The sequence below is a fragment of the Schistocerca gregaria genome, chromosome 1 (genome assembly GCF_023897955.1).
Source record: "Schistocerca gregaria isolate iqSchGreg1 chromosome 1, iqSchGreg1.2, whole genome shotgun sequence".
NCBI lineage: Eukaryota > Metazoa > Arthropoda > Insecta > Orthoptera > Acrididae > Schistocerca > Schistocerca gregaria.
In genome coordinates this window covers 598,272,890-599,426,322 of record NC_064920.1, presented here as the reverse complement: position 1 = coordinate 599,426,322, position 1,153,433 = coordinate 598,272,890, and the positions used below count along the sequence as shown (strand labels likewise).

The 1,153,433-nt window shown below is 42.1% G+C and overlaps 3 protein-coding genes and 1 non-coding gene across 4 annotated transcripts in view; all 4 read right to left on the bottom strand.

Annotated features, from left to right (window-relative positions):
• Positions 1-53,838, bottom strand: part of LOC126358260 (ATP-sensitive inward rectifier potassium channel 12-like) — a 139,370-nt gene extending 85,532 nt beyond the window's left edge. Inside the window, exon 1 of the mRNA XM_050007532.1 lies at positions 53,657-53,838. Coding sequence (XP_049863489.1) covers positions 53,657-53,685 — 29 coding nt within the window. The 5' untranslated portion in view covers positions 53,686-53,838. The remainder of the gene's footprint in view (positions 1-53,656) is intronic.
• Positions 53,839-64,477: 10,639 nt separating this feature from the next.
• Positions 64,478-352,688, bottom strand: LOC126358244 (otoferlin). The gene is made up of 32 exons (XM_050007531.1): positions 352,549-352,688; positions 345,717-345,779; positions 341,350-341,434; positions 321,085-321,241; positions 294,540-294,726; positions 294,273-294,459; positions 277,090-277,304; positions 271,585-271,771; positions 271,303-271,493; positions 260,317-260,514; positions 249,627-249,743; positions 245,643-245,795; positions 237,790-237,990; positions 234,804-235,055; positions 234,547-234,708; positions 231,152-231,288; positions 208,933-209,101; positions 199,982-200,168; positions 185,521-185,636; positions 179,173-179,316; positions 170,905-171,153; positions 170,274-170,408; positions 169,451-169,722; positions 157,058-157,228; positions 154,534-154,703; positions 144,229-144,359; positions 112,678-112,865; positions 112,363-112,601; positions 100,508-100,686; positions 82,901-83,001; positions 71,749-71,845; positions 64,478-64,607 (listed from the first exon to the last, which is right to left on the bottom strand). The coding sequence occupies exons 1-32, from the start codon at positions 352,633-352,635 to the stop codon at positions 64,575-64,577; spliced, it is 5,160 nt and encodes a 1,719-aa protein (XP_049863488.1). The 5' UTR covers positions 352,636-352,688; the 3' UTR covers positions 64,478-64,574.
• Positions 352,689-386,969: 34,281 nt separating this feature from the next.
• LOC126363426 (otoferlin-like) lies at positions 386,970-996,024 on the bottom strand. The gene is made up of 5 exons (XM_050007966.1): positions 995,946-996,024; positions 543,928-543,986; positions 413,663-413,854; positions 387,619-387,820; positions 386,970-387,103 (listed from the first exon to the last, which is right to left on the bottom strand). The coding sequence occupies exons 1-5, from the start codon at positions 996,022-996,024 to the stop codon at positions 386,970-386,972; spliced, it is 666 nt and encodes a 221-aa protein (XP_049863923.1).
• Positions 996,025-1,054,414: 58,390 nt separating this feature from the next.
• Positions 1,054,415-1,054,489, bottom strand: Trnal-caa (transfer RNA leucine (anticodon CAA)). Its single transcript has one exon. It is a non-coding gene; the product is annotated as a tRNA-Leu (tRNA).
• Between the last annotated feature and the right edge of the window lie 98,944 nt (positions 1,054,490-1,153,433).

Sequence of the window (1,153,433 nt, the reverse complement as noted above, 5' to 3'; positions counted from 1 at the left end):
TCCGTAAGGGAACAAATGGCAGGAATGGGGGAAAGAAATACAGTAGAAGAAGAATGGGTAGCTTTGAGGGATGAAGTAGTGAAGGCAGCAGAGGATCAAGTAGGTAAAAAGATGAGGGCTAGTAGAAATCCTTGGGTAACAGAAGATATACTGAATTTAATTGATGAAAGGAGAAAATATAAAAACGCAGTAAATGAAGGAGGCAAAAAGAAATTCAAACGTCTCAACAAAAATGAGATCGACAGGAAGTGCAAAATGGCTAAGCAGGGATGGTTAGAGGATAAATGTAAAGATGTAGAGGCTTATCTCACTAGGGGTAAGATAGATACTGCCTACAGGAAAATTAGAGAGATCTTTGGAGAAAGGAGAACCACTTGTATGAATATTAAGAGCTCAGATGGAAACCCAGTTCTAAGCAAAGAAGGGAAAGCAGAAAGATGGAAGGAGTATACAGAGGGTCTATACAAGGGTGATGTACTTGAGGACAATATTATGGAAATGGAAGAGGATGTAGATGAAGATGAAATGGGAGATATGATACTGCGTGAAGAGTTTGACAGAGCACTGGAGAACCTGAGTCGAAACAAGGCCCCTGGAGTAGACAACATTCCATTAGAACTACTGACGGCCTTGGGAGAGCCAGTCCTGACAAAACTCTATCATCTGGTGAGTAATATGTATGAGACAGGCGAAATACCCTCAGACTTCAAGAAGAATATAATAATTCCAATCCCAAAGAAAGCAGGTGTTGGCAGATCTTAAAATTACCGAACTATCAGTTTAATAAGTCACGGCTGCAAAATACTAACGCGAATTCTTTACAGACGAATGGAAAAACTAGTAGAAGCCGACCTCGGGGAAGATCAGTTTGGATTCCGTAGAAATATTGGAACACGTGAGGCAATACTGACCCTACGACTTATCTTAGAAGCTAGATTAAGGAAAGGCAAAGCTACGTGTCTAGCATTTGTAGACTTAGAGAAAGCTTTTGACAATGTTGACTGGAATACTCTCTTTCAAACTCTGAACCGGTCAGGGGTAAAATATAGGGAGCGAAAGGCTATTTACAATTTGTATAGAAACCAAATGGCAGTTATAAGAGTTCAGGGGCATGAAAGGGAAGCAGTGGTTGGGAAGGGAGTGAGACAGGGTTGTAGCCTCTCCCCGATGTTATTCAATCTGTATATTGAGCAAGCAGTGAAGGAAACAAAAGAAAAATTCGGAGTAGGTATTAAAATCCATGGAGAAGAAATAAAAACATTGACGTTTGCGGATGACATTGTAATTCTGTCAGAGACATCAAAGGACTTGGAAGAGCAGTTGAACGGAATGGATAGTGTCTAGAAAGGAGGATATAAGATGAACATCAACAAAAGCAAAACGAGGATAATGGAATGTAGTCGAATTAAGTCGGGTGATGCTGAGGATATTAGATTAGGAAATGAGACACTTAAAGTCGTAAAGGAGTTTTGATATTTGGGGAGCAAAATAACTGATTATGGTCGAAGTAGAGAGGATATAAAATGTAGACTGGCAATGGCAAGGAAAGCGTTTCTGAAGAAGAGAAATTTGTTAACATCGAGTATAGATTTAAGTGTCAGGAAGTCGTTTCTGAAAGTACTTGTATGGAGTGTAGCCATGTATGGAAGTGAAACATGGACGATAAATAGTTTAGACAAGAATAGAATAGAAGCTTTCGAAATGTGGTGCTACAGAAGAATGCTGAAGATTAGATGGGTAGATCACATAACTAATGAGGAGGTGTTGGAGAGGATTGGGGAGTGAGGAGTTTGTTGGCGCAACTTGACAAGAAGAAGGGATCGGCTGGTAGGACATGTTCTGAGACATCAAGGGATCACCAATTTAGTATTGGAGGGCAGCGTGGAGGGTAAAAACCGTAGAGGGAGACCAAGAGATGAATACACCAAGCACATTCAGAGGGATGTAGGTTGCAGTAGGTACTGGGAGATGAAGAAGCTTGCACAGGATAGTGTAGCATGGAGAGCTGCATCAAACCAGTCTCAGGACTGAAGACCACAACAACAACAACAACAACCATCCAAAAAAAGAAATAGGTAAATCTGTTCCTTGGTCTTCGCCTCTATACAATGGCTGTCTGAATCTACAAGCGAAACTTGAGGCAAAGGAGAACTGAGTAAGCTCGATTGTGAAGACAGTTCGACTGAAAACGGCACTGAAACCGTTAACAAGCTCGCCGACGGCGGAAGCCTGTTAATCGAAGAATTTTCTACGGCTAAAATCATTGGAGGATCTAACGCCAAGCCCTTCTGAAAATATCAAGGTACCATATCACATGTGGCATCGGAGTGTTTCGGTCGACTCACGCGACGATGCACTCCTGCCGCTCCGAAATCAGCCGAGTACAATAATTCGAGATGGCCGCCAGCTCTGCTACGTCAGCGGTGTGGAGGGATCTGTCCGACAGACGTCCGCGCCCCGACGCATAATGTTTATATCTTCATGTATTGATGAAAGAAAGAAAGGTTTATGATGGGTAGAAATTACAACCATGTTTTTGACGACATACAGACATCAATATTCGAGGGGCGTTCAATAAGGAATGCAACATTTTTTTTCTGAAAGCAGGCTTTATTCTGGATTCCAACACACCATATTATTCCCGACTCTTTTGGCTACAAAACCCTATTTTTCAAAATAATCTCCGTCCAATGTGACGGCCTTACGCCGCCTCTCTGGGAGGTCCTGTATGCCTGCATGGTACAACTCTGTTCGTAGATGTCGGAGCCGTCATGCTGCATTAATAACTCCCCCAGCATACATGTACTGCTTCCCGCGAAGTGCATCCTTCATTGAGCCGAACAGAGAGAAGTCTAAAGTTGCGAGATCTGGGCTGGAGGGTAAATGAGGAAGAACAGTCCACTGAACTGTTCTGATCTCCTCTCGGGAAGCAGACTGGCGTGAGGATTTGCGTTGTCGTCCAGAAAGAGAAGTTCGTTTGCATTTCTGTGGCGACGAACAAGCCGAAATTGTTTCTTCAATTTCCTGGGGGTAAAACAATACGCTTCACACTTGATAGTTCCTGCATGAAGAAGGATATCAAACTGATCAGCCTCTGCGGAGCCCTAGAAGACCGTCGCCACTTTACCGGCTAGAAGCGCAGCTTTGAACCTTTTCTTTGGAGAAGAGGTGCGAGCCGCCACTCCATGGATTGCCGTTTCGTTTTCAGTCCGAAGTGATGAACTCATCGTCTGTGACGGTGTTTCATAAAAAATTGTCACGGTCAGGCTTCTAAAGCGCAAGGAATTCTGCGCTGATGGCCCTTCGTTGCTCTTTCTGGTCTTCTATTAGGTGGCGGGGAACCCGGCAGGCACACACCCCTTTGAGTACCTCAACTGGTGGACTATTGTGTCAGCACTACCAGCTTAGACGTTCCGTTGAACAGCGAGGTGTTTGACTATGATCCGTTGATCATCTCGAATGAGAGTGTCCGCACGTTCTAGCACTGAAGGTTCAAATGGCTCTGAGCACTATGCGACTTAACTTCTGAGGTCATCAGTCGCCTAGAACTTAGAACTAATTAAACCTAACTAACCTAAGGACATCACACACGTCCATGCCCGAGGCAGAATTCTAACTTGCGACCGTAGCGGTCGCTCGGCTCCAGACTGTAGCACCTAGAACCGCACGGCCATTACGGCCGGAAGCACTGAAGGCGTCAAGCTGTATGCGGCCGATCGGCACGCAGGATATCTGACAGGTTTGCTCGACCATGTTGCGGTGAATACAGACTCCTCACCCAATGACTCACCGTACTTTTTCTCATTGCCATGTCTCCATAAACATTCTCCGAACACCTACGAATGTCTGCGGCACTCTGGTTTTTCGCCGCGAACGAAATATTAGAAAACGTGATTGGTGAGCGATGAGCATAGAGATGGAGGTGCGTTTGAGGGTCACTTTTGTAAGCTCTTCCTGAAACCTCGAAAACCGTGGCCACCAATACAAAATTTAGCTGCATTCAATTTCCTACAAAACGGGACTCTCCTATTTTTCTGTAGAGCTAATAGTTTGAGCGCAGCTGGCGAGAGAATAAGAAACCTCGCATGTTGTTTTTGAGGGACAGATATCTACATCTACGTCCACACAGACACTCCGCAAGCCACCATATGGGGCGTGGCGGAGGGGATCTTCTGCCACTACTAGTCATTTCGTTTCCTGTTTCATTCGCAAATACTGCGAGAGAAAAACGACTCTCTATGTGCCTCGGTATTAGCTCTAATTTCTAGTATCTAGTCTTTGTTGTCCTTACGCTAACTGTATGTTGGCGGCAACAGAATCGTTCGGCAGCCAGCTTCAAATGCCGGTTCTCTAAATTTTCTCAACAGTGTTCCTCGAAAAGAGCGCCGCCTTCCCTCCAGGCATTCCCATTTGAGTTCCCGAAGCATCTCCGTAACACTTACATGTCGTCCGAACCTACCAGTAACGAATCCAGCTACCCGCCCCTGAATTATTTCGATGTCTTCTTTGAATCAGATCTGGTAGGAAGCCGGAAAACTTGAACAGTACTCAAAAATCGGTCTCACCAGCGTCCCATACGAGGTCTCCTTGACAGATGAACAAGGCTTCCTTAACATTCTCCCAATAAACCACAGTAGTCCATTCGCCTTCTCTATCACAGTCCTCACACGCGCTTTCCAATTCATAGAACTCTGCAAAGTTACGCTCAGGTATTTAAACGGCGTGACTGTGATAAGCAAGTAAATACTAATTCTGTATCCGAACACTAGAAGTTTTATCTTCCAAATCATCCGCATTAACTTACGTTTTCCCGCATGGAGAGCAAGCTTCCATAAAACATATCAACTACAAATTTTGTTCAAAAATGGTTCAACTGACTCTGAGCACTATGGGACTTAACATCTGAGGTCATCAGTCCCCTAGAACTTAGAACTACTTAAACCTAACTAACCTAAGGACATCACACACATCCATGCCCGAGGCAGGATTCGAACCTGTGACCATAGCAGTCGCGTGGTTCCGGACTGAAACACCTAGAACCACTCGGCCACAGTACAAATTTTGTCTAAGTCATGTTGTATCCTCCTACAGTCATTCGAATTCGACACCTTACCGTATACCACAGCATCATCAACAAATAACCGCAGATTGCAGCCCACCCTCTCCACCAAATCATTTGTGTATTTAGAGTAAAACAGCCATCATATCACACATCCTGGGGGCTCTCCTGACGATTTATAAAGGACGAATTTTTAATAGACTTTCGTAAAAGTGTAAGTATGTAGTTCAGATGGGAAAATGTAACAAACTAATGGGCCAACTAACTAACTAACGAACCAACTAACCAAAGAAAACAAACAAAACAAACGAACGAACTGGACATCTCGGAGACAAATGATGTTTAACGAAGGTCAACAGAGAATAAATGAAGGTCAACGCCGGAACCGTGCGACTGCTACGGTCGCAGGTTCGAATCCTGCCTCGGGCATGGATGTGTGAGATGTCCTTAGGTTAGTTAGGTTTACGTAGTTCTAAGTTCTAGGGGACTGATGACCACAGCAGTTGAGTCCCATAGTGCTCAGAGCCATTTGAACCATTTTTTGAATGTCAACGAAGGTCAAACAAAGGTCAAACGAAGGTCAACAAAGGTCAAACAAGGGTAAAACGGTCAAAAAGGTCAAAGGAAGGTCAACAAAGGTCAAAGGAAGGTCAACAAAGGTCAAACGAAATGAAGAACATGTGGACTTGTAGTTCAGAACACACTAAATGAGCCAAGATTACTGAGTGACTAATTGGTACAATGGCCGCACTGTGGGTTCACTGCAGTCACAAGAAAACACAGGTTTGTGGATACTTGTAGACATAGTTATGGGAGCTTTGATCACAGGCCGAGTTCACAGGAGACGGAAGTCTCTTCACCTCCCGACGGCTGACGTGGGCTGTGCCGCGTCGGGTAAGCAGCACAACCGACTTTACACCGACAAGAGCTTCTTGGAGGTGGGAAGATCCGACCTTGAGTAGAAACTGCCCTCCTGGCCTCTGGCGACGCTATTACAGGGCAGAGGGGTGGCGGTGGCATCTTGGAACTACGGTTGGCATGGTTTCCTCCTAGCATCCCATTGTCGCCTCTTGATACTGCTATTACGGCGCTCTCGATACGCGACGACACCGCACGAGGTTACCGAAATTCCCGTGTAAAAGTGTGTCAGTTACGTGGATCGACAATACAGAGACTGAGAAGGGCCTAGTTTTCCTTGCGCGTCTGGTTCAGGGTACAAAGATTCGATGGGGAAAGGTAGAATACCTTTTATCTCGCATGTAGACTACAACATTTCTATAGGGTCTTCATTTGGTTTTGTAATCCAAGGAAATTGGACTCATCATGAATACATGAGTCGTGAAATGTTTAAAAATATTTTAGTGACGCTGTCCCGACGCTGGAATCCTGCACTTTTATAAGCATAGACAATGTACCATGTCATAATGTCAAGGCTGAATCCAGGCCACGGAATTTCTGGAGAAAGAAAAACATTACAGAACAGCTGGTTGGAAAGAGATATCGATGACGATGCTAAACCCGAATTATTAATCAAGTTAAAGCTTGCGTTGTAGGCCGGCATATTGTTGATACAATGACACAAGTTAGGCTGTAATCACTGCGACTTGAAACCTATGGAGACTATTTTTAAACAGCATGAATGATATCTTGCTAGAAAGGATAAATCATTTAGTCTACCAGATGTTCTGATATTAATGCATCAAATTCTATCGGACGTCACTACGAATGCTGGCGGCATGCAGAATGGCTTGTCGTAGAAGAAGAAGAGAACATATGGCACTTGAATTACTTCATAGCTACGGAATCACTGCAGCAGTGGAAGGACTGGAGTCATGACTAGACAACTAACAGTAAATACTGTCTTCATTGGCTTCAGTATTTGGTTTTAGGTACAATTTTTACATTACACATTCCTCAGACAGATGAAATATTCTATGTTTGCGTGATATTTGTTTGCTTCTCGTTTTCTCGTCTAACTTACGCTTTCCTGAAGCGAGTAACTTGGTTCAAATGACTCTGAGCACTATGGGACTCAACATCTGAGGTCATCAGTCCCCTAGACTTAGAACTACTTAAACCTAAGGACATCACCCACATCCATGCCCGAGGCAGGATTCGAACCTGCGACCGTAGCAGCAACGCAGTTCCGGACGGGAGCGCCTAGAACCGCTTAACCACCGCGGCCGCCTGAACAGAGTAACTGTGCCCTTTTCACATACAGGGTGTTTCAAAAATGACAGGTATATTTGAAACGGCAGTAAAAACTAAACGAGCAGCGATAGAAATACACCGTTTGTTGCAATATGCTTGGGACAACAGTATATTTTCAGGTGGACAAACTTTCAGAATTACAGTAGTTACAATTTTCAACAACAGATGGCGCTGCAAGTGATGTGGAAGATATAGAAGACAGCGCAGTCTGTGGGTGCGCCATTCTGTACGTCGTCTTTCTGCTGTAAGCGTGTGCTGTTCACAACGTGCAAGTGTGCTGTGGACAACATGGTTTATTCCTTATAACAGAGGATTTTTCTGGTGTTGGAACTCCACCGCCTAGAACACAGTGTTGTTGCAACAAGACGAAGTTTTCAACGGAGGTTTAATGTAACCAAAGGACCGAAAAGCGATACAATAAAGGATCTGTTTGAAAAATTTCAACGGACTGGGAACGTGACGGATGAACGTGCTGGAAAGGTAGGGCGACCGCATACGGCAACCACAGAGGGCAACGCGCAGCTAGTGCACCAGGTGATCCAACAGCGGCCTCGGCTTTCCGTTCGCCGTGTTGCAGCTGCGGTCCAAATGACGCCAACGTCCACGTATCGTCTCATGCGCCAGAGTTTACACCTCTATCCATACAAAATTCAAACGCGGAAACCCCTCAGCGCCGCTACCATTGCTGCACTAGAGACATTCGCTAACGATATAGAGCACAGGATTGATGACGGCGATATGCATGTGGGCAGCATTTGGTTTACTGACGAAGCTTATTTTTACCTGGACGGCTTCGTCAATAAACAGAACTGGCGCATATGGGGAACCGAAAAGCCCCATGTTGCAGTCCCATCGTCCCTGCATCCTCAAAAAGTACTGGTCTGGGCCGCCATTTCTTCCAAAGGAATCATTGGCCCATTTTTCAGATCCGAAACGATTATTGCATCACGCTATCTGGACATTCTTCGTGAATTTGTGGCGGTACAAACTGCCTTAGACGACACTGCGAACACCTCGTGGTTTATGCAAGATGGTGCCCAGCCACATCGCACGGCCGACGTCTTTAATTTCCTGAATGAATATTTCGATGATCGTGTGATTGCTTTGGGCTATCCGAAACATACAGGAGGCGGCGTGGATTGGCCTCCCTATTCGCCAGACATGAACCCCTGTGACTTCTTTCTGTGGGGACACTTGAAAGACCAGGTGTACCGCCGAATCAAGAAACAATTGAACAGCTGAAGCAGTACATCTCATCTGCATGTGAAGCCATTCCGCCAGACACGTTGTCCAAGGTTTCGGGTAATTTCATTCAGAGACTACGCATGGTGGATATGTCGAAAACATCGTACTATAGAGTTTCCCAGACCGCAGCGCCATCTGTTGTTGACAATTGTAACTACTGTAATTTCGAAAGTTTGTCTGCCTGAAAATGTACTGTTGTCCCAAGCATATTGCAACAAACGGTGTATTTCTATCGCTGCTCGTTTAGTTTGTATTGCCGTTTCAAATATACCGGTCATTTTTGAAACACCCTGTATATTAGTAACTGACATTTTAAGTATTTTTCTTTTCCAGCTCGTCGTTGTTTTCATGATCAGATACGCATTAAATCTGACATTTTGGTGTTCGACTACAAGTGTGCCGATGTGGGAACCGCACGTCTTCAGAATGAACGTACTCCTATTATCAGGCGTGGTTTACGTTCTGTCTGTATGAGAATCTGATTATGTAAGAGGAAACACGGGTACATAGAATAATTTTGACCTCTGTCCTACATATTCACCGCTGCAAGAGCTATGACGCGGTAGCTGACTAGGGTAGCGAAGTGGTGCAGTGTTCAGCACACTGTACTTGCATTCGGGAGGACGGTGCTTCAAATCCCAGTGCAGCTCTTCAGATTTAGGTTTTTCGTGTATTCCCTAAATAGCTCCAGGCCAAGATGGTTTCTTTGAAAGAGCGCAGCCAATTTCCTTCCCTATCGTTTCTTAATCCGAGATTGTGCGCCGTCTCTAAAGATCGCTCTGTCAACGAGACTAAAAAAAAAAAAAAATGGTTCAAATGGCTCTGAGGACTATGGGACTTAACATCTGAGGTCATCAGTCCCCTAGAACTTAGAACTACTTAAACCTAAGTAACCTAAGGACATCACTCACATCTATGCCCGAGGCAGGATTCGAACCTGCCACCGTAGCGGTCGCGCGGTTCCAGACTGAAGCGCCTAGAACCGCGCGGCCACACTGGCCGGCTCAACGAGACTAAGCTTCCTTCCTTCCTTCCTTCGAACAGCGACAGTCGGTGCTGGTAGCTTTTTCGGTGCAGCTGACTTAGCAACAGTCCGTTGAGCGATCTACATACTCGTTACTGGTTTAAATTTGTTGATATGTTCAATAAAGACATACTTTGAACACAGTATAGAAAGTGGAAATTGACAACGACTGGAAACAACTGAATATAAGTTCTAAATGTAATGAACTGATGGTTTTGTGTCGTGGAGTTGTTCGAGCGTCTGATGCAAGTCTTTCTATTTGACGCCTCTTAGGCGGCTCGCACGTCGATAAAGACGTAACGAAATGATTAGGACAACACGAACGCCCAGTCCTCGAGCGAAGAAAATCTCCGATCCGTCGAGAGTCGAAACTGGGTCTCCACGACCTAGAGGCAGCGACGCATACCACTAGGGCACAAACTTTTTTAATAGCTAGCGAATGTTAAGACAAGGTGGTGGTCATATTATTGCAGTAGTCACTGCAATATTTGAAAAAAACACACACATAATACTTACAATGGGATGGTAAACTAGGATATGGGCGTTGCTTTTTCCAAAGACGAGAGGATCTTAATTATTGCAGTTGCTCTGCTGGGGATACCATTTAAGATGGTTATGCCAGAAGAGGGTGAGCTTCTGGTTCTAATTTGCCCTCGGGGACTGGGTATTTGCGTTGTCCTCATCATTTCATCATCATCATCATTCGTGACAGTGGCTAAATTGGACTGAGTAAAGAAATTGGACTATGAGAAAAATTGGGACTTCTTATGGGCACTGATGACAACGCAGTTGAGCACCCAACAAAACCAAACATCATCATCATCATCATTTTCTTACACAACCAGCTTGCGGTTTCTCATAAACATTACAATCTCCCTGCCTTGTGTACTCTTAGGTGTAAAGTTGCTGAGAAAGCGACAGTAGCAGTCAGAGCAAAGGTCATAAGGAAGCGTATCTCATACTGCAAACATCCGACACAGTGGTAAGACGGCCTCTGTCTCATAAGATAATTGCTTATCAGTTACGTGTGAAACACCGGATTTCGCGTTGGCCTAAGCTGGAAATTACCAGACACCACCGGCTGATAATAGTATGTCAGAGATTTTACGTATTGTGTATTCATGCAGAAGACCCAGGAGTCACTGAGAATTTGTGTGTTGGACGACTGCAATTTAAGTGAATTGCCTTTGAATTCATGGAACGATATACGATGCGTTACAATTTCCTCTCTTTGATCAAAAGAAAATGCACTTCCAAAGCAGCATGCTTCCCTGTCGACCTTATCCACGTACCTGATCCACAAAAACGTATAAACTCTGCAAGCCCCTCTAAAGTCGACAGCAGACAGCACTCGGTACCAGTATTAGTGACATTCTATAGTTTCCCTTTCTTGCGTGTATGTCACGTGTTCATCCTATTTCATACCACTTAGTAGTATCATTCGTAATTATTTAAAATATTTGATAAGCACCAGAAAATTAAAACATACTTGTAATCCGATATCATCAACTCGTTTCTTTTTGTCTGCGAGTTATAATCATACACAAGCCAAATTCAGTAATGGTAAGGCCAAAACCGAGCATATGCCACGCGTTTTATCGGAATAAATATTTTAAAGGTAAGATTATAAGCAATAGTTCAATGCAGATAATATTCTAACATCCATTATATTTGCAGAAGACATGATGTACTAATTTAGAACTGTGGCTGATTTCGGTTGTCAGCCACAGGACATACACACACAATGCAAAATAAAAGATAAAGTACAAAAGGCACTTTAATAACAACAAATTCCGATGTAACACTTTCCTAATCTAACATAACTTGCACGTATTTATTTTAGAAAAATAAAAGAAAAAAATATATTGAGGAAGCCACAAACATGTTTGGGTAATCCGAAAAAGGCAGACCCACCCCTAACTCATTACAAACATGTGCCACGAGATAATAGAAAACCTGAACACACAAACAGAATACGTAATGAAACAAGAAGAAAAGTTGAGAAACTCAAATTTCAATGCCAGTTCCAACATGAGAAACTGAAAAATCTGCCATATAGTATACCAGTTGGTAATAGCCTATTATATAATTCGTCATCCCCTTTTTTTTTTTTTTTTACAGTCGTTTACCGACGTTACTTCTCTACACACACGTCATAGGTGAACTATATATCTAGTGAATCTCCCATGCATATCGAGGCATTAGCGGTTCCAAAACACACACCATGTACTACTTTCTCTTCTGTTGAACATTGTCGATCCAAAGTATCTTTGTGGGTTCTATCAAACATGATAAGAGTTAATCACATATTTATGAAAACATAGGTACATTAGTATGGCGATTTGAATTATTGCAACATTTAACAAGAAACAAATTTGCGACATTACTTGACTACAAGAAGGGACCGGTAGATAGGACATTTTCTGAAACATCAAGGAATCATTATTTTACTGTTGGAGCGAAGTGTGGTAAGTCATAGGTAGACCAGTAGACGAATACAGGAAGCAAGTTCAAATGGATGTAGGTTGCAGTAATTATTCGGAGATGGAGAGTCTTGCACAGCATAAAGTATCGTCCAGAGCTGCATCAAACCAGTCTTCGGACTGAAGATACATCGGCAAGTTTCCTCAAAACACGACAGACTGATCCGTGGACGCTTGTCTGTTGCTGACACGTCAGGGAGATTGGTCAACGCAGAGTCCAAGGGGCACACGACACTCAAATATAGACGCTAAGAAGCGCGACCATTATGAAAGGAGCACAAAGTTTTTGAGGACCGCTTAGTCCAGTATTTCGATAAGGTAATTGTAAATCAATAACAGGCATCCTCTGCGAACCCTATAGCAAGCAGCGACAAAACACTGTTACGCGAACAAGCTACGAACGTATCGACGAAAACCATTGCAGATCAGGGGCTATTTGAAGTGACAGTTTAGAATGGTTAGACAGATGTTTCTGGGTTCCCACATAGTGCTGTGACGAGGTTATATCACAGTAGTAGCAGATATTATGGAGATTCATAGATCGGGATATGTTCAAAGACAGCAGAAGAGCCGTGGTCATTAACACAGCGACCTCCAACAAAGATCAAGGGTTAGCAGCAGCAGTGCATCAGGACACTGATTATTCTCCTGTTACGGACGATTGTGAACATTCCAAGTGCCCCGACTGATCTCATGTGGTCATTGTCCAATATCATGATATTACCGTCAGAATTCGTTTTGCCCTGCTGAGAAGAAGGATCCTCCCATGATACACTTTCCAACTCATACTACTCCGTAACTGATGTGTACCGCGGCTCACCTACCTACAAATTCGCGTTTTCGTGATTCGAGCATTCAGTGGCAGTAATCCTGAAGCAGTGCCTTGCAACGTGCGATTATCACGGGTACTCATACAGCAAGTAACCTCAGGACTCCACAGGGAGAAGGTGCTTCTTAATCGTAAGGCTGCTCACTCTGGTTGTCCAATGCTGAACTGGCGAGTAATGTACTACATTATAGCCTTTTTTTGCACCATTAAAAACCGGACTAGGCAGCCCACATGCTCCAGGTCATGGCATTCCACAACTAAACTTGTTTTTCAATGCAACTGCTCAAAAACGTTCTCTGATTTTTTAAACAGTATTTGGACACTTTTTTAAGTGAACCTTGATATTTTCATTTTCACGATTACACTTATTTGTGAAACTGTCGTTACTACTTATTCTTACCGATAAAATTTAATTGGTGCAGAACTACTGCACCTCTATTACGACATCAGAATTAGAAATACTGTGTACACCAGTGTGATACACGTGCCACGAGCGGCGTAGGTCATGGGCTTGGACACTTCTGACCGCTGCAATCGGCACGGTGGATGGAGCGCCGGCGCCGGACAAAGCCGCTGCCGTTGACGTCACCTTGCACCCATTGGTGTCCTCGGAGCAGAACACAAAGCGACGGAAGTTCGTCATCTCATGCTGTACTGGAGGCCGCCTATGCAAATAACAGCTCTCGGAAACCGCGTTTGTTGCACTCGCAGTGACAGATTAAATTGATTTTCTGTTTTGACATAACGGAACTCCCCTACTAAATACATTACCTGCTCTAAAAGAAGCGCATATATTTGTTAACTTTAAGCTATATTTCATTTTGTGCAATAACTCTGTTTATAATCTACTAGCGCGTATTAGTAGACACTTGAGTACACGGTTTTTATGACGTGCTACTACGTCATGCACTCCAGTAATTCTGTGGTTTTCATGTAATCCTCCATTGCAACGATTAACTGAAGTAGCTTGTCGTAGTTAAACACTCATTTGCAACGATTAACTGAAATAGCTTGTGGTAGTTAAACAATGTTGTGTCCCACTCTACTGGATAGTAACTTTTGAGCTATGGAAGCCACGAACAGCTGCATCAGAAATTTATTTTACGACGCCGTATTCTATTGTAAATAAATCTGCCGTGGGTGCTTCGAATGTGAATATGCTTGATCACCTCTTTAATGTAATCTTATATGACACAGACTTTAGGCATATTTAGGGCCCCACAGACGAGCGACGAATCGCTGGCAGTATCGCTGGCAGTTGATCACTCGTATCAACCCCGCCACACACGAACGATTTACAAAGCAATTTTAAGCTGTATTTCGAATGCCACTGTGTCGCAAAAGTTATGCTTTGGTAAATGAAATATTATGTTTGGCAGTGGTGGCATCAACCTGTGTATGTCGATTAAGACTCATAAAATAAATATGAAACAAACGACAGTTTGAATAAATCATGAAATTTGTCAATCAGCGATTTGTCAATCAATGATTGACGTCGCTCCTCTGCAGCGTAATTTTCAGATACACTTGCTAATGGCCTAATATAAACACCGAAACCAGTCTTGTGGACCTAATAAAGTCTAATTAAGCAACTAGAGCAGCTTTTCATTAAATGATATGAAGATGTTGCGGTACGTGTATGGAGTCACCAGAATTTACCAAATTCCGAGAAACCGTAAAAGTTTTTAAAGTGTTCAAGACAATGCAAGAGAGAAGACTCCATTGATATGGACATCATGAGAAGAGACCAAAGTCGCGCTGCAAGGAGAGTAACGGAGTTGGTAGTGGAGGCTCAGGAAAAAATGAAGGCCAAGAAAGAGGTGGGCAGGCTGCATTTGAGAGGAACAACTGACAGAGAACATTAAGCAGGACCACTAAGAGTGAAATAAACTTGAGAGACATCAGTAACATCATATGCAATCGGATTTGAGATACATCCAAACACGATTAAAATTTATTCCGGACTGGGGCTTGAACCCGGATTTCCTGCTTAACGCGTGCGATCACCTTGACCGCCTCGGCTGTTCTGACATGCTTCCCAGCCGCCCCAAATTCTCATCTTGCCATACTCAAGTAGCGTTCCTGTCCATTTTCCTGCTGGCAGCTCAGAATTAATTCCCACAGGAGTTCGGACATAATATGCATCCGCATTGAAAAATTTGTAAGAACCGTCGCGTTCATAGACAAGGAAGACATACATACAGACACGTATGTAGAAGCGGCGCTTTTCTGTCGAACATGTCCGATAGAACAGACGAAACACATATACACAGGCTGTTCACTGATACAGCGCTCAAACTAACAAGAATGAAACAGGAGACAAAAACAAATATACAGGGTGATTCACGAAGATATGCAAACATTTTAATATGTTATTGTACAAGTAAAACTAAAGAAGGAAGTTCATATAAATATAGATCCGCAAATATTTAGTTACGGAATTACGGCTAATAAAAGAGGTTGCCTGAAATTTAGCAACTTCGCCAATATGAAGCCATCGCAAAACTGTACGAGATTGAAGTAAAGCACGATTTCCATTTATTTTGTTGTTGTTGATATGGTGAATCTACACATCAAAAAAAGTTTTGCATCACCTTGGTTTCGAGAGTTCCGGAACCTGCACAGAAAATTGGAACAGAGATCAACATAAACATCATTTCCGCTCTTTTTATTGCTCATGAAAACCACACATTGCGTGTTGTACCACCATACAGCGAGACCTTCAGAGGGGATGGTCCAGATTGCTGTACACGCCGGTACCTGTAATACCCAGTAGCACGTCCTCTTGCATTGATGCATGACTGTATTCGTCGTGCCATACTATCCACAAGTTCATCAAGGCACTGTTGGTACAGATTGTCCCTTACAGTGGTTGGTGGGTCACATCGTCCACAAACAGCCCTTTTCAATCAATCCCAAGCATGTTCGATAGGGTTCATGTCTGGAGAAAGTGCTGGCCACTCTAATCGAGCAATGTTGTTATCCTGGAGGAAGTCATTCATAAGATGCGCACGATGGGGGCGCGAATTGTCGTTCATGAAGACAAGTGCCTCGCCAATATGCTGCAGATATGGTTGCATTATCGGTCGGTGGATAGCATTCACATGTCCTACAGCCGTTACGTCGCCTCCCATGACCACCAGCGGTGTACGTCGACCCCATAAAATGCCACCCCAAAACATCAAGGAACCTCCACCTTGCTACACTCGCTGGACAGTGTGTCTAAGACGTTCAGCCTGACCGGGTTACCTCCAAACACGACTCTGACGATTGTCTGGTTGAAGGCATATGCGATACTCGTCGGTGAAGAGAACATTATGCCAATCCTGAGTGGTCCATTCGGCATGTTGCTGGGCCCATCTGTACCCCGCTTCGTGGTGTCGGGTTGCAAATATGAACCTTTATGTCCGAACAACATCGCTTTGGCTCACTCTGAGACGCCTGGACACTTCCCTTGTTGAGCGCCGTTCCTGACAAAAAGTAACAATGCGGACGCGATCAATCCGCGGAATTGACCGTCTAGGCATGGCTGAACTACAGACAGCACGAGCCGTGTACCTACTTCCTCGTCAAATGACTGGAACTGATCGGCTGTCGGACCCCTACCGTCTAACAGGGCTTGCTCATGCATGGTTGTTTACATCTTTGGGCGGGTTTAGAGACATCTCTGAACAGTCAAAGGGACCGTGTCTGTGATACAATATCCACAGGCAACGTCTGTCTTCAGGAGTTCTAGGAACCGGAGTGATGCAAAACTTTTTCTCATGTGTGTAAGTAAACATGTTCCAGACGTGTATCTGCAGTAGTTTTCCAGAACACCCAGAGAAACAAAGAAGTAATTTCGTAAAATTTTTAATTTATTAACTACTTGGCCCAATTTGGTTTTTAAATTCCAGACAATTGCTCAAAGTTTTCAATAGAAGTTGTAAAGAATTTAATTTTGGAAAAATGATGGCAATAACGTTAACTGAAACTGTATGAATGTGTCAGATAATCTGCATTTATTAATACCATAACACACTTGAATTCATGTTAAATCGAAAAAAAGCAGTGTTCAGGAAGTTGTACAGTTTACATAAAATTTCACAATGCATTCATAATAAATGTTCAGAAATGTCTCCACCGCGTTCAGTGCATTTAGCTGCACTTGCATTAAGAGAATTTGTTGCTCCTTTCAGTTTCAGAGGGCTATTCTTAATTTCGTCTATTATTGATTAATAATGTGAGCAAGTAATGTCTCACGTGTATTGACTTTGTCCTCATAAACTATGTCTTTCATTTATCCTCATACACAAAAATCCGTTGATGTTAATCGGGTGATCTGGGTGGCCACAGACGTGTAGCACCATCACCAATCCATTTCTGGGGAAAATGTTTATTTAAATTTGTAGTAACGGCATTGGTGAAATGTGGAGGCGCATTGTCATGTTGAAACTACATTTGCAATCGCGTAGCAAGTGAGACATCTTCGAGCAAGCGGGGTATTTCTTCTTGAAGCAATTGTAAGTACGTCTCGACAGTCAGACGTCGTGGGAAAATGATTGGTCCAATAAAGTGTGTGTTGATTGTACCACACCACACATTTATGTTACATCGCTGCTGGAAATTACGTCGCACTGTTGCATGTTGGTTTGCTTCAGAGCATACGTGCTCGTTATGTAAATTGTTTATACTATCTCGAGTAAACTGGGCCTCATCAGTAAATAAAAAGGACGCGTGTAACTGCCGATTAGTATTTAACCAGTTGAACACTCCAAGGGAAGAGCAAGCTCTCCCGGATGTAAATGATGCACTTTCTGTTTATGATAAGGATATAGATTATTGTACTTCAGTGTACGACATGTCTTAGATTGTGAAATGCCTAATCATTAAGAGATACGTCGTGTACTGGTACCCGGACTACATTGAACAGCATCCATAATATCCTCACCATCGTCGTACTGATTATGAACGCTAGGTACAGAACCTGTCTCCCGTAACTTTCGAAATACCCCATTAATGGTTCGTGCATTCGGAATCCTCCGAGTTGGATAACGTACGCGACATTCGTTAACTGCAGCCGTAGCATTACCATCACATTTGCCATAAGTAAACATCGTATTGGCGTATTCGTCTGTCGTAAATTTGAAAGGCATCCCTATTTCATAAATAATCTACAAACTACAACAGTTACTATGTGATTGCACTTAAATACACTGTTGTTATTACGTTCTTTCACTGAACAATACAGAAAACTAACTCGTTTCAAGGTTAGGAAGCGACTGAAACAGCTCACTAACGGTTGCCAACAGTTTCTGCATTCTTAATGGAAAGTATACGAATTTACTTATTATCTTTGCTTCTCTGGATGTTCTGGAAAACTACTGGGACATGTTTTATTAGATTCACCACACCAATAACAACAAAATATATGGAAATCGTGCTTTACCTTAACCTCGTACAGTTTTGCGGTGGGTTCATATTAGCGAAGTTGCTAAATTTCAGGCAAAATCTTTTATTAGACGTAACTCCGTAACTAAAGATTTGCGGACCTATGTTTATATGAACTTTTTTCTTTGGTTTTACTTGTAGAATAACATATTAAAATATTTGCATATCTTCGTGAATCACCCTGCATTTCGTACTGCAATTAGATGTCGGAACCCATGTTGCGTGAGCACTAGGCATACGCAGGTAATACAAGAGTGGAGCAGATAAGGGTCGTTACGTATAACGTTGTTACACCAAGTGTTGATTTGAGATACGCAGGCCGGCCGCGGTGGTCTCGCGGTTCTAGGCGCGCGCCGGCACGGTAGCTCAGCGTGTTCGGTCAGAGGGTTACGTGCCCTCTGTAATAAAAAAAACTGAGTCAATCGATCAACAACGAACATAAATGGATGTCTTACGACGTCCGCCCCGAGCAGATGCAACGAACACATGCGAACAAAATGAGATTAAAAAAAAAAAAAAAAAAAAAAAAAAAAGGCGCGCAGTCTGGAACCGTGCGACTGCTACGGTCGCAGGTTCGAATCCTGCCTCGGGCATGGATGTGTGTGATGTCCTTAGGTTAGTTAGGTTTAAGTAGTTCTAAGTTCTAGGGGACTGATGACCACAGCAGTTGAGTCCCATAGTGCTCAGAGCCATTTGAACCATTTTTTTTTTTTTTAGATACGCAGTATACTGTGATGTCACACTCTTCGACACCGGTACGCAGTTCGTGGTCTCGCTGTCGCGTTCTCGCTTCCCGAGCACGGGGTCCCTGGTTCGATTCCCGGCGGGCTCAGGGATTTTCACATGCCTCGAGATGACTGGGTGTTTGTGTTGTCCACATCATTTCATGAAAGTGGCGAGATATTCACTAACTTCTCACCGAGCGAGGTGTCGCAGTGGTTAGCACACTGGACTCGCATTCGGAAGGACGACGGTTCAATCCCGCGTACGGCATTCCTGATTAAGGTTTTCCGTGATTTCCCTAAACCGCTCCATGCAAATGCCGGGATGGTCCCAAAGAAAGGGCACGGTCAACTTCCTTCCCCATTCTTCCCTAATCCTATGAGGCCGATAACCTCGCTGTTTCGTCTCTTCTCCCAAACAACCAACCAACTACCCCCTCATTAGTTACGTATCTACCCATCTAATCTTCAGTATTCTTATGTAGCACCACATTTCGAAAGCTTCCATTCTCTTCTTATCTAAACTATTCATCGTCTATCTTTCACTTCCATACATGGCTACACTCCACACAAATACTTTCAGAAAAGACTTCCTGACACTTAAATCTATACTAGATGTTAATAAATTTCTCTTCTTCAGAAACGCTTTCCTTGCCATTACCAGTCCACATTTTATATCCTCTCTGCTTCTACCAACATCAGTTAGTTTGCTTCCCAAATAGCTAAACTCCTTTACTACTTGAAGTGTCTCATCTCCTAATCTAATTCCCTCAGCATCACCTGACTGTATTCGACTACATTCAATTATCCACGTTTTGCTTTTGTTGATGTTCATCCTATATCCTCCTTTCGAGACGCTATCAATACCGTTCAGCTGCTCTTCCAGCGTTTTTGCTGTGTAACAGAATTACGATGTCATCAGCAAACCTCAAAGTTTTTGTTTCTTCACAATGGATTTTATTCCCTACTCCAAATTTTTCTTTTGTTTCCTTTATACTGCTTTCTCAATGTACAGATTGCATAACATCGGGGATAAGCCCTGCCTCACTCCCTTCCCAACCACTGCCCCCCTTTCGTGCCCCTCGACTCTTATAACTGCCATCTGGATTCTGTACAAATTGTAAACAGCCTTTCGCGCCCTGTATTTTACCCCTGCCATCTTCAGAATCGGAAAGAGAGTATTCCAGTCAACATTGTCAAAAGCTTTCTCTAAGTTTATAAATCCTAGAAATGTAGGTTGCCTTTCTTTAGTCTATCTTCTAAGATAAGGCGTAGCGTCAGGATTGTCTTGCGTGTTCTAACATTTCTATGGAATCCAAACTGGTCTTCCATGAGGTCGGTTTCTACCAGTTTTTCGATTCGTCTGTAAAGTAGTCGCGTTAGTATTTTGCAGCCGGGACTTATTAAGCTGATCGTTCGGCAATTTTCACACCTGTCAACACCTGCAACACCTGCTTTCTCTGGGATTGGAATTGTTATATTCTCCTTGACGTCTGAGGGTATTTCGCCTGTCTCATATGTCTTCTCACCAGATTGTAGAGTTTTGTCATGGCTGGCTCTCCCAAGACTATCAGTAGTTCTAATGGAAGGTTGTCTAATACAGGGGCTTTGTTTCGATTTGGGTCTTTCTGCGCTTTGTCAAATTCTTCACGCAGTATCACATCCCCCATTTCATCTTCATCTACGTCCCATAATAATGGCCGCGAGTACATTGCCCGTGTATAGACCCTCTATATACTCTTTCCTCCTGCTTCATTTACTGCATTTTCTCCTTTCATCAGTTAAATTCAATATCTCTTCTATTACCCAGGGATTTCTACAAGCCCAAGTCCTTTTACCTTCTTGGTCCTCTGCTGCCTGCACTACCTTATCTCTCAAAGCTACCCATTCTTCTTCTACTGTATTTCTTTCCCCTGTTCTTGTCAGTCATTCCCTAATGCTCTCTCTGAAACTGCCTACAACCTCTGGTTCTTTCGGTTTATCCAGGTCCCATCTCCTTAAAGTCCCAACTTTTTGCAGTTTCTTCAGTTTTAATCTACAGTTCATAACCAATAAATTTTGGCCATAGTCCACATCTGCCCCTGGAAATGCCTTACAGTATAAAACCTGGTTCCTAAATCTCTGTTCAAAAATTAGTGTGAATTACTAAGGCACCAAACTGGTGAGGTCATCGGTCCCTAGACTTCCATACTACTTAAACTAAGTTATGCTATGAACAACACACACACCCATGCCCGAGGGAGGACTCGAACCTCCGCCAGGATGGGTCGCACAATCCGTGAATGGCACCTAAAACCGCACACCCACTCCGCGCGTCTAAATCTCTGTCTTACCATTGTATAATCTATCTGAAACTTCCGAGTGTCTCCAGGCCTCTTCCACATATGCAACCTAATTTCATGATTCTTAAGCCAAGTACACTCCTGGAAATGGAAAAAAGAACACATTGACACCGGTGTGTCAGACCCACCATACTTGCTCCGGACACTGCGAGAGAGCTGTACAAGCAATGATCACACGCACGGCACAGCGGACACACCAGGAACCGCGGTGTTGGCCGTCGAATGGCGCTAGATGCGCAGCATTTGTGCACCGCCGCCGTCAGTGTCAGCCAGTTTGCCGTGGCATACGGAGCTCCATCGCAGTCTTTAACACTGGTAGCATGCCGCGACAGCGTGGACGTGAACCGTATGTGCAGTTGACGGACTTTGAGCGAGGGCGTATAGTGGGCATGCGGGAGGCCGGGTAGACGTACCGTCGAATTGCTCAACACGTGGAGCGTGAGGTCTCCATAGTACATCGATGTTGTCGCGAGTGGTCGGCGGAAGGTGCACGTGCCCGTCGACCTGGGACCGGACCGCAGCGACGCACGGATGCACGCCAAGACCGTAGGATCCTATGCAGTGCCATAGGGGACCGCACCGCCACTTCCCAGCAAATTAGGGACACTGTTGCTCCTGGGGTATCGGCGAGGACCATTCGCAACCGTCTCCATGAAGCTGGGTTACGGTCCCGCACACCGTTACGCCGTCTTCCGCTCACGCCCCAACATCGTGCAGCCCGCCTCCAGTGGTGTCGCGACAGGCGTGAATGGAGGGACGAATGGAGACGTGTCGTCTTCAGCAATGAAAGTCGCTTCTGCCTTGGTGCCAATGATGGTCGTATGCGTGTTTGGCGCCTTGCAGGTGAGCGCCACAATCAGGACTGCATACGACCGAGGCACACAGGGCCAACACCCGGTATCATGGTGTGGGGAGCGGTCTCCTACACTGGCCGTACACCTCTGGTGATCGTCGAGGGGACACTGAATAGTGCACGGTACATCCAAACCGTCATCGAACCCATCGTTCTACCATTCCTAGACCGGCAAGGGAACTTGCTGTTCCAACAGGACAATGCACGTCCGCATGTATCCCGTTCCACCTAACGTGCTCTAGAAGGTGTAAGTCAACTACCCTGGCCAGCAAGATCTCCGGATCTGTCCCCCATTGAGCATGTTTGGGACTGGATGAAGCGTCGTCTCACGCGGTCTGCACGTCCAGCACGAACGCTGGTCCAACTGAGGCGCCAGGTGGAAATGGCATGGCAAGCCATTCCACAGGACTACATCCAGCATCTCTACGATTGTCTCCACGGGAGAATAGCAGCCTGCATTGCTGCGAAAGGTGGATATACACTGTACTAGTGCCGACATTGTGCATGCTCTGTTGCCTGTGTCTATGTGCCTGTGGTTCTGTCAGTGTGATCATGTGATGTATCTGACCCCAGGAATGTGTCAATAAAGTTTCGCCTTCCTGGGACAATGGATTCACGGTGTTCTTATTTCAATTTCCAGGAGTGTATTACCTATGATTAAGTTATGCTGTGTGCAACATTCTACCAGGTGACTTCCTTTCATTTCTTACCCCCATTCCATATTCACCTACTACTTTCCTTCCCTTCATTTTCCTGCTATCGAATTCCTGTCCCCCATAACTATGAAATTTTCGTCTCCCTTCACTATCGTATAATTTCTTTTATCGCCTCGTACATTTATTCTATCTCTTCATCATCTGCGGAGCTAGTTGGCATACAAATTTATACTACTGTGGTAGGCGTGGGCTTCGTGTCTATCTTGGTCACAATAATGCGTTCACTATGCTATTTGTAGTGGCTTACCCGCACTCCTATTTGTTTATTCAATACTAAACCTACTCCTGTATTACTCCTATTTGATTTTCTATTTATAACTCTGTAGTCATCTGACCAGAAGTCTTGTTCCTCCTGCCACCGAACTTCACTAATTCCCACTATATCTAACGTTCATCATCATTAATCATACAGTAAAGCTGCATGGCCTCGGGAAAAATTACGGCTGTAGTTTCCCCTCGCTTTCAATCGTTCGCAGTACCAGCACAGCAAGGCTGTTTTGGTTAGTGTTACAAAGCCAGATAAGTCAATCATCCAGACTGTTGCCCCTGCAACTACTGAAAGGCTGCTGCCCCTCTTCAGGTACCACACGTATGTCTCGCCTCTCATCAGATACCCCTCCATTGTGGTTGCACCTACGGCACGGCTATCTGTATCGCTGATACATGCAAGGCTCCCCACCAACGGCAAGGTCTATGGTTCATGGGATGTGTTTCCTTTTACCATATGTTTCCTTTTACCATATCTAATTGAATAAAATGGTGCAAGATTGTGTTTGGGCAAGTAATATTTCAGTGGAACATCGATGCACAACTGATGCAACACCACATATCGGAAAGGATATTTGCGGGTTGTTAGTAAGACTTGTCACACACATATAGTCGATTCTCATACCTGATATTATACGACGACTTTTACCTTACGGGGTGGGCGAAGAAAAGTAGTATGCGGTTCAACCAAAAACCTTGAACCAACTGCAATCAACGGCCGGCCGAAGTGGCGATGCGGTTCTAGGCACTGCAGTCTGGAACCGCGAGACCGCTACGGTCGCAGGTTCGAATCCTGCCTCGGGCATGTACGTGTGTGATGTCCTTAGGTTAGTTAGGTTTACCTAGTTCTAAGTTCTAGGGGACTAATGACCTCAACAGTTGAGTCCCATAGTGCTCAGAGCCATTTGAACCATTTTTTGTAATCAACGATCTCCTCTACGCACAGTGCTTCTGTTGACAATTGTTTACTTAGCAGATCCTGTAAAGAAATATATTGCCAGCGATGGCACTTGTATGAAAGTAAAATTCGTAGGAAACAAAATCAAATCCTCGTAAGTGTGTAATCATAAATGAAATCAGTCAAAATCATTAGCAATTACAGCTAGTCAAAATTAAGTAGTTAGTTACAATACAACCAGCGTAGTAACTTAAAGTGTTTTACTTTACAGTTAACGATAAATTTTATCAAGCTATACCGTTGCTTTAATAACTAGCTGTCTATCTACGTCTCGCTTTTGTGTCTGGGAAGTTCCATACGCCGTAGAATGCACGTAGTTTCTGACTTTGGTACAAAGTAGACTGTCGCTCCTTAAAATATCAGCATATTTGAACATAAAATGGTGGCTTTGCTGTAGTGGTTGGTAATGCGCACTATCTAGTACAATTATTTCGCTCGTGTTCTGATGATACGTTTACTTACGTAAGACTGTTCGAATAGCAGTTTTCTTAATGTAGCCTTTATCTGCATTCATATTGATATGTAAATCTTTTCACTCTTTACAGTGAGGGTATATAATAAGAACGGCTATGTATTTTATATACGAAGGGTTCGGATTAGTTATCTCCAGACTCTGAGTGATCTATTTTATATACATCGTTGTTTTTCTTCCTTAACAGTGATGCATGTCTTATACCTCTTAAGTTCGTGTATACGGCGTTTGTAAACGGAGGCACGTCAAAAGTATCAGTCAACCAGTCAACCATTGAGAATATTGATGTAAGTGACTTCGACAAATTATGTCATTGCCCTTGTTTCTTCTTCTTGCTGTAACCGTGATTGATAGGATCATTGGTACGTTTATACGACTACCCATTAGTAAATCCAACTCAACGTACCTTGGGTAAATCTTTCATGTGTTTGGAATGAAACCAAAAAATGCAAATGATTTAAAGATGAAACTAATCGCCCAATAAATAATTTGGACGTTCAAGCAACCGATGAAAAGGATATTCCAGGGAATAGCTGCACGGTCATCAACAGTAACTTCTTTCGAGAACAAGTTACTGTCATCGTATATATAGAAAAGGATATTGTTGCTTTCAGCAAGTCATGCATTGGGCAAATATACTACTTACATATTGTCTCGCATGGAAGTAGATGGTTTGCTACGCCAGTTTTCAGGCAGAAATTGTACATTTCTTCTTACTTTTCGTCATTATTTCATACTGAGAGGCTACTATAATGAAAACAACGAGACTAGAAGAACAGAATTCTGTAGATACTATTTGCCTGCTACAGTTCTATTTGAGGAGCTCGAAACTGAAATGTATTTGTTGATATGAAATATATCGTGATGATTTTAGATTAACACAAGAATTCGAAAGAATAGAAATACGGGTAAATTGGCTTAAGATTCAGTGGATCTGCTTTAACTACTACTTGTGTATTAGCATTCATCTATCCGTGCTTTACAAAAGAATAACATTGCATCAGTAAATATGCAGATCTTTTAGATCTACCAAAGGCTGGGCTTTAAATACCTCAGTTGCTCTTTTGAGTTACTTAAGTCACTGTTGCTATGGCATCACCCCCACCCCCGCCCATTTGTTACGGCGTCGTTGGGCTAAAATGACGAATTATAAATACAGAGAACTTATATTGTCACGTTATCCTTGAACTTAAGTAGTATATTTTGTTGCTGAGCGTAATATAGGTCAGATACTTTAGGTGAATATATCCGAAACAAGAATGAATGAGTATACTAAATTGTAAATAAACTCCTCCATTGCTCATCCCACGGTTGTCGGTGTTGGGTGGCGGTAAATAGCCATGTTACCCAAAGGGAAGCAAAAGCTTTGAGCGGATGAGTTAAGGAAATATCACTGGAAAACACCCGGTGGCGTCTATTCTCCACTCTAGGGCCGGCTTTTTATGACTCGCGGAAAGTAACGGGAAGATATAACAATCTCAAACTTCCCACAAAATTGTATAAATAGCATGATGGTTCCAAGATGAGAATTCCGGACGTACAATATCTGCGTGTTCAGTTGACCATGAGAGAGGTGGTGGGAGAGGTCACATTGTAAGAAGAAGGGAAAAGGAGTTTAAGCGTAGGAATATGGAACGTGAAGACCCTATTACACGCTGGGAAGTTGGAGAAACTAAAGTAGAAAATTATTAAAAAAAACGTATTGGATATAGTGCGAATCTCTGGAATGAGGTGGGAAGAGAACGAAGAATTTATAAGTGACAAAATCAGGGCATTTTGTTCTAGAGGAGCTTAAAAAGGAATTCGTGCTGCTGACATAATATTACGACCAAAAGCTAAGGATAACGTGCTACCAAGGAGGTACACATGCGACAGATTCATACTGAAAACTTAAGAAAAGAAAAAATCTAGTGATACTACAAACATACATGTCACACAGCGGACTACCCGAAGGAGAAGTAAACGAAAACAATGACAACGTTGAGGACGTATTAAAGAAAGGAAAGGGTTAATAGTAATGGGTTACTGAAATGCGGTAGTAGGTGAAGATCAAGATGGAAAAGCTGTGAAAAATACAGATTATGAAAAAGGAATGAGAGGGAAGAGCTCTTGGCGGACTTCTTTAAAACTAACTCCTTAGTCATTGGAAATACATGGTGCCGTATAAACAAGGCAAGCAGAAAAATCACTTGAACTAATCCAGTTGACTCATAGATCCCGGACTGGCAATATTTTGCTACAGGGAAGAATTGGAAACTGTCTGAAAAATGTTTATACGTTACCAGGATTGGACAACAATGTTAATAATGCCCTCTTAATAGGAGACATAATTGTTTGACCAAATAATACGGAACAAGAAAAATGAAGACAAAATTTAATGTTGAGCTACTTGAAAGGGAAGAAGAAAAATGGGGCAACACATCGTCGTCATCATCATCATCATCAACAACAACAACTCGTAAATAAATATTCGTTATCTTTTGTAGATTCATGTAAAATGGCAAATACATGAGGCAGACAGCCACTTGCTGTCTAAATATAGTTGTCACTGATAAGGTTTAGGAACCAACTCGCAGTACATAAGAGGACGAGCGACATTTCTATTACGTGGGATTAGCTCTGCCAACAGGCATTAAGGCATCGTTGCCAGTCGCCAAATAAAGAGGTCAGAGGTGACAAGGAGTTGATGATGCAATGTGTGCTAAGAAATAAGGCAAACACATTTTCTGAACAATGGAAGTAAAAGACCACGCATATTCTGCGGCGATTGGCTAACTCTGGTGACTGTGAGCTACGCGATTGTATTGCATCATTGAAATAATTATTTATTAAATATTCCATCGGCCACTTTCGGTAATTTATGCATTGGGTTACTGTAACTAAATGTCAGATGTACAACATACAGAATTTATACATTAATCTTAAACCTCAATTTTATGCTTACTGGTAGAAATAGGAATTCGCTTTTTCACAGCGTTTGCAGGTAGGGGTACTGCGTGTGCTGATGTTAGTTTTCGGTACTCATGGTTTCATACTGTTGGTTTCAGTTACAGTTTCTCAACTTAGCTTTCTATTAATCATGGTTTCTTAATGTTTGTCGTCTCTTTAAGGCCAATTTCAGTTTATCTATGTCGGAATGCATTCTCGCCATTCTTTTTTGATGTTGGAGATATATTGGCGTTAAGGAACTGTGTATGGAGATGCTGATGTTGAATGATCGTCCTACAAAAAGACTTCATGTAGTGACTCGGTTGTTATTGAACAACATGCCACAGCACATATATGTCTTACGAGGACTAGATATCTTGCTTTAACAATTTTTCTACTATATTTTTCAGCCACAGCTCATGCAAATGATACCCTAACCGATTTCGATTTCTTAGTAAGGCATCATCAGATGATCTGTTTAAAAACAAAAAAGGGGGGTCGTTAAGTACTGTAAATCTAAGTTACAAAATGAAACTAAGTTTTATACGCAACTGCACGCATCTCAAAGCGTATTCGGCCTCGGTATCATAACCGGTTTCGATTTACTAGCGACGCAGCCTGCTTTAAGAGAACAAAAAATTATACCACTTGAGTGACTTGCAGTTGAAAAATATAATAGGAAAATCGTTTACATAGATGTTTATTTTCGTCACGTTCGGAAGGAAGGTATATTCTGTGTTTCTGTGGTTCATTTAATAAATTTTACGAGGATTGTGCTCCCTGCCGCCGTTGGATAAGCAGCTGCAGCAGCAAGTCGTATAACCCTAGCTTACTTATTTGTTAGATAGTTTAATTAATTTCTTTGCGTGTTTTTGGGTACTTGCATTGTTTAATTCATATATTTCGGGCGTATTATAGTATTTGAGGGTTGTAACATCGCGCCTTAGTACTTGAATAGTGTAAATTCGCGTAGTCGTCTGTCTTCTGTTTTTGTTTTGAACAGCCAGTGTCGGTTGCTCGCAGCCATTCTGCTCCCTGCCGCCGTTGGATAAGCAGCTGCAGCAGCAAGTCGTATAACCCTAGCTTACTTATTTGTTAGATATTTTAATTAATTTCTTTGCGTGTTTTTGGGTACTTGCATTGTTTAATTCGTATTTCGGGCGTATTATAGTATTTGACAGTTGTAGCATCGCGCTTTAGTGTTTTCTTATTTAAATTGCATGTGAGTTTCGTATAGGAGGTGCAATTTCGAGTTTTAGTTACTGTAATCGTAAATTCAGCAGATTGTAGCGCAATCGTTAGGCATTTGTACAGGTTAGTTGATACATTCTTTGCGTGCTTCGCTTGCATTATCTAGGCACGGACTCGTGTTTCAGTAACTGTTGTTCAATGTCGATTAGAATGGACAGGGACTGCGATTGCTGCGTTCGGATGAGGGCTGAGTTGGCATCCCTTCACTCACATCTGCAGGCGGCGCTGACTTCGGCCGCGCAGCTTGAGGTTGTTGCCAATGGGCACCACTGTGGGGAGCCGGACTTGGGTATCACAGGGATATCAACCTCGTCCCGTCTGTCCCCAGATCGGTCTGCCGCTGTGGTTGCCCCAGTTGCTGCCCGCAGTGGGGCTGAGCCCTCGCCTGTGGTTGATTGGGAGGTCGTTCCAAGGCGTGGCAGGCAGCGAAAGGCGTCCCCGGAGGCTGATCAGAAAGCCTCCCTGGTGCGTCTGACAAACCAGTTTCAGGCACTGTCTCTGGCTGAGACAGATACAGCTGCCTGCCCTGTTTCAGAGGATCATTCTCAGCCTTCAAGGTCCGGGCAATCGCAGAGGGTGGGCTTACTGGTAGTTGGGAGCTCCAATGTTAGGCGCGTAATGGGGCCCCTTAGGGATACGGCGGCTAAGGAGGGGAAGAAATCCAGTGTGCACTCCGTGTGCATTCCGGGAGGAGTCATTCCTGATGTGGAAAGGGTCCTTCCGGATGCCATGAAGAGCCAGCTGCAGGTGGTGGCACATGTCGGCACTAATGACGTGTGTCGCTTTGGATCTGAGGAAATTCTCTCTGGATTCCAGCGGCTATCTGATTTGGTGAAGGCTGCCGGTCTTGCTTACGAGATGAAGGCAGAGCTCACCATCTGCAGCATCGTTGACAGAACCGACTGCGGACCTTTGGTGCAGAGCCGGGTGGAGGGTCTGAATCAGAGGCTCAGATGGTTTTGCGACCGTGTTGGCTGCAGATTCCTTGACTTGCGCCATAGGGTGGTGGGGTTTCGGGTTCCGCTGAATAGGTCAGGAGTTCACTACACTCAGCTGGCGGCTACACGGGTAGCGGAGGCTGTGTGGCGTGGACTGGGCGGTTTTTTAGGTTAGAAGGCCTCGGGAAAGTACGGGGTGGGCTGCAATGTCAAATGGTGCATGGCAATTACAGGACGTGCTTGGATCAAGGAACAGTCGGAATTATAGTTGTAAATTCTTGTAGTTGCGCTGGAAAAGTCCTTGAGCTTCAAGCGCTAATAGAAAGCACAGAAGCTGATATCGTTATAGGTACAGAAAGCTGGCTAAAGCCTGAAATAAGTTCTGCAGAAATTTTTACGAAGTCTCAGACGGTGTTCAGGAAAGATAGATTAGGCAGAATTGGTGGTGGAGTGTTTGTGTCTGTCAGTAGTGGTTTATCTTGTAGTGAAGTCGAAGTAGATACTCCGAGCGAATTGGTATGGGTGGAGGTTATACTTAACAGCCGTATTAAGTTAATAATTGGCTCTTTCTACCGACTACCAGACTCCGATGATACAGTTGAGGAACAATTCAGAGAAAGTCTGGGACTCGTAACAAATAAATACCCCACTCATACGGTTATAGTTGGTGGGGACTTCAACCTACCCTTGGTATGTTGGCAAAAAACCGGTGGTAGGCAGAAAACATCGTCCGAGATTGTCCTAAATGCTTTCTCCGAAAATTATTTCGAGCAATTAGTCCACGAACCCATGCGGATTGTAAATGGTTGCGAAAACACACTTGACCTCTTAGCCACAAACAATCCAGAGCTGATAGAGAGCATCATGACTGATACAGGGATTAGTGATCACAAGGTCGTTGTAGCTAGGTTCAATACAGTTTCTTCCAAATCCATCAGAAACAAACGCAAAATAATTTTATTTAAAAAAGCGGATAAAGTGTCACTAGAAGCCTTCCTAAAAGACAATTTCCATTCCTTCCGAACTGACTATGCGAATGTAGACGAGATGTGGCTCAAATTCAAAGATATAGTAGCAACAGCAATTGAGATATTCATACCTCATAAACTGGTAAGAGATGGAACGGATCCCCCGTGGTACACAAAAAAGGTCCGAACGCTGTTGCAGAGGCAACGGAAAAAGCATGCGAAGTTCAGAAGAACGCGAAATCCCGAAGATGGACTAAAATTTACAGACGCGTGAAATTTGGCACGTACTTCGATGCGAGATGCCTTTAATAGGTTCCACAACGAAACATTGTCTCGAAATTTGGTAGAAAATCCGAAGAAATTCTGGTCGTATGTAAAGTAAACAAGCGGCAAGACGCAGTGAATACCTTCGCTGCGCAGTGCCGATGGTACTGTTACCGACCACTGTGCCGCTAAAGCGGAGTTATTGAACGCAGTTTTCCGAAATTCCTTCACCAGGGAAGACGAATGGAATATTCCAGAATTTGAAACACGAACATCTGCTAGCATGAGTTTCTTAGAAGTAGATACCTTAGGGGTTGCGAAGCAATTCAAATCGCTTGATACGGGCAAGTCTTCAGGTCCAGATTGTATACCGATTAGGTTCCTTTCAGATTACGCTGATACTATAGCTCCCTACTTAGCACTCATATACAACCGCTCGCTCACCGATAGATCTGTACCTACAGATTGGGAAATTGCGCAGGTCGCACCAGTATTCAAGAAGGGTAGTAGGAGTAATCCATTTAATTACAGACCTATATCATTGACGTCGGTTTGCAGTAGGGTTTTGGAGCATATACTGTATTCAAACATTATGAATCACCTCGAAGGGAACGATCTATTGACACGTAATCAGCATGGCTTCAGAAAACATCGCTCTTGTGCAACGCAGCTAGCTCTTTATTCGCACGAAGTAATGGCCGCTATCGACAGGAGATCTCAAGTTGATTCCGTATTTCTAGATTTCCGGAAAGCTTTTGACACCGTTCCTCACAAGCGACTTCTAATCAAGCTGCGGACCTATGGGGTATCGTCTCATTTGTGCGACTGGATTCGTGATTTCCTGTCAGGAAGGTCGCAGTTCGTAGTAATAGACGGCAAATCATCGAGTAAAACTGAAGTGATATCAGGTGTTCGCCAGGGAAGCGTCCTGGGACCTCTGCTGTTCCTGATCTATATAAATGACCTGGGTGACAAACTGAGCAGTTCTCTTAGATTGTTCGCAGATAATGCTGTAATTTACCGTCTAGTAAGGTCATCCGAAGACCAGTATCAGTTGCAAAGCGATTTTGAAAAGATTGCTGTATGGTGTAGCAGGTGGCAGTTGACGCTAAATAACGAAAAGTGTGAGATGATCCACATGAGTTCCAAAAGAAATCCGTTGGAATTCGATTACTCGATAAATAGTTCAATTCTCAAGGCTGTCAATTCAACTAAGTACCTGGGTGTTAAAATTACGAACAACTTCAGTTGGAAGGACCACATAGATAATATTGTCGGGAAGGCGAGCCAAAGGTTGCGTTTCATTGGCAGGACACTTAGAAGATGCAACAAGTCCACTAAAGAGACAGCTTACACTACACTCGTTCGTCCTCTGTTAGAATATTGCTGCGCGGTGTGGGATCCTTACCAGGTTGGATTGACGGAGGACATCGAAAGGGTTCAAAAAAGGGCAGCTCGTTTTGTATTATCACGTTATAGGGGAGAGAGTGTGGCAGATATGATACACGAGTTGGGATGGAAGTCATTACTGCAAAGACGTTTTTCGTCGCGGCGAGACCTTTTTACGAAATTTCAGTCACCAACTTTCTCTTCCGAATGCGAAAATATTTTGTTGAGCCCAGCCTACATAGGTAGGAATGATCATCAAAATAAAATAAGAGAAATCAGAGCTCGAAAAGAAAGGTTTAGGTGTTCGTTTTTCCCGCTCGCTGTTCGGGAATGGAATAGTAGAGAGATAGTATGATTGTGGTTCGATGAACCCTCTGCCAAGCACTTAAATGTGAATTTCAGAGTAGTCATGTAGATGTAGACATGTAGATGTAGACTATCAGTGTAATGTAGAGACCATCGATTCGTCCACAAGTCGTATTTCCACTTCCGAATACTGCCACATTCGGCTATTAAATAAACACATCTTCCATATGTGTATCGAGAGTTGACGAGAGAAATGAGTCAAATGGCATTTTAAAAAACTCCAGACACAATATAAGAGCGAATTTAATTAACAATTGGCATCTGCTTTGTGTACTTCAAAAATGACAGTGGAGAAAAAAGTTGTAAGTCAATACACAGTGAGGTTCGTTATGGACAGTTTCTTCACACTATTGTCTCACTGTGAAGATATTGCTAACTCTTAGTGGCAATTTATTTTATGTTCTTCTTTCCACATTGTACATATATTTGTTAGTTCATATATATTGTCTATCATGTAAAATGTAACTGTGAATTACTTTCATTATATTATGATACAAATTTCCTATTTACATGTTTATCTTCATCTTGGGGGGGGGGGGGGGGAGGGAGGAGGAAAAGGGGGGGAGGGTTCGGGAGTAAGCAGTAACTTTAATTTTATGATAATCTTTGAAATAACTCTGATGAACTCTATGACTTGTGGAAAGGGAAACTGCTCTGAGAGCAGTGAAAATCAGAGAGAGACAGAGATAGAGAGAGGAAGAGAGCCTTATCGCTGGTGAGAGAGTCGAACAGTGAGAGACAGGGCGGCTGCCAGTTCGTGTGTATGCAAATGGCAGGTCGAGTTCATGTTGGAGTAAAACGTACGCCAAATACCCCCCAACACCTACTTTTCGAATACGGTATGGAATTAATACTGACGTGGACATCGCGAGAAGGAAGTGTTAAACAGTTTTGAGTGACATGAGCCCCGTGAATTGTTGTTATTTCTCGATAGCATCCATAGAATAAAGAGAAAATAATCCTTCCATCCCCTCCTAATATTCATCTTAACTCAGATAACATAGACCACCACAGGAGGTATCTGGCCTCCCAAGTTATTTGCAACGTGTTTACGAAGAGGTGTAGGTGCATGCATTTCGGCGCGTCGTCACAGTAGTAAACTTGGCTTAGCTGAGTGCTACTGTTTGTACCGAACAGATTATCATGGGTATAGCACACAAGCCCCGTAATGCTTATAAATTATAGTATTATATGATATTTCCAACTATTGCCTCCGTACTATTTTACCTCTACTTACACAGTGTTTAGTTGTTATTTTATTTTACTGCATGCCAGGCCAACCATGGCCTGACAAAGAAATTATTTGAGTGTAACCCGAAACATACGTCATTGACGGATTAAACATCGTAAGTGTTCTTTTTGTTCTGGTTTAATTCTGATGATTAGGGACAAGGGTTGCTTTGTACGTTGTGTTTTAATTCTGTTTTTGCTGATATGTGTACAACCGCCTGAAAATGGATAAACAGCCGAGACATCTTAGTGTACATAATCAAACTAAATTAGAATTGAAAACAGCATGCGGGAAACTTATTTCTTTCAAGAAGTCTATGGCTGTCGCACCTGTTGTAACTAAATTATTGCCATGATGATCCGTTTCAAGTTGACGTTTCTGTTTTCATCGATGTCTTGGTGCACACAGTGTTGTAAATCATTCAAAATTATCGTTTCTTCGTTTCTCTAAAGCAATGGTCGCCACATGTACGGTGTATGCAAAGAAACAGAGATAATATTTTTTCAAATGCTGCGCGGCGTAAATGCCTTTATTGACTACCTGTCGTGGAACACCCAAACAAGAGACGTTTATGGCTCATGGGAATATATCGAAGTTTCGCTTCCTGTTACGACGGTGTACGTGGTTTTCGTCAGTTGGATTTTATCAACAACTGATTTCACCAACTGACAGGAGACTCTTTTTGATCTTGGGTCGAACAGTGCGGAATACATCAAGAAAAGATCTTCTTCAAAAAAATGGCTCTGAGCACTATGGGACTTAACATCTGAGGTCATCAGTCCCCTAGAACTTAGAACTACTTAAACCTAACATAAGGACATCACACACATCCATGCCCGAGGCAGGATTCGAACCTGCGACCGTAGCGGTCGCGCGGTTCCAGACTAAAGCGCCTAGAACCGCTCGGCCAACACTGGCTGGCATCTTCTTCACAATTGATATAAAATCTAATGTACTGCGGTCTTAGATGTGTCTAATACGGCTCTGTCACGTACCGATCATCCATGTTTTTTCGAATAACCGTAGAGCAGGAATATCTAAAGAGAAAGCGTAGCGTACTGCGCATTCCGCCAATATTCAACCGAAATTATCACGTGTCTTACGTATATCAGCGTTTGTTTACATTTTGATTTGAGACTTAAACTTTAATATTATATTTATTTGTGCTGTTTTTACATAGTTATTGATAAGTAACAGCAGTGGCGAGTAACTGTTGCTGCTACTTACGTCAAAGGATAAAAAAGTGCTTTTCACAAATAAGTACTATACTCGTAAAGCTGTAATTCTAGATAACTTTCTAGAAAGTGCTGCATTATGCGTTGAAAATATTGAGATACCTTGTACTAAATTAATATCCAAGGGCTGATACGCGTGACTTTATAGCCATATATTTGTAAGAGCTAGGAAAACTGGGTAGGATAACTTGAAGCAGTGGAGCTGTGCCTGGATAGCTCAGTCTCTGGGGTCATTGCCCGTGAGAAGCAAGGTTCAGACTTCTAGGTCCGATGCTGCACACAGTTTTAATCTATCAAATAAAACTGTATTTATGGTTCCAGCTGAATAAAGATTAATTCTGCGAAGTCTTGACTTTCTTTGTTGCTTTCTCTTGGTCGTTGCTGGGTCCAGGATTGCACGAGTTGACATGACCAACAAACTTCTGTGATAATGCGACCAGCGCAACTTGCAGTTGACGGAAGGTGCTGCACAGCACATCACATAGAAGGACATCCAGATTAAAGCACATTTAAAGCACAACATGTATTTGTACAATCGGGCATAACTGAAGGTTCATCGTTTCTAAAAGCAATTGCAGAGACAGTTGTGACTCTGAAATTTCTGTAAAGAAGCAAACAAAGAATAATTTAAGGTGTAAGCGGTCTGATAAATTAGGGTTACCCGAAGGTCAGATAAAGAAAATCGATGTGCAAGAGATGTACAAGAGATAAATTGTAACACGACATCGTCGTCAGTCCATTGTAGCCCTAAGTTTATTGCGAGTACACTCGCCTTGTTGGACGCTTTTCACGTTTTTTCAACATATAACATAGTGATCCCAGTCCCAGAAGTTAAAATCTCAACGAAGCGAAGTAAGTTGTTTGTGGGAGGCTCTATTTGTTATGGAACGAAAATTCTTGAAACTGTTCGTGTCCTCCGAACAAATAAAAACTGACACATCATGTATAATACTTTATCACCCGAATTATGTAGACATTATTTTTGGAATATCCTAAGATTATCGTACTTTGATGACAGTGACTTTATTCTTCAAAGATATGCATAGCACTAGTTTTGGAATGGCTTGTGATATACACGGTCACGCGGCACTACATAACAAAAATTTACATATGTAACAGTAAATTTTTAAGATGCTTATAACAAAACAAGCCAACGGCCTTTAGTAACACCTGTTCCCGTCAGATCATCGAAGTTGAGCGCTGTCTGACTGGGCTAGCACTTGAATGGGTGACCATCCGGTCTGCTGAGCGCTCTTGGCAGGCGGGGTGTACTCAGCCCTTGTGAAGAAAACTGAAGAGCTACCTGATACAGCTCCGATCTCGTAAACTGACATACGACCGCGACACGGTGTGATAAGTCCATCGTTAACCGAATCCAGTGACGCCTGTGGGCTGAGGACGACACGGCGGCCGGTCGGTACCGATGGGCCTATTCAGCCGAAATTCAGTTTTTTGTGTAACAAAAGATCTAAAGTAAAATGAAAAAATATGAGTATTAATTGCAATAATTCGAATTATATGTTTCACTCATATATAGACTAAATGTATTTAACTACGTACGAATGTAAAGAACGTAATACAGCAGATGCAACATCGCACGTTTAGATTATCCCTCTTGTTATATTTCGGTTTTGGCGTAATTTTATTTCTTGATAACAAATCAATACGCACAGCTACAGTAGATACTTCATAGCAAAATTACAGCTTTTCAGTATGCATTATTATTTGATTAGTTAGACGTGAGATATTAGAATCATCAAAGATCACAGACTTTCGTGAAAGATGTCAGTGAAATTAAACAGAATCGTTGTTGAAAAATCTGAGCTACAGATTCGGATTATTGCGTTTAGATCATTACGAGCACGGAATTTTTTTTTCTCGTGTTTGAGAAGGTAAATTAGGGGCAGCGTAGGAGTACAGAGGAATGTATTATTGACTGAAGCAGCCCCCAGACATAAGGTAGGAAAATAAAACATTCAGAAATTCATAAAAGATTTAAGAACATATCTTATAGTCACTCCTGTAGTCGACTGTTCAAATACACTCCTGGAAATTGAAATAAGAACACCGTGAATTCATTGTCCCAGGAAGGGGAAACTTTATTGACACATTCCTGCGGTCAGATACATCACATGAATCACACTGACAGAACCACAGGCACATAAACACAGGCAACAGAGCATGCACAATGTCGGCACTAGTACAGTGTATATCCACCTTTCGCAGCAATGCAGGTTGCTATTCTCCCATGAAGACGATCGTAGAGATGCTGGATGTAGTCCTGTGGAACGGCTTGCCATGCCATTTCCACCTGGCGCCTCAGTTGGACCAGCGTTCGTGCTGGACGTGCAGACCGCGTGAGACGACGCTTCATCCAGTCCCAAACATGCTCAATGGGGGACAGATCCGGAGATCTTGCTGGCCAGGGTAGTTGACTTACACCTTCTAGAGCACGTTGGATGGCACGGGATACATGCGGACGTGCATTGTCCTGTTGGAACAGCAAGTTCCCTTGCCGGTCTAGGAATGGTAGAACGATGGGTTCGATGACGGTTTGGATGTACCATGCACTATTCAGTGTCCTCTCGACGATCACCAGAGGTGTACGGCCAGTGTAGGCGATCGCTCCCCACACCATGATGCCAGGTGTTGGCCCTGTGTGCCTCAGTCGTATGCAGTCCTGATTGTGGCGCTTACCTGCACGGCGCCAAACACGCATACGACCATCATTGGCACCAAGGCAGAAGCGACTCTCATCGCTGAAGACGACACATCTCCATTCGCCCCTCCATTCACGCCTGTCGCGACACCACTGGAGGCGAGCTGCACGATGTTGGGGCGTGAGCGGAAGACGGCCTAACGGTGTGCGGGACCGTAGCCCAGCTTCATGGAGACGGTTGCGAATGGTCCTCGCCGATACCCCAGGAGCAACAGTGTCCCTAATTTGCTGGGAAGTGGCGGTGCGGTCCCCTACGGCACTGCGTAGGATCCTACGGTCTTGGCGTGCATCCGTGCATCGCTGCGGTCCGGTCTCTGGTCGACGGGTACGTGCACCTTCCGCCGACCACTGGCGACAACATCGATGTACTGTGGAGACCTCACGCCCCACGTGTTGAGTATTTCGGCGGTACGTCCACCCGGCGTCCCGCATGCCCACTATACGCCCTCGCTCAAAGTCCGTCAACTGCACATACGGTTCACGTCCACGCTGTCGCGGCATGCTACCAGTGTTAAAGACTGCGATGGAGCTCCGTATGCCACGGAAAACTGGCTGACACTAACGGCGGCGGTGCACAAATGCTGCGCAGCTAGCGCCATTCGACGGCCAACACCGCGGTTCCTGGTGTGTCCGCTGTGCCGTGCGTGTGTACAGCCCTCTCGCAGTGTCCGGAGCAAGTATGGTGGGTCTGACACACCGGTGTCAATGTGTTCTTTTTTCCATTTCCAGGAGTGTATTTCGATTCTAGATATGCAAATTTCCGGTAGCGTTGTGTGAAGTAAGTTCGTTGTAAGTAATCCTACCTGTATATACTACGTTAAATACTGTTTTTGCGCAATTTCTGATTGTTTTGTAGTTGTTGCATCTACAGTAATAACTGAATAACTGTGGAATAATGTATGTGCAAACGAGGGGCAGCTGATATATAAGTATCGGCGTTGCTAGTAAGAGGATATTTTACAACATTTTGGAGGACAAAATTCTGTTAGTTATTTCTCGCTGATAATGTGTGTCTGAGTCATTAAGATGCTTGATAACTCTCCCTCCAGGTGTCATTTAGAGAATACACAAGAATGAGAAAGGAAGACACTCTGTACACAACTTTTGGATTATTTCGAAACGTACCGGTTCTGTCGTTCTTCTAGCTGACAGAACGTTCTTCTGCTCAGACTGTAACAACAATGGTGAAAGGAAAAGCTTTTGTAGTGGTGTGTCTGTTGAAATATAGCGTGCTTCAAAAAGGACTTAACAACTTTGAAGATCTATATAAATTAATTCATATTAACTACAAAGGTGAGTGTAGTGTCAATTTGCAGGGAAATACATCAGGTTTTGTCTCGCGTAGTTCGCTAGTGGCGAATCGCACCGCAATATGCTTAGTTTAGACGACGACATTAGGTTTCAGGTAACTGCGCTACCGGCCACTGCGCATGTACGCCGCGCGTTTGCGCAACTCGCCGGTGAAACTAAGCACTTTCGGCGTGTTCCAACTTTGGCGACACTAGTTGTATGAATTTGAGATTACGTGTGTTCATAGAATGTAGACAAACTGAAACATGCAGTAAGGCACGGAGAAAAATGTTCGCTTTTGGGATATCTATGCTTTGCATAGGTGTTTGTGGGATTTTATTGATGCTGATTACAAAAATGAGCAATATATTGCTGCTTCTGAGACCTTTACATGCGATTGGAACACAGGTAGTTTGACAATATCTGAGCTGCAGGGCACATTTTTTGAATTAGGAGCACATATACAACTGAATTAATAAAAATACAAGCAAATGTAATTCTAGCTGTGAAAATGCTCTCGTCTACAAGACTAAAATCCCATAGTTCGAGTTGGCCGACATAATTTTAAGGAATTTTGTTGACGGGAGGGAAGCCTACACAAATCAAGAAGCTGCAGACTTTATTCAATACTCAGCTTTTTTAAAACGTCGCAGCAGTACTCCCCATTCACATGTTTGAATTTTGAAATATTGCCACTGTACAGATTCATCTTCAAGAGAGTAGTTTGCAAACCATTCTCGTTTAATACGGCCTGCTTCGAATAATTACTGCTGTTAATGTTAATAATTATTACTGTTAATGTAAATAATTATAGGTGTTAATGAAAAAGCGTCATCACCAACTAAAACCGCATCATATAGCATGCCGAGTGTTCTCGATTGTAATGCTTGCAATGTGATATGCTATTTTAATTCTGGCGACAGTAATTCATGGATTACAGTATCTTTATTCCTTATCACATAATGAACACTGTTTAGAAGAAACGTGAACAGATCTGGTGACATTCTAAGATAATTAAATGAACTTCTTGGATCTTTCATTACAAATTATTTCAGCAAGGATGCTGAGCAACCAAGCTGACACCTTTTCTTCATCCAGTCACGAATCGAAATACCTTTCTTTTTTTTTCTTGTGCAGCGATTCCAAGCAACAAGCTTTAACTCCATCACAACTCGTGCGACCAGCAGCTGCCAAAACTTTAATTTCAGACACGACTCAGGAACCCACAAAACAACGAAACTGAAGTGTATACTGGTTTCGCCGTGTCTAGTGTCAAATATGAGACCATTTGCGTGCAACTAACTCATTCCACGCAACGAGTGGCGCAACCCAATGTCGTTGTGTAAACTAGGCTTAAGGAGCGCTAGCCGCAGTTGGCGTTGAAGAAGACTGCCTTCAGTGGACCTGTGCGTGCTAGCTGTGTGTTTTGGTTTGAAGAATCGAAGTCGGCGGCAACAGTTCAGCGTAATTTTCGTACCAAGTACGCTAAAGATCATCCTAGTAGGCCTACCATTTATGAGTAGAAACAGGGTGCTTGGTAAGACAAGGGAAATCATCAAGTGGTCTAAGCACATCTAACGACGTCGTTGAGCGACTGAGACGTTTTGTCAACAGCCCTACGAAATCGGTCAACAGCCCTACGAAATCGACCCGGCGTGCATCTTGGAAATCTGCGGAAAGGTCTTACGGGACCAAACTGCTGAGGTTATCGGTCCCTAAGCTTACACACTGCTTAATCTAACTTTAACTTACGCTATGGGCGACACACACACCAATGACCGAGGGAGGACCCGAACCTCCGACGGAGGGAGCGGGCGGCGTGAATCTCACGGACTGCAAATCCCACATACGACTGACTCTTTGTGGAGTGTGTTGAGAAACCATTTGCGTTTGAAACCGTACAGATTGACGATCGTACAAGCAATGACAGATACTGATAAAATTGCTCGCAAGAAGTTCTGTGCACATATATATGAGGATGAACATTTTTAGGACAAAACATCTTTTCTGACAAGTTAACACACCCAACTGTAGGATTTGGTGCAGTTAAAAGCCACATCAAACTTTGCAACATGTTCGTGATAACCCTAAAGTTAACCTTTTTTGTACATTGAGCAAGAACAAAGTGTACAGCCCATTTCTATGCTGTGAGAGAACCATCAGTGCGATAGTGCATCTGGATATGTTAAACAATTTTTGATACCACAGATCGATGAGAATGACCAAGAACGAAATGTTTACTTGATGCAAGATGGTGCACCACCCCAGTACCTGGCTGACGTTGGGATTTTCTCAGTGACGGCTTTCCAGGTCAATGGATTGGCCATGATGCGCCAATTGCATGGCCCCCACGTTGTCCAGACCTGAGACCACTCGATTTTTTTTATGGGGATTCATAAAGGATATCGTATTTGTATCTCCTGTGCCAGCTTCTCTATCTGAACTTAGAGCAAGAATTTACTCCGACACTGAGCAAGTTACATTTGCAATGGTACAGCGAGTTTGGGTAGAAATTGACTTCCGATGGGATGTGTGCAGGTTAACCAACGGAATCCACATACTACATCTTTAGTTTAAGGTAAAAAAAGATGTTTTTCTCCACAAAATAACACTAAACCCAGCTCTATATCTTCTTTCAATACATTTATATGAATTTTTAAAGTTGTAAAGTCCTTTTTGAAACACGCTGTAGTGCTATAGTGAAGGGCATTTTGACAGCAGATATGAAAAAATGCAGACACAGGAACGGGAACAATGTCGTTTCCCATCAGCAAACGCACTTCTGGTCTTGTTAACTGTAGCCAAGGCTGTTTCCAATGCGTATTTAAGAGGAATTTCTGCGTCTAAATCTACACTCAGCGAACCATCGTGTAGTGCGTGCTAGAGGAAAGTTTCATTGTACTAGTAATTAGGGCTTTTTCCCTTTCCATTCACACATGGAGCGTGGGAAGAATGACTCTTTAAATGTATCTGTGTGCGCTGTAGTTAAACTAACATTTTCCTCACGATTCCTTCAGGAGTGATGTGTACTGGGTTGTATATTCCTTGAGTCATCATTTAAAGCCAGTTCTTGAAACTTTTAAGATAAACGTAAACAATCCCGAGAAAGCGTCCTTTGAGTCTGCCAGCTCAGTTTCTTCAGTATCTCTTCTACACTCTTCAACGGGTCAAACAAACCTGTGGCCATTCGTGCTGCCATTCTCTTTATACGTTCAGTATCCCCTGTCCTATTTGGTATGTGTCCCACACTTTTGAGAGTTACTCTCGGATGTGTCACACGAGTGATTTGTAAGCATTCTCCTTTGTAGTCTGATTGCATTTCTGCCAATTGCTTCACCTACGACTGAGCCCATGCTATCGTTTCATTCCATACCCCTGCAAAGTATTAAACCCAGGTATTTGTATCAGTTGACCGCTTCCAACTGTCACTCAACTGATGTTATAGTCAAAGGATAGATCCCAAAGTTTTTTCGTTGTGTGAAGTACTCAATTTTATGTTTCTGAACATATAATGTAAGTTGCCACTCTTCGCATCACTTAGAAATTTCATTAAGACCTGACTGAATATTTCTGCTAGTTTTTGCATATAGAACTTCCTTATAGACAACTGTATCACCTGCAAAAAGTCTTATGTTACTATTAATATTACTGACAAAGTCATTAACAACCATGTTACAGTAAGAGTCCCAACATACTTCCATGGAGCACATCTAAAGCTACGAAGGCTATTCGGAAAGTAAGATCCGCTCGGTCGTGAAATGGAAATCACCACGAAATCCAAAAATGTTTTATTTGCAACACCTTCCATCTGCTTGTCTACATAGTCATTGATCCAAGTTAGACATTTGTCATAGCATTTAACCAACGTTCCAGTGCTCTCATCGTAGAAGGCAACAGCTAGTACTTTCGCCAATTCTCTACGCTGGTCTACATCTCGTTGTCTGTGCCAAAATGTTGTCTTCATAGCCAGCAATTCATGTAAGCAAAGATGAAACTCAGAGGGAGCCAATTACGGACTGTCTCGTGGGTGATCAAATACTTCCTATCGAAATCGCTGCAGGAGTATCTTCATTGCCCCTGCAAATTGCGGCCGAGAGCTGTCATGAAGAAGGAAATGTGTGACACTTATGTTATGTGAGCTGCATGACATCACGCGAAATCTCTCACCAACCCCTCATACATGGCGGGAGACGCTATTTGCTACAGTTCTTTACCTGCTGACTGCCCTTCAGTCCGGAATCGCGCGACTGCTACGGTGGCAGGTTCGAATCCTGCCTCGGGCATGGATGTGTGTGATGTCCTTAGGTTAGTTAGGTTTAAGTAGTTCTAAGTTCTAGGGGACTGATGACCTCAGATGCTAAGTCCCCAGAGCCATTTTACCTACTGACTGTGCGCTCAGAACTCAAAAGAGTGACGTGACGCGATCGATGGGCATTCTAGGGACACTGTTCAACGAATCTGCGCTAAGCTTCGTAGGATTTTCACTGTGGTTTCTATTTCGCGCCCGATCGGACCTTATTTTATGACCAGCCCCCGTACTTCTACATTTGTCGATGACTCTCATATTGCATCTGCCTAACTGCCTTGATCCAATGCTTGTTTGGAAAGTTCTGCGGTATATTTGTACAAGGTCAAGTGGTGTGTGGATACTCTATTTTACAATCAGCTGGTTCCAGTCTTAGCATCCACCGCGTCATGTCGTTTCTTATCTGATCTGCTTTTGACAAACCTCTTGTTCCATTAGAAACAAATTAAGTTGTTTCTGTAACCACTCTAACCTGAAACGTTTTATGGTTGGTTGAAACATATTTGAGTTAATCCTCTTTATTAGTAAGTAGATAAAGAAGTACCATCAAATTTTAATCTAATTTCGCCCTTGTCAGTATTCTCGAAAATTTATAAAAATTAATACAAAGCCTCTTCTTACTCAGATAACTATATGTAATATTTTGTCAACATAGAACTTCTGAAACGCTTCAACGCATCCTTATGAGAGGTAATCATGAAGTTTGGCCTCGATAAATGAAGCCATGACCTTGTAACTTGCTGAGATTGTGTGTTCCTATACATATTTACCTATACTTTCTTCCAGCGATGCATGACTTGACGGAGATCATGGTTGTAGAAGTCTGCTTTGTGGCTCTTCAGGAAGCGTTCCACGCTGGTCACAGTGATACACCATGTTCTCGTCTATGATGATCAGGCAGTTAAAGAATATGTGCTCTTCGACATTCTTGTAAAACAAAAAGTATGTGCCTCTTCGTTGTCTGCATTTGTTCATTCATAATGAGCCACAGTGTTAAACTTTGATCACATTGAGGTGAAAATGGAATACCTTCTAATATTGTGGCGGACCTACTTATTCCTGGCGTAGTGCAGCAACTCGACATGGCATGGACTCAACAATTCATTGGAAGTCCCCTGCAGGAATATTGAACCATGCTGCATCTACAGCCGTCTATCATTACGAAAGTGCTTCTGGTGCAGGATTTTGGGCACAAAGTGACCTCTTGATTATTTCTCACAAATGTTCCATCGGTTTCAAGTCTGCTGATCTGGGTGGTCAAATCATTCGCTCGAATCGTCCAGAATGTTTTTCAAACCAATTGCGAATGACTGTGATGCACTGACATGGTGCAATTCATCCATAAGAATTCCATAATTGTTTGGGAACACTAAGTCAATGAATCGCTTTCCAGTTAATGATCGGTTCTGTTGGACAAGAGCACCCACTCCATTCCACACCATTATATAGCCACTACCAACTTGCACAGTACCTTGTTAACAACTTGGGTCCATGGCTTCGTAGAGTCTGCACCACACACAAACCCTTCCATCAGCTCGTACCAACTGAAATCGAAACTCACCTGACCAGGCCATGGTTTTCCAGTCCTCTAGGATCCAACCTATATGATCACGAGACCAGGAGAGGCGCTGCAGGCGATGTCGTGCTGTTAGCAAAAGCACTCGCGTCAGTCGTCTGCTACTGTAGTCATTAACGCCAGATTTCGCCGTGCTGTCGTAACTGATACGTCGTACGTCCCACATTGATTTTTGCAGTTACTTCACGCATTGTTGCTTGTCTGGTAGCACTGACTACTATACGCAAACGCCGCTGCTCTCGGTTGTTGCCTGAAATTTGGTATTCTCTGCACACTCTTGACGCTGTGGATCTCAAAGTACTGAATTCTCAAACTCTTTTAATTCTCTTCGTGCGGCCATGATCACGTGGGAAACCTTTTCACATGAGTCACCTGAGTACAAATGACAGCTCTGCATTTTACCTTTTTACCTTTATACCTTGTGTGCGCAATACTACTGCCATCTGTGTATGTCAGTATTGCTATCCTATGACTTATGTCACCTCAGTGTAAGCCACATAGTTGGGCATAGCATACAAACATCAAGTTGTAATTCGGCGTGAACCACCCTTGTGTAACTCTTGTATTTATTAATATTTCACTAATATTTGTTTCACCTGCAAATATTGTGATTCTTGAATAGGCTTTTGAAGTTTTTTTTAAACTTGCTAAAACAGATATCCACTGCTTTTCATTACTGTCCAAATTGTCAGTTTACTTAAATAACGCTTTCACAAAGTCTTTAAAAGCTATCTTTGTTTGCAAGTTGAATTGCCGTCTTTTTAATTCCATTCACTTGCATTTTCTCCTGAGCTTAGTATTGGAAAAAAAATGCAGGAGTTAATGCGAAATGTTGGTTCAAACCCTAATTTTGTCACCAAGGTTTGTAATTATACATCAGTAATGAAATTCACACAATGCGAATTACAGGCTGATCCCTTCAGTAAGATTGTGCCCCTGTATGGAACAAGGACGCGGAAGGAAACCGACCTTAACATTTTTTTGATTACGATGTGATTTGGAGGTTAAATTTTACAAAAATAGAAGCATTATACTGTCGCTGAGCTCAAACAGACAAAGTGATATTCAGTTCAAGGTTGAAGTTATACAGGCTCTCTACAATACGAAGAGAACGGCTCAAAGCGAACAAGTCAGGACTGTCACATTTTATAACAGTACGTCAAGTTGTTTACTTTGGAATGTAATTGACTTCTAACAAGAATGCCACCTGATCTTATGGCATTCTGTTATCGTGTGTGATCTGGAGAAATGCTAGCCTTTAAAATTTTACAGTATTTAAAGAAAATAAATCTTTTGAATAAATCAAAATAAACATCACAAATATAGCAAAAATATTTCATTGCAAGAAACTCAATAATTATTACTGCTGTGTATAAGCTGACTGGCACATTCACCCTGTGAATAGCGCAATCACAAGGCTGCAGATATAAATAATTGACGATCTCCAGGTCCCCGGAGACAGCGTGCTAAGAGCACTGAAACATTTTGCTTCATGCAGTGTGTCCTATAGACTAGCGTACGTTCTATGGTTTCGGCCACATTCTCGTATTTAGGGATGAAACCATATTCGAGTTTTCAGCCTCTTCGTTTCCTCCTTGTTTTACAGATGCATGTTGAAAGTAAGCCAGTCTGGAGCAATTCTGGACGTGTAGGCTGCCGCATTGTCCTGCTGAAATTACACAAGTCCGTCGGAATGCACAGTGTACATGAATGGATGCAGGTGATCAGACAGGATCAGAGGTCCCATATCACTCCATCTGCACATGCCCCGCACCATTAAAGAGCCTCCACCAGCTTAACAATCCCCTTCTGACATGCAGTGTCCATGGATTCATGAGGTTGTCTCCATACCAGTACACGTCCATTCGCTGGATAAAATTTGAAACGAGACTCGTCCGAGCTGGCAACACGTTTCCAGTCATCAATAGCCCAATATCAGTGTTGATGGGCCCAGACGAGGCGTAAAGCTTTGTGTCATGCAGTCATCAAAGGTACTCGAGTGGACCTTCGGCTACGAAATCCCATATCGATGATGTTTCTTTCGCACGCTGACACTTGTTGATGGCGGAGCATGGAAATCTGCAGCAATTTGTGGAAGGGTTGCACTTCTGTCACGCTGAACAATTCTCTTTAGCTATCGTTAGTCCCGTTATTGCAGGATCTTTCTCTGGGCGCAGTAAAGTCAGAGATTTGATGTTTTACTTGATTTCTGATGTTCACAGTACACTCATGAAATGGTCTACGGGAAACTCCCCACTTCATCTCTACATCGGAGATGCTTTGTCCTATCGCTCGTGCGCCGACTACCACCGCATTCTAACTCATTTAATCCCGATAACGTGCCATTGCAGCAGCAGAAATCGATCTAATAACTGCGCCAGATGCTTGTTTTACACAGACGTTGCCAACCGCAGCGCCGTATTCTGCCTGTTTGCATATCTCTGTTTTTGAATAAGCATGCCTATATCAATTTATTTGGCGATTCAGTGTATAAGAAGTGCAGTCTCTTGATATTTTGCTACATTTATGTAAAGGTTGCTTCCAATTTCGGATAATGTCATCAAGGTAGATATTGGACACCCTTGTGTAACTCTTGTATTTATTAATATTTCACTAATATTTGTTTCACCTGCAAATATTGTGATTCTTTAACAGGCTTTTGAAGTTTTTTTTAAACTTGCTAAAACAGATATCTACTGCTTTTCATTACTGTCCAAATTGTCAGTTTACTTAAATAACGCTTTCATAAAGTCTTTAAAAGCTATCTTTGATTGCAAGTTGAATTGCCGTCTTTTTAATTCCATTCACTTGCATTTTCTCCTGAGCTTAGTATTGGAAAAAATGCAGGAGTTAATGCAAATGTTGGTTCAAACCCTAATTTTGTCACCAGGTTTGTAATTATACATCAGTAATCAAAATCACACAATGCGAATTACAGTAAGATTGTGCCCCTGGATGGAACAAGGACGCGGAAGGAAACCGACCTTAACATATTTTTGATTACGATGTGATTTGGAGGTTAAATTTCACAAAAATAGAAGCATTATTCTGTCGCTGAGCTCAAACAGACAAAGTGATATTCAGTTCAAGGTTGAAGTTATACAGGCTCTCTACAATACGAAGAGAACGGCTCAAAGCGAACAAGTCAGGACTGTCACATTTTATAACAGTACGTCAAGTTGTTTACTTTGGAATGTAATTGACTTCTAACAAGAATGCCACCTGATCTTATGGCATTCTGTTATCGTGTGTGATCTGGAGAAATGCTAGCCTTTAAAATTTTACAGTATTTAAAGAAAATAAATCTTTTGAACACAAATATAGCAAAAATATTTCATTGCAAGAAACTCAATAATTATTACTTGCTTTTTAAAAGATAGAAATGTAAATCACCAAAAACTACGTGAAGTACAGGCGTCCTTTTTGTCGTTGGGGTACACAATTACTCGTTGAATTGTCCCAGCTGGAATACTACCAATTTCGTAATGAATTTGGTATTTTAATTTGTGCTGCAATCTTGACTTAGTTGTGGAGAAAGACAACATTAGCACTCAGTGGACTGCACAGGTGGATGCCTGCAAAAGCTCTTATGGTTACAGTAGACAAATCAGTTCCCTTAATCTACTTCACACATTATTGAACAGGAATGTGCCAAGACGTTAACGTAGGGATGTACAAACTGGCATTAAAAATACTGGCGAATATTAATAGACAATGAGCGTAAGTGGATCAGGCGCATAAAAGAAATCGGAGAAAAGACTGGAGCAGGAATCAATGTTCTTCGTGAAGTGTCCTTCGTGAAGTGAAATAGAATTTGGCTGTGTACCACACTAATTAAAACGTACAGGGCGCTGCTAGACCATATTTTGGTTTTGGGTATCTATGCTACGAGTGGACGTTACAAACACTATTCGTCCGAATTAATAGAATGCGAAATAAAGCGCTACGAATACCCCCTGGAGCCATGAATTTGACGCTTTCCAGAACTGTCGTTATATTTGCGCTGCTTCAGCCTATCAACTACATTTAAAATATGACCAAGTGACTAACCATTCCTTCATTTAAGCAATCGGCAATATACGACTCATATCGACCCACCATTCCGTAAAGAAGTGATTTCCATCGATAACAAATATATTTATTTAAACTAGTAGTCGATAGCTCAATCACCTGTAGTATTATCAGGCCAAAGTTGTGGACAAAATGTGCGAACTTGAAAGATAAGACGACTTTTGTATAACGGAGCAACTGCTGACAACCAAAACAATTGTATACAACATGAGCTCTTGAGCAGCCTCAGAACAATGGGATTATTATACACTGCGGGTCAATATTTGACGAAGCGAACTCTAATGTTCGCACAAAAGGATTGGATTATACAAACAGTCATCGGCAGTGACAATAACATCATAGGCAGCAGTGTTGGAGAACTTAAGATACGCAGAAAGGAGCGCCAGACGATACTACTGTGGCTTAGTCGGTTTCTTGATCGGCATTATCCCTGCAAAAAAGTACATTTCTAGCGCAGTCATAACCCTTGTAGATGGGGTATGTTGAGAGTCGCTTGGGGACTGAAAGCTATAGGAAAGAATGTGGTACTTCTGTGAGTGAAAGCACAAGGTAACATTTACTATAATGAAAAGGCAGACCAAGGAAAGTCGAGCGTTAGCAATCACGCATTTATGTGTTAGCAGCTTTAAGAGTTAGTCAATAGACTAACAGTCGGAAACAATCTGACTGATTGTATGAACTTAGTTTCTAATACCTAATAGATACAAAAACAGGCAACCACACAAGAAAAATTAATATGTAGACAAATCTGGTGAGCCTGGAGAAATATCACCGAAATGTGGGGCGACACTGTTACTGAAAAATATTGTCGCACAGTTGTAGTTGATAGTTTTGTAGTTGCGACTTCGCATCATCTCGTTGAAAGCAGACGTGGCGAAGTTCGCTGGAAATTGTGGCATGCAGATGCAACAGGAGGCTGTAGCATCTCATCATTTCGATACAAAGTAATAGTGTAATATCCTCCCAATTCTCAAAAGGAAAGTCCTATGACACCGCTCAATGGAAAAGATACCGCCTTGTCAAATTACAGTTGTATAAAGGTCGTTGATGAATGGATTAGGATCCCTGTCTGCACACTACCGGTAACCGATCATTTTTACGTAACTTATAAGATGAATATAAGATTAGAATCACGAAAGAATATTGCACTCGTGGAAGAGAGACGTCAGAATCAAATGTGGATTCTGACCACAATTATTTGGTTATGAACAACAGATTAAAACTGAAAAACTTGCGGAAAATCCGAGAGATAGGGCCTGGATAATTTCATAGAAAGGTAGGATTATGAGAGTTTCAAAGGGAGTTCTAGGTAACGAGTGACTGAAACGGATAGATGGAGGGGGGGGGGGGGGAAGAATACTATAAAAGATGAATGAGTAGTTTGGTGAGATGAAATAGTGAAGGCAGCAGGCGATCAAATGGGCAGAAAAGCAAGACCTTTTGAATAACACGTACCAGTACACATTTCAAAAGATCTTGTTTGTGTATAGCTCTGTATATTTCCAATACATTTCTTATATGAGATGAATGGGAAGTGTAAAAATCCTAGAGAGTAGACTTTCTGCAAAGGAAGCTGAAAATACCTCAGGAAGAAACAACGGACTATTGTTAGAAAGTGCGACTGTTGCTACATGGAATTAAAAGCAACACAAAAACGAAATTTCGTGCCATCCGATTTCGTCACTGATACAGAACCGGTATTTTATGAAGCAATCAGATTACAAACATGACGTAGTAGATTCAGTACTAACGTGTTTTGAGGAGTTAGGTGCATCCGCATCGATTGAAATCTAGGTCTCATTGAAAATGAGTGTCGGGGGACATCGTAGAACATTTCTGAGTGACGCACTCATAATTAGTTACACGTCTGAACAACGTTTGTCGATGAGAGTGTGAGATAAAATACAGTATAACGACATTAACATGTTAAAGGAATAAAATGAATTTGTCAACTACGCACCACCTGAATGGCACTCTATGTCGGAAGTATTTGCAATACGCGACAACTCAAAATGGTTCAAATGGCTCTGAGCACTATGGGACTTAACGTCTATGGTCATCAGTCCCTTAGAACTTAGAACTACTTAAACCTAACTAACCTAAGGACATCACACAGCACCCAGCCATCACGAGGCAGATAAAATCCCTGACGCCGCCGGGAATCGATCCCGAGAACCCGGGCGTGGGAAGCGAGAACGCTATCGCACGACCACGAGATGTGGGCTGGGACTTAACATCTGAGGCCATCAGTCCCCTAGAAATTAGAACTACTTAAACCTAAGTAACATAAGGACATCACACACATCCATGCCCGAGGCAGAATTCGAACCTGCGACCGTACCGGTCGCATGGCTCCAGACTGTAGCGCCCAGAACCGCTCGGCCACTCTGGCCGGCAATACGCGACAGTCAACCCCACTATTTGTCCACTGTAATGGTCTGACATGCTTCTCGGATATGACCCTGAACGGCCACGGATAAGTTTAAACAACCGCTTGAGTACAGCTATTGATCACAAGTTGCCAATGTGATACTTCATCTGAAAAGATTCGATAATTTTGGTTTACATTTACTAACACATGACGATGAATGAATGACAATATATCTGCATTTTTTGACGTCTTAGTAAACGAATGGTAGTCAAAGTGGAGCTGTGGACTTAGGGATATCGTAGGCGAGTCAAATTAATATACGTAGCGGATTTTCGCATCAGCAGATGCAATGTCTGAGCAGCTGGAGTGGACGAAGCTATTCCATTTATTTCCGTCTATCCCTCCCCATGTGAAACCTCCACATAATACTCCCTACAGACCACTCGGACATTGCTGAATAAACGTCTTCCTATAGCCCATTATCCCATCCATTTACTACCCAAATATTTACCCTCTTGTGCAACTCCCTAACAACATAACCACAATATTTTTCTTCTTCAGTAAACAATGTAAGTTTCTTTATTACGTTTAATGTAAATGATCGTCTCATTTAAATTAAATCGTGAAATGGCAATCATCTTTATGCTCTGTTTTCAAAATCACTTAGCTGAAGAGCTGGAAAATTATTGGCCCGTTCCGCGCTCCTGTGTAGCGAGCCCATAAAATAACAGATAAAAACGAAATTAAAAAACGTATGCAATTAGTACAGCTCCACAAAAGTGCCCTGTCACCTGTTGCATGGTATACCCAGCCCTTTTCATCACTTCTTCCATCTTTCTGCCCATCAAGAGCGTTCTTGGTTGTTTCTTGACTGAAAACGCATGTGATGGGTTTACTCACAAGCTGGATCATCAAGAGATATAAAAAAATGGTTCAAATGGCTCTGAGCACTATGGGACTTAACATCTATGGTCATCAGTCCCCTAGAACTTAGAACTACTTAAACCTAACTAACCTAAGGACATCACACAACACCCAGCCATCACGAGGCAGAGAAAATCCCTGACCCCGCCGGGAATCGAACCCGGGAATCCGGGCGTGGAAACCGAGAACGCTACCGCACGACCACGAGCTGCGGACAAGAAATATCATCAACGAAACACGAAACCTCAGAGATACTTCAAACGACAATTTGATTTTGCTTTTTCACGTGAAGAATACGGTTACAGCTTGGATCGCAAAGACGATTCTCCTTTGTTTTTTGGCGGATTGCGGAGGCGGAGAGTTGGATCAGCGACGTGACTGTAACGACATGAAACTGAAATCGTTGGCTTGTGCCTATATTAACCAGGAATGACATAACATTTTTTTGTTTTTTTTGTTTTTGCTGATTCTTGGATGATGCGGCATTTTTGTTGTCCACCAGTGTGTTTCGGGAAGTATTGAGGGTGATCTCATACAGAACGGATTTCGCGTCAATATTGACCTAGCTATCATTAGTCAACAGGGTTATACCTAAATAGCTCGTCTCTGATATTAGTGGATAAGCAGTCAAACCACCGGTGCAGAGTTGGCGGCAAAACATTTTGTTCGACATCAAGTAGGTATTTGTGAAAGATGTTAATAAGGTATAGCAATCTCATCCACCGAAACTGAGTACGAGAATTAGACGTCTCTGAAAATTCAATTCACACCGACCTGTAAGATCGCTTAGAGATGGAAAAGCTTTGTTCTTACTGAGTCTCACACTCCTTGTCAAACAGCATGTTAACTATGAAAACTTCCTGGCAGATTAAAACTGTGTGCCGGACCGTGACTCGAACTCGGAACCTTTGCCCGCGAAAGGCAAAGGTCTCGAGTTCTAGTCTCGGTCCGGTACACAGTTTCAATCTGCCAAGAAGTTTTATATCAGCGCACACTCCGCTGCAGAGTGAAAATCTCATTCTGCCAGCATGGTAACTAAGTTGCAAAACGAGTGCTACGTTTCCCAAACGGATCTCTCGCATTTATAAAGCACAGAACTGGTGACAAATGCCGCATACGATTTTTAGCTTGTGCATTGCAACTCGCAGAACATTTCTTGCATCGAAGCACCTTTTTTTGAAAACGTGTTTGGTAGACTTGAATATCTGGGTCACCCACCTCATGACTATAGCACTGTCCTCCTCCATGCCACTCCTGAGCTGCTGACTACCCGCCAGCGACTGCGAATTCAGTAGCGCCGGCTGGAGCCGTGGGCGTCTACAGGCTGCCTAGGCGCATCCTCGCGGCGATCTGAGCAAACACTTCTGCGGAGGGGCTGACAGCCAGTCCTGCTACGAGACAAGGCTTTTATAGCTGTCCCACCAGTTATTAGTAACTCACATCGTGCGATCGCTATAAATTTTGTCCACACTCTCACGTGCATGCGGCACGCGCCAGCTACGAATCGTCACGAAATTGGATGTAATTTAAAACGGTCGTAATTTCAGCACTGTTCAAGATATCGCAGTGAGTGTGGTGCTTGTGTACTGATAACGGATGAATAAGCAACGCAGTCGCCAGTAAAGGGGGAGAAAGATTGTTACATAATTGATACTATGCTTTTCGTAAGTCTAGTATATTCATGCTGTGAGAATATGTGTTCTGTCTTGCAGCAAAACAGTTGGGGTGTCAGGAGATCCAGTTTGATAAGGTTGAGCTGCGGATATTTTTGCTCGCATGATCTCTGTAGCCCGTAATCAGCGAAGGATGTTAAACGTCAGAAATAAGTAACGTAATCGTCACTCTCAACCACAATGTCTGGCAGTATCACTGAGACCATCAGTCGACTTCCATTTGTGCCTACTATGTTGGAACTACTGACGGACTTGGGAGAGCCAGTCCTGACAAAACTCTACCATCTGGTGAGCAAGGTGTATGAAACAGGCGAAATACCCTCAGATTTCAAGAAGAATATAATAATTCCAATCCCAAAGAAAGCAGGTGTTGACAGATGTGAAAATTACCGAACAATCAGTTTAATAAGCCACAGCTGCAAAATACTAACACGAATTCTTTACAGACGAATGGAAAAACTAGTAGAAGCCGACCTCGGTGAAGATCAGTTTGGATTCCGTAGAAATACTGGAACACGTGAGGCAATACTGACCTTACGACTTATCTTAGAAGAAAGATTAAGGAAAGGCAAACCTATGTTTCTGGCATTTGCAGACTTAAAGAAAGCTTTTGACAATGTTGACTGGAATACTCTCTTTCAAATTCTGAAGGTGGCAGGGGTAAAATACAGGGAGCGAAAGGCTATTTGCAATTTGTACAGACACCAGATGGCAGTCATAAGAGTCGAGGGACATGAAAGGGAAGCAGTGGTTGGGAAGGGAGTAAGACAGGGTTGTAGCCTGTCCCCGATGTTATTCAATCTGTATATTGAGCAGGCAGTAAAGGAAACAAAAGAAAAATTCGGAGTAGGTATTAAAATCCATGGAGAAGAAATAAAAACTTTGAGGTTCGCCGATGACATTGTAATTCTGTCAAAGACAGCAAAGGACTTGGAAGAGCAGTTGAATGGAATGGACAGTGTCTTGAGAGGAGTTTATAAGATGAACATCAACAAAAGCAAAACGAGGATAATGGAATGTAGACGAATTAAGTCGGGTGATGCTGAGGGAATTAGATTAGGAAATGGCACACTTAAAGTAGTAAAGGAGTTTTGCTATTTGGGGAGCAAAATAACTGATGATGGTCGAAGTAGAGAGGATATAAAATGTAGACTGGCAATGGCAAGGAAAGCATTTCTGAAGAAAAGAAATTTGTTAACATCGAGTATAGATTTAAGTGTCAGGAAGTCATTTCTGAAAGTATTTGTATGGAGTGTAGCCATGTATGGAAGTGAAACATGGACGATAAATAGTTTGGACAATAAGAGAATAGAAGCTTTCGAAATGTGGTGCTACAGAAGAATGCTGAAGATTAGATGGGTAGATGACATAACTAATGAGGAGGCATTGAATAGGATTGGGGAGAAGAGAAGTTTGTGGCACAACTTGACCAGAAGAAGGGATCGGTTGGTAGGACATGTTCTGAGGCATCAAGGAACCACCAATTTAGTATTGGAGGGCAGCGTGGAGGGTAAAAATCGTAGAGGGAGACCAAGAGATGAATACACTAAGCAGATTCAGAAGGATGTGGGTTGCATTAGATACTGGGAGATGAAGAAGCTTGCACAGGATAGAGTAGCATGGAGAGCTGCATCAAACCAGTCTCAGGGCTGAAGACAACAACAACGACAACATGTTAATTAAGAGTCAATGATCTTCGCTCATAACGTTTTAGAATTGATAGAGATAATTAAAAGATAATCTTTTGTGTGTCAAAAATCTGTTAAAGGCACAAGTTTTCAGAAAGAGTTTCTGGAAATATGTGACTTGCCCTATGCTCTAGCCATTTTTCATTGACCTAACGTCTATGAATTTCTTTCAGTGTTTGAGTGAAAGAAACCCTTAACTCTCCCATTAACACTATGATTAATTACGTAGTTTGTGTAGAGAGAGCAACATATCAAGCGTATTAAATACAAAGATGAGTATTCAGGGAAGAAAAACAAAATTTTAATATGGTGTTAATTGCACAACAGAAATAGGAAATGTTAATATGCTTTTAGTTTACTGTGTTCTTGATAAATTTGAATTAGTTCTGCACATTAACTTTAATAATGCCCAGGTCGTGCATAGAATACAAAGCTGCCTGAAATATGTGGACAGCATCTAAATATTAAGCTCCTAATATAGAATATGTAAGGTAACAGCTGTAGAGAATTCGATTACGCCTGTCGTGGCTGTTACAGAATCCCACCGTAAATTGTGTGAAGGTAGGCCTCAAAGGCAGTTCGAACTTTGTAATCGGATGCTTGTAGACATCTTAGCTATAAGTGTACAAACTTTATGCGACAGAAAAAGCAGTCCACCGAAACTGAGCAAAGTAATTTGCTACAGAAGCAGAACCAGTTCTATTCTTTTGTGATAATGGCTCGTTTTTATCTCTAGGTATGTAGAGATGAGCGGACAAGAAAACTATGCAACATATTCATGAACACAACCACCGAACACAAAACTGTGGGGAGGAGTAGGATGGGGATGGGGAGGAGTAAGTGCAGCTTCGATGTGTGTTAGTAATGACCCAGATCTGCAATATAGTACCTCTACTGTTGATGATTACTGCACTGTTGATGCTCATATTAAAACTTCTAGTGGTATGCAGCTGTGTACCGTCCACTAGACAGTGATATCAAAGTTTTTTCACAGGTCTTAGAAAAAATCTAACTAAATACAGGATATTGGTATTAGTTTCTGGAGACATAAATGTTGACGTGGAGTAACGATAAAGACACCTTAACAACGTAACCTGCCTAGTTCCTAATATTATGTTATCACTTCTCTAAAGTACTGAAGGGACCTAGGAAATGCCATTTAGATCCTAGAGATGATGAAGGGAAACTCCGGATCTAAACTTCCCAAGAGTAGAGAGGGGGCGACAGCTTTATGTGACGGCCATGGGCGTCAGCAGTAATTTATCCAGGAGTGGGGCGGGGAAGGACAAGACTGAAATTGTTTCGGGGCGTGTCAAGACACAAACAACGTAAATCTACAATTGTGAAAAGGAAAGTTACTTCTCAACGTATAGCGGAGATGCTGAGTCGCAGACAGGCACAATAAAAAGACTGTCGCAAATATAACTTTCAGCCAGTAAGGCCTTTGTCAAAACTGGACGACAAACAGACAAATACACTCTCACGCAAACGCAACTCACACGCACATGACTGCAGTCTCAGACAACTGAGGCCGCACAATTGGCTAAACGAGAAATTTAGCGAAATCACGGAAACTCACTTCGAGAAACTTCCTGGCAGATTAAAACTGTGCGCCCGACTGGGACATTACAAATATCGGGCTGTCATTTATTTATTTACTTTCGTGATCCTTGATGCGAGGATATCGCTGGGATGTAGAACATGTCAGATTTTTACAGTAATAACCATGTCTAAATGGTCATGAGGCTTACAAACTGAGTCATATATAAACAAATACATGAAGTTCAAGTGTTCAACCAACAACACAAATTATGGTAGTAACAATGATTACACAAACAAATTACAACAACACATATTATAGTAGTAACAATGATTACACAAACAAATTATTAGTCTCACATTCTAATACATATAAAAAGCAGTCCGTCACCAATTGATACGCCAGTGATACATAATCAGTTCTTATAGGAATGATTAAAATTAAATGCATTGTACTAATTGTGACACTTTGTCAAAAAGTCCTGTAAATAGCAGAAAGAACTATTCAAAAAATAAACTTTCAGCTGTTTTTTTTTTAATTTAGACATATCCCCAATGATTGATTTATCATGAAATGGAAGTTTATTCTATACTTTCATGCTTGAATAATGTACTCCTTTCTGTATCGTGCTGAGATTTTTTTTATGTCTTTGTGGGGATCATGTTTACTTCTTTGTTTACTTCTTGATTCATGATCATGATGTTCAAGTGAGAAAAGGTACTAATATGGCATCATAAGGATCCTGAGCTGTTTGAATAAGTTTAGTCTACAGCATCTGGGGTGCGCTCTAGCCATAGTTCTGATGACTCTTTTCTGTGCAAAAGACTTTGTTTGCTCGTGACTGGTTACCCCAAAATATGATGTCATATGTCATAAGTGTATGGAGCTTTAATTGTTTCCAAGTCACAAACAGATGAAATTGAGCGAATGACAGATGCTGCTGAATTCAGTCTTTGACATAGGTCGTTGATGTGAACTGACCAGTTTAGATTATTGTCAATGTGTAATACCAGGAATTTGGAAGACTGAACTCTCAGTACTTCTATGCCACCACATTTAATTTCAATTGCTGTTTGAAACTGAATGACTGAGTCTTGTTTACAGTAAGTGACAGACCATCTGAAGTGAATCAATCTGGAGCTTCTTTGAATATAGTGGCTGCAGTGTTTTCTAGACTGCATTGGGTGTTTCGTCAATCATACTGGTTGTACCATCAGCAAATAGTGTGAAGTGTGCTCTTTGTGTCATACAGCAGGGAAGATCATTGATAAAGATGAGGGAGAGTAATGGGGTGAGCACTGAGCCTTCTGGCACTCCACATTTTACTGTGCCCCAGTCAGAGCACTTAGGTGCCATTGCAGATTTGTTCAGTACTACCTTCTACCATCTAGATACAACTCTAGCCACATCCTTACTTTAACATTTAATGCCTACTGCTCAGCCTTCGTAAGTAGAATTTTGTAATCTACACAGTGGAATGCTTTAGACAGATAACAGAAGATTCCAACTGGTGACGTTTTATTGTTAATGGATTCAAGGAGTTGAGAAAATGAGAAAATGGCTTGTTCAATTGAATTACCCTTTTGGAATCCAGACTGATTTTTGATAACGATTTTTTTAAAAAGATGATCCATGATTCTCTTGAATATTAGTTTCTCTCGGATTTTAGAGACTTGTTAACAGTGAAATAGGCTGGTATTGGAAACATCATTTTTTTTCACCTTTTTTGAACAGTGGTTCTACAATTGCGTATTTGAGTCTACTGGGGATAGTACCATGATTTATGGACTCATTAAATATGTGGCAGAGAACTTCAAAAATAAATCTGCAGCAGTGCTTCAGTAGTTCGGTAGATATATTAACCATGCCAGTGGAATTTTTATTTTTCATTTGCCTTGTTACCTTCTCAGTCTCTTCGGTTGTAATATAGGGTACATGCATCTGATTAATTTTGTTCCGCACTTATTTTTGTAGAAGACTCGTGGCTTCAACTCTAGTCCCTTTACAATCAACTTGATCTCCTATTGTCAAAAAATGGTCGTTAATACTGGCCACTATATCGCCTTCATCTACCATGCTTCCATTATTACACACTTCGGTACTGTCTGCATCTTCTGTAATTTTTCCTGTATCCCTTTTGCGCACCTTCTAGATAGTTCTTACTTTATTATTTGAATTATCAATTTCAGATTTAATAAACATGCACTTGGATTTTTAATGACGCTCTTTAGGATGCTACAGTGTAATTTGTAGTGCTTCCTATCCTGATGTTTGTTTGAATTTCTGAATGAGACATAGAGCATTCTCTTTGTTCTACAGGACGTTTTGATTCCCTTAGTGAGCCATTGTCTCCTGTAATCACTCAGAATGGACCTTTTTGAAATTCTCTTGGGAAATACAGCATCAAAAATGGTAACGAATTCATTCAGGAATATGTTAATTTATCGTTGACATCTGTAGCCTGATATACTGTGTTCCATTCCAACTGCTGTAAATTCTGAAGGTGTCCAGATTCTCTGATTAGTCTAAAAGCTCTACTGGCAAAACTACTAGCCAGGTTTACATCATGCATTTTTAACAAATGCCCATCATGATCACAAAGGCCATTTTAGATTTGTGTTACATATATGTTATCAATTCTGTTATTGTCTACAAAAATATTGTCAATCAGAGTTGTGTAGTTGTTAGTCATCCTTGTGGGAAAGTCAACAACTGCCCTCAGATTAAAAGAGCTCATTACATTCTCAAAATCTGTTCTATCATTATTACTGGTAATGAAATTTACATTAAAACCGCGAAGAATGATTATTTCTTTGTGTTTTGAGAACAGGCGAGTTGAAAGTGATCCTATTTGTTTGAGGAATATACTAAGCTTTTCTTAGGGTGCTCTGTAAACAGTAATAACATAAACAAGCATAGTATTAACGTGGAGTTCCATGCAAGAAACCTCAAAATGTTGATCAACACAATAACTTTTTACATCTACAGACTTCTACATTATATTATTTTTAACATACATTATTACTCCACCTTTATCGCTTGTATTTCTAATATAATAAGCTGCTAGGTTATACTTATATAGTTGCACCATTTCAATCTTTTCTGTAAGATGATATTCAGTGAAACATAATATATGGGAATTGTTAATTGCATCAGTGTCATTAATGCAAACAAACAACTAGTCCAGTTTGTTTCTTAGACCCATTATATTCGGATGAATAAAAAATAGTTTGTCATTTCCTAAACTCTTTGTTCTGATGTCATTGATTTGTTGTAAATTGAAGTTGGAGATTATAGACAGAGTGCCTGCAGATTTTTTACTTAAATTCGTCCTCGAAGTGAGGCTGGGTACCAAAAATCCTGTAGGGTTGTGCATTTCCCTGTCCTTGTGCTTCTTCTGCTTGTCTGTGTTATTGCTGATGATGGTGCAGACACACCAGGTGGAGCAGGGTCTTGTAATGCTGTAGACTGTGGAGGCACTGAGGCTGATGAAGCGTCTACTGACGGAAGGTCAATAGATGAAATTTCCATCACTGAAGCTGGTGAATGCAGGGGGACAACAGTTGCAGGCTTGATGGCTGCGTTTTGAGATTCCACAGTTGCTGCAGCTGAAGTTTGTAGTAGCATTCCTATTGGGTAATTTGTTGTTTGCACAGGTATGATTGGATTTTCAATATTTCTCACAGCTGGCATGGGAACAGGGATAATGTTACTTTACTTGTTGGTAGAATAACTTTCATTTTTTCAGCACATATGGCATCTGTACCCATGCTGTTTCGGTGCAGACGGTGCTTTGTAAAGCGCACCCTCACGGCGCTGTGAACTGGTATGAAAGCTGCATTGGGAAATGATTTACAAAATTTTAGTACTTTCCTGTTAGTGTTCCTGATTTAAATATTAACACACGATTTTTGTTTTGAATCTTGCCTCCATGGAATAGCAACAACAAAAAGGTAACTTGAGGGATATTTCGAAGTCCGTCTTTTAAAACCCCCATCGCCCACCTACTATCATTACAATAAATGTTGTTTACGCCTCGTATTACAATGCACTTGTTTCCAGACTGTAAGGATCTTTCACAGTTTTTTTAGAATTTCCGATAAAGGCACACCTGGCTGGACAATGCCAGTTAAATCAAGTGTTCAGAGAGCATTACGCAAAATTTCGGCGATTCGTTTACCGTGGCTGTCTGCAAGGATTTTTCTTCAGTGCATGGGTGTATGCATGATTTACGTGATGTTCGTTTTTGTTAACCATGTCTGTCACATTTATTTCATTATTACATGCACTGCACAGCTTCTCACCGCCACTTTTTTTTCCTAATGCTGACTTTTGACGATGTTTTACCATTCTATCGAGACTGTGGTTTTGGAAATTTGTGGTAAGCTTCTATGGGACCAAACTGCTGAGGTTATCGGTCCCTAGGCTTACATACTACTTAATCTAACTTAAACTAACTTACACTAAGTACAACACATATACCCATGCCCGAGGGAGGACTCGAACCTCCGACGGGGGGAGCCGCGTGGACCGTGACAAGGCGCCCTGAGCGCGCGGCACGGTGGTCTTCAATGTTCATTTTCGTAACCGAAATTGGTTCACTCTCTTCACTCACGGAAAGAGCTTGAAATTTATTTTTAAGTACCAGTTGTTCAATGGTTTCACTTTCTGGCGATTTTTATGTGCTCAAACTTTTGTTTTTACGTAGTACTCGAGTCCACTCGTTTGAATTTTTAAGCGGAAAAGAATTGGATCTTTCTTTGCCTAACGGTTCACTCATTTCTTTTCGAAGTTCAAAGATATAACTACTCAGTGCACTAATAATTAACTGAAGGCTAGAAATACGCTCCCTTAACGTCACGATTTCGGTCCTATAGTTCGCACACACTTTACTTTTAACGTCATTTTTTTCGTTTTTCGCCGGAACATTATTTATCTGCACACCCAAATCCGCCACCCTTGTCATGTGTATAGCTCTGCCGTCGCACATAAAGTAGAGTTAAGTTCGTTGTCTATAGCTTACGTAAACTATATTTTCATATACTTTATAAAATTAAACAGCAAAAAATAATTGACTTCTAGAAGTGAATAAAACCTCCATCTCCAAATCTTGCTTGTGGATGTCTATGTTGACGGCAGACATAGACAGGTTCAAATGGCTCTGAGCACTATGGGACTTATCTGCTGAGGTCATCAGTCCCCTAGAACTTAGAACTACTTAAACCTAACGAAACTAAGGACATCACACACATCCATGACCGAGGCAGGATTCGAACCTGCGACTGTAGCGGACGCACGGTTCCAGACTGTAGCGCCTAGAACCGCTCGGCCACTCCGCCCGCGTAGACAGGGATCAAAGGATCGTCAGGATGAGTTATCTCCCAGTTGTTTGTTGGGCGGAGCCCTTTAAGAGATGGAAATGAAATAATTTCCGCCGTTGAAGTTCAACAATTTGGACCAACAGTGCCTTGATGAACTTATATATAGTATACCACAATGAACACAATCATACAAAAGGACGTGCGACTGGGTATTAGAGGTACCGGCGTGACAGCAGTCTGGACCACCACCTCTGAAGGTCTTGCTGTATGGTGGTACAACATGCAATGTGTGGTTTTCATGAGCAATAAAAACAGTGGAAATGATGTTTATGTTGATCTCTATTCCAATTTTCTGTACAGGTTGCAGAACTCTTGGAACTGAGGGGATGCAAAACAATTTTTTTATTGTGTGTATTTTTCTGTATTTAGAGTGAGCTGCCACTCATCAAACCAACTAAAAATTTTGTCTACATCACTTTGTATCCTCCCACAGGCACATAATAATGACACCTTCCCATAACCATGGCATCATCAGCAAATAGCTGCAGATTGCTTCTCACTCTATTGATCAGATCATTTTATATATGAGTAAGAACAGAATTATCTCACTTCCTTGGGGACACTTGGCGATACCCTTGTCTCTACTGAACACTCACCATGGAGGACAATGTACTGGCTTTATTACTTAAGAAGTCTTCGAGCCACTCACATATCTGGGAACCCATTCCATATGCTAGTACCTCTATTAACAGTCTTTAGTGGAGTGCTGTGTCTAGCACTTTCTGGGAATCGAGGAGTATGGAATTTGCCTGTTGCCCTTCATCTATTGTTTGCTGGATATTATGTGAATAGAATGGCAAGCTGAGTTTTTCATGAACAATGCTTTCTAAATTAATGCTGATTTGTGGACAGGAGCTTTTTCATCTCAAGGAAATTTATTATAGTCAGACTGCAAACATGATACATATAGCATGAAAATAACTAATTAACATAAAAAGTCTTCTCTTACCACACATGACAGATGAATCAAGGGTGGCATAAGATTGAGAAGGTACATTTGGAGCACAGTCTGGTACAGTCGTGAAGCCAGTAAACAATAACTATGATCACTTATAAAATGTCCAATTGGGCTCTTCTTGGCTGCATCTATAGACATGGTCATTATAATATCACAAGATACTATTGATGCTCTGTGTACTGTTCAATGACATCATGTGGTTCTCAGTCTGAATATAATAAATTTCCTTGAGATGAAAAAGCTCCTGTCAAAGTGAATCATGAACTGTGAGGAAAATGGAAAAGAAGAGAAATGAATAATTTGAAATGTGGTGTTACAGAAGGATGCTGAAAAAATTATATGAAATAAGAAATGGGGATGTTCTCCACAGAATTGGCAAGGAAAGGAGTAAGCAAAAAAACATAAATTAGGAGAATAAACAGGATGATAGGACATGAATAAAGATGTCAAGGGATAGTTTCCATGGTTCTAGAGGCATCCACAGAGAGTAAAAATTATACAGGACAGCGTAAATTGGAATATTATGTAGAACAAATAATTCAGGACATTATGTGTAAGTACTACTAAAAACTAAACCACCTATCTCATTACACTCTCCCCCTTCCAACAGTAAATCTGTTTCCTTTACTATTTGACCTCACCAGGAAAAGTAACAAGATTAAGTAAGTCTAATACATACAACAAAGTATTTTTCCAAGTTCATCACCTTACAGAAATAAATATGTAGTCACTGAGAATTCTGCACTGTTCATGAACCACTTTTTAACACAGGCAATACATGAAATGATGAAACAGTTAATGTATTTCACCTGTTTTATTCAAAATATGATATAATTCTTTACAATGAGACATCTCAAAGTTCAGGATATATACATATTACAAAAGTATTGGTGTTCTCAGATATCTTGTTTGGTGCATAAATACTGCTTCTGTAAGAGGCATTACATCTGTAATTTGCATTTGCATTTACAACCTGATATATTTATATATATATATATATAAACAATTTACATTTCTTAACAAGATTTTAGTGTTATAATGATAGTATACATTTTAAAAAATAAATATTTATGTTTATAATATACACATATTTACAAGTTTACTGCTATTTTAATGTTCAGTTAAAATGTGTAAGTACAACAAAGTTTACAATTTCATTTTTTGCGTACTGAAACACCCATTCTTCCAGAGAAAAACAAAATACACACACACACACATTTATGATGTTTGGCTATACACATTCATTTGTACACATTACAATCACAGCATAAAATTCTCCAAGAGCCTATTTTCAGGACACAGTAGGAAATACAGTAAATTGCAAGATGGCTTATGTTATACGATGTATCTTGCCAGCAAAATACTTAATGGACCAGCCATATAGCACTGTTCTATGTCTTCAAGTAACAATTTAACGCATCAGCAAATTCTAGACGCGTTATACTGATGGTTAACGCTATACAGACTTCAAAAAGCAATCTTATTTTCATTTGTGTTACCACTGTTGTATTATGAAAATAAATGCACTAGGATGTATTATACACTACATTATAAATTTTATCTTGCTTGAACACACGTATTAATGTAATCTAATTCTGATTTTCTTGTTTATTATTAGATTATAATGAAACTGCATCCTATATTTTGTGTTACTTTTATCATGACCATATGAAAATCTGAAAGAAGAGTCAGATAGCATTTTCCCATCTAGATGGTGTTCCAAGTTTGGCACAAGAAAAAGCTCCACTTACTTTTGACCCACAATAAGGTGTGATATCAGTTCATGACTTCATCAGATTTTCATGCATATAATAATTCAGAAAATTGGATAGTTCAAATTTGATATTGTCCAGTTAACTAGAAAACTAATCACACAAGAACCATAAGATTTTTCATTTTTACATGCATATAATAATTCAGAAAATTAGATAGTTCAAATTTGATATTGTCCAGTTAACTAGAAAACTAATCTCACAAGAACCATAAGATTTTTCATTTTTACACTATTTTCAATTAATGGCAGTTTGTTTTTGTTTCAGAAGCTTCTGTCTTTGACATGAAAATTTAAGGGGAAGTAAATCAGCTTTTTTCAGTTGGTAGACAGTGACAATGTGCTACCATACATATCTGATATTCATTTCATCCTGTCTGCTGCCTTTCTCCCTCCCACCCCTCTTAGGTTCTGGGTTACTTTCAAGTAAAGCATGGTACCCATGTGACATAGAAGGAGATAATGATTGTAAAGGTAAAATACTTCTAGCCCTCCTATTTGTGGAGTGGGAGTAGGAAAGCAGTTATATGTAATCATAATTCTAGAAATTTGGAGAAACTTCAACTGAAATTGTTTTACATATGTTTGCTATCTGGAAAAGTATATTCTTGGTGTAAGATGCCCTATTACCCTAAAGGTGTTTTTACACCTGTACAACTTTCCGTGCACACTAGCCACATGCAGCCATTGACTGAAGAGGTAAGGAGCTGCATGCATAGATGCAAAGTAACTCATGCCTCTCAATTGTGTGCACAGGGGCACAACAGTCACCCCATACTAGATGGGGTGGCACACGCTTCTACTCGCTTGTGAGGCAAGCACAGCCACACGGTGTGTTTGTGCATGTGTGTGTATTGATTGGTTGAGTCAGTGTGAAAAGAGGACTATATGTACAAATAATGTAAGAAATAAATGTATTAGTGTAAATTTTTGGGTTAGCTGATAACAGTCTTGATGACATTTAACTTCCAGAGATGGGGTTGCCAGTAGGAAAGGATGAATTTAAAGCATAAGTCTGGAATACTTTGAGTGATTACACAAAATAACTGGTAAATGCAGGGTAAACAGTTAGAATTACTACAAAAGCTGATCAGAAAACTGATAACATTGCTGTTACTTTCAATCAGCGCAGTATGTAGTAAACAAATGTATTGGTATTAATGCATAATACTTATGGGAATAGGCATTTATGGTATATACAGTTATTTCCTTCTGTATGCTCTGCCCACCCATAATATTATTTCTAAACAATATAAAGAAATGTAAGCTAAGCAAACTGCTATATTGTAATGGTGTTCAAAATTGAAATTCTAGTTAATCACAAAATAAATGTTTAGTAATTGATAGTGACAGTGATTCACTGGCATACTCATAATAAGCATATATTGATGTGTAGCACTAATTTATACATGCCAAGTCATGTAAGTCATTCTACAAAGATTCTGGATGATGTTTAAGATTTCTGCATGAACTGTCATTTTAAAGCACAATCAGTTAATATTTTGATCATCTGCATGAAATGTCCAAGTACAGTGTAACCAAGATTAAATAGCAGTCTTTGCAAAACACATTTTTTCTTGGGTATGTTGCAGTTATTCTTATTTCTGAGTTTGCCAATATATATATTTGTCATTTTGTAAACTAAATGTACTATCTTAAGGCAATGCATACGCCAACATAAAACTGATAGTGAACATGCACAGAACTATTAGTGGACATATACTGGCATGCAGAATTGTGGTTACATATTGTATACTCCAGCCAGTTAAAATAATTTTAGTACTTTTATCTCTCTCATAACACTGTGTTTCAATTATTTCTTTCATAACAATATTATTGTACAAATTGCATCAGCACATCTTTTTCCACCAATATTTGTGAATTGTGTTCTGGTTAGCATTAAAATGCTAAAGCTATGTATCTTAGTTTCTGGCCAGATTATATTTTGTAAATAATGTATTTAAATACTATTTATAATCATTTATAGGTTTTTAAAGCAGATAAATAAAATAGAGAGAACTTTAGATAATTGGTCTTCAGTTATACTGAACTAACTCATCAAGAATTAAATATTAAACAATGGAAAGTCCAAGATGGAATAAAAACAGTATTATGGAAAAGATAGATTTCTACTCGCCACATTGTGTATCCTTTACACAATGTGGTTAGAATTACAAATTACATAATATATAAAATTTCAAGTGCATTATTAAACATCAATGATACATACTCATTAATGATACATACATATGTCATTAAACTGTTAGACAAATTCATAATTAACATTTACTAAATATCATTATATTACATTATCATTTTACAAATGTGCACTAATTGTGTTTTTGTTTAATGAATATCATTTCAGCACTGAGAGCAAAAAAGAAACCTCAGTAACTTTGTTGTTGGATCATAAAAGCAGACTATATAAGTTATTTAATATTTTTAAATGTATGTGTCCTCACACATACTGGGTAAAATGAGAAACTGTGAGATGTGCTACTTCAATGCAACAACAAATTTTCTATTCAGATTTCAGGACTTCTGGACAGGTAAATATAGGTTATACGTACATAATCAAATAGGGGTAATGTTGGGGTAGGATTAATAATGAATAAGAAAATAGGAATGCAGATAAGCTACTATGAACAGCACAGTGAGTGCATTATTATAGCCAAGATAGACACAAAGCCCACACCCAACACAATAGTACAAGTTTATATGCCAACTAGCTCCGCAGACGAGGAGGAAATTGAGGAAATGTATATCAGATAAAAGAAATTATTCATATAGTTAAGGGATCCAAAAATTTAATACTTCATGGGGGAGTGGAATTCAATGGTAGGACAAGGAAGACTAGGAAAAGTAGTAGGTGAATATGGACTGAGAGAAAAGAATGAAAGAGGAAGCCACCTTGTAGAATTTTGCACAGAGCATAACTTAATCATAGCTAACACTTGGTTTAAGAATCATGAGAGAAGGTTGTATATGTGGAAGAGGCATGGAGACACTGGAATGTTTATGATGTATTATATAACAACAGATATTTAGGAACCAGGTTTTAAACTGTAAGACCTTTCCAGGGGCAAATGTGGGCTATGACTACAATTTATTGGTTATGAACTGTTGATTAAAACTGAAGAAACTGCAAAAAGTCAGGAATTTAAGGGAATCGGACCTGGGAAAACTGTAGAGGCTGTAGAGAATTTCAGAGAGCATTAAGGAATGATTGACAAGAACAGGGTAAAGAGATACAGTCGAAGAAGAATGGGTAGCTATGAGAGATGAAATAGTGAAGGAAGCAGAAGATAATTAGGTAAAAAAAAACAAGGGCTAGTAGAAAGCCATGGGTAACAGAAGAGATACTAAATTTAATTGATGAAAGGGGAAAATATAAAAATGCAGTAAATGAAGCAGGCAAAAAGGAATGCAATGTCTCAAAAATGAGATTGGCGGAAGTGCAAAATGGCTAAGCAGGGATGGCTAGAGGACAAATGCAAGGATGTAGAAGCACAGATCACTAGGGGTAAGACAGATACTACCTACAGGAAAATTATAGAGACCTTTAGAGAAAAGAGAACCACCTGTATGAATACCAAGAGCTCAGATGGAAAACCAGTCCTTAGCAAAGAAGGGAAAGCAGAAAGGTGACAGGAGTACGTAGAGGGTCTATACACATGTGTTGTACTTGAGGGCAATATTATAGAAATGGAAGAGGACATAGATGAAGATGAAATGGGAGATATAATACTGTATGAAGAATTTAACAAAGCACAGAAATACCTAAGTCAAAACAAGGCCCCAGGAGCAGACAACATTCCTTAAGAACTACTGATAGCCTTCGGAGACCAAGAGATGAATACAGTTAAGCAGATTAAGAGGGATGCAGGTTGCAGTAGTTACTCGGAAATGATGAGGCTCGCATAGGATAGAGTAGCATGGATAGCTGCATCAGACCAGTCTTTGGACTGAAGACCACAACAATAGCCACAGTCTCCAATCGTGTCTTTATGTGACAAAATTACACATCTGAAGGAAATCTTTAGAAACATCTTTTTGTTTCTGCATATCTGAATTGTTTACTCCTTCTCCGGTATGATCTTGAGAACTATGTACTTTTGTTGTTATGATTAATGTTTCTAGTTCTTTAATATTATTCATTGTTTTTAAGTTGACAAAGGAAAGACAGGCATGAATAAAGACAGACAAAAATACTAGGATATGGACTCAGAGATTCCTTCATGTGGTGACATAGGGGAAAGGATTAGCAGAAGTGAAAAATTATTTGTTTCCTTCAACTATGACTTTACAATATATTTTTGTTTCTGCATATCTGGATTGTTTACTCTTTCCCCAGTATGATATTGAGAACTATGTACTTTACTTGTTATGATTAATGTTTCTGGCTCTTTAATATTACTTATTGTATTTATGTTGGCAAAGGAGACACAGGTATGAATAAAGACAGACAAAAATACTAGAATTTGGACTCAAAGATTCCTTTATGTGGTGAAATAGAGGGAAAGGCTTAGCAGAAGTGAAAATTGTCTATTTCCTCCAACCATGATTTATTTTTTGCTGGCAGAAAGGGCCACACAAATTAAAATGCTGACCTTTTGTTCATATTCATGAATGCGCTGCTTTGGAAAGTGGAAAATACATTTGTACTGTCATTCTGGAGAGATTTTTCATTGTGTGCATTTGTTACATTTATTTATTTATTCATATCTGTCTGGAGCTGGGTTTCTTGACAGAATACCCTCTCCTTGTCCTTTCTGTTTAGCTGCAAATTCTTTCCTGGTGAAATTTTGCATCTCAACTATCGTGATACAATACAGAAAAATTTTTGTGTCTCTGTTCATTGGCTCCATATTGGTATTTACACTTAGCAAACATTTTACTTACATACATAAAGTCTGAACTTTTTGTAAAAAGTTGGTGTTTCTAGTTGTGGGACTTATTCACTAGACCTGTTCATCGTTACTCAGAATATAATGTAAGGACATAATTATCTTTTCAAATGTATATCAATAACTCTTGGCTTGTTGATTGTTATGATGTAGCTGTCACGACAGAAAGGTTTAAATATGGAATGTGAACTATCAGAATTAAAGTCATGCTGACTAATTTAGAAATTCATTTGTGCAAAACATGTACAAAAAATGTGTTAAATAATTATATTTGGATTTTAATTATTAGCTATTTATTATGACAGAAATATTATGTTCAATTCATTTTACCCAGCTGTGTCTGATCATGCTTTCACAATGTCAAATAAAGAGCTAGTGTGCTACCTATAGTGATGGCACTAACACTATTATTGTGGATACTCTATATAATTAGCAATAACACAGAAATATAAAAAAAATTAACACTAATTTTAATTAGTAATTTTCTGTGTAGATTTCAACATTAAGACTCTGGTATTGTTAACAGTTTGACCATTTAAGAATAAACCATTCAAAATGTTACAAACAAAAGCAGGTGTTTGTCACATAAAAGTATTATTAAGTATGCATAAAATCAACCCACTCAGTCAGTTATTTTACGCTGCAATTAACTTACAATATTCTGAAAATTAATTTAATAATGCATTTCATGAATAGGCCTCCAGATAAGGAAATATAAAATGCAAAATATGTGACCTGTGAGAATTGTTGTTGACGAAAAGGGGCACTGTTGTGTAATATAATTTGCACAGTAAATTTGTCCCTTTCATGTTCTGAAAAGTTACACCAAGCTGTTTAAATAAAAGGTACATTTATAAAGCATTTGGAAATAGTAATCAGCATAGAATGAGAGCAAAAATATGCTTTTTCTTTAAACATACAGAGAGAAAAATGAACATTTCAAATCATACTCACAAAATATATAACTAAATTACTTTTCATTGTATTCCAGTAAAATGACAGTGTAAAAATTTAATTGAGGGTATAATTAATTGTATATATTATTTTTGAAAGCTTTAGCACAGTGATGACTTTGTTCAGAGACTCCTCCGTGTCTGTATTCTTTCTCATTATGTCAGACTTATTCTTGTAATGAAGATTTTTCGTATGGTTAAGCTTTGTTTTAAAATTTTGGCAAAATATTTTCACATACCTTCATAAACATTTCATTTACAGATTTATCTGAGACCATTATTTGTAAAAAGGAAAAGAAGTCAGATTAAGTCGTAGTTTAGATGATACTGCTACTGCACTGCATGTGGTTTTCTTTTATGCCCCTAACATCTTTTTGACTGTGTAGCCAGGGACAGAATAAAAGAACAGTAGTAATACTACTGCTAAAGCAAGTATTACCAGTATCTTCAGTATTGCCCACTTGTAATTGTGCCATACGATGTAACGTATGGATTTTAATGGATTGAGGAACCACATAAAAGAAGCATCTGGTCGGCTGAAAAAGATTAAATAATTGTGCACATCAGATAACATTTCTTAATAAGAGGCATGAAAGATCTTTGTTACTGTTCTCATCTAAATGTAAACTATTAATAATTATGTTGTGCTCCATGCCAATTTGCAAATTGCCTACGTTTTGTTTTCCCTATGTGGAAATCAGTTGGCAAATAATAGCAAAACTATTCAACAGAGAAATAAATAAATTTGTGTTCAATCTTTATGCAGGATGGGATAAGGTTGTTCACTTCCCATCATTCATTAATAAATAACAAATGTAAATTTTCATTTAAACATGATTTACTGCTTATTAATTACATCATTAAGTACAGTAACTAAAAAGCATTATAGTGGGAATTGCACATATCTGTGCTGGGAAACGGCTTACTCTTAAAAGAAACAGCTGTGAAGGAAATAAACATAATACCTGGAGTGTCTATACACATATAGGGCAATGGGGAATTAGTTTCAGAACAAATCATCCACTTGGCAGGGACAACTATTACAAGCACGAACTCCAAGTCTTGATACAAAATAGACAAGGTCATTTACTGACTCTACATAAAGTTATAGCCTCATTAAGTAAAAATTATAAATGTAGCAGTTAGATTGGTGCTTCCCCCAAATGTACCTCATTCATGCAATGAATACATTTTCAAAAATATTTCAATTTTTAACATCAAGTGAAAATCATAAGATTTTTCCAGTTTCACTAGGAAGCAGGACTTCCACTCTGAAACTATGTAGTTGATGTAGCTGTCTTTATTTTTATTATTCAGTCAGCTCTGAGGCAGAACATCATTGGAAAGCTTAGCTACAATGTTCATGTGGTTTCAGTGCTCCTTCAATTATTTGTATTCCACCAAGGATTTACCAGTGCTTTACCAGTATTAGCTGAAAACTTTTTGTTGCGTTCCCACTTTCGGCATGCAAATAAGAACCTCGTTGGTGGACCTTAATTATCCCCTCATGCTCTTAGAATCAAACAATGGAAATTTCATGTTGGACTATCAATAATTTAAGGAAAAGATAGATTGCTACTAACTCTAAAGACGAAATGTTGACTTGCAGACAGGCACAACAAAAAGACATTTACACATTTGCTTTTGGTCAAAATCTTATTGAAAAACAGAAAGTCACACATGTTCATTCAAACAAGCAAGCACACCTTAGGCACACATGAACTCCATTTCTGGCAGCTTGGAACAGAATGCTCCAGTTCGAGTTACTGGAGATAGCAGTCGTGTGCATGAGGTGTGCTTACCTGTTTTCTGAACAAGGCTTTGGCCAAAAGCTAATGTGTTAAGAGTCATTTTATTGTGCCTGTCTGCCCCTCATACTGTTACTATGATTTAAGCTTTGATAAGACTATGAGATAAATAATTTTATTAAACTCTTTGATACATTAATGCTCAAGTTAAGAAATATGTGTAATGGTTGATATTTCAAAGAACAGCATACAATTAATTTCTTTCATATGGATGTCCTTCCTTTAAGTAATTTCAACCACCAAAAATATTTTAGACAATTCTTTTCCAAGCAGCAGAACAGAAAAGACTTCTGTTCAGCAGAATTAGCAGCTAAGGAAGAGGCAGGGGAGGGAAACTGCATTTTGTAACAATACTCAGATTGCCGTGAACATTCTGTGATCTTTCTTTAGATGTTGGGACAGAAGGAAGTCAGCAATTGCCTACCTTGTGAATGACATCGACTTTCCAACACTTTTTACTTCAAACCCACCCATTTTTTGATTACCAAAGCACCGGTGTGGGTAGGTGCCTTGTCCTGATGATAGCTACTTTTTCTGTTGTAATTTGCACTTCTCATGTATTTTTCCATCTATCTCATTTTTCAGATTATTGAAGCATCTGTGTGGGTGAGTGCATTACCCTGACAACAGATTTGTTTTCCCTTTTGTAATCCTGAGCTCCTCTTGGCTATTTTTCATGCAGATAATCCTGTACACTAGTGTATTATTTGCCAGTTTTTGCTTGATCTATAATAGGATAGTTGCAATCCGTAAAACACTGGCCATAATCTTTCCAGCAGACTGATGAAAATATTTATTGCAACTGCTGTTTAAGCATTATGTCATTTTCAAGCATAGTGGGATGTTAAACCTCCTCTATAGCATTAACTGTATTCCAGCAGTCTGAATACAAATACATTTTATGTATAACTATGCTTCCATATTGATACGAGAATAAGCCGTGTAGTAAGCACAAAAGCCAGATTCCACTAACATGAAATTAGAAACATTATCCACAATTAACAGTGTTGGTTATGTTGGTGATTCATTTCTATGTATGTTTCACTTATCAGTACAATTATGATTTTGTGCTCACAACTTGGCTCGTGCTCTCATGATGTGTGGAAGCATGTATACTTATACTATCATATTTACAAGTATTTGCATTGGATTTCTGGAAAATATGTGCCAACATATGATTTATAATTCTAGAGTGGACTTCAACATCTCACTATGTTTGAAAATGACAAAATGTCGAAATGTGACCTGAAAGCCAATGATAATGTGCTTTTGGACATTAGAAAAATTTCTCTGTTTCCACATTACAACACTGATTGCAATGGTTTCCACTTATGTCCTCCCCCCATCCCTCTTTCCCACCTCCTCTCTGAAATGCTTTATATATCCTCCAGTGCTAGTGTTGCCATTTGCTGTCTGTGAGTGGTTATTGCATGTTGACATTACACATGGGTGGTGGTCAAATTAATGTTACTGGACCACGTATCTTCTTATTCCCTTTAATAGTGTCTTGACATTTCACCACTGCTATGCAACAGGCTACATGCTTCTCTGTTGTAGACTGACATATGAATCTCCACAGAATCATAGGCCTACATCTGATTGGCATGGTTATACTGACATTTCATGTGTGACATGACAAATGGTGTTAACTGTGAAATTCCAAGTTCCAGTCAATAATAAATAATAGATGTCACACGCATATTCTTTTCTTTTTCTGAGTAATTTGTAAAAAGCATTATTTTCACCATCAAATCTGTTATGTGTCCCAAACAACAAGCAGTTGGTCAACCTACACCTTACACATGAAAGAAAAAGGCATCACAAGCTTCAGAAATGGATGAGCACTTGGAAGCAAGATTGTAATTTGTTTGAGAATGCAATACTTGAGCTTGTTCATCTGAAACAGATGAGCAACAAGAAACAAGACTGAATAACATTCCAATATGCACTGACCAATTCAGACAAATGCTGGATGCTGGTTTACATCTTGGTGCATTCTGTTACAATGCTGATTATGATTACAGCCTTTACCCAGTATTCACTTCAAAATGGATAATTATGTGTGTATTGTTGTAACCTCAAACTGAAGAATGAAACACCAGAAATGTGCTGCATGTATTTCAAAGTGAATTTGTTACAATCAAATTTATCACTTGTACCATTATCAACACTGGTTTCCAGTGACATAAGTCAATCAAATTATTTCTTGGTAAACATACACAAATACAGTTCATGTTTCCAAATGAAATCATTTTGGGACAACAAAACATGCAGGATCATTCCAAACACAGATCATAAATGTGTTTAAATTTATTTTATGAGGAACCCTGTTGAACAAACTGATGACCACTGTTGATTCAATATGGACACTAAAAATTCATCACAGCATTACAAACTTTATTCGATCAGAGCAATAAATTAATCTGACTATTCAGAACTGCTATTGGGCAGATGCCAGCTGAAGGCTACAAAGTTTAATTAGCATAGACAAACCACATGTTTGCCAACACAAAGGAGACAATGCAACAAAATGTGATGCAGTGGCAATCATTTTAGCTTGCAAAGAATGTAACTCACATGACATAATTCTTTCTCACAGAAATGGTCATGTTCCATGACTCTCAGAAACTCATCATTCACATGATGGATTGCAATATCTTTATTTGTATTAGCAAGGAGAAGATGGGTGCATCACTTCAATATTAAAGTAAGAAATGGACCAACAAATGGTGCAACAAGTAAGAAAATCAATAACATAAATTACTATTCATCAAACAATGGAAAGTCCACATCAGAATGTCAACAATACTATGAACAGGCTAGATTGCTACTCGCCATAAAGATGACATGCTGAGCTGCAGACAGGCGCAATGAAAAGACTGTTACACCCTTAGATTTTTGCCAAAGCCTTCTTCAAAAAAGAAAGGAAAACACACACACATTCACACAACCACGCACACCTCACTCACATGACTGCTATCTCCAGCTGCTCTGGCCAGACTTCGACTGTTGCATTGAATGTAAGGAGTAATTTGGAGTGGGACAGGGAAGGGGGAGGGATAGGAGAGTATGGGTAGGGGCAGAGAAGATGGCTGTCTGGCAGAGCATGCAGGGACTAGAAGATGGCAGACAAGGGTGCCAGGCACAGTGTCAGGAGCATATGGAAGGCCAGGGGGAAGGAAAGGGGAACAGAAAAGGAGATGAGCAGAGAAGGGGAAAAGACTGGTAGGTTTGTTGGCAGACAGTGACACACGATAAGGGTGACAGGACATGAATTGGAAGGAGGTGATAGGGCAGAGGGGGCAAAAAACTGTTGGGTGGAATGTGGAGGGACAGTACGTTATTGTAGGTTGAGGTTGGAATAATTTTGGGAGCGAAGAATGTATTGTACGGATATAAGGATAATTTCCATCTGTGCAGTTCAAAAAAGTTTGTGCTGGAGGGAAGGATCTAGGTTGCCTGGGTTTTGAAGCAGCCACTAAAATTAAGCATGTTATATTCAGCTGCACGTTGTGCCACACAGTGGTCCACTTTGCTCTTGACCACAGTTTGGCAGTGGCCAACCATCCTGGTGCCCAGCTGGCTAGTAGTCATACTAATGTAAAGAGCTGTGCATTGATTGCAGCAGAAATGGTAAATGAATCACTGCTTTCACAGCTGTCCTGGCTTCTTAGGGGGGTAGGATAATCCTGTGACAGGACTGGATAAGGAATTGCTGGGTGATTGTATTGGGCATATCTTGCACTAGGATATGATCCCTGGGGCAAGGTGTTGCGATTGGCAGTGGTTAGGAATGGATTAGGATGTTGCAGAGGTCAGAGGGGTGAAAACACCACTTTAGGAGGGTTGGGAAGGATCTTGGCCAAGATATCCCTCATTTCAGGACACAATGATAGATAACCAAAGCCCTGATGAAGGATGTGGTTCAGTTTGGTGCATGGGAATAGGGCATAGGAAATTTGTGAAATAGGTCTGAGTGACAGCACCTGTCTGTGTAGGTCTTTGTGAGATCTCCAGCATGTTGGGCAAAGAGGTTCTTGTCACTGCAGATACATCATTCCTGGGTGGCCAGGTTATATGGGAGGGATTTTTTGATACGGATGGGATGGCAGTTGTCAAAATGCAGGTGATTGGTGGGTTTAATGTGGACAGAGATGTGATGGAGCCATTTCTCGTATCAACTGATGTTTTGTGAAAAGGTTGAAAATCATATGTTAAAATGTTTGCAACTGTTCTTTCAATACAATGTTGGTATATAAGAGTTCATTTATGTGATGCATTTGTTAATGATGGCAGTGTAAATCCTATTGTATTGGAGAAAGTAGTCATGTTCTAACCACATTTACAGGGAGCCCACAACACATGTGTGAATATGCACAAGATGCAATGACATAATACATTTGTGGATATGCCCACCTAGATTTCTTATTACATACACATGATCTTACATGGAATGATGCAAAAGAACTTCCGTGAACCAGTCAATCACTTACATCTACATAGATACTCTGCAAGCCATTGTACGATGTGTGGCGGAGGGTACCCTGTACCACTACTTATACTTTCCTTTTCTGTTCCACTCGCAAATAGAGCACAAATTCCGATTTGGTTGATCAAAAAAAAAAAGTCACACCACATCAAATAAGATTGACACATGCTCATATTTCAATTTGGTTGATTGAAAAAGTCACACCACATCAAATCGACCAAATCATCTCAGCATAAATATCAGTGCTTACATTGACCCATCCTTATTTGAAGTTGTCTCCAAACATGTGATTTATGGTCTATGTGGCTTTTAATTCACCATGCATGTCTGATATAAAAAAACTGCAGCCAAGAGACTTACTTGCCAAGGTTACCATGGGTAATGATGAATATCCACTCTATTGTCAACAATCAACTGATGATGGAGGCAAATCCACCACTTTAAAATTACTAAAAAAAGATGATGAATTTGATAAATGTTTGGTTGTATCACAGTCATCATTACTCTTGAAAACATACAAAGCATATGCCAATGTTGAGTATTGCAATAAGGAAAACACTTGAGAAAATTTGCAAATATGTTAACAGAAGAAGTGATACAGCTGTTTTTGGAGCAAAAATGAAGCAGTACCTATCAATGAAGTCTGCCAATATCAACAGGGACAGTACATTAGGAGTAATGAAGCATTATTGCATGTTTTATTGTTACCAATCCATGAATAACATCCAGCAGTTGTTGATCTGACATTGCACCTTGAAAATGGACACAAGAGAAGATGCAAATGCAAGAGCACTTTCACAACCACCCACAATCTTAACTGCATTTTTCTCATCGTGTGTGGGTGATACATTTGCTAAGATGCTACTCTACTCTGAAGTGCCATGACACCAACATAGAGAGCATCAATGAAGAAGTTTCAATATCACAAACAAGGTATAGCAGATGTAGGAAATCCCAACTTGTATCTGACTGATTCATTATGCCATCTGCACATTATTCAACCAAACAACACAAAATGCTTTCACTTGTGATTCCTCTTATAAAATGTATCAGGATCAGCATATTTCCAAGAACTGAGAACTGTCCCTACTCATCAAATAACCATCAACAACAGCAAATATGGATGTTATTTGCAATCATACTCGCAACATGTTTCCCATCCAATCATAAAAATCTTTGAGCAAAATACGAAGACTAAATGAATGAAGACATACTCCAGCCAGATATAATGAGGCATTACTTCAATTGAGGACTAACAAATCACATGTACAATTGGGAATAACTGCACTGGATCAATCTGCAAACACCCTTTTGATCATGATTTGCAATGAGAAACATACTTTGATGTGAAAGAACTGGATACATTTGTTCAAACAAATGTTCTGAAACTTGTTCCAGAACAATGCATGACATATAACAGCATTATGAATGCAGTTTTGAGCCAAAGTAGCAGATTGTATTTCCTAGATACACACAAAGACACGGGGCAAACTTTTCTCATTTCACTTATTTTGAAACCCACAGTATAATGAAAAAATACTGTACTGGCAATCGCAATATCTGTAATTGTGACAATTCTTTTGGATGGGGGCCAAAAAGAACTTTCAGCACTAAAATTGATACTGAATATGAAAATCAGTTGATATACCAATATGGAATACAACAAAAATTATGAAACAGGGAAGCACTCCAATCACATTGCCTCATTATATAGGATGATGTATTATGATGCACAAAAAGTCTGGAAGCCTTCATTGTACACTCAGAGATTTGAGAAGAAATGAACAGCTGTGAAACACTCATATTACTGTCTGGTGATGAGTAACATAGAAGCAGTTACTCTCGGTGTAGCAAAGCAGTTTAAGTCACTTGATAAAAGCAGTCCACATAGTACACCAATTAGGTTCCTTTCAGAGTATGCTCAAACAATAGCCTCATAATGAGCTAACATATACAACCATTTGCTTGATGAAAGATCCATGCCAAAAGAATGGGAAGTTGCACAGATCATTCCAGTACTCAAGAAAGGAAATAAGAGTAATCTGAGGAATTACAGACCCATACCACTGATGGCCACTTTGCAGTAGAATTCTGGAACATATACTGTGTTCAAGCATTATGAATTACCTCACAGAAAATGGTCTATTGACATGTAATCAACACAGAAGAAGGAAATATCATTCTTGTCAAAAACAAAGGTTCTTTACTAACATAATTTAATGAGTGCTATCAATGGGGGATCTCCAACTGAGTCCATATAATAAAATTGAGTGACTGAATTCATGATTTCCTAATAGAATGTATGATGAGAGCATTTATGCAGTTCATATTTTTTGTGCAGTGATGATATGTGACTGGTTCAAATGGCACTTCTGACATTTTTACCCCTAATAGGTCATATTAGTTTTCTTATTTTCTGATGAGTTTATCTTTAGTATCTGTCCTGGATTCTCCATCATCTGCCTGTATTGTTTTCTTACTGCTCTTCTCAGTGTTTTTTATAGTAGCCCTCGCAAACCATGGATCTTGCCAAGGTGTGGAAACTTGTTTACTTCTGATACGATAAATGCCCAGCTGAAAAGGAGATCATCTCTGTAGTGGCACTGCATGTAATCCCAATTGGTGAATGTGTCTGCTGAGAGATGGCATGGTGGTGTTCCTAGCTGCACAAAAGAAGTTCATGGCTTCACAGCAATTTCCTCATTTCTGGAGAGTTGTTTCTGCAGTTCATTGCATGGTTGATTCCTCCCAATCAGCACAAAGAGTGGTTATTCAATTTTCGGACAAAAGGGGAACACACTTCACAAATTTATTGCAAGTTGAAAGAGGGGAATGTTGAGGACATCAAGGAGATGCCATTCCATGGGCAGGCACAAATTGTCAACACTAGTGCCATGTCATGATTTTGGCTGTGTGGGGGCTCACATAGATGAATTGTTGGATCACTAGATGTGTCATTCCTGCTGAACTGTCAGTGAACGAAGGAACTGTGCATCACATAATCCATGAGAAGATTCATTGTGACAAAGTTTGTGCACAGTGGGTGCCATAACATCTTCCAGGGACTCAGAAGACATTGATAATGGATGTTTGCCTCAGCCATTTGTTGAAATATGTGGAGCACGGAATGGATTTCATTGCTCAGATTGTGGCATGAGATGAAATGTGCTGCTACCACTTCACCCCTGCTTCCAAGGGGATGAGCATGGAGCAGCAGCATTCCAGCTCTCCTTTCCAAAAAAATGCCACTCTTCCCTGAAGACCCAAAAAGTAATGCATTTACTTTTTTGGCAAAAGAAGGAACTCGGCTCATCAACACACCACAGGATGCAACAGTTAATGCTGAATAGTACAAAAACATGTTGTTGAGGCAAAAACAAGTACAGGTGAGTCCTGTCAGCTGGGATAGTGCTTCTCCGGAACAACATTATGCCTCACATGGTCAAGAAGACCCACAAGCTCCTTCAGTAACTTTGATGAGGTCCCAGAACATTCTCCTTACAGCCGTGATATCTCCCTATATATCTTTGGCCAATCTCCGAAAGGTCAGAGGTTCACCTGTGAAAAGGAAGTGAAGGACACCATGGAAAACTGGATCTATCAGCAACCAAGGAGATTTTACATTGAAGCTATCCACTTACTCCCTATGCATTGGGATTGGATTATTAATGTCAACAGCAATTATGCACAGTTGTACTGTTCCAATGAACTGTAATTATGATATTGCTATTAAACTTTCTTCTCATTTGGGCACACCTTTACATATAGCCAAGCTGTAGGTGCTATCATGCCAGAGGAGCATCTGTGCAGAGGTCAGGATAACATATGGTTGCAGAATTGGGGCAGGGCAGATGGACTTTCAGAAGTTAAAGAAGCAACAGTGTGGATTATTTGCTGATGAAAGCTGGCTGAAAGAAAGAGGAAACTACAGCTGTTAAATCCCAGGGTGACTTGAACACAAGACAGGGAAATATGAGTATATAGTAAATTACTAATAAGTTCTTTTGCAGGCATTTTCAGCTCAAACGATACACTGATAACAGTCTAAGTTAATAACATGAGCAGACTACCATAAATGTCACAAAAAGCTGTTACAGAAGTAGGCTAAAAAGTAATGCACACATGTTTGTAGATGAACAAAAACACATCATCTGATGTGTAAAGATTACTCTTGAGTGGAGGAAAAAAACAAAAATCACAAGGTTCAGGATCAAGGAAGTGAGAAGGATGTGGCATTGGTTTAAACTTCAGGTTTCACAGAGCTTCTTTAGTTGGGTGAGAGGTGTGTGGACAAATGTTGTCATATCACAAGAATATTAGCACCAGGCTGTCTCTAACACAATTCCCCCTCCCCATATGGTTTGGTTTTTAACTATTTCACCTGAGGAGAGGACAGATGTCAATAATCAGCTCTCTGTCTTTTCTCTTCTGGGTTTTAATAATGGCCCCACAACCTATGCCCTGTCACAATATTCACAAGGTAGTAATCTTCTCCAACACAGTAGTGCTGCAAAAGTTGCTTACAGATTGTGATCAATACTACTTGTTCTCACCTGTAGATTGACATGGTACTAACTGTGCATAGATTTTATAGTACCCTAATTGTTCAATAATGAAGCTGACATATTCTTTGGATATTCCAATATGGTTTGCCTTATGCTTTTTAGTGATTCAGTGGTAATTTTGAATCAAATAATTGATGAGTTCATGATGTTTTTCACCTGTGGCAATGATCAGATGTCTGCTGTGCACATCATCAACTATTGCGTCTTTTCCAGGCTCACAACCAAGGATTTTTTTTACCCATCAATTTCTAATAGATTTGTCAACAGCACCACCACCATAAACAGCATGAATCTCACTAGTCATTTTTTCAGCATTAAAAGCTCAGTAACAGCACACTGTTTTACTTGCACTCACATAGCAATAGAACATGTCTCCATTCTTCTGCTACTCAAAATGTGTCGGATGAACACAATGCATTCAAGCTGAATATACATGCGGAGAGGCACACTACCTACCGCATGTCATCTGGTACATTTCTCAATATCATTTAGGTCGCATTCTACAAGCATGTGTGCATTACTTTTCAACCTACCCTTCTACAAAAGGTGCTAGAAGCATTTCTTTAATTGTTCTACACCCTGAAGGTTCTTCATCATAATGGACCATGTAGAACATAATGTGTTAATAAATGAGTGAATGAATTCTGATGATGTATAAAATAGTAAGTTTTACAACATTAATGGAATTAGTGATGGGTATAACACACAACTGAAGATTCCAGAACTCACTTGGGTTTGTCCAAAGGATCTGGTTCATTTCTTCCCAGACCAGCTGGATTTTTCTCTGCTTCTTCTTTTGTGAGTAAATGGATTTCAGCCTCCACCTTTCCCTGTGCATTTAAAATATCAAGATATTTTAATTGATTATACAAAGTTTAATTACAAGTAAAGATAGACGATGGAAAATTTGTACAGAATTTAAAAAGAGACACAGAAATATGTGAAATGCAGTGTTGATTCCAGTGTGGTGATTTCTTTGTGAAGAGGCAGCAAGGCTAGTCACAGCCTGCTCCATATTCTCCTGTCTCACAGCAGCTCATGTACCACACAGTGATCGAGTGCTTACCTACTCAGCATATCCCACAGTAAGTGCCCATTTACATTTTCATTAACTTACTATGTTGCGTAGATCCTTGGTATGAAATGGGCCTACAGATGAGCAAGATATTGTCTTTCACTCACATCAGATTCAGGAAGTTATTTTACAATGTGAACTTACTAAATGCAAAAGAGTATAGGAACATAAAATCTCAAATCAAAACTTAAGGATAGGTGTGTGTGTGTGTGTGCGTGTGTGTGTTTGTGTGTGTGTGTGTAATGATTACCAGAACTATAGGAAAAAAGGACTATCAGAAGGACCCTACGAAAATTATAATAAGTACACTGCATGTATCTATCAGTGATCCATTGGTATTAAGAAACAAAAATAATACAGAATCAAGGCTACAGAAGTGAGCTTTCTGTGGTCTGTTATACATAACATAAAGAAAAATAAATAAGATGTATGGATATATTACAGAATCAATATATATGGAGGTTTAAAGAAACGGTTTTCCATTACCAGACAAGTAGGAACGCCCTAAAGAAACAATCACAAAGAAAATAATATGCTTAGTTATAGACTAAATATGAGTGCCCTCATTTTAACTTCAGACCCAGGACAGTTAATCATTGTTTATTATAATACACTATGAAAGCGGAAATTGTAATACTTCTCTTTCAGGAAGTAAACCTGATGCACAAAACATATATATCTCTTTGACAAGTGAAGAAGAGGCACAGCTGTACTAATTTAATTCAAATAATATACCAAACTAAATTCAGTACCATGATGTTTATTTCTGCATATAAAAAATCACAAACATGCAGTCATTTAAACCATAATACCAAGGGTTTATGTCATCATTCATCCCCATTACAGTTGGAAGAAGGCCATGGTAAACCACCTCCATTAGGACCTTGCCTAGTACAGCGGTGCTGGTCTCCCCGCATCATCCCCTACGCTCCTTGGTGTATGGGACCTCATCATTATCATCATCATCATCATTATGTCATCACTTACAAAGAAATATGGGACCCACATGGCACCATACTATGCCAACTTATTCATGGCCCATCTGGAGGAATCCTTCCTAACCACCCAGAATCCCAAACGTCTCACCTGGTTCACATTAACTGACGACATCTTCATGATCTGGATTGAGGGTGAGGACAACCTATCCACTTTCCTCCAGAACCGCAACACCTTCTACCCCATTTGCATCACCTGGTCCTCCTCAGCCTGACAAGCCACCTTCCTCAATGCTGACCTCCTCCTCAAAGGTGGCAACATCAATACATCGGTACCTCCATCCATATCAAACCTAGCAACCACCAGCAATATCCCCATTCGATAACTGCCACCAATTGCATATCAAGAAGTCCCTTCCATACAGCCTGGCCACCCATGGTAATTACATCTGCAGTGGTGAGCAGTCCCTCTCAAAATATACCAAGGGTCTCACTCAGGCCTTAACAAACTGTAATTACCTTACCAAACTTGTACAGAAACATGTCTCCCATTTCTTATCTCTCCACCACCTCCCAAAGTCCCACCATCTAGCTACTGAGGATCATTTCCCTCATGACTCAGTACCACCCAGGACCAGAGCAACTGAAGCATATTCTCTATCAGAGTTATGACTACCTCTTGTCATGCCCTGAAAAGAGGAATGTCCTACCCATTATCCTTTCCCCAACTCCCACAGCGGTATTCCACTGCCCACCAAACCTACACAACATCCTCATCCAGCCCTACTCAATCTCAGTAATAGACCTGTCCCATGCATCCTCCCACCCCCACCCACTCCAGTTCAGTCACAAGCATCACCTATCCTATCAAAGGCAGGGCTAATTGTGAAACCAGTCATGATATTTACAAGCTAAGCTGGAATGACTGTGCTGCATTCTACGTGGACATGGCAACTAACAAGCTGTCTGTCCGAATGAATGGCCACCAACAAATTGCGACCAAGAAACAGCTGGATGACTCACTTGCTGAGCACATTGCCCAACAGAACATTCTTCATTTCAATGACTGCTTCACAGCCAGTGCCATCTGGATCCTTCCTACCAACACCAGGTTCTCTGAATTGTGCTGGTAGGAACTCTGCCTACTATATATACTGTATTCTTGCAACTGGCTCAGAGCACTATGGGACTTAACTTCTGAGGTCATCAGTCCTCCTGCAACTCTCCTGGATTCAACTTTGTTAGTCCCCATCCTTCAGCCACCTATTCCCTTCCTTGTTCCCTCTCTAGCATTACACAGACTTCTATTCCACCAATTTTTCTTCTGGCCCCTCCCACCCCTCTACCTAACCTGCCAACTACTCCTAGCTGCCCTACCCTCTCACCATCTTGTCCCTTTATGATTCTACAAGTAGCACTTTCCTGTCTCCACCCCTACCCTGCTATCTCGTACCTTCTCTGCCCCACTCCTCAGCCCTTCCTTACCCCCACCATCCGCATTCATCCGCATTGCTTTTCCCATCATGCACTATTGCACGTGGTCTGGCGTCTGTGGCTGGAGACAGAGCTCATGCATGTGTGAGTTGTTTTTGCAGGGCAATGTGTGTATATTATATAATTCAGAAGGAGGCCTTTGGCCTAAATCTAACTTGTTTAGCAGTCTTTTTGTTGTGCCCATCCGCAACTCAGTATCTCCACTATATGATGATTAGCAATGTCCTTTTCACCACATAACGAAGATGCTGAGTCACACATAGGCATGACAAAAACCGTTGGAAAGAGAGATTTGGCCAACAAGACCTTTGTCAAAAATAGAAAACACACATGCACAAATGCAACTAACACACGTCACCACAGTGTCTGGCAGCTGAAGCCAGACTGTGAGCAGCAGTGCATTATGGGAGAGGCAGCCAGGTGATGGTAAGGATGGGTGGAGTGGGGAGAGGAAGGGATAGCAGGGTAGAGTGGGGCATGCTAAAGTGCTGCAACTGGGAGCATACAGGGATAAGGTGGAGAAAGAATAGAGTAGATGGTGCAGTTGGGAAGTTAGATGGAGGGTGGGGGAGAGAGGGGGGGGGAGGGTTAGCAGAAGAGGAGAGAAGTAAAGTGACTTGATGCATTGGTGGAATAGAGGGTTGTGTAGTGCTGGAATGGGGACAGGGAAGTGGCTAGATGGGTAAAGACAATGACTAACAAAGGTTGAGGCCAGGAGGGTTATGGAAATGTAGGATATATTGTAGGGAGAGTTCCCAACTGCGTAATTCAGAAAAGCTGTTGTTGGTGGGAAGGATCCAGATGGCACAGGCTGTGAAGCAGTCACTGAAATGAAGACTGTCATGTTGGGCGGCATGCTCAGCAATGGGGTGGTCCAGTTATTTCTTGGCCACAATTTGTTGGTGGCCATTCAGGCAGACAGACAGCTTGTTGATTGTTGTGACCATGTAGAATGTAGTGCAATGGTTGCAGCTTAGCTTAGCTTGTAGATTACATGACTGGTTTCACAGGTAGCCCTGCCTTTGATGGGACAGTTGCTGTTTGTGACATGATTGGAGTAGGTGGTGGTGGGAGGTGCATCTAGGTGTATTACAGGGATATGAGCCATGGAGCAAGAGGTTGGGAGGGATAAGAATATTGCATAGGTTCAGTGAGAGAAGGATAGTGTGTCAGGCCTTTCTAAGTTCAGAGCACAATGAGAGGTAGTCAAAACCCTATCAGAGATTATAATTCAGTTGCTCCCATCCTGGGTGGTACAGAGTCACGATGGGAATGCTCCTTTGTGGCTGGACAGTGGGACTTTTGGAGTTGGTGTGAGGCTGGAAAGATAAGGTGAGAGAGATCTATTTTGGTACAAGGTTTGAAGGATAATTACAGTCTGTGAAGGCTTTAGTGAGACTCTCAGTATGTTTTGTGAGGGACCGCTTGTCACTACAGATTCAATGGTGACTTGTGGCTAGGCTGTATAGAAGGGGCTTCTTGGTAAAGAATGAGTGGCAGTTATTGAAATGGAGGCATCGCTGGTGATTAGTAAGTTTGATGTGATGGTGATAAGTAAGTTTGATATGGACAGAGGTACGGAAGTAAGCATCTTTGATTTAATAGGAGCAGGTGAAGCAAATACGGGAGAAAGTGTCCATTCTTGGTGGTTGGGTTTATGGACTTTAGGAAGCATGTAGAAGGAAGATGTAAGGAGAGTGGTAGGGGTAAGGGGAGAGATGGACCCTGGGGAGAGGTTCTGGGATGGGTCTAAGGATTTGAGGGGAGACTGGAGACCCAGCTGGATTTCTCAAATGGGTTCACAGTGGCAGGATTTGTAGGTGAATGAATCAGCAACTAGTGGAGCCTTCTGCCACGTAGTCCTTGCAGTTCAAACAACAGTAGTGGAGCCTTTGGCAGATGGAGATAAGGTAATGCATGGAAGTTTGGGCTTAAATGATATGGTTTTGCAAAACTATGTTGGTAAGGACTAAGGACTGGAGGAATCTGAACAGATGGAGGTCACTGTGGAAGCAAGGGAGGCATCCGGAGATGGATGATTTGATGGTAGGGCGATATGGGGGGCTCCATGACCCAAGCAACAATGCAGGAACAGTATGTGGGACTGAGTTCTGGCTAGGGATAAGCAGACTTTTCTATAGTGAAGCAGATGAACAGAGCAAGAATCCATAGTGGTGGAAAAAATGGGTAAACATATGTAAATAACATAGAATTCACCCAAAAAATAAGCAAAAATACACACAAACACATGGGGAAAAAAATCATGAAAAGAATGAAATGGATGAATTATAGAGAAACAAGATAAAATCTGTAAGGCTAATAGTGAAAGGTGAAAACCAAATGCAATTGGCATGAGCTCACAGTGAGATCAAAGAAAAAGTGTATAAAAAATTGTAATGTGTGTGGATAAATGTGAAGAAGGGGAATGGAAGATGTTACCAGATTAGGTGAAATTAGTACATTTGACCTGGAATATGGAGGAGAAAGAGTGGGGGTGGGGAGGGGGTGGCAGGATGAGATACAGTTTGTGTGGTCCAGGAAAGGTATGAGAAATAACACATAAAAATACGCGAGAGTGATGCAGGGAGAATGATCATTTTGAAGGTAAAGGATTATTGATATTGGTGGGAGTAATATGGGACATGAGATGCTGCATCAATAGTCAGTGCGGTCTTGTAGACTTCTCTTGTGCATGGCCGAGAGGAGTGATACAGTGTGGCTGATAAGCAGAGTATGCAATGCAGCTTCTAAGGCAACAAGAGAAACACAGGAGAGAAGAGAAAGAAGGATGGGCTTTAAGTACAGTAATACATTAGAAAATAGTAAAAAAAGGGAAAAACACTGGATTAAGAAGGGAAGAAAAACTGTCATGTAAATTCAAACAATGGAAAATACAAGATGAAATGTAACAATATTGCGAAAAGGATAGTTGCTATTCAGCATACAATGGAGGTGCCGAGTCGCATATAGTTGCAACAAAAAGACTGTGGGAAAATGAGCTACCAGCCAATGATGCCTTTGTCAAAAGGAGTCAACCTGGACACAAACACTCATGCAAAAACAACTAACACACACACATCACCACAGTCTCTGGCAACTGAAGCCAGACTATGAGCAGCACCACATCATGGGACAGGAAACTATGTGGCGATAAGAAGGAGGATGGGGCAGAGAGGGGAAAGGATAGCAGGGTAGGGGTGGAGGATGGTAAAATGTAACTAATGGGATTGTGCAGGGATGAGGTGGAGAGAAAGTAGGGTATCAGGTGCGTTTGGGAGATTAGATGGAGGGCAGGGAAGAGAGGGGGTAGTGGAAGAGGAGAAAAGCAAAAAGACTGGGTGTGTTGGTGGGTTAGAGGGCTGTGTAGTGCTGGAATGGGAACAGGGAAAGGGCTAGATGGATAAGGATGATGACTAACAAGGGTTGAGGCTAGGAGGGTTACAGAAATGTAGGATATATTGTAGGGAGAGTCTCCAACTGCATAATTCAGAAAAGCTGTTGTTGGTGGGTAGGGTCCAGATGGCACAGGCTGTGAAGCAGTCACTGAAATGATGAATGTCATGTTGGGTGGCATGCTCAGCTACAGTGTGGTCCAGTTGTTTATTGGCCATAGTTTGTCAGTGGCGATTCATGTGGACATAACAGCTTGTTGGTTGTCATGCCCTCGTATAATGCAGCACAGGGGCTGCAGCCTAGGTTGTACATCACATGACTGGGTTCACAAGTAGCCCTGCCTTTGATGGAATAGGTGATATGTCTGACCAAATTGGAGTAAGTGGTGGTGGGAGAATGTCTATTACATGGATATGAGTCATGAGGCAAGGGGTTGGGAAAAGTGGATGTGTAACTGTGGATGAGGATATTGTGTAGGTTTGCTGCACAACAGAATTCCAGTGTGGGAGGTGTGAGAGGATAATGGGTAGGACATTTCTCATTTCAGGGCACAATGAGTGGTAGTCATGGTGGAGACTGTAATTTACTTGCTCCAGTTCTGGGAGCAAGATATTGAGTCAAGGGGAAATGCTCCTCTCTGGTCAGACAGTGGTACTTTGGGACATGGTGAATGTCTGGAAAGATATGGCACAGGAGATCCATTTTTGTACAAGGTTGGGACAATAATCATAATCTGTAAAGACTTTGTGATCCTCAGTATATTTTGTGATGGACCCTGCGAACTTCCTGTTCCTGCCTTGGACTTCCAATGTCCACCACATTTTCAGCAAGCAACCTCCGAACCTCCCCCATGTCTCCTCAGAGCTTACAAACCCTGTCTCACAGGGTTTCTACATTGAACCCCCCCCCCCCCCCCCCCCCAAAAAAAAAACCTACCTCCCATAAGCACACAGAATCCAGAACCTCAATAGACCTGAAACACTGTCATTAACCTTTCCTCCAAAATTCTCAGCCTAGCAGAAGTATCAATTGTTTCCAGATGCCTCATCTTTTGCCTCACTCCCAAATTCAGTCACGCTGGGCTTGTTAAAGACCTCCTCTCCTTCTTCTGGTCCCTAAAGTGGAAACACTTTTTCACCTCCAACCCTACCAATCAGACTTAACCCAAGACCATGACTGAACCCTGACTGCCTTGTTTCATTCCTACATCCGTCCCCCACTGAACATCAGATCTTCCCCTGTTAACTTTCCAGAATTTCTTATCCTTTTACCTTGCCTCACCATCATTCCCCAAATCCCTCAACATTCCCAAATCCCTCAACATGCAAATTAACCTTACATCTGCAGAACGAACCTCAATCCACCACCTACAAACTGATCCCTACCTTATAATCATACCTACTGACAAAGGCTCCACCACTGTTGTTTTGAATTGCAAGGATTACCTGACAGAAGAACTCCACCAGCTGTCAGATTCGTCCACCTACAAACAATGCATCCGTGAACCCATTCCAGAAATCCAGCATGATATCAAGTCTCTCCTTAAATCCTTAGGCCCACCCTAGAACCTCTTCTCAGAGTTCATCTCTCTCCTAATCCCTACCACCCCCCATACTTCCACCATCTACATGCTTCCTAAAATCCATAAGCCCATCCATCCAGGATGCTCTATTGTGGCTGGTTACTGTGCCCCCACTGAGAGAATCTACACTCTCATAGACCAATATGTTCAAACTATTACCTGCAACCTAACCTCCCACCCATTTCTTCCACCAACTCTCCACAGTTCCTGTTCCTTTTGCACATGGTGCCTTGCTCATCACTTCTGATGCCACATCCCTTTACACTAACTTATCTAATACCCATGGCCTTACTGCTATTGAACACTACCTTCCCCAAAGCTCGATGGATACCAAACCAACAGCCTCCTTCTTAGTTGCCATGACCAGCTGTATTCTCATGCACAATTACTTCTCCTTTGAAGGCATTACCTACAAACAAATGGGGGGGGGGGGGGGGGAGTACAGCTATGGGCAATTGTATGGCACAATCCTATGACATCCTGTTCATGGGCCACATAGAGGAATCCTTCCAAAAAACCGAGAATAACAACCTCTCACCTGGTTCAAGTTCACTGATGACATCGTGAACTGGACTGAGAGCAAGGACTCCCTATCCACATTCCTCCAGAACCTCAACACTCTTATCCACATTCCTCCAGAAGCTCAACACCTTCTCGCCATTCGCTTTGCCTGGTCTTAACCCAACAAGCCACTTTCCTCATTGTTGACCTCCATGTCAAAGACGGCTACATCAGTATCCTTGTCCATATCAAACCTATCCTCTGCCCATATCAATCCTACAAACCACCAGCAATACCTCCACATTGACAGCTGCTACCCATTTCATACCAAGAAGATCCTTCCATACAGTACAACCACCCATTGATGTTGCATCTGTAATGATGAGCAGGCCCTCTCGAAATGAACCAAGGGTTTCACTGAGTCCTTTACTGACCGTAATTACTGACCCAAACTTGTACAAAAATAGATATCCTGTGCTTTATCTTTCTCGTCATGTATCACCTCCCAAATTCCCACTGTCTGGCCACAGAAGAGCATTCCCCTCATGGCCCAGTACCACTCAGGACTGGAGCAATTGAATTACATTCTCTGTCAGAATTTTGAGTACCTCTCCTCATGCCCTGAAATAAGAAATGTCCTACCCACTATCCTTCCCACCCTCTCCACAGTGGTATATCATTGCCCACCGAACCTACACTATATCCTCGTGCATCCCTACACAACGCCTGCTCCCAACCGCCTGCCTCATGACTCATACACCTATAATAGACCTAGATGAAAAGCCTGTCCCATACGTCCTCCCACCCCTGTCCCATCAAAAAAAGGCTAACTGTGAAACCAGTCATGTGATCTACAAGCTAAGCTGCAAACACTGTGCTGCATTCTATGTGGCATGACAATCAACAAGCTGTCTATCCGCATGAATGGCTACTGAAAAACTGTGGCCAATAAACAACTGAACCTGTTGCTGAGCACGCCACCCAACATGACATTCTTGATTTCAGTGACTACTTCACAGCCTGTTCCATCCGGATGCTTTGTACCAATACCAGTTATTCTGAATGGCACAGGTGGCAACTCTCCCTGCAATATAATCTACATTCTGGTAACTCTACTGGCCTCAACCTTCATCAGTCATTGTACTTACCCATCTAACCCCTTCCCTGTTCCCATTCCAGTGTTGCACAGCCCTCTAATCAACCAACACACCCCGTCTTTCTGCTTTTTTTCTGCTCTACTCCCCCTCCCCCTCCCTCTCTTCCCCATCCTCCATCTAACCTCCCAGCTACACCTGTTGCCCTACTTTCTCTCCACTTCATCCTTGCCCCATTAGTGGCACTTCACTGTTTCCCACTCCTACCATGCTATCCCTCTCACTCCCTGCCTCAGGCTCCTGTTTATGCCTCTCCCATCATGCGCTGCTGTTCGCAGTCTGGCTTCAGTTGCCAGTGACAGTGGTGTTGTGTGTGTTAGTTGCATTTGCGTGACAAAGGCCTCATTGGCTGAAAGCTCACTTTCTCAGTGTTTTGTTGCACCTATCTGCAACTCTGCATCTCCTCTATATTCTGAGTAGCAACTATCCTTTTTATAATACTGTTACATTCCATCCTGTATTTTCCATTGTTTTATTTTTCCCGGCGGCTTTTCTTCCATCCTTAACCCAATGCTATTTCCTTTTGTTACTATTTTCTGATGCATTACTATACTGAATGTCAATCCTTATTTCTCTCGTCTCTTGTGTTTCTGTTGTCACTTTACAAACCACACTGCACCCTATAATTACAAGCCACACTGCATCACCCCTCTCAGCCATGCACAAGAGGCAGCTACAAGACTGTTGAAGCAGCATCTCATTTCCCACATTACTCCCACTGATTTTGACATGTTATTTCCCATACCTTTCCTGGGTCACACAGACTGTATCGGAACATACCAACCCCTTCCCACCCCCAGTCTTTCTACTCCATATTCCAGTTCACCTAATCTAGTAATGTCTTCCATTCCCCTTCTTCACACTAAGCCAACCCACAGATCTGGAACCCCCATTACAAGATTTGTACATATATTTTTATTTGATCTCACTGTGAGTTCATGCCAATTGCAGTTGGTTTTCACCTTTCACTATTAGTGAAGGGTTTTTACCTTGTTTCCCCATATTTCATACATTTTTTTTTCTTTCTGTGATTTTTCACGACATGTTTGCATGTATTTTTGGGAATTTTTTTTGATTAATTCTACATTATTTACATATTTTTACGGGTTTTCTCCAACGCCATGGAAACTTGCTCCTTCCATCTGCATTAATATAGAAAAGATTCCTTATCCCTAGCCAGAACCGAATCCCACATAATATTCCTGTATTGTTGCTTGGCTCATGGAACCCCTCAAATGGCCTTACCATCCAATCACCCATGTCCGGCTGCCACCTGTACTTCCACAATGAGCTCCATCTGTTCAGATTCCACCAATTCTTATCCCCCATAACATGGTCATGGAAAACCATATCAATCAAGCCCAAACCTCCTTATAAAACGTTCTCTCCAACTGTGAAATTCTCCTGTTATGCAATCCTAAATTCCTGGAACCCATACCACACACTGAAATTCTTTCCCTCCATGAACAAGAGGAACATGTACAACGGCATCTCAGAAAACTCTCCATCCTGTTCACTTCCACTGTCCATCATGCAAGGGGGGACCCAAATGAAACCGGACTGCTGTCATAAAAAATTTATTGATGAACCTTTTTACAAAATTACTTCAGTCACCTTCAAAATATCTCTATTACATGCAATGTACTTGTCAAGTCTCTTTTTCCCACTGTTGGAAGCATGTTTGGAACTCTTCAAGTTTGATATTGTCCAGTGCCCCTTGCAAAGCTGTTTTTATCGCCTACACACTGTCATAATGCTCCCCTTTTAGCATTTTTTTCATTCGTGCAAATAGGAAAAAGTCGTACGGGGCTAGGTCCGACGAATATGGAGTGTGGGGAATGACAGACCACCTCTGAGATGCCAAATAGTGAGTCACTCGTAAGGCTGTGTGTGCTGGAGCGTTGTCATGATGCAGAAACCAGTAACCTGATCGCCAAAGTTCCGGGCATTCCCTCCTCACATCCTCTTGCAGACGCCTTAAAACAGCCAAGTAAAAGTGCTGGTTAACAGTCTGGCCAGGGGGTACGAATTCCCAATGCACAATTCCACGAACATAAAAAAAACAATAATCATCGTCTTCACACTTGACCTCACTTGCCTTGCTTTTTTTGGTCTGCGAGAGTTGGGAGTCCTCCACTGGCTTGGCGCTTGCTTGGTTTCTGGGTCATACCTGTAACACTAACTCTCATCCCCTGTAATGACTTTGTTCAAGAAGTTTGGATCAAGTGCAATCTCTGCTTTCAAGTCCTGACACACATTCATGCAGATGGTTTTTTGCTCCTGTGTGAGAAGACGCGGAACAAATTTAACAGCAACACGTCTCATGTGCCAATCCTCACTCAAAATCCGCTGGCACGAGCTCCAACTGATTCCTGTCTCTGCTGAAATTTGGTCGATCATATTGGCGATGATCCTAGTTGATCTTTTGGTGAACCTTTTCAATGTTTTCCTCATTTCGCGATGTTGAAGGGCGTCCAGAACGAGCTTGGTCTTCAACACACATCTCACCACGTTTAAAGTGTCCAAATCACTCAAAAACCTGTGTGTGGCTCATAGCATCCTCCTGGAAAGCTTCCTGAAGCATTTGGTGTGTCTCCATTGCAGTTTTTTTAAGGAGGAACCAAAATTTCACACACACTCTTTGTTCTTTTAAAGTTGTCACGACTACTTCACAGAGGTAATCCGCCAACAGTCAGAGAAACACAATACCACACTTGCATGTTCAGCTCTACACTGACGCCATCTGCACAGCTGTTTCATGAAGGTCTCTACTAACACCATCTAGCGTGAGAACTCTGCACTACGTCTATGAGTGGCAACGCCCTCAGAGTCCGGTTTCTTTTGGGTCCCCCCTTGTATCTACAACAACCTCCAAAACTTCCTCCACATCCCCTCATAGCTGAAAAACCCTGCCCCTACTGCATTTACCCCATCTTCTACAATTCCCTCCCACCACCACACAGAAACCAGTAACTAAACAGACCTGAAACACCATCATGAACCTTTCTTCCAAAACCCTTAGGCCTGAAGAAGTATCAGTCCTTTCCAAAGGCCTCACCTTTTGCCCAACTCCCAAATCCAGTAATGCAGGATTTGTCAAGGACATCCTCTCTTTCTCCCAGCCCCTAGAGTGGAAACAATTTTCCACCACCAACTCTACCAGACTCAACCACAGACTAATACTGAACCCTGACTCTGTTCACTCCTCCATCCCACTGCCCCCAAATCACCTCCTGTAACTTTTGAAAATTTCTTAACTTCAAACCTTGCCTCACCACCATCCCCCAAATCCCTCGATGTGCAAACCAACCTAACGTCTGCAGAAGAACCACAATCCAGCACCTAAAAACTGATCCTTATCTTATAATCCTAACTGCTCACAAAGGCTCCAGCACTGCTCTTTTGAACCACAAGGATTACCTGGCATAAAGACTCAATCAGCTGTCAGATTTATCCAACACCATAAACCCATTCCAGAAATCCAGTAGGGTTTTTAGTCTCTCCTCAAATTCTTAGGCCTATCCCAGAACTGTACACCAAAGTCCATCTCTCTCCTCACCCCTGCTACTCCCCACACTTCTGCCGTCTACATGCTTCCTAAACTCTACAAACCTCACCATCCAGGATGCCCCATTGCACGTGGTTACTGTGCCTCCACTGAGAGAATCTATGTTGATGCCACCTCCCTTTGCCCTAACATCCCTAATGCCCATGGTCTTCCCACTATTGAACACTACATTTCCCAACACATGATGGATTCCAAACCAACAAACTCCTTCCTAGTCAGCATGACTAACTGTATCCTCACCCACAATTACTTCTTCTTTGAAGGCATTATTTACAAACAAATGAGGGTTAATGCTATGGCACTTGCATAACACCATACTAAGCCAATCTATTCATGGACCATCTGATGGAATTCTTCCTAACATCCAGAATTCCAAACCCCTCACCTACTTCACATTTACTGATAACATCTTCTTGATCTGGATCAAAGGCGAGGTCACCCTATCCACATTCCTCCAGAACCTCAACACTTTCTCTGCCATTCACTTCACTTGGTCCTACTCAACCCATCAAGCCACCTTCCTCAATGTTCAACTCCATCTCAAAGATGGCTACATCAGAACCTCTGTCCATATCAAACCTACCAACCACCAGCAATACCTACACTGTGACAGCTGCCCCCCATATCAAGGAAGAGTTTCTGTACAGCCTAGCCACTCATTGCCATTGTGTCTATAGTGATGAGCTGTTCCTCTTGAAATATACTGAGGGTCTCACTGAGGCCTACAGACTGTAATTACACTCCCAACCTTATACAAAAACAGATCTCCTGTACTTTATCTTTCCAGTCACTCACCACCTCCCAAAATCCCACCATCCAGCCACAGAGGAGCATTTCCCTCATGCCTCAGTACCACCCAGGACTGTAGCAACTGAAGTATATCCTCCACCAGGGTTTCAACTACCGCTTATTGTGCTGTGAAATGTGGAATGTCCTAACCACTATTCTTCCCACACCTTCCACAGTCAAATCCCACCACCGACTGAACCTACACAATATCCCCATCCATCCCTACACACACCCCCTCCTAGCCCTGGTCATATGGCTCATATCCCTGTAATGGACCAAGATCTAAGATTTCTGTCATACATCCTCCCATAACCAACTACTCTAGTCTGGTCACAAACATCACCTTTCCCATCAAAGACAGGGCTACTTGTGAAACCAGTCACCTGATCTACAAGCTAAGCTGCATCCACTGTGCTGCATTCTACATGGGCATAAAAACCAACAAGCTGTCTGTCAGCTGGAATGGTCACTGACAAACTGTGGCCAAGAAATAACTGGACCATGCTGTTGTTAAGCATACTACTCAACATAATGTTCTTCACTTCAGTGGCTGTTTCACAGCCTGTGCCATCTGGACCCTTCCTGCCAACACCAGCTTTTCTGAATTGCACAGGGAGAACTCTCCATGCAATATGCCCTATTTTCACCTAGCCGTCTTAACCTCAACATTCATTAGCCATTGTCCTTACCCATCTAGCCCCTTCCCCATTCCCATTCCAGCACTACACAGCCCTTCCTTTTGCACTACTCCTCCTCCCTCCCCTCTGACTGCTCCAGCTACCCTACCCTCTCTCTATCTTGACTCTGCATGCTCCCACTAGCAGCACTTTACTGTCCCCCACTATCCCCTGCTATCCCTCCCCCTCCCCACCCCAGCCTCCTCCTTACCCCCAGACAGTTGTCTCTCCCATTTTATGCTGCTGCTCACAGTCTGGCTTCAGTTGCCAGAATCTGCAGTTATATATATGCTAGTTGCATTTGTGTGTGTGTGTGTGTGTGTGTGTGTGTGTGTGTCTATATGGTGAGTAACAACTATCCTTTTCGTAATATTGTTACATTCCATTGTTTAATCTATCCTTTTCATAAAATTGTCCTAAATAGTAATGTGATACATGCATAATGGTAATCTTTAGTGGTTTTCATCTTATTATATCACTTTTTGGATGAGTCAATATACCAGAGATGAAAAACTGACAGGAGCAAACATGGATTTTAAAAACCACATCAATTATTTTGCAGCCAAGTGTTTTCACAATTTGAAGTTTGTAACCATTTACACTTTCATAACAAATTTGCCCTTTTGAATCTTATCAAATTTATCCATATCTGACACTCTTAAAAGCTGCACTCAGTAGAAGTAGGCGAACGCGACAGAAGAAGGACACAGTAATAAATCCCTAAAATGAGTGCCATGTTTTTGACTACAATAGGTTATAACAACTTACATCATATTCAAATCAAGGGGTTTCGTTTGTGCTTACAAAGGAAGAGCTAAAACCTACAAAATAAATATATGCCAAGATTGTAATTTTGAATGAGTAACACAGAGAGCAAACTTAGTTCTTACTCACAGACATTGATGCAGTTAATATGAGAATGTCATCATGATATTGTAATTCAATATGTTTCTGTTTGATTCTTCATGAAAAGAACTCTTATTTTTGCACTTATATTATGACACTTTGCAATAAAAAATAACTGAGGATGTCGGTATACTGACTAATGATAATAGTTTTAATTTCTACAAAACACTTTGGAAATAATGCAGGGACCATCTTACATTAAAATTTTATTCATAACTACATAACTACATTTCATATCATAGATGGACAACTGGTGGCACATGGGCTGGATCTGGCCTGTGATTGATTTCAACCCAGCACATCAAAGAAAACTGTGAGTGAGAGAGCAAGGCACTCACATTGTATTCGGGCCAGGATGCACTTTCAGATATTTCTGCCAATGCCCAGCTTATCTCATGTTTGCAGCTCATGCCACAGACCAGCGAAAATTCTGCTTACTCCACACATGCACAATGCCCTTTCCCAAGCACTGGATTTGGACAACAAAGAGAAACACATTTTCACTATCAGCGTGAAGTTTTGGTTTTTGTTCATGTGGAGAGTAGTGGAAGCAGCTCATCACCCTGAGGACTTGCAGGAAGAAATATTTCTGCCTCTGGATCAGAGCTAATAGCACACATGTTACTTGCTTCTTACTGCCAAGTCTGTGCTACACACTGATATATTGCAAATGTTGGTAGTAGGTAGCAATGGCACAAAAATTAACAACCACTTGCTAAATGTGCCAGTTCAAGTAACAGGAGCAGCGGATAATACTTGGTGAACAAACTAGTTACATGTTGTCACTTCACATGTCAAGTTCTGTGATAGTTGTTCATCAGTTTGGTGAAATTTGGCCCATGTGTCTTTACTGAGTGTATTCATGAAAGTTATGGCTTTAAGAAGAGAAAATTAGATGCTAACTGCTTCCAATTCCAGGAGAAATGGATGGAGGATTATTTTTGTACTATGTTAAAAAGTAAATCTATTTACTGTTGTGAAACAGTATAATATGAAAATGGAGTTTTCTATGCACACAAAACTTGTTGGTCAGCAACAGCTTGCAGGGGAATTACAGATAGATGAAATTAAAACATTAATTTTTAATTTACCAAACCAAGGACAATTTGGTTAAAGCTAGTTTTATAGCGAGTAGAAAAATTGACAGATTGTGAAAGCCTTTTGCTGAAGGCAAATAAAGGTATGCCTCTTGGACATTACAGATGTACTATGTTCTGATGATAACACTGTTAATAACAATAATAAAAGGAAGAGCTCAAACAAATAAGTTTAACAAGATGAACAGTTAGTTGTCAAATTGATATGATCAGTAATGACATTTTAAAAAATTGTGTGATCATGCTGCCATATTCAAAGCAAAACAATCATTTTGGATGAGTAAGAACTTAATTCTAAATCAGTTTGGTGATATTTGACAAGGAATAAACCAGTTTAAAGACATTCATCTGAGTTTTTCTGAAGTGTCACATTCTTGCTTTCCTAATGGCCCATGGAAAAATTTGTGTGTTCATTGTATTTGATGTAGACAAAGCCTCTATGTTTCACACATGAGTTTTTATGTGAAAAAATATTCATGTTTTCCTGAAGAGATGTATTCTGAAGTATATGTTATTGTGATGATTTGTCAGGCAGCCAGGCACTGAGTTAAAATATATTATCCAACCATAAACAGCCTAGGAAGTGATACTAGGTTGTGAGCTGTTTGGTTTTAAATTAAAAATTACAAATACTGTAAAACAGCAATATTCACTTCTAATCAGTAGGGGTGCTGCTAGGAAGTACTCTTACTGGTCATTCACCTAGTTCATAGCATCCATCATGTTAGTTTTTCACAAAATTACTGTATTTCATAGTTTTTCACTTTTTTATCAGTGGTATCAATTTTTCATGGTTTCCAGATGAACACAAAATGTGTATTTTGGGGGATAATTTGTTGGTGTTGCATGCCAGCAAAGGAGTTCCTTTCATACTGGTGCATTACCCCATAAACATTAACCTCATGGATTCTAGGAGCTAGGAGCACTGTTGTTAAGTCACATGAAGAGATGGCCCACAGGCTTAAGTAAGTAATGTGAATGAGACCCGTAGGCCACCAAAGCTTATTCCTGCCTTTTGTAAGTTATAATAACAAAAAGTACAACATTTGAGTGATTTATATTGAGAAGTTTGTACAGCTGAAAATACAAAGTTCTCACATTAAATAAACCAAAAATAGTCAAAATGAATGAAATTTTATTTTTCAGAAAGAATCATTGCCCTTACTGTTAATTCCATTTCTTCATTTTCTTTCTTAACATAAAAAGGCCACCAGCCTTTTACTCTCTTCTGCTTGAAAATGTTGACCATAGGAACAGAACCATCTGTTTTCAACATGTCCAATGTACATAGCTTTGAAGATTTGGCTCCTCGTGGGAATCGATTTAAATCAAGTGTGATTGCACCTGTTAAGAGATTTGAAAATATTCAGTAAAAACTACAATTTCAATAAGAAAGCAGTGAAACATTTTATTGCTATTCAAATTGCTCAGGATTTTAAACACTTTCTGATGGCAGTATGCAATATTCTTGCCGTAGCAATCTTCCTGTATTATTAGATTCTGTTAGTGGTCTGAAAATATTGCCACAGCTGGAGATAGTAAAGATGTATAGATGAATTGTGTTTCCATGTAGATATTATTGTACAACAGTGCTATAAAACAATGACAATGTCGTTACACCACCATTTTTAAGCTTTCTACTGTCCTCTTAAGGTTATCACCATATTAATAACTAAATACCTCCAGCATCTGTCAGTCTCAGCCAGAAGCTATGTATTATTGGATGATAGAACAATTATCATAATTTAGTGTTAGTTTGACTATTGTTGGTTCATTACCATTTGTGAACATCCTGTGATGTCAATGGAATTCTCGTTGTTAGTTTTCACACTTGCCATATTTAATGTTGCTTCTAAGCTCACATAAAATAAGGTATGGCATGTATTTAAAATATAACTGAGAGTAATCATGACTAATGTGGACTTTATTAACATTTACTTCCTTCTACACTTAATTTTGGTTTAAGTACCAATTACCACATTTGTTTATCCAGACACTAGACAAAAAACTACAGACTTGAGACAGCTTTAGTAGGAATGAAGGCAGCAAACAATAAATTTTAGATGGATGCTGCCATTACATTAAAATTATGTGACATCAGTTACATATAAACACAGAAACAGTTAACAATTCACAGCAAGAGGATCAGTCTGCTAATGGAAGCTAATGACAATGTATGCTGATAATGTTAGCTCATAGTTCCTAAAATGTTATAAATTAATTTGGTCATATTGTACTAAAAACTTGAAACATTATCAGTTGTTATTAGTTCACTAATATTATCTGTTAAATCAAGAACTGTACTACTTTTGAATGTCTAACTTCTCATTTTATTATCGCATGCATTAACCAGAATATTTAAACTTGTGTCTAGGTTTCTGATGAAGGAATAGTTTGGATTATGTAGAAGTGAAATTGAATACAAATAGAATGTAGTACTTGCATGTAATAAAATTTAGCCAAGAGCAGAGGAGAAGAAGGGGCTGTTATTGAGAAAATATAGTTCCGATTCACTTGATGTATAATGAATAGTGGTGTTGTACCCACAACTGGAAGGGTTGCGGGGTGGCCGTGAACAAAAGCACAGTGGGACCAAACGGGAGCGGCCCACAAACAAACAAGACAGACGAACAAGAAAGAATGGACACACACAATTACTGATGACTGAGCAAGGCACCAAGAACAGCAACACACAAGAAGCAACGGGGTCACAAATGAAAACCTCAAGAAACGAACGACGTCCACTCAGACACGGAAACAAGCAAAGCAAGCACAATGTCTGTAAGCGAGATATTGAGAGACTCACATGAATATCAGACTGCCTCACTGAGAGAGAGGCAGGCACTTAAATACATGATAGGGTACGTCGCTATTGGCTGCTGCACGTGCTCAACAGTGACACCTTCACATTATATGCGGGGCCAGGAGCACACACAGCCACAGCTTATGGCGTGACAGCTGCAGAGACCTCTGGTGGTAATCGAGGTCCATGCTGTCTGGTGAGGATTCGAAATCTGCAGCGCTTGGTGTGTGTGAGGCACGCCCTCAATGGCTAGAACCCGGGCCAGGGCCATGAGTGTGGCTGCCATGGTGGTGGACGCCATGCAAATTACATATGGGTATTTGGAACAGGCAACAACGAAAAGTAATCACAAGGACCCCAAAAATGGGCCCGCAAAATTGAAATGGATGCAATCCCAGGGCTGGCGAGGCACTGGCCATGGTGCGAATGACTGAGGAGGGTTTGTGTGGTGACATGCACACACAGTGCTCCCACGGACCAAACGGTCAATATTGCCATCGATGCCAGGCCAATACACGTGCCGGCGAGCCAAAACTTTCATGCAGGACATACCCCAGTGCCTGCGGTGCAAAAAACTGAGCACTTGATGCCGCAAATCTGGAGGGATGAACACCCGATGGGCGACTGACTCCGTGGGCAACAGAAGGATGTTATTGATCACAGAGAGTCTGTGGGTGGTGCCACGGGCTGAAGTTGGTCCACATCTAGATTAGATTAGATTAGATTAATACTTGTTCCATAGATCATGAATACGACACTTCGTAATGATGTGGAACGTGTCAGGTTAATGAAAGATGTCTGTACAAGATATTACATTACACAAAATATTGCATGACACTAATGCTTAAGTTAGATTTTTTCCCTCCCTTAATTTATATCTAAAAATTCAGCCAATGAGTAGAAGGAGTTGTCATCTAGAAATTCTTTTAATTTATTTTTAAATGTTGGTTGACTATCTGTCAGGCTTTTGATGCTGTTTGGTAGGTGACCAAAGACTTTTGTGGCAGCATAATTTACCCGCTTCTGTGCCAAAGTCAGATTTAACCCTGCATAGTGAAGATCATCCTTTCTCCTGGTGTTATAGCTATGCACACTGCTATTACTTTTGAACTGGGCTGGATTATTAACAACAAATTTCATAAGTGAATATATATACTGTGAGGTTACTGTAAGGATCCCTAGATCCTTAAATAGATGTCTGCAAGATGACCATGGGTGGGCTCCAGCAATTATTCTGATTACACATTTTTGAGCAATGAATACTTTTCTACTCAATGATGAATTACCCCAGAATATGATACCATACGAAAGCAGTGAATGAAAGTAGGCATAGTAAGCTAATTTACTGAGATTCTTATCACCAAAATTTGCAATAACCCTAATAGCATTCGTTGCCGAACTCAGACGTTTCAGCAGACCATCAATGTATTGCTTCCAGTTTAACCTCTCATCAATGGACACACCTAAAATTTTTGAAAATTCTACCTTAGCTACAGACTTCTGTTCAAAGTCTATATTTATTACTGGAGTTGTGCCATTTACTGTACGGAACTGTATATACTGTGTTTTATCAAAATTTAAAGAGAGTCCGTTTGCTGAGAACCACTTAATAATTTTGTGAAAAACATCATTTACAATTACATCACTTAGTTCTTGGTTTTTGGATGTTATTACTATACTTGTATCATCAGCAAAAAGAACTAACTTTGCATCTTCATCAATATGGAATGGTAAGTCATTAATGTATATCAAGAACAGTAAAGGACCTAAGACCGAACCCTGTGGGACCCTGTGCTTGATAGCCCCCCAGTTTGAGGAATCAGCTGTTGTATTAACATTACATGAACCACTTATTTCAACTTTCTGCATTCTTCCAGTTAAGTATGAATTAAACCATTTGTGCACTGCCCCCCTCAAACCATAATGATTTAGCTTATCTAAAAGAATTCCATGATTTACACAATCAAAGGCCTTTGAGAGATCACAAAAAATAACAATGGGTGATGTCCGGTTATTCAGAGCATTTAATATTTGATCAGTGAAAGCGTAAATAGCGTTTTCTGTCGAAAAGCCTTTCTGAAAACCAAACTGACATTTTGTTAGTACTTTATTTTTACATATATGGGAGGCTACTCTTGAATACATTACTTTCTCAAAAATTTTTGATAGAGCTGTCAGAAGAGAGATTGGGCGATAGTTGTTGACATCTGACGTATCCCCCTTTTTATGCAATGGTTTTACAATGGCATATTTCAGTCTATTGGGGAAAACACCCTGCTCCAAAGAGATATTACATACGTGGCTGAGAATCCTACTTATCTGTGGGGAACAAGCTTTAAGTATCTTGCTGGAAATGCCATCAATTCCGTAAGAGCTTTTACTTTTCAGTGAGTTTATAATTTTACTGATTTCAGAGGGAGAGGTTCGTGGAAATACAGTTGTTTCAAACTGCACAGGTATGGCCTCTTCTATTAGAAGCCTTGCCTCTTCTAGTGAAGATCTAGATCCTACTTTCTCCACAACATTTAAAAAATGATCATTGAAAATATTTCCAATTTCAGATTGTTTGTTAGTACACTTGTCATTCGGTTTTATGACACTAAAGTCTTCCTGTGCTCTTGGTCGCCCTGTTTCCCTTTCAATAATATTCCAAATTGCTTTAATTTTATTATCAGAGTTACTGATCTCAGACATGATATACATGCTTCTGGACTTTTTAATAACTTTTCTTAGTACCGCACAATAGTTTTTATAATATTGAACAATTTCGGGGTCAGTACTCCCTCTTGCTGTTAGATACAGTTCTCTTTTATGGTTGCAAAATATTCTTATTCCTTTAGTTAGCCAAGGTTTTTTATATGTTTTCTTGGAATTATGTTTCACTCTTTTCTTGGGAAAACAATTTTCAAATACCCTTAAAAATGTATCGTGAAATAAGTTATATTTCAAGTTTGCATCAGGTTCCATATACACTTCATCCCAGTCTAGCACCTTTAGTCTTTCCCTAAGGTTTGCAGTATTTATATTGTTAATTGAATGCACTGCTTTGAAATTCTGATTTGATATACTGCATGGAGCTGTGCCATGTACTGTAACTAACTGTGCACCATGATCTGAAAGACCATTTTCAACAGCATAAGCATTTATGTCCTTAAACTTATCTTGGTCTATAAAAAACTTATCTATCAATGTCCTGCTGTTCTTTGTTATCCGAGTAGGAAAATCAATGACGGAGCTCAAATTGAAAGAACTGTGTAATACTACTAGGTCATTCTTCCTATCACACTCTTTCAGGGAATCAACATTGAAATCCCCACAAATGATAATTTGCTTCCCCCTGTCTGACAGATAGCACAACAAAGCATCCAAGTTTTCTAGAAATAGCTGGAAATTCCTTGAGGGGGACCTATACACTGTTACAATTATGAAAGTGCCATCATTTAGTTTTAGTTCAGTGGCACATGCTTGCTTCTATATGTTGCTCTACACAAAATTTTTTAGTTTCTAAATGTTTTGTGCTGTGGAAGATTTTGACATATATGGCAACTCCTCCTCTCATCATATTATCTCTACTTACATGTGCAACTAATTTGTACCCATTGATGCTAACATTTTGCATATCAGTGATAATGTGATGCTCAGACAGGCATAGTACATCTATTACATTCTCAGTTTCTATATCTTCTAAACAAAGCAGAAGCTCATCAATTTTATTCTTCAATCCCCCAATATTTTGATGAAATATACTAACATTTTTCATTTTACTTTTGTGAGTTTCTTGAACTTTTTTAACATCTTTAGTACTTGCCTGGCTGAGTTTCCCACTGGACACTGATCTTACACTAAAAAAGAGTTACCACCATGAGATGTAGTTCCTCCCCCCTTTAAATTTCCTGCTATCAGCCCAGCCAGTTTACCCTTCCACTTCTTGTTGAGGTGTAGGCCATGTCTAGTATAGTCCCGCCTACAGAGTGAATCAACAGGAACTACACCAATGTGTGACCCCGCATCAGATCTAAGTAGCCGTCCCAACTCCAAATTAACTCTCCTGACAGAAGAGCTCAAATGAGGCCGGTCGTGGCGCACCAGAACCGACACAAACCCAACACTGGTATGACTCGATGGTGATGCAATATTTGCCAGGTCACACTCCATGCTGTACCCCGGATCTCTGTCAATACTGTTGCCTGGCCCACCCACAATAACCACAGTATCTTCCTTAGTAAAGCCTCTACATAGTGAACCTAAATCCTCTGTAACCTGCCCCAGTCCAGCACTAGGTTTGAAAAAACTTGTGACCTGGTACCTAGCAACAAGACTTTCTTTCTCTTTGCACACTTCCCTACCTTCTTATTCAATTTGCTGCTGAAAGCTTGTTGAGCCCTGTCTACATCTACTTCTGTGAGAGGCTCATCAGTTTCCGACTGGGGCAACAGGTCAAACCTATTTTGTACATTAATAACAAAGCTGTCAGAAGAATTTCTTGGCCTGTTGCCACTTCCCACCCCTGTTTACCCTTCTCCCCCCTTAACCTGCACAGTTCTCGTCTAGCCTCATCTAACTCAGCCTGAAGGGCAGCAGTTTTCCCCTCCTGTTCCACAATCTTTCTATCTCTACTGCATAGCCTACAGAACCACTGATGAGTCTCGCTCATTTTCCCAATTCCCATGCCACTACAATCTCCCCAATGAAAAAAGTTACTACATCCATCACACCAGACCCCGGAGCTAACGATTCTATGGCACGTCAGGCACTTTACACTCATGGTACAAATCGATTTTAGTGACAGAAAGATAATTAAGTTACCAGAAAACAATGAAAATACATGTACAAAAAATTAGGCCTACTCGCGACAATGTAAACAATGGTTCAGAAGTTTCTTACTGGAAATTACTTAAGAGATGACGATACCCTACAGATATAAAGGGGCAGCAAACGTATTTGGTACACTAAACTATCAGTAAATGTACTTAAAATTGCGGTATGAAGTTTAATCTGAAAGCTCAAAGGTTCGGCCTGGCCCCGATATGTAAACAAAACGAACTTTGCTTGATTACTGTGAAAATACGCGAGTAAGACAAAAACTTTTAATGGTACGCTTGAAGAGCACTATAATTAACGTAATAAATTAGTTTAAAGCGTTAGAAACAGTTTATTACTACTAAAATTACTTATCTTGTATGGGAGCTGTGACTCAAACGTCCGTATAGCAGGCGCAAGCCATATGATTAGTAATATAGGAGGGCCACCCGTGGACCACATATCACAGAACTTGCCGCAAGATAGGGTCTCAGCATGTAGCCGTGGCAATGTGAGCAGCCATAAGAGACAGACCATACAGTGCATCCCGGCAGGCAGAATCAATGTGAAAGCAGAGGACCTCCTGTTGGTCAAACGCAGGATTGTAGCCTGCAGGGAGACTTGACAAAGAGTCCACATTGGCATGGTGGGCAGTGGGCCTATACTGTACGGTGTAAGGTAATTCTGTAAAAATAATGCCCAGTGCTGGAGACGTTGAGCCATCTACCATGGAAGATGAGAGTGGGGTCTGAAAAATGCGCTAAGGGTTTGTGGTCCATAAGGAGGGTGAACTTTGCCCAAAAGAGATAGGTGTGAAATTTTTGGACAGCGAACGCTATTGCCAGGGCTCCTTTTCAATCTGGGAGTAGATCTGTTGTGCTGGGGTCAGCGTCTTAGATACATAAGCAGTGGGCTGTTCTGAGCCACCAGCATTACGATGCATGAGAATGGCCCCAATGCCGTATGCTGATGCATGAGCCACTGCAACCAAGGGGTGGTCCGGAGAGAAGAGAGTAAGGCAAGGGGCGGACTTCAGCATCACCTTTAAATGGAAAAAAGCCTGGTCACAGGCAGGAGCCAATCAAAAGGTACTCCTTTGCAACACATGTCATTGAGGGGTTGAGCAACGCAGGCAGCCTGGGGTAAGAACTTGAAGTAATAAGTAACCTTGCCAAAAGCACCTGGACTTCACATAAGTCCTTGGGACAAGGAAGGGTCTCAATGGCCATGACATTAAGACCCAAAGGGCGAATGCCATCTTTGCTAAGCCAGTGGCCTAAGTATTCCATTTCTGGTTGAAAAAAACAACACTTGTCCAGCCGACAGCATAAACCTGCAGATTGCAAAGCGTGTAATAAGGCGCTGAGGTTCTGCAAATGTTCCTGGTGTGAACGCCTGCTGCCCAAGATATCATCCAGATAATTCATGCAGGCAGGAATAGGTTGCCTAAGCTGCTCCAGGAACTACTGGAAAATGGCCGTCGCCAAAGAGACACCAAACAGAAGGCACTTGTACCTGTATAATCTGAAAGGTGTGTTGATAACCAAGATGTTCTGGGAATCAACATCCATGGGTAATTGGTGGTATGCCTCAGCCAGGTCAATCTTTTGAATGTACTCTCCACTGGCAAGCTTGCCAAGACGGTCTTCCTGTTGGGGAATGGGGTAAGTATCTACAAGGGACTCAGTAGTGCTGAAGTCCCCACACAGCCGAAGTGACCAATTGGGTTTCCATATGACCACCAATGGTGTCACCCAGGCACTGTATGTCACAGGCTCCGGAAAGCCAGCAGCCTGGAGCTGATCAAGTTCCTGCTTGACTGGTGGCCATAAGGCCACCCTAAGGAGTTGGGCCTGGATAAAGCAAGGCTGCGCATCTGGTTTAAGTGGGACGTGCACCTGAAAATCAAAAGCACATCTGAGATCCAGTGCAAGTAATGATATAAAAGCTGAGCACAGATCATCCAAGTCCTGAAAATGAACAGACAAGGAAACGACCTTAACTTCATTGGAAGTTGAAAAGACAGACAGTTGAAATGCATCCACGCCAAAAATATTTGAAGCCGATGGATGGTCAACGAAAAATAGGGTAAGGTGCCAGGGAACATATTTTTACGTCACCTGGATGATGAACTGCCCAAGAAGGGTAATGGAACCAAATGCCGAGAGGGACTGCCCGGTCGGGATATGTCACCATATTATTCAGGGAGATGGTGGCCCCATTATTGACCTGAAAACTGACACTCTCAGTGATAAGGCAAAGCATGGGGAAATCCTTCTGTGCTGATGGGTCATCGAGTGGGACGACAGATTGCAGAGCATGTACGGTATCTTGAGGCCCAGGAGGGGCAGGACTGGAGCGAGCCAAGTGACTATGACAAACCGATTGGATGTGGCCCTCCTTGTCACACAGCGTGCACGTTTTCTTATTGGGGACAATCAGCTTCATAATGTGCGGTAAAGCACTGTGGGTAAGATGTAAGTGGGCCGGTGATGAGGGGCGACCGGAGGAGCCAATGCCATAGAGACGTTAGACAAAGAGGAGTCCCGACAGTGCTGGCCTCTGGTGGCTGGGCGACATCGATGTCACAAGGGCAGAACCCACAGAGACATGTTGATCGAAGCCACTTGCGGCCGTGCCATGAGACACTCATTAGCCACCTGAGCAATATCAAATGAGTGGGCAATGCAGAGTATCTCTTCCAAGGAGGGGTTATCGAGCTTTAGTGCTGCAGGATCAGAAGCCAGCTGAACCACCATATTCTGGATGAGGGAGTCCACATATGAAGCCTTGCACTGCCGATTGGTGCACGTAAAATAGCATCGACAGCTGAGACCCTGCAGATCCGTGACCCATGAATGATACAATTGATCAGGCTGTTTATGGTACTGGTGGAACTCCATCTGAGAGGGGAACACATGGTAGCATTGTGAATAATAGTTCGTCAGCAAAAGGCATATTTCTTGAAAAGAGAGAGCCACAAGATCAGACAATGGCGCCAACTTGTGGATAAGAAAGAACGTGTCTGGGGAAGCCCAAGACAAAAACAACGACTGCTGCAAGGAGTCATTTGTGACTGGAAAAGTCGCAAAATGTTGTTTCAGCCGATGTAAATATGTTTCCCAGTCTTCTTTAGCGTCATTAAGTGGGGGGAATGACAGCAAACATGGGAAAGCATCGGACACCTGAGGACTCGGAAGTTGTTGTGGCAGTGCGTCCCTTGCATCAACTTTGTCTATTAGCAATTGCAGTGACTACTGTAAGATGTAAACTGGGGCTGCTGCTGCTGCTGCTGCTGCATGAGCTGCTGCTGTTGCTCCAGAAGTCAGACCAACTTTGACCCCATACTAACAACTACCACCATTTACTTTGTCATCAAAATATTGTAACTGCGGAGTGGCCATGAATGAAAATGCATTAGGATCGAACGGGAGAGGCCCGCAAACAAACAAAAAAGAAGAAAAGGGAAGGACGGACACACACAATGGACAACCAAGCAAGACACCAAGAAGAGCAACACACAAGAAGCAATGGAGTCACAAGAGAAAACCTCATGAAATCAAAAACATCCACTCTGACACAGAAACAAGCAAAGCAAAAACGATGTCTGTAAGTGAGATATCAAGAGAGTCCCGTGAATATCAGACTGCCTCGCTGAGTGAGAGGCAGGTGCTTAAATACATGATAGGGTACATCACTATTGGCTGCTGGGACCACGTGCTCCACAGTGGCGCCCTCACATTATACGCAGGTCAGGAGCATGTGCAGCCACGACTTATGGTGTGATGGCTGCAGAAACCTCTAGTGGTAATGGAAGTCCATGCTGTCTGGCATGGATTCAGAACCCACGTGCTCGGTATCACAAGTGGAGACATATTAATGTGCATAAACAGAGTAATTTGAAAGAGTAATAATGAAGATTTGAGTATAACATGTGATGACAAGATATTAAATAATAATATTCAAAGAAAAATAATAAGGCATAATGACTGGCCAGCAATTTAATAGGTATACTTTTAAATACTGCTGACAGGTACAGGCATAAAAGTAGACAAGAACTGTCACATCTTTTAAAACACCTAGTTTCTTCCTCAAGAAGTAAAGAGGGATAGCCTGGGAAGGTTGGAAAGGAGGAGCAGGTCACTCAGACCCTTGGTTGAGAGGTATCCGCAAATTGTAAGAAAGTGGGTGGTATTGTTGAAATTACAGGCATCAGTGGGGATGCAGGTCACACATAGTACATTTATAAACATTGTGCTTCAGTCTAGAGCAGTTAAAAGGACAAAATGAGAGGCAAAAATGGAGTAATACTAAGAGAAACAATACATAAATAATAAAGTTAAAAACAAGAAGGGAAGTAGAAAAGTAGATGGGGAAAACCAGAGAAAGAGAGAAAGAGGAAGGGGGCGGGGGGTATAATACAGTTAAAAACAAGAAGGGAAGCAGAAAAGCAGATGGGGAAAACCAGAGAGAGAGAGAGAGAGAGAGAGAGAGAGAGAGAGAGAGAGAGAGAGAGAGAGAGAGGAAAGGGGAAGGGGGTGGGGGGTATGCAGATAAAGATAATATGTAACAAGTAGTTAGGTAAATATATATAGGAATAATACAAAAAAGGCCCCAACTTCAAAAGTCTCATAAGCAGTCTCCCTTGTCTCCCAGAACCACAGATGCCTCAAATATGTCAATACATTGCTTCAACAAGGCTATGAGTTTCTTAAGAAAATCCCAGGAATCAGATCATTTTTCAGTTTGCAGTATCCAGTGAACTATTTTTTCTTATTTCTCATAAACCAGGCTCAGTGCTACTATGTCCATACATAATTGCAGGAAGATAAGTTACTATTACTTGCAGTAAACTCTGTTTGATGAATGAAGAGAAAAAAATTACTCTTTATCCAATGCCCTGGGGACAAATAAGAAAATGTGGATGCTAAGTAACAAAATCATACTAAAGAAAACAACTAAATAAAATTTGACATTTCCTGTACTGATGGCACACAATTTCACAAAATTGCAGTTTTTTACATCACAATCCATGAAATATTAAGGAATCTACTTTCACGTGTGTATCTTGTCAAGGCCACAATAATGATTAAACCTTGCCATTAAGCTTTTGTTAAGTGCTCTACTTTGTTTAATGCCAAATTGCTTTTGATAGTGAAGCACTTTTCCTTGTGTCTGCTGCTAACTGAAACTACCTTTAGTTCTGCAGTGTGAATTCATCATGTATGAAATTACACTGTTGAACATTTGGCAATCTATTCAAGGCAATTTCTGCTATATACTGTTATCTATCCTTCCCAATTTCTCCTTCCTTCAAGTTCTACAAGGAAATATTTAGATAAAGATGATCAGAGTATATATTAATACAATCTACAATAAAAGTTTAATTTGTAGCTGTCCCACTGTTCCTACTTTACCTAAGAAATCATCAGCTGAGAAATGGTCAGCATCCCAAACTTGGAGTTCTAATCTTGCTGGTATTTTGCATTCTGTTTCATCCCAGGAGAACAATGATTCCTTCCTAGAAATAACAATTTTTTCTTCAGCTACCAGATAGTCAAATGGATATATAAATCTCCAGTTGAAATTTCCTTCACCAGTGAGAGATCGATAATGAATGTCTGTGCACTGACAGTCTTCTTGTCCTTTCAGCCACCTGAAAAAATTAAATAAACTCCATTTCACAGCAACAAGAATGTAACTTCACAATTCTGAGTGCAGCATATTATTACCCTTTAACATAGATGTCAGACATCTTCTCTCCAGTGAAGAATGCATCATCTTCAAGCACAACATCATCAGTGTTCCAGATGATAATGCGAAGTTCATATGATTTAGGTTTCCGAGGTGAGATGTCAAGTGATGGACCTGGGAGAGGCATATCCATTGGGAACATATCCACCCACATCTCCAATTTCCCCTAAAAGATTTTACAAAAGTTCTTGTAACATACTCTTAATGTATAACACATCAACTATTATGTGAAAGGAGTGCCACAGTAATTCAAGAATACACAATAGTGGAAAAATAGTAATCATTTTGTTCTTTGTAAAATTTTTGAGACTAAAGTACCTGTAGATTATTAATAATAATGGACAGTAATACTGTGCATTACATCCATGGTTGGTTCCAGAATTGATATTATGCAATATTAGTGACAAATCTCGGATGTGCAAATATGGCGGATAGGGATGCCAGCTGTTATTTGGCTCTTGGGCTGGCTTTGCACTCATGTAAGGAAAAGGGGAAGTGTAGATGGATGAAGGAGTGGTATAAGAAGAGAGGGAAATTGATGTGTGAAAATTTTCTAATTGACTTAAGGACAAGAATGCCAAATGATTATCAGAACTCTCTGAGGATGGATACTTACTCATTTAATGTACTTTTGCAAACGATAACACTCATAATGGTGAACACTGGTACCTTGGTGGATAGAGACAGGGGTCATGTGTGTGTAAGTTGTGTTTGTGTGAAAGTGTGTGTGTAGCTTAAAATTTGTAATAGTGGCTGTCTGCAACTCAACATCTCAAACATGTGCTGAGCAGGTCACAAAATGTATTCACATTTATGTATTCATCAGTACTTACAGGACCATTGACACATTAAAAACTGAAATACACTGTATACATGTTCTACAGTAATATTTATTTGAAGTGGGCCACTTCTGTGCAGGGTAGCAACAGTGGGTAGTGACAAGGATGCAGTCCTTGGGCAGCTCAGAGAAACAACATTGGAAAGTAAAATATTTTATTTAAACTCATGTGAGCACAATTGTAGTGTCATGGTTCAGTGGCCACACCCCTCACAGCACGTGATGAGGGCAGTGTGTGGTGTGCATCTAGTTGCAGGTCTGCAGGTCATTATGTCTGTGCCCCAGAATGCTGATACCAGCTACGTGCTCAGCAGTGCATCCCAGTTAGATGCTGCATGGTTGCTCATGAGAGGCACCAGCATTGAGGAGGACCACCATAATGATTTCAGGGGATGACAGCCACTGTTGATGGATTTCCATTGTGTAAGTGACTGTGCTAGGCACCAGGACACCCGTACCGGTGCGGAAGGGTATGTGACTACACAGCCCAAGTCTCAATCTGGTGCCATGCAAGATAGTTGTCTGGCTGCTGCTGGAATGAGCCTGGGAGTGGCCCATCAGTGAAGAGACACCAAGCCCAGGAAGGAGGACATTATGCTAGAAGATGGTGTGGCAGTGCAGGCCCAAACTTGTGACTGCTTGCTATCCCATACCACTCCGGCACTTGGAGTAGCCCTCTCATTGTAGTAGGCACTGCTTAACTGCAGATAGCTCTGGTAAAATTAACATTTATTTGAGTTAGGAGCACACTTGTTGTGCCCACATACTGCTTCCATCCATGCTCGGAATAACAAATACATGGCCTGGTGATGTAGAAACTCCCTGGTCTGTTCTGCAAGAGTGCTGTGTTAACTGCTTCATTAGCAGGATTACAGTGCTTGGTCTGGCATGCCTCCCAATGTATAAACAGCCCTGTTGCTGCAAACAGCATGTTGACATGTCAGTGTCCACTGGCTGCTTATGGCTCCTTTAACTGCTTTGGCTGAGCTGCTAGTTTCTGCAGTAATGCACAACTAGTTCCCACAAAAAAAAAAAAAAAAAAAAAAAAAAAAAAAAAAAAAAAAAAAAAAAAAAAAAAAAACAAAACAACAACATTACAGTTTTATGGTTAATTGTGAACTGACTTTTGGCGTTTTTAGACCAGCCTCAGGCAAGTTATCTGTGGACAGCGTACAACGCTGAAAGCTGGTTCGCAATAAAATATAAAATAAACATTATTGTGAAGCATCAATACTGTGTATTTCAGTTTTTAAAGAATACTTATCATTATTCCTCATTTTTGAGACATTGTAATACATGTTCACCATCAGCCACTAAACACCTCTGAAGCTTCTGAACTGCTGAAGGAAGTGTTTGCTGTGATGGCTGCACACAATTCTTATCGTGTCTTCAGAGTAGCTGGCCTATCTCGAAAGCCTTCATCTTCAAGGCATCTCAAGTGTAAAGGGTAATAGGTTTTTGACTTGGAAACCATGGTAGGGTACTCATTACCATCTCTATGACATATCCATTTCCAGTGTTGACTATCATCCAAGTATGTTCTCATATTTAAAACATAGTGTGATGACGGAAGGAAGATTAAGCTTTAACACCCTGGTGACACTGAGGTCATTAGAGATGTAGCACACATCGTTCAAAATGTTTCAAGGATGGGGAAGGAAATCGGCCACGCACTTTCAAACAAATCATTCTAGTATTTGCCTAAAGTGATTTAGAGAAATCTTGGGCAATCTAAATCAGCAGCTTGAAGCCTCAGTGTTCATCTCACCATTTGGGCTGATGGATCCTTCAGGCTAGTCAGCTAGCATAAAGTATAGTTATTCATAACAACAACAAATGGTTTGCCAAATAAATATGGCCAGAACTTGCTGATGGCCCAAACTTCAAGGCATTCTTTCTTGGTTGAAGAATAGTTCTTCTTGGACATGGAGTGTTGCCATGAAACAGTCTTGCTGGGGTAAATGTCAACAGAAAAAAAACTATGAAGTGAACATCTTTACAAACATTAATTCTTTCAATGGTAGCTGAAATAAACATTCTTCAAATTTGGTGGATGTAACTCAATTTGTTCAAAATAATAAATGTTGTCCACAACTTATCTTCATTTTGCTAATTCGCTTGCAGTTGAAGTTTTGTGTAAGTGAAAACTGGCCAGAGAACACTATGGTTCTCAAAAGACATGAAAAGTCAATCACTGTTTCAGCTGTACAATTTATTATGTCACAGAGTGCTGCTCAATACCTCACATCATCCTGGGCCTCCAACAAGATTTCTTACTGCTCTTATATACTCTCACTAACAACTGGTGTTCCTTTGCCTATAGTAAATTCATTAATTACAGTTACGTAAGTTGTCGATAGTTACAAAAAATGTTATCATCTGTTGCTTAGAATTAAAATGCATGGAATGTGATAACAAAGATGATTACATATCTCTTGTTTTTAAGAACAATAAGTAAAATAACACAAATGAACAATGACAATTACATTTTTATTAATTACACTGAAACTACAGTATTCCAAGCATTCCTACCATGTTTCCTGTTTCAAATATGAACACATTATTTTTTGTTCACATTGTTAACATGGTTTCACTTTATGGATTACAGGTAGCTAGATGTTGTTGTATTAACCATTTCAAACATTATACTTGTAATTACAGTATATTATTGGTATCTCTTTTGTTAATCGATTGTTCATAAATGTAAACTAAATGAGTTGACAGTACATGTTCCTACCTATGGATGGACGTAATGTGAATGAGTACTTTGACATGAAGTTGTTGAAAATAATGTTATAGATTTCAAAAGGCAAGATTATTTATATGGGTCTTACCTGCTGACATAGTAGCTAATCATGCAACCTGAATTTGCCTCAAAATCATATGGAAAACAATCTGTTACATTTCAGAGTACTCTGGAAGGGTGACCTATCAACTTTTCAGCATCTTCTTGAAGTTGTAACAGAACTGCCACTATACCAAAACCACTAATATCAGTGTGAAGTTCTGTCTTGGTATTCTCAGGACTGGATAAGATGTTAGGGCCTCCATAAGGACTAGGTAGGGTCCTTCTGCTGCCTTGTTTCAGGAAAATCTGGCTTCACCCTGCAATAGTTCTTGCTAGGGCATGCAGCATATTCTGAGAAAGCTTCTCACATCTTGAATATGCTGAGGAATTGGAAAATAAGTGACTGCTCTTGCTTTATCAGGAACAGGATGGACTCCACCATTATTCACTAAGTGCCCAAAGATTTTTTATTTCTTGGGCAATGAACAGGCATTTTTTCAGATTCATGTGGAGATCTACCATCCAAACACATGTGAACATGGTTGTCAGTCAGCTTCAGAGTTCTTCAAATGTCACCCAGATATCAATTTAAGGTATCAAAGCAGATTGTCTATTATACGAGGGTGGTTTTAAAAGTTTTAGAAAACACCACAAGAGGTCAGCACTAGCACAATGAGTTGTTCACGTGATATTCATTGGACTGTTGCCTGCAAACCCGTGCCACATCAGTGCTCTTGGAAGACAGCTGTGACAGTGATGTGGCTCTGTTGTTGTTCTCACATAATGATTTACAAACATGGAAAAAATCAAGATTTGAGCAGTTATTAAGTAATTCGTAAAGAAAGGTATGAAAGCAAAGGACATTCATGCTGATTTCCAGATTGCACTGGGGGACTCTGCTCCTTCATATTCAACTGTTGCCGAATTTTAATTTGGTCGTGAGAGCTTAGATGATGATCCACGCAATGGTTGGCCAAGATGTATCACTACTCTAGAAATCATTGCAAAAGGGCACAAAACAGCCATAGAGGATTGCTGATTTATAGTGTGTGAAATTGCTCACACTACCCAGATGTCTTGATGCTGCATCAAAAATGCATGAGAATGGACATTCAGGATAATCTTTGGCTCATTTTAGGAGAAACAAACAGGATTTTTTCACCAGTTTGTGAACTCAGATGAAACCTGGGTGCACTACTATACCCCAGAGATAAAACAACAGTCAAAGCAGAGAAACATGCTGACTCTCCACCACCAAAGAAAGCAAAGACAATCCTTTCGGCAGGGAAGGTTGTGGCATCATTCTTCTGGGATGCGAAAGGAGTCCTGTTTGTAGATTATCTCCCCACTGGGCAAACAATTACAGGAGAATACTATGCTAACCTCCTGGACAAATTGCAACAAAACGTGCACTCCGTGTGCATACTGGGGGGGAGTCATCCAAGGTGTGGAAAGGGTCCTTCCGGATGCCATGAAGGGTACGGGGTGCAGCCAACTGCAGGTGGTGGATCATGTTGGCACTAATGACGTGTGTCACTATGGATTGGAAGAGATTCTCTCTGGTTTCCGGCAGCTGTCTGAGTTGGTGAAAACTGCCAGTCTTGATAGTGAGATGAAGGCAGAGCTCACCACCTGCAGCATCATTGACAGGACTGATTGCGGACCTTTGTTACAGAGCCAAGTGGATGGACTGAATCAGAGGCTCAGATGGTTCTGCGTCTGTGTAGGCTGCAGATTCCTCGATTTGTGCCATAGGGTGGTGGGGTTCCAGGTTATACTAAATAGGTTAGGTGTCCACTACACATAGGAGGTGGCTACATGGGTAGCAGGGGCTATGTGGCATGGACTGTGTTATTTTTTTAGATTAGACAGTATTGGAAAAGATCAGAAAGGGCTCCAGTCTCAAAGGGTACAGGGCAAAGAAACAACAAGAATCGACCAAGCAACAGTTCGTATTGTAGCTGTAAACTGTCGTAGCTGTGTTGGAAAAGTACCAGCACTGAAGCTGAAATCATTATAGGAACAGAAAGCTGGCTAAAGCTGGAGATAAATTCTACCAAAATTTTTACAGAGGCAAAAACTGTGTTCAGGGAGGATAGATTAAATAAAGCAGGTGGTGGTGTGTTTGTGTCTGTTGGTAGTAGTTTAAAAATAAATGCAAAATATATCTAATTAAAACAGCAGACAAAAATTCACTTGATGCCTTCCTAAGAGAGAATCTCCATTCCTTCGAAGCTAATTATGTAAGTGTAGAACAGATATGGCTCAAATTCAAAGATACAGTGTCAACAGCAATAGGTAGACTCAAACTGCAGAAGTTAATAAGAGACAAGACTGATCCACCATGGTACACAAAACACTACAGAACACTGTTGCAGAAGCAATGAAAAAAGCATGCCAAATTCAGAAAAATGCAAAATCTGCAAGACTGGCTAAGTTTCACAGCAGCTCAAAATTTACTGCAGATATTAATGGGAGATGCTTTGAATAGTTTCCACAATGAAACATTGTCTCAAAATATGGTAGAGAACCCAAAGAGATAATGGTCATATGTAAAGTACACCAGTGGCAAAAAACAGTCAATACCATGACTGCGCAATAGTGTTACCGATGATGGTGCACTAAAGCAGAGTTACTAAATACAGTTTTCCATAATTCCTTCAAAAAAGAAGATGAAATAAATATTCCAGAATTTGAAACCAGAACAGCTGTTAGCATGGGTGACATAATAGTAGATATCTTAGGTGTAGCGAAACAACTCAAACCACTTAAGAAAGACTAGTCTTCCATTGCAGGTGGTATACCTATCAGGTTCCTTTCAGAGTATGCAGACACAATAGCTTCCTTCGTAGCAATCATATACAACCGTTCACTTGACAAAAGATCTGTTCCTAAAGACTGGAAAGTAGCACAGGTCACACCAATATTCAAAAAAGGAAATAGGAGTAACCTACTGAATTACAGACCCATATTACTGACCTCAATTTGCAGTAGGATTTTGGAGCATATACTGTACTCGAACATTATGAATCACCTTGAACAAAATGACTTATTGATACATAACCAACATGGATTCAGAAAACGTCATTCTCATACAACACAGCTAGCTCTTTATTCCCATAAAGTAATGAGTGCTGTCGACAAGAGATCTCAGATCGATTCTGTATTCCTAGATTTTCAGAAGGCTTTTGATACAGTTCCTCACAAGTGACTATTAATCAGATTGCCTGCATATGGAATATTGTCTCAGTTGTGTGACTAGATTCATGATTTACTCTCAGAGAGGCCATAGTTTGTAGTGATAGATGGTAATCATCGAGTATAACAGAAGTGGTATCAGACATTCCGCAAGGTAGTGTCATAAGCCCTCTGCTGTTCCAAATTTACATAAATGATCTAGGTGGTAATCTGAGAAGCTCCCTTAGATTGTTTGTAGATGATGCTGTAATTTACTGTCTAGTAAAATCATCAGACAATCGATTCCAATTACAAAATGATCTAGAGAGAATTTCTGTATGGTACAAAAAGTGGCAATTGGCACTAAACAAAGAAAAGTGTCCACATGGGTACTAAAAGAGATCGAAATAAATTTTGGGTATACGATAAATCACACAAATCTAAGTGCTGTCAATGCGACTAAATGCCTAGCAATACATTTATGAGCAACTTAAATTGGAAAGACCACATAAATAATATTGTGGAGAAGGTGAAACAAAGACTGGGCTTTGTGGGCAGAACACTTAAAAGATGTGACAAACCCACTAAAGAGTCAGCCTACATTATGCTTGTCCGTGCTCTGCTGAAATATTGCTGCATGGTGTTGGATCCTTACCAGGTAGGATTGACAGAGGACATTGAAAAAGTGCAAAGAGCAGCAGCCCGTTTTGTGTTATCGTGCAATTGGAATGAGAGAGTCACTGACATGATACACGAATTGGGGTGGCAGTGTGACTGAAACAAAGGCAGTTTTCTTTGCTGCAAGATCTACACTCCTGGAAATGGAAAAAAGAACACATTGACACCGGTGTGTTAGACCCACCATACTTGCTCTGGACACTGCGAGAGGGCTGTACAAGCAATGATCACACGCACGGCACAGCGGACACACCAGGAACCGCGGTGTTGGCCGTCGAACGGCGCTAGCTGCGCAGCATTTGTGCACCGCCAATTTGCCGTGGCATACGGAGCTCCATCGCAGTCTTTAACACTGGTAGCATGCCGCGACAGCGTGGACGTGAACCGTATGTGCAGTTGACGGACTTTGAGCGAGGGCGTATAGTGGGCATGCGGGAGGCCGGGTGGACGTACCGCCGAATTGCTCAACACGTGGGGCATGAGGTCTCCACAGTACATCGATGTTGTCGCCAGTGGTCGGCGGAAGGTGCACGTGCCCGTCAACCTGGCACCGGACCGCAGCGATGCACGGATGCACGCCAAGACCGTAGGATCCTACGCAGTGCCGTAGGGGACCGCACCGCCATTTCCCAGCAAATTAGGGACACTGTTGCTCCTGGGGTATCGGCGAGGACCATTCGCAACTGTCTCCATGAAGCTGGGCTACGGTCCCGCACACCGTTGGGCCGTCTTCCGCTCACGCCCCAGCATCGTGCAGCCCGCCTCCAGTGGTGTCGAAATAGGCGTGAATGGAGGGACGAATGGAGACGTGTCAGCTTCAGCGATGAGAGTCGCTTCTGCCTTAGTGCCAATGATGGTCGTATGCGTGTTTGGCACCTTGCAGGTGAGGGCCACAATCAGGACTGCATACGACCGAGGCACACAGGGCCAACACCCGGCATCATGGTGTGGGGAGCGATCTCCTACACTGGCCGTACACCTCTGGTGATCGTCGAGGGGACACTGAATAGTGCATGGTACATCCAAACCGTCATCGAACCCATCGTTCTACCATTCCTAGACCGGCAAGGGAACTTGCTGTTCCAACAGGACAATGCACGTCCGCATGTATCCCATGCCACCCAACGTGCTCTAGAAGGTGTAAGTCAACTACCCTGGCCAGTAAGATCTCCGGATCTGTCCCCCATTGAGCATGTTTGGGACTGGATGAAGCGTCGTCTCACGCGGTCTGCACGTCCAGCACGAACGCTGGTCCATCTGAGGCGCCAGGTGGAAATGGCATGGCAAGCCGTTCCACAGGACTACATCCAGAATCTCTACGATCGTCTCCATGGGAGAATAGCAGCCTGCATTGCTGCAAAAGGTGCATATACACTGTACTAGTGCCGACATTGTGCATGCTCTGTTGCCTGTGTCTATGTGCCTGTGGTTCTGTCAGTGTGATCATGTGATGTATCTGACCCCAGGAATGTGTCAATAAAGTTTCCCCTTGCTGGGACAACGAATTCACGGTGTTCTTATTTCAATTTCCAGGAGTGTATTTACGAAATTTCAATCAGCAACTTTCTCTTCTGAATGCAAAAATATTTTGTTGACACCCACCTACGTAGGGAGAAATGAACATTATAATAAAATAAGAGAAATCAGAGCTCGAATGGAAAGATTCAGGTGTTCCTTTTTCCCATGCAAGTAGTATGAAAATGGTTCGATGAACACTCTGCCAGGCACTTAAGTGTGAATTGCAGAGTAACCATGTAGATGAACAAAAGATACATGAAAAAAAGGCTAGGTTCAAAAGGAAGAACATCTTCCATCAAGACAATGTGCTCCCACACACATGTGCTGTTGCCATGGCGAACTAAGGTGTGATTTGTTGCTACAAATGTCTTATTTACCCGATATGGCTCCATCAGACTTCCATCTCTTCCCAAAACTGGAAATTTTTCTTGGTGGATGAGGATTCACTTAAAACGAAGAATTGATAGCCATAGTTGAAAACTATTTTGCAGGCCTGGAGGAAACTGATTTTCAAGATGGGATCAAGGCATTGGAACATCATTGGACCAAGTGCATTAATCTATAAGGAGTGATGTAACATAAATTTGAACTAATGTAGACCATATGAAGTTCTGAAGGTAGTGTTTCCCCATGAGCCACTTTAACCTCAATTTGTCAAAAGCCTATCTGCATTTTCATAGTTGAGATATACCTCATTCCTTTTAAACAGTCGAGGTGTCATCAATGCATGGTGATTGATATACATCTTTTTCTGTGGTTTTGTTTAGTTGCTGGTGGCTGATGCAAAAAATGTTGTGTGTCATCCTTCTGCTTCATAAGTGCTACTGGAGAGGACCAAGGACTCTCTGAAAGTTCAATTATGCAATATTGCAGCACCTCCTCCACTTCCTCCTGGATTATCCATCATTCAGCTGTGGGATTGTACATGAGCATGGGTTAGTTGGTGGATGAGCCCAGCTGATATGGTTTTTCATCATGGGCTGCTTGGTCTCTCTTTTCTCCAAGCCTGATTTGAAAGCATCCAAAAACTGATACAGAATCCTGTTACTCGCTGATGTTGTTTCTATCAGGCTAGAACCTCTCCAGCATTGGATACAATGGTAGTGGAGTATAATTATTCATCAATGACACTATGCTGCCCCTCCTGGACTGGTTCAGCTGTACTTATGCTCATACCTTTAGGGATGAGTAATCACTGCTTGTGACATTGGTCAGGAATTCTCCTTGACCACATGCAATGCTTATGTTCAACGCTGACATGAAGATTTCTTTTTTGAGCTTGAGTAACTTTTTGCAATTGATAAAAGCTTCATAGTTTAACTGTATGTCTCGAATGATGACTGGGACTTGTTGATGATGGCAGGAAACCTATATCTTCAACAGCAGATAAACACTCCGAGCAATATTTGCTAAGCACATTTGTTGGAACAGCTTTGTCAGTCTGGAATTCTTATTTTGTGATGCCTGCAAGGAGCCTCATTGCTCCCTTACATCATGACTAAATTCTGCTAAAATGACATTCAAAGGCTTGCATCATTGATAGTTACCCTTGTAACACGTGCTCTTGTTGGCTGAATGTATAAGGGGCACTGAAAAAGTTTCTGTTTGAAGGTCATAGAATCCAGAATCGGTATTCCAATCAGGCAAAATCACTGTGTGTATTGAGGCAATAATCCCACTGAAGATACCCATTTGGGAAAATACCATGTTCTGTTGCGTGAAGAAACCATAACTGACAGCTGCACATTGCTGTCCAATAAGATTCGTTGACTCTTCAAGGCCCTTTTTAAGGGACTGAAGGAGAGTTACTTGCATGGGGAGAGATCAGACCAATAGGGTGAAGAGACATGGACATGACTGCTTTCCAAGTTCCAAACTCCACTGTCACTACCAGCACTCTACGTGATAACTGTGTACCTTTCATATAGACCATGCCTTGGCCATTTCTCCCATGAGAGCCAATTAATTCCATGTTTTGCATTGGAAAAATTGGTATTGTGTCAGTATGACATTGGTAGTATGGGGACATGTATCATCAAGAGACGGCTGCACCCCCTGTCACGTTAATCAAAGAACAGGGTGAACATCACCTTTCCAGCAGATGGCTGGCTCTTGAACTTCTGTGGACAAGCGGATGCCAGATGACACCGCTGCATCAATGGTTCTGACTTTGCTTCTCAGTGGCAGAACCAGCTTTTGCTGCCTGCAGTAACACACACATCAGATAGCTATGAGTGCCCCACTGATCCCTTGTCAACATGTCGGTTCTTATACATTGACATCCCAGTTCTGCTATGTTGCATATACATTGGAGAAACACCCTCAAATGGATATTTTTTGATCACCCCTTGTATTTCTGACTGGTGACCTTCAGCACAAATGCTTTCATGTCAAGGAAAGTAATCTTCTTTAGCTGGTGAGAATAAGCATTTGGCATTACAGGAAAGAAGCCCCTGTGTCGTCTAGTGTGTAGACTGATTGTCTGTCAATGAGATAGCCTTTCATCTTAGTAACTGTCATCCATGGAAGATTTTCATTTGTGGCAGCCTCCCTGGATCGGTGGCTATGCATATGGCTAGTACCCCTGTGTATCAATGGGTAACAGCTATGACATGCTGGGGAGCAACCTTATCCAGGATATGGTCATGAGGTTTGGCCCACAGGTTCACTACAAATGTCTGCAGTTGACTGCATGTCATGTGACATAATAAGTGTCGAACATTCATCTTCTTTGTCTACAGTAGGGCACAGATGGGTTGTCGTTTGATTTTGGCGGTGCAAGCCTATGTTAACCAGGCCAATTCTTCATGGTACTTTTGACTTTTGATGGAGATTGGTCCCAAAGATTGAGACACCTTCTCTTCAGCGTCCTCTATTACCTCCTTAGTATGGGGTTGACGTTCATGGCCACTTTCTCTTGTGTACTTGATCTGCTGTGGCCTTTTGCCGCATATTGGTCTGAGCAGTTCCTAATGTTCCTAGTGTACTACGACCATCTGCTAAGGCAGTGAGTTTTATGTTTCATGTGTTTACTTCTGCCCCAAGCTGTCAATTCTGCCATATGATCAGATACCCACCTTCTACATTTGCTGGCTACTAGTACAGAACAGTAGCTTGGTTTGTAGCAAGGCTTCCCCTGACCCAATCTCACAACCTGCCTTGGTCTTCTACTTGCAGTGTCAACATCAACTTTGGCCCAGTGCCTGTCCCATGACAGACATGCCACATGGCAATGTGTTTCATATTAAGATATTCACTGTAATTTTTAACACTCACATGTGCATGGCAATGTGCTTCATACCAAGATATTCACTGTAATGTTTAAGACTCACATGCACCACCCTATTCCCACACCTGCTGTACAGCCCAGTGAGTAAATCAGTGTTTCGTGCCAAGATATTCTGATCTATGAGCATTGGCTGCTATCCAAGTTCCAAGCTCCACTACCACTACCAGTACTCCATGTGAAACTGTGTGCCTTTCATACAGACCATGCCCTGACCATTTCTCCCATGAGAGCCAAATAATTCCACTTATTGCATTGGAGAAATTGGTATTGTGTCTGTAGATACTCTGGGAAAAGGTAGTGACTTTGTCTGGTGTTGACTATTGTTACCACACCACTCTTTCACCTAATACCATCACATCTGTAAGTGTCTTACTCCTATAATTGTTAATTTTGAGACTGTTTCGCATTTTGTCTGTACAAGTGTAGTCATTTTAATCAATGTTTTGTACATAGTAGTTTCATCATTTTAGTAAATGAGATGTCTTCTTAATCACTTGTGGTCATTGATGTTTGTGCAGTACCTTTCATGTCTTATTTGCAACATCCTACAGATCTGATTGTTATGGCTACCATGAAATGCTGTATGTCTTCTCTTACAACCTGCTTTAGGAGAGAAGAGGAGTCATTGCTGCCCTCTGCAACTGCCTTAGGGACCACATCTGGGAATCTGTCATACCTCTTTCATATGCTTCTTTCTCTGTTACATTTCCTTGATGTGCTGCATCACCTGATGAACTCCTCAGTTGTTGCAACATCCTTTACTAGAAGAGCTTGGAATGTGTCTTCTACTCCTTTCATCACATGTGAGATTTTGTTGGTTTCTGTTATATTCGTGTACACAAAGTTGCAAATGCCCAAAACATTCTGTATGTAAGACTGCGTCATTTTGCTATGAGACTGGGCCATCTCCTGCTAAGTGTACTTCCTACTGATTATCATCAAACATCTTCTTCAACTCAGCCTGGATTTTGTCCCAGGTGTTGAGCTTCTCTCCATTGTTCTCAAACCACAGCTGAGCTGTGCTGTCTAGTTATAATTATACATTTGCTACACACATCATGTCATCCCACCTGTTGTATTTGACAACTCAGTCAAATGCTTTCAGCCATTTTGTTGGATCTTGACCATCACCTCTGGAAGACAGTAACGAATGGCTGATGTGCAGCTGACTTACTGCTATCCTGGGATCCATCTCCTGAATATACACACATCAAAAAAAGCTTTGCATCAGTACGGTTCCCAGAACTCCTGAAGATAGACGTTGATTGTGGATCTTGTATCACAGACAAAGTCCCTTTCACTGTGCCAGCCACTGGTGGCTGAGCGGTTCTAGGCACTTCAGTCTGGAATCGTACGACCGCCATAGTCGCAGGTTCGAATCATGCCTCAGGCATGGATGTGTGTGATGTCCTTAGGTTAGTTAGGTTTAAGTAGTTCTAACTTCTAGGGGGCTGATGACCTGAGATGTTAAGTCCCATAGTGCTCAGAGCCATTTGAACCATTTTTGAACCTTTCACTATTATAGACGTTACTAAACCTGCCCAAAGATGTAAACAATCATGCATGAGCAGCACCTATTAGATGCAGAGGATCTGACAGCTGATCAGTTCCAGTCATTTCACCAGGAAGGAGGTACACGGCTCGTGTTGTCTGTAGTTCAACCATGCCTAAATGGTCAATAATGTAGTTCGGTTGTGTACGCATTGTTACTTTGTGCCAGGAAGGGCTCTCAACAAGAGAAGTGTCCAGGCATCTCGAGTAAACCAAAGCGATGTTGTTCAGACATGCAGGAAATACAGAGAGACAGGAACTGTTGATGACATGCCTCACTCAGGCTCCCAAGGGCTACTACTGCAGAGGATGACCACTATCTACACATTATAGCTTGGAGGAACCCTGACAGCAAAGCCACCATGTTGAATAATGCTTTTTATGCAGTCACAAAACATTGTGTTATGACTCAAACTGTGTGCAATAGGCTGCATGATGTGCATCTTCACTCCCGACATCCATGTCAAGGCCCATCTTTGCAACCATGACACCATGCAGCTGCCTTTAACCAGACAATCGTCAGAGACATGTTTGGAGGCAATCCAGTCACGCTAAATGCCTTAGACACTCTGTTCAGTGAGAGGAGCAAGTTGGAGGTTTCCTGCTGTTTTAGGGTGGCATTATGTGGGGTCGATGTATGCCGCCAGTGGTCATGGAAGGCGCTGTCCCATCAGGCACTTCTTGTGAATGGCTTCCTTCAGGATAATGGTATCGCTTGACTAGAGTGACCAGCATGTTTTACAGACAAGAACCCTATCGAACATGCCTGGGATAGATTGAAAAGGGCTGCTTATGGACGATGTGACACACCAGCCACTCTGAGGGATCTACACCGAATTGCCACTGAGGAGTGGGACAATCTGGACCAACAGTGCCTTGATGAACTTGTATGCCACAATGGACATAGGCATGCATCAATGAAAGAGGACATGCTACTGGATATTAGAGTTACCGGTGTGTACAGCAATCTGGACCACCACCATTGAAGGTCTCGCTGTAGGGTGGTACAACATGCAATGTGTTGTTTTCATGAGCAATAAAAAGGGCAGAAATGATGTTTATGTTGATCTCTATTCCAGTTTTCTGTACAGGTTCCAGAACTCTGGGAAACGAGGCAATGCAAAATTTTTTTTTGATGTGGGTGTGATCTTAGCGACCATGTACTACTTCTATTCCATATAGGTGATGGCTTTTACCTTGTCTAATTGAAACCATGTCAATATACAAACCAAATGATGCAGAAAGCCTATGGTGATGAGTGCTTATGCCATACTTGGTGTTACAAATGGTTCACATGGTTTAAACATGGTCAGACTGAAGTTACACATGACCCTCATTCAGGATGCCCTTCGACGTCTACTGACAACGCTCATGTCAGGAATGTCAATAAAATTGTGCATGCCAGTCAAAGACTGACTGTTGAGAGATTGCAGAAGAATGAAACATTTCAGTTGGATCATGTCATGAAATCCAATACACAGCTTCTTGGAATGCATTGTGTTACTGCCAAGTTTGTCTCATGGCTCATGAGTCAAGACAGAAAAGACTTTTGTCTCACAATCTGTGAAGTTTTTTGGATCACACAAATGAGAACAAGATGTTTCTTAAGAGAATCATAACTGGTGATGAGATGTGGGTCTACAGTTACAATGTTGAGATCAAGGTACAATCTTCACAATTGATCGGGAAGGGTTCTCCAAGACCAAAAATAGTTCATCAGGTCAGGTCAAATGTCAAAGCCATGCTGATAGTTTTCTTTAACTCTGAATGATTAGTTCATCATGAATTCATGCCACAGAGACAAACTGTTAATTGACAGCACTACTGGGCTGTGTTAAGATGCCTGTGAGAAAATGTGAGAAGAAAATGGCCTGAAATGTGGTGAGACAATTCATAGATCTGGAATCACAGTAACACACCCACACATTCATCCCTGCTGTTGTGTCACTATTGCACAAGAAACAAAATCACTGTGTTGTCACATCCTGTGCATTCTCCAGACTTGGTTCTTACAGACGTTTTTTATTTCCAATGTTGAAAACACTGTTGAAAGGATGACGATTTGCAACAATAGATGAGATAAAAGAAAATTTGCAGACAGCACTTCACACAATCCAGAAAGAGGCATACCAAGACTGCTTCCAGAAGTTGAAATGGCATTAGGAGTGGCGTATCAATTGTGGAGGAGAGTATTTCAAAGGAGACCATGCACAGTAAGTAAAAGGTATGCGCAGAAGAAAATTTGTGGATGAAGTTAGGAATTTTCTGAATAGACCTCATAGACCTCTTGAAATTCCCAGAGTCTCCACCAAACAGTGTCATGTTGAAACCACAATCAAGTCCAAATTCGAATTCAGGGTCATCAGTGAAGTACAACACTTAAAACTGAAAGCATGTTTCTTAATGACATCAGTGTACAGCCAGAGCAGAACTGGCCTTCTGGACAGAGTGTGCAGGTACTTACAATACAAACATTGAATATTTCAGAATGCTAGAATTTATACAAATATCAAATAATCAATAATAAAAAAATATTATGAAAAGGAAAGTTGCACTCACCACATACGGGGATGCAGAGTCGCTGTGGCTACAGTTGTCTGAGACTGCAGTCACATGTGTGTGAGTTGTGTTTGCATGAGTGTGGAGGTGTGTGCCTGTTGTCTATTTTTGACGAAGGCCTTACTGGCCAAAAGCTTTACTTGTGACAGTCTTTTTGTTGTGTCTGTATGCGACTCAGCATCTCCGCTATGTGGTGAGTTGCAACTTTCCTTTTCATAAAATTGTTAAATTCCAACCTGGATTTTCCATTTCTCGATATACAAATATAACAAATACAAGATATTTCAAGAATCTTGCAGAAATTATAAATACTAAATAACAAATATCTGCCCATATACAGCAACTTGTGGTCAAATTTGAAATGGCAACCTGCAGCACGCTAGCGAGTGATGCTAACCACCACGCTACACAGCATTGCTCATGGCACTATTCAAAAGTCCATGAAACACACTGACAATTGATGTCTGAAGAATTTCAAGATACATCTGACCTATTATAGCAAAGAAGAACATAGCAATGAAATCACACAATGACAGATTACACCACATGCTTACTCCTACTAAATTTACTTCCAAGTTTACCTCAACATGTCGATTTACAGGGGTTCAGAACACTCAAGTGTGGCTGTTTCCAGCTTTATTCAATTTATCCATGTGTATGGCCACACACTTTCAGTTTAAGCTGGCAAACTTTTCATGCTTGTTATCTATTCCTTCAACGCAACTTTCCTTCTTGTATTATTGTTGCATTCCATCCTGAATTTTCCATTGTTTGAAATTTACAGATCATAACTTTCACTATTTGCCTTACACTTCATCACCTTGCCTGACTTTATAGTAAAGCCATTGAGTCTCTTGCCATCCTCACTGTGTTGACTGATGGACTTGGTCTTGTACAATGTACTCATATTGTAGTTTGTGTGCACAGGGGCAATACCATCAGATTTAAAATAACTACAGGCACCTATAATTGTTCAATTTGTTGATGCTTCAGTTTCAGTTTAATTTTGAGATCATCATTGTATTTCTATGATAGTTTTACTACCTTCTGCTTGAAGCATGCAATTAATTTACATTAGTCATATTCCATGTATCCTGTAAAGAGGGGTGTTTGGGGTGGGAAAAGAACTCAAGGGTGTACTTTTTATTTAAGTGCAACACAATGAAATTACTTAACATTATGAAATGCTAACACTAATTTCATGCAACAATCACCACTAGCTGAGAGAACATTGTACTTGATACCATGTAAGGTCTGCATTTATATAGGTATAAGGAATGTAACTATGAAGTACCTGTGTGTAATGAAAGCAATGAAAGATGGAAATAAAAAAATTTCAGGAAAAGAAAGACATACAGAAATATAAGTTGCCTAAGAAAAAAATCAATAGGAAATGAAAGGAAGCTAAAATGAAATTGCTGCAGAAGAATTTTAAGAAATTGTAAAGGGAATTGTTGTCTGAAAGACAGATCCAGCAGACTGAAAAATAAAAACAGCTTTCAGGAATTACTAAGTGAAGATATCAACACTTAGAATTCACAAGAACTTTCAAATTTCCCAGACAAAGATAGAGGAGAGACAGAGTACATTGAAGACCTCCCCTAAGGGGAGAAACTATTTGATAATCTGATAAAAGATAAAATGGGTGTCAATTTGGAAAATACAGAGGATCCAGTGTTAGAGACAGAGCTTAAAGGGACTTTGGAAGGCATGTGATCAAACAAACCAGTAAGCAAAGATAATATTTCTCCATAATTTCTAAAATAATGAAACTATTATCAATGTTAGTGTGTAGGCTCCATGACTCTGGAGAGATGTCATTACAGGTTTGGAAGAATAACATCCACACAATAACAAAGACAGTAAAAAATGGGAGAAACACCGCAAAATCAGGTTAACTGCTCTTGCCTCCAAGTTTCCAACAAGAATAACATACAGAAAAATGAAGAAAAGAGGATCTGTTAGATGATAATCAATTTTGCTTTAGTAAAAGAAAGGCACCAGAGATGCAGTTCTGATATTACACTAGGTTATGGAAATGACACATGCATAGGATCTGTTGACCTAAAAATTGAAAAAACTTTTTTACAATGTTTTTAAAGTGGTAGTATATTTCAAAATCCTCTAAAAAATTAGTATAAACTATGGAGAAAGCTGTGTAGTTTAAAATACACATAAGAACTAGAAGGAAACAATAAGAATGGAAAACCAAGAGAGAAGTGCTCATAATGTGACACAGTGTTGTCTGTCTCTTCTACTATTTGTCCTGTATACTGAAGAAACAAAGAAGGAAATAGGATTAGAAATCAGAGTGAAGCAATAACAGTGTTGAGATTCACAAATGCTTTTGCTACACTTTGTGAAAAGGGGGAAAAATTACAGGAATTGTTGAATGGAATGAAGAGTCTACTGAGCACAGAATGTGGATTAGAGGAAACCAAAGAAATATGCAGATATTATTGATCAGATTAACAACAAACTTAACACCAAATTTGACATAGAAATTGAGGACTATGTAGTAGATGAAGTGAAGGAATTCTGCAACCTTGGAAACAAAATAATGCAGTTAGGGGGACGAAAGGAGGGTACGGAAACACACTGGCACAGGCAAAGAGAAAATAGGGCATTTTTCACTAACAAGGGCCTTCAAGTATCAAACATGGCCTTAACTTAAGAAAGAAATGTCTGAGAATGTATATCTGTTGTACATGAGTCTTAAGTCATTTCATTGTCTTGTTATTACAATAAATTAAACATAGGCCTATATCTTTAAAAGTCTTTGCATATCCAACAGACATCGTCCAAATGATCCACAGAGTACGACTAAAGTAACATAATTGGCGAGGAAAGAAATATATGAAAACAATAACTAGAAGATTGGATGATGACAGTAAATTTGTTAAGGCATGTATGAATAACCTCCATGGTACAAAAGGAAGTTGTCAAGGGCAAAAACAGTAGGGGATTTGGAATGTATCCAATATGTAATGGAGTATGTTGGGTACTATTCTGAGACAAAGAAACTGGCACAAGAGAGTAAATCATGATGGACCACATCTACATTTACATCTATACTCTGTAAGTCACCATTATTTATATGGCAAAAGATACTTATAACACTATTATCATTTCCCTCCTCCTGTGACCCATTCACAAAATATTACCTGACTGGAAAGTCCATTCTTAGACCTTTAACAGTAAAGTTCTCTGTGATGCACAATGCACATCTCTTGCAGCTTTCAACACTGGAGTTTAATGGAAGACCTAAACCAGTGGTTTTAAGGATTCTGTGGCAAGCAAAGTCCTGACATCTTACATCTAGACCATAAGGTTGAGAACTGTAGGGTTCCCATACAAGGGACAAGAGTGCACTAGACCTGAAACTGCCAGTATTGAGATTTTTGGGGTAAATCTACATGTACATAAGAAGGATAGGCTAATGATAAATGAAGATAATGTATTCATCCCAGTTGGAAAAGAAATTCAAATCCACTGGAATGAAAGCTAAAGCAGCTTGCGAGGTTGTTTATGCAAGAGTCAGTATCATGGGGATGCATAATAATAAATAAATGGGTCCTTCTATTAACCCCCAAACTCTCTTACAGTCACAACATTTTTCAAAAAGTCTAAGCTTGCCAGCACATTTTCCAGTCACATTGTCATTACTGAAGGAGACTTTACTCATCCAACAATTAATTGAGAAAATTTCAGTGTTGGAAGTGATGGTCATGGCAGTATGTCCTGCCAAACAATATTAAATGCTTTCCTGAGGAAAAAACACTTACTACCATCTGCCCACCAGCCTGTGAACCAATACAAGATGGTGCCAAGTCTAATTGTGGTTGTGTTAATTACCAGAATAAACTCAACATTAACATTAAAAAGTGTTTAACATGTAAAAACTTTGATGTATATCATGATGATATGTGTATCGTGTGTTTTGTTATTAAAAAAGTTTTGAAAGGAAGACATGGGGTGGCCCAAAATTGCGAAACTGAAATCACACATGGAGATAGTACCTCATCTTACAAATCGAGAGAGCCAATACAAAGAGTTTGCTTCTGCAAATCGCGCGCCATAAAGGGCATAACATGCATAAACTGTAAAACTGTATACCATTTCGTGTGTGTAAAGGCAGATCCCAAACAAAAACTATGGTGTTGCAGAAGGTGTAATGAATATGGCCTAGACAAAGCACTACAGAAGAGCGACTGCAAAGTCAAAATTATTGCCATGCTGTTAGAAGAGGAACATACCTTGAAATACAAATATACCAGTAACTGTCAATGTTAGTATAAAACACACAGTGATCTTGTAATTGATGATGATACTAGAACCGGTGGTAACAAATATCTAACCAACTCAAAAAATTTCCAGAAAAGCCGCTAAATGTGGTACATCATGTGTAAATTGTGAAACAAAATATCACTTTCAATGTGCAAAGGTGGACTGCTCATTGAAAGGAAATGAGAAATTTACAAAAATGTGGAAGTGTAATACGTGTAGGCCTACCGATATACTAAGAAGGGCTGCAAATATCCCACTAACAAACAGATTTGAAGTGCTCGATGTAGATAGTAACGATGACGCTCTTGAAGCTCATACAGAACATTCTCAATCATTGAATTCTACAGTAACTCCCAAGAAGAGGTTAGCATCCTGTACACAGAACCAAGCAATCAATGTAGGCCAGTAGACTGCCGACAAAGACAATAGCAGGCTCTTCCTGTCACAAAACACAGCAGAGACTGTGTAAACTTCCCACCCTTGGAAAACAGATTTAGTGTCGTTGAGCATGTTGACGCTACAGGAAAAAAACATTAAAGTAGACTCACAAGTCAAGGTGCTTAACACAAGAAAGGTTAATGAAAGTGAAGTGAGTAATTTGTGTAGCAACAATATTACATCATCTGTCAATAGAAGTGAAGTGAATAATGGGTGCAGTGAAACTATCAAGTGAACTGTCAATAGAAGTAATAAACCGAAAACCCCAAGAAAGCAAGCTGCAGTTGCAGACCTAGGCCTGTGAAAATACATTTATATGCAGACAGTCAAATTAAGGGATATAGTTGAGAAGAATTCAAGCCACCTTATCTCAGCCACAATAAAACCTAGTGCAAAATTTAAAGATGTAGCAGGTTCTTCATCAGCAGAAGCTGTGGAACTGGCAGTTTTTCTGGATGGATCAAATGATGTAGCGAGAAATGAAGGAAAAGACTTCTTGTTATTACCAAAGAAGAAACTGCAGGAACTACAAAATACAAAAATCCTCATCTTTTCAATACCATGTTGGCATGATCTTCCATCCTGGTATTGTGTGAATGTTGAAGTGAGAAGAGTAAATGAAGAAATGAAGAAAAATTGTAAATACTTTAAAAATGTCTGTTTTGTAAACATAACTAACTTAGGTACAAGATTCCACACTGCTCATGATCTCCATCTGAATCAACTCGGAGAGAAGTATGTGAGTAATGAAATCATAAAAGTAGCCAATGAGTTAGACATAGCAAAAACCGATAGCTCTGAGTCAATACCACTTAGATTTAGGGAAAACTGTTTTTTAGAGGTAAAAGAAGGGCTGAGACTAACAGGTTTGCCCAGATTCTCACTGGATGAACAGATTAAAGATAAGGATAATATAATAAATGTTGCTAACACTAGAGAGAAATATATCAGTAATGACAATTGCGCCCACAAAAAAAAATTACTCATCAACTTTGTCTCTTAAGATAGGTTATCTCAATATTGAAAGTATAATTGGAAGACATGTAATTTTAAACGAATTTGCAAATGAGAACTTATTTGATGCATTATGCTTAAGTGAGCATTGGTGTAAAGAAAATGAAATATCTTTTCATGTACTAGATGATTTCCACTTAGCAAACAGCTTTAACAGAGAGCAGCATATTCATGGGGTTGTATCAATTTACATCAAGAAAGAATTAATAAATTGTAGTAATGAACTAGCTCTAGGATTTCTGTGCAATGAGATACATTTTGAAGCCACAGGTGTATATCTCGTTCATTTAAAAATTGCTATTGTATCTCTTTACAGATCACCAGACGGAAGTCCACTATTATTTTCAAAAAAACTTGAGACTTTACTAAATTTCTTTCTTAGTCCTCAGCGGAAGAAATATAGTATAGTGATTGGTGGTGACATCATTCCAGATATGGAAAGGGTACAGGGTGCACCCATCTGCAGGTGGTCACTCATGTCGGCACCAATTACGTGTGTTGCTTTGGATTGGAGGAAGTCCTCTCTGGCTTCTGGCGGCTATCTGATTTGGTGAAGACTGCCAGTCTCACTAGTGAGATGAAAGCAGAGCTCACCATCTGCAGCATCATCGACAGGACTGACTTGTGGACCTTAGGTACAGAGCTGAGTGGGGGGTCTGAATCAGAGGCTGAGACGGTTCTGCGACCGTGTGGGCTGCAGATTCCTCGACTTGCACCATAGGGTGGTGGGTTTTCGGGTTCCACTGGATAGGTCACGAGTCCACTACACACAGCAGGCGGCTACATGGGTAGCAGGGGTTGTGTGGCGTGGACTGGGCAGTTTTTTAGGTTAGATGGCCTCGGGCAAGTACAGAAATGGCAACAGCCTCAAAGGGTGCGGGGCCAAGTCAGGAAATGCGGGGACCAAGCAGCAATCGGTATTGTAATTGTAAACTGTCGAAGCTGCATTGGTAAAGTAACGGAACTTCAAGCACTGATAGAAGCACCGACGCTGAAATTGTTATAGGTATAGAAAGCTGGCTGAAGCTACAGATAAATTGTGTAGAAATTTTTACAAAGGCACAGACAGTGTTTAGAAAGGATAGATTGCATGCAACAGGTGGTGGCATGTCTGTCACTGTTAGTAGTAGTTTATCATGTACTGAAGTAGAAGTGGATAGTTCCTGTGAATTATTATGGATGGAGGTTACACTCAACAACCGAGTTAGGTTAATAATTGGCTCCTTTTACCGACCTCCCGACTCAGTAGATTTAGTAGCAGAACAACTGAGAGAAAATCTGGAATACATTTCACATAAATTTTCTCAGCATGTTATAGTCTTAGGTGGATATTTCAATTTACCAGATATAGACTGGGCCACTCAGGTGCTTAGGACGGGTGGTAGGGACAGAGTATCGAGTAACTTTATACTGAGTGAACTAACCGAAAATTACCTCGAGCAATTAAACAGAGAACTGACACATGGAGATAACATCTTGGAGCTACTGATAACAAACAGACCCAAACTTTTCAACTCTGTAAGTGCAGAACAGGGAATCAGTGATCATAAGGCCGTTGCAGCATCTTTGAATATGGAAGTAAATAGGAATACAAAAAAAAGGGAGGAAGGTTTACCTGTTTAGCAAGAGTAATAGAAGGCATATTTCAAACTACCTAACAGATCAAAATGAAAATTTCTGTTCTGACACTGAGAATGTTGAGTGTTTATGGAAAAAGTTCAAGGAAACTGTAAAATGCGTTTTAGACAGCTATGTGCCGAGTAAAACTGTGAGGGATGGGAAAAACCCACCGTGGTTCAACAACAAAGTTAGGAAACTACTGCAAAAGCAAAGAGATCTTCACTGCAAGTTTAAATGCAGCCAAAACCTCTCAGACAAACAGAAGCTAAATGATGTCAAAGTTAGTGTAACGAGGGCTATGCGTGAAGAGTTCAGTCAATTCGAAAGTAAAACTCTATGTGCCGACTTGACAGAAAATCCTAGGAAGTTCTGGTCTTCGATGTTAAATCAGTAAGTGACTCAAAACAGCATATCCAGGCACTCTGGGATGATGATGGCATTGAAACAGAGGATGAAACAGGTAAAGCTGAAATACTAAACACCTTTTTCCAAAGCTGTTTCACAGAGGAAGACTGCACTGCAGTCCCTTCTCTAAATCCTTGCACAGATTAAAAAAAAATGGCTGACATCGAAATAAGTGTCCAAGGAATAGAAAAACAACTGAATTCACTCCATAGAGGAAAGTCCACTGGACCTGACGGGATACCAATTCGATTCTACACAGAGTACGGGAAAGAACTTGCCCCCCTTCTAACAGCCGTGTACCGCAAGTCTCTAGAGGAAGAGAAAGTTTCAAATGATTGGAAAAGAGCACAGGTAGACCCAGTCTTCAAGAAGGGTCATCAAGCAGATGCGCAAAACTATAGACCTATATCTCTGACATCGATCTGTTGTAGAATTTTAGAACATGTTTTTTACTTGAGTATCATGTAATTTCTGGAAACCCAGAATCTACTCTGTAGGAATCAACATGGATTCTGGAAACAGTGATTGTGTGAGACCCAAATCACTTTATTTGTTCATGAAACCCAGAAAATATTAGATACAGGCTCCCAGGGAGATGCCATTTTCCTTGACTTCTGGAGGGCATTCTATACAGTTCTGCACTGTTGCCTGATAAACAAAGTAAGAGCCTACAGAATATCAGACCAGCTGTGTTATGGGACCATTGCTTTTCACAATATGTATAAATGACCTAGTAGATAGTGTCGGAAGTTCCATGCGGCTTTTTGCGGATGATGCTGTAGTATACAGACAAGTTGCAGCATTAGAAAATTGCAGCGAAATGCAGTAAGATCTGCAGCGGATAGGCACTTGGTGCAGGGAGTGGCAACTGACCCTTAACATAGACAAATGTAATGTATTGAGAATACATAGACAGAAGGATCCTTTATTGTATGATTATATGATAGCGGAACAAACACTGGTAGCAGTTAATTCTGTAAAGTATGTGGGAGTATGCGTGCGGAACGATTTGCAGTGGAATGATCATATAAAATTAATTGTTGGGAAGGTGGGTACCAGGTTGAGATTCATTGGGAGATTCATAGAAAATTTAGTCCATCAACAAAGGAGGTGGCTTACAAAACACTCGTTCGACCTAAACTTGAGTATTGCTCATCAGTGTGGGATGCGTACCAGGTCGAGTTGACACAGGAGATAGAGAATATCCAAAGAAGAGCGGTGCGTTTTGTCACAGGGTTATTTGGTAAGCGTGATAGCGTTACGGAGATGTTTAGCAAACTCAAGTGGCAGACTCTGCAAGAGAGGCGCTCTGCATCACAGTGTAGCTTGCTGTCCAGGTTTCGAGAGGGTGCGTTTCTGGATGAGGTATCAAATATATTGCTTCCCCCTACTTATACCTCCCAAGGACATCACGAATGTAAAATTAGAGAGCTTTGAGTGGACATGGAGGTTTTCTGGCAGTCGTTCTTCCCGCAAACTGGAACAGGAAAGGGAGGTAATGACAGTGGCACATAAAGTGCCCTCTGCCAAACACCATTGGGTGGCTTGCGGAGTATGAATGTAGATGTAGATGTAGATGTAGAGTATCAAATTTGATGTAAACAAAGATATGCACACCATAAATGAATTTAAAAACCTGTTATGACAATTGAACTTCATTTTTCCGAACTGCAAACCCACAATACAGTCCGCTTGTCCTGACAACATACTTACAAATGTCAATAGGGAGTTACTGTCTTCAGATGTAGCTGCCTTTGATTTCTCAGACCATGACTCAGTTTGGGTAAAAATAGGTACAGATAGGACTAATATGGACTACAAGGAGTTTAAAGAGCCTAAAATAGTCCTCACAAGACCAATAACACAAGAAAAATTGTCTAATTTCAGGGTCTCACTCAGTAATTATGACTGGTCGCATATGTTTAACAATAATGCCCAGGGCTCTGCCAATACATTGTTCGCTAGATTTTTTTTCATTCTTTCTTAAATATATTCGAGACCAACTGCCCTCAATACAAATGTAAAGTTAACCATAAAAGTAACAGTAATAGACTTAGGGATAAGAATCCATAGTATACTGCTCAACTAGCCAATATGAAAAGGTGGTTGTTGTACAGAGATTCTTACAGACTTCAGAAAACTGATATAGCTAAACAAAGGTACTCAAGAGCACAAAAGGAATATAAGTATGCTTTAAATGAGGCCAAAAAACAACATAACCTAGTCAGCATTGAGTCATCAAAAAATAAATGCAAAAATGCATGAACTATAATAAATTCAGTGGCCAAAAGCAAGCAGAAAGCTGAGGTAGAAATTTCAGCAGATGAATTTAATAACTACTGTACAAAATCTGTTAATCAAATTAGGGAAAGCATTGGGAGGATGAAAGAAACTGTAGCTGATCTCATTAAATATCATAATGTAGACTACACCTAAAAGATAAATTCCTTTTAACAGAGGTCACATCACATGTTGTTTTAACTATTGTAAATAATTTTAGGCCTTATGATATATATATATATAAAACATAGAAAGAAACTTCCACATGGGAAAAATATATTAAAAACAAAGATTCCAAGACTTACCAAGTGGGAAAGCGCCGGTAGATAGGCACAATGAATAAAACACACAAACACACATACAGAATTTCGAGCTTTCGCAACTGGCGGCTGCTTCGTCAGGAAAGAGGGAAGGAAAAGGAAAGATGAAAGGATGTGGGTTTTAAATATGTCTGCTTGTGTCTGTGTATGTATGGATGGATATGCGTGTGTGTGTGTGTGTGTGTGTGTGTGTGTGTGTGTGTGTGTGTGCGCGCGCGCGAGAATATACCTATCCTTTTTCCCCCCCCTAAGGTAAGTCTTTCCGCTCCCGGGATTGGAATGACTCCTTACCCTCTCCCTTAAAACACACATCCTTTCATCTTTCCTTTTCCTTCCCTCTTTCCTGACGAAGTAGCCGCTGGTTGCGAAAGCTCGAAATTCTGTGTGTGTGTTTGTGTGTTTTATTCATTGTGCCTATCTACCAGCGCTTTCCCGCTTGGTAAGTCTTGGAATCTTTGTTTTTAATATATATATATATTGAAAACAAAGATTCCAAGACTTACCAAGCAGGAAAGCGCCAGTAGACAGGCACAATAAAATAACATACAAAAACCCACATCCTTTCATCTTTCCTTCTCCTATCCTCTTTCCTGACGAAGCAACCGCCGGTTGCGAAAGCTCGAAATTTTGTGTGTGTGAAACTTCCACATGGGAAAAATATATTAAAAACAAAGATGCCAAGACTTACCAAGCGGGAAAGTGCCGGCAGACAGACTGTCTGTGTATGTGCACATGGATATGTGTGTGTGTGTGTGCGCGAGTGTACACCTGTCCTTTTTTCCCCCTAAGGGAAGTCTTTCTGCTCCCGGGATTGGAATGACTCCTTACCCTCTCCCTTAAAACCCACATCCTTTCGTCTTTCCCTCTCCTTCCCTCTTTCCTGAAGAAGCAACCATTGGTTGCGAAAGCTTGAATTTTGTGTGTATGTTTGTGTGTCTATCGACCTGCCAGCACTTTTGTTTGGCAAGTCACATCATCTGTATTTCTTGCAATATGTTAAAAAAGATAAATGGGCACATGGTATATCCTCTTACTAAATGTATAAACAGATGTCTAATTGAAGGAGTATTCCCAGATGTATTAAAAGTATCCAGGGTAGTGCCCATTTACAAGAAAGGAGACAAAAACTGCCCATCTAGCTATTGTCCAATATCTCTGACACCTTTTCTATCTAAAGTTTTGGAATCCATCATCAACTCCCAGTTGTGTGATTATCTGACATGTAATGACATTATTACTGCAGTACAATTTGGCTTTAGGAAGGGCAAATCCACAGTCCATGCCATTGAGCCCCTGATTAAAAAAGTACTTAATACTTATGAAGGAAAAATTTTTGCTCAGGCTACCTTTTGTGATCTTAGCAAAGCCAAATTTATTTAGATCAAGCCAACCATGAGGACCTAAAATGTGAAATTTTCAGCTTCAAGAATCAGACCCCTAGACAAGAAGAACTGGAGTCAACTCTACATGGAAAGCTAAGTGACTAGAAACTTTATCGTAATCTTCACTCCTCTCAAATTTTTCGTAGAAGACGTTGCTTATTGTGGACAATAGCTGCAAGCAGGAAAGAGGGGGATAGATTACACTATTCATGACAGAAATATATTAAATCTAATGGTAACAAACAAATTTGACCTCTATGAGAATGTCCACATTGAAACTGAAATCAGTGTATATAAGGAAACTATAGCAGCAGTTATTACTAAAGTATACTGGGCAACTTATACATGCAGGAAGATTCATATGATAGTTAAAACAGATCAACAGGCAGCAGCATCATATCTCAAGGAGGAAATCAAAACTTTTTGAGACACATGCTGCTTATAGAGTCAGTATGGCTTTAGGAAAGGTATAAACATGACTGAAACAGTTAGGCAGTTGTTACATGTAAAACATTGACTACTTGAAGATAAAGACAATGGATATATTTATGCATCTGACAAAAATAGTCACCTCGGTAAACCAAAAATGAATCCTAAAATTGATAAAGGTATATGATATCAGGAGAACTGTGGTTTATTCATCTCATTATGTACATTTGCAATACATTTTGTTTGCTTACAGGAGATGAGAAAAATTTTAAGTACAGTTACAATGAGTTTTACGCTTTCTTGGGGGTATATAACGTTTCGTAACCAGATCAAATTTCCAGTTCCTCTAGCATGAATTTGTCCACTGAGTGCCTGTCAGTGCCAGTGCACTATGCTTTGCCAAGTTACCCCAAAAAACAGTACCATGTTTAATAATGGATTCAAATTAGTTTGTACACTATGTGATCAAAAATACCCAGACACCTCCAAAAACATACGTTTCTCATATTAGGTGCATTGTTCTGCCACCTACTGCCAGATAGTCCATATCAGCATCCTCAGTAGTCATTAGACAGCGTAAGAGAGCAGAATGGGGTGCTCCGCAGAACTCACGGACTACAAACATGGTCAGCTGATTGGGTATCACTTATGTCATACATCTGTACATGAGATTTCCATAATTCTAAACATCCCTAGGTTCACTGTTTCCAATGTGATAGTGAAGTGGAAACACGAAGGGACATGTACAGCACAAAAGTGTACAGGCCGCCCTCATCTGTTGACTGACAGAGACTGCCACCCGTTGAAGAGGGTTGTAATGTATAATAGGCAGACATCTATCCAGACCACCACACAGAATTGCCAACTGCTGCAAGTACTATGAAAATTAGGTGAGAGGTGAGAAAACTTGAATTTCATGGTCAACCAGCTGCTCATAAGCCACACATCACACCAGTAAATGCAAAATAATGCCTCACTTGGTGTTAGAAGCGTAAACATCGGACGATTGAACAGCGAAAAAATGTGTGAAGTGATGAATCATGGTACACAATGTGGCGATCTAAAGGCAGGGAGTGGGTATAGTGAATGCTTGGTGAACATAATCTGCGAGCATGTGCAGTGCTAACAGTAAAACAGTGGTGTTATTGTGTGGTCATGTTTTTCATGGAGAGGGCTTGCACCCCTTGTTATTTTGCATGGCACTATCGCAACACATGCCTACACTGATGTTTTAAGTACCTTCTTGCTTCCTACTGTTGAAGAGCAATTCAGAGATGGCGATTGTGTCTTTCAACACAATCAAGCACCTGTTCATAAGGCACGGCCTGTGATGGAGTGGTTACATGTCAATAACATCCCTGTAATGGACTGGCCTGCACATAGTCCTGACCTGAATCCTATAGAACACCTTTCATTTGTTTTGGAATGCCGACGTCATGCCAGGCCTCACCGACTGACACTTGATACCTCTCCTCAGTGCAGCACTCAATGAAGAATGGGCTGCCATTCCCCAAGAAACTTTCCAGCACCTGATTGAACATATGCTTGTGAGAGTGGAAGCTGTCATCAAGGGTAAGGGTGGGCCAACACCATGTTGAATTCCAGCATCACTGATTGGAGGGCACCTCAAGCTGTAAGCCATTTTCAGTCAGGTGTCCGGACACTTTTGATCACATAGTGTTTATGTTACTTTTTTGTGTCCTGTCAGCTTCAGTTGATAATATTTGCACTGCACAAGCAAAACCACTCAATTTGTTTGCTAGATACCCAATGTGTGCCTGCCAGCTCACATTTTTATCCTGATCAAGTCTTAAGAATCTGACTGAGTTGGCTGCTTACATAACCTGATTGACGTGAATAATCTTAATCTACTCACATTTTGAATGTTTGCTTTTTAACTCCATCATGAGGGTCTGAGATATGTTTAGATTGAACCCATTTAGCTGAAACCAAGTTTATAAGGTACTGAGGGTACTGAGCAATGACTCAGGAATTTTTTCTGAATTCTGACTTTCAGCTAACACAGAAATATCATCTGTGAACAGAACTGACAGGGAGCTGATATTTAATGGTATGTTGTTAAAATACAAGTGATTCATCAATGCAGTTTTTTGTCATGTACCTGAGAAACCATAGACAGTATACAAAACTAAGTTCTGGAATGGCTAATCAAACAATGGAAAATTTGGGATGGAATAACGGTAACTATACAAATTAGGATAGGCACTGAGTGGCAGACAGGCACATTTAACAGTTGGCTGTTACATAGTATTAAGCTATCCTTCATCTCATTTAGAAACACACACACACACACACACACACACACACACACACACACACACACAATGTCTAGTGTCTTCTTCAGACAAGAAAACCCCAAAAACTTAAAATATTTGTACTGTGAAATCTTTTTCCATCAACAAAAATCATCAGATCTCGTATCAACTAAAGTCAACATTTTAAAGCTATTGTATGATTTACAAAACAAGTGACAAAAATGCTTCCAGAAGGTATAATGAAATACTGAACTAAACAAAAAACCTCCTGCCGAACAGGCCATGAAGGCCCAATGGTTCAGACTGGCCATCATGTCATCCTCAGCTCACAGGCATCACTGGATGTGGATATGGAGGGGGATGTGGTCAGCACACCACTCTGCTGGCCATATGTCAGTTTCCAAGACCAGAGCCATTACTTTTCAGTCAAATAGCTCCTCAGTTTGCCTCACAAGGGCTGGGTGCACCCCACTAGCCAACAGCACTCGGCAGACTGGGTGGTTACCTACCTAAGTGCTAGCTCAGCCAGACAGTGCTTAACTTCTGTGATATGATGAGAACCGGTGTTACCACAGCAGCAATGCCATTGGCCATAATGAACTACTAAGGCAACTAATAAAGAATCAAATTATTACTAGAAAAATGAGATCTATCTTTGTTCAAAGCTGCTGCATTATTACCTGTTCTATTCCAGGCTTGTCCACATGATACAAAGGCCTGGTTTCAATGTGTTCTGGTACCAGTTGACAACCAATACGAGGAAATTCATGCCATCTATGTAACACTGCCAATGCCATATGTTCTTCCATTCCTTGAAGAAATGCAGACAACACACAGTTTTGACTTTTTATATTGGCATCAACATACATTAATTCAGTTCATTCATTCACATGTTGTGTTCATAAATCCCGTTATGGATTATGATGTTTAAAGATGAGCAGCAAACCAATTTATACATCAACAAACAGAAACACCCATTGATGGCTACTTCTGCAGAGTATAGTAAACTGCACTACAACTAATATCGTACTTATATATTCAAAGCAGAAAATGGCAGGTGATTACCATTATTTCTCAGTGTTCATGATTTGCATACTAAAATCACTTCAGGTGAAGATATTCATGGGTGTTGGTAAAATTATTGGTACAGTTTTGCTACAGAAACTTTCCATTAGTGAACCTTAGTCTGTTTCAATACCTGCTGATGAGCCTGTGCTTAAATCCACTCTGTTTATGATGTATGTGAATGGTGTGACAACAGAATAGTGGTGACTTACAGAAAAATTTATCAGCATGATTTGTGGCTATCTTTTTACAGCAGTTAGAGCTGCTGTTTATGTACTACCACTAGCTTAACACCAATATGTCCACACTAATATTTAACTCAGAGCATCAATTATCAGCACTTGGTGTTATGAGTTAGATATCACTGAGGGTGTGTTGGAGTTAAGTTTGTGGCAGCAGATAAACAGCAGGTGTTAGCTGTTTAATTTTAGTGGGTAAATTCTAGCTATTCTTCAAAGTAGCAGCTTTTCTGTCAATTTTACAACATTAACTTGAGCCTAAGCAAACTATGATAGATAACTGCAGTTTAACAAACAGTTTCTGACAGATGCTCCACTTTTGACACCTACACCAGTTCCACATCTGCAAACTGTTCTTCATAGTCAGATGTTTATAACATGGTGGGAGGATAGGTATACTGGTTAAGATGTACAATTGCTTAAGATGACACATATAGTCTGTGGTACAGAAACTATATCAGGAAGCTGTAGAGAAGAAGTATCTACTTTGTAGTACTGATATTTCTGAAACTGGCCTGTTGTTGATTTAATACCCCTGCTGGATGTGAAAATCAATGTTACTGACATATCAATAGGTGTAAGGCCATACATGTCCATTGAGAGTGCCTATGGCAGGAACATGGCCATTATTGCAGACTGATTACTTGAGCATCCATTTTGTGCTGAAGAAAAAGCTGCTCTGTGGCTGTCTCTACGTCAGTTTGCTGTTATCGGACTGACCTCTGCTGTGGATTCCATTCCCTATGATCTGTTTACTATGTGTTTAGTGTGGTGGATCAAGATGAACTTGTGGTTTCCACGTCTTATCAGCACTTGGTGTTATGAGTTAGATATCACTGACGGTGTGTTGGAGTTAAGTTTATAATGAAATTCATGTTATTGAGCGAAGTTATGCTTGGACTTTATTCTTCTACTTTGAAACAATCTCTGAATGACTTTTATTGTAGTTTCCCCATGAACTATCCTGGTTGGTTCATGGACTAATTGAGTACAATAAAACCCCACTTTTACATCCACACAATTTCCATTTTCCTGCTTTTTATGTTCATTTTGGTCAGTCCCAAGACAAATCCTATTCTCTCAATTCAACACTTTCCCATCATTAATGTTACATGTTAAAATTTCTGGCATTTCTATTTTTCTTTGATGTTTTACTGGCATTTAACATTGATTTTCAATTGATTTCTGTAAAAAGTGCATCATATTCCCACTCAAAGTCAACCTTGGAACAAAGCAGAAAGCACAGATTACATGCAGAGTGATCGTGTAATATTGTGTTGGAAAGGTAAGAAAATTTCCATTGTTAGCATATTGGGTCACAACCACCTGTATAGTTTGACAGTGTTTGGAAGAGTGAGAAACTATGCTGAATCACTGCCTTAATGATAATCACAATCGGACAACAGCGACTCTAGTGGCAACCTTCCTTCTGTTCATTGTGTTGTATTACAACAGCTTTAATTTAATTTATAATTATCATCAAGAATAAGTCTCACATTAGAACATGAATATCTTTTTAATCTGGTTTCATGAAAAACTTTTGCTTCCTGTATTTTACACAGTGCTGCATTTTACACTTTTTTGGGTCAGTCAACTGAAAAGAGTAAAAAGAGGGTTTTGAAGCATTCACATTTTCTTTAGGAAATATATATATTTATGTTAAATAAATGTTGTGAGTGAAAGAGAAGGTTATAACATTGGCAATGAGGAGGTGCAATTTTGGTTCATCACACACTGTCATGGATGCCAGATTTATTCAGCTTTGGTAGCACAGCTAAACCAGCAACAACAGCTAATTATGTGCTTAATTTCTTCAAAGGAACTACAATGAAAACAGCATGTGTTAGCCCTCAAATCCTTCACTAGTTCAAGACTATAAAGGCTACAATTGCAGCAGAAGCAGCAGAATCAACAGACACTGTCAGCCATCTCAGCCTTTCAGTCTATAACAAGGCACCAGAACCTGGGAAATATATCAAGAACACTTCATGCTGTATTTTCAGGACAAGCTGTCTTACCATTCTCTAATATATTCTCTTTTGTGAGACAAACCCTTCAACAGTATTCTGCTATGATAGTTGTTTGAAGGGTTCAAGCATTGCCTTCTTGACAGCAAATATGTTTAATTCAGGATGACCCTATCTCTATTCCTGTGTTATGCTTTACACCCATTGCACAGTATTCTGCGTTTCTTTAGAAGTTTGTTTATAGTGACTGTATAACATAAAGGGCCCATCCCATCATGAACTGTTCAACTAGGTATGTGTCTGTCAACTGCACTATTCTTGTGAATCTCATGCAAAGTTCTGTACATTCTGCTATCAAGAGATAAAAGTACTGAGTTCCCTATTGAGATACAATGTAGTTAGTTAAAAATATAAATCTTCCTACTTCTTTTTGTTGTCTTCAGTCCTGAGACTGGTTTGATGCAGCTCTCCATGCTACTCTATCCTGTGCAAGCTTCTTCATCTCCCAGTACCTACTGCAGCCTGCATCCTTCTGAATCTGCTTAGTGTATTCATCTCTTGGTCTTCCTCTACAATTTTTACTCTCCAAGCTGCCCTCCAATACTAAATTGGTGATCCGTTGATGCCTCAGAATATGTCCTACCAATCTATTCCTTCTTCTAGTCAAGTTGTGCCACAAACTTCTCTTCTCCACAATCCTATTCAATACCTCCTCATTAGTTATGTGATCTACCCATCTAATCTTCAGCATCTACAAATGTTAGAAATGTAGGTTTGCCTTTCCTTAATCTAGCTTCTACAATAAGCTGTAGGGTCAGTATTGCCTCATTGACTCATGTGTTCCAATATTTCTACGGAATTCAAACTGCTCTTCCCCGAGGTCAGTTTCTACCAGTTTTTCTTTTTGTTATCCTTTGTATTTTGGTAATCATTGTTGCTACAACTGCCTCATGGTCACAGATACCACTTTCTATATTGACATTCTCAAATAGGTCAGATCTATTTGTTGCTATTAGATCCAATCTACACTGTCCATTCACTTTAATGACTGCCTGCCAAAAGTCTGAATAATCACCTTTCAGACTGCTGCAAGACACAGGAAGAGAGTCAACAAGGCTCTGGAAGGTACCAACAGAGATGTGGAGCCATGCTGAATCCAGTGCTGTGGCCAGCTGTGTTAGGACTCTTGGTTGATGATGCTTGGTGCTCGTGCATAAGTCCTGGATCAGGTGCTCCCACACTTTCTTGATTGGGTTTATAACTGTGAAGTTTGGTTTCCAGAGGAGTACAGTAAACTCTCTGTGCTTTTTGAACCATGCATCTACACTGTGAGCTGTGTGACACATTGCATTGTCCTCCTAACAGATGCCGTGATGCAGAGGACAGGCCAACTGTTGCCTCTCAGTGGTCATCCAGCTGCAGTATTAGCATGCAAATTCCAGCCTTTGTCACTGGTGATTAGCAGTCAGCATGGGTGCATCAACCAGGTACCTGCTGCAGAAGTCCATACACAGCAACACAGTCAGCTGCTCAACAGTTGCATGTCTACTTGCCCATATACATCTCCACAGCTATCATTTACTCATTTCATCTATGGCCAATGGTGTACCACTGTTGTCTCAGTGCCAGTTTTGGGTGGTGCCATTTTGCCATGGATGGAATACTTTAACTGTGGTGGCACATGAACAGTTTACAGACTTAGCCATTTTGAAAATGCTTCATTTCTTGGCCAAAAAGCCTATGATCATGCCCTTTTGGATGGCACATAAATTTATCCATTTCCACATTACAACAGTACTGCACTGTTTTCCACATTCCCCCAACATGCTTTATACACCCTCCACTGCTAGTGCTGCCATGTGCTGTGTTTTAGTGGTTACTGTACTTTGAAATCAAACATATACGGTGGTCACATTGAAATCAAACATATACGGTGGTCACATTAATGTGATTCGACTGTATATTTCCATCATGAGTGGACTTATGAACAATCTATTCTAGGTAGTCCCCAGAGGTTGCATTCACTAATATTATGCAGAACATCTTGTCATGCATACCATTTACAAAACTGTGATTTTCCCAACAGACTGTTGGATGATTATAGTCTCCTCTAATGATGACAGTACAACTGAGGAAATTATGTACGAGTGAACTTAGGTTTTCTCTTAAGGTGAGTCTGGTGTGTTCAATAGAAGGATCCAATTGTAAGTTTGTCAGCCTTTGACACTGACTCTTGCTGTGATAGTTTCACATGTAGCATCAATTTCTTTCTCGGTGGATTTGAGTTTCTCATCTACTGTGACAAATACTCCATCTCCATTTACCATTAGCCCATTCTTTTGATATATGCTTAAGTTTTTCCCAAATATCTCACAGCTATCAATTTTGGATGTTAACCACCTTTTTGTACCTAGTACAAGGATTGACTGAAAAGTTATGCCTCCACCTTCGTAACTCTTCAACAGTTGGCAGCATTGGTATGCGGTAGGTAATGGCTTGTTCTGTAGCCTCTTCTCTACAGCTCCAGTTGGCAGGAGGCCTTAGTATTGAATGGCTGTGTCGTTACAGTGTAAAAGATGGAAACCTGCACAGACAATCAGTCAAAGCGTTTTAAGCAATGTGCAGTCATTGAATTCTTGACAGCAGAAGGTGTCACCCCAAAGGAGATTCATCAGAGAATGAAAGCAGTTTAGGGTGATTGTGTTGATGTGAGTACTGTGCATCAAGGATGAGTAAGTTTAAAGATGCTGAGGCGGGAACATTTGACCTGTGTGACAAACAAAGAGTTGGACGGCCTGTGACAGTAACCACTGAGTTTCACAAGCAACATGTTGACAGATTGATCCAGGATGATCATTGTTTCACTCAGAGAGAAACTGCAAGCACAAGCATTTCACAAGAACATGTGGGTCACATTAGTGGTTTGCTTGGCTATCGAAAGATCTGTGCACGATGGGTACCCCGGATGCTGACTCCTGAAATGAAAGTGCACAGACTTGAAATTTGCCAGGAAGTCCTCTTGCATTATGAGAATGAAGGTGTCGCCTTTCTCCGTTCAGTTGTGACAGAAAACGAAATGTGGGTACACCATTATGACCTGGAGACAAAATGTCAGTCTGTGGAATATCAACACAAAGACTCACCCCAGAAAAAGAAATGTAAGATGCAGCCCTCAACTGGAAAAATCAAGGCTACAGTGTTCTGGGAGACAGATGGTGTTATCCATATTGATTTCCTTGATCACGGAACAACAATAAATTCAGAGCATTACATCACAACACTGAGAACTCTGAAATGATGGCTAACAAGGGTCCAGAAGGACAAGGGAAACGTTTTCCTGCAGCATGACAATGCCAAACCACACACTTCATGTGCCACCACAGCAGAACTTCAGAGACTGAATCTCACAACCATACAGCATCCTCCATACAGTCAAAATTTAGCACCATCTGACTTCCATCTGTTCCCAATAATGAAAGACAATCTACGGGCACATCATTATGCCTCTGATGAAGATGTTGAGTGAACTGTGAGACTGCGGTTGCGGAAACTGAGTGTAACTTCTCCCGTGACAACTTCAGAATACTTGTTCATCGTTGGCAGAAATGTAACCAATTGGCTGGTGATTATGTGGAGAGATGAATATTGGTAATTAAAGATCACATTCTAAGGATTATTCCCACATTTGATTTACTAAAATATTCCCATTAAAACCCAATTAATGGAGGTGGAGTCATTACTTTTCATTCAACCCTCATATAATGAGAGCTCCACAGCTTTTCTAAAGCAAATGCTTTGGCAGTTTATTACCTTTAGGGGACATTTCTTTGGATATGATACAGTTGCTTCAAGATCACCTACAACTTAAAAAAAAAAAAAATCTTGTATGTGCCTCACACACAGTCAGCTATCTGATTAGTAGCCTCTGATGTGTAATGCACACCTGACTCACTTACGAGGACTCTACAGTTCTTAAACTTATGGCACTAGTATAGAACCTGTGAGCTCTGTGGTTTAGTCCTGCCACTCACCTTCAACCAGGAGGCAATGATCATTTGTGGGGACAATGTTGCAAATTGCAACCTTTGTTGAAAGGCTAGCCTCTCAGTATTGCCTGCACAAAAGCAAGCCATGCCGCGAGCGGTGACAGGTCGTAAACAGTCATTATCAGAATGCTAAAAACAATACATGAAACAGTACAATAATGCATTTTCAGCTTAGAGTGGCGTAAACACTAATTACAAAGAGAACGGCGCTTACCAGATCAAAGCAAAATAAGCAATCGATTCAAACCAGACGAAGCACGCGAAAAAGGAAGGGTACTAGTATAAATACGGATGGAGCGCCTGGCACATAGCAATGGCTACTTGGTGAAGCTTAACTGTTAAGCTTATGACTTTAACCAAACTACTGTAGCAGTATCTTCATCCATTTGACCTCAACTGTGTTTCATTTTACAATAGACCATCTTTGTTTTGATCTGGAGAGGCAGTCTAAAACTTTTCTTTCATCTTGAATTTCGAGGCTAAAATTTCAGGAGCGGCTTAGATTTGGGAATTTCTTTTTCCTTAATTTCGAGTCTCATTTTTCAGGTGCGGCTTAAATTTGAGTAAATACGGTATTTATACATTTACTGAGCACATGATAAAATCTGAATAATGAAACATCACCAGTTGGGATCTTCTGTGACTTATCAATGGCATTTGATTGCATCAATGATAACATTCTGGAATAAGTAGTTCAGCAGATGCCTGGTTTAGCTCTTATTTTAGAAACAGAATGTGGGGAGGTACCTCAGGCTATTAGAGTAATGTAAAGAAGGACACTACATCATCTGCATGGGGTGGTATTACAGTGAGAGTCCCCTAGGGTTCAATCATTGGCACACGACTGTTCTTGCTTTTTATTAATGTAATGATCTGCTATTTTATTTGAATCAAGAGGCAGAATTAGCCCTGCCTGCATTTGATACAAGCATTGTTGTCAAACCTAACAAAGAAGCAGCAACAAAGAAAACAGTAAATGACATTTTTGTGGAAGTTACTTGATGGTTTTGCTCAAATGAGCTAGCTTTAGACTTTGAAAAAAACATATTTCAATCAATTTTGTGCTGCCAAAAATGTCACACATCCTGTTGATATAGTGTCCCAACAAAGCATAATTAAGTTCTTACGCATACATATTGATGAACATTTAAACTGGAAAAACCACATAGTAGATTTGCTAAAACATTTAATTTTGGCCACTTTTGCCATAAGGATTGGTAGCTTTTGGGATATAGAAATCAGTAAGTTGACATATTTTGCATATTTTCAATTCACTGGTGTCTTATGAGATAATATTCTGGGATTATTCCTCACTTGTACAAAAATTATTCATTGTACAAAAGAAAGTAATCAGAATTATGTGTGAAGTTCACACACATACATCTTGCAGGTAACTCTGTAAGCATCTGGGTATGTTAACCACAGTTTCACAGTACATTCATTCAGTTTTGAAATTTATTGTCAGCAATCCATCTAAGTTTGAGAGTAGCAAAGCACTAGAAGGAAACACAGTCTGCATTACTCTCTAATGAATCTAACTTTGGCACAGAAGGGGGTGAAATATTCTGTTACAAAACTCTTTGACAATCTACTGACAGACAGCAGAAACGTTTTAAAAGTAATTTAAAGAGGATATTTCCCCTTAACAACTCCTTTTATAACATAGAAGAATTCTTGAGAAGAGATAATTAGTCATTTAAGAAAGGAAAATAAATAAGTAAACATTATTTTTATTTAGTTGTATACAAGTGTTCTGTTTTTGTTCTGGTGACACATTCCACATCATAATTGTGAATTTGATCTATGGAACAAGTAACTAACAACTAAGTAACAAAGTATGTGTGGATGCCCCAATTTGTGCATGCACATTTGGGTGGTATCCACAATACACCCGGGAGTCTGTACCAGAACAACAGGGGCACCAGGTGGTGTTAGCATCCACACTATATCGGATGCTGCACTGATACCACAACTAGTACTTCCAGTTGTGGCACTCTGGACAGTTGCCTCTTTTGTCAAAGAGACCAGCATTTCCTTTGCCTCAGCCACCTAACAGCTTTCTCCACTTCTTTGTCTTGGAGGACAGCCACATGTCCCTTACTTCCATGAGTTGTGGTACATGTGAATAGACATCAATCTGGCTTCACTGAAGGCTGAATCACCAGACCCACTGCATTTAACAGTGGTGTCTCCACTTTTAAACATCTATGGGCCTTTGCAAGAAGCTCTGGATCTAGCACATGAACTATCAGTGGTCCTCAATGACTTTGAGGAACCTTCCATCATGACACTGCCCAACTCCTACCCATTTCAGCCACACCAACCCCTACACCAGCCATCCAGGTGCTACCACTATATGGCAGTTCATATGCAAATGAATAGTACAATTGTACTGGTATGTGTAGTGTTGCACACATCTGCTGAAAGTGCCTATCGTAGGAACCCTGCCCGTATTGCAGACCGGTCACTTGGGCATCTGTATGGGCCAAACGAATTCCACATGGTGACTGCATCTGCCTCAGTTTGCTGTTATCTGACTCATCTCTGCCTGTGTACTCCACAATGCTATGATTGTTTACTACGTGTTTAATGAGATAGGTAATGAATTTGTGTTTTCCAGCACTTCTTGCCTGTATGGAACTGTGATTGCAAAATATATGTTATGTAGTTAAGTCATGCTTGGATGTTGCTTTTCTATCTGGAATAATTTCCAAGTAATTTCTCTTGCTGTTCTGATTAATATTCTGCTATGAACTGTTCTGCTTGGCTCATGGACTAATTGGTTATTTACATTGTCATTACAATAGTTGAATGCAGATTATTATTTAAAATACATATAAAAATCATATAAACTATGTTTTCAGAATAGTTTGTGCATGGTGGATAGTTTCCTCCATAATTATTTTAATTTCCTTATTTCATGTTCAATCAACTTTTGACTACAGAGTATTGTTAATGTATTTTCACTTCTCAAATTTTTTGACAGTGTTATGATATTTTTTCTTGGTTGGTACTGACTTTCTAAACATATTATTATTAAAGTTTAATATTTCCATTGTATGCAGTAACAGCAAAACCTTGATAACATTATCACGTACATAGCTAAAGGAAGAAATCTCTTAAATACAGTAAAAAAGATATTGTAGTAACATTATAAAATTTCTTGGAGCAATGTAATGAAGTGTGCTCCCCTTAATATAATTTCAAATAATAACGGAGGTGCATTGTTCTACTAAAAATGAAGAGTAAACAATCCATCACATTCATTACAAAAAATTACATTACAAACAAATAGACATAAACATAGAATGCAAAATAGTTAAAGAAAGTGAAGCAAAATAATGCAGTGCAGGGAATACTGCAGAATGCCAAACACTGCAATGTGCAAATGTGAAATGAAGCCTTTCGACATCAGCTGCTGCTAGCAAGGAGGAAAGGAGCAGAACATGTAAGGAAACACCATAAGTAACTTGTAGACCAACTTTATAAAGAAAATGCTGTTTTCAGCCTAAAACAAACAAGTACAAAAGGGTGTACCCAATTTACAGAATAATCACGGAAGATACTTTCTAAATAAAAGCAAATCATGTCTGATGTAATTCCTTTTAATTAGATTGCATTCAGCTCAAGATGGATAACCTATAGTAACAAAAAAATATTTTGTTTACCTCTTGTGCTCATATTAACATCTGGATCTTCAGACTGAAGGCAGAAAACTTGCCGTCCCACCTTAACTTTTCCTGGACTATATGAAGGACTATCAATTTTGCCATCTTTACACAGTTTGGCTAATATTTGTGTTGGTTTCATTGGATCCCTCCACTGATTGTAACCATACCTATTATGAGAAAAACCATATTCATTAGCTAGTAACAAAAACAACATATGTAAATACAGGAATACACTAATCTAGTTCACAAATACTACGTTTGTATTTCCTATTTCCTTAAAAAAAAGATTAAAAATGAAATAATGACATCATCATATAGGCAATTATGGTAACATAAAGGTAAAGTTCTACGTCTTGGCCAATCATGCCCAACTGACCACCATATCATCCTCTGAAAGTGGTCATCAGATGCAGTATGGAGGGGCACATGGTTAGCATACTGCTCTCCTGATCACTGTTGGGTTTCTTGACCTTAGAGCCACTACTAATTAGTCCTCAGTTGGCCTCATGAGTGGTGCACTCAGAAAATCATCCTCCCTGGCAGTGCCGGGAATCGAAGCCGGGTGCTAGTTGTGCAAGGTTCACAGAAGAGCTTCTGTGAAGTGTGGAAGGTAGGAGATGAGGTACTTGCAGAATTGAAGCTGTGAGGATGGGTTGTGAGTCATGCTTGGGTGGCTCAGTCGGTAGAGCACTTGCCTGCGAAGGGCAAAGGTCCTGAGTTCAAATCTCAGTCTGACACAAAGTTCTAATTTGCCAGGAAATACCAACAGAACAGGGACTTCAACAGGAATACAACACACACACACACACACACACACACACACACACACACACACACACACACACACATGCACACACTCACACACACATGAAACTCACACACAAATGACTGCAGTCACTGGCTATTGAGGCCTCAGCAGATAAGAGACTGCGGTCATGTGTGTGTACATTTTAGCTCCAATGAATGCTTTGTTGGCTGAAAGCTCATTTTCTGACAGCCTTTTTCTTATACCTACCTGTAACTCAGCATGCCCGCTATATGGTGAGTACAAACTATTTTTCTCACCCTACTGAACAAAAATGAAGAAACATATACTTCAAAAAAATATACAAGAATAACTAAAACCCAAAAGTGATAGATTTTATTTGAATAGCATTAATACTTAAAATAATTGTTGGTATTCATAAAGATTTCCAGCTTCTCCAAGAAAAATGCTACAATTAATAAGATTTCTGCATGCTTAAGGAACCCAGACAAATTGGCGACTATCTGAGGTTAGTAGAACTTATGTATAGATTAACGAGATCCACGTACTAATACCAATGTTGTGTACAGAGAAAATCACCAGTAATCTTTTGTTAAGTTATTTATAAATGGTTAATATAGAGAACACAGTAAAGAAACAGGTAATTGGTAAAAGAAAATAAGTTAATTTTAATCCACGGTATGTTTCAGAGGTCTCAGGCACTCTTCACGTAGCCCTGATCCTCCCCTGTGAGGGTTTACTGCATCTGAAAATACATTCAAACCCTTCTAAAACTGCTTAAATAAACTCTTGGTGGACTAATTGTAAAGTGGAAACAAGACAGAACAATCACAGCTAAGCCAAGACAAGGCAGACCTTGTCCTTACAGACAGGGACCATCTAACATTGCAGGGAGCAGTTGTAAAAAAAATTGCATGAAATTTGCAGAAGGAACACTCTTCAGTTCCAAAGTTCTACCAGCAGTTCAGTTAGTACAATGACTGTGTGTTAAAAACAATTATATGCAATGGTCGAGCAGTTCCTTGTAAGACACACAGTTCTTTCATCAGTGCTAAGTTATGCTTGAGGTGGTGCAAAGAACAGTGCCACTGGACAGTGGATTACTGGAATCCAGTGGTTTGGAGTCATGAATCACACTATACGCTGTGGCAACTCAACTGAAAGATACCTTGAGAACATTACCTGCCATCATGTGTAATGCCAACAGAGAACTATGTAGAGGGTGTTGTTACAGTATTGGGATATTTTCCATGGTTAGGTGTGGTCCTCTTATCATATTTGAGGACATTCTAAATGTGGAAGGATCTGAAGATATTTTACAGCATTGTGTACCAAGAGCAGTAGAGGAGCAATTAGGAGACAATAAACTGTCTGTGACAGCTTGACACTGCACCCTGTCATAAATCATCATCTGTGAAGTAATGATTTGTACACAATAAAATTCCCAAAATGGACTAGCCTTCCCAGTGTTCAGGTTGGAAAGCAATGGAACACTTCTGAGATGAGCTGGAATGTCAACTTCAATCCATATCCCAGTGTTCAACACCACTACCTTCTTTGGTTTCTGAGGTCAAATGGGCTGCCATTCCTCCACATATGTTCAAACACTTCATTGTACATGTTCCCAGCCGAGTTCACGCCATTGTGAAGGTGAAGTGTGGATACACACCATATTAATATCTACTAACAGGTGTCCAGACACTTTTGATCAATAGACTATATATCAGAATCTAAGTGAATATGAAAATTACTTACTCTTCATATTTTTGAGCAATGCCACATGTTGCTCTATGTCTGCTATAAAATCTGTTTTCTAGGTCAATCCTTGTCTCTCCAATTAAATCATCTGAGCCAACCAGGTCCCAATCAAAAATCTGAATTGTCAGCATTGAGTCTTGGGGAAAAGTTGCTTCAAATTCAAAACATCTGAAAACACAAAACATTAATGTATTACTAATGAAAATTAAGTCATCATTTAATAATGTGTAAAATGTTAAAGCTGTAATTTACTTCACACAGCTTTAAAATTCTGCTGTAAGTACACTAATATGAGTTGATTATAAATACAAGAGTACTGTAATTTAATGAGTCAGTAATCCTGATGATGCTGATAACATGATATTGACATTTTTCTCAGTACCTACATACTCTTGAAGGATTGTAATACAATTACAGGTGTGTGAACTGTGTATTTTGTATCTGACTACCACAGAAAGTAACTGAGTTTTGTCACTGTGTACAAGGTGCAGCAGAGTATGTTTATGTGCTAAACAATCACTGCTTAAAAAGAACACACACACACACACCATGATATCTAGCATGAAATTTTCACTCTACAGCAGACTGTGCACTGATATGAAACTTCCTGGCAGATTAAAACTGTGTGCCAGACCAAGACTCGAATTCAGGACCTTGTCTTTTTGGGCAAGTGCTCTACCATCTGAGCTACCCAAGCACAACTTATGCCCTACCTTCACAGCTTTACTTCTGTCAGCACCTCATCTCCTTCTCACAGGCTGTGGCTAAGCCATGTCTCGGCAATACCTTTTCTTCCAGGACTGCTAGTTCTGCATGGTTCACAGCAGAGCTTCTGTGAAGTCTGGAAGGTAAGAGATAAGGTACTGGCAGAAGTAAAGGTTTGAGGGAGATGCATGAGTAGTGCTCGGGTAGCTCAGATAGCAGAGCACTTGCCCGCAAAAGGCAGAGGTCCCGAGTTTGACTCTCAGTCTGGCACACAGTTTTGATCTGCCAGGATGTTTCATATCAGTGCACACTCTGCTGCAGAGTGAAGATCTCATTCTGGAATCACCCTCAGGCTGTGGCTAAGCCATGTATCCACAATATCCTTTCTTCCAGGAGTGCTAGTTCTGCAAGGTTTGCAGGAGAACTTCTGTGAAGTTTGGAAGGTAGGAGACGAGGTACTGGCAGAAGTGAAACTGTGAGGATGGGGCATGAGTCATGCTTGGGTAGCTCAGATGGTAGAGCACTTGCCCGTGAAAGACAAAGGTCCTGAGTTCGAGTCTTGGTCCGGCACACAGTTTAAATCTACCAGGAAGTTTCAACCCCTGATATACCCAGCAAGGTCAAGCACTGTGTATACTCAGCAAGGTCAAGTATTGTGCAGTAGATCAAGCCCTCAGCAGTGTGACATCACAGAATACAGAGGCTAATGCCATTTCCAAAACTGCCACATATTGCAAAGAGTGTTTTGAGTATACTGCAAAAGTGTTGCTGGGAAGTGATATACAGTCCTGATGATGTCTCCTTAACAGATTTCTTTTTTAAATTTTTTATTTATTTAGTATTACTTTTTTTTCGAACTCTGAAGGAAGAAATTTTTGACTGTCAATTTGCTTCAGACAAAGAGCTGCATGCTGGGATACAATTGTTGTTCTGTAGGCAACTACAAACATTTTTCTAAGGAACCATTGCCTGTCTTGTATCACAGTGGGATTACGTTTGAAGTAATAAACAGCTTACTTACTTTTTTCCATCTGTCTTGTTTTCCTTTGATTGGCCCTTACACAGTCCAGCACAATCATAGCTTTAGGTCTATGACCATACATCAAGATTCTTCAAGTAACATCTTGCATGTGTCCATACAAAAACCAAGGCCATAATTATGAATGTGTTAGCTCCTCAAGCTTTTATCCACATTCAAATGAGACTCAGGAAAGATGACTTTTATTTCACTTCTAACTGATGCATCTAACCACAAAGAGATTAAGAGTTTTCCTCTCCTGGTTAGATTCTTTATTACAGAACTTGTGTAAAGGTAAGAATATTGTAATTAAAATAATTGCCTGGAATAACATTGACCAATGTGAATGACTATTTAACAGATTGCCTCAGAGAAAATGGTCTACAAGAAAAAGTTGTTGGGCTGTGCTAATAATACTAATTGCAATTTTGTTGGTGTTGAAAGAAAAGGTCAGAACTATGTTTTTACTAAACTGCAAGTGCAACTCAGCCATGGAATGACAGGGGTTGAGTATGCTGCCCATATACTCCATACAATTGTTTGAGCAGCTACTGATATTTTGGCTGTAAATGTAGAAATTGTAGTTTAGAAAATATTTCTGTACTTGAAATCATACTCTGCAATGGTTGACAACCTGAATTAGTTTTATAGACGCTGATGTTGCAATGATTTTGGGTTGTTCTCAAACAAGGTTGTTGGTACTATTGGATAACCACTAAAACAGAATGTCTAATCTGAAAAGGAATGTCCATTGTTCCTTCAAAATTTGTTTCAGAGCCCCTTTTCTGAAGTATGGTTATACTTTGTCCACAGCCAGACTTTCTCATTTCGTGAAGCAGTGAAAAAAAGTTGAAGAGCAGATGGCCACTCTATTTGAAGTGGTTGATTGTGTTACTAAGTGGAAAAATATCTTGGAGTACAAAACCATAGATCAATTTCTTCCATCAAGTGTTAAAACAATTCTTGCAAAGCCTGAAACAGAAGGTATGTTTCCAGCAGAGGTAAAATGCTTTCCCAGTTCTGTACTATTTCTCTATGAAACTACTGTATCCTGGTTAAAAAAGTGGACAGAAGAAAGTTTCCAGAATTTCAAATCCTGTAGTTATGTTGCCTTAACTCAAATACCTCTATGGGATGACAAAGAAAGAACTTCTTCTCTTGTTGTCAAAACTGTGCCATGTGTTCTGTTTGCAGAAAAGGGACTGTATGATCAGCATATGAGTGAAACAGTTTGTAACCAGTGAGAAAATCAGTAAATGGACTGCTAACAACAGTTTGTCAACTCAATGAAAGGTTGTAATGTTTTCTCATTTCAACCAGCTTCATGTGCTGTTCTCAAATTTACTCAGGTTACCAGAGTTTCTCTACTGTCTTCCTGGTGCTAATGCTATGCTGAAATGGTTTTTCACTCATAAATAATATATGAACCAGAGACAAAACTCACCTTGCTGAAGAAACTATGAAAGAATGTTAATGTCTAATGTGAATACTGAAGAAAATTTACACCATTGATTAATAGAGTTGGTCTGCTCACACTGCCTCATCTTAGAAGGCACTAATAAAGTACTAAAAATGTATTTTGTAACAAATTAAAGTGATATTTAGTATTTATTACACTTAATTAAGTTCTTTTCTTTGTAAAATTAGTAATGTGTCCCAAATTTGGGTCTAGAAAATGTGGTCACCTTAATAGGTGCTTCTTTTCCAACTGCTGGTTTATTTACCACTTTCTACACCATGAAACATCATCTTATCTATGTATGTTACAATACACTAATAAAATCCACATGTACTATTAACTAAATGAAACACTTTTTTGCCTTGTTTGGTGAAATAAGGAAAAAGTATTTCATTTATTTAATATCATGTATAATAATTCACCAAGAACCCACACCTGAATCAATTAAAAATCCATATGTTTTCAAAGCTGAAAAGTAATTCTCCATACTGTGTGAATTATCTTCCTCACTGAATATGGCAGATGGATACTGTGGGTTTGCAAGGTGTGGAGGGTGAAATGGATGAGTGAAGCATGGGGACAAACTAATAAAAGTTGTCTAATACTAAACAATTCCTTCATTGTAATGTTAACAGGCACATTTAATTTCAAAATGGATTTACAAAGGGATGTTGCCACAAAAGTGCTTATGAACAGAAGTTCTCAACTGAGTTGGTCTTGTAATCCCCACCACTCATGAAGACATTATGGATACACACAAAGGGTGCCCATCATCTGTGTGAGGTTATCAGTTTACTCATTTTTTTTCTTCAGTCAGTATAAGAAACGTCACCAATATTCTTGAAGTACATGGTAAATGAGATTAATGCAACACAATGATCATGAAATGTGCAAATAAAAATAAATGAACTTTGAGGTACCACAATCTAACACAATGATCAAAGCAAAATATAATTACAAATAAACAAACTTGAGTTACGGTAGGTGACTAAACTAATCTAACAGAATAATCAAAGCAAAATACACTATAAAATAAACAAATTTGAGGTTTGTTAAATGAAGCTTAACTAACACAGTGACTAATCCAAATACAAAGCACAAATAAACAAACTTGATGTTCTGTAGATGAAGCTAATCTCACACAGTTGGAGATTTCAGTCTTTAATGGTTGCATGTGTGTTGTTGCCACAGTGTTTATAATAGTTCACAAAAAGATGTCAGATTCTGCTGCACTTGTTATAATTCAACAGGCTGCATGAAGAGGATAGGCCACTCTCGAAACATGAGACTTTGAGGCATGTGCTGAACAGTGTTTCCCTGAAGCATGGTATCAATCTCACCTACTAGTTCTTAATAGGTGTTGCAGAAGCCAGGAATGCTGTTTGCTTTATAGATACACAAAACTGATTCACTATTGATGTCTACCTGTGTCTTGCACCTATCTGGTAGCACTACAGGATGGCCGGCAGCGGTGGTCTTGCGGTTCTAGGAGCTACAGTCCAGAACTGTGGGACTGCTACGGTTGCAGGTTCGAATCCTGCCGCGGGCATGGATGTGTGTAATGTCCTTAGGTTAGTTAGGTTTAAGTAGCTCTACGTTCTAGGGGACTGATGACCTAAGATGTTAAGTCCCATAGTGCTCAGAGCCGTATGAACCACTACAGGATGTGGTTAAGTTCTGATGATGAAATAACTCAAACATAAGCTCAACACCAAAATATCATTAAATCACTGCACTTGTCAAGTGAACAGCTCAACACCAACCTGGAAGGTGCCAGGAGTTAAGGATGCTTCCTGTAGCAAGCTTTAGGGAAAAAACCTCACATGCTGTGACAGAGAGATGTGTGACAGAGAAAACTCTTGTCCTCAGATGCATACAGCTTATAATGCAGCTTCTTGCCAGGTAATGCTTCACTTGTAAGAGCTGATTGGTAGTGGGCATGAACGCATATTAGTGTCACCACACAGTCACTCCCTCCTCCCCCTACAAGAAGGATTGGCTGGAGGCAAAGTTACAGGATGCAGTGAACGCTAACAGACTCAATCAGCAGACTTCTGTGGGCAGTGGCATGTTGTCAGCAGGGCCAGGGCCTTGGCCAGGGTTTCTGCCAATAGTGAAGGCAAGCAGTGTGGCGTGCACAGCCTCTGGGACATCACATTGCAAGCCAAGCTCAGTGTGGAGGTAACACCCTTCTGCACTACCAGCCAGGGTGGTGAGAGGGTGGATGGGGGGGGGGGGGGGGGGAGGGAGGGGGGAGCGGAAATGGGAAATGCACCATGGTAACGAGGCATGGTCGGGCCTGCTGCGGTGTAGGAGCAGGGCCTGGTGGAGGATGCAGTGGCATCCTGGTGTTTGGATGGTCACACATAGTGGTCAGCCCGCAGTGCACCCTGCACAAGTGGCATAATGCACAATTTCCTGTACCAGGCCCATAGGTGCCGGCTGCTACCACCTCTTGCTTGTACGGTGGGTCACACATTGTGACGGAGGCATGTGCCAACATCGCAGTGGTGGTGATAGGTGTCTCAGTGTCAGACCCAAGGGGATGACACCTTGCAACTCAGATGGGGGACAGAGGATGGGTCTGGCAGACATGGTGAAGTGGCAGGTGCCATGAGCAGCTTTGCTGAGACAGGCAATGGTGTGAGCGGCAGAGTGGCCCCCTCTCTTAGTTTCAGTTAATGTCTGCCAAGTCAGTGGTTTTGGCCAGGGTATGGTCTTCATTAGTCGAAGGAGGAGGGGAGGAGGATATTGGTGTTTAACGTCCCGTTGTCAATGAGGTCATTAGAGACGGAGCACAAGCTCAGATCAGGGAAGGATGGGAAAGGAAGTCGGCCGTGCCCTTTCAAAGGAACCATCCCATCATTTTCCTGGTGTGATCTTGGGAAATCACAGAAAACCTAAATCAGGATGGCCAGACCACCTCCATTTAGACATGGTGGTGTGCAATGGCTAGAGAGTTTGAGTGCATACACCAACTTCAGTCAAAAGGCTATTGTGGTAGAGGCACCCCTGAGATGGGGAGATGTACAGAAAATATCTTTTCCCTTTTCTTGAACAAAAGGTGTGGTCCTGAGTACTGCTGGTGGAGTGGTGGCTGGCTGACATACACCCAGAGCATGACATGTGTGCATGTGCAATGGTCACACTACATTAAGGACTTGCACTCACCGTGGTGTTGTGGGGCTGCCAGTCATAGGTATGCCATGCAGCTGCTATAGGAAGGCTGGGGTGCACATGGTGGTTGACAGGAGCTGCAGCTAGCCTGTGATGTCAAGCAGCTGCCTACACAAGGCTTTGGCAGTGAACACACCGAAGTCTGTTTTGGCGGCCACATGCAAGCATAGGAAAACTAGTTGCAGGATAGCAGGCTAAGTTACAGACTGATAGGTAAGGGCAGCTTTTAGGAATCCATGGAACCTCTTCATCATGCTGTTAACAGCAGGATAGTAACTAGTCATAAAATGAACGAGCTTACAACAAGTTTCAGTGAGAGTTTTAAGCATCTCTCTGATTTTATCCTCATTGTCTCTCTGCGAGATATATGTAGGTGGGAGCAAATATACTGCTTGACTCATCAGTGAAGGTATGTTCTCGAAACTTCAACAAAAGCCCATACCGAGCTACTGAGCGTCTCTCCTGCAGAGACTTCCACTGGAGTTTATCTGTCATTTCTGTAAAGCTTTCGTGATTACTAAATGATCCTGCAACAAAGCGCGCTGCTCTCCGTTGGATCTTCTCTATCTCTCCTATCAACCCTACCTGGTAAGGATCCCACACTGCTGAGCAATATTCAAGCAGTGGTGGTACTGTAACCTACTTCCTTTGTTTTCAGATTGCATTTCCTTAGGATTCTTCCAATGAATCTCAGTCTGGCACCTGCTTTACCGATGATCAACTTTATATGATCATTCCATTTTAAACCACTCCTAATGCGTACTCCCAGATAATTTATGGAATTAACTGCTTCCAGTTGCTGACCTGCTATATTGTAGCTAAATGATAAAGGATCTTTCATTCTATATATGTGCAGGACATTACACTTGTCTACATTGAGATTCAGTTGCCATTCCCTGCACCACGCATCAATTCGTTGCAGATCCTCCTGCATTTTGGTACAATTTTCCATTGTTACAACCTCTTGATATACCACAGCATCATCCGCAAAAAGCCTCAGTGAACTTCCGATGTTATCCCCAAGGTCATTTATGCATATTGTAAATAGCAATGGTCCTATGTCACTCCCCTGCAGTGCACCTGAAATCACTCTTACTTCGGAGATTTCTGTCCATTGAGAATGACTTGCTGCGTTCTGTTATCTAGGAACTCTTCAATCCAATCACACAATTGGTCTGATAGTCCATTTGCTCTTACTTTGTTCATTAAATGATTGTGGGGAACTGTATCGGCCTTGCGGAAGTCAAGAAACACGTCATCCACCTGGGAACCCATGTCTGTAGCCCTCTGAGTCTCATGAACGAATAGTGTGAGCTGGGTTTCACACGATCATCTATTTTGAAACCCATGCTGATTCCTACAGAGTAGATTTCTAGTCTCCAGAAAATGTGGTGGTGGTGGTTAGTGTTTAACGTCCCGTCGACAAGGAGGTCATTAGAGATGGTCCAGAAAAGTCATTATACTCGAACATAATAGGTGTTCCAAAATTCTACAACTGATCAATGTTAGAGATATAGGTCTATAATTCTGCACATCTGTTCGACATCCCTTCTTGAAAATGGGGATGACTTGGGCCCTTTTCCATTCACTTGGAACGCTATGCTCTTCTAGAGACCTATGGTACACCGCTGCAAGAAGGGGGGCAAGTTCCTTCGCGTACTCTATGTAAAATCGAACTGGTATCCCATCAGGTTCAGCTGCCTTTCCTCTTTTGAGCGATTTTAATTGTTTATCTATCCCTCTTTTGTCTATTTCAATATCTACAATTTTGTCATCTGAATGACAATCTAGAGAAGGAACTACAGTGTAGTCTTCCTCTGTGAAACAGCATTGGAAAAAGACATTTAGTATTTCAGCTTTTAGTCTGTCATCCTCTGTTTCAGTACCATTTTGGTCACAGAGTGTCTGGACATTTTGTTTTGATCCACCTACTGCTTTGTCCTTATCATCATCATTTCATCCCCATTGACAAGCAAGTCTCTGCAGTGGTGTCAATTTGAAAGACTTGCACCGGGTGAATGGTCTACCCAACGGGAGGCCCTAGCCACATGGGATTTCCATTTTACCATGAGATTGGCTGCCTGGGTGGCAGTCAACACAGTGTTGTTGAGGGGGGGAATGAGGAAGCAGGAGCAGCTGTGGCAGTCAGCAATGATGTTCCTGATGTCTGTCATGTACCATATGTCAGTTGTGAAATGTGTTAAGTATCACTGCTGACAGACTTGCCTAGGGGAAATCTTTATGCCTCAAATTCTACAAAACCCTGTTTTAAGGGGATGGTCAGTGGAGATTGAGAAGGAATGTCCTTCAGCTGAGAGGGGTGGAAGTACTTCACCACCTCCTACTGGGCAAGGAGCTCATAGTTGTACATGACCCAACTCCACTGTGGTAATTAAAGCTTCATGGAAAAGAACACCTTCAGCATTGGTGAAGGATGGTGGCTAGTGCAGACTGGTGGCATAAGTAACAACTGTGAACTTAGTGGTCGAATAGGAGTGGGCCAGGAGAGCAGAATGCAAGGGGTCACTTTTCCTTTATTCATAACTCTTTGTCACTTGCATTATCCAGGGAATGAGAAGACTACCTTCAGTGCGATTGTCCTGGAGTGTGGACTGAGTGGTGCTTGCACACTTGTAGTGTTCTTCAGATGGCATGGGAAAAAATTGCAATCCCTAGGAACATGCAGTGTTCTTTAAAGTTCTGGAGCTTGGGAATTTGCCAACAGCCCAGATCTTCACAACACTGAGACATACTTCTCCTGGTTGATGAGAACATCAGCAACTTGGAGGCAGGAGAATATGTCCTGAAGGTACCAGCAGTGCTTTGTGAGACTGTGCAGGCAGATGTAACAACCCGAGGTGCCAAGTAGGTCACTGTCAGGTCCAAGCAGTGTTGTGGAACCCAAAGGACATAAATATGCTTCTGAAAGGACTGAAGGGGGTGATTATTCCCATCTTCTCCATGTCCTCTGGGACAATAAGAATCTAAGTAAATGTTTCTGTGCAGACCATCTTGCTGAAGATGGTTGCATCAGGCATATTATCACTGTCGCTGTGCAAGAGGGGCACTGGCTAGTGGTTGGAGATCATCTTGGATTTGAAGGACTGAAAGTCATTGCTTGGGTACCAACTGCCTTCTTTTCTTGGGACATGTTGTACGGCAGAGGCTTGTGGGCTTTTTGAGGGGTGGTGCTCACTGGTAGTGATTGCTTCCTTGATTTCAACATGTATGGCTCTTCACATACACGGTGGTAGGCAGTGGAGGCATAAAAAAACTGGAGGGATTGGCATAATTATGATGATGTAGTGCAACATATCATGGTGTAGCTCCAGCAGCTCCTGGAAGGGAGAGTGAGGAGAGAAAATTCAATGAGGAGGTCAGCAGAGTTCATGGGATAGGGAGGGCATGGGTGCTGATATGGACTGTACATGTGGGATACTGTGTGTGGGTTGAGGTTCTTGAAGACGCTCTCCACCGTAACAAAGACGCTGTCCACTGTAACAGAGGTCACACCAATGTATGTTTGTATAGTTGTGCATGGCTAACACTGGGCAGACTGTGGCAGGCAGATCCATGAACCAGTTCATAAGTAGCAGCATACCAGGAATGACTGTAAATTCAGTAAGTGTGCAGAGGTGCTGAAGGAGTTGCAAGGAACACACATCACCATATTCCACTGATGAAAATAGTGCACATGTGGGCTGAATTTGCAATGTGACCAGCTGCAGTGTCAGCTGCTCTTTCAGGGTACCAAATCTGCCTGACTGTGGCAGGCTCAAGATGATGTCACATGGTTCTGCAGCAACCAAAGACTCAAACTAAATAGCTGTTAAGGCGTATTGTGTAGAGTTGCTGCTAATCAAGAAGCCTGGGAATATTGCCTCCATAGAAGTGAACTTCAGCCGGTAGTCACGGGAGTTGAAAGGGAGCTAGTGGACGGCAGTGGCACAGGCCAGCTGGGGAATGAGAGAGGGGGTGTGCACCAGGGAGGTGACAGTCCTTGCAAGTGGCGTGTAAGTGACTGAGACAAGTGTGGAACCTGACCATATGCAATTTTAGATCACAAGGGCTCATAGACGAGGGTTACTGGCCTGGGCAAAACTCAAACATAGTGGTAAGCCGGGACAAACTCAACTGTGAAATGGCACTTCACTCACTACATTAGCCCTGGAATGGTAGAGTAGTGCACACGACTATGTATGCAGCATAGTGTGGTGAGCACTACCCCAGTGGTGGGGGGAATGTTACATTGGCAGTCACTTGGTGTGCACACATGCAGCCTGTTATGAGTACCTCCTGGTACCTCCAGGACGTATTCTCCTGCCTCCAAGTGGGTGAGGAATGCGACAGCAGCAGCCACTCGGGGTGGCCAGTTGCATTGCGGTGTGGAGCTAGGCCTGGAGGGGAGGGGGTATGTTTGGCTGGCATCACCAATGTGGGAATGGTGCTCCTCACTGAAGAAAACAAGTGGATATCATGGGTTTGCTACATATGGAGGGTAAAATGGAGGTATAATGCAACAAAAGATGTCCAAATACTGCACAGTTTATTGAAATGTTAACATGCATAATTAATTTCTGAATGCATTTACAGAGGCAAGTTGCCACAATAATGCCTATGACCAAAAACTCTCAACCAAGTCGGTCCAGTAATCCCCATCACTTATGGAGGTATTACAAGTATGCACAAGGGGTGCCCACTTACATGTTTAGGGAATCAATTTGTCCATTTTCTTCTTAGGGCAATGTCAGAAAAATTGTTAATGTTCTTGAAGTCTGGTGAATGGGACTAATCTAACACTGCGATCAAGGAAATATGCAAATAAAAGTAAATGGACTTAGGGGTACTGTAAGTGTATCTAATCTAACATAGTGATTAAAACAAAATACAATTGCAGTACAAATACAATACACAATAAATGAACTTGAGGTACCTTAAATGGAGCTAATCTAGCATGGTGACTAATGCAAATACAAAATGCAACTAAATGACCTTGAGGTTCATGGATGAAGCTAATCTAACACAGTTGGGGATTTCAGTCTTTGTAGGCCACACCTGTGGTGCCACAGTGGTTTGTACATAGTTCACAAGAAGATGTTGGATCTTGTCACACTTGCTATAATTTAACTGGTTGCGTGAAGTGGATACTCTACACTCAGGACATGAGACCACGAGGCGGGAGCTGAACAATGTTTTCTTGAAGTATGGTATCAATCTCACCTACTAATTCTCCGTAGGTGTCATGGAATCCTGCAATGCTATTCACTTTATAGAAGCACAAAAACAACTCACCACTGAAGCCTTCCTGGGTCCTCTGCCTATCTGATAGCACTATGGCAAGCTGTTCAGTTCTGATAATGAAATAACTTGCACATAAATTCAACACAAAAGAAACACTATGTTACTGTGTTTGTCATTTTGACAGCTCGGTGTTGTTGCAGGAAGTGTTGGGAGTTGGGGATGCTTCCTGTAGCACATGTTAGCAAAAACCACACATGCACTGCAGCGAAGAGGCATGTGGCAGGGAAACTCTTGTCCTCAAATGCATACAGTTCATGTTGCATTTGTTGCTGGGCAATGCATTGTCTGCTGCAGCACGAGATTGTCTGCTAGAGCAGATAGGTAATGTGAATGAATGCATAGTAGTGCATCACTATAATACTACTTCAGGAACAAACAAACAGCGCTCAAACTGAGCTCAATAAAATGGTATATTCCTGAGTTATCAGTAATTAAAAGTTGTACTGCAACAGAATCATCAAAATACTAGCTGTACTGTTGTACATTGATAATTACCAAGCTAAGATAGTAATGATTTTAGAAGATTTAAAAATAATTAGTATGAAACTACAAAGGTAATTGTTATTACTGGGAGAAACATTATTTTATTCTATTTTATTGTTTTTACATTTTAGCATTTAACTATTTCCTGCTTCATTCATCAATAATGTATTAATTATAGAAACACACTTGTTGGGTAACTGAGCACAAATAATCATCAAAAAAAGTTTTACTGTGACTTGATACTTACTTCCCAAAAACAGGGTTCAGCTGTTTGGATATGTAGTTTTCCTTATCACTGATTCTCTTATTCCCAAGCTGAAGAACAATGTATGGATCTGCTTTCCCATTTAGGTCCATTGGATGAAGATCTGTAGCTTTCACAATGTAAACACGGACAAGTACATGTATTGGGTCATTTGATGGAAGACCTTGGAAAAATCCATACTGTGGATCAAACCCCATTATTGTATGATCTTCAATGTCTTTTGGCAATGGCCACTTGTAAACTTTGATAGCTCCCTGTAAAATAATAGACTTATTCTTAGTTTCATTCCTCTCAATTAATATTAACCATTTTTCATTAAAACTTCCCAGCTAAGACATCTTCCAAGATGAAACAACAATAATTGGGGCTACCAGTGTTTCATCTTTGAAGATGTCCTCTGCAAATAGAGATGAAAAGTTAGCAAATAACTTTGTGTACTGGCCATGCTCTTTTGACCAGAATTTTTAACAGAAGTATCAGCTGTGAAAGCCTTCACTGAGTTATATTATCAATAACTATTAGAAAACCAGTCATGAATCCTGAGACACTGATTAGACACTGGAGAGAGTTAAGAGTTAGAGCTACACAGGATGTCCAGGGAGAAACAGGTCAGACTACAATTATGGTACACATTTTTTTCCAATTTTTTAAAGTTAAGATCTTAAATGTACTTTTACATGTTGTTTTTTAAATTCACAGTGACTAAAGTCTTATTTTATTATCTATCTGCTGCTGATTTTAACTATTTACAATGTTTTCTTTTTCTGTTATGTAATTCTTAAATTTTAGTATTGATGGTTCTTACTTTGAATGTTCCAACAACGCGACTTTCATCTTCTGTGTCATCACCAGTTTTTTTTCCTCTGTATAGGTCAAATGTGAGAAGCCATTCTTTAAAACCATTGTACTCTGGCTGCATTTCAAGTTCATTGGGATAGATCTGCCAAGAAAAATCAATAAAAGCTGTTGTTACAACATATGCAGCGCCATCAGAGGTTTGTGTGCATACATACATTTGTGTGTGTGTGTGTGTGTGTGTGTGTGTGTGTCTACTGCTGACAAAGGCCTTAATTGCCAAATGCTTTAATTGTGTGAATCTTTTTATTGTGCCTATCGCGACTCAGCATCTCCGCTATATGGTGAGTAGCAACTTTCCTTCTCTGGTATTGTTTGATAGTAATGTTTTGAATTACACTTGTGTTATTTATCTTACATTGTTACTGTTAATCATAATTATCATTAAAGAATAAATACACTGAAAAGTAAATAACAGAATGAAGACTTTGCAATGGCCTTGCAATATTTATGGTTATCTGTATTGCAAAATATTGTTACAGCTTGAGTTTGCAAAATAAATATTTGATTTTATGGGCTATTTTTAATCAGACATGGAAATACAGTTACATGGGCTGGTGATAAAAAAATATATTTCTTGCCTTCATTATTGCAGTTTGAAGCTCACTTCTCCTTCTCATACTTTTAGGGCTGAGACGAGCCACAAATTTTGCAGCTGTTGATGTTCCTTTCAATGTGTGTTTCTTTTTTTCAGTGCTTCTATCACTGCCAGTCCATGAAATATCTCTATTAGATGGCTGAAACCCACTATTTTCCTCAAAGTATATTGGCAAAGATCCATTTTGCTGACTGTGCATCTGTGCAACCTCTTTACGATGTTCTTTACTTTCCTGGACAGATTATTTACAACAACATAATTGTTGATATAAAAAATAACTGAAAATCAACATATAAACTACAGATTTAAAGTTAAAAATAATATAAAGTAGCATATGATTTAATGGGTATACACTATCTTAAAAAATAAAACAAATACTGATGGTTAAGAAAATTAATTATCAACCTAAATAGTTTATTGTAACAAATTAATATTTTTAAATGCATTGAAAGTAATTAGATCATAAAATTTAAGTCAAAGAAACTGTACATATCTGTCCATTCATTTCAATAGCGTGAACAAATGCAAGAACAGTCACGAAAATAAATAGATAAACCCAAACATCACATTTCAAGGTTTTACACAGAACTACTAGAAGGCAGTACTGAGATGTGACTTTACTACTGTTTTCAACTTGGACATTTGTTATTGTTTAAACAATAGCAGCCCAGAAATTGGCCAGGTTATTTGTTTACGGAGAGTGTTTAAAAAAAAGGTATACGAAAAAACGGAAATTCCACAAAAAGATTTTAATTGGATAATTTTTCATAATTTTTGTAAAGGTCAAACTCAACAATAATGCCTCCTGCCACTTTGGTAAACTTTTGGTAATCAATCATCTCCAGAATGGACTATTTACAATTGCTTTACAGAATTTAATTGTGGCCATGCTTCCATCAGTAATAAATTTTTGAAGCTTAGCCAAAATTGAATAGTCCATGGGTGTACAGTCAGTACATAGTGTCCAGTGAATACAATATTCTGGTCATCAGACATGTCACCATCATCCAGTGTGCTGATGAACTGACCTTCTAGGGACGCACAGCTGACAAATTTCTTTCTTCTGCAGGATGCCCCACACGTGGCTTTCGCCATAGTGCAAGTGTCGATAGTCAAAGATGCAATTGTGTTGGTGAATGTATCTGCTCGATGTGTCAGCATGGATGTAGGCACTCTGTCTGCCCTGTCCACGAGTTTGTTGTGTTTACTGATGTCTTTTTAATCAGACACAGTGTTGGTTCCCAAGTCTTTCTGAGACAGCAGCAGTTCTAGTTGATAAGAAAATTGCTGCTGTGTATTTTGATGACTTTTCAAACAATGCTGTTCTAGCATTTTAACATTTGTGCTAAAATCCCAGTGCATTAATATTCCATTGCAAGAGTCTTGGATAAACAGTGCTCTGTGACTGCTAACTTGTTAGAATATATTATTCAACTGTGCCATTGGTGTTATCAGCAGCAATGTTTGTCTAATATAAATCTTCCACTAATTGCATGAATCTGGTATATTCAGGCCTTCAATAATCGTAGGTCAGCTTCGATATTCTCCAATAATGCCCATGTTTTACTGGGCATACAGAAAAAAGTTTGTACCCAGTGCTTTTTCAGAATGTGCCAAATTTTTCTCCAACGCACACCACTGTATTGTAAAAAGGCTGTGGCTGTATCTTTCTCCATGACTTCTTTTACCTCCTCAGGTTGCACTGCAGTGACAGGGCACAGACACTGCCTGATCTGCCATTCCGATTAATCGTTTTTTTCATAATACAGTTCTGAGATGTTCCAGTTACTGGGTGAGAATCTCTGAATCTGCAAAGATGTGTGCCCTGTCTATTAGCATTTTGAGCACCTCACTTCGCTGTGCCGGATGGAGGTGGATACTGGTCAGTGTGCATTGCTTCCTGGTATACACAATGGCTCAGGGAGCCATCTGTTCTTTTCTTGAACATGACATTCAGAAATGGTCTTCCCTCTGTCTCAGTCTCCATAGAGACTTCTATGGAGCCAGACGATGAATGTATCTTCCACATAATAGAAAAAAAACAGGTTTCCATTTATATGACTTTAGGGTTGCTTCTTCAATGTGCTCCATTTAGAGACAGGCAACCATAGGTTAGAGTGGGCTACCCATTGGAACACTCTCCTTCTGTTCACAGTATTCTCTGTTAAAAAGAAAATATGTGGAAGTCAAACCATGTGCCTCCAGGAGGTCAACTTGTCAGCGCACCTGATAATGGCGACATATCTGACTGCCGAAATATTGTGTCGCGTACATACCAGTACACCTACAGACTGTTCATTTAATTAATATGCCATGAGAAACTGAAAAATCATGTTAATCAAAGTTGGTTGGCATTCCAATAAACACTGATGTTGTGAGCTATATAATGAACACATTAGCATGTAACTTACCATGAAATAAAGGCATTCTTAAGCATATCACAGAATGTAGACACTTGACTTCAAATGAATGCCCATGATGTCAAAATTTGATTGTTTTGCAGAATATTTGCTACAATACAGCAACTACTTTGTTATGCTATAATTGCATCATTGTCTAATAATATCAAATGTGATCTTTTAGGATTCTTCATTTCCTTCAGTTGCTTATTCATGCTTCAATAATGGTGCTTTGTCTTTCTCTTTACTATTTTACTTTTGAGTATCCTTCTTTCTTTGATACCAAAGTTTTACCAGCTTGTGTTTCACCACTAACATTACATTTTCATTATTTTATTGATCTTCTTTCTTACTTTTTCCCAAGTAAAAATTATCTTCTAGAGATACCACAGATAAGACAAAGCAGAAATGAACTTGCCAGACAATGACCTGTATGTTGATATGGGCAGAGGCAGAATTTATACTGCCCACACTCTGCAAAACACTGTGGAGTGCATGCACAGGGCACACCCCTTATAACAGTTATTATGGTTTTATCCCATTATATTTATGTATGAAGCACAGCAAGAATAACTGTTTAAATGCATCTGTGCATGCTGTAATTAGTCTGATCTCATCCTCATGATCCCTATGGGAGTGATATGTAGGGGTTTGTAGTACATTCCTAGAATCATCATACAAACGTGGTTCCTGAAACTTTGGAAGTAGGCTTTCTCATGACAGTTTATGTCTATCTTCAAGATTATACTAGTTCAGTTCTTTTGAAGTCTCTATGACACTTTGCAACAGGCTAAACAAACTTATGACTATCCATGCTACCCTTCTCTATATATTTTCCATATCCCCCATCAGACCTGTCTCTAACAGGTCTCACACCCTTGAGTAATATTCTAGGATGGACCACACTACCGATTTGTAAACAGTCTCTTGACTGCATTTCCTTAGTAATCTACTAGTAAACTGAAGATCGCTGCCTTCTTCACCCATGACTAAGCCTCTGTCATTCTTCCATTTCAAATAATTACAAAGTGCTACACCCAGGTATTTGTATGAGTTTATCAATTTCATTTATGACTCACTGATATTATAGCCATAGGATAGTATGTTTTATTGTTCTGTGAAGGGCATAATTTTACATTTCTTAAGATTTGAAACCAGTTTTCAATCTTTGCACCACTTCGATATCTCATAAAGATCTGACTGAATATTTGTGCAGTTCCTTTCACATTGAACATCATTACAGATAACTGCATCATCTACAAAAAGTTTGAGGTTACTATTATATTGTTTGCAAGATCATTAGTATACAACATCTACAGGAAGGGACCCAAAACACTTCCCTGGGGTACACCCGTGGCTACCTCTACATTTGACAATGATTTGCCATCCAAGATAAAACTACTGCATTCTCACTACTAAGAAGCCCTGCTAAGGTAATCATTGGAGGCTTCATGCATCACTCTCTTGACAGCCAAGAATGTTTTATTTAGCCATATGCTTTGTTTTACATTCATTTTTCAGTAGTCTCAGTTTCTCTGGAAGTTACTTTACAATTGTATGACTGATGCTTGTTTGATGTGTGTGTGTGTGTGTGTGTGTGTGTTTGTGTTTTTTCCCCCCAGCATGGGTAGCTGGCATTGTCAAACCTTCACCTTCCATTGCCAGTGGTGGACTGGATCAGAGCTCTCAGCTACAGACTATATGTACCTGGTGTGCCAATGTCCAAGGGCCTTTCTGTGGCCATTACTGCTGTGGTTCTTCCCTTTATACCTGCAACAGCTGTTTGCTCCAGCATGGGAAACAAGGTTTCATTCAACTTGAGGCTTTCTGCTTTCTTGTTGAAGCAATTGTCATATTTTTGTATTTCTACTGCTTCTCTGAAGAAATGGGTGTAATAGCACTTTTCTACAGTGAGAACTTCTGTGTTGGTGAATTTTACTAGGTGGATGGTCTCACAAAGCATATTCTTTGCCATAGCCAATTTCTCCACCTGTCCCATCCTACAACACCACTGATACTGGGTGATCCCAGTGTTGGTTGATTGTGCAGTCATCCCAACATACTCTTTTCCACATGTGCATGGTATACTGTATATTCCCAATACTGCAAGTAGGTCCATTTTCTCCTTTCCTGATTTGAGACAGTTTTTGACCTTCTTTGTCGGTTGATAAATAGTCTTTCTGCTGTAACTGCACAATGTATGGCCAATTCTGTCAGTCACACTGGGGGTGTATTGCAAAAAGGCTGTAACCAACATTTCTTATTCCAGTGTGTCGCTCCTCTGGATTCTGTGAACCAAAAACTAAGCACAGATCCAGTGAAGCAGATCTCTTAGCATAGATACAGAGGACACTGAGCAACATTGAAGGCTGAACGCCTTGTTTGTAGGGATTACCAAAAATCCGTAAAAATAATGTTACATTAAGACTGACTGTTAGTTCTCCAGGCTCATCGATGTATGAAATGGCAAAACAATTGGCCTCTCTGCTCCAGCCGCACATGGGAAAGACTGACACACACATAAAGGACTCAGGATATTTTATTCAGAAGTTGACAAAAGTAAAACTTGGACTAAATGACATTCTGGTCAATTTCGATGTTGTTTCTTTGTTTAGCAAAGTGCCACTCAGTGATTCTCTGAAGTATATCAGTTCCATATTCCTGCAATACATCATCAGGCTTTTACATATATCTCACCATGAGATATTTCATGTGCAATGCCAACTTCTGTGAACAGCAGGAAGGCATTGTCATGGGTAGTTCACTCAGTCCAGTAGTGACCAACTTCTTCATGGAACATTTCAAAGCACAGGTGCTGGACTTGGTATCTTTTAAACCTAAGGTGTGGTGCAGATGTGTCAATGGTACTTTCATTGTGTGCAACCATAGTGAGGAACAGCTTTATGACTTCTTAAGAAATCTGAATAGTCTCCATGCCAACATAAAATTTACCCTGGAGGTATAAAAGGATCAACAGTTACCTATTCTAGATGTGCTGGTCATGAGGAGTGGTGAGAACCTGGAACATACTGTGGGTTTAAAACTGACAGACATGGACCATTACCTGTACAAAGTGTGAAGTCACCACCTGAACCAGAAAAGAGACAAGATTAATACCCTTATAATGTGAACAAGATGAATATGTGAGCCACAGTACCTCAGGCACGAGATACAATGCATAGAAACAGTTCCAAGGAGCAATGGGTACTTCTCCAGTTACATAACAAGTGTCACAGAATGTAACACTCTGTAGAATGACACATCAGAAAAAGAAATTTGGGTGCAGCCTTTCTACCACACATTTCCAGACTGATGTACATAGTTGGCTGTATACTTAGTGTAAAGACCATTTATGAACTGACAGAAATGCTCAAAGAGTGTCTCGGATTGGCAAAGGAGGAATGGGACCTGGCTGCAAAGTCAGGAATATACTGTATATCATGTACATGTGGAAAAAAAATTGTTGAAATGACTGGACAATCAATCAACACCAGGATCACTGAACATAAGTGGCATTGCTTGTTGGGACAGGTGGAGCAATCAGCTGTTGTGGAGCACTTCCTATGCAAGAGTAAACACTTAGTAAAATATGATGATGCAGAAGTTCTTACTGTAGAGAGGAGTTATCACATCCACTTGTTCAGAAAAGCTATAGAAATGCACAAACATGACAACAGCTTCAAAAGGAAGCCTCAAGCAGAATGGATCCCTGGTTGCTGTGCTGCAGTGAACAACTGTTGCAGGTAGCAAGGAGAGAAATGCGGTGGTAATGGCCATACGCTTGGCCTGGAGTGCCAGGTACATCTGCAGCTCTGAGCTCAGCTGCAGTTAACCATGAGCAATGGAGGGTGAAGCTTTTACAATGCTAACCACTCTCTCATGCAGATGAAACATGAGAAAAATCATAAAACAAATGCCGATTGAAGAACCCAAGACAGAAGCCAACAGACAATTTGTTAGTCTTTGGAATTTGAGCCATAGTTCCTCTACATGTTTCTGTGTTGAGCAAAAAGTTTCAAGTTCCTCATTCAGTTATGACACTACTGCTTTTCTGTCTAATTTACTGAACTAGTCTTTCCTTCTCAGGCCGTGTACTGAGTCTTCCATCAACTGCTTTCTGGGCAACTTTTTTGAACTCCCTTCTTTTCCTAAACCTCACCAGTCCTGTCCATTTTCATTTACCTTCTGCTAGGAAATGGAGCCACCAGCTCCAAAAGCTTGCCATTTACTTAAGCTTTATATACATTTTCTTCTGCCACCACTTGGTGAGCAGATTCATTATTTATCCATTACATTGCTGAATGTACAGATCTTTCTTCTTGTTTTAGTTAACCTTTGTATTTTGGTATTCTGTATAGCTACTGCTGCCTCATGGTCAAGTATTGTGTTTTGTCATATCTACCACCAACAAAATGTCCCCCTAATGGTTGTTGATGGGAAAGTCTCCTCTGATGATTACAGTATGATATTATGCTTTAGAGACTTTTGAATGAGCCAACTGATATTTTTCTAAAGCTCACAAGGGGAAGTTAGGGCAAGTTAATATATCAGCTCAGTTTCAGATATAATATTAACTGGCTTTGCAAAGCAGAGGTGACAGTGGTGGTCAATAGAAGATCCAGTTATAATTTATGCGGACCCTCAATACTGACTCTTGCTCAAACAGTCTCATACGCAGCTTCAATTTCTATTTTGATGGATTTGATTTAGTTGCCTACTGCAACAAATACACCACCTCCATTTCCCATTAAAGTATCCTTTTGGTGTATGCTTAAATTTTTCCCAAAAATCTCAGTATCATCAACTTTCAGTTTTAAGCAGCTTTGTGTACATATATTATTTGAACTTCACTGCCTCTTAGGAAAGCTTAAAACTCTGGTGCTTTGTCATGAATGCTTTGGCAGTTAACCATTAGGATTTCAAAACCGTTAGCTGTGGAGTGTGTTTCTTTGGATCTTACACCAATACCTCTGTGTTTCCTGCAGCTATTATTATCTAGATGGTATGAAGAATTGCCAAATCTAAAAAAATCTGTGTGTGCATCTCATGCACAATCAGCTACCATGGTAAAAGCCTCTTATGTGTAGTGCACACCTGACCCATATATGGGTAAAATCTAATTTATGTAACATGTAATTCATGTAACATCTAAACATCAAATTCAGTTGTGGAGTACAGAACAACTCTTTGTCTGTTAATTAGATGTAATAATGGACATGCTATCATTGTTTTTTGAGGCCACAATCCAACTATGATTATAAATTGTTGGTAAATTTATTCTTAATACAATTTTACTTTCTTCTGTTGCACAGTTTGCCTCTTTAGTTCAGTAAGTTTATCTGTCGTGATTGGTAGGTAAATCCTGACTACTAATTGCAGAACTAGGAAGGCCTGATTTGTGGACACTAGGTGTGCTTGACTAAAGTTAAACACAGAGTTTTGACTTTTGCAGGCAAAATAGCTGTAAGTGATTGTGCAGCATCATCTTTTTAATGCTTGCAGTAGTAATATTGCATAGTCAAGAAACATGGTCAAAATTGGAATTTTGCAGAAGTCTCACAAGGGGAAGTTAGGGAAAGTTCATATCACCTGAGTTTTAGAGGTAACATTAACTGGCTTTGCAAACCAGAAATACATGCTGGGAAACAACAATAAGTTAGAAGTTTCAATGACTCCCGAATGTAATATGAAGTTAATTTCACACACACACACACACACACACACACACACACACACACACACACACACACACACACACACACACGGAAACAAACACAAACACACACCACCACTGCCACTGTCTTTCATTGATTTATTTATCTCTTAAAATAAGAATAGTGTAGAGTTTATACCTCTATCATGGCTTCCACAGAGGCAAAATACTTGGTCCACCAGTCACGATTACTTTCATCATTATCTGCTTCATCAATACTTTGTTTTCTTTTTCTGTTTGCCTCTGTTTTCAGGTCCTTTTTTGATGGTATATGGCCTGTACCCTGTAAATAAAATAATTTGGATTTTGTAATACAATAACAATTAATCAAGTAACCTTGGAGATACACCATAATTTAACTGTAATGATGAACAACTTTCAATTCATAAACATATCTTAGTTATCACATCTAATGTTACACTATAATGAATGTATGAAAGAAGAGGAGTCAAAATGTCAAGAGAGCATGAGGTGCTGGATGTAGAGTGGGCCACTATCTTGTCAGAATATTGATGACAACAATCTCGAGACCCAGCAGGAAATGCAAAAGAATGCAAAACCTCACTCGATATACTCAGGAAAGCCTGAACAAAGATAATACAAGAGGTACTTTCAAGATCAAACTGACCCAAAAAAAAAAAAAAAAAAAAAAAAAAAAAAAAAAAAAAAAAAAAAAAAATAATAATAATTCCAAATAAAATTAGGGAAAACAAGGGTGATTTGATGAGGGATGTGAAGAACCTTTCTGAGAGAGACAGCAGACCAATTTACTACAAGTAACAAGTAGTATGCAGGAAGAAGGAAAATCAAAGTCCAAAGAAATACAACAGCAGTAATAGGCCACACTGAGGAAAGCAAAGAAAAGATTTGTAAGAAACATAACAGAGGAAACCCAGCAAGACTTGATGGAAATAGATGTAAAGAAATATGTAGGAAAGCAAAGAGGTTTAAGGGAGGATCAAAGCACCAATACAAATTCAGGAAAGATGCCAATGGAAGGATGCTAACAGAGGATCAAAGCACTGGAAGAAGATAGTTGAACATCTCAGGGATCTATTACATTGCAAAGGACCAACTGAATCATTCAAGTTTACTGACCCAATGACAGTGCATCCAGAAAATACGTCACTGATCATTGTGGACATAAGGGAACAGGTTAAAAACCTTAAGAATGGCAAGAGTCCAGAAGAGGCTGGATTTGCTGCTGAACTTCTCAAGGCTGCAGACAGAGCCCTCTTCTCCAAAATCCACAAGCTAATTGCGTCAGTCTGGACAGATCAGTCAATACCAGAGAAAAGGAAGTTAGCTGTGATATATCCCACTCATAAAAATGAAGATAAATTGGTATGTGACAACATAAGGACACTGCACTATTCAGCATGTGCTACAAGATTACCTCCAACTGCCTACTAGAACGAATCAAGCCATTGACAAAGAAATAACTGGAACTATGGACCAATTCTTTGTCTTGAAACAGGTTTGTGAGAAAATGTATGAATATGGCAGAGAATTATATCTTCACTTCATAGATTTCAAGAAAGCTTACAATAGTGCCCATAGACTGTGTCTGTTTACAGTTATAACATAATAAGGCAAACCAAAGAAATTGGTGAGAACAGTAGAGATACATTTCAGTGATGCAAAAGCTAAGGTCAAGATAGGCAATAAAATGACAGAAAGCTTCCAGTGTGTACAGGATTAAAAGAAGATGAATTCTGGCTGGAGCAGCAGAGAAAGCAGTTGTGTGCATCAAGTGTGCTTGCTTTCGTGAATGTACACTCCTGGAAAAGGAAAAAAGAACACATTGACACCGGTGTGTCAGACCCACCATACTTGGTCCGGACACTGCGTGAGGGCTGTACAAGCAATGATCACACGCACGGCACAGCGGACACACCAGGAACCGCGGTGTTGGCCGTCGAATGGCGCTAGCTGCGCAGCATTTGTGCACCGCCGCCGTCAGTGTCAGCCAGTTTGCCGTGGCATACAGAGCTCCATCACAGTCTTTAACACTAGTAGCATGCTGCAACAGCGTGGACGTGAACCGTATGTGCAGTTGACGGACTTTGAGCAGGGGCGTATAGTGGGCATGCGGGAGGCCGGGTGGACGTACCGCCGAATTGCTCAACACGTGGGGCGTGAGGTCTCCACAGTACATCGATGTTGTCGCCAGTGGTCGGCGGAAGGTGCACGTGCCCGTCGACCTGGGACCGGACCGCAGCGACGCACGGATGCACGCCGAGACCGTAGGATCCTACGCAGTGCCGTAGGGGACTGCACCGCCACTTCCCAGCAAATTAGGGACACTGTTGCTCCTGGGGTATCGGTGAGGACCATTCGCAACCGTCTCCATGAAGCTGGGCTACGGTCCCGCACACCGTTAGGCCGTCTTCCGCTCACGCCCCAACATCATGCAGCCCGCCTCCAGTGGTGTCGCGACAGGCATGAATGGAGGGACGAATGGAGACGTGTCATCTTCAGCAATCAGAGTCGCTTCTGCCTTGGTGCCAATGATGGTCGTATGCGTGTTTGGCGCCGTGCAGGTGAGCGCACAATCAGGACTGCATACGACCGAGGCACACAGGGCCAACACCCGGCATCATGGTGTGGGGAGCGATCTCCTACACTGGCCGTACACCTCTGGTGATTGTCGAGGGGACACTGAATAGTGCACGGTACATCCAAACCGTCATGGAACCCATCGTTCTACCATTCCTAGACCGGCAAGGGAACTTGCTGTTCCAACAGAACAATGCACGTCCGCATGTATCCCGTGCCACCCAACGTGCTCTAGAAGGTGTAAGTCAACTACCCTGGCCAGCAAGATCTCCGGATCTGTCCCCCATTGAGCATGTTTGGGACTGGATGAAGCGTTGTCTCACGCGGTCTGCACGTCCAGCACGAACGCTGGTCCAACTGAGGCGCCAGGTGGAAATGGCATGGCAAGCCGTTCCACAGGACTACATCCAGCATCTCTACGATCGTCTCCATGGGAGAATAGCAGCCTGCATTGCTGCGAAAGGTGGATATACACTGTACTAGTGCCGACATTGTGCATGCTCTGTTGCCTGTGTCTATGTGCCTGTGGTTCTGACAGTGTGATCATGTGATGTATCTGACCCCAGGAATGTGTCAATAAAGTTTCCCCTTCCTGGGACAATGAATTCACGGTGTTCTTATTTCAATTTCCAGGAGTGTATGTGCGTTTCTTTCCTGAGTAAAGATTCAGCTGATATCTCAAAGTGTAACACTTTTTTTTGTTGTGGCTGTCTGCAACTTAATGTGTCATCTTTATGGTAAGTAGCAATCTATTCTTTTCATAATATTGTTGATATTCCAACTCGGACTTTTCATTGTTTCAACTGGATGATCAAATGTTTATATTGAATGATACTATTCAGACATAAAGTTTAGATAAGATTTCCTTTATTACATGCAAAACAAAGATACTCATCTAGTTGGTAGTGTGGGCTGGCAATCAATATTCTTTATAGTCTGGCTTTAAAATTTGCTCTGGGGAGTAATGTGACTGATCTTGGTAATGCAATGGCTAGCCTCAATCCTGCATACAGTGGGCTTCTTTGACAAAGTACACTTGTAGTGGGATGAAACCGATCTTCGTTTCTGGTGTTGCATTTGTGCAGCTCATAGTTTACATTTTGTATTAAGTGTTCAGGCCAACAAGATTGATTTAAAAATATACATATTTATAACAGTCAATACCCCAAGTCTAGCAATCCAGGGCAAGGAGGTAGGTTGTAGTACAAGGGCATCACTGCAGTATTTTATAAGCATATTTATTGTAAATGTATCAATTTTAGTCAGTTCGCTTGCCAGAGAGTGAACATACATATCCCATTGAAATGTATCTTGTATTGTTAACCCCAGGTATCTTATACAGTTTTCTTTGATGGCAGTGTTAGTTTCAGTACACAACGGAATTTCAAAATCTATCTCTCTTGTGGGGTTACTGCTGTTTTCTTGGTGCTGACACTAAGATGGTTCACTGAAGTACTGAATTATTTCATTTTTGATACAGCTGCACAATATTTCTAATTTGTCATAATATTTATGCTTGCTTACAACAGATGTATCTCAAGCATATAGAATTATGTACCCCATGATTTATATCAGATCTGTTTGTACCATTCACCACTTTTAATAGCACAAACTGCTTTCTCTTAGTTAGATAAGTTTTTATTAGATAATGATTAATGCATCTGATGCCTGTTCCCTAACTGTTCTAGGAGTATTGTTACACTGACACAGTCGTATGGTTTTTCAAGATCAAGGATCATTTCTATAACATATTCCTGCTTTTCCATAGCAGATGTTACCTCATCAATAAACTGTGCCCCATCTACCACAGTTGATTTGTTTCTGATGAAAACATTCTGAGTCTCAAAGATTAGTTTATGCTTTTTTTTTAAATGTGACAATTTTACTGTATATGACCTTTTCTATGATCTTTGAGAAGACGGGAAAAACAGAAACTGGTTTGTAGTTTTCTATTTTCACTCTGACTCATTTCTTGCAAACTTGTGTCAGCAGTGCTATTTTCAACAGGTTAGGAAAATTTCCTGATGTTAAGATACTATTAATTGGAATGGAGAGGGGTCCAGACATGATGCCAATGCAGAATTTTAGGCTGTTCATATTTAGCCCAGCATACCACACAGCCTTAGAATTTCATGATGCCTTTGCTATGCTTTTTATTTCAATCGTGTTGTTGCAGTGAGGTACACACTGTATGTAGAAGCACTACTCCTAAAGTTATTTTTAAGATTATTGAACACATCACTGATAGATTTAACAGCAGAAGAAAAATATTCATTAAAGTTATTTCAGTATTCTGTTGGCATTCTATTGTAGTACCAATGTGGTTTACTTTGAGGTCATTAATGAAATTACCCTTGCTAACTCTTTGCTTTGCAGTATCCTGCTAATGAAACAAAGCCTGCTACCTGTTTTACGTACATGTGATCATTCCATTTAATATCTATGCAAATTATTACTCTGAGCAATTACAGTTGTGACTCAATGATATTTTGGTCATAGAGCACTTTTTTTATCTGGCAAAGTGCACAGTTTTACATGCAAGTTTAATAAACATTGGTGTGGTACCAAGTCAAATGCTTTTATAAGTCAAGAGGTACTGCATGCACCAGATTTTATTGGTCAATGGTTTCCAGGATATCACATGAGGAAAGAGTGGGTTGGGCTTTGCATGACAGTATTTTTAAATCCATGCTGGTTGGTATGGAGGAAGTCATTCTGTTTGAAATACTTCATTTGACCTTAGGTATCCTATAAGTGATTCATGTTGAACTATCCATGACAATTTGGGTCCAGAATATGACATTTTTCAGGTATACTACTACAATTATCCCAAAACAGCATTTCTCTTTTGTAATAGCTTCAAAGAAACATGCCTTTCGCTTGCTGCAAGTTAATTTATTTATTTAACTTTTATAAGATAAATAAAAAAAAACAAAAGGCATTTTTCTTTTATACTGCAATTTGTATACAGCTGCTACAAAAACTTGTTTCTATACTGTGTTTTGTGACATCCAGCGATATAAATTTTCAAGTAGTAGAGGAACTCTTATAGTTCTGCAGTATTGTTACTTGATATGTGTAGGAATTCTGCATGAATTGAATGCAGCATTTTCTAACAATCTGTTTTATGGATGTCATTGATATTGTACATTAGCAAAGGTTAATGGTAACTCATGACTCATCTTTATGGATGTTCCTAGAATCTTTGAGAATCTGTGACCCTAAAAATGGACTCATAACACTTTCATCGCATGTCCACATACATGCACAGGTATTTGGTGAATGTAATAGCTTTACATTTTTCTGATTTATAACCTTATTTTCAATGTAGGTTCCACTATTACAAAACTACAGTCAAGATTTCACCACACCACACCATATAACAGTGACCAGTGTATACCCACCATTAACCTTATAGCTATTCAGGAAATCTATAGTGATTTGCATATTAGATGGGCAGAGAGATACTACTGATAATAAATCTCAATTTTAATTATTTCATAATGTTTTAGTCATACTGCATTGACCACATCTTTGTGTAACCGTTCCACTTGCACCAGTTATGAATTAAGTCCTGGATTAGTCATTCAACATAATGCTTTTTTCTTGGCTGACCACAATATTGAGATACATGACATCTAAACAGGTACCTGACTATTAGCAATGTCTGCAACTTCAATCTCAATTTTTAAATCACATTTTAGCATAATTTGTTAATGATAACAGCTATGCAAAGTAAAATGTTAAAACAACAGACCAAAGGTGTATAACAAATGTCATCCAATGTAAGTTACTTGTTTCTTACTATGCCACTACACTTGTGTCAGACACAGACTTTTTGTTTGCTGTCACAACTCAATCAGTAAAGCTACACACAAATAAACTTCATTACAACTTATTGGAAACTACAAGCTTGCAACATACTTACATAATCTAAAATGATAGGCATATCTTTTGGCAGAAGTGGACTGTTTTCCTTATTGTCATTGTCAATAATGACAAGGTTGTTTCCTCCTTGTTGACCTGAGCTGTTTGGATCCATGTCTGAAATGAAAATATTATACTTAAATTACGATGTTAGGGGTGAAAACATTTGTAAAAACTAGTAGTCCCCAGGACATTGGACAAAAAAAAAGGATGTTGCTTTATATTAGAATGTAAGTGATTCAATAAGAGAATTATTTTACATAAACAGCGGTCCTACTTTTTCTCTTTCTGGGATTTTAAGGACGTTTCATGAGCAAGGACAGAGACAGACAATGTCCAGCTGGCTTAATCCATGTGATCAAAATTCTATTTCTTGGCCTAAGATATAAAACCAACTGTTTATCTAAACTTCTTTCAGACAGGTATAATGGTTGCAACATAAAATGATCAACACATTTTTAAGCTGTCCTTTCTTTTACCAGCCTACCTTACCATAATTTCATTGTTCCCATGCCACAAGAGCCAACAGTAAGCTTCACAAGACATCTTTTAATTTTAATGTATTCAGTACTGAACACTGTGTGTTGTGCTCTATATACCATGCAGAGGAGCTCTTTATCCATAAATATTACAAAATTAAGAAATGTAACAATATTAGGAGAAGGAAAGTTGCTATACACATGCGCGTGCGCGCGCACACACACACACACACACACTCATGCAAATGCAGCTCACATACGACTGCAGTCTCAGGCAACTGAAACCACACTATGAGCAGCAGCACCAATGCATGATGGGAATGACGACTGCGTGGGGTCAGACAGAGGTGGGGAGGGGGGGGCAGGAAATAGCAGAAAAGAAGAGAAATAAACAGACTGGGTGTGGTGGTGGAATGCTGGCTGTGTAGTGCTGGAATGGGAACAGGGAAGGGGCTGGATGTGTGAGGACAGTGACTAACGAAGGTTGAGGCCGAAAGGATTTCAAGAATGAAGGATGTATTGCAGATAAGGTTCCCACCTGCACAATTCAGAAAAGCTGTTGTTGCTGGGAAGGATTCATATGGCACAGGCTGTGAAGCAGTCATTGAAATGAAGGATATCATGTTTGGCAGTGTGTTAAGCAACAGGATGGTTCACTTGTTTCTCGGACACAGTTTGTTGGTGGTAACTCATGCAGACAGATAGCTTGATGGTTGTCATACCTACATAGAATGCAGAAGAGTGGTTGCAGATTACCTTGTAGACCATGTGACTGTTTTCACAGGTAGCCCTGCCTTTGAAGGGATAGGTGATGTTAGTGACTGGACTGGAGGAGGTGGTGGTGGGAGGATGTATGGGACAGGTCCTGCATCTACATCTATTACATGAGTATGAGCCATGAGGTAAGGGATTGGTAGCAGTGGTTGTGTAAGGATGGACGAGTATATTGTGCACGTTCGGTGGACGGCGGAAGACCACTGTGGGAGGGGCAGGTTATACAACCCAGCTCCCAATCCCTTACCTCATGGCTCACATCCCTGTGCTAGACCTAGATGCAAGACCTGTCTCATACAGTCTCCTACCACCATCTACTCCAGTCCGACCACTAGCATTACCTGTTGTTGTTGTTGTGGTCTTCCGTCCTGAGACTGGTTTGATGCAGCTCTCCATGCTACTCTATCCTGTGCAAGCTTCTTCATCTCCCAGTACCTACTGCAACCTACATCCTTCTGAATCTGCTTAGTGTATTCATCTCTTGGTCTCCCTCTACGATTTTTACCCTCCACACTGCCCTCCAATACTAAATTGTTGATCCCTTGATGCCTCAGAACATGTCCTACCAACCGATCCCTTCTTCTGGTCAAGTTGTGCCACAAACTTCTCTTCTCCCCAATCCTATTCAATACTTCCTCATTAGTTACGTGATCTACCCATCTAAAATGAAGCATTCTTCTGTAGCACCACATTTCAAAAGCTTCTATTCTCTTCTTGTCCAAACTATTTATCATCCATGTTTCACTTCCATACATGGCTACACTCCATACAAATACTTTCAGAAATGACTTCCTGACACTTAAATCCATACTCGATGTTAACAAATTTCTCTTCTTCAGAAACGCTTTCCTTGCCATTGCCAGTCTACATTTTATATCCTCTCTACTTCAACCATCATCAGTTATTTTGCTCACCAAATAGCAAAACTCCTTTACTACTTTAAGTGTCTCATTTCCTAATTTAATTCCCTCAGCATCACCCGACTTAATTCGACTACATTCCATTATCCTCGTTTTGCTTTTGTTGATGTTCATCTTATATCCTCCTTTCAAGACACTATCCATTCCGCTCGACTGCTCTTCCAAGTCCTTTGCTATCTCTGACAGAATTATGATGTAATCGGCGAACCTCAAAGTTTTTATTTCTTCTCCATGGATTTTAATACCTACTCCGAATTTTTCTTTTGTTTCCTTCACTGCTTGCTCAATGTACAGATTGAATAACATCGGGGAGAGACTACAACCCTGTCTCACTCCCTTCCCAACCACTGCTTCCCTTTCATGTCCCTTGACACTTATTACTGCCATCTGGTTTCTGTACAAATTGTAAATAGCCTTTCGCTCCCTGTATTTTACCCCTGCCACCTTCAGAATTTGAAAGAGAGTGTTCCAGTCAACATTGTCCAAAGCTTTTGCTAAGTCTACAAATGCTATAAACGTAAGTTTGCCCTTTCTTAATCTAGCTTCTAAGATACGTCGTGGGGTCAGTATTGCCTCACGTGTTCCAACATTTCTATGGAACCCAAACAGATCTTCCCCGAGGTTGGCTTCTACTAGTTTTTCCATTCGTCTGTAAAGAATTTGCATTAGTATTTTGCATCTGTGACTTATTATACTGATAGTTCGATAATTTTCACATCTGTCGACACCTGCTTTCTTTGGGATTGGAATTATTATATTCTTCTTGAAGTCTGAGGGTATTTCACCTGTCTCATACATCTTGCTCACCAGATGGAGGAGTTTTGTCAGGACTGACTCTCCCAAGGCTGTCAGTAGTTCTAATGGAATGTTGTCTACTCCCGGGGCCTTGTTTCGACTCAGGGCTTTCAGTGCTCTGTCAAACTCTTCACGCAGTATCGTATCTCCCTTTTCATCTTCATCTACATCCTCTTCCATTTCCATAATATTGTCATCAAGTACATCGCCCTTGTATAGACCCTCTATATACTCCTTCCACCTTTCTGCCTTCCCTTCTTTGCTTAGAACTGGGTTTCCATCTGAGCTCTTGATGTTCATACAAGTGGTTCTCTTATCTCCAAAGATCTCTTTAATTTGCCTGTAGGAAGTATCTATTTTACCCCTAGTGAAATAAGCCTCTACCTCCTTACATTTGTCCTCTACCCATCCATGCTTAGCCATTTTGCACTTCCTGTCGATCTCATTTTTGAGACGTCTGTATTCCTTTTTGCCTGCTTCATTTACTGCATTTTTATATTTTCTCCTTTCATCAATTAAATTCAATATTTCTTCTGTTACCCAAGGATTTCTACTAGCCCTTGTCTTTTTACCTACTTGATCATCTGCTGCATTCACTATTTCATCCCTCAAAGCTACCCATTCTTCTTCCACTGTATTTCTTTCCCCCATTCCTGTCAATTGTTCCCTTATGCTCTCCCTGAAACTCTGTACAACCTCTGGTTCTTTTAGTTTATCCAGGTCCCATCTCCTTAAATTCCCACATTTTGCAGTTTCTTCAGTTTTAATCTACAGGTCATAACCAATAGATTGTGGTCAGAGTCCACATCTGCCCCTGGAAATGTCTTACAATTTAAAACCTGGTTCCTAAATCTCTGTCTTACCATTATATAACCTATCTGAAACCTGTCAGTATCTCCAGCCTTCTTCCATGTGTACAACCTTCTTTTATGTTTCTTGAGCCAAGTGTTAGCTATGATTAAGTTGTGCTCTATGCAAAATTCTACCAGGCGGCTTCCTCTTTCACTTCTTAGCCCCACTCCATATTCACCTACTATGTTTCCTTCTCTCCCTTTTCCTACTACTGAATTCCAGTCACCCATGACTATTAAATTTTCATCACCCTTCACTATCTGAATAATTTCTTTTATTTCATCATACATTTCTTCAATTTCTTCGTCATCTGCAGAACTAGTTGGCATATAAACTTGTACTACTGTAGTAGGTGTGGGCCTCGTATCTATCTTGGCCACAATAATGCGTTCACTATGCAGTTTGTAGTAGCTTACCCTCATTCCTATTTTCCTATTCATTATTAAACCTACTCCTGCATTACCTTTATTTGATTTTGTGTTTATAACACTGTAGTCACCTGACCAGAAGTCTTGTTCCTCCTGCCACCGAACTTCACTAATTCCCACTATATCTAACTTTAACCTATCCATTTCCCTTTTTAAATTTTCTAACCTACCTGCCAGATTCAGGGATCTGACATTTCACGCTCCGATCTGCCAAAGGCAGAGTTACCTGTGAAACCAGTCATGTGGTCTATAAGCTAAGCTGCAACCACTGTGTTGCATTCTATGTAGGCATGACAGCCAACAAGCTGTCTGTCCACATGAATTACCACCAACAAACTGTGGCCAAGAAACAAGTGGACCACCCTATAGCTGAACACACTACCAAACATGATGCCCTTCATTTCAATGTGCCATATGAATCCTTCCCACCAACACCAGCTTTTCTTAAATGTGCAGGTAGGAACCTTCCCTGTAATACTTCCTGCGTTTCTGTAACCCTCCTGGCCTCAACCTTCATTATTCACTGTCCTCACCCATTCAGCTCCTTCCCTGTTCCCAATCCAGCACTACACAGCTGTCATTGCACCACCACAGTCTTTTATTTCTGTCCTGTTCTGCTAATTCTCCTCCCAACCCCCTCTCGCCAGCCCCCCGCCCCCCCCTCTGTCAGACCTGAAGCATTTCACTGTCCACCACCCCCACCATACTATCCCTCCTCTCCCCATCCCAGTCTCCTCCTTACCCCCATCCAGTCGCCACTCCCATCATGCACTGGTGCTGCTGCTTGCATTCTTGCAGTGTGGTTTTAGTTGCCTGAGACTGCAGTCATGAGTGTTAGTTGTGTTTGCACGAGAATGTGTGTGTGTGTGTGTGTGTGTGTGTGTGTGTGTGTGTGTGTGTGCATCTGGTGTTGACGAAGGCCTTAGTGGCCGAAAGCTTTAATTGTGAGAGCCTTTTTGTTGTGCCTATCTGAGAGTCAGCATCTCCACTGTTCTGTAGCAGCTTTCCTTCTCATAATATTGTTACAATCCATCCCGGATTTTCTACTGTTTAAATTTAACAAATGTGTAATTATTTCTTTCTACCTTCTTTGTTCTTTATTAGTTCACATAAATAATTTTATTTTGTTCTTCTTTCCCATTCATTAGAATGGCTCTGAGCACTATGGGACTTAACATCTGTGATCATCAGTCCCCTAGAACTTAGAACTACTTAAACCTAACTAACCTAAGGACATCACACACATACATGTCCGAGGCAGGATTCGAACCCGCAACCGTAGCGGTCACGTGGTTTCAAACTGAAGTGCCTAGAACCGCACGGCCACACCGGGCGGCATTCATTAGACCTGATCCCCTAACTTGATAATGTTTTAATGAAAGTCAACATTATGGGATGAATAATTGATAACTGTCATGTATAGAACAAGCAGTTTCATGAGATAACTACTGTCTGAATGTGTAACATGAAGACTATTTGGAAATAATGTCTACTTTCATTCAACATGGAAAGTAGTGGAGGCAACAGAATAGTTACTACAGTGATTCATGCACTAAGTGAATGTGCTTACAGCTGCAATAGCAAGACATACATGTTTCATTTCATTTGCTACAGTCACCATAATCATTTTGGACAGTTTCCAGCCTCTGGCTGGGAATGTATGGAACATATGCCTATCCATCGTCTTCTGTTTTGCCACCATCTCTCCATCTTCACCTTGGTCCAGTCTCCTCCTTTCTTCTGGGTGCATTCCTCTACTCCTTTCAGCCATCTATCTCTCGGTCTTCCTCTTGGTCTCTTTCCTTCCAGTTTCATCTTGTGTATCCTCCTGGGTATCCTCTTCTCCCCCATTCTCTTAACATGTCTATACCATCTCAGCCTTGATTTGTCTATCTCCTCCTGTAATGGTTCCACCTTCATTAACTCTCGGACCATATCATTTCTTAACCTGTCTATCTTTGTCACTCCAATACTGTTTCTCAAGAATTTCATCTCACTAGCTTGTACTTTGCTTTTCTCTCTTCGTTTCATAACCCACATTTCTGATTCATATGTCAGGATCGGGACACAGTATGACTAATATATAACCTTTTTACTGATCTGAGGTACATCCTTGCTCCATATCAGGCTTCTGACACTCTTCTGAAATGCTTCTGCTTTTCTCACCCCCTCATTTATTTCTCTGTCATTTTTTCCATCTTCCTGTATCAGGCTTTCTAGGTACTTGAAACTCTCTGCTCTCATCACCCCACCAACGGTTATTCCCATTGTTCCTCTCTCCTTCTTTCTTGTTGTGCTAATCATCTCACTCTTACTTATACTAAATTTCATCCCATAATCTTGTACTTGTCATTCCCATATGTCCAACTGCTGTTGTACTTCCTCCTCCTTATTCCCCCAAATCATCAGATCATCTGCAAACACCACAGCTTTCATATTCCTTTCACCAGTTGCTTGTGTTACTGTACTCATTATATCATTCATCACTACAATGGAGAGTAATGGTGAAAGTGCACTTCCCTGCCTCAAGCCATTCTTCTGTTCAATCACTCATCAATGTTATCCCCCGATAGTTCTTGCACTCTTTTCTATTTCCCTTCTTAGAGATCAGGACAATTATTCACTTCTTCCAGTCTTCTGGGATCATCTTCTGTCTCCATACAATTTTCATTACTCGATATAGCCATTGTATCCCCACTTATCCAACTGCTCTCACCATCTCTATACTTAGCCTCATCCAGACCTGATGACTTCCCTCCCTTCATCTTGTCCAATGTCTCTTCCACTTCTCCTCATGTAAGGTCTTTTTCTATTTGCTGTTCCAACTCTTTTTTTCTCCTCAGCTTGTTCCTCCTCATCCAGGTCTCCATTCGGGTTCAGTAGTTCTTCAAAATACTCCTTCCTCTTTATTCTCTACATCCTGTCCGCTTTTGTTCATCATTCGAGCATAATCTGTCATAGCGCTCTTCCTCTTACTTTTAATTATCCCATATAACACCTTTTTGGAACCTTCACTATCCTCCTCCATCATTCTGGTCCACTGTTCCATCCACTTTTTTCTTTCATCCACCACCACTCTTTATGCTTCTTTCTTGCTTGCCAGATCGTCTTCTCTTGTCTTTACCATTCTCTTCTGGAAACATTTGCCTATAGTAGCCATTCAATTTAAGTGTTGCAACTTAAAACCCATCATATGTGAAATCTGATCTCTCAAAAACCTCATCACTGTGGACTTTTACTCTGAGATTTTTGCTGTGTAATATGGAATGTATGTGGTTAGCAGAGGTGGTAGGCATAAGTGGTGTCATTTGTGTAAAACTGGGTTGATGACACAGTCAACAATAAACTAGTACAGAAAAGTGTTACAAAATTCCTGAATATTGGTCACATGATATTTTATGTGTTTTTAACCATTTTACTAAAAGTTTTTAGAATATTTTTCATGAGCTTGTCACTAACAATTAGGATACAACAAGATTCGTGCTAATTGGGTTGCAAAACCTATTTATGAAAATTGTAAAGGTCAACGTAAGGCAGCCTCTTTGGACTTTCTTTTTCTCTATGACGTACAGGAGAAGACTCTCTGAATAGAATCACAACCTGTGATGTGGTATGAGCTTTCTGTGCTATTGCAGGGCCAAAATAGTGGTCAACAGTTTAGAGCTGTACCAACTCTCTGAATAAATGTTGTTAAAAAAAGGTAACTCTGTTAGCCAGAGAGCTTATGATTAGCAAATTCAGGGATGATAAAGATCTTGTCTGAGGATTTTATGGAATGCTAAAAAACAATTAGTTCTAATGCTGTATGTGAAATATTAATGAAACTGAGAAGAGCCATACAAAACAAGCAACATCATCTCTTGAATACCAGTAATGTGTTTTTGCTTGACAACATATGACCACACTCTGCCTGCAAAACACAAGATTTGTTATATAAATTGAAATGGTAATGGGATACCATACAGAAAACTGTAGGTACTGTTTGAATAGCTTAAGACAGTTGTGGCTCTCATTAGCAATCTACCACAGTTTGAAAATAACAGTGACACTGAAAAAATATATTGGTACCACACTAGCCTTTAATGATAACCAATGGCTATGACACAAGTTACATTCACAACTGTAAACTTATATGGAGATCCACACTTGGGAACAATGTGTAACTGTTGTGGAATTTATGTACTACACCTTATAAAGTTAATATTATGAAGAGGATGGAGTACTGCTCACCATATAGAGCAGATGTTGATTTACAGAAAGACACAACAAAAAGACTCCTGAACATGTGAGCTTTTCGCCAAAAGGTCTTCTTCTTAAGTAGACAACACCTGTATATTCACACAAGCACAACTCACACACACATTACCATTGCCTGTGGCTGCTGAGATGCCAGTGGCCAGAGACAGTGGTAATGCGTGTGAGAGATGTATTTGCATGAATATGTTTGTCTGTGTTGTCTATTTTGGAAGAAGGCCTTTTGGACAAAAGCCTACATGTTTAGTAATTTTTTTTGTTGTTCCTGTCTGTGATTCAACATCCCGTCTACATAGGGTGTTACAAAAAGATATGGCCAAACTTTCAGGAAACGTTCCTCACACACAAATAAATAAAAGATGTTATGTGGAGATGTGTCTGGAAATGCTTAATTTCCATGTTAGAGCACATTTTAGTTTCGTCAGTACGTACTGTACTTCCTCGAGATGCACCGTCAGTTGGCCCAATTGAAGGAAGGTGATGTTGACTTCAGTGCTTGTGTTGACATGCGACTCATTGCTCTACAGTACTAGCATCGAGCACATCAGTAAGTAGCATCAACAGCTTAGTGTTCATCACGAATGTGGTTTTGCAGTCAGTGCAATGTTTACAAATGCAGAGTTGGCAGATGTCCATTTGATGTATGGATTAGCACAGGGCAATAGCCGTGGCGTGGTACATTTGTATCGAGACAGATTTTCAGAATGAAGGTGTCCCGACAGGAAGACGTTCGAAGCAACTGATCGGCATCTTAGGGAGCACGGAACATTCCAGCCTATGACTTGCCACTGGGGAAGACCTAGAACAACGAGGACACCCGTAATGGACTAGGCAATTCTTCATGCAGTTGATGATAACCCTAATGTCAGCATCAGAGAAGTTGCTGCTGTACAAGGTAACGTTGACCACGCCACTATATGGAGAGTGCTATGGGGGAACCAGTTGTTTCTGTACCATGTACAGCGTCTGCAGGCACTATCAGCAGCTGATTGGCCTCCACGGGTACACTTCTGCAAATGGTTCATCCAACAATGTGTCAATCCTCATTTCAGTGCAAATGTTCTCTTTACGGATGAGGCTTCATTCCAACATGATTAAATAGTAAATTTTCACAATCAACATGTGTGGGCTGACAAGAATCCGCACGCAATTGTGCAATCACGTCATCAACACAGATTTTCTGTGAACATTTGGCAGGCATTGTTGGTGATGTCTTGATTGGGCTCCATGTTCTTCCATCTACACTCAATGGAGCATGTTATCATGATTTCATATAGGATACTCTACTTGTGCTGCTAGAACATGTGCCTCTACAAGTACAACACAACATGTGGTTCATGCACGATGGAGCTCCTGCACATTTCAGTCGAAGTGTTTGTACGCTTCTCAATAACAGATTCGGTGACCGATGGATTGGTACAGGCGGACCAATTCCATGGCCTCCACGCTCTCCTGGCCTCAACCCTCTTGACTTTCATTTATGGGGGCATTTGAAAGCTCTTGTCTACGCACCCCGGTACCAATGTAGAGATTCTTCGTGCTCGTATTGTGGATGGCTGTGATACAATACGCCATTCTCCAGAGCTGCATCAGCACATCATGCGACGGAGGGTGGATGCATGTATCCTCACTAACAGAGGACATTTTGAACATTTCCTGTAACAAAGCGTTTGAAGTCATGTTGGTATCTTCTGTTGCTGTGTGTTTCCATTCCATGATTAATGTGATTTGAAGAGAAGTAATAAAATGAGCTATAACATGGAAAGTAAGTGTTTCCAGACACATGTCCACATAACATATTTTCTTTCTTTGTGTGTGAGGAATGTTTCCTGATAGTCTGGCAGTACCTCTTTGTAACACCCTTTATAGTGAGTAGCAATCTATCAATATCATAACACTGTCATTATTTCATCCTCGATTTTATATCATAAAGTTAGCAGGACAACAGCCTGCTCTACATGTGGCTAACTATTACCAAAAATTATTTGCAAGCTCTGTAGTAGCAATTTATGAATAACAAACAGATACTTAAAAACTGGCAGTTCTTTTGATGCATCAAATTTTAGAATAATGAGTCATGGTTTATTCATTAATATTCATAAGACATTATATCCTGTTCCTAGGTAAGTCTAAGTCTGCAAATCTATTGTAATAATGTTTGTTTACAGTGAAAATGTATTAAATATACAAGCTGGTTGAGTCAAAATAAAAAATGCTTTTACTTGCTGTAAGTGATAGCACCTGCAGAAAATGCTGGCATGCCAAATGAACTCTATATCAAGTAAACTATCATTTGAGAACTTTGCATAATTTTATCAATAATTTACTGCATATTTGCATTTTTTCTATCATGCTTCAGATGTTTTTTTTCTAAGTAAAGCTTACTAAATAATGATATGAGTGATTAATTATGTTTAGGATACATTAAACAATTATGGGCATAAACAAGGAGCTGAATGCTATAAATCAACTTCTGAATTGATACTTTTACAATCAGCAGAATGGCAAATTAGGTTGACATCAGCAACCGGCAACAGTTCGTGAATAATAGTGACACTGAAAAATATATTAGTACAGTACCAGTATTTAATGACTCTCACTGATTGGGAAAGAACTGACATACACAGCTGTAAACCTATTTCATAATGTATCATTGGAAACAGTGCATAACTGTTACACAAACAAAGTACTGTGTGATTATAATTAAAGCTAAACTTGCAAAACTCTGTAGAAATAGCACCACTGTTCAGAACGACATCAAATTGCAATGGAATATTATCAAAGAATGGGGAAAACGTATGGCAGAAGAAAAAAAATAGTGTGAAAATTTATCAATAGATGGTGCTGTATGTGTCAGAATATGTAAATGAAAACATCTGTCATGTGCACGACCCACTGAAGTTGGTATAAACAAGCCAGGTACATGGCTTTTCCCCTTTTCACATCTGCAACATTATGTCTTAAAGCAGGATTGCGCTCTGCTTGTAAAGTTGCATAACAAGAATGATAACTGTGCACACATCACTCTGCAGAAGTTCCAAACACCGAAGGGTTTGAAAAAAGGTGTTGGTCCAGTTAGTGCCATAGGTCTGGAGAAAATGATTCAAAAATTCAAAAAGACATGTTCTTTTGGTGTGTAACCTGGTAGAAGGAGGAAACAAATTGATTCAACTTCAGTGGAAGCAGTGGCCATAGCGGTGCAGGAGGAGACAAGTGGTGGTGTGCAAACATGTAGTGCATGGAGAATCGCCCGAACACTGGACATACCTGTGAGCACCGTGCATAAAATCCTATGAAACATCCTTCTTTGCTATCCATTCAAAATTACCCATGCGCATGAGTTGCTTCCAGCGGACTTCCAGCAAGAGAGACCTTCACTTTAGAATTTCTTGCTCACATGGAAGTGGACAACGACTGGCCAAGAGAGATTTTGTGGACAGACGAAGCCCACTCCCATCTGACAGGATATGTCAACACACAGAATTGTTGAATATGGGCAATGGAAAATCCACATGCAAATCAATCAGTATCACTTCATCCTGAAAAGATCACTAAGTGGTGCAGTTTTATGGCATCATTTATCATAGGGTCATTTTTTTTTTTTTTTTTTTTTTTTTTTTTTTTTTTTTTTTTTTTTTAAAAAAGATACAGATGCTTCATTCCATGTTGCCTGTACTCCCACTACTAAGTGCTGATAGTGTCTTTTGTGCAACCACATCATTCCAGCTCTCCAGCAGCACGGATGGGATCATTTTTATGCAAGATGGTGCATCTCCGCACATTGCATATCCAATTAAACAGTTGCTGAAGTGCCATTTCAGAAATTCTAGAATTATCAGCCACCATTTCCCCACAGCCTGGACATACCGATCACCTGATCTTTATGCATGTGACTTCTGGCTGTGGGACTGTCTGAAAGATGTTGTGTTCAGTGTTCAGATTTCAAACTTAGCTGCATTTCAGGCACATATTGTGCAACATATTCTGAACATGACCCCGGAAACACATTGATCTGTTGTGGAACATGCTGTTTCTTGATTTTGACTTATTACTGCAATTTTTGGCCTCAGGACAGTTAAAAACCAATGTGATTGATGCCTTTATGTGTTTTTGACGTCAGTACAATTAACCAATGTGATTGATGGTTTTTATACTGTTTTAGGTCTCAGGACAATTAAAAACTGATTTTTACTATCTGATGTGATATGACCTTGCTGTCATGGATGGGCTTATGTAACTAACAGTATCACATCTGTACACCCATGCACACTGAGTAGTATGGTTTGTTTAATGTCAAACACACACCTTAGGCATTGTTGTATGATTGAATTGTCATTTGTAGTTGACCACTATTAAATTATGATGCTTACAGTGCCATCTACTACTACATTTTGTAACTAGTTTTTTTTCTTCCCCATACATTTTCCCTTCTCTGATAATATCCATATATCCATTGCAATTTGATGTCATTCTGACCAGTGGTGTTATTTCTACAACAGTTCGAAAATTTAACTTTAATCATAATGACCCTGTATTACAAATCACAAAGTTTATCAGGAAAACAGCCTGTGCTACATGCAGCAAAATATTACCCATGTTATTTGCTGCTCTGTAGTAACCCAGAAGTAGGCAGTTTCTTTCGGGCACCTTTTCTGTTGTATTCTTCTTCAGAGCACTGTGCTGACAGACACAATCAAAATGTTTCCTGTTTCCTGCCTGCAGTGGGATGGAAAGGATAGGATAAATATGGAAAAGATGAGGGGTAGAGGAGTGCAAGAGCTACAAATATGGAGGGAAAGGGAGAGAAGATGATAAGAAGAGTGAATTGGCTTCAAGTCATGTAGGTTCAGGCTGGGGCTGTTGCATTCTGGATATTAGGGCACAAGGAGAGAGGGAGGACTATATGTGGGAAGGGATGGGCACAAAAGAAGGAGACCTTGCCTCTGGTAAGTTATACCACAACAGAAGTGGAGTAGGACCCTCCTGCATGTGTACATGGGACAAATTTACATATAGAACTTTAAATGAATATAACTGAGGAGATAGGGGGAGAAGCAGTAGAAAAAAAGTTTATTGTTTTTACAGGCTGAATGCATGGAATTGTATCACTCTGTGAGCTGAAGAATGGATTCTGAAGAAACATTCCTCATTTCAAGGAATGATGAAATATATTCAAATGTGTGGCACAGAATGTGGTGCAGCTGTTCTGTCTGCAGTGGTGTTAGGTAATGGAAAGCGAGATGATGCCACTTCGGGGTTGATTAATAGGTACGAATTAGGAATATTTTGATAGATTTGTCTGCCAGGTTTAGAGTGCTAGTGTCTATGGCTTTCAGCATATTTGTGGATGAACTACTAATCACTAAAGATATAACATCTAATGGCTGCATGACTGTACACAGCAGACACTAAAGGTATTGCTGGTAAAATATGAGTTACATTGTTCAGCTTCAGGCTTATAGACTCATACCATTTACGTGGTCAATACTTTCTTGCCATAGTGAGTGGTTGTATTTGTTTACACTATGGTTTACATTCTACTGTTGACACTCCGTATCATTTAAAACACATAATTTTCTTTTTGCTCTTATATGTAATTGGAATTGAATTTATGAAAAAATGTTAAAACTCTACATTCACGTTACAACCATGAGCCTCCTTTATAAACATATGAGAAGAACTTCTTAAAATACTCAAAAAGCATAGAGTGATACATTCTGGCACTAACCTGTCGTCTACTGGTGCCATGCATGAAATACAGTTTTCTAATTGTGGATTAATTTAGCACTAACTGTGTGCATCACTAAATCCAATGCACTTGCTCTAAATAGCAAAATGCTTCCTCCATAAGCAGTGGAAGGGAGAAATCTCAAGCTATTGTGTACCACTGCTATGTCCTACTCTGATCTACGAAACTTAAACTGGAAAGTAAACCTAACCTGTTAATGAGGTAACCTTACTCTGCAGTTGTTGCAGTGATTTTTTACGCTCCTCTGCTTCTCTCTCACGCTTTGTCATTGGCACATACATGTATTTATGTATGGAGTTAATCATGTGAGTGCCAACCAGAGTGTACCGTCCAAAACTTCTGCAGTCTACTGCACGGATTGTTAAGGGTGGACGGTAGAGTTCTTGCTCTGGTAGTTCCTAAAAAGCAGGAAAAGAATTTACTGAAGGTCTCAGATAAAGTTTAACATATATTTAACATTTTTTACTGTACAATATCACAGTTAATCTACATTTTGATATATAACTTCAGTAACTGAAAATTATGACAATAAATTTATAATAATAATAATAATAATATTTAACTGTTTGAATATAACACAACAGTAATGACAAAACAGCAAAAAAAGAAAAAAAAATCAAGTTAATCCTTCACTTGCAGACAATATTGTTGTGTGGGTTAGAGGAAGATGCAACAGATAATAATAATAATAATTGTTATTATTATCATAATAACAATGAAAGGCCAAGCCATGTTAATACTGGCTGCATACAAGCAGTTATTCTGTTTAGATCAATATTGGAAAATATCAACAACAGCAGAAAATGGTAAAACTGGAGGGTGGAGGTACGGCAGTGTGTGAGTAGTTGTTAACAGTCCAGTATTAGGGTTGTTCTCATCAGAACTGGCAGCAAACCAACACCAACAACAATAGTAAAGGTATACGTGTTGATGTCACAAGCAGATCATGAAGAAACACCGAAAGTACAAGGGTCATTCAGAAAGTAAAGAACATATTTTTCTATGGAGATTTTTATTTGATATAATTAAATAAAATGTATTTTATCTACAGTTTGATACCCAAGCTACTTTACTATGTTGTCACCATTCAAATTTAGATACCTGTACCATTTCACTAGTTTTTCTATGCTTTCTGCATACTCAGTTGCCACTAAGTTGTTGAATCACTGACAAACTGGCATTGTCCACTCAAAAGGTCTTTCAATTTGAGGAATAAGTGATAATCACATGGACATCCACTATCATGGGATAACTCCACTGGTTATCATTCCAGCCACTTGTTTTTAATGGTGTGGTGAAGTCGTTAAAGTGTCTGACAGTAAATTGTTGCTTTATGGCCTCACCTCTAGGCACATAGTCCATAAAGGAGAGCCTTATGATCTCTTTTGGTTTTATTGAGGATTGCAAATGATGTCAGTCCATTGAAGGGCCCTTTATTTCTGGTGTGAAGTGCACTATCCAAGTCTCATTATCAGTGACAATGTGATTCAAAAATTCATCACTATCCTTTTCATAATGACAACACTGCCTTGAAATGTCTGGAAAGAAAGAGTGTAGTCCACTAATTGGATTTTTGTTTCAGTCCTTACTGAGTCCATCGATTACCACTGAGGGCTGGCCCAAGCAATCTTCATCATGAACAATCTTCTGTCCATTATTAAATATGATACACCACTTCTGAACTGATGCTTTGTTCATCACACTACCATACAATCATAGTACACTAATATACATGTAAATAAAACAGAAAGAAACTTCCACATGGGAAAAATATATTAAAAACAAAGATTCCAAGACTTACCAAGCGGGAAAGCGCCGGCAGACAGGCACATGAACAAAACACACAAACACACACACAGAATTACGAGCTTTCGCAACTGGCAGTTGCTTCGTCAGGAAAGAGGGAAGGAGAGGGAAAAATGAAAGGATGTGGGTTTTAAGGGAGAGGGTAAGGAGTCATTCCAATCCCGGGAGCGGAAAGACTTCCCTTAGGGGAAAAAAAAAAAAAAAAAAAAAAGGACAGGTGTACACTCGCACACACACACACACATATCCATCCGCACATACACAGACACTAGCAGACATATTTAAAGGCCATATACATGTAACATATACAAATGTGTTATGGTTTAGTTTTACAAGGTGCCTTACTAGTTACATGATGCACTGTAAGTGTGACAAATACTGGCAGTAGCCCATGTACAAAAAGTGCCCCTGCAGTGATCAAAGCAGTACAATGGCTGACCCAGCCACAGTAAAATACACCACATAGGATGGACATTAGAGAACTCATGTGTAGAGACACCAGTGTTTACCAGGTAAAACTCTAGAGACAGCTAACAGCAGTGTACTTTGAAGAAAAAATGTTTAATGACAAACAACACATTCTTTTTCTTTTTATTAGCTTAATGTAGACTGCAAAACTCTAAAATGCCAAAAATTCTTTTGCTAAGACCACTCATTGGTCTCCAGTGGGTTGAATTACACCAAATTGTTATGTGTTAAATCATGACATTACATCACCTGCAGAACATGCTGCAGTTCTATGAGCTGTCCCCAGTAGTTATACTGTTATGCATCACACATAATTCAAGTCCAGACTCTAAAAAGTTACGACAACCCAAAATTAAAAAGCGCAGCATCCATCACATCTACATCTACATCTACGTGATTTCTCCAGTATTCACAATAATGTGCCTGGCAGAGGGTTCAATGAACCACCTTCAAGCTGTCTCTCTACCGTTCTGCTCTTGAACAGCAAATGGGAAAAACAAGCACTTAATTTTTTTGTGTGAGCCCTGATTTCTCTTATTTTATCATGATGATCATTTCTCCCTATGTAGGTGTGTGGCAACAGAATGTTTTTGCAATTGGAGGAGAAAACTGGTGATTGAAATTTCATGAGAAGTTCCCGTCACAACAAAAAACTTTTTAATGATTGCCACTCCAATTCACATATCATGTCTGTGACACTACCTCTCCCATTTTGTGATAATACAAAACAAGCTGCCCTTCATTGTACTTTTTTGATGTCATCCGTCAGTCCCACCTGATGCAGATTCCACACCGCACAGCAATACTCCAGAATAGGGCAGACAAGCATAGTGTAAGCAGTCTCTTTAGTAGACCTGTTGCACCTTGTAAGTGTGCTGCCCATGAATAACAGTCTTTGGTTTGCACTACCCACAATATTATCTATGTGATCGCTCCAATTTAGGTTATTTGTAATTGTAATTCCTAAGTATTTAGCCTGCAGTTGGGAAAGAAAGTTTGCATAATATTTCAAATGATAATGGCACAAGGGTGATTAATTTTGCTGTTTCAAAAGACATGATTGTTGAGAGCACATATTTCAAAAGGAAGGACATTCATAAAGCAACTTGGGTCTCTCCGGTTGGACACACCCAAAATCAAATTGATCATGTTCTTGTTGATCGGAGATGGCACACTAGTATAGAAAATGTTAGGACTTTCAGGGGAGCAGACTGCGGTTCTGATCATTTTCTTGTAGTTGCCGAAGTTCACCAACAGCTATCTACAGCAACATCAAGGTGTCACAATGCAGAACTTGTTAGGTTCGACACTGACAAGCTTAATGATGAAAACTTTAGAAGAAGGTACATAATAGAAATTGCAAATAGGTTTGATGCTCTCAGGACACATGAAGATCAAGACGAGGATGTGAAAAACAGCGGATCACTGTGAGAAATAAGATCAAAGAGGCTGCAAAGGTCACAATAGGTACAATTAAGAAGAACAGGAGGAGACAGTGGTTTGATGAGGAATGCAAGAAATTGGTAGAGGAAAGGAGAAAAGCACGATTAGATTGGGATAGAATGGGAGATAGAAAACGAGACGAGTTCTTGAACTTGAGAAGGGAAGTTGGTCGTAGGCTATGGGCAAAGAAGAGGGGATTATTTGAGCAATCAAATTACAAAAATGGTAACAAACAGTAAAACAAAAAACATTTGGGAACTTTACCTAGACATAAATGGGTATAGGAAGGGCTTCAAATCTAGGACAAATGCACTTCGAGGGGATGCTGGGGGAATACTGACAGACCCCAGTGCTATATTAAGTAAATGGAGGGCGTATTTTGAGCATCCATTAAATGTACACCAGGAAGCAGGAAATGAGCATGTGTACGAAATACATACAGCAGAACCCCAGATACCTGAGTCAACTTTAAAGGAAGTAAGAGATGCAATCAACAAATTGAAAAACCATAAAGCACCAGGAGCAGATTGCATAACTGCAGAATTAGTTAAAAATGGGGGACAGAAATTTCTGGAAGTAGTTAGCAAAGTTGAACTAAAGTATGGAACTCTGAGATGATACCTGAAGAGTGGCAAGAGTCGATTCTGATCCCAATTTTTAAGAAAGGTGACCAAATGCGTCAAATTTTGGAAAAGAAATGGAAATACAATAAACCAGTTCATAATCTTTTCTTAGATTTTACAAAAGCATATGATTCAGTATTGCAGTCGAAATTGTACAAAATTCTTTTGGAACTTGGAATATCAAAGAAGTATGTTCGACTTATAGAAGAGAGTTTGAAAAACACAAAAGGTAGAGTAAGGGTGAGGAAATTGGAGTCAGAAGAATTTGTAATAAAGAATGGACTTAAGCAGGGAGATGCCCTGTCTCCGCAACTTTTTAATTTAGTCCTAGAATATATTGTGCAAATGGCAGCACATAATTCAGAGGGTGTGGAGTTAAATGAAAATATTAAGATATTAGGGTATGGAGATGATCTAAACATCATTAGCGATAGGAAAGAATCTGTAATAGCAAATGCGAATGCGTTAATCACGGCTAGTGAAGATGTAGGTCTAAGGATAAGTGAAGACAAAACGAAATATCACTAGAATGCCAACAACAGTAGATCAGGAAATGTTAATAGTTGGAGACATGCAGTTTGAAAAAGTGAACACATTTGAGTGTCCAGGCGTGGACATCACTTCGAGCACTTCGAGAAATGAGATTGAACCCGAACTGAAGAAGAGATTACGGGCGGGAAATTCATGCTATTTCTCACTGAATAGATTACTTTCATCATGGATATTGTCTAGGAATTTAAAGATTAGAATATACAAAAGCATTAGTCTACCAGTTATGCTGTATGGGTGTGAGACTTGGTGTCTCACTGTACAAAATGAAGAGCCGTTTTGATTATTTGAAAACAAAATTTTGAGAAAAATTTTTGGAGCAAAAAGGGATGACAATAGCAGAGAGTGGCGAAAACTGCATAACAATGAGGTTCACGAACTCTATTCAGTCCCTGACATAAGCAGTATTATTAAATCACATTCGCTGCAATGGGCGGGTCACGTAGCTCGAATGGATGAGGGCAGGGCAGTGTGCAGAGTACTGCTAGGGCACCTAGAAGGAAAACATCCCGTGGGGAGACCGAGGCGTAGATGGGACGACAATGTGAAGGCTGATTTGAGGAGCCTAGGTACTGGCCTAGGTATTGAAGGTGAATGGAAGGGAATAGACCAAGACAGGGACAGATGGCGAAAATACATTGCTGCAGTAATGGACTCTCGAGTCTGGTATGACCAGTGAGTAATTAAGTAAGTAAGTATTTAACTGAATTTACAGCCTTCAGATTTGTGTGACTTATTGCATAGTCAAAATTTAGCTGATTTCTTTTAGTACTCATGTGAATAACTTCACACTTTACTTTATTCAGGGTTACTTGCCACTTTTTGCACCATACAGATATCTTAGCTAAATCATTTTGCAAGTTGTTTTGATCATCTGATGACTTTACAAGATAGTAAATAACAGCATCATCTGCAAACAGTCTAAGACAGCTAGTCAGATTGTCTCCTATGTCATTAATATAGACCAGGAACAATAGAGGGCCTATAACACTTCCTTGGGGAATGCCGGATATTACTTCTGTTTTACTCGATGACTTTCCATCTATTACTATGAACTGTGACCTTTCTCACAGGAATCACTAATCCAATTGCACAACTAAGGTGACACTCCGTAGGTACGCAGTTTGGTTAGAAGACGCTTGTAAGGAACAGTGTCAAAAGCCTTCTGGAAATCTAAAAATATGGAATCAATTTGACATCCCCTGTCAATAACACTCATTACTTCATGAGTATAATGAGCTGGTTGTGTTTCACAATAACAATATTTTCTGAATCCACGCTGAATATGCATCAATAAATCATTTCTTTTGAGGTACTTCATAATGTTAAAATACAGTATATGCTCAATATCCCTACTACAAATCAATATTAGTGATATAGGCTTGCAAATCGGCAGATTATTCCTACTTCCCTTTTTGGGTATTGGTGTGACTTGAGCGATTTCCCCATCTTTAGGTACGGATCTTTCTGTGAGCGAGTTGTTGTATATAATTGCTAAATATGGAGCTATTTTATCAGCATACTCTGAGAGGAATCTGACTGGTATACAATCTGGACCGGAGACCTTGCCTTTATTAAGTGATTTAAGCTGCTTTGTTACACCGAGGTTATCTACTTCTATGTTTCTCATCTTGGCAGTTGTTCTTGATTGGAGTTCAGGAATATTTACTTCGTCTTCTTTGGTGAAGGTGTTTCAGAAAATTGTGTTTAATAACTCTGCTTTAGTGGCACTGTCATCAGTGACTTCACCTTTGTTATCGCGCAGTGAAGGTATTGATTGTGTTAGAAGCAATAGTAATCCACCCATTACCTACAACTTGAACAGTACTCTTCAAAGAAATCCTTGCAACAAATCCCATCCACCTACGAGCCCCCAACAAAATCTGGACGTCACCAGTATTATTGGGAATGATATTAATACTCTTACAAGCCTTATACACACTCGGACGCAAACGCTGACAATGATAACGTCGACAAAACATTAGTGCGGCTGCTCGTGTGGCTGCAGAATGAAACATTCTCCCAGAATTCAACTTTAAATAGCACACCAAGCAGTGACATCAGAGTTCTTGACAGAGTTTTAGCGTGGCATGGGCAATGTAAAACTAGTAGCCCACACCAGCCTTGGTGACTCTCCAACAGTGCGCAACCTACAGGGCTGCCAATATATCCCAGGTAAAACTCTAGAAGCTGCTGACAGTGGCTTGCATCAAAGACAAAATGTTTAGCAACAAAAGTCACACAGAGCCCCATGTCAGGGGAGACTACCAGACTGAATGAGAGTCTTTCCTTCTCTTCTTGTCTGGTGGGTCTCCCCTGACCTGGGCTTCTGAGTGACTTTTCCAACCTCTACCCATTTTTCTTAGACCTCTCCAGTTCCTTCTCCTTCACCCCTCTTCCTTCCCCTTTGGCCCATCTGGTGGAGGAAAAAGCTGTTGATTCTGGGGTATGCATGGGTAAGGGCTTTCTTTGCATATGTATTCTTCTGCAGCCACTTGGTGAGAGGATTTTTTTCATGTATATTAGTGTACTGTAACTGTGTTGCAAATCTGTGCCTCATTCATATAAAATTGTCATGTTAACTGTAATTTTCTTTATAGATGGTTTGAAAATGGACACAGGTGTCCAAAAGTAGTCACCATAAGAAATAAAAAAAAAGCTTATGATGGTCTGTCACCATACAAAAAGCATGCAACAATGTAAAATGGTACAATATGTTCAAAATTCTCAGAAAAATGGTGTAAGCTATAGGGAAATATGGGAAATATGAAATATGTACAAGAACAAAGGGGGAAAAATAGGAATGGAAGACCAAGAATGAATTGCTCATATTAGAAAGGGTGTAAGACTGTTCAATCTACACATCAAAAAGTAATGAAGGAAATACAAGAAAGATTTAGGCAAAGGATTAAAATTAAGGGTAAAAAGATATTAATGATAAGATTTGTTGATGACATTGATATTGTCAGGGAAATGGGGGAGGATTGCAGAACCTGCCGAGTGGGATGAACTGTCTAATAAATACACATTATGGATTAAGAGTAACCCAAAGTGGTAAGCAGTAATCAGAATGAGATGAGTGATAAACTTGGGACTATCATGTAGGCAAAGTGAAGGAATTCTGTTACCTTGAAAGCAAAATAATGCAAGACACATGAGGCAAGGAGAGTATAAAACGTACACTAGCACAGGTAAAGAGGGTGTTCCTGGCAAAACAAAGTCTACTAATATCAAATATCAGCTCTAATATGAGGAAGAAATTTCTAAAAATATTTTTGGAGCACAGCATTGTATGGTAATGAATCATGGACTGTGGGAAAACCAGAGATGAATAGGACTGAAGTGATTGAAATGTGGCACTATAGAAGGATCTTGAAAAGTGGGCGAAGTGATAAGAAAGGAATGAGGAGAGTCACTGCAGAGTCAGCACAGAAAGGAAAGATATCATTGAATAACCTCCAGCATTCTAAAGGAAGTAAAAGCTGTAGGACAAGACAAAGATTTTAATATGTTCAAGAAATAATTGAAAATGCTGGTGAAAGATGTACGAAGAGAGGTGAGGATACAAAACAAAACTATACGCTGGCAAAGGAGAATGAAATACATGGCACTCACTGTCCATATTTAACTATAGGCTTATTGATAGTATCAACCATAACATAAAGAATGAGATAAAATGGGGGAGGAAAAGCAAGTAGCAACCACATCTTCCCTTGTTGTTTTCCACATCGTTACTCCCTTGTATTAACAAAGTAATTTGCTTCTCATCTCCTATTTCTCTTTCTCTCTCTCTCTCTCTCTGTTTGTGATTATATTTCACCACAGACAACAATGGCCTCCTACCATCCCTGTCCCTCCTGCTGCCCATTACTTCCTTATTCCTACTTGCTCCATATATCTAGCCCCCCCCCCCCCCCCCCTCGCTCCCCTCCCTCCTCCTCCAGAGGTCACAAAGTTTGCATGCGAAAAAGAGAAAGCGTATATTTGTAACAGAAATGCAGTATAAGTTCAAAACATAATACATCATTTTGAACTATTATATGTGTCTGTGCATCACCATTCAGTCACCTGCAGGTGAAAAATTGACTTTCACCACATTTTGCTTTTTGTTCAAGTAATAAATATTGCTCAAAGTTCGCACCAGATTTAAAAATTGGCTACTGCACCTATTTCTGAATGCCTTACATGTTTTCTGACAACTACTGCTTAAACAACACATTGTTTGTACCTTGCAGAAATATTAAATAAAATTCCAAACTTTTATTGTACATACCAGTTCAAGAAATTTGACAGGAGTACTGAAATTTGGATTCTTTCTTGCATTTTGTATTACAGAAGAGTAGAGAATGTGTCCAGCACATTCAATATCCACCCTTGGTTTATCCACAGTCATGAGATGAACTCGTTTCAAATCTCTTAGTCCCCAAAAGAGCACTTCAATCCTATAAACAACTAACATTAATATCATGTTACACTAAACAATCCAAGCTGTCGACAATCACTATCAAAGACTCAAACATCAATTTAATTTTTTATATCCAAACACAGGTTTATTATAGAATCACTATGTTAAGGCTAAAAAATTAGGAGTTGTCTGTAATGCATATAAACAATTAACATTATTTGTATCATTTTTTGATATCTTAGTACTAGTAAACACAAAAAAGGATCACATACAGTACCTGCTGAAATCAAAGGCACTTAGAATTTGGAGGAAGAGTGATATTACTCTTATCAGTGTTGATAGTCAGTTCTTTAGATTGAGTATAAGCAATTATGCTGCTTGAACACACACACACACACACACACACACACACACACACACACACACACACACACTTTTGATTTGCCAGGAATGTGTAGTTCATCTTTTGCTAGCATTTCAAATACCTTCTTTGCATATGCCTTGACCAGGGTCCTAATCAAATTTCAAGTTTAATCTCTGGAAACTTTAATTTCCTCAAACCTTTCAATCTACTTTTGAACAAATGAAGGGAACCATAAGTCACTGAATACTCTTAATGCATATCAATACCTGTCAATCTGTAACTAATTAAAAATATGCCAGAATCTTGTATGGCAACTTGAATTGGTATCACTGATCATCAGGCAGTTGTGGCAACAGAGATAAACAAAGTACAAATGGCAACCGAAACAAGCATAATGATATACGTAATGAACAAGCTAGACACAAAAGCAATAGTTCCACATCTCAATGAGGAATCTGAAACTTTTAGCACAGAACAGAGGCATGTAGAGGAACTAGGCATCAAGTTGAAAAAAATACCATAGTCGACCATGCACTGGATACATATATTACGTGATTAAAAGTATCTGGACACGTCGCTGAAAATGACTTACAAGATTGTGGCACCCTCCATTGGTAAAGCTGAAATTCACCCTTAGCCTTGATGACAGCTTCAACTCTTGCAAGCTTATGTTCAATCACGTTCTGGTAGGTTTCTTGGGGATTGGAGGCCCATTCTTCACAGAATGCTGCACTGAAGAGAGGTATCGATATCAGCCGGTGAGGCTTGGCATGAAGTCAGCATTCCAAAACATCCCAAAGGTGTTCTATAGGATTCAGGTCAGGACTCTGTGCAGGCCAGTCCATTACAGGGATGTTATTGTTGTCACTCGATCACGCTGAAAGATGCAACTGCCATTCCTGAATTGCTCTTCAACAGTGGGAAGCAAGAAGGTGCTTAAACCATCAATGTAGGCCTGTGCTGTGATAGTGCCACACAGAACAGTAAGGAGTGCAAGCTCCCTCCACAAAAAATATGACCACACCATAACACACAGCCTCCAAATTTTGCTGTTGACAATACACATGCTGGCAGATAATGTCCACCCAGCATTCGTCATACCCACATCTTGCCATCGGATTGCCACATTGTATACTGTGTTTCGTCACTCCACACAATGTTTTTCCACTGTTCAATCATCCAATGTTTACACTCATTACACCAAGTGAGGCATCATTTGGCCTTTATCAGATGTGTGGCTTATGAACAGCCGCTCAACCATGAAATCCAAGTTTTCTCACCTACCGCCTAACTGTCATAGTACTTGCAGTGGGTCCTGATGCAGTTTGGAATTCCTGTGTGATGATCTGGATAGATGTCTGCTTATCACACATTACGACCCTCTTCAACTGTCGGCGGTCTCTGTCAGTCAACAGACGAGGTTGGCCTGTACACTTTTATGCTTTAAGTGTCCCTTCATGTTTCCACTTCACTATCAGATCAGAAACAGTGGACCTAGGTATGTTTAGGAGTGTGGAAATCTCACATACAGATGTATGACACGAATGACACCCAACCACCTAATCACATTCAAAGTCCATGAGTTTCGCAGAGTGCCCCATTCCGCTCTCTCATGATGTCTAATGACTACTGAGGTCACTGATTTGTAGTACCTGGCAGTAGGTGGCAGCACAATGCACATAATATGAAAAATGTATGTTTTTGGGGGTGTCCGGATACTTTTGATCACATAGTGTATTTACAGAGCAGAACAGTTTGTGTGTGGGGGACCCTCCATGGTATACAGTCACTGTAAATAAATTTCTAAAAAAACAGAGACTACTTCATAATAGGCATAAAACAAGCCATAGGGCTAAAGGAAATATGCTTGGCTGTCAAGACAGAAATGCATGAAACCTTCAGTGACTACCATAGCAGAATACTGTCAAATGATCTTCCACAAAAACCAAAGAAATTTGTCATTTGTAAAAGCTGTTGTGGCTCCAACATTTGTGTCCAGATAGTCACAGATGAGACAAGAACTGAAAATGAGGGCAGGAAAGCAAAAGCGCAAATGCTTAACTCTGTTTTCAAACATTCCTTTACAAAGGAAAATCCGGAGGGGGCCCCAATTTAATCCTCATGCCACTGAAAAGGCCTGGATCTGAGGCTGTTTTGGATATTAGTAGTAATTAAGAAAATTCACCTGGCAACCTTACAAGAGCTATGCAAGTATAGTTGGATAGCGGGACTGACACTTTGTGGCCTTCCAATCTGCCTAATTTTCTTTTAAGGATTTACTGCCATAATATCACAAATAATCCAAAAACAGGGAGAGTATAACAGGTAAATGTATTTATCATTCATTGACTTTATTAAGGCATTTGATAATGTTGATAGAAAGAAACTGTGGAGAATTATGAGGAAAAGAAGGTGATCAAAACACCTAATAATCTTTAAAAAGCCTGTAAAATACAGGATTGTAATTTTGGACAAAAATGGCACTTTAACATGGCCTATAGGCACAAACAAAGCAGTAAGTCAAGGATGCAGCATTTCAGCCACACTTCTTAACACTTATTCAGATAACGCAATTCAGAAATGGAAGGAAATTTTTAATGGGGGATTTAAAATTAACAGTAATTCCCACTTGAACTGTCTTTCATACGCTGAAGATGCCACACTGCTGGTGGATAATGAAGACAGCCTATGAAGGGGAATATATTTATTAGCTAAGGTTTGTGGAAACTACCATCTGACAATTTACAAAATAGAAAACAAAATCAGTGGCTTTGAAAGGGAAATATCCTGTATGGACAAAAATTGTTATCAACAATTGAACAGTAGAACAGGTCAAATATTTAGACTATTTAGGTTGTGACATCACATACGAGTATGATGAAGATGTAGAGAAAAGATTAGAAAAGTTGGGGAATATATGTGGAACAATAAACAGACGTTTAAAAAATAAAATAAACAAAGAAACAAGATTGAAATTTTATAAAACAATGACAGTTCCAATGCTTGTTTATGGAGGTGAATTGTGGGTTACAAGTAAACATCAAGAAAGCTGAATACAAGCAGCAGAGATGAGGTTTCTAAGAGCAGTAAAGAGATGCACAAGAGCTAATAGATTTTGAAATTTTGAAACTAGGATAGAACTTAATATATTTAACATTGTGAATAAAATACAAAATAATTGGAGAAACAAGAATGAGTGGAGAAAGATTACCCCTGAAGATAAGAAGATTTTTCTCAAATGGGAGAAGACCGAGGAAACATCAAGTACTGTAAGAAGAAAAACAAAAAAGGTCTAAAGACTGAAGTGAAGATGATGATGATGAAGAATGAAAAGAGGAGTGAAAAAATCGTTGTTGTCAGTAGCAGTGAGAAAGAGCTGAAATCATTAAAACTGAACAAAACTCCAGGGCCCAATGGAATTCCCATCAGATTCTACAGTGAATTTGTAGCTGCGTTTTATAAGGAGGACAGCAGAAATGATCCACAAAACTACCATCCAATTACCTTGGTATAAATTTGTTGTAGAATGGTAGAACATATTCTGAGCTGAAACATAAGAAGGTATGCTGGACAGAATGACCTCTTCCATGCCACCCAGCATGGATTCTGAAAACACAGAGCATGTGAAACCCAACTTACACTTTTCTCACATGATATACTGAAAACTTTGGAGCATGGCATTCAAGTATTTCTTGATTTCTGAAAAGCATTTGATTCTGTACCACATCTACACTTATTATTAAAAGTATGACTGGATTGAAGTTTTATTTATTAGGTAGGATGCAGCAAACTATCTTGGAGACTTATCAACAGATGTATAAGTAACTTCAGGTGTGCCTCAGGAAAGCGTGTTGGGACTCTTGTTGCTCTTGTTGTATACTAATTAGCTTTTGTACAATGTTAATAGCAACCTCAGTGCAGCTTGAAACAAACTGCTCAAATGTTCAGTCAGATCTGGATAAGATTTCAAAGTGGTGCAAAGACTGGCAACTTGATTTAAATGTTCAGAAATGTGCAAACGTGCTCTCCACAAAACTAAAATATTACATATTTTCATCTCCTATGACTGTAATAACAATGTTTCACAACTTGAGTTGGTGACTCATACAAATTCCTGAGTGTAACACTTTGTAGAGATATGAAGTGGTGGACTTCAGTTTACTGACAGAATGCTAACAAAATGCAATCAGTCTACAAAGGAGATTGCTTATGAACTATTCATGTGACCCATTGTAGAATATTGCTCAAGTGTCTGTGACCTGTACCAAATAGGGCTAATGTTGTTGAATTGCATATGGAGAAGGGCAGCATGAATGCTCACAGGTCGGTTTGATTCCTGGGAGAGCATCACAAATATGCAGAAGAAACTGGACTGGCATATTCTTGAAGATAGACATAAACTATCCTGAGAAAGCCTACTTACAAAGTTTCAAGAACTGTCTTTAGATTATAACTCTAGGAACATACTACAAGTACCTATATATCACTCCCATAGGGATCATGAGGACAAGATTAGATTAATTACTGCACACATGGAAGCATTTAAACAAGCATTCTTCCCACATTCCAAATTTGAATGGGACAGGAATACTCTAATAACTGGTACAATGAGACATACATCTGCCATGCACTTAACAGTTGTCTGCAGAATGTAGGTGTAGATGTAAAACAGTTTAGGAAATGAAAAGCACCTTTTACCAGAAATGCTAAATAATTATTGATTTCACAATTGGTACAAAAAAGTCTTAAATTTTTGTGAAACATTGTCCATGATTTGTGTGCCAAACATATGACATATGACCTACCTGCTCACACGAGAGGCCAGTCTTATACCAATGTATCATATATGGGATCTAGGGATATGGAGGAGTATAGACTATTGAGTACACTATCTGTAAAAAGAGTAATACCACCTTATTGAACACAATGTACATGTGACAATGTTCAGTTTGAGGCTAAAGACAATGTACATGAGACATCTTCACTTGAACATGGAACAGTGCTTGCTAAACAGTCAGAGAGAGTCCACAAAGTTGCCCTTGCTGGTCTGTGATGTGGACGACAGCTGTCTCATAGCCCCCCCCCCCCCCCCCCCCCTCTTGGCAATGTGGAGCAGGGGGGAAGAAATGAATGTGCAGCTCCAAGATCCACAAGATGAAGTGGTGGTTGGTCAGCACTGGGCATCATGTGTGGCAAGTCTGCCTGACAAGCCACGTCATTGCTGGCTCAGAAAGGAGGTGGGGCTAGACAGTTTCTTGCAGGTGTGAATATTTTCTGACAAACCTTGTCTTGGCTGGAGTAGGAACCAGGCACAGCTTGACCATTTCTTGTAGGAGGCACAGAATCACATGACCAGCCTTGTAGTAGATGGCACTTCTGCGAGACAGAACTAGGCCACTTCTTGAAATCATGCTAGGAGTCATACGAATGCAAACAGGTGGTGTATCTGCGGTTGACAGGGGAAACATATGATGGGGCCACACGGGATGGCAGTGGTGTGACTGAAGAGTGGAGATGTAGAGTGTCAGTGGTGAGGGTGTTGGCATGTGGAGGCCACACATACCAAAGAGACTATGATCTGATCAAAGTGGCGGTGTATGTTGAGAGGGCAGTGCAACTGACGCAAGTCACTGATTTATTAGCCAGTGTGAATTTTGATGGGTGCGGCTTGTGTGCAGATGGTCTGTGACAGGATAGAGGTTGAGAGGAGGCAGGAATGCTGGGTACTCATTCATTTTGGGTTGTAGTGTGGTAGGTGTGCAGTAATGGAATGTGGAACCAGACGAACGAAGCGAGTGAAGTCACTGAAGTTGCATGAAAATCAGGGATGGAAAGAGATCGAGTTGCATTCTGGTAAGCCATGTGGAAGATATATGGTGGCAGTGTGCTGTCCATGTGGAGGGGCATGCCAAAACAAAGTGTACTGTCATGTTTGTTTCATTGTATGTCCAGGATTTGTGACAGTGCAGATGCTGGGTGGAATGAGGAATGGACATGGTAGGATGTCAGGTAGGCATGATCAGTCAGCAGAACTGGGGTCACTTGTGTGCTGCCACACTCATTGTCATGATGTTTCTGTGTCGAGACCATGAGCTGCTCACATGCTGTGGTGAGGGCAGCGGATGTGTTGTTATTATGTCACGGGATCAACATGATCTCCATACAGAGTGCATCCGATGACACACAGAAGTCAACATAATGTTGGTGAATCATCAAGAACTCATCAGCTTAGGAGGCACACTGCATCTTCCTGCTGTTTATTTGAGTGGTTGATATACCAGGTAGGGGCAGAGGTGCCAGGGCAAAAGATTCTGGGATGCAGCAGTCCATAATGAAGTACAGAAGTGCAGCATGATGTACAAACAAGGGGAGGTGGAATTAGCATAAAAAGTTAATCGCTAGGTTGGTTTTATGATGTCCTTATGAGAGAATATCCATGGGAGGCAGTGAGACAAAGACACAAACAGAGTCTGGGTCATGGATCTGTGAAATGTAATTGATGAGCTGGGAGCTTCTTCTGGTTGCAATGCTATAGGTTCTTCCATTGTTATGAACCATCAAGTAGTAGCGAATTGATGTCAGAGGTGAAATTCACCAGAGAGTGGTTCATTGGGAAAGGGATGGTTGGAGTTGGAAGCCCCACAGAACACTCGTCAGAGTTCGAGTCGGTGAAAAGATCACATTCATATGTGCAATTGGAGATGTGAAATCTGGTAACCTTCATTGTTAGTGTGGTCGATGTATGTTCTTGATCTTATTAGAAATAAATTGTCCACAATCAGAGGTGGGGTTTTAGGGTGGTCTGTACCAAATGTTAATTTTCATACCCAGTTTGAAATCCAGGCAACCAGTGGCAGCAAAGGCAGATTGAATGAATTTGTGTTTGGTGCAGAAGATGTACTGTCCGTGATGAATGAACATGCATTCGTGCAACTGAAATGTTGCAATCCAATCTTTGTGTAGTATTTCTACAAGCAGAGTATGATGATGAGGTTCTACAGTAGATCATTTGTTGCTCTTCAGTTGTTCGGGACTAGATGTCTACAAGGTGTGTAGTGCCAAGATTGGAGAGTGCATTAGGGAAATGGGATTCACTACAATGGAAAACACGTTTGTTTTAATGAATGGCACCCCAACTCATGTTATCATATCCATGACACTCTCTCTCCTATTTTATGACAGTACAAAATGAGCTGCCCTTCTTTTAAGTTTTTTGAAGTCCTCCACTGATCCTACCTGTTAAGGATCCCACACCACACAACAGTACTCTAGCAGAAGATGAACAAATGTAGGGTAATCTTTTTAGTGGATTTGTTGCATCTTCTAAGTGTTCTGCTGATAAAACACAGTCTTTGGTTCATCTTCCCTCTAATATTATGTATGTGATCATTCCATTTCAGTTGTTTGTAACTGTAATACCTAGGTATTCGGTTGAATTGATAGCCTGTAGATTTGTGTAATTTACTATGTAAAAGTTTTTAATGGGTTCCTTTTAGTATTCTTGTAGATAACCTCACACTTTTTGTTATTTAGGGCCAATTTCCACTTTTTGCATCATGTAGATATCTTGTCTAAATCATTTTGTAATTGGTTTTAATCTTCTGATATGACTTTACTAGACAGTAAATGATAGCACCATCTGCAAACAGTCTTACAGGGCTGCTTGGATTGTCTCCTAAATCATTTAGATAGATTCTTTGTGGAATGCCAGACATCACTTATGTTTTACTTTTTACTCATTGACTTTCTGTCAGTTAATATGAATCATAGCCTTTCTGATAGGAATTCATGAATCCAGTCACACATATGAGATGATACTCCATAGGCACATAACCCAATTAGGAGTCTCTTGTGAGGAATGGTATAGCCTTCTTGAAATCTATGAGATTCACTGTCAACAGCATTCATGACCTCATGAGAATACAGATCTCATTGTGTTGCAGAAGAGCAATATTTTCTGAACCTTTGTGATCTATGTATCAATAGATCATTTCCTTCAAGGTAATTCATAATTTTGAAACATAGCACATCTTCCAAAATCCTAATGCAAATAGATGTCAGTGATATGGATCTGTAACTCAGCAGATTAGTGCTACTTCTTTTCTTGAACAATGGTGTGAGCTGTGCAACTTTCCAGTCGTCAGGTACAGATTTTTCATTGAGTAAGCAGCTGGACATGATTGTGGAGTATGGAGCTATTATAGCAAAGTATTTTGAAAGGAACATAACTGATGTATAACCTGGACAGGATGACTTATCTTTATTAAGTGATTTGAGTTGGTTCACCACATCAACAATATCTGCTTCTAAGTTGCTCATGCTAGTACTGCTCATCATTCAAATTCTGTGATATTACTTCATCTTCTTTGATGAAGAAATATTCAAAATCATATTCAGCAACTCCATTTTCACTATTGTGAATTGAAGGTATTGCATCTTGCCATTGGTGTACTTCTTGTCTGACCAGAATCTCTTTGGATTTTCTGCCAGATTTTGAGACAGAGTTTGACTGGAAATTATTAAAAGCATCTAACATTGAAGTCTGAACTAAATTTTGAGCTTCTGTGAAATTTTGCATATCTTGGAGACTTTGCATTCTTTTAAATTTGGCATGTTTTTTTCATTGTTTCTAAAACATTGTTCTGTGCTGTTTTGCATATCACAGGGGTTATCTCTTATTAATTTATTTGGTATAAATCTCTCAATTGCTGTCAATACTATTTTTCTGAATTCTAGCCATGTCTCGTCTATGTCTACACAGCTAGTTCTAGAAAATGATCTATCACTAATCTAGAATGGAGACTATCAGTTGGAAGGTGTCAGGGGAATTTTTATCTGCTTTTTTAAATAGTTACATTTTACATTTATTCTTGGTAGGTTTTGAATTTTTATCTGCTTTTTTAAATAATTATATTTTACATTTATTCTTGGTAGGTTTTGGTGTTACATATTCACTCTTGCTATAATGAGCTTGTGACACTACTCTCTATATCCATCATGAAGTTCCTTATTTGCTAAGGATTATTTGTTGATGAGAAGTCAAGTATGTTTCTGCAATCATTTACACTTCCAATGGGCTCCTGAACTAATTGCTCAAAATAATTTTTGGCGAAAGCATGTTGAGCCTTGGCAGTTCTAACCTTGGCATTATGACATTCCACTGATTCCACTAAGACTTAGGTTGCCAATATTGATTCTATTGCATGTCACCAGCTATGGTCTTTCTGTTGATGTGTGTGTGTGGCGGGTTTGGTGGGGTATGGAGAGTAAGCTGGCTGAGGGGCACATGACTCGCAAGTTGTGACTGTTGGGGGACTCCGACTGTCTGGCGCAGCTCTCGAGAAGTGGCATAAGGTTAAATTGCTCAGGGGCAAGCCTGGCTGGCTCTCTTAAGAATCAGTAGTGGCAGGCAGACATTGCGTGCAACCTAGTCATCAGGTTCGCAGCTTACTGTGCAAACTTAAGGTTTACAGCACCTTGATTATCACCTGTGTGGTTTGGAGGCAATAAGACCCTGGATGGAATGCTCAAGTAGTGGCTCCTTCACACCTGAGTGGAGTTAAGTGTTGTTTTCTTATTCTGGGTACTTGATACTGTAAGGTCATGCCTGTGTTACACAGAAATGGACCTGCTATATTTACACATCTATTAGTGTTTGAGTGCATGACCATCATTCAGTGTTAGTGATAGGTTTCATGAAGGGAATAAATTGTGGCTAGATCTGTGTGGAAGGCAAGGTGGTATATGTGTATGTCTGTGATATTGTACCAGAAGATGCTGATACGATCGCTTGTGAATACCAGTAATTTTTAAGGAATGTTAAATTTAACCCTCTTTTGCCTTAATTTTTTCTGGCCATTCTTGTGTGAAGCTTTATTTGAGCAGATTACTGTTCCTTTTCATGTGTGTTTGCAGGGCAGCTTTGGCACCAAATGACACATTCTTGTTTTCAGGGCTCCAAGCAAAGGCATGTTTGTTTGTTGACGCGGTGGCACCCCCATCGTCGCACGGTGTCCTGGTTGACTGGCAGTCTGTTACCCCTTCCAGTTGTGTCATAGTGGCTCAGCTTAAGTGAACTTGATCATTTCATGTGTGCACAGCAGTGTCACCATTTATGTGGGAATCAGTAGTTGGATCTTTTTGGTGAATTTAAGAAGCTCAGGAGGTTAAAACATGTTTGCCAGGCCTGATGTTCTTCCTCATTATACCTCTGTAACTGTTCTTTTAAAGCTGACACTCTTATTGCTACTTCTCAGCCCATTAAGTTTAAGACTGTTACTTATCAGCATAAATCAAACCTTACCTTGATCAACAGTCTTTAGCTACTAAACTTGCTGTGAAATTTGGCTGTTTGTTCCTTGTTGGGTGTGATACCCATCTGCTGTACTCTCAATTTACTTTGAATTTTGGGCAATTGTATAGTTATTAAAGTTTTTGCTGGTATGCACCATTTAAAGTACATTTCAATTGCACATATTTTGACTTATCTTGGATTTTGGGCAATTGTACAATTATTAAAGGATGTGTCAAAGTTTCTGCTGGTGTGTACCAGTTGAAGTGCATTTCAATTGCATGTACTTTGACTTATCTTGAATTTTGGGTAATTGTGCCGTTATTAAAGGTTGTGTCAAAGTTTCTGCTGGTGTGTAACAGTTGAAGTACATTTGCATGTACATCAGCTTATCATGAATGTTGGGCAATTGTACATTTATTAAGGGTTGTTGTTAATGTTCAGTTGCAAAATACAGTTGGCCATTTGTGTTTAAAATTTGTACCTTTGTAGTTGGTCTGATTGAGGGACTGTGTATTTTATTGTTTAAGAGATTTTCATTTTAAGGGTTATGCATGGTCAAGCAGCCTTCCAACAACTACAATCAGTGGAGTGTCTTGTGATCATTCCCATATTTGGATGAATGTTGTCTGATTGCAGAACATTTACCCAAATTCGCAGTTTGTTAGTACATTTAACAGCTGTTATTGCAATTGATTTGATTGGTAAGATTGTTTGTTGAACCTGTTTGCAGCCACACCCAGAAGATGTGACTTTTCTTGTTTTGGGAACTCTGTACTTCTGGTTTTCATACCCTTCTCTTAATGGTGCAATTGTTAAGTTTTTTTTTTTTTTTAATAAATGTGTATTAATTTTTAGATTTGAGCCTGTTCAAGTTTTGGTAACAATTTTGATTCTTGTAATAAGTTTTAAACTGTAATGTTAACATTGTTTTAAGGTAATACAATGTATTATGTGAAACAAGAAATGACAAATATGTGGGTCCACCTTCCATGTTTTACCCTTAAGGCTATCCCAAACCTAGTTTGAGGTATCTGTTGGTATAGGCAGGGTGTGGTTACGTTCTGGTTGGTGGGAGGTGGTGGAGGGCCGCTCTTCTTTGGATCTTCTCTATCTCCTCCGTCAACCCGATCTGGTACGGATCCCACACTGATGAGCAATACTCAAGTATAGGTCGATCGAGTGTTTTGTAAGCCACCTCCTTTGTTGATGGACTACATTTTCTAATGACTCTCCCAATGAATCTCAACCTGGTACCCACCTTACCAACAATTAATTTTATATGATCATTCCATTTCAAATTGTTCTGCACGCATACTCCCAGATATTTAACAGAAGTAACTGCTACCAGTGTTTGTTCCGCTATCATATAATCATACAATAAAGGATCCTTCTTTCTATGTATTCACAATACATTTCATTTGTCTATGTTAAGGGTCAGTTGCCACTCCCTACACCAAGTGCCTATCCGCTGCAGATCTTCCTGCATTTCACTACAATTTTCTAATGCTGCACCTTCTCTGTATACTACAGGATCATCTGCGAAAAGCCGTATCGAACTTCCGACACTATCTACTAGGTCATTTATATATATTGTGAAAAGCAATGGTCCCATAACACTCCCCTGTGGCACGCCAGAGGTTACTTTAACGTCTGTAGACGTCTCTCCATTGATAACAACATGCTGTGTTCTGTTTGCTAAAAACTCTTTAATCCAGCCACACAGCTGGTCTGATATTCCGTAGGCTCTTACTTTGTTTATCAGGCAACAGTGCGGAACTGTATCGAATGCCTTCCAGAAGTCTAGGAAAATAGCATCTACCTGGGAGGCTGTATCTAATAATTTCTGGGTCTCATGAACAAATAAAGCGAGTTGGGTCTCACACGATCGCTGTTTCCGGAATCGATGTTGATTCCTACAGAGTAGATTCTGGGTTTCCAAAAACGACATGATACTCGAGCAAAATACATGTTCTAAAATTCTACAACAGATCGACATCAGAGATATGTCTATAGTTTTGCGCATCTGCTCGACGACCCGTTTTGAAGACTGGGACTACCTGTGCTCTTTTCCAATCATTTGGAACCTTCCATTCCTCTAGAGACTTGCGGTACACGGCTGTTAGAAGGGGGGCAAGTTCTTTCGCGTACTCTGTGTAGAATCGAACTGGTATTCCATCAAGTCCAGTGGACTTTCCTCTGTTGAGTGATTTCAGTTGCTTTTCTATTCCTTGGACACTTATTTCGATGTCAGCCACTTTTTCGTTTGTGTGAGGATTTAGAGAAGGAACTGCTGTGCAGTCTTCCTCTGTGAAACAGCTTTGGATTGCTATGTTACGCAATCTGATTATGTGCTTTCTGTCCACTATTTCTGAATTGTCTGTTAATAGTTTAAATCAAGTGGAGTAAATCTTATGGCTGCTTGTGCAGTTTGGGTTTCATGCTGATGCTTTAAGCATACCACACCACATGATTCTATCCTTGCTTTATCCCTTAGCAAAAGGGACATTGGGTACTTTGGTCTTGGCAATCTTGAGACATCATAACTCTATAGGGCAGCTCAGGGCTCTTTTTATAGGCAGAATATTGTAAGCGGGTAAGCACAAACATCTACATCTACATCTACATCCATACTCAGCAAGCCACCTGACAGTGTGTGGCGGAGGGTACCCTGAGTACCTCTATCGGTTCTCCCTTCTATTCTATACATCTTGGTCGAAAGTATTATTGGCAGGTATAGCGGTGCTTGGAGACTTTGAGCCTATATGTAGAGTGAGTGCCGATGGCCATACTAGCTCTCAATATGTCCGTCACTGAGTCTGATAGCTTTTGTAACATATTAGAGGGCATGCGCCCTGAGGATCAGTCACTTTTGGTACTTGCTTGCCGTCCCATCAGATTTGATGAATTGCATGAATTTGTAGATTCTATTGAGGCCCTCACTTTTGCTGATGAGCAGTGTAGAGTAGGTATGGGTTCAGCACTGGTGCTTTCAGTTTCCAGGGGTGACAAAGCCACTCTCAATTTGATTCATGTGCATGCAGGCATTTTGGCATGTACAACCATCTTGTGTGCGAGAGTCCAATTGTGAAGGCTCCTAGGTATGATGGCTGGCGCCATGGGGCAGAGAGGGTTTGTACTTGTTAGAGAAGGTCAACCAGTTGGTTTGCAAGTATTCATGCTGTGACAAGATCATCCCTCCCTTGTGTTTGTGCCCATGTCAGACAAACCTCTGTGCACATTATTTGACTCCGGTAGTTCTGTCTTGTTCCTCGACAATAAGTTGTATTTGGAGTTCAGTCATTTGTGAAAATTATTCCCACATGCCCCTGCCCTCAGAGATGTCATGTGGCCAATGGGAAAGAGTTGCCTCTAATTAGGGCGGTGCGTGGTAGCTTGTCCATTTGCAGTTTCTCCTGGCCGGCTACTCACCTGGTTGCAAAGGACCCAGTAGTTAATCTGTTAGTTGGATGCAATTTTATTCAAAGAACTGGACTGGTCCTTGATATTCCTAGTCATGCCATCTTCTTTAAATTCTCACCAGGTGACAAGGTAGCCCTCTGTTCTTGTCGCCGTCCAAGTGTGACTAATTTTATAAGTTGCAAGACGGGAGGGGGGGGGGGGGGGGGGATTTGACGTGGCTCATCTTCAATCATACTAGGCTGCATTTGGTTTTTGGGAGTTTCTTGATATTTGATGTAATAAGCTAGGAGTAACTACTGCAATCGAGCATGACAGAAGTCTCATTGATGATGTTCTGGTTCAGCAGTCACCCTATTGACTTTCGCCCCCTAAAATGAAAATCTTGAAGCATAAGTTAATTAATATGTTGTAGGATGGGGTGATCAGGCCTTCTGCTTCTACTTATGCTTTGCCCATTTTTCTTGCTCCAAGGCTCAAGGTCAGGACTGTAGGATGGTTGTGGATTATAGGGTGCTGAATAAAAAGGTTGTTTTAGAGTCAGTCCCCTTGCCTGACCTTCACAACTGTTTTATGTGGTTCTCTGGGGCTAAGTGGTTCACTGTGCTTGATTTAAATCAGGCCTATTATCAAATCCCTCTTACCAAAAAATCTAAGCACATCACGGCCTTTTACACCAACTGGAACATGTAGAGTTCAACAGGATGTCCTTTGGGTTGACCACTGGAGCTGCTGTCCTCTCTGGTTTGTTCGATCGCATCTTGGGGGATTTGAAGTTCGTCTGTGTATTTAACTACCTCAATATGTGTCATTTAGAGCAGTTGATTTGTGGAGCACCTTTTCCATCTTGGACAAGTGTTGTCAAAGCTTCATAACACTGGATTAATCATCAAGTACTCTAAAATTACTCTTGTCAGGTGTCAGGTTTCTTTTTTGGGTTATCTGGTACCAAAGACAGAGCTCAAGTAGTTGGTCAGGACATTTAAACTGAAACTAAAGAAATCAGTTTTGACGATATCCTGTCCACTTTTTTGGTGATTTACTGAGAAACTCCAATAAATACGCAGGGTCTGGTTGAGGTACTACATGGCTGTCAGCCAAATGGTCTATTCAACCAATAGCATCAGCACCATGCACCCCTGACTGAATAGCCATGCCATGGCATTGGCAAGGTCCTGCCATTTAGGCACAAATATTCAGACAGACACCTGAGTGGCTGAAGGCAGCATGCTGGGATGTAAGGGCTGACAATGATATATATTTGCAGTTCAGCAACATCTGACCCCACCACACTAAACACATACCCTCTGTAAACCGAACAATGAACACCGCAAGTTAGACAAACAGGAGACAGTAAAGGTGGGAGGAACCAAACAACCATCACTCCAAGCAGCAAATGACACCTGAAGACATTCTCATCATCCATGCACCATTTACCATAAAGTTTACACCCTTGCCCGGAGTAACCGTCCACTGAGCTGTTTGCTGGAATGGAGAGGGGGAGAGAATCTGATGAAGGTGAAGTACCCCCATCCATCTTAGGCACAGCCATCAGAAGTTGCTCTTCCACACCCACTCCCCATCTCAGTCCAAGTCCTCAACAGTGCTTGACCACTGATCTTCAGCCTATAACCATCCCAAGTATCACCCATGATGTGCAGGTGGAACTGCTGGCAGAGATCCCTGTTGCCTCTCGACTCTTCACTTGGTGACTCCAGCACAAGCCTGGGTATTTTCAGGCTTACATGCCCCTTAAAGAGGATTAAGGGCAGAGAGATTTGTTATCTCCACCAAACTTGTGTATATTAGACAAGGAATCTTTTGTGGTTGAGAATCATAGTGATCTGCATGTCATCGATCAGTGGCATGGTATTTCATGCGTTGGGCAGTGCCGTGTGGACTCCAAAGTCAGTTACATGCTAGCATGAGCCTGGAATTTGTTTGTTCAGCCTACACTTACCTTGCATAAGTGTTATGGATTCTTCAAGCTGTGATAATCATACAGTTTCCATGTTAGGTTGACATCCAGTTTTTCCATAGGCATCACATGTTGTTGAAAAGACATACACATCTCGGGCATTTCTTCAGGAAAGCTATCATCTTGTTACACGAGATGTAATATTAAGTTTATCTCTAAGCTCATTCTGGCTACCCCACAGTACTTTTGTCTTTCTTCAGTTTTCTTTCAGTCAACAGCATGCTCATTTCTTCCCCACTTTCACGGGGGATAGTAATGATATCAGCAAACCTTATCACTGATATTTTTTCACCCTGAATTTTAATCTCATTCTTAAACCTTTATTTCTATCATTGCTTCTGTGGTATAGTATAGATTGAACTGTGAGATGAAAGACTACATTCCTGTCTTACATCCTTTCTAACCCACACACTGCATTCTTGGTCTCCCATTCCTACTTTTCCCTCTTAGCTCTGGTACATATTTTATATTACCCATATTTTCCTTAGCTTAGATCTGTTTTCTTGAGAATTTTGAACATCTTGCGCCATCTTACATTGCGGAATACTTTCTAGTGTGACAATTCCTATAAATGTGTCTTGATTTTTCTTGTGTCTTGCTTCAATTATCAAGCACAATGTCACAACTGCCTTTCTGGTACCGTTTCCTTTTCGAAGGTCAAACTGATCATCACTGAAGACATCCTAAATTTTCCTTTCCATTTTTATGTGTGCTATTCTCATCAGCAACTTGGCTGCTTGAGGTGCCCTTTCTATATTCAGGATGGTGTGTATGATATTTTTCTGAAAGTCTGATAGTATGACTTCACACTCATAGATTCCACACACCAATTGGAAAGTGGTTTGTTTGCCACTTTCCCAAATGATATAAGCATTTCTGAAGGAACGTCTATGTGTTCCATTTTATTTGATTGCAGGGCAGCAAAATCTCTGTTAAATTATGACTCTAATACAGGCTTTTTTATGTTTTCCATATTGATTGTCATTAAATCTTCTATCACATCATAAGACAGTGTCTCCTCCACATAGACTCCTTCAAAATACTCTTCCCATGTGTCCATTCTCCCCTCTGCACTTAAAGAGTGGAATTTCCATTACAATCAAAATGTTGACACTCTTGCTTTAAAATTCACTGAATGCTTTTGTACCATACCATAACCTACCTACATGCTGAACCAGTCCTTCTGAAGACTCCATCTTTTCCAATTTTTTCACAATTTTCCCCACAGCTGTATCATCTTGGCTCCCCTCTACTTTGTGTTTATTTCATTCCAAAGTGGTGTATAATGCTGTACTTCTGTGTTACTAATTGTTTTAGTTACCCTTTGTGCTTTGATGATCATTGTTGCTTAAGTGCTTCATTGTTACCCGATATCAGTTTACATGGGTGCATCCGAAAAGTGCTCATGTCTCTTTGTTATCTAATATATTTTCACTATGACTGAACCTTCTGAAGTAGGTTTTTTAAGTAGTTTCATGAAAATTCATTTAGTGTTGTTTTGTAAAAAGTGAAGCCACCCTCACAAGTTAAAAATGTGCATTATCACAATCAATTGTTGCATCACCTCCAGTGATGACAGTATGATTGAGGAACATATGTAGCAGAGAGATGAAGTTGTCTGTCAAGTTTGCTGGGGATGGAGCTAATGGTCAATAGAATGATCCGACTGTAAGATTTTGCTCATCCTTGAAACTCACTCTTGCTCTTATGATCTCCCAGGCAGTTTCCAGTTTCTGACTCAGGGAACTTGTGGCAAATACATAACCTCAATTTCCCATTAGTCTATACTTTTGATACACATTGCAATTCATCCAAAAGATATCACTATTGTCAATTTCAGATTTTGACTACCCTTCTGTGCATAGTTTTATGTGTTTAGGAGTGCTCCAGAACCCTGCACTTTGTTGTGAATTAATCAATTTGCTGGAGTTGCCTAGCAGAGAAAATGATACAAATGACACAGTATTCACCCTCTCCTAAAACAAAAGTAAGGCTGTGTCAAAATCCACAAGTAATGAGAAAGCTGACATATTCACCAAGAAAGCTGGATATTGTGCAGTTTCCCTCCAATCTGTTGGCTTGCTGTGAGCCAAAAATTCACGCACCAGTGAGAGACAGAGCAGCACGAAGTGACAGACTTATAAACTGTGACTTGAAGTTAACTGTCTGGCAGTGTCATTTCTCCTTCCAGTAATAAAGAGGCTAGAAAGCTTATCCAGTAAGGCATTTCTTTGACAAATGATGTTTTACATGCCCGGTAACAACACTCACCTTTTTCTTATGCTTGTGACATATTTTTTAAGGTATGTCATATATTAATGAATTTTTCACTGTGCATTGGTACACAAGTGTGAAATTCTATTCTCTGTTTCAGCAAACAAGGTAAGTGTTGTATGTTGTACAGAGTTTAAAATTTTGTGTATTGTCTGAACTCCTGCCTAAACTTTCAGGTGGGAAATTTGTGTTTTTTTGCAGAATGACTAGCTCATTCATTAATAGTTTATTGATCAGGCAGACATGTGTATTCACTTTTTTGTTCTAGTGTTCCTTGTACTGATGATTGTTCTTATTTTGTTCCATTTTTTAAAAATGACCCAAAACCTATTATTAGTACCACACTTATCATCATGTATCAGTTTAGGTGTCATCACATTTACTGTGGCTGCCATTCATAAATGTCAATGAAAGTCAGGATTTCAGTGCATACGATACTTATAACCATTTCCATGACCAGTGAGTCTGTGTAGCAGGTGCTCATACCCATGCATATTCACAAATGTAATATTCATTCTACTTCTGCAGCTGCTGTGAACTAGCAAAAAAATCTCAGAATGGGATATTCTGCCAACAGTATCACTTTTTGTGCTTATCTGACTTTGACATATGTTGTTTGAAATGGTGACTAATTAGCTGATGCCTGGATCTTCCAATGTGAAAACTAGAAGGACGAATGAAAAATTTACTGACAAGAAGTTAAGGACTGTATTAGAAGATAATCAGAATGAACTCAGAGATAACAAATCAGAAATGGTTGATTGGACTCTCGAGAATGCATAAACTTGGGGTAGTGTGGTAACATAACTCTCATGTATGTCTCATGACACTGCAGAGCAATGGGCAATGGTCGGGATGAAATCAGTCATGACCAAGAACTTGCTCTGACAAAACTAAATAGATCAAGCAAGAACTTGGCATAATAAACCACATGACACACAATAGCAACTACATATTTTGTCTTAAAAAAATTACACACAGAGCACACTAGCAGTACACCAATGGATTTCTTTGGGCTACTGTTTATAAATAACACTATTCATTTTGTAGTTAAATATATTTCAGAGTGAAAATACAAAGAAAGAGTCGTGGATTTCAGCTGCAAAACTGTAGTATAAAAGAAATGTGTATTTTCTTTGGAATTTCACTGCTTATTGGCAGCACTGAAATTCATCCAATTAAAAAAGATCCACTCACTAAAAAGAGAGGAATAGTAACAAGTATGAGTGGAAGCAAACATACGATAATCTTATGCTCAGTAAAGTTTCTTAAAAATCCACAGCCAGGACACCTGAAACCAGTTGATCAATTTTATAAGTAACAAACTATACTAAATTATTTTCACTACAGAATGTGTCAAGTTTATTACTCAGGATGAAACCTATCTTTAAAAGAGGCAATGATTAAAAATTGTTCCATCTTAGTTTTATGGTACAGCAGCCTTCTATTGGTACTATTTAAAAAACAGTCATAGGTTGCACAATGTTCTTTATTAATTCACAAACAATGTCTTTCACCTGGATAGGGCATCATCAGGTTACCTGAAAATATAGGGGAAGATGATATTACAATAAATTCAAAGTAGTCCTATTCAGAACTACTGTAAAGCAAAATAAGCTTCAAAAACTGACCGAATAAAATTATAGAGGGGCATGTAATGATACTCATCTTAAAAGATCAGAAATTTTATGCCATGAAGCATCTGTCAAGAATACATAATACCAAATAAAATATACTAAAAGGCAACTTATACAGAAAAAATATCAAAAATTAATGAAATAAAATCACCGGGATCAGGCATGAGTAGAGAATAATATATGTATTACCTCACAATGGCAACAGCAGCACAGAACAGGACCTCAGATGCAAACCATGAACACAGGCATACACAACAACAACCCAAGAGTCCCATCTGTACTCACATAGTTCATATATATGAATGACATGAGCTCATGCAAAACATTGGGCTAATAGTAATGACAAATGACATGTGGCATTGACATTGGGTGTACAGAGTGATAACAGCAGCCATAAAATTCAAATGGTAATGGATAAATTAAGAAACAAATAAGAAAATAATAGAGCAAATGTGAATATATACAATGCAGTACATTCTAAATCAAAAGCTATGCACAGAGACATAGAAAACCCTTGTGCTCAAAAGTAGTGCAAATGAATAATGAAGTAAAATACATATAGCAATAAAATAAAGATTAGATTTCAAATACATGGCTAAAAGGTAAGACTGCCATGAAGATAAAATACAACTGCATATGCGTGACAAGTGACCAAGGCCCAGATAATAAAAAGCTAAATGCTAATACATTGTTTAAAAAAAGGAAACATGCAATCATAGAAAATTAATGTTTGCCTGACAACTGATTACTGAGTAACATATCCTTCTTGGCATGTGAATGTTCAACACTTTCAATCTCTTCAAGCAGACTGAGCCTCTTTTCTTTGCGAACACGGTGCAGAGCCCTTAAGTTCCGAAGTACATATGTGGTCTCTGGGTTTAAAATGCTCAGTGGAGGTGGAATTATGCTTAATGTGTCCCTTATTAGTGAACATTTACTTTAGTACATTTTATTCAGTATCATCCCTTCTTGATGCTTGCTTTTTGGCAGAAAATTTCTAATTTTTTAATGTGAGTGTCACTGCATTCCTCTATATAATTTTATTTGGTCAGTTTTTGAAGCTTGTTTTGCTTTTATAGTAGTCCAGGGTAGGACCAAACCGAATTTATTCACTGTCCTCTCACATTTTCAGATACTGTGATGATGCCCTATCCAGGCCAAATGCATTATTTGTGACCTAATAAAGAACGCTGTGCAACCTATGACTGTTTCTTTAGATAATCATTGACTCCCTGAAAGGGGAGATGGTGACTGGGACAATATACTAATGAGCTAGCAGCATTATGGACATGTGATCTGATAAGGAAAGAATATAAGCAGAGCAGATACGAATGTGGAAACATTCCACCAATGATATGGACAGCAAAAGAGGAAATCTAGTGACATAGCTGACAAATGGCAGCTAATTATGGCCTAGTGCCTGGGAATGAGCATCTTGCAATGGATGATGCTGATCAGTTCAAGGATGATGAAACCACGAGTATGAGTCAAGATCTTGGATGTCCATGCCTCACCACAAAATGTGGTGGTCAGATGCTTGTCCACTCTGTGAAGCAGGATACATGGTAACTTGTGGCAAATCTGATGACAGGTGGCGCATGCACAAACGTTATGGAAAACACTATTCAGTGAATATTGTTAACCATTGTCCATCACAACAGAGAGCCTTATATGTTCCTATAGTGACTAAATAACACTGTGAATTATGTTTGCATATGAGCCAGGATAACCAAGACTGGACCATAAGTCAATGAAAACATATCATCAAGTTGCATGAATCACATTTCTTCTTACATAAGATCAATGGTTGTTCCCAGATACATTAACATCCAGGTGTACAGCTTCTGAAAATATGCAACTTAAATGGTAAGCCACTGAAAGAAACTCATATTGTCAACGTCAAAATAAATGAGATAATAACAAAACACTAAAAATGTCTGAAGACAACAGTGCAATAATAATTTGTGACTACTGTATCTTGTTACTTAGGACCTCCATACATAACTCAAAAATCAATCAATGTACCATCCTGTAGTTATATACACTTGAGTGTCAACATTTAGAAACTAGTCAAAACAAACTGATAGTGATGTAGTCCAAGAAATATTTGTCAGTGATACTACCTGTACTTTGCGAGTGTAGGACGTATTCCTCTGGGCACAGGTAACATGGGACCTGCGTCTGAGTCTCCTAGAATCTCTGTTGCTTCTTTGGGTTCAGGGAGTTGTGGCAGTACAGATGGGTCGGTTATATTTCCCAGCTATTTATGAAACATAATTCGAAAATGAACATTAGTTTGTATAGAAAAAATTTAGGTAACCTTTACTGACACATGTAAAATTTGGAAGGGTGGTAACAAGGTAGCTCTCAGTACTGATAAATTAGGATTCTGGAGGTGGTTTCTTAGGCAGACTATTGCAAGATATTCAGCTCTGTTGCACTGTAACTCTGAAAAAAAGCATATGGTAATTAATGAAACATATGAGTGTGATGATGATGTTGATGATGATGTGTGGTTTGCGGGGCACTCAACTGCGTGATAATTAGCACCCAACATATGAGTGTGTATGTGTGAAAATCAGAAGCAGATACATATTTTTCCACATTTTGATCTAAGTTGCAATTAATTTCAAGACGATAAAAATGAGTCCCACTTGGAGCACTAGAACACAGTACCCTCAAGTTATGTATCCAGTAACTTTGCTACAATTAACTGAGATATGAATTCATTAGATAGTGCCTGAATATTTTGTATTATCAACATAGTTTAAATCAAATTTATACTTCTGTGGGTAAAGTAAATTCACAGGAGCAGAGTAAATTTTAAGAACATAAAATTATGTTAAAACTGGTAATAAGAGGGTGGAATGCTTGAAGGAAACAGGTACTGAATCAAATGATGGATACTGCTTTGTATATAAGGTGTGAAAAAGATGTGTCAAATGTTTAGAGAGGTGGACATACGAACCAAAACAAGGAAAAAAGTCCAATAAACAAGGGTTCTAATATGTCTACCTTAACAGCTATGAGTACTTGTTCATATTCAATACTGTGAAACGTATCTCTTCTATTGCAAGCTCTTCCAATAAATATAGGCTCTAAAACGCATACCTTAAGAGCTATAAGTATTTTTTCATCTTTGCTGCTGTGTAACATACTTCTTCTATGGAACGAGAGTTCGTAGCTCTTAAGTTATGCATTTTAGGGCCTATGTCAACCGAACGTTTCAATCTTGTTTTTGTCCATGCTAACTCCTCCCAAAACATGGAAAGCAAAGAGACTGCAACAGCAGAGATGTGTTTCACAGTATCAAATATGAATAAGGGCTTATAGCTCTTAAAGTAAGCATTTTAGAGCCCATGTTTATTGGGATTTTGTTCGTTGTGTTGGTGGGTGCAACCACATCTCAAAATATCAGCAAGGTTCCTGAAATTTAGACTTCTTAAAACATTATCTTAATACTTTACTCCACATTTTGTAAGTGTAGATACAACATTTTCCTTGTAAAAAATAAAGTTCTACTGTAACACTTCTTAAACTCTGCAGTTCTGATTTTTTTGGTCAGAGGTACCGGTACAGATTACCAATGCATAGTGTCAGATATCAAGCACTGTCTCTTCTGTTTTGTGAGTTGTAACCTTAATATTAAATTATTTAAATTCTACCAGAAATTTTCATTACCATAAAAAATTTAAATACTTAGGTGTGCTGATCACTGAAAAGTGTAACAAAAAGAAGGCTACAGAATCCAGTCTTCAGAAGGTGGAAACTGCTTTACAGTTTGGAAAGAATATTGGTAACAGTAATTGCCTTTTCTGGAATTATGAAATCAAACACTACACAACAGTGATCACATTAGAAGCACTCTATGCATCAGAGCTATGGTCTGTCCAACATGAATAACATAAAATTTTGTAAAAAATAAGTTGATCATATATCATCCAAAACTCAATGCTGAAGTCTACAGGAAGATCCTTAAGATTACCACTGCAATGCATATGTGAAGATTCTAGCTCATATGACACATTGAAAAAATGGACCTTAACAGATTAACACATTCTTGAAAACAGGATTAATAATCTAAGCAGTAAAAACAAACAGAAAAAGGCCTTAATGAATTAGGATCACCAAATTCATACGACTGAAATTCTGTAAGAATATTCACACATAGACAAGACTTTGAGGAAGAAGAGAGAAGGATCAAACAATAGAAATGGATAGGGCAACAGAAACACATTCACCCATATGTCACACAGTCCTAAGAGAAGCATATACAGCACTGAATGTGATGGGCAATATACTGGGCAAATATGGTGCTGTAATTCAAAGTGCTGCAAGGAACATATTAGGTGTGTATGTCTGCATTACATACAGATAAATCAATGAGGGCTGGGTACAGTCTAAGTGAAGGACACAGATTTCAATATTTTGAAAAGGATAGTTGCTACTCACCATTAGCAGATATGCTCATTCACAGATAAGCACAACAAAAAGACTGCCAGACAAAGCTTTCACACAAACAGGCCTTCATCAGAATTAGACAATGCGCGCGCACACACACACACACACACACACACACACACACACACACAAACACATACACACACACACGTACATGCAACTCTCTCTCTCTCTCTCTCTCTCTCTCTCTCTCTCTCTCTCTCTCACACACACACACACACACACACACACACACACACACTCGTTTGTGTGTGAGTTAGTTTTGTGTGTGTGTGTGTGTGTGTGTGTGTGTGTGTGTGTGTGGGTGGGTGGGTGGGTGGGTGGGTGGGTGGGTGGGTGGGTGGGTGGGTGGGTAGGTGAGTGGGTGGGTGGGTGGATGTGTGTGGGTGTGTGTTGTCCAATTCTGATGAAGGCCTGTCTGGACGAAAGCTTTGTTTGACAATCCTTTTCTTGTGCCTATCTGCAATTCAACATCTCCACTATATGGTGAGTAGCAACTATCCTTTTCATAATGTTGTCATTATTTTATCCTAAATTTTCCACTGTTGGACATAGATTTCATTTTGAGAACACCAAGTCTTTGTGCCAAGACAAAGGCTACTGGGAGAGCATCACAAAAGAATCAAAAGAAGTAAGAAAACATGAGAATTTCATCAACAGGGATGATGGGTATCAGCTTAGCTTAATAAAAATTGTGAGCTAGTGACTGTAATAAGAGTGTACTCATCAGTGGGCAGTATGCAAAGCAGCTGAAGGATGCCCCAAGGAGATTCAATGCAGCACTTGTACAAGGCCCATCCACATTACTCCATCCACTCCATGCCCCATCAGCCACTGGCTGCACATGACCTGGATCATTCACAGCCAGGGGAGAGGGCTTATAAACAATGGTAAATCCAAAGTATTTGACAGTTTACCAGAAGATGATGAGTATGAAACTCATTGAAACATCATGTATTTTTACACTGACATCCTGCTGGAAAACTGATTTAATTTAATCAGCACTATACACAGGGAACTCTACATTAACAAAGACCATAATTTAGTTTAACAGTACCTCTAGTAACTCAAATGTTGCCAATAGCTCGCCAGCATGATCAGGGCCTCTCATTAGTTCATACCATTCCAATGAGGGTGGGAAATTAGGCTTAGAGTAAGGTTCATCCACAAGTTTCACGTGTGGTCTAGCAACAGTTCTTCCAATAAATTCAGATTTTCCCTGCAAATTTAGAGAATATTTAGCATCGTGTGTGCAGTTATAATTAGTTTTGAGAATTATTTTTCTGATTTTCTGATTAAGTCACATTTACATACCACTTTATCCTGGTCAAATATCTCAATAATGATAGAAGGTGGATCATTTTTTATCTCTTCTTTTGTACCAAATACTAATATTTCATTAAAGACAAGAAGCTCATCCCATGTTGGGCTGAGAGTTTCATCAATAACTTGAGTCACTTTACAGTATTCTCCAATCACTACTCTTGCAAATGGGTCTGACAGTCCAGATGCATCTGATCCAATTAAAGAGCGAGCTTGATACATATGTGCCCGAAGTTGGAAGGACTGTGGGATAAAAATTCAAATGTCAGTTTTATGCTGATGAGTTTTTTGTAGCTGATAGTAGCTAAAATAATATTACAAATTATATTCACACCATTAATCAATATCAATAAAAAGTATTATTTCATAAAAGATAATTTATGCATTGAATTAAAATAATCTGACAGTTGTTATATTGGAAAGTTCAATCCTCTGTTATCAGGTTCATTCCTGAACTCACTCTGTACAACAAATGTGCACAAGATGCTAAAAAATCCTAGAGACCAGTACTGTTGATCAACAACAGAACACGGGAGCCAGTTGCATGGGCTCTCAATCTCTGAAGTCATGTCGAGTCTCCAATAAATACAGTGATTTTGGTAGAACAGCAGTGACAAGGATCTCTTACAATAGTCAAAGCTATATGGGTAGGAAGCACTGTCACTGGCTGGTCCAGTTTGTAACAGTGCAGCAAAATATCTGCCAGTTTAATCACGAATAACCAGATCATTTGAGAATGCTGAGAAATGACATCACTTGGGCATGGGCACAGAATTGCTTCTATAGACTGCTCAAACTGTGGAAACTTTGGCCGATGTACCATGAAAGATTTTGCACACACTGATCCTAAAGTATGGTGTGCCAGAAAGCACATGGAATGCCTCTTGTTGCCATAGTACAGCTCTAGTTTGTGTACTTCAGTCCATATGGACAGCTGTTTTTTACCAGTTGGACTTGCCCCAGTTGCCAAATGTAAGATACAGAGATCCATTACTAGACAATGTTCACCTATTTCTTAACTGAGAACACACACTTAAAGACACATTTATTTACTGAGAGAATGTGCCAGCTAGTTTCTGTTGAACGAAAGCAAGATTATTTGATGAATTCTTTTTGTGCAGGGGGCTACCTACTTAGTCCCTGACGTCAACTGAATATTGAGCATACAAACAGTGCTACTGAAAGGTTTTGCAAGTAGGTAGGATCCTGCTTTGGTCAATACATGTGAGTAGCCTTTGTGCTTTCGATGATCAGCATGGCTGAACAGTACTTTTGGTTTTTGTTGAGTCCAATGCATTGAGGAGCTGCAGCACTCATCACAGAAAGAGCGTACCCCACATGTTGTCTGTTACATGCCTTCAATTTTCTTACTTGTTAGTGTATTATTTCCATGTGCTTAAAAGTTAATGTTGCACAGGTAAAATATTTCTAAACTTCCACCTTTTAATTCATAGAGTACAAGTGCATTGCTCATTCTGTACAGGATCTTATGCAACCTTTTCTGTTTCACTCCTGTAAATGCCCTCCTACTTTTCAAGTTCCATTATATCTGCTACAGTTACATGGGTGTAAAATCAGCACTTTTTACACAATACTATGGATTCTGAAAACACTGTGTACTACAAAAATTTTAAAACACATGATACCTATTGCAACAATGATCACTGATACAGAAATCTGTATAGATTTATCATCATGAAATAATCAAACAGGGTCACACAGTACAAAGAACAGTATTTCTTCCTTCTGTTACTTCTAGATACTTACTGGATGTGTGCAGGTGACAAATGAACTGCACATACATGAAGAAAACACATATAATTTAAAAGATATTTGATTTCCTCCTTTTTAAACATTCTAACTATGGATAAGATGAGAAGTAGAATAAACTGATTACTTTCGTTTTTGTGACCATGTTTCATTTTAATACGAATCAGTGTTTGTAAATTGTCAATTACAATAGCACCACAGTTGAAATGTCAGTTCTTATTGAAGCCTGATACAGTAACAAACCCAAAAGAAGTTCTCTATATCTGACTGCTGCTGAAAAGGCCTACACACTTACTACTTGTAACTTCTTTAAAATGTGATGGGCTCTGTGGCACTAAACAACAGTGACCAACAGAGAAAAAGTGAAAGAAGTCTTCTCCAGGAAAAGATTTCTCGATGCCAATTGTATAACTTTGTCATGCACAGGATATTGCTGTCAAGTTTTGTCGCTCAAGTCTGGTGACATCTGATATATAAATGGCGTAACAAATAATAAAAAAAATTTAATAATAAAATCTGCTGTAGCTACCAGTCATGTAAATGTACACTTCATATTTCACACGTGAATTTTGTGCTTGGTTTGGCCACTAGATGCCACCATGCCTGCTAATACAACAGCACTTGCACGTGCAGCCTGTCAGATATGCCTCCCATTGGAACTAATGTCTGTAAAGGTCAGAGGTCAAGGCTCCACCAGCCACTCGTGTGTTGCTAATTGTATTGTACCCTGTCTTCCATGTGAGTGCACTGTTTGAGCAATAAGTTTCAGTATTCTTCAGTTAGAACAAATTCAAATCATACCTTTCTAATTCATTACTCCATACCACAACTTAATAACTAGTGATACCATACAGAACTGTGTGTGATTTATACTGAAATGTTGAATGAGGAATTTATTTAATTTTTTATACTTGTGGGACAAATAGGTCTAAGATCAACAACATGTTTTACCTGCCACTGAAATACTTGAAAGATGTATCCAGAACACTGACTTTGTAATATACTGTCTCATTCCACATAATAATCCATTACCGTGTGTCATGATTCTTGGAACAACTGACAACTAAAACAATTACTGTAAGCTGAAATATCAGAGAAATTACCCCACTTTAAGAGTTAGTCTGAAGATGTGAGGTGGCATTTCTAAGTACTACATCCACTTTGGACAACATTAGGACTTAAAAATAGAAAGTAATAATCCACTTACATATTTCTCTAAATAATGTATGACAGATGGTGGGAGTGCTCTTGGTCTTTCAGCATTTCGAATTTCATGTGATATTTCATAGCCTTTTGGAAGCCCATTGAAACAATTTTTCTTGTGCTTAAGAATTCCCAACCACATATACATCTGCAATTTTGATTGTATAGCCCATCCACTAGGACCAACACCCTTCTTTCCAGGGAGCTGGAAAAACAAACAAGGTTTTGGAATAAATGTATTAACTTCACTAATGGAGATGTCATTAAGAATATAATATTAAAAATATTAGCACATAGCAGATACACACATTCCTGATTCACATGTCCCTCTACATTACTTCTTTACTGTGTGTAATTTCTTTACAGTATGATGGGTCTCACATCATTACAGGAAATGAGGAATGCATAATTAAATGCAATATATTTCTTGTTGTTTTCTATCACAATTTCAAGTAGAGTCTAAACTTTGTCTTGTACTCTGTGACAACTATGGGTACAAGCAGTGAAAAAAGGGATCTGTGTCTAGCATTTATACTGAGTACATGGTGTGATTCATCAGGTAGATTACAAGATATTAAAAGTTAATATTAACAAAATTCAAATCCCAAGCAAAAGTTCCAGTCCCAGAAAAAAATAAAAATAAAAAATAAAAAAATTCATCTGAATATTAATCCTGACACATACTAAAATCCACAAGTGTGGAGTATGGTAGGCAAGCAAATGGAACGTCAACATACATGGTCAAAACAGATTGGCGGGATAAAGTGATCCTTGCTTCTTTATTGGTGGATCATAACCTGCACTTTTGCCTATGATTCTTAGTGCTGGAGGCACTTGCGATGAAATTGATGTGTAAGATCCTTTATCAAATGCTCACGCTAGTACCTGAGAGTGTTATTAAACTATGCAAGTGTCCTTACTGTGGGTAATAAATTTTCTGTTCTGAGAAACAGTCACAGTCAGGACACATTCATTCTAGCACAAAAGGATTGCATGCAGCACAGTGAACTGCAACACAGTGAACTGCAATACAGCAGTTAACAATGACTACTATGCTGCTGCTACTGTGCAAAATTTTCATTTGAAATCTCAGGTTGCCAGTGGCTGGACAGAAAACAATAGTTGTCCAAAGTATTAGCACACTTCAGTTTTCTTCTGCTTATGTTCAATGCTTCTGTAATAATTATCAGACCTTTTTTAAGAGAGGGAGAGAGAGAGAGAAAGGGAGAGAGAGACAGAGAGAGGGAGGGAGGAGAGAGAGAGAGAGAGAGAGAGAGAGAGAGAGAGAGAGAGAGAAAGAGAGAGAGAGAGAGTGAGTGAGAGAGAGAGAGAAAGAGGGAGACAGAGAAGATGCAACATTTGTCTGCAAAATGACATAGGCTATCAAACCAAATTAGAGCTATTATTTCAAAAGTATTGGCAATTGTGAAAATGTAGAGCAGATTGACCACTTAATTTAGTCTCTATAGTTGATTACTCATTTTCAAGGAACAATAATACAAATTGTTATACAAACCATTTCACTTGTACGCCAGTTTAGGTTTTGAAATATCCTTACTATTTTTTACTGTATGGTTGCCTAGTAAGTGATTCACTTACTTTGTTTTAACTATAGTACTGAGCAGGAATTTTTGGATAACTATGTTACTAACAATGAAATATTATAATGTTGCGATACTGGTAAGCCCTTGCTTGGGCACTGATAGAAACTGATCACTACACTGAGTGGGTGAAGCAAGCTCCCTCCAGCACAAAGAGTGCCCAAGAAATAGGAGTAATGCAGAGAAAGCAATGAATGTTAATATGTTTCATGTAATCATAAGTGATAGTAGGCACGGAAGTTATTTGCTGCAGAAAAATCATGTAAGACTTTGAATTCAGGATTCTTGCTAATAACTTCTACAATGCTACAGTCCTTGATCTTACAAAGCTTTTATTTGCAACAATTTAGAAGTAAGGAGCTGAAAGCAGGCGTAGATCCAGGGAGATGGGGGGGGGGGGGGGGAGGGGGAAGGGGGGGCGGTCTCGGTGGGGGCGGAGGTTATGTCCCATGTCCCTAAAAAGACACTTCAGTAGAAGTGTTTACATTTTTACATTTATCAATCTCTAAAATTTTATAAGTAATTTTCATAGAATTTTCCATACGGAAACCAAGAGCCTCAAAAATGCTAAAGAATACAAAAATTACAAGATAAATTTAATACAGGATATTTACAGGGTAGTACTGTGTACAAGTTATTATCATGTTAGGGAAGTGCTGATGTATACAAACTGGGCTCTATTATCATTATTTTAAAACTTATTAACGGAGATATCTGATGTTTTTGAGGTCCAAAGAGATGTTAGACAGGGGGATGATTAGTAGCCTATTTTGTTCCATTGTGTCTTTGGAAAGGTGATGCAAGAATGGCAAGAAGAACTCAAAAAATGTGGAATAAATGATCAGCTGCAGATGGGCTATAAGAAGAATTTTTAGAATTTAGTATTAAACTAGTGATGGATGATCTCAAGGCATGCATGGTCAAATATCTGTTGTCAAAGGTAAGATCTTCTTTAGGATAAATCCAGACATCCCATGACTAAAGTCTGCAGCACTCCAAAAAATTGTGAAATAATTACTCACAAGACGCACACACTAACTGTCATAACAAAAGAAACTATTGGAAAAATTAACCTTGAACTTTTCATAGATTTAACAATCTTACATCAAAACATATCAAGCAATAAAAAATAAAGCTCCAGGCTTTGAACTGCACTGTAGTTTGCATTACTGAGCACTGGTTTAGAGACCCAGAAATCCAACATGTAGCATTATTGTTGTATGAAATGATAGACTCTTACTCTAGGACCACTTCAGAAAGTGGGGGATCATGCCCTTATGTCAGAAGGAACACAATTTAAATCATGATGTGACCTTAGCACAGTCAGTGAATACAAACACAATGAAATATTAGCTATTGAACTAGCAGGACTATATATCATCAAGAAATGAAATTTTGTGCATATCAATCACCCAGTGGAAATCAACACTTTTTCCAATAAATTAACAGAAGTTCTAGGTCAAGTCTCAAGTGTAAAAGTCAACATAATTTTGTGTGGAGACAAACATTAACACAAGTATCATAAATGAAACTAGTAGCACCATCACCCTCATAAAAACAACCTACAAAATTTTGGTATGTCACTGTTGGTCAATAGTGCAATGGGGCTGCATTAGTAAATGACCATGTAGCCACAAATACAGACAGGGAAAAGTTTGGTGTAACTGTAAAAGATCTTGGTCTTTCAGACCATTTCTGTCGAACAATAACAGTAAAATCAGGTATGAAAAAAGGAACCTAAACTTCAGGCATACAAAAAACATTTGTCAAAAATCAAAATTCAAGATTTCTCAAGAAAACTATCAAGCTGTATTTGTGATGAAGTGTACAATGTCATTTCAAAATTTTCTAACAAGGAGTGGGTGCCTAACCATAGTCGCTGAATTTGTCCAATTCGTAGAGCATGAAAGTGCCCCGAGTGGGAACTTCAGATGGCCAAGCATTTAGGAAATGAAAGGAATTTTGATACGGATCCGTCACCCTGTGCAACTTATCAATTGTCCCTGTGACAATTTGTTCAGGAAATGGTGTCTGGCTCAGCAGTAAGAGATCAAATTGGTATTGAAAGGGGTGCGTGCGGATTCGACTCCCCCCAGCGGCAAATATTTTTGTGCTCCTTGGAAATGCGTACAATACTGACATCACAACTAACCCACATTTTATCCTATGCCTATACTTTTTGTGCTTATATAAATTAATAAAATAATCTATATAATGTTGCACTTAATGGTGATGTCAGCAGTGTATGCACTCCCAAGGAGTACAAAAATATTTGCCATCGCGCAGAGTCAAACCTGCAACCCTTTCAAAATGAATCTGATCTCTTACCGCTGATTCAAACACCCCTTCCTAATCACAATCTCAAAGAGACAATTGATAAGTAGTACCATAAATTTGGACAAATTTGGCAATGATAAGTAGGCGTGCTCTCCTTGTAAGTTCTTGACATTATTTAAACAGAATTTTGAAAAAAACTTCCAAAATTACCATCAGTATCAATCTCTCACAAAAACAGCTGGCTAACAGCTGGTATTAAGAAATCCTCCCAAGTCCCTACATACGCCAGTTCCTTGAAAAAGAGTCATAATGACCCAATATTCCTAAATTTCTATTGCAGAAACAAAGAGTATTATGATGAATTGCTGACAGATGCAACAAAAGTTGTTTCATGAGAAAATAACACACAATTCAGAAAACAAATGCAAAACAGTGTGTACAGTCTTTAAAAAGGAAACAGGGAGAGACAAAAAAAGGCATAATAACAAAATGATAAGGGTGTGGCATAAAATAATAGGCCTAAATGTTCCACACCACTTATCAAACTATGTGAATAATTACTTTTCAAGCAGCCTACAGAGAAATTACAACAAAAACTCCCAAAAAGATTTATCTACTTTAAATAATTGTGCACTAAGAACAATGATGTCACTACTAAGTCAGTAAAACTGTACAAAACATAAAAAACAATATGTCAGTTAGATGAAATACCAAGGTATGTGCTGAAACAATGCAAGCTTCTTTAAAAACCATAATAAATGAATAACACACATTGGAGAAATTTCCAGACAAGAGTTGTACCTCTACTAAAGAAATGTGATGCAGAAGACATAGAAAACTGTTGGCTCATTTTCCCTGTTGTCACCATTCTCAAAAATAAGAGACACAATTATGAGAGGCAAATTAATGTATAAATATAAACTCTTAAGTGAATCACTGTTTGGTTGCTGAAGTGGTAGAACATAGTTCACAAAAGCTGTACTTGATGCTCTTGAAAAATATTAATGTGTCACAGGAATCTTTTATATCTTTCTGAGGCTTTTGGTACTGTTAGCTGTGACATTCTACTAAATAAGCCAGAAGCATTAGGAGTAAGAGATGTAGATAATGACTGGTTCCAAATATACCTTACAGATAGGATACAAAGAATACAGATAACATATACCAGTACTCAAATAAGCCCAAAATTTTAATAAAATGCTTAGATTAAAAATACATATATATCAAGGAGTTCCTCAGGGCAGCGTCTTTGGGCCACTACTGTTCCTGGTATACATCTGTGATTTTCTCAGTAGCATTAATCATGGGGCAACATTTCTCCTTGGCAATGACAGCAATATTGTAATCACTGGGAAAACAACAGCACTCTTTGCAGAGAAAGCAAATGATACCAACAAAGAAGTTTACAATTGGTCAATATGCAATAAAGTGACAATTAATATGAAGAAAACAAATTATATGTATTTCAGGTCAAAGAGGGAAAATGGCATAATTAAGTAAATATAATAAACACAAAATATAATAAATACAGAATTTCTATGAATGAATATTTAGTATCAGTTGCAATGATGTGAACACAAAATGATACTTGCAGACAGAATGTCATTAGTATGTTCTGCCATCAGTGTGTAACAACCAGTGTCTTTTAGTTACATACTGTTCATATGCACACTCAGTTCTTAGCTGTGGAGTTCTTTTCTGGGAAATAAATGTAAACAATATGAATACAGTTTTCAAATTATAGAAAAGTGTCAGAAGAATAATAGCGACAAACAATAGTCAAGAACATTGTAAAGACCTGTGCAAAATACCGGGGATTTTAACTATATCACATGAGTTCATTACTCAATCAGTTGTACACTTGAAAATATAATTGATAATTACTGCACACACAGCTCTGTCCTTGACCATAGAGCACTAGCCAGACTGAACTTATATGTTCTGGTAAGAAGAGAAATAAAACTCAAAACAGCATTTTCTGCCAATGAATAAAACTGTACTACAAACTGTCCAAGGAGACTGGACGGATAACTAAAACACACTCATTTAAAAAAGGTAGCCAAAAAGTATCTGTTAAGCAATCCATTTTAAACATTGAAGAAGATAAATAATACAGAGTATGGGTTGGTAAAAAATGTAGTATATACCAATAATAAAAATGATAATAAAACATTATTATTTCAAATAACACTGTTGCACTATGTTATTTCCTTCTTTTTTTCTTTTTCAGGGGAAGCTTACTTTCAAAGATATGCAATGTATAATGCCAACACCTTATTCTCTTGGTGAGTTGAACATCTCACACACTTTAGGGGGATACTGACTCAGTTTTCCAGTTTGTCAAGTAGAAAGTTGCAGAACACAAAATGAAAACCAGACTTCATCATTATGGCCCTGATAATATGTTTAGAGTTAATTATGAAACAATGGGTGTATTGTATGTGTAGTGTTTGCAGTGTCTGTGAGTGAGAAATTTATGAAAAGTGTAGCACTATCCTTTTACATAATTAAATAACTTGCTTGAAAAACAGAAATGTGCACTAGGGAAAAAGCAAATGAAGTAACTTTGTTTTAAACAGATGGGCATTTTATGCAAAAGGATGGAGGTTCCATCTTTATCAGGCCATCCTGATTTAAGTTTCCATGGTTTCCGTAAATTACTTCAGGCAAATGCTGTGATGGTTCCTACTCTAAGGCTATGTCCAACTACCTGTCCTATCCTTGTCAGACGGATGTGTGAATATGTCAGTGCCTGTATATATGCATTATGTTATTTTTATTGTTTGTAAATGGTAATATCAAGCCACGTCCTTATAAAAGTGATATACAGATGGACAAAACTACATTACTTGTTTGTGCTGACAGTCTTGCAATACTGCCACGAGACTTTGCAATTGCAACAAGAAAAGTCCGCACTTGGAAGAAAACTACAGAAAAAAACAGCAAATATAAATATACTCCAAATTTCAATAACAGATTATCTCAAACAAAGTCACAGCACTATGTCACAAGGATGAAGCCAGATTGTTAATATGAAGCAGACCACCTGGGTTAAGAAATGCGAAATAGAAGACCTGGAAAAGAAAAAGGAAAATACAATGAAAAATGCTGGAGCCAATGGAACACAATGGTAACTACACGAACAGAAATAAGGAAGATCTACATGAGACAGCCGGCCGCTGTGTAGTGGTTCTAGGCACTTCAGTCTGGAACCGTGCTACTGCTACAGTCGCAGGTTCTAATCCTGCCTCGGGCATGGATGTGTGTGATGTCCTTAGTTTAATTAGGTTTAAGTAGTTCTAACCTCAGATGTTGATTCCCATAGTGCTTGGAACCGTTTTTTTACATGAGACAACTGAACAACTAAATGTAAAAATCAGAAAACGTACAGCAGAATGATGTTTTTTGGTCATCTGTTTTCGCTAAATGAAAAGAACGTATGCCCAGTGAATTTTTGAACATATCAACAGGGGAAATCTCTCTGGAGCAGATCTAACACGTCAGTAATGATATGGAATCAAAATTGAATAAAATGAAATTCTGAAATATGTTCCAAAAAACGCTATTTGATTACCATCTCCATACAAAACCAAAAAAGACAGCTGGAACAAAGTGGTCATAAATTTGGAAGCAACATCTCTCTGATCGAATGAAAAATTGTTAGAAAAACCGGAAGTTAAATCACCAGTGATTATCTAGGTAGGCGATCTATACCATAGAATGCACAAAGTCAGTAAAAAATTATATATAATTAAAACTTTGGACATCTTCAGTATATTAAAAGAGTGTGTGACTGCTATGGACCGGGGGGGGGGGGGGGGGGGAGCAGGCAGTAACAAACTATGACCTCCCACTCCCTGCAGAGGAGGATCCGCGCCTGAAAGTTTCCAGGTACTGTATTACATATGACTAAGACTTCTTTAACAGTTATTTCATGCTGATATTTGACGAAATGACATGCAGACAGTAAAAGAATCACCCTGAGAAAGAGTGTTTGAACTTTTCCGCAGTCGCGTCCACATTCTTCATCGACGATGGAATGGATCAAGTTTCGTGCCTGAATCCTTTGGTACGCAACCCTCTTGCCTCCACTAATAATCCATACGAAAATATCAGGCATTGAATGCTGCGGCTGTAAAAATAAAATGTGATGAAATTGGTTACAACAGAGTAAATACACAATAACTAGAATAACTGAAGCACCGGTAACATCAACTAGGACAACTTTGCCAATTTTTTCCGCTCTTCCAATTGCTATGTTAACTGATAGGTCTATGTACGAAAAAGAAACCATCATTAACTCCTCTTTCGTCGTTTGCAGAAATATGGCAAGTTAAGAAATTATTTATACATCAGAAAAGTGCAAACAACAATGGCAAGTTACTTCAGAAATGGGGCATCTTTACCAACAGTGTTGGACAAGGAAAAATGCAAAAAAATTAAGAGTGAAAAGATTATGTAAATTATGAAAACTTTTTGTAGGAAATACATATTACGGTACATGTAAGTAATCAAAACATTAAAACCAGTGTCACACATTTCAAAGAAGATTCTTAAATTTTTATCAGGAAATGTAAAATTTCCCATATTCCATTGTAAGAGGAGTTAATTTAATGAATTACACAAAAGCATAGTGTATTTGGGAAATAAAAATGTTTCCTCTGTCAGTTGTTCTAAGATATGTAATTACGAAACGGAAACTCGACGTATCCGTCTCCACATAACCCACAAAAACTCGTGCTCTCTTCTTCCTCATCACTAATCAACGCAGTCCGGAGTCATTATGTTTTGAATGGAAGCATTTTACATCTCGTTTCCCACTGCTTATTTCCTTACCACTGTGGAGGTAACAAGCAGCAGATTAATACCATCATAGCTTTCGTAGAACTACTTACGGCCAATTACCTTATTCCTAAAGCGTCTTGGCATTTTGAAAAACAAAACGAAAAACGCAAGATCTGAACAATAGCGGGAAAGTGTAAGAAAATTACGAAGTCTACGTTGGCAAAGTTGTACGGTAACGTTTTCATCAAGCTTCGTGGTACAATAAATTATACGTCTCAAAGTCACCGCATGCACACTGTTAACAGTGCAGTATCTTAGCGCCAGCTGAATGTTTTGTTTCTTTTGCGATTTCGTGTGTTCACGTGTGGTTTCCGGTTGCTGTGGAACGGTGTATTGACTTGTGTCTGGTAGTGAGCGAGGGCCTACATGTAGCGGTACTCAGATCGCTGTGCATGAAGGGTGAAAAGACATCCGGAAACAGTCTATAATAGTTGTACTGAAGTTACTGAAGATTTTTTACAGATCTGAAAAGAAACCAGAAATAATACAAATTTCGTACAAGTTCATAAAATGACAAGAAGATCTTGTAGTATTTCCGAGTCTCTAGATGTTAACATGTGTATTTACTCTCCAAGAAAGGGATGTAAATAAAAACGGAAATTAGATGATTTTGGCAAAATGTTAGTGCGTCTAACTTTGCTTTGATACTATGACGGAGGAGAGTATCCGACGGCTAGGAAAATGCAGAGTTAACTCTGTGAAAAAACTAATTATTCTGGCTCAGAGACTTCCGTTCTTTGTCTTCTCCGTTCACTTGGTCTTCGTGCCAGGATGTATAGTGATAGATAAAAAATTTTAATGGAATGCCGAGACATTGCAGCAACATGGAAGAAGCTTTGTGTAATATTCACTTGCTGCATGCTGATGACAATCAAGACCACCTGCAGATGTATTGTAGGTGGTCTTGGTGACCATATACTTGTAGTACACATCGATAAAATTTGGGCTTCACAAAATTACACGCAAAAATTATTTTCCTCGACTTCAACGGAAATGTTGCCACGAAAGTACCTACAAAGACTTTTGTGTAGCTATATGGGCGATTTGAGTGATGGGTGCAATGACAAAGGATTAGTAAGAGCTGCAACCAGAAATTTTTCAGGAGGTAGGAAACAGGTTGTTCTCAGTCATATTGAGGCGAGCCGTCGGAATTAAAATCATGGCGGCGGCATAATCGCTCGCTGTTGAGCACGGATCCTCGTAAATTAAATTCGTTCATACGTGACACAATACAATAATGATGTCTCAGATGTTATCAAATTTAATGTCGTGGATTTCGTAACAATTTTTATCGCTGGCTGTTTCTACAAGGTCCAACAACGGCGACATATTTCGTTACACGGGCTGAACAGTTTCAAAACTCTTAAGATATTTTATTTTTTATCTCGGAATACTTCAATATTTTCACATAAAATATGTAGCACATGCATCGATAAACTTGAAGAATGTTCATATATTACTTTCAGTCCAAATATGTTTGTGATTCTATTTTTCCACAGTCTGAAGTAATAAAATGCTTTTCATCAAAATTTATTGTAGTGTTTATTTCTATGTTTTATCGTAGCAGCTAAGAAGAATTTTCTTTTGGAAAATACTCCATTATAACAATAGAGATGTCTAACTTTTTTCGAAATTTCTACTAATATTTAAAAGAAACATTAATTGGCAATACTTTAAGACTATGAGATGACCTTGTGGTGTCTATTTTCGTGACGAACGCTATCCTGATATCATTTAACCTAAAAACAAGCTAAAAGTTACATCCAAAAATGATTCTGAAGGATAAATATATGCATTATTAAGCCAAAAAAGTAGTTTTTACACGATATGAAAGGGCAGGGAGTGATACTAAGTTTTAGTCTAAAGGTATAAAAAAATAATTTCGCTCAAGCTGAAAGCAAAAACATCGATTCGATCTATAAACACAAAAAAAAGAAAACAAAAAAAACACGCAAAACGATATTTATCAAAGGTCTTGTGCATGCGATTCAGGAAATTTGCAGAACACCATAATTATATAGTTGCTTTCCAAAGTTGGCAAAGTTGTCCCACATTGCACATCAGACCCAATAGATAATATCACTACGAAACAATGAAAGCCAGATTGTAGACATTCTGAGCAATGAAACTGGCAGTCATGATCTATTTGTTCAGTCTGATGAGACGAGGGCCATAAGGGCCTCTCTTACATCGGACCAGGAACAACACATTTCAATTTTTACAAAACATTCTCAATTACGTACCTCTGTGAAATTATTACAGCAACAATTGTAATTAGCAATGCAAATAATAACAGTGAATAATTCTAAGAATAAGAATAATACTGATTACCTTAGCACATTTGAATCTGCGTTTAGTATCATCAGAAACGGAAGGATAATGTAAGTGGAGAAGACTGAATTGTCAATGACAACGTCGGAGGTTCGATTCCTCTCCCGGGCATGGGCGTGTGTGTTGTCCTTAGAATAAGTTTTAAATAAGTTTTAAGTTAGATTAAGTAGTGTGTAAGCTTAGGGACCGATGACTTAAGCAGTTTGGTCCCATAAGATCTTTCTACAAATTTACATTTTTTTTTTTTTTTGGTCAATGAGGAGAAGACGTTTAATAGAGCACTCTGCACTACGGAGGAGGGAAAAGTGGTGGAGAAGGGTTTACAAGAGTGAGCTGCAGACAAGTGTATGTAGGAAAAATCTACTGTAATAAATGGTTGACCATTAGCCATCTTTTGAAGTCTGGAAGGAATTTAATTTCTTTTATAATCTGCCGAAGAACGTTCAGCGACCGGTTCCTGTGCAGAAAATAACTTTTGAGAAGATTGTTATGTTATGTAGTGGTTTTATTTTGTTGAGAATGAGTATTTCTGCTGTGCTTTTCAGGTATAGTGTAAGAGTTGGAGATAAATAAGAGGGAGTGCAACGGTCGAGAAGAACAAACACAGGATATGTAGACAGCACTGGACTTCTCGGCACATGGTCACGACAGTTTTCTGTAGTTCGTAGTAGTTCGTCAGTGTTTCTACATGTCGCTACATCGCAACTGCAATTTCCATTAGTCGCAAATTGTCGTGATTCTACGAAAATTTACACTAGGTTTAACTTGTTGTTTCGCTGGTACTTACATCTTCCACAAGGAACTTGAGCTTCTGTAAATAAGTGTGAGCAGTTTTGTATCTTTCCTTAAGGGAGTTTTTTGTGACCAAGGCCTTGAGATTCCTTGACATGACACCTATATGTTCCTGGAAAAGAGTGGTCGTAATGTAAGAAAACAATGACAACAATCAGAAATGAACTGTGTAATTAGAAAACTAAAAGATGAATAAAATTTATGAATGTCGGTTAAGTAGGGGAAAGTGACCCAAAACGACATACAATAAAGTTAATTGTCTTTTACGGCTCATATTTGCCAATTAAAATTATATAAATGCAATTTTAAATTTCACTGGGATTTCTACAGTAGCATATGAATAAGGAATTCAATATAAAATAATTAGTTTTGCTATGAATTCACAATTTTAAAAACTGTGTCAACACATCATTTTGGGCTGCCCGGTGGGGCAAAATGACACACATTGTCTCTTAGCAGGATAATTCCTCAATTTTTACTAATAAATTGCTAGCATATGCATGAATTATAGCATAAAGATATATTATAGTTTAATTAAGTCTTAGAAATGTAATCCTACCAAATTAAGGATGTGCATTGATATATACCAAAATGTATTGCAAATCATTACCGGGAACTTAGAATCTTACAAAACACATTTAAAATTTAAACAGTATTCAACCGATGGATGATACTTTCAATTTAGTTAGTTAGAAAAAAATATGTTATTGCCACAACTCATACACAAACTTTTTTGTACGCTTGGAAAGTCCAGAACAATCAGCACAGATCCGTTCTGAGCAGCTCATACAGTTTCTTTTGATCGCCTGTATAAATCACAACAGTAAATACAAGCTACGTCCTCTTGTTCATCAGTACTGACGTTTATGGTTGCTACTTCTTCATCTGTGGGGAGTGGGTGGGGAGAGGGAAACCCTGGCCAGATGTCGCTTTATCGCAGTAGTCCGGTTTGATTTTCTCAGCTCCTTTTCCCTTTTCTTGAGCTCCTTTTCCTTCAGAACTTGCAGATATTGTGTTGCAGTGAGCCCCTGGCAGCCTTCACCAACTCTGCGTTCCTTAGCCATACCGCAACTGAAAGAAGTTGCAGAAATCTCCTGGAGGATTGTCTCTGCTCTCTCTGTGACTGACTCATTGATGCCATGAATGCGGTCTAGTGAAGCAGGGAATACAACCCGTCGGCTTTGACCAATGACGTCAGAATTGGCCAAATAGCATTTATTACACGGATGAAAGAGCTGACAAGAATGTTCAGAAACAAAGGAATACGAAAGCGAAAAATATAGTTGACATATATCAAGGCAAGTAGTATTTTCACGTTAAGGATATCGCGTGTAATATTTCTGTGGAAAATGAAGGGAAAAAATGGATGGAAATATTGGTCGCACACAATACCTCACGTCAAATGTATGTGGGATGTATCTCGAACCTAATTCGAACTTTATTGGTTAACTGCAGTATGGAATACAAGTTTAGCGTACGTCGATTTCTTCGTTTTCGTTAGCATTAATATCCTGCTGTTCAGTTGGACTATATATGTCAACTCAAGCACGGGATACAAATTTTACATGCGTTGTTTCTTTCGCTTCCGCAACCACTGTCTGTTCTTACGTAGATTGTAGTACTACCGATGGCAGAAGGGGCTACGTACATAATATTTTTATCCCATAGTTCAGTTGACCTATATATATGTACACTGCTAACGAAAACGTGGAAATGGACACACGTTACATTTGAACTAAGCGAAGAGGCAATAAGACGACACATATACAATTTGTATCCCGCACTTCACTATGGGGTATGGTTTTTTTTTCGCCTTCGATGCTAATAATATGGACTGAGAGTTATGGTTTTCATCACAGCAGTGACAATAGTATCCTATTCTTTGGTTGAGCTATATAGCTATACACAACATTTGTATCCCGAGCTCGAGTTGACATATGTAGGTAAATCTCACTAATGTTACATCTGTCATTCTTTTCGAATAGGAAGTGTCAGCATAAAGGTCAACTGAAGGACGGGCTGCAAATTTTGTATCGGGCGTTTCGCCTGTAATATTGCTAGTACACATTCGTACTGATACTAGTGCTGGGAAAGGGAAGAAGAACGACAGCTGAGAAATTTCTATTACGTACTGGAGTACACGAAATCATGTTATAGTGTAATTAAGCAATGAAATACGTCAAAATAGTCGAATGCAGTAATAGAAAAAAATGGAAAACTGAACTTACAACGCGGGGACTTCTAGAAAAAACCGATGCTCGCCTAGAATGACATCAACAAAAATCACATACCCACATACACAACAAACAAAACATTACGAAAACACTCACACTCACACACACACACAAACACACACACACACACACACACACACACACACATACATACACATTCATCCCCCCCCCCCCCCCCTCCCATCCTAACGTGAAATTAGCTAACATATTTCGGACGGTACATTTGCCCAACACGTTTAACAAAACATTTAAACGGGCAATATGTTTGGGGAATATTACCCCTCCATGAATAATCATCCAAGTGACTTTGAAGTGTTTGAAGTGTCGAAATCCGGCGTTTCCCCTTCCCTACTAGAGATTTCACAGCTGACCAATAACCATCTACTGTTTTTGTGCTAGCTCCTGTGGATAATGATCTGAACTCAATATTGTGATTAACTACGAGATGCTGATAACACCTCTCCCTCAAATCCCTATATGAAGAAAAAGCATTTGAAATTATAACGTGATCTTCAACTAAGCTTTCATAATGTCTCTCAGGGTGAGCTTAGATTTTTCGAACCACGTCCCTCGTCTAATGGACCGCCACAACCGATCTTTGCTGCAGCGCCATACGAATAAGTCGTGAGTACGGAGACGAGATAAACTTGTGGGGCCCATATGTTCGCCGCACTCACGACATCGAACATACTCGGCAACGAGACCACACATTTGTAAAAAAACAACATGTCTACGCCCATAGCCTCTCTCAGATCATCCAGGTTTGTCGGAGCAGATAAATCCATAACTACAAACGAAAATGAGACACTAAACATTGTCCTAAAATAAGAAAATAATAGTCCAAATTACCTCAATGTCACTAAGATTGAAATTAAGTACGGAATGAATTGTAAACAACCAATTATTTAAATAAATGCACACGAAGAATATTGTGAGCAATATGTAGCGATCTCTTTTAAAATCACACTCAATTATTTTAATGTACAACGATAGCGCTTATCCGGAACACAGAACTGTTGTATTATGTGTGGCTGAAAGTGGAGATATTATTATCTATGAGTAATGTATGACGACATTGGTACAAAGCCGACGGGTCGCATCCCCTGCTTTACTACACTCCTGGAAATTGAAATAAGAACACCATGAATTCATTGTCCCAGGAAGGGGAAACTTTATTGACACATTCCTGGGGTCAGATACATCACATGATCACACTGACAGAACCACAGGCACATAGACACAGGCAACAGAGCATGCACAATGTCGGCACTAGTACAGTGTATATCCACCTTTCGCAGCAATGCAGGCTGCTATTCTCCCATGGAGACGATCGTAGAGATGCTGGATGTAGTCCTGTGGAACGGCTTGCCATGCCATTTCCACCTGGCGCCTCAGTTGGACCAGCATTCGTGCTGGACGTGCAGACCGCGTGAAACGACGCTTCATCCAGTCCCAAACATGCTCAATGGGGGACAGATCCGGAGATCTTGCTGGCCAGGGTAGTTGACTTACACCTTCTAGAGCACGTTGGGTGGCACGGGATACATGCGGACGTGCATTGTCCTGTTGGAACAGCAAGTTCCCTTGCCGGTCTAGGAATGGTAGAACGATGGGTTCGATGAAGATTTGGATGTACCGTGCACTATTCAGTGTACCCTCGACGATCACCAGAGGTGTACGGCCAGTGTAGGAGATCGCTCCCCACACCATGATGCCGGGTGTTGGCCCTGTGTGCCTCGGTCGTATGCAGTCCTTATTGTGGCGCTCACCTGCACGGCGCCAAACACGCATACGACCATCATTGGCACCAAGGCAGAAGCGACTCTCATCGCTGAAGACGACACGTCTCCATTCGTCCCTCCATTCACGCCTGTCGCGACACCACTGGAGGCGGGCTGCACGATGTTGGGGTGTGAGCGGAAGACGGCATAATGCTGTGTGGGACCGTAGCCCAGCTTCATGGAGACGGTTGCGAATGGTCCTCGCCAATACCCCAGGAGCAACAGTGTCCCTAATTTGCTGGGAAGTGGCGGTGCGGTCCCCTACGGCACTGCGTAGGATCCTACGGTCTTGGCGTGCATCCGTGCATCGCTGCGGTCCGGTCCCAGGTCGATGGGCACGTGCACCTTCCGCCGACCACTGGCGACAACATCGATGTACTGTGGAGACCTCACGCCCCACGTGTTGAGCAATTCGGCGGTACGTCCACCCGGCCTCCCGCATGCCCACTATACGCCCTCGCTCCAAGTCAGTCAACTGCACATACGGTTCACGTCCACGCTGTCGCGGCATGCTACCAGTGTTAAAGACTGCGATGGAGCTCCGTATGCCACGGCAAACTGGCTGACACTGACGGCGGCGGTGCACAAATGCTGCGCAGCTAGCGCCTTTCGACGGCCAACACCGCGGTTCCTGGTGTGTCCGCTGTGCCGTGCGTGTGATCATTGCTTGTACAGCCCTCTCGCAGTGTCTGGAGCTAGTATGGTGGGTCTGACACACCGGTGTCAATGTGTTCTTTTTTCCATTTCCAGGAGTGTAGATCCCATGAATGAAAGAAAGCTCAGTTGTTGATAAGGTGAATTGATCTACTGTAGGAGGTGGCTGATCTGTTGTTCTACTGGGTGCATACAAATGCTCCGGAAATAAATCTTGATTAAATAGAAATACTCCAGAAACATAATTTGGAGTTGCTGCTAGCAAATAGGCTTCGTGGAGAAGCTTGGCAATTCGGTAAACTGAAACTACTCTTCCTGGGTTCACTTCTTCACTTCCTGGTTGCAGTATGTGTCAAGTGGTTTCAAAGAATGTCGACTCAAGGGGCTGAAGCATATGAGTGCAATGTGGCGAAAGACACTACAAAACAACCCCATTTTCTTTGGCCAGTTCAAGGGCATGTGTGATCTTATGGCTACTATGACCATCTATTATTAGCAGTATTTTTTCTTCTTTTGTTGGCTTCACTGTGGAAATGAAGTGTTGCAGCCATTCCACGAATAATTCTGCAGTCATGTAACCAGTTTCATCGTACAGACGCAGGGTGCTCAATGGAGTTTCATCGTAAAGCTTTGGATTCAGCTACTTTTGAGAAAATATTAATGCAGGTGGAAATTACTGTCCACTGGAACTGCAACACGCTACGACAGTCATATGGATTCGACGCTCAGAACTCGTTATAGCACCAATCTTTATTTTCCTTTTGCAGCAAAAATTCTTGGAGGTTTCTGAACTGTTGTGAGTGTTGATTCATCCATATTATAAATTCGTGTTGGCACAATATTGTGGACCTTGACTACTCTTTCAAGCAGAGAGAAAAACTGTAAGACTTGGGGCTTATCAAAATCCTGTGCAGCAGAGGCTTGTTCTGGCTGCCGTAGACTTATCTCAGGGTCACGCTCTTCGAAAACCTATCAACCAGTCTTCACCTGCCATTTGACTGTCAGCATTAAAAGGAGAATCAATGCCCACTCTCTGAGACAGGCCATATGCTACGCGTCGAATATGACTACAGTTTAACCCAAAAAGTTGCGATTCCAGTTATAAAATATTCTGAACTAGCAGCTTTTTGATCTTGTGTCGTCTTAGAGTAGCCTGGGGTACATTGTGCACTAAAGAAGCTTTAAACCATCCCATGTTACCGTCCCTAATGGCAGCAATGGCAGATTTCAGGTCACTTTCATTCCACGACAATCTGTTTGAGGTCCGTTTGTATTTATTCACCATTTTCTGCAAAACACTTAAAAAAAAAAAAAACAAACAAAGCAGATGTGACACCCAGAGTAAGTGACATAAGAAACAAAATGGAGTACAGCGAAGACAAAGCAGAATGGTGACAACAGTGTCAGTATACACTACATTGGAAGCTGGGCTGTAGTTGGTAGCGACCAGAAACACCTGGTCAGTCCAAAGTCGTACACCTATCTTGAGACTTTTGTCGAATATCTTATTCCCTTCAGCCACTGAAATGAGTGTCTTCCAGGAGTGTGCAAACAGGGCGACCCAAAATAAGTGATCAGTCGAAAGACGTACACCTATCTTGAGACTTTTGTCAAATATCGTATTCCCTTCAGCCGCTGAAATGAGTGTCTTCCTGGAATGCGCAAACAGTGCACGAAGTATACTGGGACAACCAGCGAAAAAATGGCTGCTTCACCGAAAATACGCACCACACTCTAGGGCGCCTATGCTATAGTTAGGGATGGTGGATAGACTAGAGTGTTTGGAGTATTTTTAATATTATGGTAGTTGAATAGTGGCTTGTAAGTAGCCATAACCAAGTTCAAGTTCCGAACCCGCAAAAACCCTGCATAATAGCGGATTTTAAAGTTTTTTCTTTGCGGGGAAACACCTGACTACATTATATTTTTTACCTCCCGGGGAGGTAGGGGGTGGGGGTGGGGGGAGGGACGGCCCTCCTTGCCCGCAGGTTTGGGCGCCCTTGACCACAGTGGACCTAGAGTCCCATTGTGAGCGTCTTGAGTTACTTTAGCATACACCCGGTACAAATTCTTTGAGAGTAAAAGCGCTACCTAGTGGTTCGTGGGTGTACGTGCAGGGAGTGTACTAGTAGTGAAAGCAGTTTTTAAATTGTTTCCTACACTGATGAGCTGTAACGTTACGGCCAACTACTTAATAGCGTGTTGGTCCACTTTGGAAGGGAAAATAGTATTTTCTGCGCGCCATGGATTAGAAAAGCCCGTGATAGTTTCCAGAGATATGTGGCACCAGGCGTGGATGAACAGGTCACGCAGTTTTTGCAAATTATGGGCGGTGGTCTGAGGACGCGGAGCTGGCGTCACGGTAGCGTCCTAGATGTGCTCCATGGGGGTCAGATCAAGAGAATTTGATACCCAAGACAATAAAGTGAGTTCATAATTATGCTCCTCAAACCACTGTTGGGTTTTTCTAGCCTTGTGACAAATACAGCTGCCCTGCTGGTAGACGCCATCGCCGGCGGAGAAGACATCAAGAATGAAGGGATGCACGTTGTCTGCAATGACAACGACGACTTCGGCCCCATCATTCACGTTTCCGTGAACCTGAACCAGGATGTTTATTTCAACATTTTCGGGGACCAGCTGTCACCAACTGTCGCGCTTTCTCCTACATCTTCAGGATGAGGGTGCTGTGGACACTCCCATCATCCAAGGTGACAACAGACGCGTTCACAGAACCGCCTGCGTACCGTTCTGGTTGGACTAACATTCGGTACCACATAATTCCTCGACTGGCCCGTTAAAAATCACTCTATGTTTATCTTATACATAATGTATTGAAATTCTTGGAATAGTGGGTATAACGTTGCAGTCAACATCCATGCATTTGGATGTTCTGTCGGACTTAATCTACAACGAGTCGTTTCAGCTGTATATGACATACTTGAAAAATCCATTGAACTCTCTTCATCGCCGAACTGAAGCTGTTAGCTCGTCTAGAAACCAGTAGCCTTGCGGATTTATTGGTTACTTTTCTTTTATTGTCGTTAAACGTAACGTAAATGCGATAACCTGAAATATACAACACTTAATCCCACCGTGCTATGCTACACTGGTGCTCCTTTAGGTTCCGTGAAACTTGGCCTCAGGGTCGTGAGGAAATCCTCAGTTGCACATGTTTTAAGAAGCTTTTGCGTATGCGTAGCTGGCATGACATAATTGCCTTATGGGTAAAATACTTACAGATTTGATAAACAATGGGAACTGTTCGTGACATGCATATCAAGGCCCTACCATTCAACCACAAGTTTATATCAAAGCCACAACGTGGTAAAACACTGCGGCTGACTTGTCACCCTTCGCTTGGTAGTTAGCATAAATCCTGTTAGATGGCAGCACACGCCTTAGATATGCCAATTCGTTCACTGTATAGGGTGTCCCATTTATCTTGACCACCCTAAATAACTGTTTCTCCATATGCAAATTACAGAATGTTTCAAGTAAATGTTCTTCAGCCGTCAGGCAGACATTATTCAGCATGATTGCCTTCGTTGTAGTTTTGCTTTTTTACAAAGATACGAGCAGCGGTATGACTTTTTTAAATGGCACCCTCTATTTTTTATTCGGAAATTGATTTCCTCTCCTAATGACCTGTTCAAAAATGTATCACAGTGTACCATTCACTGAAACAAAACGTTATTAATTACATAACGCAACACTGACGTTGACACTCCCGGCACTTAATGCAGGTACTCGTGGTAATGGAACACACCCACGTGCTGACGTTGACAGAGGAAAAATGTAAACGTAGTAGAATGCACTCCCGTCATTCCGTCAACCATCGTCAGTTGAAGAGTTGTGTGGGTAGAATGTACAACAACGAAGAGAAGGTAGAAATGCTACTCATCTATGGGGAATATAAGTTCGCAAATAGGTAACTGTAATACGGTTTTCTTATGTACTGGTACATTTAGTACAGTGGTTTAGTCCTTTTAAGTACTGTTGTGTTGAGCAGGCATACAGTAAAGACTGTCCTTCCTACAAACTGCATCGACATAACGTTTCTTTCATTGTTGTTGAGGTAGGCGAAATGCTACGCAGGCAGCGGAACTGTACGGAGAGCTATATCCTGACAAGAACCATCTTCCCGACGAATGTTTTCTCGTCATGTTGCTAGGCTTCAGGAAGCGGGAAGTTTCAACCCACGACAACGCAATCGTCGTAGTACTCGCACAAACAAAGCTGCCGAAGTTACTGTTCTCGCTTCCGTTGCTATGAATGCACATGGGAGCACACGACAGCTTGAACACGATATTGGCATTCCTATAACCAATGTACATCGTATTCTTACACGTCACCGGTACCATCCTTACCATGTTCACCTACGTCAAGAATTGCATGGGGATGATTTTCAGAATCGTGCACAGTTCTGTTAGTGGGCACAGCAGCAAATCCTCGCCAACCTGAACTTGTTCTCCAATGTTCTATTTGCCGATGTATGTTCATTCTCAAACAAAGGACAGGTAAATACAAGGAACATGCATTATTGGCCCAGCGACAACCCATGATGGCTTAGACAGGTGGAACATCAGCGTCAATGGAGAGTTAACGTCTGGTGAAGGATGCTTGGTACTGCAATTATTGGCCCTTATTTCATCAATGGTAGTCTAAACGAGACAGCGTATGCCAGCTTCCTCAGACGAATTCTTCCTCCTCTTCTGGTTGAAGTGCCGCTAAGAACCAAAATGCTTATGTGGTATCAACACGATGGATGTCCAACGCATAATGCCTTGCGTGCACGTTGTGTTCTGAACTGAAGGTATCCAGCCAGATGGATTGGTCGAGGATGAACAGTTACTTAGCCTGCTAGGTCTCCTGATTTAAATCCTCTGGACTTTTTGTTTGGGGATGCATTAAAGACGTTGTCTATCGCGATATTCCAACAACTCCAGATGACATGCAGGAACGTATCGTGCTTGGTTGTAACTCTCTTCAGCAAGCAACACTGAAACAGTAAATAATTCTTTCATTCAACGAGTACATCAGCGTATTGATGACCAGGGTCACCACTTTGAACACCTTTGAATGTTCTGCTCCTGGGCAATAGTGTAGGAGAGTCAAAGTCAATTTTGTGTTATGTTTTTACTAGGTTTTCATTTGTTTTCTGTCATCTGGAGCAAGTGGACGAGTTGTGATCCCTGCCTCAAAGTCAATGTTGTGTTATGTAATGAATAACGTTGAGTTTCAGTGAATGGTACACTGTGATACATTTTTGAATAGGTCTTCAGGAGAGGAAATGAATTACCGAATAAAAAATACAGGATCCCACTTAAAAAAAGGTCATACTACTGTTCACATCTTTGTAAAAAACAAAGCCATAACGAAGGCAATCATGCTGATTGATGTCGCCCTGACAGCTAAAGAATATTTGCTTGAAACATTTTGTAATTTGCATCTGGACAAAATCTTATTTAGGGTGGTCAAGATAAATGGGTCACCCTATACAGTAAAATTAGATCAGAAGTCATTATTATCATATTATTACTATTATTATTATTACTATCACTGATTGGTAGTGGCTGCAGTTGTACAAATTTGTGCATAATCGTAACTGTTTACAACAGGTGCTTTTGCATACTTTCAAATTTATCTGATTTAAAGAATTTGTGAACATCCAAAATGTATACCCATGATTCGTCAGTTCCAGAGACAGTCAAACGCTACCGAGATCATGTCTCCTAGGGGTGACTAGCTTTTTGCCCCTTGTGTATGTTATCGTGAAAAGAACTAGACATGTTTTACATGTCTTAAGAATTTGGGTCCCAGAAATTGTTGCTCTACAAAAATTCAATAAAGAAAGTAACGCATTCGTCACACATATTTGATGAGTTAGCTGGTGCACACAGTTACCCTACAGTGGAGAGAATGAAGGGATTCGTAATTGTTGTGCTGTTACAATACGGCCTCCACTGCCATCACCAGTGTACTATGGCATATGGCTAGAGAGGATACTACGTACGACGTCTCGCTGGCAGAGCTTGATGCGCTCCTTGTCGAGCTTGGTCTTGCCCATGCCGGCGGTGGCGCTGTTGCTGCGCGCGATGGACACGTATCTGGCGCAGGCGGCCGACAGCTCCTCCAGCACGGCGCGCAGACGCCGCTCCGCCGCGCCGTCCTCCTGCTCCGTCAGCAGCTGCACCTCGGACAGGCCTTCTTCCTGGGAACACAGGCGGCGCTAGTGCGGCACGCCCCACGCTGTATCGCCCCCCGTACTAACAATACAGCTTGCACAAGAATAAACCAACCTATATTGCCTTTATAGATCTGGAAAACGGATTTGAAAATACACTCCTGGAAATTGAAATAAGAACACCGTGAATTCATTGTCCCAGGAAGGGGAAACTTTGTTGACACATTCCTGGGGTCAGATACATCACATGATCGCACTGACAGAACCACAGGCACATAGACACAGGCAACAGAGCATGCACAATGTCGGCACTAGTACAGTGTATATCTACCTTTCGCAGCAATGCAGGCTGCTACTCTCCCATGGAGACGATCGTAGAGATGCTGGATGTAGTCCTGTGGAACGGCTTGCCATGCCATTTCCACCTGGCGCCTCAGTTGGACCAGCGTTCGTGCTGGACGTGCAGACCGCGTGAAACGACGCTTCATCCAGTCCCAAACATGCTCAATGGGGGACAGATCCGGAGATCTTGCTGGCCACGGTAGTTGACTTACACCTTATAGAGCACGTTGGGTGGCACGGGATACATGCGGACGTGCATTGTCCTGTTGGAACAGCAAGTTCCCTTGCCGGTCTAGGAATGGTAGACGGTGGGTTTGATGACGGTTTGGATGTACTGTGCACTATTCAGTGTCCCCTCGACGATCACCAGAGGCGTACGGCCAGTGTAGGAGATCGCTTCCCACACCATGATGCCAGGTGTTGGCCCTGTGTGCCTCGGTCGTATGCGGTCCTGATTGTGGCGTTCACCTGCACGGCGCCAAACACGCATACGACCATCATTGGCACCAAGGCAGAAGCGACTCTCATCGCTGAAGACGACACGACATCCATTCGTCCCTCCATTCACGCCTGTCGCGACACCATTGGAGGCGGGCTGCACGATGTTGGGGTGTGAGCGGAAGACGGCATAATGCTGTGTGGGACCGTAGCCCAGCTTCATGGAGACGGTTGCGAATGGTCCTCGCCGATACCCCAGGAGCCACAGTGTCCCTAATTTGCTGGGAAGTGGCGGTGCGGTCCCCTACGGCACTGCGTAGGATCCTACGGTCTTGGCGTGCATCCGTGCGTCGCTGCGGTCCGGTCCCAGGTCGACGGGCACGTGCACCTTCCGCCGACCACTGGCGAAACCTCGATGTACTGTGGAGACCTCATGCCCCACGTGTTGAGCAATTCGGCGGTACGTCCACCCGGCCTCCCGCATGCCCACTATATGCCCTCTCTCAAAGTCCGTCAACTGCACATACGGTTCACGTCCTCGCTGTCGCGGCATGCTACCAGTGTTAAAGACTGCGATGGAGCTCCGTATGCCACGGCAAACTGGCTGACACTGACGGCGGCGGTGCACAAATGCTGCGCAGCTAGCGCCTTTCGACGGCCAACACAGCGGTTCCTGGTGTGTCCGCTGTGCCGTGCGTGTGATCATTGCTTGTACAGCCCTCTCGCAGTGTCTGGAGCAAGTATGGTGGGTCTGACACACCGGTGTCAATGTGTTCTTTTTTCCATTTCCAGGAGTGTATTAGCTGGCAATAGACGTTCAGAGCGCAGAAGGAAGGAGCTCTAAAGTGGAAAGATACGCGAGTGATACTGTATCTCCTCCTATACAGGTTGGTCCATTGATCGTGACCGGGCCAAATATCTCACGAAACAAGCATCAAACGAAAAACCTACAAAGAACGAAACTCGTCTAGCTTTAAGGGGGAAATCAGATGGTGCTATGGTTGACCCGCTAGATGGTGCTGCCATAGGTCAAACGGATATCAACGGCGTTTTCTTGAATAGGAACTCCAATTTTTTATTATATATTCCTGTAGTGCGTAAAGATATATGAATGTTTTAACTGGACCACTGTTTTTCGCTTTGTGATAGATCTCGCTGTAATAGTCATAAACGTATAAGTACGTGGTATCACGTAACAATCCGCCAGTGCCGACGGTATTTGATTCGTGATACATTATCCGTGTTGAAATGGACCGTTTACCAATTGCGGAAAAGGTCGATATCGTGTTGATGTATGGCTATTGTGATCAAAATGCCCAACGGGCGTGTGCTATGTATGCTGCTCGGTATCCTGGATGACATCATCCAAGTGTCCGAACCGTTCGCCGTATAGTTACGTTATTTAAGGAAACAGGAAGTGTTCAGCCACATGTGAAACGTCAACCACGCCCTGCAACAAATGATGATGCCCAAGTAGGTGTTTTAGCTGCTGTCGCGGCTGATCCGTAGCAGACAAATTACGCGAGAATCGGGTGTCTCAAAAACGTCGGTGTTGAGAATGCTACATCAACATCGATTGCACCCGTACCATATTTCTATGCACCAGGAGTTGCATGGCGATGGCTTTGAACGCTCTGTACAGTTCTGCCATGGGGCACGAGAGAAAATACTGTACAATGACAAATTTTTTGCACGCGTTTTATTTAGCGACGAAGTGTCATTCACTAACAGCGGTAACGTAAACCGGCGTAATATGCACTATTGTGCAACTGAAAATCCACGATGGTTGCGACAAGTGGAAAATCAGCGACCTAGGCGGGTTCATGTATGGTGCGGCATTAAGGGGGGAATTATAATTGGTCCCCATTTTATCGATGGCAATCTAAATGGTGCAATGTATGCTGATTTCCTAATTAATATTCTACCGATGTTACTACAAGATCTTTCATCGCTTCACAGAATGGAAATGTTCTTCCAACATGATGGATGTCCGGCACATAGCTCGCGTGCGGTTGAAGCGGTATTGAATAGCATATTTCATGACAGGTGGATTGGTCGTCGAAGCATCATACCATGGCCCGCACGTTCACCGGATCTGAAGTCCCCGGATTTCTTTCTGTGGGGAAAGTTGAAAGATATTTGCTATCGTGGTCCACCGACAACGCCTGACAACATGCGTCAGCACATTGTCAATGCATGTGCGAACATTACGGAAGGAGAACTACTCGCTATTGAGAGGAATGTCGTTACACGTATTGCCAAATGCATTGAGATCGACGGACATTATTTTGAGCATTTATTCCATTAACGTGGTATTTACAGGTGATCACGCTGTAACAGCGTGCGTTCTCGGAAATGATAAGTTCACAAAGGTACAAGTATCACATTGGAATAACCGAAATAAAATGTTCATATGTACCTACGTTCTGTATTTTAATGTAAAAAACCTACCTGTTACAAAATGTTCGTCTAAAATTGTGAGCCATCTATCACAAACCAAAAAAGTGGCCCAACTAAAACATTCATATTTCCTTACGCACTACGCGAATATGTAATAAAATGGGGGTTCCTATTTAAAAAACGCATTTGATATCCGTTTGACCTATGGCAGCGCCATCTAGCGGGCCAACCATAGCGCCAGCTCGTTTCCCTCTTCAAGCTATCCATGTTTCGTTCTTTCTAGTTTTGTCGTTTGATGCTTATTTCGTGAGATATTTGGCCCGGTCACGATCAATGGTCCACCCTGTATACACTGCTTACACCACGGAAGCTGTAGGCCAAATTCAACAACTGAAGTGGGGATCAAAATTAATGGACAGAAGACAGACATACCGCATTACCCAGACGACATTGCTGTGCTCACAGAGGCGAAAGAAGATCTAGAGAAGATCCGCAGTACAACGGAAAAGGGTTTTCTGTAATCGGAACGTTGTGAGAATAAGGAAGAGGAAGATATAAGTGATGGTATGCAGTAATGAAGAGGGTTGTGAACCTCTATGAACGAAAACTTGAAGAGAAGAGTTAGAAGAGATAGAGGAGATATATTGGGGAAGAAATATCACAAGATATGGTAAAGACGGAAAGAAATTGTGCGCAGAATACGGAACACCACAAATGAATTTCATTTGGGAAAGAACTTATTCAAAAGCAAGAACATCAACCTGGAAATATGGAGGCTCATCATGAAAGCATTTTTTAGGAGTACAGCGAAACGTGGACAGTAGGAAAACAAGAAAGAAGACGGCTAGAAGCCCTGGAGTTTTGGTGCTACAGAAGAATGATGATCAGCCGGGGGAACAGAGTTGCCAATTAAGAGGTGCTGATAAGATCACAGGAGACCTGGTCTCTCTGGAGGCACATCCGAACAAAAAGACAAACTGGTAGAACCCATTTTGAGATATAATAAGATCATTGGAACAGTTAGTGCTGTTGACGGAAAAAAATCCCTGGAAACGACCCAGGATGTCATACATGCAGCAGATTACGAAGTGCAGTGTGCTATGTATGTGACTTTGCGAAATTAAGAGGAAAGCAGAAAGAAGAATGGAACAGCGCGCTGCTCAAACCAAACTCGGGGTTGAATACTAAAGAAGAAGAAAAAGAAGAAGAAGACATACTAAAATGCTAGTGGAAACATTGGAACGTCTGACACTTACTAAAATGTGAATGCGAATACAGGAAGGTAGCCAACGCAGCGCGGCGGGTATTAAAGAATATAAGTAACCTCTTGTGTAGCATACAGCCTAGCATAGATGGACGGTGGAGGAAAAAAATGAAAGTATGATTGCTGTCTATGAAACGTTCCAAGGAAAAGAAGGTGAAAATGTGTGTTTCAAAGGGAAAAAATTGTGTTCGGGATGGTCTTTGGCTGAAGCATTTAATGTTTTTCACTTCTTCATAAAACGAAACATTACTGTGAGAACTATGGTAGAGGTGAACTACTTTACACAAACAAAGCAAAGATGAATGTCTGTGTTGTGAGGAAGATAGACTCGCAGCAAACAATTGTAAACAATACAGGAAAATCAATAAACATGTCAATACATTCAAGATAATACGACTACAGTCCGAAAAATTGTGCCGGTCAACTATTGAACAAAAACTGCAAGACAACTGCTCTAATAAAAGATTTAACAATTGAAGGCTTGAAGTAAATGGGGACCTAAGTGCCATTCTCAACATTTTACAGGAAATGCCTTTTGTCTTATGGTTAGTTCTCACTTTTAATTTTCTAATTCGAAATAGGTTTTTGTATTTAACTGAAGACATATTACACTGTGCTCAATCATTAAAAAAAACAGAAATTAATCAAGGACAGTAAAAAATGCAAAAGCCAGAGCAAGCAGTCAGTCCTATGTCCACAATATTTGACTTAAAATAGGACTAAGTGCCTGAGGCAGGTACATCCCTTTATACAAATGTTTCATTGGCTAACACCTAATCATACAATAGGTATTGGTTCCGTATTCTTGGTTCTGTTGATAACACAAAGAAACTGGTACCATAATACAAAAACTTACATCTTTTCAAGTAATCTTCAAGTTCATTAATAGAACAATATTGAAATCCATTATTACAATAATACTGGAATAACAAAAACATTATGAACATGGCTTGAATTTTAAGATATGATGCTTCCATAAAATAGTTTGTCTTCAGGTTTTACCAATTTAATCATTGTATTTCAATCATAATTTTTAAATCAGTCTTCTAATCTTCTGTAATATGTGATTTACTCAGCAACGATGGAAACGCTGGTCCTGCTACTTTCTTATTGGTCACACCTTTCTTGAAAACATCAATTTCAGTTCCTTGTTCGAGTTCATTGAAGGTCCTTTTAACCAGGATTTTGCAAGGATTACTAGAACAAATTTTTATCCATGAAAGTTTTGTAATGTTGATGTGCACTGTGCTAATAAAAGTCCCTGCTGCTTTTTTGAAAACGAAAAAAACCAGCTTCGCTTTATTTTAAATGGATCTGTCACTTTAACATTTTCTGTCATAGACTTTAAGTCTTCTGGAAGTAAGTCCTTTTCGCTCATCAATAGCGGAAAAGTCACAGTCGCAGTTGAGGTAGGAGTGGCCTCCGTCTAAGAACTTATTGTTTATTTCTGTGTACATTTCAGTGCAAGAAATACACCCACAAAAAATCATCATCTTGTTTTAATTCTGCCCACATCTGTTATCATTCCACGCTGTGAGTTAGTCTGTGGATTCAATTTCTTTGAGGGCTCGAAAGACACAGTGCGCATCTGCATTCCCTTCCCTACCTGATATTCCTTCATGCAACATACTCATGTTACTGTGGAAATTGGTACAAAGGTTGAAATTTCAAAGTTGCGTTAGGTAGTACATGCTAGTATGAGTCAAAGTCAAAGTCGGTAATGATAATACTTTTTCTAAATCAAATGCAAATGTCACACTACAACAACTAGGACTCTGAAATTCGTTGAAATCATGTATCATTTTTGTTCTTGTTCTGCACATGTCAAATGATGAAGTTTTAGTTTATTTCTGAAATCTTTTTTAACTGCACCAGAGGATGTTGCGATTTGAGAAGCTAACAAATCACATGTTGTACATGTATATGTTCCAGATTACTGGAACGATAGTTTATTTTCGAAACACTTATTAAATACCAGATAATAAAAACGGTAAGGCACAGTGCTGTCAGGATATTGTTCCTTAAAATCCTGGTAAAACCCGGATTTGTTCAAAACCTGTGAAAGATATTCCTTACCTGAATCCTGCCTCCCATAGTGGCTTACTTGACTTGGGAATGATTGTATGTGCTCACAAAGACAAGAGCCTTGTCATCATGAGTATACTTTCGATCAATTTTCTCATTACCCCATTTTTCTATATACACTGAGTCAGCAGTCTGCTTCATTTTTATTAAAAGCTTCCACCTATTACCGGAGATAGCAAAAATATTGCAGAAAATATTCTTAAAAACTTGCTCAATTATCCCTTTGCGATTTGACACAGTGTACATAACTTTTGTTTGACATCTACTTGGTGCAGAATCTCCACATGCACCATGCCTGCGTTTTGCAAAACGCTTTTATTTAATTAATTAATTAATTTATTTATTTAACCTGGCAAGATTAGGGTCATCAGGCCCTCTCTTACATCTAACCAGGCATTCTACTTATTTTACATTCATATGTTTTTAGTAGGCATGTTAAACTACATCTAGTACAAAAAGTGAAATAAACAATTAGAAAGCTACACTTGGAAAAATACATTACTGAAGAGAAAGATTATAGATAGGAGTGCTCGCAGCAGGGAGTATGAGGGAGACTCATGATGAAGGGAGGAGAAGAATAGTGAGACAAGATGAAACATAATTAAGGAAATATAAAGGAAAAGAAGATTGCGTGGCTAATAGAGATAGATGAAGAGGAAGGCATCTCAGGAGCAAGATAGGAGACGCTAGCTTTGCTATTTGACAGATGAGAGTATTGGCCTTGTATATTAATTTTGTGGTGAACTTTATGAGGATGGCAGTAGGAAATGCTTAACTTCTTCTTAAAAGCAGCAGGAGATTGAATTTTCCTCAAGGTAAGGGGCAGTTTGTTCCAGAGGCGGACAGCGGCAACTGAGAAGAAGTTTGCAAAAGTTTTTGTTTTGTGAGTGGGCACAGTTAGGATACCAAATAAGAGTGACCTCGTGTTTCGATTATGATGGCATGACAGGTTTTTAATATCTGAAGCAAGGTACTGGGGTGCTTGCACGACGAGGAGTCGGTGAAGTAGACATAGAGTGTGGTAGTCACGCAATTTGTCCGGCTGCAGCCACCCTAGCTCGGAGTATGATGCACTAACATGATCAAATCGGTGAATGTTGCAGGTGTAACGTACACAGGCATTCATGGTTAGCTCTAGCCGTCTTTTGTTTTCACTACTCATGCCTTGTTGAATCACATCACAATAGTGGAGGTTCGGTAGAACGAGTGCTTGCACGAGCTGGCGTTTCAAGTCCTGTGGAAATATGTTCCGAAACTTTTTGAGAGCATAGAGACAAGCAGAGGTCTTTCGGCACACTGCGACTGTATTCTCCGCCCAGTTGAGATGCTCATCCAAAGTTACACCCAAGTTCTTCACTGTTTTCTGATATGGTATTGGAGTACCGTCGAGCAAAATAGGAGGTAACCGTTCGCGGAAATCTGAACTTATTAATTTCTGATGGGCTATTAAGATTACTTGCGTCTTTTTTTCATTTAGTTTAAGCCCCAGGTTTTTCGCCCATGTCACTACTGAAGACAGATCATCATTCATCAGAGCGATTGCAATGTTTACATCTTCAGGTCTGATGCGTAGGTAGAGCTGGAGGTCGTCGGCATAGAAATGATATTTACAGGAGGACAGAACCGACGAAATATCGTTGACATATAAAGAAAACAAAAGTGGTCCTAAGACTGATCCTTGTGGCACTCCCGAAGAAACCTGTTTCCAGGAAGATTTTTCATTTACGCAGACAACACATTGCTGTCTGTCTTTTAAGTAGCTTTCAAACCATCTCATTGCACTGTCAGAGAAATTAAGCTGTTGCATTTTTCTGAGCAATATGTCAAAGTTAACAGTGTCAAAAGCTTTGCTGAAGTCCAGTAGCGTCAATATTGTTCCCTTCGATTGTCGATGGCATATTTCAGGTCATCAGTTACTTTAATTAGAGCAGTGTTTGTGCTGTGATGTTTACGGAAACCGGATTGAAATTTGTCATATAGACTGAGTCCATGCAAGTGTTCAGTGATTTGGTCATGAACAATATATTCAAGTGCTTTGGAAACAGCAGGCAGTATGCTAATTGGTCGGTAATCACTAGGCAGTTGCGGGTTTTCGATCTTAGGGATGGGTCGAATTATGCTTCTTTTCCATGCAGTGGGGTATATTCCGTTCACGAGGGAAAAATTAAATATGTCAGTTGAGACAGGTACTACGATATTGGCAACATTCTTAATCATGGTTATACCGATACTGTCGTTGCCTATTGCATCAGAAGAGATTCTCATTATTGCTTTTCTTGCCGTATTTGTTGTTACTTGTTTTAGATAGAAGGTATCGTTGTTAGTAATCCTGTTTGGGGATTCTTGTGGACAGTAATTATCAGCCGTGCTGGTATTCAGAGGTGCAGAGAAGAATTCATTTAATTCGTTAGCTGACACATGAAAAGTAGTTTCCGATTTTGCCTTTCCGACCCCCAAGCTATGGAGATTCTTCCATAGAGTCGTGGGTGTCAGATCGCTGCATACAAGGAAGCGAGCGTGCCTGATTTTGGCATTGCAAATGCATTGCTTCACTCTGTTCCGTAGCTTTCTATATTCTTCGAAACGCTCGGGTTCCGGATCTGCCTTGAAACGCCTTTGCGCTGCATCCCTATTAGTCATCATTTGACGTAATTCAGCTGTCAGCCATGGGGCAGGAGATTTTCTTACACGGACTGTGCGCACAGGTGCATTTTTGTCATAGAGGGCAGTGAGTTTATCACCAAGTTCATTAATTTTGCCGTCGATTGTAGGTTCTCTGATTATTTGATGCCATGAGATTTCTGAGCAATCGGCTGTTAGAGCGTCAAGGTCAATACGTTTCATGCTCCTACAAGTTATGTAACGCGATTTGATCCTTGGGGGCTGCACAGAGTAGGCCAGCAATATTACATCATGTGCTGAGAGGCCAGGGGCCGATGATTGACCAACATCTCTTACTTTGTCAGTCTGTTTCGTTGCGACTACGTCTATAAGAGTATGACTGTGCGCCGTATGGTGTGTAGGTTGTAATGGAAGAATGTTCATGCTATTGCAACTAAACAATCTTCTTAGGTTTATTGCGGAGGGAGTGTTTCTTAGCAGGTCTATGTTCAAGTCACCCATTACGATGACATGTTCGTATTGACACTGAAGTGAATGTAATTCCGACTGGAAGGAACTCATTGAGCTTATTTTAGGCGTCTTGTACACGAGCCAGTCAAGAATTTCCGACTTTGTATATTTATTTCAATGAACATGGATTCAGCCTCTTTTTCTTCAGCAGGATTTGCCGTACATAAGACTTTCGCTTTGAGATCTGTTCGTATATACGCGCCGACTCCGCCACCTCGAGTTTTTTATCTGTCTGCCCTAATAAATGTGTACGTTGGAGATGAATAGATGCGGAGGTTATGTGTGGTTTCAACCACGTTTGGGATAAGAGGATTACGTGGTAGTTTAGTTGGTTGAAGAGGAGGCTAAGTTCGTAATGCGCAGGTAAAGACTGAATGTTGCAGTGAGCTGCTAAAAGCTCGGACGCATTCCGCTGAGCAGCCTGGAGTAGGGTGGCAGACTGGTTTGTCCCTTTGTTAGGCACTACCTGCCGCGAGGGGCACTGGCCGGTGTTTCCGCCAAGTGACATGACACAGGGGTGTCCGAGATTTTGCGCGCCCTATTTGTGACTCCGCGAGTGCCGAAAGAAGGGCGACTGCAAGAGATTTCTTGAGGTTGCGGGAGTATAGAAAATGGATCAGTGGTATTCGGTGCAAGGAGAATATGACCAAAATAGTGACGCTTGTCTTGCATTAGGTCTAGAAGATTTTTTTTGTTTGCAATGGTCTAATTTATAAAACTCATCAAAGAGTAAAAGTTTTTGGTACTAGGGTTCACATTTGCACTTGTATTTGTATTCACTACAGTGTTAGCAGTTGTAACATAGGCCTGGCCAGCCTTTATCAGCTTCTTATTTTCTTCCGACAGTCGCTTTATACGTTCGACCGTGTGGAGCATACACCCAGTTCATTCTGTTAACGATTACTGTAACTAATAGGGCACTTAAATCGCCATTTACATTGTTAGCGTTGGTACATAGATCCCATTTCTGCTCAAACTAAACTTTTGGAAAAAAATGGCACTTAGATCCTTATTTACTCCAGTCCTTCAATTCTGTGTAATATTTCGTACTTGTCTCTTCCTAAGATTAACTTACAGTCTCTGGAAGTCATCATTACACTAATGACGAATTCTGTAGCTTTACTTAAAATTTTTCAAGTGCAACTCTTCCTCACCAGTTTGTCAATAATTTTTGCAATGATATTCGAGTTGTACATTCGTCTTCTGTGGTCCGGCCATATCGAGTATACATGCATACATGGTTTGTCGTCCCAGTATGGGAGGAAGTAATAGATGCGGTCATGGGTCATTGGTTTGGCTGGCGGCGTGGTGCTCTGCCAGGAAGGTAGTTCTGATGTTACCACTTCTAAAATACAGAAACATTTTATGCACTGTGTAAGTAAATTGTTTTTGAGTAAAGAAAGTTTACTGAAAAAAATAAACAACCGTTCACTTACCTAAATTGTCATCGCTGTCAGAGTCTGCGAAATCTTTCGCTGTTTCATTGTGACCGTCAATTGAGTTACCTGCGTTTCCGATGCTAAGTTCAAAATATACTGGTTTGTCTCCTAATTTTTTGTCGATCATTGTCGCTTCCAGGATTGTCGCAAACAGAAAAAATTCTTCATTTTTTGCGTATGATGACTGCAACAAAACGTTGTCGTTAGTGACTATCGTTGTTACTTTTGCTTTAGAATGGATTTTATGTCAAAATGTATACAATAGAAAAGTAAGAAACAGCACCATAGTACGTTTAATGATTCTGATTCGGGAAATAAAAGAAACGTACAAGAGTGTGGTTAAAATACAGGATGAAAGAATGTTAATGACAAGATATTCAGATCACATTGCTATCCTCTGTGAAAGTGAAGAATTACATGACATGTTGAAGCGAATGAACAGTCTAAATGACTGCAGAACATGGACCGAGAGTAAATAGAAGAAATACGAAAGTAATGAGGAGTAACAAAAATGATATTGGCGATAAACTTAGTGTCAAAAGTGGGGATCCCGAAGTGGACGAAGTTAAGGAATTTTCGTACTTTAGAAGCAAAAAACACATAGCGGAAGAAGCAAGAGAGACATAAAAAGTACGCTATCATGGGCAAAAAGGGCACTTCTCGCCAAAAGAAGTCTGTTAACGTCAAACACAGGACTTAATTTTAGGAAGAAAATTTTCAGAGTGTGTATTCAGGAGGACGACATTATATGATTCTGAATCATGGACCTAGGAAAATCAGAAAAGAAGAGAATCGAAGAGTATGAGATGTGTTGCAGGTGAATGCTGGAAATCAGGTTGACTGATAAGATAAAGAATGAGGACCTCCTATACAGAATCGGCGAAGTAAGGAACGTGTGAGGAACCCTGACAAGAAGAAAGGGCAGGATGGTAGAACATGTGTAGACTCCAGGGAATAACATCCACGGTACTAGAGGGAGCTGTAGAGGATGAAAGCTCTAGGGGAGGACAGAAACTGATATACATCCAACAAAGACACTGGAGTGAAAAACTGAAGGACCAAAGGAACTTCGCATGATATGTCGCTGCTAAGTAACATAGCTCTGAAGCTTGTACCATAAATAGAAAGAACTTCTATAGTATAAGTAGAATTGTTGTTGTTGTGGTCTTCAGTCCTGAGACTGGTTTGATGCAGCTCTGCATGCTACTCTATCCTGTGCAAGGTTCTACATCTCCCAGTACTTACTGCAACCTACATCCTTCTGAATCTGCTTAATATATTCATCTCTTGGTCTCCCTATACGATTTTTACCCTTCACGCTGCCCTCCAATGTTAAATTTGTGATCCCTTGATGCCTCAGAACATGCCCTACCAACCGGTCCCTTCTTCTTGTCAAGTTGTGGCACAAACTCCTCTTCTCCCCTTTTCTATTCAATACCTCCTCATTAGTTACGTGATCAACCCACCTAATCTTCAGCATTCTTCTGTAGCACCACCTTTCGAAAGCTTCTATTCGCTTTCTGTCCAAACTATTTATCGTTCACGTTTCACTTCCATACATGGCTACACTCCATGCAAATACTTTCAGAAACGACTTCCTGACACTTAAATCTATACTCGATGTTCGTCTTCTTCAGAAACTCTTTCCTTGCCATTGCCAGTCTACATTTTATATCCTCTACTTCGACCATCATCAGTTATTTTGCTCCCCAAATAGCAAAACTCATTTACTACTTTAAGCGTCTCATTCCCTAATCTAATTCCCTCAGCATCATCCGACTTAATTCGACTACATTCCATTACCCTCGTTTTGTTTTTGTTGATGTTCATCTTAAATCTTATATCCTCCTGTCCATTCCGTTCAACTGCTCTTCCAAGTCCTTTGCTGTCTCTGACAGAATTACAATGTCATCGACGAACCTCTAAGTTTTTATTTCTTCTCCATGGATTTTAATACCTACTCCGAATTTTTCTTTTGTTTCCTTTACTGCTTGCTCAATATACAGATTGAATAACATCGGGGAGAGGCTACCACCCTGTCTCACTCCCTTCCCAACCACAGCTTCCCTTTCGTGTCCCTCGACTCTTATAACTGTCATCTGGTTTCTGTACAAATTGTAAATAGCCTTTCGCTCCCTGTATTTTACCCCTGCCACCTTTAGAATTTGAAAGAGAGTATTTCAGTCAACCTTGTCAAAGGCTTTCTCTAAATCTACAAATGCTAGAAACGTAGGTTTGCCTTTCCTTAATCTAGCTTCTAAGATACGTCGTAGGGTCAGTATTGCCTCACGTGTTCCAACATTTCTACGGAATCCAAACTGATCTTTCCCTAGGTCAGCTTCTATCAGTTTTTCCATTCGTCTGTAAAGAATTCGCGTTAGTATTTTGCAGCTGTGACTTATTAAACTGATAGTTCGGTAATTTTCACATCTGTCAACACCTGCTTTCTTTGGGATTGGAATTATTATATTCTTCTTGAAGTCAGAGGGTATTTCGCCTGTCTCATACATCTTGCTCACCAGATGGTAGAGTTTTGTCATGACTGGCTCTCCCAAGCAGAGTAGGTAACTGAAAAATATGGAAACGTCGCGAGAAATGTATTCTTGAACATAAATGCAGATGCTAGCCAAACATGCAGATTGTACTGTTGTACATGACCACGAGCGGCACCTGTGAAATGTTCTCAATACTTTGCAAGTGTTAGTTATCGTGAGAACAGTGTTCTGTGTAGTACTGAGTGCGTTGTATCTGAGATCAAGTACATTCGTGCCGTGGGCAAATTGTTAGTGTTTGGTGCGTCAAGAGACCCCATACCGAAGATTTATACCGCATACAGGAAAATCGGAAAAACATCATCTGCTACATCTCAGTGTGGACGAAGGTTGTTGCGTGATCGTGAGGGACAGTCATTGAAGAGGATTGTGACAAAAAATAAGAGGATGGCAGTTACAAAAGTCACTGCAGTGCAGACTGTCGCACTCGCGAACCCTGTCCGCACCAAATTAAGATGAAGGGAATTCAATAAGGTGGGCGAGCTGGAATTCCAAAACCATTCATCAGTGATGCAAATGCTCGTACCGGTAACAGGAAACCGTTGTGCCGAAGCCATAAAACTGGACCTATGGAGCAATGGAAGACTGACATTTGGTTGGATGAGCCTTAATTCACACTGCTTCCAACTTCTCCCCGAATTTACGTCACGCGAGTGAAATATGGCAGGGTTCGGTGATAATGTAGGGAGCCATATCGTAGTGTTCCATGAGCTCCACAGTTACTCCTCAAGGTCGCATTACTGCAAAGGAATAAGCGACCGTTTTGGCTGATCGCGTTCATCCCACGGTACAATGTTTGTTGCCAACGATGATGCCATGTTCCAAACCGACAGGACGCTTATTCACACAGCTCGATTCGTCCAGGCCTGATTTTGCAAGCTTAGGATCAACAGTCACATCTCCATGGCCACCACAGTCACCAGATGTCAATATTATTAAGCTTTTGTGGCCTACTTCGGAGAGCAGCGAGTGTAGTCGTTATCCATATTCATAATCGATTCCGGAGTCTGTCTGCATAGCTGAGTGGTCAGCGAGACAGAATTCCATGGTAGGCGGGCCAGGTTCGATTCACGGCTGAGTCGGAGATTTTCTCCGCTCAGGGACGAGGTGTTGCGTTGTCCTAATCATCATCTTTTCATCCCCATCGACGCGCAAGTCGCCGAAGCGGCGTCACCTAAAAGACTTGCACCAGGCGAACGGTCTACCCGACGGGAGGCCCTAGCCACTCGACATTTCATTTCATCATTACCGATAATTCCCAATATTCTGCAAAAAGAATGGTGTAAGATTCCCGTGCAAACCGTACAGGACCTGTGTTTATCCATTATGAAACTTCTGGAAGCCGTTTTGAATGCCAAAGTGGTGAAGTGTTTTTGTTGTTTCCACATTTTTGTCCACCACCTGTACACAATAGGATGAACAGAAATCACACTTTCATTGAAAGATAATAATTACATTGAACTCGCTGCCGGTACTCATGATGGTCCCCTGAGAATGATAAAAAGCGGGACATGGTCGTTAATAGGGTTTGCGATCGCAACGAACGTTCTGAAACGTATTCCAATGTTGGTGACAGGTTGATAACGAATTCTTGTGGTAGGGCGTTCCACCAATGTGGTTGACAACTGCTGGATGGTCGTAGGAGCATGTGGACGTGTTACAGTACGTCTCTCAAACGTTTCCCTCACCCGCTGGATTGGATTTAAGTCGAGGGAACGGACAGGCCCCGTCTGTTCGCCGAATATCTCCTCTTTCCGAGAGCTCCTCTACCTGCACTGTTCGATACGGTAGCGCATTGTCATCCACAAAAATAATGTCAGTGCCGAAAGCACCCCTCGAAAGACGCATGTGGGGAATAACGTTGAGAAGTGACTATGCCTTTTCAAAGGAGTGGATGTCAGAACGCCCATACAACATCATGCTTTCCCACAACGTGACACACAGAACACCTGAACGATCGTGTGGCAATGCTGGACGTACCCTCATATAGAGAGAGATGGGAACACATAATGCACCCACAAAAATGGTCGAAAATAATCGTTTTACAGTACAATCACCAGTCAACGTTATTGTGTCAGTGTACTCCATCGAATTTTTTCAGGGGTACATTCGGCCCTTACTCTTTATGGATGACAATGCACGACTGCATCAAAGGGAGATCTTGGAGCGAGAAGATATTCTGACTTAAATCCCACTGAGCATGTGAGAGATGCATTGGGGAGGCGTACTGCAGCACGACCACTGGTAGCGACGACCATCTGTCGACAACACTGACGGAGTAATGGAACGCCCTACCACGAGAACTCCTCACCAACATTGTATATATATCATGGGACCGTACCGCAGAGAATGCATTGCCATCCGTCGTATCACACATCCAATTGAGAATCATGTCCTGCCTTTTCTAATGCCCAGCAGACCATCATGAATCGTGGTAACTTCAGGGTAATAATTGTCTTTGATTCAAAGTGTCATTTCTGTTCGCCTCACTGCACATTTCCCACCTTCTGTGATATACTGCAGCAGTTCTTTCTATGTATGGTCCAAATTTCATCGAGATATTGCTTGGAAGTGACACATCATACGAAAGTTACTTCCGTCATTTAGTTTTGCACACAAGTGTAATTGACGACGTAGGTTGAAAGTGGTACTCTGAGGTGGAAAAGATGGCACAAGAGAGGAATTCTAGGCATGCAACATCGAACTAGTCATAAGATTGATGTCTGAAAAAAAAAAAGAAAAATCTTCTAGTGTGGAGTTTAGAACGACAAACGATGCGGTATAGTCGCAACTGAACTCGGCCTATTGGATGACCATCAGCTCTCACAACAACAGATAGAAGCTCCCACTTTCTCAAAAGAATTTTATTCAAATAGTCTCTGGCGCAAAATCATAAATTCAATCAAAATAAATAATAAAAAAACTGAGGTGTCAACTTCGAAATACTTACTTCATTAATGGGGAACGTTGGCTCTACTTCTACCTCAGAAGGGGCGAGATCGATAGTGTCTGTGATTTCTGTGCGTATGGCTACCAGCAATCGTGCACGGTACGACACCCCTTCTCCTAGGCCTGAATTTAGATTTGAATGTTCGTCTATGAGACTGTAATCTCTCGTCGAGCCATATAAATGGATGAAAGTTGGTCCAAATGTTGGAAGGAAACCTGAAAACGGAGAAACAAAAGTTTCAAAGACGAGTATACATTTTCAAGATAATAGGACTAAAAAACAAACAGCAGTAACCTGAATGGTATCAAATTTCCTGGTGCCAAGACGAAGTTTGATTTCAACTAATCAGCTGATACAAATTAAGACTGAAGTTATGGAAAGACAGGACTCAGAACCTTACAAGAATATGGTTTTCTTTGTGTTCTTTGCTACGTGAAAATCTGATAATTCGCCTCTAGCCGATGTGATTCCTAATTTGTATCTTTACGTCTTCTCACTTAAAACAGTTAAGCAATAATGAAATATACAGGGTGACTGAAAAAGGAGTTTACAGCTTCGGAATGATACAGAAATTTATTGTGATATGACTTACACAATCGGTAGATGTGTCATTCTGTAGCAAACAACCTCACGCTTGATTCGCATAGTGCATCGGTACCCCATACCACCACCAGGAGCGCCAGTGTAGTGTACTGTTAAAATGGCTACTTCCACTGGTGCGGAATGTTGTGAGCGTACAAGCTGTTGGTGGAGATTAGAGCGGCAGTTTTCCGCACATGGCAGGCGGTTTCTGTTTAGCGATTACGCGGCCTTGGGAAAACAAGAGCGAAAGCTTGGCCGGGGAACGTATGGCCGCGTTCGCGCGCTTTGAGGAATTTACATGCCAGAGACAAATTGGTAAAAATAGATCTAAGAGTGACACTGAGGAGCGAGTTGGCGCTGATGGACAGAAAAATACGTATAGCTAAATTATCTAGACGCGCCACATAAATATATACTAGTTTAAAAGTTACTGTTGTCTTAAAAACTGTAAATTTATGAAAGTTCAAAAGCTAACATCTCGGCAATGCTTTGGCTGATTAATATGAACAAAGTGTCTATGGATGTGGCTAGTAGAGCTGCATCGAGCAATCATAGCCGATTTAGCATAATATGTACCATTTTTGAATGAGAGGTCGGAATATGGGACTTGACTGAGAGAAACTGTATTTTTGGTAATAAATAAATTTAAAGAGACGAAACTAGCGGCAGCATTCTAAAGTTGAAAGAGGTATGTGAGTAATTAAATATGTATTTTATTTACGTATGTTTAGTACGGCCTTGCCACAGTGGATACACCGGTACCCGTGAGATCACTGAAGTTAAGCGCTATTGGGCGTGGTCGGGCTTGGATGGGTGACCACCAGGCCGCCATGCGCTGTTGCCATTTTTTCGGGGTGCACTCAGCCTCATGATGCCAATTGAGGAGCTACTCAACCGAATAGTAGCGGCTTCGGTCAAGATGACCAGGAGAGCGGTGTGCTGACCCCACGTCCCTCCTATCCGCATCCTCCACAGGATGACACGGCGGTCGGATGGTCCCGGCAGGCGGAGTGCTATTACATTAAAAAATCCTGGGAGAAGCAAGATCACGCCATAAGAACACTATCTGTGAAAAAACGTTGGCAGATACAAAAATTTGGACTTTAAATTGTTATCGCCCGGAAAATTTCCATATTTTTCAATGTATCACATGTGTTTGTGTTTAGTTTTAGATTAATCATAATTTCTTTTGTCAAAAATTGTTCTGAGTCGCTCAGTTGTTTCGTGGGTGTATAGGGCGGCCATCGTTCGGGGAGTGGAGTTTGAGTGGTGCTAAGGGTCGGACGTGCCGCCCATCTGGGGGTAGTATTGGGTTGGTAGACACGATCGGAGACAAGTATGTATGTAGCGACGTTCGAAAACTATCAAGTTGAGTGCAATATTGTGACTTAGGACAACAGACAAATGTGTATTTTGTGAACTGTGAACAGACTGTTGAGTGCTGTGATTGCGACATATGAAATTTATCGTGCAGCGTTATAGCATCACTCATTAATGGACGTGCTTACGTAAAAGCACCTCAAACTGCATTTTAAGTATTTAGTCAACATATTTAAGACTATTCGTGGAAAATTACAAAATAAACTACTTGTTTAAATTATAAATCAACGTGAGTGACTCAGTATTTAAAATTTCACCATAATATCTGCCTGCATTGTTTTTTTTATATATTTTTATTTCAATTTTGAAAACTGAGTTTACGATAGATATGAGCTGGCACCCTAAGACGAATAACGTAGCCAAATATTCAGACCAGCCACATCTCCGGGGCCACTCAGTTAAACTGAGTGTTGAGTGTAACAACTATTGAATCTAAATTAACTTTTTTATCAAAAATCGGCGAACAGTATCAGCACCAACTATATAAACATTTTCATAACATTCAGCTAGTTTTTGCAGTGCATAGTGCCCAGTACCGTCATAATATGGGATTTCTCGTCCAGGATTGTCTTAACTGAACAGGTTGGGTAGGTAGTGCAGGTTTGCGTTTGAAAGTGAAGAAGACTGGGAGAAACACGTTGCCAATCGCCGAGCAGTACACTGAGTCCGACGCCGATCACCACAGTGGGAGTTGAAGCGTCGCTGGCTGCCAAACATCGACGCGCTGGCTTCACTGCCGCACTCCGGAGCTGGAGCCACTTCTGCCTCCAACCTGCAAGTCGTTTCACACCACACCACACCTCACCACATGGCAGCTGCCAGCATCAGGCAGCAGTCGTTACACAGCAGCAGTCTCAACAAAGCTAAGTGTTGGCAGCAGGCACATTAGTTTCTCAGTTTTCTGTCTCATAGCCAGTTTAGCTATGGAGTCCGAATTTAGCGAGATGTAATAAAGAAGTCAGCTAGTGATGTTGAGTCTACAGGGAGTGGGAGTGAGCTTCAGAGCGCGCACAGACAGGAATAAGAAGCAGAAGCTAGTGTAGTGGCTATGCTTAGATCATCAACCCATTACTGGCCATTGTCCCTTTTTTGGGACACGTATATTTTACTTATTTATATGTAAGCAATGGAGCTTTTAGCCTTTATTGTTGCACCTGTAGGTTCAAATCACTTTTTTCTAAGTACTTCACACCAAGAAAATTATAAACTTGACGATTTTTTTTTGTTCTCGCACTTGGCAGCACTGTATGTCTGCTGGTAGTTCCTGGACGACAATGAGCTGTGGTTTAGTTGTCTGGGCGTGTTTGTTATGAACATATGGATGTCCATGTGAGATTAAGTATACTTCAGATTTTTTCAAGTAAGTGCAATATCAATATATTTTATGCATCCCAATAACGGGACAATGGCATGTTACACTATCATTTATTGTTGATGTGCCCTATTCTTGAATACACGTATTATACAGAGAAGAATTGCATTTTAAGTTCTTTATATATGCTTTTTTTCATGTTCTATTCGAATTTTAAGGTTCCAACAGGATAAAAACATGCTGCATGAACTTACACTTGAAGAAATTCTAGCAGAAATAGCGAACCATCAAGAGAGTGACGATGAAGATGATGACGTAGAATTGGCGATTATTCCACCTGATGCTGATGTAATAACAGATGAAGAAGACATTGACAAAAATGTATTGAACAATGAGTCTGTTGTACAAGATGTAGACGGTACTTTAGAGAGAAGCTCTCACTTTTGGATGTCCGGCAGTGAATAGTGTTGTTTTACCTATCAAAGAAAACAGGATCAGTATCAAAACGCAGAGGACCACAAGGAAGCAAATTGATGGGAGGACGGGTGAGCACAGATGTACGACTAGATCCGGGAAGTCATTTCATTGTGTCAAGTAATACACAGAAGAGAGTAAAACACAGAAGAGATGTGCTTACTGCAAGAAAAAAAAAAGGTGATAGGTGCAATGTTGGTGTACACGACAAGTGTTTTGCTTCCTTTCATACTGAATAGACATTTGATAATATCAAAACATTCTTTATTTATTGTCTGTGTTGTTTCTTACAATATTATGCATGGAGAATAAGGTTGTGAATTTGGATAGCACATTTGGCCAATGTCCCAAAAATGTAACGGCCTGTAATTTTTGTTCTAATAAACTGAAAATTTTCAAAAGAACTTTTTATTCAATTAATCACTCAATTAACGTATTTATGTATAAAAGTTTGCAAAAAATGATCCGATAGAGTTTTGGTCAGTAATGGGTTAATGAGCCAAAAGGGGAAATTAGAACTGAATTAAAAACTGATATGGGGGTTTCAAGATTGAATTAAACACTAATATGGAGGATATGGAAAGTTCTTTGGGAGCAACGATCAGAGAATTAAATGATCAATTGGAGTATTAACAAGAAAAATTTGAGGAGGTAGAAGGAAATTTGAATGCTAAGATTGATGCAGATGCTGTGTAATTAAGGTGTAGAATTGATTCAGGCAGGCAGTTGTGGGACACAAGGAATGATGAGACAAGGCAAGCACTAACTGATGTGGATCAGAAGATTGTGACTAGTTGTGATAAAACCAAAACTTTATTATTGTGTCAAGTGGCAGGGACAGCTAGCGACCTAAGAAAGGAAACTAATAATGTGACTGCTGTTACTGTAAAGAGTAATGTAGAAACTGGCAAAGATAATAGTAGATTAAGTAATGTAGAATTATTTGGGGCTAATGAAAGTATGGGGTGGACTATGGCACACGTACCCAGTGGTAAAAATTTTTCAGGGGAAAGCAAGTATCATGCTGCAGATTTTCTGGCAGGATTCAAGAGTTATTTTTTTGGTGGCATGAGTGACAACAACAAAATTAAATTGATAAAAATCGCTGCTCAAATATGGGCAAATCAATGTAGTGAACAATTTAAATCACATAGTATATCTGAGCAAACGTTTCTAAATGGGTATTGGAGCCAAGCAAAACAATGCAGATTGCAGAATGATTTTCTGAATGGACCAGTTTACAGAGGAGGTAGGCAAAATATAAAAGAGTATTATCAGGAGGAACTAAGTAAGTTGGTATATTTCGATAGGCCTTTGAGAATTCTGACTGAGATTTCTACCTTAAGGACAAGGTTACCTGAAAATGTACAATGGGAATTGATAAATTGTCCAAGAGATTCTATAGAAAATTTCTTGGATTTTATTGAGAGGATGCACCAGGCAATGTGCTATAAGCCAAACTCAAGGGGTAATAATTCAGGGTATACTCAGAGGAATAACTAAGAGAGAAAATATAATGTGAGTTGGGGTAATAACCACCATAAATCAACCAGGGAAGGAAATCAGAATGGTAATTGGAGAGGAAACAGAGATAGAATTCAGAATGAACTTGGAGGGATAACAGAGAAAGATTTAATGATGATGGCGGGTACCAGAGAGGTGCATGGAAAATGGAAACAGGAGTGATCAAAGGCCAATGCAGAAACAGAGAGATGGGAGAGGAGAAATTAGTGCAAGGGGACCATAGGGACAAAATTCTTTAAACTGACGATTCAAGAGAAGGAAAGTTGCTACTCACCATGTAGTGGAGATCCCGAGTCGTGATAGGGACAATAAAAGATTCACACAATCATAGCTTTCTGCCATTAAGGCCTTTGTCAGCAGTAGACATGCATACACACAAGCACACACACACTCACGCAAGTGCAACTTGCAGACGTCTGCAGTCACAGAGAGCTGGAACTACACTGCGAGCTGCGGCCCCAGTGCATGACGGGAATGGCAACTGGGTGGGGGTAAGGAGGAGGCTGGAGCGGGGAGAGGGAGGGATAGTATGGCGGGAGTGGCGGACAGTGAAGTGTTGCAGTTTAGACGGAAGGCAGGAGAGAAGGTGCGGAGGGGGGATGGGGTAAGTAGTGGAAAGAAGGGAAATAAAAATAAATTAAAAGACTGGGTGTGGCGGTGAAATGACGGCTGTGTAGTGCTGGAATGGGAACAGGGAGGGGGCTGGATGGGTGAGGACTAACGAAGCTTGAGGCCAGGAGGGGTACAGGGACGTAGGATGTATTGCAGGGAAATTTCCCACCTGTGCAATTCAGAAAAGCTGGTGTTGGTGGGAAGGATCCATATAGCACAGGCTGTGAAGCAGTCATTGAGATGAGGGGTATCATATTTAGCAGTGTGTTCAGCTACAGGGTGATCCACTTGTATTTTGGCCACAGTTTGTTGGTGGCCATTCATGTGGACAGACAACTTGCTGGTTGTCATGCCTTCAACCCAGATAGCAAAGATGTCATCTGAGGACACCTTATTCACATTCCTGCAGAAACTTAACAACTTCTCCCACATTTGCTTCACCTGGTCCTGCTCTACCCAACATGCCACCTTCCTAGATGTTGACCTCGACCTCAGAGATGGCTACATCAGTACCTATGTCCATATCAAACCTACTAACCACAAGCAATACCTCTACTTCGACAGCTGCCACCTGTTTCATACCAAGAAGTCCCTTCCGCACAGCCTAGTCACCCGTGGTCGTCACATTTGCATTGATGACCACTTCCTCTCTAAATATACCGAGAGTATCACTGAAGCCTTCACTGACCGTAATTATCCTCTCATCCTTGTACAAAAACAAATCTCCCATGTCTTTTCTTTCCAGTCTCCCACCACCTCCAAAAGTCCCGCAGTCTGGCCACAAAGGACCATTCCCCTTGTAACTCAGTACCATCTGGGACTGGAGCAACTGAATTACATTCTCCGCCAGGTTTTCGATTACCTCACATCGTGCCCTGAAATGAGAAATGTCCTACCCACTATCCTTCCCACCCCTCCTACCGTGGTATTCCGCCGTCCACCGAACCTACACAATATACTCGTCCATCCTTACACAACCCCTGCTCCCAATCCTGTACCTAATGGCTCATACCCTGTAATAGACCTAGATGCAAGACCTGTCCCATACATCCGTCTGCCACCACCTACTCCAGTCTGGTCACTAACATCACCTATCCCATCAAAGGCAGGACTACCTGTGAAACCAGTCACATGATTTACAAGCTAAGCTGCAACCACTGTGCTGCATTCTATGTAGGCATGACAACCAACAAGCTGTCTGTCTTCATGAATCGCCACTGACAAACTGTGGCCAAAAACCAAGTGGACCACCCTGTAGCTGAACATGCTCCCAAACATGATACCCCTTACCTCAATGAGTGCTTCACAGCCTGTGCTAAATGGATCCTTCCCACCAACACCAGCTTTTCTGAATCGCACAGGTGGGAACTTTCCTGCAATACAGCCTAAGTTCCCATAACCCTCCTGGCCTCAACCTTCGTTAGTGACTGTCCTCACCCATACAGCCCCCTCCCTGTTCCCATTCCAGCACTCTCAGTCGCCACTCCCATCATGGACTGGTGCTGCTGCTCGCAGTGTAGTTCCAGCTCTTTGTGACTGCAGACGTGTGTGCAAGTTGCGCTTGTGTGAGTGTGTGTGTGCATGTGTGTATGCATGTAGACTGCTGACAAAGGCCTTAATGGCCGAAAGCTATGATTGTGTGAATCTTTTTATTGTGCCTATCGCAACTCAGAATCCCCGCTATATGGTGAGTAGCAGCTTTCCTTCTCTAGTGTTGTTACATTCTGTCCTGGTTTTTCCGTTGTCTGATTCTTTAAACAGATGGTCTAAGGTGCTGCAGTCATGGACTGTACGGCTAGTCCTGGTTCAAGACCTCCCCCGGGCATGGGTGTGTGTGTTTGTCCTTAGGATAATTTAGGTTAAGTAGTGTGTAAGCTTAGGGACTGACGACCTTAGCAGTTAAGTCCCATAAGATTTCACACACATCTGAACATTTGAACATTCTTTAAACTGAGATTTTCTCCAAACAGGGTCAAATTTGGGACAACAAACCATGCAGGAAATAGGACCATGAGATGGGTAAATAATTGTGGGAGATTAATGGTGGATCTTTTAATAGTTTTTGACAAATAATGAGAGGTATTTTAATGAAAGAAAAAGCAGTGGAACAAGGGAAGAGAAAGTACAGAATAAGAATTACAGGCAAACTAACAGGGGGTCTGTTGATCATGATGAAAATAAACAAGTGAGGGGAGAAAAGATTTGTGGAATAGAGGCAGTTATGGTATTGATGAGATGTTTGGAGGCCGGTTTATTCAGCATGATAAGAGGAGGGCCTTTAGAAGTAAAAATAATAGGAAATGTAGGAATCAGGAGGGAGAAACAAATGTTAGGGTCTGTTAAATAAAACGGATCAAAATGTGGGGGATAATGATGAAAATAGTATTGGCTTGGCAATTATGTTACGCAATGAGCATATATCAGCTATGCAACCTGTGGGGGGAAAATGTGTGCTGAGATATTGAGAGTGCATATGTCAATGCAAGCAGAAATAGCGATGTGTTGAATGCAATGGAACTTTCACCAGTGGTACAAGATATTAATTCTATGGAGGCCACAGTGCCTGACTCAAATATTGTTGTAGATGAAAATATACAGGAAGGTATGTGCTCCAGCAACTTGAATGTATTAAATGGTGAGCAGGCAGTAGATCCTGTATCAGATGTTGTCATGGGTAATGATGCTGATAGGCAGCACAAGGCTGCAGAATGTGTTGTTAATGTATGTGGAGGCACTCCAGTAGTGATAGGGAATATACCAATGAGAAGGCTATAGTTCCTGTAGCTGATGAACAAGCAATAGTTGTAGATGAACTTTCTAATATGCACAATGGAGCTGCAAGTGTTGATATTGTGGCTGAAACACTGAGGGATTCTATTGATTCAAGTAAATTTATGTCTGTTGCTAATGGTATGAGTGAAGAAGCTGGGCAGACACATTTTTTCAAGGAAGCATGGGACAGTAAGGCAGAGAGTGATTCTGATGATTGGATAGCCAGGGCAAAATGGTTTCAGAAATGGACAGCTGAGGGTTGGGAAATTAGCAAGCATGAATTTGCCAGGCAAATCAGGGATTTATGTAGGGAAACTGAGGTGCTCAAACATACTTACAAGGAAATAGTTAATGGGGATAAATATGTTAAATCATCAGATGAAGTATTTTTATTTATGATGGGAAAAGATGGTATAGGTGATAATAATACTGTGAATAATGATGCAGTTAGTGAGGAAGGTGAGGATGTTGGTGAAATCCAAAATTTCATAGTGTATAATGATGAACAACAGAGAGCCATGCGTGAGGAGCTACACTAGTGGCCATTAAAATTGCTACACCACGAAGATGGCGTGCTATAGACGCGAAATTTTACCGACAGGAAGAAGATGCTGTGATATGCAAATGATTAGCTTTTCAGAGCATTCACACAAGGCTGGCGCCGGTGGTGACACCTACAACGCGCTGACATGAGGAAAGTTTCCAACCGATTTCTCATACACAAACAGCAGTTGATCGGCGTTGCCTGGTGAAACGTTGTGATGCCTCGTGTAAGGAGGAGAAATGCGTACCATCACGTTCCCGACTCTGATAAAGGTCGGATTTTAGCCCATCGCGATTGCGGTTTATCGTATTGCGACATTTGCTGCTCGCACTGGCCGAGATCCAATGACTCTTAGCAGAATATGGAATTGATGGGTACAGGAGGGTAATACGGAACGCCAAGCTGGATCCCAATGGCCTCGTATCACTAGTAGTCGAGATGACTGGCATTTTATCCGCATGGCTGTAACGGATCGTGCAGCCACGTCTCGATCCCTGAGTCAACAGATGGGGACCTTTGCAAGACAACAACCATCTGCACGAACAGTTGGATGACGTTTGCAGCAGCATGGACTATCAGCTCGGAGACCATGGCTGCGGTTACCCTTGACGCTGCATCACAGACAAGAGCGCCTGCGATGGCGTACTCAACGACGAACCTGGGTGCACGAATGGCAAAACGTCATTTTTTTCGGATGAATCCAGGTTCTGTTTACAGCATCCGTGTTTGGCGACATCGCGGTGAACGAACATTGGAATCGTGTATTCGTCATCGCCATACGGGCGTATCACCTGGCGTTATGGTATGGGGCGCCATTGGTTACACGTCTCGGTCACCTCTTGTTCGCGTTGATGGCACTTTGAACGGTGGACGTTACATTTCAGATGTGTTACGACCCGTGGCTCTTCCCTTCATTCGATACCTGCGAAACCCTACATTTCAGCAGAATAATGCAAGACCGCATGTTGCAGTTCCTGTATGGGCCTTTCTGGATACACAAAATGTTCGACTGGTGCCCTGGCCAGCACATTCTCCAGATCTCTCACCAACTGAAAACGTCTGGTCAATGGTGGCCAAGTAACTGGCTTGTCACAATACGCCAGTCTCTACTCTTGATGAACTGTGGTATCGTGTTGAAGCTGCATGGACAGCTGTACCTGTACACGCCATCCAAGCTCTGTTTGACTCAGTGACCAGGCGTATCAAGTCCGTTATAACGGCCTTAGGTGGTAGTTCTGGGTACTGATTTCTCAGGATCTATTCACTTATATTGGGTGAAAATGTAATCATGTGTCAGTTCTAGTACAATATATTTGTCCAATGAATACCCGTTTATCATCTGCATTTCTTCTTGGTTTAGCAATTTTAATGGCAAGTAGTGTAAATACTGAATGGATGGGGAAAGATGAGTGGGATTATGATGCTGATGACTGGGTTAATTTTGCAAAGTTGCACCAGCAGTTGATACCAGAGACTTGGAAGGAAGAAAAATATAGAGCTGCTAGAAAGCTAGAGGCGATGGGTGTAGGAAACTCTTGAATTAAAGAGGCCTTTGATTTAATATTTTCAGGGGATAAGGATACTGAATCGTTTAATGAAGAGAAGGTGTGCAGCATGAGTAAAGATTGCGTGCATGAGATAAAGGAAGGCTTGTTGGCTGAAACAGAACTGAAGCATGATTTTATTGAAAAGTTGCACCGGATAATAACTGTTGGTGTGGCAGGAGTCTGTGAAACTGGTTTGGTGGATACTGGAAGTCTGTGTCTAGGGTGCCTGCATGTCGTGGTCGTGCAGTAGCGTTCTCGCTCCCCACGCCCGGGTTCCCGGGTTCGATTCCCGGTCAGGGATTTTCTCTGCCTCGTGATGGCTGGGTGTTGTGTGATGTTCTTAGGTTAGTTAGTTTTAAGTAGTTCTAAGTTCTAGGGGACTGATGACCATAAATGTTAAGTCCTATAGTGCTCAGAGCCATTTGAACCATTTTTGTGTCTGGGGTGTCAGAGAGCTTTTATGATCATATTAAGAACAGGGAAACAGTGGAATTTCCTGTCACAAGTGGTGGAAATTAGAAATGTTACAAGAAATTCCAGTAAACCAGAGAGATAGGAGGTAGTTCTAGATGTAAACATTGGAAGTGAAGTTTTTAGTCAATAATTTTTGGTGGCCCAAAATTTAAGTATGGATTTGGTGTTGATTTCCTGAGTAAATATGAGGCATTTGGAGACTGTAAGGATCAGATAGTGGAACTGAATATTTTTGAGGGAAGAAAAAGGGTTAAATTCGAAGATTCTCTCAATGATGAAGAATTGGTGGCTAGTTTGCATGTAGCACATTGCTTGATGGATGAGATGGAGGCTGAGAAATATATAAGGAGTAAAGTAAATGGCACAAAGGGAATTTCTGAGGATGAGAATGCAGAATTATATCCATTATTGACTAAAGACAAAGATGTGTTTTCTGAAAATCCAGTGAAGTTGACTGATTCACTCAGGGCAAATCCACATAAACCCATTACGGTCAGGCCATACCCTATAGCACTGGCAGAGAGGGAGACAGTTAGAGGAGAACTACAACATATGTTACAATGAGGAATCGTGGAAAAGTGCGTAAATGAATGTTGCAAACTTATAATAGTGTCAAAAGAAGGAGAAATCGATGAGTTTGGTTCTAGATGCTAGAAGGTTGAACAAAATAGTTGTAAGGGAAACTGACCACCCTGAGAATATGGATGAATTGATTTTAGGGTTCAAAAAAGTAAAATTATTACAACTATGGATTTGATGGATGGGTTTTGGCAGGTGCTTTTAACAGTGGAAAGCAGAAAGCATGCTGCCTTCCTGTTTGAAGGCAGATACATGTTAATTCAAAAGCCTCTATATTTGCATCACATCCGTCTGTACCTCGATCTTAGATGTTTAACGATCAACAATAGATAGAATTTGAAACGACAGATCAGAAAGATTTTATTGATCCTGAAAATAGAAAAAAATATGCTGATTTTAGTCCTCTTGTAATAATCGCTAACTACTGAGTATATGTAGACCACACATAACACAATGTTTCAAAATCAGCGCGAGAAATTCCAAATAGTGCTGTCAAGCTCCGTGCACGCTGTAGAAGCGTCTCACGTTAACATGAATTGCAGGAATCCTCCATTTACAAATTTAAGTTCAATACTGTATGCGATGACTTCAGTATCTTCATACACTTATATACCATTGATGTTTAGCTTGCCAGTGTTGAGACATAGGATAGAGGCATAGCTACTCAGCAACAAAGAGAAACAGAGAGGGAGAGACAGATGTGTTTGAAGCCTCATCCAAGACAAAGGATGTAAGGAAGATGAAAGTTTAACATCGTGTCAACGGCTACTTGTTTGGGGACGTGGTAGTAACACAGATTTGACCGTGATAGGAAAGGAAACATACCTTGGGCTTGTTTCGAGAACTATCTAGGCATTCACGTGAAATGACTTGGGTAAACCACTTAAAACCAAATATGGAGATGGCCACACTGTGTTTAAAATCCACTTCTTTTGATCGAGAATATAGTCTTAACCACAGCACATCTCAGTCAGAATCTACGATGGATTCAAGGAAATCTTCTTCATGAAGTTCTATTCGCAAAATTTTTCGTAGAATTCTACTGACGCAGCTGATTTATACTGGGAGCTTGAATTAATTCCCACTGTTGACAAAGTGTGGGCAGTACTTGTACCAGTGCAGCATAGTGGACAGTGACACGAAACCTGTTTAACTGTAGAAACATTAGGCTACGTTAGACTTTCATATTTCCACGTGAGTTTAGAGTGGAGTGAAATAACATACCTATGTAGTGCCTTGAAAATGTCGGATTATGTACCTACAAAATAACATTTGCGGGAAGCATTACTCTTCTGCTTTCATCTCAAGAAATCTGCTGCGGGAAATCATCGTTTGTTAATTGAAGCGTGTGGAGAACATGCTCTGCCGGAAACAACAAGCAGAGATTCAAAGACAACGATTTTGTAATGAATGACATTATGGTCAGTGTGATGTACCATAAGCTCTTGCAACAGGATGAAACGGTGAGTGCTGAACGCTGTGAAACATAATTTAAAGACGAACCTTCGCGTAGAATTGCGTATAAGCAAATAGGAAATGTCATTCTGGTTGAAAGTGGACTGGTGTTACTAACGGATTGCCAGGTACGAAATTATCTGGGTCTCCTAGTAGATAAGGATTAATTAGGCATAATATAATTAATAATGATGTTATTAATTCAAATGTGATAGAATCCTTGAAAGTCTTCATATCTGTTCTAAACCGATTGAAGGAAACCTTGAAGGGACTTTAAGGGGGTGTCTTACCTTACCAGTGATCATCAGTAGACTTTGACCCATCCGATAGCCATTTGCTTCGGTCCATTACCATTTTATTAAAATAGACGGACCTTACTGTCCAACAAAAAGTGGGAATTAATTCAGATACCCAACATAATTTTTCAAATACAAGGAAAAGTTTTGGTCAGCAAAGAAACGAATGTTCCCTTTAAGTCATGGTTGGAGAGTGTGATACTTGCTGTGTTGGTTTAGTGATTCTCTTGTTTTAAAGTCATCAGTGTTTCGACTGGTTTGATTCCTATTCTTAGCTAATTTACCCAATAACCATGACAACCCGTTTTACATCTTATAATCTATGTTTTCCAACACAATAATCCCACTACTGGTCCTTCTAGCGCAAATTTACCGTTCCTGGAAAGTGGTGGAGATGTTCCTCCGGCAAGAGTTCATAAGAAAATTCTTTCCTAATGTACCATTCCTAAAATTCTTGTTCTCGTACTTGTCTGCGTATTTGTTGATATCAGTGTATAGCAGTACATTTCAGATGCTTCTTCTTTATTTATCTCCTATCTTCCAGTGACCCACGTTTCGCATCCACACAATGATGTGCTGCAGATAAATAAAAGTAATTTATTCCTCAATTTCATGTCGATATTAGATACTAGTACACCTCTTTTACTGCAGAAACGTTTCTTCGCCGTCTTCAGTCTATTTCTAATAAGTCATCTGCTTTTACCATGTTGTGCAATATTGCTTCATAAATAGATTATTTTCTTTTCAGTTAAAACCGTCTTCTCCAATGTTTTCCTTTCTACTTCTGTCACATTATCGCCTGAAAGCTTTACAGCTTGCCTACTGATTCCTATTTCTGTAGTGTGATGTAACGCTCTGCGGGAAATCCGGTAATTTTTTTTGTTCTACAAAGTTTTGATACGAGATAAAATAATTTTTAATACGCAATAAATACAACTGATTTTAGTAAATCCGAAGGCATGCCATCCACTGCTTCTTACATGTTTGATGTCAGAGCAGTCAGTGCTCTTCCACACTTGACCATGTTATCCATCATGCTTCAGTACAGTACTTCTTCACTGTATAGGCCTTTGATATACTTTTAGCATCTATCTGTCGTTTCTTCTTCAGTTAATAGAGGATATGAGTTTGAAATACTTTAGGGTGACAACTGTTCATTTTAGGAATCAAAATTTATGTTTAATCTTTTGAATGCAGTTTCATTTATTGATTATAAAGTGTATGCAGTTCCTGTTAATTTCTTTCCCGAAAAACCTGTACCACTCGCTTCGTATTCATTCTTTGTATGCTTTATTTTCTTCTTTCACGTCATACGAATGCATACTGGGTATATATGTTAGAATATTTCCTGTATTTTTATCGTTTGATTTTACTGTACCTAACGAGTTTTGTCCAATCTTAATTATTCCTTTCTGTGTTACGTTATACTCATCTTTAATTAACAACAATCAGCGCATTTACTTAGTCACATCATCTGGTTTGTATTTCGCTTCATTCTCCACTGGATATTCTATATTCCACTTTCTGATGTGCTCTGCTTTCTTCATTGTTTCCAGTTTAAATCTACTACACTCCTGGAAATGGAAAAAAGAACACATTGACACCGGTGTGTCAGACCCACCATACTTGCTCCGGACACTGCGAGAGGGCTGTACAAGCAATGATCACACGCACGGCACAGCGGACAAACCAGGAACCGCGGTGTTGGCCGTCGAATGGCGCTAGCCGCGCAGCATTTGTGCACCGCCGCCATCAGTGTCAGCCAGTTTGCCGTGGCATACGGAGCTCCATCGCGGTCTTTAACACTGGTAGCATGCCGCGACAGCGTGGACGTGAACCGTATGTGCAGTTGACGGACTTTGAGCGAGGGCGTATAGTGGGCATGCGGGAGGCCGGGTGGACGTACCGCCGAACTGCTCAACACGTGGGGCGTGAGGTCTCCACAGTACATCGATCTTGTCGCCAGTGGTCGGCGGAAGGTGCACGTGCCCGTCGACCTGGGACCAGACCGCAGCGACGCACGGATGCACGCCAAGACCGTAGGATCCTACGCAGTGCCGTAGGGGACCACACCGCCACTTCCCAGCAAATTAGGGACACTGTTGCTCCTGGGGTATCGGCGAGGACCATTCCCAACCGTCTCCATGAAGCTGGGCTACGGTCCCGCACACCGTTAGGCCGTCTTCCGCTCACGCCCCAACATCGTGCAGCCCGCCTCCAGTGGTGTCGCGACAGGCGTGAATGGAGGGACGAATGGAGACGTGTCGTCTTCAGCGATGAGAGTCGCTTCTGCCTTGGTGCTAATGATGGTCGTATGCGTGTTTGGCGCCGTGCAGGTCAGCGCCACAATCAGGACTGCATACGACCGATGCACACAGGGCCAACACCCAGCATCATGGTGTGGGGAGCGATCTCCTACACTGGCCGTACACCTCTGGTGATCGTCGAGGGACACTGAATAGTGCACGGTACATCCAAACCGTCATCGAACCCATCGTTCTACCATTCCTAGACCGGCAAGGGAACTTGCTGTTCCAACAGGACAATGCACGTCCGCATGTATCCCGTGCCACCCAACGTGCTCTAGAAGGTGTAAGTCAACTACCCTGGCCAGCAAGATCTCCGGATCTGTCCCCCATTGAGCATGTTTGGGACTGGATGAAGCGTCGTCTCACGCGGTTTGCACGTCCAGCACGAACGCTGGTCCAACTGAGGCGCCAGGTGGAAATGGCATGGCAAGCCGTTCCACAGGACTACATCCAGCATCTCTACGATCGTCTCCATGGGAGAATAGCAGCCTGCATTGCTGCGAAAGGTGGATATACACTGTACTAGTGCCGACATTGTGCATGCTCTGTTGCCTGTGTGTATGTGCCTGTGGTTCTGTCAGTGTGATCATGTGATGTATCTGACCCCAGGAATGTGTCAATAAAGTTTCCCCTTCCTGGGACAATGAATTCACTGTGTTCTTATTTCAATTTCCAGGAGTGTATGAAAAGATTTGGATCCATATGTGTATTTTGGTGCGCTTTACAACCTAGTATTTTGTTTTTATTCTAATCATAACTTTGTTCAGTCCATGTCACCCTATTTCCAGGCTATTTCTCACATTAGTTTTGTTTTTTATGAAGTTGATTTTCGCTACAGCTGATGGAAATTTATCACAGAGCTACAGAAGTCATTTTCCCCTGTCCCATCCTCCCTCCAGTGCATATTCTCCATTAATTAAGCGTTTCTTTCTTTGATCATGCACTACTGTCGAGTCGGCCTATGAATTTTCCATGCACTTTATATGTTTCATTAGCTCCCCGTCGCCCTGTATTTCTGAATCAGTATGTGTAAGTGAAACGTATAGGACCTGGTCTGATTCCTGTTATTATGGAAGGTTTTTCGTTGGAGGGAGGGCTGGATTTAAACTAATCTATTTCGAATAGTTCGACTGAAATTCCTTCCACGCCTTTTCATAACTTTTTCTCTTCATTTGTTTTCTTTACCCTGTGTTAATAAATATGTGTTTATATTCTTAAGAAAAGTATTCGTTTGTATGCTTCTTATTCTGAATATTGAAAAGGGCGCAATTGTGCGACGGCAACATTCAGATCGAGGTGTTTGAACTACCTGAGATGCCTCACCCTTCTCTCCATCATTGGAGATGGTCTTCAGGTCAATAAAGTGTGTTCCAATCACAGTGTTGTTTACTGGATCATTATCTCGGAGTTGAATCTTTATCCTCTGGCACAGTGGTGGAAACATTTCTGTGAAGACTATCTGCTCGTTCCACACAGGCGCGTAGCTGTGCTTTTTTACGCTTGTTTTTCCCTAGAAACGTAAGCAGAAAGCTCAGTGTTTATTACAGTACAGTGTTACTAAGGTAGAAGTGTAACTACTGAAATACTCACAGTCAGGCCTGCGAATGACACTTGGACATATGGATCCACCAAATCCTTGAATTCTCCAGTGAACGCCTTCTTGACATTAGCCACAATAGATGAGTTCATCTTCGGAAGGCCATCCGCTCTGTAGATGCGTACTATGAAGCGTGCTCTTTGTCTTTCAACTGGTACTCCGTCTGGTAACAGAAGATTCCTAAAAGAAAGGAAAATCTTTTCTCTATTAAACTTTCTTTTCGTACTATAAGAGAAAACTATCCAAAACCACAAATACGTAAAAACGGAACTGAAACTGAATTACGTTATCGCTTCCGAGGCATCTGGTTTAAGTAAATGTTGGGGAAAAGGTAGTTGCATTAAATATCTGTTACTATGATGACACTAAAATAATTTTGTGGATAAAAATTGAAAGCCCTAAAGTAACAGATTTAATACAAGGGTGAATTACGTACAGGAAGGAAGTTTTGGTTTATCTTTTCGTCGACAAGGAACCATTAAAGCGCGAGCACAGGCTCGGTTAGAGTAAAATTATTGAATAAAGTTGTAGATTAAGAATACCAATCCTTCCGAATCCACGCTCATTAGGAAATTCTTGTTATTTAGTAATTGTTACAATACGAGTTATTCTCATTACTCAGGAGAAAGATAAGGAACGGCATGATCTTTTTCAGCAACATTGGAGTCCATTTCGTTTGATTATGAGCTTCCAGTTGTGCCACTAGAGACACTGCGTTGAATTGGTCTTACATCTTTCGTACAGTCGGAAACCAAAGTCTCGAGGCCTCTCATCAGTTCGTTATGCTCCACTGCAGGACTTTGCAGTCTACTACGCAGTATAACAGTACGGGGACTCAGTTCTCTATACATAGTGTCAACTCACATGTGCCCCTACGGTAACCTTCATCTAGTCATCAATCTTCTGGCTGGTTCGATGCTGTCCTTTACGAATTCCCCTTCTGCGCCAACCTCTTCATCTCAGAGTAGCACTTTCAACCCACGTCCTCAATAATTTGCTGGATGTATTCCAATCTCTTGTCTTTCCCTACTGCGTTTACCCTTTACAGCTCCCTCTAGCACCGTGGAGGTTCTTCTCTGAGGCCTTAACACATGTCCTATCGTCTTGTTCCTTCTTCACGTAAGAGTTTTCCACATATTCCTGTCTTCAACGATTTGCGAAGAACATCACTCCCTATCAGTTCACCTGATCTTCGACATTCTCCTGTAGCACTACACGTCAAACACGTCGATTTTCTTCTATTCCGTTTTTCCCTCTGACCATTTTTCACTACCATACAATACTGTGCTCCAAACATACAGTCTCAGAAATTCCTTTCTCAGATTAAAGCCTATGTTTGACACATTAGACTTAACTTGTCCAGGAATACCCTCTTTGCCTAAGCTAGTCTTCTTTTTTAAGTCCTCCTTGCTTCGTCGATCATGCGTTATTTTGCTAACAAGGTAGCAGAATTACTTAATATCGTCTACTTTGTGATCGAAATGTCATCAGAGAATCTTATCACTGATATCCTGTCACACAAAATTTTAACCCTACTCTTGAACATTTCTATTATTTCCGTCATTGTTTCTCGATGCATAGATTGATCAATAGGGGCGAAAGACTGCATCTTTGTCTTACACTCTTCTTTATCCGAGCAGTTCGTTCTTGGTGTTCCAGTCTTATTGTTCCTTCTTGGTTCTTGTATATATTGTGTATCACCATGTTTCCCCGTATCTTGATCCTACTTTTCTCAGAATTTCGACCGTCTTGTACCATTTCACATTTCTGAACGCTTCTAGATAATCAAATCCTGGGAGTGTTTGTTTTTCTCCAGCCTTGCTTCCATGAGCAATATAAAACTGAGAACTGTCTTTCTGGTGCATTTACCTTTCCTAAAGCCCCACTGATCGTCACCTAACAGAACCGCAATTCTCTTTTCCATTCTTCTGTATTTTGTTCTTGTCAGCAGCTTGGTTGCACGAATTCTTAAGCTGATTGTGCAACAGTTACCGCAACTCTCTGCCCTTGCTATTGTTTCTTCTTCTGTCAAGTCGTCAGACTAGTTCTTCCGAGTAAATAACCTTTCAACTTACTCTTTCCGTCAATCCGCTCTCTACTTCGCGACAAACAGTGGAATTCCCAATGCACTCTTTAATGTTACCATCCTTGGTTTTAATTTTACCGAAAGAGGTTTTGACTTTTCTATGTACTGAGTCATACTTACTGACAGGTACTTCTTTTCCGGGTTGTTCAGGTTTCTCCGGCACCATTTCGCCTTGGTTGCCCAGCATTTCCTATTTATTTCATTCCTCTGTACATTATAGCAGACAAAAAATGAGATGCAATTTCACCGAATTTAAATATTAGTTTAAATATCAGACAGTTACAAAGTAACTGTGGTGCCACTGGTGACAGTTTCCTTAATGTATATATAGCTTCTTTACAATTTACATACATTAATACTCGCAACTAAAATTGTTGACAATCGACTGTGAACCTTTAAAGCTGTAGCTAGTTGCCACAAAATCGTTATTTTGTTAAATAATCAATGATAATCGTGCGATAGCATATTGGAACCTAATACTAACACATGTGATTATTTTAAATGACAGATATAAAGGTAAACTTACTTGTCAACTCTGATCAAGTGTCATAAATTGATCATAGACTATATAACATAGACCGCGCATGTCCCTGTCTTTGTCGTGTTAAGGCTTGAAACCAATGTCTAAGACTCGGGGCAGAAAGCCGAGTTAATGTCATTTCGCGCTGTGTGAAGTGGAGCTGACGGTTACAGTTTTTCTCATTAATAGCTGAAATCAAGCACTGATTTTGACAATACAACGAACTGTTGTACTACTGTTACACGTGTAGTAGTGCAGTTAACCTAGTTTCTCCGAAATGCCTGATAACAAAGCAATGTGGTCAAATTGAAACGTATTGACAGCTCTTTTTAACAAACGACTAAATCACTTTTCTGTAGTGAATATTTGTTTTTTCCCATTGTTAATTCTTGTAGTTCACCGCTTAATAACAATTTCGCCTGCAGCGTTAGTTTTCTAACGATTCCACAAGAATATGTGTGAAATGTTTTAGTATGCTTTTGTAATAAAGTCAATTCATTTATGTGCATAATATCAGGCATTTACAGAAAATAAGCGACTATATTTCCTGACTTTCGCTTAATCCAGTACGAATTTTAAGATAGGAAGCGAAATATATTGATTACACATGTGTAGTGAGCTAGATATTAACAATATGACGTCCCAAAATCTTAGTCATTTATCAAGTTTCACATCCAAGGATCAATATGCATCCTAACTTTCCACTCATGGAAATGTCTCTGCGAGTATTTTGAAACAGTTTCCTTTCACAATTGAGATTTTCATCCGTTTGTGAAGCGTTAGGGTCAAAAGGAGACTTCTCTAGAAAGGTACGAAGTTGATTAATTATGCTGCTGATACAAAGCACAAGATCTGATCAAACAACTATAGATGGAGAATCCTCAGAGATGTGGAATGAGTAAAGATCTACAATAACAACAAGAAAATTGTAGAAAATCTGTATTAACGTGAATGTACCTATCTCTACACTGCACAGTTATGTTCATGCCTACAGCAGCTAATTAATTACAGTAAAAAGAAAGCTGCTAGTTTGAAAATAACCTGCATCCGCAGTTACACTAAATACTTGCTGTCTGTCTCCCACTGGTAGCTTAAAACTTTCTAGATTACACATGAATTTTACAAACAAAATAGTTACTTTTATCTGCAAAAACTGGGTCTTGCTTGCAGTACATTACTATTTACTATATGGTTTTACAACACATATTCGTCCCTACCAAGTACCAATAGAAATTTTGAATTATTGCCTCTAGATCGTCAAATAATGAAAAGAGTAGCTAACTTAAGTACAGTTTTCTTTTGAATTAGTAGAAATTCTCAATTTCTAGCTTTATGTTAGATGGGAGCTTGCTGAATACCATACCCCCCCCCCCCCCTCTCTCTCTCTCTCTCTCTCTCTCTCACACACACACACACACACACACACACACACACACGCGCGCGCGCTAATACAAATTCTTAATATATTTCAGACAAACAGCTCTTATGCATAACTTATACCCTTGTACTACTGTATCACTTAAAGTAGATCTTTTAGAATCAGCATTATTTAACCCAATTTTTGTTACAATGGAATCTCTGTATGAGAGGGGAAAAGGAAAGAAAAATTACGATGATAATGTAGTTTTATGGCGTAGAAATTTGGAAACTGATGCTCTGAATTACACATTGAAATAAATATAAGGCATTAATGTCTCAGTTGTCAGCAAGAAAAATAAAGGGGTTAGGAGAATGGGAGTAAAATTCATCAATTTATGTCACACAGACAAACTCAAAAACTACAGTTCAGCTGCAGGTGGCCTGACTTCTGCAGCTGTAGGTGCCACCACATGTGTATGTAACTCTGTTTTCAAAACAATCATAAAATCACTGATTATTAAACAAAACCGTTTTTCTGTGGACACCTCTGATTAGAGAATGGTGACGTTTCTTGTGTAGTCTTCATCTTGTAGCCTTATTTTACAGTACTCAAGCAGTACAGCTATTTTTCAGTTAATGTATGTGATTATCAAGAGGAGGACTGTTTGAAACATATTTATTTAGCTCAAGGAAAACGTTATCCCTTATGTCATGCAAAGCTGTGGTAACTAATTTCTTGAAAAGTGTTTTTCACGTTGAAAACAGAAATTTGTCTAATATTTTCTGGTCCTTTTTGCACGGATAAATATGATCATTCGATATAATAGATAAGCCACCTCTGTTTTTTCTGTTCAAGATATTGGTAATAGAAATTTTAGAAAACGGTGAAATTTGCTAAATGTGGCACACCATTTTTTTTGTTCAGTTTCGCAGCTACAAAGTGTAAGAAGCTGGATGATGTAAGTAAACATAGTCGTTATTTATAAAATGGCAGAGAAATCAGCACTAGCAGATGTATCAACCTGCAAGTGTACCAAAAATGTCTTGGAAGCAGCTTCAGAATGCTGGATTGATATTCTGCTCACAGACGATTTAATAAAGCATAAAAAAAACCTTTCAGCAGGTCTTGTTTGGGTTTATATGCCAGTGAGAAAGATCTCCGTGGTGCAGATCTACTTCTGACGGCGTCACACACAACTAAAAATGAATGTGAACGCTAATTATACCTATAAAATCTGTTCTTGTTGAGTGAACCAGTTAAGTTCCCTCAGGTAATACTTTTAATCTAAAATGACAATAATTTACTTGCTGTTCATAACGGTATCAGTAAGTGCAAAATTCATAAAATATAAACGCTTGTTTTACGTAAAAACTGGACCTTATAATTATAAACGCATTTCAGTTCTTGTAAAAGCATAACTGAACATTTTACACTTTGTGTTGAGAAACCACCAGGTAAGTAATGTTATCTGCCAAACTGACATTTTGTGTTTCGTTCCTGGGAAAAGTTCTACTAAAAGGCTGTCTGTGCAACAAAAACAAGTATTCACTGAAGATCTGTAATTCTATAGCTTGTAAGCAGAGCTCTTAGTACGTTTCACCTGACCGCAAGTAAAAACTAAAATCAGCACATTAATATTAGGAATTTGGGAGAAATCACGTTATCTGCACCACTAGAAGTGTAACAGTAACGAGGCAAATTGTTTTCTTATCGTAATCAAAGCTTGATTTCAGTTATAAATGAGACAAACTGTGACTGTCAACTCCAGTCAACATAGTGCGTAATAACAGAAACTCAGCGTCCTGCCCCGAGTCAAGTGACTTAGATGTCGGTTGCAGTGTAATGACGCCACGCGCAGTCTATGTTTTCTATGGTCTATGACATTTATCAAATAACGAAAAAACGTCAGTAGTTCGTGTCTTGCTCATATGTTTTTGCTATTTTCTATACACTGCTCGCATTGTGATTGCCATCCAAAGAAAAACGCATATGGAATTTTAATAATACTGAGACTCGTAAACACTACGAGAAGATTATTGTAGTCACTCACAGTCTTATTCTGTCTCCCTGAAAAAACTTGGGTGATATGCAGAGAAACATAAAACTACACGAATATTTTGATGCAGTCTGGTCTCAAACGAATAACGACTTTTTATTTCACGTTTTTCAATAACGACCCAAAACTAAATTTTGTGTCTAAGTAACATTCAGAGTTTTCATTAGCTGCGACATTCAACTCCGTCATGGTCTAAATCGGTTTCAACCCACTTGGTAGCGAAAAAAAAAAAAAAAAAAACATGCGGAGAAACGCAGACTTATCGACGATCGATTTATATTTAAATCAGTCAACAATACAGGCCCACTACTACTTTTATATTTTAAACTGTGTGTTCTCTGCTAAAAGTATCAGCCCAGTGAATCTGCAGATATGATTTGCCTTTTTCTTTTTTTTGCTACATAGCCAGTAATACACTCCTGGAAATGGAAAAAAGAACACATTGACACCGGTGTGTCAGACCCACCATACTTGCTCCGGACACTGCGAGAGGGCTGTACAAGCAATGATCACACGCACGACAAAGCGGACACACCAGGAACCGCGGAGTTGGTCGTCGAATGGCGCTAGCTGCGCAGCATTTGTGCACCGCCGCCGTCAGTGTCAACCAGTTTGCCGCGGCATACGGAGCTCCATCGCAGTCTTTAACACTGGTAGCATGCCGCGACAGCGTGGACGTGAACCGTATGTGCAGTTGACGGACTTTGAGCGAGGGCGTATAGTGGGCATGCGGGAGGCCAGGTGGACGTACCGCCGAATTGCTCAACATGTGGGACGTGAGGTCTCCACAGTACATCGATGTTGTCGCCAGTGGTCGGCGGAAGGTGCACGTGCCCGTCGACCTGGGACCGGACCGCAGCGACGTACGGATGCACGCCAAGACCGTAGGATCCAACACAGTGCCGCAGGGGACCGCACCGCCACTTCCCAGCAAATCAGGGACACTGTTGCTCCTGGGGTATCGGCGAGGACCATTCGCAACCGTCTCCCTGAAGCTGGGCTACGGTCCCGCACACTGTTAGGCCGTCTTCCGCTCACGCCCCAACATCGTGCAGCCCGCCTCCAGTGGTGTCGCGACAGGCGTGAATGGAGGGACTAATGGAGACGTGTCGTCTTCAGCGATGAGAGTCGCTTCTGCCTTGGTGCCAATGATGGTCGTGTGCGTGTTTGGCGCAGTGCAGGTGAGCGCCACAATCAGGACTGCATACGACCGAGGCACACAGGGCCAACACCCAGCATCATGGTGTGGGAAGCTATCTCCTAAACTGGCCGTACACCTCTGGTGATCGTCGAGGGGACACTGAATAGTGCACGGTACATCCAAACCGTCATCGAACCCATCGTTCTACCATTCCTAGACCGGCAAGGGAACTTGCTGTTCCAACAGGACAATGCACGTCCGCATGTATCCCGTGCCACCCAACGTGCTCTAGAAGGTGTAAGTCAACTACCTTGGCCAGCAAGATCTCCGGATGTGCCCCCATTGAGCATGTTTGGGACTGGATGAAGCGTCGTCTCACGCGGTCTGCACGTCCAGCACGAACGCTGGTCCAACTGAGGCGCCAGGTGGAAATGGCATGGCAAGCCGTTCCACAGGACTACATCCAGCATCTCTACGATCGTCTCCATGGGAGAATAGCAGCCTGCATTGCTGCAAAAGGTGGATATATACTGTACTAGTGCCGACATTGTGCATGCTCTGTTGCCTGTCTCTATGTGCCTGTGGTTCTGTCAGTGTGATCATCTGATGTATCTGATCCCAGGAATGTGTCAATAAAGTTTCCCCTTCCTGGGACAATGAATTCACGGTGTTCTTATTTCAATTTCCAGGAGTGTAGCAAAATCTTCCAGAAACATTCGCGCGAAAGAGATCGCGGCTGCCTGATCAGCCTGAGCGCCACAACTCCTGCTTGAGAGTTTCTTCTTGGTGCAGTAGATGACTCCCAGTCGATCAGACAGCGTTTAAGTTTGGTTTATAATAACGCAACAAATGACCACTATCGAATTACATCTGGCTAATGAGTTTTCGGTCTTCTGGACCCTTAAGGCAGAAAAAAATGTATACGACAGCTACTGAAGAGGAAGACCTCCCGAATCATTCCTGTTGTTGTTGTGGTCTTCAGTCCTGAGATTTGTTTGATGCAGCTCTCCATGCTTCTCCATCCTGTGCAAGCTTCTTCATTTCCCAGTACTCCCCGCAACCTACATCCTTCTGAATCTGCTTAGTGTATTCATGACTTGGTCTCCATCTACAATGTTTACCCTCCACGCTGCCCTCCTATACTAAATTGGTGGTCCCTTGATGCCTCAGAACATATCCTACCAACAGATCCCTTCTTCTAGTCAAGTTGTGCCACACACTTGTCTTCTCCCCAATCCTATTCAATACCTCCTCATTAGTTATGTGATCTTCCCATCTAATCTTCAGCATTCTTCTGTAGCACCACATTTCGAAAGCTTCTATTCTCTTCTTGTCTAAACTACTTATCGTCCATGTTTCACTTCCATATGTGGCTACACTCCATACAAATACTTTTAGAAACGACTTCCTAACACTTAAATCAATACTCCATGTTAACAAATTTCTCTTCTTCAGAAACGTTTTCCTTGCCATTGCCAGTCTACATTTTATATACTCTCTACTTCGACCATCATCAGTTATTTTGCTCTCCATATAGCAAAACTTCTTTACTACTTTCAGCGTCTCATTTCCTAATCTAATTCCCACAGCATCACCAGACTTAATTCGACTACATACCATTATCCTCGTTTCGCTTTTGTTGATGTTCATCTTGTAAATCTTATATCCTCCCTTCAAGACACCATCAATTCCGTTCGACTGCTCTTCCAAGTCCGTTGCTGTCTCTGACAGAACTACAATGTCATCGGCGAACCTCAAAGTCTTTATTTCTTCTCCATGGGTTTTAATACCTACTCCGAATTTTTCTTTTGTTTCCTTCACTGCTTGCTCAATATACAGATTGAATAACATCGGGGAGAGGCTACAACCCTGTCTCACTCCCTTCCCAACCCCTGCTTCCCTTACGTGTCCCTCGACTCTTATAACTGCCATTTGGTTTCTATACAAATTGTAAATAGTCTTTCGCTCCCTATATTTTACCCCTCCACCTTCAGAATTTGAAAGAGAGTATTCCAGTCAACATTGTCAAAAGCTTTCTCTAAGTCTACAAATGCTAGAAATGTAGGTTTGCCCTTCCTTAATCTAGCTTCTAAGATAAGCTGTAGGGTCAGTATTGCCTCACGTGTTCCAATATTTCTACGGAATCCAAACTGATCTTCCCCAACGTCGACTTCTATTAGTTTTCTCATTCGCCTGTAAAGAATTCGCGTTAGTATTTTGCAGCTGTGACTTATTAAACTGATAGTTCGGTAATTTTCACATCTGTCAACACCTGCTTTCTTTGGGATTGGGATTATTGTATTCTTCTTGAAGTCTGAGGGTATTTCGCCTGTCTCATATATCTTGCTCACCAGATGGTAGAGTTTTGTCAGGACTGGCTCTCTCAAGGCCGTCAGTAGTTCTAATGGAATGTTGTCTACTCCCGGGGCCTTGTTTCGACTCAGATCTTTCAGTGCTGTGTCGAACTCTTCACGCAGTATCATATCTCCCATTTCATCTTCATCTACATCCTCTTCCATTTCCATTATATTGTCCTCAAGTACATCGCCCTTATATAGACCCTCTATATACTCCTTCCACCTATCTGATTTCCCTTCTTTGCTTAGAACTGGGTTTCCTTCTGAGCTCTTCATAAAGTGGTTACCTTTTCTCCAAAGGTCTCTTTAATTTTCCTGTAGGCAATATCTATCTTACCCCTAGTGAGAAAAGCCTCTACATCCTTACATTTATCCTCTATCCATCCCTGCTTAGCCATTTTGCACTTCCTGTCGATCTCATTTTTGAGACGTTTGTATTCCTTTTTGCCTGCTTCATTTACTGCATTTTTATATTTTCTCCTTTCGTCAATTAAATTCAATATTTCTTCTGTTACCCAAGGATTTCTATTAGCCCTCGTCTTTTTACCTACTTCATCCTCTGCTGCCTTCACTACTTCATCCCTCAAAGCTACCCATTCTTCTTCTACTGTTTTTCTTTTCCCCATTCCTGCCATTTGTTCCCTTACGCTCTCCCAGAAACTCTGTACAACCTCTGGTTTAGTCAGTTTATCCAGGTCCCATCTCCTTAAATTCCCACCTTTTTGCAGTTTCTTCAGTTTTAATCTACAGTTTATAGCCAATAGATTGTGGTCAGAGTCCACATCTGCCCCTGGAAATGTCTTGCAATTTAATATCTGTTTCCTAAATCTCTGTCTTACCATTATATAATCTATCTGATACCTTCTAGTATCTCCAGGATATTCCTACTGCTCTTAATTGATGGTACTCAGGTTGCAGCAGTGACTGTGAATATCACTCGTAATCACATGTTAGTTCCAAACTCTAGTTACAGATATCCGAATAAAATTCATTGGCCTATTCATTTGATCTTCCTGGCAGTTGCCTGCTCTGCGTTTTTGAAACAGAAGTTCGAGACGCCCAGAAGACAGCTCAGATGTCGAAAAAGTTTTCTTCCTGCCGCTAACTTAAGCCGTAGCAACACCCCAGAACATGTTGGGCAACTCTGCGATCGTCAGTTTACTTCACGGAGTACCTACAAATAATTCTGCAATGTTCAATTTATATTTTCTTGTCAATTTGTTTAAATATTCTGAACGAGTCTGACTTAAAGGGTGACACCACGATAGTAAATTTATGGCTCTGAGTCCAGGAAGCTCATTCCAAGCAACAACTACATCTAATCAAGTCTTTTACATTCTGAATTATCTGTCTTAGCCGTCACTAACGTTATGTGGGAGCACTGTACTGCAGTTGTTCAGTGGCCACTGTTAATGTTGAGGTGCCTCAGAGTGAAGGTTGTAGTAGTAGCGGTTCTGTTTTCGCTGAAGACGAGAATTATACCTCTTTTGTGACAGAGCTACAACCAGGCAGATCGACAATGAGTAAGGAAATCTTCAGAAAATTTCTTCCTCATAAGTCTCCAAGCTACCATGATTCAGTGCCATGTAATTCTAAAAGTGAAAATTGTTAATTGTTAATGCCTGCACTATTCAACTTCTGCAAAGACTAGTTTTAGATTTTTGTGAATACGCAATTTTGTTGATTAAATTGCGTCGCTGACTAACTAATTAACTGGATTTCGTTATAGTCTACTCAAACCCCTACATTTTCAGATTTTCGTGGTTCTCCTGCAATGGTACTTCAGTATGACTGGGACTGTATGTAGACACATAACGTTTTGGGGCCAACAATGCATAACGTATTTCTGATTCATGAAGATATGACTACATTTATGTTAGGGATATGTTGTTTTATTGAGGGAAGCTTTCGTCAAGAAGTTTCATGATGAATTATAAATCATTAATATTTTTACAGTGTATTCTGAACAACGTTTGTTAAGTTAGTTGAGCATAACAGATAAACGTAAATGAGAAGTATTACTACATATTACACATACCAAAAAAAGTTTTGCATCACCCCGTTTCCCAGAACTCCTGAAGATAGACGTTGACTGTGGATATTGTATGACAGACACAGTCTCTCTGACTGTTCAAAGATGTCAGTAAACACGCCCAAACATGTAAACAACCATGCATGAGCACTGCCTATTAGACGGAGGAGGTCCGACAGCAGATCAGTTCCAGTCATTCCACCAGGAAGGAGGTACACGGCTCGTGTTGTCTGTAGTTCAACCATGCCTAGACGGTCAATACCGCGGTTCGATCGCATCCGCACTGTTACTTTGTGCCAGGACGGGCTCTCAACAAGGGAAGTGTCCAGGCGTCTAGGAGTGAACCAAAGCGATGTTGTTTGGACATGGATGAGATACAGAGAGACAGGAACTGTCTATGACATACACCACTCAGGCCGCCAAAAGGATACTACTGCAGTGGATGACTGCTGCCTACGGATTATGGCTCGGAGGAACCCTGACAGCAGCGACACCATGTAGAATAATGCTTTTCCGCAGCCACAGGACATCGTGTTACGACTCAAACTGTGCGAAATAGGCTGCATGGTGCGCAACTTTACTCCCGACGTCCATGGCGAGGTCCATCTTTGCAACCACGACACCATGCAGCACGGTACAGATGCTGCTGGCGCTCATGGAAGGCGCCGTAACGGCTGTACGATACTTGAATGCCATCCTCCGACCGATAGTTCAACCATATCGGCAGCGTATTGGCGAGGCATTTGTCTTCATGGACTACAATTCGCGCCCCAACCGTGCACATCTTGTGATTACTTCTTTCAGGATAACAACATTGCTCGACTAGAATGGTCAGCATGTTCTCCATACATGAAACCTATAGAACATACCCGGAATAGATTGAAAAGTGCTGTTTATGGACGACGTGACCCACCAACCACTCTGAGGGATCTACGCCGAATCGCCGTTGGAGAGCGGGATAATATGGACCTATAGTGCCCTTGTGAACTTGTGGATAGTATGCCACGGCGAATACAGTCATGCATCAATGTAAGACGGCGTGCTAGTTGGTATTAGAGGTATCGGTGTGTACAGCAACCTGACCTACCATCTCTGAAGGTCTCGCTGTTTGGTGGTACAACATGCAATTTGTGGTTTTCACGAGCAATAAAAAGGGGGGAAATTATGATTACGTTGATCTCTATTCAAATATTCTGTACAGGTTTCGGAACTCCCAGAAGCCATGTGATCCAAAACTTTTTTTGATGTGTGTATTTACAAGTCTGACAATGTTGAGATAGTTTTCCGATTTCACGCCTGTAGCAACCTATAACTTTGCAGTTGATGCTATGGTCAAGCCGAAATTTAACCCCATTTGTGTTATGCTTGTTCGACAAGGAACAAAAAAGGTAAATAATTGAGGGTGTAAGATCAGAAGAATAAGAGTGGTGTGACATAACTTAGAAAGCTCCTGGATAGTTCCTCTGTAAAATCAGCAGTTGCGATACTCGATGCATTTTCCCTATACTGAACCGCAAAGGGTCTCGGTCATTGACAATAATGGCTTATTGCGAAGGACATACCTCTGGAAGGAATTCACAGTAAACAACACATTTTTGTGCAAGATGCATAACATTATCGTTGTAGGCTCACACTGGTCACTGCATGAGGTGTCTTTTGTAAAATCTCAGACAACATTTTCTTTTGTAAGTAGGCTGTTTAGGTTTTTTACTGGTAACGTCACGTAGTGCTCTGAAAATAAGTGGTTGTGCTGTGTGCAGTCTGTGGCTGGTTTGCATTGTGTATAATTTTTCCAAGGGGACGTTTCATATGTCGACCCTTAGCCGAGGATACCTCACTGGAATCTTCTGATTTTTTTTCTTGTAGTTTGTGTAATAAGTGTAGACTTTGTTTATTGCTAGCGCGTAATTGTAGAGAGAATCTCCTTTGTGGTTGTAGTCTTTCATTGTTATACAGTAAAACAGTTGTGGCATGCACGTAGATTTGCACCAAGTATTTCGCAGCTGCGCTTTCAATTAACTAGATATTATTTTCAGTGCTATGTTAATGTGTTCTCTTATTTTTGCTCTTCAAATTGTGTTTTTCTGTGTTGTCGTGTGAAATATTGTGACAATAATGGCGTGTGAAAAACGTAATACTAGGCTCCAAAGTAAACTGAAAAATGACAGTGAAGACGAAAGCAGTATGTTAGCGCCACCATGTAATGAATTAACTAATGTTCAAAGTAGTAATTTGGTAATAGTGCATAGGGAAATGGAGCGGGCTGCAAATAATGGTGTAGACAGTGAAACAATTAGTGAACAGGGAAGCATTATCGATCGATCGGTCGGCAACAGCTCGCGACAGGAATCCGAAACGACAGGACACAATCTAGGAAATACTGTACATTCAGGTTTTGCGTCCTCACCGTTTCCTCAAATAAGTCAAGACACATTTTCTGCCTGTCAAAATGTGAATGTTGCCGGTGCAAATGCACTGCCGAAAAGCATAGAGGAACAGATTCCAAGACACTAATACATTATTATTGCAATTAATGCAGCAAATGAAACAAAATCAGAGACAAACACAGCAACAGTTAGACACAATGGAACAAAATCTTCAAAAGTTAGACACAATGGAACAAAATCTTCAAAAGTTAGACACAATGGAACAAAAGCTTCAAAAGTTAGACACCACACTTGAACAAACACGTGAAGATTTAACTAATGAGTTACATAACATTGAATCGAAATGTCAAAAAGTCTGTAATGACGTAAAAACACAAATTTGTGAGCATTTCCAACCTATTTTTTTGGAGCATGAAAATGCATTACAGAATCACGAAGCAGCCATAAAAGAACTGCAAACTATTGTTCATGAAAATCATGAGACCTTGCAAGCTAAAATTGACTCAGTTGCATCTACCGATTCGGTTACGCAACTTGCAAAAACTCAAGCGAACTTAAAGGACACAGTAGATACTCTGAAAATTGGTTCAGAAAGACACACAGAGGAAATAATTTCACTATCGGATAAAGTAGCCGAACTTTCAGATCAGTTCACTAACTTACCTACAAAGGTAGATGATGATCTGAATGACACAAAACCTGTAGCCTTCACTGACACTGAAGAGTATGAACAAATTAGAAAATTCAAGCAGAATCAAAATCAAATTAACACACAGTACAAAAGAGAAATGCGGGAAGTACAAGATCAGTTGGCTCAAGTAATACAAGAATTACATATTTCAGAGGACATTCGCGCCCCAGTACGGGAAGAGGGACATAGCAATACAGAACAACCACAAAATAATAACACAGGGCATTTCGGAAATCACGAAAGAAATTGGAAAGGTACACTGAATTTCGATATGGAACCGCCGAAACGATGTAACAATGACCGACATGCGAAACGCCGACATGATGATTTTGACTATAAGCTGTTCATTACTACACGTAAATTCAAAATATTTAATAATTCTGGCAACGACATTCATCCACAAGCGTGGCTTCATCAATTATCTCATTGTTTTCCTCCCAACTGGTCATTAGAACACATATTAGAATTTATGTGTGGCTACTTGGAGGATGAACCAGCTGTAAGAATGCGATCGGTCATTCACGATTGCCACAGTGAAGGAGAATTTTATCATGCCTTCCTCTCAGCATATTGGTCTCAAGCTACACAAGACCGAGTAAAACATGGCATCATAATGATGAAACATTTCGAACAATCTGAATTTTCCAGTCTTGTGAAATGTTTTGAAAACATGTTGCACAAGAATCAGTACCTGTCAAACCCATACAGCGCCTCAGAACTCATCCGCATTTGCTTAATCAAATTACCGGAACATTTACGGCTTATTATTTTGGCAGGACGTTGCAAAGACGACATTGAAGCTTTTCAGGAGCTCTTACAAGAATTACAAATTGACACTGACAATCGCGGAACGCGAAAACAGGAACACAACAATTACAGGTCACATCCGTCGCAATTCCGCGGTGAAAGAAACAATAACTGGACACGACAAGGCAATTCTCACAACACAAATCGTGACCAAAAGAGACACCAACCGTATGACAACCGTTGGCAGAGTAGTAATAGTTACAAAGAAAGATCACATTTCCGTAGTCATGAATATTACACAGACAATGATAGAAACAGACAATATGGAAACCAAAATAATTGTTATCACGGAAATAATTATTATCACGGGAGACAGAATAATTTCAGACGCAAGGGTCCACTGCGCCGTGATAACTCAGGGAGAAATTCTCCACCACTTAACCGACAGGAAAGAAACTACAGGAACTACCGACATGACGACAGACGATATAATCATAACAACAGACCGGAATTTCATCAGAACTGGCGGGATTCAAACAGAGCTGGGCCCTCTCGGCAAGGTGAATTTGTAGAAGTTAGGTCTCCTAATCCCAATAACGGCGCGCGCCAGCAAAGAGACAGACAATGACTCGCACCGCAGGCAGCCGCGTGCTCCGGCTGGCGCAGAGAAAAATAACATAGACGCTAACCTTGAGAAAAATTCCAGTATTCTTTACCGACGTATACCGCATGATAATTGCGTTCAAGTTAACTCTGAGCACTAGGAAGAGTAAAGGATTGTACTACATTTCACATGTAAAACCGTTTATTGAAAGATAATCTGCTTTTTAACTTTGCCTTTGCCATATAACTTTTCACTTTACATTAATAGTATGCTTTGTCAGACTAAAAAATTGTTAACATGCAACAATGTTTGAAGTTAACTATCCAGTCTAGACCGTAGGGAACATTTTTAAACAGAAATTACGAATGCATTGTTATAGTGAACAGACGACACAGTGTTGTTATTTGTACATTCTTGCTTGGTAGTTGCACGATTACGTAACGACTATAAGGCTTACATACTTAGGACATATACTGTTAATGATATTTTAATGCAATATTTTGGTTTAGTTGAAAAGATATTCTTTATTTGAAGTACTTTCTGTGAGATTAAAGATGACTTAGCATTTGGTTTCTTTAATAGCTACACGATTATATCACGACGCTACTAATGTGTGACACAATTTACATTGTGCTTTTGCGGTGTATCTGTTTTATATCTGCACAATTTTTCTGAATTCTTCTGGAAAGGAAAACATGTTTTAGTAGTAACTTTGTGGTATAGCTACAATGAGACAGCCTTTTTTGTAGCACAACAATACGTTACATTATAGTACTTTCTTGATCACGGTAAGGTACGTAATAACTACGATGTCTATACGCAAAGCATTTCACTTTTGTTTGTCATGAGGTAAGTACATTGACTTCTGCAGAACTTAGCTTTCGGAGGACGATAACTACGACACTTCCACAGAGATTATCTTACAACACGACGCACAGTTTAGCGCTACAGTATACGTATTTGAGTGATTAATTTTGTACTTAAAACACTTATTTTTAAAGATATTTGAAGTACAATGATACAAAGGTTTTCCGTGATACATTTCATTCCATTGCTGTAATCTGTAACACCTGAGGATATAATTACATTAATCCTCAGGGGGGTACAACACGCTTACTTGGTGTACCATGTGTCTGGCAAGCACAAGGAGCCCTAGCTAATATGGTATTTGCTTATACAACTTTACACATCGGTACCATATTTCTCTAACACAGAATTAGACAGCTATCTGATTATTTAACAGAGAAACTAACTTTTTTTTCTACGTCACTGACAGATGTTTACGCAATTACACAGTTGGAAAACTTCACACTTATGAAATTTTATTTTGTCTGTATTTTGTGAAATGTTCATATTTTTTCGGAACCATTGTGATACTATGAGAGCTCTGAATGATGTATTTGGTATGGGATCACGATTTTTAAAGTACGTTTGAGGTAGATGACACTTTTGTCATGAGCAGAGAATTTTTTTAGGTTTTGAAATTATTGGAGGAAGCTACGACGATTTTGAGAATTTGACTGAGGTGTTATGATGTTATTATTATGATGACTATGTGTATTATGCTGCTGAGGTATGTTTATGATCAATAAGCTGATGCTGTATGAGGAATTTGATTATGCTACTTATTTGTTATGATGAAATATTGAAGAAGTGTCGACGATTATGTATATGTGTAATAAGGTAAGGAATAATGAGTAGTGGTTAGCGACTCTGGTTTGTGAAAAAGGTTGTTGGAAACCAAGAATCGTACTTCAAGAGTTATGAAATGTATGTAAATGCGTGAATGTATTACAATGCCGACGAAAATTTTTTGGACACTGTTATATCAATAGGATTTTGTTTCTACAGATGTGTAACGCAAATTCTTGACCTGTGAAATATTTTTATATGAGACTGCCACTGTAGAGGAAACTGCTGTAGTAAATATTTCAGTAAGAAAGGTAAGTGACCTTGACGTAATGCGTTTTGGGCGCCCAGCTGAGAGGTAGTCGTCTGACAAAAGAAAGCCATGAGGTGAAAAAAAGAGGGCATTATCCTCGCTATTAACATTCCTTTGTAGAAAGCATCGCAAAAACGACACGCTCATTACTTGGAAAGATATTTTCTATCATCTGCATACCTGACAATGACAAGCGTCTTTCTACGAGAGTTGAGAGAATTTGTACTAACTTATGAAATGTCACATGACTATTGAATGATATTTTTATGCTTTGCCTTTCATAGTTGCTTGTTTCATTTAATATCTGTTTTCCAGCTGTGTTACAGCATTGGTTTTATAAAATAAAATTAAATGCATTTGCTAATGTGAAAACTTTCTGTCAACAGATATGTTAAATAATAATTTTATGATCCACATTCTTAAAAAAAAAAAAAAAAAAGGTGCACTTGGAAAGGAAAGAACAATAAGAAGGGACTAGTAACAGTAACTGCATATATAATTTTCTTTTCCAGTACTTGATAATTTTTTTTTTAGAATCAGTTTTTGTGGCGTGCCACTTTAATTTAATAGACATTAAGATGTGAATATACATTTCTCTTATCTGCATTGTTGTCTTTAGTGTACTATTTTTTTCTGCTTGTGGGTTTGTCATGTTTAGATATAAGTTATTACATTTACTGCTGCTTGATTTGCCAATTTCCATTGTTTTTTATTGTTGCTGTTTGTATTAATTGTTTTGTGCTGCTACATTGCCTCGTCCCTTTGTTTAGCATCTGAGCTCAGTAGCTTTAAGTTAGCTTAAGATGGGGTAGGTTGTAAAAGAGAACGAGTTGTGATGAATTGGAAGAAATGCATTGAGAAGCTATAAGAAATGATTTTGCCAAAAAAAAGTAGTGTACAGTGGATAAAAACGATTTTTGAAAGAGGATGTGAACAAAATACAAAAAGCATGCTTGGTTGGGTATTTTTGGTGGAAACAAATGTTGAGATATGACGAAAGATCTACAGAATGAAGTTTTGAGTTGGACTGCAGTACCAAATGTTACACTGAAAACAAACCCTGTCCTTTCCTTCTGTTATCCCACTATGTGTTTGTGTACCCTTGTGTATTTATGTTCTACCGGTCTTTATATGTTTATCTGATAAGACTTACGTTGCAGAATTTTTCTAATACTAAGCTACATTCACTATGATGAGGAATACTGTTATCCTCAAATATAATTTGCATTAATAACATATTATTTACTTTGTAAAGATGTTTACACATTATTTATTCTGTTTTGTTCTAATGCTCATGTGTGAAGTTGATGTTTCAAAAGTTATTCTGATCTTTTATGTATGTACTTTTGTCGTAATTTTTGTAACACTGATGTATTTGCTATTTCGATTCTTTTGTAAAGCCTGTACTACTACAAATGTTATGTGTATTGTTATGTTCCTTAATGATATATTTTGTATCTTTGTTATTGTATTCTTATGTTATAAAATTGTAATTGATACCAATTCATCAAATTAAGTAACTTGTAAATTACATTTCACTGCACACGTTTCTGTTGGTCATAGTATATGGACAATATGTGAGAAGTAGGGACTGATAGTGTTTGCACGTGTGTTAATAATTCAGTAAGGGACTGGATAACAGCATTGCTGGTTCTAAGGACATTTCAAAAACAATTTTTGTGAGTGCACAAGTGGTGGTTATGGACTTTCTATATTATCCACAAGACTCTTCAATGGTGATTGTGCGCCTGCACAGTCAAACAGATGGCTGCTGGCCATCTCTACAAGGACTACAGTGGGTCTACACCTTTGATGACCCACCAATACCATTATTTCTACAAGGACTGCAGTGGGTCTGCACCTCTGGTGGCCCACCAATACCGTAATCTCTACCAGGACTACAATGTGGTTACTCTGTGACGACCTATCTACCAATATTCTTTAAAACTTCGACTGACTCTGCTGTGGGTTTGCTCTGTTGTGGCCCATTACGTGTCTGCATGTCAAGAGTCAGCACTGTCTTTCTGTTGGAAGGACAACACTACTTCTTCCAGACTGTATGGAAATCCACTACTTCCATGTGCATTTTCTTTTACTACTCAGACTTTGAGAAAAACACTGCAATTTTACTTTGATGAATGTTCAGGACTGTCTTTATGGACTGTGAGAAAATTTTAGCTTTTGACCAACATTGTATCGATAAGTGTGTGCATTTCATTTCTTTGTTATTGTAATTATGAAAAAAATTTTCAAATCTGTATTGGCCACTGCCCAAAACAATTTGTAAATTTTTTTGTGGGGAGCATGGGGGCTATGTAAGTAGGCTGTTTAGAATTTTTTAATGGTAACGCCAGGTAGCGCTCAATGTTTGTGCTGTGTGCAGTCTGTGGCTGGTTTGCATTGTTGTCTGCCATTGTAGTGTTGGGCAGCGGCAGTTGGCTGTTAGCGGCGCGTAGCGTTGCGCAGTTGGAGGTGAGCCGCCAGCGGTGGTGGACGTGGGGAGAGAGATGGCGGAGTTTTGAAATTTGTAAGAATTGGTGTCATGAACTGATATATATATATATATATATATATATATATATATATATATATATATATATATATATATAATGACTATAAAGGTAAATACATTGTTTGTTCTCTATTAAAATCTTTCGTTTGCTAACTGTGCCTATCAGTAGTTAGTGACTTCCGTAGTTTGAATCTTTTAGTTAGCTGGCAGTAGTGGCGCTCGCTGTATTGCAGTAGTTCGAGTAACGAAGATTTTTGTGTGGTAAGTGATTTGTGAAACATATAGGTTAATGTTAGTCAGGGCCATTCTTTTGTAGGGATTATTGAAAGTCAGATTGCGTTGCGCCAAACACTATTGTGTGTCAGTTTAAGCACAGTCGTGTATAATTTTTCTAAGGGGACGTTTCATACTTTCAATGCACTTAACATACGGCAGCTGAAAACGTTCACACAAAAATGCATTTATAGCACATTGTTGTTTCCAATTAGAGAATACAGTTCTCTTACGCCTTTGTTAGGAAGTACAGTGGCACAAATCACTGTCTGGCTATCCTGATTAGGATTTCCCTAAGCTGCATAAAGCAAGTACTAAGGGATGTTAAAGGCAAATGTTTATTTTTTCCCCGACTTTTTAACCTTTCCCATCGAATATGACGAATAATTCATAAGAATATGATCCTATTTGAAGCGTACAAAAGTTACGAACTGTGTTCGCCGCATATCATTCCTTCCCTCTTCATCTAACAATAATCAAAGCGAACGTAATGCTGAAAAAGTTAGAGACTTTTTATTTAACGCTCCTTTTTGTAACGCTTAAGCGACACTGTTCATAACTTTCAAGTATGCAAGACACAAGAACAATACCAAAACCTAAAATAGAGAACAGCTGATGAATATACTTATAGCAACCTGCGTGACAAGCCAATCAAAAATTCCACGAACTTATTCACCAACCTATTTATTTCACGTAAAATTTGTCGGCAATGGTCGATCACAAAACTGTTGCGTCATATCCTACAGCAGCAATGGTCAAACCACTGATGTTACACTCTGATTGTAGCAGGTATTCGGCGCGGAAAATGAAACACAATAAAAAATAATTTCACGCTTTTCAATGCAAAAGCAGCAAACTGCGCTGTACGTCTCTGGCGCAATGTGCGAATCGTGGCGATCGTCTGGGTGAGCGCCGGCTGGCTGTCGTCCGCTGCGTCGAGGAGAAACTGTCAAGCAGCCACGAGGTCTTTGGAGGAAATGTTTCTGGAAAGTGTGGTTATTATAGGCGGTTTAGGAAGCACACTAATTATACACTGAAGCGCCAATGAAACTCGTGTAGGCATGCTTATCCAAACACAGGGATATATAAACAGGCAGAATACGGCGCTGAGTTCGGCAACGCCTATATAAGACAAGTGTCTGGCGTAGTTGTTAAATCGGTTACTACTGCTACAACGGCACGTTGTTAAGATGCAAGTGACTTTGAAAGTGGTGTTATAGTCGGCGCAGCAGTAATGGGACACTGCATCTCCGAAGTAGAGATGAAGTAGGGATTTTCCCGTACGACCATCTCACTAGTGTAGCGTGAATATCAGGAAACCAGTAAAACATCAAATCTCCGACATCGCTGTGGCCGGAAAAAGATTATGCAAGAACGGGATCAACAACGACTGAAGAGAATCATTTAACGTGACAGAAGTGCAACCTTTCTGCAGAGTGCTGCAGATTTCAGTGCTAAACCATCAAAATGTGTCAGCGTGCCAATCATTCGACGAAACATAATCGATATGGGCTTTCGGAGCCGATGCTCACTTGTGTACCCTTGATGGCTGCACAACACAGAGCTTTACGTCTCTCCAGGGGGCGTCAGCCAACAACACTGGACTGTTGCCTCGTCGGACGAGTCTCGTTTCAAATTGTATCGAGTGGATGGAGATGTACGGAAAAGGAGACAACCTCACTAAGTAAGGACCTGCATGTCAACAGGGGACTGTTCAAGCTGGTGGAGGCTCTGTAATGGTGTGGGGCGTTTCCAGTTGGAGTTATATGGGACCCCTGATAGGTCTAGATACGACTCTTGATAAGTGACACGTACGTAAGTATCCTGTCTGATCACCTGCATCCATTCATGCCCATTGTGCAGTCCGATGGACTTGACAAATCCAGCAGGACAATGCAGCACCCCACACGTCCAGAATTGCTAGAGTAACTCCAGGAACAGTCTTCTGAGTTTAAACACTTCTGCCGGCCATCAAACTCCGCAGACGTGATTATTATTAAGTATATCTGGGATGCCTTGCTACGTGTTGTTCAGAAAAGATCTCCACACCCTCGCACTCTTACGGGTTTGTGGACAGCCCTGCAGGATTCATGATGTCAATCCCCTCCAGCACTATTTTGCCACGTCGTCCTGAGGCACTACTGTGTGCTCGCGGTGGCCCTACACGATATTGGGCAGGTGTACCAGTTTATTTGGCTCTTCAGTGTATTTTCAGTTCCATCACACTGACACTTTTAGCAGATGAAATTCCGTTTAGAAAATAAAGGAAGCAGTGGGGTAAAACTCTCGTCTAATTTCAATATAAGTAGATAGTCGATTTCGGTTTCTTTTTTTCTTTTCTTTTCTTTCTTTCTTTTTTTCTCAGGTGGCCTGGTGCATTGGTTTGGTTTTTTTATATCCCTCCAAAAGAATTTCTTTACGTTTCTCACTTGAGCTATTACGTCTCACGTCTCATTATTTTAACATGATGTGTCCCGACAACAAGTGGGATGAAGCCGGTATATACCGTGACAGAATTGGAGAGTTGGATGTCGCAGCTAATGAAAACTCTGATGTTGTTTATACAAGTAATTTAGCTTTTGTGTCGTTATTGAAAAAAAAAGTTATTTGTTTGCGAACTGATTACTTCGAGAAATTCGTTTGGTCCTACAAAGTTATCTGTTTTTCGAGATTATGGAACAAGACTGTGGGTGACCAATATAATTTCTTCACAGCGCTTACGATACTCAGCATTATGAAAATTAAATACACGTTTTTGTTTGAGATGGTAAAATCATGGTGAGCAATACACAGAAATGAACAAAATCTTATGAGCAGGATAAGAACCGCTGGTGTCTGTGTTTGTTGATCAGTGTTATGTCAGCTGATATGAGTAAACAAGTAAGTTTATCTGTTTAGCAAAACTCGCTTCTATAAATTGTCATTCAAAATAATCGTATGTGTTAGCATTTCGGCCCAAAATGATTCACACAGTTGTCATTAATCATTTTAATAAAATGCCGATTTTGAACCAATTAACTGCAGCTGTAAAGTTTCTTATTCTTAAGTTACGGGTATTAATGTATGGGAATTGTAAACAGGAAGCGAGCTAAGTTTGCCACTCTAATTTCGGAAACTAGAAATTCGTTTCGCTGTTACCCGCACTCTGTAGTCGCGCTATTAATAAAACTAGTAACCACTGTAATATGACTCCCAAAGATTTGTTTTTCTTTGGGTGCTGTATTGATTCGGGACACCGCGTGTCGGTTATTGTATTATTAACGTTAGTATAAAGAAAACTGTCAGCAATGTCATCACAATTAGTTTATATTTGTGTTACATTTGCTTTAATATTTTAGCCAATACGTCTTGCGCAAGCGTTAAAATTAGTGGATACGTCAATTATAATGGAATATTCTCTTTTGAGGAAATAATCAGAGACTGCTGTGCGAAAAGTTGTCGCCTTCCTATCATCCTATCGGGTAATTGGAAGCTGGCACGCGGCCGGTCGAGTAATGGTGTGGTTCTGAGGCCTGTAGCGATTAGTTACGGAGGGATCCCTTGTGTCTTTACTGCCAACGAATAAGTGCTCTTAGTACTAGTACAGCTGTTTAGCTGATTTCATTTTACTTAAAAGTTTGACAGGAACAACAGGAAAAAATTATCATGTATTCAGTGCAAGAACGAGGACTATATTAACACACAACATGGTTCGCATATAGACATAAAATCACTTTAATACCGATAGATACGAGTTTTGTCTCATCCTTCTCTAAAGCTGTCACTATTGGCTCCTTAGCGACACACTGAACGTCCATCTCCTTCGTGTGATGTGATCAACGTGACAGAAACTCAGAAGTATTGGTTACTGTCGATAGTTTTCTGCACTATCTAATTCACGGAATTTCATGTAATGTGAGCAGCAATTCTAATGTGTAAGAAATGTCTAGCTAATATATCCGAACAGCGGCGTCTCAGGTCTGTTGCTGTCTCCATTCACTGAAACGGCAATGATAAGAATGTAAAATGAGTGCACATGTCGGTAGTGAAGAGCTTAGACGCTATATTGAAAGCAAAATTGCAGAGCTCTCCAATCTGTCATATAAAAAGGTATATATCATGAAGAATGTCGTTATTACTGGTTCTGATGCTGTTAGAGAACTATTTCCCATTCTCGTTTTATAACAGAAAAAATGCACCCTTTTGCTAAAGCACTTTTTCTTAAATTTCATCTTTGGTTATCTCCTAACTTCCGTCCACTTGGAATACCATTTTTTGTTTCCTGCAACGCACATTAGCAACACATGTGAGTTGACAGTGTGTTGGTCTCCTTGTCTGTCATGGTGCGTAACGGGCAGCAAAGCTTTGCAGTTGAGCATAAACAAAAGACGAGGGTCTGTCGAATTCCGTTCCCGGCAGTATGTGGTCACAACGTCCCCGTGTTCCATTGCATGACTCTTCCCTTATGGTTTCAGCATCGAGAACGCCACATGAGACCACTTGAAGAGGGCTGGGAGAAAAGTAGATTATTACCTGGATGCCTCCTACATTGTAAATGGAGCTAGATCAGATGCATTTGAAGTAGGTGTATAAACATCTGTTTGTTGATGATAACATCATATATTTTAGTTATTTAACTTTTACGGTATAGCGAACGTAGGTATAATGCGCAGTCAAATGGAAACGAGACAGATGGAAAACCAGTAAGTAAACTGTTCATAATTTCAAAAGTGTTGTGACCACGTGTAGCCAAGGTTGTTTCGACTACACTGAAAAAGTTTCTCTAGGAAGCCCTTACACATACTCCAAACAGTCTCGATCTCTCCCCAGAGGATATTCATATTTTTGAAGCCATGAAGAAAAACATTAATGGGCGCGATTTGCTTTAACGAAGAGCTACACACCTGAGTACAATCATGATTCTCTAGGCAACCGCAAACATTTTTCCATGAAGGCATTGGCCGTCTTATTTCACAGTGGGATAAATGCACTGGGTGACAATTATTGAACTGTATGAAATAAAATCGTTATAACTTCTAGACGGTTTGCGTTATGAGATTCAAACGGCACTGTTAGCCGCGGGGGATGATTGGGAATTAATATGTGCATTCATGGTTTGGTTTAGCGACGAAGCCCACTTTCATTTAGATGGGTTCGTCAATAAGTAAATCTGGCCATTTGGGGGACAGATAATCCACATTTCGCGATCCAAGTGTCTCTTCAACCTCAACGAGTAACTGTGTGTTATGCAGTGTCCAGTCACGGAATAATCGATGCGATATTCCTTGATGGCCCGGTGACTTCCGAACGGTACATGAAGGTTTTGGAAGATGATTTCAACCCCATTATCCAAAGTGAGCCTGATTTCGACGAGATGTGGTTCATGCAAGACGGAGCTCGACTCGATTGAAGCAGAAGAGTGTTTGATGTGCTGGAGGAGCACTTTGGGGACCGCATTCTGGTACACAAGGTGTACAACAATAACCCCAAAACCATTACTGAGCTGAAAACAGCCGTTCCGGAGGTCATCGACAGCATCGATGTTCGGACACTTCAGCGTGTCATGCACAATCTCGCTATTTGTCTGCGCCACGTCATCGACAATGATGGAAGGCATATCGAACATGTCATAAGCTAAATCCGAATATATGTAGTGACATTTAGATGTTGAATAAAGTGTGTTAACGCCGAAGTTTGTAACTAATTTACCTTTTTTCATATAGTTCAATAATTGTCACCCCGTTTTAACAGTTATGGCTATTACTTTTGAAATAATGGAAGTTTACTTCATTTTTCCATTTGTCTCGTTTTCATTCGACAGCCCTTATATGTCACGGCAGAAACTGCTTACGCTTCAATGTCATCTTCGTCTTTCTCACTCTTCGGTGGAACCTTGATGCTGTCACCCTTGCCGATGACAGCAATATCACATTTCAGATATCCTTTAGGCCCGCCAGCGATGTCATCGGGGTCAGTCAACAGCGCCCACTTGTGGTAGAACTGATGATCTGAAACATGTGAATTTCTTATGTTTATCGCTGTTTCTAATACCCGTTGAAGTCAGTGGTCATGACTCATGCAAGCGTCATAGGAACTAGACTTTCCCATGAAATAGTACAGGAACTGTAAGTCACAAGGAAACGTGCAGATGCGATTCATGGCGTACCTTTACGTAATTTTTATACAGATTCAATACTTATATATACAAATTTAAAACTAATATATCTCCTGTATGTGAAATAGGTTAGGAATTAAGAAAGCCAAATGCACTTAGGAGCCAGAGGTCATGCGAAAAATAAATGTGCGCAAATAGGTGCACTAGCATGCAGTCAAAGTGCTCATTGTGCTCTTACAGAAAACGGAAACAAAAGGTGAGGTCTTTTTTTATATGCATTTGCTGTCTCCAATTCTGTTTGTTCTACCTTGTAATAACAAATGTCTGTCAGGAAGCCAAATTGACGTCTTTCTTGAAAGAAAGGTGGCAGTTACAGTACTCCAGGTTCTTAATCGCAGTTTTCATCACACCAGCTCATTTCTCACTGACATTTTATTCAGCATCCGTTTTCCCTTCATGCAGTAAAAATATAATCGCGTTAACTGAGGATACTAGCTCGCAGTTTTTAGGCTCACAAAACATTTTGTGAGCTAGACTCAACAGACAACTAAAATGTACATGTTCCTCAACTCTGTTACTATGTATCTTCCGTCAGTTACACCTAGAAACTGCCACTTGATTAGTCTGTTTTTCTGCTTCGTCTGAATACTGAATCCGGTGGCGTAAGTTTTACAGTTAATAACTCCTCTAATAAACTTCCTTCTGACACCGAGACGTCTATAACCCTGAAACAGCAAGAACTTTCGACGAGATACTCTCTAACCATTGCCAAGTGATAATTACGTACTCCACGTACCTCTACAGCTGACGCATTATCGCGAGTGTATTGGCACCCAGAGCATTGCCAAATACGATATGCGAAATTGGATATGCGAATGATTAGCACTTCAGCACAACCGCAAAAATAGTAACACCATCTACATTCTGTACATAATGCACTGTTACACAGTGGGTTCCAAGTTGGTAAATTGCAATTGAATGTTGGTTGTTTATGAAAAGATCGTGTTGCGCCTCATGGTATAAGGAGAAGAGTTCACCAGCACATGTCGAAAGTCGACAACAGCAGAATTGTGGCCTATCTAGATATTTATTGTTCCACCATATTACTGCGTTCGTTTGTTGGGATCCCACAAGTGTATGCAAATATGAAATCGATGGGTTCAGGAGGACCGTACTAACACCATCCAAGATCTCAATGCCCCCATTCGACAAGCGCCCGAGAGGGCGGACTCATTATTCGCTTGACAATGCAGAATCGTACAGCCACGTCACATAGCTCGAGTCAGGAAGTAGGCTTGTTTAAAGCAAGACAAGTGTCCGCATTCTTGAGCGCAAGAATATGTGGGGGATCACGGACAGTCAGTGGGGCTAACATTGTTGCTGTCTATCTTGAAATATCAGCAGAGAAAGGGGCGCCAACAGTGGTGAGCCCAACAAAACACAGGAAACAGGAGTACATAGCATGTCATCTCTTCAGACGAATTTCAGTTCTGTGCACAGTATTACCAAAGACGAATCCGTGTACGGAGGCTCCACGGAGAACAGACGTTGGCAGACTGTATTCGTCATTGTCACAGTGGCCCAGCTCCTCACATGATGCTTTGGAATACCATTGGGTAAAAAAGATGATTATCACTGGTTCGCATAGTCGATAATTTGAACAGCAGGTGTTACATTTATGACGTGTTAACAGTTGTGGCTGAGCTCTGTCTTATAGGTCTCCGTGACGTTATCTTTCAACAAGATAATGCAAGACCGCATGTTACCCGTACTTTACTATCCTACCTCGATTCAGTGATTCTTCGATAGTTGTCCCGGCCAGCATTTTCTTCGTATCTCCGACTCGTTGAAAACAATTGATCACGGGTTGCCGAGAGACGGGGGCGCCACCTCTCGCCAGCTGTGGCAGCATTGAATGATGTACCCGTACCCGTAGCCGTCATACAAACTCAGTTCCACTCGAAACTCAACCGAGTCAGAGCTATTGCTGCTGCCGGTAATGGAAGACATACATACTAAATCTTGCACCCAGTATATCCCTAAATCATTTGTAAATGCATTCTTTCTACCATACTTTATACGCACAAGAATTAAAATTTCGTTATTTGCTATCCTTTCTGGTGCTAAAGTTTTAATAGTCATCAGTGTACTTACTCGTGTTACAACCGTTGACTATGGTTACGTCCCGGGTTATACGAAATGCCTGATGTTTAGTTAACGTAAGGTATAAAAAAAAAACTAAAATCTAAACTCCTCCCGAACAGGCCATGAAGATCCAACGGTACCGACCGGCCGCCGTGTCATCCTCAGCCCATAGGCGGATCTGGATTGGTATGTGGTCAGCAACCCGCTCTCCCTGCCGTATGTCACTTCCCGAGACCGCAGCCGCTACTTCTCAATCAAGTAGCTCCTCAGTTTGACTCACAAGGGCTGAATGCACCCCGCCTGCCAACAGCGCTCGGCATACCGGATGGTCACCCATCCAAAAGCTAGCCCAGCCCGACAGCGCTTCACTTCGGTGATTTGACGGGAACCGTTGTTACCACTGCAGCAAGGCCGTTGGCAAATGTAAAGTATAGATTTTGCTGTTGGTATTGGAAATCATCTCTCATAACGTTATTTTATAACAAATGACCAGACTGACCGTATTAAAGGCAGAAGTACGACGTAGAAGTAATTAGATACACTCAACTCATAACGTTATTTTATAACAAATGACCAGACTGACCGTATTAAAGGCAGAAGTACGACGTAGAAGTAATTAGATACACTCAATGCGAGGTTTGACTCAGCTTCGTGATAGGAGAGAAAGATTTCTATTTGGGAAGCTGCCATCTAAGTACTACTTCCGTTAACCACTTCGTGAAAGATTTCGTTTATCATACATTAATGGTGTGCAACTTCCGCACGGATTCTGCCGCTGTCACTCGAACCATGGTAAATGCCAACAAACGTGATTAAGTTAGTTTGCCAATGTGTCGAAAGTATGTCACAAGAGCAGGGCCAGAATACCTAAAATGCCGGGATAGTTCCTTTGAAAAAGCACGGCCGATTTCCTTCCCCATCCTTCCCTAATCCAATGGGACCGATGACCTCGCTGTCGGAGCCCTCCCTCAAGCCAACCAGAATACCAAAGATGTTGCTGTTCTGTCTGCTGAAGTCTGGTAAATGGGAACAGTGATAAATCATATGATTGTACAACATACCATATGTGTCTGAGATTGCTCCTTCGTTGGCTGAAGCATTTCAGGGAAGAAAGTTGACGACGAAAGAACCAAACAACAAATTTTTGTAACTGCGTATGCTTCCGCGGCCAGAGTCAGTCGACATAAAAGTTTTCTGGGTATGGTACCGCGTCATATTGTATAAAAATACTGCTGGAGAAAACCAACGTTTTGGCCACGGTTGCAGCGGCCTCCTTCTGGGTCTGCAACCGTGGTTTTCTCCAGCAGTAGTTTTATACAACATAACGCGGTACCACACCCAGAAACCTTTTATGTCAACAAATTTTTGACTTCTAGCTTTTCCTGTAGACGTAATTTACGTGAGATAGCCCAGATCGGTAATTTATTTCATAGTATCTAACCTTAGCGTTCCGCAACTGAGAGTGAGAGAAAGGCTGCATGTTTCTTTCGTGTACCGCACATCAGTAGTTGTCAAAATACGTTGATCTGCATGCAAAAGTGATAAATATGAATGTAATTATATCACTCGGAGAGAAGGTTTGAGGTGAAAAACATGTATTAACATTCTCGAATTTTTTACATTTCCAACTTCTAAGGCCCTATTATGAGCTCGCCTTGTTTCACCTACCACGTCACCATTATTTTTTCGCTGCGTTTAGATCTTTAAAGACAGTTTTCCTCCTGTCTTTGCGAAATTTAATTTTCTAAAATTAATTAAAAATGAGAAAGAGTTCTTAAATATTAAGTGTCTATCGGAAATATGATAATGAACACTTGTTTGAGAAACTTTGAATCAATTTAGCTTATTATGATTTCATATCTTTTGCTCCTGCCTGGTTACATAAATATATACATAAGACAATACCAGTACGCAGTAGGTGAGCATATGATATACACAAAAGAAATTTTACTGTGCTTGCAGTTTACAGACGTTTTTCGGCGACTGTTCGCAAATGACTAAGATTAATTTGTTTGGTGCGGTGTCTGTCTGTACATACAGTTTTCAAAATTTATCGAAAATAATATTCCAAATGACTAGGCTTTCTAAGTGTCATGAAGTGCGTCCGCGAGCGCGCGCGCGCGCGCGTGTGTGTGTGTTTATATGTGTGTGTGTGACAGAGAGAGGGAGAGAGAGAGAGAGTTCAATATCAGTGCACAGATACAACAAGAAAATTATCACTATCACATATACTGCCCCTTAAATTGTATTTGGCAATTTTGAGATTCACAAGACTTTGTGTCTCGTGTATCAGATCTGTTATTGATCATTGTCCTGTTTGTATACACTATTAAATGAACTCGTGAAATATCGTCGCACCTCGAACAGCAGTCGTATATAACTTAAAACGGTAATAGAGTAAATTGTGCAGCGCGCTGACGAATGTAATCCACCAAATTGTTAGCAGGCGGTGAACCGAAGTGACGTAGAATTGTAGGACTGGAAACAAGAAGGACGACATTGCAACTTGGGTCTACGTGCTTCCTTCGTGAATAAGAGGAAGGTCGTGGAAAATGCTTTGTGGGACTAGATAAGAGACTGAACTTGAATAACATCGGACAATGCAGACCGAAACAGTGTACTTGAGAATAAAAAAAGATTTTTTTCTGGTCATCAGTCTTGTGCCAGCTTCTTCATTGCAGAGTAGTATTTGCACGCTACAGCCTGAATTATTTATTGAGTGTATTCCAATCTTATTCTCCGCCTACTCTAATCTCAGTCTTCCTGTAGTGTTCCCTCTAGCACTATGAAACTCATTCCCTCACGTTCTAACACATGTCTTATCATCATAAACCTTATCAACCTACCTAATTTTCAACATTCTTCTGTAGCACCACAGTCCATGTTTCATTACCATACGATGCTGGCTCCGAAGTTACATTTTCAGAAATTCATTACTTGTCTTAAAGATGACGTTTAATGTTAGTACACTTCTTTTGGGCACGAATGCGCCCATTGCCTGTGCTAGTCTTCTTTTTATGGTTTCCCTACTTTTTCCGTCACTTGTTATTTTCTTTCCAAGGTAGCAGTATTTCTTCGGTTTGTAAATTTTGATGTTACGTTTATCGCTAATCTCATTTCCGCTACTCCTTACCGCTTTCGTCTTTCATCAGTTTACCCTCAATTTTTATTCTGTACTCGTTATCTTCTTCACTTCACTTAGGGCAACAATATCATCAGCGAATCTTGTGGCTTATATCAACCCACCCTAAATTTTGATCCCATTCCTGAATCTTTCTTTTAATTCCGTCATGGCTTCTTCGTAACTTAAGCAAGTGGGTTGAAAGACTACCTACGTTTTAATCCGAAAACTTTGTGTTTGATCTTCCAGTCGTATTGTCCCCTCTTGGTTCTTATACACTTTTTATATTGCCTGGCTTTACCTAGAACTTCTCCAACTTTTCCCATAATATTGAATATAACCATTATTTTACATTGTTGAACGTTCTTACCACGTCGAAAAATTCTATTAGCAAACATTTCTTAAGGTTTTCTTCCATTATCAATCACAATTCCGGGACTTCCTTTCTTGTGCCTTCACTTCTCTGAAAGTCAAATTGATCGTCATCTAATAGATAATCAATTTTGTTTTCCAGTTTTCTGTATATTGTTCGTGAAAGCAGTTTGTCTGCATGATCTCATCATGATTTGCTGATTATCTGCCGTTGTTGTTTTTGGGATTGTGTGGATGATATTTGTTTGAAAGTCCGTTGGTATGTCTCCAACCTCATTAATTCTACATTCCATCTTCAATAGTCGTTTATTTGCCACTTCCCCTATCGATTTCAAATATTTCGAAGGCATCTTATCTGAAATTTGAGAACTGGAAGAAGACATGACATGTTCGTTGATATATGTTACGGCTATCACTTGTGATGTGCAATTGCAAATACGGCCCGTAGTCTCTTTCAAGGCCAGGAGACGAGTGCGATAGGAAATCAGTGACGTGTGTGTACATAGTATTCCAAATGTTATAGAAGAGGGATGTCCAAAGGCCACAGATGGCACCTGATAGATCGAGACTCGTTCTGCAACTACGATAAAGGTAGTTCTCATAGAAGACGTCTAGTTCCTAACAAGAGCTACGAACTTTCAACGTTATCTGGTAAACGAAGTAGCCACTGGAAGCATTTGGTGGAAATACCGACTGCTTCACGTTAGACTGCGAGGTTTTTGTGAGCCTTGAATCGTTTCTGGGATGGTCTCCGTTTTTTATTTCAGTTATACGTAACTTGTGTGTATAATAATTATTTGCCTTTCGTAATTTACGCCGATTTCAGTTGTCCTTTTATTTATAACTTTCCATATTTTCAGTTGTTAAATGTGAGTTTTTTGCTACTTTCCATACAAATCGTAATTTTTGCCGGTTGCATTCACAGATGGACTAGAGAGTAGGGACCCGTATGCACGCTCTCGTGTGTGCCTATATTTACTTCTGAAATGTTTCTGGCGGCGGCGAATGTGTGTGTTTCCAATGAGCAGACCGGCGCTATCTTTCAGGGTTCAGAAACGGTATCTGTGTCTTATTCATTGTCACAACCGTCGAAAAGAAAGCTCGATTCGTGCCGCCATCATGGGTCAATTGCACCTGGAAAATTGTCAGACGCGCTACTTGAGTCCGCTTGACAGCGTTTGTAGCACCCACCAAGAGGACACTCCTGCATTTTCAGGTCATCATACAGGATTGCGTGCCCAGATACCACAAAAGTGTCAACTACGGGAGCGATATCTTTCACACTCAATCGGTGATCTTACAAACCAACTGTCTCTATTCGCGTCTCTGTGTCGCCAACGGGCTATTGCTAGTCCTAAATTGTTTTGCTCACGCCACGTTCGACCTTCTTTGAACTGTCACACCCCCGAATGCACATTCTTCCATTCTTCTCTTTCATGACACAAGCAACACGTCTCCTTCAACTGGCGATGAATTACAATGGGTGTAACATCAAGCAAGTGGAGAAAACGAGTGATTGTATACCGTTCTTGTAATGAAAAAGTCGCTATTTCTATTACCATAATCATTTCTCACTCTCATTGCAGCTGCTAGAGTTCGGTGTACCACATAATGCTGGCATCTATGCCAAGCATACACAGCATGCTCAAATACACTCCTGGAAACTGAAATAAGAACACCGTGAATTCATTGTCCCAGGAAGGGGAAACTTTATTGACACATTCCTGGGGTCAGATACATCACATGATCACACTGACAGAACCACAGGCACATAGACACAGGCAACAGAGCATGCACAATGTCGGCACTAGTACAGTGTATATCCACCTTTCGCAGCAATGCAGAGATGCTGGATGTAGTCCTGTGGAACGGCTTGCCATGCCATTTCCACCTGGCGCCTCAGTTGGACCACCGTTCGTGCTGGACGTGCAGACCGCGTGAGACGACGCTTCATCCAGTCCCAAACATGCTCAATGGGGGACAGATCCGGAGATCTTGCTGGCCAGGGTAGTTGACTTACACCTTGTAGAGCACGTTGGGTGGCACGGGATACATGCGGACGTGCATTGTCCTGTTGGAACAGCAAGTTCCCTTGCCGGTCTAGGAATGGTAGAACGATGGGTTCGATGACGGTTTGGATGTACCGTGCACTATTCAGTGTCCCCTTGACGATCACCAGAGGTGTACGGCCAGTGTAGGAGATCGCTCCCCACACCATGATGCCGGGTGTTGGCCCTGTGTGCCTCGGTCGTATGCAGTCCTGATTGTGGCGCTGACCTGCACGGCGCCAAACACGCATAAGACCATCATTGGCACCAAGGCAGAAGCGACTCTCATCGCTGAAGACAACACGTCTCCATTTGTCCCTCCATTCACGCCTGTCGCGACACCACTGGAGGCGGGCTGCACGATGTTGGGGCGTGAGCGGAAGACGGCCTAACGATGTGCGGGACTGTAGCCCAGCTTCATGGAGACGGTTGCGAATGGTCCTCGCCGATACCCCAGGAGCAACAGTGTGCCTAATTTGCTGGGAAGTGGCGGTGCGGTCCCCTACGGCACTGCGTAGGATCCTACGGTCTTGGCGTGCATCCGTGCGTCGCTGCGGTCCGGTCCCAGGTCGACGGGCACGTGCATCTTCCGCCGACCACGGGCGACAACATCGATGTACTGTGGAGACCTCACGCCCCACGTGTTGAGCAGTTCGGCGGTACGTCCACCCGGCCTCCCGCATACCCACTATACGCCCTCGCTCAAAGTCCGTCAACTGCACATACGGTTCACGTCCACGCTGTCGCGGCATGCTACCAGTGTTAAAGACTGCGATGGACCTCCGTATGCCACGGCAAACTGGCTGACACTGACGGCGGCAGTGCACAAATGCTGCGCAGCTAGCGCCATTCGACGGCCAACACCGCGGTTCCTGGTGTGTCCGCTGTGCCGTGCGTGTGATCATTGCTTGTACAGCCCTCTCGCAGTGTCCGGAGCAAGTATGGTGGGTCTGACACACCGATGTCAATGTGTTCTTTTTTCCATTTCCAGGAGTGTATTTTAAGTCAGACCACATTTTCCTGTCTACTTCCACTTCTAAAAAGAAAATCGGAAACCTTAGGACTGGAACACAGTTCTTACTACCTCAACACAAAGGAAGCGAGGCTGCTTGCGTAACTCAGGAAATGTCTGTCGTGGTGTACTAAATTGATTTTGAGAAACATTTGTGGACTCATACGTCATGATAAGTAGTTTCTTAACAATGCGAGCCGTTTCGTTTACAGAATCTCTCTCTACCGCATGTAGTGAATGTCCGCCGTTCCCAACATTTCCTCATGAGTGCATCGCTTCGTCTGGGATTAAATTTCGTGTCCCTTTCGAATTGTTTAGCGGAGTACCCAATGTTCCCTAGAAAACATTCAAAGTATTCCATAAATATTGTAAGAGTGATACACCAAATGGCTGCTTCTACTAAGTAATCCTTATTTGCGACAGACTGTTTCGGCTTATGATATTTTCGAATACCTGCAATTACAATTTTGGTGAGAACAGGTATGGATGCCAATGTCATTCATACGAAAGTAGCTGTCTTGTACTCACGTCTAGATTGATGTGACGTCCATATTGCGTCGTTAGTGGACTGTTTTGTAACTGTCACTGCTTTTATGAGATCGTAAATGGCTTCCAGATGTTGAAATTAAATGTTAGTTACGGCGTGACAGCAGTTTAACAGTTGCACTCTTACGACGCTGTATGTTTACAAGGATTATGCAGATGAACAACGATATTATTTGATTAAAACTTGTTACGATTGTCTTTGGTTGTTGAGTATGTTACTTCCGATTTATCCATTTCCGTGTTCTGAAAATTCAATAACGTTTTTACGATAATACTTGTGTCTAAATTCCGTATGTACGTTTAATATTTTTTGGGGCATTTTCTTGTGTACATATAAATTTCTAATTCCTCAAGAAAGTTCATTGCAAAACCTTTTGGTATTCTGTGTAGCATCTGTAGTGTATTTTCGACAGTTTCAGCAGTGTGATTATGGTTTTTCAAATGTAGAAAGAAGCTCGACTGATTGTATTCGCTCTTTCTAATGTGTTCTTTATATCCTATGTTAAAATTTCTTCCTGTTTGGCCAATGTAAAAGCTATTACAGCTGCCACATGTGATTTTTATATATGCCTGGGTTATCATATTTCGATGTTCTAGTGATAGCGGAACGCAATTTTATTGATAGGTTGTTATTGCTTCTAAAGGCTAGATGAATATTTATGGCTTTAAAATACTCATTAATTCTGATGGTGATTCTACCAACGTAGACTGCTGGTACGTATCTTATTTTCTGTGTCGGTGACGTTTCTCAAGTTACGCGTATCTTGCTATGTATTGTGTTGTGCTTTGGAATTTTACATTTCTAATACAATTTTGTGATTATGTTGGGGTCTAAATCATTTTTATAGGCAATATAACGAAGCGTGTTAAGTTCTTTTTGAATTGCTGGCTTTTATAATGGGAGGTTACTTAATCTATTAATCATTGAACGGAAAAATGCTAGTTTATGAGAGCCTGGGTAACAGGAATTGGCATTTCTAACATTGTCAGAAGTGGTATTCTTTCTATAGATATCAAATATATGACGATTATTATTTTTGCCAACTGTGAGATCTAGATAGTTAATTGTATTTTCTTTCTCAGTTTCCATAGTGAATTTAATTTTAGGGTGCAGTTGGTTACGTTTTTGGCGGATTTTTTTATTTCTGCGTGGATGTCATCTATCAACATGAGGGTATCATCTACATACCTAAAATAGTATAGAATTTGATTGAGAGTAGGCCAATCTGAGTTAAAGAACTGTTCCATAAATAGTCCTAGGTATTTGCGCATCGCATTCTCTGAGGCGGAATTTGGGGATCAGGCCAGCATTTACCTAAACGAGCGTGGGAAACCACCTAAAAACCACATTCAGGCTACCTGGTGTCCCAACCAATACTCGCCGACACGCAGATTCTATCCGGGTTCGCTCACTTCCCCATTCGTCTTCTCACATTATTGTGAACTGGAAACTAGGAACCAGGAGCCAATATGCTACAGGCACGTCCGAGAATAAAGAAATGTTATCAAAACTAATTAGGTTTTCATGTGCGTTAGCGATCAGTTTCCCTCGTTATCTGTTAATGTTCCCATTTCATCGTGTCTCTCGCACAGGCAGCCATAATAGGTGGCTATATGGTTTTTGTAGCATATTCAGCGGCGAACTGGGAGGGCTTGCCATTGGTACTGGAACCAGAGTCTACATCTACATTTACATTAATACTCCGCAAGCCACCTGACGGTGTGTGGCGGAGGGTACCCTGAGTACCTCTATCGGTTCTCCCTTCTATTCCAGTCTGGTATTGTTCGTGGAAAGAAGGATTGTCGGTATGCTTCTGTGTGGGCTCTAATCTCTCTGATTTTATCCTCATGGTCTCTTCGCGAGATATACGTAGGAGGGAGCAATATACTGCTTGACTCTTCGGTGAAGGTATGTTCTCGAAACTTTAACAAAAGCCGTTACCGAGCTACTGAGCGTCTCTCCAGCAGAATCTTCCACTCGAGTTTATCTATCATCTCCGTAACGCTTTCGCGATTACTAAATGATCCTGTAACGAAGCGCGCTGCTCTCCGTTGGATCTTCTCTATCTCTTCAGTCAACCCTATCTGGTACGGATCCCACACTGCTGAGCAGTATTCAAGCTGTGGGCGAACAAGCGTACTGTGACCTTCTTCCTTTGTTTTCGGATTGCATTTCCTTAGAATTCTTCCAATGAATCTCAGTCTGACATCTGTTTTACCGACGATCAACTTTATATGATCATTCCATTTTAAATCACTCCTAATGCGTACTCCCACATAATTTATGGAATTAACTGCTTCCAGTTGCTGACCTGCTATTTTGTAGCTAAATGATAAGGGATCTATCTTTCTATGTATTCGCAGCACATTACACTTGTCTACATTGAGATTCAATTGCCATTCCCTGCACCATGCGTCGATTCGCTGCAGATCCTTCTGCATTTCAGTACAATTTTCCATTGTTACAACCTCTCGATACACCACAGCATCATCTGCAAAAAGCCTCAGTGAACTTCCGATGTCATCCACCAGATCATTTATGTATATTGCGAATAGCAACGGCCCTATGACACTCCCCTGCGGCACACCTGAAATCACTCTTACTTCGGAAGACTTCTCTCCATTGCGAATGACATGCTGCGTTCTGTTATCTAGGAACTCCTCAATCCAATCACATAATTGGTCTGATAGTCCATATGCTCTTACTTTGTCCATTAAACATCTGTGGGGAACTGTATCGAACGCCTTGCTGAAGTCAAGAAACACGGCATCTACCTGTGAACCCGTGTCTATGGCCCTCTGATTCTCGTGGACGAATAGTGCGAGCTGGGTTTCACACGACCGTCTTTTTCGAAACCCATACTGATTCCTACAGAGTAGATTTCTACTCTCCAGAAAAGTCATTATACTCGAACATAATACGTGTTCCAAAATTCTACAAACAATCGACGTTAGAGATATAGGTCTATAGTTCTGCACATCTGTTCGACGTCCCTTCTTGAAAACGGGGATGACCTGTGCCCTTTTCCAATCCTTTGGAACGCTACGCTCTTCTAGAGACCTACGGTACCCCGCTGCAAGAAGGGGGGCAAGTTCAATAGCATACTCTGTGTAAAATCGAACTGGTATCCCATCAGGTCCAGAGGTCTTTCCTCTTTTGAGCGATTTTAATTGTTTCTCTATCTCTCTGTCGTCTATTTCGATATCTACCATTTTGTCATCTGCGCGACGATCTAGAGAGGGAAATACAGTGCAGTATTCCTCTGTGAAACAGCTTTGGAAAAAGACATTTAGTATTTCGGCCTTTAGTCTGTCATCCTCTGTTTCAGTACCATTTTGGTCACAGAGTGTCTGAACATTTTGTTTTGATCCACCTACCGCTTTTACACAAGACCAAAATTTCTTAGGATTTTCTGCCAAGTCAGTACATAGAACTTTACTTTCGAATTCATTGAACGCCGCTCGCATAGCCCTCCTCACACTACATTTCGTTCGCTTCCCGTAATTTTTGTTTGTCTGCAAGGCTTTGGCTATGTTTAAGTTTGCTGTGAAGTTCCCTTTGCTTCCGCAGCAGTTTTATAACTCGGATGTTGTACCACGGTGGCTCTTTTCCATCTCTTACGATCTTGCTTGGCACATACTCATCTAACGCATATTGTACGATGGTTTTCAACTTTGTCCACTGATCCTCAACACTATCTGTACTTGAGACAAAACTTTTGTGTTGAGCCGTCAGGTACTCTGTAATCTGCTTTCTGTCACTTTTGCTAAACAGAAAAATCTTCCTAACTTTTTTAATATTTCTATTTACGGCTGAAATCATCGATGCCGTAACCGCTTTATGATCGCTGATTCCCTGTTGTGCTTTAACTGTTTCAAATAGTTCGGGTCTGTTTGTCACCAGAAGGTCTAATATGTTATCGCCACGAGTCCGTTCTCTGTTTAACTGCTCAGGGTAGTTTTCAGATAAAGCACTTAAAAAAATTTCACTGGATTCTTTTCCCTGCCACCCGTTATGAACGTTTGAGTTTCCCAGTCTATATCCGGCAAATTAAAATCTCCACCCAGAACTATAACATGATGGGGAAATCTACTCGAAATATTTTCCAAATTATCCTTCAGGTGCTCAGCCACAACAGCTGCTGAGCCCGGGGGCCTATAGAGACATCCAATTACCATATCTGAGCCTGCTTTAACCGTGACCTTCACCCAAATCATTTCAAAATTCGAATCTCCGTCAATTTCCTTCGATACTATTGCACTTCTTATCGCTATAAACACGCCAACCCCTTCACTGTCCAGCCTGTCTCTGCGGTATACATTCCAATCTGAGTTTTTTTGTCAAATGTCTTGAGCAGCTAGTTCGGCAGCCTACACACAATGGGAATATCTTAAACCTTGTAGCTACAGATAGGCCAGACCTTATCAGCAATGTCAGTATAGAGACGGGGATTAAGGATCATGATGTCATTATAGCAACTATAATAACGAAAGTTAATAAATCAGTCAATAAGGCTAGGAGAGTGTTTCTGCTAGATACAGCAGATAATCAGTTGTTAGCATCTCACTTAGTCAGTGGATTGACATCACTTACTTCCAATAAGACGGACGTAGAGGAATTATTGGCAGAGTTTAAGCAGATAGTAAATCGTGATCTGAAGAGTTAAGTGCATAGTAAATGGATACAGGATGGGAAAGTGGAGTTATTGAACGCAGTTTTCCGAAATTCCTTCACCAGGGAAGACAAATGGAATATTCCAGAATTGGAAACACGAACAGCTGCTAGCATTAGTTTCTTAGAAGTAGATACCTTAGGGCTTGCGAAGCAACTCAAATCGCTTGATACGGACAAGTCTTCAGGTCCAGATTGTATACCGATTAGGTTCCTTTCAGATTACGCTGATACAATAGCTCCCTACTTAGCAATAATACACAACCGCTCGCTCACCGATAGATCTGTAACTACAGATTGGAAAATTGCGCAGGTCGCACCAGTGTTTAAGAAGGGTAGTTGGAGTAATCCATCGAACTACATACCTATATCATTGACGTCGGTTTGCAGTAGGGTTTTGGAGCATATACTATATTCAAACATTACGAATCACCTCGAAGGGAACGATCTATTGATACGTAATCAGCATGGTTTCAGAAAATATCGTTCTTGTGCAACGCAGCCAGCTCTTTATTCGCACGAAGTAATGGCCGCTATCGACAGGGAATCTCAAGTTGATTCCGTATTTCTAGATTTCCGGAAAGCTTTTGGCACCGTTCCTCACAAGCGACTTCTAATAAAGCTGTGGGCCTATCGGGCATCGTCTCAGTTGTGCGACTGGATTCGTGATTTCCTGTCAGAAAGGTTGCAGTTCGTAGTAACAGACGGCAAATCATCGAGTAAAACTGTAGTGATATCAGGTGTTCCCCAGAGAAGCGTCCTGGGACCTCTGCTGTTCCTGATCTATATAAATGACCTGGGTGACAATCTTAGCAGTTCTCTTAGGTTGTTCGCCGATGATGCTGTAATTTACTGTCTAGTAAGGTCATCCGAAGACCAGTATCAGTTTGCAAAGCGATTTAGAAAAGATTGCTGCATGGTGTGTCATGTGGCACTTGACGCTAAATAACGAAAAATGTGAGGTGATCCACATGCGTTCCAAAAGAAATCTGTTGGAATTCGATCACTCAATAAATAGTACAGTTCTCAAGGCTGTCAATTCAATTAAGTACCTGGGTGTTAAAATTACGAACAACTTCAGTTGGAAAGACCACATAGATAATATTGTGGGGAAGGCGACCCAAAGGTTGCGTTTCATTGGCAGGACACTTAGAAGATGCAACAACTCCACTGAAGAGACAGCTTACACTACATTCGGTCTTCCTCTGTTAGAATATTGCTGCGTCACGTGTGATCCTTACCAGGTGGGATTGACGGAGGACATCGGAAGGAGGCAAAAAAGGGCAGCTCGTTTTGTATTATCACGTAATAGGGGAGAGAGTGTGGCAGATATGATCCGCGAGTTGGGATGGAAATCATTAAAGCAAAGACGTTTTTCGTCGCGACGAGATCTATTTACGAAATTTCATTCACCAACTTTCTCTTTCGAATACGAAAATATTTTGTTGAGCCCAACCTACATAGGTAGGAATGATCATCAAAATAAAATAAGAGATATGAGAGCTCGAACAGAAAGGTTTAGGTGTTCGTTTTTCCCGCGCTGTTCGGGAGTGGAATGGTAGAGAGATAGTATGATTGTGGTTCGATGAACCCTCTGCCAAGCACTTAAATGTGAATTGCAGAGTAGTCATGTAGATGTAGATGTAGAATAGCGAAATTTGGCAGATGCTGAGGAAGCAGAGACTATTGTATTCTCGGTTCAAAAGAGAACGCACAAATGACGGCAAGCAGAGGTTAGTAGAGATTCATGCATCTGTGAAAAAATGTATTTGCGAAGCATACAACAACTGCCACCGTCACATCCTAGCAACATATCTGGCAGAGAAGCCGAGAAAATTTCGGTCCTATGTAAAATTGCTAAGCGGATCTAATGGTTTCATTCAGTACATTGTTGACCAGCCCCGTCTGGCAGTTGAAGGTAGCAAAACGAAAGCCGAAGTTCTAAATTTCGTTAAAGAAGTGCTCCACACAGGACAAGCGTGCACACATACCGTCATCTGGCCATCGGATAGACTCCCGAATGGACGACATAGTAATAAGAATCTCTGGCGTAGGGAAACAACTGAAATATTTGAAAGCAAATAAATCATCAGGTCCGGATGGAATCCGAATTCGGTTTTACAAAGAGTACCTTACGGCATTGGCCACTTTAGCTAACTTGCATTTATCATGAATCTCTCGCTCGGTGGAAAGTCCCAAGTGACTGGAAAAAAGCGCAGTTGATTCCAATGTACAAAACGGATAAAAAAACGCAAAATTACAGACCAATACCCTTAACTTCGGTTTGCTTCAGAATCCTTGCACATATTCTCAGCTCAAATATAATAAACTTTCTTGAGACTGAGAAGCTTATGTCCTCAAATGAGCACTGTTTTAGAAAGCATCTCTCGTGCGAAACTCAGTTTGTCCGTTTCTCACGTGATATTCTGCGAACAATGGCTGAAAGACTCCATATTTCTAGAATTCCGGAAAGCATTTGAGACGGTGCCCCATTGCAGGCTATCAACGAAGATACGAGCATACGGAATAAGTTCACAGATATGTGAGTGGCTCGAAGGCTTCTTAAGTAGTAGATCCCAATATGTTGTAGTCGATGACGAGTATTCATCAGAGACGAGGATACCGTCAGGAGTGCCCCAGGGAAGTGGGATGGGACCGTTGTTGTTCTCTATATACATAAATGATGGCGGACAGGGTGGACGGCAATCTGCGATTGTTTGATTAGAATGCTGTGGTGTACGGTGCCGTGTCGAAGTTGAGTGGCTGCAGAAAGATGCACAACGACGTAAACAAAATTTCTAGTTAGTACGACGAATGACAGGTAGCTCTAAATGTGGGAAAATGTAAGTTAATGCGGATGAGCAGGAAGACGAACATGTAATGTTCGTCTACAGTTCTACAGCATTACTAGCGTCGCGAACGGAGAGTCAAGTCGTTTAAATATCTGAGCGTAACGTCGCAAAGCCATATGAAATGGAACAAGCGTGTGAGAAGTGTGGTAGGGAAGGTTTATCGGAAGAATTTTAGAAAAGTGTGGTTCATCTGTAAAGGAGGTAACATATAGGACACTATTGTGATCTATTCTTGAATAATGTTCGAGTGTTTTGGATCTGCACCAGATCTGACTGAAGGAAGATATCGAAGCAATTCAGAGGCGGGCTGCTACACTTGTTACAAGAGGGTTTGACAACGTGCAAATGTTACGGAGATGCTTCGGAACTCAAATTGTAATGCCTGGAGAAAAGATGACGTTCTTTAGAGGAGTAATATTGAGAAAATTTAGAGAACCATCATTTGGAGCCGACTGCCGAACGGTCCTACTGCCGATAAAGTACATTTCGCATAAGGACCACGAAGATGAGATACGAGGAATTAGGGCTCATATGGAGGCATAGATAGCTGTTTCCCTCGCTCTTCTTGCGAGTGAAGAGGAAAGGAAACGACTAGTAGTGGTACAGGGTACCCTCCGCCACGCACCGGAATGTGGCTTGCGGATAGTCTATGTAGATGTAGATGTAGATGTAATGCAATGTCATAATTGTGGGCTTGTGGTCTCTTATATATGGGAGATGGCAGAATATTTGTGTTACGCATGTCCTTTGTGTCCCACAGAGGCAAGACTCCTTGTTCGGCTCATTTCTATTCTGTATTATCTACCTTGATAGTACTGCGTTAAGCTGACCGATCCTTCTCGAATGAAAAAGATTGCTTATCTTCTGCTCACGCTTTTCGGCATTCATGATTACGGTTCCTTTCTTTAGCAGATTATATAATCTCGTCGATGTTAATGGTCTTGGTAGTCTGTTGCATATGTACAATACATTAAAATAACATGCTGGATGTTTCGTGACCAATTTCGGAAGGAGGATTGAGGATCGTCGCTTCAGTGTTGGGGTTAATGCCGTCGGAAATAGAATTCTGTGTACATTCTGACCAAATTCGCTCTTTTTCAAACGTTGGCAGAGTCCTCGAGATGTTAAATTTCTTAGGTCGACAACAGGTAGCATTTCGTCGATTCTTTTTCTGTAATCTTCAAACTCCTTTTTTCACGAAGTATTGTGTAATAGATAGTTTCGTCTATGGCTCTGGGTGAAACACATTCGCCGTCACTGAGGATTTATTAATCGTTCCAGAACTGTGTCTGAACATATCACACCCAATTCTTTTCCAAGTAGAGAGCTGTCTAAAACAATAGCGAAGTTGAAACTTTCTGGAAGATTAAAACTGTGTACTTGATCGAGACTCAAACTAGGGATCTTTGCCTTGTGCTCGCAATGGCTCTATCAACTAAGCTCTCCAAACACGACGCAGAACTTCTCCTCACAGCTTTGCTTCTGCCAGTCTCTCGACTACTATCTTCCAAACTTCTCAGATGTTCTCCGGAAAAACTTGCTGGACTAGCATTACTGGAAGAAAGAATATTGCGGAGATATGGCTTAGCCACAACGTGGGGGGTGATGTTTCCAGAATCTTCACTCTGCAGCGGAGTGTGCGCTGATATGAAACATCCTGCCTGATTAGAACTGTGTGCCGGACCGAGACTTCAACTTCGAACCTTTGCCTCCAAGACGGCAGACATTTGCCATAGTGCCTATTTCTAGCACATTAACATTTATTTTACATAAGATGTTTGGTGCAGTCTTACATCTGCAGTAATGAAATATGTACAGAGTTTCATTTAGGCTGAGTATTTCATTTAATGCGATAGTCCGATAAGAAAATACTAATCATTTGCTAAATATGCTTATATGTGATTGTTGTAAATGAATATACTTGATGACAGCTATCCAGGTAGCAAAAACTATTTACAATACGCAGGGAGTAAGCAACTTTACTACTGGTTATTCTAGTAGTCTAACTGCATGCCATCACTACATTGTGACTGGCAATATGGATCAATTATATTCCCTGCTTTCAAAGCTAAATGTTTCATCTCAGAAATGCACAGGTAGTTCGAAACTTTTATAACCAAATGTTGAACCATAATATCATGTATTTCATTTCTTTTTCAGGGTATTTGACACAATATTCTATCAGTTTTATGACCAATTTTTAATTATGAGATTGAAGCTACGATGGCGACTTAAAGTACACGAGAAAATTTTTGTGGGATTTTAGCTAATTTGGATTAATGGGTTATTTTTAGAGCAAAGTCAATAAAGCAAAGGGATTTTAACGAAAAATCATTAACAGACACTAAACTGAAGTTCGTGCTCAGTCATGTCATTCGTTTGCTATGTTCATTGTGCAAAAAATATGCCAAGCTAGTGCCAAGCAGTGGAAAAAAATCATGATCTTCGACTTCTTAAACTTCATAAAAATAAGGACTGATGTTTTTTGATTGTGTAGTTTTCATAATTAACGTTATTTGAAGCAAATACTGAACTAACCGATGTTTACGCTGTGTGTAAACATTTTAATATACTCAAAAGGCTTTGGTTTACTATAATGAAGTTTGTGCTCAGTCACGTCACTCGTTTCCTACGCTCATGGTGCAAAAAATATGTCAAGCAGTAGAAAAATGTCTTACATTTTTTGATTGTGTGGCTTTCATAGCCGGCCGCGGTGGTCTCGCGGTTCTAGGCGCGCAGTCTGGAACCGTGCGACTGCTACGGTCGCAGGTTCGAATCCTGCCTCGGGCATGGATGTGTGTGATGTCCTTAGGTTAGTTAGGTTTAAGTAGTTCTAAGTTCTAGGGGACTAATGACCACAGCAATTGAGTCCCATAGTGCTCAGAGCCATTTGAACCATTTGGCTTTCATAATTAACGTTATTTGAAGTAAATACTGAACTAACAGCTGTTTACGCTGCGTGTAAACATTTTATTACAGTTGTAAGTCTTTGGTTTAATGAGTCTGACAGAAGCAAGTTTTATTCCTTGATGGATTTACTTCAGTGGAGGCGGTAGGCTTGAATTCCGTTTCAACTTTTACATAACACGAAGTAATTTTAAAATGAATCTGGGTAGTTAATTTTGATTAGTCTCCGTTTTTTCAAAAACTATTTCTGGAAGCAGAGAATACAAATTGTTCCTTTCTTGTTATGCACATGGCGAAGATGTAGCAACGCACAGCAGCATGCCTACCTGGCTGTGCCCATACGGTCGCCACATCTAACTTAAAGCTTCCCAACATTTTGTTGGATCTGAGAATGTTCCTTGACTGTAGAACCTGTGATAGTTAGAAAATTATACCTTAAAATGTGGGAGGAAAAGAATAAAAAACAAAATAGTAAAAAGTTCGAAAATAAAAATGAAAGTGCACAATTCCTGAATAAAAAAGAGTAATTGCAAATGTGACAACAGAGAATTCTGACTGTGGGATAAGTCTAAAGTAACATTCCAGAGACATATTTGTAAGTATAGATAATGCCAGGTTATTTAAGTTCATAAATTGTAAATCAGTTGTTGCTGTTATTATTAAGTTGTGTCACAGAAGATAAAACTGGTTTTGCCACATTCATTTCGTCTCTGTTGTCACATTTTCAGTATATTGGCTTCTTGGTATACCAGGTGCATCATAGACTGTCTTCACATCAATCTTGAAAGCACCCACAACTGTTCCTGAGCACAATAATTTTCTAGAATGCAATACCTAAAAAAGAAACATAAAACATATGTGAATGCACATATAACATGATGTTATGCATATTTAAACATTATTTTTTCTGTGACTTTACTAGCTCCGTTAATGCTCCAAAGATGCTCTGAAATACACGATATTTAGATGAGCACTGTTCTATACAAGCACTGCAAACTACATTCTTTTTGTATATAGTAATAGAAAATATACATTTTGCGATGAATACTACATTAAGGTGATGTATGAAATATGAAAAATTTTCATCGTTATCGCTCGTAAAATGAATTCATAGTAGATACATAATTTCAAGTCTCTTTTTCCCTTTAGCAATATCAAAAACGCTTATGCATAGAAATATAGTTTCTGTAAATTTCGATTTCACGTAAGCCTCGAACTACATCTGAACATCGAATGTAACAGAAGTTAATTTAGTAAACAGTTTTCTCTGAGGATTGAAACAAAAGGATGCAAAGTTTCCAAAAGTTCATTTTCCAACCACAGGCGTGTGTAATCGGAAGTTAACATCAGTTGAGGCCTGAGATAACAGTTTAACTTTTTGAAAGTTCAGATAAGAACTAAGGATATAAAATTTGCTTCATTATATCATTATTATATATAGTGTGATTCCGTGGTGATGTTAGAGGCTTACAGGGATGATAGGAAAGGGTAACTGTATGAATTTGAAGTAAATAAGCGTGGTGAGGAAACGACTGAGTCGAAAGTTACAAGCTAAAATCGTTCTGCTACCTCTGACAGTGAACATTTTCTGCTTCAAGCTCTTTGTTTTCCAGATTTTGGGAGGAGGAAGTATGGAGTAATACAAGAAAAAATGTCCAGTAAATAAGGGCTCTAACGAGCACACCTTAAGAGCTATGAACAGTTGTTCATCTTAGCTACTCTGAAGAAGCACATCTCTTCTACTGAACAAGCGCTCATAGCTCTTAAAGTATACATTTTAGAGCCCATGTTTACCGGCAGTTTTTTCTTGTTCTGGTCCATACTACCTCCTCCCAAAATATGGAACGCAAAAAGCTTGCAGTAAAATAGATCTATTGCGAGAGGCATGAGAACCATTTTTGCTTGCAAGTTTTGACTCGGTTGTTTCTGGACCGGAGTCTTTTATCTCAAATTGTTACATTTACCCTTGTCCGTCATCCCTGGAAGTTTTAAAAATCGTCACGAAATCACCCTGTTTATTGTACATAAAAAGCATGATATCTTGTATTCATACATTTAAATGCATTGGAGAAGTTATGATTGTTGCAGTGAACATTAGGCTGAAGTTCACTCTGGCATCTTAATTAGCTAACATACTCCCTTTGGCTATATCTAACATAAATATACCTTTTCACGTATACATAATTTGTGCTGACTTGTAAATATGAGTATAGTTTTACAAACTTTAACAAACAAAATAACAAGCTACTTATATTTTGAGAAATATTATTGTTCAGACTAAGATTGTTACTTCATAACAAATACATGTAACACCAAACACTAATTCAAAGTCGTCTGCAATTCTAAACTTGCTGCGTAAGTACTAAATTGTACTTCTTATTATATGAGATTAGAGATTAATGCAATGTGGTGTAGCTGGCAGAATATCATAGGACTTTCAGATACTGTAAGGCACCACCTTAGACCAAAAAGAAATTTTAAGGGGGCGGGTGAGTATTCTATGTAATAATTCCTTCCTTAAGTACGAAATATAGTGATGGATAACAAACAAGCTTGGATATGTCCCTGAAAATACAAGGGGGAATAATCCTCAAACACGGTCAACCGAATCGGCTCATATACGGCAGGTCACTTGTGTGCAAATTAAAACGAAACACTCTTAGATATTTCGTTTCAACATCCCTGCTGTTTAAAACAAGCACCTCTAAAGCTCATACAGCTCAATGGACTCAAAATTTAGAGGGTTGCCAGATAATTGAAAATCGACCATTCTTTTCGTCATCATATTGGGGGTCCGCAAATGAATATTTTCCTCGATATCGAGGAAAGAAGCTGTTACGACTGTCGCTTATGTACGTGTAAGATAAATGCTGGTCACCGAAAGCGCCGCTGGCGTAGCTATCACGGCCTGTGGCTGGGAAGCAGATAACTTGTGTTCGATTCGCAAAGACATTCTGCAATTTTTTTTTAAATTTGTGTATTTTTCCCTATCGATATTCATAGGAACACAAGAGTAAATAAGCTAATCAATATAGAATAACAACAAGGTAGGCAAATAATTTTCTCAAACGACTCGGATTAACAAACAATTAAAATATCAAGAACCATATATTCAGATGATTTTATCGTTTGCATTAAAACTAAATCTCGAAAAAGAAGTATTTGAAAATGTATACCAAGTCAATATCCGAGAAATTTCCAGAAACAACAGTGTAGTTGAGCGAAGACTGCATTCATAAGATTTTCTTCGTGCGACGATTGGGATGTTTATATGACATCCATGTAATTGTCCGAAAGAATGTGAGGACACGTAGTAGAATGAGTGAAAGAGTCACTTTGAGACAGGGCTAATCAATCTTTTTTGCCTACCATCCATTATTTTTACGAGTATTTCTGTTGCCATTAAATTTTTCTAACCGCCCATCCGTTCCACAATAATGGCGATTTATCAAGTAGGGAAGTAATTTTATTTTATAAAATGTATATAGTACAGTTGCAGCAAGTTAAGGTATGTAATAATAATAATTACTTACCTAATACTTAGTGTCAAAATTTATGACAACCTAAAGAAAATGGTTTTTAAAACTCCTACCGCCTACTACCACCATAATATCTGAAGCGTTCACTAGTAGGTGTCAAAGAGAAGGCTGACTACCACTGATGTAAGGGAACTTGGATTAAAATTTTGATTCGTTAATAATCCAAATCGTTTGAGAAATTTGTTGGCCTACCTTGTTGTTATTCCTGATTAATTACCTTACCAATGCCGATACAGAAAAAAAATCTGAAGAATGAATGTGGGAATCGAACACAGATTGTCTACTCCCCAGCCAGATGCATTGGTCCCTACACATAGGAGTAGCTAGGTAGAGTAGTATTTAGCATATTGGACTTTCATTCGGGAGGATGACGGTTCAAACCCACGTCCGGCCATCCTGATTTAAGTTTTCCGTGAGTTCCCTAAATCACATCAAACAAATGTCTGATGGTTCGCTCGAAAGGCTTCGGCCGATTTCCTTGCCCATCCTTCTTTAATCCGAGTTTTTGTTCCATTTCTAATGATATCGTTGTCGAAGGGACGTTAAACACTAATCTCCTCCTCCTACATCATAGGCGCTTTCATTAAACAGAGTTTTTCTTATAGGTAGATAAACGCCGGTCATAAAAGGTTTTTCCCTCGATTTTTGAGGAAAGTACACGTTTGCGGACACTCCATACGATGATAAAAAATGCTCAACTTTCAGTTACCAACGATACCGTCAATTTTGAGTCGATTACGAGACATGAACTTAAGGTGTGGTTTTCTCAGAAACTGGAATGATATATTTCAGACAAAATATCTTATAGTCTTTCATTTTATGTTGTACACAATCCATCTGCCAAATGTGAGCCGAATCGATTCGACGTGTCTGACTCAGGCATACCCCTTCTTAGTATTGGAGTAGTCAACAGCTACGTGCACATCTGGATTTAGCCTGTAAAGCTTTTTAATCTTAATCTATAACAAAGATACAGCGAGAAAATTCAGTTTCATACTTCAGATGAATTTTCATTATCGAATTTAATGAAAGATAACCGAGCAGAATCAATTTCATCATACTTACAAAGCAATATAAGGAATGTGCTTCCTGAATTTTCGTACCAACGTATAACTGATAGTGAATTTAGAGCAAAATCATGAATGTATACTTACTGAAAGTGTTATGATTTTATCGAACAGCATGATTGGAGGCATGTGGAAGTCGAACACAAAATACTGAAACAAGCAAGACACAAGTTAGTGTTTTGACAATAGCATGTTCAAACAGTTTTATTTTAGAGTTACTGTTTTATGTTACGAATACTTCGTTGAATCCTGAGATTTGCTGTCGAGAAAATATAAAAGAGATTTTTACAAGTTTTTGATCCATTCAATGCACATCCTGAAAAATTAGCGCAAGCTAGTAGACTATACATCAGTGGGATCAACCCTCACAACTGTAGTAGTAAACTAATTTTATAATCGGTAGTTTTCCTTAAATATCACATTATGTAATTATCAAGGAAGTCTAAGGATGGTTTGTAAAATCAATGAAGAATCGGTCATATAGGATAGGTTAGTGCGATCTAGCTCAAAAAGTCAGACTGCAGGAAAACGTCACTGCGCTTCGGTCCCCTAGACGATAGAAAATCACTTTCAAGTCTCTGTGTCCTAAAAAAATCACGTAAAAATCTGTAATTCAAGTATGGTATGTATAGTTCTGTAATGTCTCTTAAGCATTTCAAAAGTCTGTTCTTAGTTGTAATTAGATTCAAAGTTATATTAATTTTTTTTGAAACAGTTGAAACTTTTCCCTTCCAAGGAAACAGTTACAGTAGCGCTCAAAAGTATTTTGTAGTTGACGGTGTTATGTTGTTAGTGCTGTTTGCATACAGTCACAACAAGTAAACGTGTATAACTGTGTCACTCCATCCAGCTTAAAGCGGACTGTGATTGCATACCTAGTAAAGAAGCAACGTCATAAAATAGAAAAGTAAGTACATATTCCTTTAGCTCAAACGTACTTTGTATTATATTTTGGCCGAGCGGAATTCATTAACAACTATAACTGAGGCATTCAGAGTGTGTTTACTTGTAGAGACAACTAGAAACATGCCAAAACACAAAGAATACTCGGTTGATGTGAGACAAGATGTTATGCACGCCATGAGTACATTCTTGGAGTGCTGCTGAGCGATCTGGGATCCTTACCAGATAGGACTGATGGAGTTCATCGAAAATTTTCAAAGAATAGCAGCACGTTTTGTATTATCGCGAAATAGGGGAGAGAGAGTGTCACAGACATGAGACAGGGTTTGGGACGGACGCCATTAAAACGAAGGCGTTTCTCATTGCGACGGAATCTTTTCACGATATTTCAATCACCAACTTCCTCCACCGAATGCGAAATTATTTTCTTGACGCCGACCTACGTAAGAAGAAACGATCGTAATAATAACATAAGGGAAATCAGAGCTCGCACGGAAAGGTATACTGCTAATTTCTTCCGTGCACTGTTCGATAGTGGAATAATAGGGAATTACTGTGAAGGTGGTTCGATGGACCTTCAGCCAGGTACTTAAGTGTGATATGGAGAGTATCCATGTAGATGTAGATGTAGATGTAGATGTAGACGAAGAACAGAGAGTCGCAGTCTAGCGTTGCTAGGGACTATAGCATATCCCAAACAGACTGAAGAGCCAAAGAAACTGATACATCCTCCTAATATCGTGTAGAGCCCCCGCGAGCACGCAGAAGTGCAGCAAACGCGTCTGGGAATGGACTCTAACGATGTCTGCAGTGGTGCTGGAGGGAAATGACACAATGAACCCTGCAGGGCTGTCCATAAATCCGTAAGAGTGACAGGAGGTAGAGATCTCTTCTGAACAGCACGTTGCAAGGCATCTTAGATATGCTCGATAATGTTCATGTCTGAGGAGTTTGGGTGGCAGAAGAAGTGTTTAAACTCAGAAGAGTGTTACTGGAGCCATTCAGTAGCAATTCTAGACGTCTGTGGTGTCTCATTGTCCTGCTGCAATAGCCCACGTCCGTCGAAATGCACATTGGATATGAATGGATGGAGGTGATCATACAGGATGCTTATGTACATGCCACCTATCAGAGTTGTATCTACACGTATCAGGGGTCCCGTATCACTCCAACTTCACGTGCCCCACACCATTACAGAGCCTCCACCGGCTTGAACAGTCCCCTACTGACAGGCAAGGTCAATGGATACACGAGGTTGTCTAAATGCCCTTACACGTCCATCCGCTCCATACAATATGAAACGAGACTCGTGCGACGAGGCAACATGTATCTAATCATCAACAGTCCAATGCCGGTGTTGACGGACCCAGGCGAATGGTTCAAATGGCTGTAAGCACTATGGGACTTAACAGCTGAGGCCATCAAGCCCCTAAACTTAGAACTACTTAAACCTAACTAACCTAAGGACGTCACAGGGACTTAACAGCTGAGGCCATCAAGCCCCTAAACTTAGAACTACTTAAACCTAACTAACCTAAGGACGTCACACACATCCATGCCCGAGGGAGTATTCGGACCTGCGACCGTAGGTGCCGCGTGGTTCCGGACTGAAGCGCTTAGAACCGCTCGCCCACCGCGGCCGGCATACCCAGGCGAGACCTAAAGCTTTGTGTCATGCGGTCATCAGGGGTACACGAGTGGACCTTGGATTCCGAAAGCCCATATCGATGATGTTTCGGTGAATGGTTCGCACGCTGACACTTGTTGATGGCCCAGCATTAAAATCTGCAGCAAATTGGGGAAGGGTTGCACTTCTGTCACGTTGAACGATTCTCTTCACTCGTTGTTGGTGTCGTTCTTGCAGTGGATCGAGGGAAATCGGCTCGATTGATTTGGGATGATATGGAGCATCGTTATGGACTGCTCGTTCATGTCTCTAATGTAAAACGCTCAGTTTTCTGGTGCTTCCCTGAACGAATATTCAAATTTCCCACTTGACCGATTACAAAAGTTTGTAGATTCAACGCCAAATAGATATGCAGCTGTGACTAAAGTCCATGGGTATGGAACGAAACGCTGATTTGTTCTTCAGATTCAAAAATAGTTTTGTGTTATTGTTGCATAATGAAAGAAACAAATTACTTTTGAGCTAGGCATATTGTTATTTCTGTTTTGATGTAAATTAATTTTGTATAAACTAAATGTAGTTTTGTGCTAAATGGATTATAGTTACACACTTTTGAATAATCCACTGCCAGTTTTTTTCTATTACACACTTATCTTTATGTAATTGCAACTAAGGCTTGATATAAAATACTTTTGAGCGCTACTGCATAAACCTAATACGTCATATCTACATAATTAGTGAATTAACTTGAATATATTTTTCACTGATTGCCAAACACCTTGCTCGGCAATCAGTTTTTCCAAAGTTACGCACCGCTTAAAGTTTTCTACGTATAAGTTCCGCAAAACATCATGTTTTTGCAGTTTTGTCAACATTTAGCTCGTAGGAGTACGATGTTTAATGTCTCTATCTCCTACGAAAATCAAGCACAAATTCTGGAATTCACATTTGGTATAGATCTCTATAGTTTTTCTAAGGACGAAAAAATCTGTTCTTCATTTTATAATTTTCTTCGTAATACAGGCGGCATTATCGCGTCCAGAAAAGTTTCCTAATTTGGAACTGACGGGCACAATTCTTTACACGGTGGGAGGGAGATACACCAGTAGCCAACAGTGCCAGGCTCCCATGATTGTATTGCTGATGCACTCCAGCCCACTAGCTACTATCAAATGGCAAATATTTGTAATTCAACAGGTTCATGCTGGAATGTACCACCGGTGATTCACGCTGGATTCTTCCGTCGAGCAGTGTGAATCACAGCTGACTCACACTCGACTCTACCAGTTGTGCTACCAGCAATATGCTAATGTATTGAGTAATACACTAAAAATAATTACACTGTCAGCCAGGTGTAACAAACAGCTGTGAATACAATTTTGTGTGACCTTCAGCGAGAGAGCTTTCTCAACAAATGAGATGTCACTTAACGTATGATTTATTTAGTTAAAATTATTTTATGTAATGTCTCGTTGTCGCCACTATCAAAATAAAAAGTCAGTAGGTATTACGTTGTTGCAAAAGTTGCAGCGTTTTCGTTTTGCTTGTTGGTATTCCGGTTGCTGTGGCTTTTTTTTTCGATACTCAGTTTTGTTTGTAATTCACTGTTGCTATTTGAGGTTAAATATTCTCATTTTGTCATTTGGAGATAGTGAGTGGAGCTGTGGACGCTAGAAAATGGAGTGCCAAAATTTCGACATATTCTTCTGTTTGAGTTTAGTGGAGGCAGCCACAAGCATCTGCGCCGTGTATGGGGATAATGCCACTGGACAGAGCACGGCAAGAAAATGGTTTTGAACCTTTAAGGAGCATCATTTTGACGTCAGTCACTCCGCATTCTGGAAGATCTTCGGGGTTTGCTGAAGATCATTTCAGCGCCTTTATCCACTATGATCCACGACAATGTACTCGAAAAGTGCCACGCGTGATGAACTGTGATCATCACAGCATCGTGTGACATTTGCAAGCAATTGGGAAGGTTCAAAAATCCTGTGTCTAGATTCCGCATGCTGTAACCCAAAATCGTAAAATCAGCAGGTGGAGGTTTCTTTCCGGAAAATGCACGCCGTATATGGCTCAAAACGACGTGATTTCTACGTTCGTGGAATCAGAAAATTTGTCCAGCGTTGGCAAACTGTTGTATACACGGTAGTCCATTGATCGTGTCCGGGCCAAATATCTCACGAAATAAGCGTCAAACGAAAACACTACAAAGAACGAAACTTGTCTAGCTTGAAGGGGGAATCCAGATGGCGCTATGGTTTGCCCGCTAGATGGGGCTGCCATAGGTCAAACGAATATCAACTGCGTTTTTTTTAAAATAGGAACCCCCATTTTTATTACATATTCGTGTAGCGCGTAAACAAATATGAATGTTTTAGTTGGACCACTTTTTTTGCTCTGTGATAGATGGCTCTGCAATAGTCACAAACATCTGGCTCACAATTTTAGACGAACAGTTGGTAAGAGGTAGGTTCTTTAAATTAAAATACAGAACGTAGGTAAGTTTCAACATTGTATTTCGGTTGTTCCAATGTGATACATATACCTTTGTGACCGTATCATTTCTGAGAACGTAGGCTGTTGTAGCGTGATTACCTGTAAATACCACATTAATGCAATAAATGCTCAAAATCATGTCCGTCAAACTCAATGCATTTGGCAATACGTGTAACGACATTCCTCTCAACAGCGAGTAGTTCGCTCACGATATCAAATATGCTTCAGCTTTCCCCAAAGAAAGTAATACGGGGACGTCAGATTCGGTGAACGTGCGGGCCATGGCATGGAGCTTCGACGACCAATCCACCTGTCATGAAATATGCTATTCAATGCCGCTTTAACCGCACGCGAGCTATGTACCGGACATCCATCATGTTGGAAGTACATCGCCATTCTGTCATGCAGTGAAACATCTTGTAGTAACATCAGTGGAACATTACGTAGGAAATCAGCATACATTGCACCATTTAGATTGCCATCGATTAAATGGGGGCCAATTATCCTTCCTACCATAATGCCGCACCATACATTAACCCGCCAAGGTCGCTGATTTTCCACTTGTCGCAGCCATCGTGGATTTTCCGTTGCCCAATAGTGCATATTATGCCGGTTTACGTAACCGCTGTTGGTGAATGGCGCTTAGTCGCTAAATAGAACGCGTGCACAAAATCTGTCATCTCCCGTAATTTCTCTTGTGGCCAGTGGCAGAACTGTACACGATGTTCAAAGTCGTCTCCATGCAATTCCTGGTGCACAGAAATATGGTACTGGTGCAGTCAATGTTGATGTAGCATTATCAACACCGACGTTTTTGTGATTCCCGATTCTCGCGCAATTCGTCTGCTAGTCATGTGCGGATTAGCCGCGACAGCAGCTAAAATACCTACTTGGGCATCATCATGTGTTGCAGGTCGTGGTTACGTTTCACATGTGGCTGAACACTTCTTGTTTCCTTAAATAACGTAACTACCCGGCGAACGGTCCGGAGACTTGGATGACGTCGTCCAGGATACGGAGCAGCATTTTGATCACAATAGCCATACATCAACAGGATATCGACTTTTTCCGCAATTGGTAAACGGTCCATTTTAACACGCGTAATGTATCACGAAGCAAATACCATCCGCACTGGTGGAATGTTACGTGATACCACGTACTTATACGTTTGTGACAATTACAGCGCCCTCTATCACAAACCGATAAAAGTGGTCCAACTAAAACATTCATATTTCTTTATGTACGCGAATATGTAATAAAAAATGGGAGTTCCTGTTTAAAAAAGCGCAGTTGCTATCCGTTTGACCTATGGCAGCGCCATCTAGCGGGCCAACCATAGCGCCATCAGGTATTCCCCTTCATGCTAGACGAGTTTCGTTCTTTGTAGTTTTTTTGTTTGACGTTTGTTTCGTGAGATATTTGGCCAGGTCACTATCAATGGACCACCCTGTATAGTAAATTGTAGACAGTGACCGATAATATATCGTTGATGACTGAAGTCTTTGTTTGTGTATCTTTTGTGTTTATTAAACATACGGAAAAATGCTATTAACTTATGCACCAATGCAATACAGAAATATTGGCGTAGGGTGTTTGAAGACGACCTCGACGCCAAGGCGAGAAACAGGAAAAGCATTCCCGCCACATGGGGAAAAGCATGAAGACGCTTGCTGCTCCACAATGAGAAACTCAATTCCCAGCCCCGGCGTGGATCTGTTAAATCGAGCTATAAATTTATTATTGTTAGTGTTTTAAGAGTGAAGTCTATGCTGTATAACTACTGATGAGTATAGTTCGTGACCCGATGTAAGGGAACGGTTGCAGGTTCTAATCTGGAAGGGTAATGATAGTCACCACAGAAGAAAAGAAGCTGGTGGAGAAGCGGCGTACCTCATTGTAGTAGGGGCAGTTGGTGGACTCCTTGACGCTGGTGTACTTGCGCTGGTCGCCGACCTGCACGCAGACGACGGGGTCCATGTTGAGGCCGGCGAGCTGGCGGGCCTCTATGACGGTGACGCACAGCTGGAAGTCCTGCGCCTTGAGCGCGGCTGCGTGCGGCGACGCGCTGACCAGCGGGGTCCGAGGCCGCGGCCGGGCAGCACCCTGCGACACACGCCGTGCGTCACACCGGCTTACCGCCGCGCCGAGCCAGCACTAAAGTCCCGCCTCAGCTGCCGCTGCGGCCGCCCTATTCTCTCCCGAGATCCTCTTCCTCTGACAGTGTCTCCGTCTGTGATGGTCCTTTCATCCCGACTCCCGTCTGCTCTCAGTGCAAAGATGTGGGACCAGAGGCACTCCACTTGAGCATTTCTTATTACTCGCACTTCTTTTTTGTACAAAAAAGCGCCGAGTAAAAAGAAACGTCCAAGTGGAGCCGCTCTCAGCTGACAACTAACGCCTCCGAGCTACAATTAGACGCAGGGCAAGCAAGTTATCGATATTATTTTATGGGAGAGCTTCATTGGAGATTATTGGAAGTCGAACACAAAATACTGAAAGAGTCGGGACAGATGCTGGTTTATTGGTTGTTTTTTCTTTATCGTTATTTCATCACTCTCACCCCCTATGGGCTAGGCAGGCTGTCAGCGCTACATTAAACCCGCTCTTCAGACAAATGACAAGTGAAACTAACAGACATGAACAAATTCAAGCATAAAGGTAAGATAATACAAGCGATTTAAAATTTTTTGTAAAGGTGATAGTGATGGATATTTTTATATAGAAGGGCTATTCAGATGGTAAGGTCCTATTAGTCGCGAAATGAGAACCAATGTGAAAATCAAAAGTGTTTTATTTGCAACAGTTAGCTACATCTCCCAGCAACTTCTCTACATAGTCGCCGATCTGACTTACACATTTGTCATAGCGTTGTACTAACTTTCGCGTATCCTCATCATAGAAGGCAGCCACCTGTGCTTTCCGCCAATTATCTACGCTGGTCCACAGCTCGCTGTCTGTGCCAAAGTGTTGTCTTCATAACCAGCGGATCCTGTGACCAGAGATGAAACTCAGGGGGAGCCATTTACGCGCTGTATTGACCACACACTATCCATGTGAAACGCTGCAGGAACTTCTTCTTCGCCCCTACATTGTGAGTCTGAGATTGTCATGAACAAGAAAACGCATGTAACTCTTCAGGCTTTCTCGGCGAGATCTTGACATGTCGAATAATCGGGTCTACTGCCGGATGTTTGTGTCGCTCTGGCACAATATTTCGGCCTCGTAACTCGTTGCCTTCTTCAGGTGCTACCTGAGAGTGCCGTACTGAAGAATCTTGTCCACTATTTATGCCCAGAGGGCGCTGGGTGCTCTTGTTGTTGTTGTTGTCTTCAGTCCTGAGACTGATTTGATGCAGCTCTCCATGCTACTTTATCCTGTGCAAGCTGCTTCATCTCCCAGTACCTACTGCAACCTACATCCTTCTGAATCTGCTTAGTGTATTCATCTCTTGGTCTCCCTCTACGATTTTTACCCTCCACGCTGCCCTCCAATGCTAAATTTGTGATCCCTTGATGCCTCAAAACATGTCCTACCAACCGATCCCTTCTTCTAGTCAAGCTGTGCCACAAACTTCTCTTCTCCCGAATCCTATTCAATACCTCCTCATTAGTTACGTGATCTACCCATCTAATCTTCAGCATTCTTCTGTAGCACCACATTTCGAAAGCTTCTATTCTCTTCTTGTCCAAACTAGTTATTGTCCATGTTTCACTTCCATACATGGCTACACTCCAAACAAATACTTTCATAAACGACTTCCTGATACATAAATCTATATTCGATGTTAACAAATTTCTCTTCTTGAGAAACGCTTTCCTTGCCATTGCCACTCTACATTTTATATCCTCTCTACTACGACCATCATCAGTTATTTTACTTCCTAAATAGCAAAACTCCTTTACTACTTTAAGTAAAGTAATTCACCCAGCATCACCCGATTTAATTTGACTACATTCCATTATCCTCGTTTTGCTTTTGTTGATGTTCATCTTATATCCTCTTTTCAAGACACTGTCCATTCCGTTCAACTGCTCTTCCAAGTCCTTTGCCGTCTCTGACAGAATTACAATGTCATCGGCGAACCTCACAGTTTTTATTTCTTCTCCATGAATTTTAATACCTACTCCGAATTTATCTTTTGTTTCCTTTACTGCTTGCTCAATATACAGATTGAATAACATCGGGGAGAGGCTACAACCCTGTCTCACTCCTTTCCCAACCACTGCTTCCCTTTCATGCCCCTCGACTCTTATGACTGCCATATGGTTTCTGTACAAATTGTAAATAGCCTTTCGCTCCCTGTACTTTACCCCTGCCACCTTCAGAATTTGAAAGAGAGTATTCCAGTCAACAGTGTCAAAAGCTTTCTCTAAGTCTACAAATGCTAGAAACGTAGGTTGGCATTTTCTTAATCTTTCTTCTAAGATAAGTCGTAAGGTCAGTATTGCCTCACGTGTTCCAACATTTCGACGGAATCCAAACTGATCCTCCCCGAGGTCCGCATCTACCAGTTTTTCCATTCGTCTGTAAAGAATTCGCGTTAGTATTTTGCAGCTGTGACTTATTAAACTGATAGTTCGGTAATTTTCACATCTGTCAGCACCTGCTTTGTCAGCGCTTGTTACGTGGACGAAATATTGTGCCAGAGCGACACAAACATCCGACAGTAGACCCGATTATTCCACAAGTCAATAAAACGGATGATAATTACGTTATGTGGGCTACAGGATATCAGGCGAAGTCTCTCGTCAGGTCTTCATAAACTGGTGACCAAAATTAATGCAACATACCACTATTTCCCCGTCCTGTTTCTAATTCACGATATAATTGTACAAACTGTCAACAGATGTGCGTATGATCGCGTCTTGAACGGAAGATGGCATTCCGATCAACGCACAACCAAGCCAACGATGACGTCAGGGCACCTATCAAACGGAGTCGCTGTGTACACAGTCACGGAAGGTGCAATAGGGCACAGAGAAGACGCTTACCAGGCTCTGTGCGATGGAGGGCTACGGGAAGAATGGAAGCAGAACAGTCGAAAACTGATGTGGCCCGATGGCTTAATGTGAATCGTTCTGTTGTTTTTACGATGTGGCGACAGTTTATGGAGACCGAAACTATATCACGACTATCAGGTCGGGATCTACTACAAGGAACATCAGAAAGAGAATACCGTTATCTAGCTGTAAGGGCACGACGGTACCGCCTTAGTACTGAGCGACAACTGGTATCTGACCTCCCAGCATCCACTGGACGTATTGTATCGAGGCAAACAGTGTGCAGAAACCTTTGGCAGAGTGACCTTTATTGTCGCAGGCATGCTGTATGTGGCCCTCTGACGCGTCTTCACAGAGTGGAGCCGTCAACGTGCCACATGGGCGGTCGAACAGTGGGCCAATGTTCTTTTCACAAATGAGTTCCGATTGCTCTGGACAGTGATTCTCGAAGGATTCGCATCTGGAGGTAACGTGAAACACGATTTCGGGACTCAAACAGTGTGAAAAGAGACCCATATCGAGGAGCATTCCTACCGTTGTGGGCAGGAATTTTGTTGATCAATCGAACACCTATTCATGAACTTCTTTTATGATTAAATCGGAAAGGTTTAACTGCTGTTAGATACCGTGACGAGATCTTGGGACCTCATGTGCGGTTGTTGCAATGTCTGTGGGCTCAGATTGCGTATTTCTGTACGATAATGCTCGATGTTGTAGAGTACGGGTGGTTGATGTTTTCCTTGGAAACGGAAGATTTTGCACGCATGGTATGGTGTGCTCGCTCTCCCGATTTGAATCCCGTAGAGCATGTCTGGAACTCACTAGGGAGACTGGTTGCGTCACGTCAGCATCCACCAATCACGCGCCTAGACTTGCGAGCAGCGATGCAGGAAGAGTGGGCGTTATTACCTCAACATGAGATTGATGGCATCATTCACAGCATTCCCCGTCGTTTGTCAGGACTGTAGTGCTGAAAGAGGTGGTCACACCCCGTACTGAGCGCAGTAACCAGTTGTCGGAATATGTACATTCCGTAGTCTTTACATTGTTTCTGCTGTGCTGTAACTTGTTTATACTGTTTTGTGGAAAAATAAATCAATCTTGCAAATTTTCGTTTGTTGCTTTAATTTTGAGCAATAGTGTACTTGGCGGGAGACACTATTTTCTAGGCATCTTTACCTGTCACTGTGCGCGCAGAACTGAAGAGAGCGACGTGACGCAATCGATGGGCATACTACAGGCGCTGTGCAAAGCTTCATAGGATTCTCACTTTGGTTTCCATTCCGCATCCAGTCAGACTTTACTTTCCGATTAGCTCTCTTATGTAAGAAACATAGCTTTCTTCATGTTTAATTTTAAACGATAATAATAACAAGGTAAAATGAAAAGCAACAAGAGTACTTCTAAAACAAGATTATAAAACAAAGATCTTTATGAGAAGCCCTTCGCTGTCACTAAAACTTGAAATACATTCCCTGGGATAGGTAATCTGTTGTCGAAAGAGAAAAGGCTGGTCGTTGAGGGGTGCAGGAGGTTAGCGTTATAAGGATGGATGACTGGTAGAAGTGGCTGTTGAGGGACAAAAAGGGAGGAGAGGATGGACATATCGGTGAGGCTATAATATGAAGGGGAAAAGGGGTTAGGAAAAGAAAGTGCAAGGGAAAAAGAGTTAGGGAAGTATAGGAATGGGAGAGAAATGGATCCTGATGAGGTGGGATGGGTGGGGTTGTTTAGAGTTGGTAGGATGGGCAAGTGTCGGGACGGACTTCATTGTATGGGAGGGAGAGCTGGTTAAAATTTCTTTGGCAGAGAATGTGGAGGGTTTGCCGGTGCAGGGTTCGTGGGGTGTGTAGACAGATGCACGGCAGCTTATCAGTATCGAAATTTGAGAGGAAACTATAAGGTTATCGGAGTCACGTTTGCGATTGATGTAAGTTCTTCGGAAAACTGGAAATTTGTGGTAACGTCTTAGGGGACCAAACTATTGAGGTCATCGGTCTCTAAGCTTACACACTACTTAATCTAACTCAAATTAACTTACGCTAATAACAACACACACACACATGACCGAGGGAGGAATCGAACCTCCGACGGGGGGAGCCGCGCGGGATGTGAAAAGCCACCTGAGACCGCTCGGCTACTCCGCACGGCTAAGTTCTTCGGAGACGTGCAGTGTGAGTGAGGAGGGCTGGGGTTTGTTGGTAGTGATATAAAGGTGTATCATACACTGAAGAGACAAAGAAACTAGTACACCGGCCTAATATCGTGTAGGGCCCTCTCGAGCACGCAGAAATACCGCAACACAACGTGGCATGGACTCGAATAATTTCTGAAATAGTGCCAGAGGGGACTGACACCATGAATCCTACAGGGCTGCCCATACATCCGTAAGAGTACGAAGGGGTGGAGATCTCTTCTGAACAGCAAGTTGCAAGTCATCCCCGATATGCTTTATAATTTTCATGTCTAGTGAGTCTGGTGGCCAGCGGAAGTGTTTAAACTCATAAGATTGATCTTGGAGCCTGTCTGCAGCAATTCTGAATGTGTGGGGTATAGCATCGTCTTGCTGGAATTGCCCGAGTCCGTCGGAATGCACAATGGACATGAATAGATGCAAATGATCAGACAGGATGCTTACGTGCGTGTCACCTGTCAGAGTTGAGTCTAGACGTATCAGAGGTCCCATATCACTCCAAATACACAAGCTCCATAGCTTCACAGAGCTTTCACCAGCTTGAACAGTCCCTTGCTGACATCCAGGGTCCATGGATTCATGAGGTTGTCTACATACCCGTAAACGTCCATCCGTTCAATAAAATTTGAAACGAGACTCGTCCGACGAGGCACCATGTTTCGAATCATCAACAGTCCAGTGTTGGTGTTGACGGGCCCAGGCGAGAATGCAATGGACATTTGGTATCGGATTAGTCACAAAGGCCTATTACTCGCAGTGACTCATAAAGCTACACGTTTTCAGTGGGCAGACAATAAAGAGACTGGGCATTAAATGGCTGGAAATATTTAGTGGGGTGCGTAGAGTTGCGAAAATGGCTCTGTTCAAATGATGCATGGTGTCGACTGCATCTATGACAGAACAAAGCGATCAGTTCGTGTTGTATGGAGATTTTGGTTCAGATCAGAGGTAGCAGTGTGATATTTTGAGGGTGTTGACTTTGGCCTATCTATTCACGTTACCATCAATGTGAACCAAGAGTTGCCATTACGGTCTTTACAGACAACGACAGGCAATTTCACAGAGCTAACCTCATAGTTCGTGGTTTGTCGAACAGTGAGGCACAGTCTCGCACGTCGAATGGCCCTCTAAATCATCCTGTCTTCCACAGTATGTGCGAGTTCCGCTATGAAAATAAAAGTGATGGATCGTTTTCACAAAATTTCCGTATTATTCAAAACAGCATTTCGCCGGAATCAGTACACTGCTGAACTCGTTTTAAAAGCATTTTGAAACAGTCCCTGCAGTCCTTTCTTGGAATTGCGTGAAATACTGCAGGAGAATTTTCTTGGGTGTCCTAAACTGCGTCGTTACTGCATGCTTTCATTTTCAGCATCAATATGGGGAAGAAGCAGAAGTCGTCTGGGGAAAACTGGGTGAATACGGTGGGTAATACAGGTGTGTGATCCGTTCGCTAGCCCTTAACTCGCGCATGATCTTCGCTTTGTGGACTGGGCGCTGTTGTGGAGGAGCGATCAGGAACCCACCTCTCGGTATTCGGCTGGAATTCGGCAAATTCGCGCACACAAACGATGGAGGACCCAGAGAAAATACTTAGAATTAACGGTTTGACCTTCTGGTGCAAAAATTCTTGTGAATGATACCTTTGAAATAGAATAAAACAGTTAGCACGACTCTTCTGCATGCGCCTTTTCCTTGGTTCCGGTTTCTGTGCGGTCAACCAGGCTGCAGTCTCCCGTTTTGTAAGGGGCACGTATTAGAAACGCAATGTCTCGTCGTCAGTGACAATCGATTTCGTCAAATTATTATCACTTTGGGGTGCCTGTAGCACGTCTTTGCAATGTTGAACTCTGCCATGTTTTTCATCGCCTGAAAGTGCGTGCGGCCCTTATCGCATTCAGACTTTCGTGTTGTATAAATTCTTCGTCAAAATTGTGTACACTATTATTTCCGGTGTTCCTGACATCTTCTCTATGAGTCGTGCGGGAACATGTGTAGCTGACGCAATGATTTCGGCTATTTCACATCTTCGTCCGTGCCACTTCTTCGTACCTTTGATGCTCGTGGTGCCTCCTTTAATGTTTCCCCTGCAGTCACGAAATAGAGCATACCACCGAAAAACATTTGAACGACTTAAACAAAAGGCACAACGAACATTGTTCATCATATCAAATGTGTCTTTGGATGACTTACCTTACTTAACACGGAATTTGATGTTGCCTGGCTGATCCACCGCCATTTTCCGACGAGTGTCAGATACGTACTGTTACACACGCGGCCAGGACGCCTGCTGCAGCTATGCCAGCGCTGTGAGCGTCTACACAGCTGCTGTTGAAACTTCAAGGATCGTAACGCTGCATCTCGCCACAAGGTAGCATTTCACTTTGTAATTTCACAAAAGCAGTCCTATCGGGACTAGGACACACTGTGTAGCCCCATGGAAAAAGTCTGGAAGTACCAGGAACAGCATGTGAAACGTAGGACTCCAGTATGCACACAATTCAGCAGCAGAACAATATCTGGTCAACAGTGGGTGGCTTCAGGAGGTTATTGGATGTGCGAAAACTTGTGGACTCTTCCTCTCCAAATTGAGGTCATTTCCAACGGTAGAGGCGGTCTTACACGGTGTTAGCGAGATATCTCTTGGAGGTGACATTTTTTTTATCGAGTTTCTGTATGTCCATCATTTTGACAGAAGATCTTGGGGACGAGATATCTCTTGGAGGTGACATTTTTTTTATCGAGTTTCTGTATGTCCATCATTTTGACAGAAGATCTTGGGGACGAGATATCTCTTGGAGGTAAAATTTTTTTATCGAGTTTCTGTATGTCCATCATTTTGACAGAAGATCTTGGGGACGACGGTCGTTTACTATTGAGAGAAAATGAAACGCCTGCAGCCGACCTTATCACTTTATTTATTTTGTAGCAACTAGTTTCGGGGCTTCAATGCGTCATCTTCAGGTTGAAGAGCCTGGTGAAGAGGCTGACACGATCCATATATATGCCGTACCAGAGGGCTACATATGATCCGTTGGCATCTGAAGAGCGAGCGAGCGAGTCCCCACTCTGCCAATCCCGCTACGTCACTAGGCGTTTCTACAGGCCGTTTGACAACGTAGTACCGTCCCTGCCGCGGCGCGCGCTTTGAATCTGTGGCGACGCCGTGAACAGGTACGTTTCGGCTGCGTTTATTTTTGGACAAATGCATTAAGACCATAAGGAATACAAAAAACGATAGCTTCTTCCGAAGCACAACATTATAGAGTAAATAATATTAGCATAAGAACGGAAGTCAGGATTCTACTACAAACACAGAAGCAAATGCCTGTTCATGTGAATGTATGTTCCTCTATTGCTATTCGTAAAACGAACCCCATATAGTGCAATCAGTCTGTAGAATTTAAGGCTTGTTCTTATTTTGTGTTTCTACTGGTAGAAATTTTCTTTGAAGGACTGCATTGAAACTTAACAATTCTTGAAACACGAAGAGTAATTAAAAAGTAAGCAGAAATTTATAATTTTGTGTGTTATATTAGTCCGATTTGCACTACTTTTTTGTCACTGTCTTTGTAAACATGCCTCAAAAGTATGTGTACAATGTTATGCATATAGGATGTTTACTCTGTTGTCAGCTGTCAGAAAGGTTACATGTGTTTTGGTAGCATCAACGATTATTTGTTTTGTATAAAAATAAATTAGAGAATCTGTATTAAATTTTGTTACAAGAATGGAATAAAGTGTTTGAAATTTTTGGAAATAGTAAATATTGCTTTTGGTGAGCCTGTTATGCGTAAACCTAGGGCAGGCAAGTTGTATAAACATTTCAAAGCAGGCCTTAAAGGACAGCGGTTTTACAAGAATGGATGAGATTAAAAATGCACAGTTAAGAGACCTATAAACTATCCCGAAGAAACAGTTCCTAAAGTGTTTCGGGAACTGGAAAAAGCTCTGCCATAAGTGTATAGTATGTAATGGGAAATATTTTGAAGAGGATAACATTGCTGTTGATCAACAAATAAAGTTCTTACCAAAAAATAAAAATTAATATATGAATACAACTCGAATGTCAAGATTTTTGCTTAGAAGTCCAGAATCGGTTGTACATGTTTCGAAGGATATTTCAGCAGTGTTTAGAATAGCTATTGCGCTCATGTTTTAAGCAATATGTGATAGAACCAGGTGAACAGTGACCTAAATAGAGATTTAATGCTCCATAAGCTTGAAAGATTTTACGTGATTTTGAAACTCTATAACAATGGGTTTCCTCGCAAAATTATTAGTTTTCCTCCGTGGCGATTCCAGTAAACCGTGCGGCTTACTTTTCTGTTCCTTACTTATGCATCGTATTGGATGAGGCTGACGTCTGCACAGACTACAGCACTTTGATTGAGACTGGTAATATTAGTCAACAGTTCTTTTTGGGTGGCCTCTTTAATACTTGCTGTTTTAACATTTGAGACGATGGAACGCTCATTACTCCGCAAATACCTCGTCTTCTTCGTATTCTGCACATTTTCTGGCAATGCTAGCAGATTATCCATCACTTCCGGTTATAGAAACACATCAGAAAGTATACAGAGTTAACTCACTGACACTGGCAACTAAGATCCCACGAACAGAAAATACGTATATCACTGCACGCCGATCTACACCAGTAGACAAAATGGCTCTGAGCACTATGGGACTTAACTTCTGAGGTCATCATGCCCCTAGAACTTAGAACTACTTAAACATAACTAACCTAAGGACATCACACACATCCATGCCCGAGGCAGGATTCGAACCTGCAACCGTAGCGGTCACGCGGTGCCAGACTGTAGCGCCTAGAACCGCTCGGCCACTCTGTCCGGCTCTCATTTTGCACCAATGGCCTCAGAGGTGACCTTGATCTCACAGAACGTGATACATACATACACATATTAATCCTTGTTCCATACATCATGAATACGACATTTCGTATTGATGTGGAACATGACACTTTAACATAAGTTTTCTTTACACAAAATAATTAATTATGTATTTTTTTTACAGCTACTACTTCATATCTAATTCTTTTAATTTGCTTTTAAATGTTGCTTGGCTATCTGTCACGCTTTTAATACTATTTGGCAAATGACCAAAGATTTTTGTGGCAGCATAATTCACCACTTTCTGTGCCAAAGTGAGATTTAATCCAGAATAGTGAATATCACTTCGGCCGGCACCACTAGACAGATAACGGGCAACAGATTTTGGGTGCCCCTGTAGGCCGGTGGCAGCGCTGTTCCGGGAAAGGCCACTTCCCGCACCAAAAGCGCTGCTCTCTCTTGAGTTTACAGGCAGACCATACCTGGTTACGCAGGCTATCTGAAAACTTTGGTGTCATCATTCTAATGACTCAGTTGTTGGACTGGTGACACGAATGTTTTCAGATGGTTTCCGCAGCTACTGAAGCGCCGAAACTGGTTGCTTCAAAATAAGGACGGATGTAGCGTTTCCTTATCTCAAATTTTTTGGCCATGTGTGCTTCTCAGGAAAAGCGGGAAGCGACGGAGGACTGAAATTCGCCAGTGAAGGCACTGTGTGGAGAGAGGCTGCTGGCAGTACCTGTGTGGGGGAGCCCACTGCCGAGAGGGAGGGCCGGCGCTGGTCCGGCGGCGGCGCGGCGGGGCTGGTGGGCGCGTCGGCGTCTGCGTCTGCGGGCCCCGAGGACAGCGAGGTCTGGCTGCCGGGCCGCGAGCGCGACCGCGACAGGCCGCCCAGGGAGCGCGCGTCGCCAGCACAGTCGCCGCCCGACAGCAGCCGCTGGCGCGCCTCGCCGCCCTCCTCGCCGTCAGAGTCGTGCCGCGACGGCCGCTGCTTGCCCAGCCGCATCAGGCTGCGCACGCTCTTCAGCGTCGAGCTCCTGCGGCACCGCGCGGCCGTGTGTTACCTGCCTGCCTCGACGGGGCTCCCTACTCTTCTCTCTATACATCTTACCGTAACGTGACAATGCGCCCACAGCGACACCCTCCTACGCACTGACAGACTGACGAGGAGAACGCGGCAAGTGCCATAACCCGACACTTCGCTCAGCGTAGGAGGGGTCAAAATAAGTGAACACGGTGTCTCGACTTGTCCGTAGGTACTCGACAGTCTGTCAGAAAACGACTGTCAAAATTTTCGAAATACTGTACGTGTCTTTTAGCGTGCATACAGGGTGTTACAAAAAGGTACAGCCAAACGTTCAGGAAACATTCCTCACACACAAATAAAGAAAAGATGTTATGTGGACATGTGTCCGGAAACGCTTAATTTCCAGGTTAGAGCTCATTTTAGTTTCGTCAGTTTGCACTGTACTTCCTCGATTCACCGCCAGTTGGCCCAATTGAAGGAAGCTAATGTTGGCTTCGGTGCTTGTGTTGACACGCGACTCATTGCTCTACAGTACTAGAATCAAGCACATCAGTAAATAGCATCAACAGGTTAATGTTCATCACGAACGTGGTTTTGCAGTCAGTGCAGTGTTTACAAATGCGGAGTTGGCAGATGCCCATTTGATGTATGGATTAGCACGAGGCAATAGCCGTGGCGCGGTAAGTTTGTATCGAGACATATTTCCAGAACGAAGGTGTCCCGACAGGAAGACGTTCGAAGCAATTGATCGGCGTCTTAGGGAGCACGGAACATTCCAGCCTATGACTCGCGACTGGGGAAGACCTAGAACGACGAGGACACCTGTAATGGACGAGGCAATTCTTCGTGCAGTTGACGACAACCCTAATGTCAGCGTCAGAGAAGTTGCTGCTGTACAAGGTAACGTTGACCACGTCACTGTATGGAGAGTACTACGGGAGAACAAGTTGTTTCCGTACCATGTACAGCGTCTGCAGGCACTATCAGCAGCTGATTGGCCTCCACGGGTACACTTCTGCAAATGGTTCATCCAACAATGTGTCAATCCTCATTTCAGTGCAAATGTCCTCGTTATGGATGAGGCTTCATTCCAACGTGATCAAATTGTAAATTTTCACAAACAACATGTGTGGGCTCACGAGAATCCGCTCGCAAGTGTGCAATCACGTCATCAACACAGATTTTCTGTGAACGTTTGGGCAGCCATTGTTCGTGATGTCTTGATTGGCCCCATGTTCTTCCACCTACGCTCAATGGAGCACGTTATCATGATTCCATACGGGATACTCTACCTGTGCTGCTAGAACATGTGCCTTTACAAGTACGACACAGCATGTGGTGCATGCACGATGGAGCTCCTGCACATTTCAGTCGAAGTGTTCGTACGCTTGTCAACAACAGATTCGCTGACCGGTGGATTGGTAGAGGCGAACCAATTCCATGGCCTCCACGCTCTCCTGACCTCAACCCTCTTGAATTTCATTTATGGGGGCATTTGAAAGCTTTTGTCTACGCAACCCCGGTACCAAATGTAGAGACTCTTAGTCCTCGTATTGTGGACGGCTGTGATTCAATACTCCATTCTCCAGGGCTGCATCAGCGCTTCAGGGATTCCATGCGACGGAGGGTGGATGCATGTATCCTCGCTAACGGAGGACATTTTGAACATTTCCTGTAACAAAGTGTTTGAAGTCACTCTGGTACGTTCTATTGCTCTGTGTTTCCATTCCACGATTAATGTGATTTGAAGAGAAGTAATAAAATGAGCTCTAACATGGAAAGTAAGCGTTTCTGGACACATGTCCACATAACATATTTTCTTTCTTTGTGTGTGAGGAATGTTTCCTGAAAGTTTGTCCGTACCTTTTTGTAACACCCTGTATACACTCATGCTCATAAATTAAGGATAATTGTGGAATGTGGCGCCACATAACGTGGCACTACACAAAACTGGCGCTAATAGCATAGGCACATAGGGAACACACACGACGCAGATCTGTAAGTCCACGGTATTGGTGATATGTTGAGAAAACCGTCCCAAAACACATGTGCTACAAAACGCCATTGTTTCCTGTGCATGTATCCCGACATCAGTATGGGATATGATCACCATGCACACGTACACAGGCAACACAACGGGTTCGCACACTCTGGATCAGGTGGTCGAGAGGCTGCTGGGGTACAGCCTCCCATTCCTGCACCAGTGCCTGTCGGAGCTCCTGAAGTGTCTTAGGAGTTTGATGACGTGGAGCAATACGTCGACCGAGAGCATCGCAGAAGTGCTCGTGGGGTTTAGGTCTGGAGAACAGGCAGGCCACTCCATTCGCCTGATACCTTCTGTTTCAAGGTACTCCTTCACGGTGGCAGATCGGTGGGGTGGTGCGTTATCATCCATCAGGAGGAAGGTGGGACCCACTTCACCCCTGAAAAGGCGGACAAACTGGTGCAAAATGACGTACCGTTAAACCTGACCTGTTACAGTTCCTCTGTCAAAGACATGCAGAGGTATACGCGCACCAATCATAATCCCACCCCACACCATCAAACCACGACCACCATACATGTCCCTTTCAAGGTGATAAGGGGTTAGTATCTGGTTCCTGGTTCGAGCCAGATGAAAACCCGGCGAGAATCACTGTTCAGGCTATACCTGGACTCGACCCTGAACATAACCTGGGGCCACTGTTCCAATGACCATGTACTGTGTTCTTGACACCAGGCTTTACGGGTTCACCTGTGACCAGGGGTCTGTTGAATGCACCTTGCAGGTCTCCAGGCGAACAAACCATGTCTGTTCAGTCGTCTGTAGACTGTGTGTTCCAGTGGCTGTGGTAAGGTCCCGAGCAAGACTGCCTGCAGTACTCCGTGGCCGTCTGCATACGCTGATGGTGAGATGTCGGTCTTCTTGTGGTATTGCACACTGTGGACGTCCCGTACTTTAGCGCCTGGACACGTTTCCTGTCTGCTGGAATCGTTGCCATAATCGTGAGATCAAACTTTGTGGCAGACGGAGGGCCCGTGGTACGACCTTCTGTGTTTCACTAGCCTCCAGTCGCCTCATAGCGTCATCAATATGTGTTATTTTAGCCATTTTCAACACACAGTCACCATTAGCATGCCCGACAATGTCTGCACACTTACTCGCTACACCGTACTCTGACATGCACCAACACACCTCTGCGTATGTAGACTACTGCCAGCGCCACCGTGCGACGCCCGCAGGTCAGATGCACCGCATGGACATACCACGAGGTGATTAAAACCCGCAAACCGCCCACCAGAGCGTTGTTTCACCATGTATCAGTATTATCCTTAATTTATGAGCATGAGTGTAGTCAACTGGAGCAGTGGCACGGCGCGTAGCATCGCAACTTCACACTTTAGCGCCCAATGTTCGAAATACGATTATGGTTTTCATTTTAGTTTCTCATGTATCTACCCTTGTCCGTATAACATGCCTACGCGAATGTTTTCCAATGTACTTTGAAATAACGTTGTCCTAATTCTTTTAGTGATAGTATCTCTGGTGAACGAATTTAAAGAATAAAAAGAAATAAATATTATGTAATTTGAAGGTGGAGCGGGAGAAAAGAAAGAAAGGAAAGGAACTAGTGATATCAGCTGCATCAAGACTTTATGCGGAATCAGTGGCGAAGAGTGAAAAAATGTGCCCGGCTGGGGATCTCCTGGTTACTAGGCAGTTACGTTAGCCACTGCGCCACCTGGACACGGTGTCTTTGCAAAGGCCGGGTCCCGGGCCGACCCAAAATCCCACCAAACGACTCCTACCCGCAGTCCACGCCCATTTTCTCCATGCTCGCTGATTTTAGATTCCCACCGAAGACTAAACGTAAATGTGCGTCCAGCACTGAAGGTTGTGGATCCGAAAGGACAGACACCACACATTCCTATAATGAAATAAACGAAAAAGAATATAATTTGTTAACCATTTTCACTTCCTGTACTGTATCTTGATTCATAATCAATTACAAACACCAGTTTTGGTGTTCCGAAAAATTATTGCCAACATGTGAAATCGTCAGCAATGTTAACGACGTTTCTTTCCCGAGTGAGATCCCTACGAAGAAAACCTACCTTGGAGCCGTGCTAGTGATGTTCTAAATTTCTATGTTCCAATTTTTCTACAATTGGTATCTATAATCCAAAGGAATGCAACAAAACTTCCTGAAGAATAAACATAATAATTAATGTAAGAACTGCTACAAGAATGAAATATAAGTGCACGAGAACTGAAAAATATAGTAATTCCTGAAAATACAATACATACATCTGTCATATAACAAAAGTATGACATTTATTGTGAAACCCAGTTGTAATTTTACAATTAAAATAAAGCTCTTGCATCCCCCGAGTCCCTAAGAAACATACGTGTAGTAGCCTTTTAAGAACATGGGTAAATAACTGAATAAAATATAATAAAATAAAATAAAAATAATTTTTCGAACATGGGGAGCAGAAGTCAGAGGTCACGACGCTAGTCACTGTGCTACAACTTCCGTTGGAGCCATCGCGCTCTAAAAGGCATCTAAATTACGAAGAAAACTTTTACCGTTGTTTTCTCATAAACTACTGAGTATCTTTGGATAACTTGAGGTACGTGTTCTCTTATTTTGACTCCCTTTCCACTGAGCGAAGTTTCTGGGAAATCGTCTTATGGCACTTGCGTAGTCTCATCTTGAGTAATTTACACAACTTGCTTGACCTCGTACATTACTGGAGAAAAATGCGCCCTACTCAACTGCAGTGACACTGCATGTTGCCTTTTACCTTAAATACATAACTGGCTGCACGTAGGGACTTCCTGAGGTCAAAAGAGTATTAAGAAAGAGGGTTTCCATGTAGAAAAAAAAAGTTCGCAAGTCATGATGGTGGCGCAAAGATATTTGTGAGCAGTTTAAAAGCTCGAGCGTAATACAAAATCGCCCCTGCCTCTGTACCTCAATTATTTTACTTCCTCATGTAATCATTGCTTCTTGAGGTTAACACTGCCAGAAAAAAAGGCAATAAGTATTGCATGAACCAGCTACAGCATTCGTCTGCACGACGTTTATCCAATCACTTATGACCGTTGTTTCTAATTAACTAACACCCTAAATTACCTTGTTTTTAACATTCAGCACTAAAAAAATTAATGAAACGGCAGTTATAAATATTTTCTACGTATCAGGTGTGCAGTGCTGTTCGATATAGCGTTAGTGGTCTCTATATTCAAGTAGGTTGCAGTAGGTACTGGGGGATGAAGCAGCTTGCACAGGATAGAGTAGCATGGAGAGCTGCATCAAACCAGTCTCAGGACTGAAGACAACAACAACAACAACAACATATTCAAGTAGTGAACTACAATATGTACGCAACATCTTTAATGTGGAAATTGCTGTAATTATGTATTGACGCCACACAAGACAGCTACAGCATAATCAACAAAATGATAAGGTCAGCAACTACATAGTCAGTAAGAAATAGTAATAAACGTGGTTGGCTTCATGTTTGTCGTCGGATAGGAATTTTTTTCTATAAGAAATTTCTTTTAAACAGAAAACAGTACAGCTGATCGTTGTGCACGAGAGAGTTCTCTAGTAACCTTCAAACTGTACGGAAGTATATGCCTGCAGCTGAACAAAAATCTGCGATGAGCTTAACATCTGCAATAATTGGCCTGTAATGAAGTCTGTCCTGATGAACATGTGCCAGTGATTACCAATTAACCGTGTGCCTAATTCCGCTGACAACAAAATTTGCGCTAGTAAAAGCTCTACGGCTATGTTAGGTTGTACAAGCCCGAAATACTTATGCAAACTGAAATAAAATCGAATATTACATTGCAATTTCTCTTAATAATGCGATAAAGACATTTTATGTGAAGAGAATCACAATTCACTTCTTCCGTGTTCAGTGATTAAACATAACTAAACTCACCTTTCGTGTGGAAGTACTGGTAACACCAGCCCTGTCTTTTATAAGCTGCAGCAAACCGTGTTGGCCAAAGCCACTATGGGTAAGGGAGCCGAGCGGTGGCATGGAAGAGGTAAGATACTAACTCCGGAGCGTCAGTAGCACAATGATTTCTGCGATTGAATTTTATAGTCAGGATGAAGGCACAGAGCAAAGTTGGTGCTTCGTAGTGTTATGGAGCGTCCAGTTTCATTGGTGAACCGCTGATGCACCTCATCACTGAGACATAATGCTGGTGCTGTAGGTCAGTAAGGGGCGTTGACGCATTGCAGCGGGGAAGATCAGTAGCTCTTGTCTGTTACTGAATGTTTTTGTAGCACAGGGTGGCTCTACACCTCTCGGGGACAGCCCTTTGTGCGCTTATGTGAATGTAGCCGACTGCAGAATCCAGTACTACGGTTGTCGTGAAGGACAGGCCCTGGTCTCCTGGCATGGAACAAACAAAAGACTGCAGCAGATGCTCACGGAATGGCCAGGGGCTGTACGGACGTGCCACACGTGGACAGTGTGGGGATGACAGCTTGCAGAACATTCACGAACCGGTCTTCAGTGATGCAGGGCTGGCAGCATATTAATCATCTCCTCATCTGCGAGAATCCAGCAAGGTGCAATGGTAGACTATAGTTGTGGCTTGGGTTTGGAATGGCTGTGTCTCGGTGTCGAACTCAGCAAGCAGGTACCAGACAGACCATCATCGGATGGCTTGTCGTGGTTTCACTAGAACTCAAGAGACTTGTCATTCTCTCTGTTACTGGTGACAGCTACAGAATGGCAGCATGACTGATTGCGTCCATGAGCACTGAAAGCGCAGTTATTCAAGCAGCAGAACTCTCGCCTATGACACAGAGGCTCTAGCTGAGTGAGCGAATTTGCGCTGGGTTACTGGACTTGTCAGCGTTCTGGGAGTTATTGTGGTGGCTCAGTAACTCTTATTGGTTGCTGAGATCAGGTCTTTCTGCAACGTTCTAGTGTTGCAGTGGTGCTGTGCTGATTGGAGTTACGGAGCATTACTTCACACTGCCGTGTAATGATGAACTGCGATTTTTGCTCATTTGCTTCCTTTGCTGCGAGAATGCGTGGCAACGTTCGACTAATGCCTTGCCTTCTGCTACGTTATCAGAAAGCCAAGTTGGCATCCCAATTGAGATACTGGTTCTGACATGGCCTGCTTGTCTCTGAACTCGCCTAGTAAAAACACATTTAGGACTAAATGCAGAACTCATTCTCGGGTGCAACACTCCTCACATCTTCACAACATTAGTCCATCTTCCTGGATAAGGATGAATTGCATAACACTAGTACCTTGCATTCATTCCCGCTACCTACAATCGGATCAATACATAAAATCTTGCTGTGTCCATACTCAGTTCTACAGATGCTATGTAGTAAAATAGTTCAAAGTTCTCTTCTGTCATCTCTGTCACATGTTGCAGTTCTGTAGGAAACTCTTTTTCTGCTAGATTCAACTCTGTCAAGAATTGCAGAGGTGGCAATAGTGCTGAACTCAGATGCCTGCTTACCACATGACAAACTGCTTCTTGTAATAACGCTACCCTCATTCTTGCATCATTGAGTCTATCTGTTAATGCTCGTAAAATCCAGCTACTGTCATTTTACTGTCTGGCATGCTCGGCCAGTTCTGTATTTTTCCCAAATTGCTGTTTACTGTTTAATTTGCATTCTGTGTGTATTCTACTTCTATATATCTTCAATATCTTTCCTCCTGCGCCCAATCACCCTCTTTTCTAAATGGATTAGCCTCTGTGGTACAATGTCAATTATATTCGCAAGTTCAACTCTGAATTTGTGCTGTGACAGCCTCAGTTCGTGGATTCACCCAGTATCCTGGTGAGAACTTTGTCCTTTTTTCCTCTCTCTGTAACTGCGAATGCTTCTTTCAACCTGTGAGCTTTGTTTTCAATTCCCACACATAAAAAGTCAACTTGAGTGTCCACTGGTGATTGGTTAGCAGCACACATTTGTCTGACAAACAGCACACCCGACTCTAATGACTAACTGTGAACTGTATGCATCATTCATCCGCTGGTGATATACAAGACTATAACAGACCATCTCTTAGTCTGCCAACTGAGAAGAGCAGCTTTTATCATTCCTTCCCTCCTTCGAAAACGCATATACAAAACAAATCAACTATGAAATAACCCATATTAAAACCACAAACTGAACGACTCATGACAACTAATACAAATATAAAATCACAATAACACTTTAACAAGAATTATAAAAATGAAACTTATATTGAATAGCTCTGTACGTAATAAAACCTGGATAATACTAATTGTGATGTGAGCTCAGTGTATAAAGTATGCTGTATGTGTCATGTTTATCTATTGGTAAACGCTTCTTGTCTTTCTTGGTCGTTTTTATGTGCACTCACTAGGTTGCTGGAATTTGTGGTAATGGATCCACCATATCTTTAAAAGATTTAACCCAACATGGATATCTTAGTTGGAAATTTCACTTTAAGTTTCACCGCTGAAGTAATCTCAGTGACTTTGTAATGACACTAAAACATCGTCAAGAACTTCTTTATCTTTCCCTTAGTCATGTAAAAATTAGTCACTAACACCCACTGACTCATTCAGTATTGACGTAGCTGTCCTACAGGCTATTCCAACTGTTCTTGTCGTTCCAAGGCTTTAGTGTTGGTTCACTTCAGTTTCTGCCACACCACACTTATCCTCTTCACATATATTTTGACTGATTCACAGCTAGGCCATGTCATAGGGGAACAGCATTTTCCTGCTGCACACAACCCTGAACGGTGAGAGACAGATGCTAGTACATACTTTAGAAATACACGCAGAAGCTGCATATTAAAGGTATGTATTCCACTCATTGTGCTCACTGTTAATGTAACATTTTGGAAATACTCCTATGCACTCGCTCTGTTCTGCCACGGGTCTGGGATGGAATGGAATTTTTCATAACTTCCAGATGTGAAGTACATGACATAACTGCTTCATGAAGTCTGATACAATATCTGTATTCTGATATATAATTAAGGTATCAGGTACACTAAATTTAAGCATTCAGTTGATAACTAAAGTGTGAGTGACTGTATTAGCCTGCTGACTGGGAATCGCTAACATTGCTATCAACCTTGAAAAATGATCTATAGTTGTCAATATGTATTTATTTCTGTAGCTGCTCTGTTGAGCGGTCGCAGATTCTCAAGTCCTATCATCTGAAAAGGTTTAGCTAGCGCTGTTATCATCGCAAAAGGATTTTATGGTGTCTCAGATCTACTCTCTGTGCACACGGTATACAGTCCATTACATACTGCTCAACATTATGCTCTCTGTTCTATGTCTTCCACCAGAATATTTCCACAACTTATCCCTCTGTTGTTCTTTGCCCTCCATGTCCCAACATAAGGTCATGCATTTGTTGTAGCACATCATCTCTGAATGCTACTAGAACCCTGTCTTTGGTCCACATTTGGTCACCCTGCAGACTAAGACATTATGTGTCATGAACTGTGAATGTGAATTGAATGCCTGGCAATCTTTGTCAGATGCCTCCATTCTGTGCCATTCTGTTACAATTTTTCCTAGTGCATTCAATAGTGCAACAATTCTTTTTAACATATGCATGCAGTAAGGACTGTGTCAGAACTCTCCATTACATTGAATAAATATTACATTGAGTTGTTGTTGTTATGGTCTTCAGTCCTGAGACTGTTTTGATGCAGCTCTGAATGCTACTCTATCCTGTGCAAGCATCTTCTTCTCCCAGTACTTACTGCAACCTACATCCTTCTGAATCTGCTTAGTGTATTTATCTCTTGGTCTCTCTCTACGATTTTTACACTCCACGCTGCCCTCCAATGCTAAATTTGTGATCCCCTGATGCCTCAGAACATGTCCTACCAACCGGTCCCTTCTTCCTGTCAAGTTGTGCCACAAACTTCTCTTCTCCCCAATTCTATTCGATACCTCCTCATTAGTTATGTGATCTACCCATCTAATCTTCAGCATTCTTCTGTAACACCACATTTCGAAAGCTTCTATTCTCTTCTTGTCCAAACTATTTATCGTCATGTTTCACTTCCATCCATGGCTAAACTCCATACAAATACTTTCAAAAACTACATTCTGACACCTAAATCTATACTCGATGTTAACAAATTTCACTTCTTCAGAAACGCTTTCCTTGCCATTGCTAGTCTACATTTTATATCCTCTCTACTTCGACCATCATCAGTTATTTTGCTCTCCAAATAGCAAAACTAATTTACTACCTTAAGTGTGTCATTTCCTAATCTAATTCCCTCAGCATCACTCGACTTAATTTGACTACATTCCATTATCCTTGTTTTGCTTTTGTTGATGTTCATCTTATATCCTCCTTTCACGACACTGTCCATTCCGTTCAACTGCTCTTCCAAGTCCTTTGCTGTCTCTGACAGAACTACAATGTCATCGGCGAACCTCAAAGTTTTTATTTCTTCTCCATGGATTTTAATACCTACTCCGAATTTATCTTTTGTTTCCTTCACTGTTTGCTCAATATACAGATTGAATAACATTGGGAAGAGGCTACAACCCTGTTTCACTCCCTTCCCAACCACTGCTTCCCTTTCATGTCCCTCGACTCTTATAACTGCCATCTGGTTTCTGTACAAATTGTAAATAGCCTTTCGCTCCCTGTATTTTACCCCTGCCACCTTCAGAATTTGAAAGAGAGTATTTCAGTCAACATTGGTAAAAGCTTTCTCTAAGTATATAAATGCTAGAAACGTAGGTTTGCCTTTCCTTAATCTAGCTTCTGAGATAAGTAGTAGGGTCAGTATTGCCTCACGTGTTCCAAAATTTCTACGGAATCCAAACTGATCTTCCCCGAGGTCGGCTTCTACCAGTTTTTCCATTCGTCTGTAAAGAATTCGCGTTAGTATTTTGCATCCGTGACTTATCGGTAATTTTCACATCTGTCAGCACCTACTTTCTTTGGGATTGGAATTATTATATTCTTCTTGAAGTCTGAGGGTATTTCGCCTGTCTCATACATCTTGCTCACCAGATGGTAGAGTTTTGTCAGGACTGTCTCTCCTAAGGCTGTGAGTAGTTCTAATGCAATGTTGTCTACTCCCAGGGCCTTGTTTCGACTCAGGTCTTTCAGTGCTCTATCAAACTCTCCACGCAGTATCGTATCTCCCATTTCATCTTCATCTACATCCTCTTCCATTTCCATAATATTGTCCTCAAGTACATCGCCCTTGTATAGACCCTCTAGATACTCCTTCCACCTTTCTGCTTTCCCTTCTTTGTTTCAACTGGGTTCCCATCTGAGCTCTTGATATTCATACAAGTGGTTCTATTTTCTCCAGAGGCCTCTTTAATTTTCAATTAGGCAGTATCTACCTTACCCCTAGTAAGGTAAGCCTCTACATCCTCACATCTTTCCTCTAGCCATCCCTGCTTATCCATTCCGCACTTCCTGTCAATCTCATTTTTGAGACGTTTGCATTCCTTTTTCCCTGCATTTTACATTGAGTATGGGAAACAATATAGCCAACTTAAGGCTTGTAGCACCCCACCCGTCACTTATCTGGTTTGGCGTGTGTTCACCCCAGTTAATTGACTAACAGATCAACAGAGAGTGCAAAACTGCCGCAATATCCGATAACGCAAAGAAAGTAATAAGGCCCTGTGACTCCTGATTGAACTATGGTGGTAGTGATGACATTAATTGATTCAGAATTGATCCCTTTTTAATTAAAAAGGAGTGCACATTGATGTTATATACAGCTATTGAACACCAGATGCAAATGTTGAACACAAAATTAATTAAGAAAGTGATTTGGATTTCAACTACTTGATTGAAAACAGATGCAATTGATTAGCACAAATTTATTTTAACTCACGACCTTCAATCATCACATTACATGACTCTCCTAAGAGACAGTGGGAATAAATTGCGTTTACGTGGAGTAAACCACGATAAATCAAAATTAATTCCTATTGACTGACCCAGTCGTAATGCGAAGTGCGGGAATTCTACAACACACGGCCCATGATACCCTCGTGACAACTTTGCCGGCGTGATCCTTCAAATTAATCAGTGGCCTAACTCAAGCTGGAGCGGGCGCAATATCACCGAATTCAGTGTGGTGGGGCAGCGTCGTTGTGCGGACGTCGGCCAGCCTCATGGTGCAGCAAGGCTGCGCTCATCAATTCACGCCTAGATATTTTGCTCAGTACATAGCTGAAACGAAATCTTTCTATCTCCAAGCTCAATCGTTCCATTTGCTAAGTCATAAACTGCAGAGATGCTCACTCTCTCTCAGGTGAGCTGAGTAAAGAATGTCACGTCCGCACTCTAGCCAAGCTGGGAACGGAAGACCTCTACGGAGACTTCTGCTAGTCCGCTCTTCCTCTCGGTTTCTCCTCCAGCAGAATCACTTACGACAATTGCATCGCCAGTCACGTTAATTACATGTCACTTCCCAGCACAGACCAATGCCTGCTCTGGGAAGTGAACAAATTCCCACAAAATTTCCCTTCCTCTCAACTTCCGCTATTTAGCTCCTCCCAGGCCACCCATCAAAGTTAGCGTCTGCATAAAACACCAATTTTTCCGAAATTCCGACTCCCACGAGAGTACTTCAAATTTCTTGGTCCTACGTTCTCATCGGAGGCCGGCGTATTTCACTCTGTCGCTCTTCACCTGATTTACTTCAGACTATAGTCACGAATACGCATATTTTTGCCTCTGTTGACCGCTCCACCGTAGCTTTGTGCAGCTTTCTCGCATGTTTTACTGAAAATGGGACGACGGACATTTATCAACAGGCATACCGTTTTCGATCTGCTTCCTGGTACACCAGCCTCGGGTCAACCACCCTCTCACTGTCACTCATCTTAAGGCAGCTGGAGACCACGCCCCGTTACTGCTTTCTCAGTGTTTGAGCTGCCCTAAGCTGCCTATTATCGCTTCCATTCGCGCGCCGCCACCTGGCCGTGGTCAACTCTGAATACTTCCTTGGGATAAACTAGCCTCCAGTAAATCGACACGTTTCCGCAAAGTTTTCACGTCGCGTGAATTACTTTAAAACCATCACCCAACATTAATTATTCTAATACGTCCATACTATACCCTCAACAAGATGCATTGTGCCTTGTCAGTCATTTTTGTTCAGCCCTACTGTTCGCTCAACGTGAGTTTGGTGATCTTTATTGACTTCATGTAAGGGACATAGTTCTTGCCATCTTACAGGCTATTCTTTGCATTGTGTAAGATTCTGCGATACTCTATGGAAATAAATAAGCACTCAGATATCGATAGTAACAATCTGTGGGCGAAACAGGGGAGAGAGAAGCTAAGCATTGTTGTGAGACTAGGTCTGTCTGTGAGAGCAAAATTTCAGTAGTGTTGGTCGAGAGTTCAGAGACAGAAGACGTGTCACTCTGTCCTCACGTCAGTGATGGCAGATCTTACCACAATCAAGGCCTGATTTCATGTATATGGCCAAGAGAGACTTAGATGGCTTAACTATGCTTGAAGATGGAATTCAAGGTAAAATTCGCAAGCATAGCGTAAAACGCAATTGCAGGGTTAGGCCCGTTATTGTTAGTCCAAGTTTACTGTAATTTCATGTTTTGCGTGTCAGTTGAAGAAGCCTCCTTATCCTTCAAATAATAATAATTATGCTCCACATCTAATTCATAAATATGCTGTGGCTATTAAATGTTAATGTAGCTTTGTAATCGAAATAATTTGTTAATCTGTCACTCAGCAATTATTGATATTTATAAGGTCATTGTCAGGCATTTCGCCATTATTGATATTTTTCAAACTATTCATGGTCATGATGATTTCTGAAGTTTTTACAGAAACTTAATTTATGAAATCCCTTCTTACAAGTAATTTAGTAGTTAGCAGGACCCAAGCAAACTCTCTCTCTCTCTCTCTCCTTCTGAACAGGCCTTGGAAGGCCCGACAGTACTGACCGGCCGCCGTGTCATCCTCAGCCCACAGGCATCACTGGATGCGGATATGGAGGGGCATGACGTCAGCACACCGCTCTCCCGGTCGTATGTCAGTTTCCGAGACCGGAGCCGCTACTTCTCAATCAGGTAGCTCCTCATTTAGCCTCACAAGGGCTGAGTGCACCCCGCTTGCCAACAGTACTCGGTAGACTGAATGGCCATCCATTCAAGTGCTAGCCCAGCCCGACAGTGCTTAATTTCGGAGATCTGACGGGAACCGGTGTTATCACTGTGGCAAGGCCATTGGCCATGCAAACTCCCTTGCATTAAATCCATTCTTAGTAACAGTAAGCTTTAGTCCCTGCTGCTGCAAATTGCTGGTTACCACATTCAAAAAGGCAGCCATCTAAAGAGGCGAGTGCAAAACTTAGTGCCAAAACAGAGTCACTGGCACACCACAACATGTCATGTACTCTAATCCAGTAAATTCAGTTGGAGAAGCCAGATTCTGTATCACTTGTAATTTATTATTCAAATAGGCAGTCATATAACTTATCTAAATGTTGTTTTCAAGTTTTTCGTGTAACGATCTGTTGAGGGCTTAAAAGACAGTAAAACTGACACTCATACAACATGCACACAGTATTATGCAGGCTAGATTCCGTTTACTGATAACTCAGGTTGCTTCTCGAGTCCATTTTCACAGACGAACATAGGCTTCATTCGTTGTAGGTACGTTACAATACTTATGTGCTTTCTAACTATTTTATGAATAACCTCATAATCTAAGTCACTGAGTTTGAGTGCACATCTTATTAATCTACTCAAAGGATCTTTCAGCACTAACAGCCATTTCAATGATTCTTGATCTTTTATTACCTTCAATTTCTGGGCATATAAATAATATCTAAAATATGCTTTTCCATATATATTAGCGAGTATTTTCTTCTCTCTCGTGGAGGAGTTGCACTCAGCTTTGTTCAGCTGTCCTTAAGCATATTCTACTGGATGTTCCCCTCCATCGATATTCTGGCCAAAGTAGAACCAACTATGCCATTACTGTTGTTGGACGAGAGGATTAATTCCTTCTCAAAATCAGGAATGATGAATACTGGATCAAAATCTAATTCTATCCTCATTTTACTTTCCGCTGACCACTGGAATTTCATATCCTTCCCACATGCTTCCTTAATAACTGTTTCAATAGTCCTGCAATTTGTGCGAAAGTTATTACAAACTGTCAATAATATTTACCCTAATCCCAGAAACAACTGCAGCTCATGCTAAGCATAAGACCTATGGTCCCAGCGTTTCGCATATTCCAGCATCTCTATTGAGTATACAATGACATTGTCCAAATAGTGCAGGCAGTTTTTAGGCTTCAGTCATGTAGCACTCCGTCTAATAACATCCAGAATGCGGCTAGTGTGTGTTTGAGTCGAAACAGGCTATGGTATTGGTAATGACCCAATGGTACTATGAAAGCTGTCTTTTGTCTCTCCTCCGGGACTACCTCCACCTGGCGATTTCTTACATCCATCACTGTAAAGTACTTGCACTCTCATAAACTGTCCAATGTTGCTGTAATGTTTGGAATCAGATATGCGCCAGTCATTGTTTTAGAGTTGAGGTATCTCCAGTCACAACAAAATCACTCTTTATTTGTATCATCTGGTGATTTCTTTGTTACAATGATCACTACTGCGTCCAATGTTGCAAGAATGCTCTATGATCTCCTCTGGCAATTCCTGATCTATGAACTCCTCCGCTGAAGGCTGGAGGTGCTTCGGTATGTGGCAAATTACTAGCCATAGGTATCTTGTGGTGGGTAACAGACGTTGCTGGTAAACAGCCATCCATATTAAATAAATCCATAAACATTAATAGCAAAGCTTCCACTGTCTTCATATTGCTTTGCAACGTTACCTGTGGATGTTTAATCGACGTGACGTGTCGAACATCACGAATTTGTTTTTCCTATTCATCTGCATTAAAATATATTTTTCTACTTTTGAACCGAGCTGCCATTCATCACACCGACTATTAATTATGTCTAAGTCATCTTGTATCCTCTTGCAGTCATTCAACGACGACACATTCCCGTACGCTACGACACCATCAGCAAACAGACGCAGATTATGGTTTACCCTATCCACCAGATTATTTATGCATATAGAAAATAAAGGCGGAATTATCAAACTGACCTGAGGCACTCCTGACGATACCATTGTCTCGGATGAACACTTCCCATCGAGGACAACGTACTGGGTTCTGTTACTCAAGAAGTCTTCAAGAAACGGATGTAATTGGGAATTTATGCTAGGACCTTCGTTAGCAGTCTGCAGTGGAGCACTGAGTCAAATATTTTTCCGAAATCTAGGAATATGGAAATTGGAATATGGAATGCCTCTTGCCTTTCATCCATGTTTCGTAAGACATCATGTAAGAAAAGAGCAAGCTGAGTTTCACACGAGCAATGCTTTCTAAAGCCGTGCTAATTCGTGGACATAAAAGAAAATTTATTACATTCGAAATGAAAATATGTTCAAGAACTCTACAGAAAACCGTTGTTGAGGATACTGGTCTGTAATTCTGAGGGTCGGTTCTTTTACCTTCTTATATATAGGAGTCAGAAATGGTTCAAATGGCTCTGAGCACTATGAGACTTAACTGATGTGTTCATCAGTCCACTAGAACTTAGAACTACTTAAACCTAACTAACCTAAGGACATAACACACATCCATGCGAGAGGCAGGATTCGAATCTGCAACCGTAGCGGTCGCGCGGTTCCTGACTGTTATAGAAGTCACCTGCGCTTTTTTCCAGTCGGGTGGGACTTTGCGCTGCACGGGAGATTCACGATAAATGCAAGATAAGTAAGGGGTCAGTGCCATAGAGTGCTGTTCGTAAAAACGAACTGGGATTCCGTCTGGACCTCACCACTTATTTGTTTTCAACTCTTTCAGTAGTTTCTCTACGTCAGGAATGCTTATTACTACGTCCTCCATACAGTAGTGTGTGCGATGATGAAACGAGGGTATGTTTGTACGATTGTCCTGCGTGAGTGATTTCTTAATTGCGAAATTTAAAATTGTTGCTTTCGTTTTGCTTTCTTCTACTGCCACATCAGACTGGTTAGCGAGTGACTGGATAGAAAGAAGCCTTAGACTCGCTTAGCGATTTAACATTTTCTTGGATTCTCGGCAAGATCTTTTGCTAAGATATGAAGGTGGTAGTTGTCTGCTTTGCGCGTCGATCTTTTTACAGCCGCTCAAGTTTCTACTAGCTTTTGCCTGTCGTCATTCGTGCTTTCTCGTTGGAACCGAGGATGCAGCAGCCTTTGCTTCCTCAGTGTTTCCTGAATTCCGTTGTTAAGCTTCGATGGGCCTTTCCGTCCTTAATCCAAGTACTCGGCACACACTTCTCCAGTGCACGATTTACAATCCGTTTAAACTTTACCTATGATTCCTCAACGTTCATCATATTGGAACGAAAAGATGTCAATATTCATAGTCTTACTGGAATGCTAACAATTGCTTATGTGCTATTTCTAGAAAAAATGCACTGAGGTTACAAAAGTGATGGGATGTCTCCTAACATCGCGGAAGACTTCCTTTTCTCGGCGTAGTGCAGTAACTCGAGATGGCGTGGCCTCAACAAGTCGTTGGAAGTCACCTTCAGGAATACTGAGGCTTACTGCCTGTGCAGACGTCGATAATTGCGAAAGTGTTGCCGGTGCAGAGTTTTGTGCACAAACTGACCTCTCAATTACGTCCCGTAAATGTTCAACGGGATTCATGTCGAGCGATGGGTGGCCAAACAATTCGCTTGAATTATCCAGAATATTCTTCAAAGTGATCACGAACTAGTGTGGGTCTGTGACAGAGTGGGGTCTGTGACGGAGTGGCCGAGCGGTTCTAGGCGCTACAGTCTGGAGCCGCGTGACCGCTACGGCGCAGGTTCGAATCCTGCCTCGGGCATGGATGTGTGTGTTGTCCTTAGGTTAGTTTGGTTTAAGTAGTTCTAAGTTCTAGGGGACTGATGACCACAGATGTTAAGTCACATAGTGATCAGAGCCATTTGAACCATTTTGAAACAGTTTTCCCTGTAATTACGCTATTCAAATAGGTATTGATTTAAGAAGTAAATTACAATAGGCCATTATTAGGTCGAGTATCAACAGTTGAATTGTATGGCTATACAGTTGCGGAGTGTACTGTGAGATGTAGATGCCCAAATACCGACGACGGCTCCTGGTAGCCTATTTCGTTTTGGGTATGCTCAGTAAAAATAGTAATCAACAAACGTTGCAAGTCTAATTAATTATAGGCACCTCAAAAATTACTGAAGAGTGCTGCCACTTTACAGTGAAGCCCATCTAAACTCCTTTGCAAAACGTTTTTGGTTGTGTGAGTCTTCGGTGCTTATACTCTGGAAGGGACATTAATATATGGTCACCTCTAGTTTCTCATTCTCAGCTATCACCTCTGGTACCAAGAAGAGCAGCACCAGATACACACTGTTCTTCAACAGTGGAAGGTATGGAGCAGCTGATAGTAATGTAATACATCACATATTCACTTGCTTAGTGTGTGACGATCTTTATCAAGCAAGTCTTCACACCATATAGCGCTATGTAAATTTTTTTTGTTGCTTTTCAATAGAGTCTATGCGATACCCGCCAGTTTCAATACAAATTAGATTCCACAGCCGTCTTTTCCTTGGTAAACTTAGTGATATGCAGTGCATTTTATACAAGAGACGTATTGCAGCCCAGCATAAAACTGGATTAAAGCTGTGTGTACATAATAGAAAATGATTTTTTTTGGATCCCCAATGGGCAAAAGAGAAATAACTTCGTCATACACGTGCCGTGAAATGGCTATTTTGCAGCATACTTGAAATGGGACCTCAGCCATTAGTTTGTACCAATGCAGGTAAGGCGCGCCACTCCACTCTTAGAGAGCTGTGCCATGGCGGTAAAGGGTACCTAAGAGCAGTCCAAAGTACGAAAATGGAGTGGTAAGTTGGACTGGAGGGCTATGCCTGACTGCTGTTGACAGCAGCTGACAAGTCTCAGTGTATCTGGGGATTTGCAGTGCAGCTTGGTTGAGGTTCCTGTGCATAGACAAGGCTGTTTCATGGAGTTGTCACAGTGAACAAAGTTCAGTGTAGAGGAGTTACACGACTGTTACGGAATCGGCCACATCTTCTGCGAGCCAGCGCAAACTTTCCACGGAAAGCGACGGACGAGTCTGCAGTGCTTCGCTGATGGTAAACTTTAGTGTGACGACCGAGCTTGTTTGGTACTCGCTTGGCTAGCCCAGGATATTCTGGTGGCTGTACAGGTATGTGTGACGGAAGATGGACGACAACTGGTCAGCGTGAAGCAGCCACAGTGGACCAGAGCTGAAACCCGACAGTGAAAGTGAACACACTCTTCGCACTCAACGTAAGCTGCCCATTGACAATCCCCTCGGTCCCCCCACCCCCCGCTGCTGAACAGACCGCCGACCTGCCTGGCTGTGTGCGGGCACACTACGACTGTGTGCTGGACCCTACCTGTGCCCAGTTGCAAGGCAGATTGCACTACAGCAGAGAAAAGAATGAAGTGTGTGGTGGAAGGTAGTGGTTTGCTGGTGGAGCTGACATACCCAGGCCCTGCACCCGACCGCTATAAAATCATACACCAGAAAGGCAAACGTTTCACGGCAGACGAGCTCGTCAGGGGGGTAGGCTTGGCTGACTGGTCACCTGTGAACCTTTAGAAGGAAGTGAGGTTGTGGATAGTCAACACTGGACATGGTCTGTTAATAATGTGAGGCGTTGTTTGGCTGGAGCAGCTGACAGCGTTTGCGTCTGTACATCCAGAAGATATGACAGCTGGGAGCGAGGAAGTGTTTGCAGAAGAAATATTTACGTTATGATATTTGGAAGGCTGTGCATAAGAGTGATTTGTGCCATTGTGTTGTGCTGGGCATTGGGCCTGTAGTGGCATTAGTGTATTGGCAAGATTTTGGATCGATGAAATGGAGGGTCCACTATCGGACCTATAATTTGAGGAGCAGTGCCATACATGAATGTTTTATATTGTAACTAACTATGGTAAAGCAATGAATTATCTGACGAACTGTGTTTTAGTGGTAAACTTTTAGTGATTCAGGTTGCCTTCCTACATGCCACGATCACTGATGTATGTTTCTTTATCGTTTCGCTTTAGATTGTTCACTTTAAATTGTGTATGTAGTCTGTGTTATCTGTTTGTAGTTACTTAAGGTGCTGGCATAGTGGGACCGCTAGTGCTACCTTGTTAAATAATGTGTTTTGTTGTAGATTATACTTTAGTACCTTCTTTGTAAAGTTGATCTCAGTGTGACGCAGTGTATATGTTGGATGACATATGAATATTTGATTACGATTATCAGAATGTATTATCATTTATGCCCCTTACAGTTTTAATTATTATTGTGGGGCATGAGCTTATTTTATGAATTTTTATGTTCTTATATCGGGTGCTAAGTCAGTGCCAGGCCGAAGCATTCACCCAAGTTGACTTATCTGTGTATGCTTTTTTTATTTGGTGCCTTAGTGGTGGACACTGCTCTGTATTCTAATCATGTTTGTGAAACTGTATTTTTATTGCAATGGATGTCCAGTCTGCGCCATTCCATCTTATGAAACGAGGGTGTTGATCACCTTTGCGTGTGGGGGTGGAGTTAATGTTGTGAAATATTTAGTTCACAGCATGCTTGAATTCCCTTTGGTCAGTGACTTACGCTAGCGTGGATAAGGTGTTTCAGTAATGCTAGAGTGTGCAAGTATCAGAAAGCTGGCTGACGCAGCGCCATATTGAGCTTTGCTATGGCGATGAGGGACAGCTGAGGGCAGTCTGAAGTATGGAACTGGGGTGAAAACTGGTACTGGGAGCGTGGGCCTGACCACTATGGGGAGCGCTTGAAAAGCCTTGATCCAATCCGGCAGGCCTCACAGTACATGCCAGCCAAGCTTGCTTTGCATCAGTGTGGCTGGCTCATGGAGCTGGTGCAGTGAACACTGTTCGGTGTAGAAGATTTGCACGACTAGAATGGAATTGCTAAATCTTCTGATAATGAGCAAGAGATTGCTGCAGGAAGCAGTGGACTAGTCTGCAGTGCATCACCAGGGTTAGGCATTTGCAAGATGGCCGAGTCTGCTTGGTATTGGCAGGGCCATCCCAGGATGTGCCAGTACTTGTATGGTTATGTGTGATGGAGGTGATCACAGGTCAGCGTGAGGCAGCTGCAGGGGAACAGAGCTGGAATCTAATGGTGAAAGTGAAGACATGCTGGAAGAATTTTGACAGTGCCACCTGGAGCCTGAGCATATAGCATGCAAGCATCAAGACAGGGAGATATGGATTGTCAACACTGTGAGTGGCCTGTTGATAATGTGATATATCACTTGGCTGGAGCAGCAGATGGTGTTTGCCTCCATATGCCTAGAGGATTTGGCACCTAGGAACAAGGAAGTGTTTGTGGTATAAAGGTTTCCATTACTATTATTGGAAGGCTGTGCATAAGAGTGATTTGCAACATTTTGTTGTGCTGGTCTTTGAGTCTGTGATGATATTTATGTATTGGCAAGATTTTGAATCAATGAAGTGGCAGGGTTGCTACTGGGCCTTTAATTTCCTCAAGTGTGCATATAACATTTTGTTGACACATACTCTGATTATTGAATATTGTAAAGCAATGAATTATCTGAGGAATTGTATTTTAGTGATAAGCTTTTGGTGACTGTAGTTGTTTTTCTATGTGTCTTTGTAGTTGATGTAAGTTTGATTATTGTGTCACTGTAAAATGTTTATGTTGTCAATGTTGCCTGCCCTAAGGTGTTGGTTGTACTGGGGTGCCCTTCTGAACTTTGTTGACTACCGTGTAAGTTATTCTGAGTGCCTCTTTTGTAAAGTTAATCTCAGTCTGGTGAAGTGTTTTGCGTTGGATGATATATGATTGTTTGGATAAGATTATCAGATTTAATATTCATTTCCATCACCTTAAGGTTTTTATTATTATTGTGCAGTGAGAGCTCATTTTCCTGAATTCTTATGTTATTGTACTATGTGTGAATCTAACAAAACTGGCTGCAAATTCCTTGTTTATTTTGTATGACTCATACTGTTAATAAAATAAAATTAATGTTTTGGAAGAGCTCCCCTCCCCAGCCTGTTAATAAAATAAACTTTGCTCCCATTGAAGTCCTGCACTGTACTGTCCAAATTATAAATTGAAAAATCTGGTTAAGTTTCATATCTCATACCGCCATGTCTAATCCCATTCAGGGAATGAAAAAATAAAAATGAAGGAAACGAAGGACTAAAAGCAGAATGAATGAGCTACATATGGTGCAGCAGCTGAAGCAGTTGCAGCAGTTGAAGCCAGCAGTCGGTAGAGAGGTAAATGAAATGAACAAGCGGTTATAACTTTTCCGAGTGTAACCCCAACCAGCAAATACAGAGCCAGCAGGATACTCCCTGTTTGGTAAGCGTGCAGAAAGTTCACGATGGTAGTATGCCTGTGAAGTATTCTAATGCATGTGGAAATTTGATTCAACATCCCCATCTCATGGATTTAGAATCATAAGTGTCTTAAGGGAAAAAAAAATTTGAAGTAAATCCTCGTCATTGGCACACAATGCCGTGACCAATCTCCATAGGAGCTGCCTGTTGTTGGCACTATGCTGGTAATAAAGTTTATTCCTCCACCACAATTCGAAATAGTTGTCTACAGGTCATAATAGCTGTACCAACGTCAAGAGTGCTGGACAGCATTGATGTTGTTACAGGATGAGGAGTAGAGCTGTGAGAGTGTCTGGATGTCCACCTCACGACATGTGTGCGGTTTCTCTAATGGGAGCAGGAGCAGATTCAGTCACAGTCAGGTTGAAACTAATTGATTTATTTCTTTGGTAGAGCATATATCAGAGTTCCCATGCCAGCGTCCACCAAGTGGTGTGTGCTTGTCGAATCCATCGTCCAAGACAGCATTGTCCTATCAGGATTCCAGCCACAGCTTACATAAAGAGGCAGTGGGGCTTGGAGAGATGTGTGCTTGTTAGGAAGGCACCTGGCATTGCTGGTGCCGAGTGAGTGTTAGTTGTGTTAGTTACGCAGCCGTGCTTCACCGTCTGTGGGGACTGAGTGATGCTGCTATCTGACCAGGTGGATGGCTTACAAGCTGGGTTGTATCATCCAAGGAGTGAACCCCAGTTCTCGAAGTCTAGATGGTGATGGCTTTCGCTGGTAGACAGTAAATGGGTCTGTGAATAGAGGCTTCCTAGTTTGACTCCGGATCCATCGAATCTGATGCTGGACTGCACAGTGGAGTTCCTGTAGAATGATTGACATCAGTGAGTACACCGGCAGATGGCGGTAGAGCGAAGTTGCTTCTCTGGATCACATGGCGGTAGCCTGTTCACCAGGGCTGTGACTGAGTTAGATGCCTTTTACCGACTGCGTGGATAGTATTTGTAAACAACAGGGCCAGATGTGTTAACACCCAGATTCCCAGCGGTCGTGTATTTCCTCTGTTGGAACGATGGCAGAATTGGACTAGATTTCTTTAACGCTAATGGCTGCTAAACGGGTGGTTGTGCCAACGTACTTAGGCCAACCGTGACGGCGAAATGCTGCGCCAGCTAATTGCTGCGACCAGCGCAGTTATGCCAGCAGTGACTTGTGCTGGCCAGCGCCGCTACATAATGTTAATAAACTCATCTGGAAAGTCTCTGACTAATGAGTGGAAGCGTTCGCCTGCAGTGAGTCATGTGTCACACTGAGAACTGCAGCAGGTACGGTGGCTCACCTCTTGCGTTCCGGCGCCGGGGACTTGTCGGGCGCTGCGGCCGTGGGGCTGGTGAGCGAGGTGCCGCGGCGCAGCACGCGCAGGGCGCGCGCGCCCCTGCTGCCTCCGCAGCCGGCCCCACCGCCTCCGCCGCCCCCGCCGCCGTCGTCTGACTGCCAGGAGCCGCGCCGGCCGACCAGCTGGAGGTTGCGCTCCAGGTTGGCGATGTTCTGCTCGATGTCGATTAGCATCTGCTGGTCGTCGTCTAGCGCGTCGAAGACGGCGTCTCCTGCCACTTCCGCGCCGCCTGGTGGCGTGTACGCGATCTCGAACGAGATGCGGGTCTGTGGACACAAGGGCAAAATGTTGCAACAATGATCTCCATCCTAAATTCAAGCTGCCGCACAAAGGCGGAAAATACAAATTTTGTAAAGTATACGGACAGAATAAAGTGTGTACCAAACCTCATGCTGCCAGTTTAGCTGGAAGAGCTGGATATACAGGGTGTTTCAAGAGGACTCATCCGAGTTCACAAGACTGTATTTTTTGCATAAATCAAGTGAGGATATTGAGGTAAATTTTAATTTGTGCATCAAAACTGAACGTTTACCTTGGTGGCAGCTGTAAGTTGCCGCTTCATGTGGTGGACAGTAGAGATCTCTCTGGTGGAACAAGCTCGCTCGAACCGTCGTTCAGTACACATCGCGCTTCGTGTGGAGACGACGTCAACACAACACCAAAAGTTATTTGCCTTCTCCGACTCAACAGGTGCACTTCAGTAACAACTATACTATGTGATTTTAACAATGAGCTGTCTCAACGATGCGTCCACCGTAAGGGGTGTACGGATCTCATTTTGCAAAAAAATGGCTCTGAGCGCTATGGGACTTAACTTCTGAGGTCATTAGCCCCCTAGAATTTAGAACTACTTAAACCTAACTAGCCTAAGGACATCACACACATCCATGCCCGCGGCAGGATTCGAACCTGCGACCGTAGCGGTCTCTCGGTTCGAGACTGTAGCGCCTAGAACCGCTCGGCTACACTGTCCGGCTCTCATTTTGCACCAATGGCCTCAGAGGTGACCTTGATCTCACAGAACGTGATACATACATACATACACATATTAATCCTTGTTCCATACATCATGAATACGACATTTCGTATTGATGTGGAACGTGTCACTTTAACATAAGTACATGAGTTTTCTTTACACAAAATAATTAATTATTATAATTTTTTTTTTACAGTTAGTACTTCATATCTAAGAATTCGTCTATTGAGTACAAAGAGTTGTCATTCAGAAATTCTTTTAATTTGCTTTTAAATGTTGGTTGGCTATCTGTCAGGCTTTTAATACTATTTGGCAAATGACCAAAGATTTTTGTGGCAGCATAATTCACCACTTTCTGTGCCAAAGTGAGATTTAATCCAGAATAGTGAATATCATCTTTTCCTCTAGTGTTGTAGTTATGCACTTCGCTGTTATTTTTGAATTCGGATGGGTTATCAATGACAAATTTCATAAGTGAATATAAGTATTAGGAAGGTACTGTGAATATCCAGAGTTCCTTAAATAAATGTCTGCAAGGTGATCTTCGGTGGGCTTCAGCTATTATTCTGATGACACGCTTTTGTGCAATTTCATAATTGAATGTATTTGTCATAATTTGTCATAATGACAAATTGCCCCAAAATATGAAAGCAGTGAATGAAAATAGGCAAAGTAGGCTAATTTACAGATATGTTTATCACCAAAATTTGCAATAGCCCTAACAGCATAATTAGCTGAACCTAACTGTTTCAGCAGATCATCGATGTTTTCTTCCAGTTCAATTTCTCATCAGTGCACACACCCAGAAATTTTGAGTATTCTACCTTAGGAACAGACATCCGTTTTTATGGTGGTGATTTGGGCTTTGCTTAGAGAAAATTGTACGCAGTATAGCGACAATAGCAAGCTCAGCAACTGCAGACATGTTTGCAAAAGTGTGTGACGAGTTTGACTATCGTCTCGATGCATGTCATGCATCCGATGCAAAGTAAATGAACCTTTGGTCTTAAACGTAATTGTAAAAAGTGCCGCAATATGTATTATGTGCGTCTTTGTAAAATACTCTTGTAAAATCGGAGAATTCTTTTGAACATAAAAACTTTGCAGTCATATGCGTAGGTTAAGGATTACTCTAATTACTATTTTCATTCGAGCAGAAGAGATCGGATTGTGAAAGCTGAATCTTTTTGGGCAGACTGAGGGGTATAAATACTATTTTCTTCTCATCGTGTGCAGTTTATTTTGATGTTTTCCCTCTCGAGCACATGAATTATACACAGCTCTATAACTTCGAGTAAGTCATTATTATTAATAATATTGATTTATCTTTAGTTTAAGTTTAGTATTTAGTGAGAGACAGTTTAACATACATGATCAGCTGTTGCTGTAACATACAGTATTTTGTGTCCCTTTCAATCATACTAGTTTTAACGTTAATAATTCAAAGTACCACATCAAATTTCATTTAAAAAATTGTAAGCATAACTACATGTGAACGAGGTAGCAGCCGTTGCCAAAGTGCGCGCGCTTCTGTCCGCATGCTGCCCGGTACGCTAGTAGTCATGTTACGCAATTTGTCTCCACATAGTCTAGAGATCGCTTACGTCGAACGACCACACTAGTTTTTGTATTTGCATCATGGGTGACATTATTGTGATCGGAATGAACTTATGAGCCTCTCCCCCCCCCCCCCCCCCCCATTATAGGAAGTTTTTAAGATTTTGACTATTCGGTCCCTACTCATAATATTTATGAAACTGAAACTGCTCGCTTTAATGATTAATAGTAAATTTCTGCGCATTGCATTTCCGACTTTGGTCGAAAGAGGAGGCTTCGCAGTTTGAGGCCAGCTCTCTATCGACCGCTTCGTCGTTAGTGTATTCAGTCACAGTGTTTGCTCAAGTATTATTTCCGCTTTATAGGCTTTTTGATAACTATTTCACAACTGCTTTCCGTGATATGTCACGAATAGCGGGTTATACAGAGGAGGCGGTGATCCAACTGACCCGAACAGTATGGACATTGACCAAGGTACTGTTACTGTAGCAGCTATCAGTGCGCTTTATGCTGTGGGTAGCTAACGTGAAGATATGATCAATATGGAAGGCCAGCGAGTAGTAGAAAACAGGAAACAAGTCAGTGACTTAGTCAGCTGTGCTGTTATTGAGAAAAAAGTTGCGACAGGAAACATTCTTCTCAAGTAAGTTTATCTTCTGCGACTATGTGTGAAGTGAATAAATATTTTCTCCATGACCGCCTAAGTTACAAACGCCTCCGGTTTTTTTCAAGATCTATAATGTATATTTTACATCTATTTCTCAGATGCTAAACTAGTCAGATTTATTTCCTATCGATTCTTTGTATGACCACTGCATCGGAATGTTTGTCTGTGGTGTTCTGTTGGCTCTCAGCCAATCACAGGGCTCGGCGGTAAAGTATGCTATGCTTTTTTGGTTCGAAAATGAAGTCAGTCATTCCATTATCGGTCTTCTCGTAGTAGAGTCGAGTAATGTTGATTGGAATGGTGAGGCGTGCTTTACGCTGGAACAATATTTATAAGGACACGTCGCTTTGATGAAGTTACTTGCCTGAGAGAGACCCATGAGGCTGAATGACTCTGCGATGCATCAGATTGCGAGTAAGACAATCCAAGTTAATTTATTGTGGTGAAGTCTGTCCTGTTGTGTAAGTAAACAGGCCACTATTTTGTATCACTTCATGTCCCAATTCTCACCAATGTGAAATGCCCACTACAAAAAATGTTTTCCAACGCCAAGTTCCCAGAACTCCTGAAGATAGATGTTGACTGTGGATATTGTATCACAGAAACTGCCCCATGCATGAGCAGTGCCTATTAGACGGAGGAGGTACGACAGCCGATCAGTTCCAGCCATCCCTCCAGGATGGAGGTACACGGCTCGCGTTGTCTGTAGTTCAACTATGCCTAGACGGTCAACTCCGCGGTTCGATCGCGTCCGCATTGTAAATTTGTGCCACGAAGGGCTCTCAACAAGGTAAGTGTCCAGGAGTCTCGGAGTGAACCAAAACGATGGTGTTCAGTCATGGAGGAGATACAGGGAGACAGGGACTGCCGATAACATGCCTCGATCAGGCCGCCCAACAGCAACTACTGCAATGGATGACCGCTACCTACGGATTATGTTTCGGGGGAACCTTGACAGCAACGCCACCATGTTGAGTAATGCTTTTCGTGGAGACACAGGACGGCGTGTTACCACTGAAAATGTTCGCAATAGGCTGCATGATGCGCAACTTCACTCCCGACGTCCATGGCGAGATCCATCTTTGCAACCATAATACCATGCAGCGCGTTGCAGATGGGCTCAACAACATGCCGAATGGATCGTTCAGGATTGGCATCACGTTGTCTTCACTGATGTTTGTTGCATATGCCTTCAACCAGACAATCGTCAGGGACGTGTTTGGAGGAAACGCCGTCAGGCTGAACTCCTTAGACACACTGTCCAGTGAGTGCAGCAATGTAGAGGTTCCCCGCTATTTGGGATGGCATTTTGTGGGGCAGATGTACGGTGCTGGAGGTCATGGATGTCGCCGTAACGGCCGTACAATACGTGGATGCCTCCCTCCGACCGATAGTTCAACCATAACGGCAGCGTATTGCCGAGACATTCGTCTTCATGGACGACAATTCGTGCACATCTTGTGAATTACTTCCTTCAGGATAACGACATTGCTCGACTAGAGTGGCCAGCATGTACTCCAGTCATCAACCCTATCGAACATGCCCGAGATAGATTGAAAAGGGCTGTTTATGGACGACGTGACCCGCCAACCACTCTGCCGAATCGCCCTTGAGGAGCGGGCCAATCTGGACCAATAGTGCTTTGATGAACTTCTGGATAGTATGCCACGAATACATGCATGCGTCAATGCAACAGGACGTGCTGCTGGGGACACTCCTGGAAATGGAAAAAAGAACACATTGACACCGCTGTGTCAGACCCACCATACTTGCTCCAGACACTGCGAGAGGGCTGTACAAGCAATGATCACACGCACGGCACAGCGGACACACCGCGGTGTTGGCCGTCGAATGGCGCTAGCTGCGCAGCATTTGTGCACCGCCACCGTCAGTGTCAGCCAGTTTGCCGTGGCATACGGAGCTCCATCGCAGTCTTTAACACTGGTAGCATGCCGCGACAGCGTGGACGTGAACCGTAAGTGCAGTTGACGGACTTTGAGCGAGGGCGTATAGTGGGCATGCGGGAGGCCGGGTGGACGTACCGCCGAATTGCTCAACACGTGGGGCGTGAGGTCTCCACAGTACATCGGTGATCGATGTTGTCGCCAGTGGTCGGCGGAAGGTGCACGTGCCCGTCGACCTGGGACCGGACCGCAGCGACGCACGGATGCACGCCAAGACCGTAGGATCCTACGCAGTGCCCTAGGGGACCGCACCGCCACTTCCCAGCAAATTAGGGACACTGTTGCTCCTGTGGTATCGGCGAGGACCATTCGCAACCGTCTCCATGAAGCTGGGCTACGGTCCCGCACACCGTTAGGCCGTCTTCCGCTCACGCCCCAACATCGTGCAGCCCGCCTCCAGTGGTGTCGCGACAGGCGTGAATGGAGGGACGAATGGAGACGTGTCGCCTTCAGCGATGAGAGTCGCTTCTGCCTTGGTGCCAATGATGGTCGTATGCGTGTTTGGCGCCGTGCAGGTGAGCGCCACAATCAGGACTGCATACGACCGAGGCACACAGGGCCAACACTCGGCATCATGGTGTGGGTAGCGATCTCCTACACTGGCCGTACACCTCTGGTGATCGTCGAGGGTACACTGAATAGTGCACGGTACATCCAAACCGTCATCGAACCCATCGTTCTACCATTCCTAGACCGGCAAGGGAGCTTGCTGTTCCAACAGGACAATGCACGTCCGCACGTATCCAATGCCACCCAACGTGCTCTACAAGGTGTAAGTCAACTACCCTGGCCAGCAAGATCTCCGGATCTGTCCCCCATTGAGCATGTTTGGGACTGGATGTAGCGTCGTCTCACGCGGTCTGCACGTCCAGCACGAACGCTGGTCCAATTGAGGAGCCAGGTGGAAGTGGCATGGCAAGCCGTTCCACAGGACTACATCCAGCATCTCTACGATCGTCTCCATGGGAGAATAGCAGCCTGCATTGCTGCGAAAGGTGGATATACACTGTACTAGTGCCGACATTGTGCATGCTCTGTTGCCTGTGTCTATGTGCCTGTGGTTTGTCAGTGTGATCATGTGATGTATCTGACCCCAGGAATGTGTCAATAAAGTTTCCCCTTCCCAGGACAATGAATTTACGGTGTTCTTATTTCAATTTCCAGGAGTGTATTAGAGGTACGAGTGTGTACAGCAATCTGGCCCCCACCATCTCTGAAGGTCTGGCTGTATGGTGGTACAACACGCAATGTGTGGTTTTCATGAGCAATAAAAAGGGCGAAAATGATGTTTATGTTGATCTCTATTCCAATTTTCTGTACAAGTTACGAAACTTTCGGAACCGAGATTATGAGAGACTACAAATCTTCAGGTATCGAGTAACAGGTTACTGCATCATATTTCATGTAACTTTGATTTGTTTTGTATTAACTTTATCCAGAATAAGTTATATGTTACAGAGAAAATATACTTTGCTCAGAGGAGCAGGTTGTGCTTCTGATTTTGAAGATTGCTCTGTAAACTCAAACCTAGTCATAATTCTCACTATGAAACTGTAATCGTGTGTTTTCAGTTGATGAAGAACAATATATTCGCTTGATTCAAAGTTTTGTGCTGAATAACCATTTATAGCTTACATTTATACTTTTACTTAAATACATGGAACATAGGCGGCAGCCATCTTGTTGAACTGAAATTAGATAAATATTAGAAAAAGTGAGGTGAGGTTGATGATCTGAGGACTGTGTCACGAGAAAAGAGCGGATTCAGATAATATTATGTACCATACTTTTATCTGTACAGCAGTTAAATATTTTCAGCCATCAACTATGATGAGGCTGCATCAGTTGATGTTGCTGAACATAGGACTGCTGTGACTGGCAACATTCTCATTGCAGTATGTATCAATATAAGCATGATGTTAGGTGCGTTGTGTGTTCACTCATTTCAAATCAGATATCGTTAATAATCTTTCTTGGATATTATAAGTAAATTATACAAATCAGTATGGTATGAGGATTAGCACATCACTGACATAGAGGGTAACTGATGCTCTCTAAACGAAGACACACACAAATTTCAAATGTACAAGTGCCTCATCTGCCCAGTAATTGATTATGGATGCTCCTTATATCACAGTGCTTCTAAATGTGCACTTCACGGACTTCATACCATACAATTTCGATGCACGTTTATATACTTTGGAGTAATGCGATCGACTACAGTGAATGCTTAACTAGTTGAAGCTGCTGAACCTGCCTCTCAGAAAGAGTCAGCGGCCCAATAGTAAGTTAATCACCCTTCTACGAGAAATTAAACACTCAACCACTCATTTGTTGTACATCAGAGACACAGACTCTTTAGTAGTGGCAGCATTAGATTCAGTGCATGCCATTAGCTGTTGGATTCAAGCAGATAGTTGCACAGTCCCATTTGGGATTCCATTTTGATATAAGTTGGAAAACATTGATATTTATTATTACAATTTCATGAAAAACTGCTTTGGTATAATCAGTTCAAGTTCTAGCCTCGTATTAATCTTTATTGACCACATTTTTTTTCATGTGTAGACTGATAGCTCTTGATATCAAGAGACTTCTGTAACAGTATGTACATTTCCTATTCCCAAGCTGGAACATATCAAGCAATCTCCCTCCCCCCCCCCCCCCCCCGTATCTGTTATACAGGTAAAGTAGAGCATATGTATGGGTCTACATCTGGCATCTTCTCCAAAACCCATGGATGGATTTCAGCCAAATTTGGAACAGAAACAACAGGCCTCACGAGTATCAGTATCAGTATCCAACAGGAGCAGAGTAATGGGTAAAAAAACGTGCTTTACAGCCCCTGTTGTATAGACTGCCCTGCACAACAGACATGTTATGTGGGAACAATATCGCCCTGCCAAATCTAATTCCTTTGCAGGGCAGCCTACATGTCAGAGGCAAGAAATAGGTTTCCAGGTTCTGAATGTAGGCTGACCTGCATGACAGATGCATTGTGTCGGAGTAATGTCATTCTGCTTTATCAACGTGCTTTGCATGGCAGCCTGTACATGAGAAGCAGATAAATGATTTTGAAGACCCTGATATTTAGCCTGCCTCACATAACAGGCTTGTTGTGGAAGTCGTATCAGCCTGCTTTATTGAAAAGCAATGCTGGAGCTATACATGCCTAAGAGTGGGCCTGAAGAAATGTTGAGATGAATAGAGGAGGGGATGTACAGAGAGAGGGGGAAGGAGGAAGTGGACAGAGAGAGGGGAGAAAAATGGGAATGATTGTATGACGTCAGTGGCCGGGAGGTCCCAGGTGGGAAGTTCGGCCGCCAAATGTAAGTCTAATTGCGTGTGATGCCACATTGGGCGACTTGCGCTTCGACAATGGGTATGAAATGATGATGAGGGCAGCACAACACCCAGTCCCTGAGAGGAGAAAATCTCCCACACCCTGTGTGTGGCATTCCAATGTGGGTACTATTCAGCTGATGGGGTGGACCAGAGGGGAAGAGTGAGAGGTGCATGAGGCAGGTGGAAGCTGTAGAGAGGTGGTGTGCAGGTGGAAAAGGAAGAGGGAGAGGTAGAGATGGAAAGAGAGAGGTGGAAGAGGATGTGGTCAGAAAGAGAGGGGAGGAAAGTGATGTCAGTTTGAGGGTGCAGACCAAGAGGGGGAGCAGTAGATAAAGAGATAGAGCGAATGGGGAGGAGTAAATAGATTGAGGTGGGAGGATGATGTGGACAGACAGAGGGAAGAAGAGGTCCACACAGCGGCAGAGGAGGTGTATTCAGTATATGGTCGAACGCATAGTAGCTTTGTATACGGAATTTGGTGCTCTGTATGGTTCATAATCACTCTAATCTCTGAGGTGTATGCTTCTGAGTCTGTCGAGTTCTCATTTTTATATTATGTTTTGTCTGCAGTTGATAGGTCAAGATTCCTTAGCTATAAGTAGTGAACCGATATGGAAACCGTAAAATAATGTAAAATCATTGATTCTCTTCATTTCTTTTTAATCAAACTCTTGGCTGCATGGATCAATAAAACAAAACCAAATAAAAATGGGACTTTTATAAGTTATGCCTTTTGTTTCAATCTCTGATGAAGTCATGCTTTGCTTTTGTAGCAACTGATCCGAATTTTTAATCCGATTTTATTGTTAGTTCTCATTATATCACAAAGCAAAACCGTCGGCTTATAATCTTCAATAAATTTTAATCCTTTTTCGTTAAAACACATTTGTAAACGACAAATACAGGATGATTATAATTAAACTTTCAAAACTTTGTAGAAATAACACTACTGGTCAGAATGACGTCAAATTACAACGGAATATTATCGGAAAAGGGCATAAGAAATAAAAAATAGTGTGAAAATTGATCAGTAGATGGCGCTGTGTGTGTCAGAATTCGTAAATGAAAACCCCTGTCATGCTCGCGAGCCATTGAAGCTGGTATAAACACGCAGGGTACACGGCTTTTCCTCCTTCCGCGTCTGCAACGTCTGCCATGACTGTCTCGATGCACGATCGCGCTCTGCTTGTAAAGCTGTATTACAGGATAATACTGTGCACACGTCGCTCTGCAGAAGTTCCTGACACAGGGTTTGAAAACAGGCGTTGGTCCGATGATTTCCGTGGGTCTGGAGAAAATGGTTCGGAAATTCGAAAACACGCATTCTTTTGGTGTGGTAGATTCGACGTTAGTGGAAGCAGTGGCCACAGCAATGCAAGAGAAGACGAGTGGTGGTGTGCAAACGTGTAGTGATCGGAGAATTGGCCGAACGTTGGACATACCCCTGAGCACGGTGTGTAAAATCCTACGAAACATCCTTCTTTGCTATCCATTCAAAATTACGCATGTGCACGAGTTGCTTCCTGATGACCTGCCAGCGAGAGAGACCTTTGCTTTAGAATTTCTTTCTCGCATGGAAGTGGACAATAATTGGCCGTGGAAGATTTCGTGGACAGACGAAGCCCACTTCCATCTGACAGCATACGTCAGTACACAGAATTGTCGAATATGGGCAACGGAAAATCCACACGCAAATCAATTAGTACCACTTCATCCTGAAAAGGTCACTGTGTGGTGAGGGGTAACGGCATCATTTATCACAGGGCCTCATTTTTTCGAAGGTGGAAGTGCTTCCGGTCCTTGTTAACTGTACCGTCACTGGTAAGGGCTATGAGTGTCTTTTGCGCAACTACGTCATTCCAGCTTTCCAACAGCGTGGGTGGCATCATTTTTATGCAAGATGGCGTACTTCCGCACATTGCAAATCCAGTTAAGCAGCTGCTGAAGCGCCATTTTGGAAACGCTTCAGCCGCCATTTCCCTACAGCCTGGCCGTCCCGATCATGTGATCTTAATCCGTGTGACTTCTGGCTGTGGGGTTCTGAAAGATGTTGTGTTCAGTGTTCCGATTCCAAACGTAGCAGCATTGAAGGCACGCATTGCGCAGCACATTGTGAACGTGACCCCGGAAACACTTCAATCAGTTGTGGAACGTGCTTTTTCTCCATTTCAACTTGTTGCAGAAAACGGTGGACAGCATATAGAACACGTTTTGCGCCAGTCACACGTAAATTAATAATCCGGTTTGATTTTTATTGATGCTTTTTATGCGGTTTTTGGCCTCAGGACAATTAAAAACCGATTTTTTCCATCCGATGTGATATGACCTCGCCGTGGTGAACGGGCTTACGTAACTAACAGTATCACACTTATACACCCATGCACACTGAGTAGTACAGTTTTTTAACGTCAAACGTAGACCTTAAGGCATTGTTGTATGTTTCATTTGTCATTTGTACTCGACCACTATTAAATTATGATGCTTACAGCGCCATCTATTGCTACAGCTTGTAATTATTTAGTTTTCTTCCGTCATACGTTTTCCCCCTTCTCCGACAATATTCCGTTGCAATTTGACGTCATTCTGACCAGTTGTGTTGTTTCTAGAGCGGTTTAAAAATTAAGTTTAATTATATTCACCCTGTACTTTAAAATCGACAGAATAGAAGAGTGCCGATCGGAAGATCTTGGAGAGGGGAGTTTGAGTCACGTCACGTATTGAAACCAAGATGGAACCGCACCACGGCATCATGGGGCTGGGTGACTACCCCTCATTACAGATTTCGGACACTGTAGGCTAGACAGGCTGGTAAAACAGGCTGAACCAACATTAGACTTTAATACTAGGTAGAGTACAATTGTGTCTGAACACACAGTACACCGGCCACTCCTAACGATCCAAGCAGACGCCTTGAAAGAAGTTCATCAGGATTTGTTTCGTAATTATGTCAGACTTTCTGATTACTTGTAATATATTTTGTGATTTCAGATGGTGTTCCACTAATCACACTTCAAACACTGACATAGCACATTGGATGGCGTGAGAATGAGTTGTTGTTGCATGCTGTCTTCGGACCGCACTTCTTACCGACTTTTCTCCCTTGACATGTAGAGTTCGTGGTAAGTAAACTTCTTTCTGTATACCACTTTGATTGGTATTATATATTTTCACACATGCCACGTTGTTCATTAAGGGCTTTACTTCATTGTGGCGGTCACAGCAGAGCCTTACACCTAACGCAGTGGCCTAGAGGTGAAAATCCATCACTGGGCATGTGGCAGTCAATGTGTTAAACCTTGTAATCCATGGATGGATCTATTGACTTCAGTAAGTACTATTTCACGGACATTTTCCAAATTCCAAGCACGAATATCCCTTACTTGAATTTCATAGCCTAGAAAATTTCTTGCCAACCTGGAAAACTACATCAAATACATGAAATTTTGTGCACTTGTCTTTCTCCCACTTCTCAGTCATGGAACACAAATATCATAGATGATGTAAGCCTTGCAGCATACAATATCGTCTGTAAAGCACAAACTTGTCCCTGAATTCTGAATTCTAAAATTTCTAGTGAAATACCTGTCCCACTTCTTCATCTTCATTGGACTTCCATCACTTCCTAACAACTCTTCTTCACTGCCAGGTTCGGGACGGCCCATAATGTTCTCAGATATGGTTCTGCATATACATGTTTTGCAGTATTGTTTTGTCTTTATACGAGGGTTGACTGAAAAGTAATGCCTCCACTTTCGTAACTCTTCAACAGTTGGCAGCATTGGTATGCGGCAAGTACTGGCTTTTTCCTTAGTCTCTTCCGTACAGCTTCAGTTGGCGGGCAGCGTTACCATTGAACAGTTAAATTGTTACAGTGTAAACTATGGAGCCCTGCGCAAACGGTCGGTCAATGTGATTTAAGCAACGTGCAGTCATTGAATTACTGACAGCAGAAGGTCTCACCCCAAAGGAGATTCATCAAAGAATGAAATCAGTTTATGGTGATTGTGTTGATATGAGTACTGTGCGTTGTCGGGCGAGTACGTTTAAAGATGTTGAGGCTGGAACATCTGACCTGTGTGACAAACAAAGAGTTGAACGTTCAGTGACAGCAACCACCGCGTTTCACAAGCAAAATGTTGACAGATTTATTCAGGACGATCGTCGCGTCACTCAGGGAGAAATTGCAAGCACAATCGGCATTTCACAAGAACGTGTGGGTCACACGTTTTCCTGCAGCATGACAATGCCAAACCACACACTTCACGTGCCACCACAGCAGAATTTCAGAGACTGAATGTCACCACCATACGGCATCCTCCATACAGTCCAGATTTAGCATCGACTGACTTCCGTCTGTTCCTGATAATGAAAGACGATCTGCGGGGACATCATTATGCTTCTGATGAAGACGTTGGGAGAACTGCGAGACTGTGGAAACAGAGTGCTGACTTCTTTCGTGACGGCTTCAGAAAACTTGTTCATCGTTGGCAGAAATGTATCCAGTTGGCTGGTGAATAGTAGGACAAGTGAATATTGGTCATTAAAGATCACATTCAAAGGATTATTTCTGCGTTTGATCTATTAAAATATTCCCATCCAAACCCAATTAACGAAGGTGGAGGCATTACTTTTCATTCAACCCTCACATATGAGGAGCATTCAGTAAGTAATGCAACGCATTCTTTTCTGAAAGTAAGTCGATTTTATTCAGGATTTCTGTACACTTGGCTACAAGAACCCATTTTTTCATATAGTCGCCATTCAATGCGATGGGCCTTATGCCTGCTTCCCGTGGAGTGCATTCTTCATTGGGCCACAGAGAGGGAAGTCGAAGATGCGAGATACCGACTGTAGAATGGATGAGGAAGAACAGTTTAGTGAAGTTTTGTGAGCTCCTTTCGAGTGTGCAGACGTGTTTGAGGCTTTGCGTTGACTAGGAGAAGTTCATTTGCGTTTTTGTGGCGACGAGTAAACTGAGGTCATTTCTTCAATTTCCCGAGAGTGTGAGCGGCCGGCCGACATGCGGGAGATCGGACTGGTTTGCGCGACTCGTTGCGAGTTGACTGACGCCTCGCCCAACTGCTCACCGTGCTTTTGTTCACTGCCAGGTCCTCGTAGATATTCTGCAAGCGCCTACGCATATCTGCGATGCTCTGATTTTCCGCCAAAAGAATGAAATGTTTCTGCTTGGAGCGCACCGCTGTCACCGACCGCATTTTGAAGGCTACGTACAGCGCTGCCATCCATCGGAACTTCATGAATCTATAGTGGCTGAAGCAGGAATATTCCCCAATGTCCCACGACAAATTCCGCGTTATTTCAGCTGAAATTAGAAGAGAAAGAAATGTGTTGCATTACTTATTGAGCGCCCCTCGCATATACATGTTACTATTGGTTTCTGCTGTTGCACCAGTAACGTTTATTATGAATGCAGTAGCATTTATCTCCTTTACTGTAATGAAAAGCAGTTATGCTCACTATATTTGCAGTATTCATTATCATCCGATTACGTCGACACAAAGTGATGTGATTGATTCCAAATTCTGTAACACCATTAACGGACGTATTAACTGACGAAGTCAGGGCGTCACGGACGGAGGTTTCCCCGCTCAGGTGGAATGTCGATGTGGTTCACCTAGATGTTGCATCGTCAACTTCATTAAGTGACCTTTGATGCTGCCATTGTCGATCCTAGAATACTCTGCATATTCTGAATTAGCTAAGGCAGGAACGTTTACAATGACTGAAGATATTAAGGTAGCGATATCGTGTCAGCATGTTATGTGGGAATGGGAGATCAGATGTCCCTAGGTTACAGTGTAAAAGACGATGACAATATGTGCATTTTCGTAAACTACACCCAAACGTGTTCATACAAACCACAACACAAACGCCCTTGAGTTTGCAGCTTGGGCTAACTCCCCTATGATGGGCCAGCTTCGCGCAACTCGATTAGGAGTGTGAACTATGCTTTGCACCTTTTGGTGTATCTTCCAGGCAGAAGGGCAGGGAAGTCGAACACCATGTGAACAGCAGGTTGTACGTTGGAACACAGTATGAGGAGATAACTATATTTGAAAGCCAAAACTAAGAACGGTTTCTGTTAAATACTAATAAATAGGAGCAGTAGCCAAGGACAAGGACCCATTGGCATCCTCTGAGTATATTTCTTTTAATTTGATAACTATAATATGCTACAAACAAGTTTGAGGCAGGGAATGAGATTTTCACTCTGCAGTGGAGTGTGCGCTGATGTGAAACTTCCTCTCAGATTAAAACTGTGTGCCGGACCGAGACTCAAGTTTAAGGCACAACTGAATGACTTAACTATCTATGCCAAACAACAGCAGAGCGCTGTCGAAGCCTCACGTTAGTTTAATACTAGTTTTCGGTGCTGGTTAAACCTCGCTCGAGTGTAGAATAATCCGCAATTTCATGGTAACAATTTTTTATACGCAGTAGAATGGTTGCATAATATTATGTAAGTCCTGTTAGAGATCAAAAAAGTCATCCATTGTAAATGAAGGACTTCGATGGCATCTGTAAAGGACGCTTCTACTGTTACCTCCCGGGTTAGCAAAGTCAGATTTGTTACAATTTTTGTTCGAATAAAGTGTCCTTTACTGTGAGAACACAGAGTAATATTGTTCAGGAAGCTGGCTCAACGATAATTCGAGGGGATGTGAGTTTCATGACCGCAGATGTCTTAATACGCATAGCATATAGCGTGCAGATGGTTGAATAACATTCGCCGAGGTATATTACTATGATTCTAATTGAAAAATTTCGTAATAGGCACCAAAATAAAAAATAGCGTTCGGAAATAATAGCAGTCCTTAAGCATAAATTCACACTCAGAATTCTAACCATTGCCATTGCTGCATTTAAGTTGACTTGCTTGGAAGATGTATCAACATATCTAATACGTACTCAAGAGATCATTACAATGTTTGCATAGACATCATAAATGTATCGTTTATTTTCGAAGCCATGCGTGTATCTTCCAGCCTTACAGTTTATTATTTACAGCAATGACTCCAACTCCTTCTGCCAGCGACCAGAGTACAAGCTATCCTCAAGTTTATGTAAAGATTCATGTTCATCAATCCCTCTCATGATGACAAGTTTATATCGGCTTGCCGCCGTCACAACCGAAAATCTCTGTAGGACCGACTTTTGGATATATTCAGCTGTTTTTAGGTGACATTTACCGGCAAACATGATTCAGTTTTTTTAAATAATATTGTAAAACAGCTTACATCGAAGAGCAAGGCAACGGCTTGTATGTATACCCTACAAATACTTCAAGTTCACACTGTCATTCCTCTGTCACATGAAATAATTGTAGCTGATTTTGATAATGTAGTTAGTCTTGCTTTTTTGGTGGTGCAATGCACAGATGAACATATGAGTAATAACAATCCTGATTATAATGAAAATGTAAGAACAGCTTCACAAAAAACTGATGAATAAAATGTGTATAGCATTTAAATGTCAGACGGCGGTGCTGTACCTAGTCGGGAACATTTAATGTAGAAACAAGTTATAATAAGTCGTATGACATTTATGGTTGCTTGCAAATTTATTTTTTACGCTCACTGTTGCTCCTGCAGGCGCTCCCTAAAAAGGCGAATGTCAAAATAAAGCTAACTGCTTGCATTTTCAGATCATATAGATACATTTTCCATCATAGTGCTGACGTATGATAATCTATTACATCTTTTGATATGTGGCTACCAATGAAATGAGCAATTAAATAACAAGAGGCGGGGCGAAATAGCAATTTGTCACATAACGTGGCCGCAGCAGCTGACGGCTCACCGTACAGAGAGAAAATTTTGCCAGCCTGACTGATAGTTGTGCACACGGCCGAACAAACGACTGAACGATTTCATTTTTATGCACAGTATTTTGGCGTGACGTCTGACAACTTACATTTTCTGTTCCTCGCGTTAGCTGTGTCGAACTTAAGATTTGATAATAGTATCAATGCCGAGGTGGTTTTCTAATGTTCAGACAAACGATCGGATGCCTTCTCAAGAAGGCTGTTGTACGTATTCTGCAGAATGAATATGTACACTGCTTACAACAAAGATAGTATCTACAGAGCAAAATCTATATATGAAAAGAAATCTCAAAACTTCATCCTCATTGATTCATTAGTTGTTTTAGAGAGTTCCCATTAATGAAATACTCACAGAATGCTTTGATAATGACCTCATCATTGACCTTTTTTTTTTTGAATACCTATTTTCTTCAGCCAGATAATATCTCTGCCGGTAAGCCGTGTTAAATAATGTACAAGGACACCACAATTACATCAGTTACTCAAAACAGGTTTTTAATACAAATATATTTTTCGTGTATTTACAGACACTAACATACACACTGAGCAATACCATGAGATGTTCAGCTTGAAGCTCCGCTCACATTATCGAATACACCAAGGAACTTCCTGGACGCTTACTGAAGGCTGTCTTTTAAAGTCTCTAGTACTCTCACTTCTATGGTACCATCTAGAGACCTCACAGACGTAAAATGGATGAACCGCAGCCCGCAGCGGGAAATAACAGCTCTGAGATGTTACGGTCGCGTGTGAAACAGGAGGATCGGTCGCACGGGGAGAAGCGGAAGGCTCGTACTGCCTTATTGGCTCGTAACAGGAGGGCGGTAAGTTTTCCACGTCAGTACACACATTGTAAAAAATTACAGGCCATTTAGACAGTTAAGGATGATAACTTCTTTATGTCAGTTGGAGCGATTCCAGTATTTGTAGTCCAACACAAACGCTTATACTCGCAGGGCCACATCATGCATGAGTTAGGAACTTCTCACATAACATCGAGTTTGCTAGTTTCCTGAATATAATGTCGCAAGACGGATATTAATAAACACTACATATTTCTTAATTTTTATTATAAATCACGGTTTTCTAGAAGTAACTGATTTTCATCTGTAAGTCAGCATGCAGACTGTAAATGACATTCGGTAAGTTTTAACAGTTACCATATTGTGTCCTGTTTGTTATAATTTTTATAATACTCATGTCTGTTCTAGATATCTTGGGAGCTATGTACCTCGTCTTCTGAGTGTTACGAATCGCTGCCTACTCGTTGTCATCATTTCCTAGTTCTGCCAGACTAACATGAACCAACATTTCACTACCGTGAGGGACTGATAAGATTCTACTCACGGTTTAGTGAATAGAACACTATTCGTATACCAAGAGACATCGTGACACAGCAACATTCCACGAACTGTATTTTGATAGCAATTTCTTAGCAAAATGTTAGCAGTTGGAGCATTGTTGGCAACGTTCGACACCAGTATCGTAGCAAACTAAGACACAAAATCGTAGTAATGTAAAAGGAAAATCTCATTTTTATTTTCAGTGTGTTGATAAATAATCTGTTCGTATAATTTTATCTTCTTAAATACCCATTAATTATTATTAGCCATATTCAGAACATAAAACGTTTTTGTATTTAGTTAGTTAGGTAGTTAGTTAAATATTACATAGACCATTTGAGCGATTCTTTTATTGAAATGATGAGGAACAAGTCAGTTTATATGATATGCATACCTGCTTAATGTTAACATTAATGAACAAATTATTATTTAGTGCTACTCATGCAACTACTCTTAAAAACTAGGTTTTTCTTGCTTTTTCAATTTTTTTGGCAGCCTACCAGTTTTCAAACAGAAATTTGTCCATGATATAGAAGTCACTCTTGCGACATCAGTTTAGATCAGTTTTAAAACTTGCTTGTCTTCCTGTCAGACGTTTTATCTTATTGGGCAAATGATCAGAAATTTTTTTGCTGTATATTGAGCTCCTTTCTCAGCCACTGAGAGCTATATAAAGGATAATAAAGCTCATATTTTGCTCTTGTGTTGCAGGTATAAACATCACTGTTCTTTTCAAATTGTGATACATTATTAATAACGAATTTAATTAGCTACTATATTTATTGTGATGGCACAATTTAAGTGTCTAACTCCTTGAAGAAATAACTACATGTTGTCTGTGAGTGAACACCACATATCATTCTTACTGCTCGCATTTGTGCAATCAATCCTCTCTTTCTAATTGATTAACTATTCTAGAAAATTATTCCGTACGACGCTACTGAGTGTGAAATAGGCAAAATATGTCAGGAGGTTGATACGTTTGGTTCTAAGATTAGCAATTCAATGAAGAGCTAAAGTAACTGAATGTAATTGTTTGCGAAGTTCAGTAATTAGCAGCAGTAGGGCAAAGAGAGCATCACCCCTCTCTGAAATGCTGCCAGATTTATTCAAAATCGTGGCTCCAAGATGGCGGCCATATATGTGGAAGTGTCGCAATGACTTAATGGTGGGAAGTTCAAATTATGGTAGAAAAACAGGTCAGTCAGGCTACCTCCACTAATAGCGCAATTAGACAAACAGAATTAGAAGCACTGTCTTAGAGATGAGATAAAGGCTGGAATGTTTCGTTAATTCATGATATCCTACAGCTGATGGTCTGGAGATGCCCTAAAGCCACAATTTCAAGTGTGAGAAAGCACCCCGCCAGTCTGAACCAGAGGAGGATCGTCTGCTTGGACTTGTCTCTGAACACTCGAACAAAGAACACATCACGTGACTATCATACGTCACAGAACTTCCTGTAGGTACCTAGCCCCCATCTTGTTCAACCTAGTCTGTAGAGGCTCCTACACCCTACATAAAGGATTTCTTGTGACACTCTGTTGTCTTCTAACTTCTTGTGAATGGAGCATTCTGATTGGTTTACTGAATTTACCAGCCAAACTTCTGCTGCTGCCAATGCGAGAGCACCGTCCGCCATTTTCGGATACAGACAATTACGAGACTTTCATGAACAAAACTATTTTGTACAGATAGAAAAAAAAACCACACAGCAGTCTTACTGTACTGACAGTTAAACCCTGTAAAAGAGATCCACAAATCTTGAAATACGGAAACTACAGCCAAAGACACTTCCTCAATTACACTGCTCTGCTACTGTTGAGGGAAGATTGAATTTTTGACCGTGAAACTGATCTCCAACCAGGCTCTATCACCATATACCATATCGATGTACTAAATACAATTCGTATCCTCGATCATACGAAATCATCACTTTCACATCTTACATATAGTTACCGACCACCAGACACTCGTACATATACTGTGAAGACACACAGATCCTGAAAAACGTAAGCAGATGCACCATTTATAGTCCTCCGCAGCACTAGATATTTCCCATGACCTCGCTTGGTCATCCTTTGCGACGAATGCCTAGGATCAACTGCCCACAGCACAGACTTGCATGAAGTGCGATCAGAACGCCTCCAGCAGACCACAGTCACTCTCCAAACTGGTGTACAACGGCTTGGCTGGTTCAACTGGCGCAAAGGTGTTACTGTTTCCAGCTCTGGCCTGCTTGTTTGATTACTGCCGTGCTTTCTATAGCTAGGTCAAGACTCTGGGATTACAAGAACATATGTATTTTCACATGGTTTTCCAGAAGATCATATCATTTGCATGACAGTTCTCGATATCAACCACATAATGTACCATCGATAACTTGTACATTATAATCCCGAAGATAAAAAGTGGGAATTATATCTCTGGAAGTCTCAAACTTTATGCGAGATGCAGTGAGGTGGACGTCCTGCAAACCACTCAGTAAGTATAAACTTATTTCGCTTGTGAATATCTTTACGCAAAAACTCGAAAAAATAGAGGAAACCACTAGTTTCACTCGTATTTTTTAATGAATACCTATGCCAATGATACAACATATTGCAAATCATCCTTGTACCTTACAAAGTCAGCTAAGGTATTCTCATGTTTAGGAAAGCAGGAAATGTCGCTTCCACCTGTTTCTCACCATATAGACGCACACAACACAGATCAAAAAAATGGTTCAAATGGCTCTGAGCACTATGGGACTTAACATCTATGGTCATCAGTCCCCTAGAATATATAACTACTTAAACCTAACAAACTTAAGGACAGCGCACAACATCCAAACACAGATCACAATCGATGTTCTCTCAACCAAATAAAGACAAGAAATGTGGAGAAGTCAACCGGTCAGTCTACAAAAGAGGGGATAACTGTCCAGCACAAACACACGTCCATATTAAATAATCTCAAAATTCCTTGGAATACACATACGATCAAGAAGGCTGGCCAGCACAGGCTGAGTATTAGTTAGCTGTTCGCCCGCCTAGAGGGCGACATTCTTATACTACTTCTACATATTCATCTATGCGAACCAATGAAAAGTAAATGACAGAAGGTACATTTTATTCCTTTCCGTCCTAGTGATGACAGGACCATAGAAAGAGTGATTACTTCTACATCTCTCTACTTTGATACCTGCAGCCAAAGCGGCTAAATGATCAATGCTTCGTCTACGTGTCACAGTCTACAGCGTGGAGCGTGGGCGGAATTGCGCAAAGCATAAGGCAGTTTCCTCTAGTTCGTGCATAAAGACGTCCGCTGCTATCGGAGGGAAAGGGGATGTCATTGTCACTCTGTTCATAATATTTACCAAACCAGCTTAAGTAGGGAGATGATAAACACAACCGCATCAGGTAGTATTGGCCCTTCATGATGGCAACCGTCCTATTTTTACGTTGAAGAGAGACTTTATGCAAAAGCTGATAAATACACTCCTGGAAATTGAAATAAGAACACCGTGAATTCATTGTCCCAGGAAGGGGAAACTTTAATGACATATTCCTGGGGTCAGATACATCACATGCTCACACTGACAGAACCACAGGCACATAGACACAGGCAACAGAGCATGCACAATGTCGGCACTAGTACAGTGTATATCCACCTTTCGCAGCAATGCAGGCTGCTATTATCCCATGGAGACGATCGTAGAGATGCTGCATGTAGTCCTCTGGAACGGCTTGCCAAGCCATTTCCACCTGGCGCCTCAGTTGGACCAGCGTTCGTGCTGGACGTGCAGACCGCGTGAGACGACGCTTCATCCAGTCCCAAACATGCTCAATGCAGGACAGATCCGGAGATCTTGCTAGCACGGGATACATGCGGACGTGCATTGTCCTGTTGGAACAGCAAGTTCCCTTGCCGGTCTAGGAATGGTAGAACGATGGGTTCGATGACGGTTTGGATGTACCGTGCACTATTCAGTGTCCCCTCGACGATCACCAGAGGTGTACGGCTAGTGTAGGAGATCGCTCCCCACACCATGATGCTGGGTGTTGGCCCTGTGTGCCTCGGTCGTATGCAGTCCTGATTGTGGCGCTCACCTGCACGGCGCCAAACACGCATACGACTATCATTGGCACCAAGGCAGAAGCGACTCTCATCGCTGAAGACGACACGTCTCCATTCGTCCCTCCATTCACGCCTGTCGCGACACCACTGGAGGCGGGCTGCACGATGTTGGGGCGTGAGCGGAAGACGGCCTAACGGTGTGCGGGACCGTAGCCCAGCTTCATGGAGACGGTTGCGAATGGTCCTCGCCGACACCCCAGGAGCAACAGTGTCCCTAATTTGCTGGGAAGTGGCGGTGCGGTCCCCTAGGGCACTGCGTAGGATCCTACGGTCTTGGCGTGCATCCGCGCGTCGCTGTGTTCCGGGCCCAGATCGACGGGCACGTGCACCTTCCGCCGACCACTGGCGACAACATCGATGTACTGTGGAGACCTCACGCCCCACGTGTTGAGCAATTCGGCGGTACGTCCACCCGGCCTCTCGCATGCCCACTATACGCCCTTGCTCAAAGTCCGTCAACTGCACATACGGTTCACGTCCACGCTGTCGCGGCATGCTACCAGTGTTAAAGACTGCAATGGAGCTCCGTATGCCACGGCAAACTGGCTGACACTGACGGCGGCGGTGCACAAATGCTGCGCAGCTAGCGCCATTCGACGGCCAACACCGCGGTTCCTGGTGTGTCCGCTGTGCCATGCGTGTGATCATTGCTTGTACAGCCCTCTCGCAGTGTCCGGAGCAAGTATGGTGGGCCTGACACACAGGTGTCAATGTGTTCTTTTTTCCATTTCCAGGAGTGTATACCAGGCATTTTCGATAGGGCTCATGTCTGGAGAACATGCTGACCACTCTAGTCGAGCGATGTCGTTATGCTGAAGGAAGTCATTCACAAGATGTGCACGATAGGGGCGCGAATTGTCGCCCATGAAGATGAATGCCTCACCAATATGCTGCCGATATGGTTGGACTATCGGTCGGAGGATGACATTCACGTATCGTACACCAGCAGCGTACGTGTGCCCCACAGAATGCCACTCCAAAACAGCAGGGAACCTCCGTCTTGCTGCACTCGCTGGACAGTGTGTCTAAGGAGTTCAGCCTGACCGGATTGCCTCTAAACACGTCTCCGACGACTGTCTGGTTGAAGGTATGTGCGACACTCATCGGTGAAGAGAACGTCTTGCCAATCCTAAGCGGTCCATTCGGCATGTTGTCGGGCCCCTGTGTACCGCGCTGTATGGTGTCATGGTTGCAATAGTGGATCTCCCCGTAGACGTCGCGAGTGAAGTTGCGCGTCATGCAGCCAATAGCGCACATTTTGAGTCGTAACACGACGTTCTGTGTCTGCACGAAAAGATTATTCAACATGGTGGCGTTGCTGTCAGCGGTCATCTACTGCAGTAGTAGCCCTTGGGTGGCCTTGGGTTCCCTGCTGTTTTGGAGTGGCATTCTGTGGGGCACACGTACGCTGCTGGTGTACGATACGTGAATGTCATCCTCCGACCGATAGTCCAACCATATCGGCAGCATATTGGTGAGGCATTCATCTTCATGGGCGACAATTCGCGCCCCTATCGTGCACATCTTGTGAATGACTTCCTTCAGCATAACGACATCGCTCGACTAGAGTGGTCAGCATGTTCTCCAGACATGAGCCCTATCGAAAATGCCTGGTATACACTCCTGGAAATGGAAAAAAGAACACATTGACACCGGTGTGTCAGACCCACCATACTTGCTCCGGACACTGCGAGAGGGCTGTACAAGCAATGATCACACGCATGGCACAGCGGACACACCAGGAACCGCGGTGTTGGCCGTCGAATGGCGCTAGCTGCGCAGCATTTGTGCACCGCCGCCGTCAGTGTCAGCCAGTTTGCTGTGGCATACGGAGCTCCATCGCAGTCTTTAACACTGGTAGCATGCCGCGACAGCGTGGACGTGAACCGTATGTGCAGTTGAGGGACTTTGAGCGAGGGCGTATAGTGGGCATGCGGGAGGCCGGGTGGACGTACCGCCGAATTGCTCAACACGTGGGGCGTGAGGTCTCCACAGTACATCGGTGATCGATGTTGTCGCCAGTGGTCGGCGGAAGGTGCACGTGCCCGTCGACCTGGGACCGGACCGCAGCGACGCACGGATGCACGCCAAGACCGTAGGATCCTACGCAGTGCCCTAGGGGACCGCACCGCCAGTTCCCAGCAAATTAGGGACACTGTTGCTCCTGGGGTATCGGCGAGGACCATTCGCAACCGTCTCCATGAAGCTGGGCTACGGTCCCGCACACCGTTAGGCCGTCTTCCGCTCACGCCCCAACATCGTGCAGCCCGCCTCCAGTGGTGTCGCGACAGGCGTGAATGGCGGGACGAATGGAGACGTGTCGTCTTCAGCGATGAGAGTCGCTTCTGCTTTGGTGCCAATGATGGTCGTATGCGTGTTTGGCGCCGTGCAGGTGAGCGCCACAATCAGGACTGCATACGACCGAGGCACACAGGGCCAACACTCGGCATAATGGTGTGGGGAGCGATCTCCTACACTGGCCGTACACCTCTGGTGATCGTCGAGGGGACACTGAATAGTGCACGGTACATCCAAACCGTCATCGAACCCATCGTTCTACCATTCCCAGACCGGCAAAGGAACTTGCTGTTCCAACAGGACAATGCACGTCCGCATGTATCCCGTGCCACCCAACGTGCTCTAGAAGGTGTAAGTCAACTACCCTGGCCAGCAAGATCTCTGGATCTGTCCCCCATTGAGCATGTTTGGGACTGGATGAAGCGTCGTCTCACGCGGTCTGCACGTCCAGCACGAACGCTGGTCCAACTGAGGCGCCAGGTGGAAATGGCATGGCAAGCCGTTCCAGAGGACTACATCCAGCATCTCTACGATCGTCTCCATGGGATAATAGCAGCCTGCATTGCTGCGAAATGTGGATATACACTGTACTAGTGCCGACATTGTGCATGCTCTGTTGCCTGTGTCTATGTGCCTGTGGTTCTGTCAGTGTGATCATGTGATGTATCTGACCCCAGGAATGTGTCAATAAAGTTTCCCCTTCCTGGGACAATGAATTCTCGGTGTTCTTATTTCAATTTCCAGGAGTGTATATTGAAAAGGGCTGTTTATGAATGACGTGACCCACCAACCACTCTGGGGGATCTACGACGAATCGTCCTTGAGGAGTGGGATAATCTGGACCAACTGTGCATTGATGAACTTGTGGATAGTTTTCTACGACGAACACAGGCATGCATCAATGCAACAGGACGTGCTCCTGGGTATTATAAGCACGTGTGTGTACTGCAATCTGGACCACCACCTCTGAAGGTCTCGCTGTATTGTGGTACAACATGCAATGTGTGGCTTTCATGAGCAATAAAAACGGTGGAAATGATGTTTATGTTGACCTCTATTAATTAATTATTAGTTAAGTCGGGTGATGCTGAGGGAGTTAGATTAGGAAATGATACACTTAAAGTAGTAAAGGAGTTTTGCGATTTGGGAAGTAAAATAACTGATGACGGTAGAAGTAGAGAGGATCTAAAATGTAGACTGGCAATGGCAAGGAAAGCGTTTCTTAAGATGACGAATTTGTTAACATCGAGTATTGATTTAATTGTCAGGAAGTCGTTTCTGAAAATATTTGTACGGAATGTAGCCATGTATGGAAGTGAAACATGGACGATAAATAGCTTCGACAAGAAGAGAATAGAAGCTTTCGAAATGTGGTGCTACAGAAGAATGCTGAAGATAAGATGGGTTTATCACATAAGTAATGAGGAGGTATTGAGTAGAACTGGGGAGAAGAGGAGCTTGTGGCACAACTTGACTAGAAGAAGGGATCGGTTGGTAGGACATGTTCTGAGACATCGAGGGATCACCAATTTAGTATTGGAGGGCAGCGTGGAGGGTAAAAATCGTAGAGGGAGACAAAGAGATGAATACACTAAACAGATTCAGAAGGACGTAGGTTGCAGTAGGTACTGGGAGATGAAGAAGCTTGCACAGGATAGAGTAGCATGGAGAGCTGCATCAAACCAGTCTCAGGACTGAAGACCACAACAACAACAACAATTCCAATTTTCTGTGCAAGTTCCGGTACTCTCGGAACCGAGGTGACTCAAAACTTTTTTTGATAGGTGTTTATTATGAAACACAGCGCCGCTGACGGTTTTCGCGGAAGCTGCTTGACAGCTACGACAGCTATCACATACCACACAGGCATTACACTGGACACAATAACGTCGTCGGTTGGCGCGAACTTAACATAATATTCTGCAAGGTCTTCGTCTGTGAAAACGCATGGCTGTATTGCTCAAATACTATTAGAGTGGTGGAATGTACTTACGGGCAGCGGCTTGTTGTTGGAGTCGAGCATGGTGTCGCAGAGCGCGAGGCGGCCGTCGCGCAGCACCTGCTGCAGCAGCAGGCTGTAGGCGCCGAGCGCGCGCTCGCGGCCGAAGTAGCGGCTGTGCTGCAGCAGCGTCAGAGTCACCGCCTCGCCCGCCTCCGCCGCGCGCGCTAGTGGCCACTCGAAGTGCTGCAACAAAAAACAAAAAAAAAAGGTTCAAATGGCTCTGAGCACTATTAGACTTAATCTGGGGTCATCGTTTCCCTAGAATTTAGAACTACTTAAAACTAACTAACCTAAGGACATCACAAACATCCATGCCCGAGGCAGGATTCGAACCTGCGACCGTAGCGATCGTGCGGTTCCAGGCTGAAGCGCCTAGAACCGCTCGGTCACAGCTACCGGCGAAGTGCTGCGACAACCACCAAGTTTTCACTTGTGGCGTCTGGTGAAGCCTGCGATGACAGTGTGGTAGAAGCTCACTCTCTCGTCAGCCTCCTCTTCCCGCCACTAGTCACCTGAATTGCTGCAACCAACACTTGCTCGTAATGAGAAGCAGCGCTTAATACGTGATAGTATTTTCCAACTCAGTTGCTGCGGAATTAAACTGACTGGCCAGCCTATGCTCCGCGAGCCACTGTCCATTGCAACTGCTGTAACAAGCAACGTGCACTGACTGGTAAGGAGGGAGAAACGTCTCACCAGGTTGGCATTTTCTAAGTACCAAGCTACAATAGCGTCTGCACCATCCACCTGATATTTACAAAAAACGAAAAAAAAACCATTTCTATCTGCTAAGCAGAAGGAAGAATTTGATGAAGTCTGCAGTTCTCAGATACTGGCTACTGAAACGGAACATTATACTGCGCAAAAGATTAGCCACATTAATTTTTAATTGTTCGAGTAGGTGGTATGGTACATGGGAACATAATAAAGTGTAATATGCTGGAGTAAGCTTCGGCGGCCAGAATCTATTTCAGTTGCATAGCTCACTAGGAGAAAACAACAAGTGCCACAACCTGATTTTCCAGAAACTTCGCCCAGTGGAAGAGAGGTCAAAATAATCGAACCCGTGTCTCGGCTAATCTGTAGATACTCGAAAGTTTCGAGAAAACGACGACCAAAGTTTCCGCCGTTATTTCTATGCCTTCAGTCACACTGAGGTGGTGCGGTGGCTACCGTCGCGGATCCACACTTTCGCACCCCGCGTTGTTAACACGATTTTTTAAAATTGCATTTTATTGAACTTCTTTTATTTACCCATGTTTGAAGAAAGTTAACTATACAAACGTTTCGTATCAAATTGGAGGACAGAAGACAGTTATATTTACTGTGAAATTACAACTGCGTTTCACGGTGTTATACATTTATTGTATTTGTGTATACAGTATTTCAAGCGTTACAACATTTATACTTTCTCATACTCTTATATTTCATTCTTATGTCAATTCTTATATTATTTTTTACATTCTTCAGGAAGATTTGGGATTTGGTACATTTACTTGGATAATACTGATCGTATAAATATTCGAAACACAGATATTTTGAATACCATGAGCATTGTGCAAGCGCCTGTTTTCGAAAAAATGATCCGTACTGCGTGGTTTGCCTCGAAATTATTGGCATTGCGCGAAATCTTCAGCAATGTTAACGACTTTTCTTTCCCAAGTGAGATTCATACCAAGAAATATCTCTGTGGTAAGGTATACCACAGCGACATTTCTTTGTGTGAATCTCACTTGGGAAAGAAAAGTCGTTAACATTGCTTTAAGATAATTGGGGTTCAATTGTTCTCGATTTACAGTATGTGACAACAATAACAGTAAACTGAGTGAGTGAGTGAAAAGCAAACGAGAAACATCCCTTATTTTTAGTGAGACATTATCTGTCTTCCGCAATGGTTTAAGTTTCGCCTAACTTCTAGCAGAAAGTATTGGGTAGCAGCTAGTAGACCTCGCTGGCTTCTAAATGATTTGCACTAATTACGGCCAGGATGCATTGTGCAGTGAGATGGCAGGGGTCACGGCACTGGAGAAAGGGGGAGGGGGTAGAGGAGACACGGGGGTGGGGGTGGGGGGGGGGGGGGCTCTGCTGCAACATCAGCAGTGTAGGGCGACCCCTGACCTTCCCCTCAGGGCCGGCCACCAGATGCACCGCGCACAACGAAAAAATAAAAGAGGGCGTGGAAAGGAAATGAATGGAAGCGGAAGACCAGAATGCAAATGAAGAAGCACTAGCGCGTAGCTGGGGTTCCTCATCCGCCCTACAAAATCCACCAATGTATCAGCAAAGAGTTTCCACCCGCGAATTTCGACATCTCCAGATTATTTCCTCGTCTTCTGCGATGTTATATAAAATTTTTGGACTGTTAATTGAATTTATTTTGGAGTCTTTGTACTTATAACCCCCGTGAGTGCTAGACATAGATTCTATGTTCAGGGGAAAGAGACTCACTCTTAGTGTCTGTCGTTTGCCACCCCTTACATCGCAGCCTGTTCTTCAACAGCTCCGATAATATTTACATAAACATTTCATAATATTATCTACTTGTATACTAATTTCAACCTTAAATTAATATTTTCATCAGATAATACGAGATAATATTTCATATCAGTAGTGCATCCGTCATTGGCATGTACACCAAAGGGAACGGCCGTAGAAAAACCTATTGAAAACTATTAACAAATGTTTAACATTATCTTTCACATAAAACAGAAACTGTATTTTCTCAAAACTTGAAATGAGGCTCGTCAATACCTTGCTGAGATGTAACTTTAAAAAAATAATAAAAATAGCACTGGTTAAATGTTCTTGTGAGATTCAAAAGCGCATAATATTAGTTAAAAACTGAATGTCTTCCAGAAATAAAATTCACGTACTCACGTGCAGGCACAAGTTAGGGCACACTCCACTCTCTCCCCATTTTAAAAACACTAACAAAAATTATTACATATGTATATACTATACAGGGTGGTCCATTGATCGTGACCGGGCCAAATATATCACGAAATAAGCATGGGAAAAAACTACAAAGAGCGAAACTCGTCTAGCTTGAAGGGGGAAACCAGATGACGCTATGGTTGCCCCGCTAGATGGCGCTGCCATAGGTCAAACGGATCTCAACTGCATTTTTTAAATGGGAACCCCATTTTTTATTACATATTCGTGTAGTATGTACAGAAATATGAATGTTTTAGTTGGATCACTTTTTTCGCTTTGTGATAGATAGCGCTGTAATAGTACATCACGTATCACGTAACATTCCGCCAGTGCCGACGGTATTTGCTTCGTGATACATTACCCATGTTAAAATAGGCCGTTTACCAATTGCGGAAAAGGTCGATATCGTGTTGATGTATGGCTATTGTGATCAAAATGCCCAAAGGGCGTGTGCTATGTATGCTGCTCGGTATCCTGGGCGACATCATCCAAGTGTCCGGACCGTTCGCCGGACAGTTGCGTTATTTAAGGAAACAGGAAGTGTTCAGCCACATGTGAAACGTCAACCACGACCTGCAACAAATGATGATGCCCAAGTAGGTGTTTTAGCTGCTGTCTCGGCTATTCCGCACACCAGTAGCAAACAAATTGGGCGAGAATCGGGAATCTCAAAAACGTCGGTGTTGAGAATGCTACATAAACATCAGTTGCACCCGTACCATATTTCTATGCACCAGAAATTGCATGGCGACGACTTTGTACTTTGTGTACAGTTCTGCCACTGGGCACAAGAGAAATTACCGGACGATGACAGGTTTTTTGCACGCGTTCTATTTAGCGACGAAGCGTCATTCACCAACGGCGGTAACGTAAACCGGCAAAATATGCACTATAGGGCAACGGAAAATCCACGATGGCTTCGACGTGTGGAACATCAGCGACCTTGGCGGGTTAATGTATGGTGCGGCACTATGGGAGGAGGATAATTGGCCCCCATTTTATCGATGGCAATGTACATGGTGCAATGTATGCTGATTTCCTACATAATGTTCTACCTACGTTACTACAAGATGTTTCAATGCTTGACAGAAAGGCGATGTACTTCCAACATGATGGATGTCCGACACATAGCTCGCATGCGGTTGAAGCGGTATTGAATAGTATATTTCATGACAGATGGATTGATCGTCGAAGCACCATACCATGGCCCGCACGTTCACCGAATATGAAGGCCCCGGATTTCTTTCTGTGGGGAAAGTTGAAAGATATTTGCTATCGTGGTCCACCGACAACGCCTGACAACATGCGTCAGCACATTGTCAATGCATGTACGAACATTACGGAAGGAGAACTACTCGCTATTGAGAGGAATGTCGTTACACTGCCAAATGCACTGAGGTTGACGGACATTATTTTGAGAATTTATTGTGTTAATGTGGTATTTACAGGTAATCACGCTGTAACAGCATGCGTTCTGAGAAATGATAAGTTCACAAAGTTATATGTATCACATTGGAACAACAGAAATGAAACGTTCAAACGTATCTACGTTCTGTAGTTTAATTTAAAAAACCTACCCGTTACCAAATGTTCGCCTAAAATTGTGAGCCATATGTTTGTGACTATTACAGCGCCATCTATCACAAAGCAAAAAAAGTGGTCCAACTAAAACATTCATATTTGTTTACGTGCTACACGAATATTTAATAAAAAATAGGGGTTCCTATTTTAAAAAACGCAGTTGGTATCCGTTTGACCTATGGCAGCGCCATCTAGCGGGCCAACCATAGCGTCATCAGGTTTCCCCCTACAAGCTAGACAAGTTTCGTTCTTTGTAATTTTTTCGTTTGACGCTTATTTCGTGAGATATTTGGCCAGGTCACGGAACGCAGTGCTGGATCCCAACGGCCTCGTATCACTAGCAATCGAGATGACAGGCATCTTATCCGCATGGCTGTAACGGATCGTGCAGCCACGTCTCGATCCCTGAGTCAACAGATGGAGACGTTTGCAAGACAACAACCCTGCAGTTCGACGACGTTTGGAGCAGCAGCATGGACTATCAGCTCGGAGACCATGGCTGCGGTTAAAAATGGTTCAAATGGCTCTGAGCACTATGGGACTTAACATCTGAGGTCATCAGTACCCTAGAACTTAGAACTACTTAAATCTAACCAACCTAAGGACATCACACACATCCATGCACGAGGCAGGATTCGAACCTGCGACCGTAGCGGTCGCGCAGTTCCAGACTGAGGCTGCGGTTACCCTTGACGCTGCATCACAGACTGGAGCGCCTGCGATGGTGTACTCAAGGACGAACCTGGGTGCACGAATGGCAAAACGTCATTTTTTCGGATGGATCCAGGTTCTGTTTACAGCATCATGATGGTCGCATCCGTGTATGGCGACATCGCTGTAAACGCACATTTGAAGCGTGTATTCGTCATCGCCATACTGGCGTATGACCCGGCGTGATGGTGTGGGGGGTGCCATTGGTTACACGTCTCGGTCACCTCTTGTTCGCATTGACGGGACTTTGAACAGACATTTCAGACGTGTTACGACCCGTGGCTCTACCCTTCATTCGATCCCTGCGAAACCCTACATTTCAGCAGGATAATGCACGACCGCATGTTGGAGGTCCTGTACGGGCCTTTCTGGATACAGAAAATGTTCGACTGCTGCCCTGGCCAGCACATTCTCCAGATCTCTCATCACCAATTGAAAACACCTGGTCAATGGTGGCCGAGCAACTAGTTCGTCACAATACGCCAGTCACTACTCTTGATGAACTGTGGTATCGTGTTGAAGCTGCATGTACCTGTACATGCCATCCAAGCACTGTTTGAGTCAATGCTCAGGCGTATCAAGGCCGTTATTACGGCCAGAGGTGGTTGTTCTGGATTTCTCAGGATCTATGCACCCAAATTGCGTGAAAATGTAATCACATGTCAGTTCTAGTATAATATATTTGTCCAATGAACACCCGTTTATCATCTGCATTTCTTCTTGGTGTAGCAATTTTAATGGCCAATAGTGTATTAAATATTTTTATTACCTCTGCTGAGGACTTTTTGCAGCCATTGTTTGTGTTTCTGAAGTTATATGATAAACTCGGGAGTGCCACAATGGTTTCTTATTAATATTCTGTGCAACCTTCAAATGTTTCGATTTCTTGATGTAACTGGTTCTTTAACGACCTGAATTCACCTTTTTAGTTGTGTTTCTTGCTCTCTTTTATAGTTCTGCGTTATTATTGATCGTGACTAAATGTTATTATTATTTCAAGACTCCAGTGGGCTTATGTGTACCAGAAGTATGTATTATTGAAGTAAAAGTTGTTTAACTCATTTTGTGAGCCAGAAGCTTACTTCTCATTAATCTCACGGAGATTGCTTAGCTTTTGAACTGAGTAAATGTTGGGAAATCGTATGCTTGTTATTTTGGTAGAAGACTTTTTTGCTAATATCCTGGTCAAAATTATTCCAGGCATCTGCACCTGCCTTCTATCTATCACATACCTTTTTCCATTTCACTTCACTGATACTCACTATATTTAGTTTAAGCTTTTGCTTTTCCATTTTCAGATTTTTAGTTTCTCTACTACGTTCACACTTGCGACATTCCATGCCGTGACCCAAAGAACGTTACCCTTTCGTTTGTTATTGCATCTTCTTCTCATGCCCACCTCCTCCTTCGCAGTCCGCTTCCCTCCCCCGGAGATTCGGATTGGGAGTAATCCGGAGTATTTTGCCAATGGAGGAAACATCATCACAATTTATCAATTACATATCACATCTCATGTGGATACACTTTATGTGTCTTTATTGAAGTGGTTCCCATTGCCTTTCGCATCCTCATGCCGTTGGTCACTGCTGATTCTTCCATGTTTTATGAGCAGTATTCCACTCCAGGGGCAAGAGTGTGCTCTGAAACTCTGTCTGCTTCCCCGCCATCTTTGATAAGGCCGTTGGGAGAACAAGAGTGACTTCTCTGCCAGAGATCTTTGGCCATCATTGCTAATTTTTTTTTCAAAATGTAACCAGTGGCTACGTTCGAACCCGAAACCTTTGATTACTAGTCAAAGACACTACACCCAGATCACGGCTACCAGTATTTGGTTTGACTATTATTGAACACAAGGGTTTGCCTTCATTTCCTGCGCTCAGATAGAAAATGTGTGCTGATAAATACGAACCAGTGATTTCTGACTGAACCTGTTGGAATAGTGGTGGTGCTGATCAATGAAAGAAATTTTATGTTTTTCATTATAAAAAAATATCTGCTCTCCAAATGAAAATAAAGGCTGATAAGTTAACTGTGATTTTAGTGCACGTGTAAAAATGAGATTTGTTGTGTGAAAATGTAAATAAAATTTATAAATAGGCCGAAAAAGAGCTCCTCCGACAAACTTTTAGAGGCGATAGCATGGGCAAACGCAGAAAAAAAAAACGTGGCCTCTAAAATACATACCTTAAGGGCTATGAGCACTTGTTGAGTAGAAGAGAGGTATTTCAAAGCAACAAAGGTAAACATATCTCAGTACTTTTACATCTGTACACAGGCCCCTACGAAAAACTAGGTTCTTCCACGTCTGAATGAAAGTCAATGGCCGTGCTTTTTTTCTGTTGTGAAGGTATTTTCACATAAACAAAAGTAACTGGGATAGCAAATCTAATAAATCATAATTACGTTAGGTCTATTACTCTGTAACGAACCATCGAAGACTGCAGGCCACATATACCAAAATACTCAGAAAACAATCCTTAGGAAACGCAGAAATTTTGTCGGTGCAGTTCTAGTTTACCCTGTATAGACATAACGTGCTATTATCATGTGGTAATTCGACCAACTTAACAATGTCGAAAACGGGATCGTCAATGAAAGCCAGTATTCAACGCTGAAATCGTTAATTACGTGAACATAACACGACTAGAGGTCGAAGTGAACTATCCTTTACAGCAATGATGCCAAACTGTTTAACTTACCTGGGTCACACTGGGAGATGACGAGTATTTTTGGACAGCACTTAATATACTTAACATTATTAACGTAACTGCTGACAGTTTACCATAGCATTATATAAATGAAATTTCATCGATTTTTTGTTTTGTGAACACTTCTTGGGCCTCACTGATACTCGTGTTGCGCTGCATGCAGCTTGCGGGCCACGGGTTAGACATCCCTGTTCTAAAAGGATAGTGTTTCTATTCGTACAGAATTTTGATGTTACTAGATTAAGTCTGTATTTTTTTAACATTAAAGTTCCAGAATTGGCAATCGTTAGATTGCAATTAGTACTGGGAGATGACAATGGAATTTAGGAATTAAATACAGCAAGTATTTTACAAGGAAACAATAAGTTACGTGGCGCATTATAATTTGGACAATGGACATCATATTGATGGCAAATATTTTAAATTTTTTGCCAATTCATGTCATTCTAGATTACAATCAATCGGAACTGTTCGGTGAGGGTCGATGAACCTATAGGAGAAGCAATATAATGAACCAATCTCCTTAGGAAACTATGATTTCTAAATTCTTGGAAAGATAGAACTAGAACAAATACTCACCAGATGTCATGAAATCCGAAGGAACTTTGTGATTCTACTGAAAGATATAAGTTCTCTACCTGTAAAAACTGCCACTAATATGATCATTGTCTCGTGAACCAAGATCTCGCATAAGACAGTGGAGGATTTTCAAAGAAGGATTTTATCTCTGTTTCAGTTCAGTCATACACTCTGCAAGATTCATCGGCTCAACCTGTAATTCTACTTCGTTCCATCCTCATTAAGCATCAGATGCTGTGTCGTTTACTTAATGCTAACAACGTTTCCACAATCACTACTCGATGTGATCTATTTTCCTGAATACGGTAAGTATTATTCTCTAAAAATGTCGATCAGTTGGAATTGATGACATCCCTTCCCCTGGGTTACTCTACATATACTGGACAAAATTATATGAACACCCAGCTAAGTATGCGGCATCCAAAAAAGTCTGTGTTGTTCTTCTAATTCAGCTATTTAATTATTTAATAGTGTAACAGGATAGCAGGCTCGTACAACCAATGTTTGTGAAAACTGGAACATCAAAAACGAAACAGCAGAAACAGCTGTATGTTGTGGATTAACTACATGATAATATACAAAGGGCGTTCAAAAGGTTTTACACAGTCGCCTTTTTTTTTATAGGAGGAGAATGAATTTTTTTGTGAACGTACTTGGAACATTTAGCTATAAGTTGGTGTATAAAAGTATTTTCTTTTATTTACAGGTGAGCCATAATGGACCGTGAAGTAGATGTCAGGAAGCAGATATAAGGTTGCGACAACTGTCAGTGATGGAGTTCCTCTTCAAGACCGGCGATGACTCTGCCACATAGATTCACAGGAAGTTGCTCCCTGTTCATGGGAAGGACACAATGGATCGCAGCAGAGGTTTAAAGAAAGTGATTTCTCTCTACTGGAGAATCCACGATGCGGTAGACCCTCGCACACATTCTTCCTCATTGTTTTCATTTCTCTTGTCAATAATATAGGCACCCAACGTGCACAGATTTTTCTGTACCCTAGTGATAGTACCAGTGATACCACACTATTCAATGACAAACGAATCATTTCAGCAAACTGTCGTGTCGTCACACATCTGTCATTTTGGATGATTTGATCAATGGTCTCCTTACTCACATGACTCACTGCCGTCGATGGTTTACCGCATCATGGATTGTCCAGTAGAGAGAAATCACCTTCTTTAAACCTCTGCGACCACCGCTGGATACTGCTGCGACCCACTGTGTCCTCCCTATAAACAGGGAGCAATTTCCTGTGTATCGATGTGGCAGAGTCATCACCGGTCTTGAAGAGAACTCCATCACCAACCTTTGTCGCAACCTGACATCTACTTCACGGTCCATTGCGGCTCACTTGTAAACAAAAGAAAATACTTTGTATACCAACTTATAGCTAATGTTCCAAGTATGTTCACAAAAAATTTCATTCTTCTCCTGCAAAAAATTAAGAAAAATTGGAGGCGACTGTGCAAAATTTTTTGAACGACCTTTGTACAAATCCTTAGAACTGCGGCTTATGATCTTTGAAAACTGAGCCATTGTGTGAAGCCGCGACGTAAGCTTCTAAATGTCACCACATGGTTTCAAATTTCTCCATTTATTCCTGAGGATTCTGTCGCCATGTGGTTCCTGTGAGAGTCCAAATAGCGTCCTTAATGGTTGCTGAAGGATTATAATGAATATGTTGCCATCCAACGAAACCCTGCTATGTTATGTGAGTGAGAGTCAGGAGAACGTTCGGGTCAGGGAGCAGTGGTACCCGTCTAGCTTCGAAGCAGGTTTACAGTTCTCACTCCGCATGTAACTACATATTTTTCTGCTGTAATACAACATGCATCTTTCTCTGAGAGAGGGACAGTACATAGGAATATAAAATTTCCCAAACTGAGCTCAGTGCATAGGTATCGGAAGAGCACGTTATGTATAGTGAACTTTCAGTCTCTCTTCTTTTACTGGCTGTTCACCACCCCGCTCAACAACACAGGCTTCTAGACTGCACGTACCATTTTACATTCTGTCGCGTACCTAAACATCGCTCTGGGGGATGTTAAAGTGAGACGTCTGAAAATGCTACGTTTTCGACTCAATGCGCCAGCGACAGCGTTCACGTGACTATTACGGTGTGAGAAGCTTTTGGTTACTGAAGCGAGAGCACACGTGCAACTAGTACAGTCCGCAAAAATCTGCGTCAAAATACCGACGAAAACAGGTCCGTATCTGTCGGACAGCTCGACTTTCTCAGATAGTGTTGTGTTTGAATCTTTACGGAACCATAACAGTCATGGGGACACAGCGGTTGTCGCAATGAATGGTTCAGAACCCCCACATAGCTGCATGCAAACTTCTTGTACACAGTGGTTCTATGATCAACGCGACTAGGCATGTGCTGAATGGTTAAGAGTGTTACGGTGTGGAACACCGTTTTCCCAAAGAACTGTTGCTGTTTCCGTACTGATTAACATACTGAATTTGCACCCTTTGACTTCAACCAGGCACTCTGGCATTAGCTTTCATGTTCGATGACTCTTCGTTTCCCAACACTGCTGTATGATTGACCTATTTCACAAGGCAGAGTGCAACTCACCGTACAAGCACAAAAAAAGTTCAAATGTGTGTGAAATCTTATGGGACTTAACTGCTAAGGTCATCAGTCCCTAAGCTTACACACTACTTAACCTAAATTATCCTAAGGGCAAACACACACACCCATGCCCGAGGGAGGACTCGAACCTCCGTCGGGATCAGCCGCACAGTCCATGACTGCAGCGCCTTAGACCGGTCTGCTAATCCTGCGCGGCTGTACAAGCACCAATCATTCTAAAAACTTAATCACTTTTGTTGGTTCACTGTTAGACTCATTCTTAAAGTTCATTCGAATTATCCTCTCTGTATGTTGGCATACATTAGTGTATACATTGCGAAAGGGAATCGTCACACATTAGCCACACAGCACTAGGTGCCTAAGGTACTTGTACATTACACCATTTCTCTCCGTGAAGACGACATGAATGAGTTGGTTAGGAAGTACGCAATCAGTTTACAGTACTATAAACTTGATTTCTTTCACTATCCACCACGTTAACTATAAACGAAATTTCAGGTAGGAAGAAGTAAGGTACCATTTTCCGCTTTTTTAGATTAGATTAGATTAGATTAGTTTTTCGTTCCATAGATCCGTGATGACGAGATCCTCGTGGGTGTGGAACATGTCAATTTTTTAATGCTGAAATAACAATACTAATAGTATGGATATATACAATACATCATTTGCTTCTACTAAAAAATTCGGCAATGGAGTAGAAGGAGCTAGTAAGTCTTTCAGGCTCCTTTTAAACTGATCTTCATTTGTTACTAACGTTTTTATGTTTGTTGACAAGTTATTTAAAATGAGTGATCCTGAGTAGTGGACCTCTTTTTGAACAAAATTAAGTGCTTTTTAGTCCTTGTGCAGATCATTTTTGTTCCTGATATTGTATGTATGAATTGAGGTGTTTGTTGGAAAAAGCGATATATTATTTAGGACAAATTTCATTAAGGAGTAAATATACTGAGAGGCAGTAGTTAGTATACCCAATTCTTTGAAGAGGTTCCTATAGGACATTTGTGAATTTACTCCACAAATAATACGTATTACATGCTTTTGGACTCTGAAAACTTTTGTTAGACTTGAAGAGTTATCCCAAAATATTATACCATATGACATTATGGAATGAAAGTAGACTAAGTATGCAAGCTTTTTCATTTTTATGTTGCCTACGTCTGCTAACACTCGAATTGCAAATACAGATTTGTTAAGGCGTTTCTGCAGTTCTGTGGTATGCTCCTCCCAACTGAATTTATTATCAAGTTGTAATCCCAGGAATTTAAGACTGTCAACCTCTTCTATCTGATCTTCTTCATACTTTATGCATATGCTGGGTGTAAACCTCTTACAGGTTCTGAATTGCATATAGTGAGTCTTTTCGAAGTTTAATGTCAGTGAGTTGGCTTTAAACCATTTATTAATATCCATGAAAATATCATTAGCAGATCTTTCTAGAACTACACTCAACGTACTATTTATTGCAATACTTGTGTCTTCTGCAAACAAAACGAACTCTACTTCTGGCAGTGTAACTGATGAGAGATCATTAATGTACACAAGAAAAAGCAATGGCCCTAAGATGGATCCTTGTGGGACGTCACATGTAATTTCTTCACATTTTGATGATGACTGATGACTTATTTCACTAGTCCCTTGCACTAACACTCTTTGTTTCCTGTTAGTGCGGTATGACTTGAACCATTTTGCAGCACTGCCCGTGACACCATAGAATTATAATTTATTTAAAAGGATGTTGTGGTTCACACAGTCAAATGCCTTTGATAAATCACAGAAAACACCTGTTGCTTGTAACTTGTTGTTTAATGAATTAAGTAGATTTTCACTGTAGGTGTAAATAGCCTTCCGATATAAGAACCCTTTAGAAATCCAAACTGTGTTCTTGATAATATGTAATTCGTGGTCAGATGGTCGAGAAGCTGCCTGTACATTACTTTTTCTAAAATTTTTGAGAATGCTGGCAAAAGTGAAATCGGTCTGTAGTTTGATGGTATCCCTTTATCCCCTTTCTTGAATAGAGGATTAACACCTGCATATTTTAGCTAGTCAGGAAATGTCCCAGTTATAATTGACTGGTTACACAAGTAACTTAGAATTGTACTAAACTCAGAAGAAGATGTCTTAATTAACATTGTTGATATTTCATCGTAACCAGTAGAATGCTGTCAACCTTTTTCTTGGATTACATAAAATTGGTGATGTTTGTCAGCAGTACCATAAAAAATCAAATCTACCAAGTTGCAGCATGCTGCAGGTGAAAAATAGTTACGAAACTTATCTTATAATTGAAATAAATGGCTGTAGCTAACTATAAATGAAATTTAAGGAAGGAATAAGTAAGGTATCATTGTTCGCTGTCAACTTTTTTCTTGTTATTTATTCCTATTTCAAAAACCATGTCGTCACACTGGCAGATACATATGTTGGCCTACTACATTCTTGGTCATTTTGAATGTATACATAAATGAAAATAAAATCTGCAGTTTCATGCAACACAGTAAATTCTTATCATTTAACAACGAGAATTAATTCTCAAATACGTGCCCCACATAGCGTAACGAACGATACTGTTTTAAAAAGGTGAACGGAATATAAAATAACTCTGAAATTTTGATATATAATACTTTCTCCTTGGTGTCCAAACATAAACCAATATTCATAATTTTTGTAGCTTTTGAGGTTAATTACAAGCACTAATTAGTTAGGGTGTAGTTAGCCCTCTAAAAAATGAAGATATGAATGTCGATGATGATGAGGGAAAATATCATTAACAGTAAAACTAACTGCCATAGTTATATCCATTTGACGGTTGAGGTACATTAAGAAGCCGCGAGCGGAATATTGTGGCACAGAGCTGGAATCACGGACACACGGCTACCCTGGGCAGCTGCCGAGAACCCCTCCCCCCCTACCACAATAGCGGTCCCGTCTGAACCACGTGAGGCGCGTACCATCGCGCTATAATAGAAGGTCAGGGGTCAGGCGGACCTTCGGGAAATCTGCACCAGACCTGAAGACGATCGGTTTCGCAAGTATTGCTACTCCTTGCCCGCAATTCCAACAACTCTGTGAAAATTGAAGGCCTTTTGTGCATTTGTTGCTGGAACCGCTACATGGCATTCCTGTTTGACATGGAGTGCTACAAAAAGACAATCTCTTTCTAAGTATTATTCGCCTGCAGCAGCGTTCCAAGTTAGACGAACCTATAAAAACGAGTTATAATACTTAGAATAAGTTTTACTGTCGATATTAGGTTGTCACGTTGAGGGAACAGGTAGTGCTACACACTAACTGACACCAGCTTTCAAGGTGTAGGAGAGAGTGGCAGGGAGGGGAAGGGGGGGCTGAGAGAGCAGGAACTGATCCACAGACATCGCCCAAACTAGCTCTAAAAAATGTCGGCTTGGAAACGCTGATGCCTCTGGATGGAATGTGACGTCTGCTGTTATCTACATCTGCAACTACGACTCCATTTGTGCATGTTGGAGGTTATCTTGTGCCACTGCTATTCATTCCCTTGACTGTTCCACACGCAAGTGGGAAAATGGGAGGTAAAAGCTGTCTGTCTGTGTGCTTCCCTAGGAGGCCTAGTTTCTCTTGTCTCCGCGGCCCTTATGCAAGATATACAGTGATCAGCCAGAACTTTAAAACCAACTACCTAATAGTTGGTATGTCCCCTTTTGACACGGATAACAGAGGCAACTCCTTATGGAATGGAAGCTATGAAGCCTCGGTAGATCTATGGGGGGAGATGACACCACATCTGCACACACAAGTCACCTAATCTCCGTAAATTCCGAGGAGGGGTCGATGAGCTCTGACGCCAGGTTCAATCAAATCCCAACCAATCCGGTTCAGATATGGCGAGTTGCGGGGCCAGAACATCAACTGAAATTCGCCACTGTGTTCCTCGAACCATTTCATCACACTTATGGCCTGACATGGCTCATTAATTGCTGAAAAATGCCACTGCCTTAGGAAAACATGATCATCATGAAGAGGTATACGTATTTTGCAACCAGTGCACGATACTCCTTGGCTGTCACACTCCAGTGGGCCTACGGATGCCCACGTGAATGTTTCCCAGAGTATAACGAAGCCGCTGTGAGCTTGACTCCGTACCACAGGACAGGTGTCAAGGAGTTGTTCAGCTGAAAGACGATGGATTCGCGCCCTCCCATCGGCATGACGATGGAGGTATCGAGATTCATCAGGCCACGCAATGATCTGCCACTGCGCCAACATCCAGTGCTGATGGCCATGGCTGGCCGTGGTGGCCAAGCGGTTAAAGGCGCTACAGTCTGGAACCGCGCGGCCGTTACTTTCGCAGGTCCGAATCCTGCCTCGGGCATGGAAGTGTGTGATGTCCTTAGGTTAGTTAGGTTTAAGTAGTTCTAAGTTCTAGGGGACTGATGACCTTAGAAGTTAAGTCCTATAGTGCTCAGAGCCATTTGAACCATTTTGATGGCCATGCACCTATTTCAATTGTAGTTGCGAGTGTCGTGGTGTGAACATTGGGTCGTCGGCAGCGGAGGCCCATTGTTAGGAGTTTTTGGTGCTCCGTGTGTTCAGACACATTTGTATTGTGCTCAGAATTAAAGTCTTTCTGCCAGAGTTCACCGCCTGTCCTGTTTTGTGAATCTGCCCAGCTTACGATGTCCAAAATCTGTAACGACGGGTGGCCGCCCTACTCCAGGACGTCTGGTTGTAGCTTCAACTTACTTTCTCCACGTGTTGAAGACACTCACCACAGCACCCCTCGAACACCTGAAAAGTCGTATTGTTTCCGAAATGTTCGTTTCGAGGCTCCAGACCATTACAGTCTGCCTTGGTCAAACTCTGATAGATCACTCACCTTCCCCAATCAACACACGGACAGTATGCTCACCGATACTACATGCACCGTGCGTGTAGTCATTCCTCACCAGTTGACGCTGCTATCGCTTGGACCGGCTTATATCCAAAGTAGGTCAGTGTTCATAAAGCTCTGGCTGATAATTTTATGTTGGTGGCAACAAATTCGCTCTGCAGTCTGTCAGAAATGTTCAGCTGGTTTTTTTTTAATAAAAAAACCGCTAGCTTACCTCCAGGGATTCCTATTTTTCACGGAGGAGTACCGTAGTACTAGGATGTTAAACTTATCGGTAGTAAGTCTAGAAGCACACCTGTGAATTGCTTCTATGTCTTCCCTGAATCTTATCCAGCGGGAATCCCAAACATTCGTGCAGTCCTGAAGAATGGATCGCATACTTTTCCAGAAATTTCGACATTATTCCTAAATATGTAATCGATTTGACTTATCAACCAGCACAGCACTAACAATGCATTCGAACATTATAGGGTAGTTTATCTACCCTTCTGCATTAACTTACATTTTTCCACATCTAGAGCAAGCTTCCATTCATTACACCAAATTGGAACTCTGTCCAAGTCATCCTCTACCCTCCTACAGTAACGCAACGACGACACTTATACGTATGTACAGCGTCATCATCAAAGAGCAGCAGATTGCTGCTTATCCATCAGATTGTTCATTTATGTAGAGAACAAGAGAGGTGCTATCAAACTTCCTTGGAGTACTCCTGACGCCACCTTTGTCTCTCATGCACGCTCGGCGTCCAGGACAGCGTACTGGGGTCTATTACTTAAAATATCTACTCTTTAGACGAGATGGACCAATATTACTTCATAATGACTTAGTGCGCCCAAACGTTGTGAATGAATCAACTGTGTTGTCTTGACGAAGAAAATACGAGAGCAAAAATAATTTTTTTAGGTCCTCCTCAGAGATTACTACCTTGTCGCTGGTAGAGGGGTACAGTAGCAACGAAACAGACGATCAACCGGGGAAGTTTGCCTTAGCTTGCTGACTGGTAAATGGTGAGTGAACCGAAATGCAATCTTCAACGGTGCAGCGTCGGTTGCACAGTGAACGGCAGTCAAGGGGAGGATGGGCTATTGAGATGAAGTGAAGCAAATCTTCCTGGGAGATGTAAACACGATTACAAAGACTGGTCCACCTTCCTGGGGGTTGATACGATGGACCTGTAATTCACCCTTCAGAGAAACTTCGAATTCAAACACTGTCAAACGATTCTCAGACCAGAGTGCTATGATACCGGCGAATGCACGATATCTCTGGTGTGATCAGTAAATATTGGAGGCGTCTATAAACAATTTTTAATTCTTCCAGCAGGTTGGGCGGAGGCCTTGTTGGAAGGCAGGTTGCGAGCGGCGGAGGAACCGAGTTGGGTCCGTCAGGAACGGTACAGATATATTCCAATTATCTAAAAGTAGCTAGTTTCATTGACAGATTACAGTCTGATTGTAAGCAAATGTTACGTGGTGCATGCCTATTGATTTGACGCTACTTAGACGACTCATGCATTAATACCACTGCCAATTAAATCGAGCTGTCTCTAATCGGACGTCTTGGGTTTGATTGGAAAGCTTACCAGACTCTCACACCCAAAACAACTTTGAATTGATCACTAAGATGAATAAAACCAGGAATCCATACGTCAATATTTTGATGCTGGGTGACACAAGTGTTCGGCCGGCCAGAGTGGCCGAGCGGTTCTAGGCGCTACAGTCGGGAACCGCACGACCCCTATGGTCGCAGGTTCGAATCCTGCCTCGGGCATGGATGTGTGTGATGTCCTTAGGTTAGTTAGGTTTAAGTAGTTCTAAGTTCTAGGGGACTGATGACGTCAGAAGTTAAGTCCCATAGTGCTCAGAGCCATTTGAGTCCTTTGACACAAGTGTTCTCTTAATGGCTGCCAGACAGTGACATTAGTTTTTGTATACTGCTGTGTTTTGTATACGTCTGTCCAGATTATAGTTTTCGTGTAACAGTTTAGTATCGTGAAATAGTTTACGATAGCAGGTGAGTGTTGCCCTTAAAAAGTGAAAATGTACTTGGTGTACCTGCAAGAATATAAGCAATCGACGCGGCTTTCTATAATGGAGAATATTCGAAGAGGCATTCTATGGCAGAGAATGTATGCAGATGATCTGACAATGAGAAATTCTCGGTTAAAAACTAATTTCTTACGGCAATCAAAAATTTATGAACATGTATAAATACTCCCATTTGCTAGCATACAAATGAACTCTCATAATATTCCTGAAGCTCCTATGAAAATGCTCTCTAATGTTTTCCTTTCCTTAACAGACGCGCTTGGGGATTTTGAATTGTTGAGATTGGTTATATTGCATCCTCAAAATCACGATAGTTGTAGAAATCGTTGTGATATGACGTGAAGGAGCGGAAAGAAAAGCAAAGCAAACTGACAAGGGCTTAGATTTCCATTTGGGCCTTTCTTAGGTTTACTTTTAACCCGTATCATGTACTCATTAGACTGTTCATTCCAATCAACACATCATGTCATTCTTCTTATTTTCTAGTGGGAACAGCAGTGTCGACAATGAATCTTATTATTGGCAGTCCTTTACCCTGAATTTTAAACTAACTCATGGACTTTTCTTTTATTTCCATCGTTGGCTCTCCAGTGTATAGATTGAACAACAGAGGTGAAAGACTGCATTCCTGTCTTACATCCTTTTTAATCTGAGCACTTTGTACTTGGTCTTCCATTTTTATTAGTTCCTTTAATCCTTGAACGGCCTTACCGCAGTGGATACATCGGTTCCCGTCAGATCACTGAAGTTAAGCGTTTCGGGCGTGGGCAGCATTTGGATGGCTGTACATCTGGGCCGCCATGCACTGTTGCCATTTTTCGGGGTGCACTTAGCCTCGTGATGCCAACTGAGGAGCTACTTGACCGAATAATCGCGGCTCTGGTCAAAGAAAACCATCATAACGACTGGAAGAGCGGTGTGCTCACCACATGCCCCTCCTATCTGCATCCACCACAGCTAAGGGTGACACGGCGGTCGGATGGTTCCGATGGACCTTGTGACCTGAATACAGAGAGCTGTGCTTCAAACCTTGCGGATGTTGTATATTATCCGTATCCCACTTCAGCTTACTCCTATTCTTCTCAGAATTCCGAACTCCTTGCTTCATTCTACAATGCTGTACGTTTTTTTGCGGGTCAGCAAATCCTATACACGTTTCCTCATTTTCCTTAAGTCTTGCTTCCACTATCAATCGCAACGCCAGAAAAGTCTCTTTTGTGCATTTTTTCGTAGCCAGATGTAGTGTCATCTAATCCATCTTATTTCTGTTCTTTTCAAAAATGGTACAGATGGCTCTAACATCTGAGGTCATCAGTCCCCTAGACTTAGAACTACTTAAACCTAACTAATCTAAGGACATCATACACATCCATGCCCGAGGCAGGATTCGAACCTGCGACCGTAGCAGCAGCGCGGTTCCGGATTGAAGCGCCTAGAACCGCTCGGCCACAACGACCGGATTTCTTTTCTTTTCCTTTCTTCTATATATAGTTTTATTATTGTCAGCAATGTGGGTAAAGAGCCTTTAATCTGTTTGTGCGATAGTTTTTTCCACGATCTTCCATTGCTTTCTTCGGGACTGTGTTGATGATATTTTTACAAAAGTCTGATTTATGTCCTCGCTCATAGATTCTGCACTCCAATTTGATGAGTCGCTTAGTTGACACATCCCCCAATGATTTCAGAAATTCCGAAGGTATGTTATTTCCCCAATATGCCTTATTCGATCGCAAACTTTCGAAACATCTATTAAATTTCGACTGTAATACTGGATCCCCTGTATCTCGCATATCCACTTTTATTTCTTCCTGAGTCACGTCATCAGACAAGTCCTACCCCTGGTAGACGCCTTCAGTGTATTCATACTCTTGGTTCAAATGGCTCTGAGCACTATGGGACTCAACTGCTGTGGTCATCAGTCCCCTAGAACGTAGAACTACTTAAACCTAACTAACCTAAGGACATCACACACATCCATGCCCGAGGTAGGATTCGAACCTGCGACCGTAGCAGTCGCACGGTTCCGGACTGCGCGCCTAGAACAGCGAGACCACCGCGGCCGGCCTATTCATACTCTTCCCACCCATCCGCTCTCCCCTCTGTGTTTAATAGTAGGGTTCCCATTGAACTCTTAATGTTGATGCCTTTGATTGATACCACCGAAGATTGTTTTGGTTTTTGTATATGCTGTATCAGTCGTTCCGACCACCATTCATTTTCCGATTGCTTCACCTTTTCCCTGCAGACCTTTCGCCTTGGCTTGTCTGCGCTTCCTATTTATTTCATTCCTAAGTGACTTATATTTCTGCGTTCCTGAATTTCCCTGAACCGTTTTGTACTTCGAGCAATGCAAGTATTTTTTTCTATTAGCCAAGTTTTTTCACAATTATCTTCCCTGTACCTATGTTTGTCCAGATTCTCTGATTGTCCTTTTTAGAGATGCCCATTCTTTTTCAACTCAACTGCCTGTTGTGGTATTTATTATCGTAGTATGTGTAGCCTCAGAGAACTTCAAATGCATGTCATAATTCCTCAGTACTTCAAAATTCCACTTCTTTCTACTTTGTTTCTGTGAAACTTCCACCTACTCTTCATCATTATGAAACTGAGATCTAACTAATCTAATGTTTGATTTTGGAAGCTCTATCTGGCGATGACGTAAGCCGGATGTAATTTTTTCGTATCTCCAAGCCTTTTCCAAATATACTTCCTGCTGCTTACTTTGTAATGCTTCTGTCATCACAGCACAACTACCGTGAGTGTATGTAATACGTGCATTACATTTAACATTATATAGTTTAGCAAATTATTCTTTTTTTATTTCCCAATATCACCGCCCTCTCCAAGGCGTTTGTGTTCGATCCTCCTGCACTCTGTCAAAATTCAAATGAAAGCGGACAATTTCTGGCTGTACACCAAGCCAGTACACCTTCTTGAGTGGAGAGGAGAAACGAAATGAATCTTTACGGTCTGAGAGGGTATGTGGTGCTACTGTAGTGATTTACAAAGAACTTGACAATATGAACCCACTTATCACTATGACGTTGCACGCACTCCAGCATGCACTGATTCCTTTCGAAAGCTGTCTGGGGTGTCCTCTCCTGGGGCGACCTGCCTACAACTGTTGCAACTGGTCGGTGATATCCTGGATACTGGCAGTGAGACGGTATTGACGTCCGAGATCCACGCGTGAGCCACCGAGTACGGATCTGGGTAACGCGGATCCGCGATTCCTCGCTGAACGAATGCGACGCCATTTATCAGCCGTCCAAGCTTCTCATCGTGTCAAAATTCCAAACGCAGCCGTTTGTATTATCGGCAGCCAATGTATGGTACGGTAATTCCCCAGTCCAGCTACTGCCAGATTACACAGAAGATTGCAGATGTTCTTCTGAGTTCCCGCTAATCGCGAGCGGTCACCTTACCATTAGGCTAACCGCGCACGTGTCACGGCCAGACTCAAACTTCCTTATGCCGTCAATCATGGTTGACAACAAATGAGATAAACAGAAATCCGAGCTCGAGTCCTGGTCCGGCAAAAATTTTCACTGTCGTCATTCCGTTATGCATCTCATGATTGTCGATACTCGCAGCTGCGAATATCGTTCATGTATTTCATAACGGCTGTATTCGCCGCAGAGCCTGTTCCTTCGGACTTGAATGCATGTCCGACGGAATACTGAATCGTACTCTGAACAACACAGGCACTTCAATATCGTATTTATCCCCCGATAGCGGCCACGCGACTTTCAATTAAAATGTCTCCCCTGTGCGGGAATCTACATAATGGCTGCACCAGTGCAGGTTTTAGACACATGAGTGACGTCATATGGAAGTCTGGGTCTGGCCGTGACACGTGCTCGGGTAGCCTAATAGTCGAGACAGGCTTTCGATCGTGTCGATCACGACTACCTGGTACGGTTCCTCCGCAGTTTGGGCTACCTTCATACTACCATCTTCTTCGTGGAGCTACGGCCGAGTATTCTACAATGGCCTTCTCATCCTCCCATCTTGATCCATCGTCCGGCGCGTCAAGGCTGTCCGCCCTCTGCACTGTTGTATGCTTTCGTACTACAACCGTTGCTCTGTGGCCTCCGTCAACGTCTGTCTGGGCTGACTCTCAGTGGCCATGTATTCAGCTGAACTGCTAATGCGGGCGATCTCGACATCGTTTCTCGTAGCGGTGATGAGGACAGAGAGTCACTAGTATGGGTTACCACCTATGGCGAAGATTCTGGTAGTTGCATTAAAGTAAGCAAATCGAGTGCCATGGCTGTACGAACGGAGCTTCCTGCCCTCAGCGCCGCTCCATGGTGTGTAGCTGCTACTCTCCGATTCTTAGGACTTGAATGCGCAAGTGATCTGTGACGCACGGTCCTCCCCCCCCCCCCTCCCCCTCAAAACTGCCGACGCCTACCACCCCAACTACGAGCTGACTCCTGTATCGTCATTTACGATTCTGGCGTCATGTATCCCACACGTGGCACAGACATTTTACTATTCTACCATCCAAGGCACGCTGCGTTAGGTTCATATGTCCGCCACAGCTTGCTCTTCGAGATAACCAACGAGACCTTCACCCTCCCGGGCGCAGGGGCGATTTAGGCCTGCGTCATGCAGATGACAAGAGTTACAGACCTTTTCGTTAGCTCTCTTGGTACTGTGGGCCATTGTCTCACGTGCCTTACCAGCTGGTTGCTGGAGGCCCTTGCACTACGTTCTCTCTCAATTCCTATCCAGCTTTCGGAAATCCCACCCTCTTATTTTATTTCCACTATTTTTTCCTCAAACTGAGCTGTGTCAGTACTGGGATACCGCCAACGCAGATGGCATCCACGAAGGCGATCTGTGGCTTCCTTCAGCTGCCCAGGTCAAGGAATATGGTTTGAGGGGAAGCATCGCCCCAACGACTAGCGATCAGTGTGCGCAGTTCATCTTGCCACTGACGTCCAGTCTGCATGCTACGTTATTGTCAATGGAAAGCAAATAAGCCGGTCACGCCGACATGGGACTCCCCTTGGAGACAATCCGTTGTGTGTCACCTGTGATGTTTTGGAAACGGGGATCGCCTGGCTTGTGGTCCGGCGATAAGTTGTCTGGTTCTTGGTGCGACGGATATTGGCCGTAATTACCCGAATGACTCTTCATCAGTTACCTCCTCGTTTGCTCCTCTTTCCGGACTCGGGGTACCTCGCACAAACGAAGACGAACTCCGTGAAGTGGATTTATGGACATGCAGTTCACGAACGTTACGCTGATGGCGAGAAAAATGTCCTTGAGTTTTGGCACTTCCTTAATAAACCCCATCGTGCAGTTGTCTGGAGTCCCAGATACACACAACTTTTCTCCAGTTTCCTTTCTAGAGTCTTTCTTAACCCACTCTAGATTTGGTATGTTCCTGCAATGAGGACCTGACCGACGGTTTTACCACTCTTCCAACCAGTTGTTCTCTGGTTATCGGAATGTTCTCCTCCGAAAAACTGACCGTCGATGGTCTCACAGGCTCTAACGACTCCGGTTTCCTGGTATTCTTGGAGGCGTTAATAAAATTTAGAAAAATAAAATAAAAAATGAAAATTAATAAATAAATAAATCATTGATATTCTTTGCACCTCTAGTCAACGTTCCCTACACTGTCCTTGGTTATTGGGGGGCGGAGGAGGGGCGGGGGGAGAAGGGTACATGGTGGCTAGGCCTCGAGTTGCGAACCCTGTTCAACTTGCCCACCCCTCCCCTTGGGCGTGTGAGGTACCGGGCGAGTTGTGGCGCCCAGGAAATAATCTAAGTTCGGAGTTGGCGCCGCCGCATGGGCCGCTTGGCAAGCCGGCACCCCGCGGCGGCCACGTGCTGGCGAACGTTAGCTGAGCAACAGGGGTAGCCCCAGCGCGTGGTCCAGCGAGCATGTGGCTGGGAATTCCTTGGTGACGCTGTGTCGATGAAAGAGACATGTACGCTGCGCTGGGAGAGCCTAAGATGGGGGACTTTGTGAAACCATAACGGCAGACATTTCACAGTTCGTATAGATATTAACAGTAGCCAGATGAATGATGATACCTCAAAAAGAAACACGTACGTTACCATTATTTGCACGACGATTCTGATAGTGTAATTAGATTTTCAATATCTCTATTACTTTAAAGTTTAGTATGTGACTGTAAATTATACAAGTAACACCCAGCAACGAATTTCCAGAATGTAAACGCTTCATCCGATTTCGTCGATAGACATGTCTTTAGAAAGCTATTAGTATAAACCTAAACTGGTATAAATTACAGGCATGTAACTTTATTGGTACGTGAGTTATTGGAGGTCAAAGTGGCCGATTACTATCGATCGCGTCAGGCCATAAGTACTCCACAGTTACATGAAAAACAGGTAGCAGCATGCTTATAAATATATTTATTCGTCTATGTCTTTGTTTATATGCGATATATACTATTCATGAAGAAATTGGTCAATTATTTACTGTGTTTTAGAAAGCACAGATACATTAGGCTACTGACCTACTTTTGCTTGCTGTTCCTTTGATATATGTCTATTAAATTTATTTATGTATTTAATAACGTGTGTTAGAGCATGTTTATGGTCCAGCCGTAGGAATATTTATTTAATTCCAAGTTATTTAAATGTAAATCCAGTATTTCGGAAGTGTTTCATTATGTTTGTGTGGGAGCGTTGGCTTGAAGACATGGCGCGAGCGCTCCAGCCAATCAGAGCGCTCGTCAATGGGGAGATTGGTTGGAAGTGGGAGAAGCGTGCGGGGCACAAGACACGGGAGAGTCCGGGACAATGACACAGGACACGGAGAGGGCGAGACGCGACGGCGCGACGGGCGCACAGTCGGCGGAAAGACTTGGACAGTGGAGCGGTCTGCGCGTGGTCGCGGGGGATGGAAATAGTTTGGAGTGCCGAGCTGTGCTCTTGCGTGATTTCCGTGGCTTCTGCAGAGAAGACATAGTATGCATTCAGAAGTGAATATATCGTGAGCTAAGTTGTTCTTCATAACTAATTACTTGAAGTAGGAATCAATTGTTTCTCTGTTATTCAACTTACATTTTTTTTAATTGCTTTCCCATCGACACCAATAAGTGTTTTGTAGAAATATTCCGCATTTCAGAAGTACGTCTACTATCGTACTCATCATTTAAAGTCGTTAAGATAGTAATTGCAGATTTTATTTAATTGCAATCTTTCATTTATAAATTTATATGTTAAATTCATAATTCGCAATTGCCGAGTGATAGAAACCTTCGACCATTCGATTAATATGTGTATTCTTATCGTATTCTGTAGACTCAGCAGTAGTTGGCCTGTAATGGAGCAACTACGTATCCCAGCCCCTACACAACGAAACCAGTCAAAACTTTTAATATTGCAACTTTGAGTCGGAGGGTACGTAGTTGAGGGCCACCTCATTTTCATTTTAACAGCATTTCACATTTTCATTTTTGAAAGCCCTCGGGCGCCAGGAAGGTTCTTTCAAAAAAGAAAAAAAAGAATGGTAAGATGACTGCTAGCACTACCGAGAAGGCTAAAACAATTGTGCTCCAGCTCTATGTTATGGTAAATGGAATGTAGAAATGGTTTTAGCAGTGGAAGGAACAAATGCAGATTTGTGGGCGCCCAATTGGGTGACAATTTGAAGACCTCCACCTCTAACTGAGCGTTTGGGGTGAGTACATAAAGTTGATGGACAACTGTCGTTTCTTTCGTGGCATCCCTCGCTCACTATATTTTTCGGTGAAATGCAAGGACTTGTCTGTTACAAACTGGTCTTCCACCGTCAGCGGGTTTGTCGATTATAATGAAAGTAGTGGCAGCGTAGCGACACAGTTAAATGTAGGAGACCTGTTGATAACTAATACACCAAGACAAATGGTTCCTTATTCATGCGAGCAGCGTTGTTTCTTTTGTGCTGTGGTAGTATTCTTGCAATTAACATTAGAAAATTGAGTTTCCAAGTTCTGAGTAGCCATACAGAAAAGTGAAACTCCGGGAACTAGCCGATGTCGCCACACAGTAGCTATATTTTATTATTGACACGTAGTTGCTATTCGGCAAAAAGTCTCATCGTTTGTGGAAATTAGTGCATAAACTTTGTTACTGGTGTATGTTGTTGTGGTCTTCAGTCCTGAGACTGGTTTGATGCACCTCTCCATGATACTCTTTCCTGTGAAAGCTTCTTCATCTACCAGTACCTACTGCAGCCTATATCCTTCTGAATCTGATTAGTGTATTCGTCTCTTGCTCTCCCTCTACAATTTTTACCCCCCACACTGCCTTCCAGTACTAAATTGGTGATCCCTTGATGCCTCAGATCATGTCGTACAAACCGATCCCTTCTTCTAGTCAAGTTGTGTCACAAACTCCTCTTCTCCCAAATTCTATTCAATACCTCCTCATTAGTTATGTGATCTACCCATCTAATCTTAAGCATTTTTCTGTAGCACCGCATTTCGAAAGCTTATAATCTCTTCTTGTCCAAACTATTTATCGTCCATGTTTCACTTCCATACATGGCTACACTCCATACAAATACTTTCAGAAACGACTTCCTGACACTTAAATCTATATTCGATGTTAACAAATTTCTCCTCTTCAGAAGCGCTTTCCTTGCCATTGCCAGTCTACATTTTATATCCTGTCTACGTCGACCATCAACAATTATTTTGCTCCCCAAATAGCAAAACTCCTTTACTACTTTAAGTGTCTCATATCATAATCTAATTCCCTCAGCATCACCCGACTTAATTTGACTACATTCCATTATTCTTGTTTTGCTTTTGTTGATGTTCATTATATATCCTCCTTTCAAGACACTGTCCTTTCCGTTCAACTGCTCTTCCAAGTCCTTTGCTGTCTCTGACAGAATTAAACTGTCATCGGCGATCCTCAAAGATTTTATTTCTTCTCCATGGATTTTAATACCTACTCCAAACTTTTCTTTTGTTTCCTTTACTGCTTGCTCAATATACAGATTGAATAACAGCGGGGATAGGCTACATCTCTGTCTCACTCCCTTCCCAACCACTGATTCCCTTTCATACCCCTCGACTCTTATAATTGCCATCTGCTTTCTGTACAAATTGTAAATAGCCTTTCGCTCCCTGTATTTTACCCCTGCCACCTCCAGAATTTGAAAGACTGGTGTAGGTCATCTGAAAATGAAAATCTACCAACTTCTCACTGCGCTAAATTCGCATATTTACGTAAAGATAGACACAATAGGCCGATTTCAGGATAAGACTGCAATTAGGTATTAAGTCGCAAATAACAGCTTTCGGAAATACTTTAATAAGAACATTCAGCGTGACGGAAGGGCTTTCCCACTTTCCTCTGACCTCAGAATGGCTTTTAGACTGCGAGACGCAAGAAAGCAGCCAGCCACCATCAATCATCTCCCCTCCCCCACCCCCTCTATGCTCACCTCTAGAGCTGTGATTAACAACCGAGTCGCTCCGCTGTGGCGTCGTTACAGGCGCACATCACAGGACTATCGCTGACACGTCCAGACGCCGACAACTTGACCGCAATAGCGGAGAGAGGTGCCGCCTCATTTCCATGCACGCCGCCACTCCGGTTTTCGTTTGAAGTGCGCAACGAGAGAGAGGGACGCATTGCTCACTTTGTAGTTGTATCAGATAGGCTAATTAGTCAGCCTGGTTTTAAAACTTATGCTGCCTGGTCAGGCGGGGATTTGAATACAACTATTCTTGAATGCTACTCGACTGGCGTAAACATGGCGCCCCCTTGCGTTTGATAGCAACCAAAGGTGGAGACGTAGAACGTTCTTGAAACACGACCGTCAAGTTTCAAAGCTTCCGCCTTTGTTGTAACAAATAGTGTGCCGTAGCCAATGTTGAGAAATGAATGAAATGTGTGGCATTAACATTTTCGATTATGAAACTAAGTAGGAATAAATCGAAAGAGGTTTCGCTATTTCAAAAACACCAGCCTTACATTCGGGAGGTCGGAAGCTCTAATGCCTATCAAGCCATCCGGATTTTAGCTTTTCGCGATTTCTCTAAAACGTTTCAAGCATATTCCGGAATAGTTTCTAATACGAGGCCCAGCAAAAGTGATCCACGGTTGACAGAAACTGTTACTACTACTATACAAAGAACTTCTTCCGGTTCACAATGGTTCAAATGGCTCTGAGCCCTATGCGACTTAACTTCTGAGGCCATCAGTTGCCTAGAATTTAGAACTAATTAAACCTAACAAACCTAAGGACATTACACAGATCCATGCCCGAGGCAGGATTCGAACCTGCGACCGTAGCGGTCGCTCGGTTCTAGACTGTAGCGCCCAGAACCGCACGGACACTCGGACTGGCAACTTCTTCCCGGCTTAGTGGTTATTGTGAGTTGCCTAGCTTGGCAAATGCATTCGGAGTGCTTTAGAGTTAACATTTCGTGTCCACGTTACATTGCCTGTTTCCCCCCTTCAAGATTAAAAGTATGAAGGCACCACTTAAATCCTTTGGCTTCCTGCGTAAATGTTAACGTGCATCCAATATTAAGCTGTGAACATAATGATTTAATGAGGACTTTCAGTGCATATGTACGTGAAAGCTCAACGTAACATTCGCAACTATAACGACATAATTATCTGAAGAACTAAGAAAAATAGAAAAGAAGGGAATAGATCTTCAAGAAATGGTTTCCGAGAAACATTGTTCAGACTAGACTATGTGCATGTCTTTCAGTGGATATGAAGCCCGAAAATTTTGGGCGATCGAATAGAAATGAAGTATACAAAAATATATACGTAGCGTTCACGTTGATGGGATTATCTCCTCAGGTGTTAGTCATTTTTAGCAGACATCCTTAACTGGTTTAACTGCATTAGATGGAAAATATTATGAAACTATCTCAATTTTAGTGGTATTGGACGATAGTGTAGGATTTCAGGTACCAAATCACTCACTCTGAGTGACATCTGCACACTACAATAAAGTAAAACAGCCTCTGCGGCTGTGTGAGGAATAAATGTAACAGTGTTTAGAACATCTCATTCCAAGCGAGCATATGCTTCACACGTTCATGTCTGCTGAGAACTATAGAGTTCGCAACTGGCCCCTTTGTTATTTAAAAGTTATCTTGGCTTTCGCACAAATGAGAAAAGAGCATTGACTGTTGCATCCAGATATTACTTCTGACTCCAAGCAAATATATTGACAAAACTCCTTTCGCAGTTACAGATTTACTTCCTCCATTCACTGAACTCCTCAAAATGTTAATCCTCCGAATATTTCTTCTACTAACAAAAACCGTTCCGACACTAGGGCCGCACTCCGACCATCGTCAATAGTCGCTCATCCCAGATTCAACTGCTTCTCCAGCGTCTGGCCAAGTTTGCGCGATTCATGAGACTGGAATCCCCGCCTGTTGGCGCGGGCTGTTGCTTTCTGGAAGGTTCTAAAAGGCCAGCGATATGGTATCCACCGTAAGTAGGTGGTTATGATCGATTGTTTAGTAAGGTTCGCCTAAATAACGCTATCCTTACAATTCGCATTGTATTTTCGAGTTGAAGAGAATTAGCATCGATTAGAAATAATAGCGCCACACATTTGCAATTCGAAATGGTATCTCCAAGCTGTGTAACATTTCCAGAATGAATTTTACTCTGTAGCCAAATGTCTGCTGATTTGAAACTACCTAGCAAATTAAAACTGTGTGCAGGTTCAAGAATCGAACCTGGGAATTTTGCATTTCGTGGACAAGTAATTTAGCGACTGAGCTATCCGAGCAAGATGAAGATCCGCCCTCACACCTTTACTTCCGACAGTACCTCATCTCCTACTTTCCAAACTTCACAGAAGTTCTCCTGCCTATTTTTTGGAGCTTTCACTCCTAGAGGAAAGGATAGAGGGTACAGTGGAGACAAGGCTTTGCTACAATGTGGTGGGAGGTGGATGGAAGTAGGGGGTTGTCCAGAATGATTTTTCACTCTGCAGTGGACTGTGTGCTGATCTGAAACTTGCTGGCAGATTAAAACTCTGCGCCGGACCGAGACTAGAACATTTCTCTTTTGCCTTGAGGCACTGGCGGATGCAAAGCTGTAACGATGGATCCTGAGTCGTCTTCGGATAGCTCAGTCGGCAAAGTGCTTGCCGGCTAAATGCGAATGTCCTAGCTTCGAGTTCCGTTTCAGCACACAGCGTTTTTTTCTACCATGAACTTGCACGTAACATTGTCATTGAGAAGCTTATGTAATAATAAGAAACGAATTTGTTTTAAATAATAACATCAGTGTTTGCAAGGCCATCTCCCGCGGGAGCAATTATAATCAATTATTGTTCGTGTCTCCGTCTTTAGTTTGCTATAATTAATTAAAGAGAATTTTATACCAGCTGCATTTCGCTTTTATTTACTACGCATCTTCTGTGGTCATTTTGGAATATGGATACATCTTTTTGTAAATTACGGTTGTTATAGACTAAAAACAATATATGTTTATGAAGTAGGCGTTCGGTTTACTTATGGTGTTTCTGCCTGTAGTTCACATATTCTGGAAACCACAAATTTTTCCTTCGTTGTCAGCGGAGGAGGAAAAAAAGCGGTGGTTTACAGGATAAGTGAACAAGAGGCAAAACACCGTAAAAAACGGAAACCGAGTTTATAAAGAAATACTGATTTTAACCGGTAACAGCCAAAATGTACAAGCAAATGTATCCATATTTCCAGAATGACCACAGAAAATGCTTTCTAAATTAAATCAAAACGCATCTGATGTAAAATTCTCTTTAATTAATTGCACTAAGCGTCAGATGGAGAAACCAATAATAATTGATTACTAATGTTTTTTTCTAGTTATGCATCAATACTGAAAACAAAGGTGCTTCTTTGGAACTTGTGCATTTTTGATGCGCAGCAACAATAAAAGTGATCTAACTTGTGGAGATAAGAGACGAACCTGTCTCAACTCTGTCGTTGCTCACTTTCGTAAGTGAACAGTCGGACTTTTTGTTATTGGTGTATTGGGACACAAAATTATAATGCCAAGAGATTGTTCACCATATTTAGTTGTTTGAAGTCTGATAGTTGTTTTACTTGTTTTGAAGTGTTCCCTCTTCTTTCTCTAAGTTGGTCGCAGGTTGTGTTCTATAAATGAAAGAAGCTGCGAAACTATCTGCAGAACCCGTCAATCATTCGGAAGGACATTATTCTGGGGCATATGACGCAAGCCGCGACAGATTTGTTCGGAAGATGGGGCTGGAAAGTGCTCTAACACCTACCACACTTAGCAGACTTAGCTCTTGTGACTTCAGCTTGATTTCTAAGATAAAGGAAGCCTTTCATCGCACTCGCGTTAGAATTGTTAAAGAGATTCGTAGGGCAACAGACAACTACTCCCGAACATCAACACTAGGGTACCCTGCTGCGGGTATCCTGCGGTCTCGTCGAGTACGGGAGCAGGAAGCATCGACCACCGCATAAGATGCTCCACAGCAAAGTACACTCATGTTCATAAATTAAGGATACATGGTAAAACAACTCTCTGGGGGCGGTTTGCCGGTTTAAATCACCTCGGGGTATGTCCATGCGGTGCATTTGACTTGCGGTCGTCGCACAGTGGCGCTGGCAGCAGTCCACACACGCAAATGTGTGTTGGTGCATGCAAGAGTACGGTAAAGCGAGTAAGCGTGCAGACGTTTTCAGACGTGCTAATGGTGACTGTGTGTTGAAAATGGCTCAAAGAACACATATTGATGACGTTATGAGGGTAGAATACTAGGGCGACTGGAGGCTGGTCAAACACAGCAGGTCGTAGCACGGGCCCTCCGTTTGCCACAAAGTATGATCTCAAGAGTATGGTAACGATTCCAGCAAACATGAAACTTGTCCAGTCGCTACAGTACGGGACGTCCACAGAGTACAACACCACAAGAAGACCGATATCTCACCATCAGTGCCCGCAGACGGCCACGGAGTACTACAGGTAGCCTTGCTCGGGACCTTACCGCAGCCACTGGAACAGTTGTCTCCAGACACACAGTATACAGACGACTGAACAGACATGGTTTATTCACCCGAAGACCTGCAAGGTGCATTCCACTGATCCCTGGATACAGGAGATCCCGTAAAACCTGGTGCCAAGAACACAATACATGGTCATTGGAACAGTGGTCCCAGGTTATGTTCACGGACGAGTCCACGTATAGTCTGAAAAGTTATTCTCGCCGGGTTTTCATCTGGCGTGAACCAGAAATCAGACACCAACCCCTTAATGTCCCTGAAAGGAACCTGTATGGAGGTCGTGGTTTGATGGTGTGGGGTGGGATTATGATTGGTGCACGTACACCCCTGTATGTTTTTGACAGAGGAACTGTAAAAGGTCAGGTGTAGCGGGACGTCATTTTGCACCAGTATGTCTGCCTTTTCAGGGGTGCAGTGGGTCCCACCTTTCTCCTGACGGATGATAAATCGCGGACCCACCGAGCTGTCATGATGGAGGAGTACCTTGCGACAGAAGATATCAGGCGAATGTAGTGGCCTGCCTGTTCTCCAGACCTAAACCCCATCGAGCACTTCTGGGATGCTCTCGGTCGACGTTTCGCTGCTCGTCTTCAAACGCCTAGGACACTTCAAGAGCTCCGACAGGCACTGGTGCAAGAATGGGAGGCTATACCCCAGCAGCTGCTCGACCACCTGATTCAGAGTGTGTCAACCCGTTGTGCGGCCTGTGTACGTGTGCATGGTGATCAAATCCCATATTGATGTCGGCGTACATGCGCAGGAAACAGTGGCGCTTTGTAGCACATGTGTTTCGGGACGGTGTCCTCAACATATCACCAATACCGTGGACTTACAGATCTGTGTCGTGTGTGTTCCCTATGTGGCTGTGCTATTAGCGCCAGTTTTGTGTAGTGCCACGTTGCGTGGCACCACATTCTGCAATTATTCTTAATTTATGAGCATGACTGTAGTATCACGAGGCGCCAATGAGATGCTAGGGAGAAGTTATTCGTCTGATTGTTCGAGCTGCCACAGCCGCGCCTCTGGCTTGTCGCCAGGGGCCAGTTCTGTTCGAAGGCGGACCCTGCCCACTTCCAGGAAGCTCCTGTCGGAGTAACATCCTTGCACTGTCTACTCGCGTGACACAGCTAGTGTCAGCCGTAGCCGAGTGAAGAGACTTCCGTCTCCTGTGAACAGTGCCTACGCGTCAGTCCTGTCTGAACACTGTCAACAAGTGTGTACGAGCTGGGTTTTTCAACTAATGAGGCCACACTACGGCCATTCTGAATGTGTACAATTCGCCACTTATTATCGGTTCTTATTTATTTATTTATTTACATGTCAAGTTCCTTAGGACCAAATTGAGGAGCAAATCTCCAAGGTCATGGAACGTGTCAGTACATGAACTTACAACATAAAAGTAATAACAAATAAAAATAAATGTCCATGAACCTGAAAGAAAATCTGTCCATATGTTTAAGCAAACGCTATCAGCAATACAATGAGAATCAGCTTAATTTTTAAAGGAACTCCTCGACAGAATAGAAGGAGTGACCCATGAGGTAACTCTTCAGTTTCGATTTGAAAGCGCGTGGACTACTGCTAAGATTATTGAATTCGAATGGCAGCGTATTGAAAATGGATGCAGCAGTATACTGCACACCTTTTTGCACAAGAGATAAGGAAGTACGATCCAAATGGAGGTTTGATTTCTGCCGAGTATTAACCGAGTGAAAGCTGGTTATTGTTGGAAATAAACTAATGTTGGTAACAAGAAACGACAATAAGAAATATACATATTGAGAGGCCAATGTCAAAATACCCAGACTCGTGAACAGAGGTCGACAAGAGGTTCGTGAACTCACACCACTTATTGCCCGATTCGCCCGTTTCTGAGCCAAAAATATCCTTCTAGAATGGGAAGAGTTACCCCAAAACATAATACCATACGACATAAGTGAATGAAAATAAGCAAAGTAGAACTGATTTTATATCATCAACCTTGTGCTGCTGACCAGACACTTCCTTCACAACTGACCATATGGCTTTAATTTTATCCTGTGAATTAGCTATTCTATTTGCATACCACATACTTTTTGCCTGCTAATATAATTTTTAAGCACCTTACAATACTGTTTGTAATGGGCTACTGTAGCTTGATTTTGACTACTTCTAACATTTTGATATTATTCCCGCTTTGTTCTACATGATATCCTTATCCCACCAGTCAGCCAACCCTGCTGTCTATTACTGCTAGTACCCAGTTTAGAATGTTCTTATGGAAAACAACTCTCAAATAGCATGAGAAATGTGTTATGGAAAGCATTGTATTTATCATCTATATTATCGGCACTATAAACATGTTTCCACTCTTGTTCCTTGACAAGTTTTGAAAAGCTCTCTATTGCTGTTGGACTAACTTTCCTACGTAGTTTGTAATTAAATACGACATTGGTTTAGTACAAAAACCTTTTAGTGTTAAAATTTGTGCATCATCGTCTGAAAGGCCATTCACTCTTGCCCATCTTGCCCATCTAGTAATGAAGAGTGAATAAAAATATTGTCTATGACTGTGCTACTATTCCCCTGCACCCTAGATGGAAAAAACACAGTTTTCATCAGATCATATGAATTTAGGAGATCTACCAACATCCTTTTTCTAGGACAATCATGTACAAAATTAATATTGAAGTCACCACATATAACTACTTTCTGGTACTTCCTACACAGTGAATCAAGAACCGTCTCTAGCTTAAGCAAAAATGCTCTGAAGTCGGAGTTAGGGGACCTACAAACAACAGCAATTAGAAGTTTAATCTCACTAAATTCAACTAATGCTGCATAACTTTCAAATATCTGTTCAGTGCAGTGTCGTGATACGTCTATGTATTCAAATGAAATACTGTTCATTACGTACAGAGCCACTCCCCCACCCCGCAAGGAACTCCTTGACAAAGAGCCAGCTAATATGTAGCCTGGTAAAGGAAGCCTCTGAATTGTCAAATTATTTAAGTGGTGCTCTGATATACCAATAATTGCAGAGTTAACATCTATTAGCAGTTCGCTAACTTTATCTCTAATACCTCTTATATTTTGATGAAACATGCTAATTCCTTCTCCACTTGGAAACATTACATCCTCTGGAGGTGAGCCCTTAGTTAGAGGCATCCCCTAAAGCAGGTATAACTATCAGCTGACTTCAGTCTAAAAAAGCTGCAGCTCTAACACCAACTACTACAGGAATTTTTCCATGAGTGATACCACTACCACCACCACCACCCACTACACTGTCACCTATAAGCATAGCCAGCCTCCCTTTCCCATACCTATTGAGGTGCAGGCCATGCCTAGTGAAACCCCATCTACTGATAGACCCAACTGGCACCACTGAGATGTGATCCATGCCCTCCGCCATCAGTGCCCTCCCCAGCCACACATTAACGCGCCAAACAGCCGCATTAAGGTGAGGCCGATCATGACGCTGAAACAGTTGCACGAAATGCACATTAGTGCCACCAGTTTGAGTAGCTATCTTAACCAAGTCACCACTGACATCATATTCCCCGTCCCTATCGACACTGTTCCCTGCTCCACCCACTATCACTACCTGATCCTCTTTCGTAAAATTCTTACATAACTCCCCTATGCTTTCAGTCACCTGAGCCAACCCTGCACTAGGCTTCACAATGCTGGTGACCTTGTACTCACTCCCCAACACTTCCTGCAACTGCTGGCCCACACCTCTACCGTGGGAACTACCTAGCAGCATAACCTTCTTTCTGCTAGGCTTTGCAACTAACCTAGGCCTCATAATTGCTGAGGACTGCTGCAAGTTACTTTCATCTACGGCTATACGAGGCTCCTCTCCACTCAACTCTGACAGTTGGTCGTATCTATTGCATGTATGCAAAGTAAAACTGTCTGAATACCTCCTCTTCCTAGCTACCTTCTTGCCAACTGCCAGTTTCCATTCTCCACCACCCTTTACCCTCCTCAACCCATCTAGTTCCTCCTTTGCGCATTGTAACTGCACCTGAAGGACACAGATCTTACCCTCCTGCTCCTCTATTAACTTGTTTCTACTACAGATTCTACATTCCCAGGAGAGGATCTCCCTAAAATGACCACTGGCTTCCCCACTGCATCCCCCCCCCCCCAATGAAAATACTTTGAACAAATCCCACACCGTAATCCACTACTCACAAACCTACGACAGAGACCACATTTTTCACTCATGGTAAAATTTTACAGTTACTGAAAAAAACTGTACGTCTACGTTACCAAAGTTCAGTTACAAAAGTAGAATTATTTAAGAACTAACAATAATGGTCTCGAAATTCTCTGCCTATTAACAAAGCAGCTACTTGTATTAATACTACTACAACACAGCCGATACCAATACCAGAAAAACTTCACAAAATTATTAGCTAAAACCAAAAAAAAAATTGTGTGCCCTGAACCGCAAGTCCGCGTGTGCAGTTTCGTAGTTACAGATAATTTTGTTGTAATTAATAAAGTATTACTTAGAATGAACTGATTAAATGTATTATTACTAGCCAACTCAGTGTACAAGACGTCGGACACTTACACATCTTACAAGCTCCACGTCACTGGCAAGGGGCTATACACAATGCTGGCGTCTACTCTGAAGGACAATAAAACTTTGAGTCATGTATCTTTTTTTATAAGCTGCAAATAAATAGTTGCAACTGTTAAATTTCCAATCCTCGTGTTTTAGTTATCTGTAACGCAAATAAAGCACGGATTCTATACAAAATATCTGGCTGTTCATATCACATATTTACTTTTTTTAAAAATACAGAACGTCGTTACAAGGCAAATATGACAGGTTTGGGAACGTTTAATAAAGCTACAATTTGATTAACAAACAAATCTACTGTTCGAGATTATTGTTTCTCACTACTCTGTTCCATTCACTGTTACATAATCTTACCATACCTCATTTCTGTGGTAAATTAGGTGGCTTTTTCTACAATGCAATGACGTTTCAAATAGTGCAGATTGTAGAATATTTCTCTTACCTTGTTTACATGTATTGTCGCCGAACTTTACAATTTTTCATGATTTGTTTCTGAGACAGATATCTAATGTGTTTGCTGGAATTATGTTTAATCGTTAGTCTTAGTTCTTCGAACCACTTTACTACCATCCAGATTATTTTTCTGACAAATTTCTTGTAATACTGTGACAAGTAGGAAAAACTGGCCTCAACTCGAGCGTGCCATAAAATACTTTAATCTCATCAGGCTGACATGTCCGCTGTAGCAAAGACGTCGAAAGCCTTTGTCGTGACACTAGAATAATAGTTCAGAGCTTCTTTTGTTTGACGCCTCGAGTGATGAAATGCACTTTCGATGTGCTGCTTTATTCCGCAGGTCGTTGGCAGCGCTTCATCTCACATGTCAGCGAGTATTAAAGGAGAAACATGTCGACAGGATGTCTGACACTGAAGCAGCCGTCATAAATCAGGCTGCATTAAACACGATGAATCTTGCGTATTGATCGATTACGTTTCAGCCGGCCGGTGTGACCGAGCGGTTCTAGGCGCTTCAGTCTGGAACCTCGCGACCACTCCGGGCGCAGGTTCGAATCCTGCCTCGGGCTTGGATGTGTGTGATGTCCTTAGGTTAGTTAGGTTTAAGTAGTTATAAGTTCTAGGGGACTGATGACCTCAGATGTTAAGTCCCATAGTGCTTAGAGCCATTTGATTACGTTTCCATTCACTGAAATATGGCATTGTGGTTTGTAAACTTCACTGCATAGTGCATCGTGTTGATATCAAATTATGATATTATGGTGCACTATCACAGAAAATGTTTAAAGCTATGTTTAAACTTTACGCCAAGCCTATAGCCACTGACTGTCGAGGGGTGAAACCTGAGCTCTAAGGTGGATTTTAATGCGTCTGTCTGTTGCGCGGATAGTGTATGTTGGTAGTCAATTCGACAGTGAGTGGACAGTCATGTCATACTACGAGTATCTCTGTTTAATGGAAGTTATAAGCTGCTGAGATTGTTGGGAGAGACCACGGGAAGTTCCTTTAGGTATTATGTGGGGGTTTCATGTAAATGTATTCAAACTGTGATAGGTAGAAATAAATAAACGTTGACTGATAGCATCTCCACTGTGTGTAGATACTATTTCACCTGAGAACATAGAAGAGAACACTCACCAGCTGCGACATATTCACGAATATGAACTGTGATACAATACTGTAAAAATTTTTTTATTCAAGTCTTTGATCATAATATCATTTATTTTGGCGATGACCAGTTTCAGTCTGTAGTGACCATCCTCAGATCTGCTCTATACCATGTCCTAATGTGATAATGCCGTAACGGCATCGTCAAAACGTATAAATATACTCAGCACAGCATCGTCACGTAGATCTAAATAAGGTGTAGAATAGGCCATATCGTCATTTTTGCAATCTGGCCACTGACACGGTTCGCCCCGCTCCCCTTGTCGGAGGTTCGAGTCCTCCCTCGGACATGGGTGTGTGTGTTGTCCTTAGCTCAAGTTAGCTTAAGTTAGCTTAAGCAATGTGTAAGCCTAGGTACCGATGACCTCATCAGTTCTGTCCCATAGAAACTTACCACAAGTTTAAAAAAAAAAAAAAAAAAGAAAAATCGTGGAAGTGTTGCACTTCTGTCACATTGAAGGATTCTCTTCAGTCCTCGTTGGTCCCGTTCTTACAGAATCTTTTTCCGGCCGCAGCGATGTCGGAGAATTGATGTTTTACCGGATTCCTGATATTGATGGTACACTCGTGAATGGGTCGTAAGGGAATATCGCCATTTCATCGCTACCTCGGAGATACTGTGTCCCATCGCTCGTGCACCGACTATAACACAACGTTCAAACTCACTTCAGTCTTGATAACCTGCACTTGTAGCAGCATTAACAGATCTAAGAACTTCGCCAGACACTTTCTGCCTTATATAGGTGTTGCTAACCACAGCACTATATTGTGCCTATTTAGATATCTCTGTATTTGAATACGCATGCCTATACCAGTTTCTTTGGCGCTTCAGAGTATATTACCCTTCTTTTCCTACAGCTTACTTCTATTTTTCTAAGAATTTTGAACATCTTTTGCACCTTTATACATTACTGATCACTTCTATGGGTCGAGAAATCCTTAAAAGTTTTATTATTTTCTTCGGTCTTGCTTCCATTATCAAATGCAACGTCAGGATAGCATCCCTAGCGCCTTTAGCTGTTCTAAAGCCACATTGATCGTCATCTAACAGATCCTCAATTTGCTTTTCCAGTCTTCTCTATATTATTCTTGTCAGTTAACTGGGATGTGTAACGCCGGAAATGCATATCGTCCTATTTCCATCTATTATACTATAAATTTTTTTCCTTTTTTTGTTACTTGAAGATATGACATTTCTGTGTCTATATATATATTTTAATTGTTTTACAATATATATATATATATATATATATATATATATATATATATATATATATATATATATATATGTCGATGTATAATCGGTATGTTTGGTAAATATTATTTGTGTTTTTACGCTGGGTCTTGCCTAGGGAAAACTATGCTGTCGAACGATCACGTCGATAGGCCGTGTGGAGAACCAAAGTGTTAGGATCTTTGGTAGAGTGAACTCTTCCGCGTGGAGCGCGGGCAGAGTAGAGTCTAGTTGGAGTAGGGCGGTGGAGCATATGTGTTGAGTGACGCTCCGGCGAGTTGCCGCGCTTTCGGGGTTTGGCAGCATGTATTTGCGCTCTACTTGCTATAATACTTTTCTGGCATGGTGTCGCTGACGGGAAACATTAGCTGGTACACATCAAGAGCCCGTTTCGCCTGGTGACCGTGTCGAGAAGAAGGCGCGCCAACATCCAGCTTCTGAAACAGTTACGGCCGACAATAAGTGATTGTCGCCACCTCCTTGATCGAAGACTGAAAGCACGTAATGTTTTAGAACAGTACGGCAGACCTCATCTTTTCAAACTGTTCCATTTGCATCACTAAAATACAGCAACTTAGCATGAATCTTTGTTGCTCATTGTCCCAATTGCATTACCAAGTAGGGTCCCTTCCTTTTCCGAAGTGAACCCCTGTGTCGTTGATATTCAAATGCCAGCATTAAAGTAATATCATTACATTTCACTGCTTTAATTTCAAAGTTCAGCTAAAGTATTCATAGTTGGCTACAATATTTAGATTACACAAGCACAAATTAAGAGTGCGAGTTTTGTTACTATGTTTTAGCTTACCTGTGACTGCATCTCAGCTAGGTGCGTACTAAATGTTACTATTGTTAATTGTTCAAAATCATTTAATTCAAGTTCAAAGTAAAAACTCTTATTTCTAAATTGTGTAAATTCAAGTAGCTTTTGAGATGATTGTTGAGGTAGCCCAAGACTAAATTAACTTTCAATTTTCCGGTTTTGTTAATTCTTTTGCTAAATTAAGTCAGAGTGTAGCGAAATTTATTACTACTGAAAAACATTCAGTTTTCACACAACATGTGTCAACTTTCAGTTGTCACGCTTTTAGTGCTAATTGTATGTGCATTAACTTTTCGCATTCAGTCATTATAGTAGTTGTCCATAGGACTGGCGACAGTAATTTTCCCCAAATCTCAAACATCTAATTAACGCCAGTTAATTGTTAACGTAAAGACCGCACATTTACTTTCTTTATTAACTTTACCCCTTTTCAAAATTAATTTCAACCAATTTCATTTGCATTTTTCCTTTCATTTAGATGTAACCCTTTCCTCCTTCTTTACCGACAGATTAACTTCAGTGACAATTGCTTTTCCCAAATTTCCATTAGGTACACGCGGTTTAATTTTTCACTGTCATTAAGGTCGATAAGTGAGGGGGAGGTTACAGATGGATGAGCTGTTGAGTCGATTGCGTGCTAGTTCTCGAACTTACCTGCCCTTGCTACCTTCGGAATTGTGCGGATGATAATTTTCCGAAAGTATGATGGTACAGAACCGGTGTTACAGATTCTGAACACCAACCTGAACAGTTGCTTGGTTGCCATTTTCCCCAATAATTTTAGAAATTCCGATGGAATGTTATCTATCCCTACAATTTTATTTGATCTTAAGTCTCTCGAAGATATTTTAAATTCTGACTCTGATACTTGATTCCATATCTCTTCCTTATCGACTCCAGTTTCTTCTTCTATTATGTTATTAGACAACTGTTCCCCACTTCATACAGGCCATCAGTGTACTCTTCCCACTTATCCGCTCTCTCCTCTGCGTTCAACAGTGGAATTCCCATTGCAGTCTTAGTGTTGATTCCATTGCTTTAGTTTCACTGGAGGTTGTTCTGATTTTTCTATGCGCCGAGTCAGTCCTTCCAACGATTATTTCTTTTTCGATTTCTTCATATTTTTCCTGCAGCCATTTCACCTTGGGTTCCCCGCACGTTCAATTTATTTCATTGCTAAGTGGCTCATATTGCTGTCTTTGCCTGAACATTTTTGTACATTCTTGATTCGTCGGCCATTTGAAGTATTTCTGGTGTTACCCAAGGTTTCTTCGTTTTTACGCTCCTTGTACCTCCGTTTGATCGTTCCAAAATCTGCGACTGCTCTTTTTATAGAAGTCGACTTCTCTACAAATGAACTGCCTAATGTGGTATTCTTTATCACACTACTCACATATCTACCAAACTTCAAACGCGTCTCATAGTTCATCAGTATTTTAGTATCCCACTTCCTCCCAGGCGGGATCCTCCATGTCGATTCTCTATAAACCACAGTCTGCTCTCGTCATGTTTACTAAATTGTGATCTGAGTTTATACCTGGTTCTGGGTATGCCTTACAACACAATATCTGATTTCGGAATCTGTCCAGTCATGATGTAATCCAAATGGAATTTTCCAGTGACTCCGGACCTTTTCCAAGTATGTCTCCTCCTCCCGTGATTCTTGAGCAGAATATTCGCTATTACTACACTATGTGATCAAAAGTATCCGGACATCTGGCTGAAAATGACTTACAAGTTCGTGACGCCCTCCAGCGGTAATTCAGTATGGTGTTGGCCCACCGTTAGCCTTGATGACAGCTTCCACTCTCGCACGCGTACGTTCAATCAAGTGCTGGAAGATTTCTTGGGGAATGGCAGCCCATTCTTCAAGGAGTGCTGCACTGAGAAGAGGTATGGATGTCGGTCGGTGAGGCCTGGCACGAAGTCGTCGTTCCAAAACATCCCAAAATGTGTTCAATAGGATTTAGGTCAGGGCTTTGTGCAGGTCAGTACACCGTGCATTATGAACAGGTGCTCGTTCGTCTTGAAACATGCAATCGCCATCCCTGAGTTGCTCTTCAACAGTGAGAAGCAAGAAAGTGCTTTAAACACCAATGTTGGCCTGTGCTGTGATAGTGCCACGCAAAACAACAAGGGATGCAAGCACCCTCCATGAAAAACACGACCACACGATACTTTAATTCCCTTTCCAAATTCCTTTTTGATTCCCTATACGGCTTCGTCGAGGTACAGGTTAAATAGCACTAGTGAGAGGATATACACTGAGTTTACAAACGTCGAAAGTAAATGTCGGCCGTTGTGGCCGAGCGGTTCTAGGCGCTTCAGTCTGGAACCGCGCGACCACTACGGTCGCAGGTTCGAATCCTTCCTCGGGCATGGATGTGTGAGATGTCCTTAGGTTAGTTAGGTTTAAGTAGTTCTAAGTTCTAGGGGACTGATGGCCTCAGCTGTTAAGTCCCATAGTGCTCAGAGCCATTTGAACCATTCGAATTTGAAGAACACCTCCTAATATCGTGTCGGACGTCTTTTTGCCCGGCGTAGTGCACCGACTCGAAGTGGCATGAACTCAACAAGTCGTTGGAAGCCCTTGCAGAAATGTTGGCCAATGCTGTCTCTTTAGCCGTCCATAATTGCGAAACTGTTGTAGGTGTAGAGCTTTGTGAACGAATTGACCTCTCGATTATGTCCTATAAACGTTCGATGAAATTCATGTCGGGCGATCTGGATAGCCAAACTATTCGCTCGATTTGTTCTTAATGTTCTTCTAACCAATCGCGAATAATTGTGATCCGATGACATGGTCTCTAAGTAGACGAACATAACCATTTCCGGACAATAATCGGCTTAGTTGGACCGGAGTATCCTGTCTATTCCGTGTAAACAAAGGTCACACCATTATGGAGCCGCCCTTGTTGACAAATTGGGTTCCCGAGCAGTCTAAGGCGCTGCAGTTATGGACTGTGCAGCTGGTCCCAGAGAGGTTCGAGTCCTCCCTCTGGCATGTGTGTGTGTGTGTGTGTGTGTGTGTGTGTGTGTGTGTGTGTTTTTGTCATTAGAATAATTTAGGTTAAGTAGTGTGTAAGCTTAGGGACTGATGACCTTAGCAGTTAAGTCTCAAAAGATTTCACACACATTTGAACTTTTTCTTTTGTTGAACAAATTGGGTTCATGGCTTTGTGTAGTCTCGCCACACTCGAAGCGTCGGTCGTCACATTTCGCCGCATTGTCCTAACAGGTAAGTCCGTCGTACCTCCCACATTGATTTCTGCTGTTATTTCACTCAGTGTTGCTTGTCTGTTAGCACTGACAGCTCTTCACAGACGTTGCTGCTCTCGGTCGTCAAGTGAAGGCTGTCGGCCACTGCGTTGTGCGTGGTGACAGGTAATGCCTGAATTTGGCATTCTCGGTATACACTTGACACTGTGTTTCTCAGAATATTGAATACAGCCCCAACTACCATTCGACGTTCAAAGTCTGTTAATTCACGTCGTGTGGCCATATTCACACCGGAAAACTTTTCACATGACTCATTTTGTGTTCGTGATAGCACCGCCATCTGTATATGTGTTTATCGCTACCCCACGACTTTTCTCACCTCAGTGTATAGTGAACAGTAACGCTGCTGTCACAGCTTGCTTGGGGTGCTCCTGAGTATATTTTGTTAAGAGTGACATGTTGCGTTGTATCTGCAAGGCATTCAGTCGTGACTCTGTCCCTATACTCCATAATCTCGTAGTTTGCTCACAGAACAACGACGTTGAACTTTATCAAATGACTTTGTGAAACACAGCATAAACCTGGGCGCTATACTGAGGGAGATTTTTACTAAATTTTCTTAGCCAATACGCCAGTAAGAGTCAAGAAACATTACTTACTACAAGTTATACGTCTCATGCTAGCCACGATGTTTTTTTTTTCTTAGTGTTGATCTGTAAGAATTATTATCTGATCTATGTAAATGGAAGTCTCTTATTACACCGGTAAATCGTATCTGTGCAGCATGTACTATACATGCTAGTTAACGATTATTGCAGCCTACTCATTGAAAATCGTTTCAATAAAGACATGTTGCTGCTCAGTAGTACATCGTCTGATGTGACAATCTTTGCCATTCCACTTTCGCAAAAACTTCGTTAGAAAGAAGCCTGGTGCTACATCTTTGGAGTGGCGTTTATCCTCACCATAGCAACCACTAGTTTGCCTATTGACTTTACAACAACTTCAGTGGAAAGAAGCCTGCTGCCACATCTTTGGAATGGCGTTCAACTTCACCATGGCAAGCAGTCGTTCCAAATGATTCACTAACATACCTTGAGAGGGCACCCCATGTACTGTCAAAACGTTGTTCATTTATCATACATGTTTAAATATTTTTAACGCTTCTTAATTTATTAATAGCTGTTAAACACGCTAAGTTTAGTGTGTGTTTATTTTCCTTTCTTGACAATGTTCTTTTAACTAAGAAATTTTGCATTGTTATTCAACCTATAACCCATTGGTTCGTAATGACATCATTCCGTCAGAAGTGGGCGGAGCCTATATCATGACATGCACTGGTTTCTCCAGCAGTGATTTACGACCAGAAGGAGGTTCTTACTCATTGGTAATTCATCGTTTTGTAGCTTTATAACTGCATGTATTTTCTTTAATGAATGTAGCCATCCAATTAAAGCTTTGTATAAGACTTGTAGGTCTGAAGATGACCACATTAGTGGTCGAAACCTGTCACCGTAATAAATAAATTGTGATGAAGACTCAGTAATTAAAACTTCCGGGCTAAGAGGCCGTGGTCCAATAGTAGAAATACTTCTCCCTGACGTTTCGTTGCCAGCTGCGGGCAACGTCGGGGAGAAGTATTTCTACTATTGGACCACGGCCTCTTAGCCTGGAAGTTTTATTTACTGAAGACGCCGGCCGTGAAAGCCTAAACGCTATGATGTGATCAGGACTGTTTTTGATAGTAAATATTTGTAACACATTGATCACTGTTCACTCCCACAATGTATTCAAAAGCACGAAGTAAAAGTAAAAAAAAATTGGGCTACAATCCTCCTACACGTGTAACAGCCACGAATGATCCAGTAAACGGAAAATTATTTTGGTACACGGTACACCACCTCTGGAGTTCAGGGTAGAGTAGTAAATACGTATAAATGATTTTAGAGCTTAGCAAAACATATCTGTTATTGAATAAATAGGTCTGAATTGCCAGTGTTCAGTACAAATAACTTGCTTGTGACTTTTCACAGTGATGTTGATAGAGTAGCTGCGGAAAGAACGTGCAAGGCATGTTAATGACAGGAAGTGGCCGAGGGGTTGGATGGGGAAAAAAAGGGAAAAGCGCGTGAGCAGGGATTTGGCAGCGGCGAAGGCCTTGCGCGGGGAAATGATGCGGAGTAATGCGGCCCAGAGCAGCCGCCACGGACCCCGCCGCTTTCTGCAAGTAATCTGGCCGCGACCCGCGCTCAATATCGATTCCAGTCACCACTCCGGCTGCGGCGGGCAAGTGGTCCCGGGATTTTTAGCAGGAAGACTCGCACTTAAGGGCAACAGGCAACCAGGTTAGCTGGAGATTCTGAGCGAGTCGCTCTCCATCTGCTACCAACGTTGCGACTTCTCCATTTTCAGCTGGCATTCTGACTCTGCTGCGTACTCAAGTCCGGGTTGCATATGTTTCCATTTCTTAAAAATTCAAACTGCAAGTGTTAGTCAGAAGACAAAGACTCCCACTTTTCTTTCAATTTTTATTTCACAAGAAAAACAAACGCCGTATGTAATTAATTTGTCACTTTCAAATAAAATTGCAATCTTTTCCCACAGTTTATTTCATACCTTGAAAGAAGAGCATGCATACCACTGCGGTAAAAATTATGGTCCTGCAACCGCAACCACTGGGGCACATCTCATCTATAATCACAGATTTTGCTAAAAACTGAAGCGCTCCAACGGACTGGATACCGCTGTTTTCCTTGCATCTTTATTCCACGTCGGTGTCCAAAATTAAAGCAACAAATCACTATTTCCCCGCCCTGTGTCTAATTCACGATATAATCAAACAAATTGTCAACAAGTGGCCGTACGATCGTGTCCTGCACGGAAGATGGCATTCTGGTCAATGTACAACCACACCATCGATGACGTCGGGGCACCTATCCAACGGGATGGTGTTTGCCGGGTAGTCCCTCATCCACAATCGCTTTGTACACAGTCACGGATGGTGCAATATGGCACAGAGAAGACACCTACCAGGCTCTGTGCAGTGGAGGGCCACGGGAAGAATGCAAGCAGAACAGTGGCAAACTGATGTGGCCCGATGGCTTTATGTGAATCGTTCTGTTGTTTCTCGGATATGGCGGCAGTTTATGGAGACCGAAACTGTATCCCGAAGACCAGGGTGCAGCCGACTACATGTAACATCAGAAAGAGAGAACCGTTACATGGCTGTAACGACAAGACGCTGCCGCCTTGGTACTGCACGGCAGTGGGCATCTGACCTCGCAGCATCCACTGGGCGTGTTGTATCGAGGCAAGCTGTGTGCAGAAGGCAAGCAGAGTGCCCTTTCTTGTTGCAGACCTGCTGTATGTGTACGTCTGACGCGTCTTAATAGAAGGCAACGTCTGGAGTCGAACCGTCAACGTGCCACATGGGCGGTCGAACAGTGGGCCAATGTTCCTTTCATAGATGAGCCCCAATTTGTTCTGGACACTCATTCCCTGCGGATTCGCATCTGGAGTGAATATGGAACACGATTTCGGGACCCAGCCATTATGGAGAGAGATTGATATCGAGGATGATCCCTAATGGTGTCGGTCGGGATTATGTTGACCTCTCGAACACCTCTTCATGAAATTGTACGGTTAAATCAGCAAGGTTTAACTGCTGTCAGGTATTGTGATGAGATCTTGGGACTTCATTTGCGGTTGTTGCGAGGTGCTGTGGGCCTAGACTTCGTATTGCAGGACGATAATGCTCGGCCTCATAGAGCACGCGTGGTTAATGTTTTCTTGGAAACGGAAGATATTGCACGCATGGTTGACCTTATCGCTTTCCCAATTTGACTCCATTAGAGCACGTCTGGGATGCACTAGGGACACGAGCTGCATGACGTCAGGGTCCAGCAATCACACTCCAAGACTTGGGAGCAGCGCTGCAGGAAGAATTGACGTTACTGCCTCAACATGATATTGATGACATCATTCATAGCATGCCCCGTCGTTTGTCAGGCCTGTATTGCTGTGAGGTGGTCACACCCCATAATGAGCGCATTAAGCAATTGTCGGAATGCGGGTGAAAACCGTTAAGTTTAAAAAATAAACATTGTTGTCTACCCTTATGAAGGTTGCAGTTGTTTACGTTCTGTATTCTTTATATTGTTTCTACTTTACTGTCACCTAGTATACTGTTTTGTGGCAAAATAAACCCAACCTTGCAAAATTTTGGTTTGTTTTTTTAATTTTGGACACCACTGTAAACATTTTCGGCACCCAGCTTGCACAAACCGTGTAGTAGCCCAGTTTTTCAATAATGACGATCACATTGCCTATGCCGATGAATAAACGGCGTCACAATTCATATGTATTTGCCCAGCGCTCATCAGGCTTGATTTATTTGACACTCTGAACGTTGTGTCAAGATAGTGTAGTCGCTGGTCGGCCGCTTCACGTTGCATCGACCAGCTGTGTTTGCCCTACAGCCTCTGGACCCATCGTCCAGAGGGTTGTATTCCACTGTAGCGTCTCCATACCTCTTCAGCCTTTCGTGACTGCAACTGGGTGATTCACCTTCTACATTAAGGAATTCAGTCAAAGAACGGCGTCTTATATGCACGTCGTTGTCGGCCATTTTTTAAACTTATACAGTGCTGCCATCTGTTGATATAGGACCCGTAACTGGATAGGCTGTAGTACAAGATTTGCGAAGTGCTCCAAATTGATGATTACTGCGAGAGTCGTTAAATAAGTAATACCACACACTTTTTTCCTCAGAACTTATTTATTGTTAAGAATCAGAATTTGGTGACAATATACATCAATATGTCTTGCCCACGTCCTGTTTTTCTACGTATTCCCCATCACGTTCTATGGCCATACGCCAACGTTGTGGAAGAGCATGTATTCCATGCTGCTAATAGCTCTTGTCCTCTAGACGTAGCCAAGTTTTCACTGCATGACTGACACTCCCGTCATCTTCAAAGTGTGTTCCCTGTAGCGAATATTTAAGCGGCCCAAAGAGACGGAAGTCCGAGGGTGCCAGGTCTAAATTGTGTGGTGGATGAGGCTATGATGTCCAAACCAACTTGGCGACGTGTTCCAGGGATCCCAAACTTGTGTGTGGGCTTGCATTATCCTGTTGGAGCAAGATTTATGCTGGATTCTTTTCCGATCGAACACGTCAGAATAGGTTCTTGAGTTTATTCAGAGTTTTCACGTTCGCCTCTGAATTGATGCTTCACCGTCTTGGCATCACATCCAAGAGAATGACGCCATCACAGTCCCAGAACACTGTCACCATGATTTTTCCGGCAGATAGGGTTGTCTTGAATTTCTTCTTTTATGGTGAATGAGGATTATGCCACTCCGTGGACTGTCTTTTTGTTACCGGTGCTAAGTGGTACACCCAGATTTCATCCTCCGTTACGATCCGTGACAGAAAGGCCTCTCGCCAGCCTCAAAACGCTCCAACAACTGAGATGAAATGGCCTTTCTATTAATCTTGTGGTCCGCTGTGAGCATTCGTGGAACCCATCGTGAGGACCTCTTTGAATATCCAAAAGTTTCGATCATTGCAGATGCTCTTCCAAGACTGACCGACAATTGTAGAGCCAATAGCTAAGTTGTAAAGCTCCGGACGGCATGAATAACGGCATTCGCACGATTCAGCATGTCTGGAGCAATGGTTGTGACAGGACGTCCCGAGCGTGGCTGATCATGGAGTAATGTTCCTGCACTTCCTGAAGCTGTAACTTCCTTTACCCATCGGCCAACTGTACTCCTATCATCTGCAGCATCGCCATACACTGCACCCAAACGTTTATGGATGTTCACGACGGTTTTATTTTTTGCACATAAGAATTCAATAACAGCACGCTGCTTGTAACGCGAATCGTTAGTAGACGCCGTTTTGACGCTGTACTACAGCTCTACCATTACCAGAACGGTTCGAAACTTCACCGGTGCACGGAACAAACATCAAATGTGAAGCACCAATAAGGACGTTTGTCTATGTATATTAACGGCTTTTTAAAAAAATTTGGGGCATTACTTATTCAACCATCCTCATACTTCACCGTATCAATGAAGGAGAAAAAAAAGTAGAAAGAATTGATTTTTAAGTGACCTCGTATATGCAAGTGATTCTACTGCCATCAGGCAATATGTTACATTAGTGTTCAAACATTAAGCGTGAGAGTGAAAAGAGAAAAATGGAAAGAAAGAGGACAATGAAAGCTAAGGTTTTTCCGCTTACAGAAACAATGCTACTTGTATAAGAAAAGGAAACTACCAAAGGTAACGAAAAAGAAATGTATGACAAACACAGTGCCTCAGTCATGTTTGTACTTCAGTTGCGAACAGCCTGTAGTCTCTCAGAAAATTTTACTGCGTAATGACACAAAAATATCATATGGACACGCAGGACAAACCTCGGATGCTTTGAAACTAATCAGTTACAGACGACAATCTCTGGTAAAGGGACACGAATGAGTCATTTTAAGGTCTTACTCGACGGTTCCGAGACACATAACATATTCCTTAACGACATTAGCATGACAAGTACCTCAAGAGTGGTAGTTTCGCAAAAAACTGTTTGTGAATGGTCGGAGTAGACGGCTTGTTTGACAGATGTCCCGCACAACACTTTGGAAGGTACGGAACAATCAAATGTGCTAGCCGGAACAGTTTCAGGTACATCGTGGAAAAGGAATCAATTCCAAAGTTGTGTCGGAATTATTATATTGAGAAGCGTCTTCTTTAATGGGCGTATGGGACTTAACGTCAGTTCTTCGTGAACGCAGGCATACTGTTAACACCTAGGTAAAAGAAAATAAAACAGTGCAACAACCTGTCCGACTTTGCATAGGAGGGTGAGCTTAAAGTAATACTTATGAACTTTTACGTGAAAACTCATCAAGAGTTTTAAAGAAAACAAATGTTATTAAGATTCCACATCTTTATTCTTTATGTCTGCATATTTGCAGCCGTCTGCCGCTAGAGAACTCCGAGTTGTAGCGTGTAACATGGTGGTGTGTTACATGACTATGTCGGTGCGTGACAAACAGCGTGCTGTAACCGAAGTAAGAGTGATTTCAGGTGTGCCGCAGGGGAGTGTAATAGGACCGTTGCTATTCACAATATACATAAATGACCTGGTGTATGACATCGGAAGTTCACTGAGGCTTTTTGCAGATGATGCTGTGGTGTATCGAGAGGTTGCAACAATGGAAAATTGTACTGAAATGCAGGAGGATCTGCAGCGAATTGACGCATGGTGCACGGAATGGCAATTGAATCTCAATGTAGACAAGTGTAATGTGCTGCGAATACATAGAGAGATAGATCCCTTATCATTTAGCTACAAAACAGGTTAGCTACTGGAAGGAGTTAATTCCACAAATTATCTGGGAGTAAGCATTAGGAGTGATTTAAAATGGACTGATCATATAAAGTTGATCGTCGGTAAAGCAGATGCCAGACTGAGATTCATTGGAAGAATTCTAAGGAAATGCAATCCGAAAACAAAGGAAGTAGGTTACAGTACGCTTGTTCGCCCACTGCTTGAATACTGCTCAACAGTGTGGGATCCGCACCAGATAGGGTTGATAGAAGAGATAGAGAAGATCCAACGGAGAGCAGCGCGCTTCGTTACAGGATCATTTAGTAATCGCGAAAGCGTTACGGAGATGATAGATAAACTCCAGTGGAAGACTCTGCAGGAGAGACGCTCAGTAGCTCTGTACGGGCTTTTGTTAAAGTTTCGAGAACATACCTTCACCGAAGAGTCAAGCAGTATATTGCTCCCTCCTACGTATATCTCGCGAAGAGACCATGAGGATAAAATCAGAGAGATTAGAGCCCACACAAAAGTATACCGACAATCCTTCTTTCCACGAACAATACGAGACTGGAATAGAAGGGAGAACCGATAGAGGTACTCAGGGTTCCCTCCGCCACACACCGTCAGATGGCTTGCGGAGTATGGAAGTAGATGTAGATGTAGAATTTCGAATTGGAAGAGTTCGTCCTCACATGAAACACCCCCTCCTTCAGCACGACAATGCCAAACTACACACGAGTGCTGCAACATCTGCAACAAACGGACGCCTTGGCTCCACTGCCATTGATCATACTCCATACAGCTCTCCGACTTGGTCCCATCTTATTTTCATATGTTTCTGGAACATGATAAACACCTTCCAGGAGTTCACTTTCATAGTGATGAAGCGGTACAAGGCGAGGTGAAGTTGTGGCTCCAATAGCAAAGGTCAGACTTTCGACATTGACGTTATCAACAAACTGGCCTTTCTTTGGGAAAAGCGCGTTTGCCGCCAGGGTAACAGTGTCGAGAAATGAATATTTAGATATGAAGAATAAAGACGTAGAATGTTAATAACGTTAGTTCTATTAAAAAGTTTTACGAGTTTTCGAATAAATTCGGAACACACCTCCTGTACACAGTTCGTTGGCAAATTATCTTCATGGACGATAATCCCTTCAAGACGAGCGGCTCTGACGAACAAATGTTTCAGTGAGGACATCCACTGCATGGACCGACCAGCGAGGTCTTCTGATCTGAATACTGTGGAGTATGTGTGGGATGCTGTGGGAAGAGGAGCTGCAGTCCGTCAGCCTACACTCTGCACAGTCCTTTGACGGGATTAGCGCACTTGAACGTGAAACCGCTATGAAGCCAATCCCACGTCCGTGCCCAACAAGTAGGGCAGCTATGGTTAACAGTATCCTCTATTGGTGTTGCTGAGAAATAGCTATTAAGATTTTGTTACATTTTTTGAAACGTATGTCTTTGGCTTCATGGCAGTTCTAATTGAATTTTTTGGCACTGTGGAATGCTAAATGACTTGGAGTTATGCCATGTCTGATAGCCTTTCCATATAAAAATGAGTGAAAACGTGAAATCGGTTATCTACATGATCTGTTAGAGCGACTGTGACTGAAAATAAAAGAAGAAACGTACGAGCAGAAAGATGCATCCGCTCTGCCAATTGAAAAGATTGTGCGAGAGAATGATCAAACATGTTCTAACACGCCTAAAAAAATCATATATCACATGAACAATAATGTAGTTACTGGAAGTGAAATATTTTGCTTAAGTATAGTACATTGTTTTGAAATGAAAGTCAGCGAGTGGTTTCAGAACAGAAAATGGTTAGTTAGCACTTCCTTTGATGATTTAATTAAACCGAAACGGTGTTTCTTTCGAGCAAACACGTCTCTGTATTAGACACAAGAAGCATTTTGGAATAGAAGATAATCGATGTCTCTGGCTCGTACAACTCGAAACTTCATAACAATTTCTACGCCATCGAATTCCTTTACTCTAAGTTGTCAATTAGATAGAGATTTTCAGTAAACGAACGTCAAGACGTAGCGCATTTGTAACGTTTAATTAGAAACGCGTTGAAATGTAAGTCTGATATTTTGTATCGTTAGGATAAATTATGAGTTTTGCATAGATTGGTTTATTGATTCGGGGGACGGGACCAAACAGCAAGATCATCGGTCCCATCGTATTTGAGTCCTCCCTCCGGCATGGGTGTGTATTTCGTCCTTAGCGTAAGTTAGTTTGTCAGATTAAATAGTGTGTAAGCTTAGGGACTGATGACCTTAGCATTTTGGTCCTATAAGACTTTTCACAAATTTCCAATTTTCCTCTTTCACGGGAACCATCCCTGCATTTACCTCAAGTGATTTAGGTAAGTCACGGGAAACCTAAAGCACGATTGCCGGACTCAGGTTGGAATCGTCGTTCTCCCGAATGCGAGAACGTGTGCTAACCACTGCGCCACCTCGCTCTGTAGATTTGGCATATTCAGTAATAGTTTTCGATATAGAAATGCGACTGAAAATTGGCTTCATAGATATAATGATGTGGCCTGTGCTATAAAAATCATGGTTAATAGTATTAAAATTTATTGTAGTTCAAATCACGCGTCCGCCTATACAGAGCAACATGAAGACTACAAATTTGTGGTTGAAGTATGCAGCAGCGATGGGAACGGCAAGCATTTCGACTAGTTTCGAGAGGTTAGAAGAGCAAAGAATTTTGTAACCGACCTTAATTTGCAGGTTTCTATTCCGATAACGTCTATCCACAGTGTGATGCCGCCAGCCGCTTACAAGACACAGTTACGTATTGAAGTCGAAGACACTAATCGTTACCTTCACGAACGTTGCACTGTGAATATGGATGACAACGGAAAAACCTTAAACTTTTATTTACGTAAATCGACACAGGAGCTGTATTTTGGTCTGAAATTACCTGTAGGTAGTTACGTTGTTCCGTAATTCATACGAACTGCAAGTGGGTAGTGGGGTAAGCTTTATACGACCTTACCTGGAGCCTCAACTATCTAGATATGTATTAGGGAAGAAAATGATCATGTTGCATTGAAATGGGACGATGTATCACACGTTTCAGAGTGGACGTCACAATTGCACTTAACAGTTCCCTTAATCGTGCACTTTTGGATAGGACTTGCTGCATGTCCTCCTCAAAGTACATACCCCATATGGATTAAATGTTTCCTCTACAAAAAATGAATGACCTTCTTTACTTGGCAGAAGGTTGTGATTTGAATCATTTGTATAAAAGATGGCGGAAACTGGTTGTGCTGTCGGATCTGACATAATCTAGCTGGCGTGGAAAGCTCGAAACAGAATGTCGCTAGGTGGGTGACACGCTGCAAGTATTTAAGTTTATCAACAAATCTACGTAAACTCATTAGACACTCTGTCAACGTAAGCATAAGAACATCAACTCCTGGCTCGGATTCTGTACCATATTATTACATCGCAAAAATCTGTTAATATTTTTAGAACCCTTGTATTTAACGAAGCATCAAATTCAAATTTTGACACAGACAGATAAAATCAAACGAGTATTTTACTTGACTTTGTTATTTTCTAAACTAGTGTAAGATATAATTGTATCTGTTCTAGCAGCCACACTTGAATTAATGATTCCAGAGGCACTCAATTAAAATTCTGCACATTACCATTTTGACTGAAAGGGTGTACTTTCATATAGAGCAAAATTCTCACTATCACGTATCTGTAGTTTCTTTTTTTATTAATCAGTTAGTACTCTATATGTGTTTTTTTTTAGAAAGCTTTTTGTTCTATTTTGCTACGATAGCTGAGGTTGTGCTTTGTGCACTTGGTCTTTGCAGTGCTCTGTGTTGTCGATGGGCCTGGGAGGAACTTGGTGGAGCATGCAGAAAAAACCGTAATTAGCGCGGATACACAAACACGACTGCAGAAGATCGGGTCGTTTACGCTGCTGGGCTGCCGCGCTCTTTGTTTGCACACTAAACACAGCGCTTTTTTTTCGGAAAAACGCTGTCAGTTTTCCGGTTTGGTGTGGCAGATAGGTCATGTGCGTAGCACTGAACTGTATTGTTTACTGTTACATTTAGTTACGTTTATGTTCACATGTGTCTGCCTCCTTAAATAATTCCAAACGTTTGCTAATGTCAAAATATTCTTGCTTCGCCAATGCTTATTCATCTGTAGCTCTTACGTTCGCTTCTCTGATACGGCGTACGTCTTCCCAAGCCGTTAGTATATAGAGCTCTGTTATTCTGGCAAAAAGAACTGTTCTCCTCATGGAGATATTAGTTTGATGTGTCATAGACAGAAAGGAAGAAAGATTGGGGTTTAAAGTCCCGACGGTGACGACGACGACGATGACGACGAGTTAATTACAGACCAGAACCCATTAGCAATAATTTTCACCATATTACTGAAAGCAAATGGCCTTGCATTTTCAAAGGAACCAACTCGGCATTAGCTTTAAAGGGCTTTGCCGTAAAATGATGTTATGGTGGAAGCAATACAACAAAGGGTGGCAAAAGGAAGGAAGATATGGGAAGTGGAGTAGGCTTCCTTCAACAGTATTGTGCTTGGCTGAATCTTGGACTGTTGGGTATCAAGTGAAGAAGAAAGTGGAAAATTTGAGATGTGCTGATACGAAATAGCGTCAGATACTTAGTGGATGAACAGGGAAGAAAGGTAAAGGTGTTAAAAACAACTCAGTAATGAAAACCTTGAGTAAAAGAAAGAATGGAACAGCAGAATATCTGCTGCGACACCCAGCTAATGCTAACTTGGTATACAAGTGCGGTAGAAATGAAACATTGGAATGGGCGACGAAGGTTACAATATGTGAAACGAATTGTGGAAGATATTAGATATACTTAGGAAGTAATTTTGGTAATTTCGGCTACTCCGTATCAATCCGAAATATGAGCAGCAGTTGGCACCACAGTGACACAACTAACTGTTACAAATCTGTTGCTTTAAGGACAGCTCAGAGGCAGACACTCTCTAGCGTGCATTCCACTGGCCCAAAACCACCACCATTTGCGACTTCAGTGGTGTCAAGCGAGAGCTCATTGGAGGGTTGGGTAGAGGTCTATTGTGTTTTTTTATGTAATCTGGATCTGCCTCGGGGACGGTAATGGCCGTGAGTTCGTTACAAGGAGACCAGTAGCTGCTCTGTAACCAACCAGTCTGCGTGCCAGACACACTTTACCTACACCTGGAGTTGTGGTATGGCAGGATCACTCTCGTAGCTACCTCACGCACCATGACTGCAAGTTTGTACGTCAGCCTGGTGATTCGACTCGTTTTGCTCACATTCTGAACCGCATTCCAGGGGGTATTTTTGAACAGGACAACGCTCGCCCACATACCGCTGTTGTAACCCAACATGCTCTAGTGATATGTTGCCTTGGCTTACTAGATCACCAGACCTGTCTCCAAACGAGCACATATTGGACATCATTGGCCGACAATTCCAGTGTCATCCACATGTAACAATTAACGGCCCTGTATTGACCGACCAAGTGCAACAGACATGGATTTCCATCCCGCAAACTGACATCCTATACCAGTACAACACGTTTGGATGCTTGCATTCAACATTCTGTCGATGACACCGGTTATTAATGTACCAGCATTTCACATTTGCAGTGGCTTATCTCGCGCTTACATTAACCGGTGATCTTGCAATGTTAATCGCTTAAATATGCACCTAGACCAATGGAAATCCGAAATGTCATCCCTCTACATTAAATATTTTTTGGTGTTGCGATTTATTTTCCGTCATTGTATTCGGTGCGGATAGCGCAGTTCCTCATTGAGTTCAAGTTGGCACCATCATCGCCGGCCGCTGTGGTCGAGCGGCTGTAGCCGCTTCAGTCCGCAACCACGCGGCTACTACGGTCGCTGGTTCGAATCCTGCCTCGGACATGAATGTGTGTGCTGTCCTTAGGTTGGTTAGGTTTCAACAGCGACTGATTACCTCAGATGTTAAGTTCCATAGTGCTTAGAGCCATTTGAATTTGGAACCATCATCATTATCTTCTATATATGTTTTACTTTGTCTGTTAAGCAGACATAAGTGGTTTTGGCCTCCCTATATTTAGTTGTCCTATTTTCTTTTCTGTTTTTTGTATTTCACAGTATTTCATAACATTTTTGCTAGTCTGTCTTCCTCTCGTGCTACTGCTGTGCTCTCTCCGTGTGCTTTTTGTATTCAATTTTTTCGTTTAAAGACATTAATATTAATCCGGCTCATATTTCTGTATTTTGCTTTCTATCTTGTGTATCCTGCTACATGTCCGAGAAGTCGTGTTTCCACACTGTTTAGTCTTAGTGTGTTCTTCTTTTTTGTTAGCCGTGTTTCGCTTCTGTACATTATAACTGGGAATGAAAGCACTTTGTGAATTTTCAGAATAATTCTCATTCATCACTTGTCTTTGTCTAACAACACTATTGGATTAAGTAAAACTTGTCTGTGTTATGGTGAAAATCAAGAGATGTTTTACATCCCAGTGTTTGAAATGTGTCTCTTGCTCTAATATTTTCTCATTTTGAACTTCTTTAGTTATTCCCACAAAATGCCATCATTTTTCTTTTGTTATCAGATATCCGCAGTTGTGTTAAGCACAGATTATTTGTAGTTGATATACTGCTCTTTGTAGATTTACGCTGTGATAGCAGTAATTAGTTTGTTATTTGCAAATAGCAGCGTCCAGTACATAGTCTGGATTTTTATGATTAAAGTTATGAAAAGGGAGTTTATTTATCCATCACAAAAGAATTTCGATTAAATAGGGACTCAGAAACACAGGTGATAAACTGCACCCTCGTCTTAGACCTAGATGGATGCTCTCTTTATCTCGATTGCTTCTTGCCTAAGATAGATATATGCGACTCTTCATAATCACTTTCAACTTTTTAATGTTTAAGAAAGTGGAAGAACTAGCCTCTTTTGATACGATCAAAAGCTTTAATAGATTTACTGTGTTCTTCAATAAATTGAACCTATTTGTGTTATCAATACATCTCCTTCCATTTATGACTTTTGATTGCTCTTCTTTTGACTTCAGCAAACTTACTGATTTTTCGTATAATGATTTTGAAATATATCTTGCAGACTGTATTCAGTACGCTTATACCTCGACAGTTTTCGCATTCTGACCGGTCTCCCTTCTTGAATATAAGGGGTATCACTGCATGCTTCTACTGCTGTAGAATGTATTTGTTGGAATCTTTCTTTGTATAATTTGTGCTCGCTGCTTATTTTTTTCAACTGCAGCTGCAAAATTAATCCTACTTACTCCATTTCGGCCATTGAAAGGAACACACAGAAAATGTTGTGATGAAGGCTAACCTAAGACTGCGTTTTATTGGCAGGATACTTAGAAAATGTAACAGATCTAGTAAGGAGACTGCCTGCACTACGTTTCTCCGTCCTCTTTTAGAATACTGCTGCGCGGTGTGGGTTCCTTACCAGATAGGACTTAGGGAGTACATCGAAAAAGTTCAAAGAAGGGCAGCACGTTTTGTATTATCTCGAAATATGGGAGAGAGTGTCACTGAAATGATACAGGATTTGGGCTGGACATCATTAAAAGAAAGGCGATTTTCGTTGCGACGGAATCTTCTCACGAAATACCAATCATCAACTTTCTCCTCCTAATGCGAAAATATTTTGTTGACACCGACCTACATAGGGAGAAACGATCACCACGATAAAATAAGGGAAATCAGAGCTCGTAGAGAAAGATGTAGGTGTTCGTTCTTTCCGCGTGCTATACGAGATTGGAATAATAGAGATTTGTGAAGGTGATTCGATGAACCCTTTGCCAGGCACTTGAATGTGATTTTCAGCGTATCCATGTAGATGTAGATGTAGAAGACATCAGTCAATGTCTACAAAGGGTCAAGACTGAATCTCTTATCGTGGTTCTCGTTTTAGCAGATCCACAGAGCAGAGAAAAAGATCCCAAGCCACGTGGTGTCTCAGTGTGTCTAGTTACTAATCTTCTAGTTAGTCATCTCCTGTTTCCATGTGCTGTAAAATACTAATAAAGCTGACGTCGTTGCATCTAATAAACCAGTGGTACATAAGTTTCGAGTACTGATCGTATAAGGAGGGTCGTCCGTTTTGTAGCGTCACTGTCCTATCGCGTATCTTCATTTACAGCTTCACAAACACACACACACACACACACACACACACACACACACACACACACACACACAGACAGACACACACACACACATACTAAAAGACGCTGTATGTCGTAGTGGAAGTACTTCGTACCGTTGCTAGTCATTCCATTCGCAAATGGTGCGATGGGAAACTTATTTCTGGGAAGTGTCCGTAAGTGCCCTAATCTCCCTTATTTTCTCCTCACCGTCCTAATACGATTTTAAATGCTAACGCAGGTTTTCTCTTTACCGAAGTTCACGAAAAACATTTCCGTAACTCTCTTGCACCGAGGATGCTTACGGGTAACGAATCTGGCACCGCACTTCAGAACTGCTTCGATGTCCTCATATAACAGTGCGTGATGGAGATATCACACAATTGAGTAGTATTCAAGAATGGATAACTCAATCTCCTCTTTCATAGATGTGCTACACTTTATCAGAATTCCCTCTATAAACCAAAGTCGGCCATTCGTCTTCCCTACAATCGCTCTCATGTTCTCCTTCCTTTGCAAGTAGCTTAAGAATTTTAAATCTGTGTCAAGGCTTGCATCATTATTGCTGTATGTGAACGTTACAGAGATGTTTTTCCTACCGGTCCCCATTAAATTAATTCATATTTAATGCGATCTGCCATTCAGAGCACCAAATAGAAATTCTGTCAATGTCATTCTGAATTCCTAAGAAAAAAAAGGTTCAAATGGCTCTGAGCACTATGGGACTTAACATCTGAGGTCATCAGTCGGCTAGAACTTAGAACTACTTAAACCTAACTAACCTAAGGACATCTCACAACCATGCCCGAGGCAGGATTCGAACCTGCGACCGTAGCGAGCGAGCAGTTCTAGACTGAAGCGCCTAGAACCGCTTGGCCACCACAGCCGGCCTGAATTCCTACGAAGTCACTAGGTGTAGAAGCTTTTCCGTACACAACAGCGTCTTCAAAAAACAGTCTTAGATTAATGCCCACTCTATCGCACAGATCGTTTATGTAAATGGGGAACTGAGCGGCCTGATCATATGTCCGTGGGACACTCTAGACATTACCTTTGTCTCTGATGAACTCTCGCCGTCCACAAGAACGTAATTGTTTCTATTACTCAAAACGTCTCCGTGTCGCTCATATAGCTGAGAAATTATACCGTATATTGCACCTGCAAATACACTGATCAACCAGAACATTGTGACCACCTACCTAACGGCCGCTGTGTCCACTTTTCGCACGGATAACAGCGGCGACACGTCGTGGCGTGGAAGCAATGAGGCCCTGGTAGGTCGCTGGAGGGAGCTGTCATCACAGCCAAGTCACCTAATTCCTGTAAATTTCGGGGATGGGGGTGATGGCGATGAGCTCTGACGCCACGGTCAATCACATCCCAGACGTGTTCGATCGGGTTCAGATATAGCGAGTTGGAGGACCAGCAGATCAATTGGAACTCGCCACTGTGATCTTCGAACCACACAATTAAACTTCTGGCCTTGTGGCATGGCGCATTATCTTGTTGAAAAATGCCACTGCCGTCGGCGAACGTGATCATCATGAAAGGGTATACGTGACCTGCAACCAGTGTACGATACCGCTTGGCCGTCATGGTGCCTTGCAGTGCTCCACTGGACCTATGGATGCCCACTTGAATGTTCCCCAGGGTATTATGAAGCCGCCATCAGCTTGTCTCCTGCCCCTGGTACAGGTTGAAAGCTGTTTCCCTGCATGACGTCGGATTCGCGCCCACCGGTGCCGTGACGAAGAAGGTATCGGGATTTGTGAGATCACGCAACGCTCTGCCACTCCGACAACGTCCAGTGCCGATGGTCACGTGCCGATTGCATTCCTAGTTGGCGATGCCAGGGTGTTAAAAATGGCACGCGCATGGCTCGTCAGATATTAGTTGCGCCACAGTTCGCCACCAGTCCTGTTTCACCAGCCTGCACGGCCAACGACGTCCGACAGATGATGACGCGAGGTCGCACAATCCCTCGACGTATGGACGTGGTTTCAGACACTCGCCACAGCACTCCTCGAACGCCCGACAAGTAGTGTAGTTTCGGAAATGCTCATGCTGAGCGTCCCAGCCATCACAAGCTGCCCTCGGTCGAACTCAGACAGTTCGCGTGTCTTCTCTATTCTATACTAGGACAGCACGCACACTCATACTACATGCAACATGCGTGTGTCTGACTATACAGTCATTCCCTGCGCACTTACGCTGCTATCGCCTGGACGGTTTTATAGCGGTAGTAGATCGGTGTTCACGATGTTCTGGCTGGTCAGTGTATATGAAATGTCTACTTCGTGTGGCCCGTCCCACATTCAGCTGTATATATTAGGTTGGTGCACAATTTCGTAGCGTTTTTGTTTTGCATGTTGGTATTTCGGTTGCTGAAAGTTTATTTATAGATTGCCATTTTATTTGTAGTTCACTGGTGCTGTCTGAGTTTACTAGTTATCGTTTTATCATTTGGAGATAGTGAGTGGAGCTGTGGACACTAGTAAATGGAGTGCCACTTGGAGAACTCGGAACATTTACGACATAATCTTCTGTTTGATTTCAATAGAGAGGTTATAGCAACGGAAACAGCCAGGAACATTTGCACCATATATGGGGAATAATGACATTGGACAGAAATCTGCAGTTTCCTTTCCGGATGACAATCCGTTGCGAACATGGCTCAATGAGTTCTTAAAACCACGTGGTTTCTACAGTCGCGAAATCGAAAGGTTATTGTAAATAATGAAGGGGAATGTTGTATTGACCACTAAATTTAAATTTAAATTTGTGGTAAGTTCCTATGGGACCAAACTACTACATCGGTCCTGTGCTTGCACACTACTCAATCTAACTTAAACTAACTTAGGCTAAGGACAACACATACACCCATGCCAGAGGGAGGACTCGAACCTCCGACCGTGGTATCCGCGCTAACCGTGGCAAGGAACCCTAGACCGCACGGCCGCCCCGGCGGTGACGACTAAAATCATTGTTAAGTGTATCTGTTGTGTTTATTAAACATATGGAAAAATGCTAAGAAACTCATGCTCCAACCTAACATTTGCTTCGGCTATCAGTATGAACGAGGTATTGTTTTCTTGTTGTTATTAAATCTGTTAGTTCATGAATGATGAAGGGAATGCAGTTATTTATATCGTTGGGGTAGCGTCTTTGACTAATAATAAAAGCGTCCTTAGTCGCGACTTCGATTGGCCGCTACTTACATTTGAAATAAAAATCAGCAGCAGTAGTGGTCAAAGACTTCAGGAGTATTGTTACCAGCGCTCTGCCAACGCGCTTGTCAAAAGAGGGCGGAGGAAAATTCAGAGGTTTTGAACAGCCTCATACTCTTGGGATGGGAAACTGCCCCTAAAAGATGTGAGAATCAGCAATGCTCAACGGTGTGAGAATGTAGAACGAAATGCAAAACAGTGCATTAAAGACACGTAGTGTGTACTGACAGAACTTGTGGCCCGATAGTTGAAAACCGAAATGGGAAAAGATACCGGATTACTGCCAAATTCAGATCTTCGTGAGGGGACAGCCAAAGAAGACTGAATAACCAAGTAAATGGTAACGTTCTGCGAGTCGGACCTTGGAATGCCATAAATCTGAATGTGATAGTGAGACTAGGAAATAGGTTAAGGAAACTGCAAAAGCTTAGCCTGGATGTGGTCAGTGAGGTGAAATAGAAAGAAGATGCGGATCCCTGATCAGACGAATACAAGGTAGTGTCAACAGCAGCAGAACTGGTGAAACAGGAATAGAATTCGTTGCGAATAGGAAAGTAGGGTAGAGTGTGACTCATTGTTGACAATTCTCATCACAATCGGCAGGAGACCAACGCCAGCAATAATAGTTCCGTATACATGCCGATGGCAGAAGCATAAGCATAAGAGATAGGGAAAGTAAGAGTATTTAAGGATAGATACATTGAGTGTGTATTTCAGTGTGTAAAGAAACATAAATACCTAATACTAATTGCTGACTGAGCAGTGTAGCAGGGAAAGGAACAGAGGACAGGGTTACGGGAGAAAAAGGGCGGAGTAGTAACAACGAGGCTGGAAAGGTACCACCAGACTTCCGGAAAAATATGACCACACAGTCCGGAAGATAGCAAGGGGAGACAAGAGCCAGAACTATCGCAAAATCAATGTAACAGTTTATTATGTAAACTGAAAGTGCAGAGGGAGCAAGGAAAGGAAAGAGAAAGAGTTACTGGTGCCAGCAACATTATAACAAGACGCGGAATCAGCGGCGACGAGCGACAACGTGTGCCGGACCAGGACTCGAACTCTGTGTTCAAATGGCTCTGAGCACTATGGGACTTAACATCTGAGTTCACCAGTCCCCTAGAACGTAGAACTAATAAACAGCACACACATCCATGCCCGAGGCAGGATTCGAACCTGTGACCGTAGCGGCCGCGCGGTTCCAGACTGAAGCGCCTCGAACCGCTCGGTCACATGGGTCGTCGAACTCAGTGTCTCCTACGTACTACGCAGTACGTTAACCACTGCGCCATAGGGAGACCGTTTTTACCATCTTGGCTCCATGACCTCCATGTTAACTACTTTGAGACACCTGCAGGAAGTCGAAGGTAATTGAGCATCGGCACTGAATACGGTGGATTCATTGCCCATTCAGACACGTCCGAAAGGACGGACACCACGTATTCATATAATCAGCAGTTTCTAATAACGACAATAACATAAGAATGGGCAAGAGAATTTGGTTCTGCTAGACGATAAATTGGGTCTTAGGGAATGAAAAGACACTAAAGAGACTATCCTAACATTGTGACTGATAATGGACGGAAGAGTAAAGAAGAATTAAGCCCGACCGATTAGCCGTGCAGTCTGACGCACTGCTTTCCGGACAACAAGGTGTGCCGGTCCCGGCACAAATTCGTGTCGAGGTCCGGTGTGTCTGCCAGTCTGTGGATGGTTTTTAAGGGGGTTTTCATCTCCCTCGGCGAATGCGGGCTGATTCCCCTTATTCCGCTTCAGTTACACTACGTCGGCGATTGCTGGGCAAACACTTTCTCCACGTACGCGTACAGCATAATTACTCTACCACGCAAACGTTAGGGTTACACTAGTCTGGTGTGAGACGTGCCCGTGGTAAAGGAAGGGGGGGGGGGCTAGAAATGAGTTGCAGAGACAATTCCTAAATCGTTGGATTGGACGCGCACGAGATGTGTCGTGGCTGGCTCGTTCCTCGTTCGCCAGACTTGACGCCTCTGGATTTTTTCTTGTGGGGATTCGTACAAGACATTGTTTATAAAGACGTTCCAACTACACCTGAATATATACGAGAGAGTACTGTCAGAGCATGTGCATCGATAAGTACCAAAGTGATAAGGAATGAAGCTCATTTCATGATAAGAAGATTGCAGCACTGCACTGATATCAGTGGTCATCACTTCGAACACCTTCTGTAAATGGACGTTCGTCCCACTTTTGTGACCTTCGTTGTCCTTGAAAGACCTTACTGTGACACGTCATTGGATTCGTCTCGATAGCCGCTATCAGAAAATAAGTACCAAACTATGGCATCCCATTTAAGAAACAAAACAAGACAAAAAAACTGAGTCGACCTTCATATCGCCGAAGCGACCCGACCTAGCAACAAAAAACCAACGTCATATTATGGCCTCCGTTATCCCACATAACTTTTGTCCCACAAACTTTTCAGCTACTATCATGCTTTCGAAGTTATTCTAGGTGGCAATAGTTAGTGACTCAGCCTGTATAATGTCTAAAACTATAATAACGGAAGATCACGATAGAAGTGCTGGAATTAAGACTTGAATGTAGTCTTTCGCCGCCTCTACTGTTCTACATACACATCGAAAAAGCAAAGACGGACATAGAAGGAAGGTTCAAGAATGGGGTTAAAATTGTGGGTGAAAGGAAGTCAATGATAAGACTCGCTGATATCACTGTTATCCTCAGTGAACGTGAGAAAGTATTGCACTGTCTGTTGAATGGAATAAACAGCCTAACGAACAAACAATATGGATTAACAGTAAGCCTAAGAAAGATTATACTAAGGAGGAGAAACAGAAATGAGATTAGCGGATAAATTTTTATCATCGAAATTGGGGACCACGAAGTAGACGAAGCGAAGGAAGAGGAAGATTCACGGAGGAAGGGTGATACAGTAAGCATACTCGCACAGGGAAAGAGGTCGTTTCTGCCCAAAAGGAACCTACTAGCATCAACATGGGCCTTAAATTGAGGAAGAAATTTCTAAGGACGGAACAAAGAAATTAGTACATCTGGAAACAATAGTCGATTTTATTCCAATGATGACATATGCCACCTGGGGGATAGTAAATGTACTGATAATGGTTTCACCGTAGTCCAACAACAAATAGCGTAGTGGCATAGCTTCCAGGCGGCATCTGTGTCTACCCTTTAATAGAGAAAGCTCACAGCCAGAAGGATCAGTGTGGTGCAAACGTGTGTAGCAAATAATCAACCACGCCACGGAAACGCACTAGTGCTTCTTTGCACTCAAATCAGTCAGTTTGAAAGGGGTCAAATGTGGCCTTCCGAGCGGCGGGATGGTCTTTTTGGGACAATTGCCACACAAGTTGGACGTTCTGCATCGGTTGTGCAATGACGCTGGTATCGGTGGTCACGGAACATTATTACATCCGCAGACGAGGTTCGGCACGTCCAAGCAGCACAGACGCCAGCCAGGTTCGTCATATTGTAATGACAGCGGTGGTAGGTCGTACAGCACAGATAAGACGGCTTGTGAGCCCGAACGCTTCAACACAAACCGTCGCGTACCAGTTACCAGCAGTGGGATTGTGGGCACGCACACCTCTAGCTTGTCTTCAAATGGTTCAAATGGCTCTAAGCACTATAGGACTTAACATCTGAGGTCATCAGTCCCCTAGAACTTAGAACTACTTAAACCTAACTAACCTAAGGGCATCACACACATCCATGCCCGAGGCAGGATTCGAACCTGCGACCGTAGCAGCAACGCGATTCCGGACTGAAGCGCCTAGCTTGTCTTCCAGTCACACATCAGCATCGACGTGGACTGTTCGACTGGTGCCTTCAGAGGATTGGAGTGGGGCGCCGTGGTCTTCAGCAATGAAAGGTGTTTGTGCCTGCACGCAAGTGATGGTCGTTTGCACGTACGACATAAACCTGGCGTGAGCTGTCTCGCAGAGTGCATCCGTCTAAGGCCTTATGGTCTGAGGGGTGATAAGCTACAACTCTCGTTCATCTTTGGTATTTCTGGAGAGGACACTAACCACCACTCCGTACGTGCACAATGTTGTTAGACCCATTCTTTTTCCGTTCTTGCAACTGGAGGGTGATGTGTTGTCCCAACAGAGGATAATGCTCGTCTACACATTTCCCGTGAAACTCAATGTGTAGCAACTTCCCTGTCCAGCACCATATCCGGACTTGTCTCCCGTCGAGAAGTGACTTATGTGACTCACCAACCAACAACTCTTACAGAGCTATATGAACATGTCGAGCAGTCGTGCCTAACTTATACCGGGACAGTATTCACTATCTGACGATCGACTGGCTGCCAGAGGCAGCGCCTGCATTGTTGTCCATGGAAGCTACACCACGTAACGATAAGAATGTTTTAGCATGGGTCGATACCTGGTGCCTCAGAATCGCTTGTGATATTAATCTGTAACTAAGAGGGTGAGTCAAATGAAAACCTTAAATTTGTAATAACAAATCAAAATTTCGCGCCGTTATCCTGTAAGTTGGTAAGCGTGCTACAAACAGCGTGCAGAATGGCCTGTAGGTGGCAGCATAGTGCAGATACACACATACCGTCGCAGTGTCAGTATAAAGATGGCCGCCCCACTTGCGACTTGCACCAGGAAAGAACAGCGTTTTGTTATTCGGTTTTTGCGTAGTGAAGGTGTGAAACCTATTGAAACTCATCGACAAATGAAGGTTCAGTATGGTGATGCATGTTTGTTACTGCAGCAAGTCTACGAATGGAGTAGGAAGTTCGCAAATGGTGTGACTTCAGTGAAAGATGCTCCTCGTCCAGGTCAGGCACAACGAGTTGTGACTCCACAGAACATTGCAGCAGTTAAAGCCATAGTGAAGGAAAACTGCCGAGTGAAACTGAATGACATTGCAGCATGTTTACAGATTAGTCATGGGTCAGCACACCACATTGTGCATGATGTGCTCCAGTTTCACGAAGTGTCTGCAAGATGGGTGCCACGGCAGTTGACTCCTGAAATGAGAGAACGACGTGTTGATGCTTGTGAAGAACTTCTGCGGCGCTTTGAACGAGAAGGTGATGGCTTCCTTGCAAGAATCGTTACTGGGGACGAAACCTGGGTTCACTTCCACCAACCGGAAACGAAGAGAGCGGGCAAGAAATGGCGTCATCCCTCATCACCCAAACCAAAGAAATTTCGAACCGAATCATCAGCAGGGAAGGTTATGCTGATTCTCTTTTGGGACGAAAAAGGCGTCATTTTGGAGCATAACATGCCTAGAGGGACCACTGTCACCAGTGCTTCATACACAGATCATCTAAAAAAATCATCTGCGGCCTGCAGTCCAATCAAAGGGACGTGGATTGCTATTAGCAGGTGTCCTTTTGAAACATGACAATGCAAGGCCCCACACTGCCCGTACAACAGTTGCAACAATCACAGATCTGCATTTGGAGTGTCTTCCTCGTCCACCATACTCACCAGACCTTGCCCCAAATGATTTCCATGTCTCTGGACCACTCAAAGACTGAGTGGGAGGAAAGAAGAGGTACGCCACGTGGTGCATGAGCGGTTGCGCGGACTACGAAACAATTTTTTTTCTAAAGGAAGCCCTGGAGGTCTTGCATAGAGCGTGGGGGAGATTTTGTTAAAAAGTTATACAGTTTTCTACCACTTCTGCACAATAAATAATATTTTAAAAAAATATTTAAGGTTTTCATTCGACTCACCCTTGTATAACCATTTCATGTACTCCACATGCTCTGTTGCAGTGATAAATCCTGACTGAATTGGATATCGCTAAAAGGGTATAGGTTTTAATTTTTTTTCCTGCAATGTAGCATTGTACATAAACGTTTCGTTTGCGGTATTGTGTTATAGAATGATGCTGAACATTAGATGGTCATGATGGGCCTCACGAAACTAATCATAAGACTGATAAACAAAAGCCAGCATAGTGCAGCGATCTTCTTCCGACCCAGTCATACGTCGTTTTTCTAAATTAGCGATAGTCTTTAGAAGAAGACAAAGTCTTTCCTCCACTCTGACTCTGATAAAACGACCCTCGACAGAGCGTTCAAATATAATCTCCGGTCTGCCCCCTCCTCCAGCGGCACTGCACTGCTGTCCTACCCGCATCCACGTCGTAGGAATCCTCTGTGGCAGTGGGGCTGAACCCTGAGTTAAGCTGACCGGTGTACGTATCGAATAGCTACTGCTTCTCCTGGGCGGGCGCTCCGCCCGCCGAGGCTGCGGCGGACAAAATATTTGCAGACGCGGCGCGGCTGCTCTGCAGAGTCAACAGCGCGGCGGCCCAGCCGAGACAGCTTGCGGCGGAGCTGAAATATTAAGCGGCCGCGCGCAGGGCGCCGGGGTGCGCGCTCCGGCACGTGGCACTGCAACATCGCGGCTGTCGACGTGCAGCAGCGACAAAGTGTGAAGGGCCGCAGCACGGCCGCGGCACTGCCTGCTGGGTTTCACTACCTGCAGTGGGGTGCTGTGCTGCGATGTGTTGCCGTAAAGGCGAGCGAGCGCTGCCGGCGCGCGGTGCTCGCTCGTTCAGCACCCACTTTCCAGTGACTGACGCGTCTCTCTGCAGACGAGGAGCAGCTGCTTCGCCGCCTTTACAGCGTCTCCTCATTCTGTCGTACACTACAGTCACTTAACATTGATAGCGATGCTAATAGCAAAAACATTCCGGTCACTTTACTGTTCGAAACCTTTTACAGTTACTTGTTTGATGGGTAGTTACATAAAACGGCTATACATGCCTGTAATTAAGGACCAACCATTATAATATTTATTATCAACAATCCACTGCAACATGAAAGTAATAGAGTGTTCACCAGTACAATACCAGAAGGACAAACGAACTTTTTCTGGTGAATCTAATTTTGCCACAGAAAGGAGTGCAATACACATCTACACTGAAGCGTCAAAGAAACTGGTATAGACGTGCTTATTCAAGTACAGAGATATTTCAACAGGCAGAATAGGGCGCTGAGATCGGCAACGTCTATATAAGACAACAAGTGTCTGGTGCAGTTGTTAGAGCTGTTACTGCTGCTACAATAGCGGGTTGTCAAGATTTAAGTAAGTTTGAACGTGGTGTTATAGTCGGCAAACGAGCGATGGGACACAGCACCTCCGAGGTAGCGATGAAGTGGAGATTTTCCTGTATGACAATTTCACTTGTGTATCATGGATATCAGGAATCTCATAAAACATCAATAAGATCCCGCAAGAAGGGGACCAATGACGGCCGAGGAGATTCGTTCAGCGTGACAGAAGTGCAACTTATCTGCAAATTGCCGGCCGGACTGGCCGAGCGGTTCTAGGCGCCACAGTCTGGAGCCGCGCGACAGATACGGTCGCAAGTTAGAATCCTGCCCCGGGCATGGATGTGTGTGATGTCCTTAGGTTAGTTGTGTTTAAGTAGTTCTAAGTTCTAGGGGACTGATGACCTCAGAAGTTAAGTCCCATAGCGCTCAGAGCCATTTGAATTTGAACTTTCTGAAAATTGCTGCAGACTTCAGTGCTAGGCCATCAAGTGTCAGCGTGCCAACCATTCAAATAAACATTATCGATACGGGCTTTCGGAGGCGATGACCCAGAGGTGTGCACTGCACGAATCAAAGCTTTACGCCTCGCCTGGTCCCATCAACACCGACGGACTGTTGATGAACGGAAACATGTTGCCTTCTCGGACGAGTCTCATTCCAAATTTTATCGAACGTATGGAAGTGTACGGGTATGGAGACAGCCTCATGAATCCATGGACCCTGCATGTCAGCAGGGAACTATTCAAGTGTTGGAGGCTCTGTAATGGTGTGGGGCGTGTTTAGTTGGAGTGATATGGGACCCCTGATACGTCTAGATACGACTCTGACAAGTATCACTAACGTAAGAATCCTGTCTGATCACCTGCATCCATTCCTGTCCATTGTGCATTCCGCCGGACTTGGGCAATTCCAGCAGGACAATGCGACACCCCACACGTCCAGAATTGTCACAGAGTGGCTCCAGGAACACTCTTTTGAGTTTAAACACTTCCTCTGGCCACCAACCTCCACAGACATGACAATTGTTGAGCATATCTAGTATACCTTGCAACGTGGTGTTCAAAAGAGATCTTCACACCCTCGTACTATACAGGATTTATGGACAGTCCTGCAGGATTCATGGTGTCAATTCCTTCCAACACTACTTCAGACATTAGTCGAGTACTTGCCACGTCGTATTGCGGCACTTCTGCTTGCTCTCGGGGGCTCTACACGATATACAGCAGGAGTATCAGTTTCTTTAGCTTTTCTGTATATAAAATCTGCCCATTGAAATAAAGTATCTGTCGGACAGAAATAGTGTTTACGTGTTTCTTCAATTTTTTGTTCAACTGTCACGTTCCACGTCACAACATTGAAGTAAGTGAATACTAAAGAGTCGCTACTACTGGGATCAAGCATCCAAGTCAAACTAAATTTAACTGAAATATGACATTCCTAAACCTCTCTTTAACAAAGGTGACAACAGAGACATAGATTCACTGTCGACATCATTTTCGAAAATTTCTGAGAAAGTGCTGCATTTTAGAATAGTATCTGACCTTATCAACAACAATATCCCCACCAAATCACAGTTTGGGTTTCAGAAGAGTTGCGCTACTGAGAATGCCATTCACATGTCCACTCACCAAATCTTACAAGCATTAAACAATAAAATAGCGCCGGTTGGTGTGTTCCGCATCTGTCTGTGTAAATCATATTTTTCTCCTAGATAAATCGACGTTTTATGCGTTTGATGATTTAATTATCCAATGGATGATGTATCTAATCAAAAGAATACAGAAAGTTGTACTTAGTAATTCAACTAATATAGAAGGGGAATGTTATTCTGACTGGGGAGAAATCATGTATGAGGTTCCCCAAGACACAGTTTTAGGACACTAATGTTTCTCACAAATGTAAAAGATCTTTCGGCTAATATACAACAAGCAAAACTAATTCTTTTGGGAGTTGGCAATAGTATTCTAATGAATTCATGTATACTTAAAGAAACACGACACATGGTAAACAGTCCTTTTAAAAGCACCGTTCACTGGTTTTCTGCGAATGGTCTCGCCCTCAATTTTAAAAAGACACAACATATTCACTCCTGCACATCCAATGGGAACTACACCATTTATAAGTGTAACACACATTGAGGAAATAATAAACGGAATGGGACCCGTGGTACTGTCTCGTTTGACAGTAGACAGACAGTCCTCAGAAAAAATTTTATACTGCTCTATGATGTCTATACTGATGAGAATTTAAACTGGAAAAAGGTACGTTTGAAACTCTTAAAACAACTTAGTTCAGCCGCATTTGCACTTAGAATCATTGAAAATCTTTGGGAGAGAAAAATCAGTAAGAAACTGTTCGTTGCTCAAAAACGTTCTGCAAGAATAATTTGTAGTGCCCACCCTCGATCATATTGTAGACATCTGTTTAATGAGTTGGGCATTCTGACTACTGTTAAACAATACATTCATTCCCTCATGAAGTTTATTGTAAATAATCCACTACTGTTTAGAAGAAACAGTGATGTACATAATTACAATAATAAAGGGAAGAACAGTATTCATTACTCCACATGCAGGTTGTCCTTAGCACAAAAAGGGCTACACAATACTGCAACAATAATTTTTTATCACTTACCAAGTGATTTAAAATGTCTGACAGACAGCAAAGTAACATTTGAAAACAAAATTAGGAAGTATCTCATTGACAACTCGTTCTATTCCGTAGAAGATTTTCTATTACTTTAACGTGTAAAAGGTGGCGGATAGGAATTACTAATACACATCTGCATATCTTTTGTCTTTAAAAATAGAAATAGCCTTAAAGTTCAGCGTATAGCCATACATATAAATTAATTTGCGATGTGAATGTAAATTGATTTGTTGGACATCATTACGATTTACCACGCAAAATGATCCATGGTACGTGAGATTAACTAACTAACAAAATGTGATACAGATCTTTAGGTATGTAGAATATATCGGAACTACTTTACTCAGTTTTATATGTAATGAATTTTTACGCCTATGAGTTTTTTAAAATTTTGTTCTGCGAGTAGTTTTTGAGTTAAATATTTAGTTTGAATTCCGTAAACCACACAGAGACATTTCTACAACGCTTCTTTCACGAAATTATTATATTAACGTGCTGAAGATTTTGTGTTACTGTCTCGTTTGACAGTAGACTGACAGTCCTTAGAAAAATTTTTATGCTGCTCTAAGGTGAACGAGGAGAGAAATAATAGTAAACAACCACAAAAGATACTTTGTAGTTACTTCTAAATCACACACAATGTTACTGGAAAAATACGATAATAATTGCTAAGAAACTAATATTAATTACAAAGCGGAAAGTTAAACTGGCTTATAGTGTGTGGTGTGAGTGCGATTTAACATAAGTGAGTAGCTGAGCGTTTAGAATAAGACCAGGTTAACCGTTTTTTATGTTTTTTTATATTTTCCATAGTTTAAATCTTACTAAAGAATTTTTGTAACCTGAGTATGGAATCTCCAAGGGCCACGTAGAAAGTAGCACACCACATTTTTTTCTTGAATAATTGTTTATTGAACACAATAAAACATAATACCAGAAAAACGATGTTTTTTTTCTACATGCTGTACTTTTTCCACGTAATCTCCTCCTAGTTCTATGGCCTTCCTCCAGCGAGACAGAAGGGCCTGTATGCCCTGTTGGTACCACTCGTTGTTCTCATCATGAAGCTATTTCTTCACTGTGCGAATCATCTCTTCGTCATCCTAACTTTAATGGCCCAGACAAGTAGAAGTCAGAGGAAGCTAGGTCGAGGCTGTTGGGTGGATGGAGTAACACTGTCCAACATTATTTAGTGATTTGTTCCGAAGTATCGTAAGTTCTGTGAGGCCGAGCGTTATCATGATGAATCGAGTAACACCTGGATTGTCGAAGTAGCTGGAAACGCTTCTTGAGTTTGATAAAGTGTTCACATTCGCTTCACACTAACGGGTGCTGCCTCATGGCATCACATCAATGATTATCACACCCTCACAGTCCCCGAATACTGTGGCGGATGCAGTTGCTTTGATTTTTTCCTTCTTAGGGGAGAAAGGATAACGCCATTCCGTCTATGTCGCTTTCTTCCTGGCTCAAAATGGTGAATTCAGTTTTAATCACTTGCCACAATCCGGGACAAGAAGGCTTCAAAACGTTGCAGAAACTCAGAAGAAATGTTTTATTCTGAGAGGTGTGTACTCCACCGTAAGGCTGTGCAGAACCTACTGCGCACACACTTTTGAGTAATCAAGAGGAGCGGATTGCATCCACACTTACTTTGCTGACTGATATCTTCAGACCCAACCGCCGGGTTGTCACACTTCAGTCCTCGCGAGGGAGCATATCAGCAGGCTGTATCGTGCCAGGTGTGGCAATCGTGGGCGGTCCCTCCGCTCGCTGCAAATCACAGAGTTCCGAACCGCATTCTGATTGCCCCGCCCTCTCTGCACAGCGACAGACCGTGTTCCTGTCGAGTGCAGATGCTCCGTAAACTCTTCACAAACGTTTGTGAATGTTCCCAACAGGTTCTTCTACGCAGTGAGAATTTCAATGACGATACGCTGTGTGTAACGTACATCACTTAAAGACGTCATTTTGAAGCTCTGTTGCAGTTAAACCAACGGGAGGTTTCCACGTGCACTCCGGAAACTTGAAATAATGCATCGCTAAAGTTTCGCATTCGTACCATACCTGTTAGCTGAGGAAAATTAAACTGTGGTGCATCACTTTCTGGGCGACCCTCATATAACTCGGATACGTATTTGTATTTGCGAATGCAGAAAAAGTTTTCAGCATTACCCACCATTATCGTGTTCCTTGTATTATAGTGCAGAGAGCGGGAATAATATCTTTGATTAAGATATTACTATATTGGAAAATTTTTCACTGATCCGAAATCCATGTATACCGCAGACATATTCTAAGCAACGGGATAAAAAACACAAAGACTGTAAGTAGGCTGTTTAGGTTTTTATGTTAGTAAAGCCACGCAGCGCTCTGTATGAAAATCACTGACTGTGCTGGGTGGAATCTGTGGCTGGGTCGCATTGCTGGAATATTCGCTATTGTAGTGTTGAGCAATTGGATGAGAACAGCGCGTAGCGTTGCGCAGTTGGAGGTGAGCCGCCAGCAGGGGTGGATGTGGAGAGAGAGATGCCAGAGTTCTGACAGGTTGCCAAAAGCGGACGATCTGGACGTGTGTCCGTTAGAAAAATGAAATTTGTAATGATGGATGTCATGAATTGATAGATATATATATATGATGACTTTTGAACAATATTAAGGTAAATACATCATTTGTTCTCTATCAAAATCTTTCACTTGCTAACAATGCCTATCAGTAGATACTGCCTTCAGCAGTTAGAATCTCTTATTTAGCTGGCAGTATTGGCACTCGCTGTATTGCAGTAGTTCGAGTAAAGAAGATTTTTGTGAGGTAATTGATTCATGAAAGGTATAGGTTATTGTTAGTCAGAGCCATTCTTTTGTAGGGATTATTGAAAGTCAGATTGCGTTCCGCTAAAAAAATATTGTGTGTCAGTTTAGTGATGATCAGAATAAATAAAGAGAGAAATGACTGAGTACGTTCAGTTTTGCTCAGCTGTTTGAAAATCAAACAACGTAGAAGTTTACCAGCACAGTCATTCATAACTTTCTAAGGGGACGTTACAAGACATGCCGTAGACAACAAGAGGATTTGCTCATGAACTTCACTTACACTTCTCTGCAACATCTAAGGCAGAAACAGCAACTTACAGCACAGTTCATCTTTTCTAATATCTTAACTGATTGGCATTTCTCGATCCTTACTGTGTTTCGTTATGGTTGCTTAAACCTGACGGTTATACCCTTTACTGTTGTTCTCATTTCTCTCAGAGCATTCATCTTAATGAGTACACATCTTCTCACTTTTTAGATCGGTCCGTTTAATCAAAGGGGTAGAAATAATGAAATTCAGGCGTATTAAAATCTTTGGAAAATCCACAGGGAGTCAATATTTTGGGGGTCAGGATGTGGGGGAAAAAGATCTCACAAATAGGTGTGGCAGAAGATAGGAAAACGTACCCTCTCGTGACTGAGTGATGCGGCAGAAGGATAAAAAATGGAAAGCAGATATAATAGAACGAAAACAAGAAACGATAAATGGTGGAAAAACATTATTTACTGATAATATATGAAATCAGTTTTCTTCACATGCTCACAGTATGTCAGTCCTACATACACTCCTGGAAATGGAAAAAAGAACACATTGACACCGGTGTGTCAGACCCACCATACTTGCTCCGGACACTGCGAGAGGGCTGTACAAGCAATGATCACACGCACGGCACAGCGGACACACCAGGAACCGCGTTGTTGGCCGTCGAATGGCGCTAGCTGCGCAGCATTTGTGCACCGCCACCGTCAGTGTCAGGAAGTTTGCCGTGGCATACGGAGCTCCATCGCAGTCTTTAACACTGGTAATATGCCGCAACAGCGTGGACGTGAATCGTATGTGCAGTTGACGGACTTTGAACGAGGGCGTATAGTGGGCATGCGGGAGGCCGGGTGGACGTACCGCCGAATTGCTCAAAACATGGGGCGTGAGGTCTCCACAGTACATCGATGTTGTCGCCAGTGGTCGGCGGAAGGTGCACGTGCCCGTCGACCTGGGACCGGACCGCAGCGACGCACGGATGCACGCCAAGACCGTAGGATCCTACGCAGTGCCGTAGGGGACCGCACCGCTACTTCCCAGCAAATTAGGGACACTGTTGCTCCTGGGGTATCGGCGAGGACCATTCGCAACCGTCTCCATGAAGCTGGGCTACGGTCCCGCAGACCGTTAGGCCGTCTTCCGCTCACGCCCCAACATCGTGCAGCCCGCCAGCAGTGGTGTCGCGACAGGCGTGAATGGAGGGACGAATGGAGACGTGTCGTCTTCAGCGATGAGAGTCGCTTGTGCCTTGGTGCCAATGATGGTCGTATGCGTGTTTGGCGCCGTGCAGGTGAGCGCCACAATCAGGACTGCATACGACCGAGGCACACAGGGTCAACACCCGGCATCATGGTGTGGGGAGCGAACTCCTACACTGGCCGTACACCTCTGGTGATCGTCGAGGGGACACTGAATAGTGCACGGTACATCCAAACCGTCATCGAACCCATCGTTCTACCATTCCTAGACCGGCAAGGGAACTTGCTGTTCCAACAGGACAATGCACGTCCGCATGTATCCCGTGCCACCCAACGTGCTCTAGAAGGTTTAAGTCAACTACCCTGGCCAGCAAGATCTCCGGATCTGTCCCCCATTGAGCATGTTTGGGACTGGATGAAGCGTCGTCTCACGCAGTCTGCACGTCCAGCACGAACGCTGGTCCAACTGAGGCGCCAGGTGGAAATGGCATGGCAAGCCGTTCCACAGGACTACATCCAGCATCTCTACGATCGTCTCCATGGGAGAATAGCAGCCTGCATTGCTGCGAAAGGTGGACATACACTGTACTAGTGCCGACATTGTGCATGCTCTGTTGCCTGTGTCTATGTGCCTGTGGTTCTGTTAGTGTGATCATGTGATGTATCTGACCCCAGGAATGTGTCAATAAAGTTTCCCCTTCCTGGGACAATGAATTCACGGTGTTCTTATTTCAATTTCCAGGAGTGTATTTTTCAAGTAGATGTCTCGTTTAATATAGGAATTTTGTGTTCATAAATAGTGATTTGCAAATAATGATTTTTCTATGTAGTTGTCAGAGGTCACATTATTTCTGTGACATTTGCAATAAAAGCGAGGGGTTTCAATCACTCCACCTTCATGAATGAGTTTCAGTGAGAAACTGGCGTTTCTGCTGTGTGTGACTTGCTAATTCCGTAGAAGGAACCGGTGATACATTATTAATAAGTGATGAGTGACGAGGAATGAGTCTCAATGAAACGGCACCCACCTTTCACTTTTGTTGTAAAATAATGGTCAGTGGCTTGGAAAGAATCGTTGGTGACATGAATATCTTTTTAAATTATCTTGATAAATTACTTGCGATTTCCATTCAAAATACATCATTCTTAATTGTATGAGTTTAATCTGCAGCAGTCGTATCACACATTTTGTAGGTCATGAACAGATAGGCTCCTACGGCAACTTATTTCCAATGTTTCCTCACAGCTGATATAGCTTCCCTATGAGACTGCTGATGACCCCTCTCAGTTTATAGTTAGCGGAACGTTAAACACCTAGTTATGGAAAGACAGTGTTTCTGGTTTCATAGATCGCTGAAAATAAAGGGTTATTCAAGAAAATGGACCCGATTTAATTAATATTTATTTATTCAGATATAAATAGTAAAACGATAATTTAAGCTCCGTTGTAAAGAAGAGGTTCTACAATATCAGTTATCACTGCTATAGCATTAATAATGGCGTAATCGGCCGCTAGTAGACGCCCAGTTCGTATTAGTTACAAGATGGCCGTCATACCGCATAAGGTTTTCTGTGTTAAGTTCAGAAGAAGTGAGCGGCAATTTCAGTAATAGGACATCCCGTCTCCAATTCTGTATTGAACCACCAACTAGGAGAAGCATAAGCCATAGATGTAAGCAATTTTAGTCACTGCAATTGATGAAGCGCGTGCCGACTGCGACATCGTGCTGATCTGCCGTTTAGATGTGTGACGTGCAGCAAGAGCAGGACACACTGAACATTTATAAATTGTGTTTATAAACAATATATCTTCCTGTATATATAAGTGGGTCCATTATTTCGAATAACCCTGTATGTTTTGTCATGGGCATTATATTTCTGTATTTGTCTTTTCCTCTTGTGCACGTCAGGCTCCTCCTCTCTTTTTTCGCTGTCTGATGTCATACTTTACTCTTTGTATTTCTATTTGTCCCTTATCAGCCCTCTGGAATACAAATAAAACCTGCTCGTGTTATTATACTGCGTCAATGACTGAATCCTGGAATAGATGCTAAACTTCAGGATTTTCAGTTGTCGGCTGCTTCTCTTTCTTTAACTTTCTTGTGGACATTGTTTTCGGATACAAGGAAGCGACGTTTTAATATGTATCGACGTTTGATGACTAGTAAACACTGTAAATGTCAAAGTGTAATTTTTTGATCCAGGTTACTACACTGAAGTTTTTCAGACGGATCATGGAAAGGGAACCATGAGAGCTTAGTGGAACACTAACTCACGAAACTCCTTGTAATAGAAATATATCGTACAAATTAGGATGTATTCTGCAACAGTCGAACGACTGTTTCAGCTCGCGTTCTTGTTTGCAATATGTCCACGTTAAAAAGCGGACATGTATAAAAATTTCCGTGCTTTGTTTAAAGTGGTGGGAACCGTGGTTCAAAACTCATAGCTCGTTCCTTGTAAAGTGCTTCAGTCTTCCCTTTACAAAAATATACTTGTCACGGGAGATGGTGTTGAGTCATACTTTGCAAATGTGACAACCGTTTCTTTATTTTGGCAGTCATTTATTAATATGTATGTTATGTCAATATTTATTGACCACACTCTTTGCACTTGTACTGAGTGAGTCTTGCAGTCTTGTTCGCCCAACATATTTGGCATCGCTTTCGCGTTTTGGTGCCCTCTGCAGTTGTGCTATTGAGTGTCGCGGGTGTTTCATTTTGGGGAAAACGTTTTCGAAGCCGGAATGAAATGTTCCGAGGCAAGAGGGGCGAACGCTGTAGCACCTGACCTCTTATTAGTTCTTTTCCCAGATTACAGAGGAAGATTCGGCGGGCCGGCACCTCGATTCCGTTTCCTAGACATATGATCTGTCTGTTTATGCCAGCAACATTCAGCATCGCGTAAAAAATAAACATTGGCCAATATCTTGTGCCTCTTTGAACATTGTACACAGAGCATATTTTATTGACCACGTCCACACCTATTTTATGGCGATTATAATAGGTAATCACTTCCGGTTTATTTTTGTCCCCACTTGCTTAGTCAATCGCTCCATCCATATGCGTGCTGGAAATCACAATGACGTTTTTCTTCTTATTTTTATTTTGGGGTACATACAACACCATAGTGCCCTCTTTGCGGAATGCAAACATACTAGATAACGGCTCTCTCCTTTTTATCTCTTTCTGTTCATTAGGGGTTTGCCATTTGTTCTTTTTTAGTGTTCCCACTTAGGACAGCTTCTATTTCGTGGCCAAGTCGTGAAGAAGAGTGGTGTGGCTAAACCAGTTGTCAGCAGTGATATTTCGACCAGAGTTAGCTAGAGGAGTAACCAGACAGATATTCAACCACGTCTACGGGTTTGTTGCTAACCTGGAAAGGACTGTCGGGTTGCGTTCCTCCATGAATTTCCATGTTACATGTATAGCATACACCTGAGTCTATTGCAGTTAGTATCTTCAACACGTATTTTTCGGGCTTGGACGGTACATACCGGATGAAATTGCACGTGCCTCTGAAGGCCTCTAACTTTTCGTCTATCGTAACATCTTCTCCTACACAATAACATTGTTGGCAGTTCAGTACAAACTTACGAAAAATGTCCCGAACAGGGGCAAGACGAAGTAGAGCTTTCCGCTGCCCTCTTGTTTCCCTGTTGTCAAACCTGAGAACCTGACGTAAGAAACGGAACAGCACGAGAGTCATGGTGAGTCGGAAAACCTCAATCCCGAATCCGTCGTTGGCCCATAAATCCTCGAGGTTTAGTTTCGCAGCTTTGCAGAGTCCAGCAATATATAAAAGCCCAATAAATGCTTTCAACTCTGTTTGATCAGTGGGTTTGACGTCTCTTTCCCGTGACTAATGACCTTTCACTGAATCGATATATTGGTTTGCGGAACGTACAATGATGGACAATATGTTGCCATCAAATAAACATGCCCAAGTGTCTAAAATTGTGTGTACGCCCTGAGCTGTACCGATCGGGCTCGGGATTTTCCTAAGTAGGCTATGTTTCCCCCTTTTTGACGATCGATAAGGAGTTTTTTTTTCCAGAAAATGGAGTCGATGACTTTCTTGCCCTTCTTTTAATGGCAAACATAGAATTCATCGTCGTCTTCGCCCTCAGATGAAACATTCGTGATGGTTTGCTCCGTTTCGGAACGGTCCTGACATTCGTCGATTATTTCTTCCGCATCCGTGTCAGCGTCTTCTTTTGGTACACGCTGTGCGCCGTAGGCTTGGTACCAGGCCTGAAGGACTGGAAATGTCATTCGCACTCAAGACACATCCGTCGAATAGAAGTTTGTGTATGTTTTCGATGCCAGAAGGATTATGGAGATCATATTTTGGTCCAATGTCCATATTGACCTGACACAAGTCGACGATAGTATATTGTCATCCAGAAACATTCATAGGTAGCCGTAAAGGCAGTACACATATCACGTGTAACGTATAAGGTCGCCTCGTATCTGTGATATACGCGTTCTTATTTGGCTACGGTATTTTATCTTTGAGTAAATGACTACAAATGAGAGACATGACTATGTAAACGACTTACGTCACGCATGAAAATCGGAAAGCAGACACAATGCGCTTACTTGATAATGGTGGTATCTCTGGGATACAAAACGGCCTCACACCCATCAAACTGGAGCGGACAAGGTCACCGCATGACTGACACTCGTCCCGCAACTAGGTAGAGGAATAGGAGATGGTGGAGCTTGGTCCGCACACGCGAGGGTCGCCTAGTACGAGAAGACGTAGCTTTGTATCTGAGAGATCACACGCGACCACTGGAGTGATATTTACGGGTGTGTGTCCGAATCAGTCTATTAATATATACATTTCTGAATATTGTCTTCTATGGGAACTTCAGATACGTTAAAATACTCGAGATTGAAAGCCAGGTATGTAAATAAAGTTTTTGCTGTTTTATTACGTCATTAACTATTATTCTCGCGCATTGCAAAATTGTTACCTTGCAGACCCATTGCTATCGATTTTTTGGTCCATATTTTAATAAATCGATAATAATTATGTCCGTATTATTTTAGTCAGTTTTCTTACATTCATTTGCAAGTTCTGGTGAGAAGCATCAAGCCGCTGTCGAACAGGATTGTCGTAACATCATAGTTATTCCAGAGGATATTCGTCTTGATAGTAATAACAAGGTTTGTGATACAAGGCTAAAAAATGTTTCGTTTACTTAACACAATATTCGTTTTTCGTTTGCCTCTTACCACGAACAACAATAAAGTTGACAGGCCACAACCTTGCCTTCATCCTTCATTGACTTCTAAGAACCTTCCAATTTTTCTCTAAATACTATGCCTCTCTGACCATATAAGGATTTGATATCGTTCATGAACTTACACAGTATTTCATATCCCGCAATACCGTTACTCTGTCATAAGATTTTCACAATATAAAACTGGTACATAGGTGTATTTAATACCTGTTTCATTGCGGGCCGGCATCTACGGATGATTTTTCTTTTCTAAAATCGCACTTCTATTCCATCAGTAATTAGTCAGCTGGCTATAATTCATTTTTAGTGTTATTGAGTTACAACATCTCCGCAGTGCAGAAAAAAAGCGATGCGGGAAAATTTTGTTATTAAATCTCTTGAATCCAAGTGCTTGATTACGAAAGTACATCAATTTATTATTAATTTCCGTTCCTGAGGCCATCTTCAGATTCGAATTCAAGGTGTGAAAAGTGCAAAAATAAAATTATACCAACACGGCGACGTCACCATCGTTCGCTTGTGAGCAGGAATCAGACAAAGAAGGTGGCTGTTAACTGTACATTGTCGAATAGGGAAAAATGAGCGTTAGGAAAAAATTGAGTCTGTTAATTGGTAACTCTTTTACACTGTTTCCCCCTGATTTCATAGATATCTGGTTCCTTTCCATGAGGGAACGGCTTGTGAATGTGCAAATTGGTCTCGATGTCATAACGGTGTGGCCAGCTTTTGACACATACTCCGGTTTGTTGGGGTAGTTGGAGGAAAGTGTGGTTCATGCATAAAGAAGACCGCATGTAGAATACTGGTGATAACCATTCTTGAGTGCTGCTCAAGTGTATGAGATCCCCGGCAGGTAGGATTGAAGGTGGTGGTCGAGGCAGTTCAGAGGCGGGACGCTAGATTTGTTGCTGGTAGGTTCGATCAACACCCTTTAGGAAGATGCTTCGGGAACTCAAGTGGGAATCACTGAAGGAAAGGCGACTTTATTTCGAGTAACGGTACTGAGAAAATTTAGAGAACCATCATCTGAAGTTGAATCTAGAACGATTCTACAAGCGCCAACGTACATTTCGCGTAAGGACCACAAGATAAAATGAGAGAAATTAGGGACGAGCAGAGGCATATAGATAGTCGTTTTTCCCCTGCTCTATTTGCGAGTGGAACAATAATGGAAATAACTAGCAATGGTACAACGTACTCTCCGCCGCGCACCGTGCGGTAGCTTCTGGTGTATGTATGTAGATGTAAATTGCAGTCTTACTATTTCTGTGGTCACACATGCTTGCTGCAACGGATGTCTGCTTATTGCTCACAGTCGCTGCAATTAATTTTGCACGTGCCAGAGTTGAAGTACTTACTGTGCTCAATCCTAATATTTAATTGGTTCCTTGTTTCATTTTTGTCATAGACAACTAAACTGAAACGGCATACAACGACACGCTGGATTTCCAGACTGGCGGATGCTGTACGAGGTAGCGAAGTTGGTGGTGGCGTCAGGGCGAGAAAATGGGAGACAAAGCTTCCGCCGAGTCTGAGAGAGCTGAGCGCGGAGGGCGGGTTTGGCGACACCGCAGAACGCCGGCCTTCCTGTCGCCAACAACTTTAATCGCTTCCGCACTGCAGTGACAAAGGCGGACACGGCACAGAGCGCTGCCGCCTGCCTGCAGGGAGGGGGCACAAAGAGAACACACCACAGCGCCCTCTGGCGGTTCAGCGCACCTGCCTGCCAGGGCGGACACAAACGAACAGAGTGTGGCCACAACGAAAGAAGGTATGTGCTCTCTCTCTCTCTCTCTCTCTCTCTCTCTCTCTCTCTAACACACACACACTATTTTTTGTCCTCCCGTTGGTAATCAGGCAAATGCCGGCAGTGGAATCTCCTCTCGTGTACTCCCAATTGGGAACCCCTCTGTACTGCAGCCAGCTCACCAGGTAATTGGATGGTAAGGACGGTGGCTTTATTGGGGTGAATCTCAAATCAGCCCGCTCAACTACTCTATCCAGTGACTTTGATGTGACCACGTGTCGGAAGCCTGAGCAACCACTTTATGCAACGTGAACGTACAGGAAGACTGGGAGGTACCGACAGGGCGCAGAACCTCGATTGGGTTTAAATATGGGGTGCTCTTTGGACCAAGCACAAACACTAAGATTTGAGTGACACGTTGCTCTGTCCTGCTGATAGTTGCCATTCCGCTGTGGTTAAAAAAATGCATGTAGGGGAGGGTATAGTCCACAACGAGAGATGCATACTTTTCTTGATTGTTTGTGCCTTTCAGAATGAAGACATAACCCAGGGAATGCCACGAAAACATTCCCAAGATCATAACGCTCCCTCTTGGCTGTAGGGAATTTCCTTTCTGACGTTCCTCGCGATACACGCCAACGTCCATCTGTGTGAAGCTGCATAAAACGTGATTCATCTGTAAAAGGCCCACCAGTCGCCACTCAGTGGACCTCCAGTTGCTTTACTGGCGTGATAATTCCAGTTTTCGTCACCGATGAATATCGTTCAGCATGGGTTCATAGACAAGTTATCTGCTGTGGAGTCCCACACGGAGCAATGTTCGCTGGCTTGTTGTTGAGGAGACGCTGTTGGTAGTTCCTTGGATCATCTGGACGGTCAGCTGCTCAACAGTTGCATGTCTATTAGCCTTTACCCTTCTCCGAGCCGTCGTTCAGCCCTGCCATCTATGGCCCCTGGTGCAGCATAGTTGCTTAGGTGCTGAATTACGTATTGCAATGTGCGGTATACATCAACCACGGCGGCACACGAACAGTTTACATGCTTAACCGTTCCGAAATTATTGCCACCCTCGGCCTAAAGCCAATGATCATGCCCTTTTAGATGTCAGATGAATCCCTCTGGCCGAGCGGTTCTAGGCGCTACAGTCTGGGGCCGCGCAACCGCTACGGTCGCAGGTTCGAATCCTGCCTCGGGCATGGATGTGTGTGATGTCCTTAGGTTAGTTAGGTTTAAGTAGTTCTAAGTTCTAGAGGACTGATGACCACAGCCGTTAAGTCCCACAGTGCTCAGAGCCATTTGTTTTTTAATACCTCTGTTTCCGCAATACAACGACTGCACTGCTTTTATATACCCTCCACTATAGTGCTGCACCGGCCGTATGTGACTGGTTATTGCACGTTGACGTTGAACGTAGGTGGTACTCATATTAATGTGATTGGACTGTGTACGTGAAGTGTAAAAGGAGAGACAGAGAAGAGCAATTTCTGGAGCATCAGCCTCATACAACGGTGTCATTTTGCGCATCGAGAGAGAAAAAATTGAGAAGACATGGTTAAATTTCTGTTTCGGAAGTGTAAATTGCTCAAAATCCCAACGGAGAAAAGGGTATTTGTGTATGACTCAACAGTGTGGTTTCTTCACCAACCGCACATCGCCATGCAATTGGAAAGAATCACTCTGAAGCTAAATGTGTGACTCAGCGTTCCTCCACAGTGCATTTAAGTCCATTATTTTTTGCTAAATCAGCAATCACGTCACCATCGTACCAGGGCTTGTCTGAGCAATTCCTGCTACCACAGTCGTTTGCCAGCAACATCTTGGATTCGGTAGTGTTCCAACAAGAAGGCGCCTCAGAACATTTCGCGCACATTGTGCGTAATTACCTCAACGCGGACGTAGGATTGGACGAGGCTCGCCACTTTACTGGGCAGCACGTTCGCCTGAACTAATGACCATGGACTTCTTTGCATGGGGTCACTTCAAAAGTCAGGTGTAAAAGGTGAAGATAAGAGTTTGCAGGACCAGCGTGAACACATTGCAGCAGCAGTGCGTACAATTACGCCAGAATGTTGCAACGTGTGTTTAGGTGCACCATCAACGAGAGATGCTTGGTTATGGAAGGCAATAACGCCGGATGGAGTGATTTCATTCAATCATGGTCTCTTTATCCATGTTATAGTTACATTCTTTCATATCGTAAACGTTTCATTTGAATTAATGAGCTCCTTCCCAGAAATGGTTAGAGACTTCTCGGGCACCTCATAGATATCAATGAAAATTCGTTCTTCTAATTTTCTTACGATCTCGATGTGACCATGGATAGATTCTTCGTAATTTGTACTTTATTCGTCACCTCTCAGAATTATTCTTTTGCTCTCATCATTCTAGCGTTTGCAGAGTCCTTATATATTTTCTAGACATCGAATACCGTCTCTTGTAGATGTTATTCTGTTCCAGTATCCTGTCATTGAGCTTGTGTCTTGTCATTGTGTCGGAAAATAAAAAAAAATCATTGTAAATGCTATTCTTGCCAAAAATCCAGTGGTAGTGCGGCATCGCGCTGCACGCGATATCTGATCACACACGTGCCATCTTTTTCCTGACTCTTTCCCTATTAAAAGTTTGACTGACAATGTGCCCTGGAGGCGCACATTCTCGGCCTACTAAAGAGGACACGTTTCATCTGAAAAGTTGTTCCTGGATAGGGACTGTTCTCTATAACTCCTTTTATAACTTTTCATACACTGGCTGATAAAAACGTGTCTGAACACTTATTAGTGGGCACTAATATAAGGCGTGCCCACCCCTCGCATTTATGATAGCTTTAATCTGTTGGGGATGTTTTCAGGGGGGTGTCTGAATATCTCTGAATGAATGGGAGCCCGTTCTTCCCCAAGAGTCGAAAACAGGGAAGGTAGCGATGTTGAACTTTGGAGTCCGGAACGAAATTCACTTTCTAGCTCATCCCAGTTTGGAACTCTGAGCCAGTCCATTTCAGCAATGTTATTGTCCTCAAAACAATGCCTCACAAAGGCTGCGTTTTGACAGACTGCAGTGTCATGCTGATACAATCATAGTCAACAAACGGTTCCTCTCCTGCACGCAGTACACAATATTGCTATAAGGAAGCGGAAATAGTTGTATTTATATCCTTCAATATTAAACGTTTTCTTAAGCGCAAAAGGGAGACTGTATTATAACCACGAAACACATCCCCACTCCTCTGTAGTTCACTGTTCGCACTACACGTGACAACATTCGTCAGCCTCAAACCCTTCCATCGCATGCCATACGATATAATGTGATTCATAACATGAAATCACTCATTTCCAGTCATCCACTGTCAACTAGTCCCTCGTTACACCACCTCAACCGTCGCTTAGCATTGACTACAGAAATACGTGGGTTATGAGGACCTGCTCGACCGTTGTGCCCCATCCCTCTTACCTCTCTACGCACAGTTAATGTTCTAGTTGGTGTGCTGATAGCACTTTGGAACTCGTGAGTGATTATTTCCTCTGATTCCTTGCGATATTTTACAACCATCCTCTAGAATGCTCTACGGTCTCCGTCTGTCAGTGCATGAGGTTTGGCTGGTATTGGTTTAGATGTGGTTGTTCCTTGTGTTTCCACTTCACAATCACTTCACCAACAGTCGACTTGGGCAGCTTTAGAAGATTTGAAATATCCCTGATGGATTTGTTACTCGAGGGGCATGCAATGACTAGTCCACGTTCAAAGTCACAGAACTCTCCCGACGCACCCATTCTGGTGTTATTGCTTCTCTACTGACATCGCAAAACTCCCCGCCTCCTTTTACAAGTATAGTGGCGGGCCGACCTCTCGTGGCATCTAGTGGTCAGTTCCATATGAAATAGGGCTAAGCTTATTGTTTTGATCAGAATAGTGTGTGTGTGTGTGTGAGAGAGAGAGAGAGAGAGAGAGAGAAAGAGAGAGAGTGTAATAAAGTAGCGGTTTTGCGAAGCTGACCACTCAATTATGTAGCGTCATGTCGGTTATACTTAGTGAGGCAAAAATCTGGATACATCCCTTTAAAAGTCTAACGGTCCGAGGAATTAAAACAGCGTCTGATATGGGATATACGTAGGTATAGGGAGGAGGGGGGGAGGCTAGGTGGCAATGTATAGGAGCTCTGGCGACAGCAGCAGCCATCTTGAAATCTGCCATCTTGTATTTGAATAACCTGTTTCAAATGGGAAGGGGCTCGTGAGGCACATCATTTTGAACTGCCTCTTTATCAGGAATGCACACGTGAAACCTGTTTTAAGATATCTTTATTTGTATAAGAGTTATGTCCTGATAAAGGTTGAAATTGTGAGGATATGATCAACTCTGTTTATTGTTGCAGGTGATCCACACTGCCACTTACACAGCAGTAACTCACTGAAATTGTGTTAATGAGAGGTTGACGAAGTGCCAGAGTGATTAGTGTTGACTTCAACGCCCAGCATCCTGAGAGACACGACATTTCCAATATCACAGTATCCACGTTACTGAACAAATTACGTCCAACAGGTTCTGTTGCGGACAACTTACTCAGTGGACGTCTAGGAGACTGCAACTGCAGTTGTGGCCTCGTTTGTGAAAAGTTCACGTAGCAGTATGAACTAGTTATGTGGAATATTTGTTCTCAGTTAGCATTCAGTCCTGCTTGTGTTGCACACACACAAATGGCACCTGTGCAAGTTACAGCTGGATCAGTGAAACAGGAATCTAGACTACATGCAACAGGTGTCGTTGAGTGACGAAGCTAATTTTTATATACAAGGAGAAGTAAACAAACAGAGTCATCGTTCTGATCAGATGCAAATCCCTCGTGGGTAAATACTTGTAAAGATATTGGTGGTGAAAAATTGACGGTTTGGTGTGAGATTTGGGACACAAGAATCGTGGACCCAGAGTTTATTGATGGAAACTTAAATGGGTAGAGATATCTTAAAATGTGCTTCTAACGCTGTTTAATGTGCAGGCTGATTGCCCAACCCTCTTCCAAGAAGACGGTGCACTTCCACCGTGCTACTAGAAGTCAGAAAGTTTCTGGATCAGCAGTTTTGATGTCATTGGACAGGTAGGAGGGGTCCTATCGAATAGCCACCACGGTTCGCTGATCTTACACCTCTTTACTTTTATCTGTGGGGACATTTGATATGAGTAGTGTATGAAACGAAAATCAACAATGTAACCCATCTTTGTGGCATGTCGAGAAGGTGTGTGCTTTTACTGACCTACAGATTCTGTAATTTGCGCAGCAAGACTGGCAAAAGAGGCTCAGATTGTGTGTCCAGTGCAGTGGACGTCTTGTTGAGCATATGCTGTAATGCCGACTCTCACAAGTATCCTAAAGTATAACAGATCAAACAGATTTCACATGTATAATCCTGAGAAAAAGGCTATACAGAATGATGTTCCACTTGATTTTCTTCCCATTTGGAACACATAACCCAAGTCCAAGATGACGGACCCTTCTGGATCCGTCTGGAACAACTACGAAATTCTGGAGAATGCTCCAGATCACTTTTTCCAACGGCTAACTGCTCTGCCCAGGACTTTGCTGTTTCTCTGCGTCCTCATTGTCACCCCCCCCCCTCCCCCCTGCAACCGCTGGCCTCACCGGCCTTTCGCCATCCTCGGCGGCCGCTTGCGGTATGCGGCCTGCCTTGAGGCGACGGCCCTTTGCCAACACAAAAGCAGAATTTAACAGCATCGCGCCACACCTAGTCGGAGCGTGGCTGTGGCCGGTCACCACCCACAGTAGATTAGACTCCCATACCTCCAGCAGTCCGCCGTTCTGCAATGGAGAACAATTGTATTTGACCAACATGTCTCTTACAATTAAGCATCTATTAAAAAAGGAGAACACGACTGCGACTACACTAGGTATCCTCTTTCCACGAAAACAGGCGCAGTTCATTTTCTTTTAATTTTATCACGAAAATCGGTATAGTTTTTTACGTTCGACTGCAGGATACAATTTGCATCTCATTATTTTATGACGTCCAATGAAATGCACCGCCACCAATCACAACTGATCCTCAGAGACATATCCACCCTGTGTAAAATCAGGAAAAAAATATCCACAGAATGTCCTCGTTACTTCTAAACTATCATCGGAGGAAAGAAAAAGCAAGAATTTAAACTCCAAAGAAAGAAACATCTATATGAAGCAATTTCTTTGTTGGACAAATTACATGACTTGAAAGTGTCTCTCGAATTAAGTGTCTGCAAATAAACTGTCGTGTACATGTGTATTACAAAACATTTCAGACAATGAAATAACATTAGAGAATACAATTTTCCACACCATTGGCTCACGTGTCAGAAGAGACACTTACATACAACAAGAAGCTGTAATTCAAGAGGACACAGCTGTTTTGTACACTATGCCGGGTCTCGTTTTGCTAATGCGATGCTATATCATACTAGCATTTACGAAACAAATCGTGACAGCCTGTCTTGCTCTGTGTATGTGGGAGGAAAAAAAGAAAAAATGAACACCTGTCAAGAATCGTTCTGTGGTGCCCTAGTTGTCTCCTCTACCCACCACATGGCGCATCATTGATATCAAATTCATAGGCAAATTAAATTGATCATGAGTCACTTTGCATGGCGAATAATTCTTTTCAGCAGCCAGATTACACTCACCAGGTAGGTCAAACAGGAATCCTTGGACTATGTTCTTTTAGAGGAACACTATTGAGAACTGGCATTGAAGCTGACCACAGAGGGATTCTACATCCCACACCACACATTTCACATAAAGACGACACTATTAAAAACACGATCATAATGAGTATGTTACCGTCACCCTGCATGAAAAGCGGTCTTGATTTCACAGGCGTACACGAGTCACTGATAGCGTTACAATTTCTGGTAGAGATGCGGTCTGCGATTTACAATCAAGTCCATCCATTCTATCACATACTTTCATTAGATCCTGTAGAGTTGTTTTTGTTTAATGATTGCAGCCTCTGGTGAATCATATTCGTGCCGTTCTCATATCTCGAAACGAGTCACCTTTTTCGAACCTATCTGCTAAGGATCCCATACAGAAAAACTCCAGCGCTGCTTTGAGACAGTCTCTGCCCTACCCTCCATGCAGCTACATCCATGTGGTCGTTCGCCTGAAGATGGCAAGTAAGAAACTTACTGAAACGTTGCTGGAGAACAACGCATCATTAACTCGGCTGTCAACCCGAGAAGAATTTATCATTAAGATTCGCCGAGAAAGCCTGCATTCTCATATGGGAACATGTTGTCATAACTCCGCCAACCGTCTACAGTGTGTAAGACGAGCGTCAAGCGAAGCTTTCCCGTGCAACACAAGATAATAGGAAAGATGGTACGGGCAGGTACGGTAGTGTTTCTTATTGGGAAAATTAGGACTCCACATCGTACAGGGCACGGAAGAAAGACGAGTATTTTGCTACTGCTTTGCAGTACATCTCCAAACTACATACAGGTACAGCATTCTGAAGGAGATTTGCGTCTTTCAGGGTGTATTCATGTCTGTCACTCAAACATTCTCTCTCACCTCGGTACTTTGTAACATCCAACAGAAAAACTACGAACTATAAAAACTCCGCTAATGTCATCTGCTACAGAACTCGATAAGATATCATCATGCCCCTGTCTTCTGATATAGTAATACAGTGCCCACCCAAATGTACAAGATCTCTTCAGATACGCGCACGTCGCGGAGGTTAACATCCATTGTCGGTGTATAGCAGATATGGGAGTATTGTGATGATATAACAGATGCTTATGAAGAAGAAATACGTGGTTTGTGCATGAGGGAGTTTGAAGCATTTCACGTAATTCAACGCCGCTATCAATTCAGAAGTATTGTTGTTGTGTCTGGGGTCAGTACAAAGAAGGTATCGGTAAGAGAGAAATGACGTGGAACATATGCACATACAGTCCTAAGACTACATGGTTCTGCACTTAAAACACGCTGTATTGCTAGCGTAGTGCAGCTTCCGACCTGTTGTTGTTGTTGTTGTCTTCAGTCCTGAGACTGGTTTGATGCAGCTCTCCATGCTACTCTATCCTGTGCAAGCTGCTTCATCTCCCAGTACCTACTGCAACCTACATCCTTCTGAATCTGCTTAGTGTACTCATCTCTCGGTCTCCCTCTACGATTTTTACCCTCCACGCTGCCCTCCAATGCTAAATTTGTGATCCCTTGATGCCTCAAAACATGTCCTACCAACCGATCCCTTCTTCTAGTCAAGTTGTGCCACAAACTTCTCTTCTCCCCAATCCTATTCAATACCTCCTCATTAGTTACGTGATCTATCCACCTTATCTTCAGTATTCTTCTGTAGCACCACATTTCGAAAGCTTCTATTCTCTTCTTGTCCAAACTAGTTATCGTCCATGTTTCACTTCCATACATGGCTACACTCCAAACAAATACTTTCAGAAACGACTTCCTGATACATAAATCTATATTCGATGTTAACAAATTTCTCTTCTTCAGAAACGCTTTCCTTGCCATTGCCAGTCTACATTTTATATCCTCTCTACTTCGACCATCATCAGTTATTTTACTTCCTAAATAGCAAAACTCCTTTACTACTTTAAGTGTCTCATTTCCTAATCTAATTCCCTCAGCATCACCCGATTTAATTTGACTACATTCCATTATTCTCGTTTTGCTTTTGTTAATGTTCATCTTATATCCTCCTTTCAAGACACTGTCCATTCCGTTCAACTGCTCTTCCAAGTCCTTTGCCGTCTCTGACAGAATTACAATGTCATCGGCGAACCTCAAGGTTTTTACTTCGTCTCCATGAATTTTAATACCTACTCCAAATTTTTCTTTTGTTTCCTTTACTGCTTGCTCAATATACAGATTGAATAACATCGGGGACAGGCTACCACCCTGTCTCACTCCCTTCCCCACCACTGCTTCCCTTTCATGCCCCTCGACTCTTATGACTGCCATCTGGTTTCTGTACAAATTGTAAATAGCCTTTCGCTCCCTGTATTTTACCCCTGCCACCTTTAGAATTTGAAAAAGAGTATTCCAGTCAACATTGTCAAAAGCTTTCTCTAAGTCTACAAATGCTAGAAACGTAGGTTTGCCTTTTCTTAATCTTTCTTCTAAGATAAGTCGTAAGGTCAGTATTGCCTCACGTGTTCCAACATTTCGACGGAATCCAAACTGATCCTCCCCGAGGTCTGCATCTACCAGTTTTTCCATTCGTCTGTAAAGAATTCGCGTTAGTATTTTGCAGCCGTGGCTTATTAAACTGATAGTTCGGTAATTTTCACATCTGTCAGCACCTGCTTTCTTTGGGATTGGAATTATTATATTCTTCTTGAAGTCTGCGGGTATTTCGCCTATTTCATACATTTTGTTCACCAGATGGTAGAGTTTTCTCAGGACTGGCTCTCCCAAGGCCGTCAGTAGTTCCAATGGAATGTTGTCTACTCCGGGGGCCTTGTTTCGACTCAGGTCTTTCAGTGCTCTGTCAAACTCTTCACGCAGTATCGTATCTCCCATTTCGTCTTCATCTACATCCTCTTCTATTTCCATAATATTGTCCTCAAGTACATCGCCGTTGTATAAGCCTTCTATATACTCCTTCCACCTTTCTGCCTTCCCTTCTTTGCTTAGAACTGGGCTGCCATCTGAGCTCTTGATATTCATACACGTGGTTCTCTTCTCTCCAAAGGTCTCTTTAATTTTCCTGTAGGCAGTATCTATCTTACCCCTAGTGAGATAAGCTTCTACATCCTTACAGTTGTCCTCCAGCCATCCCTGTTTAGCCATTTTGCACTTCCTGTCGATCTCATTTTTGAGACGTTTGTATTCCTTTTTGCCTGCTTCATTTACTGCATTTTTATATTTTCTCCTTTCATCAATTAAATTCAATATTTCTTCTGTTACCCAAGGATTTCTAGCAGCCCTCGTCTTTGTACCCACTTTATCCTCTGCTGCCTTCACTACTACATCCCTCAGAGCTACCCATTCTTCTTCTACTGTATTTCTTTCCCCTATTCCTGTCAATTGTTCCCTTATGCTCTCTCTGAAACTCTGTACAACCTCTGGTTCTTTCAGTTTATCCAGGTCCCATCTCCTTAATTTCCCACATTTTTGCAGTTTCTTCAGTTTTAATCTACAGGTCATAACCAATAGATTGTGGTCAGAGTCCACATCTGCCCCTGGAAATGTCTTACAACTTAAAACCTGGTTCCTAAATCTCTGTCTTACCATTATATAATCTATCTGATACCTTTTAGTATCTCCAGGGTTCTTCCACGTATACAACCTTCTTTTATGATTCTTAAACCAAGTGTTAGCTATGATTAAGTTGTGCTCTGTGCAAAATTCTACTAGGCGGCTTCCTCTTTCATTTCTTAGCCCCAATCCATATTCACCTACTATGTTTCCTTCTCTCCCTTTCCCTACACTCGAATTCCAGTCACCCATTACTATTAAATTTTCGTCTCCCTTCACTATCTGAATAATTTCTTTTATTTCATCGTACATTTCTTCAATTTCTTCATCATCTGCAGAGCTAGTTGGCATATAAACTTGTACTACTGTAGTAGGTGTGGGCTTCGTATCTATCTTGGCCACAATAATGCGTTCACTATGCTGTTTGTAGTAGCTTACCCGCATTCCTATTTTCCTATTCATTATTAAACCTACTCCTGCATTACCCCTATTTGATTTTGTGTTTATAACCCTGTAGTCACCTGACCAGAAGTCTTGTTCCTCCTGCCACCGAACTTCACTAATTCCCACTATATCTAACTTTAACCTATCCATTTCCCTTTTTAAATTTTCTAACCTACCTGCCCGATTAAGGGATCTGACATTCCACGCTCCGATCCGTAGAACGCCAGTTTTCTTTCTCCTGATAACGACATCCTTTTGAGTAGTCCCCGCCCGGAGATCCGAATGGGGGACTATTTTACCTCCGGAATATTTTACCCAAGAGGATGCCATCATCATCCGACCTGTTAGTAGTGTGGAATACAACAGTGCAAAAAATATTTCCCAGCGCGTGACACAATTTCTCCCTGCAAGTTCTCTACGATTAACTATGGCGATAAACTGTAATGTATAAAACTACTGGCTTCCACGACAAAGTAAACATCGATTCTTTCAAACTAAAAACACTACACAGGTTTCCAGAGGTATATGACGCCCATCATTTACGAATTTTAAGCCCTGTCATGGTTCAGAAATTATGATACCTTTACAACAGCCCTATAAAATGATGCCGACAACACAAATTGCATACGAAGACATAAAAACCACAATAAGTAATCAGAGGAGATGTAACAGTCTTACTGCAGTTTACCACAGCCCCTGATAACCTTCCTCTTGCACACAGAACATATGGCCCGATGCTAGGTTGTGTTGCTCATGTGTAGGATATATTGCCGTTTCGCCTTGACACGACGTCTCTAGACTGCTTCCTCTCTCCACTAGTAAGGTGTGTGTATGTAACATGAGTCTACTCTCCTCCCCCCAGAAAACGCAGTTTTATTGATTTTGCTAAGTACTCTTTTCATGGTATTTGTCTCTATTTATGTATTCTCTATCAGTTTCCATAATGTTAAGGGTTTTTTGGCGATTTTACATATTTCATGCTATTTACCTCAATTTTTACGTATCTCACATCAATTTTTCTTGATTATACTGGGTTTTCCTCGAATTTTACCAATTTTATGCAATTTCCTACATTTTTTCCACAATTTTCCATATGTATATGGTCATGTTGCTGACATTCCCATGTGCTGTTTGATTTTCTACAAGAATATTTGTGCGTCTTATACACCAGCCTTCTAAAAAGTTCTTTCACATCTCCAATGATCCACTTGAGTGCATTTTGGATAGGATGAACATCAAAAGTATAGTAAAAGTCACTTAGTACCTAAATGAAATTGAAGACTCGATTTATGTCTAAAATGTGACAGAGAAATGGAGTACATTGCATACATCTTCGTTCGTCTAGACGCGGGCACCAAGACAGGTTTCCCATCCATGGATATGTTTATCATCATACATGCATTGGAAGCCCTCTGATAACTGTGGAATGGAGACATTTACTGTTAACGATCGCAGTAACATAGTGTTCTAAGTCCCACACAGAACACGCAATTGTATACTAGTTAATCGCACGTTATTCCAGACAACTGATACACCCCAAGAGAACAACGGAAAAAAAATGGTTATGTACATGATAAATGGCCTGCAGCAACATCTCCCTTTTCCTAGTACGCATCATCAATCTACCATTGAATCATAGCTCACTACAACCCCTCTCAACCGATCACTCCATCCACTTTGTATCATCCTTTAACGCAGATCCATTTCAGTTTAGAGGCAGATGGTTCTTTTTCCAGGAAGACATCAAAGACAGCAGTCAACTTCCATGTATCACTATTACCTCAATAGACAGGCAGTAGAATTTTACTAAAAAATCAAGCCGTGCAGCATCTGCTTGTAAGGGTTTTGTTAGCTCACATAGCATGACTCTGATTTGTGCGGAACACAGAGAAGCAAATGCAGTTTGCTAGAGATTAAAAAACGTAAACAGATCTGCACAGGGTCAAACACATGGTTCCTTCTGTAGTTGTATATTGCAGTCACCCTAGATGGTAATACAACGCTCTTTAGCTAACAACACTATACAAAAAAATTTTAAGGCGGCATCCAATAACTTTGGGTTCACTCCTGCGCTTGTGGCCCAACATATATAAATTTGTTACTCTACATTTGATGGTCATCCTCGTTAAACAGTCTATCCCAACTGTCGTATTGCTGTTAATGAAAATATTACTGTTTCCCTGGTTCCAGGTGCTTTCATGTCTTTTTTTCGTATTATTCTTGCTGACACAACCTCGTTCCCACGGAGAAGAACTTTGGTGCACCAAGTAGAAGACATGCATCTACCCACTCATTCCTCTAAATCTCCCCCCCCCCCCCCCCCATCCTCCTTACCCTACATTTTGGGATATTTTCATTTATCAGTTTATACGTATTTTTCGTCATTTTATCAATTTTATTATGTCACTTCTGTTCATAGGATCATGGCATCACTTCTTGCCACGTATTCTAACATTGCTTGTAAATTTAGTACAGATGTCAATATCTAGCGCGAATGCACTATTTTTCTGATCGGACGGCATAGCATAGCCTGTTCTCGAATGCATCCAGTCACCGCCAACCACATATTCTACAGTTGCAATACATTAGCTCTATTTTCTGGATGGCTGTACATGTGCCGCAGAGAAACAGGGCAAGACAGGCTCTCATGATTTATTTCGTTAATGCTAGTATGTCATAGCATCACACTGGTAAGTCCTGCCATAGTGTACAAAACAACATCCTCTTGGATTATAGCTTGTTGTTGTTGAACGTAAAATGAATGCGTTTCTTCCGACGCGTGAACCAATGGTCTGACCAGAACGGTCAGAACACAAATGTGTGCTTATATGACATTAATAAAAGTGGTAGTGCGACCTGCAGATCAGCAAATCGTAAGTAATTATTCTTCCACAAAAAAATCGCGATGTGAAATGTTTAATAGTCTAGCACTAACAGAAGTGTATCGTTATAGATCCCACTGATGATGCCTTAGAACAAGGTCAGGAGAAACGCGAAACGCGTGTGGAATAAATAAATTAAGTAGCAGCAGGAAAAGGCATTTTTACTTACAAAACAAGTATTTATATGCTAGCTGCGGAAGATGGCCACACATCAAACTTGTTAATTTGCATATCATTTTAATATCAAAGGTGTCCTCATAGTCCCATCTTCCTACTATTTAATGTGCCCCACACTCGAGGAACTTTTTCCTGGAGGTAAAAATAAAAACAGAAATTCAGATAAGTAACTGCATTCATTTTTGTCTACATAAATATTGTTAATCACCCATTAAGCTTCTTATTAATTATCAGAATTATGTGTGGGCACGTAATTAGAATGACAACACAACCATTAGAGCTCAAAACATCATAGTGTACTATAACCTATTTTAAACAACAAAATCACATCTTTCAAAAAATCATTACGTTTGAAATGAATATTTCATGTTAGTACTGTACAAGAAAACGAAAGCAACATAGTTAAAGGTATAGAAAAGAATGAGTAAATGGATAAGAAACTTGATAACAAATCACTAGTTACAAGTTTTACTTTACATAGTTTTTCATAAAAATCGCAATCCTTAACAGACTGCATTTCTCGTTTTGAGAGTTTGTGTGATTCAAGCAAACGTTTGGATAAAACTTAAATGGTTACAACAAAGCTTTACACTGGTGTGCTGATTGCATTCTTTGAGAACTCACTCTCTAGTCACCTGAAGGAGTTCACATGTTTCTATTGCAGTGGATAACACAACATTGTCCATATTCACACACATACATATACCTAAGACTTATTCACTGTTTGAGTGCAGCGGTATTCACTTACACAGTACGTGGTAATACGGAATAAAAGAATTTTTACAACATATTATTTACAAAGCTGCAAATAATACACAGATCAGAGTGACATCTATACACAATGGTAATGGCTTGCGTTTTCCTTTCATTTCAGTTGCTTTCAGAACACTTACCCTATAAACTAAATTTCTCAACAACAACAAAATGTTCAAATGTGTGTGAAATCTTATGGGACATAACTGCTAAGGTCCATCAGTCCCTAAGCTTATACACTACTTAACCTAAATTACCCTAAGGACAAACACATACACCCATGCCCGAGGGAGGACTCGAACCTCCGCCGGGACCAGCCGCACAGTCCGTGACTGCCGCGCCTGAGACCGCTAGGCTAATCCCGCGCGGCTAAATTTCTCATTATACTTTTCGCAAATTCGTTGATGCCCGTCAGGTCGAAGAAATAAATTTGGAATAAGTTTTCAAAATTACAATAATAATGAAGTTTTTTGGGGAAATTATTTCTCAGGTTAATCAGTTCTTGATTGAGACAACTTCAAGTCAACAATGTTACGTATACCTAACAGCTTTTGCAGAATTAGGAGAAGCTAAACAGAAAGCCTGACAATCTTAAATGGTTCAATATAAATGAATTTAAACTTTGAAATCTCGTTCGCTTTGACGACAACGAGGTCGCCAACTGCAAATGTAGCAAACCGCGCTTTCGTATCATGACGCTGTATTTGCGCCTCGCCTTTCTTTTTCATTACTCTCGTAAACGTTCTTTCATCACTTCAGTGTCAATACTAACTTGCGGAGGGAAATAAACTCTCTATCCCACCAAACTCTTAGACTTATGGTGTAATAGGATTTTCTACGGAATGAATCCTGTAGGTTCGTGCGTCAAAGCATTCATAACTTTTCAGAATGTTTTATATATTTGCCGCAAGCCATGTAATTGTGGTGCCAATACGTTCGGCAACGTCGCCCCAGCTCACGTATGCGTCGTTGCGCTGGATTTCCGGCCGGGCAATAGGCCGCTATGTGAATCACTTCAACCTCACTGCCTTCCGTACCTTCATTCCATAAGTTTGAAGTAAACTGTGCCCCATTATCGGACAAAACTGCTTTTCATTTGCGGATATGCACAAAGTAATCGTTTGCAAATTTGTCAGCTGTTGCTTTTCTTATCGAGAATAACTTAACGAACTTCGAAAACGCTTCCAGCAATACTAATACGTAGGCGAAATTCCTTGTGGTCTTAGGCAGGGGGCCACATAGGTCGGTACACATTAACTCTCTGCACTGGAGCACGATTTGCGCACTTGGTCATTTTCGCCCTGTGACACTTACCGAAAGTCTTTATGCTGTCTGTTATTCGCTATAACTTGTTATTAAATTCCACAACTTCAGCCATTTTCTCTGTACATTTCTTTGGACCGCAATGACCACAGGCTAAGTGATAATGTCCTACTATTTCGGTGATTTACTTGGTGAGCCAAGACAGCCGCCAAATGTCTCTATTCTCGTCTTTGCGTATATACAGGATGTTATTGTAACTCCTGTAATACTTTGACGACTTTGCTCCGTATTTATTCTTTTCATCATTCTTGGTCTTCAGTACTTTCAAACATTCTTCGTTCTCGCTTTGATGACGACGAATATTTTTGCAAACACTCTGTATCTCCTTTCGTCCTTCTACACATCAAGGACATAAAAAAAAAATCCGTCAGGCCTTGACACCGACAGCGGTTTATTTGGTGATTTTTTTAATTTTCTGATCTTGGACATTCTCAATTTCTGTCTGCCTGTTCTGCGGCTGTTGAAGACTTTTTGACCCCAATACTGTAATATTCTTCTACCGAGCTCGTGCAATCCATGCCACTCTCGTCTGACGGCATGACGTCAGCCTTAACTTCGTAGTGTTATATTCTACGTGGCTTTCAATTAGTCGTACACTGTCATCATCGGCTGACTCATCTTGCCCCTCTTCAGAAATATCGCCTCCATTTTCTTTAGGACCAGCATCGTTGGGGTTAGCTACTTCAATTACAACACAATTTGGGCAAACCTGCCTCTTCGGTACAGAGCTTTTCGTCTCGTCATAAGCGCTAATTTCATGCGGGTTCAGAAGCGCCAAACATTGTCCGCTCTCCCCATTAGCATATCTCCAATACAATCCTCTGTAATTCTTTAGTTCGTTGGATATCGCACTGAATTGACCCAGCCACACCTCTTCGCCTTCTACGTTGCCCTGCGTAATGATGGAAGTTGTATCGGAGATCGCCTTCTTTAATTTTGCCTGCGAATCACACTGTAATGGAGCCTGCGGTACCGTTGTTCAAATGGTTCAAATGGCTCTGAGCACTATGGGACTTAACATCTTAGGTTATCAGTCCCCTAGAACTTAGAACTACCTAAACCTAACTAACCTAAGGACATCACACACATCCATGCCCGAGCCAGGATTCGAACCTGCGACCGTAGCCGTCGCGCGGCTCCGGACTGAGCGCCTAGAACCGCGAGACCACCGCGGCAGGCGGTACCGTTGTTGTTTTAACAGCGGCCACCTCTTCGTTGATGACCGCTACTGAATTTTCATCATTATTACGGAAAGAGATCACTTTGTCGACTCCCATTTTAACGTCAATTATTGTTACTGTGGATGCGTTACTCGCTCTGCCTTCTTGCACGTTCTCCCATCGCCGATTTATCCATTCGGACCTGTCATAGCGACGTTACCTAGGTTTTCTTCTGGGCCGCCAAGATCTTCCAACGCCCCAAACAGGTGCAGATAATGGTTTCCCTGATTAAGTACACGGACTGTTTCTATCAGTCTGTCGCAGTTGCTGATTTTGCTCCTGCCTACAATCATTCTACTGAGTAACAGGTACCAAATTCACTTGATACTGACCTGTGTCATTTCTACTATTATTGTTAACAGTTAGTGTAGCAACTCCGATAGTCACCATTGTTAGTATTCCGCCATTTCAGTTGGTTATCTCTTTAATGAAATTCTATTGAGTCTAGTGTACCAAACAATCATTCAATAGTCGGTTCTTGCATTGCCGACTCAGTGGTGAACCTTTTATAAACTACTGTACCTTATACAAAACGGGCGGCCGCAAATGGAAGTCGAAATAATGGTTGTAGTGATGGCAGTCCGGGGTGCTCCAGATATCGCCCTTACACTGTGTGTGTGTGTAGAGTTATTGCCCATTTTTTGACTCAAGGTATGTGATGTAGCAGTGCGACGTTGCATATCCGGCCAGACAATATGTCCTCTCAGAGCCGTTGATACCTTGCATGGCATTGAGTGTGATCCTCCTGAAGCCATCGAATCCATATTTACATGGCGATCGAGAGATATTAACCAACACAAGCAGCAATATCGCGGAACGATAAACCCCAGTCTCCATAGCCGGTGATCCAACCGCTGTCGGGATCCGGCATGTGCTGGAACATCTTTCTCCTTCTTACACGAGACATAACACGTTCTCTCAAGCAGTTCTCTCAAGCAACCAACATTCAAGTGCTAGTTCTGATACGAAACCCGCTGCGTAATCTTCCGTTACATAGAATGTACACCACTGGCCATTAAAATTGCTACCCCACGAAGATGACGTGCTACAGACGCGAAATTTAACCGATAGGAAGAAGATGCTGTGATATGCAAATGACTAGCTTTTCAGAGCATTCACACAAGGTTGGAGCCGGTGCTGACACCTACAACGTTCTGACATGAGGAATGTTTCCAACCGATTTCTCATACACAAACAGCAGGTGACCGGCGTCGCTTGTTGTGATGCCTCGTGTAAGGAGGAGAAATGCGTACCATCACGTTTCCGACTTTGATAAAGGTCGGATTGCAGCCAATCGCGATTGCAGTTTATCGTATCGCGACAATGCTGCTCACGTTGGTCGAGATCCAATGACTGTTAGCAGGAATCGGTGGGTTCAGGAGGGTAATACGAAACACCGTGCTGGATCCCAACGGCGTCGTATCACTAGCAGTCGAGATGACAGGCATCTTATCCTCATGGCTGTAACGGATCGTGCAACCACGTCTCTATCCCTGAGTCAACAGATGGTGACGTTTGCAAGACAACAACCATCTGCACGAACAGTTCGACGACGTTTGCAGCAGCATGGACTATCAGCTCAGAGACCATGACTGCAGTTACCCGTGACGCTGCATCACAGACAGGAGCTCCTCCGATGGTGTACTCAACGACGAAACTGGGCACACGAATGGTAAAACGTCATTTTTTCGGATGAATCCAGGTTCTGTTTACAGCATCATGATGGTCGCATCCGTGTTTGGCGACATCGCGGTGAACGCACATTGGAAGCGTATATTCGTCATCGCCATACTGCCGTATCACCAGGTGTGATGGTATGGGATGTCATTGGTTACACGTCTCAGTCACCTCTTGTTCACACTGATGGCACTTTGAACAGTGAAAGTTACATTTCAGGTGTGTTACGGCCCATGGCTGTACCCTTCATTCGATCCCTGCGAAACACTGCATTTCAGCAGGATAATGCACGACCGCATGTTGCCTTTCTCGATACAGAAAATGTTCGACTGCTGCCCTCGGCAGCACATTCTCCAGATCTCTCACCAATTGAAAACGTCTGGTCAATGGTGACCGGGCAACTGGCTCGTCACAATACGCCAGTCACTACTCTTGATGAACTGTGGTGTCGTGTGGAAGCTGCATGGGCAGCTGTACCTGTACACGCCATCCAAGCTCTGTTTGACTCAATGCCCAGGCCTATCAAGGCCGTTATTAAGGCCAGAGGTGGTTGTTCTGGGTACTGATTTCTCAGGATCTATGCACCGAAATTGCGTGAAAATCTAATCACATGTCAGTTCTAGTATATATCTGTCGATCTGCATTTCTTCTTGCTGTAGTAATTTTAATGGCCAATAGTGTAGATGGCTTTTCTCATGCCTACCTATCGTTTGTATAGCTAATCATATGGTACACTTCATCCCGTCTGACGTCTGTTGTCCGCTATGGTGACAGTGTTGTTGTGTCCGTGGCTGCTAGTGTGCCGCGTGGACAAGAACATCGTTTTTCTACTTTCTCACATAATTCTCCGTCTTACTGGGTTAAAGCTTATGGAAGTAATGCTGCCCTGGAATATCTGCAGAGCCAATGGATCACAAATATGCCTGATTTCGGGAAGACGGTGCAGAGCTGTCCCAATTGGCAGCGCTATTTCCAGCTGCATATGTCGGAGGTGTCGGGCCGGGACGCACGTCCAATTAGGAAGCGGCGGCGTCCGGCGCGGCGCCGCACTGCCCGCCGTGGCCTCACGGCGGCCTGCCGCGCTCTCTCTTCATTACGGCGCCGCTAATGAGGCCCTCGCCGACCGGCCGGCCAGTCCGCAGTCGCCCAGCGCCGCAGCCACTCGAGGTGACAACTCGACCGCTGACGTCAGAGGTCTCATCTTCCTGGATAGCTCCTCGTGGGCGCATTCGCAGGTGAAGCGGCCAGGTGCGGTCGCCACCGTCCCGTGCCCGCCGCCGTTCCACTGTAGCTATTCTCACTGATTCCCTCACTAACTAATGATCACAACGTTACAGAAATAATCGACACGGAACTCGAGATCAACATATAAATAGCAAACTTCTTCGCTCCAGCAAAGTTACCATTACTTTGTCACCATCGTTAAAGGCTTCTCTCTCTCAGTGCGGGCACAGGAAGCTGCTGTCACCTTTTCTCATTCTCCCACCAATTAACGCGTTCTAAATCCATTTTGGTGATATTAGAAATTAATATTTTGTTACCATGATACTTCGTGAATTTTTCTATGTCTGATATTTATTTTTTAACGTTTCCTGCTTACTCTGTCTTACTGATAGCAATCGGACTTGTAGCAGTATCACTGGCATTTATTCAATTTCGTATGTAAGGAGTCACACATGTTTTGTGTAGCATCGCTTGTGTATCGAGACAAACGTATAGAACTCCACTGAAACCAAAGTGAATTTAAAACCACTTTCCTTTCATTTCAAGTGCATGCAGTTAAACTGAACAGCGTGTGGTCGAAATTTGTCTTGGAAGAAAACTAGCACTTAATCATTACTCCTAGCGTAGTTCTACGGTCAGCACTACGAACATATTTCTCAACGCTTTGTTAACAAAATTACGATCTCTGCAATTCCAGCCGGCCGCGGTGGCCGAGTGGTTCTAGGCGCTTCAGTCCGGAACCGCGCTGCTGCTACAGATACAGGTTCAAATCCTGCCTCGGGCTTGGATGTGTGTGATGTCCTTAGGTTACTTAGGTTTAAGTAGTTCTAAGTCTAGAGGACTGATGACCTCAGATGTTAGTTCCCATACTGCTCAGAACCATTTGAACCATTTTTTTTTAATCTTCAATCCTGAATCAGAAGTCAATACTTTATATTAAATTTTCGTGCTACTCAGCACGATCAGCCTTTTTTTTTTTACCCGTCCCTGATCACACGCATTGCTACCACTCTACAAAATACGTCGTGCTTTCAATATGTAATGCTACATTTTTTTTTTCGGGAGTAGGTTTATTTTATTGAGGGTCCCAATAGGCCATATTATTCCCCAGTCTTCTGCCTACAAAAGCCTGTTTTTCAACATACTGTCTGTTCAATGCAACAGCCTTACGCGACCTTCCTGGGAGAGCTTGTAGTATGCCCGCATGATACCATTGTAATGATAGACGCTGGACCCAACGCATTGCTGCAACAATAACCTGTGCCTCATCCACATACTACTTCACGCAGAGTGCATACTTCATTGTGCCAGACTGGCGAAAGTCGGAAGGTGCGAGATCCGGGCTATGTGAATGGGAAAGAACAGTGCAGTGGAGTTTTGAGAGCTCCTCTATGGTGCATAGACTGGTCTGATGCCTTGCGTTGTCATTCAGAAACAGAAGTTAGTTTACACGTTTTGGCGACGAAGACGATGAAGTCGTTTCTTCAGTTTCCTTCATGTAGTATAGTTCACTACACAGTCGATCATTGCACCATGTGGGAGGACATCACACAAAATCAGCGCTACAGAGTCCCAGAAGACCATCACCATGAATTTACTGATGGTGCGGCTTTGAACTTTTCCTTCCGAGGGGTCCGTGGACTGCAGTTTTGTTTCCGAAGTGATGCACCAATGTTTCATCGCCTGCGACGATGCTCGTCAAAAAATTGTTACAACGCTTCGTAACTTATCATTTCTACACAGATGGTCCTTCGTTGCTGTTACACCGTCGCCAAGGTAGCCCCTGCTGGCCGGCAACACATCTAACACCACACAGGACCGAGGTTGTCTAAGCCCAAGGCGTAAGCAAAGGTAAACATCGGCTGTTTTGGAAATAGACATTCTGCGTACTACTTCCTGCAGGAGTTCGAGATGGCTTGCAGTAAGTATTACTACACCAATATCTGATTGGCTAGCCAATACTATTTAGAGGCTGCAAGCAGCACCGGACGTCTGGCGTACTAAGCTGCTGCCAGCCCGCCCCCTTCGGGGGGATCGAAATCCAATAATAATAATAATAATAAGACAACACACCGCACGTCAGTTCAAGCCGACTACCGACCTCAAGGACGTCTTCACGGAAGACTACGTCTTCGCTATCGAAATAGGACTTGGAATTAAGTGTATGTGTGTTACCTCGGTCTCTTGTGGGAAACTTAGAAGTTATCTATTGTTGCCTCTAGTAGAAAATTCTTACTGGTTTCGTGATTGTGACTTTTCGTTGTTATTCAGTCATTTCCATGTAGACCCACGTAAATAAAAGTTGTGTTGTAAAATCTTTCAATTTGTCAGTTACAAGAGTTGCTCTGTATGGTCCTCCACTAGCCCTAGGGGGCGAGGAATCCAGAGAGCACACTTCTTAGAGTACCCCAACTGGTGGACGAGTGTGTCGGCAGTGCCAACAGAGAATCCCAGTTATGCGGCGAGGTGTTTGACGGTGATCCGTCGATCAGCTCGAATGGGAGTGTCCGCACTCTCCAAGATAGCAGGAGTCATATCTGTGTGCGGCCAGCCAGCACGCGAGCAGGCTTGCGCGACCTTGTTGGGATGATGACAGTCGCCTCGCCCAACGTATCACCGTGCTTTTATTCACTGTCAGATCTCCGTACACATTCTGCAGACGCCTAGAAACATCTGCTATGCTTTGTTTTCCGCCAGAAGAAAGTCAGTTACAGCTCTCTGTTGGAACGCACCTCCGTTACAGACGCCACTTTGAAGCCAACATACAGCGCCGCCAAGTATTGGAATTTCATGAAAGTACAGGGGCTAAAGTGGGACTATTCCATGATGTTCCACAACAAATTCAGTACTTTTTCAACCGAAATTTTACGAGAACAAAAAATATTGCACCAAAACTGACTTTTCCTATCCCAAACGGTAGTGCCGCTACACTATCTAGGTGCCCTAGCGGTAAAACATTCGCCTGAGATAGCTATCGCCTGACGTCTTAGCCTAGGAGTTTTCTTATCACTCCGCAGGTCTCCGTTAATGAGTGTGAAAAAAAATAGTACATCTGCACCTCTACTCCGCATGTCTGCACCTTGTTCCTGTTCCAGAACCGAACAGTTGGCGGGAAGAACGATTGCCGGTAAGACTCGGGGTATGCTCGAATCCCTCTAATTTTATCTTCATGGTCTTTTAGCGAGTTATACGTAGGAGGAGGAAGCGATATATTTGTTGAATCTTCTCGGGACGTACGCTCTCTTAACATTAACAGTAAAGCACAACGGTGATGTAAAACTCTTCTCTTGCAGCTTCTGCCTCTGGAGTTTGTTGATCACCTCTGGGAAGCTTTTGCACTCACTAAATGAACTTGTAACTCTGTTTCCTCTATCAGTCCTATCTGGTACGAATCTCACACTGACGAGCAATTTTCAAGTATTGGTCGAACGAGGGTTTTTTATGTTACCTCTTTGTTGGAGGGCTGCCTTTCCTGAGAATTTTTCCAGTGCATCTCAGTCTGACATCTGCCTTACACACGATAAATTTTATGTGATCGTTCCACTTTAATTCACTTCGTATGCATACTTATAGGTATTTTATTTAAGTAATTGGTTCCAATGACTGTTTTGCAATCGTGTAATCAAGCAATAATGGATCTTTCTGCCTGTTGTGAATAGAGTACTTTACACTTGTTTATGTAGAGGGCCAGTTGCCACTCCCCGCTCCAAGCGTTGGTTCTCTGCAGGTCTTTCTGCATTTCGCTACAATTTTCTAGCGTTGTGACTTCTCTGGATAAAACAGAATTATCCGCGAAAAGCCTCATGGAACTACCGACATTGTCTACTAGGTCAATACACTGAAACGCCAAAGATACTGGTAGAGGCGTGTATATTCAAATACAGAGATATGTAAAGAGTCAGAATACGGTGTTCGGGTCAGCAACGCCTATATAAGACAAAAGGCGTCTGACGCAGTAGTTAGATCGATTACTGCTGCTACAGTGGCAGGTTATCAAGCTTTAAGTGAGTCTGACGTGGTGTTATAGTCGGCGCACGAGCGAAGGGACAGCATCTCCGAGGTAGCGATGAAGTGACGATTTTCCTGTACGACCATTTCAGGAGTGTAGCGTGAATATCTGGAATCCGGTAAAACGTCAGGTCTCCGACATCTCTGCGGCCGAAAAAGATCCTACTGGAATGGGGCCTACGACGAGTGAAGAGAATCGTTCAACGCTACAGAAGCGCAACCCATCCGCAAATTGCTGCAGATTTCAATGCTGGGCCATCAACAAGCGTGCAAACTATTCAACGAAACATCATCGATATGGAGTCTCGGAGCCGAAGGCCAAGTCGTGTACCTCGTGTACCCTTGATGACTGGACCACACTAAGCTTTGCACATCGCCTGGGCCCGTCAACACCGACAATAGACTGTTGATGACTGGAAACATGTTGCCTGGTCGAACGAATGTCGTTAAAAATTGTATCGAGTGGATGGAAGTGTACGGATGTGGAGACAACCTTATTAATCCATGGATCCTGTATGTCAGCAAGGGACTGTTGAAGCTGGTGGAGGCTCTGTAATGGTGAGGAGGGTGTGCAGTTGGAATGATATAGGACCGCTGATACGTCTATATACAACTCTGACAGGTGACACGCACGTAAGCATCTTGTCTGATCACCTGCGTCCATTCATGTCCATTGTGCATTCCGATGGACGTGGGCAATTCCAGCAGGACAATGCAACATCCCACACATCCAGCACTGCTACAGAGTGGATCCAGAAACACTCTTTTGAGTTTAAACACTTCCGCTGGCCACCAAACGCCTCCGGCATAAACATTACTGAGGACATCTGGGAAGCCTTGCAACGTGCTGTTCAGAAGAGATCTCCACGCCTCGTACTCTTATGGATTTATGGACAGCCCTGCAGGATTCATGGTGTCAGTTCCCTCCAGCACTACTTCAGACATTAGTAGAGTCTATGCCGGGTCGTGTTGCTGCACTTTTGCGTGCTCGCGGGGACCCTACACGATATTAGGCAGGTGTACCAGTTTCTTTGTCTCTCCAGTGTATATAGATTGTGAAAAGTAATGGTCCTATAACGCCCCTTTGGGGCACACCAGAAGTTATTTTTACGTATAGTTTATACGTATAATATATACGTATATATAATATATATAATACTTTTATCCGTTGAGAGAATGACATGCTGTGTTTTGACTGCTAGAAACTCTTCAGTCCAATCACTCAGCTAGTCTGATACCCGTATGCACGTGTTTGTTCATTAGACCGCAGTACTGTGTCTCTGTTGAACGATGTCAGTTGCTTTTCTGTCTCATGATCGTTTATTTCAATAACCGTCACTTCGTTCTTGTACGACGATTTAAAGAAGGAACTGCAGTGCTATATCTTCCTCTGACAAGCAGTTTTTGAAAAAGAGGTTCAGTATTTCTGCCTTTTGTGTGGCATCCTCCTCTTCATTGCCTGGACGGATGGCTTCGATCTGTTTACTGAGCTAACAGAGCTTAAGTCGGTAGATAGAATATTACTTTCAAAATCGTTGAACGCTACATACATGGCTCTCCGTAAGTTGATTTTTGCCTTCGTTCAGTTTTGGCTACCAACAACTACGGGGAGGGAGGCGGGGGCGCTAACGTTACGTTTTGCGAAACAGAGGACTTGACATGCTCAGATCACTTCGAAATTACGAAAACATATCTTTGAGAAACGAGTAAGTAGTGGAGAGAAGAAGTGACAAAGGAAGTGAGACATGTTCTTCGGGTATGCTAAAGTGGCAATGAATTTACAACTTGATATTGGTAGACGCAGTAGATGGATGAATTACAGGAGGGACTTATATTAACGTTAAGCGATACATTAAGAGTGCTGGATGTAGCAGATCTGCAGAGATGAGAAATGAAGAGATGGATGATGCAATAATACCACTCGAAAGAGAGGTAACGAAACAAACGAAGCTTTCAGAGTCTGTGGACATATGCAATAAGAAAATATTTTCGCAACAGCGTATCAAAAACAAGCGAATAAAATCGTCGTTCTTAAAAAATTGGAAATTTCTATTTAGAAACTAAAGCTGGTCTATCGTAACTAAACAAAACGGGGACTCCTTTCACGACAGTAAGTCGAGTTTGAAGGTATGTTATAATTTGAAGTAGAAGCAGTTTCTTTTAGGACGGTGCATTTGGTAAGGCGCTAATACGTACATATAATTGATTAGTAATATTGTTCGTGATTTCTGTGAATTTAGATTATTTACGTGTAACTACATGATAATCGTCATGTTTCTTAATATTCACGAAACAATCATTGTGATCTGTAGCTCATAGAAGGCAGTATAAGTAGACTTATTCACAAAATGAACTGTGCCGTCATTTACATGTTGTCGTTACGCTATAGCCCAATTTGTCACTGGGAGATTTTTTGATGTCATTTTAATAATAACGTGCGAATTGCCCTGAAGAAAAACTTGATTACTGGAGTCCAATGATGGAACAGACCAAAGGCGCAAAACTGAATCTCAGTCAGTGCTAGAGCCACTGATGGGCATATTAGAGTCAGAAGGAGTGCACTGAAGTAAATAAGTCGCTATCTGCCGAATCCCAAATGAAGAGACGTATGAATGTATGACCTTTGATGTCAAAAGTTAGGATTGTTATTACGTTGAATTTCCAGCGCTTCCAAAGCTGCAGGGGACTCGTTTCTCCGACGTAAACGGATGTGTCAGTTAGCAACACGGCAAAATACTGCGTTGATTTTCTGAATCAGACAAAGAAAACGTGTTTGTGCCACGCTTATAAATGTGGGAAACAGGAGCAATAACAAGCAGAACACAAAGGCAACTGCAGCATTCAAAATACAGTCGGCGTGTTAATGATGTGCTAATGAAGATTTAAATATGTATGACGCCCAGTGAAAACGGGTAACGCCCCAAACAGGCATTTGGGTGAATAAAAATACATAAAATGTGTCCGGTTGCTGTATATCTTCAAGTAAAATAATCCACTGCCACGGAGCTCAAAACCCAAAAAACAGATTAATTAATGTCACCTGTTTTTGTCTTAAACGATTTGTTACATACCGCCTTCTTTTATAGGCTTTCCTGAGATCTAAAAATACTATTGCTCGTTTCCCGACTCAGGTACTTCAAAATGTGCTTCATGTGTCTTCTTATCCGCTTAATACGCATTACTTCGGCTTTTTGCAACTATGTTGCTAATTGACCATTATGAAATGCCTCAGTAATATTTTTGTACCCTTTCCAAGCTGTGTCTCGCCTTGCCATGTACAATTTTATAAATTTCAGTCTTTCATTTAGGCAGAAGGTAAATTCTCACCAGCAGAAGGTGATGACAGTAAATAATCTCGCCGCCTCGCAGCTCTATTACTTTTTCTTTTCTTGGCGTTATGTAATCGACAAATGAGCACGATTTACTTGCTGACTTGCTTCAAGCGTACTGATACATTCGTTTACATTTGATTCATTTATTCATCAGTGTATTAATTTTATTGACTTGTTTGTCAATCTTTCTGCAGAATTTATTTTCTCCACAGATATTGCTGATCCTCTTGATTATAGATTCTGACACATCTCTTATGCCCCAGAAATCACTGACCATTATGTGACTCACTTTGTCTAATTCCTCCACACAAGATAAACTACCATCAATTCATTATTTTAAATCATAAGAGGCGTGCTTCACTTGCCTCGCAACTGTTAGTTAATATTTGACTGAAAATTATTTGCGTATCCACGAAATACGATTATTTACTTATGTTATATTTAAATATTTTATAGACTTTGGTATCCCGACAGAAAATAATATTAACAGTTTCGTGGTTTCAAAATACAGCAGATAAGGGTAAGTCATTTGATGTAGGGATTTTCTCTGCCTCGTGATGACTGGGTGTTGTGTGATGTCCTTAGGTTAGTTAGGTTTAAGTAGTTCTAAGTTCTAGGGGACTGATGACCATAGCTGTTTAGTCCCATAGTGCTCAGAGCCATTTGATGTAGAGCTGCATTAGTATTTACAAATAATCAACATTTTTAAAGGAATTGTAATGAAAGTTATGGAAGGTAAAATTGATAATGGAGCTGTTTTGATTGGGTGTTTTCTGTGTATGAGAGCGATCGTGAGTTCTCTTTAACGTAGAGCAGAACAACAGCGCCGTTTCGGAGACGCGAGAGTGCCACAGAGTTTGGCAGTGGCGCCAGCCGAAGCCAAACCGCCTGAGGGCGCAGCGTAACTCAGAGCTTCAGAGGCTTAGGTAATTAACGCGTCTTCAGCACGGGACCACATCCCGGCTGCTTGCTTCAGAACATGACAAGTTACATTTCCAATGCAGTGCCCTCGCTATAACATTGACTTACTTGAGACACAATCGCCAATTTGATTAGAGTTTGATGCCTTACGGCTTACGTTTAGATTGTATTCTGTATTCACAGTTAAATCTGCAACAGGAGACTGTGTGATTGTGCAGATATCTATGCTACGAGAAACATCATACACTTCGATGTTCCTCATTTATGATTTAAAGCTTTCTCTTTAAAGTCAAAAGAAGGAAGTATATATACTTAGTAAACTGATTTGGAGATTAATTTCTCATGTTAGAGCTTATTAATAGATAACACATGTATTATCCTCTATTATGTTATAATATTATTACGATGTAGTAAGTGTCGTACTCATCCGATCTTGTGAGACTCTCACAGTCAAAAGGCTGCATTTTGACGACGACATGTACTCACGTAAGGTGGTTTTACATTCTGACAGAATGTAAGTAATGTACATTCCTTTCCAGTTTTTATAGTTGAGCTACAATGTTTGCTTAATTATGTATATAGGCCCTGTGCTTCACTTTTGTATTTTTGTGTTTAGGTAACTTTTGCAGTGTTACTTGAAAATGGCCATAAGGCTGAAATTACAATAGAAATAATACATATTTTATACAGTCAACAGCGACTAGCCCGCATCTCGTGGTCGTGCGGTAGCGTTCTCGCTTCCCGCTCACGGGTTCCCGGGTTCGATTCCCGGCGGGGTCAAGGATTTTCTCTGCCTAATGATGGCTGGGTGTTGTGTGTTGCCCTTAGGTTAGTTAGGTTTAAGTAGTTCTAAGTTCTAGGGGACTGATGACCATAGATGTTAAGTCCCATAGAGCTCAGAGCCATTTGAACCAACAGCGACTATGATGTCTTTTAAGAAATGATTTGCAGATGTTTGTATAAGAGGTGGTCTACAGCTTTTATGTACTGAACAAACATCGTCGTGTAATTACACAGCTGTACTTATTTATAACCGATTTCAGTCCATTTTCAAATTATATAAGAAGTAATTACCAGAGTGCCACACTTATAAATGTACCGACCAAAAAATCGCAACACCAGGAAAGAGTTGTGAGACATAAACGAATGTTGGTCGGCGTGTTTATACGTCTGAGAGATGATGCCTATTTAAATTTCGTCCCAGTCGCATAAGAGCGACGCCGGTAACGCCACTACGGGGATGAAATTCAGGTTTGCCTTAAATACGTGCTTTAGCTGTTGTTGGCGTTAGTTACCTTTGGGATGAGACATGACGAATTGATATTAGTCAAGAATGCCTTTAAAAAGACAAAGACGCAGAGACTCTTGGCAGGTATGTAGCCACCGTACATGATTGCTGCCGGCGGTGTTCACGAGAACGTACGGTCTCAAGAAGACCGGGCTCCAGACGGCCACGTGGCACTATCGAGGAGGAAAGTCATCGTTTTCGGTGTGTGGCTTTGGAGCATCGTACGGCATATGCAGCAGCAATCTGAGCAGTTGCATTACTCTACATTCATTGTAACGTCTCTGTGAAGTCGTTTCATAAGACGCTTGTCGAATTCGGTACAATTTATTTACTTTACTACCTGATTTTAGCTCAGTTCATGAACTCTTCCAGAAAGACTGAGCACTGAGATAAGGCCTGTTGAATATTATATGTGTGTTGTAATGTGGGTTTACGGTTTTGTTTTGTAGGAATCGCTGAGTTGGTCATCGTGTGCTGGGATCAGACGATGTAGCTTCTCGTTCTAAGGAGAGCACAGGATGACCAACTTAGCTTTCCAATACCGGAACAGAGAGGTTTACCCATCTTAGTCGAAGGCTGTGTTGAAAGCTGTGTCGAAGGCTGTTTTTGTGTGTGAAGTTGGTGACGGAGCAACTTCCACAAAATATAAGATTAAAAATCACTAAAAATCCTACTCCCTTCGACACAGTATTACACTCACGTACGGTTGAAGTGATCCTAACAAGCTGCATGGGGAGCTAGGTAATCTCGAAAGAGAAAGCGGCACTCTTCGGTGAACGCTTGTTGAGTACGGACCGTAGTTCTTAAGGAGGGTTTCATGTGATAGGAAGCAGGTTGAGTGAGGACTTTGTTATGTGTAACTGTTGAAATACTTAGGAACTTCAGCTTAACTGAAGCGTGTGAAGCGAGTTATTTTTCCGAATGTGCCATAATTATATTGCTTTAAATAGGCGATTTTTGGTTGTTTGAGTTAAAAGTGTGGAAGTAACGATGAAGTAGAATTTCAAACGGTAAATCTGATTAGGAAAAGCTGGTTAGGATCTCTCCAACCGTACGTGAGTGTAATACTGTGTCGAAACGAGTATGATTTTTAATTATTTTTAATCTTATATTTTCTGGAAGTTGCTTTTGTCTTTCTGTCCCGATTTTGTTCCACATGTTTGGTAATCAGTGACCCTTCTGGTCCACCACGGCACCCTAATAGGCTTTATTTTATCAGTTTGCTTGTTTAATGAGCTATAATTTCTGTAAGAATATCTGTTCTTTCGTGAGCTTTCTACAAAGCAGCACAACGGTTTGGTTCCGAATGCACCACGTGCTCTAGTTCGGCCGTTTGCAAGCAGCAGACGCAGTTAGTATGTTGAATAATTATCGCAAAACCTCGTGCATTGGTTAAACCTCTGTTCAGAATGGTACATGCATAGAATAGTATGCGAATCTCACTGAGATATTTTTGTCGTATTATTATTTATCGTAATATGTTTATCGTATGCAAAGCAGATGATAGTATCAATGTCTCCCACCCTTTTTTCTGTGTTTCTTCTTGATGTAGTTAAATTGTGCTCTGTTACATTCTCACGTAATTCTTACTTAAATATTTCTAGTCAGACACCAGTTACCGGTAGTTAGGATGTGCAACCAAATACTTCGATACAATAAATAATCGACGTGAAAGATACATTCTGTGGTGTTGATCTTACCCACTTACTACGATTTCCAATCCTGAATTAATCAAGTTGCTCATGCATTACATGGAGTGCTATCTTCTGGCTACTTAAAGAAATTTGCATACTTGTAACTAAATTATTAAAGTAATTAAACTAATAATTTTCCAGCTCTGTTTTTTTCTAAATGGTTAGGAAGAGCTTGGGATGGTGGTGACCCTGAATTTCTGAATTTTTGTCATTATTTGTGTGAGAGAAGCAGCTAGAAATGCGAGATAATGTACATGGCTCGATGAGATACGCCGTAAAGTTATTAATACGTTACATCATAATTGTTTGGTGTTGCGATTTTTTCCGTCAGTTAATTTTTTTACAGAGCGCCTACCATATTATGGTCTTACAAATATAAATTTTACTCATTATAATTTTAGTGCGCTGTCTCTGTAAGATGGTTATGAAAGCCTAACAGTTGCCTTAATACAAGTCTATGGTTTCGCTGTGGTATGTTGGGAGGTACAGGTTTATTCAAAATAGAACTAAAAATCTTTTCCAAAAAGAAAATTTTCTTGCTCTTCATTGCAACTATTGTTGCACTCTTGCCAGCTGTCAGAGTAAACAAACTAATCGAACCATCAGATGTGACTGTGAATGTGTACCCTTAACAACGTCCTCTCAAACAGCTACACTTTATTGGAAAGAGACGTACTGTATCTCTCATTCCGGTGCCAAATATTTACAACACTTCGGATCTTGTTATAAAGCTTTAATGACAGTCAAATAAATCCAGCAAATAATTGAGGACGTAGGTTGCAAGTGCTACTCTCAGCTGGAGAGGTTGGTACCGGTCAGAAGGGTGATGTCTCAAAAAAAATGATAACATTTTTATCAGAACTAAAAAATTTAGAATGCCAAAAGCCAGTATGACATTAAAGCAGTTGATCTAGATAATTTGTAATACTTGAAAGAGCAGCACATCCACTACGATATTATCTTAGCATCCAGAAGCTAAACATTACTACAATAGATAAAGTTTCATATGATTGATTAACAATAAACACACTTCCTAAATTCACTAACCAGGTAGTGGTTACCAGTAAATATAAGTTACTAAATTGATCAGTAGCACACGTACAAATCAGCTGACATCTTTAAAAATTAGCAAGAATCGAAGACGGCATCGTGAATTCACGCAGTAACCGTCAGCAGAAGAGCACTAAATCCTAGTAACAGATATTGAATGTGGCGCTGATCAACAAATTCGTGTTTCGATGTCGATCAACAGGACAAAAATTAGAGATCGCAAAACTGTGTAAAAACGAACTTGAAATTATTTCACCTACACGTACAGACTTTTATAGTCATGAGTCAACACCGGAACATGTTATTTACTTCACTGTTTCCGTTGTTGAGGTCTGACGACCAGGATGGCAGTGTCTCCACATTCCTCTCCCACAGAAATACAAGAGCATTTTTCTTTACGAGTTGTTCTTGTACGGTCAGGAGGGAGTAGTGAATGCTGGTCAGAACAGATCCACGTTCACTTGTGTAATGATATGACTGCCTGTTTGGTGTGATGTTGTAATAAATGAACGAAGGTGATGGGGAGCAATACGGAGTAGATCGAAATGATGGTGAGAATGGAACGAAAACCAAAGTGTTGGCAGCTGTTGGCTGTATGTGCCGTTGTCACTGCTACAGGTAAATTTTAAGCTGGAGCCATTTTTTAAAACCGATTGCGCAAATCTGTGTTCCACTTAACCTACATTATTCATAAGGCAAGAATGAGAAATAAAAAAAGAAATGTTTATCATTATTCAGTAACCTTTTACAACTAAAAGACGCATCCAAGTTCCCCCACCGCCGAATGATCAAATACAGGTATATCGTTAGCACACGCAAACGAACGTCTCATCAAACACTCCAGCAGACTATCTGTAGGGAACACTCAGTGGAATGGTACAGACGTCACTCGCAGCACTAGGAATACTGCTGTAATTAGTCAACCGAAATAGAAGCCTGGTGACAATAGTAATATTAATGAATTACGGATGGGCTCGCCTATTTGCAAGTACACAAATTATTGTCTTAGCAGTCAAACACGTTTACCACAGTTGTGACAGCTTCAGTGGTTTTTTTTCTTTTGTTGTTCTGAAAACATACATAGAGATAACGTTTAGATTAGGAAATATGTTTCATTGTAATTTGTTGTTATTGAAATTATATATGTACTTTACCTTTTATTTTACGTTGTGTGTCTTCACTGGCTGCCAACCGAAATTGGCCCCGGTTCTAAATTAGCTCACCGTGTCATGGGCAATCATGAGGGTTGTTAGGATAACGGATGCACAGAATTTTTGTTTATAATCCCATCTCACAAAGTATGTTCAGGTAAAAATCGAGGAATATGCCTCGTTTTGGCCTTACGATTGTAGTATTTGGCTGGTCCAGAGCTGTAAAAGATTTGTTTTTGTGTTGCCAAAAGTGTTTTTGTGCAGTTGGACTGACCTGTGGGCATCGGTAAAAATTTTATGAAGCTTAGGTATTCATGGATTATCTCTCGTAATATGTTTTAAGTGTTTATCAAACCTGGGAACTTTGCTTTCTGCTTGTGACCGTTACACTTATACTAATGACATATAGTTTTAGATATTCGTACTTTAAAATACACTTTCCTTTATATATTCGTTGCGCAAGTAAATGATGATGGTTGATACGCCAGGACAAAATAGGTTAGAGTTAATATATTTTTTTTTTTTTTTACACACGTAGGCGACTAATTATAACAAGGTATCGAAAATCGTTTGGTCGTACTGTTACACATTGCTGAATGATGAGGATTGTCGGAAACGGAGTTAGCAGCCTTGACGTCCAGGAGAATGAACGGATGCTACTGAAACTATCGCTAACTTTGGCACGAACTGAGTGGTTGCAGTATCAGTGGGAGGTCCTTTCAACACCACCATTTTATCTTCTTAGACGGTGTATAAGTGGGTAACGTCCGCCCCGGTAGCTGAGTGGTCAGCGCGACAGACTGTCAATCCAAAGTGCCCGGGTTCGATTCCCGGCTGGGTCGGAGATTTTCTCCATTCAGGGACTAGGTGTTGTGTTGTACTAATCATCATCATTTCATCCCCATCGACGCGCAAATCGCCGAAGTGGCGTCAAATCGAAAGACTTGCACCAGGCGAACGGTCTACCCGACGGGAGGCCGTCGTCACACGACATTTCATTTCAGCGGGTAACGAGACAGCCGCTGAGTTGACGGACGGAGAAAAAAAGAGAGTAAATGCTTCGGAACGTTGAATGGCAGAGGAAGAGGCAATATTGACCTCCGACCGCGACCGTTCCTCCCGAACTCAAGTGACGTGAATGCGCTTTGAGTCTCGGATGCGGGCTGCTCTTATGACGCTGCCGCTCGGCTCGCCGTCGGAGGGCAGGTCGACGTTTCGGCGCTTTTGTGTGTGTAGTGAGTCAAGCGGTGGCGCGCCTTTGATCTCGCACGGCAAGGCAGCACCACGCTGGCCCGTGGAGGCAGCCACCAGCACTGTGTAGCTGGAGACAACCGGACCTTGCAGGCTCCGTTGACTCGTGTCTTTCGACCGAGTGAGATGGCGCAGTGGTTAGCACACTGGACTCGCATTCGGGAGGACGACGGTTCAATCCCGTCTCCGGCCATCCTGATTTAGGTTTTCCGTGATTTTCCTAAATCGCTTCAGGCAAATGCCGGGATGGTTCCTTTGAAAGGGCACGGCCGATTTCCTTCCCCATCCTTCCCTCACCCGAGCTTGCGCTCCGTCTCTAATGACCTCGTTGTCGACGGGACGTTAAACACTAAGATCCTCCTCCTCATCCTCTCGTGTCTTGCGGAGGGGCGCTCCTGCTCAGACGCTGTGCTCAGAAACAGGCAGGACCATTGATAGGTGTTTTGCCGTTCAAGGTGAGAACTGAAAAATGTCGCCATCTCTGTTATCTACTATCGGACACCCCACTACTCCCTCCCCCCATCCTCCCTCAACCACATCCAACGGCACAACAATGCAACTCTCCTGTTATACCTTTAACCATTTGCCTAAGGGACCAAATGTTCTCAGTTTCTGGGTACAGTTCTCAGTTTTCGTGCTTTGCTCTCAATTCCTTTGGGCAAAGGCCTTGCCACAGTGGATACTCCAGTTCCCGTCAGATCACCAAAGTTAAGCAATGTTGCGCGTGGCCGGCACTTGGATGGGTGATCATCCGGGCCGCCATGCACTGTTGCCATTTTTCGGGGTGCACTCAGCCTCGTGATACCAATTGAGGAGCTACTCGACCGAACAGTAGCGGCTCCGGTCATGGAAAACCATCACAGCGACTGGGAGAGTGGTGTGCTGACCACATGCCCCTCCTCTCCGCATCCTCATCTGAGGATGATACGGCGGTCGGATGGTGCCGTTGGGCCACTTGTGGCCTGAAGACGGAGTGCTTTTTTTAAATTCCTTTAAAACCGTTTGAGGACAACGAATGTCCTCTAGTTCTCATTTTTTGGCCACAGTTTTTGAATTGTTCCAAATAACTGAAATTGGGATAATGTACTGAACATTATACGCTAAAACTCAGCTGAATATACCAGTAGAACCAAATTTGGCACCAATTACTTATTTTATTTACCTGCAAGGAAATGGACTAATATGAATGCGGAACTATTTTCTGATGTGAAGGAATTTTTCCTTGAATTTAAAAATTATGCTATACTGATGGGAGACATGCCAAACCATCAACCTACGTCATCTGGATAATTTTAGCATTATTTCATTTCTGTTTTAATTGAAATATTTGTAGAATGAGGAATAAACCTCACCTTTCCCAGCACCCACTTTCTTGCGGTTAAATAAATAAAAGGTGCTTTGTTTTCATTTTAAATTGAGAGCTCTGCAACATTTATTAGCCCCCCAGTGACAAAGTGGTTCAAGCAATTGCCCTCTCACCATTCGTACGAGATGAGGCCGGGTTCGATTCCCGGTGGCACATGGATATTGTGCTTGTCTAAAAGAACTGGCTCTTCCCCTTTCTTCTGCCGCCAGTAAATTTTTACCACCTTAGGCGGCCGTCTAGTCTTGCCTAATGGTAGAAACGGCCGTGATAACAGGAGAGAAGTTGGCAAATGGCTCTGAGCACTATGGGACTCAACTGCTGTGGTCATTAGTCCCCTAGAACGTAGAACTACTTAAACCTAACTAACCTAAGGACATCACACACATCCATGCCCGAGGCAGGATTCGAACCTGCGACCGTAGCAGTCGCACGGTTCCGGACTGCGCGCTTAGAACCGCGAGACCACCGCGGCCGGCGGTGAGAAATTAGAGGTCGCATGAAATTAGAGGTATGAGAAAATTCACCTTTTAATCGTGATTCTACGAGAGCCTGTACCCTGTTGACGAAGTGTGTCACGTCCTAGTGTGTCCACAGATGTGTAAATATGTGATTTAGGCAAGCATAATTTTTTTATGGTAGTAAATACTCGGCCCAATTTGGACACGAATGACTTAAGTAATACGATTGTTATACTGATCGAACTGAGGAACACAGAACTATCGCTAAATAAATTGTAGAAGTGACATATCCTACACTTCATGTAAATTATGAACTTTACTAAATCTATATTAAATGCTATGAATGCTAATGAATTATTAAATTACGTTTCTCGTGCAATAGTGGGAGGTATCGATCCACTTGACAGCTCCTCCCCCTCCCATGTAATATGATACTAAACAATAATTGCGAGTTTTCGTGTTAATTTATATACTAAGCTGTTTATTTTACAGTATCTCACAATGAGTGTCCAATAAATCCAAGTAGTGGGATATTAATTTAGCTTTTTCTTTCTGCCTTTAACTTACATAATTTACTGAGAACTGGGAACTGGGCAAAATCCTGTTCGTTTCTTGCTCTGGAATAAACGGAGAGTTGCGGTACCCTCCTGGGAGGACTATCCGGCGAGGGGCCCGCAAGACAGATGGGTAGCCCCGTGCGAAGAGGGAGTCACGGTCTGGTTTTGCTGGCTCTGTGAGGACCTCAACGACGGGTCCAATCGCCGCACTCAGGCGTTAGCGTTTGGAATACAGTAGGGTGCAATGGAGCGCCGACCACGAGATACGCACAACGGGGTCTTAAATGAGATACGGCTGGCAGCCTGGCGCCAGTTGTCGCAGTCTCGTAAAAGCTTTTATGAACGAAGAATGAAGGAAATAGAGCTCTCGGCCGAGATAAAATCATTCCCAGCCTTATGAAAACGGGATGCCACTTGGAGCTACATGTTTTGTTTTAGCTCGCTTTCGTGTGGGGAAGATAAAACGTGATTATGTCAGGGTATGTAAATGGAGTAGTGGAATATTTTTGGTATGCATCTGCCCATTTGTACGAGCGTGCCTTATTGGCACTTCTTTGGTAGTCGCACATGAGTGATATCACAAAATTGTTAGGGAGATTTTGTTTGGGAACTATGTTTGACGTCTGCCTACATCTACATACAGGGTGTTTCAAAAATGACCAGTATATTTGAAACGGCAATAAAAACTAAACGAGCAGCGATAGAAATACACCGTTTGTTGCAATATGCTTTGGACAACAGTACATTTTCAGGCGGACAAACTTTCGAAATTACAGTAGTTACAATTTTCAACAACAGATGGCGCTGCAAGTGATGTGAAAGATACAGAAGACAACGCAGCCTGTGGGCGCGCCATTCTGTACGTCGTCTTTCTGCTGTAAGCGTGTGCTGTTCACAACGTGCAAGTGTGCTGTGGACAACATGGTTTATTCCTTAGAACAGAGGATTTTTCTGGTGTTGGAACTCCACCGCCTAGAACACAGTGTTGTTGCAACAAGACGAAGTTTTCAACGGAGGTTTAATGTAACCAAAGGACCGAAAAGCGATACAATAAAGGATCTGTTTGAAAAATTTCAACGTACTGGGAACGTGACAGATGAACGTGCTGGAAAGGTAGGGCGACCGCGTATGGCAACCACAGAGGGCAACGCGCAGCTAGTGCAGCAGGTGATCCAACAGCGACCTCGGGTTTCCGTTCGCTGTGTTGTAGCTGCGGTCCAAATGACGCCAACTTCCACATATCGTCTCATGCGCCAGAGTTTACACCTCTATCCATACAAAATTCAAATGCGGCAACCCCTCAGCGCCGCTACCATTGCTGCACGAGAGACATTCGCTAACGATATAGTGCACAGGATTGATGACGGCGATATGCATGTGGGCAGCATTTGGTTTACTGACGAAGCTTATTTTTACCTGGACGGCTTCGTCAGTAAACAGAACTGGCGCATATGGGGAACCGAAAAGCCCCATGTTGCAGTCCCATCGTCCCTGCATCCTCAAAGAGTACTGGTCTGGGCCGCCATTTCTTCCAGAGGAATCATTGGCCCATTTTTCAGATCCGAAACGATTACTGCATCACGCTATCTGGACATTCTTCGTGAATTTGTGGCGGTACAAACTGCCTTGGACGACACTGCGAACACCTCGCCGTTTATGCAAAATGGTGCCCGGCCACATCGCACGGCCGACGTCTTTAATTTCCTGAATGAATATTCCGACGATCGTGTGATTGCTTTGGGCTATCCGAAACATACAGGAGGCGGCGTGGATTGGCCTCCCTATTCGCCAGACATGAACCCCTGTGACTTCTTTCTGTGGGGACACTTGAAAGACCAGGTGTACCGCCAGAATCCAGAAACAATTGAACAGCTGAAGCAGTACATCTCATCTGCATGTGAAGCCATTCCGCCAGACACGTTGTCAAAGGTTTCGGGTAATTTCATTCAGAGACTACGCCATATTATTTCTACGCATGGTGGATATGTGGAAAATATCGTACTATAGAGTTTCCCAGACCGCAGCGCCATCTGTTGTTGACAATTGTAACTACTGTAATTTCGAAAGTTTGTCTGCCTGAAAATGTACTGTTGTTCCAAGCATATTGCAACAAACGGTGTATTTGTATCGCTGCTCGTTTAGTTTTTATCGCCGTTTCAAATATACCGGTCATTTTTTAAACATCCTGTAGATACTCCGCAATCCACCGTACGGTGCGTGAAGGAGAGTACTATGTACCACTACCAGTCATTTCCTCCCTTGTTCCACTCGCAAATAGAGCGAGGGACAAACGACTGTCTGTACGCCTCCGTAGAAGCCCTAATTTATCATATCTTATCTACACGGTTCTTACGGGCAGTGTAAGTTGACGTAGTTGGAATCGTTCGGGAGTCAGCTACAGCTACCGGAACTCTAAATTTTCTCAGTAGTGTTCCTCCAGGGATTCCCATTTAAGTACCTGTAGCGTCTACGTAACACTTATGTGTTGTTCGTACCTACTGGTAACAAATATAGCAGCCCGCCTCGGAACTGCTTCGATGTCTTCCTTCAATCCGACCGGGTACGGATCGCAAACACTCGAGCAGCATTCGGAAATTGGTCACACCAGCGTCCTAAATGCGGCCTCCTTTACATGTGAACCTCACTTTCCTAAAATTCTTCCAATAAACCGAAGTCAACCATTCGTCTTCCCTACCACAGTTCTCACATGTTCGTTCAATTTCATATCGCTTTGCAACGTTACGCACAGATATTTATACGACTTGACAGTGTCAAGCAAGACACTGGTAATAATGTATGCGAGCATTATAGGTTTGTTCTTCCTACGCATTCGCATTAACTTACATTTTTCCACATTTAGAGCTAGCTGCCATTCGTCACACCGACTAGAAATTTTCTCTAAATCGTCTTGTGCCTTCCTATAGTCAGTCAACTTCGACACCTTACCGTGCACCACAGCATCATCAGCAAACAGCACAAGACTGCTGCCCATTCTGTCCACCAAATCATTTATGTATATTTCGGACAACAGCGGTCCTATCACACTCCCCTGGGGCACGACTGACGCTACGCTTGTCTCTGGTGAAAACCCGCCTTCGAGGACTACATACTGCGTTCTATTACGTAAGAAGTCTTCTCTGAACTTCGTTACCAGCCTGCAATGGGGCATGTGTTAAATGCTTTCCGGAAATCTAGAAATATGGAACCAGCCTGTCCCTTTATTCACAGTTCGCAGTATATCACGTGAGAAAAGGGAAAACTGAGTTTCGCACGAGCGATGCTTTCAAAAACTTAACTGATTCGTGGACATAAGCTTCTCAGTCTCAAAAAAGTTTATTATTTTTGAACTGAGAATATTTTCAAGGATTCGGCAACAAACCTAAATCAAGGATATTAGTCTGTATTTTGTGGGTCTGTTCTTTTACCCTTCTTATATTCAGGAGTCACCTAACTGTTGGTGCTCGGGACAGGAACGATGCCGTGCTCTGAGGCTACAAGAAGAGCCAGAGGTTCGTTTTACATGACTTCACACTTGGCCTCTGACTGGCGCACATCCTCGACTCGGTCTTTTAAAGAATCGACACTTGACATGAACACTTCATGTTCAGGCATTTCTTGCATGATATTACCAGTGAGTCACAGTTAGCCGCTTTTACTGGTAAGAACTGCCGATTACATCCGGCCATGCCAACGATGTGCGAAGCCTGACATTATTAACAAGTGACCTCCACATGATGCTTGCTGACCAGCCACAATCACAATTCACTGTCGCATACGTCATTTCTTACAGCTAGCGCAGATTCAGCCATGGTAAGGACTCTGTGCTACGCGTAACCTCGAGTGCAGATTTGGGAGAGATAGTGAAATTGCAGTATAGTCAACATTGGATTCGGTAAACAATAACATGTCTGTGGTGAAAAACTCGAGCATGTAGCTGGTAGGTTAGTCTTGACTTTTGTTAAATCAGTTAGAATCTAATACTCACTCACTGGCCGGTCCGAATTATATGTGCTTCCAGCTATCACATGATGAGAGGTCTTATGGCACTTGTTCCGTTTGTTTTAATTCAACCATGTATGTATGTAGCCCCCCCTCCCCCCGGTTAGCCTAACGGTCTAACGCACGGCTTTCCGGAGCGGGAAGGAGCGCCTGGTCCCCGGCACGAATCCGCCCGGCGGTTTTAGGCGGTTTCCCATCTGCCTCGGTGAATGCGGGCTGGTTCCCCTTATTCCGCCTCAGCTACACTATGTCGGCGATTGCTGCGCAAACAAGTTCTCCACATACGCGTACACTACCCTTACTCTACCACGCAAACATATGTGTTAACCTCGTCTGGTGTGAGACGCTCCCTGGGAGGGTCCACCGGGGGCCGAACCGCACAATAAACCTGGGTTCGATGTGGGGCTGCAGAGGGGTGAAGTGGACTGCTGAAGCCTGTTGTGAGGTTGTGGATCACTGCGGCTGCGGCGGGGACGGAGCCTCTCCGTCGTTTCTAGGTCTCCGGTTAATATACAATACAATACAATGTATGTATGTATTAAACTTGGGACCTAGAAACGACGGAGAGGCTTCGTCCCGCAGTAGCCCTCAGTGGTTCACAAACCCACAACAGGCCACAGCATTCCACCCACCTCACCGCCGCTCCACACCGATCCCGGGGGTATAAATTCAACCATAGTTTGGCCTCCTTATTCCGAATTACATGTCATATTTCACAGTTTTTTCAGGGTAATTCGGCACTGGTGTAATCTTATTTTCTCTTCCATGAAAGATCGAACATGACGAAATGTGTTTCAAGCCCTATGAGCCGCTTGTGGTGACCTGAATTTTATATTTCATCTTAATTAATAAAACCATTTACTGGTTGAATAGTTACCTAAGTTACTAGAAACTGATGTTAATATGATACTTCAACAACTTAGCGTTCCGCCCTCTATTAATTGTATACTGAAAGCCAAGTAACATCTTAGTAGCGTTTCCTTAATGCCCACAGACTTAGTGAGTGCCAAAATTCATGGCTCTGAGCACTATGGGACTTAACATATGTGGTCATCAGTCCCCTAAAGTTCATGGGGGCCCTTGAAGCATGTCACGAACTGATACGAACATTAAGTTACGTGCAACTCGAGAGGGCATACTAACAGAAATGGTGAATCCCTGCCAGGGTATTTTTAATGAGAATTGCAGGCTCTTTCGAAACGTGTTTAGAAATTTTATAGGCAAGCAAACGTTAGTCATTACCAAGATTATTTTGCCAGAACTGCCGATTTAATTGGCATAAGTAAGAATTTTACAGGCAAGCTGCTGGGGAAACTGTTCTTCACGTTATAAAATGGACAAGCGCAGTTCTTTTACTAATTTTGATTTTATTTCAGCTAGTGTATTTCGTCTACCCAGATTGTTTCGGCGTTCTTAGACATGCAAGGGCGTGATTCCAACAGTGTGCTTCATAGGACAATAGGCAGGTCCTGCGACAGATTAGGGACGGAATTAATGTCAGACTTGGCAGCGGATAAAGACGTGAAGTTAGAGTGGGAACCATGTAATAATGGAAAGGGTTGTTGGACTGGTTCAATCAGAAGCAGAAATCGAGTAGAAGATTTGACAATTGCTGAAGTATTAGGTCAGGTTGTAGGGGGAAGGAGCGAAATATCAGAGAACAGTGAAGAAGAATTAGCAATGGCCGGGAACGCAGGTAATGAAGGTGCTGACACGGCAGTACAGAATGTAGAGACAGAAGCAGTACATCTATACGTAGAGACCAGGCAACATGGCAGCTGTTGAATCTCAAGTGAGCCAGCCAAGTGGCTGCACCTATTGAAAGGGGAGAAAGAGAAGAGAATGATCTAGCAGTGCTCTTGCAGCAAATTTAGAAAGCAACTAATGAGTACATTAAGAGGTAGGAACTGCAGATAAAAAAACAAGAAGTATAAATAAAGAGACGAAGGTAATATTAGAGAAAAAGAAATTTGCAATGAAGAGACCAATGCAATATTAAAGAGGCAAGAGACAAGATTAATTGAAACCGGGTCTCAATTGGAATAACATCCTGTCATGTAGCAGCAAATTAATTATCTAAAGCATAAATAAAAGAAGCGAGACAGACGTGTGAAAAAAGTTGACGAAAGAATAGAGGGAGTAGAAGCAGTACCAAAAGAAAAAGAAATCAGAAGAAATCGAACAACGATTATGTCAGGCCACGAAACAGATGGAGATCAGCAATCGTGAGCTGACAGAGGCAGAAGATAATTTTCATGAAGCTTCAGTGGCTAAATGTTCAGTCCCGATAGTGAAACCGGAAGCAATAAAGGAGTTATTACGATTCAAGGAACAGCAAGAAACCATTAATCAAAGGCATAAGCAACAGGACGAATTTATAACAGCAGAACAAGGAGATCTCCAAGCGACGGACGCGTATGTGTTAGGGGCAGCATGCACTACGGCTGAACTGAATTCCAACCCACAGTCATGTGTAGATTATGCAGCTGGGGCAGAGCCAGCTTAGTCTTTGATTCATCAAAGGTTAGAGTGGATTACGTTTCTAGGCGTCTCACAAACCGATCTGCATTCTGGGACCAGTAGCGCAACCAAGTCATAGGAAGAAGAACCCTTCGACTATATGCACTTCTTTATAATCAGGAAATTGCAGATGTTGAGAGAGAAGAACACGAATGCTAGGACTGAACAATTACGCTTCTCACTGCCTCCCATATTCCCCTTACGCCACAAATTTGAATAGGTCTGCAGTTATTTAGAAGGAGAAATTGCAGGAAGAATGCGAAAGGTAGCCTCAAGTTGTAAAAGGTATCAAGAATTCAGAGATGCGTTTCTGTCATGCAGCTGGTGTGTGGAGGCACAAGCTATGGTGAAAGAAGAAATAATGATGCCGTGGAATTTTGTGAGCTTCGAAATACGCAGCCTGTAAAGTAATGTGAATAGATGTCACGTAAGAATCAAGATTTAAACACACCCTTCAGTCTGGCAGAACTGACGCGGTTGTGCTGTATGAGGTTATCACCACACTATCAACAAACACACAGACAGGGAAGAGACCCCTAAGTCCTTGCTACAAGAGTTATAGTGCATCAATAGCAAAAGTAATACCGGCGCATGACTGAGAGATAATGAGCGGTGCACCGCATCACCACAGATGCCATACCTTGATAGGAGAATGGGCATAGTCGATCTCGTGCGAGCAGGCCATAATCACTAAATCAACCTAATATAAATACCTGCAGTGCTTTCAAGGGAAATGGGAGTAATAAGGCAGAATTAAGTTGATGGACATGGTGGAAGAGGCAAAGGGCGGAGGCTGTTGAGATTGGGTCTCCTAATCTTCAGGAAACGCAAGTCAACAATGCCGGGAAAATACCATGGCGACGAGGGTACAACGTGCAGTTGTCGATAGTTTTGAGGTCGGGATCATGTACGGACTGGGAAATGATCATACTATAGATGAATTATTAGGAGAGAAAGAGAGTGAGGATCAAAATTGTTCAAATGGCTCTAAGCACTAAGGGACTTAACGTCTGAGGTCATCAGTCCCCTAGGCTTAGAACTATTTAAACCTAACTAACCTAAGGACGTCTCACACATCCATGCCCGAGGCAGAATTCGAACCTGCGACTGAAGAGCCTAGAACCGCTCGGCCACAGCCGCCGGCTAAAGAGAGGGAGGGAATGCAGAACCTGCATCAGACCATTATTACTTCAAGATTTTAAAAATGGCTGAAAAAGCAAATCTTGAAATCCTTCACGGTAAATGATAACAGCTAAACAGTTGCAGGATAAAGATTTATTAAAATTCTTGACCGCGGTTTCGGTGTATCTAAATATACCTTCATCAGAAGTAAAATACACTAAAATCACATCCTGCAGTGGAGATACATAAAACAATTGTGCCAAAGGCGTCGTCAATGGTTAAAAAAGCGTTTCAAATGGCTCTGAGCACTATGGGATTTAACTACTGAGGTCATCAGTCCCCTAGAACTTAGAACTACTTAAACCTAACTAATCTAAGGACACCACATACATCAGTGCCCGAGGCAGGATTCGAACCTGCCTGCGACCGTAGCGGTCGCACGGTTCCAGACTGTAGCGCCTAGAACCACTCGGCCACCTCAGCCGGCAGTAGTTAAAACATCATCTCCATTTTACAACATAATTATGGACAGAGGGTTGATTCGAACACAGCATAGCATCATGAGGGGCGAGGTAATTATGCTATGCTGGTTTCCCATCAACCCTCTGTCCATAATTATGTTGTATAAATGTAGATGATGTTTTAACTACTGACGAAGCCTTTGGTAAATTGTTTTATGTATATCCAATGCAGGATGTGATTTTAGTGTATTTTATTTCTGATGAAGGTATATTTAGACATACCGAAACCGTGGTCAAGAATTTTGATAAACCTTTATTCTGCAATTCTTTGGCTGTTATCATTTGCTGTGAGTTATTATTTCAATAAAAGTGACTGTGAGAGTCAGCTTTCAGCGATCTCAGAAGAAGCTTTGAACTGTTGATTGCTGGAACAGGGCTGCCCCGTGTTACTGTTACAGAAAATTGAAGTTTAAGGGACGACAGCAGGAAATAGTACAGAGGTGACTCATCAGGCTAGGTTGGAGTTTGTCAGTGACAAACACAGAAAAAAAAATTCTGTGTGTTTTCAAACTTGTTTGTAAGCGTAATGCCAGTATTTAGAATGGACTTTATGTGAGAACACGAGACTTTCTTGGACTTGGGACGTAGTGAAAATATTCTGAGAAAATGGGAATTTATGATAATATGATCTGAAGTACAAGCAACTCAGGTGTAGATCGCATCAAACTGTCTGAATTCTTCTATTGAGGTCAGTGATGTAGACACAGAAGAAGGGAGGATGCTGATTGTGTAGGCATGAGGAGGAACAAGAGGCGATTCAGAAGACTACAAAAATACTGAAACGAGAATTAGGGAGATAACTGGAATATGGGGCATCAAAGAAGAAGATAAAGAGGAGCTACGGACGGTTTTGGAAAAAAAAATCGGGAGTATTTTCGCCTTTATTGGGGTTAATTAAAACCCTTCAACGTAAATTTAAAGTAAAGGAGTATATGAAATTTTTCTCATGCCATTATGCCATATTATTGGCAAGCAAAAAAAAAAAAAAAAAAAAAAGTATTTGAAGAAAGCTGGGCCAGGATCGATGAAGGGGTAACCGAAGCAATGGTAGCCTCTTATAACAGCCCCTTATCGACAATCCAGAAGAAAAAGGGTAAAATTAAGCTTGTTTGAGACTCATGCCAAATTAGCAGCATTATGAGACAGAGAGAGCCTGGAAGAGGCACTTCGAAAGTTTCACAGAGTACATGTTTTCTCATCTGTCGATTTGAGGTCAGGGTATTGGCAGTCTGAACTAGAACCATCCTGCCGAAAATTACACAGTAGTATTTGGACACTGCTACCATCTTGGTGATTATCCTTTGGAATCAGTGTATCATCGGCAGCTTTTATTCTGTGTTTGAATAGTACCATTGAGGAAGCTTTGCGTGGCTGGGTAACATGGTATGTTGATATTTTAATAATGGAACACACCTGGAAACACCAGAGTGGTGTAATGGATAGACTTCTCAGTGCATTGTGGATCCACGATGTAACTGCAAATTTAAAAAAAATCAAACTTTGGGTCTCCTGGAACATATTATAGTATGAAATGGGATTTTGCCAGATTCGTCCAACGGTGATACAATAAGATATTTCCCGGCACCGGGAATGAAGCAACACTTATGTTGTTGCCGGTGTTTAATAAATGTACAAGCATTTTCATTTTCTTAGGACTCTAGCGTTACTTTAAGATTATCAGATTCATTTTATAGACTTATTAAATTTTTCTTCTCGTACGATATGTAGCTTCGTTGCCAGTACATCAAGTTTTCATATTTAAAAAAAAAATATATATATATACATGGCTTCAAGCAAGGGTAAAAATGAAATTTTCGATGAAGTGACATTGACAATTACTCTTGAGGGTGATTTAAGAGAACGAAGAGGTTTAATTTAAGCAGTGAACCTTACCTGATCTAAGGCGACCGTTTCTACGTTGTCCTCAAAGACTTTCGAATAATGAGAGACGCCTGGAACAAACAGAGGAAGTAGTTAATCCACAAACTGACATACACGGATAAATTATACAATAAACTGACAAATTAGAAGTAATCTTACTCTAGCACTTTAAAAAATTTGGCAGCTGCAGATGGAAGTGTATAGGATGTTCCATGGTGAAAAAGTTTCGGAGCTTTGGGAGAAGTGCAAGTTTATCAAAAGCAGATTTTAAATTTTAGTCCTTAAATGAATGAGTCTTAATTTACGAAGTCCGACATTCTGCGGGATCTTAGGACTCGTTGTTTCCACGCTGTAATAAAGTGGTTGGTTGTATACTCGTGAACAGTGTTGTAGGCAAATTCAACCCACACGTCTGCGTACATAGTTAAAGGTAGAAACAGGAAGCTCCACGAATGCATGGAGTGATGCGAATACTGACATGACCAGTCCTATTGTAACGCTCTGTAATGCTGCGGTTTGAGTTTGCAAGATAAAGTGTACCGATCATTAGGCTTAGTGTGATGGCAGTGTACATGGTTGCAGAACTGAATTGATTGTGGTAATTTAACGTTTTCTTTTACACCAAGTAACGAAGTGGGAGACATACGACGCACATATTTACACGGCTGTTCCAACTGTATTACAACGAACGAACTTCATGGACTCCCAACATGGAAAAATAAGTGCTTGTTCACATGATTGAGGACCCTTTGATTAGCATTTGGTGAACTGGAATGGGTGTTGTACATAGCAGAGTGTGGACACTAATAGGGCAACAACATCTACATTATTATTCATAGAAAGTGCACTTTTTATATCCTGTTGAATTCAGCCTCGTTTCTTTTAGCCGACGGAAGTTGCGCCGCTATGTGATTGGTCTCACTTCACTACGTATGTAATTTTCTTGCACGGAACTTGTTTTCCAACATATGGAGTGATTATTAGTCACTATAGTCATTATGGGCCTTCGAGAATCCCCACTCACGACCCAGAATATTCAATAATTAGTGGATAGGGCCATACGTGTTGCCCATGTGACTAACTGCCACAGTGTACACTGTGTTCCCAAGGGACAGTCCGAACAAAGATTATAAGGATACAGAAATTTATAGGTTTTAGTTTGAGACGGTTGTAATTTAATGTTCCTGTACGCTCGGTACTAAACAAGAAAGAGTAAACGTTATATATTATAACTTTGATGTAGTATGAATAACCATTAAAAAGGTTACAATTTTGATAATCAATGATTCATTTAACTAACATGTACGAAAGTAAGCATTTGCTTGTATTTCATAATTTCTGTTTGAAGTATACGTTGTTCTTCGTGCGGTGTTGCGGACACAATGAAGGTTGCTGTGACGTCAGGACAAGTACAGCAAGGACCCCAACGTTGTACGTCATTTCACGGAATACAGTGTTATACATAAAAAGAATGTATTTTGGGCAGAAGAGAAACTCTAAAGTTGAAAAGGTCTACGTGTCTGAAATATGGCAATAAACCTGTTTGTTATCTGGAAATTCTCGGTTCCTCGTTGTAATAAACTTGAGTTACTCCAATAATTTTGTATTGAGGATAAGAAAGTGGAGAAAGATTCTGCAGGAATAAAAGACACATAAGTTTATGCTGCCGTACCGTTGCATGATATTCCACTTTATCTTCGTGTTGATACGTGATCCAGTATGGAACCCCAGCTAAGTCTGCAAATTTTTTTCACCAACATCTATATCAGAGGTTCTCTTAATGGAGGGTAGGCAGTCAGTGAGGGTCATGTTTTGTGACCAGCTCGTTCACTTTACTTGAAACTGCATCAGTTCTTCTGGTGGATTCTTAAAAAAAGGTTTGTGTATGGAGTGGCTCTTGAAACTAATGACGGTCTTGTGGTATGGATTACCACTGCCTGTTACTTTGTTTGGTCAACAAGATAATTGTTCAAATGAGTATGATGGAACTCAAACCATGTCTGCATAGAATCAGCACGCCGCTGCTTTGAACAACTATTGCACAATGAGGGACTTTTACAAATTTTGCAGATAAATGTGACGATATCAGAAATGTTTCTATTTGGTTTCTTATTATCGCAAGCAGACCAGATGTAAATGTGAAATTTCCTTGTTTCGTTTGTCACTGTCGATTCAATCTTTGCTATGATTATTACGGCACGGCTGAGGTCCCACACTGTTCAGCAGGTGGCGCCAGAGGTGTTGGCAGTTTTCTCGCTGCGAGTGAGAGGGCGCTGGAAGCAGCAGAGAACTGCGCAGCTAGTGCCGCTTGTGTCACCGAACTGGTGACCGGAGCGACAGTGTGTGTTGTCTGGCCGGAGGCGGCGGAACGAGTGGCTCACCGGGGCAGCGGTGAGAGGAAGACGCTCGCTGGCTGGCTGGGAGCAGCGGAGCAGAGCGGTGGCCAACTAGGAACAAGCACGGGAACAGCGGTTCCCGTCGCACGCAGCAGTGCCGATGGAAGCGTGTCGATCTATTTGGTACCTGCTGCATGCGGAGTCTTATTATTGGAATGCAGTGCCTGTGCCTGTGGCTGTGCCCTGCACATGAATCTCCGAATGAAACACTCCTCTTGCCAGTGCGTGTGGAATGTTATGTACTTCAACCCACATTCGTAGAGTAGTTCTGATTTCTTGTTGAAGTTACCGAATCCGGTGCTTCTATTTATGCTTCATTTTTGAGGATATTTTTGCCTGAAATTTTATCTCTGTATATACCTTATTCTTTTATATTATTACTGTTTTTTTTATAGCGTTTCTTATCTATAGGTCTCTGAGGATATTTTCTTTTTATTGTATTATAGGTTTTAATATCAGTCACTTAGTTTGTGTAGAAATGTTTGTGCGTATTTTAGTTTTATTTTGTTGCTAGCTGTTCCCGACCACACATTACTGTGGCTTGATTTATGAAAATGGCAAAGAAAGAAAAGGGAAAGAACCTATTTCTAATACATATGGCAATTGGATATACCGTTACACTCTAATCTCCTTCTCCCCCCCCCCTCCCCCCAATGTTTCCATCCATCTCCCCCTCCCCCCTCTGTTCATCTCCTCCTCTCCCCTCTCTCTCCATCTCCTCCTGCCTCTCCTCTGTCCCCTTCTCTCTGTCCACTAACTCCTCCCCTTCTCTCCATTCATATTCTTCCCCGTCTGTCTATCTCTTCCTGCCTGATTTTTCTGTCCATCTCCGTTTTCTATGTATATATCTTAGCACCCTCTTTCCATTGTCCATCTCTTCTTCCTCCCTCTCTCTAACAAAGAGTCTCTGTAGCTGTATTCTAATCATAATCCAGTAAGCCATAGACACAAGTTTCCTGTTCATTAACAAAGCTTGTTACAATATGTATGTCCAAACGTTTAATAAACGTGTGACGTGTAAGACTTTGAAGTAAATTTGTCGAATACTCACTGAGATTTTTGGTAACAATGTTTCCCCTATATATATTCCAAGTCAGTTCGAATGTACTTTAGAGTACTGTGTAGAAATTTGAAGTAAATCGTTCAAGAAAGTTTGCAGATTTTCGGTCATAATATTTCCGCTTTATATATTACATATTTACTTACATATTACACATATTAGAAACGTGTGCAGAAAGAATGCTGGTATTCGAATGCAACGTTGTGCATAAATTTCAAAGCAATCGGTGCTAAACTTTCGGAGGTATATGATTTTGAACAAAGGAACATTTATTTAGATGTTTCTATAGATTGTATCTCAGTAACAGGCACATTTTTTGTTCATACAAGAGTTCTATTTCTTTTCGTTGCAAATAAAGTGATTATATATATATTCGCAGCTAGTTCCACTCCACTGCCTATGCTGCTAAATCATACCACCGTACGAAATCATTACTGTACATGAGCTCCTTATTGTAAATCGATATATTTTCCCTTTTCCATCATCCCGGAATCTCTGTTTTATCATCACGGGAACTGCCTACAAGGTGTCGTCCTTTGCGATGTTAAACGTTTACCCGATGTTGCAACCGCTACTGACGGTCTCGGACGTTCCATTGCATTCTGTCGCTAAAGCTCTGGAATATTTCGACATCTCACTTTCTCGTCATTTTCATACGGTGCTGCTGATTCACGAGGATGATGATCATGTGCTAGATAGAAGTGTTGATAAGTTCCGGCGATATACTGTGAAAAGCCTCCTTAACTGTATGAAACTTAAAAAAAAATAAACACTCATAATTACAGTATTTCAACAACATAAGGAATCGCTATTAGTAGCATGCTTTGGAGGCCACTTTATTTCTTGGTCAACTAGCAGAAGGTGGGATCCGCGAAGAAGTATTCTCAGAACTGCCTGGATAAAAGAGCTATAAGCTGAAACTAGGAACATAATTCTTGTATACATCTAAAAATTTGTTATCTCAAAATGAGTTTAAACTACTAAAACTGAGAGATTGGGTTCCTGTTTATCTGATAACATTTGGCTCATTAAGTCAAACTGTAGCCATTTTTATTAGAATTGTGTGACTTTCCTCGTCGTTCGTCAGACTTTCCATACTTGCGTGTCAGCTATACATAACACTCTCAATAATCTGTCCATAAACGTATTATGATACATCCGCCAGTGGCCACCTTCGCCGACTCACGGCGCCAGCAGCCCAAGAGAAAGCTAGATCCCATGCGGCGGACACTGAAATCATTCAGATACCCTCTCGTTGCTTAACAATGGACACCTTGCTTAGAGCCTAGCGGACAATGAGAAGCGTCCCGAAAACTGATGGACTCCTGCAGACACAAAAGCGTCAAGAATGCACAGTGGAGGCTTGTGACTCTTCTGGCCTAGCAGCAGCCTCTCTTACCCACCTGAAAAACCGAGAACGTGTTGAAAACTCAATGATCCTGCATTCACTAACGGAGCGTAGACAAGGACATTGCTTATAAAAAACGAACGCCAACAGGTTCCCAGACGAAGCATATCATGAGACTCCACGCCTTGTGCAGAGATAACCATTACAAAGAAGTGTTGTGTATTCGCTTTTATAGCAATTTAAAAATGCAGGAAAACATAAAAAAATTTGCATACAACGCTAGGAACAGTCTTGATGCTGAAATCGTGAGAAAGGCTCCAGTTCCCGTTTCACACAGCAGCCCATGCAGTTCGTTGGGGTTAAGAGATGAGTGAAGAGTGAAGAGAGCAGTCGGTGAGACAGCGAGGAAGCAAGAGGACGTGGGGGTTCTTCCATCCGACTGTCGCCGCTGCTGCGAGGCGACGCGCTGCGCCGTCCCCGCAGACACGGCGCCTGCCGCCTCACAGCAAATAACCATAAAAAAGTGGTGAGGTGATTCATCCCATCCCTCATCCCACTTAACAGCTAAGTCGTGTCCACATCCAGTAAAATCGGCCCAGCAATTTGTAACTTATCTTTTATTTTATTTTGTGCGTAAAAGTTACTGAAATAAATGCAGTCATTTCATGTTTTATTCACCGATACACTCTATTCCACTCACTTATCAATCACTTAATCTCATAACCTTTTGTTTTCTTTATTTCATTTAATTATTGATGTCAATCACTGGCTCCCCAGATGGGGCAGTATAAATAGTAACATGCGTGTCAATATATGCGAGAGATCGAAGAATTAGATTTCACTACATTTTTGCGCCAAACGTGAGGCGATCTCACTGTTAATTTGCATGCTATGTGATGTAATTATGAACTGACAATTCACTACGTTACCCTTATTGAAAAGATGGCAACATTTAGAAATAATATATCAACTTACAATAGAGACATCAGTCATCATTATGGTATTTGGTGTTGGCTTTTACATGGTACTGCATTACAGTTATCAACATCGTTTATAAGTTTTCAACCTAAGTGATTAACTGAAATAGCTTTAACGGCTGTGAAAGCAATATTTCATTACTGGGATGCAAATCATTTGTTAGTATTCCTGTGTGGGTAACAGCTGATATATCGTTTGCCATTGTAGATGTCTGTCAGGCGTTCCTATAAATTTTCCATGTGTTACGCTAGTTAAACATCAGTAAATCATAATGAAGAAGCTGTACAAACTGGTAAACTTGCTTTAAAAAGAACTTTGTATCAGAGTATCTCCAAGATCCTTCGTATTTTGGTTCTTTCAATTGTTTTGTTCTCCATAAGCAATATTCAACGTTTTCAACCCGTGCGGGAAGCCGCGAGTGTCAGTACGTCGGTTTCCCGGAATCAAATACGCCCGACGGTTCGCAGCATCCGAGTACGCGAATACGGGGACGGCGCAAACGTTCCGCTGCAAGTTCTACGATTAGCAAACGTTTAGGAAACGAACGTACAATTTCTCTTGGACAACACTACGTAGACACTTGGGGTACACGAAGTCCGTCCGGGAAGGTGTTGGGGGCGGGAGGGGCGGTATAGATGTGACGACCGGAGGGGCAGACTACCACCCCTTAATATTAATAGTACCCGATCCGATAATACCCATACCGACTCTGTGTAGCTACAGGATGTAAAGGCAGAAGAAAAAGAATGGCTAACGACACAACAAGTAAGTATAAAACAGCAGTTCTAAGCACGACGTGTTTCATACTTCCAACGTTTCACCGCTAAGACTCAGAGCAACACTGAATTCGACATTCGCTGCCGCCAGGGGCAGGCCAACTCCCATGCGTTTTAGCCTCCCAACTTATGATGTGTTCTGTTAATCAACAGAGATTAATCACGGTAGAGCGGAATGAAGAAAAAAACGTTGAGACCATAGTACCGCACTTTTAGTCTTTATTTAACAAATTGCACACTGTGTGTAATCATAATTACATGGTCATCTTACTACGAAGGTCCAGGTCTAAAAATCCAACGTGTACCGGCTGATTCTTCTCGGATATGTGCCTCATATACACATCGAAGATGTGCCGCGTTACGACTGTTACAATTGTTAAGTATGCTGTTTAGCTTTTTAAGTTGGTAACATGTGCTGTGTGAAGTCTGTAGCTGGTTGACATTGTTGGAATATTCGCTATTGTAGTGTAGGGCAGCTGGATGTGAATATATATGACTTTTGAACTCTATTAAGGTAAATGCATTGTTTGTTCTCTACCAAAATCTTACATTTGCTAACTATGCTTATCAGTAGTTAGTGCGTGCAGTAGTTAGAATCTTTTATTTAGCTGGTAGTATTGGCGATCGCTGTATTGGAGTAGTTCGAGTAACGGAGATTTTTGTGAGGTAAGTGATCCATGAAAGGTATAGATTATTGTTACTCAGGGCCATTCTTTTGTGGGGATTATTGAAAGTCAGATTGTGTTGCGCTAAAAAACATTGTGTGTCAATTTAGTGATAATGAGAGAAATGTCTGAGTACGTTCAGTTTTTCTCAGCCGTTTGAAGGTCAAATAGCGTAGAGGTTTTCCAGTACTGTCATTTATAAATTTTTTCTAATGGGATGTTTCATAATGTTACCAGCCAGCTGTTTCTTTACACTTTCCGTTTAGAAGATAATCAGACTGCCAGTTTCTCAAGTCGTTAAATAGCACGCTTATTAGCTATTCAATCAGTTTTGAGACATTTTTAACATGCCAATTTGTCAGTAGCTTGTTTAAAATTGTGAACACTAAATAAAAGCATTGTCTGGAATGCACTGAGATAACAAAAGTGATGGGAGACCTCTTAATTTCGTGCCGGACCTTCTTTTGCCCAGCTTAGGGCAGCATCTGGACGTGCCATAGACTCAACAAATCGTTGGAAGTCCTCTGCAGAAAGAATGCATGGCTAACATGCTTCCTCTACAGCCGCCCACAACTGCGGAAGTGTTGCCCGTGCACGATTTTGTGCACGAACTGACGTTTCGATTACGTTTCATAAATGTTCGCCGGCCGGGGTAGCCGAGCGGTTCTAGGCGCTACAGTCTGGAACCGCGCGACCGCTACGGTCGCAGGTTCGAATCTGCCTCGGGCATGGATGTGTGTGGTGTCCTTAGGTTAGTTACGTTTAAGTAGTTCTCTAGGGGGACTGATGACCTTAGAAGTTGAGTCCCATAGTGGTCAGATCCATTTGAACCATGAATGTTCGACGTGACCCATGTCGGGCGAACTGGGTGGCCAAATCACTGGCTCGAATACTGCAGGATGTTAGAATGTTCTTCAAACCAATCGCGAACAACTGTGGCCCGATGACATGGCAGACCGCCATCGATTAGAATTACATCGTTATTTGGGAACATGAAGTCCATACAAGGCTGCGAATGGACTCCAAGTAACCGAACATAACCGTTTCCAGTCAATGATGGTTTCAACTGCACCAGAGTACCCAGTCCATTCCATTACGGAGACACCACCAGCTTGCACAGGGCCTTGGTGACAACTTGGTCAACGGCGTCCGCGCCACACTCGAAGCCCACCGTCATGTCTTACCAGCTGAAATCGGGACTCATCTGACTAGGCCAAGGCCAAATATCGCCTCACTGTCCTAACGGATATGTTCGTGTACTCCCTACATTGATTTCTGCGGTTATTTCACGCAGTGTTGATTGTCTGTTGTAGTGACCACTACGCTGCTCTCGGTCGTTAAGTGAAGGCTGTCGGCGACAGCGTTATCCGTGTTGAGAGACAATGCCTGGAATGTAGTATTCTCGGTACAGTCTTGACACTGTCGATCTGCAAATATTGAATCCTTTACGATTTCAGAAATGAAATGACCCATGCCTCCACCTCCAACTTCCATTCCGTATCGAAAGTCTGTTAATTCCCGTCATGGGGCCACAATCACGTCGGAAACCTTTCCACATGAATTACCTGAGTACAAATGACAGCATCGCCAATGCACTGCACTTTTATACCTTGTCTACGTGATGCTACTGCCATCTGTATATGTGCATATCGCTATCCCATGACTTGTGTCACCTGACTGTATAAATTGTATTTCATGCACACAGTAAGAAAATATCATCACTTTACTACGGCTAATTTTAAATAATATATTCTGTTGGCCAGCACGGAAAACTGCTGTTTATTGAAAGATTAAACGCGGATATTGTATACTGCTTGTTGTCTTAATCACTCCAAACAACAACATTTTTTAGAATTTCAGATATGCTGTTCAGTAATTAAATATTTTATTCGATCAAACTGTAACTACACACGAATGACATTATCAAATTAGTGTTTTAAATGTAGAATGAATATAAATGGAGGGACATGACATAATTTACGCCGCCCAGACAGATGTAGGACACTTACTTACTACTGTGGTTACCTAGGAAAAATATCAGCCATTATGAGGCAAATATACATAACTCACGGCAAATGAAGAAGAAAAGTAATAGCAAATTCCCTCGCCATAGATAAAACAAAAGTGCAGTCTTTGCACAGAATATTCCAACTCAGCGGATGTTCATTTGCACTTCCGTAATTCTCATTTTAGTAGTATATATTTATTTACTTATTACGTTTTAGCCAGACCAGATTAGGTCCCCCTCTTACGTCTGACCACTTTGGATTATTGCCTCTTTCATAAATTCTGGAAATGTCTTTGGAAGACAGAATCTAAAATCAATGATAATTTCTTTGCGAATGAAGTTGTTCAGGTCAGTTCAATAATGTGTAGGTAAAAGGAATTGCGCCACTACCTTTTATCTGCAGTTTTCCTGCCGGAACTAAATAGTTGTTAGTCTCCTGCCTATGTAACCCACAGTCCACTTCTCACGATATGGACGAAGGTTAGTTTGGTATAACTCTGTTTACTCTCTTCACTATTCAATGTTTACTATTCAGTTCTCGAAGGGAAACAGTGCCGGTATTAACTCTGATTTGTACTCATAGTCAATCTATGAAGTATACTTTTGGCGAAATAGCTTGTTGCTTGACGTTTCTTGGAACATAGCCCTTTGTAATTTTTCAGTAATTCTCTCCATGCTGCGCGACGCCCCTCTTGTAGCGTTTGCGACTGCAGTTGATAATCAGTGTAATGCCCGAGCGCTTAGTAAACCAGCCTATTCCGAAACACGTCGCTCTGCTGCAGACCTTTTCTACCCTACCTGGTAAAGGTTCCATAATGACATATGGTATTTCAGAATCGGTCGAAAAAATTATGTACGCTACTTCTTTCGTAAACAGTAAGAGTCTCATAACAATATCTTAGGGTCATACCGAAATTTGCATTTCCACTTTCAAAGTAATAAAAAATGTTCTAAAATTAAACAACTGGTGAAAGATTACTTGCAAATTCAGAAGCTCAGAGTTCAAGTAGATCGAAAAAGCCTAATACTCACAGCAAAGTGGTAAGAATAATTACAATTTAGTGCGTGTGTCTCCAAGTGTGTAAGAGAGAGAGAGAGAGAGAGAGAGAGAGAGAGAGAGAGAGAGAGGAGGGAGGGAGAGATGTGTTGTAGAAGCTTGTGAAGTTCAAAAGTTCACCTAGGTACGAGGTTGCCAATTGCTTCAGCAATTGTTTTGCTATCTAGGCATTAGACTCTAGATGTGATGAATATATTAAAACAAACATTTGGCATCTGGGAAATATGTTCCGACGCCATGTGAAGAAAGGACCCGCAGCGTTTGTTGTCACGTGCATTCCTCTGCATTTTTACTGGAGCCATTATTGATGATACAGTGTGCAAAATGTTTTTCCTAAACAGTACTTCACTTCAGTGTATTTAAAGAACGGCATCATGTCCTACCAAAAGCTGCAGTAACTGTGTATTTGTTCATCGGACAACGAGTTCTAGGCAAAGGACCGTCTTCAAGTCAAAGCAGCATTACATCAGCTTAAATGAATGTTCCTTTGCGTCAAGTACACAATTATTATCAGGGCACACAACACGTGAGAATTTGGCCCAAATATTTTCCAGTTTTTGCACCCTATATCTGACTGTTTACTGTTACCTTTTCTTGTTAAGCGGAATCATCTTTTTACCTTTTTAATCCTTTTGTTGAACATCAGTGCTCAGTATTGCTGTAATAACTTTGATGCTGTCGAGTACAAATTACGCGAGATATTTTTCAAACATTTTCTGAAGCATTCCGCCACTTCAGTACTTTATGTATCGGGACGATAGAGACCTTTGGGCGTGCTTTGACGGTTAACTTCCCATTCTAAGGTTGTATTTATCTCATTAGACAATGCGACATTTTTTGAGCCAGTTAACAAGACTCCAACGTCAGTGCCCGGTTTATCCTTCCAGTATGTATTCCATTAAGAGATTATTTGTTCCTGGTTTAAGTTCATGTTCTACTAACGAGCGAGATTAATCTTGCGACCATCGACTCTGCCTTGAAAGTTTCCTCATAGTTAAGTAATTTTAAATATTCATTTTCATTTTATGACCTGAAATCTTCATAACCACTGCAAGTGACCCATTCATGACTCTGGGGCGAACTACAATTGACAATCAGATAAGCTGGCCGGAGTGGCCGAGTGGTTCTAGGCGCTAAGTCTGGAACCGCGCGACTGCTACGGTGGCAGATTCGAATCCTGCCTCGGGCATAGATGTGTGTGATGTCCTTAGGTTAGTTAGGTTTAAGTAGTTCTAAGTTCTAGGGGACTGATGACCACAGCAGTTAAGTCCCATAGTGTTCAGAGCCACTTGAACCATTTTTGACTATCAGATATACCGAGAGTTTTCTGTTGTCTGAAACCCCCTGTACGAACGTTTGTAGTTCTTTGTTATCAGAGTATGTGCTCCTGGAATGTAACGCACGCCTTACCTCTGAAGAAGTATTCTACATTTCGCCATGTGATTGCGCAGGCGAAGCATTTTGCATCCGAGATGATATTGAAATGAACAAGGCCTGTGGTTAAAGCCTTCCACACAGTTCCAAATCAGTAGACCACAACCAGTCCTATAGACGATGCTACAAATATACTAAAAGTACAAGAAAAAAACTTGAACAGCATTTCGTAAGTGGCAGAAAACTCTGCTGGTAAATTAAAACGGAGAGTAGCACTAAGACAAGCAGATGACTGTTTCTTGTGGCAAGAACAGCGAATTATTAAGTAAAAATTACTATTGACTCTGAGTCTGGGATATGAATGTAAAGTCTCAGGTATTACGTCAGAATTACAGCACCAGTGTAATATGGTGTACCTTACTGTAGGGAACAACATTCGGCCAATGAAACAAAGCATGTAACTGTCAAAAATAAGACAGAAAAAGAACTCACATCGGAAATCATATAACGTCATACATAGTCTGTGCACATTTTCAGGACTGCGCCGAAAGGTCACTCACGTCAGCCCCATGCGTCGAGGTGTTGATTTTAGTTCTGTTCTGATATTCGATCCTCAGAGAGCAGAGTACGAACTGAAATCTGGCCGCTGACGTCCGCATGTCATTACTCTCTGAAACACAAATATCCCTGAGCGAAAACGTTACACAGTGTTTCCGCGCGGTGCAGGAGAATAATGACATTCAATGTTGGCGTTTAAACGGCTTGGCGAATTATGGTACCGTACCATGTGTGCAATCCGGCTGGGCTGTATCCACAGCTGAATGACACATTGTGCGGTCTGAATGGACAGTCACTATTGTCAACAAGAAGTAATTGGGTTAACACCGTGTGAATGCTCAGTTCAGCGATTCAGATAAAATGAAGCTTGCCTCCCCCTCCAAAACACACACACACACACACACACACACACATATATATATATATATATATATATATATATATATATATATATATATATATACGGCTGTCCACGGTCAAGAAAAGTAAATCCACCAGAGAAACACCAAAACGAGAAAAACTTTTTCTACAGCCAGCAGTAACTGTTTTGTCCACAGGGAAGGACCTACACGACATTAGGTAGTTGTTGGAACATTAATGTCTGTTTTAGAGACCACCACTTCTACCGTCTTAAAACTTTATAAACGCTGCAGAATCTGGGTAACTATGCCACATCTAACGACGCCGTAAATAAACAGAAGCTAAGTATTATCTGAAAATCGATGAGCGTTTTCAATTGCAAGGACGTTATCCGTCCAGGGTTAGACACGGGAGATGATGGAATCTATCCTGCTGAAACTTTCTCTGTGTAAAAGTGTCGAGCCAGTAAAACGTGTACACAAACGAACACCTGGAGAAAATACCAGTTTTCTCTGTGTTTTTAATAGCCTCGGGCTTACACTAAAACGTTTCCCTCTGTAATTTATAGTGCAAGGGAAAGGTATGGGATATTACTGTTATAGAAACTTCTCCCAGTACGTCACGGAAAAGAAAGGTACTGATTATTGTGCAAGTGGATTGCATGACGGGCAAGAGAAACGTTCGAAGTTAGCAAACTTGAGCAAAAAGCATAGATAAACGAAGTTAATCACGTATTCACGTAATTACGAGTTTAGTGTCTACCAATATCGTGAGGCACTATACGTCAAGCCCTTGAAGCGACTGACGACGTCATTGCTATACGCTAACTGACCGATCAACCTAACATGATATATGTAAGGAATTGAAAGAAATGATCGGCAACTCCATCTCATGGTGATCCTCCTTCGCGATATGGAATAGATAACGAAAGAACACGTAATGTTTTTCGCTCGTTCTACTCTCGAGAAATTCGTCGCCAATCCTTTCTTTACAGCCTCTAGAAAGAAAGATGCAAATATTCATACAAAGTTATGAATATTATGATGGGGTATTATCAGGTTTCATACTACAACTAAATCCCACATGCACATTTTTAAAAAAATCTTATATTTTAGCTAAAGGCAAGGTACAAAGAAATGTGTGCTTACTCTGCAACAGTCATGCAAGAAAAGACACCACAGACTGGTGAGAAGAAATGAAATGCCATACCATCTGTTTTACAACGAAACATATACAGATTTCGTTTCCGTTTGGCCTCCTTAGGAAAAGTCTTTGACCAAGCGATTTTGTTATGATTTTAATTAAGAAATGAGTTTTTACGTGGGAAAACAAAAACCGAGTTTCACAACATATCAGAATGTTAATGTGTTTCTATTGCTATTTTCCATCTGAATCTTAACACGATCATGCAGTCATACGGGGGCAATGTTGTTGTTGTTGCGGTCTTCAGTCCTGAGACTGGTTTGATGCAGCTCTCCATGCTACTCTATCCTGTCCAAGCTTCTTCATCTCCCCGTACTTACTGCAACCTACATCCTTCTGAATCTGCTTAGTGTATTCATCTCTTGGTCTCCCTCTACGATTTTTACCCTCCACGCTGCCCTCCAATACCAAATTGGTGATCCCTTGATGCCTCAGAACATGTCCTACAAACCGATCCCTTCTTCTGGTCAAGTTGTACCACAAACTTCTCTTCTTCCCAATCCTATTCAATACTTCCTCATTAGTTATGTGATCTACCCATCTAATCTTCAGCAATCTTCTGTAGCACAACATTTCGAAAGCTTCTATTCTCTTCTTGTCCAAACTATTTATCGTCCATGTTTCACTTCCATACATGGCTACACTCCATACAAATACTTTCAGAAATGACTTCCTGACACTTAAATCTATACTCGATGTTAACAAATTTCTCTTCTTCAGAAACACTTTCCTTGCCATTACCAGTCTTCACTTTATATCATCTCTACTTCGACCATCATCAGTTATTTTGCTCCCCAAATAGCAAACCTCCTTTACTACTTTAAGTGTATCATTTCCTAATCTAACTCCCTCAGCATCACCCGACTTAATTCGACTACATTCCATTATCCTCGTTTTGCTTTTGTTGATGTTCATCTTATATCCTCCTTTCAAGACACTGTCCATTCCCTTCAACTGCTCTTCCAAGTCCTTTGCTGTCTCTGACAGAATTACAATGTCATTGGCGAACCTCAAAGTTTTTATTTCTTCTCCGTGGATTTTAATACCTACTCCGAATTTATCTTTTGTTTCCTTTACTGCTTGCTCAATATACAGATTGAATAACATCAGGGAGAGACTACAACCCTGTCTCACTCCCTTCCCAACCACTGCTTCCCTTTCATGTCCCTCGACTCTTATAACTGCCATCTGGTTTCTGTACAAATTGTAAATAGCCTTTCGCTCCCTGTATTTTACCCCTGCCACCTTTAGAATTTGAAAGAGAGTATTGCAGTCAACAGTGTCAAAAGCTTTCTCTAAGTCTACAAATGCTAGAAACGTTGGTTTGCCTTTCCTTAATCTTTCTTCTAAGATAAGTCGTAGGGGTCAGTATTGCCTCACGTGTGCCAGTATTTCTACGGAATCCAAATTGATCTTCCCCAAGGTCGGCTTCTACTAGTTTTTCCATTCGTCTGTAATGTATTTACCGTATTTTATGGCTAGCACATATAACATTGTAACAGACCTACTGTTCTCCAATCATAAGATAAAAAGGTGAAACGAGTGACGAATTACCACTGTAGAACATGTTTTTCGTGCAAAGGAGAGAATGGTGTATGATAACTCTATATTACATACATTGCTGTGTTAAGTGTTGTGTTTAAGAACATAAATGTAAGAAAGACAAATTTGTAACATAAATACTTATGAAACAATTTATCAGGTTTTAGACAAGTAATTTATACAGCAGAGTTTAATGGAAGAGACAGATGAGTGACATCAGTTATAGACCTGTACATTTTGTGACAATCTACTTTCTTACTGCATATATTTTGACACAGTATTTCCGTTTCCCGCTTTCATAACCGTTTTTTAATGAACTGTAGTCTCTTTACACATAGGCAGATTCAACTAGCACACTACTTTCCGAATCACTAGAACTGTGACATGTATACCGTATGCTTAAAAAAGAATGTTAATACCGTTTTTTGTATTTGTGCACTGTGACGCAATCCTACACGAGATGCAATATTTTGTAGTAACAGGGGCAGAAGTGAAATGAATCTGCATAATACTCTTCAGGCCAGTGATTCACTTCAAATGAAATATACTCGATCGTACACTCACTACCCCACGGTTAAGTGGATACAAAATTTAATACGAAGCTGCAAGAGCGTATACAGGACCCAAGATAGAGTAGAGTGTTGCTTCTTTTCTTCTTTTTTGGGGGAGGGGCGGGGAGGGGGGAGGGAGCGCTTTAACACTTGTTTGTTTCGCCATGAATGCCGAAATAGTTTTGAGATTTAACGTCAAATGGCTCTGGGTGCTCTCGCTAATAATCGGTATTTGTTGGGCATTCTGGAGTGCTTCAAACTGATACTGAACTGTCTGTCCGGCTGTGCAGGACGCCAGCATGGTTTTATTTTCAGCTGACGGGGTGGGAGGCATATGCCCTTCGCTGTCGCTCGCTGGATGCACCCTTGTAAACGTATGTATAGGGGCCATTCTACCATAGCAGTACTTGTCCTAAAATATAACTATTACTTTTGATTTAAGGAAACGTTTGTTATCTGCAAAACTATGCACGTCCGTATCGCTGAGATAGGAGTTGTGCAAACACGAAAAACGAAAAAAATCTAATACCTGTCAGATAGCTTTATGTAAATAAAAAGTGCTCAACTTTAGCAGTGGTGGAAGTATTATGTCAAGGACAATCTTTCTCGATCTAGCACAGCCAAATCTATACTCGGGAAGTTTTCTTCACGTAAACCGTAGGATAATTCTGCTGTCGTTCTCTTTTTCCCATTTTCCCTTTTCCATTCTCGAATGGTACATGGGAAGAATGACTGTCGGTAAATTGCTGTATGAGCTCACATTTATAGGATTTTCCTGTCGTGGTCACTTCGCGAGGTATACGAGATTGGAAGTAAAATGTAACTATACGTTCCGTTGTCTACAATCTAAAAATGGCTCTGAGCAGTATGGGACTTAACATCTGAGGTCATCGATCCCCTAGAACTTAGAACTACTAACGCGCACATATTAAAAGCTGTACAGCGCTGCAGTACTACGTCTTCCTAAGGACATCTAACACAGCCATGCCCGAGACAGGATTCGAGCCTGCGACCGTAGCGATCGCGCAGTTCCAGACTGAAGCACCTAGAACTGCTCGGCCACTCCAGCCGGCTGTCTACGATCTATTTAGCAACTACATGTTAACGCAAATGCACCCAAATGTTTTAATAAATACTCTAACACTACATCTCTCATTTTCCATTTTTTGAAGCTTCTGATCAATTCTTTAAGTAACGGTTTACAGCGTTTCAGTTACGTATGACTGAACTGCAGAAATATTTCAGCAACTAGTTGCGGCTCCAGAGTGCTCCGTTAATCGTGTTTACCACGGGTTTTCGCGTGGGCAAGCACTCCGCCAAATGTTGGTAAATCACATCATTTTAGGTAAAAAAAAAAAACGTTTTCCTACATATCTCTTGCAAAATATTTCCAAAGCAGCTGCCGAAGGAGTTTACAACATTCAATATACAAGTTGAACATTAATAAAACCGACAAACTGAAGGGACGGATTCACGGATTGCTGACTGGTAATGCAGGGAAAGAAAGTTACTATGAACATGTGTCTGGAACTGCATCGTTGGAACGGTAGATGACGCTGATAAATGATCGTTCATTTTACCACGTGCCTTGTACCCTTTCTGTATTGCCGTCTGTGTGATTGACGCAGCGTACTGTAAGCAGCAGAAAGTCCGGTATTCATGTCGGGAACAAGCCGAGATCGTGTTTGTGTATGGTCAAGCAGATGGAAACGGTCGAGAGGAAGTACGGTTATAGCAAAACAAGAACCGTCACAGCCACCAACCACATCACACAACATTTCAAGTCCTTTTTGGGCGTCTGTATGATCATGACTTTCGGAAAAGCATCATCCACACAATTCCGAAGACAGCAAGAGCTGACAAGTGCGAGAATTATCGCACAATCAGCTTAACAGCTCATGCATCGAAGCTGCTTACAAGAATAATATACAGAAGAATGGCTTTAGGAAAAGTAAAGGCACGAGAGAGGCAATTCTGACGGTACGGCTAATAATGGAAGCGAGGCTAAAGAAAAATCAAGACACGTTCATAGGATTTGTCGACCTGGAAAAAGCGTTCGACAATATAAAATGGTGCAAGCTGTTCGAGATCCTGAAAAAAGTAGGGGTAAGCTATAGGGAGAGACGGGTCATATACAATATGTACAACAACCAATAGGGAATAATAAGAGTGGACGAACAAGACCGAAGTGCTCGTATTAAGAAGGGTGTAAGACAAGGCTGTAGCCTTTCGCTCCTACTCTTCAAACTGTACATCGAGGAAGCAATGATGGAAATAAAAGAAAGGTTCAGGAGTGGAATTAAAATACAAGGTGAAAGGATATCAATGATACGATTCGCTGATGACATTGCTATCCTGAGTGATAGTGAAGAAGAATTAAATGATCTGCTGAACGGAATGAACAGTCTAATGAGTACACAGTATGGTTTGAGAGTAAATCGGAGAAAGACGAAGGTAATGAGAAGTAGTAGAAGTGAGAACAGCGAGAAACTTAACATCACGATTGATGGTCACGAAGTCAATGAAGTTAAGGAATTCTGCTACCTAGGCAGTAAAATAACCAATGACGGACGGAGCAAGGAGGACATCAAAAGCAGACTCGCTATGGCAAAAAAGGCATTTCTGGCCAAGAGAAGTCTACTAATATCAAATACCGGCCTTAATTTGAGGAAGAAATTTCTGAGGATGTACGTCTGGAGTACACCATTGTATGGTAGTGAAACATGGACTGTGGGAAAACCGGAACAGAAGAGAATCGAAGCATTTGAGATGTGGTGCTATAGACGAATGTTGAAAATTAGGTGGACTGATAAGGCAATGAATGAGGAGATTCTACTCAGAATCGGAGAGGAAAGGAATATGTGGAAACAATGATAAGGAGAAGGGACAGGATGATAGGACATCTGCTAAGACATGAAGGAATGACTTCCATGGTACTAGAGGGAGCTGTAGAGGGCAAAAACTGTAGAGGAAGACAGAGATTGGAATACGTCAAGCAAATAATTGAGGACGTAGGTTGCAAGTGCTACTCTGAGATGAAGAGGTTAGCACAGGAAAGGTATTCGTGGCGGGCCGCATCAAACCAGTCAGTAGGGAAAAAAAAAATATCATGAGTCTTTTGTCTTTTAAAACAAATGAGCGTGGAGGGAGGCGGTGGACTGTGCGTACACCAAATCTGAGCAACCGATTCTAAAGGATGTTGAGAGGAGCCGCAGTCAAAGTTCCAGGCAAGTGCTCCGCCGATACAGTATAAGCAAAGTACGATTATGAATATCCTGCATGGCAATTGCTACTATCCCAATGACCTCCAATCCCATGGAGGCTACTTTCAAGATCTGTTGTGATGTGGATGCAAAGTAGCTCTGTACTGTGTTCCGGGACGATTTGTTGTCGCTGCCTAGTCACCGTCCATTTCCGGATATATGTTCATAGCATCTTTTTCCTCCATTTCCAGTCAGGAACCTGCCGCTGCAGTTTGTCAGTTTTATTAATGTTCACCTTGTACACGGACCGAAGTATACATACTGGCAGGCAAGTAGGGTGCAAATGTAATCACTGACGCCTTTATTCTGTTGTGCCCTTTAAGAAGAGCGAGCAGTATCTTATATCCGGTGGAACACGAAACGTTGACCAGGAGGGTCTGAGGTGTTCTTTACTTTGCACGCAAGTACCCGGAGTATAATGGCGGCGCGGGAAAGGGTCGTGATTAGCTGGTCGCGCGAGTAAATAACGCCCTCGTGTGTTGGTGCGGCGGCCATTACGCGGCGGCAACCACAATGGGCTCGGTGTGGCTCGTTAGCCGCCGCCTCTTGACACGGCCTCCAGCTGCCAGCGGAAGAACGTGCCACTCCAGGTCTCCAGAGGACGTGCACATACCCTAGCCACGCGGAACCAGCAGGTTCCTACGGTCCGCAGTGGTAACATGACACGATCGTTTCCACTTCATGAAAAAATGCTACTGACTTCACCGATACACGACATTCTTCCAGTATTGTTCACTCGATTAGAGATGTCAGAGCAGTAAATACCCAATCGCCAAGGTTCTAAGTGTGTGGTGATGTGCCGCCAGTTTAAGCGGGAAACTCAAGTATTTAATGTACGTTCTGTGCCGCAGGATCTCTTATCGCCGTAGCCATTCCAAAGACCCAGGCGGTCGCGGATCACAATCATGCAACACCGCTATTCCAGGGGAGCACTAAACTACACGTACTACTGTCGCTTTAGACACTAATACCAAGACTAAAACTTAGACGATTGTTATCTTTTACGTTGCGTTTCAATATGCAACTAAGGATGTTGTTCATCACATGTAGTGGTAAAATCGTACCATATAACAGTTAAGTATTCCTAGATTTCCGGAAGGCTTTTGGCACTGCACCACACAAGCTATTCGTAGTGAAATTGCGTGCTTATGGAATATCGACTCAGTTATGTGACTGGATTTGCGATTTCCTGTCAGAGACGTCGCAATTCGTATTAATTCACGGAAAGCCATCGAGTAAAACAGAAATGATTTCAGGCTATCCCCAGGGTAGTTTTATAGGCCCTTTGCTGTTCCTTATATATATAAACGATTTCGGAGACAATCTGAGCATCCGTCTTCGGTTGTTTGCTCTGTCGTTTATCGACTAATAAAGTCATCAGAAGATTAAAACTAACTGCAAAACGTTTTAGAAAAAAAAATCTGAATGGTGCGAAAAGTGTCAGTTGACCCTAAATAACGAAAAGTATGAGGTCATACACATGAGTGCTGAAAGGAACTCAAACTTCAGTTACACGATAAATCAGTCTAATCTAAAGGCCGTAAATTCAACTAAATACCTAGGTATTACAATCACGAATAGCTTAAGTTGGAAGGAACACATAGAAAATGTTGTGGGGGAGGCTAACCAAAGGCTGCGTTTTATTGACAGGACGCTTAAAAAATGTACCACACCTACTAAGGAGATTGCCTACACTACACTTGCCCGTCCTCTTTTAGAATACTACTGCGCGGTGTGGGATCCTTACTAGATAGGACCGACAGAGTACATCGAAAACGTTCAATGAAAGGCAGCACGTTTTGTATTATTGCGAAATATAGGAGATTATGTCACAGAAATTATACAGGATTTGGGCTGGAAATCATTAAAAGAAAGGCGTTTTTCGTTGCGACGGTATCTTCTCACGAAATTCCAATCACCAGCTTTCTCCTCCGAATGCGAAAATATTTTGTTGACACCAACCTACATAGGGAGGAACGATCACCACGATAAAATAAGGGAAATCAGAGCTCGTACGGAAAGATATAGGCGTTCATTATTTCCGCGCACTATACGAGATTGGAATAATAGAGAATTGTGAAGGTGGTTCGATGAACCCTCTGACAGGCACTCAAATATGATTTGCAGAATATCCATGTAGATATAGATGTAGAAGTAACAGCCGAGAAGCCACCATTTCATTTTAAGATTACTCCCTTGCCACTACGACCATGTGGTTTGACGTTGGGGGAGAATTCTTTCCATTTATCTCTCTTTTCTTGCCTCATATTTTCTAACTTCGTTTCTAACTTTACTTTCTGTTTTATACGAATATTTCTCTAAGTTGGTTTTAATGTAAATGGTTTTATTTACTCAGTAGTATTACTGTCAAAATTTTGCTATCAAAGTGCACAATAGATTATTGGCTCGTGCGCTGTTTCGATATGAAATCTAAAGAGTGAAATAACCTCTTCTTCCCGTTGCGCTAGGAGACAGGCACTCTCTGTCACGCCAAGTTAACGGCGGCCCAGGTGAGCTCGGTCACGGTTGTTGACTGCCAATAACCGCAGGATGCACATCCAGTGGTAAGTGCTGGCAGTTACGTGGGACATGGACGCTGTAAGGAACTGCCGGAACAGAATATCACTTTGAGCGAGAATGTGTGTTGCTAATTTACGTGTTTGAGAAACACGTCAATCGGGTTTGGTGGAATATGGCCTTGATACTGACTGAGCTGTTTGTATCTACCGAAAACATGGGCGAGTGGAATTGCTGAGCCTTATGGGCTTGTTTTGTAAGCACCTTAATTTGTAGGCCCTACGTCGCTCAGTATCTCCGGTGGGATAAGAGATTCTCACATCATGCTTCTCAAGGAGACTTTGCAAGCCGGTATAATATATGTTACTCCCAATTCTACAATCATTCGATGAGGCAACCCTTTCTCCTAAATATGTATGATTATACAGATCTATATTCCTAAATTGTACAGTCGCTGTATTGACGTTTCGGTGTACAGAAGGCGCCATTATCTGGAACATTTTTCGTTAACCAGGGAAGAGAAATGTTTCATTCCTTTGTTTACGAATTTTTGGGGGTTTATTTATGGGTAATTAAACTTAACCTGCATCTGCATTGAGCAGTGTGAATGGTTATCACTAACAGTGTCGTTCTGTGGTGTTGTTAACCTACAAGGTGTCGAATAACTGGTAGAATTAATCGTGTTTCGAGTCCACGATTGCGGCAGGTAGCTTGCACGCAGCCGGCCGCGGTGGTCTAGCGGTTGAGGCGCTCAGTCCGGAACCGCGGGACTGCTACGGTCGCAGGTTCGAATCCTGCCTCGGGCATGGATGTGTGTGATGTCCTTAGGTTAGTTAGGTTTAAGTAGTTCTCAGTTCTAGGGGACTGATGACCACAGATGTTAAATCCCATAGTGCTCAGAGCCATTTGAACCATTTGAACCATCTTGCACGCACTACTGCCGAACCGCAGACGGCTCACATGAGCCACGAAGACACATATTAAGACCATAACATACGGTATTAATTGTAGTGGCTGTGGTATTTGGGGTTTCCTTTACTGTGTACAATAGGAAGCAGCCGTGTCTAGAAACACGCTCAGATTTGTAATGCTAATTCCCTTTTTCAACATATGTTCAGAAAAAATGATACAAATGGCTCTGAGCACTATGGGACTTAACATCTGTGATCATCAGTCCCCTAGAACTTAGAACTACTTAAACCTAACTAACCTAAGGACATCACACACATCCATGCCCTAAGCAGGACTCGAACCTGCGACCGTAGCGTTCACGCGGTTCCAGACTGAAGCGCCTAGAACCGAACGGCCACACTGGCCGGCTCAAATTATGTTCGGTTCAAGGCGCGCGTCCTCCAATCGTGCACGGGTCTACAATCACCATCTACACGAATCGAACGCTTCAAATCCGTGTTTGTTCTGGGGTATGTCTGTATGTGATGAACTGGCAGTAAAACACAAAGACTTTAAGTATTTTTATTATATAGGACAGATATAAAACTATGTTCAAAGACGTGTACATTATATAAGGCAATCAACGTAACTAGATACATATAACATATAATAATGTATTTATATAAAACCAGTGTTTTTAGCATGAGATTCATTATTATCAGTATTCAACGTAATTTTGTGATGACATTTCCTCTTCATCAGTTTACACTTGGCTGGCCGTCCTGAGTCAGTCCTTCCGTTGTCACGTGGAAGACCCCTTTCTTTGCAGCGATGTTGGTTATAAATTAATTTTTCAAGCCCTTCACCGGTTATTTTTTCGGCAAGAAATAATATAATGCTTGATGCAGTCTGTATCTTCGACAAATCAGATCCAAACTTCGTGAAAATTTTTGTATGCTGGGTATTTGAATTCCTTTTCAAGATACCAACAACTCACGGCCACTGGGCTAGAATATTTTGCACAACACTGTCAATGTTTCTATTACTGATAGTTATGCTGCTTTCTTCTTGGTTTACTAGTAATTTAAATGTTTCTCATACTTCATCTGGTATATTTTTTGCAGCACAGAGATGTTTACAGAGTCAGTCCTCAGCTCCGTTTAGAAAATCACACGTTGCCATTTCACAACCAACATGTGAGATTAGTCTTCTCTTTGATGAAGTAAGTGTTGTCATCCATTATCTTCAGTGTTGCTACTTGCTTGGCAAAATTTTTCACATACTAACCTGAGATTTCCCGCTTTCCTATTGGTAAAATGAATTAACCTTTTCTTGTGATATGCTTCAAAGGTCTTAGCGATTAAGCCTACTAACGCGCACATATTAAAAGCTGTACAGCGCTGCAGTACTACGTCTTCAAAAACTCATATTGAAGATTCTCTGTAATTATTTGTGTTATTCTTCCGTGTTAATATATTGCTACGATATGATAAACACCACTCCTCATGCCGCCCGCACAAATGTGTTACGTGGTTGTCCAGCTTTTTATTTTTCTTCACTTTCTCCTCTTTTAATAAATCAGACATACTGACTTCGGCTTCTTGTATTGTATTGTCATACATTACAGTTAGGAATTTCCTCATAACTGCTTGTCGATCGTCTTTAGTAACGTCATTATCACTTTCCCACAACCAACGCCAAAGGTTTTAATTGACATGAAATATGCAGAGAAGTTACATACTATTTGTAAGTGCAGCTGGTAAGGCATTTCTTTCTGCGCTGCTCTCATCCGCCATAAGTATTTTTGGGTGAGAAACCTTCTGGCAGGTCTCTTCTAAATAATCTTTTGCAGAACTGAAAGGCATATATGTAATTTTCATGAGACTGATTTGGTGCAAAATGACAACAACAGGCGAAGTACCAATTTTCGTTGCAGCAAATATAAATGTAATACAGGTATTTGTTTGATCACAGGATCCGCTTTTATCATTAAGTACTATTTCATTAGTCAAACCAGCTATAAACACTCTTTGCCTCTTTGCATAATAAGTGTCATTGTAACGCACACAGTCAGCTCCTCTTTCATAAAATTACGTACATTCATGTTGGATAACTTCATCTTCTGCTTTCAAACGTCGATAACATCACTGCTGTTTCGCGTCCAACAGTTTCGATGACGCTGTTATTCACATACATAGGTAACATGAGGGTCAAGTAGATTATTTTGTGCATTACATAACGTAATAGAAATGTTTCTCTCATATTCCTCAATGACAGCTATGCCATGATGTAATTTGGCTGATGCAGCTGTCATATCACTTCAAAATGCGATTAAAATTGTTTTATAGCGGCTTTAGAACAACGAAGCAGGCTCAATATTTGAGCGACATTGACTCGATGGGAACGATTATAGTTAATCCCTATTAGGGCAGTCAATCCCCGTCTCATTAGCGGTGACCGTTGAAGATACTCTTAGTTTCTTTTAAAAACTAGATTCCCATATTTGCTTTACAATTAAAATTTCTAATCGCGCTTTGCTTTGTAGCTTTGTTTTTTTGTTTCGTTGCGAAAGATGACAATTATATACTTTTCTAAAATGATATCGTATCTGCTGTGAATAACATCTCATCATTATCCAATTTATTTGTATTCACTCCGAATTTTTTTCTATGATGTAACTACACTTTCCGTCGTAATCACCTTCATAAGATAAAGAGCTTCAAACTCTTACATTGGTAGGTATCATCGTCTCCATAATATTTTACAGTTTGAAAATTGTCCACAATATCACCCAGTATGACCTTCAAAAATTCCATATTAACTGACAACACATTCTGAAAATTTAACCTCAGACGCTGCACAAGGGAAACGAACGGGACTGACGGACGAAATTCGCGAGGCGTGAAATAAGAGCGCGCGATTCATTGCTTCGTTGCATGCGCCGCCTTAATCACGTGTTTGGAAGAGCAGTTTGTGTGTGAAGCCCCTGCACGACTGGAGGACGCACGCCTTGAAATGAGCACAAGTTTAGAGAGGGAGCTGGCGTAGCAAACCCATGCGTGTTTCAAGGCACTATCGCCTTCTACTGAACGTGGAAAGGGAAATACGGCAACCGGATGTTCTACAACTTGCTGTTGGAAGCAGTTGGACATTGTTCTTTAAATTTTATTTATACGCGTTTTATGGTAGCCCATTTGTTTCTCAGTGTTTATTTTTTTAGTGACTTATTGCGGGTTCTGATCTGATAACTAAATGTTTATTAATGTTGGATATGCTGAAAATTGAAATATTTGTCTCTGTGCTTTAGTTTACATTGAATTTCGTTTATATGTTGAAGAAGAATCAGTGGAGAGGGTTGAAACTCAACGGTTTAATATCTGAAATTAAACTGGTCCCTTTGTAGTTTTAAAATGTTATTGTTAATTTTCTTACAGTCATCTGAGTTTCTCAGATTTTACATGTTAAAGAAATACATAATGACTATCTGGAGTACTCTTTTAAAAATAAAACTTTTTTGTGGTTTAAAAGATATGTTTTCCTGACGTGACGCCTTTCAAGACCCAGATACTCGCATGCTATAGTGTTTCATTTCTCAAGAAGATGCAGTGTAGCGCCAATAATCAGCAACTGTTACTGTATCTCACTGCAAACATAATTTAAAAAATTGCATATGTGGTTATCAGAATTTACGAAACTTTGCAGCTACAAAAGATGTTCCTGAATAACATTTGGTTTGTGGTAGCACAAAATTCTATTGTAAATCTTTGTCAGATACTGCAAATTCTATACAGCACAAATGTGAATTTATACTTGGGAGAGTGTATCTTGGCTGTGTGGACAGATGCAGCAACTAAAAAAGAAGATCGATGGTCTCATATTCTGTCGGTCGAACGGTTCTTCTAGTACTATGCAGAGCGTTCCTCTCTTGAAGTTGTTCGTACAGTATATGTCTAACAAGCAACGTTGCACGGCATGATGATTGGATGTTAAAGCGTAGAATCGTTTCGTAAGTTGCTAGGTTCGTTAGTTACCATCTCGGAGGAACGTAAGTGCAGATCTCCACCATAACGGCAGTGAGTAAGAAAAGGGTATTCAAAAGAACTTTCTTGATGATGTCTGAGTTACTTCCACATCCTATTACAGAAGTTACTTTCATAAGTGTTATGCACATTGTCGGATGTAATCACATGAAATATTGTAGCTGAAGGCTTTTAGCAAACTCTTGTGATAAGTTATAGTGGTGTATGGAAGTGATAAAAGAACTGAGATTCGTGCCATTCACTTGTAGATTGCTGTTAATTCCGTTGCCTGAGCAATAAGTTTTAATTGCTACTAGTTCCTATTTAATGTTATGTTTTACAGATATGTTATGCCTAACAAATATATGCTTACATTAATTTTTCTTTACGTGCCAGTATGTCTACAATCTATTAAGTCCATACTAGTACCTTTGCTACAACGATACCAGTGGCATAGAAATACTTTTCATGTTCGTGAATGGATGAGCAATGGTGTAGAACCGTATTCACATCGGATTTTCTGTGTTTGTTGCTGGTACATCTATAAATATGTTCAAAGAGGTATGTCGTGGGAGTGTCCCGCTTGGTTCTGCAGAAGACGGTATTTTTTTTCTTCCTGTGAGATATCCGACTTCTCCAATTCTCAAAGGTAACCTGTGATCCCTGTTTATCTAGCAGCTCGGCGACGGAAGAAATTTGTAGAGTGCATATGCAGTGCTCTATAGCTGGAACCGGTATCTCCTCCAGACTCAATAACAGGAGTTTGCACGGACACAAAGGACGTGGAAAGAGTGTCCTATCGCGGCTCCTGCAAAAGTGGTTTACACTACACGAGTTCCAGCGAGATGTGCTCGGCAGTCCGGAAGCACGAGGTAGGGCGAGATGTGCTATGCAGTCCGGAACGTAAAAGACAGGCCTGGGATGAGGATTCCGTGTGGTGCCGGCGGGCAGGCCGTGTGTGTGAGTGCGACGGATTCGTCTGCTGTGTGCGCGATGCGACGGTGGAACTGCGGGCCACTTTGTCCCCCGCTCTGCCCCGCATCTCGTGGTCGTGCGGTAGCGTTCTCGCTTCCCACGCCCGGGTTCCCGGGTTCGATTCCCGCCGGGGTCAGGGATGTCTCTGCCTCGTGATGGCTGGGTGTTGTGTGATGTCCTTAGGTTAGTTAGGTTTAAGTAGTTCTAAGTTATAGGGGACTGATGACCATAGATGTTAAGTCCCATAGTGCTCAGAGCCATTTGAACCATTTCCCCCGCTCTGTTCTCTGCAGACACGCCGGCGGGAGGAGGGCCAGCGAGGGCGGCTGCAGATTGAAACACTACGTGCGACTCCTAGGAGTTCTGATGAAATACGCTACTGGCCATTAAAATTGCTACACCATGGAGAAATGCAGATGATAAACGGGTATTCATTGGACAAATATATTATTCTAGAACTGACATGTGATTACATTTTCACGCAGTTTGGGTGCATAGATCCTCTGGACGTAATAACGGCCTTTATACGCCTGGGCACCGAGTCAAACAGAGCTTGGATGGCGTGTACAGGTACAGCTGCCCATTCAGATTCAACACAATACCACAGTTCATCAGGAGTAGTGACTGGCGTATTGTGACGAGCCACTTGCTCGGCCACCATTGACCAGACGCTTTCAATTGGTGATCTGGAGAATGTACTGGCCAGGGCAGCAGTCGAACATTTTCTGTATCCAGAAAGGCCCGTACAGGACCTGCAACATGCGGTCGTGCATTATCCTGCTGAAACGTAGAGTTTCGCAGGGATCGAATGAAGGGCAGAGTAACGAGTCGTAACACATCTTAAATGTAACGTCCACCGTTCAATGTGCCGTCTACATCTACATCTACATCTACATCTACGTCAATGCGAACAAGAGGTGACCGAGGAGACGTATAACCAGTGGCACCCCATACCATCACGCCGGGCGATACGTCAGTATGGCGATGACGAATACACGCTTCCAGTGTGCGTTCACCGCGATGTCGCCAAACACGGGTGCGACCATCATGATGCTGTAAACAGAACCTGGCTTAATCCGAAAAAAATGACGTTTTGCTATTCGTGTACCCAGGTTCGTCATTGGGTATACCATCGCAGGGGATCCTGTCTGTGATGTAGCGTCAAGGGTAACCACAGCCATGGTGTTCGAGCTGGTAGTCCATGCTGCTACAAACATCGTCGAACTGTTCGTGCAGATGGTTGTTGTCTTGCAAACGTCCTCCTCTGTTGACTCAGGGATCGAGACGTGGTTGCACGATCCGTTACAGCCATGAGGATAAGATGACTGTCATCTCGAGTGCTAGTGATACAAGGCCGTTGGGATCCAGCACGGCGTTTCGTATTACCCCCCTGAACCCACCGATCCCATATTCTGCCAACAGTCATTGGATCTCGACCAACGCGAGCAGCAATGTCGCGATAGGATAAACCGTCGTAGGACCGTTGCTATTAACAATATACATAAATGACCTTGTCGATAACATCGGAAGTTCACTGAGGCTTTTTGCGAATGATGCTGTGGTATTTAGAGAGATTGTAACAATGGAAAATTGTACTGAAATGCAGGAGGATCTGCAACGAATTGACGCATGGTGCAGGGAATGGCAATTGAATCTCAATGTAGACAAGTGTAATGTGCTGCGAATACATAGAAAGAAAGATCCTTTATCATTTAGCTACAATATAGCAGGTCAGCAACTGGAAGCAGTTAATTCCATAAATTATCTGGGAGTAGGCATTAGGAGTGATTTAAAATGGAATGATCAAATAAAATTGATCGTCGGTAAAGCAGATGTCAGACTGAGATTCATTAGAAGAATCCTAAGGAAATGCAATCCGAAAACAAAGGAAGTAGGTTACAGTACACTTGTTCGCCCACTGCTTGAATATTGCTCACTAGTGTGGGATCCGTACCAGATAGGGGTGATAGAAGAGATAGAGAAGATCAAACGGAGAGCACAGGATCATTTAGTAATCGCTAAAGCGTTACGGAGATGACAGATAAACTCCAGTGGAAGACTTTGCAGGAGTGACGCTCAGTTGCTCGGCACGGGCTTTTGTTAAAGTTTCGAGAACATACCTTCACCGAGGAGTCAAGCTGTATATTGCTCCCTCCTACGGATATCTCGCGAACAATGAGGATAAAGTCAGAGAGATTAGAGCCCACACAGAGGCATACCGACAATCTTTCTTTGCACGAACAATACGAGACTGGAATAGAAGGGAGAACCAATAGAGGTACCGAAAGTACCCTCCGCCACACGCCGTCAGGTGGCTTGCGGAGTGTGGATGTAGATGTAGAACCGCAATCGCGATAGGCTACAAACGGACGTTTATCAATGTCGGAAACGTGATGGTACGCATTTCTCCTTCTTACACAACAACGTTTCACCAGGCAACGCCGGTCACCTGCTGTTTGTGTATGAGAAATCGGTTGGAAACTTTCCTCACGTCTGCACGTTGCAGGTGTCGCCACCGGCGCCAATCTTGTGTGAATGCTCTGAAAAGCTAATCATTTGCATATCATAGCATCTTCTTTCTGGCCGTTAAATTTTGCTTCTGTAGCACTTCATCTTCGTGGTGTAACACTTTTAATGGCCAGTAGTGTATTTTGTACTAAATTACTCAAATCGAGTTGTCTCTTAGAACTCACACCAATTTAGCATAGTACGTATTACTAATTGCTGCACGTCTTCCGTTGTGAGATCGTTATTCAAAAGTGTACACAAAGTGAATATACTACGAAGACCATACACACTGCGCCACATAACGTACATTATTCCTGGAAAAAATGAAGAGATTTTGTTTAACGAAGACACTAAAAAAATGAAAAATTGGCTCTGAGCGCTATGCGACTTAACTTCTGAGGCCTTCAGTCGGCTAGAACTTAGAACTAATTAAACCTAACTAACCTAAGGACATCACACACATCCGTGCCCGAGGCAGGATTCGAACCTGTGACCGTAGCGGTCGCTCGGTTCCAGACTGTAGTGCCTAGAACCGCACGGCCACTCCGGCCGGCGAAGACACTCATTTTCAGTTTTGTAGATCTGTAATGTTACTGGGATGTTAAAAGCTGGCGAAGGAACATTCACAATGAGGCTCCACTAAAGTGTTTAACTTCTCGCTCATGTCAAGGAATTTATTTTCTCACGCAGATCATTTCAGCAAACGTGTTGGTGAGCAATCGCAGAGCAATAAAACTGTTTATAGATTCGTCTCGGGTCCACAAGCGGTAGTATAATGCAGACCGTCGAGCGACGTAGAACAGTGGTTAGCACTATGGGCTCGAATTCGTTAGGGCGACGTTTCTAATCCGCATCCGGGCATACAGACTTAGGTATCTCGCGATTTCCCTAAATCGCGGAAGGCAAGTGCCGAGAAGGTGCCTTTGAAAGGACGAAACTGATTTCCTCCTCCATCAGTGAAACAATCCGTCTCTAATGGCCTCGTTGTCGACGGGGCATTAACCTCCCTTCCTTTCTCTTTACAATTCTCACGCATATGCTGCATGAAACATGAATACAACGATATGACTATAAATATTCATTTGGTTAATGAAATAACAGCTGGCATTATACACTCATGGAAATTGAAATAAGAACACCGTGAATTCATTGTCCCAGGAAGGGGAAACTTTATTGACACATTCCTGATATCTGACCAGATACATCACATGATCACACTGACAGAACCACAGGCACATAGACACAGGCAACAGAGCACGCACAATGTCGGCACTACTACAGTGTATATCCACCTTTCGCAGCAATGCAGGCTGTTATTCTCCCATGGAGACGATCGTAGAGATGCTGGATGTAGTCCTGTGGAACGGCTTGCCATGCCATTTCCACCTGGCGCCTCAGTTGGACCAGCGTTCGTGCTGGACGTGCAGACCGCGTGAGACGACGCTTCAGCCAGTCCCAAACATGCTCAATGGGGGACAGATCCGGAGATCTTGCTGGCCAGGGTAGTTGACTTACACCTTCTAGAGCACGTTGGGTGGCACGGGATACATGCGGACGTGCATTGTCCTGTTGGAACAGCAAGTTCCCTTGCCGGTCTAGGAATGGTAGAACGATGGGTTCGATGACGGTTTGGATGTACCGTGCACTATTCAGTGTCTCCTCGACGATCACCAGAGGTGTACGGCCAGTGTAGGATATCGCTCCCCACACCATGATGCCGGGTGTTGACCCTGTGTGCCTCGGTCGTATGCAGTCCTGATTGTGGCGCTCACCTGCACGGCGCCAAACACGCATACGACCATCATTGGCACCAAGGCAGAAGCGACTCTCATCGCTGAAGACGACACGTCTCCATTCGTCCCTCCATTCACGCCTGTCGCGACACCACTGGAGGCGGGCTGCACGATGTTGGGGCGTGAGCGGAAGACGGCCTAACGGTGTGCGGGACCGTAGCCCAGCTTCATGGAGACGGTTGCGAATGGTCCTCGCCGATACCCCAGGAGCAACAGTGTCCCTAATTTACTGGAAGTGGCGGTGCGGTCCCCTACGGCACTGCGTAGGATCCTACGGTCTTGGCGTGCATCCGTGTGTCGCTGCGGTCCGGTCCCAGGTCGACGGGCACGTGCACCTTCCGCCGACCACTGGCGACAACATCAATGTACTGTGGAGACCTCACGCCCCACGTGTTGAGCAATTCGGCGGTACGTCCACCCGGCCTCCCGCATGCCCACTATACGCCCTCGCTCAAAGTCCGTCAACTGCACATACGGTTCACGTCCACGCTGTCGTGGCATGCTACCAGTGTTAAAGACTGCGATGGAGCTCCGTATGCCACGGCAAACTGGCTGACACTGACGGCGGCGGTGCACAAATGCTGCGCAGCTAGCGCCATTCGTCGGCCAACACCGCGGTTCCTGGTGTGTCCGCTGTGCCGTGCGTGTGATCATTGCTTGTACAGCCCTCTCGCAGTGTCCGGAGCAAGTATGGTGGGTCTGACACACCGGTGTCAATGTGTTCTTTTTTCCATTTCCAGGAGTGTATTTTCCCGGCACTTGTCTTCCTTTGTAAACGGACACTGGCTTTTTCATGTCTTTTAATGTCACCTTTTCTCAAACCACCTCGAAGAAAACGATTTATTGACAAATGGGCAAGTCGGATTCAGAAAATATCGTTCTTGTGAAACACAATTAGCTCGTTATTCTCACGTAGTAATGAGTGCTAGCGCCAGGGGACCTCAGACTGATTCCATATTTTTTAGATTGCCAGAAAACTTTTGACACCGTTTCTCACAAGTGACTTTTAATTAAATTGTGTGCTTGTGGAGTATCGCGTCAATTCTGAGGCTTGATTCATTATCGTCTCTCATAAAGTTCACTGTTCGTAATAATTGACGGAAAATAATCGAGCAAAACGGAAGTAATATCTGGCGTTCCCCGAGGAAGTGTTATAGGCCATTAGTTGTTGCTGATCTACATAACCGATTTAGAAGATAATCTGAGCAGTCCTCTTCGACTGTTTGCCGACGATGCTGTCATTTACCGTCTTGTGATGTCATCACATCATTGAAACGAATTGCAATATGATTTAGACAAGATATCTGTAAGGAACTGTAATGGGACATCCTGCTCTAGCATTACCTTTCCTCAACAGTAGTTGTCAGTGCTATTTTTCGAATTTTGGGCAGGTCGGTATTATCTCAGTTGCCTTTCTCAAATCTTTCATAAAATTTTATACACAGTATGTTATATTTCAAGCTAAAATTTATGAAAAGGAATTACTTTATAGCCGGCCGGAGTGGCCGAGCGGTTCTAGGCGCTACAGACTGGAACCGCGCGACCGCTACAGTCGCAGGTTCCAATCCTGCCTCGTGCATGGATATGTGTGATGTCCTTAGGTTAGTTAGGTTTAAGTAGTTCTAAGTTCTAGGGGACTGATGACATCAGACGTTAAGTCCCATAGTGCTCAGAGCCATTTGAACCAATTACTTTATAAAATATTTAATCTCGACGTTACATTCGATTAGTGCTAGTTCTGAATGTACAGTTAAAATCATACTTTTAGAAACATTTGAAATTATGAAGTATTGGCACACTTAAAACTTCTATTATTAATTACGCAATCCTGTACTGTTAACTATGTTTAATTCTGGATTCATTTATGAAATAATAATCGACATTAATAATTTTACAGAAACAGTAGAAATTCATTTGTCAAGAAAAATTGTAAACCCCTTTGAATATTGTTATTTCAGCCGAGTGTGGGAGTCGTAAGCATGCCTCTGATGTGATCCGACGTATTTTTGTATTTTTGTGCGAACAATGTAATTTGGGCTTAGTTAATGTGGAAAATCAAAATACTGTATGATATACTAAAATATGAGAAAATATATTTACGTAAAAAGTTGCTTCAAGAACAATCTTTAGATTTATCTAGCTCAAACCAAGCGTAAGGGTCTGATGCGACATTTCAGCTTCAATGATCAGACCCGTAGACAAGAAGAACTGGAGCCAACTCGACATGACAGCTAAGTAAACTAGAAAGTTTATTGTAATCTTCGCTCCTTTCCAATCTTCGTAAAAGACTTTGGTTATTAATTATTTGGACTGTACATTGTTTAATGAGAACAATAGATGGAAGTAGGAAGGAGAGGGGAGATTACACTATACAAAATGGCAACTGACACTAAATAATACAAAGTGTGAACTCATCCACGTGAACACTAAAAAGAATCCGCTTAATTCCAGTCACACGATAAATCGCACAAATATAAAGACCTTTAACGTAACTAAGTACTTAAGAGTTTAAAATTACTAATAACTTAAATTGGAACGATCGGAGGGATAATGTTGCGTTTTACTGCTAGACACTTTCAAAATTTACAGGTTTATTAAAGAGGCTACTTACACTATGTTTGTCCACCCTCTTGTGGAGTGTTGCTGTGCGGTGTGCGATCCGCATCAGCTAGGAATGACGGAGGACATGGAAAAAGTTCAAAGAAGTGCAGTTCGTTTTGTATCATCGTGACGGAGGAAAGAGAGTGTCACGGATATGATACACGAACTGGAGTGGCAGTCATTAAAACAAAGGCGTTTTTCGTTGCAGCAGGACCTTCTCATGAAATTTCAATCACCAACTTTCTCCTCAGAATGAGAAAATATTTTGTTGGCGCCCATCTACATAGGGAGAAATGATCATTTTAATTTAAAAAAAATAGAAATCAGACGTCGAACCGAGAGATATAGGTGTTCGCTTTTCCTGGGCGCTGTTCGAGAGTGGAACAGTAGACAACAAGTTTAAAGGAGATTTGATGAACGTTATGTCGGGCACTTAATTGCGAATTGCAGAGTAATCATGTAGATGTAGATGCAGGACGGATATTCCCATCATTTGTCAACAACTCCATTAAGTTTTTTTCCCCTGATATCCAGTTCGATAGGTCCATCATGTGTAAAGTCTGTGGTCTGTCGATTGCATATTTTAATTATTCAATTTAGTACAGACGTGGCACTGACTAAAAAAGACCTCCTCGCTGGGTTTACATAAAGTCTCTTTAATAACAATGTATACAAGGTTGTACGGAATTTATAATTCCAAATATCGAATGGACATTTAATGTTGTTTTAAACATAAATCTGTCTTAATCGTTTTAATTATGACAATCGGATATTTGCTAAGTACATATGGTGTGAGTCAACGTTATGTAGGGTCGCCTCAGAAACAGTACCTAAGGTAAAATGCTCTTACCTTCTCAAGAAGCTAGGTTGATGGCAGGCAAGGAGAAATCTCGTTTTTATTTTATTCGGATAATTTTGGGGAAGTATACGTAATCCACGAAGAAGACGGCGTATAGAACGCAAGTAGTACAGAAATGAAAATCCTTGGAGGAAAGACAATGCTCTATTCGTATGACGCAATTGCGTAAATTTAGAGAACCGGCATCTGATTCCAACATCAAAACGATTCTTATGTCGCCAACGTACATTTCGCGTGAGAACCATGAAGATAATATACCCGAAATTAAGGGTCGTAGACAGACTTTTACACTGTCGTTTCTCTCTTGCTCCATTTGCAAGTGGAAAAAAGAGGAAATGTCTAGTAATAGTACAACGTAACTCTCCCCCATGCACTATATAGTGGTTTTGCAGAATATGTACGTAGATGTAGATGCACTGGTTACCGTTTTTATTATCCTTCACGGAGAACCAATGTAGGTAATACAAGGCATAAACAGAGTTGCCATATGTACACTCATTCATACTAATTGCTTCCACTATGACGAAAACATTCTCTAAAAAGTGTGTATGGTAATATCTATGTAAATCTCCGAAAGTCTAACCACGTGTCGCGTGGCTGTGCGACTGAGGCAGCGTACTGTAAGCAGCGGAATGGTCCGGTATTTATGTAGGGAATAAGCCGAGATGGTGTTTGTGTACGGCCAAGCAGATAGAAACGGTCGAGAGGCAGTACGGCTATACCAAAACAAGTATCCTCAAAGACACCAACCACAACACAACACATTCAATAGCTTTTTGGGCGTTTGTGTGGCCATGGGTCCTTTCAGGCAGACGAATGTGTAGGGAGGCGGCGGATTGTGCGCACACCAGATTTGGTGGACCGAGTTCTAGAGGATGTTTTTTTTGTGGTTTTAGGGCGCACAACTACAGTGGTCATTAACGCCCAGACTAAATTATGAATGCACTGCGAGGCACAATGTTAAAACAGCAACTAAAAAGGGCAACACTAGAAAAGGCACATTAACAGGCAAGGGATTAAAAGAAAACAGCATAATCAAATGTCCTTAAGACAGATTCGTCAAGTGGATAAAATGAAGAACGCGAGCAGCTGCTCTTGGGTCATCCGCTAAAATTTCACCCAGAGCACATGGCAGGTCAAGATCAATGCGCAGTGTACTAAAATTCGGACAGGACGTTAAACTGTGGCGTACCGACAGCAATTGCCCACATAGGCAGAACGGCGCCGGCGCAGCCGTCAGCAGATGGCGGTGGCTGAACCGGCAGTGTCCAATCCGTAACCAGGCCAAAACGATCTCCTCCCACCGAGAAGGGCGTGAAGAGGTCGTCCAAGCCGTGGGGAGAGGGTTTAAGGCCCGAAGCTTGTTTTCAGTAAGTGTAGACCAATCGGCATGCCACAGCGATAAAATACGCTGACAAATGACCCTGCTAAAATCAGATGAAGGCACACAACAAGAAGCTGTCCGAGGCTGGAGGACCACAGCCTTGGCCGCGGCATCTGTAGCTTCGTTCCCAGGGATACCGACATGGCCAGGAACCCACATAAAGGTAATCGGAGAGCCGTCGTTCGCCAGCTGCTGAAGAGAGCGTTGGATCCGGTGCACGAAAGGGTGAACCGGATACGGATCACTGAGGCTGTGGCTGGCGCTCAGGGAGTCAGAGCAGATGACATAAGCAGAATGTCGGTGGCGGCGGATGTAAAGAACAGCCTGATAGAGGGCAAATAACTCAGCTGTGAAGACCGAACAATGGGCATGGAACCGGTATTTGAAACTGTGTGCCCCGACAATAAAAGAACATCCGACATTGGTCTTAGAGCCATCTGTATAAATGAAGACCGTATTAATAAACTTCGAACGAAGTTCGACAAACCGCGAGCGGCATACCGAAGCTGAGGTAACCTCCTTTGGGAGCGAGCTGAGGTGAAGGTGAACGCGAACCTGAGCCTGGAGCCAAGGTGGCGTTTGGCTCTCGCCCAATCTAAAGGTTGCAGGGAGTGGAAAATCAAGTTGCTGAAGGAGGCGACGAAAGCGAACTCCAGGGGGTAGCAGGGCAGAGACATACAACCCGTATTGACGGTCGAGAAAGTCGTCAAAAAAGGAACGATAAGACGGGTGGTCGGGCATTGATAAGAGCCGAGAGGCATACCGACAAAGCAGTATATCGCGCGGGTAGGTTGGTGGCAATCACCAGCTTCAGCATGAAGACTCTCGACGGGACTAGTATAGAACGCTCCAATCACAAGACGTAAACCTCCGATGTTGTGTAGAATGGAGGCGGCGTAAGACAGACGACCGTGCAGACGACTATACAAAGCTCCCATAATCCAGCTTTGAGCGGACGATCGACCGATATAGGCGAAGTAGGACGGTTCGATCCGCTCCCCACGACGTACTGCTGAGAACACGGAGGACTTGTCACGAACCCTAGTACAAGCTCCATATCCAGTATGTCCGCTGTCTCCTGCACGCTCGTCTGACTGAAAGGAGCCAGGACCATACAAACGCCAACAAGGATTTAAAATGTTGATGTGGTTGGTGTCTGTGAGAGTATTTGTGTTTTAGTATAGCCGTGCTGCTTCTCGAGCTTTTAGTTCTGCTTGGTCTTGCGCAAACACCATCTTGGCTTGTTCCCGACATGAATATCGGACTGTTCTGCTGCTTACAGTACGCTGCGTCAATCACAAAGCCTGCAACACACAAGGAACACACAGCACGTGGTCATAGGAACTGTCATTGGTCAGTGCCATCTGCCGTGGCAATAATACATTTGCGGACCTATGTTAATAGGATCTTTTTTCCTCCATTTCAATTCAGGAATACGTCCCTGCAGTCTGTTGGGTTTATTAATGTTGATCCTATGTATACGAGGGCTGTGAAATAAACAATGATCATTATTTTTTTATGGTCATAATTTCTCGTGCTAAAATTTAATCTTATGATATTTTGTTAGCTTGATGTTCAACAAACACGCTGTAGTAGTTCCATTGTTGGGACTCCTGGTTCCAGTCGGTAAGAGGCAGCCAAAGTCAGATATGTTCAGTATCGCCTACCGCTGCAATGGAGGTAACACATGAGGAACAATATGCGGCTTTGAAATTCTGTTTTCGTCTCAATAATCTTTAGCTGAGGCCTACACAATGTTACAGGAGGCTTATGGAGAGTCTGTTCTTCCCTACAGCACAGCTCCTTAAAGAGGGGAGACAGTTTCAAAGGAAGGTGGACCCGGTGCTCCAGTTACTGCTCTTACGGAAGAAAACATCAACACTGCTGCTTTCATTGTGAGAGAGGATCAACGAATTACCTTAAGATCATTTTCAGAAATACTGAACATTTCATTGGGTGCCACCCACACGTTGGTGACAGAAAAATTACACATGACACGTGTTTGTGCGCAATTCTTGACAAGGCTGTTGATTTCCGAACAAAAGAACATTCGCGTGCAGATCTGCATGCAGTTAAAGCTGATAGAGGAAGATCCCGAGTTTCTTTCAAATTTAATCACTGTTGATGAAACTAGGCTTCATCATTTTGACCCTGAAAGCCAACAGCAACGTCCAGTGTCGAAATCTCCTTCATCACCAACCACCAAAAAAGCAAAACTGGTTGCTTCTGCTGGGAAAGTTATGGTCATCACTTTCTTTAGTATTCATGGAATGCAGAATGAGATTTTCACTCTGCAGCGGAGTGTGCGCTGATATGAAACTTCCTTGCAGATTAAAACTGTGTGCCCGACCGAGACTCGAACTCGGGACCTTTGCCTTTCGCGGGCAAGTGCTCTACCATCTGAGCTACCGAAGCACGACTCACGCCCGGTACTCACAGCATTACTTCTGCCAGTATCCGTCTCCTACCTTCCAAAGCTTCGCAAGGTTCGCAGGAGAGCTTCTGTAAAGTTTGGAAGGTAGGAGACGGATAATGGCAGAAGTAATGCTGTGAGTACCGGGCGTGAGTCGTACTTCGGTAGCTCAGATGGTAGAGCACTTGCCCGCGAAAGGCAAAGGTCCCGAGTTCGAGTCTCGGTCGGGCACACAGTTTTAATCTGCCAGGAAGTTTCATATCAGCGCACACTCCGCTGCAGAGTGAAAATCTCATTCTGGAAACATCCCCCAGGCTGTGGCTAAGCCATGTCTCCGCAATATCCTTTCTTTCAGGAGTTCTAGTTCTGCAAGGTTCGCAGGAGAGCTTCTGTAAAGTTTGGAAGGTAGGAGACGGATACTGGCAGAAGTAAAGCTGTGAGTACCGGGCGTGAGTCGTGCTTCGGTAGCTCAGATGGTAGAGCACTTGCCCGCGAAAGGCAAAGGTCCCGAGTTCGAGTCTCGGTCTGGCACACAGTTTTAATCTGCAAGGAAGTTTCATTCATGGAATGGTTTATCAAGATGTTGCACCTGCACACACATCAGTAACTGGACAATACTACAGGGATGTCCTGAAAACATTGCGAGTACATATCAGGCGCAAAAGACGAGATTTCCGTGAAGCAGGCTGGGTGCTGCACCACGATAACGCGCGGCCGCATATCGCCAATGTTGTTGCTGAATGTCTTGCAAAAATCAACGTGAAGTGCATCGCTCACCCTCCTTAGAGTCCGGATTTAGCCCCATGTGACTTTTTTTTTCTATTCCCTAACATGAAGAAACGCCTTCGTGGAAGGCATTATCAATGTAGATGTAGATGTAGATGTAGAATCATCAGAAGGAGTGGTGAAGGCTGCGGAGGCGATTTTGAAGGACCTTTCAAAAAATGGTTTCCAGCGTGTATTTGAATACTGTCAGAAACGCTGGGACAAGTGCATCGCATTCATGGGAGACTACTTTGAGAAGGACGTTGAAAATCATGAGGATGAGTAAAGGTATGTTGTCAAAAAAAATTATCATTGTTTATTGAACAGCCTTCGTGTGATAAAGAGGATACATTGTAAACAAAAGCCTCACGTTTCTCTGTTCAAAATCTCAAATCTCCGAGTTTCTTCACCGATTTCTTCGAAATTTTGACACAACGTTGCATTCGAATACACGCTTGTTTTTATGTATCTGTTTTTTAATGCTGTATATAATTCAGAAATAAATATGGAATATTCAAAGAGCAAACTTTATTACCAAATATCTCGAAAAATTCTTCACAGGGTTACTTCAGTCTTTTACAGAACAGTCTAATGAACATTTGGACAAACATAGATTGCATTTTAATAATACAATATACAAATATACCTGCCGATCAAAAAGTCAGTATAAATTTGAAAACTTAGTAAACCACGGAATAATGTAGATAGAGAGGTAAAAATTGACACACATGCTTTGAATGACATGGGGTTTTACTAGAACAAAAAAGAAAACAAAAAACAAAGTATTGCTAGAAGTGTGAAAGACGTCTTGCGCGCGTCGTTTCGTGATGATCGTATGCTCAGCCGCCACTTTCGTCATGCTTGGCCTCCCAGGTCCCCAGACCTCAGTTCGTGCGATTATTGGCTTTGGGGTTACCTGAAGTCGCATGTGTATCGTGATCGACCGACATCTCTAGCGATGCTGAAAGACAACATCCAACGCCAATGCCTCACCATAACTCCGGACATGATGTTCGCAACGTTATTCCTCGACTCCAGCTATTGTTGAGGAATGATGGTGGACTTATTGAGCATTTCCTGTAAAGAACATAATCTTTGCTTTGTCTTACTTTGTTATGCTAATTATTGCTATTCTGATCAGATGAAGCGCCATCTGTAGGACATATTTTGAACGTTTGTAGTTTTTTTGTTCTGATAAACCCCCATGTCATTCCAAGCACGTGCGTTAATTTGTACCTCTCTATCTACATTATTCCGTGATTTATTCAGTTTTCAAATTTATACTGACTTTTTGATCACCCGGTTAATATAACATGTGAAAGGAAGACATAGTTACGAAATGTCTCCAAAAGCATGCGACCAATTGACATCAGTTTTTCATATATTACTGTAATAATTATTTGGTCACATATAGGCTATATATTTTTAAGATGTATAATACGTAAATATACATAAAATATACGATTGTGAAATGTTGTCAGCAAACATGAAATTTGTATTTTTGTATTATTGGGTTATGATTAGAATACTACTACAGAATATGAATATGCAATAACAATAAATAAGGCTCAAGATCAGGGAAGGGGAAAAGAGGAGATGAACAGAGAGGTGGGAGGAAATGTAGATAGAAAGCGGAAAGGAGGGGGTGGACCGATAGAGGGGACGGAATTAGATTTTGAGAGGGGAAGGAGAGGATGGACGTAGAAAGGGGGATGAGGTAATGAAAAGAGAGAGTGGGAGATGGGGGGGGGGCTGGAGAAGATGTTGACAGAGGAAGGGGGGTGATAGAGAGAGGCAGGGGGAAGGGGGAGGAGATGAACAGAGACAAGGGAGAGAAGGAGATGAAAAGGGACACGGGAGAGGAGGAGGTTAGGACGTATATACCCTAATTCCTGTAGGCTTTAGAAACGTGTATTTGCTCTTTTCTTTTTCTTCATTTAACCAGGCTGAGCCACAGCAACGTGTGGCCGAGAACTGCTAGTATTCTAGCCGCGTCGTCTAGGGCGCCTTGCCACGGTTCGCGCGGCTCTCCCCGTCGGAGTTTCGAGTACTCCCTCGGTCGTGAGAATGTGTGTTGTCCTTTGCGTAAGTTAAAGTTAGATTAAGTAGTGTGTAAACTTAGCATTTTGGTTCCATAGAACTTATCACAAATTTCCTAAACTTTTCCATGTACCTGGATGTTGATATGTACTTCATGAAATGTCTCTGCAAATGTGGCATTTACAGCAATACATCGAACGTAAATAGAAATTTATAACATACTGACGATATGGACATCATGTTGGTGGCCACCATCATCAACCATGTCCACATAATTGTCGACTGGAATTTCGTTAAGAAGTTTATTGGAACGATGCACAACGTTGTGCAATATGATGATCTGGCTGGCTAGCGAACTAAGTGAACCCAGCAATAATTCGCTATTCTTAAATATATGTGGGAGTTGGACGTACGTCCTAATCTCCGCCTCCGACTGTCTCTGTCCATCTCCTCCTCCGCCTGCTCCTCCTCCCCTCCTTTGCCCTCCTCTGCCCTGCATCTCCTCCTCCCCCTCTCTGTTGTTCTCCTCCTCACCTTCCCCGCTTCTTTCTGTCCATCTCCTCTTTTCTCATACTTGTGACTTGTTTATAGATGTTCCACTCTAAGTGCATCGATCCAGACCTTTTCGAGTGTTTTGTTAACAACATTAAAAGACAACTTGTCTATATACAGTAGTAATAGCGGAAGCTGCTCACGTTTTGTCGCATAGTAGTCGCAAACGTGGCGTACAATGTGATGTTCAAGTCTCTTAAAGTTCTGAATACATACGGCACACTTGGAAGCGGCGTCAGAAGTTATGGATCTAGATGACTGGAGCTGAGGATCGAGTATTACATGTAAGCATAACTTAGTTTAAATCTACAGATTTGGACCACTACACAGTAGGATGTGAAAATTACCGAACCATCAGTTTAATAAGCCACAGCTGCCATCCTTTACAGACGAATGGAAAAACTAGTAGAAGCCGACCTCGGGGAAGATAAGTTTGGATTCCGTAGAAATACTGGAACACGTGAGGCAATACTGACCTTACGCCTTATCTTAGAAGAAAGATTAAGAAAAGGCAAACCTACGTTTCTAGCATTTGTAGACTTAGAGAAAGCTTTTGACAGTGTTGACTGGAATACTCTCTTTCAAATTCTAAAGGTGGCAGGGGTAAAATACAGGGAGCGAAAGGCTATTTACAATTTGTACAGAAACCAGATGGCAGTTATAAGAATCGAAAGGCACGAAAGGGAGGCAGTAGTTGGGAAGGGAGTAAGACTGGGTTGTAGCCTATCCCCGATGTTATTCAATCTGTATATTGAGCAATCAGTAAAGCAAACAAAACAAAATTTCGGAGTAGCTACTAAAGTCCATGGAGAAGAAATAAAAACTTTGAGGTTCGCCGATGACATTGTAATTCTGTCAGAGACGGCAAAGGACTTGGAAGAGCAGTTGAATGGAATGGACAGTCTCTTGAAAGGAGGATATAAGATGAACATTAACAAAAGCAAAACGAGGATAATGGAATGTAGTCGAATTAAGTCGGGTGATGCTGAGGGAATTAGATTAGGAAATGAGACACTTAAAGTAGTAAAGGAGTTTTGCTACACTCCTGGAAATTGAAATAAGAACACCGTGAATTCATTGTCCCAGGAAGGGGAAACTTTATTGACACATTCCTGGGGTCAGATACATCACATGATCACACTGACAGAACCACAGGCACATAGACACAGGCAACAGAGCACGCACAATGTCGGCACTAGTACAGTGTATATCCACATTTCGCAGCAATGCAGGCTGCTATTCTCCCATGGAGACGATCGTAGAGATGCTGGATGTAGTCCTGTGGAACGGCTTGCCATGCCATTTCCACCTGGCGCCTCAGTTGGACCAGCGTTCGTGCTGGACGTGCAGACCGCGTGAGACGACGCTTCATCCAGTCCCAAACATGCTCAATGGGGGACAGATCCGGAGATCTTGCTGGCCAGGGTAGTTGACTTACACCTTCTAGAGCACGTTGGGAGGCACGGGATACATGCGGACGTGCATTGTCCTGTTGGAACAGCAAGTTCCTTTGCTGGTCTAGGAATGGTAGAACGATGGGTTCGATGACGGTTTGGATGTACCGTGCACTATTCAGTGTCCTCTCGACGATCACCAGAGGTGTACGGCCAGTGTGGAGATCGCTCCCCACACCATGATGCCGGGTGTTGGCCCTGTGTGCCTCGGTCGTATGCAGTCCTGATTGTGGCGCTCACCTGCACGGCGCCAAACACGCATACGACCATCATTGGCACCAAGGCATAAGCGACTCTCATCGCTGAAGACGACACATCTCCATTCGTCCCTCCATTCACGCCTGTCGCGACACCACTGGAGGCGGGCTGCACGATGTTGGGGCGTGAGCGGAAGACGGCCTAACGGTGTGCGGGACCGTAGCCCAGCTTCATGGAGACGGTAGCGAATGGTCCTCGCCGATACCCCAGGAGCAACAGTGTCCCTAATTTGCTGCGAAGTGGTGGTGCGGTCCCCTACGGCACTGCGTAGGATCCTATGGTTTTGGCGTGCATCTGTGCGTCGCTGCGGTCCGGTCCCAGGTCGACGGGCACATGCACCTTTCGCCGACCACTGGTGACAACATCGATGTACTGTGGAGACCTCACGCCCCACGTGTTGAGCAATTCGGTGGTACGTCCACCCGGCCTCCCGCATGCCCACTATACGCCCTCGCTCAAAGTCCGTCAACTGCACATACGGTTCACGTCCACGCTGCCGCGGCATGCTACCAGTGTTAAAGACTGCGATGGAGTTCCGTATGCCACGGCAAACTGGCTGACACTGACGGCGGAGGTGGACAAATGCTGCGCAGCTAGCGCCATTCGACGGCCAACACCGCGGTTCCTGGTGTGTCCGCTGTGCCGCGCGTGTGATCATTGCTTGTACAGTCCTCTCGCAGAGTCCGGAGCAAGTATGGTGGGTCTGACACACCGGTGTCAATGTGTTCTTTTTTCCATTTCCAGGAGTGTATTTGGGGAGCAAAATAACAGATGATGGTCGAAGTAGAGAGGATATAAAATGTAGATTGGCAATGGCAAGGAAAGCATTTCTGAAGAAGAGAAATTTGTTAACATCGAGTATTGATTTAAGTGTGAGGAAGTCATTTCTGAAAGTATTTGTATGGAGTGTTGCCATGTATGGAAGTGAAACATGGACGATAAATAGTTTGGCCAAGAAGAGAATAGAAGCTTTCGAAATGTGGTGCTACAGAAGAACGCTGAAGATTAGATGGGTAGATCACATAACTAATGAGGAAGTATTGAGTAGGTTTGGGGAGAGGAGAAGTTTGTGGCACAACTTGACCAGAAGAAGGGATCGGTTGGTAGGACATATTCTGAGGCATCAAGGGATCACCAATTTAGTACTGGAGGGCAGCGTGGAGGGTAATGATTGTAGAGGGAGACCAAGAGATGAATATAGTAAGCAGATTCAGAAGGATGTAGGTTGCAGTAGGTACTGGGAGATGAAGAAGCTGGCACAGGATAGAGTAGCATGGAGAGCTGCATCAAACCAGACTCAGGACTGAAGACCACAACAACAACACAGTAGGACGTAAAGAACTTATGCTCGTTGTCAAATAATTTAATATGGGTCAGGCAGATAGTATAAAAAATCCATATAAATGTATATCTGCAAATTTCACCTTCAGTCACAAAAATAGCTTTATTTTATCTAGATTTTGTGGTGCATAGGTTTTAATAGCATTTACATGAGTTCATTTATTTTTATTATGGCATCTAGTATTAAAATATAAGTTACGCAGATCAAATTGAGAGATATGTCAGATCCCTCCCACATCTTTTTGCCTTCTAAACTTCTAATTTGCTTTTGTCACTTGCTAACTGTTTGGCTCTGCAATACTGATTCCTTTCCTAATCCACCTCATATGAAAATCAAATCCGACAATGGATGACAAAGAACTAAATTAGCAAAGGAAGTATAGGAAGAAGTTGGCGTATGTCTCACTACTTGCACTTTGAGCAAGACATCCACCTGCTGTAAATAAAACTCGGTTAATTTTTATTTCTAACAGCAATTTAAGTGTGAGCATAAGCTGAGGAAAAGAAATTGCAATCAGCCTGCCTAGTAGCTATTTCCTTTTAGTAGAATCTAGACAGATAATTCGATACTCCTCTTAACAGGGCAAGTCTGATTTTATAGAAATAACGGTATTTTTCCGTTTGATTTAATTTTTGCGTCTGACCAGTTTCTGACTTCACTCAGGTGCTAAGGGCAGAGCAGACCATTGTGTCTCTCAGTCAATGGAGATCCTCACGCGCTGAGTACAGGACACTCTGCCCTGGTTCCTTATGAGTTCTTGTCAAGCGTGCCAAGGGTTCGGCACAGTGGGATTTTGGTGGACCGTACTGTGGTGGACAGCCACCTCCTCCAGATGCACTACCACCAGCTGAGAGGAGGCAGCTTAGTTATAGACGATGGGATATCCCCCAATAAACTTGCCGCCGCCGGCTGCGAGATGACAGTATGCCGATTGAGTATGAAGTTACGTCTCCACCAGACTTAAGGGTCACCAGAGCTGCATGCGAGAACGGTGAGAATTTTCGTGGTGAAGTTAAGATGCTTCCGAAAATAGTCTGAGAGCAAGAATCAAGTAGTTGATTATGTGTCATAGCCTAATGACGAGACAAGAACACTCATTAGCTGCTGATGTGTGGTGTGGATCTTTCTGAGGCTCGTAAGAAAAGAGAGGAGTGGAGTTGGGTCCAGAAGTTCCTCTTCTTCGATAGGAGAGGTAATAATCACCAGCCCTGGTTGGCCGACGCAGAATTTTAGCGGAATTATCTTTGATGGGTCACCAGAGTTAGAGAATCATAAATTACAAAGGGATTTTGTTCTGGGGATTGGTGGCGAGAGCACTCTGGTTCCGAGAACGATGGAGGACAGCAGCTTTCAGACTCCGAGATAGACGGCAGATGGTGCTGGTTCGAGACCTGAGATTGCCACAGAACGGTAAGCGTGCTCACTGCGGTAAGAGGTTAGCTTCATGTGAAGTTTAGGTACCTTACGATCTAGTTAGAGTCGTTTTACAGGGACAGTCATGATTCTTAATTTTATCATTTAAGATATATTGCTATTCGGGGCTCAATTTACTAGAGTAAACTTCCTAGTTAACTTGTCGAATGCTTGTATTAATTCCGGTGCATTCTCACCTCTCCTTAACAATGCGTAAAGCAGTTATTTCTGCCACGTGATTTAAAGTCGATTCAGTCGCGATATCTCCTTTATACTGTGTTTCCCAGTACTTTGCGGACCCACTGTACGCTTTTTACTTGCAACTGAGACCTTTAACACTTCACGTGTTTCTTGATATTTTGAACGATTTTCGTCACGATAAGTTTTCCCATGTGGTTGATTGTTTTGGGGAAGGAGACCAGACAGCAAGGTCATCGGTCTTATCGGATTAGGGAAGGACGGGGAAGGAAGTGGCCGTGCCCTTTGATAGGAACCATCCCGGCATTTGCCTGGAGCGATTTAGGGAAATCACGGAAAACCTAAATCAGGGTGGCCGGACGCGGGATTGAACCGTCGTCCTCCCGAATGAGAGTCCAGTGTCCAGCCACTGCGCCACCTCGCTCGGTTTTCCCCTGTGTATAGACCCTTTGTGAAATAAACCTGCAGCAATCGAATTCCTTTTGGTGTCTTTTCGGTAATTAGTTAATCCCATGTCCCTTGAATATGGATTAATCAAGGCCATTAGACATTCGTTTACACTATGTGATCAAAAGTATCCGGCCACCACCAAAAACTTACTTTTTTCATTTTAGGTGCAGTGTGCCACCTACTGCCAGGTAGTCCATATCAGCGACGTCAGTAGTCATTAGACAACGTGAGAGAGCAGAATGGGGCGCCCCGCGGAACTCACGAACTTTGAACGTGGACAGGTGATTGGGTGTCACTTGTGTCATACGTCCGCTCAAATGATTCTGAGCACTATGGGAGTTAACATCTGAGGTCATCAGTCCTCTGGAACATAGAACTACTTAAACCTTACTAAACTAAGGACATCGCACACATCCATGCACGAGGCAGGATTCGAACCTGCGACCGTAGCAGTCGCACGGTTCCGGACTGAAGCGCCTAGAACCGCTCGGCCACCACGGCGAGCCATACGTCTGTACGCGAGATTTCTACACTCCTACACATCCCTAGGGCCTCAATCCCGCGTCCGTCCTTCCTGATTTAGGTTTTTCGTGATTTCCCTAAATCGGTCCAGGCAAATGCCAGGATGGTTCCTTTGAAAGGGCACGGTCGCCTTCCTTCCCTGTTCTTCCCTAGACCGATGACCTTGCTGTCTGGTCTCTTCCCCCAAAGAAACCAACCCAACCCTAGATCCAGTGTTTCCGATGTGATGGTGTAGTCGAAACATGAAGGGACACGTAGAGCACAAATGCGTACAGGCCGACCTCGTCTGTTGACTGACAGAGACCTCCGACAGTTGAAGAGAGTCGTAATGTTTAATAGGCAGACATCTATACAAAGCGTCACACAGGAATTCCAATCTTCATCAGATCCACTGCAAGTACTATGACAGTTAGGCGGGAGGTGATAAAACTTGGATTTCATGGTCGAGCAGCTGCTCATAAGCCACACATCACGTGGTAAATGCCAATCGACGTCTGGATTGGTGTAAGGAGCGTAGACATTGGATGATTCAACAGTGGAAAACTTTGTGTGGAGTGACGAATCACGGTACACAACGTGGCGATCCGATAGCCGGGTGTGGTTATGCCTGGTGAACGTCGTCTGCCAGCGCGTGTAGTGCCAACATAAACATCGGAGGCGTTAGTGTTATGTTGTGGTCGTGTTTTTCATGGAGGGAGGCTTGCACCCCTTGTTGTTCCGCGTGGCACTATCAAAGCACAGGCCTACACTGATATTCTAAGCACACTCTTGCTTCCCACTGTTGAAGACCAATTCGGGGATGGCGATTGAAGCTTTCAACACGATCGATAGCCGGTTGATTGTGCACACCATGTGGAGGAGTGGTTACACGACAATAGCATCCCTGTAATGGACTGGCTGTCACAGAGTCCTGACCTGAATCCTTTAGAACACCTTTGAGTTGTTTTGGAACGCTGACTTCGTGCCAGGCCTCATCTACTGACATCGATGCCTCTCCTTAGTGCAGCACTCCGCGAAGAATGGACTGCCATTCCCCAAGAAACCTTCCAGCACGTGACTGAACGTATGCCCGCGAGAGTGGAAGCTGTCATCAAGGCTAAGGGTGGGCCAACACCATATTGAATTTTACCATTACTGTTGGAGGGCGCCACGAATTTGTAAGTCATTTTCAGCCCGGTGTCCGGATGCTTTTGATTACATAGTGTAGGTAAGGCACATCGTTTCCTATGGCATTTCCGTAGTACAAATCTTCTTTTAAATAACAGGTATTTACCGATCAGCCTACTGTCCATAGGAGTCAGTTTATTCACCAAGTAGTACATATTTTTCCAATACAAAAGTATTATTCTTAGCAAGAGAGACATTCCCACTGATGTATGAAAACTAAAATACTTTCAAAAACTATGCTTATTCCGTAACTGAGATCATCACTGAAGCACACCATGAATGAAACAAGGAAATGTTAACGTCCCTGGAGGACGCGGTGATAACAGTGATGTGGTTTTGTGATATCCGCTGGAACTTGTCCAGTGACCCGGTCTGTGTTCATGAATATTCGACCGCGGGCCGGCGGGCGCTGTCAGCCGCTGCGTCAGGAATTGGTGAACTTTGTTGACAACCGCGCTGCGTCGCGGGCCGCCCCGCACGGCACGCACGCCCAGCCAGCGGCTGTCTCCTACAGCTTATCGAACGTGGAGCCGCGGCCGCCGGCCGTTGCATGACGCATTGTCCCGGTGCTCTCTGCGACCGCACGACATGCAGCGTGTCCCACGCCTGCTGTAACATATAACGTACTAATTACCTGGTCCAAAATACCTGTCCCTCGATGAAGCGTAGTTTCCATTGTACTGTCTAAGTCGTCTTCTCACGGTCCACGCGGCTCTCCCCGTCGGAGGTTCGAGTCCTCTCTCGGGCATGGATGTGTGTATCGTCCTTAGCGTAAGTTAGTTTTAAGTTAGATTAAGTAGTGTGTAAGCTTTGGGACCAATGACCTCAGCAGTTTGGTCCCAAGAGACCTTACCACAAATTTCCAATCTACCTACGACGTGTTAACATTCGAATTATTATGTTGTCTAATTGTCCAAGTGCTTGCAGTGTTAACCGTACCGTAAAGGAGATGAACATCCGTACGACGAGGTTCAAACAAGTGTCAACAGGTGAAGAAAAGAATACTGCATTTTGGGAGAAAGTATGTGAAACAGGTCTGCAAGATTCTGTTAGAAACACTTCGTGCAGCCCTTATAAACTGAAGCACCCAGAATAGATGTAGTATTTCTGACGGCTGGTATTACACATGTCGTCTGTTTTGTTTTCATGCTGTTTTCCGCAGTCGCAGTTATACAAGTAAAACAGGTTATGTACCGTCTTTTGCGACTGTAATAAACATCTTATTTAGACAATAGGTGTTTCACTTCATTTCATAGCATCTTGTGTGGTCACTTTAAGAATGTAAATTTTCTTACAAATCTCTTTGCCAAGATCGTAAACACTTTTCATGTTTTGAATTACTGCGCTCGAACAGTATTATTGCTCACGATTTTCTTGTTTCCTGCTTCATTCATAATGTTCTTTTGCATATAGCTGTTCGATTTTTAGCACACTACCCTTCACCGACACTGAATATATTTTCATTTCCTTGTTGTAGATCCACTTACGACTCGTGTCCTTTATTTCAACGTTGCAGGGTACTATCGACTTTTTTTTGTTCTCTAGCTGTAGAAATATTATTCCTCTGTGTGTGCGAGCGTATATATACCCTATGTGATCAGGAATACCCAGACACCTGGCTGAAAATGACTTTCAAGTTCGTGGTGCCATCCAATGGTAACGCTGGAATTCAATATGGTGTTGACCCACCCTTAGCCTAGATGACAGCTTCCACTCTCGCAGGCATACGTCCAATCAGGCGCTGGAAGGTTTCTTGGGGAATAGGAGTCCATTCTTCACGGAGTCCTGCACTGAGAAGAAGTACAGATGTCGGTCGGTGAGGCCTGGCAGGAAGTCGGCGTTCCAAAACATCCCAAAGTGTTCTATAGGATTCAGCTCAAGAGTCTCTGCAGGCCAGTCCATTACAGGGATGTTATTATCGTGTAACTACTCCGCCATAGGCCGTGCATTATGAACAGGTTATCGATCGTGTTGAAAGGTGCAACCGCCATCCCCGAATTGATCTCCAACTGTGCGAAGCAAGAAGGTGCTCAAATTTCAATGTAGGCCTGTGCTGTGATAGTGCCACGCAAAACAACAAGGGGTGCAAGCCCCCTCCATGAAAAACGCGACCACACCATAACACAACGCCTCCGAATTTTACCGTTGGCACTACACACGCTTTTTGCCGTGCGGTGTGGCCGCGTGGTTAGAGGCGTCATTCACGAATCGGGCGGCCACTCTCGCCGGAGGTTCGAGTCCTCCCTCGGGCAAGGGTGTGTGTGTCGTCCATAGCGTAAGTTAGTTTAAGTAATGTGTAAGTCTATGGACCGATGATCTCAGCAACTTGGTCCCATAGGAATTCACACATATTTGAACTACACACACTGGCAGATGACGCTCACCGGGCATTCGCCATGCCCTCATCCTGCCATTGGATCACCACATTATGTACCGTGATTAGTCACTGCACACAACGTTTTTCCACTGTTCAATCGTCCAATGTTTAGGCTCCTCAGACCAGGCGAGGCATCGCCTGGCATTTACAGCCGGGATGTATGGCTTATGAGCAGCTGCTCTACTATGGAATCCAAGTTTTCTCACCTCGCGTCTGTCATAGTACTTGCAGTGGATCTGATGCAGTTTAGAATTGTTGTGTGGTGGTCTGGATATATGTCTGCCTATTAAAGATTACGACCTTCTTCAACTGTCGGCGATATCTGTCAGTCAAAGGATGAGATCGGCCTGTACGCTTTGGTGCTGTGCGTGTCACTTCACGTTTCCACTTCACTACCACATCTGAAACAGTAGACCTAGGTATGTTTAGGAGTGTGGAAATCTCGAGTACGGACGTATGACAGAAGTCACACCCAATCACCTGACCACGTTCGAAGTCCGTGAGATACGCGGAGGGTCCCATTCTGCTCACACACTATGTCTAATGACTACTGATGTCGCTGATATCGAGTACCTGGCAGTGGATGGCAGCACAATGCGCCTAATGTGAAAAACGTGTGTTTTTGGGTGTGTCCGGATAGTCTTGATCACACACTGTATGTATGTATGTGTGTGTGTGTGTGTGTGTGTGTGTGTGTGTGTGTGTGTGTGTGTGTGTCTGTGTGTGTGTGTGTGTGTGTGTGTGTGTGTCAGTGTTTATAGTTATTGACTACTGTGTAATGACGGAAAAAAATCACAACGGCAAGAAAGAATTGTGCACACAGACGGTAGTTGGTAGGCGGGTTTCTGCATCTGAAATATGCCAATTCATATTTCGCGCCAGCTGCATAAGAGCGGCGCTAGTAGAGCCTCTAAGAGGATGCAAATCAGGTTTGCTTTAAATACACGCTGCAACGGTCGTGAGCTTTACTTAACTGGACGTGGTGAGCTGTTGTTAGTCTAGAATTGCTTTGAGGTAACTAAGACCCCTTTATCAACATCTCACTGCGATTTCGTACGAGAGCCGGAGCACTCGTGTGGCTTTCCTACGCAACCTGACTTAAGATTTGTACGTCTGTCTGGTGACCCGGCCTGTTATGCTGCCATTCGTGAACAGCATTACGTGGCTGCTCCTCCCCCCTTTGTCCTATATAACCTGCCCCTTCTAAATCCATTTCCTCCTCCTCTCATTTTGTCTATTTCCTCCTCTCCCCCGTTCTGACGAGAACCGTTGTTAACACTGTGGCAAGGCCGTTGGCGTCATACAGAGACTAGGTCCCCACAAATGTTTGGGAATATCACATATATCATAAAACATAACAAAACGAATAAAAACTAATACTTAGAAAACTTCATATGGGAAAAACGTCAAATAATGAAGTGATCTGCCATCTGTCCAATGAAAATATTCTGGCGTTGCATATCATTTTGTACATGGTGGCCTCTATGATCAGGATAATAAATAATTAATGGGGATACCAAGTTTGGTTGAAACCGACGAAGTGGTTTAAGAGGCGAGGTGCAATACACAGACTGACGGATAAAAATCGACCCACCAAACAATAATTATATAGAGTAATAACATTTCGGGAATACATTTGTCTAGGTAACATATTTGAGCGATTAAGACTGCAAGATCACAGATTAATGTAAGCGGGAGGTAAGCCATTGTAAATATGAAACGCTGGAACGTTAACAACCGTTGTAACCGCTAGAATGCTGAATCAGTTATGCAAAAGTGCATGCATTATAGGGTACAGGTGTCGAATGTCAATTTGTGAGATGTGGTACTGTACCTGTTGCACCTGGTCGGTCAGTTCAGCGCCGGTTAATGCCTTTTGTGGCTGATACTGGAGTTGTCCGATGATGTCCACATGTGCTCGAATGGAGAGTGATCTGGTGATCGAGCAGGCCAAGGCAACATGTCGACGCTCTGAAGAGCGTGTTGGGTTACAATAGCAGTATGTGGGTGAGCGTTATCCTGTTAGAAAACATCTCCTGGAATGCTGTTGATGAATGGCGGCGCAACAGGTCGAATCACCAGATTGACGTACATATTTGCAGTCAGGGTGCGTGGGATAACCATGAGTGCTTTTGCTGTCATACAAAATCGCACCCCAGACAGTAACTCCGGGTGTATGTCCAGTGTGTCAAGCACACAGACAGGTTGGTTGCTGGCCCTCAGTAAGCCTCCTCCTAACTAACACACGGCCCCACTGGTACCGAAGCAGAACTGGCTTCCACCAGGAATCACGACAGACCTCAACCCTTCCTCCAATGAGCTCTAGCTTGACGCCACTGAAATAGCAAATGACGATGGTTTTGGGCCAGTGGAATGCACGCTAGAGGGTGTCTTGTCGGAGCTGTTTTTGTAGTCACCGATTTGTAACAGTTAGTTATGTCACTATGGTGCCGACTGCTGCTCGATTACTGTTGCACATAATGTTCGATGCGCCAGAGCCATACGCCGAACAGGATGGTCTTCCCTCTCGGTCCGGTCACGTGACCATACGCAGTCAGATCTTCTTGTGACCACCGCTGCCAGCGATCATGCACAGTGGCTACATTCTTGCCAGGTCTTTCTGCAGTATCGCAGAAGGAACATCCAGCGTCTCGTAGCTCTAATACACGACCTCATTCAAACTCAGTGAGGTGTATATAATGGCATCTTTGTCGCCTTAGAGGAATTCTTCATTACCATCAACTCACCACGTCCAATCTCAAAGGTAACTAAAGCTCACGACCGTTACAGCGTATATTTAAAGCAAACCTGATTTTTATCCCCATAGTGGTGCTCCTAGCACCACTGTTAAGCGACTTTTTCGTCAGTGTATAGACAGGGTGATTTTTTCCACCGTGTTCAAACTCCAGAGATTGATCGATGAGAGGAGACTGAACAAAGAAAGGTCTAATGAACTTATGCATGGTTTTCATGTCAGAGGCCATTTATTCAATCATACTTTGTTACAGAGACTGCAGTCTAATATGCTCTGTACCATGCAGCCACAGACAGTATGCATGGTTTCCTTATAGAGTGTGGTACTATCCCTAATATATCATGCCCTAACGTCCTCTCTTGTCATAGTAATTGGTAATCTTGTATTCGATTCACTTCTCTTGCTGACTCACCTTGTATTGGATGTGATAGAGCTTTGTACAGAATGGTTCCGTATTCGAGTTGTGAGCTTGCCGACATGGTATTTATTTACGGGAAGGCAGATGGCAACGGGCGCGGCCAGCAGGGTTGTATCAGGACACCTGACCCTGCCAATAACGACCACAGCATTCAATGTTTGCAGCAGTGTTTGGCCCTTTGTCTGAGACAGGGTCGTTTGAGGAAGCAGGAAATCGTGAAGGACGTACCCGAAATGTTCAGACACCAAACTTGAAGGAAAACGTGATTAATATTGTGGAAGGCGACCACCGTGTCAGTACCAGGCAGTTCACTGGTTTCAGCAACGAGCAACCACGATTCTGGGATTTGTTCATCCATCCTATTCACAGATAAGGACACCTATACGTGGAGCGGTGTCTTCAACTTTAATAACAGTCATTTGTGGAATAGTATGCAGAACCCCCATGGTACGCTGACAATGAGGCATCAACATCGGTGCATCCGGATTATGTGTGCTGGGATAACCTCTCGACCTTATTTTGGGACCAGTCTTCCTTCCAGGTCGCCTAACAGGCCGGAATTGTCTGAATTTGTTGGGGTGACTTTGTTTACCATGCTTGAAGAAGTGCCATTGATCATTAGAAGGGTTATGTGGCTGCTGTATGATGGTGCTCCGGCCCTCTTCGCTCTAGTTGCATGACCTCTTAGTTCACCGGATCTCAACCCTTGTGATTTCTGGTTATTGGGCCGTCTCAAAAGTATCGTGTATGCAGAGCCTATTACAGATGTGGACACACTGGAGCAGCGTATTCATGCTGCCCTTGACACTGTTCGGATGCAGCCCGGCCAATGTAAACATGACACAGAACATGCTACAGTGCGTACACGTATGCCTTGAGGAACATGGAAACCATTTTCAACGCATACTGTAACTGTGGCTGCTTGGTACAGTGCGTATTAGACCGCAATTTCTGTAACAATGTATGACTGAATAAATGGCCTGTAGCATGGACAACATGCGTTTCCGGACCTACATATTTTAGTTCTGTATCCTCTCATCGATCAATTCCTAGAGTTTACACGCAGTGGAAAAAATCACCATGTATAATGCCCCAGGAGGAATGGTCAATTTTCAGTAGTATGACAGGAACGATCATTCGAAGAAAAAGTCTAGTAAATATGGAGCTATGACCACTTTTTCATCTTCGACAGTATGAAACAAATCTTTACTACTGCCAGCTCTTTTCATATTTTGGGAGTTGGTATTAAAAACAGAAAAAAATCTAGTAAACCTCTTCATAGTTCTTGAAGTATGCATTTTAGATCCCATGTTTACAGGATTTTTTTCTTTTATTTTGCATACTACCTCCTCCCAAAACATGGAAAGAACTTGCTGTTGAAGAGATTTGCTTCACTGTATCAAAGATGAAGAAGTGCTCGTAGCTCTTTAGGTATTTATTTTAGAGCCCTTGTTTACTAGACTCTTTGGCTTCCAATGGGCGTTCCTATCACACGACTGAATATTGACCATTCGTCCTGGGACTCCCTGTGTATTAAATACGGGTTAGAGGCGAGGTGATATGGCTTACATGGTGGAGCTGAGTGAGAGGGTGTCTGATACTTTTTTTTTTTTTTTTGAAGTGATGGGAATGACATGGCCTCACTTGTGTGAGTGCCTGAGTGTTTGATATGTTCTAAGGTGTGTGTCTGCACGCGTGCATGGGCATGCGTGAGCGCTTGCGTCTGTATCCCTGTAATGTTTCGACATCATGAAAATGAAGCAATGCTTGCAAAAGCGCAACGTACTGTCCAAAGCACGAGCCTGAAGCAGAATAGTATTCTGCAGTACACTTTCGCACAGTGTTATCGTCATCATCCACGAATATTTTGGTAAACGAAAGATCTTTTCTCAGATTTATGACACAAAAATCTGACAAACAGAAAGCTATAGAGAGATCTGAAACTTCTCGACAGACTAAAGTTGTTGCCGGACCGCGACGTGAATCCAGAACCTTGGCTTTCGAAGCCTGCCTCGGGCATGGGTGTGTGTGATGTCCGTAGGTTGGATAGGTTTAAGTAGTTCTAAGTTCTAGGGGACTGATGACCTCAGAAGTCCCATAGTGTTCAGGGCCATATGAACCTTGGCTTTCGCTCTCATTCTTCTTACAGCTTTCTCCGCAATTTCCTTTCTTCCGGGAGTGCTAGAACTCCAGCGAAATTTAAAGGTATCGGATATCCTATCGGATATGAGAAGTGCCCCATTTTCTGCTAAACGCAAGGTTCCAGGATCAAGTCCCGATCTGGCACACAGTTTTAATTTGCCAGGAAGTTTGAAAACAGTGCACATTCCGCTGCAGAGTTAAAGGTTCATTCTACTGAAGGTTTCATTTACATGCACGAACCAAATTAGTCCTTTCTACAAACCATTATCACAGGGAATTAGATCTGATGCAACGACCTCGATCTGGAGCAGCATAGGTATACCCATCGCTGTCGAATCATATTTTTATGAAGATCCATTGACTAATGAGGTGAGTACATCAATAGATTGCAAAATGCAACTTCACTGTAAGTCACCGACTGATTTCTAAACGTTGCTAAAATGAAATTGAGACTGTTTTGAAAGACATAAACGTATTTCGTTAACACTTTTTTTGTACTGCGCTATCATTCGCTGAAGATTTTTGGCGCACGTCAAATGAAGTAGAGAACAATCAAAAGAAGTGATTCTCATTAATGAAGAGCGAATTGATCTAATATATACGCCCAGATTACATCATCCAACTCATCGTTAGACGGTAAATTACGGAAAACTTGCATAACACTTGTTCCCTCATTACTTTGTGCGTACTGATTTATCACTGCTCTGTGATAAGTCTACTTTACATTTAGCATCCTTAATGCCCGCATACAATGAAATACTAATACTTTTGATTTTACGCTGAGGTGAATCAATCAAATAATCTTTGTGGCTTTTTATGAATTACGAAGTTGTGAGTTTGGCCCACTTATAGTAAAGACAGAAATTTACAAAATTCAACTAATATTGAGTGTCTGGTTATGTAGTCGTGAGAAAAATAGCAACACTATCTGTTAAACCTAATCATACTTCACTTTATTGATCCACCTCAGTGCAATCATGTAAATCCAGATAGCTTATTTTAATCGTGCAGTTTTAGAGACACGATAATTACAGTAAGAAGCAACGGTGCGACTGCTATCGGCATATGATTTCTTCGTGTCATCTGTCTACGAAAAAAGTATACGAAAATTCGCGAATATTGGTAATAAAAGGAGCTTTTTATCAATAGATATTTTTGCCCATGAAATAAGTTTAATTTATTTTTTCTCAATTTTCTATACGTAAAACGCAGATTAGACGCTGGATAGAAAACTTCTGCGTGCTGCGTCAACAAGTAGCGCTGAGTCATACAGTCCGTTCCAGAAGCAGTTACTCCCCGTCAGGCGGCCAGGGTGGCCGAGCGGTTCTAGGCGTTACAGTCTGGAACCGCGCAACCGCTACGGTCGCAGGTTCGAGTCCTGCCTCGGGCATGGATGTGTGTGATGTCCTTAGGTTAGTTAGGTTGCAGTAGTTCTAAGTTCTAGTGGACTGATGACCTCAGAAGTTAAGTCCATTAGTGCTCAGAGGCATTTGAACCATTAGAACTCCCCGTCAGAAGTGTTTATCTGAAGAGTGATTGATCTTTCTTGTATATTTCTATTATAAACGGCAGTAAGTATAGCTGCATTAATAACTACTTCAGTTCCGTGCCAGAGTTAAGACGAGAACAACGGAGATTATACTCTTCCAAATCATAAAACAATAGTCAGCTAATATGGATTTTCCCCCATCCAAACATCTTGATTTATTCTTCGCGTTTTCTCGGTATCTTTTTAGGGGAACGGCATAGTGATTCCCCAAACGAAAATACTGCTGAATCCATTCCTCTGTCTTGTAGCCATGTACTCACTTCGATGTCAACTAAAACGAACGTACCCGTATTTATCGATACGTTCTCGAGGTGAATAAACGTCCTCTCACCGTCTCTCTCTTTCTCGTTCTGTGCGCTTGAGTGGGCGCATGTCTGCATGTGTGTGTGTGTGTGTGTGTGTGTGTGTGTGTGTGTGTGTGTGTGCAATCTGTTGTGCTGTCTTAAAGATAATCTAAGATTTTTATCATTTATCAGGCTTTGAAGCGGAAACCCGTCTGTATTTCTTTCCCTTTCAAAAGTTAGCTATACTCGTCCAAAAAAAAAAAAAAAGTATTTTCCTTGGGCGTGAAAATTATAAAGACTCAACGGAATTTCACAGAACAATGACAGCTTTTTGATACTGAACTACGCCACATTTATTATGGATCTGTAGGAACAGACCTCTATTGTAGCGTACTGCCGCATATGCTGTGTTAATGTACTCGTTACTGAGTTTGCTTCTCTCATTCATTACCTGCACTTGAAAGGCTTGAGAAGCAGATTTTTGTTTTGTTACAGCATTTGAATACCTCTACGACAGACGTCATTGCAGTGGGAGCGCTATTGTCTTCTAACACTAATGAGCAACGTTGTCATTCAGCTTGCAGACTGCAGAGAAGCTCTTAGCGGACACAGTCATCACTGTTCACAGCAATCGCGAGAGAATCTCCGCCGTAGTAATTGGTACTGTTTGTACTTCATTCCCCAGAAAAAATAATTCTGTCGATGAAACGTAATAACACGCAAATTTCTGCCCCAGAGTCTTAAGCGGAGTCGGAACGCCCCATCTCGCCAATGTTAAATTTGCTAAACTTTTTTTCTGCATTGTTAGGTCACTTAACTCACTCAATGTATATTTTTTGTTGGTATAATATTTATGAGCTTTTTACCCTTATGCCATTTTTAATTGGGGAAAATTACATGTCGATCTCCTTGACTCAGAGAATAAGCCAGTTTGATTGTAGTTCAGTGGGACCTTTTAATTATTTTATAACATTTCTGAAAATGTGAATGGCACTGGTTTAGTGATTTGTGAGATAAGGGCATATATAACACTGAAATTGTCAAATGCCAGAAAATGTGGTTAAAGTAATTTATTCTGAAATTCAAAAATACCTCTTATTTTATTATCAATAGTGTCCTGGTTAATTATTAGGGTTATCTTGTGCCTCTTCTCCTTCAGCTAAGAGCTTTCTTCTTCTTGCTTCCATTGCTTTCTTTGTACTATATTCAGCTGCATACTGTTCCTTGTTTACAAGCACTCTGTCCATAAGTTGAAGATCCTTGTCGATGGTAACTCCAGCAACAACGCCTTTCTATGACCTTTAATGTACGTAATGACCACTGCTGAATAAACCAACAGCATCACTGGCTCTCCATTTCAAACATTCATAGGCACGCTTGAAAATATGATATTGTTGAACGACTTGTTTCTGGGTACAACCACTTAGAAGATCAGGGTGCCACATGTCTCTATACATTAGCTTAATTACTTCTATAAAATCCATTGAAATAGAATTTTTATGATGAAAAGGAACTTCAACAGCTTGAGTTGTTACAGTGAAGGATCGACGTATACGTTCTGCATGTTCACAAATTTTTAAATTCATTTAAATATGAGACTGTGTAATTAATAGCGTCTGCTGTATAAGAGTTATGCTTATAAGCATATTTATACAATTCCAGCCGCCATCAATAATAATAATAATAATAATAATAATAATAATAATAATAAGCATAACTTGTCTGAAAAAAGAGTAGTTGTGGAATTTTGTTCTTTTGTACATAATTAAGTGCAGTTTAAGGCAAGAACGAAATAATGTTTAAGCTTTCACTACTCTTCGTTTCGCATTTCTGTGTAAGTGGGTGTTTTAGTGTTTATTTTTTTGCACAAATGTACAAGATCCCTTACAGATATATTAATTAACGAATTAACTTCCGAGCTGAAAATCAGACATTCTTACGCTGTAACCACACAACAACTTACGCTTGTTATACACTTCTTTGCAGACAACGGATCTGGTGTGGGTGACACTAATTCCTTTGTGGCTAACTTTTCCTGTAACTTTAATTTCTGCGATCAGTTAAAACGGATTCAACAGAGTTTAGGTTGACACAGCTCAGGAAAGCCTATTCCTGCACGCTAAACAACCAACTCCGAACACAAACTGCCGTTTGCAGAAATGATTAAGTTCAAATAGTACTATCTACCAGCAAAGGTCACTTGACTAGAATGCAAATGAGACGCTGAACCATAAGGGCGAAAGTACACCGTCTACAACCCAACATTTAAGTGAATATCAGACAAACCAGTGAGATAGCTTTTTCGTGGATGCTCATATATATAATGTGGGCTTACAGCACAGATAAACCTGACCTACCATAAGATCAACAGGCTACAGAAGCATGAACAAATGCTGCAGCCTCAAAATCGATGATGATGTGCTTTATGCTTATCAGCACCACAAATGGGTTACTGTGTGAAATTTAATACATTATATCTCATTCAGGATCCCACAAAATAGGGTTTTCTATCAGTATAACTATGACATATACTGATGCCCGATCTAATTTTACTATACAGGGTGGTCCATTCATATTGACAGGGCCAAATATCTCACGAAATAAGCATCAAACGAAAAAACTACAAGAAACGAAACTAGTCCAGCTTCAAGGGGGAAACCCGATGGTGCTATGGTTGGCCCGCTAGATGGAGCTGCGTTTTTAAAAAAATAGGAACCCCCATTTTTATTACATATTCGTGTAATAGGCAGAGAAAAATGAATGTTAAAGTTGGACCACTTTTTTCGCTTTGTGACAGATGGCGCAGTAATAGTCACAAACGTATAAGTACGTGGTATCACGTAACATTCCGTCAGTGCGGACGGTATTTGCTCCGTGATACATTCCCCATTTTGAAATGGACCGTTTACCAATTTCGGAAAAGGTCGATATCGTGTTGATGTCTCTACTGTGATCAAAATGCCCAACGGGCGTGTGCTATGTCTGCTGCTCGGTATCCTGGACGACATCATCCAAGTGTCCCGACCGTTCACCAGATAGTTACGTTATTTAAGGAAACAGGAAGTGTTCAGCTACATGTGAAACGTTAATCACGACCTGCAAAAAATGATGATGCCTAAGTAGGAGTTTTAGCTGCTGTCGTGGCTAATCCTCATACCAGTAGCAGACAAACTGCGCGAGAATCGGGAATCTCAAAATCGTCGGTGTTGAGAATGCGTGAATCAACATCGATTGCACCAGTACCATATTTCTATGCACCAGGAATTGAACGTCGTGTATAGTTCTGCCAATGGGCAAAAGAGAAATTACGGGACGATGACAGATTTTTTGCACGCGTTCTATTTAGCGACGAAGCGTCATTCACCAACAGCGGTAAAGTAAACCCGCATAATATGCACTATTGGGTAGCGGAAAATCCACGATGGCTGCGACAAGTAGAACATCAGCGACGCTGGCGGGTTAATGTATGGTGCGGAATTATGGGAGGCAGGATAATTAGCCCCCATTTTATAGATGGCAATCTAAATGGTGCAGTGTACGCTGATTTCCTACACAATGTTCTGCCGATGTTACTACAAGATGTTTCACTGCATGACAGGATGGCGATGTACTTCCAACATGATGGATGTCCAGCACATAGCTCGCGTGCGGTTGAAGCGTATTGAATAGCATATTTCATGACAGGTGGATTGGTCGTCGAAGCACCATGGCCCGCAAGTTCACAGGATCTGACGACCCCGGATTTCTATCTGGAGGATATTTGCCATCGTGATCCACCGACAACGCCTGACAACAAGCGTCAGCGCATTGTCAATGCATGTGCGAACAGTACGGAAGGCGAACTACTCGCTGTTGAGAGGAATGTCGTTACACGTATTGCCAAATGCATTGAGGCTGACGGACATCAAATGGTTCAAATGGGTCTGAGCACTATGGAACTAAACATCTGTGGTCATGAGTCCCCTAGCACTTAGAACTACTTAAACCTAACTAACCTAAGGACATCACACACATCCCTACCCGAGGCAGGATTCGAACCTGCGACCGTAGCGGTCACGCGGTTCCAGACTGATGACGAACATCATTTTGAGCATTTATTGCATTATTGTGGTATTTACAGGTAATCACGCTGTAAAAGCATGCTTTCTCAGAAATGATAAGTTCACAAAGGTACATATATCACATTGGAACAACCGATAAAATGTTCAAAAGTACCTAAGTTCTGTATTTTAATTTAAGAAAACCTACCTGTTACCAACTGTTCGTCTAATATTGTGGGCCACATGTTTGTGACTATTGCAGCGCCATCTATCACAAAGCGAAAAAAGTGGTTCAACTATAACATTTATATTTCTTTACGTACTACACGAATATGTAATAAAAATGGGCGTTCCTATTTAAAAATGCAGTTTTATCCGTTTGACCTATGGCAGCGCCATATAGCTGGCCAGTCATAGCGCCACCTGGTTTCCTCCTTCAAGCTAGACAAGTTTCTTTCTTTGTAGTTTTTTCGTTTGACACTTATTTCGTGAGATATTAGGGCCGGTCACTTTCAAGGACCACTCTGTATAGTGAGTGCACTGGTGTATCTGAGGAATGCGCTACCGTCTAACGGGATCTACGCCAAGTGAACAAGGATAAAAATCTGCTGCAGTGTGCTTCTACCTAGTCACACTGACATAAACTTGTAGTTTTGTGGTAACGGGTATCCGTGAGCGCCCTGAACCGTGCAAGGTGTTTACAAATCCGCGTGTATTCAACCCACAAAGCAATTAAGTCACGCCAGGTGTGCATGCACAAAAGATCCTTAGAACGTGCACAACTGAAGGTGTGCTCGCGACCTTGATGCCCATTTTCACCGACTGTAGAGGAGCAATGTAGCACAGCGCGTTAGATTTAGTGCAGTGACTTCAGGTTACCGCATCTACATTACGTATAAAAGACTTGAAAGAAAAATAACCAATAAATTCGAAAGGTGTCAAGAGTTCGTGTGTTCACGTTTCGTTGTTGTCGTACACAACAGCCGCCACTGAGCTATTATGTACTTGCACCACGACGGAGGATCGCCTGAGCAATCAAAATGAAGAGGATTTTCATCAGTCGATGCTCGGTGTAAATACGTTGCCCATACACCTTGCCTCATTTCCTACAAATCATTTACATCATTCCTTATTACCACTGTACTTAGTATAGTATTGCTGAAGTTAATTATTTTGTAATTTTATCTGATGAGCGACTTCTACGCTTTAGATTCAGCTTCAGTTTCCTTAGACGGGTGCCTTCTTTTTGAACTTGGCATACGCATTCCAGTTGACTTATTGCCTTACTGACGTATAATATAGATTCAGTCACACTTTAGTGAGCGTTGGGGTTACCATACTCAAGGACTTTGAAACAAAATATTCACCATTCCTTTTCAGACCTGTTAAAAATTGTCACAGCAGCTACAATATCCATGCCTGCACTTGTAGCTTCATAATTCTTGTCGCAAATATGAGCTTCGTCTCCCTTATTAGAAACACAATGGTAACAATGCTTAATGAGTACCTCATAATCCAAAACTTTGCTCTCTACAAACTAGTAACGGTAACACTTTTTGATGTGTGACTCTTTTTGTGCTATATTACATCAAAATCGACTGTAATATCTGGGTTTTCTTCATTTACATATGTGTCTTAACTGGCAGCACGTTTCATAGAAAAATCTGCTACAGTCTAAACAGAGCCTCCCATCACTTCAGTGTACTTGTCTGTTTTAGCAGATGGAGGTGGAAGATTCATTATGGCCCGAAGTGCTTGGCCAGTTGGTCCTTTGGTTGGTTGATTTGGCTAGAGGGGAACAGACAGCGTGGTCATCGGTCCCATCGTATTAGGGAAGGATGAGGAAGGAAGTTGCCCGTGCCCTTTCTAAGGAACCATCCCGGCATTTGCCTGAAGCGATTCATGGAAATCACGGGAAACATATCAGACGTGGGTTTGAACGGTCATCTGCGAATCGAGTACGTTAGCTACTTGATCATTAGTATTTACTTTACCGACTGCTCCAAATGCAGAGCCCGTAGCCTAATATTACTCTCTTTATATTGATACTGCATTTTTAGACTCCAAAAACACGACTCATTTACACAACTGTCACAAGTAATAGCGAAGAGGTTAGAAAACTTTTTGTTTCGTCCGTCTCAGTTGCACTGACATCAAATTCGCTGCAGTGGTTACCGGTTTTGGGGTGACACCCCAGTTTTAAAACCACACACCTTGTTATTAACCGTAACTAATCTCACAATGTGGTGCCAAAAAGCCTCTATACTGATATTAGTCTATGTGGCTGTTGCACCTTACTGACGCACAAGTACTGAACAGCTGCCAACCTACCATCCCGTGACAGCATGCCTCGAATAAGCAAACAAACAATAGCATTATTGCAGGGATGTCCTACAAATTTTGTTATTTTCAAGTCAACAGGATCTCCACAAAGATTAGGATACAGGCAGTACTTGATACACTTACAAAAAATATAAAAGACCACTAAAATGTATTGTCAGTCGAAGTTTCATCTGTAACTTCATATACATGGCTTGATAACTTTTACTTTATTTATTTGTTTATCTGATGCGATAGTGGTTGTTCCACTTTCCACTTTTCACCCATAGAATCGCTAGATCTTTTACTGTCGTCATCAGGAAATGTATCAGAATCCCTTTCACAAAAGGTGTCCGTAAATCAATTCCCACGGAACTTACACTTTCTAAATATTGATTCACTCCTAGGCATAGTTGAAACTACGACACTCACCACAAAAAGTAACAAGAAGACAGAGAAACTCCCACCGAGGCGCAAACGAAACTCGAGATTCGAAACACTAACTCACAGATCAAAAAGTAAACTGTAAGCACAGCTGGTTGGTATGACAAAGGTACCAACAAAAAAGTCAATGTTTCTACAACAGAAATGTGAAATCCACAGCCTTCTATTACTAAGGTTTTCCTAAAATGCTAAGGTTTCAATACGGACACATCACAAGTTGTGTAACTTTCCTGAGTGAAAAAGATAAAAAAAATTTACATTTAGAATTTCTGAACACCATTTGAAACAGAAAATTGTAAATAATTGTATAGGCTTAAAAAGTAAATGCGATTACCAGTTTGCTCACTCCACCTCCCATTAATAATGATGCTAGTCATTCCGATGCTAATCATGTGGTTATTAATCTGTAATAATATTGCTCAGAAGCCTTATGCCTCTTTAGAACTTACGTCATTAATTCACCCAACGAGTAAACAAATATAGTCTATTCGTCTCTTCCCTCACAGTTTGCATTTTCTCACAAAACCTTAAATGCTTAATACACCAAGTCTGTTGATCTTAGTACCGCATTAATGCAAAACTTTTCCCGACCAGAAAATTCTATTAAAAGGTGGTTAATTCTGAGGCTCTTCAGGAATTACGATTAAATGTCCTGTGTATAAACTTTCTTTTAATGTACCTTCACCTTGGTTGATCTCAGACGAATCTCGAATCTTCCAGCAAAAGCACCATTTTGTAAGAGACCATTGGTTGGATAATGGTGCTCTTCCTGCCGTTCACATGTTCTTTAGGTTGTGCAAAAACTTACTTCGAAGATCAGCAATAACCCCTCATCTGAAAAATAAGGATGAGTGGTCCACTGAAGTACAAAAGTGCGTAAGTCTTACGATCATTAAGTAAACCCGTCAAAATAATCACGAATCATTACACAGAGAAAGCGTACGCAGGAACATTAAATTTGTTTTCATAGCAATCACACATTTTTTTACTGTCTCTTTCGTAGTTCGTGCATTCTAGATGGCTTAGGCGTGATTGTTACTGTAGAACGATGGTCATAATTTTGCGTCTAAGGTGTGTGCATTTGTTGAACAACTAAAATTCCTTTACAACCAGGAGGTTTCATTTTTATTTTGCTGCTTAAAAAACCCTGAAGACCACCAAAATGTAATTCAGAATCGACCAGCAGCTGGGTGAATTTCGTATCGATGTCTGCTTATTATGGGATATGATAGGGTTCCATCGGGCGTTGCACTCTTTATTTGAAGCAAGTGACGGTATGGAAAAAAAATTCCAGTGTTCTGTTCACTAAAGTGTCTTATGCGTAATTTGAATGCTGCAAGGGAGTGCCCCCAGTTTTAATTACAAGCTGTGATAAAATGTTATCCCTATTGGCGATGCCAATTCAGTTTCATATGGAGTCGCTAACATCATCAAATGCCTTTAGGTAAAGGATATTCAGTTGAAACGAAGATGAGATGAAACGAAACGGCCAGACCACAAAACAGTCGTCTGCGGATAGCGGTAGCACATTCGTAAAGCGTTTTCTTAACCCGTAAACTACATTCTCAAGTAATCTGAAAGGGGAATCTATAGAGGGGGTACAGTATTCAACAACACTTTTGATACCAGAAATGTTGCAGACTGGAGCTTACCATAGTACTGTTACAAATTTGAATCCACTAAATACTAAATATCTTACAATATTACGTTATTAGAATCACAAATTATTATTGAAATAAATAATTCTTTGGAATATTTTAGACAGTATATTGTAGAAATAGGTCTAATCATAACTCGCTTTTCTTCGATATCTGTTTTACTCAGTATTTCCAGTTACAGGGTGTTTCAAAAATGACCGGTATATTTGAAACGGCGATAAAAACTAAACGAGCAGCGATAGAAATACACCGTTTGTTGCAATATGCTTGGGACAACAGTACATTTTCAGGCAGACAAACTTTCGAAATTACAGTAGTTACAATTGTCAACAACAGATGACGCTGCGGTCTGGGAAACTCTATAGTACCATATTTTCCACATATCCACCATGCGTAGCAATAATATGGCGTAGTCTCTGAATGAAATTACCCGAAACCTTTGACAACGTGTCTGGCGAGCGGAATGGCTTCACATGCAGATGAGATGTACTGCTTCAGCTGTTCAATTGTTTCTGTATTCTGGCGGTACACCTGGTCTTTCAAGTGTCCCCACAGAAAGAAGTCACAGGGGTTCATGTCTGGCGAATAGGGAGGCCAATCCACGCCGCCTCCTGTATGTTTCGGATAGTCCAAAGCAATCACACGATCATCGAAATATTCATTCAGGAAATTAAAGACGTCGGCCGTGCGATGTGGCCGGGCACCATCTTGCATAAACCACGAGGTGTTCGCAGTGTCGTCTAAGGCAGTTTGTACCGCCACAAATTCACGAAGAATGTCCAGATAGCGTGATGCAGTAATCGTTTCGGATCTGAAAAATGGGCCAATGATTCCTCTGGAAGAAATAGCGGCCCAGACCAGTACTTTTTGAGGATGCAGGGACGGTGGGACTGCAACATGGGGCTTTTCGGTTCCCCATATGCGCCTGTTTTGTTTATTGACGAAGCCATCCAGGTAAAAATAAGCTTCGTCAGTAAACAAAATGCTGCCCACATGCAAATCGCCGTCATTAATAATGTGCACTGTATCGTTAGCGAATGTCTCTCGTGCAGCAATAGTAGTGGCACTGAAGGGTTGCCGCGTTTGAATTTTGTATAGATAGAGGTGTAAACTCTGGTGCATGAGACAATACGTGGACGTTGGCGTCATTTGGACCGCAGCTGCAACACAGCGAATGGAAACCCGAGGCCGCTGTTGGATCACCTGCTGCACTAGCTGCGCGTTGCCCTCTGTGGTTGCCGTACGCGGTCGCCCTACCTTTCCAGCACGTTCACCCGTCATGTTCCCAGTCCGTTGAAATTTTTCAAACAGATCCTTTATTGTAGCGCTTTTCGGTCCTTTGGTTACATTAAACCTCCGTTGAAAACTTCGTCTTGTTGCAACAACACTGTGTTCTAGGCGGTGGAATTCCAACACCAGAAAAATCCTCTGTTCTAAGGAATAAACCATGTTGTCCACAGCACACTTGCACGTTGTGAACAGCACACGCTTACAGCAGAAAGACGACGTACAGAATGGCGCACCCACAGACTGCATTGTCTTCTATATCTTTCACATCACTTGCAGCGCCATCTGTTGTTGAAAATTGTAACTACTGTAATTTCGAAAGTTTGTCCGCCTGAAAATGTACTGTTGTCCCAAGCATATTGCAACAAACGGTGTATTTCTATCGCTGCTCGTTTAGTTTTTATTGCCGTTTCAAATATACCGGTCATTTTTGAAACACCCTGTTGAAACTGCTGTAATACTTTCCAATGGAGATTTGCGAACAGAAGGAACGTCACCGTTGTGTATGCCTTGCATACAAAAAAAGACTAAGAATGAATTCCTTAATTGTTTGCGGATTATATGCTGCATTGTTTGTTGACTGAGATAGGATACGGGTTAGGGCCCGATCTGATTCACTTACAACTTGTCGTGTACAATTCTCTGTCGAATATTAGTATTTAATGTGAACCCACACAATTTTAAAAAAGAATACCATGAAAAAATTGCTTAGTTTAGTCTGTCGTTAAGTAGGTCATATGGGTTTATTCAACTACTCCTTTCTCATTGCTAACAATTCTTTTAATAACAATCAGAAACACGCAAATTATATGGACGTTGAGTAACTGCTTGATAAAAGAAATTAAGTAAAGAGTCAAATATACTGTATGTATTGAGAAGGCAAAGAAAATGAAAATTTTAAACAGCGCAGGTAACTATTACGGGAAATGTATGCAATTCAAGCAAAGCATAATAATAAAATGATATATTTCCTTAACTAAATAACAATGTTCGATAGTATGTTGGAGAGGCTGATAAGTGAAAAAGAAATTAAAACAATAAAAGAAAAAAGAACAAAGAGAACCATGTAGAGGAGACATCATGTTTCATCAGTTAAGATGAAATATGGCACAGTTACTTACAACAGAAGGAAAATTCTGCAAGCAATCTAATTTTTCCTTGGTTGTTTGTATAGCTAGAGATATGAATCAAAAACACACACAGCTGAAAATGAAGTTAGTGGCATTCCGAAATTAATACCTCATGAGGTGTGAATGGTCGAGGTATCAAGAAAGAGAGGACTCGAGGAAACAGTGGTTTTCTATTAGGAAGGTATAAATTTGGAGAAAAAGTAATGGAAACGGATCATTCAAAATTATTCACACAATATGTTCAGAGGAAAATAGCACCTCGAAAAAGTACTTGAATTCTTCTGTGTCATCGTAATAGAGGCAGGAAACGAATAAATTCTTTTTCCACTACCAAATTTAGTTCTGGAAATGTCCACACAGTGGCCACTTCGGAATACTTTTATTAGGTACTTTGGTATAAAGGTAAAAACTAATTTTTCGCCTTCGGTGTTCTCTATTTAAAGCTATCTCAACAGTTCGTGGTTGCCGAAGCCTACAGTGTTCTTTGGGCATTTCGGGACTTATCAGCAAATGATACCGCTTCGAAAATCTTCGAGATCAAATTTATATGGTTGTTTATCATTAAGGGAATTTCTTTCCATCTAACAACGGCGTTCACTTGGTGTACATAATTATAATTTATTTTCTTGTAAAGAGAGAACGTAATTTGCAGTAAGAAACAAATAATAAATAAATTAAAAAGTCGGAACAAAAATATATTTAAGTTGAAAAACGGAACACGAAAATTTAATCGCATTAATTACCGTGGTTTCCTCATAGTTCAGTTTGTGTGCGTTCTGGCGCAATTGGAATATGCTGTTCGTGGATGGTTATTAGCAAAGATACGAAATTTCGCTATTAAGTTATCATTCAACATGAATATGCTGACTGACCATCTGCTTCTACATTCTGGATCATTTAAGATCTACGTGTATGCCAAAAAAGGGAAGTTCGTAAGTTAACGGTCCACAGGTGAACGGCTGTGAATGCACTTGCAATCATTTACGAGTAACATACAACATCAAAAAATCAACTTAAAGTTAGTATAAATAAACAGGTTTTAAACAATGTTCAACAAAAATTTCGTTGATGTGGCGACAAATGAGGGAAACTGTCGTTTTTAGCGAGACAACACGCTAAACATCCGTAGCATTTACGTTATACATTAATGTAATTTAATTACGTGTTATTAAAGGTTTGGAGTGATGTTACGGTCAAATGGTTTGAAATTCTAAGCATGTAATTTTACGCGTCTCACACATAGATTACAGAACAAGAAGCGACATTATCAGAGCGCAGAATGACGGTATCAGTCGTACTTGCCTACTTCTGCAGACGAGCAAACTGGCGACGGCAGCTGCGTCAGCCTAATTCCCAGGTGACACCCTCCGTTGCGCGGCAACGACGGGCGGCCTTGTGACGTCAGCAAGCGGTTTCCAATCAGACGCGTCGTGCGTTGTAAGACCATTTAACGCTGTCTGCCTTGGTCTTCCACGGAACACGCTGATGCGGAGCAAGCGACTAAAGCTCTTTCTTTAGGATGTAATTTAGAATGTTATTTTTCTCATTTTCGTGTAAAGTCTTATATTTTTATTCTCGTCACAGGTTCTCATTTCCTCGTTCCTACTTCGTTTACGTCATACTAGCATGATTCATATGTGAGTCAGTGCTTAAAGTAAACTTGTTTAGTTAACAACATCCGATATTTGTATGTAAAGTAAGAGTGCGCCTCCGCTGCTACCGTCGCTTATAAAAAACACTTGTAACACCATAGCTCTAATGCTGTAAGGATTTATCTTACTTTTTTGCTTTCGTTTAATGTTATAACATTGAGCTTCTGTAAATGTGTTTGTTTGAATCGATAACATAAAATTGTATACTCCTTTCTTTGTAAGAGTTTCGATGTCATGATATGATTCTATGCAATGTAGTGTATCTGTCATTTAAATTCTTTGTCTCATTTGGAGGGAACAAAACTTACTGTATATAATTTTAATTTCTGTGTGAATAATTTTTTGTAGAAATGTCAATATGTGCAAATATTCTGTTTTATTGAATGAATTTGGTTGCTGTTATGTAAACTGCTGATCCTCACTTAGGGCTTTTAGTTAGTTTGTATGTAAAAGGTGTTGTGGTTCCCCTCAGAAACGGAACTGTGTAGCGCGCGCAAATTGTGGCTGGCCTAGGTAGAAAAGGTGGAACCAAGAGTCAATCGGGACGAGCTACGAGTCGGGGACGAGCTACCAAACTGTGCACTGCCATGTAAATGTTGCATATTGTGCTGGTCTCGAGAGAGGCTTTTTCTGCTACTTTCCAATGCCTCGGATGAATGGATAAATAGCGGGAACTATTCTTGAATTTGTATGTGTCATCGCCACCAAGAAATGACAGAGTCCAGCAACTCTAACTGCAATTTCAACTACCAACATGCAATCGCCACCACATTGCGCAATCACCGTAATGGAGCACTATAGTAATGTACAGTGAAGAATCAGCTTTAATGGATGTGTTAGTGTGCTCAAATATTAGGCAATTTATAACTGAATTTATGTACCTGCCTTGATTTTTCTCCTTAGCATAACAACTCTCAGGTTCCTCTCCGTTTGAACTAAAGTGATTTCTGAGTGCCCTTACTGAAAGAACATTAAAGCCTTGTGTTTGGCTAATTGATGCTTCTTGAACATAGTAAAAAGAAAGTTAAAGTGGCAAGAGAGTGAGTTAAAGTTAACGATGCTTGCTGAAAATAATGTTCCTAGTAAAACTGCTTATTAATGTGTTGTTGCCAACTTCAAATTAAAAGTTCTTAAGACTCAGGCTTATAAAGTTTTGCTTAGTAAATGATCACATTACCGCCGGTTGTGAATCGCAGAAGGCGAGTCAGAATCTTACATATATGTTAATTTTGTGTCTCGCTGTTGTAAAAGTGGAAAAATGCAGTTGTGAAACGTTATATACTCATGTTTGCTAAGTGTTTGTCTCTCTTGTGTATTAGAAGCGCATATTAATAGTATAACAGGATCCACAGTTTGTCTATTGTGTTATTGCTCGATAACAAGTAACAGAAAGACCGTTAATTAGGAAAACCATATTCTCTTTATTCAAATGATAATGAGAAGCATCATGTTAGTGGATTCCAATTAACTTTCATTTTAAATAGTAAAGTATTTAACTGAGAGAGACTTAACCTATATCCAATTAATGATTTTGCAGTGAATAATAATAATAACGTTATAAAAGCCATTCAGTTTGTGTAAGCCCTGAAAGTAATAGCGTGTTTCGGTATCTGGTATAATTTTGCAAATAGTTTGTGCTGCTCTTACTGTTAGTTTCAATCTTACCGTAAACATATGTATGTGTCAAGAGTTCACTGCACTCGCGTGTGACAAAGTATAGGTTGTGTTTATCCATTAAAGTTACTAATAACTATTTTCTTGAACGAGAATGTTAATCATTCTCTTGCCTAGTTAGGCTGGCGACCGTTTTCTTTACCTGTTAAACAGTACAGATAGGCAAAATTTCGTTTGTTACTGTTCAAATATTTGCGTACTTCTGACTTTCACTTCCGATAAGCCACCTCCGTTAGGTACAACACGGTCAACACAACAAAATTCCTCTCAGAGGGTAACACTGCTCTGTTGCTTTATACCATAATTGCTTTAACAAGATAGTTTTATTTCACGACCTGCCTGCAACTTTAAGGTTATGATACAGCAGTAGCAGACGGTAGTGTTATACGTGGCGCCGCGTGACAGGACGTTGTTCAGTTTGCTCCTACAGACGGGAAAAAAAATCATAAGTAGTTAGCATTTTACAAACATAGAGTGAACATAAAACGTCCAGCGGCACGAACATGTGCATTATTTGACAGAACGGATAGTGAAAGTTCAGTTTAAATTGAAAATAAAAAGTATCAGTACTTAATAACAGCTAAAATGGACAGGAAATTAGAAATTAATCTAGACACGCGTGAACAGAATGCAATCGAGAGCAGTTCAGACAGCACACCAACACATGGCATTACGCGCGAGTTAAATTACGTACGGTACCATGCCGATGTCAATAAACAGGTAGAAGCCATGAATGTCGCTCGTAGTAAGCAAGACAATATGAGCGATGTTGTGGGAGACAGTGGCTATGTTAATGAATCGCGGGATATGTTCGAATCACCAGAAAGTGAGAGGGAAGTAGGACTCGAACTCGAAAATGCGGTAGAAACCAAAAGTGAAAAGACACCAGATCTACCTGATTTACTTAGAATACTGTCTGCGCAATTTGCAACGCAAAATGACAATATTAAGGCACAAATTGCAGCGCACAGTGACAATATTAATGCACAAACGCGGCACAGGGGTGAAACATTAATAAACAACTTGTTGAGCAAAACCAACAGATTAATGCACAAAGTAAACAAATCGAAATGCAGGGCATCAGACTTCGTAAACAAATTGAAGATGTCACCTCAAGGGTAGGAATAGTGAGTAATGAAAGCAAAAGTATTAAAAGCGAAATTACTGTCATCAATGGCAATATTGCCAATGTACAAGGACAAATTGATGACATTAACGAAAGATTTGATTCTGAAGTAATTAAAATTCAAGATCAAATAGAACCCTTAGTCTGTACTAAAGTAGACTAAAAGGTATTCGGTATTAAATCCGAAATACAAACAGAATGTAAGTTATCATTCAACATGAATATGCTGACTGACCATCTGCTTCTACATTCTGGATCATTTAAGATCTACGTGTATGCCAAAAAAGGGAAGTTCGTAAGTTAACGGTCCACAGGTGAACGGCTGTGAATGCACTTGCAATCATTTACGAGTAACATACAACATCAAAAAATCAACTTAAAGTTAGTATAAATAAACAGGTTTTAAACAATGTTCAACAAAAATTTCGTTGATGTGGCGACAAATGAGGGAAACTGTCGTTTTTAGCGAGACAACACGCTAAACATCCGTAGCATTTACGTTATACATTAATGTAATTTAATTACGTGTTATTAAAGGTTTGGAGTGATGTTACGGTCAAATGGTTTGAAATTCTAAGCATGTAATTTTACGCGTCTCACACATAGATTACAGAACAAGAAGCGACATTAAGAGAGCGCAGAATGACGGTATCAGTCGTACTTGCCTACTTCTGCAGACGAGCAAACTGGCGACGGCAGCTGCGTCAGCCTAATTCCCAGGTGACACCCTCCGTTGCGCGGCAACGACGGGCGGCCTTGTGACGTCAGCAAGCGGTTTCCAATCAGACGCGTCGTGCGTTGTAAGACCATTTAACGCTGTCTGCCTTGGTCTTCCACGGAACACGCTGATGCGGAGCAAGCGACTAAAGCTCTTTCTTTAGGATGTAATTTAGAATGTTATTTTTCTCATTTTCGTGTAAAGTCTTATATTTTTATTCTCGTCACAGGTTCTCATTTCCTCGTTCCTACTTCGTTTACGTCATACTAGCATGATTCATATGTGAGTCAGTGCTTAAAGTAAACTTGTTTAGTTAACAACATCCGATATTTGTATGTAAAGTAAGAGTGCGCCTCCGCTGCTACCGTCGCTTATAAAAAACACTTGTAACACCATAGCTCTAATGCTGTAAGGATTTATCTTACTTTTTTGCTTTCGTTTAATGTTATAACATTGAGCTTCTGTAAATGTGTTTGTTTGAATCGATAACATAAAATTGTATACTCCTTTCTTTGTAAGAGTTTCGATGTCATGATATGATTCTATGCAATGTAGTGTATCTGTCATTTAAATTCTTTGTCTCATTTGGAGGGAACAAAACTTACTGTATATAATTTTAATTTCTGTGTGAATAATTTTTTGTAGAAATGTCAATATGTGCAAATATTCTGTTTTATTGAATGAATTTGGTTGCTGTTATGTAAACTGCTGATCCTCACTTAGGGCTTTTAGTTAGTTTGTATGTAAAAGGTGTTGTGGTTCCCCTCAGAAACGGAACTGTGTAGCGCGCGCAAATTGTGGCTGGCCTAGGTAGAAAAGGTGGAACCAAGAGTCAATCGGGACGAGCTACGAGTCGGGGACGAGCTACCAAACTGTGCACTGCCATGTAAATGTTGCATATTGTGCTGGTCTCGAGAGAGGCTTTTTCTGCTACTTTCCAATGCCTCGGATGAATGGATAAATAGCGGGAACTATTCTTGAATTTGTATGTGTCATCGCCACCAAGAAATGACAGAGTCCAGCAACTCTAACTGCAATTTCAACTACCAACATGCAATCGCCACCACATTGCGCAATCACCGTAATGGAGCACTATAGTAATGTACAGTGAAGAATCAGCTTTAATGGATGTGTTAGTGTGCTCAAATATTAGGCAATTTATAACTGAATTTATGTACCTGCCTTGATTTTTCTCCTTAGCATAACAACTCTCAGGTTCCTCTCCGTTTGAACTAAAGTGATTTCTGAGTGCCCTTACTGAAAGAACATTAAAGCCTTGTGTTTGGCTAATTGATGCTTCTTGAACATAGTAAAAAGAAAGTTAAAGTGGCAAGAGAGTGAGTTAAAGTTAACGATGCTTGCTGAAAATAATGTTCCTAGTAAAACTGCTTATTAATGTGTTGTTGCCAACTTCAAATTAAAAGTTCTTAAGACTCAGGCTTATAAAGTTTTGCTTAGTAAATGATCACATTACCGCCGGTTGTGAATCGCAGAAGGCGAGTCAGAATCTTACATATATGTTAATTTTGTGTCTCGCTGTTGTAAAAGTGGAAAAATGCAGTTGTGAAACGTTATATACTCATGTTTGCTAAGTGTTTGTCTCTCTTGTGTATTAGAAGCGCATATTAATAGTATAACAGGATCCACAGTTTGTCTATTGTGTTATTGCTCGATAACAAGTAACAGAAAGACCGTTAATTAGGAAAACCATATTCTCTTTATTCAAATGATAATGAGAAGCATCATGTTAGTGGATTCCAATTAACTTTCATTTTAAATAGTAAAGTATTTAACTGAGAGAGACTTAACCTATATCCAATTAATGATTTTGCAGTGAATAATAATAATAACGTTATAAAAGCCATTCAGTTTGTGTAAGCCCTGAAAGTAATAGCGTGTTTCGGTATCTGGTATAATTTTGCAAATAGTTTGTGCTGCTCTTACTGTTAGTTTCAATCTTACCGTAAACATATGTATGTGTCAAGAGTTCACTGCACTCGCGTGTGACAAAGTATAGGTTGTGTTTATCCATTAAAGTTACTAATAACTATTTTCTTGAACGAGAATGTTAATCATTCTCTTGCCTAGTTAGGCTGGCGACCGTTTTCTTTACCTGTTAAACAGTACAGATAGGCAAAATTTCGTTTGTTACTGTTCAAATATTTGCGTACTTCTGACTTTCACTTCCGATAAGCCACCTCCGTTAGGTACAACACGGTCAACACAACAAAATTCCTCTCAGAGGGTAACACTGCTCTGTTGCTTTATACCATAATTGCTTTAACAAGATAGTTTTATTTCACGACCTGCCTGCAACTTTAAGGTTATGATACAGCAGTAGCAGACGGTAGTGTTATACGTGGCGCCGCGTGACAGGACGTTGTTCAGTTTGCTCCTACAGACGGGAAAAAAAATCATAAGTAGTTAGCATTTTACAAACATAGAGTGAACATAAAACGTCCAGCGGCACGAACATGTGCATTATTTGACAGAACGGATAGTGAAAGTTCAGTTTAAATTGAAAATAAAAAGTATCAGTACTTAATAACAGCTAAAATGGACAGGAAATTAGAAATTAATCTAGACACGCGTGAACAGAATGCAATCGAGAGCAGTTCAGACAGCACACCAACACATGGCATTACGCGCGAGTTAAATTACGTACGGTACCATGCCGATGTCAATAAACAGGTAGAAGCCATGAATGTCGCTCGTAGTAAGCAAGACAATATGAGCGATGTTGTGGGAGACAGTGGCTATGTTAATGAATCGCGGGATATGTTCGAATCACCAGAAAGTGAGAGGGAAGTAGGACTCGAACTCGAAAATGCGGTAGAAACCAAAAGTGAAAAGACACCAGATCTACCTGATTTACTTAGAATACTGTCTGCGCAATTTGCAACGCAAAATGACAATATTAAGGCACAAATTGCAGCGCACAGTGACAATATTAATGCACAAACGCGGCACAGGGGTGAAACATTAATAAACAACTTGTTGAGCAAAACCAACAGATTAATGCACAAAGTAAACAAATCGAAATGCAGGGCATCAGACTTCGTAAACAAATTGAAGATGTCACCTCAAGGGTAGGAATAGTGAGTAATGAAAGCAAAAGTATTAAAAGCGAAATTACTGTCATCAATGGCAATATTGCCAATGTACAAGGACAAATTGATGACATTAACGAAAGATTTGATTCTGAAGTAATTAAAATTCAAGATCAAATAGAACCCTTAGTCTGTACTAAAGTAGACTAAAAGGTATTCGGTATTAAATCCGAAATACAAACAGAATGTAACGCGGAATTTGCACAGATTAAACAATCTGTAACAGAAAAAAGTAGGGAACTAACCAAACAGATTGTTAATTGCGAAAAGAAGTGCGACCATAACACTTCACAAATCCAAGGCAAAATGTATGACTTGGAAAGAAAAATACAAACAGGACCTACACATTTTACTGAAAGAATGCCTGTCAGTAAAATATTAGAGGGCGAGAAAAATTCGACCCTGCAAAGAGGCATAACGGATGGCACCCCCTTGATTTTATAAAGGACTGCGAAAGGAACCTTCCTGAATATTTATCTGACCAGGAAAAAATTAATGTTGTAATCAGTACATTAACGGGAGAAGCAAGAAGGTGGGGGTTGAATCTGGATACTAACAAGATGTCTTTTGAAAACTTTAAACAAAAATTTATTGACGAGTACTGGTCAGATCAAAAACAAGACCAATTGTTGCGTGAGTTTCTAATGGTCAGGCTGTATGATGTCACAGGTAGGCAAACCATGAAAGAGTTTTGCGAATCATGTTACAGGAAGTTGATACATCTGAAGGCTAGGAGGACTGGAGCCGAGATCGTTTGGGTTCTTTGGCACAATCTGCCTGAGGATTCTGAACGATATGTTGGGAGTATCCATAGAAGTTTTTCTGCGTTTTTGGAAAGGGTAGAGGATGAAGATCACTGGCGAAGAAATCGCGAATCCCGCCCCCATATTAACAACAATTATTTGCGAGAAAGTAATGACCAAAACGAACGACCTGAAAATGATAGATTTCGTGTAAACACGATTCAAAGAGGTCGTGCGAGAGGTAGGGGAAATTATGCGACGCGGGGCAGACCATGCATGGCGCGGAATTTCCAAACTAGAGACGAAATGGAAAACTGAAAACCGCGTGTGTTACGGGCCGGATTCAAGCGGAAACCGGTTTTGGGCCTGAAGAAAAGATGTCAAATCATAGATTCAAGAAAGAAAGATGTAAAATACGGGGCAGGAAGGTTAAGGACGCGCCTATGGAAGACGGGCGCGGAGTGATACATAGTGGTGTTCCCAGTGCGAAGTCACGTGACTGTTCGTGCTCGGGCCAGCGCTTGCTGGAGCACCGTACATTCCACTTGGCAGCACACACAAATGGCAGACGTCAGAACAAGATGGCTGCCGTAGAGGGAAACAGAAGAGGCGGGATCGGACACTTCCATTGGCCGGTTTTTCAGTAACAGACACATGTAAAACTGAAAATAAAGTTAATATGTCATATGATAAAGATAACTCGATATCGAAATCGTGCGAAAAGGCACCATTAAAGAATGAAAGGGAGCCAGAAAAGGCGAGTGAAAAGGAGAATATTTGTACTGTTAATGATGTGTATGAGGTAAAAGACGTAGATGTGGGGAGGTAATGATGAATAAAGAGGAAAGGGAGGTAGAGTATGCCACGCAAAAGACATGTGCACAATTAATAATTGGTGAAACTGATGTAAAGGAGGACGTTGGTGAACATTACATTACAAGCAGTGCAGACAAAATTCATGTTGATGGAAAAGTGTTTTGTGGTTCTGATGCAGAAAGGCCTAGTAGGAATTTCGCACGATTGCCTGAGAATGATAACAAAGGGGAAAATGAAAAGAAGGTTATCGAAGTATATGACGATTATACTAAATATGAAGTTAAGGCTGAAATCGTTCAAAGTGATACAACAGAAGTGCCTGAGTCTCCAAACGATGTGCAGTGTGTAGAAAATGAGTCGAAAAGCGAAGTGGCTGAAACATCTAGTGATAATCTGCCTCACTGTTTAAAAGTTGTTTTCCTGCTCGAATCTGATAACGAAATAGAACCTAGTGATAGCTCAGACGAAGGAGAGACGACAGATTCAGATACAGATGAGTTTTCGGAGGTAGATAAACATACTTATACCTTTACTGAAAGAAGTTACGAAAAAGTTAATGACATCTTCTCGAAACAAAATCCGGAATCTGGAACCGAAACAAAACCGAAAGAGCCGCCAGATGACACTATATTGGTGCAAGCTTTGCTTAATGAAATGAAAGAAATAGATTCACAGAAACCTAAAGAACATCCAGAAATAAATATAGTAGAATGTGAACTGTTGAAGATCTGTAAAGATGTAGAGGTCAACAAACCCAAAAAGCCATCTCATATACAACAGAAATCAGTAGGTAATATTTCCTGGAAAGACATTATGGTTGAGCAGGATCTGTTATGGGAAGAACAGGAGGAAAAGGAGCATAGAATTGTTAAACAAACTACAATACCTGTAAATGTTTATAACACTGAGCTGCAAGTGCTTTTAGACAAAGGATCCCAAATCAGTGCCATATCAGAATCATTCTTTGATCATATTTCATGTAAACCAGGGTTAGTAATAATGTCTATGAGTGGAGCTACTGGCAGGTCCAGCAAGCCCATTCAAAAACAAGTATTGATGGACTTTGAAATAGGAAGCCAGATATTTGAACATGATTTTTAGTGGTCCCTGAACTAAGTGCTGAAATGATTCTAGGTACTGATTGGCTAGACAAGGAAAAAGTAATTTTAGATTGTGGTAGTGGAACTGTTAAGATTAATAGGGAAACCAAAACAATAGAAATTAAATTTGAAGGTGACAACAAGGTCCAAGATGTTAATGTAGAACCCATTTTGTTAAAAATAGAATCTAAAAATGATGGTTTATCCCAACTATATGAAATATACCATGTGAGAGGTTTATTTCATGATTGCTGATGTTATCCAAGAAATTTCATGTGAACAAAAATATGATTTATTTAATATCTTGAATAATAATAAGGAAGTGTTCTCTGATAGACCAGGTGTCGTAAATAACTTTGAATACCGTATGAATATCCTGGAACATGAACCATTCTTTGTCAGACCATATCTAATACCTATAGCTAAGAAAGAAGCAGTACAAGCTGAAATTGATAAAATGTTGGAATTGGGGGTAATAGAGAGAAGCAATAGTGAGTGCAATAGTTCACTTAACTATAGTCAATAAGAAGGATGGAGGCGTAAGAGTAGTCATTGATGCACGGACACTAAATAAAATTGCCAGGAGAGAAGCAGACAGACCTGAAAATTTAGACGATTTATTACAAAATTCCCATAATGTAAAATATCTAACTACTTTAGACCTCACCGCTGGATATTGGCAAATCCCATTACACAAAGATTCTAGGAAATATACAGCTTTTTTGTTTGCAGGAAAGTGTTACCAATACAAAGTTGTACCATTTGGTTTAAATACCTCTGTTTCTGTTTTCATTAGGGCCTTGGATTCCGTGTTAGGAAAAGAACTTTGTGCAAGGTTGACTGTATATGTGGATGACCTATTGATTGCAACTGATAACTGGGAAGAACATGGTGACCTGTTAAACAAAACCCTTGTTACTCTTCAAGCAGGGGGCATGACTTTAAAGTTAAAAAAGTGTAAATTTTTAGGACATATAATAACCACATCTGGGATTGGCAAAGACCCAGAAAAGCTTAATGCTATTGAAAAGTGCCCTCCTCCAAAAAACAGGAAACAGTTGAAAGCTTTTTTAGGTCTTTGTGGGTTTTACCGCAAATTTGCGAAGGGGCAAGCTTTCAAAAGCCCACATTTGAACAGCTTGTTGAAGAAAAATAGTGTACATGTGTGGACATCTGAATGTCAGGAAGATTTTGAAAATTTAAAAACTGGGTTACTAAGGGAAAACATTTTACATCATCCAGTTTTAAGTGAGCCATTCCACATGACTACAGACAGTAGTGTTTATGGTATTGGTGTTGAAATATTTCAGGAAAACACAGAATCTGGGGAAACATTGCACAAGACTATTGCTTTTGCTAGTAGAACTTTAACTAAATATGAGAAAAACTATACTATTTCAGAGAAAGAGGCTTTAGCAATCATTTGGGGGTTAAAGAAATTTAGGAATTATTTATGGGGACATAAAACTATAATTCATACAGACCACAAAGCATTAACCTTTTTGAAAAACTGTCGACTGTTTACCGGCAGGTTGAGTTGATGGGCCCTCTACTTACAACAGTTTGATTATGAGATATTGTATATTAAAGGTAGTGACAATTATGTAGCTGATGCCTTATCACGATTGCCTGAGGGTATGAACAACTTACCAAGGGAATGTCATGAAGATGGTAAATTTCATATAAGATATATTAAGGAGGTTCCAGGTAGGAAAAGAATTGAGCAAATTTGTAAAAGCATGAGGATCCACCAGAATGAGGATGAAATATGGAAGTCAGTGAAAGTTAATTTTAGTAACCCTAATTACCCACAAATCAGTAGATTTTACAAGATATTTAATGGAATTTTATATAGGAGAAAGAATAGCAGCACGGCCTGCCTACAACTTTAAGGTTATGGTACAGCAGTAGCAGACGGTAGTGTTATACACTGCAATCTTTCTTAAGGAATTTTCAATGGTCACATAGTTTTTGGGATGGTTTCGTATACAATTATTTCCTGGTCTCTAAGGGACTTTCTACGCTGTTTCACAAAAGTGAAGTTGATGTTCGCACACACAATAATTGGTTTATCATTGTCATTGGTGCATAATAACCTAAAATAGATACTGTCGATATCAAATTAACCGATAATGCAGGTGGATACCGTCGGTCTCTTTAACGAAAACACTGTTAATTTGAATCTACAGTAACACCAGGTATTAAAATTTACAACACATTATTCGTAACGACTTAATGCTGTATCTAATATCGGGATATGTTATTGGGCAGAAGATACTGATGTTGGTTACTATTTACAGTGCTGATTGTGAATTAAAAATAAAGGTTAAAAGCTTATATGTCATAAGTCGTTTTTATTAATATAGAAAAACTACGAAATGTGTTTCTTGTCTTTCTATCGGTCGATCATTGTGGGTATCAAAATAAATTTTTCCACTGAGTATACTAGTAATTCAAAATATAGATCACATAGGACACCCAGAACAAATTTAGCTCAGAACAGAACTTCCGACACTTTAATCGTTAAGTTACACATTTTGTGACATTCGACTTTTTAAAACAGGACTGCAGCGACCACTGGAAAATCAGTTTATTTGTTTTGGAAAGTAGTTAAGCCTGGTTTAATCAAGATGTAATTCACCCATCCTGAATGCTATTTCCTGCGTAATGGAAAACAGATTGCCGCGACGACAGAGCTGGGTCCAGTTCTTTGTAACGCTCCTGCAGCGGCTGAACTCACACGGCACAGCGTTGCTCTGAAACACCTACGTCGCCTGGGACTTGTAGCTGTTGACTGATGTTCTAGCAACGCATGATGTTTTTCATGGAGAATACAATTTTGCTCCAGTAGGCCATAATATCCGAACTCAGAATATGTTCTACATGGATGTGAGTGAAATTTTTGTGGACCAAGTAGACTTCGGTTTTTATGTGTGTGTAATGACTTGTGCACTTTCCAAATCATGGGGAAAATATGCTTGGTAGAGGGACCTGAGATAAAGTGTGGGGAAGAGAAGAATTAATTCACTTGCAAATTCTCTACAGAACTTCATAGAGACTCGACCGGACCGTATCTCCTTATTGAATCTTAACGATTTAAGTTGATCTGAAAACTATTGTGGCAATAGCCCTTGACTTGTTATTCTGTAGGACAATTCGAAGACGGATTCAGTATTTCAGCATTACTTCTGATATTTTATACTTTGGTTGCTATCTATGCCAAAAGTTTCTGTACATTATTTTTGCCTTTGACAGTCTTTATATATAACCTAATTTCAGTTACAGTTAAAGTCAGTTTTCTTATAGACATATTTCCTATTTCATTTTCATGAACAACTAGTGTACAGTTGGCGCTCGGTAACCGCTTATGTTCCCAGTAGCGCCGTTATGTTGACCACAGCAAGTAGTACTGGTAGGATTGCAGGGATAAGCGAGGTGTACGTGCCTGGTGGCTGCCAGAAGAGTGACACATGAAGCTTCAGTAACTACCATAGAAACATTTCATCGCTAGATCACTCGCGACGCCCCCCCCCCCCTCGCCCCCCTCCCCACACACACAAACAAAGTGGTGTTAAAACGTCAGGTTTTGTTGAATTGCGTGTTAGAAACTGTGAAAACTGAGTCTTACTGTAATTCAGCGTTAGTTTATTTTCTACAAGCCATGAACTTATGTAATGAACTGCACTATTTGAAACCGAACAAATGTTGCACACAACATCCTTTACTACCAAGCTAGTGTCATCAGCTCATCAGCAAACAGAAATATTTTAAAGGTACCTGTAATACTAGAGGGCATATCATTTATGTAAATAACGAACAGGAGTGGCCCCAGCACTGATCCCTGGGGCACTCCCCTCTTGACTGTACCCCACTCTGACCCCACATCACTGCCATTCTCAACACTGTGAATAATGTCCATTTGCTGTCTATTGCTAAAGTAAGAGGTAAGCCAATTGTGAGCTACTCCTCGTATTCCATAATGGTCCAACTTATGGAGCAATATTTTGCGAAACATAATTAAACGCCTTAGTTAAACAAAAAAATATGCCTAGCGTTCGAAACATTTTGTTTAACCCATCCAGTATCTCACAGAGAAAAGAAAATATAGCAATTTCAGTTGTTAAACCGCTTCTAAAGCCGAATTGTACATTTGATAGCAAATTGTGTGATATAAAATGATCAGTTATCCTTCCATACACAGTCTTTTCAATAACGTTTTCAAACACTGATGGCATAGAAATAGGTCTAAAGTTATCTACATTATGCCTTTCTCCCTTTTTATAAACTTTACTGCTGAGTACTTTAATCGTCCAGGAAACTGACCATTCCTAAAGCAAAAATTACAGATATGGCTAAATACAGGGCTAACATGTGCAACGCAGTACTTTAATATTCTACTAGTCACTCCATCATATCCATGAGAGTCTTTAGTCTTCAGTGATATAATTATTGACTGAACCTCCCCCTTGTCTGTGTCATAGAGGAGTATTTCAGACATCAGTCTCGGAAAGGTATTTGCCAAGAGAGTTATATGATTCCGCATAGAAACTAAATTTTTATTTAATTCACCACCAGTGATCAGAAAATGATTGTTAAATACTTTACATATATCTGATTTATCAGTAACAGAAATATTTTTACTACTAACTGACTTTATATCGTCGACCTTGTGCTGCTGACCAGACACTTCCTACACAACTGACCGTATAGTTTTAGGCACCTTACTGTACCGTTTGTAAAGGGCTACTGTAGCTTGATTGTGACTACTTCTAACATTTTGATATAATTCTTGTTTTTTTTTCTACATAATATCCTTTTGACGAGGTTTAAAAAACTCTTTATTGCTGTTTGATTAACTTTCCTACATAGTTTGTAATTGTATGTGACATTTGTTAGAGTACAAAAGCCTTTTAGTGTTTAAATTCGTGCATCATTGTGTGAAAGGCCATTCACCCTTTTACTAACATAATGCCCATCTAGTAATGAAGAACGAATAAAAATATTGTCTATGGCTGTGATACTGTTCCCCTGCACCCTAGTTGGAAAAATCACAATCTGCATCAGATCATATGAATTTAGGAGATCTACCAACATCCTTTTTCTTACGCCATCATATACAATATTTACACTGAAGTCACCACATATAACTAATTTCTGGTACTTCCTATAAAGTAAATCAAGAACCCTCTCTAGCTTGAGCAGATATGCTCTGAAGTCAGAATTAGGGGACATATAAACAACAACGATTTGAAGTTTAATTTCACTACATTCAACTGCCTCTGAGAAACATTCAAATTTCTGTTCGGTGCAGTGCCGTGATATGTCTATGGACTGAAATGGAATACTGTTTTTTACGTACATGGCCACGCCTCCACCCCGCAGGGAACTCCTTGAAAAACAGCCAAGCTTATCTGTCAAATTATTTAAGTGGTGCTCTGATATACCAATAATTTCAGAGTCAAAATCTCTAAGCAGTTCACTAACTTTAATACGTCTTATATTCTGATGAAATATTGTAATTCCTTCTCTAGTCGAAACATAATGTCCTCTGAAGCTGACTCCTTTAATCAAGTATACAGCTCAGGTGACTTCAGTGTTAAAAAGGTGCAGCTCTAACACCAACTGCTACAGGAATTTGTCATGAGTGATCCCACCACCACCCACTACACTGTCACCTATAAACTTTGCCAGGCTCCCCTTCCCACACCTATTGAGGTGCTGGCCATGCCTAGTGAAACCCGATCTACTGACAGACTCATCTGGTACCAGTGAAATGTGACCCATGCGCTATGCCACCAGCGCCCTCTCCAGCCCCAAGTTAACGCGCCTACCACCCACAATAAGATGAGGCCGATCATGACGCTGAAACAGTTGCACGAAATGCACATTAGTGCCACCATTTTTAGCAGCTACTTTTACCAGGTCACCACCTGCACCATATTCCACGTCCCTGTCAAGACTGTTCCTTGCTCCACCTACTATAACTACCTGATCCTCCTTCGTAAAATTCCTACATAATGCCTCTGTGCTGTCAGTTACCTGAGCCAAACCTGCACTAGGCTTCACAATGCTGGTGACCTGGTACTCACTTCCCAACACTTCCTGCAACTGCTGGCCCACACCTCTACCATGCGCACTACCTAGCAGCAGAACCTTCTTCTTTCTGTCAAACTTCGCAACTGACCTAGGCCTCCTAATGCTGAAGACTGCTTCCTGCATGTTCCATACACCTACAGCTACAAGAGGTTCCTCTCCACTCAAGTCTGACAGTTGGTCAAATCTATATTGCATGTACACAAAGTATAACTGTCTGAAAACCTCCTCCTCCTAAGCTTCCCTCTTGCCAATTGCCAGTGCCCGTTCCCCAGCACCCATCACCCTCCTCAACCTATCTAGTTCCTCCTTTGCGCGTCGTAACTGCACCTGAAGACCACAGATCTTACACTCCTGCTCCTCTATCAACTTACTTATACTACAGATTCTGCATTCCCAGGAGAGGATCTCGCTAAAATTCCCATTTTCTTCCGCACTGCATTCCTCCAAATGAAAATACTTTGAACAAGTCCCACACCGTAACCCACTACTCACAAACCTACTACAGAGCCCACACTTCTCACTCACGGTAAATTATACAGTTATTTAAAACAAACTATACGACTACGTTCCCGAAGTTCAGCTACACCAGTAGAACTATTTATAAAACTAACAATAGCGGTCTCTAAATTCTCTCTCTACTAAGCAAGCAACTACTAATGCTGCTAAACCACAGCTAATACCAATACCAACAAAACTTCACAAAATCATTAGCTAAAATCAAAAATTCAAGCGGCCACTGGAACACTCAACGAAGTTCAAACACTGAATGAAAATTTTACTGAAATATTTCACTAGAAATAATAAGAAACGTCAGCTGAAAACTAAAGCACGAAATTGACTAAACGACTTTAACGCACAGAAAACTCTATGTCGTGTTTTTCATGCACGTATGTTAACTAATGCATACTTGACTAATATCAGTAGGTGCGAAATGAACATGATATAACTAATGAGATGTATGCTTTATGTTGTGTTTATGCTTGAAAATGAGACAATATTGTCTCGAAATTGATTGTTCATGCATGAGATACACATCAAAACAACATAAAAATACATTGCAGGTGCAAGTGCTATGGATATCCGATATATAGCAAGCTGCACGAAAAAAAACCATGTTTCGTAGTTTAGGGAGATATCGTGCGCTAACATTTAGCTACGGCAGTTTTTGACGTGTTCACGCTTTACTCTTCTGGTAGCCACGTGCACTCTACATAACCCCAATATCCCTACAACCCAGTGGCGGATTTACACATTTGCCGCCGCTAGGCTACTCAAATTTTGACGCCCGTACCGATCCCGGCCATTCGATCCCTACTTCATAATCATATTAATTACAAATTTTTAAATGAAACTGTAACTTAATGATTTGTACGCTGTCGTCCCAATCACACCACCTTTTTTCCGTAAGTAATATAATTGTGAAGTAGGCGATTGATGCGTCGGTTCCTAGATTATTTTTACAACCAACGATTTAGTTACGATTGTACAAGAAATAATTTTTAGGTATATTTCTGAGTTAAGAAAAGCTCAATCACGTACTACAAATTAAGTGGGGTAAGGTATGCCTTAATACTACTAACACAACGCTATACGCAATGATGTAAACGTAATTGTATAATTCTTATGGTGCTTACTTACAGTTTAAAAACCATATATTCAATTATCCGATAACAATGCGGTTGATAATGACGATGAAATTAAATTAAGTGATGAAAGTTATGAAAGTTTTACAATATCTTTTCGCACGACTTTCTATTCGTAAAATCATCAGGTTAATCGTCATATGAAATATCGTTCATTAGTTCTGACTCTATACGCAAAAGAGCTAAGGCGTTTAGCTTTTCTCCTCCCTTAAGGTATCGTTGATTTCACATAGATCTGGATCTTTGTTTACTTTTACTGTTGTATGTACTTGGTCATTACTTAACGTCTGATACTGAGACGGATCTTCAATTGTTACTGGTGATTTGTCTACCACCTGTTCGTCAAAAACATAAATATCCGTTTTTTTTTTCAAAAGTAGATTATTCAACAGATGACTGTTGTTGTGTCGCATAGTTCAAATCCGTTTCACCTTTGCCAGATTGTATTGTGTCAGTGCACTTTGTTGAAGTGGTCTTTCAGCACTACTTCCACTTTGGCTTTTTTACGGGTAATCTTGTTCTTCTTTTTTCATTTTGGCTTTCTTTTTATACGCAACTCCACTACGTCGCTTTACCTCATCATTCATTCTAACAATTCATTATCCATGAACTGGAGTAAAAAAGACTGGTAGTTTTATTCCTTGTATGTAATTAGCAGTATCCTTTGTTCAGTCTTCAGACATTTAATAATTAGCAGATATAAGCACAATAAATTTATTTAAATATGATATAACGAAGAAATTGAAATTTCTTTGCTTCGCTTCCGATAAAGCTGTTTATCAAGTTGAATTACGTTTACTGGTTCATTACGGGTGGTTTATTGTAATATATTATGATTACTTTCCTACTGTAAGTTTGTACGCACCGGCGATGATATGTTATGAAATTATTCATACAATCCACGAACCTAATAACATTTAGGTATATAAACATGAATCTTTTTAATTTCTGTAAGACAAAAAATTTCGGCGCCAAATTTGCCGTTCCTAAACCTGCCGCTCTATTCTCCAGCCTTCACAACCTGCTGGTAAATCCGTTACTGCTGATACCCTTGCCACAGCCCTCTGCTGCGGCCAAGGTAATGGCGTTTCTGATCTCAGTCGCCTTTCGGCACGCTAGCGGCACGGACGTCTTGTTTACGTCCTCGCCGCGCAGCTCGCTCGCGGAGTTGTTTACGTGATTCTGCCGTCTTAGCGCGCTATATTTCATTCGACAGAGAATGGCTTATGCCCACCGAAAATCGACACTGAAGATTAGCTTTGCACCTGAATATGCCCGACCAAAAGCACTGGAAATCGAACAGTTTATCAGAGATGAAGTCAAGATTGACTGCAACGATCTTGTTGGCATCCACCTTTCTATAGTGAGCAGTGTGGTATACGTGAAATTGGTCAACGAAGACATATGTGAAAAAATTCTAGATGCAACTCGAAGTGGTCTTAAGTTCCGTCACTCTGATGGACACATTGGTGACGTAACTGTGGAACATGCGGGACTTGGACTGCGCACGATACGTGTTTTTGAACTCCCTTTCGAGGTGCCTTCAGAGGTAGTGGTATCTGCATTCCATCCATATGGAAAAGTGATTAGCCACACAGCTGAGAAGTGGGTTCAGTTCACTACATACCCGGTTCTCAATGGAGTACGGCAGATCCGCATAGAACTAACCAAACATGTGCCGTCCTACTTATATATTGGAGGCTGCCGTGCAATTATTATTTATGATGGACAGCCGAAGACATGCTCGGGATGTGGCAAAGAAGGACACCTCCGTTCCAGCTGTCTGCAGCGCAGAATCACACAGTTACCGCCTGGGGACCTGCCGGCCACGACCGCTCCGACGTCGCTACCGCTGACGTTTGTCGAAGCTCTCCATAGCGACCCCCGACCGCGAACACCACTGGCTCCTACTACTGGTACATCGTCGTCTCCGGTACTGCCTCAGGCTGTTGCGGACGGACCGACGCCCTTGCCTCCTCCTCCCGACGTGTGCAGTGGTGAGCAATCTCAAGGACAGGGGATGGCCCTTGACTCCATGATTGTGCCTACCGATGCTTTTGTGCCTGAACATCCGGATCCCCAGGCGTCTTCGGACACTGAAGATCACGTCCGCAAGCAACGGTCGCCGAAGAGACGTCGGAAACGGCGGATCGCCCCATCTGACACCTGCAGGACGCAGTCTCAAGACGATGAAGATCAAAATTATCAAGTTGTTCCCCCGAAGGACGAATCCGTGGTGGAAGCACCAACTTGCACTCCGTCGGACGTACAACCATCCTTGCATGCACCAGGCGCTGTACCTATGGACGTTGAACAACAGCTGAGCCAGGACAACTCTTCCACCACCGACGTGACACTGCCTTCGGACTCTGCTGGTACTCCACTGGACGCACACCATCCACGCACCCTTGCGTGGTCTGACGATGTAGCCGACGAAACACCAACTAGTGAGACAGCCGCGAATGCCGCTGCTCCAGCCCACGACTCCTAATCGACAGGGTTACAGGATGGGGATGTGCAGCCTACTGGGACAACATTCTTGTTTGCTGCTGCTCTTCGTGCCTCCATGAGCGTCCCTGTAGTCCCAATTCTACGACAAGCTTACAGGATTGGCTCCATCAATGTCAACACCATTGGCACCCCTGTCAAACTACAATTGCTCCGTGATATGTTGAGGGCGTCGGACCTAGATGTTGCCCTTTTGCAGGAAGTTCGCCTGGCGACGTTTCCTAATGTCTATGGCTATGTTTCCTACCTCACGCCGTGTGCCGACGGTGGCAGTGGGACAGCTATTCTTTTAAAGGAAGGCATTGATGTAGATGACGTGATTTACCTACCATCAGCTAGGGGTCTTGCTGTGACTTTCCACGGTGTTCGAGTCATCAATGTTTACGCTCCCTCGGGCACGGCCAAGCGACGGGAGCGGTCGCGATTCTATTCAGAACAGATCGCTCCTTTGTTTGTCGGACGCTACGACCATATTGTTCTTGGCGGCGACTTCAATTGTGTGTTATCCCAAAAGGACCAACATCCCCATTTCACCACATGCCAGGAACTCAAGCTGCTTGTGCATGAACTGAAACTCACCGATACTTGGGACCGCGTGCATGGCGATCGGCCTGGGTATACGTACGTCACCAGCCATTCAGCAAGTCGTCTTGACCGTGTCTACGTGTCCCCAGGACTCGTAACTGCCACGCTTGACGCTGAGTTATGGCCTACCGCCTTTTCCGACCATATCGCCTACATTTGCACTGTTTCGCTCCAGAGGCAGAAGTTGTGGCGCGGTCGAGGCCTGTGGAAGCTGAATGTGGCCCATCTCAAGGATCCGGAATGCAGGCAGGTCGTAGAGACGACGTGGAACAACTGTGTGAGACGCCTTCCAGCGTATCCTTCAACACTTCGGTGGTGGATCGACTGCGCCAAGCCTGCTTTAGGTCGTTCTATGATGAATTACGGTCGCGATAAAATGTTATTGCACCGACATACCATGGAATACTATTTCACAATTCTCCGGGAACTCTCAAACCTTGCCCCCTCAGTTCAACGACAGGTTGAAATTCAACGTATTAAGGCGAAGATAATTTCTCTTATGCGTCACCGCCTTGAAGGCACAGTAGTACGCGCAAGATGTCACGAATGTGTACCAGGAGAGCTCCCGTCCATGCATCATGTTATCCGAGAGAAGCAGCGGTGTCGTAGATAGTTGATCAACGCCCTTGACATGCCAGATGGTCGTCGATTGACGTCCCAGAATGACATCGTAAGAGCCTTTGTGGATCACTACAACGAGTTCTATGCAGCAGAGGACCGGAACGTGGCGGTAATGTCTGATGTCCTCCGTTCCTTGACAGATACCCTGGACGAGTCTGCTGCGGAGATTCTCACGGCGACAATTACGGCTGATGACGTCGCCGATGCACTTCATAAGGGTGCGGCAAACAAAGCCCCAGGTCCAGATGGGTTCCCGCTGGAGTTTTACCACACATTTCATGACATCATGGGCTCACGCTGGACTGCGATGTATGAAGAACTGATGAACCCTGACTTTCCTCTCCCACCCGAATTCGTAGAAGGCTTGCTTATCCCGGTCCCCAAGCCATCGGGAGGTCGAGGAGTGGAACATTATCGGCCGCTGACCATGTTAAATTGTGACTTCAAGATTTTTACCCGGATTCTTGGCGCTCGCATTAGGCGCGTCGTCCCTCAAGTTATCTCTCTGGATCAAACGTGCTTTGGAGGTGATAGTAACATTCAGACGGCACTCAGCGATTACCGTGACGTTATAGCCCTGACCATGACATGTCGCAGTCGTGGTGCCTTAGTGACAGTGGACTTCGACCACGCCTTTGATAGAGTGAGTCATGACTTTCTCGAAAACGTACTCCGACGGATGGCCTTTCCCCACAGGTTTATACACCTCGTCTTGCGGCTTCTCCGAGGTGCCACGTCGTGGGTGCTGGTCAATGGCCGTGTGGCGGGCCCTATTAACGTCATGCGGTCGGTCCGCCAAGGATGTCCGCTGTCGATGCTGCTTTTCGCCATTGCCCTTGAGCCACTATTACACGGTTTGAGGAGCCGGTTGACAGGCATAACAATGAGGGGGACTTCTTTCATCTGCCGCGCCTATGCAGATGACTTGGTGTTCTTGGTTCTATCGGAGGATGAAGTGCGAGAGGCACTGGCGTGGATCAACCAGTACGGGGCTGCTGCGGGCAGCCGTGTGAACCTGACGAAATCTAGTGCTATGTCCGTCGGTAGAGGCCTTCCAGCTGAGAGTGTGGCACCATTGCCATTAGTGGACAAGCTCAAATGTTTGGGGATCACCTTCACGCGTGATATACAGCGCACGATCTCATTTAACTACAAACGCCTGCTTCAAGCTATCCGCACGAACGTTCGTGGCAACCTCCTGAGAGCATTGGACATGTTACAAAAGGTGGATTTTGTTAACACTCATCTAGTCTCGCGACTACCCCATTTAGCACAGATTTTACCGATGCCAAAGGCAATGGCACACAGACTTCAGGCGGCGTTCGGCTACTTTGTTAGCGCGGGTCTTATCTTCAAAGTCCGCTACGACACGCTGACACTTCCTCCTCGAGATGGCGGCCTCGGCCTTGTCAACGTCCGAGCGAGAGCAGCTGCCCTTTATGTAAGTACGATGGTTAAATCGTGGATCCGCCGCCGAAACGGATTATCGGGAAGCCTGATTGATGAAGTGGCCCCTCCCTCTCGAGTGGCACCCGTTGCAGTAGCCCATATTTCTTCCCCTCTCTCACATATCCGGACCTTTTTCATCGAATACAGTTATGTCCATGCCGACTTGCCTAGTACCAGACCCCCTATGGCACGTGATGTTTACCGAATCATGATGAGAAATCACACTCGGAATGTTGTGGAAAGGCGATATCCTACGATCGCATGGCCCGTGGTATGGCGTTCTGTACACCATATATACCTAGACACGAGCGCACGTGCGACCTGCTATTTGGTCGTTAATGGAAAATAAATGACACAACTTCGTCTACATGCCATAAAAATGACAGATTCGCCGCTGTGTCCTCGCTGTCAAACGCTTGATACGGACGAACATCGACTGATGTGTGGATCTTCTGCAGAGGTGTGGCAGCTGATTCAGAAGATGCTTGCCTTTCTTCTACGTACGGCTCCCCATGCCATTACACCGAAATCTCTTCTGTTCCCAGATGAGACATACTTCCCAAGTACGAAGACCAACGCTGTGATCTGGATAAAAGGTCTCTCGATCTCTTATTTGTTCCATGAAGGTGATAAGAGTGTTCTTGATTTTTGGACATTCCTGCAAGATCGCTTTACTTTTCTCATGCACCATCCGCGATACCGTCAGTACTATGCCAACTTTTTGGGTAGTGCCTTCTTCGATCCCCCCTGCAACTGGGGTGTCCCAGGTATGAGAAGATGACTTCAATGAGAGTGTGTAATACCAAGACTCAGTCCCATGTACCGGAAAATGCAATATTCTTCGTGAAGACGTGCCTGGAACATGCCTGACTGCCTTGGGATTCGGTGTGCGTCTACCCACAAGTTGGCGGGACGCGGATGCTGCTTTGTCTGTTCTGCCAGGAGGGCGTTTTCTTTAATTCCTATAATTCCCTTTCTATTTTATATGTTACTGATGGTAATTCCACATAATTTTTTTTTTCGCCTGGAGGGCGTCATATGTGATATGAACAAATATATATAAAATAAATAAATTAATTCATAAAAAAAGCAAAAAATAAATAAAACATAAAAAAAACAAAAAAAAAGAAGGGAAAAAACCGAAAAAAACAAAAAAAAGAGGTTCTAGGCGCGCAGTCCGGAGCCGTGCGACTGCTGCGGACGCAGGTTCGTGTCCTGCCTCGGGCATGCGTGTGTGTGGTGTCCTTGGGTTGGTTGGGTTTAAGTGGTTAAAAAAAAAAAAAAAAAAAAAAAAAAAAAAAAAAAAAAAAAAAAAAGAACACGAGCGCTGCCGAGCACCGCCTGTACACTAGTACATTGCTCGTAGCAAAGACTACAGTCCAATAGAAAGATTCTCGCTGTTATATTTTCGTTATGGAACACTGAGGTCAAAGAAACCGTTCGCAATTGCAAAGGTCACATTTTAATTGTAAAATGTATGGGGTCTAGTTTCAGAAACGTTTGTGGTCCGACACTTATCGTACTGAAAGTACATTGACTTCTAGGACGTACGCAGAGAGAAGGGTAGTGAGATGGCTCCTTGACTACTTCATATTCGGCAGCCTACCACGTGTTTCAGACTAATGGCACACCGTTGTTTGTTAAGTTCGACACTCGTTTTCAAAAAAGGAAAATGGCTCTGAGCACTATGGGACTTAACATCTCAAGTCATCAGTCCCCTAGAACTTAGAACTACTTAAACCTAACTAACCTAAGGACATCACACACATCCATGCCCGAGGTAGGATTCGAACCGGCGGCCGCAGCGGCTGCGTGGTTCCAGACTGAAGCGCCTAGAACCGCTCGGCCACCAACGGCCGGCCACTCGTTTTCGCCACGACAACTGTCAGTTTCGCAAACATACTGGTGTCTATAAACATCACATGAGTTAGCTGTATAGACGTATAGGAACTGGCTGGTACTCAAACAGATCCACCCACAAGTAGCAGAGTGTTCGGATTAAGCGCTGATTAAAGCATAAATTTTGCATGTAGTTTGAAGTTGCTGGCTAACTTTAATAGCACAACAGCCGGCGCTACATTATTTAAGCAGTTTGTTCCACTGACTCTACGCTACGAAAAAAAAGAAAGTTACGAAAGTGGCACGGGGAAGAATGGGTGCCAGGAGAATAGGGATGTTAGCTGCGCGGCCGAGCCCGCTTGAGCGGAGTTCCGCTAAGCGCTGGCAGCCATTTCTCAAGTCTGCCCGCCTCGCGGGACTAGCTCACGCATGCCGCGGCCACACACGCTCCGCCACGGCCCTTAGCGTCTGCTCAGCTGCTCAGTACCTCAGCCACGCAGCCTGTCTCCCTCCCACTGCTGGGTACACCTGCTGCGGCCCTGCAGCCAGTGTCTTGTTTCCGCGGGCTGGACGGAGCTGTGCGGAGCTCTTAATGGACGCCGTACATCCCACTCTACCCGCTCCACGTCGCCAGCAGGCCCAGCGCATTAGCGTAATGGTCTGAGGGGTCAGGTTCGCGCCTATATTTCCCTGGTCCCAACTGACGCAGCGACGAATGCACCCTTTACGTCACATGCTTAAAGAAGTCACCTGTTTACTTTCGTGACGAGCACTATAACAAACATGGTTCAAATGGTCCTGAGCACTATGGGACTTCTGGGTCATCAGTCCCCTAGAACTGAGAACTACTTAAACCTAACTAACCTGAGGACAACACACACAGCCATGCCCGAGGCAGGATTCGAACCTGAGACCGTAGCGGTAGCGCGGTGCCAGACTGAAGTACCTAGAACTGCTCCGCCACACCGACCGGCTCCCAGAATTAAATTAAAAATAGTACTCATCACCCGATTCTGATCAAGGTTTTCGGGATGTCTGCTATGATTTTACGTTCTCAACTGCCCACTACAGGGAAAGTATTTGTACAAATGACACGGGGACATCTATTTACGCTCGATGCAGGAGAAATTCACCAGATTTCTGATTTTAAACATATCATAAATGTTATTAATAATACCTGAATGAGTTGGACTAAAAAATAAATGAAAAGTTTCGTTGCGTGTGTCCTATCTTTACAATATTTTATATACTTTTTATTCTCTAGGTTGAACGGGCTGGACGGAATGTCCCACTGAAGAGTCAGGGACTTTTCGGACAGACGAGATGTGCTGGTAGTGGGGCAGTGTGTGTCTCAATTGGGAACATAGAACAGAAGGAAACGAGAGATAAGTACTATTATTAAATTAATTGTGCGGCAGTCCTAGTGTATGTATAAGATTATTTGTTGTAATGGGCGTCACGAAACTAGACGGATCAGTATCATCTCGTATAATTATACCATTGCCAATAAATGATAATTTCAAATGTCACTAAAAATTCCGAAAAAAATATTATATGCCTCTATTTTTAGTCTACAGTATCATGGAGTACGATGCAAACAAGTGCTTCTAGTCACTAAGGAAAAAAATCTAACGCTACAAGGAAAATAATTTTTTACCTCAAGCTTTGGGAATAAACAAGAGCGCAAATATATTTGGACTGAAGGAAATATATGAACAGTCACAGAGTTTATAGATCTACATACATCTACATCTACATACATACTCCGCAAGCCACCGTACGGTTTTTGGCGGAGGGTACTCTATACCACTACTAGTCATTTCGTTTCCTGTTCCACTCGCGAAGAGAGCGAGGGGAAAACGACTGTCTACACTATGTGACAAAAGTATCCGGACACCCCCAGAAACATACTTTTTTCATAATAAGTGTACTGTTCTGCCACATACTGCCAGGTACACCGTATCGGCACCCTCAGTAGTCATTAGACATCGTGAGAGACCAGAATGGGGTGCTCCGAGTAACTCACGGACATCGAAAGTGGTCAGGTGATTGGGTGTCACTTGTGTTATACGTCTGTACGCGAGATCTTCCCACTCTTAAACCACTCTAGGTTCACTGTTTTCGATTTAATAGTGAAGTTGAAACCTGAAGGAACACGTACAGCATAACAGCGTACAGGCCGACCTCGTTTGTTGACTGACAGACACCGCCGACAGCTGAAGAGGGTGGTAATCTGTAATAGGCAGACATCTATCCAGATCATCACACAGGAAATCCCAACTGCATCGGGATCCACTGCAAGTACTACCACAGTTAGGTGGGAGGTGAGAAAACTTGGAATTCATGGTCGAGCGGTTACTCATAAGCCTCACATCACGCTGGTAAATGCCAAACGACGCCTCGCTTGGTATAAGGTGCATAAAGATTGGACTATTGAACAGTGGAAAAACGTAGTGTGGAGTGACAAATGACGGTAGACAATGTGGTGATCCGGCGATTGCCCAGTGAACGTCATCTCCTAGCGTGTGTATTGCCAACAGTAAAATTCGGAGGCGCTAGTGTTATGGTGTGGTAGTGTTTTTCATGGAGTGTTGTTTTGCGAGGCACTATCACAGCACAGGCCTACATTGAAATTTTAAGCACCTTCTTGCTTCCCACTGTTGAAGAGTTATTCGGGGATGGCGATTGCATCTTTCAACATGGTCGAGCATCTGTTCATAATGGACAGTCTGTGGCGGAATGGTTACACGACAATAACATCCCTGTAATGGACTGGCCTGCACAGAGTCCTGACCTGAATCCTGTAGAACGCCTTCGGGATGTTTTGGAAAGCAGAATTTGTGCCAGGCATCACCGACCAACATCGATACCTCTCCTCAGTGCAGCAATCCGTGAAGAATGGGCTGTCATTCCCGAAGAAACCTTCCAGCATCTGATTGAACGTATGCCTGCGAGAGTGAGAGCTTTCATTAAGGCTATGGGTGGGTGTGTAGAATACATGAGTCTGGCGGCATACCATCTGAATTTCGGAAAAACATCATCCACACAATTTCGAAGACGGCAAGAGCTGACAAGTGCGAGAATTATCGCACAATCAGCTTAACAGCTCATGCATCGAAGCTGCTTACAAGAATAATATACAGAAGAATGGAAAAGAAAATTGAAAATGCGCTAGGTGACGATCAGTTTGGCTTTAGGAAAAGTAAAGGCACGAGAGAGGCAATTCTGACGTTACGGCTAATAATGGAAGCGAGGCTAAAGAAAAATCAAGGCACGTTCATAGGATTTGTCGACCTGGAAAAAGCGTTCGACAGTATAAAATGGTGCAAGCTGTTCGAGATACTGAAAAAAGTAGGGGTAAGCTATAGGGAGAGACGGGTCATAAACAATATGTACAACAATCAAGAGGGAATAATAAGAGTGAACGATCAAGAACGAAGTGCTCGTATTAAGAAGGGAGTAAAACAAGGCAGTAGCCTTTCGCCCCTACTCTTCTATCTGTACATCGAGGAAGCAATGATGGAAATAAAAGAAAGGTTCAGGAGTGGAATTAAAATACAAGGTGAAAGGATATCAATGATACGATTCGCTGATGACATGATCTGCTGAACGGAATGAACAGTCTAATGAGTACACAGTATGGTTTGAGAGTAAATCGGAGAAAGACGAAGGTAATGAGAAGTAGTAGAAATGAGAACAGCGAGAAACTTAACATCAGGATTGATGGTCACGAAGTCAATGAAGTTAAGGAATTGTGCTACCTAGGCAGTAAAATAACCAATGACGGACGGAGCAAGGAGGACATCAAAAGCAGACTCGCTATGGCAAAAAAGGCATTTCTGGCCAAGAGAAGTCTACTAATATCAAATACCGGCCTTAATTTGAGGAAGAAATTTCTGAGGATGTACGTCTGGAGCACAGCATTGTATGCTTGTGAAACATGGACTGTGGGAAAACCGGAACAGAAGAGAATCGAAGCATTTGAGATGTGGTGCTATAGACGAATGTTGAAAATTAGGTGGACTGATAAGGTAAGGAATGAGGAGGTTCTACGCAGAATCGGAGAGGAAAGGAATATGTGGAAAACACTGATAAGGAGAAGGAACAGGATGATAGGACATCTGCTAAGACATGGGGGAATGACTTCCATGGTACTAGAGGGAGCTGTAGAGGGCAAAAACTCTTGAGGAAGACAGAGATTGGACTACATTCAGCAAATAATTGAGGACATAGGTTGCAAGTGATACTCTGAGATGAAGAGGTTAGCACAGGAAAGGAATTCGTGGCGGGCCGCTTCAAACCAGTTTACAAAAAAAAAAAAAAAAAAAAAAAAAAAAAAAAAAAAAAAAAAGTGGGAAAACACCATACTGAATTCCAGCATTACCGTTGGAGGGCGCCACGAACTTGTAAGTCACTTTCAGCCCGGTGTCCGGAAACTTTTGATCACATAGTTCATATGCCTCCATATAAGCCCTGATTTCTCGTATCTTATCTTCGTTGTCTTTAAGCGCAATGTACGTTGGCGGCAGTAGAGTCGTTCGTCAGTCAGGTTCAAATGCCGGTTCTCTGATATTTCCCAACTGTGTTCCTCCACAAGAGCCGGCCGGAGTGGCCGTGGGGTTCTAGGCGCTACTGTCTGGAACCGAGCGACCGCTACGGTCGCAGGTTCGAATCCTGCCTCGGGCATGGATGTGTGTGATGTCCTTAGGTTGGTTAGGTTTAAGTAGTTCTACGATCTAGGTGACTGATGACCTCAGAAGTTAAGTCACATAGTGCTCGGAGCCATTTGAACCTCCACAAGAACGCCGCCTTCCCTCCAGGACTCCCATTTTAATTCCCCAAGAATCTCCGTAATAGCTGTGTGTTGTTGTTCGAATCTATCGGTAACAAATCTAGCATTTCACTTCTGAATTGCTTCGATGTCTTCCTTTAATCGGACCTAGTACGGATCCAAAACAGTCGAACAATACTCAGCATTGGGTCGTACTAGTGTCATATATCCTGTCTCCTTTACGGATGAACCACACTCTCCTAACATCCTTCCAATAAATCGAAGTCGATCATTCGCCTTCCCTACTACAGCCTCGTTCCATTGTTCCATTTCATATCGCTTTGCAACGTTACGCCTAAATATTCAATCATCGTATTGTATGAAGCAGTCCCTTACTAATGCTGTATTCGAACTTTATGGGTTTATTTTTACCACTCACATACATTACGTTTTTCTGCAGTTAGATTTAACTGTCATTCATTATATCAAATAGAAATTTTTGTCCAAGCCATTTTGTGTCCTCCTACAGTTAGTGAATGAAGAGAACTTTCTGTCACCACAGCATCATCAGTATCACCTATTCCGTATGCTCGTACTTTCTTTAACAGCCTGCAGTGGGAATGTCATATGAGAAAAGGGTAAGCTGTGTTTTTCACAGTGATGCTTTCTACACCCGTGCTTATTCCTGGGCAGAAGTCTTTCCGTCTCAAGCAAATTTATTGTATTTAACTGAGAATATGTTCAAAAATTCTGCGTGAAAGCGATGCTAAGACTATTGCCCTGCAACTTTGTGGATCCATTCTTTTACCCTACTTATATATGGGAGTTAAAAGCGATTTCTTCCAGTCACATGGAACTTTGCATTGATCGTGAGATTCCTTATAAATGCAGGCAAAGTAAGGGACTAATGCCATAGAGCAAAACTGAACTGGGATTCTATCCGGACCTGGCGACTTGTTTCTCTACGGCAGGCTTGCCTTCTACTATGTCCTCCATGATGGAGCCTGTGCGAAGGACAAACGCCAGTATGATTTTACAATTCTCCTGAGTGAAAAATTTCTTAAATCATGTGATACATATTTTACTATGGGAACATAAAAAGTATTCCGAGATTAGAAATAAAATACCGTAAGAGATGTGAAATTGTTTCGCTAATGTCACAAAAATGTCGCTGATGAATTTGCTCTCTGTTAGACATCCAGCGAGAAAGTTGCTAAAAAAGTACAATTAATTTAATGATTTCTCACCCATCATTATTGCATCTCGTCACCACCGGTAGGCAATTGCTTACGAAAGTAGTCTCATTATGCAGCCAGGATTTTTGTTTGGATGGCTCGCCGTAGTAAGACTGAGAATATTTCCTACTTTCTGAATTTTTTTTATTCGCATCTGTTGAAGACCCTTCACACTGCAACCCATCACCAGAGACACCGATATGCGCTGTACGAAAGTAAGTGTAGGCATTTTTAGACGATTCTTTTCGATCAAGTCGAGCAAAATATATTTGTTCGTATGGTTTTGTGAATTCCAAGTTTTATCAAATGGTTCAGATGGCTCTAAGCACTAGGGGACTTAACAGCTGAGGTCATCAGTCCCATAAACTTAGAACTAATTAAACCTAACTAACCTAAGGACATCACACACATCCATGCCCGAGGCAGGATTCGAAACTGCGACCGTAGCAGCCACGTGGTTCCGGACTGAAGCGCCTAGAACCGCGGCCGGCAAGTTTTATCTAAGTGTACTATAGGTTTATCGTCGTCAGCACGCAATAACTGCATTATATGCAAAAACTTAGCTCTCCCTCCTGTGGTGTCCCTGCATTGCATTAAAACTTTTCGTCCATAATTACACTTTCTCAATCGAGAACTACGAGCAGAGAAGATAAAGAATGGAATTCTCTGATCCAGAATAATTATTTTTCCACGCAGATCCCCCTGTGTTTCTCTAGCCGTCGGACCCTCTCCTCTGTCTTAGAAACCAAGTAATGTTGTATGCTCCAATTTTCCGGTAGAATATTCAAATTCCGTAGGTTTCTGTTCTTGTTCATATCTCTTTCTCGGAGAAATTACTGTCGATATTACTGTAATAGTAATACGGCCTGCAGTTGCTTCCCAAATATCGCAAGCTTTTGCTGTCAGTTCATGAATTTGTACAAAATTTATATTATCCCTAGCTTCTTCGTTATTGACCAGAACATTTTTTTAAAAGAATCAGTATATTCAATATGACAATTTTAGTTTGTTTTCGGAAGTCTAGTTCTTTATATAGACAGACCACGGTGCTACTACGCGTAGGACCTTTCTGATTATATCTGGCGCTGAAGCCCTTGGCTGCTACAGTGTGTGTGGCAACCAGAGACCTTGGAAACAAAGCTGTGAAGTGACAAATTCACAGTGTTTCGCGCCTGATGATCGCCAGGCAGTGGTTATGATCCTGAGCCACACATTTTCACTATGACCACTATAGTATGTATGCACAGAGTAGAGTCAATGACTTGTTTGATATGTGCAGTGTACCTGTGCCACTGTACAGTCGCCTTAACTCAAACTAGTTCTACTTTTCTGAAGATGCGTATGTCTGTGATGCAAAGACACAATGAGCAGTAATGGAAGATCGTTTCACAATTGTAGCCAGATAACGCCGACATCTTATCACAATATCTTGTCTGACAGCCAGGACGCCCACCTGAAGATGGTTGAGTGGTTGTCAGCCGAAATATTGGGGCAAGATATCGACTTCATTCAGGTGCAGCCCTGTATAAAACCGCCACTGTTTTTTGAGAGTTACCTCAGAAATTACACTACTGGCCATTAAAACTGCTACACCACGAAGATGACGTGCTACAGATGCGAAATTAAACCGACAGGAAGAAGATGCTGTGATGTGCAAATGATTAGCTTTTCTGAGCATTCACACAAGGTTGGCGCCAGTGGCGACATCTACAACGTGCAGATATGAGGAAAGTTTCCAACCGATTTCTCATAGACAAACAGCAGTTGACGGGCCTTGTCTGGTGAAACGTTGTTGTGATGCCTCGTGTAAGGAGGAGAAATGCGTACCATCACGCTTCCGACTTTGATAAAGGTCGGACTGTAGCCTATCGCGATTGCGGTTTATCGTATCGCGACACTGCTGCTCGCGTTGGTTGAGATAAAAAATGGTTCAAATGGCTCTGAGCATTATGGGACTCAACTTCTGAGGTCATCTGTTCCCTAGAACTTAGAACTACTTAAACCTAACTAACGTAAGGACATCACACACATCCATGCCCGAGTTAGATTTCGAACCAACGACCGTAGTGGTCTTGCGGATCCAGACTATAGCGCCTAGAACCGTACGGTCACCCCGGCCGGCCTGGTTGAGATCCAATGACTCTTAGCAGAACATGAAATCGGTAGGTTCAGAAGGGATCTATGGAACGCCGTGCTGGATCCTGACGGCCTCGTATCACTAGCAGTCGAGATGACAGACAGTCACGTCTCGATTGCTGAGTTAACAGATGGGGACGTTTGCAAGACAACAACCATCTGCACGAACAGTTCAACGTCGTTTGCAGCAGCATGTACTATGAGCTCGGAGACCATGGCTGCGGTTACCCTTGACGCTACATCAGAGAAACGAGCGCCTGCTATGATATACTCAACGACGAACCTTGGATCACGAATGGCAAAACGTCATTTTTTCGGATGAATCCAGGTTCTGTTTATAGCACCATGATGTTGGTATCCGTGTTTGGCGACTTCGCGGTGATCTCACTTTGGAAGTGTGTATTCGTCATCGCCATACTGGCGAATCACCCGGCGTGATCGTATGGGGTGCAATTGGTTACACGTCTTCTCGGTCACCTCTTGTTCGCACTGACGGCACTTTGAGCAGTCGAAGTTACAGTTCAGATGTGTTACGACCCGTGGCTCTACCCTTCATTCGATCCATCCCTGCAAAACCCTTCATTTCAACAGGATATTGCACGACCGTATGTTTCAGGTCCTGTCCGGACCTTTCGGGGTACATGAAATGTTCGACTGCTGCCCTCGCCAGCACATTCTCCAGATATCCCACCAATTGAAAACGTCTGGTCAATGGTGGCCGAGCAACTGGCTCGCCACAATATGCCAGTCACTACTCTTGATGAACTGGTGGTATCATGTTGAAGCTGCATGGACAGCTGTACCTGTACACGCCATCTAATCTTTCTTTGATTCAATGCCCAGGCGTATCACGGCCGTTATTACGGCCAGAGGTGGTTGTTATGGGTACTGATTTCTCAGGATCTATGCAACCAAATTGCGTGAAAACGTAATCACATGTCAGTTTTAGTATAATATGTTAATCCAATGAATACCCTTTATCATCTGCATTTCTTCTTGCTGTAACGATTTTAATGGCCAGTAGTGTAGCAGTTCAGCCACCGCAGGGAAAGGCAGCCGACGGGCCCTGACATGCAGGGACGCTCATTACAGCATCGTTGTTGTTCACACAGCACGGGGCGCACGTCGCCAAGTGCCGCAATATTGTAACTGCGGCAGGAAAATGGAGCTTTGCGGGGCGAGGCAAGCCGTTACCACACTCTCAGACAATGGAGTTGTTGTACCGAGCACGACTGGAAACAGTTGGCTGCGAAAAGCTAAATAATCATTAATTTTGCATAGTGATTAGCAGTCCAGCAGTGCCTACAGGAGCGACAGGGCCACACTGGACAATCAAGCGACACGGGATAGTACGCAGCTAATACAAGTTCATTCTTCCACCGCCGTATCTTCTGGCAGTGCCAAATCATCCTTTTTCGACGTGGTACTGCTCTGTCTGGGGAACTCCTCCTGGCCTAGTGCACCAGCTGCCAGACTTCTGTCCAGGAGAGCAGTGGAAGGAGATCGGGCGGTGTACCGACCAGTCCTTCCATGCTGGTGCGGGCACCTAGGCGCCATGCACCGTCACTTCTTGTGGCCAGCTCCACCATCGGAGGCTGAGATCCCCTGCGAGTAACTTGGCAGTCTTCAGCAGCACTGGCACCCACCTCTTGTGACCGAGACCCACCCACTTACAGGGCCGCGCGCGGCTGCATAAGCTACCGGAGTCAACAGTGCTAGGTGTGACCGCGCGGTTTCTGTAACCTCGCTACTGCCACGCACCATCCTCATCACTTTTTGCGAGAGGGCGTAGCTGCCACCTCCACTGAGATGTTACCAGTGTAGTCCAATGAGTGCTAACATTTTGACATTTCATGATATCTGACAAAGCTGCTGTCGTCCCTTTCTCACGACCTCGCTGCACCACAACGATCCAACACTGCACAGAAGTGATCCTACATCCACAGACCGCTTCACCTGAAACCTTTTGGAGTACTCATTACTCCAGGAAAACGTGAAGAAATGGCTCTGAGCACTATGGGACTTAACTTCTGAGGTCATCAGTCGCCTAGAACTTAGAACTAATTAAACCTAACTAACCTAAGGACATCACAAACATCCATGCCCGAGGCAGGATTCGAACCTGCGACCGTAGCGGTCGCTCGGCTCCAGACTGTAGCTCCTAGAACCGCACGGCCACTCCGGCCGGCAAAAACGTGAAGAATCACTAATGGCAGAGTTAACTGTTTAACAAAGTCTCCTTCAGGAAGTAGTACTAGTTAAAACTAGAAGAAAATTTCTGATAATCAAATGACCGGAAACCGGTACCTTTTAAGATACGGTCCAAACTGTCATTCCCACCTCCCTCTTACACTGAAGGAGACACCATACGCAGCGCTGTTTGTGGATACCACACGACCAGAAATATCCTTCAACCCTTCTTCACAGTGAACTACGTTTTTTTTCAAACACTTCTTGGTCTATTCGGGTTGCTCCCCATGCATTGTTCACTGGCTCCTATAAAGTCTGCACGTTGTCGGTTGCTTTGGCATTACACAGTGCTTTTAAATGTTGCCATAACCAGAAATCCAAGGGATTTTCGGGGCCAGTGAACAAGACGGACATTCTACCGGACCTTCTCGACCAATCCATTCCTCATAAAACGCTTTGGTGAGGTATTGTCACGCGGTCCATGGAATACGGAGCGGTGCCCTGTCGTGCACAAATCAGAACTGTTGTCCTGCGATAACGTAGGTAATTCATGGTGCAGAAAATCTGCTACCTGTCTGGTAAAGTGTATGGCCTCATGAATCTGTCATCGGCTGTACCTGCCCATACTCTGATAATGAAGAGATCCTGATTCCTCACCTCCAAGATTGCATCTACGCAAATGTGTGTCTATGGTAATTTATTGGATTGGTTCGTAGGTTCGTAGCGTTTCTCTGTAAGTTAAATAAACACAAAAACATATAACAGAGACTTTATCCATTCATAATATATTCACCTTCACTATTTACAACAGTCTATTACCGCTGGGATAAATTTTCGATTCCACGACTGTAGAAATCATGTGGTTTTGAGGCGAAGAACTCATCGAGACATATTCGTAGAGCATTTTCATCAGGAAAGGAAGTGCCTTGTAGGTTGTTAGGTAGAGAGCGGAAAAGGTGAAAACGTGAGGACGCAAAACTAGATGAAAAAGGTAGGTGCGGAATGACTTCTTAGCCCCAATTCTGTATAGTGTATTTTGTCAGTCTAGCATAATGCTGGCTGGCATTATCGTGGAGTAACATCAATTCACGCTGTAGTCCTGGTTGTTGTTCTTGGACTGAGTCTGCAAGACGTCTCACTTGTTAACAATAAATGTCAGCAGTGATGATTACACTTCGGGGAAGTAATTCGTAGTACGCTGCACCGTCGCGTTTCCATCAGATGTCCAGCGTGGGGCACAGAGTAAAAAGATACAAAGAAACACATCAGAGGAAAGGAAATACAGTACTGATTGCAGCAGATGTCGTAAGTGACCGCCATCATCTCTTGGCCGATTTGGGCCCTGGTCAGCAAGTTTCTGAAGGCAGATCGAATCTGGAATGCTCGAATTGCTTCAGTCTCATCAGAATTGCAATTCTTGAAGACTATGGGAGTTGTTGAGATACACTTTAGTCTTGAGGGCTCCCCAAATAAAAAGTAATCGCACACTGACAGATCAGGTGACCTGGGTGGCCAGCTAGGGCTGCGACCAGTCTGACCTCTGCTAACCACTGTCAAGGGTGATGATTGTGTAAATGTGCTTCAACGTTCGGTCAGCTGAATGTGCAGTTGCTCCATCATTTTGGAAGTAAATGTTGTTGTTTTCCTCCTCCGTTAATGCTGTTCTTCGTCCAAGCCACTTTTATTTGTCTCACCCTGTACATCATCATTTGTGGATGCGCGCAGGTCTTTGTACGGTGAGTTGCTTCTTGTTTTGTTTTTCCTTATCTTAGCATACGGATACGATTTCTCGTCACCAGGAACGATACAGGATAGGGATGGTCCATGTTGTCACGAGCCAACTGATGACGAGCAAGCAGACATCCACATGTGAATACAATTCATCAGATTTTCCAGTTCTCTAGTACACTGGCGTGAATAATTGTAGATTAATGCGTTTACATGATCTTCTTCAAATCCCAAGATTTTCCTGAACGTGAAGAGTCACTAATGCCAAACGACCCTGCTTAAAACGAGGAAGCAATTTTCTTGCCGTGCACTGTTGAGAACCCGTATACTGCACAAATGCCTGTGCTTTCCGCCAATTCTCTACGCTGGTCTACAGCACGTTGTCTATGCGAAAACGCTCTCTTATAGCCAGCGGTTCATGTGAGCAAAGGGATGGAAATCAGTGGGTCAAAGTCCGGACTGTATGGTGGATGATCAAACACGTCGCAAAGATAACGCTGCAGAAGCGTCTTTGTTGCAGCTGCAGTGTGAGGACGAATATTGTCGTGAAGAAGGACATTCCTTTCCTCTTGTTCTGAAGTGCCCTTCGTAGAGAATTTTCTCGAATCGCGTGATCCACTTGTTGACACTCGCTTTCTTTCCTGACCGCCTGCGTCGAGAACGTTTTCTATATGTGGAATTTCATCGCAGCGTGCTGCGGAATACGCTTGCGTCATTTGCTGCACGATGCGGGCCACAGGACGCTGCGCGGGGGCGGTACGCGTCGGAACGTAAAAATTGAAAATGTTTTTTTTAATATAATTTGACAACTGTACATGATAGAGTGATACGGGAACTACTTCCTGAGACGCTTTTTCAATTTAATGAAAATTTTGTGCTATTGAAATAGAGAAATACTCAAGCTTCTACGAAAAGTTATTTTTTCGCGCTATTCAATTGTTTATCACACCATATGTCATACACTACGTGTTGTACAACAACGTAATTTTATAGCTTCCTTCCGTAGTACATGTCGATAACGTGTGCAAACTTTCTGGCCCATAGAGTCAGTAACAGTGAAGTAATGAATTAAAATGTGGAATTTTCAGCAAACCAACATCCGAAATATAGTAAGGGAAAACATTTTCCCTTTGCACTTTTTGTTCCAGAAAGGTTTGAATTTGTTTTCGCAGTTTGTTTGAAGTCGGTGGGTACGGCAGTTTCGCCTAGACGAGAACAGTACTGTGCGGTTGATAGGCGTGACGCGAATTCCAGTACGTTGCGAGCAACATTTTGCTATAATAGGTGCAGTGCAGTGTGGGGTAACAGTAGTAGCCGATGCAGCGAAGACAAAAGATGCAGCGCAGTGGTCGATCTAAAAACCGATACAACATGGAAGTTAGGTAAGAGGAGGAAGACTGTATATTATTGGGAAGAGAATTGGAAGCCGAAAGCACTCACACAAATGTTCTTACATCGTGAAGAAGAGCGAGGGTATAACATTTTAGTAGCAAAACTGTTGCTCGACGATGTGGAGGAATGCCATTTCATACCGACTTATAACGCAGTCGTACCAGAAATTAATGAACTGTCCAAGGACAACATGACAGCCTTGCTAGGTGTCGGCAATTACGCTAAACTGAGGGATTCACTGTGAGGAGCGGGTTCACTGATTGCTTCAACGGGCCGAAATATAATAGTCGATCACAGTAGAGACCGAAATAACAACACCCAACTCATTATAACCGTGTTCAAAGGCCCAGTATAAATATATTTGCAACAGTATTGCATTGGACATAATAAAAGCCATTTCTTTATTACATGTGTAATTCTTTTTTCTTCCGATTTCTGTCCAAATTAACTTCTTTTGCATCTAGTTTTTCAACTCGGCGTCAGCCACATCCCACAAAATACGTTGTTCGGATGCCAGATCGATACTCATCCTCCAAGGCAGAGAAGCGGTCAGTCCACATGTCTGGGAAATGTTTCAATAATTAGACGGCAAGAGTTCCCTGATGTTACCCGCACGCGTGAAACAATTGCTGCAACTGCCGCCTACTAGTTTGCTGCTTCTCAGTTCGACTTCCCCTTCTCCTACCACACCAAGCAAATCACTGTGATGTGTGGGACAACTCACCCCCGAAGCAACTAAGCGTTTCCCGCAGGTGGAGCCCGCAGCGGCACTGCGTTGCCCACACCTGGGAAAACGGTCTGGCATGGTTACTATGTGCGAGTGGGGAGCGCGGCCTCGCATGCGTTTCGAGAAATTGCCGCAGCTAGGAAAACGTTGCTTCAGTTGTGCTTCAAAGCTTTGCTCAGTTGTGCTTCTAAGCTTCTGCGCTGTTGCCGCACTATGGTGTCATGCATGACAGTGACAATTGCGATATGTGTGATCTACGAAATCAGGTGGAAATCCCTGAGTATGGAGAAGTCGAATAACAGCACGCACTTCACAGTTGCTGGGAGACGTTATTTTTCTGGACATTTTCGCGTGCTGACTGTGCACTCAGAACGGACAAGTACGGCGCTACGCGATCGACATCTACGCAAAGCTTCGTCGGGTTTTCACGGTGGTTTTAATTTCGTGACAGATAGGAGCTTGAAGAAGAACTAGACCTTGCATTTTCTTGTACAAACTGCAGCCAACCATATTTTTATACTTTATTTCCCTATGACTCATTTTGAGTTTGCAGACTTCATCAGGAGGTCTATTGTGGTAACTTAGTTAATGTTCTTACGTTGAATGTATTTTGAATTCTGCAACGACTCTTAGTATTGCTGTCAGTAAAACACTCCTCAGTCGTTAAACAAATATTCATCTCGAAAACACTGTTTAGAACTGTACAACGTGGGCCTGTGGTCAGCTTACTTTTTACAGTTAGTGCCTACCGTAAATGTGTAGCTGCATGACGCCATCTGAAATCAAATGAAATTCCACAACGCATCAAGGAGAAATTAAACTGAAAAAATGGCTAGTTTCTATGCTTCATGAAGTAATGGTAGCAACTGATATAGCAATGTGTAAGTAGGCTGTTGAGGTTTTTATATTAGTAACGCCACGTAGCGCTCTGTATGAAAATCACTGGCTGTGCTGTGTGCAGTCTGGGGCTAGTTGGCATTGTTGTAATTTTCGCTATTGTAGTGTTGGGCAGTGAGCGGCCAGCAGTGGTATATGTGGAGAGAGAGAGAGATGCCAGAGTATTGAGAACGGACGATGTGGATGTGTGTCCGCCAGAAAGAGGAAATTTGTAGAGATGGATGTCATGAATTGATAGATACATATATGATGACTTTTGAACGTTATTAAGGTAAATACATTGTTTGTTCTCTAATAAAATCTGTCATTTGCTAACTATGCCTATCAGTAATTAGTGCCTTCAGTAGTTAGAATCTTTTATTTAGCTGGCATTTTTGGCGCTCGCTGTATTGCAGTAGTTCGAGTAACGAAAATTTTGGTGAGGTAAGTGATTCATGAAAGGTGTAGGTTATTGTTAGTCAGAGCCATTCTTTTGTAGGGATTATAGAAAGTCAGATTGCGTTGCGCTAAAAACATTGTGTGTCTGTTTAGTGATGATCAGAATAAGTAAAGAGAGAAATGTCTGAGTAAGTTCAGTTTTGCTCAGCTGTTTGAAAATCAAGTAACGTAAGGGGTTTACCAGCAAAGTAATTCACTGATTTTTCTAAGGGGACGTTTCAAATGTAATTGAAAATGATATACAGCCTGTTTGTAAAAACGTTGTGGGATAACAACTCTCGCTTACCATACGCTTAGCCGGCCGTAGTTGGCAAGCGGTTCTAGGCGCTCCAGTCCGGAACCGCTCGTCTGCTACGGTCGCAGGTTCGAATCCTGCCTTGGGCATGGATGTGTGTGATGTCCTTAGGTTAGTTAGATTTAAGTAGTTCTAAGTTCTAGTGACTGATAACCTCAGCACTTAAGGCCCATGGTGCTCAGAGCCATTTGAACCATTTTGAACCTTGCACTTACCCTGCCCAATGGGGTTCCGCTAGTCTCATGAAGAGTTACATTTTTGTTTGTTTTTTGTTTTGTTTTAACTTCGTGGCTGGAATCCCCTGTTATTGACACAGCCGTCAGGAATTTAATCGAGACGTCTCGAGGATTCGTTCGGGTCTGACTCACCCCCTGTCTCGCTCAACTAAACGTAGCTCTTCTTACGAACTTTGATGAATTTTCGGACTTCTTTCTAACTTTCTTTTGCAAAGAGGGTCGCAGCATATCAGATTTGTCAGAATATTTCAGATATTACTAATAAAATTTTATGGGTATTTCATATGTTGAATTACATTGTTACGTAATACCTAGGGTAATTTGCACAACTGAATTGGAACAAAACAATCCTCTTCGACGATACAATATGAGATAAATATTACCATCTATTTTAATAGCTTTAACAAAGAGGAAATATATCTAAATAAATTGAATGGCTGTGGCAGTTTCGACTCGCTAATCTCCATTGCTGTATCGGGAGCGCTGAGGAAATGTGTTTCAGCCGTTACTAGAAGATGTAAACTACCTCTGTCGCATGTGGGCAACCTGAATGGATGATCATGGTAAATGCTGAGTAACGTGTTATGTAATATTATTTATGCCCTTTTGTCTTAATTGCTGATATCATACTATGTAACACGCAGTTTCTTATAGTAGCACTACCCATTGAATCGATAAAGAATTTCAGAAGCGTAACTGCACTTTGGAGTAGAACAGATAGCAAAGCAATAGCCTGCAACGTCGTTTATTTGATTTTTGCTTAGCGGCTCCTACTGATCCGGAGCTGTTGTTTAACAGACTATTTACACTGACAAAAATCATGGAATATCGATATGCAATATCGATATGCACATACACTCGTGGCGGTAGTATCGCATACACAAGGCATAAAAGGGCAGCGCATTGTCGGAAGCCGTTCTTTGTACTCAAGTCATTCATGTGAAAAGGTTTGCGACGTGATTATGGCCGCACAATTAATAGCCTCTGAAGGGCTAATGGCACTGGAGCTAGATGCATGGATCATTCGATTTCGAACATTTCACTTAGTGACCGATAGCAGAGGCGTTTTCGTAGTTGTCTGGCGCTAACAGAAAAATAGTATTGCATGAAATAACCGCAGAAATCAATGTGGAACATACTACGAACGTATCCGTTAGGACAGTGCTGTTAAATTTGGAGTTAATGAGCTACGGCAGCAGACGACCGACGCAAGTGCCTTTGCTAACAACGCGACATAGCCTGCAGAGCCTCTCCTGCGTCGTGACCATGTCGGTTGGACATTGGATGACTGGAAAACCATGGTATGGTGAGGTGAGGCCCAATTTCAGTTGGTAACAGCTGATGGCAGGCTAAGAGCCTGGCGCAGATCCAACGAAGCCCTGGTGCCAAATAGTCAAAATTACACTGTGCAAGCTGATGGTGGCTCCTTAATGTTGTGGGCTATGTTTACATGGAATGAACTGGGTCATCTGGTCCAACTCAACCAATCATTGACTGGAAATGGTTATGTTTTCCTACTTGAAGATTAATTGCAGCCCTTCACAGACTTCATGTTCCCAAACAAGATAGAATTTTTATGGTTGGCAATGCGCCAAGTCACCAGGCCACAATTGTTCATGATTGGTTTGAAGAACATCCTGGACAGTTCGATAAAATGATCTGGCGAGTCATCGAACAGTTATGAGACATAACTGAGAGGTCAGTTCGTGCATAAAAGTCTGTACCGGCAATACTTTCGCAGTTATGGATGGCTATAGAGGCAGCATTGCTCAATATTTCTGCAGGGGACTTGCAACAACTTGTTGAGTCCATGTCTACATCTATATCTACATGGATACTCTGCAAATCACATGGATATTCCAATCTAGCATAGCGCGCGGAAAGAATGAACACCTATATATTTCCGTACGAGCTGTGATTTCCCTTATTTTATCGTGGTGATCGTTCCGCCCTAGGTAGGTCGGTGTTAACAAAGCATTTTCGCATTCGAAGGAGAAAGTTGGTGATTGGAATTTCGTGAGAAGATTCCATCGCAACGAAGAACGTCTTTCTATTAATGATTTCCAACCCAAATCCTGTATCATTTCTGTGACGCTCTCTCCCATATTTCGCTATAATTCAAGACGTGCTGCCTTTCTTTGAACTTTTTCGATGTACTCCGTCAGTCGTACCTGGTAAGGATCCCACACCGCAGAGTAGTATTCTACGATCCTGGAAATGGAAAAAAGAACACATTGACACCGGTGTGTCAGACCCACCATACTTGCTCCGGACACTACGAGAGGGCTGTACAAGCAATGATCACACGCACGGCACAGCGGACACACCAGGAACCGCGGTGTTGGCCGTCGAATGGCGCTAGCTGCGCAGTATTTGTGCACCGCCGCCGTCAGTGTCAGCCAGTTTGCCGTGGCATACGGAGCTCCATCGCAGTCTTTAACACAGGTAGCATGCCGCGACAGCGTGGACGTGAACCATATGTGCAGTTGACGGACTTTGAGCAAGGGCGTATAGTGGGCATGCGGGAGGCCGGGTGGACGTACCGCCGAATTGCTCAACACGTGGGGCGTGAGGTCTCCACAGTACATCGATGTTGTCGCCAGTGGTCGGCGGAAGGTGCACGTGCCCGTCGACCTGGGACCGGACCGCAACGACGCACGGATGCACGCCAAGACCGTAGGATCCTACGCAGTGCCGTAGGGGACCGCACCGCCACTTCCCAGCAAATTAGGGACACTGTTGCTCCTGGGGTATCGGCGAGGACCATTCGCAACCGTCTCCATGAAGCTGGGCTACGGTCCCGCACACCGTTAGGCCGTCTTCCGCTCACGCCCCAACATCGTGCAGCCCGCCTCCAGTGGTGTCGCGACAGGCGTGAATGGAGGGACGAATGGAGACGTGTCGTCTTCAGCGATGAGAGTCGCTTCTGCCTTGGTGCCAATGATGGTCGTATGCGTGTTTGGCGCCGTGCAAGTGAGCGCCACAATCAGGACTGCACACGACCGAGGCACACAGGGCCAACACCCGGCATCATGGTGTGGGGAGCCATCTCCTACACTGGGCGTACACCTCTGGTGATCGTCGAGGGGACACTGAATAGTGCACGGTACATCCAAACCGTCATCGAACCCATCGTTCTACCATTCCTAGACCGACAAGGGAACTTGCTGTTCCAACAGGACAATGCACGTCCGCATATATCCCGTGCCACCCAACGTGCTCTAGAAGGTGTAAGTCAACTACCCTGGCCAGCAAGATCTCCGGATCTGTCCCCCATTGAGCATGTTTGGGACCGGATGAAGCTTCGTTTCACGCGGACTGCACGTCCAGCACGAACGCTGGTCCAACTGAGGCGCCAGGTGGAAATGGCATGGCAAGCCGTTCCACAGGACTACATCCAGCATCTCTACGATCGTCTCCATGGGAGAATAGCAGCCTGCATTGCTGCGAAAGATGGATATACACTGTACTAGTGCCGACATTGTGCATGCTCTGTTGCCTGTGTCTATGTGCCTGTGGTTCTGTCAGTGTGATCATGTGATTTATCTGACTCCAGGAATGTGTCAATAAAGTTTCCCCTTCCTGGGACAATGAATTCACGGTGTTCTTATCTCAATTTCCAGGAGTGTAAAAGAGGACGGACAAGCGTAGTGTAGGCAGTCTTCTTAGTAGGTCTGTTACATTTTCAAAGTGTCCTGTCAATGAAACGCAGTCTTTGGTTAGCCTTCCCCACAACATTTTCTATGTGTTCTTTGCAATTTAAGTTGTCCGTAATTGTAATACCTAGGTATTTAGTTGAATTTACGGCTTTTAGATTAGACTGATTTATCGTGTAACCGAAGTTGAACGTCGAGTTGCTGCACTACGCCTGACAATATTAGGTCTGACACTCTATTTGGAGGCATCCTATGACTTTTGTCCCCTCAGTGGGGGTCAGGCCAGGAAGACTCATTGATTGGAGGTCAGTAGCGGGCGTCAGAGGCAGAACGAGGAATCGAGCTCAGCAGTCACATGCTGGATGCTTCAGCCGCAAACGATGAGACGACTGAATCGATTGCCAGAAAAAGAAAGGACAGAAGCGTTTTGTACTGATACCTCTGTTATCCTCGGGCTGCTGTTAATTACTGGTCGATAATCCCATTTGCAACTTCAATGAGTAGTTCGCACTTTCTTGTTCAAATAGTATTACTTAGAGAATGGAAGTACACATATAGTCCCTTTTGTCTGACTAGCGTATCCTTTCCGGATACGTCAACAAAACACTGAACTACCTGGTCTTGAACGTCTGGCCACCTACGCGACGTCTGACTGCTCAGTTCTCCCTCAGAAAGTTAATTACACCCTACTTTTACCTAGTACACGAGGAGCTTTTGATTATTTGTCTTTCAATGAGTCCACCCCTTTGGCTGGTTACTTTCCTTAAATAGTCTGTTCAAAAATGTTCAATTGTGTGTGGATTCCTAAGGGACCACACTGTTCAGGTCGTCGGTCCCTAGACCTACACACTACTTAAACTAACTTAACGCTAAGGACAACACTCGCTGCCAAGCCCGACGGAGGACTCGAACCTCCGGCGGGAGGGGCTGCACGATTAGTGACATGCCGCCTCTAACCGCGCGGCAAAATAGTCTGTGTGTACAGACATTAAGCCGAAACTTTTCAATAGTGTTTGAGTAGGAACTACTGTTAATTTAATGTAGTCAAATATTTCCTTACATTTGTTTTTGCATGTATGTGGCGTTGCCTGAAATCATTCAACCGCTCAATAAAATAAATTAAAATGTTAGTCAAACATCTGTCGTTATCTACATTTACATAGCTTTCAGGAGCCAGAATGGGTATTTCAGAAGCTGTGTCAAAATATCATTGGTACGCTACAGTAACGTCAATTTATGACATAGCGCTCGCTAATAGCTTTCAAATATGCACTTTCCATATTTATGCGCCAGGGTGGAACAATTAACATGAAAACAGACGCCTGTGTAGCTGTAATACCATTTTTACTAACTGCTACCGTTAAGCTGAATTCAAGATTTTGCAGACTTCTAATGACGAATGGACCTGAGACTCCATCCACTATAGTTTTTACGTTGTTGTTCAAGGCACTCAATTAACTGCAATTAGTTCTTTTAGTTTCGACTTTTACAAGAGGTCGGTGGCTTCCACAGTGTTCTACGATGGTAAAAGTAAGAACATGTCTTTATTATGCTCAACATCATGCAGAAAAGAAAGTAGAAAACACTCAGTATTTTTATAACGTCTTTAGCAAAATTAAGTGTTTTTTAAATGGGCCAAAATGTTTTATTTGGAACAGATTATTTGATAACCTAGCATATATTATTTTATAATTTTTTATAGCACTAGATATGATTCTCGTAGCTTATTTCTATATTTTCTTGGCAAATATTTCGACTTTCAGCTGAAGCCGGTATTTTTCTTATTCAAATCAAACTTCACAAGTCATAGATTTATTGCGTTCTGACAGACTAGAGAAAATTTCATTTAGAACTTTGCTATTTTCAGTGTTAGATTTCCCTCTTGCTACTGCTGTAGGTGATTCGCTTGGCGACGCAGGGAAACTCATTTACTTGCTGTCAGCGACTGTATTAACTTGACTCTTAACTCGTATTCTTGAAGCACATGCGCAGAAGTGAACGAGAAATCGCATCAAGAGACTTTTTAAGATAAAACTTCTTATTGCCAACGGTTTAAGAAATTCATGTGACACATACCACTGAAAAATTGACAATGTTTATTGTGTCCAGACTTGCTGTTTAATTTTTTATGATTTTTGAAGATCTTGAGATGATTATAACAATACTTTATTACAATATTACAACGACAGTATTACATGTTGTCGAGCTACCAGGTGCAATTTCAGCCGCGCTTTCAGCCGAAGGCTCCGCGGCCGTTGCCGGGTGGTAAATCATCGACGACAACTCGGCCGACAGCTCAATAAAAGTACTGCTTGACACGGCTGGAAACCCAGGAAGACTGAGTCACTCATACGGCCTCGAGACCACACATTGATACACTTTCATTAGGAACTTGCCATCAACGAAAAGGTTTGTACTGTGGTTCTGTTTTAATAGGGGATTGAAACGGATAGTTATCATTCACTATTTGTAAATCACATATGTTTCTATTAACGTGCAATAGGATGTCATAATACAGGTCGTTATGTAAGAAATGAACACTTCCAGTAGGTGTTCCCCTCACGATATCAGCTTGAAATAAGGGTAGTCTCAACACAATGTTTAACTGCTGTTATTTTGAACATTACCTAATAATTTACTGTAGTGCGTGAACGATACAATCGGCCAAGTTCTTTTACACATGAGCAACGGATGAAACAAGTGCAATAATATCGTCGACTTCGAGACGAGCCTCAAACAAGAAAGTTTTATTAGGAGTGTCATATGAATAAAGAGCACTGGAGCAGTCGTAGATTCCATGCAACCGATTTTTTTCTGCTTAACATAAAGTACAGAACTTAAAATTCGATACACTGTTTTGCATAAATTTAAGTGTAAATATCTCAACTTTACTTTTACTACATGCACAGGGACGCAATCTGTGGGTAATCGGTTTTTGCACCGAAACGGTTGGTTTACCTCTGAGACTGCATTAGAAATGCCACTGAAATTTGTCAGATATTCAATATTAATATAACTTTTACTAGAAAGATATTTTTGAACCGTGCGGCTTTCGATATCTAATAGAAAGGGCAATCTGAGCGAGGTTGCACAGTGTTTAGTGCACTGGACTCGCATCCTGGAGGACGACGGTACAAACTTGCGTCCGGCCATCAGGATTTAGGTTTTCCGTGATTTCCCCAAATCGTTCCAAGCAAATGCCGGGATGATTCCTTTGAAAGGGTACAGCCGATTTCGTTCCCCATCCTTAAAACAATCAGAGCTTGTGCTCCGTCTCCAATGACTTCGATGTCGACGGGAAGTTACACCCCAGTATTCCTTCCTTCCTTTCGAATGGACAGTGTAGCCTGTCTGCCGGTCGCCAAGAACCGTTCCCGCCATCTCGCGCGAGCTCGGTCTGATGCGCTGACTTTTGGATCGGTTCGGCCTCAGTGTTGCTTACCGCTACTAGGACGCAGGCCATCGAGCAGCTCCGACTGGCAGTTATTTGGGATCTCGTGGCTGGAAGCACCTGCCGGATTAGGGTCGTTTTCTGAGAGGAAGTCTGGACTGCCAAATTGTCTTAGTCGGGAAATACGGCACTCGAATTGCACACGATCTTGGTTTCACCCTGCTGTTCGTTACCAGCTGTTACACTGGCAGAGTGGCACGGCTGAATTTTATTTGGTGAACATTTAATCCTATACTGAAGGTGGCTTGTACTCTGTGCTTCAGTTGACCCACCTGCTAGGGACTGTTTAGCGGTATTTGCGTTCCTGAACTGAATTTCACCTTACGCTTATGTGCATCTCTGGCCTTTGAGACTTATGCATTGTGGATAATTCGCGAATAGTGCGACATGTGCCAGTAACATGTGCCCAGTGAGCAGACAAGTTCTATTTTCTTGTCTTAATATTGAGCTCACTGCGGTGTTGTGTTCTACTTTTATTTATAATTTTTAATTAATTTCGAAGAGTGCAAGTAGTATACTTTACAAAAACTTTTATCTGTTTATTTTACAAATATTCGGTTGGTGGAAGACGATTTGGGCGTTTTTGTCTTTATTGTTATACCTTTCATCGTTGCCCACTATATTTAATGCTGTTCTTTTTTTTAACTGGAACTGTGTGAGATTCGGGTTAGATTAATTGCAATTGATCATTATTTGCTGTTCCAAACCAGACCAGCGTTGATGTAGGCGTTCTGGCTCCAGTTAACTATTAATGCCCACTTGCTTATATTTTTATTTCTCACTTCTCTTATAGTGTGAGCGTCCTGTTTTAAGTTACTTATTAGTGCCCATGAATTGTTATTGAAATCTGTTGGGTGTTGTGTCGTGAATTTTACTTGTACTGGTTTTAATAATTCCCCACTGTTCTTATAATGTTTATCATTGTGGGTAACTGGTCTAAGCCGATGTCCAAAGACCAATTGTGTTAGATTTAGTAATAGGTGATTTAACTGATGAATACGTTTTGTTCTTCGTTTTATTTCATATGTGCTTGTCCTGTACTGATGGAAACAAAGTCACTGGTGAGCTTAAAATCAAGTGATGCTACATTGGACAATTTCAAATAGCAAAATTTTGTTGTCTGTTTCATTTTGCGTGTTGAAGCTCTGTTACTTGCTAAGGAAGTGTTAAGGAGTAATTTACACATCTGGTATTTATGAAGAAATGTCTTTTTCAGTACCGATGTTATTTGATTATTTACCCGTTAGCTTACCGCTTACTGCTCCTCGCTAGCTGCATTGTTTTAATTTTTCCTTTTCAAAAAATAGAAAGATCTTTGAAAGCACTCTTGGGCGCTGAGTGGAAATGAGAAATGATATTGAGCGGCTGAAGAACAGGTCATGAGCACTTTACTTCTGCTTATCACACGAAATAAAATCAGGAAAATAAAAATATTATGCTTGAAGTACAATCACGATTTGTCATCATGTATTTCTCAAACAAATCGTATCACACCCCAGTGTTCTGAGAGATACAAAAACAATATTAATAAATCGTAATCCTAACAATAGTGACTAAAATATTTAAATTTCTTTTTTCCTCAGTGGATGCACAACGTATCAGGTGTATTGCCACAGTAAATAAATGAGACTCCTCTGTGGCATCCACAGAACGTTCGTTGTGCAGTGCATTCACATCTCTTCATTTGTAGATCGCAAACCACTTTACGAAGCGTTTAAATTTAACATAATAATTTCCAATTATCAGCTAGAAATGAAAGTGATCATTTGTAAAGAAAATAAAGGAATAACAATCAAACGGAGGTATCTGAACTCTGAGAAGTGAGTTTAAGGATGAACTATCATAGGCTGGGCTCTTACTCTGGAGGAGCAGGATACAAATACATCTACAAGGTTTTCCGTAGCATCACTTCAGGCGACACGGAACATGCTGCTCACCTTAATCTTCAGTTGTTCTTCAGCGAAAAGGAAGCACTCCAAAGTTGACGACTAGGAATAGCTGTCGGCTTCAATATGAACTATTACTAGCCGTCCGAAGTGGCCGAGCGGTTCTAGGCGCTACAGTCTAGAACCGCGCGACCGCTACGGTTGCAGGTTCGAATCCTGCCTCGGGCATGGATGTGTGTGATGTCCTTAGGTTGGTTAGGTTTAATTAGTTCTAAGTTCTAGGTGACTGATGACCACGGCAGTTAAGTCTCATAGTCCTCAGAGCCATTTGAACTCTTATTCAGCTGATCACCTGAGAAAATTCTGAAGAACATTAAACAAAAACCACAAACATGAAATTGTAGATCAGTGTTAGATGTGATGTTCCTGATTCAGTTATACGAATCCACAGTCGAAAACTTGTCGTATTTTAGGAGCGAATTTAGTTATTACAAAGCTCACTACGACATCTCCAGACCCCAGATGAAAAAAATATGTCGAAGTCACTGAAACATTTCTAATATCGAGGAAGTTCAAAATTATCAATTCCTCACATACACCGATGAGCCAGTCGTTTGTGACCACCTCTTTAACAGCGAGTTATTCCAATTTTGAAACACAGTGTAACAGAAATTCTACTTGGCATAGATTCTACAAATCCTTGACACGGTTCCAGAAGTAAGTGGCATCAGATGTCTACGCACAGGTCAAGTGGTTTACGGGCACGCAGCTGGCGCCCAACTATGTGTTCCACTGGATACTAGTCAGGCGCATTTGCTGACCAGGATATCAATGTGAGTTCACTATAATTCCTCTCAAACCACTGCACCACGATTCTGACCTTGCAACACGGGCGGTTACTGTGCTGGACGACGCCATCGCCGTAGGGGGAGACTTCAAACATGAAGCGATGCAGATGGTCCGCAATAATGTCCACGTAGTTCAATGTTGTGATGATGCCTTCGATCTCCAGCACACAGACCACGGAAGCCCAACTCAGTGTACCCCATACCATAATTCTACCCTCACCGGCCTGCACCTGTGCCTCGGTGGATGTTTCGCTCAGACATTCACCTGGATAACGACGTCTAAGGACCCAACCATCGACCTGGTGTAACAAGAAATGTGATTAATTCAACAGGCGACACGTTTCTGTTGATCCACGGTGAAAACTCAGTGATGCTGCCCCACTGCAATCATAACTGACGATGTTGCTGGGTCAACACAGTAACACGTAGGCGGCGCGTGATGTGGAGCTGCATGTTCAACATTGGCCTTTGAACGGAGTGCTCCGAGACACTTGTGCCTGCACCAGCATTGTACTTTGTCGTCACAGATCGGTGCCTATCCTGGATTACTCAGTGGGGATCGTCCGACCTGTACGTATTGTGATGAGACCATACGGCCTACGCGTTATTTCACCATCCTTAAACCATTTTCCATAGGCACTCACGACAGTAGTACGCCAACAAGCGACCATCTACGCCGTTTCAGATATTCTAGTTTCCAGTCACAGTGCCCCAACAATGTCCCTTTTGTCAAAACCGCTTATATCAGTGGATTTTCGCCTTTGCGGCCCGTATCTTCATTATAATGACTGCCTATTCGTCTCTGTTTTGCCTACAGTGTTTTCTTGCTGCATCACGTGCCCGATACACCGTCAGGAGTCACTCAAACTCGCGATGGGCTGTGGTCATATTGTTTTGGCTCATCAGTATAGAAGCTAAAATTAAAGTCAACAAAGTGAAAAACTAAGGACTCTGACATAGACAGCACAAGAACCTTAACAGTTATTTGGTCAGGAGAAAAAAAAAATCCCTAGAGATTTTGTTTTCTTTGAATATGCCGCCGGGCGCTGCGTGCGTTCGGCTTTGTTAAATGAAATGTGCATTTACGTGTCCGTGTTCATCCCTGGGAATGGAATTTCAGGTTCGTGCTCCGTCATTTGAGGCAATATGAGCAGCTATCCCTCGTAGCTCTGGCGTAATCAAACTGGCGTTGTGGATTATACGTATCGGGTGTGCACGAGCCGGGACACAGCGGCTCCGAGATTCCCCGCTGTCAGCCGCGGGGCGCGTGTAATCGCGTCCAGGCCGGCGGCACGTCGTGCCGTGCCGGCATTCGCTTGGAAAGCCGCCCGTCTGATCCAGGCGTGCTCACTCCGTGGAGCGATTTAGGGCGCAACGGACGTGCGGGCAGGCCGGTCTGACCGGCTAAGCGTCGTTATTAACTGTGAGTGCTCCTCCTATTTCACCTCATTCAGATTTCATATACCAATATACCAATATACGATGAGCACATGTAAAATGTAACAAACTCTTAAATATTACTATGTATCGGGAGCAATCGGTGACCAGTTTGACCGAAATTCAGAATTTTTTTTTCAGTGTACAGAAATTTATCCGACACGCATTAAAACTAGTGGAATTGTAGATCTTATAATGAAATTCCCCCGAGATATTTAAGTCTCACCTTTATCTACGATAATGATGGAAGCTAAAGAAATGAATTAGAATTTGTATTATGGCCGAGACTCGAACCCGGGTCTGCTTGCTTACTATGTAGAAATGCTGACCATTACACCACCACAGCACTAAGGTCTACATTGCCACGGCCGGGACTCGCAGCCCGGGTGTGGCACAAAGTTTAATTCATTTCTTCAGCTTCCATCATTATCGTAGATAAAGATGAGACTTAAATGTCTCGGGGAAAATGTAATTATAAGATCTACAAGATCACTTGTGTTACAGCCGGCCGCGGTGGTCTCGCGGTTATAGGCGCGCAGTCCAGAACCGTGCGACTGCTACGGTCGCAGGTTCGAATCCTGCCTCGGGCATGGATGTGTGTGATGTCCTTAGGTTAGTTAGGTTTAAGTAGTTCTAAGTTCTAGGGGACTGATGACCACAGCAGTTGAGTCCCATAGTGCTCAGAGCCATTTGAACCATTTTGAACTTGTGTTACAGGACTTTCCCATTACGTCCAACGCTGGGGTGCTATTCCAATGCCGGAGAGCCCTGGCAATAGTGCCAGTTTAGGTCGAAAATAAGCTAAAGATACGAATTGAAGTTTGTGACATTCGAATTAGGTAGTTCGTGCAGCAGTGTTAACCATAGTGCTGCGGTGGTGTAATGGTCAGCAATTCTGCCTCGTAAGAGTCTGCTTTCGGCAGGTAAGAGGCGAGGACATCTTGTTTACGTCCCGTCCGCAGAGTCGCGAGCGGCGTGGTTTGTGGTTTGTTTACTTTCTCGCTACATCTCGTACTCACGTCTGTTGGCATCGAGTCGCTATGGCTCATTCCTAAAGAAAAGCGACCATCAAGATCAGCTTCCAGCCCGACCACACAAGACCACGAGCATCTGAAATCGAACTACTCATCCGTGACGAAGTTCAAATTCCACCACAGCACATTCGAAGTGCCGCCGGACATTGTTACCGCAGCTTACCGACAGTATGGGACGATAATTACCCACGTGGCCGAAAAATGGAACACCTTCGAGACGTACCCGGTCTTCAGCGGCGTCCGACAAGTCAAAATTGAATTAACGGAACACGTGCCATTCTACTTAGTCATAGGTGGATGTCGAGCAATCGTAATGTACGATGGACAGCCTTGTGCTTGTTCTGTTTGCGGCCAAGAGGGTCACGTACGCTCGGCATGTATTCAATATTCAACACACAAATCCCTTTAGGTGACACGGCGCCACCCTCTACGCTAACAGATGACGGCGCGGACGCGGCCTGCAGATTACAGCTCCGAACATTCACGGCGACGCTGACGGCGGCCCCCTGTGCAGGAGACGATTTACCGATCTGTCGCTTAGCGACCATCAACGTTAACACATTTCGGACATGTACGAAGTTGTCGCTACTCTAAGGTATGCTCAATGCAGCAGACGCTAACATCGTATTCCTCCAAAGAGTCTTCGCCGACGATTTCCAGCGTACGTATGGCTATACGGCTGACGTATCCCACGCCTCGCCAACTAACAATGCAGTCGCACTTCTCCTCGGGGAGGGCTTCAAGGCAGACGAATTACATATCTCTCCGACACTAGAGAAATGGCCGTCACAGTGCTAGGCGTCCAGTTGCTGAATGTGTACGCTCCTTCGGGAATGAATCGCCGTCGCGACCGATCGCCCTTCTTCGCGGAAGGAGTAGGACCGCTTTTTCAGGGCAGGTGCTATGACGCGGTCTTGGGGTGCGATTTCAATGGCACCTAAACACTTAAAGATCAGCTTCCACTCCATTCAGCGTGCTCCGAACTTAAGATACTCATCAGCTATCTCAAGCTGGTAGATACATGGGAACATGTCCAAGAAAATCGACCGGGATTCCCTTGTTTCACGAATCACTCGTCTAGTCGTATTGGTAGGATTTACGTCTCCCATTCCATCGCAGCAAAAGTGCGTGACGCGGAGGTGTAGCCAATAATCTTTTCTGATCACGTGGCCTACATATGTGCCGTCACCCTTGGTCGCCAAGTGGTGTGGCGCAGTCGACATCCGTGGAAGTTAAACCTTGCTCATCTCGCTTCTCCGGATTGTCGACGCGCTATCGAGGACACGTGGAATTCGTGCATCCACCACCTCCCAACGTATCCTACATCGGTCAGTTGGTGGCTAAACTGCGCCAACCCGAACCTACAGAGAACCTTGATTACGTATGGTCGTAAGACCGCTGCTTGGAGACCGCAGACCCTTGATTTTTATTTCACCATCCTCGAGAATGTGCCTCCTTGCCATCAACATAGGAAAGACCGATGACAGTTCAGTGTGCGAAGGCACAGATCGTAGCCCATATGCGCCGACATCTCGATGGGACGATCGTCCGAGTGCCAACACATGGTAAACCAGAAACGGAACGACCCACAATGTACCACGTCATTCGAGAATGTAAAGTGCGAAGACAGGCGCTGATACAAGCCATCACTACTGCGGATGGCTGTCGCCACACGACACAACGCAATATTGGTGCAACCTTCTTCAACCATTATGCACGACTTCATTTTGCTCAATGTTCCGACCCGACGATGGTGACAGGAGTCTCACTATTGGCACTGTCCCACAGGATTTACATATTGAATTACTGAACGACATTACGGAAGACGTAGTTATTGACGCCATAGGTGAGGAACAAGTCTCCTGGCCCCGGCGGGCTTACTGTGGAGTTTTATGGAACTTTACAGTATTTAATGGCTCCCAACCACCTGTTGGGAGCTTATGTCCCCCGCGATGCCGGCCCCCGCAGCCTTCGTAGAAGGAATGATTATGTAGGTTCACAAAACGAAAGGTGGCACTCGAATCACGATTACTGCCCGGTGACGCTCACCAACTGCGATATGAAGATATTCACCGGACTATTAGCAAACCGTATACGACCGACCCTGCCTCACGTCATCTTCCCTAGGGGGTATCAATAACATCCACACAGCACTGTGTCGATATCATTACATAATACCCTTAGTGGGCGCACGCCGTATCCTGGCAGCGTTATCATCACTAGATTTTAGCAAAGCTTTTGGTCGAGTGGATCACGTGTAGCTGACGTCCGTTCTCCGACACATGCAGAACCCAAAGCAATTTATAGGCGTCGTGATGCGTCTCCTCCAAGGGGCGAACTCCAAGGTGCTCGTTAAAGGACGTCTCGCGCAGTCCTTCCCGATTTTCAGAGCGGTGCGTCAGGGCTGATCCCTGTCGACCTTACTCTACGCTCTGGCACTGGAACCGCTCCTCTGTGGTCTCCGTCAACGGCTCACCGGACTCACCATACGTGACGTCACATTTAGCTGTACAGCATATGCAGACGACCTGGTTCTCTTGGTGCGCAGTCGCAACGATGTAACCAGCGCACTATGTGTCTTCAGGCAGCTGTCGCAACGTCTCCCAAATCGGTCACCATGAACGTAGGAGATGGGTTGACCCCGGAGTGTGTCGACCTCTTGCAACATAGTAGTGCTATTAAATGTCTCAGAGTAGAGTTTCACGACGACATACGGACCACCGATGATCATTACAACAAATTCGGATCTAGATCTCCAACCATCGTCTGCGAATCCTCGATATTCTTCAAAGGGCACACTTCGTCAGTGTTTACCTACCATCACGCCTTCCACGCATAACGCGTGTCTTTCCAATACCGTTACTGATGGCTCGACATATATTAGCGGCATTCGTAGCCTACATCAGTACAGGCATGCTCTTCAAAGTCAGTTATCAGTCGCTGAAACTTTCCCCATAAGTTCTGCCGGCCTATGTGGCCGAGCGGTTCTAGGCGCTTCAGTCTGGAACCGCGCTACCGCTACGCCCGCAGGTTCGAATCTTGCCTCGGGAATGGATGTGTGTGATGTCTTTAGGTTAGTTAGACTTAAGTAGTTCTAAATTATAGGGGCTGATGACCTCAGATGTTAAGTCCCATAGTCTCAGAGCCATTTTTCCCCAGAACGGGGAAGTCTTGGCCTAGCCCATGTACGCGACAGAGCGGTGGCCTGCTTGTCAGTTCGCACATCAAGCTGTGGCGCCACAACTCGGGAAGTTTGAGGGGTTTGCTGGTGCAGTCCTTAGCCCAGTCCTCCCTTACACGCCTACTGACGACGCAAGACATACTACTTCGGGCACTTTTACAAGGAACACAGTTAAGTCCGAATCGCAGTATCGCCGAAGAAACAGGAGACTGCGTGGTGGATATATCGCACCCTACAACAGAGGTGTCCACCAAACGTAGTGGAGTCCAAACACCATCATGTTAGTTGGAAGGTGATGTGGCGGCCGACACTCACGGTTACACTGGATACAGACGTTCGATCAACATGGTACATCACATTCAACGGTAAACAGATCACCCGATCACGCCTCCATAAGATAAATATGGCCGATTCGCCTCTATGTGCAGCCTGCAGAGTTCCGGACACGGACGAGCACCGTCTCAGACGTGGCGCGGCAGAAAACGTATGGCGCTTGATGCGACAAATTTTGTCGTTTTTCTACGATTGACCCCGGAAGACACACCTCGGCTTCTACTTTTTCCGGGTGAACAGTATTTCCGGGTAACCAAAACCAATTTAGTCATGTGGGACTGTGGGCATGCGGTACACTGTTTATTTCACGATGGACCTAAAGATGTACTGGACTTTTGGATCTACCTACAAGAACATCATTGCAAGGTTGTAAGGAACCTAAAATATGGACAATATTTTGCTAATTACTTAGGGAGTGCCCTATGCGACTCTCCACGCATCTGGATCATCAACGGGTAGGAGAAGATATCCACTGATCGAGCTGACCAGAACATGCCCGATTATCGGTCGAATAACATGCGACATGCGTGAAAACATACCTGGATGATGAAGCGTAAGGAGAGTAGCGACGCAACGTTCTGCATCGTGTACGAAGCACATTTTTCTTTTTCCCATATATATTACCTCGATGTAGAAAAGTACTGAGATATTTGTTTTGTTTACTTAGTGCACGATGCGGTTCTAGATACATGTAGCTTCGGTGTGGTGTAAGGAAAATACAAATACAAATTAAAATTATATTAAAAATAATTAAAATCAAAAACAAAAAAATTAAAAAATAAAAATAAATAAATAAATCTTTAACAAACAGGAATTTTCTCACTGTTGATTTCCCCTCACCATTCCTAATACCTCGACGGGCAAAAAAAAAAAAAAGGATGATCCAGGTTCCAGTCGAATTCGGGAAAAAAAGTAAGATCTACATCTACATCTACATGTTTACTCTGCAATTCACATTTAAGTGCTTGGCAGAGGGTTCATCGAACCGCAATCATACTATCTCTCTACCATTCCACTCCCGTACAGCGCGCGGGAAAAACGAACACCTAAACCTTTCTGTTCGAGCTCCAATTTCTCTTATTTTATTTTTGATGATCATTCCTACCTATGTAGGTTGGGCTCAACAAAATGTTTTCGTCGTTCGAAAGAGAGAGCTGGTGACTGAAATTTCGTAAATAGATCTCGCCGCGACGAAAAACGTCTTTGCTTTAATGACTTCCATCCCAACTCGCGTATCATATCTGCCACACTCTCTCCCCTATTACTTGATAATACAAATGAACTGCCCTTGTTTGCACCCTTTCGAAGTCCTCCGTTAATCCCCCCTGGTAAGGATCCCACAACGCGCAGCAATATTCTAACAGAGGACGAACGAGTGTAGTGTAAGCTGTCTCTTTAGTGGACTTGTTGCATCTTCTAAGTGTCCTACCAATGAAACGTAACCTTTGGCTCGCCTTCCCCACAATATTATCTATGTAGTCTTTCCAACTGAAGTTGCTCGTAATTTTAACACCCAGATACTTAGTTGAATTGACAGCATTGGGAATTGTACTTTTTATCGAGTAATCGAATTCCAACGGATTTCTTTTGGAACTCATGTGGATCACCTCACACTTTTCGTTATTTAGCGTTAGCTGCCACCTGCCACACCATACAGCAATCTCTTCTAAATCGCTTTGCAACTGCTTCTGGTCTTCGGATGACCTTACTAGACGGTAAATTACAGCATCATCTGCGAACGACCTAAGAGAACTGCTCAGATTTTCACCCAGGTCATTTATATAGATAAGGAACAGCAGAGGTCCCGGGACGCTTCCCTGGGGAACACCTGATATCACTTCAATTTTAGTCGATGATTTGTCGCCTATTACAACGAACTGCGGCCTTCCTGACAGGAAATCACGAATCCAGTCGCACAACTGAGACGATACCCCATAGGTTCGAGTCGATACCCCAGGTTCGAGTCGAATCCGGGCAGTGGCACAAATTTTAATTCATTTCTTCAGCTTCCATCATTATCGTAGTGGAATCTTAGTTATAATTTATTTGAAAAGGACTGGGAAGAAGATGTAGGGGTGTTATGAAGAAATTGTGGGAGCGAGTATTGCATTTGGAACACTTCTCAGACTTTCACCTCTAGATAGAACAATAGTAAAGATATAATACAATTTTTATTCCATTTTTATGTGGTGGTATTCACTTTTTGTGTGGCGCAGTCTTTTACTGAAACTACAAAAATTATTCGGGAAAGCTAAAGTTATTGAAAATGTGAAAAGACCTAGTAAAGTGCAGCATGGTAATGCACCTAATTGCAAATACTATACTGAAATTTAGAAGTGCTGCAATAGAGTCTGTCGTAATTTATTAATTTATTTATTATTTAATATTCTATCTGTTTCGTTATTACCCTATCATACATGTACAATCAGTAAGTGAAACCAAATTAAGCAGAAGTATTATCAAACGCGAGCTGCAAGTTAAATATACTTTGAAATAGGAACTACTAGAGGCTAAGACAATTTTCCATTTTCAAGATGGGAATAATTGATGATACATTAAAGAAACTCAGTTCATTTGCATGTTACTAGTTGGTGCACGACTGACGAAGTACGGCTTACCTGTTCACATGTCATGTAACGAGTATTAAAAATATATACAAAATTCTGTCACTGAAGAATTAACAATATATACCAAATGTCTTTAATATAATAGTTTTTTAGTCGAAGCTCCTTTCTTGACCGCGTTTGCTTCCTAATATGTAATAATGAAATGTGATTCTGCCTTGTTTTATTACCCACAAATGTTTCAAGAAACTTTCTCCATCTTCATGGATATTATTTATTATCTTATTATTACATGTTGGTGTTCACAAGTTTGTTTGGAATTTTCAGCATGGCTACAATTATCCTTGCCTTCCAGTATGTCAGTTTTTGTACAATTCGCATTTTCGTGTTTCTGCGGGATGTCTGAGTAAACTTCGTAACACACACTGTTTCACAGTTTGTGTGATATTCACTGAAGAAAATGTGTGTGCTCAAAGCAGAACAACCTCTCCTTATTACTGCAATCTTTCCGCAAATTGCTGCAGATTTCAATGCTGAGCCATCAACAAGTGTTAGCGAGCGGACCATTCAAAGAAACCTCATCGGAACCGAAGGCCCGCTCGTGTACCCTTGACGACTGCGCGACACATAGCTTTAAGCCTTGCCTAGGCCCGTCAACATCGACAGTGGACTGCTCATGACTGGAAACATGTTACCTGGTCGGACGAGTCTTGTTTGATGTTGTATCGAGCGGATGGACGTGTACGGATATGGAGACAACGTCATGAATCCACGGACCGTGCATGTCAGCAGGGGATTGTTCAAGCTGGTGAAGGCTCTGTAACGGTGTGGGGCTTGTGCAGTAGGAGTGATATGGGCTCCGTGATAGGTCTAGAAGCGACTGTGACAGGTGACACGCGCATCACCTGCATCCATTCATGTCCATTGTGTATTGCGAAGGACTTGGGCAATTCCAGCAGGACACGCGAAACCCCAAAAGTCCAGAATTGCTAGAGAGTGGCTCCAGGAACACTCCTCTGAGTTTAAACACTTTAGATGGACACCAAAGTCCCCAGATATGATTATTATTGAGAATAGCTGGGATGCCTTGCAACGTACTGTTCAGAAGAGATCTCCAACCCCAAGTACTCTCAGGGATCTCTAGATAGCTCTGCAGGATTCATGATGTCATTTCCGTACAGCAGTACTTCAGACATTAGTCGAGTCCATGCCAAGTCGTGCTGCGGCAGATAGCTGTGCTCGCGGGGGTCCCACACGATATTAGGCAGTTATACCAGTTTCTTTGGCTCTTCAGTGTACAGTACTTAATTGTGAATAAGTCGAAATACACTGGTAAGCATAAATTAAATGTGGAAGTAACTATCATTTGCTGTGAAATACACTGGTAAGCATAAATTAAATGTGGAAGTAACTATCATTTGCTGTGTCAGTGTGAAATAACATATTTCGATGAAAATCGAATCATAAGTAAAAACAGCTCCTACAACACAGTGCAGAAGTTACCTGTAAGAAATATAAAATGAGACAAACCGAAATGAGACTTTTATGCAAGATAATATCTACAGTTAAGTCACCACGCTTCATGATAGTCCCAATGCCACTACAAAAGGCGGGACATGGTTCTTAATAGTGTGTGTGACCGCCACAGAAGTCAGTGCATGCTCTGCTACGTGTTCCAGTGCTAGAAACAAGGTTGACAAGGAGTTCTTGTGGCAGGACGTTCCATTTCTCCACCAGCGCGTTTGACAGTTGTTGGATGGTCGTTGATGCATCGGACGTACTGCAGTACGTCTCTCCAACACATCTCACATTTGCTCGTTGGGATATAAGAGGGGGAGTGGTGAGGCCGGAAAATGAAAGAAGAGAAGCGTTTGAGATGTGGTAGTGAGCTGACATCCGCCTCCGCTCATTAAGTGAAATACTGAAGAAGTAAGTGAGTGCACGTTGTCATTATCCCGGACTGGTGATGGGAGCAGCCCAACTAAAGATGTAGACCGATGGAATTTGAAAAGGCAAATTGCATATCACGATCTGATAACCGCTATATGCTGTGTGGATAGTTAAAATTCTCGGAGTACTTCTTCGAATGACTATAGCATCAGGTTGTACGATAAGAGAAAAAGGATACTGAATATTACTAACAAAGTCACGCCATTGGCGGAAGGTGCTACGTCGATGTGTTGCGTCTTCCCCATAAAAAAGCTGGAAATGAAACTAGAAGCACAATGATTGTCGATATAAAAATGTGGACCGGTATTGTAATAAAGTATTCAAACACGTTTTGAATGAAAGTTAGCTCAATGCGTTAGAAATTATTCAGAGCTACAGGCAAAGATGCTTACAGGTCGCGAGTGACAAAGGACAAAAGCGAACAGCCTTGCGTCTCCTAACTGCCCTCGAAGGAAGAATTGAAAGGCACGCCCCCATTTATTTGTACATATGGTATAAGCATTGCCATATGGACTCTGGTTCTTCATTGATATATCAATTATGTTTCTTTACATAAACAAAACACAATATCATACACAAAAAAATATTGTAAGGGGCTCTACAGGTGCTAGGGAAGACTGTCGAAAATCGCTTGGAATGTTAAGATAAATAATTAGGAGGTTCTCCGCAGGATCAGAGAAGAAAAGAATATAGGGTAAACAATGACAAGAAGTGGGTCAAGATGCTAGGACATGTGTTACCGTATCAGGTAATAACATCACCGTACTAGAGAGAACTATAGAGGATAAAAAAATGGGGAAAGACAGAGAGTGGAAGAGAACAAGCAAATAATGGAGGACGTAGGGTGCAAATGCTACTCTGAAATGGAGAGGATGGCGAAGGAGAGGAATTCATGGCGGTCCGCATCAAACCAGTTAATAGTGTCAGACACCGTAAGATTCGTTGAGCTACATTGTGTGGGTTCATTACCCGGACTATTGGAAACTTTATTTCAATTTACATAAGAGATAAACATGAAGAAGAGGATAGTCTCTGTCAGTTTTAGTCGTAGCACTATCGGCAGCTCACACTATAAACGACTCACTTAATTCGTGCTAACTACCTCTTTTCGGTGTACTGTTCATTAAATCTTCAGATGTGTGTGGCCTGACTTCTTATCAAAAGGATAATTCATACAGTCGGAGTTAATTGTAATATCTAACAGAAACGGTGGGATACAGCTTTGCAATTCAGTACCAAATTTAACTGTCCTGATCGGAATAATTACTTTTTACGCCCGGTTACGCCTGATAATTAGTTACCTTCAGATCTATATCTGTCCACTTGTTCTGGTAACAACCGTCACAGCATTCACATTCGTTATAACTTCATATAGCATTTACATTTGATCTATGAGAGTATGATGATATCAGTTAGATTGCGAATTGTCACGTTCTAAGAGTAACTAGTATGGAAGTTTAATATACACAGTGTTGTGTAGCTTGCACGAAACTCAGGAATTTAACTGAAAGTCAACATCGTCCACGTATTTGTAGAATTTAATGTCAAACTTTTGTTGTGCTGGCCTGTTCTCGGATGAAGTGGCCAACTTCAGCGGCAGAATGATTTATAGGGCATGTCTTAAAATAAAGATACTCACAGTGTGCCGAAGAAGACTGGAACGTGACCCGATACTTATCCGGCATAATTAAATTTAAAAATTAAGCCTTTCCAGCAGATATATTCCAAAATGAAATTCCTGAGTATGAAAATCGATTACCAACTGAAAGCGACGGTAGTAAACGGTTACTAGTACCACGATTGTTAATGCATTGCGTACAACGGCAACTTAATTTTTTTATGCTGTTGATTGTAAATAAATGTTCTGTTTGATATTTATTTCTGTAGTTTAAAATCTTTGACGGCAGGAGTAATAAAGCTGCTAGACAACACGCTGGTGCCGAAACCTGAAAATTTTCGACGTTGTGGATGGGAGTGAAGCTTCAAGACGAAACACGAAACGACTTCTCGAATCGAGGTAAGAGCGGAGACAGCATATTACAGCAATGCAGCCTGTAGTATCGTACGTTGGCGCAGCAGTTAACTAGTGCACTTTATTGTTACGGCAAATGCATATTGAATAAATAGACTTTACAAATACTGTGAAGTTCAAACAAAGCCAGAGCAGACAGTAATGTTGCTGTTGTGGTATATCAATAATTGTAATTACGTTTTAATGTTATAAAAAAACTGAACCGCAATCAGCTGCGTTTGTGGTTTGTTTATAGTACTACATTCTGTGACCGTTCCTATGTAATGGTGATCTGAGACAGTGCCGTCCACTGACTTCTTAGTACTACTTCCTTTGATTGTTCGCGTGTGACGACAGTAATTAAAGATACCTGACCGACATGAGACAGATACAGAAATAATTCTGTGAAATTGGAAAAGGAAGCAAAACACAGAAAGGAGACTTATAGCACAGTTTGTACGGCAATTGACGAAGGAGAGAAAAACAAAGACACAGACTAATCACTGTCGGACGAGACAGCAAGATACGTTAGATCGTTTGAGAGTAGTCGACGGTACGATCCATGAAGAAAGATCCGTATCTAAAGACTGGAAAATTGCTCAAGTCACGTCAGTACCCAAAAAGGGAAGTAAGAGTAATCCGATGAATCACAGACCCATATCACTAACGTCGATTTGCGGTAGGTTTTTGGAACATATACCGTGTTCGAACGTTATGAAGTACCTCGAAGAAAACAATTTATTGAGACTTAGTCAGCACTGGTTCAGAAAATATCATTCTTGTGAAACACAACTAGTGATTTATACCCATTAAGTAATGAGTGCTATCGACAGAGGATGTCAAATTGCTACCATGTTTTTAGATTTCCAGAAGACTTTTGACACCGTTCCTCACAAGCGTCTTCTAACCAAACTGCGTGCCTGTGGAGCATTGCCTCGGTTGTGCGACTGGATCCGTGATTTCTTGGCAGAGAGGTCACAGTTCGTAGTAACAGACGAAAAGTCATCGAGTAAAACAGAAGTAATATCCGGTGTTCCCCAATGAAGTGTTACAGCCCCTCTATTGTTTCTGATCTACACTTCTGGAAATTGAAATAAGAACACCGTAAATTCATTGTCCCAGGAAGGGGAAACTTTATTGACACATTCCTGGGGTCAGATACATCACATGATCACACTGACAGAACCACAGGCACATAGACACAGGCAACAGAGCATGCACAATGTCGACACTAGTACAGTATATATATCCACCTTTCGCAGCAATGCAGGCTGCTATTCTCCCATGGAGACGATCGTAGAGATGCTGGATGTAGTCCTGTGGAACGGCTTGCCATGCCATTTCCACCTGGCGCCTCAGTTGGACCAGCGTTCGTGCTGGACGTGCAGACCGCGTGAGACGACGCTTCATCCAGTCCCTTGCCGGTCTAGGAATGGTAGAACGATGGGTTCGATGACGGTTTGGATGTGCCGTGCACTATTCAGTGTCCCCTCGACGATCACCAGAGGTGTACGGCCAGTGTAGGAGATCGCTCCCCACACCATGATGCCGGGTGTTGGCCCTGTGTGCCTCGGTCGTATGCAGTCCTGATTGTGGCGCTCACCTGCACGGCGCCAAACACGCATACGACCATCATTGGCACCAAGGCAGAAGCGACTCTCATCGCTGAAGACGACACGTCTCCATTCGTCCTTCCATTCACGCCTGTCGCGACTCCACTGCAGGCGGGCTGCACGATGTTGGGGCGTGAGCGGAAGACGGACTAACGGTGTGCGGGACCGTAGCCCAGCTTCATGGAGACGGCTGCGAATGGTCCTCACCGATACCCCAGGAGCAACAGTGTCCCTAATTTGCTGGGAAGTGGCGGTGCGGTCCCCTACGGCACTGCGTAGCATCCTAAGGTCTTGGCGTGCATCCGTGCGTCGCTGCGGTCCGGTCCCAGGTTGACGGGCACGTGCACCTTCCGCCGACCACTGGCGGCAACATCGATGTACTGTGGAGACCTCACGCCCCACGTGTTGAGCAATTCGGCGGTACGTCCACCCGGCCTCCCGCATGCCCACTATACGCCCTCGCTCAAAGTCCGTCAACTGCACATACGGTTCACGTCCACGCTGTCGCGGCATGCTACCAGTGTTAAGGACTGCGATGGAGCTCCGTATGCCACGGCAAACTGGCTGACACTGACGGCGGCGGTGGACAAATGCTGCGCAGCTAGCGCCATTCGACGGCCAACACCGCGGTTCCTGGTGTGTCCGCTGTGCCGTGCGTGTGATCATTGCTTGTACAGCCCTCTCTCCATGTCCGGAGCAAGTATGGTGGGTCTGACACACCGGTGTCAATGTGTTCTTTTTTCCATTTCCAGGAGTGTGTATTAACGACACAGGAGACAATCTGTCTACCCGTCTTAGATTTTTTGCAGATGATATTGTCATTTACCGTCTTGTAAAGTCATCAGATGACCAAAACGAATTGCAAAATGATAAAATATCTGTATGTTGCGAAAAGTGGCAATTGACCCTGAAAAAATAAAAGTGTGAAGTTATTCTCATGAACTCTAAAAGAAATCCGCTAAATTTCGATTGCGCGGTAAGATACACAAATTTCTACACTTTAAATTCAACTAAATACTCAAGGATTACAGTTAAAAATAACCTAAATTGGAATGATCACATAGATAATGCTGTGGATAGAGCAAATTAAAGACTGCGATTCATTGGCAGACCACTTAGAAGGTGCAACAGGTTTACTTAAGAGACTGCTACACCATACTTGTCCGCCCTATTCTGGAGTATTGCTGTGCGGTGTGTGATCCGCATCAGGTGGGGCTGATGGATGACACTGAAAAAGTTCAAAGAAGGGCAGCTCGTTTTGTATTATTGAGAAAAAGGGGAGATAGTGCCAGAAACATGATATGTGAATTGCAGTGGCAATCATTAAAACAAAGGTGTTTTTCGTTGCGGCGGGATCTTCTCATGAAATTTCAATCAACAGTTTTCCCCTCCGTCTACGAAAATATTCTGTTGGCACTCTCCTACATAGAGAGAAACGATCATCACGACAAAATAAGAGAAATCAGGTCTCGCACAGAAAATTTTAAGTGCTCGTTATTCCCGCGGGCCGTTCGACAGTGGAACGGTAAGAGAGACAGTTTGAAAGGGATTCATTGAACCCTCTGCCAGGCATTTTATTGTGGATAGTAGAGTAATCACGTGGATATAAACGTAGATGTAGATGATTTGCTTTCCGACACGGACTATGGCGCCCGCATTATGGCGGGCGAAGAATATGCTGGCATCGTCATGAAGGCAATTCCGAAGGCAACTAGAAAAGCAGCCGATAGTTTTTCCTCATCGGTGGCAAACCTGGCACTTAAAGCACCACCTTCAGTTGCCACAGCTGCTTTTGTCCCTGCGATGCACACCGTCAAACTTCCAACCGTCACATTAGAGCTGTTTTCAGGAGAAAAAAAGAAGTGTCAGTTTCTACTATTAGGGTGCTCATATTTTCCGAGGGTACTTTTGGGGACAATCCATGTCAATCACTGCAGACTCGTATAAGATAATTCAACGCATCTTGCTTTCTCGCTAAGGAGACAAAAATCGTATATATCTCAGTTTCATTTGGATTATCTTAAAGTTATGAAGCCAAGCCGCAGGTGTCAACAGACATTTTGAATAAAAAAATACATAAAAACCTTACGAGCGTTGAGAGAAATGTTGATGAACGTGGCGCCCTTAATTCGGCGTGTGTTTCCTGAAAATATTGTTCGATGCTGGATTATTCCCGCTAAAAGATAAAAGTTCACTGAAAGCCACGTCACAAAGTTAATGGAATTTTTGAATGACGAATTGGGGGAGCCATGATCACCCATAAAATTAGAGGGAGTAACATTTCAGAAACATTCATATCCACAGCTGCCACATTACAAGTAAATGCAAAAAGAGAGAAACCTAGCAGAAAGACGAAAAGAGTGCAGTCATGTATCCACTGAGTACAAGACTCTTCAAAGTCAACGAGCATTGTAGACAAAAACGACAAACTGAAAGATTCACTTTGGTGTTTTTGTGTTCAGCTGCATGCTGCTATAAATCTGTTGGCGAAATAGCGGTATGTGTAAGCAATGCAAAGAAAATATAACTGGCTACATTCATGTATGACGAGCCTATTTCGCAGTGTCCTGGTTAGGCACAGTGAATCTCTTGCCATTACTTGGCATTCCAGTCTAGGAATCCACAAGAGCCGGCCGCGGTGGCCGACCTGTTCTAGGCTTTTCAGTCAGGAACCGCGCTATTACTACGCTCGCACGTTCGAATCCTGCCTCGGGCATGGATGTGTGTGATGACCTTAGCTTAGTTAGGTTTAAGTAGTTCAAAGTTCTAGGGGACTGATGACATCAGATGTTAAGTCTCATAGTGCTCAGAGCCATTTGAACCATTTGAACTCCACAAGAAAAATAGGCTAACCTGCTAAGATGAGTCTGGTTTTGCCTAGGTGAACATGACACTATCCAAAGAGACACCCATGTCGTCGATGTTGTACTGCCTAGCGTAGCTCTTTGGCCTGTACGGTCGCTTGATATATGTTGTGGGAGGCTCTTTGGTTGGCGGCAGCCAATTTGAAGGCTTGCTGCGAGAATTCGTGATAAGCTTGGAGAGGCGTTGGGGCCCAGAAATCATTGTGAGTTACTTCTAGTTCTGTTTCTGGTATTGGTTCTGCTTGGTCATGTATTCAAAAATGGTTCAAATGGCTCTGAGCACTATGGGACTTAACATCTGAGGTCATCAGTCCCCTAGAACTTAGAACTACTTAAACCTAACTAACCTAAGGACATCACACACATCCATGCCCGAGGCAGGATGCGAACCTGCGACCGTAGCGGTAACGCGGTTCCGGACTGAAGCGCCTAGAAGCGCTCGGCTACCGCGGCCGGCGGTCATGTATTCGCAGGCTGCTGTTCCACTTCACGTTGCTATGACTCCGATGGCGAGATTGTTAAGCAATCCACGCAAATATAAATGGCTACATACATGTACTACGAGCCTTTTTGCCAGTGTCGTGCTTAGGCACCGTAGTTCTCTTGCGATTACTCGGCGTTCCAATTGATTACGGAACTTAGTTTCTTTATGGATGGATTTGAGTTGCACGTCTGTGTGGACTAGAATTTCCATCTGTGATCCTCTCTCTTTCTTTAGTAAGTTGAAACGGTACTGTCAATTCCATTTCATATGATCTGTTGTTTGGCATCTTCGAATGAGTTATAAATGCATGAGCAACGTTAGATCTAACGATCTTACTGTTATGAGGAGCGTCTGCAGGAAGGATGAGCGGGGTAAGTCAATTGCTTACCACCTTCTTACACCTTCCATCATAAAAACCTTCCTGAATGAGTGGAAGAAAGAACCAGTATGATTTTAAGAGCTCTATGGGGACCAGTGGTTCAATTCCACTCCACATGAAGTCAAAGACTTAATGCCATCCTGCATGAGCTTCACCAACTTTGGAACATCCTGCCAGTCGTAGAGAGAATACATGTGTCTCGGTGATGTTCTGTTTCTTGGGATCACATTGTCCTGCAGTTGACAAGGCAGATAACGTTGCTATCTATCCGCTCCATTCTAAAGAAATGATCTCATTTGAAATCAGAAGGCACAGAATCACCTTCCTGATAACCATCGAGTAAGTATCACACCAAATTCTTGATGCAGTTACTGTTATAGTTTTATAATGTAATACTTTCAGTTGGTTTTCACTTCAATCCTACAAGTGACTAATTACTTTCGCTGTCGTATTTTTTATGATATTTAATCGGTTTTCACGTTTAGAAAACGACCTTATGAGATAGCCTTTGCTTTGTGAGGGAATGCTCCCGTGTGCACATAAAGAACGGTGAACGGAATGTTTCATGTTTTAGTCCGTTTCGAAATTAAAATGAGTATTTATCGAGAAAAATGGTAAAATCGTCGCTAGCTAAATCAGCGTGACTTTAAGATCTATGCTCGTCTTAGTATCTATCTATTATTTGTGATCACAGCTTGTGATGCGGTACTAGATCAAAGTTAAAAAAATGGTTCAAATGGCTCTGAGAACTATGGGACTTAACTTCTGAGGTCAGAGTCCCCTAGAACTTAAAACTACTTAAATCTAACTAACCTAAGGACATCACACACATCCATTCCCGAGGCAGGATTCCAACCTGCGACCGTAGCGGGATCAAAGTTCAACCTGAAATGCTTAAATGAATGTATAATCACTTAAGCCGTTTCGCGGTCGTCCTTTCGAGAATATTTATTGTCGCACTTGCAATTATGACCTGAATGAGCATCAGTACGGCTAATGAATTTATACTCATTTGGCATTTGTGGAATTCAAGGTTTTTTCATGGGTTCGGCATCTGACCAGTGTCATGCGTGCATTCAACCTGTGTTCACCTGAGTCAGTTCCATAGTAGCAACTGAACGTCTGCAGGTCCTAAGTAGTTTCAACTACTCAGTTCTAGTTTGGCAATTATCGTGGGTTTGACTTAACTGTTTTTCGGTAACACTGTCTAGCCCCGTTCTCCCTAAACACCATGCTGCTTGCAGTAGCGTCATGTTATTGAATGTGAATTTTCAGTTGTTTTAGAGAACCATGTCATTATAATTTTTTTCTTGTCAGTATGTTTAGTTGGCCGAAACTACCCTCATCGTCCCTTTTTTATGGAGATCCATGACCATCGTTAGTGTTTAAAGATAATAAATGTCTGTTATCATGCTTATTGGACTAATATATTTCGAACTATCATAGATTAATGAACCCGATACATCCCAAGTGCAACCCATCACGGAAAGTAACACGTTGCTCCGGCGGAATGAGTGCTAAAAAGGCCAATTATATTAATCACTGAGGTGCAACCCTTGAGTTCGTATGGCATATCATTCATATAAATGTCAGAGGCCACATCAGTTCAGATTCAAATCCGTTGCTTACACACTTGTCTCATGCAAGCTCACTTATATTCGGATACCCTGGTGTAAGGGTACATTAAGTTACAACATCCACATAGATAATATTGCGCCCTTGGACACTTGTCTCATGCAAGCTCACTGATATTCGGATACCCTGGTGTAAGGGTACATTAAGTTACAACATCCACATAGATAATATTGCGCCCTTCGACACCCCTCCTCCCAAAAAGAGTAGGTTAGAGCATTTTTAACACCCCATTTAAAGTCAGTTCGATTCTTTGACATTATTTTTTTATATAGGGTAAAGTAATTTGTCTCTTTTTGTACGCTGTTTGAATTTTAATGTTAATTGAGTAGGTGCAATAAGTGCAATATACGTTTACCTTGCTTTAAAATGATTGGTTTTCTATAGAGCGAATTATTAACAAATCCGGTGTTAAGTGCCCATTTCTTTTCAAATCTATCTTGTCACTTTCGCAACCACTCAGTTATGTAAGCTCACGATCTGCAACAGGCCACACTGTGTTTGCATCTCCTATTTAATTGCACCGGCACTCATGTGTATGTAGCATGTTTCATAACGCTACGAGTATTATTTTACATTATGTAATTCCTCAGCGTTTGTAGGTAAGTAAATTTACAGTAGACTGACAGCATATGCAGCCAGCGCCGTCAGTACTTGCTGCAAATCAACTTTCACCGAATTCTAGGAGAAAAATTATCTTTTTAGTGTTCAGAGAGCAGAGGTTTTAAATTTAAACAGCGTTCAGAGTTGTTTCAGACAATACAAACGGCATAAACATGTGCATTGCACAACACATCGTTTGTAAAGCGTATTCCATTACACTAGGCGTTTCATTATCTTTTCATTCCCCCTGCAGTACTGTCTAGTTATTTCTTTCTTTACTTACCTTCAAACTGACCCTATTTGGATCCCATGACCGACTAAGCTGAAGGAATACAAGCGCTGTTTACTTAACTATGGAAGCCAATGCGGTTTAATCAGCACAGAAATAGTTAACAGCGTGCAACTACAAGTTAAACATTGGCTGTTATAGGATCTGAGTCACCACACTCCACTTCCATAGATCACAGAGCTGGTCGGTTCATGCTGACAAAAGTTTTGACAAGTAATACGCTGTTTCTTCGTGTTTGAACGGAGAACACTGACTCAGCACTTACAGCAGCGCCACAAGATATTACTATCCGGAAACTATAGATCGCTATCCCATGGACGATGAGCATCGATACCCTATAGAGGTTCTTGCAGATGGAGACCAATGCTGTAAGATGATAAAAGAGGACATGTCAATACGACTTGCTGATTCCTCGGTTCTCCTTCTTCCGATATTTGGACGGATTTTTAGTGGGGCAAGGATTGGTACTATCGCCTGGCACATTACTGTGAACCACGTACATCTCAACAAAGTGTCAAGAAGAGCAATTGCCCTTGCGAAACGTTCCACCACTTTGCAAGAATTCCATCACACGTTCAACACGGGGGACGGAGGAGTAGTACTAATTTCGTTACTAAGGAAGATATGATCCTTTCTTCAAATCGATGCAACACCGTGAAATGTTATATATCGCTGGAAAGAAATTTTACTAGCAATTCTCAGTTTCGTGATAAGCATCATTCTCAAATATTACTATGAGTTCAGAATAAAGAATTCGAAGTGAGCGGTATTCAGGACACTTCAAATGATGCTTTTCCAAGTTCCTCTTCAGACACTAAAGAAGGAAATGATGAGAGTTACAAAGATGAGAGCTGTCTTTCATGCTTCTTCGAGTGAAAACGATTTAGTGTCACTTTATGACTCCTCAGACACAATCTATTGCCTGAAATGCTGTCAGCATGTATTCTCTTCAGGACTTTTCAGAAAACAATGGTTGGAGATACACAGCACCTTTTTACAACTGTCTTTAAACGTAAGAATTAGAGACCTAACTACATTCTTCTGCTTTATCGTCGTTAAGGAAGAAGGAGTAATTTGGCATACTGCGAATGACGTCATAACTTACAAGTTTATACTTTTATTATTTAGCATCACGTATTACCCTTTTCTCTTTTCTTCAGCGTTACGTTAGTTCTCTATAGCATTTAGATGCACGCATTCTCTCGAAGAAGACCTTCTGGATAAGAACACTTCCATAGACGATTTCGCCGCAAGGATGAAAATGCACTAACATGATACCAGACAGGCCTGTTGCAAAATGGCAAAATGGGCTGTGTGTGTGTGTGTGTGTGTGTGTGTGTGTGTCTGTGTGTGTGTTTGGAGCTAACGGACGCTCAACGGCGAGGTTGTCAGCGCCACTATACATATTAAAAGAAACGAATGTAGGTAAAATGACAAAAATTATTGTCACATAGTGGAAACCCATAAAATCACACTCATTCAGGCTACGGATTATAATATGCTAAAGATTATCTGGAAAACGGAAGGGCAGTCAATTAAAGAACTTACCATAGTCGTAAGTATCGACAGGGAAACGAAATCAGGTTCAGCCTTCTTTGATCATCGCCTGATTACCGATAGACTGCGAGATAAACCTGATACAAAACACCAGTTTTTGAGAGCAAGATTCTACGATCCTCTTGGCAACTTGTCACCAGTGTCTACCTAGGAAAGATTCTTTTTCAACACACGTGGTGTGGAGGCATCGAATCGGACGAAATTCTGCTTCCAGACTTAGCCTCCCGTGGAAAAATTGAGCGACAAAACTCACTCATTTGCAGACCCTAAGATTAACCATATGTATAGGACTACTTAGTCAGTTGTCACAAACTTTACAAATTCATGTATTTTGTGGAAGGGCTTGCGAGGCTGTGTTGTACATCAGACCTTCCCAGATTCAAAGCGCATTTACTCATCAGATCGTCAGTAAAACCAGGGTTCCTTATCAAAAGGCTGACACTTCAGCGGCTTGAGTTGTCATTTGCTTCACTGGGTTCACGATTTCTGTACTAACACAGATACTTTTTGATGACATTCGTAAGTTTTACTGCAAGGTGAGGACTGCAAAACAGTATTTATTCTGACGATGCAAAAACATTTCCAGTCGTGAACACGGACCTGAAGGACCTGTGGCCTTCCTACGAGGACGCGAAGATCTCTCAGCGTTTTGCTCACCACCGTATTGTTGTTGGGGAGGCAGACGGGAACTTACGGTAGTAACAACGAAACGCTGCCTGAGAAAGTTTTGGGAAAATTCGTAGTGGATAAGGAAACAGAACTCTCTAATGGTGCAAACAGAAACCACCGTCAAATCGCGCCCATCCACACGGAGTGACACTAAAATACTGGCACGAAGCCATTCCTTAGCTGGCGACTACACTACCCCTCCAGTGCTGAAGTCACTATATTGAAGGATCTTCGAAGGGACGCGAGGCAAAGAAATAAGCTGCAAAATGACTTCATTATGAGATGGAAAAAAGGATATGTTCAAGGGTTCAAAAACTATCATGAAGGGCCCTGCGTCCCAACATGAAGCGTGTCAGATACTGTGCGGGAGTAATTGTATTCTTGCAGAAAGATACATTGTGTGGATCCGACTCCACAGAATTGATAGAATAGGAAGAGGCAGAGCAGTAAGTAATTTAATTTTTGGTACACCTGTCAGCAGAGATATCACTCGACCTGTGCACTGGTCATCCCGCTTGAGATTGACCGGTTTGTGAAAGATGTTCGTAATTTTGAACAAATGCTCTAATCGTTATTTGCTTCTGTAATGAAACAATGAAACTGTAATGAAGTGCTAGACGTCAGCGTACGCTAATATTTTGTTCTACAGCTTTATTCAGCTGCGAGTACGGAATAAGTCAGGAATGTATGGATATGTCAGTTTTTTATTATTCCTGTATAATGACCTAGCTACTACTGCTATTACACGATATTCACCCGGTTGCTGAAATGATTTTAGTAATATGTTGCCTGTACAGCAGTACTTAGTACGTTGCGAGAGCAGGAGATGCGACAACGCATGTGCTGAATAGTCGCTCTCGGACTGGAGGTGTCAATTGCTGCGCCCATTAGGCGCTGGACTGGCGCGTCGTCCAGCATTGTGCGTCGGCCTTTGTTGTGTGCGGTGACGCGCCGGTGTTGTGTGGCGAGCTGAGGGCGCAAACTCTGTAGGCCGTAAAACGATGCCAACGTCGCGCTAGTGATGCCACAAAACGCCACTCCCAAATGGTCAGGTGGCGTTTACCACGAGTGGGACCTCTTGTCAGCCTGGCGTTGTGTTTAATAAAACACTCGTGTAATGAGTACGTGCACTTAAGAGATGTAGCACTAGCTACTATTACCCTGAGGAGAGATGACTGAAAGTGAAAACCAGCTGCGAAAGGAAAAAGACGAAAATGTTCCATCTTATTTCTGTCCTATCGCCTTCGATTTCTCACCGAAAGTTCGTAGGAAAGATTCTTATCTAGAACTGAAAGTCAAACTGTTGTTAACTCATTGTTAGTGCAGGGGTTTCCGTGACTACGTCCTTGGCCCCAGAAGACGGCTGCAATAAAACTACACGACACACGGCAAAATAACACGTACCAGTGGATAGAGCGTCTCAACGAGTTTCAATTCGTAATACGCGCCATTGCTTAATTACAAAACGCACCGTTAGGGAGAAGGTGTGTCAGAACACGAAAACATATTACCCGTATTATCGCATCGAATTAGTTCGCACTTGCAAACATTCAACCTAATGAACAGAATCCCAAAGTTGGCAGCTGTCGCTGAGTCCGATCGAACAGCGGCTGCAGCGACGTCAATGAATTGCACTCAAGTACTGACGTCTTCTGCGTCACAGACTGTGTCGGTTTTGACCAAACTTAATGTGAATTAAAGACTTGGAGAGATGGTCAGTGCACTCGTATTTGCCTATTTTTACATGTCTTGTTTTCGTGCAGTCTTGTTTTGGAACAACGGAGGTACTTAACGAATAACCCTGTATTCTTTTTTTCTTTATGTACACACATCAAAAAAAGTTTTGCATCACCCCGGTTTCCAGAACTTCTGAAGATATACGTTGACTGTGGATATTGTATCACAGAGACAGTCCCTTTGGCTGTTCAGAGATGTCACTAAACCCGCCAAAAGATGTAAACAACCATAAATGAGCGCCTATTACACGGAGGTGTCCGACAGCCGATCAGTTCCAGTCATTCCACCAGGAAGGAAGTACAGGGCTCGTGTTGTCTTTAGTTCAACGATGCTTAGACGGTCAGTACCGCGGGTCGATCGCGTCCGCGTTATTACTTTGTGCCAGGAAGGGCTGTCAAGAAGGGAAGTGTCGAGGCGTCTCGGAGCAGACCAAAGCGATGTTGTTCAGACATGGAGGAGATACAGAGAGATAGGAACTGTGGATGACATGCCTCGCTCAGGCCGCCCAAGGGCTACTGCTGCAGTGGATGACCGCTGTCTACGAATTATATCCCGGAGGAACCCTGACAGCAACGCCACCACGTTGAATAATGCTTTTCGTGCAACCACAGGACGTCGTGTTACAACTCAAACTGTGCGCAAAAGGGTGCACTATGCGCAAATTCACTCCCTATGCCCATGGCGAGGTCCATCTTTGCAGCCACGACAACATGCAGCGCGGTGCAGATGGGCCCAGCAACATGCCGTATGGGCCGTTCTGGATTGGCATGACGTTCTCTTCACCGATTAGTGTCGCATTTACCTTCAAGCAGACAATCGTCGGAGACGTGGTTGGAGGCAACCGTGTCAGGCTGAACGCCTTAGACACACTGTCCAGCGAGTGCAGCAAGGTGAAGGTTACCTGCTGTATTTGGGGTGGCATTATGTTGGGCCGACTTACGCCGCTGGTGGTTATGGAAAGCACCGTAACGGCTGTACGATACGAGAATGACATCCGACCGATAGTGCAACCATATCGGCAGCATATTGGCTAGGTATTCGTCTTCATGGACGACAATTCGCGCCCCCCATCGTGCACATCTTGTGAATGAATTCCTTCAGGATAACGATATCACTCGACTAAAGTGGCCAGCATGTTCTCCAGACATGAATCCTATCGAACAGGCCTGGGGTGGATTGAAAAGGGCTGTTAATGGACGACGTGACCCACCAACCACTCTGAGGAACCTGCGCCGAATCGTCGTTGAGGAGTGGGACAGTCTGGACCAACAGTGCCTTGATGAACTTGCGGATAGTATGCCACGACGAATACAGGCATGCATCAATGCAAGAGGACGTACTACTGAGTATTAGAGGTACCGGTGTGTACAGCAATCTGGATCACCACATTGAAGGTCTCGCTGTATGGTGGTACAACATGCAACGTATGGTTTTCATGTGCAAAAAAAAGGGCAGAAATGTTGTTTAATTTGATCTCTTAAAATTTTCTGCTCTTGGAACCGAGGTAATGCAAAACTTTTTTTGACGTGTGTAGTACACAATGTTACAAGCAAACCTGTCACCAAAGTTGTTATAATTCTATCCAGCCTCAGGTGGCAGCATACTAAGATGCCAAAGCGACTGTAAGAAGTTATCTTAAAGTTTCAATTACCACGTGCAATAAGCAATATACGACCAGGAAACTTGCTGATGGTTTTTCTCCTCCTCTACAGATTCACCCTTCAGTGCGACGTAATACTCTCAAAGATGGATTGCTTGGCCGGACATTGGTTGTAGACACCTGCATTTTGGGTGTTGAGGAAACATTCTGTCTGGCAAGTCATCTCGCCATATCTCTGGAAAGTGCACCACATTTGCTCTTTCGAAGAATGAGGAAGAAGTCACTAGGTAACACGTCAGGAGAACAATGTGAAAGTGTCTGTGCCCCGTGGAGAATGAAGTAGAGCGTGGTCGGGGAGGTTTGACAGCTTCCCACTACCCCTCGCCTCGTCAGGATATTTCAATGCTGCGCTCCTGTAACGATTTGCCCGTTACGGTCATAATCTGTAAGCACTACACTTTTCGCAATTCCTAAAAACATGTAGCTTCCCTTTATCAGATAATACATGAAATTTATTCCAAGTTGCGAATCATCCATACAATGACGACAATGAAAATTTGTGCCGCACCGGGACTCGAACCCGGATTTCCCTTCCTATAGCCAAACCCAAACTTCCACATGTCGTCAACTACGTGTCTACAACCTGCACTCGTGCATCTATTATGCATAGTACCGTACAAGGGGAACATTTTGATTGAAAGTCGCTTGCGTGCATGTTTGAAGGAACATCGCATCGAACTTCTGAACACCTCAGGCACTGTAGTATCGTATTTACCAGACAATGGCTGAATCAACGTCATATTCGGCACTGGCGAATCGGCATGTTTCCACTACTTCCTTCGGTCCTTTGTCTCGGGGTTACAATGATACACTGAGCACTCGTCCACCGTGATTAGCTGACAAAAGATGTCATGTGGAGTGATGCAGCTGCAACGATTTCAGTGCTGCATCTGTTTAGTGGTATTTTTTAATGGGTATGAGGTGTCGGGGACACTCGTAGGCGAGACCGTTTCTCATGTTCAATTTGTCATGCAAGGTTTTGAGGCCGAGCGGTTCTAGGCGCTACAGTCTGGAACCGCGCGACCGCTACGGTCGCAGGTTCGAATCCTGCCTCGGGATGAGTGTGTGTGATGTCCTTGGGTTAGTTAGATTTAAGTAGTTCTAAGTTCTAGGGGACTGATGACCACAGATGTTAAGTCCCATAGTGCTCAGAGCTATTTGAACCAAGGTTTTTGAAAACTATCAATGACTGATTTTCCCTTTTCCCACTATCGCGTCGATTGCGACACTTCCGTCTCCTAGTACCACAGTAGCCAGTTCTCTTCTGATTCCTGGTTCCTCACAGACAGATAGTTTGACACTTCGGTCTTTCTCATACATACTTGTTCGAACGCAATGGAAGCGTTTGTGGTGAATTATTACCGTGCCGTTTACCAGTTAAGCATGAAGTAGCAGCATTGTTCTCCTTCTAATGCAGAAACCGAATTACCGAAACAGTGGGCTACGCCATTTTGTTACGCTTCATCTACTGGTGTGCTACGGTACCGCGCACGGGTATTTCAATGTGTGCCAAACCTGCACAAATGCGCTTGCACACAAACAAAAAATTAATTATGTAACTTAATTTTCTAGGACATAGTTAAAATTTTGTGCCTATTTCTCATATGATGCACACGAGAAAGGTATCTTTCCCTTCCCCTCCCCCTCCCTCAAAATAAATAAATAAATAAATAGTCAACGCTGATAAAAAATTGACTTTCTAACTAGTTTCATCTTGCCGTTTACGAGTAGTTATTGCGCGTTGACATTGAACACAGACGGTGGTCACATTAATTTGACTGGACCATGTATATTCATTAGTTTCCGTTATGTTCTGGAAATCTAGTACTACTATGATGGGTGCTAAACTGTTTTTAGTACAGTGTCCCGTTATGCTCGATAAGCAGCAATCCTTCTGTGTGATCTGTGACTTCTATATGATATTGAAAAGACGTCGCTGCACGATCACCGGGAGCACTTTGCCCCACACGTGACACCTGGAAGCAGAGTGCAGCCGTGCCGTGCCGTGTTTACAATCGATAGCCTGGCGGAGCGGCGCGCGCCCGTGCGTGCAGCGGCCGCCGGCGCCGGGCCCGGCCCGCTGCGATGCCGCGGCCAGATAGCGGCGCCCGATCACCCATCAACGGCGCGGGACCTTAATGGATGGAGAATTAGCGTTACGTTCAAAGGCGTAAATGTCACCCGCGCGTTATCGGCACATCCCGCCTCTTGTGCGGGTAAATGTTTTACCGTGCCACTCTACCTAACTGCTCATTATTCTAGTCCCTAGCGGTTACTTGCCGGGGAAAGCCAGTGTATCGCCAGGATGTTTTGGACACGTGCCGTCACCAATGTCACTGTCACTGTCTCCACAGCTGTACTCTGCAGCAACCTGAGTTAGAAACGTTGATCATATTACTTAAAAATCTTTTACGAATTGCAAAATTATGTGTCGTTTATGACTGACCAAGAAGTTGGAGAATACTATTTTTTTCGAATTATTTTCTCGTCCAATTTACTGCAAACAACCACACGACCTGTGCCAATTTTCTTGAATCGGCAAGAATTTGTTACAGAGATGTATGTATGTATAACATTTGTTGAACAAAAGTATCACATTTATTTAAAGTTACATTTTCTGAAGAAAGTTGAATGTCGTAAAGTGTTTATACGAACGACACATGGTTTTTAAGACTTGTAAAAAGACTTTTTGTGTTTGTTACATCTCATCGAATCTTCATAGGAAGTGCAATAAAAAATCTGCTGACATGCCAGTTAAATTGTAGGACCCGCGGGAATCAGAATACACTGTAGGGATCACGAAGCGTATGCGCATTGGCAAAGCGTGCCGCTGACGTCAGAATGCACCCACACAGAGTTTAGTACAAAGGGTACTGAGAAAGTTTTGCACTACAGTTTTATTTATTTAATTCCTTCGAACTAATTTCCGCTACATGGAATACACCTCTCCACCCTCCGAAACAAATCCCTAAACCAGTTTTTCGAAGTTTCTGTAGGGGGTAAGGCACACTCGTTGTCGCAAGCTCTCAGGAAATCCTCAATGCTTAAAAACTGCATTGCTTTCAGCTTCATTTTCACATGCGGGAACAGCGCAAAGTGACAAGGAGCAAGATCTGAAGTGTAAGGAGGGTGCTCGAGAAGTTCCAGTTCTGTACCTCGCAAATACTCGGCACTTGCCTTGTCTAAGTGAACTGGAGGATTGTTGTGATTTAGGAACCAAGTGTCCATTCTTGACTTCGGTCGCAGGTTCTTCAAAGATTGGATGACTTTGGGCATGCACCGCTCATTGTACCACTTAGCTCTGACTGACATCTGTGTCTCCAAAACAGCACGCTCCACAATTCCATTCGATTTAAAAAAAGCAGTTATCATTTTCTTCTTTACTGATCAGGATTTTCTGGCAGCTGCGGGTGAGTCGTTACCTTCAAAGACCCAAATTTTGTTTTCGGTCTTAGTCGGCAAGTCATAATAGCACAACCAAGTCTTGCCATCTGCCACGATATTATTCACATACTGAGATTGTTCCTTAGAAAACTATTTTAACATTTCCTGTCACCAAGTCACACATCGTACCATCTGCTCTTCCGTCAGTCTGTGCGGCAACCAGAGACAACAAAGTTTCTTTACTTGCAAATTATCATGCGGAATCGAACAAATTGCTGGTGAATTTAGCCCTAAGGTATCCTCTCTCTGCTTATAGGTTACTCGCCTGTCTTCGTCTAGCATTTTGCTCACAGCAGCAATTTTTCCTCCGAAACTGATGATTGTGGCCTTCCCGTTCCCTCAACGCCCTCCAGAGTGCAATTTCCTCTTTGGAATTCCCTGTACCACCTGAAAATAGTTGTACGATGTGGACACACATCGCCGAGTGCAAGAATCATTTCTTAAGCACTGTCTATGTTTAAATTATGCGCTAAGTTGTACCGCAAAGCTGCACGAAATCTCACTTCGTGACCGCGATTCCATAGCAAACACTTCAAACGAACCCTGCTAGTGATAAACTGCGCCACAGACTTGGCGCAGCAGCTAGAATACAAGTATGATGCTTTTTTTATCAGAACACAGCAACAATCATCCTCCTACGACTTATTGTTGCGTAGTATTGCAAAACTTTCCTAGTACACTTTGTAGTTCGCAGTTGCGATAACATGTTCCGTTGTGATTGCGTTTACAAGCAAAAGCAAGGTTGTTTATGGCAGTCTGCATTTTTATTATTGACTGTCGACTGACTTCAAAGTTGTACCGTAATTATCAGTGTACTGAGGGACTATTAGAGCAAGTTTTTAAGTGAAAAATAATGGTTTGCTATGCGATCGCCAGTTGTACTAACCAAAACAGACAACTAAATAAGTCAGGAAACAAGTTTAATATACGATGGTGGTTTGAGTAGTTCTCGAAACGGATTAGAAAAAAAGTACTTACATCACTGAAACCTTTTTATTTTCCAATGTAGTCTCCTTGTATGTGAATGCATCTGGTCCAACGATGTTCCAGTGCCTTGATCCCATCTCGAAAACGAGTTTCCTCCAGGCCTGCAAAATAGTTGTCAACTCCGGCTATCAGTTCTTCGTTTGAAGCGAATTTTCGACCACCAAGAAAAATTTTCAGTTTTGGAAGGAGTTTGAAGTCTGAAGGAGCTATATCAGGTGAATAAGGCGTGTGTGGCAACAATTCATACCTTAGATCGTGTAATTTTGCGGCAAACAGTTTTCATCTAGCGTCAAGAGTCGCGGATACCAAATTACAGATAATTTTTCCATTTCTAATTATTCAGTTAAAATGTGATATACTCTTTCAGATGACATCTGGCAAGCGTGGAAAATTTCATGCACTTTCAATAGGCAATCCTCCATGATCATTTTGTGCACTTTTGCAATTATATGTGGAGTAGTGACACATCTTGGCCGACCATTGCACGGACCATCATGTAAGCTCTCCCGACCAACTTTTTACTCCAGAAAGAGATTTTCACTCTGCAGCGGAGTGTGCGCTGACATGAAACTTCCTGGCAGATTAAAACTGTGTGCCCGACCGAGACTCGAACTCGGGACCTTTGCCCTTCGCGGGCAAGTGCTCTACCAACTGAGCTACCGAAGCTACCGGTAGCTCAGTTGGTAGAGCACTTGCCCGCGAAGGGCAAAGGTCCCGAGTTCGAGTCTCGGTCGGGCACAAAGTTTTAATCTGCCAGGAAGTTTCAACTTTTTACTCATTTGTCCACTTGGCAACAGTTGAATATGAAGGAGCAGAGTCCTCCAGTGCATTATGGAAATCGGCATAAGGAACAATAATAGAGCCACGTCACCGACACAGCTCTCTTCCAAGAGCACTAACGTGGCACGTGTTTACAGGCAACAATCCAAAGAATATCATGTGAACAATCGTTGCGCTAGCGCTAACCTCTCGTGGTGATTCCGAGAACTTTTCAAACCATCCTCGTATTTCCTGATAACAATTAGACGAAACGACAGTGGGTAAATGCTTCTGAACGTGCAGATTCATTTTCAGTTGGAAATGCTCGTCTGTGCTGAGTACATTTTACTGATTCACACTATAAGGGATCTAAAAAGTGAACTGTTGAATATTCCTTCGAAAGGCAAGATCAAAACTGATGCTGTTCTAACTACAAATCTACCATTACCTGGTGCTGATTTAGGGCTTAATAATGAGCTGCAGTGGAAGAAATGTACGGGCACAAAAACGAAGCTACCGTAAAGAAGTAGAAGATATTTTACAGCTAAATATATTAACAACTAATGAAGAGATTACTACTAGACAAAACAATAACCGCCAAAACAACCACTGCTGTAAATGCTATAATGCGTGCTTCCGCCAGTAATTAGAAATTGTGGAAACGAAATGAAAGACCTCATGCAAAAGAAAGCAGATTTACGGGATCGTGTCACTTTCGACGTAGCGCTGAGTTACATGAAATTAAAACACGTTCGAAATGTGATTCAGGGCTTTTCCAGACTTTCAACAACTGGTTATGAAAGTACTGTGTGCGAAGTGACCATCTGAAAAGATATTGCAAAAGGCTGCGATCTTAAAAAGCGTTATCTTGTAACGTTCTCTTAAACTATGTTTCTTATTTTTTATTACACTGGATTAATGCGTGTGCATAAAAAAATATATATTGTCTTACTTGTAAAGCAGCAATGATGAAACGCGATATATTCTGGTCTCTCACAAAAAAATATGAATATGCTAGTTACAGGCTCAGCGGTGTGCAGTGCTGGCTTTAATACTTTGAAATGCACATTAAATTGTTTTCGCAGATAAATGAAGACATTTAAGAAAATTCAACTTCTTTTGAAGAACATGTGACCTGGTCAGGGAGGCGGTACTGATTGCGAAGAATTACTAACATTGATTTTTTTAGTAAAAGTATATTGCAAGTTAAGTTTGTCTTTTTAAAAACATTTGACAATTGAAGTTACATTTTACCAAACGATCCACAAACAACGAATTTATACAGCAAGTATTATCTAACGTCACCATAAGGGCATAAATACAAATCATCAAATTACATATAGCTCTGTAAATAAATCTTAGAAAAATGATAAAAGTGAAATGTGTGACTATCCTTCTTATCAAATCAGTTTACATACATTCTAGGCTTACTCAACAATTGACAATCATCATCCAACTTATCTGTACTAACGCGATGGCAAAACAAAAATCATAATTGTTTAACATTTTTACCTAGCTCGTGAGAAGACTTCTCGTAATTCATTTATTAATCTAACACTTGGTGGCTTCACAAACCGCATCACAAAAACTGCCTACTCCATCGTCTTTCGCTCACAGACAGCTACATACAAATGTGCACCAAGAAATCTCTCGCTCCAACACTATAATCTCAGACCAGAAGCAGTATTTTTGGGTCTGCAGTAGTATACAGTGAGCGATACGCTTTATGAATCCTGTCAGAGACATACGTCGTTTATAATATACTAGTTTCATTTTAATTTACATTAATATTATTGTCATATTCCTGTGCCACATACGAGTATATGCATTGAAATATCCTATTTCTAATGAAGTCACAATTAAAAAGAAGACTCAGACATTCCAGAAGGCTTTATTGATTGAAGCTTTAATTTCTTGAAAACTTAAATTTATTAACAAAATTTGAGAAAGTAGTAGTTCAGACGATTTACCCTAGCACTCAACCGACCATATAAAAATGGTATGACTGATATAAAGCTTAACGATAATAACAATTATTATAATATATCAAAACCTGCAAAATCTCGATTACATTCGTACCTTGATATGAGTTATACATGTGTGCTCCGTGTGCCTATAAGCGTCAATGCAGTGCGCCGTGGCGGAAAGGTTCATGGTGACGTCACAGCTCACAGCCCACTTGCGCGTGACCTCTTACTGTCCACGGTAGAACCTCTAAAATGTCTTCACCAACACTATTATTTGTACCTTCAAAATCACTTAAATAATGATGACATTTTCAGATTAGGCTGTATTCGTTAAGACCTCTTTATATTTGGATGTTATTGTGATGTTCAGTCTGGAGACTTGTTGGTGCAGCTCTCCAATGTTCCCTGTTCTCCGGCCCAGACCTCTTCACATCCAAATAACTACTGCAACCTATTTGCATCTGAACCTCTTTACTGTATTCACCTCTTGTTTCCCCTCTACGATTTTTACGTGCCCATTGTCCATCCCCCCCTCCCCCCCCCCCCCCCAACACAGACACACAAGTACACCGTTCCTTCCAATACCAAACTAACGTATCCGTGATTTCCCTAAATCGCTGCAGCCAAATGCAGGATGACTTCTTTGAAAGGGTACTGCCGATTTATTTCCCCATCCTTGACAAACTCCGTGCCTGTGCTTCGTCTCTAATATCCTTGATGTGGAAGGAACGTTAAACCCAATCTTCCTTACTTTCTCCTTTTCAAACTAACGGTTTCATGAAGTTTCTTCATGATGTATCTTATCAACCAATCACTTCTTGTAGTCAGCCTGCGCCGTAAATATCTTTTTTGCCCGATTAGATTCAGTGCCGTCTCATTAATTACTCGATCTAACCATCCAACTTCAACTTTTTTTTTTGTCGTTTCGTCTCTGAAAGCCATTTTCGAACATTTTCCTGAAACAAAGTGCCATACGCATGAACATGTCAGCGAATTCACACGATGCTCTACCGTGGGTGTTGGTTTAAAAATTATACGCGTGCTGGTTTGATAGATGATTGGTACAATTAAGGCGGGAAAAAATGTTCAAAGATAGTTACCACCACTTACCTTAGCTATCGCGTGAGTCCGCGATAATTTCGTTAGCATGACATCTAGTTCTAAAAAAAACACTAAACTGCCTTTTTAAGCGGTAACTATTTCTGTAATTAAGGTATTAATTAGTAATACAGGTTACGTATGAAAAATTACCTTCATTCAACTCACTCGTGGCTTAGGTTGACATTATGGTGACCTTCTAGTTTAAGATTAGGATGGCAGCAAGATTATTATCAAAAATTTATTTTACGTATTACAGTGTCAACATCACTTCACGTGGTGACTCCTTTTTAGTGTATTTCATTTGCATGTCAGATCACATTCATTGTAATTGGAAATGTATTACTATATTAGTAAACGTAGAGATAAGATACAGAATTCACGCACACCGCGATAAATTATTGCTACCTAGTGAGATGGGGATTTACCTATACGAATTGTGTTCTCTCTTTGATTGGATGTCTGGAGAATGACGATGCTGATACTTTCACAGAAACAATCAATAACAGTTTGTGGAAGTCACATCGTCTGTACTATTAAAACCGCCATTAGATTTGGTTTGAGATTCAGATTTTATCTCCATAACAAATACAATACCACAGTTGCATGAAGGACTGACAGTAGGACGCGAGGCACTGTTGGTTCGATCTTGCGAACGACTGCACTTGTGAAGTGGTTCCTAGGCTGCCTCATTAAAGTGTACTGAAACGAATAAAAAGTAGAAAAACGGCTATGGAGAACGCTGGAGCCGCAGAACTATTACTTACTTATTTATTCACTCAATGACCATTTCTGCACTGTTGTTAGACATGTCAGCATGATACAAAAGGAACTGATGTGTAATTAAGTCTTCCGTAACTCATGAATATAGGGTGAATTTACGAGGGTTGGAGCTTTAGCAGTGACAACTATTTATTTACAGCTCGTACAAAATAGATACGTATATCAAAGTTTTACTGAACTTCAAAGTAGGCACCAGCATTGTGTATAACCCGTTGCCAGCGATGTGAAAGTCGTAGGATACCTTTAGCAGTACTGGTAGTGCTGACAGTTCGAGCGGCGCGGTCTATTGCCCGAAGAATTTGCAGCATTTCTGAAGCGAATGTCGTGAAGTGTTTTCTTCAGTTTAGAAGTCGAGCTAAACTTACGAGTGCTTAAGTCAGTGGAGTGCAGTAGGGGCTATAGCATATAGCAGCCCTATCAGCCAAAACAATCACTAACACTATTTTGTCTAAACCTGACATGGTGAGACCGTGGTTGTGTACAATTAATGGAGGTTAATTCTTACAAAGAAGAAAACAGCAACCAGCCACTATTATTATTGCTATTTATTTAGGTAAATAGCGCCGTTACCGGTTTGGAACTGGCAAGTTCATCATCAGACGGTGTTCACGTGATTTTCAAGATACACTTTACATTATCTTCTGATTTTTATTTTTATTATTCCACTGTGGCGAAGTATTTTTGGTGTGTTGTTGCCCTACGGTAGAAAACATTTAATCACTAACAACTTGCACTGTACGTGCTTGAGAATTTGTCGGGCAAAATGATGGTAAAGTCCTGCAGAAAGTGTCATCATTTCTGTCTCTATGCTGTTCATTTTTGAAACACAACCTACGACCAGCTTAGAGACAGAAGTGATGACACTTTCTGCAAGACCTGACCATCATTTTACAGGACAATGCTCAAGCACGTACAGTGCAAGCGTTACTGATTTGTTTGACTGATTGGGCTGGTAAATGCTATACCACCTACTGCACTCCCCTGACTTAAGCCCTCGTAAGTTCAACTCAGTTTCTAAACTGAAGGAAACACTTCAGGACCTTCGCTTCAGAAATTCGTCGGGCAATAGACCGCGCCGCTCGAACTGTTAACACAACTGGCAATGCTAAGAGTATCCTACGACTTCCACATCGCTGGGAACGGGTTATACACATTGCTGGTGACTACTTTGAAGGTCAGTAAAATTTTGAAACACCTATCTACTTTGTACGAGCAGTAAATAACTAGTTACCCCTATTAAAGTTCCAACCCTCATACTTACAATTCTTGACTGCGTCTACATATGATATGCGCACAATTTTATTTCATTCATATTTATACATATTGTTAAAAAGTTGTGATAGTGAAAAAAATTAATGCAATACCATTCATATACCATTGTTAGTCACTGCATACGCATACACACACGCACACACACACACACACACACACACACACACACACACACGCACACACACACACACACAGACTTTCAAATGACATCTGGACTATGATGGTACTGCTACCTTTCAGACACATCCTCCGAAATTTCTTATTTGTCTGAAAAACTGAGTCAGTATCTATCTTTAATGATTCAGATGGAGATTAGTATTATGTCTGCTATAGCTCATGGGCTTATGAGTGTAAGAATTTCCTGTAGCACAGTGTTAAATTGCTGAATGACAGACATACATTGTTCTTAATATATTGACAGGTGTGATAGTGCAAAAACTTAATGCATTACCATTCATATACCATTGTTAGTCACTGCACACACACACACACACACTCACACACACACACACACACACACACACACACACACACACACACACACACACATAATTTTGGTATCTGAATCGATTTTGAGCGAGCAGCGATGTTATAAAGCTGTATTTCAAAAGTTAAATTACTATCTTTGGGGTGCGCGAAGGTGCAGTTGCAGATAGTGGTTAGCTGTGTTAAAGTGAGCAAGCAGGTGTACTGTTATGTTTCAAATGTAAGGTCTCAATTAATCGATGCATTTAATTAAGATGATTATGTAATGGTAATTGATCTGAGACGGAGCAAGTGTAATGGAATATTTTATTTACGTGAAGAGGAATTATAAGGTAATTTTTTTTAAGTCACTCTTTTATTATTGTTATCCATTGTTTCCCTTAAGACAGTGATTGAACTTGAATATTACATTATTATTCAATTTTCCCCTTCTTATGTTTTCTTCTTATTTTTGTCTTCCCAAAACCTCGTCATTCTTGGACTGTGTTCGTGTTTCCTTTGTTCTGTCCATATTTTCCCCGATACCTTCCTTTTACTTCAAATTTCGTGTTCATAGTTCTGTTTCTGAATTTGTCTCGTTTCTTTATTGACTCGTGCTTGTTTTAGGTCTTCTTCTGTTTCATGAAACAAATTGGTTTATTTTTGATTGAGCTCTTGACTACATCAAAAATTCTCTTTGTGAGTCTGGTGTTGTTAATTTTGTGTATGTGCCCAAAGAATGTTAAACGACGTTATCTGATTATATTTGTGAGTGTATCTGTATGTTCTTACAGTTCTTTGCTGGCTTCTTCATCCATACTTCATCTCTATATACCGCTCCAAAGATTTTTCGAAGGCTTTTGCATTCTATATTTTCTATCACTGTGATGCCTCAAGCACCGATTGTGGTCATTTCTGATGCATAGAGGGCTTCTGTCAGTACAACTGTATTTTAGTGCCTGAGTTTCGTCTGTCTTGAGATGTTTCTTTTATTGTAGTGCGTCCATACAAGTTTGTAAGCTTTATGTAGTTTTTCTGTTCGTTCTGTATTGGATGCCTTGTTTGATCCTCGTATTTGTATGTATTCTCCAAGATACTTGAACTTTTACTCTCTGTTGACCAGACTGTTGTTCTTTCTTTCCACATATTGTGTTTTCTCGTATGATATCTGTAACCTCGTTTTAGCAGAGACTTCATGTAAATATTCCAGGGCTTCTTGCGCTTCTTCTCTATTGTTGCTGAGTATTGCCAAGTCATTTGCAAATGCTAGGTATTTTATGATTGTCTTGTTTACACATGTTCTTCCTAACTGAGTTCCTTTCACTTTTTCTTCCCACTGCTTGAAAAGTTTTTGTTCAGGAGTGTGTTGAATAGAAGTGATGAGAGACCATATGCTTGTCTGACACCTGTATGTATCCCAAATGGCTCTGAGATTTCTCTCATAAATTTTATATTGGATGTGGTGTCCGTGAGCGTCTGTTCTATCAGTGTCTTAGTTTTTCAGTCTATTCCATATGCTTCTAGTGTGTCAAAGAAAATCTGCCTATCAATGGAGCCAAGTCCACCAGTATAACTACAGTGTTGTTCACCTGTCTGACCTTCAAGCGTGTTCGCAGGTTCCAAATTTGTTCAATAGAGGACTTTCCATTTCTGAACCCTGCCTGGTATTCACCTATCTTTGTCTCCACTTGTGGTTCCAGACTGTTCAGTAACACCTTGGACAGACTTTTGTAAGTGACTGGTATTAACATGATCCCTACTGTAATTATTAGGGCCTGTCCTGTCTCCGTTTTTGTGGAGTGGGTGAATCAGTGCGCATTTCCATTCCTGTGAAATTTTCTCTGGGCTCCATATTTCCAAGAGAATTTTATGAATTTTCTTTGCAATATTTTGGTCTGCGAGTGACAGATCTCAGCGATAACGCCATGTTCTCCTGGGGTTCTGTTGTTCTTTAGTTGTTTTATAACCTCCTCTACCTCTTTGGTTGTAGGCGGCTTCGAGTTTGGGTGTGGTAGTCTTTTAATGAAGTGTAATTTTTCTTTGGGCTTCTCACAGCTGAGGAGTGTAATAAAGTATCCTTTAAGAATATTGATATTTTCTTTAGTGTTTGTGCCTAGAGATCCATTTGTTCTTCTGAATCAGATATTTGGAGGCTGATAACCCATTATATTTTCCCTGTATATTCTATAGAAATGTATCGTATTATTTTTATTGAAGTCTTCCTCGATTTCATTTAGTCTGCTTTTGTCATAAGCCCTTTTCACTGCTCTAATGTCTTTCGAGGATTGCTTTTGGACTTTGTGGAAATCCTGCCATGTTTCTGTTGTTCTCCTGCTGCTAAACGTCTTCCAAGCCTTAAATCTACGTTCAACTGCCTGATCACAAGCTACATTCCAACATCTGTGTATGCGTTTCCTGGGAGGATGTCCCCAACGCATTGCTTTCTGACTTGTCTTCGCCACGTCTGTCCAATTCTCTGATGTATTCTAATTAATTTCTTCAATAATTTTGTCTTTGTTATCTTCATGTATTCTGGATCAGGTTTTATAATTTTGATCTGTGTTTTCTTTCTGTTCCTTGGAATTGGTCGAATCTTGACTTGTAACACGTGATGCTCCGACCGAAGAATCCTTTACATTTAGAATTTCACTTGTATTTTTACTTGTTATGGCTATGTGGTCTATTTGAAATTCTCCCCACATGTTTTTGCGCGTTTTCCACGTTGTGAGTTTTCGTCTTGGTTTTTGAAATTGTGTCGACATAACTTTTAAGTTAAAATTTTGGCAGTACTTTATGAAATGCTAACCATTTTTGTTTGTGTGTTTGTCTACTGTATGTGGGTGTGTGATTTTCTAGTGCTTCTTCTCTTTGCCTAGTTATGCATTGAAATCTCCTAGTGCAATTTTGACGTGTCTTTCTGGTATTTTGTTTGTGATTTCTGCCATGTCTTCCCAAAAGTCTTCGACTTCTTGTGGTCTCTTCCTGTTGTGATCATTTGTAGGTACATGTGCGTTGATGATTGTGTATCTTTTGTTTCGTGATTGGAATGTTATTGTGAAGATCCTTACTGATACTGAATTGAAATTTATAATGTTGTCTATGAAAGATTTGTGTACTGCAAATCATGTGCCAAGCACTGTTGGTTTTCTCCGCCTGACAGCAGGTTATCCTTTGTATATTCTGTAGTTTTACGTGTTGAAATGGTTCTCGTCAGTAAAACGCGTCTCTTGTATTGCGAGGATTTTGATGTGATATTTTTCTAGTACATCAGTAAGCTGTTTAAGTATGTCCATCTTAACCAGTGCATTGGTGTCGAGTGTGCCAGTAAAATGTTTGCGAAGAGGTTTCGAGAAGCTCCGACTCTTCTCTATTTCATGATGTTCCTAGTCTCCCAGGAAAAACAAGTAAGTTCACTGGAGCCCGGGGTAGTGCGTCTCTTTCTCGTTGTTCCATCATAATTTTTTCAAGTTGAAGGTGGTTCTGGTGACCTCTGTTGCAGGTCACAATTGTTAAAGTCTTGATTGTTGAGATCAAGACGTATTTGTAGCAACCGCACCAACTAGGTGAACAGACGCTGACCACTAGTCGCTGGATTCCAGAACAGACACTAATGGGTTTAGGTCTGTGTTAGTATTTGGTCCGCCCATTTTCCCAGTACCACCCATATCTGGGAGGCTTTCCCTTATTCGCCACCTAGAGAGGCACCCGATAGGGGATCTAACAATCCCATTATTGCAGCGCCATTTTTCACCTACTTTTCCCTTACAATTTTTAAGTTATCATGTTTTTTTTTTTTCTAAAGTAGAAAAAGAACCAAGTGTGCTCCGAAAGTACTTCGATTTGCAACTAACAGTGAACTCATTGCACCTCACGAGTGTCTCTTTGTGTAGATTAATTAATCTGCAGCTTTCGCATAGCGGCGCGCTAGATACCGCAGTACTGCAACGCGTTATCCAGATTTGCGCAGAATGGAGGTAAGGACTAAATATTTTGATGATTTTTTTTCTTTTTTTTCAGAGAGAGTTACATTTATTGTGTTGTGTATCAGTTTTAGTCCTGGAATCTGGGATAAGTTTTGCAAAAGTAGGTATGGTACGAAACTTCCTCGCAGATTAAAACTTTGTGCCGGACCGAGATTCGAACTCGGGACATTTACCTTTCGCTGGCAAGTACTCTACCAGGAGAGCTTCTGTAAAGTTTGGAAGGTAGGAGACGAGGTACTGGCAGAAGTAAAGCTGAGGACGGGGGCTGAGTCGTACTTGGGTGGCTCAGTTGGTAGAGCACTTGCACGCGAAAGGCAAAGGTTCCGAGTTCGGATCTCGGTCCGGCACACAGTTTTAATCTGCCAGGAAGTTTCATATCAGCGCACACTCCGCTGCATAGTGAAAATCTCATTCTGGATAGTTATGGTACGTTTTATGCGAAAGTTAATTATCGTTCTCGACGTTGTTTTTTACATTTGAGATTTGTCCTTATGTTTCTCTATTATGCCGGGTAGTACGTTTGTCAAAAAATCACGCACTACGATGAATTCGCAAAAATATGATCTTCAAAATGCGACCGACAGTAACAATACTTTTGTTGATCACCTAGTCGCTACTAATACTAATCATATTTCTGACGTAATAACATAAGACGCTATGTCCCTACAACAGGATAATCAATGCATGAATATTGTAGACACTCTTGATTCTGACCTAGTTCAACATTCCGATAATAATTTTTATCGTAATACTGATTTACTTTCTGAGAATAATAATAGCACACAGATAAACATGGAAGATTCATTGCCTTTGCTAAAATCCGATACCCAGCCTTTACGAAATTTTTCCTACAGAACCGTTACGCAACAGCTTCATTTGACTACACACAAGATTAATTTCTCGCAGCAAGCTCAGTTCAATCATTTCTATCAGTTCTCAGGTGAAATACAAAAACAGAATAATGAATGTTTTAACACTCATTCTGACGAACTTAAAAACATTAACGATGAACTTAAAGACGACAACAAGACACAAAACGTTTTAATGAACAATCTATTAGTTTTGCCGACGAAATTAAAAACCGTAACGAGACTCTTACTAAGCAATTTCAAGAACTTAATGATAAATGTTGTAAAAATCACGAATCTTTTGCAAACTGTATTGATGCACAGGCTACTAAATTTGAGAAGCTTAAACACAAATTTGAAGGGCAAAAAAAATGTTTAGATGTACTCGGTGACAATTGATATTACAACAGAGGTTACCAATGTCACATGTCGTTTAAGCAAACTAACTACAGCTCATGACATCCTTAATCAACGTGTTTTAGACAGAGAAGTGTGTATTTTCGCTATCTTTGTAATGTCATTGGTCAGTATACGGCACAGCTTTATTCCCTAGCAGAAAATGTCTATAGTATTCCGTTGATATATTCTGTTAATGTGCTTTAACTGATTTGTCTGTGTAGTCACGCTGTGCAGCTAAATTCCTCCCTCGACATTTACATCCCTTTCCTGTAATTTCTATTTATCGTTGTGGACGTGTACGACAAAAACTCATTCCATAACTAAGGTCTGAGTGTGCATGGAAAAAATATTAACTGCAAGGCACTGGGTGTAGCACACGGATGGAATCATACAATGAAGGCTTTCACAACCGGTAGTCTTAGCTGCTGGTGAATCTTTTCTTGGTTGTATGGTTGTGGTATTTGAAACGTCTTCATTACTGGTCTTTCGTCCAAAATCCGTTGGACGTGCTCCCGGTCGGACGTCGGAGAGCAAGATAAATATTGTGAAAAGGGGCGTGGTGGACGTTTACATGTGATCGGCAGAGATATTACATGTCACAGATGAAACGTAAGTATCGAACTGTTGTATGTCAAAACTAAAACTTGTCTATCGATTCTGTAGACCTACTGTCCATGTTCATTTCATTTTCAAGGCTTCTTCTTTTCTGATAAAATTATCCCGATGTTTGTAAATTATTTTTTATAGTTTCTCTATATAGCCGTGGGCTACTGAGCTGAAAGCCACATCACTTAGAAGAAACTGAAAAGAATCCTGTGTTTGTGAAAACCGATCTCATTCATAAGCATATAAATAAGCAAACCATTAATTTCACTCCCGGTAGACTTGGAACGCGAACTGTTAAAAAAAAAGTAACCGTATAAAAAAAGAAACCAAACTATAATGTCGACTTGTGTATGAATGTAACCAGAAACACACGGAAATCTCTGCACTGACATATGACCCTGACAAAACAAATAATTGTGACAGGGAACGAAACAATCACGTATTATGAATCTCAATTGCAAAATGAGGTACTGCCAGAAACAACAACACTGCAAGACTCCACAACAGCTAAAAAATACCGCTGAAAACTAACTGCAGTTGGTAAAAAGAAATTGGGTTTACAATCTTGATACTGAATTCCAGTAAAAACTTGATTCAAAGGTTCTGAAATTTCATTTAGGAACGAACTTATCAGAAAAAATTATAGACTCTAATAAGAAAATTCATTTAATCTAATATCTTCCATGGTACATTAAATTATCTCAGACTATCAATCAAGAGAATAATCATAAAAAACTCGATTAGAACGAGGGGGAAGTGGACCAACAAAACAAATATAAAAAAACCACCTCTTTTTACCTCATCAAATAATACCTTGATCTTCATTTCAAAACCTTTTTTATGTCCGTGTGCTACCCAGCCGTTGTTTTGAGTCATCGTTGCTCCTCATAACAAATCTACAACTCACATAGTTCCAAAAGTGCGTCCATACATGACGCTATACACTCAACGAATCCCACCTGCTCCACACCGCAGCTATCCACTACTGATTGTCAAAGAGTCTTCGACTCCATAGTGCTGTCATAGAAGACACAGACACTGTTGCCTAACAACAGTTAACATTTCCAACAACATCTTTAAAAAAAACAATTTACAGACTGTAGTTACTTCCCTTTTCCATATTTTTCGAAAGCCTGCGTAATGTTTTAATTCGTTGACCAGGTGTTCTTGCGCACAGATTCTTTTGGCTCTGTGGAAAAGACTTTTAATGACTCCCTTTTTATTGTGAATGATGGCTGGAGTTCTCATGCAAATATCTGACAGCATGTGTGATTTTCTAAAACACTATATGTTCCGACCTTCTATCGGTCTGTCTCACACCTAAGACACCCAAGAAGACGTATTCCGTTGACATTTTGCATTCCCACGATAAACTTGTTTATGCATTTTTATTATTTAGGCAACAAAAGTATCCTAAATCATATTTACTGTAAAACCAATCAACAAATGTATATCCACAAACTGATACCATCTAAATGGTTTATTTTTGCATTTTCTAGAGCCGATTGTTCGACTTTTTCCACGTAAAAATTTGCGATCGGAGGATCCAATGGGTTTCCATTACGACATCATATACCTGCTCATAAAATTTATCGTCCCACTGGCGCTTTCTAGAAGCAAGAAACTTCTAAAATTATCGCTCATATACACTGGGGAAACGCCCACTTTAAAAACCGCAAATTCGTTAACTGGAATCCCAATAAGTGAAGACCCTACTCTGAAGCTTGCAAGAATATTTTCAATGGACAAAGTTAGCCCTGGAAGTTCGTCAGGGAAGTGATATGGGTCTTTTATTACTCAACTACCATAGCGCCCGCTGCTTCGTTCGCGTAAACTGTATGGTCTGCAAAGAGTTTTTACTTTAATCGAATTTCTATGTTGTACATAAATTGCAAGACGATCTAAATTTTTCACGCTAGGTAACGCCATAGAAGCATGGTCTATCCCAAATGTCTTCTGAGAAAAAAGCGACTTTGGTAGCTGGAGTCCAAGGTTTTTTTTAATTACGCGTTTTGCGTTCTTGTGGTGATATTTTCATAGAAAAATTCATCCCGTAACACGTACCTCTCTATGTCTGACTGACAAATGAAATACCAGTTTTTATAGATTTATCATTAAAAATTTTTTAATACGATGAAATATTTTCAGAAAAATTTTCACCCCCTGTTTCACGCCTTTAGGAGTTCAATTTCCAAGAACAATGAAACGCTTATTTTTATTTAAAACATAGAAGACAAATACAAATTTTCATAGAATTACCGACAACAGTGAATCATGTATATTTTTATTTCTGACCAAGATATCAGATACCAATTTTCATAGATGTAGCTTTAAAAATGTACTGATAGTGTCTTAGTTTCAAACATAAATAAATAAATAAAACTCTCAGCCCCTACTTTATTAATTGTTAACTTTCCAAAAATGGTGACAGTTGTATTTTCTTATTTTTGACTGAGAAACCAAATGCAAATTTTCATAGTTCTAACTTCAAAATTGCTTTAAGAGCGACATATTTTCAAAAAGTTTTTCATTCTCTATTCACCCCCTTAGGAGCGGAATTTCGAACAATCCCTTCTTAAACGATGCAAACCGTATAACGTCCGCACCATCGCCAAATTTCAATTTTCGGTCGTTGGTGATGATGTGTCTATGAATCAGGCTGGTCCTATTTAACCCCCTTAGATTTTGAATTTCCAAAAACAATGAAACACGTATTTTTTAATCTCCAACCAAGAAGCCAAATACCAATTTTCAAAGATTTAGTTTTAAAAATGCGTTCATAATGAAAAGCGTTCATAATGAAGGATGTAATTTAGTAAAACTTTTAATTTATTAACTACTTAGGCCAATTTGTTTTGTAAATTCCAGGAAATTTCATTAAGTTTTCAACAAAAGTTGTAGAGAATTTAATTTTGGAAAAATGATGGAAATAACGTTAACTAAAACTGTGAATGTGTCAGATAATGTGCTTTTATTAATATGATAGCACATGTGAATTGATTTGAAACCAGGAAAAGCAAATCTCTGTGTTAAGGAAGTTGTACACTGTACGTACAATTTCACAATACATTCACGATAAATGTTCAAATATATCTCCACCGAGTTGCATGCGTTTAGCTGCACATTTAGGAAGAGATAAGCATTTCTACATTTTTAATGGAAAGTAAACAAATTTACTTGTATAATAATCTTTGCTTCTATCGATGTTCTGGAAAACTACTGCAGATACAGGTCTGGGACATCTTTTATTAGATTCACCAACTCAATAACAACAAAATAAATGGAAATCGTGCTTTACTTTAACCTCGTACAGTTTTGTGATGGATTCACATTAACGAAGTTGCCAAATTTCAGGCAAACTCCTTTATTTATTTATTTATTTATTTATTTATGCATTTATTTTACCTGGCAAGATTAGGGCCTTCAGGCCCTCTCTTACACCTAACCAGGCATACTCAGATTGAACGAGTTACAGTTACTAAATAACATTAAGAACATTTAACGTATTATGCAGTATTGATGTCAAACGAAAAAAATTTGAGATTATAACAGTAGTACAATGATAGATATAAAAATAAAAATAATTATAACAATCAACGATAATAACGATAATAATAATGATAATAGTAATAATAATAATAATAATAATAATAGTGACTAAGTATATGAAAGTAAACATACATTTCTTTTGTGAATGTCAGTTAGTTGGGAATTTTCTCGTTATATTCTTGCAGCTTGTGAGTTATTCTCATCGAGCAGAGACATAAGACGATAGAATGGGGTGAAAGAGATATATAAGAGGTAGATAGGTTTGAAGAAGAGAAAAAGAATGGTAAAATTCGAAGCTGTGATGGAGAGAAGAAAGAAAGAGATGTTAGGGGCACAACAATGGTGGCTATACCGTCCCTAATATGTAAGTTTTGAGTTCCCTCTTGAATGTTGAGTAGTTCTGGATAAGACGCAGATCACAGGGGAGTGCGTTCCATAGTCGTATGGCTGAGATGGAGAATGACACGGAGAAAGATTTTGTGTTATGTAAAGGTACAGCCAAGATGATAGACGTATCCGATCTGGTATTGCGATTGTGGAATGATGATAGATGTTTAATGTGAGAAGATAAGTATTGAGGGCACCAGTGGCTAAGAAATCGATGAAGTAAGCACATCGTGTGGAGATCGCGTGCCTTATGTGGGCGTATCCAACCTAGCTGGGAGTATGAAGGACTGATATGATCATACAACCGAATATTGCACACGTATCTGACGCAAGCATTCATCACTAGCTCGAGGCATCTAGAATTTTCACTATTCGTGCCGTGTTGAACTACATCGCAGTAGTAAAGATTAGGCAAGACTAGTGTTTGGACTAATTTTTGTTTAACATGGGTTGGAAATATTTTTCTAAATTTTTGAATTGCATGTAGGGAGGAGAGCGATTTCCGGCAAGCTGTGACTGTTTGTTCTTCCCAGTTTAGGTGTTCATCCAAGATTATTCCAAGGTCTTTTACTGTTTTTTGGTATGGTAGTTGGGTACCATTGAGGAGTATTTTAGGGACCGTTTCGCGAAAGTACCGGCTGATTAACTTTGGATGAGATATAAGTGTGACCTGGGATTTCTTGGGGTTTAGTTTCAGACCTAGGTTCTGTGCCCATCGAGAAACAGAGCAAAGATCTGCGTTCATACTCGCTACTGCGCCAGCAATGTTTTTGGGGCTTGCACTTATGTACAGTTGGATGTCGTCAGCATATAGATGGTAGCTGCAGGAGTGAATCACTGAAGAAATATCATTAATATACAGTGAGAAGAGTAGTGGACCAAGGACGGAGCCTTGGGGAACTCCAGAGTGCACGCTTTTCCATGATGACTTTTCCGACCCACAAACGACTTGTTGACTTCTGTTTTTGAGGTAGCTGTCGAACCAGTGTATTGCGCTGATTGAGAAATTCAGCTGTTTCATTTTAATTAGTAATATATCGAAGCCAACTGTGTCAAAAGCCTTGCTAAAGTCAAGCAGTGTTAGGATAGTAGCTTCACGTCTGTCCATAGCATGTTTAATGTCATCAGTTACTTTGATTAATGCAGTTGCTGTACTATGGTGCTTTCGAAAGCCTGACTGATATTCGTCATGGATGTTATGGGTTTTGAGGTAATCCGTCAGCTGTTCATGGACAATGTATTCTAGGGCTTTAGATATTGCAGGTAGTATGCTGATCGGCCTGTAGTCACCTGGCGACTTAGGGTTGTCAGTCTTGGGTATAGGCTGGATTAAACTTTGCTTCCACTCAGTAGGATATATACTACTGACAAGAGACAGGTTGAAGATGTCTGTGATAACTGGAATAATAGTGGCTACGACGTTTTTAATCATGCCAATGCTCACTCCATCATTTCCTACTGCCTCGGAAGAGATTCTCATAATTGCCTTGTGTACTGTGCCGGTAGTGACATGTTTTAGGAAAAACTTGTCTCTCAAGAGATTGATATCTTGGGGCTGGTAATTTGTCGCTGCGTGGCAGATTACAGCTGTTGAGAAGAAATCGTTTAATTCTTCTGCAGACGCTTGATAAACAGCGTCATATCTTCGCTTCCCTATACCGAAACTGCGCAGCTTTTTCCACAGTGCAGCAGGTTTTGATATGCCGCATACGACAGAGGGGGCATGTCTGATTTTGGCATTTCTCACGCTTTGCTTCGTTCTGTTTCGGAGTTTCCTATAAGCTTCGTACGCCTCGGGAGTTGGGTTACGTTTGAAGGCCCTGTGTGCAGCATCACGTTTATTCATTAACTGGCGTAATGCAGTGGTGAGCCATGGAGCAGGAGCTCTCTTTACCTTGACAGTGCGTTGAGGAGCATGTTTATCATACAGTGCAATAATTTTGCTACATAATTGCCGAATTTTTCCGTCTAAAGTCGGTTCATTGTTTATATCATGCCAAGGGATGTCTGAGCAATCCTTTTGAAGAGCGTCATGGTTAACATTTTTTAAGTTTCTGTAGGTTACCAGGTGAGATTTTTCTTTGGTAGTATGCACTGAGTAATTTAAGAATATCACGTCATGAGCAGAGAGTCCCGGAGCGGATGTCTGATTGGCGCGGATTATTTTATCTGGTCGCTTTGTTGCTATTATATCTATGAGTGTGTGGCTGTGTGACGTGTGGTGAGTTGGGTCCAGCGGTGTTAAACTCATATCATTGGAGTGGAACAGTCGCCTTAGTTTTTCGGCAGAGGGAGATTTTAACTGTAAGTCGATGTTTGTGTCGCCCATAATGATTATGTGTTCATACTGTGTCACGAGTGAGGACAGGGCAGACTGAAAGGAGGACATGGCACCGACGTTTGGAGGTTTATAGATTACTCCAATTAGCAGTTTCTGATTTGATGTATTTATTTCGAAAAACAAGAACTCTGCTTCTCCTTCGCCCTTTGCATCCGATGTGCATAGTACAGTAGGTGTCAGATCAGAGCGAACATAGGCACTCACACCACCCCCGCGTCGTGTTTCACGATCTGCCCTTAGGAGAGAGTAACCAGCGATTCGGATAGCGTCGGAAGAAATGTTTGGTTTCAACCAAGTTTCAGAGACGAGGATAATGTGGAACAGCGATTGGCAGAACAGGTCACAGAACTCGTCGAAGTGAGCCGTTAGCGACTGCGCGTTCGCGTGGGCCACAAAGAGCCCGCCGCCGGAACCGGTCCGTCCCATTGTGGCCGCCTGTAGGACCGAGCGCGCTCCGTTTACCTGCTGGCCGGAAGAGGGACAAAAGCTGGATTTCGCGGGGGAAGACATGTTTACAGGTGTCCAAGGTCGTGACTGACTCAAGCGTCTGTGAACTAAAGGTGAAAAACACGCTGAAAGTATCGGAGAAGGGAGCGAAAAGAAAGATGGAAAGTGGCAGTAGTGGTTACGAAAAAGATAATAGTAGTAGTAGTAGTAGTAGTGGCGAAGATGAAAATAACAGATATAGAAAGGCGGTTGTAAGGAGATTCCTGTTAATGGAGAATGTTAATTCCCATTTAACTGACAATATGAGTATACATGAGCACTTATGATAGACAAATAAAGAAACAATATTTATGTGAAATAATTGACTGATTTTAAATAGAGTACTTATGGTACTTATAGAAATAACGGAGCTATATTTAAGCTAAAACATGAAAAGAAAGAATAAAAATTAACTTATATTAGACAGATTACAATATGAGACTTTGTGTAACCAAACATTTTCAGACGAATGTTTGTATGAACTTCTTTCTTTAGTTTTATTTGTAGAACAACTATTTAAAATATTTACATATTTTCGTGAATCACCATGTATATCGTTGTAAACGAGTTCCCAGGTCTTTATCTGTTTGGTAAATGGGGGAATACATAGCACTAGCAATGGATCTCAGAAAAAGATCAATTTTATATATTTTGAGTAGACCATAAAGTCTTTGAAATATCTCTGTTGTTTTTAATTAAGCTTTTGTTATCTTCTTGAGCGATTGTCAAGAATGTTGATGCAGTTATACGAATTCTTCCCAGAGATACTGCGAATGTTATTCGAATCTAAACTGCCAGAGTATTGTGTCGCATTAAACACTTAACGACAGGTTAGAGAAAGGCTCTCAGGAATTGAAAACCAGATGAAGGGATAGTTGTTCTTCATGTGGAAAAAGGGAAGACTACTGTTATTATGATAACGAGAATTATCGAAGGAAAACTTTCAGTTTCTTAGTTTGAGGACATTAAAAGAAGCCCAAGAAAAACGCTGCAGCCAGCGTGCTGAACAAAAATATTCTGATAAAATGCTGTACTGCAGTATACCATGTTGTAAATTCTTTGATCTTTGTGTTGATAAGAACCTGACCTGGAAGTTATGTGTTACGGATCTTAACTGGGTAAGGTGGTTATGTCATTTTTGATTTTTGTATGTCATCGATGTGCACTCAGAGAGAGAGGAAGCTACGTTACTGTCAAACAATCTTTGGTGTTGTCGTGGCACAGTCTTTACCTATGCGTAGTCTGATACATTCTTCTTTGAAGTGTGGTAGCAGATGATGGACGTGTTTAGTAGTGCTGTGTGGACTTGTGATTGTATCTGTTAGATGAATAACGATTGATTGTAAAGAACTGCTAGGATGAATGTATTGGAAGGGGAAAAGGAAATAAACTGTAAATAGTGCTATTATTTTTTAAGAGGTATGACTGTAGCACTGCGCAGCTATGAATGATTATTGTCAGCTGGTTAACTCGCTCAGAGGTGAGAGAAAGACCACCCCACTTCCCCGAGTCATGCATTGACATAATAACTAATTAGGCTGGTTTTTACGGAATTTCTCTGTTAACTTTGTATCCTTTTTACACCATTGTTCACTTTGTTAAGCATAATACTGTTCTGACCAATGTTATATGTGAAAATCATGCGAAGTTTTATTCTGTCTTTTTGAATACACATTTCATTCTAAAATTGTTGTCTCAGAATATCGTTTCATAGAAATAGTTACGTTCTGTACCCCACTGATGCAACAATTTGAATATGTATTTAGAAACAGAAATCTAGCCGCTACCTGCTTGCTGTTTGCTGTTGTGCTTTCCAGAAATGGGCAACAATGTTGTCAAGACGTGCGGTATGTGGAGATTTTGGTTGGGGCCATATAATTGTTTTACTTCAGTTGCGCATTTAATACAAAGAAAATTTACATTAAAATCAGTTACTTTCGTTCACCAGTGCCTTATGGAATCATACGCTTGGGTATCTCTTCCCTAAGGAGAATGTTACTGTTGCAGAGAAGGGTGTAGTATGGACAATATAGGGTGTCCCATCTAGCCCCTCATGTAGACGGGTCTTTAAGCATTTGAGCATACTGACAATAGCCTCACGGAACGGTTGCTTTCTTGTGACGGTTCTTGTCAAGAGTCACAGTTCGACACTGACAGTGATATTCATAAGTATAATACTAAAAAGAGAAATCCCTCAGCCTCAGTGTGGCACAGAGAGGAGTGAGGTACTCAGTCACAACAGAGTTTGACCACCCACATGTGCTGTAAGGAATTAAACAGATACTGAAATTAACTTCCAACAGGAATAGAAATGATATCTGCTTCATAATTCCTACCCCATAGAAGATTTGGTGAATGCTTAATAATATAGTGTGTGTGTTTCGAGAAAGAGAGAGAGAGAGGGAGAAATGTGGAGAACCAGTTAATTATAAGTAACTGTACAAATATAAAAGTATGGTTTAAGAAAGTGATCAGAATGCTGTATTTTTTCTAAGAAAGGGCACTGTAAATATACAATTGAGTATTTCCATACGATACTGAGAGGTCGCAAGTACAGTCTATGTAACACTAGATAATGGAGAACTGGTTTTCGAAATCGACATGACAAATTTTAAAATTGTCCTGAGAAATTTGTTTTAGCATTTGGTTTTGGCCAACTTCCAGTGATCTTAACAAATTATTGTGTCTCAACGATATTAGCGATAAGTTTTTATCTCAAATTGTGAACTTTATTTCGATCTTACAATCATCTGTCAAAATTTTTTCTTCTAATAAAACATAAAGAACTGAGAATCAGTCTTTCTTCTTCTTGTACGAGCCTATCTACTGGAAGGTTCTATCATCCATTGCACGGTGAATTTTGTAGTGAAATAATAATACCTTTAAGTCATTTACGGCTTTATTTTAGTAGTTGAATGCATAACCCTGTGCACATGTAATAATGAAATCTTTTGTATATATTGTTCAGCCTTTTAAATTCGGTGAAAGCAGTGTATTTGATAATGCAACAGTCGCTCGCCATAAAGGCGCTGTTTTATTCACATCTCGAAATCCATAAGTCGAGCCTGCAGTCTATGTTTTTAAAGAATCTTGGTTGTAATTATTACTATTATGCAAACTATTTCTTTGCAATTAATAATTAATAGTAAACCGGTTTTGTGTCACCAAGTTTACTGCTACCCAATGACGAACTCTTGAGCTTGTAGCAAGAAGTATATGAGTAAGGAATCATCTCTAACTGAACAATTTTGTGGCACGGAAACAGTGAAAGTTTCGTTGTCTTCCTCTAATTTTCACGTTACATGCGTTTCCTTCTTGCTGGCAATGTAATGTTTCCTTCCTTAGCGAACATTTTACCTTCTTATTTAAATTTAAATCACGTTAATTGACACCCTAGGAAGGCGGTAGCATTATGAAATGTAGAAGCCCTTTAACACTAAGCACTCTTGTAGTATTTCTTCGTATAAAATATTCAACACTCTTTCTCCAGATACCATTATAGGACCAAGTAAGTTGTATATTTTTAACTGAACATTGTACAACTTAATATTGCACACATTCTCGGTTGAAGTTTTCGGACACCCTCAATAAATTATCTTCAAGAGCAGCAGGCCACGTATGAATTCAGCTCCTCATTTATTAAGTTGTCTTACCTCTTCACGGCTTGAACTTCCGTTGGTGACAAATAATACTAAAAGAACGACCATGTTAAAATATTTAACCATAAATAAATATAAATTTTACGCATATTAAGTTATACTGACATCAACTTTTTTCCTGTGGTAATAAACTTTTACCTTTCGGTAACCGTTCATATCGGGCACAAATACCCGCACATAAATCCAAAACGTAAATGAAGTACGTAATACATTTTGTAATAGATTTGATAGTTTATTTGGTTTTTAGAAAAACAAAGGACATACATCCCGTGCACGTTCATTCATGAGCCGCGTTGAGTCTGGTTTGCTGAGAGGAAGTTCGTTTTATTTCAACATCAGCCGGACGCGTGAGATTCTGGGCCCGAAACAGGGCTTTACGCTAATCCGGAGTGGCTGGCAGGATCCCATCGGCTTACGTCGGAGACTCGCTGCAGCAACGCCCAGTGAAGTGTGCGCATGACTAAGTACGTCCCTTAACTGCATGCAGTCTGAATCACTGTTGCATTTAACAGTGCAATTTCTAAGAGTACCAGTAAAAAGGACAGAGTTACGGTGAGAGAAACACATTGTTTTTGCAGACGAGGGTTCAATGTTCACTCATTATGAGAAAAAATTTCACTGATATTTATCCGTATTTTTATTTTGAAAATTATAAGAGGGGGTGGTAGAGCATGTTGTGAAAACGGGTTGTAGGTGTGCTAGTTGTTTAGAAATGTGGTATCCAGTATTGACCAATCGAAGTGTTGCAAAAGGCTACAGGTCAAGTCTGGCCGACAGTCAGGTTGTTAATTCAATCAGAGAAGGGCGCTAGGTCGTAAGATTGATCAAGAAACGACTTAGGAAATCACTTAACAGCTTCATTGTGATGGAGTATGAATCCCGAGGCTCTGAAACAGCAATCCATTTATTTTTCATGGTCAGCATCTTCGATAAGTCGTATTTGCTGAACTTATTGCAGGTTCCTCTGTGGGGTAAAACCGTGTCGTGTTTCTTTAGTTCTGATTAGTCAGTCATACTAACAATGCAGAGAAAGTTGTACAACCATTCAAAGATTTATTTTGATTTACATGCAGATCAGTAGGTCAGTTAGAAACATCAATATTTAATATTGAAAATAACAACACTTCGTAAGTAATGCTAGATGCCTTATAACAGGGCCTTCGAGGAACGAAGCAACGAAAGGTTCCTGTAAAAGACGATTTGTCATTATAAATGACCAAACTTGCGGGGAACATAATTTTACAGAAAAAGCACATCTTATCGCCACATGTTTTACCTATGTCGCAAAAATAAATAACTAGTGAAACAAAGACCAAAAAAGTGTGTTTTTGGCATGTAATCATGTTTCACCAACTACACACATTGCAGTCAACAGATATTTATACAGAAGGACGTGATAATTTGTTTGCAGCCGTTTTATGGAAAACGACAATCCCCAAAACTGGAAAAAGCTGAAACACTACAAGGAAAGAAACAGGAGACACCAGCCCCCTCTTCGTAATTACAAGGGATTCACTAATATTATCATCATGTGCATAGAAAAAAACAATGGAGTTTGAGCAGAGTAACAAGAAGTGATCATAGCACAATGCACAGATTGTAAGCCGTGAACTATTTTATAGAATATAATTGCGTAGGCTTTCGTGGCCAGAGTCAGCCGACATAAAAGTTTTCTGAGTATGGTACCGCGTCATAATGTACAAATGGCATGCACAGTGGACAGTAACAACAAAATATAAGGGACATTGCATAGCTAGTATGCACCAGTGAACCCAGAAGAAGGCCGCTGCAGCCGTGGTCGAAACGTTGGTTTTTCTCCAGGAGCAATATTTTATACATTATGACGCGGTACCATATCCAGAAAACTTTTATGTTGACTAATTTACAGAATGTCCGCAATATCCTTTCTTTCAGGAGTGTTAGTTCTGCAAGGTTCGCAGGAGAGCTTCTCTAAAGTTTGGAAGGTAGGAGACGAGGTACTGGCAGAAGTAAAGCTGTGAGGACGGGGCGTAAATCGTGCTTGCGTATCTCAGTCAGTCGTGTTCAGGTAGCGCTGGCCGGTGTTTACGTCACGAACGTTTGTTTCTGTACCACTGTCGTAAGTACGATGTCGACAATTAACAGAGATAACAGCGTTCAGTGTGTTTTCGATCGCGCTGCCTTAAGACCGACGGCTTTTGAAATTCATGAGTGGATCTTTGAGGATCTGAAATTGCCTGAAGATATAGTCCACACGTTCCAGTTGGACTTTGTGCAGTACTCGTTATTTATCAAATTTATTTCGAGTGACACTTATTAGAAATTCGTTGAGGAGCATGCTGGTGTGAGACCATTTCGTCATAATGATGGCACTATTAGTAATGTCCAAATCGTGCCTTCGGGATACGGAGTAAGAACCGTCAGGGTATTTAATGTGCCACTTGAGTGCCCTAATGACCTGATTGCCCGTTATCTGTCACTCTACGGCACTGTTTTGTCAGTTTGAAATGAAAAATGGTCGAGTGCATATCGCTACCAAGTTAACAGCGGGGTGCAAAGTGTACGTGTAGACTTAAAAAAGCATATACCTTCGTATGTTGCCATTAGCGGCTGTCGTGCACAGGTAACTTACTTTGGACAACCCCCTGCGTGTTCGATCTGCCATTCAACAGAACATCTGCGGATGAACTGTATACATCGACGTCCATTTCAACTTCCACGGGAACGTCCTGCAGACGGTAGTGAAGAACTTGTTCCGCTATTGAGTGAGGTAGTCGCGGGGACTGTACCACCACCCCGGCAGCCGGAACGTGTTAGGGAGGCGGAGATGCCAGTTGAGGTGGAATGCAGTGCCAAAGACATTCGCGGTAGGACGGACGTCGATATCGCACCGTCATCCTCACCGGGGCAGATACCGCTGGATAGCAACGATGCGCCACCCACCTCTGAAACTCAGCCGTGTGAGATACAGGAACGGGTGCAGATCAGTTTGCCTGAACCACCCCTATCGGTAGAGACTGCAGCTGAAACGAAGAAAGGCCGCCAAAGGAGAAGCAAAGGGAATAGTAGCAAAGAGGAAAAGTCGGGTGATTTGAGACCCTTACACATGTCAGAAAGTGGGAGCGAGACTGAACCTCAATCTTCTTGTTCCATGCGCTGCGAGGACACCGCGAGGCAAGAACTCATTCGTGAACAAACCAAACACCTGCAGGCACTACTGAGCGCTGAGAGGGAACAGAGCACCGTAACGGCTAAGAGGAAGAGCGAACAGAGTAGCGAGCAGCTGCAGCAGCGCTCCCGCAGGAACTCGATGACGTCAGTCGCAGCCCCGCGTGGTGGCCAGGCGGATGCGACCACGTTGATAGACTCAACCTGCGGTGGCGGGCAGGGCGGCGCGCGCACCGCGAAGCACCCCGACAGCAATGAGCCGTGTTGGCAGCAGAACGAGGAGATGCAGCAGTAACTGCTCTCGCGCATGTCCATCGCGCTGCGACATTTCCACTCCCTGACCCGTTATTGGTTTTGACATTTCGTTTCATACTCAAGACGTTCCCAACGAGTTTGGTTCAAAGCCGTCGAGAAGGACGATCCAACAATCAGAGCTCATTGTCCTCTGGACCATCATGTGCGATAACCATACCTACAACATTACCACACTTAACGTCAATAGAATTCAAAGTGCGGTGAAACTCCGCTCACTAACTGATTTCTTGTATGGTACCAGCGTTGACATTGCCCTCCTACAGGAGGTAGTCACAGCCTTAGAAGTGCCCAGCTACGTTCTCATTGATAACATCAATCCCCAGGATGCTGTAGGCACTGCCATACTTCTGCGCGACGGTATACCATTTACGGATGTGCAGCGCCTGCCTAGTGGTCGTGGCATTTCTCTTCGAGTGAATGGTGTGCAGATTGTTAACGTGTACGCCTCCTCAGGTAGCACTCATAATAGAGATCGTTCAAAATTTTATAAAAACGAGGTTCCAGTTCTTCTTAGCGCTTATCGTGCACATCTCATCCTCGTAGGTGACTTCAATTGTGTGCTTAAGGACAGAGACCAAACTCCTAACACGAACAGATGTATCGAACTTGAACATTTAATTCATGGCATGCATCTTCACGATACATGGCAACAACTGCACGGTGAACAGGTAGCGTACACCTTAGTAACCAGTCATTCTGCCAGTCGGCTGGATAGGATCTATGTGTCCGATGCCCTCCAGCGACGCACTGTGAACTGTGACATAGCTCCTGTCAACATCTCCGACAATTGTGCAAATCAGAGTTACCTTAACCTACAACGCCAGCAAATATACCGCGGGAAAGGCTACTGGAAATTAAATGTCAGCCTTCTGCAGGATGCCCAACTTGAAGAGGAGGTGAACATAACGTGGCAACAGCTCCAGCGGCAACGACGTCGTTACGATAGCGTTCTCCAGTGGTGGATTCAGTGTGCTAAGCCTAAATTACGCCTCACCCTCATGAGCTACGCCCGACAAAAAAGCTTTTGGCAGAAACAAACTATTGAGTTTTTAATTATCGCTGTTTGAGAGAACTGTACAGTCGCACTAACAATCCATCACGTGATATGGATATAAAGATCAAACGATATAAAGCGAAAATCACGGTGATACAACGCCAACGAATGCAAGGCATCATCGTGCGAGCCCACCCCAAGGACGTTGCCGCCGAAGAACAGGTCTCTCTGTACCACATCCTGAGAACGACGAAACGGTGTAAAGCCATATTGATTGAAGCCGTTGTTGATGACGCTGAGAATGCCATCATGAAGCAATGTGACAACACCTCGCACTTCTAGGACTATTATAGTCAACTTTACAAGAAGCAATCCGTTGATGAACACTCGTGCGACGATTTTCTTAGCACCTTGAGCTGTCGCTTGTCACAACAGGATAATGCAAATCTGGAATTTCTTTTCACAGAGGACGAAATCCGACTGGCAGTCCACAGTGCAAAGAAAGGGAAGTCATCGGGACCCGACGGTCTCAGCGCTGAGTTTTACCAGCGTTACTGGAACCTCCTCGGTCCGACACTCCTCGAGATAGCGAATGAACTCTGGCACCTGGAAGTTATACCCAAGACATTTACGGAAGGTATAATCCTGCCCTTACCGAAAATAGGGAACAGCAGGAATGTCGAAAACATGCGAACCATCACACTCCTGAATGCCGATTTCAAAATCATCACCAGATCGATTAAGCTAAGGATGCAAACCGTTATGTACAAGGTTTTAGGCAGTAACCAGTACAGTGCAGTGCAAGGCCGAAGTGCAATCTCAGCTGCCTGCGATTTGAGGGACATCATCTGTTCACATGCTGAAACCAAAGGACAGAGCGCTCTGATCTTTCTACACCGTGTACGGCATGACTTCCTCTTTAAAAGCATGAAGAAACTAGGATTTGGACCTCATCTCATAGAATTAATTCGCAAAATTACTACAAACGCCTCTTCACGGATTCTCATTAATGGCAATTTTACAAAAGAAGTTTCCATTGAGCAATCCATCGGCCAAGGACATCCTGTGTCAATGATTTTGTACGCCATTGCAGTAGAGCCGCTTCTGAACAACTTAGCGCATAGCGAGATCGGGCTTAGCGTCGTGTCTGTCACTATCCCACGAATTGCGTATGCTGACGATATATGCGTAACTGTGTCATCAGCGCAACAACTTCTGTCAGCGGAAACTCTTTTATAAACATTCACATTTCTTTCAGGAGAAATACTAAATAAAACTAAGACCACACCTTTGCTGATCGGTGGCGGTATCGGAGACATATCCCATGTTACCTGATGCAAAGTCAAGGATTATCACACAACCCTCGGTGTTACCTTTGAGGCCAAACCAGACAAATTCCTGACGAAGAACTGATCACACATGCTTAATAAATTACGAGATCGCCATTACGAGCAAGATGAATTATTTGGCGCAAATTCTTCCAATCTCCGACCATCTAGCCAAGAGTATACAACAAGCGTTATGTTGGTTTCTTTTTAGGGTGCACATTTTCAAAGTTCAATTCGGTACCTTAACCTTACCTTCGTTCAAAGGTGGCCTTAACCTTATTAAAGCACACAAAAAATGTGTCACCCTGCTCCTAAATCGCATCAGGAAGGAATTTCGTACCCGGAGGACCAGTCTCATCAGAAACCTCATTCAGCGGTGGAAGCCTCATTGCTTTGACCCACCCGTTAATATCGCCGGCATTCCACTTTCTTACCGACATGTGCGACTGCACTACATGGAAATGAGCTACATTCGACACAACATCGTCGATAACGGAAGCCTGACGAACAGGAAGCTTTATGGCCTTCTCATGACAACAAACCACAGGAATCGTCTCGAAGAAAAACATCCACATATACATAGGAGTATAATATGGCGGAATGTGCACAGTGACGTGTTACCGTCACGCTTCATAGCCGACTGGTATATAACAGTCAACGATAAAGTAGCAACGAATGAAAAGCTACATAAAATATGCCTTCATCCAACGCCCAACTGTGACGCATGCGGAAGAGTCGATACGCTTATTCACAGGTTCACGTGCGGACATGCGGAAGAAATTACTATATTTCTTCGTCAACGATTGTCGGTGACAGACCGTACGACGTCCTGTGGTGTAGACCTTTTAGAGATCATTCAGCCACAAAAACTGAGATATCCACGAGCAAAAAACAACGCTGCAACGTTGGTCATGGGCCACACAGCATCGTTTATTTTGCAGAATAGGCATGCTACTTTCCTCGACTATTAATCTTATATAGAAATTGAACACTTTAAAATGAGCCAACATTGTGACTACAGGAGTATATTTGGAAATATGCTGAAAATCATAATTAACGGTTAAATGCTTCAAATACAATATTTCGGATAGCAGAGGTTGCCAGTGACCTGTATGTATGAATCCTATTTGATTCCTGGGACTTTAGTTCTTGTCGGAATTTTACGATACTATTCAGATGTGCACCAATGCAGAAGGCATTTTTTCTTTCCCATTTTCGTTTTCACATTTCCCTTCTCTCGCAGAGCAGCGGAGCAACTTTCCTTCAACTATGAAGTGCTAGTCTTTTGTGCACCATTTTCTGTTTACTTCTTGCCCCCCCCCCCCCCCCAAAAAAAAAAAACTCAAGAAGACATTTCATTTCTTATATTGCGCAACGGCAGCCTAGAAATGATATATACTTTGTTCATTCTATTCTCATTACAAATTGGGGCAAATGTTTACTTTCCTTCCTTATGAAGAAAAGAAAAGTTGCGTAACGGTAAGCGTGGCGCACTAAAAAATAAAAAAGTGGCTACCGTCGTTCCTTCTTAACTTTGATTCCCGCGTTCGAGACCATATGGTTTTATTATTATTATTATTATTATTTCCTGCCTCTCTGTCAGAATTATCTACGAAAATACAAAAAAAGCAAAAAAAAAGATGGTAGAGGACGTAAAAAAAAAGTTGGTATAGCACTTGCCCGCGAAAGGCCCGAGTTCGAGTCTCGGTCCGGCACACAGTTTTAATCTGCCAGGAAGTTTCAATTTACAGAATGTCTGCACTGAGTTTTGATTGCTACTTTCTCTGGGATTCGCGGAGCCTAACCTGCATTACAACCCCTTGGGAAGCAATGCACTGATTCAACAAAATTTGCTGATACGTGAAGGCTGCGACACTACAAGACAGTTCTTTCTAGCGAAATACTCTATTATTCCCTTTTCACATCTGCCATTGTGTTTATTTGTCATTATGACAGAAGAATTCGAATTTTTTGTACGTATTCTCAAATAATTATAAAATACATGTAAGTAATAAATACGATGTCTTTTGAAAAAGTGAGTAATTTTGTAAAACTATGTACTAGACGCGCTTGCAATGTCACGGTTTCAGTACAATATAAATGGAAAAGCCTGAGTTGCGGAATAAAGCAGAATCTTTGACGTTGTTAAAAGGTATAACTTTGCAGATGCGAGTGATAGCCGTCGAGAGGAGTAGTAGTGGAGCTGCCAGAGAAAAGAGAGAGAGAGAGAGAGAGAGAGAGAGAGAGAGAGAGAGAGAGAGAGAGAGAGAGAGGGGGGGGCGAGAGAGAGAGGGGGGGGGGAGGGAGAGAGAGAGAGAGAGAGAGGGGAGGGAGAGAGAGAGAGAGAGAGAGAGAGAGAGAGAGAGATAGAGAGAGAGAGGAAGCTCGAGTCGCTGGCCGCTGGCTCTGGCGTAGCAGATAGGAGCGAAGCAAGTTCTAAGTTTCGAGTTATGAGGCTTAGAGATGTCTGGAAGGATGAGAAATGCAGAGCAGTAGCAAACATCTGGCCCTTACAAGTACCAGAAAGCGGGAAGCGAGGTATCATATCGTGAAATGATGGAACATTGTTACCGTCGAGCTGTTACTTAACAACTCCTGTAGCAAGAACTGTAAGGCCCAACCGTACGCACTATCTGCTACGTATATAGAAGGCTTGCGACTGCTTTGTATGATATGGACAATACAACTTTTGTATTAAATGTAAATGTGAGCAGAAATTCTTTTCCTAAGTGATTGTTACATAGATGAGAACCCGAGTTCCGCTGTCCTTTGCTATGATGGCTATGATGAATTTTTTGAGGAACGAACGTTATTAACGCTACCAGAAAATAAATGTAAAATCTTGAAGATCCATATAGTTTCTAAGTAATTAACCACATTAATCCAAATTCGAATAACACACGAACCTAAATTCGAATAACTACTGTATTTCACGTTCATCAGTCAATGTTTTCAAGATCTGTTAAAAAGAACATACTATAGTTAATTTCAATAATTCTTTTTCGTTTAATTATATTATATGACGGTTTTTGCTTATTGTGATTGCTGGCACCAGTGTCTTGGCTGTCGTATTCCAGCCTTGCGATAGTGTGTGTTGCTTATCTAACAGTATTATTATTTCCATGAAAAAGTATTATTAGTGATAGCTTGTGTTTGATAAGAGTTACCAGTTATAATTTCTGGTAGTAAGAGTTAAAGTGAGCTAATGCAGTTTTATTATTATCGCGTTGCTTTCATGACTAGTTACCATATTAAGCAATTCAAAACTAGATGATTCTAGATTTCACGATCCATCGTGCACAAAATTTGCTTCCGAGCGTATAACGATTGTTACGTAACATAATCCTATTTAAAACTAATTAATTCAAAACCAGTTTTCCACTTTAGGACTTCCTACCGTATGTTTTCATTACCCGATTAGTATTTCGCAGAAATACAAGTAAAATTCAACCATAGTAACAGGTGGCCCAACCGAATTGAACTTTATAGTTACAATTTATTTAATTAACTCATTGCCAAAACAACGTAGTAAATTGAGAATCTGTTGATTAGGTGTATGGTGATGTAAATTTTTATACTTGTTACGTATACAGTCACATCAATAAAGCTGAGCGAATTTGGAGGGTTACTGTGTTTCAGCTTCGTCAAAGTAGTACGAAATTCAGATTTCAAAGAAGAATTAGGAAAGAAGGCCGCCGTGTCCAAAATTATTCTCAGCAGCCTTATAACAATAAGCAAATCTTTAAACTTGAAAACAAATAGACGATACGTGTTAATGGAATATATTTGAAACACGTTCTTTCCCTGGTGGCAATGTACAGAATTGTTTCTCTCAAGCGGTGATAAATTTCAACGACGAGCAGAAGAACTGTATACAACAAGTTTTAGCATTCTACACAAAAGAAGACATATAAGAAAATAATACAATTAAACGACATAATAAAACCACGAGTTTTTTTACTTAGGGCAGCCGGCCGCGGTGGTCTCGCGGTTCTAGGCGCGCAGACCGGAACCGTACGACTGCTACGGTCGCAGGTTCGAATCCTGCCTCGGGCATGGATGTGTGTGATGTCCTTAGGTTAGTTATGTTTAAGTAAAGTTCTAGGGGACTGATGACCACAGCAGTTGAGTCCCATAGTGCTCAGAGCCGTTTGAACCTTTTGAACCATACTTAGGGCAGCTGAAGACAACTAGACCGATAGGAAATAAATGTAACAGAATAGTGAAAAGAGCCTGGAATGACCCTGGTAAACAAAACAGAGTTCTAATGAGTCTGAAATCAGTTTGAAAAATAGTTAATTGGTAAAATAAAATAAGTCATAAAATTCACTCAAACGTTAACCTCATTTAAGTAATTAAAGTTCTGTAAAAGTTTTGTATATACAGGAGTGTAAATGGTATTTTGTTTTCTGTTTTAGACTAATTGCTTTTTTAAGGGGCAGCCGCTGCCGGCGTCATGTTTACGGGGCTTAAGGTACTCGCTTGTGATTAATGTGAATACTGATTTGAATTGTAGAATATCTTGAACGTCTGTTATAAATCTCTAATTATAATGAAATGTCAGTTTGTTAAACTTGTGGCCTTCAGGGATCAGTTAGTTGTCCTTCCCACTCTCGTTTTATTTTTTCGTCCTTTAATGGATGGTTCAAAATGGCTCTGAGCACTATGGGACTTAACATATGTGGTCATCAGTTCCCTAGAACTTAGAACTACTTAAACCTAACTAACCTAAGGACATCACACACATATCCATGCCCGAGGCAGGATTCGAACCTGCTACCGTAGTGGTCTCGCAGTTCCAGATTGTAGCGCCTAGAACCGCACGGCCACACCGGCCTGCTTTTAACGTATGCTTGTGATGTTTAAATACTTGCTAGGTGGCATTTACTTATGAGAGTTAAGTTCTAAAGTTTCTGCTAGTAGGACCGGTCCGTTCAGTTGTATTAAAAATATGTTCAAATGATTTGAAATTTGAGGAAAGTGGTATTTATTCCTTAGTCTTATGGAAGATAGTCGGAAAGCTTTATACCTGTTGTTCTATGTTAGTAGCCTTCATAGTTTATGTGTATGATGATAGCGAAATTCTTCCAGCTTTAAGAACTATTAACGGTGTTTGTTGCCTTTCCGATTAGCAATACGCCGTAAAAAGCGTCAGTCATGAACTTTCTCCAGAGTAGCTGTCAATCTGTAGGCATCACAGAGGTTTTTCTGCAACAGAAAAGCGTTTACTAGTCAGACTAAACCTTCAATACGGAACAAACCGCTCACATAACTCAGCTCCATTATGGCAGAATTTACCATATTGTACGTAGAACTGTAGAATCTAATTGAAAGTACTGATCTTACAAGATTGTAAGCTTAGACAAAGAAACGAAGGTATGAAGCATGTAAAAATCGAAATTACAGTATGACTAACATTAACATACATCGATTGCGCTGACCTGCTTGAAAGCAGCAAAATCACTGAAGGAGAATTTAGCACATCGTGAAATCGCTATATGACAACGATAGAGAAACTGAAGTAGGGTTATTAGATCTCTAGAATATACGCAGGAGGGAACTGCTCACCGTGTAAAGAACTGCGCTGACCATGTAATTAATTAATAGTCTCTATTTATCCACTGTGGACAAAGGACAGCGGTTGGTCAAATAATTGACAAAGAAATTCGCCGAACAGCCGCTGTCCATTTCCACAATGGATCAACAAAGACTGAATACCATACCAGGTGAGGGATGATCCCGTGAATTCACCATCAACAAAATTAAATTGATTGTAACAACAACTGCTATTGACATTATAAGGAGGTGTATGTCCGAAGACGTCACTCCTAGGTTTTCACAAGTCAAGACTCGTTTAGCTGTACTGTAAACAAGAAGAGTTAAGAGTTGTGGATGAAACTGGAAATTAGAAATTTGTACTGCAACTACGATAACCTTGCTAAACGTCTATCCACGAATCAATTAAAACTCAGCAAGTCGTTAAATTCTTATGAACCTGACAGTTTGCTGCAAAATATTGAATATGTAGTCGAAAACAAAAGAAGAAATATTGACAAACTGCTTATTTGCTTCTGTCTCGGGTTCTTCGGCCGACGTTCGTGTGATGATTTTGCTGACGTTTCGCCAGCACGAGTGGCTGGCATTGTCAAAGCTTCACCCTCCATTGCCGGAGGTGAACTGGAGCCGGGCTCGCGGCCGCAGACTATATGTACCTTGCGCGCCAACGTCCGAGGGCTTCTCCGCGGTCATTTCCGCGGTCATTTCCGGTGCGTTTCTCCTCTTGCTACCTGCTACGGTCGTTCTCTGCAGTACGGGAAGCCAGGAGCCGTTTACCTTAAGGCTTTCTTCTTTCTTGTTGAAGCTGTTCCCGTGTTTGTGTATTTCTACAGCTTCTCTGTACAAGCGGGTGTGATAGTGCTTCTCTACAGCCAGAACTTCCGTGTCGGTGAATTTTATTACATGTACCTGGTCGGTCTCACTCAGTGCGTGTTCTGCCACGGCCGATTTTTCCACCTGTCCCAACCTGCAATGTCGCTTATGTTCTTTGATCCTGGTGTTGATTGATCTTCCAGTCATTCCGACATAAACTTTCCCGCATGTGCATGGTAAGCGGTATATTCCTGACATTGCAAGTGGGTCCCTTTTATCCTTTGCCGATCTAAGACATTCTTTGATCTTCCTTGTCGGTTTGAAAATTGTCTTTACGCCGTGCTTGTGTAATATACGGCCGATTCTGTCCGTCACTCTGGGAATGTATGGCAGAAAGGCCGTACCCGACATTTCTTTTTCTGGTTTCTTACTTCGCCGGTGGTTTGGCTCTGTTACACTTCTAATATCATTTGTGGAGTACCCATTGTTCCTCAGAACACTTTCCAGGTGTTGCATTTCGCGTTTAAGGTGCTGCGGCTCACATATTCGTGCTGCTCGCGTTACGAGCGTCTGAATCATGCCTCTTTTCTGGCTCGGGTGGTGGTTTGACAGTTTGTGCAGATATCGGTCCGTGTGCGTCGGTTTTCGGTACACGCTATGTCCCAGGTTTTGGCCATCCCTTGTGACCAGCACATCTAGAAATGGTAGTTTTTTATCCTTTTCCACTTCCATGGTAAATTTTATGTTGGCGTGGAGGTTGTTCAAGTGTCTTAGGAAGTCACCGAGCTGTTCTTCACCATGGCTCCACACGACGAAAGTATCATCGACGTACCTGTACCACACCTTAGGTTTACAAGTCGCCGAGTCCAGTGCCTGTGCTTTGAAATGTTCGGCAATGGAGGGTGAAGCTTTGACAATGCCAGCCACTCGTGCTGGCGAAACGTCAGCAAAATCATCACACGAACGTCGGCCGAAGAACCCGAGACAGAAGCAAATAAGCAGTTTGTCAACAAGTGGCCACGAAAGTCTTAACAATTTTGTAGAAGAAATATTGTTCACATTCACAATAAGAAAATAAAAAAATAACTTCACAGTTTGCATGGCTGTTTGGTGAATTTCTTCGTTAGAAAAAATGGAATTAATAGGCAGTGCTGTTGTTCTGCCTTTAATATTTGATCATTTTGGAAATAGTTTGATAATTATTCGCCGCTAAACCCATTATTCCATAGTATAACTTATAATTTTCAGCTGAATAACTGGCGATTACATTGAGTTAGATGATATATGACAAAATTATATTATGATAGTAAATCAGATAACTTCAGACGTAATACAGACAATTGCAGTGAACTTACTGAAACTGCATTATTGACATAGAGCATCCACTGCATTGGCTTTGGAAGTAGAAAGTGCGAAAAAAAGAAATCAGAAAAGTGCAGTGGTAAAGGATTCTTCACAGGTAAAGTATTCAGGCAGTTCTACAACCGTTGCGAAGTATCCCAACACGCCATACACCTAGCTAGGCATTTTCCAAGAATCGCTTAATGGCTTTGGCAGAGGTCTTGTTGTCGTGTTGCTGAGTGAAAACAATATAGAGGGCTACTATAAATGTTTCTTCAAAGCCCTGTATGGCAGTGTGTCTTACAAGACATCTCAATGTACGTCCATAGTAGTGGAAAAAGTTCATTGAGGACTCAACGTCTGGCTGAGTTAGAGGCCATATCGGTATCCGTTTTCCATTGATGACCGGCGCGGTATTCTCGCTCTTGGAAGATGGAGGCGCCGTCAAACGAGCTAAGTGTAGTAGTTGAGGTTGATAGTCGACAATCTGTGCTTTTAAGTGCTATCCGTAGTCTAAAAGACCAGGAAACTATTTACGCAGCACCCGTGAGCGGAGAGTTAGCAATTCGTATGTGCGAACAGAGCACACAAGAGGACGATACCGTACAATCAGGGAACGTTCTGCAGTCCGCAGATAATTAGAGATACACCATAATATTGTTTATTACACTGACTACAATATTTTGATTTTGATTTTATGAGGACCACTTTGTATGGAAAGTTGGTAAATGAAGATCTTTTTTTGCAAAAAGTATTCTGGTATTACCTAATAATATGTTTTATTTATAAATGAGAAGCACAGACATTTGAATTATCTGTAATATAGCGGGTGATAAAAAAGTCAGTGTAAACTTGAAAACTTAATGAACCACGGAATAATGTAGATAGACATGCTTGGAATGACAAACGTGAAGGTACTTGCATTAAGGCGTTATATCACTTTACACGATGAGAGTCCTCGAGTTTTACGGACAGTTCTTGACAGACGTCAATCGCCTTACGCAGGAAGAAAAGATGTGTGTCCGACAATGAAAATAACTGCAATCTAACATTCAAGTCACCTAGGGCTGAGAAATATTTGTTTGGTATAAAACAAAGGATTTTAGAAACAGCCGTCTACCATCCACTCTTACTACTATGATTGCCTGGGTAGAGGGATTTATCGATTTTCTCTTCTCTACCATGGTTCCATTCCAACATTATGCACCACCAGTTAAAGGTGGCTATCATCATGTGTTGCTTGATTCATTCTCTAAAGAAGAACTAAATGGTGCTATTAAATCTTTGTGTGATAGCCATCCTGGTGCTGGTTCCATACATTTTCCTGTACTTGAGAATCTGCCCATGGAAACAAAAGATGAAAAATGAGAAAGATCTAACTATGTCTACCTATCTACCGATCGTGTTGTCGTCATCCGTACCAAGAGCGCTGGAGCGAATGGCTAAAATGAGATTGTAATTGTGACTTGAAAAGTGTTATTTAATGCCTCGTAGTAGTACGGATTTAGAAAAGGCAGAGGGACTACGGACGATCTGAAATTCGCTTGCTGTGACATCATCTCAGTCTTTCAAACGAAAAAGACAGAGGTTAAGGAAGCTAATGGTCACGTGCAGATACCGATTCTCTTGAACAAGTTGACGGATCTTGATATTCCTTCGAGGGTGATATAAGTTGCCTGGTCGTTCAAAGAATAATCTGTATCAGTTTTAAAGGAAACATGTTCGATCTGTTTCTTGTCTCCCAGGGTTTGCCCCATGGTGCAATTTTAAGTCGCCTCTTTCATAATCTGTATACTTATGATTTAGAGCGAATAATCATTTTCACAACAAAAATTTTTACAATATCCAGACAATGTTTGTGTTCATTCGACTGCAGACTCGTATCCTCAGGCTAAAAAGGAATTACTCACTGCTATAGAAAACGTCGATGAATGGCTGTCTAACAATTGGTTGGAGATCGCGGCTGACTAATTGGTGATCGTACGTTTCCATGTATCGAACACTGCTCGAATTGTTGATCATGCCACATGCTGAAAGTATATTTTCCAGATAAGATCTCATGCTCGATTCCTCAGAATATTATTTGATTCTCGGTTCATCTGGGCGCCTCACATACAATCTGTAGTTAGTAAAAGGAAGAAAGGATTAAATATAAATCGCTCTCTCACCCATCTATGGTGAGGAAAGCAACAAAGTATTCTACTCTCAATGTGACGAGGGATTGTTCAATTTAAACTGGATTATGGTTGTGTGCTGCATCACAATACAGCTAAGATTTACGTCTCCAAATTAGATATTTTTCAGAACCATGCGTTTCACGCCTTTTAGTGGAGGCACGGGAGATGCCCTTAAGAATTAGACGACAAATGCTATCAGATACATTTTTCATTCAAGTAATGACCTTCATGGATAGTGCTGCCTGTAAGAGTAGAGATTGCATTTGCAAATTAAGGAATGCCTCTAAAAGAAGAACTAAAATTCCGCCTGTCTGCACAAGCTTTGACTACTCATATCCTGTCATAAATCTATGCGATGTTCTTCACATTTGCCTTTATTTGAATGTGATCTTGACACACTCAGAGGCTATATTCCAGTCTATTATTATGACCCAATCGTTGATTATGTACGTAAACTGCAGATCTAATCGTCTCCTAGAAGCTGTATGCGTATGAATGGTAACTTGACTGGAAGAAGGGATCGGTAGATAGGACATGTTCTGAAGCATCAAGGGATCACCAATTTCGTATTGGAGGGCAGCGTGGAGGGTAAAAATCGTAGAGGGAGACCAAGAGATGAATACACTAAGCAGATACAGAAGGATATAGGTTGTAGTAGGTACTGGGAGATGAAGAAGCTTGCACAGGATAGAATAGCATGGAGAGCTGTATCAAACCAGTCTCAGGACTGAAGGCCACAACAACAACAATATCAACAACAGAAGGTCAGTGGGCTTGTTATGTCTGTAACTATACTGATTGGATCCAAAGACCACAAAATGAGTATATTGGATGTGCTTTTCTATGCCCTTGGATCTAAATCAATAAAGCCTACAAACTACCTAAAAGCGTTTCTGTTTTTAAGGCGAAGATTGAGGGAATTTTGGAAGCAATTAAGTGCTTGTATCTTCAACTACCTTCATAAAGATATTAATAATGTCCGACTTTCACAGTGTTCTTAAGTATTCAACACGGAAGATGGAATATAATGGAATATAACTGCGGTGTCACCGCCAGGCACCACACTTGCTAGGTGGTAGCCTTTAAATCGGCCGCGGTCCGGTAGTATTCGTCGGACCGGCGTGTCGCCACTATCAGTGATTGCAGACCGAGCGCCGACACACGGTAGGTCTAGAGAGAGTTCCTAGCACTCGCCCCAGTTGTACAACCTACTTTGCTAGCGATGGTTCACTGACAAAATACGTTCTCATTTGCCGAGACGATAGTTAGCACATAGCCTTCCGCTACGTCATTTGCTACGACCTAGCAAGGCGCCATATTCAGTTACTATTGATATTGTGAATCATGTACCGTCAAGAGCGACGTTCGTCATTAATGGATTAAAGTTAAGTACTCCACCAGCTACATCCGTTTTTCTAAATTCTAATTTCCTTGTCCTGTCCCAGACCTCACGCCAGCCTGCGTGAACTAAAACGCATGCCTTTCGGCCTCCTCTAGTAACACGGTGTTGGCTCTCCTGCCAACCACAACAATAACAACCAACCGTTACACAGCGCGGTATAGCCGAGTGGTGTAGGGTGCTGCAGTCATGGACTGTGTGGCTGGTCTCGGAGGAGGTTCGAGTTCTCCCTTGGGCAAGAGTGTGTGTGTTTGTCCTTAGGATAATTTAGGTTAAGTAGTGTGTAAGCTTAGGGACTGATGACCTTAGCAGTTACGTCCCATAAGATTTCACACACATTTCAACATTTTTTGAACTAACCGTTATATTTTGGGTGTAGTACGGGAATATATTCGCTGTGGATGGAGAGGGCAGACAATCATTCTCTTGTGGGTGCATTCCCAAGCTGGCGTCCGATATGATAACAAAGCTGATGTCTTAGCGAAGCAAGCTACTTCTACAGGAACTTTTCCCAATCTGAAATTACCGTATACAGACCACTTACGTGAAGGCAAGAGCCACAGGAAACAGCAACGGCAAATAATGTGCAATGTGTCCCAACAAAGGAAAGTAGGATATTATGCGGCATCAGAACCTCAAAGTGATCGAGGCTGTGATTTACGAGGACACATTTGGACCAATCTAAGATTTCCGCCATTATTCGACACCGCTTCGTTTTCTGTACATCTGCATAGAATCAACATTTACTATCCCCCTTCATGTAAGTGTGGTCCTGAGTAAGAAACTGATGTCAGCCACAACATGTTTTCGTATTCCAATCTGACAGTGAAGGATAGGAATTCCCGAAGACGTTGATATGTCTGCATTGTCTTCTCCCTCTTTTCTTTTGGTTTCTAAAGACTTTCTACTGTACAACTTGACTGTCAATTTTCTTAAGACTATAGGGAAAAATGCTGTAGGACTCATATTTTCATTTATCTGTATCAGTCGTTTTTAAATTTAAGAAGTATTGTGAATTTAACATAAATCTGTGTTGTTTACTCATCATTCTATTTGTTAAACATTTACTGTGGAAAAAATTGACAGCTTGAGCTTTCAATTCTGTAAATATGCATTTATGCAGTTTCTCTGCACAATTATGTATACTATGCAAACATTGTGTTCTCGATGACTAAATAAAATACAAATCCTGGAGCCAAATAAAATACTCAAAAAATATACGATGTGCATGCGACGATGGGTTTTCAACCCTATTCCTAAGAAATCTATTGCTACAAACGAATTATGTGACAAGCAGTATTTAGTCTAGTAGGCTCTCAGAGACCAGTGTGGCCTGAGCTCCCAGTTGGTGCACATCGACAGCGCAGAAAGATACGTATATAGCTTCTTTTCTGTGTTTACTTCGTAGATTCTTACTTAAACTGCGTGTGAGTTTTGTATACGAGGTGTAATTTCGAGTTTTAGTTACCATAATCGAAATTCAGGAAGATTGTAGCGCAATCGTTAGGCATTTGTACAGGTTAGTTCATACATTCTTTGCGTGTTTCCCTTGCGTTATCTAGGCACGGACTCGTGTTTCACTAATTGTTGTTCAACATCCATTAGAATGGACAGTGACTGTGATTACCGTGTTCGGATTAGGGCTGAGTTGGCATCCCTTCGCTCACATCTGCAGGTGGAACTGACTTCGGTCACGCAGCTTGAGGCTGTTGCCAATGGACACCACTGTGGGGAGAAGGACATGGGTATCATGGGGATGTCAACCTCGTCCCGTCTGTCCCCAGATCGGTCTGCCGCCGTGGTTGCCCCAGTTGCTGCCTGCAGTGGGGCTGAGCCCTCGCCTGTGGTTGATTGGCAGGTCGTTCCAAGGCGTGGCAGGCAGCGAAAGACGTCCCCGGAGGCTAATCAGAAAGCCTCCCCGGTGCGTCTGACAAACAGGTTTCAGGTACTGTCTCTGGCTGAGCCAGATGCAGCTGCCTGCCTTGTTTCAGAGGATGATCCTGAGCCTTCAAGGTCTGGGCAATCGCAGAGGGTGGGCTTATTGGTAGTTCGGAGTTCCAATGTTAGGCACGTAATGGGGCCTCTTAGGGATATGCATTCCGGGTGGAGTCATTCCTGATGTGGAAGGGGTCCTTCCGGATGCCATGAAGAGCACAGGGTGCAACCAGCTGCAGGTGGTGGCATATGTCGGCACTAAAACGTGTGTCTCTTTGGATCTGAGGAAATTCTCTCTGGATTCCAGCGGTTATCTGATTTGGTGAAGGCTGCCGGTCTTCCTTACGAGATGAAGGCAGAGCTCACCATCTGCAGCATCGTTGACAGAACCGACTGCGGACCTTTGGTGCAGAGTTGCAGATTCCTTGACTTGCGCCATAGGGTGGTTGGGTATCGGGTTCCACTGAATAGGTCAGGAGATCACTACACTCAGCTGGCGGCTACACGGGTAGCGGAGGCTGTGTGGCGTGGACTGGGCGGTTTTTTAGGTTAGAAGGCCTCGGGAAAGTACGGGGTGGGCTGCAATCTCAAAGGGTGCATGGCAAATACAGGACGTGCTTGGATCAAAGAACAGCCGGAATTGTAGTTGTAAATTGCTGTAGTTGTGCTGGGAAAGTCCCTGAGCTTCAAGCGCTAATAGAAAGCACAGAAGCTGAAATCGTTATAGGAGTGGAGTGTTTGTGTCTGTCAGTAGTGGTTTATCTTATAGTGATGTCGAAGTAGATACTCCGTGCGAATTGGTATGGGTGGAGGTTATAGTTAACAGCCGAACTAAGTTAATAATTGGCTCCTTCTACGGACCCCCAGACTCCGATGATATAGTTGCGGAACAGTTCGGAGAAAATATGAGTCTCGTAACAAATAAATACCCCACTCATACGGTTATAGTTGGTGGGGACTTCAACCTTCCTTCGATATGTTGGCAAAAATACTTGTTCAAAACCGGTGGTAGGCAGAAAACGTCTTCCGAGATTGTCCTAAATGCTTTCTCCGAAAATTATTTCGAGCAGTTAGTCCACGAAACCACGCGAATTGTAAATGGTTGCGAAAACACACTTGACCTCTTATCCACAAACAATCCAGAGCTGATAGAGAGCATCATGACTGATACAGGGATTAGTGATCACAACGTCGTTGTAGCTAGGCTCAATGCCGTTTCTTCCAAACCCACCAGAAACAAACTCAAAATAATTTTATTTAAAAAAGCGGATGAAGTGTCACTAGAAGACTTCCTAAGAGACAATCCCCATTCCTTCCGAACTGACTATGCAAAGGTAGACGAGATGTGGCTCAAATTCAAGGCAACGGCAATTGAGAGATTCATACCTCATAAATTGGTAAGAGATGGAACTGATCCACCATGGTACAAAAAACATGTCCGAACGCTGTTGCAGAGGCAACGGAAAAAGCATGCGAAGTTCAGAAGAATGCGAAATCCCGAAGATTGGCTAAAATTTACAGACGCGCGAAATATGGCAAGGACTTCAATGCGAGATGCCTTTAATAGGTTTCACAACTAAACATTGTCTCGAAATTTGGTAGAAAATCCGAAGAAATTGTGGTCGTATGTAAAGTACAGAAGCGGCAAGACGCAGTCAGTACCTTCGCTGCGCAGTGCCGATGGTACTGTTACCGACGACTGTGCCGCTAAAGCGGAGTTATTGAACGCAGTTTTCCGAAATTCCTTCACCAGGGAAGACGAATGGAATATTCCAGAATTTGAAACACGACCAGCTACTAGCATGAGTTTCTTGGAAGTAGATACCTTAGGGGTTGCGAAGCAACTCAAATCGCTTGATACGGGCAAGGTCCAGATTGTTTACCGATTAGGTTCCTTTCAAATTACGCCGATACAATAGCTCCCTACTTAGCAATCATATACAACCGCTCGCTCACCGATAGATCTGTACCTACAGACTGGAAAATTGCGCAGGTCGCACCAGTGTTTAAGAAGGGTAGTAGGAGTAATCCATCGAACTACATACCTATATCATTGACGTCGGTTTGCAGTAGGGTTTTGGAGCATATACTGTATTCAAACATTATGAATCACCTCGAAGGGAACGATCTATTGATACATAATCCGCATGGTTTCAGAAAACATCGTTATTGTGCAACGCAGCTAGCTCTTTATTCGTACGAAGTAATGGCCGCTATCGACAGGGGATCTCCAGTTGATTACCTATTTCTAGATTTCCGGAAAGCTTTTGATACCGTTCCTCACAAGCGACTTCTAATCAAGCTGCGGGCCTACGGGGTGTCGTCTCAGTTGTGCGACTGGATTCGTGATTTTCTGTCGGGAAGGTCGCAGTTCGTCGTAATAGACGGCAAATCATCGAGTAAAACTAAAGTGATATCAGGTGTTCCCCAGGGAAGCGTCCTAGGACCTCTGCTGTTCCTGATCTATATAAATGACCTGGGTGACAATCTAAGCAGTTCTCTTAGGCTGTTAGCAGATGATGCTGTAATTTACCGTCTAGTAAGGTCATCCGAAGACCAGAATCAGTTGCAAAGCGATTTAGAAAAGATTGCTGTATGGTGTTGCAGTTGACGCTAAATAACGAAAAGTGTGAGGTGATCCACATGAGTTGCAAAAGAAATGTGTTGGAATTCGATTCCTCGATAAATAGTACAATTCTGAAGGCTGTCAATTCTACTAAGTACCTGGGTGTTAAAATTACGAACAACTTCAGTTGGAAAAACCACATAGGTAACATTGTGGGGAAGGCGAGCCAAAGGTTGCGTTTCATTGGCAGGACACTTAGAAGATGCAACAGCTCCACTAAAGATACAGCTTACACTACACTCGTTCGTCCTCCATTAGAATATTGCTGCGCGGTGTGGGATCCTTACCAGGTGGGATTGACGGAGGACATCGAAAGGGTGCAAAAAAGGGCAGCTCGTTTTGTATTATGACGTAACAGGGGAGGGAGTGTGGCAGATATGATACACGAGTTGGGATGGAAGTCATTAAAGCAAAGACGTTTTTCGTTGCGGCCAGATCTATTTACGAAATTTCAGTCACCAACTTTCTCTTCCGAATGCGAAAATATTTTGTTGAGCCCAACCTACATAGGTAGGAATGATCATCAAAATAAAATAAGAGAAATTAGAGCTCGAACAGAAAGGTTTAGGTGTTCGTTTTTCCCGTGCGCTGTTTGGGAGTGGAATGGTAGAGAGATAGTATTATTGTGGTTCGATGAAGCCTCTGCCAAGCACTTAAATGTGAATTGCAGAATAATCATGTAGATGTAGATGTAGATGTAGATGTAAAACGTGAAGAACCGTCAAATATGAAAGTGATATTGACTCAGCCAACAAAGAAAATCATAACTGCAACTGTTGGACAATGATTACGAATAACGCTCAGGATACTTGCTCGGGAAACAATCACACATGGATTAATAAATTTCTCATACCGCTGAACTCGCGAGAATAACAGCACACTCTATACTAGGAAGCAAATTTCACGTGCTGTCGTGTAAATATTGGTACATGTACGCAATTTGTGCAACGTAGCGCTATGTGCAAATAATATACTAGCGATATCGATACACCGGCAAGCCACCCAGACGTCCACGCGCTTTGTGATGCGAATTTCAGGGGAACGTGACCATTTTATTGAAAATTTCCTAAAACGACCGTAAAAGCTGCTTTCATCACTTTCTGAACGAAGTAATGATAAAGGAATTCTATTTTTATCGGTAATGTATAAGAGCTATCATTTACGCGTAACATTACACAATTCAACTCTCCATAGCCACCGTGATCTTCAGAAATTTTTCGATTGAATATTCTGAATTGTTTAGAGGATTCCTTGGTCGATAAATTTGTGCAAAAAGATATGATTTCAGAAAGATTTGTAGCGAGGCGTTCAGGATAGTTGTGGGAATCTGTGTAATAGAAAACGTCGCCACGTCACTCCCTGTGTATTTCGAAGAGGGAAACCTTTTTAACTGCAACTTTTCTGCATCAAGGATATTTTGGAAGTTTGTGTTAAGGTCTTATGGGACCAAACTACTAAGGTCGTCGCTCTCTAAGCTGACGCACTACTTAATCTAACCTAAACTAACTTATGCTAAGGACAACACACTCACCCATGCCCGAGGGAGGACTCGAACCTCCGACGGGGCGAGCCGCGCGGACCGTGGACAAGATGCTCCAGACCGCGCGAACCGTGACAAGACGCCCAAGACCGCGCGGCTACCCCGCGCGGCTGATCAGTTGTGATGACGACTATGGCACTGTACTTGTGGTTGAAATCGACGGTCGTCCGCAACTGGTTTTCTGCTGTTTTCAAAAACTTATTAGACTACTGCTAGAACAGTTACTTTGCAAAGGAGACGGCTGGTTTCCCTTCCTATCACGTTCCGTTTCTAAGGATATTAACGCTGAAGTGAAATTGAACGCTGGTCTTTCTTTCTCTGCATTTCCCCGTTGGAGTGCAAGCCTGATCTGGTTGACATAACGTAGATACTTGTGGGTGTGAGATTCTGTTCTATACTCAACACTGTTTTCAGTGACTTACCACTTTCCTTTGAAAAAGTGGTTATTGAGTTGATGAGTTAGCTGATGCTGAAAGAATGCATTGCGTATGCAGCGTTATTGTTACTAAAATGACGACAGATTCGTTTCTAGTCACGGCAAACCTAGACTCTAATAGCTTAGATACCTTCTACTCAGGAAGCACGCTTACTGCCGTCGTATTTATCAAACCTGCTATTGCGTAAATAATGTTACTTTTACGGGGTATTTAAAAGTCCCTCCGCAGTGCCGTATGATTGTTAGCCGCACGCGCCGTACGATTGTTTGCCTGCCTGGGTTTTTCAACGAAACCATAAACACACAACGATACTGCAGTGATATTATGTACCCATTCATAGGAGAACTTGGGTGAAGTGAAATACTGAACGGTTATTTTCAACAAGATGGTGCAACCGCGCATGCAGCTCGCGTTTCAATGTCACTGCTTGCTGATGTTTTTGGTGATCGCATAATCTCACAGAGTCTTTGGCCTTCACGTTCGCTTGCCCTAACACCACCTGACTTTTTCTTCTGAGGTGCAGCGAAAGCAACTGTCTATAGAAACCGTCCAAAATCCAACGATGAATTGAAAACTGCAATATGTACTTTCACTGCTTCTGTTACAGAAGAAATGTTACAACTTGTGATTCGAAACATGATTAGACGAATTGATTTGTGTATTCAACAACGGGGGACACTTTCAACATTAAATGTGAAAATTTGTATGAAAAAAAAATGAATATTCAATAAATTAATAACTTGTATTTCACTGAGTTTCCTTTCGGTATATCCACTGCCACATATGGCACTCGTGGCTAACAATCATACGGCACTGCCGAAGACTTTTTGAACACCCCGTACATCAAATAGCTCTATTTTTATATCTTATCGTACAAAGGTCTAAAGTAGTGCAATTTTGTTCGAAATTTCGCGGCGTGAATATTCAGCTTTACTTTCCTTTACTTATATAACGGGTGCAATTGAAAAATAATTCTGTAGATCATCATTGTGCTTCATTTCTTTAGAAAGGATTACGTTTCCAGGACGACAGTAAACAGATTCTGCTCCTGTTCGTATATGACAGGCGAATTTTGTCACTACGTAGTCGCACGGACGACAAGACGGTGTCACTGCTCCTTTCTCGCCCACGCCTTAGTTGCTATCTCGACTTAGAGAGCCTTGATTGATACATCGAGGGTAACACGTGATCACCACTATTCCAATCTATAACACATACCTACCTATGGCAGAGGCCAGGCCTACATTGTATCATGGAAGCACCTCATGTGAGCGGACCTCACAGGCTGTGAATAGCGTCTGCATTACTGCAATCGTAATATAAACAAATGAAGAAAGAAACCTATATTTTCGATTGTTATTGTGAACATAACATAATTTTGTGGGGATGTTGTTTTAGAAAAATGCATCAGTGAAGCCCAAAAAGTAATTCTGATTATTAACTTGATCTTCAATAACTTGAAAATCTTGATGCTCTGCCAGATCAGAGTCACTTGATACCGCTTAGGAATCAGTCATCCTTGAAATGAATCAGAACACATGAAAAAATTACAAAGGAATGTATAATTTATGTGACTTGTCTGCATTGTGGAGCACTCTGTTCACGTCGCGCGGGATTGGCCGAGCGGTCTCACGCGCTGCAGTCATTGACTGTGCGACTGGTCCCGGCGGAGGTTCGAGTCCTCCGCATCAGTATTGAAATAAGTCTTTCAACATATTTCCAAGGTGAACTATGGGTTATCCAAAGCGCCTAGTAGATTACACAACCATTATTTCTTCTTATCCTTCATTTGCTTTAACTTCAAGAAGCTTGCACAGCGCTTGGAGATAGGTCAACGCCGTGTTCTTATGTTTTAACTTTCACATCTTTGCGCCGGGCAATCGAAATGCAATAAAGAAAAAGAAAAAACAATTGGAGACACTCTCCTCATCTGTCCAGGTCCTTCCCCCACCCCTCCTCTGGTCGTCCACTCCCTCCCCCATCTGCTATAGGCTGTGATGTGTCAACTTGGTGACTATATAGTGCAGTGTTTAAGTAAGTGTTCCGGGCTGTGCGTCCCCCTATCTAAGTGTTGCGACCAGAAAGCTCACTGTCGGTAGGTATGTTTTTTTTTTCTCTTGCGGGCAGAAACCCGACTATGGCCATGTTTTTTAATTGTCTGTCTAATACTGTGCCTCTCCTCTTACTGTGTCTTAATTAGCATCACTAACGCCTTTGTTTTTATGTTTCAACTTCCAAAACTTTCCGCCATTTTACAATTTTAAAAAGTAACTGTTTTATCGCCTGTTTTTATTGTTTATTACTTCTTATTATGTTTATAACTCTTCTGTAGGCTGAAGAGCAGCACATTACGCTGCTGCCGTCTCCCCTCCCCCCCTTCTGGAGGAAATCGAAATTCAATAAACGAAACAAAACTTAAAGACAGTGGCCTAGTAAGCCATCAATGTTGGCGAGAGCAGGAATTAAATTATTTTGCCACTGTTCAAGATCCTTCCGATCAAAATTTTCTTGATGGTCGGGTCGTACATTCTCCACATCTGCAGCAATCTTCACTGTATCTTCATCTCAATATGCAGAGACGAATAGGAGTGTCAGTTGCTGTAGTATCTCACTGGGGTACCGGCCGATCTCGACCAGTACCCCTCTACAGTTGTGAAGCCTTCGATCGCACAAAATGACGGGTGACGGTTACCTCCAAGAATACCTCCTGCCAGTCATTTCACAGGTAACAAGTCAGGCAGACAGTGTGTTTCTGTCTCCGTATGCGGTGAGTTGTGGCATAGGAGTTCTGTGGTCTATATCCATCCTGTTTCACACAAGAGTCGTTCCTCTGCACCGTGGACAGTGCTAACAGGATCGTCATTCTCTCTAATTGGAGGATATATACATCTTCTCTAATTCAGATTGCAGTTAGCGGCGTTGACAGTTGTCTGTTTTCAGGTGTATTTACTTCATGCTGCTGTCTGAATTCTTTTAAAAAATAGTTACTTACAAAAATTATTTGAAGGGATGTGTTTGGCTTTTTACGTTTATATTGCATTTGTCACATGAAATAGGCTATTTTATACTTTTGCGTCGTGCGAAACTATTATCGATTCATATAAGATAGGAAGATGAACTCTTTACCAAAAGAAAGGTGATGTGCGTTCAGAATACACTGTGTTAAAGTCTAATTTACCGGATTAGGGCAGTCCTGATGCAGGACTACGTCCTCGAAATCATCAAATGAGTTTTAATAAGTACGTTGTTTTAGTTCTGAAGACTGTCACATTTCTCTCGAGGTACTTACACACGGATTCCAGTAGTTCTATTTCATGCTGACTGCGTTTTGTTGCCGAAGACACAGATCCGCTATTTATCCTTTATGTGGTTCACCAGGTTGTCTTGCTTCTGTTGCAAGGACTCACCCGTGCAGATGAATGAGACCAAGGAGAAGCATTCTGGTAGTGGAATACTAGAAACTGTCGCTATGCAGCAATGAAAACACTTTTCGGAATCAGTTCACACTCAACTTTAAATTAATCTCTAAACTGTGTTCATTAAAAATTCCATTCAATGTTTATTTTGGCATTCGGTATTTTCATGAGTAATTTGGTTGTCAGGTTTGAGGTTAATGATCCGTTCTCGGTAAGCAAACTGCATAGATAACATACACCGGATGTATTTGTCGCCCTCCACTTAATACAGATGAGTTACGTTGCTATTTACATCCCTTGCTGTGCGTTCAAGATTAGGGTTGCAGGATATCTCCCACTATCAGTTAATCAAACAAAAAGGGTCTTACTTCATAGCACCGCTGAAGAGGAACTCAAACAATCGATTAATGGTACTGTCAATATAGTTCCTGTGCAGCACTGTGATACCGTAGCGTAGGGCTTTACCGAAGTGCTCATGAAGAGGATCTTTCCACATGCTTGTGGTATGCATAAGCAGAAATCGTGCAGGATATCGCTATTCAGCACGCGCCGAGATAAGCCAGAATGAAGCCTTCATTAGACCACTTGAATATTTACAGTACAATCTTCTTGGATCACTAATCGCATTGACTTGCAGTGTGTCTAATATGTTTCAGGAATGTTTGCATTATGCTGATTTTATTGCGTCGAGACGCTGTGAAAACCACTATCAAGAATGCATTACCAAAATTGCCATTCCACATGAATCTATAACGATATTTATGACTCTCTTAAGAGCTTTAAATAAATCACATTCACTTTTACGATAAGTTGATAGATTCTTTATGTCTGGAGGAACTGTCTCAATTAACCGATCTTGGCTAATAGTTACAGGTTAGAACAAAAGAATAATGTCTTCCGACCATTCGGTACAACTTTGATTGCGTTACCAGAAGCACCAAGGAGACCTCTAACAGCGCAACGTACTGCAGCTGTTCTGAAAAAGGAGAACTGTGGTATATTCTGCAGAAATCTAAATAAAGTCAACGTATCAGACCGCTATGTGCATCAAATTTTAACATTCCTTGTTTTCAGGTTTTGATGCTGTTGATGTAGATATGTTAATTTTGAAGATTAAACATTAACTTTCTCATATAGTGTGGTACTTCGGTTCCATAGCTACCTGAGAATCAGATATCAGCAAGTTGTCTGTGAAGTTAAGGGAAAATACGTTGTCAGGCGTGCCCAGCGGCAGTCATTATTCCGTTGCTTTTCTCACTGCATATCATTAATATTTCAAGATTGCTGACGGCATTCAGCTGAATTTAAACTCCATTTAGTCTCACTATGTGTACATATGCTAAGATGCCACAGATGATGCTCATATCGCATCCGAGATTCGTTTTTGAACTTCCTCGCATAGCATTTTCTCCCATATTCCATGACAGTACGACATTACCAAATCAAAAATAGCAAAATATATTGGTAAAACATACCATTAGCATGTAACCTGGAAGAACAAATTTTCATATTATGTAGGGAATATCCCTTATCTATACACAAAACAAAGCACTTAGAAAAGGCTCTATCTAAAGTAAAAAATGTTGTCCCGTCATTACTCATGCCGAACTCTAGCTACCTCAACACACGTATTTCAAGAATATAATATGAAGTCCTGGAACAGTAAATAGAAATGTGTCAACTGTAATCATATTGATGGTAACGTAAATGGATGCTTAAATATCAGTACTGTACTGCAGCAGATAATCTAAATTGATAATCGTCAGCTTTGGACTAGTTAGTTAGCAGTGTAAGGAAATTGATAACTTGAAACTATTATTTTACAGAATTATATCGTCTTGTCAAGATTTATTTCAGTGGAAGTGATAGTACGAATAAGGGTGTAACTATAGTCCTAGTAGAGCACAAAGTTTGTGGAGCTTATTTTTGTGCTGGAGAATCCAATGAAAGTCTCTCCGTTGAAGCGACAGACCTCGAAGACACTGAAATTTTAAACAGTCTCTATTCTTCTCGCATTAGATCTACCCGAATCTGACCTTATGAAATGATACCATCTTAACGAGAAGTGATTGGTAGTCCTATAAATTTCCGTAATTTAAGACAAGAGAATAACTGGACACTTCTGACAGCCGATTCGTCCACCAAATTTGTTCACATCAATTCAGAAGCACCGAAGGGGCGCCGTAACACTACTCATGTGAAATCAAGGAATCGCTGAAATGCGATAAATAAACGTACTTTCTGTTCCAGAATCTTCTACTATATTTTCTAGACAATACTTTCCCACTACAGGTGATTACAGGTAATTAATTCTCTGTTAATATTATGGCTTGTACTTTCCCAGGATAAGGAATTATATAATGGCGGCCTTCAACAATGTAACGCGATACAATGTACCACTATTAGAAATCTCGGCTGTCTCGTACACTGGTTCGATTACAAGTCATTTCTGATTAACAGCTTAAGATTGAGGTAAGTAAAAAACAAAGAATAAATATGAATGCCTCAGAGCGCAAGAGGCTCTCGCAGGCTAATAATGAACGATCTATCAGGTTAGAGCAACAACTGGCTATACGATTAGCTGACCCTCTCAGCATCCTCATACAATCCTCACACCCGACAAAGCCGCTAGCAGAGCTCAGTCCAGCCGGCCACCAAGGCCACCCGCCCCGCCTATGCGCGATCACTTCAGGAGCCCTGAAGTTTAAGGTGTATCGCAACAAACCTCATAGTCCTCAACCACTCAACTTGCTGACAAGGTCCAAAAGTGCCAAGGGAAGAACACATGCTATAGCAAGGCTAATGCTTTTGCTATGTTTCTTTGTACTTCAGAACTCTGTTTTCTTGACAAACTCGATGATAAAGTGAGTGCTGTGGTGTGGCTTCATTTTCGATAAGACTTTGCTAATCAGCAGCCATGTGCGCAACAGGCGGTGATTTAAAAGTGATGTAGCAGTGAAATTCTGGCTGTGGATGTGATGTACTGGCATTATAATGTGCTAGTTGCAGAAGTACAGTACATTTCAATTGTCACATATATTGCACACATCTCCTCCTCTCCCCCCTCTGTATACATCTATTGCTCCTCCACATCCCTCTCTCTACCTCATTCTCCAACATCTCTCTCTTCATTTCTTCCTCCTCACTCTCACAGTATCGTTCTCCCCCTCCCTCTGTCCATATCCACCATCCCCTCAATCTGTTCATCTCCTCCTGCCATTATTTTTCTTTTCAGCCTGTCCACTACCTTCCTACACCTTCCACCTGCCTTCTGCATATCATCCTTCACCCTCTCTTGGCCTCTTCATCTCCCTCTCCTTCTCCATCTCTTTATCTATCTCCTCAGCCTTCCTCTCCAAATTCATCTCCTCCTTTTCGCTTTGTATCCATATGCTCCTCCCCCATTCTTCACCATCTCATCCTGCCCCCTCTCTGTCATCCCCTCTAGTTTCCCCTCTCTTTTCTGTCCCATCCTACCCCCTCTCTCTGATATCTCATCCTCCCCTCTCTCCCTACCCTATCCCCTCCCGCTCCAACTCTCTATCCAGTCCCTCCACTATCCATCTCAGCCTTCCCTGAGCCATGCACATCGTCACATGTATGCCACGTGAAACAGGTCGATGATGAAATTGATACTACCCCACAACATGCCTGTTGAGCAGGGCAGCATACATGTCAGATGCTTCAAAACGATTTCTTGTTCCTGATGTAAGGCTACCATTCAAAGGGTCATACCTGTTGTGCAGGGTAGCCTCCATATCAGGGTTTGACAAAACATGTTTTTGCCCATAACTCTGTTCCTGTGGACACAAGGAGAGTCTAACCCCATAGTGCTGGTACTCATTGTTTTATCGCTATGTGTGCCACATTTAGCTGAAATAGACTGAGGGGTTTAGGAGGACATGCTGGATGTCTTTTCATGTAAACTTCACGTATTATAAAAACTGAAATTGTAGCCTGCAGGCTGTTGATGTATTATGAATCCGATATATTAACACACTGGTAGCAGATGTATTATAACAGTATACAAAAACAATTCCATAATATACTGAGCTACATATCTCAGCATTTTTCTTGTAAACTATGCCTATCATGCATATGTGAACCTGTGTGACAAACAGAAAAGTCCATCACCTTCATGTATGTACAGTTGTCTAGTTTGTATCATGTGGTAACTTCTGAGAGTGCATGTGTAAGATTTTGGCTGTGTGCATACAAACTAAGTATAGTAGACAACTGAGTGGAGATGTTACGCAGTTGCCATTACCACTCGACGAAAATTACCATGTTATGCCCATATTTAAAGTACGAACTTCCTTGAACAGCCTATTTTTACATTGTTTCCAAGAAATATGATAGAAAATAGAGTAAATAGTGTGGGTTAAGGAGGAGTAGAGAAATGTGTTTGGACAAGCTGATACGACAGTAAAATTCGGAGCTGTGACTGGGCTAAATATGTGTAACACAACTGGTGTAGTAGCTGTCTAATTTGTCTGTTCCCAAGAAATTGAATAGAGAAGGTGGAGGAGGATGGGGAGGGAGCAGGAGGGAAAAGAAGGAGCAGGAGGAGGAAGGGGAGGGATGATAGAAGTGTGTGGCTCAGGAAGGAAGTGTGATATAGGAAAGGAGAGGGATGGAGCCTGATGACATCATGTTTTCGCCACTAGAGGACCACGAGAAAGACAGGCCGTGGCATGTATGTCTTATGGGTGTCAGCAGACGTCTCTGGTGGGTGAACGTAACTATTTCAGATCAGATTAACAGCTCTCAACAGCATGTTTAGATACATGGTAGCTCCTGATAGCACTTGACAAAGTTAAGTCCTTTATTTGGTATGGTATCTTTTCATTTACATATTGATTTCCTGTGTGGATACATAACCGAGTGTTCACGAAATATGGTGGACAAGATGACTATTATGACGTCAGAAGTTCACTGCAAGGCCCGTATTTCTCATGGTTTCATTGCCACTGCCCCTGCATGTACATAGCCCACTTGTCAACGATCTCATTTGGTCTAGTACTCATGTTGCTCTCCTCTCATTGTCCAGTATGCCTGTTTATTTCATCTCATTGTCCAGAATGCCTCTTGCCCTTCTATGTGTATATGACTTGAAATTTAGTGTCCTCTCTCATCACTCTTGATGCCTGAGTGAGCCAGTTGATAAAAGAGAAGAGTACAACTACATATTACGTCTAATATAACCCATATCTCCAGCATGTTTGGGTTGGAATGGAGTGCAAAGTTTTCGTGATTACTATAACTATTATGAAAACTGTCTTAAGTTGCAAAGGAAGAACATGTATTTATTGATGACTAGTTTCGGACTATTTCTCCATTATGAAATCACCCTGAGGAATAAAATACATATATTACCCTATATAACGCGAAGGTTTACGAAAATATATTACAATAGCAACTTATGATCTACAACACTAATACCGTCCAAAAGTAGATGGCATATCACAGATATAAGTCTTGTCTTACACCACTCTTACAAGTGGAAAATTTCCCATGAAATCAATAAGTATGAATGTATTTCAAAAATAGATGACATATCACAAATGTAGTCTTGTCTTTCACCAGTCATACAAGTGGAAAATTGGCCATGAAATCAGTAAGTGTGATAGTAGACAACGTGTACTGCACTTATGCTCATCGTCAACTGTCAGAGCGGAAACTCCATTAATAGGTGCCTACAGCTTCCATGCGACGTGGTAGGTCGCTGGTGGCAGTGTGTGTCCAAGGGTTGGGATATTTTGTTATAACACAAACAAGGTTCACCAAGTTGCACAAAAAAATTTTCTTGACAAATTGTTAATGGCATAGATGATAAAAATAAAATACTAAGTGGAATATGCAAATTTGGGGTACAATTGATGCCACACACCGCGTATTTTAGAACACCTGACAGTAAGATTGCGTAACAGCATTTATAAGTAGCAGATAATGAAAGTATTAAAGTCAATAAAATTCATTCTGAAAAACTAAGTGTGTTATAAAAAGTCAGCTACTCGTGGTAGTTTAATGTTGTTACCAAAGACTTCGAAAGACACACACACACACACACACACACACACACACACACACATACACTCCTGGAAATGGAAAAAAGAACACATTGACACCGGTGTGTCAGACCCACCATACTTGCTCCGGACACTGCGAGAGGGCTGTACGAGCAATGATCACACGCACGGCACAGCGGACACACCAGGAACCGCGGTGTTGGCCGTCGAATGGCGCTAGCTGCGCAGCATTTGTGCACCGCCGCCGTCAGTGTCAGCTAGTTTGCCGTGGCATACGGAGCTCCATCGCAGTCTTTAACACCGGTAGCATGCCACGACAGCGTGGACGTGAACCGTATGTGCAGTTGACGGACTTTGAGCGAGGGCGTATAGTGGGCATGCGGGACGCCGGGTGGACGTACCGCCGAATTGCTCAACACGTGGGGCGTGAGGTCTCCACAGTACATCGATGTTGTCGCCAGTGGCCGGCGGAAGGCGCATGTGCACGTCGACCTGGGACCGGACCGCAGTGACGCACGGATGCACGCCAAGACCGTAGGATCCTACGCAGTGCCGTAGGGGACCGCACCGCCACTTCCCAGCAAATTAGGGACACTGTTGCTCCTGGGGTATCGGCGAGGACCATTCGCAACCGTCTCCATGAAGCTGGGCTACGGTCCCGCACACCGTTAGGCCGTCTTCCGCTCACGCCCCAACATCGTGCGGCCGTCTCCAGTGGAGTCGCGACAGGCGTGAATGGAGGGACGAATGGAGACGCGTCGTCTTCAGCGATGAGAGTCGCTTCTGCCTTGGTGCCAATGATGGTCGTATGCTTGTTTGGCGCCGTGCAGGTGAGCGCCACAATCAGGACTGCATACGACCGAGGCACACAGGGCCAACACCCGGCATCATGGTGTGGGGAGCGATCTCCTACACTGGCCGTACACCTCTGGTGATCGTCGAGGGGACACTGAATGGTGCACGGTACATCCAAACAGTCATCGAACCCATCGTTCTACCATTCCTAGACCGGCAAGGGAACTTGCTGTTCCAACAGGACAATGCACGTCCGCATGTATCCCGTGCCACCCAACGTGCTCCAGAAGGTGTAAGTCAACTACCCTGGCCAGGAAGATCTCCGGATCTGTCCCCCACTGAGCATGTTTGGGACTGGATGAAGCGTCGTCTCACGCGGTCTGCACGTCCAGCACGAACGCTGGTCCAACTGAGGCGCCAGGTGGAAATTGCATGGCAAGCCGTTCCACAGGACTACATCCAGCATCTCTACGATCGTCTCCATGGGAGAATAGCAGCCTGCATTGCTGCGAAAGGTGGATATACACTGTACTAGTGCCGACATTGTGCATGCTCTGTTGCCTGTGTCTATGTGCCTGTGGTTCAGTCAGTGTGATCATGTGATGTATCTGACCCCAGGAATGTGTCAATAAAGTTTCCCCTTCCGGGGACAATGGATTCACGGTGTTCTTATTTCAATTTCCAGGAGTATTACAATAAATTATATTGAAAAAGATGTTTAGCCTGTATCTGTCGAAACGTTTATTAGAGTATCATGTAAAAATTTGAAGTAAAACGGTCAAGAACTTTTCGAGATATTTGCTAACAACTCTGATCTACCAAGTGTACGTGACGTTTGTGTAATCCACATAAAAAACAAAAATGTTGAAAAGTACTTGATCGATTTACTTCAAATTTTTGCACGTCACTCTAATAACCACGTAATCTACATACTTGTACTTATTAAGCGACACTGCAGGTTTTCAATTAAAAGTGACTGTGAGATAAAAATATGCTTTGCTGTACTGAGAAATGTTCATTTACTTTTCTTTTTCGCAGTCAGTTTTAACTAAGATATCAGTGCATTTAAAGAATGTATATTCGTCCTCTTCATATACAATTTTAAACAAAATTTGAATTCACAATAATGTTATATTTCATTTTATTCGTCGCTGTCGCTTTTTAGGAAAAACAGGAAAGTCCCTTATCAGCTTGTGATTATAATGGTTGAAATGTCTCTAACCACTATGGGACTTTACATCTGAGGTCATCAGTCCCATTGAACTTAGAACTACTTAAACATTACTAACCTACGGACATCACACTCATCCAAGCCCGAGGCAGGATTCGAACTTGCGACCGCAGCAGTCGCGCGGTTCAGGTCTGAAGCGCCTAGAACCGCTCAGCCACCGCGGCTGGCTGTGATTATAATACTGCCGCGTAATCTGAATCGTTCGCAACTTTTTAATACTACACGTTCGTAGATTAAAATCGTGGTAAATACTGTCTTGACGCTACTGCCTTCACTGATCCAGCAGCTGGACGAGTCTCTGTCTTACCACGTATACCTATGATCTCACCCGATTTACCCATTCTTTTTAAGTAAGTTCAGTTTCCAATCAAAGTTTCCTTTACAACACCAATAGATAAGACTCAAAGTCAGAGAGAGGGACGAAGAGGAGGTTGACAGAGAGGGAAGGGGAGGGGCAGGAAATGAATGTAGAGAGGAGGAAGGAGGAGATGGACAGAGAGAGAGGCAGGAGGAGAACAACAGAGAGAGGAAGAACGGAGGAGGTGATGGTCAGAGAAAGAAGGTAAGAAAAGGAGATGGACAAAGAGAGGAGGATGGAGGAGATGGACAGAGACAGAGGAAAGGAGGAAAATGACGGAGAGAGATAGGAGGAGGTGATGTACGGAGGAAGGGTGAGGAGAAGGAGATGGACAAGGAGAGGGGGATGAAGGAGATGGACAAAGAAAGGGGGAAGGAGGAAAATGGCAGAGAGGGGTGGGAGGAGGAGAATGGCAGAGAGAGATAGGAGGAGGTGATTTACAGAGGAAGGGAGGAGGAGAAAGAGATGGATAAAGAGAGGAGGAAGGAGGAGATGTACAGAAAGTGGGAGCAGATGGAGATTATGACACGCACCAAATTCTCATACATGTTATTAACAACTGCAAAGCATTGCAGTGTTTGCTAGTAAAATATAGGTAAACAATCACCAATGGCGCCACATACGGCGTCCTCTATGATCACTGGGTGATAAAAAAAATATAAATAAAACAAAGTTACTTTTCATTAGGAATGTCGATGCACTGAACGACTGTGACATGACTTTCAAAATGATGGACTGCAGCAATCAGTCGCCTTTTTCTTTCAGGTTTTATTAGAGCAAATCTAGAATTCGGCTAGCGCCTAACCATCACTAATGATAAAAAATACAAGAAGTACATAGCCAGGTGATAGCATAGAAAGCTACGACTTGTGACATAACCTATATCGTTTATACATTAGACTACATACCTGCCACTATTTCATAGTTTCAATACATATCCTAGTACGTCAGTACTCTGTTGTTCGCCTTCTGTCGCAGTTCATTCGACACTACTGTGTAATGAAGGTAGGTTTTGAGGATAACACATCAGTTAGCTGTATGGGCCCTCTGTACGAACTACGTAATATGTAACACTCAACGAAAAGCAGTTATAGTCTCTACTAAAAAGCTTCAACTTAGCATAGTAATTATACAAAATAAAATACTAGTAAAATTATTTCGTTCTGTAAAACAATGAACATGGGCGATGTTAAAGATTCCAAATCCACACCTTGTGGGGCAATTGTTTTGTTATTCTTAAGAACATATAGGTAACGTCAGATTAGTAAACGTTGTGTCAAAAAATATTCACAAAACACAAGGAGGCCCATACTATATGCTACGACTATTAGAATTGGTTTGATTTAAATATTTTTATCTTTTGTACTATTTCTCTCTGTATTTATCATCGCAACGAAGTATCTGGTGCCTCTTGTTTACTGAATAATTAACAGACGGCGCCAAATGTCAGCAACATGGATAGCTAGTGTGACTTGCCGTTCCGTTACGGATGTACAGAACACAAATCTCTGTGGCACTTCAAACAGATTTTAATTATAAGTACGATAAAACTAGTAGACTTAATTGCTGTTACTGATATTGTACATGCATCTAAAGTAGTGTAACATGAAAAATGTTGTGTAGGTTCAACGTCATAACCATCATAGTCGTACAGTAATATATTAATAGCTACTACATATTGGAAAGACTGCAGAAATTCTGTCTGCTTGCTACCAGTCTCCTGTACTTGGGGAAGTTGCCCACCTTCGACGTAAACACTCCAATCACAGTACAAGACAAACTTATCCTCCAGTCAAAACGCAACATGGCCCCTGGTCATGACTGTGTCACCTACCACCACCTCAGAGAATACCTCTTCTCCTTCGTGACTGTCCTTGTCGATTTATGCAACGTCATCCTCTCCACCGGCTTCTACCCCAACCTATCCAAGACTTCCCGTGTCCTCTTATTCCTCAAACCTAACAAACCCCCTTCCATCGCCTCTTCCTATCATCCCATATGCCTCACTTCCATCTTCAGTATGATCTTCGAATCCATCCTCTCCTGTCGAACCCATCACGACTTTAATCAACACCACCTCCTCCCCCTTACCCAGTGTGGCTTCCGAACCTGCATCTCCACCAAAGACTAACTCCTTAACCTCGTCCACCTTCTCTCCCTCCAACTTAACTCCCATTGCTCAACTATTTTTGTTTTCGTCAACCTCCAAAATGCTTAAGACCACATATGGCTTCCTGGTCTCCTCTTCAAACTCCAAACCTGTGCCCTGCCTAACAATTTTGTCTGTCTGGTCGCTTTCTTCTTCTCACGCCGTCCTTCCCATGTCACCCTCCACAAGACCAGTTCCTGTATCTTTTATTCCACTGCTGGCATCCCCCAAGGTTCTGTCCTCTCCCCTCTCCTCTACCTCCTGTACACTGCCGATATGTCGAAACCAGCCCCACCTGTACACCTCCTCCAATATGCTGATGACAACGCCTTCTTGGCTCTCTATCCTACCCTCCAATGTTACCAATATACCCCCAAAACCCACCTTGACCAGTTCACTACGTGGTTCCTTTGTATCAACTTCTCCATGACCCAGGCTATCATCATATGCCACACCACTTGCTCCTTCTGTCTCCATGATTTCTATCTAAACATATATGGTCATCTCATCCAGCTCAACCGCCCCCCCCCCCCCTTTTGAGATATCTTGGCCTCACCCTTGACCTTCACCTCACGTGGACCTCTCATCTCGTGACCATCCAGCAGAAAACCCAATTCCATCTCTGTCTCCTGAAACTCCTGCCAGGCCAGACATGGTGATTGCACCCTGCAACCATTCTCCACACCTACAAATCCCTCATCTGTGTTATGCCAGTGTTGCCCGGAGCTCCATCCCCCCCCCTTATAAAGCCCTCCAAATCCTAGAACACAACGCGCTCCACCTTACCTTCCGTATCCACCTTCTCTCCTCCACACGACTCCTGTATGACCTCAACCCTTCCCCCACCTACTCCTTTTCCTCCAACATATAAACATCCTTTACACTGTCTGCCAGCTTGATCCCCCCACCCCATGGTGTCCTTCTTCCTCTCCACCCCCTGCCTGTTGCTGCACCTACATCGCTGTATCCCTCCCTCTCTCCACCTCTACACCATCTCCTTCATCAGGGCAATTTCCAGTACCTCCCTCTTCTGGATGATGAACTTCACCATGATATATACCCTTCCTACCAACTGTAGCCTAGCGTTGTTTCCCCCTCCCTCCCCAGGGACCCCCTTTACCTCTCCCTTCCTTCCTTCAGAGCGGTTATTCCTCCTCCCCCCCCCCCCCCCCCCCCGAGTCTCTGCACACGTTCCTCGTCTATTTTCCTCCCCGTCCTTGACTCCTTGGCTCACTTTGGCGCATCCCCCGCCCTTCTCCTCCTCTCTCCCGCCCCCAATGGCACCTCCCATCCACTCCTTTCTTTCCTTCTTCTTCGTCTCCATACCCCTGGCAGATCCTCTCCATTTGTTCCTCGCTGTCGGTGTGCTACATCGGTATTGTGTTCAGTACTGTTCTCCAGTGATGTCAAGATCTGTGATTTTAATCATGTGCTGGACATAGTGTTGCTGTCCATGATTGTTAGGTGCTACGCCGCCCAACGAAACTTTTATACTCCGACTGTAATTCACCTTGTGTTTCTTTTAATCCTTACAGAGTGTGTTTTTTTTGTGTACACTTTTTAGATTTCTATCACCATTTTTACAGTCACCTCCTTTTTAAGCTATCTTCCATTATGTTTCCCTTTTGAAATGTATGTTTCGCCATATTTACTCCTTTATGTTGTTTTAAATGTCTCCCATTATGTAATGTCCCTCGACTGAAGAGTAGCGCCAATGCTGCTGCCAGCCCGCTTCATAAAGGGCACTGAAATTCAATAAATGAAAAAAGAAAAAAAGTAACTTTGTCGTACCCTCTGAATCTCACCGCTCACTGCCTCCCAGCAAGCAGCATTCAAACAGTTTCCAAAAGTGCGCATTTTTATAATGACCTAATCATTAATCCAAGTGCCTTTCAAACAGTTCTCAAATCTGCACATTTTCCATAATGACGTGATGATTAATCAGGTTGCAGCTAACATTATTGTGATGGCAACAGATCTCCAGCTCTACTATGAGGTTTAGGAACGTATCCCTCTCACACTTATACAGCAACCTCACATTAGATGTCAAATTCGGCAACTTATGTATTGCTGTAAATAAACGCGCACGCACACTCGATTTCTTGTGGAATCTTCTCTGTCCAACGCGATGCATTCTCCATACCTAACTTTCACCTCCTTCCGATTTGGCCTACGTAACAGGCCTTACAGGTTGGGCAATCAATTTTGTAACACCACATCAAAAGCTTTGGGCATAAGGTAGCTTAACGGGAGGTGTCTATGTGATTTGGGCGAGATGCCCCATGTCTTATATAAAAGATAAAAAAGAGAAAACAGGTAAGAAACGCCCGTAGTAAACAAAGTGTCCGCATAAAAGGACTATGTCGCTTATAGCCGCGTTCCGATATCTGTTAAGTACTTCATGCGGTATTGTTATTTTTGCCCGTCCCAGGGTCTTAATTGAGGAAGAGTGCCTCGTTTTAAAGATCTGCTAGATCGTAGGATTTAAGTAGATTAAAATCATAAGATTTAACATAACATAGGTAAGGACTACTGACATTTGTAAGATCCGCATTCATAACAGACGAACAAATTGCGTTGCTACCCAATGATTTTAGAAGATACCGATGTGGCGTTATCAGTGCTTAATGTGGCGTCATTGGTACTTGATGTACTTGCACTGATCAGCCAGAACATTATGACCACCAACCGCCTATCGATATAACACCTCCCCCCCCCTCCCCTTTCCCAGGCGATAGCAGCATCACCTAGCGACGAATGGCTGCTACTCAGTCACGCGCACTGTGCATATAGTATGAGTGAGCGTCCTGTCCGTATGTAGAATGAGGAAGGGGCGCGATCTATCTGAATTTGGCCAAGGGCAGACTTTGGTGCCCCGGAGGCTCGGCAAGAGCATTTCGGAAACTACACGACTTGTTGGGTGTTCTAGGAGTGCTTTGGGTAAGTGTCTTCAATACGTGGCGCAAACAAGGTGAAACCATGTCCAGACGTTGTAGGGTTGGGCGGCCGCCACTCCTTACAGATGACGAACGTCGTAGGCTCTGCAGTTTGGTAAAACAGCACAGGCGGCGAACTGTGGGGGAACTAACATCAGACATTAATGCTGAGCAGAATACAAGTGTGTTTGAACACACAGTGCATCGAACACTCCTAAAGATGGGCTTCCGCAGCCGACGACCCGTGCTTGTGTCAATGTTAACACCACGACATCGACAACTGTGACTGAAGTGGGCACGTGACCATCGGTGCTGGACGTTGTATCAGTGGCAAAGGGCTGAATGGTCTGATGAATCTCAATAACTTCTTCATTATGCCAGTGAGAGGGCTCGAATCAGTCAAATGGTTCAAATGGCTCTGAGCACTATGAGACTTAATATCTGACCGAGCGAGGTGGCGCAGTGGTTAGCACACTGGACTCGCATTCGGTAGGACGACGGTTCAATCCCGCGTCCGTCCATCATGATTTAGGTTTTCCGTGATTTCCGTGAATCGCTCCAGGTAAATACCGGGATGGTTCCTCTGAAAGGGCACCGCCGACTTCCTTCCCTATTCCGACGAGACCGATGACCTCGCAGTTTGGTCTCTTCCCTCAACCAACCCCAACTTAATATCTGAGGTTATCAGTCCCCTAGACTTAGAACTGCTTAAACTTAACTAACATAAGAACATCACACACATCCATGCCGAGGCAGGATTCGAACCTGCGACCGTAGCTTCAGCGCGGTTCTGGACTGAAGCGCCTAGAACCGCTCGGCCACAGCAGCCGGCTGAATCCGTCACCTTCCAGGGGAACAGCTCCTTGATATCTGTACCGCGGGATGGAGACAAGTCACCAGCTGCTCCATTATGTGCTGGGGAACATTTACGTGGGCATTCGTGGTTACAGTGCAGCTTGTGCAACGCACCATGACGACCAACGAGTATCGTAATCGCACACGTAAACCCATTCTTGACGATCATGTTTCACGGCGGTAGTGGCACTTTGCAGCATGTCACAAGGCCAGTAGTGAAATCGAGTCGCTCCAGGAACAAAGGGGCGAGTTTCAATAGATGTGCTGGCCTCTCAATTTGCCAAATCTGAATCCAACCGAACGCATCTGAGAGTTGATTGAACGTGGTGCCAGAGCTCATCTCCCTCTTCCTCGGAATTTATGGTGACTTATGTCTGCAGCTGTGGTGCCAACTGCCAGCCGGAGTGGCCGAGCGGTTCTAGGCGCTAGTCTGGAACCGCGCGACCGCTACGGTCGCAGGTTCGAATTCTGCCTCGGGCATGGATGTGTGTGGTGACCTTAAGTTAGCTAGGTTTAAGTAGTTTTAAGTTCTGGGGGACTAATGATCTCAGCAGTTAAGTGCCATAGGCTAAGAGCTATTTGAACAATTTTTTTTTTTTTTTTTTTTTTTTTTTTTTTTTTTTTTGGTGCCAATTCCCTCCAGCGACCTACCAGGGCCTCATTGCTTCCATGCCACGACGTGTCGCCGCTGTTATCCGTGCCAAAAGTGGACATATGGGCTATTAGGTAGGTGGTTACAATGTTCTGTCTGATCAGTGAATATTTTTTAAAAATTTAGGAAGTCAGTCCTGTGCCTGTAACAACTTTACAATAATTCATTCTATTAACTTTTATAATTTTGTTATCTACTATTTACGGATCATTTTACGTAGTGCAACTGCATGATGTTCTAAAATGTGCCGTGTGTGGCACCATTGTACCTGTGTTTGTGCATTCCACTTAATTTAAGGATGAATTTTATTAATTTAATAATTTAAAAATGTTCTTTACAAATCCTATTACGCAGTATACTGCCTGGTGTCCTAAAATACGCCATGTGTGGCCTCATTCTACCTCATATTTAAGTATTCCACTTAGTACTGTACACGTTTATTCACGTATTCTATGAACAACTTGTCAAGAATTTATTTCGTGTACGATTTTGTATATCTCGTTTGGGTTACAATAAAAGTGTTAATCCTTGGACGTACGCCCCCACTAACCACCTCTTAAGGCACGTGGACGGCGTAGGCACCTCTCAGAGAAAATTTACGTTCTATCGTTAACGATGAGTACATGCGGAGGCGACTTGATCTCCTATCACACTTATTCATTCATGGCCAGTTTTCTACGTGGATGACTGGTGTAAGACAAGACTTATATTTACGGCATGTCATCTAATTTTCAACAATATTAGTGTTGTAGAGCATAAGTTGCTATTGCATGCATTTTTGTAAACCTTATTCTCATATACTGTAAAATCTCCTTTATTTCATCCCTCAATTTTTAAATCGCAGCTGTCAACGATTATTACAGTTTAATCTTTCAGAATCAAACAGTCTACAGACAATATGTTTATGTAATTGCGGTAAACAGGCAGTTTTTGCATAAGGTTCCCATACAGAATCACCAGCCTAAGCGCGTCCCAGCAACTGACTGAACAACGCTCTATGACTTTGTGCGAACAGAGTGCTCACTCTGAAGGAAATGAGTCTGCTGCAATGCTCACAGGTTAGGTTCTAACTAGATTTTTATCGTTCGTACCGTTTTTTGTAATCTAGTTTTATCTAAGTTTCAAAGATACATTACAAAGCATAATGTGTGAGTATGTGTGAGTTTCGCACTCTGAATCGAATTTGCATATATTTGTAGAGCTGAATTACTATTGATTATGACATGGGCTGGTTGAGAGATGTCGCTACGTGCAGTGGTAGTGTGGGAACGCTGGTATGCGTGCTGAACACGTTCACCAATCGACCACATGTTTATTCACGTCAGCACTCATCGTGCTCTTGTTTATACAGTGTGAAACAGCTGTGTTCTGTCCCAGCGGAACTGATTTAATTAACTTGCCGAATGCAGCATGGTAAAAAGAAATACTATAATTAAATAACAGCTACGTACAAAATGAAGAGTAATTTCCATGCACTCTTAGAACAACATTCGATTGGTATGATTTTCCGTGCGAAGGAAGTTGTCCATCAAATCAGTCGTTGTTTGCAGGTCGTATGTAATACAATGCTGAGTGCCACCGTCTAGAAATCGTAATATCATGTGTCGTATTAAAATAATTATCTAGGACACATTTACTTAAGTCGTTTCTCAGGCCAGAATGACAATGGGCCATTCATGCAAAGTAGGCGCCATTTTAGGTATAAAGTTTTCAATTGTAACGCGTTCTGAGAAGATTTCTATGAAGTTTCAATATATTTCTAACATATCAAATCTGAAAAGAAAAACCTCTGGCGTCATATTTGATACAAAGCAGACACGTACCACTATTTGGGCGTAGCTAAAATTGAACTACTCCAGAAATAAACACGTTTCTTCTTCATATTACAGAAGCTTATTCGGTCAGATCTGATAAAGACACGCAATGATTATTGGTTTCAGCGAAGTTTAATCACCATCTTCAGGTAAATTGTATTCAAAAAATTTTGCAAGGCCAATCCATGTCGTCCACTGTTCATATTAAATGGACAGAATTGCAATGTACGTAAATAAACAATTATGGAAGATTCTAATGTCAAAACAACATAAAATGCATACAAATTCAAAGTAAAAACATACCTTATAGAGACGCCGTGCATAGAACCACCTCTCGTTGTACAAGGGAATAGCTATGCGAACACTGCACGACAGTTACAAATAAAATAAGTAAGACGTGTATAGAGTGTTTTCATGTAGCGTCTTTTTGACATTTCTCTTAATGTATGACGAGAGGTGGTACTACGGAAAGTCGTCTCTACAAGGTATGTTTACTTTGAATTTGTGTGCATTTTATGTTGATTTGACGTTACAATTTCCCGTAATTGTATCATTATGTACATTACAGTTGTGTCCAGGTAATGTGAACAGTCGAGGAATTGGGGTGGCCCTGTAAATTTCTTTCTCTAGAAATGATCTGGAGATGGCGATTTGATTTTGCTGAAACTAGTAATCATTGTGCGTTTTTGTGTGATCCAGGCGAATATACTTCTGTAATAAGAAGAACAACCGTATTTAGATCCTGAGATCTTCTCCAATACAGCTGACAATGTCAGGTAATCATAACACTGCAGAAATAGTTTAAGAAGAATGAATATATCAGACAAAATGAATATGATAAATTAAAGATATAAATGTTTGAAGTGCTGAACGTTAGGGATCTTCTCAGAACTGTAGTAAGACAACAATCTAATTCACAACACAGGTGGCGTAGAATAAGACAGAAGAATCTTGAAAATCATAACTACTTCAGATATATAATATGGACGATGGACAAAATAAAATGCAAAAAGTTAGTAATTCGGTATCATGAGCTCTATAAATAAAGGGCAGCAAAGTTACCCAATACAGTTAATCATCATATATAAAATCGAACTGAAAACAAGAAAAACGACAACATATAGAGAGGAGACTTTCAAGACAAGCAAACGAGGAATGCTGCATGCAGTTTAATCAGAAATTAAAATGGATCACAGAGATTTCGATTTAAGTTATTCAGAGAACTCCACCATAGCCGGTCCCATGCCCAGTTACAAAAGGAGGGTGGGAAAGGTTAACTCCATGTTAAAAAAAAAAAAAACTGTGGTTCACGTGGCCTGGATGACAGTAACTTGTAAGGCTCCCATTCCAGGCTTACGATGAATAGGGCAACGATTATAGAGGCAACGTAGGACCACGAGCTCCCTATATGGCATAATAGGAGGAAGTAGCACTCCCCCCCCCCCCCCCCCCCTTGTCGGGGTCAACAGAGAAGCTGAAGAGGCACTCGTAACGCGGTCAGGAAACACCTAAATTACTGACAAGTCAATCAAGGTAAAATCTGTTGGATCGAAACGTTGACGATCAGGCAATGGAATAGGACATCGAAATGGAATGAGGAACACGCTTCAAATAATAAGCTGGAATGTAAGAGGCGGTCTAGATTTTAAGGAGACAGAACATATCCACATACTGTCAAAGAAAGAGATCAACATCAGTGTCATATCAAAAAAGAAAAAAAGAAATTGATGGGCATCATGATACATAGTGTAATTAAGAAACAAAAACGAACAGCTGCAGCAGTAGCTTTAATAAGTAGTCAGAAGTGGAAGAATAAAACAGACTATTACACGTTTATTAGTGAGAGGAGAATTCTAGTTGGTTTTACGGTTGATAGGGAACATTTGTGAGTGAGAGGCGTTTACGCTTCCGACGAGGGGTACAGATGAAGAAACTGATATCTTTTATGTGCATATGTGCTGTTACAACAACTCGTTAGTCAGCGCAATAAATAGTCTGAGATCAGAACGATCCTGTTGGCAAAACACTAACGGGAAATGTATGGAGAAACACACATCAAGAAAAAGGCCATAAGCTTGGAGACTTTTGCGCTTTTAACTCTTTGAAGGTAACAAACACCTACTTTCGATTGAAAGTAATTAATAATTGTACACGATGCGCAACATGAACTAGATCAGTCACGGATTATGTGATTACTAACTGCAGAACAGCAACATACTAGGCCGCTGCGCCATCGGGACACAGAGATCATCGCAACTGCACGCACTGACCTAGCAGACCAAAATTCTCAACTTATGGCCACACTACTTATGTAGTACCCTGTTGCCCATTGTCCTCATTACTCACGCTACTTCGCTGGCACCATGTCCAGCATCTGCACTGAAGTGATCGGTTGGTCGGTTGGATATATCCAAAAGAACAGACACTATTTTGAGCCTGCAGCCACTATGAATCAAGACACAAAAGAAATAATGATTTTAGCTGCCCGTGGGCACGGATTTAACTGTGGGAAAAGCTGAAAATCTCTGCTTGACTGGAATTCGAACCCAGACTTCTTTCTTACTAGGCAGATGTCCGAAAGAACAGACACCACATATAAAATTAGAGTGAGGGCAACCAACTGATCACTTCAGTGCAGATGCACGCAGTGCTAGAACTCTCACTGGAATCGGTGAAGTGTCACGAGTAATGAGGATAATGGGCAAGGGGCCCTCATTTTTTCGTGTGGATGTGTTGAGAATTTGTGTCCTATAGTATTTCGTGCCGTTGCGATGATGACTGTGTTTGGATGACGCAGCGATCAGCGCCTCCTCCTTGTGAGCAGGAGACATAGGTTCAAATCCCAGTGCGCTACAAATTTTCAACTTTCCACATTGACTTAAATCAACGCTCCCTGGACGTTACTCATTAATTAATTTGTGTCTTGATTCGTAGTGGCTGTAGGATCAAGATGGTTGTCTGTTCTTTCGGATATGTCTGAAAGAACAGACACCAAATGTATGAGATATGATATTGGCTTACATCACTTTATGGTATACAGTAAAATTCAATTTTTGGCCAGCTGAAGAAATATATGACAGAAAAATAGTACTACATATATAGAAGAGTATGAGCTACTTTCAAATTGAAAATATTAGAGATCGCACCAGACAAGACTAACAGGAATATTAACTACTGTAAGTGCAAGATACATGACTGAAGAAGAATAGAAAACTATTAAAAATCCGGTTTTGGAGACAGCTTGTTAAGTTCTTCAGAAAAAATAATTACAGAAGAAACGAGAGCTTCCATATGTCAGGACTTCCCCTTATAAGATGTCATCGATTTTAGACCCCTATGGTGTAACGCATAAAGAAAATAGTTTTCACCTGTAAAATATAAAGGTACAGTACAAAATTTAAAAGATTTTCTAAATAAGAAAATTGTGAATATCATGTTATATTATAGGACTAAAACTGATTCAAGAAATACTCGGTTTCTTTTGACGATGGGCTCAGGCTCAAAACAAGCTACGGCGATATAAAGCAATCATCAAAAAAAGGGGCTGATTGCAGTTTTTTCTTATTGTGAAATTTGCGAAAACAACCCCGACGTTGTCAAACCATTATGGGAAAATAATGCTAATTTAAATGACTTTAAAATTAGAACAGGTGTGTGTTCTACCATGCAACAATGCCATTTGTCTGTAAGACTCTTCATTTCTGAAAACTTGTGTTTGGATGGTTTCCAAATGATGATCCGACTTTGAAAATATTACCTTCAATGAGGTGCAAAAAAGTACACCAAATCTCTGGACGTGTACGTCTTGTAGGCAATACAAAGCCTGTGCCAGACCTATTGCTGATTTCGTGCGCCTGTTAATTGATAAACTGCAGCTCAGTGTTACATCTTGGATATTACATCATACTATTAGCTACAAAGAACTTTCTGCAGCGAGGTACAGAGCAGCGTTAACATATTCGTGGCAAGGATCTGATTACGCAGTTTATATTCCAATTACATGTTTTGACAATGCGATCACTGTGGGTTTTAATATTAATCGGCTGCAGTGCTGATGCACTGAAAATGGTGCAGCATGCATCGTTCTTGTGTTTTAATTATTTCATTCAAACGCCATTTCGATGACAAATAAATGCAGAAGTTACGACAACCCCTGTATTGCGTAATAGGACTCTATATCATGGGTTAACATACACTCCTGGAAATGGAAAAAAGAACACATTGACACCGGTGTGTCAGACCCACCATACTTGCTCCGGACACTGCGAGAGGGCTGTACAAGCAATGATGACACGCACGGCACAGCGGACACACCAGGAACCGCGGTGTTGGCCGTCGAATGGCGCTAGCTGCGCAGCATTTGTGCACCGCCGCCGTCAGTGTCAGCCAGTTTGCCGTGGCATACGGAGCTCCATCGCAGTCTTTAACACTGGTAGCATGCCGCGACAGCGTGGACGTGAACCGTATGTGCAGTTGACGGACTTTGAGCGAGGGCGTATAGTGGGCATGCGGGAGGCCGGGTGGACGTACCGCCCAATTGCTCAACACGTGAGGCGTGAGGTCTCCACAGTACATCGATGTTGTCGCCAGTGGTCGGCGGAAGGTGCACGTGCCCGTCGACCTGGGACCGGACCGCAGCGACGCACGGATGCACGCCAAGACCGTAGGATCCTACGCAGTGCCGTAGGGAACCGCACCGCCACTTCCCAGCAAATTAGGGACACTGTTGCTCCTGGGGTATCGGCGAGGACCATTCGCAACCGTCTCCATGAAGCTGGGCTACGGTCCCAACATCGTGCAGCCCACCTCCAGTGGTGCCGCGACAGGCGTGAATGGAGGGACGAATGGAGACGTGTTGTTTTGAGCGATGAGAGTCGCTTCTGCCTTGGTGCCAATGATGGTCGTATGCGTGTTTGGCGCCGTGCAGGTGAGCGCCACAATCAGGACTGCATACGACCGAGGCACACAGGGCCAACACCCGGCATCATGGTGTGGGGAGCGATCTCCTACACTGGCCGTACACCTCTGGTGATCGTCGAGGGGACACTGAATAGTGCACGGTACATCCAAACCGTCATCGAACCCATCGTTCTACCATTCCTAGACCGGCAAGGGAACTTGCTGTTCCAACAGGACAATGCACGTCCACATGTATCCCGTGCCACCCAACGTGCTCTAGAAGGTGTAAGTCAACTACCCTGGCCAGCAAGATCTCCGGATCTCTTGAGAATGTTTTGGGACTGGATGAAGCGTCGTCTCACGCGGTCTGCACGTCCAGCAAGAACGCTGGTCCAACTGAGGCGCCAGGTGGAAATTGCATGGCAAGCCGTTCCACAGGACTACATCCAGCATCTCTACGATCGTCTCCATGTGAGAATAGCAGCCTGAATTGCTGCGAAAGGTGGATATACACTGTACTAGTGCCGACATTGTGCATGCTCTGTTGCCTGTGTCTATGTGCCTGTGGTTCTGTGAGTGTGATCATGTGATGTATCTGACCCCAGGAATGTGTCAATAAAGTTTCCCCTTCCTGGGACAATGAATTCACGGTGTTCTTATTTCAATTTCCAAGAGTGTATATTGTTTCAAGCAACGTTTAGCTACTGCCAAAGTATATGTCGTTTGTGTTACTTGTAACAGTACTGATCAAAATTATTTGTTACACAGTATTTTTTCTTCAAAAATAGTATTCGTGTCGTGATTTAGTTAACTTTCAAACATCGATTGTACGCGAATGCAGATTATACAGATAAATTACCTCGTTAAGTGGTAGCATAGCCACATCTTTCTGTTTTAAAATCATTTTATTCGGTTTCAGGTGTTCCAGCTGACGCACTTTTCTTTTCAGTATAAAACAAGCGGAGGTGTCTTAATTAGAAATGATGAAGATGACGCAGTTCTGTCGTGCAGAAAAACAAGTACTTAATAGAGACTGATGATCGCTTTTGTACTGCGAGCAGACTTGAGAGCGAAAATAAGACGTTATTGTTTGCCTCGGTGTTCTAGCTGGAAACTCAGACCGAATTAGCACGCGATGGTGCGGCGCCACAGGTGCCCCCGTCCCCATTCTCCCGGCTCTCACCCCGGCAAGCATCAGGCGGCAGTCGGGCTTATTGCGTTACCTGACTCAAGAGTTGCTCGGCGCCTGTAATTTGTCAGAGTGAATGGCGAGAGGAGGTCTCGGGCGTTGCAGTTTGCTCCAAACTACGTCATGCTCTGAGGATAAATACACAACCAGCTCAGTTCACTACCTGTTGGTCGGTTGGTTTGTTTGTGGGATTAAAGGGACCAGACTACTATGGTCATCGGTCCACACTACCTGTTAAATGAACCGTCACACATCATACGTCTTCGGCACCCTTTTTTTTTTTTTTTTTTTTCAAACGTTGTCGTTGTGATATATGAAACACCACGGAAGTAAACGTGAAAGTTTGAATGCTCATATGTTAATATTTAACATTGTGGACGTGCTTCATAGAACTCTAAATTCAAAGATTAAGATGAACGTTAGATATACAGGGTAGTCCACTGATCGTGACCGGGCCAAATATCTCACGAAATAAGCGTCAAACAAAAAGAATACAAAGAACGACACTTGTCTAGCTTGAAGGGGGAAACCAGATGGTGCTATGGTTGGCCCGCTAGATGGCGCTGCCATAGGTCAAACGGATATCAACTGTGTTTTTTTAAATCGCAACCCCATTTTTTATTACATATTCGTGTAGTACGTAAAGAAATATGGAGGTTTTGGTTGGACCACTTTTTTCGATTTGTGATAGATGACGCTGTAATAGTCACAAGCATATGGCTCACCATTTTAGACAAACAGTTGGTAACAGGTAGGTTTTTTAAATTAAAATACAGAACATAGGAACGTTTGAACCTTTTATTTCGATTGTTCCAATGTGATACATGAATCTTTGTGAACTTATCATTTTTGAGAACGCATGCTGTTACACCGTGATTACCTGTAAATACCACATTAATGCAATAAATGCTCAAAATGATGTCCGTCAACCTCAATGCATTTGGCAATACGTGTACGACATTCTTCTCAACAGCGAATAGTTCTTCTTCCGTAATGGTCGCACAAGCATTGACAATGAGCTGACGCATGTTGTCAGGCGTTGTCGGTGGATCATGATAGCAAATATCCTTCAACTTTCCCCACACAAAGAAATCCGGGGACGTCAGATCCGGTGTGCGGGCCATGGTATGGTGCTTCGATGACCAGTCCACCTGTCATGAAATATGCTATTGAATATCGCTTCACCCGCACGCGAGCTATGTGCCGGACATGCATCAATGGTAGAACATTACGTAGGAAATCAGCGTACATGGCACCATGTACATTGCCATCGATAAAATGGGGGCCAATTATCCTTCCTCTCATATTGCCGCAGCATACATTAACCTGCCAAAGTCGCTGATGTTCCACTTGTCGCAGCCATTGTGGATTTTCCGTTGTCCAACAGTGCATATTATGCCGGTTTACGTTACGGCTGTTGGCTAATGACGGTGCGTCACTAAATAGAACGCGTGCAAAAAATCTGTCATCGTCCCGTAATTTCTCTTGTGCTCAGTGGCAGAACTGTACACGATGTTCGAAGTCGTCGCCATGCAATTCCTGGTGCATAGAAATATGGTACGGGTGCAATCGATGTTGATGTAGAATTCTGAACACCGACGTTTTTGAGATTCCCGATTCTTGCGCAATTTGTCTGCTACTGATGTGCGGATTAGCCGCGACAGCAGCTAAAACACCTACTTGGGCATCATCATTTGTTGCAGGTAGTGGTTGACGTTTCACACGTGGCTGAACACTTCTTGTTTCCTTAAATAACGTAACTATCCGGCGAACGGTCCGGACACTTGGATTATGTCGTCCAGGATACCGAGCAGCATACATAGCACACGCCCGTTGGGCATTTTGATCACAATAGCCATACATCAACACGACATCGATCTTTTCCGCAATTGGTAAACGGTCCATTTTAACACGGGTAAGGTATCACGAAGCAAATACCGTCCACACTGGCGGAATGTTACGTGATACCACGTACTTATACGTTTGTGACTATTAAGCGCCATCTGTCACAAAGCAAAAAAAGTGGTCCAACTAAAACATTCATATTTCTTTACGTACGACACGAATATGTAATAAAAAATGGGGTTTCCTATTTTAAAAACGCAGTTGACATTCGTTTGACCTATGTTAGCGGCATCTACCGGGCGAACCATAGCGTCATCTGGTTTCCCCCTTCAAGCTAGACGAGTTTCGTTCTTTTTAGCTTTTTCGTTTGATGCTTATTTCGTAAGTTATTTGGCCTGGTCACTATCAATGGACCACTCTGTATATTGCAGGAGTGGGATATGCTTCTTTTGCAAAGTACTAACATTTTTCGAATCCGTCACTCAAACACATTTGAGTATGTTGTTATGAACTACGGTTAGTCAGGACTTTTTGTTTGACCCCAGTATTTTTATAATATTTGTTAACAGTAACAGTAACCGTAACAGTAGAATCACGGAATCGGCGCCTGTATGTGCTCGGTTATCTGGGAGGGGAAAATTAGTGGAAATACCTTAGTCTATATGCCTCGTATGAAATATTTCCCTTAAGTGCATAACAGCTTTCCCTGAAGGAAACAGGTATGTAACGAGAATGCGGATTGCTAACATTGCTGCACATGCTTTGTGTCGATAGTTAATGCTTAGCTAGGTAAACGCGCGCGGCGGGAGTTGGTTTTAAATCTAGGTCCAGCCATCCGGATCCAGATTCAGGTTTAGCTGACTTAAGTAAATCAATTAGCGCGAATAGTGGGAAGATTCCTTTGAAACGGACTCGGCCGGCTTCCATCCACATTCTTGCCGAACCAGAGCTCGTGGTCCGTGTGTCACGATTTCGTCGTCGCTGGGATGTTACACTATAACCTTCCCTGATACATTCTGCGGCAGGCGACAATTTCATTACAATCTTTCCGGACGTTCTCCTGCGTCATCTTATAAGACACTTAAAATGCTAAAATGCTAAACTGTCCTACGTTAGGCAGTGATACAGCAACATTCTCCAAAGCGTAGAGTAACTAAGTTGTATTATCACGTAATAGGGGAGAGAGTGTGGCAGATATGATACGCGAGTTGGGATGGAAGTCATTAAAGCAAAGACGTTTTTCGTCGCGGCGAGATCTATTTACGAAATTTCAGTCACCAACTTTCTCTTCTGAATGCGGAAATATTTTGTTGAGCCCAACCTATATAGGTAGGAATGATCATCAAAATAAAATAAGAGAAATCAGAGCTCGATCAGAAAGGTTTAGGTGTTCGTTTTTCCCGCGCGCTGCTTGGGGGTGGAATGGTAGAGAGATAGTATTATTGTTGTTAGATGAACCCCCTGCCAAGCACTTAAATGTGAATTGCAGAGTAGTCATGTAGATGTAGATGAGACTAACCCATTATCAGCGGGTAGGCAGATCACTGAATAAACACACTTTTATAAGATCTGCTTTTAAAACGTTACAGTTGAGATCTAAAACAGAATTGGAGGCTAAACCCTTATCAGAAGACGTGCATAATTGTTTACACACAGAGGTTATGGTACAAGTATTTCTTAAGTGTCTTGTACTGAGAAGAAAAGAAAGGTGGTCAAGAATTGAATGGTGTAAGTCAAAGTGACGTGCTGATTTTACATCAGTTTCCTTTAAATTCCAGTGTACTGCATGCAAGAAATACTAGTACCATGAAGCATGAATGTATTTTTTTACTCTTTAAATTTTGCGCTCTTAGATGTTTCGCATGTGACTTACGTTTTTTTACATCAGCTGTAACGTATTACGAATGCTTACAGTATCTATGATGTTCTATGCCAGGTTGGTAATGGTTTCATCACGAAGCATCTCCGGTTGTTGATAAAGACACGTGCAGCTCTATATGTCGTTCCTGAAATACTTACTGGCTGCATGACAAGGTGCTCAGAAATCCTTCCAGTTATGTACCGTTTTGTATCCTAAGAATAAATCTAAAGTCTCGAGAGAAGGAGACTAATTGGCGTACGGTACCTTTTACGTGCGTCCTTGTGATAAGGTGTCTCCAGCAAGCGCTGTCACGTGCCAGAGCGGAATACTATGCACGAGGTGCGCTATCTCCAGGCGGCTTATCTTATCTGAAGATACTCTATAAAAGATCTAAGTCGGGAGCGTGTGTTGCGCAGTGAATCTGACGACCTTGCGGGAGCAGGTTAGATGTGAGTACACTTGCCTCATCTTCTGCTTATTTGGCTGAGATGTGTTAATTCTATGAATGACATCGTGTTGTCACCTTTCACGCTAGTATTTCATTTATTCGCAATTGCTTTGTGGCCAAGGTCGTGTACAACTTAAGCGCATCGGCAAAAGCACACAATAATAGGTCACAATACGAATATAAACAGATACATTGTGAGTGGGAATGCCATTTTACTAAAAATATTATTTTAGTGCTCAAGAGCATAGAGTGTTATCCTCTGCAAATAATGAAACTTTCTGGTAAATTGAAATTTCATCAGGCACTCGGACCTCTGTCCCTGCATTTCACGAGCAGTGCTCCTAACGAATGAACAACGCAATCTATTCACATAGCTACCAACGACCAGTCCTTCTACATTACAAACTCCACACAGGCTGTCCTCCATACCTTGTATTGTCACGCGTGGGACAACAGGATATGCCACAGGATGTCTCAGCCATGTAACAGAGGTTATTTTCACAATAATTTTTATTGCAAACAAAATTGTGATGTTCTCTTCAGAACCCTAGAGAGAAGGCACCAGAAAAAGGGAAGAAATGTAAATGAGAAAATTATTATTGTGAAGCAGTTCCGCTCATTATTATGTGATGTTTCTTATATTAATTTATACTAAGGATGGTCGCTTGAGTAAGATGGCTGACCATTTCTTTAGGGACTCTCGTTGGATCCTTGTAAAGTACTCCATCTCTAATAATTTTCTCCTCGGCATGTACAATGCAATACAGGACGGGAGACAAATCCTATAAGCACAGGAAGTAGGCTTTATAGTCTCTTAAACGTAATTACACAACGTGGTTTCTTACAATTCAAATCATCCTTTGTGTGTATAAAAATATTAGTTGGATGATGGAAACAGCTGAAATTAGATTTTTCTAACTTTCCCAATACTAAGCAGTGTGACGTTACTTTGCTTGTTTATAGGACGTAATGAAATAAAATACTTGATAGAACACACGTTGTGATTGAAACACATTTCTTGAGACAGAGAATGAGAGGTTTCCTAATAGTGTCGATAGCTGTTGGTCGTTTTGCCTCGTAACGGTACACGTTTAATGGTGCTGCAATGGTACTCTATACTATGTATTAACTCGGAAACACTTCACTGAATTACGTTTTACATTCGTATCCACTTGGCATTCGACGACCCAACGCAAATCATACACAGCCATCGACTTGTTACATTACCCTCTATTTTCTTATCCTTTGCAGTGCTCTGATACAGATTCACTTTTGCTATGAAGCATCATTAAATTGTTACAAAAGATTTTGATTTGAATACACTGTATTCCAGCAATTGAACATACTTAAAGTCGAAAAACGTGCGGACTGCCCTCTCTCTTTCGCGTAATAAAATTAGTGTTAAAAGTTGCGATAAAAATAACACAGTCAATTTACATCCAGCGATACACGTTTGCTACGAAATATCGTTAAATTATTATAATAGCTTCGATTTGGATGCACTAAATTGCAGAAATTGGACATATCTCAAATCGAAAAATCTCTGACCTGCCTTCTCTCTTTCGTGTTGTAAAATTAGTGTTATAAGTTGCGGCAAAAATAGAAGAGGGACGGGTAAATGTGTAACTTAATGGAAATTTCGGCGCGGACATCTGTGTAAGGAGTGGGAACACACCGTTCCATTTATCACCCTATGGCTGTAGAGCCATTAGAGTTTTTACGAATTTGCTATCAACTGATGAAAATTGCAAATTAAGGCAACTTTTGCAAATAAAATTAATAAAATAGGTTAGTTAAGTAATTGCTAAGGGCAAATATTTATGATTGAAATTGAATAAAGGTCATTTTATTGAATAAAACTGAAATCAATAGCGAAGGGTGGTGCAAATGGTTCAAATGGCTCTGAGAACTATGGGACTTAACTGCTGAGGTCATCAGTCCCCTAGAACTTGGAAGTACTTGAACCTAACTAACCTAAGGACATCACACACTTCCTTGCCCGAGGCAGGATTCGAACCTGCTACCGTAGACTGTAGCGCCTAGAACCGCTCGGCGTCACGACCGGCAGCAGAGGCTGGCCTCACAGTAAAATAAATAGAGTAAAAACATTTTTGACATAATCAGTTGGCCACCAAGGTTCCTATATGTGTGCAATAGAGCTAGCAGTACATCAGATCTGAACACAGCCAACTCCCAAACATCCATCACACGTGGGTGCTAAATTTCGAAGTCTGAAAGTGCCCTAACTTCATAGAAATCGGTAAAATGATTGTGGAAGCAATGAAAATTGATAATAAAACTGTCCAGTAATATCTCTTAATTTGTCATTAGCGCTACTTGTTTTGCGAGAAATTAATTTAAACACGACGTGTGACACACTGCAAAACGTAACTGTATAGCTCGCTTCAGTGTATTATACCCATCGAAAGTGGGAGGTTTCGCAGTCTGCGCACAGATATCACCAGCGAATAATTAATTAAGATAGAGTTCGACAAACAGTGTAAAATTTAGAGTCCTTCACACTCGGCAAAAAATCTCTTTCCGGCGCTGGTCCTTACCGAACTCATCGCCGAGACCGCGACCGCTACTGGGGCACCAGAGCCCCGCGGCACTGGCGCGTCCGGCTTATGAAGCGGTCGCTCACCCCTGTTCGTTACGGCGAAAATTACTTTTATGATTACCATCCAGATTTGGTAAATAAAGCACACATATGTATACACTACTGGTCATTAGAATTGCTACACCAAGAAGAAATGCAGATGATAAACGGGTATTCATTGGACAAATATATTATACTAGAACTGACATGTGATTACATTTCCATGCAATTTGGGCGCATATATCTTGAGATATCAGTACCCAGAACAACCACCTCTGGCCGTAATAACGGCCTTGAGACGCCTGGGCATTGAGTGAAACAGAGCTTGGATGGTGTGTACATGTTCAGCTGCCCATGCAGCTTCAACACGATACCACAGTTGAAGAGTAGTGACTGGCGTATTGTGACTAGCCAGTTGCTCGGCCACCATTGACTAGAAGTTTTCAATTGATGAGAGATCTGGAGAAGGTGCGGGCGAGGGCAGCAGTCGAATATTTTCTCTATCCGGAGAGGCCCGTACAGGACCTGCAACTTGCAGTCGTGCATTATCCTGCTGAAATGTAGGGTTTCGCAGGGATCAAATGAAGGGTGGAGCCACGAGTCGTAACACATCTGAAATGTAACGTCCACTGTTCAAAGTGCCGTCAATCCGAATAAGAGGTGACCGAGACGTGTAACCAATGGCAGCCCATACCATCACGCCGGGTGATACGCCAGTATGGCGATGACGAATATACGCTTCGAATGTGCGTTCACCACGAGGTCGCCAAACACGGATGCGACCATCATGATTCTGTAAACAGAACTTCGATTCATCCGAAAAAATGACCTTGTGCCATTCGTGCACCCAGGTTCGTCGTTGAGTACACCATCACAGGTGCTACTGTCTGTGATGCAGCGTCATGGGTAACCGCAGCCATGGACTCCGAGCTGATAGTCCATGCTGCTGCAAACGTCGTCGAACTGTTCGTGCAGATGGTTGTTGTCTTGCAAGCGTCCACATCTGTTGACTCAGGGATCGAGACGGGGCTGCACCATCCGTTACAGCCATGGGATAACATGCGTGTCATCTCGACTGCTAGTGATTCGAGGCCGTTCCGTATTACCCTCATGAACTCACCGATTCCATATTCTGCTAACGGTCATTGGATCTCGACCAACGCGAGCAGCAGTGTCGCGATACGATAAACCGCAATTGCGATAGGCTACAATCCGACCTTTATCAAAGTCGGAAACGTCATGGTACGCATTCCTGCTCCTTACACGAGGCATCACAACAATGTTTCACCAGGCAACGGCGGTCAACTGATATTTGTGAATGAGAAATCGGTTGGAAACTCTCCTCATATCAGGACATTCTAGGTGTCGCCACCGGCGCCAACCTTGTGTGAATGCTCTGAAAAGCTAATCATTTGCATATCACAGCATGTTCTTCCTATATAATAAGTCTATGGGTTCCCTTATTATTGACAAAATACGTATTGAAACTTTTTCGAAACATTGGTTTTCACAAAGAAAACATCTTTATAGATGCACATAAAAATTAAGTCGCCAGTTATTCCAGATCTTCTTTCGACGAACTTTGAGTTAGTGACATCGTAATTTACAGTACGTGCAACATACACATATGGTAGAAGTCGTTATTAACGGCCAATTTAAATAAATTTGATACCGATATTAAAACAACTGAATTCTGTAAAATTATTAAGAAATGGAGCAGATGATGGATGTTCCTACACTGTGCTGACTTCGTAATACGTGTTGCTGTGGAGAATTGCTTATTCTGGCTTAATTCATTTAACTGTATAATTCTTTGTTGTTTGTAAAGTAGAAAAAAAATGAATATATCGAACCATGGTGCTCACGGGTTGTAGTATAAACAAGTGTATTTCATTTTCCGCCTCTTTTCAGTTCGTAGCACCTTAGGTTCCCATACTAGTAATTCGTTAAAGAAATTTGCGTAAATAAAAATTATTAATATTGCTGTAACTTGCATATTTCCTGGCGTATAAAAATATCCTAATGGCGATGGTGACGGCTCATCGATGCGCAAGGTTGGGTAGCTTTGGTTCTAAGGTAGAGTTAATGGATCGTGTGACACTAGATGAACGAGGGTTTTATATAGATATTTTATTTCAGTGACTATTCTCGTTATGACACCGTTTCCATTCCATTCCATGCGTGCGCATGTAATATGTCATGGCCGCAGGGAAATCCGTCGCGTATTCACTATCTCTCGCGCCGTTCCGTTTATCTGGTAGCCAGGATCCGTGATTAAGCTCCACCCTGTGGGCTAAACTATCACCACACCTTCTGACACGTCTCAATGTTTGCGTCATCAGCATCCGTTACGTTACAAGCTGCAGATGAATGTGAAACAGTTTGCTTTCACTTAGGTTCCCACGTACATGTCTGCTTCATCCTTGAGCGTCCCACTACAGCGGTAACTATGTTACCCACCTAGACAAAATCCAATTGTTCTTATGAATTTGATGGACCATTGCTTATGCAGCTAGTGAGAATTATAAATGTGATTTAAAGAACTCCAGAACAGTATCCACACGATGACGATAATAATACGATGTGCGTTCAATAATTAATGCAACACTTCTTTTGTGGAAACAGATTTGTTTTATTTCAGGATTCTAGTACACCGTATTGTTCCCCTCTCTTTAGGCTACAAAACCTTATTTTCAACATTATCTCCGTTCATTGCGACTATGTTGCGCCATCTTACCGTTGTTCCCACACGGTATCACTCCACTGCTCGACGTCGGATCCAACGTCTTGCTACGTAAATAATCTCTCCGTCATCCATGTACTGTTTCCAGCAGAGTGCACTCTTCAGTGAACCAAGCAGACGGAAGAGTGATGCTGCGAGATCCGAGCTGTTGGGTGGGCGAAGAAGAAGAGTTCCATCAAATTTTGTGAGCTCCTCTTGGGTGCGCAGATATGTGGGAGGCCTTGCGATGTCGTAGAGAAGGCTTGTATGCATTTTTCTGACGACGAATACGCTGTAGCCGTTTCTACAATTTCCTTAGTATAGGACAATACACTTCGGTGGTGATCGTTGCACCATAAGGAAGAACAAAAAACAGAATAACTGCTTCAGAGTCCCAGAAGATCATTGCAATGACTTTACCAGCTGAGGGTGCGGCTGTAAACAAATTTTCTTTTCGGAGGAGAGGTGGTGTGGCGCAACTCATACACTACAGGCCATTAAAATTGCTACCATAAACGCTTATTCATTGGACAAATATATTATACTACAACTGACATGTGATTACATTTTCACTCAATTTGGCTGCATAGGTCCTGCGAAATCAGTACCCAGAAACACCTCTGGTCGTAATAACAGCCTTGATACGCCTGGACATTGAGTCAAACAGAGCTTGGATGACGTGTACATGTACAGATGCCCATACAGCTTCAACACGATACCGCATTTCATCATGAGTAGTGACTGGCGTATTGTGACGAGCCTGTTGCTCGACCACCATTGACCAAAGATTTTCAATTGGTAAAAGATCTGGAGAATGTACTGGCCAGGCCAGCAGTCGAACATTTTCTGTATCCAGAAAGGCCCGTACATGACCTGCAACTTGCAGTTGTGCATTACCCTTCTGAAATGTAGGGTTTCGGAGGGATCGAATGAAGGGTAGAGCCACGGGTCGTAACACATCGTAAATGTAACGTCCACTGTTCAAAGTGCCGTCAGTGCGAACAAGAGGTGACCGAGCCGTGTTACCAATGGCACCCCATACCATCACGCCGGGTGATACGCCAGTATAGCGATGACGAATAAACGCTTCCAATGTGCGTTCACCGCGATGTCGCCAAACACAGATGCGACCATCGTGATGCTGTAAACAGAACATGGATTCATCCGAAAAAATGACCTTGTGCCATTCGTGCACCCAGGTTCGTCGTTGAGTACACCATCACAGGCGCTCCTGTCTGAGATGCAGCGTCAAGGGTAACCGCAGCCATGGTCTCCGAGCTGATAGTCCATGCTGCTGCAAACGTCATCGAACTGTTCGTGCAGATGGTTGTTATCTTGCAAACGTCCCCATCTGTTGACTCGGGGATGAGACGTGGCTGCACGATCCGTTACAGCCATGCGGATAAGATGCCTGTCATCTCGACTACTAGTGATAAGAGGCCGTTGGCATCTAGCACGGCGTTCCGTATTACCCTCGTGAACCCACCGATTCCATATTCTGCTAACAGTTATTCGATCTCGACCAACGCGAGCGGCAATGTCGTGATACGATAAACCGCGATCGCGATAGGCCACAATCCGACCTTTATCAAAGTCGGAAACGGGATGGTACGCATTTTTCCTCCTTACACGAGGCATCACAACAATGTTTCACCAGGCAACGGCGGTCAACTGCTGTTTGTGTATGAGAAATCAGTTATAAACTTTCCTCATGCCAGCCCGTTGTATGTGTCCCCACCGGCGCCAACCTTGTGTGAATGCTCTGAGAAGCTAATCATTTGCATATCACAGCATGTTCTTCCTGTCGGTTAAATTTCTCGTCTGTAGCACGTCATCTTCGTGGTGTAGCAATTTTAATGGCCAATTGTGTAGATTGCCGTTTTGTTTCCGGTTCGAAGGGATGCACACATATTTCGTTGGCTGTGAGACCGTTCGAGAAAAAATTTTCATTATTCAACCTCGTAACGTACAAACAATTCTTCCCTGATGGTCGCACTTTAAGGTCTTGTGTGACGAGTTACCCTAGGGGCACACTCCTTTGAGTACCCCCAACTGATGGACGAGTGTGTTGGAACTACCAACAGAGATGTCCAGTTGTGAAGCGAGGTAGTTGTTTGTGATCCTTCGATCATCTCGAATGAGTGTCCGCACGTTCCAACATTGCAGGAGTCACAGCTGTCTGTTGCCGGCCGGCACGCGGGAGATGGGACAAATTTGCGCCACCTTGTTGCAATGATAATAGACACTTTGTTCGACGAGTCACCGTACGGTATTTCACTATTAGATCTCCGTACACATTGTGCAAGCGCCTAAGTATCCTCTGGTTTGCCGCCAAAAGAAACTCAGTGACAGCTCTCAGCTTGGAACGCAACTCCGTTAAGAACGCCATTTTCAAGGCTACATATACAGCCGTCACTTGTCAGGACTTCATGAAACTGTAGGGGCTGAAGTGGAAATATTCCAAGGTGTCTCACAACGAATTTTGCATTTTTCCCACCGAAACTGGTGGATAAAATGAAGTGTGGCGTTACTTATTGAACGTCCCTCATAAGAAAACGGGAACACCATTTCTCAAGAAACGTTGCGTCAGTGTCCCCAGAGGATACAATACCGTTTGTAATTATTGTCTTAGGCGCACAATTTTCTAGAAAAAAAAATGGTTCAAATGGCTCTGAGCACTATGGGACTTAACATCTATGGTCATCAGTCCCCTAGAACTTAGAACTGCTTAAACCTAACTAACCTAAGGACAACAAACAACACCCAGCCATCACGAGGCAGAGAAAATCCCTGACCCCGCTGGGAATCGAAACCGGGAACCCTGGCGTCGGAAGCGAGAACGCTACGGCACGACCACGAGATGCGAGCAATTTTCTAGACCTTGATCGAATATTGTCATGGAGTTGAGGTGTAGTTGTTCTACATGTTCGTTGCTCGAATTAAGTAAATACAATTTCTTTCTTAAAATTGAAGTAACTTCTTCCTAATTCATTCTTCTAATTATGGAGCTCTTTGTAACTTGGTGGTCATTGTTGAACAACAGTATCATGATCGAGGATCCAACTATGTTTGAGGCCACTTTGAAAAGGGTCGGGTTTGCTTATTGCCTACAAGCTAAAATTTTTAGCCGGCCCGGCTGGCCGACCGGCTCTAGACGCTTCAGTCCGGAACCGCGCGACCACTACGGTCGCAGGTTCGAATCCTGTCTCGGGCATTGATGTGTGAGATGTCCTTAGGTTAGTTAGGTTTAAGTAGTTCTAAGTTCTGGGGGACTGATGACTTAAGATGTTAAGTCCCTTAGTGCTCAGAGCCCTTTGAACCATTTTTTTTAATTTTTAGTGGAACTTCATCCTGCCTTCTCTAGATAAATTTCCAAGAAATGTTTTATAATAGTTGTGGATGAAATTTCGTCTTACGCCATTTAAGAATTTGTAATTTTCCCAGTCTATTGTAGGCTGGCTAATATTTTCTGTACCTATTACACACTACAAGGAACTTTACTCGGTAATAAACTGTAATTTTCTGCGAAGTTCTCATATGGTTGTGCAAATGTCTAAACGCCTATAGAAGAATTCACGTATTTTATCCTCCTCTTTGGTAGTTATTCTTGTCTAAAAATGAAGACCAAATTTTATTGCATAAAGAATCTCGTCTGCTGTTGCCAATACAGTGCCACAAAGTTTTCGGTGAATAGTTACTTTTGTGCGGAAGATCTCGTTACTATTATTAACCAAAAATCAATATTAAGTATTACGCAAGACACAATTTGTAGAGGTTGTGAACCCAAGTTCTAATAAATTGGTGACTGGTGAGTTTTTAATGATTTCTTAAAACTGGGGTTACCGTTCTGTATAAAATTATTAAGTGATGTCAATTTTTTCTCTTTTATCTTCAAGTGCTGCAAAGATAACTCAAAAAAAAACTTCGAAAGTTCAAATTATGGCTGAAGCTGACGCATTTCTTTAGTTGGGAAAGTGATAACAGTATATCATTACAGCTTTTATTTCGTAAAAATTTGCCTGTTGTGGACCACAGCATCATTTATCATAGTTAACTCTCGCAAACTTACTTAATAACTTACATTTAAGTGTTTGAAGCAAAGCAGTTTACTTCTATCCATCACTCTATTACTTCTGAAAGACTAGAATAATATTTTCATTCTGTTAATGATAATCGCACGTTTTCCCACTGTTCGTTGTTACTTTCAAACAGAACATTGACAGATACACTTTTATTGCAGCTAGGAAGTGTATGGCCAGTCCGCTGGCGCCGAGCACTTCATGGTTTTCACACTACACTTTGGGAATGGTATTTCTGAGCATTGCAGTATGAGAAGGTTTTGGCAAGACATTGCCAGACCAGGCGTTTTGCAACAATGATTACAAGTGTTTGTCATCGCGTATACTTAAGGCTATAGTCTGTACCAACTTTCTGACAGATGTGAGTATCATAACTTGCAAAGCATCGACGTGCCACGTTGTAGTGGCGTATTTCTGGCAATCTGTAAAATTCATCATAGGCTTAGCTTTATCTTTGAAAGACAACGATCAGCTAGCTCACATTATTTATCTAAAAAAATTATTTAGTAGGAATTAAACTCTCTCAACTAGCGCCCATTGTTTCTATCTAAAAGAAGCATACATGAGCCGAAAAACGTTTCTTCTCCAAGCATTCGTGACTAAATGCTTATCGCCGGCCGTTGTGGCCGAGCGGTTCTAGGCGCTTCAGTCCGGAACGGCGCTGCTGCTACGGTCGCAAGTTCGTATCCTGCCTCGGGCATGGATGTGAGTAATGTCCTTAGGTTAGTCTGGTTTGAGCAGTTATAAGTCTAGTGCTCAGAGTCACTTGAACCATTTTCTTATATGCTTATCTTGCAAATATGTCTTTCTAAATTAGCATGCTAGGGTTCGTGTCTTACATCTTCCACCCTATGGACCAGCTCTTCTGCCGTGTCTTATTGCTGACCTCCAATGCAAGCAACAGTCAGAGGCCCCTTCTTGCATATTTAACAGTGGTTGGGGGCTTGCTTGAAGCGTCGTTGAATGGTGAAATGCGTTCTTTTCTGTATCCCAGGCTCTTCTAGAACAAACGTAGCATAATAATCAACACAGTTATCAAAAGTGAAGGTAGTTTATCCATTGCATTTTGTGCTTAGGTACAGAATTCGCAATGGTCTGTAACTGAAGCCGGTCGATATTTGGGTTTTAAATAAAAAAGCAGCTAATAGTCAAGCCGCGCGGAGTAGCAGCGCCGTCTCAGACGGCTTGCCAGGGTTCGCGCGACTCCACTCATTGGAGGTTCGAGTCCTCCCTCGGACATGAACGTTTGTCTTGTCCTTAGCGTAAATTTGTTTAAGTAAGATTAAGTAGTTCGGAAGCCTAGGAAACGATGGCCTCAGCTGTTTGGTCCCATAGAAACTTACCACAAATTTCCAGATTTCCAAATTTCCAAAAAGAAGCTCAAACACGCATTTTATACATTGCTTGATGGCTTTTAATAGTAATCTTCCAAAACTGTTTAAATATTTTTTGCTTGTTTATCATAAACAAGCGGAAAGTGTGGCTTCTTATGAGAACATGAGTCATTGTGTTGTGTTTCGGAAGGGCAATGAAAAATATTTTGATAAACATGTGTAACCTTCCAAATTTCACATCATTTTTCTCTCCAAGAGAGCAATATGAAAGTCATTCCAGACCTCAGATAGTTGAAAAATGCTCTTCTGCAACCGGCCGGGGTTGTCGAGCGGTTCTAGGCGCTACAGTTTGGAACCGCGCGACCGCTACGGTCGCAGGTTCGAATCCTGCCTCGGGAATGGATGTGTGTGATGTCCTTAGATTAGTTAGGTTTAAGTAGTTATAAGTTCTAGGGGACTGATGACCTCAGAAATTAAGTCCCATAGTGCTCAGAGCCATATGAACCATTTTCATGTCTACTAATTTTCCTCCTGCTCTAGTCCTCTTACTATAATCTCTAACGTTATCAATCAACATCTATTAAATCGGATCTGTAGCCTTCTGAAGAGCGAGGAAAACTACACAAAAGTTGCACTGAATAGGGAGTGTATTTCTTTGAGCGGTGCTGAAACATAGTGCACCACTCCCTTCATCACGATGAATTCCGGCGAGAACGACAGCGATCTGATGATCAGCCCCCGGCGAGAACGACAGCGATCTGATGATCAGCCCCTAATAGTTGGGCTGTCCAGGCGCGAATCGTGACCTCTCCTCAAGGCTACACATTTGCCCTCATCTCTTTCCCAGTTTTCAATTCATCACAGACCTCCTGGTAAATACTTTTCACGAACAGCACTCCTGGAACAAAAGATATTACGTAGAAATGCCAGGTAATTGAAAACAATGCATATTTAATATCAGAATAAGAGATTCATTTTGAAAACGGTCCCCATTACTGCGCCTGGAAACTGTGCGCGAGAACCTGTGTGAAGATTTGAAAATAAGAGCCAGATACTGGCGGATGTGGAGCTGTGGCATTGGTTGGTAAGTCGACAGCGCAATAGCTCAGTTTGGGAGAAAATGCCAGCAAGAGCATTGCCTACGAAAGCGAAGGTTTTTGGTTCGAGTCCGAATCGGAGAACAGTATTACTCTGCCAGAAAGTATCTATGAGAATGGTCACATGACTTTATCGTGCTGTCCTCAGGTGCATGTGATAGCAGCTGCAGCCACAGGTAAAGATTTATTACAGGCTTTAGTCATTATTTTCTTATTTTTTCAGAGGACGATCCTACTAGATGGCTATTTTGACAACGAGCTTAACGCTGGAGGAAATTCTAAAATGGTCTCCATTGCGCTTCGCCGAAGAGACTGGTGCCTGGGCGTGGGTGGAGAGACTACTGCAGGCGGGTGTCCCAAGTCGAGACTTGTCGACGACAAAGAAGCGACTGCGGTGCCCAGAAAAGGCGAAGGATATTATGCGGCGGGCCTGCGAGGACGGTCTGGTGTCGCTACTGCAGTTCGCGCTGTCCGTGGACCGCTCGCTGGCGGGCCGCCCGCTGGACGACCGGCAGACGACGCCGCTACACGTGGCGGCGCGCCACCGCCGCGAGACCGCGCTGCGCTGCCTGCTGGCTGCCGGCGCCGACGTGGACGCCGTCGACACCTCCGGCCGGGCACCCCTGCACGAAGCCGTCCTCACCGACAGCGCTCACGCCACACGCATGCTGCTCGACGCGGGAGCTAGCGCTACCGTCAAGGACGGCGAGGGCATGTCGCCCAAGCGGCTGGCCGAGGCTCACGTCTGCATATCGGCCCTCAGCGTGGTGTCAGAGTTCGTCCAGGACGAGCCCTGGGAGCGGATTGCGCAGTTCATCATGGCTACCGAGACCGGCTGCGTGGAGCGCACGAGGCGGTCGCTGGTCGCGGTCAGCCGCAGTGACGGCCCGGCCTTCCTACAGTGGTCGGTGCTACACTGGGTGGCCATGACGGGCTCGGGCACGGCCATCCGGACGCTGGTGGCGAGCGGCTCGGACGCGGACGCGCGCGGCGCCACTGGCGAGACGCCGCTGCACGGGGCCGCCGCCTGGGGTTCGGAGGCCGCCGTCGCGGCGCTGCTCGAGTGCGGCGCCAGCGTGGACGCGCGCGACCGCAGCGGGTCGGCGCCGCTGCACTACGCGGCGCGCACGGGCAACCTGGCGGCGCTGCGCGCGCTGCTGGCGGCGGGGGCCGACGGCGACGCGCGAGACGGCGACGGCAACACGGCGCTGCACCACGCCGCCGCCGCGGGCGCCGCCGACACCGTGGCCGCGCTGCTCGCCGCCGGCGCCTCCGGCCGCCTGCGCAACCGCGACGGCCACACCGCGTACGACATGGCGCGCGCGCGCGGCTTCCGGAACGTACTAGGGCTGCTATACGACAAGGCGGGCCGACCACCGACTGCGGCCACGACCGCCACAGAACACCTGCCGGGGTGACACAACTAGCCACCAAATACAAAGATGGCATTTTATTTGCTAAATCTCTCGATAACAGAGCATATGTGGAACTGGGGCTTCACAAAACGACACGTCAATCGAATCAGTCTCCGTCTCGAAAAACAGCAACATGGTAAAATCATAAATCTCAAGAATTTATGATGAAGTTAGATTATTTTCCCTTTGTTGCTGCCTCACTTTCTCCAAAAGGAATTGGTATGTTTAAAACCAACAACAAGAGGTTACAGTTTGAAGTAGCTCCACAAACCGATAGAAGTCAGTCTCATAATTACGGTTTTGTGTAGGCCTAGATGGCACCAAGTTGGGTCAAAACTACTGATTTTTAGGATAAGTTAAAATTCAAATTGAAGTAAGTTTATATACCAACTAAAGATACCCAGAGATGATGATCTTGATGCTGCTCTCATATAAAGGATGTAAATACTAAACGTCCAAGTGCTAAATTCTTTGAAAAAAATTAAAACGTTTTAATACTGTTCTCTACTAGGCACCTTGATGCACGTCCCCAGACTTGGTCCTGATGCCAAACCATGGAGAAAGACTTCCAAACATGCGTTGCTAGATGCCATACGGTCGTTGCGCCAATGCGCCAAGCACCCCTTTCATTTGACGCTGATTATCTTCCTGCAGTTCTACTACAGTAGTTAAAAAGCTAATGCTGTATGTCTGTACTTGTGTTACCACAAATAAAACGAATTGCCTTAGTATTAATGGCGCTGACACAAAACCTTTCTTCCTGATGTTTAGTTTACAACTGACACTGGCCATGGATGGGTGCAAACCACAAGCTGATTCTTGAGAAGAACAGAACAGCAACCAGCTACCGTTAGTATTGCTATTTATTTACATAAATAACGTCTTTAGCGGTTTAGAACCGACAGGTTCATCGTCAGGTGGCTGTTCGCACTGCATTTGTTGCTGTTCACATTAATTGTTGAACAGAAACAACCCAACGAGTAACGTAAACAGCAACAAATGGAATATAAACGTGAACAGTAGTCTAATGATGAACATGTCGGTTCGAAACCAGCAACAGCGTTGTTCGTATAAGTAAATAACATTATTAACAGCAGCTAGTCGCTGTTTTTTTCTTTGCAGGAATGAACATGTAAAAAGTTTCTTATTAGACGTTAGAATCAGTCAGCTGCGTCGTATGACATAATGTTCTTAATGAAGTTTTTATTTTCTAATCCATCTCATTCTTGTTTGCTGTGATGCTGCTCACTAGCAGTATAATTCTGTGGTATCAGGAAACCTAAATTTTTTGTTGTCGCACAAGCACAGGTACAATGTACTTCCATTCTGCAGATAAATCTCATTTTTGGTGCTTATAACGTTTTCCATAGTTCCACTCCTCATATGACGGTAACTGACGAAACTAAATTTATAGTCGATATGGTGTTGGCCTATCCTTAGCCTTGATGACAGCTTGCACTCTCGCAGGCATACGTTCAATCAGGTGCTGGAAGGTTTCTTGGGGAATTGCAGCCCATTATTCACGGAGTGCAGCACTGAGGGGAGGAATCGATGTCGGTCGGTGAGGCCTGGCACGAAGTCGGCGTTCCAAAACCTCCCAAAGTGTTCTGTAGTATTAAGGTCAGGACTCTGTGCAGACCAGTCCATTACAGGAATGTTAGTGTCGTGTGACCACTCCGGCAGAGGCCGTGCATTATGAACTGGTGCTCGATCGTGATGAAAGATACAGTCGCCATCCCCGAATTGCTTTCCAACAGTACGAAGCAAGAAGGTGCTTAAAACATCAATATTGGCCTGTGCTGTGATAGTGCCACGCAAAGCAACAAGGGGTGCAAGCCTCCTCCATAAAAAATATGACCACACCACAACACCACCGCCTCCGAATTTTACTGTTGGCACTACTCACGCTGGCAGATGACGTTCACCAGACATACTGTCGGCGGTCTCTCTCAGTCGAGAGACGAGGTCGATCTGTACGATTTTGGGCTGTGCGTGTCCCTTCACTCTCATATCGAAAAAAGTCGACATAGGGATGTTTAGGAGTGTGGAAATCTCGCGTACAGACCGATGACCACGTTCGAAGTCCGTGTGTTCCGCGGAGCGGCCTATTCTGTTCTCTCACGATGTTTGATGACTGCTAAGGTCGCTGATATGGAGTACCTGGCAGTAGACGGCAAGACAAAGCACCTCTAAACATTCATGGTGGTGTCTGTTTGTTCTATATCGTGTCTCCCTACCACTTTCGCGCAACGACGCTCTGAGCGTGTTTTTTAGGGAATTGACTAGTTTGAACCTGGGACATGTTGCTGGTAAGGAGACGCCAGACCACACATGACATGTAGAATTCAGAAGAGTTCAGTGAGACTAGCGATGATATAACCAAATACTAAATGATCTCAGCGTCAGCTCCACTGCACTCCCTGTAAGAGAATCTTAATACTAACTAAATATAGTGGAAAGGGTTCAAGGCTTTCCTATTTTTAGTTAGCTGGTAAAATAACGTCGAAAAAGCAGTTAAGTTTACCATTGGAAATTTTATTCTACTCACAAAACATCATTTATAAATTGCACTATTGATAAAAGGAAGTGTTTTAATACAGAGTGGTAAAAACCAACAGCGTCCAACAAAAATGTGAACGAATATTCCCTGAATGGGTTTCCAAGTTATACAATGGATCGAAGGATGACCTATGCCATATCACATCTATAATCTAGGTTTCAATTAAGTTTCACAAAAGAGAAAACTATCAAAATGGTCTACAGTGACCCTCAATTATCTTTAATTACTTATTTAACTTGTCGTAAATTACAGTGGCTGATGTGGCTTCTCAATAACTATATAAAAGAAAAATCATCGCGTTTCAGATCTTTTCTTCAAGTGGCAAATGTGAACACCATGAGTTTTAATTAGCGATCGACAGTAGTATTACGCAAAAAAGGGGTGTAACAAATGAGTCTTCTGCAGTTCTGAGTGAAGCCTTATGCGCTCAAAAATGCGGCATCGCGTGCGTTCATTACCTTGTCGGTGTTTAGGTAGCGTCAGGGCGACAGCGGCCGGCGCACCAGCCATCCAGCTCGCTGTCTCGGAACTAACTCTCATCTAACTTGTCCTTACTACAATTTACCGAAGTTAGTTTTAAAAAAACTATCTGGCTATGTTTTCATCTGACCAATCAGGGTCTCAATGTTAACATTAAGCTCCGCCTACAAAAATTCTGTCCATCCAATGGGAAACGTTATACTTTTCGTGGTGGGGCAATGTTTTTAAAGTTTTCAACGCAACAGAGACGCTAAAAAGTCTCACGCTAAAACCTGCAGCTGGTGTGGTCCTTTTAGCGTTATCGTAAGATCTATACTGTTCTTCTGGAGGGCTCTATCTTTTAACATGGGCTGGAGGGTGGTCCTTGACGTACCTGAGACGCGAAAAAGTCTCACGCTAAAACGCGCTGGTGGTGAGCCCTAGTGGTTAGCTGGAGACGTGGGTGTCCGTCCCTTATCGTAGGGCCTTCTAGCTTAACACGGTTCTGCTCTCGGCTTCTGTCCTCGTTTCTCCCCTCGGAACTGCGTCTGCCTCACGGTGGGAAGGTACGACATGCATTTAGGCATTCTTGTGTTAGTCTGTGGTATTCCATTTGCTCACTCGTTACTCGTATTACTTTGGTTAATTTAATGTCACGTTTTATTCGGAGCTATGTGACATACTAGTAGATTTGCTTATTATGTCAGGGTTTTCATGGAAGGTGTTGGATTTGTCTGACACCTTACACACCTGATATGAAAAACGTATGGTTTTCGGGGTATCCAGATACTGTTGATTACGTAGTATATTTCGATTTGTTTCATGGCACGCTTGTCAAGTTATTGTTTGTCACTATTTCCTTGTTACATAATGCACCTGTCATAATCAATTAAGTGATTTACATCGGGTGTACTCTATCGCTGCTACTACTGATTGTTATGGGAATGACGTCTCTCGCCTGTCGATATCATCTATAGTCTTCCCTTGTTCCTCTGCCAAGATGCAGCGACGACATAGAGCAAGAAGACATAATGCATAGTCCGTTGGACTTGCATTAGGAAGAAGCGGATTTCAAATCTTCGTCTGGTCATCCAGATTTAGGCTCTTCCTGACTTTTCTAAATCTCTTCAGCCGAATGACAAAGATATAACTGATTTATCTTTCGAGTCTTTTTTACTCCAACTGCATCTTGCGAATTTAATGACCTCGTCTTTGATGGGATGTCGTCCAGCAGCTGCTGTGGAGAACGATGCAGGTGGACATTTTCTTATGGAAATTAGGTGCTCTGCTGCCCAATCATAACATGCTTCTACTGATGTTGCTACAATCCCAAACCCTAATAGCCCACTGAGAAAATAATACTCTACGTCTAACCCGAGGAGTGTGTTGTCAGTGTTCGAGTAAAACATTCCGTATCCCACAGGGAGAACTCCCAGACTGTCTAAATGTAATCTGGAGGACTTCTAGATACTACCAACGATACTTTCTCTTCCATGGAGCAAAAAGACAGGGTCTGGAGTGTGCAGTTTACTCACTTATCTGCCATGCCATTCGATGTACAACTTGAAAACACACGTTAGATGAGGTGCACGGGTGTAGTATTTACTGGTCTTTGTCCACGATTACTGATACATGAAGAAATGACGGAAACATTCGTTCATATTACAATACAATGCGAGAACATAAACCCTCTACTGAAAGAAAAAGAACTGTCTTGTTCTCTGACGCGTATACGAAGGCGAATAATTTTACCATATCGGCAGAAATAGAATTTCGTCTTAGGATAGCGAAACACCTGTCGAATGTTACAGTACGTTACACTGTAAAAATGGTATTAAACGGACGCCGCTGAAAGTGTCTATGAGATATGAAAAAAAGTAAATGATCTACATTGTATTTCAATTACTTTATTAATTATTATAGTACCATGCACCCCAAATGAATTCGAGGGGACATTATGATGTCTTAATTATCACCTTGAAAAAGTAGTTTATATGAAGAGACGTGTCAGCAGTCCTGGAACACAGTTACAGCACGTTGCTAGAGCAGCCAAAGCTGAATGGGGCAGTCATCTGGTAAAATGAAACTGGTCTGTGCCATTTAGGTGTTGCGGTGTTGTAGCAATGGGATTTCATTGCTTATCAATATTTCAGGCATTTGTCTGCATGCTACTTATAACAAGTTCTTTAGTTCGGTATTAGTCTCTACTACATTACCAAGACTTAACAGGCTCTGCCAGGCACAATGTGTACTCATCTGTCTGTCTCTTTTTTGTACTGTACTAATAATATTAAATTCTTTTCTTCGGAAAATCTGTGGTTGTTTGTAGTATTATGTTCATGATATTCGCTGTTTTTTACTGATGATAAATAGTGATAGCGATGTATAGACTTAGCGAATATGTGTGGAAAAAGTTGTGAAAATTCCAAGATGTCTCTGCAGCTTGTAGACATGCGTTATAATTGCTACAAAAAGTTTATGTATACTGGAAATATACAATATTAATTTCTTAATTTTAAATTCAGTCCTGCGAATTTAGCTGAACAATGGCGTTAATTAATTCTTAGATGTGCATTATTTAATTAATGTTGATATCCATCTGTAGTGTCAAAGTTGGAAAACTATTTCTTGAGTTTCATTGTTTGAGAAGATTATTTTTATATGTGATCTTATGCTTTCCTGGCGAAACAACTGTTTGTAGTGTTCTCGGTTGTCCGGCCGCGTGCAGTTGTTCTCATAACACGATATATCGACGGCTCCTAGTTACACCTGCAGAATCAGCCCCTTCGCTACAAGCGCCTCCTCCTTACCCTCCTACCCCCCCCCCCCCCCCAAAATCCCCCGCCCCCACCTGGTCGCACTCAGCATATGGTGGAATAGTGGAGGAACGGTATCGCTGTATGCTGGACACGAACCAAGGTCCCTCAGTGCTCCTGTAGCCCCTGTCGGGCGTGAAAGTGTCTCACGGAGGGTGCTGTGATTTCAGCGGTCTGAGCGCTGGGTCCCAAGCTTTGCTTAACAGTGTAGCCACTGTCTCCTTTAGTCAGCCCCTAGGCTACTCGCATTTCAGTTACCTCCAACAGAACGCGATCTCAAGTCGACGAGGTTTATCTTAACATCTCCGTTTATTAATACTTCATTGAGTCCCTTGTAGCAATGCAAAGTTCTGCAACCGCAGATTTTGTTGGTTGCTTAAGTTCGAAATGTCATGTGCCTACTTGCGTCTTTCTTCGATTGTTGGCGTAGAGTGCCCGATGTATACCTTATCGAATTTGCATAGAATTCAGTTAACACGCCCTTTACGTAGCTCCAAGCTATTTTTCACCGTACCTAATACTGCACGCAGTTTCGGCGGTGGACTAAAATGCATTTAGTTCGATATTTTTCGGGTGACCGGCAGATACGCTATTGTCTAGTCTTCCTTGTCGTGCTCTGTTTGCTAGACCTGTACATTCTACTTGAGAGCGTGTCGTATTTGTATCCAGCCGTATCCGTTCTTCTTGAATACGCCTTTAAGGTGGTTGAGCTCCTTTTCCGTCCGATATTGCACGGGCCCCGTGTATCAGTGTACGTAGCGCGCCCTCACGCTGTAAAGCGAGAAGGAGACAGCGGATCTGAATTTAAGGAGCTGTTGTTTCTATCAGCCGAAATATCAAAACGCAAAAGCGTAAGCGATTTTCATCTTAATAGCCACTAGTTTTTTTAAATTATAGAGTTCACATGTATTAACGATGGAAAGTTCAATTCATATGGTACGAAATAGAATATCAGGTTATTACTCCGAAATGTAATTCCCAGCTACGAGGACGTACTGAATTTTTCACCCGAACAATTTTTAAAGCTTTTAAAACAAAACTAGCGTTATTAAGATTCTATATCTTTATTCTTCATGTCTGAACATTTATCTAGAAGTATAGTCACCCCGGCGACGAAAAGATTTCTGTCAATGAGAGACCAGTTCGTTTGATACTGCCTTTGTATGATGTTTGAATACGTTGACGGAGCCGTAACCTGACCTCTGCATGCACCAGTTCATCTCTGTCTAAGTGAAGTCCTAAAAGGTATTCTTTAAGTTTCGTAAACACAAGCAATTCGGTTGGAGCCATCTTCAGACTGTACGGAAGATGATCGGCGCCAGTGACCCGATGTTGCGGATGTTGCAGCGCTTATATATTGTGTGATACTGTCATGCTCAAGGACAGGGTGCTTCATATGTCGATGAACTCCTCGCATTCGATAGTCGGTTACAGCACGCTGTTTCTCACGCACCGACATAGTTACGTTACACACCGCCAGTTACACGCTAAAATTCGGGGCCCTCTAGCAGAAGAGGGCTGCAAATATGCGGACATGAAGAATAAAGGTTTGACTGCTAATAACGTCCGTTTTATTTGGAATGCTTCAAGAGTTTTCACATAAAAAATTTAGAGGCGTTATTTTCGGCGCGCCCTCGTAATTGTCAAGTCTTTGATGCTTGGAAGTTTGACGTTGACCGTTAATGTTACGAATAACTATCTATGCTGTATCTACCTGCCTAATCCATGTTAACTGTTGGAACTTACAAAATAATTTATGCGGCAAAGAATAGGTTAGTAAGATTCAATTTCAATACTTAGTGCAGTTTCAATATTTTGCTGATTAATCGTATCGTTTTCGTTTTATTTAAATAACAAGTGTACTGAAATCTGAATACTTTTCCTTGAGTGAAATGCTTTTAAAACATGCCAACTGTTGTTACACATAACTTTGACTTCTTTCCTACGTTTGACTAGTGAAACATGGGAAACACACCATTTTAATATGGAAAGCATTATAAGATCTAAGGTTTTCATGAAACATAAATGTTCTACACAAGTTAACAAAAACGCATACGAATCACCGTGAAATATATTAATAACAACAACAACTATAATAATAATAATTTAACTAGCTGTTAGTATGTATTCCGGTTTGGAATTAGTAATCCGCTGAAAACATGTACTTGAACAGGACTGGCACCGCATCGTCGTTCAGTTCTCACAAACAAAGGCAAAGCTTGTAGCCAAATGAGGAGCCACTGTCGTTAAAGCACCGGCCTCTTTTTTTAGCAGGACTAGGGCCGAAGTTCCAGTTCACTGCACATTTAAGTTTCCCAGGATTTACCTAAATCTCTTACCACGAATGTTTGGGTGGTTGTCTCCGACAATTCATGCTCTGTTTTCTCCTCTATCTTTCTCCAGTCTGAACTTGAACCCTGTCCCTAATGACTTTCCACCTGACGGGCATGAAAACATTATCTATGCACGTCGCACCGTCTGTCACTCGCTTCCTAGTTTTTATAAGTTTCGATCGATATCGGACAGTCGAAGGTAGGTAACAACAAATGCAGTACCATTTACTGTAAACTCATTCCTAAAACCTCCAATTAGTTAATGACTGAGTCAGCCTCTGTACTACCTATTCCAGGAATTCTTGCTGTTAGAAAGGAGAAGCGAAAGAAGAGAAGCAGTGATTCGAATGGCTCTAAGCACTATAGGGCTTTACATCTAAGGTCATTAGTCCCCTTGACTTAGAACTACTTAAACCTAACATCACACACATCCATGCCCGTAGCAGGATTCGAACCTGCGGCCGTAGCAGCAGCGTGGTTCCGGACTGAACCGCCTAGAACCGCTCGGTCACAGCGGCCGGCAGCAGTGATTCATCAGACGCCATAAGTGGAGGAGCAGGGATCAACAATGGCAGGAATCCAGTGTCGTCCCAATCACAAGTGAACAGTCTCACAGACACAGATGTCTGTAATAGAAATTTCATTATAAAAAAAGTTCTGTAAACGTATTTGGTATATAGAAAATTGGATGGGAGCTGTGTAACTTCGTTGCTATACTTGACGAGGTCTATCAGGACCATCCACAAAGTACGGAACGTTTCGCCATATCAAAATATTTTTTAATGATAATGTTGTGCTCTTCAGTCCAGAGACTGGTATGACACAGCTCTCCATGCTACTCTATCCCGTACAAGCCTCTTCATTTCCGAATAACTGTTGCAACCTACATCCTTCTGAATCTTTTTAGTGTAATCATCTGTTGGCCTCCCTCTACGATTTTTACCCTCCACGCTTCCCTCCAACACTAAATTCGTGATCCCTTGATGCCCCAGAACGTGCCTCACCAACCGATCCCTTCTTCTACTCAAGTTGTGGCACAAATTTCTCTTCTCCACATTCCTATTCAGTACCTCTTCATTATTACGTGATCTGCCCATCTAATCTTCAGCATTCTTCTGTACCACCACATTTCGAAAGTTTCTATTCTGTTCTTGTCTTCACTGCTTATCTCCCATGTTTCACTTACATACATGGCTACAACCCATAAAATACTTTCAGAAAAGACTTACTGACACTTAAATCTATACTCGATGTTAACAAATATCTCTTCTTCAGAAACTCTTTCCTTGCCATAGGCACTCGACATTTTATATCCTCTCTAGATCTACCATCTCTACGTCCTCTTTCATTTCCATAATACTGCCCTCAAAAACATCGCCACTGAATAGACCCCTATATACTCCTCCCACCTTCCTGCTTTCCCTTTTTCCATCTAAGTTCTTGATATTCATACAGGTGGTTCTCTTTTCTCTGAAGGTGTCTTTAATTTTCTTGTAGGCGGTATCTACCTTTCCCATAGTGATAAATGCCTCTACGTCCTTAAATTTGTCCTCTAGCCATCCCTGCTTAGTCATTTAGGACTTCCTGTCAATCTCATTATTGAGACGTTTGTAGTCCCTTTCGTCTTCTTCATTTACTGAGTTTTTTACATTTTATCCTTTCATCAATTAAATTCAGTGTTTTTTGTGTTACCCAAGGACTTCTACTACCCTCCGTCTTAATGATAATACAAAAACTAAATATACACGTTTTGGCACATACTTTGTCCACTACTCCGCATAGTCACCTTTCACATTAAGGCGCTTGTTGTACTTTTACCTTGATACCAATCTTCTCATGCGACAAGGCTTTTCCCTGTCTGGCAATGTCCGGACGTACATTGTTGTGCAAGCGACGATTCCGCGCGAGAGCTTGCCTCTTCTGCGGTTCTGGATAGCCGAATATTGACTGTTGTGTAGCGGGCCGTGAAATTGACGAATAAGACCTCTTCGCTGCCTCAGTATACAGAAGCCACCAGTTTTTTTTAGTTGATGCAGTTTTTTTGAACTTGTGTAGTTTCTGTGGCGACTGAGAATGATACTAGTCGATAGACTGTCACTTAATTGTGGGGGTGTTATGAGAAACCCGTATTTCATCTCCTGTAAAAATCTGGTCACTGAATGTGTCGTCAACCTTTCCATATGGCTCCAACAACGCTCCAGCTTTCTGATCATCCGTGACCGTGTGTGGTACCCACAGTGCACGGATATTGTGGTACCCAAAGTGCTGAATAACAGTTTCGTGAACAATAGGCTCTTTTCCTAGTTAAAAATAGTTCGATTTGTTGTTATTCTGATTGATTATGACGTTTCAACAGCATTTACAGTCAATATTGTCACTAAATCGCTGTTATTTTTAAGTAATTAAAATCATTAGATATCAAATCCTGCTGACCTGATCGGAAAAGCTCCATTATTGGCTGATGCAGTGGTGACGTCACAGACGACGAGTAAGACGAATCTACACGTGTATTATGGGAGCATTAGCCGAAGTTACGAGGCCGGCCGCGGTGGTCTCGCGGTTCTAGGCGCTCAGTCCGGAACCGCGCGACTGCTACGGTCGCAGGTTCGAATCCTGCCTCGGGCATGGATGTGTGTGATGTCCTTAGGTCAGTTAGGTTTAAGTAGTTCTAAGTTCTAGGGGACTGATGACCACAGATGTTAAGTCCCATAGTGCTCAGAGCCATTTTTTTTAAAGTTACGAGGCTTTCACGTAGTTTTCTGCAAACACCTGTGTAGTGGTGGAAAGCGCAATTACAATTTTTAAGTAACAATAGAAAGGGATTTTGTGAACACTGCTTGTGGAAGCCTTCCGAAAGTTGATGCGTTTATGCTGTACCCTTTAGAGCGGCGATATGTGCAACGACGGACATTCTTTTCCCTTCTCCCTACAACGTCATTAAACTCGCTTGAAACTAATGAATTGTAGAACGTTTACGAGTGAGTCTGTATGTTATAACAAGATGGTCGACTATTAGTGGTGAGGTACGTCCTAAAGCACAATAACATTATTCTTGGCGGCACTTAGAAGTGATTTCGTCTGTTGAACACACTCAGCAGAGATACGACAGCCAGCATGCATTCGGTGGTGCAACAGAGAGCGCATCCGACTTCAGGTAAAGTGGTCATATATTCGAATAATGAGTGATATATTTTTAATAGTTTTACACGAAAGACAAAAATATCGTTAGTAAAAACTGATTGTAACAGTTGTTTCGATTGTGGGATGTATTACATATACCTTCACATTAGTCTTAGTCTAAGAAATGGACAACAGAGATAAACACATTTTCTTTGACAACAAACAATTCACTTTTTTGCAAAGCGCTAGAAGTGAAGGTATCACCATACGCCCACAGTACAACGAGGTGTAAGACGATGATGTAATACGGAGAGATATAAAGCGTGTACAACTTGCAGGTGACACAAACGGAGCTGCAATGTTTCTGAGCGCAAACTAACGTTAGGTTCTGAAGCAGACTTACTTCATATTTATATAAGACGATAAAACTGCAAAAGTTTAAATAACAAGGATCCTAGCTGGACAGTACGAAGATAAAAAACTAGTTTCTAATAAATTGAAAAGTATGTGATCATATTAACTAGAAAATATCTTTCTGAACGGGACGTCTGTGAAAAGCGAATGTATATGTAAGCATATGTAAACGCCAAGGAAAACGCAACAGCCAGCCGGAGTGACAGAGCGGTTCTAGGAGCTACAGCTGGTGCTGCGCGGCCGCTACGGTCGCAGGTTCGAATCCTGCCTCGGGTATGGAAGTGTGTGATGTCCTTAGGTTAGTTAGGTTTAAGTAGTTCTAAGTTCTAGGGGGCCGATGACCTCAGAAGTTAAGTCTCATAGTGCTCAGAGCCATTTGAACCATTTGAAAACACAACAATATTCTGTTTCTGAACAGTGTGTTGAGGTTTTGTGTTTGTGATTTTGGTACACAACACCTAACTTTCTTTTAAAATAAGTTAAAATGCTTTTTCAGGGTAAATTTAAACTAGCGATCTACATACGTTATCTTGTAAAATTCGACGATCTTCGGCTCCAACAGCTCAGCCATGGAATAATTGACGTATTTCTAGGTAGAAAGACAATTTTCCCTAGGAGTTTAATTTCGTTGAATGACGCTGTCCTTCTTTGTAATAGTGGGAGAGCATATCTAGGAGGTAAATTAATGTTAAGTTGACAGAGGAATACATTTTTAATTAAGAAGTGAACTTGTGCCCTTCGACGTGGTGGCAGTACAGTGCAACAACATTTTACGCATCTTCTCATTCTCTGGAACAATCAAAGAGCTTTTATAGATGTAATTTTACAGTATGGTACTACATACGATTTTTAACCCATCTTCAAAACAAGGCATCACTGTGAATTAGCGTTATGACAATAGGAGCAGCGACTACTCAGTGACGTAATGGACATCACATAACTCGAATCAAGTGTTTTAGTGGGCTTTCAAATTATTTGAATTTCATGTTTGTTTTTATAAGAGAATACTGAAATTCAAGTGACAAAAACGTGCTAGGAGCGTCATTTAGGACAATTTCCTGAAAACAGTCGAATACCCTATCGAACTAGACATTTAGTGACATTGTTCATGCATTTCGCTAACAGTGAATCATCGATTCTGTAGAATAATGCTAGCTGCCTTTTGTTTCAGCACATCTGTGATGAGGGAGGGTCGCCCTGATCTCTCTTCGTCTTGAACATCTATTCTATCATTCTTAAACATTAAGCAGGACACTGGCTGCATTTTTACACCTTAGTCACAAATGCACTGATGGTAACATGTCTGCTGTGAACGTCACAGAATCTAACATTTTCCACCTGCATAAAACGAAAAACGTCTCGCTTCTCACATTCGGCGGGATTATCAATCGCCACAGTCACGGTAACAGCTATCTCTGTACTTACCACGTGGCAAGGTTCGAATTACAACCACATACGGCAACTGTCCATATAATACTGAACATGGGACAGGCGGGCGGACTGTATGCGCAAACGTTCTTTAATTTCTGGCTGGCCTTCGTATATCTCAACATACTTGTCGCATAGCTTAACAAATTGTGTGCAGGGGCTTTCTATGAACGGTACATCAAGGCTTGCTCCTCATCTACATGCGAGTTGACAGTGAGAAGACAGAGTGTCGTATACCTTGTGCCTGTTATCAGTGATGTAATAGCTGTAAAAGTGTGACTATTTACTTAAAACGGAACTAAACGTAAATAAAGAATCAAATACAGGAGGTAAGGCAGTACGGAAAAAAAAATTCGCAACTATTAAAAATATTATGCGCTATCGTTATCATATCCATATATCTGAAACAAAAAGCTGTTAAACAGACACAATTAAACGAAATTTACTTTTTATATTATTGATACAATTTCACTAAAATCTGTATTTATATGTAAAACTTATCGATGATTCTTTATTTAGCTTCTTTGTCGCTTTATAAAGAACCCTGTGTCAATACAGTTTTTATTACATTTCCGACGAAAATGACATATGTACATCTGAATCTATCTGTGTTAGGGAGATTATTCAAATGAAAATTGAGGTGTGCTTTGAATATTTGCAAATGACAATGCAATATCCTCTAATTAAGTTTTAATTTCTTTCAATTAAAGCTAGTTTTCAATCCATTGAGGAAGCGAATTCTTTTTTGATTTTTTTGGCATTCATTCTGATATTCTTCAGTTACAAAAAGCTTTTTGTTATCAATAAGAATAATCAAAAGCGATAAGTATTATATGCCAAAACATGCGTATTTGCGTCGCGGGATTAGACGAGCGGTCTCCGGCGCTGCAGTCACGGACTGTGCTGCTAGTCCCGGCGGAGGTTTGAGTCCTCCTTCGGGTATGGGTGTGTGCGTTTGTCCTTAGGATAATTTAGGTTAAGTAGTTTGTAAGCTTAGGGTCTGATGACCTTAGCAGTTAAGTCCCATAAGATTTCACACACATTTTTGAACATGCGTATTTGTAGACAAATTATTCTTCCTGAGATGCCGTGTGATTTCACACTTAATATAGTGCTAAATGTACTCAGCGCGGTGAAAAAGTTCTTGTTGAAGCAGCCACAGGAAAAAAGTAATTAAGCGTTTTCATACAATACATGCTACAGACGTAGTGACGTGTAATAACATTGCGAATGGCAAATGGGATAGAAAAGTTCTCTTATACGACTTAAAGATGCAGCATCTGAAAGTGAAATAATGATGAGAAGAATATTTCACACACTCCTTCATTTCGAGTTACCTGAGATTTTCTCTGAATGTTTAATGTGTTCAGTGTTTCAAAAGCTGCAGCCTTGTTGTGATCTCTTGCGAACATTTCATCTTTTAAGTTTTGCCTCCTTCAAAGGAAGCACTCAGGTGTAGGCACTGCTGGCAACTGCTCCACTCCAATCAAAGTAGCATCTCTGACGCCGAGTTTCCTGTGCCTCCGCTTACATCGGAAACCTTGTGCCTGCAAGTTTGAAACTTCTCATATAGTTAGACTTCCAGACACTTCAGTCATCAATACCGCTATTAAAAATTTTTTCTGCCGTCTGGCGGTTTATCTTTGACGTTACCAGATGTCACGTAGACTAAAATTTAGCTCTAGGACTGACACTCTTTGCTTCCACACCCCTGTTGCACGTTCGACCAATAATTTTTCTGCCTGTATTTCGCAAGTTGGCATTAAGTACAGATCACTTTGAAGGCAACCGAATGTTGGTTAGACGTTCTGTTCCATACATTTGTTACGGATCAATTCTGTTTTGTACTTCTGTCATGGGCTTTGTAAACTTCAAATCATCGTACTCCAGATACACAGAAACCGGACCTTTGCTAAAAATCGCGGCAGCAGATCCGCTTGAAACTTGGAAGATTCTAAAAAATGTATCAGAGCGGGATCAACTGATATTAGGGAAGCTAACCGCTTTGGACTTACTGATACGGACAATATAAAAACAATATACACAAATAAATTTTCTAGGAATGTTTTTATTACCCTATTCACGTGAACTGTACCTCGTGGCAGATCTGGTAAACGTAATAAAAGTGTAAACTATTATTTCGTATTGGTCCCAAATAGACACAATTAATGCGAGTGTATATTCCCTGACGTATAGGCACTTATTCGTATTTTTTATACTTAATTGTCGTTGTTGTTTTAAATACATATTTTAATTAACTCAGTAATCATAAACTGAGATCTACGAAGAGCAATGTAACTCAGCAAAGAGTATATCTAAGGAGTGCTGATTATAAGCATAGACAAATGTCAAGAAAAATAGTTCCTAAATCAAATAATTCTTTTTCATTTTAACTCTGCGTTTCATCTTTCAGTTTTCTGAATTTTAGAAAATTGAATTTCTGATTGTCATGCAACAGTTAAAATCAGAAATGCCCAGATGGGACTATCACTTACTGAAAAATATATATGTTACGATTATGTTGGTCCTAACACAGCATGAAAATTTACATAAGTTCTGCAAACAGGTTGAAGCAAGATTTCTACGTCACACTATTGCTAAAACCCTGTTGGAAGCTATTTGCTACTTCTTCGGAAGATTAAATTCGTTGACTAAAGTTACTACGAGAAATAAAAGATTTCTTTCTTGGGATACAATACCTGAGGTGTGTTGTTGCTTTCCTTGGTGCTCCTTGCGTATTTATGTATCTAACGCTCCCAAGTTTGTAGTGCAGAATTATATTGTATCACTTACACAGAAAATCTATTCTTGTACAGGAACAGAAAATGACGTCCATTATAAAATGCCTTCAAATATCAATTTGTGCCAAAGTGACACCGTTAAAAAAAATGTCACCGCCAGCAAAGCTGCCGAACAGCATCTGACACTGCAAGCGCTTTGGGGTTTACTTGCGTGGTCTGTGGGTATTCCGTGATTGAGAAATTATTCTGCAAGATAAGTGGAAGAAAAATGCAACAGAGTAATGTGTGAACATAGAATGTTTTATATTGCTCTAATTAACAACTGACAAAAACCTTAACCTTGTATAAAAAGTTTTCTTCCTCTGTAGAACTATAGCGCTTGGTGAGCCTTGGCTTCTTTACCTATTTATCTCCGTGCTTATCTTTTTTTCAACTCTTCTCCAGCGCTGGACTCTCGCACGGGTGAGATGCTATATTTCACCATCAGTCTGATCAGTCTGCTTTTTTCTGGGTCTCCCTTTTCATCTAGTTGCTTGGATCACACCATCATTTTCTTTTGCGTTCTATCCTCCGCCATCCTCTCCACTTGTCCTAGTCGCCTTAATTTGATAAATTTTACCAAGGAAACGACAGTATAGGCCGGGGGGCTGTAAGAACCACTTGGTATTCAGCAAAACAGTGGAACCATGGAGTGCTTGGAATAAAGCGCTAACAACACTCCAGCAATTGGAAGAATTTGAATAATCTAGCTATTGAGTTTATGACATATGTACATTTTATTTCTTTTTGGCTGTCGAAGATGGTAATTGCGTGGAGTGGCCGCGAGGTTTGAGGCGCCATGCACGGATTCCGCGGCCCCTCCCGCCTGAGTTTCGAGTCCTGCCTTGGGCGTGGGTGTCTCTGTTGTTCTTAGCATAAATTAGTTTAAGTAGTGTGTAAGTCTATTGACCGATCACCTGAGCAGTTTGGTCTCTTAGGAATTCACACACATTTCAACATTTTTCGAAGATGGTAGAATTCAGCATTGTTTTGTGCTGTTACAGTTAAGAAATAGGTTAGTATTTAGCAATGATGCGGTATGATACCCAGAAGAATTTCAATCACTATGACACCGGCCGCGGAAGCCTAAGTTCTTATAACCATACTGTTATTAATATAAGCAGCGATCAAACACATTCGTTTCGAAGGCCATACAGTGCAGGAACTATATGACAATCTGGCAAAATCGCCTTGAGCACTGAAGAAATCATCTCACCGACGCACCAAGTTGAAGATACCTGATCGGTAAAACACCGTGTCCTGCTGCGTGATAAGTCTGCAACTTCCTGCTTCACGCTCTTGCCCCACAGGAATCGTTGGCGTTTCAGGCCCTTTTTTATGGGACGAAGGCGCGATAATCGCTAGAGAAGAGATCAGGAGCATAGGGCGGTTACTCGGGTGCCTCCTATTTCAGTCAGCATAACTTCTTTTCATTACGACATTTGCAATATGCGCCCGTGCATTATCATGAAACTGCAGCCAGGAACTTGGCTCACCATTTCACAATGGTAGTTTTCGACAGACATGCTGCCATATATAAATTCTTCATTCTCAAGTGGCTGTCTTCCAGTGTTTGACCTTCAGCACTCAAGATGATAAAGAAGAGGAGAAACACGTTGGTCCTGTTTGGACCCATTAGGTAATGACGTCGCCTTAGTTCAAATTTCCGCAATTATTACATGCACGTCGGAAAGACACAAACACCACACTGATCCATTGCCTATATGTGGGTGCTTATATAAACACATTGCAGTCAGCCTACGTTGTATATATGCTGCAGCAACGCCCTCAAACAGAAACATTTAGATCGCCACCCCCATTTTATTTAAGTAATCTAATACAGATTGTATTGTAATAATGAAATTCTGCTCACTCAGACTGCTTTCTGTTTTTACAATGTTTAATTGTGCAGTGTCAGTCTTACCAAGGCCATGTCGTATGGATCTTACATTTAAGTTTTAGGTTTTTTTAGTACTGGGGCTAAGCAGATTCTGGCACAGCTTGCATTGCAGCCAAATTTATCCAAGATGGTGCATCCAACATGGCGGTCGTAGACCTATCAATGCCACACAGACATCATGGCAGGAAAATCAAATTTTGGCAGGAACTAGGACCAATGGGAAACCTCCTCTGAGGTAACTCCCTCCTCCCTCGCCTCCCCCCAGTCCTATGACATTACCCAGACCCCATTGCCATCCTGCCCCTGGAAATGGCGGGAAACAGTCATTCCCTGTCCACCTGCTGAAAAGAAGTGTGAACTTTATTTATTTTTGGTGGGAAACTGAAGTGAAGATCGCTCATAATTACAGATGTACATGCATAATGCTACACAACAAGTGCCCAGAATTACAATATATCGCAAAATTGACGATGTCATACAACTGGTGTTATCCTGCTGGAAAAAAATTCACATTACCACTCAAAACTAGGAACAGGTGGACCCAAAATAAGTAGTAACTCTTCATAGGATGCTCCCTTCACTTACAAGTCAAAACTAATCTCTCGGATCCACATGTTAACTGTAGAGAAAAACATAACTGAAACATCCCACCAAACTCGTATACACCTACCAAATATGAAGTGTTAAAAAAAAAAAAAAAGAAACAAGAACTATAGTGACATTAAAAAATTGGATTACACGTACCTACTACTGATAACAATACATTGTTAAAACTGTCTGTGCAAACAGTAACACCACACAATCTGTAAATTACAGCTGTATGCTGTGGAATATAAAGCAAATCCTGTAGACAGAAGAGTTGGAAAGATATCACCTATGGATTGATGTACTGTAATAAACAATCACATTCAGTTGTGTGACAAATAACATGTGCGGTTGCCAGATATACAAGTCAATGCATTGAGATCCTAATTCGCGCCTCAAATCTACCGTCCCCTTACAGTTAGTCATATACAATTTTTTGCAGGAATAGTCACCTCATCATTTCCTGACCATGGCAGATGATATGTTGGACCACTAACCAGTTTACATTCCAACTGCATAACATTCCTGACAAGTAGCGTGATTAACATTTAGATGTGTATAGCGTCTGAAAAATTATGGCATGTCCTTACTCACAGCAGCTGGGTGTTATTTCACAAAGCATACCATAGCTTCCCAGTAGCAAAACTCTCCCACCATATGATTGTCATTGCATATTTGTCAAGGAAGAAAAAGTGTAATTGCAATTAAAAAGCCATTGTGTCTTTCATTTGCATTACGTACATTCTTGCATGATAGTTAGCATGTGGCAGAGGGCAATGAACCGATGCACTTAACTTAGAAGGATACAGTTTTCCTCCCTCCCATTCTCCCTTCCTCTAACCCTTGTGCTAATTTCTCCACTGACGTCGTCCATTCTGCATGTTGTAAACACATAAATATGCGTTTAACTTCATGTGTATAGATCGAGGAAACCAAACACAAGCCAGCACTGCTCTGGAACAATAGCTCTTTCTACCAGTGTGTGTAGTATGCAGGCAGTGGAACCAAACAGTTTTTTGTAAATGAAATTCCTACCTAGAATATTTCATCAACCATTAAGTGTTCTGGCTTCAAAGAGATTCCTGAATGACGAAGGGAAACGCTTTCTGAAAACTGAAACACGTTTGTCTTGTGGACAGTAGCAAAATACTTCTCTGTTGACCACAAATTTCTGAACAATTATCACCTCCTTCTATTTGTAGCGACTGAGCAAACCACGTCTTCACATCACTGAATTATCCTGGAAATCCTGTACAGCCGTATCTCGTACATAGGATGTATATTTCATCGTAGTATTCTCTCATCCAGTAAAAAAGAAAAAAACTCTGTCCTTATCAATTTAATATCTGTTACCCCTCGCATCACAGAACCAGAATATTAAACTAATTTTTCGCTCATGAGGGCCACCTACATCGTCTCGTAAGTTATTCAAAAAGCAGTCCAGAGTAGTTGTAAATACCAGGTTAATAATACGCATCACTTAATAAATTCGGTATGTAGGTAATTTTATTACGATGGCTGTCTCGCCCTGCATAGTTGGGAGACCACAACCGTGTGTACACGGTATTGAAGATCAATGTTTCCTCAAGAAACAGTAATCACCTTATTACCTCTTTAAACTTCGATCCAAATTGTAGTGCCACAGTCTCTAGGAGACATACCAACAGGGTTTGCAATCACTCGCCTCCTGGACAGTCACTTCTTAGTGGGTGGACCACACTCCCTTAAAAATCCATGTGAATGAATTTGAGCTTCACGTTTTTTTCTGCTTTAGCTCGCCAACTTGTCAGTTCCTAGTGCCTGGATTAATTTTCGTAAGATTCCAGCAAATGAATCCAAACCTGATATATGTTTCCTACTTCATTTTGCTCTAGATGCTTACTGCTAGGCATTTTACAATAATTAACACTTATGATCACAGTGTACAGGATTTCTAGTCCTATTAATACGCAATAGATGTAGGTACTTTCAGGTCAACAAGCAACCCCACCACGGGTCTTCCAGCCTACTTGCAAACTATATCACCTACGAACATCATATATCTAAAATCAATACACTGCAAGTGGCTGTACAGTGCGCGATGGAAGGTACATCACACCAGTATTATCGATTATCCTTCTATCACAATCTGATATGCTTATCGATTAAAAAATTGCCTATGGCAGACCCATGAGGGTTGCAGATGGTCTGCAGGTTGTAAACTTACCAGAAGAAGCCCTTCCCATAATGGTGTTTGGGATGCAGTTGTTCCTATCCTAACTATGCTCTTAGCAGTGGTACCATGAACAGGGTGGTGGTGGTGGTGGTGGACCTCTTGACCTGTCAGATAATTTTGAACTTTGCGATCATGGAAAAGGGCGTTCTCTCGTGTAAGGTATTTGTTTAAATGAAGATGGGAAACACCCTACTACACAGCGTACCTAACCGCCGTCTGCTTCACGTCTGCTGTGCAGCGAGCTACCTTAATTTAAGTATTATCTGTATTTTTCTTACTTGTCACTTCTTCTTCTGCGTGTTTTTGCTTTTAGGAAGCTTTAATAGTAGAGTGCTATTAAGTGTTCCATAGATCTCGTGTGTGTTTCGAATACAGTCAGAGAGTCCCTTTAGTCAGCCATAGTGCTCGTAGTGCTAGTGTTTGTTTTCAATACCGTCCAGAGACAGGTAGTGCTATTTTCCTTGTTTCTACAAGAAGTGGTTAGCAATCACAGTTTAGTCAATAATCAACCGCCTTTAGTGAATTAGCAGTCTAGTTAAAAGATGATTAACACTCTATAGTAAATTGATTTCTTAGGATGGCTAGGATGTGTGGCTGCTGTGTACGGACGCAGGAGGAGCTGGCCACTCTTCGCGAACAGCTGAGCGTGTTGATGGCCGCGGTCAGCCGTCTTCAGGCTGCTGCCTCGGAGTGTAGCGGCAGTGGGGAGTCTGGTGCGTCGCATGGTGCACCCCAGGTGTTAGATGCTTCACCCACTGTCCCTGCTGTCGAGACATCTTCGCGGGTACCGGGCGCGGTTGGGCCACCCTCTCCCCAAGGGGAGTGGCGGGTTCAGCGGCGTTCGCGGCGCACGAGGCGGAGGGTCAATGTGGAGGCTGGCCGTGTGGCATCGCCCGCTCTGCCTGTGAGTGGACATGTGGCTGCTCCTTCAGCAAGGTCCGAGCAGGCACACGGGGGGAGGGGTTTATTAGTTATTGGGAGCTCCAACGTTAGGCGGGTGATGGAGCCCCTTAGGGAAATAGCGGAAAGGTCGGGGAAGAAGGCCAGTGTTCACTCTGTCTGCTTGCCGGGGGGTCTCATCCGAGATGTGGAGGAGGCCCTACCGGCGGCGATAGAGAGCACTGGGTGCACCCGACTGCAAATTGTTGCTCATGTCGGCACCAATGACTCTTGCCGTCTGGGTTCAGAGGTCATCCTCAGTTCGTACAGGCGGTTGGCGGAGTTGGTAAAGGTGGAAAGCCTCGCCCGCGGGGTGGAATCAGAGCTAACTATTTGTAGTATCGTTCCGAGAACCGATCGCGGTCCTCTGGTTTGGAGCCGAGTGGAAGGCTTAAACCAGAGGCTCAGACGATTCTGCGGAGAGCTGGGGTGCAAATTTCTCGACCTCCGCTATCGGGTGGAGAAATGTAGGGTCCCCCTGAATAGGTCAGGCGTGCACTACACGCCGGAAGCGGCTACGAGGGTAGCGGAGTACGTGTGGAGTGCACATGGGGTTTTTTTAGGTTAGAGAATTCCCTCCCTAGGCCCGACAAGACGCCTCCTGAGACGCGGCAAGGCAGGAGTAGGCAAAATGCAACAAGGAATAACAATATTAATGTGCTAATAGTAAACTGCAGAAGCGTCTATAGAAAGGTCCCAGAACTGCTCTCATTAATAAACGGTCACAACGCCCATATAGTACTAGGAACAGAAAGTTGGCTGAAACCAGACGTAAACAGTAATGAAATCCTAAACTCTGATTGGAATTATACCGCAGAGACAGGCTGGACAGTGAAGGGGGAGGCGTGTTTATAGCGATAAGAAGTGCAATAGTATCGAAGCAAATTGACGGAGATTCGAATTGTGAAATGATTTGGGTGAAGGTCACGGTTAAAGCAGGCTCAGACATGGTAATTGGATGTCTCTATAGGCCCCCGGGCTCAGCAGCTGTTGTGGCTCAGCACCTGAAGAATAATTTGGAAAATATTTCGAGTAGATTTCCCCACCATGTTATAGTTCTGGGTGGAGATTTTAATTTGCCGGATATAGACTGGGAGACTCAAACGTTCATAAAGGGTGGCAGGGACAAAGAATCCAGTGAAATATTTTTAAGTGCTTTATCTGAAAACTACCTTGAGCAGTTAAACAGAAAACCGACTCGTGGCGATAATATATTAGACCTTCTGGTGACAAACAGACCCGAACTATTTGAATCAGTTAATGCAGAACAGGGAATCAGCGATCATAAAGCGGTTACTGCGTCGATGATTTCAGCCGTAAATAGAAGTATTAAAAAAGGTAGGAAGATTTTTCTGTTTAGCAAAAGTGACAAAAAGCAGATTACAGAGTACCTGACGGCTCAACACAAAAGTTTTGTCTCAAGTGCAGATAGTGTTGAGGATCAGTGGACAAAGTTCAAAACCATGGTACAATATGCGTTAGATGAGTATGTGCCAAGCAAGATCGTAAGAGATGAAAAAGAGCCACCGTGGTACAACAACCGAGTTAGAAAACTGCTGCGGAAGCAAAGGGAACTTCACAGCAAACATAAACATAGCCAAAGCCTTGCAGACAAACAAAAATTACGCGAAGCGAAATGTAGTGTGAGGAGGGCTATGCGAGAGGCTTTCAATGAATTCGAAAGTAACGTTCTATGTACTGACTTGGCAGAAAATCCTAAGAAATTTTGGTCCTATGTCAAAGCGGTAGGTGGATCAAAACAAAATGTCCAGACACTCTGTGACCAAAATGGTACTGAAACAGAGGATGACAGACTAAAGGCCGAATTACTAAATGTCTTCTTCCAAAGCTGTTTCACAGAGGAAGACTGCACTGTGCTTCCTTCTCTAGATTGTCGCACAGTTGACAAAATGGTAGATATCGAAGTAGACGACAGAGGGATAGAGAAACAATTAAAATCGCTCAAAAGAGGAAAGGCCGCTGGTCCTGATGGGATACCAGTTCGATTTTACACAGAGTACGCGAAGGAACTTGCCCCCCTTCTTGCAGCGGTGTACCGTAGGTCTCTAGAAGAGCGAAGCGTTCCAAAGGATTGGAAAAGGGCACAGGTCATCCCCGTTCTCAAGAAGGGACGTCGAACAGATGTGCAGAACTATAGACCTATATCTCTAACGTCGATCAGTTGTAGAATTTTGGAACACGTATTATGTTCGAGTATAATGTCTTTTCTGGAGACTAGAAATCTACTCTGTAGGAATCAGCATGGGTTTAGAAAAAGACGATCGTGTGAAACCCAGCTCGCGCTATTCGTCCACGAGACTCAGAGGGCCTTAGACACGGGTTCACAGGTAGATGCCGTGTTTCTTGACTTCCGCAAGGCGTTTGACACAGTTCCCCATAGTCGTTTAATGAACAAAGTAAGAGCATACGGACTATCAGATCAATTGTGTGATTGGATTGAGGAGTTCCTAGATAACAGAACGCAGCACGTCATTCTCAATGGAGAGAAGTCTTCCGAAGTAAGAGTGATTTCAGGTGTGCCGCAGGGGAGTGTCATAGGACCGTTGCTATTCACAATATACATAAATGACCTGGTGGATGACATCGGAAGTTCACTGAGGCTTTTTGCAGATTATGCTGTGGTGTATCGAGAGGTTGCAACAATGGAAAATTGTACTGAAATGCAGGAGGATCTGCAGCGAATTGACGCATGGTGCACGGAATGGCAATTGAATCTCAATGTAGCGAAGTGTAATGTGATGCGAATACATAGAAAGATAGGTCCCTTATCATTTAGCTACAAAATAGCAGGTCAGCAACTGGAAGCAGTTAATTCCATAAATTATCTGGGAGTACGCATTAGGAGTGATTTAAAATGGAATGATCATATAAAGTTGATCGTCGGTAAAGCAGATGCCAGACTGAGATTCATTGGAAGAATCCTAAGGAAATGCAATCCGACAACAAAGGAAGTAGGTTACAGTACGCTTGTTCGCCCAATGCTTGAATACTGCTCAGCAGTGTGGGATCCGCACCAGGTAGGGTTGATAGAAGAGATAGAGAAGATCCAACGGAGAGCAGCGCGCTTCGTTACAGGATCATTTAGTAATTGCGAAAGCGTTACGGAGATGATAGATAAACTCCAGTGGAAGACTCTGCAGGAGAGACGCTCAGTAGCTCGGTACGGGCTTTTGTTGAAGTTTCGAGAACATACCTTCACCGAAGAGTCAAGCAGTATATTGCTCCCTCCTACGTATATCTCGCGAAGAGACCATGAGGATAAAATCAGAGAGATTAGAGCCCACACAGAAGCATACCGACAATCCTTCTTTCCACGTACAATACGAGACTGGAATAGAAGGGAGAACCGATAGAGGTACTCAGGGTACCCTCCGCCACACACCGTCAGGTGGCTTGCGGAGTACGGATGTAGATGTAGATGTAGAAATTAGGGCTATGACCTGGTGATGGTAACATAGTGGATGGTGGTTATATGCTATGAAGGAGGATGTCAGCAGCCACAGATATGATTCACGAGTTCGAGCACTAATGAGGCATTTTCTGTTGCAGGACATAACATATAAGAACAGAGCTATTTACGGGGCGACACAAAACTTAGAGGAAATACAATGCATGATAAAATTTCTGTACATGATCTATATCATAGTTTAGTGATGTAAAAACATGTGTTTGCTTCAATTTACTCACTTGCTATGAATATGGGGTGGGACATATGTTATCAGTTGACAGGTATTTTGTTATTGTTTACAAGGCCGCCAGATTGGTCTACAGAAATCGTTTCCCCTCAGCATTCAAGAATATTTTGAAGTCAGAATGCTTAACAATATTCTAGAAATGAATTTTGTTTACGAATAACTGCTTGCTTTTGACACGTATTACCTCTCTCACTACTGCAGGTGCTGAAAATACTTTTATCATTTATGGCAAAATGTTCTGGTAATAACTGTATTGTTGGAGGCTATTGTTGAAAGTTTTAACAATGGGGGAGGGTTAGAGAGTTGTATCTCAGGAGTGTCTGTGTGTGAAAATGATCAACAGAGTCCATTATTTGCGAATAGTGAGAACCACAGGCCACATAGCACACACACACACACACACACACACACACACACACACACATTGCTAAAATATGCTATTTTACTTTGCTAAAACACGCTACTGTTCTAGGCTGGCAACAGTTTCTTGTTGTTCTTGACCATTTATACACATGAGGCTGAGAGCATATTTGTGTTTGGAACCATGTCACTCTTGTGAAATCATAACAGGGGTCTGCATGTGCTCTTAAATGCTATCCACTTGGAGCTTTGCACTGAGTGTTATGCTATAGTTCCGTCAGTGGCTGTTAGGTATCACGAGAGATAACAGCGTGTATGGCAACCCAGGTTCATCTACATCTTCATTTATACTCCGCAAGCCACCCAACGGTGTGTGGCGGAGGGCACTTTGCGTGCCACTGTCATTGCCTCCCTTCCCTGTTCCAGTCGCGTATGGTTCGCGGGAACAACGACTGCCGGAAAGCCTCCGTGAGCGCTCGAATCTCTCTAATTTTACATTCGTGACCTCCTCGGGAGGTATGAGAAGGGGGAAGCAATATATTCGATAACTCATCCACAAACTCACCCTCTTGAAACCTGGACAGCAAACTATATCGCGATGCAGAGCGCTTCTCTTGCAGAGTCTGCCACTTGAGTTTGCTAAACATCTCCGTAACGCTATCACGCTTACCAAATAACCCTGTGATGAAACGCGCCGCTCTTCTTTGGATCGTCTCCCTCTCCTCTGTCAACCGACCTGGTACGGATCCCACACTGATGAGCAATGCTCAAGTATAGGTCTAACGAGTGTTTTGTAAGTCACCTCAATTTGTTGATGGACTACATTTTCTAAGGACTCTCGCTATGAATTACAACCTGGCACCCGCCTAACCAACAGTTAATTTTATATGATCGAATCGTTCCGTGCGCATACTCCCTGATATTTTACAGAAGTAACTGCTACCAGTGTTTGTTGGCTCTGAGCACTATGGGACGTAACATCTATGGTCATCAGCCCCCTAGAACTTAGAACTACTTAAACCTAACTAACCTAAGGAAATCACACAACACCCAGCCATCACGAGGCAAAGAAAATCCCTGACCCCGTCGAGAATCGAACCCGGGAACCCGGGTGTGGGAAGCGAGAACGCTACCGCACGACCACGAGATGCGGGCTCAGTGTTTGTTCAGCTATCATATAATCATACAATAAAGGATCCTTCTTTCAGTGTATTCGCAATACATTATATTTGTCTATGTTAAGGGTCAGTTGCCACTCCCTGCACCAAGTACCTATCCGCTGCAGATCGTCCTGCATTTCGCTGCAATTTTCGAATGCTGCAACTTCTCTGTATACTACAGCATCATCCTCGCAAAGCCGCATGGAACTGCCGACACCATCAATTAGGTCATTTATATATATTGTGAAAAGCAATGGTCCCATAACACTCCCCTGTGGCACCCCAGAGGTTACTTTAACGTCTGTAGACGTCTCTCCATTGAGAACAACATGCTGTGTTCTGTTTGCTAAAAACTCTTCAATCCAGCCACACAGCTGGTCTGATATTGCGTAGGCTCTTACTTTGTTTATCAGGCGACAGAGCGGAACTGTATCGAACGCCTTCCAGAAGTCAAGGAAAATGGCATCTAACTGGGAGCCTGTATCTAATATTTTCTGGGTCTGATGAACAAATAAAGCGAGTTGGGTCTCACACGATCGCTGTTTCCGGAATCCATGTACATGTTCCAGAATTGACATCATACGCGAGCAAAAATCATGTTCTAAAATTCTACAACAGTTTCATGTCAGAGATATATGCCAATAGTTCGCGCATCTGCTCGACGACTCTTCTTGAAAACTGGGACTACCTGTGTTCTTTTCCAATCATTTGGAACCTTCCGGTCCTCTAGAGACATTCGGTACACGGCTGTTAGAAGGGGGGCAAGTTCTTTCGCGTACTATGTGTAGAATCTAATTTGTATCCCGTCAGGTCCAGTGGACTTTCCTATATTGAGTGATTTCAGTTGATTTTCTATTCCTTGGACACTTATTTCGATGTCAGCCATTTTTTCGTTCGTGCGAGGATTTAGATAAGGAACTGCAATGCGGTCTTCCTCTGCGAAACAGCTTTGGAATAAGGTGTTTAGTATTTCAGCTTTATGCGTTTCATCCTCTGTTTCAATGCCATTATAATCCCAGGTGTCTGGATATGCTGTTTCGATCCACTTACTAATTTAACGTAAAATCAGACCTTCCTAGGATTTTCTGTCAAGTCGGTACATAGAATTTTACTTTCGAATTTACTAAACGCTTCACGCATAGCCCTCCTTACTTTGACATCGTTTAGCTTCTGTGTGACAGGTTTTGACTGTTTTTGAACTTGCAGTGAAGCTCTCTTTGCTTCCGCAGTAGTTTCCTAACTTTGTTGTTGAACGACGGTGGGTTTTTCCCGTCCCTCACAGTTGTACTCGGCACGTACCTGTCTAAAACACATTTTACGATTGCCTTGAACTTTTTCCATAAACACTCAACATTTTCAGTATCGGGAGAGAAATTTTCGTTTTGGTCTGTTAGGTAGTCTGAAATCTGCCTCTTGCTAAACAGATAAACCGTCCTCCCTTTTTTTATATTCCTGTTTACTTCTGTATTTAGGGATGCTACAACGGCCTTATGATAATTGATTCCCTCTTCTGCGCTTACAGAGTCGAAAAGTTCGGGTCTGTTTGTTATCAGTAATTCCAAGATATTGTCTCTGTTTAATTGTTCGAGGTACTTTTCGGATAGAATGTCACACGATGCTCTGTCCCTACCACCCGTCCTAAACATCTGAGTGTCCCAGTCTATATCTGTTAAATTGAAATATCCACCTAAGACTATACAATGCTGGGGAAATTTATGTGAAATGTATTTCAGATTTTCTCTCAGTTATTCTGCCACTAATGCTGCTGAGTCAGGAGGTCGGTAAAAGGAGCCAATTATGAACCTAGCTCGGTTGTTGTGTGTAACCTCCACCCATAATAATTCACAGTAACTATCCCCTTCTATTTCACTACAGGATAAACTACTAATAACAGCGACAAACATGCCACCATCGGTTGCATCCAATCTATCCTTTCCAAACACAGTCTGCGGCAGAATTTATCTCTGGCTTCAGCAAGCTTTCCGTACCTATAACGATTTCACCTTCGGTGCTTTCTATTAGCGCTTGAAGTTCCGGTGCTTTACCAATGCAGCTTCGACAGTTTACAATTACAATACCGATTGCTGCTTGGTCCCCGCATGTCCTGACTTTGCCCCGCATCCTTTGAGGCTGTTGCCCTTTCTGTACTTTCCCGAGCCCATCTAACCTTAAAAGCCGCCCAGTCCACGCCACACAACCCGTGCTACCCGTGTAGCCACCTGCTGTGTGTAGTGGACTCCTGACCTATCCAGTGGAACCCGAAACCCCACCACACTATGGAGAAAGTCGAGGAATGTGCAGCCCACACTGTCACAGAACCGTCGTAGCCTCCGATTCAGACCCTCCACTGGGCTCTGTACCAAAGGTCCCGCAGTCAGTCCTGTCGACGATGCTGCAGATGGTGAGCTCTGCTTTCATCCCACTAGCGAGACTGGCAGTCTTCACCAAACCAGATAGCCGCCGAAGCCAAAGAGGATTTCCTCCGATCCATAGCGACACACATCATTGGTGCCGACATGGGCGACCACTAGCAGATGGGTGCACCCTGTACCCTTCATGGTATCCGGAAGGACCCTTTTCACATGTGGAATGACTCCCCTGGTATGAACACGGAGTGCACACTGGTTTTTTTCCCCTCCCTTGGAGCCATATCCCTAAGGGGCCCCATTATGCACCTGACATTGGAGCTCCCAAGTACCAGAAAGCCGACCCTCTGCGACCGCTCTTATCTTGCAGATGAGGGGCAACCTCTGGAACAGGATAAGGAGCCATATCCAGCTGAAGATCAGTATGAGCCGGTGACAGAGCCTGAAACCGGTTCGTCAGACAAACTGGAGAGGCCTTCCGTTCAGTCCTCCGGAGTGTCTTTCGCCCCCTGCCACACCTCGAAACGACCTCCCCCTCTACCACGGGTGAGGGATCTTCCTCAATGTGAGCAGTTTACCGGGCAGCCACAGTCGTAGTCCGATCGGGGGATGCGTGGGACGAGCTGGCCGTCCCCGACAAACCCCCGTCTGGACCCCCACAGCGATGCCCACTGGCAACAGCTTAAAGCTGTGTGATCGAAGCCAACACTGCCTGAAGCCGGGAGGGAAGGGATGCCAACTCAGCCCGCATCCGAACACAGCAGTCGCAGTCCCTATCCATGCTAAATACTGATTGTGCAAAGAACGTCTGAACTAATCTACAGAGAGCACAAACAATTCGACACCAAATTGCAACGGTTATTAAAATACAAGATTGCCTAGTAAATGCAGTAACGGTGTTACTTGCGCACTGCTGACACACTTCTCGGCGGCAGAAGGCTAACTGTAATGTCAGTAACGTACAAAGACTATTTGAAAGAAATATACAAATGACAGACGACTACGCGACTTAACACGTCATAGATATTAAAATGCTAATCTGCCCCTGCTAATTACGAAATTACACAATTATTTGACGGATTTAACTAAACAAGAGCGTTAAGAACACTGAAACAAATTTTCAACTTGACTGCTACACTCATATGAACGCTAAATAAGTCTCTTTCTGCTATTTGTTCACTGCTGACACACTGCTCGGCGGCAGAAGGAGACAACGCGATTTTACACTGTTCCGGTACTAAAACGAGATGCTACAAGTCTCAAATACTATAATACGCCCGAAATTTATGAATTAAACAGTGTAAGTACCCAAAAACACGAAAATAAATTCAGAATTAAACTATGTAACAAATAAGTGAGCTAAGATTATACGACTTGCTGCTGGCAGCTGCTTATCCAACAGCAGCAGTCCAGGATCTTGCACCCCACCACACCATGCGTTAGATACATGATTATGAGCATTGTATGCAGTAGTTTTTAACTTCTGCTACACTAACACCCAGTAATTTGCAAAATGTTTTCGTGCTGTCTTTATAAGTCGTTTCTTGCAGGGTGTTATTATCAGTAGCAGGCATGTGTAGTCCGATTTTTTAACATCACTGCAGTTGTCGCTTTTTAACACTGTAATTTTCTTGTGTGTAGACAAGTTCGATGGTTTGTTTGAGTTATCGTTTTAGAATGAGCCTCTTACTTCCAATTCAGAAGCTGAGCAGAGAAATTTATTTCGGTTTGTGAGGGAGCTTCCTATGTAGAGTTACTATTTATTTTGAATCCGCCTGCTTCTAGTTTTGAGTGCATTTTTTCCCAGGATGGTAACACCAGTTATTTGATATCGTCAACTTTGAGCTGCATTGGGATTTTAGGTACTTGTTGTGTAGCACGATGCGTATAGATGTGTAGTTACGAGTGATCTTTACTTCAATTTCCTGCCAAATACAAATAAATCCCACTAACCTAACTCCCTCTGCAACAGTTACACAGACAGAGATTGCTTTCTGCGATTTCCAGGGGTGGAGTCGTAGTGGGCATGGGTGATGTCATAGGAGTTGGAAACACAGTGGAAGGATTTAGGTTAGAGAAGGTGCCACAATTGTCCTCTTTATCCCCCAAATCTGTATTTCCTGCGATGATGCCAGTGCGACATTGCCACATCTGCGGCCACCATCTTGGATCCACCATACTGCAAAAATTTGGTAACAATGGAAGCTGTACTATAAAGTTCCTAGCCCTCCCTCTCCTCTCTGATAGAATTACTAGCATGGAGCTAGTGAACTCCCCTCCTGGAGGACTAGGATTTGTAACAGACTTGCTCCGCTACTGAAGCTGTTCCCATCGCGCCTCTAAAGCCCTCTCTGACCTGTTGTGGGATACAATTTGTCTGGCTAATCTGGCAAGGCCGCTCCGGCTTGGGTGACCCTGCCGGTAGCTGTGCTATGGCCACTACAGTCCTCGATTTCGCTGAAGCACGCAAACCCACCTGCCAAGCTCTGAAGGTGCCGTTGGCAAGGCGGAGACCCCTGAGACGCTTGTATTAAAATTATTTGTATTAAATTCTACAACTCCTCATGTTAGCACGTAACTAAAGCGGCATTAAAAATGCGAGAAAGAAAATTATTTCATTGGCCGAAAAATGTGATATTCATTGTGATGCGGAACTCCATGGAGAGTTTGAAATACACTCCTGGAAATTGAAATAAGAACACCGTGAATTCATTGTCCCAGGAAGGGGAAACTTTATTGACACATTCCTGGGGTCAGATACATCACATGATCACACTGACAGAACCACAGGCACATAGACACAGGCAACAGAGCATGCACAATGTCGGCACTAGTACAGTGTATATCCACCTTTCGCAGCAATGCAGGCTGCTATTCTCCCATGGAGACGATCGTAGAGATGCTGGATGTAGTCCTGTGGAACGGCTTGCCATGCCATTTCCACCTGGCGCCTCAGTTGGACCAGCGTTCGTGCTGGACGTGCAGACCGCGTGAGACGACGCTTCATCTAGTCTCAAACATGCTCAATGGGGGACAGATCCGGAGCTCTTGCTGGCCAGGGTAGTTGACTTACACCTTCTAGAGCACGTTGGATGGCACAGGATACATGCGGACGTGCATTGTCCTGTTGGAACAGCAAGTTCCCTTGCCGGTCTAGGAATGGTAGAACGATGGGTTCGATGACGGTTTGGATGTACCGTGCACTATTCAGTGTCCCCTCGACGATCACCAGAGGTGTATGGCCAGTGTAGGAGATCGCTCCCCACACCATGATGCCGGGTGTTGGCCCTGTGTGCCTCGGTCGTATGCAGTCCTGATTGTGGCGCTCACCTGCACGGCGCCAAACACGCATACGACCATCATTGGCACCAAGGCAGAAGCGACTCTCATCGCTGAAGACGACACGTCTCCATTCGTCCCTCCATTCACGCCTGTCGCGACACCACTGGAGGCAGGCTGTACGATGTTGGGGCGTGAGCGGAAGACGGCCTAACGGTGTGCGGGACCGTAGCCCAGCTTCATGGAGACGGTTGCGAATGGTCCTCGCCGATACCCCAGGAGCAACAGTGTCCCTAATTTGCTGGGAAGTGGCGGTGCGGTCCCCTACGGCACTGCGTAGGATCCTACGGTCTTGGCGTGCATCCGTGCGTCGCTGCGGTCCGGTCCCAGGTCGACGGGCACGTGAACCTTCCGCCGACCACTGGCGTCAACATCGATGTACTGTGTAGACCTCACGCCCCACGTGTTGAGCAATTCGGCGGTACGTCCACCCGGCCTCCCGCATGCCCACTATACGCCCTCGCTCAAAGTCCGTCAACTGCACATACGGTTCACGTCCACGCTGTCGCGGTATGCTACCAGTGTTAAAGACTGCGATGGAGCTCCGTATGCCACGGCAAACTGGCTGACACTGACGGCGGCGGTGCACAAATGCTGCGCAGCTAAAGCCATTCGACGGCCAACACCGCGGTTCCTGGTGTGTCCGCTGTGCCGTGCGTGTGATCATTGCTTGTACAGCCCTCTCGCAGTGTCCGGAGCAAGTATGGTGGGTCTGACACACCGGTATCAATGTGTTCTTTTTTCCATTTCCAGGAGTGTAAAGCGGTTTCACATGATCTTGTAAGTAAAAAAGTACAAGGAATGTTTTTAAAAAAAATGAGCTACTACAGATTAAATGTAGATAGTTTAGAGGTAATTACTACATGTTAGCCGGCCGCAGTGCCCGAGCGGTTTCTAGGCACTTCAGTCGGGAACAGTGCGACTGCTACGGTCGCAGGTTCGGATCTTGCCTCAGGCATGGATGTGTGTGATGTCCTTAGGTTAGTTAGGTTTAAGCCGGTCTATGTTTTAGGGGACTGATGACCTCGGATGTTAAGTCCCATAGTGCTCAGAGCAACGTGAACCATTTGAACTATATGTTATTCGAGTAATCCTGTACATAATGTGAAATCCTAAAGTTTTTTCTACGTAATTACTGTTTTGAGTTGCTACACTTCTTAAGAGATGTAGCAAAGTTACTAAAGTACTTAGCGTAAATTTTGAGTAAGATTTGTTTGAAAGAAAAAATAAAAAAAAATCATAATCGGAATGCCAATAATACAATACTTTCGTATGATTAGTTCTTTGAGTTCGTTTTCAGAGTTGGGAAAGTCCACTAGATAGTCAGATGTGACCCGTCAGTATAATGATGAACATGGATTACAGTAACTTAATCTTTTCACATACTAGATCGACTCGCACGGACTAAAGTGACCTTATGTTTTTCGGCAAGTGTGCGCATTCGACGTGTTCACCTTCAGATTTTTATTCAGACACTTATAAGTGCTTAATTAGAAATTTAACATGTAATCTGCTTTAGGCACGCAGTTCCCAGTGGACTGAATTTTTACGAAATAGAATAGGACACTTTTTTATACTAATTTCAGGCCTATATCAAAGTTTGCTTTTTTATATTTCATTTATTTAGAAAAAAATACGGATTGGATTTCAGTACCGTTGCGCTCATCTGCCAAATGCCATCTGCCACTTCTTATCTAATTCCTTCGCTACAGCCTGGTTTAATTCGACTACATACAATAACCTTTATTTTCAAATGGTTCAAATGGCTTTGAGCACTATGGGTCTTAACTTCTGAGGTCATCAGTCCCCCAGAACTTAGAGCTACTTAAATCTAATTAACCTAACGACATCACACACATCCATGCCCGAGGCAGGACTCGAACCTGCGACCGTAGCGGTGGCGCGGCTCCAGACTGTAGTGCCTAGAACCGCTCGGCCACTAAAGCCGGCTACCTTTATTTTACTTTCATTAATATTTGTCTTATAACCAGTTCTCAAGGCCTTATTAATTCGGTCTTATTAGTAGTTTGTCGCCTCTGATAGAATTACAATATCACTGGCAAATCTTAAAGTCTTTGTTTCTTCTCCTTGATCTTTTAACTCTATTTCCAAATCTATCCTTACCTCTCGTTACTGCTTGCGAAATTGCAGGCTTAACAATATCGAAGATAGCTAACAAACCCGGTCTTACTCAATAGCTGCTTATTTTCAAGTCCGACTCTAGTAACTGAAGCCCGCTTTGTATACAAGTAATAGACAATTCTTCGCTCACTATAATTTGTTCCTGATGCTGTCAGAGTTCAAGAGAGTGTATTCCAGTCAACAATGTCGAAAGCTTACCGTAAATCTACAAATACTATAAATTTAGGTCTGGCTTTCTCCACTTTATTATTCGTATAGCTTACATGGTCATTTTACGTAGTTAGACAAATGGTTAAATGTGCATAAAAATACATAGTATAAAACAGACATACAGAACAAAGCCTCGAAATTTTTGCAACTGAATATCTAGGTCTAGTAGTGAGTCCACAGTACTGGGTGTCACCAAATTCAATTCACAGGGTCCACCGGGACATTTTCATAACAGACGCTCTTCAGTCAGGTGCTGTGTAGTCTGCATAGCGACTTCACAGTCGCACGTCGGAGCGTCCTTGAACCCACACCCATGCAAATAGGCATCACCTATTCCACGTCCTCTCTGGAATCGATTCAGAACTGTCCACTGTTCTAGGAAGATTAAATCTATTTACACGTTTTCTAGTATCAGAAATGAGGCGAGAATTTGCTGAAGGAACTACTACCAACCCTCTCTCCATTCTAGAGGCACATCATATGAAGGAGACGCAATTTGTTTCTCCATTTCATCTTAGGATACGGCGTAGGGTCCCGTTAGTACTGCCTTTCCTGTATCTGCATTTCCCAGACGCCCAGACGACCCTTCCTGAGGCCACTTCTGTAAGTCTTCTATTCTTAAGTAACTAATTCGTGTGATTATTATGAACACAAATAGTTTTTAAACTGATGATTCGATTGTATTCATACCAGTCAGCATGTCGTTGCTTTGGAAGTAAAATTATTACATTACTCATGAAGTGTGACGGTATTTCTCATGTCTAATACGGGATAATTAAGCTGCCCCTACGGCAGTGGTTTTATGCATCCAGTAATGTTATAGCCGGCCTTCATAAAGCACACAAGAGATTTTCACACTGTCTAACTCGCTTCGCGCAAACTGCCAGTTCTACACAAGAAAAGCGAATAGGACCATTTTGTAGGAAATTTAATGTATTTAAATTTTGCACTGGTATGCGTTTTCGCAAGAGGTCGCAGTTTTCCAGTTATTCAAGAATAACGAACAGAAGTGCTCTTCAAATGCACCCACCCTCCCGCATTCATCTCCCACAGCTCAAGATTTCTAGTATGTTTTTCGTTACACTTCCTCCTATCACTGCACAAATATTTGCGACTGCACGAATTCTTTCCCACATTCGACATTTTTTGGTCTTCACTGACTGACGTTATAGCGCCACCGGCTTAGTTGGGGCACTTACAGATTGTAAAATTGATGTTTGAGTAAATTTTAGCTAACAATTTGATGGCTTTTACACATTACATAAACAGTTACATCGTCTTATTCATCAGGCGTTCTGCCTATGAAAATACAGGGTTAAGTTTAGATCGAATTGTCAACATAATTCGTTTTAGCGTAACGTTTAAAAAAGTGTTTTTTTCGTTCATTATCCTCATTATCCTTACAAAAGCATTTATATGAATAGTGTTAACGAAATAGTCAACAATGCTGGCGGCGTAATGGCCTAGTCAACAGAGACCAAAAGTTTCGAATATCTGGAATTGTTCGTATTGTCGGATATTTTTGTGCAGTGGTAGGTGGGAGTGCACGAACAACATACTATAAACCCTGACTGGAGGGGGGGCGAAAGTAACGTTTGAAGATCAGTTTTGTACTTTGTTCTCGAATAACTCGAGAAGTGTGGGGTACAGTGAAAACGTATCTCTTTATAAAATTTAACCCTGTCAAATTTCCAACAAAAATGTCCTTCCTATTTTCTACAGAATTAATAGTTTGCACATAAAGGGCGAAGGAATACGAAAATATCATTCGTGGTCTATGAAGGCCAACTATAGAAGTGTAGGTTGCATAGAACAACAGTGGTAGTGGCAGCTGAATCACCGTGTATATCTTTCATACCAGATGGTATGATCTCCGAAACATTTTAATATTTCTGAGGGAAAGCTGACAATTGTAGGATCTCTGCCGCCTCCACTGTTTCGCGTCTTGAATCCACTCATTCATCTTCGGTTGAATTCCTTACCCCTTTTACAGTTAACCGCTGGCTAATTCTCCCTTAGATCTCTGTTTCTTCTCAGTTTATCAAGGCTCTGCCTCCTTAGCTTCGTACATTTCTGCAGTTTTTTAATTCAGAACCAGGAAATTATTGTCCGAGTTCGTACGTGCTTTTAGAGTTTTCCATCTTAAAATCTGGTTTCTAAATAGCAATCTCACCTTTATTTATTCTGCCTGTAGCCTACCGTTGTCACCAGGTGTCTGTTCCATATACAGTCTTTTTTCTGAGTCTTAAACCAAGTTTCAGAAATGATCAAACTGTGTTCTGTGTACAATTCGAGAAGGCGGCTCGCCCTTCATTTCCTTCCCCTAGACCCTATGTTCTTTTTACTTTTCCCTCTCCTCCTTTTTTTGCTATCCAATTCAGCTCCCCAACGATAATTAACGATCTTGTGTCACAGCACACATAACCTCCTTCTCATGTAAATATGTAGTACTACTACGAAGGGAGTTTGCTTTGAGTCTGTGTTGGCTGCGGTAATCTTTTTACTATGTTCTTGACAGTAGCTCATCGGCATACCTACCACCTTTTGTTAGACCTACTCGACTACTATCTCAACAAGAATTACTGTTTTTCCTGCCATGTGTTCACTAATTTACATTATATCTAAGGTTATACTTTTATATTTTTAAATATATTTTTATGGTTCGCCTCCGTAAGTCAGTGGTGCTATGTGAAGGGCCTGGGATTGACTACCGTTAAAATTAGTGATTTTTCCTTAGTGGGAGGACGGAACGGGGAGTATCGACCTCATGATTCCCATTTCAGTTCACGAAGCATCTCCGTAATACTCGCGGATTGTTAACCTACCGGAAACAAATACAGCAGAAGGTCTGTACATTGCTTCGATGTCATTCTTCAATGCAGCCTGGTGGGGATCCCGAACACTTGAGCAGTACTGGATCGCACCAGCGTTTTATGCGCTGTCTCCTTTATCGATGAGCTCCAATTTCCTAACATTCTCCCGATACTCCGAAACCGACATCTCGCTGACACTATAACCGACTTTACGTGTTCGTCCCGTTTCATATTGCTGTGCAACGTTATGCCTAGATATTTAATTGACTTGGCTGTGTCAAGCAGCATATTACCAATGATGTGTTAGAACATTACGTGATTACTTTTCCTAATTATCTGCATTAACTTACATTTAATCTACATTTAGGACAAGCTGCCATACACCACACCACCTAGAAATATTGTTCAAGACATCCTGTACCCTGCTACAGTCCCTTAATCACGACACTTTGCAGAGCATCACAGCCTCATCATTAAACAGCCGCTGACTGTTGCTCGCCTTCCTTGGGCACTCCTGACAAGTGAGCACATGTAGTCTATAACGTGGCATTAGCTGTAAATATAACTCATATTACTGTACGTAATAAACTTTTCAGTTTTAATTTAGAGGCTTGCACGTATATTCTCGCATTCAGGTCGGTTATATCGTCGTTTATTAACAGAATAATGATAATAATTGTATTACACATCGCCACCTTCTGCGCTTGAAAATGGCCGGATTTGGCTAATCCTACAATGTATAATAAACTGAATAGTGAAAAAACGGCCGAGGTGGTGTACTGGAAAGTGTCCTTTGAACTGAAATGTCCTTTGAACTACTTTTTGTCCTTTATCCTTTTGTCCTTCGAACCAAAATGTACTTTGCACTGCCTTTTTGGTGAGTGACCCCCCTTTAATCCAAAAGTATTTACATCCTTTAAGAACTATTGTACAACATTTGTACTACCTTGATTCTTTCCTTTTGTGTATACGTGCAGTGGAACTGCCATTGTGGTTAGGTCTGAGGATTCAAGGTATGGTTTGCACACAAGAACAAGGATAAAGAGTAACAAAGTTCCTTCGTTTTTTCATATTATCTTTTTATTCACAAGATATACTGTTTTTGGTCCTTTTTTATTTTATTTGCGTTACAAGGAAGAGGTGCCTGCAGCAGATCGTGCTTGAAATATGGAATATGAAACGATGGGGAGTATCCTGGACAACGTTAGGAGGAATCCTAGCGGCGCATCCTTTCACCATCAGGACCAAAACCAAGATCAACGTCAATCACAACGGCTTTTCTCAAAGCCAGTTCTCACAGTAATATCAACATATCTGAAATATAATTCCAGCCTACAGTTGCACAGCACTAATTTTATCGGAATCACGTAGCCTCTCACATATCCGTCTTTATCTCGTTCAGTCGTTCAATGCATTTGTTTTCTTTCTTTTCACCAATCATGGTGAAACAAGATTACGGCTAACGGGTGTTGAAGTGGTAGCGACCGGCAAAATGTGTTTGCGTATCAGCAGAGAAAGGAGTGTTAATGTCAGACATCTGCAATAATACAGCTTGTAACATTTTGCTGGAACAAGCAACACACAGAAAACCATAAGAACGAACGCAAAAAATAGTTGGAATGGACTTTACCGTTGGACGACCACATCCAAAGTATGGTGGCGCTATGTTTGTGAAATATCTCCTAAACTTCCTGTCAACAGGTCTAACCTTCAAAAACGATGTAGAGATTCTGAGCGCTTAGATCCGCTCATACACGGTGACATCAGTGTATAAACCACCGAATGCTGAGATCAAGTTCATGGAAACCCCTAATTTTCAATCCCACTCAATGAAGCTGGACGAAGGTGACTTCAACTGTCAAGGCGCATCTTAGAGATGCCGTGAGACTAATAAGAATGGAGAAGATCTTGAAGAATGGGCTGAACGGATGGGGCTGATATTAATACGTGACCCAAAGCTGCTATCCTCTTTCGGCACTGGGTGATGGCATTACTCAGCAGGCAAAGAAGGAAGTTTTGGAGACTCTCCCTCAGGCTCAGTAACGACCAGTTATCTGCACTGTGGCATCACTTTTTAAGCCAGAAACTGCCCCATTTTGAAAGACGATTCAATTTTAAGTGAGCCCAGTGGGAGAAGTTCAGTCACAAACTCGATAAAGAAGTCATTAAGGTTGACCCGAATCCAGAGATGTGTGACAGGCTTATAAAATTAGTTAGAGCTGAAACCAGCTCTCTGAGACTGCAGACGTGTGTGCAAGTTGCGTTTGCGTGAGTGTGTGTGTGTGCGCGTGTGTATGTGTGTCTACTTCTGACAAAGGCCTTAATGACCGAAAGCTTTGTGTGAATCTTTTTGTTGTGCCTATCGCGACTCAGCATCTTCGCTATATGGTGAGTAGCAACTTTCCTTTCTGGTATTGTTACATTCCATCCTGGATTTTCCATTGTTTGATTAGAATCGCAGATATATTCCGAGGGGATGCAGAACATTCTACATCCCCGGGCTCGACGGCGAATCAAGATGTCTCCTCCGGAAATACGAATACCTATTTGAAGCTGACCTGAAGAAATAACCGAGAGAGCCGAGGAACTACTGAATGCTATATCAGCAACAAGGAGAGAGAAATGATGTGGTATAGTGACACAACTATACATGAAACAGAACAGTCGTAAAGCATGGATGCTGCTCATGAAACTTAATAGTGACTCCATAAGTTCTTCTACAACCAATTTAATTTAAGACCTGATCAAACTGCACAATAACTACTGTTGAATGGAGGAATTAAAAGAAGCACTGTGGACAGGAAGGTTGGAAGAAATACTGATGAGGAAGACGACACAGGTACCCCCTTGACCGTGGAAGAAGTGGAAGCAACTTTTCAATCTACGAAGAACAATGAAGATTTAGTCCTACATGACCTAAGACCGGAGAAAATTTAAATGTTTGTGCCGGTGACAAAGCAATGGATCTTAAATGTAACAAACACTTGCATTTCAAAATTGCAGATCCTTACGACGTGGCGGAAAGCTATAGTTGTAACACTTCTGAGGCGAACTAACTGATACTAATAACTTTCGGTCAGTTTTTCTTCTTTGCAAATGTACAAAGTCCTGGAAAGGGTGATCCTCAATCGCATCTCACAACACGTCGATAAAAACCTCATAAATGAGCAGTCGTGTTTCCTCCCAGGAATGTCATGCTGTGGTCAAATCCTCAATCTGACACAGTGTATACAAGATAGATATGAAAGATGACAAGTTTCTGGAGTGGCATTCATGGATATGTTAACAGTGCATGCCACCGTCAAGCACAAGAAGTTGAGTAGAAGGAGATACAGGTCGTACAGTGTTTTTTGACAAACGGGAGGTTTTTTATTACTCTTCCTAAGAGGAAGAGCTGATGGAGGACCTCGAAGACCGGTCTCCCTGAAAGAGCGTACTGGCACCCCTGGTGAACAACATCTACGCTAACTACCAATAAACCCTAGAACAAGAACATGACACAGAAACTGCAGCTTAGGGAAAATCCTTTGAGGAACCGGAGATGAAGCTGACAGCAGTCCTCGAGCATATTGGCTTGCATTATGATGATAACCACCTGAAGCCAAACCCCAGAAAGCAAGTGTGTGCCTTTCATTTGAGAAACCGGGAAGCCAGGCGGAAGTTAATTATTACCTGGAGAGAGCAACAACTATGCCACTCCAAAATATCTTGGAGTAGAATTGGATCGAAGTCTCACATTCAAAGATCGTTGCCAAGAAACAAGGCTGGAAGTCTTTGCTCCGAACAACATCATACGGAAACTTACTGACACCACCTGGGGATCACAGCCTAATGCGCTCCGCACAGCCGCCCTGGCACTGTACTTCTCAGCAGCAGAATATGCACCACCAGTCCAGCGCAACTATGTACTTGCTAAACAAGTGGACACGGAATTGAATGAGACTGGACGCATTGTGACTGTGGGCTTACGACCAAATTCCGTCACCAAAATATATAAAATTATCGCACAAATTAAGGAAAAAAACAGGAAACCGTCCCCGGACATCCTCTGTTCTGACTTGAAACACAAAGACCTACGCTGAGTTCAAGAGGAAGTTTCATGGACGTAACATCAGCAATTATGTTAGTACATGTACTTCGTCGAACGGAGCTATGGCAAAATTCATTAACTGCAAGGGATAGTAAGACATCAAAGAGGAACCTGTCGTGGGATTTCATCTGCCATACGCGATATGGAAAGCTGTAAACCGACTGAGGACAGCAACGTCAAGATGCAAGACGAACCTCAGGATGTGGTATTACGCCAATGAGCAGGTATTATGTGAGTGTGGGGACCTATCTCTTGCTTCGCAGAAACTTGCCCGATCCTTGCACCACAGATCTTTATACAGCAAATGATACGGCTATCACAACCGCGGTATTTTGGAGCTTGCGTTTGACAAAAAAACGATTCTTATTTTGTTGTATTATGTTGTTAGTTTCAGTATCTTGCATTACTGAAATGTACTTTTATTTATCATGTTGCATTTTAATTAGTTTGTATATCTAAGTTATGCAGGCATAAAATAAAAAAATAAAAGTTAAATTATTGATACCTAGCCTGGCAAGCCTTGTTGCTCGGTTTTCGATACGATCATTAAGTGAAAATATCGATAGCATGCGAAAAATGTTACAGTTTCGCTGCCAACAATGCCTTACGACCTTAGTGTTGTAATTTTTATTCTTATGGTTTGCGTCTTATCCTGAAACCTTTGATTTCTTAAGAAGCTGTTAGTGACATAATGTAAGAAGTGTTATTCAGCTTTATTTCCTACTCATTTTGAAAGTTTCAGTCAGTCACTGCCTTTTCTCCTGGCCTACTAGTAATAGCACAATCGTCTTTCCTCTAACTTTATGATTCTAGTACTCTCCTCACTCTTATATATTTAATGATTATGTATTCCAGAAACGACGGACAAGTACCGAACCATATGCCCTACGCTGTAGCTAGAACACATGGTCGGAAGCCTATAACCTCACGCACCGATGGGTAGAGACATCTCTTTTTGAAGAGATTTAACGTTCATAGATTATATATCCAACAGTCTAACTTTACGGATGAACTGGGTGTAGAACAGAACAATCCTTGAACTAGACACACATTCAAAATGAAACATTAACTGTAGTGCCTCTGTATATCCCTCCCTCTTACAGCGTGAATGTCTCTTACGTCTTGGGTCTGTAAATTCAACATTTCTAGTGCATAGGTACTCTGATATTTTTGACATACGATCAGAAGAACCGAATAAAACTAAGATCTGATAATAACTCACTCCGTCTCACAGATTTCAGTGTTTTCAAATACAAATATACAGTTGTGCTTATATGACTAATGAGCTAAGAAAATGTAGTGGTATAGTTTTTCCGGGTGTAATTTTTCATTTCTGTGTAAGAGATATAGTTAAAATTGATTTAACGGTTTTTGTTGAATTTAATTTTGAAAGTAAAAGATTGTGCACCAATAGAAAGCTGACGCGACCTTTTAAAGCACTGTTACAGCTGTATTTTCTTGTAGTGCAAAAGGCGGCGAACTGAGACTCGAAATATGACGCAACCGCAGCTCCAACAAGTAACGCAAACAATGCCGTCTCCTGGATGAACGCGAACTAAATGCGTCTTCCATTCAGCTATACGGCGGTCGAAGCACTTTCAGTCGTCGTCTAATCTCGGTAGTTCCGAGGCAGGAAGTGACGTCAGTCCCCTTCCGTCGCCCGGGAAACTGCCACGTTATACTGACACAGTTCCTGCGTAGCCTCAGGCGACCACAGCGAAACAGCACAGTCCCTAGCTAGCATCACAGCAATTAATGATTCATTATGCTTATCTTCATTGAACAGGGTTAAACCAACATGCTTTGCAAACTCTTCATTCGGCTGCTACGCCTTGCCTAAGGCAGACGGAAAATGGGCGATTGGAGGCGGATATTTGTGTCCCGCTAATTACGCATTTGTCTCCTGCGAGGTGTGGTACTGTTATTGGACGGGACCAAAGTTAGAATGAAACCGTTATTAATGGTGTGAGAGATACCGCAACATCTGAGTAAATGATAAAATACTATCTCCAGGTCGATGTTTAATTCAAGGGAGAGCAGTTCATTTATAGCAAATTCCCAAATAGTATCGTGTCCATTTCTCTATAAATCGTATGATCTACGATCAAGTACCGGGTTGCTGTATTTTTTTGAACTCAAGGGGACCTCGAATATGAACGATACAGACATGGACCGTGAAGAACAGTTAACAGGGTTCAACATTATGGCACCTGTGTAACGGTCACTAACGTGATATTAATGGTACTCACTGATGTAATAGGTATAAGATATGATTACCATCAATACCAGGGTGAAAAGTATCTGTTTTATACAAAAATGGCTCTAAGCACTATGGGACTCAACATCCGAGATCATCAGTCCCTTAGACTTACAGTTAGAACTACTTAAACCTAACTAACCTAAGGACACCACACACATCCTTGCCCGAGGCAGGATTCGAATCTGCGACCGTAGCAGCAGCGCGGTCCCGGACTGAAGGACCTAGAATCGCTCGGCAACAGCGGCCGCCTCTGTTTTATAGTTTAGTAGCATAACTCTTTGCATGAAAGATGTGGACGTTAAAATGTGAATGAAGTAGACTGTATTTTGTTCAATAGATTCTCAGGTCCTGCGTAGATTTTTATGGGAATATTGAATGAGTATTTTTTTGTAACGTTGTGGGACTCTACGCAAGAAGGGAGGGGGGGGGGGGGTAACATTCAAAAACAGTTTGTTGGTATGTCAGTTTTTAGAAACGAAACGATATCATTGCTACCTACGACCAGATAAACTCCTATATCTTGCTACTAAAGTACAGCACAATAATGTTTGTTTTCAAAAGATTTTGAGGTTGTATTCTCTCCGACAAAAATATCTCAAGATAAATCACTACACATCTGTATACCCTTTCCAAAGCAAACATTTTATCTCTAAAAAAATTACGTAATGTTTATGAATCTCATGAAATAGCGCAGACATTAGGGAACGATGTGGAAAAGCATACAAAGCAATCAACAGGAGTGTCATTTACAATATAGACCGTCAGACTACCAGTATAAATTTTACCTTGCTCCTTCATTTCTAATATTTTGTCACGTATGTGGCCACAAACAAAAGGTAGTACAACAGATGCTTTGAAAAATATTTACTATACCTTCTGCACATGAACATGTTTTGTTTGCTTACGTTTTAAAATGTACTCACTGTGTGACTTACGCCACCTACGCTTTCAGCTGAATGACAGATTACTAGCCATGTACATGTAGCAATCCTGACTAATTGAGTTTTGTAATAAGTTCCAGCTGGTAACGGTGAATACTCTGTTAAGACACGAAAAGAGGCGGATATACAATTTGGGAAAGGCCTGAACATACAGTAGAAAAACTACATCATGGTCAGTAGAAAGTTAAAAATCGAGAACTGGAGTATAAGACGTACCCATGAACATATTTAGACTCAGATAGTAATTTAGAGGGATGAAGAGCAGGTTGAAGTTTAAGAGAGTAATCCGGACGAAGTGGCATACAGAAATATTAAGAAATGATGAAGTGCGCTAGAAGTTGTTTGACGCGAGGGCTACTGCGATAATGAACAGCTCAATAGGCATTCAGTTGAAAACGGACGGACATCTCTAAATGGAGAAACACGGAGGCTGGACAGAAAAACAGTTACAGGGATGGTAGCTGCGAACAATCCTTCGATAACAAAAAATCGAAGAAATAAGGAAGTTCAAAAGTGTTCAGGGAACTTTAGGAATACAGAAAAATAAGTCACCTATGAATGAAATAAATTAAGAGGAGGGAAACTAAGGCTATATGTGTGCAGGCAAAATGTCAAGAAATTTAAAGAAAGTGTTCGTCGGAAGGACGACTTCATAGTATAGAAAAGTCAAAATAACCTTCGGTGAAATTTAAAGTGCGGCAACATTAACAGCTAATAGAAATTCCACTGTTAATGGCAGAGGACAGGGCGACAGGTGGAAAGAGCACATTGAAGGCCTGTACAATGGGGATGACCTGTCTGAGGAAGTGTTTCAGGAAGAAATGTGAGTCGATGAGGAAGACACGGGGGGGTTCACTATTGGAGCCACAATTTAAAACAGCTCTGGAAGATTTGCAAACAGATACGTCAGTAGAGATAGATAGCATTCCCTCGGCATTCCTAAAATCATTGCGGGAAATGACAACAAAGCGACTACTCTCGCTGGTGTGATGAGTCTATGAAACTGACAAAATATTAGCCATTCAATTCTGTAGATAACAAGAGCAGATAAATGCGACAACTATTGCAAAACCATCAACTGTCGGACCTAAGTTGCTGACAAGAATAATATACAGAAGACTGTCAGCTGACGATCAGATGGATTTTTTTTTATATAAAAGTAGGAGGCATAAGACAGGAAGTCCTGATGATGCTCTTGATAATTGAAGCAAGACTAAAGAAGCTCACGCGCCGCTGATATGAAGTCTAGTTGGGCTGTACAGAGGATGATATAGTGAATTATCTGGCGTTCCACGCTTTCCAAACCCACTCTGGTTTAATGTCAATAGGTAATATATTTCGGGATATTTCATAACATTAAAACAAAGCAGGTAATTTTTATCATTTATAGTCGCCGAATTAGTACATCACCTTGTTTTTCTCTAGTGGAACTATGTAATTTTTTCTGTGGAATTTGAAAGAAATTTCTAAGGGAAATACGGTGAGTAACATCTGCGGCACTTAATCAAATACTATCACGATAACAGCGTCCCAAACCATTGTCCAGGGGTTTTATGCCAAATGTAACCAAGCACGTAAAACAGGTACGGTTATCGTGTTTACTATTAAAGCAACGGTATCCAGATTGTGCCAAGCACACACGATCTGTCTTAACAATCATTATAAAAAAGTTCTAGTAACTGAACCGTGGAGAATAAAATACGCGAGGAGAAACAAGAGCACCTAATGAAAGAAATAAAAATAACATTTTAGCAGCAGTAACACGCAATGGAAATGTCACTAAGAGCCAACTGAGAAGTACTAGAAGGGTCAACCAACAGTGTTCTGGAAATAATGCATTCCATCTCATTTCAACTTGTTCACATTTCGCAGCATGATTTACAAAATTGATCACAATTCTCCGAATGTTATCTACGAAAAAACCTCATCATTAGTTACGATTCGTGAGTCCAAATACTACGTCGAAGTTCAGAAATCATATGTTACGACTTACTGATGTTGTAGTAATAATTTTGTTCATTGTTGCATCATTTTTACAGTGGTACTGTGTATGTTACGTTATTATAATTTAACGACAAACAAATAAAAACATACTTTGTACGCACAAGAATTTACAGACTTGGTGGTGTAGTTTGGCAAGGATGGGACAGATATTTGGTGGAAGCATACACACAGCTCACAATTTATGTCACATAATGCTAGAGTTCATGCTGACAAAGCTATATTTTTGTACTCGGTCGTTATACTGCATCCATTTATGTTCCCAATTTCTACAAATATCTTTGAACTCATTGAGTATTCTCGGCCTCTTTCTTGGCCTGTCGGAGTGACCGAGCGGTTCTAGGCACTACATTCTGGAGCCGCACGACCGCTACGGTCGCAGGTTCGAAACCTGCCTCGGGCATGGGTGTGTGTGATGTCCTTAGGTTAGTTAGGTTTAAGTAGTTCTAAGTTCTGGGGAACTGATAACCTCAGCTGTTAAATTCCATAGTGCTCAGAGCCATTGTAATTTATTGTTTACACGAGTGGAAATCAGATTTTTATTTTATTAATAATTCGTCTTCGTCAGGTTACCTTCCATTCAGAAAGCTGTTACACTCAGCGACTGTTATATAGACTTGTAAATTATAGATTGCAGATATCAGTTGTACTTTTTAAATTTTATTGTCCAGATCTAGATATCGGGTAGAAGCTAGCCATTGTCAATGCACTATTATTTTCGCTCAATGCATGTTGACCAGGCTTCATCTACAGTTCATTGAATGGCTGCATTGATTTTAAAGTTAACTTTAATTTATTATTTTCTAACATAGCACCTTATCCATGCAGTTTTTTAAAATATTTTTGCACTGTTGTCATTATATAATTTCTATCGCCTTTCTTAACACCCCTTTGCCATTTCCTTAGAGCTATTAGTCTCTATGTTGTTATTATCAGTGCTCTTCCATTCATTACTTACCATGTCAAGTGGCTGGATCTTTTATGAAACGTGTGCAGCCTTTGTGATCCAAATGTCCGATCGCGTCTTCTTTTAATAAGCATATTTCAAACATGTTCTCTGCTGACTTTTCCATTTTATTCATGTGGGGTACCACAGACGTCTATTTTTTGAAAGGCACTGTGAAAGTATACTTATTTCCTGCATTGAAACTCGAGCAGTTGGCTTATTTCGGCCTTGCAGGCCATTTTCAAGTTCTGGTGCCACCTGCAGTACTTGAAAATAGCCTGTAAGGCCGAAACAAGCCAACTGCTCGCTGTTCAATAAATGAAATATGTTTAAGGAACAACCGAGGTGGAACCTTTACAGTGTCTGTCGCCTCTGTAGTTTGAAGGCGTTTTTAGTTTACATACTACGATGGGTTACAATTTCAGTGTTTTATGCTATTGCTCTAGATATTACAGAGCACTCAAAGAATGGCTTGTTTCAAACACTAATGTTGCTCCATAATCTTTGCTATATAAACTGCAGTTGTTACGACGATTACAAATGGTACCTTTATCCACAACGCAAACGGCGGAAAAGACACGTTATACAGTCAATGTAGAGCATCATTCACTGTTTTAGCTTCGTGAATAATTATATCAAGGGAGCACAAGAGCACTCGTACGGGCGATACGTCCCGATTGTTAAGTGTAACCTGTCGCTCTTTAATCTGCTATGCGGTTTGTTGATCTCTGAAGGCATTTCGGAGTGCTGTCTCAATAGTGCCCATTCAATAGAGAAGAGCGTGACGCTCGCCCATCTTCCTACGCATCGCGTTAATTTTTGCCCAGTTGTGCGCCGCAGCGACCAACGTACGAGGCACGTAGCGACGTGTTTGCGGCGCGCTGCGAAATGAAAACATACCGTGATGTGACGGGGTGTGCGTGACGGCACTGGTCCTGCCTGTTTCATCGATCCCTCTGCGGTCGAGTTCATGATACTATCCTGTTGTGTGCCTGACGACAGCGAACAGTACAACATTTTCTGTTCCTCGTCTAGTTGTTGTCCCACAGGTTAGCTGTCTGTTTTTTTTCTATTTCAGACTACGTGAATTCTGTTATAGTTAACTAGAAGTTGTTCAAACTTTGACAAAAGTGTTTCTCAATGACTGTGTTTTGAAGTTGGGTGCGTGAAACACATGCACGTTCTCAGTCATTCAGTAAGAGATGAATCTAGTAAATACTGTTCAAAAAATGGTTCAAATGGCTCTGAGCACTATGGGACTTAACATCTATGGTCATCAGTCCCTTAGAACTTAGAACTACTTAAACCTAACTAACCTAAGGACAGCACACAACACCCAGCCATCACGAGGCAGAGAAAATCCCTGACCCCGCCGGGAATCGAACCCGGGAACCCGGGCGTGGGAAGCGAGAACGCTACCGCAGTAAATACTGTGTCTCGGCTGTCATATCAAGCAAATACTGCTCAAAGTGCGTTGCTATAATTACAAAAAATAATAAGTTGTAAATTGTGTACTAGTTATGGCGGAATAAAGTAGTTGGTTTATTTGTAAACATCACCATCATCGAACGTTGTATCGTTACTCGCCGCCAGAAATGCGCTAGACATCTTCAACACGTTGTCACCATGTGGTGATAATCATATGTGGCACATTTCCAACGCGACACATATAACACGATCATACAATAGTACAGGGTCGGTCACAACGTACCAAACATCATGAGAGTACGATGTGCAGGCCGCATGTCTCGGCTTTGCTTGGTTCTTCTCGGAAGCACTAGGTACTGCGGTGAGGCATTTTTCGATCGGCACGACTTTATTTAGTTCGGCGGACTCGCTGTGTTACAGTGTTTACTGTTCGCAAATTTGTTCGTGGTAACAGGAAAGTTCACAAGTCCAGTGCCTGTTTGCTCAAAAAGAGGCAGTTTAATGATCTTTCGAAGCAAGGTTTTAAAAACGAGCGAGAATGACAGAAGACAAGGATAGAAATTCTCAGTAATGGCTATATAATCTTATAATCACCAGGTACTACAAATCAGCTCTGCAACCATGTTACAACACTATGAAGAAAGAATTTACGGATTTAGTTGACAATGTAAGAACAAAAGATTTCAACCATCGACAAACGAGATTCGTTGTTATGTAAATTACGAGAACTTCATGCAAAATTTGTAGAAATGGCGCTCATGATATGATGAAATTTTTCAGAATAATAAATTAGCCGGCTGCTGTCGCCAAGTGGTTCTAGGCGCTTCAGTCCGGAACTGCGCGACCGCTACGGTCGCAGGTTCGAATCCTGCCTCGGGCATGGATGTGTGTGATGTCCTTGGGTTAGTTAAGTTTAAGTAGTTCTAAGTTCTAGGGGACTGATGACCTGAGATGTTAAGTCGCATAGTGCTCAGAGCCATTTGAACTATTTAGAATAATAAATTTTCTGGAGTCACAAAAATTATTCCACTCTCAGTTGCAATAGTTTTCGATTAAATTGAACGAAGGATGTGTAAAAGCCATATACCACTACAAAGTACTTTATTGAAGTCAAGCGGAATGTCTGGAGCGCTTTATAATTTAAAATCACTATTGTGGAATTTATGAAGGACAAAGGAGAGCAGGAACTAAAATTAGACTATCCAGAATGAATTGGAGACAACGCATTTTGATTGGAGTTGAATAGTCTACAATAAGACTTTTGGTGGGGATGCATTTATGAAGAAAATCGCATTGTGGAAGAGAGAAATTCTGACAAAAAAACACAATCCATTTTCCTAAGCTGACAGGAATTACGGAAAACGCAAGGTTTCAAGAATCCACTGTGGGCTCGAAAGAATTACAAGGACATTGCCACTCCCATCTGTCTTCGAGCTGTTTTCGAGAAAGTTTCTGTTTCATTGGAAAGAGCTGCTATGCATATGCAGATGTAACTGTTTGACATGCAATAATTCCCACAATAAGTAGGTAATTGTAAAACAAGCCCCTATACAATGTAGGAAAACTTTTCTATTATGACTGCGTGGTGTTTGCTGCTTTGATGTTACTTTCCTTCTGTTAATTCGAACGTTAAACAAGAGTGTGACCCTGTTATAATAGTTGCAACTGACGTCTTGCACCATAGACCGCCGTCTTGTGCTACCTCTCAGTTCTAGCTTCCGGGGTACTCCAAATCCAGTCGTGAGTTCCTCTGGCGCAGCCAACATGGCGTTACACCACGAAGCAGGAAGATGTGGCATGTAACGGTCTTGTTCGTGCCATTCGCACTCCAAGTTGTACGTACTTAACTAAAGCACACCTCGCATCTCATTATGATGCCTCGACTTTCTTATGATCTGTTTTTATTTAAAATTTTACGTACTAGAGATATTCGTTATTACATGTTGACTTTTCGTTGTATCCGTCTATACGAGCAGACTTTTACGAGAGTTCTTATTTCACATCGTAGTGCCTAGTCTTTATATGACAGAGAGGTGTCAGTAATGTATGTTGTAACTGCCACTACCTGGTTTTATTGATATGTAATTTTTGTCATTGAAGTGTTGTTTATAGCCTACGACATTCTTAATATGATTGTAAGCGTGTAGACTCGACGTATTTTCTTTTTATAGATCTGATGATAGCAATACATATTTCTCAAACTAGTAATCCAGTAAACATGTCAAGACCGCGATCTTGGCATACAAATTACTTTTCAGAGGAAGACTACAGAATATAAACTGACGTAAAAAGTATCATCGCCAAGAAAGAATTGTGTGACATAAACAAAAGTTGGTAGGCATGTTTATACGTCTGAAAGATGATGTCTATTCCAGTTTCGCGCCAGTCGTAAAAGAATGCCTTTAAGGCGACAAAGACGCCATTCTCATCACCTTGCTGTGTTTGAATGGGATCGTGTAATAGGTTTACAAGAAGCTGCGATTTTGTAGAACATGGCAAGGGTGTGGATGCTGTTCATGATCGCTGACATCAGTAGTCACAAGAATGTACGGTCTCAAGAAGACTGGACTCCGCATGGCCACAGCACCACAGTGAAACAACAAACTGTTACAAATCGGTTAATGCAAGGACAGCTCTGAGCCACACGCCCTGTAGTGTGCATTCTATTGACTCCAAACCACAGCCATTTGGGAATTCCGTGGTGTCAGGCGAGAGCTCATTTGAGGGCAGGACGGATGTTTGCTGTGTTTTGTGATAAAAGCTGGTTCTGCTTCAGTGCCAGCTATGGCTGTATGTTGCTTAGGAGGAGGGCAGCTGAGGACCTGCAACAAACCTATCGGCGTGCTACACACATTGGACCTACACCTGCAGTTATGGTCTGAGGTGCGATTTCGTATGACAGTAGGAGTATTCTCGCGGTTTCCTCACGCACCCTGACTACAAATCTGTACGTCAGTCTGGTGATTTGACCTGTTGTGCAGCTATTCATGAACACCATTGCAGGCGGTGTTCCTTAACAGGATAACGCTTGCCCACATACCGCTGTTGTAACCCAATGTGCTCTACAGATCGTCAGCATGTTGCCTTGACTTGATTGTCTGTAATCCAGCACATGTGGGACATCATCGGACCACACTCCCAGCGTTATCCACAAACCGTCATATACAAACAGTGTTACCCCTCCCAATGTTGACCAACCGAGAGCAGCATGCATGAAACTCCATCTCACAAACAGACAACCAGGCCCGTGTACAACACAATACATGGACTTTGCATGCTTGCATTCAATGTTCTGGTGGTTACACCGGTTATTAATGTACAAGAATTTAATATTTGTAATTGCTTATCTCGCGCTTACATTAGCATGTGATTTTGCAATGTTAATCATGTAAATGTACTACCTATACAAACGTATTCCCGACATTTTATCGCTCTACATTAATTATTTTTTGGAGTCATTTGATTTACATTACATTTTGGTGTTATTTCATTTACTCAAATTGACACAAAATTATTTCTAGTTGTGTAATATCTCTTAACATTTCTAAGGAAATGAGTAATAACGTATGCAACATTTACAACATTTGCTAACGAAATCCAATTGAAGCAGATGACCTTGTCGTAGCGTGTCTCCTCGAAAAATGGTTCAAATGGCTCTGAGCACTATGGGACTTAACATCTGAGGACATCACACACATTCATGCCCGACGCAGGATTCGAACTTGCGACCGTAGCGGTGGTGCGGTTCCAGTCTGAAGCTCCTAGAACCGCTCAGCCTCACCAGCCGGCCGTGTGTCCCCTGAAGTTCTCGTCCCTTGCTAGGTAATATCTATTTATATTACATCTCTTGAAAATCTGCTGTAGGTTCAGCTGTTCGCAATCGACTTTTGACCTCCAAACTTATCTTGTGACAAGCACTCAAATTGTAACTAACATATTACCAAAGTAGGATTAGCCACTGCTGCGAGGAATATAAACATAGTCACAATTAATTGGTAGTTTTGGCTCTAAACAATACGCTCTGATAAATGTGTGTGAGAAAAAAAAGACCGCAGATTTTTTTTATTTACCAAATATATTTAAGTAATGGTAGATGCTGTGATAACTGGACTCCTCTGAGTTCACACACGTCCCTTGCTCTACGTCGGTATGTTACTTTTCGCGAAGCTGCGCCGGTGATACAGAGTTTGGCAACGGAAGTACGGGATCGCAGCAGACTTCTCGCTCACATCGTTTTGCCGATTGTGACGAAGCTGTTCATTATGTGACGATAGACAGTGGTGAACAAATAGATAGCCTTAATACATCAGGACAGAATATTCCTTAGTTATATTCGTGGGGTGTACAACGCCGCAAACTTTCATGTGCCCTTCAAGTTCGGTGAACGCAGTTCGACTAGAAACAATCTTTCTCCTTTCTCCCAGTACCGTGCATGAATTTCTACTTCCTTCCAGCCGCCCCACACTCTTCTCTTTAGTGCTTTGTTCGGTGGTCTGCAAATACTTTCGCCTGCTATCTGCAACTTTAACATGGAAAAAAGTTCTACCTGTTTCTCCTTCTTTATTCTTTTATATCGAAGAAAGTTAATCTTGAGAGGCTCTTTTTAAGCAAAACTTAGGTCTTGTGACTGGTTCCAGAGGAGTCTGGGATTTAAGCTACCCTAAGATTTAACTCCTAGTTTTTGCTGATTAGTATCGACTGACGAAGAGATGAAAAACATTTTTCTAATGAAACCTCAAATAATGGCTGTAGAACACTGTAAGTATACAATTAATTTTTTTGCTCCATCCCTGTGTCTTAAATGACAGCTATTCAACGAACTTCTTTACTTTCCGCTCGACTTCTGAGAAAGTTGGCAATGCATATAATATGTATGATGCTAGCCTTGGAGCGTGGTAAGATGCTAATTACAATGAAATTTCGTAATGATTGAAACTGTGTTCCGGGCAGACATTTGAAACAGAATGTTTTTGCTGAAGCTAATCGAGCCCTCTTATAGAAGTTTCTCGGAGCTTCAAATACTTAACACTAAAACGCTGAACATACAGGAAAAACATTCCTGTGAGAACTGATGTGGAAGTGGAAGTTACCGCAAGGCATTGGAACATCAGTTGGTCAGTGTATCGAAGTGGTCGTCAAAATAAACCTTTCCCGATAAGCAAGTATTGTGTCCAACGCGCAAGTATAAACGTAATGATCATAGCTCTAAAGGTCTTTTGCTCTGCCCATCAGCGTTTGAGAGTAGGACTGATGTAGGAACCTTTCAACCGTTTCACGATAAGAACCAGAACTGTTCTGTTCCTGGAGGACTGCTTATCTAATTCAAAGTTCTGTTTCTTGTGGTTAAGCGCAAAGGCTGTAGCTATCAGAATCGTTTCAGTGCTCAAGATTTTCCACTAGAGACAAAGATATTTGTTCCTCAATTTACGAGTTTTGAACATTAGGTAAAGTGACCGGTTCTTTATCATTGGGGTTCTAATGTTTTTTGTTACAATCAAAACCTCAGTTCACGTTTACCCACTTGATACTATAGGATGTCACACCCAGCTACTCGCAGCCTGTTGCCTAGAAATCTCGAGTGAAACAGGCTTTACGCAGAATAGAGCGTTTCCTTAAATTTGATTTCACTCTGAGTAGAGATAATACTATCGCTGATAAGCAGTGCGTTTTGAGCGGAATGGTATGTGCTTCACGAGCTAGTAGTAAAGACTAATTAGAACAATGAGTTCCGTATAGCTTGTGTCCAGTTTTTATTGGTTGTGGGAACGTAGCTGCTTACACAGAAAAATTTTCTTTTGGCGTGTTGCTACTCCAGTTGCTTTGGTTTTATTTATCGACTGTCATTTTTGTTTCAAAGCTCAGTTTATGCCGTTGACCTTGAGTTTACATTATTATATTTTTCAACCGTGAATCTGTTTAATGTGCTAATTATATTGTTTTGCTTAAACATGCAGTAAATATTTACAAATGTGGAATAGTCCGACGTGCTACTTGTGTACGGATTTTTTAATGGAAACGCTGATGCTGATTTTAGAGAGTACGCAGAGTGCCCGACACAAGAGCGTTAACCAGTGTTTTCGGTAAACTACTGCAGTGCACAGAGTCATATCTTATGATATCAGAGCGCTCAGATGAACAGTGTCGATGAAGTTAAAGTAGGAAAACTTACAATATAGTCCTACAAGAAACATAGACAAATTTCTACATGACGAATAAACAAAAACATCTACAGCCGTCCTTATGATTATATTTCTGTTGTCGCTACCAGTTTCAATGCTTCAGTGCGTCATATTCAGGCTGTTTTTGATGCGGTACCGGTTGTTATGATCCCCATGCATAACACATCAGTTGCCAGCATTACAGGATACGCAGAGAATGTGTCGGCACTCCAAACATCAACTGCAGTTGAGTGCCGACACATTATCTGCGTATGCGGTAATGCTGGAAACTGATGTGTTATGCATGGGGATCATATCAACCTGTGTCACATCGAAAACAGCCTGAAGCTGACGCACTGGAACGTTGAAACTGTTAGCGACAAAATAAAGTATAATCATAAGGACGTCTGTAGGTGCTTTTATTTGTTTGTCACGGTAGTAAACGGTCGGCGTCCCAGATACCTCCTGCTAAAAGGATGGACATACAAATTTCTACATGTGTCGGTGCTCCCCATACAAGAATTTGGCAGACATTACGTGTTATCATTTACAGCAGATTCAAGTCCTTCGAGAAGAGGAATTTTGTCGTTGGCTAGTTGCAAAACGTCAAGTAATAATACTGTTTACTAATGAAGTTACTTTCACCCGTGATGGTATCAATAACACTCATAGCCCACATTGGTGGCCCATGGGAACTAAGTTGTCTTTATGGAGACACAATCAGTTGATTGGGCTTGTGGTGTTAGCGCAGTGCCTTACCGAGCCTCGTTATCAAGACGAACTTTCACCATAGGAGGAAGAGACTTATTTGCTTACAAGGATGGGCGGGTTCTTTCAGTATAACGCCATCACAGCAGATTCCAGTCGTGAGGTGACATCATCCAAATTTCCCTAGAAGACGAATCGTCAGAAATGGTCCAACATCTGGGCCACAAAGATCCTCGGACCTTACACCATTACAGACGTTCCTGTAGGTGCGGCTGAATGGTGAAATCTACAAACAGAAATGAGAGACAAGAGCTGTTGCCCTCATAAAAAAACGCCAAGATGATCTCAGAAGAGCGACACCTGGCGCTGTCGACAGAATTCGAATGTACTTTCAACTGTAACGTAAAATTTACGAAAAGTCTACTGTCAAATAATCGTTTGTATTTGATTAACAACTTATATGAGTATTCATTTAGGTTACATACTAACAGCTGTACCTCTGCAACAATGTTTTTTACTCAAATTAATCGATACTACTATCCAAATATTTAGCATTCCTTCTGAAGCACGGAGTGTGCTGCTAAAAGAGAGCGAGGTACCAAATCTTTATGCTTGTACCTCATTATTCTGTAACCTACTATTTATGATATTAATGTAACTTTTAATATGTATGATAAAAAAAGAGTCCTTTCTTTTGAGTCATCAGTCTTCTGACTGGTTTGATGCAGTCCGCCGCGAATTCCATTCCTGTGCCAACCTCTTCATCTCAGAGTAACACTTGCAATCTACGCCCTGTTACAAATATAAAATGGGTCCCTCATGAAATGATGGGCCCCTCGTGAAATGATCCAGGCAGGGTACGTCAAGGGGGCAAAGGGCCAACATGGTGGCGAATTAAATGTAATGGGCGACTCTCAAGAGAACGAATACAAGCTGGTCAGAAAAATACAGTGTAGTTTCTCCACCAGGACCCGACCCCCTGAGGCGACCATTTATTGTTTCAATTACAAAATATTATTTGGCCAGATAAGGATAGCTGCAATGACGCTACTATATGTTAAAAGAGATCGCGCAAAGTAACCCTAAAGAGGTTCAAATGAAGACGAGACAAATGTAGAAAAAGTAAGTAAACTGTTTATTGTTTCAAAAGTAATCGCCGTAACTGTTGATACATTTATCCCACTGAGAGAGGACTGTCAGTGCCTCCAGGAGACACGTCTGCGATTGGCTACGGAACCACAGTTGTATCCAGGCGTACGCCTCTTCGTCCGAAACAAATCGACTGCCGTGAATGTTTTTCTTCGGGGTACCAAGAATAAGGAAATCGCATATGGAGAGATTGGGGCTGTGTCGAGGATGTGAAAGACTTCCCAATGAGACTACTGGAGCGTAGTCGAAAGAACAGGCACGCTAGCTGCGGGAAAATCAGGACGACATTTGTCTGACTCCAAATGTCTGCAACTCAATGAGATTTGTAACACGGCCCGACAACTAACGCACAGCGGTACGTGGATAATTCGCTAAAATTGGTTCGCACCATCCACTCCTGACGCCCAAGAATACTGATGGACGGACGTTATTTTACTGCGGGATAATGCTGGTGCACACGTTACTTAGATTGTTTCAACTACGCCGCAGAAGCTTCGCTGGGAAACTTTTACACGTTTACCATACAGTCTCGATCACTCCTCACGCGATTGCCACATATTTGAAGCAGAGAGAAGAAATTTGCTTTGGACGAAGATGTTCACGGCTGGGTACAGTCATGGAAGGTCGATGCTATGGTGAAGTTAGTTGTGTTGCGAGTGTTGTGGACAATGAAGTAGCACAGACAGTTTCCGACGGACGGTGATTCACCATCATAATCGGTGACGCCTGGAAGACAAAGACCTTCAGTCGGAGACTCTCAGGGTCGACATGCAGCCACACAAGCGTTGTATTGCGTTTCTTTTTTTTTTGTCATATAACAGTCGTCAGATAGTGTTTTGTTGTTAGTTGCACCTAGATACTCGAATAAGCATCGTTGGCGCAAGACTCACATTCGATGAAAGGAAGTCAGTTTTGAAGTGGTATTTTAAGTACGAAAACATTGCTGACGTTCAACGGCAAACAACGATCTGGACTACCTGTAACAGTAACAATTCCAGCTAACTCCCGTTACAACAATTTACTCGCTCACCAGAGAAGTCTGTGAGACAGCGTGCCGTGAAACTCGAGTGAGTCGCTCAAGTGTTCGGCGAATTTTGAAGACAGCGAAGTGGAAGTGCTACATCCCACGATTACTACACGCAATGAACGATGAAGAGTTTGCAGAGATAATTGCACCCAATGGGCCGACGAAAATCCGAATATCCATGTAGACAAAGTCGCGAATTCGCCAGGACTAAATGTGTTGTGTGGGTTGTCTTACCATGGCTTCATTGAGCCATTCTTTAACGGCACAGTTACCGGTGACGTGTACTTTCAGAAGCTTCAGACAGCCATTTTACTTGCCATCCGAGACTTATATGAAGACGGAAGAGCTTACGTTCAACAAGATGGTGCTCCAGCCCACTCCAAAAATCATGTTAGGGCGTATCTCGACGAAAATCTACCAAGAAGATGGATTGGCGTAGAGGTGCTGTGGAGTATCCACCACGTTCCCCAGACCTAACTCCTCTGGACTTTTACCTGTGGGGACAAAAGCCAGGCACATTGGATGAACTTCGAGAATCCATCGTACATTCATGTGCAAATATCCAACTGAACACGTTGCAGTCATTAGTTCGTGCTGCAGTTCGGCGGCATCATTTGTGTGTGGACGTTCATGGTGATCATTTTGAACACCTATAGTGATGTCTTTAAGTTGGACTTTGAGCTACACTTTCACAAAAATGAGACAACTCTGTCAATTAGTTTGCAAGTTATGGACAGTGGATACATTTTTTTAGACCCCTCTGTATTTCTCTATTAAAAAACTAAAACCCCGCCTTGATTGCGAGAAAAGCACCTAGTGTTAAGTGTTAACCCAGGTTTCGGCGTAGATAACTACACCTTCTTCAGAACAACAATAAAACTCACAAGTGCCTAAGAAGGCCTTTGTCAAGGATTAAAAGAACACCATACGCATACATTTATAAACGAAAAGGAATAGAAAAAAACAGTACATATGTACAAAGTCAAAACCACTACTTAACTTGATGGTGTACGCTCCACCTCACACCGGCCTATGTTCGATGGGCCATGACCCGCCATAAATTGCAACTACAAACGGTCGCTCATTTACAAGCCTGACCCGCTAGCTATGCACAAGCTTAAGACAAGGGAAGTTACTTGAATGCGCATGCGCATACGAAAAAGAGAAAGTTTATACATGGGTCGGGGTTACATAGCCCATATATTCCCAGCAGTGGATAACATATATCAAAAAATGAAATGGATAGAACAAGAGACGAGCTAAATAGGAGATAAAACTTAATAATAAGCGCACAACGTTGCTTATGCTAGTAAAGAAACTAATAATTTTCTCAGTCGAGGCGGGTTTTTAGTTCTTTAATATATTAACCAACGATTGCAGACGCGCTGCTATGTTGAAGGTTCTTAAGCCTCTGGATTTCATTTCTTCCAACTATTCTCTGACGATGTGTCAATTTTGAAGATAGAGAAAGCTCGGCAGAAGTATGTAAAGGCTGAGTACGTCGCAGTTTTCCTGTCCGTGTTCTGTCACTCGACAGCCGAAGACAAGTTGCCAGTCACCGGCTGCAGAGGTCGGCTCCCTTTACGACTGCGCGGCGCGGCGCGGCGCGGCGACGTGACCTGCCGCCCCCGGCGGTTCTCATTAGCGAGCCGCCGCCCCCAAGCGTGGAGTGGGCAGCCAATTTCTGCGCCGACTTTATACGCAGCCACAATTCCCTGCCGCCAGCTGGCCGCCCGTCCCGCACGGCGCCACGCTACATTATTCATGGAGCACAAATTACTACACGGCTGCTGTCGATACCGCAGCCGGGATCATCTGGAGCCGCCACCTCAGGCCTCAGCCTAATTAAAGTCAGCAACGACAGGGGACAGCACTAGCTTCAGTGCGTCTACCAACCACACGTCAGACGCGTATACTGGTGCACAAGTGATATCTGACGGCCCTGGGCGAGACCTTTGGAAATGGTGGGGAAATGGAACTGGGTAGCGCTTCGTCCCGAGAATTTGTACAGTTCGGTGCCAATGACTGATTCGTAAAAATCAAATGGTTCAAATGGCTCTAAGCAATATGGGACCTAGCATCTGCGGTCATCAGTCCCCTAGACCTAGAACTACTTAAACCTGACTAACCTAAGGACATCACACACATCCATGCCCGAGGCAGGATTCGAACCTTCGACCATAGCAGCAGCGCGGATCCGGACTGAAGCGCACAGTACCGCTCGGACACAGCGGCCGGCGATTCGTGAAACTCTGGGAAATAATTATCAGTGAACTTTTTTAGCTCAAGATGTCTTTGTTCTTTACACGAACACATGTCAGCTAGAGTGAAAATTGCTATAATTAGATGCCTCGGATGCTAAGAAAACTGTATACAAAGATAGCTGGAATGACAAATAATGAAAGAAATAATGTATATACCCACATAATTACAGCGCATTCTGATTGCACTAACGTGAGAGAGGCTGTCTCTGCCATAATTACGAAGTATGGAAGGTTCTTTTACTTCTCATTGATGTTGAAGTTTCTGCATGCGGAACACAACCATGTTAGTTAATGGTGCGGCCTCTTTGAAGACTGAGCGAGGTGGCGCAGTGGTTACACACTGGACTCGCATTCTGGAGGACGACGTTCAATCCCGCGTCCGGCCATTCTGATTCAGGTTTTCCGTGATTTCCCTAAATCACTCCAGGCAAAGGCCGGGATGGTTCCTTTCAAAGGGCACGGCCGACTTCCTTCCCCGTCCTTCCCTAATTCGATGAGACCGATGACCTCGCTGTCTGATCTCCTTCCCCAAAAACAACCCAACAACCTCTTTGAAGAAGCTACGCAGATGCACGCTTGAGTATACTCATGGAAACTGAGGGAAACCTAAAAGTGTCTTCCGAATGGGAGACCCGAAAATTAATCATGAATTATCCGTCGTTTATGTAGTGTTACTATGAATGCGAAAGACTGCCCCTTTAATAAGATTAATGGCAGAAACCATGTATTTCGTCAAATTACGAATAATATACAGGACGTATCATAATTAATGGCGTAAGTTGAAAGTACATGATAGCAGAAGTAAAAAAAAGGTCTCAGTAAACATAGGCTGTGAAACGCTACCTTTAAGAGCTGTGAGCACTTTCTTCATCGTCGATAGTGTGAAACAAGCTGCTTCTATTGCAAGCTCTTTGCTTTCAGTATTTTGGGAGAAAGTGGTACGGACTAAAACAAGGAAAAAATGTCCAGTAAGCATCGGCTCTACAGTGAATATCTCAATAACTATGAACACTCGTTCAGCAGAAGTGACGAGTTTCGCAGCAGCGAAGATGAGCAAGTACTCATAAGCGTTTTAGACTAGTTTCTTCTAGTGTTGTGTACTTTGAAATGTATGCGTTTACGCCGTTAATTATAATACGCCCTGTATTATTTAACTATTTCAGTAAAGAAATCTGATTACGTACTTCAAATATTGCTCTAGTTGTCGTGATCTACTCTATCGATTTCTTGACTTGCTCGATCATACCCCAATTAGTCCAGTTTTATTGAGCTAAGGCAGTGAACGCCTGGCGATATATTCGTCGCACCGAGTATAAGCAACCACAGCGACAGAATCCTCGTTGTCATATCGGCCAACAGTTCGCTACACTATATCTTTAGGTATCGAGGTCAAATCAAATGAAACTATATATAGACAAACTACGAATGAAAATTTGTACCAAGGCCGGCGTTGGTACAAATTTTTATTAGTCGCTTCAGCCGACATATACAGGGTGTTACAAAAAGGTACGGCCAAACGTTCAGGAAACATTCCTTACACACAAAGAAAGAAAATACGTTATGTAGACATGTGTTCGGAAACGCTTACTTTCCATGTTAGAGCTCATTTTATTACTTCTCTTCAAATCACATTAATCATGAATGGAAACACACAGCAACAGAGCGTAGCAGTGTGAATTCAAACACTTTGTTACAGGAAATGTTCAAAATGTCCTCCGTTAGCGAGGATACATGCATCCACCCTCCGTCGCATGGAATCCCTGATGCGCCGATGCAGCCTTGGAGAATGGAGTATTGTATTACAGCCGTCCACAATACGAGCACGAAGAGTCTCTACATTTGGTACCAGGGTTGCGTAGACAAGAGCTTTCAAATGCCCCCATAAATGAAAGTCAAGAGGGTTGAGGTCAGGAGAGCGTGGAGGCCATGGAATTGGTCCGCCTCTACCAATCCATCTGTCACCGAATCTGTTGTTGAGAAGCGTACGAACACTTCGACTGAAATGTGCAGGAGCTCCATCGTGCATGAACCACATGTTGTGTCGTACTTGTAAAGGCACATGTTCTAGCAGCACAGGTAGAGTATCCCGTATGAAATCATGATAACGTGCTCCATTGAGCGTAGGTGGAAGAACGTGGGGCCCAATCAAGACGTCACCAACAATGCCTGCCCAAACGTTCACAGAAAATCTGTGTTGATGACGTGATTGCAGAATTGCGTGCGGATTCTCGTCAGCCCACACATGTTGATTGTGAAAATTTACAATATGATCACGTTGGAATGAAGCCTCATCCGTAAAGGGAACATTTGCACTGAAATGAGGATTGACACATTGTTGGATGAACGATTCGTAGAAGTGTACCCGTGGAGGCCAATCAGCTGCTGATAGTGCCTGCACACGCTGTACATGGTACGGAAACAACTGGTTCTCCCGTAGCACTCACTATACAATGACGTGGTTGACGTTACCTTGTACAGCAGCAACTTCTCTGACGCTGACAACAGGGTTATCGTCAACTGCACCAAGAATTGCCTCGTCCATTGCAGGTGTCCTCGCCGTTCTAAGTCTTCCCCAGTCGCGAGTCATAGGCTGGGATGTTCCGTGCTCCCTAAGACGCCAATCAATTGCTTCGAACGTCTTCCTGTCGGGACATCTTCGTTCTAGAAATCAGTCTCGATACAAACGTACCGAGCCACGGCTATTGCCCCGTGCTAATCCATACATCAAATGGGCATCTGCCAACTCCACATTTGTAAACATTGCACTGACTGCAAAACCACGTTCGTGATGAACACTAACCTGTTGATATTACGTATTGATGTCCTTGATGCTAGTACTGTAGAGCAAAGAGTCGCATGTCAACAGAAGCACCGAAGTCAACATTACCTTCCTTCAATTGGGCCAACTGGCGGTGAATCGAGGAAGTACAGTACATACTGACGAAACTAAAAGCAGTTCTAACATGTAAATTAAGCGTTTCCGGACACATGTCCACATAACATCTTTTCTTTATTAGTGTGTGAGGAATGTTTCCTGAAAGTTTGGCCGTACCTTTTTTGTAACACCCTGTCGAAGATTTCGACATGAAATGTTGCACATTATTTAGAGAATAAGGCATTCACTTTGAAATGCCTACCTCTATACACGGTGAACGTTAATAAAACCGGTACGTAGCAGGGTGGGATTCTTGACTGGAAATGGAGGAAAAACGGTCCTATGAACACATATCCGGGAATGCTCCGTTGCTACGGTAGATGGCGCTGACTAATGACACTTCCTCTAGCCACGTGCCGTATGTTCCTTGTGTGTTGCAGGCCGTGTGATTGACGCAGCGTGCTGTAAGCAGCAGAATGGTTCAATGTTCACGTTGGGAACAAGCTCAGGTGGTGTTTGTGTACGGTCATGCAAATGGAAACGGTAGAAAGGCAGCACGGCTATACCAAAACAGGTACCCTTATAGACACCAACCACCCCGCACAACATTTCAAGCCCCTTTTGGGTTTTTCTGCGATCGTGGGTCCTTTCAGACGAACGTGCTGGGAGGCCGCCGGACTGTGCTTGCACCGGATTTGAAAGACCAGGTTCTACAAAGATATTGACACGAACCCTAGTACAAGCTCCAGGCAAGTGGCCCGCCTACACGGTGTAGGCCATAGGACGATTACGTGTACCCTGCATGATAACCGCTACAATGCCTGTCATCTACAATCCCCTGGAGGCCACTTTGAACATCTGTTGTGAGGTGGATGCAATGAAGCTCCGTTCCGGGAGGATTTATTGTTGTTGCGCGCATACCGTACACTTTCGGAAACTTGTTCATAGGACATTTTTCCCTTCATTTCCCTGCAGTTTTTCGGTTTCATTGATTTTCACCCTGTATTGCTCGGACGAAGTGGGTCAAGTAAAACTGATATTAGACGAAATGCTGAGATCCCATTGTTGGTTTATTAATGAAGTTGGCAATCATATTTGCTGTACTGACCGTTACTTTCTCCCTCTGTCTTCAGGTAAATATTTTTCACCTGTGTCCTTGACCGTGGCAGCATCGAAAATTGGAATTTATAGCAGGTGGTCCAGTGACTGAAGAATTAGGGACAGGGAAGAAGGTTACAGACATGTAGCAAATAGGCAAAAAGTCAAGTGGTTTCTGTACATTGAATCACTAAAAGAAATGCGAATCAGCTTTTAGAGCGTGGGAAAACTGTCCACAATGCCGGATTGTCAGTGGTGATAGCCTTTTCTCCACTGTATAAAGAATTTATACAAATAAGAATACTAGTAATAACGAATAAGTTCGTTTCAGGCCCGCTAGAGTTCTAGTTAGACACAAAGTGCGTAAAATTACTCTGAGGATAAGAGGGGAGTTGGTTGGTTGGTTATGAGAGTAACTGAAGCTCGTTGCAGAAGCGGCATGTGACACGAGCGTACCAAAAGTTTCTCAGAGCACTCGGGATAATAGCATTCAAATTCTCAAATTCTCGCACCGCTACTCAGTTGCTACCGTGATCACCTACTCAGTTCATAACGTGAGGTGGTCAGAACATGCTGTAAGCTAAGATGGCAGCATAATTCTGCCCTTATCTTCTCAAATCATCAGCGTCGAGGACAGAGGGCTGTAAGTTGGGGTGGAGCGCATGTGTCCGTTAGTTTTATTAGTTAAGTTGCCTCCACCTGTAAGAAATAGCCAACGCCGCCAACCTTACAATGGAGGCTATTCTACTGTGGCGCCAAATCGACAACGCAAGACAGACAGACACACACACACACACACACACACACACACACACACACACACACATATTTGAACTTAACGGCCCACGCCATATGGGGACTTCCTTAAAAATATGCTTTGCAGGTGTCACCATGGGAAGCTATAGGGTGACAGCTCTACGTTCACAAAGCACCAGTCTATAATTATGAACGTTGCTGATCTGTGCGGTGGCATTTGGGGCCAAATATCTCCGTGAACATACCATTCATGTCACGCAGAATTTCTGTTGCAATCCGGAGGTAGACCAACAAGCTATTAGACAGAAGATCATATGAGTTTGATTAATACTAGTGTACTTGCTGTCAGTGTTGCGTTGCATCATAAGCCAATTTATACATAGAATGCAGTGCACGAACTGTTGAGTACTACAGAAGAAAACAGTGTTACAAATTGGGAATGTTTTAGAGTGAACATTCTGTTCTGAGATTTAAGACGCAGGCAGGTCCAAATATACGTCACTGTTTTCTCAGAACCAAGAGAATGGAGCCATTTTAATTTGTTACAGAAATAATGCCATATTATTGAAAAACACACATCTTGTTAATGATTATGTGTATTAGACCTAGTACAGTGTAAGTCTCTCTTTGGCATGTCCTGCAATGCCTCTAAAGTATTGAGAACAAGTATACGCCTAAGATGTACAGAAAATATAACCTTATACCTTTATGTTAACTGTGTAACATAATGAGGGCTGTGAGATGTACATGAAGTGTTATGTGCGTCTAATTTGATATAAATGTATTTATCTTACCGCAGGTGGATTGGAAGGAAAGCCTCATCCCCATTGCTGCTCACACTTCAATGCTCACGGCGAACTTACCTGAAAAAATGATAGAAAAGTGCGATTTGAAAGATGACAATAAAATTAATGTGCACACGGAATGGTCTTATGTTAAAACAATATGTATTTTAATGGGCAAAACAATCTAGATCACGTTATAAAACTGTTAGGCCTGATTTCGGTTAGCTAGGACATTTTATTACCACCAGTGTCAGATGGTGCACGTCGTTAAAACAGTTGAAACAACGCAGACCAGCTCTCACCTGTGGAAGCGATGTTCCTGTGTTTTAGTGTTAAATCTGAAGATGGTCTAATTCGGCCGAAACCTGTCCTTAAACCCGTCCTAACACTAACTATAAGTGATATATATGGTGTTATACATCAAATAATAAAACAAAACCACAGACTTGCCCTGCTCCACATTTCTATAAAACGATTTTTATTTTCTGACTTAACTGGAAGTTGGGTCCTTGTTCTCAATCAGAGTTGAGAAGCGTAAGTGCAGTGCTCGTTGAAAAAAACAAATCTTTGGTCATACAAGAGGACTGCATGCATTGCTCAGTCTTTTTTCTGAATTCTTAATGTAACTAATCGTTGAGTTTGGCTACTGCAAACAAAAGGGTTTCATTAATGGGTCGCCTAGTCCTGGAATAGTTGTAGGAGAATGCAAACGATCTTGGAATCTAAGGCAAAACTGTGATTAACTCACACTTACTTGTTCTGATGACTGAAAAAAAAATCACTAAGACAGTTAACGGTGTACAAAGTTCTTTAAAACTCCAATAAAATAACAAAATGACACTGTGTGGAGCTACCAAAAAGCGTGGAAGGCCGCATGAAGATAGCGTAACAAACTTTTTTCATCGGGCACCTCACAGAACCAAAGTAAACGTCGAGATGCCGCAAAATATAATTAAATTAAGCAAGTTGCATGGCAAATTAAGCAACTAACGAGGTGCTCGGAATATAGATTACACTCAGGTTGTGACACTCAGATTTCCTCGAATTCCCCCAAGTAGTCCTCAGAGCTGATGGCAATCGAACGACCACGGAACATAGAACTTCCATCACAACCGTCTACTTTCAAAAGAACTGTATGGAGAGGACGACCCAATACTTTTGCCACTGTGACAGAGGAAAATATTGCTTATTTTGTGAAAAAATGGAAGACTGCCGCAGTAACGCCCACTATTGGCGTAAAAAACGCACCTTAACAAATAAGAAGTTGGTACTGGGATGGAGAAGTGTCCCATCTTCGCGCCAGGCATGTTGGTCGTGTGACACAGTTCCATTGAGTACAACAAATTTTGCAGCGTAAGCAACGGGATTTGCGATGCTGTTCATGTCTCATATTGATGTCTCGTTGTCTCGTCCTTTGATGTCCAAACAGAACAGGCAAAGGTATTGCACTCAATTATTCTCTGGGTACTGCAATGGCGGCCCGGGATCTTGTGGTCAGGGCTAGGAGAGGTGCCAGTTGAGCCGTTAGGAGCGTGCAGCAGGCCACAGCCGTACTTCCGTGAAGACTGTCTCGCTCCAGAAGACCTTCCGCCTTTCCTAAAGGGATTGATTGACTGCCTCCTATCGCGTTTCATCCACCCACACATCCCAGATATGACAATTGTAGATGCCTTTCCGAGTAAATCAGCCTCATCCGTAAACATAACATCTGGAAACTATGGCCTGTGTTGGCCTGTGGCAGAAACCAGCTTAAAAACTCAAGCAGTGGTTGGACAATCATCTCGTCTCAGTACCTGTACACTGGTAGGACGGAAAGGGCGAATCAGCTGTTCACGTAACACATTCCACATTGAACTATGGTGAAAACCGAACTCAAGCGGAAATTGCTCGCGTACTTGCCTAGTCGGTTTTCAAAGCGTAACCCCACGTGCCACTCAAGCATAAGTGTACACACTGTTCGTGGTGTACCTGTTATAGACCTGCGTATCATCAGCATACCGGTATTGTCCAGTCTATTGTAGATTGCAGTAAATTTGCGATAATGCGGACATTTTCGTGCACAGGAACGTTCGCGGTATATTTTTCTGAGCTCTTTGACAGATGCCTTCAGATGCATCCTAAATAAAGTGCATATATCAGTTCTCTTTACGTGTAACGCTTAGTCTTTCTGATTAAAATGAGTTTCTCAGCCTCATAATGACATTCTGGTTTCATGACTGTGTTGTAGTTTGGTATATTCTGAGATGCATTTTTTGTTGTAGATGTCTCTTGTAAGCCTGGAAGCTGTTTCCAATTTCTGACGACAAATTTCGTAACCAGTCTTCCTCAGGTTGTCGCTGGGCACGTATTTTGCACTTTCAAACGATATGTGCTGATACTTTAAGAATTTGTATTTATTTTTGTGCTGTTTGAACGTCTTGACGCAGAATCACCAGATCGTCTGAAAAAGCTAAGCAGATTATCCTAACATTCGTTCTTCCTAATTTGATTAACTCGTCAATTTCTAGCTCTGATTTTAGTTCCTACCTGTCTTGGATTACTCTTCTAAGACAGTTGATAAACTGTGGGGCGAGTCTACCGCCTTGCCTCAGTCCTGTTTTAATTTCAAAATGTTCCGTCAGAATTTGGAAGAATGACTTATGGCCCACTAAGTCCTAAACTTTTTGAAAATAATTTCTTATTGTAAATTTTTTCGAGCCTCGGAATTAGTTCCAGAACTAAAACTGTTTTGGGCAAGATCTCCTTTGCCTGAAACCTGCTTGATACTCATAAGCCGGCCGTAGTGGCCGAGCTGTTCTAGGTGCTTCTGTCTGGAATCGCGAGACCGCTACGGTAGCAGGTTCGAATCCTGCCTCGGGCATGGATGTGTGTGATGTCCTTAGGTTGGTTAGGTTTAAGAAGTTCTAAGTTCTAGGGGACTGATGACCTTAGATATTAAGTCCCATAGTGCTCAGAGCCATTTGAACCATTCTTTGATACTAATAAATTTTACATTCAGGTTGTTGATTAGCTCTGTCCGAGAGACACTGAGATAGAATTTTGCATGGGACAAGAAGAAGAGAAATCCTTCTATACTAACGTCCGTTCTGTTTCCATTTTATGTATTAGATGTATCCAAGCAGTTTAGTAGTCATCTGGATTTTTTTTCAGTTTCATGAATGTTTTTCATGATCAACATAATTTTTTTTGAGAATTTTTGGACAGCAGATTTCAGAAATTCTGAATTAGTTCAGTATTCATTGAATGCCGTGTTATTTTTAAACTTTTAATTTCTCTTGAAATTTCTCTTATTTTAATGTTTCCGATCTGAATTAGTTTAGGGGAATTCCTTGAAGTTTTTTTGAAAATATTTGCAAAATTTTCTGCAGTTTCCTTGGTTGTTAAGCGTCAAATATCCATTTACCTTCTTGAAGGAGAGATATTTAACTGGTACTCATTTAGTTTTCTTTGAAAGGTTTTGCAATAAGTCCTGTTACTGATTTTTTGAAGCATTTTCACTTCGAACTTGTCATGTGCATTTTTCTAATTTGTAACTACTCAATGTTTTGAAATGGCTTGTGATATATCATATGCCTGTGTGTGTGTGTGTGTGTGTGTGTGTGTGTGTGTGTAGGGGGGGGGGGAGGGGGGGCGGAAGGGCTGTTTGGGAAGGTATGTGTGTATGTGTTTGCAAGTGTATGAGTGTATGTGCGTGTAGTTTTTTTTTTTATCGGTGGTCAACTAGACAAACATATCGAAGAAATAGTTTAAGATAATGATCACACTCATCACCATATGTCATTTTTACAACCACTGCCCCCTAAAGGCCTCTGCTACACTTTTATGTGTATGTTTATGTGTATAATAACTCAGCATGGATGTTGCTCCATGTTTTCCAGTGTTAACCTCCAGCCTTTAATAAGTTCATCACCTTGGTCCTTTGCTCCATCATCACTACCGTCAAGGTCACGTATTCCAGCCGTGCTGTTCCCTGGTCCATTTCTGTGTTTTACTGTCCCTCCAAGTACCTTTCGACACGCATCCGTCATATCTCGCTAAAAATGCTCAGCTTTTGGTTTTCGCTTTTATGGTCGATGTGTGACTACCATAGTCAAAACTTTTATTACTGACTCATACAAATTTTTCTCTTGGAGCGCATCGGAGATAGTTTTGAAAATGCTATTTATTCTACCAAAACCACTCTTAATCGTTTTTATTCTTATGTTTATTTCTTTCGATGTAATTATTTTCGACTACTCAACAGTTTCTATGATTTAAATGCTAATCTGAGCAGTTTTCTTTTCGATAGTTTATTGTACGTTATTTTTGTCTTAATGTAATTGAGTTCCGAACCCTTGCGAACATCCAGTTGTTACTCCAATTGTTGTGAAGAGTGTTCGAGGTACAGGCAAATAGTGCAATTTCTTCATTGAAACTAACGTGATTTAGATATGATACACGTATTATTTGATTGTTTTTCCAGCTTAAAGAAAAGAAAATTTTCTGTACACCTACTGAGAGTTTACTTGGTGATATGTACTGTCCTTTCCTGATTCATGTTGCAGTTATATATTTCTCAGTGTCCTAATGAAGCGTAACGGAAGCTGCAGCATGGATGTCTCTATTCTTCAAAATTTTGTTCCCTGTTTCTCTAGATTTCACTAAAGCTCCAAAACTCTCCCAAAGCCTAAGGATCACAGAAGAAGTGTCAGATCATAGTCATTCCTCTGTCACATAATTCCTCTTACGCTACGGCTTTTACCAAAGTTAGGTTTTCAGGTGTTTTATACGAATGTTAGACTCAAAGGTTAGATTCACTAGTTATACCAGCGATTATAACCTCTACGTTCTGCGAAGTAAATCCTAAAAGCACCACCAGCACTATAACGGCGGGAAGAAGGTATTACGTGTTGCCAGTGTTTATACATTACCTGTTGTCACTGTGGTAAACAATCACAATTGTAGACCGTTAGCATCTGTCGATTACTGTCTAGTAACATCTGACGCCTCCGTATCGATATTCGAGTCCAGAATTTGAGTTCATGGTTTCGGGACGGGAAGGCATCTAGGGCGCGGGTGAACAAAATGAAGGGCCAGCGCACGCGCCCCGCGGCCTGTGATACTACGAACCAGAACCTTGGTGGACGGACGGTCACAGGAAGACCAGAGGCAGTACAAAGGGTTGTTTTGAGAGCGCCTTGCTGTTCTGTACATGTGAATGGTCTGAGAGAATCGCATGAAGGTGGACCCTCTGGATGCGGTACAGCCTGTGTGAGGTTTGCTGTCCGCTTCTTGTTTCTCGTCACCTGCTGCGGTTATGTATACGGCCGTCAGTTTTGAAAACGATGAGCATCTTTTTGCCATATTGTGCTCTGGATTCCTTGACATTATGGTATCTGGCTTCTGATTACATGTGATAGTGATCTGTCACGCGAATGCGTGCTGATGTTGTTCTGACTCTGCCTAAAATTGCGCTAAGCGAGATTTAGAGACCACTGCAGCTGATTTGTTGTTCTGTCTTCTAAAAGTGATTCGCTTACTGCGATGACGGACAGGAAAATCCAAATCCGTATGTGTTCAGCACTGGAGGCTGCCAGCACAGACTGCTCCCACTTCGGCTGTGCTGAACACGCCTGCAAGATGGTGGCGCTTGAGCCACGGTGGACGACCTCTGGCGAGTAACGCTAACTGTAGCGTTAGATTGAAGCACTGCCCTTACTTTGATTTATTCAAAATAAGGATATTTCATTTCTTTGTGTGCCCTTTGTTTTAAATAGCTACTGAATGATAATTTGTTCTGCTCTATGTGATCTTCACACAGTTTGGATAAATTTCATGATATTACAGCGGGCTTACCATTGTGAAGTACGTGCTTGTACTTATCTCAGTGCGACATGTGTGTCATCATAACTCCAGTTCTTTCTGCGTCTTTCTTAAAATTATAGATGCATATCCTCTTTCGCCGCCTACCAGTGATAAAAGACTATGTCGGTCGCGGGCAACCACTTGCATAGACTAATCTCCCATAGGTTCTAATGCTCTATCGGTAAGCTCCTATCAGCCTATACCTATTGACAAGTTGCGGTTAGCAACGATACTGTGGTAGTTGATATTGTATTTAGGTACTAGTTACACGTATGCATGGTAGTGGTTTTACTGTTTGTAACGCTTTAATAGTAAAATGAAAAAAATTACGTTTTCCAAACATTGTTAGGAAGCTTTCACATTAACTTTAAGACAATTTCCGCGTTCTTTCCCGTACATCTGAGGACGGTTGCTAGTTTTATTACATAACTTTCACACCAAGACATTAAAATTTTTAACAAAACATGCAATTGCCTAACTGTAAGGATTTATTGACGATGTCGTATTCATATTTGCAAAGAAGTGACCTCTTACGTGTGTGCAAATGCTATGTGAATGGTACAGCTGTTGCGATAGTTGAGAGCCAGTAAGACGCTTTTATAACTGCCGCAAATGCAAATGATTCGCAACGGAACTGAAACTACAGAGATGTGTATTACACTGCCGTGTATGACTCAGCCGACTGCCAAATTGGCTGCACTTTTTGGACCTTCTTTAATAAACCCCCAAAGCAATTTCAGCTAAGTAAAACACATGAAGTGTGTTACAGTACTCCAAAAATACGCTCCTTTACTGGACTGCAAACAGACCTTAAACTAATTAATTCAAAAATTTTATGATGATTTGTAGTGCCTAAGACTCCATTCTATGGTCTGAGCAAGCGCCTTTGACATCTTTACTGATCAATTATTAAAGGAAATACATTTTCTGACTGAATCCTTAGTCTCGGTGGATATTTTGTGAAGAAAATAAGGTTTCACAAAGTATAATTACCGACTAACTTCGACGTCTAAATCACCGTTGGTGTTGCCTCTGCTGTTAGCGCCGTCTTATGTCAGTTGTGAAAAGAATCCTCATCTCTATTATGTGACTATCTGTGCGGGGACTGAGAGAAACGCTAGTAAATTAGGTGTTACATCTCAGATCTCTTGACAGGATCTCGTGTTGCTGGTGCTCCGCCCATAAGTGAAATCTGGAACTTGCTTTGGCGTTTTTCCAGAGGTATCTACAGGGTACGTGTGCGGCAATCTCCTTTCAGTTTCTTCATCAATAAAAATGAAGCCATACGCTTTTCACAATACTAAACGCTACACAGCTACAGTTACTACAATTCACTCACATATCATGAAGCAGTCGCGTCAAACTTCTCGGTTCGCTGTGTAACCCGTCGCAAGGTGCTCGCAGGGAACAAATGCGTACAATACCTACTTTAATCTCTCAGCTGATTCCCGAACACAGAAGCGTTAACTTTTCCGTAAATTACACAGAAATTCTGCGGCCAAATATAAAACAGTGTGTGCTCCAACTTTTTATTCTGGGACTGGCGTTTAGTGAAACGTTAGAGTAATTACAAGAACTCACATGATCACACTTAACTAGTAAACCAATACATGTTACGGCAGAAATTTCTGCCGTACCGATTTTTGTAAGAAAAATAAATAAAAAATAAAAAAATAGGGGACTTTAGAACGAATCTGTCCCGCTCATTAAATTAATCGGAATACCTGAGTGCATAATAGAGTTATATTGAGTATAATTCTTGTTATAGTGAGAAGTTAGCAATTGGCTTCTGTTTCGTGTTCTTCGGGCGATGTTTGACAATTTTTCTGGAGTTTCGCGAGCACGATTGGTGGATATTATCAAGACTTTCGGAGCTCGAGCTGTTTGAGACCGACCACATAATAAAATTCGCCAACACTGGAGTTCTGACTTCGGAAAAGAGTTACCACGCCGGCTTCTTCAGGGAAACCAAAGGAATCCACAAACACGACAGAAGTTCAACAAAAAGGTGAACGGATCCTGGATTCACCTGCTGCAGCGAAGGAGCGTTGCAGGTAACAAGGGGAGAACCACGGCGGGAATGAGCACGGAAAAGGCCTCAGACTCTGATGCTGCAGGTACATTGCGAGCTCGATGCTAGTTGGCCACCACCAGTGGAGGTGAAACTTTTATAATGCCAGTCACTGGTGCTGACGAAACGCTAGAAAAACCATCAAACGAACGTCGGCCGAAGACCTTGAGACAGGAGGAAACAGGAAATTTGTCAACAAGTGGGGACGAAAACCTTAACAAAAATTTATGGAACATTTCGATCTGAACCTGCAAACTAGTAACTTTTTAGCATTGGTTTGTTAAAATTTAGATTAGTTACAGCTTTGTGAATATTTTGATAGAACGAAGATATTAATCTCAGAATTGTATACGTAGAATTTGATCTAAGTAAACCTTACAAGCGATGTCAGATGGTGTCAAAATAGGAATCTGAAATATGGGTGTCGGTATTTACCCATATAAACTTGAGAATAGAAGTAGCTAGTCTAATTTCAGTATATCGCAGAGTCTGATATTCCATATAGTTCCCCGTGCTGCAGATGCGATAGGTCGGCAACAAGGTATACAACAGAGAAATACATGAAGGCTGACCATAGTGACGTATTGTAAAGTATATCAGTCCTCATCTGAAAAAATAAATCTGAGTGATTAACATCGAACGTAGTTTGTAACTTCATACTTTAAGAGTCAAATCGTAGTCTAGTGTTGTACATAGAGTCATAAAACTACTGTAGATTACTATAATAAGTAAACGTAGACTATGGCAGTTTTTCTAGTAGACTTGATCAGTTAAAATCGTACCTGCGTTACTTGCATGTTAGGTGTGTTGCATACCTACGGTGCATTACCTCCTATCGATCGTTTTCTTTACGTATGCAATCAGTGCCTTACTAGATTGACCTATGAACCGGAAGTGGTGAACGATCCATAAAGTAAGCGAGCACATATAAAGCGCCACGTAACCTGCGAAAGATTTTTCTTCTACATAGTTCCTCTCTATTAGTGAAAAATAAATAGTATTCGTAGCAGAATAAAAATTTTCAATGTTTAATTCAGATTTTATTCGAAAATTTTTGATTAAATGCGCGAAACAGAGGATGTTCTACCAAAAATAAAAGGAAAACAATACAGATTTATCATATACCTGTAGAAAACGCAGTTTCCACCCAAAAAAGAGAAAATTAAGAAAAAGTAGAAGAACTGAAATGTGTCAGAGGTCGTTTCAATACTTCATCTAAATTATATAAAACTTGTTTCTGCTATTCACAAACAACTTCTGCATTTATCAGCTATAACAGAACACTCTTGCCTTTGATCATAACGAAGAACATTCTACAGAGTTCAAAATAAAAACAATTTTTTTAGGTTTTTTAAATATGTGCACGTAAATGATACTGGCATAGGTAGTAATTGCTTTGGTTAGATAAAAACGTAGAAGTTATTCGATGAACTAATTTTTATTACTTATAAAATCCAATTTATATTCTCTAAGGATGTAAAATATACAATCGACTAACACTGAATAAAGTGCAGTTCTGAACAACCAAATAAACATAAAAACAAAGAGAAGTCGTCGGCACCCTGTTCCTTTCTTGCATATTCATTTATGATTCTGTACCCTTTCTTTCCCTACCAGTGCTGCCAATACTATGGGTAATACAGCTATTTATTACGTCATTTATGTACTGTTCCAAAACTACCGAACCGTGTTTTTGGTGGAGCGTAGCTCTAGTTGTACATGATGAGCAGGCGTTTGCTGGTAGTAAACAGTTACAGAGAACAAGTGTTGGCAAATGAAGACCATGAATTGCACACTTTGTGAAAAGATACCGACAAGCATCCTCTTCTCATTAGATAAATTAGCTATAAATGAGATTTATCACCGTGTTGAGTCTTTGATGTTTTGTCTGACTGGTAACAACCAAACAGACGACCTTTGCCGTAATTACGAATGGGCATTGTTTTGCAGTTAGGCGCCTGACTGAAATGGACCGCCTTGAGAGCGACGCCCTGCTGAGAGCGGCCCATAGCACACGCGGATGGCCACCCCCAGAAGTGGCTCCCCTCCTCCCTGGCCGCTGGCAGCTCTTCTCCAGCCGCTATGTAAATTCTGCTGCGCGGTTGGCTGCGCTGCTGCTCTCGCCAACCGCGAAGCATCTGACCTGCGAGAGAAAAACTTTGCTCTTTGCTCGCTGCGAGTGAACTTGGTTCCGCGTACTCGTGAACGCGGGGCGTGTTTACCCAGCACTAGAACGCCCGCCCTGGTCACCAGTGGGGCGCCACTGTTTGCAGGGAGGCCGCCCAGAGCTACTTTCTGTTGTATTGTATGCATCTGTCGATACAAGGGTACAGCTATTAATCCTAGCAATAGCAATGCATTTTCCACAATGCGAAAAACCAAGGGGGATGGGAGCGGGCTACTTCGTACCCAATACAAAAAAAAATCTTTGTATGTGTTTGGCTTTTATTAATAACATAGTTTTATGTAGGTACTGATGGGTAAATGGGTATAGGATCCGACATTACCATTTGGCGCAATCTTAGCAACACCAATGCATTTACCGTAAAGTTTACGCCTAGTGGATGGTTACTTTATTACCCAACATGAAAAACTGAAAAAGTACAAATTTAGTTATTTGTCGTTGATTTTCGTTCAAAACACACGTTCTAAAGTTATATAGATCTTCTGAAGCTGAAAAAAAGAGTATGACGTTCGTTCAGAAAAGTCGCATTCAGCATGAAGACTTCAATTTTTGGGTGATGTTTCCCGGAAAAATGTAAAACAGTCACACAACCTAACAGGAGAAATCATTGAAACAATAAATATTAATTTTAAAATATGTAATACCTTAATTATTGCAATGGTCAAGTGCTACTGTAGTTTTGTATTACCTGTAGCCACAGTTGCCTCCAAGTGAAACAGCAGTCTCTTATTTGGTTAGTACAACGCGTTTGTAAGAAAGTGATGTTAGAGAATAAGAAGGATGCTAAGAATTTGGTCGATGGAAAATATAAAAACGAATGTGTACTAACAAGAATGGGTAACAGAAAAAGTCTATATGGAAACCTCGGTCGGCCGCTGTGGGCGAACGGTTCTAGGCGCTTCAGTCCGGAACCGCGCTGCTGCTACGGTCGCACATCTGGCATGAATGTGTGTGATGTCCTTGGGTTAGTTAGGTTTAAGTAATTCTAAGTCTAGGGGACTAATGACCTCAGATGTTAAATCCCATAGGTCTCAGAGCCATTTTTTTGAAAACCTTACGGAATAACAGCCTGGCTAAAGGAAAGGAATAGTTAACTGATCTTAGGACAAAGGCTGGACGTTCTAATGGAAGACAATGTATAGAACAGGGATTTAAAATTTTAGCTCAAGATAGGAACACATAGAATACGGCACAACAAGTGAGAAAATAGATTACTTAAACTTCGGTACAATACAGTATGTAAAGGGTGTAAGTTCAAATATTTTTATATACACTGAAGGGCCAAAGAAACTGGTACACCTGGCTAATATCGTGTATGGGCCCCATGAGCCTCAACACGATGTGGCATGGACTCGAATATTGTCTGAAATAGTGCTAGAGGGAATTGGCACCATGGATCCTGTAGAGCTGTCCAAATATCCGTAAAGTACGAGCTCTCCTGAACAGTACGTGGCAAGGCTTAACATATATGCTCAATAATGTTCACATCTGGGGAGTTTGGTGACCAGCGGAAGTGTTTAAACTCAGAAGAGTGTTCCTAAAGCCACTCTGTAGCAAATCTGGACGTCTGAGGTGTCGCATTGTCCTGTTGGAATTGCCCAAGTCCGTCGGAATGCACAATGGGCATGAATGTCTGCAGGTCATCAGATAGGATGCTTACTTACGTGTCACCTGTCAGTATCATGGGTACCATATCACTCCAACCGCACATGCCCCACACCAATACGGAGCCTCCACCAGCTTGAACAATTCCCTGCTGACATGGAGGATCCATGGATTCATGCAGTTGTCTCTATACCCAGACACGTCAATCCGCTCGATACAATATGCATCGAGACTCGTCCGACCATTCAACATGTTTCCAGTCATCAAAAGTCAACAGCTGAAGGGCCCAGGAGAGGCGTACAGCTTCGTGTCGTGCAGTCATCTGGGGTACACGAGTGGGCCTTCAGCTCCGAAAGCAAATATCGATGATATTTTGTTGAATGGTTCTCTCGTTGACACTTGTTGAAGGCTCAGTATTGAAATCTGCAGCAATGTGCGGAAGGGCTGCACTTCTGTCACGTTGAACGATTCTGTTCAGTAGTCGTTGGTCCTGTTCTTGCAGGATCTTTTCCCGGCCGCAGCGACGTCGGAGATTTGAAGTTTTATCGGATACCTTATATTTGCGGTACACTCGTGAAATGTTCGTAAGCGTAAATCCCCATTTTATCGCTACCTCGTAAATGCTGTGTCCCATCGCTCGCGCGCCGACTATAACACCACGTTCAAACTCACTTAAATCTTGATAAACTGCCATTGTAGCAGCAGTAACCGGTGTAACAACTGCGCCAGACACTTGTTGTCTTCTATATGCCGTACTCCGCCTGTTTATATATATCTCTGTATTTGAATATGTATGCCTATACCAGTTTCTTTGGCGCTTCGGTGTATATTACCTTAATATGTAGACGCATAGGTGTGTCGGCTGTTTCTTCTCTGCTTCACAGTCTTCCCGAAAACACGTCACGTAATTTACTATCTGATATTTTTCGTACGGTCGTAACTGCACCACTAAGTGGACCACTCCTGTCAGTATAGACTAACCTTTTGTGCCAACACGTTCACACTTCAACACCTTACCTGCTGCCCAGGGGAAAGTTAGCGTGAATAGCTTCCTCTTGCTGTATGTTCTTGGAAGTACTACTCAACCTACAGACGTACAACTTGCAATAGCTATAATTATTAGTCTGCAAATAACGTAAATACAGATGTAATTTTTTGGAACATTGTTTTAGAAAATCTCATCCGAAATGTTCTGCTGCAGTTCTCCAAGATTATGACTGTTGTTGCGATGTACCTTAGCCTTGAGGATACCCTCCATAGAAAGAAATCGCACATTGACATATCAGGTGACCTGGGTGGCGAGATAGGGCCGCCACCAGACTGACCTGTGATAACAACCCTGTCAGGCATAAAGACTGTGTAAATGTGCTCCAAGATACGGTCGGCGGTGTGGGCAGTTCGTCTATCCTGTTGGAAGCAACTATAGGTCTTTACCTCCTCCGTTAATGCTGCTAGAACTCCTACCTACTCGTCCGAGACACTTTTATTTACCACGACATGTATTATGCTAGTCTCCACAGCAGCCAAGAACAGTTAATGCTCCATGCCACTAGTTCCAACAGTCAGCTCGAAATATATAAAATCAGCACGGAGTAACGTAATGGTCTGAGGATGATCATTTGTGGCTTGAAATCGGCTACTGTTCGGTACAAACAATTTTTATTACATTATTAATGGTGATGTAATGTTGTTCTGTACACCGCTTCCGTCACCAACAGAAATGTTTGCTCTTATACTCGCTACACCCTATATAAATATACATGCATACAGTGACTAAAAATACTCATTGCCCCCAGCGATGCACCTCTGGTTTGCTTTTATGTCACAAACACTGTGCAAAGAGACGTGTTTCTATCACGTCCGCTGCTTTTTGTGCTTGCCTAGTGACATCTAGGTATCTCAGTGCCATAAAATCTGGAACGAGATTTTATTCCAGAAGATGGGTGACCTGAATAACGAATGTCCTGCCGGCACTGAAGATGAAATGTGCGTACGTGTCAGGGAGCGATACAAATCGCCACGGTCTGTAACCGTTAGCAATAAATATCGGTCTTCGAAATCCTCGCAGTGGAGCCGAATGTCCAAACGGGTCACGTGGCAACGCATTTCCATTTACCGACAGAATGCATGGTTGAAGTAGGGACACACTCTCCTGGTAAAGGCTCATCTACGTCATGATGTCGGTCGTTTTGCATCTGAAGTGACAGCTTGCGGCCACCGAAGCTCTCTCCACTATGAGGGGATATTGCGGGTGACTCTGCATGTTCTATCCATCCTCTTCACGTGTTCATTAGTATGAGGAGAGCCATTTCCCTACATAATCGTCATTAACCTATTTTTTGTTCTGTTCTAGTGGATAGTGAAAAAGAAGCCCGTGAAGCAATGTTGCTACGTGGTCGATTGTACAGGTTCCTCCAGCAACTACGTAGTTCATATCCTGGAACGATGAACAGACCGTCATGATGCGTCGAGTGCTACCGTGGATGCAGTGGTGTTTTACGTTGATTCCACTTCATGCCACATCTATTCAAAGCACGCTGTAGTAAAGCGGAGTGGACCTGAAGCCATATCCCAACGTGTCACGCGGTATGACGTTCCAGTGTGTTACTAAACACGCAGTAGTAAGCGCTCCTGGATGAATATTTTTACAAAGTAATTATTAATTTGTAGTAACTATAATGATTTAACTATAGTGTGTAGACCACACTTAAAAATATCTACACTAATTTTTGTGGAAGATAGAGTAAATGTGAAGACAGTAAGAAGGTTTAAATATTCAAACATCTGAGCACTGTAAAACACTAGTATTAGAAAACCAATTCAAAGCACATTTAAAAATGCCTCTAGTGGCGTCACTGAAAGTTGGCCAATAAGTGAAATTTTGATGGGTATTCTTTTCAAGAAGTAACAACCTATAGGTACTCCTCGTGTTTCTGATAAACTTAAATCGGTATCTTGTGACGGGCCTTTGAACTGCGCTGCCGTCAAATACGAGTCTAACGCCCACCTCCCGCAGTGATGCCTCTAGCAACGAGAAAAAGCAAGCAGTGAGAGGGTGCTGTTATGCAGTAACACGTAAAATACTAAGTGGCCTTAGAAATACTTTGCAAATGGATGCGTCCCTAGGAAACTTAACAGACGAGTAAACATGGAGATGATCATGTGCTAACTCTAGTTAACCTGGCGCTGGAGGAAACAGTAACTGCTGACAGAGTGTCGCTATATAACCATGTAATTATGAAGCAGATGCATCGGTGCTAGAGTGTATATTACTATGATGAACATCTCAACTGGAATTTTTTTTGCTAACAAAAATTTTTTTTGTTATAACAAACGCCATGTCTGATGCTGAAGCCTTATTGCAGGGACAACATAAATGTGGGAAGTAGTAAACTGTTTACCTTCCATCATTTTGTGTGTGTTCGTGGAGGGGGTGGGGGAGAGCGAGGTGAGTGAGAAAAAAATTTGCAAAGGTTTTAATTTAAGTGTAAAGTTCGCTGGATCTTGCTAAATGCTCTCTTTCTCAAACACTGGATGGATAAAGCCTGGGTATTTGCTCATATGTCAGTTACGCTGCCTGAACACAACACACTGTTTATAACTGTAACACTTGTCCTACTGTGTTAAACTTTTAACATGCGAGTGTACTTCTTAACGTGTAAATTATGACAGCACTTTAATGTTTTAAATTCGGCTAATATGAGGAATATTGAAAATAAAATTTTTGTTGCCCCAGGAAGCCGTTAAGGTAGGCGACATGCAACTGGTACTGGCTTCCGTATTCCGGATCAGTCACTTAATAATAAAGATAATTTAAAGATAAGAAAAAACCTTGAAAGCGGGAATGTGTTGACGGAAGGTCTGGTATACCTTCAACAGCTACTTCTTTAACTAATAAGCTGGTTTATGTTCAGACACTGGTTGCAGGGCAACAGTCTACAAAGGAATGTCTGGAATGACTAATGAGGCATTAGACGTGCATTTGTTGATATGAGGCGATGTGTATGAACGACCATCAAAAATGCCAAACTGCTGGATGTATGCACAATAGTTTTGTTTTCATGAACAGATGACAATACTGTTCAACAAATTGTTCAGTCAGTCCAGAAGGGCTCGTTATTTGGATTTGACCTGGAAACAATGATCAAGAGCGTGAGGGGCGCAAGTTGTCGACGGATCCGTAGGTTCAAAACACACGCCTCAGCTCGCAAGAAACGAGAAACGGCCTAATGGAATTCACATGATGTGTTCACAGAGCGAATTATTGTAAGTGAACAGTTAATGGAAGTTGTAGGAAGGCCGCTTCTTTCAGTGACTCTCCGCAAGGCGATATATATTTAAAGCCAGTTAATATTTTGTGATGAGGCACTCTCGAATTCACGATTTCCGTAACTGAACCCAAAGAGAAAAAACTTTCATTGGAGAATATTTCTCGATTAATATTAATATGAAGCAACATTTGCAGAAACAGATTTGCTCCTGGATACGTGACAAGCGCTACAGAGGCTCTGGAAAAGGGCGCCATACTTCCTATTACGATTTTAGAGAAATCTGTGATTTATTAGTTACCAATACCTGAAAACGTCTTGAAAGCTAATTGCACCTTCGAAGGGTTCATTATGAGGTAATAACTCGCTATTATGAGTCATATTTAAAAAATCTAAACTGTACCTTAAAAAAAGTAGCCGAATAAATGCCATCAGCGAGAGGAGACGACATAACGTCACTTCATCTCGGGTAATTTAATTCCCTATTGCCATTTATGAGGCTGTATTTCAATATACGTAATGGAAAAGTTACAATGGTATTCCTTGAGGTCAGTATTCGGCGATGATTACTTCCACCACTAATTAAAATCTTATTTCCAGTCCGCTCAGATCTTTGAATAACTCCGCCGGCAACTTTCCGCCTCATTGTTTGATAAAGACTGCTTCCCCCTTCCCCTCACTCGCACCTTTTCTCATCTTCTCTGCTTTGCAGTATCTGCCGCCTATCTCCCTCTCCACAAAGCTGAGCCCCAAGGTAGTAGAGCGCAGAGTTGCCTTTACGGCGGATAGCCCGACACACGCAATAACTGTTGCTGTTATTGGTCAGTAGGTAGAGACAACTTAAGGTTACTCAAAGAAAAGACAACTCTCCCGTAACGAGACAGAGGCTGTGAAATGGTTAATCCTTGCCGCCCCTTTTGATTTAAATTCTTTGTAGTTTCGTTTGGAAACACCACGATCAGTTTCCTTCCTCTTTCTTGCCTGATCGAATTATATCTAATGACCGTAAATTTGACGAGTATTAAACCCTAATCATCTTTCTTTTCAACTGTAAGATGTGTAAAAGTGCATGGATTTGTCTACTACTGTCATTCGCTGAGTTGTACTGCAATTGATTTTTAACATTTACCAACAAGAAAGTAGTAGTTTGTCGTCATAATTCGGGTTATGGACTACACAGAAAATCGAAATTGTTAACGGTTTCGTAAGAAACATATTCTTAAATTAAAACCATCGAACACTTCTACAGATTAAAAGAAAAAGACATGCGTTATCGAAGTCCACATCTCTCATACCGCCAAGGGTTTATTTTATGATTAAATGGCTTCACTAAGATAAATCTAACCCGTCTGATGTTAAGCCTTAGGTGTATTGTGTAGCGATGTTTTATCTTCAAATGTAGTTGTAAAATGCAATTAGTACTTCACTTCCTATCAGTGGAACAAGTACATCTGACTGCTACTTTTGTGTCTATTAGAGTGTTATTAAAATATGTGGCTATTACGGACTAATTACATACATATGTAGCTGATAAAGCTGGATAGTAACTACTATGGCTATGTTTGGTAGTGGTGTACGCTGTGTCAAAGTGCTGTGGTAAAAGATGGTTTCTTAATTATTAGCACTAGCTATATCCGCTTGTGCGCTCTGCAAGGAAGTGTACGGTAGATGTCGTACCATAGCACACTGTCCTGCTGTTGTACACAGTAGTACACAGTCTGATAGTGCTGCTGACACTATGTGACAAGTCGTTTATGTATACTGAGAACAGCTGCGATCCCTTTCATCAGACAGATCTGTATCCTTAAACTTATTTACTTCTTTTACTAAGTTTTAGGAGGCAAGCAGTCTGGTGATGAACGTAGTGATCGAAACCGGTAACTGGAATTAAATAAAGATATTTGTGGTAGAAGTGTGTATTATTTTCTACGAATTCTTACTTTCTTTTCTTGTGGACGTTCTACCTCCAGTACCAAGCGCTTTTTTCCATATCCTAAAAATTCTTCAAGCTATTCACATTTTACTTTGTGGTCGAACCGTGGTTATTAGTCCACCACTAGGCAATGAATCGAACATCATCTGATACCTAGATGTACTCAGCCTCTTCGCTACAGCATCTACTCTTTGGAGGACATCGTGTGTGGATAAAGCTATGTAAGTTTCCCACGAATGGTTTTCCTGGAAACCTTATTGATTCTTTGTTGAAAGCTCATTTTCCTTCAGGAACTTCACAACAGATATTTAACTAGGATCAGACTGAGAACATTATTTTAGGCTTCAGGTTTAGCGCTTACAGATGCAAAAGTTACCGTCACTATTCTCTGTCACTTTCCTTAACAATCTCTTTTGTAGCCATGGTGTAACTACCTTGGCTTTAATATCTTTCTCCGAATGATTCCACAAAGTTTTGGTGGTGTCTGCCATTTTTTGTTAATCTAATTGATACGTGTTCATGTAGAACGTGATATAGAATGTGTTTGTACTTTAAACACAATTATTCTTTGTTTGTCAGATTTGGCTAAGTATTGTCAGTCCGTCTTTAGGATATTCGTAGTGTCTACACCCTAAGAAAGAAAGCCCGATACGGCAACACTACCTCCTTCATACTTCACTGTTGAAACTACACATGATGGTAGGTGACGCTCTTCAGGCACTCGCTAAATCCAAACCCTTCCATCAGACTGCCACGCGGAATAGCGCTAGTCATCATTCTAGATCACTCATGTCCAGTGGTTGATAGTCTAGTGGAGTCGCTGTTTACACCACCTCAGCTTTTAATCAGATAGTTTACGCGAATGCTCAAATGTTGACAGACTGTATACTGTGTGCCATAAACTTCTAGTGCCAAAGCTGAACGCTTTGAGATAAGAAACTCAAGCGTGTCGTTGTCTGTTGTATAATGAGAGGCGGCTAAGAATTTATCACCCAGTTGATGTTGCGTTTCTAGGGCGTCTTGCACTAGAGATACTACGTAACACCACAGAGAAAATATTCATAGCATCTCGCTGAATCTGGGACTGTTCCCAATCCGACAATGAGGCTACTTTTATCCAGGTGCTCACAGACATAAATAGTGAAATGAAATTGTGTTCAAACTACATGCTGTCGCGAACAACAAGAGGTAAAATCTTCAACAACTGTGGCATCAAAACCTGGTAACGTGAACCCCGCGAACGAGGTGACGGCAAAATGGATTCTGGATGCTGTTCAATTTCATACTACAATTATTTATTAGAGGGTCATGATCTGGATTTTCGTCAGTCTAGAAATGCAGCATTTGAGAACATCGTCAAGGTTGAAAACCGGCTGTTGCATGAACGTCACAACATTACGACATTCTCTATTGACGTTTGTACAAGTATTTGTTCATTGCCATGTGTGCATAAAAATAAAGAACTGATAGTTCTTCAGTATTACCCATAATATACGTGACTGAGAATCCTTGGAATAAGTGGTAGTTCTCGCGAAATCCTGTTGCACAAATTTAGAGAACCTGTATTGGACAAAGACTGCGTGGTCATTTTCCTTCCAACACCGTGTATCCCGCGCAGGGATCGTGAGAATAAAATGCAAAAGCATATAGATAGTTGTTTTGCCTCTCTCAATACGCGAATAGAATAGGAAATAAAATCGATAAAATTGATATGATGTACCCTCTGTTACGCACCGTTCATTAGAGGACGTATGAGGCTGTGAGGGCAATTGTGGGCTAACTCCAAACAGTCTCTTATGACAAAATGGTACTGAAAAATTCTTGACATTAGAATGGATGTTTTATTCGGCTGTACATAGAAATGATATTGTTACAAGTAATTTTTTTTACATAAAAATACTTGCATATACCCACTAAAATGTAAAACTGAAATACTGAACAGTGTCTTGTAACTTAAGAAACTACAGTGTTGGTGAAACTATCAGTATGACGTGAGACATACACATTACGCCTGTAGTGCAGTACAATTTGTATTCATGTTGTTTGATGAACAGACATTTGCGGCATTAATATCCACCGACACCAGCTTCATAAAGCTGAAAGGTATCACCTGAGTGGTTTCGAGGAATACGTGTGCTGACTTTGCAGATGTCATGGGACAGACTTCTAATATCGCGTGGGACCTGCTCTGGCCCTGGAGAATGCAGTGAGACGACGTGAATGTGATTCTACAAGTCCCTGGTACTACTCTGGAAGGAGCTGACACCAAATTGTTTGCAGAGCGGCAGCCAATTCTGGTCTGTTCATGAGTGCAGGATCCATGATACGGAACATGCATTCCATGACATCCCAGATATTCTCGTTAGAACTCAAATCTTTGATTTTGGGTGGTCATCTCAGTATTTGGATCTCCCGCGCATCTTCGTGGATCCATTCCCTGGCGACGTGGGAGCCATGTGGCGGCCAGCGTTATCCATCTGGAAAAACTGTAGAACCATGAGGATGTTGGCAGGCCAAAAATGGATGGAGATGGTCCCTGAGCAGTTCAACATACGGTGCAATATTAACAATCTCTTCCAGAACTACAAGGGGGCCCGTTCCATACCAGTAAAATCCACTCCAGACCATATCGTAGACACCGCCTTGGTAGTCGGTATCCATCGATTCTTGTCGTCTGTGCCGCATATAACACATCTCGTCATCGTGCAGTTGAAGTCGTGACTTGTCTGACCATAATTATTGGCGACAAATGCAAGCCGCTGTGGCCGACGACTTTGGGTTAAGAGTGGCGCCCTTGGGTGGCGCAGACTCCCGTATCTTACGGATCCTGTATTCCTACGGTGCGCCACTGGGAGGCGTGCCTGTCTTGAACAGAGCAGTGATTTGTAGCACTGTTTCATTTCTGCCACTACTGACGATCCGTCTCAGATGTCGCCGGTCACGGTCATCGAGGTGGCTGGACGGCCAGTAGTTCGTCTGTTGTGGACTATGGCACCCTCATTCAACCATTCACGAAACACCCTGGACACGCTTGATGGTGTGAAGCTGAGTTCCTGCGCTACTGCCAAAATCGAAACTCTCATCCGTCGGGCACCGACCACCATACCACATACGAACAGCGTCAGCTCACGACGACTTCGCCGAGTATGGCCTTATTTTGCCTAGGTTTCCTAAGTTGGGTGTCTCTCCCGGTGCAGATTCCTCGGAGACAGGAATGTGAGTGGAGCCGTGCGTCTTGAGCTGCTGGGCGGCCACTGGTATCAGTTTGATTCTACAGTGTGTGTGTTTTTGTGAGGTCGACCGCACGCACGGAGGTTAATGTGGTTCTGTTGAGCTGAGCAAACTCGAGGTGCTGGCTTCTGGATATTGACTGTAGTGTGTCGGTGTTTCTTGCATGTCGGAGTTATACTACGTCCATATAACTGTGTCTGAATGAACAGATAAATACTGAAAAGAAGGCAAGTTTGAAGTTTCGATTTTGAGCATCGCATACATAATAATTGTCCATTTTCACATTTTCTTTTACTCGTTGTAACAGGCACGGCTATATCGCCTGGTGCCATCCATAAATATATGGTAGCTTAATTTGTGCACAAGTTGTAATTCCTAAGCAGTACGTCCGCAGCTGGCTGTAGTAGCAAATCCTGTAACCAGTATTGGCATCAGTAATATGTTCATCAAATCCAATGCAATAACAATAGCTTCCGCATTTTCTGAATCCTGTTACATTTGCTTCGGTGGACTACCGGCGTTACTTTGATGTAGCTCTCTTTTACACTCGCAATGAGTTTGCTCATCATTTGTGTCAGTTGCAGCAATTTTCACCTTACAGAAGTCTCGTTTCCTGGAAGAATCACTTATAGGGCAGTGAAAAGAGAAACCGAAACGTGTACTGAAAATATCAGAAAACAAATAAAAAAAAGACTCGGGCATTTTGTTCATCTTAAGACAAACTGTATAACCACTCTCGACTCAGGTAAGGTAACAAATATTCATGACAGCTAGATTTATTTCTTGTATGATGCCACTGGTTTGGTGGAATACGAATTGTATAAACGTATGTGCTGCATGTGTCTTCTCCATCGGTGCTCTAATTTTAGCAGGGCGTTTGCGTTTCTTATCTACAGGTGGGGATTGGTGAGTAACTTTATGCCCAAGAACTCTTTAAATGTGTTCGTCTAACATCTGTAAAATATTTTTAAAGACTGCTTTACCCACGTTTTCTAACAGTCCCTCTTCATTGTGGAAATGGTGGTAAAGGGTGTTTTCACGACGTGAATCTGCGGTAACAGCTACAATACGTACCAACACGACTTACAGACAACCCTTACCACAGAAGTCTGTCTAGTACCTTCAACGTACGAACAAGCCATATCGCACAGACTGCGAGTACGCTATTCTTACCCAACAGTGCAACTTCTACACTTTCTGGTCAAAAGTATCCGGACATCCTGATGCAGCAAGAACAAACCTTTGAGTTCGGTCCCAGTATTACTGGTGTCCTGCTTGACGCAATACCTGGGCGCAACGTTGAAAAGCGATATGAAATGGAACGAGCATACGGGTTCTGTGGTAGGGAAGGGAATGGTCTACTTCGGTTTATTGGGAGAATTTTGGGAAAGAGTGGTTCACTTCTAAATGAGACCGCGTTCTGGACGCTGGTGTGATCTATGTTTGGGATTCCAAGAAGGTCAGATTAAAGGAATACATCAAAGCAGTTCAGGGGCAGGCTACTAAATTTGTTATCGGTAGTTTCGAACAACACGTAAGTGTTACGGAGATGCTTCGGGAACTCAAGTGGAAATCCTGGATGGAGGACGACGTTCTTTTCGAGAAACACTTTTGAGAAAATTTAGAGAACCGGCATTAGAAGCTGACTCCTGAACGATTCTGCTGCTGCCAACATACATTGCGCGTTAGATCAATGAAGATAAGATTCGAAAAATTAGGACTCATACGGAGGCATATAGACTGTCGTTTTTCCATTCGCTCTGTTTGCGAATGGTACACGAGAAGATGTGACAAGTAGCGGTACAGAATAGCCTCCGCCACGCACCTTGTGGTATGTAGATGTAGATGGCAAAATGGCGCTATCCAAAACCGGCAGCCGGCCGCGGTGGCCGAGCGGTTCTAGGCGCTACAGTCTGGAACCGTGTGACGGCTAGGGTCGCAGGTTCGAATCCTGCCTCGGGTATGGATGTGTGTGATGTCTTTAGGTTAGTTAGGTTTAAGTAATTCTAAGTTCTAGGGGATTTATGACCTCAGCAATTGAGTCCCATAGTGCTCAGAGCCATTTGAACAATTTTTGAGATAATTATTGAGAACTGAGGAAATACATAGTGCCCGACTGCAATATTGGCTATTTTATCATCTATCGGGAATCGTTGTCAGTAAAGCACAGCCACATTGGGGAAAATATCATTTACCAGTGAAACTGAAGAATTATCAAAAGATAATGATTCAACTCACCGACAGCGAAATTTAATTCATTTTTATTACATCCTCTAGGCAACGAATTATTTACACATCGTTAGAACCTACTAAATCCGCAATGTCACATATTCCAATAAAATTATTAAAAGGATTTCTTACTGAGGCTGAGCGTATACGGATGAAAACATGCAGATTACTTGCGCTTTATCTACGGTCAATGAAATTTGCTGTCTTGGAATAACCAAGCGTAACTTTCTTTTCGTTCTCTCGTCGTGCCAGGCGATAAGAACTTAAGCCGGGTGGGGAAACTGAAGAGACGGCCTCTCCGCCGCCTGCAGTCTTTAGTGGTGCCGCCCTTGGCACACAGGCCGCGTTCCAGGCGCGCCAGAGTTGTGTCGGCCGGGCGATATTGTTCCCTGCCAGCGCCACGCTTGCCACAACGTAGCTGACGATACTAGCTTCTGATGAAACGGAGGCGGAGAGGCGAGATTAAAAACGTGCACTGGAGCGTTTCGAAATTTGTTCCAGGACGAAAATTCGATAATGATCCTCAGCTTTCCGTTCCATTCATCGAATTATTGAAGAATAATTATTTTTAGTCCAAGTTCTAATACCGCTCCAGAGTTTATTTTTTCCTTTCAACAAGGACACACGTGCCCGCAGTGAGAGTCATATTGTCCGATTCTCATTCATTCACATAATTTTTTGCTCTCCGTATGTTATAAATGGTGCCCACGTAGACCTTTACTAGACCAGACAGGTCTTATTGTACTAATTTCTTTGTCTGTGGCGACGGGACAATGCTTTCCGTCAAGATTTTCAGCTAGCATAGTAATCTGTACACTTTGCGGGTTCTTACATGTTCATCAGAGAATACTGCGAGTTTTGGCGAGTGAACTCTGTGAATTTTATAGGTATTGCGTTCAAAATCTCTGCGGCGATTCAGGTTTAAGTTTGCTCTGATTTCCCATAATACCTCCAGCTGAATTTACATGGTGATTATCTTGAAAAAGTCATTCCATTTTTTCGTTCCCTTTCTTCCTTAAACGCAGTTTCTGCTAAGTCCTCTCTCACTCCAACACCATCGAAAGGAACGAAGGAACAATGGAAGATTGGGCTGGCAGACAAGCTCGACTAGCGGAAATCTGATGAATTCCTTCTTTGGCATCGACGTTTGGATGACATTATGGTCATGGGAAGACTATTTTCAATTTGATAAGCTCACGAAATACGCCTTGTACGTTTCAAAAGCAATAAATCCTGTGTTTCATTCTGATATTCATTGCAGCATGTCCGAAAAATTGTGGAGCCTTTCACGAATGAGAATGCAGGATTCGGTTATTGTTCAAATGGCTCTAAGCACTATGGGACTTAACATCTGGGGTCATCAGCCCCCCTCCCCAGAACTTTATAAACCTAACTAAGCTAAGGAAATCACACATAGCCATGTCCGAGACAGGACTGGAACCTGTGACCGTAGTAGAAGCGCGTAGAACCACTCGGCCACAGCGGCCGGCTCAATTATTGTATTCAGGAGTTTTATAATAGACTATTCTCCAATAATTTCCATCGCCTGCTTAATATTCGCTGCTGGAAAAAGACCTCCTCAAAGTTACTGCTATACTATTGCACATTGCCCTGCATATTATTGAAGTTCAAACGAAAATTGGACGCAAGTTGACGTGTTCGTAAGGTCACAAACGTGTTACAGACCAAATCAAACAATCCGAAACTGGTTCCCCCCCTTAATCCATTATTTATGTTATTTAAAATATTTTAGTAATTTCATCGAACCGTAATGGAAAAAGTTTTTTAATGTCAAACACTGGTGTGGTGTAAATCAGGATGAGAAGCCCTAAGCTGATCACACTAAATAAACAAATATATAGGGTGATGCCAGATGGTGTGGCCGAACGGTTCTAGGCGCTTCAGTCTGGAACCGCGCGACCGCTACGGGCATGGATGTGTGTGATGTCCTTAGGTTAGTTAGGTTTAAGTAGTTCTATGTTCTAGGGGACTGATGACCTCAGAAGTTAAGTCCCATAGTGCTGAGAGCCATTTGAATCATTTTTATAGGGTGATTTTTCCCGTCGTGTGTAAACTCTACGGATTAATCGATGAGAGGGTACGGAACAAAAAAAGGTCTAATGAAAAATGCATGGTTCTCACGCTAGAGACCATTTATTCAACCATGCTTTGTTGCAGAGACTGCGGTCTAATACGCGCCGTTCCATTCAGCCACAGTTAAAGAATCCATGGTTTCCTCCTAGAGAGTGGTACCGCTCCAAATACGTCATGCCCTAGCGCCGTCACCTGCTGCAGTAATTGGTAACGTTGTTTCCGATTCACTTCTCTTACTGACTCAGCTTGTAGTGGAGTGATACAACATTTTATACTATGGTTTCGTATTCGAATCGAGAGCTTGCCGACATGGCGTTTACTTACGGAAAGGAAAATAGCAACGAACAGGGGAGGGGGGGGGGGGGGGGCAGCAGCGTTGTACCAGGAGACCTTTCCCCGGCGACAACGACCATAGAATTCAACGTTGGCAACAGTGTTCCACCGTTCGTCTGAAACATGTTCGCTTCAGGAAGCAAGAAATCATGAAGGACGTATCCGAGATGTTCGGACACTAGCCTTGGAGGAAAATGTAATTACCACTGTGGAAGGCGATCGCCATATCAGCACCAGACAGTGCAGAATAAGCCACATGACTGTGTGGAATATTCTCCATGACCATTGTTGCTGTCCTTGTCACTTAAAGCGTATGTAGGGTTATTAGCAGCAGACTTTCCACATCTGGAGCAATTTTGTCACTGACTACTTCACCAGCCGTGGTGGCCAAGCGGTTAAAGAAGCTACAGTCTGGAACCGCGCGACCACTACGGTCGCAGGTTCGAATCCTGCCTCGGGCATGGATGTGTGATGTCCTTAGGTTAGTTAAGTTTAAGTAGTTTAAGTTCTAGGGGACTGATGACCTTAGAAGTTAAGTCCCATAGTGCTCAGAGGCATTTGACCCATTTTTTGAACCACGATTCCGGGATATGTGTCATACATCCTATTCATAGATGAGTTCACCTTTACGCGGAGTGTTATCTTCAACTATCAGAGCAGTATGCAGAAGCACCATGGTGTGATGGCAGCGAATCATCAGCATAGGTGCAGCCGGAATGTGTGGGCCGGGATAATGGGCGACCGTACTTTGGGACAAGTCTTCCTCCCACGTCGCCTAACAGGCCCGAACTATCGGCGTGTTTGCCGGGTGACTTTTCCTGCAATACTGGAAGAAGTGCCATTGATGTTTTGAAGGGTTATGTGGCTCCTACATGATGGTGCTCCAGCACACTTCGCCATTAACGTCCGAACGCATCAGTCGTGTCTTCCTCGGTCGATGGTCGTACGAGAGGGTCCATTTGCATGGCTTGCTCGTTCCTGGATCTCAACCTGTGCGATTTCTAGATACGGAGACATCTCGAAAGTACCGTTCCAGATGTGGAGACTCTGGAGCAGCGTATTCATGCTGCCTTTGGCACTGCTCGGATGCAGCCTGGTCGATGTGAACTTATGAGACAGAACGTGCTACAGGGCGTGCACGCATGCATTAAGGCACATAGAAACCATTTTCAGCACAGACTACTTTGGCAGCATCGTTCAACGCGTATTAGACTGCAGTCTCTGTTACAATGCATGATTGAATAAATGGCCTCCAGGTTGCAAATCATGCACTCCCGGGCATAAGTTCATTAGACCTTTTTGTCCCTTACCCTCCCACCAATCACGGTAGAGTTTGTACACGGTAGAAAAAATCACCCTGTGTAAAAAGTAAACTGTGTGACTAAAAGTCATGATAAAGTAAAGAGATATAAATCGATCGTCGGCTGCTGAAGAAATTCCATAGCACCGTGATGTAAGTGGGACCATGACGCCTGAAGGCTCATACGAGTATTCAAATCTACCTCACAGCAAACCATCCACCAACTCTCTATGGATATACTGAGGCGATAAGGCATACATTTGTCAAACGCTTGTGGACGTCATGTGTGGCACTTTACGAGCGTAGAGATATTACCTCTGCTATTCTGAAGATCCGCCTAGAGAGCCTTGACCTCGGAAACCGTAATTATTGCGTAACTTCCGAGGTGCTACACTCCATGCGTCTGGCACCGATTATAGCGCCACGTTCAGTGTCTGTCAACTCACGACGTCTTGCCACGTTCACTACGCAACATGAGACTGCAAAGATATCGTGTTTACACTCGCGCCGTGCGCTGCATGCAGCCGCGACGGCTGGATTCACACACGCCGCATCTTGAAATGTCACTTTTTCGCAAGTCAATTTATAAGCGGAAACTGCTTACGCTGCACATTATGTCATCCGTTTGATATTTTAGGTATGTCTCCATGGGAAACAGCGTCGATGAAAACTGTTGTAAATGAATCAAATAAAATAGACGACCCGTCATGGCGACAAAGCAGTTGCATATGAAGTCGAGCTCTGCCTCACCCACAAAGCTAGCGCGACGCTGCTCTACCAATGCTGAATAATAGTTATTCGTAAGTGCTGTAGGTGATGTTGCGGTCATTCGATTGCACTATAACAACACTGTCGTCTTGATCACAATAGTTTATTGATTTTAATTTATCTCTGTTATATTCTAGAGAAATGCACTTTTTATTTATGCACTTGCTTCTAAAAACACTTTAACTTCATAAATATCCCATTCCTGTTTCGGGGTTTAAACATAGATTTGGTGGGGACATTAAGCCTCCAGGTCACTGACCGAATAGCACAATAGTGGAAACAAAATGGTGAGATGGACAAGCTACATATCTACATTAAACTGTACAATTTACACCATGATGACAAAATTTAGCTTAAAACGGTATACGTTTTTCTTGATGGTCTCAAAATTTGACTATCCCATTTTGAAGATTTACGTATTGTGAACATGTGGCCGGCCACGGTGGTCTCGCCGTTCTAGGCGCGCAGTCCGGAAACGTGCGACTGCTACCGTCGCAGGTTCGAATCCTGCCTCGGGCATGGATGTGTGTGATGTCCTTAGGTTAGTTAGGTTTAAGTAGTTCTAAGTCCTAGGGAACTGATGACCACAGCAGTTGAGTCCCATAGTGCTCAGAGCCATTTGAACCATTTTTGTGAACATGTGTTCCCATATTTTAAAACCAATTCATTATTTAGGCCACCACATGTCAAATCAAAGGTGGGAGTGTATGGTTGGTATTTAGACGTCAAATATAAGCCAGTCATGCTACATTTGTAACAAGTAATTGTTTCTGATGCCAGCTAAGTAATATTTGAACTTCCAGAAGCAGTATAACAAATGTAGCATAAACATTTGTCAGACGTCCTGTGTACAATATAAAAAAGCAGTAACATATTACAGAGCAGTTGAGTCCCATAGTGCTCAGAGCCATTTGAACCATTTTTGTGAACATGTGTTCCCATATTTTAAAACCAATTCATTACTTAGGCCACCACATGTCAAATCAAAGGTGGGAGTGTATGGTTGGTATTTAGACGTCAAATATAAGCCAGTCATGCTACATTTGTAACAAGTAATTGTTTCTGATGCCAGCTAAGTAATATTTGAACGTCCAGAAGCAGTATAACAAATGTAGCATAAACATTTGTCAGACGTCCTGTGTACAATATAAAAAAGCAGTAACATATTACAGAATGATGGTAAAGGTTGAATGAAGAAACTACAGAAAAAAAATATTTTCACACACATGTTCCAGCGCCGGCCGCGGTGGTCTCGCGGTTCCAGGCGCGCAGTCCGGAACCGTGCGACTGCTACGGTCGCAGGTTCGAATCCTGCCTCGGGCATGGACGTGTGTGATGTCCTTAGGTTAGTTAGGTTTAATTAGTTCTAAGTTCTAGGGGACTGATGACCACAGCAGTTGAGTCCCATAGTGCTCAGAGCCATTTGAACCATTTTGAACATGTTCCAGCATAATAACAACAGAAGATCATACTTCAAAAATAAATGTGCGGAAGTCAAACATATTGCACGAGACATCTGATACATTACTATTTTTTGCGATATAATTTTCTGCATGACAGCTTCTAGTACTGCGATAAAAATCTGTCAATTCTTATGTTTATTACTTTCGTTGATGCGGATACGTCACCTGCGAGACTGTCCGTGTGAGATGCAAAGAATACTCCGATATGTGCCAACTACAATTTGAACAGATAAGAGAAAGCGCATGCAGATGCAATTGCTAGCCAGATATCTGTTGTTTGAAGATTATCATAAATAGTAGGTTCACATTCGTTTTTATCGCAGTCCTAGAACAGTAAGTATCGTAACTAATATAAAAAGGAGGTTCGCACTTCATAATTAACTTGAATCGTTCTGATTTTGTCCATCGTACACAGATCTTCGGTCGTTTTACTGTTTGGTATGTGCTGTTTAATGAACTTTTAACTCCAGGTCTCTCAATTGTTTCAAGCCACTTACGAAGTCTTTTACTCAAGGACGCTTCTTTATAAACTCCATGAAACCGAGACAGACAACTTATAAAAACTCAACGTGCCAAAAATGTAAAGCTCCTACAATGAGGTGCCCAGGGGAAATCATTCAAATTTTATGATTAATGAAACAGTGTCTCTAAATTACAAAAACTATTCACGGTCATCTGGAACAAATATTACAATAAATCTATATTATATATTCCGGGACGCAAAATCAAGACGTTACTGTATGGTAATCCTACAGAAAGCAGTATACTGATCGAAATATTAATAATGGGAGGCAGATCAATAATTTAGGACATAGAAAACTAAGAGATTTTCTAAGGGAAAGTTTTAATCCAGTCTTCATAGACAACATCTGAATGAAACGGAGGCAATAATTAAAATTTTATATCTACAGTCTCAGAACTAATGGTGGCAGGCTGAGCGGAAGAATGGTATTCACATTTCAATAAAAGTTAAGAGCAAATTGATGTTTGATAAAGAAAGATATCTACAGGTAATATACAGGATTAATCTACTTTCAGAACGATTGTCGTGAATCATCAATTTACATACAGATCGAGGTCTGGATCCAAAAGAACCAGTACAGCTGAAAAACTTCTCGAGAAGAAGAGATTTTGGGAGGATAAGAAAGCAAAACAATTAGAAAAATAAATTTAATTTGAATCACACTCATTGACGTAAATATCAACATGCACTTAACTTGGTAATAAGCGGTCATTTATTACAACATTTGAAAATTGGTTCAAATGGTTCAAATGGCTCTAAGCACTATGGGACTTAAAGACCTGAGGTCATCAGTCCCCTAGACTTAGAACCACTTTAACCTAATCTAATCTAAGGACATCACACACATCCATGCCCGAGGCAGAATTCGAACATGCGACCGTACCGGACTGAAGCGCCTAGAACCGCTCGGCCACAACGGCCAGCTTGAAAACTGGTATTAACTAATGAATACATACGAGATACTTTCTGGAAGTACGAAAGTGGTCAATAACATTCATTTTGCATCGTGGTAATGTCAGAAATATTTGCCGAGAAGAGAAATAATGTATTAGAAGGTATCACAACCGTTGGTCGAAGCAAGATATGCTACATATGAGATCGGTAGATACATCATTGTGAGTTAGTAGATACCGAGTGTGTGGATAAATAAATGAAGGTTTGAGAAGGCAGTACGTTGATTGGCATAGTACCGTGCTGAGTAACACAGCTGCTCTTCCGCATCCCATAGGGTCGTACTCATCCGTTCCCTTTAATAAGCTTTGCATGAAAACTGGTTCCTTTTGTAACAGTGACATTTCAACCTAAATGTGAATGGCAAAAGTTTTGGCATTATTTTAGATTTTTCACTGATTACAGTTGTTGCTTCGACTGTTAATTTATATTTCCGTCGTGACATAATATCGAACGCTGAATTTTCAGTAGAACTTTTACAGCCATAACTGGAAAACGAAGTCCGTGAAACAATGACAGTCGTATTTACCGTTGCTCAAAGATCACGTATACAGTAAAGGAACTACCAGACACCGATACTGTTTAATTTTGTGACGAAGTACGTCCTCGCGTTCAAAACAATATATTGAAAATAATTTTATTTTTATTTACAGTCATCTGAACTACATGCGTCATTCCATTATACAGCTGATGGTTATCCACATTCGCAACTGCGAATACATTTCTAGTACTTATAAATCGCTCCTGCGTTAAGCATTTGAATAATACTCGAGTGACTCTAGTGGAAACTAGGTTGGATGACCAGTAGATACTGAGAAATAAGAACAAGGGCAGCCCAGAATGACACAGATTGATGTAACTTCAAAGTGTCTACCGTAGAAAAATACAGGAATTATCATTTTTTCAGTGTTAATCTAACGAAGCTGTGTTACCAATTTCGTTTTCAAACGCAGTATTAGCGTAGCGAAAGAGCTGATAAAGCACAGCGCAAGTGAAACAGAAAAAGATTGGGCGTGTACTGAGTGCTGCTGCTATTGAGATATATGGGTGCCACAGACCTGTAGCCGATGTCTAATCTCAGCGAAGCCAGAGCAGGAAGTGGCGTCAGGTGCCTTCCGCTGCCAGGGAGAAGGGCGCGTTATCGGGGTACAGTTCCCGTCTGACATAATTTACTAGCGCCGTCGACGAGGACAAACTAGCGCTGTCTCTCTCGCGGTACTCTGCTACTAAACTGCTGCCTAAGACTTTTTGTATGAACTAGTTATAAAGCAATAGAGCTGCGCTTTCGTTCCATGCGTGTAATAGCTGTGCAACAGTAATGATAATGTTGTTGAATAGCTGTCATCCACTACATTGATGACATATTTCGGTCATTCATTACTTCAAGCTGTTTTTTTCATCATCAGTTGATAGCAGTAATTGATGAGATAAATTTATGATCGTTTGATGACAGAACGAAGGCCTTCGCTACCGGATGTCATCGCTGCTGGTAAATCTTTCGGCCTATAAGGTCGTTGTCCATGAAACTTTACTGTTCCTAACGTTTCGTCGAGAATAGCTCTGGACGTGTTCATAGGCGTTGCTCTTCCGTTGAGTCTTGCCGACTGAAGGGTCTGACGTCCGAGAGCGACATATACGCTGTAGAAAAAGGGGTGCGTCCGGAGTGATGAAAGAGGTGGTCCTTGTCAAAGATAAAACTTAACTATCGATTGCTGTCTTGTCAAAGATAAAAAACTTTTTAGCGATACTGCAGAGATACTGTCCATCTGTCGTTAAGCTTCATGGTCCCTTCTTTCCTATTAAAATTATTCCTATGTTTATTTATTTCAATAGCTGTGGATAACAGTTCGTCGTCGTTGATAAAATTTTTATTCCGTAAAAATTCACTTCGTGGCTTCCTGACTGAAGAGCATGCTCTGCTACAGCCGATTTGCCGATTTCCTCTAGTCCGCAAAGACTTTTGTGTTCCTTTAGCCGTATATTCAAGGTTCTATTGCTTGAGCCAATATAAACTTTACCCATACGCACACGGAATTTTATATACGCCACATGCTGTCAGAGGGGGTGTTTATCCTTTACAGATCGGAGTGGCTGACCTTTTTTGTTGGTCTAAAAAACCAGACTAACGCTGTGTTTATGCAAAATCTTTCAGATCTGATCTGTTAGTTGTTTAGTAAAATGGAAAGGAACTGTATTTTTCCATCGGTGTTTTTCATGCTTGTCCTTTGGTCTTCCATTATTTTGTCGTGGAATTCCTTTCATTTCTTTCCCTGAGTAGACATTTTTTTTCGAAAGCCTAAATGAGATGCTTCAGTTCGGCGCCCAGGTATTCCGACGTGCAAATCGTCTTGGTTCTGTCGACAAGACATTGAGTGACACCTCTCCAGCCATGTCTCCCTTTCTACAGTATCTTAGTCTCAGACGTATGGCCCATCAGTCGGCAAGGGGCAACGCCTCCGAAGATGTCCAGCGCAGTTCTGGACGATACATTAAGAGCAGAAGAGTTTTGATCATCTGTCGTACGCGTGTAGTGCCGTACAGTAGAAATTATGAGGATAAACACGGCGATACTTCTGCTAACAGATGTTACAATGAAAATCGGTCATATTTTGTCCGATACAATTCAATGCTGGTACGTGTGTCATGCATTTTATCTGTTTTTGCTGCATTGGATTTAGCCATTACATTCACTTACATTTCGAATATTTGTAACCCTTCGTTGTATTTTACCGTAGGTCGCCAAGACACTGAATAAAATTCAACACATGATCAGTAACTCATTTCGTTAATGTACTGCAGTCATCTGGTAATTGCAGTAACCTTCGGTTATGGGGAGGAAGAATAAGTTATTTAAAAGTACCGTCAATTTAGTGGTTCATAGTAGTTCCACAACATATTATATAATGCAGATGCATTTCCGTCAACATGTAATTATTTGGCTAAATGAAGATGGTAACGGTAAACTGGAGTGAAATTCAGCTGCATAATAACATATTTCTTTCCTGGAGTAGCCGAGTAGTACAGGTTGGAAAACTGGAAACTAACTAATTTTTGCCATTAGCGGGTATGTAACTTGTTATATTTTCTGGCGTCATTCAGTATACGTGGATTTATGCAGTGCCAATAGAAACTGTTTAGGTAGTGTGACGTTGGAAAACTTGGCACATCTGATCTGGCTGACGATTCATAAGAGACAAACTGAATGGTGATATCCACTTACTAACTTCCAAGAACGTATCTGCGGCCAAGAATATTTTAATACTTCGAAATTCCTATACATTAGCATTCTGATGATCCCGAAGATAAAGCATTAAACAAATCATATGTCAGACTCCAGGCAGTGGTTTATCTGCGCTCCGTTCAGTTCCTCACGACACGTACGTTTTTTGTGACAATTGGACCATATCTTCTGCCACGTACATTTCAGTAAAATACAGACTATACAATTATAGAACCTGATCCATCGTTAAGTGTCTCACTCACAGGATACTGGGATATCATGAAAATACTGTGGGTAGTACAAGAGACATGTTGAAGTCAGATGTAAAAAAACGAGAGACGTCTGTCAACTTCATCATCTCCCAGTACCTACTGCAGCCTACATCCTTCTGAATCTGCTTAGTGTATTCATCTCTTGGTCTCCCTTTACGACTTTTACCCTCCACGCTGCCCTCCAGTACTAAATTGGTGATCCCTTGATGCCTGAGGACATGTCCTAACAACCTATCCCTTCTTGTCAAGTTGTACCACAAACTCCTCCCCAATTCTATTTAATATCTCCTCATTAGTTATGTGATCTACCCATCTACTCTTCAGCATTCTTCTGTAGCACCACATTTCGAAAGCTTCTATTCTTGTCTGAACTATTTATCGTCCATGCCTCACTTCTATACATGGCTACACTCCATACAAATACTCACGACTCACCGGTACAGCTTGAATTCTGTCAGTACCTCTGTCCTACATTCGTAACTTCACAGAATGAGAGAAACATGGTTTTAGTCTACCAGGAAGTTTCCAAGCAGCGCACATATCGTTGAAATCAACTTATGCCGAACGCCGAATGGAGAGTTGTGAGAGACAATTACATGAGTGAAACGGCGCATGTTTTCATGGACAGTAATGAGTGGGATATGTACATGTAGCCGGCCGGGGTGGCCGAGCGGTTCTAGAAGCTACAGTCTGGAACCGCGCGACCGCTACGGTCACAGGTTCGAATCCTGCCTCGGGCATGGGTGAGTGTGATGTCCTTAGGTTAGTTAGGTTTAAGTAGTTCTAAGTTCTAGGGGACTGATGACCTCAGAAGTTAAGTCTCATAGTGCTCAGAGCAATTTCTTTTTATCTACATGTAAACGTATTGTTTGCCGTAGGAACCGCATTAAGTTACGTGATCTCACACTTCTCGGCTTGGAGCATATTTTTCAGAAGTCGTTTACCGTATCAGCAACATTTTAGTCAGTGTTATTTTATTAACTGATTACTGAATCAGGCGTATGTGTCTGTGACAACAACACAGAACGTTCTCAATTAAGGGAAGTACCGGTACTGTAGTCACACAGCTGTCTTAGAACGAGCAGGCAATCGCTTTTCTAAACTGTACGCAAATATATTATGGAAACCATCACGTACTTTTAAAAAAAATAAGCTTTCTTAAGTGTATTTCTTAGCGTTCTGTTGTTACGCAAGGGGAGTGAACAGTAAACATCTACATCTACATCCATACTCTGCAAGCCACCTGACGGCGTGTGGCGGAGTACCTTCAGTACCTCTATCGGTTCTCCCTTCTATTCCAGTGTCGTATTGTTCGTGGAAAGAAGGATTGTCGGTATGCCTCTGTGTGGGCTCTAATCTCTCTGATTTTATCCTCGTGGTCTCTTCGCGAGATATACGTAGGAGGGAGCAATATTCTGCTTGACTCCTCGGTGAAGGTATGTTCTCGAAACTTCAACAAAAGCCCGTACCGAGCTATTGAGCGTCTCTCCAGCAGAGTCTTCCACTGGAGTTTATCTATCACCTCCGTAACGCTTTCGCGATTACTAAATGATCCTCTAACGAAGCGCGCTGATCCGTTGGATCTTTTCTATCTCTTCTCTCAACGCTATCTGGTACGGAACCCACACTGGTGAGCAGTATTCAAGCAGTGGGGGAACAAGTGTAGTGTAACCTATTTCCTTTGTTTGCATTTCCTTAGGATTCTTCCAGTGAATCTCAGTCTGGCATCTGCTTTACCGACGATCAACTTATATGATCATTCCATTTTAAATCACTCCTAATGCGTAGTCCCAGATAATTTATGGAATTAACTGCCTGCAGTTTCTGTCCTGCTATATTGTAGCTAAATGATATTGGATCATTCTTTCTATGTGCTCGGAGCTATCCAGTGTGTCGGAGAATGAAACAAACTATTGGATCGACGTTCTGGCGTAAATCCGCCATATAACGCTGAGATGTTATTACTTCATAGATGTGACTGAATCCCTTCAGATCCACCGGCTACAATTGTGTACATTAACTTTTACAGTGTCTTAGCTGGAATAGAAGTACATTTTCCCAATGGAAAACTAAGATACACATTTGAGAATGTTCAATCTTTTCATTAACTCCAAGTGCTACCAACTGCTGGGCATGACTATGAAAATATCAGGAAGTGAATGTTACAGTGCTCAGCAACTCGTGACCACCAGAATACACGAATGTGGTTGGTTCGTTATATTCCATTGTGTGATGTTACCGTTACTTGGCTGGCTCTGAGCACTATGGGACTCAACTGCTGTGGTCATCAGTCCCCTAGAACTTAGAACTACTTAAACCTAACTAACCTAAGGACATCACACACATCCATGCCCGAGGCAGGATTCGAACCTGCGACCGTAGCAGTCGCACGGTTCCGGACTGCGTGCCTAGAACCGCGAGTCCACCGCGGCCGGCTTACCGTTATTTTGCATGGTAGTTACTGTATAATCATTTTGGTGTTTACTAAAATAGAGAATATTTTGCAATTAATTATTTTATTCCATAAAATGAAGCCAAATATATAAAGTATGTTTTGAAAACGGGTACATATTTTTGTATGAATCTTGCAACTGAAATCAGAAAAAAATCACCTAAGAGCATTACCACATATAGAAAACTTCCCTCTTCCAGAAAAAAATCATGTCTGAAAGGGTTAATACATATTCATAAAACTACACATTTAACTCACAGAACTTTGTAACATGTTTTCCAATTCTTTTGTGTAGATTTGGTAACAGTCGCACAATAAGATGACGCACGCCCATAGAGAGAGAGAGAGAGAGAGAGAGAGAGAGAGAGAGAGAGAGAGAGATAGAGAGAGAGAAATACTGTGATTTGCGGTGTCTTTATTTTGCGTTATGGTGCAAAGTGGACTTTACTGTGTGCGTCACAAACGAACATCTATAGCTCGTTACATCGATACACGGAACACGATGTAACGCGCTAACACATTAATACCATAGATTCTCTATGGAATGTTTATGTCCCAGACAACATCCTCTTCTCTGTAAATTGCACGAATTCTTGGGAGAGTGGGCACGAATGTGTTTCGCTCGTCCGTCAGCTCCGTGGTGGAAATGCAAACTACAGCACACCAGCTGTTCCTCGAGGCTGTCCCGAAGCCTCGGTGACAGCAAACTGTGCCACAGCATTCCGTGAGTCCATTAGTGGAATGAGCTCGCGCGCTTCCGTCCGCGGTATTACGCGGAATCGAAAGAAACGAAGGGGCGTCCTCACGGCAGGAAATTGCACGCCGCCACCTCGAGTGCAACGTACGGCGGAAGGCCACGTCTGGGAACACAATGAACAGCTCCCTGCGGGATATTTTCGAGCTGGCCAGCCTACAGCACCGGAAGCTCCTACCTGGGGCGCGCCAGTTTTGCGGGTAATTGTAATAAATATTCATTACGCTCCGGGCCTTACGTCAGCCGCTGCGCTCTAAGTACACAGATAAAAATATTGCCTTCTCGCGCCTTAGGTGGACGGCGCGTAATTACGAAGTTTACGGCTTTACGTTTTCGCAACAGCTCCAGTGACCTGTTTTTGTACCTCGCGTGCGTCGTTAAGCAATTCTGCAGATCATTATTGCGCCTAGAAGCAATTACACTCAATGAACCGGATTACTGCCATGAAAAAGGAAATGAAGGAAACGCTACAGTGTATCGTTGGACAAAATTTTAAATTCGTGCGGAAACCCAGTTACTATTGCTCAGACAATGGCGTGTATGAATTCTCTACAGAAGTAATCAATAAAGGTTATGGGGTACAATCGTCAGCCAACAACTCATTACACATGATGCTGGAACACAACCAAACGTGCTGTTATGCTCGGAGAAAAACATAATCTTTCAGCACGAGAAAATAAGTGCTTCTCGCTGAGAGAAGAGTTTCAAATACCCTTCTGGCCATCCCTGATCTTGTTTGCCGTGGTATGCCTGTAATGCTCTAGGGAAATACCTGCATGGTACATGTCAACAGGACATTCCAGAATTCCTTCAGCATCCTTCCCCACAGTCCAGCTTGAACTCCATCTATAATGACGTAATCATCAACTGGTTCCATCCGAGTCATTACTTTATTACCACTTCTTTAGCACCACTTACGTTTTGGAAACAACCATTTTATAGCATCATTTTGTGGGAGCAAGGTTTTCCGTTATTAATAATTTTTTGTATTACTTCTCTGAGTAGGTTTTTGAACACTCAGGAAAATAAATGTGGTAAAAGTTTTTTTGTTTGTTTATCAAAGAAAGACGAAGACAATGAGAAGTAGCAGAAATGAGAACAGCGAGAAACTTAATTTCAGAATTGATGGTCACGAAAGAGATGAAGTTAAGGACCCACTACCTAGGCAGTAAAATAACCAATGACGGACGGAGCAAGGAGGACATCAAAAGCAGACTCAATGACAAAAAGGGCATTCCTGGCCAAGGTAAGTCTACTAATTCAGATATCTGCCTTAATTTGAGGAAGAAATTTGTGAGAATGTACGTTTGGAGTACAGCATTGAATGGTAGTGAAACATGGACTGTGAGAATACCGGAACAGAAGAGAACCGAAACATTTTAGATGTGGTGCTACAGACGAATGTTGAAAATTAGGTGGATTGATAAGGTATGGAATGAGGAGATTCTGTGGGGAAAGAGGAAAGGAGTACGTGGAAAACACTGATAAGGAGAAGGGACAGGATGATAGGACATCTGTTAAGACACGAGGGAATGGCTTCTATGGTACTAGAGGGAACTGTAGAAGGCAAAAACTGTAGAGGAAGACAGAGATTGGAATACATCCAGCAAATAGTAAAGGACGTAGGTTGCAAGTGCTATTATTACATGAAGAGGTTAGCACAAGAGAGGAATTCGTGGCGGGCTGCATCAAACCAGTCAGAAAACTGATAACCCCCACCCAAAAAAAGTCCTTTTTTATGTTTGTTTTCTTCCGAAACAATGTTAAAAGAGTAACTGGCTCCACACCAATTATAGAAGTGTCTCCGTCACTTTTGCTATCACAGATTGCCATTGCAGACTCTACCTTTAATTTTTCTCATTGTTATCTTGTAGTGGGATTTGTTTCCATTTATCGTTTCTGTAACTGTTACCAAAGATTTTTGACCTCATTCAAACGTAATCATATTGATCAAAAACGTGAATATTTCCATATAGTAACATTTGCTATCTTTCTTAATAAGTCTTGTTTCTCTGCCTGAGATGTATTCAATATTGCCTCCTATATTCTTCTTTACACTGAGGCTTATACACAAACTCCCTTGCCCATGTCATGGATTGTTATCTCGGACAGTGATGGCAATATACGCTTACGTTGCGAAGCAAGTGAGGTAAAAATATGTTTGGTTAATTTTAAATGAGACGGATTTCTACGAATGTTTTCACGGTAGAGTCGTTGCTCCATAATTAAATCGTCTGACCTCGATTTCGTAGTGAAACGTTTTAGAATATTGGTTGGAGAAGATGTTTTGATTTGATGTACAGACTGTATAAATACGCATTTGACAACATATGCTACCTAATATGTTCCAAAACGTCGGGCACAAAAACGGGGTTTTTCCAGGGTTCATGCATCGGTTTTTCTTGGTGATATGAAGGTAGGATCAAGTGTTCTTGATAGAACTTGCGCTAGGGACCAACAGAAGGATCACCTTAGTGTAGCTGTCCTGCAGTATAGGGTCAAAATTTGAATTTTACGCACTTTGTGTGATCTTAGGCTTTCCCGTCGAATTAACTGTTTGTACTGTTCTTGGGTCTCCTGCCGCGTGCAGTTGTTTACAAACCACGATATTTTGACAGCGTTACTTACCGTCATCTTCAGGTGAAACCTGCAGACTGAGCGTCTCCACTGGATCTTCTCCCATTTATATTCTGATCGCTCCCCACCCGTTCACCCGCGCCATTCCGTACGCGGCGCTGCGTGGAGTGGTGGTGGGGAGGGGCACGCTGCTGGCTGCTGGATGCGAACTGTGGACCATCAGATGTCCTGTGGCCTTCGTCGGGCGCGGAAGTCGCTTTGGGTTGGCGCTGCGCTTTTAGTTGGCGGAATTAAACCCTCACGGTAGGAAATGTCAGCATCACATCAGGAATTCTGTACATTTCATTCAACGGCTGCAGGAGCTGCGCCTTGGTAACCAGGACCTCATGGTCAGCTTCGGTGTGGTCTCGCTTTTCACCAGAGTGCCGCTTGATGACTCTCTTAAGTTGATTAGGGAGAAATTCAACCCGACAATGACTAATGACTGAGTCGGAACAAGGCCCCCGGAGTAGACAACATTCCATTAGAACTACTGACGGCCTTGGGAGAGCCAGTCATGACAAAACTCTACCAGCTGGTGAGCAAGATGTATGAGACAGGCCAAATACCCTCAGACTTCAAGAAGAATATAATAATTCCAATCCCAAAGAAAGCAGGTGCTGACAGATGTGAAAATTACCGAACTATCAGTTTAATAAGTCACAGCTGCAAAATACTAACGCGAATTCTTTACAGACGAATGGAAAAACTGATAGATGCGGACCTCGGGGAGGATCAGTTTGGATTCCGTCGAAATGTTGGAACACGTGAGGCAATACTGACCTTACGACTTATCTTAGAAGAAAGATTAAGAAAAGGCAAACCTACGTTTCTAGCATTTGTAGACTTAGAGAAAGCTTTTGACAATGTTGACTGGAATACTCTTTTTCAAATTCTAAAGGTGGCAGGGGTAAAATACAGGGAGCGAAAGGCTATTTACAATTTGTACAGAAACCAGATGGCAGTCATAAGAGTCGAGGGGCATGAAAGGGAAGCAGTGGTTGGGAAAGGAGTGAGACAGGGTTGTAGCCTCTCCCCGATGTTATTCAATCTGTATATTGAGCAAGCAGTAAAGGAAACAAAAGAAAAATTTGGAGTAGGTATTAAAATTCATGGAGACGAAGTAAAAACTTTGAGGTTCGCCGACGACATTCTAATTCTGTCACAGACGGCAAAGGACTTGGAACAGCAGTTGAACGGAATGGACAGTGTCTTGAAAGGAGGATATAAGATGAACATCAACAAAAGCAAAACGAGGATAATGGAATGTAGTCCAATTAAATCGGGTGATGCTGAGGGAATTAGATTACGAAATGAGACACTTAAAGTAGTAAAGGAGTTTTGCTATTTAGGAAGTAAAATAACTGATGATGGTCGAAGTAGAGAGGATATAAAATGTAGACTGGCAATGGCAAGGAAAGCGTTTCTGAAGAAGAGAAATTTGTTAACATCGAATATAGATTTAAGTGTCAGGAAGTCATTTCTGAAAATATTTGTTTGGAGTGTAGCCATGTATGGAAGTGAAACATGGACGATAACTAGTTTGGACAAGAAGAGAATAGAAGCTTTCGAAATGTGGTGCTACAGAAGAATACTGAAGATAAGGTGGATAGATCACGTAACTAATGAGGAGGTATTGAATAGGATTGGGGAGAAGAGAAGTTTGTGGCACAACTTGACTAGAAGAAGGGATCGGTTGGTAGGACATGTTTTGAGGCATCAAGGGATCACAAATTTAGCATTGGAGGGCAGTGTGGAGGGTAAAAATCGTAGAGGGAGACCGAGAGATGAGTACACTAAGCAGATTCAGAAGGATGTAGGTTGCAGTAGGTACTGGGAGATGAAGAAGCTTGCACAGGATAGAGTAGCATGGAGAGCTGCATCAAACCAGTCTCAGGACTGAAGACCACAACAACAACAACAATGACTAATCTTTTCTAATTTGTCCTCACATCAACATTCTTTCTCTTCGATTGAAACTGTTACGAACAAACGGATGGTGTCGCCATGCTGTGTCCCCTGTCACCAGTGGTAGCAAACTTGTTTATGGAGGACTTGGACGAGAAAGCACTAGAAACTGCAGCACTAAAGCCTATGTGCTTTTACAGGTATGTTGATGACACATTTGTTGATATGGCCACATGGAAGAGAAAAACTTCAAGAGTTTCTCCAATATCTGAATTCTCTGCATCCTAGCATCAAATTCACCATGGAGGTGGAAGAGAATGGTGAAATCCCGTTTCTGGACGTCCTAGTCAAGCGCAAAGTCGATGGCACCTTGGGACACAGTTTATACAGGAAAGAAACCCACACTGATCTTTATCTTCACGCTACCAGCTGCCCAGCTGCCTTCACAGCGTGAGGGTGTACTGCGAACACTCGTAACACGCGCCATATCAGATGAGGAAAGCCTACAAGGAGAACTTAACCACCTTAAGGACGTTTTCAAGAAGAATTGATATAACGACAGTCAAACTCGATGTGCTTTCAGGCAGAATGCACTAGCCCAGCAGAGAGAGAACGAAGAGGACGAGAAAATAATGGCGTACCTACCTTATGCCGGCAAAGTATCCAACAAAATTGGCAGAATTCTGTCTCCGTGTAACATCAAATGTGTCTTCCGCCCACCTCCGAAAACTCGTGCCCTGCTAGTTATAGTAAAAGATGTCCTGGGGCTCCCCAAAACGGGTGTTCACCGTATCCCGTGTAAATGCGGTAAGGCATACATCGGGCAAAATTTTTATATAACGTATGAGGTGTAAAACTATATAGCTTTTCGTTATTTCAGTTTCAGTTAGGTAAAATATCAAAATTTAAGTAAACTATCAAAGTTATCGGAACACGAAAATGGAGAATATGTTCCTGTATATTAAAAGAACCTGACTGGAAAGTGGATTACTAGCTTCCTCAGAACTTTCAAAAATTGTTCCCAAAAACTTTTTGATGTGAAATTATTTTTTACGCTGGGAGCAAAAGTGCAGAGGAAAAAGTAATAAATTGTTGAAGATAGCAGCAGTGGTTGCAGTATAAAATACCGAAGGAGGCAATGATAGTGTGAGAGAAAGTGAGAGGCACATTGGCAGTGAAACGTGGTTGACAGAGACAGAATAGTGTTTAAGGAAGGAGCCATTCGCCGTGGGAGAGGAACAGGCGAAAGTGGAAGTGGGTGAGAGCTAGCGATAATGAGAGAAAGAGTCTGTGACAATAAGTAGAAGGAGAGAGATAATGACAGTGAGAAGAGACAGCAGTAGTGGGAATAAATGAATGAAATAGTAGCAAGCAGTAAGAACGAGCAAGAGGGAGACGGTGACATTGAGAGAATACCATATTTGTAGTACTGGATTAAGTGGTCTGTGGCTGTGACACAGGAGACAATGACAGAGAGACACAGAGATAATGACAATGACCTGGGCTGAATGAGTGAAAATGCCCATATTTGGGGGTATGGACATGAGTGACTTACAACTATGCATAATTAGGTGTGTGTTACATTTAGGGGACCTTACCATATGGGAATAAGAAATGAGTTGCATGTTAAAAAGAGCACGAAAACGTTCACATAACAAAATTTTTGGGTAAATTTGTAAAGGTGCAGAGAAAGATAGAATGAGGCAACTGGTATCCCACATTTCAGTCAGAATTCTTTAAGGAACAGGAGCGTATTCGCCGTTTTTGTACTCCAGGAGGAGCACTTTTCCGCTAGGTAAATAATGTTGGTTAACAACGAGTTCGAATATTTCTTGATTTTAATATGTCGCTTTCTATGAGATTGATATTTGGAATTGGTGTCACGATACAAAACGCTTCCTTAATAAGATTGGTAATGCTTAAAACGTCAAACAGTGCAGTGTAATCATATAGAATTTCTTCCAACCCATATAAAAATTCTTCCTATCCATATGTGGCATACAGTAAACCAGTGCTTAACAGTATTGGTTAAAAACTGTCTTGGTTGCAATTTTATTTTTTTTATTTTTTCAACTACGCATTTCGCCTTATTTAGGCATCTTCAGGTTTATCTTAATTTGGTATTTCTTAAAACGATTACTTAAAAGGATCATTTTAAGAAATACCAAATTAAGATCATCTTGAAGATGCCTAAATAAGTTGAAACGCGTAGTTGAAAAAGTAAAAAATAAATAAATTGCAATCAAGACTGTTTTTAACCAATACCAGTATAATCATTTTAAGTTGTTAGTAAATGTAACTGTTACGTTTACTAATTCACCTGGTTTTAGTGACAAGAGCAGTTTTTCCACTAGATTTAGTAAAGTAAGGCCACCGAGAAAGATACACAGTTCTATAATTTTCCTTGCCGCGTTGACGCACTGGCGCGTGCCTCGACTACAGAACGCCATATGGGGAGATACGGTATTCCCGTGAGGTAGGTGCCTGAAGGTCAGTTGCGTAACGAGATGTTGATTGTTTGGAATGGTCGTTACAGAGAGTAAGACTCGTGGTCCACAAACTATGAAGTATAGTGTAAATTTAAAAAGTTCAATTCATTCAACGTTTTGAATCCAATATCCATTTCCTGTTCGGCAGGAAGGCCACTGCTGAACCTACAAAACCATGTTGTGAATGGAGATGCTGCTGGTAGCTCTGTAATAACAGAACAGAGAGGCTCAGTGACGTTAATGAGGGTGAAAGGCATCAAAATACTGTGCTTATAGACTTAATATTGTATTGAATTTCTGATACTTAATTGCGTTCGCAGTTTCTCGCAACAAACTGCTCCTCCGTTTCGGATAAAAGATTTAGACATGCACTGCTCAACATGTTTTAAGGAAATCATTGAGCTAGTTTGACAATATTAGCATTAAAATGAGATCTATAGTAACAACCGCTAAATCTGTACGAGGATCAAACTGTAATTTTGGCAGAAAACTGAAATTTTCTGTTGACATGATACTTCAAGAAGACTGAGAACATTGGTTTCACACGGCCCGCCACGAATTCCTCTGCTCACTACTGTGTCAACTTCTTCATCTCACAGTATCACTAATAAACAATGTCCTCAATTATCTGCTGGATCTATTCCAATCTCTGTCTGCCTCTACAGCTTTTTCCCTCTATAGTTCCCTCTAGTACCATGGAAACTGTTCACTGATGTCGTAACATGTGTCCTATTGTCTTGTCTCTACCTCTTGTAAGTATTCCCCATATATTCCTCTTATAGCTAACTATGCGAAGAATCCTTGTCAGCAACTTGGATGCACGAGCTGTTAAGCCGACTGTCCAATAATTCTCGTACTTGTCTGCCCTTAGAGCGTTCGTAATTGTGTGGATGGTGGTGTATTGCCACTCTCATATTCCACAACCCAACGTGAACAGTTGCTTTGTTGCCACTTTACGATCGAATATGATCCATGTTTTAAATTCTGGTTCTAGTACTGGACCCCCTATCGCTTCGCTATCGACCCCTGCTCCCTCTTCTCGTCAGACAAGTCCTCCCCCTAATAACGCCTTCATTCTACTCTTTCCATCTCTCCGCTCTCTCCTCTGCGTTCTTAGTGTTATCCCTATGATTTTAATTGCACCGAAGGTGGTTTTGACTTATCTATATGCTGAGTTAGTCGGACCGACTATCATTTCTACTGCTGAAAAAATAAGGTGAACTGTGTAGTAATAGTAAAGCATTCTCTAGCTACAAAAATAAATTATGATAATTGGTGTTAAACTGGGGTAATAACCAGGTTTCCAAGAAGTCTATACATGAGTTATTTGTCACCGTTTGTGGTTCGAAGAAAAATTTCTTGCTCGACGCTGAAAGGAAAACGTTCACTTTTGGAGAATCATGTTGACGCTCTGGGTACATGGTTTCTCTCTTCCCCAGTTAGGGACACCGTGTGCACAGAAGTCGTGCATCTTCACTTTGTCTTCTGGCGTAACGGCCTCCACTAATCGCACTCTGTACTGTTTCAAACATAACACACCATAATCTTTTGTATGGACAGGTATCCGATTGGTTTACTGACTTGCAAGGTTTCCGGTGAAACGCCTAGCCCACTCTTACGACGTTTGCAACAGACACACGTGGTCAACCAGGACAGTACTCAAGTAGTTTCCACGAGCTGTCGGTACCACCTACCAGTGTTATTCTAGTGCGGTTGGTCTTTCCTAAACCGCGCGCAAAACTCATCACGCACCGTAACTGCAGATCTGGACACCACAAAACAGAGCGTAGAGAAAGCTTTTCCGTGTTGCGATGCTATCTTGCAAACAGACGCTACGCCTGTGCAGTAAGCATGACGAGCAAGTAGTCCATCAAAAACATGTTCAATTATCGCTGCTTACGCTCTAAGGTTTGCCTATGTAAAGTAATAAATCGATTTATTATTAATTTTTAAAAATGCGCCAATCATTTATAAACATGCTGCATATAATCTAAGTGCGGCAGCTGCAACTGGACACATAGAAATAGTGAAGAATGGAACAGGAATGCATTATGATGGTTTTATTTCCTATGGGCTATAGACATTAACCTAGAGCTAAAATTTGTTATTGTTATCAGCTCTCAAAACTACAGTCACTAACACAATACGTCCTCAATGTTTAAAAATCTGATCAACCCTTATTGTTAATTACTTTACTAACATTTTTGACTCCGCAGCTCGTGGTCGTGCGGGAGCGTTCTCGCTTCCCGCGCCCGGGTCCTCGGGTTCGATTCCCAGCGGGGTCAGGGATTTTCTCTGCCTCGTGATGACTGGGTGTTGTGTGATGTCCTTAGGTTAGTTAGGTTTAAGTAGTTCTAAGTTCTAGGGGTCTGATGACCGTAGATGTTAAGTCTCATAGTGCTCAGAGCCATTTGAACCATTTTTGAACATTTTTGCGATTTCTATTCATCATCACAGTGTCGCTGATTCTGGTTTGTTCATTATTTACAGTTTTAAGGTAAGTGCGGTATATTGGCAACTGGACGCTGTGAGAGTCGGGAACCGCATGTTACCGAGTAGTGGTTCGTCCATCATGTAGCTTGTACTAAGCAGCAGTTAGTCACCGTCAGTGGAGTGCGCTCCTCAGTTAAGATTTGAGATTTTTCTCACACATAAGTGTTCAACAGAAAGAAATGAACCTGGGATGCCAAGAGGATCTTAGCTATTTCATTGGTCGTATAAAAATATTTACGAGATCGAAACATATTCGCTAATGTATTGTGACGGTTTCTCATCAGCGAAACAGATGATACAGTTATTAGAGTTTAATTACTTTTTTGTATTGCTTCTAGATGAAAAAAATTGTAGCGGTACGACGATGACATATGTGGGTAAAGTTGGCCAGGGCTTTAGCAAAAGCAAGCGCATTCTGTGTTACGTTTATAGAAAAACCGATGTACTTCCATAGAAAGTCTCTATTCGGCATCGAAAAATGGTGTAATATGTTTCAGATCTCAGAAAAGCAGATGTAAGGTACAAAGGAAGACGTTTTATACAAATTATCTTAAAAGGTAATAATGAGAATGGCAGACCAAGACGAAAGTGTTCGTAATAGAAACGAAATTAGGCAGGGGTGCTGTGGGGCTCTCTTACAAATCAACCTGTAAATCGAAAAACGAATGAGTAAAAGAAACGAATGCTGCAGAACTGGGGTTGCAACTCAGGTTGAAAGGTTGTTAATAATAAGATTCGCCAAATACATTGTTATCTCCAGTGGTAGTGGAGAAGAATTGTAGGATATGCTGGATAGTATGAAGTCTCTAAAGATCGCAGAATGTGAAATGAACGTAAACAAAGGGACGACGAAGGTAATGATGCGGAGCGGAAGTTAGATTACTCGATTCATTCTAAACTGAAGCCCAGGCAGTGTGGAGGCAAATTAATGCATGGTGGATCAGGAATAAGGGTACATGAAGCAGACAAGTAACGCAAAGAGGATATTCATCGATAAAAGTCCACTAGTGTCAAAGATAGATATAATTTTAAAGAGGAAATTTATGAATATGTAAGTTGCATCTACAGCACTATACACTGATGAACCAAAACATTATGACCGCTGCTCACCACTTCATTGAATGCCCTATTGTAATGCTGCGGGCACGTGACGCGGCGAGGAAAGTATTGCATATAAGGGGTGGAGAGCGGACTGGGGAATCAGCTAACTACCATACGGGTAACACGTAGCGGAATCCAGTGACATGAGCGGCTTCGACTAAAGTCACACTGTTAACACCCAGAACCTGGGAACGAATATCTCGGAAACGAGTAGCTGGTTGGCTGTCGGTGTGCTGATGTTGTGAGGATCTGTGGAAAGTGACTGAAAGACGGAGAAACACCAAATAGGAAACAAGGTGTTGGGCATGCAAATGGAAAATCTTACGACAGACTTCCACGCTGGTGCATACACAATTGTTTTGGAACCTACCGTGTTTCGGAACACGAATATCTACAGCAGGCTAAACCTACGTGTTCTCATTCCGACTACAGTGGGCATGAGATAATCGAGACTGGATCGTGTACAAATGGAAACTTGTCTTTTATTTCGCTAAACGTTTAGGATATCAAAACAACTTTTACATCATATTACACTAAACTAGCCAGAGGGCACGAAATTTAGTTCTGTCCCTCCACCTCTACCTCGTTTCGATTTATTGCAGATTTCACTAGATGAAATGGGTACAAGTTTTAGATGCTTAGCCCCATATGTGACGTGCTTCTGAATTTGAAAATAAAAACCAAACAAAAATTCAGTTATGAGTCAAACTCACTTTGTCTTCAGATGGCAAGGTAAACGGTATGGTAGTTTAACGTTCACAAGTATTTGAATATCTGACTAATACTACTCAGTTATCGCAATTAAGGGGCAGTGATATGTGAACGTTGAGCTGGCGCTCAGTATATAGAGGGTGTAACAAAAATGAACGGCACGAATTGCACGACACATTCCTTACATGTAGACGAAGAAAATATGTTATATGAACATGGGTCTGGAAACGCTTTGTTTCCATGTAACAACTCATTTCATCCAACTAATTAATCATGGGAAACACACAAGAACATCACGTTAGAATCATGGGGAACATGCGCTCTTGGTGACGACAGGGTTGGTTGTGCACCTTCATATTTTTGTTTTACACGTGCCTGTAGCCATGCGACGTACGGCATTGCTTGTTTACAGGTAACATCAACTGTTGCAGCGATTAGTGCGACTGTTGCAAGCACAGACTTAGTTTGTGCAGTGGTAGTGAACACAAATGCAGAGATGACAGATGCCCCTTTGATGTATGGATTAGCTGACGGCATGGCGCTCGCATTCAGCGTTTGCACCGGGAGAGATTTCCCCGACGTTTCAATTCATTGATCATCGTATTAGGGAACATGGACCTTTCAGCTAATACTCGCGACTGGGACGTGCCTGAAGGACGAGGACACCGCAACTGTAGGTGGCAATGTAGTTGAGGAGGACCCTAGTGTCAGTGCAAGACATACGGCTGTATGTTGACCACATGTCTATCTGGCAGTGTTACGTGAGGGCCAGGTGTATCCGAAACATTTACGGCGTGTGCAGGCACTTTCAGCCGCTGATTTTCCTGCACTGGTAACTTCTGCAGATAGTTTATTCAATGAAGTGTCAACCCTAATTTTAGTGCAACGATGCCTTTCACAGATGCATCGATTCAGCGAGATCACATGATTCAAATGGCTCTGAGCACTATGGGACTTAACATCTGAGGTCATCAGTCCCCTAGAACTTAGAACTACTTAAACCTAACTAACCTAAGGACATCACACACATCCATGCCTGAGGCAGGATTCGAACCTGCGACCGTAGGGGTCGCGCGGTTCCAGACTGACGCGCCTAGAACCGCTCGGCCACTCCGGCCGGCCAGCGAGATCAGGTTGTAAATTTTCACCATTGGCACGCATGGACGGACGTCAGTCTTCACGCAACTGTTGAAACAAGTCATGCTGGCCGTAGCGGCCTAGCGGTTCTAGGCGCTAAAGTCTGAAACCGCGCGACCGCTACGGTCACAGGTTCGAATCCTGCCTCGGGCATGGATGTGTGTGATGTCCTTAGGTTAGCCAGGTTTAAGTATTTCTAAGTTCTATGGGACCGATGACCTCATAAGTTAAGTTCCATAGTGCTCAGATCCATTTTTTTGAAACAAGTCATCAACAAAATTTTCTATCAATGTTTGGGTAGGCATTGTTAGTGAGTGTTTGGTAGGGCCTCTCTTTCTTCTATCCAGGCTCACGGACAAGGTTATCATAATTTTGTAGAGAATGTTCCACTTGACCTGTTACCAGATGTACCTTTAGCTGTGCGACGAAACATGTACTTCATGCACTGTGTAGCATCTCATTTTAGTGTTAATGCCCGTCAGCTTCTACGTAATAGATTCAGTTGTAGAATGAATGCTTTCACGATCGGGTGACATGGCTGTTGATATACTTTTGAGTCAGTCGGAAGACTCAGCGGAGCAGCGCCTCTGAGGAAGTCCAGCGCAGTCCTGGACGAAACGTAAGGAGCAGAAAAGTTCTTGGACCACGACCTCACATCCCGAGAAGTATATCAACAGCCAATAGATTCAGTGACAGATGGATAGCTAGAGATGGATCAATTGCCTGTCCTCCACGCTCTCTGGACCTAAACCCACCGGGCTTTTATATGTGGTGACGTATGATTGCTCTTGTGTGTGCAAACTCAGTGCGAGATGTTCAGAGTCTCCGTATAATGGAAGGCAGAGAAACTGTACGCGATACTCCAGGGGTACATCAGAGCATACGAGATTCAGTACGACGGCGGGTTGTTGCATGTATCAACGCCCACGGAGGGCATATGAAACATCTCCTGTGAAAAGGTATGCTGGTGTGTTCTGTTCGTATGTGTTTCCCATTACTGATGAGTTGGAGAAATTGAGTTGTAACATGTTCATACAACAGAATTTCTTCGTCCACGTGTCAGAAATTTATCCTGAAGTACGTACCGCACAATTTTCTTAAGCCCTGTATAGGTTAAACGAGACATTGTTCAGTGCAATTTTAAAATGATTAGAAAAACATCGGTTTTTAAAATTAGAATAGTAAAACTTAAATCTTCAAATTAGGTTATAGCACCTAGCACCGAAAAATTCTGCATGGAGAGTAAGAGATCAAATCCTTTGCTGAGATAGGAGGAGCCCGGCGCGGTGAGTGTGAAATGGCGTCGGTAGAGGCCCAGCGCTCCCTAGGGGAGAGGGCTCCGCCGCCAGGGCGCGATCCTCCCTGGATAAATTTCTCAATCCCTCCGATTCAATTTCTGCCCGGCTGTGCTCACCACGTCGACGCAGAGTGCGTGAACGGAAACGGATTGCGTATCTAATAAACATAGGCAAACCCGAATTCCCTTCGGATCCACGCGCCAACTTAGATGCTCCCGCGAGTTCTCCTGACACGCTACGGACTTGTCCTCGCGAAACTTTACCCAATGTAACTTTTTATTGGATTCGCAAGTGACGCTGCATTGAATGTATGCGTTACGACCAAAGACCTATAACTTTCAAACTGTTTACTGCAAAATTGAGCTACTCAGTGTACTAATATCTCTAAAAGCGAGCCCTTCAATGAATCAGCAATAATTGAAAGGTTTTCAAGGAGATTGCCTTAAGAAAATTTGAATTTAACTCTTAATAAAATAATTTATCACCATTACGTAAAAAAGAAAACGTTTTTTATTTTAAAGGACACTGTGGATACTCTTATCTAGACAAAGTTGTTTGACACTTCCGCTCATAGCCAGTTGAGTCCAGTGGGTAACGGACTGTAGTGGTCTTGCGTCGTGTGGTGTTGGCTGACTGCGAGAAGTGGGAATACTGCAACCATCAGGAACTTGTAAGTCATTTTCAGCCAGGTGTCCGGATACGTTCAATCGCATAGTGTACCTCAGCAAATATACCGACAAAATATCGGTTCCGTGATACGCAGAATCCCTGATGTATTGAGTTCCGAAGACGGACAAACAAGGTATTAAGCAGGTCGTTTAATGTTTTAACTCGTCAGTCCCAGCACAAAGTATTTACGGCCTATCCCGTGACGCAGTCTATCTATTAATTATTATACTTAAATAGCATCACTAGTCGTTCGTGACGTGAGCCTTCACATATGGACAGAAAAATGCACCGGGGGCTTTAATTTATACGGTGCGGGAGTTCAAAACGGAAGTTATACACGTATTTCCGCACTGAAACCATTGCGCAGGAAGATTGGTGCATTGTCAGAGAACATTTCTGTGCGCTGTGGGTGACAGGTGCCTCAGCATGGGAGTGAAATGGCGCCGCAGTTGGAAGCGTACTCCAAAAGTAGAAATACGCGGAACAGTTCGATCTTTTTGGGCTGGATGTCTCAAAGCGCACAGATTCACTGTCGAATTCTGTCGCTGTATAAAATAAAAGCAGTGTCGTGTCCAGTCATAGTGAAGAAGAGGCAACAGCTTGACCATGGTCGCACATTCTTGGATGAGGCCGATCTGTGATACTGTCCAGACCTTACAACGTACTGTTCCATCTTTTCGGCAGTTGAGAGAGTATCTGTTGAGGCGGTCAGGGGGGGGGGGGGGGGGAGGAGGGAAAGTTTTTCGGACAATGAGGACGTGCACAAAACGATTCTCGAATGCTCTGCAACAAACAGAGGACCTGCTTGGCGGTCACTACGAGAGGCTATCATTTAACGTTCAAGTGAAGAACTAGGGCCACAATCAAAGCCAACGAAAAATCTGTGGCTTGACGACAAGTGTAAAGAGATGTGACACAAGGACGGCAAGAAGATTAGAATCGCTAAAGAATCCCACTGACAACACAAACATAGCTCGCACGGTGGAAAGAAGACTGACAGACAGAATCACAAGGCAGAAGAAGCGAGAATATGGCGAACGACTATTGAGGGAAATTGAGGATTCAAGGAAAGCAACCCGCATCTTCTTTCAGCACACACGGTTTGCGAGAGACATTTATAGATTGCTGACTTTAATCCTAACAGATGACGAGAAAAGAGTGTTCCTTCAGTGGAGCAAGCAGATGCCTTTGGAAATATTTTGACAAACTACTAAATCGTGAAGATCAGGTGAAAACAAAATAACAGGAGTGATTAGAAGGGCATAAGAAGAAGAAGTTCCTGAGCCAACATCGGATGAGATAAAAACCATCCTGTAGGCCCTTAAAAACGATAAGACACCAGGTGTTAGTGGCATTAATGCGAAATTGTTTCGGTACGGGTTTGGGGGGAGGGCTGGGGGAGCGCCAATAGAAGGTCTCAGACAGCTTACGGCCGAAATACCGTCAGCAGAGAAGAGCCCCGCGGACTGGAGAAAGACAATCGTATGCCTGATTTTTAAAAAACGCGATGTCCAAAAATGCATAATTACCGAGGAATCTCGATGCTGGACATATGACTTCAAGTGTCTACTAACTAGTCGACTAAACCCATTGCTCGAAGGAATTGTAGACACATACCAGTGTAGATTTACCTCTGGACGTTCAACTACCGACCGCATTTTCACGCTGAGACAAATGGTGGAGAAGTTTTATGAATTCGATGAAGACCTACACCTTATGTCCATCGGCGTCCTGCAGGTATGCGATAGCATTAATAGGACCGCTCTCTGGAAGATAATGCGGCAGTTAAGCATACCAGTGAAGTACATTAGACTGGTTGCACCTTGTTACAACGGATCAAGTTGCCAAGTACACTTTGCAAATCAATTGTCAGCACCCTTTACAGTTAAGAATGGGCTGAGACATCTACATCTACATGACTACTCTGCAATTCACATTTAAGTGCTTGGCAGAGGGTTCATCGAACCACAATCATACTATCTCTCTACTATTCCACTCCCGAACAGCGAGCAGGAAAAACGAACACCTAAACCTTTCTGTTCGAGCTCTGATTTCTCTTATTTTATTTTGATGATCATTCCTACCTATGTAGGTTGGGCTCAACAAAATATTTTCGCATTAGGGAGAGAAAGTTGGTGACTGAAATTTCGTAAAAAGGTCTCGCCGCGACGAAAAACGTCTATGCTGTAATGACTTCCATCCCAACTCGTGTATCATATCTGCCACACTCTCTCCCCTATAACGTGATAATACAAAACGAGCTGCCCTTTTTTGCACCCTTTCGATGTCCTCCGTCAATCCCACCTGGTAAGGTTCCCACACCGCGCAACAATATTCTAACAGAGGACGAACGAGTGTAGTGTAAGCTGTCTCTTTAGTGGACCTATTGCATCTTCTAAGTGTCCTGCCAATGAAACGCAACCTTTGGGTCGCCTTCCCGACAATATTATCTATGTGGTCCTTCCAACTGAAGTTGTTCGTAATTTTAACACCCAGGTACTTAGTTGAATTGACAGTCTTGAGAACTGTACTATTTATCGAGTAATCGAATTCCAACGGATTTCTTTTCGAACTCATGTGGATCATCTCACACTTTTCGTTATTTAGCGTCAACTGCCACCTGACACACCATACAGCAATCTTTTCTAAATCGCTTTGCAACTGATACTGGTCTTCGGATGACCTTACTAGACGGTAAATTACAGCATCATCTGCGAACAGTCTAAGAGAACTGCTCAGATTGTCACTCAGGTCATTTATATAGATCAGGAACAGTAGAGGTCCCAGGACGCTTCCCTGGGGAACACATGATATCACTTCAGTTTTACTCGATGATTTGCCGTCTATTACTACGAACTGCGACCTTCCTGACAGGAAATCACGAATCCAGTCGCACAACTGAGACGATACCCCATAGCTCCGTAGCTTGATTAGAAATCGCTTATGAGGAACGGTGTCAAAAGCTTTCCGGAAATCTAGAAATACGGAATCAACTTGAGATCACCTGTCGATAGCGGCCATTACTTCGTGCGAATAAAGAGCTAGCTGCGTTGCACAAGAGCGATGTTTTCTGAAGCCATGCTGATTACGTGTCAATAGATCGTCCCCTTCGAGGTGATTCATAATGTTTGAATACAGTATATGCTCCAAAACCCTACTGCAAACCGACGTCAATGATATAGGTCTGTAGTTAAATGGATTACTCCTACTACCCTTCTTGAACACTGGTGCGACCTGCGCAATTTTCCAATCTGTAGGTACAGATCTATCGGTGAGCGAGCGGTTGTATATGAGTGCTAAGTAGGGAGCTATAGTATCAGCGTAATCTGAAAGGAACCTAATCGGTATACAATCTGGATCTGAAGACTTGCCCATATCAAGCGATTTGAGTTGCTCCGCAACCCCTAAGGTATCTACTTCTAAGAAACTCATGCTAGCAGATGTTCGTGTTTCAAATTCTGGAATATTCCATTCGTCTTCCCTGGTGAAGGAATTTCGGAAAACTGCGTTCAATAACTCCGCTTTAGCGGCACAGTCGTCGATAACAGTACCATCGGCACTGCGCAGCAAAGGTATTGACTGCGTCTTGCCGCTTGTGTACTTTACATACGACCAGAATTTCTTCGGATTTTCTACCAAATTTCGAGACAATGTTTCGTTGTGGAACCTATTAAAGGCATCTCGCATCGAAGTACGTGCCAAATTTCGCGCATCTGTAAATTTTAGCCCATCTTAGGGATTTCACGTTCTTCTTAACTTCGCATGCTTTTTCCGTTGCCTCTGCAACAGCGTTCGGACCTTTTTTGTGTACCACGGGGGATCTGTTCCATCTCTTACCAATTTATGAGGTATGAATATCTCAATTGCTGTTGCTACTATATCTTTGAATTTGAGCCACATCTCGTCTACATTCGCATAGTCAGTTCGGAAGGAATGGAAATTGTCTTTTAGGAAGGCTTCTAGTGGCACTTTATCCGCTTTTTTAAATAAAATTATTTTGCGTTTGTTTCTGATGGATTTGGAAGAAATGGTATTGAGCCTAGCTACAATGACCTTGTGATCACTAATCCCTCTATCAGTCATGCAGTCATGATGCTCTCTATCAGCTCTGGATTGTTTGTGGCTAAGAGGTCAAGTGTGTGTTCGCAACCATTTACAATTCGCGTGGGTTCGAGGACTAACTGCTCGAAATAATTTTCGGAGAAAGCATTTAGGACAATCTCGGAAGACGTTTTCTGCCTACCACCGGTTTTGAACAAGTATTTTTGCCAACATACCGAGGGTAGGTTGAAGTCCCCACCAACTATAACCGTATGAGTGGGGTATTTATTTGTTACGAGACTCAAACTTTCTCTGAACTGTTCCGCAACTGTATCATCAAAGTCTGGGGGTCGGTAGAAGGAGCCAATTATTAACTTAATTCGGCTGTTAAGTATAACCTCCACCCATACCAATTCGCACGGAGTATCTACTTCGACTTCACTACAAGATAAACCACTACTGACAGACACAAACACTCCACCACCAATTCTACCTAATCTATCTTTCCTGAACACCGTCTGAGACTTCGTAAAAATTTCTGCAGAACTTATTTCAGGCTTTAGCCAGCTTTCTGTACCTATAACGATATCAGCTTCTGTGCTTTCTATTAGCGCTTGAAGCTCAGGGACTTTTCCAGCGCAACTACAACAATTTACAACTATAATTCCGACTGTTCCTTGATCCAAGCACGTCCTGTAATTGCCAAGCACCCTTTGACATTGCAGCCCATCCCGCACTTTCCCGAGGCCTTCTAACCTAAAAAACCGCCCAGTCCACGCCACACAGCCTCCGCTACCCGTGTAGCCGCCAGCTGAGTGTAGTGAACTCCTGACCTATTCAGCGGAACCCGAAACCCCACCACCCTATGGCGCAAGTCAAGGAATCTGCAGCCAATACGGTCGCAAAACCGTCTGAGCCTCTGATTCAGACCCTCCACCCGGCTCTGTACCAAAGGTCCGCAGTCGGTTCTGTCAACGATGCTGCAGATGGTGAGCTCTGCCTTCATCTCGTAAGCAAGACCGGCAGCCTTCACCAAATCAGATAGCCGCTGGAATCCAGAGAGAATTTCCTCAGATCCAAAGCGACACACGTCATTAGTGCCGACATGTGCCACCACCTGCAGCTGGCTGCACCCTGTGCTCTTCATGGCATCCGGAAGGACCCTTTCCACATCAGGAATGACTCCTCCCGGAATGCACACGGAGTGCACACTGGATTTCTTCCCCTCCTTAGCCTCCGTATCCCTAAGGGGCCCCATTACGCAGGAGCGACAGTCTAAAGGAACTATCTACCCAACGGAGCCATAAACTGGGCATTGTGTGCAAAGCCATGCATAATAAAAATTCACGAGTTTTCGTGTTTGCCGATAAGTGCAAGTATGCCAGTGAACCACCTCCTACGACCGTCTCTGTTCTAGCTGAGTGGTCAGTCGGCCTTTGGCTGTGGAGCGGTGCGGTACGTCCCGGCCGCTCCGTGTCGCGTTTCCGGGTGTGTTGTTGTTTACCGCGCCGGCGCGCTAGTGTTACGTATTGCCGTCACGTTCCTGACGCACGATGGCTCTTTCGTATCGGAAAGCCACGATCAAGCTGCAGTTCGACACTACGTACTCTAGACCCAAGGCCCACGAAGTAGAGCGTTTTTTACGCGATGTGGTACATGTTGATCCTAACGAGCTGATCGGTATCCACTTATCTATTGTCTCCAGCGTCGTATATCTTAAGTTCACTGACGACGAAGCATGTGACAAACTTCTCAGACGCTCGATGGCAGGTTATCGGTTCTGCCACTCAGACGGAAACGTGGGTGTGGTGACGCTTGAACGTGCTGGATTGGGAATCCAAAATGTGCGCGTGTTTGAGCTCCCTTTTGAAGTTCCAGCGGATTTGGTCACCCTTGCTCTTCGACCCTATGGAACAGTTCTCGGCCACACGGCCGAAAAATGGAAGACCTTCGACACCTACCCTGTCCTTAACGGGGTGCGACAAGTCCGTATTGACCTGCATCGCCATATTCCTTCGTATCTCACGATCGCTGGTTGCAGGGCAATAATTATTTACGACGGTCAGCCGAGAACCTGCTCCGGTTGTGGCCAGACGGGACACAGGCGTACCGAATGCCTGCAACGCCGTCTCGTGCAGACACCCTCGACCGACCAGATTCGTCCGTCGACACCGACCTCTCTGCCGATTACGTATGTTGCAGCGGCGAGACGGGAGACGCCAGCTGTATATGACGACCCCACTGTATTGGTGCGAGCTTTGGAGGACCCTGCAGTAGCTTCCACGGAGCCCCAAGCGTCTTTCAGTGCTGATGCTACTGATGTCCTTTCGTCGGACCCCGGCGCACCGTCACAACGGCTCGCCGACGGTGCGATGGAAGTTGAAGCACAGGATGCAGCGTCCTCCCCTTGCCCTACGTCGGAAACAGAGGCGCGGCAGCGTAAGCAGAAATCACCCAAGCGTCATAAGAAGCGGCGCAAGACAACCGACGACGTAGAACAGCCCGAGGCGACACCGCTGGATGACGAGGTGCCTCGACCGCTCCACCGCGCCGACACAGGCGACCCTACCGTCTCACACGGTTCGACGTCTTCTCCCACTACCGCTGGGTCTGGACCACATGGGGATGCGGGAGATCACCGCAGCTCCGACACCGGGGATGCACCCTTGCCTCCGTCTGCCTCTCGAGATCCAGTGGTGTCAACGTCCCTGGGCGACTGGGCGCAGGAGATGGAGTTGCAGGATGTGTTTCAGAACCAAGACGATGCACCGATGCCGATGGCAGCGTCTACGCGGCCGGCGACAGACGCCTAGGACGGCATGAGCACCTCTCGTCGCTGCCTAGCACTTCGCAAGACCGGCGCTCCACGTCACGACTACTGCCCCCCTGTCATACCATGGTCACCTCCCGAGACTTGATGGACCAGGCATACCGCCTCGCCACGATCAACGTCAATGGCATTACATCTGATGTCAAGACCCGTATGCTGAAGGATACGTTACGCGCTGCGGATCTGGACGTTGTTTTCCTTCAAGAAGTCCGATCAGGACTCTGTCTCGATGCCTACCGATATGACGCCTACACTATGCCTGCAGATGTGGGCGGCGGAGGTACGACGATTCTACTGCGGGAAGGGATAATGGCCACTGATGTCTCCTATTTACCGTCGGCCCGGGGGCTCGCACTCACGATTGGTACAGTACGTCTGGTGAACTTATATGCTCCTTCAGGCACCGGCAAAAGGAGAGAACGGCGCACCTTTTTTGCCGAAGATATAGCCCCGCTCTTCCAGGGCAATACCGACCACTTGGTAGTAGGCGGCGATTTTAATTGTGTGCTCCGCCTATCCGACCAGGAGCCACACTATACCACCTGCCCGGCACTCCAGGCACTTGTACAGGACTTGGCCTTGTTGGACACCTGGATCATCCAACACGGCGACCGTCGAGCACACACCTACTTTACTAGTCACTCCGCGAGCCGTTTGGATCGAGTCTACGTCACCCGCGGCCTACGATCGGCCGTTGTCGACGCTGAGATGTGGCCGGCAGCGTTCACGGATCACCTCGCATATGTGTGTACTCTCACCCTTCCCCGCCAGCGCGTCCGCCGAAGTAGGGGTCCGTGGCGCCTCAATGTGGCCCTTCTTGATGAGATAAATTGCAGACGCGCAGTCGAGTCCACATGGAGCAATTGCCACCGGCGTTTACCCGCCTACCGTTCTGTACTTCAATGGTGGTTACGGTGTGCAAAACCCGCACTGTGCCGAACATTAGTCAGCTATGGACGCGACCGAGCGCGCTGGTATACTGCGACTACTGATTTTTACTATACTGCGCTCCGCGAACTGGCTGTACAACCGCCGTCGCCAGAGCGACAATCAGCAGTACAACGCGTCAAGGCACAATTGCTTCGTATCAACGCCGTACGTCTTGCGGGTGTGCGGGTGCGAGCGAGGACGACTGATGATGTTCGTGGGGAACGACCTTCCCTCCACCATATCATTCAAGAACGCCGAAGACGCAAGAGGCAGCTCATTACCGAGGTTGAGACGGAGGACGGGCGACGCGTTGACGCACAAATGGATATCGTCCGAGCGTTCACACAGTCATATAAACTTCTTTACGAGAGGGAGTCCCACATGAATGTAGGGGTCAGGGAAGTCCTATCTGACCTACCAGTCTCTCGGAACCTACAAGATGATGCTACGCTCTTGTCGGCGGTGACTTTGGAAGAACTGCGAGAGGCTCTGTTGCGTGGCTCTCCCAACAAAACGCCTGGTCCTGACGGCCTCCCTCTTGAATTTTACAAGCGGTTCTTTGATCTCATGGGCCCAATGTGGGTCAGGATGTACAGTGAACTCCTGGACGCCGATTTTCAGGTACCATCTGACTTTACTGAGGGTCTCTTGATCCCTGTGCCCAAACCCGGCGGAGGCCGTCGCCCTCTTGATTTTCGCCCGTTGACAATGCTAAACACTGACTATAAGCTGTTGACACGCATGCTCCGTGAGAGGCTCAAACCTACGGTAATGGCGGCCATTCACTCTGATCAAACCTGCCTCGGGGGCGACACTAATGTGTTTACGACTTTAAGCACCTATAGAGACGTGGTGGCGCTCATGCAAACTTGCCGCCTCCAAGGCGCTCTTGTTGCGCTGGACTTCGACCATGCTTTCGACCGCGTTAATCATGGTTTCCTGCGTGCTGTTATGGAACACATCGGTGTCCCGCGTCTGACGACGTCTGTTGTGCTTCGATTGATCCATGGGGCTGTCACGAGGATTATGATCAACGGCTGTCGGTCCGCCCCCGTCCGTGTCAACAGGTCCGTCCGGCAGGGTTGTCCTCTTTCTGCCATGCTCTTCGCCGTTGCCCTCGAACCAGCTCTTCACGGACTACGGCGACGCTTAGAAGGACTTACCCTCCGTTCCGTAACCTTTCGATGTGGTGCATACGCCGACGATGTGATGTTCTTAGCACGGTCTGGTGACGAAATACACACGGCGTTTTCCTGGCTCCACCAGTATGGGGCGGTGGCAGGCAGTGTGCTCAACCTTCGGAAATCACGCTACATGGAGGTAGGACGAGGAATGCCTGCAGGTCTGGCCGTACCTCTGACAAAGGTCCCGATGCTCAAGTGTTTAGGGATATCACTCCATCGACAAATACAACGCACGGCGGCCTTTACGTATCGTATGGTCTTACGACGACTCCGTTTAGAGGCTCGTCTCAATAAATTCAGATCATTGAACATTTTGCAACGCGCCCAATACGTTAATGTGTACATGGCTTCTCACCTTAACCATTACGCCCATGTACTGCCGATAACGGACACGATGGCTTCCAGGATACAGGCAGTGTTTGGACACGTGGTGAACGATGGTGCTGTTTTCAAGATCCGTTTTGTTACGCTTACTTTACCCTTCGACAAAGGCGGTGTTGGACTCACTCACGTCAAGCACAGAGCGCTGGCACTGTATCTCCGTTCCATGAGGCGACTCTGGCTTTCACCAACAGCCAGTCTCCCAGGCCTACTGATTGAAGAAGTGGCCCCACGTACGCTGTACCCACCGGTACCAGTTGGACATTTATCGCCCTCGCTGTCACACATTAGAACGTTTTTCGTAGAGCATAGCTATGTGTTGCGGGTTATATCGGAGACACGGAATCCGACAGCGAAGACTTATTATAGTGCTCTCCAGCACTGGACTCCGGATAACGACATTGTACGGCGCCACCCTACGGTCGACGGCCACGAGTATGGCGAGCTATCCACGCGCCGTTCCTGTCTACTTTCGTGCGGTCGACGTGGTATGTGGTCGTTAACGAGAAACTTCCAACCCGACAACGGCTGCATGCCATTCACCTAATTGACGACCCTGTGTGCCCCCGTTGCACGACGTTAGACACGGACGAACATAGACTGAACTGTGGCCCCGCGCGTGAGTGCTGGAAACTGATCCGCCAGATCCTGGCTTTCCTGCTCCGCCGCCCCTACGTTTCGATTTTACCCCAAGAACTCTTTCATCCCGACGCTGTCTATTTCCCTATGACCCGGATGAATGCGGTTAATTGGGTACGAGGAATGGCGATACACTACATATACCGCGATGGAGACAAAGACGTCCTCGATTTATGGTACTATATGATCGACGAGTTTCTGGTCTTAACGAACAGACAGGATTACCGGAACCTTTTTGCGAACTATTTGGGTTCGTCATTCATGGACCCACCACCCAGCTGGGGTGTGCCGGGTGTGAGAAGACATTAACTTGTAGATGTGATCTTTCCACGATTCCCCTATGGTAACAGAAACAGTCTCTGACTGTGTGCAGCGGCCCCGGGCGCTCCAACGATTGGTGGCTGGTGATGTCCAATGCAATGACGACCGCCCGTTCCTGGCCGCCCGCCTAGCAATGTGACCGCGGCGAGCAAGATGGCCCTTTTTAGTTCACTTTATTGGCAACTTTTTGCGCATGGCTGCCTTGTTTTTTTATGCATTCTCAAAAAAAATGTAGTTAGTAGTTTGTGAAATAAGCATTGTAGGCTGTGATTATATTTTTGTTGAGCTTAATAATTAGTGTGTGTCGAAACACCATTTTCTTTAAGTATTCATTGACATATTTCTGTACATGTTATTTGCATAAGTGCCTTAGTACAACTTCAGTTTTGTGGCTTTTTCATCGCATTTCCATGAAAGTAACCAAAAAGATGGGAGGTTATTTTATGCACAGACAGATTTTTTCCTTTTCTTTTTTTGTAATATTTTTATTTTCCATTTGAAGTGTAAAATTTGAGCTTAATTGTTATGTTCTGCACCACAAAGGTGAAGCTTTGTAAGACTTTTCCCAATAAGTTGTTTTCTTGTGTACTATTTTGTAATTGAATCTCATTTGTATTAAAAAATAAATTTTGTACTATAAAAAAAAAGGCGCTGCAGTCCGGAATGGCGCTGCTGCTGCGGTCGGAAAAAAAAAAAAAAAAAGGTGGTCAGAGTGACAGACTGTGAATCCTAGGGGCCTGGGTTCGATTCCCGGCTGGGTCAGAAATTTTCTCTACTGAGGGACTGTGTGTTGTGTTGTCCTAATCATCATCATTTCATCCCCATCGACGCAAGTCGCCAAAGTGGCGTCAAATCGAAAGACTTTCACCAGACGAGCTGTCTACCCGATGGGAGGCCCTTGTCACACGCCATATTTACATCTCTGTTCCATAAGAAATCTCTGGCATCAGAGATAGAATCTTTATTACACCTCATAGCTAGGACTAACAAGCTCCATGGCACCTGAGATTTAGATAAAGATCTTTCTATCTGTTCGCTTGTTGCCGTAGGAAGCGACATGACTTTGGAGAAAATAATCTCTTCCCGCTCTGCAAAAACTTAAAAAATTCACTAATTGGCGGTTCTTTTTTTTTTTTTTAGAGAGTAAGATTTTTTAACTTTTGCCCTGGCTCGACGTGAGTTTGTGCTGTCGTGTGGGAAGGGCCTCTAGAGCCTTAGGATTGCTTCAAGATGGGGTGAAGGCGGAGTCGTTCGTGCACTTTGCGGGAAAACGAGATTTTTTTTCTGGAGAGGTGTGAAGCATGGGGGTCGGGTAAGGTCTAGTAAGGGACTTCTGGTCGAACCTCTAGCATGCGTGGTTGGTACTTGGGACCTGTCTTGAGACTGATTTCACTTGCGAGTAATTTAGACTGGGGAGCATGTGTTGAAGTTGTTACTGTAGCTACAGTGCAACTTCAAATGCCTTGGGCTACTCGTTTGCCGAGGGTACCCTTATTCGTTTTTAGCTTACCAGTCTTGACGTTTGGTATCCTTGTGCGCTCTGTCATATAAGTGAGCCAAATTGGTCCTAGGTACGACCAGCGAACGGTGAGTCACACACTGAAATCAACCGTGATTTCAGGGCTCTTGTAGAGAGTGAATTGCGATCCGTCTGCCTGATCTCTAGACCGTGTGATTTTTGCATTTCTTCACAGGTGCCGCCTCCACTGCTCACCTTCTCCGCTGCACACATCTCGACAGCTACAAGTTACGTCGCAGCACGAAGTGAACAGGGTAACATACTGCCGCTCCGGCACTGTCAGGGCGCACAGGTCTCAATCGCGACTTGCTCTCAGCTGCACCTATATAGAGAAACTTCAGTAGATTCGATCAATCAAAGTCTTTTCAGCCTGAGATCAATTCAGCTTGTTTTATCCACATTTTTAGGGCCAGAGTACTTGAGTTATTGATCATCTAGTTAAACTGTCTTTGCCAACCAGGATCTACCCAGTGGAGTATTAAATCATCTGTTAGTTGTTTAGGGAATTCAGTCTGTAACTTGTTTAGATGGCTCAAAATGGTCCAAATGGCTCTGAGCACTATGGGACTTAACATCTGAATTCATCAGTGCCCTAGAACATAGAACTACTTAAACCTAAATAACCTAAGGACATCAAACACATCCATGCCCGAGGCAGGATTCGAACCTGCGACGGTAGAGGTCGCGCGGTTCCAGACTGATGCGCCTAAAACCGCGCGGCCACATCAGCCGGCATGTTTAGAATAATTTATGTTTTCTTTGGTAAAATAAATGTTGTTAGTACACTAAATTTTGCCAAAATTCTCAATCAATTAAGTGGTCCAACCAAGTTGCCTTTCAATTCCACAAAAATTATAAGTGCGAGCCGGGTGTACTACTGTTTAAACCACCTATACGTATCACGAATCGCATCCCAGGAAAGCAGAATACTAGTACTACCGGTTGTAGTGTATGGTTGTGAGATATGGACAAGTACACACATAATGGAAGAGGGCTTTCGTGCGTTTGAGAGAAAGATTTTAAGAAAAATTTAAGGCTCAGAACACAATGCAGAAACTGCAATATGGGAAAGAAGGCACAATGAAGATCTGTATCCGTTGTTTAAGAAAGTTAATATTGGGAGAGTGATTGCAGGAAGAAGGCAGGATCTGTTCTATGAGAAGAAGGCACTCTTCCTAACAGAGCATTTCTACACCAGCAAACTGGTAGAAGTCGAAGAGGTCATCCGCGAACGTGACCTTAGTGGAAGAAGCAGATCCAACAGTCAGCACTGACGATGCCCGAGACAGAAGTAAATGGGCTAATATATATAAGAAATTTCTCTGATGTTATAACTATTCTGGCATGATTCGTAGCCTTGATGCGTTAATCACTTCATTATTTTCTATGTATGTCTTGTATTTATATATTTTTATCTTCTGCCATGGGCCTAAATGGCCTGGGTATGTGGAATAAATAACGATAAGAATGATGATTTAGACACATTTCGTAAGGTTTCACGATGTTTTAGGTCTGTAATAATTGTTTCCAGATAACTGCAAACGGGACTGGATACATGTAATTGAACTGCAAGAACGGAAATAATGTTACATTTAGACCTTCACCATCGGAAAATCTCATGGACCATCATAACCGTAAACAAAGCACTATAGACGCGAGTGTGAAAATGCTAATGATGTCAGCAGAGTTCTCATCTATTTGTGCAAACAAACATTTTGATGTCCTTTTAGGAACAGAATATCGATTACGAGGTAGTTTACATATGAATCGGCTAACGACCTTATGCAACAAGTTCTGGATTTAATGTACGATGAATTCGGGAACTGTGATTCTTCAACTTCTCCCGACATATTTCTTGCTCGAACAATCTACGGGTGTACTGCCGGTCCATAGTGTCCAACGGGCACAATATTTCGGCCGTCAGACATGTCGCCATCGTCAGGTGCGCTGACGAACTGAGCTCCTGAAATGTCGTGCCCGTTGGACACTATGGACCGGCAGTACACCCGTGGACTGTTCGAGCAATTCGGGGACTGAAACTTCCTGGCATATTAAAACTGTGTGCCGGACCGAGACTCGAACTCGGGACCTTTGCTCTTTCGCGGGCAAGCGCTCTACCAACTGAGTACCCAAGCACGACTCAAGCACCCAAGCACTATGTACTGGCAGAAGTAAAGCTGTGAGGACGGGGCGTGAGTCGTGCTTGGGTAGCTCAGTTGGTAGAGCACTTGCCCGCGAAACGCAAAGGTCCCGTGTTCGAGTCTCGGTCCGGCACACAGCTGTAATCTGCAAGGAAGTTTCATATCAGCGCACACTCCACTGATGAGTGAAAATTTCATTCTGGAATTTGGGGACTGATTACCTCTTGCAATTCGAGTGCTGTCAGTGAAGAAATCAGTCATGAATTTATGCATTTTATAGACACGAAAAGAGGTGATGGAAAGAGTCAGTTTGAGGACGTTCTCGGAAGTTGATCCCATGCGACACTCCAACTTTGCTACCAGGCTTGCAGACACATCCTGGTGTCCACAGACGGGACACGCCCCGTGCTTATCAGCTCAGCGGCAGCAGTGCCGGTGTGCGGCGGCCACGCTGCCCCGACCTCTGCCTAACCGGCCCGCGGGGTGCAGTCGCACGCTGTATAACGTGCGGTGAGCCGCAGGGCCACCCTGTCGTCGGCCACCACGATACAATACGTCTGGTCGATAGTCGCCAGCGCTATGACGCTGTGTCCCCACTCCGCTGTCGTGTCCTCTCGAAAACACTCACACTCGTACATACAGTCTCATGTACAATAATCTGTCACCATCCAACAATTTTGCACACTAGAAAGTAACAAAATTCTTTCGGTAAGTTCTTTACTCTCCACGCATTTACCTTTTAAACAGATAAGCAATTCATTGACTTTTGTGACATGTTAAATTATCATTACTTAATAGGACAAGTTAAAACTACTGTTTCGCCCTTAGAGAGTACAGGGTTGGAGGTAGTGATTGTGGCTTGTCATAGTTTCGCTCCGCTGCCAGTAACAAATGGGTATAGATTTTTTCTGCCTTGCCATAGACGACAGGAAGAAGTAATGTTTACATTTAGCAGAGGGTTTGGAAATTTCTTTGCTCATGCAACAATGTGGTTTATAATGGATATCGCATTCTTCAAAGTTTCTTTACTTGTTGCCTCCCATAAACACCAATCTATCCTTATAAATGAGTCAGCCATCTCAACCATCTGACAAATTCATACTTCCATGTGGAAAACTGTAGCTAATTTTTCTGTAGTTAATATCTGTATGGCAACGTATTATACGTCGTATAGTGAGGACTTCCTTACAATGCATCTGGGTGAAAACAGTGTGAAAATTCTGAAACGTTTCAGCAAATCACCTGAAACAACATATTATAATATATTTCCTGAGTATGATGAGTGTTATGCTCGTTTCTCATTTATAACTTTCTCCAGGAAGGTAGAAATTTCCTAGATCGGTGGAGAACCGTGGTACTCCAACGTGCCAAGCCAGATCGAATTCTAGATTTCCAAGAAATTTTATATTGTACTGTCATGAATTATTTGGTGATAAGAGTAGAGGAGGTGGCGTAAAGTTTCTCATTAGCAAACCATAGGTCACTATTCTGAATAGTATCAGAAGCTTCTCCACACTAACTTATGTAGGGAAAATGATTCTGCTGATTGTCATCCGTCCGTCTGATGTGAAATCCAAGTCTATCGGTACTATTCGTGAACACTGTACTGCGACGTGGCACCACTTTTGCCTTTCTCTCCCTCAGTACCTACACACACACACACACACACACACACACACACACACACACACACAGGGATACTCTTCCCTGTCATCTGAACCTGTTGCAGAGGATGTTGATCTTGGATATAATGTGGCACTACTGCACTATTGGGGATCATATTCTGGGGTGCGATGTGTGATGGTCAGCTCTGCTTAAAAATAGAAATGAAAGGAGAATTTATTGGTCTAAACCTTAACTTGTACACACTCAGGAGATTCATTAGAGGCGTTAGGTTCTTCCTTTTCTTTTCTTTTGTGTCATTAGTCTTCTGAGTGGCTTGATGCGTCTCGCCACGAATTCCTTTCTCCGTTAACCTCTTCATCTCACAAGATGAACGCACATCAGTCAGAATTTTATTTTATACTTATGGTAAATGAAGTTCAGAACTGAAATATCAATTCACCAAAGCAAATAGATGCATTTCTCAAAAATTGTCTAGAAAATCGACTTTGATATTTTCCTGTCGCCTTTCATATCCTAATGCAAGATCGATTTTCGATGGGCTCTGTCGAAGAATGCTTGCCTGCCACAAGGGCTGCCTTAGTTCGATCCCCAGCTGCAGTAAGCTTTTGAACAAATGTGCATGTTTACGAGCATTTCTGAGAAGAGTAAAATACAAATATGAAAAAAGAATTAATTTGTATTATGTACTGTAAACAATCTTAATTCATAACCTTTTATTAAAAGATTAATAATTAAAAATTTGCCGTAGCAATGAAAACTGGATTTTTGTGTGCGATATGTAATCAGAAATAAAATACGGGCATTTTTCATGAAAGCAACAGTTGGATATGTGTTCATTGGCATATATGTGATGTATTTTACATTTAAATGACGTAGGTGAAAAAACTGATAAAATAGTAACGAAAATTACACTTGGACCAGCGATTACCACTCTCGATTGCCATCGCTATTTTTTGTCCTTTATGTCTGTTACGCTTCACAGTAAAGTTCCTAGAACATGGACTTTTATTTTAATATTTTCATTAGCCGAAAATCGAACTCAAAGACACACACCGTTGGGTGGCTTGCGGAGTATAAATGTAGATGTAGATGGCAGACGAGCATTCTGCGACAGAGCCACATGCCCTGTCGAGACATCATGCATTCTTCGGCATATTAAAGCACCTTGGAAACCTTAGAAGTTGATGAGTCGTGTCGACAGCTTTGACAAATTTATAATTGAATTCTGAACTTCATGTACTATTATAAATATGGAATGTTAGAAAAATTGGATTACAGTGTGATGTCCTTTTCAGAATAGAATTTGCAACCTAAGTTCAGTTACTTGCAGGATATATTCCAGTTTCTGCCTTCCCATACAGTTATTACACTCAATAGGTCCCTAAACCCTGAGGGGACAAAAGGCATGGGGTGGGGTACTTTCTAATGTCGTGTCGGACCTTCTTCTGACCACACAGTGCCTGCCAAAGTGGCCTTGCGGTTCTAGGCGCTGCAGTCTGGAACCGCGAGACCGCTACGTCCGCAGGTTCGAATCCTGCCGCGGGCATGGATGTGTGTGATGTCCTTAGGTTAGTTAGGTTTAATTAGTTCTAACTTCTAGGGGACTGATGACCTCAGATGTTAAGTCCCATAGTGCTCAAAGCCATTAGAACCATAATTGCGGAAGTATTGCCGGTGCAGGATATGGGCACGAATTGACCTGTCGATTGTGTCCCATAAATGTTCGACGGGATTTATGTCCGGCGATTTGGAAGACCAAATAATTTGCTCGAATTGTTCAGAATGTTCTTCAAACCAGTCCCGAACAGTGTTCAAAATAATGTCTGAAACAGTATTACATAAGTCATTCAGCGATTTTTAGTCAAAAATAAATATTTTATGAATAACACATTTTACAGGACCATCTGGTGTCACAAACTTCTATGATAATTCGAAGTACTCTTCCTGCCTAGGAGAATATCTAGTAACTTTAACTATCGTTCATTTGGTAAGCGGTTTTGCACAAACTGATTACTGAATTAAGTTGTAACAGAAACTCTGATTAACAACGCCAATGGCTCTATGGAAACCTGAATGTCAACTGCGCATCACTAGGGCTTTAAAAGATACGGCGCTCTGTTTCGTTCTGCGCATGGACTGAACCCCAGCACGTACCGCTAAGAAAAACCAAGCAATACTGCCACGTCAGACTGTAACTCGAACACAGTACCGATAGTCAATTCTGACTGGACAATAAAGACAAATATTTCTTTTAGGCTAGTCTCAGAAAGTCTTACTCAAATTACAGGACGGAAACTATTGCTCTGGGTTGGGACTCCTACACAGCAACTCGCTGTTAACTAACTACGAAAAATGGAACATGTCGTTTCGTTCGCAAGTCACAAAGAGTGCACATGTTTAAACTGGAAATGAGTTACGTCGCACCTAATCGGATTGTTAACAAGACGACCGCACCTACTCGTCATCACCATTCATCGTATATGCAAGACTTGGCCAGAAATAAAAGTAACACAAATGGGAGCTTCAGATGGCCAAGTTTAGAAAAAAAAGCAAATTTGGCGAGGGGCTGGGGAAGAATCATTCGCTTATGGTAGCGTGTCTGCAAGCAGCGGTTGGCACATCGGAAAGACTTCAGAATATTAATCCGACGGTCATGAAGTCCATGTGATGAAATTTTCATTATTTTCAATTTTTACGTTACTTACACTGCAAATAAAGCGAAACAATGCCCACTATATTGTACTTCAATATCTTCGTAAAAGGAATGAGAAAAAGGCAAAAGAAACTGTGGAACTGCATGTAATTTCCAAGTGTTGTACTTGAAGCGTCCACGAGGACTTTCCAAGTAGGGGTGGTAATTAAAACGTCCAGGAAGCCCACGAACAATAGGTTCTCCTGTTTTTTCGATGAATATTACCCCAGCATTTATAAACCCTCAACAGTAAAATAATAAAGAATCTAATTTTATACATGAAGTTCACACATACGCGTGACCGCTACGGTCGCAGGTTCGAAGCCTGCCTCAGGCATGGATGTGTGTGATGTCCTTAGGTTAGTTAGATTTAAGTAGTTCTAAGTTCTAGGGGACTGATGACCACAGATGTTAAGTCCTATAGTGCTCAGAGCCATTTGAACCACACATACGCCACGCTTCATGAAAATTTATTTGTAATCCTAAATTTTCGTTTACCTTTGATTTTCATGCAGTTAATGAAACTATTAATAAGTACAAAACACCAACCATTACTTCAGGTTACTGGAAGTGTAAATAACTTAAAAATTGAAAGTAGAAGAAAGAAACAGGTTTCCGTAAGAGGGACTTTGCCCGACCTTTGGATTACTGATCTGATATCTTTCCGCTGAGCTGACCGCTCCTTCGAAACAGCGACGTAAGTGGGTCACACCTCGTCCGTCCCGCCTCAAACGTGTTATTGTTTCTAAACGCTTGGCTGTCTGGAGCTTCCAATTTTGTTACTTCCATTTCTGGCCAATCCCGGCATGTACCATTAACCTGAACTAAATTGGTGATGACGAGTTGTGAGGTCTGCCTGGAAGCATAGACAAGCACTGGACATTGAATTTTTAATCAATTACAAGAATTTCAAATAACGTCACGGAATATTATTACTAGCCCTGGACTCGAACCTAGCACCTATAGCCGTTATATTCTAGTCAGGAATAGACGGTAAATATCTGTGTCATACAACTGGCAACAATAGTTAATTGCGACGCAAACACTCTCGTCCTTAAGCTAACGAGTGGAGCAGAGTCGGAACGGTTTACGCTGTAACAGAGGCGAAAGTTGCTACGCGTAGAATCTCTGTCATCAAAAACTTTCTTACATTACAAATTTTATTTTATTTAATGAACGAGTCGTCGTTTAAGGACATATGACACTTATTTCTTATATTAGTGGTAGGTTTTGGGATTGGACCCCTTCAGATCCATTGTTGCGTTGTTTCGCCATAATACCAAACTCTTCAATGTTTCCACAAGAGGAAGAATCAGTTCTATTGTTTCGTTGTTTCTCCACGATTCGAAATTCTTTAGCGTATCTCGATTCGAATAATGGTCTGGTATAAAAGAGTTTCATCATGTAATTCGCGCATTGTCAACAGTGACGATAGAGCCTAGTTTCGTTTTCTCGTCACACTCAGAACTTTTTATCATATTCAAGTTATAAAATGCCACTCTTAACTACTGGTGGAAATGAATTCGATAGTTAACATCTTTTTGTATGTGGTCATCAATGACAATATGAGCAGGGGTCGAACCCCAGACAGCACTGAGCTTATCATCGCGTTATTTATAGTTTAAACGTGCATACCACTCGTCACTGGTGAATGGAAACGATATTTTAACTTTATGCGCTCCTAGACACCTCGATAGGTGTCTTCTTCCAGTTTTACTACAATTCACATTCAAATACTGTCGCTAATGATGAGATATGACAACGCTTACTTATGGAACCGATAAGATGCTATGTTCGATTACCCGTCCCATAAAAAAATTTACGTCATGTCATTTCATATTCAAACATACAAACACATTGTTACTTGGGAATGAAACCATATTTAATATCTTTTTTGGTTAGTAATCAGGGACAATGGTCCCTGGGAGGATGCGCCTGCCAAGTATAAATATTTTCATGTAATTTCAAGATCATTCTTGCTAACTGACTCGTCATTCATGTCTCTATGTGCCTAGCGAGCAGTGACGATATGTGCTGTGTTAACATCTCGGCCAGGCATTAGCTATTTGTGTTGGCTTTAAATCCATATCCAGGACAAAAATGTCAGTCACCTCATTTAAAAATGAAACTTGTTTGAAACCAGCATGTCGTAAGCACCTTAGACACTTGACGTACCTTGAGAGAGGTAACAAGGGTGATAGGTGACTTGCAAACTGCACAAAGATCCACGCAAATAAGAAATACGGTGAGAAAGCCATCGATATGCTGTTTATGTTGACGGTCCATCGGCCGCTTGAGCTGTTAATCGTTGTTTTTCTAACTAGTTAGTTATTTGATCAGTTCGCTCAAAACTACATTCTCTGTTGTTTCTTCCCCAAATTAAGGTTTTTGTTTGATACTAGTAGGCTTGTTTTGGCCAGGAAGCCAGGAACGCATCTTTTGCCTATGGTAGCCTGCTCTCCATGTCTTCCATGCTTCGGCCCCTATTTTGTCATTTTGTCTCCAAAGTAACAGAATTTCTTAACTTCTGTTTCTTCGTAATCACCAAGTTTTGTAATAAGCGCCTCGGTGTTCTTATTTCTGCTACTCCTAACATCCTCCGCCTTTCTTCAGTTTAAACTCAATGCGCATTTTGCACTCATTACATCATTTCGTTTAACAGGTCCCGCAATTCTTCTTCACTTTCAGTGAGGATAGCAATTCCATCAGCAAAACTCGTCATCAATATTCTTTTAGCATGAATTTTAATCCCACTCTTAAATATTTCTTTTATTTTCGTTACTGCATCTTGGACGTGTAGATTTAAAACCAGGGGCTAAATTCTGCATCCCCGTCTTATATCTTTCAATGCTGTTCTTCCAATGATTTTGTTCTCTTTTGCTTCATATCAAATATTAGCTCGTAGCTTACTATTTAGCTCAGAATTTCGAAGATCTTGCTCAATTTTACATTACCTAACGCTTTTTGCAGGGCGACAGATCTTGTGAACTTATCTTTACCTTTCTTAATGCCATGATCAGGGACGACATCATAACTGCCTCTTTGGTGCCCTTACCTTTCCTGAAATCAAGCTGGTCGTCATGTAACAGATCCTCAATTTTCTTTTTATTCTGTATATTATTCATGTCAGCAACTTGAATATATGAGCTGTTAAACTCATTATGCGATAATTCTTTCACTTATCTATTGATATTATCTCTGGATGGTGTGAATGATACTCTTTCGGAAGTCTGTTGCTATGTTTCCAGACCAACATGAAGATTCGTTCAGATGCCACTTCTCCCAATAATTTTATAAACTACAAGGGAATGTTATTTATGCGTTCCACCTTACTTGACGCAAGTCTTCCAAAGTTCTGTTAACTCTGACACTAATATCGGATACTCTCCGTCTTCTATATCGGCTCGCATTTCTTCTTCTATAAGGTCATCAGAAAAGTCCTCCACCTCTCAGATTTTTTTTCAGTGTACTCTTTTGTCTTACCGCTCTCGTCTTTCACTGTGTTTGTTGTGACTTTCAAAATACGCTGAATCAGTTCTTACGATATCTCATTTCCTTTTCTATTTCTTCATTTTTTACTTTTTACTACCACTGTTTCTTAAGTATCTTGTATTTTTTCTTCTCGTTAACATTTTTGTACTTCCTTTTTTATCAACTGAAATATTTCGTAAGTTACCCAAGGTTTTTTTTACAGTTGCTTTTATTGTACCCATATTTGTCTATCCATCTGTGATTATCCTTTTTACAACAAATGTCCAATCCTCTTCAACTGATCTGCCTATTAACTGTCTCAGTATCTATAGCCTTATAAAACTTCAAACGCGCCTCATCATTACTCAGCAGTTCAGATTTCAGTTCTTTCCACATTATTCTTCTGGACATTTATTCTGTTTGCTTTTCGTCGTTAATAAGTTGTGATATAAATCAACATCTGTACCTGTAAATGTTTTAGAGTCCAATATTTAACTTTGGAATCTCTATGTATGTTGTAATGAATCTGGAATGTTCATATGTACCTGAGTTTCTTCCAGGTATGCTCCCTCCTCTTGTGATTATTCCATAGCTGCACCTACCGATGTCGTTATATGCATACTGCTACCTGGCCTTCAACAACACCGTGCGAGATTTTCATATTCTCTCGCTCCTTACACACTAACTGCTTGTTGGGAACTGAGTAGTTGTAATCTTTTTAAGATATGCGCTCCGTATTCAGGCGGCATGTGGCCTATGGCGACCATTCGACCGCCATGTCATCCTTAGTTGAGGATGCGGATAGGAGGGGCGTGTGGTCAGCACACCGCGCTCCCGATCGTTATGACGGTTTTCTTTGGTCGAGTAGCTCCTCAAGTGGCATCGCGAGGGTGAGTGCACCCCGAAAAATGGCAACAGCGCATGGCGGATGGATGGTCACCCATCCAAGTGCCGGACACCCCCGGCAGCGCTTAACTTCGGAGATCTCACGGGAACCGGTGTATCCAATGCGGCAAGGCCGTTGCTGTTTTTGTAAGACATAACACGATGTAAACTCTTTTGATATGTCTAAGTTATATGTATTAGACTGCAAATCGCTGTTTACTACTGTGACTCACTGCACAAAAATTGGTGCCTAAAGGCGGGGCATTTCCAAGATTGCTGCTGTGACAACACCATTTTTATCATACGTCATATAGCAATTCTACGAGGGGCTCACTGCGGTGATTTGTCACGACAGGCGACAAACTCTTCCGACGACAACCGCCTGCGCACACAGTTAAGTTGAACTTCATTATCACGTTACACATTTTGTAATGCCATTTCTAAGGGCAGTTGATTATATTACTGTGCTCTATGCTGCTATTACAGCTGCTCACTTCCCGCCTTAACGGGTTATCAGCTCCTGTCGATTGTTTATGACTGATGCTGCCAACTGTTAGTTGTTTACCAAGCTATGTACTATCTAGATCCGCTTAGAAAACTGCAATCACTTCACGACGTCTGACACGGAAAACGCTTTAGCAACTATCAGTTAAAACGCTTGAAAAGAGTACGGGCGAGAGCAAGAGCTAGTATCACACATATTTTGAACTAAGTACACAACTTTAATGAGACAGTTACCACTGAAGATTTCGAATATTTCGAAGATCAATTGCAGGATCTATTGTGCATACATACAGATCTTGATAACAAAATACACGAGCTTCTCGATAACGCTGGTTACGCTGCTGATGTGTTCAAATATGAGGACTACATAGATGCAGCCAGTGCGCACGTTACGAAAAATAGAGGGAAAACTTAGGAATTCCATGGGTCACACTACCATCAGTGATAAACAACCTGCTGCGACCGTTACTTCTGTTGTTCCTCCACCTAATATCACATTGCCCACTATAAAAGTTCAGACGTTTTGTGGAAATTTTGAGAACTGGCTTCGTTTTTGGGAACTATTCCATCAACCGATTGATGAAGATCTCACTATTCACAAAATATTTCTGCGTGGCTGCTTGGAGGGGGAATCAAAGTATTAAATTGATGGTATTGCTGTGATCTCTGACACACGTGAAGAAACCAAGAGAATCCTCACAGCACACTACGACGATAAAAATAGAACTATACAAGCTCACCTGTAGTACTTGGAATCTAATAAACTCATTCATTTTCCGAATCCAAACTCTCTTAATTCTATATTTATTTAGTCCAAACGCCGCACCCAACATCTTCGCGCGGTAGGTCAAGACGTAAATTAATGCTTATAGTCTTGTACTAGCACCAAAAATTCTCAGAACTGATATCTGCCGACGCTGGCTCATTCATCTCAAGCAAACTGCTCTTTCAGCAGCAGTTGATGGAATTTGCAGGAACGGAAACAGATAGAACGCTTGATTCGCAGAAGCTCCACTGTGACAAGAAAACTGACTCAAACTCCCACTGCTGTAGTCCTTCATGTCCGCGATGATCAGAAAAAAACATTACCCAACCGCAATAAAAACTACAGTCCATTTTGCGTCTTTTGCGAAGACCATGGCCATTGAGACCAAGAATATAATGAGGCTGCTGACCTCACTAAAAGAAAACAGAAACTGAAAAGCACTAAACAGAGGACATAAAATGTCTGACTGCGGGAAGATGGGAGGGCATTTTCTGCTAACTATAAAATACCACGTCACAAGTCGATATGAGCCAAAGATACGATGTGTAAGAAAGCAGCAAAGAGCAACGCCACTTCTGTTAGTAATACAGAAGCAACTACACCCACCTTTACCTTCTTGCAGACTGTTCAGGTGCACATTGCAGAATCAACACGACTAAGTTAACTCACTGGATCCGTGCTAGACAATGGAAGCCAAGCGTCCTTCATAGCAAAGTCATTAACAGAAGATATGAAATTGCCTGCTCTACACCAAAACAACTTGGTGTTTGCACGTCCGGATCTCATAGCAGTTCCTAAGGATTGTGTAGCCTTATTAATTTCGAAATTAGTGTGGATTAATTCTACGACTTACATCAACGCGTGCGAAAGTAACCATTGTATTGTTTGTTAACCGGGGACCTAGAAACGACGGAGAGGCTCCGTCCCCGCCGCAGCCGCAGTGGTCCACAACCCCGCGACGACTGCCGCAGTCCACTTCACCTCTCCGCCGTCCCACACCGAAGCCAGGGTATTCTGCGGTTCGCCCCCCCCCCCCCCCCCTTGCCCCGGGAACGCCTCACACCAGACGAGTGTAACTCGTCTGGTGTATGCGTACATGGAGAAATTGTTTGTACAGCAATGGCCGACATAGAGTAACTGAGGCGGAATAAGGGGAACCAGCCCACATTCACCGAGGCAGATGGAAAGCCGCCTACAAACCATCCATGGACTGGCCAGTTCACCGGAGGAACTCGACACAAATCGACCGGGCGATCGTGACGGGGACCAGGCGCTCCTTCCCGCCCGGAAAGCCGTGCGTTAGACCGCACGGCCAACTGGGCGGGCAAAGTGACCATTACTTCACGCCATAACCAAGAGCTCCACAACATATTAAGAGTGTAGCACATGTCTGCACACTACAGTTATATTATCCACAAACAGAGTACCAAGAAGATATATCCATTGATTTAATTGATAGTGATCATTACTAGAATATTGTCACCGATGATTTACCGATCCGTATTTATAAAACCACTGCTCTGTTTCCCATCAAGTTCGGTTGGATCCTCAATGGCTGAGATCTTCCGACTCTGTGCATTTAGCTGTTGTTAACTTTGTATTTCGGACTGAACTGCTCACAGATGACCACTTTAGATGATTCTGGGTTCTGGTTACTATTGGCATAACTGGACATCTTGATGCGGTAAATTTAAATTTTCCTATGGCTCGAACTGCTGAGGTCATCCGTCCCTAGACTTACATACAATTTAATCTAACTTACACTAACTTACGGTAAGGACAACACACACACACACACACACACACCCATGCCCGAGGTAGGGCTCGAACCTCTGAAGGGGAGAGCCGCGCGAACCGTGGCAAGGCGCCCAAGGCCGCGCTGCTGCCCCGCGTGGCGGGAGCACGATTGCTAAGATATTGCTGCACAGTTATAGCGTACGACATTACTCATGCAATGCTGTGGACGTACGCTGCAGTGACCTTAGGCTGGATACGCAGTGATGCAAATCGATGGAAGACTGTCATCTGTAATAGAGTGACAGAAATTCATATATTTACGTCCCTTTGTCAGTAGAGGTATTGTCCCAGAAATGATAACTCAGCGGTTAACCTAACACGAGGACTTCTTGGCAATCAAATCCCATCTGAGCATGTTTGGTGGGAAGGACCGCTATGACTTGCGCACCCAGAAGTATGTTGGCTATCTGGTATTCCAAATACGCATCATGACCTCGCGGAAGAAACAAGGAATGTAAAAACACGTGACAGCAGTTGCTATACCGCCCAGAAATTTCTAAATTCAGTTCCCATAGGGGACTATTTCGTACAAATGGCTGAATCCTTCGCTTGCAAGTAAGATCCGTCAAAAAAAAAAAAAAAAAAATTGCTAGGGAGCTGACAGCAATGGAGCTCGCATTGCACACACATACTGGATTACTGGATCAAACTTCAGCTCTTCACACGGAAATTCCACGCACTCCTGAACGGTAAACCGACCCGAATTGGACGGATCATCCATTCATTGAAGACGGACTCATTCATCTTTTTGCAGAGTTCACCATTGAGGAACAATATCCATTACTTCTATACGGTTCACATCACCACACGAGACTCCTCATATTTCAAAAACATATTGATCGTCATCATCTTGGTGTCAGAATTGTGTGATGCAAACTTCCGCAAGAACTGTTTTAATTGTTTGGCGACGTTTAGGTCGTGAAACCATTAAAAAGAGTCCTGCATACATGTTAACAATGCAAGTTCATGAAGACTTCAGGAAGACAACAAATTGAAACTCCCCCAACCACAGATCGAATAGACCATCTAAGCCTTTTACTGTCACCGGCATAGACTTCGCTGGTCCTCTTTACGTCAAGACAGATTATGACCATGGGAAACGCCTATATATTACTCTTCATTTGTGCAACAACATGTGCATTACATTTAGATATCTGCACCAACACATTTTTTATGGCTCTACAGAGATTTTATAGTACACGTGGATTGCCGAGCACCATCTACACCGAAAATGCGAAGACCTTCCACGCTGCTAACAAAGAATTATCCGAACTATGGAAGTTACTAACCACTCCCGAAACCCACAGCTTCCTCACCAAAAACGTAATCACTTGGAAATTCGTTGCACCACGTGCGTCTTCGTAGGATGGTGGGAGAGGATGGCGGACACTGTCAAGCGATGCTTACAGGGACGATCAAGTCTGACTGCAGAGCAATCCTATACCATCTTGGTCAGCATCGAAGCTGCAGTAAACTAAAGGCAAGTCTCCCCAGGAGATGACGCAGAACCTCTGACAGCGGCACACTTTCTGGTGGGTGAAGACCTGTTAAATGTGTCCACTGAACCAGAAACTACCGTCACACACAATCTGACCAAAGAATTCAACTACAGTAAAAACGAGCAGACGACTTTTGGAAAATATGGACCAAGGAGTATCTCATGGAACTTAGGAGCTTCCACGGAGTTAAATGCACATCTCCAAGATGAATTGACTTCCGAACAGGTGATCTGGCTTTGATTCAAGAGCATGGCCGACAAAGACACATGCGGAGAAAAGGGAAAATAGAAAGATGTGTCCACGGAAAAGAGAATAAAATAAGGACGATAATACTGTGCACGCCAGAAGGACAGCAGATAGCACGTCCGGTTCAACTGGTCACCTCCATAGAGTGTTAGGAATTGAAATTGTCGGGACATTTGTATCTCTGATTAGTAATGCCCTTTATAAGGAATAATATGTTCTGAAATCCTTTGGTATATGTAAGTTCTGTGACTTAAGTAAAGTGTTGTATTGGACTGCAAATCGCTGCGTACTTCTGTGATTCGTGACACTGCGAGCCCACAAGAAAGAGTTGTGATATTCACGTGTGACCTCTGAGAAATATTTCGCTACACTCATTACACGAAGCGGCTACATCTTTCTAGTGGTTCTAATTGAAGGGTCTCTGATATAGTCAAATGATAAGTCGTTTCAAGTTTACAGATTTTCATAAAATTAAATATTTTGGTTGCTTATCCTGTGAGCAGTTGCACCATACTCTATAATAAGAAATATGCGAACATCTTTACACAATATAAGTAATCTCAAAAGATACTATTGTAGTTGTCACCATCTACTGAACTCTATATAGTTATACCACATTTAATGAAAAACGACTACAGAATGTATAGAACCATAACGGTTAGTAATATGCATTACTGATAATGCGGGATTAAGGTACATAAATCTATCAAACTCGATTAAGTGCAAACAATCAGTATTTTGAAATTCGGTTTGACGCCTCAAGCGTTAAAGATACACAACAGCCGTCGTCCAAGCTCTTCATTGGTATTTTACGATAAGCCTACATTGCAGTCTTCGTATGTAGCATACTAAAGCTGCTGCTCGTCTTATCCTTTCGACGTCAGCTCGTTGTCTCAGATATACTGGATTTTTCTAAGCGGTGTATATATTTATAATATTGAGAATTTCTAATTGTTAGTGTCACAAATCAGCTGGGTTATTAAATATAGGTACTGGCCTATATTTGCGTATTCTAGTAATTTTAGCGGAGCTTTCTTGATTCAGATAAGTGTTGCGCGTAATGTAGTACATATTTTATTGCTCTTTATCGAGTCACGAATTTGAAACATATTAGATTTACATAATCTGGACGTCAAGTACATCTAACCTTTGCTTAACGATACTACCTTGTTTTCTTTGCAATATATTCTTTGTCTATTGAATATTTCTTTTTCTAATGTAGATAAAAAGTTTTATCAGCTGCTATTTTCGACTTGCTCTGAGCACTATGAGACTTAACATCTATGGTCATCAGTCAACTAGAACTTGGAACTACTTAAACCTAACTAACCTAAGGACATCACACAACACCCAGTCATTTTTGTGCGCAGGGTCGGCACGGAATTGGAATGGTTAATTTGAGGGGGGGGGGGGGGGGTTGATGCCATTCCTGCTGCCACCCCAAACCCCCCGGGGACGGAAGTAGTGTACCCCAGCTGTCTGCGTCTAGTATAAATCATCAAATAGTGTGAATGAGTTCCAAATGCCTGCGAGTCGTGTAAGTGAGGCGGGACGTGGGGACCAGCCCGGTATTCACATAGGAGGATGTGGAAAACCTCATGAAAACCACATTCGATCCGGGGCCGGCGCGTCTACCCGAGTCCCAGAAGCAGCGCGTTAGCGCTCTCGGCTACCCTGGCGGGTTTCGGCTTTCCGTTTTATCCCCCAGCGATATTACGTAGTTTATTATTCTTAGTGTAGCACTGGGTTTATGTCTCGTGATTTTTGAGTTAAAATACATCCTTCTTTGCGAATGCTCTCCATAGTCTGGGAATCAGCTGCCTGAAATTCGTGCGCACTTGTAAGATATATTGAATGCTGTCAAGACGTTGTTGCAGACAGTTGACACGGACAAACTGCGGCCGACAGTTCCCTAGAATCTGCTTTCTCTCAGTGAAAGAGTGGCCTGCAATTTGGCTGTCGACTGTGAGTGACGTGTGTAGCATTAGTAGATACTCTGAGTAGCGGAAGCTACGTGATGGGAGATCGAAGACCAATACTCCTATTCTCTTTATGAATGAGTGCTAAATAGCGCCTGTCTGAAAACGATGCCGGTGACCTGGTATCTGAAGCAGTAGGGACTTGCTTATTTCCAGAAGCTGGGACAGAGGCATCACTCAGCCAGCCTAGCTCTGACTGTTGACCTAAATTTGGATCCGAATGAAAGACCTAAGCTACATGCTCGCTTGTCACAAGACTGACAAGTTGGTTTTGTTACTAGGGTCCGGATTTTCATGCAAATGCATATTCTTTCTATTATTCGGGAAGTATGCTCTTTGGATAATATTTAGAATTATTTATTTTCTTACGTTTAAGACACGGTTTTATAGTACATATAAATGCATATTTTGTCTGTTTTAAATAGGCGCAATATTTTCGAAAATCTTTAACAGTCCTGCAAATTTTTTGTGTTTTTTAATTAACAACTTATTCTTTAAGAAATATGGACATATTAAATTTTGCGTTTACGGGTTCAGTTGTTGTGAAAGTTTGTTTTTTGTATTTATTTATGACTTTTTTCTTTCCGATTCGCTTCTAGGAGCTACCCATCACGCTTGCTTACGTAGTACGGGACCTTGGCTGTGGAATTTCCCTGATCTCCCTGCAGAGCTGATACCGACATGGATTTTAAGAGATTAGTCTGAACTCTGCTTTTGGAGCTGCTTTACTGTAACATTCAACAAGAGTTTTAACATGGTCATTTAATTTACATCCGGCTTTTTTAACATACTTCGTTTCATAATACCCGTAACATTTAAATTAATACAATACTAAAGTGACAAATGATTCATTTTCGAAGACTCCCTCAGTTCATATTTTGGGTGACTGCTGACTAGAGGCCTGGTGCAGTGTTTCATGTTCTTCACAATTAAGAAGTGAAAACGAGTAATCAGTCTAGACTGCAACCATATGATCAGGTGTTCGATGTGGAGATAATGCGACAGATGGCAAAATACTTTATTGCCGTGCATATGAAGAAAGAGTTGTCAGTGAAAAGCGTTTCCAAGTCGTTCACTATGCGGACGCCAATAAACACAAAGAGAACGTAAGATATAAATCCAAAAGTGCTCCCGTTCAGATGTCGTTAGGTGAATGTTCTAACAGTATTTTCCTGCAGTTTTCTTTGATTTGTGCGAAGGTTTCATGTCGGCAGATATTCCGCTGTGGAAATTAACTTACCCTGTTCTGAGAAATTTCATCGGGAAGTATGCAGTGCGTTAAGTGCTAGGTGAATCCATTATGTGTAAACATTACGTATAGTAGTGCTACGACCAAACCATGAAAAAAAAAGGGATCAGACTCAAAATAGTGGTGTCAGGAACAGAAGCCTACAAGGGACGGTTAATTTCAAATATTGTAATTGTTTCTCTTAACAAAAATGTACACCCTACGCCGTATCTACTTGTAAGAGAGCAGTTTCAAATGACAAATAGCTCCACAGTTTCATTTTTTGTCGATTCCATGAATTTACTGTGGCCAAAATACATTCAGTACGAGTATGTATTGCTGTCCGCGACTGATGCAGCAAGTTACACGATCAAAGCTGGTACTCCTCTCAAAGTTATCTTTCCTAATACGTAAGTTTGACTCGTCTTTCTAATGTGTTACATCGAGTAGCTGACACTATTCATACTAGTCATACAGATTTTCGGTGTCCGTTGTGAAGAAGGAGCTCGTTAAAGCACCTTATAGAAGAGAAGCCTTCAAAGCAGCAGCACCTAACATTCCTGCAGTGATGTACTACACCGAACATTTAGAAACTGTTAAGAGCGCCGTGTCTACATCTGATCCTAAAAGTGCAAGCTCAGTTCAAACTGCTCAAAAAGACCTGAAAACCCCAAATATCTTGCTTATGTAACTACTCATATTCCTTACCTTCTGGCAGCAGTTGTTACTATGAGACAGGCGGCTACTTTTTCTGATTTACTGTGTTCAGAACAACAGTCTCTAAACTTGATTGTGTTCCAGAAGAATTGTTGAAAGAATGAAGGAGAAAGTTTAGAGTATACTTTCAAAAAATCCACGATAGGAATAAATTTGTGAAATTGAAGAAATTAGAACCCTGAAACGCACTGAACTTCCGAGCTACAAATCGCTAACATCGGAGCAAGTAGCCGCTTTTTTAAATCCAGCCTTAAGTTTCTGTGAAGTAGAGAGAAGTTCCTCCAGCTACGAGCAAATCTTGAGAGAGAACGGGAGACGGCGTTCTCTGTAACACCTCAAACATTTAGTGGTAGTGAACTGTAACAGAATGGATATGGAGAACCAATTATGAATACAATTGCTTTCCGTAAATTAATATAAGATACTAGGTTGCTTTCATTTTTTGTTAATGCTTCTTTGTGAATCATTCACCGGCATTTGCGTAAGTCCTTTTTGTACTAAAGCGATATCAGTTCTGTTTTCATATCATTTCATGCGAACAGTTTATGTGTATATTTTATGAGCCTACTTTAGATTTTTTGTTGCATAAATACACACACATATATACATAAGGGATTATTACTGCGTGAAAATTCAGTCCCTACTTGTTACATGCCGCAGGCGGCTTCCATTGTGCTTGTGGAGAGCATCCAGAAGTTTTTTAAGTTAAGTGACTTCCTTTGCTAGTCAATATAGACACCGCTGCAGAGATTTAAACATCTACCGAACAGGAAATCACCATGAAACAAGCTGTAGTATGTCTGTTTAACACCCTGGACTTGAGAAGACAGTTTAGATGTTTTGTCCATTTGCGCTTTAAGTGGTAAGCTAAGCTTGCACGCATTTGCACACTCACTGTGCAGATACAAAGGTCAGACATTTGACAAAATGGCGACCCTGCCAGGATGCGAAATTACAGCATTCTCATAGATTGAAGGTTTGCTTTTGATAGATACAAAACACATAAGCCTCCCAAAAAATAAGCTGACCCAAATTGGAGAAAAAATGTAAATGCAAATGAGACTTAACTATGTAGTATGTGTAGATAGAACTGTATTCATGTGTGTCTTATTTGTTGGCACACAGCATCGTTGACTTGGGATGTGTTGAGTTCTGACTCAACTTTAGTACCCAAAAGGCTAAAGAAAAGACGAGGAAATGGGTTCAAATATTGAATATAGGACCATGGATGATATTTTGGGGCAGAATCAAGTCTTATGAGGAGATGTTAACGCGTAGTCAGATTCGGAAAATTCGCGAACAGCAGCGCTTGGTGGAACACTCAAAAATGATAGAAAAAAATTAAGACAAAGAGAAGTCATGGAAGATCTTGATATGATCGAGCTGGAAACGCAAAAGGTAGATCGGCGTGAACAACAGGAGACAGAACACTTAGAAATACCGAACGAGACCGAAAATACAACACATGTTGTTCAACACGGTCCAAAGAATGGACATGAGAATGGCGTTGCTAAGGAATCAGACTCTCTAGATAGTCATTTACAGTATATTGAACCAAACGTAATGATATTCTATCAGTCAGGCTTGCAATTACATGAAAGAACGAGTACTAGTGCTCCCACACTATGTTCAGAAGTGAAGGAAACAGTTCACGAAAAACGAGATAGGGAATGGTTGTATCAGATGGCAACGGGCGAAATTGGTGTAGGTGAAAACGTCAACATATTTTCAATGTTAAACTACGAAGTAAGTGAGGACATATTAATGGAGGAAGTCGAAGACGAGAGTACTTCAGAGAGGATATTGTCACTAACACAATAGTTGATAGTGAGAGTGAAATAACGGCTATATCAAAGCCGTTATCAATCGGTGCAATGGTGACAATGACATAGTAGTGTTAAAAACACGAAAAGTACACGGACAAATTATGAGACATTCGTCGAATGTCACAAGGCAGACAAGACTTGTATGTGACTGGCAGGGTCATGTAATAGAAATAAATTTTGGCATCCCAAGACTGGCAAACAACTTGGCAGATTTTCTTTCCCGGTGTCCACATGGTAACATGAAGTTCGGTGCATATGAAGACCAGATTGGTATATATTACATAAGAGGAGTTCCTTTTGAAAACTACATAACAGCAGCTTTTTGAAACAAATTACACGAATAGAACAAAGACCAAAAGGTGTTTAGGGTCAAACATAAGTGGAAAGACAAGAACTCGGTTGACATTCATCAGCATTACTTGCTGAAGAATGACGTGCTGTCCTACAGACGAGACCCAAGTACAAGTTTATGGACGGTATGTGTTCCTGATGAACTCTTGAACAAATATGTATGGTACACTCGCTTAAGTAATGGGCACTTTTGGGCGATGAAATGTTTTATGAAACTGAAAGAGACTGCACATTTCCGCAAAATAGAAGGACGTATTCGGCAAGTACTCAAAAAATGTAAGGATTCCCAACGTGACAAACATGTTACTTTTCAGACTAGACCACCATTGTCATCCATAATACCGAAAAAACTAAAACATATAGCGGCAACAGATTTGAAGGGACCGTTACCAAGGACAAGGAATGGGAACACGTTTATCTCTGTAGTTTTAGAGTTAACATCAAAGTATGTCACTTTGGCCCTTTTGCAACGTGCAACCGGTGTTACAATCAGTAAGGCACTACAACGTGATTTTCTCAAGCAGGTAGGGCATATAGAAAGGTTAATTTCAGATAACGGGCCCCAATATAGATCTAAACCTTGGTTGGTGACTTTTAAAAAGACATAAAATCAAACCCATCTGCCGGCAGGTGTGGCCGAGCAGTTCTAGGTGCTGCAGTCTGGAACCGTGCGACAGCAACGGTCGCAGGTTCGAATCCTGGCTTGGGCATGGATGTGTGTGATGTCCTTAGGTTAGTTAGGTTTAAGTAGTCCTAAGGGACTGATGACCTTAGAAGTTAAGTCCCATAGTGCTCAGAACCATTTGAACCAACCCATCTTCATATACAGGTACAAACTAAGCGCCAATTATGCAGAACGAACGATGAAGGATATTGGAAGATGGTGTCGTAAGTACTGTAGCTCACGACGTACCACATGGGATGCCAATTTACATCATTTACAGACTATTATTAACGAAATGATGCACAGTACTACACGATTATCGCCACTCACAGTGTTCAAAAACAAAAGACCAGTGGATAGGGTAAGAGAAGTTGTACAGTCCCCCCATACACAAGACCAGCACACCAGCAGACTAAAATTAGCACTCGAGAACACTGAATGAGCAGCTGTAAAAACGAAGCTCAGAGCAGACAAAGGTGCGACCACAAGGGTATTCACTGTGGGACAGTTAGTTTTTGTTAGAGCTCACTTATTATCCAACAAAGGAAAACAATTATGTCAAAAATTTTATTCAGTTTGTAAACGACCCATGTTACTTAATAAAGTGGTTCATGAAAATGTGGTAGAATTGGTGAACCCAAGAATGGGAAAAAATAACGATCATGTCAGCCACCTTAAGGCTGATAACGAATGATAATTCTTGCGGCAATCAGCCATGAAAACTAAAATATACTACTGGCCATTAAAATTGCTACATCATGAAGATGACGTGCTACAGACCTGAAATTTAACCGACAGGAAGAAGATGCTGAGATATGCAAATGGTTGGCTTTTCAGAGCATTCACACAAGGTTGGCGCTGGTATCGACACCTACAATGTGTTGACAGGAAGAAAGTTTCCAACCGATTTCTCATACACAAACAGCAGTTGACGGCCTTTGCCTGGTAAGACGTTTTTGTGATGCCTCGTGTACGGAGGAGAAATATGTACCATCATGTTTCCGACTTTGATAAAGGTAGCCTATCGCGATTGCGGTTTATCGTATCGCGACATTGATGCTCGCGTTGGTCGAGATCCAATGACTGTTACCAGAATATGGAATCGGTGGGTTCAGGAGGGTAATACGGAACGCCGTACAGGATCCCAACGGCCTCGAATCACTAGCAGTCGACATGACAGGCATCTTATCCGCATGTCTGTAACGGAACGTGCAGCCACATCTAGATCCCTGAATCAACAGATTGGGACATTTGCAAGACAACAACCATCTGCACGAACAGTTTGACGTCGTTTGCAGCAGCATTGACTATCAGCTCAGAGTCCATGGCTGCGGTTACCCTTGACGCTGAATCACAGACAGGAGCGCCTGCGATGGTGTACTCAACGACGATCCTGGGTGCACGAACGGCAAAACGTCATTTTTTCGGATGAATCGAAATTCTGTTTACAGCATTATGATGGTCGCATCCGTGTTTGGAGAAATCGCGGTGAACGCACATTGGATGCATGTATTCGTCATCGCCATACTGGCGTATCACCCGGCGTGATGGTATGGGATGTCACTGGTTACACGCCTCGATCACCTCTTGTTCGCATTGACGGCACTTTGAACAGTGGACGTTACATTTAAGTTGTGTTACGACCCGTGGCTCTACCCTTCATTCGATCCTTGCGAAACCCTGCATTTGAGCAGGAAAATGCACAACCGCATGTTGCAGGTCTTGTACAGGCCTTTTTGGATACAGAAAATGTTCGGCTGCTGCCCTGACCAGCACATTTTCCAGATCTCTCACCAACTGGAAACGTCTGGTCAACGGTGACGTGCAACTGACTCGTCACAATACGCCAGTCACTACTCTTGATGAACTGTGATATCGTGTTGAAGCTGCAAGGGCAGCTGTACTTCTACACGCCATCCAAGCTCTGTTCGACTCAATGCCCAGGTGTATCAAAGGCCTTATTAAGGCCAGAGGTGGCTTCTCGGGATCTATGCACCCAAACTGCGTGAAAATGTAATCGCATGTCAGTTCAAGTATAATATATTTGTCCAATGAATACCCGTTTATCATCTGCATTTCTTCTTGGTGTAGCGATTTTAATGCCCAGTAGCGTATAAATGATCAAAGATGATACAGAAAAGGAATGAAGATATGTTTCAGGTACCAGCAGGCCCCAAGAGGCCCACAGGACGGGCTACAAACATATGTAAATATTTAAAAATTGGTGCAATAATACTAATAATTTAATTCATCAAAGTAGGTTAGGGGAAAAATAAAAGAAAACTAATTGCATGGTGTAATAATTAACTAACCTACACATCATCAATCCATGCTCATTCAAGAAGTAAAGAAACTGTTATAACATGAAGTAAATTAATGTGTCAGGGATATTTAAATTTATTATGTAAAGTACTGAAAAAAACTATTCGTTTTGTATTATTCACGTAATTTTTCAAGTGTAAAGCTCATAGTAAATTTAGGTAATGAAACTGGTGAGTAGTAGCATTAAGAAAAAGTAATTGTAAAACGAATGAAAGAAAGAAGGCAGGCACGCAACTCAAGGTCACTACAATCAACTGGGGAAGGAAGACAAGCTGGTGACAGTAGCAGAAAGTAAACGGGGAGCTATGGGTGATTGCACAATATCGTATTGGCGACAAACGAAAGACAAAAATGAGGAATTTACTGTCTCCCACTTCACAATAGTTTCGAAACCAAGCTAGGTGTATTTTCAAGAATATTGACCCTCACTTCACCCCAAAAGCGAGAGGATGTGAAAGCCCAGTAGAAGCGAGGGACACAAATGCTGCACACTTGCGAGGAAGACCAAGTGAAGCCATTAGCAGAGACGCACAATAGCAAACCGTCTGCAACAGCTCATTGGCACAACTGCCTGGAAAAATAAACTGAGAATATTTCTCTTAGTATTCCAGAAGGAGAAGCTGATAACTGAAAACAGACGTATCACTTCAAAAATTATCTGTTCAGACTTGACCATATACAACAGAAATGGTAGTGCTTCTGAATAACGTTCGCTGAACAACACATCCTATTCTTATGCCCGATAAGTTCCAAGTTCCAAGTCAGAAACCATGAAGACATGGCAAGCAAGAAAGAGAAGAAAGGGTCCTAAGATGAGGGCAGAAGACAGCAAGATGCCTTTCTAAACCCTATATCTTAAACATGTATGAGATTTGACAGAGTAAACAGAAAGCAATATTCAACAAAACCATGGCAGTTATTTCATTCTAACTACCAAACTAACCAAAGGCGGTCAAACCATGAAACAGAGTATGCATAAATGCAGCAACCATTGAGGGGCTACAGACATGAACCTCAATAGCAAGTGCGTCAATAAAGGACTATGCCACCTATGTTGTCACATCATGACATTGCTTGGACGACCAGTTTGTCGTCAAAACAATGCAACATGGAATAGACAACTCAGAACTGTAAATGTCGATAATCATCATCAACATCGTGCAGAGTCTACAACTGACAACCAGCATCAACCACCACTGATCGACAACAGCTTTGGTAAGCAAACCCAGCCAAAATTTTAAAGTGTAAAGTGCGCTAAGAAAGAAAGTGATGCATGTGACAAATTTATAGTAATATTTTAAAAAGTGCAAAACATAATCACTTCAGAAAGGAATTGCGATGCCTGTAAATATTCAGTCGCACCTGTTCCATTGAGAATTTGTCCTTTATGTGTTTCATTTGTATTCTGTAATTAGATTTGTAAAGTGTTAAAGTATATTCATAAATGTGCCATTTTTTATACTTTGTATTTCATGTGTAATTTGTAAATGTCCATTCAGTCTAAATATATGTTAATAAGAATTCGTGTATTGTAGATATTTTGGAAATATATGTTTTTAATGATAAATAATGTCAATTAATATAAAGTTTGTGTTAATGTGTATGGAAATATGCAAAAATATTGACTATTTTAAATATATAATGTACAATAAAAACTGTTTATGATAACAATTTTCAATAATGTTGAAGCATGTAAGTGTTAAGAGCAGATATGATAGAAACAAACACTTCCTTAACTTCACTTTCACAATCACCAGTATTGTGAATGTCTGAGAATTGTGGAATGCTTGAAGTTATTGTAAAGAGAGAATCTAAAGGGTGAAAGAACCATTTCAATTGAATTTACCCGCAAGTACTAGCATAAATGTTGTAAGATTAATCAAATAACTATCTATAAAGGACTGTATAGCCACATAATAATCATGTAAACAGAAAATGCCATGTAACGCAATACATTTCAAATTAAAATATGATGTTAAACCGACATCATCTAGCATAAGATAGACAAGTAGCTGGACAACGATTACATTATTAGAATTTATACTTGTGCACTGCAATGAGGAATGCCTCAACCATTGATCACAGCAGCACAGAATTAATGCGGAAGGGACAGCATGTGTAAGGCATCCGGATTTTACAGACCTTACATCAGCTTGATCCATAACAACAGGACAATGCAGTATGAGATCTTCAGAAAATAATAATTATATCAACAAAACGCAATTGCAGTTCAGTTAACTGTACTGAAAACTAACAAAACAATCTCTACCAATATGTACTAGCAAGAACAAACAAGTTAAAGAAAATGGATTTTGTAGACGAACCGAGCAGGTGGTTGATGATATCACATCATTAACAGGGCTAGGCTGTGACCTAGTAAGAAAAATAAAAATGTATTCACCTCTAGAAAGATGGTGGTTGGCTGAAGCAATACTTGGCGATGCAGATGCAACACGGTGGGGAGATCGTCATTATATCATGTTGAGACCTAAAATTTCTCTCTCTCTCTCTCTCTCTCTCTCTCTCTCTCTCTCTCTCTCTCGTCTCGCGACAGACTGCCAAGTGCGTGGAAATAACCAAGGGAGTTGAGAGCTTTGCTTTCTGTGAAGTGAGGACGATTCGCTTCACATATTTTGGCGACGGATAGAAAAAGTGATAGTTAATTATTCCTGCGGAAATTTTTTGGGGCAAAGAAATTTCGGCACGTCGTTCCACCCCATATCGAGAGTGCAATAATCATTATATTGACTAGGGAAAGATTACCATTCTATGGAATGTAGGAAAGTTGTGACTGAGTGAATTCTGTCAAGGCCAGAGTAGGGAATTAGTGATACAGATCCAGCACGGAGAAAATGCTCTTTCAGAAGCCGCTTGGTAAAGTACCCTTGTGCATTAGGCCACAGTAAATGTTGAGTCTAGATTTTGCTCACTCCAGCTTGCGAACACTTTGACCATTGAATATAAAAAGCTAGGATACTAACCTATTCTCACATTGAGTAGATGAAAGTTTTTTCATTGGTTCAAAAAGTAAATTTATTCTCCACCAACTCAGTGCATTGATCAGCTATAACAATGTAGAAATAAATGAGGTAATAAGGGTTTTTAATAAACATTCCTTCCCGTGAAAAAAAAAATTTCATGTGTAGAGAGAACGATTTTAATAATTGTCATTTCAATATGTCCAAGAATTAAATGTTTTTCTATTGAATGTCAAAAGTAATTGAGCATGATTGTTGTTTATCACTTGACTCCTGAAAGCAACAGTTGATAAATTATACGTAGAATAAAAAAGGGAATAGCTGTATTGCCTTTCTAGAATGGACCCCAAACTTTCACTTTTATTAATTCATTAATTCTAGGTACGTGACAGCAGCATTTCTAATGATTTTTATTATGATCCGTACCTGATATTAGCTGCCTTAGAGGGCAGTGTCTGTTTGTCACCCTAGGCTTGAGAAGACAGTTCAGACGCTTTGTCCATTTGCGCACTAAGTGGTAAGGTAAGTTTGCACACGTTAGTACGCTCGCTCTGCTGATACAAAGGTCAGATATATGACACACTTGTACATATATTGTTGAAAGATAGCAATTGTTGAAATTTATTTCTTTTCTCAGCCACTGAAAATATCTCTAGGGTACCAGCAAAATAACTAAATAACTGACTGTACAGACTACTTCACGAGTGTTCCAGTGTTGGTGTATAGCGCTGTGAAACAATTGCAACACACACCATGAGAGTAATTATATTGTAAAGGGAGGCATATTGCCAGGAACAGTGGAACAAAAAGAAAACAGATCATAGCTATTCAACAGAACAACGACTTTGTCATAAGAGAGAGAGCACAAACTCCGACACGAGAAGGAATCATTCTAGAATTTACGTCAGACGAGTTTCGCAAATCAAAGCAAACGTAAATCTGAATTAGCTACGTGTGATTTGAACCTTTGTAATTCTGAAAGCAAAAGCAATGATCTACAATGCCATCTCGTTTAGTGGAGTGAAAGTTATTGCCTACTTCTCCACACTAGAACTTTTGGATATTTACAGTGTAGATGAGTATAGTAAATTGGGTATTCGTAACTTTAGTGAACAGTGCAAGCATATCTAAGAGCGACCGTTCAAAGAGTTCTTCCTTTCGAATAATTATTTGGCTTTATTTTGCATTATCTCGGGTATTCCAACACTGTAAGTTGTGAAGGTTTGTTTCTGTACGTAATAGTTTCTATTTTTTTAGCGGAAGCAAAATATTATCTATTTCATCAATGATATTTACTCTAAAGTTTATTGGTTAATGTCTGCGAAGTCTGTGATATGTAACGTGCCAGTTGGTTAAGAGCTTGAATTCTCAGAAGTACTGTCTTATTGTAACAAATAACTATCAGTTTTAGTGTAGCTGCATATACAGCCTATTGTAACGAATAACTACGAGACGTCCAGTTGGGATACTGGCATGCAAATTCCAACCTTCGTCGCCAATTAATAGTAGTCAACATGGATGCTTTAAACATGCAGTTGCTGCGGTGGCCTATAAGTAGCTTTGTTCGCTGAACGGTCGTTGAGGAGGAACTGTTGGTAGCCCCTTGGTTCATCTGGGTGGTCAGTTGCTCAACAGGTGCACATCTATTGGCCCGAACACATCTTCTCAGCTATCGCTCACCCCTGTCACCTATGCCCCATAGTGAACCAAGGTTGCTGCTGCGTCCGTTTTGGATTCCGCAGTTTTGTCATGTCTGGTATACTTGAATCATGGCGTCACGCGACCAGTTTACCACCCATGGCCCTGAAGCCCATGATCATGCCCTTTCGGACGTCATGTAAGTCGCTCAGATTACACATTACGACAGCGCCCCCCCCCCCCCCCCCCCCCTACGATCTTATACACACTCCACTGACGGTGCTGCCACTTGCCGTATGTGAATGGTTGCTGCACGTTGGCGTCAAACATGGGCGATGGTAACATTAACGTGAGTGGACCGTGTATTCCTTTTGACACCAGTTTGTACTACTTGACGTTTTAGGCGATGAAAATATTGTGATTGTAATAAAAATGTAATAAGTATCTTAAACAAAGCTCTATCAAACGTTCGCATGTATACTAGGTGTAGGCTCACATATTACGCCATATTTTCCTTCTATCGACCTTGCCCAGCTGACTGTCGCTTCAGTACTGCTGCCACATCTGCGGCAGCGACCATCGTCCTGTGAGAATGTCACGCGAACGCACTGAGCCCAGCAGTTTCAAACCTGTAGCCTGTTGGACTACCAGCCGAATCGCTAGGCGGCGTGTAACGTTACAGTCTCGTGTATTAACTTCCACCTGCGTCTGAAAACAGTCGACACTTTATTACTGGTGTCATAACTGTTTTAATTAGATCCAGTAGCTCACTACTGCACCTATGATCTAGGAGTAGCGTCTTTGATTAGTTGTCAATACGTCCTCGGTCCCGCCACCGCTTAAATTTTGATAAGTAGCCAGCACTGGCGGCCGAATACTTCCGGCATAAGAAGTCACACTCATTCTGTCAACGTCCATGCCAAAGAGGTTGGAGGAGTGGACAGAGGTTCAGGGCACTCTCTTGTCCTTAGGGTGAGAAACTGTCCACGAAGGCGGAAGAATCAGCAATGATCAACGGCATGAGGATGCAGAAGCAAATGGAAAGAAACCACTGTATTAGGATACATAACGCATATCCACAGGACATGTGGACTGTAATTGAAAAAGTGTCGTGATAAACTCTCAATTGGTAAAAGATTCCGGAATAGTCCTTCATTCGGATATCCAGGACGAGACTACCAAAGAGCAGGTGACCATGAGAAAAAGATTGAGTAACCAACGAATATGCAAAGGCTCAGTCTACACGTAGTAGGAGTCAAGGAAGTGAAATGGAAAGAAGACAAAGATTCCTGACCAGATGAGTACAGGATATCCTCAACAGGACCATAAAATGGTATAACAGGAATAGGATTCGTTATGAATAGGAAGGTAGGGCAGAGAGTGTGTTACTGTGAACAGTCCAGTGATAGGGTTGCTCTCATTAGAATCGACAGCAAACGAACAGCAACAACGTTACTACAGGTATCCATGCCAACGTCACAAGCTGAGGATGAAGAGATAAAGAAGGCATAGGATGGTATTGAAAGGGTAATACAGTACATAAATGGAGATGAAAGTATAATAGTCATGGGGGACTGGAATGCAATTCTAGGGGAAGGAGTTTACAGAGGAGGAGCTATTGTTGGAAAAGCCTGCGTGATACGGGAAGGTTTCAGTTAGATTACATCATGATCAGGTAGAGATTCCACAATCAGATACTGGATTATAAGGCGTACCCGGGAGCAGATACAGATGCCTATTACAATGTAGAAGTGATGAAAAGTATGCTGAAGTTTAAGAGGTTAATCAGCAAGAATCAACATGCAAAGAAGTGGGATGCCGAAGCACTACGTAAAACTGACGAGATACGCTTGAAGTTCTCTAAGGCTATGGATACAGCAATAAGGAATAGCTCAGTAGGCTGTACAGTTAGGCTGTACAGTTGAGGGGGAATGGACATCTCCAAAAAGGGCAGTCACATAAGTTGGAAATAAAAACGTAGGTACAAAGAAGGTAACTGCGAAGAATCCATGGATAATAGAAACAAATACTTCAGTTGATCGATGAAAAGGATGTACAATAATGTTCAGGGAAATCCAGGAATACAGAAGTACAAGTCGCTGAGGAATGAAATAAATATGAAATGCAGGGAAGCAAAGATGAAATGGCTGCATGAAAAATGTGAAGAAACCCAAAAAGAAATTATAGCATAGCGGAAAGTCAAAACAACCTTCGATAAAATTAAAAGCGAGGGTTGTAACATTAAGAGTGCAAGAAGAATTCCACTTTTAAATGCAAAGGAGAAAGCGAAAGGTGGAAAGAGTACATTGAATGCCTCTGCGAGGGAGAAGATTTGTATTATATGATAGAATAAGAAGAGGGAGTCGCTTTAGAAACGATGGAGACCCGGTATTAGAATCAGAATTTAAGAGAGCTTTGAATGACTTAAGATCAAATATGGCAGAAGGGAAAGATAACATTCAATCAGAATTTCTAAAATCATTGGGATAAGTGGCAACAAAACAACTAGTGATGTTGGTGTGTAGAATGTACAACTTGTCTGGCGAGATACCATCTGACTTTCGGAAAAATATCATCCACAAAGTTCCGAAAACTGCAAGAGCGAGAATTATTGCACAATCAGCTTAACGCCTCATGCAGCCAAGTTACTGACAAGAATAATACGCAGAAGAATGGAAAAGAAAATCGAGGATATGTTAGATGACAATCAGTTTGGCTGCAGGAAAGGTAAAGGCGCCAGAAAGACAGTACTTACGTTGCGGTTGATACTGGAAACAAGACTAAAGAAAAATCAAGACATGATCATAGGATTGGTTAACATGGAACAGCGTTCGACAATGTAAAATGCTGCAAAATGTTCCAAACTCTGAGAAAAATTGGGGTAACCTATAGGGACAGACGGGTAGTATACAATATGTACAAGGGCCCGAGGGAATAATACGTGTGGACGACCAAGAACGAAGTGCTCGGATTAAAAAGAGTGTAGGACATGGATGTAGTTTTTCGCCCCTACTGTTCAATCTGTACATTGAAGAAGAAATGATGGGAATAAAAGAAAGATACCGGAGTGGAATTAAAACTCAAAGTGAAAAGATATCAGTGATACGATTCGCTGATGACATTGCTACCCCGAGTGAAGGAGAAGAAGAATTACATGATTTGCTGAATGGAATTTACAGTCTAATGGGTGTAGAATGTGGGTTGAGAGTTAATCGAAGAAAGACGGAATTAATGAGAAGTAGGAGAAATGGGAACAGCGAGAAACTTAACATTAGGATTGGTGTCCACGAAGTAGACGAAGTCACGGAATGCTACCTAAGACGCAAAATAACCAATGACGGACGGGGCAAGGAGGACATCAAAAGCAGACTAGCACTGGCATAATGGGCAGTCCTCACCAAGACTATGGTATCAAACAAAAATGGTTCAAATGGCTCTGAGCACTATGGGACTCAACTGCTGTGGTCATTAGTCCCCTAGAACTTAGAACTACTTAAACCTAACTAACCTAAGGACATCACACACAACCATGCCCGAGGCAGGATTCGAACCTGCGACCGTAGCAGTCGCACGGTTCCGGACTGCGCGCCTAGAACCGCGAGACCACCGCGGCCGGCTATGGTATCAAACACATGCCTTAATGTGAAGAAGGAATTTATGAGAATATAAGTTGGGAGTAGAGCACTGTGTGGTAGTGAAATATGAACTGTGGAAAAACCGGAACAGAAGAGAATCGAAGCATTTGAAATGTGGTGCAACAGACGAATGTTGAAAATTATGTTAAATGATAACGTAAGGAATGAGGTGGTTCTGCGCAGAATCGGAGAGGAAAGAAACACGCGAAAAACACTGACAAGGAGAAGGGACAGGATAATAGGACATCTGTTAAGACATTAGGGAATATCTCCCAAGGTACTAGAGGGAACTGTAGAGGGCAAAAAGTGTAGAGGAAGACAGCGATTGGAATACATTCAGCAAGTAAATGAGGACGTAGGTTGCAAACGCTACTCTGAGATGAAGACTTTGGCACTGGAGAGGAATTCGTGGGGGAACGTATCAAACCAGTGGGAAGAGTGATGACTCAAATAGTGTGTAAGTGTAAAAACCATCATTACTGCATCTCAGCCGTACTTGGAACGGAAAGAAAATAGTCAAACAGATCAAAAGTGTGGGGACAGTTCTATGTAATGCGGAATGGATATCGCGAGAGGCAGATCCGCCGGTATAAAACGAGATAGAGTATTGTATGGTCAGCATAGAAACAGCAGAATGGGTGAGCAGGTGGCTTCAGTGACTTCGAACAGGGACTAGTCATTGAATGCCAACTGAGTAACTAATCCATCAGTTACATTCAACGCTTCTAAGCTGCCCATTTCGACTCCTTTCATTCTGAAGTGGAAAGGAAAACAAAGCAAAACCAAAGTCAGGAAGATCTGGCTTACTGACGGACAGAGACCGTGGAACATTGCTGAAGGTGGCTGTCAAAATGGCATGAAATCATCGTAAATAGTCACTCGTGAATTCCAAAGTGCGACTAGCAGTCGAGACAGCATACGTTTCTGTGATCAGTGGTAGGCGATGCTTCAGGCAGTGTGAAGTCCGATGCCACTGGACAGCTCACGACTGGAGACGAGTGATTTGGAATGATGAATCATGTTGTACCCTGTGGAAATCCGACAGCAGAGTTTGCGTCTTGGAGAGCGTTATCTGCCACTATGTGTTGTTACGACCAGTGAAGTACGTAGGAGGTTGTGTTGCAGTGGTGGAGTGTTTATCGCTATGTGAGCTTCTTATTGCGCTTAAGAAAACGCTAAATACGGAAGGATATGAACACACTTCACTGCATTTCATACCGTGTACAATGGAATACATTTACGATGAGCCAGAACGTCGACTTCACTGCAGACCCCAGCACCCTCCAACACTACCTGCTCTATTTTCGGCTCGTGAGGAAGAATGGGCTGCGGTTCTCCAATAGACATTCAGACAGTTCATTTAAAGTACCCACTGAGGAGTTTAAGCCGTCATCAGGGTGAAAGGTGGAAACATCGCATATTAAAGATCATTAACTTGCATCCAGTAGTGTAAATGGTGCGTTTTTGTTTCTCTTGCGCATGTGCTTACTAAAATCGTCATTCTGCATCAGTATCAAATTTTTTCAGCTTATTGCTTTTTCCAGATACTCGTAGCGCTTTACTTTCAGCTTGATAATCGATAACAGTCGAAAACGCAGTTTCTGTCGTGTCCGTTTGATAAATTATCATTTCTCCAAGATTTAAGGATTATGTTTTGACTTTTCTATGCTGTGGTCCGTGAGCGGTACATTTCGACAATGTTGATGTTAACATCTTCGGAATCATTTCCTGTCCCAGAGAGCATCAGATACTAAAGATGGAAACCGACGCTTGAGACGCTCGCTGGATTGCAGAGGATCAGATGAAAGAGGATTCTTCAAGTCCATCACAATCGTCAGTGGAGCACAATAATTCCAACTTCAACCTCCGGTAGTACTATGACGCAACTACATATGTCACATCATATTCGTAAATGTAAATGAACTCGCAGTGTTTTAGTGATACATCATGAGGATATACAAGGTAGAAGAGTTACCTGTAAGTAGCATAGAGGAACGGCTGGTTGCAATGTCATCGGTTTTGCTATGAGTTTACTATTGTCTTTCTGTGCTGAAAGTTAAATTAAGACTTAATGAATATTTTTATACAGTTTCTCTTATTTATTGAAATATTTTATGTTTTTGAGCAAATTACAGCTATTTTCTTTTTAACAATTGAATAACTGGGCTGCCTCGGTATATTAATGAACTATTTTTACTAAATAATTCATCCCTTATTTTGCAATATTCATAATTTAGCCTTTAATATACAAAAAATGAAGTAATATTACCCTCAGTAACTTTATTGATAAAAATGAATTTTTTTCGTTCTCTTATAAAGCTACAGCGTGTGGGTTTATATGCGTTCTGTATATCAATCATAAAATGAGAAAGCTAGATTGAGTGACATATAGCGGGCGAGCGATCCACAGCTAGCTGTGAAACAGCTTACAGGCTGTCACGCATCATTAAATAAATATACAGTGTGGCTCAGGTTAGCAGATGGCATAATAAAAATGTGTGATTCTGAATGTGTCAGCACCGAAATTATGCATTCACTAAAGAACACAGAATGCCACAGAAAAGTAAATAAAAAGTCCAATAGTCTCCACCAACCATATACACACATTATTTACGTTATTAAAGCTTAGATACATTGTTTATGATAAGATTACTTGAGACTACGTACTTTCCACTAAACACAAAAATCATAATATAATGGTTACGTCAAGACAAGGAGTCCGCCGCAATCACACTCAAAGATCGTCATTTGACAACAGCAGTAACCTACTAACATAAAGAATTAAACTACGAATTTTACTAGTTTGTTATTGTTCTGATTCATAGCGTGGAAAGTAGCATACAAAAGGCAGTTTCAGCTGGATGTAGAATTAATCTGTTACTTTTTATGGTAATGAAATACTAAAGTAGCGTAAAGATTTAATTTCTGTATTTTTTGAGAATATTTTAAAAATTGTAAACAATTTCCTTTGGTAGTGTAGGAGGTAAACGCTGCTAATACTTAAGTATTGGTCACATGACCAAGTTGTGATGGGAGGAAACAGTGCAAGTTTACGGTCTTTTATCGGTGTTCGTCGTGAGGGTAAGAACTGTGTGGCTTATGAGCCGCTCGTGTTAGTGTTTGAGTGTTATAACGTGATAGGCAGCGTGGACTTATGCAACACTGAACCAAAAGTTCGCAATTGTGAAGATGCTGTTATTCGTTGAGTTATCTTGAACAAATGTTGCTGACCTTTATATCAAACTATGTGAGCCTGATAACTGTGGGGAATTAATTGGCATTAGCATGCCTTTGTAAAATTGGAACATTGTATATAGTGGGAATTGTTTTCCTGCAAAGCTTTACAAAATCAGTCATTTATTTATTGTGAACATTAGCCTCGGTACGACCACCAATTGAGGGAAGATGTTTTAAGGGAAACAAAACTGAACTTGAATCTGAACTTGTTTCAAGATATATAATTGTATAAACGGACTGTTTCCAGATTACTTGATGGTTTCGCAGTCGGGTGTGTTTCAATTAATTGTTGACTGTCCATAGTTTGGCATATTATATACTAAGTTGGTGTAGAGCTCAAGACAACTGTGTACAACCGAATCCATGTGCAGACGAGCCATATAACAGGTTGTGCACTTGCTCACTGCAACGTTGCACACTGAATATATAAAGTAGCTTCTAATATGAGAACAGCTATACATGAATGATGCACCTACTAGTCCTGAGCAGTTACCTTGTTTATAACATAAACTTGTTCGTGTTTTGCGGGGCTTGAATTTATGGAACAGTATTGATTCAATATTTTATCGTGTTTTTGGGGAAACATAAGCACGTTTTATGTGTAGAATGTATCGGATATATACTAATTCATCGTTAGGTAAATATCAAGTTATATTCCAATTTTTCTTCTGTGTACTTCTAAAAATTTTTTGATTAAATTACAGGGTGTTTCAAAAATGACCGGTATATTTGAAACGGCAATACAAACTAAACGAGCAGCGGTAGAAATACACCGTTTGTTGCTATATGCTTGGGACAACAGTACATTTTCTGGCAGACAAACTACAGTAGTTACAATTGTCAACAACAGATGGCGCTGTGGTCTGGGAAACTCTATAGTACGATATTTTCCACATATCCACCATGCGTAGCAATAATATGGCGTAGTCTCACCTTTGACAACGTGTCTGGCGGAATGGCTTCACATGCAGATGAGATGTACTGCTTCAGCTGTTCAATTGTTTCTGGATTCTGGCGGTGCACCTGGTCTTTCAAGTGTCCCCACAGAAACAAGTCACAGGGGTTCATGTCTGGCGAATAGGGAGGCCAATCCACGCCACCTCCTGTATGTTTCTGATAGCCCAAAGCAATCACACGATCATCGAAATATTCATTCAGGAAATTAAAGACGTCGGCCGTGCGATGTGGCCGGGCACCATCTTGCATAAACCACGAGTTGTTCGCAGTGTCGTGTAAGGCAGTTTGTACCGCCACAAATCCACGAAGAATGTCCAGATAGCGTGATGCAGTAATCGTTTCGGATCTGAAAAATGGGCCAATGATTCCTTTGGAAGAAATGGCGGCCCAGACCAGTACATTTTGAGGATGCAGGGACGATGGGACTGCAACATGGGGCTTTTCGGTTCCCCATATGCGCCAGTTCTGTTTATTGACGAAGCCGTCCAGGTAAAAATAAGCTTCGTCAGTAAACCAAATGCTGCCCACATGCATATCGCCATCATCAATCCTGTGCACTACATAGTTAGCGAATGTCTCTCGTGCAGCAATGGTAGCGGCGCTGAGGGGTTGCCGCGTTTGAATTTTGTATGGATAGAGGTGTAAACTCTGGCGCATGGGACGATACATGGACGTTGGCTTCATTTGGACCGCAGCTGCAACACGGCGAACGGAAACCCGAGGCCGCTGTTGGATCACATGCTGCACTAGCTGCGCGTTGCCCTCTGTGGTTGCCGTACGCGGTCGCCCTACCTTTCCAGCACGTTCATCCGTCACGTTCCCAGTCCGTTGAAATTTTTCAAACAAATCCTTTATTGTATCGCTTTTCGGTCCTTTGGATACATTAAACCTCCGTTGAAAACTGCGTCTTGTTGCAACAACACTGTGTTCTAGGCGGTGGAATTCCAACACCAGAAAAATCCTCTGTTCTAAGGAATAAACCATGTTATCCACAGCACACTTGCATGTTGTGAACAGCACACACTTACAGCAGAAATACGACGTACAGAATGGCGAACCCACAGACTGCGTTGTCTTCTATACCTTTCACATCACTTGCAGCGCCATCTGTTGTTGAAAATTGTAACTACTGTAATTTCGAAAGTTTGTCCGCCTGAAAATGTACTGTTGTCCCAAGCATATTGCAACAAACGGTGTATTTCTATCGCTGCTCGTTTAGTTTTTATTTCCGTTTCAAATATACCGGTCATTTTTGAAACACCCTGTATTGCGCGTAAATTTAAGTAATGTATGAATGAATGCTGTTGTTTTTACAGCAACAGAAATTGTATAAATGTAAATTAAAGATTGGTCAATAATCTCACCCTGAATAATACCGATTGTAATGTGTCTCGGATATGGGGACGTGGAAAGCGCAAAAAGTTGGCGCGTATTAGAGAGCATAGTATGTCGTGGGAATTTAAGGAGATGGGACCTGGATAAACCGAAAGAACCAGAGGTTGTACAGAGTTTTAAGGACAGCATAAGGGAACAATTGACAGGAATGGGAGAAAGAAATACAGTAGATGAAGAATGGGTAGCTTTGAGGGATGAAGTAGTGAAGGAAGCAGAGGATCAAGTAGGTAAGGAGCTGCTAGAAATCCTTGGGTAACAGAAGAAATATTGAACTTAATTGATGAAAGGAGAAAATATAAAAATGCAGTAAATGAAGCAGGCAAAAAGGAATACAAACGTCTAAAAAATGAGATCGACAGGAGGTAAAAAATGGCTAAGCAGGGATGGCTAGAGGATAAAGGTAAGGAAGTAGAGGCTTATCTCACTAGGGGCAAGATAGACACTGCCTACAGGAAAATTAAAGAGACGTTTGGAGAAAACGGAACCACTTGTATGAATATCAAGAGCTCAGATGGAAACCCAGTTCTAAGCAAAGAAGGGAAAGCACAAAGGTGGAAGGAGTATATAGAGGATCTATACAAGGGCGATATACTTGAGGACAATATTATGGAAATGGAAGAGGATGTAGATGAAGATGAAATGGGAGATATGATACTGCGTGAAGAGTTTGATGGAACACTGAAAGACCTGAGTCGAAACGAGGCCGCGGAAGTAGACGACATTCCATTAGAACCACTGGCAGCCTTTGGAGAGCCAGTCCTGACAAAACTCTACCATCTGGTGGGAAAGATGTATGAAACAGGCGAAATAACCTCAGACTTCAAGAAGAATGTAATAATTCCAATCCCAAAGAAAGCAGGTGTTGACAGATGTGAAAATTACCAAACAATCAGTTTAATAACCCATAGCTCCAAAATACTAACACGAATTCTTTACAGACGAATGGAAAAACTAGTAGAAGCCGACCTTGGGGAAGATCAGTTTCTATTCCGTAGAAATATTGGAACAAGTGAGGCAATACTGACCCTACGATTTATCTTAGAAGAAAGATTAAGGAAAGGCAAACCTACGTTTCTAGCTATTGTAGACTTAGAGAAAGCTTTTGACAATGTTCACTGGAATACTCTCTTTCAAATTCTGAAGGTGGCAGGGGTAAAACACAGGGAGCGAAAAGGTATTTACAATTTGTACAGAAACCAGATGGCAGTTATAAGAGTCGAGGAACACGAAAGGGAAGCAGTGGTTGGGAAGGGAGTGAGACAGGGTTGCAGCCTCTCCCTGATGTTATTCAATCTGTATATTGAGCAAGCAGTGAAGGAAACAAAAGAAAAATTCGTAGCGGGTATTAAAATCCATGGAGAAGAAATAAAAACTTTGAGGTTCGCCAGTGACATTGTAATTCTGACAGAGACAGCAAAGGCCTTGGAAGAGCAGTTGAACGGAATGGTTAGTGTCTTGAAAGGAGGATATAAGATGAATATTAACAAAAGCAAAACGAGGATAATGGAATGTAGTCGAATTAAGTCGGGTGACGCTGAGGGAATTAGATTAGGAAATGAGACACTTAAAGTAGTAAAGGAGTTTTGCTATTTGGGGAGCAAAATAACTGATGATGGTCGAAGTAGAGAGGATATAAAATGAAGACTGGCAATGGCAAGAAAAGCGTTTCTGAAGAAGAGAAATTTGTTAACATCGAGTATAGATATAAGTGTCAGGAAGTCGTTTCTGAAAGTATTTGTGTGGAGTGTAGCCGTGTATGGAAGTGAAACACGGACGATAAATAGTTTGGACAAGAAGAGAATGGAAGCTTTTGAAGTGTGGTGCTACAGAAGAATGCTGAAGATTAGATGGGTAGATCACATAACTAATGAGGAGGTATTGAATAGGATTGGGGAGAAGAGAAATTTGTGGCACAACTTTACTAGAAGAATGGATCGGTTGGTAGGACATGTTCTGAGGCATCAAGGGATCACCAATTTAGTATTGGAGGGCAGCGTGGAGGGTAAAAATCATAGAGGGAGACCAAGAGATGAATACAGTAAGCAGATTCAGAAGGATGTAGGTTGTAGTAGTTACTGGGAGATGAAGAAGCTTGCACAGGATAGAGCAGCATGGAGAGCTGCATCAAACTAGTCTCAGGGCTGAAGACCACAACAACAACAGTATGCCGTCAATGATGTCAGACCTACGAAGTGCATTCAAGTTCTAAGGCCCCCGATTTTTTTTTCTGTGGACTGGAAAGAGATAGAAACATGCTCATTGTTTTAAAATGAGGCCGCGTTCATTGTCAGTACGTCCCAGAGATGGCGGCACTGTACGGCAGATGGAATTTTACCGCCGGCGGCGAGAATAAGAACTGTTTTAAATACTTAAAATGGCAACTTTTTCCTTACTTGAACAGCGTGCAATCATTCGTTTTCTGAATTTGCATCGTGTGAAACCAATTGAAATGCATCGACAGTTGAAGGAGACATGTGGTGATGGAGTTATGGATGTGTCGGAAGTGCGTTCATGGGTGCGACAGTTTAATGAAGGCAGAACATCGTGTGACAACAAACCGAAACAACCTCGGGCTCGCACAATCTGGTCTGACTACATGATCGAGAAAGTGGAAAGAATTGTTTTGAGGGATCGCCGAATGACTGTTGAACAGATCGCCTCCAGAGTTGGCATTTCTGTGGGTTCTGTGCACACAATCCTTCATGACGACTGAAAATGCGAAAAGTGTCATCCAGGTGGGTGCCACGATTGCTGACGGACGACCACATGGCTGCCTGTGTGGCATGTTGCCAAGCAATGTTGATGGGCAAGGACAGCATGAATGGGATTTTCTTTTCGTCGGTTTTGACAATGGATGAGACACGGATGCCATTTTTCAATCCAGAAACAAAGCGCCAGTCAGCTCAATGAAAGCACACAGATTCATCGCCAGCCAAAAAATTTCGGGTACTGCCAGTGCTGGAAAAATGATGGTGTCCATGTTCTGGGACAGCTAGGGCGTAATCCTTACCCATTGCGTTCCAAAGGGCACTACGGTAACAGGTGCATCCTACGAAAATGTTTTGAAGAACAAATTCCTTCCTGCACTGCAAAAGAAAGTACGTGAGGTGTTTAACCAAGACAGTGCACCCGCACATCGAGCTGAGGTTACGCAACAGTTTCTTCGTGATAACAACTTGGTATCCCAGACCGTAGATGAAACCCCCAGGAGCCGGTTTGGTGGGCGCAGACCGCTGAGAGAAGACCTAGAACCGCAGCAGAGGGAAAACGGAGCAGCAACGCTCCAGCAGGTCGCAGGGAGTGGGCGTGGACTACGGAGCAAGCGCCTGCAGCCGTTGGTGGAGGAGGAAGGCCATAGGCATAAATACTGGACCAGGTCCACTCGAGGAGCAGTCTCAGGTGGCACCTGATGAAGGTTACGAGCTACGTGACCGAAATATCGTGCAAGTACAACGCTGATATCCGGCAGAACACCCGACAACCCAAGATGTCATTAGATCGCCGGGAAAGCCTGAAGCGCTACATCAAAAGCCTCTACAGGGAGGACATGTATCAGAATATCAAGAAGCTGGACAAGCTTCGGTGGAAGAAAGGGAAGATGCTGAGTTCTCTCAGTTTTTTGCTGAGGTGTCGAAATGGAGAAGTGGTACCAGTATTTGCCAGAATTAAACATCATGTCAACTCCAGCGCGCGAACAAGATAAAACGCAGAGCCAGCATGGCACTGGTGAGAGAGAGGATTCGAGATATGCGCCACAGGTTAGATGTTGTGGCCAGGGATCTGTTACACATTCATCTGTACATGGCAGCCTCCTTAACAAGAGAAGATTGGGATTGGGTAGACCATGCCTCCTGGTCTTTAGCTGAGTGTACTAGAAGGAATGCCTCATCTTGCCAATCTGCAAAGTTTGACCGCATGAGTAAGAAAGCACATCAGATGAAAGAGACACACACTGTGACGAATCTGAGTGGCTTACAGCTTGATGATACAACCTTAAAGGTGCTCAGCAAGGATCTCAACTTTGCTACGACCCCTACAAACGTACCCATTTCAGGTTTCGTCAGTGCAGTAGAGCAAGCTGCAGCCACGCTTCCACCTAATGTGGCAGAGGAAGTCCGCCGAGAGACCTGCAGGGCCCTCACCAAGGCCAGGCCGCCGAAATCGAACATCACAACCGAGGAGAGGCTTGCACTCAAGAAACTCCGGGAAGAAAACAGCATTGTGGTATTGCCAGCAGACAAATGGAACCCCACTGTCATCTTGCATCAGGTGGATTATGATGAGAAAGTACGCCAACTTCTGGAGGACCCTGCATACAGAATTCTGGAGTGTGACCCCACGGAGTAGGTGGCCAAGAAGACTAGTGCTCTCTTGAAGGAAACAGGGATGCCCGATAAGGTCATCAGACAACTACGGAAAAAAAGCGCCAGTGTCACCTAGACTGTATGGTCTGCCCAAAATACACAAGGAGGGCGTACCCCTACGTCCAATTGTCAGTAATATTGGGGCACCTAAGTTCAAAACAGCCAAGTACTTGAAAGGTCTCCTGTCTCCGTATGTGGGGAAATGTATTCACCTCATCCGCAACTCAGAAGATTTCCTGCAACGCCTCAAGCAACTGCACATCACAGATTCGGGCAACATGGTTAGTTTTGATGTGGTATCACTGTTGACCAGGGTCCCTATGAAGGACTCACTAGAACTGATATCAGAGAAATTTGACGGTGCTCTGCTAGACGTGTTCAGTCATACACTGACATCCAAGTATTTCCTGTACAGAAACCAATATTACGAGCAAACTGAAGGTGTAGCTATGGGCAGCCCACTGTCCCCTGTGGTTGCCAACATGTTTATGGAGAGCTTTGAGGAGAGGGCATTGGAGACAGCCACATTTAAACCCACATGCTTCTTTAGGTATGTTTATGACACCTTCGTGATCTGGCCACATGGGATGGACAGGCTCAATGAGTTTCTTGAACATCTTAACTCATGCCACCCTAATATCCAGTTCACCATGGAACTGGAAAAGAATGGCCAGCTGCCATTTCTGGATGTACTAGTCCAAAGGAAATCAGATGGATCAATTGGCCACAGTGTGTACCGAAAACCAACACACACTGATTTATATCTGCAGGCCAGCAGCTGTCACCACCCTGCACAGAAGAGTGGGGTTCTGAAGACTTTGGTCCACACAGCACGTGCACTGACAGACCAAGAGAATCTACCTATAGAGACAGAACGTCTCAAAACAGTTTTCTCCCAGAATGGATACACGGATGGACAAATTGAGAGGGCACTCCAACCAGCCACTATACCACAGGTTCCTGAAGAAGACCAAGATGGAGCAAAGAAGGTGGCATATCTGCCCTATGCTGGCTCTATTTCTGCCAAAATCAGTAGGATTCTCCGTAAACACTTTATCAAGTGTGTTGTCTGTCCATCCAACAAGATCGGGGGACTGCTGGGAAGTGTCAAAGACGACCTGGGGTTACGAAAACCAGGGATTTACAATATACCTTGTGAATGTGCCATGTCCTACATTGGCCAGACGACACGAACTGTGGAGATCAGGTCCAAAGAACATCAGAGGCACACTAGATTAAGACAGGTGACTAAGTCAACCATTGCTGAACACTGTCTAGAACTAGATCATGCCATGAAGTACGAGGATACCAAGATTCTAGCACAAACACCCAGATTCTGGGACAGTGTTATAAGAGAATCGATAGAAATAAAAATGGCTGACGATCTTATGAACCGTGACACAAGGTAACAGCTAAGCAGAGCCTGGGATCCAGCTCTGGAATTGTTAAAGGAGCAATGGGGCCAGCTGCAACACTACACAAACAGAAGACCCAGAGACATGGAGATGGAAAACGAGCCCCTGACGGACCGCCAGGCGCACCAGAACGAAGATTGAACACCCAGAAGTGGGACTGGTGGGCGCGAACCGCAGAGGGAACATCCAGAGCCGCAGCGGACGAAAAACGGAGCGGCAACGCTCCAACAGGTCGTGGTGAGCGGGCGCGGACCGCAGGGGGAACGCTTGGTACTCCAGACCGTAGATGAAACCCCCAGGAGCGGGTTTGGTGGGCGCGGACCTCAGAGGGAACACTTAGAACCGCAGCGGACGGAAAACGGAGCAGCAACGCTCCAGCAGATCACAGGGAGTGGGCGCGGACCACAGAGGAAGCGCCTGCGGCCGTTGGTGGAGAGGGAAGGCCATAGGCATAAATACTGGACCAGGTCCACTCGAGGAGCAGTCTCAGGTCGCACCTGATGAAGGTTACGAGCTACGTGACCGAAATATCGTGCAAGTACGACGCTGATATCCGGCAGAACACCCGACAACCCAAGATGTCACTTTGAAGTGATTCCTCATGCTCCCTGCTCACCTGACCTGGCTCCTAGTGACTTTTGGCTTTTTCCAACAATGAAAGACACTCTCCATGGCCGCACATTCACCAGCTGTGCTGCTATTGCTTCAGCGATTTTCCAGTGATCAAAACAGACTCCTAAAGAAGCTTTCGCCGCTGCCATGGAATCGTGGCGTCAGCGTTGTGAAAAATGTGTACGTCTGCAGGGCGATTATGTCAAGAAGTAACGCCAGTTTCATCGATTTCGGGTGAGTAGTTAATTAGAAAAAAACCGGAGGCTTAAGAACTTGAATGCACCTTGTACAGAGTGCGGCCGTGAGTCTAAATTTTAAGCAATTGATAATCTGACCATTGAAAATGTGCTATATAGCGAGTTGTATTATTTCAATAAAAGACTTAGCTGAGCTCTGTTATTTTATTTCGTATCTAGAGTTAACTTTGCTGGTGATAAGTGCTATGGCTTGTGCTATCGTAAAGGTGTGACTTATCTACAACCTGAGGCAAAAAGAATATTAGACTGAGGTGCTGTGGAGATTTTGTAAGATAAATACCAATTTCCAGCATTAAGTAAATTTACTACATCATGTAAAACAAGAGGAGTATTAAGGCACATAATAGTTTTTCAAGAGGATAACATGCTTACTCGTACGTGATCATTATTACATGAAACCCCCATTAAGAGCGACCACAATATTTAAGCATATATTTTGTCTACCACGACTATAAAAATGTAATACCGAGCAATTAATTGTGTGTATAATGCTGCAGTTTGTGACCCCAACCGAAAATCTGTTCCCATGTTTCAAAAATATAAATTATTCTCAAATTCCATTTGTCAATGATTAACAATCACCAAAACACTCCTTTTATTTTTGTTAGGTGTGTACATATGTAAAGGATTTGAAAGATTGCTGAACTAACTTTAAAAGATGTGATTTTAATGCTGCTTCATATCTAATGCAACAGTGTGCATTTTAAATGTGGTTATGTTGACATCCTTCTTTCGAAAGTAATAGAAACACTAAAGGCTTCAGCCAAGCAGCAGGACAATGCCTTTTTCTGTAGTAGTGAAGTAAGGAATTATTATATACAAGGAAATAGCTATTCAGATTCACACTAATGAATTAATAAAACAGTAAACAGTGACATTGGCTTTTCACATTGCCATATTTCCAGTACACTAAGACTTATTCTTGAACTTTGTAGAAGTAGTGATCAACCCACACGTTATTATCTAACAGAGAATATGAATGCTGCTAAATTCACTGCCTGAACCACAGAGTAGTAATTCATTGGCTATTGTAACAAAGTGGCAGTCTGAAACCGCGCGACCGCTACGATCGCAGGTTCAGGTCCTGCCTCGGGCACGGATGTGTGTGATGTCCTTAGGTTAGTTAGATTTAAGTAGTTCTAAGTTCTAGGGGAATGATGACCACAGATGTTAAGTCCCAAAATGCTCAGGGCCAATTGAAACATTTTGTAACAAAGTGGAAGTAAATAAACGTTGTTATGACAGTACCGTCAGTAAAACTACACATTTAAAAGTAATTAAGTGACTGTTACCTTTACTAATACGACACTAATGGTAGTGTTTTGCAATGGACAAGTTGCGTTTAGTTGATTCAGTAATCACATGTTAGTGTAGCAAGTAGATGGTTCGCGTAAACATCAGACTACTGTTAAAAGTTGCCACTGTAAATTCAATTAACACAGCGTTAGTTTTACTGCAAAGCCCAGTAATTACAGATTCTGTTGTTTTACGAGTACGTAATAGCTTTCCAAGTAAGTCAAAGTTTATATTTGTTTTTACAGGATTTGCATTATTTTACAAAATTAAGGTAACTTACTTAGATCAAAATCTGGCACAGTGAGTCTTTCGAAACACAGACTTTCACGACATCATCAGCATAAATAAACTTTCAGGTGTGTTGTGAAATGTTAAATTTTGGAAGTTTGTAGTAAGCTCCTATGGGATCAAAACACTGAGGTCATCAGTTCGTAGGCTTACACACTACTTAATCTAACTTAAATTAACGTTCGCTAAGAACAGTACATACACCCTGTTCCCTCGGCATAAATCCTGTGAAATGATAGCACACCCTCAGATATGCTAATTCACTCACTATATACTGAAGTTAAATTAGATCGGACGTCAATATATGTTAAAGTTGTACTGACAGTAAGCCTATTTTCTGAGTTTCTGAATGAGTTATAGTACGTTAAGTCATGAATTTTATCACACAGTGACTCATTGTATTTGCTGAGAATCATAAGGGCCTAAGACACATCACCGTTGATTGTGAGGGTGTAGCACTTATTTATGGTTCTGAAACCTGTTGATCTAATGGTGAGTCAGGTTAATCTGTGCTTTAGATCCACACTGCGTATATAAAAACTGATTAATAGCTGTATCACTAGTTTCTCAGATATTCACTTAAATGTGGGATCGAAGGCAATGTGCTTCAGGCGCTTAAGGATTTCGGCGCCTCATATGTATTCTAGTCAGGTGACTATGTTGGCAGACAGTATTACTAGAGTTTAATCGTTTCCATATACGGCACTTTGCGTTTGGAGTTCGTTGTTTACTGTGCGGGAATCGGCTTTCGTGTGCAGTGTAAACGTGAACTATGTTGAATCTAAGTATTTTAAATGCTAACAGAAAAGTAAAGCTGTGGGGACTGGTCGTAAGTCGTGCTTGTGTAGCTTAGTCGCTAGAGCATTTTCCCGTGAAAGGAAAAGCTCCCGAGTTCGAGTCTCATTCCGGCACAAAGCTTTCATCTGACAGGAAGTTTCATATCAGCGCACACTCCACTGCAGAGTGAAAATCTCATTCTGGGAACAGAAAAGTAAATTACCAGGAAAAGTTAGCAGAAAAGGAACTAGGGCCTCCGAGAACAAATCCTTTGATTCAGGAGTGACGAACTCAGATAAGAATGATTACAAGCGAACGTTTAAGAAAGAAGTGTACAGTTAGCACAAGTTGTGGTTGTGTGGCTGCAGCATAAGAGTATCTCATTTTCAGTCCGGAAGTAAGTTCGTGAACTAATACATCTCTTATGGATCTTGTACATTCGTCCGAAAAAGCATGAGAACTATTTCGCTATTGCCTTAAACTGAATTTAATTATGTACAAAACGTTTGTCGGACAAGTTGTGCATATTATTACTAATATTATTTTTTTATTATTGGCAGTGGCTGTAGTTGTATAAAATTGCTGATAAGCGTAACAGCAGGTGGTATTAATTTCACACTCCCGTCTCTTAATCTAAACATTTCTAAACACCCAGAAAGTACACTCCCGAGTCGCCACTGAGTGTCAGACATACAATGCCCTTCTTCAGAAGAGTAGAATGCTTGCATTATATCTGGAATTGTTGTTTGGTGTATTTATAGTGTATTTGTCTATGTGCTATGATCCATGTGACTGCAGTACTATACTGCACAAAACTGCTAATTTTTGACGCTTGCTAAAAATGCGATAATTCTATTCTTCTGAAAAAGGGCACTTGGTGCCTGAAGCCAGTATAGAGATGAAATTCCTGTGTACAATTGGTTGCTGTTTCCTTTCTCAAGAAACCACATACTTTGTATGAATTTAGTTTTCCAACGATTAGCCCTGTAGTTAATACATCCATTTTTTACATCATTGTGCCGTTCTATGAAGTAGACGAGGTACGTATAGATGAAGATGCACACCTAGGCGTGCAGCGAGGACTAGTACCTTGATTACACGATTACTGACATCCCATCTTCGTACTTATATTTGCGGTAAACCTTTTCCAGTCGTAAAATTAGAACTAATAACAGTTTTACGGAAGGTACAAATAACATCAAAGCACAGTACGAAAGGTCTGCAGTGTACTGTGGCGTACAGTGAAATGGGATAAGCGCTTCTTTGTTCTGACCGCGACACAACTGGCTTCTCTCGCGAGCGGTTGGACGTAATTGCATCGTGTCGCGTTGCTCTGCCCAGCGACATTTAATTGCCCCTCCGTGTTACCTGCGGCGGCCACGTGAGCTGCATCTGCCCAGCACGCAGCATTGCGGTTGGAAAATCGATAGGTAATCGATGGGGAATCTGTGACACGTACGGATGCGACCCTTGAAACAAACGGGCAAAGCTCAGCGGAAATAAAGTGGAGATCTTAATGTATGGTTCACTGCAGTATTATTCTGTGAAAATTCCGTGCACAGTTCTTAGGTGCAAGCTTCTATACATTAACTTTCAGTAAAGCACCAGTGACAGATGATTTCATTAGATGACCATGAATAAAATGAATCATTGTTTTATTACCACTCGTGTTTGTTGTTACCACAATAACTGAACGCATCGAACATCCGCTGAGGCATTGCAATTATGGGTTAGGTATAGGGACAGCAACTTCTCCTTGATGATGAATAACGTGTAATTTTCAAATTATCGTAACTCTGAACATGTTTCAAGCTGATAATAATTTGTAAATGAGCAGCGCGTTGCGTGTATACCGTATGACTTGTGAATGTTGCATATCAGTATGACTGAAAATCTTTGTGTTGAGCTGCAGCTTAAATGGAAGTATAAAGGGCATCCCAACTAGATGTGAGAATTGCACAATAATTCGTAACTCAATCAGGTCTCTGGATGCGGAATGGGTGGTATGCGGTCAGCACACCGCTCTCCCAGTCGTTCACAGCTTTCGCGACCGGAGCAGCTACTTCTAGCTTCTCAGTTGGCCTCACAGGTGCTGAATGCACCCCGCTCGCCAGCAGCGCTCGGTGACCTGGGCGGTCACCCATCCAAGAGCTACCTAAGACCGACAACGCTTCACTTGGGTGATCTGACGGAAACCGGTGGCACATTGTAGTAAGGCCGCTGCGCAACTATAATTATAGCTATTTAAATGCACACCTGTTGCTGTTCTGATCTTCAGTCTAAAGACTAATTTGATGCAGCTCTCCTATGCAGCTATCCCATGTTCTTCAAGCCCCTTCCTCTCTGCGTAACTACTGAGCCCTACATCCGTTTGAACGCACTTACTTTATTCAAAACTTGATCTCCCTGTGCAGTTTTTATCTTCCCCACTTTCCTCCATTACCAACTTAACGATTCCCTGATATCTCCTATCAACTGATCCCTTCTTTTAGTCAAATTACGTCAGAAATTTATTTCATCTCCAATTCGATTCAGAACATCCTCGTTAAGTACCCAATTTACTCGTCTTATATACAGCATTCTTTCGTATCAAAAGGTAGTATTAACTTCTTGTCTGGTTTATCGACCAGTTTCACTTCAGTAAAATGCTACCCGCGAGCAGATACCACCAGAAAAGGTTTCCTAACACTTACAGCTATATGCTAGATCAAGATCTCTTAGTTAAAGATGCGTTTCTTGGTATTGCCAGTTTGATTTCTACATCCTCTCTGCTTCAGACAACATAAATTTTGTAGCCCAATTAGCAAAAGTCATTTACTACTCTTAGTTTCTCATTTGGTAATTTAGTTTCCTCGCCTAGCATTGTTTATTTAGACTATATATTTTATTTTACTGTTCGTATTCCTCTTATAACCTCTTTTCATAACACAACTTATTCCTTTCTGAAAGATAAACGCGCTATTTGACTGTACAACAGGCTTTATTTCAGGTTCTGGATTTCGGCCTTAGACGTTTATCAAGTGTTACAGCTACAACGGATTAAAGCACGATAAAAGTACAAGTGTCAGAAAAGCAGCAGGGCAAGGAGTTAAAGCAGTATAGGAGCTCTATTCTTTGTTCTAAAACACGTATCTTCGGTTATACAAACACATTTGCAAAAGTTTGTGCGAGAAAATTTGTGTACTATGCTAATTTACTGGTAATTAGCATGACTCACTTGATATGGTGTGGAATAAAATAGATGACCACTTCACAGGTTTTAAACTTCGCTGCACTGTTTCTAAGCAGCCACTGACATAAGCATTAGTGAAACGATCGTCAAAAATCATCATAAAGGCATCCCGTTTTGCATCACGCATGGGGACAGGAAATGAGACTCTTTATTGTACAATCTTGTTATAGAAGCTGGTTACATTATCTCTGAAGTGGGCGAGGGATGCCAATTTTTACTTCATATGGCGTGAAGAGCCAGTTTCCCAGTGCGAATGTAAAAACCCGAATTACCATGTCGTAATTAAAGATACATTTAAGTATAGTTATGTAAGAGTTAAATATTTGATACATAGTGAATTGTAGGATACGAATTATACATTGTAAAATGTACCCGACAGTCCTTCATTGTAAATATAAAAATGTAGTACATAACACCAATTGTGGCATTATTTTAAATTATATTAAAGTATAAAGAACAATCTTCACTTTTTAGGTAAAGTATCTGGAGAGGTAATGTTCTGTTACTAAAAGCACGATGAACAACAGACCAGATATAACTGTGGAAGGGGAACAATATCCGAAAGAAACTTGCTGGCTGGTGTTGGAGGGGTAGTCTGAATAAGTATTCCCACAATTTCGAAGATACCAAGGCCATATGAGTGTGAAAACTACCGCACAATCAACTTAACACTCTACATAGAAGAAGTTTACGAGAAAAATTTACAGAAGAGTGGTAAATAAAATTGAGGAACTGTTGGATGTCAATCGACAATCAGTTTAGCTCGAGGAAAGGTAAAGGTGCCAGAGAGGCACTTCTGTCGTTACGTTTGATAATGGAAGCATGGTTGAAGAAGAATAAAGACACGCTCATAGCAGTCATCGACCTAGACAAAGCGTTCGATAGTGTGAAATGGCGCAAGATGTTCTAAATTCTGAGAAAAGTAGCTATATGGAAAGACAGGTAATACACAATATGTACATGAATCAGAGGGAACAGTAAGACTGGAAGACAAGTAAGGAAGTGATCGGATGGAAAATGGTGTAATACAGGGATCTGTTTTCCATCCCTACTGTTCGATCTCTACATCGAAGAAGCAATGAAAGAAATAAAAGAAAGATTCAAGAGTGGGATTAAAATTCAAGGTGAAAGGATATCAATGATAAGATTCACTGACGACATTGATATCGTCAGTGAACGTGAAAAAGAATTACATGATCTGCTGATTGGGATGAACAGTCTAATGAGTACAAAATACGGATTGGGAATAAATCGAAGAAAGACGAAAGTAATGAGAAGTAGCAGAAGTGAGAAACTTAACATCAACCTAGCTAATGACGAAGTAAATGAAGTTAAGGAATTATGCTACCTTGGAAGCAAATACTGAATTACCCATGACCGATGGTGCAAGGAGGACGCTAAAAGCGGACTAGTATATTCAAAGAGGGCAGTCCTGGCCATGATAAGTCTGCTGGTATCAGACATTGATCTTAATCCGAGGAAGAAAATTTTAGAATAGACGTATGGTCAATGGACATTTGGAAAGCCGAAAAAAAGACGATTCAAAGCGTTTCATATTTGATGTTACTGATTATTGTTAAAAATGAGTTAAAATGGAAGGGGGGGACGAGAAAGTAAGGGATGAGGAGGAAGTGAACTCAAGGCATCGGATTACAATAGATGTCGCAGTGCTCGTGTGTGTTCTGACTCGATTCAAGCACGCTGTTCCTCGTGAGTGGACATAGTTACGTTGAAACGTCCCCTTGGAAAAATTATACACCACTGTGCTTAAACAGACACACAATATTTTTTAGCTCAATGCAATCTGACTTTCAGTAATCCCTACAAGAGAATGGCCCTGACTAACATTAACCTATACGTTTCTCAAATCGCTTACCTCACAAAAATCTTGGTTACTCGAACTACTGCAATACAGCGAGCGCCACTACTACCAGCTAAATAAAAGATTCAAACTACGGAAGGCACTAACTACTGATAGGCATAGTTAGCAAATGAAAGATTTTAATAGAGAACAAACAATGTATTTACCTTAATAGTTATAATATATATATCAGTTCATGACACCAACTCTTACAAATTTCAAAACTCCGCCATCTCTCTCCACACGTCCACCATTGCTGGCGGCTCCAACTGCGCAACGCTACGCGCTGTTAACATCCAGCTGCCGCTGCCCAACACTACAATGGCAGACAACAAAGCAAACCAGCCACAGACTGCACACAGCACAGCCAGTGATTTTCATACGGAGCGCTACGTGGCGGCGGTGTTACCAATATAAGAACCTAAACAGCCTACTTACAACGTTACACTCGCCTTGTTACACGCTACAATTCGGATCCTTCTTGCGGCAGAGGGTTGCAGCTGCGTCATCGTAGCGGGAAAGTCGACCGAGGAATATGCATGACATGACATGCCTCAACTGATATTGAGAACAGCACAAAAAATTCTGAGGCGTTACTTTTCAGTACGGCCTCGACACGAAGGGACGCCAGACCATCCTCATGGAGAGAACTATACCATGACCAAATTATTGTGAATGACTTAGCGTTTTGTTTGACTAAGAAGTCAAAATTAGTCCTTTTTTTGCAAATGGTACATGCATTAGTGTGAAGGTGATAAAAGAAGCATCCACAGGGATAAAAGTATTTTTTAGAGCTATAAACTGGCAATCAGTGAATGGAGTAACTTTAAATTAAAAAAAAACAACAACAGCTTATCAGGTTTTCTTCTGTGGAAAATAGCCCACATACTTTTTATTGAGCCATCATTTCTGTGACAGGGTTGATGCGGCCTGGCACGAATTTCTCTCCTGTGCCAGCTTCTACATCTCAGAATAGTACTTGCAACCTACGTCCTCAATTATTTACTGGATGTATTCCGATCTCTGTTTTCCTTTACAGTTTTTACCCTCGGCCCTAGTACCATGGAAGGTGTTCCGTTATGTCTTAATACATGTCCTACCATCCTGTCCCTTCTTATTATTAGTGTTCTCTTTACGTTCTTTTACTGACTGATTGTCTGGAGAACCTCCTCTTTCCTTACCTTATCAGTCCACTTAATTTTCAACATTGGTCTGAAGCAACACATCTCAAATGGTTCGATTCTCTTTCCCCCAGTTACTATAAACTTAAATTACCAAAAAAAAAAAAAATTATAAACGTAGCCTCAAGTTCTATGTTATTGGGTAAGCGTGTTTATGAAAACTTAAAATAGAAGCCCACGTAGTACACCTGTTAAAACGTTTAGATCCAACCACTTTTAGTACAAGAATAACTGGTAACCTTTGAGACATAGAAATCAGTAAGTTACCATATTTTCCATGTTTCATATTCTCTGATGTTGTATGGGATACAATTCTGGGGTATTTCCTCATGTAGGCAGAAAGTTTTATGGTATAAAAAAGTAATTACAATGATATGTGGATTTCACACATACGCATTTGCAGACATTTATTTAAGCTGTTGAGAATAGTAGCCACAACTTCGCAGTACATTCATTAATTCGTGAAATTTATTGTCAATAGTCTATTGCAATTTTAGGGTAATAGAGATGTCTACCAAACAGAGTGCCGAAAGAAAAAGTCATCAGCTCTTTTCTTTTTTCTTTAGCACAGAAAGGAGTGCAACATTCGAAAATAAAACGCTTTGACAACATGCTCATAGAAATAAAATATTTGGCAGACAGTGGAAGTATTCTCAAAATCTATTTTATAGAGAAATATTTAGCTCTGCAAATTTCTGTTCAAATGACATACTCCGCATCATAAGTTTTAAAGATGGGAGTCGCGGAACTAAATGGCTGAACTGATATTCTGAAAAATGTATTATCATATTTCTCATTGTCCTTTGTTTTCAGATGTGTATGGCAGGAAAGAGGAGAAAGGTTTATAAGGCACTGTTTGTTAACGTCTTGTCAATAAAGTGACGTTTTTGACAAAGGAGTGATGCTATCAATATATGCACCACAACCAGTAAATGGAAGTGGCTTTGGTTTCTGATTCTAGTAGTTTATCATTTGGTCACAAGAGGCAGCATGTGTCTGTTTCCGGACATTATTAATACCTGCAACCAGATTAGGTATAAATCGAACAGAAAAGATGGCGTTTCAGCGTATGATTAAAACACACTGGAATGGAACATTAGTAGCAGAGATCAGGACAGTAATGTCACCGTGGCTTTTCGTATTTGACTACTGCAGTGCGGACACAATGAAAATGACGCACATGTTATCACTCTCAGTTGCGCTTGCTGTTTCATTCCGCTGTGTTTTAATCGATTCAGTGAAACTCCACATTTACTATCTGATGACGATGACGAATGACGGAAAAACGTACGACAGTACAGAAACTTTTATTTTCGGCATGTAGCTCTGGAAGTAAGTACTGCATCTTCTTTCAACATTGTTTCAGTCACAAGTTCATCTTTTTCCAAGTAGTATCTCTAATGAATGTATTTGTCGTAATTATCTGTTGCACGGTATTGTTTCTTTTTTGAGTTGTACTTCTGTAGTGTTTTAATTTTTTTATTAGATCCAAAGAGCGACTGCACACACATGCGCTGATTTCTACTGATAAATAACCATGATAGTTGGTAGAACAGACACTTCTACTTACTTTAAAACTATTTTATTTGGTTTTAGCCGCGCAAGGTATGGGAAATCCTCTTCGGGAGAGCTTAATTTACTGTCGTCCGTCCTCGGTTCTACCCTAATTAATTTTAGACTCGTCATGATTCCTTCTTTCTCAAAACTCCGCTTGATTTTGCAAGATGTTACACGCGCTCCGCCCGAAGTGTCCCGTCTTAAAAATTCGCCTTATCAGCCATTGTCTTTCAGACTACTGAGATAATAGTTTTCATTTCTTGGTGCAACGGACAACAAAAGGCAATTTTACTGCTTGTCTCCTGGAGGAGACACTTGTGCGATAAACTTTCGTGAAAGTGAACTTTATTTACCACGAAAAACTTCGTCACAAGTTATAAGGTGTTAAAAACTATAAAGACGTACTTTCTTTACAAATGTTAATCAATTGTATCATGACCTACAAAGAACTGATGATTTTTTAATTTCTTTATTTTTTACTTTTTTTGCTCTCGCTTCTTCTTCTTCATTTCTGATGTTGTACCATGAGCATGTGCTGGAGGTCAGACGTGTTTGCTGTAAGTGTAATTTGGTAATTTCAAGCAATAGATGAAGTTTCAGGCTGACATTCTGTGACAAAAGAAAGAAATATAATCATAAAATAAAGTAACTGAAAACATGGAAAAAGGTATTGTTGCCGCTTATTGAAATTTTACGTCGAAATGGGAGTAAAGGAAGTGAAAGACAGTTTTTACGTAGAAACAAACGTGAAAGAGAAACAAGATCACGGAAGATGGTAAGAGAGGCTTCGAAGTGTTGAGAATGAGCTGAACAGCGTTCGTGGCACAAAATTTGGTTAAAGTTGATCAAAGAAAGACACAGTTTATTATTGGTAGTGGAAGAACGAAAGTTACTTGCTGAACACCAATTAGTGGAAGATATAGGCGATAGACACAAGATTCTACTGGTTTCGGATGGTCTATGGTAATGGAGAACTGCGAGAAATTAGAAGTAGAAACATTCGCTGGTTGTAGTATAGAAGGTTGTGGAACGTGCTGTGGAGTGAGAGAATAGGAAAAGAATTACCAGAAGGAATAGGACCTTTGTAGTAGAGATACCAGAAGTGCCCTCACTTTCATACAGAATATTAATGAAGCAAGTTAAAATGGAAGGTAAAAGAGCAATGAAACGAAAATAATTTCTAGTAAAGAAATTACACGGAAAGAACATCAGTCCTATCGCAATCAATTGAATTGCGTCGCAGCCTTGACTTTGAGCAGCGTGCACTAAGCTGTGGTTGAGGAACAGTTTGCGTGTAGACGAGGTTAAAGTTAGGCGTAGGCGTGGAAGATCCTGCCGTTGTAATCTATGGTATGACGCTTATTTTTGTGCAATTATCAGAGTAAATAATTTCTTAGCTTCAGATACTAAAGAATGTTTTACAAACGTATCTTGCAGATGTATATCTGCTAGAACTGCCATTGATAGTCTATTACATGGAACATTCAAATAAATGCCTGCAGTCGCACCCTGGGGAACATATCTAATAATTCTGACATAAAATTGTTTTTATTTTTCTACGTAGATGAAAAATACTGTGATTGTATGAACACAAAGTGTTACAACAATGGTAAAATGAAAAAGGACTCTTTAATATGTCTAGGCTAGCAGAAGGAAACAAGACCAAGATACATTGAACGTGAAGTATTCTTCAAAAATCGAGGACTGGGCAACGCCAAATTTTTGTTCGTCGTGTCGCAGTTGCAGGCTGGGCAGCAGGTAACTGCCTCTCTCTCTCTCTACCGCCCTCTGCTCTGCCAAATTACGTGAGAGCGAACGACAGGCAGTGGTCAGCCACCACTCAAAACCGGACCTCTGTTTACATAGCGCTCATTCGATTAGATTTCGTTAAATCCAAGCTATGCACGGAACGAGAATTGGAAAAATACCAGATTACTCGTATAATGTCTGAGTGGAGGCTCGTGCAGCAGCAATGGAGTTGCTGGCATAAAGTTCAGAGGTGCTTGTAAGCTCACCGATCACACAGTGGGCTCGAGCTGTCCACTGAAAAACATTCCACAGCAAGCATGCGAAAGTGTTCTCCCTGCAAATAATCCCTCAGATGTAGTGTTCAGCCAAATGACAAGTATTCTGGGAGAACATTACGAAAGAGATTCAGGCAAATAATGTAATCAGTAGTCATTTATTCTGGATTGAAATGTTTATTTCCTGATAAGGTAGCCTTCGAGTTAATACAAGTTACATTTCGCTTGATATCTTTTGCGCAGTGTGATTTCGCAAAGCACTAAAATTGTAGCATCTATTGGTAAGTGTTCTATTTTTTCTATATAAGTTACGTAGTCTGCTCATCAAAACGTAGATACAAACTTCAATACACTAACGTTTACTAAATTTCCAGCATCAAGAGGGCTAAATTCCACTAAAGTGATTTTTACGCCGGTAAATGACAATATGTAAACAATTATGAGTGCCGAAACAAATATTATTTAAAACCATTTAGAATGACGCAATCAAAATCTATAACATCTTGGTTAGACTCAAAAGGAGCTAGGAAATATTCCTGGGAAATCTTTGAGCTGCAAATCACTCGGAGTGATTGCTGGAGGATCTTCACGAACAACTTCCCCAGTAATGTTGTACGAGGCTTGGTCGATGGGCGATATGTAATACTTACACGTAGACCGTAGTAATAGTGGCACTCATTCTTCGTAACTTTACGTCTAGTCAAACAGATGGAAATCGCAAAGTGCGAGATCCGGACTGTAGGGTGAACGAGAAAGGAGAGTTCAATTAAGTTCTTTGAGCACCTCACGGGGACGCGGACTTATTGCGCTGTCATAGAGTACGAAAAGTTCGCTTGCATTTTTATGGCGACGAAAACGCTTAAGTGATTTCTTAAATTTCCTGAGGTTAGAACAACACACTTCAGAGTTGATCACTGTACCGTGAGGGAAGACATGAAACAGAATAACTGTTTCAGAGTCCCAGAAGATTGTCTCCATGCTTTTATCTGCTGAGGGTGCGGTTTTGAACCTCTTCTTCGGAGAAGAGATGATGTGGCACCACTCCACGGATTGCTCTTTTGTTTTTGGTTCGAAATGATGAACCAATGTTTCAGTGCTTGAGAGGATGTGACATAAAGAATTGTTACAATCAGCCTCGAGCGCTCGAGTAACTCAGCACAGATTATCCTTCGCTGCCTTTTATGATCTTTCGTTAGATGGCGAGGAATTTAACATGCACACAAGTCTGAGTGCCCCAACTGGTGAACGAGTGTGTCAACACTACCAAGAGAGACGTCCAGTTGTGTTTGTGATCCGTCGATCACCTCGAAAGAGAGTGTCCGTGGGTTCCAGCAATGCAGGAGTCAAAGCTTTATGCGGCATGCCGCACGCGGGAGATCGGACCGGTTTCTGCAACATTGTTGAGATGATGAGAGACGCCTCATCCAACGACTCATGGTGCTTTTGTTCACTGTAGACGTTCGCCAAACGCCAATGAATATAAGCGATGCTCCAGTTTCCCGCCAAAAGAAATTCAATGACCCCTGTCTGCCTGGAACGTACCTCCGTTGCAGACGCCATACTGAAGGCCACACCCTGTCGGAGCTTTGTCAAACTGTAGGACTGAAGGGGGAAGATTCCACAATGTCCCACAGCAAATTCCACACTTTTTCAACCGGCTATGGCTGAGAAAGAAAAATTGGTTGCATTACTTATTGAACTCCCCTTGTAGGTTTACAGATGTACCATCAGACCTGATGACGCTGGGGTAAATATTCGAAATATCTCAGATCTGCTCACACAAGAGATAACTGACTTTTCTTCTTTTGACGACACCGCGAATGAACTTTGATTCTGCCATAATCTATGAACCTAATATTGTGCTCGTGTCAACAATTATGATTCTCGTACATAAAGCTTGAAGCACAATGTGGTACTATGAAGAGGCTGTGGGAACTGAGACGTGGAGGATCGGTAGACCGGAAGAAATGGAGCACATTAAAGTCCGAGCCGAAAGCAGGATATGAAAATGTAGTTTGCAGTTCTTTTTAGCAACAGAGTAACGGAAAAAGAAACTTTGATACCCTATCGACAATTCACAACGACTAAAAGGATGAAAACTTCATGATAAATTCAAGCCTCGAAATACACCGACGGAAAAACTGACTAGCAGTGTTTCCTTCCGGAACATAAAACGCGATACGGTACAAAATAGCTTCTCGTTCCAGCGAGAGAGCTGGCACGCTTTTTTTTCGTTTTACTTTTTCATGCGGCCAGAATTAGAAACAAGCCGCGAAAATACATTTCGGTTAATGTTCGGTCGGCGCGGAGCAGCACGGCCCTCTCAACGGATTAAAAGCGAACGAGTTGTGCGGTCCGTGGCAGCTGCGCGCGCGAGCTCTCTGCCGGGGCAGGGCAGCCTTCGGCAGCGAGTAATGAGTGGCGGGCAACCTGCGGGGCTGAATGGCCCAGAGGTCAAGGAGCAGCCAAGGGGTGGGGGAGGAGGTGAGGGAGGGGGAGGGCGCGCGCGTGCCGCTTCACGGGCTGCACCTGCCACACTGCCTCACGGGGCGCGGGCGAGACTGTCACCTCTTGTTCGCACTGACGGCACTTTGAACAGTGGACGTTACATTTCAGATGCGTTACCACCCGTGGCTCTACCCTTCATTCGATCCCTGGGAAACCCTACATTTCAGCATAATAACGAACGACCGCAAGTTGCAGGTCCTGTACGGGCCTTTCTGGATACAGAAAATGTTCGACTGCTGCCCTCGTCAGCACATTTTCCAGATCTCTCACCAATTGAAAACGTCTGGTCAATGGTGGCCGAGCAACTGGCTCGTCACAATACGCCAGTCACTACTCTTGATGAACTGTGGTATCGTGTTGCAACTGCATGGGCAGCTGTACCTGTACACTCCATCCAAGCTCTGTTTGACTCAATGCCCAGGGGTATCAAGGCCGTTATTACGGCCAGAGGTGGTTGTTCTGGGTACTGATTTCTCAGGATCTATGCACCCAAATTGCGTGAAAATGTAATCACGTGTCAGTTGTAGTATAATATATTTTCCAATGAATACCCGTTTATCATCTGCATTTCTTCTTGGTGAAGCAATTTTAATGGCCAGTAGTGTACTAACTGATCTCAGCTGTAGGTGAAATGACATGTGTTATGTAGCTGTATGTGAAATGACATGTGTTATGTACACATGAAGAACGGATTACTAGTTAAACATGGTGAAATGACATGTGTTATGTAGCTGTATGTGAAATGACATGTGTTATGTACACATGAAGAACGGATTACTAGTTAAACATCGTGGAGACGTTGTCTAAACATTTTTAACAATCAAGAGACACTGAAAAGTGTCTTTGAATAAAATAAATAGTTATACAGCAACACAATAAAGGCTTTAAAAGAAGGCAAAGTTCGAGTAATGGAAGAAAATTGTTGCATTGAAAGGCTTTAGAAGATTTCGTCTGAATCTGACCATTAATCTTAGGGTGTTGCTCTTTTAGTCGTAAGACGAAATTACATAAGAGAAGCAACTTTCCGATAACAACTGTCGCTAATAGAATTTTTTAGAACTGGAATACGTATACTTATTAAAGTGAGGCCCTAGATGGCTGCGTCCTTGCAAACCTCGGGGCTGCGTGTTAAAAGATCTGATACAAAAAGCTAACTGTTGTTCGCTTGCCCTGAGTAGACCTTGAAGTTTTATCTGTGGCAATGATTCAGTCGATGTACGTATCACAAGAGAAAAAAAGAAATAATTTTTTGCCAGTGGCGCGCCGACTTTTCTCTAGTTTTGCAATGGAATGGTGAAAATTACCAAATGAACAGAATTCTAAATAATGGGATGTGAAAGACTTATATGTGTGATCCATGAAGAGGAACCATTTCTTAAAATCTGTTCGTACCCCTAAGGAGCTGCATCATCTTTATTCTACGCGTATTCAGCTAAAATCGTACAATTTCGTTTGCGCTTATGATTCGTTTGCATTATATGCTATTTTCAGCCCTATAAGGGCTACATAAATAATTGTCCTAGTTCACTACTTTATGCTAACCCTTTTAATAATACTCAAATATACCTCTTACTTTTGACATCATTTACTAGTGATTTTCATTTCACATCAAAGACGCAACTACACTCCTGGAAATGGAAAAAAGAACACATTGACACCGGTGTGTCAGAGCCACCATACTTGCTCCGGACACTGCGAGAGGGCTGTACAAGCAATGATCACACGCACGGCACAGCGGACACACCAGGAACCGTGGTGTTGGCCGTCGAATGGCGCTAGCTACGCAGCATTTGTGCACCGCCGCCGTCAGTGTCAGCCAGTTTGCCGTGGCATACGGAGCTCCATCGCTGTCTTTAACACTGGTAGCATGCCGCGACAGCGTGGACGTGAACCGTATGTGCAGTTGACGGACTTTGAGCGAGGGCGTATAGTGGGCATGCGGGAGGCCGGGTGGACGTACTGCCGAATTGCTCAACACGTGAGGCTTGAGGTCTCCACAGTACATCGATGTTGTCGCCCGTGGTCGGCGGAAGGTGCACGTGCCCGTCGACCTGGGACCGGACCGCAGCGACGCACGGATGCACGCCAAGACCGTAGGATCCTACGCAGTGCCGTAGGGGACCGCACCGCCACTTCCCAGCAAATTAGGGACACTGTTGCTCCTGGGGTATCGGCGAGGACCATTCGCAACCGTCTCCATGAAGCTGGGCTACGGTCCCACACACCGTTAGGCCGTCTTCCGCTCACGCCCCAACATCGTGCAGCCCGCCTCCAGTGGTGTCGCGACAGGCGTGAATGGAGGGACGAATGGAGACGTGTCGTCTTCAGCGATGAGAGTCGCTTCTGCCTTGGTGCCAATGATGGCCGTATGCGTGTTTGGCGCCTTGCAGGTGAGCGCCACAATCAGGACTGCATACGACCGAGGCACACAGGGCCAACACCCGGCATCATGGTGTAGGGAGCGATCTCCTACACTGGCCGTACACCTCTGGTGATCGTCGAGGGGACACTGAATAGTGCACGGTACATCCAACCCGTCATCGAACCCATCGTTCTACCATTCCTAGTCCGGCAAGGGAACTTGCTGTTCCAACAGGACAATGCATGTCCGCATGTATCCCGTGCCACCCAACGTGCTCTAGAAGGTGTAAGTCAACTACCCTGGCCAGCAAGATCTCCGGATCTGTCCCCCATTGAGCATGTTTGGGACTGGATGAAGCGTCGTCTCACGCGGTCTGCACGTCCAGCACGAACGCTGGTCCAACTGAGGCGCCAGGTGGAAATGGCATAGCAAGCCGTTCCACAGGACTACATCCAGCATCTCTACGATCGTCTCCATGGGAGAATAGCAGCCTGCATTGCTGCGAAAGGTGGATATACACTGTACTCGTGCCGACATTGTGCATGCTCTGTTGCCTGTGTCTATGTGCCTGTGGTTCTGTCGTTGTGATCATGTGATGTATCTGACCCCAGGAATGTGTCAATAAAGTTTCCCCTTCATGGGACAATGAATTCACAGTGTTCTTATTTCAATTTCCAGGAGTGTAGATTAAAAGTTTATAAAACATTTCCATCTGTAAGAGGAATACGTGTTTGAGTTATTTTGTATTCGAGAAACTATACTTGTTTCAGAAATCAAGGAACCCTCTTATGGAAGTAATTTTCCATCAAAAAGTTCACAGCAAATTCGGCACATGCCTACAAAAATCAATGAACCATACCGCGAGCTAAAGGAGCAGGAAATGTTTTGGACGGCCGGAGTGGCCGAGTGGGTCTTGGTGCGACAGTCTGGAACCGCGCGACCGCTATGGACGCAGGTTCAAATCCTGCCTCGGGTATGGATGTTTGTGATGTCCTTTGGTTAGTTAGGTTTAAGTAGTTCTATGTTCTAGGGGACTGATGACCTCAGAAGTTATGCCCCATAGTGCTCAGAGTTATAAGTGTTTTCCTCCTAGAGTGCGAAATTAGTTACGTTCTTACACTTAATTGCTCTCGATAGCTCAGTAGACACTCCAGTGATGACCTGAATAGATCACACAAACGCAAAGGTATGACATTTTCAGTTCACTAAAAAAAAAAAAAAAGAGAGAGAGAGAGAGAGAGAGAGTATTACTTCGTGGCGCTGCGAATGAAATGTGTAATTACAATGATGTGTAAGACGTATGCTTCGGCAGGCGCAGATGTAAAAACGACAGCTTTTGTTTCAAATGTTTCATTTGATGTCTGTTCTGTTTTGGGACTAGTTAGCCAGGAGCTAAAATACAGCGAGAGCTTTGTAGTGAAGAAGACTAATAACCTGAATGACTGTTGTACTGTGTGGAAAACGTGTAACTTGTCGGACTGCCTGTGACATTTCTACTTTACATCTACCACTGTTAGTCGAGGTCTTCTACCACAGTGCTAAACAAATTACAGCTGGAGTTGATGAGGAAGGTAGTCGGTAGTTTCTAAATGCTCCCCTTTTTTTTTACTCTTCCGATTTCAGTTTTATAGTATACAGACGGAATGGTCGTTTATTTGAACTAATGAGTGAAAATAGATTTGCATTATTAAGATGGCAAAAGCTGACGTTGTAGTGATCATTGGGTGTTCTCGTTCATACAGATTTGTCGTTTGAAACCTAAATATTTCATAAGTAGAATCCTAATATGTCTGGAAAAACAATTTTTCTACCTCTCTGACGAACTAATTTTATGTGGGTCCTGTGTGCAATAGCATAATCTTCACGTTCATCAGTGAAACAGATGATATATTTATATCAAACGAGACTAACAATAAGAAAACGTGTGAAAGATATACAGTGATGAGCCAAACATCTGTTTCACAGCGGGTTGGTCCACATTCCGAACGCAAAACAGCAGCGATTCAGTAAAGGATGGATTCGACGAGTACTTGGCAGGATTATGAAGGTATGTGGCATCAAACGTCTGCACACAGGTCATAAAATCCCGTAGATTAAAGTGTCGATGGTTTGCAAGCGGGCATCTGCTACCCATCAGCGTCTCAGATGTGTTCCCCCACGTTTATATCAGCAGAATTTGGTCACCAAGACATCAACGTGAGTTCGCTATCATGTTCTCAAATTACTGAAAAAAAGGCCACTGTTCTCCTGCTGGAACTTTCCATCGCCGTGGACTGCAATAATACTCACGTAGTTCACAGCTTTCATTCTGCCATTGATTAGGATCGTAGATTTCATGGCATGTCACATGAATGTCCACCATAGCAAAATATTGCGCCTGCGTCCTTGACACGCTGCATGTTTCAAGCAACCATTCGACTGGATGATGGTTTATCCGGAGACTACTATCGACCTGGTACAACGAGAAACAGGAATTAGCCTTTCAGGAGAGATCTTTCCATTGATCTACCGTCCCGTATTTTATGATCCTGTGCCCACTGCGGTCAAAAAAGGTATCAATGGAGGAACACGTAGAGGCTGCCCTCGACGAATCTCCAAGTTCAACAGTGTATGCTGAACGGTCTGCTTCGAAACATTTGTGGCTGCTTCACCATCGTACTCTGTCGTCATATCTGCCACATATCACCTCCTATCCTGCTTTACAGGGCAGGAAAACATCCGAACTTAATCCAGAGCTTGAAATCGCCGCCACAGTTGTAAAGTTCTTTTATTATCCCACTACCGGTTTCGGGCTCTTATAAGCCCATCTTCAGGTGTCGTGACATGGTGCTGTGACCCCCCGAGCGCCTCAGTTTCAGTGTACTAGACGAGGTGTGCTACCTTCGAGCGCGTCTAGTACAAGTGTACTAGAGTTTAGAACTGTAGCGGTATTTTCAACCTCTGGTATAGTGCTCAGTTGCAGATGTTCCTCCAACAGGGTTGTTTGTCCGAACTTAATATTCTGTGAAGATGGTTAGACGGCCCATGGTTTTACCAGCGTTCAGCCTCTTTCCGTAAATGCTCATGATAGTAACGCGTAAACAGGTGACTAAATTTCTGAGATGTTAGTTCCTAGGCACCAGGCCAAAACAATCTATCCTGTGTCAAAAACGCTAATGTCATTACAGTTACACACTTGTGGCTCCTATTGTTGCGAGAGTGATTCCACATTGCTCTATACCCCGTTTACATACTTTTCTACTTGCGTCATATGCACGCAGCGGCACCCGATACCATTCACGTAAACACTAGGCAGTGTTTGTAATTAGAGCTGTAAAACTACCATAGTCTACGGTAAGTAGGCGTAGACAATGATAGTTTCATTAGTAGCTTTGGTCAGTTAAGATTGTAATTGCATTACCTGTAGGTTAAATGTGTTGCATACCTATAACAATTTACCTAATTTTGATTACTTAGTTTGCATGTCTTGTATGTCGTTTGTCGTATGTTAACCGGGGACCTAGAAATGACGGAGAGGCTCCGTCTTCGCCGCAGCCGCAGTGGTCCTCAACCCCACGACGACTACCGCAGTCCACTTCACCCCTCCGCCGCCCCACACCGAACGCAGGGTTATTCTGCTGTTCGATCTCCGGTGGATCACTGATCGCAGCGGCGTATTCTATCTGTTTACATGTCTCTGTATTTGATTACGCATGCCTTTACCAGTTTCTTTGGAGGTTTAGTGTGTGTGCTGAATTTGGGAAAGTTTTTGATCGGTCCTTATACCAGGTCTACAACTTTGCTTCCGCCGCTTTTTATCGAAGTTCGGGGCTTTATTGTGAAAAACTTACAAAAAAATTATGACTCATAGTATTGCCCATCGCTGTCCACTACATTGTCCCATCTTTCCGATAGCTTACGAATCCCGTGGCGGAAGAACTGGGTATCTTTTGTGGGGATCCATGAATCGATTCAATATTGTACTTCTTCATATGATCGGAAGTGCTGGTCAGCCAGATTGTAAGCTACTGATCGAAAAAGGTGGCAGTCAGAGAGAGCAACGTATGGGGAATACGGCGGGAAGGATAGCACTTCTCCTTTCAACGTTTCCATGTATATTTTGCGACATGGGGTCGAGTACTGACCTGCTGCAAAATTGCTTTCGATAATTATGTCCTGTGACTTTCTTCGTCTGTTTCAGTAGCTACGAAAACGTTCTGCCTTTCACCGCCATTCTGGTCTTCGACATCATAATCACTGTTCCTAAGGCATTGGAAACATTCTCTGCACATTCGTCCACAAATAGTACCCTCACCATTGGTCTTACCCAGCATTTTAAGAGGAACAGCCGCAGATTTCTTCACGTTACAGCAGAAAATTAAAACTTTCCGCAAATGACAAGAAATGAGTACCTAAGCTGACGAACTTAATGGAGAATAACCTTATGATGCAATCACAAATCGACTAATATTTTTATGGCATTATGTTTACAGATGCCTAAGCTTATTGTAATACACCTATGACCAACATCCGAACCCCACTTGCCGCTACTGCCGTCTATTGCAAAACGGCGGAAGCAAAGTTGTAGACCTAATATTATGCAATTGATAGAATGTGAACTTATAAACAAATTGACAATGGCGAGTATGTTTTGTTTAATTAAAAGCTCTTTTGTTGAGAAATCTTCACTTTGTTCATGGACCATTGTTCTTCTCTCGGATCCTTACCATATGTATTCTGCCGAGGAGACGAAGTATATAAAAATGCAGTATGCGAGACTGAGTCAATTTTTATGTATATATTATCTTCTACTACAGCTTTCAGAGGATGGTCAAACTCATCTTGTTGTCACATATCTGCACTGAACAGTGATGGCCAACCCATAATTTCTGCGAAGGGTATAGGATAAGTTATTCTGCAGTAGTTCCGTATACATCCGCGTCCCTAGCCAGGGTCTCCAACGCACGCTTGAGCGATGATGCTCGACTCGGAGGTACGTCGGTTCATATTATAGTGGTGGAAAAGTTCACTGTCAGTATCTGGCCGGGGGGGGGGGGGGGGGATGGTGATGAGATTGTTGATCACGAGTCTTTGCGGCCATGTACTGCATTATATTCCAGACGTCTCCGCCGTGTCTCATGAAGCGCGGGCCTGCTTCATGCTGATACGTCCGTGGGCTGGTTTAGCCCGACGGTCTGCTTTCTTCTGTTCGAGAAGAGTTCGCTATGGGTCGGCACCGGGTTTCACCCTCTCTGTTCCCTTGATCAACGACGCAAAAACAACGCTACACGGAACAAGCACTGATAAGAGCCATCCTCATCACACAGGCACTTGAAACTTCTTAATAGCTCGGAGGAAGGCAACGACAAACGCCGTCCACTATGAAGTAGGGTAGCGCGGAGATGCGGAGTCCTGCAGATGTTAGCCTACGCTCATCCCCTGAGCATCGAAGTACTTTGCATTCAGTGAACCTCCGTTGTTTGTGGACTGCGAAGAACAATCATTTATTAAAATAGAAATTAATCTTATTTTTGTGCCTCCGGAAGTAAAATACAATTTTGAAAATCACCAGTGAATAATTATGTTCATGAAAATTGTTCCTTTATATGAATGTGAATTGCGGTGTATAATGAAACTGGGGTCAACAATAACTATGAATACTCTTCAGGAAAACGTTTTGAATGTAATTAGCAAATATGCTACGTCGTCTAAGTGCAGTACTTCACACATAAACAAGGAATGTTAATATCGTCGATGATGTGCTACTTGCAAGAACTTTCTTCCATTCTCATTATTGTTTTGTAATGCACAGTATTAACTAAAATTGGGATATGGTCTTCAATTATCAGCATTATTGTATATTAGGATGAAATAATATTTTAATAGTTCTGTGAACATTCTTTGGCTGTTGTGCGCCATTAATTATTTGGGTAACCACGTAGCGACAGCTTACTGTGTACATGAATGTAGAATTTATTTTCTCTAGTGACAGAGACGATTCGTGCTCTGAGACTATCGGATGTCATTGCAATTAATGAAGTTAGTCTGCGGTAGTCATACGACCTTCGCCGAAGAATAATATGGGATGCCATGTAATAACGAGCACGATCGGCGAATACTGGGTAGCCTCACAGAGAATCGCCCATCTGATACGAAGAAGTTTGTCAGAACGCACCTATCAGCTCGTAAAACCATCTATAGTCGCTGTCCGATGCGATCTGGAGAAATATTCATACATCCAGGAAATAGACTATACCCTGTAACCGCTGATATTGTGTTAGCTCAATCATAATTGGGCGTAGAGCGTACTATGTGAACGGTTGTGATTAAAGCGTAACTCAGCAATCATTGATTCCAACAATACACAAGGATTATTTCCGGTAGATGACCGAACGAGTTTATGCTTACGACTGTCTATGTCTTGCGCGGGACGTTGAGGAGACAGCAGCGTCATAGTACGATTTTCTCCTCGGTTCTAAAGGTCTCCGAACACGAAATGCGACAGAAAATTGTGAGAAATCCATGTAACATAGTTGATTTCTAAGGCAACACTAATAATATCACAGTCATGTGCGGTGTTGCAAACACTTATATAATTTTTAACCACTTAGCTTCGTCGCTCGGTGTCATTACCGTGTAACTGCAGCTGGATTTTGAAGTGTATCCTGTTACTTATAATTCAGACAAAAGGTGTATCTCTTTTGCCTGGACTGCATTTATAAACTGTAATTCTACTACCTGTAAAACTACAGCTATCGCCTTAGCTATTTCTATTAGACCAGACTACATCTACTAACGTAAGAACTGTATCTGTTACATAACAACCCATTTCACTACTATCAGTGTAGTATTTCGTGAGAGACTAAAATATATTACAAACAGAAAAACCAACAGTTTTTGCGGGAGGGATTCCAGGAGGCATTTCATCGCTCCCCGGTCCGTATGCGTGAACTGGGCGGCCCCCAAGCTCTCTTTGAAGAATTTGACACCTCAAGTTGTCTCCTGGATCCCTAGTCGCAGGGCGCAACTTCCCTACTCTCGAGGGATATCGTTGGGTGCGGTGAAGAGCACCCTAGTTTGCCTGGCCACGTCACTCCGGTGTTGCCGGCCGGAAGATGATTCTTCTACAAACGGCCGAAATTGTCAGGTTTCTTCCACAAAGCCACGTCCAGATCATCGTCGCCTACAGAAGGCGAAGGGTCATGGCCCGTCAACAAGTGTATCAATCCTAGTGAGAGATTCAGAAGCGTCATCTCCAGCCTCTTATTTGGTGATGCTGAACGTCCGACTCCAAGCTTCGTTCCATATTTTCTGCCACAAGTGTTAAGTATGAAAGCCAATTTGTTGTTTGCTTGTTTACTATAGTCTTCACTTGACGGTATCCAGTAAGCATTCAGTATGCGCCGCTTTCTTCCCTATCTGTAAATCGAGCTGACGAGTTTCGGATATTACTTTTAACGTCTCGATTGATACAATAACAAAAGCTCCAGTCAAACGAAAAGGAGTCACTTTGCACTCTGTTATCTACCCATGCTGCTGTTTTGGGTGCGAGTCTATGTGTCCACCCACTCGCACAATACTCCATTATGATAGTTCGTGTCGTATCATGATCCTCATTGTTGCCAAAGGTATGTTTCATACATTACTGGCTATGCTAATAATTTCATTCACTATGCTCCTGTCTCTGTTGGTAGCTCCTTAATAGTGTACACTGGAACACTATCGTTCCTCCAAAACAGGCATAAGTATGTGGTGAAACATTTCCTTTCCCTGGATCTGTTGTTTCATTGCGCGGTGTTAAATGTGGAATACTACTCAGTATTTAAGGATTACGATGCGCTGTCAAATTAAATTAGGTAAACTGAAAAGCTCCTGAACCGACAGGATTTATAAGGCGTTGTATCATTCCAGCAAATTACAATGCTAAGCTTAGCCGAAGAAGTAATGCATTGTGATTGTTAAATATTATGAGCTGCATTTAAGGAGCAATACATGATATTTGACAATTACTATGAACACACTGATCGGCAAATTACAGCACTGTAATTTCCTTGAATGATACAATACCGTATTAATCGTGTTCCTTCAGGAGATTAATCACTGTAATGTAATTACTTTGAGAATGTACATAGGTCAGTTAAAAGAGCGAAATGTCTGTATTTTTATAAACACAGAAGAAGTGTTTGCTGTAACTGCAATATCGCATGCTTAACGTGTAAATCAAACGAAAACTTCCACTTTCGGATCTTGGACTTATGCTATCCCCTTCTCGTGACCTATTTGCCACTATATTTAAGTCCATCTTTCATGCTATGTATAAAGAAACTATAAATTCTGTTGAAAATGTGAAAACACTTAGCTTCAAGTAATAATAAGCTATGTGACAACGCCCAGGCAGAGATAACCTACCACATTCTATTGTAACAAAGTGTTGCGCTTCCTGGAAATGGAGAAGACTGACGCGTTGTAATTTGCTCATATTAAGAGGGAGAGAACTGTAATCAATTGGGACTAATATGGTCTGAGATTTTGTGGAAATACTGAACGAAATTGCTACAATATATTATTTTGAGCGGACACCATGATAAACTTATAATCGATAGAATTACGTCCGATTGCGGACGAGTTTTGAACTGCGACTCATAAATGTTAGGGATTATTACACTGGTTTGAAGAATATATGCTATTAAGATTTCTTGCAGTTATCTCAATTTCAGTTTCGAATTTAAAGATTTATTTTTACGCAAGTTGTGGGAATGTGTGAAGGATGACGGGTTAAATAGAGTCTGCAGCACGGTCATTGGCTTTTGAGAAATTCATTTGATGTAATTTCATTTCATTGCTACAACTGATTAATAACCCGTTCATTCTGCACGCAGGGCACCACAATGGCACAATTGCGGACTCCCTACTACTTGTAATTACTACGAGAAGGGAAGAGTGATCGCTTTTGTTAGTATACTATTATTAACGCATTTAACCTCTGGCGCAGCACACCTTCGCTGAGCGTGTGAAGTCAAATTTGCTTTAAGAAGGTATTCAAATTGGAGTTCAATTGACGGAGTGAGCTTTCAGTGATAATTTATTGAACTGAAGTGATAAAATTTTTTAAAATAAAACTTTTATTCAATCAAAGTATTTCACAGAATTTAAAGAGTTTTCAGAGCCCCATAGTCAACTACAAATACAGTTAGAAAACATCTGCGTCAGATTATATAACTAATTATTGAGGAAGTTGAATAGAATGAGAGGCTAAAATGAGTATGTTTGACCACCATCAGTTAACTTTGGATAAGACATCGGTGACTTAGTCAAAATCTAACTGTGCCACTGTCATGAAAATTCGCTTTTCAGTAAGCGTAGCGGCGAAACTGCATTCCATATGTTACAAACGCTGCTACCGAAATGTCTGAGTGGAAGACTGAAGGAGGTACGAATGGAATTCGATTTAAGCAGACCACGAAATATGATATAAATTTGCAGGATGGAGGTAAGTGCAGCAGGGTTATCTAGTGTGCCACTACTGGGGTGCCTCTGTCCCCTCACTTTGTTGGGATCTAAGCAGTTGCTTTTCTGATGCAACCTGTTGTAACGGATTAAGAAACATATATAATTAATTTGATGAGCGAAACATTACGTTATATTCACTCTCCCATTAATTTCAGTTGTAATGGTAGCTTGCATGAGTCTGGAATGGTATAATTTAGCTTTAAGTTCAGTGTTATATTGGTAGATTACAGTTGATTTGGGAATCTTGGTGTTTTTGTGATTCTTCGAACAGCTACTACTCTTAAAAAAGGCCGTTAAATTGGGGAAGGTGTACTTCATCGATCTACTTTCATTGATTCTCGAACACATACTGGGAGCTGTATTACAGCACGACAGTGCTGGAGTATATGTAAGAATGGTTTTCCGCTTGGCAATTACCGTTCATCAAGTGATCATTCTACCCAATGGTATATCACTCGCCAACAGTAATTTCGATGCTAGCTGAATCGTATCTGATGCTCGTTAGGGAGGAGTAAAGAGGCAGCCAGCAGTACCATTCCAGAACAATATACTAAAAGAATAAATTAATAAAAGCGCATCCACTAATTTAATTTGGCTGGAATCTACACACAAAACGTTTGTTAGTGTAGTAGCACCAGTTATGAACAAAAAGTCAACACAGAAGTGCTTTTCAATGGATAGAAATTGAGTGGGTGGTGTTGTATGAAATCAAAGCTTATTTTATGTAATTACACGGCGTTTCCACGTCAGCATAACTGAACTAAAGAGCTGAATCGATGAAGTATGTAGAACGGTGCGAAAAACTCTGATGAACGCTTAATAGATTTCATATTAATGATGAATTTTAAAGTAATTTTTACCGGCTTTACAATCTGCAGATTGTGCGGCTATAATGTATTTATATTGCTCTGTACTTTGAACTATCTCCATGTGTCACTGTAGTGCATGTGGTGACAAAGCGCGACGCTATGAACAGAAATCTGTCTACAATGCCATTTCTTCTGGCTCACGTGAATGAGAACAGTATAAATAAAGCTATCAAAGTTGAGTATCGATATTACGAAACACCGTAGTGCTTACAGTATTCGGTAAAGCCACCAAGTCTTGCTGCACTTCCTGATATGAAACCCACAAGGCGGGGCACGCGTTCTTAACAATGTTCAAGAGACTATGTAGAACCTTGTGTGTTGCCTACTTCCATGGTCCACTGGTCGAGTGGTTATACTTCTTGGGAGTCCAGCGTATTGTATGTCTAGTGAGCGGCTAGTCAGATGCAAAAACAGAGGGTTCTAGTATTCTGAGGAACTAAAAACAGTCTAACATACAGTATAACACTGAAGTATAAGAGCATAATATCAACGCTGTCCTAAGTGTAGGGTGGATTACAGTGGGTCTGAGGTAAAGTTTGGACGAATACGGTAATCCATAGCTATATAGAACATTGCGCAACATTGCATCTTGCGTTAGTTCTGTAGTCAACCCTAGAAAAGTGCTGGAACGTGAAACTTAGCAGTTTACGTACGAGGCCAAAGTACTTGGTTGAATCTTAGGTAATGTGGCAACTGGCAATGATAAGAACGAATATTGGATTAATTTGGACCAAAGTTGAACACTTCCGCTCAAAATATACTTGTGTTTCAAGCTCGTTGTATCAAACGCATATGAGGAACAACTTTAGTTAGAGAAAAATTTGCTCATGCTTTGGTGACCCTGGGACGACGAGATTTCACCAAATTAGCTGGTCCGTCACCCATCTGTGCTTACACGCCCCCCCCCCCCCCCATACTACCTAATTCAGTACACAGATAGTAATTTTCAACACAAAACCTGGAGAATGAGTGTTTCTAAACGAAGAAACATATTACAGAAGCTCCGCCTACCGCTTTGACACGAAGCAGGCAACTGGACAACGGGCAAGACACATAGGATACGGACACCGCACAGTGCTTGTGTCCTGCTGCACCTCAGCGGTGTGCCGATAACCGGTTATAAAAGAAGCCTAATGTCGCTCAGAACTACCAGCGAACATTTTTGTTGTAGCACAACTTGTTCTCCATGACTTGACGTAGCACCCCTAGACATTTGTTACAAAACCATGGAACACCATGTATATTACTGCACTACTTCAATGTTACATTTATAAGCAGTTTCTGATTTATAATTTACTTTATTTGCCTAACTTCATTGTTCTCCGCTCTAGTGTGGTAACTACAAACTTATCAAAATAAAATGCTGCAGTTATACTGGTCGCTTTAGGTTAAATGTACCAACTAATACAGAAATTAGCAAAAGATTGTTTCATATTTCACGCCTGAATGACATCGAACAGAAGGAAGTATTTAGTGGTCATATGACGCTTCGGGCTGCGCCGTAAAACGAGTGCGGAATCCTTAATTACAAGAACTGTATAACAGGCGAAAGGCGTGCTTCTGAGTACAAATCTGGAATCGTGTCTCCACGTGATGACCTAATACTGTGGTAGCAAATCACTTGTGATGATCTCTTTCCATATGAGACCAGTGTACGACAGAGAAGACAGTCCATTCTTCACGTTTCGTCTTAATCAATGACATGACTCGCACCTAAATTCCAAAAATGTATGTCTGTGAGATGGCGTAACAACCAGAATGAGTATCCGAAGTGCACTTAGGCGACAAAAGTCATGGGATAGCTCGCAGTTTCGTGTCGCAACCTCCAGCTTCCGGCTTAGTACAGCAACCCGACGTCACATGGACTTAACAAGTCGTTGAAAGTCCCCAGCAGAAATGTTGAGCCTTGCTGCCTCTATAATCGTACGCAATATCAAAAGTGTTGCCTGTGAAGGATTTTGTGCAGAACCTAACTATTATGTCCCATACTCGTTCGATGGAATATGGGCCCTATATCGGGCGATGTCTGTGGCCACATCATTCGCTCGAATTGTTCAGAACAATTGTGGCCCAGCAAAATTGTGCATTATCACGTATTAACATGAAGTCCATTAAATACTGCAAATGGTCTCCAGGTTGACGAACATGACCATTTCCAGTCAATGATCTGTTGAATTGGACTAGAAGACCTAGTCCACTCTACACAAACACAGCCCACACAACTACGGAGCCACAAGCAGCTTCCACGGTGCCTTTCTCAAAGCTTGGGTCCATTGCTTCGTTGGGTGTGCGCCGACTAAACCCTACCATTAGTTCTTACCGACTGAAATCGGGACCCATTTGAAACGTCACATATTTTCAGTCGTCTCGGGTCCAACCAATATGGTCACGAGCTCAGGAGACGCGCTGCAGCCGATGTCCTGCTGTTTGCAAAGGCACCCGCGTCTGCAGTCTGCTGCTATAGCCCCTGCCATAGCCGCACTGTCCTAACGAATGCGTTTGTCGTACGTCCCGCATTGATATCTGCGGTTACTTCAGGCAATGGTGCTTGTCTGTTAGCACAGGAAACTCAACGCAAAGGCCACGGCTCTTGGTCGTTAAGTGAAGGCCGTCGCTAGGACGTAAGAGGTAATCGGCCATATTTGGCATTCTCGGCACACTGATGACACTGTGGTTCTCGGAACAATGAATTCCCTAACGATTTACGAAATGGGATGTCCCATGCGTGCAACTCCAAATACCATTTTGAACGTCTTATAATCACGTCGGAAACCGTTTTATATGACTCACCTGAGTACAAATGGCAGCTCCGCCAGTGAACTGTTCTTTTATTTGTTGTGTACGCGATACTAACGCCTTCTCTGTAAGTGTATATCGGCATCCCATGACTTGTCAACTCGGTGTATTGTTATTTCCACAATTCGTAAAGGAATAAATTAATATTAAAATATTTTCGTCATACATTCGAAAAATCTTTGCTCTCTATACGTGTGACAACGAGTAAATTCTAAAGTTACTGTATTTCAGTGGTTGATACAATTTTTCACGTAGTTCACGCAAAAAAAAAAAAAAAATGCATGTCGAGATCCCTTGAGATATTCTAATTGCTGCATTTCAGTCCGCGAGGAGCAACGCTTCTTACTATAAATAGCAATTTTCGGATGCGTGGATTTCTAGCAATAATATTCAAATTGAGAATAAGAGAGGAAAGTAACGAGAAGGATGTAATTTCCGACTTTGCTTCGCATTGGCGGTTGAATAACTCGTGATTGAAGGTCTGTCATACTATTACAAGTAACCGTCACTTCTTGCTACACATTAAGAAGCTAGAAATTAGTGGCAGCCTAGTTTTGTGCAGTAAGGAATGGAACAAATAGTGCAGAAGTTGCATTTCCGATTTAACTTTTTTTCTCGGGACAAGACTTTCACGCGCCAAAAATTTTAAGTTTTGGTACTATTGGAAATGTTTTAGATTTGCGGTTGCGCATCAAGGTAACACATTGAACATAGAGGTTCCATCGCTTCTGTGACGTGTCTAGGAAGGTTTTTCAGCTAGATATGGCTTTCCTTCACTGACTGGATAGACTATAGAGGTGGAGCGTGAATGGGATAAGGCAGCCGGCAATGATGGAAGCTTTCCTTGTGGTCCTCTCCACAAGCCGCTCACCAGACTCGCTCAAAGAAAGACGGCCGTGGCGCCGCATGGTACAGTAGACTAAGGGCAGGAGAGCAGAGTAGGAGGACAGTAGGGTACAGCACAAAGCAGGGTGTCGGCTCAGCGCTGCGCCACGGCTCTCTCTTAATTAGAACCGCCCTGTTGCGAGCGCTGCCTTGTTTCTCGAAAGTAACGGGAAGACCGGGCCTGAAAATTTACGCACCATGTACGCCGTTCCTTTGTCGTCATTAATGAGAACAGCTGTTTCTCTCAGCCTTAAGTCTGCAATTCAAACATTATTTAAGTGGTGCCCTTTCTTTGTATTCCCGCGTTTTATTATTAAAAAAATGCTTACCGCATTAGCAAAAAATAAAAGTAATAGTCGATATGTACTTATAAGTAAATACTTTGCGGGCGCATTGTCTAAACTTCCATACGATAAGGAATACTGGAAATTAACTAATACCTAGATACAGTTGGACTGTAAATATTATTAGGTAAGAGGAAGAAAACTCAACATAAAAACAATTTTCGGCTTCTACATAAAACTGGATGATAAACGTGACGAAATTCGGGAATATGAGCGTGACTGATAGCTGAAACTAAGTTAATCTTCAGTAAAAATCGCTTAAAGAATGCGTTATGTTTAATGCACTTGGTATCCCATCGACCGAGCGGGTGGCACAGTGGGTGGCACACTGGACTCGCGTGCGGCAGGAAGACGGTTCACATTCCCTTCCAGCCATCCACATTTAGATTCGCCGTTATTTCCCCAAATCGTTCCAGGCAAATTCTGGGATGATTCCCTTGAAAGGCCACCGCCTATTTCCGTTCCTATCCTTGAAACAATCGAAACTTGTGCTCTAACGACCTCGTTGTCGATCTTCCTGCCTCAGTATCGGTACGCCACTGACCTTATGAAACTACCGAGAAACACATGGGTACTCCTTTCCGTTGAGTTTTGAGAGGCTTATTTGATAGTGTCTACACACTCAATGAACTTTGCTAAATTGTTAAAAAGACCTGAAGTGCTACGCGAGGTTTGAACCAGTTAAGGCATACGTCGGTGGTAGATGCTGCCTGGTAAATGATAGGTAAAAAGTTTAAAATTTCTGTTATTCGTTTTCGAGCAGCAACCTGTACTGTTTTCTGCAGGTTTATCTTTTCCATTAGTAAACGCAAAGATACGGCACCGCTTAATGATATCGCTTTTAAATGTGAAGAATGACATTACTTTGACTCGCTATGTTTTAAATTACTTTATTTGGACTATTAGTTTCAGATACTGTCCATTTTCAAGAGCATCTGTAGCATCAGACGTGGACCCATCGTTGTCACAGAAGAGTCGTAATTTTCGAGATGACCGTTGAAGACAGTGCTGTGCACAAATATGCATGGTACGCATATTGTTTAACGAACTGACAACGATGCGTCCATATCTGATACTATAGATTTACTTGAGTACGACCAATGTCTGAAAAAAGTAGCGGAAATAAAGCAATTTAAAATGGAGCATGGCAGCAGCAAAGTGTTTCTCAAACTTATTGAGGCTGTGGGGCGCTACCCAGAAGAAAATAACTTGCAAATGTCTCACAAATGTTTTGCAAAGTAGCGTGAAATAATTATTGGTACACTTTAAGCATTTCTATAAGTTTAGAAGGAACCTCAAGTGGAATAAAAACTACGATTGTTGTTGTGGTTAGCAATTCATTACATTCATTGTCCAAATCACACTGGAAAAACAGAACTAGTTTGTGAATAGCATCAGCTTGTCAACGTACCTTCTCGTGTTGAAGGACATTTCTGTTTTCCACCCTGACTACAGTGAAGTCACTGTTAGTTATGTCACTGTCCACTGATTTTTGGCTGTTCGGCATTTTCACGTGTATACTCCTATGATTGTACATAAGAGTGTAGGAGTATGCACTTGAAAATGCAAAAAGCCAAAATCAGCTGATCGTTGTGAAAATAAGTTATTTTATTACAGGCAGGGTAGAAAATGGATTTTTTCGTCAATAAATTTGTTTTTGTGGAATCAGATACAAATAAACTTCCCATGTTCATTATGGGCGGTTTGATTCCATATCTGTGTACATAAGAGTGTAGGAGTATGCACTTGAAAATGCAAAAAACCAAAATTAGCTGATCGTTGTGAAAATAAGTTATTTTATTACAGGCTGGGTAGAAAATGGAATTTTTCGTCAATAAATTCGTGTTTGTGGAATCAGATACAAATAAACTTCCCATGTTCATTATGGGCGGTTTGATTCCACATTTCACCGGTATCGTATCTAAATAGTTATTCATTGCATGTAATAGCGAAAGATGGTAAGGATTGTCTGAAGATGTCTTCTGGAAGTCAGAGCCAGCTGCAAGATATATGTGTGTGTAACAAATATTTATTTATATGGTCTCATTTTTCCTTTCAACCGATGTGAAGAAATCGTGGAAAACCTAGATCTTGATCAGTGGACCAGTATTTGAATGTACTCTCACAGTATCGTCTATGCACCTTTGATCTATTTCATAACTAGTCTGAATACGGTTCTCTCAAGATAAGGTTGCTAATTTATTCAGCCTTTTTTTACGGGAAGGCTACCAAATCAAGTACATTTTGTTTCTTTTTCGTTTCTATTATTTGTTTCGGAGACTTAATCTTCAGCTAAAGCATGTCACCTTTGATGCAGCTGACTTAAAGCTGAGGTAATAAAAAGAAATCGTTCACGGCTTGCAGCGTCGTTATTTTATATGGTATTTACGCCATTTTCTCATTTTCTTTTCACATCTCCCAGTCATTTATCCTCCCCGCAATGAAAAGAAGTTGAGGCAATTTGACGTTAGGTATTACCAATAACCACTTACCATCTCTGCGGTGTATAATGTAATATGTTCACATATTTTCACGTTTTTCCTTTACATGTGAGATGGTTTTAGCGATAAACAGTTAGAACAATTTGATGCTTAATACTATCCACACTATTGGATAACTGTGTTGCGTACAAAGGTATTTTATTTGCAATACGACCTTTATATGCTGTACAATGATTGTATGCCGTATTTGTTATGAGAATTAGAGGAAATAGTGAAGCGAGGATCTATGTTTATTAGCTCCATGGTCGATCACCGTAGATCACATTTCCTAGCGTCATTATGTGCTGCTCATTCTTAAGAGTCAAAATCGGAATTAGATGCTACTTACGATGATATTTTTGCGCTTCAGTGTGCGCTTTAAAATGCCATACACATTGTTGTTTCACACAAGACGATAACTTCTTTTCCTAATAATATATCTGAAGCCTTTTTTGGTTATTTTCATATACGAGGGTTGGAACTTTAATAGTGGCAACTATTTATTTACAGCTCATACAAAATAGATACGTGTTTCAATGTTTTACTGACATTCAAAGTAGTCACCAGCTTTGTGAATAACCCGTTGCCAGTGATGTGGAAGTCGTAGGATACTCTTAGCAGTACCACTTGTGTTGACTGTTCGAGCGACGCGGTCTATTGCTCGACGAATTTGTAGCAGTTCTAAAGCGAATACCGGGAACTGTTTCCTTTAGCTTAGAAATCGAGTTGAACTTAAGAGGGCTTAAGTCAGGGAAGTGCAGTAGGTGGTACAGCACTTAGCAGCCCTATCAGTCAAACAAATCAGTAACAGCTTGCACTGTATGTGCTTGACCATTGTCCTGCAAAATGATGGTCAGGTCCAGGAGAAAGTATCATCATTTCTGTCGCTATGCTGTTCGTTTTTGGAACACAACCTACGACCATTTTGTGTCCACACCCTTATAATTTTTCAAATTGTGTGAAGGTATGAACAGTTTAGCTTCAGAATCTATTATCAACGGAACACTCAATAACGCAAACTTTGGAAACTTTGTCCTGAAGGATGTCATTAGACTCTCCAAAGAGCTCCGATCTTCAAGAAATATCTTACTGTTATACCCAGTGCTGCCACAGGCTTACTACATAAATTACTAATTATAATCTTCAAGTTGTTAAGGCATAGGGGTTGTCAAATCAAAAGCTTACAAGAGGATGAAAACGACACTGCTTCTACACTGTTTTTTGAAGGATCACCTCTGGTGTGTAAATTAACTTTCTTTTAGAGTTTGAAGATGTTTCATTCTTGTGCATGACAAACGATTGTGATACTGCTCCCGAACAGTTTTTGGTGCAAACGGTTCGTTTGTATAGCTGGTTATATTGTAGGCGAGGCTGTAGGTACTGACCTCTGAAGTCGGCCCTGATGAGCTTGTCGCCCCTGGCTCGGTCGCCCTGCAGGGCGCGCACGCGGACCCAGAGCGCCATCCCGCTGCAGCTGTACCCGCCACCTGCTGCTGCTGCCGCTGCCTCTGGGAAGCGCCTCGCGCACTGGCTGCCGCTACCCGCGCCACAGGCGGCCGCGCTCGCCAGGGCCACAGCGCATGCGCACCGCACTCCTCGTTCTTATCGTCGGCTTCCAGCCGCTGCGATATCGGAATGCTCAGCTCGCGATCAGCTCTCCCAAGGAAAACACTCCGAAACCTATTACTCGTTCTAACTACCTATAAACTGGAATGGGACGTAAACATAGGCTTTTCCCTTTAGCCTTTCCTATGGGTACATCTGGTGAGCAAGATGTATGAGATAGGCGACATACCCTCAGACTTCAAGAACAATATAATAATTCCAATCCCAAAGAAAGCAGTTGTTGACAGATTTGAAAATTACCGAGCAATCAGTTTAATAAGTCACAGCTGCGGAATACTAACGCGAATTCCTTACAGATGAATGGAAAAGTGCAGAAGCTGACCTCGGGGACCTGCCGTTGTGGCTGAGTGGTTCTAGGCGCTTCAGTCCGGAACCACACGACTGCTACGGTCGCAGGTTCGAATCCTGCCTCGGGCATGGATGTGTGTGCTGTCCTTAGGTTAGTTAGATGTAAGTAGTTCTAAGTTCTAGGGGACTGATGGCCTCAGATGTTAAGTCCCATAGTGGTCAGAGCCATTTTTTTGACCTCGGGGAAGATCAGTTGGGATTTCGTAGAAATGTTGGAACATATGAGGCAATACTGACCTTACGACTTATCTTAGAAGAAAGATTAAGGAAAGGCAAACCTACGTTTCTAGCATTTGTAGACTTAGAGAAAGCTTTTGACAATGTTGACTGGAATACTGTTTTTCAAATTCTAAAGGTGGCAGGGGTAAAATACAGGGAGCGAAAGGGTATTTACAATTTGTACAGAAACCAGATGGCTGTTATAAGAGTCGAGGGACATGAAAGGGAAGCAGTGGTAGGGAAGGGAGTGAGACAGGGTTGAAGCCTCTCCCTGATGTTATTCTATCTGTATACTCAGCAAGCAGTAAAGGAAACAAAAGAAAAAATTGGAGTAGGTATTAAAATTCACGTAGAAGAAATAAAAACTTAGAGATTCGCCGATGACATTGTAATTCTGTCAGAGACAGCAAAGGACTTAGAAGAGCAGTTGAAGGGAATGGACAGCAGGACATATTATGAACATCAACAAAAGCAAATCGAGGATAATGGAATGTAGTCGAATTAAGTCGGGTGAGCGAATTAGATTAGGAAATGAGACACTTAAAGTAGTAAAGGAGTTTTGCTATTTGGGGAGCAAAATAATTGATGATGGTCGAAGTAGAGAGGATATAAAATGTAGACTGGCACTGGCAAAGAAAGCGTTTCTGAAGAAGAGGAATTTGTTAACATCGAGTATAGATTTAAGTGTCAGGAAGTCGTTTCTGAAAGTATTTGTATGACGTGTAGCCATGTATGGAAGTGAAAAAATGGCAAATGGCTCTGAGCACTATTGGACTTAACATCTATGGTCATCAGTCCCCTAGAACTTAGAACTACTTAAACCTAACTAACCTAAGGACATCACACAACACCCAGTCATCACCCCACCGTATGGAAGTGAAACATGGATGATAAATAGTTTGGACAAGAAGAGAATAGAAGCTTTCGAAATGTGGCGCCACAGAAGAATGCTGAAGATTAGATGGGTAGATTACATAACTAATGAGGAGGTATTGAATAGAATTGGGAGAAGAGGAGTTTGTGGCACAACTTGACAAGAAGAAGGGACCGGTTGGTAAGGACATGTTATGAGGCATCAAGGGATCACAAATTTAGTATTGGAGGGCAGCGTGGAGGGTAAAAATTGTAGAGGGAGACTCAGAAGGATGTAGGTTGCAGTAGGTACTGGGAGATGAAGAAGCTTGCACAGGATAGAGCAGCATGGAGAGCTGCATCAAACCAGTCTCAGGACTGAAGAACACAACAAGAACAAATGAGTACAAATTTTTTAAATTGATAAATTATTATTAGACATTTTAGAAACTAAAACTCCTATCACATATATCAAAACAGAAGTCTTGTGAACTGCTCAACATTTGAAAACGTATTCTGTTCCGTTGCTCATTGGTACAATGCACTATCAGCAAATTGTTCGCACACGAAACTGGCTGCTGTCGCTTTGTTAACAAATGGAGTACTGGTAACGTGATGTAACAAACTTTTCTCGTTTATGGCTGTGTGTGTTTACTTTTTCCTAGACGCCCATTTACACCTATACATGATGCAATATTCTTTCACACGCACCAGCAGACAAGCAAGCGTACATATTCTACATCTACATCTACATCGATACTTTGCAAATCACATTTAAGTGCCTGGCAGAGGGTTCATCGAACCACCTTCACAATTCTCTATTATTCCACTCTCATATAGTGCGCGGAAAGAATGAACACCTACATCTTTCAGTACGACCTCTTATTTCCCTTATTTTATCGTGGTGATCGTTCCTCCCAATGTAGGTCGGTGTCAACAAAATATTCCGCCTTCGGAGGAGAAAGTAGGTGATTGGAATTTCGTGAGAAGATTCCGTCGCAACGAAAGACACCTTTCTTTTAATGATTTCCAGCCCAAATCCTGTATCGTTTCTGTGACAATCTCTCCCATATTTCGCGGTACTACAAAACGCGCTACCTTTCTTTGAACTTTTTCGATATACTTCGTCGGTCCTATCTGGTAAGGATCCCACACAGCGTCGGAGAATTCTAAAAGAGGACGGACAAGCGTAGTGTAGGCAGTCTCCATAGCAGGTCTGTTACATTTTCTAAGTGTCCTGCCAATAAAACGCAGTCTTTGGTTAGCCTTCCCCACAACATTTTCTGTGTTCCTTCCAATTTAAGTTGTTCGTAATTGTAATACCTAGGTATTTAGTTGAAGTTACGGCTTTTAGATTAGACTGATTTATCGTGTAACCGAAGTTTAATGAGTTCCTTCTAGCAATGATGTGGATGACCTCACACTTTTCTTTATTAAGGGTCAACTGCCACTTTTCGCACCATTCATATATTTTTTCTAAGTCGTTTCGCAGTTTGTTTTGATCTTCTGGTGACTTTATTAGTCGATAAACGACAGCATCATCTGCTAACAATCGAAGACGGCTGCTCAGTTTGTCTGCCAAATCGTTTATATAGATAATGAACAGCAAAGGGCCCATAAAACTACCTTGGGGGAAATTACAAATCCAGTCACGTAACTGAGACGATATGCCATAAGCACGCAATTTCAATACAAGCCGAATGCGTGGCACAGTGTCAAAAGCCTTCAGGAAATCCAGAAATACGGAATAATTCTGAAATCATTTATTTATTAATCTGTATTCATCGACACATCAGTCAATGCAAATCAGTAGGCCAAAACATAGAACACACAAAATACATACATGCTTTATTAGGATAGAACGGGTAGCCTACGGGGACAGGACATGTTGTTAGCTGCGGCCTTGATTAAGGCACCATCCTAGCAGTTGTCCCAGCGATCCAGGAAAACCAACGAAAACTCAAATCAAGATGACCGGACAGAACGGCTCCATCCTCCCGATTACCAGGTAAGTGTCATGACAACTGCACTGCCTCATTCGCTATTTCCCAATTGTCTAATGTTCCTTAATTTACACACAATTTGTTTCACGTAACTTGCAATATGAAACACACACACATCAAAAAAGTTTTGCGTCACCTCGGTTCCGAGAGTTCCGGATCTTTTTGGTTGGTTTAGAGGCGGGAGAAAGGACCAAACTGCCACGTCATCGGTCCCTTGTTCCTAATAAAACAATGCCACAAGTGTGAGAATAAAACGGACGAAACATAACAAAAAGGAAAAAAGGAAAAGCCACAAGAACGAAGGGGAGGCAACGAGTACTAAAAGGAACAAAAGAGGACAAGGAAACAACAGAGAGACACTAGAAACACAAGAGAGTAAAACATGAAAGCAGATTACAGTGGCCGGCCAACCACGAGAATAAAAAGGGAAAGCCAGCCACTCTGCAACACATTAAAACCTCCACCCTAAAAGCACTAGGGTGGAGGACACAGAGGGAGAAAGGACATGCGCTAAAACCTACATCGACGTATAAAACCCACTCTCACGGATAAAACGTAGAACTAAAGCTGCTGTGGAGGCATTGTCGCCGAATAACCGAGGGCAGGGTGCTGGGAAAGTTAAAAGTCTGCCCCAGAGTGACTAAAAGTGGGCAGTCCAGCAAGAGGTGGACGACTGTCACTTGGGAGCCACAGCGACCCTGAGGGGGTGGGGGGGGGGGGGGTCCTCGCGACGGAGGAGGGAACCATGCATTATTAGCCACGTATCGCCAATGAAGAGTCGGCAGAGGACAACTGATTGCCTGCGAGAGGCCTGCATGAAAGACTCCCACACATAGTCTCCTTAATGACACACAGTTTGTTGTGCGTGCTGTTATGCAATTCCGTTCCCCAAAGCCGGAAAACCCTGCAGTGTAAGACAGAACACAGTTCAGCTTCGAAGATTCCTATCTCCTGAAGCGGTTTCCGCTTCACCTGTTTGGCCAGCCTGTCGGCAAGTTCGTTGCTGGGGATTTCGACGTGTCCTAGGTTCCACACAAACACCACGGAACGGCGGGACTGTTCCAGGGCATACATGTACTCCTCAATGGACCCTACCAGAGGGTGGCGAGAGTAGCACTGGTCGACAGCTTGTAGGCTGCTCAGTGAGTCAGTACACAGGAGAAATGACTCGGGAGGGCATGAACGGAGGTACTCAAGAGGACGAGATATTGCCGCTACCTCTGCAGTGAAAACACTGCCGCCAACAGGAATGGTGTGCTGCTCAGTATGTCCTCCATGAACATATGCGAAGCCTACGTGACCAACAGCTATTGAGCAGTCAGTGTAAACCACGTCAGAGCCCCGGAACACGCCAAGAATCGAGGGGAAGTGACAGCGGAGAGCGGCAGGGTTAACGGAGTCCTTAGGGCCGTGCGAAAGGTCCAGGCGAGCTGCAGCCGAGGAGTACACCATGGATGCGTACGTGAACGGACTGCACGTAGAAGTGGTAAAGGGAAGGACTCCAGTTCGGAGAGAAGGGACCGTACGCGAACTGCAATCCTTAGCCCCGATCTGGGCCACCGATGCGGGAGATGGACCGCCGCGGGCTGGAGAAGAAGCCAGTAATTCGGATGCATACGGGAACTACGAATGTGTGCTGCGTAACTGGCGAGCAGTTGCGTACGTCTGATCTGCAGCGGAGGGACACCAGCCTCCACCAGTACGCTGGTCACCAGGTTTCTCCTAAAATCTCCTGTCGCTAACCGAACCCCACAGTGGTGCACAGGGTCGAGTAAATGCAATACTGAAGGCGCTGCCGAGCAAAACTCCTATAGTCAGTTCGGGACTGGACAAGGGGTCTGTATAGCTGCAGCATACAGCGATCTGCACCCCAATCGGTGTTGCTCAGGCAACGGAGGGCATTGAGGTGCTGCCAGCAGTTTTGATTAAGCTGACGAAGATGAGCGAGCCATGTCAATCGAGCGTTGAAAACCAGTCCTAGGAATTGATATGTCTTCACTACAGTGAGTGGATCGTCATTAAGGTAAAGTGCGGGATCAGTATGAACGGTACGACGCCGACAGAAGTGCATGACACACGATTTTTTAGCTGAAAACTGAAATCCGTGGACTAGAGTCCATGACTGCACATTGCGGATGGCTCCTTGGAGGCGCCGCTCAGCAAGTACAGTACTGGAGCAGCAGTACGAAATGCAGAAGTCGTCTGCATAGAGAGAAGGTGAGACAGCTGCTGCTAGACCATTAATTGCCACTAAAAACAGGGAGACACTCAATACAAAGCCCTGCGGGACTCCAATCTCCTGGATATGGACTAGGAGATGGAAAGTACGGAGCAACAAGATGTTTTGGATAAAAATAGGGAGTGGTCCCTACAGACTCCGCTCATACAATGTGTCAAGGATATGATGTCGCCAAGTAGTGTCGTACGCTTTACGTAAGTAAAAAAAGACGGCAATCATGTGCTTCCGTCTGGAAAGGGCTGTTCGGATGGCAGACTCGATGGACACAAGATTATCATTGGTAGAGCTACCATAGCGGAAGCCGCCCTGAGTGGTAGGTCAGCTGTTATTTTCTATCTACATAAATGATCTTTTGGATAGGGTGGATAGCAATGTGCGGCTGTTTGGTGATGATGCTGTGGTGTACGGGAAGGCGTCGTCTTGAGTGACTATAGGACGATACAAGATGACTTGAACAGGATTTGTGATTGGTGTAAAGAATGGCAGCTAACTCTAAATATAGATAAATGTAAATTAATGCATATGAATAGGAAAAACAATCCCGTAATGTTTGAATACTCCATTAGTAGTGTAGCGCTTGACACAGTCACGTCGATTAAATATTGGGCGTAACATTGCAGAGCGATACGAAATGGGACAAGCGTGTAATGGAAGTCGTGGGGGGAGGGGGGGGGGGGGGGCAGATAGTCGTCTTCGGTTCATTGGTAGAATTTTGGGAAGAAGTGGTTCATCTGTAAAGGAGACCGCTTATAAAACACTAATAAAACCTATTCTTGAGTACTGCTCGAGCATTTGGGATCCCTATCAGGTCGGATTGAGGGAGGACATAGAAGCAATTCAGAGGAAGGCTGGTAGATTTGTTACTGGTAGGTTTGATCATCCCGCAAGTGTTAAGGAAATGCTTCAGAAACTCGGGTGGGAGTCTCTGGAGGAAAGGAGGGGTTCTTTTCGTGAATCGCTACTGAGGAAATTTAGAGAACCAGCATTTGAGGTTGACTGCAGTACAATTTTACTGCCGCCAACTTATATTTCACGAAAAGACCACAAAGATAAGATAAGAGAGATGAGGGCTCGTACAAAGGCATATATTCAGTCATTTTTCCCTCGTTCTCTTTGAGAGTAGAACAGGGAGAGAAGATGATAGTTCTAGTACGAGGTACCTTCCGCCACCACCGTATGGTGGATTGTGGAGTATGTATGTAGATGTAAATGTATATGGAGCCAGCAAGCCATGTGACTCCAGGACCCAACCCAACCGCCGACATACCGTACTTTCCAGCAGCTTACAAAGTACGTTGGTGAGGCTGATGGGCCGATAGCTATCCACATCAAGCGGGTTGTTACCGGTTTTGAGCACCAGATGACTGGGCCTGGTACCCGAAAGGAAGTTTGATCTTTGCCCAGACTTGGGAAGATGACGTGTGGCACCCAGTGGTGGAGATGTGTCTCTCCCAACACTCCTTCTTCCGTTGTTTGATAAGTTAGCGAACACGGGCATGGGGCCGTTTAAAGGCTACGAGGAGCTCCAGGTAAGGTTCCGTTTAGGCCGCTGTAGAACTCGCCGACGCTCCTTAATTCCTTCAGCGATTTCCGGAGACCACCAAGGAACTGCCTTACACCTCCAGCACCCTAAAGAGAGAGGGATCGCGTTTTCTGCCGAAGAATCAATTGTGCTAGTCACCTGCTCTGCCATCACATGGATGTTACCATCTGGGGTAGATTCAGCTCTGACAGAAGAGTTAGAAGTTCCCAAGTCCGCCTTGTTCAAAGCCCATCTGGGCAGGCGTCCGTGTGCCGGACGCTGGGGCAGTGATAGGAAGATGGGAAGGTGGTCACCACCACACAGGTCATCAGGTGCTCTTCAGTGGATAGATGGTTCTCCCATCTACCATGAGCCACACTGAAATGTGTGGCGGCCCCAGTATTTAAGAGGCAGAGGTCGAATTGTGACAGTAAAGTTTCGACATCTCTGCCTTGGCCAGTAAGCATCGTGCCACCCCACAAGGGGTTTATGGGCGTTAAAAGTAGGAAAGTTTAAGAGAGTTGATCTGTCAGTGCAGCTAATATATTCAGGGGTACTGCTCCATCTGGAGGAAGATATACATTGAAGACAGTTATTTCCTGCGTCGTCCTTATTCTGAAAGCCACAACTTCAAGAGGGGTTTGAAGGGGCAGATGTTCACTACAGACCGAGTTTAGGACGTAAACGGAAACTCCACCTGGCACTTGATTACAGTCGCTATGGTTCCTTAGTTATCCCTTATGTCTGCGGAGGCCATGGGTCCGCATTGCTGGGAACCAGGTTTCCTGGAGGGCAATGCAGATAGCAGGTGTAAAGCTTAACAGCTGCTTTAGCTCAGCCGGGTGGTGAAAAAACCCGCCGCAATTCCACTGGAGAATGGCATCGTGAGACTGGGATGGCATGGAACATTCAATGAGGCATTTTACGCCTCAGAGTCACCTGCTGCCACCGATTTATTGCCTGAGCAGTCTATATCCATTGTGTCTGAGGGTCTGGCGAGATCTAGGTCCTCAGCTGACGCCAAAATCTCCACCCGATCCTCAGATGCAGAGGTTGTAGGTAGCGATGGTGTGGGTACCACCGCAATTTCCTTGGTCTCAGGGATTGTGTTTTTGGGTTTCTCTCGCTGCTCCTTGGGTTTCCCTGGCTGGGAGGACTTCACCGGCTCAGTCTCCAGGACTGAGGATGAGTGTGAAGCCCTACAACCAGCTGCTTTTGGGTTCTTCAGCCACTGGCGGGTGTCGTCTTTCCCACTAGAAGAAACCTGGAGTGACCCAATGGACCCCTTCCTAGCGAGAGAAGCCGAAGAAGACTTACGCTTCTCCAGGTTACAAGTGGGGACTGATGTCCCCAATGGTTGAGGGGCGTTGCTCCCGAAGTAGGTGGTGCAGGAGCAACACGAAGGGAAATGCCTCTCACCATCCAGGAGGCAGGTGTAGTCTTCTGGCTCCGAGGGGTGAGCTGGGTTGGCAGAGCTGATGGTGCCAGAACTGTTGTAGCTGCGGCGTAAGATGGTGTCATACGCGCAGGATGTAGGTGTTCGAATTTTCTCTTAGCCTCAGTGTAGGTCAGTCGGTCCAGGGCCTTGTACTCCATGATTTTCCTTTTTTTCTGGAGAATCCTGCAGTCAGGCGAGTAAGGCAAATGGTGCTTGCCGCAGTTGACACAGACAGGAGGCCGGGCACATTGACTATTGGGATGTAATGGGCGTCCGCAATCTCGGCATGTGACGCTGGAAGTACAGCGGGAAGACATATGGCCAAACTTCCAGCACTTAAAGCACCGCATTGGGGGAGGGATATAGGGCTTTACATCACAACGGTAGACCATAACCTTGACGTTCTTGAGCAATGTATCACCCTCGAAGGCCAAGATGTAGGCACCGGTGGCAACCTAATTATCCTTTGGACGGCAGTGTACATGTCGTACGAAATGTACACCTCGCCGCTCTAAATCGGCGCGCATCCCATCGTCGGATTGCAAAAGAAGCTCTCTGTGAAATATTATACCCTGGACCATATTTAAGCGTGATGGTTACAGAAACATCTCCCAGCTTGTCACAATTGAGTAACTTCCATGACTGGGCAGAGGATGCTGTTTTGATCAAGACTGACCCATAACCCATTTTGGACAAGCCCTTCACCTCCCCAGACTCTAAATACTCTACAAAAAACGGAGGCCTCATCATCATGAAAAATTCCCCATCAGCTCTTGAACATACAAAGTATTGGGGTGAATAAGATCTGCTGCCATCCTTAGCCTGACGTTCATCCCATAGTGTGGCTATGGAGGGGAACGATTTGGGGTCGTACTTCTGTGCATTGAATTGAGCTCGTGATCGCTTCGAGGCTGCAGCAAAGCCACCTGGCAGGAAGGCCATAGCCGGGAGACCCGATACCGTAGGGGGATGAGCTTCTAGGATGAGCTTCTACCCCTTGGAATACGTGGGGAGTTAACGGCGCAGGCGTCAGCAGAGCGATCCTTGTATGGTCAGGGGGCTACAACCAGCACGGTACGTGGCGGCCCCACCACAACAGACTAGTTACCGTGCTGGATATCAAATGCAAAGATGTCCATGGTCATCGTCGATGCAGAAATCGACACTGAATAATGCATGGTGGAAAACGCTCCCAGGAAGGTGTACTCGCCCAAGAGATGGAGAATAGGCAGGACTGCAATGCGACAACGAGAAAGTGGGCTAAAGATCTCAATGCACTATGGACACGATGCACCTTCTAAGGCGCCCTTCTCCAACTGGCTCGCTCTTCGAGAAAATTTCGAAGAATGGAGGTCAAATCCAACAGGGGACCATCACGTAAAGTGATCAGAGCCATTTGAACCCAGTAGTTCGTCCTGTTGCATTGATGCATGCCTGTATTCGTAGTGGTATACTATCCAAAAGTTCATCAAGGCACTGTTGATTCAGATAGTCCCACTCCTCAACGCTATTCGGCGTAGATCCATCAGAATGGTTGGTGGGTTACGTGGTCCATAAACAGCCCTTTTTAAATCCATCCCAGGCATTCGATAGGGTTCATGTCTGGAGAAAATGCTGGCCACTCTAGTCGAACGATGTGGTTACCCTGAAGGAAGTCATCCACAAAATGTGCACTATGGGGACACGAACTGTCGTCCATGATGGCGAATGTCTAGGCAGTATGCTGTCGATTTGGTAGCACTATCGGAGGATGGAATTTACGTTTTGTACAGCCGTTACGGCGCCTTCCATGACCACCAGCGGCGTACGTCGGTCCCACATAATGCCACCCAAAAACAGCAGGGAACCTCCACCTTGCTGCACTCGCTGTACAGAATGGCTAAAGCGTTCAGCCTGAGTGGGTTGCCTCCAAACGCGTCTCTGACAATTGCCTGGTTGAAGAGATATGCGACACTCATCGGTGAAGAGAACATGATGCCAAACCTGAGATGTCCATTTGGCATGTTGTTGGGCCCATCTGTACCGCGGTGCATGGTGCCGTGTTTGCAAAGATGGACCTCACCATGTATGTCGGGAGTGAATTTGCGCATCATGCAGCTTATTGTGCACAGTTTGAGTCATAACACGACGTCCTGAGGCTACACTAAGAACTTTATTCTAAATGGTGGCGTTGCTGTCAGGGTCCCTTTGAGCCATATTCTGTATCTGTCATCCACTGCAGAAATATCCCTTGGGCGGCGTGAGCGAGGCATGTCATCGACAGTTCCTGTCCCTCTGTGTCTTCTCCATGTTCGAACAACATCGCTTCACTCCGAGACGCCTGGACACTTCCTTTGTTGAGAGCCCTTCCTGGAGCAAAGTAACAATGCGGACGCGATCGAACCCCGGCATTAACCGTCTAGGGATGGCTGAACTACGGACAACACGAGCGGTGTACCTCCTTCCTGGTGGGATCAGCTGTCGGAACCCCTCCGTCTAATAGGCTCTGCTCATGCATCTTTTGGCGGGTTTAGTGACATCTCTGAACAGTCAAAGGGACTGTGTCTGTGATAGAATATCCACAGTCAACGTCTATCTTCAGGAGTTCTGGGAAACGAGGCGATGCAAAGCTTCTTTGATGTATGTAGTTTTGTCATCGTTGACACACACGCCGAAGACATCCGTTGGTGCCTCCTGGACTGAGATGAAGCTGTTGTGCCCCTTGTCTCAGCTCCCAGACGCCATATTCATATATGTTCCGCCATCTATCTGATAAACGTAGCCAGCAGACATTACTACCGTGCTCTGTACATCTTGATACATGATCCGTGTGAAGGTAGTAAACCATCATCATATACTGAAACGTGACAAGATGCTGTAGCTACCTCTTTGATTTACATCAACTACTTCGGCTCCTTTAAATAATGTTGAACTGTCTAATACTTTTAATAATTTTAGCTAACTTTCCAAACTAGTGTATTTGACCAATCTTTTTTACATCCTCTGGCAATTTATCATAAAATTTTATCCCCTGATATAAAATGCTGTTTGATATGTTTGTTTACTTTTCCTAGGTAAGTGTAACTGCAAATAGCTCTTATTCCATATTTATGTATAGAACTATGACTGCAATATTGGGTATAAGGGCGATCAATAAGTACTGCAGCAATTTTTTGTGAAAGCAGGCTGGTTGTATTCAGAATTCCAACACGCAGTATGCTTGCATGGTACCAGTCTACTGGTCGATGTCGTAGCCAACATAATACTGCATCAATAACTTCCGCATTATACACGTAATATTTCCATGGAGCGCATCCTTCATTAGGTCAAATAGATGTATGTCGGAGAGTACGAGATCCGGGCTGTTGGGTGACTGCAGAAGAACGGTGCAATGAAGTTTTGTGAGCTCCTCTCAGGTGCGCAGACTTGTTTGAGATCTTCCGTTGTCATGGAGGAGATGTTCGTTTGCATCCGTCGATCAAGTTGAATGAGAGTGTCCGGACGTTCCAACACTGCAGGAGTCACAGCTGTGTTCGGCCGGCCAGTGTGCTGGAAATCCGACAGGTTTGCGCGGCCTTGTTACTATGATGACAGACGTCTCGCCCAACGCCTCACTGCACTTTTGTTCACTGTCAGGTCTCCGTAAACATTCTGCAAGCGCCTATGAATATCTGAGATGCTCTGGTTTCCCACCAAAATAAAGTCAGTGACAGTTCTCTGCTTGGAACGCACATCCAGTAGCGACACCATTTTGAAGGATATGTATCTGAAGTTCTAGAAACGATAGGGGCTGAATCAGAAATATTCAACCACGTCAACCAAAGTTGGCCGAGAAGAAAAATGCGTTACGTTACTTATTAAACACGTCTCGTAATATTTTCCCTGTTATGTTACACGGATTTATGGATGTAGTCACTTGGTGCAGTAAGGACGTCCGATTTTGTAAATAGCTCTTTACGATGAATCCAAATACTACTTCCAGTTATTATTATTGTTGTAGTCTTTTTCTGCAGTTTAAAAAGCGTGTCCATGTTTTGTGCTTCCGATTCTCAGAAAAGAATCCCAAGGCTAAGAACTGAATATACATAGGTATAGTATGTCACCACAAGAAATAGGCTGTTGTAAGCTACCGCTCCTGTTTTGCTCTTTTCTGCTGATGGGTAAGCCTGCGAGCCGAACGAATGAGTCGAGCGGTTCTAGGCGCTACAGTCAGGAACCGCGCGACCGCTACGGTAGCAGGTTTGAATCCTGCCTCGGGCATGGGTGTGTGTGAAGTCCTTAGGTTAGTTATGTTTAAGCAGTTCTAGAAGACTGATGACCACATCAGTTAAATCCCATAGTGCTCAGAGCCATTTTTTCGAACGTATGAGTGAAACATTTTGCACAACGGATTTTATAACGCTAATTTGTCGCCCTGACACTTATACGCTCTCCAGAAGGGTACGCTTATGCTCTATATGTGACGTTAACTAGTCGCATGCAAATCTGGTTGGTTTCTAACCATATCCTCAGTATATGCTAGAATGTTCAGATGTGCTGACCTACAAACACTGCCTCCACCAGGTGGTCGCAAACATGAAATACACAAATAAGGAGATAATAAAATGACAAAGGAAAGTGCTAGCTATGAAATGATACACTCTGTAGTGTTAAATTCTTTACTTTACTGAAATTTACTCTATACAAGATTACACAGTACGAGCAACATTTCAGTTCTGCTTATTCACTTTTTGTAATCGCTCTGTCTGTCACTGTCCTGTGATATATTCGCGGCCCATTAATTCAAGCGCGGATTACTGTCATCAGCTATGGCAATTGCAATTATATTTAGAACTACACTCGCTTCTAGCAACGTGAAGCCTCAGCATAGAACGAAAAAGACACGTGATCAGCAATTTACTTTACTTCCCTAACCGCCGTTGCGAATGTACGACCACCACAGTGATCTGACGCTTATCGCTGCGAAGGTTCTCGCCTCAGCGAGATAACATAAATTCTACCTCACCAAAATCTTCTGTAGGCACCACCACGGCTGCTGTGGAACACCAGACGATCCTCAGGCTCTCTCTACAAGAACTCTGTCCCAGTAACGAGGTCGCACACCTCTCCAGGACCAACCTCTCTCCTCGACGCCCCAGGGACAAGTGTTTTCTAGTCGCTACGGTTTTTCGTAGTTCCTGTTCTTTTTTTCTCCCCCCCCCCCCCCCCCCCCCCTTTTTGACGTGCGTGGCCTATCATGTTGCTGGAAGGCGTTCGTTTCCGAATGCCGACCAATCTCAGTTTTGCAACCGACGGAAGCTTCTAGAAGCTTCCAGACTGTTCCAGAAGCTTCCTCTCCGGCCGTTGGGAAAACCACCTACACGCCGCCACGGGTTTTGTGAGCGAGCCCCTGTGTCTTCTCCTTGTCCTCGACCACGTGGCTCCCGCTAAGCTGCTGTCGACCCGCCTGGGGTTTCCAGTGGCTTATGGGCGCTGTTATCTTCAGCTCCCAGGCCTGCCTGCCAAGCTTGTGTCTTTCCCGTTCTCCTGCCAACCTCCCGTCTCCGCTTCACTATCGCCCAACGTGCAGATATTCTGCTACAAATGAAGATCCCTAGCTGATGTCAGTATCGTTAATGGTTCCCTGTCTCGATGTTTATTCTATTAAAGGGTCTTCTTTCGGGAGTGGTAGTTGTAATGTTGCTCAAAATGAATCCACCTTACAATACCTTCCCGTTCCAAGCAATTTTGTACTCGCATGAGGTGACTCTAATAATGTCGTCTTATGTAGTACAAAATTCATTTTATTTGCCCTTGTTATCATTCCAAATTTGACGAAGGCAGTGGGACAGATGAATACCAAAGTGTCTTTATTGCAACATTCATACTTGGGATTCCACCAACTTTGGTTAAATTTAATTTCAATTAATTGACATGGTAATTATTTATAGATTGGTTCGTTCATGCTTTATGTTGTTAATAGTCCTTCTTTGTGTAACGACGATTACAATGTTCAGGTGCAAGATTACACATGTCAGCAAAAGAAAACTGTAAACTAACAATGAGATTTATCTATTTAATTATGTCAAATGGTAGTCCCTATGTTTCAAATTAAGTTCTTGTTATGTAACCACTCATCCTTCCCTAACTGAATCTACAGTAATGCATCATAAAAACACATTTGATACACGTGGTCGTTCAGTATTAACAGTTCTCATGTTCGCAGAGGCCAGTTTCGTTATTATCAGTTCATTTAAACAAATAGATATTCAATTTCATTTTAACTAATTAATATTCATCGCATATACAATTTCCTGTGTAATGGATCTGGAAGTGTATGAGTCAGTTAGCTTTACATAATTGATAATCTGTCTGGGTAAGCCCAGTACTTACTTTTATTGTGCAGCTTGTAATTTCAATAGAGTCAATATTGTTATTTACTTTGGTAATTTGTATTAAAGGAAATTACCACTGCCCATTTTGGGATCTACCTCTCAATATAATAAAGAAAAACAATATACAAGTATTCTGTGAGTTCGCTTACAGGAAAATGGGTAAACATGATTAATCAGATACACTTTAAATTAATGCAGTTTAGAAAATGCAAAACAAAGAAGAGAAAAAAACAAAAGGCATCCATAAAGTTTTGTCTGTAGGTGTTAGTACGAGTCTATCTGATGTGGCTCTACTGTTTGTATGATCATAACACATAGGCACTGCTTGACATTACACTGACACTATCGATGCTAGTTTATTTACAGAAGGGCACTGTAGTCTGTATGTCTGAAATATAGCATGAGCTAACGCGCGTCTCTGGCCTGAATTCACTCTAGTAAATTGGCAATATGGTCCATGGGCACTCCGCTTTCTCGTCGATTATCACTGATCGTTGAGGTATAGTGACGTAGGGGGTTGGCATGTCTGTTCACAAGGTGAGCAGTCAGGCAAAGTGCTGTTTTGAGGGGCAGTTTCATGGGTTTTCTTCACCGAGACAGATAACTGGTCGATAGGAAGGTACACAGGTTTTTATATGGGCAAGTAGTGGATATAAGGAAACCTATAGTTCTTCTTCGTTGTCTAAGAGTTTGTGTAGCTGTCCCTATTTCAGGCTTCATGTATTTCTTCTTTGGCCTTTAGTTTTTTGTGTTCCTAATCTTCTTGCTTCGTGACCTTCTGTCTCTTGTAAACTCTTGTAATCAGGTAAGGAACGTAGGTTTTTGCGGGTAATATTACTATGAGGATTGGGTTAGGTCTCCTGCTTGGGAATCCGAGCGTCGGTTCCCGTTGGATGGTGTCGGAAGACACGAAACTATTGTATTCACGACGTGGAAGACGCTCGTTAAGTAATAATTTTGCTACAATGGTAGCGATGCTGTTTTCTTACTCAAACGTCGTCTGTGTAAGGCCTGCGTTCGGTTGCAGTGGTCCTATCAGTTATCTGCCATGTCATCTGCTGTCGATGTCTTATTGAACATGCCGCTCGTTAGGGCGCTTGCTGAGCGGGCCCATTGATACCTGGAATTCAGCGGCGCCTGTCTGCTGTTCCGTTATCTTTTGTGCGTGCAGTCCTCGCCAACCGCGGTTTTCCCTACTGCGTCCGCCAGCAGTTCAGCCACCCCGGCACCTGTCTCCTCCAGTGTCACCATGAGAAGCAGGTCATACTCGTCCCGGTTCTCTGAATACCTGCACCCACTAAAGTACACAGTCTCAATCATCAATGCCGGTACATGGAATTTAACACATACATAAACATCTTACATACATAGAATGACTTTCTAAGATGGGCGGCAGTGACCCTTTTTCAGCAGATATAATTTCTAATGTTATCCTACTTCCAATTTGATGGTTACATGTATTCTACGAAGCTCTCGCTTTACATTTAAACCTGCTTACGTTGGAGAAATATTTTCGTTGTACATTTTGTGCAGTCCAACACCAAGGTCCATGACACGAGTAAAAGGTTTTCTACACTGTTTGTTAAAACTATACAACTAAGAAGCAAAATAATACACAAACGCACTGGCCAGAGTGTCTACTCTACTTTTTTCGCACAACAACAAAAAACTCCATGTTTTTATAATCTCAGAAGCCTTCTTCTGCACCGTGGTTCTCTGGTTGCGAAAGCTGTGTAGTTTTCCCTGTTAACATAAGAACAGAACGCGCCACAGCGCAAAGATTGCGTTTAGTCATGCCTTTCCCTTGTGCCTGCAGACAGATGAATCATTTTGTGTGATATTGTGATCACTGCTCAGTATCACAGGTACTATAATGCGATTTTATTATTAACCCATTTTCTCAAGCGACAATTTTTGGAATTTCTTGTGCCTATATTTGGCTTGTTCTCTACTTATATTTAATCTTATGTGATCGAGTAACTGTACATGACATTATGACGTCAAATTCCCTCATATTTTTCTCAGGTTTTAGTGCGTTCATACGCCATAGCGTAGAACAGTCCACCCTTATACATTTTATCACCAACAAACATAAAAGAATTTCCCCTCTATAATCTCGTGGTGCGCTCTCGCGAACTTTACGCAGAGCTGGACACCCAATTGACCTCTTATGGCTATAAATACATCAAACTTCTCTCTTTATTTTGCGGTGCGCTTTTGCGAACTTTACGAAAAGCAGGCCACCAATTCATCAACATAAACACTTCGACATAACAGTGCAGGCATACGCATTTGTTTCCGTAAATAATATCTATCAAGTCACTTACTGGTGGCATTGTATTCAGGCAAATTAAATATTCTGTACGGTTAATCGTTCCGAAAACTGTCGTCCACATTTATACTGGTGATTCTGTTATTACACACTCAGATGACTAGAATATGTTTAAATAGATATAGCTTTTCATGACTAAATTCATTAGTATCGTTCTGGCCTTTTCAGGTACAGACCAGACGAAATCATTAACAGATCCTTCATATGCTGGTGTCATATCTATTGTTCATTTCCCACAGCGTAATACTAATCACTTTATACTAGAATTATTATATCTGCTTACTCTAGACTTAGCAATAATTTACATAATGTACATCTCATTCTACGTTTGTCTGTTTTCAGTTCCTTGTTTTACTCTACGAAGCACTTGATATGGCTTACGTGGCGCAAACCAAGTGACTTCCCTGTTTTGATGGACTCCAGTTCCATTGCGTTCACATGTGCCAATCGCCTAATACTTCCAGGCCCGTTATAGACATCGAAGAATTAATGGCAAAGCCTCTTTTGTTTGTTGGACAAACGGTGAGATTTTACTAACACTCGCTGCCCAACAACAAATTCATGCTCATTTGCCTTTGTATCTGCTCGCTTCTTACGGTTTTCTCCTGCCATGCGAATGTTACGTAGCGCCTCTGCTACGAGGGCTCTATGTTGTTGTCGTTTCCTGGGCAGGAAATCGACTAGTTCCCTTATCCTATCTGGGGCCGGCCTATTTTTTAATACAGAGGTTCTTGGTAGCAATGTGGTGCTTTGAGGAAGTTCATTAATTACACCCTGAAAATCATTCAGGAAAACATCCCACGTTGCATGTCGTTTACCACAATACAGTTAGCGCCGGTTTCCTAGGTCCTTTATCGTTCTCTCTGAGGGGTTTGAACTGGGTTTAAACCCCTGTGATGAACACGGGCTTTATTTTGTGCCTCCGTAACATTCTCTTCCAAATCTCTGATTTGTCTTGGGGGCCATTGTCAGAAAGAACTACATCAACCGTCCCGACCTGGGTCAAGAAGTCTTTGCAGAACGGCTTGCTTACCGTGAGGCCTGTGGCTCTCCGTAGTGGTGTCAGAGTAACGAACTTAGACGTTAGTTCTAACACTACCAAGATGTGCCTATATCCCTTTGCCGTCACCGGCAAAGAACCCATTACATCAATGGCCGTGATATGGCGCAATTTCTTGGGTATGATTGGGTACATCGGGGCTTGCAACACTACTGTTGTCTTCTTTGCCTTTTGGCACCTTTTGCAGACGGCCAACACCTTTCTTATTGGCCTCTCCATGTTTTTAAAGTGGCATATCCCTTTTAATTTTAGAAAAAATTTACGAGCACCAAAGTGCGCATAACTTAAGTGGGTGAACCTAATTAATTTATTGATGACTTCTTCTGGCACACACACTACCCATAGTGACTACTCCATATTCGTTCTGTAGAAGAGAATACCCTTTCTAAGGAGGTAATGTTAGCGTATATTTGCCTGTGTACGATCCCTCCATTTCCGTTTTATCTCCACGAGTGTGGGGTACTTGTCCAGTTCCGTCATGATATTCTGCATAGTAACGGTAACGAAATTCTCGAACGCCACCTTTAGGAGGCAAAACAACGAAAAATGTTCGTGTTCTAGCTCCTCTGCTGCCTGTTCAGTTATGCCTATCGGTGAACGCGACAACGCGGGTGCAATAACATTGGCGGACCCGGGTACGTGTACTGTCGTGAACTCGTATTCCTGTAATGTGGTAACCCATCGAGCCAGTCTTCCGTGCGTGAGTTTGGCAGTCAGCAGGAACTCAAGTACCTTGTGATCAGTATATACCTTTGTTTTTCTGCTAAAAAGGAAATATCTGAATTTTTGTAAACCCCAAACTATGGCTAGGGCTTTGAGTTCCGTCATCGAGTATTTTCGTTCATTCTTCGTCAAAACTCTACTCCCAAACGCGATTGTTTTGTGTACCTGTTTCCCGCCCTGCTCCTACTCCTGAAATATCGTCACCCCTAATCCAGTCTTCGCACTATCCGTAGCCATGCAAAATTCCTGCGACAAATGCGGGTGTGACACTATGGGAGCCGTAACAAGGGCTGATTGGAGCGCCCGAAACTCCCTGTCCGCATTCTCGTCCCATACGCACGGTGTCTTCTTACTCGTTAACTGACAGGGGCGAGGCGTCGCTAAGGAGCTTACATAAACAAATTTCTTGTAGAAATGGGTTATTCCGAGGAATCTCCTCAGTTGCTTCCTCGTTTTTAGAGTAGCAAATTCGGCTATAGCCGCCAGGTTTTCGGGATCAGGAGAGATATCTTCACTATTTACAATATGACCCAGAAAGTGCACCTGACTGCTTCCAAAACATGATTTCCTGATGTTTGCCGTTACCCCATGTTGCTTCAGTCTGCCCAGCATTTTCCCCTATAGCACGTTATGTCGTTCCCACGTGCTCTCAGCTATGACGACGTCGTCGACATAACAAGTGATCCTTTCTTTTAGATTGTCACTTAATATACTACTAAAGCCTCCAATAAAAGCGGCTGACGAGATACTTAAACCGAATGGCGAGCTACAGAATTGTAAGCACTGTCCAAATGCAATGAATGCAGTGTACTTACGGCACGCTGGATCCAGTTCGATTTGCCACAAGCTAGACTTCACATATAATGAGGTGCATACAGTGATCCTGTGGAATTTCTGGAGTAGTTACTCTAATCGTTCAGGTCTATCCGTTCCCGGGACAATAATTGTATTGATCTGACGCGAATCTAATACAAAACGGATTCCGCCATCCTTCTTCTCGGCTACTCTTAAAGGATTGCTGGTTTAATGACTCCATCATCCCTCATTTTTTGTAATTCTGACAAAACTCTGTCTCGGTATGCCCAAGTTATGATGTTGGGTGGGACGCTGAAAGGTCTATGTTTCCTGACATTGAATTTGTATCGGTATCCTTTTATTGTACCAGTCTTGGGTAGAAAGACTTCTGCATTATTGTGCAGCGTCACTTCTAACTCTTGTTTCGACCTAGCAGATATGTTCGTTAACGCCTGCATTTTAGTGTCTATTTTCTGATGAATTTCCCGTAGCTCTTCTCTCCCCGTCATGCAAGATTCTTTACTGCTTATCTTTTCGCGGGGAACACTGTCGTTTCCGGCCTGTCGGTCAGTAAACTGCAACCTTTGGCATTTTGTCGGGATTTGCGCCTTTATGGCTTCCTCGTCAAACCTGATTGTGATTCTTTCTTTGTCCCCTATAGTAAGTTCGCCTCGTCCCAAGTCTATTATTGCCTTTTGGGCGGACAGAAAATCAATCCCTATTATGATGTCTGCAGTTAATTTGGGAATGACAAACAGATTTTCTGTAAGTTTGTGCCCTTGCCAGTCAAAGTCAATTTGCTTCTGTTGCGAAATTTCAGTGAGTTTCCCCATCAGCGTGCCCCACACTTTCGATTTCCTTACTGCAAGCGTTGGTGGATTTACGGAGTCTCTACATTCATTATATAGGGAGTCAGATATTGCTGACAGCTCGCTTCCACTGTCTATTATCGCCGTGCAGTTGATCTCGCCTATCTTTATTTTTACCAGAGGGTATATTTCTGCCCTACATTACGTATCCTTTTCTTCTAATAGTAGTTTACCCATGTCTTCGTATTCTAGCATGTTCATTTGACTATATTGTTTTCCGGCTGTCTTTGTGTCGTGCCCGACCTGTGGCCTAGTCAATTATCATTGTCTTCTTCGATAGCTTGTACGCGTCCGGGATTTGGTGGCCGAATTTCAACTTCATGCCTGTTTTCGATGCGTCCGTTTCCTTGCCAATTATGATACGTCTGCGTTCGGTTGTGGTTTCTGTTGTTGCTCCACTGTCCGCTATTACTCCTCCACGTGTTCGCTCTCTGATCATTATGCTGCCCGTTATTTCGATTGTTTGTCGAACTGAGATCATTCCCTGTCTGATTTTCACGTTGTAAGTTTCGCTGAGGCGATCTACGACCACCATTGTGCCAGCACTGTCCTCTACCGTTTTCGTTCCGGTTTTCCCAATTATCCCTTTGTGTGTCCTTTTGCACTTTCTTTGTTTTGCTGATCATTAAAAGCGAAATCGAGTTCCCTTAACGTGCCTTTAAATATCTAGATGTTGTCGCCGCACCTACCAGCTGGGGTTTGTTGATAAGCGATCGGTAATTTCATGTAGCATAATCTGATTATTTCTGCTTGGCTGCACGGTTGGTCTAGGTACTTGTTTCGTTTGGTCATGTTTTCGAAATATTTGCCGGGCTGTGGAAACCTGAACTTTCAAAATTTCGGCTCATCATGAGTTCTTGTTTAATTCTGTCTTGCGTTTCTTTCGACCAATACTTGTTGTGGAACGCAGTACGGAATTCTTCATACGTATTGCAAGTTCTCGCAATGTTTCGCATCCGCCCTCCATATGTGAATAGACAAAGTCTAGCTGATATCGGAGCGGCCAATGCGGTGGTAAACTTAGGTCAAATTGTCCGAGGAATGTTTTCGGTGCAACAGATTACCGTCGTCTTTGTAGTGCTGGAATCGCCGGACCGATATAAAGTGCTTAAAATCGAAGTTGACTTCTGACTTCGGTATCTCACGTCTTTCTTGTCTTCCATCCTGTTCACTGTACCGGCAGTTTTCGTTCTTCATTGTAACGGCACATTCGGAGTTATACAGTTGGTGTGCGGTGGTTCGGATTAACGAACTGCAATTACTTGAGTCAACCGTAATGTTGCTATTAGCACGGTTGTTGATTAGTGGGGCAGGTGGATTCAAAGGATTTGTCCGTTCTATGCCACCGTTGGCCATATTAAATTCCCTCTCCGTGTTCCCATGGTGGATTACATTAATTTCTGATCCACTATTCGCGGTTTACGTGTGACTGGATGGCAGTGAAATTGCCCCTGTTCTCGTCGTTCCCTCTGTACTTGAGGGGCTGTTACTTCGGTCTTCTTTAGTCTCGGCAATTTTTGCTCAGTGACTTTATTTCCCCTGCTAGCCGCTCCATTTCTCTAGTCACGTCTGTTTTTAGTTGTTCGAGCTCTACATTGTGTGCTCCGTTCTGTGGTGCGTCTTTGGTACGTAATTGTGTTTCTTCGACCTTTTTTATCCGGTTCTGGAGTTTGTGTATCGCTCCCTTTCCGACTTCGCTGTTTTCAGTGTTTCCTCTTTTGTTGCACGAGCCATGAGCTTCGTGCCTTTTGCTATTAATTTCGCTTCGTTTGCCGTTCTCTTAATTTCCGCTACCTCACGTGCCAATGTGGCTTGTAACGCAACTACATCGTCTTTCTTGTCTTTCGTTTCCGTCTTAATCACATTAATATCCATACTAACGTGATCTATCAGGCTGTGAATTCCCTTGATTTCGTTTTTCATATTGGTTTGAATTCCCTTAATTTCAGTTTTCATACTATTTCGGATTTATGTCTTGTTACTTTGCATTTCGTTACTTATATTTTTAAGAAACGCGAGTATGTTTGCCATTTCTACCGCGCCAACACTTTGCACTTTATTTGACACAGTAGGTTCTGAACAGGCGCGGACATACCGGTACTGTGTTCTATCAACCTCTTCTTGCCTGCTATACCTACTGTAACCTGATGCGTGGCTGCGTGCTGACGCATTTGATTGTGGTCGGTCGTAGTAATTACTGTCGGTTTTATGTTCACGTGGGCTCACTACACCGTAGTTTCTGATGGTAACAACTGCATCTACGTGTTCTCTAATATCTTCCTCGCTATCAGATTCTCGTCTCCTGGCTTTGCTGAGTCTCCAGAAACTCCCTGTGATCCGCGTTCACCTCATCAGTACCTTTCGCACCTAGCATTCTCAATTCTGTCTCGTCCCATCGATTCTCGTTACTCCTATTTATTCCCGCCATTTCACTATTAATGTTGTCTATTGTATCTACTTGTTTCTGTAACCGAGCTTTAGCTCTTGTTAGCGTGAGGCGTAGGCTTGCTCACTATTATCCCTCACACAAATAATAACTAAACTGTCACAAGCACACCTACAAGAAATAACATAGTAATCACTTAATTTTCTTACACAACATCGTGATTGCACAGTGCACATACAAACACATATATAAAACACTTCTTACGGCTCCAACCAGCGAGCAGAGGCTCAAGCAAGGCACTATTTGAAACAATTGAAAACACTGGAACCAACGAGCAGATGCTCAAGCGCAGCAGTAATTCTACAAATTATTCTAAAAACTAAAGCCAGCGAAGAGACGCTAAAGCGTGGCAACAAATGCAATTCTTATTAAACTAACATTTATAACGCGTGGTTCTATGCATCTACGCATAATTTATTCAGTCAAGCTGAGATCACGATTAATATGTAAGTAATTATTTACTGAGACTTCAAATTGCTATCTCTTCGAAGTTTTGCTGACTGTGCTTCAGGATTCTCGGGAACTTATCCTGACAGGGCAAGCCAATTGTAAGCTACCGCTTCTGTTTTGCTCTTTTCTGCTGATGGGTAAGCCTGCGAGCCGAACGTATGAGTTAAAAATTTTGCACACCGGACTTTATAACGCTAATTTGTCACCCTGACACTTATACGCTCTCCAGAAGGATAAGCTTATCCTTTGCTCTATATGTGACGTTAACTAGTCGTATGCAAATCTGGTTGGTTTCTAACCATATCCTCCGTATGTGCTAGAATGTTCAGATGTGCTGACCTACAAACACTGCCTCCACCAGGTGGTTGCAAACATGAAATGCACAATTAAGGAGATAATAAAAAGACAAAGGAAACTACTAGCTATGTTCCCCTTTCCCAATCACTGCTTCCCTTTCGTGTCCCTTGATAAGAGTCGAGGGACACAAAAGGGACGCATTGGTTGGGAAGGGAGTGAGACAGGGTTGTAGCCTCTCCTCCATGTTATTCAATCTGTATATTGAGCAAGCAGTGAAGGAAACAAAAGAAAAATTTGGAGTAGGTATTAAAATCAATGGAGAAGAAAATAAATACTTTGAGGTTCGCCGATGACATTGTAATTCTGTCAGTCAGCAAAAGACTTGGAAGAGCAGTTGAACGGAATGGACAGTGTCTTGAAAGGAGGATATAAGATGAACATCAACAAAACAAAAACGAGGATAATGGAATGTAGTCGAATTAAGTCGGGTGATGCTGAGGGAATTAGATTAGGAAATGTGGGCACTATATGTGTTTTAAGCAGACGTTGCTGCAGCACCTTCGTAATGCCAGAGAAATAATTATTTACAAAATTTACTAATTCCTAAGGGCTTTCTATTATTTTGTCTCCATCTTTGATTTGTATATTATTGTACTTGTGTCTACCTTTTCTAGTTTCTAATTTTTAACATCACACATCAATTTGTTTTTATTTTCTGCGTTATGTATTTTTTTGCCATTGAATGAGTTTTTTGGAGCAAGCAGTACTCTCTTGTACATTTTTTTATACCTGCGATAGCACTGAAGGAAGTGCAGATTAGGGCAGCGCTTTTGCGAACAACTGAGAAACTGTGTGACGTTTTGTCCATAAACTGTACCAGACGCGTTAATCGTGTCATTCCTTGCACATTTGGGTGCCTGATAAGTGGAAGCACAGGCTTGTTGAGTGTGTCTGAAATTTAGTTTAAACACATAGGGACTACACTTTATTAAATCAAAAGATACTTCCATTTTCACAGAAAAATTAGTCCTTGATTGTGTACATATATATAACAGTATCGCTCTTTACGAAACTTGTCCCCAATTTTTTGTTGTCTTACTGAAGATACGCGATGGCGGCATGCTTTATCACTCAACTGCTTTACCAGCATTTCATCAGTAATGTATAAATTTGGTTGGTACGTAATGTGCTCCAGGAAGATGCCAGCAGCTTCAGGCCAAAGGTTTTCATTCTTTACTTTCTGTGTCTTCTTTTTCATTAACTTGCTGCACGCTTTTCATTATTTCTTCATCACTCAAGAAAGCTCTGAACACCGTTAGCTCCTTCGCGAAAATTTCGACTGAACACCCCTCCGGATTTAGCCAGCTTTCAGTGCCTATAACGATTTGCTCAAATAGTTACAGGCACTAAAATCTGGCAGTCGAAATTTTTGTTAAGGACCTAACGGTTTTCAGAAAGAAAAGGATAAACACAATTGGTTGTGGCGTATTTGCTGTTAGCGAAACAGAAGCAGATAGTTCCTGTGACTTAGAATGATCAGAGGTCATTCTTGGCAAGCGGAATAAAATAATAATTGCATCCCTTTACTGACGTCCCAATTCGGATGATGCAATTGCTGACAGATCCAAAGAAAACTTGAACTAGATTTCAAACACATACCTGGCTCAAACAATTGTAGTTGGTGGTGACTTTAATTCACTCTCGATATGTTGGTGAAAATAATTGTTTAAATCGGGAGGTAAGTATAAAACATCATCCGAAATTGTGCTAATCGCATTCTCTGAAAATTATTTCGAACAGTTAGTTCACGAGCCCACTGGAATAGTAAACGGTTGTGAAAAGACACTTGATCTCTTAGCAAATAAATAATCTTGAGCTAAAAACGAGCATCAAAACGAATACAGAGAATAGTGAATACAGTGTTGTCGTAGCGAGACCGAATGTCTTGACTCCCAAATCCACCAAAAATATATACATACAGAGAAGCAGATAGAAATTCTCTTGACGCCTTCCTGAGAATATTACTCCTTCCAAATCAAAATTATAAGTGTAGACTAGATGTGTCTTGAATTCAAAGAATCAGTATCGACCGCAATGAATTTGTAGCAAATAAAGTAACAAACGACGGAGCTGACCCCCACGGTACACAAAATGGGTCAGAACAGTGTTGCAGAAACAATGAAAAACGCTTGTCAAATTTAAACGAAAGCAAAATCTCCAAGATGGGCGATCTTTTACAGAAGTCCAAAATTTAGCACGAACTTCAATGCGAGACGCTTGTGATAGTTTTCACAACGAAACTTTGTCTCGAAATCTGACAGAAATTCCAGAGAGATTCTGGTCGTATGTAAAATATGCCAACTGAGAGACACATTCACTACCTTCTTCATGCGAATTCAATGGAAATACTATCGATGACAGTGCTGCTAGAGGAGAGTTAGTAAACACCAAAGAAGACGAAGTAAATATTCCAGAATTCGTACGAAGAACAGCTGCCAACGGAACTTAAAAGTAGATATCCTCGGAGTACTGAAGCAACTTAAACCACCTAATAAAAGTAAGTCTTCCGGTGCAGACTATATACCAGTTAGGTTCCATTCAGAGTATGCTGATACAATAGCTCTATACTTAACAATCATACACAACCGATCGCTCGACTAAGGAACAGTACCCACAGACTGAAAAGTTGCACATGTCAGACCAATATTCAAGGAAACCAATGGAAGTAATCCATTAAATGAAAGGCCCATATAATTATCGTGGATATGCAGCAGGACTTTGGTACATATAATGTGTCCGTAGATTGTGAATTACCTCGAAGGGAGCGGTTTATTTACGCATAGTCAACAAAGATTTAGAAAACACCATTCTTGTCAAACACAAGACCAGCAACACGAAGTGTTGAGTACTATCCCCAAATTGATTTCAAATTGATTCCGTATGTCTAGATTTCCAGAAGGCTTTTGATGTTGTACCTCAGAAGCAGCTCGTAATCAAATTTTTTGCTGATGGAATATCGTCTCAGTTGTGCTACTGAGAGAGGTTACAGTTCGTATTGACTGACGGAAAGTCATCGAGTAAAACATAAATGATTTCTGGCGTTCCTCAAGGTAGTGTTGTAGGCCCTCTGCTGTTCCTTATCTGTATAAACGATATAGGAGACAATATGAGCAGCCGTCTTAGGTTATCTGCAGATGATGCTGTCGTTTACCGTCTGCTAAAGTCATCAGAAAATCAAAACCAATTGCAAAATGATTTAGATGAGGTGTCTATATGGTGGGAAAATTGAAAAATTGACCCTAAAAATTGAAGCTAAATAATGGCAGTTGTGGGGTCACCCACATGAGTACTAAGCGCAAGCTGTTAAACTTCGGTTACATGATGAAAGAATAAAATCTAATGGCCGTAAATTCAACTAAGTACCTGGAAATTACAATTACGAAGAACGCAAACTGGAAAGAACACATAGGAAATGTTGTGGGAAACGCGATCCAAAGACTGGTTTCTATGCAACAGATCTACTTTGACTGCGCTTTTCCGTCCTCTTTCGGCGTTTCGCTGCGTGGTGTGGGATCCTTACCAGACAGAACAACGAAGTATATCGAGAAACTTCAAAGACTGGCAGCACGTTTTGTACTATCGAGGAACAGGGGGGGGGAAGGGGGGGGGGGAGGGAGCGTCACGGACATGATTCAGGAATTGCGACGGAAATGATTAAAAAGGCATTTTTCATTGAGGTGGGATCTCCTCAAGAAAATGAAATCACCAAATTTCTCCTCCGGGTGCGAAAATATGTTGTTGACGCTGACGTACCTGAGGAGAAACGACCAGCATAATAAACTACGAGAAATCAACGCACGGAAAGATATAGTTCTATTGTTACACGTGCTGTTAGAGATTAAAACAATAGAGAATTAGTGTGAAGTTGGTTCAATGAACTCTCTGCGAGGCACTTAAGTGTGATTTGCAGAGTAGCCATGTAGATGTAGAGCCAAGTACGGTCGTCCACGTTTTCATCAATCATCCACTGAGCGACATCTCCGTCGTCAATTTCTCATCCTCCTGGGAACTTGTGGACATGACACTGTAAAAAAATATGATTCTGAATTGACTGCCTCATCGCTATCTCTGGGTACTGGCTCCAGCTCTCTACAAGTTATGCCACGCATCTGTTGAATTGGAAACGTCATCTAAGTTGACTGCTTTCCAGACCTTCGACATGGCATCGATAGAGTTGTTTTCTCATTTGTTCAACAAGAAGCATGTGGACAATGATGTTTCACTGATTCCATTTTTCCCTGGCCCCTGGGCTGAATCAGGGCTCTCACACTCGTTGGAAAACGAAGAAACGAAGTATTTCTGTACCACTGGACCGGCTGTCAATTATAAAAGCACGTTCGATGGAAGCTTTTTCGTCTTTATATCTTTTCTAACAACTGGTATAAATGGTTCGTAGAACCAGTGAGAGAGTATTTTTACGTCCATCCACCCTTCCATTAGGTGAGAGACGTTTACCGGGACTGGCAGCTGCCGCACGCCCAGGACCGCTTCGAGTACATTTTCCACGTAAGCGGCTTTTCATTTGGCTCTCCCCTCTTTTTCCCCTTTTCCATCGTACACTTCCACCGATCTTCGTTTTCGCTACTACTTGTGATACGGATCGTACAAAAACCTCGCACTTAGGCGTCCCCCTCAGCTTGGCTCCCAAAGCTGTGGCTTGTGTCCGTTGGGTCTTACACAGACCATGCGCATTCCATGTCGTTTCATTGTTTGATAGCCAACTCTCGCTTGCTGCGAGCAAGTCATTTCCGCCAAGTTGGTTGCTACACAAAGCTGCTTTTATTATCCTTTATTATCGGACCACTGACTGGAATTCTTTTACTGCGTTGTTATGTAAACTATCTACAAACGGCTACATACAGTTCTGCAGTCTCATTCTGTCGCATAACCTTTCGTTTTCCAAACTCGCTCTCTATTTGTGTTGCGTACTGTCAAATAACAACTTTTTTTATGTCATAAATAGTTGCTCGTCCACGACTGCACTCAGCAGCAATGGCTTTAAACAGGTTCAAAATGGCTCTGAGCACTATGGGACTCAACTGCTGTGGTCATCAGTCCCCTAGAACTTAGAACTACTTAAACCTAACTAACCTAAGGACATCACACACATCCATGCCCGAGGTAGGATTCGAACCTGCGACCTTAGCAGTCGCACGGTTCCGGACTGCGCGCCTAGAACCGCGAGACCACCGCGGCCGGCTTTAAACAGGTATTTAGGGAGGTATACCTACAGAATATCTGAGAAGTCGCATGAAAAGTTCTCTAAATATGTAAATACTGTAGGACTTGTTTCAGGTTTGACACTGTGATTTCTTGGCACACACCCCTTAATAGTTAATCTACCATTGTAGAATACTCCTTAATGTGCAGCTTACACCCTTTTTTAATTTTTCTATGTCTGCTCATTATGAGAAATAATTCTAATAGTGTTTAAATAAAGGTAGGGCATTAATCAGATATAGTCTGTCTCTATTACACAGCCAGTACCCGTATGATATTTACATTACATTCAAAGGAACTATAGTGTATGTATTATAGTAACAACTGATTTGGCTAAAGTGTACGAAGAAGGGAACAAGTGGCAAAGTAGAAGAGTGGCATGTCTTACCAATTGTGGAAATAGCTTACATGGTACTAGAGCGAGAAGTAGGGGGCAAAAACTGTAACAAAATAGAGATGATGGAATATAACATGTAGTGGAAGGCGTTGAGATCACGAAGAAGTAACTGAGACATGCTGGTTTGATGCTCAGGTAACTCAAAACGTCAGCTGGAAAATAGATATTACATTAAGACCAATTTATTCTCCATTTCCACTATGTATCGATCATTCTGACAGAGCAATTATGTGATCCTCATGTATTCCATTTTCGTAAAAGCTGTGTCTGCAGAATCGGGCTACAGAATGAGCCAATTTCTCGTCGATCGACGATCTCTGTCTCCCTCTTTTTGCACTCTGTAATTTATAATGGGGTAGTTACATGCTCTTGTGTTCTCATGGTGGTCGCCTATTACGAATGTTGTTAACTTTAAGACATACAGACAGGTGTCTCAAGTGGTGTGGAGAACATAGCCCTGCAAAGATCAGGCAGCCTAGAGCTGCTAGAAGGTCTTGTCGCTTTCTGTCTCTGGGCGGTCTTATTCTGTTTTCAAATGCGAAGGCTAAATAAGTTTTCTCCATTATTATCAACACCGTAATGTACATATCTCATAGCACAATAGAGTTGGCGTAGTACATAGCTATCCATCGTACTCACAGACGCCAGTAGACTGTGGTTCTCCTCCTATCCTCAGTGCCGAAGCGATCACCACACCTTCTTTCTGAATTCCTCACAACTCAACATCCACACTTGGCTGTATCCCAAGCAGTTCCTCCGGCCTTCAGCAAACATTTACAGCGCAGTGAGAAAATCCGCATTTCGTTAATTATCATCTTGGAAATATTTTCGATTTCCTCATATAGTTTCATGATGTAAAAGGTTCATGGTAGCTTTGAAGATGAATGTCACGTTCATCATTTTAATATAACGATCGTGCTCCAGGACACCTTTGGTCGGTAGCTTCAACAATGATTTTGAAAGTTTTTCAGTTCCTCTGCAGGCCTAAAGATCTTCTACCTCTACATTTACGGGCATACTACACATCTCATCGTATGGTGCCTGGCGGAGGGCACGTTGTACCACTGCTAACCATTTCCTTTCCTGTTCCATTCGCATGGGAAAAACAACTGTCTCACAACTGGCTGTGTGCCTCCTTGCGAGTCCTAATTTCTTATCTTATTTCTGTGGTCCCTAACGCGAAATGTTCGTTAGTGGCAGTTGACCCAGCACCATGTAGAGTTAAGTTCAGTAAAACAATAGAGTTATTGTCATTTACTGCTACAGTGGTGAGGGAAGTAGCAGTAGATGAAACTGTCGCGCAACACTTGGTGCCGTGCGTAAACTGTTTGAAGGCACGCTCGAATTTCAGCCTCGCCGAGCAGTTGGCGTCAGCTTGGATCCTGCGCCCCCGTCGCGCCAGAGAGCGTCATTATTGGCGAGCCGGCGGATTCAGCGCTACGTATGTGGTGTGCTGTGGCGGTACGAGGCAGCTAAGGGCAGTTATAAATACGGAAATGGAGAGGCGACTTGGTGTAGGAGCCTGGGCCGAGGACAGTGGCTCACAACGTCTCGGTACTGCGCCAAGGGCCTCGCATCGGCGGAACTTGCTTTTGCAGTGGCGAGTGAGTATGCCGCAGTGGCTAGGACACAGCACTCCAATTATAGAGGAAGGCCACACAGATTACGGTTTTCTGTGATTTCCCTAAATGTCAGAATGATTCGAAACAGGACGGATGATTTTTTACCCCGACCTTCACTCATCTGAGCGTGCGCTCCATCGGTAATGACCGCGCTGTCAACGAGGACGTTAAACTCAAATCCTTCATCAGTCCAGAGCGACCGGCCAGTGGAGTTGCCACATTGAATGCAGTTCATTGTAGAAGAGTTGCGTGAGTGGAATGGAATCGGTCACATCTTCTGGGAGCCAGCGCCGGGTCGTCGTGGGAAGCCGTGGACAAGGCTGTGGTGCGTCAACGGGCACAGACGTTGGCGCGACAGCAGAGCCTGTTTCACTCTACGCTAATGTGTTATGGGGGACGAGCGACCGCTGGTGGGAGTGAGACTGGCGAGGGGGACTGGTAGATCCTGGACGAAACTCAAGTCTGCCACTTGGAGTCGCAGAGGATAGCGTAAAGACAAAAGGCAGTGGGGTTGCGGAACGTCAGCACTGGGTGTGGCCTGTTGTTGACGCGATGCAACGTTTGGCTGGTGCAGCATAAGGTGTTTGCCTCTGTACTTCCAGAAGATACGTCAGCTGGTCGTCAATTAATCAATAATAAACAAAATAGAATAACTCTATATTGATTTATCAAATCACTGGGACTGATGGATCCAACAGAGGCGGGTGATAATGGCGTTTGCTTAACTTTAATGCAGCAAGTCAAGCTGTATCCCAGAACCCCGTTTATCAGGATATGCTGAAGCATTGTCCTCGGCTACTTTTTCACAAACATTCAATTTATTACACCTTGCACGATGTGTTGTGCAATTATTATCCTGTTAGTAAACGGTGACACTGCAAATCTAAAAGCGAAGGAATTAAAATTGGAGAGATCACTGCAAGCAGTAATAGCTGTCTTTATAGCTGATCCTACGTTATAGGACACTACATGTGCTCTCTTTCGTTGTCGGACACCAAGTCGGTAGTGGCGCTGCCCGCACGTACAGCGGGCGCTGTGACTTCATTCTGGTCGCGGACTGATGAGGCCGTCACATGGTTTACTGCTAACCTCTGGATGCATTTTGCCTGGTGTGGTTTCGATAATGTAAGAGCTAACAGCACTTGGACCCAACAGTGATTTCAAATTAATTAGAATGTAATCACTTAAGTACTCAGCCACGCGGAGTGGCTGCGCTGTTTGAGGCGTCATGTCATGGAATGCTCGTCCCTTCCAGACGGAGGTTCGAGTCCTCCCTCGGTCATGGGTGTGTGTGTTGTTCTTAGCATAAGTTAGTTTAAGTTAGTTTAAAGGTGTGTAAGTCTAGGGACCGATGACCTAAGAAGTTTGGTCCCTTAGGAACTCACACACATTTGAACATTTTGTTAGGTACTCAAGCAGAGATCCACCAACTTCATCACTTAAAATACAACTGAACGTGCAACTTAAGGCCTTGTCACAATTAGAAAACAGATTGACTAAAATGATAATCCAATCCTGTAATCATATACGAAAAGATTTTCATTAACCAACAATTATTCATACACAGCATCCAGAAAACAGCATTTTCAAAAGGACATTAGCGTCCTACAGCCCATTGCCACCATGATTTGTCATGTCAAACATTGTCTTGAACGGGCACAGCTGACGATCCACTGTAGAGCTCGGCGCGCATGCACAAGCCCATTTCTCCGCGGCACACTTCCCGAAGTCAGCACCTTTGTCGCCACCACATGGTGACACTTAGCTGCACGCTTTCCTGCCGACCCACGTAACTCGCATTGTTGCAGCATTTTGGTTGTCACGGATATGTGACGTCTAACGACGTCACAGTACAGGTTGTATCGAGAAGAATCATTCGATTTAAAACATCATAACTATCATGTTATTTGAGATATGTGCATGAACAGCGTACTACTAGAAAGAGCAAATTAGAGTTTTACGTGGTTCCCGCTATGTAGCAGTAGTGTGCGCCCACTTCAGTTCTAGTAACAATGGTGTTAGGACAACAGAAAACGTTTTGTTCAAAATGGTTCAAATGGCTCTGAGCACTATGCGACTTAACTGCTGAGGCCGTCAGTCCCCTAGAACTTAGAACTACTTAAACCTAACTAACCTAAGCACATCACACACATCAATGGCTGAGACAGGATTCGAACCTGCGACCGTACCGGTAGCGCGGTCCCAAACTGAAGCGCCTAGAACCGCACGGACACACCGACCGGCATTAGTCAATAGTCAGCAAGGTTTCAGAAAAGAAACCATAGCCTTCAAGAAACTGTGTGTAAAATTGAAGGAAGCACTGATAAAAATCGAGATAAATGCTGACACTGAAGGGAGAACTGGGGATAATTCTAGAGGTTGCTGACAATGTGAAAGATCTGAGAGTTACAACTTTTTGTTTTCGTTCCGTTCGTTTCTACGAATTAGGTTTATTGTAGGCAGCTATTTTTGAGTCCCACATAGTAATATTAGGTGTGGCTTCCCAGTATCAGAAATTACTTTATAACCAAGGGAAGAGAAATCTCCCGTAGTCTAAGGATCTGAGTCACTTTTAATTTAGTGCTGCGAAAATACGTCCCACGCTGAAATATTAAGGCGTAGAACGTGTCTGTGTATCTGTTTTATATTTAACAAAGTATTCTTGATGATTTGCTCCACAAATGCCGTTAACGTACGACGTAAAGGGCCTAGAAGAGTGTTCTACACGTGTCGTCGGCTTTTACCAGTGGCGTATGGCTGCTGTTCGTCACACTGAATTCTGTGTAGAGGAAGAGCTGTTAGCCGAGAGACACGTATTACTCGCGTTACTTCTAGGTATACTGGTTTGCCCGAATAATGGCGTTTGTGATATAAATAAAGGTTCTTTCTGGGAATTTCTGTAGCTAATGTGTACCACTTATCTTATTTTTATGGAAAGAGATATTAATAAATACGTCGAAACTACGGATTGTTTGTGGTGGTGACAGGCTGATACTAGTTAATTCGTAAGAATTGCGTAATTTTGCTTGTGATGGCGGACGCACACGGAATACTTGCGTAGCCTACACGGCCTTTTCTTCAGTTTGTTCTATTGTATCGTATTTTCGTTCTGTAATTGATATATCTAGCAATTTATATCAATAAATATTGCTAATGATATATTTTTAACTGTGGCATGTTGTTTGTAGTGAGACTCCTATGAATTTTTCTTTTTTTGTGGACGACCCGTTATTAATTTTCTAGTTTTGCTCCATCTTGGCGTTACCGCTGTACATGGCAGTTTGGTGATTTTTTTGTTGAAGTAATTGTGATAGAAACTCTCAAAACTCTATAAATTTTTGTTTTGTGACAGTCTGATCTGAAGTTATTTGTATGAAATACGCAATTTTGGTTTTCTCACGAATTATTCGCGTTGTGTGCATGGCCGTTTGTATATTTTCTGCTACTGCAGAATCCTGCCGCTATAAACTGTAGCCTAACCTGATTAGATTGGAATCCAACAGTTTGGTTGTGAGTTGACGAATCACATGAATTAGAAAGCAAATAAACTGATTGTGGTAACAGACTGATCTGTAGTATAGCCAGAAATCTACTTTGCATAAATTCAACTGTTTGAAAACCACGAAAACTACATGTGCTGAAAGACTTACTTGTAGTGTAGCCAGAGGTCTTTGTTAGGTACACGAGGTCTGTCTAAAAAGATCCGACCTTTGATTTTCCCGCGCAAAATAGAGACGATAGCGGGGCGCCACTGTAACAGTAAAAGGAAGAGACCTTTATTCTCATACGTGAATTTTGTCCCCGCCTTCCAGCGTGCCAGTCGCTGCATTTCGGTCGTTGAGTGAGGTGCTGTTGATGAGAGGGTGCAACATTTGGTGATGGCAGATCGTCCATGTGGCACCGTGTGGGAGATTTCCCAAGAGGTTGGAGTGAGTAAAGGTTCTGCACATGCAGTTTTGCATGATAATTTGAACATACACCGAGTGGCTGCGAAATTCGGGCCCAAGGTGTTGTCACCGGAACAAAAAGACCTCCGTTTTGTCGTTGCACAGGACCTTCTGGACACCCTACACTAATCCTGGGTTTCTAAACACTGTGACAACCGGAAATGAAGCATGGGTGTATGGGTACGATTCAGAAACAAAATGACTGTCGTCGGGATGGAAGGACCCCGAATGTCCAAGGCCGAAGAATGCGCGGCAAGTGCGAAGCAAAATCAAGGTAATGCTGACTGTCTTCTTTGATGCCCGTGGAATTGTGCAGCACGAATACGCACTGGAAGTACAAACAGTGACAAAGGAGTACTATCAAGATGTTCTCCGGCGGCTCCGTGATGCAGTTTGGCGCAAAAGACCAGCCATGTGGACGGCGAAAAAGTGGCAACTGCATCACGACAACCCTCCCGCACACTCATCCCACTTGATCCAAAATTTCTTGCCCAAATATGGAATTACAGCCGTTTGCCAAATTACCTACTCTCCAGACATGGCGACTTTTGGTTGTTTCCAAATAGAAGACGCCACTTAAAAGTTCCCGTTTTGAGGGTAGAGATGAGATAATCCGGAACACGACGACAGAACTGAACACTATTCCAAAAGAAGACTTCTAGGGGTGCTGCCGACAGTGAAGGATTGATGGGCTTAGTGTGTGCAAGCACAAGGGGCCTACTGTTAAAGGGATTAGAAATATTTTTTCTGGCCAAAGGTGAGATACTTTTTAGATAGGCTTTTTACATTGTCGCAGAAAACGAATGCTAACATGAAAGTGATGGTACCGTAATATATTGCTCTAGCTGATCTGTGTCGTATTACAAGATATATATTTCACTTTGCAACATCGTAATTGTATGAGTGATTTTGCTCGATATTTGGGAAACTTAATGGAATAAAACATCAGTTGACGTTGTTTGTGAACGAGGATTATCGTTGGCTAAGGACAACGTACAGAGCACTGAACGTATTCAGTTCCTTGGTTATCATGCTTATTTGGCTATTAGTTCCCAGGACATCTAGATTCAAGAGTTATCCGTGGTCAGAAATACATCGCGATTTTTGAATATTATGTGAGCTACATTTAGTACCGAAACAAATTATATTTCCAAGAATATGTTGGCTATTTGTATAGGACCGATTTGTTGTGTTTACCTTCTATCATTCATCGTGGGGGCTATCGTTATCAATAGCAGACTTTAAAAGACTCCATGGCGTTGTAAGTTCACTTTTAGTTTGCAGTATTTCTATTATGTGACAGTTTTCACCTCTTTCGCTTAGTAGCAAGTTGTTTTCAGCTACATGGACAGTATTTTCAGAAATGTCCGTCGATTTCTTTACAGTTAGTAAACACCGGTTCTCGTCAGATCACCGAAGTTAAGCGCTGTCGGGCTGGGCTAGCACTTGGATGGGTGGCCATCCGATCTGCCGAGCGCTGTTGGCAAGTGGGGTGCACTCAGCCCCTGTGAGACAAACTGAGGAGCTACTTGATTGACATACGGCAAGGAGAGCAGTGAGCTGACCACATGCCCCTCCACATCCACTCCCAGTGACGCCTATGGGCTGAGGATGTCACGGCGGCCAGTCGGTACCATTGGGCCTTCATGGCCTGTTCGGGAGGAGTTTAGTTTAGTTTTATAGCAATAGTGATAGTTGTCGGTTATGATTCGATGTAATGGCTACCAGCTCGTCTTAAATATTAGGAAATTGGTACTGAAACCTCATCATAAAAACTGACGGAAAAAATTGCAATATCGAAAAATAATTAATGTAGAGTAATGAAATTTCGGTAATACTTTTGTATAGGTAACATGTTTAAGTGATTGTCATTGTAAGAGAACAAGTTATTGTAAGCGCGAGGTAAGATATTGCAAATAGGAAATGATGTTACATTAATAATAGGCGTAACCGCTAGAATGTTGAATGCAAGCATGCAAACGTGCATACATTGAGTTGTACAGATGTCTGCTGTCAGTTTCTGTGATGGAGTTCCATGACTGTTGCACTTGGTACAGTACAGTACAGGGACGGGTAATGCTGGTTGTTCATGAAGATCTCGATTCCTTATAACAAACACAAGGACGTCACTGGCACGAACACAGAAACGGCTTTCATTGGGCAGCACAACAGACCTTCACCCAGTCCTCCAATCAGATCTCGCTTGACACTACTGAAGTCGCAAATTGTGGTGGTATGGCGTCACTGAAATACACGCTTCTGGGAGTGTGGCTCGGAGCTGTCCTTGAAGTAACCGATCGGTAATTCTTCCTTGTATCACTGTCGTGCCAGTTGTTACTCAAACTGTTGCTGCAGGCGCAGTACGGCGCGCTGGAGCCATACGATGGTCTTCCCTCTGGGTAATGCCACGTGGCTATCCTGAGTTCGTCCATCGTACATGCTCGTGGCCACCGCTGACAGAAATCATATGCAGTGGGTACGTTCCTTCCCTACCGTTCTGCAGTATGGCAGAAAGAACATCCAGCTTCTCGTATCCTAATAACACGATCTCGTTTAAACTTCGTGAGGTGTTGTGTCATTGCTGCCTTAAAGGCATTCTTGACTAACATCAGCTCACCATTCCAATCTCAAAGGTAACTAACGCTCACGACCGTTACAGCGTGTATTTAAAGCAAACCTGATTTGCATCCTCACAGTGGCAGTACTAGCGTCGCTCTTGTGAGACTGGCAGAAAATTTGAATAGAGTCATATTTCAGATACAGAAACTCACCTACATACTTCGTTTAAGTCTCACAACTCCTTCTTTTTCGTCAGTGTATATACAACTGAAGCGTATTTTCGAATAGGTTCCGCTTTTACGAGAAGCATTTCTTTCCAGTTCACGCTTTAGCTTCTGACGTCCATTACAGTGGCAGAACATGTTTTTACGATATTCGATTCATTTTTCTTTCTATTGCTGTAGACATTTCTTACAGCATTCATTACATTATTCGTGATTCAAAGTATTTTTTCGCAAAGTGGTAAACTTTCTTACTCAAAACCGTGCCACGTGGGGTAGCCGCCCGCTCTATGCCGAATTGTCCTGGTCCGCGTGGCTCGCCCGGTCGGAGGTTCGAGTCCTCCCTCGGGCATGTGTGTGTGTGTGTGTGTGTGTGTGTGTGTGTGTTTGTGTGTGTGAGTGTCGTCCTTAGCCAAACTTAGATTAAATAGTGCGTAAACTTAGGAACCGATGACCTTTGCAGTTTGGTCCCATAAGACCTTACCACAAATTTCCAATTTTTTTTTCAAAACTGTATTCCTTTGGGTTACATTCACGAAACTGGCAACGATGACGTCACAGCTTTTGCCTTATTTACGACGTTTGTTGCGTGTCTCCTACGTCAGTCGCCAAAGCCAACGACTCGTATCGAACCTTCCTCTTTATAGCGAAGCAAGTTCGTTGCTTAAAACAAAAATTTAAATGAAAATGTGAATATGTTGTGTGTGTGTGCGCGCACGCGTGTCTACGTGTAGGTTGCATTTGAAATTAGAAGTCGGCAGTGTGTGTGCGACGTCTTAGGTGCTCTAGTATCGATTGTATCTAGTTTGTGTTCGTCTCTGGTGTCCGCAGCTCATAGTCTCGCGGGCGCGTTCTCACTTTCCGACCACGGGGTCCCGGGTTCGATTCCCAGGGTCAGGGATTTTCACCTACCTCGAGATGACTGGGTGTTTGTGTTGTCCTCATCATTTCATCGTCATTCATGAAAGTGGCGAGACTGGACTGAGCAAAGATTGAGAATTTGTACGGGCGCTGATAATCGCCCAGTTGAGAGCCCCGCAAAACCAAACATCATCATCATCATCGTCTCTGGTGCGTTACTGGGATACGAGATCGTTCCTGGCAGCAAGAGACCATGCGTAAGCAGCGGTGGACGAAGATATATAAGGCCATGTTCGGTTACCTATGGTGAAGTGGCTTGCTAGCAGCTGTTGGCCGTTAGGGATCTATGGTTAGCAAGGATGTATGACCAGTCTGCTGGGAAGATCGTAGTTGAAGCTAGCGGCCTGGCCTGGTGACAATTATTGGTGCCATCATGCTGTTTGAAGTTCAAATGTCAACTGCTTGACTCTTGAAGGAAGTGGGCCTGATTGTTGGGCAACTTTGGTGTGTCCGTATTGTGGGCTATAGGGTCACATGTAGTGAGCCGAAAACTCTCGGTGGCTGCGTATGGAGGTTTTCTGGACATGTATTCGCGATTTGTGACGAAAGTTTATGAATTTCAAATTGTGTTGTCTACTCGCCACGCGGCTGGATTGTTGAGTATGCAAGACGCGCTTTCCGTCATATCATTATGTAGATTTACTGTCCTGATTCTTATCCGCTTACCAGCTGTCTTTAAAATGTCCTGCATATGTTTTTTTAAAAAAAACAGTCTGCAAGGCACTTATTTTTAAGGTTAACTGTAAACTACCAGCCTCACGTTTTATTTAATGACTTGTGTTTTATGAAAGTAGGGTTTATTCAGTGCTCGACAGTATTCAACTAATTGATTGTTTTGGCCTTTTATTAGAATACTGTTTAAAGCTTTCTGTGACTGTCGAACTTATTTTATGCACTGGTTTAATGTTCAAGACAATAGTGTTCAGTTCTGCCTATATGTGTGTGTTAAAGGACAATGTAGCAATTATTTGATGCATTATTTATCAGGCACCTTACTGGTCGATCTGGTGACATACACCGAATGGTACAACTTGTCGAAGTAGCCGCCTGTATGGTGATTAGGTTGATAATTGTTTATTTGCTGTTACTTTTGTGGTCCACCGGGCTAGGCTGATTCAGTCTGTATGTTTGGTCGGCTACTGCCGCCGCTTATACTGCTGTAACATCTGAATTTAAGGGCTTAATTTTCATTGGTGTTTTACATATCAATTATGGCTGATGTAATGCAGCTGATTTCTTCTACACCCTGTTTGAGTAAACCCAAGCGACACCGTCTGGAGACGGGCCTTGGTGTAAGTGTAAACATGTCTTGCTCGGTCATTGCGCTGTAAGGCTCTCAACGATTAAGCTGAAGGTCCTACAAAATAAGCACTAATTTCTATAAATAATGAAGAACTTTCAGTAAATGTAAAGTTTTTACATGGCTGCTGGACATAAATTCTATAATTCCTTTACTTGTCATTAGTGCTGTTGAGGTTCTTTGAAGGGTAATTCTGTTCAGTTAAATTTGATAGGTGCTACTAAACTGGTACTACGGGCGAGGAAACGTATATATCAATGAAAATTGAATGTAAAATTGTATTACATGTATTGACATCACTTTGGTCCCTAAGCAATTTGTGCTACTGCTAGGCATAGTCAACTGATGTTCTTCAATAATCTGATGACGAACAGCACCATAAGGCTATTAACAATTTTGTAGCATTTGCTTAGTACTTGACTTACTGGATAATTTCATTTTAGCACTTCAACTTGGGGGTGACCCTTGTTGTCGTATCGACGTACTCTGACGCATTTCAAGTGTAACATATAACCGTATATTTCCTCATTATAAAAGGTTGAATTTTTTGTTTTAATGAATTTATGTTCTAGTTTACTTTTTGGTATCAGCAGTTTTCCATTCCCGAACCAGTTCCCTATCACTTCAATGGGACGTGGCTACACTTGAGTGTCAAGAGTTCAGAAGCTCTGTGGTGATAGGGTAAAAATAAATTTGCTGTCTTCTATGCGTTTCGAGTTTGGTGTTTGAGGGTAAGATCAAGAGCTGAATGGTCATGGATTAGAGATGAGTCACTGACATTTTCTATTTCACTGAAGCACAGCTCCATCCGAGGAAACAGAGGACAGCATTGCGGAGCTGGGACAATGCTTGCGGGTTGCACTGAGCCATCGTCTTGTCATTACACCAACGTAGTGGACGCAGCAAGTAATGCCTTTCAGCTTGTGGCGGCCATATTTCCGGTCTGCAAACCAATTCAGATAATGCAGAGGACTGTGCCCGCCCATGCTAAGGTGTTCTGAATACAGGTTCAGCTCAATCATCTAGCCCTTAGCGGAGGGCTTACCCATTTGAAACTCGAGAGTACCTTGACAGTAATGAGTCTCCTGTTCCTGGGAAGGTTGATCGACAAAAAGTGTTAAGAGTCGACTAGGTGCGGCCAGGTAGAAGGGTGGAAACTCTTTACCAAACTGCACAGCCTTCTCTGGTCTATGGTGCAATGGGTCACCAGCTTCTCTATAGGCACTAATGAACAAATGGTAAACTTATTATGCTAATCTGTACCCTTGCAAGGCCAAGTCACTATCTTGCACCTTTCCGATTCAGTAATATTTCCATTTTTCTGCCCGTTAAGTCATGGGAAGCTACATACAAAAGTTTCGGAAGCCATTGGCGTGGATGAAACATTCGGTGCATTCCGACGGAAATTGTTAGAACAAAATTTGTCAAGTCGATGTTGCAATGACGCAGAGAATCGATATTTTTACCATGTGCATGGGCATGATGAAATTTCAAACAGTCTCTGTTTATCAATCGTGGGTATGGGGCAGTGGCTGGTCAGATATTCACAAAAAAAAAAAAAAAAAAAATTGTTCAAATGTGTGTGAATACCTAAGGGACGAAACTGCTGAGGTTATAGGTCCCTAGACTTACACACTACTTAAACTAACTTATTCTAAGAACAACACACACATCCATGCCCAAGGGAGGAGTCGAACCTCCGGCGGGAGGGGCTGTGCAATCCGTGAATGGCGCCTCAAACCACGCGGTCACTTCGCGCTGCTATTTACCAAATAAAAACAGCCAAACAGCCATTTGTTTTTAGGAGTTATTTTGTTTAGACGACCAGCTTCAGCAATTATTTTAACTGGCAGTACCGTCTCCTTGATGGGAATAACGCACGAAAATCCTGCTACAGTGAGACTCACCGAAACGCAGCTGTCTATTGAAGGTGAAGACACAAGAGGATGGGAAATACTGTACACCAACAGTGAGTGACAAAGTAGTTAAGGATACGTTGGCGAAATTCCATGCCTTGAATGAGGAAAAAATAGCCTATTTCGAAGACATTTTGAGTTACATTTCGACCGAGCTGGAAGTCAAAAGAGTGTCTCCAGTCATCTCCTGTTCTGTAAAGAACAAAATATGGCCCACTAACACAGTTATAGCTAGAAGGACAGATAGAGGCTGTCAACGTAGAAAATATCAGATTGGGAGAGCATCTAGAGGTGTTTAGCTCGGCAAAGCTGTTATAAGAATCACAGTTTGATGGCGCTCCTCGCCAATCAAGATCTGAGGGACGAATAAGAGACTACGGCAACGAATACTTGTGTTGTTAGGCAGAAAATTTCCCAAACGCCAAGGAGAAGATATAAAACTTACGGAAAGAACTGCAGAAGTTACGACAACAAGAAACTTCTAACGCCGAAAGCAGAACCTCAACCCAGACCGCAAACAAAAAATTGAGCAAAGCTGAGGTGGAAATAGAACAGCCTAAAGAAAAGCAGGCCACAACCATATTTCTTAGGCCCACTATCAACCAGACTACAAAGGAAGTAACAGAAATCATAACCACCCAAACAGAGTCTAAACAAGGAAAGTTGAGAATTGAAGCGATTAGAACAACACCAACTATGGTAAGCGTCGAGAAGCAAAGAAAGAAGATTGCAGGGAACTGTTGGCGAAGGCAGAGACAATCGAGAACATCAAGTGTAGAGAAACAAAGACGCACAGGCCACTAATTGTAGTCCATAGGGTTCCAACCACGGTAACAGAGGAAGATTTCCTATCACAACTATACAAATTATACTTGTAAGACATCCTAAATGAAGAAGATCTTGTTGAAGACGTTACAATAAGGTTTAAGAGGGGCACAAAAGGAAGAAGCACCACAAACTTGGTCCTGGAAGTGAAACAAAAACTGTGAACTTTTTTGTTGAAAATGAAAATAATTTTTATTATTTTCCAGGCCTTGGCTGTGGAAGAATATGCTGCTGTGACAAAATACTTCAAACGTTGTGACTTGAGACACTCAACGAGAGGTACAAATTGTCTGTGCAATGTGGAGTAGGCCATTCAAAGGCGGAGTGCAGAGGACCTCCTGTAAGCTGTATCCCACGCAGATATCGAAACAGAACCTGCAACAAAGGAGCAGGAACGGACTACCTTCTTAGAGACCACTGTATGATGGACAAATCGCCAAAACTGAATATGAATAAACCCAATCACAGTTATAAAATGATGAGGAAACGTCAGCTTAATATGATAAGTACACTTGCGAGCAATGAATTACCAAACATTATGGGCGAAGAAAACATAGATGTAGCGTGCCTACAGTAACCATACTCACATAGTGATAAGCTAGTATGTCTCCCTAATAATAAAAGAGCAATAACAGGAGGTCCAAAACCAATTATTGTGAAAGCCATAGATATAGCTGTTGCAACAATTGCACAGTTATGCGCCAGCCACACATTAGTAGTGAAGTTTGCGAAGGATAATGACATCTGGATAATAGTCACTTCCACAATATTCATCATTACGTGGAATGGACAAAAGAGGCGGCAGAATATGCAAGAGACAAAAGCTCCTAATAACAGTGGACATAAATGCGCAATCGACATAATAGTCTACCAACACCACAAATGGCCGAGGGTCAATTGTCAGTGAAACCATTGCCGAATTCAAGTTAATAAAGAAGGGCAACCCCCGACCTTCAATACCAACAGGCCACAGAAAAATATCGATATTACACGGGCAAATGAAGGAGCGCTACGAACTGTGATGCATGAGAGATGCCAGACATAGTAGATAGTGACCACAGTGTCATCATAATATAACTCCAGATAATACACGCCAGGCATGAGAAAAACGAGAAGCGTTTCAATCTACAAAGAGCCAAGTGGATGAAACTTAAGCACTTAATTGAAGCAACAATTTAGACTCAGTAGAGTACAGCATCGACTATAGTAGTCCATATGATTACCCAGTCTATTGCAACAGCACAAGAGGAAGCAAATCCTAGATTTAAAAATGGACATAGGACTAAAACACCAAGGACGCACAAGCTCACACAGTATTATGTTGAGAAGCGAGGTAGAAACGACCATTCTAGCCAAGAGCAGCTACTATCCAGGAAAAATAATCCATATTGACAGAGCACAGAGAAGCAAAAGTCATTTACAGAGATAAGCTACTAATAGCAAAGAAGCAACTTTGGGGCAATTATGTCCATACGCAGGTGGCAGATAATATTGCGGAATGTCACATAAACTGTTAATAGAGAAGCTTAGATCTCCCCTTTTCCTGTACACATTAAAGCAAGAAAAAGGCCTCAATGCAGAAGGATGGAGAAACACAGGCGAATACTTGTTGTCCAAACTCCTCTCACATGATGATGTGTCATCGGATCTACCAGTGCAAGTGCACTGCTGAAACAGTAACCTACCCTTTCGCGCAAGAAGAAGTTCAAAAGGTTCAAATGGCTCAAAGCACTATGGAACTCAATATCTGAGGTCATCAGTCCCCTAGACTTAGAACTTCTTAAACCTAACTAGCCTAAGGACATCACACACATCAATGCCAGAGGCAGGATTCGAACCTGTGTCCGGAGCAGTAGCGTGGTTTGAAACATCTAGAACCGCTCGGCCACAGCGGCCAGCCAAGAAGATGTACCACGTGCGGTATGAACAATCAAAAAGAAAAAGGGGACCTGGTCCAGACCACAGGTATGAGAAGACACTTCACCATATCGCTCCACAAATAACATCTTTCTTAATAGGTGTTCTAAATGACACACAAACTCAGGGAAAAGTGCCCTCAACATGGAAAACGGCCAACACTTTAATTATGAAGAAATCTGATGATAAAGACTATTCAGATCGAAAGACGTACACTGTAGGTCTCCTCAATATGCTGACTAAGGTGCAAGAAAGACTATCATGTGATCGCTTACAGTCACACTGTGAACTCCATGGCCTCAACCAACAACAATTTGGGTTTCAGAAAAAGAGATCAGCAGATGATACTATAAACCGAGTCCTAGGCCTCATTCACAGACTACACAAGAAATATGTCACAGTGATACTCATAGACATTCAAGGTGCCTTTGACAATATGTGGTGGCCTACACTGTTTGCACATATTAGAGATTTACGGGTGCTAGCATCTTTATATCAAAATCTGAGAGATTATTGTCAAGGAAGAGCAGCACAAAGGTGCGCAGGGTATCGCAGAATGTTGAAGAAGGTGACCAAAGGATGACCACAAGTATAAATCGTTGGTCCTGTATCCTAGGACATAACTCTAGAATCACTATTTAACATTATAGAATAACACTGTAGAATACTAGCATATGCAGATAAGCTACTAGAGATGGTGTCAGCCAATTCAAGAGATGACGCCGAGACAATAAGGTCACTGTAGCTCCAAGTAAATCATTGAAGATCCTTGTGATGGGAAGCCTTCGAAGAAATCGGATCATAAGGCTTGGGAAACACAATATCGCCAGGAAAAGTATCACCAGGCACCTGGGAGAGCACCTGGATCGCCAGCAGTCATTCAACAGCCACATACACCTAGCAACGTAGAAAACAGTTAAACTTATACATAAACTGGCTGGAATGAATACCATTCAGTATATAATGCCACTGAAATACTATGAAGACAACAGTGAGCTTCGCAGCGAGTTCCTGGGCGCATTGGCTTTAGTTTTCCACAAATGTTGCGGCGGCCCTTCGTGATCAGAGAAATGTTTTACAACGATTAAGGGAGCTTTTGGCACGACGTCAATAGAGGCTCTATGTGTAGTATTAGGGACTTATCTAATTGACCTAAAAATACGGTATTGAACTGTTGTGAGAAAGGAAGATGTGTTTATATATTTTTCCCAGATATCAGGGAATGTCTAAAAATGAAATATACCGGTACCAGCCGTGGGTTTGATTCATTTCTTGACTGGCTACGGATCATATCCAAAACACCTATGCCGTGTGAATCTGAGACAAGTAAGCAGTCGCGAACGCGGTGAAAGTGGTACACCAGAACTGTATACTGCAACAAATATGAGCAGAAACGGCAACCAGAAATGGCTCACAGCGATGTCGACTTTTTCAATATGGGACCCCGAAAGGTGGAAATAATCAAATGGCTGACCACGTTTCAAGAGCTCTCCACGCGGAGTACAGATGAGCAAGACCATATAGAGCAGTGATACCAAGAGCACAACATCAAGACAGCAGCGGTAGTAGCAGCGCCGAATCAGAAGACGAAAGAGAAAGTGATGGAAATCCTGAGGAAATAAGAAAAGCACTGAAACAATTGTTTAAGCACATTTTCTTCATTTTCGCTAATATGATTCGACCACAACTGTGTCAAAAATGCAATTTTTAAATTCACATCATTGTATGCTTCACAACTGGGATTGAGACTATTATTTAAATAGTAAATTTTACGAACTCACTGGTCTCGATAGTAAGAGAAATTTATCAAAAACTTTAATTTTAATCTGTCAAAATTCATTGCTTTTAATTCTTGTATTTGCTTAAATCAATAACTTGTAGACTTTAAACTTGTGTTTACTTAATATTCCAGAATGTAATTACTTATGAACTTTCAAGTTTAGAATTTAACATGACCCCTACAGGACACATTTTATTAAGCCTTCAATTGAAGATAGGTTAATCCAAAACTGACAATTGAAAACTTAAATGAGCCTTTAATTTCTTGTGTTTTTGGTTCTTATTGTGAGTCACTCATCATCAAAAGCTTTAAATTTCAAAATTCCTAGATAAAGTGCAAATACAGATGTTTTAAATTATTAAGGATTACTCCATGGATACATGAACATCTGGAACATCTTTTGATTATGCTGGAAATGCAGAAGAGACTCAAATTGCTATATTCTCTATTACATTATTGAATATCAAACACTCTCAAGTAAAGAAACTTGTAAGTTATAAACAGAACAAAAACATTACTGCCAACATGGAATAGTTTACTTGGAATACTTACTTTATCACAGGTTTAACGTGTGCAAAATCAATTGTATTATTTAGAGCTATGTTTTTCTTACATTTCTTTAGATAAGTTTAAATTGTGGAAAAGCCGCAATCAGAGGATGCACTGGTCCACCCCCACTTGTCGCGATACGAGCAACATCGCACACAGCCCGACAACTGTGTGTGGGGGCTAAGAGACCAGCTAATGTGGTTTACGAACCATATATGTGTAAAGACGGCGGGTCGATAAAGACAAGCTGAAAAGTGAAAAAATCATCTCAGGCCCTTATGCACCTCATGTGAAGACAATCCGATACATAGGTGCATGCATAACTGGAGCCATCAATATGTGTATTCCACGAATTTTTTGTGGAGTGTGTACTTCGAAGATGTTGACATCATGTTGGTGACTTTGTAGGTTTACGTTTCTGAATCAGCTCCAATTAATAAAACTTTGGAAGGGATGCGTCCAGAGGACAGGTTACACATTTTATTTTTTTAGTAAGCCCCAAATCTTCTCTGAGTTGGATGTGTTGGTGTCCACCACTGAAATTGTCAGCTTCAATGATGAGAAGCATGCTCAGGCATGATTCTAGAACCCAAGAGGAAACATTAACAGCCTGTATGAACAACCTTAGGTCAAAGCTAATAATGAAAAGTGTGTTTCCGGTGTATGCAAGTCGGGCACTAGGAATGGGACTGCCCAGTGCTGCAAGTAATGGTTGGCTAATGCCGACGCTGTTCGGGCATAGGCCGTTGTATGAACGTGTGCTGATTAATGAAACATAGTAAGGTTAAAACTCTTACATGGGCTCACTTTTAACATTCGTGTGCGCTACCACAAATCATGAGCCAGTTTTTGCACTGTTAGACTCCGGTAGTAATGTGTCAGGTGGTGAAATGGCAATAGTATAGCAAAAGTCTTGTATTTATAATTTATGTTGTGTTCAAACATCGAGTATGGTTGGTTGTGAATTGGAAGTCCTACTACTGTGGGATTCAGGAGCCCTCTTGGCTAATTTAATTCACCGTTATTGAAGGGAAGAGCACTTATGTCATCCGAGGATGCGATTTCTGAGCACACCAGTTACAAATCAAGTTACACTGGAAAGGTAAATTTAGGCCAGGAAAGAAGTATTTTTTGTGCAGGCACCGGCTTCTGCAAAGGCAGAGCAGTAGCCATTTCATAAATTCTATTTGAGTAAAGAGCGAGAATGTGCGCTGTAAGAGCTCTTGGGGTCATACTCAGAAGTACTCACAGACAGGCTGCGGGTCACCGAATGAACTCAGTACCTGCTGCGGACCAGTACTCTACTAGCTGGACATATTGAAGATAAGAGAATTAAAAATGTTGATCAGCTTTTGGCTGACGGTGTAATTCAACTGTCCGTCTCACCCTGGGCATCGCCGATCCTTTATGGTTCCAAAACCAACTGGGTAAGGTTACCGGCCAGTTGTAGGTTATAAGACAATGATTCAGGATTCCATACCTTCATAATTGTTTTACTTCGTCCTCAACTGTTCACCGTTTTTGACCTACACTAGACCTACCACCATGTGCATCTCGTGTAAGAGTGCAAGTCCTTTACTGCTTTCTGTATGGCTTGAAACATTTTTGGATATAATAGAGTTCTGTTCTGATTGATTTAAAATTTTAATTGTGTTTAGAAGTATCTAGGCGACGTGGTTAAGTATAGCAAAAACCTCAGGGAACACACGGATCATATAGATCAGGTGGACTGTAATACCAACTATAGTCAACCTGGCATAAAATGAGATCTCGTTCGTTGGACGTCTTGTGTCCATTGAAGGTGTGAGGGTCGATATTGATAGAACTAAAACCATTGATCTGTTCTCTGAGCCCAAGGAAAAGAATAATACAGCTAGGTATGTAGGGATGGTGAATATTTTCCTCAAACCCATTCCCAACTATGCACAGCTGGCAGCTTCCTTAACCAGTTGCGGAGGAGGGTTGAGCATTTTCAGTGGAGTGATACGTACCTTTGATACATTGAGCGCAGCATTGGCTAGTGCAGACAACCTAGCTGTACCATATTTTGATGGATTTTATCGTTCTGGGAGAACAGCCGTTCTCTTACAGGACAAGGGAGGACAAATGTAGCGTCTTCGTTATGCCTCTAGGTCTTTTATTCATGGCAGAAGGCAAATAGTCAGTCCACGGACTAGGAGCGCTAGCCATACTATTTGGATTAGAGCGATGCATTTTTTTTTTCTTAAATGCAAGCCATTTTGCTTAGAGATCGACAATGAGCCTTAAATCCCGGGTGCTAGCTAGGCCACAGAAGACAGATACGACAACGAAGTGGACTGTGCCGGATATCCGCCTTCTGTTTTAACATTAATCATGTTAGGGGTACGGGTATGAGAGTGACTGACTTCCTTAGCCAAATGTTCCAACACGAGTCAAAGACAGCGGATCTCCCCGCAAGGCGAGGAAGAAGAGCCCTATGTTGGGACGGTACTCAGGGAGATTCTGGGGATGTTTGGAGGGTTAGCCGGGAACGAAATTACTGGTCCTCCATTATGTACAAAAAAACTACTTAAAGTTATTTAACAATGTATTGCTTCGTTGTGAGGGATAGGATAAGAGCTGTCTGCCCCAGGAGTCGATCCCTCCAATTTTAAGTACATGCATTATTCTTTGTGTGTAGGGCACCTGCAATTGTATAAGATCATTATGAGGATTGAAGAACACCTCGCATGGCATACATCAAATGACGATGTCTGTAAATTAGGGGCCAGAATTAGTGGCCAATGACAAAAATACTTGAGAGCGAAAAGTAACCCTAACACCTTGTCAGGGAAGCTTATCTCCGATAGGGCGGCGCATCCTTTGGACAAGATATTCATGTCAAGATATTCATTTATCATCCTTGTCTCTTACTCCTTCCCAAACAACGTAATCGGAATGTGTTGGAGATAGTGGATGTCTTCTCCCATTTTGTGCAAATATAGGGTCATGCTCGACTAGCTATGGGGAAGTGACTTTCTGGCAGATGTGGGAGTTACAGGTCCGCGTTTACCGGGGATTTATGACCGATGTTTTGTGCCGAGCTAAGTTGGATGCTGGTGGCGTGGGCTGTGAATTGTTCCTAAGGCCTTCACGGAGGTTGCAGTTTAACTGTCAACTGCTCGACCGTTGGAGGAAGCGGGCCTTCTAGGGGAAGTGGTGCGTGTTCATGTTGTGGACTATATGGCGAGACGTTTTTTTGTAATGAGCACTAAATTTATTCTCTATGTGTGACCCACTGTATCCTGGTTTCTTTTGGGCCTTCTTCTTACGAGCGTTGTCCAGAAAGTATTTCCGATCGGTCGCGAAATGGAAACCACAGTGAAAACTCGAAACGTTTTATTTGCAGCAGTTAGCTACACCTTCCACCTACTTCTTTACATAGTCGCCACTCCCACTTCGAGTTTTGTCATGGTGTTGTATCAACTTTCCAATATCCTCGTCGTAGAACGCAGCCCTTCTGTGCTTTCGGCCAGTTTTCTGCACTGGTCTGCAGCTCGTTTTCTATGCAAAAATTTTGTCTTCATAGCCAGCGGTTCTTGTTAGCAGAGATGAGACTCAAGGGGACCCAATTACGTACTGTATTGTGGGTGATCAAACACTTCTCATCGGAAACGCTGCAGGAGCGTCTTCATTGCCCCTGCAGTGTGCGGCCGAGAATTGGCATGAAGAAGCAACTGCTCGATAGTTGTGTTATGTGGGCTGCCTGACACAGGTGAAATCTCTTACCAGGCCATCCTACTTGGTGGGAGATGTTATACCCTACACATCTTTACGTGCTCACTGTTCACTCAGAACTGAAAAGAGCGACGCGACACGATCAACGGGAATACTAGAGACACTTCCCAACACATCTGTGAATAGCTTCACCTGATTTTCCCAGTGGTTTCGATTTATTGACCGATCGGAACTTACTTTCTGGACAACCCTCGTATTTGTGTAATTTTTCCAGTCCGCTGTAGTGATTTGATACATGGGTGTGTCTGGATGCTTTTCTGGGCATGTATTCGTGATTTGTGGCAAATCTGTATGAATTTCAAATTTTGTTGTCTACTCGCCACGGGGCTGAATTGTTGTGTGTGCAAGACGTGCTTTCCGTCATATCATTCTGTAGATTATCGGCCCTAATTTAAAGTGTCTTGCATTTTATTAAAATAGTGTGTGCTTCCTCACATATTATTTAGTGTCTCGTGAAAATAGTATTTATTCAATCCTTAAAAGCTTTTAACTCATTAATGGTTCTGTCATTGCATTAGAATAATGTTTTGCCCTTAATCTTTGCCCAGTTAAGCCTCCTTATTTTATTAGAATGCTGTTTAACGCATTCATTGTTTGACAATCTTACATTATGACTTCTTTTAGTATGTGAGTTGAATACTGTCTAATTCTATCTATACATGAGTGTTATACCACAAAATATTATTTAACGAATTATCTATCAGGGCCCTTATTGTATGTATTAGTCGACCTCGTGACAGCACAAAAAAAAAAAAAAAATGCTTCAAATGGCTCTGAGCACTATGGGACTTAACTTCTGAGGTCATCAGTCCCCTAGAACTTAGAACTACCTAAACCTAACTAACCTAAGGACATCACACACATCCATGCCCGAGGCAGGATTCGAACCTGCGACCGTAGTGGTCGAGCGGTTCCAGACTGTAGCGCCTAGAACCGCTCGGCCACTCCAGCCGGGGGTGACAGTCACCAAATGGTTTTGTAGTACCTCGGTGGAAAAGGTGGATTGATAGTAAGGCAACTGGCCAGCAGATTATAACAAGTCCGTGATACATGTCATCTGCTATTTTCCCAACTAGCCGCCTGTGTAATAGATTGTCGAAAGTTTATTTATCGTTGTTACCTTGCGGCTCACAGGGCTTAATTGATTCCGTCTGTATATTTGCTCGTCTACTGCGACTGCTCATTATATTGTAACTTCTGAAATTAAGGGCTTAACTTGCTTTGGTATTTTACATGTCCGTTGTAGATGATTTAATACAGTTGAATTATTCTGAATCCGCACGGGATACATGCGGACGTGCATTGTGCTGTTGGAACTGCAAGTTCCCTTGCCGGTCTAGGAATGGTAGAACGATGGGTTCGATGACGGTTTGGATGTACCGTGCAATATTCAGTGTCCCCTCGGCGATCACCTTAGGTATACGGCCAGTGTAGGAGATCGCTCCCCACACCATGATGCCGGGTGTTGGCCCTGTGTGCCTCGGTCGTATGCAGTCCTGATTGTGGCGCTCACCTGCACGGCGCCAAACACGCATACGACCATCATTGGCACCAAGGCAGAAGCGACTCTCATCGCTGAAGACGACACGTCTCCATTCGTCCCTCCATTCACGCCTGTCGCGACACCACTGGAGGCGGGCTGCACGATGTTGGGGCGTGAGCGGAAGAATGCCTAACGGTGTGCGGGACCGTAGCCCAGCTTGATGGAGACGGTTGCGAATGGTCCTCGCCGATACCCCAGGAGCAACAGCGTCCATAATTTGCTGGGAAGTGGCGGTGCGGTCCCCTACGGCACTGCGTAGGATCCTACGGTCTTGGCGTGCATCCGTGCGTCGCTGCGGTCCGGTCCCAGGTCGACGGGCACGTGCACCTTCCGCCGACCACTGGCGACAACATCGATGTACTGTGGAGACCTCACGCCCCACGTGTTGAGCAATTCGGTGGTACGTCCACCCAGCCTCCCGCATGTCCACTATACGCCCTCGCTCAAAGTCCGTCAACTGCACATACGGTTCACGTCCACGCTGTCGCGGCATGCTACCAGTGTTAAAGACTGCGATGGAGCTCCGTATGCCACTGCAAACTGGCTGACACTGACGGCGGCGGTGCACAAACGCTGCGCAACTAGAGCCATTCGACGGCCAACACCGCGGTTCCTGGTGTGTCCGCTGTGCCGTGCGTGTCATCATTGCTTGCACAGCCATCTCGCAGTGTCCGGAGCAAGTATGGTGGGTCTGACACACCGGTGTCAATGTGTTCTTTTTTCCATTTCCAGGAGTGTATTAAGGTTCTTCGAAGTTTCATTCTTACCACTTAATTTTGGTAGACGTTGCTGGTAAACTGGTGTTATAACCATGAAACATGTTCCTTAATAGAAATCGTATATAAAATTGTATTACCTGGTGTGGCTTCACCATGGGAGGCACATATCATTGGTACTTGAGTCGTTTATGCTGTTACGAATAATGTTCGATTGGTCATGACTTGTAAGTCTTCGTTAAACACTTTTACTGCAGCAACTTAAGGCTTCCCATTATTTTTGGCTTCACCTTGAAGATGGTTAACCTATTGCGAGTTGCTAGTAGTAAGTACAGCCAGTTGATGTTCTTCAATAACCTGTTAACGAGCAACGCAGAGTGATTAACACTTGTAGCAACTTCTTCTGTTTGAATTGTATATTAGTTTCATTTCGGGCCTCCAACGTGGTGTGACCGTTTTTGTCTTAAATTATCGTCTCATGCATTTTCAAGGGTTACATTTAACAACGTATTTTGATTTTAAAAGATTTAACGTTTTCATGTTGGCAAATCACTGTTCTAGTACACTTTGGTTTGTGCTTCCTGTAACCCCCCCCCCCCCCCTTTCAAACCAGTTCGCTGCCGTTTCAGTAGGGAGAATAGCAATTAGGCAACCGTGAATACCAAGTAATAAATGAATAAAGGTATTTATATTCTCACGAGAGTATTCTGGATTGTATGTTATGGACACAGTGAGGGATGAGAAAGCGGACTAGCGCAAGTGAAGAACGTTTTATTCGACAAACAAAAACCAAATTGTTAATATAGAATGAGAAAGATCTATATGTCTGGAATGTAATATTTTGTGACATTGAACCTGGGAAAGCAGCACTCAGGAAAAACAGGTTACCGAGACATTTGAAATGAAGGGTTACGAAATCGTGTTGAAAAAGACGCAGAGAAAGGAAATATCATTTCAAAATCTTGTTGGGATGTGTCTCATAGCATTCAGTGAAACACTACTGAGTAAAGAAAATGACAGTCTTTGATCTGATATTCGTGCTATTACTTTTCCTTACATGCAGAAGCAGATTGCTGTTTTTTCAATGTGGCTTCGTCACTCCGAACAGCCGTGTTTTGTTTAGCTTTCTTTTTTTCTTAAGGTTTATTACAACGAATGATTCTCCAGATTTGAGAGAATTCTGTGTAAAGCAGGAAAATGCCTTTCTGGTGACAGCAAAAGTATGGAAAATTTATTTGTTGACAACAGTGGCGCTCCGTGCAGTTTTTCTGAGGGGGTTCACTGGACGATTGACTAAACAATTCAAAATAATTAACATATAAAGACTAAAAACGAATACCGAAATATTCGCTAAAGAAATACGCTTGCGTTATGCTAAATATTTGTATGAAAAACCCATTCGCCTTTGAGTAAGAGCAGAGAAACTGCCAATGACGCATTCATTGAAGTTAACCATGCTATGTTTGAAGTCCTTCTCGATGGAGAGCAGTACCCGAGCTACTAGCCGATCTTCACTCGCAATGCTTGACACAAACGTTCTTATTCTCTTCGGGGTAGAGACAGATCGCTCTCCCTCAGACATTGTCATCGGCAAGGTAACAATCACTTTCACGAATTTCAGTTTTTCATAAAAAGGCTCGAGAGAATTATATTCCAGCAGTAACTGCAGAAGTGGAACAGCACCTGTTAGATTTCTAACATCATTCCTCATGTATAGTATCTGAAGCTTCGTTCTCAGCTTATTGGATGAAATGAAGAGATATATTTCACTAGAGATACCCAGTAACATTTAACGAAGCTGACGTGCATACGAGTAAACATCTCGGAATGAAATGAAGTTGAAGCGACGAGATGACCTGCATAGTCAAAGCGTTCAGCAACCTGAAATGTAATTGTATCACACCTTTTGCAGGTGGTTTGGAGTTTCGTTTCTCTGTCTTCATGTCTTCACAAGATGAAGCAGCACTCCGCATGCAGGAAACGTGTCAGTGATGATGCCTTGGGTATCCTGTGGCTCTTTTGAAACGTTCTTTCCCTTTTTGTGCAGGCAATGGGTTGACTGCTGTTTTTTTGTAATTGACTGTACGATTCGTCAACGTGTGGCGTAATATATTTGAATACAGAATACCAAAATAGAAATGCTGAATGTTCTAGTTTCAGACGGAGCCCTAGTCTTTGGGTAATTTTAATAGTTTGCCGAGATGTAAGCCCAATGTGCTCGAGGCAATCTACAGAAGAATATTTTTGTACGCAACTTGCACAGTTCTGATTTAAAATTCTAGCAAGAGTTGGAAGCATGAAGGACTTTCTTGTTGATCGTTTCAATTAGCACAGTTGTTCACTATGAAGAACTATGAAAATATAATAAAAATCTCACTAATAACATCAAAAAAATCTAACGTCCATATGCTGATATGTTGCTTGGGCTAAAAGCAGACTAAACTTATGGGCATAACAATGAACGAAACAGGCATGTTTAAAATGCCTTTTCAGAAGAGTTTATCACCTGAACCACGAACACTCATGATAGCTGCACTATTGTAGCTCTGAGAAATAACTATGTGTGAATTATCCACAATACACCCACTAAAGTTTCTTTAAATATTACTGCTAATGTTTTCGCATCATGTTCACAAGAAGTGAGGAAAGACCAAAACATTTTTACAGGATTATCCTCAGTCAAAACATATCTGATAAACTCGATAAACTGTGATATTGTTGTAATATAAGTTGTCTCATCAACTACAGATGGTACAAAATCAGCAGCAGCAATTTCCTTTCTTACTTGGATACGTTAAATCTCCAGCATACAAGAAAGTAAATTGTTTTGAATATGTTTAGAACTGCTTTTGGAAACGTAGCCTTCGATTCATGATCGTTGACCGCAACATCAGTTTCAACGCTGAAAGTTTCGAGTATAATATAGCGGAACATTCCCAGATTAGATGAGTCACTGCATTCGCCATGTCCACGAAGCGCGAGCTCAAAATCATCACAAAATTTGACACAGAGCACAGTTTTAGAGCGTACGAAACGAGTTTTGGGAAACTGATCATTGTGTCTTTCAATGGGCTGCCTATAATCACTGTCCAGTTGTTCTGCAAAATGCGTATTCCTAAATAATTGTGCTCCAGCTGTGCTGTCATATGTGACTCAGATCGCTCATGTCCCTTTCTTTTCGGTTATAAATGTCAGAGATTGTCATAGCGCACCCAGAATTTTCTTTTTCAAACAACAAACAGAAAACAGTACGATGTTGTATCACAACCAAACACCCAAGTCCTTTTTGTCGTAGATACCTGGTCTGAAAGTTCTTACAATTTCTTTACTATTAATTTTAGTTTTCTTGACTTATTTCATTTTTTACGCCGGTATCGTTAGGTCCTTGATGCATAGCTTACTTTCAAGCGACAGAAAGAGAGAGATAGAGAGATTAGTTTCCCTGAGCCTCTAAGAAATGGATCTGAGCACTATGGGACTTAACTGCTGTGGTCATCAGTCCGCTAGAACTTAGAACTACTTAAATCTAACTAACCTAAGGACATCACAAACATCCATGCCGGAGGCAATATTCGAACCTGCGACCGTAGCAGTCACGCGGTTCCAGACTGTAGCGCCTAGAACCGCTCGGCCACTCCGGCCGGCTTATTGGATTTCAGAGCGATAATAGTACGCACGTACCAAAGCCAAAACGGGTATTAATAAGTTATGTGTCACGTTGGTGGAACGAGTGAGCCAAAGGAGGAGCCGCGCTCTAGCAAGGTTCAACAGCAGAAGAGAAAGTAAAGGCAGTGGCAGATACATGCTAGGCTGTTGATTAATTGCTCAGAATAGGAGAAGCCTCCTGCACCCGCTATCTCCTCCAAACCTCGCCAAGGAACTCAGCGGCTCATAGATTGTAGTCTCTGGGGATGTAGAACTGGATTTTGTGTACGGGTCAGCCCTTGCACGTAAGAGCTGACAGGAAATTATGAACACGACTGCAGACGTCGTTGGGGAGGTTTACGTATATTACTAAATGGTTGTCACAGAGACAGGAGAATGGATTAAGTTTATAATCTGAACCGTATCTGGCTCGTGCTACGCGCTGGATTAAACCTTCGTTGCAATTCCGTGTTTCGTCTGCCGTGGTTATCGCGATTATGATGTTATCCTTTCCTTCTGCAGGTGGCAGCAGCATTGTGTATCGATATTCACACCTTGGACTATCTTTGACCTGGCGCTTGCAGTTTCCCGCTTTGCGACCAGTTGGACGGTTGGGATGGAGCAGCGAAGAATTCTAGGCGGGGCGTAATTTGGCCGGGCACGCAGGCGGTCTCTATGCCTTTTCGGAGTGTATGGTGCTGTTCCCATTGCTACGAGGTCCTTGGCTCACCGACCCTTGACACGAAAGTTGTGTGTTGATTTAACCTACCAACAAGTCAACACTGTTCACATTGTGTCGTTTGCAGTTCTTTGTCGGCTGTTGGGATATTCCCACGAGCAACAACGTGGTTTTCAAGTTGGAAAATTCTAGCCACCCTCCGGTCGAATTTCCCTGTATTTGGTTATTTGAATTGAAGTGCACCAGCTGAATATTCTGCCTTGTGACCGTTAACGTTCCGGTTATCTGCCCTGGCCGTGGACGTAAATTTCAGGCAGTGTAGTTTCCTCATCGTGTTGTAGCTGTCCACCACGGTGTGTAGTTTGACAGCTCCATGTGTGAAACTTCCTGGCAGATTAAAACTGTGTGCCGGACCGAGACTCGAACTCGGGAGCTTTGCCTTTCGCGGGCAAGTGCTCTACCAACTGAGCTACCCAAGCACGACTCACCCACCGTCCTCACAGCTTTACTTCTGCCAGTACCTCGTCTCCTACCTTCCAAACTTTACAGCAGCTCTCCTGCGAACCTTGCAGAACTAGCACTCCTGAAAGAAAGGATATTGCGGAGACATGGCTTAGCCACAGCCTGGGGGATGTTTCCAGAATGAGATTTTCACTCTGCAACGGAGTGTACGCTGATATGGAACTTCCTGGCAGATTAAAACTGTGTGCCGGACCGAGACTCGAACTCGGGACCTTTGCCTTTTGCGGGCAAGTGCTCTACCAACTGAGCTACCCAAGCACGACTCACGCCCCGTCCTCACAGCTTTACTTCTGCCAGTACCTCGTCTCCTACCTTCCAAACTTTACAGAAGCTCTCCTGCGAACCATGCAAAAAAAAAGGCTCTGAGCTCTATGGGACTTAACATTTATCGTCATCAGTCCCCTAGAACTTAGAACTACTTAAACCTAACTAACCTAAGGACATCACACAACACCCAGTCATCACCAGACAGAGAAAATCCCTAACCCCGCCGGGAATCGAACCCGGGAACCATGCAGAAGTAGCCTTCCTGAAAGAAAGGATATCCTCTGAACGTACGTTAGGGGTGTCGAAAGCTCCTTCTCACAACTCATCCCATCACATCCTCCAGAAAGCAACTCGCTCCAGACGTCCTCATATCAGTCTGTACTTGGCCACCATGGTACGCACCTTTGCAACACTAGCGTTGACATGACCAAGTGAGGCTGTCTGTCGTTTGCGACAACAATACGTCCCTTATCCTCCACAATATCTCCCATTTCGCTTTGTCAAAAGTGAATGGTGTAGCATTGAAATTCCGAGATTCTTCCCGCAACAGGTACATGAACCAATGTATGCCGAATGGCTCCATCTCTTTCCATCTCGACCGTAGCTATATGGAAGAACGATACCACGTTTTCCTGTGACAATTTGGCTATAAGCTTCGTGGGAAACAGCCTTTCCGCCAGTTGCAGTCCCATCATGAATTCTCTTGGGGTAACCAACATGGAACTAAGTGGCCCGTTCACCGCATGAAACATCGGCTCCTGAATTATCGCCACTTCAGTCATAGCATCCCCAAGCTGGTCCGCTAGCCCACGCAGTACCCTCGCTACATTCAATTGGTTCTGTAACGTACTCAATTGATTCTGTATTTTCTCCAAATCGCTACAAAACGTAATTCAGAATTTCCTTCGTTTCACTAGCGCAACGTGTTAGCTCTGTATCTAATTCCCGTACTAGTCTCGTGTTATTAAACACCCCTTATTCGTTAACCGAATTGTGTGCCACTCCACACCAAACTTCACAGAACTTACCATGTGCTGAAAATGAAAAACAGTGCTATTTAACTCCTGCATTTCTTCTTCGTCCGCTGCTCAGAATATAGTCTTTAACAAGTTTCCTCCAGCATTTATCCAGTCCCACTTTAATCGACTCCTACCTTGAGGAACCTCTTCCACCAACTGTTGCTACAGGACCCATAATTTACTGTAAGTGAACTGCAACACATGGTACTATCCCTTTATCTCCCTAAATATTTTATTCTCTTGTGTCTCCTTACACAGTTCCGAAACGGCATCCTCCAACCTACACAACTCATTCCTAATCTGGCATATCTCCACTATCGTTTATAGCGTCCATTTATGACTAGTAAACCACACATCCGTCCGGCTCTAGTGCTTCACATCCGATTCTAGAGTTTGAATAACCGTTCCCTCCCCAGCCTCGCCCTTGCAGACGTATAGCAACAGCACGACCACACTTGTTCCCTAGGATGTCCTTTGCCTTTTCGCCACCAGTAGAACAAAATTACTCTCATAAGCTGAGTCATGGTTGCGATTTAAACACTGACGCGAATATATCCTTTACTTCACCATTATGGTCAAAATTTTTTGTCTTGGTCTACTGGTTTCGATCTATAGTGAGCATCTTGAGATCTGTTTTATGGGATGAAGTAAAGTAAATTTATTCGAAATTACACTATCACCTCATCTCTCGTAACGAGGAAGCAGACTCTACAAAAGAATAATATCAGTTAATAACGATATGAAAAACTAACAACTCCGCAAAAAAAAGAAATATCCCTATGTAAATAAAAATACATACTCCCTGATATACTAAACCAGAATTCCTCCAACAAATAACAATTATACAACTTACTTACACTCTTTTATCTATAAGGCACACCATGCACTTTGAGTTACCTATTCCAGCTTCCTTCTTTTTACCCCTTTACAACTTCCATCTCCTGGTTGGTTGCCAATAATTCATGTATCGCCTCTATCATTCCCTTAAACGGTTTTATACTACTATTGTGAGGAACTGTATCTTCAAGTTGACCAATGAGTTCATCTCTACGACCTGGAATTTTGTTAACAATTTCGTCATTTTCCCCTTTGACGGATAGCGACTAGTGTCCGTTACTCATTGCCCCTCGCGGTATTACTACAATTTGCCCATGCGTCTGTTCAGTTATTCCTGGCCTTATAGCGCTTAGTACCTTCCTTCAAACTTCCCTAATTCTTCAGGAAAACTACCTCACCGCCTCATCATCTGGTCAAAATTTAGGAATTAAAAACTTCTAAGGGAGATGGCGACAAGACAGTTGCAGAATGAATCTTTACATTTTAGGTACACTGTACGTAGGCGTCCCAATCGTCGTGTTTGGAACCTATGTAGTACCTCAACATCTTTGCAATTGTCTCATGCACTCTCTCGGTTCTCTCACCGGCCTGCGGATGAAACGGACTACGCAATACGCAGCATAGTTGTTTAATTAAATCCGAGACAAACTTCGTACCCTGGTCCGTAATTATGGTCTCAGGCACACCAAACTTAAATATCCAGTTATTTAGTAATGCCTGCACAAGCAAGAGATAAGGAGTGCCGCCGGCCGTGTGGCCGTGCGGTTCTAGGCGCTGCAGTCTGGAGCCGAGAGACGGCTACGAACGCAGGTTCGAATCCCGCCTCGGGCATGGATGTGTGTGATGTCCTTATATTAGTTAGGTTTAATTAGTTCTAAGTTCTAGGCGACTGGTGACCTCAGAAGTTAAGTTGCATAGTGCTCAGAGCTATTTGAACCATTAAGGAGTGCCAGGTATTTAAATCACAGCCATGTTTCGCTATTTACGAGAGTTTGTTGTGTAGAACGACGCTGTGTGGACCACACCATAGTGTACAGTACTAATGTTGGCAGCAGTGTTGGGGAATTTTCCGGCACAGTAACGGTCCGTGTTATAATGCAAGAATCGTGCCGGAGCGATTTTACGAGATGATGGTGAACTCACATTGTTGTCTTGGGCAACAGATTCACCTAACCAGAACCTAACGTAATACATCTACGACGCTATCTGGCGGCTAGTACTTGTCCACAAACAACTGACCCTTTAATCTATGAGTTTTGGGTAATCCGTGCGCAGATATTTGGTCACATATACCTGCAGAAACCTACGAAGGACTTGTCGAATTCAAGCTACGCAGAATCTATGTGTTATTGGGTGGATCAACATTTGATGGGTCTCTGGAAAGCCCTGTGTTTCCAATGTTAAAATTGCGCTTATAAAATACATGTTTTCTCAAAACGTATTTGAGCTAGGGAGTTGAAATTTTTACAGGTTATTTATTGGAGTTTTGACTACAGCTTAACACCGGGATTTTTCAAAATTTGAATTCAAGGAATAATATTTCCTATTGTAATGAAAATTCACTACTTTCTTGTGCCATTCTTGTTTTTATTTCAACAGTATACAGGGTTTTGGAAAAACGGTGTGTTCAGTTGCGCATAAGGAACTGTGTAATGTTTCCTGAAAATCTGAAGCAAATTAGTTTGGTAGATTCTGAGAAAACATATAATTTGTATGAAAAAAATAAATCTGTTGGGAATCGAGCGGATTACCTTTTTACTGCATACCCGGTACATAGGGTGGATTATCATCATCTTCTGCAAATTCCTGCTGTAGCTTACTCTTTGTCCTCCTGCTGTTTACTCTGACTTGTGTTTCTAGGCTATTTTGAGTCCTGTCGCAGCCCGAAAACATTACTTGTCTAAAGCAAGCATCGTTTGTACCATGTTGAAACGTATCTTCATTCCCATATTTCTAAATACTTTGCGTCTTCAACGTTGCCATCGTTGGAAGTAGCAACAGCATCATACACACCAAAGTGTAATGTTCTTAATCCAACAAACACAGTCTTGGGGATTCTTGATAATATAACATGATTTACATTTACATTGGGGTTTTGAGTTTTACCATTAAAACATTTTTTCAACAGTTTAGGTGCTGCTCCGTCTTAGAAAATAGGTTTTATCACCTTCATTGCTGCATGAGACAGGCTATATCTGTGATTACACACTTTACCTTTTAGCAAACCCTTGTTGTACTTAGCCAACTGTTTTCTCCTTTTTTACAGAAGTACTGATGGGGATTTTCATCGGTTGAAAAAGTATGAAAACAGGAGTCCAAACAACCTTCTTCATCTCATCGAGCCGGCCAGAGTGGCCGTGCGGTTCTAGGCGCTGCAGTCTGGAACCGAGCAATCGCTGCGGACGCTGGTTCGAACTATAGTTAGCTGTGCAATTATTTTCATGTGAACCTTTACTTTTATTGTAGACACCTATAGTATTTAGGTATTACTGCTACATGTAAAACTTTCCCTGCAGACATACTGGTGGCGGATACTACATCATGATGTTTGTTCCCATTTGTGCAAGGTAGCATCGAATGCCGCAGTCAAGCCATTACCGCTGATTTCTATTACTGCCTCTTCCACAGCTTTCATCATAGATCCTATACAGACATCTTCCACTTTATACTGTATAAATCTATTATAGTTCGTATACTTGGAAGATTCATCACGCCACAGAAAACTACACCGGCAGTAGCACCCCTACCAACCGTACGCAAGACATAAACAAATCTATTGTTATTTTCATAGATTATGCTGCCATTTTCCTCATTTAGAGTTACTGCAGCACTGTGCCAAACAGTGTTCATGTATTAACACTTAACAAACTTCAGATCCAATTTCACTGGAAAGTTCTATGTGCTTTTTATAGAGAGTTCCAGAGCGACTTCACAGCATTAAGTACGTCTTACATAGTTTTGCAAAAAAATCCTTTGAGAAATGACGTATCAAATATTTAATTCAAATCCGATTCGCTCTTGAAACATTAAACTTTTTACTAACTGAACAAGCTTCCTCATCGAAGTACTTTCCTTCTCATTTTAATTGCAATGAGCAGGTGTACCAAAAATGTTAGGTTCACACACTTGGTTGTCGTCTTTATTGTTTGAGATATAAACACCTACATTTGGCTTTCCAACATTTCTCCTTTTCTTACAAGCCTTCAGTGGATTTATAGTCACTTTACTTTTACCAATGATCATCCTTCAATAAAACAGACACTTCAATTAACAGAATCCGCTACGAATACCTTCACGATTACGAAAGTGTAACTAAACATGAAATACACGGCCATGGAGCGAGCAATTAACACACATCAAAAAAGTTTTCCATCACCATGGTTCCCAGAAATCCTGAGGACAGACGTTGACTGAGGATATTGTATCACAGACACAGTCCCTTTGACTCTCAGAGATGTCACTAAACCCGCCCAAAGATGTTAACAACCATGAAAGAGCAGCACCTATTGGATGAGGGGTGTCCGACAGCCGATCAGTTCCAGTCATTCCACCAGGAAGGATGTACATGGCTCTTGTTGTCTATAGTTCAACTATGCCCACACGGTCAATACCGCGGTTCGATCGCGTCCACATTGTTACTTTGTGCCAGGAAGGGCTCTCATCAAGCGAAGTGTCCAGGCGTCTCAGAGTGAACCAAACCGATCTTGTTCAGACATGGATGAGATACAGAGAGACAGGAACTGTTGATGACATGCCTCGCTCAGGTCACTCAAGGGCTACTGCTGCAATGGATGACCGCTACCTACGGATAATGGCTCGGAGGAACCCTGACAGCAACCATTTTGAATAATTCTTTTCGTGTAGCCACAGGATGTCGTGTTACAACTCAAACTGTGCGCAATAGGCTGCTTGATGCACAACTTGACTCCCGACGTCCACGGCGAGGTCCATCTTTGCAACCACGACACCGTGCAGCGGGGTACAGATGTTCCCAACAATATGCCAAATGGAACGCTCAGGATTGGCATCACATTCTCTTCACCGATGAGTGTCAGGCTGAACGCCTTAGGCACACTGTCCAGCGAATGCAGCAAGGTGTTTCGGGGTAGCATTCTGTGGGGCCGACGTACGCCGCTGGTGGTCATGGAAGGCGCCATAACGGCTATAAGATACGTGAATTCCATCCTCCGACCGATAGTGAAACCATATCGGAATCATATTTTCGAGGTATTCGTCTTTATGGACGACTGTTCGCGCCCCCATCTACGTGAAAATTTCCTACTCGGCGGTCTCGCCATGGAAATAGGTGTACTGGCAGACGCGGCTACGTGAAACATACCGTAGTTGTTAACTACATCTGTCTACACTGCCTAAACTGGTTTCGGTCGTTTTACAAAACTTTGCTTTAATTCCTTTACTTGTCTTTATGTTCTTACATAAATTAATAGACTAGATATCCTGATTTGAACCTGTTAATGTACTTTATGAAACCTAACTGACAAAATTTTGCTCACTCAAATCACGCTAAAGGAAAACCTGACTACCAAGTCTAATTTACCCATTAAAACCTATCTTATTATTTAGTATTGCATTAAATATTTGCTGGAATTGTACAAGACTTGGATTTCTTTGAAGTAATCAATTCAAATTATTTTTGTCCTGGTTGATCTGACTGCAAACACACAAAGAACACACTCAGAAAATAAATTTCACAATGTATCAACAATGAGAATGTAGCCATTTACATGCATTGCCTAACATGACCATCTGGTTGGGGAGGGCATGGATATGCACAGAAAAGAACATGGGGATAAGGAAATTTGGAAATTTGTGGTAAGGTCTTAGGACCAAACTGCTGGGATCATCGGTCCCTAAGCTTACACACTACTTAACCTAACTTAAACTAACTTATGCTAAGGCCAACAGACACACCTATGCCCGAGGGAGGTCTCGAACCTCCGATGGAATGGGGAGGGCAGGGACCGTTTCAAGGCCTCTCTGACCGCGCTGCTACCCCGCGTGGCCATGGGTTGAGGATAGAAAATAGCGTAATTCATACAAAAAAAGAAGAAATTTAAATGATTTTCCACTACTGACAGGTGCTACCAAGTCTACTGCAAAGTCAGAGGAGAAGTCGTGGCTGAACCCTAATGGCTCAACCCTAATGGTTCAACCCTAATCAAGTCCCAAGCGTCAAAAATATTCATTAAATTACACATTACGAAAATCAAGATAAATACTTCACACATGTTAGTATTCGTTCTATACTGCAAATTTAATTCTATGAAGCTATTAGATAAGAACTGAATTTATAAGAATTCTGAGTAAAACGTACACTTGGCAGCAAAAAAATTGGGTCATTGCTGAATACAGCCAACATAACATAGCTGTGTTGCAGGTCCTCTAAACACCAAAACCTCGTGGGGTACAGTCGTTTCACTACACACAATGGGTACCGCAAGAGACTACTAGAGACCAAAGGTCTTTATGGCAGTCAGTCTAAGCGTCAACTAATATCGTCATACAAAACATATTAGAAAACACGTTCTTAGCGATGAGACCCCAGTAACACTCATAAACTAACCTTACAACAAGTGACATTCCAAAAGGTCTGAGAAAACGGATTATTTTACATATATCGTACAGTAACCCTTAGTCAGAATTAAATACTTGAGACAGTATATGGAATTACAAAGCTGTACTGCAGTTGGAAAAAGTTTTTCACTCTCGAAAAAGTTTTCCATCCACGTGCTGAACGTCGCTCAACGGCGAGTGGCTCTGGAAACTGGAAATTGGACGAACCAGTGAAAAAACGCGATTAACGGCAACAAGCACTCTACAGAAATCTCAACATTAACAGCGAATCACCAGTAATATCATTGTTCTCGTAACACGTGTACACGAGTTTGAACTTTAAATGACATGACCAGTGTCGTCGTTCTAGACCTGGATTCAAACCCAGCACCTATAGCCATTGCTAACTAAGCTAAGCTTTGTTTGCGCTTTATTGAGAACCGAGCACTAGGCATAAAGAGACGTGAAGTATAGACGTTTGCACCAGTATCAGTTATCAATTCAGATCCTGAAAATAAATGACGAAAATGTTTGCACTGAACTGGGAATCCTGTCATAACAGTTACCTACCTGGGAACTATCCCCAGCTACGTTTAATATGGTGTCATTCACAAGGAACAAACTGTGCTCACGTTTAAAATTGAAATGCCATCATGTAGAGCTTGTGACAGGGATACGAACCAAGCACCTAATCGGGTTGTTAACGAGTATGTAAAATCAGAAGTTAAATATCAAATGTTTTCACCAATAACGAGATGTTGGAATCTTAAATGACGATAGAATTGTTTTTGCCTGACTGGGATTCAAACCCAGCATCTAGTGCCGTCGTTTTCTAGACAGGAACAGACGATAACTGGCTATTGTTGGTTCACCAGTAGCGAGATGTGCGCATGTTTAGCTAGACATCTGGCGACGAAAAGTTCTGTGCTGAATGGAATTCAAACCCCGCACACTTGGTTATGAAGACACTTTAACTATCAAATTCTTTCCCAATAATAGCTAGGAGTGGCATGTTTGTACTTTCAATGATATGTTGGAAAATACTCTGCTGGCTAGAAGTTGAAGCTAGCCGAGCTGTCTAGGGCGCTGCGGTCATGGACTGTGCGGCTGGTCCCGGCGGAGGTTCGAGTCCTCCCTTAGGCATGGGTGTGTGTGTTTGTTATTACGATAATTTAGGTTAAGTAGTGTGTAAGCGTAGGGACTGATGACCTTAGCAGTTAAGTCCCTCGAGATTTCACACACATTTTTGTTTTTAGAAGTTGCATCCACAATATATCGTAGTTGGTGATCACAACGAACATAACGTCAAACCCATATCCGTTTTCGCCAGTAGGATGGAGAGGAATGTTTGAACTAGAAAAGATGTAAGGAAACGTTTGATCTTGCAATGTTGTGATAAAAAGTTCATCATGTGGCTGTGAGTTGAAACGAACACGTTACAACTGACAACGCACGAAGAGACGTTGAAAATGCAACTGTTTTTCACTGGTAGTTCGGAGTGCACATGATAGGGCTTGAAATGAAATAATGAATATTTTGTGCTGATCAGGATTCGAAACCAGATAGGTGTTTTCGAGGAGGCCTAGAAGAGTTTGCAATCTTGGGGAACACAGTGAAATCGAATTCGAATACCAGTCCAGCAGCACAATTTTCAACGTCTCAGTTTCAAATAAAGTACGAGCTTGTGAACTTACATGGTCATTGGTTCATTAAATGAAATACGTTTTCTAGTTTACTACGGCTCAAACGAATGCCGCTCTGCCATAGTCGGCAGCGAACTGATCTTATCTTTACTGCCGATATTGAACTACGAAGCTTACTGGCGTTCTGCACTTGGCGTTACTAGGGGTGCAGGAGAGTTACTTGTGTGCGTTACAAACCTACGCCTGACGTCAGATGTTAACCTACACGTTTTATACATCAATACAAGATTAATCCACCAGACCACAGAGCCCCTAGCCAAGAACATACTTATGAATTGCAGAGTATTCATTTACATGTAGGTGCAGATGTCAAGGGACGGCTAACAGGAAGGAGGGCGGAACCTGGGAAGTGCAAAATATAAGGGTGAAATACTTGCAGAGTATTGCTTTCTTAGAAGCGTGCAACAGTTCGTTTTATCTTAGGGCCGAGAGATAAGGAAGGACTGTTTACAGAACGAAGAATGGGTTGTAAGGGAGGGGAGATCACAGAGTACAGATTCATAGGGGTCGAGAGGTGTGATAGAGATTAAGGCAGCAGCAATTAAAACAGAAATTGTAGCGTCAATGGAAACCGCTAGATTTGTTTATAAAAGTTTTGGGGGAATTGAATAGGAGGGCACTAGCTGCGACAGTGTCAGAGAGAGAGAGCGTGTGTGGGAGAGAATAGAGGAGATATTAACAACGAGTAAACTTAATATGAAATCGTTTGAGTATTGTGTGGAAGACACAGAGTGTATTCACGGATGGAGAGGAAGAGAGAGATGTATTTGAAATAACAAAATCTACTGTGACAGAGTTCATCTACGCTGATTAGTTTGTAAGTATCTAGACAGGTTATAAATGAAATAAAAATAGAATATTTAACAAACTGTATATTCAAAGGAAACTCACTTGAATTAAAAAGGCAACTCAAAGGAAAACTAACCCATATTGTATCTTTTCTGTTGCCACGTGATCTTCCAAAAGCTCCCAATGAGGAGAAATGACGAAAAAGAAGACACAACAAAACGTTTTAAGGACTTCTAAAAAGCGTCTTGACATAGAATGTATAAGCCGTCGGACGTAACAGCCTGAAGATTCAACTTCCTCCCAGGCTTCCAGGACGCAGTCCAAAAGAGCGTCCGCAGTAGTTGGTTGGTTTCGTGGTCACTTCTCCGTTAATGTTCTGACGACCTCGGCCCACATGTTTTCCATGGGGTTCACCTCAGCTGCCCGTGGCTGCCGCTCCATGACGTGGACGCCAATCGTGGAGAGCCACTGCTGAACAAATGCAGACTTGTTAATGGGAGAATAGTCCCCTTGCAATGTGACGTCCCCTTCGGCGAACAGCATTCGCACTGACGGAAGCATCACATTTTCCAATATGTGGACATACTGCACGCTGTCAAGAGTTCCTTCTATCCAGTGAAGAATTCCCACCCCAGCAGGTAACAGATAGCCGGCCACTTCTTCTCGTCGTGGTTACATATTTGCGTCGATGGCGAGTCCCTTGCGGCCTGTTAACGATTCGTGGACCGTCGTTACTGGTGGAAACCACCTTCTCAACAGTGAAAATGATGTTGTCCTACGACGCCCTCACATGGAACTCCGCAAATGCTAGCCGGTATAAAAAGTTGTCTTCGCTGAGCTCTTGTTTCACGGCGGATCGTCGTGTACGCAGTCCAGCGTCCCTCAGCCTTCGGCGAATCGTGTCACTGGAGCTGGGGAAGTTGGTTACCCGGTCCCAACTGCTTCGCGTACAGAAAGGGATTTCCTGTGTTCCTAGGCACTAGGTCCCTGTGTTTCTGCTGTGAGCTCACTCTCTTCCTTCCTGAGCCAGGAGCCCTGTTCGTGGTGCCCCTTTCAAGGTAGATCCTCCATCTCGTTTCAGTGGTATGTGGTACGCCATACTGTCTGCCAGCTTCTCTGGTGGAACATCCTCCTTCTTCAATGAGAGCGGCGACTCTATCTCGAATAGACCTCTCCCAGTGAGCCATTACGGCAGACAGGCTGATGTGTATTTCTGCTTGCCCCTCTTATACTGCTGTCAGGAGAGGAGGTAAACATATTTACGTCAAACGGAGCGGCAGAGGCATGCGGCGCAGCCCTGCTGGCTTGTCCCGGGCTGTTGCCCACCAACGCCACCGCCAGCTCGCTCACTTCCGTATCGCATTGGCCAGCTTGGCTGGCCCGTAGCTCGCCAGGCGCGGGTAGTACAGACCCGGGCCGCAAGGCCACGATCACCCCTTGAGGGATCAAAAGCTACCCCTAACCTATCCAAGTCTCTAGTATAAAGTAACGCAGCTACAGCTATTATGCTATAACATGTGCAGGCACACCTACAGTTGACGATTCATTCAAATATTTGACGAGCAATACATTCAAAAATACATGCATTTTAAACATAGCTACCACAAAATATTTCACCTAGCTAGCAATAGCATGACGCAGGAAACCTTCTCTTTTTTGTAAGCGCTCTGCATTAGATGTGGCCTTAAGAAAACGTGTATTCAACCACGACAACTAAGCGGAATGTAAAAGTAAACAGATTTGGCGGCAGCTTCTCCAAATAATAGTATATACGTAGTATATAATACACATTTTGTGCACTTATAACATGTACCCTGTGTCTCTGAAACAACACGTTCTGAAAGTCGCGGTGGTCTCGCGGTTCTAGGCGCGCAGTCCGGAACCGTGCGACTGCTACGGTCGCAGGTTCGAATCCTGCCTCGGGCATGGATGTGTGTGATGTCCTTAGGTTAGTTAGGTTTAAGTAGTTCTAAGTTCTAGGGGACTGATAACCACAGCAGTTGAGTCCCATAGTGCTCAGAGCCATTTTTGAACAATACGTTCTGCACGACGGAAATTACTTTCTGCTGAGGCACTTCATTTACATCTCAATGATACACGACTACTAGAGAACATTGCTCTTTACGGCAGTCAATCCACTTGTAAATTAACACCATGATATCGCAGATATTAGGCAACAAGTTACTAGGGATGAGAAAGGCCATAAGGTTTGCAACGAAACATGCTACTCCTAGCTACTACTGAATAAGAATTTGCTTATTAACGTGTCTTCATAACCATGTGTGCGGCGTTCGACTCTCACTCAGCATACACGTTTTCGTCGCCTTATTTCTAGTTCAATGTGCGCACATCTCGCTAATGCTGGGTCAACATTGGACATTTCTCGTCTGTTCCTGGTTAGACAACAACGGCGGTAGGCGCCGGGTTCGAATCCCGGTCAGGCAATAAAACTTCTGTCGTCATGCCGAGAAGGTAACTGTCATGTTAGGGTTCCTGATTTCGTACAAACATTATCGTCATTTACGTTCAAGTTGACAATTGATAACTGATACTGGTGCAAGCGTCAATATTTGACGTCTCTTTCTGCCTAGTGATCGAGTCTCGATAAGGCACAAAGCTTTGCTTGGTTAACAATGGCTTTACGTTCTGGGTTTGCATCCGGATTCCGAACGAAGACGTTGGTCATGTCATTTAAAGAACAACTTTGTGTACAAGCAACTGTTGATGAGTGATGTGAACAATGATATTATGTGTGATTCGCTGTTAATGTTGGGATTTCCATTGAGTGCTTGCCGCCGTTAATCACATTTTCTTTTAACTGCTTAGTATTACATAAAGTTGATGCGAAACCACTGCCCGTTGAACGTTGAACGACGTTCAGCATGTGTTGGGAAAGCCTTTTAGACAGCGTAGAACTTGTTTTCAATTGGCAAACAACTTTATAAATCTATATACTGTCTCAAATATTTAATTGTGCCTAGGGATTACTGAACGAATTATGTGACAAAATTGGTTGCCCCATAACGTTTGAAATGTCACTTATTGTTATTAAGTTTAGTTCACAAACGTTAAGGACTGTCTGAGCTCTTCTGTACTATCATGGTGTTACTTTACATCTGGACGGACTGTCATAAAGACAGATGTTCTCTAGTAGTCCCTAGCGGTACCCATTGTGTATCTTACAACGACTGTACTGTGGAAGGTTCTGACGATGTGCAACACAGACATGCTAAGTTGGTTGCATACATTCATGTGCAGCCTACACGTTGGAATTCAGACGTGACCCACTTTTTTTGCTGTCGAGTGTACATTAAAATGCCTATTTTGTACAGAAAGGATCCGTCTGTTCCATGAAAGAAATCAGCTCTAATTTTAAAATCAACATGTGTACTACATAAATGCTGAAGATGCAAGCATTTGCTATAGACCAAATGAAGAAATGAACTTGTTTACTGACACTCTTTATCTGAGGTCATAACTGAACAAAGCCACCGACCTTCAACTCCTAGCAAATCATGAAAGATACAAAAATTCAACCCCATGTTTGCACAGTAATAGTTCATGAACTTATTTGAGACATTTAAATCAGTTCCATATAACTAGCTGTAAATGAGAATATAGAATCTTTACACTCTGCCCGCTAGTATCTTCCTGACCAAACACATTTCTGTATTCTCCTCTGTTTTGTTACTAGTTGGCAAACTGCTCGAGCGACCTATAGTTACCAGCCACCTTTGTGAATCTCACATTGAGATGCGCATACTGGATTAAATTACACGAAAGCGACGTAGGAAGGACATAGTTAAACAAATATCAGTGTACAACTGAGTGTAAAGAGACTCACTTCCTTCGTAAAGGCTTACTACTTTCTCATACAAGTTGGGGGGGGGGGGCGGATGACAACGCAAAACAGTAATGACTTAACATAACTGCAAGGTAATGCATGAGAAGATCTGAAGTATAGGGCTCACAAAATCAATCAGTATTATCATCAAGGTGTACCATATTTGGGAAACTGAATAGTGTAAGACGACCACAATATGATTGCATTTGGGGGCTTAGGGAGCTTCGGCTGGCATTTCATTACTCGTGGTGTAGTCAGGATTCATACTGTGTGCACCAGTAGTGATCTGAAACTGTTGATATTATGGTGTGGTTTCCTCAGCCACCACTGCACTTTTCTGCTGTAAATTCACCGTGTATAACGGCCAATTACACTGATACCATGGTCCAGTAGTAGTTGTTTACGATTCGCGTGCTTCTGTGGGAAAAGGCACTCATGAGTGATCTAGTGACTAATATGACGAGACGGCATATATACTACAGTAGTCTCTGTGTCTTTCATGTCCGAAGTAAACGACGACTACCACAGTGTGAGGGAGGCCAGCCTACATGCTGCAGTGCACCATCAGGCCAGAGGCGAAGAAATCAGAGGCAAATACATCAGAGGCAAAGCAGCAACGGGGTCTTCCTGCAGATACTATGTCTCTCATGCCAACGGTATTGCATCGACCGAAATGATTTGGATTTATTTTAAAGTACTGAAGATTTACTTGTACTAACTGACAGCAATGATGCAGCAAATCGTAGCTAATCATAGGTTCATGCGACTGACATCGGCGTATCTCTCAAAAAAATATTCGAAAACACTGGAACACTGGTGAGTGAATACAATGGGAACAGCCTTAGGTTGACTGAATGTTTTCATCCCTCCACGTCTATTATTCCACATGACAAGTATCTGTCTGCTTATGACCACAATTTTAGAAATCACGTACTCCCTTACGAGATGTTTACCTTGAGAACTTCGGAATCTTCCAACCAACTACACGTTTAATACATAACCAGAAGTGACCGAAATGAAAGAAAAATGAAATTCAAGCTTTTTAAATAATTGTAGAGATTCCAAAAGAGCGAAGGTCGTAGCTTGTCATTAATGTACCATCGATAGGTATAAACAAGCCTTTACTTAAAAGAAACTGTTCCGGTACTTACCTTAGGAGATTTAGAAAAGCCATGGAAAACTTTAGCTTGGATGGCTGGATGCGGAGCAGAAACTTGGTCCGCCCGAATGTGAGTATAGTATGGTAGCCGTTGCGCCATCTCACTCGATTCACAGGCTCTGCCGTTCCCACTTATTAACCCAGTAGAACTCACGTGACTATGCCTTCATCCTTCAGCGATTTTCTTGGTGAACCTTCTGCTAAGATACCGCTACAAGCGAGCCGTGCGTACGGGGCACTGCAGGATGGGGAGTGCCGGCCCAGATATGCTTACGGGACCTATCAGAATCCGAGTAACTTTCAACTAGTGAGAACTGCAGACACCTGCTGTGAGAACTGCAAACGACTAACAGTCAGGTGCCTTGCATGTCACTATACTACGATGGCTTAGCTTTATATGATCCATGATCAGTATTTTAAAATGTAAAGACAAAGAATAGAACATCAAACATATTGTTTCAGTAAAATATGTTATTTTAACTGTAACTCTATATTTTTTGAGTCATTACAACTGAAAAGATTCAGCCCAATTAATCTTTAATGTATGCACTATATACTGGATGGAACTTGTATATTCCATATTGGACTGAAAACTGCAATTGTAGGAGCAATAAAAAGAATTTTGCTGATCAGTAGCACTCTTCGTAGGAACAATATCATTAACCTTCGACACGATATAGCTTAGGTACTCTATATGAAGAAAACAACAGGTGTGAATTTGTTATAATATTCCAGAAATAACAGAACAGGATAGTTACACTCCTTCCCAGCGTTCGTACACCGCCACTTAGTATCCACCAATATATTAAAAAATTCTCTTTACGTAGTGTGATTCATATGTGTCCGAACCTACATCAGTTTTTCTTGTTATTCAGAATCTGTTTGGCTCCAGGGCAGTGTAAAAAACATCGAAATTTCGGTTCTAGTAGCTTTGATCCGTCACGACATTAATTTCTCTCATCATGCTTGTCCGATGTTTATGTTAACAAATTTGTAACTGTAGGGTCTGATGGTACGCCTATACACTATTGTTACGATCACCTATATAGTTTAATTACTTATACAGTTTTTTAGAAATATAATTTGATCATTTCGTAGCGATTCTTTGTTTGTGTACAAGTTTAGCTGTCATTTGCTCAAAATTGTGTTATCATTACTTCGCTGTTTATTAATGTGCAAAAAGCATAACGCCTGAATAAATGAGGTAGCAAGTCTGAAGATTATCACTGTGTATTATGTGGTTATCGTAGTGTATCACCGCACTTCTGCCACAGTTTCTTCGCCACTGTCCCTCTTATTACATAACATGGCGACAAAGTCAGTATATTTTACTTCACATCTTTGAAACTAGAATTTTTATAACGTACAAATATTCGAGCCCTGTGATTAGGCGAGCCATTTGTTGTAACACTCATTCATTGGGTTTCCAAGAAGTATTGCAATTGAAAGGCAAAGGTCCCGAGTTCGAGTCTCGGTCCGGCACACAGTTTTAATCATCCAGGAAGTTTAGTATCAGCGCCCACTCCGTTACAGAGAGAAAATATCATTCTAAATTGTGTTTGCTTAATCTAGGAGAACTGTCGATATTTTAGTTATTATGCTCACATGACAATTACTTTTTACTTAATTTCAAACAAATCTTTTGTATGATATTCTCCATAGTTGTTGATCAAGTGTTCAGTACTTGTCTAAAATTCAATTTCAATGGGTTGAATAATGTGATAGCGCCAACACGCTTGGTTAACTACTGCCCTAGCCTATTGTTCAAAATCGTATTGCATTCTAAGCTTCTTAGTGCTGAAATGTTCAGTTTTGTGTCTACTGTAAGATGTATTTTATATTTAGTTTGTCTCTTTCCTCAAATCTGTGCTAATGAAAGTTCTTATTTGTTATTATTATTATTATTAATGAGTTCATCCAGTAAATGGAAGACGTTTAGCAAGTAACTTAGTCAACTTTTCTTTAGGTCCTTCTTGTTGTTCGGAAAGCTTTTCATTCTTTCTAAGAAAGCTTGTTTACGTAATTCCGATGACTTTTGTCTGTACTGTTGTTGTTTTGGCTACTCCGATGTAACACCATATGTCTACTTTGCGTCTGAAGGTTCATCTTCCTAAAATATCGGTTGGTCTTACGTTTGCGTCGTTGAGGTCTTTCTGAATTTCGTTCAGTCATGGTATTGCGTTCTTAAGTGATGCTGCGTAGTCGATCATCCTTTTTGTCAGTCGCTTTTCTTGTAGCCTGTTGAGATGACCAAAAAATTTCATTCGACTTTTCTTAAAGTCAGTTTCTTGTCTGTTGTTTTCACTGATTTTAGCTTGTAACCGTCTTTGATATTTTCCTAGTGATATTTCTCTGTTTTTTTTATTTCTCCAAGTATGTGTTTTCTGTCAAGCGTCAGTGTTTTTCTTGCGCAGGAGACTGTTTGCTTGATTTGATCATATGTTTTATTATTTTACTGTATTCCTGACAAGTAATTTTTATACATCTCGGCAAGTCAGTTTCCAAGAAGTACATAGCAATCAGTATTTCTTGGTTCCTCTTAGCTTTATGATGTTTTCTGTATTTCACACGCCAAATATTCTTCTCATCAACGTCTGTATATTTGTTTCACATATGACAAGGACTGATAAGATTCATGGGATACTGTTATACAAAAACCAGACTATTGCTTATGAAATTAATGACTTTAAGTGAATATTCATTTCTTTTGTTACAACATTCTTATGTAGCCTTTTTTCTACTACGCCCATGACAACTGACACAGATTTCAACTTAAGATTCCTGGATATATGTCTGATAAATCTCTTCTCTCATATTGTTAATAAGTTGCAAATAAAAAGTCATAGCTACTACTTTTCTATACACAATCAGAATCGAATAGCAAATTCGAAGAGTTGTATACAACACAATATGCAGTTGGTCAACGCTGTAATATAATAATAGATTTTTACATGAATAAACGAATTACTAGCGTTTTAACCAGATAGTAAAAGTGAATGTAATCAAATTTAATGTGTCCCAAGATTCTTTGGAATATCAAGATAATTCTAAAGCAGGAAGGAGATGATGAAAAAAACCCATAGAAATCGAGAAAATCCAGAAACGAACCCCTTAATAGACATGGTGCTGATTAAATGTAGCAAAAGTATGGTATAATGAAGAAAAGGATTACTGGTACAAAATCCCGAAACTGACAGAGGCAGGTATTTCAGTTTTAACAGGATTCTTCGAGAAGTTATAATAAGAAACAGAAAAGAAAACCTACACAAAAAATTGCATTAAGCGCTGAGCAAGTAGTGTCTTGCATCCAAAGAAGCTTGCTTCCTACATGGGACCAAAATTTCTTCCACACCAAGGTGACATGGATTTCTACATAGTGTAATGCCTGCATCAAAATTGTTCTGGCTTATCAAGAAAATGTGATTAGGTGCTTAAAAGTAAAATATGATGAAGTAATGTTAGGGTAACATCCAATGTTACCACTCGGAGTGTGCAGTCTCAGAAGTCTGAAAGTGGTAGCGACCTAGAAAACCTGGGACTGGAAATACAAAAGTTCCGATTGGATACAGTTGAGGTCAGCAGAATGAAATAGCAAGAAAATTTGGATTTCAGGTCAGACGAATGTAGGGTAATATCAACAGCAGCAAAAAACAATGCGAGTAATATTCGTTATGAATAATAGGTTAGGGCAGAGTGTGAGTTGTTATGAACAGTTCAGTGGTAGGTTTGTTATCAGAAACGGCAGCAAACCAATGCTAACAATAGTGTTTCATGTACACATGCCGACGTCAAAAGCGGAAGATGAGAATGTAGAGAATATGTATGAGGGTATAGGACGCATAATTCAGTACACAAATTAAGATGATAATCTAATAATGATGTTGGAATGGAGCACAGTCGCAGGGGCAGGGATAGAAGAAAGTGGTATCAGAGAATATAGTCTTGTTCGTAAGAATGAGAGAGGAGAAAGACCGCGTTTCGCAATAAAGATTATGATAGCGGGGAGACTTATTTGCAACTGCAGTGTGATATCATGTGCGATTTTATTTACGATGAGCCATCATGAGTTGAAGTTAATTGCACTGAAGATAGCTACGCAGTAGTTACCGATTTGCAATAAAAAGATTAAAAATTTACGACCTACACTGCCTTTTCTCCTACCTTGTACTAATTTCTATGTTCTCAAACAGGGCATATCTACCTTCGACAGGTGTACGAGAATGACAGATAGAGAACTACTTAAGTTCAGAAAAATAACAGTGGGGTACCCATTACATTTCAAGTTGAACATATGGTGGGCCTATCCTTTTTACTAACACCAGATATGATGGGTCGTCTTCTCAAAACTATAGACCTGTCTTACTTGCTAACTCTTGGAGAATTGTGTAACATATATTATGCTCAAATGGCATGTAAAAGTTAACTTTCTCCTTTCCTTGAGATCCAGAAGAACGTGCTCGTACGATACGGATCACACCCGATGTTAATCGGAAAAGGGACTATGCACGCACTTTGTGGCATTCCCAAAAATGTGAACACCTCCAGGTAGGATGAAGAACATGTAAATTTTTACTGGAGACGGTATCCATAGCAAAAGGAATACTTGGTATGAATCAGGTGAAACTACTTCATTGTAGATTAAGTGCTGTAGCTGGTGATAGTATTAATTCGTTCGGTTTGGCATGAACTTCCGAATGGGAGAGAAAGATTTTTGGGCTTGCTTGGAAGCGAAAAGTATGATATTGTCCTGGGACAGGATTCGATGAGTAAATATCACTTCAAATTCAATATGGAGTGGAGCATAATAAAGCTAGAAGGAACATCATTCCATTTTGGTTGCCTTGTCAAAAATATCTTAACGCAGTATGGTGAATATAAGATGCTGGGAAGCTAACTAGACTGTGTGCAAGCTCTCTTACACTTGACTACTAGGAGAAAATATCGAAAGTTACAGGGAATTTAGAAAGGATGGTGGTAGGAGCATATTAGCCAATCAATGCATAACCCTTAGCAGAATATGATGATCTGGACAAAGTGCAGCGCTTTGTGTGCAGTAATTTGTTTCATGTGCAAGAAATTGAGTGAAGCTGGGCACTGTCGATTTGCATATATAATTTTGGACTACTGGAGGTGGAGTTATCATGAGGTGTACTGACAGCCAGCGTGGAAATGGTAAAAGAAGAAGAACAGAGATTTTAGTGTAATGTGTAAGCCAGGACAGTCAGCTTCTTTAGCCACAGTTGCAATGAAATAATAGGTAGGTAACCGAAAAATTGTTAGTGGAATACATGTACCATTGCCAGTTATGCCAATGACAAAATATAGTATTAGAACTGGAAATAAACTGTCAGTGTGCAGGAAGCCACATTAGGTTCAACACTACATCCAGCTGTTAACGAAGGTATTTATAAAATAACAGCTCTCTGGCAGAATAATAGACGAAACTATCAGCTCGCTGGGGGTGCTGGTGGTTATTATTCCCAAGAATAGCTCAGATGACAGTAGGTCCTATAGATGCTGCTATGACTAGCATATTTTAATCATCGCACTGTCACAGATGTGTGCTCATTTCCATATATTATAGACATGTGGGATAACTTGGGAAAATTGCGTTATTGTACCACTATAGATTTATTAAATGGGTACCATCAATTAGAGCAGAACAATGAGACAGACCTAAGACCTCACTTACAGTTACATCCAGTCATTATTATTACTGCTAAATGCAATTCGTATAGAGGAACTCGCTGGCAACATTCCAACATCAATTGTATTGGTTGTTATAAGACCCAAAACAGTAACAGTGTATATATGTCTAGCCGATCTTACAGTATTTTCATAAGATATTCAGGAACATGTGGTATATTCTCAGGATATCTTTAGATGATTACAAATGGCACAACTAACACTTAGTTTATGGAAGTTTTACTTTGTATTGACAAAAATTCACTCGTTGGATCATCTTATGGTGTGTGAACAAAGCAGCTGCTTGTACTAACAATGTGTAAATTCCCTACTCCTCTTACTGGAAAGGAGTTTCCTTCTTTTATTAAGGTTAGCCAGTTATTATAGGAAGTTTCCGCCAAAATTTTCTCGTTGGGAAGGCCTCATACACTTATGTTAAAAAGGGAACTAAAACTTAAGCAGGCTCTGAACTGTGAGCAAGTCTTTGAATATCTGATATACTACATGATGGTGCTAAGCAAGGTCTGATGAATAATATGCATAGTGACAATTTAATATATTTATTAATAACAACATATACATCAAAACAGAAATAATTCTTTTAAATCGAAGAGCACATGCTCACATTTCAAGCCAGACTTAACCAGTCATCTATGCAATTCATTAAGATATGATTTTATAAAAGTGGAACATGATAGTGGACATACTACAACAGATGCCAGCTTATATTCAATTTAAATGTGACCACACACCAGCTTAATGCCCTTCTACAATCCAGATAGAAAAGTGTTTAAGAATGAACTGTAATATGAAATAATAGCTGGAATTTCAATGTAAATACATTGTTTCAAAACTAGTTACTGTTAAGGAAAAATAATACAATGTTATTTAATAAATGACATCAGGTTCCAGTAATGGTTGAACATTGCTAACATAACTATAAGCACCAATTAAATCTACCAGTTACAATATCCAATTGACTCAGAAATAAATAACAGCGACAAGATTTTTTGTTCTGTCAGTGGACTGTACATCTGCCACACACTACAATGGCATGTAATATTACTAACTGGAATGCATCATATGCCATAGGATTCGCTGTACAACTGGTGTGGCTACATACTGGTGTACACAGTACAATAGCTCAGGCAATGTGAAAAGCAATAAGAGTTAGCCCTCGCCAACAACTGTTATAATTCTACTGTATCAGTGTGGGCTGAGATTCTTATGTGTACCCTAAGAGGATCACAGCGCTTAGCAGTAACCAAGAACTATTCTTAGAGTACAAAGATGAAGTTTCCTTTAGATTTTGTGAGTTAGCATAACCTTTAGTATATATTACTGAAGTTACATTGGGCATATAAGCTCTAACAGTTTGAAAAGTCACCACCCAACTTTATAATATAAGCTCTTTAATAGAATTGCTCATAAACTCACTGAACCTAAGCTGACTCACATAAATAAATGATACTAATCCTGGCCATTTGCATGTAATTTCACTTGCACTTACAACACTGTATTCAAAATACAAGTTACAAGTGTCAGTGACTACTAAGCAAACAAAATGCACATTGATTAAATGGTGGCGCCACCTGTGAGCACTGTATCAGAATGTTTAAATTATGGTCTTATTAGTCACACATATCAAACACCGTCACTGTGGTTACTATATGAGTGAACAGTGCTAATGTATTACTTACCTGAGCTAACGCTTTAAATTTAAATGAAACATACTGCAAATTTCGCTGTTCTTGATACTGTCAAAGGCTGGAAATTTGGCTGTGACTGAATCTGTTGGGTTGTTGTTTCCACAACTGTCAATAGTAACCAAAAACACGAATTGTAATACAATATAGTTCTATGGGCAAGTCATGAGGTTGATTACCAGGCTAAGTACAATAAACTTTTACGTTTTACTGGCTTGGCAACTCATAGTAAACATGAGAAGCCTTTTCCAAACTATCTTGTCTCAGCTCATGACTGACTACCTTGCTCCAAGTTCATGCCTCACCAGCATGGTCTTCACGTGGCACATAACTACAACCCAAAATCTCGCTGTGCCAGAGATGTGCCAACGTCAGAGCACCGAAAGGTCCTCACTTTCTTTTTTTCTTATAAAAAACAGTTTTTACTCTCTTGAGATGCCTCAACCAACCTTTACAGTGTATGTTCTGCCAGGAAATAGGCTGGACCAAACACCTGATAGCATGTCCACTGAGACAGCCTAATGAAGCAGAAAGGAATTGGTTAACTACAGAGAAAGAGATGTTAAGACTGATTTATGGTAGTACATATTTCCATTGGTGAATCTATGGTGGCCATTTCAAAGCCACAATTGATCACACAGCTTTAAAGTGACTTATAGGCCTTAAATATGTACTAACTGCTTCACCTAATGGGATTTATGACTTAGTGAGCATGGTTTTGAAGTAATACACTGTTCCAGGATATTAAATGGTAGTGCTGATAGATTAAGTTGCAAGGTATACATAATAGAACACCGTAGTTCTGTAGATGATTACCTTAAGGCACAAGTGGCTGACAGAGTGTCAGCAATTTGTGATGAAAGCCAAGTTTTGTGCTGAGAATAGGTTGAACCTCAACCAAACTAACTGGGGGCGATGTGTAGTCATGCTGGCAAGTTTACATGACAGTGTACTGAGGCATGCCCATGACTATGTTTTAACGGGGCATAGGGGTCGTCATACAACTAGATGACTGAATATTGATGGGAAAGGTGTAAACAAGAAAAAATGAATACCATGTGCATGGGGTGCTGAGCTAGATCATCAAAAAATTTTATGACAGAGATTACCAGACAATTCCAGATTATTGGTTTAGATATGACAAAGTAGAACTTGATGTCCACCTTCCAGTGGCCTTTACCCCCCCCCCCATACAGTTGCAATTACTAATATGCACTACTGGAAAGTAATAATGGGATTCTTAAAACATTGAATGGCGTTTTACTCACCAAACCCGTGCAATATGTCGCAATTCATATATATATATATATATATATATATATATATATATATATATATATATATATATATATATATATATATATCAGAAAGATTAATGCAAATTTCCCATTATAAATTATCAGATGATATTTTTATCACGTTTCTCAAGAAACAATTAATGTTTTTATTTTATATAGGTGGATCTATGTCAAATGAAAACTGATCATAATGGATTGTTCTCTGTGACGACAAATTTCAAACGAAAACACATAGTTGTTCCTTGTTACGTGGCATATTTATTGTTGGGGTGTGGAGGGCTGACTTTGTTTAATTAACATGGTTGAGCTAAACTTCCTTTATTTCAATACAGACAGAACAGAGAAATGCAGAGGAGTTTATGACATATCCTCGTCTTCTGCAGCAAGAGCATAACCGCAGGATACACAGGTGAGAAGGACCAACAATGTGTTATCAAATAGAGATCTGTATCGCTGGTCAGCCTTTAATTATGGCAACACTAACAGTTTGATTTTATTGACCGCTGTATGTGTAAGGGGGCTAAAGTAATCTAACAAACCTGACTATTTGGCAATGATTGCAGCAATTCAGTATGGCAATTAAATTTCCAAGACGCCTGTAATATTTAATTCGGAGTAAGTTACTATAAAATGAATCCCAATTCTCTAAAAGTCTTCAGTAATTTAAAAACGTTATCAATTGCTCGAGGGCAAATAAATACAATATCTCCAAATGACACTGATTACTTAAGTTTTCGTTGGCCTTTAAACATCAGCAAGCACTGCGGGTTATATAAATAAATACGGTGGGCCATTTTAATGCACAATGGCGAGTAACTCAGGATGGAGATGAGATAAAGCAAAATGTTATAGATAAAAGTTGTAGATGTCAAAAAGGGTCACACGTTGCGACTAATGGTCATGACGTCGATCGTGATTTTCAAGGTGATATGGAGATTAAAGTAATTTTTTAATGGAGACCTTAATATTTGATTCAGGTTTTGAAAAGAGTGGCACCTGTTACAAATGAAATACAAACTATCGCAATAGTTGACTATTTCAATGAAGATCAAATAACCAAACATGTTTTTAGTTCTAGTAGGGATTAATTTAGAACAAAGGAGGGGTACATCAAATACAGTGTTAGATGCGAGCTGGAAGGAGAGGCCCATAGAATGAAAGGCTAGTGGACTCATTCCATAAGCTGAAAATCAATGATCTACGTTCCATTTATGTTTGTTCTCTCTTACAAGTGGCACAATATCATTTATATGGTATGACGTATTTATTTTTGACAAAAACACGTCAATTAAAACTTAAAGTTCAAATCTTCATTTGAACTTTCTAAATCTGATGTCACAGATAGGGTTATCCACGTAACAAAATTCAAACATCGAATGACCTTCGATAATTACCTTTAAAATCACGGTTATTTGCAATGATATATGACCCATGTGCCCCTTCCAATTTGCATCTAACTTTGTATTTTGCTGCATCTTTCCTATTTTCCAGTTAATCCCTATTAGAACTGACAACACATTTGCTTATTTGACCTTGCCTGAACCATGCCATGACCTTGACTAATGTATCTTTACATATGTAAAATTTGCTACTCTTTTGAAATCTTGAATCAAATATCAGATATTAGGTTTCCCATTTTAAAAATTCGCTTTAACATCCAAATCGTCTTGAAAATCACGTTCAAGGTCACTGCCATTAGTTAGTAGCAATGCAGACCCTCTTTCCCATATATATATATATGTGTGTGTGTGTGTAAGGTTGCAATTTGCTACGTACTAAATTGCCTTGCTTGTTGATGTTTCAAGGTATACGACAGCTTAAGTAATCAGAATCGTTTGGCGATCTTGTAATTATTAGCCAGGGTGCAGTAGAGATCCTTTTTAAAATTATCTAAGAACTGTATTCATTTAGAAGCAGCTCGTTTTGCAGAGTTTTAGAGATCAGAATTAAAATGTTAAGCACCTTGGAAATTTAATTGTGATAGTGAGACGCACACAGGACACAACTGTGATGTGACACATATGTGACTACAAGCTGAAAACAGAACAACTGAAGCAACCACACAAACGACACCCAAAGTCTAGTAGCCGTTAAGTTTACCAGTCTGACTTTTTAGTGTAATTAGCTGCAACATAACAGCACTAACTGTACTGGATAACAAACCGTAGGTAATAGTAGTAGGTGGCTTTAGAATTTTGGCAATAAAGTTGACATTGATAGGGAGTTTATTAACTTGCCAAGCCTGTAGCGGATAAAACCGCACTGTGTAATGCTTAATTAGTAATCAGAGGGTAGTCCCAGTCTCCTTTCAGATCATACCGGTAGTTAGCTTAGAACTACCGAGCTCACTCCACGAGTTTGAGTGTGGCTTCGCCACTTGTAGCTTAAACCAAAGTACCAGAAGCCGGCGCTTTATGACTCTTAACTAAACAACCGCATTTGCGACTATGAAAATAATTCGCAATAACCAGCACTGTAAACATAGGGCAACCTCTTCACAATAACAGTCAGTGCAATGTTCTGCCTGCAAATATTTTAACAATTTCAATCGTAAATCAGCAATCCTAACGACATTCATCAACATGGTCACAGCAGAATAAAACACTTATTGTTCACCAGGCAGAGTACTACATGCAAGTCACGTCAACAGCCCACTAAGGTGGATGGAACTAAGGCTAGTAGTACATAGTAGCAGAAACTCCTTCGTAACCACGTTAGCAATACAATTGCGAAAATCGGGGCAGTTGCTTATCCATATCCTTCACGACAAGCATATGCCACCGACACACGCACCCTCAGAGAACAACTTGTTAACAATTAAGAGAGCACGTGTTCAATGCATAAATCTTTTTAGCACGTAATCCACAAGTTTAGTTGAACACACCCAATGCCCGAACCTGAGCGAGTATGAGCCACACAGCCACAATCTCGAGTCAGATTTCATTTCAGCGATGTAATAATGTCAGTAGCAACGTACACTGGCAACAGCCAAGTTGACAAACAGGTAAATCAACACCCACGATTGAACTCCTCTGCTCGTTCATCAACGAATTGTTCTGAAATGTAAAAAGAAGTGTGCTCCTTGATTGAAGTGATGCGGAATTACAGAAGATATATTAACGTATGCTGGCAGTGAAACATTAAAACTGTTCTCCTGGGTTCTCAGAGCAGACATTTCGACATCGTCTTACTCAAGAACAAAGGTTAATAATGTACTGAAACGACTTGCACCTGATGAGAGACCGACACTATCGAAATGATTCTTGTGATTAAATGAAACACGAAAAAATTATCACTGAATGAGTTGTGATCCCTACGTCATATAGATTTTTCAGTCTCATTTTCACGTCGAGCAGGGTGTAGTGGTCGCGCGGTTTGAGGTGCCATGTCACGGACTGCGTGGTCCCTCCCGCAGGAGGTTCTAGTTCTCCCTCGGACATAGGTGTGTATGTTGTTCTTAGCATAAGTTAGTTTAAGTAGTATGCAAGTGTAGGGACCGATGACCTCAGCAGTTTGGTCCCTTAGGAATTCACACACATTTGAACTTTTTTTTTTTCACGTGGAGATTACACTCGAGATGACAACGTAGTTAAATACTGTATATTTTCATCGTGTCAACTACTGCTACTCAACATGCAGACCACAGCACTAAAGCATGATTTATAACGAGGACTACATCTCTATGGAACGTTGTGTTGTAACAACAGGTTCGGAGTCTCTTCAAAGGGGGAGAAGTTATCGCCGCTGAGCAGCAGACTAGCTTACCCTGAGTGTGTAAGGCTGTGTGTGTGCGTGTGTGTGGGTGTGTTTGGCGCTTAGGGAGTGTGGCGGGACCGCCAGCAATTTCCGCCTACGGCGGCAACGAGCGCCTGGCAGCGGCGCACGCTGCCCGTACTACACGACGCCTGCCTGAGTTACCGCCTCTCCCAGCAGGGATTCTCTCTTCAGTCTGTAGCACATTTACAGCGCTAGCTAAACAAAGCCACTTGCCCTTCTTGTCTAAGTAACAGCTGGTTTTCAATATATGCCACAGATTATATCGTGACTTATCAATTCTTATGTTCTTCATTACTCCGTGTAAAGGTGTTAAACAAATACAGAAATTTATGACAACAGAGCATAGCACTTGCAAAATGCTACATTGGTTACACGGATGTCGGTTTGTGACTTTAGAGTCAAGTTTAATTTTAAAAACTTACTGCATCAGTTGCAGTTTACCTCGATTTACCTAGGTTTCAGTCGGATTAACCCAACCTTCTTAAGAATAAAAGTACCTACAGTTTGTCCATAATGGCCATCGTCAAGCTAAAACTACACATCCATAAATTATCGTCAGACTGTAAAAACGTGTCTGAAACTGCCTCGGCCCCACTTTGCGACCGCGATGTGGCAGTATAGCACTCGTCCCGTCGTCCACGTTTCGGACAAATACAGTGCTGTACGATAAACAAATGTTATTTTAAACTTTTTCTGTGGTACGGTTTCCATTTGGTAATGTTAACATCAGTTTTAGTTTATAGAAAGCACTCTTCGTGTGTAAAATACTTGCTGCAATCTCTCTCTTGTATCTTCTATCTTCACCTATTCTTCTTCCGACATCAGCTCTTCGAGAGTTTTGTCGAAGTTTAACATTGGGCCCATCATCAAGCTCTCCAGCTGCCTACAGCATTGACTTCGTTATGATACAGCTTTCTTTATTTGTCTGTAATCATGCAACAAATAGATTCATACTAAAACGGCAGTTAGCGTGTAAACCGTTTATTAATAGTTGCTAAGGTTACTGTAATTATGGAATCACAGTAAAAAATTTTTATAAAATAAGGGTACCAGGAAACGACGATGGTGCTGATACTTTTCTTTTTTTGTCGTCAGTCTCCTTACTGGTTAGGTGCCGCCGGTCACGAATTTACCTCATGTTCCAAACTCTTCACTTCAGAGTAGCTCTTGCAACCGTATGCCAGTCACTGTTTACCCTCTACAGATCCCTCAAGTACTGAAACTTCTTAATTTAAATATGTGAATCTGTACTTAAATTGCTAAATGAATGACAAGAAGAAACTTCTATGTTATATGATTCTGAAATAGCTGACTAAAACTCAAAGTACTGAGCCTACTTTCGCTTTACTTTTTCTTATCATGTCAACACGGAACCACAATATTCTAGCGCAATGCAATCTGACTGCTCAAAAAAACTACAACCTGACTCCAAATAATTAATAAAAAAGAATGGCCCTGAATAAGAAGCAATCCTGACAATAACCTACACATTTCATTAAGCACTTACCTCACAAAATTTTCATTACGTGAACTACTGCAGTACAGAAGTACTGCCAGCTAAATAAAAGTTTCTAAATATTAAAGCCACTAACTACTAACAGGTATGTAGTTAGCAAAGGAAAGATTATGTTGCAAACCAAATATTGTATTTTTTTTATCTTAATAATGTGGCACCCAGTTCAAAACGATTCAAATAGCTCTAAGCACTTATGCACTTAACATCTTAGGTAACCAGTCCGCTAGAACGTAGAACTACTTAAACCTAACTAACCTAAGGACATCACACATATCCGTGCCCGAGGCAGGATTCGAGCCTGCGACCGTAGTGGTCGCGCGGTTCCAGACTGAAGCTACTAGAACCGCTCGGTCACACCGGCCGGCGCAGGATTCAAACCAGCGACCGTAGGAGTAGCGCGGTTCCGAACTGAAGCGCCTAGAACCGTTCGGTCATAGCGGCCGGCTCCAGTGCAAACACGAATATAAATCGTCATTGACATCTAGTACAAAGATATAATTATCAATATTTTTCAGTCACCAAGTCGGATACTTCCAGATCGTTAGCCTACACCAACACTTCAGACCTCTACCCTCCATCAATGCTAACTTCTCATATTTAACATCCATCAGTGCTGGCTGTTCACCTCCAACTGCCCAACAGTACTGCCATCACGACTAACTCCCAACTGCCCAACACTTGTGGCGATTAACTTACAACAACGAGTCCAACCAGCCACAGAATCTCTAACAAAGAAAGCTCAGTCAGAGATCCAACGCAAAGCGCTAAACAGCGCTGCCAACACTAAAACAGCCAACTTATAGTAACATGGAAGTTATTCCGTGGTTTCTTATCAGATGTCCTATTATCCTGTCCCTCCTTCTTGTCAGTGTTTTCTATATATTCCTTTTCTCACGGATTCTGCAGAGAAGCTCCGCTTTCCTTATCTCATCATTTCACCTAATTTTCGACAATCTGCTGTAGCACCACATCTCAAATGCTCCGATTCTCTCCCGTTACCATTTTCTCACAGTCCATGTGTCACTACCACACAATGCTGTGCTCCAAACTTACGTTTCCAGAAATTTCTTCCACACATTAATGCATATGCTAATACTAGCAGACTTCTCTTGGCTAGGAATGCCCTTTTTGCCAATGCTACTCTGCTTTTGATATTCTCTTTGCTCCTTCCGTTATGGATTATTTTGCTGCCTACGTAGTAGAATTCCTTAACTTCATCTACATCGTGATCACCAATCCTGATGTCTAGTTTCCCACTTTTCCCATTTTTGCTACTTTTCACTACTTTCGTCTTTCTTCGATTTACTCGCAATACACATTCTGTAATCAGTAATGAGCCGTGCGTACCATATCTCATTAGACACCCTGCTTTTAATGTGCTACTAACGCGTAATATTAGATCAATTCTACATCTACATCTACATCTACATTACTACTCTGCAATTCACATTTCAGTGCTTGGCAGAGGGTTCATCGAACCACAATCATACTATCTCTCTACTATTCCACTCCCGAACAGCGAGCGGAAAAACGAACACCTAAACCTTTCTGTTCGAGCTCTGATTTCTCTTATTTTATTTTTATGATCATTCCTACCTATATAGATTGGGCTCCAAAAAATATTTTCGCATTCGGAAGAGAAAGTTGATGACTGGAATTTCGTAAATAGATCTCGCCTCGACGAAAAACGTCTTTGCTGTAATGACTTCCATCCCAATTCGCGTATCATATCTTCCACACTTTCTCCCCTATTACGTGATAATACAAAACGAGCTGCCCTTTTTTGCACCCTTTCGATGTCCTCCGTCAACCCCACCTGGTAAGGATCCCATATCGCGCAGCAATATTCTAACAGAGAACGAACGAGTGTAGTGTAAGCTGTCTCTTTAGTGGACTTGTTGCATCTTCTAAGTGTCCTGCCAATGAAACGCAACCTTTGTCTCGCCTTCCCCACAATATTATCTATGTGGTCTTTCCAACTGAAGTTGTTCGTAATTTTAACACCCAGGTACTTAGTTGAATTGACAGCCTTGAGAATTATACTATTTATCGAGTAATTGAATTCCAACGGATTTCTTTTGGAACTCATGTGGATCACCTAACACTTTTCGTTATTTAGCGTCAAGTGCCACCTGCCACACCATACAGCAATATTTTCTAAATCACTTTGCAACTGATACTGGTCTTCGGATGACCTTACTAGACGGTAAATTAAAGCATCATCTGCGAACAACCTAAGAGAACTGCTCAGATTGTCACCCAGGTCATTTATATAGATCAGGAACAGCAGAGGTCCCAGGACGCTTCCGTGGGGAACACCTGATATCACTTCAGTTCTACTTGATGATTCGCCGTCTATTACTACGAATTGCGACCTTCCTGACAGGAAATCACGAATCCAGTTGCACAACTGAGACGATACCCCATAGGCCCACAGCTTGATTAGAATTCGCTTGTGAGGAACGGTATCAAAAGCTTTCTGGAAATCTAGAAACACGGAATCAACTTGAGATCCCCTGTCGATAGCGGCCCTTACTTTGTGCGTTGTACAAGAGCGATGTTTTCTGAAGCCATACTGATTACGTATCAATAGATCGTTCCCTTCGAGGTGGTTCATAATGTTTGAATACAGTATATGCTCCAAAACCCTACTGCAAACTGACGTCAATGATATAGATCTGCAGTTAGAAGGATTACTCCTACTACCCTTCTTAAACACTGGTGCGACCTGCGCAATTTTCCAATCTGTAGGTACAGATCTATCGGTGAGCGAGCTGTTGTATATAAGTGCTAAGTAGGGAGCTATTGTATCAGCGTAATCTGAAAGGAACCTAATCGGTATACAATCTGGATGTGAAGACTTGCCCTATCAAGCGATTTGAGTGGCTTCGCAACCCCTAAGGTATCTACTTCTAAGAAACTCATGCTAGCAGCTGTTCGTGTTTCAAATTCTGGAATATTCCATTCGTCTTCCCTGGTGAAGGAATTTCGGAAAACTGCGTTCAATAACTCCGATTTAGCGGCACAGTCGTCGGTAACAGTACCATCGGCACTGCGCAGCGAAGGTATTGACTGCGTCTTGCCGCTTGTGTACTTTACATACGACCAGAATTTCTTCGGATTTTCTACCAAATTTCGAGACAATGTTTCGTTGTGGAACCTATTAAAGGCATCTCGCATCGAAGTACGTGCCAAATTTCGCGCGTCTGTAAATTTTAGCCGATCTTCGGGATTTAGCGTTCTTCTGAACTTCGCATGCTTTTTCCGTTGCCTCTGCAACAGCGTTCGGACCTTTTTTGTGTACCACGGGGGATCCGTTCCATCTTTTACCAATTTATGAGGTATGAATATCTCAATTTCTGTTGCTACTATATCTTTGAATTTGAGCCACATCTCGTCTACATTTGCATAGTCAGTTCGGAAGGAATGGAGATTCTTTTAGGAAGGCTTCTAGTGACACTTTATCCGCTTTTTTAAATAAAATTATTTTGCGTTTGTTTCTGATGGATTTGGAAGAAACTGTATTGAACCTAGCTACAACGACCTTGTGATCACTAATCCCTGTATCAGTCATGATGCTCTCTGTCAGCTCTGGATTGTTTGTGGCTAAGAGGTCAAGTGTGTTTTCGCAACCATTTACAATTCGCGTGGGTTCGTGGACTAACTGCTCGAAATAATTTTCGGAGAAAGCATTTAGGACAATCTCGGAAGATGTTTTTTGCCTACCACCAGTTTTGAACAAGAACTGGTATCACTGAGTTGCCGCCTTGCCTGCCCGTGAGCGGCAGCAGCGCCCCTTATCGATATAAACCTTGGTATATAATCTTTGTTAACTGCCATTACTTCCCGGTTGTCGTGGGTTGGAAGGGAGTTCGGATCTGCCAGTGAGTTGGGAGGCGCTAGCAGTGCAGTTTGGACCTGGCAGTTTTGGACTTAGGATGGGGCAGAAGTTCAGTCGAGGCGCGGCTGCAGTGAGAACCAGACACCCATGACGCGCCCGACGTTTGCCGATACGTATCACTTGAGTGCGGACCACCTTGGTTGGTCGTCGGTCGGTCGTCTTGTCAGACAACGTGTACGTTGGCCGGCGATCGCTTATGGGTTGCCTGCGTGTGCCGCCTCGTGATTCGTCCATGTTATTACACAGTCGCTGCCGTTAGTACTGTCTAGTCCTTCGTACAAGTGTTCGTAAAACTGTGTGTAGCATGTGATGTCGACAGCTCAGTTATTTTGGTGCTGCCTCCGTTCTCATGTGTGGCAGTCGTTCGGTTGGCTTGGAGCAGCAAAGAAATCTCTGTGGGGCGTAGTTTGTCCGGGCCCACTGGTGGTCTCTACGCAATGTCGGAGTGTGTGGAGCTCTACTCATTCCTACGAGGTCCGTGGCTCACCGACAATGGACCCGAAAGTTGATTTTGGATTTAATTTACAAGAAAGTCAAGACTGTTCACATTGTAAAGTTTGGTTCTCGTTCTTGGCTGTTGCGACAACAACGCGTGTGTTTGAGTTGGCGAAGTCTAACTGTATTTGGTTATTTGCAATTGAAGTGCACCAACGGAACTTTCTTCCTTGTGGCCGTTAATGTTCCGGTTACATGGCCTGGCCGTTGACTTACAGGGTGCGTTCCGAAAGTAATGCAATTATTTTTTTTAAGTAATTTATTGAACAGATTTGCACAAACACTTAAAATTCTTCAAAGTACTGTCCTTGGGCCTCTACACATTTTTTCCAGCGACTCTGCCATGACCGGTACGCGCCCTGGAAGGCGTCTTCTGGGACCTCTCGCAAGGTCTTCGTCACGGCGGATTGGATCTCGTCTATGGACGAAAAACGGGTTCCTTTCAGGGCTGACTTAATCCTAGGAAACAAAAAGAAGTCAGCTGGGGCGAGGTCAGGACTATAGGGGGGTGGGGCAGCGTTGGCACCTGGTGTTTGGCCAGGAACTCGCGGACTCGTAGCGCGTTGTGGCAAGGCGCGTTGTCGTGATGGAGTTGCCAGGTAGCGGAGATGTCCTTTCTCGTCCTGACGACCCTTTTGCGGGGTCTTTCCAGCACATCCACGTAGTAGGCAGCGTTAACTGTCTGTCCTTGAGGAACAAACTCCTTATGGACCACTCTTTTGCTGTCGAAAAAGACAATGAGCATTGTTTTCACTTTTGATTTTCTCATTCTTGCCTTTTTGGGCTTGGGGAACTGATCAGTGTGCCACTCAGAGCTTTGGCGTTTTGTTTCTGGGTCGTATTCAAAAACCCAGGTTAGTCTCCTCAAAAGATTTGTTCAGTTTAGCACAAAACTTAATCGCGTAACGTTGCTCGATCGTTGTCGATTCCATTTTTTCCGTGACACGGTCGGCGCGCAGAGGTTTACAATTACAGACGTCCTGCCGCTTCCACAGCTCGGAGAGCACTGAAACCGGTTTCGCGGCAAAGCTTAGCGTCCCCCCCACCTACTCCATGTGGCCCGCTCCCGCTCCGACTACTAGGAGCGGCGCGGGAAATTCAATTGCATTACTTTCGGAAGGTACCCTGTATATTTAGGCAGCGTCCTTTCCTCACCATGTTGTCGCTGTCCAGCATGGTGTGTAGTTCTACAGATTAATGTATGCTTGGTTGTTGGCGTCAATGCCTTTTACGTTTGCATTGAACTCCTGGTTGTGTGCTGGTCGACTGGAGCGCAAGTTACCTTGTCGATGTGTCCGTTGACTGTCTGTTGGTAGGGTTGTCGTCGGATCGAGAATGGTTGGGCCGACTGCCTGTCTCGCCTAAGTGAACGTTAGTATTTCAAGTGCTGGCCGACCTCCGAAACTTCTGAGCGCCGTTAGCTGCACTGCTTTTCGTATTTTCTGTTGTGTGTATCTGTACGGCTCACAGCCCATGGTTTTGAATTAAAGTTGGAAAAAAAAGATTCAAATGGCTCTGAGCACTATGGGACTTAACATCTGTGGTCATCAGTACCCTAGAACTTAGAACTACTTAATCCGAACTAACCTCAGGACATCACACACATCCATGCCCGAGGAAGGGTTCGAACCTGCGACAGTAGCAGTCCCGCGGTTCCGGACTGAGCGCCTAGAACCGCGAGACAACCGCGGCCGGCAATTAAAGTTGAATTGCTTTTGGTGGTGTTTTAAATCATGCGCCTTCAGCCGCTTTAAAATTCAAATTCCTTGCTTTTCAAGTGTTAGATTGTTTGGACACTTCAGCCTAATTTAAGATAAGGCTTTGTCGTTTAAATTTATTTTAACTTGAATTTTAAGTCATGGGGGCCTTCAGCTGTTTTTAAATTAAGGATCTTTGTCTTTCGAGCATCAGACTGTTGGGGACCTTCAGCCTTATTGAAGATAAGGCCTTCTGCCTTGTGTTTTCTTTAATTCTGCCTTGAGTCTTAAATCATCGGCCTTCAGCCGTCTGCAGGTTAAGATTGTTGCTTTTTAAGTGCTATATTCTGGGGCCTTCGGCCAAATTATATCGTGATGGTTGGGTGTTGTGTGACGTCCTTAGGTTAGTTAGGTTTAAGTAGTTCCAAGTTCTAGGGGACTGATGACCATAGCTGTTAAGTCCCATAGTGCTCAGAGCCATTTGAACCATTTTGAAACATGCCGTGTCAGTTGAACCAGCCAAATTATAGAACTTACTTAACATGAGGCCTCCCACCTTCTAAATATTCCTTTTGGCGTTTGCATTTGAGTTAACGGCTTTTAACCTTTTTTTAAATTGCAATGGTTGTGCCCTTAAGGCATAAGACAGTGTGGCGTATTCAGCCGATAACTAAGTTCAAGAATTTGTACTGTAATGTTTAGTCAAATAAATACTGTTTATGTGATAATTAATTGAAACCCATAGCTGCCGAATGGTGTTGTTGATATATCTCGATGGGGACAGTTGAAAATGTGTGTTCCGACCGGGACTCGAACCCAGGATCTCCTGCTTACATGGCAAACTCTCTATCCATCTGAGCCACCGAGGACACAGGTGAATAGCGGAACAGTCCCTGTAGTCGTGCTATTTATCTGTGTCCTCGGTGGCTCAGATGGATAGAGCGTCTGCTATGTAAGCAGGAGATCCTGGGTTCGAGACCCGGTCGGGGCGCACATTTTTAGTTGTCCTCATCGAGGTATAACAACAGCACCTGTCGGCAGCTGAGGGTTTCAATTAATTATCATTTATTCTAGAGAAGCTACACGGTCATCAATGGTATCTGTTCTTTCGAGAACGGTTACTATCTTGGTATAAAATTGTATGTGTTAGCGTGTAACTGACAGCCGCTCATTTTTCCCCTTTCCACAATTCCAACTACCTCTCCTGTCCTGCGGGCTTAGCAGGGCTTTTCAAGTACATTGATCATTCTATTCAGTAGTTCTTGAAATTTTTCTTCACTTTTAGCGAATCTTATCATTGATTCCTTTCACCTTGAATTTTAATTACACTCTTGACCGTTTCTTTTATTTCCATTATTGCTTCTTCCATGTAGAGATTATATATTTTTTTCTTTTTAAAACATCTCTTTTTGTTCGCTTTTGTTCGTTGCATCTGCTCGCGGCGGATGTCTTAAGACATCAGTTTTAAGTTCGTTACTGAACGAGTAACACAGCTTTTTTATATTACAGAGAGCAGCTAACCCTCTGACCGAACACCGTGAAGGTGCAACAGTAGGGACGAAACGCTATATCCCTGTATTACACCCTTTTTAATCCGAGCAGTTCGTTCGTGGTCGTCCACTCTAATTGTTCCATCTTGGCTCTTGTACATATTGTATATTATCCATCTATCCGCATAGCTTACCCTTATTTTTTTCAGAATTAAGAGCATCTTACACCTTTTTACATTCTCTAACGCTTTTTGCAGGTCGACTAATCCTATGAACGTGCCTTGATTTTTTTTGCTTCCATTATCAACTGAAACTTTTCGATTCGATTATATGTATATTGTTCTTGTCAGCATCGTGGATGCATGAACCATTGAGGTGACTCGCACTCGTCAGCTCTCACAGTCTTTGTAATTATGTGAATGGTGTTTTTTCGAATGTCAGAAGTTATATCGCCAGACTCACATATTCTACACACCAACGTAAATGGTCATTTTGTGGCCACTTCTTCCAATGGTTTTAGAAATTGTAACTGAATGTTATCTATCCGTTCTGCGTCATTCGTTTTTTAATCTTCCAGAGCTCCCTTAAATTCTTTTTCTAATACTGGATCCCCTATATCTTCTAGATCAACTCCTCTTTATTCTTTAATCGCATCAGACGAACTTCTCTGTCATAACGACCTTCAGTGTACTCCTTCCGCCTATCAACTCTTTTGTCTCAATTTAACATTGGATAATACTAGCTTATGTAGTTAAAAGCGTCCCACACTGACGAACTGAGTACGCCAGTAAAGTCATTCTGAATTGAAAAATGCAGATACTTGCTAATATAAACTAGACCACTGTATTTGTACATTACGTGGAACATTTGATAAACAACGATGGTGATGATAATAGCTAATGTGTTTAAAAGCGTTCCAAACTGATAGACTGAGTATACTAGTAAAGGCAGTCTGAATTGAAAAATACAAATACTTTCAAATATAAACTGGCACTTTTGTATTTGGGTATTAAATAGAATATTTGACAAAATTTCTTGATTACAATTAGTCGCTAATACGCCTTAGTTGGAACTTTCAACACCACCTTTCTTTTTAATTCAAATGGTTTCACTCCTTATGTAGTCATTTCTATACTCATTCTTCAATTATAAATGTAGAAATGTTTTTTTTTTCACCTGCAAACATTACGTAGGTGCAACAACTGCAGCTATTAAGTGGCTAGATTCTTTGAATATCCAACTATGGTGAAAAATGGATATCTGAAATTCTTTTAGCTACTGGTCGTTATACAGCTTTCATTACTGCTTATACATACATGTAAATGTACTTGTTCATGTATCTGTTTTACGCCTTCACATCATTTTACGTTATTTCGTATCAACTGAACTGTATGCATTTATAAGAAGACAACTGTATAAGCCACACGCTTAAAACATAACTAAAGTAAGCAACGGGTCTTCCATAAAATCGAACCTTCCTTTCATTTTTATAATTAATGGTACGTATTAGTTTTGAGCTTACCCTCAAATTTTCTTCTGTTTTTATGGCGAAACTACATTTCCTGAAATTATGTCCAGTGTAATGATTTATTTATTATCTCATAAACAGAAAGTGGATAATAACAATTACAAAGTAAAAAATATCATTTCATAGTGAAAGTCGTCTATCATTTTCTTAATATGACCTTTTTCCCTTCCTTGCCTAGAAATCCATCAGCAAAGGGAATTGAGAATCTGTTTAAATATACGCTGACAGGAGCTGCACCCAGAAGGACTCGACCGATCCCCTGCACACTGGCTGGCTATGTCGCGAACCATGATTGTGCCAATGATTACTTTTGCATGGTCAACTACTCAAGCGGGGAGCTTGGGTAGGACTTTGGCGGCGTGCTTGTCCATAGAAGTAGGTAGAAAATTATTGAACTGCATGAAATAAAATCGTCACAACTTCTGAGCGGTTTGCATTAGGACGTTCAAACCGCACGGTTGTCCACGGGGTGTGATGGGAATTTGTATGCACATGCGTGGTGTGGTCTATCGACGAAAGCTACTTTCGTTTGGATGGGTTCGTAAATAAGCAAAATTGCCTCATTTGGGGGACTGAAAATCCGCTTTTCGCGCTCAACACGACTCTTTATCTTCTACAGGTGACTGTGTGGTGTCCAGTGTCCAGTAACGGAATAATTGGTGCGATATTCCCTGATAAAACGGTGACTACCGAATTGTGCATTACGTTTTGGAAGATGATGTCATCCCCATTACCCAAAGTGACACTGATTTTGACAAGATGTGGTTCATGCAAGGCGCTGCTCGTTCCCACAGAAGCAGGAGCGAGTTTTATGCCTGGAGGAGCACTTTGGGGACCGCATTCTGGCTCTGCGGTACCCAAAGACCACTGGCGTGGGCCTCTATTGGCTCCCGTACTCCCCAGATCCAAACACATGCGACTACATTTTGTGGGGCTTTATTAAAGACGAGGTGTGCAGCAATAACCCCAGAACCAATGCCGGGCTGAAAAGAGCCATACGGGAGGTAATCAACAGAATCGGTATTCCTGCACTTCGGGGGTCAGGCAGAAATTCGCTATTCGTCTGCTCCACGTCATCGTCAATGATGGCAGGCATAACGAACATCTCAGAACCTAAATCCGAACATCTGTAGTGACGTTTAAATGTTGAATGAAAGGAGTGCACGCTGTAGTTTCTAACTAACTTACGTCTCCTTCTTACACACTCCTGGAAATTGAAATAAGAACACCGTGAATTCATTGTCCCAGGAAGGGGAAACTTTATTGACACATTCCTGGCTCAGATACATCACATGATCACAGTGACAGAACCACAGGCACATAGACACGGGCAACAGAGCATGCACAATGTCGGCACTAGTACAGTGTATATCCACCTTTCGCCGCAATGCAGGCTGCTATTCTCCCATGGAGACGATCGTAGAGATGCCGGATGTAGTCCTGTGGAACGGCTTGCCATGCCATTTCCACCTGGCGCCTCAGTTGGACCAGCGTTCGTGCTGGACGTGCAGACCGCGTGAGACGACGCTTCATCCAGTCCCAAACATGCTCAATGGGGGACAGATCCGGAGATCTTGCTGGCCAGGGTAGTTGACTTACACCTTCTAGAGCACGTTGGGTGGCACGGGATACGTGCGGACGTGCGTTGTCCTGTTGGAACAGCAAGTTCCCTTGCCGGTCTAGGAATGGTAGAACGATGGGTTCGATGACGGTTTGGATTTACCGTGCACTATTCAGTGTCCCCTCGACGATCACCAGAGGTGTACGGCCAGTGTAAGAGATCGCTCCCCACACCATGATGCCGGGTGTTGGCCCTGTGTGCCTCGGTCGTATGCAGTCCTGATTGTGGCGCTCACCTGCACGGCGCCAAACACGCATACGACAATCATTGGCACCAAGGCAGAAGCGACTCTCATCGCTGAAGACGACACGTCTCCATTCGTCCCTCCATTCACGCCTGTCGCGACACCACTGGAGGCGGGCTGCACGATGTTGGGGCGTGAGCGGAAGACGGCCTAACGGTGTGCGGGACCGTAGCCCAGCTTCATGGAGACGGTTGCGAATGGTCCTCGCCGATACCCCAGGAGCAACAGTGTCCCTAATTTGCTGGGAAGTTTCGGTGCGGTCCCCTACGGCACTGCGTAGGATCCTACGGTCTTGGCGTGCATCCGTGCGTCGCTGCGCTCCGGTCCCAGGTCGATGGGCACGTGCACCTTCCGCCGACCACTGGCGACAACATTGATGTACTCTGGAGACCTCACGCCCCACGTGTTGAGCAATTCGGCGGTACGTCCACCCGGCCTCCCGCATGCCCACTATACGCCCTCGCTCAAAGTCCGTCAACTGCACATACCGTTCACGTCCACGCTGTCGCGGCATGCTACCAGTGTTAAAGACTGCGATGGAGCTCCGTATGCCACGGCAAACTGGCTGACACTGACGGCGGCGGTGCACAAATGCTGCGCAGCTAGAGCCATTCGACGGCCAACACCGCGGTTCCTGGTGTGTCCGCTATGCTGTGCGTGTGATCATTGCTTGTACAGTCCTCTCGCAGTGTCCGGAGCAAGTATGGTGGGTCTGACACACCGGTGTGTTCTTTTTTCCATTTCCAGGAGTGTAGTTCAATAATAAAGGATTCCAAACGCCGAATCCGGCGAATAGGATGGCATGTGGCATCACCAGAGTGTCACCTGCACATGCACGTGCCTAGGCGACACGTTCGACATCGGGATGCTCAGAATAGGTCGAGAGGGATCTCATTGTGGGGCTGTGGGAGGCTGGATGGCCCCACCGTCGTACTGCGCGCCACGCCGGTCTTACAGACACCACCATTGCCTGTTGTTGACAACAATGGATACAGGAAGTAACACATGCCCTACAAATGGGGTCTGGATGTCCGGCACACGTCACAATGAGAGGGATCAACGAATTGTCCGCCACCTGAGGACAGACCCAAAAGCAATGACAGAGGCCAATCAGAGAGTTGTTCTACCTTGTATGCAACATCCCCTAAGTGTATGTACTACTGGTAAGTGATTGCATGACGCAGGCCTCGCTGCGTGCCGACGGTTACGACACCTGCCACTCACACCTACGCATCGTCGCGCCCTACTCGACCGGTGTCGGCAAGAACGTTCACGGAGCCCTGCACACCGGTGGCAGATCATCTTAACGACAAATCCCGCTTCTGCCTTCTAGGCGACGACCACCGGGTCTGTGTCTGGAGGCATAGTGGCGAAGTGGTCTCGCATCACATGTCTCACCAGCACAGTGGGATGTTGTGGTGACTGTTCACTGTTAGTGCTCCTAGCGGGCCCCATGACAGCCGTACGGTGCGTGAGGTGACCCTGCAACCTGTGGATCTGCCATTCCTGAACCCCCGTGCCCACATGACTGCCTTATTTCAACAGGACCACGCTCGTCCTCATACCGCTGCCCCTTCCCGTGCTTTCCTTGCAGCTCTGCCATATCCAGCCGCATCGCTGATCTCTTTCCAACGAGTGAAGTGTCATAGAGCGTCCATTCAAGGCAGCACTTCCATCCTCCAGTCGGCGGGAACTACACGCTCAGGTACAAGTGGCAAGGGATGGAGTACTACTGAGTCCATCCGAGACCTGTACGACACTATGCCGCGAAGTTTTGATTGTTGTGCTCACATTCATGATGGTGCGATGCCATTCTAACATGTACGTTTTGTTGCCTTGCATAGCAATACATTTTGATCCTTCAGAGTTGACAGTGTAATAATTTCCCATATCTGGTACTATCCATCTCCCTGTCAATGTGATCGCAATCTGCCTTTTCCTTCAGAGTACAGCTTTTCTTATGTCGATCAGTGTAGATAATTACATGCAGTTCTAATTGCGGTACGTTCTCTGGATACCATTCTTGGGTCAAAGATTTAATACGCTGTGGATAAATCCCAATAACACACGAAATTAATTACATATCACAACGGATAACGCATAGACCTAGCACGCAAACCAGTGACGGCAACGAAGTACGTTTTGTGTCGATGTAAATCACGTTTCCCACTTTCTATTACACACCTGTCCGTTTTTCATGCTATGTGCCTTGTGGCTTGCATATTTTTCACACTTATCTAACCAAATATAGGAGTATAGAACAGTATCAGAAGATAGCAAATCAGTTATCGAAACACGGTAATTCTTTTTATAATGAATGATGACTATTTATAGAAACAAATGAAACATGTGGGATCGTCACCAACAGATCTGTATAGCAATTTCATCGGATAGAAATTCATATTACGACTGTGAACACGTTATTACAAAAGGTTGTTATTTGGAGGTCACTTAGGATGTTATTATAATTGAGCTACAGGGATACGGGGAATGAGAGATGGATTGAGACTCGCATCAAAGAGACTATGACTCCAACAAGTCACCACAAAGAATCACCAAGTATGATGTTCGCATTACAAAGAAGACGGTCACCGATTTACGAGGTGCATTCAAGTTCTAAGGCCACCGATTTTTTTTCTAATTAACTACTCACCCGAAATCGATGAAACTGGCGTTACTTCTCGACGTAATAGCCCTGCAAACGTACACATTTTTCACAACGCTGACGCCATGATTCCATGGCAGCGGCGAAGGTTTCTGTAGGAGTCTGTTTTAACCACTGGAAAACCGCTGAGGAAAAAACAGCACGGCTGGTGATGTGCGGCCACGGAGAGTGCCTTTCATTGTTGGAAAAAGCCAAAAGTCACTAGGAGCCAGGTCAGGTGAGTAGGGAGCATGAGGAATCACTTCAAAGTTGCTATCACGAAGAAACTGTTGCGTAACGTTAGCTCGATGTGCGGGTGCGTTGTCTTGGTGAAACAGCACACGCGCAGCCCTTCCCAGACGTTTTTGTTGCAGTGCAGGAAGGAATTTGTTCTTCAGACATTTTCGTAGGATGCACCTGTCACCGTAGTACCCTTTGGAACGCAATGGGTAAGGATTACGCCCTCGCTGTCCCAGAACATGGACATTTTTTCAGCACCTGCGGTTACCCGAAATTTTTTTGGTGGCGGTGAATCTTTGTGCTTCCATTGAGCTGACTAGCGCTTTGTTTCTGAATTGAAAAATGCCATCCAAGTCTCATCCATTGTCACAACCGACGAAAAGAAAGGCCCATTCATTCTGTCGTTGCTAGTCAATATTGCTTGGCAACATGCCACATGGGCAGCCATGTGGTTGTCCGTCAGCATTTGTGGCACCCACCTGGATGACACTTTTCGCATTTTCAGGTCGTCATGCAGGATTCTGTGCACAGAACCCACAGAAATGCCAACTCTGGAGGCGATCTGTTCAACAGTCATTCGGCGATCCCCCAAAACGATTCTCTCCACTTTCTCGATCATGTCGTCAGACCGGTTTGTGCGAGCCCGAGGTTGTTTCAGTTTGTTGTCACACGATGTTCTGCCTTCATTAAACTGTCGCACCCACGAACGCACTTTCGACACATCCATAACTCCATCACCACATGTCTCCTTCAACTGTCGATGAATTTCAATTGGTTTCACACCACGCAAATTCAGAAAACGAATGACTGCACGCTGTACAAGTAAGGAAAACGTCGCCATTTTAAGTATTTAAAACAGTTCTCATTCTCGCCGCTGGCGGTAAAATTCCATCTGCCGTACGGTGCTGCCATCTCTGGGACGTATTGACAATGAACGCGGCCTCATTTTAAAACAATGTGCATGTTTCTATGTCTTTCCAGTCCGCAGAAAAAAAATCGGAGGCCTTAGAACTTGAATGCACCTCGTATTTTTCTCCCACCGACTGTCAAAACAACCAGGGAAACAAAGAAGAGGTCATTAACCCTCATTATTAAAAGTGCATGCAATTTCAATCAGTTAGTTAAAAATTGAAAAAAGAAAATTTCGATATTTGTGATACGGTCCTATGGGACCAAACTGCTGAGGTCATCGGTCCCTAGGCTTATACACTACTTAATGTAACTTAAACTAATTCGCGCTAACGACAACACACACACACACACACACACACACACACACACACACACACACACACACCGATGCCTGTGGGAGGACTCGAACTTCCGACGGAGGAACCTGCGCGAACCGTGACAATGCGCCCTAGACAGCGCGGCAACCCTGATCGGCTACACAAACCATGTGATTACTATGTAGAAGCTAAGAGATTATGAAGGCATGGTACACAATAAGTGTAATGCTAAACACAAAGGACGATCATTTGAAAACGGCATTACCTTTACAAGAAATTCTCCACAAAACACAAACGCCATTAAATAAATAGACTTAAAAAGAAATACTGAAGGCACATGTATCTGAACTCGTGGTGTGAAGATTCGAGTTCCTACAAAGTCGAGAGTACCAAAATACTCCTACACAACATTGATTAATGTCGAATGAGAACAGACCGCACAGGCCTACAAACTTAAACACATACAAGTATCTCGGCCCACACAAGAACGAGCCAGCTCACTTGAGCACAGTGACTCCTTTACCTGGCCAGCGACACTGTGAAGCGCGGCGCCTAGCCGGAAACGGTCCTACTTTGAAAACGCGCTGCGATGGGGAGATAGGTCCGTTGACTCTGACCATCTACTACACTACAAAACTCTGAACCTAATGTTTATCTTTGGCTGTGCTCTCAACATTCTTTCTTCCCTAAGCTGCCCCACCAAGTTAAGTTGGCAATAATTTCAGAGCATCCATGACAAATGTGGTTGCCTCCAAAAACATTAGAACTTATAGACACAATAATTACTAAATGGGATTGAATATGGACAGAAAATGACATTTATTGGTATATAAATGAACAGATTGATCCATCACTTCTTCAGAGGCCAGGAGTAACTCGAATAGAACCACTTGTATCACCAAACCCAGGACACAAGTATGCAAGATTAATCACAAGTCCTACAGTTATGTAATATTCTAAGTGAAATGTTTAAATCGGATACAAAGAAATGTTTTTAGTTGTAAATTACTTTTCCACGCGTTTAGTACTCAGATATGCCCTTTCAGACGTAACAACTGAAAATTTAGCATTTGCACACTATTTTAATAATTGTGTTATTCAATGATAAAAAGCGCGTAATAAATCAGATTTCAACAACAAAATCAGTGCATAAAGTCACTAAAACAATTTATTTTTACCACGATAAGTTTCAGTTCAGAGTGAGATATAAAACCGTCGAAACTAGTCCCGGAACAAAGAAATTAAATAAATGTAGACAGTGCGTTTCATTTCTTACTTTATGATAATACTGTGCGTGGTGGAATATGTGTACCTGAAGTATTTATTTTGAACGGAAATGTTGTAAGTAGGCGGTTTAGGTTTTTACGTTGGTAACGCCACGTAGCGCTCTGTATGAAAATCAGTGACTGCTGTGTGCCGTCTGTGACTGGTTTGCATTGTTAGAATATTCACTATTGTAGTGTTGCGCAGTTGGATGTGCACAGCGCTTAGCGTTGCGCAGTTGGAGGTGAGCCGCTTGCAGTGGGAATGTAGGGAAGAGAGATGGCAGAATTTTAGAGCGGACGATCTGGACGTGTGTCCATCAAAAAGAGAAAATTTTCAATACTGGATATCATGAACTGATATATATATATATATATATATATATATATATATATATATATATATATATATATATATATATGAGATCACTTTTGAACATTATTAAGGTAAATACATTGTTTGTACTCTATCAAAATCTTTCATTTGCTAACTATGCCTATCAGTAGTTAGTGCCTTCAGTAGTTTGAATCTTTATTCAGCTCGCAGTATTGGCGCTCGCTGTCTTGCAGTAGGTTGAGTAACGAAGATTTTTGTGATGTAAGTGATTCATGAAAGGTATAGGTTATTGTCAGTCAGGGCCATTCTTTTGTAGGGATTATTGAAAGTCACATTGCGTTGCGCTAAAAAAAAAATTGTGTGTCAATTTAGTGTTGATCAGAATAAAGAGAGAAACATCTGAGTACTTTCAGTTCTGCTCAGCTGTTTGAAAATCAAATGACGTAAGAGGTATAACAGCACTGTAATTCATTAATTTTTGAAAGAGGATGTTTCAATGTCTAACTGATTCCACTAACTCAGGAAGTTGTATGTACTGTAGAGCGTTTAAGATGTTTCTTGAGCAAGGAAGTAAACCATTTTTGGAAAAGGGGAAAGCAGAGCTGTAACAATAAACCGGAAAGCTGCAAGTAATTTCTGGTTGTGAATGGATTATTTTTGGGATACCAGCATATAAATTGGGAACATAAGAAAATAACATCAACGCTTAGGGACAAAGGTTCTTCAGAAAGAAACGGTCAGGCACAGCTCACAACAGGTATCCGTTCCTTTTGCAAATAAGGCATGACAGCTCAACATAAATGTATATAAGGTAACGGATGCGGGATCAGATTATACACTTTCTCGAAATATTACTACAGTATTATTTATCATAGTCCACACCAAACAGGCAGGCACAAAATGGTGGTGAACGATTTCACTTAACAACACATGCTTTGAACGACTGTGAGATTATGTCACCTAAGGCAGAGCTTGACGTCCTCAAAATATAGGCGTCGAATATAGGCTAAGTTTACTGCGGGGAGCCGTGAGACGTCCAGTCATTAAGGTAGATATAATATGTATTCCATATTTCAGACACGTAATTTCTGAATAATTCCTTAACAAAGTAATACCGTTTTTTGTCACATCGCGCTTGCATCGAAATAAGAGAAAAGCGTTTATGTGCTTATAGACTATGAATGAATTCGGTGTCCTTCATTTCAATAAATGGACGGAAAAGTTTCTCATGAACGTGCATCGTAGGCTTGTCGTAATATGTCAGTGACGCCGTCCTGACGTCGACAAACTGAAAGCTTGCACTAGAGGTCAAAGACCGCCTTTGTTCTAAACTTAACAACGGTCCCACGACGCTCGACGTCTGCCTTCTCACGGCATCGGTAACCTGCTCCTTCCTTCCTTCCTACCCTCCTTCCTTCATTCACCTTATTTGTCTTCAGCTTCACAGACACGCCTTCACATTCTTTTAGCCGGTTCCTCCGTCCTCTTTACCAGCATTTCACCTTCTTTCCGCCGTCTTCACCTCTTCGCCATTCTCCTTCTTCCTCACTCTAAAACACAGATGAACACTGACGAAAAGATAGTGAGAAAGAGAATGAGAGCTCAGAGGCGTCTGGAATTTTTCAGTTCTATTGGTAGACGTTATTTCTTTTATCGGCGTTATCAATTGCTACAATGCGTGCACCTCAGCTACTCATATGCCCTCCAGCCAATATAACAAGGTACTGAGAAGAAAGGGAAATGTCTTATTATAGGAAGTAGTGTAACTCATGGCACCCTCCTATAGGCTCGAAATTCCCTTGGTATTCGTTCCCTCGCCTCCGTTTTCGTCTCGACCTGCAGTGTTGCGCAGGCGTGGCCGTATTTTATCGTCGCCGCCTGGCTCACTGCGCCAGGAATCCTCAATAATAGCTGCGGTAAATCACGGACTGGGTGAATATCACCTGTGCCGCGCTCTGCCACACGATAGGCCGTCTCCCTATTTCTTGCGTCTCAGTTGTGTCGCATTAAACAAAGCAGAAAAAGTATATGCAATATTCTGTTTACAGAAAAAGGAAATAAGTTGTGGGTGAAATGGTTGCAGGTGAATGAAGAATATAAAAAGATAAGAAATTCAATAAAATGATAGATTTTTGTTCTGAGCACATTCAGTAAAGTTTTGAAAATCATCACTTGGATACAACCGGAAGCTCCTGTACGTATAAGGGGACAGTCAACTGAAAACGAGGCAAATGGAAAACAGTAAGTAAACTGTTCATTATTTCAAAAGTTATCGTCATAACTGATGACACATCTACTTCACTGTGAGACAAGGCTGTCATTTCATGGAAAAATGTTTGCAGTTATCTGCGATACCATGGTTATATGAAGGATTGCACCTCTTCGCAAATCGACAACAATGAAAGTCTTTCACTCAGTGCCCCCCCTCCCCCCCCAATTTCCCCCCCTCCCAAAGAAAAAACTTCGAAATCTCTTGGGGAGAGATTTGGGTTATATGGAGGACGTGGAAAGTCTTCTCAGAGAACCTGGGTACTCTCTCATGTTGACAAGGCTACCTTGACCAAGATCCATAATTTCTCTCTGGACGTTGAGTGAAAGTGGGAGCTTAGCCGTAACAACAGGTTCGAAGCGCTGTCTAGTGGTGTTAACTCATCTGAGGCGGCACAAGGTACCTCCCCTATTGGACCAGAGGCTGATTTCCTGCCCAGACCGGACAAGTGCAGAGGGTGCGTATGCTAGTCGTTGGGAGCTCCAACGTAAGGCGAGAAATGGAGCCTCTCTGAGAGATAGGTTAGAGATCGGGAACGAATGTTTGGAGGGTTCGCATTGGTCGTGGTGGACGCTCTGCCGGCGAGCTCGGACTTCTGGGTGCAAATGGCCGAAAATCGTGGTTCATGTCGGCATGAATGACACCTGTGGCCTCAGTTCTCAGGCCATCCTCGGTTCCTTTCGGCTGTTGGCTGATTTAGTGAAGGCATTCACCATCGCAAGCGCACTGCAAACGAACAAGGAATCTCTTGAGTGTTAGACAGGAAAAGGCCAATGTTATTTACGGCATTTGACGCCCTATATATTGTTTACCATGCGACCTCAATATTTGCTGTTAATGCCCATACGGGACGAGTCTGCAGCTGTCCAGTGGTAAGCACTGCATGAGGCTAAGGAGCTTAGCTGAACTGTTTACAGCGCTGGTGGTGTTGATACAAACCGGAGAAAGGGCAACGTTAAACAAAGAAAACTTTGCAAAATCAGCCACAACAGTTGCCGAAGTTGACATTTCTTCAGGAAGAAACCCAAGGAATTTTACAGACTGAGAAAGAAGTGGCGGATGAAATATTAGAGATTCTGCAAGACGAGCTAGTGGAGTGTGTGATATCGTATACGGTGGTCTGTGTAGGCAATGTACAGGAGGAGTACAACGCTGACGACAAATACTTAACACGTGAAAGTGTTATCGAAACAGGTGTCCAGGTGTGCTGTTCATGTTCCTTTTCGGGCGGGAGCTACAAATCCCATCTCCAGTGAAAGGTAGTAAGGGACAACCTTTTATGGAAGGAGCTGGTACTAAACATAATTAAGTGCATGGGAGATCATCCGCAGCACAGCAAAACAAAAAACAAAACAAAAAAAGAAACAAATACGAACTGATTTCCAATAAGTCCGCAGCAATATGACAGTGTAGTGCATAAGGAAAACTACAGATATTCAAGGGAGGATATGGCGCACTAGTTACAAAAACTGGCGTTTGCGCATTTCAAGGATGTTCGATACAATTTACAGTATACGTAAGATAGTGACCTGTAACATTATGCACACCAAGTTACGCAAGACACAGGTTACAGTGATTTCAAAGGACTGAATTACTTCAAACAGTCCTACAGAATTGGAAGACATAACGAAATTTCAAACAAAACATCGACGATGCACAGAAAACTGCGGAATCGGTCCGAAAATTTTTAGATGAGATAACTTATCCCATCGTTCAGTAAGGAATTTGCTTTAAATTCCAACCAGTCGAGGTATGAACAGGAAATGCGTATGAAAGGAACCATGGAAATCAGAGGTACAAAGAGAGTTATATCAATATCTTAACGCATTCGTATACAATTATGCCGAAAATTGGGTGGAAAGTTATTATACTGTGAGAAGTTGGAGATCCTTTGGCCCTTACGATTCTTTCTCGTGTCCGTAATCTTGCAGAGCCAGTAGGGAATATTTACGTTACAGCAAGCAAGAGTTGGAAAATTGACGTAAGAGAATTACAACTACGGTATGACCACTGCTTTTGGCCAATAGCTGGTCAAAATAGCTTGCTTTTGCTTGATTCCTGGTCTGCGTATAAAGATTATTTTTCTTTACAGCAAACTGTCAGTTCTGAAAAATATGTGGCACTGAAATTCACGCCTCCTGGAACCACTAGACAAATTCAGCCTCTTGATGTTTCTTTATACGTGCCCATAATACGTATTATAGCAAAATCTGTGTGCCTATGAAACAAATATTATCCCACTACCTGCAGCTACGCTTTGAAGGATACCCACGTCCACGATATGCTCCACGACAGTTTTGCATTCGGTTGCAAGCCATCACATTCAATGAGTTCTTATCACCCCGTTACTCCACTGTGATTCTGTATGCATTCTTTATGAATGAATATCTAGTTGAAAGCTGAACGTCCTGCACAGTGTGTAATTCCCAAGGAAATAAGTTGTGGACGAAATGGTAGCAGGTAAATGAAGAATATAAAAAGAGAAGAAATTCAATTAAATAATAGATTTGTGTTCGGAGCACGTTCAGTAAATCTCTATAACGTGAACCTTTGTGATCACTGTGGCGCGCCAGTTTTCATTCGGCCTTCGTAGTGCAAGTTAATTGTTTGTTTTGAATATTCGTTGAATTCGACGATATCTGTTTTGTAAAGTGTAATACATATATAGTATAGAAGAATGATCTTAGCGTTTTCCGGACACCCGTTTTCTGTAGCTCTCCTACTGTGCAAGGCGAGTCATTAGCCCTTAATATTCTTTCTGTCATCGTAGTTAACGCATTGAAATGAGCTATACTAAAGATTGAACTTGCGACCTCGCAGTCAAAGAGTTCCTTGTAAGGTCCCTATTTGTAGCGTCGTACTCAGAGTCTTTCTCTAATTGGGAGCATTGTAGAAGTTCTAAACCAGAAGCTTAGAGGATTTTGCGACGATACTGAATGAGAATTTCTCGACATCCGCTATCGGACGGGGAGTTATAGCCACCCTACAACCCCTCCCCCGCTCCCCAATATGTCAGGTAGGGAACAAGTGTGGCAGGCACATTGGAGTTTTTTAAGTTAGAGGACCCCAAGAAACAATGGGTGCTGTAGCCGATTGCAAAGATCAGCAGCTATCTGTTAATAATCAAATTCAGGAAGAGGTTGCAAAACTGCAGTCTCCATTTGTTTCCCTCGATCATGAAGTAAGTGAACGAGGAAATGGTGGCCACACTGAAATCACGGTTAACACCTCACGGCAGGCTCCGGCAACAGAAATTGCGAAAGCGTCTGCTGCTGATCCAGATAAGTCGCGAAGTATAATACCGACGCAACCAAATGAGAATGTAGCTCGTAACCAAGGGAAGAGAAAATCCGTTAAGGGCGACGCAAGTCCAAAGAATGTTTGGTCCGAAACGGTCCTACACGAATCACTGGAGGAGAAATCAGAGAGTTTACCAGGAAATCAGTCTGCTTGCGGTACAAGAGAACACATCAGAAGTAGAAAAAAAAAAACGAAAAAAAGGGACACTAACTAATAAACTGATTGAAGTGTTGTTCCATGTTCAGCCTTCTGACAAAGCTGCTATAGCTTAACGGAAGCCGAAATGACAGGAAATTAAATTAGTTCATCAAAACAACTACATAGTGAGAACGCAATGAAGCAATTTTATTCTGTCACCACTATAAACATAAATAAAATTACGTCCGGTTTGAAATTATCGGCAATTAAGGAATTTTTGTACGAATCCTGCTACACGAAGTTCTAATTTCGGATTTAGTAATTCCCGATTTTGTCAGTTACATAAATGAAGCGTTTATTTCAATAGTGGTACAAGTCCACTTTTGTTCATTTTCAGGTACAGAGTCCTAAAGTTAAATGAGCGCTGCAGTTGAGGTACCAGAAATATTCAAGCATATGGCTTCTTGCTAGAGATGAACCTTTCTTTCTGTTTGCTTGGATCATTAGTTCCGGAAGCATTATAGGCAGAAAAGAGAAGATAATGGACTTGTACCACTATTGAAATAAGCCCTTCATATGTGTCTCCCGAAACAAGTGTTGGAACAGCTGTTATGGGGAGGGAAGGGATTACACTAAGTGAGGTAGAACGACTGGAATCCGGAAGAGGAATAGGACTAAATATCTTTGAAGTGACTATTATCAATTTGTATGCCCCTTCAGGAAGTTCTCCCCGAACTGTTAGGGCACCTGCCTTCAAAGAAGAACTGATATACTTGTTAAGAAAAACTCCAAGACAGTTATTACTTGGAGGAAATTTTAATTGAGTTTCAAATCGAAAAGATCAGTTACCGAATTTTAATTTCTCAAGTGAATTAAAACAACTAGTTACTGGTTTAGAATAACAGCATATATGAGAAATCAAATACTCCTCCATTGTTGAGTAATTTATCCACGAAAGCAGTGCCTTACAAAACACTTGTTAGATCGATTCTTTAACAGTGTAGGGACAGGTACGAGATCAGATCAATAGAAGACATGGACAAGATCCAACGAATAGCAGTATCTTTTGACGAGGGATCGTTTAGTCATTGCGACAGCCGGCCGGTGTGGCCGTGCGGTTCTAGGCGCTTCTGTCTGGAACCGCGTGACCGCCACTGAATAAAATTGTGTAAGACTTTATCCCAGTCTTTCACCCATATTGTTCAATCTGTGCTTCTAGGAACGAATGACGGAGGTGAAAGTAAGGTTCTAGGAGTGGAGTAAAAATTCAGCATCAGAGTATATCCATGATAAGAATAGCTGATGATATTGCTACCTTCAGTGAAGTGAAGAAAAATTACAAGACCTTCTGAATGAAATGAACAGTTCAGTGAGTACGGAGTATGGACTGAGAGCAAAACGAAAAAAGGCTGAAGTCATGAGAAGCAGCAGGAATGAAAGTAAAGAGAAATTTGAATCAAAAATTGGTGAACACACAGTATTTGAAGTATCTTGGAAGCTAAATAGTCCATAACGAACGAAGCAATGAGGACATAAAAAGCAAACTGGCGTAGCTAAAGACAGCAATTCTGGCGAAGAGAAATTTACTGGTATCAGATGTAGGGCTTATTATGAGGAAGAAATCCATGAGCACAGGTTTGGGTGCGAAAACCGAAACAGAAAAGAAACGGAGCGTTTGAGACGTAGTACTGCACTGAAAATCAGGTGGACTGATAAAATAAGGATTGATGAGGTTCTCCGCGTTATCAGTGATGAAAGAAACAGATGAGAAACACTGACTGAAAGAAGGGACAGGATGATCGAACATATGTTGAGACATCAGGGAATAATCCCGAAGATACTAGAGGGAGCAGTAGCGGGCAACAACTGTAAGGGAAGATAGAGATTTAAATACATCCAACAAATAATTAAGGATTTAGGGTGCAAGTGCTACTCTGAGATGAGAAGTATGATACACGAGAGGAATTGGTGGTGGACCTCATTTCAGTCCAACTCTTGAACCTTTCTTTCTTCCGTCTTTGCTTTTTCGATGCATAGATTGAACAGTAGTGGCGAAAGACTGCATCCATGTCTTACATAATTTGTAATCCGAACGCGTCGTTCTTCGTGTTCCAATCCCATCGTTTCCTCTTAGTTCTTATACGTAATGCAAAGCACTCGATTTTCCCTGTAGCTTACTCCTATTTTTCGAACATCTTACACCATTTCACTCTGTCGAACGCTATATCTGACCGATGATTTTCTTCAGTTTTGCTTCTGTTCTTAAGTGCAAATCCAGAAATGTCTCTCTGATGCCTTTTTCCTTTCCTAAAGCCGAACCGATCTTAATCTAACAGATCCTTACTTTTCTTGTGAATCCTCAGTATATTACCAGCATCATGGGTGCATGGGATGTTAAACTGATTATACGATAGATACGCACCTTCCTGATTTTGCCATCTTCAAAACTATGTGGATGATACTTCTACGAAGTCTGATGGTAAGTCGCCAGTCTCCCATATTTAACACACAAACCTGAACAGTCGCTGGGTTCCATTTCCCCCCAATTACTGTAGAAATTTCGGTGGAATGTTATCCATCCCTTTTACCTTATTTGAGACGAGTCATTCATAGCTCTTTTAAATTCTAGTACTCGGTCCAATACATAATCCTTATCGACTACAGTTTCTTCATACGAATCAAATCATCCCTCTCACTGAACCCTTAGTGCACTCTTACCAGCTATCTGCTGTTTCCTCTAACTTCAACTGCGGAATTGCTATGCACTCTTAATGTTACATATCTTGTTTTTAATTTCAACGAAGTTTGTTTTCTAATCTGAGTCAGTCCTTCCATCGATCATTTTCTATCTCCTCACGTAATCCTGTAGCTATTTCGACCTGACTGCCCTACACACTCTTGTAGCAGGATCCCCATCATCACTGAACTTCCACCTCGTCTCGTCACGTCTTTCTCATAAACTTCAGTCCACTCTTCATCATTACCAAATTGTGATCTAATTCTACAGCCGGCTGGAGGTTCGAAACCTGCCTCGGGCATGGATGCTGTGTGATGTCCTTAGGTTAGTTAGGTTTAATTAGTTCTAAGTTCTAGGCGACTGATGTCTCAGAAGTTAAGTCGCATAGTGCTCAGAGCCATTTGAACCATTTTTTTTTCTAGTTATACGTCTGCCCCTAGGCACGACTGACAATCTATCTGATTTTAAACACTTTGTTTGATCTAGATATAATCCAGATGGAATTTCCCATTGTCTCCGGGTCTTTTCCAAGTATACCTCCTCCTCTTGTGATTTATGAATAGAGTATTAGCTATTACCATCTGAAATTTATCACAGAACTCCAATACTCTTTCTCCTCTTTTTTTGCCGGCCGCGGTGGTGTAGCGGTTCTAGGCGCGCAGTCCGGAACCGCGCGACTCTACGGTCGCAGGTTCGAATCCTGCCTCGGGCATGGCTGTGTGTGATGTCCTTAGGTTAGTTAGGTTTAAGTAGTTCTAAGTTCTAGGGGACTGATGACTACAGCAGTTGAGTCCCATAGTGCTCAGAGCCATTTTTCCTCTTTTTTCTGTTGCATAGCCCGTTTCTCCCATAAGCCTTTGTGCTATTTCTTCTGCTACAATTTCCTTATAATTCCCATGCTTATTAGGTAATCATCTCCCTTTACATATAGAATTACCCTTTAGGTATCGTCATATATGTTGACTCTCTTTCTTCATCCTCTGTCTGTGACGTCGCCATGTGTAGTCGAATTATCGTCGTCGAAGTCGTGTGCTCAGCCTGCGATGACATGCGTTGCGGCGCTTCTTGGTGCAGCTGACTGGCAACATAAACAAAAGTTACTCTACGTGTAAATCTTGTTTTCTTGTGGAGCCACTGAACTTATAAATAGTAATACTTCGTGTTCATCATCTTTGTGTATCATTAGTGAAGCGGAGGCTCTGCTTTGTAGCTATAAATCACGTCAATGGATTCGACCAGAAAGCCTTTAATAGGAGTACAAGACACGTGCAACATACATCTTTGGAAGTTCATGACTGACCACATGATGATTTTGATCTTTCTAATGATAATACAGAGTTAATTCATGACTGACCACATGATCAGTTCGATCTTTCTAATGATAATACGTAGTTAATTCAAACAGGTAATGAGAAGTACTGTGCTTTTACAAAATTGTACAGTTCTGTTATTTTTGAATATTACCGAAAACCCAGGGCAAATTCGAATTCCGTCATCGTGATGATTCTGTCGATAACGTTGATATAAAGAACACTAAAGTGAACTGAAAACTGTCGAGGTGTAAAATCTTCCCCCAGATATTGAAAAAGCAAGGATTTGATACTGGTACTTTCTAATTACAAACAGGTCAAAAGTATCGAATTCGAATAGTTGCCCAATGCTCCAAGATTCAGTGCTACAACGGGATTAGTTGTGTTCGAAATTTTGTTACGTCTGATAACCCTCCTACATTCTTGTAGGCGGTTGCAAGGCGCACATAATTCATATTGGGCAAAATACCACATGTCACGTATGCGATGAACCAGAATATCTTCGTGAATACTGCCCAAGGCGAGTGTTTATTCTATGACATCACCCTTTAATAAGAGACCTGCAAAAATGCATTACGTGAGAAATCGGATAACGCTGACGGCAATTAAACAAGTAAAGACCAGTCTGCAACTGCCTTCCAGGAATACAGCTATAAAATCCATGACATTTCAATTCACGAGCAAGAGATCAGTGCTGGGGACACTACTGCTCCAATTATGTGCTCTCTACTATTAAAACTAACTCTCAAATGTTTCTATTTGCTGATGACATTCTTGTGTATATCTTTAGCACTGTTTCAAATACTGCAGTTTGAGACATAAGTTTGTGACTTGTGGAAAATAAATTAACTCTAGATCACAGTAAGACTGAATTTTTTTACGGTTTATGACACAGTCAAAAAGAATCTAACATTTTCATGACACAGAAAGGGCAGTTGATTCGTGAGACGGATCAGTTCAAATTTCTAAGTGTTGAGGTAGATAGAAACTGTCGTAGATGGTCCATGTTAAGAATATTAGAACAATATCTGAAGTAAATAATAATAATTAAACATGAAAAGAAGTCTAGTTTGCTTATTTTTGTTCGGTCATGAAGTATGGTATTATATTTTGGGGTAACTCCCTTACCAGGAAGGACTGACCGAGTGCATCGAAAAAGTTCAAAGAAATGCAGCACGTTTTGTATTATCCCGAAAGATGGGAGAGAGAGACACAGAAATGATACAGGATTTGAGCTGGAAATCATTAAAAGAAAGGTGGTTTTCGTTGCTACGGAATCTTCTCAGGAAATTCCATTCTCCAATTTTCTCCTCCGAATGCAAAAATATTTTGTTGACACCGACCTACATACGGAGGGAAGATCACCACGATAAAATAAGGGATATCAGTGCTCGTACGGAAAGAATTAGGCGTTCATTCTTTCCACGCGCTTTACGAGATTGGAATAATAGAGAATTGTGAAGGTGGTTCGATGAACCTTCTGCCAGCCACTTAGATGTGATTTGCAGAGTATACATGTATATGTAGATGTAGAACTCTTTCCATTCTCAAAGTGCATTTTTGGCTAAGAAACGGGCGGTTCGTGCTATAAGTGGCGTAAGTTGGCGAACCTCTTGTCGACCCCTGTACCTATTCTGCTGTTGGCCTCTCAATATATATATTCTTTACTGTTGTTTCTCGTTAATAATATCAGCTTATTTCCAAGAATTAGCAGCTTTCATTCAGTTAATACTAAGCAGAAATCCGTCTGCGTTTGGATCGCACTTCCTTGACTTTTGTGCAAAAAGGCATGCAGTACTCTGCTCCATCCATTTTTAGTAAACTACCAAAAGAATTTAAAAATCTGAGCAGTAATACACTCGCCTTCAGATATCAAATAAAGAGTTTCCTATAGGTCACTCCTTCTATTCTTTCGAGGAGCTCCTTGGAAAACTAAGCTGCTTCCTGTGATACATTGTTGACTGCGTTTACATAAACTTATAGCTTGACATCTTTTATACGATTCATAAGCATTTTATTTAGCCTGTTATTACCTTGCTGTTGTAATTTATATACTGATACATTCCATGACCATGGATTCTTGCTCCTCAGTTTGGTTCTACAGAACTAGACGTGTAAAACAAGATAAAAAGATAACGACATGGATGAGAGTGATGTAAGTCTTTCCAGTTCTCCTCCAAAACAAAACAAAAAAACAAGAAAAAAACAGGAAATGGCCACCTAGAAAAGGATAGTGTGAACTCCGAAAACGACTCAAAGAGAAATCGAGAGACATACCTCGGAAACAGATGTCCGATAACGCTACAGCGATGCAGGGTGGATCTGAAATGGAAACGGGAAATGCCGGGGAAGCAGCTGTTCTCCAGTCCTGACAATCGACGTGGCGACCACCATGTGCCGACCACAACAGGACAGTAAACATCAGCCGATGCAGGAAGCAACACGCCAGCAACAACACAGAAACAGCTGAGTGAAAGGACAGCAGCTCTTACTGAAACATGCAAACCGGACAATAAATACAAAGATCATTTCACTATCTCCACAGAATGAATATCACACTCAGAGGAGTGGAGGGAAGTAACACCAACCAGAAGGCTACAAAAAACTAAAGGTGTTCGAAAGCACCAAGCGAGAAACCAGACTGAATCGAACTGTGGCACGTAAAGAAGAATTAGAACGATACGGAAAGATTATAGAAAGATGACGAGAACAGAGGGACGGAAAGTGAATCTAATGGAAAGTATGGAAATAAGTGGGGCGCTGGCGCACTTTCGATATAGAACTGATATCAAATTAATTGACTACTTAATTAAATTTATCAATCAAACCACCCCAAACCACTCTCCACTACACCTTCTCGTGCGGAATCCCCAGGTCTCCCCACCCATCCTCTAGGGCCTCTTCCCATCCTCCCTTCCACCATCTCGAAACTAGCGGGAAACGCTCAGTCTTTGCTGAGCTGTTGGTATGGAAGGATCTCATGACATCTTGATATGGAGTAACTGGCAATAGATGGCAGCACAATGCACCTAATATGAAGAACGTATGTTTTTGAGGGTGTCCGGGTACTTTTGATCACACACACATATATATACAGTGTGGTCCATTGATCGTGACCGGGCCAAATACCTCACGAAATAAGCTCAAACGAACAAACTACAAAGAACGAAACTTGTCTAGCTAGAAGAGGGGAACAAAATGGCGCTATGGTTGGCACAATAGAAACCGCCATTTTTTATTACATATTAGTGTAGTACGTAAAGAAATACGAATGTTTTAGTTGGACCACTTTTTTCGCTTTGCGATAGGTGGCGCTGTAATAGTCACAAACATATGGCTCACAATCTTAGACGAACAGTTGGTAACAGGTAGGTTTTTTAAATTAATATACAGAACGTAGATACGTTTGAACATTTTATTTCGGTTGTTCCAGTATGATAGATGTATCTTTGTGAACTTATCATTTCTCAGAACGCATGCTGTTACTGCGTGATTACCTGTAAATACCACATTAATTCAATAAATGCTCAAAATGATGGCTATCAATCTCAGTGCATTGGGCAATACGTGTAACGACATTCCTCTCAAGATGGAGTAGTGCTCCTTACGTAATGTTCGCACATGCATTGGCAATGCGCTGACGCATATTGTCAGGCGCTGTCGGTGAATCACGATAGCAAATATCCTTCAACTTTACCCACAGAAAGAAATTCGGGGGCGTCAGATCCGGTGAATGTACAGACCATGGTATGGTGCTTCGACGTCCAATCCACCTGTCATGAAATATGCTATTGAATGCCGGCCGCGGTGGTCTCGCGGTTCTAGGCGCGCAGTCCTTAACGGTGCTACTGCTACGGTCGCAGGTTCGAATCCTGCCTCGGGCACGGATGTGTGTGATGTCCTTAGGTTAGTTAGGTTTAAGTAGTTCTAAGTTCTAGGGGACTGATGACCACAGCAGTTTAGTCCCGTAGTGCTCAGAGCCATTTTTGCAATTGAATACCGCTTCAACCGCATGCGAGCTATGTGCCGGACATCCGTCATGTTGGAAGAACATCGCCTCTGTCATGCAGTGAAACATCTTGAAGTAACATCGGTATAACATTACGTGGAAAATCAGCATAAATTGCACCATTTAGATTGCCATCGATAAAATGGGGGCTAATTATCCTTCCTCCCATAATGCCGCACCATACATTAACCCTCCAAGGCCGCTGATGTTCCACTTGTCGCATCCATCGTGAATTTTCCGTTGCCCAATACTGCATATTATGCAGGTTTACGTTACCGCTGTTGGTTCAAATGGTTCAAATGCCTCTGAGCACTATGGGACTTAACATCTGTGGTCATCAGTTCCCTAGAACTTAGAACTACTTAAACCTAACTAACCTACGGACATCACACACATCCATGCCCGAGGCAGGATTCGAACCTGCGACCGTAGCAGTCGAGAACGCTGTTGGTGAATGACGTTTCGTCGCTAAACAGAACGCTTGCAAAAAGTCTGTCATCGTCCCGTAATTTCTCTTGTGCCCAGTGGCAGAACTGTACACGACGTACAAAGTCGTCGCAATGCAATTCCTGGTGCACAGATATGTGGTACGGGTGCTATCGATGCTGATGTAGCATTCTCAACACCGATGTTTTTGAGATACCCGTGTCTCGCACAATTTGTCTGCTGCTGATGTGCGGATTAGCCGCGACAGCAATTAAGACACCTACTTGGGAATCATTATTTGTTGCAGGTCGTGGTTAACATTTCACATGTGGCTGAACGCTTCCTGTTTACTTAAATAACGTAACTGTCCGGCGAACGGTCCGGACACTTGGATGATGTCGTCCAGGATACTGAGCAGCAAACATAGCACAAGCCCGTTGGGCATTTTGATCACAATAGCCACACATCAACACGGATCGACCTTTTCCGCAATTGGTAAACGGTCCATTTTAACACGGGTAATGTATCACGAAGCAAATAAGGTCCGCACCGGCGGAATGTTACGTGATACTACGTACTTATATGTTTGTGACTATTACAGCGCCATCTATCACAAAGCGAAAAATGTGGTTCAACTAAAACATTCATATTTCTTTACGTACTACACGAATACGTTATAAAAATGGGGGTTCCTATTTTAAAAAAAACTTCTGTTGATGTCCGTTTGACCTATGGCAGCGCCATCTAGCGGGTCAGCAATAGCGCCAACAGGTTTCCCCCTTCAAGCTAGACGAGTTTCGTTCTTTGTAGTTTTTCCGTTTGATTCTTATTTCGTGAGATATTTGCACCGTCACTATCAATGGACCACCCTGTATATATAGTCTGTTTATGTGAATATGAATGAATGACGTGTTGTATGAAATGGTCTTTTAAATACATACTGATTAATTACTTTTATCATAGATCTTCTAGCATTCTTTTAAACTGTAAATGTATTAACGCAGACTTATTACACCCAACCCTTCGACATGCTAAATGACTGACTATAATTGTTTCCATTTATTGAAGTTACGTTATCGTGCAGATACGTTATTGCAAACCAAAGCAAAAACAACATATGAACAGCATCTCTTTTGGCCTCAGGGTTTGAATCTTTGTGGTTCTGTATGTATATTTGCTTGTGACACACTGGTTTGTTAATGTTTAATCGCCTGAAGAATATTTAGTTATAGTTTTCTCTGTAATGGCGCCTAACGGAAAAATAACCTATTGGACATTAATGGCCCACTACTGCAAAATTTGCATCAGAAAATGAAAATAATAACATGGATGTTTTACTACTTTCATAAATGTATAAAATGAATAAATATTCTCCATAATATCTGGGCTAGAAGAGCCGTAATTACCAAAAATAGTTATACCGACTGCAATGGCGGACAACAGTAGAGTAAGATCGTAACTAATAGAACTTTCAATAACTGCAATAAGGAAGAAAATTCTCCTATAAATAGAAGATTGTTTCAATAGTAACAAATAACATATTGTATTCTGAAATCGATTTAAATAAATTAACTATTATTACACTTATTCCAGACCACTTAATATGGAATTTAGTATGAGTGCGACTTGCTAGGTCAGCGGTATTGCTCGAAAAGGTACAACGTCCTCTCTTTTTTCAGAGAAATGAAATTTAAGAGAATGTACATTGTATTCTTTAATCATTGTCTACACATGTAATAAATCATGCGTACTCTCTTTAACCTTTTCACTCGATGCTCTTCACATGAAAAACAGTCAATGTTTTCACATATTATAGAAAAATTTTAAGTCCTTTTCTCAAGTATATTCACAGGGAAAAATATGCCAGGTGACCACACATTGTCTTCCGAAGGCATGATATTAAATTTGCCTATCTTCGGCATATGGAAGGATCGATATAATATTTCATAGAGAAATTTTGAAACTATGGTTCTACGAAAATATCTTGGAGTGATTTGAAATATCTTTCACATTAAGCGCCTTCAGTAACAATTACATTTACGTCGAACAACAATCTACTACGTTACTACTGCCAATATTAAGCAATTTTGATATTCAAAATACAACAATTACACTGAATATAACTGAAGTTCTATTTTGTAACACTGGATAATCAACTTCTGGACATGAACTTTGAATAAATGGTAAACTACATGTATGTGAAAGACATTTTCTTATGTAAAAGTCTGCTGCATTATCTTCATTGTAGAGAACAGCAGAAGTGAAACCGGCAAATTTCATAGGCCGGGGTGAAGCTATTAGTTTCCCAGCTTTATTTTGTACTCCAAATAATCAGAAGTGGCTTAAAAATTTTGATTGTTCCTGTAACAGAAAAAGCTTTTATATAGCAAACATTCAAAATGAGTCCAATCAGGAATCGTCAGTTTATCACTATTTCTTCCTCCCTCGTCAGTTTACGTCTGTTCTTTTACTAAGAAAGGATGACATGAACAGAGGGCAACGATTTTTACCCAACGGTCCCGTGAAAGGTTTAGTGGCTGTATATTGGATTTCTGAATAAAGTGATTGCAATAAAATTTAGCTCAGATGGGAGGATGAACCATAAAGAAGCATCTTACTCATGCAATGGCTTAAGTGATTGAGACTAGTTGGAAGACCTGTAATCTTATTAACAATTCATTAGCAGTTTTTCCATTACCTGTTTAACAAAGAGGCGCCATGACGTAATCTTATTAACAATTCATTAGCAGTTTTGCCATTACCTGTTTAACAAAGAGGCGCCATGACCGTTGTAACATCCACGAGATAAAAATTTTAGCTACAGTGAGACGAGAGGAAACTATGCCTGTAACAGTTATAAACATTATCTATTTGACATATGAAAAAAATAGTGAATTAATTGTTTATGTAATATTCTATGATATAACTGGACATATCGATGTGTATCACACAAAGACAATGATAATTGTAAATTGCCTTTATGATCTGCGATTGTCTTCCTTTATTTTTACCTTTTGTTGGATGGCTTTTGTAGGTTCAGCACGCAAGACACATATCAAACTGAGGTCTGTTAAGTAATTATGATTATTTGTTAATTATTACTTGAAAATAGAGTTCATTATTATTATAAACAAGAGTAAATAATTATTTGTAACTGTAATTCGTCTCTCACTAAGCATTATCTGTGTTAATTGTTTCTTTCCGCTGCAAGGAGCGCAGCCATTGATGATAGCGATTTGTACCGCGTTTTTGTCTGTGTTTTCCTTAGAAGCAGATCAAATATTTGCTTGATGAAGTCTAAATAGTGCAAAATACGAAAGTACAGTTTCTGGAAAGTTTAATAAGCAGTTAAAATACTTATTTGGTCTAACAATAGAAAGTCTCTATCAACTGTCTGACGCCATCTTAACAATTATCACAGCGGCAAATTCTAATTACGCAATTCTGAAGACATAAATGCTGAACGTAATACAAATGTGTAAAAATTAATGTGCACCGGTGGTCCCAAACTCATTTTAATGAAAATAATTCGAATCAGATTGGTTCCTAAAAAACTGTGCTCATAGCACGAACGTTATAAAAAACTTTTCTAGCTGGTGTATGGAGCCGAAATTAATTACGCACGAGTTGCGAAGAATATTGTTTCAGGTAACATACGTCAGTGTTGTGCGCGGCTGATATTCAGTGGTTTTAATGATCATTTTGTTGAAGATAACTGCTTCCATCTTAATCAATAGTTGTATAGAATCTGTTGTATGAATTGTGATTTAGCGACACTTACACTACTTACAGACAACACTTCTAACACGACTTTAACTTGGAGTTCTTTAGCAACTTGATCAAATCTTTAGCCGGGAGAATTAGTAATTACTAAATGTAATAAAATAAGATTATCATTTCCATTTACAAATTAGTTAAATACCAAACCACTGAATAACACAGCGAACGCCACACCGTGTTATTTAAAACTGAAATAATGACAATTATTTGAGGGCATCGGACTTTGAAATCCTCGAACTAAACGTTCGAGAACACGAGGTTCTTAGATATTTTAGCCATGCAATTTCCACTAATAGCAGTGACAATTTCTGCTGGTCAAATGAATCTCTTTGTTATTGGCAGGTAGCGACAGTGTCACAGACGATCTAAAGCTTTAGTAAGAAAAATGGGTAATTATTTAATACAGTGGTGATTAACGTTAAATTATTAGAACAACTGACTGAATTGACTTAAATATCTTTCACGATATTTACTTAAATGTTACATATTACGAAAAGGTTACCGCACCTGTAATGGGAAAAGAAGTCTAATCATAACTATGCGTAGAAGAGAAGTGTGTCTCTTTGTGGCAGCGAGGAAGATGTAAAGACATTCATTTGTTTAAACAGAATACATCACAGAGAGTAACTAAAGTTTCTAAAACGCAGCTCACCGTTGCTCTGTCGATATGGGACTGTTACACTGCAACACAAAAAGGCTAGATTGACGCTGACGATTTGTTGTATAATGTCTGCACAGTGCACAACCAGCACAGAAGGATAGCATGCTCGATAGCAGATGCGTTATAGGAAGGGGGGGATTCTCGACAAAATTCCAGTCTAATTGCACATTCCGGGGTACGATTATTGTGGATCTGGTATAAAGCTTCAAAAACATTTGACTCGTTACGAAGAAGCATATATAAGAAGGTGCATTAAGCATCCACTCCGACAGTTCAGATCCACATGCAACTCTCTTCACTCTCACTTTAAAAGAACGATCATCAGTATTACGATCAAATTACTTCCCTAGGTCTCATTTAAGCAATGGAGAGTTGCATACTGCACTGACTGAACTGGAGACATAGAACAGTATTCGGAATATCACAGACTGTAGCAATAAACTTCATATGGAAATTAATATTAGAAAAGAAATTGCAGATATAGAATCTGGTGTACGCCATATTGACGATTTAAACGGCGTTTTAAAACAGTGTACGAGAGGGATTGTCATAAGCTCAGAGATCAATACATTATATCTTAAATGAAGACGGCGAATGCAACGACTGAGTTAAACCAGATAGGGACTCTAAGACGACTACTAGGTATCACAAAAGGACGGGTTTTGAATAAGGACCCTAATAAAATTTACTGACATGACCAGTCAGCTGATATACTTCCTCTCAGTACAATACATACATTGCAACAAACTCCATCTCAACAACAGGTTGATGTTTACAAGTTATGGATTCTTCTCATCAGTTGAAACGGGGTATAAGATCATTAAGACCCCTACCGTCGCCATGTACCTCCCAGTAACAGTTCAGACATTGAACTATCTGGAGCTGCGTATTGGGGATCAGGTTAATCAACATGTTGACTTTTATGGTGAGTAAATCACTGTACGACTACATCTAAAGCAGAACCAGCAGTGATCTCGAAAGAACAGAGACCTTTCAGTGGTGGCAGATACCTTCAATTTGTAGGACTGGAAGCGGCAGTGACCTTTGGCCAATCGGGAGTTGTCGAAAGTAGAAGCGACTACTACGGTCTTTAACTGGCTGGTATCAGAAGCGGCAGTGACCTTCAACCATTACTCACTTCCAGGAGCGTCAGCTTTCCGGGGTCCGCGTATTATCTATGAAGACAGTATAGAAGTAATATAAAACCACCACACACAACTCACAAGAAAGTGCTTCACAACAGAACAACAAGTTGATAAGTGCAAATTACGAGTTTCTTAAATCAGTAGGTGAGAAACATCGCAATGACACCATTGATTATAATAAGAGTATGATAAGCATATTATATGTCAGGAATACGTCTGTATAAACCTTACGCTTCAATCACATTTAACAAGAATGATGCAGTTGGCATTGTCATCCAAGACGCTTTAACCCTCATATGCAGGAGTATCATCTATCGTGATGGATCATTTACGAAAAGGGATGGCACTGCTACATTGGCATCGAACCTTATATGTAATACTTCACCATTTCTGTCTCATGAGATGCAATATTAACTTAATTTGGTTGAGATTCACCATACATATAATACAGTCTTAGAATCTACTCTTGAAAGGTATGTCTCTGCTTCTCCCTCGGATTGGAACGATTCAGAAAATGCTGGATAGTTTATAGTGAGAGAGTGGGTAGAACAGTGGAAGAGAGCAGGAGATTTACCGCATGCATACCTGTGAAACTGATGATGATATACTTTCAAGACATGCAGTGAATTTTTACGAATGCTAATCAGGAACTTATTCTGGTACATAGTGTAGTGACTAATAATTCATACATTCGTGGTGCTTAAGAGAAGAACGAGTTCGCCTCCAATCAAATAATATGGAAAATGCCACACATCGCTGTATCAGGTGACCAGAACTTGAAACGTTTAAAAGTTCTGTATGCTGGTATGTTTCCACCACTGGCTTTGTGTTTCTGCAGGGTTTTAGAGCACCAGTGCTACCGACTGGGCTATTATATCTTCAATTGGAGACGCCCAGATTCATCATATCTGCATTTCAGACCAGTACGAGAGGGAACGCGGCAAATGATTCCACTAAATTTGACTGTTGCAGGTTAACTACTGCCAGAGTCTACCTTAACTCCAAATTTTACATGGATAATATTTTACACCTGCAGTGGATGCAAATGTATACGATGTAGCACTGCGACATGTATGCAAGATTCAGTACTTATTACTATAAAGAGGAAGGATGTCTACTAAGCCATGTAAATTTATGAAGCTGGCGCCAGTCATTATAATGGACTGCTTAAGTCAGAATGAGATAATTAAACCTAGACCTGTAAATGTATGAACTGCACTGCACTGTATGCTCTAGTTCTGCATGATCATGTGATTAATTATTGTCTTCTCACTGGCGCTGCGCAATGAGCTGTATAAATGAACAGGTGCAACATTTCACTACGGCGTCCCAAGGTGTGAACATCATTGCAGATTCTCGGGGTTTCTGTGATGATGACCCTATAGAGTTCATACACTCCTGGAAATGGAAAAAAGAACACACCGGTGTGTCAGACCCACCATACTTGCTCCGGACACTGCGAGAGGGCTGTACAAGCAATGATCACACGCACGGCACAGCGAACACACCAGGAACCGCGGTGTTGGCCGTCGAATGGCGCTAGCTGCGCAGAATATATGCACCGCCGCCGTCAGTGTCAGCCAGTTTGCCGTGGCATACGGAGCTCCATCGCAGTCTTTAACACTGGTAGCATGCCGCGACAGCGTGGACGTGAACCGTATGTGCAGTTGACGGACTTTGAGCGAGGGCGTATACTGGGCATGCGGGAGGCCGGGTGGACGTACCGACGAATTGCTCAACACGTGGGGTGTGAGGTCTCCACAGTACATCGATGTTGTCGCCAGTGGTTGGCGGAAGGTGCACGTGCCCGTCGACCTGGGACCGGACCGCAGCGACGCACAGATGCACGCCAAGACCGTAGGATCCTACGCAGTGCCGTAGGGGACCGCACCGAAACTTCCCAGCAAATTAGGGACACTGTTGCTCCTGGGGTATCGGTGAGGACCATTCGCAACCGTCTCCATGAAGCTGGGATACGGTCCCGCACACCGTTAGGCCATCTTCCGCTCACGCCCCAACATCGTGCAGCCCGCCTCCAGTGGTGTCGGGACAGGCGTGAATGGAGGGACGAATGGAGACGTGTCGTCTTCAGCGATGAGAGTCGCTTCTGCCTTGGTGCCAGTGATTGTCGTATGCTTGTTTGGCGCCGTGCAGGTGAGCGCCACAATCAGGACTGCATACGACCGAGGCACACAGGGCCAACACCCGGCATCATGGTGTGGGGAGCGATCTCCTACACTGGCCGTACACCTCTGGTGATCGTCGAGGGGACACTGAGTGCACGGTACATCCAAACCGTCATCGAACCCATCGTTCTACCATTCCTAGACCGGCAAGGGAACTTGCTGTTCGAAAAGGACAATGCACGTCCGCACGTATCCCGTGCCACCCAACGTACTCTAGAAGGTGTAAGTCAACTACCCTGGCCAGCAATATCTCCGGATCTGTCCCCCATTGAGCATGTTTGGGACTGGATGAAGCGTCGTCTCACGCGGTCTGCACGTCCAGCAAGAACGCTGGTCCAACTGAGGCGCCAGGTGGAAATGGCATGGCAAGCCGTTCCACAGGACTACATCCGGCATCTCTACGATCGTCTCCATGGGAGAATAGCAGCCTGCATTGCGGCGAAAGGTGGATATACACTGTACTAGTGCCGACATTGTGCATGCTCTGTTGCCTGTGCCTGTGGTTCTGTGAGTGTGATCATGTGATGTATCTGACCCCAGGAATGTGTCAATAAAGTTTCCCCTTCCTGGGACAATGAATTCACGGTGTTCTTATTTCAATTTCCAGGAGTGTATTAAAGCTGTTGCATTCACAGTATACACTAAAGATGGTAGTATAATACAGACATTCTCAGCAAGAATTGCACTGCGAAGGTTCTTCAAGGGTGTGATGTGTGCTAAAACACTTAGGAGTGGGAAGTGGTTAACACATTTCTATCATGGACTTCACTGGGATGATCCTGCGACGTCTTATAAAGATATTTCCAAAGCAAGAATATCACACAGATGCGTCGAATCTTCATGTTTGCTGTTGTTCAACACCTGGAATTATAAGGTCCTGCAGGAGAAGAAGAATAATGACCGTGAGACTAGTACCGTGTCTGCTTATGAAAACGTAAAATTACTCTTAAGTAATATTTTTACCACGTAATATGTGTACTTTTCTTTCACAATTCGTTACTATGTAACTTTACCCAGATACATCTGTCGTTCACCTCAAGCATAGGAGGTGTAGTTTTAAATATGTTTCTTATGTGTCTGTGGAAATGGACACTGTCATGTGCTCCCTGTTCCATTAATGAAACACATGCTTCACAATAGGCGTAATTCCACACAACCAATTATATATATTTTGTTACTGTTCTCCTTTATAGCACTCATGTTTAAAAGAAGTGTCATTTATATCTTGTACGTTATTTACCCTGCACATTATATATATATATATATATATATATATATATATATATATAATTGACATAGTTTATCTGTAAATAACAACAACAAAGAGCTATGTTAACGCAAGTTGATTCTGACAAATTCAGTTCAGTTCTATGGGTATAATTTGATCTTTGGGATACAAATTTGGTTCTAATATTTCAGTGCAGCGACAGTAACAACTATGACTCGAAACAATTTGGTTAATACATTCAATGCAGAGGTACTTTAAACTTAAACACTATTACTATTATTAATAACTATGACTAGAAAAACCCTGCCACAGGCCACCCAACAGTAGCACTGGTTAAGAATATTCTTTTTAATCTTCCAGGGCGCAGTAGCACAGGTTGAAAATATTTATACAATTAACACTGCGCTATATACATAACTATTTACATGACTGTTTGCACCGTACACGCACACGCGCACACACACACACACACACACACACACACACACACACACGCACACACACACAAAAATACGGCGTGTGAATATTTATGGATCCTCATAGTGCACAATATGGACAAAATCCACACAACACCATGGATTAAGATGTATAGTATTCCATCAACCAGGGCGACTTCTTGAAGGAGACAGTGTGCCTAACTGCAGTTAGCTCCAATCCTAAATCGAGACATTGCTCGAGGTTTCTGAAATCCATGACGTATCTCTACTTGTCCCTTGTTTCCCAGTGTTGTCATAAACTCGGGGAGAGTCCTATTCCATGGATCTAGTTGCTCTGCACATAGTGGCAAATTGCTTTACACTTCATACAGAATATTAAGGTATGTGAAGTGTGAAGTCTGCCTCCACGACATATCCTACACCAGAATCAGCCACCACACTGTATAGTTTCACCTAATCCACTAAATTCAGGTTCGGATAGCTGTTAAAAATCCCCAGTTGTCAATTATTGTTGTATGATATGCCTATATTCACAACTAGATATGTGATATGGTTGACTTTTTTTTGTTGCATCGCAGGTGCTGTCCAATAATAGGTAAGGTCTAGAGAATATTTGGTCAATGACACACTCTGAAATTTCTCGAAAATACCCGCTAGCAGACGCACATCTGTGCATAGTCTCTCAGATTGGGATGTTAAACTCTGCCAATAACATGTTCATACTGTGCATCCGACGTGGCATCGCCTGTAAGGTTACTAGAGAATGCAGCTATGTTGGGTAGTCTGGTTTCTCTGAGATTCGCCATACAATTCAGATTCTTGTTGGGGAATACCCCTTACTTGTCACAAGCTGAAACCTTGCGTCATGGGAATATGCACCTCAAGCGATGTATGTATCCTGCTGATGAAGAATTTCAGCAAGTTTCTGGAACGGTGCACACATAAATCGTAGCGACTAAAGGAAGCAGAGCTTCAATCTTGGCGTCATTCACTTCATATATTTCTCAACAGTATCAGGTAGGACACTGACATGATAAATCTTCAAACAGAATTTAGCCAAATGCTCAATGATAAAGTGAGCATCATACCCGCTCAAATTATGAAAGGAAATGGGTATGTGTCATGGTAATTGATACTTCAGGTTGCATATGGGCAGCTCTGTGGAAAACTCCTGTTAGATGACAATGGTTTCTATGAGCAGCTTTCGCTTTCCAATCTAACGGCTGGCCACAGATACGACAGTCAACAGCCTTCTTGTACAAATCGTTATTCTTCTTTGACTTGATCATGGGAATATTGGTGCTATAAAGCTTATCAACCTCCCATGAAAGATTCTCGAGCTCAGTGAGCTACAAAATCACAGACCTATACCTGACATATGATTTGTGTCACATAATATTCTAATCGTACGTACATATGACATGGTAGGCTGCCGCATATGAAAAGTATTCTGCTGTGAAGGTTTTATGTGAGGCTGTAGGATCACCTTCACTGCGTGCCACAGGAGAGAGGAGGCTTTCAAAATCAGCATAAACTACAAACGGGCATCTCTTCTGGTGGTGAGCATTCTTAAACTTCAAGAATGTGTTACGCTTGGCAGGTATTGTAAAGTGTACCGGTCTCCTGGTAGAACAATCAACCTGACGTTTCGCAAAAAAGTCGCTTGTGGAGATGGTATTCAGATACCATAAGCAAATATGCTTTTTACACTTGTGTTTACTCGATTGGGAGTATATGAGGTGGGACATGCCATTGATACAACAGTAAAGATAATTGTCTTTCTTCTTAATTTTCTCATCTGAGAATAACAACATGTTCACATGTATCTTATGCTGACCTGCAGATTCTGGTAAACTGTCAGGTCCAACGACTCTACTCGAAACTTTACCATCATCTGACTTCTCCAGGGTATAAGCATTAGTTCTCGTACATTCCCAACTAAGTTACAATAATTTACAACTTATTTTGATGGTTCCTAGATCTACGTTTTTCCTATGTTCGACCTGCTCCGTTTGAGACTGAAACAATTTTTGTGTTTCTCCAAGACCCTCCAACGTTAAAAACTGTTAGGACTGGAGAGGGTACTGCTGCCAACCACAGAAACACAATAACTAGTCCTTGTTTGAATAGGACGCTGCTGGCGGTCTTTATTGCGCCAGTAGAGCAACAGGCTGGGGCGATGCGGGCCAACTGGATGTACCATCAGCAGTGCCTACCACAGCCCCAGATGGCTGAGACGGTGGTGTCCCAGTAACTGGAGGTAATGTCTCTTGCAGACATCAGAGTGGGGTGGGGACAGCAGCAGGGACAGTGAGGGTAGTGGGTGCTGTGGCGGGTGGGGGCGTAGCAGCGGAGGTGGTGCAGCAGTTTGTGCAGCTGCAAGCCTCGTCCTTCAGGTTTTGATTGTGTTGCCACCTGCTTTTGCACCCACGCCACAGTGTACTGTAACTGTAAAAAGAGAAGCAATAAGTAAGTGTACTCACATGGTGCTATTATTGCTAATGCTATTGCGAAGAATACTGGATATACATAATAATAATATCAATAATTACTTAATTCGCAATCTCTCCAAGATGACAGCCAATGCCTGTATCATCTGGAGATGGTGCACCCAGTGAGACACTGGAGAGGACTGGTGTTTGCAATACCCTCGCTCATGTGCCATTTCAACCACCCAGTCTGACCTGAGAGACTGGGGTCCAGGGAGCTGCATTTAAATATACTCACGCTGTAGTTAATCTACGGACACTGTAAAAAGAACAAAGAAAAATAAGAACTGGAAACTTTTTTCTAAATATAGTATGAAACCCTCTTTTTACATACATGTTCGTTGAGGTACCTCTCAAAAATCCGATCACTCTCATTAAGATCATGTACTGTAATTTCTTATAACGTAAATACACACTGTGGAATTTGAATACTAAATTATGTACTTAACGGCTGATGTGGTGGTTGTTTCACCATTTCAGGTTGCTGTATTGGCACGTCATGTCCTTCAGCCTCTATCTGCTGAATTAGCTCACCCAGCTATTCATTAATGTACCATGTAACAAAAATAAAAAAGAACTAGAAAATACACAAATTCTAAAAACACTCGGCTACACACACACACACACACACACACACACACACACACACACACACACACGCACAAAAACAAGACTCGTATTAAAGGACATACATAGAGACATTCTCAGTAGTCATTTTAATGGAAAAACGACGGACTTACTAAATTTATGCTGCAAAAACACTTGATACCAAATCCTAACTCTTATACAGAGAATGCACTAACAAAAATATGTAGAGCTTTGTGATACTAAATGATGAAATAACGAACAACAATGCACTGATACACACACACAGTAATCATTTTAACCAAAACGGACACAGAGCTACTAAATCTCTGAGATCTTCGAAATAACGGTTGTTTTAAGGAAAATACATAGACCTACTTGATCCCAGTTCCCAGCGCACACTTGGTATGATACTTGTTTTAATGAAACTAACGCAATAACATACATAGAGCTACTAAATTTCAGCTATTTATTACGAAATTAATAAATAAGTCATCAACACGCACAGTAGTAGGTTCAACAAAATGCAAGCTACAAACTAAAGAACACTGACGAAAAAACACACACATACACAGAAATGAAATACGAACTAAAGTTACGAAAAGTACATACAACTACCTGGTCCTCACACCTCCTATGAAACCCATTTTAACGAAAAAACACACAACTGATTTGTTGAAGACGTAATATGTACTTATAAGACAATTCTTCTTCGTCCAGGCTTGGGCGTTTGCAGATGAAACTACCGGTGGATGAAGAACGCTTCATGGCGAAGATGAACTCGGAGGAAGGAAGGCGAACAATCGGAGCTGCAGACTGAAGCAGAATGATGGTGATTGTCCCAAGATCTGGGTTTGTATACCTAAAACTTCTCCCTCCCTCAGTCCCTCATTCCTCTCTCCTCCCTCATGTTGACGGCAGGCAACCGGATTGCAGGAAGTCTGACCAGCAAGTTGGACCACGTCTGCTAGTCTGTCTGTCTCAACATATTAGGTCAAAAGCCTTTGTCCTGCAACCATGAACCTGCTGATGTGCAAATGTTCATGAGCCTTCCAGCGTGCAGGTGTTCCATTTGTCTATTCCATTATTTTTTCCATCAGTATTTCGACTGGTTTGATGCGGCCAGCCATGAATTCCTCTCCTGTGCCAACCTCTTCATCTCAGAGTAGTGTTTACAACCTACGTCCTTTATTGTTTGCTGGATGCATTGTCGTCTCTGTCTTGCACTAAAGTTTTTGCCCTCTACAGCTCCCTCTAGTAGCATGGAAGACATTCCCTGATGTCTTAATAGATGACCTATCATCCTGTCCCTTCTTCTTGTCAGTGTGTTCCACATATTCCTATCCTATAAGATTATGTGCAGGACCTCCTCATTCCTTACCTTATCAGTCCACCTAATTTTCAACATTCGTCCGTAGCACCACACCTCAAATGCTTCGTTCTCATTAGTTCCTATTATCCCACAGGCCAAGTTTCACTACCATGCAATGCTGTGCTCCAAATGTACATTCTCAGAAATTTGTTCCTCAAAATATGTTTGATACTAGTGGACATCTGTTGGCCAGATGCCCCTTTTTGCAGAGCTAGTCGGCTTTGGATGTCCTCCTTGCTCCGTTGGTCATTGGTTGTTTTCTGGCTAGGTAGTACAATTCCTTACCTTCATCTACACTGTGACCAACGATCCTGATGTTAAGTTTCTCGCTGTTCTTATTTCCACTATTTCTTATTATTTTCGTCTTTCTTCGATTTACTCTCAGTCCATATTCTGTGCATTACACTGCTCATTGCATACAGCAGATCATGTAGTTCTTCTTCACTTTCACTCAGGATAGCGATATCATCAGCGAATCTTATCATTGATATCCTTTCACCTTGAATTTTAATTCCACATTTGAACCTTTCTTTTATTTCCATCACAGCTTCTTCGATGTACAGATTGAACAGTCGGGGCGATAGACTACACCCGAGTCTTACATCCTTTTTAATCCGAGCACTTCTGTCTTTGTCATACACACTTATTATTCCCTCTAGGGTCTTGTACATATTGTAATTTACTCTTGTCTCCTTATAGCTTATCACCATTTTTCTCAGAATGTGGAACATCTTGTCGAACGCTTTTTCTGGGTCGGCAAATCCTACGAATGTATCTCGATTTTTCTTCCAGCTTGCTTCCATTACCAACCACAACATCATAATTGCTTTTCTATTACCTTTACCTTTCCTAAAGCCAAACTGTTTGTCATGTAACTCGTCCTCAATTTTCTTTTTCATTCTTCTGTATATTATTCTTGTCAGCAACTTGGATAGATGAAGTATTAAGCTGATTGTGCGGTAATTCTGGCTGTTGTCGCTCTTGCAATCTTCGGAATTTTGTGGATAATATTTTCCCGAAAGTCAGATGATATGTCGGCAGACTCATATATTCTACACACCATGGTGAATAATCATTCTGTTAGCACTTCCCCCAATGATCTTAGAAATTCTGATGGAAGGTTATCTATACCTTCTGTCTTCTTTGAACTTTACTCCTCCTCTTAAATTCTGATTCTAATACATTATCACATATCTCTTCTAAATCAACCGATGATCTTTCTTCTATCAGATAAGATAAATATTCCCACTCACGGATGCCATCAATGTACTCTTTCCACCTATCCACTCTCTCCTCTGCATTTAACAGTGTATTCTTAATGTTACCACCCTCGCGTTTTATTTCTTCGAAGGTTGTTTTTACTTTCCCATATGCGGAGTCAGTAATTCCGACAATAACTTTTTTTTCGATTTCTTCACATATTTCATGCAGCCATTTCGTTTTACCTTCCCTGCACTTGTATATCAGTATTACTGAATTTCCTTGAACATTTTTGCACTTTCTTCTTTCACTGATCAGCTGAACTATTTCTTCTGTTTGCCATGGTTTCCTCTTTGTTACCTTCTTTGTACCTACATTTGTCTTTAGAACTTCTATGATGGCCCGTTTCAGAGATGTCCACTTCTCTTCAGCTGTACTGGCTGGTTAGCTGTTCCTTATTGCTGTACCTATGGCCTTAGAGAACTTCAAGCGTATCTCGTCATTCCTTAGTCTTCCGTAACTCACTGTTTTGAATATTGATTCTTCCTGACTAATCTCTTAAGCTTCCACGTACAGATGCAAAAAGGAACACTAATTCCAGAAACACATCTATAGGAAACTTCCCATCTCCAGGAAAGCTTCTGAGACTTCCCTTGGAATCACGGGCACTGAAAAAACGAGCAGTTCCTGGGCTGGCTGGCGGGTCGGTCCGCATGCGGCAACAAAGAAACAGCCCATTGAGAGAGAGGCACTGGGCTGTAAGCAACGTACGCCGACCGCTCGACGGTGGCGGCGCCGACAGTGTGCGATGCACTTCGGCTGGTGCACCGTGTTACTAGCGACAGCTACGGCGGCTAGCGAGTGCGGACGCTGTTCTCCATCTGTTGGGGTCAGAACAGGCAGATCGGCTCACAGTGAGACGACTAGTATAAAGCTCTGTGTGTATCTCATTTATGCAGGATGCATTATTTCAGTTTTTCCTCCATGAGGCTGGTTTTACTTAGCCGAGAACGCCGTTCACACAGTGCCATCACGACCAGAAGCTTTGAAGGCACGCTACTATTGATCGTTCAGTTCTCTACCTGTGATGGATAGTCAGGTATTTCGTTATTGTTCCAGGGGCCAGTCTTTCCGGGAAATACGCTTAATAGCTTGCAGAACGCGTCTTGTTCTTTAGTCTTTTGTTCACCTGTGACTGATTTCTGCAGTCTTGAAACAATATATAACTACCAGAAGATGGATCTCTTTGTACCACCATCAGCGACAGTTTAGAACAGGTCTGAAAAATCCGGTATCCATACCTACAGATTTTTTTTGGGGGGTGGGGGAGGGTCAGGAGAGGGGGCAAGGAGGAGAGGTAAGACTGGTTTTAACCTGCTTAGTATGTATCCACACACTGAGGTGAACACACGTGCAGCTGCTTCCACTCTCTCCTGGCGAGATGTTTTGGGGGTGGTTTTTGCAGTAGTTGTGTTATTACAACGATTTTTCTCAGTTACCAGTATTTGTATTCTACTATGATCCACTGTTAATGAGTGGTGATTTTTCACAACAATTTAGATGTGTACTTAGAACAGTGAAGCTTTTTACATCAGTTGCGGTAGTGTGTATTGGCCTTCCTACACTTCAGTGATAGTTCGCTGCTACATCCCTTCCTTCCTTCCTTCCATGTATCTGTGTACTAGTTTCGCAGTGGGTAAACTATTGTACAGTGTAGAAAGAATTTCTTCTGGCAATGGCTGTAGGACAGTTCTCCTCCAATTTCGCGTAGTATTGTGGACAATGACACACTGAAAGGTTGAACATATACTCGCACACGATCGAAAAGGGGAACAAAACCTGTTTCATGCGTCCGCAGTTGAGCCTCATACGCCAAGGAGAGCACCTCTGATTCACTCAGTCTAGGGTAGTGATTTAGAATGAAGTTGTCTCCTGCAATGTTGATTGACCACCCATTTAAAAAAATACGAGCAGCTCCAGCACAGACAATAATAGTCTTTGAGTTGCAAAATGCTTCCTCAGTCCATCCGACTGCATCACTATTATTGGCTGAAATGTATAAGCCCTACCCTCACCCGTTATCATCTCCTTCCATTCCTCGTGTAGGAGGCTGTGGACACAGCTGTATGCATAAATGTAATACACTTGTTAAACTACCCTCAAACACCAACTTCTTGTCGATTGAGCACATTTCCCGTCCTTTTTCCGACCAGTTCACAAGTGGGTGAGGGTATACAGCTGTAGGACAATCCACATTTAATAAAGCAGTGCCCTAAGTCCTTCCTCTCCTGCAGCTCAGCACAGATTGAGTCTTTTTTTCGCCAATTCATTAGTCAATGAGGCGAGAGCTGTATCTCTCACAAACCGACTAAATAAAGAATATGCAAACTGAATTTTGTAAGTAATATATTATTGTGTCCGCTGCTATGTAATTGACAGTGATTTGAATTTGGTGTCATGACGTCCTTCGACAGCAATAGCTCAGCACAGACTGCGCGTTTCCCAGCAATCTGCTGATGGGGCAGGGGAAGGGACAGGAGGGGGGAGGAGAGAAGAGGGGAAGGGTCGTGGGGAAGCCTGGGGATTTCTTAGGAGGGGGCAAGGGGCTGACGATTTCCTGGAAGGCTGAGGGAGGGGATGGATTGGTTTAACTGATCAACTTAATTAATTAGTCAATTAATTTGTCACAAATTTGATATCAGAAGGGTGCCAGCACCGCCATCATTCCCCTACTCTGGAAATGATTCCAGTCAAGAGAATTAAATCTGAGAATAAGAAAGAATATCGTAAGTCAAAAATAAATTTGCAGTGGACAATACGATAGCGCCGATTCTCCTCAAGCTAGAAAATTGCTATGGACGAAAGTGAGCGACGGGAACAACCGTTCGCAGCGACACTCCTATAAACAGTAGCAAACGAAATAATCTGGCCAAAGGACTTTGAACTATTGGACGTCAGCATGCAGTAACACAAAGTAGCAACTGTCAACATCATTCAAATTCAGTCAGACATAAAATTAAAATGTTGCACAGATTTTTTTACATTCCGTGGATGCTGACGTAGCTCTTATCGAAGAAGTGATCACCACATATATTTAGATTTAACGTGTTATTCAATATTGGTGAAGAGTCTGGAACAACGGTTCTATACAGGAGGGGTATAAAGTGTACGGTTCAAGCGTGCCAGGATTCAGGAAGAGGCAGTGCTGCCCTGTTAGAGGACGTCGTCCTCCTCAATATATACGCCCCTACAGTTTCCAATGGTAGGGGGGCGAGAAGCGAATTGTTTCGAGACGGATTTTCAGTCCTTCTTCCTCATATAATAATAATAATAATAATAATAATAATAATGCATATAATATTAAGAGTTCGATCGCGTAGTAAGGAAAGAAGATCAGAACCCCTTCTTTCCAGAGTTAATACTTAAACAGTTGACTTAGACCTCAAAAACACCTGGATCCACCTCCACCCTAATGTTACACATTACAGGAACGTCATTAGCCAGTCTGCCAGTAGACTAGGCAAAATTTATATCTCCAAAGATATGTTAGATAACATACAAGATTGTGAGATATGGCCGCTCAACTTTACCGACCATTACGCTTGCCATACGTATACCAAACAGAAAACTTTCCTGTAGCGTGGACTATGGCAAATGGCAAATGCCAATTGAATGCGTCGCTGTTTGACGATGATAAATTAAGGAAGGAAGTTCAAGACATTTGGAGGAAATGTTTACATAGACGAGAAAGATTGCTACGGTGGATCGATAGGGCAAATTCGCAAATATAGAAATCTACCATTCATTTCTCACGGACTAAATCATACTGGAGGATAAGTACTCTGGTATATTACTTTACTATTTTACGGGAAATATACAATGAACCGGACGCTCTGACCACGAATCTAATTAAAATTAAATGAATTAAAGCACAATTAACGAACGAGTTCGCGAAACTTTACTTGGTATTAAAGTAAGGGCTCAAGATATCTGTGGAGTAAACCATGAAGCTGCATCGTTCATCACATAATGAGAGGTATCAAAAGGAGCAAAGAAAAACTGATTAATAAACTTGAAGATGATGGTGGCCATGAATACATTCAACAAAGTACACTCGAGGAATACACTGAGATATAGTAAAAAGACCTCTACTTAGTCAGCAGCGAATGTAGGAGAGACGTCGACAGATTACTTTTTGGACAGTATCACACCCTGTCTTGACTCAAGTGGATAATCGATAGGATAGCAAATGAGGACGTCAAACGTATCAAGAGGAAAGCTGCTGGATTAGATGGATTGCCCATCGAACTTTATGAATAGCTTTGGGATATCATAGGAGAGGAACTCACCGAAATGTACAATCAACTCTTTGTAAATAAACTCTTCTGTCCACAATTTACAGAGGGAGCGATAGTTCTCATACCAAAGACTGACAGAGTAATAGGCTAGAAAACTTTCGTAGTTTTACGTTTCGCGAAGTCGACTTTAAAATTGTAACGTGCGTTATAAACAACAGAATAAAACAAAAATCCCATAAGGTAATACGAAAGCACCAAGCCAGTGTAGCTACAGAGAGATAGATGACAAATATTTTAGCATAGTACAGAAAAACACGGATATGCAAAACGAGATTAGGAATACCGTTTCTAGATTTCTGTGAAGCCTTTGACAGGTTTAATCACCAATTTTTATTTCTAATTATGCAGAAAATGGGTTTCAATGAGCCAATCGTAAATCTGAATAAATGCGTAGCTGACATAATATCCAGGCTGAAGATTAACGGCCAACTGACAGTTTCGGTGGCGATTAAATAAGGAGGACATCACTGATGTCTTCTCTCAATGTTGCTGTTCGTCATAGCAATAGAACCTTTACTGAATAAATTCCATAGTTCCCTACAAGGAATTCAGACACTTAACATAAAAAGAGAGTGTCAAGGTAAAGCAGATGACCTGAGTGTGACTGTCAAGTCCAGGGAAGAAGATGACAAAGTTAAACGTCTATTTTTAGTATTTTTATGTATGAAGCTGCAACTGGAGCAAAACTCAGTTCCAACAAATAAAAAATAATGCTCCTAGGTTCCCAAACTGAATATATGGGGCAAATGTGGCTACCGCATACGAATGTGGTTAAAAGTTTAGGGATCACGTTGACTTAGAATCGGAAGGATATGATCAGATTAAGCTGAGTAAATAAATTCGCCGCACTGCGGCATACGATCAAAGAGTATCATGCGCAATTTTAACCGAATACAGAGAGTTATCTTTTACGTACGTACGTCGCAGGAAATACCATATGGCTGCGATATTTCCCATCAAATAAAATATTAGCCCTCGCATGTGGGTACATCTGGAAAGGGAATATTTTTAAATTCAGATACATCACAACAACCTTAGGGGGACTCAAAGGCGGAATAGAGATCACAGTGTATAGCAGTCTTCATTACGAACACGACTAGAATACTGCACGACACCCGGCCAAGCATTGCCAAGCTCTACAAAAATCTGTTCGTTATCTTCGATACCAACGACAGTACTGCACGAACGAATATCGTGCCACATCAACACGGTATTGAAACACATTTGTACATATTTCACGGAGTTCACTGCATGCGAAACAGCGTAGATGAACTTAACACCAGACAGATTTACGACCTTATCACCAATTCACGGACTGACTGACAACCACACCGAAAAGAAATACCCTCACAGAAACTGAATATTCGTAGGGGACTTTATAAACAATTCCACTCTAAATTCTATCGTAGTGGCACTATGGTAAGACATAGTGAATGTAGTTCCCACAAGTGAAAAACTGTATATCGTAAGCATCAAACCGAATCTTTACTGAGAAAAGTGTCATCTCTTTACGATGTTAGCACAAATTCCGCAGCCGCTCATGGAAGTGGACGAAAGAAATTATCGATCGGAGACATCTACAATGGTCGAAGACATTATAAAACGTAACTGTAAATTACGCACTCCTACGAAGAATAATACTTACATCTGACTTGTCAGTCAGTATCTTTACTATGCGCTGACAAAAGATATCCAACATTATTAGAATATATAAGTTACATCTTGGATGGTCATCATCGTGTAGCAAAACATCCGAAAGGCCGCAAATGATTTTGGACATTTTTATTTTTTTTAAGGAACTGGGTTTAGTATTACTTAGATCAAGAGGAATGGCTTATTTCCCCTTCTAATAATTGAGTGAAGGACCTCATTCCACTGATTCATAAGAACTGTGTCAAGTTTTGAGTAATTTAGCTCCTTATTAAAATGGCAAGAAGTATAATTTACATTACGGTTGATTATCTAAATGCGTCTATACGAATTCAAATAGTAACCCTAAGGAATGGATGGCAAATGACTCTTCATTAATGGAATTGTTATCCATTTACAAGAAAAAAATTTTAATTTGCAAAAGTGCGATTAACATATCTGATACGAAGAATGAAGACAACTCTCAAGGAGATGCGTTTGAAATAAGAAACAGAGATAAACAAAAATAAATCAAGAACAGCCATGGAAATAAAAGAATAACAGCCTCTTAAGAAGAAGATTTGGTTTCAAGAAACATAATATTTAGTTAACGTTAAGAAGACGACTTCCATTAATTGGGGAAAAATGGAGGTAGTGTCTTCGACTACTAATCAGAATATCCTGGATCCTGGGTTCGAACCCAGCTACTGATTACATTTTGAATAAAAATGATCAGCGATAGCAGCCGAAGACTTCTGGGATGTCACCCTCTCTCTGCCGACGGCCTTGTCCAGTAGGACGGAGGAGCGGACAGAGTTAAAAAGGTGGAAGAATCAGAACGATCAACTGCATGAGAATGAAGAAGGCAATGGAAACACTGCATTAAAGACACATAATGTGTATCCACAGGACATATTGCCTGTAACTGAAAAAGTGTCTAGATGATCTCTCCCGTTTAGTCTCTGACTCCTTCCTGTGGGAGGGAACAGCCAAGCGGGAGGTCACCATGAGAATAAGATGGAATAACCAAGGACGGGATTACATTCTGCGAGTTGGAGCACGGAATGTCAGAGTTCTGAGCTTTATAGAAACGCTAGAGCGTCTGAAAAGGGAAATTCTGAGGCTCAATCTACACCCATCTAAAGAAGTTTTACATCACCCCGATTCCCAGAACTCCTGAAGAGAGATGTTGGCTGTGGATATTGTGTCACAGACACAGTCCCTTTAACTGTTCAGAGATGTCACTAAACGCGCCCGAAGGTGTAAACAACCTGGCACGAGCAGCGCCTATTAGACGGAGGGGGTCCGACAGACCATCAGTTCCAGGCATTCCAGCAGAAAGGAGGTACACGGCTCTTGTAGTCTGTAGTTCAACCATGGCTAGACGGTACACACCGCGGTTCGATTGCGGCCGCATTGTTACTTCGAACAGGAAGGTCTCTGAACATGGGAAGTGTCCAGGCGTCTCGGACATGGAGGAGATACAGCGAGACTGGAACTGTTGGTGACGTGTCTCGCTAAGGCCGCCCAAGAGATATTACTGCAGCTGATGACCACTATCTACGGATTGTGGGTCGAGCAACTCTAACACCAATGCCACCATGTTTAATAATGCTTTTCGTGCAGCCACAGGACATAGTGTTACGACTCAAACTGTGCGTAATAGGCTGCTTGATGCGCAACTTCACTCTTGACGCCCATGGCGAGGTCCATCTTTGCAACCACGACACCATGCAGCACGGTGAAGATGGGCCAAAGAACACGCAAAATGAACCGCTCAGGATTGGCATCACGTTCTCTTCACCGATGAGTGTCGCATATGTCTTCAACAATACAATCGTCGGACACGTGTTTGGAGGCAACCGGGTCAAGCTGAACGCCTTAGACACACTGTCCAGCGAGTGCAGGAAGATGGAGGTTCATTGCTCTTTTAGGGTGGCATTATGTGTGTCCGTCGAACGCCGCTGGTGGTCATGGAGGGCGCCGTAACGGCTGTACGCGAATGCCATCCTCCGACCGATAGTGCAACTATATTGGCAGTATATTGGCGAGGCATTCATGGACGACAATTCGCACCCGCATCGTACACATCTTGTGAATGACTTCCTTTAGGATAACGACATCGCTCGACTAGAGTGGCCAGCATGTTCTCCAGAGATGAATCCTATCGAACATACCTGGGATAGATTGAAGAGGGCTGTATATGGAGGACGTGATTCACCAACCACTCTGAGGGATCTACGCCGAATTCGCGTTGATGAGTGGGACAATATGAACCGACAATTTCTTGATGAACTTGTGGATAGTATGCCACGACGAATGCAGGCATGCATGAATGCAAGAGGACGTGCTACTGGGTATCAGAAGTAACGGTTTGTACAGCAATCTGGACCACAATGTCTGAAGGTCTCGCTGTATGGTGGTATATCATGTAATGTGTGGTTTTCAAGAGCAATAAAAAGGGAAGAAATGATGTTTATGTTGATCTCTATCCCCATTTTCTGTACAGGTTCTGAAAATCTCGGAATCGAGGTAATGCAAAACATTTTTGTTCTGTCTAGATGCAGTTAGGGTCAGTGAAGTGAAAGAGAGAAGAGAAACGGATTTATGGTCAGCTGAATATAGGGTAATATCAACAGCATTGGAAATCCGTTAATGTGGTGCGGTAATTCTTCTAAATTGCTAAAGGTGCCAGGTTACCGCGCAACCGTCTCCCGCGCTGTGCATCTAGCGTAGTTCCTTCTACTGCGCTAGTAACCATCTCAGACTCCCTGCACTGTGGCGCGAGACCTCTTAACGTAATCGCCAAAATGTTCAGTTACCTACTTTTATGTGCCAATAATGTGACTCAGTTATCTTCCCCGTAGCATGAGCAGTATAGCCCTCTTGCATAACTGCTGATTAAGTCCCGCGAACAAATCCCTTCCACTAAAACTTTAGCTGTCGTGCATGCTAAACTACGCTTAGCGTGAGACTACCTTACCTGGAATATTTGTGTCTTCCGTTTTTTAAATACCTCCTTTTGCTCAGTCAGCCACACCATATTTTTAGATATTGCACCACATCAGGTACGGAATCAGTAAAGAAATCATCATTACTAAATATTACTGCTGTGGGTGAGGAATCCAACAAACTGTTAGTTCCACCCTACAGCGGCCTCTGCAATCTTCTCACCTCTTTTACCTTGTGTCAGATTATCGGCCCATACCTTGTGCAAGTCGGTACGACTGCATTGCACTGAACGGATTGAAATCAAATCCGAAGTTTCAACTTCCGTCCAGCCAACCTCCCCTCTAACTCATCCAACACCGAATTCTGCTCGTCCCCCAGATATTCTAACAAATCAATGATCCTGTTCCGATAGTGCACAGACCTAGCTTGTAATCCACGCCCATCGAAGGTGATTTACACTGCAAGAGCTGCACAGGTGAATCAGGTTCGGAGGGCACCGAACTAGCAACAGTGATAGCGCAGCGCACTTCAGTCACTTGCGCCGACTCACCCGTGACCTGCTGCAGCCGCGCCACTACGCCTGCCAGAGCCTGCCAGTGCACCAACACTTCGCACGTGGGCTCTTCCTTTCTGCATCAAGTGACAGCCAGCAAGTCCCTGATGACGGCCAAGACAGAAACAGCCCCCAAGAAACCAAGGCAGAATCCCGTATTTAGAGCTTCATCCTATCAGCCTATGGTCTTGCCTACACGATCCACAACCGTGCTCTGTTTCCAGGATGTGATATTTAACGAACATTGTCTCGATGAGCAGGAGATTAGTGTTAAACGTCCTATCGATAACGAGGTCATTAGAGACGGAGCGCTAGCTGAAATTAGGGAATGTTGGAGATGGAAAGCGGCCGTGCCCTTTCGGAGGAACCATCCTGGCATTTGCCGCAAGTGATTTAGGGAAATCGTAGAAAACCTGAATGAGGATGAACCGCCGGCCTCCCGAATGGGAGTCCAGTGTGCGTTATTCCGCTCGATCTACTTCATCAAACTATGTTCGTGTTGATGTAGTGAGGAGACGTCAGCTCTTTTCCATTGATGCACAATTTTCCCTTTCAGATACATGAGCTTTCTTGTGGAAGAACACTAAATGGAGAAAACTGTACAAGTCATCTTCCAACATTTGCGATCTGCCACGAAAACAAAGCACAATAATAAAATAAAGAATGAGAAGGCACAAAATCACGAAGTCCAGTTTTATATAACTGTTGCGTGCGGCGACACCGTGAAAACGTTTTTGATGTGAAAGTTTCACGTGACGAGACGACTTTTATGTGACTGTCTATTGGTGGTGTGTGTGAATGGCGCCGTTTGAAATGCGTCGTGGAATGTTTTACTGTGACGTGACGTGATGTGGAAGTCACTGAGAACTGGCTGTTTGACTGAATGAGATTTTCACTCTGGAGTGGAGTGTGCGCTGATATGAAACTTCCTGGCAGATTAAAACTGTATGCCGGACCGAAACTCGAACTCCGGACCTTTGCCTTCCGCGGGCAAGTGCTCTACCAACTGGGCCACCCAAGCATGCCTGACGCCCCGTCCTGACGGCTTCTGCCAGTCTCCGCAATAGCCTTTCTTTCATGAGAGCTAGTTCTGCAAGGTTCGCAGGAGAGCTTCCGTAAAGTTTGGAAGGAAGGAGACGAGGTACTGTCAGAAGTAAAGCTGTGAGGACGGGAAGTGAGTCGCGTTCTGGTAGCTCAGTTGGTAGAGCACTTGCCCGCGAAAGGCAAAGGTCCCGAGTTCGAGTCTCGGTCCGGCACACAGTTTTAATATGGCTGTTTGACTGTTTCGCTGGCTGACACCTCCCGCATGAAAACTTCTGTCAAGATCTGTCGAGAGATTAAAATGCCACTGTTAGACATGAACTCCGATTGATGAAGCACCCGAATCTCCGTGAAATGATGTACCCGTATCTCTCATCTCAGCTCAGTTCGGCGCCATGTCCACCCAGTGTAGATCCAATGTTGCTACCAAAGGTGGCAGCTCTGCACTAAATTTCGTATCGTATATAGCCCATAATGAGGTATGAGCTCAAGCATTTATTCTTCCTGTTATACAGTATACTTTTCATGACAAGCAGTGTATGAAACATCGAAATACGATGTAATGTTCTAACAAGAGTTCTCGTAGGAAAATTGGCTTTTCCTTCATTCCACTCTGCCGTAGGATGGAAGGTGATCAAGAAAACTTGCCAGGTGCGCATGTACGTGTGAGCAGGACGCACTTGGATTCGCTGTCCGCCTTTCTTGTGTATCACGCGCTATACATTTACTACGACGATTGTTTGAAACTCGAATTAAAGTTAAGTCATGTCTCCGAGTTTGAAGAGTAATGACATTTTCTCGCCCATTTCCACTTGCTGTGGTTGGTTTTGTTGCTGCCTGGCTATCGGTTTGCTCACACGAGCCTTGTGTGGCGGGCTAGCAGCACCCTCAGCCTGACACACGGAGAAGAGAAACTCCATAAAACAAGTTAGGTGAGCCCCTGCGAGGGCGTTAATCTGCAGACTTTAATTTGCATAACAAGCAGGGTAGATGTTGTCGAGAGATAGGAGCTGCAGTTCACTGGTTCATGAATAATCCTGCTTTACACTTCTGCTGGAAACCTCACGGAGGCTTTCTTTGGCTAAGACTTTATTAAGTGTAGCCAGTGCTCGTTCATTCCAGTACAAGAACAAAAACTCCGTCGTCTACATTTTGTTTTTCTGAGGAGTTAGAACAAAGTAGCTTCCATCTAGAATAATTAGCTATTATGTAAGTTAAATTTATTAGATTTTGGTTACAGTGTGGAACTGGGTCGTTACCGCAGAGAAATAAACACTACGTATTTACGATTCGATATTTTTATCGTGGCATGTACTGGTGTCTATCAATATGACAGCCCTATCACGGGAACTGCGGATAACTATATCGGTATCTGAAAAACTGATTCGCGATTAAAAAAAGAAATTATTATAACCGGATCAAAATTTCTGTAGCATTTTCACGTGTAGAAAGGCAACCAGGATTAAAAATGCTCTTCACGGCACCAAAAAAGGCGAATGTGTTCTAGACAGAGTTAGGGATGAGAAAGAGTAAACTAGCCTTTCGACTTATCTGGCAGCTTTAAAACCATTTAAATCAAAACATCTTGACATATTCGCGCTTTTTTATTTATTAGTATTAGTACCCATGTCATGTAACGCCATGCATTGTGTCAAGAAAGGTAACATGATACACTATCACATGTGGTATAACGTGAACTTGCCATCATGTCATCGAATATAGCATCCATCATGTGTCTCAGACTTTAGGGTGCATGTATCCCCACTCTGGGATACTTCCTATTGTAGATGCACCCCCATTCTCAGATACTTCCTGCTGTAGATGTATCCCACTATCCAGAAACACATAAATTTTTTATGTGTTTGTTCTTACACCCCTCAAAGTAAAAGTAATAGGAGTGGGTCTAAGAGAGGTCACTGCACTGGGGAAACAGGGTCAACAAGTAAAAAACAGCGTATATGTGGTGTCACCGCCAGACACCACACTTGCTAGGTGGAAGCCTTTAAATTGGCCGCGGTCCGGTAGTATACCACGGACCCGCGTGTCGCCACTATCAGTGATTGCAGACCGAGCGCCGCCACACGGCAGGTCTAGAGAGACTTCCTAGCACTCGCCCCAGTTGTACAGCCGACTTTACTAGCGATGGTTCACTGAATTCTACGCTCTCATTTGCCGAGACGATAGTTAGCATAGCCTTCAGCTACGTTATTTGCTACGACCTAGCAAGGCGCCAGTATCCGTACTATTGATCTTGTGAATCACGTACCATAAAGAGCGACGTTCTCCATTAATGGATTAAAGTTAAGTATTCCACCAGCTACGTCCGTTTTTCTCAATTCTAATTCCCTTGTCATGTTCCAGACCTCACGCCAGCCGCGTGAGCTGAGACGCGTGCATTTCGGCCTCCTTTAACCATACGGTTGGCTCTCCTGCCATCCACAACATTGGCGACGAGAGTAAAAGTGTTCTTATCTAAATTGCCCTGATTTACTTGTGTTATGGCTTCGCCACAATCCCCAGACATACTGTGCGAATTTTATCGCTTACAGATTCAGCAGACGCAGGCCTCACTGGATGCCCTTGGACAGTTCGTCCAGGGTCAACGTGCGATGCAAAACGATGCAGTAGCAGCCGCTCCACCGCTAACGCAGCCACAACACGCTGTTGCAGCAACTTTCCGACCTGTTGATGATGCACTGGAAAGCTGGACGGATTGGTCAGGCCAATTTGGATTCCATCTCGCCGCCTACAGAATTCAAGGTACGAGCGGCAGCCTTTTCTCCTTTCTTCCGTAGGTGTGACCACGTACCGTGTGGTAGTCAAATTATTTCCCCGACGTGACGTAGCAACTCTGTCCTACGAAGAAATTTTGTCTGCATTAGATGCATATTTCAAAGAATCAGTCAATGTAGTTGCGAAAAGGTATACCTTCTTTCGTACAAAACGTACGGCAGGTCAGACTAATCGGGAGTGGGTTGCAACCTTGCAAAGCCTTACTAGGGATTGTGCTTTTGAGTGTCAATGTGGAATCCCTTATTCAGATACTATGGTACGTGATGCAATTACATAGAACGTTTCTGATGTTCGTATAAGGGAACAGATTTCGAAACTAGTAAATCCCTCCCTTCAACAAGTGATGGACATATTGGATCGGCAGGACACACTTGACTTTGCTCAGGAATCATTTGAAACTTCGCCAGCAGTGTCAGGTTAAGCGGCCCGCCGGGCGAGCTGCACGGAACAGTAAACAGTCCACGCGCCCGGCCGCGCCGCTGCCGCCAGGCTCTCAGCCACGTGTACCGCGACGGCAAGCTAATGCAGTGATCAAATCATGCCCACGGTGTGCTACTAAACATTCGCGTGAGAATTGCCCGTCACGCCAAACTATTTGCTTTTATTGTAAAAAGAAAGGACATGTTCAGAGTGTTTGCCACAAAAAGCTCGGATCGGAAGCTCAAAACCGTTCCAGGCCTTTGCTTCGCGCCGGAATCGGAATCGAACCAAGGATACTCAGGCTCGCGAAACTTCGCTCATGGAAATTCATGTAGTTCATTCAACTCCGCGCAGTGCCAGTATCTCTAACAGTGACTGTGTTCGTCCCAAAAATATTGTGCGTCGACATCTTCGGAACTCCAGTCAAGTCGCAAGTGATTATGTACCAGTGTCAGATCTCGTGGCACCAGACAGTCGCTCTTCTCGTCAGCAGGACAATAAACTTTTTGTAGACTTGGACATTAACGGCAAAGTGATACCATTCCAGCTCGATACAGGAGCTGCAGTTGCACTGATCAATCAGGACACTTACACACTGCTGGGCACACCTCCGATGCGTGCCCCAAATGTTAAATTATCTAGCTATTCCGGTCAAGATATCCCTGTGTTAGGACAGTGCAGCCTTCTTGCAACATACAAAGGACAAACAAAACTTGTCATTTTACGTCCTTCGTTCTTCTTTTGCAGTGAACTTGTTTCGTTTCTATTTATTTCAGTTGTTTAACTTGTCTATAGTAAATCAGGTCGTATCAGTAAACCAGACTCTGCCTTCAGACAGTGTTTCTCGTCTATGTGAAGAATTTGCAGACATTTTTGCACCGGGTCTCGGTTGCGCTAAGAACTATAAAGCACTTTTGGAACTGAAAGTAAACGCGGAACCGAAATTTTTCAGAGCGCGCAATGTTCCCCACGCAACGCGTGATGAGGTCACAAAAACATTACCCGAACTGGAATCAAAAGGTGTAATTGAACGTGTGCAGGCTTCTCTCTGGGTATCACCCTTAGTAACTTTGCCAAAACCTTCCGGAAAGTTGAGACTTTGTGTGGACTTCAAGGCAACAATGAATCCACAACTAGTGATTGCAACTTTTCCTTTACCCCGCCCGGAAGATCTTTTTGACAAACTGTGCCCGGGTAAATATTTTCGAAGTTGGACCTCGCAGATGCGTACTTGCAATCCCAGCGCGTTTTGGTGGTTAACACGCATCTTGGTTTGTATCGATTCACAAACTGTGCCCAGGTAAATATTTTCGAAGTTGGACTAAACTTCCTGGCAGATTAAAACTGTGTGCCAGGCCTAGACTCGAACTCGGGACCTTTGCCTGTCTCGGGCAAGTGCTCTACCAACTGAGCTACCCAAGCACGACTGACGCCCCGTCCTCAGTTTCACTTCTGCCAGTACCTCGTCTCCTACATTCCAAACTTTACAGAAGCTTCTGTAAAGTTTGGAACCTAGGAGACGAGGTACTGGCAGAAGTGAAACTGTGAGGACGGGGCGTCAGTCGTGCTTGGGTAGCTCAGTTGGTAGAGCACTTGCCCGAGACAGGCAAAGGTCCCGAGTTCTAGTCACGGTAAGGCACACAGTTTTGATCTGCCAGGAAACTTGTAGGTAGTGTTTTCCTCATAGTCCTTTTCTCATTTTTCATCAATCCACCTCATTTTCTTCATCCAATACAGCGGTTCTCTTGTACCCTGGTTTTAAGTTGCTGATTTAGTTATTTTGACTTTTCCTATTGCAGTGCTTCTAACTAGGTACTGACAATAGGCAAACGACTGAGGTCATTAGCCTGTTATTACGGTTCTCACGTTTCCCGACCTACAGTTCCAAAACAACTGGCCTCACAGTGGTGGAAACTGCAGGGCAACTACGCTATTTATTGAGGTGGTAATGTGCCACAATTGGGACAGACCAGTAAAGATAAATCTCGCCACAAGCTGAGGGAACGATTGAGTAGTCTCTACTAGTTCACCCAGATAAATGTTTGTACTCGCAATATTCGCTGGGCGTAGCAGGAAAATTCAGCAGCATCCCACATCCTCACGTTGATCATTGTGTCTGGGAAAATTGGTACCTGCATTCCGGATGCGTAGAGCCCGTATCTCTGCCCAGAGATTTTACTTCGCTACTATACGTCTGTCAGTGGGAGCTTTGGTATGGTGGGGGGTCTTTAAGTGGAAGCTATGGAGTATTCTAGAGGCATCTGGTGGATAGCCAGTGTTCGCGAGCGTTACATAGAGGGCAAAGCTGGCTGTCGGCGGAACGGCCGAATATGCGAAGCAGCTGTGGCGCTTGGCGGAACGCCTCTGGCAGGGAGAGCGCCCGGGATGCAGTGGTGACCCTGGGGCGTCCAGCCGCTGTCGGAACACTAGGCAGGAGCACCGGGTCGCATGGCGGAACTGGGTTTCGTCACGGCGGTGTGTGGCGTCTGACGGAATTGCTTGCAGTACCGAGTCCGTGTAAGCTGCTCTGTTGGCTGCTACCCTCATTGGTGAATGTTAGTGATTCGGAAGTTAGTGATTCTTCAGTTCTCACCGTTAGTGTTTACTATCAAAGCTGCCCTGCCCGCAAAATACTGTGTTTACATACATCAGGTCGACATAGTTGTTTGAACTGATTTGATTGTGCCATATTCTTAGTACCATTCAGCGTGTTACGTTTTACGGAATTTCTTGCTTGCTAATTAATAGCTGGACACTGGCAAGTAAAAAAAAGAATACGTTTGTTGTATATCCCGTGAACTGAAGGTGATCTGGAAGGCTGTGTATTAACCGTCTGAGGATAGCTCATTGTAATCTTATTACTTCGAACTTTGTTTAACGTTTGATAAGTTTTAACTTCCCTTTAGTGGCGGCTCACTGTAACCTTACTAATGTCAGATTGTGAACATCATCTTAAAGTCTGAAAAGTTTCGTTCCCGCCTTGAAAGGAAGGTTCAGAGTATTTTTACGATTGTGAATATTTGCTTAAGCTTTTGAAAAGCTTTTTTAAAATTCTTCTTTAAATGTGCCTAAGGAACACCCTTTAAAGATGTCTTGGAGTAATTTTTACCTCCTATGAACATCTTAGTCTTGAAAAGATTTTATCTACAGTTAAAAGGTGGCCCAGTTGAATCATTCCCTTTTGTAATCATTTGCTTAATCGTTTCCTTCTGTGCTCTTGTCGGTGGTTGTTTAAGGTTAAGCATAAGTCTTGATAACTTGGTTCACAGGACCTTGCTGCTTAGTAGAAATAAGACTATGGCCCACAAATTGTTTGTGTGCTTCTATGAACTCAACATGTTTGTGTAATGTTGCTGAAGTTATTTATTCTCTAATCATTGAGCAAACAGTTTAACATCGGAATATTGTTGTGCAGTAAGTTGAGTCGCCTAATATCGGTTTTGTAAAAGTGCCGCACTTTACAATGTGTTGTTGTGCTGAATCCTAAGTAAAGTTATCGAGTTTGTATTCAAGTATATTTTCAAGTATTTGAATTTCAGATTTCAAATCAAGTGACGCTGTCTGAACGTTTGTTCTCGGTCTCTGTTTTACGATTCTGATTTTCGAGCATGTCTGTTAAACCATATTTTGCTTAAATGTTTCATGCATGTTACCAGTGTATAGTGTTCAAAGTGTTTTGGCAAATAAAGGAAAAGAGTATACATTTTTCGTTTATCCCTGACATGTGTTCACCTCATTCCATTCCAGCAGCCTGTGTCCTGCTTACATTCCATATCAACGAAGTTTAGACAGTTTTATGACACGGCTCCGGTTAATATATCGGTCAACACGTGTGGGGCAACCATTCCAGGTGAAACAGGACTTGGCAGAAAGCCACTATTTATGGATCAACTGCAATGGTCATGTAAAATGTGGCGTCAATATTTCGTCGCATAGTTATTGCAAACAACGCTGCGTATGAAGAAACGCAACAACATCTTACCGAAGGCTGATGCTTTACTGCGTTGCTCATCACTGCCGTAAAGATCAGTTACACCCTCTCTTCATCCGCCTCTACCATTGACGCCCGCCCGCCCCCCCCCCCCCCCCCCACCTTCCACCTCTCTCTCTCTCTCTCTCTCTCTCTCTCTCTCTCTCTCTCTCTCTCTCTCTCTCTCTCTCCTCACATCGACATTCACTGTCTCGAAAATTGTCTTTAGGCAGATGTAATTAATGAAACACTACATTTTGAAATGATGCACGCAATACTTCATGTTATATGTTATAGTGACACTTCTGCAACTTGACACAAGAGTCTCTGGGAGAGAACTAACGGAGAAAACCGGAACCTTCGGAGGACACTAATCGTCGTCCAGAATGATTTTAGTTTTTTAAGTGAAACCACAGTCAAGACCATTGTGGAAAACTTGTGACGTTCGACCGATGATCTGTGTCCACTAAGACTCTATTCCGGTCTCGGGAGACTTATATCTTTACGCATGGCACGATTTTCTCCAAGGCCTGGAGCAGGCTATTTGTGGTCCAGCACTATTTAAAGTCCGCGTTCGTTTCAGCGAAATGTCAGGAGGACTGATAGTGTGGGCAGATGGGAGTATATGGCGGGAGGATTCCTAGTTGGTGCATTGCCAAACCTCTCAGAAGTCTGACAGTTTTGGGGGGCTGTAGTTGTTATTAATTTATTACTGCAAGACTGTGGTGTAGATATTTGAACACAGTATATGTTGAAAAATCAGACTGCAAATTCGCATTAGAGATATGCGTCAGTTATTAGCGGGATTACTCCTATTCCTTTCTTGGGTATTGGTGTGACATGTGCAACTTTCTAGTTTTTAAATACAGTTCTTAGAAGGGGGAGCGGTTGTATACGTTTGCAAAGTATGGAGTAGGAGTAAGATTCGTTATGAATAGGAAGGTAGGGTAGAGAGTGTGTGACTGTGAACAGTTCATGAGAGGGTTATTCTTATCAGAATCGACAGGAAAACACCAACGATACATGCCGATGTGGCCAGCTGAAGATGAAGAGATAGACAAAGAATACGAGAATATTGAAAGGGTAATAAAGTACGCAAAGGGAGATGAAAATCTAATAATCATGGAGGGCAGGAAAGCAGTTGAAGGGAAAGGAGTAGAAGAATATGGGCTTGGAACAAGGAATAAGAGAGGAGAAAGAGTAATTGAGTTCTGCAGTCAATTTCAGCTCATAATAATGAATACTCTGTTCAGGAATGAGAAATGGAGGAGGTGCATTTGGAAGAGGCAGGATGATACGGGAAGATTTCAGTTACATAACATCAATGTCAGAGATTCCGAAATCAGATACTGGATTGTAAGGCGTACCAAAGAGCAGACAGACACAGATCACAATATAGAGAGTATGAAGAGTAGCTGAAGTTGGAAAGATCAGTCAGGAAGAATCAATAAGCAAAGAAGTGGGAACGGTAGTACTAAGGAATCACGAGATACCCTTAAAGTTCTCTGATGCTACAAGTACAACAATAAGGAATAGCTCAGTAGGCAGTACAGTTGAAGAGGAATGGGAATCTCTAATAATGGAAATGAAAGAAGCTGGAAAGATGGTTCAAATGGCTCTGAGCACTATGGGACTTAGCATCTGTGGTCATCAGTCCCCTAGAACTTAGAACTACTTAAACCTAACTAACCTAAGGACATCACACACATCCATGCCCGAGGCAGGATTCGAACCTGCGACAGTAAATCGCGCCGTTCCGTACTGAGCGCCTAGAACCGCTAGGCCACCGCGGCCGGCTGCTGGAAAGGAAAACATAGGTACAAAGAATGTAACTGCGAAGAAACCATGGGTAACAGAAGACACTCCAAAAGATCCATGAAAGAAGGAAGTACAAAAACGTTAAGGGAAACTGAGGAATACAGAAATAAGTCACTGAGAAATAAAATAAATAGGAAGTGCAAGGAGGCTAAGACGAAATGGCTGCATGAAAAATGTGAAACAATCGAAAAAGAAAGATTGTCCGAAGGACTGATTCAGAATATAGGAAAGTCAAAACAACATTCAGTGAAATTAAAAAAAATTGTGGTAACATTAAGAATGCAACAGGAGCTCCACAGTTACAGCAGAGGAGAGAACGCGTAGGTCGAAAGAGTACACTGAAAGCCTCTGTAAGGGGGAAGATTTGTCTGCTCTGACAGAAGAAGAAACAGAAATAGGAAGTCCAGCATTAGAATCATAATTTCAGAAATCTTAGAAGGACTTAAGATCAAATAAGTCAGAAGTCATAGATAACATCAAAAGCAGACTAGCAATGACAAATAGTGCATTCCTTGCCAAGAGAAGTAATACAGTATCGAACATACTCCTCAGTATGAGCCGGCCGGTGTGGCTGAGCGGATCTAGGCGCTTCATTCTGTAACCGCGCGGCCGCTACGATCTCAGGTTCGAATCCTGTCTCGGACATGGATGTGTGTGATGTCCGTAGGTTAGCTAGGTTTAAGTAGTCCTAAGTTGTAGGGGGCTGATGACCTCAGATGTTAAGTCCCATAGTGCTCAGAGCCATTTGAACCTTAATATCAGGAAGATATTTCTGAGAACGTATGTCTGGAGCACGGCATTGTATGGTAGTGAAACATGGACTGTGGGAAAACTGGAACAGAAGAGAGTCGAGGCATTTGAGAGGTGGTGCAACAGACTAATGTTGAAAATTAGGTGGTTGATAATATACGCAATGACAAGGTTCTGAGCAAAATGAGAGGAAATGAGAAGGGACAAGATGATAGGACATCTGTTAATGCATCATGGTAGGTATTCGACGGTACTAGACGGAGATGCGGAGAGTAAAACTGTGGAGGAAGACAGGAACTGGAATACATCCAGCAAATAATTGAGGACGTTGTTTGCAAGTGCCGCTCTGTGATGAAGAGGTTGGCATTGGAGACGAATTCGTGGCTGGCCGCATCAAACCCGTCAAAAGAATGATTCGAAAAAAAGTATGGAGTCATTTTATGAGCAAACAGAGAAGGGAAATAACTAGACCGGAAGCCTTGCCTTGATTAAGTGGTTTACCCTACTTCGCTTCACCGAGGATATCAACTTCTAAGTCACTCATATCGGCAGTTTCTCTTGATTCGAATTCTGCAATATTTACTTCGTATTCTATGGTGAAGGGATTCCTCAAAACATTGTTTACTGGCTCTGGTTTAGTGACAGTGTCATCACCAACACTAACATAGCTATCGGATAGTAAAGGTATTGATTAGGTTTTGTCGCTGGTATACTTTACAAATGACCAAGAACACTTTGGGTTTTTTGCAAAATGTCGAGACAGTTTCGTTATAAAAACTGTTAACAGTATCTTTCATTGACTTCGAGAGCATCTGTAAAACTACGCCATTCTTGGACATTTGCAGTTCTGTCAAATTTGGTATCCTTTTCTGTTGCATCTACAGCAATCTTCTGGCGTGGTTTGTGTACCATGGTGAATTAGCGCCATGTGTTAATAATTTGATGCATAGCTCTCATATGTCGTTCATAATATTTCTTTGAATTTAAACCATATATGCTCTACACTTACATAGACATTGTAGGCAGTGTCTCTTAGAAAGGCTTCAAGCGAATTTGGTTTTTAACAGATACAGAAGTGTGAGATTTAAATTTTCCCGGCGTACATGTTGTTATTGTGGTCTTCAGTCCAGAGACTGGTTTGGTGCAACCCTCCATGCTACTCTATACTGTGCAAGCTTCATCATCTCCCAGTACCTACTGCAACCTACATCCTTCTGAATCTGTTTAGTGTGTTCATGTCTTGGTCTCCATCTACGATTTTTACCCTCCGCGCATCCCTCCAATACTATACTGGTGATCCCTTGATGCCTCAGAATATGTCTTACCAACCGATCCCTTCTTCTAGACAAGTTGTGCACAAATTTCTCTCCTACCCAATTCTGTTTAATACCTCCTCATTAGTACGTTATCTACCCATCTAACCTTCAGTATTCTTCGGTAACACCACATTTCGAAAGCTTCCATTCTCTTCTTGTCGAAACTATTTATCGTCCATGTTTTGCTTCCATTCATGGCCACACTCCATACAAATACTTTCAGAAACGACTTCCTAACACTTAAATCTATACTCGATGTTAGCAAACTTCTCTTCTTCAGAAACGCTTTCGTTGTCATTGTCAGTCTATATTTTATATCCTCTCTACTTCGACCATCATCAGTTATTTTGCTAATCTAATTCCCTCATTATCATCCGACTTGATTCGACTACATTCCATTATCCTCGTTTTTCTTTTGTTGATGTTCATCTTATATCGTCCTTTCAAGACACTGTCCATTCCGTTCAGCTGGTCTTCCAGCTCCTTTGCTGTTTCTGACAGACCTACGTCATCGGCGAACCTCAAAGTTTTAATTTCTTCTCCATGGATTTTAATACCTACTCCGAATATTTCTTTTTGTTTCCTTTACTGCTTGCTCAATATACAGAATGAATAACATCGGGGAGAGGCTACAACCCTGTCTCACTCCCTTCCCAACCACTGCTTCCCTTTCATGTCCCGCGACTCATATAACTGCCATCTGGTTTCTGTAGAAATTGTAAAAAGCCTTTCGCTCCCTGTATTTTACCCCTGCCACCTTCAGAATTTGAAAGAGAGTATTCCAGTAACATTGTCAAAAGCTGTCTCTAAGTCTACAAATGCTAGAAACGTAGGTTTGCCTTTTCTTAATCTATTTTCTAAGATAAGTCGTAGGGTCAGTATTGCTTGACGTGTTCCATTTCTACGGAATCCAACCCGGCGTACATAATGTTCCACTGCCGGCTGTTTGTGACTTCCTGCCACAATATTTCGGCGCAGAGTCTTCCAACCATCTTCAGGTGATGCTGGTAAAAACGTCCTGCAAAAGTTTCGTCGCTGTTGGTAATATTTAGAGACGACCTAGAGCTGCAAAAGGGAGGTGTTTACAGCATTCCGTGCGAATGCAGCAAATATTATATAGGGCAAACGATGCGTACTGTGCAGGATTGCATTGTATAACATCAGCAACATGCTCGCCGCCTTCAGCCTTGTAAGTCTGCCATCCCCGAGCTCCGTATTTCTACTGGTCATGGAATGAATTACAGTGAGACAAAAATTGTGGCCCATACGTCTAACTTTTGGAGTTCTATTATTAATGAATCCTTGGAAATACAACTGTCTGACAGTGAGTCTCTTATTAATTGGGACGGCGGTTTTGAGTTCGACATGGGATCCAATTTTTTAAGAGCTTCATGACCTCCGTAGCCGGCGTAGTTCTGTGATGGAATCGCAGGAAGACAATCGATTTCATACCGATACGGCGAGTTTTCACCAGGGAGGAGGCGCGGCGCAGCGCAGCAGAATCGAGCGCGCTCAAGTTGCACACGCGCAACGCCAGGTTTCGGCGTGCAATAAAATCTTCAGAGCAATGGAAGTCAAAGCATATTGATGTGCTTTTTCCGATAGGTGCATATTTTATGTGATAAGTATATAATTTATTATTTTTGTTTATCTGAGAATATATGCTTACATTTTTGTTCTTTACAGACGAAAGAGACACCACAACATTTCAGACTTTTAATTTGCCTGCACAGTACCTTATTTGAAACATAACATGACAAAGGCAGAATGCTTCGACCATTCCCCAGTTGACGGCTGTCGAAAGCAGGAAAACCATGATTATGTGGACGAAAACAATTTTCGTTCCTATAAAAAAATGGTTCAAATGGCTGTGAGCACTATGGGGCTTAACATCGATGGTCATCAGTCCCCTAAAACTTAAAATTACTTAAACCTAACTAACCTCAGGACATCACATACATCCATGCCCGAGGCAGGATTCTAACCTGCGACCGTAGCGGTCACGCGGTTCCAGACTGAAGCGCCTAGAACCGCACGGCCACACAAGCCGGCCTTCGTTCCTATAAGATATGTCACTAAACTGTGCTTTCATTCTGAGCGTCTCACTGCCTTTTTACGGTTATTTGGATTCCAATGAACTGCCAAGTTAAAATGTAAGAGCGTAGTAAGCTGAAGTAGATGGCAGAAGAACGCTGCTTTCAGAATCGGTAGAGGAGTCATCATTTAAGTCGACATCGAATAATTTTATTCTCACTATCGGTCTTCGTCAATATCTCCACGATCATTTCTTCAGCAGAATAGCAGAGAAAAATGTTGTGATGCTAATCCTGACGAACAGTTAGACATAGAGCAATGTCGAATGCAGAAAACGAAATCCTATAGATAAAATACCCGAACACAAGTTAGCAGCCATAAATACGCAACTGTACAGAGATAAGGGGTAGAAAATCGTCTGTAGGCTTAAGCTCA

Bases quoted from the DNA above. Each gene is read 5' to 3' on its own strand.
- LOC126358244 (XM_050007531.1), bottom strand. From the start codon at position 352,635: ATGGACCCCGTCGTCTGCGTGCAGGTCGGCGACCAGCGCAAGTACACC. The intron at 341,435-345,716 runs GTAAGTATACAT...TAACTATCACAG, and splicing joins ATAAAATCATAACACTTTCA to GTTCTACAGTCAAGGAACAT. The intron at 71,846-82,900 runs GTGAGTTCTGGA...AATCTTTTTCAG, and splicing joins GATCCTTTGGACAAACCCAA to CCGACCAGATGCTTCTTTTA.
- LOC126363426 (XM_050007966.1), bottom strand. From the start codon at position 996,024: ATGGCGCTCTGGGTCCGCGTGCGCGCCCTGCAGGGCGACCGAGCCAGG. The intron at 543,987-995,945 runs GTCAGTACCTAC...TGTTTGTTCCAG, and splicing joins CATCAGGGCCGACTTCAGAG to GCGTCTCTCATTATTCGAAA. The intron at 387,821-413,662 runs GTAAGTACATTC...TTGTGTCCACAG, and splicing joins CCAACAACAAGCCGCTGCCC to ACCCGCATCTCGTTCGAGAT.